Consider the following 1153433-nt stretch of genomic DNA (forward strand, 5'->3'; position numbering starts at 1 on the left):
CTTCTCTTATCTTACTGAGGCTGCTGACTGCTATGTTGGTGCCTAATTAAATGCAGATGTTTGTCAAATGTGCATTTCTTAGTACCCTGTAGAAAACAAAGTCTGGTTGGTGCACATAAACTTTGCAGACTATTAAACTTTTAAACTGTGTGCAAAACTATTGAAGTAACTGTCTGTATAAAAGACATGTACAATAATGTGCAGTTTGCAGAGTTTACTGTCTTCAAGTTTCTTTTCAATACAACATGAAAGGTGTTCTCCAGTAAGCAGCTCTAACAGATCTAACAAGAAATCAGATTACATCTCGCATATATACATTCTTATGAAAGTGGTCTTTTGGGAACTCTCAAAGTAATTACTTTGGTAGTTAGGGAGTATTTCCTGTTCGAGAATGTTTCTGTGTAAAAGCAATCTTTCGATGATGTCAAGCAGTCTGTTAATAAGCTCCTTTGAGTTCTTGTTTCAAGGTGAATTACATGACAGTTCAGTTTGCCTCCAACTCGGTTCCTTTCTTGCACCTGAGTCCTTATCTGTAATCCTTGAAGCCTGTATTAAACACTGAACATTCAGCTTATCCTAAGCATTTTTCTAAAGCTGTATTACACATGAAAGCCGCTTATTTATTTGAGTTTTTCCTTGCTTTTAGCTAAGAACGATTTAACCCTTTAATATATGTATGCTAGCAAACAGAAATACATGCATCTAACTGACTATATTATTCCTACATATATTATAGCAACATAAGTATATATGCATCTAACCAGCAAACATGTGTACATGCATTTATAAATCTCTAAATATATACCTAACATTACACTGGCTGAAAAACAAAATATTGATATCTTTTTCTGTAAAATGTTAGGTATATTTAAGGGAAAGACAAGAATTTGTTAAGACATTTTCATCCTTGAGCCCTGATGAATGTTCAGAGATGATTATATTAATTTCAAAAAGTTTGGATTTAAAGTTTACAAATGATGTAGTAATTTAGACAGGTAGGACATTGTTGTGTGTGATTATATGCATATAAAAGTGTTTGCGAGTCTAACTTGTGTGTAGCTCATACATAAGACAAATTGCAGACTAAGAATGTTAAAGAAAATTAGAAAACAACTTCCTGATAAATGGGATTGTTATATGTGGGAGAGTAATTTGAGATGCACTTTTGAAAAAAAAATGATAAAAGGAGGGAAGTTATAACAGAGCAGATTGAAGACTAGCTAAAAGAGGAAGAAATCCACCCACTAGTTCCTGTAACAAACTTCCCAAAATACGAAGCTGATCCTTTCCTGTAAGGTTGTTAACGCTATAGAATAATCCACCAAGTGATATTGGATCATCTGTCAATCTTACAGCTTTTAAAATGAAACCTGATCTGTATCTGGACAGCAGCAAGTTTCTTATTGGACTGTCTGTGTTATAATGGCATTAGCTGTGGGCCTGTAACCATACTACATGGTCTTGACAATGGAAAATAAGCTGCGTCTCCTATGGAGCTGCCAGTAGTGTTCCCCAAGGCTTCAGCCACAGTCCACTTCTTTTTGACATACTGTTCACAAATACAGTAATGGAAAGTGGGCTCAGGATAAGCAAATTATGATATTGACTACAAACTATATAACATAATTACTTTAGTAAAAAATGCCAAAGTTTTCCAAGATGTTCTACAAAAACACAAATCTGGTTTAGCAGTAATGAGCTCACATTTAATGTCAGTAAACTCACCTTCGTGAGACGTGGCAAAATGGGCATAAATTATTATTCTTAAATTACTTGCTGAATCTTTAAAATGACAGCATCATTAAGGATCTAGGGAAAATAGCAGACAGCAAAGTCTGGCCGGTGTGTAATCTACTAAAATCAGAAAAGCATACTGTATAGGACATCTAATTTTAGAGGGCATGTCTACTAACTCCAGGAAGAGCATTGTACCATGTTATACCTCACTTAGCTGATTGATTGTTGAATATAAATGGTGCATTTTGTTGCCTTCAAACAAGCCACCTAAAGCAGCTTTAAAAGGTGAAATGATAGTTTACTATGAAAAAAAATCATAGGACTAGAAAACTTTAGCTATTCAGAATGGCTTCAACAGCTGTCAAGACATGTTTTGTAAGTTACTTAGATATGACTTTTGTCTGGTATATGTAGTGATGTCTGAATAATTCAGTTACAAAGAATGAAATGCATTGTTTGAGATTTTCCACCAGATTTGAGAACCTGATCATTTAAAATAGATAAAAGAAACATAAAGAAATGGCTAACATGTTACACAGTGACTTCCAAAACTGTGAAATAAGATTATTCTTATAATTTTACAGTTACAATATAAACAAATCTATATCTATATCTGGATATATGTGCTTCTACTATGAGTGGGTGAATCACAGTCCCTCACACCTCTACTCCCCAAAAGGCAACCTGCTGAAAATTACTTCCCAAAAACATTGTTTTCAGTGTTTTTATAGGAGGGCAAGCCTCCCCAATGCCCCCAAGACTTAACTAATATAATTAACTCCATAGCTGCAGGACAAGGGAGATAGGGGGCAGACAACCAGAAATGACACTTAGTGCCTGAATGATTCCCAGGCAATGCCAGCATTTCCACTGAAAAATATTGTTGTGAATTGCAGCTCAGAGAATCCACTTTGATGGAGCAGTAGTGTTACCATATATGCTTTTATAGGTTTACTATGGTAAGGTTGAAGTGGGTGCGGTCAAACCCACTTCAGTCAAAGTCCGGAGGCCGAATGGGAACAATGTCAAACCCGACATTGTCGGTATGAATCTCGCGCCTATCTCGAACCATGTTAAAGCCCGTTTTAAGGTCAAAGTAGAGTCGTATTTCGACACTGTCAGAATACGACATTGTCATTTTCGTGGACATTCGACCTTACCATGGTAAACCGCTTTTATATGTGTGTGTGTGTGTGTGTGTGTGTATATATATATATATATATATATATATATATATTTTAGATGTAGATATAGATATTTATATATATATATATATATATATATATATATATATATATATATGTAGAGAGAGAGAGAGATAGCTGTATGTCAACTAAAATTCATCTTATCTAAGCAATATAGTTTATCAAACGCAACTTATCTGAACTCATTTCATCTAACCCAGCAAATCTCAAAAAAAAAAACAAAAGAAATGTTTTTGTGCCCCATGTGGGGGGTAGGGGACCTCCCACTCCCAACCCCCCCAACTTATATATTATAATGCCTCCATGGTCACACTGCAGTGGAGGAAAGGGAAAAATCCCTGGCAGTGCACCACCACCTCGCACAATCCAGCACACTGTGATATAGCAAACTGTAATGATACTTATACAATTTTAAGCAAACTCATACCAGTGGTCAAAAAGATAATTTCAGAATGTAATGTAAATTTCTTCTGTTTTTTTTTTTTTTTTTTTAGTTTTAGATGAAACAACATTTGCCCATTTGTGTGTGTGTGCTTGTGTATGCATATGCGCACGCACACACACACACACACACACACACACACACACACACACACACACACACACACACACACACACACACACACACACACACACACACACACACACACCCACACACACACACACACACACACACACACACACACACACAGACACACACATACACGCACACACACTAGCTTGATATGGAATTTATGGATAGGGCAGATGGTCTCCAGAGAAACTTTTGGGAGCACCGCAAGTAGACATATGGCCACCTATGTTTATATAAAATACAACTTTATGCACTGTAGAGGGAAATGAATGCAAGACAAAGATCAATAATATGTTGGGATAGAGATAAAGAGAGACAGCGAGAGAGAGATACAGAAGGTTGTGTACGCCAGAGGTGTTGAAGTCATCCTTCCATTATACAGGCACTGGTAAGGCTGTACCTGAAGTACTATTAACAGTTTTGGAGATCATATAGCTGAAGGGAGATTAGGCTAGCAGAAAGATGGTCATGTATATATAACAGAAAAAAGGGAAGAAAACATTAAACACATGGGGCATAATTCCAAAAGACTTGCTCTCAGTGTAAGTGACCACTTGCACTGAGAGCAGGTCTTTTGGAATATGGCCCCTGGTCTAAGCCTGTTTATAGATAGCCCTTACACCAGAGTCACTTACACTGAGACTAAGTCTTTTTGAATCAGGGCAGACTTACACTGATAGTAACTCTTTTGGAATCTGGCCAACAATTGAGCATACTACATTGACTGTGATGCAGTTTGTGGGGTGCAGCTAAAGAGGAAGAACAAGGAAAGAAAGCGATGTGAATGACAGCTGGAGGGGAGTGAGAATGTTTCAAATTACACCTGAGAAGGTACTGTTTCATAGAGATGTGTAGGGTTCTGGGCTGTAAGTCATTAGATGATTTAGAGCTGCTTGGGACAGAGCAAGGAAAGGATACTGATACATTTATGGGGGCAGTTGTATGGGGCTAATAACCACAGTTGAATGGACTCAGTAGACAGTGTGCCCCTTTCTATCAACTTTCTTTGGATACTGGTGAACTAAAATGCCATTATATTATGACATTCATTTGAAAGTCCTGTTGAAACAAAAGACAGAATACTCACTGAAATATACTGCAGTGCTCATTTCTGTCCACTGCGTGACACAAAGAACTGGAGATTCATCCGCACTGGAAAGAAATGGTTCTAAATACTGGAATTAACTGTAATCGAAGATGGGCTGCAGTACTGTGCCTACGCTGGGAAGGGTGAGAAGAAAACAGTACTAAAGAAGTGGTTAACAAATGACCATTTTTTTCTATTTCAAAAATATTTAAAAAATGTTCCTGACATTCTCTTTATTTCCAGTTCATGACACTGTAAACAGTACAACTGCTACCCTTGCATATTTAAGAAGCAGACAGTGGAAGACCATGTTCCTTCACTGTGTTTGCGTCATTCTGTAATGGTTTGGGCTGTGTGGGCTAGGTACCACCATAGGATGGTTATTTGAAAAGTAGGAGAAAGAGGTTATTTTTTATTTCAGTTGCTGGACATCAATAGCTTGTGCACCCAGCAGGGCTTTAAAGATGGTGTGGAAGGCTGGGCTTCATTACTGACATTATATTTCAAGGGGGTCCATAGATAGGTAGCTTCCAAAGTAGGAAAATAAATAAATTGCTTTGTTTTGCATTCTGAAACACTGGTCAGCTGCAAGTGTGCCCAACGTTGTGGTTTTGCCACTTTTTATATTATTACCAGCTTCACAGAATGTGAAAATACAGAATTCTTACACTCAATGAATACAACATTAATTAGGCAACATTTTAAATTGCAAAATGACAGTAAAGTTTATAACTGATGCCAGTGAAAGAATGTTCCACCTTGCACTTCCCCGGCTAAAATATGAAAACTTCATGTCTGCTCAGATTCAAAATGAAAAACTTAGTAATCGCCGTAATATTCTGCAAATGTGCCATTGAACAAGAAAAAAACAGACACTCCCTGAAATAAAACTTACAGTGTAATCATACCCATTCATCATTACATATTTTGTGTGAATATGTCTTAAATCAATATTCTAACCTGTTATTAAAGCATTATGTTTTGTTGGGGGCATGTGATACAATGGTGTACATAAAGCTCTACATGCAGTTTAGAATATGAGGCATTTTTCTGTGTATCATATAGACTAAACAGCTGTTATTAACCCCACAGCAAAGGAACTGACAGTGGGAAATTTGAAACCACAAAATTTCATCAATACATGTAGGAGAAAAATAGGAAGTACAAAGGTCTGGATTTCTGCATTATTTATTACTATTATTGTCACATATATTCCAGGATTCATTAAATGGTCTACAGCTCATGCAAAAAAAGGCTCTTCTCCCATGAAGCATCCATTTGCAATTCAGAGATATGTTAGCCTTGATGAACTAAGACCTCATTATTGGCTAATTTGCATTTCTCTGAATCTCATTTACTTCCAGAATGTGGGCTCTGTGCATTGTGGTAATAAACTGCTGCTCATGTAGATGGGTAGCATTGCCCTTCTCAGTCTCTCACATGCACAAATACACACAACATGGATAGACACACACACACACACACACACACACACACACACACACACACACACACACACAGTCCCAGTCAATGTCCCTAACCCATCTGCATTCCCCTGGTTCCCCCGAATCCTGTAATAGTTGAAGTGCCATTACAGCACTTACTTATTCTGCCCGGGTGGTTCAGTGTGTTCCCCACCATCAATTCTCCATTGTGTTGTCAGTGATGGAAAGGCACTTCAGTATATGATATCCCTGGTGTTGAGTGGGTCCTCATCCACAGTATATGATATCCCTGGTGTCGAGTGGTTCCCTCATCCCAGTATATAATATCCCTGGTGTTGAGTGGTTCCCTCATCCCCCAATCCTTCTACTGCTGTTGGTGCCTGTACTACACTTTCCATAAGAGTAGTCCCTGGTGTCTAGTGTATCCCCCACCCCAATCCCTGTACTGCTGTTAGTGCTGGTATATCACTTTAAGAGTAATCCATGGTGATTTAGTGCATCCCCCCTCCCACCCATCCCTGTAACACAGTCATGGTATGTAGCTGAGCATTGCCTTATGGCCATGTTCAATACCATGACAGCATGGGGACAGCCATGCTGATCTACACGGCTGAGTGATTTTTTTACTTGCTCAGCTGTGTAGATGACTGCCTGGTGATGGTTCCAGGGAGACAATACATAGCTAATTAGCATACACCTCTCCTCCCAGAATGCCTCATTAGCATTCAGCATAGTTGCAGGACCAGCCCTATGTGGTGCTGTAAGTCTTAGTTGTAGAGGACTGTGCATAACTGGGTTACGATGTTTGCTGAATTGGGAAAAGGTACCTCAATGTGTGCAAGCAGGTGTACACATCATGGTACCTTAATGAACCCCGGTCATAATTTAAAGGACAGATTTCATTATTATTCAGATACTGTTAGAGAAAGACAGAGCACCATACAGAAACAATACGGGGAAATTGTGAGAGTATGTGTGTGCATGAGAGTGTGTGTTTGTGTGTCAGAGTGTGTATGTGTATATGCATGTATGCAAGTATTGACACTCTGACTTTGAATCATCATCATCAGCTCCCTTTTTTCCCATTTTTTTACATGGAGTCGTGGTATCCTGTTAACTGTCACCAGCTCTCTCGATTCAGTGCCACACTCTTGCTTTCTTCACCACTCATGCCTGACTGCCGCAGATCTTCTTTCACACAATCCATCCACCTGTTTGCTTGACATCCTCATTTCATCTTACCTTCTTCCTGTTTGTCCCAAATCCTCCTCACCAGATTGTCTTCTGCTTTTCTGCACATGTGTCCAAACCATTGTAATCTGTTCTCTTTCATCTTTTCTACAATTGGAGCAACTTTGGCTTCTGCTCTTATGTCTTCATTTCTTCATCTGTCCCACAGTGTGCATCAGCACTTAATTTCCATCACCTCAAACGTCTTCAACTGTTTCGCCTTTACTACCCAGGTTTCTGTACCATACAGTAGTACTGGTCATACCACTGTCTTGTACACCTTACGTTTCAGCTTCTTTGGCATTCTTCTGTCAAATACTACACCTGAAACTCTATGCCAGTTAGCTGCAGCCCCTCTGATTCTAGCTTTGACCTCTTTATTCAGACTTCCCTTCTCCTCAACCACCCCTCCCAGACACTTGAAGCTGTTTTTCTGTTCCACTATCTTCCCTTCTATCTCTATTCTCAGCTTCTTCTGATTTCCCCAATCTGCTGCCATTATCCCCATCTTATCTGTGCTTAGTTTCATCCCATGTGCCTTCAGATTTGCATTCCATTCTCCTATCCTTTGCTGAAGTTCTAGCTCAGAGTCTGCCTGTAATGCCACATCATCTGCATACATCAGTTTTGATGATCCGTCCCCTCCAACCTGTTTGCTAATGTAGTCCATCACCAGTATGAACAGTAGTGGGCTCAGAGCTGAATCCTGATGTACATCCACACTACTGGGAACCCCTCTGTGAGGCTGAACACTGTACGTACTTGAGTCATTGGGTCCTTGTACATAGCCTGCACTAATTCTACCAATGTTTCTGGGACTTCAAACCACCGCAGTACTGCCCAGATCAGCTTTCTTGGGACCTTGTCATATGCTTTCTCCAAGTCCAGGAATGCCCAGTTGGACTCTCTCCTCATCTCTAGCTTCTTCTCAAGTATCTGTCTCACTCAAACATCAGGTCAGCTGTGCCGCATCCTGATCTGCATCCAAAATGCTCATCTCCCATCTTACATTCTACTACTCTGTGTATCTGTTTATCAATCACCCTGTCCAGAACTTTCATGCAATGTGATAGGAGTTTGATGCCTCTGTACTGCCCCACAGTTGTGGATGCCCCCTTTGTTCTTGTACACTGGCATGAGTTTGATTATTCTCCAGTCATCTGAGATATGCCTTTCTCTCCACACTGCCATTAGTAGCCTCAGGAGCCATTTCTCCTCTATCTCACCCATCATCTTTATCATATCTGCTGTGATCTCATCTGAGCCTGCTGCTTTCCCTGACTTTATTTTTCTTAGTTCTGTTCTTACTTTGTCTAGGGTGGGCTACTCTTCTCTCATTGTAGGCTGTTTCTGGGGCAGTACCACTTTTGTGGGGTTTTCTTCATTCAGAAGCTGCCGGGAAATACTCCTTCCATCGCCTTTTGATGTCCTGTGGACTGGTGAGCTGGTTGTTGCTGGCATCCCTTATGAAGGGTGTCTGACTATCTTCTTTATCTTTCTGTCTTTGCCTTGCAACCTGATATGGTTTCTTTGTTCCACTTACTGAGTCACTTTCCAGAATTTGGTAGAGTGCCTCCAATGTCCTATTCTTTGCTACTGCAACCTCTTTCTTAGCTTCTTTGTTAGCCAACCAGTAGTCCTTACTAGCCTGGTCAGTCTTTTATATCTCCCAGTTCTTTCTGCACTCCTTTCTTTTGATGACTTACTGGACTTCTGCATTCCACCACCAGCTTTCCTTGTGTACCTTATTTCCATACCTGGCTCAGCCACATACCTTTTCTGTAATCCTAACACATGCTCTTTTTAAGCGCTGCCATTCTTGTTCAACTCCACCTATTTCCTCCTCTTCTTGGGATGCTAGAGCCCTAAATAATTCTTTGAACTGTTGTACTTTCTCTCCAGTCAACTTCCAGGTCTTCAGGCTGGTCTCTGTTGACCTTAGAACCTGCTCTGACCACTGCTTACAACTGATTGTGACAACCAGTGGATTATGCTATGGGATGACCATTTCACTGGGGATGGCTTTGCAATCATGGATTCTACCCCAGTGCCTTTTCCTTACTAGGAAAACGCCAGCCTGAGTTGCATGTTGGCTACTCTTGTATGTGATCTTGTTACTGTCTGTCTTTCTGAACCACGTGTTGGCTACTATCAAGTCATTTGCCAGACATAAGTCTAGAATGGCTTCTCCTTCTTTATTCCTGTTGCCCCACCCATGTAGACCCAGGCAATCCTAATATCCTGTTCTGTTTGTCTTGATATGTGCATTCAAGTCACCCATTAGCAGCACCAATTCATGTTGTCCTGCTTTATCTAGTAGGTCCTGCAACTGCTGTATGAATGCACTCTTTTAATCTCATGCTCAATCATTTTCTCAAATGTAGATACAACATGGTTAGCTGGTGGAATAAAAACACTATTCCTGTTATATTTATTAGTCAATATCTGCCCAGAGACTCCTTGCTGCTGAAAGAAAACCTTTAAATCAAGTTTGCGAATAAATAGTTTAAAGTCCGTTATAGCTCATGAAGCACTTACAGTGGCTGCCGGAATGAATGTCAGCCCTTTATTTAATACTTTAATTTCATGTTCAGTTAATAGATAGTCCAACAAATTAAAAACAATGTTGGAATAAACAGTACCTGTATTTATAATGCATTGCTCTTCTTGCGTTCGCAATGACTGTTGAAACATTTCCTTTTGGGTGGAATTGAATAAACCTCCATTAGATTGTATAAAAAATCCATATTGATGCTTTCAGTGGTTTTGCTAGTGGTGTTTACATTTCCATTTGCATTTTTATTTGTATCTATGGGAAACCCCAGTGGGTCCAGTGCTGAAAAAAAGAGCAGCATCTACAATGATCTTAGACGGATTATTGGTCTTCTCAGGAGCTCGACTGACTGCAGTATGCTTTGTTTGAACTTCTGCTTTGGGTCCCTGTAATTTCAAGCTGGAGATTACATCATCTGCTTTAGTTGAAGATTTCTCTGCATTGTGATTAGTGTTATGCATATCTGAAGTCTCAGTCCAATTAGTCTGTATGGGATTAGGCAAGGAAAAAACATTACCTGTTCGGAAGTCATTGATCACGCTTTAACTTTCTGTTTTTATTCTCAACCAGCTGATTTTCATAAAGTATTAGTTTATCTAACGTGAGGTTCAGCAGTGCTGAATAAAAATTGTTTTCTACTAAGTTAGTAAGCTCGTCAAACAATTTCACAATGTCACTCTTGTAATTATTCTCAATCGGCTCAAAATATTCATTCATAAGAAGCGTGTATTGAAAAGATAGATTTAAATTAAGATGCTGCCACCTTCTCAGTAAATCCGTATAGGTGTCTCTGTAGGTGGGCATCTTAAGAATGTGTAAGCCCCTTGGAACAATTTTTAAATTGATGTATGATGTAAATGAGAGGCATTGCTGTTGTAGCCTCTTGAAACTATACATCATGTTCTCAAGTTGCCAAAGTTCAGTTTTAAACTCATGCACTGATATCTCAACAGTTGTATCTGTATCGTCAGCCAAATTTGATGAAAAGCCTTGTAAGAGTGGATTTTCATTCATTTCTATTAGATCTTGTATATGTTGAACAGGTTTACAAAACACATTACTAGTAGTTGGTAGTACTAAGGTACACCATGTTTGACTAGGTAGGCAGGCAGCAAATGAAGTAATAAAAAGAATACCTGTCCAACAAACCGGTGCAGTATCAGATAACAGTCACTCAGCAAAAAGAAAAAGAAATTGTACCTGAGCCAAGCGACGTACCACTATATACTGTTTATTTGCAAGTATGAAGTACTTTCACAGGTAACACTGATTCATCAGGCAAAAGAATAAAACAAGTATGAAGAGGCTTTATATACATAACTAATTAGTTAAGTATCAATTAAGAATTAAGCATAAGCAATTTAAAATATAATATATATATATATATATATATATATATATATATATATATATATATATATATATATATATATATATATATATATATATATATCCAGAAATGGAAACTCCCAGCATGTTTTTTGGACATGAGAGAAACCCCACGGAGACACAGGGAGAACGTGTAAACTCCAAACAGGCATTGGTCGGAGGTCAGGATCAAATCTTGTACCTTGTGCATGGGAGGCAAAGACCTTAACTATTACGCCAACTGGACACTTTTACTTTAAAGTACATAATTAAAATGTTTTCATTTATATCGTTGAGATATATACATATGCAAATTACCACAAAAGCAGATATTTAATTCAAGGGCAAAACCAGGCCTTCAGAATCAGGTGAACAGTGTATTGTTTTTTATAAGCGCACAATCAAACACAAGAGTCATAAGGTACATCCACAGTAGTTTGCTTTGGAAATAACCTGGTAAGTCACCTTCAGGAGCAGCATACAGCAGTATTCTAGTCGTCAAGAGACAACATAAGGAGAAAGGCACTGAGTAACGGGTGCAATAAAACTGTTCATCTGACCTGAGTATCCAGCTGAGCTCCTTCATTCCACATAAATAGTAACGTTTGTTCATCCATGACAGCAAATAAAGGGGGGAAATGGCAAGGTTGTCATACAAAAACACCCAGCAGTAGGCAAAAGGACTATGTTCAATAACTTCAGGACCATATCCAGGGAGACACTGTAGCTACAAGCATCACATTCACTGACGTGATTAAGTCAATCCAGTTTACCAAGAAAGTACTCAATGAATGACAGTTCACTAAAGAGAAAATCGGCATAGTCCATTAAATCTTGTGAGATGGGTAGTGTACCTAATGTCCACCGGCCAAGACAAAAAGTCACATATATTTCATTGTCTTTTATTTTTATTTAAATTTTGTTGACCAGGTTAAACCCACTAGCTTTCTGTTGTATTTTTCAGAGAAGACCTGAGGTGGTATACATACTGACTAGGGGAAATCTGTCTAGTAGCAGAGCCAGTGAGGTTTATCTGAGACACGATTTTTTATAATTAAAAACAACCCCTACTCTTTTTTCAATAACTACAGGTGGGTTTTTACATCCATCTAAGCTACCTCCAATTCAGGCAGAAGGGGCCTTAGTTGCATGTCATGCAACTGGCAGCAGTGTCAGTATAACATCTTCTATGGGAATAGAACCCAGAGTTTTCTGCTCTTCCAGCATCACAAGTGTGGTATTGAGACATTGGAAATTCACTGTTTTTAAATTGAAGGCAGAATTACTTGAATCAAATTTTTATTTGTGTGACTCATACAACTTCTTATCACCTCCTTAAGCAGCAAACATATGATGTTTAATGAATTAGCACATTGCTGACATTAGAAATATTTTCTTTCATTACATATCAGCCGTATAGCCTAAACCAGCATTATAATATCTTCAAGGGTGAATATTAATGGAAGAGTTGATTTCCTCCATGGATAACACTTGGGAAACATCACACCACAAATTATCAGTATAATATTATGCTTACATAGTTAATGCTATCATATATTAAACAGAAAGTTCTGAAAACATACACTTGAGCCTAGTGAGTTTACTAACTGCATTACAAAAATGCAAGTAGCAAGCAAGATGTCAGATGACATACAGTGGAATGAGGGTCCTTATTACAGGAATTTAGCACAGATTACTTCATGTGAATTTATGACAGCATTTGTTTTCAACGTAAGATGCATGTAACCTTATATAAGGTTTAACAATTCAGTTTAACACATACACTTGCTCTATATATTGCAGTTTTTAACATGCAATTTGATACGGCATCAGTAATACAAAACTTCTGCAAAATACTTCATTCAGTTGATTTTCATAATTCATTGCTGCATATCAGCTCTGTACAAAATTGCACCATCTTTCACAATGAGACACCTCTGTGTACAGTCTGCCAGTAATCCATGTTTCACACACATGTGCCCACATACACACACACACACACACACACACACACACACACACACACACACGCACACACGCACACACACACACACACACACAGAAGCTATGGCAGTGCAGTCATGCAGAGCAGAAGGATTCCTCTGTAGGCTGATGTGAATGATGCTTGATGCCAACCACTGGTCTGGCCATGGATGGGAGCAGTGGGGGGGGGGGGTAGTCATGATAGTCATTGTGTGGGTATATCACCAATATTAGTTGTCATTATCATGCCCCACAACAGCAAGTACAAGTTACATACAAGACTGGAGAAGTGAAGCATTTCTAGCAGTGTCCTGTTATTGATGCAGTTACACCTACTGTTGTCACATGTTATGTTACACTTAGTCTCTTCATTTAGGTCCATATGATCTAAGAACACTATCAGTGACACATTAATGAAACAGTTTGCATCCATGAATCACAAGCTTCACATCAGTGCAGGTGATATGGCTCTATATACAAAGAATGGCAGGTTTCAAACTTAAAGACTTTTGCACACTCAGCCATAAGGCATCACAATGGGATATCCCATACAAGTTATATACTGCTACATTATGCAGCCTCTAGCTACCCAGACCTAAAATCTGAACATATGTCATTGTCTATTTCAACAGCAGTCTACAGCCCATGTCTCAACTACTGGCATGCAGACTTGTGTTGTTTCTATACTTGGCATCCTGCATGCCTGTTTAGTGCTGTTAGCGCTGCCCCTCCTACTGCTATGTATACGTACCCTTAACAGAGCTTGTTCTAGTCCATGCTCCCCTGCACAAACATCTACTGAGCATTTACGAATGCTGTCTTAACATACCTTTCAACCTCTTAGTGCAAGAAATCTGGACAATGCCCAACAAAATGGGTGGACAAAGGCCCAAAAATAGGGACATGTTTAAATATTGCTCTTATAAACTTAGAAAGTTGCTACAGTAACAGGGTCTGTTTTAAAATACATTTTCTGAAAGATATGAAGTCTGAAGCTTAAATGTATGTCATTATTTAGTGACTTCAAATGTCAGATCATCCCAGGGATTTGCAGAAATCCACAAATTTTATGAGGAACAGACCAAAAATATTAGCCAAAAATCTGAGCAGTCTGCGAAAATCTGGACAGTTGAGCGGTATCTTATACATGCATTCACATATATACACATATGTGTGTGTGTGTGTGTGTGTGTGTGTGTGTGTGTGTGTGTGTGTGTGTGTGTGTGTGTGTGTGTGTGGTTTATCATCAGAATGTCAAGCGCACATTGGTTGACAGTGCAAATACTGCTGAAAATGCTGAAACTGCAAAATCTCCCTTTTGACCCATGTTAGCACTTGTTTTTAGGTGTAGAGCAGTTGGAAATGTCAACATTAGGTGTTTTTGCAACATTTTGACTGATTGTCATTACAGGATTCTCTTAAAGCTGTTGCTCATATGCAGTGTCGAGCAGTGTCAAGCAATGTGCGCTCAACATTATGATGGTAAACCTATACATATATATATGTATATATATATATATATATATATGTGTGTGTGTGTGTGTGTGTGTGTGTGTGTGTGTGTGTGTGTGCGTGCGTGTGTGTGTGTGTGTGTGTGTGTGTGTGTATATATATATATATATATATATATATATATATATATAAATACACATCATGCAAAGTACATGAAAGCATTCATGATGGTTGTCATATTAACTACCTTGATATGCCTATGTAAGTAGACTTTAAATCAACTATGTATGTGGACAAACAAGAATAAACATTTTAGTAAACCTCAAGAAAATAGCTGTGATACTGTTTGTTACATCTCAAAATAATCAAATAGTGCTGTCCCTTCCCTGGACATGCAAACAGTACAAAACTACTTTTCAAGGACCCTTTAGGTGACATCATTCCCATGGTGACTCAGCAAACAGAGTGTGGCCTCATTCTTGATCTGTATGTCCCTCTCATTTAAACTGCACATGGAGACTATGGCACATAAAACCATCTCATAATTAAAATTATGCAACAGTGTCACATCCCCAATTACATTAAGCATGTTTATTCATTGCAAGGAATGTGCTTATTCTCAAATTAGAAAATGCCCTCCCAATTGTCACAGTCCTTTTCAGCATGCAGCACACTCTTTCTGCAGAAAACATTAACAAAATTCTGACTTGATTCCCTTGCAATTTCACTGATTCACCATTGTGAGCTCCTGAGCAGATTTCCCTAGCCACACTAGCCACCAATCAGTAGCATATATATAGGGATGAGGGGGTTAGCTTAAAGATGAGTGATGTTCAATATTCTTCTCCTGCATTTATTTTAGTGTCAAAACTCTATGTTACAAGTGCCAACATTTCAATAGGGAGCCCAATTTTTTTCCATGACAATTATGCATCAACCTAAACAATGGTGAGGTGACATAATTTAGTGCATTATTTTTAAAACAGCAAACAAACTCCAATAACAAAACACAAAACTGAAACCAGAGACCAAGGAGAAAAAGTCAATCCTTTATTCCAAGAAGACAAGAGCTTTCGTCACAGTACATTCAAAATGAGACTTCATCAGATCCAAACACTCTTCATCAAACACTGAATAAATAGCAACAATCACTGTCATTAATTAACATAATAACCAATTAAGGTAATTATAACCATAAAATGAAAAACAAAAAATAAAAATAAAAAACATTAAGAAAATAAGTAACATTATAAAGCACACAAGATCATTCTTATTTTTCTTTCGGCTATTCCCATTAGGGGTTGCCACAGCGGATCATCTGTTTCCATTTCTTCCTGGCCTCTGCATCTTGCTCTGCCACACCAACCACCTGCATGTCCTCTCTCACCACATCCATAAACCTTATCTTAGGCCTTCCTCTTTTCCTCTTACCTGGCAGCTTCATTCTTAGCATCCTTTTCCCAATATACCCACCATCCCTCCTCAGCACATGTCCAAACCAACGCAATCCAATAATATATATGTATGTATTCTCTATGTTGTTAAAGATTTGAGCTTTAAAAGGCAACCAATGGATGCCAATTCACTGGTACCAGGTCAGCCTACAGAATTAAAATGCAGTATCCAAAACAATTCACATTTCTCCAAAAATAAGGACCAAGCCTCATCCCTAGTATTACAAGTGACTTGTTCAATCAAAAGAAACTTAAAGCAGTGTATTTGATATTCTAAAAAATGTTGATATAAAGCATTCGTAGTTTTTTTCTTTTGAATTTCATAGTGAGCTTTGATGACATAATGACAATTGTCATTTAATGGTGTTTCTTTTAAGATGATGGGTAAGTATAATTGTAATACCACAGTTATTTTATATACTGCATTATGTCAACAATGCTCAGCATTTTATATTGATAAGACTGAGCAAAGATTAAGAGATAGGATGTATGAACATCACTCTGAAATTCAAGGGGTGTGGCTTGGTCCTTAACTGGTTATTACGTTAATTAATCACTTGTGATTATTTGTTGCTATTTATTATGTTTGACAAAGAATGTTCAGATCTGACGAAGTCTCGTTTTGAATGTATTGAGATGAAAGCGCTTGTCTTCTTGGAATAAAGGATTTACTTTTACTCCTTGGTCTCTGGTTCTGGTCTTGTGTTTTGTTATTGCATTATTTTTAACTCCTGAGAAGCAGTGGCATGTTTAGAATGGGACAGTAAGTATGCAAAACAGCTGCTTATAACAGTTGCAGTCAAATTCCCACAGGAAACACAATACAGACAAATCAAAACACTACATTTGTATTACAGAATAAGTTACTGAGTTATATAAGAAAAATCAAAGTGCAGCAGTTCATACAAAAAATAATTTTCTGCAAGTGTACATTGTTCAGAAGTACCACTTACTGGATTTGTAGGAGGTTGAGATGAAGGTGTTGGTGACTCATCGACAATCTGATCTTTTTTATTTCCACCTCTTCGCCGTCGTCCTTGTCCTGTAATATTTGAAAATAAAAACAAGACCTTTGTTATCTCTGGTCTTCTTAAAACACACACACACATACACACAAACACACATGCACACACACACACACACACACACACACACACACACACACATATATATATATATATATATATATATATATATATATATATATACTCACACACACACACACACACACACACACACACACACACACACACACACACACATATATATATATATATATATATATATATATATATATATATATATACTCACACTCACACACACACACACACACACACACACACACACACACACACACACACACACACACACACACACACAAACATATATATATATATATATGGGTGTGTGTTTGTGTGTGTGTGTGTGTGTGTGTGTGTGTGTGTGTGTGTGTGTGTGTGTGTGTGTGCAGTTTCATACAACCTTACTTTTTACTCAAGTTTAACTCATTTGCTTATATTATGCAGGTAAAAACATGCATTTGAACTCATCTGGCAGTGTCAAAAACTGTACTACATGAGTCCTCAAATTTAAGGTCATTTTGGTTTGACACTTCAAAGAAATGGGAATTGATCCTGACACCAAAAAGACACAACTGGTTTGCTAATCTTTCTGTCATATGAATTTAGTATGCAGTACTATACTATAATAGACTATAGTATGCTATTCTGTACTACGATGAGCTGATTTTCACTATGCTGTACTGTACGGTACAACACTACACTGCAGCTTTAATTCAATAAACATTCATCACAGAACTCATGTAGTAAAATGAAACTCTCCCAGTATATTGCATTCACTAGGCATGCTAGGAAGAAATATGGTGCAACAGTTACTGATACTGTAAACTTTGATCATACAACTGTGTACACTGGTATAACTTATTTTACACGGTTGTACTGTGATCTTGGAGTTAGTATATATAAGAAGCAATGATTTGGGGGCATAGCTTCCCACATAAGGGGTGCAGGGCTGAAGCCCAATACAGAAATGTTTATAATGAGATGGGGCATACCTCTATGTTTATCTGAGGGAACACAGTTTTATGATAACACTTGTTGATCATTGCTACTGCATCACGTTTATGTCATGGAAGTATTTGTGAGCAGAACTGTGTTAATCTGAAAAAAAATTATTTTCGAAAGGAAAATACATCAAAAGTGTATTAGCTGTATACATGATGTATCAAAAATATGCATAAATAATTAGCTTAAAATATTGTACTTGCTTATTTAGGAAAATGCAATGTTCCATATAACAGCATTTTCCACTGTGTAAATAAGGGACGGCCACAGTGGTGCAGCGGTTAGCATTGTCGCCTCACAACAAGAGGTTCTTCGGTTCGATCCTTGGCTGGGGTGCCTTCTGTATGGAGTTAGCATGTCCTCCCTGTGGTCGTGTGGGTTTCCTCTGGATGCACCAGTTTCCTCCCACATCCCAAACACATGCTGTAGGTGGATTGGACACTCTAAATTGGTCCTAGGTGTGAGTGCGTGCATGTGTGTGTGCCTTCTGTGGAAGGTTGGGTGCCGGGCTGGCAGCTCGACACTGTGAAACTCTACTGCCAATCATGAGCAGACAGGTGATCTGCTGTGGCGACCCCTAACCAGGAAAAGCCAGAAGAAGAAATATGTTACTGTTTAAAGATGGAACAAAGCCTTGCTTTTAGACTGATAATGTATGTAGTTTGTTACAAAGTCTAGAGCTGCTTGAAGATTCTGACTAGGTCAAATAATAGTGATACCTTATCTGTACAGTAATTTTTTTGAGTATCTCCCCCTCTCCCACCCAAAGTATATAACTGTGAAAAACAAGGTGGGCAATTTCTAAATTCAGATAAAAACAAAATAAATCCTGTTTGGGGACTTAGAAATAGGGGATTTCTCTTAATTCAGAGCAGTAACACAAGTTAGCAAAGCTACATAGGATCATAGGATCATAGGAGGTTACTAGGCTATTGGTCCTGAGTCCCTTATAAGCCTAGCCAAGAGTTTAGCCCATGTTTAGACAAGTCAGCACCCAAAGCCCCAGTTCATCAGGGACACAGGTGGAATCCCAGGGATGTATTTTCTGTTTCCCATCCAGTTATCCAGGTTGTGCTTAAAAATGGATAATAAGGTACTCTGCTTGACGTGGAGAGGGAGTCTATTCCAAAGATGAGGGAGTCTCTGGGACACAAATCTGTCCCGCCAGCAAGTCCCATTGATATCACAGACCAGGCTGAGGTCGCACTTATGGCTTACTCGAGTGGAGCTTGACTTGCTGATATACAGCATTCCTATCAAGACAGGGTCTGAGATTGCTTTGTATGCCAGACAGAGGTTACCTCTGAGGAGTCTGTATGAGACTGAGTAGAGGGACAGGGCTTTTAGCCTATATGTGTAGGGTAGATGTCTGAGGCCCTAGATTCTCCTCGTGATGAATTGTGGTCTCTCTAGCTGCTGCATGTGCTTTGTGAGGTACATGCTGAAGGAGACATTGCACTCAATAATTGGCCTTATAAAGGAAGAATACAGGGATGTTATGACCTCTTTGTCCCTGGATGAGATACCCTTACTTATGAGGTGGGCCATGTAGAAAGCTTTCCATACAATGGAAGCAACATGGTGGTCAAAAGTCAGATTGCTATCAACCTGGGTACACAAATCCCTCACTACTGATTGTGTACTTAGGACGTTGTTACTAATGGGATAATATGTGGGGACGTCGCTCTCCCTAAACAGGATGATGCATTTTTTCACATTCAACCTGAGGCCATGTTTCTGGCACCAGTCATTTGTTTGGGTGAGATCCTCTTGGAGGACGTCCACATCACTTGGGGAATTAATGACCACACCCAGCTTGCAGTCATCTGCAAACCTGGTCATCCATAGCCCACTGGTTTTGGCCTGCACCTCAGAGAAGTCTATCCCAAATAACAGAGGCCACAAGACCAATCCCTGGGGAACGCCGCTCATTACGGGTCTACTGCTTGAGGTGGCTTCCCCTATTTTGATTAGGTGGGTTCTATCAATGAGCCAGTTTGCTACCCATCTGGTAACATATGGATTGATGCCTAGTTGACAGAGTTTATATATTACACCCGAGTGGGGAATAGTGTCAAAGGCTTTGGCCAGGTCAAGGTAGACGGTGTGCACCATCTTCCCCTTGCCCACTGCTTTGGTGACTGTCTAAAAGAAGTCAACCAGATTTAATAGACATGACCTCCCCTTGCCAATGTCCCTGTTAATGACGCCCTTGATAATCCATTCCATAGCCTTGCAGATCAGACTACTTAGGCTGATGGGTCTATAATTTCCCAGATCTGTGGACACTCCACCTTTGAGTAGAGGGATGACAGTGGCTGTCCTCCACTGAGCTGGGACAAAGCCTGTACTCAGGCTTTGGTTGAATAGGGTGCCTAATGGTGCTGCAAGTTCATGCCTGAGCTCATGTAGGATGCAGCCTGGGATGTTATCAGGTTCCATGGAGGCTGTATTTTTTGCCTTTGAGAAGGCAGTGATGACCTGTTCCCTAGAGATAAGGGGTGGTGGACAGGTACTGGAAATGTCCTGATTTACTGATGGGGGGGCAGAGAGGAGAAGTTTTCACTGAATCTGTCAAACACCATTTGTATATCTGGTGTCCTTGACCACCAGTTCTGAACAGATCTGGGTGCTTCCTTTGAGACTGCAGACATATGTGAAGAAGGCCTTATGATTGTCTCTAGTAGATGTGACCAATTTGGACTCAAAGTTGGCTTTAGAGGATTTCACTAGTGCTCTTATTTGCTTATTCAGGTTAAGGAGAGATTGCTTCCAGTTGGGCACCTGCTCCTTCTTGGTCCTGGACAGCAATTTTTTCCTTTTGTTATATAGTTTATTTATTGCAGATGTCCACCAGGCAGGTTTACTCTTCCTTGCGGAGGATGATTGTGTCCTGTCAGGTATTTCTGATTTCATACATCTATATAAATGCTCATATAGTACTTTGGTGTAGATGTGGATATTGGTGCCAGTTACTACAGAGGGGGATGGGGCTGTGAAGCTGTTTATGCTATCCCTCAGGAGGCTGTAATCAGTTTTGGAGAAGTTTTTTTGTTTGGCCCTAGCTAGAGGGGGGTCAGGGGAGATGGTGACTTCGAAAGTGACCACTTTATGGTTGGATTTTACCAGGGAGGATGATACAGAAGGGGTGCTGCAGTGGTTACTCATGTTGGTTAATACCAAGTCCAATATATTACCACCTCTTGTGGGAGTACTGACTAGCTGTTCCAAGGCATTTACATTGATAAATTTTAGGAATCTCTGGGCATTTGTGTTCTGGCATGAGCAGTTTTTCCAATCTGTGGTTGTGTGATTAAAGTCACCCAGGATCAGGGTAAAGGGTTGAATCTTGATAGACCTGAAGAGGTCCAGATAGGTGGAGTGGGCATCTTAAGTCAAATGTGGGGGCCTGTAGCCAGCTATAATTTGAATAGGGGTCTTGTCAATGGTTAACTGCACCTGGAGTGTCCTCTGTGCATCATACTGTCTGACCAGCCTGGAGATGTGTGTGTGTCTTTAATATATATTGCCACTCCACCTCCTTTGGCTTTGCTGACTACAGTTTGGGGTCTGAATGTATGATAGCATGAGTAACCAGGTATGTATGGGGTGCTCTCCACAGCTTTGAACCAGTTTTCTATGAGTGCACAGATGTCAGCATTTTCCAGGGCTAAGAATACTTGCAATGAGTACAACTTCATGTTTAGACTCCTAGCATTTAGCAGCATGACCTCTAATCTGCGTTTTGTTGAAATGTTTATGTTGGTAGTATCGACCTCATGCCTTTTCCTAAAAAAGGCACTATGGGGGAGGCAAAGGCCTTTGCTAGAAGCCTGAAGCCCAAGTGAGACAGATGCAGGCTATCACTAGCAAAGCATCGTGGTCTGTCAATCATATCTTCCCAGGCTGTCAGGTACTGGATCCCCCTGGAATGACACCAAAAACTAAGCCAACTGTTAAAGTCAATTATGTTCTGTTTGCGACAGTAGAATGCTGCTTAAGGCTAGGGACATACCTGCCTGGGACACATATTCAATGAGCTTAATCATGTCTCTCTTCATATAGTCCAGGGAGACACATCTCAAGTTGTTCACTCCAACATGGACTAAGATAGAGTCATAACAATGCTTGTTGTTGACAGACTTGATTGCATGTGTGATATAGCGGACTCTGACACCTGACAAACAACTATCTGTGACTTTTTCCTTATCCAGCATGGTGAAAGGCACATCTGTGTGTCTCACAATGGAGTCTCCTATGACTAATATATTGGGTTTATGGTTAGGCCTTAGTGGTTGCAAGACACTGGTATGTGAACTATACATTGTATGTGGTGTGGAGGTTGTGGAGTTTGCATGTGTTTTTGCCTTTGAGGTCTCCTTTGTTTGGGTTTGTTTTTGTTGATAACCTCTGCATATGTGGATGTGTGTTGTGTAGTTACTGCTTTGCTTGTTGAAGGATAAATTTGGAGGCAGAGCTTAATTTATACTGTCTGTAAGGACTGGAGTTTCTGTTTTTGTCTTAAACCTATAAGGACTCTGAAAACTGTATTTTGATCTTAAAATGCCAGAGACATTAAGGGACAGTGCATCTTTAGCCAGAAGCAAATACTTTTTAGTTTAGGTGGTTGCTTTTTTCTGTACATGGTTTGTTATTCTGAATGTTTTATTTTACATTAATTGGCAATAATAGTTTTGTTTGCAAATTTACTTTTTAATTGTAATGCGTTATGTAATTTATTCCAAGCAATTACTTTTTTTCTCTTCAACATTATATGCTAGTGGTTGATTATTTATTGGTTTAAAACATAAGGGTTTATTCATTTTACTTGTAGCTACAACTAAGTAGCTCCCTTTCAATAAATAGTGACTGCTCATGGCTAACAGCTACCATTTGAATATTTAAAGAATTACTTATTTTAATGGTAAACAAAAAGGTGTGCATTGTTTTCTTAGCTTTAAGTAACTGGTGACAGCGTAAATTAAAGCTTGAGAAGAAGGAAGTTGCAGTTTTGAGGCTAGATAATCATCATTTACCTCCTTTCTAAAAAAAAACAGTGTGTGTGTGTGTGTGTGCGTGTGCGTGTGCGTGTGTGTGTGTGTGTGTGTGTGTGCGTCTTGTGTGTGTGTGTGTGTGTGTGTGTGTGTGTGTGTGTGTGTGTGTGTGTGTGTGTGTGTGTGTGTGTGTGTGTGTGTGTGTGTGTGTGTGTGTGTGTGTGTGTGTGTGTGTGTGTGTGTGTGTGTGTGTGCGTGTGTGTGCGTGCATGTGTGTGTGTGTATGCATCCGCAAAATAATTCTGGTTAAGTTTTAATTAATGTTGGCAAGGTTGCACAGAAGGGTACAGGGCTCAGTGTGAGAAAGGTGAAGTGTTGAGGAGCCATTGGTTGTAACTCTGATCTGTAGCAGCATGGAGTTCCTTTGGATATCGTAGTTTGGCTATTACTCACATAATTTTTGGTCAGTTCTCATTTGCATAGTATACAACTCCGCACAGCTCCTCGTGGTGTCTTGCAGAGAGATACAGGCAACAGAGAGACCCAAGAGTGACTTTTCCAGATTTAAGTATTTTTTTCTCTGTTTTTTTTGCTCTGACTGCTTTTTCCCGCCTAAAAGGCAAATTTCTAACTGATCTGTGCTTTAAAAAGTTTAAATTGCATTTGCCTTCTGCTTTTTACAGTTTTTGCACTTGTTTTATATCAATTTAAGTCGTTTTTGTATTGTGTAACTGTTGTAGGCTACACACTAAAGGGTACTAGCCTGTTTATAGCATTTACAGTGTTTTCTGTGTGTTTTTCTGCTGTTTCCTGAAAAAAACAAAACAAAACAAAAAAAAATATTCTCTTTTCCCACCTTTGCTGAACTAGATTAGTCCAGATTTCAGGTTTTGCTGAATTCCGGACTGTGGTATAGTTTCCTGTGTTGCTCATATCCTCACTTGGATAGGAGGAAGCTTCTCTGTTCACCAGTGAGAGTGGGGAGCTTTGAACAGCCTATCTGTCCCTGGAGGAGTGGTCTCAGCCCTGAAACTAGTAGCTTATTGGCCGTTTTGGGTCAATTCCTATCTCTTTCAGTTTCCCTGCTTTAAAACCTGCATTTGCACGGTTTTGCATGATTTTGCGCATAGCGCAGCATCAGGCAGCGCCACTTAAATGGGTTTAAACTATTCCCAGCTCCGCAAAGTCTGCTCTTCACTTTTTCCCTTAGAACTGCTCTAAATCTCAAAGTAAGCACTCTATTTTCATTCTAAAGCCCTGCAGTTGCTCGTATAAGTAATCTTATAAGTAAGCACTAATAAACTAAAGCACTACACCCTCTTATACTCCCTTTAAGTACTTGGCTCCCTATTGGTCCTTTTTGATCAGTCAAAAAGTAGTTCCTTATACTATTCTGGCATGTCCAAAAGTCAGTTTCGGGGTTTACTCTCCAGTCCAGCTGGTGAATCTGGGAATCTTGAGGCAATGTTAAAACTGCTTTATGTACATAGACCACCCTCTCCTCCTCCCAACAAGCTCAAATATATAACTATATAGCCAAACTGGAGGCTGAGCTCTCTCAACCCAGTACTGGCACAGGCAGTCAGGAGGAGAAGGTAACCACACACACCACAAATCCAGTCTCACATAGACCTATTGTAACAGCAAACCAAACACATAAACACACAAAAACATACTCGGAGGCTCTAAATAAAAATCTGCCCAAACAGCAGAGACCTCCAAAGCAGACATCCAAGCAACTGCTACCCCACAACAATACTCACGTATCACATAGTTCACAAAGTCAGTGTGCCACACAGTCACAGCCCTTAAGGCTAAACAACACACCTAATACACTTGTAATAGGTGACTCTATTGTCAGACACACTGACGTCCCACTCACCAGGCAGAACAAGGAGAAGGTCACTGTAAGCTGCCTGTCGGGTGCCAGGATCCGCCACATAACACAAGCACTCACGTCACTCCAAAGCAAGTACAAATATGACTCCATCATTCTCCATGCTGGTGTGAATGACCTGAGATGTACCTCCCTGGACTACATGAAAAGAGACATAGAGGAGCTCTCTGATCATGTAGCCCAGGCCGGTATGACCCTGACCTTGAGTAGCATCTTACCCTCACCAAGAATGATGCTACAGTATAAAGACAAAATGATCAATTTTAACAATTGGCTAAAGTATTGGTGTCATTCAAAGGGGATCCAGTGTCTGTCAGCCTGGGATGCTCGACAAGCCATGTTGCTTCACTAGGGATGGCTTGCACCTGTCACCCCTGGGCTTTCGAATACTGGCTAAGGCTCTCGCCACCCCCATAGTGCCTTTTTTAGGCAAGGCTCAAAAGGCAAACCCACCTCCATAGACAACACAAGGAAAAAGAAACTAAGGGTAATGCTGCTCAATGCCAGAAGTCTAAACCTCAAAATGCACACACTCGAGGCTCTCCTCAGTATGGGGAATATCGATATCTGTGCAGTAACAGAAACCTGGTTCAAGGCTCCCGAGAGCACCCCAGTACTACCAGGTTATACCTCATACCATGCTTTTTGGCCCCAAAACTCAGACCGAACCACAAAAGGAGGGGGAGTATCCATATTCATCAAAGATACCCACACCTCCAGGTTAGTGGCACTGCACAAAACATCGGAGACCATCCATGTGCAACTAACAGTGGGCAAAACTGCCTTTCAGTTTGTAGCCTGCTACAGACCACCCTCCCAAACTCAGGAGCCCCACTCGGCTTTCCTGAGAACACTGGAGAATATGAAGGTCTCTCCAAACACCATCATATTAGGTGACTTCAACTACCCAAACATAGATTGGGAGCACTACTCAAGCCCCAACACCCTCGCCCAACGGTTCCTAGAATTTATAAACTCAAATGCTATGGAACAACTGGTCACCACTCCCACAAGAGGGAAAAACATATTGGACCTGATCATCACCAACATGGGGACTCTATGTTCCATACCAGATGTATACCCCTCATTGGTAAGATCTGACCATAAATTAATCTCACTGGACATCCATATCCCATCCCCACCCCCAGCCAAGGAAACCACGGTGAAGAACCTCTCAAAAACAAACTTCACACTTCTCAAAACTGAGGTGGAATCCTTCAAAGCCCCCGGGCCAGTGGAAAATATGGCCAAAACCGCAGAATCCTTTACAAACGCATTCTATGGACACCTACAGGAATGCATGTATCGTGCTATCCCAAATAAAACCAAGACTCACTCCTCCAAAGGCAGGAGACCTGTCTGGTGGTGCCCAGCCATAAATAAGCTATACAACAGAAGGAGGAAGCTACTACATGATAGAGCAAAATCCCAAAAAGGGAAGGCATCTCTGATCAGTACTAGCAAGAAACTACGATCCCTCATAAAATCATCTAAGGCCAGCTTCAAAAGAAAAATTGCACAAGACGCTAAAGATAATCACAAGGCCTTCTTTAGTTATGTCAGGAACCTGGGTGGCAACTCCCAGATATGCTCTGAGTTAGTGCAAAATGACAAAAAATACACTGAACCCACAGACATTGCCAACATCCTGGCAGACAGGTTCAGTGCAAACTTCTCCCCCCCTTCCTCCCCAAAAGAGCAAATGTCTATCCCAACAGAGTATAGCCTCCCTGACATCACTGATGCACAGGTGAGAGCTGCCATCTCCAAAGCAAAAAACACAGCATCAATGGGACCGGATGGTGTCCCGGGCTGCGTCTTACACAAGCTCCAAGAAGATCTGAATCCTCACATAAAGTCACTGTTCAATCTCAGCCTTACTACATGATATGTACCCAAGGAATGGCATACAGCAACAGTGGTCCCACTCCACAAAGGTGGTGCCACAACGGACCCTAGAAACTATCACCCTATAAGCCTGACTAGCCTGGTCTGCAAAGCTATGGAGCATATCATCATGGAACTCATAAACAAAGACATTGGGAACCTCCAAAAACTGGATCCTACCCAATTTGGCTTTGTTAAGGGCAGATCTTGCCTCTTGAACCTGGTCGACTTCTTTGAAACAGTCACCAAGGCCATAGATGAAGGGAAGGTAGTCCACACAGCCTACCTGGACCTCGCAAAAGCCTTCGACACAATACCCCACTCGGGCATCAGAAATAAGCTCACCAGCTTAAATATCAACCCCTATGTCACAAGATGGGTTGCAAACTGGCTCAGGGATAGAACCCACATGGTCAGAATTGCAGATGCCATGTCAGACTCTAAACCAGTTACAAGTGGCGTCCCACAAGGCTCAGTCCTGGGACCTCTCTTGTTCGATATATATTTCTCTGAGGTACAGGCTAACACGGGAGGACTATGGCTGACCAAGTTTGCAGATGACTGCAAACTGGATGCCATAATTGACTCGCCGACTGACACAAGCATCCTCCAAAAGGGTCTCACAGAGACGGATAACTGGTGCCAGAGCCATGGCCTAAAGCTAAATGCCAAAAAGTGCATAGTCATCCCCTTTGGGAAAAACAAAGTGCCCAAAAATTACCACATAGGTGGTAATCCATTAAGTACGGAAGAAGTAATTAGGGATTTGGGGACCCAAGTAGATAGCAATCTCTCCTTTGACAATCACATTGCCAAAGTGGTTAGAAAGACCTTCTATATAGCCCACCTTATCACGAAAGGGTTCACAACTAGATCGAGAGGTCATTGTGCCCCTCTACTCATCACTCATCAGGCCCATAATTGAATACAATGCCCCATTTGGAATGTACCTTACCCGTCACCTGCAGCAACTGAAAAGACCCCAAAAGTATCTCACCAAGAGGATCAAGGGACTCAAAAAGATGCCCTACACAGTTAGGCTAAAGAAACTCCAGCTCTACTCAGTTGCTTACCACCTACTCAGAGGCGATCTGTGCCTGACGTATAAAGCCATGTCCAAACCAGAATTAATAGACATGCTCCAGGGACTTAAACCTCAGCACAGAAATAAATAGGACATGCTGGAGGGACAGATTCATATCCCAGAGGCTCCTCTCACTCTGGAACAAAATCCCAATCCATGTTAGGCAGAGCCCCTCAATGACCCTCTTCAAGAGAAATCTTGACGAGTGGATGGGAGATCGTAGGTTTACCCCTGGGATCGCTTCTGTGTCCCTACTAGACAGAGGCACAGTAAACTAACCTTAAAAGGGCTATCTTCTGTGACCTACTATATAGAGGCACAGTCAACTAATCTAAAAGGGTGGTGAAAGCCAAACACACTCTGACTAGGCTTATAAATGCCCTAGGGCAGATAGCCTAGTATCAACCTATGAACCTATGAATTGGTACCCATAATGGAAGTTAAACCTCATGTTGCTGCTCTTATCACATACCATTGATTGATGTCAGTGGTGCAGGAGTTAAAGCTATAACTATTGTTATTGCATATTAATTAGTGGCAGTTGTAGAACTCATATCTCAATTCATAAGATCAGTGCCTTCCCAGGTGTCATCAAATATATAAACAACATAGTTTAATACTGTTAGTGTTAGGTGAACTACTTAATGATATCTTACAGAGTACAAAAATTACAGAAATCTCACATAAGGCAGTAAAGGTAGGTAGCTTTACTAACAACAGAATAGATATATCAGATACAGGCCTGACCTGTTTCCTGGAGGCACCCAGCAGCATATACCCCACCATATATTGACTCTAGTAAGTGTCTCAACTTTGACCATTTCAAGGTCCACTGAAGCACAGGACCAGGCAGTGCTATATCAGTTCATATAAAATGGGCAAGCAAAACTGACCAATCAATTGCTAGCTATACGTGTAGCAAATCTGCTCGGTGCACTGAAGAAATATAGTGCAGACCACCTAGACTTCACATTTGTTTGCAGATTTCCCACTTTCTAATAAAAATTCAACAAACTGCCACATCTTGAAAAGTCATTTGCTAGGGGAAAATGATCAAACTCAAAATTACTATAAAACCTAACAAAAAAGGTAAATCAATAAAAACAACAACCCTGAATACCATAAGCACATACTCCTAATTCAATATACATTACTACTTATGCAAAAAATAAATAAATAAAAGAAGAAACAGTGAACAAAACAGAACTGTAACACAAATTAAACATTCTATATCGTAACAAAACACTAAAAACTCAAATTTAACTATATTACCTGATCAAGATTATATTAGGACTATCATACCTGCCACAACTTACATCATTTCAAGGTCCACTGAAGCACAGGACCAGGCAATACTATATCAACTCATAAAAAAACAGGCAAGGAAACTGACCAATCAGATTTCAAGCTACATCTAAATCAAACCCATTCTATGCATTGAAGAAAGATAATGCAGGCCACCTGGACTTTACATTCAGTCACAGATCCCCCACTCTCTAACAAAAATCCAACAACTGCCACTATCTTGAAAACTCATTCAGTAGGGGAAATGATCAAATGCAAAAATACTACAAAAACAAACAAAAGAGCTAAACCAGTAAAAACAGCAACACTGAATACCATAAACACATACTCCTAACTAAATATATGTTACTATTTCTGAAAAAAAAAAGAACAAAACAGGATTGCAACACAAATTATACATACTATACATATTATATAATAATAAAACACTAAAAATGCAAATTGAACTATGTTATCTGCTCAAAAATAGCAAAACAGATAAAGAAAGATAAAACAAATCTTGGTAAAAGAGAGAGTATAAATCCCACAAACAGGAAATGAAGCAGTGTAGGAACAGGCAGAAACCAGGACATTAACAGCATGAACTTAAATCAGGACTCATACAATAGAAGCTAGCAATTTTAACTGAGGGCTCAGATTACACACACACACACACACACACACACACACACACACACACACACACACACACACACACACACACACACACACACACATACGCACGCAGCAGATAGACTCTGCCAGTCATTATTTTAGCAAAGAGGTAAATTTGAAAATACAGTACACAAAAAGTAAAACACTACATGGATACAGTACATGCCAAATAGAAATAAAATACACATAAAATTATCTTTGAACTAAGTTAAATAAAGACAACGATCAACAAGCATACCATCAACTAAAATAACTCAAGTAAAATGATGGGGTGGGGCAGCATTATTGCTTGTTTTTCAGTTCGTGGGAAGTTGCCACCTGAATCTAGCATTGTCGCCTCACAGTTAGACGTTGCCCGTTCGATTCTCAGTTAGAGCGTCTTCTGTGTGGCGACATGCTTGAATGGGTGTTCCTTCGTTGAAGGTTGTGCGTTAGGCCCGGCAAGCCAGTATGTAAAAATCTACTGCCAATCATTAGCGGACCGAAGTTCTGCTGTGGCGACCCCTAACCGGGAAAAGCCGAAAGACATAAATTAGCTGGAAAACAGTACACATGTATGAGAAGTGCTGTGTTGCTGATATGTATGTCTCTTCATCTGGGCTCATTCTCCTGCCAGAACTCATCTGTAGTTTTTATGTAATGTTTATAAACTGGACTATGTAACAGTTCACAACAATTTGACAAAAGGGCCCCTTAAAAGGCTATGCTTAAAACTTCATACCAAAATTTGACACAATTAAAATGTACTATAATCATAAGTTAAAATCGGTAGAGGAGCTATTTTACAATAAAATACACTGCAAAACATATAATTATCATATATAAATAATTAAATGTAAAAAAAACCCACAGATGCTCATTTTATAAGTGCAATAAGGCATTTTTGGGGTATGCATGATATTGATATTACTCCACGCCCGGTGGATTACAGGACCTTCAGGTTCATGTCTCACAACACTTCTGGGTACATGGTAATATCTGTACTGTGCAAGATCCCTCTTGATTTATTACATATAAAAGTCTCCAAACACACTAAATTGCATCACCACTTAGTACAACAGGATGCCACAATAATACAGATTAAAAACTAATGCACTACAGTGAAGATAACTTATAAAACCTGCCTACTCATCAACATGCCTCTCTCTAACGGTGGAAAAAAGGAACTATACCCAGTAGAGACAGAGTGGAAGGCATAAATATCTTCCTTGTCATAGTGACACAGTAATGCAGGACTGAGCATTGCTGTCTCACAGTGCCTGCTTCTCTGGTTTGGTTCTCAAATGGTAGTACATTCTGAATGGGATCGGCATGTGTTCACATACAGCTTTGCTAGAGTCTCCAGTTTCTTCCCATTTCCCAAAGACACAACAATAAATTAATTGGCAGTCTTCTCATCTTCCCATATGCACACGTGCAGTGTGTGTGTGTGTGTGTGTGTGTGTGTGTGTGTGTGTGTGTGTGTGTGTGTGTGTGTGTGTGAATATGGGTGTATATGCTCATGTGTATATGAGTGTGTGTGTGTGTGTGTGTGTGTGTTTGTGTGCACATGCGCATGGATGGCTGTGGTTGTCTGTATCTATGTCTGTCTTGCAATGGAGTGGTTCTCCATCCAGAAGTGATTCTCTACTGTTTGCCTGTTGCTTGCCAGAGTAGGTACAAGCACCTCCATGACTATAAATAGAATCAAGCAGGTGTCATAAAATAAATTAATTAAACTTTTTTGCCATCACAGCAGTCTGCTGATTTAGCAACAGTCTTTCATGCCCTTTCCTTTGTCTTAGTCATGAAAATCAGAATGGACTTTCACAACTCACATAAAATATTCTGTAGTGTTGCTGCTCTGAAATCATGCACAGTGCATACATATTTGAAGAAGTATACTTATTTACTTTGTATGTATTGCTTAAATACATATTCTATGTAGCTGGATTCATGGTACATTGGAACAAAATCCTGAGTAGGGGGTCATGTGTTGTGTCCCCAGTTCAATTAATGACCTAGGCACAGGAGGAGCCATCCAGGGAGGTGTAGGTGTAGGCAGCCAATGGCAGCTCACCTCTCTCAAAAGGAGAAGTTAGCATGCATCCCAGAGTAAGAGTAAAACCTGTGGGTCAAACTGCAAACATACCTTTCACAAAAAAGATGGAACTTGGAGGCAGAATCCTACCAAGAGCAGCTATATTTTATAGCTGAGAATAGCAGATGTGTACAAGAGTGCACCAGAGCAGGACTCTAACATAGAAGGCATAGTGCCAGGCCTGCTGGGCAACAAGAGCAGAGTTTATGAGCAGTGGAACAGCTCCTTTCTCCTCAAAGGATGACCGCTCACAGTCCCTGACTCTCAAATCTTATGTCCTGTAACCTTAGATGACGGAGGTCAGGGGCTCAGTAGCTAAAGGGGTATAATGAGTCCAAAAAGATCATACAAAAATAAGCATGCTGTACAAGCACTTGGTCAGTGTAGCAATAGAAGGCATGAGCTGCTATTCCTTTTACTGAGTCATTCCTCAACAGCTAGTCAGTTTCCTAACAACCAGTCAGAGCAGCCATCACCCACCTTAATTCCCATAAGCCCCTGCTGTTAAATCATTCAGTCTTGTTGATCCTGTCAGTGACAGATCTCACAGGCTGCACCTCCTCCTCCTAGATTTACACACTTCCTACTTATCACATTTCATTCTTACATGCTATCATGAGCAAAGCTGAATCTGGACCGGAGTTCTTTTTTTGGTGGGGAAGCGTCATCTGGTTCAGCTTTGGCTTGTTAAAGCAGTCTCCATGCCTTTTTTCCTCTGCAGTTCCTCACATACCTATCACACTGTCCAGCACATCTAAGTATACATGAGTAATTTACTAATATTTATTGTTATTTTCTATATTGTCACTAGTTTGTTGAGTCCGAGATGAAACTTATCCTACTGTATAGAGAAATTATACATACATTATGAATACAGAATTCTTGCAAAATGGCTTCAGCACTTTTTTCCTTTTTACATTGTAAGTTCCTAGTATTGTGATGTTAAATACCCAAGTCTAATTTGTCGTATTATTAAGAGTAAAAAGTCTACTGTGAAATATGTGTGATCTGGTTATAAGTTGTCCCATATAGCTCTCTGTTATGTTGTGCTGTACATCTGGAAGATTTGTTGATCGACACATGTAACTCTTATAACTGCTGCCGTATCTTAAAGCCAGGATCAGTTCTTACAGCTGTTAAATCATTTAAGATGTTTGCATATAACAAAATATACATTTAACTTTTAGCTTGTGGGGCATTTTAACCCTCTGCACCTTTACTTAAAACAGGTACTACCCCAGTTTGACAGGTTCTAGTCAACAATATATAAATAATATTTACTTTAGTTACAGATCTTAGATCTTAGAAGTAAATATACATTTTCCTTCATGTTGCTTTCAAATTTCATGACAATATTATCAGGTGGAATAATGCTGATGTTATAATTTTGTGATAGAGGTGAATGTCAGTCCCCTTCAGAAGGCAGCAATCAGAGGTGATAAGCATTTGATAAAAAAGGCACTCAAGCGCAGTAGGGATTTCCTTATGAAACATAATAATTGCATACCAGTAGTGCATATTAATATAAATGGAAATGAATGTACAGTAAGTCTGGATTTAGTTACCAGCAGGTGGACTACTTGGGTGTTTGAAACTGGGATATAGACACTCATGATATAAAATGCCAAATTAAATGGCAAGGTAAGCTTGGGGCATGTAATGGTAAGAGTCTGAATAATATATTTAGCCTTGTACCACATTTGAAAGCAAAGATGATATTGTGTGACTGTTGTGGTCTAATTATGCCATTTGTTATTTGACTTTGTTTATGCATTTTAATTTTGCTCATCTGTGATTTTAAAATGTATTTTACATCTCATCTTGTCATCTGTCTTCTTGCTCTATTTACCAATTATGTTCTACCAGAAGTGTAATATTTCCTTGTGTCCTCTCAAATATAAAGCTAACATTATGGCATTGGGAAACCAAAAAAATGTCTCTCACTGTATAATAAAACCAGGGTGTTCTTTATTATGATTTCCATGTTCCACTCAAACATAAAGCTAACATTATGGCATTGGGAGACCAAAAAAAGGGCTCTCACTGTATACTAAAACCAGGGTGTTCTTTATTATGATTTCCATGTTCCTTACAATGTTTTATTGGTAAAGCATGCTTTCCTAAACAGTATCTATTATACAAATATATTCTAAGATTTATATTATTTAAATAATAAATTAATTAATTGAATTAAGGATTATATTATTCTAAACATTATCTTAGTATCTTTTTAAGAATTACAAATTCTTGATTTATTCCTCAAAATGTGAATTTTGGTTCCACTGGAAGACATATGACAGTTAACATGAAGTCAGAAATATGAATCAACCAGCTTCCTACCTCCCAGACACATTTAACAATCAGTTGTTTAGGAGCTACATAGCAACCATGAACAACACATCAAGAAGCTAATGTTTACAGGGTGTGACTAACAGTCTTTAGATAGTCTGGATTTTCTTGCCAAAGTTCTCTGAGCAGGAGAATTTTTTTTTTGCAGTAGCAGGTATGACCTTCTAAAAAGTCAGGTTAATAACTGAATTAAAAAAGAACAAATTGTAAACATGTGCAGCTCTAAGTGTTGTGGTGGGATACCAAGATGAGGAAAACTACTCTTTATTTTATATATGTTTTCAGGTACCTCTGTACCATATTTGTAAAGACAGTTATTTCTGTAAAGTTTTCCTTTCAATCCTGAAATACAAATGTTTTTAGGTAACTTTGTTCTGACGTATACGATAGCTCATTTATTCTTTTTGATAAACTAATCTGTATTACTGTGATGCACATTCTACTGAGATATGCTTACACATTTTTTCACATAGTTTACTGATGCCTACGTAACACATATAGATAGATAGATACTTTTTGATAATGTACTAAACAACAGCAAGAAAAGCCTAGTCAAGGTAGAGTCTTCACTTTATAAAACCTTAAACCTCCTGTAGTGGAGGCCCATGGAATACGTGCAGATGACCCCTTTGGGATATACCAGTGTTTCAGCTACATTGTTTCTGAATGCCAAGTTGGGCTTTATTGACCTGAATATATCCATAAAGACTTAAAAAGTAAAAAGTTGTGGACAGGGGGTTTAAGGTTTTTACACAATGAAGTCTCTAGCTTGTCTGGGTTTTTCTTGCAATGTTTTACTAAATGATTCTTCTGTACAAACTTTTAACTCTTTGATTTAGATACTGTCTGATAATGGCTACACTCAAATAATCTTTTGATTAATTACACCAAAACAAATGTCTTGATAAGCTCAACCAATAAAAAACACCCCCTATGCTAATAATAATGGATATTAAAGGAAATATTATGTCTAATGTGACAAAAAATATGTAGGTATAACACTTAACCTCCTACTGGACTTCTATAAACATACTGAAAATATCACAAGTGAAGCCTTGAAACACTGAAAACTGTGTTACTGTATCTCCCCTCATCTATCCCCTGCAGCATGTTTGGCCTTAGCCAAAAATGTCCTCATACCCAAGCTGGAATATGCATTGCCACGGATTATCTTTCACTCCTTGCATAACACACAAAGAATGCAAATAGCAGAAAATAAAATATTCAGATTTGCTCTACTTGCAGATAATAACAGTCATCACTGCTTCCTTCTAGAAAAATCTAACTGGCTCCCCATTACCTAAAGAGCTAAATTTCTACCTGATACCCCTATATATAACATTATAACACTAGGTTACTGCCCCCTACAACAAAAAAACTTCAAATAAGAGACCAAAGTTACTCACTAGAATCAGCCAGGCAGATTCTCTCACTCTGGTTCAGCTTAGATTTAAACTTACAATTGGAAAAAAGCTTTCTCTAGGAGAGCATCTGCGATATAGAATAAACTACCTCCAGACAGGAAAAAACAAGAAGCAGTCGAGTTAAGAAGCATCTAATGAATGAAGCTAAATGCAACTGCTTTGACACTGGTTAATTCTTAGTCTTGGACTGTATACTCTTGAATTGTAATTGCAACAATGCCTCCTGTATGTACGTATTATAAATGTTATAAGACATGCATGAACATTCTCCTATTTGTATATATTGTAAATACTGCTTATTATACAATGGTAACTTATTAACATTCAAAAACATGCATACTGATTGGGCACCCCAACCAGCATGCCCATTGTAAATCCAGCATATACCAATAGGAAAAAGCCCGGCCGCTAAAGTATCATTGAGCTGCCATACTTTCCTATCGGCATATGCATACCAGATAGCTACATACAAGGAAAATAAGGTACATGCAAAAAAAAAACAAATTCAGAAATGTACCTAATTTTCCTTGTATGTAGCTATCTGGGCCATTTTGATTTCAGAACTATCTCTCAAATGAGTAAATATCTAAATAGATTAAGCCTATAACACTTGCACAATGTTCGAGAGAAATGCAAACTACTGAGTGACTTAACAGCAGACTACTTATTGACCTCAACAGTAAACTAAAGTTTAGAGGGATACTGCTGTCCTGAGCACCACCAACTAACAAATTAAAATTATACCTGCATAAAGGAAATGCAAACTTCTTAGCAGGCTTCATTTCCATGGCACTTAAGCCATATATGTTGCAAAAACATACAAATATATTAAACTTTTTTTTAATTATTATACAATGATTTTTTTATGTAACTTTTCAGTGACACATGTTAGTTATGACAGAATGCTCCCCGCACTAGACAGTTTAAGAAAGTTTAAGAGTATGCTAATTTAACACCTTCCAATCTGAACATATCCTGATAAAAACTGTTAGGCATGCTAAGATTTAATTATTTTCCTATGTAGCGTCAAGACATATTAGATGTGATGTAATGAAGAAAAGAGACAGACTGGGGAGTAAACAGAGAAGTACGAAATGAATTATTTGACTTTGTTCATGAAAAAACAAATAGGGAGATTTCCACTAAGTAAAGGTACAGTGTTATTGGAGGGGGGCATCTAAACAGATTGGTTTTGGAAGGAAAAGGAAACGACAAACCTGAAGGACTTGTTGTGGGAGTGACAGAGCAACAGCTCACCAGATTAAAACAAAACAAAGCTATAGCGGAAGCCAGGCTGCTAAGTTATTAAGTACTCAGCAAGGGTTCTGACAAAATCCTACATAGGAGGAAGGCTAACGAACAGTACGGTTTAAAAATACTTGTAAGCTTGACACTAAGAGTAAATATAACGCTCCAATTTCAAGGCTAATCTAAAAAGAAACAGCAGCTAATAATCTCTGACTATGTCAAATCACCTACCACCAACAAATGAAAAAAAAAGGATATGAATGCTGGCCACATACGGTACAAGGAAACTTTTGTATTCAAGGACTGCAAGTGCCACCAACGAGCAGCACGGCAAACAGTGGGACATACTTTCTAAGGTCCCAATGCATCAAGGTCCTTAATGCAAGAACCCAGTGTCAGTACTTTTGCCCTAAAAGATTGTAACCTGCTTCAAAATGCCATCACACTTGTCACATGTATTTTTGTGTTTTTAAGTACATGTATATTTGTGTGCTGTGTATTTAATATATTCTTTCAACTCACAATGGTCTGCAGACACACACAAACACATGCAGACATGAGGCAGCAGTGTGATGCCCCTCCTGCAATGAACAGGTGAGAAGAAGGGCAATTAGTCTTGCATTTTGTAGTTATGGTGTGATGTAATGCAATCGATTCTGTACTTATTTTGCCACAGGTGAAGGCTGAAGCTGATGCTTTGGTATCAGCAAGAGTTAGAAACTGGCTGCCTATTTCTAGACTGGTGTGGAAGATGACACAGAGTTCCTTTCTCCTAATGGTGTGTATGTGTGTGTGTGTGTGTGTGTGTGTGTGTGTGTGTGTGTGTGTGTGTGTGTGTGTGTGTGTGTGTGTGTGTGTGTGTGTGTGTGTGTGTGTGTGTGTAAGATACAGGATTCTTACACTAAAATATGGGCACGGCTTTGTGAAATATCCATACAGTGATCCTGTATATTTGTCCTCCTCAAACAAACTATACCTGTTTCTCTCTCAGATTTTTTTGTACTATTGGACGCCGAAGAGTGCCACCATCTGGTGGAGTTTTACTTCCGTTTCACTTTTCGTTTCACTCTGAAATCACACTACCATGCCTAAAGAAGTTTCACTTCAATAAAATAAATGAAGCAAATTTTCTCAGTCAATAAAATGTGTTGTGCTGTCCAATTTGCAGTAGTTAAAACAGCAGAGGAAGTCCATTAACATTACAAGGTGCAAAGGTATTCGAAGTGAGCTCCCTAGGCATACCAGTGAGGATTTGTTCTGCTAGCCCTGTGTGAAGGCAGATAGAACTCTGTGGAACTCCAGTGCTGACAGGTAGACAGGGGGATTGAGTGGAGTCCCATCTAACAGACTGGTGTCTATTGGAAAAGTAGCTGGAGAACCATAATATGGTATTGTTGACAGAGCCAAGAAGAGAAAGTTGTGATAAGAGTTTGGGATGAGAAATGGTATCAAAATCTTTAGAAAGTTCAAGAAAATGGTTGAGACAAAATGATCTAATATCTCTGGCTTTATTGACTGCATCAGTGAAGGTTAAGACTGCAGTAGTGGTACTATGTGCAGGTCAGAATCCATGCTGAGAGGGAGAGAAGTTTATTTTCATTACATGATTAAGGAGTTGTTTTTGGATGCATTTTTCTAGAATTTTGGATAGTGGTGACAGTACAGCAATAGGTTTGTAGTTGGATAGTTCTGTTACATTCCTAACCTTATGAAGTGGAATAATGAAGAGCATTTTCCAAAGGGCACAGACATAAGCTTCACTGATTGATCTATTGATGAGTATAGAGTCAGGTTAGACTATGGAACCAGCAGCAATTTTTAGAAATTTGTTTGGGAGATTATCAGAGGAAGAAGATCAGGGTTTGAGATTACTAAGGAGGTTTTTAATGAGTGATGTAGGAACAGATTTGAAAGAAAAAGGTGACTAAGAGGGGGCTATGGAGGATAGTGGTAGTAGAAGTGGAAGAGAAGTTGTTTGTTATGGTTGCAATGCTTTCTATGAAATATGTGTTAAATTGGGAGGCTATGTCAGTGTCAGTGTTGGTGTTGTTGGTAGAAGTTTGTAGTACAGAATTTGTACCAGGGTGAAGTATGTTTTTGATAGTTTGCCAGAATATCTTAGGATTGGATTTGTTGGTATGTTGAGGGTCTGAGTAATAAAGTTTTTTATCTTTGTGGATGTGTTTTTTTTTCGAGATTTTGCAGTTCTCTATAGTGTAATAAATTATGAGGATTTATTTTTCATGTAAATTTTCCAGGCCTTATCTCTGTTGTGCATAACATATTTTGTGTGTGATAAAAGCCAAGGAGAGATATTAGATTTGGTTCTTTTTCTTCTAAGAGGGGCTAGGCTGTACAACATGTTTAGAAATATTGAGTTGAAATTGTCAATTGCTTCATTAAGAGGTGAGTATTTAAGGGAAGATCATTTTATCTGTATTGGTGAAGATAAGTGAGTTGAAGTTAGTTAGGTCACGAATGTTTTTATAAGGGTGTTGTTAGGCTGAGAGATAAGTCTGGTGGTAGTGGTAGGTTGGTGATCATTAAGAGCATCAGGCAGTACTACTGTTTCTATATAGTTGTTTGGGTGGGATACTAAAATCCAGTCTAGTGCTGAGCCAGTGAGGTTGCATTTTTGTTGGTGTAAGTGGGGTGATATATTAGTTAGGAAAAAACAAAGAGATTGATACTGTTACTAGGGAAATATGTGGACAGTTTCAGACAATCAATATTAACATCACCTGCAACTGTGGTTTCATGAGAAATATTGGAGGAAACCCAGGGTAATATATTTTCTAGATACATTTAATTTCTCTTCTTATTATATCAAACATGTAGATAAATTGTTACCCTGTAAGATACAGAGAGTAATTGTAGCAAGGTTTTTATGTTTGTTTAGCTTAAGGTTAGAGGTGAGTAGTTCAGCATTACTAACATTAGGAATGGGATGACTACAAAGGGTAAGAGAGTAATGGGTAGGGTAAATTATGCCAACTCCCCCATCTTTTTTATTTAGATGTTCTGTTCTGAACATGTTAAATCCTGGGCGAAGTATTTCAGAGTCTTTGATGTGAGGTTTCAGCCAGGTTTCAGAGATTACAAGTATATCAGGAGAGTATAGAGTTATCCAGGCATGGAGCTCAGTGATTTTATTGCATGTGCTATGTATGTTTATAGAGAATAATTTGAGGTTGCTAGGTTTATGACAAGAGGAAGGAGGGGGAGTATTATTTGGATCTGGATTAGGGTGAATGCCTCCACATAGTAATCACAGATTGTTGAGCAGCTGAGAGATACTGATTTTGACTCTGGAGTTGTAGGAGATACGTTTGGCTTTTGGTGGATGAGAAGGGTAATAGAGTACTGGGAGTTTAGTGGAGTAAATTAAAGATTTAAAAAAGGCCAGGGGTAATCGGTAAGGATTAATGAGGAGAGGGGTGGTATGTAGTGGATGTGCAGGTACGAGAGATTTGGGCAGCATAGGGATAAGGTAGGATGAGAAAGAAGAAAGAGAAGAGGAATTACGTGAGAAGGCTTAGGAGAAACATGCTAAAGTAGGAAAGTAAGTAATGCAGTGTATTAGAAGACTGCTGGATAAATAAAGAGTTGGAGAACTGTTGGAAGTAGTATAGTTAAGCACAGTATTGATAGACTTGGTGCACTTGAGGAGAAAGGAGCTGTGAGTGCAGTGGTAAAAGGTGTTGGGGTAAAACCTACAGTACAACATGACAGAGTATAATAAAGTAATAGTACTATGAAAGTTAGTGGTATTGAAGCAGGTGGTAGTATTGTGGGATGGAAAAATGTAAATGCAGAGAGTACTGGGAAAGGGTATGTTAGCAGCTGTATGGTGAGCTAGGGTGCTAGAATTTCCAGTATCTACACTGTTTAGAAGATAGTGATAGTATAAATGAGTTAGCTAGAGGTGTAGGAAGGTTGTTAGGGGATTAGGAGAAGATGTAGACTGTTGTAAAATGAGTAATTGACAATGAAGTCTAGGAAGGATAAGATTAGAACAAGGGTAATATGGAATGCTAAAGACGGAGGTTGAAAGAGGATGTAGAGTGTAAGATTTGAGAAATGTGAGTAATGCAGGATGATGTGTGTTTAAAGGGGAGAGCAATGTGATTTAGGATGAGGAACATGGGGGAGTGGTCAGGATGGATTGATGGGGGTAGAAACAGCAAGGTGAGTTGTGCAGAAAAACTTTTGGTAAGAAAGCAGTGATTTGTAATGTAGAGATATTGTTGAAATATAGAGACAAAGATATGTTGAATAAAGAGGGATTAGAAAAACTAAGAAGTGGAGGGGGTAAGACTCTTATCATCCATTTAAGTTTCAGCTTGGCTTAGGTGCATTATTTGGATACAAGGTATTTAGGTAAAGGCTTTCTTGGGGAATAAAACTAGGAGACAGTTTCAGAAAAACTTAGCTGCCTTTAGGGAGGGCCAAACAGGTCATCATTACATAGCAGGAGTGTGGCTCAGCTATGCAATGTCTGCGGTATTTAGAAAATACAGCAACTGGGTTGACAATACAAACAGTAATTCAAGTAGAAGAAGCAGGCAGTATTAATGTTGCAAGATATAATTAGATAGAGCAGTCACCCACAAGCTCTATTAGGGAGTTTACCAGTAGAAAATGCAATTTAACAGTTGAGAAATGTCCAGCCTTATGTTTCATGTTTATGCCAGGGATGTTAAAGAGGCACGTCATACAAGTAAGACACTTAGATGGGTCTTGTAGCCAGAGTGTAATTACTGTTGAGCGAGCACACTCCCTAAGACATAATGGTGGGGGGAGGTGTCTCTTACACAGGTTACAGCAGGCTATAATGTGTTATGTGCATCCATTATGTTCACCTGACTCTCAGCTCCATCATTATCCCAGGTCTTCAGAGTTGCTTCTGTTTCTCTCAGTGTTTAACTGTTAACTGCGAAGGTTTTCCAGGTCACACATGTGACTATTTACATTTCAGGATATAAGCTGAGTGGAGTCAGTATGATAGACTGAGTTGCAAGTAATCCCTGTCTGACACAGGTGGCTGGCCAAGTTCCCTGCCACAAGCAGTATAGTGCCCAGTGGTAATGGTCAGTATGCCATTTAGGCCCTTATATGTGCATCCACATTCACATGTCACTCCATTTATACCTATTTTAAAGCAGACACACACATGCAAAATCCATGCTCTCTGCCATGTGTTATACAAGCTCCATTTTAGCAGTCACTCTTCCCTCAGGGAGAGGAGTTTCGGCCAGTGGCCATACCTGACAACAGCCTAGGTTCATGAATAACCAGTGGCACAGATGACACACTGTATACCTTTCTTACATTTTTTTCCAGAAGGCAATAATTCCTCAGTTTTTATTAGTCTTACCTAATCCCTAATCAGGCATAACGGTTAACTATCATATTTTCTCCTGTCATAATTCCTCTTACAAAGTACTTCTATAATTCTTTTTTGGTTAGCTTTTTATTGTGCAAAACTAGATTGCAGTCTTTAAAATCAGCTGGGAGCCATTTTGCATGTCTCAGATGGTAACTGCTATTATTTAGTAATTTGCTTGCATCATTTTCACACACACACACACACACACACACACACACACACACACACACACACACACACACACACACACAAACACCCATTCAGGACTTTCAAAGTTTTAATTGCCTACATTTAATTTCTCTTCTTATTATATCAAACATGTCACTCTTCTATATAGCTTCTGGGTATTCAGTTCTAGCCCACATCTAGCAATTTTGTAGTGCAACTATAGGCAGTATAAAAGTAAATTATTTATGTAACCTACAACATAGATTTTTCATAGATACATTCCTAAAATAAATGAATGAATGAATAAACATAAAGTTGTTTGGGAAAAGCAATGTAGGTATGGGACAAATGCAAGATATGGGATGGGGCAACCATGCAGTGATTTAACTATAACACTGATGGACTTGCTTGATCACAGATCTTTCTCTGCTTGGCATGTTTGGATGTAAACTTTGACATTATTTCGATACAGTCTGCTGTGAAAAGAAATCACCCTGGTTTTGCACCCATGTCCCCATGGATAGGGCAACAAATAAATGTCCCGTCTTATCCTTGCTCTGCCCACCTCTAGGTTACTCATACACAAAACACAAGGGTCAAAAGAATTTCCGTGGGAATGTAAGGCTAGGCTTCTTACGCTCCTCACTGATCAGTCACCTAATAAGTACCTGTGGACTTATGTATATGCATATAAAGTGACTATGTACATGGAGATAATCTGCTGTGAAAAGTGATTATGTACATGGAGATAACAGAATTAACTGAATATAAATCCAGTTATATGATAATATTGTTTCAGTTTTTCAGTTTAATTTTTTAAATATTTTAAGTCTGTTTGTAAAATTTATAAATAAGAACACAACAAAAAGGTCAAAACTTGAATATCTATGATTGTTTGTAAATTTGTTTTAATCAAAAAAATCAATAAAATAGTTTTTTTAAAAAAAAGGTCAAAACTATTGCATTTGAATAGTTTCTCAGTGTTCTTAGATTTTTATTGTTACAGTTTAGAATGTCAACCTATAGCTATACAGTTCAACAGAAAAGTAGCAAAAAAATCCTTTTCCCAATGCATGGCAGAAGGAAAAAACACCACCATACCAGAAGGAAAAGCTGACAGGGAAGATGATAATAAATGTGGCCTCTGGGTTAGGCTGCTGAAAATCACAGGGATAAACAGAGAAGTTATTGTGTAGTGACACTAGTGCTTCACTGGTGAACTCTAATACTGTTAAAATGATAACAAGCAATTTGCAGACATGCAAGAGTTACACTGAGCCAAAGGTTATTGGCAAATCTTTTGAATTTTTCCAGAATCAAATGCACTGTACAACTCTACGTAACTCTGTTGCAGAAGCGCCGAAACACACACACATTCACAGAGACACCAAGGCAGCCAAATATACACATTATCTCATACAGTGCAATTCATGCCCCCCTACACACACACACACACACACACACACACACACACACACACACACACACACACACACACACACACACGTGCATGCACAAACACATACACACACACACACACACACACACACACACACACACACACACACACACACACACACACACACACACACGCTGCGTGCACATTGTAAATCTACTGCATTTAGTCTTCATAAAATAGAACAGCGGAGCTTGTCTTTCAATCACTGTGCTAGGATCATGTTGTACAGCTCTGGTGCAAAGCACATGGGTGGTTGGGGTTGGAATAATGCGTAAGGTGTATACCTCACAGACACAAGGTGCACAGTTTGATTCTTGCCTTTGGTCACTGTCTGGTTATTCCCTAGGCAAATAGTCTAAAGACTGATTTGCCAAGTATTTACCAATGAACATGGGTAATTTACATTAGCCATGCTACTAAACCACCACATTTGCATATGTCAGCATACTAATAATGATATGACCCACGCTTCTAAACAGACTATGGTAATTCCAGACAAAAATCTTGGAATCAAATGAGATGAAAAAAAGGGCTGATAGCTGTTCAGTGGGGATAAGAAATTTCATGTTGGTAAATATGGAAGCCAGCAGTACAAACACAACGTAAGCTCAGTAACAGACACTGAATGCTTGCAAGAAGGGGTCCTAAATGAGGGACACGAGGACAGTGTATTTTAAATTCATGTGCAAATGAATAAAAATGTTAAAAGTTTTTAATGGACAGAAACCATGATTAGCAAAAACAACTCGTGAGCTGTGCATATAAATAGAGTTGTGCAGAAGAGTGCAAATTTAATTTCTACAGACTATTTGCAAACATACATTAGAAGTCTAATTATCAAATGTAAGTAAGGTGTATATATGTGTCAAAATAAACTCAAATAAGTGCCACAAATGTGGCTAAACCCCAAGCCAACTAACAATTTACAAAATAATAAAGATAAAAAAATTAACACAAGCAAATATTATTGTTGATTTCTTGTACTTTGCTGCATCATAGATTAGATTCAGACCACCTGAATCTTGTTTTGTTTGTATAATTGAGCACTAAACCAGGATATCTTTTGTTGGAGAGGGTGCACCTGATATTCCTTGAAGGTGGAAACACCGAGGCGCTAGGAGAAAAATATTTGCTTCAGATTGCTTCACTTTGTTGTCTGTGTTTTGACCACAGTCGGTGGTTATACAGGTAACGTTGGGTCAGAGTTGTTTTATATTTGAGGAGTGAAGGAAAGTGTTCATGTCTTGTATGTTATTGCTGATTTGTTGCACTTTGCTATAGCACAGACTAGATTCAGACCTGCTGAATCTAGTTCTGTTTGTATAACTGAATACTAAACCAGGGTATCATTTGCTGGAGAGGGCCCCCTGCATCCTTGTGGTAGGAGAGTGCAGTTAGGACTCATCTGATTGAAGGTTGTTGGAGCAGGGCTGAGTTTTGAGCTTTATAATTGGTTAAATTGTTTAAAAAAGGTTTGCCCACTGTTGTTACATAAGCCCTGCATTTGTGCAGGTTTGCTCTTGTTTTAACACAGCTTCACGGAGTTTGGTGACCAGCCACTGCTCAGCTGTATTTATCTGTATGCCCCACACCATGCACCACTCCACAGGGGGTAGGGTTGCTACCTTTCATTGTGGCTAAAACTGGAGTAAGGCCACACCCCTCCCATCACCCATAACACCGCCCATTTCTGCCCTCTCCCGCCCCCGTTCCACCCATTCTGTGATATCACTATGATGTCAGCAGACAGGAACATCTTTTTTTCCTGTTCCTGATGCCTGCTTTCAGCTGATTTACTATGCTTTTCTGTAAACAAAAAAAAAAGCATAGTAAATCAGCCGATTTAACAAACTCTGATAGTCTGTTTCCTTTTTTGAAACAGAATACTGGAGTTTGTACAGTATTTGATTTCCGGATAGTTAGGAAAAAAAACAGATAGGTGGTAACCCTAGGGTAACCATCGGTGATTATAGATGCACAAACTGCAGTAGATAAATTTTCCCTTAAAAGCTGCTGTAATCTGGTTGAGAAGGCCTTAATTTGCTCTTAGCTGCTTGTAGATCACATATTGCCACTTGAATAATCCCAAAACTGCTCAATCTCCAATTGTCTCATGCTGTTTAGAGAGCCCTCATGAGTGTAGACCCTTATTGAGCACCACATTAGTATAGACCCCATTTAGAGCATCCATCCATACCACACTCCTCCATTCCTCCCCTACTGTTAAAACAGAATTTTACCTAGCATTATGGATGGACAGCTTCCCCCTCCGTTTCTCCTGCTAGCCTGACAGCCTGATTGAAATGGGTATCCTGAGGAGGTATAGCAACTGCCTCATGTACACTGACAACCCTCTACTCCTAAATCACCCAAGTACAATTTGTGAGAGATGTATCTGCACTAACAATCTGGAAGCCTTGCTCTCTCACACACAGAACATTAACATTAAGCAGGTTGTCAGCTCACATACTACACCTCCTATGCAAACAATTCACTCAACACATAAACCATGGTATGTGGAGGTACTCACCAGAAACTCACCTAAACATCAGAGACCTCCCAAACACAAACATGCTACATGTAATATAGTACGTACAGCACTCAATACCCATAATAACATGAGCACCACTATGTCACCAAATAAGCCCCTAAAGTAAAGCATGTCTAAACCAACTTTTTTAGTCATAGGCGACTCTGCTGTGGGATACACAGATGTCCCATTCTCCAGGCTGGACAAGGAGAAGGTTACAGTCAGCTGCCTATTGGGTGCCAGGATTCGTCAGATCGAACAGGCACTCAAGTCTCTCAACAAGTACCGTTATGACTTCATCATAGTTCATGTTGGTGTGAATGAATTAAGACGTACCTCACTGGACTATATGAAGAAAGACATGATTGAGCTCTATGAATATATTTCCCAGTCAGGTATGTGCCTAGCCTTGAGCTGCATTCTACCCTCACCAAGGATGATACCACAATATAAACAAAAAATGATTGCTTCAACAATTGGCTAAGTTTCTGGTGGCATTCTAAGAGGATTCAGTTCCTGTCAGCCGGGGCTGACATGGTAGATAAACCATTGTGCTTTGCCAGAGATGGTCTTCACCTGTCACCTCTAAACTTTTGGGTACTGGTTTAGACACTTGCCTCCCCCATAGGGCTGTTTTTAGATAAGGTCTCAAGAACAAAATTTTCGACATGAAAATATCCCTCACAAATAAATTAAGGGTTATGCTGTTTAAAGCTAGAAGTTTAATTCAGAAACTGCACTCTCTGGAAGCATTCCTCTCCCTGGAGGAGGTTGACGTCTGTGCAGTCACTGATGCATGGTTCATGGCCTCTGAGAGTTCCCCAGCCTTGCAAGGCTACAATGCCTTCCACACTTTTAGACCGCAAAATGAACGTGTGAGAAACAAAGGAGGAGGAGTATCTACATTCATCAATACACCTCTCGATTGGTTAGACAGGAGAACTCTATGGAGTTACTCTAAGTTCACTTAACTGTAGGTAAGACCCCAACCCCTCCAAATCATTGTTAAGCTATAGGCATCCCTCAATAAACCAAAATACCCATGCTGCTTATTTGGACCTACTCGAGTCAGTTCAATTACAACCAAATATTCTAGTCATGGTCGATTTTAACTATCCCTCCATTGACTGGGAAACTTATACCAGTTCTAACATGCTAACACAAAGGTTCCTGGACTTTGTTCATATGTTCATAGGTAGGTATTAGGCTATCGGCCCAAGGGCCTACATAAGCCTAGCCAGCAAGGTACCAAGAAAGTTATTTTCCTATGCTACTGTCCAGCAGAGACACAGAAGTGATCCCCGGGGTGTATTTCCTATTTCCCATCCACTCACCAAGATTTTTCTTGAAGAGTGCTAATGAAGAACTTTGCTTGACATAGATGGGTAGCTTGTTCCAGAGTGTAGGAAGTCCCTGGGACAGGAATCTATCCTTCCAGCGTGTCCTGTTTTGTTAACACAAATGCCCTGGAACAAATAGTATGCAACCCCACAGGGGCCTTAAAATTCTCAATCTGGTCCTCACCAACATGGGTGACCATTGCATCACCACAAGTGTAGGACCCTCACTGGTTATATATGATCATAAATCAGTCACATTTGAAGTAGCAATAATACCTGAACCCCTGTTAGAAGAAATCAGGCTAAAAAAATTCACCAAAGCTAATTATACCCTCCTAAAGGATGGCATAAACAATTTCCAAGCACCTGTTCCCACAGATGTCATTGACAACTATACTAAGGTATACACTGATGCCCTGTAGAAACACTTATACAAATGTATAGACACAGCTGTACCTGATAGGATCAAAACAAGATCCTCAAGAAAAAAATAAGCCCCCCTGGTGGACATCTAGCATTAATAGGTTATACAACAAGAGGAAGAAGTTGCAGTCCAAGAATAAAAAAGAGAGGTCCCAGCAATGGAAGAGCATATTTCCTCTACTTTAACAAACAAATAAAACAAATAAGACAATTTGTAAAATCCCCTACGGGCAACTTCAAAAAAAAATTTAGTAACCATAGTTAAAGATAACCATAAGGCATTCTTCAGCTATATCCGTAACCTAAAAGGTAGGACCCAGATGTGTGCTGAACTAGCTCTGGATGGCATCACACACACTGATCCTGCAAAAACAGCTAACCTGTTAGCTGACAGGTTTGGTGAAAATTTCACCCCCTGTCCTCTCCAAACATGCCACAAATATTCCTTCAACATCTCCCCACCTTGCACCTCCAAAGAGCAAGTCATTAATGCTCTCTCCAAGGCCAAAAATGTAGCCTCTATGAGACTGGATGGCATCCCAGGTTGTGTTTTAAATGGTCTAAAACACGAGTTAGCAACTCCATTAGGTACTCTCTTCAACCATAGCTTGTGTACTGGTTTTGTCCCTGCTGAATGGAGAACAGCAACTGTCATCCCCCTTCATAAACATGGTACACAGCATCAGACCCTGGGAAATACAGACCCATAAGCTTAACCAGTCTTATCTGTAAGGCCATTGAACAAATCATCATGGACCTTATAATAGATCTCCAAACCCTTGATCCAACCCAGTTTAGTTTTGTCAAGGGCAGGTCTTGGCTGTTAAACCTGGTGGACTTCTTCGAAAACATCACCAGAGCCATAGATGAAGACAAATCTGTGCACACAGCTTATTTGGGATTAGCCAAGACCTTTGACACAATCCCACATTCGGGCATCACTGATAAACTCATCCAGTAGAATATCAACCCTTATGTTGTCAGGTGGGTTGCTAACTGGCTCACCACCAGATCACACACAATCATAGTTGGGGACTATACCTCAACCAGCAGACCTGTCACCAGTGGGATTCCACAAGGGTCAGTGCTGGGTACCCTATTGTTTGGAATATACTTCTCAGAAGTTCAGGCCAAAACAGAGGGGCTGTGGCTGACTAAGTTTGCTGATGACTGCAAATTAGGTGCAATCATTGAATCCCCAAAATATGTCAATATACTTCAAGAGGGACTTACGCAGACCAATGACTGGTGCCAAAGCCATGGGCTCAAACCCAGTGCTAAAAAATGCATTCATTCCCTTCTGTAAAAACAATTTCCCTGCAGGCTATCAAATAAATAATAATACCCTAAGTAAAAACTCAATAGTGAGAGACTTGGGAATGCAAGTTGACTCTGGCCTTAACTTTGACCACCATGTGTCTACTGTGGTAAGGAAGGCATTCAACATCACACACCTCATTAACAAAGGCATCGCCTCAAGAGCGAAAGAAGTTATAACTCCCCTGTACTCATCCCTCATCAGGCCAGTAATTGAGTACAATGCTCCCTTTGGTATGTACTTTACCAGGCACCTGCAGCAACTTGGAGACACCTCAGAAATTTCTAACTAAGAAAATTCAGGGTCTCCAGCACATGTCATACATTGACAGACTGAAATTACTGTCACTGTACTCAGTAGTATACAGACTGCTTAGAGGAGACTTGTGCTTGGCCTACAGAGCAATCACTGATCCAGACCTAATGGAAATGCTTCACACCCACAAGTCAAATGGTACACAATTCACCTGTTCCAGGGACCTTAACCTGGCGTGCGACAGAAATAGGACCTGATGGAGATGCAATTATGTCTCTCAGAGGTTGCCACTCCTCCTGAATAGGCTACCAGTCCACATCAAACAGAGCCCCTCTATGACTTGTTTAAGCATAGCCTGGATGACTGGATGAAAAACTATAAATATCTGCCGGGGATTTCACCTATGACCCTCCTAGATATGGGCAATCATTGCTAATTAAGACCTTGAGTTTAGGCAATATCACTTCCTCTAGCCTTTTTTTGGGTACTTACAGCTAGGCTTGTAAGGATTTTTGGGTCAGTAGCCTAGTAAAATCTCATATAAACCTATGAACCTATGAACTAAAATAATTTGTAGGAGAAAGGAGCATTGTGGAATAGAAATGCTATCAGCTTGACATAAGTCATTTTAAAAAAGACTCAAAACATTTATGCAGAAATGCATTTGACAGCATCATAAATAAATAATTCAATGCACTTTGTTATCCAGATAAGTTCACTATCTCTTCTTGAACTCTTTCTACCCAGGCTCATATAGTAGTCAGTGGGCTTGGTGACCCAAGTTCATACAGTAGTCAGTGGGCTAGATGACCCAAATTCATACAGAAGTCAGCGGGCTGGGTGACCCAAGTTCATGGTCTGGGTCGCCCAAGTTCATATGGCAGTCAGTGGCCTTTGCTGACTCATGTTCATGAAAATTTCCACAATTTAAATAATTACTCCAGATCTCTGAGAAAATGTTGGTCAGCAGTTTGCCAGCAGAATAGTAAAGAAGTGGCAATACTGCCCTTCAATAGGTAACTCCATATAGCAGTGTCTGCTGCTGTTGAGGTGAGAGGAAGCAAACACCTTTGGCAGCACTTGACCTAAGGTGAGGAAAAGCAGACGTAGAAACTTTCCAGAGAATCCCAAAGCTGAACCCTGACATTTGACTGGGTGCCAGGAAGGGATCCTGCTGTCTTGGCAGAGGCACAGTTAGGTATAAGACACTACTAGCACAGATTAATGCCCACCATGTGGCATCTCTAGTCACCAGATGTAAAAACAGCCATACTCCATCTGATTCCATTTGAAGAGGGACACCCAGGCTATAACATATGGAGCTGTCATTCTGTAATGAAATGGAAAATGGAGGGAACTGCCAGAATTAATACGACATCTAAAGGAATAAGGTGTGAGATACACATAACAGTTTACAGTATACAGAATAATAACGTGCATTCTACAGTCCACAGCACCCAATATGATATGAATCTCTACACTCACTCCTATATATTCTATGTATAATCAATAAGACATGCTGGGCATGTGCTGAACAGATATAACATACCCAGGATAATGTGAAGCAAAATGCTGGAGTAATGCCTTACTAGCCAGGGTGCATGACAATTTTCATTCAGTGCATAACCCAGAATATGTAATTGCACTTACGTGTGATAATATTTTTTGTAATGTTTTGTGGAAAGAATTTTATGCATGTAATAAAATAGTCCAACTCACGCTAAAGGTGATTCAGGTCAAAGTAATTCAAATTAGAAGAAATCCTGAATGCATCACCACAGCAGAAGCTGTAGGCTAATAAAGCTATTGAGACAATAAAAGATAAAGTAAACTTTAATCGGTAAATTTGGACAGACAAAAACAACAAACAGGCCTAAATACAATGAGCTTTTTCGGCGGAACTCACCATCATCAGATCTAAGTATACAGAGGTTCCTGTTGGTTAAAATAAAAATAAATAACCAATCACATCACTATTGATGGACACACCTTCATTCTGCAACCTATGGCAATTAAGTAGGAGTGAATTCAGGAAGTAAAATGTTACAGAGAATAAGTGTCCAATCATAAGATTACAGGAAATTCATCAACCAATCCCTAGGGGCTTAATAGAACAAACAAAGTTAAATCACAAAATACAAAGGAAAAAACAGTTAATAAAACAAGAAGTAAAACAAACAAAATCTGTTAAGAAGCAGCATAACATAAGCTTCATATCACATCTTGGATCACTTATTATTAAAAATCAAAGGCACAGAGTTGATGGTAATCCAAACTTGGGAATACTTGATTAGCTAATCTATTGTTCAGGTGTTGGTTTGTGGAATAACTATGATCCAGAGTAGATCTTTGCGTCATTTATAAGTAATACAAGTAGTGTTATTAGTCTTGTCTGCCTGTTTTCACAGCAGCAGGCTTGAATCAATAGACAGATGGAAAAACGCCTTGATTACGTCTGCCTGCTTGCGCGGCAGCAGGTATGTAACAGTGAAAATCTTAAAACAATTAAAAACTTATGATTGAAAAAATATAAATAAAACAGTGCAGGTCATGCTTGCAATCATATGCACCCGCATACGAGGCTGCGAGCCAGGGTACCACAACAACTAAAAACTTATTTTCCCAAAAAAATGTAATTTAATTTTTTAGCCCATTTTCGTTGCCCAATTGCAGCTGTTTGGTGTCTGTGAGCTAGTATTTTTCTTTTATTAAGTCATATTATTTTATTCGTGAGTGTAAAATGGCAGATACTGCAGTAGATAAAACCACCCCCGTTATAGCTAAGGATCTTAAAGAGAAGAAAGAGGTTGTAGAGGAAACCGAGAAGGCAGAAAATGGAACTGGAGATGCACCTGCAAATGGGACAGAAGAAAATGGTACTGAACACTCTGAGGAAGCTCCAGAAAGTGGCAATGAGACTGCGGATGGAGATGGTGGTGAAGAGGAAGAGGAAGAATCCAGTGAGCAGTCAGGAAAAAGACCTGCAGAGGACGAGGAGGAAGGTGAAACAAAAAAGCAGAAGACAGAAAATGGAGACTCCTCAAAAGATGAAGCACAAGCCTAAAGCTTTTCCTCTTGACATTTTTATAGTTTCTACACATTGGTCAACTTCATTGTAGAGGGTGTGCTTTTATTTGTACATTTTTAATTACTAATTAATTAGTTAATTACTAAAAAATTCTAGTCACTACACTTTCCTTCTTAGTATGAGGATAAAATAAAAGGCTCTTCTCTCCTTTGCGTCTTTCTCAATCTTACTATTTTGTTTAGTTTAATTTTTCTTTTGACCAATGTTGCCTCTGTACTGTGATTTTAAGTGTCTTTTTTCTTTTGACCAATGTTGCCTCTGTACTGTGATTTTAAGTGTCTTTTTATATATTGTAAACTTATTTTTGACTTATTGTCACTCTTCATGCTTGGAGCTTTTCTCCCCGGGCCTCTACTGAAAATGAACATATATCCAGTTAGACTAGCCCGGTCAACAAATATAAAATAAAAAATAAATAAAATAAATTCTTTTCCAATTTGCAAATATCAATTGGGTAAAGAATGCCACTAGCATTTGCAATCATGTCTGTCTGCATTACGTGGCTGCAGACAATACGAGGTAAAGCACTTCTTTGAAAAAAGTAGTTGACACGTTATTAATGTAAAAGTCATAATGTTGAAATAAACTACAGAGCAATGACTTTGTCCAATGGAAAGTTATAAATCCATCAAGATGGCCAATCATTGACTAGCCAATAGGCAGTCACCACCTCAGTTAAAGGCTTCCATTCCAATATAGAGAAATAAAGCATGTAAAAAATGCAACTAGCATTTATGATCAAGTCCGCCTGCATTTCATGGATGTAGACATATAAAGTAAAACATTTCTTTGGAGATGATTAGCTCATTATTACTACGATAAGCAACAAAGTAAGGGCTCTAGCCAGTAAAAATTATAGGCGTTTCAAGAAGGCCAATCATTGACTAGCCAATAGGTAGTCAACAAATACCAAGATAAATCAAATGTATGTTGAAGTAAATATTTCCTATTTATGCATGCACGTGTTATAAGCAATCATAATATAGAATTGAATAACATGACTAATGACGTGGAAGTCCAGTATGAGATAAGTTTAGTTTATGCTGCTATTGAATATGATAAAATACCAAAACATAATAAAGATGTAAAACAGAAAGACAAAAAAAAAAAAACAATCTAATCACATATCAAATATAGTGCATTGAGATGGTATAAAAAACTACTACACTGCTTGAGTTACTAAAATCATGCAAAATATAAAAAATTAAATAAATGCTATGTATCTTATCTGCTTGTTACGGAAATCAAAGTATTATTAAATGGAAATTTTTTTTTAAAAAATGGAAATGCTAGTTCAATAAATCTCTAAGTTACTATAACTTACTACTGGCCAATCAAGACTGATACACGAAGGAAAGAAGACCAATTGCTACAGACATAGTAAATCAAGCAGATATTCACTGGAGCAAAATGTTAAAGCATGTCAGGGGCTCATGATCATAATATCATAATGTGTTGCGCTACAACGGTTATATCACTTCTATGAACTGCTTTGAAGCTGAAAACATTAAATAAAGAACCATTCGCTTGTAAAGTTATAATAATTCTACTATGTAGAGCTACTGCCAAAAAAGTGCACAACCCAGAATATGTAATTGCCCTTACGAGTGATAATATTTTTTGTAGTGTTTTGTGGAAAGACTTATTTTTATGCATGTATTGGACATCTTAGACAACCCTGTTAGCTAATAACAGATTCCAGCTCTGAATTTTCAGTAACTCCACCAAGTGTATGTTTACAACAGAACTCGAATGACCTGTAGTCCACATCTCTCCGGTCATCAGACATGCTCCTGCTTACCTCCCTGACTATCCCTGCCTAAGGACCTAACTTTCAGAACTCTCCCCACATCTCTGGCAATCCCTGCTTAAGGACCTAACTTTCAGAACTCTCCCCACAGGCAACCCTTTTTATACATCAGTCACTGACAATTTACTAGGAAGTACGAACTGATTCCTCAGTAACAATGTGGGACACATTTTGTCAGACCAGCATTTTATATATCTACATGTCTACATATATATATATATATATATATATATATATATATATATATATATATATAAAACAAGTAGGAGAGCCTACCCAAGAAGCAGTATGAAGTCCGCCAAGTAAAATGGAGTCAAGAAAAGTGGCAGGCTCTACTGAGGTTACTGCAATTATGGACAAGCTGTCCAGTGCACTATGAGAGAAATGGTTCCTAAGTTTTGTAGTAATAGTATAAAGAGAGAGGCATATGCAGATGGCTGGAGGATATGCATTCTAGTATACAAAAACAAAAGGGATATTCAGACCTGTGGCCAGTATAGAGGTATTAAAATCCTGTTGTACTGTATTAAGGTGTTGTACATACATGGTGTTTGATACATGAATATGCAGAGTAGTAGAAGCAGGATGACAAATGAGAATTCCACATTCATATCAGGATGCAGAATAACTGATGATGTTTGCAGTGAGACAGACAGTGTACAGGTAGCTTGAGATGTGGAAAGAGCCCAGCTGGGCATTCCTAGTCATCGAGAAAGCATAAGACAGGGTCCAGCAAAAGCTGAAATGAGCAGTCCTGCAATGCTTCAATGTCTCTGAAATATTGGAAGCATTAATGCAGAATATGGACCAAGTGACACAAGTACAAACAGGGCTTGGAGATGGACTCACAGAGAGGTTAATGGTGGGAGTGGGTGTGCCTCAGGGTTCAGGTCTGATTCCACTAGAGTTTTTACTGATGATGGATCCGCAAACAGGTTGGAGGGGACCAATTAACAAAGCTGCTGTATGTAGATGATATGGCATTATAAGCAGATTCTGAACAAGAATTTCAGCAAATGATAGGGGAATGGAAAACAGAAGACACCTAAGATGAAACTGAGTACAAACAAGACAGCAGTTATGGCAGCACATATGGGAAATCAGAAGATGAAAAACTGAGACGGAAGAAAAGATAGTGGAACAGGTTAACAACTATGAATCTGTGAGGTGTGAGTGAAGAGAAATGAAATCTGAATGAGGAGATCAGAACTACTATCAGAGGTGCTGCAGCCAGATAACATGAACTGTCAGGGTAGTGTGTGACAGAAGAATGCCAAAGAAGCCGAAAAGTAAGATATCCAAAACAGTGTTAGACTAACAGAAACCTGGGTAGTAAAGGCAGAGTAGCTCAGGAAGCATGACGGGGTGGAGATCATGTATTTGAGATGGAAAGTAGGATGAACACTTTGGGAAAATGAAAAAAATGAGGAAATCGGATCTGAAGCTAAAATACTCCCACCTGCAGAGAAGGTCAAGGAGAATAGATTTTGGTGATTCATTCACACTTTCAGGAAAGTGGAAGATGATTTTGCAAAGCAGATTTGGAATAGACAGAACGAAGGCAAGAGGTGCTAAGTGCATCTAGCCAATGAATGGATGCACTGCTTGGGAGAAGGCTTGTGGCAGTCAGGCATGATCTTTGAAGAAGGTAGGCAAGTGGCACTGAATCCAGGAGAGGTGGCAACAGTTCACACAACAATCTGACCCCATATAAAATGGGAAAATGGATTGTTGATTTTTATATATATATATATATATATATATATATATATATATATATATATATATATATATATTTTTTAGCATGGCTTACAACAGAAGGCACATGAAGGAACACAAATGGAAATTGATACGCATACATTGGAAGAAAAGAGCTATGCAAAAAGGGATAAGCAGCGCACAGGCATTAAGAAAGTTGAGCAGGGGAGTAACTTTCAGATGAAGAGCAGGACAAAGAAAGGAAGACTCAATTACAAGACAGCAGAGGGATGGTTTACTGGTAATGTAAGGAGATATTTTAACACAGAGGGAATTAGAGTCCTGAAATCACAATAATGGTGGGATTCAGAAATGCATGACAAAGACACAAATTCTAGTGGGGTGGAAGAAGAAGTGGATACTGGTTAGTGAGGACTTGCTGCTTGTCCATTAGATATGACAATGGGCAGGTTAGATATGCCTACAAGTCCTTACTTACTGAAAGATTATTTATTCATGTCTTTCCATCATTCTTCAAAGAGTATGCAGGGGCTTAAACTTCTGAAAATCAACTTTCCTTACTTCAAAATTACATACGTCCTTACGTTTGTAATAACCTATGGCAGCCATATTGCATGTATTACAAAGTTAACAATTATGATCTAGACATATTCTGTTGTCACTAGTAGCCAATGGCCTTTTTAAGTATCATTCATTTTAGGACATATACTCTGAGTACCACTTGACAAATTTTCAAACAACCTGGCTACTGCATTGCTCTGATAGCTTAGACATACCCACCACCCTACGTACAACAATCTTATGTAATTAATCTGAAATTAAAATACATCTGCAGAGTTTTACAGTGTGCAAATCACCCCATGCATTACCTGTCATTTGTATCTTCCATTCTCATCTCCTGTACTGTAAATGCATATAAATGTGATTGTAAAAGTTCCAGACCAATTATTATAATTAATTCAATGCTACATACAAACTAAGAAGTTAAAAGAAATACTGGAGAATTCTGAAAAGGTATAAAAAATAGATACAGTTTTGGACACAAAATAAAGTTAAAGTAAAAAATGAACATCTTTGTAGAGTGGAAATGTGTTTTGGAGAGTTGTAGTGTGTCGGGTTGGGTGTTAATATTTGTTGTTGGGGAAGCATTCTGTTAAGTTTGCTTACAGGCCACATAATCAAGGCTCTTAATGTAGATTTTAAAGAAAGCCAGCTTCCTCAGCACAGCACACTGGTGGTGCTGGATGGTAGACACCAATGATTCCGGATGTCCCTTCAGAACATTGCCTGCAGGGAAGGAAGATGAAGGCACCCCCAGGACAGAATATGTTCTATATTTAACACAGTATGTTAAATAGTGTTGTTGTATCTTTCGTCTTCTCCCGGTTAGGGGTCGCCACAGCGGAACTCCGGTCAGCTAATGACTGGCAGCAGATTTTTATGTACCGAGTTGCCAGCCCTGATGTACAACCTTCAACGAAGGTATGCCTATTCACGCATGTCTCCACACAGAAGACGCTTTAGCTGAGAATCGAACAGGACAAAGTCTTGCTGTGAGGCAATAACGCTACCGCAGCACCACCACCGCAGTATAGTATGTTAAATAGTGTAAAAGCAAGTATTTTAGAAATCCTGTGGGGTAACAACCATGCCTTATCATTCATCAGAATAAACTGAATCCTGTACTAAATTATTAACAGGCATGGATGCTAACTTGAGCAGGAAATACATTATTATGCTTCATATAATTACAGTTATAATTAAAACTATGGTCTCTTTATTAGAAGTGCAAAACCTGATATTTCCAGCCTTAATACATCAAAAAAAATTACAGTACCAGTCTACCAGCGAATCATCAATTTATAAAACTTATTGTTCCACAATATCCTGTGTTAACTATATCTGTTAATTCCAATACCACTGTACCTTTGAGTAGGGGAAATATTCTAAGATACTTTAGTTTCAGATTTAGCATATTTTCCCAGTGTTAGGATATGTTATGATTAATAGTATGTTTAATTGATATGAGATGAATTGCAACTAGAATATCCAAAGTCCCAAAAAATCACATTCACAAATAAGAAACACTTCACTGGTCATATAACACACAAACCAAGTCTGTTTGGCGAGAAGGGAAGCAGCCCATCATTGTTTCTGCAAGCCCCCATGTCCCCAGTTTCTATTTATACCAACGCTAAGGTTGCACAAACTTTGTGAATCGAGAAAAGTTGAAAAACAAACAAAATTTTAATTTTCCCCTCTTCTCTGTGTCCTTGTGCAGCACAGCATCAGCAACTCATATAGTTTTAACTTTCTGAAATGATGACTACAGGAAGTTGGTATGGCTTTGGCTTCCTATTGGAATGTCGGCACTTGCCAAATGCCAACATGACAAAAAAAAAACACTGAAAAATGCAGAAGAGCAGATCTTGAACATCACTCTTCTCCGTTTGGCAGGGGGAAAGCCCTATCCCTTACTCAAACTTATATATACTAACGCGAGATTGCTATACCTCTGAGAAAAGGGAATATTGCAAGAAATGGGCATCCCAGACTTAGCATATGTAAGACCATTTTTATCGCCCATTTAGTCTCAGAATTATAGGACTCACTAAAGTGGGACACAATATATCAAACAGTTACCAGGTGGACACTCTTTCTGTAGCAATGTTATAAGACTTGCTCATACAGTGAACATGAAACAGTTGTTCTTCAACATTCACTACTGCTGTGTTGCCATTCTGTGGACTGCATTTATGGTCTCCAAAATTACAGCAGTTACTCACAGTTCTGAGCCTGATTTCATTTCTCCATAATTTTAATACATTACAATAATCAGCTTACGTCCAGGGTTTATGTTAATGTGCTGGTTACTCAGCCTCTGAGAAATAGCCAGTAACATGATATGGTACTGATATGTCCATATGTTACACATCTCTAAATGTGTCTTTTCAAAAAGCTGTTACATTTTTAATTCTTCTATTTCTAAATTTAAATAAATGTTTAGGTTCAATTAAAGCTTTGTGTAAGTGTAATATTTCTCTTCTACTAGTAATTAGCACTACCTTACTTTTCATCATCAATTGTTTCAGCAAAATAAATTTTGTTGAATTTTAGATTATTAACCAGTAATTGGTGGTATTTTCAGTTACTTTTTCCTGCACTAACATTCAAATGGAGAAAGGTATAAAGATGGTGAGAGTCAAGCAGACATGCACATAGGTTCATAGGTTCATAGGTTTATACTAGGCTATCTGCCCTAAGGCATTTATAAGCCTAGCCCAAATTATATGAAAAATACTGTGCCCATTAGTTTGTTGTGCCTCTGTCCAGCAGTGACACAGAGATGATTCCTGGGGTAAACCTACGATCTCCCATCCACAGGTCTAGATTTCTCTTGAACAGAGTCAGCGAGGTGCTCTGCCTCACATGGACCGGGATTTTATTCCACAGCATAGGAGTCTCTGAGTGATAAATCTATCCCTCCAGCATGTCCTATTTATATCTGTGCTAAGGTTTAAGTCGCTTGCTCTAGTGGTTTTGGTGGATTTGGATTTTTTGAGGTGGAGCATGTCCATTAATTCGGGTTGGACATGGCCTTGTATGTCAGGCACATGTCACCTCTGAGCAGACGGTATGCGACTGAATAGAGCTGGAGTTTCTTCAATCTGGCAGCATATGACAGATTTTGGAGTCCCTTTATCCTTTTGGTGAGGAACTTTTGGGGTCTCTCCAATTGCTGCAGATGTCGGGTGAGATACATCCCGAATGGGGCATTGTACTCGATCATTGGTCTGATAAGTGAAGAGTACAGGGGAACAATGACCTCACTAGATCTGGATGTGAATCCCTTCATGATCAGGTGGGCAATGTAGAAGGTCTTTCTAACCACTTTAGCAATGTGAGTGTCAAAAGAAGGCCACTGTCAACCTGGGTCCCCAGGTCCCTGATAACCTCTTCTGTGCTTAGTGGATTGCCACCTATATGGTAGCTTGGGGTTACCTTGTTTTTGTATGACTATACATTTTTGGCGTTTAACTTCAGGCCATGGCTCTGGCACCAGCTATCTGTTTCCATGAGTCCCTTCTGAAGGATATCCGTGTCCGATGCACTTTCCACTATGGCGCCCAGTTTGCAGTCGCCTGCAAACTTTGTCAGCCAAAGTCCTCCCATGTTGGCCTGTACTTCTGAGAAGTAGATGCCAAACAATAGGGGCCAAGGACCGAGCCCTGTGGGACACCACTTGTGACCGGCTTGGAGTCTGACACAGCGCCAGCAACTCTAACCCTGTGGGTTCTGTCCTTAAGCCAGTTTGCAACCCATCTTGTGACATATGGGTTTACATTTAAGCTGGTAGTTTTTCTACAATACCCGAGTGGGGTATTGTGTTGCAAGGTCAAGGTAGGCTGTATGGACTGCCTTTCCCTCATCAATGGCCTTGGTGACTGTTTCGAAGAAGTCAACCAAGTTCAAAAGGCATGATCTTCCCTTGACAAAGCCAAACTGGGTTGGGTCCAATGTCTGCAAGTCCCCTATATCTTTGTTTATGAGCTCCATTATGATCCTCTCCATAGCTTTGCAGACTAGACTTGTTAAGCTTATGGGGCGGTAATTACCAGGGTCCGTAGAGGCACCGCCTTTGTGGAGTGGGACCACAGTTGCCGTACGCCACTCCTTGGGCACGTATCCTGTGGTAAGGCTAAGATTAAACAGCTGCCTTATGTGCGGGTTTAATTCCTCATTTAGCTTGTAGCACACAGCCGGGACACCATCCGGTCCCATTGATGCTGTGTTTTTAGCTTTAGAGAGAGCAGCTTTCACCTGCGCATTTGAGATGTCCGGGAGGCTACACTCGGCTGGGATAGTTATCTCTCCTTTAGGGGAGAGGGGTGAAGTTTGCACTGAACCTGTCTGCCAGTATGTTGGCAATGTCTGTGGGTTCAGTGATTTTTGTATCATTTTGGACTAATTCTGAGCATATCTGGGAGTTTCCACCCAGGTTCCTAACATAGCTGAAAAAGGCCTTATGATTGTCCTTTGAATCCATGGCAATTTTTCTCTCAAAATTGGCCTTAGTTGATTTTATGAGTGCTCGTATTTTTTACTAATAATGATCAGGGTGACTTCCTTTTATGGATTTTGTTCTATCATGTAATAGCTTTCTCCTCTTATTGTAAAGTTTGTTAATGGCTGGGGTCCACCAGACTGGACGTTTGCCCTTTGTGGAAAGAGTCTTGGTTTTATTTGGGATTGCCTGATCCATGCAGTCCTGGAGGTGTTCATAGAAGGCATTTGTAAGGGCTTCGTTGTGGTTTCCTCTGGCTCAGGGGCCTTGAAGGATACCACACCAGTCTTGAGTAGTGTGAAGTTTGCTTTAGAAGTTCTTCACTATGGTCTTTTTGCTTGGGGTGGGGGCGGGATGTGGATTTCCAGTGAGATTAGTTTATGATCAGATCTCACCAATGAGGGATATACTTCGTGTGGAGCATTTTGTCCCCATGTTTGTGACAATGAGATCTAGTATATTTTCTCCTCTCGTGGGAACAGTGACTAGCTGTTCCATGGCATTTGAATTTATGAACTCCAGGAACCGTTGGGCTAGAAAGTTAGGGCTTGTGTAATGTTCCCAGTCTATATTCAGGTAGTTGAAGTCACCCAATATGATGGTGTTTGGAGATACATTTATACCCTCCAGTGTCTTCAGGAAGGCTGTGTGGGGTTCCTGAGTTTGAGAGGGTGGCCTGTAGCATGCTACAATTTGTAGAGCAGTTTTGCCTATGGTTAGTTGCACCTGGATGGTTTCCAAAGCCAACCTGGAGGTGTGAGTATCCTTTATGAATATGGATACACCCTCCTTTTGTGGTGTGGTCCGGGTTTTGGGGCGGAACGCATGATATGAGGTAAAACCTAATAGTGCGGTGCTCTCAGGAGCCTTGAACCAGGTTTCAGTTACAGCACAGACATCGATGTTCTCCATACTGAGAAGGGTCTCGAGTGCGTGCATTTTGAGATTTAGACTTCTGGCATTGAGCAGCATTACCCTCAGTTTCTTCCCATTTTTGTTTTCTAGGGTGGTAGGTTTAGAATTTGAGCCTTGCCTAAAAAGGCACTATGGGGTGGCAAGAGCCTTAGCCAATATCCGAAATCCAGGGTGACAGGTGCAAGCCGTCCCTTGCGAAGCAGCGTGGCTTGTCAAGCATGTCATCCCAGGCAGACAGACACTGGATCCCCTTTGAATGACACCAGACATTAAGCCAATTGTTAAAGCTGATCATCTTGTCTCTATATTGTGGCATCATTCTTGGTGAAGGAAGGATACTGCTCAGGGTTAGGGTGAATAAGAGCAGGGGGGAACTATTTTTTCATGAAAATGGCCACATTATTTTCAAAGGTGAATCATTTGGTATCTCCATCAAAAGAAATATTCATTTCCTGGCTTAGATCAATGATTGTCTAAACAAGTTTATATAGTATTTATTACTTCATCTTGTATTTTTTAAGGGAGTTATCTGTCTGTCTGTCTACTTACCTCAATACTCAGATGCAATGATTTCAAGGAATGTACTAATACCTGTATCAGGTTCATTAAAGGCTTGGTGTGTCTGAGTTCCATTTAAAAGGTTTGATTACAGAATAAAGACGATGACCATCCTCATGATGTATGGTCTTTTGTTGGGTTGCTCAAGAATTACAGGCTCATACCACAAACATACATGACCTATGCTTCAGGAAATGGAGATAACCAATAGAACTGCAGCATTTCACACACTGACAGTTTTCAGTCAGTGACTCAAAATATCCGTAGCATATGGAGAACTTCTTAGACACTGTTTATGTATTATTATTTTAAGTAATAGTTCCTGCATAATTTAGCAGATAATCCACTTGTGTATCCCAGGCTGTCATAATTTGCAGCACTTATCTAAAGCACCTTTCAGACAAAAAGCTGTACAAGAAGAAGAAGAGGGTACAGTCTGAAGACACAAAGTGGGTAGCGCAGAGGACATATGAGAGACTTGTTTCACTGGAAGAGTGGTGGATGATTTTAGCAGCCAGCCTGAGGAGATATTGAAGTTAAAATGGCTAGCTATTTCAAACCTGAATGGGACAAAGACAATTCTTGCTGAAACAGACTTTGTAAAACTTATCTGTTTTTAGAAGAGGCAGTAAAAATGTGAAAGAAAAAAAAAAGAAAAACTCTAAGCTAAGTTAAATGTAATTATTTTCTTTTTAGAAAAAGTATTCTCTGGGACTCTCTTTTGTTCAGAGTATAAATACTGAGCAGGAATTTGCCATTGTTTTCTGGAGAGAGGAAACAATTTCTTGGACTTGATATGTCTGGAATTTACTGTCTGTGAGTCTTCTAAAAATGCTAAATGTTCCTAAAAGTCAGAGGCAGACAAATTTCTCTAAACTTCCTGCTAATGTTAGAGCTGTTCTAACTGTCATCAGTCTAAGTGATTTGCTATTGTGCAAGCATATATTTGTTTATATGATGACTTTAAAAATACATTATTTAATTTTACTTCTTTTAGTGCATGTGTTTGGGAGTGTGTGTGTGTGTGTGGGTGTGTGGGTGTGTGTGTGTGTGTGTGTGTGTGTGTGTGTGTGTGTGTGTGTGTGTGTGTGTGTGTGTGTGTGTGTGTGTGTGTGCTACCATACTCATCCCCCAACCAGGCCACCATTGTAAGTCTACACGACTTGTAGGCTGATCTATTCCCCTGGTGTGAGAGTTGGGTAGTAGGTTGCAGTAAGGCTTCCCAAGCACTTATGACTGGACCTAAGGGCTCCTGTCTAGCCTCAGGATACCCAGCTCCTACCCCCTGCAGAATAAATGGGCCAGCTGGTTGTTCGTACTACAGTCAGCATTTGTGAGAAGGACCACATACTACAACTTAGCATTTGCTTTGAGTTCAGACCCTCACTCAAACACCTAACTAAATCTGCAAGATGTGAAAGCCACCCAGCATAAGCTTTAGAAAACATATACCTACTCTTTACTTTTTATTTCTCTGAGCTGTTTCTTCAAGTCACCTTTAAATTATTAACTCTACATTTCATTCCCCTTCCTTTACCCAGTAATTACTCCCACATATTGCACAGATTTATCCACCTTTTACCTACACTTCATCCCACCACCCTCACTACCCAGGTCTCTTTTCTAAATATTATAAATATCACATAATTATCAAGTGCTGCCTGGAAGTGTGAAATTTTGCTTCCTGTTGTACGGGTATTCGTCTTTGTAGTTTGTGAAACTATTTGTCTCTACTGTTTAGCTTATCATGTGCATGAACAGAAACTGCTTACATATATTTTTGATATTATTGTATAATTCTATTTTCTTATTACACAAAGGGTCTTTTGAGATCAGTGCCCTAAACAGTAAACACATTTAAATAAGTAAATACTTTGCATACAGGGAAACAGAATTCTTTTGTTTCGTCATTTAGAGATGATCAGGATTATTTCAGCCTGATTATTTATGTATTTGTCCCTGATTCACTGAGAGCTGTGTATGAAACCTTGCATGTTTTAGAAAAATAAACATGCACTGTCAGTATGCAACTATGATTTGCTTATACTTAAAAGGCAGCTTACATATGCACAATACTATGTAAGAAACGTTCTTAATTTTCAGCACATTAATTGTCGTATTTACATGTACTTTCAAACTTTAATTTTGTATAGCACCCATTTGTTGAAATGCATTTAACTCAGCATACTTTCTTCATATATAATAACCCTCCTCATATGTACAGTTGTATAAACAGACAAAAAAAATAGCATCACAATTCTGTGGCTCCGTGTAATGCCATATTTCCCTGCTGATGATTATTCATTCAGCTCACATTATTGCCTCACATGTAGTCCTGCCAAGTAAGTTTAGTAATTATCTCATCAAATCTCAGTGATCATCACATTGTTACTGTTATGCTGTTTGCTCTAAGTTCATCACAGACTTTTACTCTTAACATAAAGCAACTTGAATGATATTTTAAAATGAGTTTTGTCCTGTGCCATAATTCTTTTTCCCTGTTCTTGGGTGATGAACAATATATACTTCTCGGGTGAACATGTTAAAGCTGTGATGCATTTATCAGTTTATATTAAAACATTTTCATCTACTTCATTTTCTAAATTTACCCAAGCACTTCTCTGGGACCTTAAAATATTAAACAGATCTATATTACTTCATAATTTCAAACACACTGAATTTCATCAATAAAAAATTGAATTGATGACTCATACTCTAACAAAAAATAATGAAATGAATTAAAGACTTAAGGACACATTAAGAAAATACATGTGAGTCAGAATAAAGCCAAAGTGCCAAGTACTGTAGCAGTACACAGGGCAATAACAGTTTATAAAGGAAGGCAAGCAACCAAGTCACCCAGAGACATCATAAATATTATAATGACAGCATTTGCAAGCATCGTGCACTTCAGAAAACCTGAAATGAGATGCACTAAGTAGCAATAAAAAAAGATATAAATATGTGGAGTATATTATATGTACTAGAGACAGAGACAGGACTGTGTCCCTTAAAAGCACTATTGAGAGATATTTATAGGTGCATATTGCTGCTCAACAGATGGCACTGAAACCAGCATAGCTAGTATTTGCAAAGATAAGCAATACGCTGATTACAGCTAAAAGTCATGCTTCAAGGCCTCCACAGCCAGAAAATTCCAGACTGAAGAAGGGTAAGCAGGGTTACCCAAGCAGAAATCTGAGGCATTTGCAAACTCTGACACGACACATTAGGATGGCCCTGAGCCAAGGTATGTACAGTACTATGTGCCCCAACTACAGGCACATTTCAGAGACCAAATGGTGACACTAGTGGAAGAGGTATACGTATACAAGATCCTCAGTGCTTTCTTGGATGTCATAAACAGAGTTTCTAGCAACCCACCAAGAGCATTGTTCCACCACAGAGACCATTCACAGAGTTACACATATGGCCTTCATGCCTGGGGCTATAGTATTTGCACATATACACATGTAGGAAACAACAGATCCTGATGGGTCATGATAATAAAATGAAAGGAGTGTTATAGCATCAAATATCAATCTACGATCAAGCCAAGGCATACAAATGTCATCTACTCCATCTATGTACATGATGCATACATCTATCAGACCAAGGACTTCTGTTGTGCACTCACTAATATAAGAATAGGAAATAAACACCTGGTATGTATTGTGTATTACAACCAGAGAATGTCTTGTAGGAAAAACAGAAATGCACAAAGTTAACAGAACATGAAGTGGCAGGATCATGTCCATTTTATCTTAAGGAGTTGCTGAATACTCCCTTGCAGTGATGACCGACATCACCTGTAAGGCATGCATATATAGCAGAGGAAGAGGCATACAACCTTGCTCATAACCACACATGGAGCATCAAATATGGTCAAGTGAAGCAATGTTTCAAAGTATGGATACTTTAGAAATGTCTCTAATGTACACTCCTAGCAAAACCAGCCATACTGTTTTAGTGTGTGCTTTGCCACTTAACATCTGCAGCATCACAGGACCAGTGAGGAATATACCTTACATGTGAATGCTAACCCAGAAGTCCCAGAGGTTGCACAGTGAAAAAGGAGGCACACAATAGTCATGAAACACTATGAGCTTCACATTCTAGCCAGCATACAGTTTTATGTTGGGTATATCACTGCTCTGTTGCAATATTTCTGTGTAGGCACAGTCAGTTCCACAAGCAGTTACCTACCAAAAGTAGAATGATGAGCCCAGAGCAGGTATACTCAAGATAAAGTGACAGTCCACACTGACCTGCATGTGGAGTACAATTGCATGATATATCAAACATTCTTATAATAGAACATCAGATTCAGTGGAGTTTCAAAGGATATTAGTCTTGTGACCATCAATGCCTTTCTAATACCTACTCTCAGACTGTACCTGTTACTCAAAGAGGCCAGTTAGCCTTGCAATTTGAAGATACTCATGCGGTCATCCGGGTCCTGTTGGAAGGATGACAATGTATTGTACTGCTTAACCTGTAGGGGTGGCTTACTCCAGAGATGGGAAAGCACTGAGTAAGGAATCTCAGTCTCTCTGTCTCTCTCTTCATCACATTACTATTTATCTGCTGGTGAAGATCTAGGTCTCTGGTTCTGGTCTTTGCTAAGCCATCAGGTTTGTGGACATATAGGAGACGAGTGACAATGGGGCATGTAATGTTATGGTAAACAAGGCACAGAGTACCCCAAGGACAATGGGTCATGTAATGGTACAGTAAACAAGGCATAGAGAACCCCCTCAGAATTCTGTAAGATTCTGAGTAAAGGGATAGAGCTTCTCTCCAGTCTTGGTAGCTCAGTGTCTTTAAGCCAGAAATCATCTTAATTAGGAACCTCTGGGGCTTTAGTAGTTGTTTACGTGTTAACATGTTGAATGAGGTGCATTCTGAAGGGGGCATTGTATTCTATAATTGGTCAAATCAGTACTGAATATTAAAGAACAATGCCATCTTTAGATCTGAATACCCTTTGCTATTAATTGTGCTACATAGAAGGTTTTCTAACTAGTTACTGTTAATGATCAGAGCAAAGGGAACTGTGATACAGGTCCTGGATTACATTTTCATTTAGTAGTGGAGGATTATTATATCACATGTTGACTGCAGGAGTTTGTCAAATATAACGATGGTGCACTTTTCCAGATTTAACTTGAGCTTATTTTCAGTACAGCAGGCATTAGATCTTCCTGAAGGGTGCAGGTGTCAGAGGGGATCTAGAAATCCTAGCTGTCAGTTTGAAGATCAGAGAAGTAAATGATGATAAGGTAGGGTTGCAGTACAGAGTCCTGAGGGATTTCCCCAGTTATCTGTATCTTTTCAGATGAGGCACCTACTACATGAACTATGTTGGTTCTTCTCACCAGTTTGTTATCCATATTACCACATAAGGATCTATATTTAATGCATTTAGCTTACCCACAATGCTTGCATAGGGTATTGTGTCAGATGCTTTGGCAAGGTTAAGATGTCCTGTATGGACAGCATAATCTCTTTTAACAGTCTGTGTGACCCTTTTGAAGAAGTTAACTAGAGTTAATAGGTAGGATATCTCTTTAACAAAGCCAAACAGTTGAGGATCTAGACCAATGAGATTTTTGATATCATAACTTATGATGTCTGTTATGATATGTTCTATAGCTTTACAGATCAGGCTCCTAAGGCTAGGGGAGTCTATAAACACTGGGGACCATGGTGGGGACACCCTTATGGAGGAGCATCACCACTGTGGTACACCATAATTTGTGAACAAATCACGTGGCTAAACGTAGGTTAAATGATTTGAAGAGTGGCTCAGTGGGGGTGGAGCATAGATGGCCAACTGAGAGCAGTGAATTTTGAGAGCTCCATAAACTGGTATAATAATATAGGAACATTTTATTATTTTCAATTTTAAAACATCAGAAATCTATCGATAAACTACTAAACTACATAAATATCAATTTTGGTGGAGATTTACAAAAATTTTCCTGTCAAGTAACTTGGAGCTATATTGAGTCACTGAATATGAACAACTCAAGGAATTCTCATCCAAGTGCTGCTTTGAAAAAAGAACTACAATTGATGGCATCTACCTTACAGGAACTATCTTTGAAGATGGGTGGCCTTAAAAATGACTTAGAAAACCTCAAATTAAATTCTCAAAAATAGACTGATACTCTTAAGGAACTATTACAGCAACACCATACAAAAATAACAAATATAGAGACTTCTCTAAATGACATTGAAGGGAGACTCAAAGAGGAAGAATTCCAAAAATAATTTCTGCTTAAACAAAATACATGGCTGCTTAACAAAATAGATTAAGAAAACAGAGAAAGGAGAAACAACATAAGGATCTTTGGTCTGCCTGAAAACACACTGAAGGAGAAGACATTATTTCATTCTTAACAACCTGGATTCCTGAATTTTTAGACTTGAAAGAGGGACTTTCATTTGGAATTGAAAGGGCGCATAGAGCACAGAGGAAACCTGCTTCTAACTCAACAAATACTCCACCTAGATCCATAGTTATAAAATTTCTTTCATTTCTGGACAAAGAACTAATATTAAAATCTGCTTGGAGAAAATCACCCTTAAAATACAAGCAAAGCCTAATAAGGTTTGATAATGATTATTCTGCCAGAATACTAGAACAAAGGAAAAAAGTCTGGCCAATAATAAAACTGTTAGAAATATACTAATAACAAATAAGAAACTAGAAGGGTCTCATAATTTAAAGTCTATGGACTGTATAAACATGCTTGGAAGGAGCTAATAATAAGAATAAGCATTAAAGCTTGCGGTCTCTCAAATAATTAAGCAACAGCCAAAAAAAAACACAATAGTTATGTAATGTATGATTTTAGTAAATCTAGACATAAAATATATAATTGTCATATAAGATGAAGCAGTCTGCTGAATTTAGATGTTAAAGACAGATTTAATAACATGGGCTTGTATATAATAACACTTACTGTCTTAACTTGTCATAAATGACACACACACTACATTGAACATCAAGGGGAAGCATGATGATTTTCTTATATAAGTAAATATGCATAACAAGTCATGCAATTGCTTTAACTTGAATTGTAGTTTTTGTAACCCATCTTGACCATACATAATACTGAAGTGGTTACCAAGGTAACTAATGTTTTATACATGACATCAAACTGACAAAGTTGTTCAAGAGAAACAACAGAAGCCTGAACTTGAAATGTTGCAGAATGTAACAATAATATTCTGAATAAATATTATTAAATTGACAACAGATAGTTTAATAACATGGGCTTGTGTATAATAACACTACTATTTTAACTTGTCATAAATGTAAATACACCATATTGAACATCAAGGGGAAGCATGATGATTTTCTCATATAAGTAAATGTGCATAACAACTCATATAATTGCATTACCTTGAATTGTGGTTTTGTAACCTATCGTGACCATGCATAATACTTAAGCTGTTACCAAGGTAACTTTTAGTTATGTACTCACCATAACTTCAGATGTTTGGGATCCATCTCGCCTACATTCTGACTGATGGGTTCGGAGCCGATCCTCGGCTCCGACTCGGCACGCTTATGCCAAAGAGCGAAGTCTCTTATTGGCTGAGCTTACTATATCCCAGGATGCACCACTACCAGTCCCCCAGATCTAGTTTGTCCGCATACATGCACACACGCATGCACTGCTTATATAACATTGACAGATGATACAAGATAAAAACAGTAGAACTCAAACCGTTCAATCTCTTCTGATCTCCAAGGCAGGGGGAAGGAGGGTGGGTATTAGGAATGTGGCGAGATGGATCCCAAACATCTGAAGTTATGGTGAGTACATAACTAAAAGATGTTATGTGATCCTATCTCGCCTACATTCTGACTGATGGGACAGCGTCCCTAGCACCTAAATCCTGGGTGGCTCACTGGAAAACACTCCTGAGTACCGTGGAACCAAATGATGCTCGCCCTTTAGATGCCACATCCAATTTATAGTGGGAAATGAAAGTGTGCGGGTTGGACCAAGTAGCATAGCACAAATCTCAGAAATAGCGAGCTTGGAATGGAATGCAATAGAGGTAGCCATAGCTCTAGTAGAGTGAGCTTTGACAGATGTTGTAAGTTGTTTATTTGAAGAGGAATAAGCCTGAGTTATGCAATCTCTGATCCATTTGGCAATAGTAGCTTTAGTGATGGTTTTACCCAGTTTATTATCTGAAAAGGACACAAACAATTGATCTGTTTTTCGAATTTGTTGAGTCCTGTCTAGATAGAAGCGCAATTGCCTGTGAACATCCAATGTATGCAAGGTGTATTCCGCTTTGTTTGAAAATTTTGGAAAGAAAACTGGTAGCTCTAGAGATTGTTGGAGACAGAGTTTAGAACAAACTTTTGGAACAAAAGATGGATTAGGCCTAAGTGATACTCTATCCTTGTGAAAAATCAAGTACGGTGGTTTGATAGATAGGGCTTGAAGTTCTGAAACTCTTCTTGCAGAGGTAATTGCAATTAAGAAGGCAGTTTTCCAAGACAGATATTTCAACTCACATGTAGCAGCCGGTTCAAAAGGGGAAGATGTTAAGGCACGAAGTACCAAATCAAGATCCCACGGAGGCGCAGGATGAAAAACTGGGGGTCTTAAAAGCACAGCACCTTTCATGAAAGTTTTACATAATCTGCTGCTCATCAAAGGTGGGTCTATGGAATCGTGAAATTTGGAGATAGCTGCTAGATGGACTTTAATAGTTGAGACTGAAGATCCTTCATTAAACAAGGATGTTAAAAATTTCAAGACCTCTGGTATTGGGGCAGTAATAGGGTCTAAGCCTCTGAGTTGAGCCCAGATAGCAAACCTCTTCCACTTACTGTGATACAATTTCTTAGTGGTGGGTTTGTGGGCTGAAGATAAAATGTGAATAACTTCCGGGTCCAAGGTGTGATTTCTGACTATCGTCGGAAGTGGAGGAGCCAAGCTGTTAATTTCAAAGTGTGAAGGGACTGGTGCTGTTGTCCCGACTGATGAACCAGAAGGTCCGGAATTAGATCCAAGAACTAAGGACCATCCAGGGTATATTTCTGTAGGTAAGGGAACCATACTTGATGAGGCCAGTCAAGTCAAGTCAAGCCAGAATCATTGTGGACCTCAACTGGGAAGCTTTCTGGATGACTTTGGGGAGGAGAGGAATCGGAGGGAAAGCATAAAGCAGTCCTGTTGGCCAAGGTTGGACTAGAGCATCCATAGCTGTCTCCCCTTGACGCGGGGTCAAGGAAAAGAACCTGTTGCACTTCGTGTTTCGTGGTGTTGCAAACAGGTCGCAGCACGGAATCCCCCATCTTTTGAAAATCTGAGCTGCTACTGTTTCGTTCAGAGACCACTCATGAGGAGAAAGAATAGTCCTGCTCAGTCTGTCTGCTAATACATTGGATTTGCCTGGAATGTGGGTCGCTACCAGGAAGCGCTTGGTAGCCACTGCCCATTCCCACACCCTCATGGCCTCTCTGCAAAGGGGGTAAGATCTGGTCCCTCCTTGTTTGTTTAGATACCAGACCACCGACATGTTGTCTGTGTGGATGGCGATAATGCCTTGAGGGAGAAAGTTGTGGAGGGCTTGTAAGGACAGAAGTACAGCCCTCATTTCCAACACATTGATATGGAGAGATGTTTCGTTTGGAAGCCAAGAACCCTGAACTGACCTGCCCAGACAATGCCCCCCCACCCCGTCTGAGAGGCATCCGTTGTCAAGGTGGCCACGGGAGGGGGTATAACAAAGGGTCTTCCCTGATTCAGATTGGATGGCAGAAGCCACAAGCAGAGGTCCCGTTTGCACGTTTCTGTTATCAGTATGTGATGATTGAGGGGGAGATCCTGAAAAGACCATTGTGTCGATAATAGCCACTGGAGAATCCTCATGTGCAATCTTGCCAGAGGAACTAGGAGAACCGTGGCAGACATTGAACCTAAAAGTTGCAGGACCATCCTGGCTGGGGCTTTGGATCTTAGAAGCAGGGCTCGGACTTGATCTTGTAATGTTTGTATCCTTTCGGTAGGAAGGAAGATTCGCATTAATTTTGAGTCTATCTCTGCTCCTATGAATCTTATGCTGAGAAGGCAGCAAGACAGACTTTGACCAGTTGAATGTAATTCCCAGGGAAGCACCCAGGGAGATGGTGGCTTGTAGGTTCTCTAGTAGTAGATGCCTGGTGGTGGCAGTCAGGAGCCAGTCATCCAGATAGGGAAACACTTGGAATCCGAGACTCCTCAGGTGAACAGTCACTACTGCCAAACACTTGGTGAACACCCTGGGGGCTGTGGTGAGACCAAAGGGCAGAGCACAAAATTGGAAATGACTGTCTCCCAGGCTGAAGCGCAGATACCTCCTGGACGCCTGATGTATCGGTATGTGATAATAGGCATCCTTGAGATCTATGGAGCACATCCAAACATCTTTCTCTAGCAATGGGAGAATGGATTGTAAAGTGACCATTCGGAATTTGGACTTCATGACGGACTGGTTTAGTTTGCTGAGATCCAAAATGGGTCTCAGGTCCCCTGTCTTTTTTGGCACTAAAAAGAACCTTGAGTAATTTCCGGATCTGATTTGGTCTGTGGGACCGGTTGGATGACCCCTTTTTCTAGCAGCTTTGAAGCTTCTACGGCTGCAATTTCCCTTTGACTGGGTGGTGGGTCCGGGATTTTTTTGGACGGAGGGGGTGGGCGTGTGAAGGGAATGGTGTAACCTCCGGCAATAATCCAAAGCACCCATCTGTCCTGAGTAATAGACTCCCAGGCTTTTAGGTGCTTGGCAAAACGGCACCCGACTGGCTCCGGAGCAGCACAGCTGGGCAATCCCTCATGGAGTGTGGGAGGCTGAAGAGCCACGAAAGGACTCGCGGTCTCCAGTATTGCGGGGGCCACAGCCGCCTCTGGGTCGGCGTCTCCCAGAAAAATTTCCCCTCCTCTGCCTCTGGAAGGGAATCTTCCTGCTGTTGAGGAAAGAATTTCTGTGATTTTGAACCACATTTTCCCTCCTCTTTAGCCTTGGGATAAGGCCGAAGGGAGTGGAAAATCATGCTCTGACAGATAAAGTCTTTCCCTCCTGCTCACAGCGGGTAAGAGTGTCTTTACCTTGGGTCCAAACAAAGAGGACCCATCAAAGGGCGTCGGCAAAGGAAGACTTGAAGGCCTCCGAAATGACACAAAGCGGAGCCAGGCTTGTCTTTGTAGAGCCACGCCTGTGCCTGCCGCTCTGCCGCCCCGACCGCATATGAAATGAGCCGCATGGACGAGTTAGAAATCGAGTTAAGGGTAGCCAACTGAGCTAACCGACTGGGCTAGCTGCTCAGGTAGGTTACCTGAGAGGGAGTCTGAGAGCTCCTTGATCAGATCCCTCTGTAGTCTGGTGAAATGTGCCAAATAATTCAGGGACCTCAGAGTAAAGGCCGCTGAACTCAGGGTGCGCTTCCGTGCAGTCCATGCTCCTAGACTCCTTATTAGGAGGATGGACGGACGTTGAAGCCTCTGCCACGTCCTGCTGGGTAGCAGATGCCACCACCATGGCATCTACAGCCATGCCTTTCGTAAGAACTCCTTCTCGGGTGGGGCAGACAAAAATTTGTTAGGCGAAGGCACTGGTTCCACAGTATCTGGATGTTCCCACGCCCGACAAACCAAATCTAGGAGCTCGTCAAGGGCGGAGACACCCAGGAGGCGGAGGGCTTAGCCCAAGGCCTTGAGGAACACCGACTCATCAGCGTGGGGTTTGGAATTCCAGCCTCGTTGCTTGAGGATCTCTAGAATGTCTGCAAATGAGACATCATCTGAGGACAACTTTGGGGACCCCTCCGCATCATCAAGATCAGTGTCCGATGTAAGAGACTCATCGGGAGTCGTGCTTCCTCTTGCACGATCTCTTCCTTGGGGCTCCTCCGAAGACAACTCGAAGACCCTCAGGAGGAGGGAACCCCCAGTGGGGGTAACCTCAGGCCCCGGGGCTCCGCTGTCTAGAGACAGGGGAACTGCCAAAGACCCAGTCTCCATGCCCAGGGAAGGTGCCGGCAAAGCTGTAGAGATGGCCAAAGAAGATTTGGCCAAGGCACTCCTCATAGCTCTGAAGGCCGGACCCCCAGAATCCTGGGAGGGTCCAGTCGCCGGAGCCTTGATAGCAGACGGAAGTCCCGCGGCCGAAGCACCAAGAGGGAGGCTTGGAACCAACTGCATTGGTCCCGAAACGTCACCCCCGGGCCCGGCCGAAGAAGTCCGTGTGCTAAACTCCGACCCGAAGGCCGGGGTTAGAGTAAGGGTCGGAGCCGACCTTAGGATCTCTACTGGCTCCGTCAGCACCTGCTCCGGAGCGATCGGAGGAGGAATGGCAATGGAATAGGCTATCGGCTCCGAAGCCAAGTGGGTCGGAGCCGAAACTAATTTCTGAAAGACTGGGGACTGAAAAAGTCTTTGGAGCACCCTGTCTATGTCCGAATCTGACATCCTTGATGACCTGGAAGAGACCGAACGGGTCCGAGTAGGCCTCTCCAACGGCTCCAAGGGACTAGGGGACCGGCTCCGAATCGACTCGATAATTATCGGCGCCGAAGGAGTGTCCAAACCAATTTCCATCGGTGCCGAGGAGGAAGTGTCTGAGCGGACAACCTTCATCGGCTCCGAGATCAGTGGAGCCGATGAAGGTGACCCGCCTCTCGAGGCCCCAGCCGTCGGCTCCGAACCCAGAGGAGTCGAGGCTGGAGGCATCGAGGCAGACTGTTCCACCCTCGGCTCCGAAGTCCGTGGAGCCGAAGGAGAAGCCTGCCTATGTCTTTTGGCGGTCGGTTCCGACGGACTGGTCGGAGCCGACGCCCTTTTCTTCTTAGCAGGAGAAGGAGAGGACGCTAATGCCTCTTCAAATGAGGGTTTAATAAGGCCTTTTAAAATAAGTTTATTTTTCCTCTCTTGGAGGACCCTCGAGGAAAACGCGTGGCACACGCTACAGGACTCCTGCAAATGTTTAGCGCCCAAACAGTACACACAGAGAGAATGATCATCTGTTATTGACATTTTGAAACTGCACTTAGTGCACTTTTTAAACCCTGAAGGCCTAGGAGCCTGTGACATTATGGCAATCAAATTAGTGAACTAGCCAAAAACACAAAACACACTACCTATCACAGAAAATTTTCTTTTCTCTCTTTTTTTTTTTTTTTTTTTTTTAAACAAGGACTGTCACAAATAGAAAAATAAAACTAAAGGATCCAAGACCCCTAAAAATAAAAAGGGACTCGCCAGACAACGGACCGACAGGGGAAGGCCCTTCAACTCAAATGGGACCTCTAGTCAGACAATACGCAGTCACCACACAAGTATTTCAAAAAGAAAAATCTTCACTCATACAACAAAAAACACGAGATAGCTGTTAAAACAGCTTTTTGTTGAATTTTAAGGAAATCCCTGACAGGAAAGTAAGTGAAAAAACACTACTTAGCTCAGCCAAGCTCGAGACCACGTCTTTGCTTGTTAGCGGCAAACGAGATCTGGGGGACTGGTAGTGGTGCATCCTGGGATATAGTAATCTCAGCCAATAAGAGACTTCGCTCTTTGGCATAAGCGTGCCGAGTCGGAGCCGAGGATCGGCTCCGAACCCATCAGTCAGAATGTAGGCGAGATAGGATCACATAACATCTAATGTTTTATACATGACATCAAACTGACAAAGTTGATCAAGGGAAACAATAGAAGCCTGAACTAGGAATGTCACAGAATGTAACAATCACATTCTGAACAAATAGTATTAAATTGACAATAATCACTCAGTTTAACCTTTGCTGATTATACAAAATAGAATGCTGCCATTTAAATCTAAAAACGTTCAGTATATACCATAAAATGGCAATTTATGAATATGGAAAGGGAACTTGTAATCATTAATCAAAATAACTAAATCTGTTGCTTTTAACCTATAATTTCACTCATTTTATAATAAGAAATGACAGATATGAAAATCCTTATATGTAGGAAATGGGGGAGGAAGGATGCACTAATAATTAAAATACACTAACTTTCATCAATGTTCACATAAAACAAACTTGACACTAAGTAAGTTAGCAAGAAACAAAATGATTACTTAAATGCTGGCAAACAATGAAATATAACTTCTGATATATCCAGTAAAATGCATTGTATTATAAACATTAGGTATAAATATTATTACCATCTATTTATATTAAGTAATAAGTTTTGAAAGACTTCATCAATAAGGGTGAATATGTTAAATAACTGTGTGCTATAATCTTTTACTGAGGTTTTATATATGATACATCCTACTTTACTATGATTGAATTGCTTGTCACCTATCTTTCATATAAATATGAATTGCTTGTACAATAAGTAGACATTTATATTGTATTAAAATTCTGTCTAATCTGCAATAGTACTATATCTGTTCAAAATAACATAAATATTGTTTATTCCTATTACAAATATTCCCCATATAATAATTCAATTTATGGAGCTCAGATATTCTGGATTGTCAAGGTATGAGTGATAATCTGATGGACTTAGGTTTATCCATCATATTAGGAATGATTTTCATTCCATGGCTAGTACGAATCCTAGTTTTGTTAACATTTATTAATTTAAATTTGTTATTTCACAAAAACATTTTTAGTATGCCTGACCAAAACATTACTTTATTGGTAAACACTCAAAGTATAAAACGGATAATTTCCTTTAAAAGCTCAAACATATACTTTATAGTTATCAGAGGAAAATGTTTAATAGTCACAATAAAACAAAAAATACATAATCTAAATAACCTAAGATGGATTTAACTTTAACTTTAAATACCAATGGCTTAAACAATCCTAGCAAGAGATCAAATCTACTGAAATATTTAAAACTGAACAAAGCAGAAATTGTTTTCCTTCAAGAAACTCGTTTCAGGACAAATGACGATTATAAATGGAATCCTAAGGAATATATGATATTGGCGCAATCCACTTATAAGACAAAGACAAAAGGGGTAACAATTTTATGGAAAACAAATGTGATTAACCCAGAAATCATTTATAAGTATGAAGATAAAGAAGGCCTTATAGCATTAGTAATAGTTAAATATAACAACAGAATATGGACCCTAGACAATCTATAGTGGTTCCCAGGCATTGGAACAGGAACTGTTAAAAAACACTTGGATTTCATTTCCAATAATTGTAAAGGCAACTTAATATTAGGAGGAGATTTTAACTGCATATTTGATATTTCTGAAACTACAAATAAAAGAGTGATGTGTACATCTGCTGTTTCAAAAGCTTTAAACAAGTGGGTAGAATCATTTCATCTTGTAGATGCTTTCAAATTTAAAGAAGATAAATCTTTGTTTTCCCATCAAGATCACAGACTTGGTATCCAAACTAGAATAGATAAAATATTTGCTGCCCATGACTTACACTCTAAAATCATTAATTTCTCAATCACCTTGTCCCTTTTCAGACCACAATTCATTGATACTAAAACTTCAAAATGGGTACAAACCATTAATCTTTAACTCCAGAATTCCAGCATATATAACTAAAATTAAAGAGTTCAAACCCTGGTTATTACCTGAATTACAGTTCTTCTTAGATATTAATTACACCACAGAGATAAAATAATGATATGGGACTCATTAAAAGTTTACATATATGATAAAACCCTAACTTGGTATAAAAAGATCAGAGAATGGGATTCTGAATTATTAGATTTACAATCCAAACTTTTGTCAGTAAAAGGTGAAGAAATCAAAATCATTTGGAGATGAAAAAGAAAGTAGAAGTATTAAACAATAAATACAATGAAATTCTAACACATACAACTAGTTTACCTTTAGAAAAACTAAAAATTAATACCTTGGCCACTTCTCCCAAATATCTACATAATTTATCCACAAGAATCAAAATACAATCAAAAGCTAAAAGTATCTTCCATGGAAAGAAAGGGAAAATGTCTTGGATATAGGTGACATTCTTGATGCCTATAGAAATCACTATATGGAACATTTCCAAAAAGAAAATATACACATTGATCAATTAAATCTAGATGAAAAATGTTCTAATACAAAACAACCCAGAAAAACTAAAACTAGATCTGCAAGCACCCATATCCTACAAAGAAATTACAGATACAATAAAAGATGGTAAAAATAATAAAGCTCCAGGTATAGATGGCATAATTATGAAAATATATAAACTTGTACCTTCAAAGATACTATCCCTCTTCCATAAAACTCTATTAGCAATTCAGTCACAAGCTTTAATACCACCCTCTTGGAGATATTCTTTAATCATATCAAGCCTAAAGGAAAACAAATCCCCAAACCTCTGTATCTCATGCAGACCTATATCATTATTGAATAATGACTAGTAGATATTCATGACAATATTAACTAACAGAATGAAAATATCACTATCCAAAACAATAAATAATGATCAGACTGGATTTATATATCATAGACACACACATGACAATATTAAAAGGATAATTTCTCTTATAGATTATGTTAATAAAGAAAATAAAGAAACACTCATAATTGGCTTAGATATAGAGAAATCCTTTGCTTCCCTAAATTGGGGCTATTTATTCAAAATTCTAATGCTATTTGAATTTCCTGCATCCTTTGTTCATCTCCTAAAGGATATATATATATATATATATATATATATATATATATATATATATATATATATATATATATATATATATATATATATATATATATATATATATATATATATATATATATATATATATAATTTAGCATATGTCAACTTAGTTCCTTATACCTCTGAATTTATACATATAACAAAAGGTACTAAACAAGGATGTCCCATGTCACTGATTTTATTTGCACTGACTATTGAAATATTGGCAGATTCAATTCGTAACAATATAAAAATCAAAGGAATAGATGTTTATGAGCAATACAAGTCTAAAGTATTGCTATTTACTGATGACATATTGCTAACATTATCTAATACAAAAGAGACATTAGAAGAATTAGATATATTAATTGACAAATTTCACATGACTTCAGGACTCCATTTCAATAAATCAAAATCAACATTTTTATTTTTATATAAAAAAAGAACTGCAGACTAAGGGGGGTCACATCATAGGGAAACAAGAATCTACCTTAAAATATCCAGGAATTTAGTTATGCAAGGATAATAATTAATTACTGTCAACAAACTACAATAATATCATCAATACAATTAAAATCTCAGTGGAAAAATGAAAAAAAATAATATTAACATTTGAAGATAGACTACATTTAATAAAAATGGTTTTACTGCCCAAGAGCCTATATATAGCCTTGGCAATACAACTGTTACCAGAAAGGAATATACTTAAAGAAATAAATTCATGCCTAATAAAATTTTTATGGTTTCCCAAAAGAAACAGAATAGCTTTAATACATCATATCAGACCATGGAAACAGGGAGGATTGAACTTTTCTGATATAGAAATATATATAAAAGCATCACTATCTAAAATAATCTCAGACTGGATAAATCCAAATTACTCTGCAAATTGGAAAGAATTACTAACTGCAATATCAATAAATTAATTTGATTTACAAAAAAAATTTCAAATAGCAGATAAAAGCAATTTGCCATGGCACATATTATATATTAGTATGCAATATAACTAAACCCACTAAAACTCGTATGATTAATTATTACATTGACTCATTTAGGAAAATTATTAATGCAAATATAGATTTAAAAATCTGGTTTGATCTTTTAACACCATTTATAGTCGCAAAGAACTTTCTACATAAAATATAAAGAGAAATTATTAATTCCTGGGAATAGAAAGGATTTGTTTGTTGGCTCCAATGGATCAAAGAACTAAAAGTTTTAGATATGCAAGTAATAAAAACAACATACAACATTCTACAACAGGATTGGCTAACTTTACAGAGTATTCTGTCATATTCACAAGTTTTAAGTAGAATAATTAACAATTCTTCATTTAAAGAAATACCTACATTTATGAAATACATACATGAAATCATATATAATGACTTTGACATGGGAAACCATATTTCAAAAAATTACAAAATATTGATAAACTAAAAAACAACACCCAAAACCTCATATTGGAAATACATAACAAAAGGACATTGAATACAGTTAACTGAAGATATTAAAACAAATATCTTATTATTGATAAAATATACATCCTTTGCCCAATACTGGAAAGTTTTTATTTGGAAATGCTTGCACAGAGCATTCTTAACCCCAGAAAGAATCAGTAAAATTAGTTCTTCCATAAAAGGAATATGTTGGCAATATGAGCAAGTACACAATGCAGATTGGAACCACATTTTCTTTGATTGTGTTAAAATTAAGCCATTTTGGAATGGTATTAATAACTTTCTACAAGCTCTATTTAATTAATCATTTTATTCAACTAAAGCTCTTGCATTATTAAATTTGAATGAAGGTCCTCATTTGAATAGGTCACATATCTAGTATGGACTATACTTACAATTTCAAGGAAGTGTATAACAAGTAGATGGAATACAAACACAATACCAACTTTGGAAGACTTCTGCAGCCTACTGAAGATCACAGCATTATTGGAAATTAAAATTAAAGAACTAAGAATTTATCCAAAGCCATTTATCAACAACCATTGGGGGAAAGTCTTATCATTGATTGACACTATACAATAATTGATCAGACACTCTGATAATGGATTGGATATACTTATAAAGTAACTGTATACATTAAGATCTGTTATAGTGTCAGGCTAATGTAAATAGTATACATAGTTATTTAAGATGGTGTGTATAAATACTATGGAATTCATTCAAATGTATTTGAAAAATAAAAAAAAATTTGAGGAAAAAAAAGACTGGCTCATTGAGGGCGTGTTTGACACTATTTATTAAATGTCTAAGTACATCATCAGGTTACATTAAGGAATTATTTTAGGTCTTTGATAGCAGCCTAAAAAACATGCTTCTTGGTGATAATAAGGGATGTAAGGGATTCTGGGATTTTTGGAGTTTGGATAGATGTTTCAGATAGGAAGTCTGTAGTAAACTAGTTTGCTGCTGTACTGGTGATGTCTACTGACCAATTTAGGAACTCTTCTGAGCATCATTGAGTATTGTAATTTAGTTTCTTAACATAGCTAAAGAAGGACTTGTAGTTATCTTTAGCTTCAGAAGCTTAACTTCCGGGGTTGCTTTATTAGTCCAAATAATATGATAATTTTATAATTTTAAACTATTCTTGTTATGAGCAGTTTTGAATCTGCTGTATACAACAAGGAAAGTTTATTCACAACAATGCAGGCAAATGCATCAGTAGTATTCCAGCATACATGTATATGTCAGCGGTACATAAGCATGTAAAATATATGCCACATATCAGAGCATTCCAAATCTATTATCTTATAAATGAGCAGAATGAATGCATCTTTCCTTGTACAGGATAGTCACTGATTCTGAACCAGCCATACCGAGCAACTTTGTGGAGGGAAGCTGGCCACAGCTATGAAATCACTATTGACTTGCTTCTGAGATATGATAGATAGTCAAGGGCACAGCCGTGGGTGACAGTGCTTTGTATAACAAAATCTAGTGCTTTGTATAACAAAATCTACCAAGAATTACTCCTAGGGTGCAAGGTACCAGCTGCATGTTATGGGTTCATGGGTAAGTACTAGGCAATCAGTCTGCAGACGATTTGAAGCCTAGCCAAAAACTCCTATTTAAAAGTTCACTCTAGCCTCAAGCAGGGCAAGACTATATAGGCCAGGAGAGAATCTGAGGCTGCCCATCCAATTATCTAGGTTTACATTTAAGGTCACAAGTGTGCTATTCTGTTGGACATGTAGTGGAAGTTTGTTCCAGAGCTGAGGAATACAATGGGATATGAATGTATCACACCAACATATCTTATATATTTGCTGATGAAGGTTTACTTCGTGTAACAAAGTATTTGAGGTACAAATAGTTCTGTAAAGAAATAGTAGGTCAAATATGGTTGGATCCTTCATGGCTCAAAACGCTAGACACAAATCTCCATGGAGGAATCTGTAAGAGACTAAGTACAAAGAAAGAGTTTCCATCTCCCCTGATAACTAAGATTTTTGAGGCCACTGATATTTTTAGTTAGGAATCTCTGAGATCCCTCAAGTTGTATGATATTTTTAGACAAATATTTGACAAAAGTTGCATTATATTCAATAATGGGTCTAATAAGATATGTGTAAAGGGGAATTCAGACTTCTTTGGATCTAGTGGAGATGCCTTTGGAAATTAGAAGGGCCAGATAAAAGGCTTTCTGAACTACTGTGGAGTCATGATGGTCAAATGATAAGGAATTATCCACAAGTGTGCCCAGATTCCTTACAACAGTGTCTGATTAGAGGGGTGCATATCCCACATAGTAAGTGGAGCTGTTTTATTTAACAAAATGAACTGCGCTACAATTCTTTTACATTAAGTTTCAGACCATTGACTTGCACCAATTAGTTTAACCCATGTTGGAGCAACTGTGAGTCAACTGAAGATCAAATAACAACACCTAATTTACAGTTATCTGCAAACATATTAATCATAGGCCAGGAGTGCTGGCCTGAAAGTCTGAGGAAATATATGCCAAATAGGAAAGGGCCCAAAACTGAGTCATGTGGTACACCACAGGTAACTTTTTGCTTTCAGAAGTGGCACCTGGGACGCTAACCACATTGGTTCTGTCAGAAAACCAGTTAGCTATCCACTACACAATATAAGGATTTATATTCAGATTTACAAGTTTATCAATAATGTCTGCATGGGGAATAGCTTCAAATGCCTTGGCCAGGCCTAGATATGCTGTATGCACTGCATAACCACTACCTGCTTCAGTTATTTTTTCAAAGAAATTAATGAAGTTAAAGAGGCAGGACCTTCTGGGGTGCCTTCTGTGTGGAGTCTGCATGTCCTCCCTGTGGTCATGTGGGTTTCCTCAGGGTGGGTGCCAAGTTTTCCTCCCACATCCCAAAGACATGATGTGGGTGGATTGGACACTCTAAATTGGCCCTAGGTGTGCGTGTGTGCCTTCTGTAGAAGGTTGGGCACCGGGCTGGCAACTCGACACAGTAAAACTCCACTGCCAATCATGAGCAGACAGGTGATCCGCTGTGGTGACCCCTAACAGGGAAAAGCAAAAAGAAGAAGAAGAAAGGGGCAGGACCTTCCTTTGACAAAACCAAATTGATGAGGGTCAAAGGTTAAGAGATTTTCAATGACCAGATTAATGAAGCCTATAGCAATGTACTCTATAGCTTTACATATGAGGCTAGTGAGACTAATGGGTCTATAGTTACCAGGGTCAGTGGTTGTGCTACCTATGTATAGTGGTATTCCAATGGCTGTTTTCCAGGCTTCAGGAATGTAGATTAAAGAATTTAGGAAAGGATTCAGAAAGGTAATATTTGGCACAGATAGTCAGGTATCCTGGTACGTTATTAGGGAACGTGGATGAAATATTCCATTTCTGAGAGGGCTGACAGAACTTGCTTCATAGTGATTAAAGGGAGTGTCTGGGATTGTGGAACCTGTGGAATAGCTATGACTGTGAGTGGAGTAAAATTTGCAGTAAATGTGTTAGCTAGGATATTAGTTATTTCATTTGAGTCAGAGTACAGTATTATTGGGGACTTGCTCTGAACATTCTTGGGTGTTAGTTCTTAACTTCCTAACACAGTTAAAGAAAGATTTGCAGTTCTCTTTGATTTTAGTAACTATTTTAAGTTGAGCTTCCTAATGGTTCTCTTAAGCTCTCTGTTAGTTTGCTTAAGTGTGCTCTTAAGGTAGATAGAATGATACCTCTAATAAACATTAAGCGGTTTCTTTCTCTTGTTATATAATTTATTTATATGGGTATTCTATCACAGGGGTTTATTTTTAAATTTTTCATTATATTTGGTGCAGACAGGGACTGCCTTATCAATGCAACTATTTAAGTTGTAGTAGAAGTCAGAGGCATAGGTTGCACCTTTATCAATGTGATCCTTCACAGGAGGATTACAGCAGAATTTATTTAAGTCATCAAGTAATGAAAGAAGGTTTGTTTTTGAGACGTCCTTAAACACAGAACTATTTACAGGGGGAAAGTGCCTCCTTTTTTAAAGGAAAATGTCACTGCTGTTATTAAACAAGAAACAAGGTGTGATGATGCATATGGAGATGTGCAAGAAGTGGCCATACTTGTGAGGACTAGATTAAGGATATTGGGACCCCTAGTAGGATGGCTTGTGAAAGAGCATTAATGATGGCAAGGCATTGGCAGTGTACGTTGGCCAGGTTATTGATGGATAGTTGAAGTTCTCCAGTAGAGAGGTCTTAGGTCTAATGGGAATTTCAGCTAATGCAATAAAATAGCTATCATCCTCAGAAGGAGACATAAAGGGTGCTCTATAGCTAGCTATGAAGTGGTAATCAGTTTAGTTTATGATTAGTTGGCTTCTGGGAGTTCAAATATTGTGCCCCAAATCTGTCTTGAGATGATGATATCCTTGACAAATACTGATACTCCTCCAACTGCCAGTAGGTCTGAAGATGTGATAGGTATTATAGCCATGAATAGAGGTAGTGCATTAATTGCCCTGAAATCGTATTTTTCTAACTACACATATATGAATATGTTCAAGTTGCAGGAGAGTCTCAAGTTCAGGTATTTTTTGAGTCATAGCACTGAGTGAAGATACATTATTACATTCCAAATTAGAATGCATTAAGCTGGAATTTCCATCACATGGAATCTGCCTAAAAGGAAGTATGGGGGTAGCAAAGGCTTTAGCCAGTATGTGAAAACCTTGGTAAGAGAGGTACAGACAAACCCTTGCAAATCAATAATGCTTGTCAGCCATCTCATCCCAAGTTGACACATACTGGGTCCCCCTAGAATGACACAAACTACATGGCCAATTATTAAAGCCAATTATCTTGTCATTAAATCTCAGCATCATTCACAAGTTCCTTGTCTTTCCTGCCTCAGGCACATGCATAGCAAGTTCAATCATATACTTCCTCATGTCCCTCTGGGTGGAGCATCTAAGGCCATTCATCTCCGACATGGAACATTGCCAGGGCATAATCATGTTTGTTAGGATGGGGAGCTCTAAAAGCTCTTGTTACATCCCTGATCCTGTCTACAGAAAGACAGCTAACTATTACCCTATTCTTATCCAGCCTGGTGAAGGTGGTGTCCATATGCCTTATATTAGAGTCACCAATTACTACAACATTACCATGGTTTGATGCACTCTCAGTGACTTGTAACGGTTTGGAGTCTGCACCCGTATGAATCTTAGAGGTATGTGTCCTAGGTGTGGGCAAGAAGGGTGAAAGTGGGTGTCCTGCTATGTGAACTAATATCTGAGGTTTCACAGTCTTTATCCTGAGAGTTTTAAGCAGTGTTCTCTTAACCTCAGAGTGAATTAGTTTAGTGGAAGTGCTCTGTGCTGTGTATACATACATACATATATATATATATATATATATATATATATATATATATATATATATATATATATATATATGTATATATTATATCTATACATATATATATATATATATATATATATATATATATATATATATATATGAGTTGTGCTTATAACCTCCATGTTAAGTAACTACTTACACCTCTCACATACTCTTATCATTGTGACATAATAATAAAGAGTTATTGGTAAGCGTGAAGCAGTTACTACACTGCCTCAAAATACCTAGTGCTACCAGGCTGGCTACAGAAGGGGAAATAACTGCCTGAGATTCCATATTGGCCGGTGCAGATGAAGGGATATAGGATAGGTTAATAACTTACTTTTGGTATAAGACTCAAGAGGATAACTTACTGGGCTTGGAAAAAAGTGATAAACAAGAATATGCCTAAAAAATGAGCTGTGACTACTGTAGTAGTTATAAGTGCACAAAAGAAATTCAAAAATGACAGACTATGTAGGATCAATAAGGAAATCAGTGACAGCTGAAAATTTAACTAAACATCTTTACCCAATAGGATGATGTGGTTTCTATCTAACCACTAAAATCAATGAACAATGGGTAGTCTAACTCAATGCATCTAGATTCAGTAACTGTAATGGCTACAGCTAAACTAAATGAGTAGTTTCAAGTGCATTAACAGTATGACAATGCTTGCATATATATGTCCACTGCAACCTTCTCATGCATATATATAAATGTGGGGCAGCAGCAAATAAGGTTACACGCATTCCACCACTCTGCCTTCAGCAAAGCAGAGGTACAGTTTCAGAATCATGGTATCATGGTGGTTGCTGGTCAGCACCTTAGACACAGATGCATAAAACAACCTATGGCAGTAAAACACTGTGGCCAGATATCTCTGGTTGTCCTCGAGGGTCATAATCTACATGTGCTACACAGTAGTAAATAGCTCACCACAGGAAATGACCTGACAGGGATATATGCATAACCTCTGATGGCTCCATCTGTGTTACAGCAGCCATGTATTCCAGAATGGCCTTACAAAGCTCAGCCCTCTGGTAAACAATATTAGTGGAGTCTTCTGTTAAGAGATTCCTTGTTACTGTCCATCATCAGTAAATCCACTAAGACACAAAAGCAGGTTAAGACAAGACATTTATTGTTCAGAATAGAATGGCAGTGTAAAGCAAAGACTAATGTGATCTAATATAGTCAATTCAAAATGGCAGAAAGTACAGTTTTGTACCTACCATAAATGTAGATGTCCGAGAGGAATGCATCTGCAGTCATAACAAATGGGTTGTCCTGTCATCAGGCAGCCCTTCGGTCGGCCGGATTCCAAAGTCTGGGTCTGGCTTCGGCTGGAGTCGCACTTCACCCGACGTCATTGCGGCAGTTTTCGGGTATAAAGGCAACAGCCGACGCCATTTTCCTCAGTGTTTCTTGCCCCAGATGCCAGGTGCCCTCTTGGTAGGCTAAATTTGGATAAATGTCAGTTTCCAAATAGTAGAGAGCAAACACACAAAAAAAACATGTATGTACATATATACAAACAAATACACCATAATAGATCCCCCCCAAGCTAGCTGTAGATTGGTAAGTACCCTAGGAGTACCTCAGAGGGGAAGGAGGGTGGGTAATCCCGACTGCAGATGCATTCCTCTCGGACATCTACATTTATGGTAGGTACAAAACTGTACTATGTCCTTCAAGGATGCATCTGCAGTCATAACAAATGGGTAGAATACCATAGCTAAACTAGGGGAGGAGGAAATGAGAATACATTATGGTGTAGTCAGGATCCCTTGCAAAACAGCAGTGGCAAAGCCAGCACGGGATCTAGAATATAGAGGTAAGTTATAATGCTTGGCAAATGTATGCACAGAGGTCCAAGTAGCAGCCTCTATAATGTCCTTGGTAGCCACTCCTCGTAGAAAAGCTGTGGTAGTGGCTGTGGCCCTTGTGGAGTGAGGCCTGATGTTCTCTGGATTTTTCTTTCCATGGTAGGAGTAACAAAGTCTAATGCAATTTCCTATCCATTTGGAGATTGTCTGTTTAGAAATTGGTTTTCCTTCTTTTCCTGTTGCATAAGCTACCAGAAGCTGGTCAGTTTTTCTATTGTTTTTAGTCCTGTCCAGGTAGTAGCGTAATTGCCTGTGTACATCCAAGGTATGTAAGAGCTTTTCTCCCCTGTTCTGTGGATTGGGGTAGAAAGTATGAAGGTGGATAGCCTGATTTAAAGAGACTCTGGATACCACCTTAGGCATAAATGTAGGATTTGTTCTCATGGACACTCTATCTTGATGGAAGATCAGGAAGGGTTGTACTGCCATTAATGCTTGTAGTTCAGAGACCCTTCTTGCTGAAGTTATTGCCAGCAGGAAGGCAGTTTTCCAGGATAGGTATTGTAAGTCTGCTGTAGCTGCTGGCTCGAAAGGAGGCAGAGTCAGTTTTTCTAGCACAAAGTTCAAGTCCCAAGCTGGCAATGGAGGTTTCCTGGGAGGTTTTACATTTTTAATTCCCCTCAGAAACTGTCTGAGAAGAGGATGCGAGAAGACAGGAGGATGCAAACTGTACTGTGCTGAAATAGCTGATGCATGTATCTTAATGGAGGAAAAGGACAGGCCTGTGCGGTAGAGCTCAGCCAAGTACTCCAGGATGTTGGCTATGTTCACCGGTGACACCTCGTGCCCTTTTGCAGCACTCCAGATGAGATCTTTTCCATTTTGCTGCATAATTCTTTCTTGTTGAAGGTCTACGAGCCTCCAGGATTATGTCTTTAACCCTTTGGGATAAATGTGGGTTAATTTCTGTCATGTAATGTTCCAGGCAGTTAGCTGCAGAGTTTTTAGGTTTGGATGCAGAATGTTGTAGTTGTTCTGTGTCAGCAGTAATGGGATCAGGGGCAGTGTCCATATTTGTTCCCGGGACATGCTCCTCAGCAGTGGATACCAATGTTGTCTTGGCCAGTCTGGGGCTATCAGAATGATCCTCGGACGTTCCTCTTTGATCTTGAGAAGCACCTTGTGCATCAAAGGAAGTGGTGGGAATGCGTATGCTGTCAGGCTTTTCCAACTGAAAGATAGGAGTCCACCTTCCAAGCAAGTGGGTGGTAAGTCCTTGTGCAGAATTTTTTCAACTGGTGATTGTATGGGGATGCAAACAAGTCTATGTGTGGTAATCCCATTTCCTTGTGATGTCTTTGAAGTTGTCCGGATGCAGCATCCATTCGTGGGCATCTGTTGTAGTTCTGCTTAATATGTCTGCTAGAATGTTTTCCTTCCTGGTACATAAATTGCCAGTAACTGAAGGTTGTAGCCCAGAGCCACATCCCATAGGTCTAGTGCCAGCCGGCATAGGGGTATGAGTGTGTGCCTCCCTGTTTGTTGATGTACCACATAACTGTGGTGTTGTCTGTCCTTATCAACAGCTGGCCTTCGTGGAGAAGAGGTCTGAATGCCTGGATTGCCAATTTTACTGCCATCATTTCTTTTAGGTTTATGTGTAGATGCAGTTGGTCTTGAGTCCATAGGCCTTGAATGCACTTGTCCATCATGTGTGCCCCCCAACCGAGGTCTGAGGCATCTGTCGTGATAGTTTGTCTTGGATGACTTTTGCTGAAGGGCAGTCCTGTGTTTAATTGACAGGCCTGAGCCCACCATAAGAACTCTTGCTTCAGGCATGGGCTCATTGGAAGTTTGGTTTCCAGGCTGTGCTTGTGCTGAGACCACAAATTCTTTAGGTACCACTGTAGCTTTCTCATGTGAAGCCTGGCATGAGGGACCAGAATTATGCAGGATGCCATGAAGCCTAGAGCTTGTAACACTTTTCTTGCAGTTAGGTGGCTCTGCTTTGTTAATGTCAAGAAGTAGAGAGGAAGTTGTTCTTTCTTTTCTGCAGTTAGAAATGCCATTTGTTTTGATGTGTCCAGTTCTGCACCCAGAAAGGTTATTATTTGGGATGGAATCAGCCTTGACTTTTTTGTATTGACTGTGTATCCCAGGGCTTGTAGCAGATAGATGACTCTTTGTAAGTCTTCTGTTAATTTGTTTTTGTTGTCCGCTTGTATCAGGCAGTCGTCCAGGTAGGGATAGATTTGAATTCCCTGAAGTCTGCAATGAGCGATTACTGATGCCAGGCATTTCGTGAACACTCTGGGCAGTAGATAAGCCAAAGGGCAATGCTGAGAATTGATAATGCTCTGATCCTGCAAGAAATCTGAGGTATCTTCTGCAAATTGGTCTTATGGGGACGTGCAGGTATGCCTCCTTGAGATCTAGAGTTACCAGCCAAGACTCCTTGCCCAGCATGGGAAGAAGCTGCTGTAGAGTCAGCATTATGAATTTTGGAACAATGAGGAATGTGTTTAAAGCGGACAGGTCTAGAATAGGCCTCCATTTGTTTTCTTTTCTTGGTACCAGGAAGAGCCTGGAGTAAAATCCCTTCCCTTGCTCCATAGATGGTACCTTTTCCACAGCTCTCGTTCTTAATAATTGAGATATTTGTTTTAGAGCTTCTGCCCTTTGAGTAGGTGGTAGGTTCGGCATTCCTCTCCTTCCTGGTAGAGTATGGAAATGGAACCTGTAACCTTGGTCTATAGTTTGCAAAATCCATTTTTCTCTTGTAATGCAGTGCCAGTTTTTTGAAAATAAGGTTAGCTTTACGCCTAAAGGTGCTTCCATTTGTTCCCTGGTAGGCGGTGCCACCGCCAAGTCACTGTGATTGAGTTGTTGTAGTGGTGGTGGCTGTGTCCGTGCCTCGTTGGTTGTTACCCTGCCACTGACGACCCCTGTAGGCACCTCTGGATTGGTTTCTGCCTCTAGAGCCTATACCTGCCTCTTTGTGCCTTAGAGGACTCCGGAAAGGACCAATTCTTGGAGGGCCAATTCCTGCTAAACCTTGGAGGTTGAACTTGTAAGAAATCTTTTACTGTTTGCACAGATTTTGCTTTCTCTTCCATCTTTTTCAAAACTTGCTGTGCGGGCCACCAAATAAATTGACCTTGTCCATAGGTGCATCCAAAAGCTTAGATTTGATATGGTCTGGTAATGCCTGTTCTTTCAACCATGCATGCCTCCTGATAACTGTGCCCATCATGGCTGATCTAAAGGAAGCCTCCAGTGCATCATAGCCACATTTTAAAGAATGGTTACTAACCTGCTGAATGTTATGTAACATTTCTTGAACATACTTTTTATCTAAAGATTCTTCAGAGGACAGCTTTTTAGTTAACTGGTCAAGCATAAAATCTTGATATAGAATCATATGAAATTGGCAGTTCAAAGCTCTAGCTGACAAGGTAGCAGAGGTGTAAACTTTTTTACCCCATCTCTCTAAGGACCTGGAATCCCTTTCAGAGGGGAGGATTTTTTTAGAAAAAGTAGCTGCTACAGCTTTAGGGCCCTGGGAGATAGTCTCAGGATCTGCAAAAGGGGCCTTATATAAGTGGTGATGAGTGTCCGGGACCCTGTAGTACCTATCTGGTTTAGCAGGGGCCGGAGGTGACATATCAGGAGAAGTGCAAGCATCATTAAATGCATCATCAACAACAGATAGAACTGGAGGAATAGCTAAAGGCCTATGCTGTGGTAAGTGTAGAAAGGTCCTAAGCCTTTTCCTTGAGTCTGAGAAATCTTGGCCCTGCCACTGGAATTGTTCCCTCATAGCATGCAAGGTTTCCCCAAAGGAAAATTCCTCAGGAGGAGAGGCTGAAGGGATGGACTCCTCAGCATCGGAGTCTTCGTAAGGAGAATAAGAAGCCTCAGGAGGATCTGAGTGTTCTGAATCATCAGAAGAATCATCTGTGGCTACTGGCTCAGGGGGCTCTGCTCTAGGTCTCTTTTCTGGAGGAGGGAGAGGCCCTATCTGGATGAGGCTGGGATCCACGGATTAAAGTGATGAGATCCTGTGCCAAAGAAAGCATATGGGAACTGGTGCTGGGCCTGTGAGAAGGGGGCTTTGCAGCCACTGGCCTGGAAGTTTTGGCTGCTTTAGCCCTGGCAAAGGCCTTAATAGACATAGCTGGAGGAGGCCTAGCAGCTCCACATGCAGGAGTAGAAATATCTAGAGGGATGGTGTCTGATAAATCCTGTGAAATCGCAACAGAAGGCTGGATTTCAGAAGCCGTTTCTACCAGAGTAGAAGAGGCCTCGGTAGAAGGCAAGTTATCGGCTGAAGAAAGAACCGCTTGCTCGGTTTCGGTCGAAACCGAGACACTCGCGGTTTGCTTGGCCGTGGTTTCAGCCGAAACCGCAGACCGCGAGTGTCGGTCCTTTTCTTTGCGTTTTTTAGTTATCTGCGTAGTCGGAGGATCCGACGGCATAATGTAGGCAAATTGGGAGCCGGAAATCTGTTCAGCAAAGTCCGAGCGACGTCTAAGCGTCCGCCGGTTAAAAGAAGCACAGGCTAGACAAGCTGCTACGTCGTGGTCTGGGCCTACACAATGAATGCAATAGGAGTGGAAATCCTTATGAGGTATTTGTTTCCCACAAGTTAAACAGTTATTAACTTTCTCTGACATCGGCTGAGGCAAGAAAGAGTCCCCAACGGGGTACTTAGCTTTATAGAAGTCTTCGAAATAGTATTTGGTAGTAGTAATTTCTGGATCTGACCGACCGGCACTTGCGAACAGCTTCTGCTTCGGCGCAAGAAAGACTGAGGAAAATGGCGTCGGCTGATGCCTTTATACCCAAAAACTGCCGCAATGACATCGGGTGAAGTGCGACTCCAGCCGAAGCCAGACCCAGACTTTGGAATCCGGCTGACCGAAGGGCTGCCTGATGACAGGACAACCCATTTGTTATGACTGCAGATGCATCCTTGAAGGACATCTACAGACTTTAAGTACAGGAAAAAAATATTCTGAAAATTCTTTCCAATCATAATTCACATCCTTAACTGACAGCTGATTAGTACAATCATTACTCATAACCTGTCAATGTTGTTACACCTCTGCATTTTCTCACACACAGTCCCGCTTTCCATGACTTCAACCGTGCAGTACAGAAACAATGCTATATTCATTACAAAACATGTAATGTAACAAGGACATACTATCTAACTCTTAGAGAAGCAATGTTCCATAATATTCCTTTCTTTCATAACAAAGCAGTACTATGAGCATTATTTAAAGTGGCAATATATAGTTTTTGAACTCAAGACTTTCAGAATACAAACATGTTTCTGATCTGAAATGCAGAAATCTCTTCAGACAGTTGTAATGTCTGAAACAATTATACTAGAGAAAATACATTCTTACACTTATTTTTTTTATTTCAATATTATACTCAACATCATGGCACAGTCACACAATGCCACAGTGCATCCAGCACAGCACTGTGATGACACACTTAGCTGCCTGCCTGTGATGCAGACATAGCCTAAGCCATTTTTGAGACAGAGAGATTCATTACCAAACAACCAAGAGATGGACTACTACAGCATGGCTGTGTCAGTTCCACAACCTGACTGTTCAAGTTGACCATTGCTGATCTGCAGTCACTGATAATAATGCATAAGACCCACAGTGTGGACAGGGACTCACACCCCACAGGCAACACATTCATATTGTCCCAGCATGATCAGCATGATGTGCATGAAATGGGAAACATGACCCACCTCTGTAGTTCATGTAACACCCATTAAACTTAGGAAAGGCCTGTTGCACATGCGTGTGTGTGTGTGTGTGTGTGTGTGTGTGTGTGTGTGTGTGTGTGTGTGTGTGTGTGTGTGTGCGCGTGCATATGTATATGTATACAGCTTTTACCAGGGTGGCAACAATCATGCTCATTTGATGTTCCTGGCACAGGTCCATTAGATTTAGATATGGAACATTGTACTTCAACCACATTTCTGTCATGCCTATCAGAGATCATCTCTAGTAGAAAATTACTTGTATCAGACTGCAGACTGAATAGTCAGTGCCATCTGCAAGGACTCACATAGATTGCCATGGATGGCCAGTAGTACAAGCACAACCGCCATGAGCTACTGGCTACACTCAGGGCTTAACTGGATCCATATCCAATGGACACTCTGAACATATAATGTGAGTAACCCAGGAGCTTCATCAACATACTCCAATCCCCCCACCATTACCACCATCACCATAGGGCACCTGTGTTGGGTTCATAGATGAGATACAAATGCATTTTGGAACCTGCTGCAGAAAGATGTTAGAGGATGTACATTGCCACAGCAACACTCTTCCACTGCAACAAATAAGCATACAGCACACATGTAAAGGTATATAACATAAATCAATCATTAGCCAGCAGTGTGCAACAGGCAAAACTATACACCACATCCACTGTAGCATGCAGGTAACACAAAGGACTAATCTGACACACCCATTGCAAGTCACATCAACCAGGTGTGTGTGTCTGAGACTGGGTGTTCTCCGCACTTAAAAAAAATAGTACATAGCATGCCTGATACTGATGGCAGCAAGAAACATAGACATGAAGCAACCATCAGTACAATAACCTTTTCATGGATGAAGTAACTGTGGAAAGGACTGAGTCTACTGCTAGGGCTGCTGACATTGTTGGCCCCATGAAGGTCATATACTGTCTGTCCCTGTGCCCTGCCTGATGATACTTCAGTGCTGCCTGCCTGGAAACAGTATCATGATATGACTGGCATGTTATGTGTGCTAAGTGGGAATTTGTAGATATACCTTGTGTGCACATCAGAAGTTACACAGGCATGACACTCAGAAATGTTAAACTGCCAAAGAAACAGCTGGAACCCTGTAATTTAAAAAGGCTCACTCACAGTCATAGCTGCAAAATCTGAAACAGTGTATAGCATTCTTTTCACAAGTCAGTTTTTTTTAAACTGTGATTTTGCAAATAGACTGCAATTACTGCACCCTCTCCTCTCTCCCCTTGTGTGTGTGTGTGTGTGTGTGGGGGGGGTTACCCTCACACCCCTACCTCATCTTATACTAAATTTGTGGTGCCCACACCTCATGGTAAGGTGAAAAGCACTCTATAAATATGTTTTTCAAAATTACTGCTTTTTTAGTTTGGGCCCTTGAAATTACAAGATGGGCCTAAGTAAAAAGTGCTGCAAAGCCAACATATTATACCAGGGATAAGAACTCATTCCTGCTACAACTGAGGAGGCCATGGAAATTTCCTCTAAAGTGAGTTGTAGCAATTGTTTGCACCACTTATTTGTATCGTGGCCAGGTGGCTCTGGGGTACCTTCCTGTTGGCTTTGTCATGCCATCCAGCAAATAAACAATCATATAAATATTTGCCATTACTGACCTGCATTGCTGGACAATGAGTGCATGGCTATCAACAGTATTAATAATGATCTTTATGGTATTCTATGCCTGTTCTTTTGATTCCAAGTGGCCCAGTAGCTGGGATCCATAGTTTTATACAGCCTTAACCAGGACTTCACTGCTTTCATCTTTCTTGAAGTTGTCCTGATATATCCACTATTATTCTGACATCACAGTACAAACTGAAAGATACATTGTGTGGCTAGTGAAAGCCACCAAGTGAAATGTGCAGTGATAGCACAAAGTATAAATTCTTATGATGATGATGAGGAGGAGGAAGATGACACTGGGAACCAGTGTATAAAGTATAGCCATTACATAGCACCATAAGTGAACACCACTGATACTGCAGAAGAAACAGTACCAAAAGGAATGCTGAAAAGATAAAAATCCATAGGGTATCAGAACATCATGATGCTTAAGGTAAACAGACATTGACAACGGCTCACCCAGTCCCAGCATGGCTCCATGGCACAGAGGGAGGGAGTCCTGACTGTGACCTACAAGACCATATTGAGATTAGTGGTCCAGCACTGGAGAAGCCAGACAGGGAGAGGTAGTGGGAGGAGTGAATGGGCATGTCCTGTTTGCCTCTATCAGGGGAGGGAGGTTGCATGCACACAGGATAGTGGGATTTCCCTGGTGGAGACCAGAGGCAACCATCGCTCATGCCATGACTAGGAGTAGGGATGCTTGGAGGGAATACCCCTTGTGGAAGTGAGGTGATGTCCGCTGTGGAAAACCACTGCATGTCCTTCCACTGTACCTTAGCAGATATGTGTGAGGTTAAGAACAGTGTGAAAAGTAAAAACCTTCAAACCAACCCTAATGGCTGCATGCATGATACTCTCTCCCTTCTCAAATGGCTCTTGCATGTTATGAGACAACTGGGATAATTAGATGAGAGAGGATCTGATCAATGGCTGGGAGGCAGTCAGAGTAAAAAACTGTTAAAAAAGTCATCAATCCCAATGCCAAGCAGGTAATTTACAATTAATAAAGATAACATTTATCACACTCCTGACATACCATTCAGGTAATATACATGCCAGACACAAAATAAGCTATAAAGAAGCAATCATCTAAGCAACTGAGTACAGAATTTAAGTCAGTGTAGTCCAGTCATACTAACTGCAGATCAGTACTTGTAGGAAACGTACATCAGGACTGCAAGTATGCACACTCATCTGTAAATATAAATGCATGTGTATACAAAACACAAAGACAATGATGGCACATAGCTAATGCCTGGACAGCAGCACAATGTCCAGCATCTTTTTACAGGATGGCAACAACCTAAGGAAAATACAGAATACTATAACCTTGTCCAATGCCTTTATCTTCTGAATCACTATTGAGAACTAAGGTCAGGACCATTAGCCTAGTACACATCTATGAACCTATTGCCAGCATATGCATAGCCTAACACTGACATGTGAAACACTAAGGTATATGTTAGCCATTATGAATACTGCACAAACAGGTACAAAGTGTTTAAACTTAGCAACAACACTATGTTGTATGCACTTCAAGAGACTATGGGCAATGTATCCTGAAACAAGTAGGATGTCTACATTACATATTACAATATTCTCCATTTTGAGATTTGTACCTATAAGGAAAGGATTCGCTGTATGAGTCTGACCTAATACATGTATTTAAATGGGCCTTTTCCCTATAGCTAACTCTAAACTTTGTTTAAACAGCACCTATGCCAAAGATGGTTCTGTTCTTCCTGCTCACCTGGCTAGCTCTACTCAGATTACTCTTCTCCAAAGTTTATTGCCATGTAGCCTTCCCATCATTTGTACCTTATTGCTCCTCCTCATACTGAACTAATTTCTTAAACTCTTATGCTTCCTCCTTCTCTCACACCCCACCACTAATGACAGCTCCTACTCTGTCCATTTATTCTCCTGCTCATTTCCATAATTTCTCCTTTTGTATAGCTCTTAGCATCAAATTTTAAGGTACATTACTACTTGTCTGTCTGTACATTATTACTAACCTCAAAAACACCTTACTTTGATCTCTTCCCTGCAGCCATTATGCTACAAATACATTAACTTTTGCTGTATTTTATTTTTATATTCAATAATTAGCCAATGTATGAGAATGTCTCTCTTGTTTTTGTGTTAAAATACTATGTTCATGTACAAAATATTTAAAAATCATATAAATAAGTTCATGTAAAGATGCTTTATCCTACAATTATAAATGGGTATCGTGTGTAACTTAAATGTGGAGCTTTTCTCCCTGGATGTCTGCAGAAAATAGGTTTTTACCCAGTTGGACTTTTCCAAGTTAAAAACAACAAATAAAGAAATAATAACCATTGCAAAGAGAAGAAATTGTATTCACATATGAAATTAACCACAAACCCATTGATTTGCCTTTGTCATAGAGTAATAGACCTCCATATACCCTTGATGCATGGCTGGAATGTATGTCCTCCTTGGCCAGGGTCATGTTATACAGTTGCTTCCAGGTCTTTCCTCAAACAGCAGTCCTATAGGTGGATGAAACCAACCCCCTTCCAGATAGCAAGCATATGCTACTGTCTCACTTGTCATCCTGGCTGGCCCCTCCAACTTCCCTGGACACTGCTTGAATTCAGGTCATCTAAAGTACACCCAGGGCTCTAATATCTAAGCCAAAGAGCTGGCTGGCCATTTCATTATTTTAATAAAGATCGACTGTCTAGAATATTTACTCATCTGCAAATATAAATGCATGTGTATACAAAACACACAGACAATGATGGCACAAAGCTAATGCCTGGACAGCAGCACAATGTCCAGCATCTATTTACAGGATGGCAACAACTTAAGGAAAATACAGAATACTATAACCTTGTCCAATGCCTTTATCTTCTGAATCACTATTGAGAACTAAGGTCAGGTGGCACTATGCCAGGGAAATCCTATGGCTAGGCTTGTAAAGGCCCCAGGGCCATTAGCCTAGTACACATCTATGAACCTATTGCCAGCACATGCATAGCCTAACACTGACATTTGAAATACTAAGGTATATGTTAGCCATTATGAATACTGCACAAACACGTACAAAGTGTTTAAACTTAGCAACAACACTATGGTGTATGCACCTCAACAGACTATAGGCAATGTATCCCGCAACAACCAGGATGTCATCTAAAGTACACCCAGGGCTCTAATATCTAAGCTAAAGAGCTGGCTGACCATTTCATTATTTTAATAAAGATCGACTGTCTAGAATTTTTTACTTTTAAGCAAAATATAAGCAGTTATATGTCAGGATGGATATTAATGTTTTCAGTCCTTAGTAAAACCTCAGTCTGAATTTTTTACAAATGGCATCATTGTGTTAATGTGTTGTTTATTTAAATTATATATATGTATGTACATACATTCACACACACACACACAAGAAAAAAGTTAGGCTGTGTGGATAAACAGTGCTCAAGCAATGAACCAAAATAAAAGTAAAAAATATATTGAGCACTGATTCACGGCATATTATACACTTTGCCAGTACAGATCTTTTACTTTAATGACTTATAAGGACCACTTGAATCACTCATTTCTTTAATATACTGCACCTGCTTAACTAACCTCCTATTTCTTTCTCTTCCACCCAGAATAATAACTACCATATCTGTCACATACATTCTTTAATCCTATTACTAATTTTGATGCTACTCTTTTCCTTAATGAAGACTGTCCCAATCATCCTCTAATCTTTTAGGCAAGAATACGTTTTCATAAGCTGCACCACGATGCAGCGGGACAAAGTTCAAACTACATTCCAGGTGACCATGTTTAATCAGCAGCTCAGTTTTCTGAGGAGCAGCAATAAAAGGCCAGGCATGCTTATCTTGGGAGGAAGGCACACATATGGACATTCCTTTTATTAGATCTATGGCAGAGGCTGGGGACATATGGGGGGTGTTGTCTGGGGACATTGGCTGAAAGCAGGATGAAACATTGCATGTCCCCTTTGAATGACTGGCCATCTAACCTTGTGTGTGTGCGTGTGTGTGTGTGTGTGTGTGTCTGGAGTAACAGGAAAGTTAGGGCATAAGAAAACTCCCCCCAACAGCAATATGACACTATAGTTGAATGTCTTAATCTCCTCAGCAGCCGAGTATAGATTGAAATAAATCTGGGAACAATGAGAGTCTGGTACACCCAGTGGGCAAGGAGAGGCATTGGTGGCAGTTGATGGGCAACTGCAGAGTACAGTGCAGAACAAACAAACAAAAAATACCTTTTCATAAATCCCACTTAGTCCTGTATTTTCAAATCATGTTTTTTTTTACTCTTATATATCTCTTTTTCGGAATGAACATACATGTTTGAGCTCTGTATATTGCTTTATGGCACTTAAATGTTTCTGTCATTTCCCTCTTCTGCCTCCCTTCTCAAAGACTGTGTAGGCTTTGTGTATATAACTTCCCATGAAGATTACGCTTCATCACTGCTGCCTTCTTCTACGATTGCTCTATCTCACATCCTTGTGAAGTTTCCAGAAGAGGGTACTATACATCAAATAAGGTCTTAAAAACTGACAACAGACAGGGTGAATTTCTTGTTTGCTTTTGGTGATGACTTTTCCCATACATGCAAGTACTTTGTATAGCTTTTTTGGGTAGACTATATTTAACTTACTTTATATTACTGGGGGTGCTTAGACATCCCTGTTTGATATGCTACATCTATATCAGATTTAATTTATTTTCATTTTGCATCTAATTTGGTAAGAGTAGAAAGTGTTGATGTGGCACAACAGAAGATGGACATTTTTGCTTTATTAACATGAATGGAGAAAATGTAAATTTCTCCTTATTCTTTTGCTAGTTCTAAACTCTGTACTGGGGAGTCGAGGTTTACTGTTTTGCCATCTCTGTCCAGCCCATAAAGCTTTGTCTGAAGCTTTTAACAAGTGCCCTAAAAAGGGTATTCATGAAAGAGATGCCTCTCAACTAAAAATGGAATGAAAATCTACCACAAAGAATGAAATGTTCATTAAGAATCCAGAACTTATCAAGTTATACTGTTGACAGAAAAACTGGCTGAGCTGTATAGGTTAACCGCTCTTCACTTGCAAAAGTTTTTAATTGTCTGTCTTTCCCAGGCAAGTAAATATACGGACCTCACATGAAAATTATTTTCAACCTTTTTCTGCATGCTGTGGATTAGAACCAGTGACCTTGCGATAAAGATCACCTTGAGCAACTTCCAGGTGACTAAATTGTGCAGTTTTTCGGCAACATGCTTACTTACAACAGCAACAAAAACTTACTTCCCACATCTCAGTCCACTTTTAGCTGATGATTTAACAACATAATGCAGTAAATATGTAATGTGCAGTGATACCAATGTAGAGCTGTTTTTACATCTAGAAAGTTTTAGGAGGTTACCTTAAGCTTCGCACTTGTAAAATTGTTATTTTCCATGTACTGCATGGAAATCTGTACCACTGACAGAAAACACATTACCTAAAACTAGTTTCTGCAAGAGCACCTGAATGAAAGCACTTTCAGATTAAATTTATTTATGCATTTTTATACAGTGATAAGTTTGTTTCAGTCAAAATGACTGCATTCCAAGTTAAGGTATGTAGGTACTGAGTTATGGTGGTAAATGCACAGCATGGTGAGTTCAACAGTAACGTTTTTAATTTTATCTAACAATGTTAACATTTTAGTGTCACATAAAATTTGCTAATGATATATATTTCGACATTCCTTTGTAATGATCTGATTACTTGTCACAATTTGAATAAACTGCACAATTGATCCATACTAAATAATTACATTCCAAACAAAACGAAGGAGATCTCACTATTCAGTCATACCAGATATTTCATTTAACGGGTATGTGTTTAAAAAAATGTAGTACTGTCATATAATAGCAAATTCCAATAAGTGAAAAGGGAAACTAACCACAGTAACACATTGATATGAGGTTTTGCACATGTAATAGTTTTAGCCTGAAAAAAAATCACACTGCCAAGTTTGCATGCATTAATGATCTGTCCTGGAAGACAAGGCTAGAAAGTTATATATTAACTTGAAGAGAGGGTAGAAATAATGTATTGCATATTTATGCAGTTATTCATATTTTGACAAACTCACTATTAATTATTGTTTCAAGTCTCTATGGCATGAAGCCAACCTTATTTTGTGTTTGCATTTGATGTGCACATACTCCTCTGACACATTTTTATAGGTAAGGCTCTTACCTTTATTAGTGCTAATCAGAGGTGGTGAAAGTACTTCACTTTCAGGGTTAGGAGACAGTGGCTTGTTATGTTCAATGTCTGCTTTCTCAGCTGATTCTTCATTTTCAAGTTTAGGAGATGGGGATTTTCTGTGTTCACTGTCTATTTTTCCTGCTGTTTCTTCAGCAGCAGAGACCTCCTCTGTTCCAGAGTCATTCTTAATAGCTTCTTCCATCTGGCTGCAGTAGATGTAAACTATACAGATATTGCAAAGTCCTTATGTACTCAGGAGAAATTCTTAGCTTAAAGGGTAAAGATGGCTTGGGTCCATCAGTGGTCAACAATTTCACAATGCTCAAGATAATTTGTAGTTATAAAGTAGCATAATGCATTTTCACGTGCAAGCTTTCTGCTATTTAGAAAATGCATTTATTAAGTTCTTTTCTCAAGCTTCCTGTTCCTCTAAGTTTTGTTAGACAGTCAACATGTACATCTTTGTTTAGAATAACTCAAATAAAATAAAAAAATGTCCTCCTGCTACAACTCACTGATGCTTCCAGTGTGCTTGTCTCACTGTTTTCCTTAGTTTAGTGCCAGTGTTTGGGTGTTGCCATAGTAACACCTGCAGCATGGTCACTGGTGATTTAAGCGTGTAACTCACCCAACCAGCTTCTTAAAATTTGCACCTCTGGAGTTTTTCCAAGCAATGGTTTGTATTTGTCTTTCTCTGTCACTCTGTCTGGAATGAAAATTAATGACTCTAAACCCTGAGAGGTTAGTGACACCAAGTTTTGTTCCTCTGTTGCTTGGGGACAACAACATATAGTGAAATCTCATTGACATTTAAAAGAACTACTATTTAGCTGTATCCCAGCAATCTATTTCTTTTTAGAGCAGTACCCCAGGGTGACCTTGCATAGTGCATAAGCACATTAGTCTAATATGAAAAGTTGCTGTGGGTTGCCACTGTTACTTAGTTATTGACGCAAACACATCTTTGTTTACATATGTTATTGTTCTTTTAAGCACAATATAAAAGCCTGTATGGTCACAAAATACAATAAGCTGTCATTTACTGTTGAAATAATAACTGCAAATAAAAGCAGTTCTAAAACTCGATTGTCTGATTATTATAATTAACATAGGATTATTTAAATAAGAACAGTGAGGGGGAAAAAGGGAATTAGTTATGAAAATGTTTTGTAGTACTCCATAGTAATTGACCTGAAGAATAAAAATTATTTATTCGTTTGATTGTTAGATGAATTTACCATGAAAGTTACTGATTATTTTCATAGTCTGGCAAGGAATTCTATGAATACCTAATATAGTTTATGTTTGCATAAAGCCATAATTGTTACACTTCTATCACTGCTTTCCAGTCAAGGTGAGTCCTAAAAACTACAGTACACACTTTTTTTATAGAGTAAATACAGTGGCTCTGTCAGTCTGAAAACAGTGAACATGTAATAAATTGCAAGATGTTGAGTGTCACATTATAACGTTTCAAATACCTTACAGTTTTGGGATATTGTGTTACTACTTGTATAATTATACTGTTAAAATCAAAAGCAAAGCTTGCCATCATTTGTCCCTTCATCCTTTATATTGTAAATGTGTCTAGGCATATTTTGTATCTATCAAACTATAGCCATTGACCAATTAAAACTAAGTACATTTGTATTACTTTGCTTACAAAGAATCTGCAGACCCTTTATCTGTACCTTTCCTTATTAGGCACAAGTTCTGATTTTTCATGTTAAAACTTTTTATGCTGGCAATATTCATGATGGCAGTAGTCACATTGGCAGTGAAAGAAAATTAAAGACAGTCCTAGCCTGTCAGTCTCTTTTTTGAAACAAGATGGATTCCAAAAAGAGAAAATATTATGCATACACTAATCATTTTTCCACTTCTCCCTTCACATTGTCTACTGGCAGAGTGAAAAATGCCAGCTTAAGTGAAAGTGAGGGAAATGTTTTGGACCTAGTGCCTATAATTTATTTATTTACTTACTTATTTTTGTTTACCAGGGTAGTAAATAGATTAATATTTATCAAGTTCAGGCTCAGCATGAGTTATTGTGGATGATTAATGTAGGTGAATATGGCCCCCACACATCCAAATGTACTTATTTTATTTTATCTTATTTTATTTCAGTTTGATAACCAGGTAGTTAGACTGGACAATGTGACCTTAGTCAGCCATGACCCATGCCCATATGGGAGTAAAATGACAACCTTATGCAAGAGATGGTCATAAATGTGAGAATATTACAGAAGAGATCATACACCATTATACCATGGTATCCATATGATAGCAAGAACATGCTACGTAATCAGTAATAGTATATATATATATATATATATATATATATATATATATATATATATATATATATGTTTCACTACAGTTTAGCAAATGTATGTCTGATAAATGAAGGGGTGATTCAAATTGCCAAACTTTTAGAAACTGAGATGTGTTTGACAGAAAAAGGCACATCGGGGTTGGGCAGAGATGTGTGTTTGTGCATGTGTTTGGGAGTAAGGGTTATGGTAATAGGTAAGTGCATAGCTGTAGTGTTTGTATGTGTGAGTGCATGCAGGTTAGGAGTAGGGAATAGATATGGTGTTGTGGGTATGTGTTGGTACGTGTGCGAGTCTGTGCCTGTCTTGTTTAGTGGTACTTCTATGGAAAAGGGTGTATTTTTTAAGGTACTGTGTAGGGTTAGGGTTACTGGGAGGGTTAGAATTATCATACCTTACTAAGGTGGTGCAGGGGGAGGTGAGGACAAACATGGATTTAACATTATGTAGGGGTTTGTGTAAAGATCACAAAAGGAAATTGTTTTTCTTTTGCAATCTTTTACAGGCAGGTTCAGTGATTAGAGATTTTAGACTTATTTGAATAATGTTTGAAATTATTTTGCCAGTAGTTTGTATCTGGTATTAGATAACTTTGATCATTTATACAACTATGTGTATATCCATATATATATATATATATATATATATATATATATATATATATATATATACACACACACATATATGTGTATATATATATATATATATATATATATATATATATATATATATATATACACACACACACAGGGGATAGATATTGATATAGATATATAAAATAACATTATATGGTGGAATAGTTCATTGATCATTTTTCTGTTATAATATCTTTTCCTCGTTTTTAGACAGTGACTTCTCTATTACTTCTGAGGTAGTTAAATGTATCAACTTTCTCTAAATGTTTCAATTTGTTACTTATGTACTCAGCTGTCATCTGAGTTTTGATATAAATCTGTAGCTTATTCCAAGAGACCGGGTTTATATCAGAGAAGACTTTTTTCACCTATCACTTAGTGAGTTTTATTGGTATGTCTACCAGAGTAGGACATCAGGAACCAAGAAACAGTTTGATATAACTGCCTATGTTGTGAAAAATGACCTGGCAGTAAAGAGGAAGAGAATAACAGCAGTAGTAGATGTAAATCTACACAGCTGACAAAGGGGAGTAACAAATGTTTCAAGGCAAGGTGCCACAAAGAGGTCTCTGTTGACCTAGGGAAGAGTTGAAACAAAAACAGCCTGGGTTCTAAAAATAAGATAGTTATCCTTGATAAAAGGATTAGATGCTGTGAGTTTTGTATATTATATAAAATGTACAAAATATAATCATATAGATATGCAAAATACAAAAATCTGCACTTTCATCAGTTAAGGTTAGATTGGCTACAGGCAGGATCTATAATGACAGTATAGACTGCAAAGCTTCTGTACACAATGAAAATTGTATCAACTTCTGTTTTAATATCTCGCAGTATAACAATGTCTGCCTCATATTTTCATAGAGTCACTAACTACATACCTACAATACACTACATACATTGGCAATAACAATATGCAACAAATATATATATATATATATATATATATATATATATATGTTAAACAATGCAACACACAAAAAAAGAAGTTATGTACTTACCATAAAGTTCCATGTGATGTGTTCATCTCGCCTTTGTTCTTACACACGGGTTCGGAGCCGATCATCGGCTCCGAATCGGCCGCATCGCAAAGCTCTGCATCTTAGAGAAGCTCGAGACCAGACTATATCCCATAATCCTCCCTGCTATTCCTCAGATCTAGTTTACGAGAAACCAGACCGCTAACCCTCACCTTGGTGCAAGACACACACATTCACATGGATATCCATGAATATCATCTGACTATAATAAGTAATGCCTATGGGCGGTGAACTACATCCTAATGAGGACACAGACCAATGAACCCTAGAAAGAAATAAGAAAAATCCCGACCAGACTCTAGTCTTACCTGTTCTTCCATAACATGTGAAGGGGGGGAAGGGAGGGAATGTAAGAACAAAGGCGAGATAAACACATCACATGGAACGTTATGGTAAGTACATAACTTCTTTATGTGAAAGTGCTCAATCTCGCCATTTGTTCTTACACACGGGTAGCGTCCCTAGCTCCGTCACCCTGGGTGACTCATGGAAGAACGTTCCTGAGCACAGTGGAACCAAAGGATGTCCTGTCCTTGGAGGTCCTGTAAACCTTATAATGAGTGATAAATGTATGAGGTTTAGCCCAGGTAGCTGCTGCACAAATCGTGTCCAAAGGTAAGCGAGCTGCATGAGCCAAGGAAGTGGACACGGACCTGGTAGAATGAGCCTTAGGCTTGAAAGGTAATGACTGATTCTTAATAGAGTACCCAAATGCTATACAATCGGAAAGCCATTTAGATAAGGTACGTTTCATGACTGCCATACCCTTTTTGTTGTCTGCAAACAAGACAAACAGCTGATCTGACTTTCTGTGATCTTTAGTCCTGTCCAGATAAAACCTTAGCTGCCTATGAACATCCAACTTGTGCAGCATATACTCCAGTTTGTTTGTATGATTCTTGAAAAACGTGGGGAGCTCTATGGATTGGTTGATATTTAGGACAGAACATACCTTGGGGAGGAATGACGGGTTTGTGCGCAAAGAGACTCTATCTGGGTGAAAGATCAAGTATGGTGGCCTGACTGACAATGCTTGTAGCTCTGATACTCTTCGAGCTGAAGTGACCGCCACGAGAAATAGTGTCTTCCACAATAAGAACTTTAGGAGGCAGGATGAAGCCAGTTCGAAGGGAGGTAACATCAGTTGTGACAATAATAAGTTCAAATTCCATGGGAAAAAAGGTTCCCGAATGGGTGGATGAAGGTGGAAGGTTCCTTTCATAAAAGCCTTGCAAAGCCTGTGAGACATAATAGAAGAGCCCCCCTCACCAATATGAAAGTTAGATATAGCCGCCAACTGTACTCTCAAGGTGGAAGTTGAGGCCCCTTCATGAAAGAGTATTGATAAGAATTCCAGAACTTTGTGTAGTGGAGCTACCAAGGGATCTATGTGTTGGCTTGACGCCCAACATACGAAGCATTTCCATTTGCTTCTGTTAAGCCTTCTGGTGGAGGCTTTATGAGAGGCAACCAGAATGTGTTGAACTGCTGGAGAAAGAAGATCTGACCTGGCTAGAGAGGGAAGCGGAGCAGCCAAGCTGTCAGTTTGAGGGATTGGAAAGATGGGTGAGGAACTCCCGACGAATGAGTCAGTAGATCTTGTACTGGGTCCAGAATCCAAGGTTCCTCCTTTTGATGGGCTCGAAGAAAGGGAAACCATATCTGCCGAGGCCAGAATGGAGCTATGAGTATTATTGTCCTTTCCAGGTTCCTGGCTTTCTGTAGAAATTTGGGAATCAACGGGGTAGGAGGGAATGCATACAGGAGACCCGGGGGCCAATCGTGCACCAGTGAGTCCCTGGGAACATCCCCCGGAGGGGGTAGAAGGGCAAAGTAGCTTCTGCATTTGGCATTCAACGGGGATGCAAACAGATCGCAGCAAGGCTGGCCCCATCTGCGGAAGATCCTTTCCGCCACCTGTGGATTGAGGGACCACTCGTGAGGTAACAGGATGGCTCTGCTCAACCTGTCCGCAATGACGTTGGATGACCCTGGGATATGCATTGCCACTAGAAAGCGACCCGTGGACTCTGCCCATTGCCAAATTCTCATGGCCTCTCTGCATAATGGGTAAGACTTGGTTCCCCCTTGCTTGTTTATGTACCGGACCACAGACATGTTGTCCGTCTGAACTGCCACTGTTCCCAGAAGTAAGAGAGCTTGGAAGTGTTGCAACGCTAGGAACACCACCCTCAACTCCAGAACATTTATGTGCAGGTTGTACTCTATGTTGGACCATTCCCCTTGGACTGTTCTTCCCTGAAAAAGTCCCCCCCACCCTATCAGAGAAGCATCCGTGGTTATTGTGGCCGTCGGGTTGGGTAGGACAAACGGACGACCCATTGTGAGGTCCTGACTGTTTACCCACCATGAAAGATCTCGTTTGCAAGAGTTTGTTATTAGTATCTCGTGCGATAAGGGTACCTGCTGGAACGACCATTGCACGAAAAGCAGCCATTGGAGGACCCTAATGTGCAATCTCCCCATGAGAACTGCAATCAGAGACGCTGCCATTAGTCCCAGAACTTTTAACACTAGCCTGGCTGGGGCTTTCCTGTTCTGAAGAAGAAGAACCTGTTCTTTGAGGGCTGACGCCCTTAGTGGAGGAAGCTTTAACAGTGTTAACCGTGTATCTAGGTCTGCTCCGATGAATGAGATATGCTGTGAGGGCGATAAGGCAGATTTTTCGAAAGTGATTGAAATTCCTAAGTGGGAACAAAGGTCGACTGTGTAGTCTCTGGCTTGAACAAGACGATGCCTGGTGGTGGCGGTGAGGAGCCAGTCATCCAAATACGGAAACACCCAGAATCCTTGTTGTCTCGCCACTACTGCCATGCATTTGGTGAATACCCTGGGGGCTGAGGTGAGTCCAAAGGGCAGAGCTCGAAATTGAAAATGACTGGCTCCAAGCCGGAAGCACAGGTGATCTCTGGACGGCCTGGCCATTTTGATGTGGTAGTACGCGTCCTTGAGATCTATCGAGCACATCCAATCATCCTTCTGTAAGAAGGGAAGGATCGACTGTAGCGTGACCATCCAGAACTTTTCCTTCCTTATGAAGGTGTTGAGATTGCTGAGATCCAAAATCGGTCTCCAGTCCCCTGTCTTCTTTGGAACTAAAAAGAACCTTGCCATGGGACGGGATGGTGTCCCGGCTGTGTGCTCATGAACTCAACGAGGGAATTAAAACCCAAGTTAGGTTAGGACAGTTTAATCTTAGCCTCAGGATACATCCTTATCTGCTACATCACAAGATGGGTTGCAAACTGGCTAAGTGACAGAACCCACAGGGTCAAGTTTTGCTGGAGCCATGTCAGCTCAAAGCCTGTCACAAGTGGTGTCTACCATATAGGTGGCAATCCACTGAGCACAGCTATATCACCCACCTGAGAACTCCAGCTCTATTCAGTCTCTCTGGCCTTGTTCAAGAGGAATCTTGTGTGGATGGATGGAGATTGCAGATATGGGATTACTTCAGTGTCACTGCTTGACAGAGGTATGAACCTATGAACCTATGAGTAAGTTCCGGATCCTCTTTGGTCCACTGGGACTGGCTGGATGACTCTTTTTTCGAGCAGCTTTGAAATTTCTACAGCTTCTGGACCTCGGAGATGGGGTGGCACATCTGGAAGTCTCTTTTGTTGAGGTGGTGTGGACGTAAAAGGAATTATGTATCCTCTGGTTACTATGCTTTTTATAACAACACACGAATCACTAAAAACTCTAATATTTAATAAGAAGCTTTCGGATTATCCACCCTTCATCAGCATATAAAAACAGTGAACAGGATTTGGTAGGTTGACTGTATCATGTGACTCTAATTGAACCTCTATTTAAAACTTGAAAAAGTTCACTGTTTTTATATGCTGATGAAGGGTGGATAACCCGAAAGCTTCTTATTAAATATTAGCGTTTTAGTGATTCGTGTGTTGTTATACAAATTCTGCAGTGTGGTAAAGAGTTTTTCTAGTAATAGTTTCACTTTTGTGATACTATAAACGCTGATTTAGGAGGGAGATTCAGCCAGCCTACTTTACAATTCATGTGGTGACGAGATGAATCCATCAATCAAAAGACTTTTGTACAAGACCAACAATCCCTTATTACAATCAAATGTTACTGTAACCCAGGAGGTAAACGCTGACCAGAATCTGGGTGAATTTAGCAATTTATTAAATGCACTAGAGAAAAATGTTAACTCATATAAACAGCTCCAATGGCAGCATTTAAGCTTTTTAGCTTATTTGGAGCTGGGTGTAATACCGCGTGGACTACGCATTCTAAAAATGCCTTCCTATGGTAATACCCATCAAGAGTTATTAATACAGTGGCAGCAGCTAAACCTTGAATTAAGTGCTAACTACATGAAATTAATGAATAAATTCTTTGAAGGTATAGAAAAGGACCTAATAGATGAAATTGAAAAACTGGAAAAAGAAGTACTGAGTAAGTTAACATCTGATAATTTTAATGAGCAATATCAAGCATTTTTGGATCGTGTGCAAACGTAGGTTAGACAGTAGACTTGAAAAGAAGAAGTACAAACTGCAACGCGATTTGACCGATTTCAAAAATGGCCATATTTTTTCATGGCCGAGAACTGAGTATAAACTAAATATTATCACTAATACTCAAGGTGTAGTTGGCACAAGAGGTAAAGGAACTGTCCCTAAGAGCTTGGATCAGCTTGATGAATTTGAATTACCGCTGACGCCTGTAGGACTCTCGACCAATTAGAATGTACGTGCACCGAGTTCCGCATGTGCTCCATGCAGTCAGCATGGGCAGGAATCCTCTTTGAAAATTGTAATTGAAACAGAGAAAGCAGTTGAACATGGTGTGTCTAATATTCAGGCGATTGTGGACGAACATTCGCAGACAAGGTCTAAAATAGACACAAAAGAGAGAAGTAAACAGATGGAAATATCTTCTTTTTTGCCCTTTCGTCTGAAACAACCAGAAAAGGTAACAATACAACACAAACAGCCATTTGAGAAGCGTCCATTACAGAAGCAGATTCAACAAGTGACGCCGGGAATGAAAAGGAAAAACAGCAGTCCGCTGGTACCCAACAAGAATGTACGCCGTTGAGAGGGACAATAAGTTTAATAAAAGGTACTGTAAATTTATCAGATCAGCAGTTAACTGACCATTTTGATCTGCTAGGAAATGGTTTGAAGTTTACTCCATTTGCTAGAGACAGCATTGTAAAGGCAATTACTGATGCTAAGCTGTTCACCAGAAGCTTAACATTAAAACTGATTTTCAAGCAAAATGTTGAAGATAATCATAGTTGTAAAAAATTGAGCACATTTATACCACAGCTCTGTCCAGTAGTATCAGCATTTCTATGTATAGTTGAGAAGGAACTTGGGTTATTATATGCAAAACGACATAAAAAGGAAAGCTTTAATCTATCCTATAAAGAGTATATAGCCCTTAAGTATTTGAAAGAGAATGATAATATTATTATTAAACAAGCGGATAAAGGTGGGGCAACTGTGGTAATGAATAAAATAGATTATATGTATAAGTTTAAACATTTTCTGGCAGATCCATTAACATTTAAACAAATAACATTCATAGAAATAAAAAACTATATTTCAGAAGTGAATATGATCATCTATGATATGCAATTAAATCAAGATATAACAATTGATCTGTTCAACTATTTTACAGTACCTTGCCCTAAGACACCACAAATATATGGGAGTCCTAAAATCCATAAATCCTTAGAAGATCCACCTTTGAGGCCTATAGTCTCAGGCAAAGGATGGATAACGGTACCTATATCCAAGTATTTGCAGAAGAAACTAAGTATTTATCAAAATGTACTAGTATCATAAAAGACACAACACATTTTCTGGAAAAGCTTTCTAAATGGTACGAACAAAGAAATAATTTTAATTTCTTGCTCGTGACTCTGGATATAACTTCTTTATTTACAGTCATTCTGATAGACTATGGTGTGGAAGCAGTAAGAAGTTTTCTTTGTACAGAAACAGAATTACAATCTAGAGAAATAGAGAATACCTGTATGCTTTTAGAAGTGGTTCTGACAAAAAATGTGTTTATTTTTGATAGCATTCCTTAACTGCAAACTACTGGAGTAGCCATGGGCACACCAGTAGCAAATACATTTGCGAACTTGGTGCTCTATCAATGGGAAAAGGAGTATATATTGAGTGATTATAATGAGCTTAACAGCAAAGTAAAGTCATACTGTAGGTTTGTGAATGACTGTTTTTTTGTCTGGAATGGCACTGATATAGAGTTGAAAAGTTATGTTATATATCTAAATACAACTACGAGTTTTTTGAAGTTTAAAATGGTTTCATCACCTGAAAACATTGTATTTTTCAATGTGAACATATACAAGAAACAAGATAAATTAGAAACCATGATCTATAGGAAAGAGGTGCATGCAAATAGGTACTTAAAAAGAAACAGCATGCATGCACCCCATACATTTAAAGGTATTCTTAAATCACAATTAATAAGAGTTAGCAAACTGAATACTGAAGAGAATAACTTTATAGATCAAGCAAACTTAATGAAGGATGAATTTATTAGGAATGGTTACCCTATACACAGTATAAATACTATATATGATGAGGTTCTTTCAGGCAGGAAAGATAAATATAAGCCTATTTCTGGTAAGGATCCAATGTTACTAGTACAAGGTACGCATGAAAATATTGATAAGAATATAGTAAGATATGTGACTACATTTAATGGCAACACAAAAGACGTTTGTGATATCATAGGAAAAAAATGGATAATCTTATTAGCAATGCCAGAACTAAAGGATTTGATAGGTCCAAAACCAAAATTTGCTTTTAGGAATGAGGAGACCTTAAAACAAATGCTGTGCTATAAAGACTTTAAGAATAAGGACATAGTAACTCATGGTAAAAAAGGAACATATAAATACTTTAATTGCACCTGTTGCATGGATATTTTTGATAAAGGTGATGACTTTCAGCATCCAGTAACAAAAGAAAGGTTTATATTTAATTGTTCAGTAAATTGTAATATGACAAAGCTAGTATATCTAGCAACATGCACAATGTGCACGGCATTTTATATAGGAAAAACTATGAGAAAATTAAAAGACCGTAAAATTGAACACAAGTCAGAAATAAAGAGGAAAGTAATAAATAATGGTCTTTGTAAACATATTATGGACTTCAGTACACACACATTTAGATTTAGGGGTATAAATGTCGTAAGTATGAATCCAAGAGGGGGTGATGTAAATAATGAACTTGAACTGACAGAATATGAATGGATTATCAAGTTGCAAGCAGACTCACCACCAGGCTTAAATACTACTGTTAGTTTAAAGCCGATACTGGTAAAAAGACAGAGAGATAATATTTGATGGAAATTTTATGACCTTTCTACATTTTGTATATGGGTCTATTTTTGTGTATAGTTTTGCATTTTATTTTACACTGACATCATATGGTATTTTTATATATATGTTTATATATAAAGCAAATAGAAATTAGTCATTACTAAGTTTTAATTGTTTTAATTGTTATTAAATGAACAGGATTTGGTAGGCTGACTGTATCATGTGACTCTAATTGAACCTCTATTTAAAACTTGAAAAAGTTCACTGTTTTTATATGCTGATGAAGGGTGGATAACCCGAAAGCTTCTTATTAAATATTAGCGTTTTTAGTGATTCATGTGTTGTTATACAAATTCTGCAGTGTGGTAAAGAGTGTTTCTAGTACTATGCTTTTTACCCAAGAATCCGAAGTAAGATTTAGCCAGGCCTGTGGGTATAAAGTCAAGCGACCCCCGACCGCCTCCAGAGTAGGACAGTCGGGCCTCCATTCAGGAGTGCTGGAAGGGCTTCCCAGAGACTGTATCCCTGTCGCCCTGATTTTGCGGACCCCCTCTGCCACCAGGGCGGCGTCTTCCATTTCTTCCCCCTCCTCTGCCTCTGGAGGGGGCATCACCCTGTGTGGCTTGGAAAGATCCCTGAGTCTTACGGAACCACATTTTTCCGCCTCGTTGCCCTTTGGGGTACGGTCTAGATGGAGCGGAAAAACGGACCCCAACAGCAGACAGGGTCTTCCCCTCTTGCTCACACCGAGTTAGAGTCTCCTTTACTTTGGGCCCAAAGAGTGTGGCACCATCAAAGGGGGCATTGGCAAAGGAAGACTTGAAGGCTTCCGCAAAGGAGCACAGCCGCATCCAAGATTGTCTACGGAGAGCAATTGCTGAAGCTGCAGTTCTACTCGATCCTTCAGCCGCATATGAGATGAGCCTCATGGATGAGTTTACTATTGAAGTAAGGGTGTTGAGTTGTGCTGTCACCTTATCTGAGACAGCAGAATCTGTGTTACCCTGGAGGGTATCTCCCAGTTCCTTAATGAGATCCCTCTGTAGACGTGTAAAATGTGTCAAATAGTTTAGCGAATGCATGGAAAAAGTCGCTAAACTAAAAACGCGCTTCCCATATCTGTCCATAGTCCTAGAATCCTTATTAGGAGGATGAAAAGAAGAGGAAGACTCAGACATTTCCTTCTTCGTAGCCGCCGCCACCACCATAGAGTCGACTGGAACTCCTTTAGTGAGATAGGCCTTATCCTGGGGGGCCGTGATAAATTTGTTTGGTTTTCGGGGGACCGGTTCCACTGTGTCCGGTGTTTCCCATGCCCTTCGCGCGATCAAGTCCATCAATTCATCGAAGGGCAGGGTCACCCAGGAGGTAAAAGGTTGAGCCCCAAAAGCCTTCAGCAACACCGACTCGTCCTCAGTGGGGGCTAGGGACTGCCAATCACCCCTCTGTTTCAAGATCTCCAGGATGTCTGCAAATGACACATCCTCAGAGGGGGGATCGTGGGGACCCCTCTGCCTCATCCAAATCGGTGTCAGACGTTAGAGGTTCCTGTGGGGAATCAATGTGCTTCCTCTTGCACAATCTCTTCCTCGGAACCTCATCAGAGGGGGCTTCTGGTGAGGCCTCCGAGGAACAGGGAGCACCCTCTGGGGCTGGCTGAGGCAATGGGGCTCTACGCTTAGGGTGAATCGTGGGAGCAGAAACAGAAAGCGGCCCTTTAGGGGAAGGAGAAGATGCCTCCAATGAAGTAGTTGTCTGAGCAGACAATACCTTCCTCATAAGGTCGAAAGTCCCCGAGCCCCAGGCCGAGGACTCCTCCGGTTCCCAAGAACGCGGAAGCATCACCGACACCGGAACCGTGGGCTCCAACCTGGAAGTCGGAGCCGAACCAATCTGCTCCGAGGCCCCGAGAGGGAGAGTCTGCACCGAAAATTCGGTACGACTCTCGGTCCCGGAACCAAGGGGCGATCGTCGGCTCCGCAACTCCCCTACGGGCTCCGAAGGAATCAAAGTCAATGGTGCCGATCGTGGAATGGATGGGTTCGGCACCGAGGGCTCCACTAGCATCGGTTCGTCCTCTCCCGGCTCCGAAGACTGGACGAGTCTCGAAGGAGGACCTGTTGGAGACACGGAGAGGCCTTCTAGTTTCAACACCAACTGGGACGAAACCGCAATCAGCTTGGAAAGGGCCATGTTTTCCGGTGGAGGTAGCTCCGACACCGATTCCAAGACCTGGGGCTCGGTAAAAGATAACCGTTTGATGCTCGGCCCCGAGGTCTGTGGAACCAGCGAATGAATCTTTGAAGATGAGCTCGGAGCCGATGGCATGGGCTCCGACATCTTCGATGTCTTCGACCCCTTCGAAGACTTAGAAGCCTGGTCAGACTTCTCCAAGGCCTCCTGAAAGTCAGGTTTAAGTAAACCCCTGTCAATAAGCTTCCTGCGCCTCTCTGTCATGACCCTCCCACTAAAGGAATGACAGATGGAGCAATCCTCCTGCAAATGGAGAGGGCCAAGGCAGTAGACGCAGGATGCGTGATTGTCAATGATGGACATTTTCTGTCCACACTGACACCTCTTAAAGCCGGATTTGGCTTTCTCCGACATGGTACAGTCAAGTCCAAACTCTGAAAACAGTGAAAAATAGAAGGATAGAAAAACTAGTCAACAATAACTATATAAAATAAGCAGTACACAACAAGGCTATAATAACACACTATTAGAACAAAGTCATAGTTCTGACAGAAAACTAGTAGGCTGAAGCCCAAAACCTATGTATCTAAAGTATATATATATAAGATATATATTAAAAACACACACACACACACTCTATACTATCTATCTAAAGTTAAAGATAAAGTTTTGTTAAAGATTTTCAAAGAAAAATTGCTTATCTCAAACGATAAACTAAATTGCTCTCTGGCCCGAGCTCTCCTCGACCGATCTGTTGCAGTGGCAAACTAGATCTGAGGAATAGCAGGGAGGATTATGGGATATAGTCTGGTCTCGAGCTTCTCTAGGATGCAGAGCTTTGCGATGCGGCTGGAGCCGATGAACGGCTCAGAACCCGTGTGTAAGAACAAACGGCGAGACTGAACACTTTCACATCAAAGGGTAAAGATCGGTCATGAATAAATGCAGACCAAATATGTAATGGTGAGCACTGTTTGACCCCCTTCCCCCCAAAAAAAGATGGACAAGCAGTCTTCAAACCATACATTTATATGCTTCAGACTAAGACCAACTAAAAAATAGGTGCTAGCAAGAACAGCTAAACCTCACTCCAGTACAATAACTATGCCTGCACAAACCAACACTGGCAGCTTTCAAGAACTCAGAATTCCTTCCTCTACCTCCTTGTGATAAGTGATCGGCTAAGCCACTCCCATCAGGGGAAGCCTAACTCCTGTCACTGGAAGTCAGTTGTTCAAGCTTTTAGTGCTAAACTGGGATAACTGAGAAGGACCATAAGCAGGAACTGCCTGAAACCAACCAATTCACAACTAAAAAAATACCAACACAAATAACCAACAACACAAGGTTAGATACCATCAAACTATATATAAAATAAGGGAGATGGTGAGTGGGTGCTGCCACTGAGGAAGTGTGAAATTTGAACATCTACTGTTACAGTTGCATATGTAGGACTTCTGCAACTGTACTATGGCCATCATTCACGCTGCCTCAGTAGCATATGTGTACATTCCCAAAGCTTACCCTACCTGGGAGGAAGGATACGGAATCAGGAACCTGATACTATAAAATTCTCCATTACCCTACTAATACTCCCATACTTAATAACCTTATTGTCCCTTACAGGAATCTTACTTCCCTCCGCTCAGCTAACAAACTACTAGTTGCCACTTTCAAATCACACAATAAAGCTGGTGACTCCTTGTTTACAAATAGTGTTGGCTCACACTGGAATAAACTTCCCACAGAACTGACCACTCTAGGCTCTCCACAACTTTTCAAGAAACAACTAAAGAACTATTTCAAATCTCACTGGCTATGCCCTTGCTCTTACCCTGACTGACCTCAGCATCCAACTCTCTTTACAGTTCTCTCCTTTACTCTTCTACTTGTCTCTATCACTAGTACTACCCCTCCTCTGCAGCTCACCTTGAATGTCACTTGCATTTTACTTTCCTACAACATCCCTTTTTTCGTTCTACTTGATAAATTACTGCAACCAGTCATCTCTCCATTTATTTAAACCTTATCCTGCTCCCTGACGTGCTAACTGTTTCTTTATAACTAGTGCCCTGGTACTAAATGTTTATCATTATTGTAAATACTGTACATATTATATAGACTCTTGGGCGAGTCACTATTCTCTCTCTCTCTTCAACTTTAATATTCTTGCCTTGTAAAGAATATGGGATTAGGAATCCTCACTGTATTTTAGATTTTGTTGAATTTGCTTCTGTTCTGTTACTATGTTAATAGTTCTTTACAGGCCTATAATTTGTTATCTTACTGTGCTGTTTTCATGTTCTTTTATCATTTACTAGTATATAGTGGAGCTTTTCTCCTCGGACCTCTGCTGAAAATGGACATGTATCCAGCCAGACTAGCCCGGTCAACAAATGTAAAATAAAAATAAAAAATAAATAAATAAACCTGGTCCTCCCAAAGCCTACACTGTAACTTGAGAAAGACTCCAGTTTGTAGTGCTTTGTAAAGGTACGGACAGAGGACCATGCTGCTGCTTCTACAATGCTTCTACAGTCCACTCCCTTCCGATATGCTACCAAAGAGGATAAGGCACTGGTGGAATGTGCCTTAAGCTTGTCTGGAATGGATTTACCATGGTAGGAATAACAGAAAAACAATAGTGAAGAACTAATGAGCAATCATTTGCTTAAAGGCAGGGTCACCCTTCTTAACTCCAGAATAGAAAATAAACATCTGTTCAACTTTTCTGAATGGCTTAGTTCTGTCAAGGTAGTACCTGAGCTGCCTGTGCACTTCCACGATATGCAGAATAAAGAAGTTATGTCTTACCATAATGTTCCATCTGTGTTGTTCATCTTCACCAATCCTTGACGGTGGGTTCAGTTCCGAACCCTCAGAACCGACTTGGCCGTTATTTTCCAGCTCGCGCTCTCCAAACTCTCGAGCCAGGCTGTACCCATAATGGTCCTCACAGAGATTACCTCAGATTGAGTTTGCCAGATGGCAGAATACAGCCAAGAAACCAGGAATTTTATTTATATATAGAAATATATATACATATAGCATATATACAGACAGGACAAGGCCATCTATGAGTTCCTGATCAGAAACTGGATCAGAATTGGGGAGGTCTGCTAACAGACTTAGGATGGGGGAAAGGTGGGTGGGTATGTCAAGGATTAGTGAAGATGAACACAGATGGAACATTATGGTAAGACATAACTTCTTTATCTGATGTTGTTAATCTTCACCTAATCCTTGACAGTGGGACATAATCCCCAGCTAATTATTTGCCTTGGGAGGTCTCGTGGAAGAATATTCTAAAGCATCATATAGCCAAAGGAAGCTCAACCCCTCGAGACCTGGTCTAATTTGTAATGCGCGATAAAGGTATGGTGAAAAGACCATGTGGCTTCTGCACAAATGTCATCTAGTGAAGCTGTTGTATGAAAAACTGCTGACATGGCAATAGCCCTTGTAGAGTGGGCTTTAATTGTTTTGGGAAGTTGAAATCCTTGTGATTGATAATTGAAGGTGATGCAGTCTCTCAACCATTTAGCTAAGGTAACTTTGGTAACTGCACAACCCATTCGTAATGAAGATAAGGCTACAAATAGCTGGTCAGATTTTCAGAACTCCTTAGTTTTGTGGAGATAAAACTGCAATTGTCTGTGTACATCCAGTAAATGAAGAGTGTATTCTCCTTTATTGGAAAAATTAGGGAAAAAGGTTGGCAGCTGTAAGGTCTGATTGATATTGGATTCAGAAACTACTTTTGGAAGAAAGGAGGGGTTTGTTCTTAGTTGGACTCTGTCTTTATGGAAGATTAGATAAGGTGATTTGCATGATAAGGCTTGTAACTCAGAATCTCTCCTTGCAGAGGTGATGGCCACCAGAAATAAAGTCTTCCAAGATAAAAATTTCAAATGACAAGATGCTGCTTGTTCAAAGGGGGTTTGTGTTAATGCCTGGAGAACTGTAGTCAAATCCCATGGAGGGACTGGTGCTTTAAAAGGGGGTCTCAATAAGAACAAACCTTTCAAGAATGCTTTGGAAGGTTTATAAGAAATTACTGACGAGTCATTGTAACCAGTATGAAAATGTGAGATTGCTGCTAGGTGAACCTTTATAGTGGAAGGAGAGGAACCAGATTCAAAGAGTATTTAAGACATATTGGATGTGTTCAATTGTGGCAGTAAAGGGATCAAGTCCTTTATCCAAAGCCCATATGATAAATCTTTTCCATTTGCACAGGTAACATTTCCTAGTCTTAGGCTTGTGATGTGCAATAAAAATGCATTGCACATGTGATGAAAGAGTGGAATGCCTGGAAATCATGGGAAGTGGAGAAGCCATACAGTCAACTTGAAGTGCTGTAAATTTGGGTGAACCATGCCCTCTGGGTGAGTTAGCAGATCCGGAACTGAGTCCAGACTCCATGGTTTCTGTAGCAGATGAGGCCAAAGGAAGGGAAAACAAACTTGACAAGGCCAGAATGGGGCAATAAGGATTATGGTATTCTTCATCTTTTTGGCTTTCTTTAGGAATTGTGAAATTAGAGGAACAGGGGAAAGGCATACAATAGACATGGAGGCCAACTGTGGAGAAGAGCATCCCTGGGTGATTCCCCTGGTGGGGGGATTAGCGCAAAGTAACTTCTGCATTTGTTGTTCAGGGGAGAAGCGAATAGGTTGCAGCAAGGTTGACCCAATCGGCAGAAGATCCTGTCCACCACTACAGGGTACAGAGACCACTCATTTGGCATGAGAATAGTCCTGCTCAGTTTGTCTGCTATCACATTGGAACTTCCCAGAATGTGCATTGCTCTCAGAAAGTGGTTGGAAGAAATATTGCCCATTGCCAAATTCTGAGTGCCTCTTGACATAGTGGATACGATTTGGTTCCCCCTTGTTTGTTGATGTACCAGACTACTGACATATTGCCTGTCTGAATTGCAACTGTCCCTAGAGAAAGGGTATCCTGGAATGCTTGCAATGCTAACAACACTACCCTCATCTCTAGAACAATTATGTGCAAGCTGGCCTCTAGTTGGGATAATGTGCCTTGAATTGTCTTCCCCAGATAATGCCCCACCTCCACCCTATTTGGGAAGCCTACGTGGTCACTATGGCTTGGAGCTGGGAAGAATAACTTGTCGGTGCAGGAGAATCTGATCAGAGTGAATCCACCATTTGAGGTCTTGTTTTCAGTGGTTGGTGATCAAGATTTGGTTTAAGACATTGGTTGGTGAATTAAGAGACCATTGCATTGCCAGTAACTACTGTAGTATTCGCATGTGAAACCTTACTAGAGGAACCATAGTAATTGAGGCAGCCATCGGACCTAAGGTTTGAAGTATCAGTCTTGCTGGGACTCTGTCACTTTGGAGGATCTGTCTGACTAGAGCTCTGATGCTTAGTAGTCTCTCTGGAGGAAGAAAAGCTATTCCTGAGACAGTGTTTAGATGTGTCCCTATGAAATCTAGTTGTGTAGGTTGCAGATTGGATTTCTCGAACTTTACTAAAACGCCTAGGGATGTGCAAACAGACATGGTGTAGTCTCTTGCCTGTTCTAAGTGACACCTGGTGGTATAAGTGAGGTGCCAGTCATCGAGGTATAGAAAGACTTGAAAACCTTGCAGTCTGAGGTGAGCTGCAACCACTGTCATGCATTTAGTAAACACCCTGAGGGCTGTGGTGACTCCAAAGGGTAGTGCTCTGAATTGATAGTGACTGGCTCCTAGCCGGAAGCGTAGAAACCTTCTGGAGCTTTTGTCCATTTTTATGTGGTAATAAGCATTCTTGAGGTCTATAGAGTACATCCAGTCACCTTTTTCCAAGAAAGGAAGTGTGGCTTGAACCAAGACCATACGGAACTTGGTTTAGTGGACCGATTTGTTGAATCGGCTGAAATTCAAAATGAGTCTCCATTCCCCGGTTTTCTTTGGCACTAAAAAGAATCTTGAGTAAATTCCAGATCCTACTTGGTCTGGTGGGACTTCTTGGAAGACTCTTTTTTCGAGCAATTTTCAGATTTCTAAGACTGCTGCCTCCCTTTGATTGGGTGGAACATCTGGGAGTTTTTTCTGTTGTTTGGGAACTGTAAACAATGGGATCTGGTAACTGCTGGATATTATTCCGTGCACCCATTTGTCTGAAGTTATTAATTGCCAGGCCAGTCAGTGCAGGGATAATCATTCCCCAAATGCCTCCAGAAGAGGGCAGTTTAGGGATGCTGATAGGAAGTACCAGAGAAAGATTCTCTGGACCCCTGACTCTGCAGTCCATTCCTGCCTCTTGGGGGGGGGTGTCTTCCACTGTTTCCCCCTCTGCCCTGGGGGAAATCTTTGCCTTGTGAGTCACAGAAATGCCCTTTGGATTTCTTAAACCATAGTCTCCCACTCCTCTGATTCCTTGAGTAAGGTCACTGAGGGGTAGAGAAACATATGCCCATGGCAGATAAGGTCTTACCATCCCGCTCACTTCTGACTAGAGTTTCTTTAACTTGTGGGTCAAAAAGGGTGGATCCATCAAAGGCAGCACTGAAAAATGATGCTTTGAATGGTTCCGCAAAGTTGCATAAGCGTATCCTGGATTGCCTTCTGATGGCTATACCTAAACCCACTACTCTGGACGTCCCTTCAGCTGCATGTGCTATGAGCCTCATAGACGAATTAGAGATGGATTCTAGGGTCGCAGGCTGGGAGGTAACATTATCTTGAACCCCCTCAGCTATTGCTCTTGGCAGAGTATTTGAAAGTTCTTTAATCAAATCTCTTTGTAATCTGGTAGTGTGCCATATAAATTCAAGGACCTCAGAGCAAAGGTCGTTGAAGCATAAACACACTTCCCAAATCTATCCAACATCCTAGACTCCTTTTTAGGAGGATGGATAGTATGACTATGACTCTCTTCTGCAAGTTCTCGCTTGGTGGCTTATGCTAACACCACTGCGTCAACAGGGATTCCTTTTGACCAATGTGGTTCCTTTTTAGGTGCAGATAAAATACGATCTGGCCTCTTTGGGATAGGCTCTATGGCGTTGGGTATCTTCCACGCCTACTGAGCAATCAGTTTGACGAGATCATCAGCAGGTGGAGAATTTGGCGTGAAAAGCCTGCAGGTATACGGACTCCTCTGAGGAAGGCTAGGTGGATGACGAGCCACCCCTTTGTTTAAGGATTTCAAGGATGTCCCTGAAGGAAATATCTCCAGGGGGTGACTTAGGGGAGCCTTCCCCTTCATTGAAGTCAGTATCGTCCGTGTAAGACTCTTCCGGGTAGTCAAGGTGCTTGTTCTTGCACTTCCTCTTCACAGGGACTTCCTTGAAGGGATGTTCCAGGGAAATTTCTGAAGAGGTGACCACCAAGGTTTTGCACCCTCTGTCCAGGGATGAGGTCAGTGGTAGCTCTGGCCGAGAGGAAGGGGAAAAAAATCTGTCCCGACATGGAAGGCAGAGACTGGAAATCCCCGAATGATAAACCCTTATCCATAATATGGAAATCAGGTTCCCCCCTGGTGGGAGCCCAGAACCAAAAAGACTGACACCCCACACCAAGGAGACCACCCCCATATCTGGAACCTGGGTCTGAACTACAAGGGCCAATGCTCCAAGAGGCATGGATGGCTCAGATGGAACCAAAAGGGTACCATGCATCTTGGAAACGACCACTGTGTCCTGACCCCAGGAGTCCTCCGGTGCTGAAGACTCGTAAATACTCAAGGCGGTTGTCAGAACCAAAGACAGACATGCTATCGGAACCGCCTCAGTAGGAGCTGGAATTGTCAGAACTGAGGACTCCAAAGGCTCTGGTAGAGTTGGAGGAGAAGTGTAGGTAGGTGACATAGAATGCACAGTCTGGATGCCGGATCAGCATGAAACCGAGGGTAGTCCTCTTGCCACAAGGAGCCGATCCACTAATCTCATAATGTCCTGTTCAGATAGGCTCTTAGTAGACCTCACCAATAAGGTGGAAGGTGGAAGGAGACGTAGACCATCTGACTTCCACAAAAGGAGTCTCTGAAGGGGTCTGCATATGGTGAATACGTTATTCGTGGTGGTGACAATATTTTTGTTTTCTTCAGAAACAAGGGCTCTATTGGAGCCGATACCGAGATATCCATAAGTTTCCAATGTGGTTTAGTAGGTTGTGTCAAGTCTCCCAGTGCCAAGGAAATTTTTGGTATTTTTTTTAGTCAGTTCTGAGCAACTTGTAACCAAGGATGCTCTTTTCTGAGAACTGTGGGGAGAAGTTCCCGCTTCCCCAGTTTTCTCCTTAGAAGCAGAAATGGCCTCATCAAAAGAAGATTTCAAAAGGCCTTTCAAGAACAACTTGTTCTTTCTTTCCATTAAAGTGAGAGATGAGAAACCATGACAAATCGCACAATTCTCCTGCAAATTAATTTTTCCTAAACAATAAAACATCAAGTGTGCCCATCAGAACTGGGCATTTTACCCTCACATGTCTTGCATCTCTTAAAACCTGAAGCTCCCTTAGGTTTAGAAGGAGACTGTTTTTGATCCGCCAATATCCAAAGTAAAAAGGATTTTAGAAAAGGTTAATAGAAGTAAATGGAGAAGGAAAAAATTATCAACGATGGTAATCAGAATACCTTAAAGGTAGAGCAGAAAGGTTATCAACTATGGTAAGAGAAAGAGATACCTTACGGTAATAGGGTTATAAAGTTATAGAAAAATATACAACAGGAAGAGGAGCCGGTAAAATTAGTATTAACGAGAAAGGTACAAGGAAACTTTGAAGAAAAAAAGGTTATTAACTTGCAATAATCGCTAAGGCTCAAGAGATAAGGAAAAGCACATCTGGTCTGCAAAGCGGCAAATGAGATCTGAGGTAATCTCTGTGAGGAGCATTATGGGTGGAGCCTGGCTCAAGAGTTTGGAGAGCGCGATCTGGAAAATAATAGCCAAGTCGGTTCCAAGGGTTTGGAACCGAACCCACCATCAAGGATTAGGTGAAGATTAAGAATATCAGATCTCTCTCTCTTGTTTTTAGGTTCTGGAAAGAAAACTGAGAGAGTGATGGCTTGATTGAGGGTAAATTCAGAAATAACTTTTGGAGTGAAAGATGGATGAGTGTGTAAAACAACCTTTCCCTGTGGAAAATCAGAAAGGTTGGCCCACTATGACGTCTTTCAGCTCAGAGACTTACTTTGCAGATGTCATTGCAACAAACAAAACAACTTTCCAGATGATGAACTTTAAATCATCCTAAAAGGCCAGTTCAAAAGTAAGTAAGGTCAATTTTTCAAGAAAAAAACTGAGATCTCAAGGAGGAGGCATTTGCTTTCGAATGGGTTTCAAGTGCAACACTCCTCTCACAAACTGTTTGATCACAAAAATGACAACAGAGGGGAATCCATGGGCAGAACAGCTGTGATGGCTGCACAATGCACCTTGATAGATGCATAAAATAAGCAATTGTTGAGTAGCTCACGCAAATATTTTAAAACCAGAGGGGAAGAAACCATTCCTGGCCCGCTGTTATCAGTTCAACACCACCTAAAAAACCTCCTCCACTTATAAACATAAGATTTTCTAGTTGCAGGATTCTTGCCTCCTTCAACACCTGCTGCACATCCTTATTCAGCAAGTGCCTAATAGGAATCACGACAGAATCACCCAAGCTATCAGTTGCAGTTGCTGTTCAAGGGAATGACAATGCGTCTGTCCCCCAAGTATGGATACAAGGATGTCTTGAACAGAATTTTTTAACTGTTTTATGAACAGATCTATTTGAGGTGTTCCCCACATCTGGACCAAATCCCAGAAGACCTCTGTCCTGAGTTTCCACTTGTGAGGGTCTGTCTGGGATCTGCTGAGTCTGTCTGCCAATATGTTTTGCTCTATGATGGGATGTATGAGGCCTCAGGCATTATAGGATGTTGTAAGGCTAGCTCCCAGGCTATTATTGCCAACTGGCAAAGATGGTATGACCTTGCAACCCCTTGCTTGCTCAGGTACCACAAATGTGGTGTTGTCTGTGACCACTAAAAAGGGACCTGAAGACCATAAGTGGTTAAGAACGTTTAAGGCTGGAATGACTGCTAACATTTCTTTGACGTTTATGTGCTTTGTAGCATCTAAAAGGACTCCATTCACCTTGCACTTGAACTCCCCTGGACGCTGCTCCCCATGCAAAATCTGACACATCTATTTGGACTGTCTAAACTGAGGTGAGGTGGGAGAAAATTAGGCCTGGATTGAGACACAGCTGATCTCACCATCATTGTAGCTCTCGTTTCACAAATTCCAGCATCAGTACCCAGAACTCTAAGGGATGCAGGTGCTGGGACCAACAATTTTTTTTAAGTACCATTGAATCTTTCTTATATAGAGTCTGGCCAGTGGTATCACAAGGTTCATTGCTGGCATGAGGTCTAGAATTTTGAGAAACTCTCTTGCAAAGACAGCTTCTTGAAGAGAGAAGTACCTAAAAATGTTCTGATAAGTCAACATATTGTCTTCTTCTAACAGAAAGGCTATTCTTTTTTGTGTACCTGTAATACGCTCCTGGAAGACAATTCTTTGACAGAATATGATACAGGACTTTTGTGGGTTCAACTTGAAGCCCAGGTGAGCTAGAATGGTCAAGGCCTTTTATCATTAGAGGAAACAGGGGCACTCTCAACACTAGTAGCACAACATTTTTTCTTTGAAGAAGGATAATGCTGTTGCACAAGAAAACTCTTATTTTCCTTTCCCCATTTCACACTTCGATCAGCCTGATGAGGGTAGTATATTTTGGTAGCATAGGCCCCACACTTCACTAAAGGTTCTCCTCCTTTTTGGGTAGAGGCTGTGAAGTCTTGGAACAGTAGACCTATTGGCCAGCCAGAGTTCCATTTCCTTCTCTGTTTTAGGCAACAACTCGTTATCCTTGAACCTTAGAAAATTATACACCATCTATCTTAACTGTACCCCCGGGGCTTTAATGTTTGGCATTCTCTCTCAATATGAAGACCATTTATGAACACCAGACCCAATAATTCTGGTAGATGGTCTTGCATGAAGTTCAGCAAGCCTTCCTCTAAGATTTCTCTTTCAATCCAACCAAGTGCAAATTGTAGTGCCTCTTACAATTATCCAGGTTGTCCCCAGTTTCACCCATATGGCTTGGATGTCTACCTCAACTCCCTAGCACTTGCAGGTGGTTATTCTGAGCAGACAAGGTTATTTCAAGCTAGGGAACACTAACTGAGCTCACCTCAATCACCTCTTTATTTAGTAGTTGTTTTTTTTTTAACTTTGAGCATTATCAGGGAATCCAAAAGGGAGATTTTTTTTAGAAATACTAGCAGACAGGCAGAGCTGAAGCACACAGAAAACAGTGCTCACGGAATGAACAGCAGGTCTGCCCTCAAATTTGGAAGAAATGCCTCAGAGATGATCTTACTTCCTGCCTCTGCAAGTCCATAAAACTACAAACTTTCAATGAAAGTACTTGAAGGAAGAATTTCTCCTTTTTGTCTATTCTTCTAAAGTATTAATAACAAGACAAAATGTCGACACTCGTAATACTTAGTGACAGCACACTGGGGAAAAAAAGACTGAAAATGCAGGATAAGACCAAACAGCAAACATTTTTTTTCATTTAGCCTTGTTTTTTTGCACGGGACAACCCCTCTGCCCCCCATGTGGAAGGCAACCCCCTCAAACAAAAACATATATACCAACTCTGAAATTGCCATACCTTGGCGAAAAGGGAATATTCTGAGAAATGGCCATCTCGGACTTGGTAAATTCAAGTCCTTTTTTTTTTTTTGCCATGTGGGTCCCGACATTTCAAACGGCTACTGTTAGACAATAGCTAATAATAGCTCCACCATTCTCAGCTTGCATAACTGGTTCAAAAATGCCAGATCTCGTAACTATGTGACAGGATGACAGGCTACAATGTATCCTACTGTAAGATATATTTGGAGTGAGTAAAAGCTGACATTTGAATGATTATAAACATCACTGATATTTGAAGGAGAAAAGGTGTACTTACCCAAACCGTCTGCATCAAAATCTAAAAGGAATGATGGATAAAGACCAACATTCTTGAGGCTTCTAAATATTATCTATTTTTCCATATTTTAGGACTGTGTTGCAGAAAGACTACTGGAGAAAATCAGTTATGTATAACGTATTCCACCTATGGCATTTCAAATAAATGTGTCCAGTCTGTAAGACACATTCTTAAAGTGCACTAGCTTCTGAAAGGAGACTTGCAGTAGAGAACAATAAAACGCATATCAATGCAGCAAATGGCATTAGGATACAAGCCCATCTTGAACATGGGAGAAGAATAAAAGCTCCACAAACTTAATTTTAGAAATATATTTAAATGATAAAGTATTTATTCAAATATTTTATGTTAACAATATATACATTTTTTAATCACTGCATACAAAAATATTCTGTTATTATTGACTGAACATTTCCAATAGTTTAAATTTACAGGACATCACAGCCACATACTGAGAAAAGGGAGGGGGGGGCAATCATTCAAACACTTCATACTCTACCCAAAAGATTTCACGTCTCTTAACCAACTGGTTTTCTACAAGTCATAAAACAACTCTTAATAGCCTAACACATTTCAGCAGTACTCATGCAAACTGTTTTCAATGAAAATTAAATACACTAAAAGAAACTCTCTAACCAATACTTTGGTGAACCATCAAGAATAATCTTTTTTATTACAAATAAGAATGTAAAATGCACAATTTCAGAGCAGTTATTTACAAAGTTACACTACTGTAATAATTTTAGCCTAAAATTATCATCTTTTAATAATGATGCTTGCTTTTTAAAATTGGCAATATTGCAGAAATTGCAAATTTTCTGGGATAATGAGTTGAAAAAGTATTATATTCAGTTATCACCTTAGCTACGCTGGTTTATTCAGATTTAATCAGGTTTCACATACTACTTAAAATGAAGACTGCTGAAACATCAGACAGGCAGACAGGCACCACTCCATTCCTTAGAGTAAAATCTGCAATATTACTTAGAAACTCCATTTTGTTACATGCGAATGTCAGCTTATGTGCTAATATCTGATGTCAATACATTACTACTGCACAGAGTTCTAAAATAATACTACCCTTCAAAGAACAAAGGGTGGGATTCACAAACACTGCAACCCATACAGTAGGGATGGTATGGGTTCATAAAGATTGATAAAGACTGACAGACAGTTGGGTAAGACTTTATATGCAGTCTTAACCCACTGAGTAGTCAAGCTCTTACCCAACTGTGTATTCTGAATGTTCCACGTACAGAGTACATATGCAAATATCCCCCATCTCCAAAGGTCTGCACATGATTCTCACAAATACTCTTATCAACCTGCATATGGGCTAATCCTAATGGGGTAAATTATGGGACTAGAGCTGTGTACTTGCAGGTGATGTACTGCTTATGACCACACAGACTCCTGTTTTCTAGTACATTTTGTTGGACAGCTGACACAGCTGAGGAGCATCAGCACAAAAACAAAGTTAAAATATTTACGCATTTTGAAGAAAACTTCTACTATCACATTCCCCAGCGGTACAGGCAAATCAATTATTGCAATCATATATCCTCGCTTCCACATGGTGACTATCCTTCCATTACCATATAATTTATAGTAAAGGCCTTACCTGCAGCATCATGCCAAACAAATGAAAGATTTTTTTTTTAATTCACTGCATGGCTTGAAAGCAGAGCACTGTGCAACAGGGAGCAGCCAATTAATTCAGTATAATATATCTTACTAAGCAGCTTTTCCATGCAGCACTATGTAGCATTCAGTCAACAGCAGAGCTGCATACAGTATCATCACTATGGACTATGTGCATTAATGCACTATTCATAGACGCTTTCCTTTGCATGCCAGCCATCAGTACTGCAATCCATCCCTATGAATCATGGGACTTGAGAGGTGACATACTGAACTGCACACTGTGTTTATGAACCTCATGGGTCAAACATGCCTTACTGGTATAACTAACATTTTGTGAGCTCAGCAACATTAATTAAAAAAATGTGTAATTCTGAGTTCTATTCAGTGAAGATAACAGTACCTAAAACAAACTAATAGTGGCAGCACAGTAATTTAATTCACTTTCCTTAATGTATACTGGTGGAGATGTTCTTAAAACTTAGGAAACCCTGAAGTACGCTTAGATGACTCTTTTACTTATGAAAACCTGCTACATTGAAACTGGAATGAATGAACTCACAAAGTTAAAAGCATGTAACAATTCCAACAAAATGAGTTTCAGAACTGTAAATCTTAAAGCGCAGTGTAAGATATTTCTCATATTTTAACGGAAGAACTTAATTAATAAGCTCCAACAGATGATTCTGGAATGCTGGTTGCATGCATATCTCTTGTCATGTTCGATTTCTCTTTCAGCTTAGCCTGCAAAAGTGTATGCTCCACTACTCCAGTTCTGATCTCCATCTGGACAGTTTCTTGTTTCAGCTTTGTAAGTGCCTGTTTTATTTTCACTAATGGAGCTGCAAGATAGAAATAAATAAACATAAAATCATTTAGCTTGATGACGATAAACCCTTTCTAAAGAGATATAATCTAAGAAATGGGAAACGTTGCAGCATACCATTAAATAGCACAAAAGCTCCCAGTTCTACAACAGACTGAATAGAATGCTTTAAGAAATCCTGACAGTATTCTTCAGTAACACATAACATGAAATCAGTTCTTGTGTGTGTATATACACACACACACACACACACACACACACACCCACATATATATATATATATATATATATATATATATATATATATATATATATATATATATATATCTATATACATATATATATATATATATATATATATATATATATATATATAGTTCCACTTCACAATGTTGAATTACTGAAAACTCGAACTTCATATGGTTGAGATCATATGATCTAGTTTTCAGTAACTCAAAATTACAAAGTGTAATAAAAAAAAAAAAAAAAGACCCAAACACATGGTTTCTGCAGGGGGCAAGCCCCCCTGCACCCCCCACACCCCCCTACTTAAATATACCAACTCCGAGATCACACTAAAGTGGGGAAAAGGGAAATCTCCCATTCCACGCCTTATGCAGAAGTGCAAAATGGGAGATCTCCCATTTCCTTGCTATAGTGTGATCTCGGAGGTGGTATATTTAAGTAGGGAGGGTGCAGGGGAGTTTGCCCCCTGCAGAAATTATGTGCTTGTTTTTTTCTGTTTTTTTTTTTAATTTCACTTCGTATTTTTGAGTTGGGTGGCCACAGTGGTGCAGCAGTTAGCATTGTCGCCTCACAGCAAGAGGTTCTCCGGTTCGATTCTTGGCTGGGGTGCCTTCTCTGCGGAGTCTGCATGTCCTCCTTATGGTTGCGTGGGTTTCCTCCAGGTGCTCCGGTTTTCTCCCACATCCCAATGACATGCTGTAGGTGGATTGGACACACTAAATTGGCCCTAGGCATGAGTGCGTGCGTGTGTGTTCCTTCCATTGAAGGTTGGGCACCGGGCTAGCAACTCGACACCGTAAAACTCTACTGCAGATCATGAGTGGACAGGTGATCCATTGTGGCGACCCCTAACCGGGAAAAGCTGAAAGAAGAAGAACTTTGTAATTTCAAGTTACTGAAAACTCGACCATATGAAGTTTGAGTTATCAGTAATTCGAGATTCTGAAGTGAAATCATATGCACACACACACACGCACACACATATATATATGTATATATATATATATATATATATATATATATATATATATATATATATAGTTTTTTTTGTTCAAGGCTTTTACTACCATGGAAGGTATGGACTCCATTCCCAAGTCAGGGCATAGTGAAAGCTCATGAAGCAAGTATTGATCGCTTCTATATTTAATGTTCACCTAGTTTTTTTTCTCTCAGCACATACAATATATCTTGACTCTTTCTGCAGTTTATATAAGGTTACTTGTATCTTTAGTACATTTAAAGGACCACTACGGGAAAAAAATTCAAAAATAAAAATTATGTACTTACCATAACTTGGCATCTGTGTTGTCCAATTTCATTATGCATCATAAATGGTTCTTCTGATCAGACTCGACCATTTCTTCCAGACATATGATCAAGCCTCAAACTCCTCCCTCTCCCATGATGCCTCACTCATCTTCAACCCCTCAGATCGAGTTTGCTGCCCCTTCAGAAAGAGACTTTGATTTACAATACTGGACAGACAAAATAAGCGACCAAATGGAGCCCAATCTAGAACCCTGTGGGTTCCCTTATCCTCTATATTGCTCTCAGCTGCAAAAGGATGAGGGAAGGAGGGTGGAATGTGATGCATAATGAAACTGGACAACACAGATGCCAAGTTATGGCAAGTACAAAACTTCTAATCTGATGTTGCCCATATCATTATGCATCACAAATGGGTCAGATTTCCCAGCTACATAAACCCTGGGAGGACTTCAAGGAAGGATATGCCTGAACACCGCAAAGCCAAAGGATGCTCTGTTTCTGGAACTAATGTCCAACTTGTAGTGAGATATAAAGGTATGAGAGGTGGACCAGGTAGTTGCAGCACAAATTTCATCAATAGAAGTCCTTGTGGAGAAGGCAGATAAAGTGGACATAGACTTGGTGGAGTGAGCTCTAACAGAACAGGGAAGTCGCCTGCCTTGTTGGGAGTAAGCTGTAGAAATACAATCCATAATCCACTTAGCTAAAGTTGTCATGGATACAGTCTGACCTAACCTATTTGGTGAAAAGGCGATGAACAACTGATCAGATTTCCTGTGTGGTTTAGTTGTGTGTAAATAGAAACACAATTGCCTGTACACATCTAATGAATGCAGCATATATTCATCTTTATTGGAATAATTACGGAAGAATACAGGCAAGTGAATGGTCTGATTAATATTTGTCGCTGTGGAGACCTTTGGTATGAAAGACTGGTTCATTCTGAGTGAGACTCTTATCTTTGGAGAAGGTAATACATATGGTGGCTGGGAAGACAGAGCCTGCAGATCTGACACTCTTCTTGCTGAAGTAATGGCCACTAGAAAGACAGTCTTCCAAGATAAAAACTTTAAATCACATGAGTTAGCAGCTTCAAATGGTCTCTGAGTAAGTCCCTGAAGTACCAAGGTGAGATCCCAAGGAGGGGATGGATCTTTTATGGGAGGCCTGAGAAGAAAAAATCCTTTCATAAAGGCCCTACACAGTCTAGAAGTGGAGACATGAGGAGGAAGGCTGTTACCCTTCCCTACATGAAAATTCATGACAAGCTGCAAGTTGTAACTTTAGAATGGAAAAACTAGCTTGTGGTGAAAAAGAGAGCTGAGAAACATAAGAATATCTGAGACTGAAGCAGGAAAAAGGATCAATATTCTGCTGATATGCCCAAATGGAAAATCTCTTCCATTTACTATTATATACTTTCTTGGTGGAGGACTTCTGAGAAGTAAGAATAATTTCCCAAACTAGAGAGGTTAGCTTAGACTTTCGTAGAATGACTGGAAGTGGAGAAATCAAGTAGTTAATCTCAGGGATCAAAGACTGGGAATCTGGCATTCCGACAGATGGGAAATCAGATCCTGCCTGGGATTCAGTATCCACAGAGGACATCTGTTGTGAGACTGAAGGAAGGGGAACAATACTTGACGAGGCCAGTAAGGGGCAATGGGGATTAGACTGGTCCTCAACCTGCTGGGGTTCTGCAAAACTTTGGGTATCAGGGAATTGGAGGATAAGCATACAGCAGCCCCGGGGCCAATCGTGGACTAGGGCATCCCTGGGTGACTCCCCCAAGGGTGGGTCACAGCGAAGTACTTGCTGTACTTGCTGCACTGGTTGTTTAGGATAGAGGCAAACAGGTTGCAGTAAGGCTGGCCCCAGTGGCTGAATATTTGATTTGCTACTGATTCAGGGACCACTCGTTTGGACTTAAGATCGATCTGTTCTGTCTGTCCCTCATAACGTTGGACTACCTCGGGATGTGCATTGCAATGAGAAAGCAGTTTGAAAAGATCTCCCTACACAATGGGTATGACCGGGTTTCCCCCTACATGTTGATGTACCAAACCACCAACACACTGTCTGTAAGAATTGTAATTGTTCCCACAGGAAGGTAGTCCTGAAAGGCTTGCAGCATCAGAAGAACCACCCTCATCTCCAGTACATTTATTTGCAATTTGGTCTCTGTTGTGGACCAAGTGTCATGGACCATTTTTCCCTGGAATTGTCTCCCCCACCCCAATAGGGAGTCATCAGTGGTCACAGTGGCTATAGATGGGGGAAGAAAGAAGGGTCTGCCAATATGGAGGTAATCTGTAGGGATCTACCATTGCAGATGGCTCCTGCAAATCTGAGTTAGCCTGACTGGGGTTGACAACAGAAGGAGCAGAATAGATCACTGAACCACTAGGATCTACTAGAGAACTCATATGAAGAACCTAGCCAGAGGGATCAAAAGAATGGCAGCTGACATGGACCCTAGGACCATGAAGACCAGCCGAACTGGCAGTGTTGGGGTATCTAGTAACAGCTGAACCTGCTGTCTCAAGGATCTTATTCTCTGTGGAGATAGGGCTGCTATCTGTGTGGCTGTGTTCAGTTGCATTCCTATGAACTCTATGTCCTGTACGGGAAATAGCTTGGATTTTGCTAGAGTCACTGTAATTTCCAGGCAATTTAACAGTTCTAAGATAATCTGAACAGCCTGAAGTAGCTGATGCCTTGTAGGTTACGTTAGCAGCCAATCGTCCAAGTATATCTGAAATCTTTGTAGGTGGATGTGAGCTGCAACCGCTGCCATGCATTTGGTGAACACTCAGGGGGCAGTGGCGAGACCAAAGGGCAGTGCTCTGAATTGGTAATAATTGGCCACCAGCCTGAAGCGCAGATATCTCCTGGAGTGCCTGTCTATTTAGATATGATAGTACGTGTCCTGGAGATCTACAGAAAACATCCAATCATCCTTGCACAGAACTAGCAGAATGGACTGTACTGTGACCATGCAGAACTTCAACTTCTTTACAAATAAATTCAAATTGCTCAGATCCAAGATCAGTTGAAGGTCCCCCTTTTTTCTTAGCCACCAAAGAGAAGCGTGAGAAAGTTCCACATCCTAGTTGTTTGGTTGGAGAAGTCTGGGTGACACTTTTTTTCTAGAAGTTTTTGAACCTCTAGAAAGGCATTCTCCCTCTGACTGCGTGGCAAATTGGGGAAATAAGTCCTGGAACTGGTAGGAGGAAGGGAAGATTGAATACAGCAACCTCTGGAAATTATATTTAACACCCAGGTGTTATTTATGTTTGCCCAGGTGTCTGGGTGTAACAATAGTCTGCCCCTGACTGCCTCCAGAGTAGGACAATCAGGCAGCACCTCAATAGCACTAATAGGGCCCATCACAAAAGGGTTCTCTGAGGCCCTGGTTTTGTGGACCCCCCTCTCCCTCTGGGATGACATCAACTATTAAATCCTCTCCCTCTGCCTCTAGAAGAGGATTCATCCTACAAATCCAGAAAAGACCCTTGAGACTTTCAGAACCACATCTTCTTCCCACTCCATTGATTCCTGGAGAAGGTCCGTTGGGAGGAAGAAAACTTAATCCCTACAGCAGATGGGGTCTTACCTTCTTGCTCACTGCAGGTAAGACTCTCTTTTACTGATGGCCCAAACAAAGAGGAACCATCAAAGAGGGCGTTAATGAATGACGCCTTAAAGGAGTCCGCAAACCCACACAGGCTCATCCAGGCATGACTCCTGAGGGCTATGCCTAAACCAGCTCTCAAGAGGTTGCTTCCACAGCATGGGAAATTAACCTCATCAAGGAATTAGCAATGGAGGACATAGTACTCATTTGGGGAGAAACCTTCTTGAGGTCCTGCTCTGACAATGACTGCATCAGAGAGGTCGAGATTCCCTTAATCAGGTCTCTTTGAAAGTGCGTAAAGTGTGTCAAATAATTCAATGCTCTCAGTGTAAAGGTGAATGAGGCATACATGCACTTCCTATGCCTATCCAAAACCCGAGAAACCTTGTTTGGTGGATGAACAGTGGAGCTCTGACACTACAACGGCATCAAATGGGACACCCATACTCCAGAATGGGTGGTTACTGGAGGGAACTAAGGTATTTGTCCATGTACTTGGGGAAGGGCTCCATGGTGTCAGGCTCCTTCCAAGCCTGACAGGCGATAAGGTTAATGAGCTCGTCCACAGGTGGGGTCACCCAGGACATAGATGGGCCCATCTCGAATGCCTCCAGGAATACTGACTCCTCAGAGGAAGGGAGTTGGAATGACGAGCCACCCTTTTGTTTCAGAATTTCTAAGATATCCCCGAAGGAGATATCATCGGGTGGAGATCATGGGGACCCTTCCCCCTCAACAAAGTCAGTCTCCTCTGTCAAAGATTCCAAAGGGGAGTCCAGGTGCTTCCTCGTGCGCCATCACTTCCAAGCAGCCTCTGTGGGATACTCGGGAGAGAACTCAGAAGACAGGGGGGACCTCTTGCTGAGGGGTAGTCTGGAGGCTCTCCAAGAGGGGCTGAACATAGACAGTATGTATGAAACCAAAGCCCTGATCCACAGGGGGTTGGCTAGGATCTGTTGGAAGAGGGACTGCATCTCACAGTGTGGAGAAAGCCCTCTCTGCCACTTGAAAAGCAGACGTCACTGGGAGGGCCTGATCTCCCACACCAGGAGCTGGAGCTGCCAAGGGAGAGAAGGACGAGACCAACCCAGATCCGACACCTCCAGAAGGCACCGTCCCCAAAATATCAACGGCCAAGACCCCCACAGGCAGGGAAGGCTCTGAAAAGGTCAGCGCCGACATCTCAGGTGCAGGACCCACTCTTCTCCAAAGGCATCAGAGCCGAGCTAGTCTGGGATACTTCCAGAGTCGAAGAAAGACATATTCTGCACTCCAACAATGGTTCACTCAGGAAGGCCAGGCCCTGCAACTCTGAAAACGAGGATCGGATCATAGGGGAGGCTGCAGTATCAGGGTTGGTATTCTCATGGATCCCGCATGGGTTTGAGATGGCAAGATCCCCAGCTGGATCTGGGCTTTGAGAAAACTCATCATCATCCTACCCATACCGGAGTGGGACAGCCAAGAGGTTCTAGAGGAGACAGAGTAATGTGTGGACCTGACTGATGACAGACTTGTCCAGACGGTCGGGACATGAGAGAAAGATTTACTCTGATGCAGAGTATGGCTCCAGGACCTCCGATCCAGGTGGTTCTGGCCCAAAATAGTCTGCTCTGGAGATGAAGAGCTGTGGATCCGACATAATTCCATGGGATCTGACAGACTGCTCAGACCCGAGGGCTGAGGATCTGGCAGAGAGGAAGTCTCTCGGATCTGGAGAGAAGTGCTTCTCAAAAGAAGTCATGGTCCCCAGGGTAGCTGAGGGAGGGGGCACACTTCTTAGAGATAGGTATCTGAGCTCCAGAAATGGAAGAAGGCCTCTTAAGATCAGCTTGTTTCGCAGATCAGCAAGAGCTTGGGGATTGAAGGTCAAGCAGATATCGCACAGAACCTCTAAGTGCCCTGGCCCAAGACAATGCACACACCTCTTGTGCGCATCTGAATGGGGGATCTTATGCCCACAAGAGGCATACCTTTTAAAACCAGAGGGTTTGTCCAACATGCTGAAAAAACAGCACACAAACATACACAGGATTCACACACATACTAACACTATACTAGTAACTTAAAACAAATTATAAATATGGAGACAGTGTTTTTTTTTTTTTTTTTTTTTTGTAGAATAAAAATGAAGATGAGAAAGGAAGCAAAGAAGAAGAAGGTGGAAGGCTGGAAAACCATAACGCCTGTGACAAACGCCATACAGGAAAAGAGCTACCTAAGAGGGGAGGGGAGGTACAAGTTAACAGTGACAGAATACACCTAAAACAAAGTAAGGAAAAAGCTCATAATAGATCAGAAGTAAATGAAAACCACTTATCTGAAACAGTGGCTCGGAATCAGGTCTGTGCTGGAAGGAGGCAAACGAGATCTGAGGGGTTGAAGAGGAGTGAGGTATCATGGGAGAGGGAGGAGTTTGAGGCTCAGATTGTATGTTTGGAAGAAATGGCCAAGTTGGATCAGAGGACAAATCCTTAGACCCACTTGTGAAGCAATGAAATGGACATCAGATACACCTATTTTTTTTATCTTTTCTTGAATTTCTACACATTGCTAACCTGTATTGATCAGAAAATAGTTTTTGTAACCCTCCATGTCCTTCTGGGGGCAGACATCCTGATAAGAGTTTGCTTTCTTCTAAAGCTAAATCCTCCCCATAGTGCAACAGTTGAGATTATAATGCCCATGGCTGGACTGTCGCATCTCAGTTCCATTCACGTCGAATGGAAGAAGACAGAAGCAGTGCTAATTTTGAGAGGCCTCTGTATTAGTATCACTTGCTGTTCTAAAGTGTCTCTTACAAATGTTTTTCCTACTAATGTGTTACACATTCTGTGAAAAAAGCATTTGCAAATATCAACTCTTTGCTGAGATAACTTACTTTTTTAGGAGATACTGCTTTTTTGTGCTTCAGTTCCTTCAAATGTTACTCGCAGACAGGCCACTGATGTTACCTTCTACTTATCCTTACTGTTGCTTTAGTATACAATGTCAGTAAAATTTCAATTACACATTTTCTGATGTTACGCAATGCATTTTCCTCTAAGCACAATACAATACATACTATCACTGCACCTAGAAAAGTGCACACTTTTCTGTCCGAGTTAATTTAGGTACTACTTTCCAGTCTACACTACTACATCCTTTTCTATTCATACCTACCCAAACATTTTGACAGTTCCTTGAGAAATAAAAAATAAGTGACTGTCATATGCTTTGTGTTTTATACCATAGTTATTTTTAAGCTATCTGCAGATGACGTAGCAACAGTTTCAGTGGTTCTTATTGAAACCAGCCCCTGCAGGATCCAAGGAACCCAACAAGGACAAGTTCCAAGAGCCCATTTGGCTGTACTTCAAAGCCAACATTGGAACCAAGCTGCCAAGAGATGAAGCAACAACAGGAAAGGATGGATCAAAAAGCTTCAGAGTCGACTCCAGCCCCATCCCATCAGCTCAGAGACCCATCAAGATCCTAGGTACTCATGAGTTGAATAGGTCAAAGAAATTCTTGGATTTGAAGTCCAGTCCTTTGGATCTGATATGGATAATCTCCAGGATCCCCTTGGATCCAAGTGCCCCAAAACCATAGGTCAGCTTGGAGAAGGAGAGAAAGTCGGCACCAGGAGAACCGCCAGATGGATCTGGGTCCTCAAAAACTTCCTCATCATTCTGTTGACATCAGTCTTGGAAAGACTCCTGGAAGACCATACTGACCTAAGACATGAAGCTAACAGTCTCTGAGAGCACCTTTCCTGCAGGAAAGATGATCTAATCTTGAGGCTAACAGGTTCTGGAGAGAATCTGGACCCTCAGAACAGAGGATTAGGAGATATAAGCCTGACAGGATCCAGAGTAGGAGAATTAAACCTGACAGGATCCAGAGCTGAGGATGGATCCATCTTAGAGATTTTCACAGCCATCAGGACAGACCCAATTGGCCTAGGGAATGCTTTCTGGAAGAGTCCTTCTCCTTGTACTTCTCCTCTCCCATTCCTTGTCCTCCTTAGATTTATCCCCTTTGTTTCTATCTGAAGCCTTCTTCAACAAAGGAGAAGAAGAAAAAGATGACTGGAATGGGGGAACTTCTCCCACTGTGGCAGAGAGAAGCTGCTCGAGCACAAGTTTGTTATGCCTTTCAGTCAACCCTCTAGCCCTGAAGGCAGCACAGGTAGGGAAGTCATCATCAAGGTGTGAAGACCCCGGACAGTATACACATTTTGAATGGGCTTCCTTTTAGGGATTTTATGTCCACAAGAAACGCACTTTTTTAAGTCAGACTGCTTCTTTGTCTAATTTTTGCTAAACAGGAAGAAACGTCAAAACATCAGATGTACAGTCACAAAAAACTACCTAAACAAGACTAAATATACAGTTCGAACAATTACCCAAAGACAAGTATGAAAGACACTAAATTTATACAAAGCACTCAGAAAGTCTGTTTTTTATGGTAGGGGTTGATAACAAGGAGAAAACTACAAGAGAAAGCTCCAAAAGGAAAATGATAATCACTTGTTTGAACCCCCAAAAGCCTAAGCCAAGAGATCTACTCCCCATAGCAACTGAGAAGCAATTGATACCTGAGATAATTAAGTGCTAGTAGAGGGAATTATAGGTAAGGGGCGCAGCCTGAGCCTTGGATCCAAAGTTGAAGTGTGGCCAAAGTTAGATCTGATCAGATCTGAGGTACCAATATGTTTTGGAGAGATGGAAGCGACATCAGATCTACTAATTCAGGATGAAAAAAAGTTATAACCAGTAAGCGTGCGAGGCAGATCTAAGATATCACTGTGAGAATTGTTCAGCTGTTCCAGAGCTTTCCAATGTTGTATGATAGTTGCAGGTAGCATACTGCTGTTTTCAGATATTGCAGAAACTATGCAAATTATGTATAGAACATTTCAAAGCAACACTAATCTACAAAACCGTGCATGTTAGCAAATATCAGTGGAAACTGTCTTCCTTAATGTTTTGCATAAAATGGTAAAGCAGATTTAACTGTTTACCACAAAACTTTTGTGAAATGATTGCAACTGTGAAAATATTGCTAACAATCAACTGCTTTGCCAAACACTTAGTTTTCACAATGTCTTCACATTACACACCATATTTTAATGTCATGTTTTACTAACACCCACTGCTTGCATATACCATCCACAACATGAAAGCACCACACCCCATTTTTGCATTATGTAAACACGGAAAATATATTTTTCATAACTTTTTGTAAACACTCCTTAATTCTTCTGTGCATTACATCCTCATCATACCACTATAAATACTTGGCAAATCATGTAGTTTGTAGCTGTCACCTTGCTGCTTTAGTTTTAGACATGTATCTGTACCAGGAATTCAGAAATTAGACTTTGGAAACACTGGATGAGTATACTCATTTCTGGAGTATAGGGAAGTCTCCTGTAAAGACTGGTATACTCTTGCAGAATACATAGGAATTATGTTTCCTCTGATTACTATACTTTTGTAGGAAGCAATGAGTTAAGAAAGCTAACAATGAAGTTATGTACTCACCACAATGTTCCATCTGTGTTGTCCATTTTCATTCTTCCTCAAACAATGGGTTCAGATTTGACCCTCGGATCCGACTCGGCCACTTTCTAAAAATTCTAGGATCCAAATATCGAGTTCTTCCCTTATCCATAATGCCCCTGACCTGACCCCTACAACACCTCAGATCACATTTGCTGCTGTTATATACATTATACACATACAATACAATACTAATACTATGACAAGAAACAGACAGCTGAAAGATCAGGATTGCAAACAGGAACTATGGTTTCTAACACTTCCATTAGGTCTCTCCAAAGAAAACAACAGGGGGAAAGAGGGGGGAAGTTGAGGAAGAATGAAAATAGACAACACAGGTGGAATGATATGGTGAGTACATAACTTCCTTATCTGATGTTGTAATTTTCATTCAATCCTCAACCGATGGGACAGAGTCCCCAGCTACAGTAACCTTGGGTGGCTGGCCCTCATGGAAGAATGTTCCAGAGTACTGCAGGACCAAAAGCAGCTCCATTCCTGGAGATGATATCTAATTTGTAATGTGCAATGAGGGTATGAGTATATGACCAAGAGGCAGCTGCACAAATATCATCATAAATAAAAAGCTGCTGAAGTAAATATTGACCTCGTTGAATGTGCCTTCAAATGTCTAGGTAATGCAATACCTTTCAAAGAGCAGACATACAGTAGGAAATGCAATATGTTATCCATTTGGCCAGGGTAGTCTTAGAAAGTGGCCCTCCCGTTCTTATTTTAGAAAAGAAAACAAATAGTTGTTCAGACTTTCTGAATGCTTTTGTTCTGTCCACGTAAAACTGCAATTGTCTGTGTACATCGAGAAGATTAAGGGTACAGTCTCCTTTATTTTCAAATTTAGGGAAGAAATAGATTAATGACCTGATTGATATTATTTTCGGAGGCAACTTTTGGTAAAAAAAGAAGGATTTATGCATAAGGTAACTCTATCTTTGTGAAAAATCAAATACGGTGGTTTGGAAGATAGTGCTTGTAGTTCCGATACTGGTCTTGCAGAGGATATAGCTACCAAAAATACAGTTTTCTAAGAAAGAAATGTGAGAGCCACCTTAGCTGACAGTTCAAAAGGGGAATGTAACCAAGGCTTGTAAAACCATGGTGAGATCCCAAGGTGGAGTGGGTTCCTCTACTGGAGGTCTAAATAAGAAGGAACCCCTAAGAAATTCTTTACACAATTTAGATGATGCTAATGAGGACGCATTATCCCTTATATGGTAGATGGAGATGGCTGTCAATTGAACTATAACAGTGGAGAAACTTGCTCCAACCTGAAAAATTGAAGCAAGAAAGTCCAGTACTGGTGGGACTGGAGCAACAAAGGGCTCTAATTGTTTCTGGGGAGTCCAAACAGTGAATCTTCTCCATTTACTCTTGTAGATTTTACTAGTGGAAGCTTTATAGGAAGACACCAACATTTTTCGAACTGGAGAGGACAGCCTGGAATGTCTAGCCATCATTAGAATTGGAGAAACCCCAAGGTCAGTTTGAGACCTACAAGATCTGGCTGAATCTGTCATGATGGATGAGAAAGGAGGTGTGGACTGGGATCCAGTGTCCAAAGAGGACTTATTAGGTGAGACCAAAGGAAGGGAACCATACCAGTCAATGCCAAAAGGAAGCAATGAGGATCACTCTGCTCTTCAACCATAGTGATTTCTGAAGAAATTTGGGGACGAGAGGGTAGAAGAAGATAAGCGTAAAGGAGTCTGGGGGCCAAACATGAACTATAGCATCTCTCTGTGACTGTCCCTGAGGAGGGATCAGGGCAAAGAACCTGCTGTATTTGTTGTTGGAGGTCACAAGTCATAGCAAGATTGACCCCACTTGTGTAAGATCATGTTTGCCACTGATTGTTTGACAGACCACTCTTGGCACATGAGGATAGTCCTGCTGTGCCTGTCTGCTAGAATGATGGACTTCCCCGGTATGTGCATTGCTACTAGGAAGCGGTTGGAAGAGATCACCCATTGCCAAACCCTCATTGCTTCTCGACAAAGGGGATAAGATCTGATTCCCTCCCATTTGTTGATGTACAGACTACTGACATGTCTGTTTGTATTTCAATAGTCCCTAGAGGGAGAAAGCTCTGAAAGACCTGCAATGCCAGAAGCACTGCTCTTATCTCTAGGACACTGATATGCAGATTGGTCTCTTGTATCAACCATGTGCCTTGGATCATCCATCCTAAAAATTTCCCCTCCACCCCAACTAAGAGGCATCCATGGTCAAAGTGGTGCTGGGGGAGGAAGGATAAATGGACGCCCTTGCTCAATTTCTTTGGAATGGACCCACCAAAGAAGAGAATTTCTGCACACTTAAGACAATTGTATGGGATGTCTCAAGGGATAGCAATGAAAGGACCATTGCACCACTACAGTCCACTGAAGAATTCTCATGTATAAGCAAGCTGTGGGAATCAAAGTTATACTGGCAGCCACTGAACCTAATGCTTTGAGGAAAAATCTTATCGGGGTGTTGGAATGGAAAGGATCTGTCTAACGTATGTTGCCAATGTAAGAACCCTATTCTGAGGCAGAAAAACTAAACAATTTATTGGGTCCAGGCAAATGTCTATGAAATCCATCAGCTGGACTCGTTGCAGATGAGATTTTTGCATGTTGATGGTGATTCCCAGCAGAAGTGCTAGACAGAGTAAATAATCTCTGGATTTTATTAGTAGATACCTGGTTGGTGCATTCACAGGAACCAGTCATCTAAACAGGGAAACACTCTGAATCCCAACAGTCTCTGGCAAACTGCTACCACTGCCATACATTTGGTGAACACCCTGGGGGGCTGTGTTGAGAACAAAGGGTAGGACTCTGAACTGGTAATGCCTGGCTCCCAGCCAGAAGTGGAGATACCTCTGTGAGTGTCTGTTCAATTTGATGTGATAGTACTCATCTTGAAGGTCGACTGAACACATCCAGTCATCCTTCTGAAGAAGAAGTAGAATGGACTGGACTGTGACCATCCAGAAATTTTGGAGTTCTTTACCAACTGGTTCAAGTAAGTTAGGTCTGAATTGGCCTCAGGTCTCCTGTCTTTTCTGGCACTAAAAAGAGCCTTAAGTAAATTCTGAATCATGTTTGGTCTAGTGGGACCTTCTGGATAACTCTTTCATCTAGCAACTTTGAAATTTCTTGAGCTACTAGTTCCCTCTGTCTGGGTGGAACATCAGGGAGAATTTTCCTTGGTTTCATTGGAAGTTGTAAGAAAGGAATGAAGTATCCTCTTTATATGATTCTTTGCACTCAAACATCATTTGTGATGGCTAGCCAGGCATCCTGGTGCAAGGATAGGTTCCTCCTGACTGCCTCCAGAGAAAGACAGTCAGACAAACCTTTCAGGAGTGCTGGAAGGACCTGACCGATAAAGAATCTCAAGATCCTTGATTCTGTGGACCCCCCCCCCTTTGTTGCCCAGACGCCATCTACCATTATAATTGTTTCTCCCTCTGCCTCTGAGGGAAAATTCTCCATGTGTCTCCTGGAAAGGACCTTGAGACTTCTTGAACCACATTTTCTTACCAATATGCTGGTGAGAAAAGGGTCTCTGTGGGGTAGAAAATGAATTCCAGTGGCAGACAAGGTCTTCTCATCCTGTTCACAGCAGGAGAGTGTCTCTTTCACTGTTGGGCCAAACAATGCTGATCTATCAAAGGGAGCATTGATGAATGATGCCTTGAGAGATTCTGCAAAGTGACATAACTGCATCCAGGCATGTCTCCTTATGGCTATGCCTGAACAGGTCGCCCCTGAGGTACTCTCTGAGGCGTGCGAGATTAACCTCACAGACGCATTTAAGATGGACTGCAGAGCGGCCATTCTTGATGAAAAGGTTTTCTTTTCCTCTGCAGACATGGACCCTGGGGCAGAATTAGAGAGTTCCTTTATTGTGTCCCTCTGTAATCTGGTGAAGTCTTCCAGGTAATTCAGCAATCACAGTGCAAAAGTCGCTGATGCATACACCTGCTTCCCAAATCTGTCTGAAGTCCTAGACTCCCTGTTAAGGAGATGGACAGTGGAGCTCTGTTCGGCTAGCTCTTTTTTGTGACTGTCACAAGAACCATAGCATCTACAGGAATTTCTTTCATCTAGTGCTATTTATCTGTCAAAGCACTACATATTTTATCCGCTCATTCTGGGAGAGGTTCCACAGAGTCCAGTTCCTTCCACGCCCTGTGGGAGATGAGATCTATAACTTATCCGCAGCATGGGTAACCCAAGATGTAGATGGACCAGACCTGAAGGCTTCCAAAAACACAGATTCCTCCTGGGAAAGGTTTTGGGCAGATCAACCACCTTTCTGGCGAAGGATCTCTAGGATATCTCCAAATGATACATCCTCCAGTGGAGATTTAGGGGACCTTTCCCCGTCATCAAAGTCGGTGTCTTCTGTGAGGGATTCCTGTGAGAAATCCAGATGCCTACTCTTGTATGTTCTCTTACAAGGAACCTCCTCAGTGGGATGTTCTGGGGGTGTATCAGAAGAGACAGGCAGCTTCAAAGGTGGAACTGTTTGGAAGTTCTTCTTGGCTCGCTGTTGCTGTCCCTGAGATGGAGGATGTGAAGGTTCAGACACAGGATCCAGAGAAGGAACAGGATATGGACCCAAGGACGACAGAGTCAACACTGTTCTCAGCTGGGAGAAATCCCTCTCCACCACCTTGAAGGCAGAGGGACCTGTAGGGACCAAGGACAATCCCACCGGAGCTGAGACTCTCGAAGCAGACAATCCCAGAGTCTCACCAATCCCTTGCTCCAAGGGGGGGGGGGGAGCGGAGCCTAGCTATCAAATGCCAAGGCTCTGAGGGGAAGTGACAGCTCCAAAAACTTCTGAGTCGAAGTCAACCCCTCGGATCCAGCACTGACGCTTCTGTCCCAACAGTAGTCATCCTCCAACAGAGTTGGAGCTAATTGGGTCAGGGAGGTAGTCTGAGTCGAAGTAGGAAGAATTGTCAGATTACACATGTCAACTCCCAGGGCCTTAGGATTCTTGAACTCTGAAATGGGTGGTCAGATCAAAGAAGGAATAATAATGGGAAGAAAAGGAGGTTGACGGCTCACGGATCAGGTGGGGGATGGAGATGGCAAAACCCCATCTGGATTTATCCTGAGGAATTTCCTCATCATCCTATCCAACTCTGCTTCAGAAAGACTATGAAAGAACCTAATGGAAGAGGATGTGTTGGGTACTCTAGATTAATTTCTGGGAGTTTTATTTAAGAAGGGGGACCTCAGCCTTGAGGACACCAGTTCCAGGGAGAACCTGGGAACACTGATCCGAGGAGACGGAGCTTAGACTGTTGATCCGACAATTTAGGAACCTTTTGTGGAGTTTCTGAAAAACACATCTGTGAAGAAGTTCAGGCAGGAAAGCGCTTATGGTGCTCTGTAGGCTCCTTAGATTTTTGAGAAGGGGTTTGAGCCCCTGGGGAGAAAGCTGAAGCAGGAAGGAGACCTTTTAAAATGAGCTTGTTCCTCCGATCACTTATAGCTCTAGCACTGAAGGCCACACAAATAGCAGAGAGAGAATCCAAAGGTGCTGGGCCTAAGCAATAAACACACACCCTGTGGGCATCAGAATTTGGAATCTTATGCCCTCAGGAAGTGCATTTTACCAGAAAAAAAGAAAAATCGTTAAAAGTACAAAACTTTTTTTTTTCATACAAGTAAAGAAAGAAAAGAAGGAAAAGCTACCAATAATGGTAGTTAAGAAATATACCCGCAGGTATAAGGGAGAAAAGAAACAACCAATGACAGCATTTAAAACTAATTACCAAAAAAGTTAGCGAAATACGGGTTAGGGCGGAATATGTGTGTTTGTGTGTGTGTATGTATATATATATGTATATATATATATATATATATATATATAGATAGATATGTTTGTGTGTGTGTGTGTGTGTGTGTATATGTGTGTGTGTGTGTGCGTGTGTGTGTGTGTGTGTGTGTGTGTGTGTATATATATATATATATATATATATATATATATATATATATATGGGTTCACTTCAAAATCCTGAAAGCTCAAAATCCCGAACTCAAAATCCTGAAAGCTCAAAATACTGAAAACTCATAATACTGAATCAAACTTCCAGAACTAGTAAAACAAAAAAGGCGAACCAGAAACAACTGCAGACCACAGATTTATTTATTTATTTAACCAAAATTGTACTAAGCGCTTTCACCCACACACATCAGGGCATCTTTTTAAATCCTTATGTAAATTAGATAATTGAACAATTAAACAAAGTATTACCTACGCAGCTACAAATTCTTAAAGGTACAATCAGCAAAAATGAACATACACAGCCAGGACTTGTGCAAACTTGTTAATTTGTAAATGTAATAAAACCTTCTTGTCAAAAACTATGTATATGCAATACCAATAAATAGAAGTAAAAATGCATATGTAAATATCTAGATAATAGTATAAATCTAAATAATTATTAAATATAAACAATTGTTATACAATCCAGCATAAAATCATTCATGAAAAAATTTTATCTAACATTAAAATTCATATTGTTATACAAAATATTTAAAACATTAAATTATCAGATGTTAACCTAATACATACAAGATCAAATAAATTGAGACTTGTATTTTTGTATACTTGATATAGAAATATGTTTGTTAATACCAGGGCTAGAACTTGCATTTAGCCGTAATTGCCATAAACATTCTTTAGCCTCAAGTAAGGTGTTGTCATCACCACCTTTGTTATTATTGTAGTATACAATTCTGTCAATAACAAAGAATAAAAATCTCTTAAAATTCTGGCATCTTAGACTATGCATATAAAGAGAACTAGTATTTTTCTGTTTTTTAATGTCTCTAACATGTTCCACTATCCTTTCTCGAAGTTTCCTTATCATTTTGCCAACATAAAAGGCTGGGCATGATGAACATATAGCTAGGTACACCACCATTTTTGTGTTGCAATTACAATGACCTGGGCATCTAATTGTTCTGCCAAAATTTTGTACCGCAACATATGGTCCATCATTAATAAATTTACAAGTATGGCATGCCCCACATTTGCTCATCGAAGATGTGTTGAACATATTCTTATTATTAACTGCCTCAAAATGTTCTTTAAGATTCACCCCCCTACTATAAGTGACCTTGGGCCCAGTCCCTAAATTATCAATAAGGTCACCATTATTCTGGAGAATACTTATCCAGGTCTCATGTACTATATTAACTATCCTGGGTGATATATCATTAAATGGTATAATAAAGGTGTAATTTCTAGTAGTGTTATTAGTCCTAGATATACTGTTGTCAAAACCGTACTTTAATATAGGTTTGTATATTTGATGTCTTTTAATATAAATCTCTTCACTAACTTTAACAATTAATTCTAATGGATAACCTCTATCCAGAAACATATCTGATAATATTTTAATCTCATTGTAAAAATTAATGTCTTCACTAATAATTCTAAAAAATCTGACCATCTGTCCCTTTACTAAATTCTTTTTCTGGTCATAGGGATGGCAACTATCAAAATGTAAAAAAGAATTGGAATGAGTTTTTCCTAAAAATACTTGATTCTAACTTGCCCATGTTTTTATAGAATAAAATATCTAAATACTCACAATTGTTGTCAAATATCTTAAAAGTGAAATTCAAAAAACTAGATGTTGTTTTTAGAAAATTTTCAAACTCAATAAGCATTTCTCTGTTGCCCTTCCAAAAAATAAGAATGTCGTCCAGGTACCTTAAGTAAAGGGCAATGTTAGGCCAGAAACTAGAAGTAAAAACACTTTGTGTTTCCCATAAGGCTAACACCAAATTGGCATAAATGGGCGCATCTAGCCCCCATGGCCACACCTGTACTTTGTTTATAATATTCACCATTAATAAACATAAAATTGTTTTCAAGTACAATAGCCATCAGTTCACGTAACAATTTGCATTTAGCCTTATTAGACTTACTAAATTTCAGCAAACTTGTCTCAAACATTTCAAGACCTAAGTCATGAGGAATCACTGTGAATAGGTTGACAACATCAATAGTTACCATTGTCATATCGTCTTCAATATCAACAAAATGTTCTCTAGCTTTTCCTAGACAATGCCAGGAATCTTTTAATATATGAGGCAGATGTTTTAAAGTTCCCTTACAGTGCAAATCTATATAAGCAGCAATGGCTTCAGTCTTTAAAACCCTGGCAGAGACTATGGGCCTAAAGGGTGGATTGTGTATGTCCTTATGGATTTTGGGGATACCAAAAATGGATGGCGTCATTGGATATTTCACTAATAAAAAATTATATTCATCTTTGGTGATGACTCCATCCATCAAAAATTCATATAGATACCAATCCACCTTAACATATGCCCTTTCCATTTCATGTTTTGACACTTTTTCATACGTCGTATTGTCACTCAACATTATTGTCATTTTGTTCAAATAGTCTGTTTTGCTCATAATAACACCTCCACCACCTTTATCGGGTTCCATTACCCTATATTTGTCGGTAGAAGTTAATTCCTTAAGACAAAATTTTTCAGCGGAAGTCAAATTATCAGAAGTCATTTTTTCATTCTTTAATATTCTTCTGATTTGTGTTTCACATAATCTCTCAAACAAATAAATCATTGGGTTCTGTAGGGGTATAAAAGTACTACTCCTTTTTAGAGTAAAACTAGTATTGTCTCTCTGGTTACATTTGTTGTTAACAAAAAACAGCTTAAGGTTAAGTGCTCTAGTGCAAAGTTTTAAATTAATCAAAATTCTACCAACATCTAATTTAACTTTTTAGCTGCTTAGGTAATAATTTGTTTAATTGTTTAATTGTTCAATTATCTAATTTACATAAGGATTTAAAAAGAGGTTCAACACAAGGATTGTCAGTACTCTGAAGATGCCCTGATGTGTGTGGGTGAAAGCGCTTAGTACAATTTTGGTTAAATAAATAAATAAATCGGTGGTCTGCAGTTGTTCCTGGTTCGCCTTTTTTGTCATAATACTGAATCTCATAATACTGAAAAACATACAGGACACCAACACTGATGTGTGATTGTGCGGACATTCGGGTTAGGGAGCAGGTCGGGTAAGTGTGCGATTGTGATGGACGTTAGGGTTAGGGGCGGGTTAAGTGAGTTAGGGTTAGGGCGCGGGTGAGGTGAGTGTGCGATAGTGACGGACCTTAGGGTTAGGGTCTGGGTTAAGGTAAGTGGATAGATAGTAGTGTATGTGCAGTGTAGTGTAGCTGCAATACAGTCTGTGTTGGTGTCCTGTATGTTTTTCGGTATTATGAGATTCAGTATTATGAGTTTTCAGTATTTTGAGCTTTCAGGATTTTGAGTTCGGGATTTTGAGATTCACGATTTTGAGCTTTCAGGATTTTGAAGTGAACCTATATATATATATATATATATATATATATATATATATATGTGTGTGTGTGTGTGTGTGTGTGTGTATATACACACACACACACACACACATATATATATATATATATATATATATATATATATATATATATACACACATACATATATGTAATTATGTAATAGTTAAATAGAAGAGAAAAGGAGAAAAATATTCTGATTTAAGTAGAAAATAAACACTCACAACCCCAAAGGAGCTCAAGAAGTCTTGGTGAGTAGTAAACAAGATCTGAGGTGTTGTAGGGGTTAGGGGCATTATGGGTAAGGCAGGAGCTCAAAATTCGGATCCTAGAATCTTTAGAAAGTGGCCGAGTCAGTTCCAAGTGTCAGACCTGAACCCATTGGTTGAGGAATGAATGAATGAAAATGACAACATCAGAATACCTTCTCTAACAGTGTTGAAATGGGTGAAATGTTTCTGTCAAAAGCCCTTTCTGAGAATTTTTCCATTTACCCTTATAAATCCTTCTAGTTGAGACTTTCTGAGAGGCTCTGATTAGTTCAACAACTTCTGTGGGAACTGAAAGTTCAGGGTCATTATTGGAGTTGGAGAAACCAAGTAGTTAGTTGGAGGAACTGGATATCTGGATGAAGCCATCTAGATGGGTGACTTATCAAAGTTGAGCTCTGAGGGAGAAAAAAGGTTTCTTCTTCAAATGAGACCACAGCAAGGGGACCCAAGTCTGGCAAGGCTAGAAGAGTGCTATGAGAATGAGTTGCTGTAAGTTTTGGCTTTCCGTAACAGCCTTTGTAACAGAGGAAGGGGGTGGGCATAGAGGAGACTCATGGCCAATCGTGGGAAGATGACTCTCTGGGCATTTGGGCATTTGTCCTTCTTCAGGAACTCTGTTGAATAAATAAGGGCATTTGGTGTTGAATAGCAAAACAAAAAGATCACAGCAGGGTCTCTCCCACTTCTTGAATATGCTGCATACTACTTTGCATTCATGGGGTAGCAGTATCTGTTTATTTTGTTCGCAATCACAGTAGCAGACATGGGTATGTGCATTGCTATCAGAAAGCACTGGAAGGTTAGTGTGGATTCTCACACACTAATTACTTCCCTGCACAGGCGTAAGATGTAGTTCCTCCTTGCTTGTTTAGATACCACACAGCCACCATATTGTCTGACTATATGGCAAATGCACCTTGGGGAAGCTCATCTTGAAATGCTTACAAATCTAGGAGGACTATTCCCATCTCAATTATGTTTATATACAGGGAGACTTCTTCCATTGTCCCTGAACCCTATACTGTACTCACTGAGAACTGCCCCCTTCACCCAAAGGCAGACGTGTTAGTGGTACCCACTGGAGGTAGTATCAGTTTGGTTAAAGGTGACCCAATCAATAGGCTGTGTGGACTTGTCCCTCAGTTTAGCCTCTGTTTGACTATCCAAGATTGCTCTCTTGTTGAGAAGGGTCTGCACCTTAACACTGCTTCCCTTTGTCTGAGTGGGCACAAATGGGGATTAGGAAGTCTGAACTGGAGGTGTTGTAGAAAAAGGAATGACGTAACCTCTGGATATGACTGTCCTTACCCACATGTCCATTGTGATGGCCATTCACTCTGGATTGTGTAAAGAAAGACTGTTTCCAACTGCCTCCTGAGGGGAACAGTCAGGCAAACCTTCAGGGATCATAGGAATGAAATGCTCAAAAGAATCTCCTACCTCCATGGTTGTTAGAACCACCACTTCCTCTGGGTCAGCGTCTGGACTAAAATTCCCCTCTACAGTGGGAGCCTCTGTCTTGTTGCTGTCTATACTGGGGTTGTTTGGATTTGTGAAACCATAAGTTTCTCACCCCTTTCTGGTTACACTGAAAGGTCTTTAGTGGGCAGCAAACTTAACTCCCACAACACTGTGTGGATTTCTTCGAGACAGTCACCAAAGCCCTACACGAGTGTAAATCTGTGCATACAGCCTAACTTGAGTTAGCCAAGGCCTTTGACACAATCCTACACTCAGGCATCATTGATAAACTCACCCAGCTGGGTATCAACCCATATATTGTCAGGTGGGTTGCAAACTTGCTCATGCATAGAACTCATACGGTCAAAATAGGGGACTCCACCTCCTCCAGCAGACCCGTAACCAGTGGTGTTCCACATGGATCCATTCTGGGACCCCCTACTTTCAGAATCTACTTCCTAAAGTGCAGGCTAAAACTAAACAACTGTGGCTTACAGAGTTTGTTGATGGCTGCAAACTGGGACCAATCATTGAAACCCCTAGTGATGTCAACATCCTGCAAGAAGGTCTTACACAGACTAAAGACTGGTGCCAAAGACATGGTCTTAAACTTACTGCAAAAAATTAATTATCATCCCCTTTAGCAAGAGTGATGTTCTTGCAAACTACCACATCAATAGCAATACTCTAAGCACACAGTCAGTGGTGAGAAATCTGGGCACACAGGTTGACAGCAACCTTAACTTCGATCAGCATGTCTCCACAGTGGTAAGAAAGGCATTTTATATTTCTCATCTCATAACTAAGGACACTACCTCCAGAAAAGAGAGGTTATAACACCCCTGTACTCTTCCCTCATCAGACCAATACTACACTGTAAAGTTCCCTTTGGTATGTTCCTTTACAAACACCTGAAGCAACTGGAGAGACCACAAAGGTTCCTTACAAAGAAAATTCAGGGTCTACAAGATCTGTTTTATGTGGACAGACTTGAAATCATTGTCACTTTACTCTTGTTACACAGACTGCTCAAAGGTGACCTGTGCCTTGCATACAGAGCAGTCTCTTGCCCAGCTTTGATGGAAATGCTGCACATTGGCAAGTGAAATGACACACAGGTCACATGCTCAAAGGACCTTAGCCTGGTATGTGACATCAACAGAACTTGCTGGAGAGATGGGTTTGTCTCACAGAGGTTGCCCCACCTTTGAAACAAGCTTCCTATTCATGTTAAACAAAGCCCCTTGTTGTCCCTATTTAAGTGCAATCTGGACGATCGGATGGGTAACGGAAAATTCACCCCAGGGGTTCCACCTGTGTCCCTCTTGGACATGGGCAATAGGTGCTGCTTTTAACGCCTGCTTGAACTAGACACACTTAGTAACACAGGTTGAACTTGGCTAGGCTTGTAAGGGCCCTGGGGCTGTTAGCCTAGTAACCTCCTATGATCCTATGAGTATTTTGCCCTCTTGCTCACAGACAGACAATCTCTCTTTCACTTGTTGCTTGAACAGTGCATTGTAGTCGAACAGGTCTTTAGCAAAATCCAATTTGAAATGGTCCAGAAAAGCCATGGGCTACACCCAGGCCTGTCTCTTTATAGTTAGGCCTGACCATGACACACTAGCTGCCCGATCCATCACATTATGTATGACACCCATGATCAGAGAGGAGATAGTGCTCATGGTAGCTACCTGGGCCTCCAGCTGGGACTGGAGCTCCCTGGTTAGCAACTGTTTACCATTTTAAATGCTTTTTGGGTGATCACCATCTGAAAATTAACTATACGGGCTATGCAGTTCAGTGGCCTGCCAGAGAATGTACTGGACACATAGCTTTGCTTCTCTAACCTATCCATCATCCTGGAATATTTATTAGGGGGATGGATAACCTCAGCATCTTCTGGGACATACTTTTTGGTGACCTTTCACTGTGGAGTTAAAATGAGGTGCCTTGGCACCGTCTTTTGGGGTACAAAGGACTCTTTTGGGCTTCCTCAGAATAGGCTGAACTATGTCCGTCTCCATTCACACTTTACTACAGACTGTATCTACTACTTTGTTTGAGCGAGGCATTACCCATGCTGCTAAGGAAAAGGATTTATAAGCCTGGAAGATCTATTCTGCCTGGGAGGTGGGGTGTACCATCCTTGATCTCCTCTGCCTCATAATTTTCAAAATTTCACTGAAGGATATGTCCTCTGGAGGGAATTTTGGGGAAACCTTTCTCTCATCCAGATCTTTATCCAAAGTGAGAGACACTGAGGGAAAATCCAAGTGCTTCCTCTCACACTTTCTGTTCCTTGGGGTCTGTGATTAAAGTCCTCATCAGAATTTTCTTGGAAAAAGTGATCTCTGGATCCTACTAGTCTAGGCCTATACTCCTCTGATCCTGTGGTAATCTCGATGATGGTTGACTCAAGGTACAAACCTCAGTGGTATCTCAGGGTGGAATCAGTACTGCTGAAAAATGTGTATGAAACAGCTAAATAGTAGCTCACTTGTGTACCATGGAATCTTCTGAAGTACCCAGGCCTTGAACCTTTGGGGATGATTAAGTTGGAAATGGCGCCAATGTTGGCACACCTAACCTGTCCACTAGCACCAAGGACTTTGGTGCCAAAGCCAATTTGGGGATCTTCTCTCCCGAGGCATTGAACACTCCAACATCAAGAATGGCACTGATGATACTGGCACCAATCCTCTCAGTGTCAAAGAACCAGCATCAATCCCAACGGACGTAGTAACAGTCAGCACTTAAGAATATGACGTCAATGTTACTAGTGCTGAAGTCATTGGTGTGGGAGACGTGAGCTCAACCTGCATGAAGGAACCTGGCAGAACAGTTGGTGTCAATTCCTTCACTCCCAATGCCAAAATAGGGCACAGAGAAGGAGTGGTAATAATGGAGATAAGTGTAACTTCTCGGCCTGTAGTGTGAGCTGTTGGGACAGGGATGATATACCAAAGCAGAGCCCTGACAAAGGCCAACATTATGTATTTCCAATCAATTTGCATGGGGCTCCTGAAGGATATGTGCGAATGGACCAATGCAACAGAAGGAGGCCTAGACAAAAATCAGTTTTGAGAATTCTTTTTTTGAAGAAAACCTGCCAGTACATCATTTCACTGTCAAGTCCTCCGCAGCACCTGGGGACTCCTGTAAATGAGGAAATGAAGGCTTCAAAAGAGTGATTAGGCTGGGCATTTCTCTGCAGAAAGGATGGGGAGAAACTCTACATATCTTCTCTTAAGATAGCTTTGGGAGAACTCTTTGATCATCAGCCTTCCTCTTCTCTCTCTTTTTCTCCTGCATAGATGCTAAAGTAGCTGTAATTGGTCCTGAGTCTGAGGGGAGGACACCCTTAACAATAAGCTTATTCCTGCATTCTGCAAGAGTCCTGGAACAAAAATGTCTACAGAAACAGCATTCACTTAATAGGTGAAACACCCCTAGACAGACCAGGCACACATCATGTGGTTCTACTGGGGTATTTTATACCCACGGGTCTTACATTTTTTTGAACCTTGGCTTGCCTTCCTTATACATGTCCCTAATACTGCATTCACCAATCAATCAACAAATAACAAGCCAATAGGAACACCAATATCATCACCTTGAAAGGTAATCAAAAAAAAAAAAAAAACATGGCTAGATTTTGTAGACAGTACTGCCAGGAAAAGAAATCAAGAGTTTTATTCAAGAGACAGAGCCAATGGCCCAATATGTGATTAGGCAGGGAAGGGAAATGGATAAAGAATAGTGTGGGTAAGAGAAAAAAAGTAAAAGGCTCAGAAAACTACTTCATAAGCCACTCACTATTAAAACAATATTAAGCTATGTCAGAAGACATGAAAATGGTCAACTTAGTTGTCCAATAAAGTAAAAAACACTTCCTAATCACTGAAGCTACATGGAGAAATCAATGTCTTGACAGTAGCACTGTGATCTAGAGAATGCAGCAGAAGCAGAGGGTTATGGGTAAGGAGTCTTACTTTAACAGGAGCTTCTTGCCATCACTAGTGGGTGCCAAAGCTACCAGTCTTGCTGTTCCAGTGTCTGGACAGGACTTGAGAAATCATTTGGGATGATGTAATGTCCCATTTACATGACAGCACCTAGCCCAGAGTCTGTACGTTCAACCTAACCACCAACAGTGTACACTTCCTACAGGTCAAGCAAAAACAATGGAGACTGACAACTACAGTGCTAAAAGAAATACACTGATATATACCAGCTCAACTTACAAAGAACTCCAACAGTAGAAGCAATTCCCTACATGATAGCCTGCAGTTGCCAAGATAGTATGAACAGAGATAATGGTCAACAAAAAAAGCTGTTTTCCAAGTTATAAACTTTACTGTCGATGAAACAACAGGTTCAATTAGAATATTCAATTCTGCCACTCATAAGTCTGAATCCAGTATGTGGACAGTTGTTCAAATAATGGTAGATGCAACACTCTTAGGTAACTGTTTGACAAGCTGGTGCTGGACCACAATTCTAAATTGCACAAGGCCAAGATGAACAGATACACAACACATGAACCATGTCCATGGAATAACTGAGGCCTGTATCATGCAAATGTCTCAAATAGGTCAGGATAATCTGCAAGCTGACCATTCCACTCAACTTCCATTTGGCAAAGTAAGTTTGTGTGGTGGTAGGGCTTTTGGCAGCATCTATCAACTTCAATATCTCTAATGGAAAGTCCAATGAGACCAGAGGGTCTACAGTAGGAATAAACTCCTGAAATTATACCAGCGGTCTCCTTCCAGTTACAGTTGAGCTCTCTAGTCAATACCAGGAGTGTCCTCATCAACAGGGACCTGACAACCTGAAACCACAAGCTTCTCAGCAAAATGAGTTCACTAGTAGTAGGTTTGGTCCTTCTTCTTAGAACTTTGAAATAAAGCAAGGAATCAGTGAGAATGGTGGTAAGGCATGAAGAAATCCCTCTTGCTATGGGACATAGAATACATATGCCATGAACTCCTCTTTACCCTTCTGCATTGAGCAGACAAAGGGGAGAACTAATCCTTCCAAGTGCCAAGCAGCTTATTCTCTGCAGTACTCCACCTTAGGAAGTATGGTTTCTGAATCTACAGTTCCACAAGAGGACTGGTTGAATGACAGTAGATGAACAACTGAGAAAGTGATGCCTCTTTTCTATACTCTACCTCTGCATAGCAGTATGACCATGTGTCACACTGCATGCTTAGATAAAGCATAAAATGACTAGAAAACCAGTCCAGAAAACCTGTTGTGTTCACATCAACTCTGTTATTAATACATGAAATAGTGAGGCATCTGCTCAGCTAATGGAAGACATGCATATGCAACTGTATTATGTTTATCATTCCCGCTGCCTCGGTGGCATTTTGGGTAGATCACCAAACCTTAGCCTATCTGGAAGGTTGAAGAATAAGGATGCAGGAGCCCCTGGAAAATAGCCCTTGCAAAGACTGTTCTGAATCTTGCACTGCTTTGTGATGGGATGAACAGAGGATCAGGTTAATGCTTCTTGAATCCACCTCTAATCAATGTGTCCTTGAAGAGGATAAAGCCCTAGTCAAGTGAGCCTAAACCTTGCCTGGAAAAGATTTACCATGGTGGAAGTAACAGAAAACAATAGCAGAGGACAACCATCCGGCAACAGTTTGCTTAGAGACAGGTTGACTTTTCTTAGCCCCAGTACAAAGGACAAACAGCTGTACAACATTCCTAAGGGACTTTGTTCTGTCAAGGTAGTACCTGAGCTATCTGTGCACGTCCAAGGTAATGAGATTTTTTTTTCCTTGGTATTTGAATCACAAAAGAACACTGGAAGATAGATAGCTTGATTCAAGGCAAATTCAGAAACAGCTTTAGGCATGAATGATGTATTAGCGAGTAACACACCATTATCTTTGTGAAAAATCAGATTGGTTTGGCCCACCATGAGAGCTTACAGCTTACAGACTCACCTTGCAGATGTCAGAGCAATGAATAAAACAGTCTTCCATATAATGAACTGTAAATTAGTTTGAGAGGCAGGTTCAAAAGGAGGTAAAGTCAATTTTTCAAGAACAAAGTTGAGATCCCAGGGAGGAAGAATTTGCTTTGAAGGGCATCTCAAATCCAACATTCTTTTCATAAGATGTTTTGACCACAAAAAGAGAACAAAGGGGGAAATTCATGAGCACATAAACTGAGATGGTCACAAGATGCACTTTGATAGAAACATATGGCAAACCATCTATAAGTAGCTCACACAAATATTTTAAAACCAGAGGGTCAAAACGCTTTTGTGACCTATGTTATTGGCTAGGCACCACATAGAAAATCCATTCCACTTGTAAACATAAGATTTTCTAGATGTAGGCTTTCTTGTCTCTTTAAATATCTGCTGTACATCCTCATGGAACAAGTGCCTAAAAGGTATTAAAATAGAATCATCCAGTCTGTCAGGTGTAATTGTGCTAAAATGAGGTGTACTATTCACCTGTGATGCTGTGTGAGCAAATCCAGTTTGTGAGGAAGCTTGTGGTAACTGCTCTTGGCCACTTCAATTACAAGGGAGAACCATCCTTGCTTGGGCCAAAAAGGGGGTTACCACAATGATCTTTGATAATTCTTTCTAAAACTTTAGAAGTATCTTCAGAGTGTTTGGAAAGGATGAAAATGCGTACAGGAACATTCCCAACTGTGGTAATGACAATGCATCTGTATTCCAAGCATGGCTGCAAGGATGTCTTGAACATAATTTTTTTCAATGGGCTGTTATGAAAGGAAATGAACAGATTTATTTGAGATGATCCCCACATCTGGATCAAGTCCTGGAAAATCTCTACGTGGAGCTTCCACTCATGAGGATCTGTTCAGCACTTGCTTAGTGTGTCTGCCACTGTGTTCACCTCTGACAGAATATATAAGGCCTAAACAGTCAGAAAATGCTGTAGAGCCAGCTTCCAGGCCATCACTGACAACTAGCAAAGAGGGTTATGACCTTGTACCCCTTTGCTTGTCAGGTACCACATCACGGTAGTGCTGTCTTTGACCACTACAAGAGGACCAGGAGTCCATACATAATGAAGCACTTGTGAGGCACGAATCATTGTCAACATCTCTTTTGCATTTATGTGTTTTAGCCTAACTTGAAGACCTCACAAACCTTGCACTTGAACTCCAATGGACACTGCTCCCCACACAAAATCTGAAGCGTCCATCTAAACCTACTGGACTGGGGTTTGGAGACAGAAAGACAGTCCTGGATTCAGGGGCAGTTGATTTCCCCCCACCACTGCAGTTACTGTTTCACAAATCCCAGTACCGGTACGTGGAAATTCAAGAGATGAAGGTTCTGGGTGCGAAAAATTTTACAAGTACGATTTAATTTTTCCATGAGTAGTCTTGTCTATCGTATCATGAGGATCATTGATACCATGAGGACTAGAGTTTTGAGGAACTCACTTGCTGAGGCCACACATAGAAGAGAGAAATCCAAGAAAATGCCCTAAGTCAAAACTTGGTCTTCTGACAGGAAGACTATACTTTTTACTGTATCTATCCAGCTCCCTAGGAAAACAATTAATTGAAAAGGTGTCAGGAAGTACTTTTGAAGGTTCAGTTTGAAGCCCAGATGGGAAAGAAGGGATGCAACCTTGTTTAAGGACTCCAAGCACCTGGATACAGAATCTGCTCAAATTAACAAGTTGTCTAAATAAGGAGAAATGTGGATGCCTTGGGGTCTGTAATAGGTAACCACTGGGGCCAGGCATGTTGTAAACATTCAGGGTGTAGAATAAATAGCTCAAAGGGTAAAGCAAAACAAAAACTGATAATATAAGTCAGACACAGCAAATATCAAAATAGCAATAAGAATATGATGATAAGCATCCTTGAGATCTAGAGCCACCATGAAACAATAGTCTGGAAGCAACACTAGGACTGAATGTAAGGTGAGCACTTTGAATTTCAGAACTTTTACAAAGGTGTTTAGAAAGTACAAATCTAAGTCAGGTATCCAGGAATGTTCCTTATTTGTTACCAAACAGATTCTGGAGTAAAATCATTCGCTTCTGTGTATCACAGGCAATGGTACTATGACCCTCCTCAGCTTCTATCATGTGATAGAGCATTAAAGGAAATAGCTCAGTCTGGTTTCATGGGACTGGGGGAATTCCCTTGAGAGGGGGAGAATTTTCTATCCATGGCCAACTGTATCCATTCTGAATCATTCTCAGAACCCATTTGTCTAAGACTATTTGCAGCCAAGCAGTGGAGAGGCAGCCTGGGAGAAGTGGAAGTGAAGGATGGGCTGGGGGGTATAGTCATTCATTTGCAGCGGGGGTTGATCCTTTTTCGGAAAGGGACTCTTCTTGTTTTGTTTCAAAGAATTATCCTCCTGCCATTTCCTTTTGGATTCCTAACTTTCGTTTTGCTGGGATTTTTGTTTGTTCTGCCTCATGAAGGAAGATGCATTGTTAGGGGAGAACTAGTCACATTAAACATCCTAGATACCCCATGCATTTATCTGCACCAGTCATGCCACTGTTTGAGAATCTGTGCAACAGAGGGCCCAAACGCCCAATTCAAAACTCAAAGGTGCACTGAAAATTTCATCCTTTCAATCGTAAGAGAAATTCTGATAATGTAATCAAGCATACTATCTTAACACAACAGAAAAAGCAGCATTTTTTGAGACAGCATAAGCACATTCAAGCTCACCTCTCAAAGCATGTTTCTAAACCTGAATCAAATAAGAAACAATTTCATAAGGCTTTTGCTTTCCAGGTAAGGATGCAGCAAAATCATCAAAGCTGTACATACATTCTAAAATACATTTCCACATATAGCTTTGATAATTTAACATTCAAAAGGCAAGATTATTAGAAAAAGACATTCTTTTGCCCTATAGATCTCACCATTTTTCCCTTTTTATCAGGGGGCATTGGATTAGAAAAAGCCAAGGACTTTTTACTTAAGCAGGCAACTGGGGAAACTGCAGCTGGGTCAGCAGTCAAATGAGAAAAAGAGACCTTTCATGTCAGAGCAGACCCTGTATTTTCTCTCAGCCTTTTAGGGACTGCTGAAAGAGATACTGGTGCCCTGCAGGCAACTTTATAAACATCTTCAAAGGCTGGTAAGAGAGGAGGGATAGCCAAAGAATTGGGCATCTTGTCCTCTATAAGGTCATATACCTTGCCTAGGATAGTCCCCGACTGGGCCCAAGCAAAAACAACACTAAATCTGGCAATCATCTGTGGAAAAGTGAACACTTGTTTGGACTTTGGCTCAGGTTTACATTCTGAAGAATTACAGTGACTGGACTTGTCAACTAGGAAAAGTACAGTTGTGTACACTTACCACAAATGTAGATGTTCGAGTGTATTCACTGTTGCAGTCATTACATTTGGGTAATCTGCTGGCAGGTTGCCCTCAGTCAGCCTGAATAACAAAGTCTTGGGTCCTGCGTTGGTTGCTGTCTCCTCTGCCATGATGTCAGGTCGTCAGGGGTATAAAACATGCAGCCGACGCCATTTTCATCAGTTTTTCTTGCCCCAGATGTCAGGTGCCCCCCAAATGGGGAGCAAAAATATATATAAATAAATTGTAAATATATAAATGCACTTTTAGAAACATAAACTTTACCTTCAACTAAAAGCAAATACACCACAAAGGCTTTTGAATATAGTGAAGGAAAGAAAAGGTATAGAATGGGGGATGGCAGGTGGGTAACCCGGACTGCAACAGTGAATACACTCGACCATCTACATTTATGGTAAGTGTACACAACTGTGCTATGTTCTTTGTGTTTCACTGTTGCAGTCATTACATTTGGGTAGATTCCCAAAGCTATGGATAGGAGGATGGAACTAAACAGCATTAGGAGCGGCTATAAGGCCCTGCAGGACTGCAGTGGCGAAGCCTGTCCTGGATTTAGAGAAGAGAGGTAAATGATAATGCTTTGTGAAGGTATGAACAGAGCTCCAAGTAGCAGCTTCTAGAATGTCTTTGGTTGGGACCCCTCTGAGAAAAGCTGCTGAAGTAGAGGCAGCCCTGGTGGAATGTGATCTGATCTCCTTGGGCACCGGTTTACCATGGTGCAAATAGCAGAAACGAATGCAGTGGCTTATCCATTTAGAAATAGTCTGCTTTGATATAGCCTTCCCCTCTGATCCTGCAGCAAATGCTACCAGTAGTTGCTCAGACATTCTTAGAGATTTGGTTCTGTTTAAGTAGAATCTTGGCTGTCTGTGTACATCCAATGAATGCAGAATCCGCTCCCCCTTGTTCTGCGGATTTGGGTAAAATGTTGTCAAGTGAATGGTCTGGTTAAGAATCACACTGGATACCACCTTAGGCATAAAAGAAGGATTGGTCCTGAGGGCCACCCTGGCCGGGTAAAAAATAATGAAAGGCTCCACTGCCATGAGAGCCTGTAGCTCTGAAACCCTTCTTGCTGAAGTGACTGCCAAAAGAAAAGCTGTCTTCCAAGATAGAAATTTTATATCCACAGTAGCTGCTGGTTCAAAAGGAGGCAGGGTGAGTTTTTCCAGCACAAAACCGAGGTCCCATGCAGGAGTTGGTGCTCTCCTGGGAGGCCTTAAATTTTTGGCCCCTCTGAGATACTGTTTAAGCAGTGGATGGGAAAAGAGGGGAGGCTCTGTGTTGTAATGAGCCAAGATGGCAGAGGCATGGATTTTTATTGAAGAAAAAGATAGGCCCTTGTCAAGCATCTCAGTTAAGTATTGTAAAATCTGAGGAATATTGGGCTTTGCTGTGTCTATTCCTTGTGCTTGGTTCCAAGCACAGAATCTCTTCTATTTATCAGCATAGGATTTTCTAGTACTAGGCCTTCTGGCATCCAAAATGACATCCATCACAGGTTTACTGAGAGATGTGTTTTGAATAATTAGTTGATTAGCCATGCTGCAAGATTCAGAGTTTGGAGCTGAGTGTGCAGAATTTGATAGTTCTGCTGAGACAGTAGGTGAGGAGTTTGAGGCAAGTACCACGAAGAAAGGTGTGACATATTGCTTAGAAGCGGGTACCAGTACTGGCGAGGCCAGTCCGGAGCAATTAGGATCATTTTTGGTTTTTCCTGTCTGACTTTTAGTAAGACCTTGGAGAGTAGAGGCAGAGGGGGAAAGGCATAGACTGATAAATTTTTCCAGCTGAAGGATTGAGCATCCACTTTCCATGCTTTTTTGTGATGAGTTTTTGTGCAGAATTTGTCCAATTGATAGTTTTGGGGAGAGGCAAACAGATCTATGTCTGGGCTTCCCCATTTCTGTGTTAACATGCTGAAGATTTGTAGATCCAGTTTCCATCCGTACAGGTCCATAAGATTTCTGCTTAGATCATCTGCCAGAGTATTTTGCTTTCCTGGCAGGAATTGAGCTTGAAGATGTATTTGGTAAGTCAAGGCTGTGTTCCACAATGCCATGGCTAGTCTGCAAAGGGGGTAGGAATGTCTACCCCCCTGCTTGTTTATGTACCACATAACTGTGGTGTTGTCCGTCTTTATCAGTAGTTGTCCTGGATGAAGTAAGTCCTTGAAGGCTGTCAGAGCATTCTGAACAGCTAGCATTTCTTTCTGGTTGATATGTAGATGCATTTGGTTTGGGCTCCATTTGCCCTGAATGCATCTCCCTGCTAGGTGACCCCCCCAGGCATAGTCTGATGCATCTGTAGCTAGGGTTTGGGTGGCAGGGGATAGAGTGAATGACAGTCCCTTATTTTGGTGACATGTCTCTGCCCACCAAAGAAAATCCTGTTGTAGGCAGGGTATGAGAGGAATCAGTTTCCAGGCTGTGACAATGTTGACTCCATAAACTTTTTAGGTACCATTGAAGTTTCCTCATATGCAGTCTCGCATATGGAATTAGTAGAATGCAGGATGCCATGAACCCCAAAGCCTGCATAATTTGTCTTGCAGATAACTGGGTTTTTGTTGCCATTTGTTTGAAGTATGTTGTCAATTGCCTTTGTTTGTCTGGCATGAGCCATCTTGGCAGTTGTATTCAAGCTTGCACCCAGGAATGTAATTATTTCAGACGGTACCAGTTGTGATTTATTTTCGTTTATGGTGTACCCTAGGCATGCCAGAAGCCTTTTTACAAACACCAGATGTTGAAGAAGAGTGTCCTTGTCCTCTGCTTGAATGAGACAATCATCCAGATAAGGATAAATTTGAATGTTTCTTTGTCTGCAGAATGCAATTACTGGTGCCAGGCACTAAAGACCCTGGGCGCAGTAGATAAGCCAAAGGACAGTGCAGAGAATTGGTAATGCAAAAAACCTGCTTTGAAGCGGAGGTATTTTCTGCATGATTTCCTTATTGGGATATGCAGGTATGCCTCTTTTAAGTCCAGAGTTACTAACCAAGCATTCTTGCCTAGCATAGGCAGTAACTGTTGTAAAGTCAGCATTTTGAATTTTGGAATGTCCAGGAACGTGTTCAGAATCGATAAGTCCAGTACTGGACGCCATGAATTGTCTTTTCTGGGTACCAGGAAAAGTCTTGAATAAAATCCTTGTCCTTTTTCCTTTTCTGGTACCGGTTGAATAGCCCGCATATCCATGAGGGAAGTGACTTGTTTCTGGGCCTCTACCCACTGGTTTTGTGGCAGATCCGGCCATCCGTTTGGAACTGGCAAAGTATGGAAATTAAATATGTACCCCTGGGATACTATGTTTAATACCCACTTGTCCTGGGAAATTAACTGCCAATTTTGAGCATGAAGTACTAATTTTTCCCCCCAAGGGGGCTGCCAAAAGATTAGTGCTTGGAGATGGTAGAGGAAAGTCATTGAGACTGCTTACTGTAGGGTTGTGCTTTGCTTCCCCCAGATTTGGAGGTGGAGGCACACCATTGCTTTGACCTGTAAGAACCCTGTAATTGATATCTGGAGCCTTTTGAGTGCCTGGGTTTGCCCTGAGTGGCTCTGTTGGACACAGGAAAGGACCAATTTTTAGTAGGCCAGTGCCTACTGAACCTGGGTGGCTGCACTTGCAAGAAATCTTTTACAGTTTGCATAGATTTAGCTTTGTCTTCCATTTTCTTTAAAACCCCTTCTGCCTTATTACCAAACAGAGTATCATGCTGCAAAGGGGCATCCAACAATTTAGCTTTAACATGATCAGGCAGATTTTGCTCCTTGAGCCAGGCATGCCTTCTAATCACAGATCCAGTAACGGCGGCCCTACAAGAGACCTCCAAGGAATCAAAACCACATTGCAAAGTATGCTTTCCAACCTGTTTTGCTGAATGCAATAAATCCTGTAACTCTTTATTTTCCACACAATCAGAAATCAACATAATTTTCTGTTTCAGTAAGGCCATAACATGTTGTTGATATTTAAGCATATGAAACTGGCAGTTTAAAGCCCTGATTGCCAAGGTTGCAGACGTATAAACCTTCTTACCCCATCTAGCCGCCCTGGAATCTCTTTCAGAAGGGGTAGAAGTTTTGGCAGTAGAAGCCTTAACACCATTGGGACCCTGAGAAATAGTCTCATGATCAGCAGCTGGATTTTTGAAAAAAATTTGTCGGAGTCAGGAACCCTGTAATATCTGTCTGGCTTACTAGGAGCTGGAGGCAGGGAATCAGGAGCCATGCTTCATTCCGAGAACACATCATCAACAATGTCTAATACAAGAGGTATAGCCAAAGGCCTATGCTGAGGAAGAAGAAGGAAATCCCTAAGCCTCTTTTTTGATTCAGAGAAGTCCTGACTCTCCCAGTGAAAATGTTCCCTTAAAGTATGCAAAGTCTCTCCAAAAGAGTAATCCTCAGGAGGAGATGCAGATGGGATGGATTCCTCTGCATCAGAATCCTCATAGAGTAGAATAGAAAATTCCTGATCAGAAGAGAAATCAGAAGAAATGGAAACCTGATCTGAAGATTCATAATCAGTGCCTTGCCTAGGCCTCTTAGCAGGGGGGTTGGGAACCCCTGATCAAGGTAATTAAATCCTCAGCCATTTTGATCATCTGTTTTTTAGGCATAGGGGCCTAAGCACGTGGCTCATGCATCAGTTTTTTAGACACAGAAGTTGTTTTTGACCTTGGTTTTGTTGCTGGGGTCGGTTTACTGTAAAAATTTTGAGGCCTAAAAACACCCTCAGAAGCCGGTGTCTGCTCAGCGGCTCTGGACTCAACCAAGGGAGAGACATCCACGGGTTCAATACTTTGCGAATCTTGTGGCATACCGGACTCCGAATGGGTCTCGGTAGAGGCCTGTGACTCAAAAGTAGCGGGCATCAGGGGTTGCAAAAGCCCCGCACTGAGTACCGGCGAACCGGCGACTGGCTTAGGAGAAGCTTTGTCGTCGGTTTTGGATGTCGACAGTCTGTCTCTGTCTTTTTCCTTACGTTTTTTGTGAACTCCAGTAGTCGGATGGCTAACCGATGCATTTCAGGTTAGTTAAATCTTGAACCAAAATATTTAGAAGCAAAAATATACCAACGCTTAATAGTGCGTTGGTTAAATTTAGCACAAAACTGACAGCAAGGCACGTTGTGATCAGGGCCTAGGCAAGGAATACAGTACAAATGAAAATCCTTATGAGGTATTTGCTTCCCACAAGTAATGCAATTATTAACTTTTACTGACATCGGTAAGGAGCAAGGAAAAGTTTCCACAATGGGATACTTAGCTTTAGTTTGAAGACTTCGGTTCTGAAACTCGAAAACAAAAATTTCAGGAGTCGGCCGACCGGCACTTGCGAACTGCTTCTGCTTCGGGCACCGTGCGGCAAGAAAGACTGATGAAAATGGCATCGGCTGCATGTTTTATACCACTGACGACCTGACGTCATGGAAGAGGAGACAGCAACCGACACAGGACCCAAGACTTTGTTATTCAGGCCGACTGAAGGCAACCTGCCAGCAGATTACCCAAATGTAATGACTGCAACAGTAAAACACGAAGAACATTCATTGTTCTCATCAGATTCCTCTTCATTATCTGAAACAACAGAAAGGTCTCTAGAAAGTCTGCCACCAGAATTAGGTTTCTACAGAACACTCTTAGCCAAGGAAAGCAATACAGCCTAATAAATAGAAATAAATTTTATGATGAAGCTTCTTTTTCTTGTGAACTTCACTGCTAAACAAAATATCTGCGGACACAGTATTATGTCTGGCAAGGGGCCTCTTACTCCAGACCACTACTGTACCTAAAGGGTTTGGTTCTCCCATACCTGTGCCAAGTAAGGCAAGAGCCACAGAGGATGTGTCTAACCCCTGTTCAACAGTGGCAGGCACAGCTACGCTATAGGCAAACAGGCAAAAGGTATGTGGCCCGTGGGCTGAGTAGTTGCCTCAACAAAATCACTAACAGTTGGCTGCGGTATATATTTTTTTCTTTTCAGGTGTAAATGCATTTGATGGGGGGGGGGGGGGGGGGACCAGAGTTAGGATTCATCAAGTCAGTAGAGAGTACAAGATCCAGAATAATAAACTAACAGTACTGGATAATGTATCACAATAAGCACAAAAGTTCTTAATAAGTATGTCCTCATACAACTAAACTCTGCTAAACCGTGAAAATATGTTCAGAATTCTTTTGCAAGAAGTTAAAGAAAGTACAGTTGTGTAAGTAAATCTACCATAACAGTAGATGTTCTAACGATTACTGCTGTGGTAGCTTAGCTATATGGGTTGTATCCTGTGAAGGATATAACAGCCAACCAGCTTACAAAACTTCAAGGCACCTTCCATGAGCCCAAACTGTCGGGCAGCTTACCATGAGCTGACTAAAAGACAAGTTTAAGCACCGAGTCCTTCAGAGCGTTCCTGCCAACAGAAAAAGGGGGGCTAAGCCCTTAAAGGACAATGCTAGGAAGAACAAAAATAAACAACACACCAAAAAATAAATAAAATAAAATAAAAACATAAGGGGGATGGAGTGGCTACTGCAGCAATGATCGTTTTTTTTTTCCTCCCAAAAAAACATAGATGAAGCTAAGGCCCTGATAGAGTGGGTCTCTTAACCCTTCCTGGAAAAAATTTCTTGCGGTGAGTAAAATAGCCTTAACCAAACATTTGAAATCAATCTGTATGGACAAAGGTTGACCCTTCTTCTTACCTTCACAAAGAAGGAACACCAGATCTGAAAGATTTAGTTATGTTAAGTACTGGAGTTGTCAGTGGACATCCAACATATGGAGTATCCTTTCTCCCTCATTTTTGCAATCAATATAAAAATAGGGACTGGATAGTTTGGCTAAAAATAAAGTTGGATACCAGTTTAGGCATAAAACATTAGTTCTCAAAGAAACCCTACTTCTGTGGAAATGAGATAGGTTTGACTGATCAGTAAAGCTTACAACTCAGATGGTCTTCTTGCAGAGGTCAGAACAATCAGTAGAACAGTTTTCCATGTTAAGAACCTGAAGTCAGAGCAAGTGTTATAAGATCCCAAGAATGGGCCACTCGCTTTCTTGGAGGCCTTTCAAGAAAATACCTTTCAAAACATTTTGACATGAGAAAGTCTTGAAAGAGGAGGATCTATTGGCAGACATGCTGAAATGGCCAATAAATGAACCTCGATAGAGGAGTAAGAAAGACCATAGGAAAGTAACTTGTACAAATATTGTAAAACCAGAGAACAACTAGTCCTGAATGGGTGCTAGTTATGTTTTTGGTAGTAACTAGAACATTTTTCCATTTGCCAATATATGACTTTCTAACAGCAGGCTTTCTTACCTCCACTGGTACCTGCTGCACTTCCTTAGTAAGCAGGTTCAACACAAAAACAGCGTCAAGTTCAAGATATAAACAAAACTAGTAAAACACAAAACTCCCACACTTTATCTGTCCAAGGCAACCACATCCAATAAACAGTGTTAAAGTAAACCACGAAAAAAAACTTTGCAAAAAAGTCTTTTACAACACTTCATCAAAACTAAAATAACTCAGCAGCACAGACATTTAAATAAGCACATCAAGTAAAAAATCTAAATTAATCTACTCATGCTCTTAAAGGCACCAAACATTAAAAAAAAATGTTATATAACCATTCATAAAACAGCACACATTGTGTAAACTAATGTAACACGCCAATACATATAACATTGTCAATGACATAATATTAACAAACTTTAAACAAAAGCCATAACTTGCAGCCCTCATGTTTAATACCAGGTGTACACAAATAAAATCATTTAAACCTGGTGGCTCAATAGCATTTAATTGTAACTGCCAAAGCGATTCTCTAAACTATTCTCCCTACAACCACCCAATCTCTGTTAACTACCTCTAGAATGGCAAAGACAAACCTGGTAAAATCAATACAGGTCCTTGTGTATAATGCATTTTTACCCAAGCAAAAACAATACTAATTCTAGTGTCCTGGTAATGCTCATATATCTTTTTACATAACGACTTTTCAGTTTTCCCAATATAAAAACGTCTGTACAGTGAGCGTGTGGCTAAGTGAACTAAACCCTTTGTTTAACAGTTACCATCTTTAAAATCTATAACATTCTGCCCATGAGAATAAGGCAACACTAACTTAGAATCTGTACAAATATTGGAACACTGCTGACAACATCCATACTTACGTGTACCCGCACTCCTTTTTTCATCTGCAGCAACCTTCTCCAATCCATTCATCTATCTTCAGCCCCTTTTCCCATTTTGCACATGGGGTCGGGGTGTCACTTCAACAGTGACAATCATCTCGAGCGAAGGTTTACACCTCCGGGTGGCTAGCCCTGCCACAGTAGTTCGTCAGTACCACCCACATGCACACATGCACTTGTACCTAGGGCCAAATTTAGTGTGCCCAATTCATCTACTTGCATGTCTTTGGAATGTGGAAGGAAACCCTTGTGACCACAGGAAGGTCATGCACACTCCACACAGAAGGCACGCCAGATGAGAATCGAACCAGAGAACCTTTTGCTGTGAGGTGTATACTCTAACTGCTGCACCACCGTTGCCGCTGGCAATCTTCTCCAATATGCTCTTTATACTACTTGTGTTTTTACAGACCACACTGGGGGGAGGGGGGTTCAAACTTCTTAGAGTCAAAAGATTTTAAAATATTCCAATTATTCTTTATAACATTAATCGCATCATAATTCATAGAACCTTATTGTAAATTTACTCTTTCGTAAAACATTGTTGCCATCCTGAGAAACTGTATTATTATTATTATTATTATTATTATTATTATTATTACTTTTAACAAATGTATTAAATAAAGCATTACCTAATATTCTCCTACCTATAAGATCTGGTTATACATATCTAAAATAAGTTTCTTTGGGTAGTCTCTCTCCAAAAACAAATCCACCAACTTTTTACATTCAGTTAGAAAAAACACATCTTCAGATACCATCCTTGAAAGTCAAATGAACTGTCCCTTGACAATTCCTTTTATTTTTCTTTTTTTGGGGGGGGGTGACAACTCCTAAAATGTACAAAACTTTTACTACAAGTGCTTTTCCTGTGAATAGCAGTTGAAAATTTACCAGAATTTTTGTATATACAAGTACATCCAGTTAATTAATCTTAGCATCTGCAAAAGCATGGGTAAATTAAAAACAATGTCTCTGTCATTAATATACATACTATCCAAACCACCTGGCCACAAAATAAATATGTCATCACATTATCTTAGATATCAACTACAATGCTCAGAAAAAACTTGAGGGAAACTTTCCAAACTTAACATAATCAAAATGGCATAAATGTGTATGCAAACTGCATCTATTTCTATGCCTTTAATTTGTTTAAATATATCTTCTTCAGAATCAAAGTAGTTGTTTGGAAGAACTTCTTCCACACTATCCTTAATCAGATTGGTATCCCTACCCGAAAAAAAAATCAAAAGTATTCCTTCTGAGATTTCGGAAGTACCTGGATGTCAGTGGAAAGGGTTGAAAAGCATACAGGGCTTTCCTGTCAAAGAAAAATAAATCTGTCTTCAAGGCCTTCTAGTATGTACTAGAGCACAATCTTGCCAGCTGATTATTTAGAGGGTAGGAAAATTAGTTTATTAGTGGGCCTCCCCATAGATGGATTAAATCTCGGAAGACCACCTAATCTACTTTGCATATGTGAGGTCTGCCCTGTCCTATTCAGCCTGTCTGCTACACAACACTGCAATGACAGAATGAAGGATGCCTGCAGAGTGAGACTGTACTGTGAAACTATATCCCAATCAAACATGGCTATTTTGCAAAGGGGGTATGTTCTGGTTCCCCCTTGCTTGAAAATGTACCACATGACTGTGGCACTGTCTGAAACAACTTGAAAAGGTCCTGAGGACCAAAGATAATTCAGACAGTTGAGTGCCTTTATCAGGGTAAGCATCTCTTTCATATTTATATACTTGCATGTGTCCCAAGTTTCCCACACACCTTGCATATTATCTCTCTTGATACTGCTCCCTAAGCAAAGTCTAAGATATCCATAACTGACTGCTTTCGAACAGGGTGGAATATGGGGAGACCTAAATTTAGGGATATTTGCTGTCTCCAAGTAAGTTTTCTACTGATAACTCCCAGCACTGGATGTTGATGCTGGGACTAAAGAGACTTCAGATACCATTGTATCTTTCCCATGTGGAGTCTTGCCAGGGTTATCATAAGAATCATAGATCCCATAAGACCTAAAATCCTGAGGTATTTCCTCACTGTGATTGATGTCTGATTGGGAGGTTCTGAGAATGCAGCCAGGCAAACCTCCTCAACACAGTACAAGAGGTCATGGTCCTGGAAGAATTATCAACAGAGCCACACACACACTGTAACCAGACACAGTGACTAGTACAACAGAAGAAACTAAATCATTTAAAGCAGGTGTTTCACCACAAGAAAAAGCTGCAAAACAAACACACCTCATACTATCGCAATCCAGCAAAATAGAGATTAACATATGAGCCAGACAGTTCAAAATTCTAAAAATGAAAATTGCAAAAGAATACACTATTTTCCCATATCCATCAATAATCGTTCCATCATTATCAGAAAGAGCAGGGTAGGAATTAACTAACTGTTTAGTAGCATTAGGAATAACTAAAGCTATAGCTACTGTGTCAGGTTTGAGAAAAGAGTGCAACAAATAATTAAAAAGCCTGAGGAACATTATACATTCTATCTGCCTTTTTATGAGCAGCAGGCTGACTATCAGGAAAAATACAGGCAGAGACACAAACATCCTCCAATGCTGACAGACCTGGAAGAAATGGTGAAGGTGCTTTACTAGTTTAGTCCAGTTTCAGAGTTGCTGATTCCTGGGCTTTGGTTGTAGTTCCTGTGTACTGTTTTGCTTTATTTGGGGGGGGGAAGGCTACCTTGCTTACCAGTGGGTGGGAAAAACTAAGGGTAATGCTGCTCAATGCCAGAAGTCTAAATCTCAAAAGTATCACCAAACACCATCATACTAGGTGACTTCAATTACCCTAATATAGACTGGGGAACACTAGCTCAGCTCAAAAACACCCTAGCCCAAAAGTTCCTGGAATTCAAAAACTCATGGATGGAACAACTACCATCCCCACAAGGAGATACAATACTTGATCTCATCATCACGATCATGGGAGCACAAATGTTCCACACAACAGTAAGTATACCCTGGTGACCCCAGATCAAGATCTCAGATCACATCTGGAGGTCCTCATCCCACACCAAAAAAGACCACAGTAAAGAAAAAAAGACCACAGTAAAGACACTTCTAAAAAGCAAGTGTACTCTTTTCAGGCCCCTCAGAAGTGTCCTTTCAGGTCCCGCAAGCCTCGGAAAACTGACAAGCGCAGCAGCTGCTCTACCAGCACCTGCAGGCAATCCAGGCTCAGGCCCAAAACTGGAAAGCAAGGCTTTGCACAAACAAAGGTCAGCCCAGGACCCCAAAAGCCCCCTGCCCTCCTACAACAAAAGGAGGAAGCTACTACAAGATAGAACAAAATCATGCAAAGGATAGAGCAAAAAGTAAAAAAAAAAAAAAGCTTAAATAAGAATAAAAAAAAAAATCAAAGCAAAAAATGGCTAAAGACTCAAAAAGACTCAAAGACAATTTTTAAAGAGCTAAAAAGACAACCTAGGAGAAACTTAGAGCTCAGAGAAAATTCCAGATATGCTCAGAACTAGTTCAAAATGATGTATGACCACAGACGTGATGTGGCTGACAGGTTCAGTGGAAACCATCCCCTCCCCCCTATCTGCCAAACCCTACCAAATGAGTGCTCCCCCCAGCCCAAACCAGGCCAGCCTCTGAGAGCAAAACTCTCCCAAAAGCAAAAAACACAGCATCCATGGGACCACCTGGGTGTCCTGTATTAAACCTGAACCCATGGAAGCCCCGAATTAAACCCTTACTGTGTGTTTAATCAAAGTAGGGTGGAAGCATCTCACAGCTAGGGGACAGCTGTTTACCTGTGGTCCCACTTCAAGGACTTCACCACTCCACCCTGTTCCAAACCTGTGCCAATTAGCAGCCGACGCCTCCACAGACCCTGAAATATGCCCCATTAGCTTGAAATGCTCCTCATAAATAAATACAGAGGGGAATTTGCAGAGGCTGAATCCAAGATTGTTTGGCTGTTGTCTTTTGATCATGCCTTTTAAAACTGGTGTCAAAGGCAGATCATGTCTTTTTTTTTGGTTGGACTTTTCAGGCAGTCCATACAGCCTACCTCGATCTGGCTAAAGTCTTGATACAATACCCCACTTAATGGCTACATCAAAACTCATCAGCTTAACTGTGTGGTCCCACAACAAACACTCATAAACTTACTAGTTGCCAACAAGAACCCACAGGGTGCAAAACTGGCTGTCAGTCAGAATCAGACAGGGGTCAGAGGGTTGGCCATATGTCAGACTCACCAAAGGGCTCAGTTTTGGGCCCTACAGCAAACACAGGAAGCAAACACAGGCAAACTATGGCAGACAAGGGAAAACAAATGACTGCAAACAAGAAGGACAGAGCTGGAACATAGACGCAGATATCTCTCACAGAGTCTGATAAGAAGGGAAAGACAGAAGCAGATATATGCCTTCAGAACGTGCCAAAATTAAAAGTCATGCCGCCCAATCAAGACCCCAGAGTTAAAAATAAGCAAATAAAGTCTTGTCACTGGAAAACAAGGTTACCCCTAGCTACCAAATACCAAATAGGTTGGGGTCCCACTGTCATTCGACACTGGACCTGGGGAACCAGGTAGGAAGTCCTCTTTCATTCGACACCCATGTAGCTAAAGATTCTGTCAGATCAAGGGACATCAGTCTCCCTTTACTCATCACTCATCGGTACTCACCACTCGCAGGACAGCCATTTGAGTACTCAACCCCATCAACACAGCAGCTGATGAGAATGGAAAAAGAGCCATTCGAAAAGGATAAAGAGTCTCAAAAAGCTGTCCTATGCTGGCCAACTGAAACCTCCCGCTCTAACCATTAAACACACTCAGCAATCTGATTGCTTTGCCTCACTGAAAGAACTCCCCAGCTCAATAATTGAGGCATGAATAAACCTCACCTCAATCCTTAATCTTCAAAATAAAAGAGGCGGGAGATTTGATGAATATGCTTCACCTCAAAAAAAAATCCCATCAGAGAGAATAGGGACAGACTCCAAAGACTCCTATGCAAGGGAACAAAACATTGGAGGAGACGAGGGCGGGGGAAACGCTGGCCTTTATTCAAAAAAACAATGGAATGGATGGGAAGCATGAAGAGGGGAATTTCCCTTGCTAAAGAGTGTCTAAAGCCACAAAATGGAAGCACAGCATATAGTGGGTATAGTTCCCCATGAAGGTTCAGGATCCCCTTCTATAACAGCACATAACATTTTACTCCTACTTTAAACACTGGCACATTCTGGAAAAAATCTCAGAAGGAGAGAAACCCCAAAGGGAGAATTAGAAACTCAGCTCTCCTCTCAGTGTGAATCAAAAAATGAGGAGAAAACCTGTCTGTCCCTTTCATCTTCCTGCCAGATTCAGAATCTTGAATCTCTTCAGGAAAGAAAATATTCTTCTTTTATCAGAAAGTAATAAATGAGGAGGATCAAAAACCTTAATAAAACCTTGAGCCAGACACAGTAAACTACTCCTGTCTAAGGAAATTTGATGAACAGTAGACACGTTTATTTTTTGTTTCCTTTTTGACAGAAAAAAGGGGTCAACAGTGTTATAAATGACAGGAGTAGCTTCCCCGGGGATGGGTAAAACATTCTGACAAATCAGGGAAGCCATCCGTGTTGCCTCTCCCACGACCAACAAGAGGAGCTCTCCTTTGCCCACTGAGGGGACCATAACAGCTACAGAGGATGTACCTAACCCCCAGTCCATACTGGCTGTATGTGTTACACCAGCAAGATCAGGTGTAAAAGATGAGTTGCCTGAGGTACAACAAATGGCCACAACACAGTCACCCACCGGTGGCAGAGGCAAATTGCTAGCCTGCTGTGGTAGCAAAGGCTATTTGTTTAACTTTTTCTTTTTGTGGCTTGAAGAAGGACTAACCTTGGGGCCAACTGTGTTCCATGGTCAAGCTGAAAATGGTGCCTCTTTCCTAGGGAAAATAAGTAGTAAAAGCCAGTACAAAAATTAAAGTCTTTAAAAGCCAATTTCTTTCATACAAAAACACAGTAAAAAGCACTTCAAAACACATGCCAGCCCTCCAAAATGAAATAAATTTCTCCACAAAAAGTTTTAAATCCTTTTGAACAACTTTTAAACTGACAAGAAAAAAGAGCACGTTTGTTTAAAACTACAATACAGCCTCATGACAATCCATTAAAACACAAACTCTTAGCTATAAAATAACTTTCCTGAATAGGAAAGTATAGATAATCAACAAAGATAATTGAATTATTTTTTTCTCAAAAGGCACTTATCTGCCCAGCAAAGGAATAGCACAAACCACTCATCAAGCCTCAAAAACCTCAGAGAAGCATAATTTTTGGAGGCAGTAAAACTCTGAAGGGCTTGGTTCCCAAATATTCCATTTAATCAGCTCAGCTTGAGCTGCCTGACAATTTGGATGAATGGTACCCTGAAGCATTGGCAGGATATAACTCACATAGCTAAGGCTACTGCAGCAGCGATGAATAGGATGGACATTTTCCAGTACACAAAGTCTAAACACCAAAGTGCCAAATTAGTGTTAAAAATTAGCTCCACACATTAACCACAGAAACTGGCATAAAATAACATGTATTAGCAATTAAAACTATACTTTCTTAGAGACAGTGAGTGAGTGAGTAAAATCTCCACTGTACATTCAAGTAACTTCATTTGTGTTAAAATTGCGCAATCCACTACTTTGGACATACACAACACAGTCATGCATATAGTAAATAATGTATAAATGTTGAAGACAAGAAGTTATGTACTCACCATAACGTTTGATGCATGTAGTCCATCTCGCCTCGCATTCTTACCCGTGGGTTCAGAGCCGAATGTCGGCTCTGACTCGGCCATAACTTCTTGATGTTATGTAGTCCAATCTCACCTACATTCTTACCCATGGGACAGCGTCCCCAGCACCTAAATCTTGGGAGGCTCAGTGGAAAATACTCCTGAGCACTGTGGAACTAAAGGAAGACCTGCCTCTAGATACCACATCTAACTTGTAATGAGTAACAAAGATGTGAGGAGATGCCCAAGTAGCCGCAGCACAAAAATCATCCATAGACAATCTGGCCTGAAAAACTGTAGACGTAGATACAGACCGGTTAGAGTGAGCCTTCACTCAGAACAGTAAATATCTTCCCCCTGAAGTATAAATGAAAGAAATACAATTAGAAATCCACCTGGACAACGTGACTTTGGAAACAGGAGACCCAATTTGTTTTCCAAAAATGAAACAAACAACTGATCAGATTTTCTGAGGTCCTTCGTTCTGTGCAAATAAAATTGTAATTGTCTGTGCACATCCAACTGATGAAATTTGAATTCTGCCTTGTTTGAGAACTGAGGAAAGAACACTGGCAATTCAATAGATTGGTTAAGGTTACTAACTGATGCTACTTTGGGAAGAAAGGAAGGATTCGGTCTGAGAGAAACCCTGTCCTTATGAAAAATCAAATAAGGGGGTTTGATTGATAAAGCTTGAAGCTCCGAAATGCGTCTGGCTGACGTGATGGCTACCAAAAAGGCAGTCTTCCAAGTTAAGAATTTTAAATCACAAGTGGCTGCAAGCTCAAAGGGGGGTGAAGTAAGACCCTGTAGAACTTTTAGTTATGTACTCACCATAACTTCAGATGTTTGGGATCCATCTCGTCTACATTCTGACTGATGGGTTCGGAGCCGATCCCTCGGCTCCGACTCGGCACGCTTATGCCAAAGAGCGAAGTCTCTTATTGGCTGAGCTTACTATATCCCAGGATGCACCACTACCAGTCCCCCAGATCTAGTTTGTCCGCATACATGCACACACGCATGCACTGCTTATATAACATCGACAGATGATACAAGATAAAAACAGTATAGCTCAAACCGTTCAATCTCTTCTGATCTCCAAGGCAGGGGGAAGGAGGGTGAGTATTAGGAATGTAGGCGAGATGGATCCCAAACATCTGAAGTTATGGTGAGTACATAACTAAAAGATGTTATGTGATCCTATCTCGCCTACATTCTGACTGATGGGACAGCGTCCCTAGCACCTAAATCCTGGGTGGCTCACTGGAAAACACTCCTGAGTACCGTGGAACCAAATGATGCTCGCCCTTTAGATGCCACATCCAATTTATAGTGGGAAATGAAAGTGTGCGGGTTGGACCAAGTAGCTGCAGCACAAATCTCAGAAATAGCGAGCTTGGAATGAAATGCAATAGAGGTAGCCATAGGTCTAGTAGAGTGAGCTTTGACAGATGTTGTAAGTTGCTTATTTGAAGAGGAATAAGCCTGAGTTATGCAATCTCTAATCCATTTGGCAATAGTAGCTTTAGTGATGGCTTTACCCATTTTATTATCTGAAAAGGACACAAACAATTGATCTGTTTTTCGAATTTGTTGAGTCCTGTCTAGATAGAAGCGCAACTGCCTGTGAACATCCAATGTATGCAAGGTGTATTCCGCTTTGTTTGAAAATTTTGGAAAGAAAACTGGTAGCTCTAGAGATTGTTGGAGACAGAGATTAGAACAAACTTTTGGAACAAAAGATGGATTAGGCCTAAGTGATACTCTATCCTTGTGAAAAATCAAGTACGGTGGTTTGATAGATAGGGCTTGAAGTTCTGAAACTCTTCTTGCAGAGGTAATTGCAATTAAGAAGGCAGTTTTCCAAGACAGATATTTCAACTCACATGTAGCAGCCAGTTCAAAAGGGGAAGATGTTAAGGCACGAAGTACCAAATCAAGATCCCACGGAGGCGCAGGATGAAAAACTGGGGGTCTTAAAAGCACAGCACCTTTCATGAAAGTTTTACATAATCTGCTGCTCATTAACGGTGGGTCTATGGATTCGTGAAATTTGGAGATAGCTGCTAGTTGGACTTTAATAGTAGAGACTGAAGATCCTTGATTAAACAAGGATGTTAAAATTTCAAGACCTCTGGTATCGGGGCAGTAATAGGGTCTAAGCCTCTGAGTTGAGCCCAGATAGCAAACCTCTTCCACTTACTGTGATACAATTTCTTGGTGGTGGGTTTGTGGGCTGAAGATAAAATGTGAATAACTTCCGGGTCCAAGGTGTGATTTCTGACTAAAGTCGGAAGTGGAGGAGCCAAGCTGTTAATTTCAAAGTGTGAAGGGACTGGTGCTGTTGTCCCGACTGATGAACCAGAAGGTCTGGAGTTAGATCCAAAACCAAGGACCGTCCAGAGTATATTTCTGTAGGTAGGGGAACCATACCTGACGAGGCCAGTACGGAGCAATTAGAATCATTGTGGACCCCAATTGGGAAGCTTTCTGGATGACTTTGGGGAGGAGTGGAACCGGAGGGAAAGCATAAAGCAGTCCTGTTGGCCAAGGTTGGACTAGAGCATCCGTAGCTGCCTCCCCTTGATGCGTGTTTTGTGGTGTTGCAAACAGGTCGCAGCACGGAATCCCCCATCTTTGGAAAATCTGAGCTGCTACTGTTTCGTTCAGGGACCACTCGTGAGGAGAGAGAATAGTCCTGCTCAGTCTGTCTGCCAATACATTGGATTTTCCTGGAATGTGGGTCGCTACCAGGAAGCGGTTGGTAGCCACTGCCCATTCCCACACCCTCATGGCCTCTCTGCAAAGGGGTAAGATCTGGTCCCTCCTTGTTTGTTTAGATACCAGACCACCGACATGTTGTCTGTGTGGATAGCGATGATGCCTTGAGGGAGAAACTTGTGGAGGGCTTGTAGGGACAGAAGTACAGCCCTCATTTCCAACACATTGATATGGAGAAATGTTTCGCTTGGAAGCCAAGAACCCTGAACTGACCTGCCCAGACAATGCCCCCCCCCACCCCGTCTGGGTGGCATTCGTTGTCCAGGTGGCCTCCCTGGGGTGTATAACAAAAGGTCTTCCCTGATTCAGATTGGATGGCAGAAGCCACCAGCGGAGGTCCCGTTTGCACATTTCTGTAATCAGTATGTGATGATTGAGGGGGAGATCCTGAAAAGACCATTGTGTCGATAACAGCCACTGAAGAATCCTCATGTGCAATCTTGCCAGAGGAACTAGGAGAACCGTGGCAGACATTGAACCTAAAAGTTGCAGGACCATCCTGGCTGGGGCTTTGGATCTTAGAAGCAGGGCTCGGACTTGACCTTATAATGTTTGTATCCTTTCGGTAGGAAGGAAGATTCGCATTAATTTTGAGTCTATCTCTGCTCCTATGAATCTTATGCGCTGAGAAGGCAGCAAGACAGACTTTGACCAGTTGAATGTAATTCCCAGGGAAGCACCCAGGAGATGGTGGCTTGTAGGTTCTCTAGTAGTAGATGCCTGGTGGTGGCAGTCAGGAGCCAGTCGTCCAGATAGGGAAACACTTGGAATCCGAGACTCCTCAGGTGAGCAGTCACTACTGCCAAACACTTGGTGAACACCCTGGGGCTGTGGTGAGACCAAAGGGCAGTGCACAAAATTGGAAATGACTGTCTCCCAGGCTGAAGCGCAGATACCTCCTGGACGCCTGATGTATCGGTATGTGATAATAGGCGTCCTTGAGATCTATGGAGCACATCCAAACATCTTTCTCCAACAAGGGAGAATGGATTGTAAAGTGACCATTCGAACTTGGACTTCATGACGGACTGGTTTAGTTTGCTGAGATCCAAAATGGGTCTCAGGTCCCCTGTCTTTTTTGGCACTAAAAAGAACCTTGAGTAATTTCCGGATCCGATCTGGTCTGTGGGGACCGGTTGGATGACTCCTTTTCTAGCAGCTTTGAGGCTTCTACGGCTGCAATTTCCCTTTGACTAGGTGGTGGGTCCGGGATTTTTTGGACGGTGGGGTGAGTGTGTGAAGGGAATGGTGTAAGCGCCGGCAATAATCCGAAGCAGCCATCTGTCCTGAGTAATAGCCTCCCAGGCTTTTAGGTGGTTGGCAACGGCACCCGACTGGCTCCGGAGCAGCACAGCCGGGCAATCCCTCATGGAGTGTGGGAGGCTGAAAAGCCACGAAAGGACTCGGGTCTCCAGTGTTGCAGGGGCCTCTGCCGCCTCTGGGACGGCGTCTCCCAGAAAAATTTCCCGTCCTCTGCCTCTGGAAGGGGAATCTTCCTGCTGTTGGGGAAAGAATTTCTGTGATTTGGAACCACATCTTCCCTCCTCTTTAGCCTTGGGATAAGGCCGAAGGGAGTGGAATAACGTGCTCCACGGCAGATAAAGTCTTTCCCTCCTGCTCACAGCGGGTAAGAGTGTCTTTTACCTTGGGTCCAAACAAAGAGGACCCATCAAAGGGAGCGTCGGCAAAGGAAGACTTGAAGGCCTCCGAAATGACACAACGGAGCCAGGCTTGTCTCCGTGAGCCACGCCTGTGCCTGCCGCTCTGCCCGCCCTTCGGACGCATATGAAATGAGCCTCATGGACGAGTTAGAAATCGAGTTAAGGATAGCCAACTGAGAGCTAACCGACTTTATTTATAACCTGGGAGGGAGTCTGAGAGCTCCTTGACCAGATCCCTCTGTAGTCTGGTGAAATGTGCCAAATAATTCAGGGACCTCAGAGTAAAGGCCGCTGAAGTCAGGGTGCTTCCCGTGCAGTCCATGCTCCTAGACTCCTTATTAGGAGGATGGACGGACGTTGAAGCCTCTGCCACGTCCTGCTGGGTAGCAGATGCCACCACCATGGCATCTACAGCCACGCCTTTCGTTAAGAACTCCTTCTCGGGTGGGGCAGACAAAAATTTGTTAGGGCGAGAAGGCACTGGTTCCACAGTATCTGGATGTTCCCACGCCCTCCGACAAACCAAATCCAGGAGCTCGAAGGGCGGAGACACCCAGGAGGCAGAGGGCTGAGCCCCGAAGGCCTTGAGGAACACCGACTCATCAGCGGAGGGGGGTTTGGAATTCCAGCCGCCTCGTTGCTTAAGGATCTCTAGAATGTCTGCAAATGAGACATCATCCGAGGACGACTTAGGGGACCCCTCCGCATCATCAAGATCAGTGTCCGATGTAAGAGACTCATCGGGAGAGTCCACGTGCTTCCTCTTGCACGATCTCTTCCTTGGGGGCTCCTCCGAAGACAACTCGAAAGACCCTCAGGAGGAGGGAACCCCAGTGGGGGTAACCTCAGGCCCAGGGCTCCGCTGCCTAGAGACAGGGGAACTGCCAAAGACCCAGTCTCCATGCCCAGGAAGGTGCCGGTAAAGCCGTGAGATGGCCAAGAAGACTTGGCCAAGGCACTCCTCATAGCTCTGAAAGCCGGACCCCCAGAATCCTGGGAGGTTCCGGTCCCCGGAGCGATGATAGCAGACGGAAGTCCCGTGGCCGAAGCACCGAGAGGGAGGCTCGGAACCGACAGCATTGGTCCCAAACGTCACCCGGGTCCGGCCGAAGAAGTCCGTGTGCTAAACTCGGACCCAAGGCCGGGTTGGAGTAAGGGTCGGAGCCGACCCTAGGATCTCCACTGGCTCCATCAGCACCTGCTCCGGAGCCGCGGTCGGAGGAGGAATGGCAATGGAGTGGGCTATCGGCTCCGAAGCCAATTGGGTCGGAGCCGAAACAAATTTCTGAAAGACTGGGGACTGGAACAGTCTTTGGAGCACCCTGTCTATGTCCGAATCTGACATCCTTGATGACCTGGAAGAGACCGAATGGGTCCGAGTAGGCCTCTCCAACGGCTCCAAGGGACTAGGGGACCGGCTCCGAATCGACTCTACAATTATCGGCCGAAGGAATGTCCAAACCAATTTCCATCGGTGCCGAAGAGGGCTTCGGCGCCGAGGAGGAAGTGTCTGAGCGGACAACCTTCATCGGCTCCGAGATCAGTGGAGCCGATGAAGATGACCCGCCTCTCGATGCCCCAGACGACGGCTCCTAACCCAGAGGAGTCGAGGCTGGAGGCATCGAGGCAGACCGTTCCTCCCTCGGCTCCGAAGTCCGTGGAGCCGAAGGAGAAGCCTGCCTATGTTTTTTTGGCGGTCGGTTCCGACGGACTGGTCGGAGCCGACGCCCTTTTCTTTTTAGCAGGAGAAGGAGAGGTAGCTAATGCCTCTTCAAATGAGGGTTTAATAAGGCCTTTTAATATAAGTTTATTTTTCCTCTCTTGGAGGACCCTCGAGGAAAACGTGTGACACACACTACAGGACTCCTGCAAATGTTTGGCGCCCAAACAGTACACACAGAGAAAGTGGTCGTCTGTGATCGACATCTTGAAACTGCACTTAGTGCACTTTTTAAATCCTGAAGGCCTAGGAGCCTGTGACATTATGGCAATCAAAAATAGTTAACTAGCCAAAAAACACACTGACTATCACAGAAAATTTTCTATTCTCTCTCTTCTTTTTTTTTTTTTTTTTTTTTTTTAAACAAGGACTAATCACAATACAAAAATAAAAGTAAAGGATCCAAGACCCCTAAAAATAATAGGGAATTAGCCAGACAACGAACTGACAGGGGAAGGCCCTTCAACTCAGATGGGACCTCTAGTCTGACAATACACAGTCACTACACAATATTTTACCAAGGAAAAATACTCATTCATACACAAAACACACTAGATAGCTGTTAAAACAGCTTTTTGTTCAATTTTAAAGAAATTCCTGACAGGAAAGTAAGTGAAAAACACTACTTAGCTCAGCCAAGCTCGAGACCACGTCTTCGCTTGTTAGCGGCAAACGAGATCTGGGGGACTGGTAGTGGTGCATCCTGGGATATAGTAAGCTCAGCCAATAAGAGACTTCGCTCTTTGGCATAAGCGTGCCGAGTCGGAGCCGAGGGATCGGCTCCGAACCCATCAGTCAGAATGTAGGCGAGATAGGATCACATAACATCAAAGTTTAAGTCCCAAGGCATAACAGGTTCCGAGACAGGAGGACAAAGCAACAAAGTGCCCTTCAGGAAAGCCTTACAGAGTCTATGTGCCATTAGGCTAGGTTCGTCTGCGACATGAAAAGAAGAAATCGCCGCCAACTGGACTTTAATGGTTGTGGCAGCTGAACCATGGTTGAAAAGCATAGAAAAGAACTCCAATACTGATGAGATTGGAGCTGTGTAAGGGTCAGTCTTTTTGGCATGTGCCCAGATGGAAAACCTCTTCCATTTGTTGTAACAAATCTTCCTTGTCGAAGGTTTATGAGAGGAAGATAGAATATAAACCACCTCCAGCGAAAACTGGTGAAGCTTAACTAATGACTGAAGTGGAGTAGCCAGGCTGTCAACCGGAGGGTCCGAAGAGAGGGATGGAGCTGCCCTGACACGTGAGTCAGTAAGTCTGGTTGTGGGTCCAGAATCCAAGGAGCATCCATGAGATAGGGATGGAGAAAGGGGAACCAAATTTGAAGAGGCCAGTGTGGAGCAATCAGAATCATTTTGCTTCCCAAGGATTGCGCTTTCTGAATAACCTTTGACAGCAAGGGAACCGGAGGGAAGGCATATAGTAGACTGGAGGGCCAATCATGGACTAGAGTATCCCTGGGTGACTCCCCCTGAGGGGGGATAAGGGTGAAGTAGCTGCTGCATTTGGCATTGAGGGGGCTGGAAAAAAGGTCGCAGCAAGGCTGTCCCCACCTACGGAAGATCTGCTCTGCAACTTGACAGTTCAGGGACCACTCGTGAGGCATCAGAATAGCTCTGCTTAGCCTGTCTGTGATCACATTGGACTTCTCCGGAATGTGCGTTGCTACCAGAAAATGTTGGGAAGACACTGCCCACTGCCACACTCGCATGGCCTCTCTGCAAAGGGGATATGACTTGGTTCCTTCCTGTTTGTTCAGATACCATACCACTGACATATTGTGTGAGTGGATTGCAAGAGTCCAGAGAGGAAGAAAGCTCTGAAGTGCTTGCAACGCTAGTAGCACTGCCCTCATCTCCAGGACATTGATATACAGATGCATCTCATGCTCTAGCCACATGCCTTGGACTGTCCTGCCTAGATAATGCCCCCCCACCCCATCTGGGAGGCATCCGTGGTCACCGTGGCAACCGGAGGTGAAGGAACGAAGGGCTTTCCTGCATTGAGGTTGTCGGTGTGAAGCCACCAACTGAGATCCTGTTTGCACCTGTCTGTAAGTATAATAGGGTGAGAAAGTGGAAGACGTTGAAGAGACCACTGGACGAAGAGTAGCCACTGAAGAAGCCTCATATGTAACCTTGCCAGGGGGACTAACATAATCACAGCAGCCATCGTCCCCAACAAACTGAGGACCAATCTTTCCTTCACTCTTCTCAGAGGGAGCAAGGCGTACACCTGTTGTTGCAGGACTCTGATTCTTTACTGTGGCAGAAACGCACGCATGAGGACGGTGTCTAATTTGGCACCTATAAAAGTGACATGCTGCGAGGGCAACAAGGCAGATTTTTCCCAGTTCAAGGTGATGCCCAACAAAGGTTGATAGTAGTGTCTCTGGTCTGAAGTAGCAGATGCCTGGTGGTGGCAGTAACGAGCCAGTCATCCAGGTATGGAAACACTTGGAATCCCTGATGTCTCAAGTGAGCAGTCACCACTGCCATGCATTTGGTAAACACCCTGGAGGCTGTGGTGAGACCAAAGGTCAGGGCTCGAAACTGAAAGTGACTGGCTCCCAGCCGGAAGCGTAGGTGACTTCTAGATGCCCTGTCCATCTTTTTGTGGTAGTAAGCATCCTTGAGGTCGATGGAGCACATCCACACTTCTTTTCCCAACAATGGGAGAATAGACTGCAACATGACCATTCGGAACTAGGACTTTTGCACATGGGTGTTCAATTGGCTGAGATCCAAAATGTGTCTCAAGTCCCCTGTCCTTTTCGGCACCAAAAAGAATCTGGAGTAAGTCCCTAATCCAATCTGGTCTGAGGGGACATGTTGGATGGCTCCTTTTTCTAGCAGCTTTGAAACTTCTGAAGCTGCGGAATCCCTTTGACTGGTTGGAACATCCAGAATTTTCTTAATTGGAAGGGGGTTTGACGAGAAGGGAATGACATATCCTCCTGAAATTATTCATAGAACCCATTGGTCCTGGGTGATATCTTGCCAGGCCTCCGGGTATAATGGGATTCGACCCCCGACTGGCTCCGGAAACGCACAGTCAGGCCTCCCATCAGGAGTGGCGGTAGGGAGAACTACGAAAGGAATCGTGGTCTCCCGAGTTGTGAGGGCCTCCTCTGCCCCTAAGGTGGTGTCTACCTGAATAACCGCTCCCTCCCCTGCCTCTGGAGGGGGGCTCACCTTGTGCACCGGGGAAAAACCTCTGTGATTTCTTGAACCACATCTTTCCACCCCTCTGGGCCTTGGGATAAGGCCTAGAGGGAAGGGAAAAACGGACTCCTATGGCAGACAGAGTTTTTCCTCTTGCTCGCACCTAGTGAGAGTGTCTTTCACCTTGGTTCCGAACAAAGAGGAACCATCAAACGGGGCGTCGGTGAATGAAGACTTGAAGACCTCCGCAAAAAGACAAAGGCGCATCCAGGCCTGCCTCCTAAGAGTGATTCCTGAACTTGCTGCCCTACTTGCTCCCTCGGCTGCATGGGAGATCAGCCTCATGGAGGAGTTTGCAATAGAATTGAGGGTAGACATCTGAGTGTTGACCTTCTGAGCCACCACCTCAGAAATGTTACCCGTCAGAGTATCTCCAAGTTCCTTTAGGAGATCTCTCTGGAGCCATGTAAAGTTTGACAAGTAATTCAGTGACTGCAAAGTAAAGGCCGCTGAAGAAAACGTACACTTCCCATACCGGTTCATAGTTCTAGACTCCTTGTTAGGGGGATGGACGGTGGAAGAAGTCTCAGCTAATTCCTTCTGGGTGGCCGCTGCCACAACCATGGCTTCCACAGGGACTCTCTTGGATAGAAATTCCTTATCAGGAGGGGCAGTCAAAAATTTATTGGGTCTCCTGGGGACTGGTTCCACAGAGTCAGGGGTTTCCCACACCCTTCGACGAGCTTCTGGATCTGGTTTGTCGAAGGGTGTGGGAAACCCCTGACTCTGTGGAACCAGTCCCCAGGAGACCCAATAAATTTTTGTCTGCAGACACCCAGGAGGCGGAGGGCTGAGCACCAAAGGCCTTCAGGAAAACTGACTCCTCTTCAGAGGGGGCTTTGGATGGCCAGTCACTTCTTTGCTTCAAAATCTCTAGGATGTCACAGAAAGAAACATCCTCAGAGGATGACTTAGGGGACCCCTCCGATTCCTCGAAGTCGGTGTCTGACGTGAGAGACTCATCCTGGGAATCTATCTGCTTCCTCATATGTTTTCTTTCTTGGTGACTCCTCAGGCAAAAACTCTGAAGGGTCCTCAGAAATATGGGGACCACTCATGGGGGTACCCTGAGGCCTTGGGGCTCTGCTGTCCAGAGATAGATGGCGATCAGAGACCTGCACCGGTGCTGTAGGGGACAGAGTGACCGAACCGTATGATGCCACTGACAACCTGGCCAGCACGCTCTGCATGGCCTCGAAAGCTGGGCCTCCCAGATCCAAAGATCGACCAGCCTCCGAAGCCGAGACAGGAGTCAGGCTTCCCGGCACCAAAGCACCGAGAGAGAGACTAGGAGCTGAGAGGTGTCCCGAAGCCTCTCCCTCGGGTCCGACCAATGAATCCTGAGTCCTGAACCCCATGGACGGCGCCAATGGGGTCGGAGCTGATGTCAAAACCAATAAGCCAGGAGGGGCTGTCGGAACCGACCTAGGGACATCACACGGAGCCGAGCACTCCGGCTCCAAAAGCTGAGATGCACTCGGAGGAGGAAGTATCTATGTAGGTTGAGGGACCGACTCCGGAGCCGACTGGGTTGGAGGCGAAAACAATTTTGCCAGTACCGGTGACTGAAGAAGTCTCTGCACCACTCTATCGACGTCCACATCCGATAAGGTCTTGGAGGATAGGGAAGGAGATCGAGACCTCCTCTCTGAAGGAGACCTGCAAGGAGGAGATACCGGCCTGATGCTAGGCGACCGGCTCTGAACAGGCTCCAAGAAAATTGGAGCTGAAGCAGGTTCCATTACCACTGACACTTTCTGCAGCCCCGAGGACAATCGAGCTGAGGATGTCGTTGAAGATTTTGGTATTTTCCCTGGTGGCTCCGAGGATACTGATGGAGCCTGGGATCGCTTTTTAGCCTTGGAAGATTTAGCTTTTGATGGAGAAGTCTTAAAGCTGGAAGCACTCTCCAAACCCTCCTCGAAGGAGGGTTTCAGAAGTCCCTTCAAAATCAATTTGTTCTTCCTTTCCTGAAGAACATGCAGGCTAAAGGCATGACAAAAACTACATGATTCCTGAAGGTGAATCGCTCCCAGACAGTACACACAAACAGAGCGTCCATCAGTGATGGACATCTTATAACTGCACTTGGAGCACTTCTTAAAGCCTGAGGGCTTATGCTCCTTAGTATCTTTAGACATAGTTACCGCAAACACCAAGTAACTAACTCAAAACTAGACCAACGGTCAAAACAGCCACAAGCACGGGAACAAGACAAACAAACAGTACACCACAAAGACCTCTAACTAAAATGGTCCTTAGACACAAAAACAAGGGGGAGGACTAATTCCTCTAATTTAAATGGTTTTAGCCCAAGGGAAAAAGTTAGCACACAAGGAAAGCAAGGGGACAGACTAGGTCCTCTAACTTGAAACGGGCCTAGTCCATTGGAAACAGCTAGTTGGATACCACAAGAACACACTATAAGAGAAAAACACAACTTTTCCACAATACAGTCAAGAACACATACAAATAGCTATGAAAATAGCTTTTATGCAAAAAACTTCTCCGTTATAAAGAAAAAAAAGGTACTTAGCCACAGCCAAGAGCGAGACCATGTCCGAGCTACATGAGCGGCAAACGAGATCTGGGGATAGAGAGCAGTGCAGCATGGGATACCATCTTAACCCAGCCAACAGAAAGACTTTGAGCTAAAAGTATGGCCGAGTTGGAGCTGACATTTGGCTCCAAACCCACAGGTAAGAATGTAGGCGAGACTGGACTCTCCAAGTTCTGCAATATTTTCCTGACAAAAGATGAAAATAAAGCAGAGTAATAACAGTAATGGCAGGCCTCTAGTGTCTGAAAGCACAATACTCACTACACTTCTGAGAGAAATAACTGAAAGTTTCCTCAGAAACAGTAAAAGCAAGCATTTGTCAAAAGACAGAAACCAAATGCACTCTGCTGCAATAGAAATAAAAATTAAAATATTTTAAATAAGACATAAAAACAGAAACAAAATAATAAATCTAATAATAAAGTGAGAGGAAGGGGTCCCCAAATGGGGCTTAGCTGAGCAGTAAAAGTAGGGCAAAATCAGTACTGAATCCTGTGAAGAGTCGGAGCACCCTCTTCTTTGGATGTCAGAAAAAGGCTGAACACTCACTCACTGTCACAGCTGATATGCCCACAGGATATGCTCAGCCAATCAGCTGTCACAGGAAGAGACAGGGAGGGAGGGGAGTCTGCACCTTTGAAAACTGGCCAGTACTGGCTTGCCATGGCAGCTGACCAATACCATTGAGCAAAAGGAGCTGCAACCTACTCTTGCATCAATCCACTTTAGATGAAGCTGACATGACTCAGTCTTGGCAAACATTTTGCCATAATCAGAATAACAGGCATCCTGTGACAGAAGCAATCCAGAAAAAAGCATAAATGACCTAATTAAGAAACCTAGAACAAGACTTATGAAGGGAAACTGTAATTTATTTAAGAACATACAAGCTTCTCAATATTACACTATAAATCTGTTTTCTGAGAAAAGTGTTTGCCACATGGAATATAACACCACCAATGAAAAATGATAAAGTCCAGATACGGATATTGTCATGAAAAAAATGTAAAGAGTACTGAACTACAATGCAGTCATAAGAAATATTTAACCTCATTTTTTTTTCATTTTGGCTATCTAGAATTAGGAAAACAGTTCAGTTATATTTCTTTTAGTTACCTCCATCAGTCATACTGCTTCCCTTTTCTTCCATATCCTGTTTTACTTTCTCTAATTCTTCTGTAATCTGAGGAAAGGGAAAATGCAACTGTAACAAAGCTGTTATGCAGAAATGCAAAAAAAATGCAATAATCACATTGTGTGTGTCAACGTACATAATCTTCAAGTCATGTTAAAACACTTTTATTAACTTAAAAATTGCAACATACAACATCTATTCATGCAGGCTTGCAGATATCTATCTGGAATGTGTAAACTATGCTTTTCTGTTTGAATCAATCATAAATGTGCAAGTGAGGCGCAGTTCTCTGTACATTCCATATTTGATAACTTTGACAGACAGAGGAAAGACTGAAATAAATTAAAAATTTAATGTGCATGGAAACCTTGAAAAAGTGGTCACCAGGAAGGCTCCATCAAACGATCTACTGATAAATCTTTCCACATATGTAGCTATACTACACAATACATCTAAGGTACATAAAATGAAAATGGGGCGTAATCAAATAACTGCATATCAAATACTAATGATTATAACCAGTGCACAGTGGTAAACCCAGCAGTCATACAGACAGGTACGTGATCTACTGCAAACTGAAAAATGTAAGTTGTATAGTTCCTACCATAACAAGTGACAAACTAGTAACACAGCAGCTGCCATTTAACATTAATACCTGAACCCCATTAATACTTTCCTCTTACAGCATTTCCTTAATACTTCTCTAGTCCCAACCACTAATCCAATTTTGTCCAAGCATATTCCATTTCAATGTTTTCCTGCCCAACAGACCCACTCTCCCCTACCTCATCTCTTTTATACTTTTCCATTCCTATTCACCAATACAATTTTTCAAATCAAATTCCATATGATCATTAATCCCACCCACCAACTCCATCTCCTCTAAATAATCTGCTTTAAACTTCTTTGTCCTCACCAACTAATCCAATATCACTAAACATATTATATTTGTTTATCCCACCAGCCGGTCCTATCATCTACTACATTACTCCTTTTTACTTTTGTGTTACTACCCATGAATCCCATTTCTTCAGCCATATTCCATTTGATTGTTTATCCAATCTATTAGTTCATCTCACTAGAACATATACTGTACATACATGTCATTACACACTAAACCTTCTCTAGTAATGATATACTCTTATAGTAGGAACCTTTTCACTTAATACTAATTATAAACTCATGCAACTATGAAACATTCTTCTTCTTCCTCTGGCTTTTCCCGGTTAGGGTTCGCCACACCGGATCACCTGTCCACTCATGACTGACAGTGGAGTTTTATGGTGTCGAGTTGCCAGCCTGGCACCCAACCTTCCACAGGAGGCACACATGCAGGTACTCATGCCTAGGGCCAATTTAGAGTGCCCAATCCACCTACAGATGCAACTATGAAATATTACCTAAAAAATGTTAACACTAAACGTACACCCACTATCAACACTTCAACTGACTGCTACACAGCCTATTTACAGTGAAATGGTTCATACATCATACACAATTCCACACCCCATATAAAAATTAAATAACTTCCACAGGTACAAATATCACCATCCACAGCTAGCAGAAGACTTATGTAACTCAAACTAGCTCTTACAGTAAAAACATTTTTATTATCACCCTTAAATTACTGGTCAAAATAACCTTTTCCTTTCACTATTATAAATTTATAGACACCCATCAATAATTCTAATTCTAATTTTATTCCTAACCAGATATACATAGCTAAACTAGTCCTAGCAATTCCACATTAAAGCAATAGAAACATCTCTCGATGTGTCTTTATGAACATAGCCAACGTGAATAACATGGCATTGACTAGAAGCCTGGATTAGCTCCAATAACCTAAAGATTGTAGTTATAAGTGAATCATGGTTAAAAGACGCTTCTTATAGCAATATTTCTCCCCCACTCCTACTGCCCAAAGCAATGCTACATCTGACAAAGATCCAACAAATTACTAATCCAGTTGAGAGATATACAAAACTAGAAATTTTCTGCACATTTTAACCCCCATCTGTTTATCAACAGCCCCCTCTTGGCCAATCAGTCCCTTTACTCCCCAAAACCAGGGTAAGGGTTAGCCAGGAGGGGTCACTGGGAACAGTTTGAGCATTTTTGCTTTTCATGCATGCAGCCAGTATAGCACTGAGAAAGGGAATGTACAATGAGATGTCTGCAAAGACATACTCTCACTTCCACAAGGGGTGTTCAACCAAATATCCTTACCCTTTCCTGCAGCAGAAGTGATTTGCCTAATCTCCACCAGGGAAACCTATCACTTATTCACATATCAGTAATTCATATTTACACTTAATATATCTTCTACTACTGGTCCTGTAGTGTGAAGCAGATTACCTGGTGGCCTGATGCATCTAATACTCGACAAACCACACTTGTTTGGTACTCTTAAATACATTTAAACATTAAAATAATCAAATATGCTTTAGTCTTATAGTTACTGTATTCACATAATCATAGTTTAGCTCTACAGATCACAATGCATCACTCCCCTTCCCAGATTGCTTTGTATAATATGTACTACTATCTTGTACGTTATTTAGTGACACTGACTACTGTTACATCTCTTTTTCATATTTTGTTTAATGTGAAAATATGTCATTGTTAACTGCACTGTATTTCCTCTGCAGTGGTCTTGTCTACATATTAAAGTTATACCATTCTATTACCACTGTCTGTTACATGTCCTGGGTTGTTAGTGAAAAGGGTCTTTGAACTAGTTCACTTCCTAATTAAGAAACATAAACATATTACACATACATAGACACGCATATGCATAAACAGATATAGCAGGAAACATTGAATATACATAAAAGAGCAAACCTTAAATGACTGAAAAAAGAGCACATTCAGAAACAGTGAAACACCCAACCAAGAGCTGATCACAAACCATTGCACACCTCTCTTCCACTACAAAAGCCCTATATCAGTAAATTCATGCACAAAACCCAGAAGAGGCTTTGTCTGAATAGTGGTACTGTTATGGAAAGGGTTGTTAGTGATATAATTTAAAGGACTGGGGTTAGGGGCAAGGGGCAGAGTTACCTCACATGACTAAGAATGGGCATGAGAGATATAAGATGGATAGTTTGAAAAGTCTGCTAATACAATCTAGATTTTCAACAGTCTATTGGTGATCTAAAGATTATGACTATGGAAAATAAACAAAGAATGATGCAAAGTTAGAAATAAAAAGCGAGGATACTTTTTGTATTGTTAAATGTAGAATTTGCGGACTAGCAGGTATGAACATTGAAATTAACTGAATTCACTTACTTCAAGTTAATGGCACAATTAAATGAGGTACTAATTAACAAAGCTTTAATTACAGACTGTTTTATGATACCATGAGCTCCATCCAATCAAAGGCAAGAGCCAGGCTGCCAAGGACATTTCACATGTTAATAAAAAAGAGCTTTTGAATATCACAATTATGGAGTAGGTATTGGGGAACACCAAACCAAAGGGGCCGACTGCAAGATCACAAGAAGAAGCATTACAAATCCCAGAACAACAGTAACTAAGCCTGCAAAGGGAAAATCAAGCAAGCATTGGAGACTGCTAGTCTAAGAGAAGCAAACAAGAACACATTCTGGGCTAGAAAGCAAATGCTTAATGATGCTGGTAGATCAATCAAACCTTCACAATCCAGGGACAAAAAGAAGTAAAAGTTCCACATTTCACCAGCACCAGCAAAATGGACAGGTTCAACACAAAGCCAGCTATCTCTGAAGAAGTTGTCAATCAGAAGCAGTATAGCTTTTGGTAAACAGAAGCCACCCCCCCACCAAACAAACAAACAAACAAACACACACACGTTTCCTATGATTCACATCCCCCACATGGAATTAGCTTAGGAAAAAGGCTTGATAAGAGAAAAAGAAGCCAACTTCTCAAAAAACGGAGAGAGAGAAGGGAATCCTCCACAGGGCAGATGAACGTCACATTGATTCCTGAAAATCAGGACACTTGGAGAAGGTGAAGTTGTGGCGGTTAAATTCCCTCCAGTTGAATTCTCATACCGCAAGGTCACAGGACCCAACAAGGACCAATGAGTCAAACCAGAAGTTCAAAAACCTCAGAGTGGAGGATCTCTATGAGGAATTTGGACAGATAGACTTCAGTATGCAAGGTCAAAAACTAGTTTATGCTGGGTTCCTATCTTGCTACCCCACCAAGAATTAAGGGGAAAACCCATTGCCGAGTCCTCAGAGAAAAGGAAGGTCTCAGCAAGACACTGAGACCACTCCCTTGTTAGCCTACTTCTTATTTTGATTTTGCTGCAGTTGAGTCTGAGTTGCCATTAATGATGAACTGATACTGTAATTCTTTATTTTCCTGTGTGTGTCATCATGCTTCTAACTACTATACTGTTTACCAGTACACTGTTTCTTGTCTGTAACTTTGTGTCTCACCCATGTTGTGGCTGATAAGATTTCATGGGTCAACTCATTTAAACAGTTAATCAAATACATATGTTGAATTTCCAGATGACTGAAGCCAGCCAATATAATAGACATTTGGTATCCCTCTTTCACAAGGAAAACTACAGCCACTTAAGAAAAAACAGAAGCCTTCTAGTAGCACCAATTCTTCTAGCCAGAGGTGGGCAGGACCCCACAACCTACAGCCTTAGCCAGGAAGCAAGCAGAAATGAAGTATCCCCTCAGTAAACAAAGGACCCACCTGATCAGTCCCAGATCCTTGGTTTCATTCCATTACTGTTAAGGATACAATTACATGTTTCTTGGCATTTGGCTTCAGTTCATGGTTTTGACAACAGCTACTTGTTTAACATAGGCCCTCTTGAAGGATCTTGGTGTCCTCTTGGGAATTTATGATGGCACTAAGGTTGCAGTTATCTACAAACTTAGTCAGCCATAAACCTTAACATTAGCATTGACCTCAAAGAAGTAAATGCCAAAGGAGAGTGGCCCAAAGTCTTTCGTAGGAGGTACAGCCATCCACCCTAACTTCCTGGATTCTATTTATGAACCAATGCACTACCAAACTGACATCAGGCTGGGAGAATATATTCAGAATACTCAAGTGCTCTATGGTGTCAAACACTTTTGTGAGGTCTAGACACTGATATGCCTACATATCACTTCAGCAACCTTTTCAATGAAGTTGACTAAGTTAAGTAGGCAGGACCTGCCATTGTTGAATCCAAGTTGGTTTGAGTCGAAATACTGTAGGTTACCTATAATCTTGTTTATTAATTCCATAATCATTTCCATAGCTTTACAGATGAGAATGGTCAGGCTTATGGGTCTATAATTATCCAGGTCCATTGAAACCTCAACTCTGTGCAAGATGCATGACTGTTGCTGTCCTCTAGTCATTCAGTATGAAGCCCATTTTGAGGCTGATATTGAATATCCTCTTTAGGAGGTCTGACAAATCATGTTTCAGGCTAACCAACAAGCAGCTTGATATCTTATCTAGCCCCATAGATGAAATGTTCATCTTTTGTTTTACTTTTATTCTCTGACTCATGTATAACAGAAGATGCATCAGAATCAAAAAGAGCACTAGATATTAGAAAACGAGAGCTAATTTTAGAAAGGTTATTCTCAAGATGCATCTTACCTTTTAAAGGGGCACTAGTTCCAATGCTTGTTAGAGGGATTCATTTATGCTCCAGTGTTGTGATTAGTCACATGACCCTGCTCTTCAACCATAGGTAGCCTTTGCAGAATTGTCATTTTTGAGTTTGCTCAAACTCAGATTACACTACTACTACTACTAGGTTGGGCTCTTATAGGAAATGCAAACAGCTTACATATACTTTGTGTCATTTCCCGGCTCTAAGGCCATTTGATTACTTTGGTGCATGAATCTGAATCCTTTGCTGATACTAAACGGCCAAAGTGACATTTGCAGCCTACTGGAGCAGTGTAATATTATGTAGTCTGCTGCTTATTTGTTTTGTCTTTGGCTAACAAAGGTGAATTGTAACTTTTTCATGTTTGTTGCTACATGGTTGGCTGGTGTGCTACCTGAAATATTTTTACTTATTTTCTACAATATACTGTTTGACTTCTACTGTTTTTTGCTCTCATATGTGGTCTGTAGTGGTGTTGTTTACTAGTATATGTACTCATGCAGGTATATTTTTATGAGGTTACTGATTAGGTCAATTGTGCTCTTCAGAACAGTGGAAATGGCAAAGGTACTGACATTTTTTGACAAAATGTTCTATCTTTTCTGTAAATATCTCAGAAAACTTTGCAGCATGAAAATATGGATCAAAACTATTGAAACAACATCAGCAACTTTATTGAGGTAACAATCCAAAAATAAATATTTCACATTAGCTGATGCTGCACTTTATCTGGCAAAAATCATATATTTCAGTAATTATTTAGCTAATACTTAGTCCATACCGCTAAATTTATTTTTTTTAATTGTACTTCCTTGCACAGTGTCTAAAAGCCTAGTCATTTTAGTAATGTTAGAATACAATAAAGACACAGTGTTTAACCTTACTGAAAGTAAAGGCAAATACAGTTAACATTTTCCATACAGTTTGCAGTAGTGTTTCTTGTTTATTACTCTTATATAGTCATACAGTTACTTTATACGCAACTGCTACTAGCAACATGTTAACTGAACTGAGGTGATTCATGCAAGACGGATTACTCTATCAGCTGCTACCAGCATCATGAGACTATGACACTAAAGTTTGGCAAATGTAAGTATGTCTTATTTTAATGTATGTACATAAGTAAAAAAAAAAATTAGCAAACATTCTCTGTGTCCACCAGCATTCACAAATAACCAATACAAACAAAAATAGTCATAACATGTGACTGTGCATTTTTTTTTCTTTTGCTGTTCTTTTTATTGATTATATGTTACTTGACTGTGCATTTTTTTAATTTTATTGCTTTTATTGGTTATTTTGACATTTTTTTTTGTGAACAACTTGACTGTGTTTTGTTACTGATTTAACCTCAACAGGCACCATGACTCAAACCAACATGAAATTATGGACAAAAGGTCTTTCTACGCTAGCTTGATACACTTCTGCAACTGTATCACACATAGTCAGGATAAAAGCATATTTCAGTAGTTCCAAGTTTCCATTATTAAATGAAGTGCATCTACTACATAATCATACTGGGAATGCTCACAAGAAATTACAACAAAACAGGTTGTAAGCAACACAAACACTCAAAAAAGTGATCTAACACAGGTCCAATCACACTTTACGATGAACTTGCAAAAAGCCGCACAGAAGAAATCTTATGCAAGTCCTCTTGTCTTATAAAGCTGTACAGTGTGAAGAAAACTACATTAATACATAAATGTTTTGAGGAATGCATGCAATACAGTGCATTCTTATTTGAAAATTAAGTAATGCCTGTGGAAAAATCAATGACATACTCAACATCTGCATCTTGTTAGACTCAAACACATGAAGGACACATATCAGAAAGATGCATAGTAATCTGTGATGCCAGAGAAACAGGCATACTGTGTGTGCCACAACAAACACATTTGAAGGGCTTACAACGCTTTCTTATTGTAATGGGCATGGATACCCTACCTTGGAAGGTTTTACCATAAAAATGTTGCCCTCTGATTGTGCTATAAATACTTTCTTTGCCTAAGCCACCCATGCCTATACAGTTATCTGAAGGAGAGATATTACCAGAATCAAACACTTGCCAATCCTACGATATGCTCTGCAGACCTATATGTTTACTACATTCTGCCACATGGCATAGCAATGGATCTTGTCAAAAATAAATGAAATGAATGTATGAAGTAATAAAGAACATTTGTGGATAGTTTGTACAATATGATTTTGTCAGAATGATGACAAAGAGGTAACTATGTTAATGTACACACAACTGTGAGCAGTGCAATATCAATGTTTCTTGGCTAAGTAAGCTGTTCCTGTTTTATACAACTGCCCCAGAATTGAACCACACGCTATCTATGTAGATATGCTATACAAGTCACTACTGAATGCATGCGACGCAGTACCACTCACACCACATTTGCAGAACAAATGTTTCACTGGCAGGAAATTACAAAATAAGTTAATATTTCTTTTTCCAAAGTAAAAATTGTGAATAATAACTTCATGATGCAGTGTTGTTTGTGAAAAGTCAGTAAATTCATATAATATTACTCTCTGCTGGAAATGAACAGCAAGCTATTCCACGTCCACTGACTAACGTGTATAAATCACATGCACCACAGTGGAAGTCTTAACACAGCTGTGAGACTCCACCTATGTGAAGTCATTACAGCATATGATTTGTGTTGCAAACAATTTGCATGAGATAAAAGGAATGGGGGAGGCTTCTCTCACTGTAACTGTACACATTATAACTCTGGATGTCATTCATGCATAACAGCATAGGGGCATACCATGCTTAAAGTCAGTCAATGTGGGTTTTGAACATCTGACTATGTGACAACAGAAGCTACATGATATTATGAAAGGATGGGGTTTGTCATAATGGCTAAGGTTTCTACCTCAAAGACACAAGGTACAGGGTTTGATTCTCACCATTCAGGGGAAATGGCTCGGCTTAAAATGGCCCACAAGGGCAGCTAGCCAAGTAACTGCCTATGAACCTATAAGAATGAACATGCCAAAGTGCAAGCGTTGTTAAAATTGTGAGCTATTTGGCTATTTGAAGCTGTGACATCATGTTATAGCTGGAAGGGAAATGTATGCCTGTAATTTCTTTAAAAGTCTGTTAATATATGTCGACCTCATACAACACTGCCTGCTGCTAGGTATATTCAAACACGTTATTCATAATGCAGTCATGTGACAGCAGAATGGCAATCACTGCACAATGTGTGGATAATCACATATTTGAACACATGCCTTACTAAAGCAACAGCATACAGAACATTGCCTCATTTTTTACACCACAGGAAAACCCTTAGTAGCTCTCTTAGGAAAGAAAAAACTTGGTATGTATCACTATCAACTAAAGCATTTCTGTCTGAAAAATGAGCAGAAATTCTTGTAATAGGAATGACCCAGCTTTACATGAATACCTCAGATAGCTGGGTGACAACATCATTAACTACATACAGATGCACAATCACACTGACACAGATGAGTCTAAGGAGTAAAGGCTAGATTTGAACTGATTACCTAAGCGCGCACCACAACAGACGGTTTATAATTGTGACAGTGCACATTTAAATGAGTGATATCACCATTGTTTAATACAGTGATGTTCTTCTAAAAAGAAGGTGGTTGAAGAGCACAGCAAAAATACACAGCTATACATGCTATATATGCATTAGAAACCTCTGCACAGCACTACAGGCAAACACACACTCACAGCAGTCAGTCATTGGTGAATTCAAACCATCTACCCATTTAGTTACACAGTCTATACAGCACAGTATCAACAGCCAGCACCCCAGGATGTCACACAACTGCGTAGTTCATTTCTAATAGCATGATGTAACCATTGTGTTTCCAACACTGGGAATTGCCTGTGATAATACAAACTTATATGGTAGCCCTCTGCCAGTGAAAATACATCTGGTAGAACTTTACCTATGTGATACTGTCACAGTGCCAATTGTACATGGCAATACATAGATTACAGATGTATTTACAAAATCTTACTCAAAACAGTCTGGCTCCACAAAAGGGGGTGATAAGTTGTCCGAGTGACATCCAGTTAACTCCAGATACTGGAATCAAATTAGATTACATTGAAAAAGAACTGTGCAAACTGGATCCAAACAAAGCACAGGGAGGAGACGGAATTAGTAATAATGACCTGCGAACACTTCAGCAAGAACTTAAACTACCATCATATCTATTATTCACTAGGTCATATAAATATGGGGAGAGTCCTCAAGATTGGAGACATGCTTATTAAACCCGTCTTTAAGGGAAAGGGGAGTAGGAAAAACCTAGAGTTATACAGACCCTTAAGTCTCTGTTCATCTTGTGGAAAAATAGTGGAGAAGGTAATATTGGACAAGTTATTTTCACAATTGGAAAGGTAGGGACTTGAAACCATATATCAGCATACATATGTTGAAAATAGATCTATTACTACCTGTAACATGATGTTCTATAACAATATACTAACATCTATGAATGAAAAAATGTGCTGTGTTGTAATTTACATAGATTTAACTTCAGTATTTGACAGGGGCATACGCAAAACACTAACCAGTAAATTAGAACAACTCTGTATTTATGTACTCTTGATAAGATGGATAGCTGCATGGCTTACAGCAACTGGACAGGTGAAATTCTTGGTTACAGTCAGGGTGTCTCACAGGGTTTTCTCCTAGGCCCATACTTGTTTAGATTGCATCTTTCAGACCTATCTTTTTCATCTGAGGTATTCTACAGACTGTATGCAAATCACTTAAATTGGGTAAACTGATGACGTGTTATAGACAGGGCAAGTCTTCAAAAGAACATAACTAAATTTACCATTTGGGCACAGGAGAATACTATGTTGACAAATACAAATACATCAAAAACTAAGAATATGAGATTTGGGAGACATAAATTGAAAGGTGAATATTTAATACAATACACAATGATTGAAACCATAGATTCATTTTAGGACGTGGGTATACAGATAGATCCAGCTTTGAGTTTTTCTACTCATATCAACCAATTGCTTAGTGATTTCTCTATAACTATGGGTTGTATAAGAAGTTGTTATGTACTCACCATAACGTTCCATGTGAGTTGTTCATCTCACCATCATTCTTGACTGATGGGTTCGGATTCGATCCATTGGCTCCGGAACGGCCACATGCAAAGCTTGAGGTCTGCCAGTAGCTCGAGGCCAAGCCCCTATCCCATGATACACTGTGAATTACCTCAGATCTTGTTTGCTGCGTGTACTATAACCATATAAAATAGCTATCTCCCTATGGAAAGGAAAAAGAAATTGAGCAACCAGGATGAGACCAACATCTAGGTCAACTATTAGCCGGGAGGGGGAAGGAGGGAGGGACATAAGAATGAAGGCAATATGAACAACTCGCATGGAACGTTATGGTGAGTACATAACTTCTTAATGTGAAGTTGTTCAATCTCGCTGTTCATTCTTGACTGATGGGTAGCGTCCCAAGCACCATCAATCTCGGGTGGCTCACGGGAGTACATTTTTCAGAACCATGGACCCAAAGGAAGCCCTGTCCCTGGAGGCCTTATCAACTTTGTAAGGAGTGATAAAGGTATGAGGTTTTGACCAAGTGGCTGCTGCACAAATGTTATCAAGGGGCAGTTTGGCTGAAAATGCAGAGGATGTAGAAATTGCTCTGGTTGAGTGAGCTTTAATCTTGTGTTGCAAAGGCATATTAGCAGCTGAATAGACAAAGGTGATACAATCAGATAACCATTTAGACAGAGTTGTTTTAGCCACTGGTCTACCTTTCTGGATTCAGAGAATGAAACAAAGAGCTGGTCTGATTTCCTGAAATCTTTTGTTCTATCCAAATAAAATCTGAGTTGCCTGTGAACATCAAGTTTGTGCAGCATATACTCCAACTTGTTGGAATGATTAGGGAAGAAAACTGGTAACTCAATAACTTGGTTAATATTGGTTTCTGAACAAACTTTGGGCAAAAAGGAAGGATTTGTCCTAAGTGATACTGTCAGCATGAAAAATCAAATAAGGAGGGCTGATAGATAAAGCCTGAAGCTCTGACACTCTGCGGGCAGAAGTAATAACTACCAGAAAAATGGTTTTCCACTACAAATATTTGAGGTCACAAGATGAAGCTGGTTTAAACGGAGGGAGAATTATACGTGAAAGCATAAAATTTAGATTCTATGGAGAATAGGGAGTTTTTACAGATGGTCTCATATGAAATGTCCCCTTGAGAAAGGCTTTGGATAACTTGTGGGACATGATATTTAACCCGTCAATCCCAAGATGAAAATTAGATATAGCAGCCAACTGAACCCAAGCTGTTGCTGCTGCCACTCCTTTGTTAAAAATCATAGTCAAGAATTCTAGCATGGATGTCAAGGAGGCTTGGTAAGGATCAATATTATGCTTAGAGGCCCGTATGGAAAATCTCTTCCACTTACTAAGATATAATTTTCTAGTGGACGGCTTATGAGAAGACAAAAGGATCTGTTTTGTCTCATTGGAAAAGTTATGAAGCCTGGCTGTGAGGGGAAGTGGAGCAGCCAAGCTGTCAGCTTCAATGACAGCAGAGAGGCATGAAGGTCCCCTGACAGATGTGTCAGAAGGTCTGGAACTGGGTCCAGAATTCAGGGATCCTCCAAGAGATGATGTTGAAGGAATGGGAACCAAATCTGCTGAGGCCAATGAGGGGCTATAAGGGTGATGGTCCTTCCCAGGGATTTTGCTTTCTGTAGAACCTTGGGTATCAATGGTATTGGTGGAAATGCATAGAGGAGAACCGGGTGCCAATCGTGTATGAGTGCATCCCTCAGGGCTTCTCCCGGAGGGGGAGTCAGGGCAAAGCAGCTTCTGCATTTTGTGTTGATGTGACTGGCAAAAAGGTTGCAGCAAGGCTGGCCCTATTTGCGGAAAATCCTGTCCGCAATCTCTTTCTTGAAGGACCACTTGTGTGGCAACAAGATTGCCCTGCTTAGTTTGTCTGCTATCACGTTGGATCTCCCCGGCATGTGCATTGCCAACAGAAAACGCTGGGAGGAAACAGCCCACTGCCAAACTCTGAGGGCTTCTCAGCAAAGGGGTAAGATCTGGTTCCCCCTTGCTTGTTCAAGTACCAGACTACTGACATATTGTCTGTCTGAATCGCAATTGTTCCTAGAGGAAGAGAGTCCTGTAAGTACTGTAGTGCCAAAAGTACTGCTCTCATCTCCAGAACACTGATATGCAAGTGTGACTCCTGATCAGTCCATGTGCCTTGGGCAGTCTTTCCCTGAAAATGCCCCCCCACCCCACCCTATCAGGGAAGCATCCGTGGTCACAATGGCAACTGGAGAGGGTAGAAGAAATGAGCGTCCTTTAGAGACATGAAGAGACGTCGACCACCACTGGAGATCTTTCTTGCAAGAGCTTGTAATCAATATTGTGTGGTCCATGGGTGGTTCCTGGTAAAACCATTGAGTGAACAACAGCCACTGAAGGATTTGCATATGCATTCTTGCTAATGGTATGGCTAGGATTGCTGCAGCCATCATAACCAACACTTTCAGAACTTCTTTTGATACCAATGTGGTGACATGCTGACGAAGAAGAAAGACTCTTTCGATTGGTAGCCTTAGAGTGGTGGTTGAGGTGTCTAGCTCTGCCCTGATAAAAATGATATGCTGCGATGGTGACAAGGCAGACTTTTCTGAGATGACTGTAATACCAAGATGATTGCAGAGTGACAGTGTACTCCCTTGCCTGAATAAGTTGATGCCTGGTGGTGGCGGTAAGGAGCCAAATGTCTAGGTATGGAAACACCTGGAATACTAGACGCCTCAGGTGAGCCATGACCACTGCCATGCATTTGGTGAACACTCTGGAGGCTGTAGTGAGAACAAAGGGCAAGGCTCAAAACTGAAAATGATTGGCTCCCAGCCGGAAAAAACGCAGGTGATCTCTGGACAGCCTAGCCATCTTTATGTGGTAGTACGCATCCTTGAGATCTATTGAGCACATCCAATTGTCTTTCCCTAAGAAGGGAAGTATGGATTGAAGCGTGACCATCTAGAACTTTCCTTTCTTTACACATTGGTTGAGTCTGCTGAGGTCCAAAATGGGTCTCCAGTCCCCTGTTTTCTTTGGAACCAAAAAGAATCTTGAGTAAGTTCTGGATCCTGTTTGGTCTGCTGGGACTGGCTAGATGACTCTTTTTTTGTAGCAACTTTCAGACCTCTACAGTTGCTTGTTCCCTGTAACTGGGTGGAACATCCGGGATTCTCCTTATGGACGTGGGGGGTGGCGAATGGTATGAAGTACCCTCTGGAAATGATACTTTGTACCCAGCTGTCTTTTGTTACTTCTTGCCAGGCATCTGGGTACAAAGATAAGCGACCCCCAACTGCCTCCAGAGCAGGACAGTCGGGTCTCCTTTCAGGAGCGCTGGTAGGGTTGCCCAGAGAAGTGATCTCTGTCACCCTGATGTTGCAGACACCCTCTGCTGCGAGGGCAGCGTCTTCCACTATTACCTCCTCCTCTGCTCCTGGAGGCGGATTCACTATGTGTGTCCTGAAAGGCTCCTTGGGCTTTCCGGAACCACATTTTCCCTCCCCTTTGACCTTTGGGAAAAGGTCGGGTAGGGGTGGAAAAATGGACTCATGGCAGACAGAGTCTTCCCCTCCTGTTCACACCTGGTCAAAGTTTCCTTCACTTTAGGCCCAAAAAGGGATGAGCCATCAAAGGGGGAGTTAATGAAGAATGACTTGAAGGGCTCCGCGAAGGAACACAAGCGCATTCAGGAATGTCTTCTAAGAGTGATTCCTGTACCCGCTGCCCTACTCGTTCCATCTGCTGCATACGATGTGAGATGCATGGATGAGTTGACAATAGAATTTAGGGTAGAAAGCTGGGCAGCAACTTTATCAGAGGCAGCTGTAGCTACTGTACCCTGAAGAATATCTCCCAACTCCTTAAGGAGATCTCTTTGCAACCTAGTAAAATGGGTCAAGTAGTTCAGTGAATGGACAGCAAAAGTCGCTGAACTGAACATGTGTTTCCCATAATCTATCCATGATCCTAGACTCTCTATTAGGACGATGCATAGACGAGGAAGTCTCAAACATTTCCTTTTTGGTGGCCGTCGCCACCACCATGGCATCAACGGGAACTCCTTTGGTTAAGAATGTTTTGTCTGGTGGGGCTGATATAAACTTGTTAGGCCTCCTAGAGACAGGCTCCATGGACTCTGTTGACTCCCACTCCCATTGAGAAACCAATTGCATGAGCTCATCGAAGGGCGGAGACACCCAAGAGGTGGAGGGTTGAGACCCAAAAGACTTCAGGAGAAAGTACAGTTGTGTACACTTACCATAAATGTAGATGCTTGAGTGTATTCACTGTTGCAGTCATTACATTTGGGTAATCCTGCTGGCAGGTTGCCGTCAGCTGGCCTGAATTCCAAAGTCTTGGGTTCTGCTTCGACTGCTGCCGCCCCTTCCCTGACGTCAGGTCGTCAGGGGTATAAAAGAAGCAGCTGACACCATTTTCTTCAGTTTTTCTTGCCCCAGATGTCAGGTGCTCCCAAAAAGGGTAGCCAAATTTTATATATATATATTCAGAAATACACCAATATAAATTTTACCTTCATCTATAAGCAAATACACCACATAAGTAGTATAAATCAGAGAAGAAAAGATAAGATCCAAAAGAAAGAAGGGGGAAGGCAGGTGGGTAACCTGAACTGCAACAGTGAAAACACTCGAACATCTACATTTATGGTAAGTGTACACAACTGTACTATATTATTAATGTTTCACTGTTGCAGTCATTACATTTGGGTAGAGTCCCAAAGCTATGGTTGGGAGGCTGAACTAGACAGCAGTAGGAGCGGCTATGAGGCCCTGCAGAACTGCAGTGGCAAAGCCTGCCCTGGATTTAGAGTAGAGTGGCAGGTGACAATACTTTGCAAAGGTGTGCACTGAATTCCAAGTAGCCACCTCTAAAATGTCTGTGGTTGGAACTCCCCTGAGAAAGGCTGCTGAGGTGGTTGCAGCTCTGGTGAAATGAGGCTTAATGCCCTTAGGCACTGGCTTGCCATGGTGTAAGTAGCAGAAACAAATGCAGTGGTCTAACCACTTAGATATAGTCTGCTTTGAGATAGGCTTTCCTTGTGATCCTGCAGCATATGCCACTAGTAATTGCTCTGTCTTCCTGAAAGCTTTGGTTCTGTCCAAGTAGAATCTAAGCTGTCTGTGTACGTCCAAAGAATGCAGAATTCTCTCCCCCTTGTTCTGTGGATTTGGGTAAAAGGTTGGCAGATGGATGGCTTGGTTAAGAGCCACACTGGACACTACTTTAGGCATAAATGTTGTGTTTGTCCTCAGGGAGACCTTGCCTGGATGAAAAATGACGAAAGGTTCCACAGCCATGAGTGCCTGTAGCTCTGAAACTCATCTTGCAGAAGTAATTGCTAAGAACAGGGATGTTTTCCAAGATAAATACTTAGGTTTCTTATTATCCCCCGATTTTTAGTAGATATATTTTATATTATTTATATAAACAATATACAATGTATAATATATAATATTAACATATTTAATATGGAATTAATGTATTTATTGAATTTGATCAATGTCATTTTAGATTTATATATATTTTAAAGGAAGATTTTATTATGTTATATTTATTACATTTATTACATACATTATTCACATTTTATATATTCATATATTTATATTTATATTGATATTCATATTTTTATATATATTTAATATATTTAATATATTATTCATGTCGTCAGCACGTATTGATCTCTTCATTTTTTTCACTTATTTATTATTTACAACGATTATTTGACTTCATGTGATTTAGACATTGCCACATTTGTTTAACAGGATCCATGGAAAGTTTTAGGAATACATCGTTGTAATTAAGCATTTTGACCACTGGATGGAAGCATTGTTCTGTAGATTCAAGTTTTTGTTTATAAAATGAATATGTGTTTTTTACAATTTACATGTTGTTATATATTACGACCTTCAGATTTATGAAGTTGTAGTAACATTGTCCTTTTATATTATACTATATTATATTAAATTAAATTCTATTTTATTACTTATGTTTTACAAAGGAAGGAGCGTGGTTTATATTCTTACATATTCATGAGAAGGCATTTTCCTTACTTGTCATTGGACTTTTTAAATGTTTTGCTAGCATATAAATATGGGTCAATAATTAATTGATTTGTCTGATGAAGTCTGTTGTTTTTATGACGAAAAACATGGTGATTGTTCAAACGTTAAACGTTCCATCTTTTGTGTAATAAACTGGTTTGATTTATCGGCTGTCCGGTGCTTTAGTTCGTCCTCTTCACAGTGTGTTATTTGTTTATCAAGATAAAAACTTCATATCAGCAGTAGCAGCTGGCTCAAAAGGAGGCAGAGTGAGCTTTTCTAAGACATAGTTGAGGTCCCATGCAGGTATTGGTAGTCTTTTTGGCACCTCTGAGGTACTGCCTTAATAAAGGGTGAGAAAACAGTGGTGGCTCCGTATTGTAATGAGCCGAAATGGCAGAGGCATGAATTTTTATTGATGAAAAAGATAGGCCTTTGTCCAGCATCTCAGTTAAGTATTGCAAAATCTGAGGAATATTTGGTACCGCTGTATCAGTTCCTTGTGCCTGGTTCCAGGCACAGAATCTCTTCCATTTCCAGCATAAGACTTTCTAGTACTAGGCCTTCTGGCTTCCAGAATGACATCCATCACAGCTTTACTGAGAGGTGTTTTTTGTGTGACTACATTATTCCCCATGCTGCCAAGCTGAATGTCCTGAGTTAGCTGTGCATGATCTGATTGTCTTGCTGGGACAGTAGTCGAGGTATTTGAGGTAAGGTCCAAGCTGGGTATAGAGATAAGTTTCTTAGTATTGGATACCAGTACTGGCATGGCCAGTCTGGGGCAATCAGTATCATCTTTGGCTTCTCCTGTCTCATCTTTAGGAGCACCTTGGGGTGGAGAGGCAGTGGCGGAAAGGCATATACTGATAGGTTTTTCCAGCTGAAAAATAGGGCATCCACTTTCCATGCTTGTCTGTGATAAGTCCTTGTGCAGAATATTTTTAGTTGGTACTTGAGAGGGGAGGCAAATAGATCTATGTCCGGGCACCCCCATTTCCTTGTTATCATGCTGAAGACTTGTGGATCCAGTTTCCACTCGTGGGGTTCCATGAGGTTTCTGCTTAGTTCATCTGCCAGAGTATTTTCCTTTCCTGGCAGGAATTGTGCCTGCAGATGTACTTGGTAAGTCAAAGCTGTGTCCCACAAGGTCATGGCTAGTCTGCAATGGGGGTAAGAATGTGTGCCCCCTTGCTTGTTTATATACCACATGACCATGGTGTTGTCTGTCTTTATCAGTAGTTGTCCCGGATGCAGTAGGTCCTTGAAGGCTGTCAGGGCATTTTGAACAGCTAACATCTCTTTTTGATTGATATGTAGATGCATTTGGTTTGAGGACCATGTACCCTGAATGCATCTTCCTGCCATGTGGGCTCACCAGGCATAGTCTGATGCATCCGTTGTTAGTGTCTGCCTGGCTGGAGGTAATGTGAATGGCTGTCCCTTGTTCTGGTGACAAGCCTTTGCCCACCATCGAAACTCCCGCTGCAGGTGGGGAATGAGAGTAATGACCGTTTCCAGGCTGTGGCAATGTTGAGTCCAAACACTTTTTAAGTACCATTAAAGTTTCCTCATATGCAGTCTTGCATATGGAATTAGTAGGATGCAGGATGCAGGATGCCATGAAGCCCAAAGCCTGCAGAATTTTTCTTGCAGATAACTGGGCAGTTGTTGCCAACATTTTGAAATAGGTAGTCAGTTGCCTTTGTTTGTCTGACGTGAGATAAGCCATCTGGGCAGTTGCATTCAAGCTTGCACCCAGGAATATTATCTCTTGTGAGGGTACTAGTTTTGATTTCTTTTTGTTGACTGTGTCTTTTCACAAACGCCAGATGTTGAAGAAGAATGTCCTTCTTCTCTGCTTGAATGAGACAGTCGTCCAAGTAAGGATATATTTGTATTCCTCTTTGTCTGCAGAATGTAATTACTGGTGCCAGGCACTTTGTAAAGACCCTGTGCACAGTAGATAAGCCAAAGGGCAGTGCAGAGAATTGGTAATACATTGAACCAGCCTTGAATCTTAGGTATCTTCTGCATGATTGTCTGATTGGAACATGCAGGTATGCCTCTTTTAGGTCTAAAGTCACAAGCCAAGCATTCTTGCCCAGCATTAGCAGAAGCTGCTGCAAAGTCAATGTTTTGAATTTTGGAATATCCAAGAAAGTGTTCAGAATAGATAGGTCCAGTATCGGCCTCCAGGCCTTGTCTTTTCTGGGTACCAAGAACAGTCTTGAGTAAAATCCTTGTCCCTGCTCTTGCTCTGGTACTTGTTGAATGGCCCCCATGTCCATGAGGGATGAGACTTGTTTTTGTGCCTCTGCCCATTGATTTTTTGGCAGACCTGGCCAGGTGTTTGCCTTTGGTAGAGTATGGAAGTGGAACTTGTAGCCTTGTGACATTATATTTAGAACCCACTTGTCCTGGGTTATGATGTGCCAATTTTAAGCAAAAGGTGCTAATTTTCCCCCCAAGGGTGCTGCCAGAAGATAAGTGCTTGGTGCCGGCAAGGGGAAGTCATTGGGACTGTTTTCTGTATGTTTGTGATCTATCTTATCCAGCTTTGGAGGTAGAAGCACCCCATTGCTTGGGCCTATAAGGACCTTGCGCCTGGGATCTGCCCCTAGGGTGTCTGGGTCTGCCCCTTTGAGCTGTCTGACACAGGAAAGGACCAATTTTTTTTGTAGGCCAGTGTCTACTAAACCTGGGTGACTGTACCTGTAAAAAATCTTTGACGGTTTGCATAGATTTAGCTTTGTCCTTCGGCCCTGCTGGAGTCCTCCAAAGAATCAAAACCACATTGGAAAGTATGTTTTCCAACTTGTTCTGCTGCATCCTGCCTTTCCTTGTTTTCTGCACATTCAGAATTTAACAACATTTTCTGTTTAAGCAATCCCATGACATGTTGCTGATACTTAAGCATATGAAATTGACAGTTTAAGGCCCTTATTGCCAAAGCTACAGAGGTGTAAACATTTTTTCCCCATCTATCCAGTGCCCTTGAATCTCTGTCAGAGAGGGTTGGGTTTCTTGCAGTGAAAGCCTTAACCCCCTTTGGACCCTGTGATATAGTTTCTGGGTCAGCAGCAGGGTTTTTAAAAAGAAATTTGTCTGAATAAGGAACCCTGTAATATCTGTCAGGCTTAACAGGAGCTGGGGGTAAGGAGTCAGGGGTCAGACTAGACTCCAAAAACACATCATCTACAATGTCTAACACAGGTGGAATGGCTAGAGGTCTGTGCTGAGGTAGTAATAGAAAATCCCTGAGCCTCTTTTTAGATTCTGAAAAATCTTGGCTCTCCGAGTGGAAATGCTCCCTAATGGTGTGCAAGGTTTCCCCAAAGGAATAGTCCTCAAGAGGAGATGCTGAAGGTATAGATTTTTCAGCATCAGAATCCTCATGGGGGGGAAGAGAATATTCATGTTCCGAAGAGGAATCAGAAGAAATAGAAACCTGATCTGAAGTTTCATAGTCAGTGTCTTGCCTAGGCCTCTTAACAGGAGGGGGATGGGAACACCTGATCAAGGTAATCAAGTCTTCAGCCATTTTGAGCATCTGTTTTTTGGGCATAGAGGACTGTCCACGTGGCTCTTGAGTTTGTTTCCTTGCTTTAGAAGGTGCTTTAGTCTTTGCCTTTGAAGCTGAAATCGTTTTAATGTAAAGATGTTTAGGTCTGAATACACCCTCAGAAGCCAGTACCTGCTCAGCGGCTCTGGACCCATCTGAGGGATTAGCGTCCGAGGCTTCAATACCTTGAATATCCAGCGGCATGGCTGACTCCACGTGGGAGTCGGTAGTGGCCTGCAACTCTAAAGTAGCAGGCGTCAAGGGCTGCAAAAGTGCCTCACTGAGAACTGGCGAACCGGCGACTGGCTTAGGAGAAGCTTTATCGTTGGTTTTGGGCCTCGGTTGTTTTTCTCTATCCTTTTCTTTGCTTTTTTTGTAAACTCCGGTAGTCGGATGGCTATCCGACAACATTTCAGGGTAATTAAATCGGCGTCCAAAGAAGTTTAAAGCAAAATCATACCGACGCTTAAAATGTGCAATGGCTAAATCTAGCACAAAACCGACAACCAGAAACGTTGTGATCAGGGCCTAGGCAAGGAATACAGTAAGAATGAAAATCCTTATGAGGTATTTGCTTCCCACAAGAAATACAGTTATTAACATTTTCTGACATCGGTCTGGAGCAAGAAAAAAGTTTCCCCAATGAGGTACTTAGCTTTATTGAAGACTTCGGATCTGAAACTCAAATACGAAAATCTCAGGAGTCGGCCGACCGGCACTTGCAAACTGCTTCTGCTTCGAGCACCGCGTGGCAAGACAGACTGAAGAAAATGGTGTCAGCTGATTCTTTTATACCCCTAGCAACCTGACGTCAGGGAAGGGGCGACAGCAGCCGATGCAGGACCCAAGACTTTGGAATTCAGGCCGGCTGAGGGCAACCTGCCAGCAGGATTACCCAAATGTAATGACTGCAACAGTGAAACCCGAAGAACATCTGACTCATCCTCAGTAGGGCTTTTGGACTGCCAATCACCCCTCTGCCTAAGGATCTCAAGTATCTCAGCAAAGTAGATATCCTCAGAGGGGGACCGTGGGGACCCTTCTGACTCATATAAGTCAGTGTCAGATGTTAAAGACTCCTGTGGGGAGTCCAAGTGTCTCCTCTTGCACAATCTCTTCTTGGGAACCTCCTCAGTGGGAGCTTCTGGGGAGGTCTTGGAAGAGCATGGGGCACCCTGTGGGGCTCCCTGGGGCTCTGGGGCTCTACGCTTAGCCTGGACGATGGAAGCAGAAGTGGACACAGGCACTTTAGGTGATGAGGAAGCAAGGCCTGAAGTCAAGGATGTCTTGAGGGACAAAGCTCTCCTCATGGCTTCGAAGGCACCATGGCTCTGATGGGAAGGAATTGATGGATCCAAGGGAACGGATCTGAGTGAAGAGTGTCAGCTCCTAGAGTCCCCAGTCAGCGCCAAGGACAATGGAGCAGGTCTCGGCACCAAAGGCTCCACGGTCAACAGGTCTGCTTTTTCTGGCTCTGAAGGGCCGATACGACTCGGAGGAGGAGTAGCCAAAGCAGAAGTAGTGGTCTTCACGCTTGGGACAGAGCCAACAACAATTTAGCAAGGCCTGGTGCCTGTAAAAGCTTCTGCACCAATCGATCCATATCCAAATCTGAAAGGCTGACAGATGACCTAGATGAATGCACCGATGGTGCCGACTGGAGCAATGGTGACTGAGGTACTTCGGATACCGTTGGTGCTCCAATGTTGTGGGCCAGCTCCGAAAAGAAAAGACAGTTGGCTCCGAAATCTGTGGAGCCAATTTCGCAGAGTCATCGGCTTTATTTGATTTTTTTTGAATGCTTGGAGTCCTTAGATTCAGCAGATGACTTTGAGGACTTAGAAAATTTGCTGGCCACATCCTGATCACTCAAAGCCTCTTGAAAGGGGTGTTTAAGCAAGCCCCTGTCCATTAACTTCCTTTTCCTCTCTAACAAAACTCTTGGCGAAAAGGAATGGCAGATAGTACAAGATTCTTATAAGTTGACAGCCCCTAAACAACACACACAGGTAACATGTCCATCAGTAACTGACATTTTCTGATTGCAGTCCGGCCATTTTTTAAAACACGATTTGGGATGTTTGTCCTTATCATCTGCCATAATAACTATTTAAAACATGCAAACCAGATATTAATAAAGATACTAGGCTATAAACACACACACACAAACGAGCCTGAGATAAAATATCCAAAAACTCTATACAACTAGAAAAAGGCTGTTTATAACTACTATTTATTATTATTATTTATTATTAGTTTGATTACTGGGGAAGTCCACTGGGCCAAGAAGTGCCCATTTTCAGTGGAGGCCCGGGGAGAAAAGCTCCATGAACAATTTAATACAATATTGGATACAAAATGAAGAATAAAGGTTGCAAAGTGAAATACCATACAATATAGGTTTGCAAAATACGAATAAGGGTTACAAAGTGAAAAAACAAGAGTTGGATTCATACATTTGAGACATAATATACATTATGAGACAGTTAAACAAACTGAGACAGTTTAACATCTTGACTACAGAGATTTTTTTTTTTTGAAACAATATTTACGTGTTAGGGGTCAGCAGTTAAAGTCTGCTGGTTCTAGATCTTTTGAGTCATAACAATAAGAATGAGCGTATAGTGGAGAGGGGGTAAGGGGAGCTTAGTGGATACTAGAAAGCTATTTAAAGATACACTCTAACAGATAACTAGGCCAAAATTTTAAAGAGTAATATTATGAACACACAGGAAGGGGAACTTCAAGTAAGCTATCAAAGCTAACTATCTAACTATCCTATGTCAAAAATTTTGTAAAAATATGTAACAAACTGCTAAATAGAAAAAGTTTTTAAATTGTACTGGCCCGAGCTTGCACTGGAACCTCCGATCAGATGCCGCGGCAAACTAGATCTGAGGTAATTCACAGTGCATTATGGGATAGGGGCATGGCCTCGAGCTACTAGAAGACCTTGAGCTTTGCATGTGGCCGTACCGGAGCCGATAGATCGGCTTGGAGACCATCAGTCAAGAATGAACGGCGAGATTGAACAACTTCACATTAAGATTTTTGAAGGTATATTACGATTTTTGAAGTCTGGGAAATGATGAAGTCATTGTTTGATAATTACATTACACCCAAACTTGAGTATGGAATAACAATATGGAAACCTTACAAGGAAACAAGCATAAGTAAACTGGAAAGAGTACAGTGGAAATATACCAAGGGCATCCATGGATGTGAAATGTTCAACCATTATGAAAGACTAAACTATGTGAACTTGTGCAGTGTTGCATATAGATATTTAAGAGGAGATCTTATTTAGGTTTATAGGGCATTTAGAGGAAACTACCTTTGGGAATGTTTGGTGTTATCAAACAGTAGTACAGAATCATCAGACAACCTATGCAGAAGATTCTATAGGAATGAGAAGTGTACTAATTGGTTCTCTGAGTGAGCAGCTGATGCATGGAACAGACTACTACATTACATTAAAAGCAAGCACTAATTTAGGTATTTTTAAGAACAGCCTGGACACTTATTATTGGACCAACTGTCTTTGTGTATTAGCAGGCTAGCAGGCATTACGCCAGTGGTTGAAATATTTGTATACAAGTATGTACGCATGTATGTAAGTCATACTAATGAACCAATGTTTGATTCAAACCTCCAACCTATCTAGTTACACAATCTATAGAACACAGTATTAGCCACAAGCACCACAGGATAAGTCTGACTTGTAAGGAAAGAGAGTGTGCACATATGAAAGAGTGACCTCATCACTGTGTTGCAGACAGGATGCTTGTGTTAAAAGTGGGATAAAGTGCAGAGGGAGCTACATCCAAAGGAAGTGCATACAGAGCATCTGTTGTTGAGGCTTTACTTACCTGTCACTAGAACCACACATGCGCGCGTGCACACACACATACATACATTCACCACTGTCAGATTTGAATGACCTACCTAATTAGTTACAACATCTAGTATGCAGTAAGAATCTCAAGTGCCACAGGAGAAGTCTCATTCTGAAGGCAGGAGAGGGCATTTTGACGGGCTAACCTCATCATTGTGTTGCAGAGAAGATGCTTGTGGTAAAAGTGGAATAAAGTGCAGAGAGAACTTTGTCCAAAGTTAAATTATTCTCCTGAGTGGAAGTGGGCACAGCACATCTATTGCTGAGGCTTACTTATCTGTCACTAGAATGATATATATATATATATATATCTACATATATATATATATATATATATATATATATATATATATATATATATACATATATACACACACATAGGTTCATAGGTGTGTACTAGGCTAATGGCCCTGGAGCCTTTACAAGCCTAGCCTCATATATATATATATACATATATATATATATATAACATTTGAAGTGTGTGTGTGTGTGTGTGTGTGTGTGTGTGTGTGTGTGTGTGTGTGTGTCTATATATATATATATTTGAAATAAAAATGGTACTTAACAGCGAATTGTTTTGCCGAAAATACACATAACCTTATGGCCCTATTGTCGAAAATTAGCTGTTAATGCCGAAAATGTTGACAATGACATTTAACGGCATTAACAACAATACCACTCTTGCCCTAACTCCCTAACCTCTACACCTAACATCCCGTTTATGCAGGGGGGGCTTGCCCTCCCACACCCCCTCTAACTCAATATTCCAACTCCGAGATCACACTACAGTGAGGAAAGGGATGTATTTCCCTAACTCCACTGTACCCCGATCCCTGTACATAATCGAACGTTATATTTGCGAATGCACAGTACATTCGCAAATATACCGTTCAATTATGTAGCTTGCACACATATGAACTATTCGAACATCTGTAGTTCGAATACTTCATGGGCGTAAAATGTTACGCCTATATTTCAATAGGAAACCTATATATATATATATATATATATATATATATATATATATATATATATAAAATACATACATATTATATATATCTACACACATACACAATATGTCAGATTCAAACCACCTGCCTAACTAGTTGCGCAGTCTAGAGAACACAGTATGAATGAATTGCAAGCGGCAGAGTACAGTCTGACTTTAATGATGTGAAAATGCACATTTGTAAGTATTAAAAAGTACAGTTTTGTACCTACCATAAATGTAGATATTCGAGTGCTAATACAGCTGCAGTAATCACATATGGGTTCTCTGCCGTCAGGCAGGTCCTTAGTCGGCCGAATTCCAGTGTCTTGGTCCGGCGTCGGTTGTTGTCACCTTCTTCCCTGACGTCAGTGTGACAGGGGTATATAAGTAACAGCCGACGCCATATTCTCCAGTCTTTCTTGCCCCAGATGTCAGGTGCCCCCAAAGGAAGGCAATAGATAAGTTATATATATATATATATATATATATATATATATATATATATATATATATATATATATAAATATATTCAAACAATGCAATGTTATCAAAAAAGAGTAGTTGCAAGCAAATACACCATAGGAGGATAACCCAAAATAGGTTGTATGAGGAGGTGTTAGCCACTAGTCCTATACCTAGAGGGGAAGGAGGGAGGGAAACCTGTACTGCAGCTGTATTAGCACTCGAACATCTACATTTATGGTAGGTACAAAACTGTACTATGTTCATCGTGCATACAGCTGCAGTAATCACATATGGGTAGAATCCCAAAGCTACGCACAGGGTGGTAGGCACTAGGTAGAACTGGGATGAGCCAGAATGCCCTGCAATACAGCAGTAGCAAAGCCTGCTCTGGTTTTGGAATATAAAGGCAGGTGGTAGTGTCTTGTGAAGGTATGTACAGAACTCCAAGTGGCTGCCTCCAAGATATCTTTGGTAGGAACTCCTCTGAGGAAGGCTGTGGAGGTAGCTGTGGCCCTGGTGGAGTGTGGTCTGATGCCTACAGGGACAGATTTCCCATGATAGGAGTAACAAAAACGTATGCAGTGGCCTATCCATTTAGAGATTGTCTGTTTGGTAACAGGCTTCCCTTGAGCTCCTACAGCATAAGACACAAAAGTTGTTCTGATTTCCTGAAAGGCTTTGTTCTGTCCAAATAGTAACGTAGCTGTCTATGGATGTCTAAGGAATGTAGCAGCCTTTCCCCTTTGTTTTGAGGATTGGGGTAAAAGGTAGGTAAGTGTACGGCTTGGTTTAGAGCTACCCTGGATACCACTTTAGGCATAAATGACGGCTTGGTTCGAAGGGACACCCTGTCCTGATGGAAGATAAGGAAGGGCTGCACAGCCATGAGGGCTTGAAGTTCCAAAACCCTACGAGCTGAGGTAATGGCCAGAAGGAAAGCTGTTTTTCCAGGACAGGTATTGCAAATCTGTTGAGGCAGCTGGTTCAAAGGGAGGCAATGTTAATTTTTCTAGAATGTAATTAAGATCCCAGGCTGGCACTGGTTGTTTCCTAGGTGGTCTTATATTCTTGGCCCCTCTGAGGAATTGCCTTAAAAGTGGATGAGAGAATAACGGTGGATCCATGTTGAATTCTGCAGAAATGGCTGAGGCATGGATTTTAATAGAGGAAAATGAAAGTCCACTGTTCAGTAGCTCAGTTAGATACTGTAATACCCGAGGTAGATTCAGTTTTCTAGGGTCCTGGCCTCTTTTCTCATTCCAAGAGCAAAACCGTTTCCATTTTGCGGAGTAAGTCTTCCTAGTAGATGGCCTTCTGGCCTCCAGAATGACATCCTGCACCTCTTTGGAGAGTAGGGTCTGCTGTGGTGTTAGGGAATTTTCCATGCAGCAAGATTGAGTGTTTTTAGCTGACTGTGAAGAGTTTTGTAGCTGTGCTGAGTCAGCAGAAGAGGCATTAGAGGTAGAGGCCAGGGAGGAGTATGTGTTAGGCTCCTTAGGAGTGGGTACCAGTGCTGCCTTGGCCAGTCTGGAGCAATCAGTATCATCTTCGGTCTGTCTGCTCTTGCTTTCAAGAGCACCTTGGGTAGAAGAGGCAGAGGTGGGAAAGTGTACACTGTCCATGCTGTCCAACTGAATGAAAGGGCGTCCACCCTCCATGCCTTTGGATGAAAAGTCCTTGAACAAAATTTTTCCAACTGATGGTTCCTGTGGGAGGCGAAGAGATCTATGTCTGGCCTTCCCCATGCTTGGATTATTTTTGTAAACACCTGTGGATGCAGCTTCCATTCATGTGGATCTGTCATATTTCTGCTTAGATTGTCTGCCAGCGTGTTTTCCGAACCTGGCAAGTACTGTGCTTGAAGTTCGATTTGCCATTCCAGAGCCAAGTTCCAAAGTGTCATGGCTAGTCTGCACAGGGGATATGAATGTGTTCCTCCTTGTTTGTTTATGTACCACATTACTGTGGTGTTGTCTGTTCTTATCAATAGTTGTCCTGGATGCAGGGAGGTCCTTGAATGCTGTAATTGCATTTATTACTGCCAGCATTTCTTTTTGATTGATGTGAAGGTACTTTTCCTTTTGGGACCATTTGCCCTGAATGCACCTGTCTGTTATGTGTGCCCCCCAGGCGTAGTCTGAGGCGTCTGTTGTGATGACTTGATTTGCTTGAGGCTTGCAGAATGGGAGACCTGTGTTTGCTTGACATGCTTGGGCCCACCATAGAAATTCCTTTTGCAAACATGGAATTATTGGTATTATTGTTTCCAAATTGTGGCTGTGTTGAGACCATAGGCTTTTTAGGTACCACTGAAGTTTTCTCATATGCAACTTTGCACATGGGATTAGAAGAATGCAAGATGCCATGAAGCCCAGAGCCTGCAGGATTTTCCTTGCAGTAAGCCTGGTACAATTTGCTAGCGTTTTGAAGTACTGAGTTAGTTGCCCTTGATTTTCTGGCGTAAGATAGGCCATCTGGGTGTTTGTGTCCAAGTTGGCACCCAGGAAAGTTATTTTCTGAGATGGTGTCAGCCTGGATTTCTCTTTGTTGATTGTGTATCCCAGAGAATTCAGTAACCGTGTTGCATAAGCCAGATGTTCCAGAAGAGTGTGCTTGCTGTCCGCTTGCATCAGGCAGTCGTCCAAATAAGGGTAAATTTGTATCCCTTGAAGTCTGCAGTAGGCAATTACTGATGCCAGGCATTTCGTGAATACTCTGGGCGCAGTAGATAAGCCAAAGGGCAATGCAGAGAATTGATAGTGGATTGAACCTGCAAGAAATCTGAGGTATCTTCTGCAGCTTTGTCTGATTGGGACATGCAGGTATGCCTCCTTGAGGTCCAATGTTACCAGCCAAAACTCCTTGCCCAGCATGGGAAGAAGCTGCTGTAATGTGAGCATCTTGAATTTTGGTACGAGTAGAAATGTATTTAGGATGGATAAGTCCAAAATGGGTCTCCAGTCGGTTCCTTTTCTTGGTACCAGGAAAAGTCTGGAATAAAAGCCTTGACCTTGTTCATGAGTAGGAACCTCTTGAATGGCTTTCATGTCCATGAGATTTGTAATTTGTATTTGCGCCTCTGCCCTTTGATTGTGTGGCAGGTTTGGCATGCCTCTCATTTTTGGAAGAGTGTGAAAATGAAATCTGTAGCCTCTGTTTATTATGTCCGGGATCCATTTGTCTGTTGTGATAATCTGCCAATTTCTTGAAAACAGTGCCAGCTTTCCTCCCAAGGGGGCTGCCAGCTGAGATTTGCTTGGCATGAAAAGGAGGAAGTCATTGGGTTTGCTTTCTGTATTGTTCTGCACTGTCTTCGCCACCTCTTGGTGCTTGAGATTGCCATTGTCTGCCTCTATATGATCCTTGAGATTGTCCTCTGCCCCTAGAGCACCTGTATCTACCTCTTTGGGGCTTGTCCGTGGCTGGAAAGGACCAGTTTTTTGAAGGCCAATTTCTGGTAAAACGAGGTGGCTGTACCTGTAGAAAAGCCTTGACAGTTTGCATAGATTTAGCTTTTTCTTCCATTTTGCGTAGTGTCTCCTCAGTATTAGTACCAAATAGCACATCCTTTTGTAAAGGAGCATCTAGTAGTTTAGCTTTAACATGATCAGGCAAGCTTTGTTCCCTAAGCCAGGCATGTCTACGAATGACTGCTCCTGAAGCAGCAGCTCTACTTGAGGCCTCTAAGGCATCATAACCACATTGTAAGGTGTGTTTACCCACTTGTTCTGCACTATGTATCATATCCCGCAATTCCTTCAAATCTGGTTGTTCAGGTTGAGACATTTTGTTTCTTAATTGTGATAACAGAAACTATTGATATTTAAGGATATGGAACTGACAATTTAAGGCCCTCATGGCTAGGGTGGCCGAGGTATATACCTTTTTCCCCCACCTTTCTAAGGATCTAGATTCTCTTTCAGAAGGTAGTGGATTCTTGGCAGTAGAGGCCTTCATTCCCTTGGGGCCTTGAGAAATGGTTTCAGGGTCAGCATTATGGCTTTTGAAAAGAAATTGATGAGAGTTAGGGACTCTGTAGTACCTATCAGGTTTGACTGGTGCAGGAGGCAGGGAATCCGGATTAAGACAAGCCTCCGAGTAAACATCATCAAGTATGTCCAGGACAGGAGGTATAGCCAAAGGTCTGTGTTGAGGTAACAAAAGAAATTCCCTGAGCCTTTTCTTTGAATCAGAAAAGTCTTGGCCTTCCCAATGGAAGTGCTCCCTCAAGGTGTGCAAGGTTTCTCCAAAAGAAAAAACCTCTGGGGGAGATACAGAAGGAATGGACTGTTCCGCATCAGAATCCTCATAAGGGGAGTACGAGTGTTCCTCCACATCAGAATGTTCTGAGAAAATGGAGCCCTGTTCAGAAGAGGGAGAGTCTTCCTCCACTCTGGGTCTCTTGTCTGGAGGGGGCTGGGAACCCCTGATATAGGAAATTAAATCCTCAGCCATTTTAAGCATCTGCTTTTTAGGCATGGGGCCTGGGGATGGGCCCTGTGCAACAGGCCTCTTGGGATGCATGGCTGATTTGGACTTAGTGAAGGCCTTAATAGAAAAGGAAGAAGAGGGTCTAAATACACCCTGGGTGGAAGTGAACCTGTCCACATTAGTAGGCTCAACACTCACTGTGGTTTCGGTGGTTGTAGTCTGAGTAAGGGCCGAGGTACCAGCGGTCTCGCGTACAGAAGACACCGCCAAGGAAGTGTCGCCGGTAGTCAGGGACTGCATAGGCGTCTCGCTGAATACCGGACCACGTGTAGCCGGTTTAGGCGTGGTGTCGGTGGAGACCACAGGCCTCGCGTGTCGGTCTTTGTCCTTGCGTTTTTTGGACAAAACGGTAGTCGGAGTATCCGACGACATTTTATAATCAAAGGCTTTACCAAAATAATGTTGGGCGAACTCCGCCCGACGCTTAATAGTGCGTTTATTGAAAGTCGCACAGAAGTGACAGCCCGAGACGTCGTGGTCTGGGCCTAAACAAGGTATGCAAAGGGAATGGAAATCCTTATGCGGTATTTGCTTCCCACAAGAAATACAATTGTTAACTTTGTCTGACATCGGTCTGAGGCAAGAAAAGTTTCCCCAACGGGGTACTTAGCTTTAAAGAAGACTTCGGTTTCCAATTTTTCGTAAATTCAGGAGCTGGCCGACCGGCGCTTGCGAACTGCTTCTGCTTCGGGCACCGCGCGGCAAAAAAGACTGGAGAATATGGCATCGGCTGTTACTTATATACCCCTGTCGCACTGACGTCAGGGAAGAAGGCGACAACAACCAATGCCGGACCAAGACTTTGGAATTCGGCCGACCGAGGACCCGCCTGACGGCAGAGAACCCATATGTGATTACTGCAGCTGTATGCACGATGAACATCTTCAATGTTTCGAACATCAGCTATTGTGCATCACAGGTTTTTGCACAGATGCATGTGTCTGGACAAGGCAATATAACAGCACTGAGCTTGTCCCATATAATTAAATGCTTCTTTGCTAATACAGTATCTATATATTATCACTCATGTACATTGCATTATTGTGAAGGATGTACCTGTTTCACAGTATGGGATGTCAAAGACCATCACAACTGTAAAACAGTAGATTGTCAAGCAAACATTTGTGACAGTTCATCCCAGGATGACTGCAAACAAATAATAATCACTTATTGTGTCACTGTAGTTGTCTTGGCTCCTGCCTGCACAATGTACATTGACAATACAGACAGACCCTTCCTAAACATGGCAAAGTATTTCTGAATAACAATGAAGAACTATGTGTGAAAAGGTTACAAACCAATGTAACAAAGTTGCAAGTGTAACCTTTGGACAACAGACATGCATTATCAGACTGAATTAAGAAATTTAACATCACTGTGAAATCCAGACACCTTGGTTCAAAAATTCCAGTAACATATGCAGTTGTACAACCTACTCACATAAGTCTTTTTAACTCTCTGCCTGAAGTGCACCGCTGGCAAGGTCACATGCTGTTGATGGCAAAGTACTACTGCATCCAGAATCATGTGCTGAGGTGCTGAACTTAGAATGAGACTTAGCAGTACTCTGTGTTGCTCCAAGCCAACATTTGCACAAATAAGCAGTATACACATACAACCATGTCTGAATCTGACGGAATACAGAACAGGTATTGAGGATAAAATTATTTTGCAAATGTTTTCTTACTGCACTATTCAAATGGTATGCTAATGAAAATGTTGTAAATAAAGATAAATACAGATGTTTGGAGTTAAACATATGATCAGAAGATAAAATGTCATAAAATAATAATTTGACATACAGCTGTATTTGACATCAATCTACAGACAGTGGAATTATCTTAGCATATCACATAGGAACTTCTAGTTCATTGCATCCAGTAGCCTGAGAACTGTTAAAGTAACTGTTTTAAAGTAGTGCCTTTACTCTGCCTTTACACTGTATTCCTATAGCTCAGCAGATTTAAGCCCATTTGTGTGAAATGAACATTACTAGTGCAACTGAAATTACAATCTTCAAGTTTTGCCAGAAGACGTTAAACCATCATTCACCATCACTCAGCACTGGTGTGCAATGTCTAACTCTTCGCAAGTGCTGAGGACAAAAACTGAAGGCTTTCCAATAGGCTATTTCTGGCCACATGTGTTATGTACAATTCTATTTTATAACCAGATTAAACATGTGAAAAAGGGGTTGATAGGAGAGTGGCAAAAATGGGAGGCAAGCAGAGGGTAGGACACAGGGGAAAGAACACAGGAATTTGCAGAATGGTGGTGGTGGGAAAGCACCATAACTATCCAGTTCTTCACAAAATAAATATAGAATTCTACAAAGAATTTCATTACTTTGGAGAATCACCATACCACAGATGGGTGACGACAACAAATACTTTTGTATAACCAATTGGACCAAATGAAGTGTGCCAAGATAACAGATAGGAAAAGTGGAGAACTATGTACGGGGTGCAATTTTTTGTGGGACGGGTGCCTTTTGGGGGGGGTAAGTAGGGTAGGTTAAGTAGTAGGTGCAAACATATAAGCGAAACAGGGATGGTGATGGACACAAAAGGTTAGGGGACACCATAATTGGAGATAGTTAGGGAACCTCAAAGCAGCATCCACATCCAGCTTGAGGACAGTGAGAATCTAGCCCTCACTGTCATAACTGTCATCACTGTCTCCTTTGTCAGTGGCCTGGGACAAGGATGGATATGGCATCATTTTGGAAATATGACACAGGACCTTACAACCCTGCCAATTCGAGCACTGGGGTCCCTCTCTATTATGCCCTCTACCAGCCCTGTCAGCTCCTGATGGGTGACAAAATCACCACCTACACTACTACTACTGCTCCCAGAGGGTGCCACTGCACCAGCAGCTGGGGCAGAACTACCTGGCACAGATGGAGCAGGTAGGGCAGGAGTTTTGGGGGAAATGCTGACAAGTTGCAACCCAGACGTGCTGGATGTCTCTGCTGACTGTAGTGGTATGCCATTGCCACGTGTGGAGGTACTGCAGGGGTCAGTCTAGTTACCTCTGCTGATGGTCATTTGGGTTGTGGCACCAATATATCCAAATAATACATATGAATAACCAAAGGAAAAAGAGAGAGAGAGTGAGGGGAGACAAAAAAACAAAATTAGATCACTGGCATGTCACATTAGTTTACTATTTCAATACTTAAAGCAATACAAGAAATACATAATAGCACCTTGGCCACATTCAGACATGATGAACAAAGCATTAATGTGTCATAAAAGCAATCACAATGGTATGATATGAATAACAGAATCATGTCTTTTGTTATGCCATATCAGGTATCTGCATTCAAAGTTAATAACTGCATTTGTCAAAAATTTAATTGTGGATTTAATTGTGGATATCATGCAGCACTGCAGTTAAAATCTAATAAATACCATCCTGAAAAAACTCTAATATGTGTTTCTGGGTATTGAAACCACACTCAATTAAGCTGATGTACTCCTTGCTTAATTCAATCACCAAGAGCTACTGGAGCAGGCATGTATGCTTGATTTCAAAATTAATGTATGCCTGCATGCTCAAGACGACATACAGTAATGGACTAAAAGTACTTCTCTGTCTTGCATTCAGACCTGTTGCATACTAACCCAGTGCCTGTCTGAGGTGAGTTAGCCCGTCTTGAAGGACCTCACAATTTTCTGCTATTTCTGCTGGAGCTGTCCAATACAGAAAATTAAAACGAGATATTTGAAAGTATAATGAATAACTGTGTTGGCTGGCTAATTAATGCCATATGATAGACAGGTGATAAGTCAGTATACTTACACAACTAAGGGGTGTTTGTAGTGTTACATTCATCCTTCCACTGGCTCAGGAGGTCCAGCTTGCTCCACTTCATGTCACTGTAGTGGTGACAACATTGCTCCCCAGTACCTGGGATTCTAGTTGCACTGGAGACGGCCTTGGCCAAAATATTCCAAGCCTCAGCCTTACACTGAGACCCGGTATAATTTCCTGCAGCAGCCTCTGGCTTTAGTTCTTCAAAAAGAGTGCCACAAAAATCCTGGATTCCTCAATACCATACCTTTGTACTCCAAACTGAATGTTATTTCTACCATTACCAGCCATGTCAGCAGCATTCAAGGCAAAAATGTGTGTCTGAATTGGTGCCCAGTTCATATCTGACATGTAACAGCTGGTGTGCAAAGATGCACAGCTTTACCAACTGCCTTTGCACAATTGGAAGCACAGAAATGGCTTGGCAGACACACTGGCACTTCTTGCATCAGAAAGCACAGAAGTGTGAAAAATGGCAGTGAGATTTGGCCATGTGTGGTACCAAAACTATTGAAATATGTTCCAATGTTACACAATGAAATAAATGATTTATGGTGTTTATTATTATCATGGTTGACTGAAGGAAAAAAATGGTATGACTTGGGGCATATTGGTCCGTTGGGAATTATGAAATGGTAAGATTCAGTAGTACCACCTGGGAATTGAATCCATGAGAAAAAAGGATAAAATTTACTTTTTTTTTATTTATTTACTGGCATTTGTTTACCAGGGTAGACCAGTGGGCCAAAAAGAGCCCATTTTCAGTGGAGGCCCAGGGAGAAAAGCTTTGCAGTAAACACAGACAAGCATTTATCAATTAGTTACAAGTAAACAAAACTTAATTTACAAAGTGAGATAAAAGTCATACATAAAAAGGCCGACATTATACAAATTTCTGCCAAAGAACAATTTGGTTATGTTGAGATACCATTCTAGGATGATGATAATTTGGAGTAAATAGAAGTTAATAAAGAAGAATGGTACAGTAGGCTTACTACCAAGTTTCTTATATGGTAAGTGCATGGAAGAATGATAAATGAAAGGGAAATATAATATGTTCAGGAAATAGAGGGAGTCAGGATTTAAAGGGAGGGGGCTTGGTGCAGGAACAGTTCCAAGACAAAGAGAGGTATTCTCTTAAAAAAATTTTAAAAGATGCTAGGATTTGGTTAGCTCTGATAGTTAATGGAAGAGAGATCCAGGCTCTGGACGCAGTACAGGAGTATAGAAGCTACTCGTGTGTTGGGCTTATGCAAAACCAGAAGTTGTTTATTTCCAGACCTGGGGGATCTTTGGGGTAGACAGTTGTTAAATAATGAACCAAGGGCAGTATAAGCAAAAGGTTTGTGGATTATTTTATGTGCATCTGTAAGTTGGAGGTAGGTGAAACAGCATGAGAGTTCGAGCCAATTGAGAATTGTAGAGCTTGACAATGGTGGGAAGAATATTTAGCATTTGCAGCAAACTTGGTGATTTTTGTTACAGCACATTTCAGGCTTAGGTTTTAGGGAAGTTAGTAAGTACTGGGGCAACACAAACAAGAGATGAGAGTAAATAAGTGGTAGCAGGGGGTTGTTTTGTAGAAGAGTTAAGAAAGTGTTTGTGCCGATAGGGAATGCCAACTTTCTGATGAGTTTTGTTGATATTATGTTGTATGTGCAGGTCAAATGTTAGATGTTCATCTATTATTACTCCCAAGAGTTTAGTGTAAGTAACAACTTCAATTATTGTATTGTTTTGTGAATGTATGGTGAAGTGGGCTTTGTTTAGAAGAGTTTTTGGGGGTAGAAAGGAGTAGCTTGGTTTTGTGTGGATTACGTATCAGTTGATTGTTGCTGAGCCAGGTCTCAATGGAAGTAAAGGCCTGTTGAATGACTTGTAGATGGGACATGGTATCTAAGAAACAAATATTTGAGTTAAATGCATATTGTATGAGACAGTCCTGGCTGGAGGAAATCTGAAGATTATAATAAAGATGTTAAATAGGAGGGGGCCTAGGATAGAGCTGTGGGGAACACTGGTACAGTTGTGTAGATAAGGGGAGAAAGAGTTCTGCCATTTGACCACCTGTTGGTTAGTCTGACAGGTAACTAGAGAACCATTTAAGAGAGAAAGAGGGGAGACCAATTTTGGAAAGGTGATTAAGAAGTAGGGGGTGAGAGACTGTATCAAAAGCTTTTGGTAAGTCGAGAAATAGGGAAGACACAATTTTACTTGAGTGTCAAGCTTTATTAACAGTATCCATGAGGGATATCAAGGCAGTTGGTTGATAAGAAGAAAGTCAAGAAGTTGTATCTGAACACATCTTTCAAGAAGCTTTGAGAATGGGGACAGGATGGCGATAGGACAGTAGCTGGAAATATCTGCAGAGTTGCTGCCTTTGTGGAGTAGAATAAATAACTTTTTCCAGAGTTCTGGGACATAGGATTTGAGGATGGATCTGTTAATAAGTATACTAATAGGGTAAGCAATGGCTTCAGCTGCTAGCTTTAAATATTCTGTGGGTAGGTTGTCAGCCACAGTAGAACAGGGTTTGAGTTTGAGTAGTAGTCTTTTTATGGTATTAGTTGGGACAGGATCAAGGGTGAAAAGTAGTTGAGGAAAGGGTAGATGCATCACATGGAATAAAGAAGGATATAGGGGAAGGAGGGTGAATGGGATAATATTGTCCTGCTGGTCTATTATGATTAGAACTATTTGAGATTGAGGAATATTGGGGATGGGGAAAGTTAGTAGTGAGGTTAGATATACTACTGATAAAGTAAGAGTTGAAGAGGCTGGCTGTTTGTGAGGGAGTCTTATCAGAATATGGACATGAATTACTTTTGGTTCCAGGGCTTAAACTCTGCTTATTAACTGCCACTGCCACAGATTAACACACTTTTTAACAAGGTAATTAGTGGTATACTAATTTAAGAATGAACAGAGATAACCTTCAGAGGTGCCTGTATGTATGTGACTTTACTTAATCATGAGACTGTAATTTTATGTAAAAGGCAGTATTTGTGTTTGTAAATACCTCCTCCTAACATCCCTCACTCCTCAGAAAATATTGCTACCTCATTCAACACACACTTCACACAAACCATACTATCGCTAGCTAAACAACACAACCCCCCCTCTCCTCCAACTCACACCTTCAACTAGTAATCTCCCCACTGCCTTCTCTTTTTCTCCTGTACCTACCTCCAACATTAAAAAACTCTAAACTTAAGCCCACCAGATTAGCAGCGGACAACCTCACAAGTGAATACCTACAAATCGCAGCTGATGCTCTGGGATACCCATTATCCATCTTGATTAACCAATCTCTGACAGAAAGTTACGTTCCCACACTGTGGAAAGTATCACATATAATTCCCCTCCACAAAGGCAGACTCTCCACAGTACTAACCAATTACCGCCCCATAGCTATTCTCTCTCCACTCTCCAAAATACTAGAGAGATGCATACACTCTCAGGTCTCAGACTACCTCGTTACTAACAACCTCGTTTCCAATACTCAGCATGGTTTCCGACCAAACCATAGCACCACTACTGCCTTACTCTCCTTTACTAACACTATCCTTCAGCATAAAAACAATGGCTATCTCTCCTCTGCTACTTTCCTAGACCTATGTAAAGCATTTGACATGGTCCCACACAAACAACTTATCTCTGTCCTCAGTAACGTATCCTTCTCACAATCAGTCACCAACTAGTTTCAGAGTTACCTGTCTGACCGCCAACAATCCATTGTATGGCAGAATGACATATCTCCCCAACTACCTGTCTCCATAGGGGTTCCCCAAGGATCCATCCTTGGACCCCTACTCTTCTCTGTTTTCACCAATAATCTAGCCTCTGCCACCAAACATGGCTGACTCATACAATACGCAGATGACTCAACCATCATCTGCTCAGCCCAGTCCCTACCCAAACTGCAAAAAGTTACACAGGAAGCCTTTTCCTCTGTTGAAACTTGGTTATCCGATGCCCAATTAATACTCAATCCAAACAAAACTAAACTACTCATCTTCCAACCCACCAAACATACTCAAAACAACTCTCACTTTAACATCACAGCAAAAGACAACACCACTATATACCCAGCTGAACACACCAAATTGCTAGGAGTGGAAATAGACAATACACTAAAATTTGACATTCACATATCTTTGACCATAAAAAAAGTCCACAAAAAAATAGGAGCACTATACAGAAATAAGCAACATCTCACCAAAGCAGCAAAGATTTCAATAGCAAATTCCCACCTTATCTCCACCCTACTTTATGCCTGTCCAATATATACCAACCTAAGGCAATACGATCTAAACAAGCTAGAGACCTGCTACAACAAAATCACCAAATTCGCCACAGGGGCATCCTACCGTAGTCACCACTGTCTCTCACTTGCTGAACTGGGCTGGCTTGAACTCCCTCACCTCCTTCAATGGTATCAACTCTCACTCACCCACAAACTAGTAAATCATCCACTAAATGTCCCATCCCTCCAGAATCTACTCCAACCCTATCGCACCACCAGACCACTAAGATCCAGCAACAAAAATCACTTGCAGATCACTAAAGCCAATAACTCTGCTGGTGAATCACTATTCTCTTGCACCATTGCCAAATTATGGAACTCCATCCCACTCACAATTACCTCCATACCATCATGCACCCACTTCAAAACTTTACTAAAAGCACACCTAAAAACATGCTGGCTATGCCCTTGCAACTCCCACTCTAATATAACCCTCCCCATCCAACCACTACCTTTCTTTCCACTCCATTAACTACTTTGATTATAGCAAGCTCAGATGCTCATAAGCCAGTACTTATTATACAGCAGGAACTTCTTCTTGTAACATTTGTTAATGTCTGTTATGTACTTCACAGATAAAGATTCTAGTTGTCTACTGATGTACTATGTTCTTCATCTGTAAATATGTTGTAAGTAATTGCTATGTAAATTGTTAAATCGCTATGCAAGCCAATGTAACTACTGTCTGTTCATTTTAACTGTGGAGCTTTTCTCCCCGGGCCTCTGCTGAAAATGGACCTACATCCAGTCGGACACTCCCGGTCAACAAATATAAATAAATAAATAAATAAATAAATAAAATACATTTCAGATGCATGCAGTTGCATTACCTGAGTAATACATTGGGTATTAAGTTACATACTTCAGACACATTGTCATAAACACATACTTATGATGTATAATGACTCATAAGAAATAGACTGTGCACATCATGCCTATGCATGTACATTCTACATTAAATATCATCACTGTCATGATAGCATAATTTGCACATATTATATATAAAACTATAGCAAGCATTAATGATACATTTGTTGTAATAATCATAGTTATGATACTCATTTGCACTTACTGTTACATTCCTAATCAAAATGTTGTGACAAATGGCATTCTGACCCCCTCTGTAAAAGTATCTGTAAACTGGATTTGAACCCTACCGCTGGGTGTCTTCTGTCTCTGAGCTAATTTCATTTACACCTTGTGCTACAAGGAAAGTTATTTGACAGGGAAAATGTATTCACTGAGTACTATTCAGTGTGCTGACAGCCATGCACTGGTGCCAGGGTTGTTTGTGCTACAGAAGGCATCTGAAATTAAAATGTCGACTTGTTTCATTAGGAAGTGAACCATTGCTCACTGCTATGGACCACTGCCAGGCAACAGTGTGCAATGCCAAATGAGTGCAAATTATATAGAGAAAAAGGGAAAAAAAAAGACTATTTTACTTAAATAGACAAAACACTCTGAAATAGCTAGTTAAAATTTACAGTCCTAATGTTTCTTCAACTTTGTTGTCTTGCAACATGAACATATGCCCCTTACATTCATTATGTTCACTCAAACAGCACTCTCCCTGGATTAGAACCCCAGGACACCAGGGTATTCACAACATGCAAATGAGATTATCAGTATGTGCAACAAACACATATATATACTGTAAAGAAAAAAAATGTAGGCTACATATACTCAAGATGTAACAAAGTATCAATTGACATATCATGTGCAACAGAACCAAGGTCTGAAAGTTGTCCTGTGCAGTTTACAGTTAGATGTAATGGCTGCCTGTGACACTGGCAACATTTAAGCTAACCTTTCCTCATACAACATAAAATAAAAATTTGCAGCACTGCAGCTCTTTTCTTCTCTTTATTTTCTGAGCATCATCCCCTTATCTATGCTTCCCTAACAAGGCTGCTATATGATTTGCCTTGCAGTTGATATACGTTTCATTGAGTAACCTACTTCTTCAGAACTGCAGATACAATTTACTCAATGGCACAAACTGTGGTCATATACAGTCAAAGACATGTTAGGAATGTTGATTTCTTAAGTCAGTCAATATACTCAGAGACTTTCTTGTAAGTCCCTTCTACACATTCTCAGTAAGTATACATCAAAGATGACTGACTGTGAAACCCTGATTGATCCTTCAATCAGACTAATTATTCACGCTTCCAAGCCTTTAGCAGATAATACTTCTCAATGTTTGTTTCTGGATTGCTAGGGCATGTCCACAATCATGTAGGTCATTAGACCACATTTCCCATGCCTGTGCTTAGTGCAGATTGTGGAATTCATGAATGCTAATGAGTTCTCACCTCATCTGCCTACTCACAGTGCTGAGAGGGCTAAATCTGCACTATACAAAGGTCATTGTGTACGTAATGAACTTGTATTGCAGTAGGGGAGAACTGTTTGGAGAGAGCTCAATACTGCTTTGTTTTAAAAAAACTTGTTTCTCTTTTAACAACTGAACTGCTGCAAAAATAGATTGCTTTATTACAACCTGATGCATTTACACTTACTGATATATTGCATTTCACAGCACAACTACTGGTTTACTGTATGCATTATTCCAACTAGCTGTTGCCACAGCCATGTACATCAGTTATTTCTTGACCCTTAAAAATGTTTCTAAATAATGCAACCTGACATTTAATGGGAAGTTTAATCTAGCAAGCTGACCATTTAGCGCAGAAGATTGCTGAATTACTTACTAATAAGTTCATAGGTTTTTGGAACATTAGCACACAAAATTGTGTTAAGCCTGTACTGTATAACTGGCTGCCCTCTATGGAAGTGATATCACACAAAACTGATATCCATTTTTCCTTGAAAGGTATACATTATTTTTTGTTAATTCTGCAATGTACTACAGAGTAATAGAAATGTTTTCCTCTTACCAATGTTTTATAAATTCCTTTGTTTGGCAAGAGGGGTGGAGCTATATTAAAGGTCCACTACTGACAAATAATAAAAAATATATACTTTTTTTTTATCTTACCATGAATCACTGTACCTGTGAAAGCTGCCTACAGCAAAATAAGTACTCATTCCCAATCTTTTTTTTTTTTTGTCCTTGTCTGCCGCCATGGGGGCAGACATCTTTCCTTTACAAAAGGAAATCTCTTCCATAATGTACTATGAGAGCTCTGATTGTGAGAAAAAGTAGCCCTACCATTTGCCAGAATATACTTCCTGAAAAAACTACCAAGCTTGAGAGTCTGCAGATCATGTGTCATTGGCTGGTCTACACTGAGTTTTACAAATGTTGTTCCTACTAATGTACTACATTATCTGAAAGAAGCTTGCAAAAGTGTCAACAAATTGCTGAGATAAAAAGACTTTTTTCTGCAATCAGCAGTTTTGCAACTTCCAGTTACTGGTCAAGTTACTCCTCCCATTCCCCCCTGCTTCAATGAGCTAGAGTCTCACATTTCCAACTTGGCTAGATTCACCTAAGTTAACTTTGCATGACAGCAGACATTAAACACATTGCAACCTGGTGTTCCACTAAAACTATTCCCTCATATGTCTCTTCACTTCAGAAATTATTTCTAAAAAAAAAAAGCACACACAACAACCCAGAGTTTAGGCCAATCTATCCATTTCTTAAAATGTGCCTAGTTGCAATGCATTCTGGCTGCTTATTATATTTTTGCATAGTTATTCTGTTATAGCATAAACTGAACTATCATATTTAATGTCAAGCTTTACATAACAAATAAGCAGATCTCGGTTTCTTCTTAACAATGACCTCCCAAGCCTCTGATGTGACACAGTGCTTTCTGTTACTACTGTTTTATGTAGCTTGTTTTAGTTGTACACTTGCAGCACATCTCTCATCTTCTCAGCAACAGACTCTTGGAGAAAGTTTCTAAATCATATACTTTTTAACAATGAGTAAAAAGGTCATACAGAAAAAAAAATCACAATGCTGATCTAGTCAGTTCACAAAATAAGACTACATGAATTAGCATTCATTTTCTGAAGATAAAAAAGTCTTTAATTGCAATGAATGTCATATTTGTTCATGAGAATCCAACACATTTTTAAAAAGCATTTTGGAATGCAGTATGTCAGAGCAAAAGTATAAGCCAAAATTAGGGACACTTGTGGTATATGCTGATAAGATATTTGACACTCATCTGTTCTCCACTGCAACTACCCAAAATCAGACAGACGTATACATACTTCATGACACACATATTGAAACAGTACCAGGAGCTCTGGCAGTGATACTATACTCCAAACAGGGCACTAAAACTATTTTACTCAATCTCTCCATTTTATAAATGTACCTCCATATATCATAGGTTCATAGGTAGGTACTAGGCTATTGGCCCAAGGGCCTAAGTAAGCCTAGCCAACAAGGCTCCCTGGCTTACGCCACCCAAGAAAGTTAATTTCCTGTGCCCCTGTCGAGCAGAGCCACCGAAGTGATCCCCAGGGTGTCGTATTTCCCATCCACTCATCAAGATTTTTCTTGAAGAGTGCTAATGAGGAACTTTGCTTGACATAGATGGATGGCTTGTTCCAGAGTATAGGAAGTCTCTGGGACAGGAATCTATCCCCCCAGCATGTCCTGTTTACTGTGGTGACAAGGTTTTAGGCCCCTAGAGCATGTAGCTCGAAGGGATTGGGATTTCTTAAAGTGTAGCATGTCCAACAGCTCTGGGTTTAACATAGCTTTATATGTTAGGCAGAGATCTCCTCGGAGTAGGCAATATGCTACAGAGTAAAGCTGGAGTTTTTTGAGATGGTCAGTGTAGGACACCTGTTTGAGGCCAGTAATCCTCTTTGTGAGGTACTTCTGTGGCCTTTCCAGCTGCTGCAGATGTCTTGTGAGATACATTCCAAAAGGGGCGCTGTACTCTATAACGGGTCTAATGAGTGCCTAGTAGAGGGGAACAATGACCTCTTTTTTTCCTGGATGAGAACCCTTTTGTGATGAGGTGTGCCACATAAAAGGATTTCCTGACTACTGTGGCGAAGTGATTATCAAAGGAGAGACTACTGTCCACCTGGGTCCCAAGGTCTCATCACACATTCAGTGTTAAGTAGACTGCTGTTTATGTGGCAGTTCATGGGTACAGAGTTTTTACCAAAGGGGATGACAATGCACTTTTTGGAACTGAGCTTGAGGCCATGCCTCTGACACCAGGCATCTGTCTCAGTGAGGCCCTTCTGTAGTATGTCCACATCATTTGGGGACTTGACTATGGCTCCTAGTTTGGAGTCATCTGCAAACTTCGTTAGCCAGAGGCCTTCTGTGTTAGCCTGCACTTCAGAGAAGTAAACACCAAACAGGAGAGGTCCCAGAACTGAACCCTTGGGTACTCCACCTGTCACTGGTTTGAAGTCAGATTTCAAGTCTGCAACTTTTACAGTATGGGTTCTGTCAGTGAGCCAGTTGGCAAGCCATCTTGTGACATAGGGATTTATACTTAGTTTAGTGAGTTTAGCTATAATTCCAGAATGGGGGATGGTGTCGAAAGCCTTGGCGAGGTCAAGTTAGGCTGTGTGAACCACCTTACCCTCGTCTACGGCTTTGGTGACTGCCTCAAAGAAGTCGATCACGTTCAGAAGGTATGATCTGCCTTTCACAAACCTGAACTGGGTGAGGTCCAGAGTTTGGAGGTTACCAATGTCTTTGTTTAGGAGTTCCATGATGATATGTTCCATGGCCTTGCAGACCAGGCTCGTCAGGCTAATAAGGCGATAGTTCCCAGGGTCAGGGTGGCTCCCCCTTTGTGAAGTGGGATAACTATTGCTGTGCACCATTCAGTGGGCACAAAGCCTGAAGTGATACTATGATTGAACATGGTGCTTAGGTGGGGGAGCCAGTTCGTTCTGAAGTTCATGTAAAACACAGCCTGGGATGTTGTCCGGTCCCATGGATGCTGTGTTTTTCATTTTAGAGAGTACAGCTTTTACCTGCATAGATGTGATTACAAGGACTCTGCATTCTTCCTGTACAGATATGGGCCCTTTAGGAGAAAAAATATAAAAAATAAAAAGCATACAATACGCTGGTTGTACAAGTGTGCACACCCTTAAACAAATACTTTGTTGAAGCACCTAGGGCTTGTACCTTTCTCCCCACATGTTGTCCAAAGTGGAAAAAGCACCATTCACATTCAATTCAATACTTTTTACTGCTGCTATTTCAAAATTACACAAAATGTAAATCTAGCATTACAAGCAAAACCATTGGTACTTAACAAATCAAATAAGCAATGCCACATAAAGCTGTATGATTTTAACGACTTTTTGCTCATTAAATAGGACATTAAAGGTAAAGATTTGCTATAAGCTCCATATTTTACTAAAGCATATATAGTGTTTAACTGTCTGCAAACTGTTCCTCTTGTAATGTACGTTCCGTCCGTTAACCATATGTCTACTTTACTTTAATCAGATAGATTTTGAACTGTGGTAAACATTACATTTTCAGTTACAGAATCGCACATTCTTCTTACTATAAATTCATCTACTTTTAATGGGAAATCTACAGCTTCAACATTAGTTAAGCTTAACATACCACTAGTATGTTTACTGCATGGTTATTTATTTACTCTTCTATCCTGCTGCAATAAAGCCATCCTACTTGGAAGTGTTGCAGCGAAATCTAACGAAGATGAAGCGACCACATCATCAACTATTATACACAGTGTATCCCTTGATAATGAGGCTCTTTTCTTAAGTTTAAAGCACATCAGAATGACTATGAGCAACAGATTTTAAAAATTCTTCTCCGTTGCTAACACATGCTGTTATAGCTCTTCCTTTCCATTTCTGTGTACATTTATACTTACAAGCACAATACTTTCGTTTTTTTTGTACATTTCTCTAAATGGTAAATGTAACCTTTTATTACTAGTATGTCTCTTCCATTTTGCGATTTTTCGTTGTATATATATTCCCAATAATGCCAGGTGAGTTGCAAGTCACGTTCGCAGTGTTGAAAGTTAGTACGGTGTATGGCTAAGTTCAAAAGTACCTTACATTTATACTTCTAAGGCCGCAACACTTAAATAGCTTAGTTTCAGATAAAATCACAGAGAAACAATGGGAGGGAGGACATATGTATGTCTCTAAAATAAGCAACAAAGTCTGGAAGATTTAAGATTTTTGCCTGAAAGTGCTTTCATAGATACTTTTATACACCAAGCAAATCCCAAAGAATTTTTCCTCAGGTAGATGGAAAATGTTGGAAGTGTGATGGGGAAGAAAGAGGTAAATTAAAATTAGAAGTTATGTACCTACCATAACGTTCGATGTTAGTTGTCTTCTCTCGCCTTCTTTCTTGCTGGATGGGTTCGGAGCCGATCCTCGGCTCCGACTCGGCACTTGCTAAGCTCAAAAGTCACTTCCACCAGCTCGAGGCAGCCCTATATCCCATGATGCAAGGCGGAGATTACCCAGATCTCGTTTGGTAGCTAGAGGAAAAAAATACCTACTATCTTCCCCCAAGGGAAGAAGAACAACTAACCTGAGAAAAAACTGTAAGGGGAACCCAGGTAACTAAGTGCAGAGCTAACTGGTGTCCAAGGGAGAAATCTCCCAGAGAAGAGGATAATTCAAGGTCTGTCCAGGTTAGGGGGACAGGAGGGAGGGACGCAAGAAAGAAGGCGAGAGAAGACAACTAACATGGAACGTTATGGTAGGTACATAACTTCTAAATGTTAAGTTGTCAATCTCACCTTCATTCTTGCTGGATGGAACCGCGTCCTATCACCTCTATCCTGGGAGGCTCAATGGAACAGACTCATGAGAACTGTGGAACCAAAACTGCCCTGTCCCTGGGGGCCAAATCCAATTTGTAATGTGAGACGAAGGTATGAGGAGTGGCCCAAGTGGCTGCTGCACAAATAGTGTCTAAGGGTAGTCTAGCCTGAAAGGCTGTAGATGTGGCTAGGCCTCTGGTAGAATGTGCTTTTGGTTTTGAGATCAGCTGTTTGCCCCTAAGCTGATAAATATAAGAAATAGTGGAAGACAGCCATCTGGATAAGGTCACCTTAGAAACAGGGAGACCTTTCTTATTTTCAGCATAAGAAAGAAAAAGCTGATCAGACTTTCTAGATTGCTTTGTTCTGTCCAAGTAATATCTGAGTTGGCGATGAACATCTAGGCAATGCAATTTTTGTTCCGCCCTGTTAGAATAATTGGGAAAAAATACTGGAAGATCAATAGATTTGTTTAAATTCGTCTTAGAAGCAACCTTGGGCAAAAAGGACGGATTAGTTCTCAAAGATACTCTATCCTTGTGGAAGACCAAGTAAGGGGACGAACACAGAGAGCATGAAGTTCAGACACCCTTCTAGCCGAAGTAATAGCGACTAGAAAGAGTGTCTTCCAAGAGAGAAATTTTAACGAACATGTAGCAGCCGGTTCAAAAGGGGGAAGTATTAAGGATGCCAGCACTAAATTTAGATCCCACTGCGGTGGAGGATCTCTAACAGGGGGTTTAAGTAGGAATATCCCTCTGAGAAAGGCTTTGCAAAGTTTGTGAGACATAATGTTCTGGTCCGCAAAACCGACATGAAAATTCGAGATTGCTGCCAGCTGGACTTTAACTGTGGAAGAAGAAGAACCAGAGTGAAAAATTTCAGCTAGGAAGTCCAAAACTGACTGAATAGGGGCAGTAAAGGGATCTATGTTCTTAGACCTTGCCCAAAAGGAAAAACGTTGCCATTTGCTAGAGTAAACCCTTCTGGTAGAGGACTTTAGAGAAGCTACTATGATATCCCTAACGGGATTAGATATCATAGGAAGCCTGGCTAAGGAAGGAAGTGGAGCAACCAAGCAGTGAGGTTGAGGGAACAAATGGACCGGTGCAGTTGACCCGACTGGTGGGTCAGAAGATCTGGAACTGGGTCCAGATGCCAAGGCTGCACTACGAGATGTCGATGAAGGAACGGGAATCAAATTTGTCGAGGCCAGTAAGGAGCAATGAGGATCAGCTTGGCTCTCAAGTCGGTAGCTTTCTGAAGCACTTGAGGAATCAACGGAAAGGGGGTAAAAGCATAAAGAAGTCCCCGGGGCCAATCCTGGGTTAGAGTGTCTCTGGGGGGATGGCCTGGAAGTGGAAAGAGAGAGAAGAAGTCTGGGCATTTGCTGTTTTGGGGTGTAGCAAAAAGGTCGCAGCAAGGAGTGCCCCACTTCTGAAAAATCTCTTCCGCTATAGATTGTTTGAGAGACCACTCGTGAGGCATGAGTATAGCTCTGCTCAACCTGTCCGCTATGATGTTGGTTTTCCCGGGGATATGCATTGCTATCAGAAACCGCTGAGAGGAGATTGCCCATTGCCAAAGTCTGAGATCTTCTCGACACAGAGGATAGGAGTTGGTCCCGCCCTGTTTGTTGATATACCATACTACGGACATGTTGTCCGTGTGAACTGCGATAGTTCCTAAAGGAAGAAAGTCATTGAGGGCTTGCAACGTTAAAAGCACTGCTCTCATCTCTAGGACATTTATATGCAGGTGGTATTCGAACGGTTACCACGTGCCATGGACCATCCTGCCCTGATAATGCCCCCCCCACCCGATCAGGGAGGCATCCGAAGTGACCGTGGCTACCGGGGCCGGGGGGACAAATGGTCTGCCCTGATGGACTAGAGGGGAAGAAATCCACCAGGATAGGTGACTCTTGCAGATCTGTGTGACAAGGATCTTGTGACGCATGGGCAACTGCTGGAAGGACCATTGGGTAAATAACATCCACTGTAGGAGACGCATGTAAAAGCGGGCCAGAGGGAGAAGTGTGATGGCAGCTGCCATTAGGCCTAACACTTTCAGGACCAACCTGGCTTGTACCTTTTTGCTGAATAGGATGATCCGAACATGATTTTGGATATCCAGGATTCTTTGATTTGTTAGATTTGCTGACATCCGAGTAGTGTCTAGATCTGCGTCTATAAAGGTAATAGATTGGCAAGGCGATAAGGAAGACTTTTCGAAGTTGACAGAAATCCCTAACTGGCTGCAGAGACGTAGAGTGTAATCCCTGGCCTGGAGAAGTTGATGCCTGGTGGTGGCTGTGAGGAGCCAGTCGTCTAGGTACGGAAACACCTGGAATCCCTGACGTCTCAGGTGAGCCGTGACCACTGCCATGCATTTGGTGAACACTCTGGGGGCTGCGGTGAGACCAAAGGGCAGGGCTCTGAATTGAAAATGACTGGTCCCCAGCCGAAAGCGGAGAAACTTTCTGGAGCGTCTGTGGATTTTTATGTGATAGTACGCATCCTGAAGGTCTATAGAGCACATCCAGTTGTCTTTGTCCAGAAAGGGCAAAATCGATTGAAGTGTGACCATCCGAAAACTCATCTTTTTGACAGACTTGTTTAGTCTGCTGAGGTCTAATATTGGTCTCCAGTCTCCCATCTTTTTGGGGACCAAAAGGAACCTTGAGTAGATTCCGGATTCTAAATGGTCTGTTGGAACTGGCTGGATGGCCCTTTCCTCTAGAAGTTTTGAAACCTCTAGCTTTGCAATTTCCCTTAGACTGGGTGGAACATCTGGAAGGGATCCTTTTTGAGGGAAGGGGCTTTTCTCAAAAGGTATTTTGTAACCCTCGGATATGATCGACTGTACCCATTTGTCTTGAGAAAGGGAAAGCCAGGCTTCTGGGTACAGTGACAATCTCCCCCCGACTGCCTCCAAGGGTGGGCAGTCGGGCAACACCTCAGGGATGCTGGAAGGGCTTGTCAGAGAGAGGCTCTCTGCTGCCCTGGTTCTGCAGACCCCCTCTGCCCCTAGGGCGGCGTCTGTTGTTATTACCCCCTCTGCCTCTGGGGTAAACTGACCACGTGCGTCAGGCGTGACTCCTTGAGATTTTCGGAACCACATTTTCCCTCCCTTCTGACCTTTGGGGTAAGGCCTTGAAGGGGTAGAGAAACGGACTCCTACGACAGAAAGAGTCTTGCCGTCTTGCTCACACCTGGTCAAAGTGTCCTTCACCTGAGGTCCAAACAAAGTTGTCCCATCGAAGGGAGAGTTTGTGAAGGACGCCTTAAAGGGGTCTGCAAAATTGCAAAGTCGCATCCAGGACTGACGTCTGAGAGCCACTCCTGTGCCTGCAGCTCTACTCGCTCCATCGGCTGCATAAGAAATGAGCCGCATGGAGGAGTTAGTTATGGAATTTAGGATTCCCAGCTGACAGGCAATCTTCTCTTGAGCCCCAGCAGCTGACGGATCCTGTACCACCTCACCCAATTCCTTGAGGATATCTCTTTGAAGTCGGGTGAAGTGACATAGATAATTCAGCGAACGCATAGCAAAGGTCGCTGAGGAAAACATCCGCTTACCATACCTGTCCATGATCCTAGACTCCTTGTTAGGAGGATGGACCGGTACGGAAGGATCTGCAAGTTCCTTTTTGGTGGCGGCCGCCACCACCATGGCATCAACCGGGACACCTTTGGTGAGAAACTGTTTTTCAGTGGGGGCCGTGATAAATTTAGAAGGCCTCCTGGGGACTGGTTCCACGGAATCAGGAGATGCCCACGCCTTTTGAGCTATCACGTCCATAAGGGGGTCGAAAGGTGGAGAAACCCAGGAGGTGGAGGGTCGAGATCCAAAAGCCTCCAGGTATACCGACTCATCCTCGGAGGGGTTAATGGAGGGCCAGTTCCCCCTCTGTTTCAGGAGTTCAAGAATGTTTGAAAAGGAGACATCCTCAGAGGGGGATCTTGGGGACCCCTCCGACTCATCTAAGTCGGTATCTGATGTCGTAGACTCAGGGGAGTCTAAATGCTTCCTCTTGCAGGTCCTCTTACGTGGGGGTTCCCCTGAAGGATCAAGAGAAACCTCGGAAGAGGAGGGTATTCCCAATGGGGAAACCTGGGGTGATGGATCTCTGGGCCCGGGAGCAAGAGAGTGGGAAGAGATATCTACAGGCACTGAAGAGGGAGGAGCTAAAGGGACCGACTGCTGACTGAGCTCGGGGGCTAGTACACTCCTCATCACCTCGAAGGCTCCCCTCCCGGGGAGGACCGAGAGCTCCCGCTCCGAGGAAACAGGAATCCCTGGCCCCACCGAAAGGGAAGGCTCCGAAGCAGATGCCGGTGCCGAGCTTACCAAAGCCGAAGCTCCGAGGGGGAGAACGGGGTTGGACAAGGGTCCGATGCCACTCGCCCCCTCGGAGCCGACAAAGGAAGCCCGATGACTGGATCCCTCCAAGGACAGTCTCAAGGAGGAGATAGGAGTCGAAGACGATGGAGCTGAAGGAAGTGGTATCGGCTCCGAAGCACCAACAGTCACAGTTCCAATAAGCTCCGGCTCCGAGCTCTGAAGGAGAGTCGAAGGAGGAATTTCTGGAGGGTGTGGAATAGCGGTCGTCTGCTGAGACGGGCTATGAAGCATCTGGGCCAGTGCCTGTGATTTCAGCAACCTACTCACCACTCTCTCCAAGTCATGGTCTGAGAGTCTGGAAGACCTTGAGGATCGGCTCTGATGGCTCCGCTCCGAAAGTAAAGGAGAGGCCGGAGCCGAATGAATAGATTCCAGCGATGGAGATCTGGATCTCTTTCTCGACGGAGCCATCAGAGCCAAAGAACCTTCGGTTCCAGTTGGAGCCGACAACTTGTCGGCTCCAAGCTGAGTCAGAGATGTGTCGGCTCCAGCCGGAGCCGACACAGGCATGGAAGCAAGAGTATCGGCGCCGATACCAAACCTTCAGAGAAGGAAGGATCGGCTCCAGCCAGAGCCGATCTCGACTCCGAGGGAGTCGGATCCAAGGACAAAGGCTTGGACACTGAAGCCTGGGCCTTGGGAGGCTTTGAGGGCTTCCCTGAGCCGGACTTAGCCGGGGAGCTCTCAGGCTTTAATAAGCCCCTGAGAATGAGTTTGTTTCTACGTTCCTGCAGGACTCTCTGGCTGAAGGAGTGACAAATAGCACAGGAGTCCTGCAGGTGTACAGGTCCCAGGCAGTAAATACAAGAAGTGTGACCGTCTGTCAGAGACATCTTCTGACAGCACGAGTCACACTTCTTGAAGCCTGAGACCCTAGCTTCTTTAGACATTACTGAGTGTCTACACACACACACTACACACTCAGTCCAAAAAATTAAACTAGTTTAATTAAACCAAGTACAGGGAAAAAAACACACAGACACACACAACAAACCTTGACAGGAAAAAATATAGGAGGGGTAAGGACCTAAGGCCCGACTAGCAAAAAATATAAGTAAAGGGAACGGGACACTAACGGGAATAGCTAAGTGAATCGAGGAATTAACTAAGTAATATATATATATATATATATATAAAAATAAGGTAATGGGGTGGACTAAAGTCTTAGAAAAGGTAGAGAAATTTTCACTTACCAGGAGCTGGTAAAAAGTTACCTCATGAGCGAAGCGGCAAATGAGATCTGGGTAATCTCCGCCTTGCATCATGGGATATAGGGCTGCCTCGAGCTGGTGGAAGTGACTTTTGAGCTTAGCAAGTGCCGAGTCGGAGCCGAGGATCGGCTCCGAACCCATCCAGCAAGAATGAAGGCGAGATTGACAACTTAACATTGTATGTTTCAGAGTATAATGTGATGACAGACTTTAAAAATTCCCTACACGGTACTCTGTTGGGAATACTGGGTATGCAAATGAGTGTAACTAAGGATTTTTTTTTTTTGAGCTGGGATACAGGATCATAGGTTCATAGGTAGGTACTAGGCTATTGGCCCTGGGGCCTATAAAAGCCCAGCCAAAAAGGTACCCTGGCTTTTGCCACCCAAGAAAATTATTTTCCTGTGCCACTGTCGAGCAGAGCCACAGAGGTGATCCCCAGGGTGAATTTCCTATTTCCCATCCAATCATCAAGATTTTTCTTGAAGAGTGCTAATGAGGAGCTTTGTTTGATATAGATAGGTAGTTTATTCCAGAGTATGGGAAGTCTCTGGGACAGGAATCTATTTCTCCGGCATGTTCTGTTTATTGTGGTGACAAGGTTTAGGTCCCTATAGTGTGTAGCTCAGAGGGATTGGGATTTCTTTAAGTGGAGCATGTCCAACAGCTCTGGGTTTGACATAGCTTTGTATGTTAGGCAGAGATCACCTCTGAGTAGGCGATATGCGAGGGAGTAAAGCTGGAGTTTTTTGAGACAGTCTGCGTAGGGCATCTGTTTGAGGCCGGTAATCCTCTTTGTGAGAATTCATCAGAACTGAATTACTTGAAAATGGAAGTCAAAACCTAAACCAACTATACTTGAAGTAGTGATTATTGTAAAAGAGGAAAAATAAAAGGAAGTGGGATCTTTAAAGAAGGGCAAGGGGAAATTACATAGAAAAAACAGAAACTGTGGGAAAAATACATGCAGAAAAATATTTTGGAGGCAGAATGTGGTTTAACAGAAGGCAGGAATTAAATAATTTATGTAATGTTGCCTAGACTATAGGATATACAGTGGATGTAAAAAGTTTACATACCCCTGTTAAAATACCAGGTTTTTGTGATATAAAAAAATGAGACCACAATAAATAATTTCAAAACTTTTCCCACCTTTAATGTGATCTATAACCTGTACAATTCAAATGAAAAACAAACAAATCTCTTAGGGGAAAAATATAAAAAATAAAAAATGTACAATAAGTTAGCTGCATAAGTGTGCACACCCTTAAACTAATACTTTGTTGAAGTACCTTTTGATTTAATTACAGCATTCAGTCTTCTTGGGTACACACCTGCCATCAATTAAACAGACTCTGATTAAGCCCAAATAAAGTTCAGCTGTCCTAGTAGGATTTTCCTGACATTTACTCAGTTGCCTGCTACAGCAAAAGCCATGGTTCACAGAGAGCTTACAAAGCAGCATTGTTGAAAGGTATCAGTCAGGAGAAGGGTACAAAAAAATTTCCACAATATTGGATATACCATGGAACACAGTGAAGACAGTCATCAAAAAGTGGAGAAAATATGGGACAACAGTGACATTACAAAGAACTGCACATCCCTCCAAAACTGACAAAAAGACAACACAAAAACTGGTCAGCGAGGCTGCCAAGAGACCTACAGCAACACTAAAGGAGCTGCAGGAATTTCTGGCAAGTACTGGTTGTGTACTACATGTGACAACAATCTCTCATATTCTCCATATGCTTGGGCTATGGGGTAAGGTTGCAAGACGGAAGCCTTTTCTTACACAGAAAAACATACAGGCCCAGCTAAAATTTGCAAAACAATACATCAAGTCTCCCAAAAGCATGTGAGAAAATGTGCTATGGTCTGATGAGACCAAGGTTGAACTTTTTGGTCACAATTCCAAAAGGTACGTTTGGCACAGAAACAACACTTTGCATCACCAAAAGAACACCATCCCCATAGTGAAGCATGATGGTGGTAGTATCATGCTTTGGGATTGCTTTTCTTCAGCTGGAATTGGGGCTTTATTCAAGGTGAAGGGAATTATGAACAGGTCCAAATACCAGTCACTTTTGGCCCAAAACTTTCAACCATCTGCTAGAAAGCTGAAGATGAAGATGAATTTCACCTTTCAACATGACAATGACCCCAAGCATACATCCAAATCAACAAAACAATGGCTTCACCAGAAGTAAATTAAAGTTTTGGAATGGACCAGCCAGATCACAGACCGAAATCCAATAGAAAATCTGTGGGGTGACCTGTAGAGATCTGTGCACAAGAGATGCCCTCACAATCTGACAGATATGGAGTGCTTTTGCAAGGAAGAGTGGGCAAATATTGCCAAGTCAAGATGTGCCATGCTGATAGACTCCTACCCAAGAAGACTGAACACTAACTAAATCAAAAGGTGCTTCAGCAAAGTATTAGTTTAAGGGTGTGCACACTTATGCAACCAGCTTCCTGTATGTTTTTTTATTTTTCATATTTTTTCCCCTAACAGTTTTGTTTGTTTTTCAATTGAATTGTACAGGTTATAGGTCACATTAAAGCTGGGAAATGTTTTGAAATGCTTTATTGTAATTTCATTTTTATATGACAAAAACCTGGCATTTTAACAGGGGTGTGTAAACTTTTTATATCCACTGTATAACAATATACATGATGTACAACGTTTATAAACGTGAACTTGTTAATATGGTTTGATTACATACTTACTGCTATTACATAAATGTAAGTAAGTCTATATCACAAGTCATAATTTAATAAAAGTATTTAAAAAAAGACAAACTTTGTTCATGCTTCAAATCACTTAAAATGTTAGTTATATCAAACCTTTTAGCTGGTACAAAAGAAAAGCCTTTACTGAAAAGTTTAGCATAGGCTTTAGTATTACTAAAATAACTGTAGTTGTAAACATTAAAGTCACCAGAATCATTGGAAACCACACTACAAAAGGTATTTCCATTCATAACAGGTTCATAGGTAGGTACTAGGCTATCTGCCCGAAGGCATTTATAAGCCTAGCCAGAATGTGTTGGCTTTTGCCGCCCCCTTAGATTAGTTCCCTGTGCCTCTGTGCAGCAGAGCCATTGAAGTGATCCCTGGAGTAAACTTTCTGTTTCCCATCAACTCGTCAAGGTTTCTCTTGAGGAAGGTTAGTGAGGAGCTCTGCCTAATGTAGATTGGAATCTTGTTCCAGAGCATGGGAGGTCTCTGGGACAAGAATCTATCCCTCCAGCACATCCTATTCATTGTTGTGGTGAGGTTTAGATCCCTGGAGTGTGTGGCTCGAGGGGATATGGTTTTCTTTTGGTGCAGCATGTCCTTCAATTCTGGGTTGGACATGGCCTTGTATGTCAAGCAGAGATCACCTGTGAGTAGGCGGTATGCAACTGAGTACAGCTGGAGTTTCTTCAGTCGAGCTGCATAGGGCATCTGCTTGAGGCCAGTGATCCTCTTGGTGAGGTACTTCTGTGGTCTTTCCAGTTGTTGCAGGTGTCTTGTAAGGTACATCCCAAATGGGGCATTGTACTCTATGATGGGTCTGATGTGTGATGCGTAGAGGGGCCCAATGACCTCTTTCTATCTGGATGCAAACCCTTTTGTGATTAGGTGGGCCACATAGAAGGATTTTCTAACCACTTTGGCAATGTGATTATCAAAGGAGATGTTACTATCTACTTGGGTCCCCAGATCCCTTATTACGTCTTCTGTATTTAGGGGGCTACCACCTATGTGGTAGTTTGTGGGTACTTTGTTTTTTCCAAAGGGGATGACTATGCACTTTTTGGCATTTAGCTTGAGGCCATGGTTTTGACACCAGGTATGTCTCAGTGAGACCCTTTTGGAGGATGTCTGTGTCAGCCACAGAGTCAACTATAGCCCCTAGTTTGCAGTCGTCTGTGAACTTGGTCAGCCATAGTCCTCCTGTGCTTGCCTGTACCTCTGGGAAGTATATGCCGAACAGGAGGGGTCCTAGGACTGAGCCCTCTGGAATGCCACTTGTAACCGGTTTAGAGTCAGACCTAGCTCCTGCAACTCTTACCATGTGGGTTCTGTCCGTAACCCAGTTGGCAACCCATCTCGTGACATAGGGGTTTATGATCAGGCTGGTGAGCTTGTCTATAATACCTGAGTGGGGAATGGTGTCGAAAGCCTTTGCGAGGGCTAGGTAGGCTGTGTGGACCACCTTTCCCTCATCTATAGCCTTGGTAACTGTCTCAAAGACGTCCACCAGGTTTAGGAGGCATGATATGCCCTTAACAAAGCTGAACTGGGTAGGGTCCAGTGTTTGGAGGTTCCCAATGTCTCTGTTAATGAGATCCATGATGATGTGCTCCATAGCTTTGCAGACCAAGCTAGTCAGGCTTATAGGGCGATAGTTCCTGGGGTCCGTTGTGGCTCCACCTTTGTGGAGTGGAATAACCGCTGCTGGCAATATTCCAGTTATATCTCCTCATTTCTTGTGTTTCAACGGTTTGTGAAGCTTTTTGTTTGTAATATTAGTACTAGGCGAATGTTCAACTCGAGCATAAGCATCATTAGTCACCTGCCCCTTAAAATTAGGAAGCTGTGGATACGCTTTATTTTTCAGGTAATCAACATGGTTGTGTTCAAATATCTTAGATTTTCACTCCTTAATTTTCTCACACTCACCATCAAGTTTCAATTTGTAGTGGCACAATCACAGTGGGCGTCCCCAGTATCCCCACAAGTGAATTACTCATTGAAGAAGAGGCACCAGCAATATAGGAATAACACAAAGTGGTGAATTTGTCTATTACTGTAAATGGAAATATTTTTGACAATACCTTTTGCAGTGAGGTTTCCAATGATTCTTTCGGTTCTTTTAATATTACTAAATCCCATGCTGAACTTTTCAGTAAAGGCTTTTCTTTTGTACCAGCTAAAAGGATTGATGTAACTAACATTTTAAGTGATTTGATTTTTTTTGTTAGGAAACAATTTGATATTAATCAACAACAACAAGAACAAGCAGTGAGTCCCAGCTCTACCTTCCGTAACTGTAAAAATTTATTCAACTCGATCAGATATCTCTAGCGCCTCGGCCAACAGCCTTTACAGAGTAAAACAGTAAAGCCTTTAAAAATTCACAATATATACAACATGAAACAATGAATCAATTAAACAATCAACTAATTAAGAATATATATATTACACATTTAAAGTCACAGTTCTAAATAAGACTTTGCCAGTTACATTCTCTATTCAAACCAAAAGGGCATAAAGTACCATATTTCATGATTAAAATAGACTCTTTCTGTCTCAATATATTCTTTTGATATTCTATATTGTTATAATAAAGAGGTACATGTTCTAATATGGTAACTTTTATACAACCAATGTTGCCATTGTGTACAGAATTAAAATGTTCAGCAATAGGGCTGTTGAATTTATTATTTTTCACATCTCTGATATGCTCTTTAATTCTGTCTGCTAACATTCTCTTTGTTTCACCAATGTAATATTTATTACAAGTACAAAAAATAACATAAATTATACCCTTGCTCATACAAGAGTATTTAGCTCTAGTGGTGAAATTTTTTCCATTAATCCTACCCACCTCAGACACTATATGCTTACAAATGGAACAATTCCCACAGGGAAAAGTTCCTACAACTTTCATATTACTTAATGTAATGGTCTTAGGCTTCTTGTAAATACTATGTACTAGAAAATCTTGAATACTTTTACCTTTTCTGTATGATATAACCAATTTGTTATCTTTTAATGAAATAATATCTTTCTTAATAAAATTCCAATACTTTTTAATTAATTCATTAATAATATGAGAAAAGTTAGTATATTTAGTGACAAAAAACATTTTTTCCTCATTTGATTTGTAAGTATTATAACTATTTCGGTTGTAACAATTATTAAATGTATTTACAACATTATTGTTTTTAAATACCTTACTGAAACTACTTTTAACATTTATTGGATCATATCCCCTATTTATAAACATTTCAGCTACCTTAAAAGCTTCATTATAAGCTAATTTAATATCAGTGTTTAATCTTTTTATTCTGATAAATTCTCCATAGGGAATAGCTGTTAAAGTATGCAAAGGGTGGCAACTATTGCCCCACATTTTCCAACTGATTTCATTAAATTTTCTATAGATACCAGTATGTATCAAATGACCATTTATGCCTTCAAGAGAAATGTCTAAGAAGTTAACCTGGCAACCTAGTTGTACATCACTAAAACTGATACCAAATTTATTATTATTTAATTCATGAATGAATTGTGCAGATAAATTAAAACCACCTTTACAGATGAAAATAAGATCGTCGATAAATCTATAATACTTTATAACATGTTTCTTAAAGAATTGTTGTCTATATAAAAATTCATTTTCAAACATTCCCATAAATAAATTTGCATAAGCTGGGGAAAAAGCAGCTCCCATGGCTGTGCCCATCAATTGTTTGTACAGAACACCATTAAATTCAAAAATATTATTAGTTAAACAAAATTCAACTAATTCCAATATATAATAAGTTTTGGGACTATCACCCAAAAAGAATTTTATGGCTTCTAAACCCAAAACATGGGAAATATTTGTATAAAGACTCACTACGTCAACAGTAATAAAGTACATTTCCTCTGTCCAATATATACCTTTAATTTTTTGAAGGAAATCGTAGGAGTCCTGAATATATGAAGGTAACAGCAAAACCTTCGAGTAAGATTTCATGTAACAAAGTACAGAGATTATAAGTAAAAAAAACATATGCTGAAACAATAGGACGGCCAGGTGGCCTATCCAAATTTTTATGAATTTTAGGCAGGCAAAAAAATTTTGCTACCTTATTGTTTTTAATGGTTATTTTACAGTCAACATCTGTTTTAGTAAAATAATGTAGCCTAATACCTTTTTGTAATAAAGCATTAAAATTAGCTTCTGCCTTCTTCAAATATAATACATTTGTTTCAAGATAGACAGTTTTATTGTCAAGATGCTTCATACACATACTGTAATAATCACAAGAATTTAATACAACAAGTTTACCCCCCTTATCTGACGGTTTAAACACTATGTCATTATTCTTACTTAATAACTGTAATTTGTCCCATTCCATTTGATAATGAATTTTTATATAGACAACAATTCTTTAAGAAACATGTTATAAAGTATTATAGATTTATCGACGATCTTATTTTCATCTGTAAAGGTGGTTTTAATTTATCTGCACAATTCATTCATGAATTAAATAATAATAAATTTGGTATCAGTTTTAGTAATGTACAACTAGGTTGCCAGGTTAACTTCTTAGACGTTTCTCTTGAAGGCATAAATGGTCATTTGATACATACTGGTATCTATAGAAAATTTAATGAAATCAGTTGGAAAATGTGGGGCAATAGTTGCCACCCTTTGCATACTTTAGCAGCTATTCCCTATGGAGAATTTATCAGAATAAAAAGATTAAACACTGATATTAAATTAGCTTATAATGAAGCTTTTAAGGTAGCTGAAATGTTTATAAATAGAGGATATGATCCAATAAATGTTAAAAGTAGTTTCAGTAAGGTATTTAAAAACAATAATGTTGTAAATACATTTAATAATTGTTACAACCGAAATAGTTATAATACTTACAAATCAAATGAGGAAAAAATGTTTTTTGTCACTAAATATACTAACTTTTCTCATATTATTAATGAATTAATTAAAAAGTATTGGAATTTTATTAAGAAAAATATTATTTCATTAAAAGATACCAAATTGGTTATATCATACAGAAAAGGTAAAAGTATTCAAGATTTTCTAGTACATAGTATTTACAAGAAGCCTAAGACCATTACATTAAGTAATATGAAAGTTGTAGGAACTTTTCCCTGTGGGAATTGTTCCATTTGTAAGCATATAGTGTCTGAGGTGGGTAGGATTAATGGAAAAAATTTCACCACTAGAGCTAAATACTCTTGTATGAGCAAGGGTATAATTTATGTTATTTTTTGTACTTGTAATAAATATTACATTGGTGAAACAAAGAGAATGTTAGCAGACAGAATTAAAGAGCATATCAGAGATGTGAAAAATAATAAATTCAACAGCCCTATTGCTGAACATTTTAATTCTGTACACAATGGCAACATTGGTTGTATAAAAGTTACCATATTAGAACATGTACCTCTTTATTATAACAATATAGAATATCAAAAGAATATATTGAGACAGAAAGAGTCTATTTTAATCATGAAATATGGTACTTTATGCCCTTTTGGTTTGAATAGAGAATGTAACTGGCAAAGTCTTATTTAGAACTGTGACTTTAAATGTGTAATATATATATATTTAATTAGTTGATTGTTTAATTGATTCATTGTTTCATGTATATATTGTGAATTTTTAAAGGCTTTACTGTTTTACTCTGTAAAGGCTGTTGGCCGAGGCGCTAGAGATATCTGATCGAGTTGAATAAATTTTTACAGTTACGGAAGGTAGAGCTGGGACTCACTGCTTGTTCTTGTTGTTGTTGATAAGCTTTTCCTCTTGTTGTTTTTAATTTGATATTAATTTTTGATGAAAAATGTCCGGATGATTTTAATAATTTAAAGTTATTCATTACCTTTAACCCACCACTGCATTTGTTTTACAGAACTTTGAGCAAATGTATGCATTATATTTTAGATATATAGCTATGAATCATCCTTGTTCTAAATGGTTTAATTTAACCTTGCAAAAGAAAAAGCTCATTGATCAGATTAGTTCAAGTGGTAATATAAATGAAATTATATTTAAAGGCTATATAATCTTTTGTTTAATGATGCATATGATGAAGTTTCCCTGAATAAAGTACAAACAGCATATCATAAAACTGACATATTATATGAAATGCTAATGGACTGTCAGTTAAGCCTTGATAAATATAATTATTTAAATATTAAACATTTTTTTTATTACTACCATTTTTGGATTATCTAAGATTCATAAGGCTCTACAAAATCCAGCATTTACACCAATTTGTTGATGCTGGTACATTGAAAACAAACCCAATTGCGAAATTGATCAACCATGATTTAAAATTTAAGCTTCAACAAATTCCCTATCTGTGCAAAGATTCATGGGACTTTTTATCTAAGTGTAATGAGACAGAATTTACAGATAAATTATTTTTATTACTTTTGATGTAAAAGATCTTTTTACTGTTATACTGCATGATGTTGGTCTTTAATTGTTTTAGATTTTCTTAAAGATAAGATGGATTTCCCTCAAAATAAGATTAATACTTAAGTACAATTAATAGATATAGTATTATTAAATAATGTAATTTACTTAGAGCAGTGATGCACAACCTTTTGGTGGGGAGGGCCACTACACGAATTCTTAATGCATCTGCGGGCCACCTCAAAACATAGTAAGTCGTTACTCATTAACAATAGGTACAGGTGGCATTTTTACTTAAGACAGCAGTCATGAAATTGCCTGTTTTCTACATCAACATTGCATTTAACTTTATTCTGGCTTGCAGCCATGACTTATTACAAACTCTTGCAGAAAGTTTTTACTGTTTACAGACTACAAGTTATAAACAACAAAGAATAGTTCCTTCCACAGCAAACATTAGAGGTGTGCGCAACTGCAGTCAATTAGGTAAGTAAGCACGTGCTGGAAAGTTTGCATGACTGGAGTAAGGCATAGCATTTTTTCACTTTTTTAAACATTTTTAATTACTGTCTGGGGGCTGGATGGTGTTGCTTTGAGGGCCGGATTTAGACCCGCGGCCAGACGTTGTGCATCACTGACTTAGAGGGACAATATTTCTGTCAAGCTACCAGCGTGGCTATGGGAGCAACCTGTGGGCTTTACTTGTGAACATTGTGATGGCTGAGTGGGAAACAAAATATATTTTTAATAGCTCTTTTATTTCATCTTGGATATTATATACAAGGTAATTAAATGATACATGTATTTTTGGATAGATGATAAAGAGAAGAACCCTGCCTTTATAGGATACATCAACAGTACTACTATTTTTTTAACTTTTACTTAAACTATACAGGAAGGAGAATTTTCTTTCTTTTAGATATATTTATTATGAGTATGTTAACTTTGCAGATCTACTGGAAACAAACTTAGATTCTAACTATTATTTTAGCTGCCACCTTTTCCATCAAAAAAGACAGTAATTAAGGGCTAGATGGTTTGGGCTACCCATATGATTTTTTTATTTAAGGATTTCATACATGAATGTTATTTTTTAGCAGATATATTTAAAAGGAGAGATTACACAACTAGCTTGGTAAATGAAGTTATGGAAGAAGTTGTCTCAAAGGAACATAATAGAATTATTTCAAAAGAGCCAAAATGATGATCACTCTAGGCAGTCAATGCTAGTTAACAGCACATCTGGTTCTAGGTGCACTGATGGTGAACAAACAGCCACAAATGCTAGAGATTTTGGTACAACATTTATTACCACCTTTTCTTCTGACAGCCAGATAGTTAATGAGATTTTAAATAAAAATTGGGACTTAACTGTCTCAGGGTGAGCAACAATTAAGAAATTAGGCTATAAACCTCAAATTGTTTAAAGAAAGGGGCATGTTTTAAGAAGTATTTTGAGAATATACCTGACAGTCCTAATAATAATTCCTCTATGATGTCCACCTGTGGATGTTGTAAATATTGTAAATATATGCATATTACCAAGTCTTTTCTTGTTCAACAGCACATTATAAAAACGATGGGTAAATTCAACTGTAAAATAAGGGGGTTTTATATTTAGCTGTCTGTCAGCTATGTTCAGCCTTCTATGTAGGTAAGACCGAGATGAAATAAAAGACTGTGTATACAAACATATGTGCCATAAAAAATACAAATGCATTATTTAAACATATCAAGTTAAACCCCTTACATTGTTTTCTGTTTTTTTTTCCAAGTGGTATGCCACCCCAGAGGTGAACCCTGGAATTTATTATTAGAAAGGAGGGAGCTTTGGTGGCAACTTAATCTTAATGCTTCTATGCCACCTGGTTTAAATGCATTAAATTCAATTTCTTGTTTAATGAAACACAAATCATATTAGATAGGCTTCTACTGGAATATATATGTATGCAAACATAAATCATATTAGATAGGCTTCTGTTGGAATATATATGTTTATTATTATTTAATATGTATTAGTAATTTAAGGTAGTAGTATAGATGATTTATTATTTATTACGATTATTTATTGTTTTTAATTTCTATGATTCTATTGGATGATATTGGTCATGTGTTTTACTTTTGTTACTATTTAAACCTCTTTGCACCTCTGTTTTTTTATTCTGATGAAGTCCTGTGACTTTTTGGGATGAAAGCTCTTAATTAAATTGGTTTCTATATTGTGAAGTGGTTGGATCCATTTTTTTGGTGTTTTAGTTTGTTAATCGATCTGGATAAAGTGGCTAGATAAGCAAAGAGGTAACAGCTGAGATTCAAAGTGGATAACTGACAAGTGATGCAGTTTGGGTCTAATCATCCAGGAAGAAAATACAGGTTAGCAAGTGTGGAGCTCAACCAAAATTGATTAAGAAAAAGTACTATGGTAGTGTTAACTTCATCATTAGACCACACTGTACAGAGTTATCAAGGGTTTGATGTAAGCCTATAAGGTGCTAGCTAAGATGCATCCTAAAAGTGATAAGAGCATAGAGATATACAGGTCATTATGTCTCTGTAACAAACACTCATGAGTCCCCAAGAAAAGTATGTGTTCAGTTTTGGAGACCTTACAAGAAAAAGGATATAAGAGTACAAAGATTCCAAAAGAGGGTAAGAAAATAAATAAATGAGATGAAGGGGCCATACTTTGGAGGAAGACAGTGCAAGCAGTGGCTCTTTTTACACAAGACTGAAAGGGACTATTGTACCTGATCTGACTACACAAGCTATTATGAAAGACAATATGATGGGTACATTTTTGGATGAGGAAGGAGAAAAGGCCATGAGCTGCAAACAAAATGAATCCATTTACTTGGACTTAAGACATTTTATTTCTTTGAGGGTAAAAGACTTCCATAATGACTGGGGAGCAGTGACACAACCAAGCTTTTAAAAAAAACTTGTATATACAGAGTAAATAGAAGGAAACAACTGAAGAATGTTAGTGCAACATTTTTAATTGATACGCAATAAAATGAAAGGACACAACATAAGCTTAGGTGCTGCCAGCTTCATCATCTTTAGCAACAGACTATGCAATAGTGACAGGAAACTAGATCACGTGATAATAATACTGGAACTTTTTACTTAGCAAAGGCACTAAACTCTTAAATTAACATGCCCATAAATCATATATTTTTGGAGGAGTAAAAAAAAATTATTTTTTGAAATATAATGTCAGTGCAAACATATTGTCAAAATGTATATGAATAATTCATAACCAAAACACTGTCTCTGAAATGTCAACATTGTTTTTTTAAGAAATGATATATTTATTTATTCAATATACAATATTATGTTTAACTTTTCATGTGTTTTCTTTAAATATTTCAACTGTCTACTTAACTAGCTTCTTTAAAAGTCTTCTCGACTTGCTCAAAGAATGCTTGCTATGTAACTGCTTCTTAAAACCTAATATGTAATCAGGGTTTACCTCTCTATCTCCATTCGTTCTATTAAACTCTTCGACTTTATCTGTCCTTTGATCACCAAACTACACACTAACCTCTACTCCACCTGTTTTGCTTACTCCACTATTTATAAATATCAGCCTATACCCTATTGACATTTCATGTCATAATGCATATCTCTCTGCACTTTTATATCATTCTATTACAAATCATCATATTACACAGAACTGCTACTTCACGTTTTGGCCTTCCTGCACTATTACTGGATGTTTTCATATCTGAATGAAACATGTTCCTTAGTCAACAAATATGTTTGCATACTCAGATTATAAAATTGCCAGTATTTTATGTATTTGTTGCACTTTTGCCAATAGCTTTGCTTATGTGATCCTGGGCTAAGCCTGAAAAGGTACTTTCTGGATCAACATATTACCCTGGTAAGCAAATTTATGTTATTCTGTTTACTCTGCATACATTTCCATAACTAGAATATCATGGGAATGCTTCTTCACTTATAGACAAAGCAGATAATAGAGAGAAATATACGGACTTTCATCTTGATCTTTCTTAGTTCTTCTGATGATCCAATATTACAAAACCTCCTTCTCATAGGTTCATAGGTTGGTACTAGGCTATCAGCCCTAGGGCATATACAAGCCTAGCCATAACAATTCCCTGGCTATTTCTTCCCACATTATTTACTTTCCTGGACCCCTGTCTAGCAGGGCAACTGACGTGATCCCTGGGGTGAATTTCCTTTCTCCCATCCAATCGTCAAGGTTCCTCTTGAAGAGGTCCAAAGAGGCACTCTGCTTGACATGTATGGGCAATCTATTCCAGAGTCTGGGGAGTCTCTGGGTCAGGAACCTATCCCTCCAGCATGTTTTGTTTATTGTGATGACAAGGTTTAGATCCCTGGAGAGTGTAGCTCTGAGGGATTGGGATTTCTTTAAGTGTAGCATGTCCAACAGCTCTGGGTTTGACATGGCCTTGTATGTTAAGCAGAGATCGCCTCTGAGTAGACGATATGCGACAGAGTATAGCTGGAGTTTTTTAAGTCGGTCAGCGTAGGGCATCTGCTTTAGGCCTGTGATTCTTTTAGTGAGGTATTTCTGAGGCCTTTCCAGTTGTTGCAGATGTCTTGAGAGGTACATACCAAATGGGGCGTTGTATTCTATAATGGGTCTAATGAGGGATGAGTACAGTGGGACAATGACCTCCTTTTTTCTGGATGAAAAGCCCTTCGTGATGAGGTGTGCTACATAGAAGGATTTCCTGACTGTTGTGGCGATGTGGTTATCGAAGGTGAGACCACTGTCCACCTGTGTCCCTAAGTCTCTTATCACACTTTCTGTGTTTAGTGTACTGTCACCTATATGGTAATTCATGGATACATGTTTTTTCCCAAAGGGGATAACAATATATTTCTTGGCATTGAGCTTGAACCCATGGCTCTGGCACCAAGCATCTGTTTCTATAAGGCCCTTTTGTAGAGTATCCACATCATTTGGGGATTCAATAATGGCTCCCAGTTTGCAGTCATCTGCAAACTTTGTTAGCCAGAGTCCCTTAGTGTTGACCTGTACTTCAGAGAAGTAGATGCCAAACAAGAGCGGCCCCAAGACTGAACCCTGAGGTACTCCACTTGTCACCTGTCTGGAGCTGGATTTGAAGTCGGCTACTTTTACAGTGTGGGTTCTATCAGTAAGCCATTTAGCAACCCATTGGGTGACATAGGGATTAATGCCCAACTTAGTAAGTTTATCTATGATTCCAGAGTGGGGGGTGGTGTCAAAGGCCTTGGCAAGGTCTAGACAGGCTGTGTGGACCACCTTACCCTTGTCCATGGCTCTGGAGACTGATTCAAAGAAGTCAATCAGGTTCAGGAGACAAGATCGGCCCTTCACAAACCCAAACTGGGTGGGGTCCAGTGTTTGAAGGTTGCCAATGTCTTTGTTTATAAGTTCCATGATAATATGCTCCATGGCCTTGCAGATAAGGCTTGTCAGACTGATGGGACGGTAGTTTCCGGGATCCAAGGTGGATCTCCCCTTGTGGATTGGGATAACTGTAGCTCTGCGCCAGTCAGTGGGCACGAAACCTGAGGTGAGGCTATGATTAAACATGACACTTAGGTGAGGTGCCAGTTCATATTGTAGTTCATGTAGTACACAGCCCAGGATGTCATCTGGTCCCATGGATGCTGTATTCTTGGCTTTAGAGAGTGCATTTTGTACCTGTGTGGCCGTTATTACTGGAATTTGGCAATCTTCCGGTATTGAGATGGGCCATTTAGGGGGTGAGAGGGGGGTGAAGTTGGCATTGAATCGATCTGCCAGGATAATGGCAATATCCTTCGGATCAGTATATTTAATGCCATTCTGTTTTAGCTCAGAGCAGATCTGAGCATTGCCATTTAGATTCTTAACATAGTTATAGAATGCTTTCTGGTTGTCTTTGGAATCTTTGGCAATTTCATTTTCATAACTAGCTTTGGAGGATTTTATGAGGCATCTCAGTTTCTTACTGAGGCTAGTAAGGGAGTTTTTTGCATCCTGGGATTTTCCTCTTTTCTGCAAAAGTTTCTTCCTTTTGTTGTAAAGTTTGTTTATGGCATGGGACCACCAGATTGGCTTCCTTTTTTGGATGAGAGCATTTTGGTTCTATTTGGGATGGCATGATTCATGCATGAGTGGATGTGCTCGTACAGTGCCTTAGTGTAGGATTCTGCAGTTGAACTTTCAGTTCCCGTCTGCATGGGTGTCATGAAGTTTGTCACTTCTGACTTGAGTAGCATGAAGTTGGCTTTGGAGAAGTTTTTTATGGTGGTTTCTTTACTGGGGGGTGGGGGTGGGATGTGGATGTTAAGGGTGATTAGCTTATGGTCAGACCTGACTAACGAGGGGGTGACCATAGGTATGGAGCATTGATTTCCCATGTTGGTAATGACCAGGTCTAGGATATTGGAGCCCCTGGTGGGACTATGGATTAGTTGATCCAGGGCATTGGAATTTATGAATTTCAAGAACCGTTGCGCAAAGGTGTTGGGACATGAGTAGTTTTCCCAGTTAATGGCAGGGTAGTTAAAATCACCCAGTATTAGGGTGTTTGGTTCTATCTTAATATTTTCCAGTATGTTTAGAAAGGTGTAGTGAGAATCTTGGGGTATGGTGGGGGATCTGTAGCAAGCTACAATTTGGATTGCAGTCTTACCTAGTGTTAGTTGCACTTGGAGAATTTCAGACACATTGTGTTGGCCAACTAGCCTGGTGGTGTGAATATCCTTGGTGAATATTGACACTCCTCCACCTTTAGTGTTTCGGTCCTGGTTTGGTGGCCGAAAAGTGTGGTAAGAGTTGTAGCCTGGTATTGCAGGGGTGCTCTCTGGAGCCTTGAACCAGGTCTCAGTTACTGCACAGATATCGATGTTCTCCATTTTTAGGAGTGCCTCGAGAGAGTGCATTTTGAGGTTTAGACTTCTAGCATTGAGTAGCATTACCTTCAGATTTTGCATGCTTGGGACAATTAGAGCCACTGTACTGACTGTATACATCACATATGATTACCTTTGATCAGATGAATTGAATAAATAAGTGAATAAAAGCAACAAAAACATACTTCTGCTTTGTGCTGTCAAGATGCCTCTTTGCTCCTTGATAGAATAATAGGGATAATTAGGACAATAAATGACAGGTCCGAGGCAAGAATTAAGGTAGAAGGGTTCACTTCTGACAAGCCAAGTCTGAAAAGAGGAACTAGGCAGGGATAATCTCTTTCCCTTTGTTATTTGCTTTACATTTAGAGCCATTAGCAAATAAAATAAGGGGCTCACAAATTCAAGGGTATAACTGACATGGTAATCAGGAAAAGTTAATATTATGCATAGATGATGTTATTCTGTATTTAAAAGTCTGGCTATGAAACTATGTATGCATACATGGACTGGTTCAACATTACCATATCTATGAAGACATAAAAATAAGAAGTATTTAAGTGTATGGATTAAAAATTACTCTCTTACGACAGTTAAAGATATGTAGGAAGAGACTAAAATAAAATACAAAAATTGAAAAGCTGGAATCTCGATTATATATATGGATAGTAAGATACAAGCAGTGAAATATTTCAAGTTACTTTAGTTTTATACAGGTCAGCAATATTTTATAAACCACAGTAAAAGTTGTGGATCATAAATAATTAAACACTGAAGGAATTTATTTGATAGAGGAAGATAGCAAGGGTTAACTGGAATAACCTGTTTCTCTCCACAGAACAAGGTGGTTTAGGTCTATCAGATTTGAAGGGATACTCTAGAGCTACATAGTTAAGGCTCATAAACATAACACAAGGAGAAGGTTACAAAACTAAAGGAAAGGCATTGATGATGCAATGGGGGTTCAGAACTAAGGAGCTAGTAGGATTTTGGATGTAGGTCCAAATAACAGCAATCATACAGAATATTTTATTTATACAGTAGCAAAAAGTATTATAATAACTAAGCCAACAAGCAAATGGAGATTTTGATGCAAGTCGGGACATGAAAAAATAGTTAAGAGGGGGCTGAAAATTATTGGAGAAATTTATCAAAGGAACCATGGTACTGGGACCAAATAACCATGAAAAGAAAAGTAAGAGAGTTGGATGAGACAAAGTGGAAGTTTGAGCTGTAGGTTACAGAATGCCTTTCCTATCAGGGACTGATAGAGTATAGACAAAGAGAAAGGGATAGGAGAGAAGCAGTGAAAGACCATCTCTAGTTGAGTTTAAAGTTCAGTATAAAACAGAAGCTGCTGTTAAAAAAATGGATAATTAGCACAGCATATAAAATACTGCACAATAACCACAAAAATCAATTAGAAGAGGCTAGAAAAGGCAGAATGGAAAAGCAATATGCAAAGGAATAGTTGGAAGACATTTTTTATACACATATATATATAAATATATATATATATATATATATATATATATATATATATATAAATATGTATATATATATATATATATATATATATATATATGGGTCTACCTGACATGGTCGACAGTTCATATGATCAACACTCATTTGGTCGACAGTTCATTTGGTCGACAAGCAGATTTGCCCCCTTCCCCAATGTTGTGCAACCCTGGAGTTGATATATATAGTTAGGGGGTGTGTGGGGGGTGAAGCCCCCCACCTAAAATGCTTGTCGATCAAATGAACTGTCGACCAAATAAACTGTCGACCATGTCAGGTAGACCCATATATATATATATATATATATATATATATATATATATATATCTGCTACCAAAACCGATGTTACTTCTATTTAGAAGAATGAATGATAAATGCAATAAAAACTTCTATGACTATACTTGTAAAAATGAAAAATAAAAAACTGAATTAAGGAAAAAAGACCCACATGAAGTCCACAGTGGTAGAATTAGCTTTCGTTCCTTTATTCTGTATCGGAACTTCTTCAGACTGGATCAGATGTCAAGGGACACAGTATATAAAACAAGATGAAGCTCATGAATAATAACAATAAGAAAATGAACCAGTAATAAACACCTACTATACATAAATACATATATAAGAAGTATGCTGCAAGAACAATGTCATTGCTACAAACTCTTTGTATGAATACCCTGTACATATAAAACTACTGTAATGTAATGTAACCATTGTGAAAGAAAAAATGATAAGAACCATAGTACAATCCCACTGTCAAAACTAAATGTCATCATTGGAACCATTTTAATGCACACCTTAAATTAAGGGACTCATTCAACCCAGGAATAAATTCTGCTTTCAACCGCAGTTGCCATTTCAGTTCTTGTAACTGTAATTTGCAGTCAGTGTCTCCAAAGAAACCATCTACTTGTTCTACTATAATAAACTTTAAAGACCTAAACCCATTACATAAAAGACTGTGTTTACTGAGAGCATTCATATGGTCTTTGTTTCTAATGGCACCACAGTGTCCTTTAATTCTGTCACTCAGTTTTCTGACAGTCTTCCCAACATAAAAATTTGAACATGTGGAACATACTGCACAGTATACTACCATTGAAGAATTACAATCAAACCTCTTGGTGAAATTACAGTGTGGAAAGGTATAGTCATCACCTATTAAAATGTATTTACAGCAAACACATTTCCCACATTCATACATTCCTTTCTGTGGAATAACATTATGAGCAGGTGTTAAGCTGAAATGATTGTCTTGTTTTCAAAAAAAGATTTCAGGGTTTTGGTTCTTTTATATGCAAACTTAGGAGCAGAAAGTACAGTTGTGTACACCTACCATAAATGTAGATGTTCGAGTGTCTTCACTGTTGCAGTCATGACTGTACGTTTCTCCCCTGCCGGCAGGCAGCCCTCGGTCGGCCAGAATCCCAAAGTCTGGGTCCGGCGTCGGCTGTTCAACTATGCTCCCTGACGTCAGAGCGTCAGGAGTATAAAGCTGACAGCCGACGCCATCTTCTCCATTTTTTCTTGCCCCAGATGTCAGGAGTCCCAAAATGGAAAAGGTCCCATAACATATGCAAATACACCTCAGAAGAATGGTGAGGAAAGGAACTACACAAAAATAAAAACAAGAGGGGACAGGAGGGAGGGAAACCCAGACTGCAACAGTGAAGACACTCGAACATCTACATTTATGGTAGGTGTACACAACTGTACTATGTTCATCGTGTTTCACTGTTGCAGTCATGACTGTAAGGTAGAATCCCAAAGCTGAAAGAAAGGGAGGTGGTCACAATGAAGAAGGGGCGGCTAAAAGGTCCTGCAAGACTGCAGAGGCAAAGCCTGCCCTAGACTTAGAGTACAGAGGTAGATTGTAGTGCTTAAAAAAAGTATGCACTGAACTCCAAGTTGCAGCTTCCAAAATGTCTTTGGTAGGAACTCCTCTGAGGAAGGCTGCAGAAGTGGCAGCAGCTCTGGTGGAATGAGTTCGTATACTCCCTGGGATTTACTTTCCATGGTGTGAATAACAAAATCTGATTCCATGCGCAATCCATTTAGAAATGGTCTGTTTAGAAATGGCTTTACCTTGGGAACTTGAAGCGTAAGAAACAAACAATTGTTCTGATTTTCTGATGTCCTTGGTTCTGTCCAGGTAAAAACGTAGCTGTCTGTGTACATCCAAGGAATGCAAGGTCCTTTCCCCTTTATTCTGAGGAGTGGGGAAAAAGGTTGGCAAGTGGATAGTTTGATTTAAAGCCACTTTAGAAACCACCTTAGGCATGAAATTAGGATTAGTCCTCAAAGATACCCTGTCTTGATGAAAAATAATATACGGTTCCACAGCCATAAGAGCTTGTAACTCTGAAACCCTCCTGGCAGAGGTTAGGGCTAACAGAATAGCTGTCTCCCAAGATAAGAACTTGATGTCAGAAGAAGCAGCAGGCTCAAAAGGAGGCAAGGTTAGTTTTTCCAAAACATAGTTGAGATCCCAAGCAGGAATGGGAGGAGATCTAGGAGGCCTTAAATTCTTAGCTCCCCTTAGAAACTGTCTCATGAGCTGGTGGGAAAAGATGGGAGGGTCCGAATTATAATGAGCAGAAATAGCAGAGGTATGTATCTTAATGGAAGAGAAAGAGAGACCCTTATGTAAGAGGTCTGACAAGTAAAGTAAGATTAAAGTAATGTTAGGAAGAAGAGGATCAGAATCCTGAGCCTGCATCCAGGAACAAAATCTTTTCCATTTTCCTGCATAAGATTCTCTAGTGCTAGGACGTCTGGATTCTAAAATGACATCCATAACCTGCTTGGGTAGTAAAGAAGAAATCAAAGGTCCTGGATTAACCAGGCTGCCAGGCAGAGAGTTCTGACATGAGTGTGTAGAACCTGACCCTGATGTTGGGACAGAAGGTTCGGAGACTGAGGTAAAACCCAAGGGGGCTCCAGGCATAGGTTTTTCAGTGTTGGATACCAAAACTGCCACGAGGCCAATTTGGAGCCAGCAAGATCATCATCTTGGGCTTGTCCTGTTTTATCTTCAATAAGACCCGTGGAAGAAGAGGAAGAGGTGGAAAAGCATATCCCAAGAGGTTCCTCCAACTGAATGACAGGGCATCCACTTTCCAAGCTTTTCTGTGGAAGGTCCTGGTGCAAAAATTCTGGAGTTGATGATTGAGATGGGATGCAAAGAGGTCTATGTGAGGACATCCCCAGACTACTGTTATCATCCTGAATATTTTGGTGTCCAGCATCCATTCGTGTGGATCCGAAAGGTTTCTGCTCAGACTGTCTGCCAGAAAGTTTTGTTTCCCTGGTAGGAACTGAGCTTGAAGATCCAGATTGTAAGCTAGAGCTGTGTCCCAAAGATCCATGGTTAGTCTGCAAAGGTGGTAGGAATGAGACCCCCCCCTTGCTTGTTTATGTACCACATAACTGTGGTGTTGTCTGAACGTATTAGTAGTTGTCCTGGTTGTAAAAGATTCCCGAAGGCCAATAGAGCTTTCTGAACGGCTAACATTTCCTTTAAATTGATATGCAGGTGCTTCTGATCCTTTGTCCAAAGGCCCTGCAGACAGTTGCCCTGAAAATGGGCTCCCCAAGCATAATCCAAGGCGTCCGTGGTTAGAATCTGAGTGGCAGGAGGCAGACAGAAGGGTTTCCCTTTGTTTAGGGCACATGCCCTGGACCACCAAAGAAATTCCTTTTGAAGGCAAGGAAGGACGGAGATCAGTATGTCTAAACTGTGGCAATGCTGAGACCATGCACTTTTTAGGTACCACTGTATTTTCCTCATGTGTAGTCTTGCATATGGTACGAGAAGGATGCAGGAGGCCATGTAACCCAAAGCCTGCAGGAATTTCCTTGCAGATAGTTGAGTTAAAGTTGCCAAGGTTTTGAAAGTTGAAGCCAGCTGTAATTGTTTTTCGGATGTCAGAAATGCCATATGGGTTGTAGTGTTTAGAAGAGAACCCAGAAAAGTTATGTGTTGTGACGATGTCAAATTTGACTTTTTTATGTTTACAGAAAATCCCAGGAACTTGAGTAGGTTTTGTACAAATTCCAGATGCTGGAGTAAGACATCCTTGCTGTCTGCCTGAATTAGGCAATCATCCAGATAAGGGTAAATTTGAATTCCCTTGAGTCTGCAATAAGCTACTACTGGAGCCAGGCATTTGGTGAAGACCCTGGGCGCAGTAGACAATCCAAAGGGCAGCGCACAGAATTGAAAGTGCCTCGATACGGCTTTGAACCTGAGGTATTTTCTGCGATCCTGCCTGATGGGAATGTGTAAATATGCCTCCTTTAAATCCAAAGTTACCATCCATGAATCCTTGGACAGCATTGGAAGTAGCTGTTGTAGAGTAAGCATCTTGAATTTTGGAATCTCTAGAAAGGTGTTCAAGACCAAAAGATCCAGTATGGGTCTCCAAGAGTTTTGCTTCCTTGGGACTAGAAAGAGACTTGAGTAAAAACCTTTTCCCATCTCTGAAAGTGGAACCAGTTCTATGGCATTCATAGCCAAAAGAGCTTCCACCTGGTTTAAGGCCTCCATCCATTGATGCTTTGGAAGGTCTGGCCATCCGCTTGGCCTTGGCAAGGTATGAAAATGGAATTTGTAACCTCTTAAAATCACATCCAAAACCCACTTGTCTTGGGTTATTTGAGTCCAATTTTGATAAAAAAGAGAGAGTTTTCCTCTGAGAGGGGCTTCCAGGCAAGAAGTTCCTGTAGCCCAACAGAGGGAGTCATTAGAGTTTGTTTCCTTTGAGTTTGTGACCTGTCCTCTCCTCCCTCCCCTAGGGGTGGAAGCAGTCCACTGTCTTGGTCTATAAGAGGCTTGATTTTGAGGCCTTCCTCTGGAGCGTCTATATCTACCCCTCTGAGGCCTGTCTGAAGAGGGAAAGGACCAATTTTTTGAAGGCCAATTCCTGCTAAATCTAGGTGGCTGTACCTGTAAGAAATCTTTAACAGTTTGCATGGATTTCGCCTTATCTTCCATCTTTTTAATCACCTCTTCAGCTTTTGATCCAAACAAAACATTATGCTGAACAAGAGCATCCAATAATTTAGCCTTAACTTGTTCAGGCAAATTTTGTTCCTTTAGCCATGCATGCCTTCTAATGACTGTGCCAGAGGCCACAGCCCTACAAGAAGCCTCTAAGGCATCAAATCCACAGTGTAAACCATGCTTCCCAACTTGTTCAGTGGCATGCAATAAGTCATGTAATTCCTTATCATCTGCACAGGCAGAAATGGAAGAAAGTTCTTGTTTTAAAACAGACAAGAGAAATTGCTGGTATTTCATCATATGAAACTGACAGTTTAGAGCCCTAATAGACAAAGTAGCAGAAGTGTACACCTTTTTGCCCCATCTTTCTAAAGATCGAGAATCCTTTTCAGTAGGAATGGGATTTTTGGCAGAAGCGGCCTTAACTCCCTTAGGACCCTGAGAAATGGTTTCAGGGTCAGCAGAAGGGTTCTTGTATAAAAACTGGTGGGAATCAGGAACCCTGTAATATCTGTCAGGCTTAACAGGAGCAGGTGGAAAGGAGTCAGGGGTTAAATTAGCCTCCGAAAAGGTATCATCCACAATATCCAAAACAGGAGGAATAGCCAGGGGTCTATGTTGGGGAAGAAGAAGAAAATCCCTTAGTCTTTTCTTAGATTCCGAATACTCCTGCCCTTCCCAGTGGAAATGTTCCCTCATTTCATGCAAAGTTTCCCCAAAAGAGAAATCCTCAGGGGGAGAAGCTGAAAGAATGGATTCTTCAGCATCAGAATCCTCATAAGGAGGGAAAGAATATTCCTGGTCAGAAGAAGAAACAGAGGAAACAGAGGCCTGATCAGAAGAATCATAATAAACATCCTGCCTTGGCCTTTTATCTGGAGGGGGATGTGAACCCCTAATCATAGTAAGTAAATCCTCCGCCATCTTGAGTAACTGTTTCTGTGACTTGGGCGCCGGTTCAGAAGAGGCCTGAGTTGCAGTCTTTGATTTAGAAGGAGTCTTTGCCTTTGCCTTTGTCTTTATTAGGAGCTGAGTAGGCCTGAAAACCCCTTCGGAAGCTGGTACCTGCACAGCGGCTCCGGACCCATCCGAAGGAGCATTGTCCGAAGGTCCTGCAATAGAAATATTTAAAGGCCTGGTTGGCTCCTCATTAGAGTCCGTTTTGGCCATCGGTTCTGAAATGGCCGAAGACAGGGGCTGCAAAAGCGCCTCACTGACGACGGCCGAACCTGAAGCTGGCTCCGCTTGTGCGCTGTCATCAGATTTGGACCTCGGAGGCCTGTCTTTATCCTTGCGTCATTTGTGAACTCCAGTAGTCGGAACCGTATCCGACGACATTTTATAGTTAAAGCGTCTACCGAAGTAATGAAAAGCAAAATCGTACCTTCGCTAATAGTACGTTGATTAAATCTAGCACAAAACCGACAACTAGCTACGTCATGGTCAGGGCCTAAGCAAGGAATACAGTAAGAATGAAAATCCTTATGAGGTATTTGCTTCCCACATGAAATGCAATTATTAACTTTTTCTGACATCGGAGTGGAGCAAGAAAAAAGTTTCTCCAACGGGGTACTTAGCTTTGAATGGAGAAGAAAGTCTTCGGAATGAAGTTTATCAGGTAAAATCGTCAGGAGTCAGCCGACCGGCAAATGCGAACTGCTATCACCGCACGGCAAGAAAGACTGGAGAAGATGGCGTCGGCTGTCAGCTTTACACTCCTGACGGCTCTGACATTAGGGAGCATGGTTGAACAGCCGACGCCAGACCCAGACTTTGGGATTCTGGCCGACCGAGGGCTGCCTGCCGGCAGGGGAGAACCCTACAGTCATGACTGCAACAGTGAAACACGATGAACATCCCAAAATATTCCTAATGTTGGGGTCCGACAGTAAGATTTTCCAATTGTTCATTAATACGTCCCTAAGATTTGATAAATCTCTACACATAGGTAAGGCAAAACTAACTGTTTGTGTGGAATCTGTCAATCCTTTATGTGTAGTATGAGTCTGTGAGAATCCATGTGTGACTATAGGTTTGAAAATAGTGGATCTGTCCTCTGTGACCTGGGTTCTAATAGAGTGTATTAAAGAAACAGGGTAGTTTTTCTGAGTAAATAACAAGGATAAGAAGTCACATTCTTTTTCAAAAACTGTATTGTTACTGGTTAATCTTGATAGCCTAATGAACTGACTCCTTACTACATTCCTCTTCATGAAAAAAGGGTGAGAACTATTAACGTCTAAGTAACTGTTCCGGAATGTATTTTTTCTGTGAATGCAAGATTCAAAACAGTTGTTATTTCTGTTGATAGAAACATTAATGTACAAAAATGAGACTGTGTCACCATGGTTAGCTATCACAAATTTGAGAAACCCAATACTTTCAGATAACCTGTTAACAAACATTTTGAGCTGGTTCATATTACCTTCCCATAAGAAAAAAATATCATCTATGAACCTTTTATAACATTTCATTAGACAGAAACCAGGCAAGTGAACTAAAGTATCCATTTCCCATTCAGTAAGAACTAGGTTTGCAAACGCCGGGGCCATCTTAGTCCCCATAGCCACTCCTCTGACTTGGTAGCAAATGTGACCATTAAAATGGAAAAAATTATTATCTAAAACTAACGAGATAAGCGTAGCCAAACTGTCTACCTGTTTTCTTTGAAAGTTAGCATATTTAAGTAAATAATGCTTGATGTATTGTACACCATCTGTATGGGGAATACTAGTATACAAGGCCACAATGTCCAATGTTACCAGTATACAGTGAGACAAGTCTATATCAATGTCATGTAAAGTGTTTAAAATGTCCCATGAGTCTTTGATATAATGGGGTGTTCTTTGTATCAATGGATTGAGGACAAAATCGATGTATTCTGCAATGTTCTCAGTCTTTGTCCTTTTATTAGATACAATCAGTCTGAATGGGGGATTTGAAGAATTCTTATGCAGTTTGGGAATACCAAATAATTTACCCAAACACAGATTGGCAGACCACATGAAAGTGAATTCTTCCTCTGAATTGTAAAGATTGTCCTTTAAGAACTTTAATGTTAGGTCAACATGTTCGAACTGAGAGTTTATTGTAACTATGGAGACTTTTTCATAGAAGTCATCATCCATTAATTCCTCATTAATTTTGTTGATGTATGAATTGTGGTCCATAACCATTATTCCTGTCCCTTTGTCTGCTTTCATCACTCTTACTGTGGCTTCATTTGACAAGTCTATTAAAGCTTTCCTTTCGTTTGTTGATAAATTGAACCATTTCTGTTTTGATTTTACATTGAAAATATGTCTAACATCTTCTTCACATACTCTGAGAAACATTTCAAATTATTCTTACTAAGGAAATTACTCTTTTCAGCTGGGATATAGGGTATGAATTGCAGAGACATAGTAAGATCTTGCTACATTTAATGCTATTGCCTGTCAAGAAAGGCAATTACAAGAAAATAGAAATCGATATCTAAACCAACCATAACTGAAGTACTGAATATTTTAAAGGAGAAAAAAAACTGGAGGCAGAATATTTACAAAAATGAAGGAACAAACTACATAAAAATAAATGGAGTTTATGAGAATAACGTTTCACACTTCATATTGTTTGAACAGTACACAATGATGCAAAATCAAAGTATTAAGTGAATTACTGTAATGTTTAAACATTTCCCTTATTTTGTATGTGGTATCTCACTATCTCATACATACAAGCACATATGTGCCACCAATTGCAGACACTTTGTTGACAGTGTTAAATTCTCATATGTAATTTAATCTGATCAAAAGTACTTTTCCCCATAAAAAGCTGGCAAGGGCAAAATCTGGTAAGTAGTGCCTTTCAGTCACTCATTCATTTAATATTTTTATGACTGACAATGAATGAATAAATAATTTTCTTTTGAATGAATAAATAATTTTCTTTCTCGTTGATATATGTTTGTTCCCTTAGATTTGCCTGTTGTGACTACACTTGTTTTTACATCCAGCTGCTGATTGTGCCAATCCTGGCATGCAGCTATTGTTGCCTCATTCAGTAAAGTTGGCAAATGCTGAAATGCCGTAAATAAGTACAGTTCATTCAGTCTTTCAGTCAGTGTTTTATGGATAACAGAATAAATTATGTCTGTTAAAAGCCACATGGTTTTGTTGACAACATCCTGGATGAACTATTTACATACTTTGTTTTTGTGCAATAAAGCAGATGATAATTTTGTGCAGTGAAAGCTCACTTCCAAAAATGTTAAGCATCTCCCTTCCCGTTTTTTGCACTCACAGCAGCTGAATGCAGTGCAGCTCAATATTTAAAGAAAAGTCTATAACAAATCTCTCTCTCCTTATGCTTTCCCAGGGAAATGAAAACAGGATTGTTATGGGGTAAACGGGTCTATATTATAAAACCGAAAGTGCATATGTGCGACTACATAAAAGTTGACACATAATGCACAAAACTTGAAAAATAGCGAACGGCCATGTAATTGAATTTTTCCCTAGGGGAAAAACTTACATGGCCGTTCACTAAAAAAAATTATTTAACACCATAAACAGGTGGGGGGGGGGGGCTCTGCCCCCCACATTCCCCTAACTAAATATACCAACTCCGAGACTGCACTATAGGGAAGGAAAGGGCAACTCTGTGAAGTTGGCCAACTATCTCCTTGCCCTATGACATATTCATCGAATCACATCGCTCAGAAGCATTTTCGTGCTTCTAATATAAACCCGGGTAACCAGATATCATGGGTGGAGCTGAAGGTGACATCATAAAGTGGGTGGTAATCTTCTCTGTGTGAGCTGCTTTGAGAAAAAAGTTTGAGGAATGAAGGTAAACTGAAAGAGGAACAAGTGTCTCTTTAAATCAGGAATGATTTATCATGTAACAAAATCAGCAAGTGATTTAATATAAATATATACAACATGATACACTGCTTATAAATATGACAACAACCTAAATCAAGTATTCAAACTTTTCATTAGTTTAGCATTGGAGTTTTTTTTTTTATTTCAGCTTATTGCCTCTAAAGATAGTAAGGTTGTCTGAGTACACTCACCTAACAGCAGATATTTGAGTAGCAGTATTGCTGCAGCAGTCAGTACATACTGGAAATAGCTGTAGACAAACATCATTCTAGATGACCACTCTCAGAGCTTTACAGATGTCTTGGTGTGGGCTTGTTCCTCCCTGACACAGGCCTACATTCCATATAATATGGGCAGGCAGCCTACCATCTTCAGTTCTATTTTTTTTGCCAGAAAATGTATGGGGGATATGCCTGTTGAAAGATACAATGCTGTCTTCTCTTTTCTTTTAGACCTAAAATAGGACCAAGTAAATAAGAGTAACAACATCTAGCAGAGTTTCCCTACTGCAGCTCCTCCATAATTCCAGTCAGGGATTATGGAGAAAGAACACTCTCCTGGTACTCACTCCTCCAGAGGAGTGAAATGGGAGGAAAGAGTAGTAGGATAGTGGAAGAAAATAACCTCCATTCTAATGAGTAAATTACCAATGAGGAATAAAGAAAAAAAGGATACAGAGAAGGGGGGAGGGAACTAACACTGTTACACCGATCTGACCTGAACATCCACTGCTACGGTGGCAGCACTCACACAACTGTACTATGTTCTTCACATGGACCACTTTAAAGTAAGATTACCAAAGCAAATACATAGACGGAGGTGGTAAGAAACATCAAGAAGAGAAACAGTCCTTTCCATAATCTAGGTTCAGGTGACCACAGATGGCCCTGCAGAAAGTACAGTTGTGTACACCATAAATGTAGATGTTCGTTTGGTTATCCTGCCAGGCGTAGCCCTCATTCGGCCTGAATACCACAGGCTTAGTATTTCTGCGTCGGTTGCTGTCGCTCCACGTCTGATGGCAGTTCGTCAGTGGTATAAAAACAGGCAGCTGATGCCATTACATCAGTTTTTCTTGCCCCAAATGTCAAGAGCCCCCAGATAGGAAGCTAGGATATGGTGGAATAACACCACCAGCAGAAAGTAAATACCAAATAGCACTGCAAGGAGAGAGAGAGAGAGAGAGAGAGAGAGAGAGACAAGGGGGATGGAAGAAGCGACAGCAACCGACGCTGGACCTAGAATTTGGAATTCTGGCCGACTGCGGGTAGCCTGCCAGCAGGATAACCCAAGAGTAATGACCGCAACAGTGAAACACGATGAACATCCAGGACTGCAACAGTGAATACACTCGAACATCTACATTTATGTTAAGTGTACACAACTGTAGTATGTTCTTCGTGTTTCACTGTTGCAGTCATCACACTTGGGTTGATTCCCAAAGCTGAAGGAATGGGTGGAGGCAGACAAGAAGAGTTGGGGCTGGCTAGTATGCCCTGCAGGACTGCGGTTGCAAAGCCTGCCTGGATTTGGAAAAGATAGGCAGATGGTAAATGCTTGGTGAAGGTATGAACAGAACTCCATGTTGCAGCCTGCAAGATGTCCCTGGTGGGGACCCCTCTGAGAAAAGCTGCAGAGGTGGAAGTTGCCCTAGTGAAATGTGTTCTGACCCCCTGTGGGGGTGGTTTCCCGTGGTGCTTGTAACAGAAATGGATACAGTGTACTAACCATTTGGAAATGGTTTGTTTTGATATGGCCTTGCCCTCAGGCCCTGATGCAAAGCTGACTAGCAACTGGTCAGATTTCCTAAAGGGCTTAGTCCTATCCAGGTAGAATGTGAGCTGTCTGTGCACATCTAAAGAATGCAGGATCCTTTCCCTATTATTCTGAGGTTTAGGGAAAAAGGTGGGCAAATGAATAGATTGGTTGAGAGCCACACTGGACATCACTTTAGGCATGAAAGTTGGGTTAGTCCTGAGGGAGATGCTGTCAGCATTAAAAAAGATGAAGGATTCCACAGCCATGAGTGCTTGCAGCTCAGACGCTCTTACAGCTGAAGTGATGGCCAGAAGCAAGGCTGTTTTCCAAGAGAGGAATTTCAACTCTGCTAAACCTACAGGCTCAAAAGGGGAGCATGAGCTTTTCCAACACAAAGTTAAGGTCCCAAGCAAGGGTAGGGGCTCTTCTGGGTAGCCTTAACTTGTTAGCCCTTCTAAGGAACTGCATGATGAAGGGGTGTGAAAAGAGAGGTGGACCTGTGCTGTAATGAGCAGAGATGGCAGAGGCATGGATTTTAATAGAAGACAAGGATAGGCCCCTGTGAAGCAGGTCTGCTAGGTAATCCAGGATGAGAAGTAAGGAGGGCTGTGCTGCTTCAGCTCCTTTATCCTGGATCCAGGAGCATTACCTTTTCCACTTGTCAGCATAAACTTTTCTAGTGCTGGGTTCATTTGGCTTCACGTACAATGTCCAGGACTTGCTTGCTTAGGCCGGCCACTGGAGAAGAGGTCAAGGAATAAGCCAGGCTGCCAGGTTCAGGGTCTGCAATTGTGGATGCAAGAACTCTCCCTTCTGCTGGGTCAGGAGAGTTGGAATCTGTGAGAGGTGCCTTGGAGGCAACATGACAGACTGCACAGTAGTGAGTAAGAGTGCTGGCGTGGCCAGTCTGGGGCAATCAGAATTGCCCTTGGTCTTTCCTCCCTTATTTTGAGTATCACCCTTGTAAGAAGAGGTAGAGGGGGAAATGCATAGATTGAGAGGTTTACCCATTGAAAGGATAGGACATCCATTTTCCAGGCCTTGCTGTGAGGTTCCCTGGTGCAGAATTTGCTGAACTGGTGGTTGTTGTGGGAGGCAAATAGGTCCACCTTCGGGGTACCCCATTTCTGGGTTATGAGGCTGAAGGTGTTGTGGTTTAACTGCCACTCATGTGGGTCTAGGAGATTTCTGCTTAAGTTGTCTGCCAGAGAGTTTTGGTTGCCTGGCAGGAATTGTGCTGGCAGGTGAATCTGCATGGCTGAAGCCATGTGCCAAAGGGTCATGGCTAGCCTGCATAGTGGGTAAGAGAGAGTTCCTCCCTGCTTGTTGATGTACGACATCACTGTGGTGTTGTCTGTTTTGATTAGTAGAGGCCATGGAGACAGTAGGGTCTGAAAGCTGTCAGAGCGTGCTGAACAGCTAGCATCTCTTTTTGGTTGATGTGCAAATGAATATGATTTGTGCTCCACTGGCCCTGAATGCACCTGCCATCCAGGTGTGCACCCCAAGCATAGCCTGATGAGTCTGTGATTAGAGTCTGGGCGGCATGGGGTTGTGAAAAGGGAAGTCCCTTGTTGTGGTTGCATGCTGCTGCCCACCAAAGAAAACCTTTCCTTAGACAAGGTATCATAGGTATAATAGTTTCCAGGTCCTGAGCATGTTGACACCATTGAAGTTTCCTCATATGCAGTCTGGCATATGGAATTAGTAGAATGCAGGAGGCCATGAACCCTAGAGCTTGCAGGATTTTCCTTGCAGATAACTGGGTTGTGGTGGCCAGTTGAGAGAAGTAGCCTGTCAGATAGGCTTGTTTTTCTGGAGTAAGGAATGCCATCTGGGATGCTGTGTCCAGGCTTGCTCCCAGGAATACAATTTTCTGACTGGGGACTAGTTTGGGTTTCTTTTCATTTATAGTGCACCCCAGTGAGGTCAGTAAGTCTTTTACAAATGTCAGGTGCTGCAACAGCTTTTCCTGACTGTCTGCCTGAATCAGGCAGTCATCCAAGTAGGGGTAAATTAGAATATTTCTTTGTCTGTAAAAAGCAATGGCTGCAGGCATTTTGTGAAAACTCTGGGAGCAGTGGATAAGCCAAAGGGAAGTGTAGAGAACTGATAACGCATAGATCCTGCCCTGAAGCGTAGATATTTCCTGCAAGAGTCTCTGATTGGGTTGTGCAGATAGGCCTCTTTTAGGTCTAGAGTGGCTAACCAGGCATCTTTGGATAGCATAGGAAGAAGCTGCTGGAGGGTGAGCATTTTGAATTTTGGTAACACCAGGAAGGTGTTTAGAATGGATAGATCTAGTATTGGGTGCCAGGTGACCTCTTTTCTGGGTACCAGGGAAAGTCTGGAATAGAAACCTTGGCCTATCTGGCCTGCAGGATCAGGCTGAATTGCCCTCATGGAGAGCAGGGAATGAACTTGGTTTTGTGCCTCTGCACACTGGCTTGGAGGAAAATCTGGAAACCCTTTTGGGGTTGGCAGTGGGTGGAAATAAAATCTGTACCCCTGGGACACTATGTTGAGGACCCATTGATCGTTGGTGATGGAGGCTCAGTTTTTTGCATGGGTGGCAAGTTTTCCTCCTAGGGGCACAAGCAGGTGGGCAGAGGTAAGAGATGGAGTTGAAAAGTCATTGTGAATTCTTTCCATAAGGGGTTGGCTCAGCACTCCCTGTTTTAGAAGTGGAGGTACTCCATTGCTTATATCTCTACATTCCCTGGGCCTGCTGTATGGGCGGGTCTGCTTCCCCTAGGTCTAGTCTGAGCCGATCTAGAGGGGGCTGGAAAGGACCAGTGTTTTGAGGAGCAATGCCTACTGAATCTCAGAGGCTGGACTTGCAAAAAGTCTTTAACTGCCTGCATAGATTTAGCATTTTCTTCCATCTTTTTTAAAACCTCTTCTGCCTTGGCGCCAAATAGATTGTCTTTGTTCAGTGGTGCATCCAATAATTTTGATTTGACATGGTCTGGCAAGGCCTGTTCCTTAAGCCAAGCATGCCTTCTAAGTACAGAACCTGTGACTGCTGCCCTGCAGGATGCTTCTAGACATCAAACCCACATTGCAGGGTATGCTTAGTAACTTGGCTTGCAGAATGCATAAGCTCCTGTAATTCTTTATTTTCTGCACAGTCTGGAAAGGTAGATCATTTTTGTTTAATAAGTTCCATAGTATGTTGCTGGTATTTTAGCATGTGGAACTGACATTTTAATGCTCTAATGGCAAGAGTTGCAGAGGTGTATACTTTTTTACCCCATCTGTCTAAAGCTCAGGAATCCCTGTCTGAAGGGGTGGGATTCTTAGCTGCAGTTGCTTTTATTCCTTTAGGTCCTTGGGAGATGACCTCTGGGTCAGCAGTAGGATTTTTGAAAAGAAATTTGTGTGAGTCAGGGACTCTGTAATACCTGTCAGGTTTCCTGGGAGCAGGAGGTAGAGTATCAGGCATTAAACTGGATTCCATGAACACATCATCCACAACATCCAGAACAGGAGGAATAGCTAAGGGTCTGTGCTGTGGTAAATCTAAAAATTCCCGAAGTCTCTTTTTGGACTGAGGATAATCTTGGCATTCCCAATGGAAATGCTCTCTCAAGGCATGTAGGGTTTCACTAAAAGAAAAATCCTCTGGAGGAGAGGCAGAAGGAATGGATTCCTCTGCATGTGAATCCTCATAAGCAGATAAGGGCATGTCTTCATAATCAGAAACCTCAGAGTCTTCGGACTCTTGGTCAGATAAAGCTGCTGGGGACAAGTCACTTTTTCTTTTAGAAGGGGTAGGCTGGTTTCCCCAATCAGCATGATAAGGTCTTTCGCAATTTTAAACTTTTGAAAATGAGGCATGGAAGCAGGTGCTTGAGCTTGGGTCGTCGTTTTTTAGGCGTAGTTCATACCCTGGGCCTTAGAAACTCGGTAGTATTAGAAAGAACTGAAGACAAGAAAGAAGTCGTTGGTTTGTGTCGAATATCGCTAGTGCGAAGAACTTCCTCGGAAGCCAGTACCTGAACAGCAGCTCCAGATCTATCCAAGGTAGAGACATCCGCAGGTTCCATAGTCGAAGAAGAGTCTCGCGGCATACCGGACTCTGAATGGGTCTCAGTAGTGGCCTGTGAATCCATAGAAGTGGGTATCAGGGGCTGCAAAAGCACCTCACCTAGTAACGGCGAACTGGCAACTAGCTTAATGTAAGCATCGCCAGCAGTTTTGAACCTGTGCAATCTGTCTCTGTCTTTATCCTTATGTTTTTCTGAAGATTGGTAGTTAGATGGCTTACCGAAGCCATTTCAGAATACAGAGATCGAGAACAAAAGAATGTAGCTACGATAAGGGCCTGATGACGTATAGTTCTGGCATTGAACAAAGCACAAAACCGACAGCGAGGAATGTCGTAGTCTGGGCCTAAACAGGTGACGCAGTAAGAATGGAAATCTCGGTGTGGTATTTGCTTTCCACAGGCGAGACAATTGTTAACTTTTTCTGACATCAGTTAGAGCAAGAAAAAAGGATCCCCAATGGGGTACTTAGCTTTAGAAGACTTCAACTTCAGATTCGGAAATGACCGGCACTCATGTGAACTGCTTCTGTTTTGGGCTCCTTGGCAAAAAAGACTGATGTAATGGCATCAGCTGCCTGTTTTTATACCACTGACAACCTGACGTCAGACCTGGAGCGACAGCAACCGATGCAGAAATACTAAGCCTCTGGTATTCAGGCTGACTGAGGGCTACCCCTGGCAGGATAACCCAAGTGTGATGACTGCAACAGTGAAACACGAAGAACATCTGCTATGTTAAACTCTGCCCTGTTTCTGGAATGAATGTCAAACTTATAAAGTTTATGACACATGTCAGTGAATGTTAGTGGAGGACCACATATGAGCCTCGCAAATGGTTTGAGCAGAGGCATTCTTGAAAAAGTCTGTTGCTATGCGCTGTCATGTAACATGTTATAGCAACATTTTTCCATGCCTTTCACAGCAAAGTAAAATGCTCTGAGTAAATCATGAAAACGGTTTACCTGGTGACTGGTCTGAGCCATTTTTCTGGAATAAAGTACACAAGTAATTCTGCCTGCCTAAAGTCTCTTGTTCCATCTACATGATGCCCAAATTGCCTGTGGACAACTAACATATACAACATTCTCTTACCTTTACTTTCTGGACTGGAAAAGAAGTCAGGCAATTGGAATCATCTGATTCAGTGAAAATATGACATGAAAGAAAGCCTCGTTGTTTGACTCAACCTGTCTTTGTGGAGTTGTTTGATAAGCTTTTTTTGTTTGTTTATTAGTGCTGTGGTATTTCACAATTGTCTACTGTTCTCTAAACTGTAAAACGTTACAACTGTTCACTGTTTTCTACCATCTTTTACTTTCTTTTTTCTCAGCCCCAAGCCAGCTATGTCTTAAAGAATTTGCGGCAACTATCCTATGGCAAATAATACTCCTTAACATAAGTAAAGCCAGTGGGACATCCAACTGTACTGAAGAACCTTCCAGAACCTAAGTGTATGTCTCATTATAATATAACAGGCATTAGTAGGTTGTGTTTTTTACTGAAATCCTTAATGTACTGAACATAAATACATGAGCCAGCAGCAGGAATTTCAGTCCCTCCCCCCATGTAGATACAATCTGATTTCTACCCTTCAAATCTGTAAAAACACTCCACTGTAATTCTAGCCCTTCCAGTCTCTAAAGAAACATTTACCTGTTTATTTTTTCTTCTATGTGATATATCCCCACTACCCTCCCAGTCTGTCTCTGACTCAACAATAGTTGACTCACTCACTCTCAGCCCTCAGACAAGGTAATTTCTTAGGACATCCAACTGGTAAAATTAAAAAGGACTTTCACTCCTTTAAAAAAAAAAAAACACTGGTAACAAAAGAAAGACTAACATTATAGATGTGACTTCTGAGCAACTGATAGTTTATTTTTGAATTGCATATACCTTGATTGGCTCATCCCACTACGTTCGCCCTACGGGGTCACTCCGCTCCACTACCCTGCCCCCAATTCCCACCCACCCCTACATACTCCGAATTTATAGGTAACCTCCTTTACTATGACCCTCCCTTCATCTACCCATTATCCAATAATTACATCCATCAGCACCATCTACACACGCCCTTCAACTTTCCACCACTTCAGCCCACCTATCAGTTCAATATCCACACCCATATCTCCTACTCACACAACTCACAACCTCACCAAATATAAATACCTCTTCTAACTCCACAACCTCACTCCCAATATGTCTCATTACCCCCAGTCTCATCTCCACTATACCTTCCTGTGATTAACCTCCCTATTCACCTGCATCTCCATAGCCACCATTAGCACCTCTTATCTCTTCACAATCACTCACTGTATCCACCCCAAATCCCCCACCCTAACCCACAACATTACTATCACCCCCACTCACCCAAGCATATACCCCACCATATACACCCAACCTCCCATACACCATGCCCCTCCCATGTACTACTTATATCCATCTAAAAAGCAACCAAGTCTACAATTTCACTACCTACTTGTCCAATACCTAAAAACTATCACCTGTATAACTACCCAGCTACTACCAGAAGGTGATAATCCCACCCCAACCCCGGGCCAGCAACCTCTGCTAATAAGCCATGCACCCATCACTATCCAGCTAAGCACAAACCCACCGACTTACTGATACTAAATATGAATACCCGCACTATCATGAATAAAACAGAAGACCTTCATGCTGCCATCTCCTTATATAACCCTGATATTATTCTCATCACAGAGCTATGGCCTAAACCACATATTAAAGATAATTCCATCACCCCACCGGGGTATAACATTCTCAGGGCAGACCGGCTACCATCAAGGAAGTGTCGTCGGTAGTCAGGGGCTGCGTAGGTGCCTCGCTGAGAACCGGACCACGTGTAGTCGGCTTTGGCGTGGTGTCGGTAGAGACCGCAGACCTCGTGTGTCGGTCCTTGTCTTTGCGTTTTTTAGACAAAACCGGAGTCGGAGTATCCGACGACATAGTATAGTTAAATGCTTTCCCAAAATAATGCTGGGCGAACTCCGCCCGATGCTTAATAGTGCGTTTGTTGAATGTAGCACAAAAACGACAGACCGAGACGTCGTGGTCTGGGCCTAAACAAGGTATACAGAGGGAATGGAAATCCTTATGTGGTATTTGCTTCCCACAAGAAATGCAATTATTAACTTTGTCTGACATCGGTCTGAGGCAAGAAAAGTTTCCCCAACGGGATACTTAGCTTTTTGGAAGACTTCGGTTTCCAAATTATCGTAATCTCAGGAGCTGGCCGACCGGCACTTGCGAACTGCTTCTGCTTCGGGCACCACGCGGCAAGAAAGACTGAAGAAAATGGTGTCGGCTGGTTCCTTTATACCCCTGTCGCACTGACGTCAGGGAAGAAGCGACGACAACTGATGCCGGACATAGACTTTGGAATTCGGCCGACCGAGGACCCGCCTGACGGCAGGAGAACCCATCTGTTGACTGCAGCTGTATGCACGATGAACATCCAACCTACAACTCCAACTCCTCCTCCTCCAAAAAGATTCCACCAACTTCAACAATGCAGAGACTCTATTTGCAAAACTCTCCCTTAACCAACATAAGCACCTACACCTACTGGTTATCTATATACACCCGGGTGACAACCTAACCATCCTGGAATCCATACTTCACTGGGCCTCATACTCCCTCCCTCAAGAAACTATAGTGCTAGGTGATGTAAACATTGATTGGAACTCCATCCATTCTCCCACCCCCACCCACCACATTAACCTATATAACTTTACCCAACTTACAGATACTCCCACATGCATTGATAAGGCCACAAAAAGAGAATCTATGCTTGACTGGATCCTCGCAAATCAACCAAATACTGCCCATCAATGTGGCACCCTACCAAACTCTCTGAGCGACCACAGCCCCACTTTTATCCTTAGGCAAAAACGTAAAATAATTAACTCTCCCTCCCTTCTACAAACCCACTCTTACAAAACTTTTCCTAGAGACCACTTCATAAGAGCCTTGCAACATTGCAACTGGTCTCCCATCAAAACCCTTTCATTAGACAAAGCAGTTGATTACGTCAACTCCACATATCCTTAACCAACTACCACCCTTAAAAACTATCAGGATACATAGCAACCCCACTCCTTGGCTCCAGAAAACCACAAAAGCCCTACTTAGAGCCAAGGATAAAGCCTGGAAAACCTGTCACCACACCAGATCACCCGCAGCTAGGCAAACATTTCATGAGCTTTGAAACAAAGCAAAAAAGCAGATTAAGCTCGATAAACAAAATTACTGCATCACTCAACAAAACAAATAAGTACCAAACCAAAAAATTCTGGGCAACAATAAATAACATCCTACAACCCGGAAGAACCACCACTCCCACACCCAATATAACAGGTACAGACCTGGACATAGCCTCCAGCTTTAATAATTATTTCACCTCCTCAATAATCAAACTCAAACATCATCACTTCCTGCAACAACCCACAACCACCTCAGGCCCAAATCAATACCATACCTTTCACACTTAAGTCTGTTCCTATTTCTACTATCCAAAAACACCTAGCCAAACTCAAACCAACCACCCTTGCAGCTGATAACCTTCCTGCTGAATACCTCCAAATTGCATCCACAGCTATAGCCTATCCCATTTCACTTCTAATAAATAGATCCATCACCGAACACACCATTCCACTCCTATGGAAAACCTCATATATCATACTACTCCACAAGGGTGGCCCCTCCCTAGACCTTTACAACTATCAACCAACTGCAATTCTTTCACCCCTCTCCAAGATCCTAGAAAGATGTATTCATCACCAGTTCCTCTCCTATCTACTCACCAACAACCTTCTCTCCTTAACCCAACACAGATTTCACTCATCCCACAGCACCACCACTGCCCTACTCAAATCACCAATACTATAAACTCCCACAGGAATCTAGGTAAATTTGTCTCAGCTACCTTCCAAGATTTATCCAAGGCATTCGACTCAGTCTCACATAATAAACTACTGTCTTGTCTCTCTGACCTCAACCTTAACCCCACCCTCCTCTGGTTTAAACGCTATTTAGATAACCAAAAACAATCCGTCAAATGGCATAACTCTCTATCCTCCCCACTCCCAACCTCCTTAGGCATGCCGCAAGGATCAGTCCTAGGACCCCTTCTTTTTAATATCTTCACAAACCAACTCCACTCAGCTACCTCTAAAGCCGACATACTCCAATATGCTGACAACACAACTCTCATATGCTCTGCACCCAACATCCAAATTCTCCAACAAAACACCCAAGAAGCCTTCTCTGAAACAGAGAACTGGCTTAACTCACAACTCATACTAAATCCCAATAAAACACAAATAATGTTATTCTACTCTACTAAAACAAGCAACCTTACCTTCTCTATACTCCCAATCAGCAAAATCTAAATCACCCCCCTCACTGAGGCTAAACTCCTAGGAGTTACCATTGACCAGCAACTCATTTCACAAAGCACATATCAACAATCATCACTAAAGTCCACAAAAAAATAGGTTCTCTCTAGCGCTGTAACAGTTATCTAACCACCGAATCATGAACTGCAACAGTCAGGACCTACCTCCTATCTACTCTACTTTATGCATCCCCAATTCTAACTAATCTTTACAAAACTGACCTTAATAAACTTTCCATCTATTACAAAAAATTGCTAGATTCATTACCAATGCCAAATCACAATCTCACCACTACCTTTCCCTACAAGCCTTGCACTGGCTTGAATTTCCAAACCTATTAATGTACCACCAACTCAGCCTAGCTCATCTAATTCTGTACTATCCCAAAAAAAATGCCTGACCTGACTGGCATGCTGAACTTCTACAATTCAAATAGACAACTATGGTCCTCCACCAAAGCCTTAATTGAAACCATCACATGCAAAAACAACTCCAGGGAATCACTATTTGTCCATGAAATAGCAAAAATATGGAACAACCTTCCCCTTGACCTCAGACTACAAAACTCCACACCATCCTTCAAAAGCCTACTTAAAACATGCTTCTTCACCAACCATCTATGCAACTGTAATTGACCCCCTGAAGTCTCATCCATTACTATTTCTACACCCCATCTGTCCTGGACAACACAAACAACACCATCTAACTATACCTATCCATGTGTAAGCACTAACCTATATATGAGTGTATGTGTGTGTGTGTATATGTGTATATATATATATATATATATATATATATATATATATACGTATATATATATATATATATATATATATATATATATATATATATATATATGTATATATATATATATATATATATATATATATATATATATATATATATACGTGTGTATATATATATATATATATATATATATATATATTCAACTGTGAAATATCTTGCAATGCTCTCTGCACGTTCTTATCTACTCTATATTATATTTTGTACACTGTGAAATATCTTGTGTAATCCTCTTACTGTATACTAACGACTGTAAAGTCTACTACTCTGTAATGTCTCTTCTGTAAATTTTTCTTCTCTCTGTAAACTTATAGAGTTTTTCTCCCCAGGACCCCACCGAAAACAGACACTTGTTGTCCAGTCAGACTATCCTGGCAAGCAAATGTTAAATAAAGCTTTTGCTCATCACAGCCTGCAATCTGAAGTCATCATGGCTGAGTTAACAGCTGCTACGCATAGTGCCAAGAGAAAATATTTCAGAGGAATGACTGACGCTGACCCAAGGGGATCCAAGGTAAATTTTTTGAAGATGAAATTAAGGTCCTAAGGAGGTGGGGGCAGCTCCTTAGGAGAACAGAGATGGAGAACCCCTTTCAGGATCTGTTTTATGAACAAATGGGTTGCTATGGGTGGATCAAGAGGAAGGTCATGTGCAGATCATAGAAACATGTGTACTACTGGAGGAATAGGAAAGTCCTACTGCAAAATAATATGATAGATACAAAAGTAACAGGTGCAGCCCTGAATATCTGGGGCTTTGACAGTTCTTGCTGCATAAAATGGTGAATCTCCTCACTTTGCCAGGCAGCATTCCCTTGACCTAGCTTCCTGGTTTGCTTCATGAAGTTTAGCATGTCCTGAGAAACCAGGCACTTGAAATGAATGAGTGCCAGAACATCTTTGCCACAAGAATGAGACTCTGAAGATTTCGGTGCATGAGAAAGCCTGACTTGGGTTTGCAGGTGTAATAACAGAGATAAGCTATATGGAGGCGACTTCCTCAGCTGTTGCAGGAAGGAAAAAGTGCAGTTGTGTAAGTAAACTTACCATAACAGTAGATATTCAAATGGTCACTGTTGCAGTGGCTTAAGCTATATGGTTAGATCATGCATAGGATATTGAAAGAATACTCTGTTCTATATAGTATATACGGTCTTTTTAATCTACTGCTGGCATGATTATTAGCTTGAATAAAAGCTGCAAGAATAATATGAAATATAAAGGGTTAATCTAGAAATAGAATAAAATGCTAAAAAATAAGTAGCAGTAAATGTGCTGGCATAGCATAGTTAAGATTTCGGCATCCATGTGAAGGAGTATGTTATTGAGTAACAAAGTCTGTAAAAATAACTACGTAGATAGCAGCTGCAAGGACATCCATGAAGTAAAGAAATGTAACATCAAGTTTCAGATAGTACTGGAACACCACGTTTCAGATAATGCAAGACTGAGTTTCCATGGATCATCAAACTACAAAGAACCAAGAACAAGGGAACAAAGGAAAACTGTTATACAAAGAAAGAACTGTATTACATCTGACTTTGAGAACAATACCAGACCTTCTGGTATAAATGTAACTATGCATAAACAGACTTTGGGAATTTGCTATAGAGAGCTGACAGCATATATATATTGCGTGTTTGTAGAACCAAAAGTCAAATGTAACAGAAATGTCGTACTAACTACAGCAGTTTACTGAAGCAGTTTGCCTCTGTGTATTTATTGTACTTAGTACAATCCAGTATTTAAAAGTAGCTGTTCATACTAAGAGTTAATATTCTGTGGTGTGCTTGCATACAAATCTAAACAAGAAGGAACCAACAAAAGGCAGTACAGAATTCTTCAATGGTGAGCCACAGTTGACGGACCGCATGGTTTCTCCTTGTGACAACTACAAGTACTTTTTCATTTTATTCAGTTAGTACGTCCAGTGGCAAAGCAAACGTTTGCCTCCTTTTTCTGCACAGTATCGCAGCAGAACAGTGCATCTCTGCAAGTTTCACAGGTCCTGTACATTTGCACAGCTGAATCTGCCAGCTGTGTTGGCCAACTTTTGGGAGAATCAACGAGGGACTTCCAGGCTTTCTCGACGGAAAATATGGCCACCTTCCACACAGAAACTGGTAATTCTTTTCTTTGTTTTTCATTTTACAGCATGGATGTTATAAACAACAGAACTGTAAAGTGTACCACTACCTTTCAGGTACACAGTAGTAATAGTTCAGCACATGTATTGTCAGGATTTAAAGACTGGTATAATCACAACTGTAGCGCATGCAGTACTTTATTAGTTAATGACAATGCTTTATGTAAATGCATTATGTTTGACTGGTATCTTAAACAGCAACATCATTTGTATGACAGTAAACGTTTATGTCCTGTCACCACATGTAAAATGTTAATTTCAGAGTTACAATATCAGTCAAGTCAGTTATTTACAAATTCTTCTGTACATCTTGCTAGACAAATGTGGCATAAACCCACTGCACATTACAAAACACATACGAGCAGAGACAAAGTTCATGGTGAACTGACAAAAAGATTTAATAAACTTCTAAAACAGAGCGAGTTCAAAAAGTTCAGACAACATATGCAAACATTTTTTCAAAAGTGCATAAGAGCTTTAATGTCAGCAAAACAGAATACTGACAAATATAATCTGGTTAGTAAAGAGTTAAAGAAACAGCAGTTAACTGCGCTAAGAAACAATTTACGACGTACCGTTCTACCTTTAGAAAATGGTTAAGAGTACACAACATAAACTTTCATTCAGTTAAAGCAATGCATTTAAATAGTGATTATAAAGCCATTTCAAATAAAACAGTTCTAGGGCATAGAAATCAAATGAGAGTACTTAAACGCACAAAAGACATGACGTCACAAGACTGACATGCATGCATTTTTTTTTTTATCTAAGTGCAGCAAAAGGCAGAGCACTGCAAATGTAAATCATGTAAATATATCTGTTTTAAGAATGTGTTAGTTAAGTCAATATCTCCTTTGTTTCTTACAATATTTTGTAATTGTATAATAGCATAAAAAATAGCATAGACTACAGCAAAAACAGTCTTCAAAAGCATTATTATGCATACTTAGGCAAATTACGAATGTTTATATCAAGTTGCAAGAATATTTTAAAGAATGACTGAGGGTACGAGTAAGTGATAAAGGAGTTAAGCGTCTCAAATGAGCAGAAAGAAAAAAAAAGTATGTGACCTCAAATCTTTCCTGGCTGGAATGGGTAGTTGCAAGTAAGTAAGCAAGTAAGTAACTTAAGTAAGGCGACGAAAAGCGCTTTATTAAATATACTCTACTTGTTCACTTGTATACTTTCATTGTGTTGGACCAGCGTGCCTGAAGACCTTTGCCTCGTGTTTTGTTGCCAAAGATAAAATGTTACTGGTACTGAAGTTTATAAGGTCAAGGAAACAAGACTGGTTGTCAGGCCAAATGGCTTACGTTTTTCTAAAACATTACTGTTAAGTATTCATGTACAGCATTAAGCAAAAAGCACAAAAGTCTAATCCTGTTTAGTAATTGTACTAAAATGTCACAATTGTGCATATATGTCATTAATAATCTGTTTGCAAGTAAATACTGTGAGTACAGTCAGTACATGGGCTATAGTATGCAGTTAAATTATGCAGGTCCCTTTACAAAAAGGGAGGGTACAAATAACTACTAGTAACAGTAAATGTCTTTTCAAAAAAGCAATTCCTATTACAACTTTGACAGTATAGGCAACAGCAAAATAAATAAGCAAATGTGTAAGAGAAAAGTGTCACAGTCTACATACCAGCCAAAGGGCAAGCATACATTCAATTCTCACAGCATAAAGCAAATAAACAATACTGCAATAAAATAATGTATACTACAGGGGGAGGGCATACTTTCAATTTTACACTAACTGTGTAAACAGTACTGCAAAAGGTATGTAGTTAGCAGGCTTCAGTTTAATGCTAGGTTTAAAAACTAGACTGAGTGTACATTACAGCCATGTATATACAAATGCAAAAACAATCTGTACAAGCAAGTATATTCTGCACAATATATAGTAAATGGTTTATCTATGTAAATAGACAATTTTGCATTCAAGTGTTATATGTATATGTATAGTAACAAGTCAAAGCTTGACATTTGTGACGTGTTTTTTTTTTTTTCAAAAAAACAAGACTGCAATGCCTTTGCAATAAAATTCTCAAGCATTGTCAATAAATTGCAGTATAAAACATCACTGTATAGAGTCATATTCAGATTCATCCAGTTCTAACAGTAATGGTTGCCATCATTGTGTTGACAATATTAAACTGTGTTAACTTGCTGTATTAAAAGGAAATCTAAATGTTTTGTTTCCCAATGTGTTTCTAGTTAATAGCAATATAACTTAACTATAAACAGCTTTAAATTTAAAATAAAACAGAGGGAATGTATACAGTGATAGATATGCTTAAATATGTACAAATGCATGTGCACATCTATTTGCTAGTTAGATGCATATACACATCTGTTGCTATAATATATGTAAAAATAATATTTTTAGTTAAATACATGTATTTCTGTTTGGTAGCACACATATATTCTGGTACAGCTTGAGACAAGCTGAATTTTCAGTGTCTGGAACATGTTTCAAGGACTATAGATAAAAATGCAGGTGCGAGACAAGGCAGCATTCAACACAGACATCTGCATTTCATTTGCGTCATTCTGAACATCAAAACAGAGGGAATTACAATATTTCACGAATGTTACACAAAATAGAACACAAGACAATTTCAGTTGTAAAAAGCATACAGCATGTACGTTTAAAAAAATAACATTTAACACCAATATAACTGCATGGTTAGCTAAACAAGGTCAGGCATACATAAAAGTAGAGAAACAATCAAAGACTGACAAACATTTCAATAAACAACTCTATTTCTATTAAATGCTGTACATTACCTCCTGAAAATGTAACAGTTCTGACAAGGGAAGACATCATGCAAAAATGTCACTGCGTAGACAATAACACAAAAATAAGAATAAACTCAACAGAGGAAGAAAAGGGTATGATTTCTACTAATACTCTATTTGTATAAAGAACACAGTAATGCAAAAAAAGGGACCATGGGTTAAAGACAATATTGCACTTCAATATTACATTTCCAAGTTTTAAAGATACCAAATTCAGATTTAAAAGAGCTTGGTATAAAAACCAGTACAACAAGATATCTCACAAATTATACATTTACAAGCACAAGGAAATCCTACTATTTAGTAAGTCATTACAAGTATCTTTGATAGATTACAATTTAGTATAAATGGACAATACTGCATTCAAATTTCAAAATGTTTGTTAAAGTGGCAATACAGTTTGTGTGTGTGGTTTCAAATAGCCCAGTGTTAATAGTAAAAGACAAAAACAGAAGCTGACACTGCCCATAATTGGTGGGACATATTCAGAAGATGGTCATCATCTGGGACCAAATTGCTAAATTGGTTAATACATCCTGTGTTAATAGTTTTAAAAGTCATAATAATAATAACAGCTTACAATTATTTTATATGGTGCAGGTTACAAAGAGTTGCAGCAACTCAACAACTTATGATTGTAAATATGAGCAAAGTGGTAAATGCTGTAAATAGCAATGCTAATGAAACAAATGCAGTCTTTTCTTTAAGTGAAGTTTAGTCCGTTCCTCAAACAAATCAAAAACACGGGGAACTGAAAGAATACTCTGTTCTATATAGCATATACTGTCTTTTCAAACTACTGCTAGCATGATTATTAGTTTGAATAAAAGCTGCAAGAATAATATGAATTATAAAGGGTTAATTTAGAAATAGAATAAAATGCTAAAAAATATGAAGTAGTAAATGTGATGGCATAGCATAGTTAAGATTTTGGCATCCATGTGAAGGAGTATGTTATTGAGAAACAAAGACTGTAAAAATAACTGTGTAGATGACAGCTGCAAGGACATCCATGAAGTAAAGAAATGTAACATCAAGATCCACATAGTGCTGGAATGCAAGACTGAGTTTCCATGGATCATCAAACTACAAAGAACCAAGGACAAGGGAACAAAGGAAAACTGTTATACAAAGAAAGAATTGTATTACATCAGACTTTGAGAAAAATACCAGACCTTCTGGTATAAATTTAACTATGCATAAACAGACTTTGGGAATTTGCTATAGAGAGCTGACAGCATATGTGTTGCGTGTTTGTAGAAACAAAAGTCAAATGTAACAGAAATGTCATAGTAACTGAAGCAGTTTGCCTCTGTGTATTTATTGTACTTAGTACAATCCAGTATTTAAAAACAGCTGTTCATACTAAGAGTTAATATACTGTGGTGTGCTTGCATACAAGTCTAAATAACAAGAAGGAACCAACAAAAGGCAGCACTGAATTCTTCAGATATAAGAGATGGCCAGCTTCCAAAGCCTCAGGTCCACATGCCAAAACCATTAGTCAGATTGAGCTGAGGCTGACTAAATAGACAGGTTTGGGTATCAAGCCCTTCAGAGGTTTTATGCCAACAGAGAGAGGGAGGCTGAGCCCTAAAACAACAATGTTAGCAACAGTAAAAAATAAAAGTCCACACTGTTTCATAAATAACACACCAAAAAACAAGGGTGATAGAGGAAACGGCTACTACAGCAGCGATTTTCAGACATCTACTGTTAAGGTATGTTTGTTTACACAACTGTACTATGTTCATCATATTGATCACTACTGCAGAAGCCTACGCTGTATGGGCAGACTACAAATTTTGGGAGGTGGAAGGTGAACGGTCCAGGAGACCCTGGAAAATGGTCTTAGCAAACCCTGATCTAGCCCCAGAGAAGGAATCAAGCTTGAAATGCCTGGTAAAAGTATGTATAGACAACCAAGCTGCTGCTTCTAGAACATTTCTAGAATCCAACCCTTTCTAAAAAGCCAGAGATGAAGCCAAGGCTCTGGTAGAGTAGGCCTTGACCCTGTCTGGAATAATTTTGTTGTGGTGAGTATGACAAAAGATAATAGCATGAGATAACCATTTGGAAATAGTCTGCTTTGACACAGGTTATACCTTCTTCTTACCTTCACAAGAAATGAACAACTGACCAGACAATCTGAAAGATTCAGTTCTGTCAAGATAGTACCAGAGTCATCTGTGGACATCCAAGGTACAGTATTATTTCTCCCTCATTTTTAGGTTCAGGAAATAAAATTGGGAGCTGAACTATTTGGATTACACAAAACTCAGATACCACCTTAGGCATAAAAGAAGGATTCATTCTCAAAGAAATCCTGTCTCTGTGGAAAATGAGGTACGACTGTATCACCATATGAGTTTGCTACTCAGAACTTTTCTTGCACAGGTCAGAGCAATAAGCAAAACTGTTTTCTGTGTTTAATCAAGGCAAGCATCTCTTTTACATCTGCATTTGTCCTTGGTGATGCATACAATTTGCACTTTTATCCCTCTTGAAACTGCTCTCCAAGCAAAGTCTAAGGCATCTGTGGTGACTGACTGCTTTAGAGCAGGTAGGGAGTAAGGGAGAACTGTATTTAGGAATATTTGCTGTCTCCACAAAGTAATTTCTCTTCTGACAAACCACAACACTAGGATTTGAAAAGACAAAACATGTGTGGTGCTGGGGCCAAGAGACTTCAAAATACAATTGCATTTTCTCATGTGGAGTATTGCCAGGGGTGTCATAGCTGCCATAGACCCATATCCTGAGGTACTCCCTCACAGTGACTAATTTGTTTTAAGTGGAAAATCTTATAAATAAATCTATATATAAATCTATTTTTTTTCCTGTGGAATAAAAGCTCTTTGAATTGAGGTGTCTCACTGACACCTCAGTAACACAAGCCTGTGTGAAGGAGGCAAAAAGACTTCTGAATGCTCTCTTGAAATTTCAGCTTGTGTAAGAGATACCTCACCCATGTGAGAAATTCCTGCCACTTTGACTCTGCAAAGATAAACAACTCGTCTAAACACAAAAAATGTGGATAACATGTAACCTGCAATGAGCTATAACTGGAGCTAGACATTTTGTGAATACTCTTGGTGCAGTGGACAGTCCAAAGGATAAGTCAGAGAACTGATAATGTGATCCAGATGCACAAAACCTTAAGAAACGCTTGAAGTCTGGATGGATAAGAATGTGATAAGCATCTTTAAATCTAGTGTTATCAGAAAATGTAAATGAGGAAGAGGAGGTAACAAGTTGTGAAGTGACAGCATTTTGAACTTGGGTACTGCCACAAACAGGTTTAGGAAAAAAAGATCCAGAACTGGTTTCCGAACATTTTTTCTTTGGCAATAAAAACATCCATCACTGAATACAAACCTTCCCAATTTGGATTGAAGACACTGCTTCTATCAGTCCCTGGAACCATATATGATGGACAGTGAGAAATAGAAGAGTTTGATCTGGCCTGGTGGATGAGGAATCACCCCCTGGAAAGACAAAGATCTCCAGAATCCATTTGTCTGAAACAATCTGTTGCCATAGAGCAAACAGATTCAGACTTTCTGAGTGGAAAAAGGGACTGACAGAGCGGGAAGGGTGGGGGGGGGGGCAAGGTCCCTTAAATAGTTATTCTGACCTGTTGGACTGTCCTTGGTTTTGGGGGTTCCTGAATTATTTTTCAAGCCCCCTTGACATTTCTTCTTGAATGTCTGTTTAGCAGCATTTTGCTGAGACTGTTTATTTTATTTCTTGACAAAATTGGGTGAGAGATTTAGAAAATCCCTTGGAATTTTCTGAAGAGTTGTTGTCTTTCGGCTTTTCCCGGTTAGGGGTTGCCACAGCGGAACTCCAGCCCGCTAATGATTGGCAGTAGATTTTCATGAATGCCGAGGTGCCAGCTCGATGTTCAACCTTCAACGAAGGCATGCCCATTTACACGTCTTTCGAACACCCACCCAACCGCGGGGAGGACATGCATACTCCACACAGAAGGCACTCCCCGCACTCCAGCCAAGAATCAAACGTGAGAACCTCTTGCTGTGAGGCAACAATGCTACCGCTGCACCGCTGAAGAGTAGGGCTGAAAAATCTTAGAGATTCACAAAATCAACTTACCTTTCTCTCACATTTTTTCAAAAACTCTGCAGCAGAAGGGCCAAAAACTAAATCTCTACCCAAAGGAAAATTTAAAATACAACTTTTCACATCATCTGGGAAGTTCTGAGAATGTAGCCAGGTAAACCTCTGCAAAACAGTACCTGTGACCATAGCTCTGGAAAAAGTATCAACTGAGTTATACACACACTGCAAACAATAAGTTGCGACCTGTAAAATGGATGAAACTAAATAATTTAAAGTCAATTTTTCCTCACAAAAAGAAACTACAGACAAAACATTCCTCCTTTCACAATTAATCAAAATAATCTTTAACATATGAATGAACCCAACAATTCAAAATTCTGAAAATCAAAGTTACAGAAGCATACACTTTTTTCTCATACCTCCCATCCTTGCCAGAAAGAGCAGAATTAGAATTACCCAACTGTTTAGTAGCAATAGGATTAACTAAAGCTAGAGCTGGGTCATAGGTGTTCTCATTTCCATGGTTCCTAGCTGGATTATATTTGGGAAGAGTTTATAAAAACTTAAAAGACTTACGAACTTTATATATTCTATCTGCCTTTTTAGTGGCAGCAGGCTGATTATCAGGAAAAATGCAGGCAGAAACACACACATCCCCCAAAGCCAACAGAACTGGAGGAAATGAAGGTTCTAGAAATTCCTTCTGTAACTGAGTATATACCTCTGTGCTCTCCCTCTGAAAACATTGGCACATTCTAGAAAAAGAATCAGAGAAAAAGAAACCTCCAAAGGGAGGATCAGAAACATTGCTATCCTTTGAGTCTGAATTAGAAATCTGAGGAAAAAATGCTGCATCTTTCCCTTCATCTTCTTGTTCACATTCAGAATCTTGAGTCTTTTCAGGAAAATAGGAATCCCTCTTTCTTTTACCAGAAACCAACTCATAAGAAAGATCAATAGCTTACGTTAAACCCTGAGCCAGACCCAGTAAACTATTTGTCTAAGGAAATTTCCGGAGGAGTGGATACTTGTTTAATTTGCTGTTTTGTTTTTGACAGGAAATACTGAGCCAACAGTGTTATTATTGGCGGCAGCAGCAGCTTCTCCAGGGACAGGGACAACATTCTGACTAAACAGGAATATGTTCCTTCTCCTGGGACTGACAAGAATGGCTCTCTCTTGTCCAGTGAGGGGATCCCAACAGCTGCACATGGACATGGCTAACCCCTAGTGCATAGTGGTTGTAGGTACTACACCAGAGGGATCTGGGGTAAAAGATGAGTGGTCTGAGGAATAAGCTATGGACATAGCTGAGTCACCCACTTGCAGCTGAGGCAACTGCTAGCCTGTTGTGGTTTCCTTCTATGGTTGGAAGAAGGACTGATCATGGGACAGGCAGTTTGTTCCATAGTCAAGCTGTCTTATTCCCATTGAAACTAGCAGCAAAAGCATGTATAAAAATTAAAACCTTTAAACATTAAAGTCACTTTCTTTTCACACAATAACTAGTAAAAAGCACTTTTAAATACTATGTCAGCACCAAAAAGTAAAATAAAAACAATTTATCCGTAGAAAAAATGATTTTTGACTATTTTAAACAACTTTTATGCTGACAGAAAAAGTGCGCTCCTGTTTAAAAGTGCAGTAAAGTCTCATGACACTCCATTAAAACATAAACTTCTAGCTTAAAACTAACTTTCTGAAGCAGGAAAGTACAATAAAATGCATTTTTAATATGGAAGGTTTTTCCCCAAAGGGAACTTATCTGTCTAGCAAAGGAACAGCACAAGCCAACTGTCGCTCCTCAAAAGCCTGAAAAGGAGCACTTCTTCGGCAGCAAGAAAACTCTGAAGGGCTTGACACCCAAACCTGTGTTTTTAGTTAGCTCAGCTGGAGCTGGGCTAATGCTTTGGGCATATAGAAGGTGCCCTGAAGCTTTGGAAGCTGTCCAGCTGGTTACCAAAGCCGTGATCAATATGATGAACATATTAATACTATTAACAACTGGACTGCATACAGGTTCTGTAAAGGTAATCCAAATGGTTCTAAGCATACAAATGTTGAAAATAAATTCTAAATGCATACACTTAAAACTAAGCAGAATTTACTCAGACCTTCAGAGGAATTCAACAGACTTTTTACAGAAATAAGAAAAAAATTTAAAATCGCCTGAGTCAAATTCATTTTTGAATATAATCGTACAAGGCTGGTATCAGTAACAAGCATAAGAGTGATGAAGGTTTAATTATAACCATGGATACTACTCATAAAATCTGCACTGACACAGGGAACCATGGAAATGAGAACACCCATATGATATTACAGACTGCTGAAATACTTTTTTTTTCACTAAGTAAGGTAAACCAAGAGGAACAAAGTACTAAGAAGGTGTAAATACTGTAAATTTTGCCTGACACGAGACTCAGACTAACATACAGACAACCCTGACGTCAGGCATCTGACATGATAATGCTTAGTTGATTCTGCCCCATATGCAACCTGGTCTATTACTAGCATGCTACGAAACTTATGAGAATAACTCAAACAGCTGTGCCACTGGACCAATCAATATTTTTTATCTCAAGTAAGGTGACCATTTCACTTTACTTAAATAATACTATAAATATGCAAGCACAATTTGTGAGCATGTATAGCATCAACAGTAGATCACTAAAAAAAGCAAAACAAATATCTTTTGGCTGTTTTATTTTAAGCAACTGATAACATGGAAAAAAAGCATTTAACAGCAAAAAGATGACCTGGAAATAAAACCCTAAGCTTCACACCCCCTCTGTTAAACATTTCATAAAAAATTTACAGAGATTCATTTTAAGGGTTTATATAACAGACAATATCTTGTAAATACATAACAACCACGAAAACAATTCCAGTTCACATAGTATCTCCCGAAATATTAGAACATTTCTATGATCTTTTGATACATATATTGTCCTCATTTTTCAAAATCTTTAGATCAGAATTCGGTCTCTTTTTGAAAGATATTTTCATAAACCATTTATGAAAACTGCTAGTATAAATTGTTTTCAGGCAATGTAGTTAAATGTTCTAATTTAGAAACAGCTTCTTGCAGTATTGCACTTCCTTATTTTACTGTCTTCATTATGGATGCAATTAGTTTTTATAACTGCATTGATTCTGGTCATTCTATGATTCTTTAAGCACTGCTGTTTAATTCATGATTAAAAGAAGGTGCTACCTGTTGAATACAGCCAAATTACTGCATCAAATAGATGGCTCTACACTGTACTGGTAGGACTTGTAATGTTGAGTCCCAACAACTGAAAAAAAAAATTTGAAGAGTGAATATTGAACTTTGCTTGCTCTTCTCCTTAACGATGTGGAGCCAAACCTCCAAACTTACATATACCAACTCTTTGATCACCATACCTTGGAGATGAGGATGCATTCCAAGAAAGGGCAATCTCAGACTTACTATATGTAAATCCTGATTTTCTGCCATTCAATTTCTACATTAACGGACTTGGTACTCCAAGTCCCAATATTTCAACTTGTTACACTGTTTATGCAGCATTTGTTCAAATGTTTCACATATGGGCAAAACAAAACATTTGTCACATACACAAAAAATTGTTGATACTTAAAATTACATTCTGCTCAGTGACAGCTGAAGTGAGTATAAAGAAAAAAAAACTAAAGCAAGACAAATCATTAACCAAAGAAAGCATACAGAAAAAAATGGCTTTCTATTTGTAAGTAGTGAGAAACAGTAATCATGGTCTCCAGATCTGCTGCTTCTTTTAAGCTATTGAACCAACTGCCTGCTGTAGTAAAATGTTTGACAAAAGATTACCTCTGAAAGAATTCTGGTCCTTTCTGTTACTCCTCCACTTGCCTGTTGATAACGTTCTTTTGCCTAACAGGGAAAACGATCAAGCAAACGAGTTACTATTTATTTTAACAAAGTTCTGAATTTGTATAGCTTACAATTAACATTAAGTGTGCATATCTAACAAAATGAACTTTCTTACTTCACTCAATTGGGCCTGCGCAGCACGATACTCTTGAATCAGTGCCTCCAACTGACTATTGATATACTTTTCTCGATTTGCAACTTTTTCCAAAGTTCTACCAATTTCATCATGAAGTTTGTTAAGATAAGTCTAGAAAAAATACCAAATGAGTAGTCAACAACAGTGCTCCAGAAGCAGATGTAACCAAAAACTAACATAGAAAACTAACACAAGGTAGAAGCGATGAAAAATAAAATCAACAAATGAGTGACAACTAAGCAACTGAAAAGTTACAATATTTGCCAACTGAAAAAGACTTTTTTTTTCACACAATACTTTTTTTTTTACATCTTTTTACACCCACTGTCTGTGTATCATCAGACCCCTTCCTGCCCATTTGACTCAATTGTTCTCCTTCACTGGAGTGAGGGTCTACTAAGAAGGAAAGTCATTTAGAGAGCCATCAGGATTGGTTGATATTTTTTCTGTTCTCCTGGTCCTAACAGTATAAACACAGCTAGGTGATGAAGAGAAGTGTGCAATGGACTGTTCATGGAGGACATCCCCTCAGTTCTGTAAGGGGCACTCTCTTCAAGTGTCCCTGCTCCTCCTCACACAGCATGAATTCTGGTCTCCCAAATTCCCACCCGGGAAACTGCACCACTCAGTGTGCCCCCAAAGTGCATGCAATCCCCCTCACCCAATAAAGGTGAACAGGCCACATTCCTACAATCCTATTCCTGCCACTCCTGTCCTCTTCTGTGTAGAAGACACTAATCAAACCCAGGATAACTGGGTTGCAGTAAGGGCTCTATCCTCACCACAGAGTCAGGATTAAATATTATTTTTTGAGCATGGTGAGTTTCTTAAAAAAAAAAAAAAGACTTCACATGCTACTACCATGATTAGTGTAGGATGTATAGTGGATTACAGGGACAGAATTGGGAGGCAGTGCAATCAGAAGATGGTTGAAAGAGATTACAGAATGTGCCACAACTTTCTGGAATGTCTGCTGCCACAAGGATATAATTTATATCACCAGGACTGAATACCAATCTGACTGTATCAGATACAGTCCCTGAACTTTGCAGGTACAGCTGATCAAAGGCCAAGTGGGCAAATCAAAGCACAGTGAAGGTACCAATGTCTGAGATATTAAAAGTAACGGCAGACTATTAAAGTGACTCTTTAGAGCAGGTATCACTATATGGGCTATCTTACCTGTTTGTTTCCTGGTGGTGAGATTTTTCCAGCTGCATGTTTCCAACCATTAGTTCTTCCTCTCAAGCCATCCCTGACATATACTTGCATGTACCAGTACAAAGATGATGTATACTTTCGTTTTTGGCAGATGTTCTGAGCAGGTTTTATCAACAAAAACTGAAAACAGCTACTCAGTGTAGTTAATAAATATTCAGCTTTATGAATAAAAAGAGGTACTTATTTTGCCACAAATCTTTATTTCTATGATGGCATAAGAAAATTCTGAGGTTAGAAGTCATATTACTGTTGACCTGTAGTTATAAAGGTGGAAACAATAAGTTTGGATATCCTACATAGCTGTGGAAATGGATTAAGAGATCACAAGAAATGATAGAACAAAGTTAGCCAAGACTGCTGGAAACAAGAATCATGGGCTTTCCTCTGCTTACCCTTAGGATAATGTTTTGAACTAAGGGGAAAATTAGTACATGCACTACAATTTAAGCTCCAAGATACTGAAAGTCTACTCTTATGTTCTGCTTTAAAAATCTCAGAGAAGATAAAAGTAAAAGGAGCCCACTGTGTTGGGCACAGTTGCACAGAATTCAGTTGGGAATATCTCATGGCTACAATGCAGTCCGCAAGGAACATACCAAAAATTTTCTACAGCTGGCTCTAACTTGGTATTTGTGTACTGCAGACTCCTATCTATTATTATATATATAATATTAATATATATTATGAACCCAGGCTAATTCTGGATCATTCATTTCCAAAGTCACAGTTTGTCTGCAAATCTTAGATGACTTTATGTCTTCTTGTTTGTTAAGGTACTATACCATCATCACAATGTCTGATAAAACACAAATCAGATGTATAAAAAGATTAAATTTTAAAGTTTGGTGGGTTGATGAGACTATCCTGAGTACTAAACATTTAATTAAATGAAGGATTCTTCCCAGGTCTGAACAAACACTCTCCACAAAAATATTATTCTGAAATGCAACTACAGTTATCTCTTGGAAATAGTGTACATATGTGAGATCACCATATAAGGGACCTGATGCAACATTTTCTACACCTGACATGTATGTTTATGGTGTCGCCTTCACCTTCTTCCAGTCAATGGATAAATGAGATCTGGTGTTATTTAAATTGCTGCTAATGGCACAGACTGAATGCATGATATCACTAGTCCTAGCGTGTATTGAATTTGACATGCAAATACAGAAATGTCAGCAAGAAGAACAGTGATAGAATTACATTATTTTGTTTCTTTATGTATTTGAAATTAATAAGGCTGAGTATTCAACATGAAAGCTGCTATGCAGAAACAAAATTGAATGGATCTTGGAGTCCTTACTGACAGATAATCCTTGAACTGGCAAGTGAAGTTCTTGATGTTGTCAGATGCTCTAGGAAATTTGCTACTTTGCAACCAAGAATCATTAATTGTAGGGAAAGCCAAGTTCCATTATAAATGAATGAATTTCAGCCAATGAGTCATTTAATGACTCTTCTTTACCAATCATTTTGTTACTGAAAGTGGACTGAATGTCACGTGCCCTCTTATATAAAGAAGACCCCCATCCAGCACCCTTAACTTAATATACATTATTTGGTTGCAGTACTTTTTGATGGTTTATAATTACCTCAGCAGTTACTTTTTGCTGACCAAATAATGCAGGAAAGAGAATTCAGAAAAAGCTCTTCAGCCAAATTCACATCAGTCAATTCCTGCCATCCTATAAAGTACATTCTGCCTACTCAGCAAAGGCAGGTATATACTACTACCATGTATTTTGTGAGCACTCTTGGGCCAGAAAAGAGGAAAAATGAAGGAAGCAGAACTGAAAACAAGAACTAACTTTTAAATGGATGAAATTACAGAGTATTCACCATATCAGTGCTCTCCATAGTGTTCAAACTTGGATTTTTTTTCTTTTGCACTCTCATACAGCTCTTCAAAATGTCTGAATTTCCATACTAGTTTAGATATTTTTAAGAACAGCTTGGACACATTATGGGAACAAGTGTTTGGTATATTGGCAAGCTAGAAGGGCATTAATGCCCGAGCTTCAAATATTTGTATGTATGTATGTATACTTGGTCAGGGAATGCTACTTTCACACACACTGGTGTTCCCAAATTTGCATAACGGAGAGAACAACCTTTTCAAAGGTCTCCATTTTTAACTCCCCCAGATTTCTTACACCAGTAAGAAAACTACAAACAAACAACAAAAATTTACAACTGAAGACAGTCCGCATAAACACAAAAAGTATTCAATGATGTTGAAAAGTCCAAGAAAGAAAGAGGAAGAGATCAGTGGAAATGGCATGCACAACAGTCAATTCAGAAATCAAATGATATGGTGAGTACTCATATATTTGTAATTTGTTTTATTCTGGAGATCTTGTGCAGTGAGGAAAAATGGATCAAGTATGGAGTTTCATATATACAGTATACATATGAAACCCATCATTCTTCAGATGAATGATCATCGAAATATTCTGATGGAAAAAAGTACTACGCATTACATGGGGGCATGCCCTGTACTTCCTGCACTGCACCTTTAAACAACTCTTACCTCTGGTAAACAACAAGTATCACACTACATGGACTGTCTTACTCACCTGTTTATCGATGCCTAGATTTTCCAGCTGCAAGTCTCCAACCATGAGATTTTCTCTCATGCCTGCACTGACAGCTTGAATGGAAATTCACCCTTCAAATCTGGAGAATTTGCAGCAACAGTATATGGTCTTTACAGAAAAATGTCTTCAAAGACTCATGTCAGTCTTGGGAAATCCTAGGTAATAAGGAAAAAACAAAGAGCAGAAGTAGACAAGCCTATGGCAAGAGACTCAGGACAAAAAAGGGCAGCCTAGTCAACTGAAGTCCTGCCTCTAGAATCGAGATCCAGGTTGCAGAGCTTAATTAAGCAGGGAGCAGATAATGATTTTTTAGCTGTACATGTGGCAACTGCTGATGCATTCCTCAAATAAGCACTGAAAGCCATTACATCACCAACAGCACAGAATTTGACAGCGTTAGTCAAACGTCTGTGGGGGGAGGGCTGCTGATGGCACAACACAATAGTGTGCTAACTATACAAAGAATGAATGTGGTCTCTATGGAACCTAATGGGAGTTCAATAAATAGACATGTCTGTTTTCTCATGGTCACGGACCCTTCCGAGATACACTGGACATAATAACACACACTAAGGGTATGTAGAGTGCATTCTTCATGGTTTGAGGCTTTAAGACATAAAAACAGAAGGTGAACAGGCAATCATGTGCACTGTCTAAATAACAATCAGATAAACGTCTGCTCTGTCCTGCAGGGAAACTGTAATCCCTGGAGAAAAAAAATAAACAGGGATTTTGTTTATTTACTAAATGTTTACATCTAAAAATGTGCTCAGCAAAAGTTACAGCAACCAGCAACATTGTCTATAACACACCAATGTAACAGCATGTTCAAATGGAGAAAGAAAAAACTTGCTAATCATAAAATTCAGGTCCTAAGCATGCAGGGATTTTTAAAAGGAGACCTGAAATGAAGAATCCCTTTAAGGAACTAGTTAATCAGCTGGAAATGGCCACATTTATGCCAACAGCCAAATTGTGGAAGGCTAACAGCATAAGAATATGGTGTCTAAGGTAAAAAAAATTAAAAAAATTGAAAGACAACTGAAGCAACATCAAAAGTAAGACAGACAATGCCTGCTTCTGTGGCGGTGGCACAGAGGAATGGAACCCTGACTACAGTGCAGGAGACTAGGATTTGATTAGTGGACCTGGCACTGGAGGAACCAAAAACGGGTAATGGTGAAAGGATGTGGCCCACTTGCCTGCGATTTCCATGGTGCAATATGGGGGAAAACACCAATCATGCTTCAGAGGGCCAGGGCTGCTTGGAGGAAATACCTGTAATGGTAGTAAGGAGGCTGCCTCCACAATCAGCTCATTGCATGCCCCCTCCTTATCACTTTGCTAGGTGCATGCAAGGACTAGGGCTTAAAAGAACGAGCATTTCAAATCAACCCTGATGGCCCCATCTTGTTGAATCTCTTCACAGTGATGGAGAACAAACTGGCTAAACTGGGAGGAGCTACTAATCAACAAACAACAGGGAAAACTAGATCCAAAAAAGACAGACAGTCCTGGATATTCTCTGGCCAAGGGAAATTATTTTTTCTTTGTTTTTTTTTTTATAACTAAGCAGTGAATCAGTGAATATTTAACATGTTGCCCAGTAGGCAGCTGTAATAAACAGACAAAAAATACTTTTCACAACATTCAAGTACTTCTGAAACAGCAGCCAAATAATGTGTGGAATAATAGCAGTTATTGAGGCAACCAAGACTTGAGACAAAAAACAATCTTGTCTCTATAATAAGGGAGCCTCTTTCCTTAGAAAGGGTTGGATCCACTAGGGTAACTGAAGACATGGGAAGAAGCATGGGCTTGTCTGTCCAAAACTTTGCCAGCAGCTGAGGAAGTTGTGGAAATGGAGAAAAGGGTCTAACTAAGACCAGATACAGAACCCATTATCATCTGCCAGTCTAGACTGATCACAACTCTGGAAAATGGATTTTTCCCAGGGGGACAAGACTAAATTCTGGTCAGCCTCAAACAATGAAAATTATCTGCACACTGTTTTATGACATCTTATGAGTTAATAAAATACTGATGGTGCAACTTTCTGTATCATAAGAAGTGTGACTCCAGTGGAATACGAACTGCTACCAGCAAGATATTGAAAAACATGGCACTCTCCTAAATGTGGACTGCTTTTCTCCAAACAGGACAAGAACACATTCCCTCTTGTTTGTTATAGGTTCATAGATTAGTACTAGGCTAACTGCCCTTGCGAGACATTTTAAGCCTAGCCAATTATCCCTTGTGAGACTCAAACCCTGTACCTTGTGGTTGTAAGGCAAACACCTTAACCATTAGGCCACCCTCCCAAACCCTAATACCAGATTACCACTTCACTCTCTGTTGAGATTAGCTAATAATCTGGTTTTAGACAAGTCTCCAAGACCCAATTGATCAAAGCTACCATTTTAAGCACTAGGAAGCGAACATGATGGCTCTTTGAACAAGCTGCTCACCCTTCCAGAAAAGTCCATCATCAGAAACATCTTTGGAAGAGAAAGCAGAAAATGAACAATCACATTCCAGACTTGTGTAAGAAAATACACCACTCACAAGAATGGCAACAATGAAAAAGTTAGGAGTAAACATAAGAAAGAATTATACAGCTTTGCAGTCAGTGGGAGAAATTAGTTCTAAGGAGAACTCTGTTATAAAAAAATCATCACTCTCCTAAGTCCAAGAAGACAGATATGAACCCTTACCTGGAATCTGTAATATCAGGAAACCAAAGAACCAAGTCACTTAGTTGACGAGCACTCAAAAAAAAAAAAAAAAAAGAAAGAAAAAACATAGCATGAAATGCAATCCACAATAGTTATTATGAAGGTGAGAATGAAAGAGTAAAAAGAAGACTTTTTCCAAATAATGTAAGTGCTCTGTAAAGGAGGATCCAATCTGGTGAGTTGTTGGAAAAGGTTAGCAGTAAATAGCCAAATATGGAATAACCATGAGGTCCCTGTACTGAAACCCTTCAATGACCCCAAGTAAATGTTTGATAAAGACACTGCGAGAAGATAAAAGGCTAATTGGAAGCCATCTGTATTCAGAAACCCCTTATCATAACAAAGCTAACTATTGGACTCCTTGTATGTCCCTCTTAAACCATGCTGCCCCCTAGTTAGTATGGAGTCTCAATGCAAAAAGCCAAACACCATTCCCCTAGGAGACTTCAATTACCCCCTCTATAAACTGGGAATTCTTATACATCCTCATATATATATATATATATATATATATATATATATATATATATATATATACCCAGAAATTTCTGGACTTTATCAATACAAACTTTCTGGACCAGTTACTCTGCAACCCAACCAGAGGCAATAAAATTCTGGACTTTGTTCTTACTAACATTGAGGAAAGCACAAATCAGTCACATTCTCTTTAATACTGAAGCTAGAAGCATTTCCTAATACCTCAGTACTCCGAGATTACATCAAGGCTAATTAAGTAAAACTAAGTGATGAACTGACTAAATTCCAAAGACAGTTCCATCATCTTGAGACTCACGCTGCTTATGCAGAATCCTTTACTGCCATATTCTATGCATATTTATTTATTTATTTATTTACATTTGTTGACCGGGCTAGTCTAACTGGATACATGTCCATTTTCAGTAGAGGCCTGGGGAGAAAAGCTCCAAGCATAGACAGAAAAACATTATTACACAATATTAATATAAAAAAGCTATTATCAAGTACAGATAATAACAGTATTGGAATATTTGTGAAAGAAAAAAGAAAAACAAAAATATTGTGTTCTGAGGTATTTAGAAGGGAATGAACTAAGAACAAATACAGAAGAATAAACAATATTTGACAGAGAAAAAACACAAAGAGTAATACATTTTAAAAAAGTTATAACAAGTTTTTATTTTGTTGTTGTTGCAAATACCTTCAGAGATGCGTCTGTCCCACTGAGAAATAAATACAATTACATATTTAAAAAATAAGCCCTGTGGTGGAACCCTAACATAAACAGGCTTTAAAATAGAAGAAAAAAAACTCATCACATGCAAAGATAAATTTAACTCTCAAGATACCAATACTGCCCTTGATAAACTTAACAAGAAACTCCAGACCCGGATCAAATCACCCAAATCCACATACAAGTTAAAAACAGACTTCCTTAAATATGTTAGAAATCTCAGAAACAATGTCCAGCACTCCACAGAACTAATAATAATGGATATCACATACTCAAACCCAGAAGACATAGCTAATCTATCACTGTACAAATTTAGTTGAAACTCCTACTTTTTTTCAGTTTTACAGACTGGTCAGTATTTAGAGAGGCTGCTGTGACAAACAACCATGTTGACTTGGACACACACACTGACTCAGTCACAGCTTACATTTCTGAGTGTGTGGAGAATATAACAAACACCAAACTCATCACCATATGAGCAAATCAAAAACCTTGGCTAACTAGTGAGGTGCACAAGCTCTTGAAAGTAAGAAATGCAGCTTTCAAATCCCAAGATATGGAAGCTTTAAGTGTGGCCACAGCCAAACTGAACAGAGGTATCAAAGAGGCTAAAAGATCCTATGGCAGAAAAATCCAAAGTCATTTCAGGGACCAGAAGGATACCAGGCAACTATGGAAAGGAATTCAAACCAAATTCAAAATCAAACCGAATTCAAAGACTACAAGCCTACATCAGCTTCATGTGATGATAGCATCGAGTTTTTGAACCAACTGAACACATTCTTCAGTAGGTTTGATGCTGACAACAAAACAGCAGCATGCAGAATCCCTGAAGACAAGGATACAGCGGTGCTGAGCTTCAATACAATCGATGTCACTAGAACCCTAAAATGTGCCAACCCGAGGAAAGCAGCTGGCCCAGACAACATCATGCACAGGGTACTAAGGGAATGTGCAACAGAAATGGCTCCAGTACTCACTGACATCTTCGACACTTCACTCCATCTAGCCAGTGTTCCGAAATGCTTCAAGGAGATGACTATCATTCCTCTACCCAAGAAACCACAGCCAACAACTCTGAATGACTACCGACCGGTTGTTTAACCTCAATGGTAATGAAGTGCCTGGAGAGGCTGGTCAAAGATCATATAGCCTCAATCTTACCTGTGTCACTGGATGCACTGCAATTTGCATACAGGACAAACCGCAGTACAGGAGATGCCATCTCACTAGCTCTCCATGAAACACTGACCCACTTAGAAGGCAAAGACTGCTATTCGATTTCAGTTCTGCCTTCAACACCGTCTTCCCTCAGAATCTGATATCGAAGCTACTTCAACTGGGCATAGACTCTCATTTATGCAATTGGATTCTGAATTTCCTTACTGAAAGGCTTCAAAAAGTTTGTGTGGGAGACAACAGCTCCAGAAGTATCATCCAGAACAAAGGAGTACCACAGAGGTGTGTCTTAAGCCCTCTCCTTTTCACTCTGCTGACACGTGACTGCATGGCCACACATGAGACTAATAGGGTCATCAAATTCGTGGATGACACTACTGTTATAGGCCTGGTCAAAGACGGAGAGGAGGAAGGCCTACAGGAACAAGATTGATCAACTACTGGTCTGGTGTGACAGCAACAATCTAGCACTGAATGTCAGCAAGACAAAGGAGTTGACTGTTGATTTCAAAGATCTCAAGTACCACACAAACCTCTAGTGATGAAAGGGATGACAGTAGAAAGGGTCAAGAGTACAAAGTTCTTGGGTCTTCAGCTCACGGAGAACTTATCCTGGTCAGTCCATGTATCCAGCACAGTCAAAAAAGCTCAGCAATGCTTGCATTTTCTAAGGAAACTTAGGAAGGCAAAATTACCAAGTTCCATACTTCAGACCTGTTATAAGGGCATCATTGAAAGTGTCCTGACTAGCAGCATTGCAGTCTGGTATGGAAGCTGTAATAATCAGGATCGGAAGGCTCTCAAGAGAGTTGTAAGGTCAGCAGAAAGAATCACTGGCACCTCTTTTACTCCTCTGGAAGATCTGCACAAATGCCGGTGCGTAGACAGGGCCAAAAAGATTACCAGCGAACCAACACATCTTGCCAATGGTCTGTACACTCGCCTATCCTCCAGCAGGAGATACAGAAGCCTGCATTGTAAGACCACCAAACTAAAAAAACAGTTTCTTTCCGCTCTCCGTTAGAGTGTTGAACTCTTTGGAAAAACGAACCATGACGTCTGTTACATAACAAGCCTATCAAGGGGCTTATTTTATGGATGTGCAGTAACTAAGTGCAATACAAAGGTGGCGCACCTACACACTGAAGGACTGTGAAGTGCAATATACAAACTGCAATAATTCAGTCTAATCATAGATATGCTGCTATTGTTTCACTTTTACAATATTACCTCATATTGTTCCTTGTCTTCCTTGTCTCCTGTTCTGGGATGGGTGTGGGTCACTGCTGCCTACTTTACTTACAAATTGCTACTTATTAAATTTCTACTGTGATACTTTATTAATTTTTCTCTATCTATATGTGCAACTGTTTCCTGCATTGAGAATGAAGCATTGTAATTTCATTCAGCTACACTGCTGTGTAGTTCTGAATGACAATAAAGTTTTCTTTGATTTTTCCTTTTTCCTTTCCTATATTACCAGATCACATACCCTACACCTCTCCCTCACATCTCCCAAGAAAAAGTCTTCAAGGGGCTTTCCAAGGCCAAGAACACTATTTCTATGGGGTTGGATAACATAAGCAGGCTGCCTACTGGTCAGCCTGAAAAATGACTTGTCCGACTCCTGTAGAGGTTATTCAGTATCATCATCCAAACAGGCTCTATGCCGGATGGAGGACAGCAACAGTCATTCTCTTGCACCAAGGTGAAGTGGCAATCAACCTGGGTAATTACAGACCAATAAGCCTGACCAGACTAATCTGGAAAGGCTATGGAAAGAATCATTATGGAATTAATAAATTAGGACACAGGTAACCTACAAATTCTTGAACCAATAAATAAAAACCACTAGAAAAACGGAATGTGACCAATTGAACCAAGCCAGTTCAGATTTGTCACAGGCAGATCCTGCTTACTTAACTTAGTTGACTTCTTCAAGAAGATTAGTGAAGCAACAGATGAGGGCAAATTAGCAAACACCACATGTTGAGACCTCGCAAAGGCATTCAATACCATCCCACACTCATGTATCCCAGACACACTCTCCTAGCTATGTAAATTTAAATCCCTATGTAACTTGTTGGATAACAAACTGGCTCATAAACAGAACCCATGAAATTACTGTGGGAGGATTTACCTCCTCCAAAAGGCCTGTTAGTACAGGTTTCAGTCTTTGGGTTACTCCTATTCAACATTTACTTCTCAGAAGTTAAAGGTAATGTTAAGGGTTTATGGCTGACCAAGTTTGCAGACGACTTGCAAGCTTGGTGTTATCATCAATGCCCCAGAGCACACCAAAAACATTCAAAAGGGCTTTTCCCAAACAAAGAACTGATGTTAAAACCATGGAATAAAAAAATGCCAAGAAATGTGCAAATTATATCTTTTGGCAAGCATGACTTCACTTCTAACTATCACATTAACAAAACACCCCTGAAAGTTTATCTTCTAGTCAGGGATGTAGGAACTTATGTCAATAACAGGCTGTCCTTTGATCACCATGTATCCACTACTGTAAGGAAGCCCTTTTTCATTGCACACCTTATTTCTAAAGATATGGCATCCAAGACTAGGGATGCAATTATTCCACTTTAGTCTGCTTTATCAGGCCAATCAAGTGGTATGCACCTGTCCAAACACTTGTCACAACTGGGGGAACCACACTGTTTTCATACTCAAAAAAAAAAAAAAACAAGAGCCTAAATTTAAAAAAACAGATCAGCGACCTCTGCCTCATGTATACAGTTTCAGCAGACCCTACCCAATTAGACCTATTACACACTTCCAAGTTCAATGATAGCATGAACACCTGCTCAAGTGAGATCAATCTCTTCTGCAACAGAAAAATAATATGTTGGTGGGATAGGTATGTATAACAAAGAATAACTCTTGTATGGAACAGTCTTTCACTCCACATAGGTAGGTACTAGGCTATCGCCCCAAGGGCCTAAGTAAGCCTAGCCAACAAGGTTCCCTGGCTTACGCCACCCAAGAAAGTTATTTTTCCGTGCCCCTGTCGAGCAGAGCCACAGAAATGATCCCCAGGGTGTATTTCCTGTTTTCCATCCACTCATCAAGATTTTTCTTGAAGAGTGCTAATGAGGAACTTTGCTTGACACAGATGGGTAGCTTGTTCCAGAGTATGGGAAGTCTCTGTGACACAAATCTATCCCTCCAGCATGTCCTGTTTATTGTAGTGACAAGGTTTAGGTCCCTACAGTGTGTAGCTCGGAGGGATTGGAATATCTTTAGGTGTAGCATGTCCAACAGCTCTGGGTTTAACATAGCTTTATATGTTAGGCAGAGATCACCTCTGAATAGGCGATATGCTACAGAGTAAAGCTGGCGTAAAACATTATGCAAAGTATTTCTCTTGTTCAACACAAATGTAACTTGGATGAATGGAAGGAAAACCATGACATTCAACCCCCAGTTTAGCATCCATGTTCCCCTTAGATAGGGGCAATTTGTAAATGTCTCAATATGTCCTTGTTTTAATTGCCTCTGGATTATTTGTACACAAAATATAAAGGCTTAAAACTACCATGGACATATAAGGCTAGGCTTATTAAGATCCTCATAGATAAATAGCCTTGTAAGTACCTATGAACCTATGACAAAGATGATCCTTCAGTACAAAATTGGAAAAATCAAATCTCACATGAGGCTTCTGTATCTACATGTGTCAAGAAACACCCAGTCTGTCTAATGACATCAGCCAATGACCCCATGAGAGTAATGACATTATTGTCTGCTGGGTGACACACTGAACGTACAATTGTGTCAGGTATTCACAGTAAAGTACCACTGAGACACTCCCTTAATTGGCAGCATAAACAATGGATAAAAACACAATACAGCTGCAATAAACACGATCACACTCAGTCTCTGAAGCTATGGGGGCTAACAAAAGAAGCCAACAAAAACATCAAGAAACAAATCCTCATTGACTTGTATCAAACAGAAGCTGCAACAGGTCACTCATTCCTTGTCGAATGGTACACAAGGATCTTCCATTATCTTGTCAAAACACTTTTTTGTCAATATGTGCAACAAACACTACACTACCAGTATGTGCAACATGGGATCCATTGTATGCCTAGTACAATTAAACCTTTTAAAGGGGAAATTTCACAAATGCCACCAAAGTACAGGCATCACAAGTTATCCACCTGCAAATTAGGGCATATTCCAGCAAAGTAAAACCCACCATGCTTTCTTAACAAGAGGGCCACAGGTAAAACAGGTCTGTAAATCTCAAGTAATAAATCCAAAATGACCAAGTGGCATATCCACCACTATGATCCACTGTGGAGGCGGGGGTTCCATCACAAAGCCTTTTGCAAAGTTTGACTGTAAATTGAATATGTTATTCAATGACTTTCTCCATGTTCTCCGTGATTTCTGGGACCTCCTTGACAAACTCAGGAATACTGAGTGTTGTGATAACTTTCTGTTGGTGTTCAAGGATATCAAAAATCTTTATATGGTCATTCCGCATGAAATGGGGTTGATGTGGTTTGGGGAATTTTTTTCCAAGTTTGGACACTTGTCAGACAGTGGCACTTCTCTCCGTTTTCATGGAATTAGCTTTGAACAACAATTTTGTTTACTTTGACAGACAATACTACAAACAACTGCAGGGTGTTGCTATGGGTGCCGCTTGTGACTCCATTTTTGCAAATGCTGTCCTACTGTGATGGGAAAGGGATGTTGTCTTCAAACTTGAGTTGTTTGTACATTGTAAATGCTATTTCTGTTTTTTGGATGACATTTTGGTGGTGTGGTCTAGTAACTTGGACTAATTGATTGAGTTTGTCAAGCAACTGGAGTTGACCATTACATTTTTAAGATTTACATACAATGTCAATGACAGTAAAATACAGTATCTAGATGTTGAAATTAGTAAAAGGTCAGATGGAAAGTTTGACACTTCCATTTATAGAAAACCTACCTTCTATAACGTGTTTTTCCGTTTTAAAAAGCAGTCACCCTTTACATCAAAGGAAGGGAGTTACCAAAAGTCAGTTTATTAAGGCATCAAGGTTAACTTCCAATGACAATGTTTGTATTCAGCAGTTTGAGAAGTTAAAAGCCATGTTTTTACAATGAGGCTATCCAGAAAATCTTGTGGATACTTTTACATGCAAGTTTTAAGGGATAGATGTGAAAAATATGCTCCTGTTATCATTAAGGGACTGTACAAGGGTGTTAATGGTTAGGAGAGCATCAACAATAATTAGAAGTTATGTACCTACCATAACGTTCCATGTTAGTTGTCTTCTCTCGCCTTCTTTCTTGCTGGATGGGTTCGGAGCCGATCCTCGGCTCCGACTCGGCACTTGCTTAGCTTGCGAACTCCTTTTACCAGCTCGAGGCAACCCTATATCCCATGATGCAAGGCAGGACTACCTCAGATCTCGTTTGGTAGCTATAGAACCCTGCTAATAATACTAATCCCAAAGGAAGAGCAAAAACTAGCCTAGAAGAACTAGGCAAAAAGTTCTTAAGATAGACTCTCTAATGAACTAAGGAGAGTGAATCTAATAAAGAGACATTCTTCAAGATCTGTCCAGGCCAGGGGGAAGGAGGGAGGGATGCAAGAAAAAAGGCGAGAGAAGACAACTAACATGGAACGTTATGGTAGGTACATAACTTCTAAATGTTAAGTTGTCAATCTCGCCTTCATTCTTGCTGGATGGGACCGCGTCCCTAGCACCTGTATCCCGGGTGGTTCAATGGAACAGACTCTTGAGTACTGTGGAACCAAAACTGGCTCTGTCCCTGGAGGCCAAATCTAATTTATAATGAGAGACAAAGGTATGAGGAGTGGCCCAAGTAGCTGCTGCACAAATGGTATCAATGGGTAGCCTATCCTGAAAAGCTGTAGAAGTGGATAGGCTCCTGGTTGAATGTGCCTTCGGTTTTGAGGGCAGTTGCTTGCCTCTGAGCGAATACACATAAGAAATGGTGGAAGACAACCATCTGGATAAGGTCACTTTCGACACTGGGAGACCTTTCCTGTTTTCTGCATAGGAAACAAATAATTGATCCGATTTCCTGAATTGTTTAGTTCTATGCAAATAATATCTGAGCTGACGATGGACATCCAAAAAATGAAGTTTTTGTTCAGCTTTGTCAGAATAATTAGGGGAAAAAACTGGTAGATCGATGGATTGATTAATATTGGTTTGAGAAACAACTTTGGGCAGAAAAGATGGATTTGTTCTCAAGGATACCCTGTCCTTGTGAAAAACCAAGTAAGGGGAACGGATGCAGAGAGCTTGAATTTCAGATACCCTCCTTGCTGAAGTAACCGCCAGTAAGAATATTGTTTTCCAGGTCAGTAACTTTAAGGAGCATGAAGCAGACGGTTCGAAGGGGGGTAAAATCAAGGATGCTAACATCAAATTCAGATCCCATTGTGGAGGAGGATGTTTTATTGGAGGCTTTAGGAGAAAAACTCCTCTCAGAAAAGCTTTGCATAGTCTATGCGACATAATGTTATGATCTTGCAAGCCAACATGATATTTAGAAATTGCCGCCAGTTGAACTTTAACTGTTGATGAAGAAGATCCTGACTGAAAGACTTCAGCCAGAAAATCTAAAACTGAATGCATAGGTGCAGTAAAAGGATCAATGTGCCTGGAGTTTGCCCATAGGGAAAAACGTCGCCACTTGCTAGCATAAACCGTTCTGGTGGACGACTTCAAGGAAGCTATTAAGATATCTCTGACAGGATCAGAGATCATCGGAAGCCTGGCTAGGGAAGGAAGTGGAGCAACCAAGCAGTGAGGTTGAGAGAACGAATGGCCCGGTGCTGTTGACCCGAGTGGTGGATCAGAAGATCCGGAACTGGGTCCAGATGCCAAGGCTGCACCAGGAGGTGACGATGTAGGGTCGGAAACCAAATTTGTCGAGGCCAGTAAGGGGCAATGAGAATCAACTTGGCTCTCAAAATGGTAGCTTTCTGAATGACCTGTGGAATTAAGGGGAAAGGGGGAAAAGCGTACAGAAGTCCCCGGGGCCAATCCTGGGTTAGAGAGTCTCTTAGGGGTTGGCCTGGTAGAGGAAAGAAGGTGAAGAAGTCCGGGCATTTGCTGTTTTGGGGTGTAGCAAAAAGGTCGCAACAAGGGGTGCCCCACTTCAGAAATATCTCATCCACTACCGACTGATTGAGAGACCACTCGTGAGGCATGAGAATGGCTCTGCTCAGTCTGTCCGCTAAGAGGTTAGACCTGCCGGGGATGTGCGTTGCTATCAGAAACCGATGAGAGGAGATTGCCCATTGCCAAAGTCTGAGAGCTTCTCGACACAAAGGATAGGACCTGGTCCCGCCCTGCTTGTTGATGTACCAGACTACAGACATGTTGTCCGTTTGAACTGCAATAGTCCCCGAGGGAAGAAAGTCGTTGAGGGCTTGCAACGTTAAAAGCACCGCTCTCATCTCCAGGACATTTATGTGCAGATGGTATTCTGTGGGTTGCCAAGTCCCATGGACCATCCTGCCCTGATAATGCCCCCCCCCCACCCGATCAGAGAGGCATCCGTAGTGACTGTGGCAACCGGAGAAGGGGGAAAAAATGGTCGGCCCTGATGAAGCAGAGGGGAAGATATCCACCAGGTTAGATGAGTCCTGCACGATTGTGTAACCAAGATTTCGTGCCTCATAGGAAGGTTCTGGAACGACCACTGAGTGAATAACATCCACTGTAGAAGACGCATGTGGAAGCGAGCTAATGGTAGAAGTACAATGGCCGCAGCCATAAGACCTAGAACCTTCAGAACCAGTCTGGCTTTGACTTTGTTGCTCAGTAATAAGATCCGAACGTATTTTTGGATGTCCAGAATTCTCTGATCTGTTAGTCTGGCTAACATACTGACGGTGTTTAGTTCTGCGCCTATAAAGGTGATAGATTGGCAAGGCAGCAGAGAAGATTTTTCGAAATTCACCGATATTCCCAACTTTTTGCAAAGCTGCAGAGTGTAGTCTCTGCTCTGAAGAAGCTGATGCTTGGTGGTGGCGGAGAGGAGCCAGTCGTCTAAATAAGGAAACACCTGGAATCCTTGACGTCTCAGATGAGCTGTAACCACTGCCATGCATTTGGTAAACACTCTGGGGGCTGAAGTGAGGCCAAAGGGCAGGGCTCTGAATTGATAATGACTGGTCCCTAGCCGAAAGCAGAGAAACCTCCTGGAGCGTCTGTGTATCTTTTTGTGATAGTACGCGTCCTGAAGGTCTATTGAGCACATCCAGCTGTCCTTGCCCAGAAAGGGCAGAATGGACTGAAGCGTGACCATCCGGAATCTTGCCTTTTTGACAAATCTGTTTAGATTGCTCAGGTCTAAAATAGGTCTCCAATCTCCCGTCCTTTTGGGGACCAAAAAGAATCTTGAGTAGACGCTGGATCCTACTTGGTCTGCTGGAACAGTCTGGACGGCCCTTTTTTCTAGGAGCTTTGAAACCTCCTGTTTTGCTAAATCCCTTTGACCGGGTGAGATGTCTGGAAGGGATTGGTGAGGTACAGGATACCTTTCGAAGGGGATTTTGTAACCCTCGGATATGATCGACTGTACCCACATGTCTTGTGAGAGGGAACGCCAGGCTATTGGGTACAGAGATATCCTTCCCCCGACTGCCTCCAAGGGTGGACAGTCGGGCAACACCTCAGGGATGCTGAAAGGGTTTGTCAGGAAGAGGCTCCCTGTTACCCTGATTTTGGGGACCCCCCCTGCCTCTAGGGCGGTGTCTATTATTGTTACCCCCTCTGCCTCTGGGGGTAAATGACCACGTGTGTCCGGCGCTGCTCCTTGGGCTTTACGGAACCACATCTTTCCTCCTTTCTGACCCTTGGGATAGGGTCTAAAAGGAGTGGAAAAATGGACTCCTACGGCAGAAAGAGTTTTGCCGTCTTGCTCGCACCTGGTCAAGGTTTCCTTCACCTGAGGTCCGAACAAAGCCGAACCGTCAAAGGGGGTATTGGTGAAGGATGCCTTAAAGGGGTCCACGAAATTACAAAGCCGCATCCAGGCCTGACGTCTGAGAGCCACTCCTGTGCCTGCGGCTCTGCTCGCTCCATCGGCTGCATAGGATATGAGCCGCATGGAGGAGTTGGTTAAAGAATTTAGGATTGCTAGCTGTGAGGCAATCTTGTCTTGAGCCCCAGCAGCTGAAGGATCCTGAACCACTTCACCTAGTTCCTTGAGAATATCTCTCTGAAGTCTGGTGAAATGACAAAGGTAGTTCAGTGAACGCATAGCAAAGGTCGCTGAAGAAAACATCCGCTTACCATACCTATCCATGGTCCTAGAATCTTTGTTAGGAGGATGGACAGGCACGGAAGGATCCGCAAGTTCCTTCTTGGTGGCCGCCACCACCATAGCATCCACAGAGACGCTCTTAGAAAGAAACTGCTTGTCTGAAGGGGCCGTAATAAATTTGGATGGCCTCCTGGGGACAGGTTCCACAGAATCCGGGGCTGCCCACTCCTTCCGAGCCACTACCTGCATGAGTGGGTCGAAAGGCGGAGACACCCAGGAGGTGGAGGGTCGGGATCCAAAAGCCTCCAGGTATACAGACTCATCCTCGGAGGGGTCAATGGAAGGCCAGTTCCCCCTCTGTTTGAGGAGTTCAAGGATGTCTGAAAAGGAGACATCCTCAGAGGGGGACCGAGGGGAACCTTCCGACTCATCTAAGTTGGTATCAGATGTTGTAGACTCAGGGGAGTCTGTGTGTTTCCTCTTACACGTCCTCTTACGCGGGGGTTCCCCTGCAGGATCAGGAGAAACCTCGGAAGAGGAAGTTATTCCCAATGGGGAAACCTGGGGGGATGGATCCCTGGGCCTGAGAGCAAGAGGCTGGCAAGAGACATCAACAGGCACCGAAGAGGGAGGAGCTAAAGGGATGGACCGTTGACCTGGCTCAGGGGCCAGGACACTCCTCATCACCTCAAAGGCTCCCCTCCCAGGGAGACCAGAATACTCCTGTTCCGAAGAAACAGGAATTCCCGGCTCCACTGAGACAGAAGGCTCCGAGGCCGATGTCGGTGCCGAGCTTACCAAAGCCGAAGCCCCAAGAGGGAGAGCGGGGTCGGACAAGGGTCCGATGCCACTAGCCCCCTCGGAGCCGACAAGGGAAACCCGATGACCGGATCCCTCCAAGGAAGGTCTCATGGAGAAGATCGGAGCTGAAGACGACGGAGCCAAAAGGGGATGTATCGGCTCCGGCGCCGACACGGTCGCTGTCCCGAGAAGCTCCGGCTCCGAACTCTGGAGGAGAGTCGGAGGAGGAAGTTCAAGGGGAAGAGCAATAGCCGAAGTCTGTTGAGACGGGCTATGGAGCATTTGGGCTAGTGCCTGTGACTTCAACAGCCTGCTTACCACCCTCTCTAAATCATGGTCAGACAGCCTGGAAGATCTCGAAGATCGGCTCCGATGACTCCGTTCCGACAAAAGAGGAGACCTCGGAGCCGAATAAATCAACTCCAAAGAAGGGGACCGAGATCTCTTCTTGGACGAAGCCATCGGAGCCGACGTCCTCTGGGTTCCAGATGGAGCCAAAGACTTTTCGGCTCCGATACTGGATAACACGTCGGCACCAGCCGGAGCCGACAAGGCAACTGGAGACTGAGTGTCGGAGCCAGTAGGAACCGACACTACCACATCAGAGGAAGAAAGATCGGCTCTAGCCGGAGCCGATCTCGACTCCGAAGGAGTCGGAGCCACCGGGGAAGGCTTAACCACTGTAGCCTGAACCTTAGGTGGCTTGGAAGGTTTACCCGACCCAGTCTTTGTGGGTGAACCTTCTGGCTTTAATAAGCCATGGAGGATCAACTTGTTCCTCCTCTCCTGCAGGACTCTCTGGCTAAAAGAATGACATATGGCACAGGAGTCCTGCAGGTGTAAAGGCCCCAGGCAGTAAACACAAGAAGTGTGACCGTCTGTCAGAGACATCTTCTGACAGCACGAGTCACACTTCTTGAAGCCTGAGACCTTTCCTTCCCTAGACATAGTCTAAGACAAACACACACACTGAACAAGTCACACAATTAATCCCAAAAACACACACACAGACAGGGATTAAGAAGGGAAGCTTAGGCCTACCTGAAAAAAATTTTTAACTTTAAGATTTTAACTTTAAACCTAACCAAAAGGGGAAATAGGGTGGGCTCTAGTATAGAATACACACTATCTAATACTAAGAAGAAAAGGGGGAAAAAAAACCCTTGAATAAACTGTTTGAAATATCAAACTCACCTGAGCTGGCAAAAAAGAGACCTCTTCGCAAAGCGGCAAACGAGATCTGAGGTAGTCCCGCCTTGCATCATGGGATATAGGGTTGCCTCGAGCTGGTAAAAGGAGTTCTCAATCTAAGCAAGTGCCGAGTCAGAGCCGAGGATCGGCTCCGAACCCATCCAGCAAGAATGAAGGCGAGATTGACAACTTAACATTGACAATGACCGTAGTAATCAACTATTTAACTGCCCTGTTAAATGTGACAGTATGGTTTTACATTATTCTTTAGATGCTTCAGTTATTCAGAACATTTTATGCAAAAACTGGATGATTTTACAATGTAATGATGATTTTACGTTACACTTTACCCTAGTTCCTACTTTTACATATAAAAACAGGTTTAACTTAGACAATTTTAGAGAGGCCGGTACAAACCACAAACAACGGATCATTTAAAACTTCCAAATGTGGCCACTGTACAGTGTTTATATATGGACACTGACCCAAATTATGAGGTTTTTGCTATGGTACAAAAATGGATGAGCAGGGGAAAATGATTTAATTGTCTTTCTGAGAAGGTGGTGTACTTGGCTAGATGCCGAACCTGTCCTGCTTTTTATGTCAGAAAAAAACGTCAATGCTTTAAACAAGTGGATTTATCAACATTTATACAGCACTGCAAAGGAGGAGTGCTTTAGCTAGGCATTCCACTACTTGTAGGAATTTTAGAAAGTTCAAATTTTTCATTCTCAAGAAAATACACTCGGTTCTGTATGATGGTGACAGGCAGAACCGGCTTTTACACAAAGAAATGTTATGGCAGCTTCATCTTGATGCTTTTAATTCTACTTTCCTTAATGAGGCTATTTCTATTTCTAGTGAATTAGAATTCAGAGCATCAAAATTGTGAAAGTGAGTGATTTATTCTATTTTTATTATGTGATACTAGTGTAAAGCGGAACTGATTTGTACCTTTAATATTACTGGCGGGTTTTTACAACACTGTGATTGGACTAGTTACAATTGTGGGGGTGTGATACTGGAAAACGTTTTTAATTGGTTTGTGCGTTAATTCACTTTTAATGGTTCTGATAATGTGCATGTATGTGAAGTACACAAAAGTGTTTAACTGTATTTTTATAAAGTTCTTAGGAGTCTTTCTGCCATCTGGTCGGTTTGGATTTATTACTTGAACAGATAATACATTCCAGTGCCAGTATACTGCTCAGTTTGATTGTTCTATTAGGTCTGCAAATATGTAGTCAACAGTCAAGCAAAATCAGCCACTATACTACCCATTAGGATATTTTCCTGGCAAAAAGCTAATTCGTCATACTACCTTGGGGTGAAACTAGTCTTATCAATGCTGACAGTCATCAATCAAAGGTGTAACTCAGCACAGCACCAAGACTAACAACACAAAAGAAAAAAGCACTCTAAAGAAAGAAAAGGTACATTAAAGAGTACGACATTTGGAATGTTTCTGTAAAAACAGGGACAGCCTAATCATCCATTGTTATGGTGAGCACCTCCCACAACTGTACTATGTTTACAGCAACCTGATGGATTGAGTACCAGGCTGTTCATTCAGAGCCCCAGCCAGCATGCCTTTGGAAACAGCTAGGGCAACCCTCCACCCCAATCTAATATTTAAATTTGAGTAGACTAAGTACCAAGTGGCAGCCTCAAAAGGTAAATGACAGCTGAAGTTACTGCTGCTGGTGGAATGCACTTTGACTACTCGTAAAGAGATCTGCCTCTGAAATGACAAAAGAGTTCAATACGTGCAACTGTCTATTAGGAGATGGTTTCTTTTTACACAGTACAATCCTATCTCTTAGATGCAAAACAAAAAAAAAAGAAATGATCAGACTTAAGGTTTCTGAGTTTTTTAGTTCTGGAGTTGTATACAAACAACTGTCTTCAGGGATTCGTCTTAACCAAAATATTCCCTTCCTCAATCACCAATATAAAAAACAAACATAAAAATGACAGCAGTTAAGTATTTTGGTACAGGCAGTATTTGACAGGATTTTAGATATGAAAGGATTAGCACATTACAGGCTCCCTAGGCCTACTGAATATGGCAGGAGTCACAGCACATAAGTGTCTATTGCTTTGAGGCTCTCCACACTAGAACAATAAAAGGTCATATCTGAGAGAAAGATAACACAAAGCAATACTGTAACTTTAACATGAGACAGCCATGGATGTCTGGGCTAAAATAGAGATATTAGCATTAGCTGGATTTATTATTTTGCTGTTTTCTGTAGAACTCATTAAGCTGCTTAAGTATTGGCAGAAGTATTGGAGGGAGCCTTCAGTGCACAGAATTGTGGGAAAATGGGAGGAATTAGGGGAGCTGAGAAAATCTTGAGTAACAAGCTGTCCAAGTCCTGCCAGCTTCAAGTCCTTGTGGTATTAGAAGACAGATCAGTCTGATCAATCACACCTAGAGTTTATTCATGCCTACAAATCCTAATAAAATTAACACATGCTCTGATAGATTTAGGACATTATAAACATAAAGTCTTTGCTGCAATGATTGTCTTCTGATGGAATTGATTTTACTGTAGAACACTATATAATAAAAAAGTACTTTCAAGAAAACCAGTCAAGATATCTACAAACAGAAGGTGTGGTTGCAAATTACATTACATTATGTTACATTACATCATATAATGTGATAGCAGAAGGAAACAAGTTTGTCTGTCCAGTCTGTCCATTTGGGTACATCTAACATGAAAGTGCTGCCTCCTGCTACCGTAGATTGTCCAGCACCTTCTGGCTGGCCCACACCATCTTGAAGACCCTTGCAGATTCACAATTCACTATCAATTCAAGCAGTCTGTTTCAAGGGTCCACAACTCTCTCAGTGTGCGGGGGGGGGGGGGGATTATCATCTCTACATCTAGATGAACACCTTCCAAATGCATCTAACGTCCTCTCATCCACCCACTGTCTCTGTGGCTGGTATCCATCATTCAGTTTTCCATGATACATATTGTATAATCTTATCATATTACCCTCTCTCCCCAGCTCTGTGGAGCACAAGAATAAAGTCCTGACTATGACTCAGACAACCTGAATTCAAGTACTGTGTCAGGTGCTGGAAGAGCTGGGTGGGACAGGATGGGAAATGAGCTGTCTTTTATATCATCCAACCAGGAGGTAGGCAGATGGTGATCTGCTCCCATGCAAGAAAAGGCTTGTATATAAGAAGTGGCTGAAGAACAATAGGGCATGGGTTTTATCCTAAACTGGCTTTGGTAGCTATTATTGTGTGCATATGAGAGCATGCATACATTAGAAAGAGAACGTAGAATGCTTTGTGGCAGGTGCCTGCATCAGCACCATGATTTGGGGGTTAGAGACATACTATAAATGCCCCCATGAAGTAAGGCTCCTAGAAGGCATTTACTGTGTATTCTCCTGCCCAGGGACAAGCTAGAATGACACCATAGGGCCCTAGTCCAGGTGGGACAGACTTATGTGGGTCAGGGGATAAGGGTGCATACCACCAGTAGGCAAAGTAATTGTCTCCAAAGAACCCTCATGACTGCCTGGATGATGGCCCCTCAGGACAGCTCTCCCTATACTACACTACAATGGTTAAATCCATAGTACTGGGAATGCATGGACTGAGTCTGACTGGGGGAATTTTGATAGCTGGTAAATATGGGGACAACAAACATCTGGAAACAACACATCTTATCCCCCTCCTCCAAAGTTTAATGAATACAAATTCTGCAACTCCAGATACTGTTTGCGCACCTTTGCCTCCATTCCTCTGAATACCCTTGAGGTTTCCTCTGGACACTTTGCAGTTATTTTACATCATCTTCCCTGTATGGTTTTCAGGAATGCAAAAAGTTTTCAGAGGTGGCTTTACTAGTGTGCAACAGGGTGGGGATATAACCTTTTTACCCCTGGAATCAATCCCTTACAAATACAGTCCAGCCCTTTGTTAGCATTTTTTCTGGATCTAAGTATGCTCTCTGCTGCTGTTCTATCTTTGCAAATATTTGTGTGGCCAATCACAGTTCAATAGCTGTACATCATTATTCATCATGGGAATGGAAAACATGTTGCCAATATGGTGATCTGAGAAAGATCTGAACACCCATCCCTTTACTGTGATGACAGGGTCAATGAATTATCTATCAATAGTTGTTCAAGAGAGAGTCTTGTAGCAGTCTCATAACAAGTGAGCTTCTGCTCTCCATTACCCATCACGTGGCCTGATTTGCATGTTGTCAAAGTTCCTACATGCAAGCATAATGTAAATTATGCACAGCTACTTTCCTGGCAGCAGCAGCAATGATGTTCCTAATAAAAACAGAATTACTGCATGCCAGCTTTAGTTCTCTAGCAAGAAACATTTACTGTTTTGTAGCATTTTTATTGCAACAACTGATAAATGTGAAATCACAAACAAACCATAACTAAATGAAGGGAACAGCAGAAGGTTAAAAATAAAGCTTAAGAACAAAAACTGTAAATTCAATTCAGTGGGACAGTGAGAAAGTATCCATGCTGCTGCAAAAATATTTCCACTTAAGTGCTACTTTCTGGTAGTACTTCAGGCAACTGATGATCTTTCTTTAAGTAAGATTGGTAGTGAGAATCTCAAGCAGTTTTGTAAGACTAGTCCAGAGGGGTGCACAGCCCAGGTAACACTGCAGTATTGTCCGACCAAAACCTGTTCTAAACTAAACTGAGCATCTATCTCACAGTAATTTAGTATATGTGTAGCTGGATGACTAGGCTATAGATTCGCATAAGTACATTATGGTAAAATTCACTCTTTAAATAAGCAGATGTTGCTGCAGTCACAACGGATTGTGCCCTGATAGTGCATGTAAGTGTTCTGTTGCATACATCTTAACAGATGGCAATAAAATCTGTCAGCAACCTTAATAAGGACACTATAGTCATATTGTTACTGTTCCCCTTCAGTAAGAGTAGATGAATTCCTTTTATGATTCTGAAAAGTCTACACAAATGGACACTAACCATTTTAAAAGAGCAGTATGATAACTTGGCTCATATTCATTCAGTAGTAGTAGACAACCCGTATTATTGTCTGGGTGAGTTGTCATTGCCAAAAATTCATTAAGTCCTGTCTCACCTTCATAGCAGGCACTTTAACTATCATCTTTTACCTTTCCCCCTGGTATATGAGTTGCCTATGTGCACCCAAGCTGTGCAGTAGCTTTCTCTTTTTGATAATTGGTAGTAGGCTCTGGCAAGCAACTAAAAAGTCTTTCGGCTTTTCCCGGTTAGGGGTCGCCACAGCGGATCACTTGTCCGCTTATGATTGGCAGTGGATTTTTATGGTGTCGAATTGCCAGCCCGGCACCCAACCTTCAGAGAAGACACACAGACACACACACACACACACACACACACACACACACACACACACACACACACACACACACACACACACACACACACACACACACACACACTCATGCACCTACCAGCATGTCTTTTAACATTCAGTCGATCACAGGGAGGACATGCAGACTCCACACAGAAGGCACTCCAGCCAAGAATCGAACTAGACAGCCTCTTGCTGTGAGGCGACGATGCTAACCGCTGCACCGCAACTAAACAAACTATTTTAGGAAAGCAGCAGGCACCATTTCAGGCATAAAAGATTTTTTCATTCAGACCACACCACTGTGAAACTTATCACCTCTTTCATCTTCTGATTTGTGGATCAGAAATCCTTCTGGCTGAAGTTGCAGAACCCAGAAATAACATATATGATCTACTGTATCAGATGATGTACAAGGGAACTGTCCACTGTGAAATGTATGACTAGTATATTCTTCCTCTCCTCTCAATGTCAATAGTTTTTACAAAGCTTCTGCATTCAAAGGTATGCACACAATCTGCAAGTATACAACGGGATGTCATGAGGAGCTCTCGGAGATCATGTCTAAACCCTGTGCCTGTCAATTCTCTCTCTCCTTGTCCAGGGAGACATTTAACAGTTGAGCTCTCGGAGATCATGTCTAAACCCTGTGCCTGTCAATTCTCTCTCTCCTTGTCCAGGGAGACATTTAACAGTTGAGCTTTCACATTCTCAGGGAAGGACTGGAGCCTTACCCAAGCCTGCCTTATCATAGCTGTTCCAGTTGCAGCTGTCCTGCCATCAATATCGACTGCACTGTATCTGCATTTAACTCTGTGTGTGTTTGTTTAGCCCCCCAAGCTGCAGAGTTAAGCATGTCCAAAATAGATTTCAAGTCCTACTAGAGAAAACTGGCTTAAGTTTGACCCATGTTACTTAAAACAGATAAAAGAAACTTGAACATATGTGTCTGACAGTTAAGGGCACTAAAGGCTAGGGTGGCAGAAGTGTATGCCTTCATAATACACTTATCAAGTGCTCTAATGTCTTTATTATTACATAATGGCTTAAAAGAGAAAGGTTCTAAAACTTTTGTACTCATCCAAGGATATGACAACAGGGTCAGCAGAAGAATTTTTATAAAAGTACTTATTTATGAGACTCGGGAACCCTACATAATCTGTCAGGCTTTTTAGGGCCTGGAGTCTGAGAGTCAGGGGATACTGAAGAGAATTAACAGGCATCTCCCAGAGCTCCAAGAACTGGAGGTAGCGCAGTAGGTGTTGGGTTATCCATATTCAGCAATCCAAAGGACCTTTTTTGTGAGTCAGAAACTTCTTTACCATGCCATCTAAAATGTTACATAAATGAATAAAGATCCTTCATTTTAGCTGTTCTGTCAACAGAGTAAATTTCCTCATAAGGGGAGTGAGAAGATTACTCATCCCTGTGAAGCATGAGAAGTACAGAGAAGGAGAAAATGTTAGTGCGTGCATTTCATTCTTGATATGCTTTCAAAGCAAAATGAGATATTGAGTGTCCTTTAGTATGTACCTGTTGATTTGCTTCCTGTCTAATATAAGCAAAGTGCTGGCAGGGTTAGAAAAGCATATGATTTGTTCTAAGTAGAAAGTTCTATCATGGAATTCGGAACCTGTGCCTTATATGGAATATCATAAACAAGCAGTCAGGATATCTTAGCTAGCAAAATTAATGCTATGGTATTCATTTCAAATGTTGCTTTTAATGAAAGATGGTATAAAATACTATGATTTTTGTAACTTGAGGAGATATGATCTTGATTTCCTAGTCTTTGACGTAGGTGCCTTTCTGTGCAATAAAGGAGACAGTTATTCTCTATTAAACTGTGTCGTGTGAACATTATTTTTGTATCTTTAACAGACTGGTACCATGATACTCAAGAGTTCCAAGTAGTTTGTACACTGCTGCATTACAAACTGCTACTAGATCCAAAATAGAGACAGGTTTTCTGTCAGGCAAATTTCTTGTGTAATAACATGCAATTTTAAATCTCAGCAGAGGTTAGCTTTACTAAAACTTTCTTCCATAGTTTTGATTGCATGTGAGGGAGTAAATTGTATGCATTAAGGAAACTGGATGTCTGTGTGATCACGGATACTAACATGCACTATGTATAACTGTGTACAAGTGGGGTTTTAGTCAATATACTCAATATATTCAAAAACAGAGCATCCTTGTCACAGTGACTGTTTCCCTGGCAGGAGGACACAGTAACCTTCTTAAGAGTAAGAGTGGGTTCTAATCAAATATACAAAAAAAGGAACAAAGGATTCTTTCATTGGGAATGTGAGTGGCAAAAGTAAATCTATAAAAAACGGCCAGCACTCCACTCGGTCAATATATGTGAAATACTTAATGTTTAATCAATTATACCAGAAAATCCCCACAAAAAGGCAAACCATTTTGGCACAAGCCTTCATCAGTGCCAATATCACAGAAGAAGTAATATATAACATATATATATATATATATATATATATATATATACACATATATATATATATATATATATATATATATACAAAAAATATATAAAAAGAACCCTCCGCTTCCCTCAGACAAGCCCAATTAAAATGCATCATTTAAACCAGGAGGGAACAACGTCCACAACCTAACAATCCAAATACACACTTTTTTGGGTTCAACAAATCATGCAAGCCAAACCTATTAAGTCCCTTAAGGCAAATACAATCTATAGCAGTAAATCTAAACAATGCTGTAGAATGCTGCAAAGTATGCCTATACAAAGCATTTGATGCCCTATTATTCCTAATATCACATAAATGCGCACAAATCCGTACTTTAAACTGTCCAGAGGTTTGTCCTACATAAAAAGCAGAAACATTACACCCAACCTGATAAATAACCCATTCAGATGTACAAGTATTCAAGCATCAAATATCAAATACATTAGACATATTTGCAGATGAAAATTGTATTATTTTCATAACATATTTGCAAGCTTTACAATGCTTACAAAGCTTTCCAAAGCAGACACATTTCATCTGCCATGACCCTATCAGGGGCTGGCATGGAAGTGGCTTCTCGCACAACCTCTGAGGTAATGCAAACATTGATCACAGATGTGGAGGAGGAACCATGCCTAATTATATCTGAAGGGCCTACAGGGATTCCCCAGACTCTAGTTAGGAAAGAGATACCTGGCACCCTTAATGAAATTAGGGATGGCTCAGAGACTTCTACGTTGATCAAAGCTGATACCTCACTAAAGAAGAAGCAGAAAATTAACAGCATTCCTTATATAGGATTGTTCAATGCTCTGATGGCCATAAGGCCATCTCAGGGAATATCTGTTCCTGCTTCTCCTTAAGCCTCTACTCCAGCCAAAAGAACCACAGAGTCTGATTCTTCAGATAAGGAGGTGGATTCAGGAGACAAATCATTAGCCTACTCCTCACAAATTACCTCTCCTTTGGACTCTGGTCTGAGATTCTTTGAGTCCTGACTCTCTTTTTGAGGAGTTGTCCTTTGGGAACACAGTAGATCACATGATGGAGCATTTTCAGTGGGACTGATCACAAGTCTCTGATATTCAAAAGTAGTATTATGCGCTGTTGCAAATGGAATCTCCTAAACCTTCTGCTGTCCCCCATTTTGGAAACATTTGCAGTGGCTTCTTTGGATCCTGATTCCCAACCTCCAGTATCTAAGAAGCCTGACCATTTTTATAAGGTACCTGAGACCTTTAAGTACATTACTGTGGTCTCTCTTTCTGTTGACAAGTCATCCAAGCTTTTGCTCTCTTCAAAACTTCTCTTTTCTGATAAAGACAGTCGGAGCTATGTAGAGGATGGGGGGGGGGGGGAAAGAGTATACTTCTGCCACTCTGGCCTTTATTGCCATTAATTATCAAACCCATATGACAATGTACATCTTAGCCTTTGCCCCAACTTTGGGGGATTTTGTCTGACCTTCTTGAGTCTGAAGGTAATACTGTTGCTATCTCCTTATTAAATTCAACTTTTCAGGTTGCCCATCACTCCAAGTGTTGTTACGATGCAGCTGATGCATCCTCAAGAATTGCTACTTCAAGCTCTGTCTTGAGGTGGTACTCTTAGATTCACCTCCAGTTTTAAGGTCAAGTGCTCCTTTGTACAATCAGAATCTCTTTGGTATGGCTGCTGCTGACTTGTTTAAGACTCTAAAAGACAACGGTAAAGTGATGTAGGATCTTAAACAAAAAATCCGTTTCTCACACTTCCAAATGCCAGAGAAACTAACCTTTTAAGACCACCTTTGTGCACAGACAGCCTTGTCAGCCTTCCAAGGGAAAGACAATTCCTAAGCGTATATTCTCTGATAAACCCACTCAGACTTCAAAACCCCAAAAGCCCCCTTTTCAGGACAAATCTGCCTCCATCTGACATACTTTCTCCCCTTCCCTCAGCCAGGTTCACCAGTTTCTCAGGCTTTCCCTGCCTCTCTGTCTGTTAACAAATTACTTCATGCTCCTGGGTTCTGTCCATTATCCATCAGTTATTTTATGGTATGGAAGTCCCTTTCCCCCCTTCTCAGGTCTTCCACAACCACCTCCAGACCAGCTTCCTCATTTTTCTGGAGTTCTGCAGGATTTACTTGATCAGGGCACCATTCAACCTATTCCAGACTCCCAAAGAGGAACACAGTTTTATTCCAAAACGTTTTTGGTTCCTAAAAAACAGGGATATTGGAGACCAGTGCAAAACCTCTCCTTTCTAAATACTTTTCTAAAGATTCCTTACTTCTGGATGCTTTCCCAACAGACTAGGTTTCCCTTCTTACTTCTGCAAGCCTTTCTGGTCTCCTTAGACCTAAAGGATGCATATCTTCATATTCTCATTTACCCATGATTCAGGAAGTTTTTACATTTTTCTGTTTCTTCCCCTCATTTTCAGTTCCTGTTTTTTCCCTTTGGTCTTTCTTTGTCCCCAAGGATGTTCATCAAATGTCTGGCCCTTGTCATAGTCTTTTGCAAGCTTCATAAAATCCAGATATTCCCATATCTGGATGACCTACTTCTTCAGGCTCCCTCTCAAATCAGGTTTCTGCAGGACCTACACTTCACCAAGATCCTGTGCAGGCTGGGATTCACAATCAATCTCAAGAAGTCAAGCCTGACTCCTTCTCAAGACCATATTTTCTGGGTTGCAGAATCCAAACCATTCCAATGTTCACCTCTTTTCCTTCTACCAAGATCCTCTCTCTGACAACCTCTTTCCAGTCTCTGCTCCCACTTTCCCTCATTCTTTCAAGCAAATTTCTCACAATCTGGGGGTTCATGGCATTTACCATTTCCATGCTCCCCTTTGCAAAACTTTATATGAGGAAACTCCAGTGGTACCCAAAAATGTTTTGGCTCCAGCATTACCACCCTCTGGAGTTTCTAATCCTATTACTTCCTTGTCTCAGACTCAAGTTTCACTGGTGGATTAAGCAGCTGTTCCTCAATCTGGGACAGCTATTTCAGACCCACCCCCTACTCAAGAATTCACAGCAGACCCACATGAAAACATATTCGTCCCTCTTCGGACCTTACGTTTGTTCTTGAAAAATTGACTCAGGCTCCTTTTAAGCTAACCTCTTTCTCTTTTTTGCAACACTGCACCTGGAAGACTGTTTTGTTGGTTGGCCTTTCTTTACCCAAGAAACAGACTAAATTTTTAACAGACTAAACAGCTTTCTGCTTCAGTTTAAGCTCATTCTATGAGGACCGTATCCTTTTATGGAGGTTCCATGGTTTGCATACTAGATTCATCCTTGAAGCTGCTACTTTGCCTTCTGTCCACACATTTACCATGTAAATACTTCCACTGTTTATCATGTAAAGAATAACAAAAGGAAATTGCCATAGAAATCCAGGAGGCTTATAAACCACTAAACCCAATGTCTTGGACGGCGCAGTGGTGCAGCGGTTAACATTGTCGCCTCATAACAAGTGGTTCTCCAGTTCGATTCTGGGCTGGGGTGTCTTCTTCTATGTGGAGTTTGCATGTTCTCCCTGCGTTCGCGTGGGTTTCCTCCTAGTACTCCGGTTTCCTCCCACATTCTAAAGACATGCGTCTGGAGCATTTCTCCTCGGGCCTCTGCTGAAAACAGGCTCTGTGGAACCTAGTCGGGCTTTCCCGGTCAACAAATGTTAAATAAATAAAATAAATAAATAGATTTACTAAACATTATAAGCTGGAAGTTATTTCTATAGCCAGGGCAGGATTTGCCAGGACTATCCTTCATGGGTTTGTGAAGAGCTCCTATGTACCTTCCTTCTTCCATCCTTTCCAGTAGCTTTGGTAATCTCCTTTACATAATGAATACTGCAACAGTGTTAAGGAAAGGCATAGTACAGTTGTTTAAAATGTTACCATAATAGCATATTTCCTTCTATTCATTGTTACAGTATTCAGTCCCTCCCTCTTGCCCTATTTTTCATCTTTCTTCTGTTGGGAACACTTTGCTGGCTGAGGAGTATTTACTTTCTTGTCCAGATTCTCTTTCCTCTTGAATGTGTATGTGCTCCTCTTCTCCTGTCATTGCTTCAGTTCTGCTGGGGCACTTTTGTTTCTGAGTACTGTGCACACCTATTTCACCTTTATGCCCTATGCCTGTGTGGGAGCATATATCTGACATACGAAGCTGGGAGGATGTAAAAGCTTTAGTATACTGGATGGACATTAGGCTAGCCTTGGCAGAAGACCCCTTAATTGAGGATTACTGCAACAGTGAAAGGAGGACATCTACTGTTATTGTAAGATTTCATACAACTGTACCATTTTCTTGTAGAAGGATTTCTTGCCTCCATTAGTACCTGTGCACATCCTCAGAAAACAGGTACCTAAAAGGAATTAAGACTCTATCATCCAGGTAGTTAAGTGAAGAGGATTTATGTTGGGGTGTATGAAACAGCCCTGTTCTTGTGTGAGTAGATCCATTCTGCGAGGAAGCTTGAGATAATTGCACATGATCATTTTGAAAAGAAGGAGAACCATGGCTGCCTGGGCTAGAAGGGAGTCACCACAATGACCTTGGAGGATTCCTTCTAAATCTTCAGAAGTACCCTGTATAGTAGCAGAAAGGGTGGAAAGGCAATACAGGAACATTCCTATCCAAAGAAAAGAAAAGGCATCTGTCATCCTGGACATCTTGCTTGGAGTCCTAGAACAGAAATTTGCCAGTTGATTGTTCGGAGAGAAGAGAAAGAGGTGTACTTGAGGAACTCCTCACATATGGATTAAATCTCACAAGACCCCCAGATCAAGTTTCCATTCATAAGAGTCTACCCAGGTACTGCTCAGCTTGTCTGTTGCTCTGATGGAATGTAGGATGCCTGAAAAGTGAGAATGAGCTGAGAAGCTATAGCCCAAGTTAACATGGCTAGACTGCAAAGGGAGTATGACCTGGTTCATCCTTGCTTGTTGACGTACCATATGACTGCAGTATTGTCTGTAACAACTTGAAGAGATCCAGGGGACCAAAATGGTTCAGAGAGTTCAATGCCTTGGTCAGACAAGCCTCTCCTTGATATTTATGTGCTTGCATTTGTCCTTGATGCCCCACACTCCCTGCACTTTTATCCCTCCTGATACTGCTCCTCAAGCAAAGTCAGAAATGTCTGTGGTGACTGACTACTTTGCAGCAGGGATGGAGAAGGTAAGACCTGGATTTAAAAACCTCTATTGTCTCCATCAAAAGATCTCTCTTCTGACAAACCCCAGTACTGGGATCTGAAAAGATAAAGGATGTTGATGCTGGGAGCAAAGTGATTTCAGATATCGCTGTGTCTTTCTCATGTGGAATCTTGCTAGGGCTATCACAAGAATCAAACGCTATGAGAACCAAAATCCTGAGGTATTCCCTCACAGTGACTGAAGTCTGAGGGGAAAACCTTGGAAATAGAGCTAAATAAAGATCTCTCTCACCCAAAACAGAGATTCCAGACATTTTCAAAAGACTCTGCAATAGCCATATAAATATGGAAAAATGTGGATACCCTGTAGCCTGGAATGAGCTATAATTGGAGCTAGACACATTGTAAACACTCTTGGTGCAGTGGATAGTCCAAAGGGTAAGGCAGAGAACTGATAATGTGATTCAGATGCACAAAACCTTAAGAAACATCACTCTGGATGAATAAGGATGTGATGATAAACATCTTTTACATCTAATGTTAGTAGGAAACTTGAATGAGGAAGTAGTAGTAAAAGGTTATGAAGTGACATCATTTTGAATTTAGGCACCATCACAAAAAGGATTAGGAAAGAAAGACCCAGAACTGGTCTCCAAGCATTTTTCTAGGACACTAGGAACATCCTTAAATAAAACCCTTTCCCCACCAGGAAAGGAGGAACTGGTTCTATCACTCCTTGGCACATTATGGGATGAAGAACAGGCGGAAACATTACAGTCTGCTGTGCAGGGTGAAGAATGACACCCCGGAAAGTAGAACTTTCCTCCCATTGCCATCTGCAACTCTGATGAATAATTTTTAGAACCCATTTGTCTGAAATAATCTGTTGCCAAAGAGAAAATTGGAGATTCAAACTTTCTGAAAGAGAAAAGGGACCAGAGTGGTAAAGACTCATAAGGTCGCTTGAATAGTTATCCAGACTTGTTGACTGTCCTTGGTTTGTCTATTTACCTGAATTCTGCTGAGACTGATTATTCTTTTTTTCTTGCCAAAATTTGATGAGGAGAAAGAACCTCCCTTGGGCAATTTGAAAAAGGAGGGATGAAAAATAATCTTAAGAGATTCCCTGGATTAGCTTACCCCTTTCATCACACTTTTTATTTAACTTTGCAGCAGAGGAGCCAAACACTAATCCTCTATCCAAAGGAGAATTTAAAATCTCATTTTTTTACATCACCTGGGAGGTTCTGAGAATGCAGTCAAGCAAACTTCCTCAAAACAGTCCCAGTGGCCACAGCCCTGGAAGAAATATCAAGAGAGTCATACATGCACTGCAAACAATGAGTTGTGACCTGTGCAATAAAAGAAACTAAGATATTAAAAGCAGATTTTTTTCACAAGAAGGAAATGGAGATAAACATTCCTCATACTTTCACAATATCTCAGAACAAATTTTAACATAGGAGCCTGACGATTTAAAATTCTGAAAATCAAAGTTACAAAAGTATACACTTTTTCTCATAGCTATCAATAGTTTTTCCATCCTTATTAAAAAGATTAGGATGGGAATTAACTAAGTTCTAAGCAGCAGTGGAATCAACTAAGGCTATAGCTGCTGGGTCAGGTTTGGGAATAGTGTATAACAAATTAAAAGACTGTGGAACTTTACATATCCTATTTGCCTTTTTAGGGACAGCTAATTGCAAGCACTAAGAGAAACATTGTCTAAAACAGATGGGACAGAAGGAATGGATATAGGTTCTGGAAAATCTGTCTAACAACTCACAGTGTTTTCTGAGGGACTGAGACACCTCAGTTTTCTCCCACTGAAAACACTTAGAAATTCTAGTAATAATCTCAAGAAAAGACTGACCTCCACAGGGAGAATCAGAAACCAAGCTCTCCTCTGACTCTGAAATCAGACAAAACCCAGACTCCATCCCTACATCTTTCTGTTCAGATTCAGAATTTTAAATCTCTGCAGGAAAATAGGCATCCTTCTTTCTTTTACCAGAAGCTACTCTATAAGAAGGATCAATAGCCTGAATTAAACCCTCAGCCAGTCCCAATAAACTACTCCTACCCAAAGAAATTTGAGAAGGAGCAGAAAAATGCTTGGTTTTCATTTCTTTTTTGGCAGGAAAAATGGGGCCAATCAAGTTACCAATAGCAGCTGTGGCTTCTGCAGAGATGGGAACAGCAAGGACACCCTCCCTATTCCCTTTCCCAGGGCTGACAACAGTGGCTCTCCCTAGCACACTAGGGGACTCCAGCAGCCGCAAAGGATGTGGCTAACCCTGGGCCTATAGTGGCTGTAGGTGCTACACCAGAGGGATCCGGGGTAAAAGATGAGTGGTCTGAGGTGCAACAAATTGCCACAGCACAGTCATTCACATATGTTCTCCCTCTTTTTTTTTTTTTTTTTTTTTGTTTGTGTGCGTCTGGAAGAAGGACTGATTGTGGTACTGGCAATTTGTTCCATGGTCATGTTGAAAATGGCATCTCTTTCCCAGAGAAGAAAGCAGCAAATGCCAGTAAAACTACCCATCCACAGAAGTTACTTTTTTGACAGAAAAAGAAAACACAGTAAAAAAAGCACATTCAAACACTATGGTAGCCCTTCAATGGCAAAATAACAAATTCTCCATAAAAATATGTTTTCAGTTAGTTTACACTACTTTTAAACTGACAAAAAATGAGCACTCCATTTAAAAGTATGTTACAGTCTTGAAAGTTATTCATTAAAACATATCACTCCTAGCTTTAAAATAACTTTCTTGAAGAGGAAAGCAATGAAACATCAGTAAATAAAAGAGTAAGGAAGTTTTTGTCCCCAAAGGGAACTTATTTGCTCAAACAAGGAAAGCACAAGTCAATCATCAATCTTCAAAAACCTCAGAGGAGTGTACTCTTTAGGGGCAGGAAAGCTCAAAAGGGCTTTGTTTCTAATCTTGTCTTTTATTCAGCTCAGCTCAAGCTGCTTGACAGGCTGGGCCCATGGTAGGTGGCCTTAAGCTTTGGAAGATGTAACTAATATAGTTAAGGCTACTGCAACAGTGATCAATATGAAGAACATTAAAAGCTATTCTGTAAAGAGAAAATTAATTTATTGATGTGTATCTGCAATGCATGACAGATGCATCTGAAGCCTTCTCTGGATATCCAGAGACTATGGGAGGTGCAAGAGCTAGCGGGTTGTCAGCAGCTTTTGTAGACGGCATGTTACTACTAATACAAGAACAAATTAAAAATGTTTGAATCAGCCAGGCTTTGGCATCCATAAAATCGTAAATCAGGCATAACACCTAGCAGGCAATATATTTAGAGAATAAAAGGAACAAAAGAAAAAGTTAGTAGATATTCAATTAAAGCAGGTCAATACTCAATATTGACTTTTGAGGGTAGGGACAGGGAAGAAGAAATTGTGTGTGGGGGAGAGACAGCGTTTGATTTTTTTCAGCAAATCCCAGGAGAGTATCAGCAAAATTTTTATCCCTCTCATTCATCACAGGCACTGAAGTGTGCACCATGTTTAAATACTTGTTTTAATTATGGTCAAACGCAGCAATGCCAAAATGAATGTCCATTAGCAGGGCAGCAAGCAACTTCTCCAAACACTCAAACACCACAGCAACCTGAAAGAAACCCTCCTGTATGGAACACTGCTTGGCAGCAACCAGTGTGGCAGCAAACTCATTTGGACAGCCATGAGCAGGAACTACAGTTAATTTCCTTTGGTAATAACTGATCAAGATGGTTCCTTTGTCAGTGTTACAGTTCAGAATACATCTTTTCCTATTTCTTATGGATACAAAAGCTGCTAGTTCTATGATTACTTCGGCAGACACCGGACACCTTCCAATTTCTAAACACACAATTTGGGGTGTAGGTGTGTCCAGAGTTCCTTTAGATTATCGAGAAACTAAAGCTGTTCCTATTCAACCTGGTCTGCTAAAAGAACATCCTTTTGTTGTATGAAACTTGGCCTCTTTAAATCTGTTAGGTACAGATTTACTATGTAAACTTAGATGTACTTTTTACTGCACACCTGCTAGTGTAGTTTTAGACATTCTTAATGAGTCTTTAGGATTATATAAGCAAAATATTTGTCCAAATGAAGATACCCTTTTTGCTTTCATAACAGCAGGACAGAAAGTAGAAAAGGTTAATCTGGGAGAATTAAATGCTACCCCACCCCAACTCTGGACTACCCATGACAATGAGGTAGGGCTCATACAGTAGGTAAAACCAGTCCATATAACACTAAAACCCTGGGAGCACCTGCCTATGGTATTTTAGTATCCATTGTCAGTAGAAACAGAGAAAGGAAATGAATCTGTTATTTCTGTCTTATTACAAGGTATCATTGTCCTAACTTGCACACCCAGTTGTTGCTGTTGTTGTCTTTCGGCTTTTCCCGGTTAGGGGTCGCCACAGCAAAACTCTGGTCTGCTAATGATTGGCAGTAGAATTTGATGAACACCGAGGTGCTAGCTTGACGTTTAACCTTCAACGAAGGCATGCCCATTTACGCTTGTCTTTCGAACGCCCACCCAACAGTGGGGAGGACATGCAGACTCCACACAGAAGGCACTCCCCGCACTCCAGCCGAGAATCAAATGGGAGAACCTCTTGCTGTGAGGCAACAACACTACCGCTGCACCACCGCGGATGTCTCTTAACTTGCACACCCAGCAATATTCCTATTTTACAAGTTATGAAGCCAGGAAAAAGTATATATAGGTTTGTACATGATTTACATGTAGTTAATGCCATAGTAGTACCAACATTTCCAGTTGTTCCTAACCCTGCAACAATACTGAGCTCTATCAGTTTAGATGCCACCACCTTCTCAGTGACAGATGTTTCATCTGCTTTCTTTTCTAGTCCTCTACATCCAGATAGTCAATACCTGTTTGCTTTTAATTACAAAGATCAGCAGTACACTTGGATTAGATTACCACAATGTAGAATCTCCCACCCTTTTCCTCTAAAGAAATGAAGAAACAATTAGACAAGATTAAATTTCATTATCAGTCTACTTTGACTCAATACGTAGATAATTTGCTTTTAGCTTCAAGAACTGTGCATGACACTGCCTTTCTTTTGACTCAGCAGAATTAGGATTTAAGGTTAATAAAAACAAACTTCAGTTAGGGAAGTCACGGGTTCAATAGTTCGGACATCTTATTTCACAGGGTGCTTGGTAGATTCTACCTTCACAAACTGCTGCGATCGAAACTGCACTACAACCTTCTACACTGAAACAGCTGCAAGCTTTTCTGGGTTTAACAGGGTACTATCAACAATGGATTTCTACCTATGCAGAAGTGGTAAGATCTTTGTTGGAATTGTTAGTGAAAGAAACCCCTAAACGTTTACCTTGGCAGGATTATCATGAACAAGCTTGTGTACAACTGAAAATAGTGCTCCTGCACTTGGGTTACCAGATTATTGAAAAAACAAACGCCAACAGTCCCCCCAAAGTGATCACAGGAATTCTCCTCAAATTAGAAAAATAAACAGTCTGGAAGCACTGCTGTGGCTGCAAGTTCTTTATTTCATCTCATCTGGTACCTCGGCTCCACCAGCCTTCTAAGGAATAACTTCATACAATTCCAGCAGCCTTTTTATACCCCCTCAACTGATGTGTTAATATGTTTAATTACATTCAATTCATTCCAAATTTAAACAACTACTAACCAAACCTTACCAGATTATTCTAAGATATTTTTTGTTTTGTAGTGAAAGAAATAAAGTAACATTAGGATTGTTAGCACAACACAGAAATGATAGTTTTAGATCTGTAGCTTATTTCAGTACAAATCTTAATCCTGTAGCTGCAGCCCTCCTTCATTTGCTTAGGGAGGCAGCCACATCAGCACCCATTGCAGACATGGTGGCTACACTAACTCTTGGGCATGAGACTTATGTGGCATTCTGCAGAGGCTCTATTGCTAAACACTACAACACATTTACCTGCAGCATGACTGCCCAAATATGAATTGTCTTTAATTAATAACACTTCTTTCCAGATTGCTCAAAGTCCACCACATAACCCTGCTTCTTTAATCACTACAGCAGGTGAAGGAGAACCTCAAGATCATGTAGTTGTTACTAACATTTTACTTCCTCCTAGATTACATTTGAAGGACATTCCTTTGTAAAATCCAGATCTCATTCTTTTTGTAGATGGCTCCTGTGTTCGAAGAGATGATGGTGAACTCATACCAGCCTTTTCCATTTGCACACAAAACAACATTTTTATTAATTGGACAATTAAATGGAAATGTATCTGCTCAAGTAGCTGAAATAGTAGCTATAACTCAAGCATGCAAAACTGATGAGACCATGCTTTCCTATTGTAAATTGTGGTGTTCTCTTTTGAAGAAATACCACAGTGTCATTCTGCAAGCAGCTTAATGACCCACAGAGCAGGATCACCATGACCTGCATTTTGAAGACCATGTTTATATCAAAGTGCATTCCTGAAGAAACTCATTTAGCACTAGACAGAAAGAACCATACTTGGTTTTGCTCACAACTGCTACTGCCATCCATTGTAAGGGTCTTCCCACCTGGATCCATGTGTCGCATGTCAAAAAGATCCTCCCTTGTGACAAGTACAACCAAAATGTCAGATCCATGTGAACCAGCAGACCCTATCATCAGCAGGATCAGATAACAAACAAGGGACATAATTGCATCTGGAAGTGACAGTCTGTGACATTTTGCCATCCAAACCAAATCCAAAAGTACCTGTGAAATGTCTGCCATCCAACCGGATTCCATATCTGCCATCCAACTCACATCCGCAACTGAATGCAGTTAAGTTATCCTTGTTACCAGACCAGGAAGTTAAAGACCATGACTCTGCTACCTCATCCTGGTCAGATTCAATTTCCAATAATTCTTCAAGCCCAACAACATTTCTTAGTGCTTCTAATTCAAACATTACTGATTCATTTTGCCTTTTGAACACAGATTTGGACATTGTCCTTGGCTGAAAACTTTTTGTTGATCTATTTCATTTGCACATTGAACAGTCCACCCAACATCCTTGTTTACAATTTCTTTGTAACCCTCCCTAGTCCCAGCATGCTTGTTTTTCCTGGGAACCAATCACTACAATTACTGTGCTTTTCATCATCATGTTGTTACACCTGCTTTTGCCACCTGGAACCATCAGGGTGTCATCCTCTGGGACCCATTGGAACTGTAAGTACCAAATCCTTTCTTAATAGACACACAAGCTTTGCTAAAAATAGAGACAGGCACTTGCTTAGAACTAAACTGACAGTACTTAAATGGCATCCTGAATTTAATACTTTTCCCCCTCCTTGCATACTTATGCACAAACCCTCGATGTTAACAAATGCTAGGTTTTGTGCACATATTCCTACTGCACACAGTGGGAGTATTACATTGATTCCTATACCAGTGACGGATTCTGAGCTTCATACTGTATTCCACCTTACTTTTCTTGCAATAAATCAGAAAAGTAAACATACTTCTACCCCCTTTACCATAATGCCATTTCAGCTAGTGATGACTGCTAAAGGATATGCTTGTTACAGTAAAAAATGGAACATGTTTTGTCAGAATTAGTACTTGCAATTTTACTTGGAACATTTATGATAGGGTTGGACAGCAGAGCATGACAGCATTATGTGAATACTACTGCATTTGTTGAAATCAAGATTATCCCTGATTACCTACAGACTAGTCTGGTTGTTGTTATATTGGTTGTGTTACTCCAGCTATTCAACATATAGCTGCTTTCTTGAAAGGAAAGATTCACAATGCTTGTCACAAGAGAAATACTAAAGACATTCCTAACCCAGGTGGTAAAATAGATGTCTCCTGGGTATATAAAAATACTGTACAGCAAACTGCTTTAAAGGGCTTGCTCACATGGATTATTTCTGGAACAGGTATTCTATCTCCCATCTGGGAAATTAGGAAATAATCTAACAAGAACTGACTGTAATGCACATTATAGTATTACAGAATTGCATGGCATTTGACTTTACCCTCATGTCTAAAGGGGGGTATGTGTGTGCTCATTCAAACAGAATGCTGCTCTTTTATTCCCAGCAACACTGGTGTGTGTGTGCTTATTCAAACAGAATGCTGCTCTTTTATTGCCAGCAACAATGGTGCCATCTGTGAAGCCACAATGGTGCAGCGGTAGCGTTGTTGCCTCAGAGCAAGAGGTTCTCCCGTTTGATTCTTGGTTGGAGTGCGGGGAGTGCCTTGTGTGTGGAGTCTGCATGTCCTCCCCGCTGTTGGGTGGGCGTTCGAAAGACATGCGTAAACGGGCGTGCCTTCATGGAAGGTTGAACATCGAGCTGGCACCTCGGCGTTCATAAAAATCTACTGCCAATCATTAGAGGACTGGAGTTCCGCTGTGGCGACCCCTAACCAGGAAAAGCAGAAAGTCAACAACTGGTGCCATCTGTAGTTACCTAGGAAAAAATGCAAAAAGTTGTTGACTATTTACATACCAAAGAAGCCCAATAGTCATGGTTAACCAACCTTATCTCTGGATGGGGAGAAGGTATTTCACAGCTTATCATGCTAACAGCCATTATAATTATATTAGGCTTTCTTCTCATTATGCTTAAACTATGCAATTCAAAAGTGTTAGAATACGGAAGTATCAATTTACATATGAATAAAACTGAAACTAAAACTGACCACTATTAATAAAAGTCACAGTATCACAGTACAGTAGAAGATGAAAATAAAGTGTTGCAAGATTTTAGTAAGGTATAGGACATGTGATATAAAGAATCAGGAGAATGTGAAAATATACATAGCATTGAACTTGTTACTGATGATTATTTACTGTAGTCAGATTGCACTTTTGTTCCATCATAATGTAGACATGCTTTCATTGCAAATAAGACTACATTTTTGAAACAACAATGTACAGATTGTGCATGTCAGGGACAAAAAAAAGCATGTGAAAATGTCTGATAGCAAGTGAAAAAGTGTCTGTTCATCTGAAAACTTATAGTCATTGCTCAGTTATAAAAAATTATGATTTGGGTAATGCTTTACATACATCAGATGGAAGAATGTGAAGGGTAAGAAATACGGAGAAGGGAAAAATGTTAGTGCATGCATTTCATTTCTAATATACTTTCATAACAGAATTAAATCTTTTTTTTTCCCTCAAAAATTTGTTTTTATTTTTCAAGTACACTTGAATGAATCCCATAATATTTATACATAACATCTTAAATAACTTTATACACTATTTACATTAGCCTGACACTATAACAGATCTTAATGTATACAGTTACTTTATAAGTATGTCCAATCCATTATCAGAGTGTCTGAACAATTATTGTATGGTGCCAAGACTTTTTCCCAAGGGCTGTTGATAAATGGCTTTGGATAAATTCCTAGTTCTTTAATTTTAATTTCCAATAATGCTGCGGTCTTCAGTAGGCTGTAGAAGTCTTCCAAAGTTGGTATTGTGTTTGTATTCCATCTTCTTGTTATACACTTCCTTGAAATTACAAGTATAGTCCATACTAGATACATGTTTGACCTATTCAAATGAGGACCTTTGTTTACATTTAATAATACAAGAGCTTTAGTTAAATAAAATGACTCATTAAATAAAGCTTGTAGAAATTTATTAATACCATTCCAAAATGGCTTAATTTTAACACAATCAAAGAAAATGTGGTTCCAATTGGCATTGTGTACTTGCTCACATCTCCAACATATTCCTTTTATGGAAGAACTCATTTTACTGATTCTGTCTGAGGTTAAGAATGCTCTGTGCAAGCATTTCCAATTAAAAACTTTCCAGTATTGTGTAAAGGATGTATATTTTACCAATAAGATATTTCTTTTAATATCTTCAGTTAACTGTACTGAGTGTCCTTTTGTTATATATTTCCAATATGAGGTTTTGGGTGTTGTTTCATAGTTTATCAATATTTTGTAAAATTTTGAAATACTGTTACCCGTGTCAAAGTCATTATATATGATTTCATATATGTATTTCATAAATTTAGGTATCTCTTTAAATGAAGACCTGTTAATTACTCTACTTAAATATTGTGAATATGACAGAATACTCTGTAAAGTTAGCCAGTCCTGTTGTGGAATTTTGTGTTTTTATTAATTGCATATCTAAAACTTTTAGTTATTTGATACATTAGAGCCAACAAACAAATCATTTCTGTCTCTATATATTTTATGTGGAAAGTTCTTTGTGAATATAAATGGTGTCAAACGATCAAACCAAATTTTTAAATCTATATTTGCATTAATAATTTTCCTAAATGAGTCAATGTAATAATCATACAAGTTTTAGTGGGTTTAGTTATGTTATATTGCATACTAATACATAATAAGTGCCAAGGCAAATTTTTATCTATTTGAAATTTTTTTTGTACATCAAATTTATTTATTGATATTAAAGTTAGTAATTCTTTCCAATTTGCAGAGTAATTTGGACTTATCAAAACTTAGATTGTTTTAGATATGGACGCTTTTATATATGTTTTATATCAGAAAAGTTTAATCCTCCCAGTTTCCATGGTCGGATAAGATGTATTAAAGCTATTCTGTTTCTTTTGGGAAACCATAAAAAATTTATTAGGCATAAATTTATTTCTTTAAGTATAGTCCTTTCTGGTAACAGCTGTATTAGCAAGGCTATGTATAGGATCTTGGGCAGTGAAACCATTTTTATTAACTGTAGTCTATCTTTAAATGTTAATATTATTTTGTTCCATTTTTCCACTGAGATTTTAATTGTATTGATGACATTATTGTAGTTTTTTGAGGCTAATTCATTATCCTTGCATAACTCAATTCCTAGATATTTTAAGGTAGATTCTTGTTTGCCTATGATGTGATCCTCCCTTAGTCTGCAGTTCTTTTTTTAAGAATAAAAATTTTGATTTTGACTTAATGAAATGGAGTCATGAAGTCATATGAAATTTGTCAATATATCTAACATTTCTAATGTCTCTTTTGTATTAGACAATGTTCAGCAAATAGTATTACTTTAGAATTGTATTGTTCATAAACATTGATTCTTTTGATTTTTATATTGTTACGAATTGAATCTGACAATATTTTAATAGCCAGAGCAAATAGAATCTGTGACATGGGACATCCTTGTTTAGTGCCTTTGTTATATGTATAGATTCAGAGGTAAAAGGACTAACTTGACATACGCTAAATTATTTGTATATACATTCTTTAGGAGATGAACAAAGGATGCAGGAAATTCAAATAGCATTAGGATTTTGAATAAATAGTCACAATTTAGGGAATCAAAGGCTTTCTCTATATCTAAGCCAATTATGAGTGTTTCTTTATTTTCTTTATTAGCATAATCTATAAGAGAAATTATCTTTTTAGTATTTGTCATGTGTGTGTCTCTACATTATATAAATCCAGTTTGATCATTTACTGTTTTGGATATTGGTATTTTCATTCAGTTGGTTAATATTGTCATAAATATCTTATAGTCATTATTTAATAATGATATAGGTCTATATGAGGTACAGAGGTTTGGGGATTTGTTTTCCTTTAGGATTGGTGTGATTAAGGAATATCTCCAAGAGGGTGATATTAAAGCTTGTGACTGAATTTCTAATAGAGTTTTATGGAAGAGGGATAGTATCTTTGAAGGAAAAGTTTATATATTTCCATAATTTTTCCATGTATGCCTGAAGCTTTATTTTATCCGCTTTTATTGTATCTGTAATTTCTTTGCAGGATATGGGTGCTTACAGATCTAGTTTTAATTTTTCTGGTATTCTTTTATATCAGAGCATTTTTCATCTAGATTTAATTGATCGATATGTATATTTTCTTTATGGAAATGTTCCATATAGTGATTTCTATAAGCATCAAGAATGTCACCTATATCCGAGACATTTTTCCCTTTCTTTTCATGGAAGATACTTTCAATGTTATTAGCTTTTGATTGTATTTTGATCCTTGTGGATAAATTATGTAGACATCCGGGAGAAGTGGACAGGGTATTATTTTTTAGTTTTGCTAAAGCTAAACCAGTTTTAATGTGTTATAATTTTGTTGTACTTATTGTTTAGTACTTCTACTTTCTTTTTCATCTCCAAATGATTTTGATTTTTTTTCAGCTTTTACTGATAAAAGTTTGGATTGTAGATCTAATAATTCAGAATCCCATTCTCTGATTTTTTTAACACCAAGTTAGGGTTTTACCATATATGTAAGCTTTTAATGAGTCCTACATCATTATTTTATTTATCTCTGTGGTGTAATTAATATCTAAGAAGAACTGTAATTCAGATAACAACTAGGATTTGAACTTATAGGTTTATAGATTAGTACTAGGCTAATTACCCTTGTGGGCCATTTTAAGCCCAGCCAATTACCCCACGTGAGAATCAAACACTGCAGCTTCTGTCTGTAAGGTAAATACCTTAACCATTATGACAGCCTCCCACCCTTTTAGTTATATATGCTGGAATTCTGGAGTTAACGATTAATGGTTTGTAGCCATTTTGAAGTTTTAATATCAATAAATTGTGGTTTGAAAAGGGGCAGGGAGTGATTGAGAAATTAATGATTTTAGAGTGTAAGCCATGGGGGCAGCCACGGTGGTGCAGTGGTTAGCATTGTCACCTCACAGCAAGAGGTTCTCTGGTTTGATCCTCGGCTGGGGTGCCTTCTGTGTGGAGTCTGCATGTCCTCCCTGTGGTCGCATAGGTTTCCTCCAGGTGCTCCAATTTCCTCCCACATCCCAAAGACATGCTGTAGGTGGATTGGACACTCCAAATTGGCCCTAGGTGTGAGTGTGTGCATGTGTGTGCCTTCAGTGGAAGGTTGGGCGCCAGGCTGGCAACTCGACACTGTAAAACTCCACTGCCAATCATGAGCGGACAGGTGATCTGCTGTGGCGACCCCTAACCGGGAAAAGCCAAAAGAAGAAGAAGAAGAAGAAGAGTGTAAGCCATGGGCAGCAAATATTTTATCTATTCTAGTTTGGGTACCAAATCTGTGATCTTGATGGGAAAACAACAAAAAATTATCTTCTTTAAATTTGAAAGTATCTACAAGATGAAATGATTCTACCCACTTGTTTAAAGCTTTTGATACAGCAGATGTACGCAGCAGTCTTTTATTTGTAGTTTCAGAAATATCAAATATACAGTTAAAATCTCCTCCTAATATTAAGTTGCCTTTATAATTATTGGAAATGAAATCCAAGTGTTTTTTAACATTTCGTGCTACAAAGCCTAGGAACCAGTATAGATTGTCTAGGGTCCATATTCTATTATATTTAAATATTACTAATGACATAAGGCCTTCTTTATCTTCATACTTATAAATGATTTCTTGATAAAATTGTTACCCCTTTTGTCTTAGTCTTATAAGTGGATTGTGCCAATATCATATATTCCTTAGGATTCCATTTGTAATTGTCATTTGTTTTGAAATGAGTTTCTTGAAGGAAGACAATTTGTGCTTTGTTCAGTTTTAAATATTTCAGGAGGTCTGATCACTTGCTAGGATTGTTTAAGCCATTGGTATTTAAAGATAAAGTTAAATCCATCTTAGGCTATTTAGACTATGTATTTTTTTGTTTTATTGTGACTATTAGAACACATCACTGCCTAAATCTAAAACAACTAAATTGGCTAGAACTTCCAACTCAGCTAAAACTTCAACAACTCATTATAGCCCACAAAACCCTGCACCAACCCCCTTAAAACTCCAATACTCTCTTGCCTCATCAAACCTTATTTTAATCAAAAACAACTACGATCTTCAAACAAACTATTAATCAAAACTACCATAGCCAATAACTCTGCAGGTGACTGCCTGTTCTCAAACTATGTTGGAAACATATGGAACAAACTACCTTCAGATATCTCATCTCTGACTTCTCTCCCACTTTTCAAAAAGAATCTGAAACTGCATCTCAATACCAAATGGCTATGCCCCTGTAGTAACCCAGACTAATACTATTTTCTTCCTACCTTCTGCAGACTACATTTAAATAGGTTCCATCTGTTCTCCCACCTTGTTGGAATTTGCAGTATATCTACCCGTTGATGACTCATCCTACACCTCTCCCTCACTTTTTGAACCAACTCCACAGTCTCAAGTAAATAGCCTATGCACCACACAGTACTTCTTTAAATAACCAATGTCCTTCTAACTCTACATGTGACTGCCTGATCCCTAACTCTTTTATAAACTGAACAAGACAAGCTCCATCTTTCCATTTTTGTCCTCCTTCCCCTTTGTTCTCTCACACCACTTCTTTCAGCTTTTCTTTCCTCATCCTTCCTCTTATATAGTTTATGCAATGATTTCTTTTTGTATTATATTACTGTTTTGTAATGCACATTGAAAAAAAAAATTTTTTTTATTTGTTAATTACTAGTTATTTACTGTTAGTTTCATATTTTTTGTAAGATCTGCTAAAACCATGTAATCATTGGAGCTTTTCTCCCCGGGCCTCTACTGAAAATGGACATATATCCAGATAGACTAGCCCGGTCAACAAATGTAAAATAAAATAATAAATAAATATTAAACATTTCCCTCTGATAACTATAAAGTATATGTTTGGGCTTTTAAAGGAAATTATCAGTTTTATACTTTGTTTACTAATAAAGTAATGTTTTGGTCAGGCATACTAAAAATGTTTTTCTGAAATAAATTTAAATTAATAAATGTTAACAAAACTAAGATCCACACTAGCCATGGAATGAAATTCATTCTTAATCTGATGGATAAACCTAAATCCATCAGATTATCACTCATACCTTGACAATCCAGAACATCTGAGCTCCATAAATTGAATCATATGGAGAATATCTGTAATAGGAATAAGCAATATTTATATTATTTTGAACAGATATAGTACTATTGTAGAGTAGACATAATTCTAATACAATATAAATGTCTACTTATTGTATAAGCACTTAATATTTACATGAAAGATAGATGACAAGAAATTCAAATATAGTAAAGTAGGCTGTATCATATATAAAACCTCAGTAAAAGATTATGGCACACAGTTATTTAACATATTCATCCTTATTGATGAAGTCTTTCAAAACGTATTACTTAATATAAATAGATGGTAATAATATTTATACCTAATGTTTATAATACAATGTATATATAGATATATCAGAAGTTATATTTCATTGTTTGCCAGCATTTAAGTAATCACTTTGTTGCTAACTTACTTAAAGCAACAAGTTTGTTTTATGTGAACACTGATGAAAGTTAGTGCATTTTAATTATCAGTGCATCCCTCTTCCCCCATTTCCTACACATAAGGATTTTCATATCTGTCATTTCTTATTATAAAATGAGTGAAACTATAGGTTAAAAACAACAAATTCACTTATTGTGATTAATGATTACAAGTTCCCTTTCCATATTCATAAATTGCCATTTTATGGCATACACTGAAAGTTTTTACATTTAAATGGCAACATTCTATTTTGTATAATCAGCAATGGTTAAAGTGAGTGATTATTGTCAAATTAATATTATTTGTTCAGAATGTGATTGTTACATTCCTAGTTCAGGATTCTATTGTTTCCCTTGAACAACTGTATCAGTTTGATGTCATGTATAAAACCTTAGTTACCTTGGTAACAGCTTAAGTATTATGTATGGTCAAGATGGGTTATAAAACCACAATTCAAGTTAAAGCAATTACATGACTTGTTGTGCACATTTACTTATATGAGAAAATCATCATGCTTTCTCTTGATGTTCAATATAGTGTATGTCATTTATGACAAGTTAAGACAGTAGTGTATAACGGGTATAACAAGCCCATGTTATTAAATCCTGTCTTTAATATCTAAATTCAGCAGACTGCTTCATCTTATATGATGATTATATATTTTATATCTAGATTTACTAAAATCATACATTACATAACTAATGTGTGTTTTTTTTTCTTTGGCTGTTGCTTAGTTATTTGAGAAACCACAATGCTTATTTTTATTAGCTCCTTCCAAGCATGTTTATACAGTCCATAGACTTTAAATTATGAGACCCTTCTAGTTTCTTATTTGTTATTAGCATAATTCCATCCTTACATACACACATATCAGTACTTCAAGCATGGGCAACAATGCCCATCCAGTTTTGCCAGAATACCATTCAGTAGTTCATGTGGTGTGTTTCCAGGCTGTTCTTAAAATATCCAAGCTAATATTTGTCCTGTTCCATTTTACCAGCCTGCTAAAATCAGCTATCCCCATATGCCTAACATGTCCGAAGCAAGTTCACCCAGACCACCCATCAGTATGTGTACATGTAGTTTAAAAAAGCCCTTTTTTTTTTTTTTAAAAAAAAAACTCCAAAAAAAATAAAATAACTAGGCTCTCCCAGAGCCGCATAATCATCACTCTGTCTCTGTCTCTTTACATACCACCTCGGGTCTGTGTTTCTCTCTCCCTAATACACAAGCATCAGTAAGCCTCAATCACAAGACATAACCCACAGCTTCCCAGAAACGAAAACGACAAATACAACAGCTGCTAGACACAGCTGCATCCACACACACCACATCATAAAAGTATTTTTATCTTGGATGGAAGGCCAACTGTGTATTAATTGTTTGTTTTGTTTCAACAAATTTTATTACTGGCTTTTTTTTTTTTTTTCTAGTATTGAAGGATCAGGTCTTTGATATTTGATATTTATGCAGTTTAGTAGTTTATCTATAGATTTCTGATGTTTTAAACTTGAAAATAATACAATTTTCCTGCATTATTATACTAGTTTATGGAGCTCTCAAAATTCACTGCTCTCAGTTGGCCATATAGGCTCCGCCCCCTCCAGAATGAAATCTTGAGTGTCCTTCAGTGCATACTTGTTAATTCGCTTCCTGTCTAATATTAGCAGGTGCTGACAAGGTTAGAAAAGTATAACATTTGTGATTGCAGAAAGTTCTATCTTGGAATTCAGGACGTGTGCCTAATATGGAATGTCAGGAGACCTTAGTGATCAAACTTAATGCTGTAATGTTCATTTCAGATTGGTCAGTGGCAGTTTTATGATTGTTACAATAATGTTGCCTTTAATAAAAAAAAAGGTATAAAATAGTACCAATCTTATAAATGAAGGAGACAGGATCTTGATTTCCTAATCTCCCATGTACATGCCTTTCTGTGTAATAAAGCAAATTGTTATTCTCAGCTGAAATGTCTCTTGTGAAAGCTATTTTGGTATCTTAACATTCCCTGTCTCGGAGTCATAGCCAGTGGGACAGGGAATTTGGGAGTTATAATCAAGTCCCTCAGTGTTAGGATTAAAGAATTCTTCAGAAGAAGCATAATCTATTTTTCTCTTAATAGGAGTAGAAGGGTCTGCAGGCATAAAAGACTGGAAGGACTGAATAGCTTTAAACAGCCCTTCTGCAAACTTAAACCAATCATCCTCATTCCCTTTCTGACAAGAAGGGGAAGATGGGGAGAAGTATGTTACATTTTCTGTACATGTTTCTTAGGAGTGTCCAGATGTATGATCTTTAAGGTTGAAGCCATTGACCTGACCTCCATGAGCAGCCTTTGATATCCTCTGTACCAAGAACCACATAGATAGCAAAACAATTCTTGACTCTCTCTTCCTACCTCCAAAGAGGTTGTATTAGAGGGCCGAGGAGAACCAGATGGATAATCCATGAGCTGCAAATATGCTTCTGTGGAGTAATCATAGACACCATATAAGAGAGCAGAACACAGGGTTATCGTCAAGCACCTCTCTTGACACTTTTCTCTTCTATTTTTACCTGGGGAGGAAGGTCCACAGCAGATGATGATAACAGCCACTCACACTGAGTCCCAAAAACCTCTGTTTTCAAGATAAATGCAAAAGGAGTTTAAGCTACTCCTACCAATCTTTAGGGTGAACAACAGACAAACTAAACAGGATTTAATGTCATCTTCAACCACAAACAGAAGATATAGCTCAAGCGGGGGTCTGTGTAAGGTATTTGGTGCCCATTTCAACTTTCCTTTTCTGACACAAAGGATTTTGACAAAAAAGTATAAGGAAAAAAGGAAGGATAACCAATAGAGACTTATCTGTTTGAAGACCTTGCTCTGAAGCCAACTGTACAGAAACATTAGATGCAGCACTAACAAGACTCTGCATATGCAGATCCGCGGAAAGTTAGTTCTGAATTTTGGCATGTCCGTAGGTCCCTCTTATAGTGGTACATATGCTTGTACTAACTGTGGATGAGCAGCATGCAAGAAAAATGTCTCCAGCTTTGTAGACTGTCTGGATGTACAGCATCCTGTGCAGGATACATTCCATACATAAGGATGGCAACAGTACACTAATGAAGAACATCAGTATAGATTTTTGTCTTGGAGGTACTCAGGTGAAAACTCCGCCCATTAACCAAGACTGATGATTGTGAAATGCAGTTTGCACAGTGGGGTAATAGTGTCCCGTGAGATGCTAGAGACTGGAATCATAAAGCAGAAGTAATATGTAAGAGTTGAGAAGCACTTTCAGAACATTTTATGCTGCCAAACATCATGGACTTGATTTTAGAAGTTTTAACTTTAACAAGTTGGAGGGCATCCACAGTTCCAGATGCTAAAAGGTATTTGCAGATTACCAGATGAATGGGCAATCCTAGCATCTAAGCAGAGGACAAATTGTCACCTGCCTACTGTATGATGCATAAGCTGTCACATGTTTACAAATACAATTAATGTTTCTTTAACACAGCCATGGAAGATGTCACATCCTAATGTCATTGGAATGGATGAGGTGATTTAGCCCGATAACTAGTTAATCAAGCAAATGAGTACTTACTGAGAGCAGGTAAAATGTTAAGGTATTTAAAATTCAGACTAAATAGCCTTAATGTCACCTTCTGCTCTTGCACAAATTCAATGTGAAGTTCCAAAAATAAGCATTTTGAGAGATTCTGGGGGAAGGGTACTGAATAATAACTCATGATGAAAAAGCTCATGCCAACCCAAAGGCTTGAGTAACTGCAAAACCTGTTATTCCAATAAAGGGCATTATATTCTGTGTTTCAGTGTCTTTTTTTTCTGTTGTACACTAACACAGCATTTCTTACTTTTTCTAAATACATTGAGAAGTAAGTTTACTGCACTGTAAAGTTTGTTTATGTCCAGGTAACAGACATGAATTCAGTTCATTTCCTGGCTACCTAGCATTGTAGCAGCAAGATATACTAACTGTGTTATAAGCATAAAAATGGGTAAAAAAGTAGGGAAAGGACTTTACTAACTACCTGCTGCTCCAAGTATAAAAGTATAATTTCAGATGTCACCGTGAGAATGGAGAAGGAATAAGGGATATTTACAAGTGCCCATGCTTATTAAGTATAAGAAAACAGTATCAAAGCAGCTGGGTCATAGATGAGGAGGCGTATTTGTAGCTCTAAGTTTCAAAAATGAAGGTGAGTTCAACTCCTGCATATCTAGCAGAATGATTTCTTCATGTGCAAGACTGCCTTCAAGGATTGCTGGTAATCAAGATTGTTCAAAATGCATCTCAGTCTTCTTTATGTCAATTTGTGCCTTCTGTAAGGTAAATGCACACAAGGGTATTTATCTAAGGGGAGAGCAAAGTTTAAAACAAATACCCGTTTTCAGCTAAGGGTAACCTAACAATTTATTTTTGTGTCAGCAAAGGTTTTCAGTATGGTCAATAATATCTTCCAAAAGTGAGTGCACTAAGGGACACTAATATGTTACCTGACACATGCTACAAAAAATGTATAAACTCAAACTGCAAAAAGTCACACAGGAAGCCTTTTCCTCTGTTGAAACTTGGTTATCCGATGCCCAATTAATACTCAACCCAAACAAAACTAAACTACTCATCTTCCAACCCACCAAACATACTCAAAAGAGCTCTCACTTTAACATCACAGCAAAAGACAACACCACTATATACCCAACTGAACACACCAAATTGCTAGGAGTGGAAATAGACAATAAACTAAAATTTGACATTCACATATCCTTGACCATAAAAAAAGTCCACAATAAACTAGGAGCGCTATACAGAAATAAGCAACTTCTCACCAAAGCAGCAAAGATTTCAATAGCAAATTCCCACCTTATCTCCACCCTAGTTTATGCCTGTCCAATATATACCAACCTAAGGCAATGCGATTTAAACAAGCTAGAGACCTGCTACAACAAAATCGCCAAATTCGCCACAGGGGCATCCTACCGTAGTCACCACTGTCTCTCACTTGTTGAACTGGGCTGGCTTGAACTCCCTCACCTCCTTCAATGGTATCAACTCTCACTTGCCCACAAACTAGTAAATTATCCACTAAATGTCCCATCCCTCCAGAATCTACTCCAACCCTATCGCACCACGAGACCACTAAGATCCAGCAACAAAAATCACTTGCAGATCACTAAAGCCAATAACTCTGCTGGTGAAGCACTATTCTCTTGCACCATAGCCAAATTATGGAGCTCCCTCCCACCCACAATTACCTCCATACCATCATGCATCCACTTCAAAACTTTACTAAAAGTGCACCTAAAAACATGCTGGCTATGCCCTTGCAACTCCCACTCTAATATCACCCTCCCAATCTTTCCACTCCACTAACTACCTTGATTATAGCAAGCTCAGATGCTCATAAGCCAGCACTTATTATACAGCAGGAACTTCTTCTTGTAACATTTGTTAATGTCTGTTATGTACTTCACATATAAAGATTCTAGTTGTCTACTGATGTACTATGTTCTTCATCTGTAAATATGTTGTAAGTAATTGCTATGTAAATTGTTAATCACTATGTAATCCAATGTAACTACTGTCTGTTTATTTTAACTGTGGAGCTTTTCTCCCAGGGCCTCCGCTGAAAATGGACCTACGTCCAGTCGGACACTCCCGGTCAACAAATATAAATAAATAAATAAATAAATAAATAAATAAATAAATAAATAAATAAATAATAAAGAAAGTTTTACTAAGTCTGCAAATAATAACTGCAAGGCTACAAGACAGTGTCACACATGTGCCAAACATATTACTGCAGAAAGATTCATTCATTTTTTCTATGACTATCTACTGAAATTAATTTAAGGTCAAATACACTTGTAAAGGGATAATTAGCAGGGCATACAACATATTACATATAACTATAAGTATCAATCAGAGGAGATTAAAAGTGATTGGAAAGCGACTGAAAAAGCAATTTACAAGAGAGCAATAGGAGGACATATGTAGGATTCCCAAGTATGCAACAAAGTCCAAAATATTTAGATGTTTAGTATTTTTGCTTGGAAGTATATATAGCTATTTTTATACCCCAGCCAGACTTCAAATAATTTTTCCTCAGGTAGATGGCACATGTTGGAGATGTGATGGGAAAGAACAAGGCAACTGGGAACACGTTTTTGGGAGAGTAAAGAATTGACAGATAATAAAAATTCCCTACAGAGCCTTTGTTAGAAATATTGGGGGAAGCAATATGAAATTACTGTAGCTAAGGAAATCATTCTTTTGCTGTGGGACACAAGATCTGAATTGCCTAGAGCCCTAGACATAGTAAGGTCTTAAGCTTAATTCTGTTGGCTGCCAAAAAGCAATTAGTAGAAAATGGAAATCAAAATGAAAGTACTGAATATTGTAAAACAGATAAAAGAATTGAAAGAGGGCTATTTAGAAAATGGAAGGAGTAAAAATACATAGAAATAAATGGAATTTGTGGGAACAATACATGACAAATAATGCTCAGAAGCAGTGAGGATTAAGGGAAGGCAGAAATTGAACAATTTATGTAATGGTGGTTTAAAACATGACTGTTATGAAGAAATAAATCATATGTATAATGTGTGCAAATGTAAAAAATGTTAATATTGTTTTCTATCAATGCATATGTGCCAATGTTTTAAGTGATAATCTAATAAAGGTGATTAATGCAAAATCCACAAAAACTTCTTAGGTAGTTGAAGGACTTCAGGACAAACCAGTATAAGCAAATAAACAAGAGACCAAAAAAAGTCCAGCATCCAAGATTTAATATAAGCACACACAGTGATAAAAGCAGCAAAGCGTTCAAGTTCAACACCTTCTCAATGCACTGAGAAAGAGTTTTGAACTCAATAGCTTTGCTGCTTTTATCACTGTGTGGGCTTATATTAAATCTTGGATGCTGGACTTTTTTGGTCTCTTTTGTTTGTTTGCTTATAAAGGTGTTTTAAAAAAAGTCTTTTGGCTTTTCCAGGTTAGAAGTCGCCACAGCGGAACTCCAGTCTGCTCATGACTGCCAATGGATTTTACAGTGCCGAGTTGCCAGCCCGACGGTCAACCTTCAACGACAGCATGCCCATTCACGCTCACACCTACCTGCATGTCTTTAACGCCACTCGACTGCGGGGAGGACATGCAGACTCCACACAGAAGGTGCTCCAGCCAAGAATTGAATGGGAGAACCTCTTGTTGTGAGGCAACAATGCTAACCGCTGCACCATTAATACCTTTGATTTTTAATCTGACAGCAGAATCTCTGAAAATACATACGCCACCCATGATGGGCACATCTGGTTTTAAAGAAATATATCCTCAGTGAAAACTTTAATGAAGTCAAAAAATAGTGGAAGAGTGGCAAACCTCTAATACTTAGTCCAGAGGCTAGAATAATCTAGTGCAGCACTTAAGTTCTTTGTGGGGTCACAACTATATCTTCCTAGAAACCTATGGTAGGCTTCAGAAAGCAACTAAGTATGACAAAGCAATTTGTGGTCTAGCAGCTAGCATAATCAGCAAATATGCATAAGCCTCTCACTGAGAACAAAATTGATTTTGTCAAAACATGTTCTACAAAAAAAACAAAAAAAAAAACTGTAGCGGATATGAAGAAGTCTTACAAAACACTTGGAGACTGTCCCACAATGTACATATTCTTTCTTAGAACCAGCTTTCTAAGCTCTTTACATTGTGGTTAGGAAAGTAATAAAGTAGCACTTTTCACTAGTATTCTGATACATACCTATAGTTACGAAACATTCACTAATTAATAAATTTGAGTACCCTGATTTATCCACAAAATTAAATTCCAAAACATTCTTTCACTAATTAATTGTAGTCCACCGCATTAAAAAATAAAAATTATGTAACTTCCTACAGTAACTGAATGAATTCTGCTCTGCATGTAAATCTCTATACTCTCTGCTTAGTACAACTTCAGCAATCAGCAAAAGGCAGAAAAGGATTAAATGAAAAGATAAGCATTCTAACATTCTGCCATGGCTGCAATACCTGTAAAATATTGTAGTGCAGGAACAGCCATAATTATGCTCCAAAACTGGAAAAAAATAAACCTGAAAAGCGCTACTACAGCACAAGACCCGAATGTAACGGTGCATTCTGAGTGTGCAACAATTGTTACACACCCACCTAAGTGCTGTTATGGTCCGGTCTCAAGCAAGGGATGTTCCCTGCTCTCAACTGTCCCAGAGCATCTTGCTTCATATTTTCTTTCTGTCTTTCTGCACATTCAGTCTGTAAGCAGATCACTGAAATATTTAAAAACTTTTCCTGACTCTCCTATTTTGTCAACTTCTCCCCCCAGAATTCTTAAACAAACAAATATGTACATGTCGTCTTTGCAACAGCACTCACCAGTGGTTTGCTGGCTTTCAAAGGCAGTAAAAGACTGTTTTTTTTTTTTATGTAACTTGTAGTACCTAGAGAAGACAAAACTGCAAGCACTGCAGAGCTATGATCAGGTGTCACTAATTGGATTCCCAACATCGATACCAAGATTAATCTCTTCAACTTTGCTCTCAAGTTGAATTTCTTAGCATCCATGTCTCAAATACAAAATAATATAGTTATAGTGTGAGACCTGATCATAACCCTCTGTATTACTCATTTCCTGCATGTGAACAAAAAACAACTTCTGCAGAGACCAAAAAAGACCATAAACCAGGAGAAGAGCGAGAGCGGGGGAGGGGAAAGCCCCCCCCCCACAACCTTCAATATTTTAAATATATATACATATATATAGATAGATATATCAACTCCGAGACAGCCATATCTTGGAGAAAAGAGAATATTCTGAGAAATGGTATCTCAAACTTAGTATGCATAAGTCCAATCTTTCAGCCATTTAGTCTCTGCTTTTTGAGACTCGCTCTAGCAGGCCCGAAAATTTCTTCCTTCATTTATGTGAGGGTTAAAGTACAGTTTTGTACCTACCATAAATGTAGATGTTCGAGTGCTAATACAGTTGCAGTCATAACAGATGGGTTTTCCTGCCGTCAGGCGGGTCCTCGGTCGGCCGAATTCCAAAGTCTAGGTCCGGCGTCGGTTGTCGTCGCTTCTTCCCTGACGTCAGTGCGACAGGGGTATAAAAGAACCAGCCAACACCATTTTCTTCAGTTTTACTTGCCCCAGATGTCAGGTGCCCCCAGAAGGAAGGCACTACATAAATTTATGTAATAATGCAATGCAATATAATCAAAAATCAGTAGTTGTAAGCAAATATACCATAAATGAATACCCCAATCAGGTTGTATGAGGAGGTGTTAGCTAATAGGCCTGTCCCAAGAGGGGAAGGAGGGAGGGAAACCTGGACTGCAGCTGTATTAGCACTCGAACATCTACATTTATGGTAGGTACAAAACTGTACTATGTTCATCGTGCATACAGCTGCAGTCATAACAGATGGGTAGAATCCCAAAGCTAAAAAAGGGGTGGTAGGCACTAGGTGGAACTAGGAGGAGCCAGGATGCCCTGCAAGACTGCAGTGGCAAAGCCTGCTCTAGTTTTGGAGTATAATGGTAGGTGATAGTGCTTGGAGAAGGTATGCACAGAACTCCAAGTGGCTGCTTCCAAAATATCTTTGGTAGGAACCCCTCTGAGGAAAGCTGCAGAGGTAGCTGTGGCCCTTGTGGAGTGAGATCTGATGCCTGCAGGTACAGTTTTACCATGAAAAGAGTAACAAAAGCATATGCAGTGGGCTATCCATTTTGAGATTGTCTGTTTGGAAATTGGCTTCCCTTGAGCTCCTGTAGCATAGGACACAAAGAGTTGCTCTGATTTTCTGAAAGGCTTTGTTCTGTCCAAATAATAACGTAGCTGTCTGTGGATGTCCAAGGAATGTAGTAGTCTCTCCCCTTTGTTTTGAGGATTAGGGTAAAAGGTAGGTAAGTGGATAGCCTGATTCAAAGCTACCCTGGATACCACCTTTGGCATAAAGGACGGATTGGTTCGTAAGGAAACTCTGTCCTGATGGAAAATGATGAAAGGCTGCACAGCCATGAGGGCTTGTAGTTCCGATACCCTGCGAGCTGAGGTGATAGCCAGAAGGAAGGCTGTTTTCCAGGACAAATATTGCAGTTCTGTTGAGGCAGCTGGCTCAACAGGAGGCAAGGTCAGTTTTTCTAGAATGAAATTGAGGTCCCAAGCAGGTACTGGTTGTTTCCTTGGGGGTTTTATATTCTTAGCCCCTCTGAGGAACTGTTTTAACAGGGGGTGAGAGAATAAAGGAGGATCAGTGTTGTATTCTGCAGAAATGGCTGAGGCATGGATTTTGATGGAGGAGAATGAAAGTCCACTGCTTAGCATCTCAGCTAGATACTGTAATATTTGAGGTAAATTCAGTATTCCAGGATTCTGGCCCTTTTTCTCATTCCAGGCACAAAACCGTTTCCATTTTGCTGAGTAAGCTTTTCTAGTAGAAGGCCTTCTGGCCTCCAAAATGACATCCTGCACCTCCTTGGACAGTAGGGTCTGTTGTGAAGTTAAGGAATCTTCCATGCGGCCAGATTGAGTGTTTTCAGCTGATTGTGAAGAGTTTTGAAGCTGTGCAGAGTCAGAAGAAGAGGCATTAGAGGTAGGATCCATGGTGGGGAATGCATCAGGCTCCTCAGGAGTGGGTACCGGTGTTGTCTTGGCCAGTCTGGAGCAATGAGAATCATCTTTGGTCTGTCTGCTCTGGTTTTCAATAGGACTTTGGGAAGCAGAGGAAGAGGTGGGAAGGCATAAACTGTCATTGATGTCCAACTGAAAGAAAGAGAGTCCACTCTCCAGGCCTTTGGATGGAAGATCCTTGAGCAGAATTTTGTCAATTGATGATTTTTGTGGTAGGCAAAGAGATCTATGTCTGGCCTTCCCCATTCTTGGATTATCTCTGTAAAAACTTGAGGATGCAACTTCCATTCGTGTGGATCTGTCATATTTCTGCTTAGGTTGTCTGCCAGCGTGTTTTCCTTGCCAGGCAAGTACTGTGCTTGAAGTTTGATTTGTAATTCCAGAGCCATGTTCCAAAGAGACATGGCCAGCCTACATAGGGGATATGAATGGGTTCCTCCCTGTTTGTTTATGTACCACATTACTGTGGTGCTGTCTGTCCTTATCAATAGTTGACCTGGATGCAGAAGGTTTTTGAAAGCTATAATAGCATTTATTACTGCTAGCATTTCCTTTTGATTGATGTGTAGGTGCTTTTCTTTTTGGGACCATTTGCCCTGAATGCACCGATCTGTCATGTGCGCCCCCCAGGCGTAGTCTGAGGCGTCTGTTGTGATGACTTGATTTGCTTGAGGCTTGCAGAATGGGAGACCTGTGTTTCTTTGGCATGCTTGAGTCCACCACAGAAATTCCTTTTGAAGACATGGAATCAGTGGTATTATTGTTTCCAAACTGTGGCTGTGTTGAGACCATAGGTTTTTCAGGTACCATTGAAGTTTCCTCATATGCAGCTTTGCACATGGGATTAGTAGGATGCAAGATGCCATGAATCCCAGAGCCTGCAGGATTTTCCTTGCAGTCAGCCTGGTGAAATTTGCTAGTTTTCTGAAGTATTGAGTTAGTTGCCCCTGTTTCTCTGGCGTGAGGTAGGCCATCTGGGTGTTTGTGTCCAAGTTGGCACCCAGGAAAATTATTGTTTGAGAGGGTATTAGCCTTGATTTCTTTTTGTTGACTGTGTATCCCAGAGAATTCAACAACATTATTACAAAAGCCAGATGTTTCAGAAGTATGTGCTTGCTGTCCGCTTGGATCAGGCAGTCGTCCAAAAATGGGTATATTTGTATCCCTTGAAGTCTGCAGTAGGCAATTACTGATGCCAGGCATTTCGTGAATACTCTGGGCGCAGCAGATAAGCCAAAGGGCAATGCAGAGAATTGATAATGGGTTGAACCTGCAAGAAATCTGAGGTATCTTCTGCAATCTTGTCTGATTGGGACATGCAGGTATGCCTCCTTGAGGTCCAATGTTACCAGCCAAGACTCCTTGCCCAGCATGGGAAGAAGCTGCTGTAATGTGAGCATCTTGAATTTTGGCACGAGTAAAAATGTGTTTAGGATGGATAGGTCCAAAATAGGTCTCCAATCTTTTCCCTTCCTTGGTACCAGGAATAGTCTGGAGTAAAAACCTTGACCTGGTTCTTGTGTAGGTACCTCTTGAATAGCTTTCATGTCCATGAGATCTGAAATTTGTTTTTGTGCCTCTGCCCTTTGATTGTGTGGCAGGTTTGGCATGCCTCTCATTTTTGGAAGGGTGTGAAAATGGAATCTGTAGCCTCTGTTTATAATGTCCAGGATCCATTTGTCTTTTGTGACAATATGCCAGTTTTTCGAAAATAATGCCAGTTTTCCACCTAAAGGTGCTGCCATTTGAGCCTTGCTTGGCATGCAAAGGGGAAATGTCATTGGGTCTGCTTTCTGAATGGCTGTGAACTATCCTCACCACCTCTTTGTGTAGGAGCTTGCCATTGTCTGCCTCTAAACGATCCTTGAGATTGCCCTCTGCCCCTTCGGGCGCCTGTATCTACCTCTTTGGGGTCTGTCTGTGGCTGGAAAGGACCAATTTTTGGAAGGCCGATTTCTACTGAAACGTGGAGGTTGTACCTGTAGGAAATCTTTCACTGTTTGCATTGATTTAGCTTTTTCCTCCATTTCCTTTAATACCTCCTCAGCTTTAACACCAAATAATACATCTTTTTGCAGAGGGGCATCTAGTAATTTAGCTTTGACATGATCTGGTAAGGTTTGCTCTTTGAGCCAAGCATGTCTACGTATGACTGATCCTGTAACAGCAGCTCTACATGAGGCCTCTAAAGCATCAAAACCACATTGCAAGGTATGTTTACCCACTCGCTCTGCACTATGTAAAAAATCCTGCAACTCCTTCAAGTCTGGTTGTTCAGGTTGTGACATTTTGCTTTTCAACTGTGATAACTGAAACTGTTGGTACTTTAACATATGGAACTGACAGTTTAATGCTATCATGGTTAAGGTGGCCAAGGTGTATACCTTTTTCCCCCACCTTTCTAAAGCTCTGGAATCTCTCTCTGAAGGTAATGGATTTTTAGCAGTGGAGGCCTTAATTCCCTTGGGACCCTGTGAAATAGTTTCTGGGTCAGCCGCATGGCTTTTGTATAGGAATTGGTGTGAATCAGGAACCCGGTAATACCCGTCAGGCTTGACTGGAGCTGGAGGTAAAGAATCTGGGTTAAGGCAGGCCTCCGAATACACATCATCTAGTATGTCTAAGACAGGAGGTATAGCCAGAGGCCTGTGCTGAGGGAGCAAGAGGAAATCCCTAAGCCTTTTCTTGGAGTCTGAGTACTCTTGGCCTTCCCAGTGGAAGTGTTCCCTCAAGGTATGTAAGGTTTCCCCAAAAGAGTAATCCTCACGGGGGGAGACATAGGGAATGGACTCCTCTGCATCAGAATCTTCAAAAGGGGGGTATGAATGTTCCTGGTCATCAGAATGCTCTGAAATAATGGAGGCCTGGTCCGAGGAGGGGGATTCTTCCTCCACTCTGGGCCTTTTGTCCGGGGGGGAGTTGAGAACCCCTGATAAGAGTAATCAAATCCTCAGCCATTTTGAGCATCTGCTTTTTAGGCATGGGGCCTTGAGAAGGGCCTTGTGGAGCTTGTCTCTTAGTATGCACGGCTGCTTTAGACTTAGTGAAAGCCTTGATGGAAAAAGAAGAGGAAGGCCTGAAGACACCTTGAGAGGTGGCAGACCTGTCTAAACTCTGAGTTTCACCACCAAGAGTGGCTTCGGTATCAGTAGTCGGGGTGTGGGCCGAAGAGCCTGCGACCTCGGGTACAGTAGACACCACCAATGAAGTGTCGTCGGTAGTCAGAGGCTGCGTAGGCGCCTCACTGAGAACCGGACCACCTGTAGTCGGCTTTGGCGTGGTGTCAGTAGAAGCCGCGGACCTTGTATGTCGGTCCTTATCTTTGCGTTTTTTACTCAAAACTGGAGTCGGAGTATCCGACGACATAATGTAATTAAATTTTTTGCCAAAATAGTGTTGGGCGAACTCCGCCTGACGCTTAATGGTATGTCTGTTGAATGTAGCACAAAAACGACAGGCTGAGACGTCGTGGTCTGGGCCTAGGCAAGGAATGCAGAGGGAATGAAAATCCTTATGCGGTATTTGCTTCCCACATGAAATGCAATTATTAACTTTGTCTGACATCGGTCTGAGGCAAGAAAAGTTTCCAACGGGTACTTAGCTTTCAAGAAGACTTCGGTTGCAAAATATTCGTAATCTCAGGAGCTGGCCGACCGGCACTTGCGAACTGCTTCTGCTTCGGGCACCGCACAGCAAGAAAGACTGAAGAAAATGGCGTTGGCTAGTTCTTTTATACCCCTGTCACACTGACGTCAGGGAAGAAGTGACGACAACCGATGCTGGACCTAGACTTTGGAATTCGGCCGACCGAGGACGCACCTGACGGCAGGAAAACCCATCTGTTATGACTGCAGCTGTATGCACGATGAACATCTGCATATAACTCTTGCAACATAATATCACAAAATAAAAAGTGTAAACAGATATTACCTATCAACAGATTTTAATTGGTTATCATTTTAAAAGAATGCTACAGTGGATGTATTTTCAGTACAGAAGGCTGTATAACTTCAACTTTGGGGATAAATAAGGTCTGTGTTTGCAGCTGTCTGTTTGGGATGACTGTTCCTATATGGAGGGTTAAACCATTACTTGAAGATATACATAGTTTTGTGTGTTTGTATTATGTTAAAGGGTTATGGAGATATTCTGGGGCTATGTTTGGACTTTTGTTTCAGGGTTTGCATTAAAACAAAACATCTTGTAAAATGTGACATAGGTTCTAATGTTGATAAGAAAAAACTGTATAAAGGTTTAACCCGACAAACATTAGTGGGTACATGTTTCACAAAAGCTGGAAAAAGACATTTAAAAAGCAGTAATATGTAACAGGTGGGAATAATGACTTCTTATTATAACAGTAACACTTTTCATACCCTGGAATGTGAATGGTCTCACAGTATAGACAAAAACTGCAGAAATTTAACTTAGGCATCCTCAGAGGAAGGATAAATAAATTAGTAAGCAGTCTAAAGAAGGTTTGAAAGTCCATTTAGGCAAGAGAACATAATCCTACACTCCGTTTCAGGGCAACAAAGAGGTTATCTACAAACAGGATGTGAAATGGGTAAGTATACTTGGAATTAGGAAATAAGCTTTCACAAAGAGAACATTTTATTGACTGTAAGCAAGTAAACTATAACCAGCTAAGGATATAACTGCCAGCCAAGCTTCCAAAGCTTCAGGGCAGCTTCCACACAAACAAACCAACTATCAGGCAGCTCAACCTGAGCTGGCTAAAAGAAAGTTTGGGCACAAAGCCCTTCACAGTTTTCCAGCCAGCAGAGAGAGGAAGGCTGCACCCTGAAAGGACTAAATGTCCACACCCTGGCATAGAAAACACACCAAAAATCAAGGGGGGATGGAGGGAGGGAGGGAGGGAGCAGCTACTACTGCAGTGATCAAACATCTACTGCTACGTTAACTTACACAACTGTACTATGTTCTTCATTTTGATCACTGCTGCAGCAGCCTTAGCTAACTACATTTTGGAGCTAGAAGGATAAGAATCCAGGTGCTCTTGGAGGAGCCCATAAATCTTACACTCCATTTCAGAGCAATGAAGAGGTTATCTACAAACAGGATGTGAAATGAGTAAGTATACTTGGGATTAGGAAATAAGCTTTCACAAAGAGAACTTTATATTGAAAGTAAGCAATTAAACTATACTGGATTACTGCAAAATCACATGGAATGATTTACTACTGACAGTGAAAATATGACAGATTGAAGGTCTTGGCAGAATAATAAGTTCATTATATGGTGTGATGCAACATTTATGCTGTTAAGTCTAGACCTTTGCCTCCTTCAATGATGAGTCAATGCCTTCTTTGTGTTGGTGCATCTGGTCCACATGGATCCTCCAATCCTGAAAAACATAAAACATCAACCATGTACGTTTCTTCATGAAGTATTTTAAATGCAATAAGTTATTCAATATCATGCAACAAAATTCATGAAGCAGGACTACTAGCATAATATAATAACCTTTTTTGCCAAATGGTTTCTATAAGCAGGAGCCAAGAGTTAAGCAGTTCTATCATGCTGCTGACCTTCAGTATTAAGCAGTATTAACTGCCCAGGCTTTCCTTAAACAGTACTTGAGTAAAAGTGAATCACGGGTAGCATTGCAAGAAGTTCAATGGTTCAGTTCTCAACTGGAGTGTGTTCTGTGCAAAGTCTGCATTGCCCTCCTTGTATATGCAAGGATTTTCGCCAGGTACTCCAGTTTCTTCCCACTTTCAATGACATGTAGTAGGTTGACTAGGGACTCTAAACTGTCTGTAGGTGTGAATGCATTCATGTGTGATATGGAAGAAGGAAGTAGGTTGCTAAGTCTATTTCCCCCTGCTTTGAAAACTCTGCATACAAGTGGTTGTCTGTGAGGTCAGTCAAGGAATTGGCTGAGACTCATTAAAAAATACAGAGAGAAAGGGGCAGCAATGTAGCTGCTTTTAGAAGATAAGTACACAAAACAAATCAGTCTAAAACATTTACTCCTCAATTACTTGTACTAAAGTCAGAGTCAATGTGAAACCACAACCTATTCCAGCACTTAGTAGGTACAATGCAGAGAAACTTATGTTGGATACGGTGTTGGTCTATCATAAGATAAACAGACACACACACCTGCAGGCAATTTGTATGAATTTGTATGATCACCACTTCACCTATGGCATGTCTTTGAGATGTGAGATGAAACTGAAGCACTTGGTAAAAACCCACACAAATAAAGGGAGGATATGCAGACTTACACAGAAGGCACTCCAGCCAAGAACTGAACTGGAGACCCAAAACATACTATAAATACAAATCAACAATAAAAGCATTTGCAATTATCACATTTTAACACAAATATTTCACAAATTTTTGCATCGAATTACACGCTGAATTCAGCTGGTGCCAAAATGGAAGCACACTGCTTGGGAGACAATAGCTATTCACAGAAGTCTTCACAGTCCCTTCTGTGTGGTATATTCACCATAACTCTATATGACTGAACTTCCTGAGTTATTGGATGGGGTAAATTTACTGCTAGCTGAATATCTATAGCAGATAAATCACACACTATATCTCTAACTAGGATGACAAACAGAAGTTGCTCTCTCTCTCAAACAAAAAAGGTGCAAGTGACACAAGGCTCCACTAATATATCCAGTCTGAATGGACTGCAATTTTGGATACAGCTCAAGATACACATTTTATATATATATATATATATATATATATATATATATATATATTTATTTATTTTTTTGAACCATTATGACCTAATCCAGGTCATAAAACTAATCCACTGCTGTCGTGGTGATCTAATACAGGTACAGTTACCACACGTGAAACTCAGTCAGCATAATTTGCTCTCCTGCAGTTAGTTCTTTTTCATGGTAAAAAAGGCTATTATACCATGCCAGTTGTTACAGTGCACAAAAAAAAAACATGAAAATCATAGCAGACAAGGATAGATGATCGTGCATAACTCTGAAGGTCAGCAATATGATGAACTGCATAACTCTTGGTTCCTGCATACAAAAATCACGAAACACTATGCAATTACATATTAATTCCCTAAACCCTTTACATTTTAATGCAAAAAAGTCACAAATAGATTCTCATCTTTAAAAAGTATAGCTATACAAGTTATACCACAAGAGCAGAGATGTCTGAATAGATAATCTGTGCAGAATTCCTCAGTTATGGCACATATCCTGTGAAAGATACCATACGTCTGACCAGCCTACAAAAGTTCAGCACCTTTCTCATACACCAAACATCTGACTAAGACCTATGCACAAGACTACACACTAGTAATTACGGGATGTATAACAGTGAAAATCCTCAGAGCTTTCTTGCCTCGGAGAAAAGGCTGAGAGAAAGACTGAGGATGAAACTCACCGGACAGATACATTCATACAAAGAGAGGGAGGATGGGGAGGAAAACAAGGGACCTATCATGGCTAAGAAGGAAAGCAGATGCAACAGTGATCTATTTAAACATCTACTCTTCAGGTACAATCGTACACAACCACACTATGTTCCTCATTAGACAAGTACAATTGTGTAAGCAAACTTACCACAACAGTAGATGTTCTAATAAATCATCATTGCAGTAGACTAAGCTATTTAGGTATTTTTCCCATAAACTGGCCCGCTTTTCAAATCTTAAGGGCATTCTCCATGTGCCCTGTCAACACCTTAAGCAGAGTTCCACATAAAAACAGAGTTAGAATGCCAAAACCATTAGAGCTTTCTTGCCCCAAAAGGGATGCAATAACACTGAAAACAGAAATGCAGCACAAGAGCAACTATATACAAAAAAGGAATATATACACATTTATGTATTTATATCTACACTCTGACAACATGAAAAAAAAAATCGATCAAAGAAAGGGGAGACAGAGGGAGGGGTTGAGCTACTGAAGCAGTGATCTATTAGAGCATCTACTGTTACGGTAATTTCACTTTCACAGCTGTACTTATGTTTAGCATTAGAGAACTGTTGCAGTACACTAAGTTATTTAGGTTTATTACTATAACTTAGAAACCAAAAACGTGGGGGATGAAATCAATTAAAAATCTAGGAGTTCCTGGAGAATGGTCCTTCCAAAGCAGCTTCTGGACCTAGAAAATAAATCCAGTTTGCAATGCTTTGTAAAAGTATGTACAGAAGACCAAGTTGCTGTCTCTAAAATACTTCTAGAGCCCACTTCTTTCCAGAAAGCCACTGAAGAATTGGAATGGGCCCTAACCCTGCCCAGAAATGGCTTCTTATTGTAAGAATAGCAAAACAAAACAGCATGAAATAACCATCTACAAATTGCTTTCACACTGGCTGTCCTTTTTTCTTGCCTTCACAGGAGACAAACAAATGATTGGCTTTGTTGAAGGATTGAGATTTTTTCCACAAAGTATCAAAGCTGCCTATGTACATCTAAAGTATGAATAATTTTTTCCCCCTTGTGTTTGGATTCAGGGCAAAAGGAGATTAACAGACTGGCTCAAGGTAAACTATTAGACTACTTTAGGCATAAAAGAACAATTACAACTCAAAGATACCCTGTCCTTGTGGAAACTGAGGCAGGGTTGACTCATCATAAGAACTTACAACTCAGATACTCTTCTAGAAGTTAGAGTATTGAGTAAAACAGTATTCAGTGTTAACAACCTCATATCCTCCTGATGAGCTGGTTCAAATGGAAAAAGGGCAAACTTTTCAAGCACAAAGTTAAGATCCCAAGGAGGAAACATCTGTTTTCTAGGTGGATAGACATGTAAAACCACTTTCAAAAACTGCTTGGAATGAGGAAAAATAAAAAGGAGAGTATCTGGCAAATAACAGTGGAAGAAATGGCAAAGGATAGTAACTCACACAAATAAGGAGGAGAGGTAGTCTACTTAAAAGGGGCCTGGTTCTTGGCATGGCACCAACTAGAAAATATTTACCACTTACACATATATAATTTCCTAATAGTAGTTTTTAGCCTCCTTCAACACTTGATGTTCATCCTCAGAAAAAAAAAAAACTTAAAATTCTATCATCCAGGCAGTCAACTGAAGAGTTGTCAGGTTGGGGTCTATCAAACAACCCTTGTCTTGTGTGAATAAATCCATAATGTGGGAAACCTGTGGTAATTGCTCTTAGCCGATTTCAAAAGAAGGGAGAGCCACTGCTGTATTGGCCAAAAGGGAATCACCACCATAATCTTAAGGGAGTCCTTCTGGACCTTTAGAAGATCCCTGGATATCAGTGGAAAGGGAGGAAAAGCATACATGAAAATTATTCATCCAAGGGAATGAGAAGGCATCTGTCTTCTTGGCCTGCTTGCAAGGAATGCAGGAGAAGAATTTCTTTAGATCTGAGAGGAAGCAAGCAGATCTAACTGATGTGTTCCACAGAATTGGATCAAATTCATTAATGGCAGGTCCTGCCTACTTAACCTGGTCAACTTATTTGAAAAAGTTACTGAAGCAATGAACAGGGGCACAACAGTGTACATTAAATATCTAGATTTTGCAAAGGCATTCAATACCATCCCACACCTGAGTATCATAGATAAACTCTCCTAGCTAAATGTCAATCCCTTGCTGAATAGCAAATTGGCTCACAAATAGAACACAGGAAGTTAGGAAGGGCAGCTCTACCTCCTCCAAAAAACTGTCAGTAGCAGTGTACATGAGGGTTCAGTCCTTGGGGCACTCCTCTTTAGCAATTACTTCTAGTAGGTCAAAGTTGATGCTAAGAATTTGTGGCTGACCAAGTCTGCAGCCTGTAAACTTGGTGTCATGATAAATTCCACAGAGCTTACCAAGATCCTCCAAGAATGCCTGTCCCAATCAAACAGCGGTGGTCAAAACCACAGAATAAAACTAAATGTCAAGAAGTGTATAACTGCATCATTCGGCAAATATGACTCCTCCTTGTAACTAGCAAACTGACAACACACCCATGAAAACTGATCCCATAGTTAGGGATCTGAGAATCTATGTTGACAATGAACTGCCCTTTGACCATTATGTATCCACTGTTGTAAGGAAGACCATTTTCAATGCACAACTTCTATCCAAATCCAAGGATGTAATCATTCCAATATACTGAGCACTCATTAGGCCAATCTTTGATTATAATGGCACAACTGGAATAACCGCAACACTTTCTCACTAATAAAATCAAGGGTCTAAACTGTAACAATTAAGTGGACCATCTCAAAGACCTGTCCATTTTCTCAGTATCTTATAGGCTACTGAGAGGTGACCTTGGCATACAAAGCTTCAGTACACCCTACTCTGTCAGGCCTATTACAGATTCACACATTCACTGATATGAAACACTTGTTCATGGGAACTCAGTCTCTTGCAAAATAACTAGAACGTGCTGACGGAACAAGTCTGTATCACAGAAAATACCATTTCCATGGAACGGTCTTCCACTCCATATAAAACATAATTTGGATGAATGAATGGGTAACACACATTCACCCTTTGTTTAGCATCCCTGTCTGTCCCTGATGGATGGGGGAAATATGTAAATGTTCCAACATATCCTTGCTTGGCCCATCTCTGAGTTATTCACATTATAAGGGATACAAACTACCATGGGAATGCAAGGCTAGGCTTTTTAAGATCACCACACATCAATTGCTTAGGGAGTACCTATGAACCTATAAGACAACTGTCTAAGTATGGAAAATGTACATGCATTGAAATCTGCAATAAGCAATTACTAGAGCCAGACACTTTGTAAACACCCTTAGAGCAGTAGATAATCCAAAGGGTAGGACAGTGAACTGATAATGTGAGCCAGATATAGAAAATCGTAAGAAATATCTGAATAGCTTGTGAATAGGAATGTGAGGGCAGGCATCTTTTAAATAAAAGCTAGTACAGGAGCAAGATTTAACAGAGTCTGAAGGGATAACATTTTAAACTTTGGGACCCTGACAAAAAGATTGTGAAAGGAGAGGTCTAGCACAGGCCTCCAAGTTCTTTCCTTCTTTAGCACCTGGAAGATCACTGAATAAAAACCTTTGCCCATCTGGCAGGCACTGGTTCCCTGAAATAAAAATTGTTCCAAAACTGGAGGGAACAGGAATAACTGGTTTGCTAAGTAAGGTGGAATCCCCTAGAATGAAGGAAGGGACAGATGGAATCCTACTGCCATGTGTACTGCTACTGAATGATTTTGAGAACCCATTTGTCTGAAACAATCTGGTGTCACATAGGAAGATGTACATTCAGAGAGGGAAAGACTAAGAAGCCAACAGTCATTCTGACATTTTGGACTGTTCCTGGATTTTGACTGGTTTTCTCTTTCTTTTTGGAGCCTCCTTGTCAGCGCTTATTAAAATCCAGTTTGGAGGCACCTTGCTGCTTAAATTGCTTTTTGAAAAATGTGTTTTGTTTTTTTTTGCCTTAAAAAAATGAAGATTGGAAGATATAGGTCAAACACTTAAATCAGCATTCCCTTCGCATCAAACTGCTTAAGGACCTCAGCTGCAAAAGGGTCAAACAGAACTTTGTTATCCATGGAAGAATTTAAAATTTCAGTTTGAACATTTTTAAGAAGATTTTCAGAATGTAGCCACAACAAATCTTCTCATGACTGACCCTGAAGCAGCAGTCCTGGAGGCAGTATCAGCAGCATCAAAGGAACACTTAAAGGCAAGCTTAATTATGTGAGAAGCAGATACTACAGGGGCATTCAAAGAATTTTCCAGCTCAGAACAGGGAAGGTTAATGGTTAACTGTTTCATGTTCTCAAAAGACAGGAGTAAACATTTTATCATATTAGGCTGGCAGTTTAAAAATCTGAATGTTGAAGAGGAAGAAGAATAAACTTTCCTCCAAACTTTGTGAAAAGCATTCCCATCCTTGTCAGTGGGAAATGAGATTAGCATTAGCAATGTTATCTAGCAGAAACAGTTTTAGATACAGAAAATTACTGCATGGTTAGAAACAAGTACTCGCTAGTTTGAGGTACACTGTAGAACTGTATAACCTGTCAGTCTTTGTTAGTGCAGGAAGTAGACTGTCAGGTAAACAACAAACTGTGAGAGACACTCCTCTACAGCAGACAAAACAGGAAGAGGAACAGCTGCAGACTTACAAATATCAAAGTGTAACAAATCATAATACATTTGCTGGGAAACAGGAATTTCATTCTGGTCCCACTGAAAAACCCCTTTCGTTTTAGATAAAGTATCACAAAATGAAATGTCTTCTGTAAGGAAATCTGAAGAAACACATTCCTCAGAATGAGAATCTTCAGTTGAGAAGAAAATCCTGAAGCACAGCCTTCACCCTCTAGTCTTCTGTCAGAAAATCAAAATCCTAAAGATTAGAATCCTAAAGACATGGAACTCTTTTTTTTTCTCTTTTCTTTTTTTCTTTCATGAAGAATTAGTTGAAAAAGTAAAAGCAAAAATTAACTCTCCAACAAATCTTCCCTGACCATTGAAACAAGACAGGAGAAGCCAAGTTTTTTTATCTTTTAATTTTGTTTTGTTTTCTTGGGAAATGCCAGAAAAAGACTGACCCAAAGCAACACACTATCCTGGGGTTCATGGCCTCCTTCTCCCCTATGCATTAGACTGTCACCTGCCCTCTTCCAGGAGACCAACAAGAGTGGTACTCAGTTGCCTGCAGAGAGGAACCCTAGAGCTACAGAGGATGAGTCTAACTCCACAGTCTTTAGTGGCTGTAATTGCTACACCACAAGGACTGGCAGAAAATGACTTGTGGTCTGAAGAGCCAAATCTAGCCATAGCAGAATCATGCATTGGCAGCTGAATCACAAATTGAGCTGGCTGGACACCAAAGGCTGCTTGACAATTTTCTTCTTCTTGTGGACAGGGAAAGAAAAAACCAAGCATACTAGTAATTGCCCCATAGGTTCAGGAGAGAAAGAAGCAGATAGTGTCAGAAAAATATGTATTAATGTGTGTATTAGTAATATGCTTAGTGCATTTAGAGCTTGAAAAGGGTTAACACATTTATTCTATTTCATACTGCATAAATCTGTACAAACTGCAGATGCTTTCTGACCTTGTATTGTTAGCTAAAATCTTGTTTGCGCCTTGGAAATTTACTGAGAAGCAGATGATTCCTGCTTGTGTTAGGAAAATAATGAATAGAACAATACTACTTGTATGAAGCTTAGACAAGAAGTTCCGTTTGTGCTGTGAGAAAATACACAGCTGTAGAAGCTATAGATAATTAGGACAAAGCCTGTTTGAAAATATGAACTGCAATCAGCATTTGCTTGTATCTGAATTAGAAGAGTACCTTGAAATGTAACACTGTACAATGGAAGCTTGTAAATGAATTAGTGCCCACCAAGGCCAGGTTGTTTTTCTCAAAATTTTCTCACAAATCTAGTCATGTCAGCAGAAAATCTGAGTAACATCTGCTGTAGAACAATACTGAAAGTTGTGTTTGATTACGTCAGCCATAGAAGGCCATGTCTTGTAAAACAGTATAAGAATAAGCCTACTTCCTGTTAGTAGTTAGACAAATCCTTGTATTTGCATGTTTTGTCTCCTTGCGGCAAGTAAATAAATATGCCTTAACTGAAACTTACATGTATTGGTCTTTGAAGTTTTTTCCTTTGACAGATTGGTCCTTCGGACCGGAAACCCTCACTTCGCCTCGGATCAGACAGGCCAGGTGGCTTGAAACTGTAAGGGGAAGAAACCACATCGGTTCTTCTTAGTTGAAAAGCCTTCCGACTGAATTGTCGTACAAAAGAGGCCAGCCACTTTCTGATCTGCGACTGAAGGACGGGTTTACTCGAACCAGGTGATCAATCACAAAGGCTCAGGTAAGGTGACTCTACCTTTTTTTCTGTTTTAGATCAGGGACTAGATTTGTATTTATTTTGTTAAGACTTTGTTTATACAAGTCAGGGACAAAAAGATTACTGTCTTGTCATAGATCAGGAAAACAGAGCAGGCAGGCAGTCATTCTGAAGAGACTACAACAAAATCCGTGGTACCACGTTAAAAATAAGGAGTTACGTAACGATTAAAAGGGTAGAACAAAATGGGTAATAATTGTACAAAAAGATCCCAAAGTCCGCCGTTAACTGAAGACGCGAAATACATGCAGTCACAGCGTGCTGATAATATTAAATACTACTCAAAATGGGTTAATAAGTATGAATTTGATGGTAAACTAGAAAAATCCTCGATTGTCAAACTTGTCAAACAGCTTAAAACCGATTCTAAAGGTCGGGTAAAAAAGCAACGTCAATTAGGAATTCCTCAGGCACACAGGTGGATTGAGGAAGTAAACCAAAGGGAACAAAAGAGTAATAATTCAAAAGCAATGTTTTTAGATAGGGAGGACAATAACTTAGTAATAGCATCAGCCCCTCTGCCTCCCTTACCAGAATATGAGGCAAGTGAACAAGTTAGTCCACCTCTGCGATATCCTGCTGTCACTGTAAGTAGAGACACTACAAAAGCGAAACCGTTTATTAGAGATCCCGTCGAGACCAGGTCTCGAACATGGGCAGGAAACTCAAAAGGGGACATTGAGTTATATCAAATGGGTAGAAATTCAAGATTTGTGAGTGAAGAAGAAATATGCCCACTTATAGAAGTGCCTAATCCTCAGGCAGGGCAAGAAGGTCAGGACCCAACTATTCTAGTGTATAGACCCTGGACTCTGGAAGACATCCGGAAAGCCACTGAGGGAATTCCCCATCCAAAAGTTAATTTTAGAAAGTTCTTAGAAGATTTGCAAGGAATGAGGCTAAGTTATAATTTAAATGGAGAAGAGGTAGAAAAAGTAGTCAGACAAATTGTGGGACCAGATTGGCACATGATTAGTGGCGAATGGAATCCCCGTGACGCTGCGCTCAGGCCCCTCCCACATAGCAGTGCAGAATTAGACAACAGAGTGAAAGGTCTTACAGACCGCATCTCTGAGAAATGGAAGCCTAGGGCAGACTGGACTTGCATTAATCAATGCATCCAACAGGAAGGCGAAACTATTGACAGATATTATGCCAGACTATTAGAATGTTTTAATAACCATTGTGGAATGCAGGTTCCTGAAGATCAGACACACGATTCCCCATATGAGCAGCAGTTAAAGAATGCATTTTTGAAAGGCAGTATTGCACCCATAAGCAGCTTTATTACAAAGCACATGGTAGATCATCGTACAAGCAGGTTACAGTCATTACTTGAATATGCTAGGCATGCCGAAAGGCATTTTAATAGCAAAAAGAAAAAGAAAGCCCAAGTATTTTCTGTAGAAGATGGAGCAGAAGTTTATGTAGTACAGTCCGGGAAAAAGGGCAAGAGAAATGCCCAGGGAAACAATCTGATCAGCGATCAGAGGACTTTGAAGGGCGAAAGAAAAAAGGTGAATGTTTTAAATGCGGTAAAAAGGGACACTTGGCAAGGGACTGCAAGAAAAACAAGAAAGCAACCACGGAAGATAAGGAGGGTGAGGACTGACTATATGATAGTCAGGAATCACTAGAAGGGGATAGCAGAGAAGGGACAAATGAGAATGTGATAGACGGAGTAGAGAATGTGACAGAAGAAATAGAGGAAGTGCAGGAAGTCACGGATAGTGAAGAAAATGAAATATTAGATTTGGCTTTATTGAGCTTAGAGCTCTATCTAGCAGACACAAAACTAGAAGTTACACTGCTGGTAGAAGGGAGGGAGTCAGATTCTTGTGTGACTCAGGGGCATCACGGACCCGAATACATCCCTCCAAACTGCCAGAGAACTCAAGAGTCACCTGATTACATATTAGTGAAAGCAGCTAATGGACAGCTGTATCGGGAGCCCCTCTCCCATTATATTGTGATAACTGATCCTGTTTCAGGATTGACCCAGAAAAGCAAAATTGTTGTTTCTGCAAAATGTCCAGTAAACCTCTTGGGCAGAGACCTTATGCAGCTATTTGGTATAGCAGTAGTTCTGACTATGCAGGGTATGGAAGCACAACAACAAATTGATACCTTTGCAGTGCAAACGGAGGGTAAAATGTTTTATTGGTACAGCCAGGACTTGGTTACGACTGGTCCAGGGGCAGTGACCTAGGAGTTGATGAACGTAGCCATCAGCAAATTCTCCTCCCTTGACATTGATAAACAGCATTTGTTGCACTGTACTCTGTATTATTGTAACACACCAGGACCTGATAAGGAATATGAGCAAGAATTGTTTAGAAATCGTGCAAACAGATTGATATTACGTAATCTGTACTGGGATACAGAAGGGAACAGTGTAGCCAGTTGTTCATTGCCCCAGGAGTTCTTTGCACTCTATAAATCTAATCGATTACCACACGTTAGCTTAACTAAGGACAAGAATGTAAAATGGGTAGACTTAGGAGAAAAAGTCACGCGATGGGAAAAACAGACAGAGTTAGAACTGTCAGAACAGGGAATACAAATGCAGAAGTTGAATTGGATAACTCAGACCCACCCAGCTGTACACTTGCAGTCTAGCAAGGACAGCTGATTAGCACTCCTATTGAAGGAGGAAGAGAATGCCTTACAGAATACACCAGAAACCCTCTGGTCAACAGGAAAATCAGATGTAGGACTTGTTCGTACAGCGTGACCAGTTACTATAATGCCAAAGTCAGCATTTAGACCACAAAAAAGACAGTATCCCTTAAGAAAAGATGCAGAAGTAGGAATCAAACCTATTATAGCAGCCTTACTTAAGGAAGGGGTGCTGGTGGAATCTCCTGATTCACCATGTAACACACCCTTATTTCCTGTTAAGAAAGCGAATGGAGAGTGGCGTATGGCCCAAGATTTACAAGCTGTAAATGACGCAGTAATACCAAGGGCACCTACGGTGCCAGACCCACACACCCTGTTGAATGATTTAAAACATCAACAGAAATATTTTTCTGTGGTAGATATCAGCAATGCGTTCTTCTCGATACTGATACACCCTGACAGCCAGTATTGGTTTGCATTCACATTTCAGGGGAAAAGGTATACATATACGCGACTACCACAGGAGTATTGTGAAAGTCCAACAATATTCTCACAAGAAATGGTGAGCAACTTGGCAGGATTTACCCCACCAAGAGGTAGCCAGATTTTGCTTTATGTTGATGATATCCTGCTGGCGTCCCCCACCCAGCAAGATTGTAAAGAAGATACTATAGCGCTATTACAATTTTTAGCCACTGAAGGACATAAAGTAAACAAAAATAAACTGCAGCTTTGGAAAAAACAAGTTAAATACCTAGGATATGTAATATCCAAGGAGGGTAGGACATTAGATGAAGACAGAAAAGTAGCAATTTTGCAAGCACCAAAACCCACTACCAAGAAGGAAATAATGTCCTTCCTGGGTACGACTAATTTTTGTTGGAGTTGGATTCCAAACTATGCCTTTTGTAACTGCACCGTTGACTAACTGATTTATAAAAAGCCTATGGCAGCACAGGATTTGTTACAATGAACACCAGAAGCAGAATCTGCTTTCTGCAAACTGAAACAGTTAATAGCGTCCTCATTAGTTTTGGGATTACCAAACTATTATAAACGTTTTTTCCAAACTGTAGATTGTAAGCAAGGTTATATGACATCAGTGTTAACACAGCAGCATGGGGACAAGTAACGCCCTATTGCTTATTATTCATCACAACTGGACCCAGTGGCACGATCTTTACCCCACTGTTTACAAGCAGTAGTTGCAGCTGCAATGTCAGTACAGGCTTCGGCCTCAGAAGTTTTGTTCCACCCTCTCACATTGAGAGTGCCTCATGCAGTCACAATTATTTTACTGCAAGAGAAGGTAGTATATCTTTCCCCTGCTAGGCATCTTTCCTGTATGACTATATTGTTGAGCCAACCTCATATGACAAATGAACGATGAACGACTTTGAACCCTTCTACCTTGCTCCCAACCCCTGCAGATGGCACACCACACAGCTGCCCGCAGGTGACTGAGCAAAAGACACTGCCTAGAAAAGACCTTACGGATGTTCCCTTGGATGATGCCGAGGTGACATACTACGTGGATGGCTCATGCAAAAGGGGTCCTGCAGGACAGAACCTAGTAGGATATGCAGTAGTTTCTGATTTTGAGATTATAGAAGCGAAATCTTTACCACACAATTTATCTGCACAGGCAGCAGAATTGATTGCCTTGACACGGGCATGTACCTTAGCAAAGGGTAAATGTGTGAACATTTTTACTGACAGCCAGTATGCTTTTTCTACTGTACATGTTTTTGCGCAACAGTGGAAAAATCGAGGAATGATAACATCTAGTGGCAAACCAATCAATCATGCACAGTTTATTTTAGATCTTTTAGAATCTATTCAGTTACCTCAGAAAGTAGCTATTTGTAAATGCACAGCTCATACCAAGCAACAGGACAGGATTTCAAAAGGTAATGTGAGAGCTGATACAGCTGCAAAGCAGGCAGCTTCAGAAGTATTTCTTTTGAATGAGGAATTACAACTCTCTGAGATTTTAGACTTAGAAATGTTAAAGACAATGCAGACACTTACTACGCAAGTTGAAAAACAAAGATGGGTAAAACGAGGAGCAATTCTCGAAAAGGGGCTGTACATCTCTAAAGAAGGGAAAACGATATTGCCGTCTAATTTGTTTAGATATGCAGCTTTGTTGAACCATGGGCAGTGCCATGTCTCAACAGGGGGGATGGTACAGCTGGTGAACCAAGTGTTCACGACATATGGAGTCTTAAATTACACTAAAAAATACTGTTCGATGTGCCATGTTTGTAATAAACATCATGCACAAGGGGCGTTAAAGCCCAAGCAAGGGAGTTTCCCTACACCACCGTATCCATTTCATACTATCTGTATGAATTTCATAAAGTTGAATAAATGTGAAAATAAGAAGTATTGTCTTGTCATTGTAGATATGTTTTCCAGATGGGTGGAAGCCTTTCCCACTAAAAATCCAGACGCAGCAACTGTGGCCAAAGTTCTTGTTAAAGAAATCATCCCTAGATTCGGCATTCTGGAAAGGATCTACAGTGACAATGGCACACACTTCGTAAACCAGACCATACAACAGTTAAGTAGACATTTTGGTATTTCTTTAAAAAATCATTGTGCGTATCACCCACAATCTGCAGGGCTAGTAGAGAGGCATAATGGGATTTTAAATAAGCTAAGGAAGTTAATAGTAGAAACGCAGAGAAATTGGGTGTACTGTCTGCCCCTGGCACTGTTGAGCATGAGAACTGTTCCGAAGGCAAAAGGATTGACTACTTTTGAAAAATTATTCGGAAGGGCTTATTATATACCTCAGTGGAAATCTCTCATGCCTGCAGACCAGGAAGCTGACAGTACACTAGCTGAGTACATGCGAAACTTGTTAAATTCTAAACATCTGTTGCATTCAAATTCTGTTTCAGATAAAGAACGAACCAGACCGTCAGAAGTGGCAGTGTCCCCTGGAACTTGGATCTGGGTGAAGACAGTAAAGAGAAAGAATTGGGAATCACCAAAGTGGGAAGGTCCATATCAAGTGCTTCTGTCAACACCCACTGCAGTCAAGATAGCGGAGCGCGCCTCCTGGATCCACCTGACGCACTGTAAATTAGTCAAAAACATTGAACTGGACAAAAATCTTGTCACATGCCAAGAGTAAAAATTGAGTCCAGAAGAAACAGGAATGCAGAAAAACCCTTTCCTCTGAAGTATTGCATAATCATCCTGTTAACAGTACTAGTGACAATACTTTCTTGTTGAGGCCTTTCCTTTTCCCAGCCACACAGACTGAACTGATTAAACGTGAAGCGTTACTCATCGACTGGCATCCAAACTTTAACACTTACCAAGCAATTAAATATGTGTATGCTGAGACGTTAAATGTTTTGAATTGCTGGATTTGCACAGCTTTGTCGACAGCATATGGGGGGTTATTAATGACTACAGTCCCCCTAGGGGTCACTGAGACCTGGGAGAACTTGATTTATGATACCTCAACCATTACATCACAAGATAAAACAGCATTGCACTTGTCTGTTCCACAAAAGGGAACTGTGTGTTTTTATAAAAATGATACTGTTCAGGTGGGTTGGAGCAATTGCAATGTGACTGTTCCTTATAAATGTTACACTAAAGGTAACAATGTAGATCTTTATTGTAATACAAACTATGACTCATTTCTTGGATTGATGCACAAAACACCTGATGAAGTAAAACATAATTCTGTTTTTTATAAACAACTGTCTATAATAGATAGAAAAATGTTTCATGCAGGGCGAGTGTATATTCATAGCAAAGTTACTACTAAAATAGAGGACTGTTATTTTGTGTGTGGCAGAAAGGCATACAAATGGTTACCTGAAAATTGGTCCAGCAGTTGTTTTTTTGGGTTACCTGGTTCCAGCCATACGACACACTGCAGTTTTGCCTCGAGGAAAAATTTGAAATGTCCGAGAGGTCATCAAGAAACCTGTAAATTCAGTGGGACAAATCGATGCACATTGGAAAGACCATCATTCCATAGGCAAAGGACTGACACATATGGACTTGAGTGATAGCGTTATATCGTGGGCAGGCATATGGAGCAGTGAAATTGATCTGGGAACTGAGAAAACTGTTAAAACTTCTCGAAGTAATGAGTAATGCAATTTATCCGCTCTCGAATTAGTGACTGATGAACTGAATGCTATGAGAACTGTAGTGCTTCAAAACCGGATGGCTCTCGACTTCACCCTTGCGGCGAGAGGTGGTACTTGCACTTTAATCCAAGAAGAATGCTGTTCGTATATTCCTGACCATAAACACGAGATAGACAATCATCTTGAGGTAATTCAGCAAGTGTCGGCCATGACCAAACCAGGCCCAAACGCACTGACGTACCTTTTCCAGAAATGGTTTGGGGGGTGGGGTACCATCCTAATGAACATCCTGATTGCCATTTGTGTAGGAATGCTCCTACTGGGAGTATGTGTTTGTTGTGGCATCCCCTGCATGAAAAGACTGATTAAAGATTTTATAGACATGTCAGTTTCTGAAACCTTATATCAAAGTACTGAGTTTGAAGAACTGTTAAAAGATTGAAAATGCTTTCATAAGTTTAAACTGAATGACTCTCTTAACTGCAAATACTGTGTGGAAGAGGTTAGGAGAAGAAAACAAACTGTTTATGCCTATTTTGAAAGTAGAATAAAAGTATTAAAAGGGGGAAATGTCACAAAAATATGTATTAATGTGTGTATTAGTAATACGCTTAGTGCATTTAGAGCTTGAAAAGGGTTAACACATTTATTCTATTTCATACTGCATAAATCTGTACAAACTGCAGATGCTTTCTGACCTTGTATTGTTAGCTAAAATCTTGTTTGTGCCTTGGAAATTTACTGAGAAGCAGATGATTCCTGCTTATGTTAGGAAAATAATGGACAGAACAATACTACTTGTATGAAGCTTAGACAAGAAGTTCCGTTTGTGCTGTGAGAAAATACACAGCTGTAGAAGCTATAGATAATTAGGACAAAGCCTGTTTGAAAATATGAACTGCAATCAGCATTTGCTTGTGTCTGAATTAGAAGAGTACCTTGAAATGTAACACTATACAATGGAAGCTTGTAAACGAATTAGTGCCCACCAAGGCCAGGTTGTTTTTCTCAAAAGTTTCTCACAAATCTAGTCATGTCAGCAGAAAATCTGAGTAACATCTGCTGTAGAACAATACTGAAAGTTGTGTTTGATTACGTCATACACAGAAGGCCATGTCTTGTAAAACAGTATAAGAATAAGCCAACTTCCTGTTAGTAGTTAGACAAATCCTTGTATTTGCATGTTTTTGTCTCCTTGCAGCAAGTAAATAAATATGCCTTAACTGAACCTTACGTGTATTGGTCTTTGAAGTTTTTTCCTTTGACAGATAGGCAGTGAAGCCTGAGAGAGATGATAAACCTTATAAATGCAATAAAGAGGTTCTGAGGTTAGAAAAGCAAGGATAGTCCCCAAAAGGCACAATTTCCTGTCCCTAACACATAAACCCTATATAATCATATAGGAAACAATGTCAAGAAATAGATTCTTGCACAATTTGTGTGTACAAGCATTCACACAGTAAATAATCACCTGAAAAGTTTGGACAGTCCTAGACAAATATGTTTCTTAGCTAAAAAACAAAGTCACAGAAAAAAAAACAGAAAAATAATTTGTGGAAGGTTTTCCCCAACAGGGGAATTATTTGCCCAGCCTTGAAGGATTGCTAGCAGACTCACAGTTCCACAAAGCCTGCCAAAGGAGTGCACTTTGGTGACAAGAAAGCTCTGAAGATTTTGGCACTCTGTCTTTTTATATCAAGCTCTGTTTGAGCTCCTGATGCTTAGCATGCATACAGTGTGTCCTTATGCTTTGAAAATCTGGCCAGTTGGCAGGTTTAAGACACACACAGCTTAGGTTAATAGCAATCTAATATTGAATATCATTGTTGCAGCGTTTCTCACTTATAGTACAATTCCCAAAGTTGTTAGAAGGAAGAGGAGGAGGCTGAAGCAAGAGAGCTGGAGTGCAGCTCTAGCTCTGAATGACACATCTATTTCCATGTTTTCTGAAGTTGTGGACAGAAGACCAGCCAGCCTGAAAGAATAGGATGTGCTGAATTGCCAACAACCAGGCTACCACAACAAGTTTACAGAGAGGATAAGACTTTGTTCCTACTTGTATGTTGATATGTCACAAAAGTGTTATTGTCTGTCAGTACTTGCAATGGTGCTGGTAACCAGAAATTATGTATGTAAAGTTTGAACAGCATGACTTAGGGCAATCATCTCTCTGACAATTAAATGCTGTTTTTTGTCTTATTTGAACCACACTCCCTGAACTCTGACACCTTTAAAACAGGCACCTCATTCAAAATGTGAGGCATCTGTTAGAAATGTCTCCCATTACCTGTCTGATTCACAAAAATCTATTCATTCATAAAATTCAAAAAAGGGACTGGAAAGGACAGAGGAATGACAATCCAAAGACCAAATCAATTTGGGGTACCACTGAATTTTCCTCAGGTGACGTCTGGTATGTTGAATCATTAGAACTGTTAAATGTCATGAATCTTAGTGCTCTCAAGATCTCTTTTGATGAGGTCATTTGAAGACTTATCAGAGATATGGAGTAAGGTGGTCTCCAAAAGACATCTAAGAAACACCAAAGAATGGGTTGGATCCAGAGCTGACTTTTTTAAGTTCATAGTAAAACCTAGGTGAAAAAATAAGTTAGCTGCAAAGTGCAAGGCCTTTAAGTTTTCTTTTTTGGTAGTAGCTGGAATCAGGCAGTCATCCAAGAAGGAATAGATATAGATGTCTTGGAGCCAGCAAAAAACTGATGGAAGTTTTGTGAAATACTTTGCAATTGTAAGTGAAATGGCAAAGTAAAAAAAAAAAAAAAACAAAGTGAAATCCAATGCATAGAATCTTAAAAATTGTTTGTGGTTGTACAGATTTGGATCCTTTAGATCTACAGTAACTAGGAATGCTTGAGGAAAAAGGAGAGGAAATACATTTTGTAGCGTTAACATTGTTAAATTTGAAACTTTTAGAAAGCTGTTTAGTTTGGACCCATCTGAAATTGATCTCTAGGTTTCCTCTTTCCTTAGAGCAAGGAAAAGTGTGGAGCAGAAGCATTTCCCTGTCTGCTTAGGTGGGACAGATTCTATGCTTCCCCTCAAGAAACAGATCAAAAATAATTAGCAGATAAGATGTCGTTGATCTGATGAAACTTGAGGGATTCCAGAAAGAATGGGAATACAGTCCCACTGAAGCTTGTAAACATTTTCTATTATGTCCAAAACCTATTTTCTATTATGTCCAAACCTCAAGAGTCTAAAGTTATGAGCTTTGAAAAGGAAAGGGAGCGAAAACGTTTCCATAAAATTTTGGAAGGCCGACGGCTGAACTGAATGTGAGGTCAGGGACGGTTAGGGAAGGTAGTCAGAAAGTACAGTTGTGCAAGTAAATTTACCATAACAGTGGATGTTTGAATGATCACTGCTGCAGTAGTCCCACTTATATCCTACTAAGCGTATAACAGCCAGCCAGCTTTCAAATCTTAAGAGCAAAGAGCACCTTCCATGTGGCCAAACCATTAGCCAGCACAAGCTGAAGAAAAAGAGCAGTTTGGGTGCCAAGGCTTTCAGAGCTTTCAAGAGAACTGAGCCTGGGAGGCTACAGCCCTGAAAAGGTCAATGCTAGGAAATAAAAACATCCTCACCCTCATAACAAAAACATACAAAAATAAGAGGGATGGTGGGAGCAGCTACTGTAGCAGTGATTATTCGAATATCTACTGATATGGTAAGTTTATTTACATAACTACACTATGTTCATTATTTGATCACTGCTGCAACAGCCTTAGATATATGGGTCGACTACCATAGCTTATCCTGACTGGGATGAGGAATGATAATGGTCCAGGAACCCTGGGAAAACTGCCATAGCAAGCCTGCCCTAGACCAAAAAAAGGAATACAGTTTATAGTGTTTTGTAAAGGAATGTACAAAGGACCAAGTTGCTGCTATTATAATCCAATGATTTCCAAAAGGCCACAGATGAAACAAAAGCCCTGCAGAATAAGGTTTGTTCCTGCCTGAAATTATCTTATTACGGTGGGTATAACAAAAGATAACAGCATGGGATAACAATATGGAGATAGTCTGCTTTGACAAAGCTTGCCAGTTTTTCTTATCTTCATAAAAATGAATTGCTGATCAGAGTTTCTGAATGTTTTAGTTCTGTCTAAATAATACTAGAGTTGTCTGTGCACATCCAGGTATGTACGATCCTTTCTCCCTCATATTTTGGCTCCAGAGAGAAGACAGGTTATGGATAGCTTTGCTCAAAGTATATTTGGATACCACTTTAGGCATAAAGGAAGGATTAGTTCTTAAGAAAACCATATCGTCGTGGAATACTAGAAAAATTGATCCACCATAAGAGCTTGTAACTCAGATACTCTTCTTGCAGAAGTCTGAGCAATCAGCAATACTGTTTTCCATGTTAAGAACTTCAAATCAGCCTGATGAATAGGTTTGAATGGAGCTAGAGTATATTTTTCTAAAACAAAGTTCAGATCCCAAGGAGGATACACCTGTTTTACAGGAGGCCTGGTATGTAGCACCACTTTCAAATGCATTTTGAGATGGAAATGCACTGAAAGGGGAAAATCTATGGGCAGACATGCTGAAATGGCAAACAAGTGAACTTTGACACAGGAGTAAGAAAGGCTAGTAAATAACTCACACAAAAATTGTAGAACCAGAGAAATACCAGTCATAAAAGGGTCCTGATTTTTGTTGCAGCACCAACTACAAAATCTCTTCCATTTACTAAGACGTGACTTTCTAGTAGCAGGTCTTCTTGCCTCCTTTAATACCTGATGCACATCCACAAAAAATAGTTGCCTAAACTGTATAAAGACTCTGTCATACAGCAAGTAAGGTGAAGACGTTCTGAGCAGTTAATCCATAAAGTCCCAACTACCAATTATCAATAAATTCACTGTTTTTTTTTGTTTTATGAGCATATAACCCATAAATAATCATGCTGGTGTTCAAATCTGTAAAAACATAATTTTCAAATTTTTTTGCACAAATTATTTTTGTTCCAACATATTCTAAAATAAATATTCTATAGCTTCTACTACATTACAAGCCCACACTAAAAAAAGAAAACAAAAGAAATAACTTCAATAAACTTTGTTAGCTTCCATCTCTACATGGAGACTTCATCAAACAAAGTAAACACATAAAACAAACTCATTTAAATAACAAAGTCATTCAATCAGGTGACTCCTCCTTTTAAGGAAGCATTACATGATCTATTTATTTGTTAATATTTCATCACAACCTTAACCAGCAATTCTCCAACACCATTCTCCACAACAAATCTTTCATTTCTAAAAAGTTTTTCAACTCTCTCTCTCCTTTGGATTGGTTTTTGTATTATTTCATCTTTATTCTCCAGTTGTTTGATATAATAATATAAAGGATTTTTGACTGGAAACAGACTGCCTGCCTTGCTTGGATTACTTTCGAATACTTAGTAATGCTGTAGAATTATATATTTTCTATTATTACTTTTTGACTTGACAAGTTTACGTTTGCTACTTCTACTACTATTGTCTGATCTGATTAATATACAGTGATTAACTAGAAATATATGGACTGAAAATCTTCCACACAGAGAAGTTTCTTACAATGTTTTCATTCATTATATTTTCATACTACTTTCTTCTTTTCCAACTGCTTTCTACTCAGTTTATTTTCCATGTTTTTATTAATTCTATATATGCTTTATATAGTGTAACTTTTTTGCTCTTGTTACCCCTCTCCCATACATATTTATATTTAGTCCATATAGGTTCATAGATGTTTACTAGGCTAAAAACCACAAAGGCCTTTTTAAGCCTAACCATGCATCCAAATCTCTGACAAGTTCTGGCACCCTCGATAACTGTAAGCATGGGCCCGGGAGATGAACCATTTACAGGCTGCCTGTGTCCATTAGAGAAATAGGTGCCAAATCAGGGATGAGTTTACTGTTCCCCATCCAATTGTCCCAGTTATACTTGAATTAGGTTATTTGGGTTAGGGAGGAACTCTGCTTCACATGGATGGGGAACCTGTTCCAGAGACAGGGTAGTCTCTGGAATACATACCCATCTCAGTCCTATTTATATCACAGGTAAGGCTGAAGTCTTTAGAATGGGTAATTCTGCTCCTATTTGTTTTTGGATATGCAGGAGGTCCATCAGAGTGAGGTCTTACAATGTCTTGTATGCCAGGCATAAATCTCCCATCAACAGTCTACAGTAGACAGAATACAGGGATAGGGACTTGAGGTGGTCCGCATAGGACATGTTACTTATGCCAAATCAAACAGGAGAACTCAGTGCAAAATTTCACTAATAACAAAAAAAGCACTAAGCTACATCCAGCCAACACAAGGAGCTGTCCTTTATTTTGTAATCCAAAACAACACAAACGCTTAACAGTTCACCATGTTTTCATCTCATCAGATGAGAAAAAACATACTACAAACTCCTACTTTTTTAAATAAATCCTATCACCTCTCCACCCAATCAACAACACAAATCAATCATTAACGAGCCACCTAACAGTTAAAAGAAAACCAACCCTCCATTAAAATCAAAATAAGGATTATATAAAAATAAATACAATCTACTATTATACATTCCTAATAAAATTAATGTATCATGTATACTAAATACAATATTAACCTAAACAAAGTAATAAAACAATTAAAATTATTAAATACTTTAAAATCTAACCTTCCATTCGCACAACTCTTTTCCATTATAAATTCCTGTACCAGTGTTGAACTATAATAAAACACCACCATCCTGTGGCACATTTAAAAAATTTTAGATTAGTGCTTATTGCTTTTTTTTTTGTTACATGTTACTTACGCCCTGTATTCCTTTTGTGAGGAACCTCTATGGACATTTCAATTGTTGGATATGCCTGGTTAGGTACATACCAAAGGGGCACTGTACTCAGTGACATATCTGATGAATGGTGAATACAGTGGAACAATGAATTCCATGGACCTAGATGCCATACCTTTGTTTATAAGTTCATAGGTTCACAGGTTGGTACTAGGCTATCAGCCCTAGGGCCTATACAAGCCTTGCCATAACAAATACCCTGGCTATTTCTTCCCACACTATTTACTTCCCTGGAACCCTGTCTAGCAGGGCGACTGACGTGATCCTTGGGGTGAATTTCCTTTCTCCCATCCAATCGTCAAGGTTCCTTTTGAAGAGGGCCAAAAAGGCACTCTGCTTGACATGTATGGGCAATCTATTCCTGAGTCTGAGGAGTCTCTGGGTCAGGAACCTATCCCTCCAGCACGTTTTGTTTATTATGATGACAAGGTTTGGATCCCTGGGGCGTGTGGCTCTGAGGGATTGGGATTTCTTTAAGTGTAGCATGTCCAACAGCTCTGGGTTTGATATGGCCTTGAATGTTAAGCAGAGATCGCCTCTAAGTAGACGATATGCGACAGAGTATAGCTGGAGTTTTTTAAGGCAGTCAGCGTAGGGCATCTGCTTTAGGCGTGTGATTCTTTTAGTGAGGTATTTCTGTGGCCTTTCCAGTTGTTGCAGATGTCTTGAGAGGTACATACAAAATGGGGCGTTGTATTCTATAACGGGTCTAATGAGGGATGAGTACAGTGGGACAATGACCTCCTTTTTTCTGGATGAAAAGCCCTTAGTGATGAGGTGTGCCACATAGAAGGATTTCCTGACTGTTGTGGTGCTGTGGTTATCGAAGGTGAGACCACTGTCCACCTGTGTCCCTAAGTCTCTTATCACACTTTTGGTGTTTAGTGTACTACCACCTATATGGTAATTCACGAATACATGTTTTTTCCCAAAGGGGATAACTATACATTTCTTGGCATTGAGCTTGAGCCCATGGCTCTGGCACCAAGCATCTGTTTCTGTAAGACCCTTTTGTAGAGTATCAACATCATTTGAGGATTCAGTAATGGCTCCCAGTTTGCAGACATCTGCGAACTTTGTTAACCAGAGTCCCTTAGTGTTGGCCTGTACTTCAGAGAAGTAGATGCCAAACAAGAGCGGTCCCAGGACTGAACCCTGAGGTACTCCACTTGTCACTTGTCTGGAGCTGGATTTGGAGTTGGCTACTTTTACAGTGTGGGTTCTATCAGTAAGCCAGTTAGCAACCCATTGGGTGACGTAGGGATTAATGCCCAGCTTAGTAAGTTTATCTATGATTCCAGAGTGGGGGATGGTGTCAAAGGCCTTGGCAAGGTCTAGATAGGCTGTGTGGACCACCTTACTTATGACCATAGGTGTGGAGCATCGATTTCCCATGTTGGTAATGACCAGGTCTAGGATATTGGAGCCCCTGGTGGGACTATGGATTAGTTGATCCAGGGCATTGGAATTTATGAATTCCAAGAACCGTTGGGCAAAGGTGTTGGTACATGAGTAGTTTTCCCAGTTAATGGCAGGGTAGTTAAAATCACCCAGTATTAGGGTGTTTGGTTCTATCTTAATATTTTCCAGTATGTTTAGAAAGGTGTAGTGAGAATCTTGGGGTATGGTGGGGGGATCTGTACCAAGCTACAATTTGGATTGCAGTCTTACCTAGTGTTAGTTGCACCTGGAGAATTTCAGATGCATTGTGTTGGGCAACTAGCCTGGTGGTGTGAATATCGACACTCCTCCACCTTTATTGTTTTGGCCCTGGTTTGGTGGCCAAAAAGTGTGGAAAGAGTTGTAGCCTGGTATTGCAGGGATGCTCTCTGGAGCCTTGAACCAGGTCTCAGTTACTGCACATATATCTATGTTCTCCATTTTTAGGAGTGCCTCGAGAGAGTGCATTTTGAGGCAACATAGAATGATCTCCTCACTACTGTAGACACATGATGGTCAAAGGCTAGATTACTGTCTGTGTGTGTCCCTAAGTCCCTGACTACTGGGTCAACTCTAAGGGGTGTGTTGTCAATATGATAGTTACCGGGGTGGATTACTACCTGAAGGATACTATCATGCATTTCTTGGCATTTAGTTTTAGTCCATGGCTCTGACACCAGTTCTAAGTCTCCGTCAGCCCTTCCTAGAGAACATTTGTTTTGGTGTGGGAATCAGTGACAGCTCCTAATATTTAGTCAGCCAGAGGCCACTGACATTGGCCTTGACTTCAGAGAAGTAAATGCCAAAAAGAAGTGGTCCCAGGATTGATCCCAGAGAATCTCCACTTGTGACTGGCCTCTTTGTAGAGGTGGACTCTCCAATTCTAACTTCCTGGGTCCTGTCTGTGAGCCAGTTGGCTATCCATCGGGTGACATAAGAATTTGTACCTAACCGCTTGAGTTTGTCAACAATGCCCAAGTGGGATATTGTGTCAAATGCCTTGGCCAGGTCAAGGTAGGCAGTATGAACCATTCTCCCCTTATCCATTACTTTGGTAACTGTTTCAAAGAAGTCCACTAGGTTGAGTAGGCATGACCTGCCTTGAACCAAACTGGGTTTGGCCCAGTGTCTGGAGGTTTACTATATTATTACTGACCATTTCCAAGATAATTTTGCTTTAGAGTAGCTCCTGAATATTCCAGGGTTAGCTGGAAGTTCAAGTTTTATTTTTACTTCAAAGGAGACCATTTTGTGGTCTGACCTTACCAGGGGAAGACATTACACTAGGGGATGTGCAGCACTCTCCCATGGTAGGTAGGATCAGATCCAGCATGGTTGCATCCCTGGTTGGTGCCTGTTCCAAGGCGTTTGTATTAACAAAATCCAGGAATTTCTGTGCCTGTACATTTGTTGTCGTATAGGATTCCCTTTTAATAGTAGGGCAATTAAAGGTGCTCATGACTATGCTATTGGGTTGGGATGATGAGTGTTTCGAATAAGTTTAAATATATGATATGGGTTTCCTGGGTCACAGAGTGGGACCTATAGCTTGCAAAGAAGTGGTACTGGATTTTGCCTATGGTGATTTGAACATGGAGAAGCTCAAGTGCATTGTCCTGTTTGACCAGCCTTGAGGTATACTTATTTCTGATGTAAATTGTGACACCTCCACCTTTAGTCCCTGTTTGTGTAGTAGCTGGTCTAAATGTGTAGAAGGCATTATAACCTTGCACTGTTGGTGTGCTCTCTCCAGCTTTAAACCAAGTCTCAGTGACCGCACAGACATCAGAATTTTCCAGGGTGAAGAAAGCTTCTAAGGAGTAGAGTTATTTATTTATACTCCTAGCACTGAGCAGTCATACCTCTAGATTTTCTTAGTTTTGATTTGCTATGTTGGAAGTACTTTCAGTTTGGAGTTCGAAGTTTCCTAAAAAAAGGCATTATGGGGGAAGAAACTGTTTTAGCTAATAATGGAAAGCCTAGAGGGGAAAGGTGTAGACCATCCCTAACAAAGCAGCATTGCCTGCTGACAATCTCCTTCCATGCTGACAAATACTGCACCCTCTTAGAATGACACCAGAAACTAAGCCAATTATTAAAGTCAGTATTCTAGGTGTGGGAGCATACCACAGCTTAAGAGGAGGAGAGGGTGGTGGTAGATACAGAGCATTCTACAAGACTCTGCAGGATTGCTCTGGCACATCCTGTTCTAGCTCTGGAAACTTGATCCAATTTGTAATGCTTGGTGAAGGTGTGGATAGTGGTCCAGGTGGCTGCTTCCAAAATGAATGCTGTGTCTAGGCCTTTCATGAAGGCCCTTGAGGTGGCCACAGCTCTAGTGGAATGGGCCTTGATTCCCACTGGGGGTTCATTTCCATGGTGAGAGTAGCAGAAGCCAATAGCTTTCCTGATCCAGCATGCAATGGTTTGCTTGGAGACTGCCTTGCTCAGGGCTGTGGGGTGGAAGGAAACAAAGACATGGTTAGTCTTTCTGATGGCTTTGGTCTTGTCCAGGTAGAATCTAATTTGTCTGTGCACATCCAGGAAGTGCAGTATCCTCTCCCCTTCATTAGTGGGTGAGGGAAAAAAGGTGGGCAGATGAATAGACTGGTTAAGAGGGAGAGATCATTGACCACTTTAGGCATAAAGGAGAGGTTGGCTCACAAGGATACCCTGTCTTTGTGGAAGATGGTGTAGGGGGGATAGGCCACTAGAGCCTGCAGTTCTGAGACTCTTCTGACTGAAGTGATAGCCATCAGAAGGACCGTCTTCCATGTACACATCTGTAAAGAGGAAGGGCCATCAGGTTCAAAGGGATGTTGGGTTAATTTCTCTAAGATGTAGTTAAGGTCCCAAGATGGAGGCATAGGTTTCCTAGGTGGTCTCATGTGCAAGACCCCTTTAAGGAAGAGTCTTATGTCGAGCCTGGCCAGCAAGGGGGGTTCCAGGTGCAGGCAGGCTGATATGGCTGAGAGATTAACTTTTACAGAAGAATAAGAAAGATTATTTTTTTATCAATTGACACAAGTAGTTTAGAACCAGGGGAACCTTGGTGGAGCTAGGGTCCCTTTCCTTTTGCAGATACCATTCTGCAAATCTTTCCCATTTAGCCAGGTAAGATTTTCTGGTGGTAGGTTTCCTTGCCTCCCTTAGGGCTGAAAGCACGTCCTCTGAGTAGTGGTGTCTGAAAGGAATCAAAAGTTTATCACCCACAGTCAGAGACAACATCTATACCAGTGGCTGTAGGAGAGTTCCTTTGTCTTGTGACAGTAGGGCCACCTTGTAGGGTAACACAGTGATTGCCCTTGGCTAGTTTGTGAAGTAGGGGGAACCAGTGCTGCCTTGGCCAGTAGGGAGTCACTAACAAGATTTTTGGTTTGTTTTTCTGGATTTTCAGGAAAATTTTCTGAATCAGTGGGAATGGGGGGAAGGCATAAAGGAACTTTCCCTCCCAAGGGAAGCATCCACTCTCCATGCTAGAGGGGAGTGGGTTTTTGAACAGAAGTTCTGCAGTTGCCTGTTCTGGGGGGAGGCAAACAGGTCTATTTGTGGAGTACCCCACCGGAGGACTATGTCTAAGAAGACCTCCCTGTTCAGCATCCATTCGTGCTGAGGTGAGGAGGTCCTGCTCAAGAGGTCTGCTTGGTGGTTGTCCTGCGAGGGGGTGTAGACCCCTTGCAGGACTAAGTTGAGCTGGGAGGCTGTCCCATATCAGCAGGGAAAGACTGCACAGCTGATAGGCCTTGGTTGCTCTCTGCTTGTTGAGGTACCACATCACCGTGGTGTAGTCGGTGACAATCTGGAGCACCCCTGGAGCCAGAAGGGGGGTGAAGGTCTGTAGAGCTAAGAAAACAGCTGCTATTTCCCTATTGATGTGTTTGGCCTGAAGAGAGGGATGCCACTTCTCCTGAATCTTGTAAAAGGCCAGAGTTGCTCCCCAACCTGAATCTGAGGCATCTGTGTGCATAACTTGGGTTGGGGTGGGGAGACTATAGTGGGAGCCCTGGGTTCAATTTCACTTGCTGGATCCACCAGCTGATTTCTGTTTTCAGAGGGGGAAGGAGGGGGATAGCCTGCTCTAAGGGATGTAAGTGCTGGGACCAGGTGCTCTTCAGGAATCACTGCAGCTTGCACATGTGCATTCTTGCCAGAGGTAGCATGGGGATGGTTGCTGCCATAAAACCCAGGAGGTGAAGAAAATGCCTTGCCGTCACCTTTCGGGATAGTAGAGCTTTCTGGAAATGGGAAGTTAAAGACAGAACCTTGTCCTGAGGTAGAAAGACCTTCATTGTGTCTGTTCCGATTCTGCAGCCGAGGAAAATCTTTTCTTGACTTGGGATCAGTGAGGATTTGGGAAGGTTGATGGTGAATCCTAGGTTCTGCAGAAGGGACATGGTGAAATGTAGATTCTTTAGTAGAGTATCCCTGGACTATGCCAGAATTAGGATGTCATCCAGATAAGGGTAAATTTGTATCCCTTGAGTTCTGCAGAAGGCAATGGCTGGGGCCAGGCACTTTGTAAAGACCCTGGGGGGCCGTGGATAATCCAAAGGGCAAGGCAGTAAATTGGAAATGAGAGGAAGGACCACAGAAATGCAGGAATTGTCTGTGGGAACTCCTGATGGGTATGTGCAGGTAGCCTTCCTTTAGGTCTAGGGTGACCATGAAGGCCTTGGCTGGAATGAGAGGTAGCAAGGAGGGGGGAGAGAGAGCATTCTGAAGGAGGGTACCTGAAGATGTAGGTTTAGAAAGGACAGATCTAAGATGGGTCTCCTGGGGCCATCTCTTTTGGAGACCAGGAAGGGACGGGAGTAAAACCCTTTCCCTTCTTGTCCCGGAGGAATGGGCTCTATGGTGCCTAGCTGCACAAGATCTGCCAGAATTTGTGGTATGAGATGGGCCTGGTTTTTGGGGAGGGAAAGGATGCCTCTTCCCAGTGGCTTCTCTTTCCAGGATAGGAAGTACCCTTTTTGGATAATGTTTAAGACCCACTGGTCTGAAGTGATGGATTGCCAAAGGGGGAGACAGTGGGAAAGATGGACTGAGAGGGGGAGGTGGGCAAGGCAGACACGCATTACTGGGGCCTCCTCTGTCCTGAAAGGGCTGTCTGGGTTACTGTGTGGAGCAGAGGATCTGGAGTTAGTAGGTCTTCTGGCCCCTCTCCTGGACCTGGAAGAGAAGGGCAGTGGATTAATCTTACAAATGTGGCTTTAGCAGGGTAATTCCTGTAACACTTGGGTATGGGCAACACCAGCAGGTGCTTAATGTCCTGGAGCTCTTTGCTTTTTTCTTGTAGATTTTTAAAAAGGTCAGCGGATTGTGTTCTGAACAGCACATTGTGCTCCAGAGGGGTGTCAAGGATTTTAGCCTTGAAGTCCTCGGGGAGGTTCTGGAGTCTGAGCCATGAGTACTTCCTGAGGGGTAAAGCAGATGCTGCAGACCTGGCAGATGCTTCTGCAGTACCGTAGCTGCACCTTATGGAGTACCTGGCCATGTTTTGGGCCAAGGAAAGTTTGGATGAGATGTCCACCTTGCTGGGACTGTCAGGCAAGGAAGCCAGCATGGAGGAGGCTTGAGAGGCCAAGTCTAATGAACACTTGGTCATGTGGGTCTGATAACTTATGGCTCTGAAAGCCAACGTAGAAGTGTACACCTTCTTCCACATCCTAGCTATGCTTCTGAAGAGGAGAGTTTAGTTTTCTGCTTCTTTTTGGCTGGAGAGGAACAAGAGAGTGGTCTGGTGTCAGGTCTGGAGATTAGCACATCCACAGTCTAGATCCCTGCCGGAGGTACCATCAAAACTGGTTCCCCCCTCAACCTCGACAGGTGTCAATGTCTGAGTGAGCTCTGAGGACTTGCTGGTTGTTGGCTGTAAAACAGCTTCCTCGAGGGACGTCACTGCAGTCGATGGATCCTCCAGGCGTGCCTCAACCTCTAGATTGGCAGTTTGCGGTGCGTCGGTCAGTGGAGCGGCAGGCGAAGAAGGCCTAGGAAACTTGGCTTGCTTGCACGAAGGTTGAGGTGCGGCCTCTGATGAAGGATCCATCCTAAAGGTTAACCATTTGAGGAGTTGGTTCTCGAGGTAGAGCTTTAAAGTGGCTAGACGGCTGCGCAAGGTCTTGGGCACAAATGACTGACAAATAGCGCCTAGGCAAAAAACACACCTATCATGGGAGTACTTATGGGGTATCTGGCGCCCGCATTGGCACTTTCTCTTTTTTCCTGACATCAGCAAAAGGCTACAACAACCAAGCGTTAGCTATAACAATCATCAAAAATCAGAAAGTTTGAAACCCAACGGACTACTTATCTTTAAGATGCGACATCTGTGAAGAAGTGATCATACAATGTGAATGTCATCTGTGGCTGAAAAGTTCTGAGGATTGTGCTTGCAGATGTCACATTTAAGGCCCCTTAGTTTATGGCCCTATGTGTGACATCCCACACACACTACAGTAGCCAAGCTAAAGCTTTTGTATAGAAGCCGACGTATGAGTCGCCTGAGGGCAGGAAATCCCACACCTAGAATACTGTAATATAGGGACAGAAAGACATCACCAGCTCCTCCAGTTTCCTCTCAATCTTCTAGAAGTCATAAACAATAAAAGGTAGGGGGATGGTGGGAGGGGAGTTGAGGAAGAATAAAAATGGACAACACATATGGAATATTATGGTGAGTACATAACTTTTATCTGATGTTGTTAATTTTCATTCATTCCTCAGCATGTGTGTGGGACAGAGTCCCAGCTACCTGAATCCCAGGTGGACTCTAAGAAAGGATATTCCTGAGTAATGCTGAGCTAAAGGCTGCTCTTCCCCTAGGGACCAGATCAACTTTGTAATGAGCAATAAAAGTATGAGGATTAGCCCAAGTGGCTGCAACACAAACATCATCCACGGACTATCAGGAAAGAAATACTGAAGAGGTTGCCATGAATCTAGTTGAGTGAGTTCTCAAAGGCAGGAAGAAACTCAATTTACTGCAGACAGCAAAAATGCAATCAGTTAGCCACTTAGCTAAGTTATTTTGGCAACTGGTTTACCCAATCTCAATTTTGAAAAGGAAACAAATAATTGATCTAACTTTCTGAATTTGTCAGTTCTACGCAGATAGAAACATAATTGTGAACATCCAACAAATGCAAAATGTATTCCCCATGGAAAAATTTGAGAAGATTACTGGAAGGCTGATAAATTGATTAATGTTGGATCCTGACATTACTTTAGGAAGAAAAGATGGCTTTGTTCATAAATACATTCTATCTTTATGAAATATCAAATAAGGGAGTTTAGAAGACAATGTTTGCAGTTCTGAAACTCTCCTAGCTGATGTAATGGCTACCAAAAATATTGTTTTCCAAGTTAAAAAATAGAAGTTATGTTCTTACCATAACGTTCCATGTTAGTTGTCTTCTTCTCGCCTTCTTTCTTGCTGGATGGGTTCGGAGCCGACCTCGGCTCCGACTCGGCCACTCTAAAGCTCGAGAGTTGGTTCCACCGGCTCGAGGCCCCCTTATATCCCACAATGCTAGGCGTGAATTACCTCAGATCTCGTTTGTGAGCTAGGCCCAGCTAAAAATACAACCAGGAAAAAACTGGAAAAGAGTCCACCTCTATAAACAAAGGGAAAGAGAATGGTGACCTAAGCCTGATCTAGGAAAATATGCACAGCAGAGCATATACCTATCGCAAAGAGGTGGTAGAAAGAGAGGTCACAATCAAACTCCTCTAGGTCTGTCCAGGCCAGGGGGAAGGAGGGTGGGACACAAGAAAGAAGGCGAGAAGAAGACAACTAACATGGAACGTTATGGTAAGAACATAACTTCTATATGTTAAGTTGTCTATCTCGCCTTCATTCTTGCTGGATGGGACCGCGTCCCTAGCATCTTGTCCCGGGTGGCCTAATGGAACAGACTCTTGAGAACAGTGGAACCAAAGTTAGCTCTATGCCTAGAAGCTAAATCCAACTTATAATGTGAAATGAAAGTGTGAGGAGTAGCCCAAGTAGCCGCTGCACAAATGGTGTCAATAGGCAGTCTGTCTTGGAAGGCTATAGAAGTAGCCAAAGCTCTGGTGGAATGGGCTTTAGGTTTGTTAGGCAGCTGTTGGTGTCTTATTTCATAGACAATGGAAATTAGAGATGTTAGCCATCTAGATAGTGATACCTTGGAAACAGAAAGTCCCTTTCTGCCTTCTGCATAAGAGACAAACAGCTGGTCAGATTTTCTGAATTGTTTGGTTCTATCCAAATAGTACCTTAACTGACGATGAACATCTAGCCAATGCAATTTTTGTTCAGACCTATTAGAATATTCTGGAAAGAATACAGGAAGGTCAATGCTTTGATTTAGGTTAGAAGCAGAGGCTACCTTAGGTAAAAAGGACGGGTTGGTTCGTAAGAATACCCTGTCTTTGTGGAACAACAGATATGGTGGTTGACAGCTGAGTGCCTGAAGTTCTGAAACTCTTCTAGATGAAGTAATAGCTACCAGAAAGAGAGTCTTCCATGATAGCAATTTTAAGGAACAGGAAGCTGCAGGTTCGAAAGGGGGGAGAATCAAAGAACTGAGAACTAAATTAAGGTCCCAAGGAGGAGGAGGATTTCTTATAGGAGGTCTGAGTAGAAAAACTCCCTTCAAAAAGGCTTTGCAAAGCTTGTGGGACATTATGGCAGACTCTGAAATGCCCACATGAAAGTTAGATATAGCTGCCAATTGAACTTTGAGAGTAGAAGGAGATGAACCTGCATGAAAGAGTTCAGCTAGAAAATCAAGAACTATATGGATGGGAGCAGTGAAAGGATCCAAGTCCCTTCCTTGAGCCCAATAGGCGAAACGTTTCCACTTACTCAGATAAATCTTTCGAGTGGAAGATTTATGGGAAGCTATCAAAATATCTCGAACAGAGTGAGATATTTGAGGAAGCCTGGCTAAGGTTGGAACTGGAGAAACCAAGCAGTGAGGTTCAGAGAGGGGAGGGAGCGATGTAACTGACCCGACTGATGGATCAAAAGATCTGGAACTAGGTCCAGATGCCAAGGTTGCTCCAACAGAAATTGATGCAGAAAGGGGAACCAAACCTGTCGAGGCCAGTAAGGAGCAATGAGGATCAATGAGGCCTTCTGAGCGATAGCTTTCTGTATCACTTGAGAGATTAGTGGGAAGGAGGAAATGCATACAGAAGTCCCCGGGGCCAAACTTGGACTAGAGCGTCTCTGCTGGGCTGGCCTGGTAGCGGGAATAGGGTGAAATAATCTCTGCACTTGCTGTTTTGGGGAGTAGCAAAAAGATCGCAGCAAGGCTGACCCCACTTGAGAAAAATTTCTCTCACAACAGAGTCTTTCAGAGACCACTCGTGAGGCATGAGAATAGCTCTGCTCAACTTGTCCGCGATTTGATTGGACTTCCCGGGGATGTGCGTTGCTATCAGAAACCGCTGAGAAGAAATCGCCCATTGCCACAGTCTGAGTGCTTCTCGACATAGGGGATAGGACCTGGTTCCGCCTTGTTTGTTGATATACCACACTACAGACATATTGTCCGTCTGAATTGCTATCGTTCCCACGGGAAGAGAGTCTTGAAGGGCTTGCAACGCTAAAAGCACTGCTCTCATCTCTAGAACATTTATGTGCAAGTGGCATTCGTCTGGTTGCCATGTGCCCTGGACAGTTCTGCCCTGATAATGCCCCCCCACCCGATCAGGGAGGCGTCCGTTGTCAGAGTAGCAACCGGAGGGGATGGAATAAAGGGTCTTCCCAAGAAGAGCTGAGGGGAAGACATCCACCACAGAAGATGATTCTTGCATGTTTGCGTAATCATAATGGTGTGGGACATTGGAAGTTGCTGGTATGACCATTGTGTGAAGAGCATCCATTGAATTGTTTGTCAGTTGGTGCTGTTATAAATTTAGAAGGTCACCTGGGGGTAGGGTCCACTGAGTCAGGAGCCGTCCAGGCTTTCTTTGCCACCACCTGCATGAGTGGATCAAAGGGAGGGGACACCCAGGAGGTGGAAGGGCGAGAGCCAAACGCCTCAAGGTACACAGATTCATCCTCCGAAGGGTTAAGGGCTGGCCAATTTCCCCTCTGTTTCAGGATCTCTAGAATGTCCGCAAAGGAGACATCTTCAGAAGGGGAATGGGGGGAACCCTCGGAATCCTCTAAATCTGTGTCAGAGGTGAGAGACTCAGGTGAGTCTATGTGCTTCCTCTAACACTTTCTCTTCCTAGGGGGCTCCCCTGCCAATTCAGGGGAGGCCTCGGAAGAGGATGAAATCCCCACAGGGGATCCTTGGGGGCTGGCTCTCTGCGGTCTGGGATGAGGGAGTGAGTAGACATAACCTGAGGCACCGAAGAGGGAGGGGCGGACGGAGCCGACTGTGGAGTTGAACAAGGTTCCAACACACTCCGCATGACCTCGAACGCACCCCTGTCAGGCAGGGCCAGAGGTCCCCGCTCCGAGAAGCTGAGAACCTCCCTCGGCACCGAAAGAGATGGCTCCGAGGCCGATGTCGGAGCCGAACTCACCAGCGCCGAAGCACCGAGAGGGAGAGGGGGGTTGGACAAGGGTCCGATGCCACTCACCCCCTCGGAGCCGACGAGGGAAGTCCGGCGCCGAGATTCTTCAAAAGAAGAAATCGGAGCCGACAACGGAGCCGAAGACAAATGTATCGGCTCCGACGCTACCACAGTCTCAGTTCCGAGACGCCCCGGCTCCGAGCTCAAGGGAGTCGGAGGAGGAATATTTAGAGGAATAGTTTGAGACATCGACTGATGAGTCGGGCTCTGAAGCATTTGGGCCTGTGCCTCGGACTTTAGAAGTCGACTCACTACCCTCTGGAGGTCATGATCCGAGAGCCTCGATGACCTAGAGGAGTGAGATCTGTGGCTCCATTCAGACAGCAAGGGAGAAGCTGGAGCCGAATGAACGGAGCCAAGGGATGGTGACCTCGACCTCTTTCTAGATGTCGGCTCCGATGGTTTGATCGGAGCCGACCCAGGAATCTCCAATACCTCGGCTCCAGCCGGAGCCGAGGGAACCACAGAAACTGTAGTCAAAGACTCATCGGCTCCAGCCGGAGCCGATGTAGCAGCAGGCTTCGAAGCCTTAGGCCTCGACTCAGACACTGGAGTCGAGGTCTTAGAAGCCTTGGAAGGTTTTCCCGATGAAGCAGTTAGGGAACCTTCAGGCTTGAGCAAACCCCTTAGGATGAGTTTGTTCTTTCTTTCCTGCAGGACTCTGGGGCTGAAGCCATGGCATACAGCACAAGAGTCCTGCAGGTGTAAAGGTCCCAGGCAGTACACACAAGAAGTGTGACCGTCTGTCAGAGACATTTTCTGACAGCACGAGTCACACTTCTTGAAGCCTGAGACCTTTGAATCCTTGGACATTTTCAAGGAGCCGAAGTGTAATCACATACAAAACACACACACACAGATTACACTATCAGAAAAAGTAAATTAAACTAAAAGCTAAAGAATATTAGTTAGTTATATTTATATAAAATAAATCCCTAAAAACACATACACACCAATATTAGGGAAGGAGGGCCCGAAGGCCTAAGGAAAGAACTTAACAGTTCTTGTGGGAAAGGGGCTGGATAAGGGTAAAAAGGATAATATCCACTACTCTATAACTAAAGAAGAAAAGGCTAAGCTAAAAAGGGGTTTGAGTAGTTATTAAAACTGATTAAATACCACTGACCTGAGCCGGTAGAAAAAACAACACCTCGATCGCTGTAGCGGCAAACGAGATCTGAGGTAATTCACGCCTAGCATTGTGGGATATAAGGGGGCCTCGAGCCGGTGGAACCAACTCTCGAGCTTTAGAGTGGCCGAGTCGGAGCCGAGGTCGGCTCCGAACCCATCCAGCAAGAATGAAGGCGAGATAGACAACTTAACATCTTTAGTTCTCATTTAGCAGCTGGTTCAAATGGTGACTGAGTCAGGGCTTGTAAGACTAGGTTCGAATCCCATAGCGAAGTATGATCTTTAAAGGGAAGTTTCAGTGAAAAGGTTCTATAATAATGCCTTACACAGTTGTGATGAAGCTAAGGAAGAATTGTCTACTCCAACATGAAAATTAGTAATAGCAGCCAATAGTACTTTAACTGTTAAAGAACTAGCTCCTTCATTAAAAAATAGTAGCTAAAAATTCGATAACCTTGAGTACTCGCGCTAAAAAGGGGTCAATGTCCTTCTGTTGAGCCCAAACAACAAATCTTTTCCATTTACTTTTGTAAATCGTCCTAGTGGAAGCTTTATGGGAAGACAATATGATGTGACAGACAGGGGAGAAAAGCCTGGATTTGTCTATCAATCAATGGAATTGGAGAAACCATGCGGTCAACTTTAGGTCCAAAATGTCCAGACAAATCATGTCTGTTGGGTGAGACAGAAGGTCTGGAATTGGATCCAGGATCCAAGGAGGATGAACTACATGAGGCCAGAGAAGGGGAACCAAATATGACGAGGTCAATAAGGGAGAAATGAGGATGACTAAGCTCTTAAATCGAGATACTTTCTGAAGAAACTATGGAATTAGAGGAGTTGGGGGGTGAGCATAGAGGAGACTGGGGGCCATTTGTGGAAGAGAGAGTTTCTCGGTGATCAGGACAAAGAACCTGCTGCATTTACTGTTGAAGGGAGATGCAAAGAGGTTGCAGCACAGTTAGCCCAATTGGCGAAATATCTTTTCTGCAATTTCCTTGTTCAGAGACTACTCATGAGGTAATAGGATAGACCTGCTGAATTTGTCTGCTATCACGCAGGACTTCAGAATGCGCATTGCTATCAGAAATTGATTGGATGAGATCTCCCACTGCCATACTCTCAGGGCTTCTTGACATAAGGGGTAAGATCTGGCTCCTCCTTGTTTGCTGATGTACCAGACTACTAACATATTGTCTCTGAACTGCAATAGTCCCTGAAGAAAGAGAGTCTTATTACGTCTGTAATGATAGGAGAACTGCTGTCCTTTCTAGGACATTGATACGTGTGTTGGGCTCTTCTGGGGACCAGGTGCCTTGGACTGTCTTTTCCAAGAAGTGCCCCCCACCCACCCAAATTGGGATGTCTCCATGGTTACTATGACCTTGAGTTGAAGTATGAAAGGTCGGCCTTGTAAAATATGTTCTTAGCAAATCCACCATCTGAGATATCTTTTACATGCCTGAGTTATTTTGATCTGGGTGGACAAAGGCTGGTACAGAATGGACCACTGAGTTGCCAGGATCCCTCTCATGGCATCTTGCCAATGGAACTAGAATTATGGCAGCAGACATTGACCCTAACACCTGTAGGATCCATCAGGCTGAAAGTTAAGAGTTTTGAATTTTTTCACTTGAAATCATATAGTTTGTACCCCTGTCATGGGAAGGGAGGCTGTCGTTGATGCAGTGTCAAACAAGTCTCCTATAAATTCTAGCACTTGCGATGTTGTTGAGATTGATTGTAATGCCTAGGTGACAGCAGAACTGGAATACGCAATCTCTCACTTTGATCAGTAGATGCCTGGTCAAAGGGGTAAAGAGCCAGTTGCCCAAGTAAAAAAAAGTACAGTTTTGTACCTACCATAAATGCAGATGTTCGAGTGTTCACACTGCTGCAGTCATTACACTTGGGTTATCCTGCAATCAGGCGGTCCCGCAGTCAGCCAGAGTTCCAAAGTCTTGGTCCAGCATTGGTTGCTGTCGCTTCTTCCCTGACATTAGTGCGCCAGGGGTATATAAGATGCATCTGACGCCATTTTCTTCAGTTTTTCTTGCCCCAGATGTCATGTGCCCCCAATAGGTAGGCAATACATATTGCTAATAAAAAATATACATATAAAATAAAAACAATACCTTCAGTTACAAGCAAACACACCACAAAGGATGTATAGGATAGAAAGGTATAGATAAGGTATAGATAAGTCCAGCTAGTTCAGAGGGGATGGAGGGAGGGTAACCTGGAATGCAGCAGTGTGAACACTCAAACATCTACATTTATGGTAGGTACAAAACTGTACTATGTTCATTGTGTTATACTGCTGCAGTCATTACACTTGGGTAGAATCCCAAAGCTAAGGTTGGGTGGCTGGTCTATAAAGAGTTAGGATTGGCTATGAGGCCCTGCAAAACTGCAGTGGCAAATCCTGCTCTGGATTTAGAGTAAAGAAGCAGGTGGTAAGAGTAAAGAAGCAGGTGGTAATGCTTGGTAAAGGTGTGCACTGAACTCCAAGTTGCAGCCTCCAAAATTTCCTTGGTAGGTACCCCTCTGAGAAAGGCTGTTGAAGTGGCTGTTGCCCTGGTAGAATGTGGCCTAATGGTATTTGGGACTGATTTTCCATGCTGTGTGTAGCAGTAATGAATACAGTGTCCTATCCATTTGGATATAGTCTGCTTTGAGATAGCCGTGCCCTGTGATCCTGCAGCATATGCTACAAACAGTTGCTCAGTTTTCCTGAAAGCTTTTGCTTTGTCCAAGTAGAAGCGTGGCTGCCTGTGCATGTCCAAAGAATGCAGAAGTTAATCCCCTTTATTCTGGGGGTTTGGATAAAAAGATGGCAAATGGATGGTTTGGTTGAGAGCCACACTAGATACCACCTTTGGCATAAAGGTAGGGTTTGTCCTTAAAGAAACCCTGTCCTGATGAAAAATTATAAAAGGTTCCACTGCCATTAATGCCTGTAGCTCTGAGACTCTTCGTGCTGAAGTTACTGCCAGGTGCAGAGCTGTTTTCCATGATAAAAATTTTAGATCGGCTGTATTGGCTGGCTCAAAAGGTGGCACGGTCAGTTTTTCCAAAATGAAATTGAGGTCCCAAGTTGGTGTTGGTGCTCTCCGGGGCGGTCTTATGTTTTTAGCCACTCTGAGGTACTGCTTTAGCAAGGGATGAGAGAATAAAGAAGGATCCGTGTTGTAATGTGCCAAAATGGCAGAGACGTGGATCTTAATTGATGAGAAGGATAGGCCTCTGTCCAGCATCTCAGTTAAGTATTGTAAAATCTGAGGAATGTTTGGAACAAGAGGGTCAAGGTTTTGAGCCTGGTTCCAGGCACAGAATCTCTTCCATTTTTCTGAGTAAGCTTTCCTGGTGCTAGGCCTCCTGGCCTCCAAAATGACATCCATAACAGCTTTAGAGAGAGGTGTTGCCTGTTTGGCTAATGTATCTGCCATGCAGCTAGGTTTAGGGTTTTGAGCTGACCGTGCAGGATCTGATTGTTTTGCTGAGTCAAAAGGTGTGGAATTTGAGGCAAAATCCATGGTGGTCCTTGAGCCAAGTTCCTTAAGATAGGGTACCAGTGTTGGCGTGGCCAGTCTGGAGCAATCCGTATCACCTGTGGTTTTCCATGCCTGGCTTTTAGGAGTACCTTTGAAAGGAGAGGCAGTGGCGGGAAGGCATAAACTTTTAAGTTTTTCCAGCTGAACAGGAGAGCGTCCACTTTCCACACTTGTTTGTGATAAGTCCTTGTGCAGAATTTTTGTAGTTGGCAATTCAGTGGAGAGGCAAACAGATCTATGTCTGGGCATCCCCATTTTTGAGTTACCATGCTGAAGATTTGTGGATTCAACTTCCATTCGTGAGGGTCCATGATATTTCTGCTTAAATCGTCTGCCAGAGTATTTTTTCTTTCCTGGCAGGAATTGTGCTTGCAGGTGAACTTGATACGTTAGATCTGTGATCCACAAGGTCATGGCTTGCCTGCATAGGGAATAAGAATGAGTGCCCCCTTGCTTGTTTATGTACCACATTACTGTGGTGTTGTCTGTCTTTAGTACTAATTGTCCTGGATGCAGAAGGTCCTTGAAAGCTGTTAGGGCATTTTAAACAGCCAACATCTCTTTTTGATTGATGTGAAGATGCATCTGGTCTGTGGTCCACTTGCCCTGAATGCATTTTCCTGCTATGTGTGCTCCCCAGGCGTAATCCGAAGCATCTGTTGTTAGAGTTTGCCTGGTTGTTGGTTGGGTAAAAGGCTGACCCTTGTTTAGGTGACATGCCTGTGCCCTCCATCGAAACTCCTGTTGTAGGCAGGGTATCATTGGTATTACTGCTTCTAAACTGAGAGAGTGTTGAGTCCAAACACTTTTTAGGTACCATTGTAATTTCCTCATATGCAGTCTGGCATATGGTATTAGCAGAATGCAGGATGCCATGAATCCCAGGGCCTGCAGAATTTTTCTTGCAGGGAGATGGGACCTTTTTGCCAGTAATTGAAAATATTGAGTTAGTTGAACTTGTTTGTCTGGTGTGAGGTAAGCCATCTGGGCTGTTGTATTTAAGCTGGGACCCAGGAATATAATCTGTTGCGAGGGCACTAGTTTTGACTTCCTTTCGTTTACTGGGACCCTAGAGAAATTAGCAACCTTTTTACAAACGCCAGATGCTGTAGAAGAATATCCTTTGTCTCTGCTTGAATGAGGCAGTCGTCCAGGTATGGATATATTTGAATTCCTTTTTGTCTGAAATGCAATTACTGGTGCCAGGCACTTTGTGAAGACCCTGGGCGCAGTAGATAAGCCAAAGGGCAGTGCAGAGAATTGGTAGTGCATTGTACCAGCTTTGAATCTGAGGTATCTTCTGCAATTTTGTCTGATAGGGACATGCAGGTATGCAATTTTGAGGTCCAGCGTAACAAGCCAAGCCTTCTTGCCCAGCATGGGTAGAAGCTGCTGTAATGTCAACATTTTGAATTTTGGAATATCCAGGTAAGTATTCAGAATTGAAAGGTCTAGTATGGGCCTCCAGGCCTTGTCCTTTCTGGGGACCAGGAAGAGTCTTGAGTAAAATCCCTGTCCTTGTTCCTGTTGTGGTACTTTTTGAATAGCTCTCATGTCCATGAGGGCTGAAATTTGTTTTTGTGCCTCTGCCCATTGATTCTGTGGCAGGTCTGGCATTCCTTTTAGCCTTGGTAAAGTATGAAAGTGGAAACTATAACCTTGAGACACAATATTCAGAACCCATTTGTCTTGGGTGATTGCTTGCCAGTTTTGAGAAAAAATGCTAGTTTCCCCCCTAAGGGGGCTTCCAAAAGGGACGTGCTCGGCGTACGAAGAGGAAAGTCATTGTGACTGTTTCCTGTAAGGTTGAGATTTGTCCTCACCTCGTTTTGGGGTTGAGGTGCCCCACTGTCGTTGTCTGTTTGAGCCTTGGGGTTGAGATCTCCCTCTTGGGCGTCTGTATCTGCCTCTCTGTGGCCTATCTGACACTGGAAAGGACCAATTCTTTGTTGGCCAATTTCTGCTAAACCGAGGTGGCTGTACCTGTAAGAAATCCTTGACTGTTTGCATAGATTTAGCTTTATCCTCCATTTTCTTTAACACCTCTTCTGTCTTAATACCAAACAAGGTATCATGCTGTAAAGGAGCATCCAATAATTTTGCCTTAACATGATCAGGTAAACTCTGTTCTTTTAACCAAGCATGTCTTTGAATCACAGAACCTGTAACTGTGGCTCTAGAAGAGGCCTCTAAAGAATCAAAACCACATTGCAGAGTATGTTTTCCCACCTGTTCAACTGCATGCAATAAATCCTGCATTTCTTTACAATCAGGAGCTTCTGAGCTTGCAAGCATTTTCTGTTTTAACTGAGCCATTAAATACTGTTGGCACTTAAACATGTGAAACTGCCAATTTAAAGCTCTTACTGCTCAGGTTGCAGAAGTGTATACTTTCTTCCCCCATCTATCCAAAACTCTGGAATCTCTATCAGAGGGTACTGGATTTTTTGCAATGGAAGCCTTAACCCCTTTTGGACCCTGGGAAATAGTTTCTGGATCAGCAAAAGGGTTTTTGTAAAGAAACTTGTGAGAGTCAGGGACTCTATAGTACCTGTCTGGCTTGGCTAGAGCAGGGGGCAAAGAATCAGGAGATAAGCTGGATTCAGAGAACACATCATCCACAATGTCTAGCACAGGCGGAATAGCCAGCGGCCTGTGCTGAGGCAATAAAAGGAAATCCCTCAGCCTTTTCTTGGATTCTGAGTAATCCTGACTTTCCCAATGGAAATGCTCCCTCATGGTATGTAAAGTTTCCCCAAAAGAATAATCCTCAGGAGGAGAGGCTGAAGGGATAGATTCTTCAGCATCAGAGTCCTCACAGGGGGGGGGAGAGTATCCCTGGTCTGATGAGGAATCAGAGGAAATGGAAACCTGATCAGAGGAATCATAATCTGTATCCTGCCTAGGCCTTTTCTCAGGAGGGGGATGGGAACCCCCGATTAGAGTAATGAGGTCTTCGGCCATTTTAAGCATCTGTTTGTTAGGCATGGAGGACTTGTCCATGAGAATGCTGTACTTGTTTCTTTGTCTTTAATGGTACCTTAGTCTTGGCTGTTGTTTTAATGGTAAGTTGTGAAGGTCTGAAAACACCCTCAGAAGCCGATGCCTGCTCAGCGGCTTCGGACCCATCTGAGGTATTAGTTTCCATAGACCCAATACCTTGAGTTTCCAGAGGCCTAGTTGTCTCCACGTGGGAGTCGGAAGAGGCCTGTGGCTCTGAGGTAGCGGGTGTCAGGGGCTGCCAAAGCACCTCACTGAGAACCGGCGAACCGGCGACTGGCCTAGAAGAGGTTTCGTTGTCGGTTTTGGACCTCGGATGCCTTGTCTTTGCGTTTTTTCGGTATTAAGGTCGTCGGTTGATCCGACGGCATGGTATAATTGAACCTTTGGCCAAAGTAGTGCAAAGCAAAATCAAAACGTCTTTTTATAGTGCGTTTGTTAAATCTAGCACAAAACCGACAACTAGTGATGTCGTGATCAGGGCCTAGGCATGGAATACAGTAAGAGTGGAAGTACTTATGAGGTATTTGCTTCCCACAAGAAATACAATTATTAACTTTTTCTGACATCGGTCTGAGGCAAGAAAAAAGTTTCCCCAATGGGGTACTTAGCTTTATTGAAGACTTCGGATCTGAAATTTGAAAATCTCAGGAGTCGGCCAACCAGCACTTGCCAACTGCTTCTGCTTTGGGCACCGCGCGGCAAGAAAGACTGAAGAAAATGGCGTCGGATGCATCTTATATACCCCTGGCGCACTGACGTCAGGGAAGAAGCGACAGCAACCGACGCCAGACCAAGACTTTGGAACTATGGCCGACTGCGGGACCGCCTGACAGCAGGATAACCCAAGTGTAATGACTGCAGCAGTGTAACACGATGAACATCACTTGGAATCCATGTAGTCTTAAGTGGGCTACTACTACTGTCATGCATTTGATGAACACTCTGAGGGCTGTGGTAAGGCCAAAGGGCTCTGAACTGGTAATGACTGGCTCCTAGCCAGAAGTGTAAGTATTTCCTGGATCGTCTTGTTAATTTTTATGTGATAGTATGCGGCCTGAAGATCAACTGAGCACATCCAGTCATCCTTCCTTATGCAGGAAAGGCAAAATGGACTGAACAGTGACCATCCAAAACTTTGTGTATTGAACTGATTTCTTCAGTTTTCTGAGATCCAAAATTGGTCTCCAGTCCCCCGTTTCCTTTGGCACCAAAAAGAATCTTGAGTAAGTTCTGGATTCTTTGTGGTATGGGGGGAACTCCTGGATGACTCTTTTTCCTAACAGTTTTTTTATCTCTAGTGTTGCTACTTTCCTCTGACTGGATGGGACGTCGGGAATTTTGTTTACTGTTAAAGGGAGAGGAAGGGAAAAGGGAATTATATTACCTCTGGAAATAATCCTCTGCACCCATGTATCTTCTGTAATGTCTAGCCAAGCTCTCTGGTGCAGGGAAAGCTAACCTCCAACTGCCTCCAGAGGTGGATAATCGGGCCTCCTTTCAGGAATGCTGACAGGGACTGTTGAAGAAGGAATCTCTGGGCGCCTGGTTATGCATCCCTCTTCTGCTGTGCAGGTGGCATCTTGCTTTAAAGTTACTCCCTCTACCCCAGGGGGAACTGTCTCCACATGGATCTTGGAAAGCACCCTGGGATTTTCTGAACCACATTATCCAGCCACCTCACTGATTCCTTGAAAAGGTTCTTTGAGGAGTCAAAAAAACATATGCCCACTGCAGACAGGGTCTTGCCTTCTTGCTCACACCTGGTGAATGTGTTCTTCACTTTGGGGCCAAACAATGAATGAGGACTTAAAGCGCGCTGCAGAATCACACAGGCACATCCAGGCATGCCTCTTAATGGAAATGCCTGAAACCACTGCCCTTGAGGTACCTTCAGTTGTATGTGAAATTACCCTCATAGACAAATTAGTAATGGACTGTAAGGTAGCCAACTGTGATGCAATGGAAGTCTGTGCCCGAGAGGGATTTGGAGAGTTCTTTAATCAAATCCCTCCGTAGTCTGGTAAGGTGCATCAAACAGTTCAGCAATCTAAGAGTGAAAGTCACTGAAGCATAAACATGCTTCCCAAATCTGCCCATCACCCTAGACTCCCTGTCAGAGGGATGAACAGATGAACTCTGCTCCACAAGTTCTTTGTAGCTGCCACTACAACCATGGCATCTACTGGTACTCCCCTGCTCCAAAACATTTTCTCCTTTAGTGGTGCCAGAATCCTATCTGGTCTCTCGGGGACCGGCTCATCAGAATTGTGTTCCTTCATGCCCATCCAGATATTAACTCAATAAGCTCGTCGGCAGGCAGAGTCACCCAGGAAGTAGATGGCCAGACCCAAATGCCTCTAGGAATACCTTTTCTTCTTGGGAAAAGTTTTCAGTAGACCAACCACCCCTTTGCTTAAAGATCTCCAAAAATGTTTCCCCAAAGGAGATGTCATCAGGTGGTGATCTTGTACACCTTTCCCCTTCGTCAAACTGTGATTGATTCCTGAGGGCAGTCTAAGTGCCTCCTCTTCCACTTTCTCTTCCTAGAGACTTCCTTTATGGGGTGTTTCTGAGAAGGATAGGAAGAAACAATGAATACCCTTGTTGGGTGTCCTGGAGACTTTGGACTGGCTGTCCCTGTGTGGTAGAGTGATGAGGCTCATGGCACAAAGACATCTGGAAACCAGATGAAAGATCCCAGGGTGGTGGAACTGCCTGAATTCTTGAAGAGAATATTCTCTCTACTACCTCAAAGACAGAATGCCTCAGGCATAAGGAAACCGCTGGAACCAAGAAGACATGCTTCCTGATCATTGGCCCCCTCTGGCCTGAAGGCAGACCACCTGAGACAGTATTCAGAGTCAAGATGTCCAATGATGAGGCTCTGATGGGCAGATAACATTCTGATCACTTCTGAGCTGACAATGGCACTTTGGTTCCAAGAGTCATCTAGCTCTGACACCACCATCTTCAGATCCAATGCACACAGTCTCAGGAGGGTCAGATTCCAGTCTTCCTAAACCAAAGGACAGATAGCAGAAGGATCCAAGATGGGTGAACACTGTGAAGGTCTCCTGACCTGAAGTGGTAGGAGCCGGGAGAACCCAATCTGTATCTGTGCCGAGAGGAACTTCCTCATCATTCTCTCCATACATGCCTCTGTAAGACCCCCCTGTAAGACCTCTGGAAGAATGGGAAGAAGCAGCTAAGGAGGGAGATCTTGAGTGTCAGCACCTCTCTAAGAAGTGGGAAGGTAGCCAAGAGGTGACCGGGTCCAGACAGGACGTATTACGGATCTGGGGCAGTTGTTTCTGCTACGAGAGAACCGGATCCTATGAGGCAGACCTTGTGTACAAAGCAGTCAGATTTAAGAATTTGATCTTCCTATCCAACCATTTTGAAATCTTCTGGGGCCAGCTCCTTGTTTGGATCTGAAGCTGTAGTGGAAGATCCAGAAGGTTCAGCAAGTCGTTTCCTCAACTATTTCTGGCCTGTCTTGGAGGGGTGAGCTCCAGCAAGTGATTCAGAAAAACTAGTGGGGAGAAGTCCCTTCAAAATCAATTTATTCTTTCTATCCACTAAAATCCTATGATTGAACAAATGGCAAATATCACAAGGGACTTCCAAATGGGCATGACCCAGACAATATACAGAAAAGTCATGGGCATCAGCCAAGGGAATCTTGTGCCCACACTCCTTACACGTTTTGAATCTGGAAGGTTTTTTTTTTAATTGAAAGAAAAAGAAAAGGAAAAGAAAGGAAAAAATTACCAATGGTAGGAAAGATTACAGGAACAGTAAAAAGGGGCAGTTAGGGAAAAACATTACCAACAATGGTATCAAGATAAGTTAGAAAGAAACGCATAGGAATAAGGGAGGTTATAAAAGGATACTAGCTTACAAGTAATAGATATTACAATGAAAGCTTTCATAACTCACTAAACACTTGAGAGCTGACAGCAACTACACAAAGGCAGCAAATGAGATCTGAGGAGTTGAGGGGACCACTGCATTATGGGTAGGGGAGGAGCTCAAGAGTTTGCAGTATGCCACGAGCTGTAAAAAGTGGCCAAGTCAGACCCAAGGATCGGATCTGAACCCACATATGTTGAGGAATGAATGAAAAAATGAGAACATCAGATCTTTTAATTTCTTCAAAACATATTTCTCTCTTATCTTGAGTAAATGCATAAATACCTATTACCCTCTACACTTCATAATCATAATGAATATCACAAACAAGTCCCATCTCAGGCCAAAATCTAAAAAAAATATTATTGTTATTAATTAAAACTGCCACTCTAAACAAAATCTTTGGGGGGGGGGGGGGTTTGCCTTTTTTAAAACAGATTTGTTAACCTCAAATGCCTTTATTCCTTCACAATGCTATTAACTTTCACTGACAAAATAGATTATAACCCTGTTCTTTTTTTAGCAATTTTTGAAGTTTTATTTTATCTAAGGCAATCTATTCCCAATCAAATTTTTTATTACTCTCCCACATCCCTCCTCTTTTAAGTCTTGCGATGAATAATCATATCTATTTTGAACATCAGCATTCTGAACAGAATTTCACCTTTTTAATCAATTTTACCTTAACCTCATCCACTTTTTCATTATCTTCTATATTTCTAATCTCCTTATTAATCTTATGCCTCTGTATAATCTTACTCAGACAAGCAAACCATAAGTGTCCCCCCAAACTTTGCAGTCAATTTTGCACATAATCTTTCCATGTCCTACCTCACCAGATTTTTCATACTTCTTTGTATGATTTACAGCAATTAACGGTTTCTAAGAACCACAATGGAAACAAGTTTTGGGTTGGCTACTATCGCTCATCCGGTCAGGATAAAACAGACGAACAGTTGTGGGTCCGGTTCAAGCAGCTTTATTATATACAAACACATCAGGATTAGGGCTTAGTAACTTAAACTTAAATAAACTTATAAACAGACTGACTACTGCAATCATACAAGTTAACACTCTGGCTGTTGTCTCTAAATGGCACTGCTGCCTGCATGTGCTCACTACTTATATGCACATGTCCTCACTTTGAAATGCTTCTTAAAGTTAGAGCACATGCTCTGTTCTACAGCTATAGAATTTCAGAAAGCCATTGTTTCCATTAATCACTATATTTGGTATATGCATTATTTTTCCATTTTTTACAATTTAAACATACATTTAACTCCGATATCACACTTTTTTTGCATCATACTCCTTTTTGATTTCACAGTCATTTTAACATAAAGTTTCAAAAAATATCCTCAAATCAACTTCTGCAATATCAACTGAGTGGAAGTGCAATTTCGCTTTTCTTTCCAACATAAATTGTATTGCTTGAATAATAAATCTGTTCTACAGGGAACAAAACCACTTGGCACAAATTCAGTTATAAAACATTAAGCTAAAATTATTCAAATGTTATGTCACAAAACAAGTTAACACCAATTTGTACAAATGTACTACTGTCCTCAGGATAAAAACCAAGGGGTGGTATTTATGCAGTCCCATAAAAAACATCTGGCCAATTCTTCCTCCTTAGCCTCAATTCTCACAATAAGTTTACATTTATAAAAAAAAACAAATTCTTTTTGCACTTTTTTTAACCTCAGCAGCTACTGCAGCATATGTTCATTGCACATTTTCACTCGCCACAAAGTTTTCATTATCAGTATTATGATAATTTTTTGTCTCTCTAAAACAACTGTTGTCACCATCAGCACCTTCTTTCCTTCCACTATGACTTCATTAACAATGTCCTGATCACTCAACAGCCACAAAATCTTCTGGTTCCTCCTCATTAATCATTTTTGACCATAACAGCATCTTGCAAACCACCCTTATTGACTTATGTCATTTCAACATACAGAATTCCATAACTCACATCACTGATATCATGCTTTACTTCTCTATTACTGAAAGAAGTTTCGTTTTGCTTCAAACCACACTATTATTTGTCCCAAGCTTTACCTTCTACTCGCCCATGATGATCTCTTACAGTCAACAGCCTACAGGAGCTGCCCTCTGGAAAAGAGTAGGGGTTCTTTATTTATATACAAAAAAAATTTGCACTTACAACATATCCGCGCATATACAAAACATTTGCAAATATATAGATAAACAAATCTGTTTACACATATTCATAATTTCCTTTACAATCATACTAAATTTTCATCCCTATTAGACCCCAACTCCTTCTTCTATAACCACCATCTGATTTTACTTAACATTATTGCTCATAGGTTCATAGGTTCATACTAGGCTATCTGCCCGAGGGCATTTACAAGCCTAGCCCATAGTTTTGTGGCTTACGCCACCCCTTTAGTATGGGGAACTATACCCATTATTTTGCTGTGCCTCTGTCGAGCAGTGACACTGAGGTAATCCCTGGGGTATATCTGCGATCTCCCATCCATTGGTCAAGATTTCTCTTGAACAAGGCCAGCGAGGTGCTCTGCCTCACATGTACCGGGATTTTGTTCCACAGCATAGGGAGTCTTTGGGTGATGAATCTATCCCTCCAGCACGTCCTATTTATAGCCGTGTCGAGGTTTAAGTCTCCGCCCTTGTGGCTCTGATGGATCTAGATTTTTTGAGGTGAAGCATATTCATCAAATCTGGGTTTGACATGGCCTTGTATGTTAGGCAAAGGTCACCTCTGAGCAAGCGGTGGCGACTGAATAGAGCTGGAGTTCTTTCAGTCGGGCAGCATAGGACAGATTTTGAGACCCTTTATCCTTTTGGTGAGGAACTTTTGTGGCCTCTCCAGCTGCTGCAAGTGTCGGGTCAGATACATTCGAATGGGGCATTGTACTCAATCATTGGTCTGATGAGTGATGAGTAAAGGGAGACTATGACCTCCCTTGATCTAGATGAGAATCCCTTCATGATAAGGTGGGCAATGTAGAAGGTCTTCCTGACTACTTTAGCTACATGGGTGTCGAATGACAGACTACTATCAACCTGGGTCCCCAGGTCCCTGATAACTTCTTCTGTGCTCAGTGGATTGCCACCTATTTGGTAGCTAGGGGTAACCTTGTTTTTCCCGAAGGGTATGACTATGCATTTTTGGCATTTAACTTTAGGCGTGGCTCTGGCACCAGTTATCCGTTTCTGTGAGACCCTTCTGAAGGATATCTGTGTCAGATGTGTTTTCTACTATGGCCCAGTTTGCAGTCATCTGCAAACTTTGTCAGCCATAACCCTCCTGTGTTTGCTTGTACTTGGAAAAGTAGATGCCAAACAAGAGTGGGCCCAGGACTGAGCCCTGTGGGACACCACTTGTGACAGGCTTTGAGTCTGACATGGCGCCAGCAACTCTGACCCTGTGGGTTCTGTCACTCAGCCAGTTTGCAACCCATCTTGTGATGTATGGGTTAACATTTAAGCTGATGAGTTTTTCAATGATACCCGAGTGGGGTATTGTATCGAAGGCCTTAGCCAGATCGAGGTAGGCTGTATGGACTGCCTTTCCCTCATCAATGGCTTTGGTGACTGTTTGAAAAAGTCAACCAAGTTTAAAAGGCATGATCTGCCTTTGACAAAGCCAAACTGGGTTGGATCCAAAGTCTGCAAATTCCCTATGTCTTTATTTATGAGGTCCATTATGATCCTCTCCATGGCTTTGCAGATAAGGCTTGTCAAGCTAATGGGCGGTAATTTCCAGGGTCGGTGGAGGCACCGCCTTTGTGAAGTGGGACCACAGTTGCAGTGCGCCACTCCTGGAGTGCGTATCCAGAGGTAAGACTTTGATTAAGCAGCTGTCCTAGCTGGGGGTTTAATTCCTCATTGAGTTGATGGAGCACACAGCCGGGCACACCATCCCGTCCCATGGATGCTGTGTTTTTTGCTTCGGAGACGCAGTTCTCACTTCGGTGCTGGAGATGTTTGGGGGGCTGCAATCGTTTGGTATAGATATCTCTCCTTTTGCGGGGGAGGGGGGGGGAGAAGTTTGCACTGAACCTGTCAGCCAGTATGTTGGCAATGTCTGTAGGATCAGTAATCTTCACATCATTTTGAACTAGTTCTGAGCATATCTGGGAGTTTCCTCCTAGGTTTCTAACATAGCTAAAGAAGGCCTTATGATTGTCTTTTGAGTCTTTAGCTATTTTTCTCTCGAAATTTGCTTTGGATGATTTTATCCATTTACCATTAAACATAGTTTAATTTATTCTTTCATTCCATATACCCATATAACATAAAATAACTTTTTATCTATTTTTTTAACATATTCTTTACTTCTACTCATAAAATAAAAAGAAGTTATGTACTCACCATAATGTTCCATCTGTGTTGTCCATTTTCATTCTTCCTCATCTGATGCGTTCGGATCCAATCCCTTGGATCCAACTCAGCCATTGCTAAAGCTTGTGGCAACTAGGAACTCTCAAGCTTCTCTCTTATCCACAATGCACCATCCCCATTTACCTCAGATCTTGTTTGCTGCTTAGAAAAGTAAATATGGAAATCGTTATGGAGAAGCTATATCTGAAGCCTTTACATAAATAACAACAACATTAATAATAATAAGACGTGCATGCCCTGTATTACTCATTCTTCTATAAGCTTTAAGGATGGAGGTTGGTGGGAGGGGAGAGCTGAGGAAGAATGAAAATGGACAACACAGATGGAATGTTATGGTGAGTACATAACTTCTTTATCTGATGTTGTCAATTTCCACTCCGTCCTCAAATGATGGGACAGAGTCCCTCAGCTACCTAATTTCTAGGGTGGACACAGCGAAGGATATTCCTGTGCACCATAAAACCAAAATATGTTCTTCCTCTGGAGATCAGATCTAACTTGTAATGAGCAATAAATGTATAGGGAGTATCCCAATTAGCTGCTGCACGAATATCATCCACGGACATTCTGGATTGAAATACTGAGGAAGTTGCCATGGATCTAGAAGGGTGAGCATGAACGTTTTTTGTTAGAGTGATACCAAATTTGTTATACACCAAAGAAATGCAATTTATCCATTTAGATAGTGCAACTTTGGTAACTGATTTACCCAATGTGGGTTCTGTAAATGAAACAAACAGTTGATCTGATTTTCTGATGACCTTAGTCCTATGTAAGTAAAAATGAAACTGCCTGTGAACATCCAATAAAAGTAATGCATATTCACCACTGTTACAAAATTTTGGGAAGAATACAGGCAAATTAATAGACTGATTAATATTGGATTCTGACACCACCTTTGGAAGGAATGATGCACTGATACATAAAGTCAACCTGTCCCGATGAAAAATAAAATATGTGGGTTTTGAGGATAATGCTTGGATCTTGGAATTTCTTCTGGGTGAAGTAGGGCTACTAAGAAAACTGTCTTCCATTAAAGATATTTAAGATCACACACAGCTGCCAGCTCAAATGGGGGTCGAGTAAGGTATCGCAATACTAAATGCGGGTCCCAAGGAATAGCAGGATCTTTAAAGGAGAGCCTTAAGAGTAGTATGCCTCTTAAAAATGCTTTACTTAGCTTAGGAGATGTACTGACAACCCATCTATTCCAAAATGAAAATGTGATATTGCTGCTAACTGTACTTTAACTTATGGAAGAACTAGCTCCTTCATCAAACAGATGTGACAGAAACTGCAAGACATTATGTATGGGGCTGTAAAGGGTTCAATGTTATGTTCTTGATCTCGAAATATAAATCTTTTCCGTTTGCTGGAGTATAGTTTCCAGGTGGAAGGTTTATGGGAAGACAACAGATTATACCAAACAGGGAAAGCGAGCATAGTTTGTCTGGCTATTAATGGAACTGAAGAAACCAGGCAGTTAGCCTGAGATTTACAATGTCTAGATGTATCATGCTAAAGTAAAAGTACAACCATCGACCACACAACAAGTAGAACCCACAATAAGGCACAGACCAGGAACCTATAGCAGAAGTATTTAATCCAGTAAAATAAAAGCACACCGACTGAGCGCTTTCACCAGTACAACTGGCTTCTTCAGAGTCGTTTACAAACACACCCAGCATAACTTCCTTTAAATAACACACAGAAATTCAATTAATTAATTAATCAATTAAACCATTCATCTATTACCCTGGTTTAAAGGTATATTTACTGTTTTTACATTTCTTTCATACTTCACATACTATCATTCCTAACTTAATAAATTAAAATATTACACAGTTTCATAAAGAAAAGTCTTATGTTTAAAATTAAGTTTAAAATTGAAAATTGTAATATTATAAATTATAAATTGTAATTTCTACTTGCGCACTACCCATTCAATGTTGACCATACCTAAACAAGTGTTTATATAACAATGTTTAAAGACATAGCATTTGCAAAAATATATACATATAACATCTATCATATACAATTTTTTATCAAATAAACTCAAATTTGCATTTGTTGTTATTTTTTATTAAATGTATATGTGTAAACATGTCTATTTATAAAAAAGTATTAATTTACAAAAATATATATATATTTTTTTAATAATATTTTTATAAGTGTTTTTAAAGTCTGTATAGTGGTGTTTTTAAATTTTTGAATTAATATTTTTAAGTTAATATTTGTCATATGTATAAAAAACTAGGTGTTTTATATCCTTATTATTAAGGTTGTTGAAACATATGAACTCCAATGTAACACCTTTAGTTTTTTGTAAAAAATAATAATATAATAATATCAAATAATTTGTGCCTTATGTTTCAACACAGGCTTTAAGGAAATACACTCATTAAGCCCTGGAAATTTTGTGGCATTCAATCTAATCTGCCACTCCATTTCACGTAGGGCTACACTATTGTTGATGTCACAATTGATATTTGATTTCACTCTATCAACTATAAAAAATAAAAACTTTTTAAATAGATGACAATCTTTGGAGTGAGGGTAAAGGGCATTGTGTTCGTCTTTCCTTCTAATGGAACTACAATGTTCCCTTATTCTTTCTTTTAAACATCTCGTAGTCATGCCCACGTAGAATGCCTCGCATGACATACATGAAGCTACGTAGACACAATTTCTAGTTATACAGTTACATACACCTGGGCAGGCGATGGTACGTTTGAAACCAGCTACACTCAAGTAGGACCCCTCAGCAATGTATCTACATGTTTTACATCTACCACATTTGTTCATAAGCGATCTTTTATACCCATTACTAGTCCTCTCCAGTATGTCCTTCAGGTTATAACCCCTAGCGTATGTTATAGCTGGAACTTTACCCAGTGTTGCTCTTGTTTCCCTGTTCAAAAAATGTTCCCAAAGACTCCTAAAGTTAGCACATAATTCAGGTGCTTTGTCATTATATTTGAGTATAAACCTTGGAGCAGTTTCACCTAAACTAGTGTTTGTCCGCTCGTTGTCAAAATCCTCTATCAATATTTTGTCAATTCAAATGGTTCGTCTATCAAGATTAATTAGTGATGATGTCACATTCAGGGCAGAGATTTACACACTTATAGGTATGTTCTTGGAAAGGGGTTACCCTATTGGTATGTTAACAAAGATCAAAAAGGAGGTATATAGGAAGAGAAGGAATAAATTTATACCTATTTTGAAAAGTAGAATTGACAAAACATTGATAGAGGATTTTGACAACGAGCGGACAAACACTAGTTTAGGTGAAACTGCTCCAAGGTTTATACTCAAATATAATGACAAAGCACCTGAATTATGTGCTAACTTTAGGAGTCTTTGGGAACATTTTTTGAACAGGGAAACAAGAGCAACACTGGGTAAAGTTCCAGCTATAACATACGCTAGGGGTTATAACCTGAAGGACATACTGGAGAGGACTAGTAATGGGTATAAAAGATCGCTTATGAACAAATGTGGTAGATGTAAAACATGTAGATACATTGCTGAGGGGTCCTACTTGAGTGTAGCTGGTTTCAAACGTACCATCGCCTGCCCAGGTGTATGTAACTGTATAACTAGAAATTGTGTCTACGTAGCTTCATGTATGTCATGCGAGGCATTCTACGTGGGCATGACTACGAGATGTTTAAAACAAAGAATAAGGGAACATTGTAGTTCCATTAGAAGGAAAGACGAACACAATGCCCTTTACCTGCACTCCAAAGATTGTCATCTATTTAAAAAGTTTTTATTTTTTATAGTTGATAGAGTGAAATCAAATATCAATTGTGACATCAACAATAGTGTAGCCCTACGTGAAATGGAGTGGCAGATTAGATTGAATGCCACAAAATTTCCAGGGCTTAATGAGTGTATTTCCTTAAAGCCTGTGTTGAAACATAAGGCACAAATTATTTGATATTATTATATTATTATTTTTTTACAAAAAACTAAAGGTGTTACATTGGAGTTCAAATGTTTCAACAACCTTAATAATAAGGATATAAAACACCTAGTTTTTTATACATATGACAAATATTAACTTAAAAATATTAATTCAAAAATTTAAAAACACCACTATACAGACTTTAAAAACACTTATAAAAACATTATTAAAAATATATATATATATATTTTTGTAAATTAATACTTTTTTATAAATAGACATTTTTACACATATACATTTAATAAAAAATAACAACAAATGCAAATTTGAGTTTATTTGATAAAAAATTGTATATGATAGATGTTATATGTATATATTTTTGCAAATGCTATGTCTTTAAACATTATTATATAAACACTTGTTTAGGTATGGTCAACATTGAATGGGTAGTGCGCAAGTAGAAATTACAATTTATAATTTATAATATTACAATTTTCAATTTTAAACTTAATTTTAAACATAAGACTTTTCTTTATGAAACTGTGTAATATTTTAATTTATTAAGTTAGGAATGATAGTATGTGAAGTATGAAAGAAATGTAAAAACAGTAAATATACCTTTAAACCAGGGTAATAGATGAATGGTTTAATTGATTAATTAATTAATTGAATTTCTGTGTGTTATTTAAAGGAAGTTATGCTGGGTGTGTTTGTAAACGACTCTGAAGAAGCCAGTTGTACTGGTGAAAGCGCTCAGTCGGTGTGCTTTTATTTTACTGGATTAAATACTTCTGCTATAGGTTCCTGGTCTGTGCCTTATTGTGGGTTCTACTTGTCGTGTGGTCGATGGTTGTACTTTTACTTTATTATTTGTGAGTTCCTATATTGGAGCTGATCCTGTCCTCTGTTTAGATGTATCATGCTGTCAGGTGAGACAGGATGTCTGGAGTTGGATCCAGACCCCAAGAAGGCTGAATCAGACAAGGTCAGAGGAAGGGAAACCAAATCTGTCAAAACCAATAAGGGGCAATGAGGATGACCTTGCTCTTCAACCAGGTAGCTTTCTGAAAGAATTTGGGAATTAATGAAATGGCAGGACATGCGTATATGAGATCGGGGGGAGGGGGAGGCAATCGTGAAGTAGAGTATCCCTCGTAGATTCCCTCTCTGGTGGGATTAGAGCAAACTAGCTGCTGCATTTGTTGTTCGGGGGGGAGGCTGGCCCCACTGACAGAAGATCTTGTCTGCAATTTTCCTGTTGAGGGACCATTTGTGGGATAGAAGAATGCACCTGCTCAATTTGTGTGCTATCACATTGGATTTCCCAGGAATGTGCGTTGCTAAGAGAAAGAGGTTGGAAAAAATTGTCCACTGTCACACCCTGAGAGCTTTTTGGCACAATGGTTAGGATTTGCTTCCTCCTTATTTGCTTATGTACCAGACCACTGACATTTTTGTCTGTTTGTATTGCAATGGTCCCTATGAGGAGAGTATTTTGGAATGCCTGCAATGCTAACAGCACTGGTCTCATCTCTAGAACATTTATATGCAACCTTGGGGGGACAATTTGCCTTGGATTGTCTTCCCCAGATAATGCTCCCCCCCACTCTAACTGAGAAGCTTCCATGGTCACTATGGCCTTGGGTTGAGGGGGAATGAATGGACAGCCTAGAAGAACTTGATCTGAATGAATCCACCATTCCAGGTCTCTCCTGCATGTCTGACTGATTCTTATCTGGTAAGACACAGGCTGGTAAAGAATTCACCACTGTGCAGCTAACATCCACTGAAGAATTCTCATGTAAAAGCTGGCTAGTGGTACTAAAAGTATTACTGCCGCCATTGATCCCAGGGCTTGAAGAACCAAACAGGCCGAAATAGTGGCACTGCAGATTACCTTTTTGACTTGTGACCTTACTGTATGAACTCTTGATAGTAGCAGGGATGCAGTGGTTGTTTTCAAATTGAGAATTGCTCCTATAAACTCTAGGCAAGTTGTAGAGGAGATTGCTCACAGTTTATGGTTATCCCCAGAAGACAGCAAGTCTGGAGAATCTGGTTCTTTGCCAATATGAGTTGATGCCTGGTCGGAGTGGATATCAGCCAGTCGTCTAAGGATGGAAACACTTGTAAACCCTGCAGTATGAGACAACCTGCTACTACTGCCATGCATTTGGTAAACATCCTGGGGGGCATAGCGAGTCCAATGGGCAGTACTCTGAAGTGGTAATGACTGGCTCCCAGCCAGAAGCGTAATTACCTTCTGGATCGTTTGTTCATCTTTATAGTATGCTTCTTGAAGGTCTATATGAAGCACATCCAATCGTCCTTGCCCAAAAAAGGGAGAATGGACTAAACCATTACCATCAGAAATGTTGTTTTTTAAACTGTCCTGTTTAGTTTGGTGAGATCCAGAACTGGTCTCCAGTCCCCTGTTTTCTTTGACACTAAAAGGAACTTTGAGTAAGTTCTGGATTCTTTCTGGTCTGGTGCAACCTCTTGGATGACTCCTTTTTTTCTAGCAGCTTTTGTACTTGAATTGCTGCTTGTTCCCTCTGACTGGGTGAAAAATCCGGAATTTTTCTTGAGATTGGAGGTGGATGAGAAAAGAGTATTATATATTCCCTGGAAATAATTCTCTGCACCCAAGTACCTTTTGTTATATCTAGCCAGGCTCTCTGATACAGGGATAATCATCCCCCCAACTTCCTCCCAAGGTGGGCAACTGGGCCTCCTTTCAGGAGGGCTGGAAGAGTTTTTGTCAAAGAATGATTTTCTGGAACCCTGGTTTTGCGGGCCACCTCTGCTTCATGGGCGGCAATGTCCATAGAGTTCCCTCCTCTGCCTCTGGAAGAACCTCCTCCACATGTGTCCTGGGGAAGGACCCTGAGACTTCTTGAAGCACATTTTTCAACCACCACTCTGATTGCTGAAAATGGTTCACTGAAGAGGAGAAAAATGCAAGCCCATGGCAGGCAGTGTCTTTCCATCCTTCTCACACTTGGATAGAGTGTCCTTTACCTTGTGGCCAAATAAAGAAGTGCCGTCAAAGGCAGCATTGACAAAAGAGGACTTGAAGAGCTCCAAAAATTCTCAAAGGCACTATGGTGTCTAGATCCTTCCACACCCACCATGAGAACAAGTCAATGAGTTCAGGTGGAGTAACCCCAGGAGGTCCAGTACCAAAAGCCTCCAGGAGAACAGATTCCTCAGATGTCAGGTTACTGGGCATCCAGTCAACTCTATGTTTAAGGATTTCTAGGACGTCTCCAAATGAGATGTCTTCAGGAGGTGATCATGGGAACCCTTCATCCTCATTGAAATCTGTATCCTCGGTGATGGACTCCTCTGGGGAGTAAATGTGCCTCCTCTTGCACATCCTCTTTCTGGGGACCTCCTCAGTGGACTGCTCTGGGGAGGTGTCAGAAGAGGAAATAATTCCCTGACAGAGAGCTTGAGGCTCCTGTACTGGTTGTTCCAGTGGAATGAGATGGCGTAAGTGCTGGGTCATTATGGTGCAAGATTTTGGATCCAAGGGAGAAGGATCCATCAAAACTGTCAGAGCAGAAAAGACCATCTTCCAAGCTTCAAAGGCAGAGTGGCCCAGAGATGGAGAGGTCATTGGACCCGAGAAGACATGCTTCTGGATCGTAGCCCTCCCCCACTATGAAGGCAAAGTCTATAAGGCAGAAGCCAGAGCCGACCAGTCTGGTGCTGAGGTTCCAAGGTGCAGAGATCACTCCGAAAATCTCAGTCAGAGGAGAAACCTGCAATAGGGGAGTTGAAGAAATTCTGATCTACTGACCCAGAGGGGTAGGAGCCAAGGAAACTCCAATCCGTCCCTACACTAAGAGTAACTTCCTCACCAGTCTCTCCACGTCTTCTTAAGTCAGGCTTCTAGAAGAACAAGCAGAAAGAGTAGATGGAGATTTGGGGTGCTCCAAAAAGGCCAAAGGTACTCTGACTGGGACAGGATTCAGGGAGGGAGAGTACCTTACTCTAGGCAAGGTCTTAAATTAAAAGGTTGGTGATGTCAGATCTGATGACTTAGAACTTGTTAGATCCTGTTTCTGAGCATTTGGATCCAAAGCTGTCAGATCAGATGATCTTACCACTTTTGGATCCATAACCAAGGTAGGATCCATAAGTTTCGATTTCTTAGGATCCGAGGTTGAGACCAGATCTATTGTTTATCTTTTTCTTCAAGAATCCAAGGAAAATGAAGTAGAAGGCCACGGAGATGAGGATTTCCTTGACTTACTTTTAGTAGAAGTACTTTTGGAAATAGTTTGTCCAAAAGAGGAGGGAAGAAGGCCTTTGGAGATGAGGATTTCCTTGGCTTACTTTTAGTAGAAGTACCTTTGGAAATAGCTTATCCAAAAGAGGAGGGAAAAAGGCCTTCTAATATTAATTTATTTTTTCTTTCCACTAAAGCACATGGATTGAAACTGGGCATATTGAGTAGTCTTCCTGTAAGTAGCGAGGGCACAGACATTAAATGCATAAAGTGTGGTTATCAGAGACAGGCAACTTGTGCCCACACTTTTTGAAACCTGCTAGTTTTTCCACCATAGTAAAAGGGCAGAAAGGAAGGCAAATAGGGAAAACATTAACAGTGTTATGAAAGTAAGTTTTTTTTAACAGATACAGAAATAGAAATTGAAGAATTTAAGTAGAACTATTCAAATAGGAATACTTACAGGGAATACCGGCAATGGTACCAAAGAACTACTTTCGTAGGAGAAATAGTGACAGAATAAAAGGGAAAATATCAGGAAGAAAGGCTATAAGCAACTGGTAAGGGTAAGGATAGCAGAAAAACATATATTAGAAGAGAAAGAAAAAAGTTAAATTCACTCATCTGAAAGGAAGCTCGTGAGTATGGCTAGAACACGTCTTTTTGCTGAAGTGGCAAATGAGATCTTGGGTAATTGGGGTTGGTGCACTATGGGTAAGGGAGAAGCTCAAGAGTTCCTGGTTGCCATGAGCTTTAGCAATGGCAGAGTCAGATCCGAGGGATCGGATATGAACCCATCAGTTGAGGACAGAATTGAAACTGACATCAGATTATTTGTATTTAATTGTAGCCATGTTTATTTTATCACTTTTTTTATACATTTGAAAACATCTTCTTTACATAGTTTTCCCCATAACATTTTTACTTTTTGACATTTCAAAAACACATGTTCTGCATGTTTTTCTTCTTAACAATGTAAACATATTCTATCATTTTTTTTATATGGCATATTTCCTTTTACTTGCAATTTATCTATTGCCAGTCTCCACAAAAAAATCTTGACATTCTACTTTCTAATCATATCATTTGCTTCTTATTTTTATAACTTTCCCCGTGGTTTTACATAAATGTTTTGTCATTACATACTTGTACCATACTTTAACTTTTTCTATACCATCAATTTTTATTTTCCACAAAAATATTTTTTTCTTGGTAACATTTTATTTTTTCATTTATAAAATCTTTCTATTTTAGTTTTTTTTTTTTTACCATACCCAAAATTTATCATACTTATATTTATACAATTTTACTACAATCACTCATATTTTTCATTTATCCACTTTAACACTTAGTACAAATTTAATGAAACAACATATACCAATGGGTTAATTAACTGTAAACCTCAGTCCTCCTTATTTATTAACAAAACTCCTGTTTTTTTACCAAGTTTAATCTAGAACCCCATATAAAGAAAACAAATATCTGCAATAATTCTTTTCCAAACACTGTTGGCAACATAAATAAACTTGATGAGTATGCTACTTTCCCATCAGTACTGAATTTATAAAATAAGCCTTTTTTCTGAATTATAATCTATATGTTCACCAAACAGACATGTTTGGTTTACATCTCTATTGTTTTTTCCCACTGAATTCTACCTACATCTTTATTCCCAAACTTTACACCTAACACAGAATTTCATTAATTCTAAAATGCATACCCAGTACCCTTATTGCATCACCTAAACCTTTACTTTTCTCTTTATTTCACAGGTTCATAGAAGATTACTAGACTAACAGCCCTTGAACCCTTACAAGCTCAGCCATATTTATACCGAGTTGACTCAACTGTCGGTGGTTAGGTGAGTGAAGTTTGCAGTGGTAAGGGTCTATGGTAGTTAATAACAACTTCCTCTGTCCAGGAGGAAGATGGGCACCAGCCCAGGAGTGAATTTTTGGTCACCCATCCATTGATCCAGGCTGCATTTAAAGAAGCAATCCCCATCACCTCCAGTTACTCATTTGTGCAAATTATTACTTCTTTTATCCAAATTGTGTTTTTTACATTTACAATGCCATCTGCATATGTTAACAGAACTGGAATTCTTAACTCTTCATGTGTTATATACACTGCCTCTTTCTTCTTATGATTTATTTCACATACTATTGCAATCAAAGCTAATGAAAAGAGTATACAACTCATTCAATAACCCTGTCTTATACCACTCTTTATATGTACCTCTTGGCTTAACCAGCCATTTACAAGTATTTTTACTTTATTATTACTACATACTGGCATACATAATTTTCTAACTTCCACACTTATATAATATTCTTTCATTATTACCCATACGATTTCATGTCCAATTGTTTTAAATGCCTTCTTAAGGTCTGTCATGATTTTTACTTCTTTTCTAATCATAACAACATCCACAATTTCTCTATCATTAATAATTCTTGACAACCCTTCCCCTTTATACTATATATATTATATTTTCCATTTTACTTTTAAATTTCTTTTGTGTTATTTTCATAAATATCTTATGATCATTATTATTCAATACTATCGGTGTCCAGTTTTTTAATTGTCTTCTATCTTCCTTCTTCCATATGAATTTAAGAATTCCACTACATAACTCCTTATAAATAAAACCTTAATTTAACCATTCATTTAAAATGTTTTTTCACTACATTCATTTTTCTAAACATTTACTGTGCATATTTTGCTACATTATTCATAATCTTTTCCCAAGTTCTTTCGAGCTCTCCTTTTACATTTTTATTTCACTCAATCCAATACCATCTTCTTTTACTAATCTGTTTAAGTAATTCAATACTTCTATTTTTCCTTGTAAAAAACATCTTTGCTTATATAACAGTTCTTGCATTTTTTCTTGATTTCTTTCATACAATTCTTTTTCTTTGTCAAAGTACTTTCTATCATTATGTTCAAAATCTTCCAATGCATAATTATATGTTCTTTCACATTTTTCTTCCTCAACTTTTCTCACATCATATTGCCACTGTAAAAAAAAATATATATATATTTTTCCTTAAATATCTCACAGTAATACAATCTTTCCATAACTGTATTTCTAATCTCTTTCTTCCTTCATTTCATGCTTTCTCATTTATCCTTTTTATTCCTTTGCCTATTTTTATGCATTCCTTGTTTTCCTTTATCTACAGCCATATTGCAAGATGATCAGAAAATCTTGTTTCAACTACCTCCCCTTCTCCTATTACTAAACATTCTGATACTATAAAACAATCTATTTCAGTTTTATACATAACCCTTTTGTAAGTTCATGAATTTTTGTCCCAAAATTGTAACTTACATCTTATAACTTTTGACTTCTTCAGAAAAAAAAACACATCCACAGCTCAATCCTTAAATACATTCCAATTAAACTACTTAACCAACCTAATTACACATTTGAAAAAGTTCCTTAGTGACCAATAAAAAATACGTGTGTGTGTGTGTGTGTATGTATATTTATTTATTTATTTATATATATATATATATATATATATATATATATATATATATATATATAACAAATAAACAGCTTTTAAATTGTACAAATAAACTGTTATAAATACAAAAATCCCTCTTTTTAAAAAGGTGGTACTCCAAATCTAAAAAATACACCGAGAAATACAAAAAATAAAAATAAAAAAATACTTAAAAAAAAACCTAACAAAATCAAATCTTTTACATTATATGCCCAACAACTTTTTGTTATTACACAAGGTATTATAATGCCAGTTGTGCCTTGAGTTTTAAAATACTACTAATAGATACATTTTCATTAAGGCATAGAGGCACTGCAGCATTACACCTCAGTTGCCACTTTAGTTCTTTATACTATTAAAGGCCAAATGGCCCACATCTCAGTCCTAAATCAAGCTTGTCTATGGCCGTATATTTGAACTTATGTATGGGAAAATCTTTTACATGTTTCACTAGGGCATTTCTATCATCTCCCTTTGATATTTCATACTGATGTTGATATATCCTTTTCCTAAATTTTGCCTTTGTCTTGCCAGTGTAAAAACATTCACAATCCTGACATTTGGCAAGGTACACTATTCCTGTATTGTGGCAATTGTATCTATGTGTAAATTGAATGGCACCCAATTCTGGACTATCACCTCAGTTCTCTCTAAAACAAATTTACAATGGGAACATTGTCTGCATTTATTCATGTGCCCATTTTGACCCCCAAATGATGATCTCTCCATAATAGTCTTAAAACATAGGTCCTTCTTATAGACAATGACAGGTTTGGGCCCTACCTTGCTAAGGCAGTCTAAATCTGCCTTGAAAATATTCAGCCTCCATAAGATTTATATTGGTAAGAATTTTGTTATGTTCAAAACCAGAATTACCACACAAAAATCATAAAATAATTCTAAACTAACCTTATCTGGTATCACTGAAAATAAATCACAAACATACATACTGACAAATAATAGAGTGTCAGAATACATTTGGTTAGATATCCTGGATAAAAATTCCCAAGAATCTTTATATAAATGTTTGTGTTTACTTACAATACCCTTAAATCCACATATTTGGCCAAAGGGAATTCTTTTGATGCTTTTGCATCCACTATCAGCCTCTAAAGGGGGGGGGGTCACAAATGCTCTTGTGTACTTTAGGGATGCCAAAGATAGTGAGGGTCCTAAGGAACAATACTCTCACAAAAATCTTGATCAGTTACAGTTGTTTGCTCATTAAAAACCAACACATCAAGCATAACCTCAATTCTCTGATATGCAATATTTTTTTCACTGACAGATATCTCTTTGTACGTGTCAGTGTACAATATGACAAACATCCCATTTACATGCTCATTGGTATCCATGACCACCAGGCCCCCACCTTTGTCTGGTTTCAGAATTCTAACTTGACCCATTTTGCCAATCTCTTTTAGCAGCCCATTGGGTCAGGGCTAAGGTTAAATGAACCTTTAATCCCTAGGGATAAAAATTCCCAGATGCCATTCTCACATCTTCTCAAAAATGTTGACTAATAGATGTAATGGCAGGTTAAAAGTACTTGGTTGCTTGCAACATTTGGCAGGGCTACCCCTTGATTGTGGTCATTAACATACAGACCTATGTTGATTTTTCTCACACACAACTTCAACTGTATCAACAATTTGTCCACACACTCTGATCTAATGGGAACAAAGATGAGCCACTTCTCAAAGAGGTCAGCCATTTCATTAGTTACCTCTATTCCACTTAAGTTATACATTTTGAAATCACCATGTTTTGAAAACAATCTCGCATCTTGCAGTATCACTGTCTACCAATGGTTCCCTCTCCCCCCTGCTTCTCCCCCTCATTTGCTAAGGTCCTCAATGGCATTTGTTCTCTCTCACAAAATTTTCTTGTTGCCCCTGCCTCCAGTTCATCAGTTGTTCTGACCTCTTCAGGGGGGGACTTCTAAAGGGACACTTTCTTGTTGTTCTCCAAATTCAACTTGTCCCTGATTACTAATTACTTCAAGGTTTTACCCCACAGTGTTGTCCCTCTGGTTTAAATTAGACCTCCCAATACCTGGTGGGGACAGATAAACGACTACGAGGCTGGGAAGGTTTATATGTAAAAGTTTTTTTTGCTTTCTTTTCTTTCAGTTCCCCAATATTACTGTCAATCTCTTTAAACATAGCTTTATATTCACTGAGTTTGAACTGAAACACTAAATTAGACTGAATCCTAGCATTTAATGCATTAACAGAATTATTAAGCACTGTCATTTTCCTATCATTTTCTTTCATTAACAGTTCTAATAATTCACATCATTGTCTGTTAAACAGGTTGAGCAACTCACAGTGTAAGTATTTCCAGTTCCTCAAACCTTAGGTATTTGTTGTTTCTTGAGGCACTCCTGAAAACACAAATTCTCGAGCTGTAATTTTCAGAACTTTATGATCTGCTCATGTAGAACTTTCAAAGGTTTGTCTATAGTCCCATAATTTACGTCTTGGGCATCAGGTTCAAAAGAAGAATCCTTCCTTTTGTGTAACCAATGGTTTAAAGAGAATAAGTCATCTCGTGCCCCCCCCCCCCCGGTTATTCCAGTTCTATTCATGTGGTTACTAATGCAAGCTGCCGTTCTTCTGTTAGAATTAGTAAATTAATAAAAGAATTATGTTCTCTATGAGCTGGGGTGACACCAAAGTCCTCACTATCTTGGGATACAAAATTCCTTTCAGGCTGGTCAATAATTCCATTGTTTGAGACTCCAGAATGAATATAATTTGCGGAAAGTTGCTGGGTCAAACCCTGAATGAGTGCAGTCAAGTTCCCAACAGATGCCATCAAATCCTCATAGGATCTGTTGATAGGGCTACTTATTATGTTTCTGACCATGGAATATTTTCAAGGCAGATTTAGACTGCCTTAGCAAGGTAGGGCCCAAACCTGTCATTTTCTATACGAAGGACCTATGTTTCAAGACCATTACTGAGAGACCATCAGTTGGGGGTCAAAATATATGCATGAGTAACTATGGACAATGTTCCCAATGTAAATTTGTTTTAGAGGGAACTGAGGTGATAGTCCAGAATTGAGGTACCATTCAATTTACACATAGATACAACTGCCACAGTATGGGAACAGTATACCTTGCCAAATGTCACAATTGCAAATGTTTTTACACTGGCAAGACAAAAGAACAATTTAGGAAAAGGATACATCAACAACAGTATGATATATCAAAGGGAGATGACAGAAACACCCTAGTGAAATATATAAAACATTTTTCCACACACAAATTTAAATATATGGTCATAGACAAGGTTGATCTAGGATTGAGAGGTGGGTAAGTTGACCTTTATTTAGAGTATAAAGAACTAATGTGGCAAATGAGGTGTAATGCTACAGTGCCCCCAGGCCTTAATGAAAATGCATCTACTAGCAATGTTTTAAAACTTAAGGCAGAACTGGCATTATAATACCTTGTGTAATAACAAAAAGTTGTTGGGCATATAATGTAAAATATTTGGTTTTGTTAGTTTTTTTTAATTTTTTTTTATTTTTCTATTTTTTTAGAGTTGGAGCATCACCTTTTTAAAAAGAAGGATTTTTGTATTTATAATAGTCTATTTGTACAATTCAAAAGGTTTTAGTTATTTATGATTTTAAATATATATATATATATATATATATATGTGTGTGTATATATATATATATATATATATATATGTGTGTATATATATATATATATATATATATATATATATATATATATATATATATCTACACACACACACACACACACACACACCTACACATTTCACATATTTTCTATTGGTCACTAAGGAGCTTTTCAAATGTGTAATTAACTGTAATTAGGTTGGTCATGTGGTTTAATTAGAATGTATTTAAGGACTAAGCTGCAGATGTGTTTTATTCTGAAGAAGTCAGATGTACTGCTGACGAAAACACTTAATAGTGTAATAAACAGTTGCTACAGTTTATGTTTCTGTCCAGTAATTTTCCTATTTTTCTTAGTTTGTTGTTTTCAGTACATCTTATAACATTTTTCTCATACCATTTCCTTTCTTTTTATGCTTGCCTCTTAATTCATAATTAAAGTCTCCTGTTATTATAACATTCACATTTATCACTACATACTCTAAAATCTGATGAAATACACTATCCTTTTTTTATAATTAGTATAATCATACAATGTTATAATTCAATACACTTGCTCTTTCCATTTTAAATGTACAATCTTCTTGTTTTCCTAAAGCTACATCTAATGCATTTACTATGTTTCTGCAGAATACAGCTACTCCAGAACTTCCCTCATTTCCCAAATTCCAGATTATTGTTTCTCCCCATAGTTTCACTGTTTGTATTATTTCATTTATTAAAAATCTTGTCTCGTCTAATATAATTGCATCTGCATCACATACATTACACCACTTAAAAAATCCCCATTCTTCTTATTATATTCTTAATACTATTCACAATTACAGAAAGCACTATAAAATTTTAATTAACAATTTCCTTAGATTCATGGTTTCATACATCCATAGCTAATTACTAGGCTAGCTTTCTTAATAGGCCATTATAAGCCTAGTCAATTTCCCTCATAAAGGTGAGCATCAAACACTGTACACCTTGTATCTGTGAGTCAAACACATTAACCACCATACCAACCCCCCAATCATTAGCTGTATACATTCTTTTTCATCAATTTCCTTTCTTTTATCTTTTGTTTATATCCCTTGAAATTTTCTTTGACTGTCTTTTACCCTTTCACCAACATAATTTTTTTTATTTTACTACCTCCTAGTTTAAGTCTTATTCATTACTTATTTCAGAAACTACTTCTATGTGTTCTTTATTTTTTTCTCTCATTTTCTTCTGTTTTCACTACTTCTAAAATGTCTTTTCTTTGTTAATTTTCTTCTCTTCTTACTTATTTTTCCTTACTGTTTTCATTTTTGCAATCCATCCATAAATGTCCAATTTTCTCTTTATTTATTCTTAAACCATTTTTTAATTTATACATAATTTTTCATTTACTTCTTCCATCCTACTTTATTTTTTACTTCTTCCATCCATACTTCATTTTTAACAATTAATACAATATCATCCACATAATTACACATTAATGGCAACTGTACTTCCTTCATCATTTTGTATCCATCAGTACTTGACATTTTATTAATTTCCTTCACTATTACATTCCTAACTAATGAGAGAATTACACTACTAGCTGGGTAGTCCTATTTTATTCCGCACACTATTTTTATTGATTCCCCAATCCAGCTATTTACATTTAGTTTCACATAGTTCCTTTCATAAACAGCTTGTATTATTTGTAATATTTTTTGCTTACATTACATGCCTGCAAAATTCCCCAGAATGGTTTATATTAGATATTATCATAGGGTTTACTTACATACCCCATCATACCCTTCACTTCTACATTTTTATTTATGATATCAATTATTTCTCTTATTATCCATAATAACTCTTGCCTTCCTTTTCTTATGAATACATTTTGGTCATCTATTCTATCCATTTTTGTAACCTTTTTGTTATCATTCTCATAAAAAACATTGTAATCTGTATTATTCAATGTTACAGGTCTCCAGTTTTTATCTCCTCTATTTCCTTTTTAAATATAAATTTTATAACTCCTATACATATATCTTTCTCTTTAATTCCAGTTTCTAACCATTTGCTCATAACTTCTATAAAAAATATTTTTGCCACTCCATTTTTCTATACATACCATATTCAGTTCCATCTAGTTCTGTTGCAGAATTCATGCTAATATTTTAGAATTTCATTAAATTCTTTCATAGTTTTCTGTTCTAAATATTCATTATCTTTATTTAATTTTCACCTTTATAAATTTGTTCTATGCTTTCTTCTCTTTTAATAAATAATTCCAATACATATTCTTTAATTATCTCATACATTCCTTCTTACTGTTTTATTTGCTCACCGTCCTTAATTTTTTAATTCTCTTATTATTTTTCCTTCTTTCATTATTTTACTCAGATATGGTGCTACCTATATTCTCTTTCCTTGTAAAAATATTTTTTGTTTATACAAGTTGCTAATTTTAATTTGATTAATTTTATATATTTCTCTTTCTTTTTCATAAAATGATTTTTTCTTCTCTAACAAGTCTCTGAATGTTTCCTGACTTAATATATGCTCTCTCTTTTCTTTCTTATACATTCTAAAAACACATTTTTATATTTCTCTTAAATTAAGCCACCAAACAGACAATTATCATAAAACTCTCTCATAGTCATATGATTTTTCCATAATTCCATAAGTTATTTCTCTAATAAATCTAATTCCTTTTCATTAATTATCTTTATTCCTTTTCCTATTCTTATACATTTTTCATTTTCCTGTAGTTTAACCCATATAGCCACATGATCTGAAAATCCAGCATACTTACTTCCTTTTTTAACTTTTAAACTATCAGATATTAAAAATAATCAATTTCTGTCCTAATTTCATTCCTTTTGTAGATCCAGCGGTTATTCTCCCATACACTTAACTTTCCACTTCTCGTAATTTCTTTAACCATTTTAACATGACAACTGATCTTATTTTTTTCTTAAATTACAATCAAAATCCCCCACACCTATAATGTCCATCATTTCTCTCTCTTTTTTGTTACATATGCATATAAAGCTATAATTCTATACACACATTTTTCCATCTCAAGTCTATTACCGTAATTCATCCTAGTTCCACTATGATTACATCTAATATTTTAATGCTTTCCTGACATAATATACATATGCCCGAGCATGTTTCTTTCCTATGTTCCAAACTACTGCACCATTCCAAAGTTTTTCAGTTTATGTTTTTTCTTCCTCTGTTAATAATATATCTAAAACAATATACGCACCCACTGCAGCACACCATTGTAATATATCTATTATCCCCTGAAGATTTTTCATACTGTTCACATTTAAAGCTATTTTCAGCTTTTAAGAACAGTTAATATAATAAAATACTTATCTCTTTCCTTTCTTATTTTCTCTAAGCATTATATTTTTGAATTGTATTTTCCTTTGACTTTTTCCCTATCAAATTCTTTTTATTTCTTACTGTACACCAGTCAGCGTCTTCCTCACTTGTATCCTCTGTTTCTTTTTCCTTGTTACTTTCTTTAACTTCATGTACAACCTCTTTATCAGTCATATATTTTGTCATTTTCTTGTATAACACATTCTTCTCTTTTTTTCTGTATAACTTCAATTTCATCTTCTTGCACATTAATTCCACATTCTAGCCATGAATGACCAGTATTGCCACACTGTTTGCACTTTAAATCACAATTTCTGCATTATGCCCTGTTTTATCACATAAATAATCTAATCAATAAATGTGATAAAAAAGATGTTATCATTTTACACAAAAATAAGTCTTTGGTTGACCCCTGTATTTCACAAAACCCCTATAACCATGAACATTAATAATACTAGGTCCATGCATAACATTATCATTTTCCATTTTCAGTATTACTCCACATTCCCATCCCCCAGTCCATAGTCCTCTTTCATCATATATTTTTGTAGTGTCCATTACTTCTTTACATACAGTCAACTGTTCTTTCAGTTCTTTTGCTTCACCTATAGTTCTAAACTGGATCATTACTCTTTTTTTTCTGTAAAAGGCTTGCACCACATATTCTGACCATGAAAAAAATGCCCATGGCCTTCCCAGTCTCAAATAACAAGTCACCAAAAGTCTCTTTATTAATTAAAATAAATGCTCTTACCTCTTTTGCTTTGACACCCAGAGGTGCTATGACAGAGTCCCAAACCTTATACCTGTCCAGACTTTCTTCTTTTTTACTGCTCACATGTACTGCATACTTCTTTTTTGTTTCTTTTATTTCTTCTTTCTTCTTTGTTCCTTCAACAGTTTGTGCAAACAATTTCTCTCTGGAACTTTTTCTGGCACAGTCTCTTCTTTTTCCTTCTCCTTTTTCTCCATGATGTCACTCCATGAAATTGCTGCTTCATTTACTGGCTCACTTCGGTTTAACATTTCTTCCAAATAATCATCACATAACCCCCCCCCCCAGTTGGAGGGTTGTAATTATGCATTTTCCAGAGGTAACTGTCTGTCCTTCAAACAATCTCTTCTTAAAGCTTTCCTATGAATCCATCTCTGTTTCAGCTGCAATCTCCTTTTTCTCCAGTTTCACTGTTTTTTCTGCACCCATATCATCAGAAAAAAACTTCTGGTAGAGATTCTACCATATTGACTACATTTTCAGTAACTTTCATTCCAGTTTCAGCACAAGCTGAATCAGCTGTGTTTTCTCCCTGTTTGTTCAGGCCACCTCCGTGCCTATAACAGGAAGTCCATTGTGTCACACACAAATGCTTCCCCCTACTACCAACAGTACGGGAAGTATCCCAATGCCCTGGCCAAATTTTGCCCATTAGTGTGTGTGTGTGTATATATATGCATATATATATAGAGCATCTTGGGTCTCCCCTAATAAGATGTCACTTGCCTAGTGGGAAAAACCTGTTCAACAAAGGATACATTAAAAAAAAGGTACTCCTGAAAAAGAAAATCCTTCCAAGGGACTATCAGAAGAAATACTGTCCTCTAAATTGGAATCCTGAGGAGAGAAAACAGAAGTTGTCCTTCTGCAGTCAATTTCCTTTTCAATATTATGAACATTCTCAGACACTGTAAAATCCCACTTTTTCTTACCCGAAATATCCGAACTTGTAGAGTCAAGAGCTTGAACTAAGCCTGGACCTAATACCAAAAAGTACTCCTGTCCAAAGTAGCTAAGATAAGCAAAGATAAATTTCTTTAATTTTGCTTCTTTTTAACAGGAATTTCTAAACAGGCAGACCTATGTCTGACACACAAAGTCTGCCAAGGGAACTCCAACAGCCACAGCAGACATGACTAACCTCCAAATCCAGGCTGCCTGTAGGAAGTACACCAGAGGAATTTAACAAAAAAAGATTAATGGTCTGAGGAACCAGAAATGGTCTCAGCAGAGTCATCCATCTGCAGGTGAGGCAATATAGTACCCTGTTGATGGGATAAAGCCGGCTTACATTTTTTCTTTTTATGGTTGGAAGAAGGTAGAACTAAGGAACCTACCTTTTGGTTGCTCCATGTTGAAGCTGAAAAAGATACCTAAATCCCAGGGAAGTCTGGCAGCAGTATTCAGTAAAACAGGTAAGTATTAAAAAGCCTATTTTCTACCAAAAACAAAGTGAAAAGCACTTTAAACACCTACCCCAGCCCCCAAAATAATTTCACATCTTTTATACAGGAAGAATAATTTCAACTTAATTTTAACAACCTTTTCTCCTCAAAAGTAAAAAGTAACCCTCCTGGTAAACGTTACCTAAAAATACACAGAACATTCTTTAAAAAAACACGTTTCCTAGTTTACAAGGACTATTTCTGCACAAAATAATTTAGCACTGACAGGAAATGAGATGCGGAAGTCCACCCCATGAATTTATCTGCCCAGCAATAGAGAAGTGTTAGCCAACTGTTGAGCCTTGAAAAGTCTGCAGGACAAGTACTCTTCAGCAGAAGGAAAGCTGTAAAGAGCTTGGTGCTCAAACCACATTTTTTCTTCAGCTCTGCTTGAGCTGTTCAATGGCCTGGTTGTGTGGAAGGTGCACTTAAGCTTTAGAAGTTGGCCAGCTGTTACATCCTTAGCAGATATAGCTAAGGTTACTGCAGCTTGGCCAAATGAACATGTTAATATCTCTATCAGAAAAGGATCCCTTGGGGTTCTTTAAAGTCAGATTTTGGTTTGTCTTGACATTCCATGTAATGATTTTTTTTTTAACTTTTTGTTGTGAAACCTTTTGGGGGTTATGAAAAATGACAAATATTTGATGGGATAATTTCTCTGAAATGCAGTAAAAGGGGAAAGAAACTGATTAAGCCATTGCAAATGTTACCCCACTCCTCTAATTTCTTAAAACTGCTGTACAGGAATTTCCAAAAAAGTTGCCTTTTTCTAGTGGAACATCCAGTATTTTGGCTTTCACATCACCTGGAAAAGACTGAAGCATCAACCAATCATATCTTCTAAGAACTGACCCAGTGGCAGTTGCTCTAGAAGAACTAGCTTTATCATGTCTGCAATTAACAGAATACCTTGCCACTTGAAAACAGAGTTGATCATATCTTGTAAGAAAGACCTGGTCCTGGAATCTGGTACATCAAAATCTATACTGGCAATGTCATCCAAAACAGAAAGCAAATTTTTAGTCATGTGTGCTTGATAGTTGATGGCCATGAAATATAGGCAGGCAGATACGTAAAGTTTTTTTTACCACACATTCTTAGCCCTACTGTCCTTGTTATTCAGGAAAGCATTTGTGGAAGGTAGCAGTTTGCACATCTTCTCTGACTCTACTGAGAACAGTAGGATCACATGAAGGGTTTTTGTATAAGAACTTATGAGTTTCTGGTACTCTAAAACTCTGTCTAGCTTCTTAAATACACCGCACTGAAAGTATGAAGCCAAAGAAACTGAGATAAATACATCCTCAAGGGCTCCTAAAGCTGATAGAATTGCAGACGGTTTAGGCACTTACATGCTCAGGAGGCCAATACATTTTTTATTCTCAAAGGTGAGCTGTTCATGGGGGGGGGGGGGGAGTAGTCAGAAGACAGAGTGTCATCTGCCTCTGATTCAACGTTGATTGTATTTGTGATGCATAATCAAGGTCTTCAGACTCTCAGTCAGGAGGAGGGAACTCCTTTCCTCTTATGACGCACTGAAGCAGAAGTACGAGAAGGAAACTATGAAAACTGAAAGGCCATGGTATCTTTAAACAAACCCTGGGAGAAAATAAGCTGGTCTTCCTTTGGGTCTCTTAGGGAAGGAAATGGCATAACAGGAGGTAAAAAATGCTTTGTTTTTTGTCTCCTCTTCTTTAGAGTTTCCAAAGAAATAGTATGTGGAAGACAGGTAGACAAAAAAGAAGTTATGTCTTACCATAACGTTCCACCTGTGTTGTCGATCTTCAGTAATCCTTGACTGTGGGCTCGGTTCTGAGCCTTGGAACTGACTCAGCAGTTTATATCAGCTTGTGCCTTCTAACCCCTCGAGCTAGGCTCTCCCCATTATGCTCCTCTCTAAATTACTGCCTAAATTAGTGGCAGACAGTAAATAAGAAGAGACTAGATATGTGTCCCTATTATGCAGCCAATCCTGGGAGAATTTGATCCATTAAGAGTCTCAGGCTGGGAGAAGGAGGAAGGGAATGTCAAGGATTAGTGACGGTCAACAACAGCGATGGCACGTTATGGTAAGACAACTTCTTTATCTGATGTTGTCAATTTTTACATAATCCATGACTGAGGGACAGAGTCCCTAGCTACCTAAATCTTAGGATGTCTCACAGAAGAATATTCCTAAGCACCACTGAACTGAATGACGCCCATCCCCTAGAGACCTGATCCAATTTGTAATGAGTGATAAAGGTACATGGAGAAGACCAAGTGGTTACTGCAAAATATCATCTAAAGACACTCTGGCATGAAAAACTGCAGACGTTGCCAGAGCTCTAGTTGAGTGGACTTTCACTGGTCATGGAAGGTGAAGTCTTTTTGAATGACAGATAAATGTCATACAATCTTTGAGCCATTTAGCTAAGGTAACCTTGGTAACTAGGTTACGTAAGGAAAGAGAGGAAAAAGCAACAAATAATTAGTCAGATTTCCTGAAATCTTTTGTTCTGTGAAGATAAAAATTTAGTTGTCTATGAACATCTAACAAATGTAGACAATACTCCCCTTTACTGGAGAAATTAGGGAAAAAGACCAGTAGTTGCACTGTTAGATTGATATTACATTCTGACACTACCATTGGTAAGAAGGAAGGATTAGTCCCGAGGGAGACCCTGTCTTTATGAAATATTATACCATGACCCCCCTTCAAAACGTGCACGCTGATTGGCCAGCGTGCACATTGTAAATCGAGTTATACTAATGGAAAAAGGTCCGGTCGCCCGGACTTTTTTCCATTAGTATAACTCTACTTTTAAAACACTGTCTCGCTATGTTAAATGGGTTTAACATAGCGAGACAGCTTTAAAATAAGCAACGGAGATCTCCGTTGCTTATTTTAAAGCTGTCTCACTATGCTAAACCCATTTAACATAGCGATACAGGTTTTAAAAAAAAAGCAACGGAGAAAGCAAGATCTCCGTTGCTTTTTTTACTGTTTCACTATGTTAAATGGGTTTAACATAGCGAGACAGTTTTAAAATAAGCAACGGACATCTCCGTTGCTTATTTTAAAACTGTCTCGCTATGTTAAACCCATTTAGCAGCAAAAACAGTAAAAAAAAAGCAGTGGAGATCTTGCTTTCTCCGTTGCTTTTGCCCACAGCTCTGATGTACTGTGCAGGCGCGCAGTATATCAGAACTGCCGCGGATGCCAGACATCTGCGGAAGGGCAGTAAACAGGCATTATATTATGCCATTATTTAAGAAAAGTAATAGTTTCTTTTCTTAAATAATGTCATGGTATAATAGCAATAACCCACTTCTGGGTGTGGGTAATGCTGTATTTACCCACGGTTGGCTTTGTTTGGTCCCTCAGGCTTCACCCTCGGGACCAAACCACGCCAACCGTGGGTAAATCCAGCAGTACCCACACCCAGGCGTGGGTTATTGCTATATTATGTAATGGGGTTTGCAGGACAAGGCTTGAATTTCAGATACTCTTCTAGCAGAAGTAATAGCCACTAAAAATAAAGTTTCCAAGTCAAAAACTAAGTCACATGTAGTGAACAGTTCAAAAAGGGAAAGAGTAAGATACTGCACAACTAGGGGTAGAGCCTATGGAGCAATGGGCTCTTTAAATGGAGGTCTTAACAATAGGATTCCCTTCAAAAAGGCTTTACAAAGTTTCTGTGACATAAGCAAAGAATCATCGAAACCAGTATGGAAATTAAATATCACAGCTAGAGGGATGCTAATGATAGAGGCGGAAGAGCCAGTTTGATAAAGATCAGTTAAAAATCCAAAACTTTATGCACAGGGACTGTATCAGGGTCTACAGCATTACTGAGAGCACATCTAGCAAAATTTTCTCATTTACTCTGGTACAGTTTCCTAGTAGAAGGTTTGTGATAGGCCACAATAATGTGACGGGCAGGAAAGGAATGGGAAGAATGCCTGGCAATCACAGGAATTAGAGAAGCCAAGCAGTGAGCTTGGGATGTTGGAGATTCAAATGAACCATTCCTCCCGAATGAGATAACAGATCGGGAGCTGGGACCAGAATCCAAGGTGTCTGAAGTAGATGAGGCCAAAGGAAGGGAAACCAAACTTATCAAGGCCAGAATGGGGCAATAAGGATTATTGCATTCTTCGACCGCTTGTCTTTATTTAGAAACTGAGATATCAGGGGAATTGGGGAAAAGACATACTGGAGGCCAATTGTGGAAAAGAGGATCTCTCTGTAACTCCCCCAGAGGGGGGATCAGGGCAAAGTAACTGCTGCACTTGTTGTTCAGAAGGGACACAAACAGATTGCAGTAAGGTTGGCCCCACTGACAGAAGATCTTTTATCACCATGGGATTGAAAAACTACTTGTGAGGCATCAAAATAGTTCTGCTCTGTTATCATACTGGAGCTCCCCTGAATATGTGTTGCTGTGAGAAAGTGAATGGAAGAAACTGCCCACTACCAAACTCTGAGGACTTCTCATCAAAGTGGGTAAGATTTGGTTCCTCCTTGTTTGTTGATATACCAGATGACATGCCATCCATTTGGACTGCTACTGTTCCTAGGGGAAGGGCATCTTGAAATGAATGCAATGCTAAGAGCACTACCCTCAACTCTAGAACACTGATGTGCAAACTGGCTTCCAGAAGGGACCAAGTGCCTTAGACTGTCCTTCCCAGATAATGCCCCCCCCCCATATGAGAAGCATCCATAGTCACTATGGCTTGGGGCTGTGGAAGGATGAAAGGATGGCCCGAAATAATCTTGCTGGAGTGGTGAAGTGAAGCCACCACGGCAGGTCTTGTTTGCAGTGATTGGTGATCAAGATGTGATGAGATATTGGCTGATTTAGCAAGGACCATTGGGAGGCCAGAAGCCACTGGAGGATTTGCATGTGATACCTGGCTGAGAGAACTAGAGTGAATGAGGCTGCCATCAAGGCTAGTTCTTATAGGACTAATTTGGGTGAAACACTTCTGTTTCGGATAATCTGGTTGACTTCTGATCTGATTTTTTGGAGCCTTTCTACCGGGAGTGTAGCAAGACCTGAAACTGAATCTAACAGAGCTCTGATAAATTCCAACTGTTGTGATGGTTGCAGATTTGACTTTTCATAACTTAATGAAATGCCTAGAGAAGTGGAAAGGTGCAGAGTGTAGTCTCTTGCCCATTCTACTTGATGCCTGGTGGTAGTGGTAAGGAGCCAGTCGTCGAGATATGGAAAAACTCAAAATCCCTGCAGTCTGAGATGAGCTGCTACCACTGCCGTACATTTGGTAAACACCCTGGGGGCTGTGATGAGACCAAAGGGAAGGGCTCTAAACTGGAAATGACTGGCTCCCAACCAGAAGCACTGGAATCTCCTGGAGCGCTTGTCCATTTTTATATGGTAATATGCATCCTAAAGATCTATAAAGCACAACCCATCATCTTTCTCCAAGAATGGAAGTACTGACTGTACCAGTAACATCTGGAATTTTGTATGTTGAACTGCCTGAGATCCAAAATGTGTGTCCAGTCCCCGGATTTTTGGGTACTAAAAAGAATCTTGAATAAAACCCAGATCCTGTTTGGTCTGGTGGGACTTTTTGTATGACTTTTTTTTCAAGCAGTTTTTGAATTTCTATGACTGCTGCTTCCCTGTGACTGGGTGGAACATCTGGGAGTCTTTTTTGAGTTTTTGGATTTCAGGAAAAGAAAATAGTGTCACCTCTGGAAATGGTTTCCTGCATCCATTTGTCTGATGTTATCTGTTGCCAGGCAGATTTGTGCAAGGATAATAGTCCCCTGAATGCCTCCAGAGGATGGCAATTTGGCCTCTTTCAGGAGTGTTGGTAGGAGCTACTAGAGATGTACTTCTAAACCCCTGATTTTGCAGGCCACCTATGCCTCTAGGACAGTGTCTTCCATTTTACTTCCCCTCTGCCCCAGGGAAAGTCTTTGCCATGTGAGTCTTGGAAAGGCCCTTGGGATTTCTTGAACCATAGCCTCCCACTTCTCTGGTTCCTGGAGTAAGGCCGTTGAGGAGTGGAGAAGCATATGCCTACAGCAGAAAGAGTCTTCCCATCTTTCTCATATCTGGCCAGTGTGTCTTTTACTTTGAGTTCAAAGAGGGATGATCAGTCAAATGTATAATAGACGAAAAAAAGATTAAAATGGCACTGCAAAGTCACACAAGTGCATCCAGGTGAGTCTCCTAATGGCTATGCCTGAACCCACAGCTCTTGACGTCCCTTCGGCTGAGTGGGCAGTCTCATGGAGGAGTTAGAAATTGCTTCAAGGGTAGTGAACTGAGAAGTAACTTTGTCTTGTACCTCTTCAGCTACTGCTCCTGAGAGAGTATCTGACAGCTCTTTGATTAGATCTCTCTGTAACCTGGTAAAGTGCTCCATGTAGTTCAAAGACCTGAGAGTGAAGGTCATTGAAGCATAAACATACTTCTCGAATCTATACATAGTCCTGGACTCCTTGTTAGGAGGATGGACAGTAGGACTTTCCTCAGCAAGTTCCTTCTTTGTGGCTGCCGCTATCACCATAGCATCTACGGGAATACCTTTAGCCCAATGCTGTTCTTCCTTAGCAGTAGAAAAGATCTGGTCAGGCCTTTTAGGGATCGGTTCAATGGAGTCAGGGATCTTCCATGCCTGCTGGACAATCAATTTAATAAGCTCGTCAGCAGATGGAGAAATCTAAGAGGAAGAGGATTGGGCACGAAAAGTCTCCAGGTATACCAAGTCCTCCGAGGAAGGATGGAGGGAAGATCAGCCACCTCTCTGTTTCAGGATATCCAGGATGTCCCCAGGGGTGACCTGGGGGAACCTTTCCCCTCACCAAAATCGGTATCTTCAGTGAAGGACCCCTCTGGTAGGTCTAACTGCTTCCTCTTTCACTTCTTCACAAGTACTTCTTCGGGGGGATGTTCCAAGGAGGTATCCAAACAGGAAACCACCAAGGTGGGTCTTTCCTGGGGCTTTTGTGCCTGCTGTCACAGGGATGAGACTGATGGTAGACAGAAGTTTGGCCCAAAATGGATGGTAAGCACTGGGAGTACACAATGGGCAAAGCCTTCTTCATGATCCAGAAGGTCGGCCCCTCTGTAGAGGGATGGGAGCTCAAAACCAAAATAGACTCCTTCAGAAACGTGGTCCCACCCTGCACTGGGAAGTTGACCCCAGAAGCTGAAGCCTGAGTTGAGCCAACAAAGACCGAAGCACCGAGGGCCATGGATGGCTCTGAAAGAAAGGAAGTCAAACCCTGCCCCTCAGAACTGGCAACGAAGTCCCGACCCTGGGAGACCTCTGGTACCAAAAAAACGGAGGAGCTCAAGGCAATTCTTGCTTCCTGAGAAGAGGCTCTTACCTGATCCGAGACAATTGGAGACAGGTAGGTCAGTGCCAGGGGCTCTAATAATTCAAATGGAGTTGGAGGAGGAAGATGAGACGGTGTCAAAACAGGACAAGTCTTAATGCCGTCTTGGCTGGGAACCAAAGAAGAAGGTAATCCACCAGCCTCATGATGTCCAATTCCGACAGGCTCTTAGTGGATCGAACAGATGATACAGAAGGAGACCTAGGTGGTCTAGATTCTACAAAAGTACTTGGTGTTTGGTCATTAAATGGATCAACCAAAATAGAGCACCTTGATCTTGGAATAGAAATCAAATCCGTCTGCTCCAGTACTGACAAAACTTCTGGTGCCTTGACAGTATTTGTCATGTCTGAGGAAGTAGTAGGTGCCGAGTCTGTCTTGCCAATCAGTGCCGAGGGAGTTGTTGACACCGAAGGCTGTTTAGATACCTTTTTGGGTGGTTCCAAGGAACTGCTTGGAACACATTGTGATAGTTTATTTTGCTTAGATGATGATGAAGATGATGATGATGAACTGGCTTCAGTCCTGGACCCAGATATGGCCCCTTCAACATCCCCTTTCAGTAAGCCTTTCAAAATTAGCTTGTTTCTCCACTCAGTTAAAGTTCTGGTGGAAAACCATGGCACATGGAGCAGTTTTCCTGCAGGTGAAAAACTCCTAAACAATACACACACCAAACATGCCCATCTGAATTGGGCATTTTTCTGTCACACTTCAGGCACCTCTTAAAGCCAGAATTGCCCTTAGAAGGTTTGACAAAGGAGTCAGATTTATTAGCCATGTCAAAAAAATGGCTTAAGCTGACAAAGATCTACACACATAAACACACAAAAAGGGGACAGCAAAGTTTTTTTTTTTTTATAGAAGAGCGGAGAGAGACAGGGGTACCAACTATGGTAGCCAAGAATTACCTAAAAATAGGTAAGAGGAGAGTACCAGCAATGGTACGTACAGAAAAAGCTACATAACAGTAGAGGGAAAAGGAGAATGATCACATACACATGTAAAAAGTGAAAGCGAAAGGAAAGGGTAGCAAGATAAAGTATTCAGGAAGAAGAATATGGATAAAATTAGATTTGAAGAAATTCAGAAATATGAAGAAATTTAGAGAAATAAAACTTACTTAAAGAACTGCCAAAGCTTGAGGGAGGTCATATGCATCTGACACACGAAAAGGCAAATTAGATCTGAGGTAATTTAGAGAAGAGCATTATGGGTAGAGCCTATCTCAAGAGTTTGGAAGGCAAAAGTTGAAGTAAATGGCCACAGTCGGTTCCAAGGCTCGGAAGAGAGACCAATAGTCAAGGATAATGTAAAGACTGACAACATCAGATCATAACTTTATGAGGTTACCTGGAATGTCTAATCAGAAAAACAGTTGGGGATTTCCCCTACTCCCTCAGACAGAATTAATCTTGTTTCTCTCTTCATGGATGAATCAGTCATCCAGTCAGTTGGTTCGGATGTGCTTAGGCCCTGCACCACACTAACCAACAGCAAGCACAGGTACGACAGTCAGACAGTCAAAAGGCTGATAAAAGTGCCTCAATGCAGATGTGTGCCCTAACAAACTAAAAGAAGCAGGCTTCTCTGAAGAATTCTTTTCTTTTTAGATTGAAGGGGGTGTGTGTGGCAGATGACTCAGAAGCTATTTTGACATTAGTTAAAGCCAGAAGTCTCTTATTTTCAATAATATCTTTTAGGGAATTAAGTTCACCTCTTATAATCTTAGGCATAAAGGAATGGTCTCTGTGCTCAAGTTCAGGACCTAAACAAAAAAAAAAAAACACTAAGTATGTTTTGTCTTTATGGGTCTATGTTAAATGTTCAAACATCAAGACCAAATGTTTGACATTTGGATGTTCGAACATAATAAAAATAAAAAGAAAGAAAGAAAACACAGAAAAAAACACTTTAACAGTGTAGGCAGGGGTGCAAGCCCCCCAGCACCGCCCCCACACCCACCCTACTAAAATATACCAACTCCGAGACCACACTTCAGTGCAGAAAAGGGAAATTCTCCCTATCTGCACCGTACGGTGCTGTTGAAAGCCTATATTCGAGCACTCAAAATTTTGAACGTTTGGTCTCGACCATGTAACGTTCGAAATTTTGAGCATTCGAAGATTTGACAGGTACCCGTCTTTATAGTGTATTTGTCAACTGCAGCTGTATTTACCCCTTTTTTTCTGAAAAGTATAGTTTACCACAACAATTCAAATGTCAGGAGGAGGTGTTTTCACTAGAGTACTTATCTGTCAAACGTTTGTAGCTTGAGCCAGTTATCTGGTAAACAGACAGTCACACTGATGAAGTCTTCATTCATGGACTGATGGCAAGAGAGTTCTAGAGATTTTTACTCTCATATGCCCCTTAAGTACTAGCATGTAGTCTCATGCATAGGTCACACGTAGGACATATGGCAGATGAAAAAGGTGCTTAAGATGTTACAGACTGGCTAGAAGTAAGGTATTCCTGGCAGGATATGTTCCACAACCGAAGAATTTTACAACAGTAATCTAATGAAGACTACAGCTTGTGTACTCTTTGTATGTCATACAATTACTGAAGTACTCACTATGCTACATTCTCAGCATGCACATGATGCACTTTACAAAACAAATAAAATACCTTAACATAAATAAGCAAGCTATCAAAGTGACTAATCTGCAAGCAATTAAATTAATATAGTAAGGTCCAAAATCTACAAAGATGTGACCTATCATAATCATGTCCAGAATTCAGTAGTCCTGTAATGGTTCAATAAGCCATGTGGAACTCTCAATAACTCACTCACCAAGCCATCCCGAAGAGTAATCAGAACTTTAAATGTGAAGCTGTCTTCCTTGATAAATTAGCTCGCACCGTTGGAGAACAGAAAACAGTTTCGCACAACTTGGGCTTGCCTCATTCTATGAGGCTAGACTCTTCTTTCCAGAAAACAAAAATGGCATGGAAGAAGTATGGTTGTCTATCCCACTTTCCTTTTTGGAAGTCCTAAACCAGGTTCTAGCAGGTCTGTCCAAACAGAATCACACCCCAGCTGGTTCATGATAACATGCTTGAACTCATCCTTGAAAGAGGAAATATTGAGCTATAACACCCTATACAAATACATACCCAAGTGTACTGTTCTGGTCATAGCATTACTGCAATCAAACTTACAGTCAGCCAGATGGAAACCCACTGTAGAAGCCATGAGAAAAGTATTAATCAGATCTTTCTCAGCTCCTCCAGTGTGCTAAAATGACAGGAAAAGATTAGAACCTGGAAATATGAGATACAGTTGAGAAACGTAAGCCTAAATGTGGCAGAGAAGTGTATTCTCTTGTCTGTCCTGCCCAAAGTCTGGACTTTTCATCAGGAGGTAAGATGAAATGGAGCGAGGTCTTCTGGAACTAAGATGGATCTAACACATCATATAGAAACCTACTTTAAGAAACTTACAAAGGACGTCACTCCACTCAGATGGGGGCATGCAGACAGCACCAGCCTTCTTGGGCATAGAGAATCCAGATGCATCTAAACTGCAACAATAGTGTCCTTAACAGCAAAATCCATGAAGGATATTAATCAGGTGTTCTGATCAGGCTATGCATTGATTGTGAGGCAGCTGTATTAAACATGGGTCTCCCAAATTTGTTCCTACTGTTATGCCTAGGCTGCATATGATTAAAAAATATATTTTTTGTTTGGTGAGGAAATTGCATCTATGGATTTTTTTTTTTTCAAAATAATAAGAATGGTAATGTTGTTGAACAATATTCAAATGAATCATATGAAACTGACTTAAGTTTTTCTTCATGTGTCTCTGATGAGTTAATGAGTATGGTGGGTGTAATGCATATTATAAACTTGATACTAATATGGTGCCTTTTAAAACACAGTTTATTCCACCTTTTGTACATGATTGAGTACAACTGTTCTCCATTATGGTGAACTTTGCTGTGGAGCTCATTTTTAATGAGTTCATGAGACATAAAGATCAGGTTAAATATAATCTAACTAGACAGGAATGGCAGGCCTTACAAAAATTAAGTAGTAAGGAAGAAATAATTTTCAAGCCAGCGCACAAAGGAAATAAAGTGGTTATTCTGCACTATGAGCAGTATCTTAAAATGTGTTATGAGCATTTAGATAATACTGAAACATATATTAAAACTCATATTGCCAGAATCTGGAATTCACTACCAATCCAAATAACATCTACTAACTCCACTACTCAATTAAAAAAACTCCTGAAAACCCACTATTTAAACAACAGACTCTGCTCATGCTACACTTCTATATCATAACATTGACAGCTTAGGTTGTCGAATGCTAAATCATCCATACCTAAGCGAACGCCTAAAATAACGACGGCCACATCATCAAATTCTTTCCTTAGGAAAGAATTTGGGTGGCCATCCGTAAACAAAATAAACACACCCAAACACAGTGAGGGGCTGTGCCCTCCACACCCCCCCAACTAAATATACCAACTCCGAGATTGCTCTGCATTGGGGAAAGGGCACATCCCCAATAACAGCTACACAAATTATTTCCCAAGGAAAGAATTCGATGATGTGGCCATTCGTTATTGTAAGCATTCGATGCTTAGGTGTCGATGATTAAAAATTCGACAACCTAAGCCGTCGGCAGTTCAATAGGAACCCCATGCTACACCCCACATTAATCTATACCAATACACTGTTGAAAAGATCCTGCTAAAGGTTACCAGTTTTCCCCTGGAAAGTTTGTTTACCTACTGTTATTTACTTTACTAAACTAATATATGTCTTCTACAATACTGGCAATATCTTACAGTAATAACATTATCACCACTCTGATGCCTTAAATGTTGTTTCATGTTTAAAAAAAATGCTGTTTCAATATTAACTTAGTTACTTTAAAAACTGACTACTTTTTAGATTTTCTAAATCTTTACTTTAATGCATGCTTATTTATATATATATATATATATATATATATATATATATATATATATATGTATATATGGGTCTACTGCTTTTGGTCGAATTACATTTGGTCGAAAATGATTTTAGGCAGTTCACTTTACCGAAAATGCATTTCACTGAAAACCCATTTGGTCGAATTCCATTTGGTCGAAAATGGAATATAGCGCCTGCCCCACTACAGTGCAACCCTGGAATGAGAATATAAAGTTAGGGGGGTTTGGGGGCACAGCCCCCACATTGGGGGGTGTGGGGGTGTAGCTCCCGACCTAACTGCAGTCTATTCACTATTATGTACTTGTGTATCCATTAAAAATACATTGAAACATATAACGTCAGTGAAAAATAGTTGCAAAATGTGGGGGGCTCTGCCCCTCACATCCCCCCCTAACTTTATATTCTCACTCCAGGGTTGCACCAAAGTGGGGCAGGGGCTATATTCCAATTTCGACCAAATGAACTTTCAATGAAATGAGATTTCAATGAAGTGGGCTGCCTCAAATCATTTTCGACCAAATGTAATTCGACCAAAAGCAGTAGACCCATATATATATATATATATATATATATATATATATATATATATATGTTATATTTCTCTCATGTATTGGATTGGACTATACTGCATTGTATTTTGGAGCTTTTCTCGCTGGGCCTCCGCTTAAAACGGACCTGTGTCCAGTCGGACTATCCTGGTAAACAAATGTAAAATAAAATAAAAAATAAAAAATATGGAGCAGTATAAGGAAATAATTAAGAAATATCAAGAATTGTTAAGGAAAGGCCATAGGTTGGGTTACTTTTCTGAGGAAGATGTGAATAAAAAATGTAATATAGAAGATTGTGAGATGGCTTCTTTTTATTGTCATCCCAAAGTACATAAACATATTAGTAATCCCCCAAGTAGACCAACAGTATCAGCTTGCCATTATTTTTGAATAAAATTGGTATTTTTTGCATAGCTACTTATTAGATGTCGTTAAAAAACAGCCCTCATATATTAAAGATACTTTCGATTTTTTGAATAAAATAGCTAGGATACAATGGGAGAAAGATAAGTTTTGGTTAGTAATTGATGTAAAGAGTTTATATGCTAGCATAAAACATACCAATGTGATAGAAGCCCTAGAATTTGCATTGGGTAATAGTTCTTGATTTTAGTTTGAGGAATAATTTTTTCGAGTTTAATTGTACTTTTTATTGTCAAAAACAAGGTATAGCCATAGGGGTATCATTTTGCCCCCATGTATACTAATATAATGATGGGTCTGTTTGAATATGAATGTATATATACAAGTGAGTTGTTCAAAAAATGTTAGTCAATATTATAAATACATAGATTACCTTATATTTGTGTGCAAGGGGGCTATGAGGAGGTTATGCAATTGATTGGGGAACTACAAACCAATAGATTTGGTTTGCAGTTTGGTGAACCACTATATGGACAATAACTGACATTTTTAGATGTGCATTTAGAGGGGAGATTAAATGAAGGTATAAAAAACAGAGTACATAGAAAATTCCAGGATAGTAATCATTTCCTTCATGGAACTAGTTTCCATCCCTCACATCTTATAAAGTCCCTTCTGTATGGTGAATTGAGGAGGGTTAAAATACTGTGTAGTGATGAAGGTATATTGGAAGAAGAATTAAAAAAAACAGTGGAAATGAACGGAGGTATGTAAGGAATAGTAAGGGATTCTTTATACAGGGTGAAGAAGGCAAACGTTAAAGAAATTAGGTATAAACATGGTAGGAACATAACAGAGAATGAACATAAACAGCATGGACCTAAGACATCATATAGAAATCTACTTTAAGAAACTTACAAAGGACCTCACTCCACTCAGATGGGGGCATGCAGAGAGCACCAGCCTTCATGGGCACAGAGAATCCAGATGAATCTTGACTGCAACAATAACGTCCTTAACAGCAAAATCCATGAAGGAAATTAATCAGGTGTTCTGATCCTTATACCCAGATCATAATTAAGGTGTTTTTTATTAATTAAAAAAAAATTTTTTACTGTATTACCCCAGAGCTGCCATTTCCTCATGCATATATTGTTTTGCTTTGGCTGTCCTATTTCTTTGTTTTATTTCTAACAGTCAAGCCATTATCTCCATATTGCCATCAATTGTTGGTTCTGCGTCAAACTTCTACTTTTTGTTTTTTTGCTAGAAATTAAAAGGACATTCATCAGTGCATTATGGTATACTGAATCATAAGAAGCCTAATCCAAACCTAACCATATTATCAAAGTCAGCTTTAAGAAATATTTTCTATAAATGTTATCTAACATGTGGCAAAGTCCAAATACATATGTTTCCAGGTTCATGTCTCCAACTGTCAATGACTTATGACAACAGTTCAGTGTACAAAAATATCTATGTAGGAGATTTCCTGCATGACAATGTTCTAATAAAAAGAAGTTATGTACTCACCATAACGTTCCATGTTGGTAGTCCATCTCACCCTTCATTTTTACATATGGGTTGGGAGCCGATCCTCAGCTCCGACTCGGCCGATTTACAAGCTGGAAGACTTCTGGTTGGCTTGTGGCTAAGCAGGTATCCCATGGTGCACCAGTACAATCCCCAGATCTTGTTTGCTGCTCACTGGAATAACAACCATAAAAACAACCAATACTAAAGGGTCTCCAACCAAGGGCAACCAAATTATTACTTCCAGATCTTCCAGGATGGGGGCAAGAGGGCGGGTTGGTAAAAATGAAGGGTGAGATGGACTACCAACATGGAACGTTATGGTGAGTACATAACTTCTTTATGTTAGGTAGTCCAATCTCATCTTCATTTTTACATATGGGACAGCGTCCCTAGTGCCTTATTCTTGAGTGGCTCATTGGAAAATACTCTTGAGCACTGTGGAATCAAAGGATGCTCTACCCCTGGATGCCAAATCCAATTTGTAATGTGTAATAAAAGTGTGAGGGGTAGCCCATGTAGCTGGTGCACAAATATTATCAAGTGGTACCCTGGCTTGAAAGGCTGCAGAGGTAGACAGTGACCTGGTAGAATGAGCCTTGATCCTGCAGGGTAAAAGTTTGCCCTCCGAGCTATAGATAAAGGCTATACAATTGGAAATCCAATTAGATAGTGTCACTTTAGAAACTGGTAAGCCCAAGCTAGAGTCAGAAAAGGAAATGAATAATTGGCCTGATTTCCTGAAAACCTTAGTCCGCTGTAGATAAAAATGTAGTTGTCTATGAGCGTCTAGCTGATGAAAACGGTACACAGCTGCATTACAGTGGTTAGGGAAGAAAAGTGGGAGTTCTACTGATTGGTTTAAGGTAGCATTAGAACAAACTTTGGGGACAAAGGAGGGATTAGTACGCAATGATACCCTGTCTTTGTAAAAAATCAAATACAGTGGCTTAATAGACAAGGCCTGTAGCTCCAATACCAGTCTAGCTGATGTGACAACTACCAAAAACAAGGTCTTTCAAGACAAAAATTTTAGTGAAGATGAGCGGGAAGGTTCAATGGGGGAAGATGTCAATTTGGACAACACAAAATTTAAATCCCAAGAAGCCATTGGTTCTTGCAGAGGTGGTCTCAATAGAGTGGCCCCTTTCAAAAAGGTCTTGCATAGCTTATGAGACATTAAATTGGTATCTGGAAAACCTAAGTGAAAATGAGAAATTGCAGCCAATTGGACTCATAGAGGCAGCGGCAGATCCTTGCTAAAAAAAGTTCAGAAAGAAAATCCAGAATCACAGGGATAGAAGCAGTGTATGGATCTACATTCATTCTCTGTGCCCAAATAGAAAATCTTTTCCATTTACTGCCATACAGCCTCCTAGTTGAAGGTTTATGGGAGAACATAAGAATATGTGACACTGAGGATGATACATTATGAAGCCTGACTAGGGATGGAACTGGAGCAGCCACGCTGTCAATTTGAGGGTCTGGATTGAGGGGTGTAGCGAACTCGACATGTGAGTCAATAGCTCTGGAGCTGGGTCCAGAATCCAAGGATCATCCAGGAGGAGAGGCTCGAGGAAGGGGAACCAGACCTGATGAGGCCAGTAAGGAGCAATGAGGATCAACTTGCTTCCCAGCTGACTGGCTTTCTGAATCACTTTGGAAATGAGAGGGATTGGAGGAAAGGCATACAGAAGCTTCATGGGCCAATTGTGAGCCAGAGCATCTCTGGGAGTCTCCCCGGTGGGGGAGTGAGGAAAAAATAGCTGCTGCATTTGGTATTGACTGGGCTGGTAAAAAGGTCGCAGCAAGGCTGTCCCCATTTCTGGAAAATCTGATCCACTGTTTCCCGTTTCAGAGACCATTCATGAGGCATTAGGATTGCCCGGCTGAGCTTGTCAGCTATCATGTTGGTCATCCCTGGAATGTGCATTGCAACCAGAAAACTCTGGGAAGAAATCGCCCAATCCCAAACTCGCATGGCCTCTCGACAGAGTGGGTAAAATCTGGTACCGCCCTGTTTGTTGATGTACCAAACCACCGACATGTTGTCTGATTGTATCGCAACTGTCCCTAGAGGAAGAAGGTCTTAGTGCTTGCAACGCCAGAAGCACTACCCTCATCTCCAGAACACTGACATGCAGATGAGCCTCATGTTCTTGCCATGTGCCTTGGACAGTCCTGCCGAGATAATGCCCCCCACCCGATCTGGGAGGCATCCGTGGTCACAGTGGCAATGGGATGGGCCAGAACAAAGGGGGCACCCGTGATCAGTTGATTGGGAGCTATCCACCAAAGAAGGTCCTTCTTGCATGATTCCGTCAGCAGGATAGGATGACTCAGTGGGAGATATTGTAAGGACCATTGGGAAGACAGAAGCCACTGGAGAATTCTCATGTGCAACCTGGCTAATGGTACTAATAGAATTGTGGAAGCAATAGTCCCAACGAGCTGAAGAATCCACTTTGTTTTGACTTTTCTCAATGGAAGAAAACGTTGAACTAGGGAGATTAAGTTCTGTGCCCTATCGGCGGGGTGACGCGCTGTCATGTTCACTGTGTCTACCTCTGCACCTATAAAAAAATTACAGATTGAGAGGGCAATAATGCAGATTTTTTCCAATTTATGGAGATCCCTAACTGAGCACAAAGTTGAATCGTGGCGTCCCTGTTTTGGAGGAGGAGATGCCTGGAGGGGGCGGTCAGGAGCCAGTCGTCCACATATGGAAACACCTGGAATCCCTGACATCTCAGGTGAGCTGTCACTACTGCCATGCATTTAGTGAACACCCTGGGGGCTGTGGTGAGACCAAATGGCAGAGCACAAAACTGATAGTGACTGGCTCCCAGCCGGAAGCATAGATGGCTTCTGGATGCCTTGTCCATTTTTATGTGGTAGTAGGTGTCCGGAAGATCCAGAGAGCACATCTAAAAGTCTTTCCCTAACAACGGGAGTATAGACTGCTGTGTTACCATCCGAAACTTGTCCTTCTTCACTAATTCGTTCAATCTGCTGAGGTCCAATATTGGCCTCCAATCTCTGGTTCATTTTGGAACTAAAAAGAACTTGGAGTAAGTTCCTGATCCTATCTGGTCTGCTGGGACGGGCTGGATGACTCTTTTTAAGAGCAACTTGTTGATCTCCACAGTTGCCTGAACCCTGTGATTGGGTGATACATCTGAGATCCTTTTGGGAACAAATGGTGATAGGGAAAAGGGTTTGACATAGCCTCTGATAACAACTATTTGTACCCACTTGTCTTGGGTGATATTTAGCCAGGCTTCTTGGTACAAAGAAATGCGACCCCCGACCGGCCCCAGAGAAGCACAGTCGGGCTCCACATCAGGAGCGCAGATAAGGCAGTCCTCAAAAGGTATCACGGCCTTGTTGGTATTGCGGACTGCCCCTGTCTCTAGGGCGACATCTGCCATTTCCTCCTCCTCTGCCTCTGAAGGAGGATTCACCCTGTGTGTCAGGAAAGACCCTCTGGGACTTCTTGAGCCACATTTTACCGCCCTTTTGACCCTTGGGGTATGGTCTGGAAGGGACAGTAAAATGCACTCCCACGGCAGAAAGTGTCTTTCCTTCTTGCTCACACAGAGTGAGTGTATCCTTCACCTTGGAACCAAACAATGAGGAACCGTCAAATGGGCCATTGGTGAAAGTAGACTTGAATGGTTCCACAAAATTACATAAGTGCATCCAGGAGTGGTGCCTCAAGGCAACTCCGGAACCCACTGCTCTACTCACTCCATCCGCAGCATAAGAGATAAGTCGCATGGAGGAGTTAACCACAGAATTTAAGGTGGACAACTGAGTAGAAATCTTGTCAGGAACTCCCTCAGTATATGCACCTTGTATGGAATCTCCTAACTCCTTGAGGAGATCCCTCTGCAACCTCGTGAAGTGTGTGAGATAGTTCAGCAATCGAAGGGTAAAGGCCGCTGAACTAAAAATACGCTTCCCAAATCTGTCCAGCTGTCGAGACTCCTTGCTTGGGGGATGAACAGATGAAGTCTTCTCCAACTCCTTCTTCATGGCCGCCGCTGCCACCACCATGGCATCTATGGGAACGCCCTTGGACAAGAACTCTTTACCAGGAGGGGCAGACAAGAACTTGTTCGGTCTCCTGGGGACTGGCTCCACGGTGCCAGGAGTATCCCACACCTTTCAACTAACTAAATCCATCAGTTCGTCAAAAGGTGGAGACACCCAAGAGGCAGAAGGTTGAGATCTGAAAGCCTTCAGGTACACAGACTCCTCATCAGAAGGGTTAACAGTGGGCCAGTCGTACCTCTGCCTAAGGATCTCTAAAATGTCCAAAAAGGAGACATCATCAGAGGACGACTTGGGGGACCCTTCCAACTCCTCGAGGTCAGTGTCTGATGTCAAAGACTCATCCTGGGAGTCAACATGTTTTCTCTTACATAACCTCTTCTGGGGAGGCTCCTCAGAAGGACATTCCGGGGAAGCCTCAGAAGAGTGGGGGGCCACCAGCCGATGGCTCCTGAGGCTGCGGGTCTCTGCTGTCTCCAGAGAGAGTAGGGGCTGAGACTGCAGTGGGTGCTCTCGGGGGAAGAGTGCTGGTGCCACTGGTAGGGGCTGGATAATGAGACAACATGCTCCTCATCATCTCAAATGCAGACCTCTCCGGCTCTGAAGACCTCCCTCGCTCCGAAGAGACGAGGGTCAGCGCCGGAGCCAAAGCTGTCGGCTCCGAGATAGATGCAGGGTCTGAGCTCACCCTGGCCAAAGCACCAAGAGGAAGGATCAGAACCAAAGATCAATTCCAACCCTCCCTATCGGTGCCGACAGGAGAGCTTCGGCCCCTGGACATGACGGACGGCACCGAGCATGTCGGAGCCGTACTCGGCTCCGAGGCAGCAACAAAGTGAGCTGACGCTGGCATTTCCTCCATTGGCTCCCAGCACTCCAGCTCCGAAAGGCCAATATGGCTCGAAGGAGGAACAGCAGACAAGGGCAAAGCTGGCCAAGTGGCTCTGGAGCCGACTGGGTTGGAGCCAACAATAATTTTGGTAAGGCAGACGACTTCAGGAGTCTCAGCACTACCCTCGCCACATCTTCTTCTGAGAGGTTCCTGGAAAACCTGGAAGACATGGTAGGGGATCTTGACCTGGGTGGCACTGGAGACTTCATTGTTATGGAAACCGGTAGGGAGCTTACAGACCAGCTCCAAGTAGCAGAGTCAAATGTTGTATCAATAGGTTCAGAGATCAGCTCCGAAACACCTGTAACCGACTCTGACACCACCATGATGCTCTCCTTTGGCTCCAAAAGCTGAGGAGTCGAGGAAGCAGATTTGGACTGTTTTGACTGTTTAGGAGGTGGCTCTGAGACACCAGCCTTTTTGAAGATTTTGATTTCCCAGACTTAGAGGAAGCCGAAGAAAGTACAGTTGTGTACACCTACCATAAATGTAGATGTCCGAGTGTCTTCACTGTTGCAGTCATAACTGTAGGGTGCTCCTGCCGGCAGGCAGCTCGAGGTCGGCCAGAATCCCAAAGTCTGGGTCCGGCGTCGGCTGAACAAGCTAGTACCCTGACGTCAGTACGCTCTGGTACATAGCCCTCAGCCGACGCCATCTTCTCCAGCCTTTCTTGCCCTAGATGTCAGAAGTCCCTAACAAATCATAAATGAATCCCACTAGGAAACACAAATACACCACAAAAAAGAGAAAAAGAGGGGATAGGAGGGAGGGAAACACCAACTGCAACAGTGAAGACACTCGAACATCTACATTTATGGTAGGTGTACACAACTGTACTATGTTCATTGTGTTTTACTGTTGCAGTCATAACTGTAGGGTGGAATCCCAAAGCAGAGAAAAAAGGGGGGAGGTGTAGACAGAAGAAGGGGCAGCAAGAAGACCCTGCAAAACAGCAGAGGCAAAGCCTGCCCTGGTCTTAGAATACAAAGGGAGATTGTAGTGCTTGGAAAAAGTATGCACAGAACTCCAAGTGGCAGCTTCCAAGATATCCTTGGTAGGAACTCCCCTGAGAAAAGCTGTAGAAGTAGCAGCTGCTCTAGTAGAATGACTTCTCACAGTACCTGGAAATTGTTTCCCATGATGAGTGTAACAAAATCTTATTCCATAAGAAATCCATTTAGAAATAGTTTGTTTGGAAATAGCCTTTCCAAGAGAACTGGAGGCAAAAGAAACAAACAATTGGTTAGATTTTCTGAACTCTTTAGTCTTGTCCAAATAAAATTGTAACTGTCTGTGCACGTCCAAGGAATGCAAAATCCTTTCCCCTTTGTTCTGAGGATTAGGAAAGAAGGTAGGAAGGTGAATTGTTTGATTCAAAGCCACTTTCGAAATCACCTTAGGCATGAAAGTAGGATTGGTCCTCAAGGATACTCTGTCCTGGTGGAAAATAAGGTATGGTTCCACAGCCATGAGAGCTTGCAACTCTGAGACCCTTCTGGCAGAAGTCAAAGCTAACAAAAGAACTGTCTTCCAAGATAAAAACTTAATATCTGAAGATGCAGCAGGTTCAAAAGGAGGCAAAGTAAGTTTTTCTAAAACATAATTAAGATCCCAAGCAGGAACAGGAGGGGTTCTGGGAGGCCTTAAATTCTTAGCCCCTCTCAAGAATTGTCTCACCAAAGGATGAGAAAAACAGGGGATCAGTATTGAAATGAGCAGAAAAGCAGAAGCATGAATCTTAATGGAAGAAAAGGAAAGTCCATTAGACAAAAGATCCGAAGGTAAAGCAAAATAGAAGAGAGATCAGGTACCAGAGGGTCCAAGCCCTGGTCCTGCATCCAAATGCAAAATCTCTTCCATTTAGAGGCATAGGATTTCCTAGTGCTAGGTCGTCTAGCTTCCAAAAGAACATCCAAAACTTGTTTGGGAAGACTAGAAGAGATCAAATTCCTTTGAAGAGCCAAGCTGCCAGACAAAGGGTCTTGAGATTGGAATGTAGCAACTGACCCTGATGCTGTGACAGAAGAGAAGGGTTCAGAGGGAGAATCCAAGGAGGCTCCAAGAACAGGTGCTTTAAAGTTGGATACCAAAACTGTCGAGGCCAATTTGGAGCAATCAAGATGAGGAACTTGGGCTTGTCCTGTTTTATCTTTAGTAAAATCCGAGGAAGAAGAGGAAGAGGAGGGAAGGCATATCCCGAAAGGTTTCTCCAGCTGAAGGACAGGGCATCCACTTTCCAAGCTGTTTTGTGGAATGACCTGGTGCAAAAGAGAGGCAGCTGATGATTGAGATGGGATGCAACCAGATCTATCTGGGGGCATCCCCAAACTGCAGTAATCTTGTTGAATAAGTTGGTGTCTAGCATCCATTCGTGAGGATCTAAAATGTTCCTGCTTAGGCTGTCTGCTAAGAGATTCTGTTCTCCTGGTATGAATTGGGCCTGGAGATGTAGATTCAGATTTAGAGCTGTGTCCCATAAAGCCATAGCTAGTCTGCAAAGGGGGTACGAATGAGAACCCCCCTGCTTGTTTATGTACCACATGACTGTGGTGTTGTCTGTGCAAATCAAAAGAGGTCCTGGATGCAAAAGGTTCTTGAAGGCTAGAAGAGCAATTTGAACTGCCAACATTTCCTTCAGATTGATGTGCCAGTGAAGATGATCCTTTGTCCAGGTTCCCTGCTGGCAATTGCCTAGAAAATGTGCTCCCCAAGCATAATCCGAGGCGTCCGTGGTTATGATTTGAGAAGGTTGAGGAAGACGGAAAGGCTTTCCTTTGTTTAACGCACACACCCTGGACCACCAAAGGAACTCCTTCTGGAGGCAGGGGATCAGAGGAATCAGAGTGTCCAGATCGTGGTAATGCTGCGACCATACACTTTTCAGATACAATTGAAGCTTTCTCATATGAAGCCTTGCATTTGGAATCAACAGAATGCAAGAAGTCATGTAGCCCAGTGCCTGCAGGAATTTCCTTGCAGTGAGCTGAGGTAGAGTTGCCAAAGTCTTGAAAATTGAAGCCAGCTGTATTTGTTTTTCTGTAGTGAGGAAGGCCCTTTGTAAGGTTGTATTTAAGAGGGCTCCCAGAAATACCATTTGTTGAGAAGGGATCAAATGTGACTTTTTTGTGTTCACTGAAAATCCCAGTAGGAGGAGAAGACGTTGAACAAAATCCAGATGTTGAAGTAAAAGATCCTTGCTGTCTGCCTGAATAAGGCAATTGTCCAAATAGGGGTAAATCTGAATCCCCTGGAGTCTGCAATAAGCCACTACTGGTGCCAGGCACTTGGTAAAGACTCTGGGCGCAGTAGATAAACCAAAGGGCAGTACAGAGAATTGAAAGTGTCTCGAACCTGCCTTGAACCTGAGGAATTTCCTACATTCCTGCCTGATGGGAATGTGTAAATAAGCTTCCTTTAGATCCAATGTCACCATCCAGGTGTCCTGAGAGAGCATTGGAATCAGCTGCTGCAGAGTAAGCATCTTGCATTTTGGAATTTCCAAAAAGGTGTTTAACACAGAAAGGTCCAGAATAGGTCTCCATGAGCTTTGCTTTCTTGGAACCAGAAACAGTCTTGAATAAAAACCTTTTCCCATCTCTGAGAGTGGAACAGGCTCTATGGCTCTCATGGCCAGAAGAGCATCCACTTGATTTAAGGCCTCTGACCATTGATGTTTTGGCAGATCTGGCCAACCGAAAGCCCTTGTCAAGGTATGAAAGTGGAATTTGTAGCCTTTTAAAATCACGTCCAATACCCATTTGTCCTGGGTAATATGAGTCCAATTTCTGTAAAAAAGAGAAAGTTTTCCTCCGAGAGGGGCATCCAGGTAAAAAGGTCCTGTAGCCCAACCGAGAGAGTCATTGAGTTTGCTTTCTTTGAGATTGGGATCTGTCTTCTCCCCTTCTAGGTGAAGAAGCAGTCCATTGTCTCGATCTGTAGGAGGCCTGAGCTTGGCCACGACCTCTGGAGCGTCTATATCTTCCCCTTTGAGGCCTGTCAGACGTGGGAAAGGACCAATTTTTGGAGGGCCAATTCCTGGAAAATCTAGGAGGCTGAACTTGCAAGAAATCTTTCACAGTTCGCATAGATTTTGCCTTTTCTTCCATCTTTTTAATAACCTCCTCAGCCTTAGATCCAAAAAGAACATCATGCTGAACAGGGGTATAGTACAGTTTTGTACCTACCATAAATGTAGATGTTCGAGGATCCACATTGCTGCAGTCCTAACTATTGGGTAGTCCGCTGTCCAGTCGGCCCGAATACCAAAGTATATGGCTGACGTCGGTCAGGGCGCATTAGACTGACGTCAGTACGTCAGGGTACTAATGCGCATGACCGACGTCATATCCTCAGTCTTTTCTTGCCCCAGATGTCAGAAGACCCTAAAAAGACAAGGCCTAATATACCTACACCAAAAACATGTATAATATATACAAAATCATCAGCATATAACCTCACCTACACAACCACCCCTAAACACAGAGGGGAAGGAGGGAGGGTAAATTGGACTGCAGCAATGTGGATCCTCGAACATCTACATTTATGGTAGGTACAAAACTGTACTATGTTCTTCGTTCCACATTGCTGCAGTCCTAACTATTGGGTAGAATCCCAAAGCAGAGGTAAGGGAGGCTGGCAAATCATAAAGAAGCAGGAGCTGACAACATGCCTTGCAAAATAGCTGTGGCAAAACCAGCCCTAGACTTAGAGTAGAGAGGAAGGTGATAATGCTTAGAGAAAGTATGCACTGAACTCCAAGTAGCTGCTTCCAAAATATCCTTAGTTGCCACCCCCCTTAGAAATGCAGTTGAAGTGGCAGTAGCCCTAGTGGAATGAGGCCTAATCCCAGCTGGAATTTCCTTGCCATGATGGGAATAACAAAATGCAATGCAAAACCCAATCCACCTAGAAATAGTTTGTTTTGACACAGGCTTGCCCTGAACTCAAAGCAAAAGAAACAAACAACTGCTGAGACTGCCTAAAATCCTTAGTCCTGCTCAAATAATAACGCAATTGCCTGTGTACATCTAAAGTGTGCAAAATCTTTTCCCCTTTATTTTGGGGATCTGCATAAAAGTAGGCAAATGAATAGTTTGGTTTAAAGCCACACTAGAAACCACCTTAGGCATAAAAGAAGGATTAGTGCGTAATGATACCCTATCCTTATGAAAAATCAAAAAGGCTCAACCGCCATAAGGGCCTGTAACTCAGAAACCCTTCTTGCAGAAGTAATAGCCAACAAAAAGCAGTCTTCCATGACAAGTATTTCAGTTCAGCAGTAGCTGCAGGCTCAAAAGGTTGTAGAGTAAGTTTCTCCAACACAAAATTGAGATCCCAAGCAGGAGTAGGAGCTCTCTGGGGGTCTTATATTCTTTGCCCCTCTAAGAAATTGCTTGAACAAAGGATGTGAAAACAATGGTGGGTCACAATCATAGTGAGCTGAAATTGCTGCAGCATGAATCTTAATGGAAGAGAAAGACAAACCTTTGTCCAATAACTCAGTAAGATATTGAAGAGCCACACTCAAATTAGGCTCTGAAATCTCCAAATTCTTTGCTGCAGTCCAAAATAAAAATCTCTTCCATTTTTCTGTACACTTTCCTTGTACTAGGTCTTCTGGCTTCCATAATCACATTTAAAACTTGTTGAGGAAGTTGAGACCTGCTGTCTTTCAAAACAGAATATGCCAGGCTGTTAGATGAAGAGAGTGAAGCTTGACATTGAGCAGACGACCGTCCTTCTGAGACAACAGATGTGGAATCAAGGGTAAAGGCCATGGAGGCTTCTTTACCAGACTCCTCAGTAATGGGTACCAGTGCTGCCGAGGCCAATCTGGAGCTATTAAAATCATCCTTGGCTTGTCTTGTCTGACCTTTAAAAGCACCTTTGGAAGAAGAGGCAGAGGTGGAAAGGCATACACATGAAGATTTTTCCAACTGAAAGAAAGAGCATCCACTTTCCAAGCTGTGTGATGAAACCTCTTTGTGCAAAACTTTGGCAGCTGGTGGTTCAGTGGAGAAGCGAACAGATCTATGTCTGGAGTTCCCCAGGACACTGTCAACTTTTGAAATACATGAAGATCCAGTTTCCACTCGTGGGGATCCATGATTTGTCTGCTTAACACATCTGCTAAGGAGTTCTGTGCTCCCGGCAGAAACCTTGCCTGAAGAGTTAGTTGCAAGCTGAGCGCAGTCTCCCATAAAATCATTGCTTGCCTGCACAATGGGTAAGAATGTGTTCCCCTTGTTTGTTGATGTACCACATGACAGTTGTGTTGTCTGTTAGAATCAACACCTGCCCTGGAAGAAGCAACTCCTTGAAAGCCATTAATGCAAACTGAACTGCTAACATCTCCTTCATGTTGATATGTAGATGCAGTAGTCTGGCAGGCCACTTGTCTTGTATCCACTTTCCTTTTAGATGAGCTCCCCAAGCAATGTCCGAGGCATCTGTCGTTAAAATCTGACTCGCCTCTGGCCGGGTCACAGAGAGTCCCTTGTTTAGGTGACATTCCTGAGCCCACCACAAAAATTCTTTTTGAAGGCAAGGTATTATTTGAATGACAGTGTCCAAATCCTGGCAGTGCTGTGTCCATACATTTTTGAGATACCATTGTAGCTTCCTCATATGCAGTTTGGCATTGGGAAGCACCAGAATACAAGATGCCATGAACCCTAATGCTTGAAGGACTGTCCTTGCAGTCAGCACGGACTGATGAGATAGTTGATGGAAGTAAAGTGATAGACTCTGCTGTTTGTCCGGGGTTAAAAAGGCCATCTGGGCTGCTGTATTCAGTCTCACACCCAGAAAGCACATGTCTTGAGAGGGTACTAGACTGGACTTTATTTCGTTCACAGAATACCCTAGGCATCTTAGCACTGCTATAACATATTCCAGATGCTGTAGAAGGTCTTCCTTTTCTTGAGCCAGAATCAGGCAGTCGTCCAAGTAAGGATAGATTTGAATTCCTTGTAGCCTGAAGTAAGCTATCACTGGAGCCAGAACCTTTGTGAATACTCTGGGCGCAGTAGATAAGCCAAAAGGCAATGCAGAGAACTGATAATGAGAATTTCCAGCTCGAAAACGCAGATACTTCCTGCAACTTAGTCTTATAGGCACATGAAGGTAAGCTTCCTTGAGATCTAAAGTTACCATCCAGTGATCTTTGCCCAGCAGAGGTAAAAGCTGTTGTAACGTCAACATCTTGAACTTGGGAATGTCCAGATAAGTGTTGAGGATAGATAAATCCAAAATTGGTCTCCACGTGTTCCCCTTCTTTGGTACTAGGAACAGGCGAGAATAAAATCCTAGGCCCCTTTGCGATACAGGGACTGGCTGAATGGCCCCTATTTGAAGTAACTGAGAAATTTGCTTGTGAGCCTCTTTCCTTTGTGGAGGAGGAACGTCTGGCATGCCTTTGAAAGGGGGCAATGTATGGAAATAAAACCTGTAACAGTGGTGAATGATATCCAACACCCATCTGTCTTGAGTAATTAAATCCCAATTTTCTTTGAAAAGAGACAGTCTTCCTCCCAAAGGAGCTGCCAGACGAGAATCTACTGGCAGCTGAAAAGGCAGGTCATTGGGTCTGTTTACGAAAGGACTGACCCCTGCCCTCACCAGAAGTCTGAGCAGGTGAACTCCCTGTTCTAGGCCTAAAAGAACCTTGAGCTCTGCCCCTACCACGTCTAGACCTACCCCTAGACTGGGAATCATAAGCAGGATATGTCCAACCCTTAGTAGGCCAATTTCTACTAAACTTGGTGGCTGCACCTGCAAAAATCTTTAACAGTTTGCATAGACTTAGCTTTGTCCTCCATTTTCTTTAAAACTGCTTCCACAGGCGAACCAAACAACACATCAGACTGTAAAGGAGCATCCAAAATCCTTGTCTTAACATGCTCAGCTAAATTCTGATCCCTCAACAAGCCGTTACTCAGAAGAACAGAACTAGTGGCAGCCACCCTCGAGGAGGCCTGTACAGCATCAAAACCACATTGCAAAGAATGCTTACCCACTTGTTCAGACACATGAACTAAATCCAGCAACTCTTTACACTCAATACCTTCCGCCAAAGCATCCACCTTAGATTTCAATTGTGAAAGGAGATAATTTTGATATTTTAGCATGTGAAACTGACAATTCAACACCCTCATGGCTAAAGTGGAAGAAGTATACACTTTCTTTCCCCATCTATCCAAAGCCCTTGCCTCTTTATCAGTGGGAACAGGGTTTTTAACAACAGAGGCCTTAACACCTTTAGGTCCCTGAGAAACAGTCTCCGGGTCTGCCCTAGGACTCTTAAAAAGATACTTATGAGCTTCAGGCACCCTATAGTACCTATCAGGTTTAACAGGAGCAGGAGGCAAGGAATCAGGGTTCAAGGAAGCCTCTGCAAAACATCTTCTACCACATTCAACACAGGAGGTATAGCTAAGGGCCTATGCTGGGGTAAAACAAGAATTCCCTAAGCCTTTTCCTAGAATCAGAGTAATCTTGGCCTTCCCATTTAAAGTGCTCCCTCATGGAATGCAGAGTCTCTGAAAATGAGAAATCCTCAGGAGGAGAAGCTGTAGGAGTGGAATCATCCACATCAGAATCAGAATAAGGAGGATACTCCTGCAAGTCTTCCATGAAGACTCAAGCCTCTGAACACTGTTCCAAACTCTCAAACTCAGGTTCCACCCTAGGCCTCTTATCAGGAGGGGGCATAGAACCTCTAATCATAGTAATCAAATCTTCTGCCATTTTAAGCATATGTTTCTTAGGCACAGAACCTGAAGTGCTAGGAGAAGCCCCCACTGAAGCTAAACTTGGCCTACCTCTCAAAGAAGTTTTGGAAACAGAAGGAGAGGCTCTAACTACCTTGGGAAGAGAGGGAAGAACAGTTACCTGAGAGGCCCCCTCAGCTTGGCCTACCTCCTGAGAGGGCACATCCTGTAACAGTAAAGTCTCTGCCTGAGACTCCAAAGAAACTCCTGGCAAAACCTCTGACTCCACTGAGTCTTCTAAAGAACCGGCGTCCGGGACTGCCGGTTCATCAACCCTAGGCTTTGCAGTTTTATCCTTGCGCTTCTTGGATGAAGCGGGCGTCGGAGCATCCGACGGCATTTTATAATTACAACGCTTCCCAAACACTAACCTGGCACAGTCTAACCTTCTCTTAATAGTGCGTTTGTTAAATCTAGCACAAGAGCGGCATCCAACAACGTCGTGCTCAGGCCCTAAACAAGGTATACACAAAGTATGGTAATCCCTATGAGGTATCTGTTTCCCACAAGAAATACAGTTATTCACTTTTTCTGACATCCGGTAAAATACTGAGGCAAGAAAAAAACAAAACGTTCCCCAACGGGGTACTTAGCCAACTTTGATTCGGTCTGAAACTCCGACTTCAGAAAATTTCAGAACGCCAACCTGCACTCGCAAAACTGCTTCTGCATCGGACCACGCGGCAAAAAAGACTGAGGATATGACGTCGGTCATGCGCATTAGTACCCTGACGTACTGACATCAGTCTAATGCGCCCTGACCGACGTCAGCCATATACTTTGGTATTCGGGCCGACTGGACAGCGGACTACCCAATAGTTAGGACTGCAGCAATGTGGAACGAAGAACATCTAATAATTTAGCCTTAACCTGTTCAGGTAAACTTTGCTCACGAAGCCAAGCATGTCTCCTGATAACAGTACCAGAGGCTGCGGCCCTGCAAGAAGCATCCAAAGTATCAAAACCACAATGCAAGCTATGTTTGTTCAGTTGTTCAGTTGCATGCAATACATCCTGTAGTTCCTTATCTTCTGCACATGCAGGAAGTGAGGCAAGCTTTTGCTTTAAAACAGACAAAAGAAATTGCTGATACTTAAACATATGAAACTGGCAATTTAAAGCCCTAACAGAGAGGGTAGCAGAAGTATATACCTTTTTACCCCACCTGTCTAAGGCACGAGAATCCTTCTCAGAGGGAATAGGATTCTTAGAAGTAGCAACTTTAGCAGCCTTAGAGCTCTGAGAAATAGTTTCAGGATCTGCAGAAGGATTCTTAAACAAGAACAATGAGACTCAGGAACCCTATAAAACCTATCAGGCTTAGAGGGAGCAGGAGGCATGCAGTCAGGATTCAAATTAGTCTCGGAAAAAGCATCATCCACAATGTTAAGAACAGGAGGGATAGCCAAAGGCCTATGTTGAGGAAGAAGAAGGAATTCTCTAAGCCTCTTCTTGGAAGCAGAATAATCCTGACCTTCCCAATGAAAATGTTCCCTCATCTCATGTAAGGTTTCCCCAAAAGAAAAATCTTCAGGCGGAAAGGCAGAGGGCAAGGAGTCCTCAGCATCCGAATCCTCATAAGGAGGAAAAGAATATTCCTGATCAGAGGAAGAGACAGAAGATATAGAAGCCTGGTCAGAGGAATCCATAGGAACATCCTGTTGAGGCCTTTTCTCAGGGGGGGGGGGGGTGAGAACTCCTAATCATAGTAAGCAAATCTTCAGCCATCCTTAACAATTGCTTCTGTGTTCGGGGAGTAGATTCAGAAGTAGCTTGAGCAGGAGCTTTGGACTTAACAGGAGTCTTTGTCTTTGCCTTTGAAATAGTGATGTGAGTAGGCCTGAATACCCCCTCAGAAGCCGGTACCTGCACAGCGGTTCCGGACCTATCCGAGGGAGCGACGTCCGAAGGTCCTGCAGCAGATAAAATAGAAGGCCTTGATGGCTCCCCATGGGAGTCCGTATCGGCCATCGGTTCAGAAGTGGCGGACGACAGGGGCTGCAAAAGTGCCTCACTGACGACAGCCGAACCGGACGCTGGCTCCAGCTGCAACGAGTCCTGTTTGGACCTCGGAGGCCTGTCCTTGTCTTTGCGCTTCTTTTGAATTCCGGTAGCATCCGACAACATTCTATAATTGAAGCATCTGCCAAAGTAATTCAGAGCCCAGTCGTACCTGCGTTTAATAGTACGAGAATTAAACCTGGCACAGAACCGACAACAAGAAACGTCGTGGTCAGGGCCTAAGTAAGGTAGACAGTAAGAGTGGAAATCTTTATGAGGTATTTGTTTCCCACACGTAATACAATTATTAACTTTTTCTGACATCGGAGGAACAAGAAAAAGATTCCCCAACGGGGTACTTAGCTTTGAGAAGAGAAGTAAGAACTTCGGACCGACAACAACCAAAAACACTGTTCGAAAATCGCCAACCAACGACTTGCGAGCTGCTTTCCACCGCACGGCAAGAAAGACTGGAGAAGATGGCGTCGGCTGAGGGCTATGTACCAGAGCGTACTGACGTCAGGGTACTGGCTTGGTCAGCCGACGCCGGACCCAGACTTTGGGATTCTGGCCGACCTCGAGCTGCCTGCCGGCAGGAGCACCCTACAGTTATGACTGCAACAGTGAAACACGATGAACATCTGGATAGTGCTTCCTCAAAGCATGGTTTCAATAGACTCTTGAGTATGAATTTGTTCTTTCTCTCCTGTAACACTCTAGGAGAGAAAGCATGGCAGAACAAGCACGATTCCTGTAAGTGGATGGCCCCTAGGCAGTAGACACAGCTACTGTGGCCATCCATTAAAGACATCTTTTGTGAGCATTTCATGCACTTTTTGAACCCCGAGGGTTTATGCTCCTTACTTTCCCTTAGACATTATTACACACACAAAACCCAGAGAGATTGAAAGAGAGAAAAAGAGGAGGACTAGGTCCTCTAACTAAAATGGGCCTAGCCCTGAGAAGGAGTTACATGTGGACTAGGTCCTCTAACTTAAACGGGCCTAGCCCAGTGTAGAGAAAGCTAGGTCTTCTAATTTAAACAGACCAGAAAGCCCACTCACACAAGATAAACTGTAAATGACACAATAAATTTCTATATTTCTATATTTCTAATAACAGGTAGTATACTAGGGAGACTGCAATCCTAGTAGATTCACAAACGGATCCCCACCAAAAACAAACAATCTCAATATAGCAGAAAACTAACTGCCAACGGTGACCAAAAAAGGTCAGAATAACAACAGACAAGACAACAGGAGCCCCTGTTGACTAAGAGTGGAAAACTGCCAAAAACTAATACTCTATCTAATAATCAAAAAATGCACAACGGCATCCAAAACTAACTGGCACACAGGACACCAATAACCACTAGTAAACTAAGTTGCACTCAAAAAGGGCAAGCATTACAACTGCCTAACATATTAGCAACACTAAATATACCATAAAAGTTCTAATAAAGCATTGAAATACGATACTGAATATAAAGAATTTGAAAAACTTAGCCAGAGCCAAGAGAAGCACGACTGAACTCGTCGATGCAGCAAACGAGATCTGGGGAAGGTACTGGTGCACCATGGGATACCTGCTTAGCCACAAGCCAACCAGAAGTCTTCCAGCGTGTAAATCGGCCAAGTAAGAGCCGAGTATCGGATCCGAACCCATATGCAAAAATAAAGGTGAGATCGGACTACCTAACATCAAACAGCTCCATGGTGCTCCACAAAGAGTTGGACTAAATTGGAGATAAATGTAAAATTCATCAGTGTGATGTCTGCAAAAAGAAAAAAAGACTGAATAAAAGGGGGAGAAAAAGTTATAATGCTGATGCAGATGAATGTTACAGGAGATAACATGACAGAGACAATACTGGTCAAGTTAACAGAAATAATGGAAAAATCTCCTCTCCTAAGAAGGAAACCTTGCAGAAGTCATAGATGGTCTCAGTAAACACTCCACTATTCTACAGAACTTAAAATGAGGTGCTAAATGTCCAAAGCTCAAGCCAGTGAAGTAAGGTTCAATTGTTGCTAAAAAGCAACTGATTTGAAGGACACCACCACACATAAAAATCTAAAAATAACAGGGATCTCACAGAGGTATGAAGGAGTGGACTGTATCACTACAATCAAATAGTTGCTGGAAGGATGGACCTGAAAATCAGCAGAAATCCAAACACAACAGGCCCACAGGACAGCTTAGTGGCCAAGGATAGACACTACAAGGCAACCTAAACCTAAACCCATCACTGTAAAATTTTCCACTTCTGAACTGAGAAAAGTGTTGCAAGAAAGTACAGTTTTGAACCTACCATAAATGTAGATGTTCGAGTGTACACCCTGCTGCAGTCATCACACTTGGGTTATCCTGTCATCAGGCGGTCGCGCAGTCGGACGGATTTCCAAAGTCTTGGTCTGGCATCGGTTGCTGTCGCTTCTTCCCTGATGTCAGTGCGCCAGGGGTATATATAATACATCCAACGCCATTTTCTTCAGTTTTTCTTGCCCCAGATGTCAGGTGCCCCCAAAAAGGTGGTCAGTAAATAGTACCAAATTAAGTAATTTTTGCACAAACACAAAATCCCTCCAGCTATAAGCAAATACATCAGGAAGGTATTGTAGAGATTTAGCCAGTTAGATCAGAGGGGATGGAGGGAGGGTAACCCGGACTGCAGCAGGGTGTACACTCGAACATCTACATTTATGGCAGGTACAAAACTGTACTATGTTCATCATGTTACCCTGCTGCAGTCATCACACTTGGGTAGAATCCCAAAGCTAAGGATAGGTGGAGGAGTTATAGAGGGTTAGAGGAGGCTAGAAGGCCCTGCAGAACTGCAGTGGCAAAGCCAGCTCTAGTCTTAGAGTAAAGTGGTAAGTGATAGTGTTTGGTAAAGGTGTGTACTGAACTCTAAGTTGCAGCTTCCAAAAATCACCTTGGTTAGAACCCCCCTGAGGAAGGCTGTAGATGTAGCTGTTGCCCTAGTAGAGTGGGGCCTAATGGTAGCAGGAACTGGTTTTCCATGATGGGTATAGCAAAAATGAATGCAATGTCCTATCCATTTGGAAATGGTTTGTTTTGATATAGCCTTCCCTTATGAAGCTGTAGCATAGGATACAAAGAGCTGGTCAGATTTTCTGAAAGCCTTAGTTTTATCCAAGTAGTAACGAAGTTGTCTGTGAATGTCCAAGGAATGCAAGAGTCTTTCTCCTTTGTTCTGTGGATTTGGGAAGAAGGTGGGTAAGTGGATGGTTTGATTTAAGGCCACACTGGAAACCACCTTAGGCATGAAGGAAGGATTAGTTTGTAGAGAAACTCTGTCTTGATGGAAAATGAGGAAAGGTTCCACTGCCATTAGTGCCTGCAGCTCTGAGACTCTTCTAGCTGAAGTTATTGCTAGCAGCAGGGCAGTCTTCCATGATAGAAGCTGTAGATCTGCAGAGAAAGCTGGTTCAAAGGGAGGTAGCGTAAGTTTTTCCAGAACAAAATTGAGGTCCCATGTTGGTGTAGGTGCTCTCCTGGGGGCCTAATGTTTTTTGCCCCTCTGAGGAACTGCCTTAGAAGTGGATGCGAAAATAAGGGTGGATCCGTGTTGTAGTGGGCTGAAATAGCTGATGCATGGATTTTAATGGAAGAAAAAGAAAGTCCTTTGTGCAACATCTCAGTTAAATACTGTAGAATCTGAGGCATGTGAGGCTGAAGTGTGTTTTGGCCTTTAGCTTGGTTCCAGGCACAAAACCTTTTCCATTTGTCTGAATAGGCCTTCCTGGTGCTTGGCCTCTTAGCTTCCGGTATAACATCCATAACTGCTTGGGAAAGAGGAGCTGGCTGGATGCTTAGGTGATTTGCCATGCAGCCAGACTTAAGGTTTTGAGCTGGCTGTAAAGAATCTGATTGTTTTGCTGTGTGAGCAAATGGGCAATTTGTGGTAAAATCCAAGGTGGGCCCTGGGCCATATTCCTCAATAGTGGGTACCAGTACTGGCGTGGCCAGTCTGGGGCTATGAGTACCAGTCGTGGTCTCTCCTTTCTGACTTTCAGAAGCACCTTTGTGAGGAGAGGCAATGGAGGGAAGGCATATACTGTCAGGTTTTTCCAACTGAATGAGAGTGCATCCACTTTCCAAGCTTGATGGTGAAGTGTCCTTGTACAAAATTTTGTTAGTTGATAGTTTTCAGGACTGGCAAACAGGTCTATGTCTGGAAGGCCCCATTTTTGAGTTATCATTGCAAATACTTGTGGATCCAGTTTCCACTCGTGGGGATTCATGATGTTTCTGCTGAGGTCGTCTGCCAATGTGTTCTTTTTTCCTGGCAGGAATTGAGCTTGTAACTGAACTTGGTAAGCCAGAGCTGTGTTCCACAAGGTCAGTGCTTGCCTGCATAGAGGGTAGGAGTGTGTACCCCCTTGTTTGTTTATGTACCACATTACTGTGGTGTTGTCCGTCCTTATTGTAAGTTGTCCTGGATGTAATAGATTCTTGAAGGCTGTCAGAGCATTCTGTACAGCTAGCATCTCTTTTTGATTGATGTGCAGATTCCTTTGATCTGCAGTCCATATGCCTTGAACGCACTGTCCTGCCATGTGTGCCCCCCAGGCATAGTCCGATGCATCTGTTGTCATAGTTTGCCTGGCTGGGGGCAAAGTGAAAGGTTGACCTTTGTTGAGGTGACATGCCTATGACCACCATAGAAACTCCTGTTGTAGGCAGGGAATGAGATATATCATTGTGTCCAAGCTGTGGCTGTGTTGAGACCATACGTTTTTTAGGTACCACTGTAATTTCCTCATATGCAGCTTTGCAAATGGTATTAGTAGTATGCAAGACGCCATGAAACCCAAGGCCTGCAGAATTTTTCTTGCAGGTGGTTGGGTCTTTGTTGCCATTGTTTTGAAATATTGAGTCAGTTGTAGTTGTTTGTCTGGCGTCAGATAAGCCTTCTGGGCCATTGTATCCAAGCTGGCACCCAGGAATGTCATATTTTGTGAAGGTACTAGTTTTGACTTCTTTTCGTTTACTGTGTACCCCAGGCAACTTAGAAGATGTTTTACAAAAGCCAGATGCTGTAAGAGGATGTCTTTACTTTCTGCTTGGATTAGGCAGTCATCCAGGTATGGGTATATTTGAATTCCTCTTTGTCTGCAGTATACAATTACTGGTGCCAGGCATTTTGTGAAGACCCTGGGCGCAGTAGATAAGCCAAAGGGCAGTGCAGAGAATTGGTAATGGGTTGAACCTGCAAAGAAACAGAGGTATCTTCTGCAACTTTGTCTGATAGGGACATGCAGGTATGCCTCCTTGAGGTCCAACATTACTAGCCATGCTTTCTTGCCCAACATGGGAAGAAGCTGCTGTAGTGTTAGCATCTTGAATTTGGGTACTTGTAAGAAGGTCTTTAGAATTGAAAGGTCCAGAATTGGTCTCCAGGCATTGTCCTTTCTGGGAACTAGAAAGAGTCTTGAGGAAAATCCTTGGCCTTGCTCTCGAGTAGGTACCAGTTGAATGGCTCTCATGTCCATGAGAGCTGTAATTTGTTTTTGTGCCTCTGCCCATTGATTTTGTGGCAGGTTTGGCATTCCTCTTTTCATTGGCAAGGTGTGAAAATGGAATCTGTATCCTCGTGAAATTATGTCTAGGACCCATTTGTCCTTTGTGACAATGTGCCAGTTGTCTGAAAAAGTGCGAGTTTTCCTCCCAAGGGGGCTGCCAAGAGAGTGTTGCTTGGCCAGATGAGGTGCAAGTCATTGAGTTTGCCTTCTGGTAGTTTGGGACCTGTCTTCTCCTCCCTTCTGTGTTGCAGTGCCCCATTGGCGAGGTTTGTACTGGGCTTGTGGTTGTCCTCTGCCTCTTGGACGTCTGTATTTATCCCTCTGTGGTCTGTCAGTAGCTGGAAAGGACCAATTTTTTGTTGGCCAATTTCTGCTGAAGCGAGGGGGCTGTACCTGTAGGAAATCTTTGACTGTCTGCATAGATTTTGCCTTATCCTCCATTTTCTTTAAGACTTCTTCTGCTTTAACTCCAAAAAGAACATCCTGCTGTAAGGGAGCATCTAGAAGCTTTGCTTTAACATGATCAGGCAGAGTTTATTTCTTTAACCAAGCATGCCTACGTGTAACAGACCCAGTGACAGCTGCTCTGCAGGAAGCCTCCAAAGAATCAAACCCACATTGTAAAGTATGTTTGCCCACCTGTTCAGTTGCATGCAACAGTTCCTGCATTTCTTTCAATTCAGACTGTTGAGGGAGTGTGCTCATTTTTTGTTTTAACTGAGACATTAGAAATTGCTGATATTTTAGCATGTGAAATTGGCAATTTAGTGCCCTCATAGCTAGAGTGGCTGAGGTGTAAACCTTTTTCCCCCACCTGTCTAGTGCTCTGGAGTCCCTTTCAGAGGGTACAGGATTTTTTGCCATAGAAGCCTTAGCCCCTTTGGGACCCTGGGAGATAGTCTCTGGATCAGCAACAGGGCTTTTATAAAGAAATTTGTGGGAATCAGGCACTCTGTAGCATCTGTCAGGTTTGGCCGGAACAGGAGGCAGAGAATCTGGGTTCAAACTGGATTCTAAGTAAACATCATCCACAATGTCTAAAACTGGGGGGATGGCAAGTGGTCTGTGCTGGGGGAGTAAAAGAAACTCTCTGAGTCTTTTCTTTGAGTCAGAGTAGTCCTGACCTTCCCAATGAAAATGTTCCCTCATAGTGTGTAAAGTTTCCCCAAAGGAGTAGTCTTCAGGAGGAGAAGCTGAGGGAATAGAATCCTCAGCATCAGAATCTTCATAAGGGGAGAAGGAGTAATCTTGGTCCTCAAAGGAGCCTGAGGAAATAGACACTTGTTCAGAGGAGGCATAATCTTCCTCTTGTCTAGGCCTTTTGTCGGGTGGTGGTTGGGAACCCCTGATTAAAGAGATCAAATCTTCAGCCATTTTGAGCATCTGTTTCTTAGGCATGGGGCCTTGAACTGGAGACTGAAGTGCAGTCTTTTTAGGTTTAATAGGAGTCTTAGTCTTAGGATACGTTTTTATGGTGAGCATCGTCGGTCTGAAGACAACTTCAGAAACCGAAGGTGTTTCTGCAGCACCGACATCTTTTTCAGCAGAGTCGTCGGTAGGGGCTAAACAAAATGGCTACGTCGGCCTAGTACTCTCCGCCAAAAGCTCCGAAGCGGTCTCGGGTTCCAGATATGCAGTAGTCAGGGGCTGTGTCGGAGCCTCACTGAAGACCGGTGAACCTGAGACCAGACCAGCCGAGGCCGCGGAGTCTGGCTTGGGTCTAGGCTGCCTGTCCTTATCCTTGCAATTTTTGTGCACGCCGGTAGTCGGTTGCTTCGACGGCATAGTGTAGTTAAATTTTCTACTGAAGTAGTGTCATGCGAAATCAAAGCGTCTTTTTATAGTACGCTTATTAAACCTAGCACAAATACGACAACCAGTGACGTCGTGGTCTGGGCCTAGACAAGGTATGCAGTAAGAATGAAAATCCTTATGAGGTATTTGCTTCCCACAAGAAATACAATTGTTAACTTTTTCTGACATCGGTCTGAGGCAAGAAAAGTTTCCCCAATGGGGTACTTAGCTTTATTGAAGACTTCGGATCTGAAATTCGACTTTGAAAATCTCAGGAGTCGGCCGACCAGCACTTGTGAACTGCTTCTGCTTCGGGCACCGCGCAGCAAGAAAGACTGAAGAAAAAGGCATTGGATGCATTATATATACCCCTGGTGCACTGACGTCAGGGAAGAAGTGACAGCAACCGACGCCGGACCAAGACTTTGGAATTCCGGCCGACTGCAGGACTGCCTGACGATAGGATAACCTAAGTGTGATGACTGCAGCAGGGTAACACGATGAACATCTGTGAAAGCTTGGCATGCAACTTAAAATAGTTGATTCCCGAATATTTGTAGATCAACACTTCTCTTATGAGACACTTGCAAAAAGAAACGCTTTTATCCCTGCAGTCAAGGCAGCAAAAGAAAGAGGCATGAAACTAAGGATGATGGATCCTGCAATACTAAAGATCTATGTACAGGGCACAGCGAAATTATTCATCAACCTGAAGATCTGAGGGAATTCTTAAGGAAACCAGCAAATGAGAGGAAAGGATCATCAGGGGCAGAAGAGCAGAAAAGATCACAGTGACAAGGATGGGAGAGGGAGGATGAAGGCAACACTCTGAGAGAAACAGGATTATTTCCACAGTTTTGAAAACAACAAAAGTTAACGGGAAAGGTAGAACTCATTAAGAAAACAAGGAGGAGAGATGGAAGGAAAATTCTCGAGAAAGGAGTAGTAAAGATATTAACAATATTTGAGTGATGCCATTGAGAAGGGAGAACACTAACTAAAAATGGACAACAGCTGATGATCAATATAGTTAATACAGACTAACAGAATATTTGTATCTGGATGCAAATGGACTATAATATTGGGCAGATGGAATGCAGAAAGTGGACAATAATGTGCAGAGAGGTAAGACCTAGCTTGCTGGCTCTAAAAATGGGAAACAAAATAAGAGGGAGGTAACAACAACAAGATTGTTAAAATGGATTATTTTACTACAAGCAAAAGATCAGACTGCCATAAATACTGAATACATATACAGTGAAAAGTAAATGGAACATATTGGGAATTGGGCGCTGAAAATGTCAGTGAGGAAATCAGTGGCCTTCTACATACCAAGCATAACACATGCATAGGATATAGTGAATAAATGTAGAAAAAAAAGAGACAATTAATATTAATGAAGAGGAGGGATCTTGCATACAAGGGAGCATAATGAAACAGAAATGTCAACTAGAATACAAGAAACATATAAGGAAAAAGCAAGGAGAGGAGACTTAAAAGAGCACGGATACTAGGCAAATAATATCAGAAACAAAGAAATATTTTAAGCCAAAAGATGGAGTACAAACAGGCAGCTTGAAGCAGGAGAGGCACAGGGAATGATAAGAGGCAACAGTAATGCTATACATAGATAGAAGAAGGAAGCAATCACTACTGAGCAGCACAATCAGAATACAATAAAATGGTGATGTTTTAATCTGCCCAGTTTGTTGCAATGCCAAAAGATATCTCTCCATGTCCCTCTTGCCACTACATGTCCAACAAGTCCTGTCTTGTCCCAAAAACGTCCTAGCTAATTTATGTGTAGTATAAAACACTTAACGAAAGCCTTTCCAGGTGAATATTCTAAATCATCAGCAGATACAACTCACCATGCATGAGGACTGTGTTGAGTACATAGTGGAATTCTGGAAATAAAACGTGTTTAAAAAATATCTATGTAGGCATTCCCATGTAAAGATAATAAACACAACTAACAAAAGTCCTAGAGGCATGACAGTCAACTCAAAGTTCTAATAAAAACAACATAAATTTTTTTAAAATTATATCTTAGCACCTCAGCTAATGTCTTCCAAGAGAAGAACAGGATCAAAAAAGGCATACTTATATTGTATCAAATTTCACTATAAATAAAGTCTTCTTATGTAACAAATACTTCTTCACATCTTGTCCATCTTTTTATCCACTTATTTGCCCTAAAATAGCAGCTTGTAGAAAATTACTATCACAAGTATGTTTTTGCAAAAATGCATTGTTACTGAACTACTTTATTTTTTATTGTTTGTATTCCTAATATGTTCCTGGAAAGGCCCCAAAAGTTCCTCACCAAAAGGATAAAGGGTCTCAAAAATATGTCTTATGCTGCCCGACTGAAAGAACTCCAGCTCTATTCAGTCGCATACCACTTGCTCAGAGGTGACCTGTGCCTGACATATAAGGCCATGTCAAACCCAGATTTGATGAATATGCTTCACCTCAAAAAATCTAGATCCCTCAGAACCACAAGGGTGGGAGACTTAAACCTTGACACGGTTATTAATAGAACGTGCTGGAGGGACAGATTCATCACCCAGAGACTCCCTATGCTGTGGAACAAAATCCCGGTACATGTGAGGCAGAGCACCTCGCTGGCCTTGTTCAAGAGGTATCTTGACCAATGGATGGGAGATCGCAGATATACCCCAGGGATTACTTCAGTGTCACTGCTTGACAGAGGCACAGCAAAATAATAGGCATAGTTTTCTTCAAACTAAAGGGGTGGCGAAAGTCACATAACTATGGGCTAGGCTTATAAATGCCCTTGGGCAGATAGCCTAGTATGAACCTATGAACATTGCCCACCTGATCATGAAGGGATTCACATTCAGATCTAGTGAGGTCATTGTTCCCCAATGATCGAGTACAATGCCCCATTCGGGATGCATCTCGCCCGACATCTGCAGCAATTGGCGAGACCCCAAAAGTTCCTCACCAAAAGGATAAAGGGACTCCAAAATCTGTCATATGCTGCCAGATTGAAGAAACTCCAGCTCTATTCAGTCGCATACCGTCTGCTCAGAGGTGACATGTGCCTGACATACAAGGCCATGTCCAACCCGGAATTAATGGACATGCTCCACCTCAAAAAATCCAAATCCACCAAAACCACTAGAGCAAGCGACTTAAACCTTAGCACGGATATAAATAGGACGTGCTGGACGGATAGATTTATCACTCAGAGACTCCCTATGCTGTGGAATAGAGTCCCGGTCCATGTGAGGCAGAGCATCTCGCTGCCTCTGTTCAAGAGAAATCTTGACCTGTGGATGGGAGATTGTAGGTTTACCCCGGGAATCATCTCTGTGTCACTGCTGGACAGAGGCACAACAAACTAATGGGCACAGTATTTTTTCATATAAGGGGTGGCGTAAGCCACAAAAATTTGGGCTAGGCTTATAAATGCCTTAGGGCAGATAGCCTAGTATAAACCTATGAACCTATGAACCACTTTTTTGAGGGCTGTTCCTGTCAGACCAATATAAACTAAGTTACAAGACACCATAATGCATGCTGCTTTAGTATTACAATTACATTTCTGATTTACTTATATCTTAGACCATTTATTGTTCCAAATTCTCTTCTCACACATAAGCAAACACAACAGGCACCACAAGAAAAGGTGCCATTGTTTTGTTCATGTATATTTCTAACCAGCGTGATGAAACGGCAATGTACTAAATAGTCCTTTAAACTCTTTCTTATCTTATAAGATACTGATAAAGACGACAGCACTCCGGTTTTCAAATATTCATCATCTAAAATGTATTTCCAATATTTCCTAAGGCAGGTAACCAATTATTCTGAAAAACGCTATACTAGGTTATAAAAGAATATATTAGGTTATTGTGTTATACAAAGGAATTAGCACAAGAGCAATGCTGAGTTTCTGTTAAAATGAACCCTTACTTCTTGCTGGAAGCTCTATATGAAAAGATTTTGATCCCTTTCAAAAGTTCTTAAGTCAGTAAAACCTTTAATAAATTTCTGAAAAAAAATCACCTTTAGTCAATTTTCTTCAAAGAAAGTTTACTTGGATTAGTGTTTTCATCTTACAGGCTTCATTAGATCCAAATGAAATTTGTTAAAGCTTCTACTTGTTTTGAAAGGAATCAAAGTCTTTATATATAGAGCTTCTGGCACGACGCAAAGGTTAATTTTCAATAGAAACCCATCATTGCTTTCAAGCTAATCCTTCGCTTTTGTTTTTTTCATTCATCCTTGGTGGGAGCCTCCAGGCTCCCCAGGTTAGTTTAGCTTGACTTGGGTGGCTACCATGTTGTGGGACCTGTGATTTCACCATATCAAACTATTTTGGTACCCTTTGTCTGCAGTATCTTTTATAAAACATGGTAACTTAACTGCAAAAATATTTAAATATGTATCGATTACCTTGCCAACTTGTGTAAAATCCCCACAACAAGAAATAAGTCTTCATGGTGGTTCCTGAATATCCTTATCTACCTTAGGTACACACAGTAAAAGGAGGGAATTATAAGTCAACAGCCAACAATGCTTTAATACAGTTTTCAAGAAAAAAAGTCTGTAGCCTTTATTAATCAGTTCCATTAACAACTTCTTTGCATTTTCCAACTTTAGCATTAACTATTACTATACAATAAACATGCATAACACATACTTTCATACTGGGCCTCATTTATCAAGACTGCACTCTGTCCTTGATCAGTAGGCTTAATAATTAAGCTTTAATGTATTTGCAAACTTTTAGGTGCCTGACATTCTTCTTTCAACATGTTAAAATCATCTTCAGTAACTTAATTACAGGAAATTAGAAATATTTTTACATGCAACGGTCATCATGCAGTAAATCTGAATTCCAAGAATAAAATCTATCATTCATGGAATCATTTTCCTATAAATGTTATCACGTTGAATTAGAACAGGACCATCTGCAAAATAACACTAAAGATGTAGTTTTCCTATTAATTTACAGGTTTTCATCTCTATAACGTTCTCCAGGTAAATTTGCAAGAACAACTTTAATCCAAATTCAAGTACTGTTAACTGAATCTAATTCAACGGATTACCTGAAATATGACTTACTTTAATAGTCATATAATATTTCTTCACTGTTCCATCTTGACATTCAAAGGAACACAGAAAGTTACTAGGTAGTTGGTTAAAAACATTGTCAATGCCACTAAACAGCTGTGTATTATTCCTGTTCAATTTGAACTCCCTCTAAACGTAATGCTCCCGTCCTTTATGTTGTCTCTTCTTACATCAGCAGCTTTTGTGAAAAGGCCTCTGTTCAGAATAATGCTGCTGTACATGTGGCTGTTGCTGCTGTTTTGGCAACAACCATCCTGGAGTCCCATTTAAAAGATTTGTAGCAGTCACACCATATTCTATACCCTCAGAACCAAAACTACTATTGGTTACACTTCTAGGTGTAGCCTCTTCTGACCAAGGGTCTGGATGTGATGATACTTCTTTCCCCTTTCATCTGTAATATTTTAAGACTGCCATAGAGGTACACTGTTCTCAGCACAGTCTTTCAAATCAGGTTCTAGTGTACATTTCTTTCTTTACAAAAGCACCTCTTTTGCAGACTTAACTTTACTGTCCCAAGTTTTTGGATAAGCAATGTATGATTAAACAAACATCAAAAAAATCAAGAAATATATATATATATATATATATATATATATATATATATATATTGGTAAAAAACTTTCTTATATAAGGGTGAAACGAGCAAATAAATGTTTTAGTCTATCGTTGATGTCATATATCAAGACCTGCTCATAGATAATCAATAATCAACGTCCTATTACTAAAGTTATATAAAAGCATATATATTACACTATAAATATCAAATTAAACATTTATATATGTATAATAAATACCTATTTAATATTTTAGATAAAACTAATAATGCATGTAAATATGAAAAGACACTAAATAAATATATATTACTGTTGAACAATATTGATAGCACCCTCAAGGTATAAATATTATTCATTTAATTAAATAAATATGTATACCTGATAAAACAAATCAAATAAAAAATCAAATAAAAAAAAAATCAAATAAAAATATATATATTTCTTGATTTTTTTGATGTTTATTTAATCATACACTGCTTATCCATGGCTTGGTGTTTATAATGGAGTCTTTTTAAGTAGTATCTTACATATTACAAAGAATTTAATTGCAATATACTGCTTTAATTGATTAATTATTTCAATGAGGAAAAGTTTTCCCGCGCAGTTAAGTATTTAAATGCATAGTAGTTTTTTGTCAAAGTCATCTGATGAAGCGTAGGTCACACTACGCGAAAGCGCTCATCCTTTTTACTCTCAATAAATCGTGTTTGGATTTTACTTTGCAGTCTGAGTTTTTTACAGAGTTTGAAGGAATAATACATCGTGGCTAGTACTCTCATTACTTTCTTCCTTTGTGTTTGGTTTTTTGGTGAGAGATCTACCTAGCAGTGTGGTTGCTTTCTCTTTTCCAAACTCAAGTTAATCTAAAAGAAAGGTTATCCACGCTAAAACGCATGGTGCAGCCTGTGCTTCTACTAACTGCTGTCTGGTTTTGTTTTATCTTTATAGTTCTCCCAATTGGGAAACACATGGATGCTTTCAGGGAACATTATCTCCTAGCCAATTTCTCTTTTCTTCTAGCCAATTTCTCTTTATTAGCTTGTCTCCTTGAGGACATGAAGACCAGATACAGAATGATTACTAGGTATACACTTACTTGCCAGAAAAAAAGCCTCATAATATTCAATATTCCTTTTCATTTACTTGCTTCCTGTTAAAACCTGTTACTAGATCAAGCCAAGGGCCTTAATCCAGTCATCCCCCATGCAAGAATGAGAAAAAGCTCATTAATTTCACTTTTGTCATGCTCTTTTAACCAGATTTTTTTTACATTGCAGTGCCTACATTTCTTAAAACCGAACAAGAAGACAGAGATAGAAGGGAGAAAGAAAAACAGAAAAAAGGAGCACCTGTTTACAATAATATCCTGATTACACTTAAAAACAACTAAGAAAACTTTACTTTTTAGCATGCAAAGAAAATCATACACTATAAAAATAGTACTATTAAGAAAAACTTTTGTTTTAATTACAGTTAACTTTCTCCTTCCTAGACCCCTTCTCCTTTTCCGAACATTAATGACATGTAGTGGGCATATACTTTGAGTCCCCATAAGTCCAAAAAAGTCCAATATTTCCAGAGTTTCTTGTTCTGTCATATTTCACAAATATAATTATTGCTTTGTAGTCCCACATTTGTCAATTTCCAAGTTACTGGTTTTATTCATGTTCATCACCATCTCAGGGAAGGTCTACAAGAGGGTAGTAAGACCAGCTATGTTATATGGGTTGGAGACAGTGGCATTGACAAAAAGGCAGGAGTTAGAGCTGGATGTGGCAGAGTTAAAGATATTAAGATTTGCACTTGGTGTAACAAGGGTGGACAGGATTAGGGATAAGTATATTAGAGGGTCAGCCCAGGTTGGAAGGTTTGGAGAAACAGCCAGAGAGGCAAGATTATGTTGGTTTGGACATGTGCTAAGGAGGGATGCTGAGTATACTGGGAAAAAGATGCTAAGGATGAAATTACCAGGTAACAGGAAAAGAGGAAGGCCTAAGATAAGGTTTATGGAAGTGGTGAGAGAGGACATGCAGTGGTTGGTGTGACAGAGCAAGATGCAGAGGACAGGAAGAAATGGAAACAGATGATCCGCTGTGGCAACCCCTAACAGGAACAGCCGAAAGATGATGACGATGATCACCATCTCTCAAATCTTAACTTTGCTTCATTTCTAACACACTCTAGATTCTTCTAGTCAACTCTTGTGCTCCCCTTCCTTCTCTCCAGCATTTTCCATTGAAACTTTGAAAAGGATTGCACTGGTACAGTCCCTCTGTGGTCTTTATTACCAGAACAACAAACAGGATCTCCTTCCATTTCACAGCTCACTTTTTGTTGGACAAATTTTTGTATTTCCTCTTGTCATGTACTTCATCAATGAATGATTTTGTCCCTCCAGGGAGGAATATTTTAAAGACAGCTGGGTACAGCAGTTTGGATCTCATGCCTGCTTCTCAACATTTCCTGAATAGTAAATTAATTTACTCCTCTTTGGCCTGGTGTACAATGAGTAATCATTCTCCACAAACACTCTGCTGTCTCCCACTTTTAGTACTGTGTCCTTCTGCTACAGTTTTGTCAGAATCAACTCCTTCTGCTGGTAGGATTGCATCTTTATTATTAAAGTTCTAGGTTGCTTTCTCATAGCCAGGTTTGGAGCATACACACAATGTGCCCATTCAATTAACAACTCCTGCTGTGGAATACTAGTCCAGTTGCTTATTTGTGATTTTATAAAATTAATACAATTTGTTCCTTACAGCTTCTCTAGTACAGCTGAAAATCTCAGGTCTTCCCTACATGCTCTGTCGTCTAATTCTATTATTTTCTGAAACATTTCCTTTTGAGCAGTCTCATATTCAGCCAGCCTTTTTCTTCATTTAACCTCTGATTTTTGCAATTTATCACCTCATCTGAATATCTGTTTAAAGCTTCTTCCATTTTTTCGGCCTTTTGTTGTTTGAGTTGATATACTCCATCCTCTAGGTTAATGGAAGTCATGTCTGGAGCTTGCACTATTTTTGCTGAACAGCTGCAGTACTTTTCCCAGTCAGTGTTTTTTTCCTCACCTTTTGAGCTGATTTTCCTTCAGGTCCTCTGTATTTCTTTTATCCTGGCATCCAGGCAGTACACTTACTAGCCAGTTACTGAAATTTACCCAGAAACACAAAAGTCCACTGGCTATCTCTGCTGAGTTTCTGTTTTCACACTGGGAGAGCTAGAATTAAGCGTTACTCAATGTGCAGCCATCTTGGAAGTCCCTGACTTCTGTGACTGTTTTAATAATTTTTTAAGTATGCAAGGAGTGTCTAATAAATAAGCAGATGGAACATTTGAGACTGATACTGCTACAATAAATACACTTAAAAACACTAAAAAGGCATGACAACTCGAGATTCTAATAAAAGCAATAAAAATGTATTTAAAATACATATTAGCCCCTTGATTAATGCCTACCAAGAGGATAAAGAATGGGATCTGTGTGTGTATATATATACATATATATATATATATATATATATGATAAAATGAACAAGGAGAGGAATCTGTGTAGCTCCAACATCACCACCATGAGTGTTGAGGAAAAAAGAAAAAACAGTGAAACTAGTGGTCTTAGAACTTCGTTGAGGAGGTCACAGTAATTTCCAAAAATCATAAAACCCAGGTAGTGTTCCAAAGCAAAAGGTCTTTTATTTGTCACAGATGAGCAGTCTTCAGTAACAAAAAAAAAAAAAAAAATCAGAAATGCATATATATATATATATATATATATATATATATATATATATATATATATATATATATATATGTGTGTGTATATATATATATATATATATATATATATATATATATATGTATATATATACACACACACATACATGCTGGCTGTAGATTTATTAACATCCAATACAAAAAATATTAATAATTAAGACAGCCCTATATGCAATTTATTCAAAATACTCTTCTACAAACACTTCTGGTTTAACCCTTTAGGTTGCTTTGTATCACATTTTAATACAAGTCTCCTTAAGTAACAAATGTTTTTTTTCACATCCTAACCCACTCTTTCATCTACAGTTACGTCTTCTACAATAGTAGGTTGTAAAAGATTATTATAACAATGTGTTTGCAAAAAATCCATTGCTACAGGACTACTTTCTTTCTTTATATCCATAATGTGTTCCTGTAGCCTCTTTTTGAAGGCTCTTTCATTTTTTTAAATTCACATGGAAAGATTCTGAACCTTTTTGACTTCATGGAATATTTAGATGCCGTAAATTATTTCTTTCCACTATTCCCGGAAAATCCCGCTTCCTTTCTTCTTCTCCTCTGAATCAAGCTTCAGTTTTTTGAAAGTAGCATTTATTTTTTTTTTTTTTTTGCTGTAGGATTTTATATGCTCTACTTAAGTTTCTTAACTCCTAGTTTCATTTCACTGATTAAATTATGAATGTTGTTAATTTAAAAATACCAGCTTCTCTATGACCTACATATTTCACCTGTTCTTATCTCTACTATTAGGCCATGTATAACCTAGAGCAGTAAGTCTCTTAGAAGATGAAGAAAAAAATTTCTCCTTTGCTTCCTCCCAGCTAACCAATTCTACCCCGAATTCTAACCGTTCCCAATATTTAGGTTCTGTTCCTCTAACTCACTGATTGGTCCCTTCTTCTTTTCAACGTTCCCTTACTTCTTCTCCTATCATTTCCAGGGCCTTGCCTCATAGTCTTTTAATATCATTTTTATTTTTACTAAGTGATTCACTATTTTCATGACATCATCTTGTTTGCCAAACTAAATTATGCTGCCAAATTGTAACAATTACATTACTCTTATGTGTGTTGCTTTAGAATATAACCGCAAGTCAGGCATCCCTAATCTTCCCTTCCTTCTGGCATTTTTCAGTTAACCAGCTTTATGCTGGCATGCTTTCCTTCCCCAAATAAATTCATGTGCTTCCTTTTACTGCTTAACCCACAACTTCTTATTTGCAAACATGAAAGAATCTTATCCTATGTATATTATGAGTAGAACTATAATCATTTTAATGGCACAGATTCTATGTCATCTCTTTTAGCTATACACCTAAATATCTGTTTCATGCTCCACAGGTATGGAAATGTTTGCACCACTGCAAGTGTGAATATACAATTAATTGAAATATGTTGAGTTTGCTTTTAGCCATTGAACTTTCTTATAGAATCAAGAAAAGGTACCACCACTGACAACAGGGCTTGTTATTCCCAGAGGGAGTAAGGATACGAAGTACACTTCAACCTGAGGACTACCAAAGCTGAAGCAATATACGTGAAGAACACTCTGGGTAATGCTGTCAGACTGAAAAGAAAGACTACAAACTTGGTATGTTAATTCCAAAACTGGGAATTTGAGAAATCTCCTGCTGGGGGGGCAGCTAACTGGCTCAGTACTAAAGGTACTACATCACCTCATGTATGTACTGCATTTATTCTTGTTTTTGGGGCTTGAAAGGGCCCAAGAAGGACTGGTTCACTCAATTAAAACACTGGGCATTGCAGTAAGCATCTTTTATTCCAACACAGCATCATAGGAGGTTACTAGGCTATTGACCCTGGCCTGAGGCCATTATAAGCCTAGTCAAGAGTTTAGCCCATGTTTAGACAAATCAGCACCCAATGCCCCTGTCCAACAGGGACATGGGTGGAATCCCAGGGGTATATTTTCTGTTTCCCATCCAGTTATCCAGGTTGTGCTTAAAAAGGAGTAAAGAGGTACTCTGCTTGATGTGGAGAGGGTGTCTATTCCACAGATGGGGGGAGTCTCTGGGACACAAATCTGTCCTGCCAACAAGTCCTGTTGATGTCACAGACCAGGTTGAGGTCATGCATGTAGGTTACTTGAGTTGAGCTTGACTTACGTATATGCAGCAGTCCCATCAAGGTGGGGTCCGTGATCGCCTTGTATGCCAGACAGAGGTCACCTCTGAGGAGTCTGTATGAAACTGAGGAGAGGGATAGGGCATTTAGCCTGTGTATGGTAGACGTCTCAGGCCCTGGATTCTCCTGGTGAGGAACCTCTGTGTCTCTCCAGCTGCTGCATGTGTTTAGCAAGGTACATGCCAAAAGGGGCATTCTACTCAACAATGGGTCTTATAAGGGGCCTTTTAATGGATGAATACAAGGATGTTATGACCTCCTTGTCCCTGGATGAGACACCCTTAACTATGAGGTGGGCCATGTAGAACGCTTTCCGTACAATGGAAGTAACATGGTGGTCAAAAGTCAGGTTGCTATCAACCTGGGTGCCCAAATCCCTCATGACTGATTAAGTGCTTAGGACATTGTTATCACTGTGATAATTTGTGGGGACGTCACTCTCTCCAAAGGGAATGATGATGCATTTTTTGGTATTCAACTTGAGGCCATGTTTCGGCACCAGTCATTTGTCAGAGTGAGACCCTCTTGGAGGGTGTCCACATCACTAGGGGAACTGATGACAGCAACCAGCCTGCAGTCATCTGAAAACTTGGTCAGCCATAGCCCACTGGTTTTGGCCTGCACTTCAGAAATAGCATATCCCAAATAACAGAGGGCCCCAAGACCAAACCCTGGGATACTCCGCTTGTTATAGGTCTACTGCTTGAGGTGGCTTCCCCTATTTTGACTATGTGGGTTCCATCAGTGAGCCAGTTTGCTACCCATCTGGTAACATATGGATTGATGCCTAGTTGAGAGAGTTTATCTATTATTCCTGAGTGGGGAATAGTGTCAAAGGCTTTGGCCAGGTCAAGGTAGGCGGTGTGGAACGTCTTCCCCTCGTCCATAGCTTTGGTGACTGTCTCAAAGAAGTCAACCAAATTTAGCAGACATGAACTCCCCTTGACAAAGCCAAACTGTGTGGGATCAAGTGTTTGGAAGTTGCCAATATCCTTGTTAATGAGGTTCATGATAATCCATTGCATGGCCTTACAGATCAGGCTAGTTAGGTTGATGGGATCTATAATTTCCCTGATTGGTGGATGCTCCACCTTTGTGTAAAGGGATGACAGTGGCTGTCCTCCACTCAGCTGGGACAAAGCCAGTACTTTGGTGACTAGGGTGCCTAATGGTGCTGCAAGTTCCTGCCCGAGTTCACGTAGGATGCAGCCTGCGATGTTATCGGGCCCCATGGAGGTTGTATTTTTTGCCTTTGAGAGACCAGTGATTACCTGTTTCCCAGATATAAGGGGAAGGGGGCATGTACTGATTTACTGATGGGGGGACAGAGGGGTAAAGTTTTCGCTGAATCTGTCAGCCAGTGAGTTTGCTATATCTATGGCATTTGTATATGTGGTGTCCTCGACCACTGGTTCTGAAGAGATCTGGATGCTTCCCTTGAGGTTGCGGACATATGTGAAGAAGGTCTGATGATTGTCTCTAGTAGATGTGGCCAATTTGGACTCAAAGTTTGCTTTGGAGTATTTCACTAGTGCTCTTATTTGCTTGTTCAGGCTAAGGAGACATTGCTTCCAATTGGGCACCTACTCCTTCTTGGTCTTGGACAGCAATTTTTTCCTTTTGTTATAGAGTTTATTGCAGATGTCCAACAGACAGGTTTACTCTTCCTTACGGAGGATGATTTAGTCCTGTCGGGTATTCCTGACTCCATGCATCTATAATAAATGCTCGTATAGTGCTTTGGTGTAATTTTGGATATTGGTGCCAGTTGCTACAGACGGAGAGGGGCCTGTGAAGATGTTTATACCATCCCTCAGGAGGCTGTAATCAGCTTTGGAGATGTTTGTTTTTGTCTGATCCTAGCTAGAGGGGGGGTTGGGGGAAATGGTGACTTTGAAAGTGACCACTTTGTGGTCGAATCTTACCAGGGAGGATGATACTATAGGGATGCTGCAGTGGTTAATCATGTTGGTTAATACCAAGTCCAAGACATTATCACCCCTTGTGGGGGTATCGACTAGCTGTTCCAAGGCATTTGCATTGACAAAATCAAGGAATCTCTGGGCATTTGTGTTTTGGCATGAGTAGTTCTTCCAGTCTATGTTTGAGAAGTTAAAGTCACCCAGAATCAGGGTAAAGGGTTGAATCTTGACAGATTCAAACAGGTACAAATAGGCAATTTGGCGATCTTGAATCAGATTTGGGGGCCAGTAAGTAGCTATGATTTGAATAGGAGTATTGTCAATGGTTAACTGCACCTGGAGTGTCTCCTGTGCGTCATGCTGTTTGACCAGCTTGGATGCGTGTATGTCTGAAACTCCACCTCCTTTGGCTTTAATGCCCACAGTTTGAGGTCTGAATGTATGATAGGATGAGTAACCAGGTAAGGCTGGGGTGCTCTCCACAGCTTTGAACCAGGTTTCTGTGACTGCACAGATGTCAGCATTTTCCAGCATTAGGAATGCTTGCAATGAGTACAGTTTCATATTTAGACTCCTAGTGTTTAGCAGCATGACCTTTAATTTGTATTTTGTTGAAATTTTTATGTTGGTAGTTTTAACCTTACCACTTTTCCTAAAAAATGCACAATAGGGGAGGCAACAGCCTTTGCCAGAAGCCTGAACCCCAGGTGAGACAGATGCAGGCTATCTCTGTCAAAGCATCGTGGTCTTTCAATCATGTCTTCCCAGGCTGTCCAGCACTGGATCCGCCTGGAATGACACCGGAAACTAAGCCAATTGTTAAAGTCAATCATTTTCTGTTTGTATTGAGGCATTATTCTGGGTGACGGCAGAATGCTGCTCAAGGCTAGGGACATACCTGCTTGGATCACATAATCAGCGAGCTCAATCACGTCTCTCTTCATACAGTCCAGAGAGGTATGTCTCAAGTCATTCACACCAACATGGACTATGACAGAGTCATAACAGTACCTGTTGTTGAGAGACTTGAGTGCGTGTGTGATATGAGGGATTCTGGCACCTGACATACAACTAACCATGACTTTCTCCTTATCCAGCCTGGTTTGAGGCACATCTGTGTGTCTCACAATGTAGTCTCCTGTGACTAATATGTTGGGTTTATGATGACGCCTTAGTTGTTGTGAGGCACAGGTGTGTGGACTATGCATGTTATGTGGTGTGGAGGGCTGTGTGGTGTGGAGGGCTGTGGAGATCACGTGAGTTTTTGCCTCGTAGGTCTCCTTTGTTTGGGTATGTTTATGTGGAGGTCCGCCGCATATATAAGTGTGTGTTGTGTAGGTGTTGGTGGTGTTTGAGGTGTAATGATTGTGTTGAAAACCTTTTCAGTGCCAGATATACTGGCTTGAGGAGGAGAGAGCTTGGACTCTAGGTTCCTAATGTAATTGCATATCTCACAAATTGTGTTCCTAGGCGTTAGTAGTAGATGGTTGTCAGTGTACATAAGGCAGTTGCTACACTGTCTCAGGATGCCCATATCAACCAGACTGGCAGGAGAAACTGTAGGAAATTGCCCATCCATACTTATCAGAATCTGAGGGAGAAAGGCCAGGGAGAGATAAGGGGTGGGCCTAAAGCCCAAGTGCTTAAACCAAAACTAAGGGCTTAGAATAACACTTAAGAATAACACTTAACATTTTATACAGGATATAAATAAGCAGTAATAAATGCAACAGAAAAGATGCAGTTGAACACTTTAGAGAACAGACAGCAAGTAGCAGGAAAAAGCAAATCAAGATGAAGTAGCAGAGTAGTAGGAAGAAATACAAATTTAGAAAAATATAAGCAGCTGAATAAAGTGTCTTTTTTATACACATATAAAGTAAAAAGGGAGAGAGCAGGAAAAGAAGATAATACAAGGTTAAGGGACTAAGGGGGTTCTCTTCCCAACTGATCTCTGTATTAGGCAGAATGAGCTAAAGAGATGGGACTGAGAGGAGTGTCCCAGATCAAACTTACCGTAGGGGCAGGCAACTGCAACAGCCACCAACTTTCAGAACACAACAGCAAGAGGGCTGGAGAAAAAAAGTTTCAGCACAGTTCGGAAAACAGTGCCAGCAAATATATAAATAATTCAGTCAAGCAAAAATAAAAACAGTGCAGAACTCTGAACAAAGTGCCAAGAATATACATATCAGCTCTATATTTCCAGGTTATTTGAGAAGCACTCTCAGTCAGAACACACAAGGAGATTCTAGTAATGACAAGCCATTTCCCCTTATTAAATTATTCCATGATAAAATACAATTGAACATAACAGAAACTACCAAGAAGTAGAACATCCAATTTCAATTCAAATGCAGTTGTTCAAAATGTTAAAGAGTTAAATGTGCCAAAAAAGACACCCAGAAAATTATTTACTAAAAAGATTCAGACCAAAAATGCTGGGTAAGCTGGTGAAATCTACACACAATTTCCCATCCATAGCTACAACAAATTTTCATAGGTTTGGCAAATCATTCACAATGTTATTCAAAAAGTGTAAAAGTAGGCCTATCAGCAATAAAATATCACTGAAACCATTAAATAACTGTTCAGTAAAAATACATATAACAAACCTGCAAGCTTCACATATTAATTGGACATAGTATTATTAAACAAAAAATCATAGAAAATACAAGCCAACTACTCCCAATAGCCATTTGTGCCTTGCCAGGATCCACCCTAAGACCTTACCTCCTTTTCAAGGAGCTACAGGTTAGTCATGCTGGGGTGAATTTGTGGACACCCATCCAGTTGCTTAACTCATTTATGAAGGAACAAAGTGCATCATATTGCTTACTTTGGAGTGGAAGTTTATTCAAGAAAAGGGGTAATCATCTTGTGACAAATCTCTCTCTCCACAGTGTTTTGTTAAGTTGCAGAAGCAGATTTAAATCCCTGGCTCTAGTGTTAGTGGTTATGTTTGATTTATGGAGGTATAACAGGAGTTGAACTATTGTATCCCAAATGGCATGGAAGGCACGGCACAGATACCCTCTACAGAGTCGATAGGAAACTGAATATATGAACAGTATTTCCAGCCTTTCCTGGTAGCTCTTGTCTTTTAAGCCTGTAATCTTTTTTTATTTAGAAACCTCTCAAGTCTTTCCAGCTGGTTCATATGTCCAGTAAGAAAAATCCCAAAAGGGCATTAAATTAGATAACAGTTCTGAGCAATGCAGAATACAGAGGGTTAAGTACTTTGGATCTAGATTTAATACCCTTTGTAATCAGCTGTGCCAGGTAGAAGGACTTCTTAACCACTGATGCAACATGATAGTCAAAGGTAAAGGAATCATCTACCCATGTTCCAAGGATTTTCACAACACTTTTATTTTGAAGTGGGGTGTTGTCTAGACTATAAGATGGATGAAAGGATTACTTACCAAATCCAATGATACTGCACATTTTAGCATAGGGTTTTAACCCATTGTTTTGAGCACAAGTGTGAGTTCAAGTTGGAACTTCTGCATATCAGAGGGGGACTTCAAGATGACACCAAGTTTGCAGACATTTGCAAATCTGGTTAGCCAGAGATCCTCATTTGTAATTTGGAGATCAGGGAAATAGATGCCAAATAGTAGAGGCCCCAGCATGGAGCCCTGAGAAAGACCACTTGTCACTCGAATTCACTAAGGACGCACCTACCACCTTCACTACATAGTTTCTATGCCTTAGCCAATCTGCTATCCGCGTAACTATGTAAGGACCAACTTGGAACTCATTCAGCTTGTTTATTATGTTAGCATGTGATATCATATCACATGGTTTAGCTAGGTTGAGGTATGCTACATGGACAGCATGACCACTGTCATGGCCTGTGTTAACTTCTCAAGGAGGTTGACCAGATTCATTAGACATAAGCTACCCTTAACAAAGCTAAATTACAAAGGTAGTTGATGATATATTAATTAGGTCAGTCGTGATAAATTTCAAGGCTTTGCAAGTGAGACTAATCAGGCTAATAAGTCTTTAGTTTCTGAGGTCAGTGGTGGATCCATACTTCGGGGAAAAAATGGTGGGTAAGCTCAAACTGAACAGTTGCAGGAGTGCGTCCACTAGGGTGCATTTGGTACTGTTCATCAGGCATCTGGGTACATTATCAGGTCCCATAGATTATGCATTTTTCATTTTGAGAGTACATTTTGCAAGCATTTTTTGGTCGTGATACTTGAGATTTTGTGGAATATATGGGCTTTGTATGTTGTTTCAGGGATAAAACTTGCCATGAATTTGTTAGCTAGTACAATAGCTATACCTACTGGATTCAAGAAGGTAGAGTCATTTTGGATAAGTTCTTAGAAATGCTGGGTTAAGTTACTACTTATATTCCATAACATAAGTAAAGAAGGATTTGTAATTGTCTTAAAGTTGCAATGCTGGTCTAAGTTCATGAGATGCCTACTTTTTCAGTTCTTTTGGTAACTTCTTAATGTTGACCTTGATTTAATGTTTTGTTTTACTGTATAGGTTAACACATTTTTTTTCTGTTATTGTATTTTTTTTTTATTTATACATGTTGACCACCAGGCTGGTTTACTCTTAAACGTCACATTTTGTTCAGCACTGGTATAGACTACCACGTCAATGCAATCATCCAGCTGTGTATACAGTCTGTTTGTGCAACTAAATTATAGAAGGTTGGTACATTTAAAGTCTTTGAATTTTGTAACAGTTGCATTTAACTCTTTGGAGATTTTAATGGAATGTTTGTGATAGGATTTTACTGGGGAAGGGATAGTGCATGTGGATGCCATATTGAAAAGGACCAGGTGAAGAATATTTGGTCCTCTACAGGCTTCCTTGACAATTTATTCCAGGGACTTTTTGTAAATGAAATAAAGTAATATTTTGTCATAATCTACAGTTGAGGTATGTGAACTCCAGATTCTCATCAGGTAGTTGAACTCTCCTAGGATAACTGAATTCCTCTTAATTTGAAATTTGTATTATGTATTTTGGAACCTAACATGGCTTTCTAAGAGAATACAGGGGGATCTGTAACATGCTATGATCAGACAGTTTGCCCTGTTCAGTCTGATATGGATCTTAATCAGGACAGTTTTTGGGTCTCTAGGGATCTACCAAGAGGTAAAGTGGCCTTTAAGTACAGATATTCCACCGTAGTTATCACTGCAACAGCTGTGAGGTAGGTGCAAAACCCTAGTATACAGGGAGTGTTTTCTGTACTTATAAACCAAGTTTCATTAATGAGGCACACATGTATCTGCTCCAAGTACCGCAGGGCCTCAAGATCAGGCAATTTATCACTCAGAGACTCCCTATGCTGTGGAATAGAGTCCCGGTCCATGTGAGGCAGAGCATCTCGCTGCCTCTGTTCAAGAGAAATCTTGACCTGTGGATGGGAGATTGTAGGTTTACCCCGGGAATCATCTCTGTGTCACTGCTGGACAGAGGCACAACAAACTAATGGGCACAGTATTTTTTCATATAAGGGGTGGCGTAAGCCACAAAAATTTGGGCTAGGCTTATAAATGCCTTAGGGCAGATAGCCTAGTATAAACCTATGAACCTATGAACCACTTTTTTGAGGGCTGTTCCTGTCAGACCAATATAAACTAAGTTACAAGACACCATAATGCATGCTGCTTTAGTATTACAATTACATTTCTGATTTACTTATATCTTAGACCATTTATTGTTCCAAATTCTCTTCTCACACATAAGCAAACACAACAGGCACCACAAGAAAAGGTGCCATTGTTTTGTTCATGTATATTTCTAACCAGCGTGATGAAACGGCAATGTACTAAATAGTCCTTTAAACTCTTTCTTATCTTATAAGATACTGATAAAGACGACAGCACTCCGGTTTTCAAATATTCATCATCTAAAATGTATTTCCAATATTTCCTAAGGCAGGTAACCAATTATTCTGAAAAACGCTATACTAGGTTATAAAAGAATATATTAGGTTATTGTGTTATACAAAGGAATTAGCACAAGAGCAATGCTGAGTTTCTGTTAAAAATGAACCCTTACTTCTTGCTGGAAGCTCTATATGAAAAGATTTTGATCCCTTTCAAAAGTTCTTAAGTCAGTAAAACCTTTAATAAATTTCTGAAAAAAAATCACCTTTAGTCAATTTTCTTCAAAGAAAGTTTACTTGGATTAGTGTTTTCATCTTACAGGCTTCATTAGATCCAAATGAAATTTGTTAAAGCTTCTACTTGTTTTGAAAGGAATCAAAGTCTTTATATATAGAGCTTCTGGCACGACGCAAAGGTTAATTTTCAATAGAAACCCATCATTGCTTTCAAGCTAATCCCTTCGGCTTTTGTTTTTTTCATTCATCCTTGGTGGGAGCCTCCAGGCTCCCCAGGTTAGTTTAGCTTGACTTGGGTGGCTACCATGTTGTGGGACCTGTGATTTCACCATATCAAACTATTTTGGTACCCTTTGTCTGCAGTATCTTTTATAAAACATGGTAACTTAACTGCAAAAATATTTAAATATGTATCGATTACCTTGCCAACTTGTGTAAAATCCCCACAACAAGAAATAAGTCTTCATGGTGGTTCCTGAATATCCTTATCTACCTTAGGTACACACAGTAAAAGGAGGGAATTATAAGTCAACAGCCAACAATGCTTTAATACAGTTTTCAAGAAAAAAAGTCTGTAGCCTTTATTAATCAGTTCCATTAACAACTTCTTTGCATTTTCCAACTTTAGCATTAACTATTACTATACAATAAACATGCATAACACATACTTTCATACTGGGCCTCATTTATCAAGACTGCACTCTGTCCTTGATCAGTAGGCTTAATAATTAAGCTTTAATGTATTTGCAAACTTTTAGGTGCCTGACATTCTTCTTTCAACATGTTAAAATCATCTTCAGTAACTTAATTACAGGAAATTAGAAATATTTTTACATGCAACGGTCATCATGCAGTAAATCTGAATTCCAAGAATAAAATCTATCATTCATGGAATCATTTTCCTATAAATGTTATCACGTTGAATTAGAACAGGACCATCTGCAAAATAACACTAAAGATGTAGTTTTCCTATTAATTTACAGGTTTTCATCTCTATAACGTTCTCCAGGTAAATTTGCAAGAACAACTTTAATCCAAATTCAAGTACTGTTAACTGAATCTAATTCAACGGATTACCTGAAATATGACTTACTTTAATAGTCATATAATATTTCTTCACTGTTCCATCTTGACATTCAAAGGAACACAGAAAGTTACTAGGTAGTTGGTTAAAAACATTGTCAATGCCACTAAACAGCTGTGTATTATTCCTGTTCAATTTGAACTCCCTCTAAACGTAATGCTCCCGTCCTTTATGTTGTCTCTTCTTACATCAGCAGCTTTTGTGAAAAGGCCTCTGTTCAGAATAATGCTGCTGTACATGTGGCTGTTGCTGCTGTTTTGGCAACAACCATCCTGGAGTCCCATTTAAAAGATTTGTAGCAGTCACACCATATTCTATACCCTCAGAACCAAAACTACTACTGGTTACACTTCTAGGTGTAGCCTCTTCTGACCAAGGGTCTGGATGTGATGATACTTCTTTCCCCTTTCATCTGAGGCACATCTGTGTGTCTCACAATGTAGTCTCCTGTGACTAATATGTTGGGTTTATGATGACGCCTTAGTTGTTGTGAGGCACAGGTGTGTGGACTATGCATGTTATGTGGTGTGGAGGGCTGTGTGGTGTGGAGGGCTGTGGAGATCACGTGAGTTTTTGCCTCGTAGGTCTCCTTTGTTTGGGTATGTTTATGTGGAGGTCCGCCGCATATATAAGTGTGTGTTGTGTAGGTGTTGGTGGTGTTTGAGGTGTAATGATTGTGTTGAAAACCTTTTCAGTGCCAGATATACTGGCTTGAGGAGGAGAGAGCTTGGACTCTAGGTTCCTAATGTAATTGCATATCTCACAAATTGTGTTCCTAGGCGTTAGTAGTAGATGGTTGTCAGTGTACATAAGGCAGTTGCTACACTGTCTCAGGATGCCCATATCAACCAGACTGGCAGGAGAAACTGTAGGAAATTGCCCATCCATACTTATCAGAATCTGAGGGAGAAAGGCCAGGGAGAGATAAGGGTGGGCCTAAAGCCCAAGTGCTTAAACCAAAACTAAGGGCTTAGAATAACACTTAAGAATAACACTTAACATTTTATACAGGATATAAATAAGCAGTAATAAATGCAACAGAAAAGATGCAGTTGAACACTTTAGAGAACAGACAGCAAGTAGCAGGAAAAAGCAAATCAAGATGAAGTAGCAGAGTAGTAGGAAGAAATACAAATTTAGAAAAATATAAGCAGCTGAATAAAGTGTCTTTTTTATACACATATAAAGTAAAAAGGGAGAGAGCAGGAAAAGAAGATAATACAAGGTTAAGGGACTAAGGGGGTTCTCTTCCCAACTGATCTCTGTATTAGGCAGAATGAGCTAAAGAGATGGGACTGAGAGGAGTGTCCCAGATCAAACTTACCGTAGGGGCAGGCAACTGCAACAGCCACCAACTTTCAGAACACAACAGCAAGAGGGCTGGAGAAAAAAAGTTTCAGCACAGTTCGGAAAACAGTGCCAGCAAATATATAAATAATTCAGTCAAGCAAAAATAAAAACAGTGCAGAACTCTGAACAAAGTGCCAAGAATATACATATCAGCTCTATATTTCCAGGTTATTTGAGAAGCACTCTCAGTCAGAACACACAAGGAGATTCTAGTAATGACAAGCCATTTCCCCTTATTAAATTATTCCATGATAAAATACAATTGAACATAACAGAAACTACCAAGAAGTAGAACATCCAATTTCAATTCAAATGCAGTTGTTCAAAATGTTAAAGAGTTAAATGTGCCAAAAAAGACACCCAGAAAATTATTTACTAAAAATATTCAGACCAAAAATGCTGGGTAAGCTGGTGAAATCTACACACAATTTCCCATCCATAGCTACAACAAATTTTCATAGGTTTGGCAAATCATTCACAATGTTATTCAAAAAGTGTAAAAGTAGGCCTATCAGCAATAAAATATCACTGAAACCATTAAATAACTGTTCAGTAAAAATACATATAACAAACCTGCAAGCTTCACATATTAATTGGACATAGTATTATTAAACAAAAAATCATAGAAAATACAAGCCAACTACTCCCAATAGCCATTTGTGCCTTGCCAGGATCCACCCTAAGACCTTACCTCCTTTTTCAAGGAGCTACAGGTTAGTCATGCTGGGGTGAATTTGTGGACACCCATCCAGTTGCTTAACTCATTTATGAAGGAACAAAGTGCATCATATTGCTTACTTTGGAGTGGAAGTTTATTCAAGAAAAGGGGTAATCATCTTGTGACAAATCTCTCTCTCCACAGTGTTTTGTTAAGTTGCAGAAGCAGATTTAAATCCCTGGCTCTAGTGTTAGTGGTTATGTTTGATTTATGGAGGTATAACAGGAGTTGAACTATTGTATCCCAAATGGCATGGAAGGCACGGCACAGATACCCTCTACAGAGTCGATAGGAAACTGAATATATGAACAGTATTTCCAGCCTTTCCTGGTAGCTCTTGTCTTTTTAAGCCTGTAATCTTTTTTTTTATTTAGAAACCTCTCAAGTCTTTCCAGCTGGTTCATATGTCCAGTAAGAAAAATCCCAAAAGGGGCATTAAATTAGATAACAGTTCTGAGCAATGCAGAATACAGAGGGGTTAAGTACTTTGGATCTAGATTTAATACCCTTTGTAATCAGCTGTGCCAGGTAGAAGGACTTCTTAACCACTGATGCAACATGATAGTCAAAGGTAAAGGAATCATCTACCCATGTTCCAAGGATTTTCACAACACTTTTATTTTGAAGTGGGGTGTTGTCTAGACTATAAGATGGATGAAAGGATTACTTACCAAATCCAATGATACTGCACATTTTAGCATAGGGTTTTAACCCATTGTTTTGAGCACAAGTGTGAGTTCAAGTTGGAACTTCTGCATATCAGAGGGGGACTTCAAGATGACACCAAGTTTGCAGACATTTGCAAATCTGGTTAGCCAGAGATCCTCATTTGTAATTTGGAGATCAGGGAAATAGATGCCAAATAGTAGAGGCCCCAGCATGGAGCCCTGAGAAAGACCACTTGTCACTCGAATTCACTAAGGACGCACCTACCACCTTCACTACATAGTTTCTATGCCTTAGCCAATCTGCTATCCGCGTAACTATGTAAGGACCAACTTGGAACTCATTCAGCTTGTTTATTATGTTAGCATGTGATATCATATCACATGGTTTAGCTAGGTTGAGGTATGCTACATGGACAGCATGACCACTGTCATGGCCTGTGTTAACTTCTCAAGGAGGTTGACCAGATTCATTAGACATAAGCTACCCTTAACAAAGCTAAATTACAAAGGTAGTTGATGATATATTAATTAGGTCAGTCGTGATAAATTTCAAGGCTTTGCAAGTGAGACTAATCAGGCTAATAAGTCTTTAGTTTCTGAGGTCAGTGGTGGATCCATACTTCGGGGAAAAAATGGTGGGTAAGCTCAAACTGAACAGTTGCAGGAGTGCGTCCACTAGGGTGCATTTGGTACTGTTCATCAGGCATCTGGGTACATTATCAGGTCCCATAGATTATGCATTTTTCATTTTGAGAGTACATTTTGCAAGCATTTTTTGGTCGTGATACTTGAGATTTTGTGGAATATATGGGCTTTGTATGTTGTTTCAGGGATAAAACTTGCCATGAATTTGTTAGCTAGTACAATAGCTATACCTACTGGATTCAAGAAGGTAGAGTCATTTTGGATAAGTTCTTAGAAATGCTGGGTTAAGTTACTACTTATATTCCATAACATAAGTAAAGAAGGATTTGTAATTGTCTTAAAGTTGCAATGCTGGTCTAAGTTCATGAGATGCCTACTTTTTCAGTTCTTTTGGTAACTTCTTAATGTTGACCTTGATTTAATGTTTTTGTTTTACTGTATAGGTTAACACATTTTTTTTCTGTTATTGTATTTTTTTTTTATTTATACATGTTGACCACCAGGCTGGTTTACTCTTAAACGTCACATTTTGTTCAGCACTGGTATAGACTACCACGTCAATGCAATCATCCAGCTGTGTATACAGTCTGTTTGTGCAACTAAATTATAGAAGGTTGGTACATTTAAAGTCTTTGAATTTTGTAACAGTTGCATTTAACTCTTTGGAGATTTTAATGGAATGTTTGTGATAGGATTTTACTGGGGAAGGGATAGTGCATGTGGATGCCATATTGAAAAGGACCAGGTGAAGAATATTTGGTCCTCTACAGGCTTCCTTGACAATTTATTCCAGGGACTTTTTGTAAATGAAATAAAGTAATATTTTGTCATAATCTACAGTTGAGGTATGTGAACTCCAGATTCTCATCAGGTAGTTGAACTCTCCTAGGATAACTGAATTCCTCTTAATTTGAAATTTGTATTATGTATTTTGGAACCTAACATGGCTTTCTAAGAGAATACAGGGGGATCTGTAACATGCTATGATCAGACAGTTTGCCCTGTTCAGTCTGATATGGATCTTAATCAGGACAGTTTTTGGGTCTCTAGGGATCTACCAAGAGGTAAAGTGGCCTTTAAGTACAGATATTCCACCGTAGTTATCACTGCAACAGCTGTGAGGTAGGTGCAAAACCCTAGTATACAGGGAGTGTTTTCTGTACTTATAAACCAAGTTTCATTAATGAGGCACACATGTATCTGCTCCAAGTACCGCAGGGCCTCAAGATCAGGCAATTTATTTAGACTCCTGGAATTTAGCAGAGCCAGCTTGATGTGGTCTGGTGTTGTTTTGCTACTTAGGTTGGGATATCCATTAGCTGGACTCTGCTTAAAAAAAAAGACACTATGGAAGCAGCAAAGGCTTTACCCAATATTCAAAAGCCAGGAACGAGAGGTGCAAGCCATCCCTAGCAAAGCAAGTATAACTGTCCAACATTTCCTCCCATGCTGACACATACTGGATTGCTGAAGCCAATTATCTTCAGCCTACATTTTGGTGTTATTACTTTATTTAATTCTGTTTCCCAGGGTGCAGCAGTGATCAAATTTGGCATTTGGAGGTACATCCCAGGTTACATACATAGTAACAGACAGTAAAATTAAAGGAAGAACTAAATTTAACATAACACAATAAAGATGTAAAAATGCATATATTTACAAGAATGTTTAAAAAGAAGTAGGATCAGAAGTATACAGTGCAGAACACAGGTGTTATAGGGGAGATAAATGTGGTCCAGCCAAAAGAATGGACATAGTACATACAAGTATGGAGGGAAATTTAGCAGTGAGAAGAGTAGAAATTATAGGATACTAAGACCTGGAATAGAAGATCTAATAACAGGAGAATTGGGTATTAGATATATAGTAGGGAATGGATAGGAATGATGGGGAAGCAGTGGGTATAAGTATATATGTTAGAGAGTTGTGAAGCTCAAGCAATGTTTTCTGGGATGACTGTAACAGTGCAGCCGTGGGAGTTAGGTGACATGGCCTGTGTTCTGACATGAGCACTTTTATTGTTCAGTTATGTATTGCTTGAACTGAGGCCTGAACTACTTGTAGTCACTGATTTCAGTAAGATTAGTCGGCAATAACTGACTATGGTTAGGGGCAAGAACAGAGAAGCTGTGGTATGTGTTTATTTGATGGAGTAATGAGAGTAGGGGTCATTAGTAGATTAGATTTTTAGGTTGTAATGTGGGTTGGATGTAGTTACTCAAATAAGGGGGATGATGTAAATAGCATAGCAGATGGAAGAGAAGGGAGCAAAGGAGGTTGGCTCTGCCTTGAATTTACCTTTTCCAAGTTGTTGCAATTATGTTCATGCAGAGGGGAGGTGGTGATAAAACAGCAGATTTACTAGAGATTGTAAGGTGTTTTTTTTAGAAAGGCAGTGGCAAACAGGAGTAAGCCATATTCTACATTTGTAAGCAGAACACTTTTGCCTAAGACTGATCTAGCATGTCGTGATGCAAAAAGGAAGGAAGGAATGATTATGCTCAAAACAAGGGTATTACATGCATTCCTGACAAACTTGGAAAGCTCTGTCATAGCTCTCTGCATATTCTTCAAGGTACTGCATGCCACACAGTTCACACTCACATGGACCACTACTATGTCATAACCACTTATGTTTGGTTTAAAGGTCTTTAGGGCCCCTAATATGGCTACTGAGAGGCATCACACTGTTATCCTGTCTTTGTCCAGCCTCATGATAGCCAAGTCACAGTGGAGTCACCAATCACTAGTAGACTTTTGCAAGAAGGGTGCACTACTTTTGGAGTACTTTATTACCTGTTGATTCTTTACTGTGTTAGTGCTAACAGGTGTTTTAGCATTTGATTTACAACAAGCCCTAGATGTAATGGGTCTTGGAGCTTTAGGCAAGGATTTTTTAACAGCATCAGCGTATGATAGTTTAATGTCAGTTTGTGTAGAATGCTGTGTTGGTGTATGTCGCTCACAAATTGCGGTTGTTTGAGAGTGGGAGGTCTCCAGTTTGACTAAGTACTTGCATCCCTCACATACAAACAGTGATAAGCTAAGCAATAATTCACCGTCTGTGAGCATCAGGCAGTAGTTACACTACCCAAGTATATCAAGTGCTCTAAAGCTTGCAAATGAGAGTGGACACACTGGCTGACCTTCCATTTTAACTTTAATCCAATAATGCATAAAAGGAATTTAATATTATTTGAGTCTAAGAAAAATGTTTACCAATTAGTAGGTGAGCAATTACAGTGCACAACATAATTACTAGGATTTCACTCTAAGCATATCCATCCAAAGCAATCAAGTCACATTCAACTCCTACAGTAACCTCAAGAATGATCCACAGAATTTATTAGGCAAGTAAAGAATGGATTTAGATTCCCGGACTCTTTCTTCAATATACTGTAACACACACATCTAACAGCAAGCAGGAGTCACTAATCTGCCTAACACATCTCTTTAGGATATGGAAGGAAACCAGATTATCCAAAGAAACCCATTTACATACATGGACAGACAAAAGGCATCCTATCTGAGAAATGAATCTTGCTGTGAAGTGACAGTGCTACTCACTGTGTTACTGAGCTGCTCTTTAACCATACAGCCCTCATAAAACAAGACATATGCATCTTGTAAATGGCCTGGTTTGACATTTTTTTTTTAAGATCACAAGATCATAATAGTCATCTACTGCCAGTAAAAACAATGCAATGAAAATAATTCTCCTTAGGAAATTTGGTACAGGAGTTCTGTGAAGGACCAGCCATCCTTATCAACTGAACTTGAGATCTGGATACATTTTCCTGATGGCTACACTATATGCAATGGGCAGTCAGTGGCAACCCTGCTGACTAGTAAGAGAGAGTATCTGCTGTTATGCACAAATACTGGTAAAAACCTTAAAAGAAATAAAAACAAACAAAAAAATTCCTGTAAAGACATAAATGAATGAGACACTGTTAACAAGTAACACAGTAGATCTGAGGATACTGTTTTGTTTTTTAAACCAAGAGAGATGTAAAATAAGTCTTTCATAAAATAATGCTCATAATTCACAAAATACTAAAGGTGTTTAAAATCAGTATTTACATTTTTCCAATAAATGACTACCAAAAAAATCTAGAATAGTCAAGGTAAAACACAGCAATTTCATTTGGTACTTATGCTAGTCAGCATGAAATACTGACTTACTGAACAGGACAGTTCAGTAAGAAATGTGTTTAACAAAGGCTACGTACCTTATTGTCTGTTCGGATAGTTACTTTTAACTGTGGTAAAACTCGTTCCACTTCTAGATTCCACTCTGCCACATCTGTTGTTGATTCTAGAATCTCATCAGGTTTTGAAGACTCACTAATATTCTAAAAAAATTAAAAAACTCAAGTAAGCATCAACACTAACCAATATGCATCACTTCTCAGAAATGACTCTCATATTATTTATCCCAGACCTTTAGTTACTTCAGGATCAGCATTAATACAACCCCAAAGATTGAGTACAATTCCCAACATGGGCCATAAGGCCCATTGTAAAAAGGCCATGTTACCACAAAACAATATTTTGTCATTCACAGAAACATTAGCCTCAATGAGGAAAGACCTAATTATTGGCTAATATGCGTGCATATAAGACAATTAAGTACTGCAAAGTGCAGTTCACAGTCACAGTGGTAGTTAACTGAGGAGGACACCTTGTGTAAGCACAGGCACCCCTTCCCCCTCCTTAGTCTCTCTCTCACACACACACCAACACACAGTAAAACATGCCCACACACACGCACACAATCCCACATACCCGAAACTTTTCCTTGTTGCTAGAATGTCCACAATGTCTCTTCTTCCCCTGAGCAGTAATAGAGAAATAATTACAGTCTTTTCCTAATGTCTGACATTCAAGTTTCACGTCATGTGCTTCAATAAACACATGCTAGGACAAAAGCTGCCTACAAGTATGAGAGGTAAGCCTAATGTTTACCATCCCTCTCCCTCACATGTCACATCATGCTGCCGGCATTACATAATGCCACAGCTAGTCAATATATAGCAGAAACACCTGCTGCACTAATTTCTCATTAGAGCAGAAGGTTACTGCAAGGTGTTTCTTGTGATATGGTGCACGGTTTGAATCTCCTTTTCCCCCCAAATGTATTTTTCCACATATATAAAGGGTTTCAAGTCAGCTTACTGCCTTTTAAGGCACACTAACTTTTCCTGGTGTCTAGTGGCCCCCTGCACCTTTTATTGTGCCTTTTAGACATGTCATATTGAGTATGTCTGGTGTCTAATGTTCCCCCGATACCCATTCTGATTACTTGCCACTTGGGTATGAGAATTTTTAAGAGAAATCCCTGATGGCTAGTACCCCCCATCCCTATACTGATAAAGTGCAATTAAGCCATGAGAATTAAAGTCATCCCTGGTGACTAGTATCCCTCCATGATCCCCATATTGATACATTTCTATTAAGGTGCAAGAATTTGAGTTATCCCTGTTGGCTAGTTTTTCTCCAATGCCCATACTGATAGTTATCCCTGGTTGTTAGTGTTTTCCCCACCCCATGTTGTAGAGTCTGTATGTTAGTCTAGGGCTGTGTGAAGGTATGACATTCACTCCAATCCACAAAAACACACACATAAAACATAAACCTCCCCACCCCGTCTCACTCACAGACACTCATCCATTCACTCACATACTCACACACACCTCCTTAACTTACCGCCTTAATTCCCCTACTGCTATCGCCCATGTAGATACACACAAACATGCACAGCTCCTCACATACACTCACGCACATACTTTTTAACCCTACCCTACCACTGTAATGTGGAGGAGTGGCCATGCTAATCTACACGCCCAAACGATTCTGTGAATCACTCAATGTGTAGATGCATTCCCCGATACAGTTCTCAAAAATGTAATTAGCATACGTCTCTCCCCACAGACAGACTCAGTAGCAAGTAGCATGATCAAGGGGACAGGCCACTTCAGAGCTACCCGTCTTCAAGCAAAAGCACAGTGAGAGGGTTGTCAATGAACTTAAAAAGGTTACTTCAGTGTAGACCTCACTGTTATCTTCATGAATTCTTCCTGATTTCTTTCAAAAGCCTAAAACATTTTTAGTCAAAATTAGCAGATCATAGTAAAAGACAGCAATTATACAATGTTACTTCAAGATCAAATTAAAAGCTTAAAATAAGATTTCCAAGATGATCACACACACAATGATTAGCATGCTGATTACAGCTCTCCAAGTCTGAAAACTGAGACATTGTTAAAAAGCCAGTAAAACTTATCAACATGGGTAAATTTCAATTACTAGCTAGCAATTATGTTCAATGAATGCCAGCAAAGAACAAAGAAGAAATTCAGCAAAAGTAAAAAAAATCAAACAGAAAAGGAGAATAAAAAACTCTGGCTGGGAAAAACTTTGCAGCTGACAATCATAAAACATTTCATGTTTCAGCTTTGTTACAGGAGATGGCACCCAGTAATGCAGGGTAAAATAAATCGGTTGGACTCAGTGGCATTTAAAAAAAATCAAATGAACTCAGAGGCATTTAAAATAAGCAAGATGCTGGAAAAAATATAAAATCTAATAACAAAGCAGTAGAGTTGGAAGAAAGAACCTACAGAAAACATTATGAGATTGTCTATTATAACAAAGAAGCCAGAAGGAATAGACTATACTAATTTTATGACACTATAAACAGGCAAATGGACTGGTGTTCTACAGCAGGATATGTTATCTGAGATGATACATTGTATATGCTCCACATTTGACCATTAAAAAACAGCACCTATGTTAGTAAAGATGCAATCATACCAGCAGAAAAACTGATCTTGACAAAACTGTGGAAGAAGGCAAAAGTATTAAAAACTGGACACATTAGAGTGATTGTGGAAAATAATTACTCACTGGCCACCAAGCAGAAGATAAGCAAGTTCATTCCAACAGTCATGGGGTGCTGAAATACAGGTGTGTGATCCAAGTTGCTAAATCACAATGTTTTTTTCCTGGAGGATCAAATACATTTTTGGATGCAGGACAGGCTAAAGAGGAAATAAAGTTTATCCAACAAATAGTGACCCAGTAAGCTGGAAGAGACTGTTTCTCGTACCTCTGACAATAGCAAGTCCATAGAGAGACTTTATCAGTGATTCCTTTTCCACTGGTTCAAAGGGAGATGCTCGAGTGACAGATAAAAGCCCAGGAAATAACTAAATACATAATCAGTACCTTGCACATGAACCAGTGACTGTTGCTGGGAGGTTGAGATGATCAGGAAGAAAACCAGCAACAATGTGAAATTAGCAAATACACGGAAGAACTACAAAGCATAATTTTCATTAGATGTAGTTTAGATATGTTAATTGCAGTTCTGCACGAATAAATGCCTGAATAAGACTATAAGTTGAGCATGTTAAACTGATGTGGACTCTAAACCACAAACCCCACTTAATGTCACTAATGTTTAGAAGGACATTGAAAGCACTAAAGTGACAGCATCTAAAATGTTTTTGTTCTTATTAACATTTGTAGATAAATTTCATGACGTAAATTGATATCATATTGTAAAGCAGTTCTCTGTAGTATGCAGTCAGTGGTATTACAAATATAAGGTACAGCAGTGTTATCATTGACTGCTCTGTATGGTAGCATTATTACAGTAAGAAAGCATTTTTTTCTTAACTCTAATTTATGCAGGTTTTTGTAGTATTACAAGATAAGAAAGACTGGAAAGAAGAATATTAAACTTAATACATTGTGACGTTGAGCTGCAGGGATCATATTAAATGTAGAATTAAAATATATAATTTCCCCTGATTTACAGAGGCGGTTGTCTAAACTAACATCCATATTTTAAGTTATAGGCATTTTCTTTTAAGTAATCAGGCTTGAATAACAAGATAAACATGACAAAAAGCTTGAAAATCGTGGTTATTTATTGCATTTGTCAAATTACTGGCTATTTATTTTTCCAATCAACACCTGCTTTTAGATAAAGCACAGAGCAAACAAGTGTGAGCAATCAATCATGAGAGGTCTGACCAGTGTTTTCCCAAGTGAGGTCTAAAGGGGCTCTTTCTTGCATTTGCAAAGTTACTAGCTGTTTTTTCTGCATTAACAAATGCTTTAAGTTGGAGACACTGACTCTGCAAATACATGCAATTAATTAGGAAAGTCTGATCTGAGTGGACTATACAAGCTACAATACATGTAACTTCTAATGAGGAACTGCAAGCAGTTCACTGAAAATAAAGGAAGCCTGAAACTGCTGGAAGTAAAACGTTATGCAACTAGTTGACTCCCCAGAGGCCTTACTACTTCAATGCATAAAATATACCACTCACAACCTAGTTTACTTACTTGAGGACAGCTAATGCACTGTATCCTTAAGGATAAAAGTTAAAAGTTTAAAGAAAGCATGCAAGTTGTTTTTCACATCTGAGAAGGGGAAAGATAAGATAAAGGCAGACAGCATTCTATATAAGTAAAAATGTAGGCCCTGACTACAGAACAGGTAATGCATTTCTTACACATGCTTAAATTGTGTTTAATAAATTCCTGTAACTGGAACTGATCTTTTGTACAATAATTTAATGTTCTACTTGTCTTTTGTTAATGGAGCTTTTCTCCTCAGGCCTCCACTGAAAACAGGCTATTAGTTCTAATTGGTCTTTCCCAGTAAACAAAAGCAAATAAAAAAAAAATAAATGAATAATATGAGCGTAGCCACTGATATGAGGCAACTTCTATGCTAAGAGTCGGACTTCGTTTTTGGAAAGTGTACATAGTTTTTTGTGTTTGCTGTCAGTTAAAAAGGCCTGAGGGTTTTAAACTACATTTAGTTTTTTTTCCCTGTTTGTTTCTTGAGTGGCACTGCTGAAGTAAAAAGATGGGAAAATGTGATATGCATTCAAACACAGACACGAAGGAGCAGCTACATAGGGGTAAACTTCCTTTTTCGAAAGTACATATAGTTTTATATGCTTGCTGTTAGTTAAAAGTTGTTTTTGTAATGCAGTTATTTTCTTTTTTAAGTGCTATTACTGATGTGAATGTTCATGAAAATATGACATGGGTTCAAAAAACAGAGATGAGAAGAAGCAACTACATACAAGATTAGCCTATCAAACACTAATGTCATTAAGTAAGGTACAAGCTGGAAACATATTCAAAAGTACAGCCATATCTATAATGTGTGGAAGTAACAGCATTTTATCAGAATGGATGATTTGTCAATATTAACTGTGAATGTAAATGGTATTGCAGGCACAGACAAAAGGCAAAAAGTATTGAATTATATTAAGAACTGTAGGATGCACCGTTACAGGAGATATCCTTGAATGGAAATAAGCATGAGAATTTTACAAAAAAGGATTTCAGGATGGACATTCAGCAGAGTAATAGGGACAAAGAAAAGAAATGCTGATTGTGAAAGTGGCTCCAATAGTGATAGAAGAGGAGAAAAAAAGTGGCATATTTGTGATAGTAAAGAGTTACTGGCAAGGGAGAAGGATTATACTGGCATATACCTGTAATCTACCTAATACTACTATTAAGGAGATTATTAGAATTTTGATAAAAATAATAAACTTTCAGCCAGGTAAATGACTTATGGGTGGGGACCTAAACTTGACAGCAACAGTGCAAATAACACAAAATGGTAGACTTATGAATGTGTACATGAACATAATTGGAAAATGTGAATTTGGTTGGAGAAACTTAGAATTTACATATTACACCAACATACATTAAATAGACTACAATTGATAGAAATTATGTTACACAAGCACATGTTTATTTAAATTGTAAGCTTTAAGACTTACCTAATGACTATATCAGATCACTCACTAATATAAACAAAGTTAAAGATGCTGGGTAATACAAAAATTAGCATCAGGACAGTTTTTTTATTGACATTATGGGTTCCATTTTGTAGTGCTGGCCCCTTTTTTTTGCTGAATTGTAATGCAGAAATGAGCCATTGGTGCTTTCCTACTTATCTGTTAAAAACAGGAATTTAAGGAATTGGTAGTGGATATGATTTGAGCGTTATTAGAAAAGACAAATTACTTGAGAAGGGATAGCTAATAAATAAGACAAAATGAAAAAAAAATATGGCAGAAATAAGAGCAGGATATATGAAAGAAGCAAGAGGAATTATACAAAAGGGTTGAAAACAATTAACTGCAGAAGAAGGAAAATCTCAAACGAGAAGGGAAGCAACTGCAGAGTGCTGAAGGAAAAATAAGGGAGTACTTGGATAATATGCACAAATTTAGAAGGGTTGTTACTGAGCAACTATTTTTTGATAACTCTAGTGCAAACATTTTAACACAATGACTTGGGCAACAGAAAGAGTTACAGCCAATCTTAAGTAGCCTACTACTAGAAAAATAACCACAGATCATTTAGAGTTACTAGAGAGGTTTTTGAAATTTTATGAAGGTCTGTATAAATCAGTAGAATGAGGAAACCAATAAAAGTCACAGATATATTTATAGAAATATGATTATGTCAAAGTAAAAAAAGATGAGGCTCATCAAATAATAGCTACGACAGTATGCAATGAAGATAATAAAGCAACACAATTAATCAACAAAGAAATCTCCAGGGAGAAACAGTATTCTGGGGAAATTTCAAAGTTGGGGATAGTAATAAAGATGTGGAAAAAAGTTATGTCTTACCATAACATTCCATCTGTGTTGTCTATCTTCACTAATCCTTGACTGTGGGCTCGGATTCGAGCCTGGGAACTGACTCAGCCATTTATTTCAGCTTGCACCTTCCAAACTCTCAAGCTAGGCTTTATCCATAATGCTCCTCTCTAAATTACCTCAGACAGAGTTTGCCTATACTAACAGCAGATAAGAATAAGAGACCAGATATATGTCCCCAATATGAAGTCAGTTCTGGGAAAAGTTGATACACTAAGAGTCTCAGGTTGGGGGAAGGAGGGAGGGAATGTCAAGGATTAGTGAAGATCGACAACACAGATGGAACGTTATGGTAAGACATAACTTCTTTATCTGATGTTGTCAATCTTCACGTAATCCTTGACTGTGGGACAGAGTGCCCAGCTACCTAAATCTTGGGAGGTCTCATGGAAGAATATTCCTAAGCACCATCAAACCGAATGATGCCCAACCCCTAGAGACCTGATCTAATTTGTAATGAGTGATAAAGGTATGAGGAGAAGACCAAGCAGCTGCTGCACAAATATCATCCAAAGAGACTCTGGCATGAAAAACTGCAGAAGTTGCCACCATTCTAGTTGAGTGGGCTTTAACTGAGCATGAAAGGCAGGGCCCTTTCGACTGACAGATACACATAATACAATCTTTGAGCCATTTCGACAAGGTAAGTTTGAAACTGGATTACCTAAAGAAAGTGAGGAAAAGGCAACAAAAAGTTGGTCAGATTTTCTGAAATCCTTTGTTCTGTAGGCAAAATCATAGCTGTCTTAGGAAGTCTAACAAATGATGGGAATATTCCCCTACTTTTATTGGAAAAATTAGGGGAAAAGACTGGCAGATGAGACTACTTTCGGTAAAAAGGAAGGATTAGTCCCAAGAGAGACCCTGTCTTTGTAAAATATTACAAAGGGTGGCTTGCAGGACAAGGCCTGAAGTTCAGATACTCTTTTGTCAGATGTAATAGCCACTAAAAATAAAGTTACCCCGTCAGAAACTTTAGGTCACATGTAGCTGATGGTTAAAAAGGAGACAAAGTAAGGGACTGAAGAACTATTGTTAAATCCCAGGGAGAAATTGGGTTCCTTAAATGGAGGTCTTAACATTAAGGCTCCCTTTAAAAAGGCTTTACAAACTTTGTGTGACATAAGGGATGACCCATCAAACCCCATATGGAAATTAGAGATTGCAGCAAGATGGACTTTAATTGTTGAGGTAGAGGAACCAAACTGATAGAGGTTAGCCAAAAAAAATCCAAACAGGGATCGTATAAGGATCAAGTTTGTTCATAAGGGCCCAACTTGCAAATTTTTCCCATTTACTTTGATACAGTTTTCTAGTTGAAGGTTTGGGATGGGCCACAAAGATTTGTTGGACAGGAGATGAAAGGGAAGGATGGCTGGTAATCATGGGAATTGGAGAAGCCATGCTGTGAACTTGAGATGTTGGAGGTTTGGATGAGAGCCGATGAGAGGAGACTGCAGATCTGGAGTTGGGTCCAGAATCGATGGTTTCCAAAGAAGATGAGGCCAAAGGAAGGGAAAACAAACTTGTCAAGGCCAAAAGGGGGCAATGAGGATTACTAAAGTCTCTGACCTCTTGGCTTTCTTTAGAAATTGAGATATCAGAGGAGTTGGGGGAAAGGCGTAAAGAAGACCAGGGTCCAAACATGGAGAAAAGCGTCTCTGGGTGACTCCCCCGGAGGGGGGATTACATCAAAGTAACTGCTGCACTTGTTGTTCAGAGGGGATGCAAAAAGATTGCAGCAAGGTTGTCCCCAGTGATGAAAAATCTCTTTTGCCACCGCAGGATTAAGAGGCCACTCGTAAGGCACGAGAACAGTTCTGCTCACTTTGTCCACTATCAGGTTGGTGCTCCCCCAGAATGTGCACTGTTATGAGAAAGCAGCTGGAAGAAATTGTCCCATTGCCAAACTGTGAGGGCTTCTCGACACAATGGGTAAGACTTGGTTCTCCCTTGTTTGCTGATATACCAGACTACTGACATGTCCATTAATTCATAGAGGAAGGGCATGCTGAAATGCTTGCAACGTTAACAGCAATGCCTCATCACTAGAATATTGATGTGCAAGTTGGCCTCCAGTTGGGTCCATGTGCCTTGGACTGTCTTTCCCAGATAATGCCCCCCCACCCCATCCGTGGTCACTATGTCTAGGGGTTGCGGTAGGATGAATGGTTGGCCTGAAAGAATCTTGCTGGAGTGGAGCCACCATGAAAGATCCTGTTTGCAGCGACTGGTAATCAAGATGTGGTGTAACACTGGCTGATCTATCACAGACCACTGGGAGGCTAGCAACCATTGTAAGATTTGCATATGATAACTTGCTAAAGGAACCAAAGTAATAGAGGCTGCCATTGAGCCTAATGCTTGAAGGACTAATCTGGCTGGAACACTTGTGCTCTAGATAATTTGACTGACCTGAGATCTGATATTTTGTAGTCTTTCCAGTGGAAGTGAAGCAATTCCAGTAACTGTGTCCAACAGGGCTCTGATGAATTCTAGTTGTGAGGGCTGTAAATTTGACTTTTCATTTCATAATTTATTGTGATGCCCAGAGATGCAGCATGTAATCTCTTGCCTGTTCTATTGGACCACTGGTGGCAGCGATAAGGAGCCAGTGTTCGAGGTTTGGAAAAACTTGAAATCCTTGCAGTCTAAGATGAGCTGCTACCACTGCCATGCATTTGGTAAACACCCTGGGGGCTGAGGTGAGTCCAAAGGGCAGGGCTCTGAATTGGAAGTGACTGGATCCCAGCCAAAAGCTCAGGAACCTCCTGGAGCGTTTATCCATATTTTTGTGGCAATATGCATCCTGGAGGTCTATAGAGCACATCCAATCATCCTTTTCGATGAATGGAAGTATAGACTGTACCAAGACCATCCAAACATTGGCTTGCTGAACTGCCTTGTTGAACTGGCTAAGATCCAAAATGGGTCTCCAGTCCCTTGTTTTTTTTTGGGCACTAAAAAAACCTTGAGTAAAACCTAGATCCTATTTGGTCTGGTGGGACTTTTTGGACGACATGTTTGCCTAGCAGTTTTTGAATTTCTATGACTGCTGCTAGCCTGTAATTGGGTGGAACATCCAGGAGTCTTTTCTGGGGTTTTAGATGTATAGAAAGTGGAATTTTGTAACCTCTGGATATGATTCGACTGTCTGCAGAGGAGGGCAATCAGGCCTCCCTTCAGGGGTGCTGGTAAGAAGTACCAGAGAAAGAATCTCTGGACCCCTGGTTCTCCAGGCCACTTCTGCCCCTAGGGCAGTCTTTCATTACTTCCCTCTCTGCCCCGGGGAAAGTCTTTGCCATGTGCATCCCTGAAAGGCCCTTGCAATTTCTTAAACCATAGTCTCCTACTTCTCTGGTTCCTAGAGTAGGGCCACTGAGGAATGGAAAAACATACTCCCATGGCAGAAAAGAGTCTTTCCATCTTTCTCACACCTGGCTAGAGTGTCTCTTACCTTGGGTTCAAAAAGGGAGGATCTGTCAAACAGAGCATTGATGAATGATGCTTTAAGTGGCTCCGCAAAATCACACAAGCGCATCCAGGAGTACCTTATAATATCTATGCCTGAACCTACCACTCATCCCTTTCAGCTGGGTGGGCAATCAGCCTCATGGACGGGTTAGAAATTGCTTCAAGGTTGGTGAGCTGAGAAGCACCTTTGTCCCATAGCTCTTCAGCCACTGCTCCTGAGAGGTTGTCTGAAACTCTTTGATTAGATCCCGCTGTAACCTTGTAAAGTGCATCATGTAGTTCAAGGACCTGACAGCAAAAGTCAATGAGGCATAAACACGCTTCACAAATTTATCCATAGTGCTAGACTCCTTGTTAGGAGGATGGATAGCTGGACTTTCCTCAGCAAGTTCCTTCTTAGTGGCTGCCACTATCACCATGACATCCACGGGTAAACCCTTTGACCAATGTTGCTCTTCTTTGGGTTCTGAAAGGATCAGATCAGATCTCTTGGGGTTTGGTTCGATGGAGTCAGGCATCTTCCATGCCCACTGAGCGATCAGTTTAATGAAATTGTCAGTGGGGGGGGGGGGATCCAAGAGATCAAAGGTTGGGCACAAAAAGCCTCCAGGTATACTGACTCCTCCGAACAAGGTTGGAGGGAAGATCAGTCATCCCTCTGTTTTAGGATTTCCAGGATGTCCCCAAAGGAAACATCATCAGAGTAAACCCTTTGACCAATGTTGCTCTTCTTCAGGGGCTGAAAGGATCCAATCAGATCTCCTGGGGTTTGGTTCGATGGAGTCAGGCATCTTCCATACCCACTGAGCGATCAGTTTAATGAAATTGTCAGTGGGGGGGGGGTCCAAGAGATCAAAGGTTGGGCACAAAAAGCCTCCAGGTATACAGAGACTCCTCCGAACAAGGTTGGAGGGAAGATCAGTCTTCCCTCTGTTTTAGGATTTCCAGGATGTCCCCAAAGGAAACATCATCAGGAGGTGACCTGAAGGAACCTTCCCTTTCATCAAAGTTGGTATCTTTGGTGAAAGACTCCTCCAGGGAGTCTAAGTGCTTCCTTTTACACTTCTCTTTCACATGTACTTCCTCGAGAAGATGTTCCAGGAAGTGTCTGAAGAGGAAACCACCAAGGCGGGCCTTTCCTGGGGATTTTTTGTGCCCTCTGTTTCGGGGAAGAGAACGATGAAAGCTCAGGTAGAGGAGATGCAAAAATTTGGCCCAACAGAGATGGCAGAGACTGAGAGTCCCCAGTGGACAAGGCCTTCTAAATGATTCAGAAGGCCGGCCACCCCTTAGAGAGATAGGAGCCTGGAACCGAAATAGACTCCTTCAGGACAGAGGTCCCACCCTGCATCGAGGAGGCGACCCCAGAAACAGAAGCCTGGGTTAATTCTACAAAGGCAGAAGCACCAAGTGTCATAGATGCCGCCAAAATTAAAGAATCCGATCCATGCACCTCAGAACCGGCCAGGGATTCTAGACCTCAGGAGACCTCTGATGCTGAAAGCCGGAAGGAACTCAAAGCAACTCTCAGCTCTGGAGAAGAGATTGCTACTGGAACCAAGACAGTCAACGTCGGAACTGTCGGAGCTGAGGGCTCCAAAGACTCAATAGGAGTTGGAGGAGGTATAATGGCTGGCAGCGTAACAGGACTGGTTCCGATGCCAACTTGGCCAGGAACAGAGGACAATCCCCTCGCCATCAGGAGCTGATCCACCAGCCTCATGATGTTGACTTCAGAGAGACTCTTAGTGGACCTAACTGATGCAGTCGACGGAGACCTAGGGGGTCTCACATCGATAAAGGGGCTTGGAGGTCTACCCTTAAAAGGATCAACAGAGGGAGAATACCTGGATCTTTGTACTGTGATCAGTTGTGATTGCTCCGGTACAGATGTTTCTCTCTGTGCTGAGGTAGCTGATGTCGGCTCCGAAATTTTTGTCTGTTTCAAATCTTTTTTGCCATTCAGTGCTGTGGAACTCATCGGAACTGAAGGCTGTTTTGAAACCTTTTTGGGGGATTCCGAAACACTTGGAACTGAAGATGATCATTTCTTAGTGGAAGGAGATGGTGAGGATGAAGAACTGGCTTCCGTTTTTGACACAGAAATGCCGTCTTCAAAGTCGCTCTTCAAAAGACCCTTAAGAATAAGTTTGTTCTTACATTCTGTAAGTATCCTAGTGGAAAAGGTATGACAAATAGAACACTTCTCCTGTAAGTGGCCTTTGCCTAGGCAATATACACAAATGGTATGCCTGTCCGAATTTGGTATTTTCCCCTGACATTGCTGATATCTTTTAAATCCAGAGGTGCCTTTGTAAGATTTGGCTGGAGACTCAGCCTTGTCAGCCATGATGAAAAAGTGAAACACACACACAGTAAGAAAAAGCTTCTTTTTTTTTAGAAAAGAAAAATACCAATGAAGGTATATAAAAAATACCTTTAAAGGTAAAATAGAGGGTAAAAAAGAAGTACCAGCAATGGTACTGTGAAGGAACTACCAATGGTAGTGTAGAAGACTGGGAAAGAGACACACACACAGAAAAAGGATAGCAAGAGGAGTGGGTAGAGAAAAGCTATACTAGAAAGCAAGAAAGACTTATTTCTTATATATACTTTTTTGTCTTTAATAAGAAACTTACTGAAACACTAGGCCAAAACTTGAGAGCAGTCGTACATGTCTGACACAAGAAGCAGCAAATGAGATCTGTGGTAATTTAGAGAGGAGCATTATGGGTAAAGCCTAGCTCCGGAGTTTGGAAGAAACAAGCTGAAATAAACAGCAGAGTCAGTTCTGAGGCTCAGAACCAAGCCCACAGTCAAGGATTACATGAAGACTTAAAGAAACAAACAGGCAAAGGGCATTCACCGGACTACAACTAATTCAATTTATTGTAAGCGCTTTCGAATGTAAAAATTCACACACTTCCTCAGACAAACACAGTTGTTAACTGACTTAGTTTAAATAACCCTCCACATCAATGACATCATATCCTGTAAAACATTTAAAAAGATATTGTACATTAAATCACAATGTAATCCAACAACATATCTCATTCTACATAAAGTTCATTTCACCTTTAACAAAACTTACATTAATTAACATATAAAAGCATATAAATATATACAAGTATATTAAAACATATAACAATATTAAAACTAGTACACAATTGGTCATTTAACGTCTACTTAAGGCCTTAAGCTTCAAAATACATTTAACGGAGCTGTATTCATTTAAACCGGGATAGGTGTAAGTGTTAGTTAATACTTGCCACCATAATTCTTTAAGTTCTAACTCCACAGATACTGGCCCACCTCTTATATTAGCGTGTATTTGTTCAATAACAAGAAACAAAAATGAATGCTCAGGACATTCAATAATATGTTTCGCTAAGGCGTTGTTTACATCTTTCCTATTAATGCTATATAAATGTTCATATATTCTCTTTCTAAAGTGCCTATCAGTTTTACCAATATAAAACTGGGGGCAATTTTGACACTGGGCTAAATATACCACATCAGTGGCATTACAATTACATTTACCCTTAACTCTATATTTATTTCTACCTATGGAAAAACTATTAGCCACTTTAATATGTTTACACATTCTACAAGAACAACATTTGTACATGCCTCCATCCTTTTCTAAAGGGGGCAATACAGTCTCAACCAAATTTTTAAGGCATCGTCCCCTTTTATAAACAAGTTGAGGCATATCTGGTATCTTGATTCTAATAAAAGTGTCCTCTTTCAACACCACCCATTTCTTGCACAGAATACCCCGCACAATTTCAGCCTCAATACAAAAGGATGTAATAAAATACAATGAGGCATTAGATGTGTTACCTTCATTAGATATAGTATTCATATTAGAGGAATTGAAATTCGGACCCCCAATATCACAGTCATTAGTATTAACGTCATTAATGACTTCAATTCTACCAAGAATGGGTTTAAACCAACCATTACGTTTATTACTAACCTCAGATATAAGGTTGTCAATCAAGGTAGATGGGTATCTCCTTGCTATAAACATTGTTTTAAGTAGATAACATTCATCCCAAAAATCATCCTCTAGGGTCCTCATTCGGGCCGCTCTAACCAGCTGGCCTTTAATAACAGCACGTTTCTGATAATGCGGATGAGCACTACTGAAGTGAAGAAAACTATTAGGATATGTTGGCTTACGGTAGATTTTTGCAATATAACACAAATTCACCTTGCCCTTAATAAGTAATACATCCAAGAATTATATGTTAATGTTATTAAATTCATAGGTAAAACTCAAAAATGAAGTAAGATTAGATAATATAGAGACAAATTCCGCAGCCTCGTTTTCATCACCTTTAAATAAAACAAAAATATCATCCAAATAACGTGTGTACAAGCAGACAAATTAATTAAAGATGTCAAGTTTAAACAGAATCTCATTTTCCCAATATGCCATAACGGTATTCACAAAGCTCCCCCCACAGGGGGAACCAATGGCAACACCGGATTTTTGATGATAAAAATTGCCTTTAAACAAAATATAATTATTAGAGAGCACAGTGTCCAGTAAATATTCTATTAAGTTAATTTCATCACCTGAAACTCCTTGCTTAAACAAAAACTCGCAAACCCATTCGATACCTAATTTCTGAGGAATAACAGTATAAAGGTCATGGACATCGATGGTTAAAAAATTCATTTGGCCATCAAATCTTAAGTCATTTATTGCTTCCAAAAAACTCCATGAATCCCGGCATATTTGTGGTTGATTCTCCAAATATTTTTTAAGTTTAGAATCAACCAATTTAACACACCCATAAGTTATACTGTTACGTCCGTCCACAATCAGGCGGAAAGGTGGTTTACTCAAGTTTTTGTGAATTTTAGGCAATGCAAAAATAACTGGTGTAATGGGTGATAGCATAGTCAAATAATTAAAGGTTTCTAAATCAATCATACGATCAATAAATAAATCCTTAATCAAAACTCTAATACATTGATAGGCCCCATTCAATTTGTTCAATGAAACCTTAACATAGGTATCGGTGTTACGTAACATTAAGATATTTTCTTCATAAAGTTTATCACTCATTAAAACAAGTCCACCACCCTTATCCAGTTTTAATACTCTAAATTATTTGATCTCTTAATAATTTTAATGCTTTTAATTCATTATCAGAGATGTTATTTCCACTAGTCTCCCTACCTTTAACACCCATTACAGATAAATTACGTAAATCCAATTCACATAATTTTTCAAAAAATCTAATGGTGTTATGCAAAAGGGGATTAAAAATACTGGAAATATGTACATCAGAATTCAGACTAGACATATTCCCAAGAAGACACAAGAAGTTCAATTTACATATGAATGGTGTCAGCCACATTCATATGCTTGGCTGGTACAAAAGATAAACCTTTGGACAATACATTAATAAGTTCAAGAGATACTTCAAATTCAGTAAAATTATATATTCTAAAGTCACCAAATGTAGTCATTAAAATACGTGGATATACAGTTTCAGTCATTTCTGGTGGATTCAATACACAAGGATATGTAATTTCAGTAATTTCCGATGAATTTAATACACAGGGGCTAATTGTTATCTGTGGCGACAATTGTTCTTCCTTGGTTGCCAGTACCCGCCCTTGTGGGGTCCCGTAAAACCACCCTGTACAGGCTTGTTATTGTGAAAATCCGTATTATGGACGGTATTAGTCTGTACCCCCTGCTGGTTTTGCAGCCTTTCACTATGACACTGAAAAGGGGGAATGGTATTATTCACATCTCCAGTAAGGTCAATATCAGCAGTAATGTTATTCAAGACATCAGAATTAGCCAAAGCTTCGCCTTCCCCAACATTAAGCAGTATACCACTGGTTCTCAAATTGGTATTAAGGGGAGGCAAGGGGTAAGCTGTACATTGTGTATAATCCCTCATAACATGTGCCAACTTTTTATTTTTTGTGGCTTTTAGTCTCTCCAAGGTTTGTTCAATGCTAACAAATATACGTGAAAAATCATATTTATACCTAGGAAAGTCATTGTCCCCTTTACTAACTTTTTCGAGTTCCAACAAATCATTCCTTAGTAACACAATTTGTGCATCATAGCCTTTTATTAACAGTTCAAGAAATTCACAGCCTTGTTTATCAAACAAAACCAAAAGGTCTTTATGAAACTGGGAACCACGTTCTAAACCTACGGGAAACTGCCATTGTCGTAGGCCCTTCGGGATGTGACCCCTCTCAATACACGTATGTAAATAAACCGTTTCCAATTGAAGTTTCTTGAGTTTAAATAACTTATTATCAAAAGTTTTTAAATTACTTACAATACCCACAGTGTTAGTATGATTGCTAGTAGTCACAGCTGACGTACTAGCTATTTCTTCACTGTAAGTTAAAACAATCGGTTTATTGATGCACTCAGTCAATGAAGGCAGGTTAAATTGAACATTATTATTATTATGAACACTCACACCTTCATTGTTTTGAACCAGATAAATAAGTCCACTCAACCTCTGGTTAGTCACTGGTAAAGCTGCTGATGTGGAAGGTAAACCTCTATTTCCATGCAATAATGCACTACCGCTGGCGTCCCCATTCGGGTTAACTTGCTGACCGGAACCGCCAATACTTGCTGCTATACCACTAAGGCCATCAACTTTGGCGTTTAAATCATCCATTCATGCATTCAGCTTCTGAATAAGCAAAGTTAAATTGCCCATAAGATGGTCTCAGTCACCACCCTGCACATCCATTCCATCTTGAGAGAAAAGCAATTGCAAGTCCGGTTCAAACCCACTTGCCATGAATAAAAACTCTTTTTCACAAAACAAACAAAATAACTTAAACAGGCAAAGGGCATTCACCATATCTTGTTATTGAACAAATACATGCTAATATAAGAGGTGGGCCAGTATCTGTGGAGTTAGAACTTAGAGAATTATGGTGGCAAGTATTAACTAACGCTTACACCTATCCCGATTTAAATTAATACAGTTCCATTAAATGTATTTTGAAGCTTAAGGCCTTTAGACGTTAAATGACCAATTGTGTACTAGTTTTAATATTGTTATATGTTTTAATATACTTGTATATATTTATATGCTTTTATATGCTAATTAATGTAAGTTTTGTTAAAGGTGAAATTAACTTTATGTAGAATTAGATGTGTTCTTGTAATTACATTGTGATTTAATGGACAATATATTTTTAAATGTTTTACAGGATATGATGTCATTGGCGTGGAGGGTTATTTAAACTAAGTCAGTTAACAACTGTGTTTGTCTGAGGAAGTTTGTGAATTTTTACATTCGAAAGCACTTACAATAAACTGAATTAGTTCTAGTCCGATGAATGCCCTTTGCCTGTTTGTTTCTTTAAGTTATTTTGTTTGTTTTGTGAAAAAGACTGACAACATCAGATGTTATGTTTGGCCAGAGGACTTTGACATTAGCCTTGACTTCCGAGAATTAGATACCAAACAGAAGGAGGTCCAGCATTGAACCCTGAGGTGCTCTTATGGCGACCAGTCTCTTGATGAAAGTGGTCTTGCCAATCTTGACTTCTTTCGGCCTATTTTGTAAGCCAGTTGGCAATCCAGTGAGTTAAGTCGGGATTTATGCCCAGTTCGGAGAGTCTGTCAACAATACCTGAGTGGGGTACTGTTATCACATGACTTGACATGGTCGAGGTAGGTGGTATGCACCATTTTACCCTCATCCATTGCCTTAGTGACTCTCTCAAAGAAGTCAACAAGGTTAAGTAGGCAAGACCTTCACTTAAAAGCCAAACTGAGATAGGTCCTTATCCTTGTTGATAATTTGCATGACATTTTGTTCCATGGCTTTGCATATCAGACTTGTCAGACTGATGGGTCTGTAGTTAAGTGGTTAAGTGTCTACACTTATGAAGAGAGAAGACCGTTGAGGTCTTCCATTCACTTGGTATGTAACCTGTTTTGAGACTATACTGAAAAACAGCCTCAAGTACAATTGATAGGTCATATTTTAGACTATTTAGGAGGCAAACGGGAATATTGTCAAGCCCCACTGAAGCAGTGTTTTTGACCTTTGCGAGCACCACCAGGACCTGCTCCCTGCTGTTAGTTGAGGGAGATATGCTAGAAGAGATTTTGAAGGGGGTACTGGCAGGGTGAAGTTAGACCTAAATTTACCAGCCAGTAGATTTGCTATGTCACCCTATTCAATAAAGGTGTTTCAATTTGTCATCAGTTCCACACACACTGCTGAGTGTTACCTTTAAGGTTCCAGACATAGTTGAAGAAGGCCTTGTGATTGTCCTTAGCCTGGCAACGCTATCAAGACCTCACAACTGACCTCACTGAAGTCAATTAGACCTCTTGTTTAGTTGAATCAGAGAGCTCTTGTCTTCATGAGAGTTGCTCTTTCTGATTTTGACCATGATTTTTTTTCTTTTGTTATAAATCATACTGAGGTAAGGTTTCCTCCAGCAGGGTTTTTTGGTGTTAGTTTTGGACTTGCTTGTGGTAGGTAGAGCAGCCTCAGTGTAGCCATCTACAAGTTTGTACAGCATTTCTATGAATAATTCTGCATAGGTAGCTGTGTTCTTGGAGTTTGTGGGGAACCCTTAATTGTGACAAACTGTTGCTTACTAAGTTAAGGGTTTAGTTGGGTTTTTGAGTTAATTTTATTTTGAAGGAGACAACTTTGTGATCTGACCTCACCAGTGAGGAAGTGACATGGGGAGGGGTACAATGCTCACCCATGTTGACGTAGTTCTCACCAAGTATGTTAGATCCTCTGGTTGGAGCGTGCTCCATCTGGACCAGGGTGTTCATATTGAAAAAGTCTAGGAAAAGTGCCAGTGAGTTAGAGGCAGTGCAAGTTTCCCAGTCTATAAATAGATAGTTCAAGTAACCCACGAAAAGGGCATTTGGTTGGATGGTGAGCACCTCTACTAAGTCTATGTACAAATTGTAAGATTCATGTGTCATACAGGGTGACCTGTTGCTGGTTAGGATATGGCAAGGGACCATGTATGTGGTGACTTGGACATGGATGAACTCCAGGGCATCATCCTGTTTAACCAACCTGGAGGTGTATTTGTTGCTAACATAGATCAAGACACCTCCACCTATGGTTACAGCAAAATGTTAGCACTATGAGATGGTACTTTTGCTTTTTCATGAACTAACTAGCTGCCTGAAACTTAACTCAGTACACACACTCACTATGTTACAGGGATAAGTCCTAAATATTAGCTTTATAGATAAATGTTAGTGTCTAAGTGTTTGCTACTTACAGGGCACTGTTAACTGCTCTGCTCAAAAGAGACTAATTTATAGCAGATAAAAAAAGCTAAGAACTAACTTCTGTGCCATTTGGTCAATAAATGACTACACTCTGAGCTCCCTAGTGTACGTCCCAACTCAGAGAGAGCAGGAAAATACCTTCTTCCACAAGATGGATTATCCTGGAATTTTTTAATGGAAACGCACAGCAAAAGTATCTCTTGAGTACAACTTAGCACCAAACAACTATGTCCCTGGCTAATTCACCCTTTTGCAAGTATTTATGTCTATACTAGCTAAGAAGAGGGCAATGATGCTACCAAAGTTGACAGATATCGATCAATATGGTTTTGTGGAAGGTAGTCAAACATTTCAGAACATAAGAACAGCAATGATGGTCCAGAAGGGAAGTGGAGTTAAAGAAAACACTCCTAGCTTTTTTGGGTCCTGATACAAAGAAAGCAAGCAGTAGAGTCAGTTGGAATTTAATGAGTATGGCAATGGTAGCATCTGTATTATCTGATGCAATAATGGGGTTAATAAGGAGGTTATATGAAGGATCAAAGACAAGAATTAAGGTGGGAAGGTTCCTCTTAGACAAGCTGGGTTTGAACAGAGAAACTGTGAAGGGATGTCTCTTTCCCCATTTTTATATGTTTTATATTTATACTCACTGGGCAAAGAAATTAAGGGATTGACAAATTCAAGGATATAACTGGTAACTTAACAACAGACCCAGATCATGGTCAAATGGGGTCCTAGGCAGAATAATGGACCAGAGCCTGCCCTCCCTCAGCAACTATTCCAGTGTCCCATTACTTGGTTGTCTTTCCCCAGTTGCCATAAACACTGCTCAAAACTACCATTGTGCATATTATTTTCTTCTTTACTTTTACAGTGCTTACAGAGGTTTGATTTAAAACCTTTATTTCAAAAGTTATGACGCAAACACTGATGAGTTTTTGCTAATGAAACCAAAACAGTCGTCTCACATTGAAAACAGGCTTAGCATGAGCAACAGTAGACTTCTCTTCTTTTGAAACTCATATTCAATGAAAATGCATCTGTCCAGTGGTGGATTATGAGTACATTTACATCCACAGACATCCTCCAAACCCATCAGGAACAGGTACATTGTAAACAACATCTTTCTCAGATGTCAGTGTCAAACAAATAATTATAATGGCTAGTGTCACACATTTCAAATTTGTTTCACACAAATACACAGTAGCCAAAGTATTCCAGCTTAATTCTCACTGTGTCACACACACACACACACATACACACACACACACACACACACACACACACACACACACACACACACACACAGGATAAGAGCATAAGGTACTTTCATCCACAGGGAACCCCCCACATTCGAAAGAGTAAGGTGGGATTGTATGAGCAGGGAATGGAAGGGTTTCAATTTCCTGATACAATAATAAGGTTAATTAGAAGGATATATGAGGGACTGGAGGCAAAAATCAAACTGAGAGGGGTCCTCTTTTGTAAGCTGTGTCTGAACAGAGGAACCAAGCAGGGGTGTCCTCTTTCCCCCTTTGTTATTTGTGTTATATTTAGAACTACTGGCAAAGAAAATAAGGGACTCAGAAATTCAAGGATATAATTGATATGATGTTCAAGAAAAAGTGGCTTCATTTGCAGATGATATTTATTTGTACCTGATGGGACCAGAAAAGGAAATCTCAGTGTTACGGAATATTCTCAGACATTTCAGAGATCAAGATATAAAATTAATGAAGATAAAACAAAGGTTATAATGATAAACTATGTACCTACACATAAATTGGTCCAGCAATACCCATATTTATAGAGACATGATAAAATTAAGTATTTAGGAGTATGGAATAAAAATGATTCAGTTGTGGCAGCTAAGAATATGTGGGAAGAGAATAATCAAAAGATAATACAAAAAACTGAGAAACTGAAAGCTCTTGCCTATGCATACAGATAGCAAGATACAAGCAGTAAAAATATTTTTAGTCCGTTTAGTTTTATACATAGGTCAGGAAAATGTCATCAACCACAGGAGAAGTTGTGGACATTAATTACTAAAGAGTTGCAGAATTTTACTTGGGAGGGAAAGAGACCAAGAGTCAAGTGGGATAAGTTATGCCTCCCAATAGAACAAGGAGTTTCAGATTACCTGATTTGAAGGGATGTTTTAGAGCTGCACAGTTGAAGGTCTTCTGCACAGCACAAGCAGAAAGCTGTGGTTCCAAGTGAAGGAGGGGGTGATAATTACTAAGTGGGGGATAGTTCTGAAAGTGTTAAGAGAATGGGATTTTGGACGCAGATCTTTAGGGGGAGTGGCAAGAGTCATACAGAGTAATAAACTCGTGAAGTAGCAGAAAGTATGCTGGGAGATGGGCCAACACGGGAGATTCTGCCGATGGAAATAACTGCAATAAGGGATGTGGAGTTTAGACAGGAGTGGTCTGGAGGAAGCTGCCAGGGGAGCCAAGGTGCTGAGAGCAGATGACTAAGGAGGAAGGTAATTGAGTGGGAAGAGGCCAGGAAGATGTTTGGATTGTTGGCTGGTGACTGCCTTGCCTATCACATATGAAGACAGGAAGAGAAAGACTGGGCAATCCTTGGTGGAAGACTTGTACTGGATATGTTTTTGACTGGATCTAAAATGGAAGCTGCTGTTGGGAGAGGATAATTGTTAGGATATATGGAATATTGCACAATGATTGTGGGAATCAGTCAAGGGGGGCAGAGGAGACTGGGAAGAGAGACTGGATGTACAGTTTATGAGGAGAGAGTGAGAGGATATATGAGTAGCTCCCAGGTATGCAACAGAGTCTGGAGAATTTGAGATTTTTACCTGGAACTGTTTGCACAGATACTTCTGTACCCAAAGCAGACTCCATGGACTTTTTCGTTGGGTGGATGGCAGGTGGTGGGAGTGTGGTGGTGAGCAGGGTGGGTGACTGGGAGCATGTGTTTTTGGCGTCCGATGGTTTGGAAGACTTTAGGGGTTCCCTACAGGGTATTCTCTCCGGAATATGGACGAGTGGGTGGGTTTACCTAGGGAAGTGTTTTTTGCTTGAGCTGGGATGTAGGATGTGTTGCCTGGATATGGTGGAGTCTTGTTTAGCTTGGTTCTGGTGGATTCCAGAGAAGCAATTGCTGAAGAATGGAAATCACGATCTAAACCAACTACACTTGAAGTAGTGAATGTTGCAACAAAGACAGAAGAACAGGAGGTGGGAGCTTTGGAGAATGGTAGGAGGAAATTGCATAGAGGACAGCATATAGTTTGTCCTTAAATCATGCGCCAATAATAACTCAAATGAAAACAGGGTAATGAAATAAAAGTGAGACACTGGTGCTTTCCCACCTATCAGTGGAATTTAAGGAATGTGTAGTGGAAATTATTTAGGAGTTAATATAGAAGACAGAAATTCCTTCTAAAATATAACTAGGGAATGGAATAAAATTAAAGTGGAGTTTAAAAATAGGGAGGAGATAAAATTGAAAGAAATGTTTAAGAAGTAACAAAAATTATTTAGAGGGACTGATGAACTTGTTAAAAGTATTGTAGAATGGGGGAATCTCACAAAACAAGAACAGGAGAAATTGCAGAATGCTAAACAGAAAATAAGGCATTATCTTGATAATATGCATGAGTTTAAAAAGATTTCTGTTAAGCAACAGTTTTTTGATAACTCCAGAGCACAAAAACTTTTAGCACAACTACTCAGGCAATAAAAAGTAGAAAATGTTGTTATCAAGCTTACAGAGCCTGCAACAAGTAAGACAACAAGAGATCCTGTAGATGTACAAGAAATATTTCAGAAATGTTATGAAAGTCTGTACAAATCAGCGAAACATGAAAATCAAGAAAAGGTACAAATGGAAATGTTGATGGAAGAATTAAATATGCCAAGGTTAGAGGTAGATGAGGCTCAATTACTAACGGTTAGGATATGAGGAGATGAAATAAAAGTTGTGACAGGAAAGTCCCCAGAAATAGATGGCATTCCTGTGGAAGTTTGGAAGCTAGTACGAAAAAACTGATAAAGATCTGGAAGGTTTTGTTTAATGATATTTTAAGATAAGAAGAAGCACCAACATCCTGGAAGAAAATGATAGTGGCTGTAATACCTAAAGAGGGTAAAAACCTCTCAGATCCAAATTCATACAGGCCAATTTCAATCCTAGACCATGACTATAAACTGTTTCTGTCTATAATGGCTAAAAGAATGGCAAAGGCTATGCCAAAATTTATAGATATGGATCAATGTGGTTTTGTGAAGGAGAAGCAAACATTTGACAACATTAACAGAACGTTGATGATCTAGAGGGAAGCCGAATGTAAGAAAATACCTCTTTTTGTTGATGGGTCTTGGTGCAAAGAAAGCATCTGACAGAGTGAGCTGGGAGTTTATGAGCACAGCAATGGAAACAACTGCATTCCCTGATAAAATTATAAGGTTCATTAGAAGGATATATGAGGGATCAGAGGTGAAAATTAAAGTGGGTAAGTTCCTCTCTGATAATTTCAGTTTGAGTAGAGAAACCAGGTAGGGATGTCCTCTTTCCCCTTTCTTATTTGTATTATATTTAGAACCACTGGCAAAGAAAATAAGGGACTCAGAAATTCAAGGTTATAACTGGTGTGGTAATCAAGAAAAGCTGGCTCTACTAGCAGATTATATTATTTTATACCTGATAAAACCAGAAAAGGACATTCAGTGTTGTGGAAAACTTTGAGGCAGTTTCAAATAATTTTGAGATGCAAAATTAATGAAGCCAAAACAAAGGCAATAGCTGTAAATTATATATATACACACACACACACACACACACACACACACATATACTGGTTCAGTAATATCCATATTTATGGGAACGTGACAAAATGAAGTACTTAGGAGTATGGACTGTAAGAGTCAAGTTGCATACACTGATCCTTTCAATAGAATAAGGCAGTTTGGGATTACCCAATTTGAAGGAGTATTTCAGAGCTACACAGTTAAGGCTCCTATACCTAGCAAAAACAGAAACCTATAGTTCAAAGTGGAAAGGGATAATGATGAAATAGGGAGGAAGCTGAAGAAACAAAGAGAAACTGGGATTTTGGATGCAGATCCTTAAGGAGAATAACAATAACTATACAAAATATTATATTCATAAAGTAGAAGAAAGTATGCCAAGAACTAAGCCAACACGGGAATGGAGAAAGGAGATTCTGCCAATAGGGATGACTGCAATTAGGGATACAGACACTAGGCAAGAGGGGGGGCACATATTTATTAAAACTGGCAAAAAACCAATGTATTGGGGGCAAATAATTAAAGAGGGAAAGGTAACAGAATGGGAAAAGGCCAATAATTTATTTGGACTGTATTTTAGAGATTGCCTTCCTGATCAAGGATTGATATCAGAGTATAGGCAAAGAGAAAGAAATATGGGGATCCTAAGTGAAAGACCATTACTGGTAGAGTTTTTAGTAGAATGATGGTGGCTGCCAAAAAAGCAATTAATAGAAAATGGAAATCAAAGTCTAAACCAACTTTACTAAAAGTAGTGAATATAGTAATAGAGACAGAACAACTGGAATTGGGATCTTTAGAAAAGGGTAGGAGCAAATTGCATATTAAAAATAGGAATTGTGAGAACAATACATACAGAGGAGGAATGAGTTTTAAAAGAAGGTTAAGATTTGAATGAGCTATGTAATGTCTGACTGACAATGACTGGATAGATTTTTAAATGATTATAATGTTTGCAACTAAAATTATGTCAATATGGTCTGTGATATATAATGTTTGAAACTAAAATTATGTCAGTATGGTTTGTTTTCATTTATACAAATGCACGACTGACTATGTCATACGTGATAATTTAATCTTCTTCTTCTTTCGGCTTTTTCCCGGTTAGGGGTCGCCACAGCGGATCACCTGTCTGATAATTTAATAAAGATGTTTATTGTTTAAAAAAAAAAAAGCACACATTCTGCCCTTGAGATGGTTTTCAGTTCATTTGACCACATATGAATCTATGTTTAAGGCTATTAGCTTGTTTACAATTCTATCATGTGGCATGGTAGCAAATGTTTTTGTTAGATACAGGTAGACACAGTGTGAACAAGTGTGACCATTGTCTATGTCCTGTGTGACCTGCTCAAAAGATTGAGGGGGTATAAACTGCTCTTAACAAATCTGAATTGATGTGGACTGAGCCTGAGCAAATTCTTAATGTCCTCATTTATGTTAGCAATGATGCGTGTCATGGTTTTGAAGAACAGACTGGTAACACTAATAGGTTTGCCTGGGTCACTGGTGGGGCATCACCACTGCAGTACACTACAGACCACGAATATGGCCTATAGCAAAATATACATTGAACAACTTAAGAAGAGCATAAGCAAGGGCTTGCTTGACACTCTTTTTAAAACAACCGGGAATGTTGTTAGGACCAACTGAAGAAGTATTTTTGGTTTTGAAGAACACTAAGGATATGGTTCTTGGATAGGGTTACCACCTGTCCCACTTTGGGAGGGACAGTCCCTCTTTGGGCAGTTGTGTCCTGACAGAAATTATTAAAAATGGCAAATGTCCTGAGATTGTAGGACATAATTATGTCCCATATTTTATGTAATAGTTGCATAAAACAGTTATTCTGTATCTAAAATACCTAAATGTTACAAAACATTGAATAAGCAACTAAAATGCTACAAGAATAAGCTTTTATTTAGGCAAAAAAGTTAAGTTCTATCCTTTGAACTGACCGTGGGTATGTGTCGGCCTGTAAAATCTGATGTGTGTCTTGAAAATGTCCCACTTTGGCCATTTGAAAAGGTGGCAACCCTATTCTTGGAGACAATGGGTGGATGGAGTGATTCCGATGTCTGGGGTGGGGATGACAGTTTCAGGGGAGAAATTTGCAGCAAAGGTTGTAGATAATACGTCAGTAATGACATTAGGATTTGAACAGTATGTGTCATTATTGTTAATTTCTAAGCAGTGATGTGAATTATTCCTTAATTTTCTAGTGTGGCTAAAGAAGGACATATGATTATCATTAGCCTCAGAAGCAAGTCTGTGTTTATTAAGGCTTTGCTGGTCTTAGTAGCTCCCTTCAGTTTCTTGGTGAGGTGTTTTATATTCTCAACATTATGAGAGGTTCTGGCCTTACAAAGTAATCTAAGCAGTCTCTTAGGTAAGCAAGTACTAGGCTAGCTGCCCTTATCAGCCATTTTAAGCCTAACCAAAGGTAAGAATCAAACTTTGTACCTTGTCTCTGTAAGGTAAACATCTTAACCATTATATCAAACCTCAACTACATATATCATATATAAACATATATACACACAAGTAAGTTAGATGCCCTTGAGAGGAAATCAACTCATAGCTACTCTATGGGTAGGCCCCAATAGGGTTCTTAAGGCATAATACGCAAGTAGATTACCAGGCCTTTCTTCCATGAAGATACTGCTGCTACCAAGTTGTTCTCTAACCGGGTTTCAAAGTCAGATCTACCAGTTGGCAATCCTGCACTTCTATGCTAACAGTACAGGTATAAAGGTAAAAATCAAACCCTGTAGCTTGTGCATGTGAGGCAAACACCTTAATCATTATACTGACCACCTTTAAGATTTGTTATTGATTTTTTTTTCTGTATTTGTCCAAGGAGGGGAGAACTGTATCATAAAGTTTAATACAAACATAACATGTGCAGTATTAATATTTGTGTTTTTAACATGGCCCAGAATGGGTCTATATGGTACTTTATAATATCAAATAAAAGCTTTCATAATGCAAAATAAAGTTCTCACTGATGCTTGAAGTCTGACTGCCAAACACTTCACAACTATTTATAGCTGTTTAACAATAACATATATTTATGCATAAATAAACTTAAAATGTATTTATATAAATATATTAAGAAAAACATTATTTATTCATTTATAGGTTTACAAACAAGTATTATGCTAATGTCCCTTGTGGGCTATTTTAAGCATAACCACTTTCCCTTTTGGTGCTTAAATGAACCTGTCCCATTTGGTTTTAGGTGGCCTTACCCATGCCATGATCAATAATTATATATATTACCCCTAGTGAGAGTAATGCTGCGGTAGCATTGTCACCTCACAGTAAGACGCTGTCCGGTTCGACTCTCAGCTAGAGCGTCTTCTGCGTGGAGACATGCATGAATGGGCATACCTTCGTTGAAGGTTGTGCGTCAGGGCTGGTAACTCGGCACGTAAAAATCAACTACCAATCATTAGCGGACCGGAGTTCCGCTGTGGCAACCCCCTAAACGGGAAAAGCCGAAAGACACAACAACAACAACAACCCCTAGTGAGAGTAACTAGAAATCTTATCATATTATAGATACAATTTGAGGGAGCACATGTATGGGATAAAGCATTTAGGAGCTGCCTCTGTCTATTAGTAGAAGAGAGGGAAGTCCTAGGGTAAATTTCCTTATTAACCATCCGTAGATCCAAGTTGCCCTTTAATTATTACAAGGGATAAGCTTTTTTTTTTTTTTTTTTACATGGATGGGGAGTCTGTTCCAGAACAGTATTATAGGTTCATAGGTGTGTACTACGCTAATGGCCCTGGAGCCTTTACAAGCCTAGCCCATACGGATTATCCTGGCATCATGCCACCCAGCCTTAGTTACTAGTATCTCTGTCGAGTAAAGCCACTGGAGTGATCCCCGGGGTGAATTTTCTATTTCCCATCCATTCATCAAGATTTCTCTTGAAGAGGGCCATTGAGGTGCTCTGAATGACATGTATGGGAAGTCTATTCCATAGCATGGGCAGTCTCTGGGATATGAACCTGTCCCTCCAGCATGTTCTGTTGATTATGGTAATGAGGTTGAGGTCTCTGGAGCATGTGGTGCGGAGGGATTGTGATTTCTTTAGATGTAACACTTCTAATAGAGATGGGTCAGACATGGCTTTGCAAGTCAAGCAGAGATCGCCTCTAAGTAGGGGATATGAGACAGAAGGAGTTTTTTGAGTCTGTCCATATAGGACAAGTGTTTAAGGCCTAGGATCCTCTTTGTGAGGTACTTTTGTGGCCTCTCCAGTTGTTGCAGGCGTCTAGTGAGGTACATGCCAAATGGGGCGTTGTACTCGATGATTGGCCTAATGAGGGAAGAAAAGATGGAGACAATGACCTCTTTCTTCCTGGATGCAAAACCCTTAGTAATGAGATGTGCTACATAGAAGGACTTTCTGATCACAGTGGCAATGTGGTGGTCATAAGAGAGGTTGCTGTCAACCTGTGGTCCCAGATCTTTTATAACGCCTTCTGTGTTCAGTGGACTACCATCAATGTGGTAATTCAAGGGAACAAGGTTTTTCCCAAAGGGGATGAAGACACATTTTTTGGCATTGAGTTTAAGGCCATGGTTCTGACATCAGTCGTTGGTCTCACTGAGGCCTTTCTGTAGGATGTCAGCATCACTTGGGGAGTTAATAATAGCTCCCAACTTGCAATCATCTGCAAACCTTGTCAGCCAGAGTCCCATAGTGTTGGCCTGGACTTCAGAGAAGTAGATACCAAACAGGAGGGGACCCAGGACTGAACCCTGTGGGACTCCACTTGTGACTGGTCAGCAGTCTGACTTGGAGTCGGCTACTTTCACACTGTGGGTTCTATCTGTGAACCAGTTTGCAACCCACCTAGTGATATAGGGGTTGATGCCTAGCTTAGTAAGTTTTTCTATGACTCCTGAGTGGGGAATGGTATCACAGGCCTTGGCCAGATCAAGGTAGGCTGTATGAACCACTTTACCCTCATCCACAGCTCTGGTGACTGACTCAAAGAAGTCAACCAAGTTGAGCAGGCATGATCTACCCTTCACAAAACCAAACTGTGCAGGATCCAGAGTTTGGAGATTCCCTATATCCTTGTTTATTAGGTCAATGATGATGCGTTCCATAGTTTTACATATCAGACTCATCAGGCTAATGGGGTGATAGTTCCTGGGGTCTGTAGTTGCTCCTCATTTGTGGAGAGGGATGACTTCAGCAGTGCACCATTCGGTAGGGACAAAGCCTGAGGTGAGGCTGTGATTGAACAGGGCACACAGGTGATGTGCCAGTTCACTCTGTAATTCATGTAGAACACAGCCAGGGATACTGTCAGGTCCCATAGAAGCTATATTCCTGGCCTTGGACAGTGCTGTTTTAACCTGTGCAGCAGTAATACTGGGTGCCTGGCAATCTACTGGTATTGTGATTGGTCCTTTTGTGGGGGACAGAGAGGTAAAGTTAGCACTGAATCTGTTCGCCAGTATATTTGCAATATCTGTAGGCTCGGTATAGGAGATACCATTGTGCAGTAGCTCTGAGCAAATCTGGGTATTGCCATGGAGATTCTTTACATAACTACAGAAGGCCTTGTGGTTGTCTTTACTATCTGCTGCAATTCTGCTTTCATAGCTAGCATTAGAGGATTTGATAAGGGATCTCAACCTTTTGCTGAGGCTGATAAGGGAGTCTTTCCAGCTTGAGACTTCACCTTATTCCACATCAGTTTCTTCCCTCTGTTGTAGAGTTTGTTTATGGCAGGGAACCACCAGACTGACTTCCTTTTTTTTGAGGAGAGTGTCTTAGTTCTATTGGGTATGGCGAGATCCATGCATTTGTGTACGTGTTTGTACAGTGCATTGGTGTCTGATATAACGGTCATGCAACTATTCTCCATTTGCATGGGTGCTGTGAAGTTAGCCATCTCTGTTTTTAGGAGGCCAAAGTTAGCTTTGGAGAAGTTTTTCATGGTGGTTACCTTTGTGAGATATACCTGTCCCCCAAAACTATTCTGTTGATGTTGTAGAAGAGGTTTATATCCCTAGACTGAATATTTCTGATGCCATTTGACTTGCTGATGTGCAGTAGGTCTACAAGTATAGGATTCATAGGTGCATACTAGGCTAATGGCCACTAGGGCCTTTATAAGCCCCATGCAAACCAAACATGTCCTACAAGTTACATGTTTTAGGCATTTATATAGGGGTAACTGTTGATTATGACACGATTGACTGACTGCCTCTATCAGAGACGTGGGCACTAGACTAGGGGTGAATTTTTGATTTCCTATCCAATGGTCCAAGTTACACTTAAACAGGGTTAGGGAGGGAGTCTGTTTCACATGGAAGGGGAGCGTATTCCAGAAAAAGGAAATTCTCAGAGATACATATCTGTCTCTCCAATACGTCCTATTTATGTTGCAAGCAAAATTTAGGTCTTTAGACCTAGCAGTACTGATGCTGTTTATTTTGTGGATGTGGATCCAGGGATGCCTTGTATGCAGGGCATAGATCAACTCTCAGTAGTCTGCAGGAGACTGAGTATAAAGATAGGGCTTTGAGGCAATCCACATAGAACATTGTGTTAATGCCCTGTATTCTTTTTGTAAGGAATCTTTGCAGACATTCCACTTGGTCAGGTACACATCAACGGGGGCATTACACTCCATGATCAGTCTGATGAGGGCCAAGTACAGTGGCACAATGACTTCCCTGGACCTACTCCTGACTAGTGGGTCAACTCTTACGGGTATTTTATTGATTATGTAGTTTCCTAGTGTGGCCGATTTCCCAAAAGGTACTATAATGCATTTCCTGGCAATGAGTTTTAAGCCATGGCTTTGGTACCAGTCATTTGTCTGCGTTAGACCCTCTTGCAAGATGTTAGTGCCTGGGGCGATTCTATGACAGCTTGCAATTTGCAATCATCTGTAAACTTGGTCTGCCAGAGGCCTTTGACATTAGCCTTGACTTCTGATAAGTATAAGACAAAGAGAAGCAGGCCCAGCACAGAGCCTTGGAGGATTCCACTGGTGAATAGCCTGTTTTTGGAGGTGGTCTCACCAACACTAACTTCCTGGGTCCTATCTGAGAGCCAGCTGGCTATCCAGTGTGTTATGTAGGGGTTTATGCCTAATTTAATATGTTTGTTAACAATGACAGAGTAGGGTATTGTATAAGCTAGGCACTGTTTGACCATCATCCATTCCCTTGCTGACCTTCTCAAAGAAGTCCACCAGGTTAGAGGATGCTTTATATACCAGGTAAGTTCATCTCTGTAGGATACAGAGTACAGTGACAGATCTTTGAGCCAGTCCATGTAGGATATATTGTTTAAGCTGTGTATCCCTCCAGTAAGTTATGTCTGTGTGTGTTCCAGTTGTTGCAGTTGTTTGGACAGATACATGCCAGAGGGGGCATTATACTCAATGATTTGCCTAATGAGGGCTATGTTAATGGAGAGAAAGACATTTCTAGATAGAAGTACAATCCCTTTGTGTATAAATTGTGCAGTATAGAAGGACTTTCTTATGACAGTGGACACGGGTTGGTTGAAAGTTGGGTCATGCCTACATAAGTTCCCAAATCCCAAACAACTGTGTCATCTCTTAGGGGAGTACTGTCAATGTGTTAGTTTCCCAGGGTAGTTGACTTCCCAAAGGATATGAAAATGCACTTTTGGTATTTAGATTTAGCTTTAGAAAATAATTTTTGTTACCAGTTATTTATTTATTGATTGACTGATTGATTGACTGATTTTGTAGGCCAGGGTAGTCCAACTGAAATGTTGTAGACCCTTTCCAGCAAAGGCCTGGGGAGAAAAGCACCAATTACAAAACAGTTTTATGCAACAGAGGAAAGGGTAAAATATAGCATTACAATATGGGCATTCAGTAAATGAAAAACAGCTATACTAGAAAAAATCTACAATAAGCAAAATATAGTCATCACATATTACTACACAACATATTGGCATGAATTGTAAGGTTTTAAACGTAATTTACAAGTTTACACTTATGGGTAGCAGAATTATGAGAGGAGGTGTGGGAGATAAGGAGAAGAAAGCAGAGAGGATGCAACTTCATTGGCAAAACCTGGAATTCGTTGCCAAACTATATAACCCTACAATCCTCCAAAAGTCTCTTAAAAAAAAAACCTCAAACAGTATCTCAAAGTGAATTGGCTATGTCCATGTACCAACCCTGATTAAGTTATAAACTAAAAGCACATTCTGCAATTATCATAACTTGTAACTACATCACCAAGCTGTGCTTCCAATCTGATGTGTCTTACTTTTAATTGTCTGTCCATGACAATTGTGAGTCCCCACTAGGGAACACTACTAACCCATTGTATATAATCACTTTGTTTTTATAATTGTTTGCTAACTTCTGTGTAATCTATGTAAGTTTGTCTTTGTGGAGTTTTCTCCCCGGGCCTCCGCTGAAAATGGACATGTATCCACTCGAACTATCCCGGTAAACAAATGTAAAATAATAAATAAATAAATAAGGGAATGTGCGACTAGTATGTATATTTGTTAGCTGCTACAGAGATAAAGAAAGTTGCACTAAAGCGAAGGTAGTTGTAAGGAATAATGAGTATGAGCTGGAATTTGCTGGAAAAAATACAACTGTCAAGGGGTGAGCAAACACAGTAGAAGTGTCATTAAGGGCAAAGGGATAGAAGACAGCAGGAGATTTTGTACAGAATTTGCTTTGCTCGGGTATAGGGGTAATGTCTGTTTGTAGGGGAGGGGACAAAGTAGTGTACCCTAATTAAGAGCAACAGCAACAGCAGAGCCAAGTGTACTTTAAAGTGTTGGTTTAACAAGTTGCTGAATCTGGATAGGTTGCTTTGCGGTCTGATCTTGGCAGGGATAGAATTTCAGACTTTGTAGACATAATTTGAGTAGAAGGACTGAATAGAAAAGTCTTGGATTTTCCTATGGTTAATAGAGACTTTTGTGTGGAGCACAGTGATCATGAAGGGGTGTAAGATTCCACCAAGGCTTGCAGTGCAGGACAGTTTTGCGGTTTATTGATTATATTATGAATAGTTGCTAACTGGGTGACAGAGAGATAGTGTTGACGTTCCAGCCAGCATAACTGTTTTAATGCTAGGCAGTGGTGGGAATTTGCAGATTTGGTTAGTGGTGAATTTAGCTATCTTGTTACAGCACTGCCCAGTTTTTGGTTAGTAGAGATTGCTGAAGGATGGTTTAGATGGGGGCAGGACATAGTAATGCAGGTAGGAGACATACAGAGATTTTTTTTTTTTTTTTTGCATTGGTAATTAAAAAGTGCTTGTTACAATATAGGAGTCCATTTTTTCTGTGTTTTCCTTTTAGCTTGTTGTATTTGAATATCAATATTTAGGTGGTTATCTATGATGACACCAGGTGACTTTGAATGAGATACAAGTTCAGTAGGAGTGTTGCTTTGATGAGGTGATGCAGAAGCTATCATTTGTTTAGGATGCAGACTTTGGTGTGAAAAGTAATAACATGGTTTTCTTGGCATTCAGCGGAAGGTAAGAATTGTTGATCCAATTTTCTATAGAATAAGGAGATTTATGGGTGATTTCCTGATGGTCTGGGAGAGAACTTAGCTGCGAATATCAGTGTAGCATTATCAGCATACTGAATGACAGTAGTGTTATTACTACCAGTGTAGAGGTCATTAATAAAAACATTAAAAAATATAGGTTCCAAGACTGATCCATGCCGCTCTCTGACTGAGATGGGCAAGAATGCCAATTGCTCTTTCTGCCATTTTACTGCCTGTAGCCAGTTAGAGAGGCAGCTATGGAACCAGGAGAGGGAGGGGGTATCAAAGCCTAGTGAAGATAGTGTGTGGAGCAAAATCTGGTAGGGTACAGTGTCAAGTGTCTTAGGTAAGTCAGGGAATAGAGATGAAACAAAGCTTCCAGAGTCCCTGTGAAGGATAACATGATGGGTGAAATTAAGTAGAGCTATGGTAGTGCTGTGGTATGGCATGAACCTGTGCTAGGCAGAGGAGAGGAGGTTATCTATTAAGTGTTTGAGAAACTGGGACTATATACACTTTGAGGATTTTTGATACTGGAGAAAGAATGGCTATAGTGCAGTAATTACAGAATGTAGTGGAATCTCTTTCTTTGTGTAAGGGAATAATAAGTACCTTTTTCCATACAATGAGTATATTTTCTTGGATAGATCTATTTATGAGGATAGAGACAAAGGTTCACAAGCCAGTCTACTCTGTCCCAAGGAAAGACTATCAGCATCAAATGTAGTGGGTTTTAGCTTATGAAGTAGTTTTGGATGACAGAGATGGGAACAGGATTAATTTGGAAGACAGGAATTTTAGCAGACCATTCTTAGTGGATGGAGAGGGAGGTAGATGGATGGCTGTTTATGAGGGAGGTGACTAAATCTATCAAGTGTCAGCTGAGTTGGTTAGAAATAGGTTTGGCATGATTGGTGGTACTGAGAGTTGATTGGGCTGGGTTGCATGGTTTTAACAAATTATTGAATATTGAAATATTTCAGATAGAGTCTTCTTGGAAGTACTGCAGATTTCACAGACCCACTAAGCATACTAGTCAGAAATGGTTACTGACTAAAATGGTGTAGACAATATGCAAGAAAATTTGCCTCATTACCATACAATATTATGAATATACACTCTACAGTAATAGTTTTGCTAATAACATGAATTAGAATATGTTCCTGTGGTACTTCATGGTATCAATTAAAAGCTTACATAATGTTGGAAAAAGGTCACGCTGACACCTAGTATCTAATTGGCACTGTGTTCCAAAATATTTACACTTAAAAAAAATAAATAAATAAATTATTGATATTTATTTTACTTGTCCTTTGGTAAATGGGAAAGTCTGACTGAGCCAATGGCCCATTTTCAGCAGAGGCCCAGGAAGTAAAGCTCCACAACAGATTCAAAATCTTTTAAACAATAAATGACGAGTAATTACATACAAGGGGATACAAATCCCACAAGAGAAAACATACTTTAAAATAAGACTGGAGTAGACCTTGTATACAGGGCATACGAGCCCCCACAGCAGATTAAAATACATTTACAGAATACTGCTAGCAGAAATTGTGATCAATAATACAATATGTAATGCAATTAGCAAGACACATTAAAGAAGTGGATAGCCTATGTCAAGTAAACTAATATACAGTTTTCTAAAAATTGGCTAGATTTCTAATAATTAATTGCAAACTGTACAGGTAACCTTAAGTCCAATAGACCAACACGGAAAAACACCTCATAGTTTCAAATAGATGGAGGTTAGCATGGAGAGGTGGGTTAAAGGCACTAGGTAATTTCAAGCCAGACGCCACACAAGTTGTATCATTGTTGAACAACAATTTCAAATTTAATTTACGAGTAAAACATTTTAAGTCAATAATGGCCCTGGCTAAATTGCCTACACTACTAGGAACAAAGGTATTGCCATAAGCCAACAGCTCTACTAAGTCTGCGTCAAGGTCAACAGTTGAAAAATGATATATCGTAAAATCACCATTCTTATTGGTTACAATGATAGGATGACCATCCTCTGGAACAGGGTCATGAACTGGGTCTACTATTAGTTGTGCCAGTTCCTGTTCATGTTCACATAGGGCCTGTTGTTCCGTGGCCCTAAAAAATCACTTCTGTTGTCACCATTAGTAGAAGCATATTTTTTATAACCAGATTTTTTGTTTGCTTTGATCCTGTTACTGCGTCTCAACCCTCGATTGGAATCATCACCTGGCTCTTCATTGAAGTCATCATCAACAAGTTGGATCCCTTCATTAATGCCAGAGGAGGGGGGCATCCTCCCTTACATGCATGGCACTAGAAACAGGATTCTCAAGGTTAGGGTAAGCTTTATTTTGTTGGTAAGCTAGCCTATCCCTCACAAGCTTCTTGTTTTTATTTGCTTTAAGTTTAACTAACAATGCATCAATGCTGGTAAATATGCGGTTATAATCATATTTGTACCTCAAAAAATCAATATCCAACTTGATAGTATTATCCAAAATATTAATATCACTAATAAGCGAACTAATATGCACAGTATAATGTTTAACAATAAGCTCCAACAAGTGGGCAACTTGTTCTTGAAAGAGTGCCTTGAGATCAGCATAAAAAAGATTGTCAGTCAATAAGCCAGAGGGGGAAAAGTTATTACGCAGCCCCTTTGGAATCAAGTTCTCAGCAAGACATTGTTGGAAATAAGCTGACTCAAGTTGGAGCTTTTTAAGTTTCAGCAATTTACTGTCCAAAATCTTTAATTTCTCTCCAATGTTCTCAACCCGTGCAGGTTGATGTCCAACATTAGAACTAGAAGTGTCAGGCAAGCCTGATGGTAAAAAAGAGAAAGTATCAGTATTTCTGATCCATTCGGAAAGGGAAAGGACTCCACCAATAGTAGTGTTCAAGTTACCACCTTCATTCAAGATGGTTGGAGTCGGAAACACCATACTCCCAGATCCAGAAGGAGCGTTATTAGCAGGACCACCAGATTGTGCGGCTTGCCCTGCTGGAATAGCTGAAACACAACCGCTGACAGGCAGAGTATTGTAAGTAAAAGAACTAGGGTTACCGGCTTGGAAGCCAGCACCTAACAGGTGGTAACGGTTGAAACTGCCGGGATGGATGAAAGCAGTCTACCAATAGTCTGACCGGAATGGAGGGGAACCATCGAATTGTTGAATGAAGGTAACCTCCTGTTGAAATCTCCATGGTCGAAGGCATCCATACGAGCATACAACGAATCAATTTTTTGAGATTTCAACAGGAGGTTACCTTCATTCAACAATTGACTTAAAATGTCTTACTCGTAAATTAAATTTGAAATTGTTGTTCAACAATGATACAACTTGTGTGGCGTCTGGCTTGATATTACATTGTGCCTTTAACCCACCTCTCCATGCTAACCTCTATCTATTTGAAACTATGAGGTGTTTTTCCGTGTTGGTCTATTGGACTTAAGGTTACCTGTACAGTTTGCAATTACTTGTTTTTTCACTTCGGTTTTAGTTTGTGGTGATATGGCTATGGGTAGTCCTGTCAGTCCAACTAGTCCCAACATTTTCGGGACAGTTACTCCGCAAGTTGGCAATGAGAATCTGGATATTCCTTCCTTGATGGCTACGCTAACACAAAAAATTGATTCGTTGTATGCTCGTATGGATGCCTTCGACCATGGAGATTTCAACAGGAGGTTACCTTCATTCAACAATTCAATGGTTCCCCTCCATTCCGGTCAGACTAGTGGTAGACTGCTTTCATCCATCCCGGCAGCTCAACTGTTACCACCTGTTACTTTAGGTGCTGGCTTCCAAGCCGGTAACCCTAGTTCTTTTACGAACAATACTCTGCCTGTCAGCGGTTGTGTTTCAGCTATTCTAGCAGGGCAAGCCGCACAATCTGGTGGTCCTGCTAATAACGCTCCTTCTGGAAATGGGAGTATGGTGTTTCCAACTCCAACCATCTTGAATGAAGGTGGTAACTTGAACACTACTATTGGTGGAGTCCTTTCCCTTTCCGAATGGATCGGAAATACTGATACTTTCTCTTTTTTACCATCAGGCTTGCCTGAAACTTCTAGTTCTAATGTCGGACATCAACCTGCACGGGTTGAGAACATTGGAGAGAAATTAAAGATTTTGGACAGTAAATTGCTGAAACTTAATAAGCTCCAACTTGAGTCAGCTTATTTCCAACAATGTCTTGCTGAGAACTTGATTCCAAAGGGGCTGCGTAATAACTTTTCCCCCTCTGGCTTATTGCCTGACAATCTTTTTTATGCTGATCTCAAGGCACTCTTTCAAGAGCAAGGTGCCCACTTGTTGGAGCTTATTGTTAAACATTATACTGTGCATATTAGTTCGCTTATTAGTGATATTAATATTTTGGATAATACTATCAAGTTGGATATTGATTTTTTGCGGTACAAATATGATTATAACCGCATATTTACCAGCATTGATGCATTGTTAGTTAAACTTAAAGCAAATAAAAACAAGAAGCCTGTAAGGGATAGGCTAGCTTACCAACAAAATAAAGCTTACCCTAACCTTGAGAATCCTGTTTCTAGTGCCATGCATGTAAGGGAGGATGTCCCCCCCTCTGGCATTAATGAAGGGATCCAACTTGTTGATGATGACTTCAATGAAGAGCCAGGTGATGATTCCAATCAAGGGTTGAGACGCAGTAACAGGATCAAAGCAAACAAAAAATCTGGTTATAACAAATATGCTTCTACTAATGGTGACAACAGAAGTGATTTTTTAGGGCCACGGAACAACAGGCCCTATGTGAACATGAACAGGAACCGGCACAACTAATAGTAGACCCAGTTCCTGACCCTGTTCCAGAGGATGGTCATCCTATCATTGTAACCAATAAGAATGGTGATTTTACGATATATAATTTTTCAACTGTTGACCTTGACGCAGACTTAGTAGAGCTGTTGGCTTATGGCAATACCTTTGTTCCTAGTAGTGTAGGCAATTTAGCCAGGGCCATTATTGACTTAAAATGTCTTACTCGTAAATTAAATTTGAAATTGTTGTTCAACAATGATACAACTTGTGTGGAGTCTGGCTTGAAATTACCTAGTGCCTTTAACCCACCTCTCCATGCTAACCTCCATCTATTTGAAAAGTACAGTTTTGTACCTACCATAAATGTAGATGTTCGAGGATCCACATTGCTGCAGTCCTAACTATTGGGTAGTCCGCTGTCCAGTCGGCCCGAATACCAGAGTATATGGCTGACGTCGGTCAGGGCGCATTAGACTGACGTCAGTACGTCAGGGTACTAATGCGCATGACCGACGTCATATCCTCAGTCTTTTCTTGCCCCAGATGTCAGAAGACCCTAAAAAGACAAGGCCCAATATACCTGCACCAGAAATATGTACAATATATACAAAAATATATATAAAAATATCAGCATATAACCTCACCTACACAACCACCCCTAAACACAGAGGGGAAGGAGGGAGGGTAAATTGGACTGCAGCAATGTGGATCCTCGAACATCTACATTTATGGTAGGTACAAAACTGTACTATGTTCTTCGTTCCACATTGCTGCAGTCCTAACTATTGGGTAGAATCCCAAAGCAGAGGTAAGGGAGGCTGGCAAATCATAAAGAAGCAGGAGCTGACAACATGCCTTGCAAAATAGCTGTGGCAAAACCAGCCCTAGACTTAGAGTAGAGAGGAAGGTGATAATGCTTAGAGAAAGTATGCACTGAACTCCAAGTAGCTGCCTCCAAAATGTCCTTAGTTGCCACCCCCCTTAGAAATGCTGTTGAAGTGGCAGTAGCCCTAGTGGAATGAGGCCTAATCCCAGCTGGAATCTCCTTGCCATGATGGGAATAACAAAATGCAATGCAAAACCCAATCCACCTAGAAATAGTTTGTTTTGACACAGGCTTGCCCTCTTGAAACTCAAAAGCACAAGAAACAAACAACTGCTGAGTCTGCCTAAAATCCTTAGTCCTGCTTAAATAATAACGCAATTGCCTATGTACATCTAAAGTGTGCAAAATCTTTTCCCCTTTATTTTGGGGGTCTGCATAAAAAGTAGGCAAATGAATAGTTTGGTTTAAAGCCACACTAGAAACCACCTTAGGCATAAAGGAAGGATTAGTACGTAATGATACCCTATCCTTATGGAAAATCAAAAAGGGCTCTACTGCCATAAGGGCCTGCAACTCAGACACCCTTCTTGCAGAAGTAATAGCCAACAGAAAAGCAGTCTTCCATGACAAGTATTTCAATTCAGCAGTAGCCGCAGGCTCAAAAGGTTGTAGAGTAAGTTTTTCCAACACAAAATTGAGATCCCAAGCAGGAGTAGGAGCTCTATGTGGGGTTCTTATATTCTTTGCCCCTCTAAGAAACTGCTTGAACAAAGGATGCGAAAACAATGGTGGGTCACAATCATAGTGAGCTGAAATTGCTGCAGCATGAATCTTAATGGAAGAGAAGGACAAACCTTTGTCCAATAACTCAGTAAGATATTGAAGAGCCACATTCAAATTAGGCTCAGAAATCTCCAAATTCTTTGCTGTACTCCAAAATAAAAACCTCTTCCATTTTTCTGCGTACACTTTCCTTGTACTAGGTCTTCTAGCTTCCATAATCACATTTAAAACTTGTTGAGGAAGTTGAGACCTGCTGTGTTTCAACACAGAATATGCCAGGCTGTTAGATGAAGTGAGTGAAGCTTGACATTGAGCAGATGACCGTCCTTCTGAGATAACAGATGTGGAATCAAAGGTAAAGGCCATGGAGGCTTCCTTACCAGACTCCTTAGTAGTGGGTACCAGTGTTGCCGAGGCCAATCTGGAGCTATTAAAATCATCCTTGGCTTGTCTTGTCTGACCTTTAAGAGCACCTTTGGAAGAAGAGGCAGAGGTGGAAAGGCATACACATGAAGATTTTTCCAACTGAAAGAAAGAGCATCCACTTTCCAGGCTGTGTGATGAAACCCCTTTGTGCAAAACTTTGGCAGCTGGTGGTTTAGTGGAGAAGCGAACAGATCTATGTCTGGAGTTCCCCATGACACTGTCAATTTCTGAAATACATGAAGATCCAGTTTCCACTCGTGGGGATCCATGATTTGTCTGCTTAACACATCTGCTAAGGAGTTCTGTGCTCCCGGCAGAAACCTTGCCTGAAGAGTTAGTTGCAAGCTGAGCGCAGTCTCCCATAAAATCATTGCTTGCCTGCATAGAGGATAAGAATGTGTTCCCCTTGTTTGTTGATGTACCACATGACAGTTGTGTTGTCTGTTAGAATCAACACCTGCCCTGGAAGAAGTAACTCCTTGAAAGCCATTAATGCAAACTGGACTGCTAACATCTCCTTCATGTTGATATGTAGATGCTGTAGTCTGGCAGGCCACTTGTCTTGTATCCACTTTCCATTTAGATGAGCTCCCCAAGCAATGTCCGAGGCATCTGTCGTTAAAATCTGACTCGCCTCTGGCCGGGTCACAGAGAGTCCCTTGTTTAGGTGACATTCCTGAGCCCACCACAAAAATTCTTTTGAAGGCAAGGTATTATTTGAATGACAGTGTCCAAATCCTGGCAGTGCTGTGTCCATACATTTTTGAGATACCATTGCAGCTTCCTCATATGCAATTTGGCATTGGGAAGCACCAGAATACAAGATGCCATGAACCCTAATGCTTGAAGGACTGTCCTTGCAGTCAGCACGGACTGATGAGATAGTTGATGGAAGTAAAGGGATAGACTCTTTTGTTTGTCCGGGGTTAAAAAGGCCATCTGGGCTGTTGTATTCAGTCTCACACCCAGAAAGCACATGTCTTGAGAGGGTACTAGACTGGACTTTATTTCGTTCACAGAATACCCTAGGCATCTTAGCACTGCTATAACATATTCCAGATGCTGTAGAAGGTCTTCCTTTTCTTGAGCCAGAATCAGGCAGTCATCCAAGTAAGGATAGATTTGAATTCCTTGTAGCCTGAAGTAAGCTATCACTGGAGCCAGAACCTTTGTGAATACTCTGGGCGCAGTAGATAAGCCAAAGGGCAATGCAGAGAACTGATAATGAGAATTTCCAGCTCGAAACCGCAGATACTTCCTGCAACTTAGCCTTATAGGCACATGAAGGTAAGCTTCCTTGAGATCTAAAGTTACCATCCAGTGATCTTTGCCCAGCAGAGGTAAAAGCTGTTGTAACGTCAACATCTTGAACTTGGGAATGTCCAGATAAGTGTTGAGGAGAGATAAATCCAAAATTGGTCTCCACGTGTTCCCCTTCTTTGGTACTAGGAACAGGCGAGAATAAAATCCTAGGCCCCTTTCTGATACAGGGACTGGCTGAATGGCCCCATCTGGAGTAACTGAGAAATTTGCTTGTGAGCCTCTTTTCTTTGTGGAGGAGGAACGTCTGGCATGCCTTTGAAAGGGGCAATGTATGGAAATAAAACCTGTAACCGTGGTGAATGATATCCAACACCCATCTGTCTTGAGTAATTAAATCCCAATTTTCTTTGAAAAGAGACAGTCTTCCTCCCAAAGGAGCTGCCAGGCGAGAATCTACTGGCAGCTGAAAAGGCAGGTCATTGGGTCTGTTTACGAAAGGACTGACCCCTGCCCTCACCAGAAGTCTGAGCAGGAGAACTCCCTGTTCTAGGCCTAAAAGAACCTTGAGCTCTGCCCCTACCACGTCTAGACCTACCCCTAGACTGGGAATCATAAGCAGGATATGTCCACCCCTTAGCAGGCCAATTTCTACTAAACTTGGTGGCTGCACCTGCAAAAATCTTTAACAGTTTGCATAGACTTAGCTTTGTCCTCCATTTTCTTTAAAACTGCTTCCACAGGCGAACCAAACAACACATCAGACTGTAAAGGAGCATCCAAAATCCTTGTCTTAACATGCTCAGCTAAATTCTGATCCCTCAACCAGGCATGCCTGCGAAGAACAGAACTAGTGGCAGCCACCCTCGAGGAGGCCTGTACAGCATCAAAACCACATTGCAAAGAATGCTTACCCACTTGTTCAGACACATGAACTAAATCCAGCAACTCTTTACACTCAATACCTTCCGCCAAAGCATCCACCTTAGATTTCAATTGTGAAAGGAGATAATTTTGATATTTTAGCATGTGAAACTGACAATTCAACGCTCTCATGGCTAGAGTGGAAGAAGTATACACTTTCTTTCCCCACCTATCCAAAGCCCTTGCCTCTTTATCAGTGGGAACAGGATTTTTAACCACAGAGGCCTTAACACCTTTAGGCCCCTGAGAAACAGTTTCTGGGTCCGCCCTAGGACTCTTAAACAAATACTTATGAGCTTGGGCACCCTATAGTACCTATCAGGTTTAACAGGAGCAGGAGGCAAAGAGTCAGGGTTCAGGAAGCCTCTGCAAAACATCTTCCACCACATTCAACACAGGAGGTATAGCTAAGGGCCTATGCTGGGGTAAAACAAGAATTCCCTAAGCCTTTTCCTGGAATCAGAGTAATCCTGGCCTTCCCATTTAAAGTGCTCCCTCATGGAATGCAGAGTCTCTGAAAATGAGAAATCCTCAGGAGGAGAAGCTGTAGGAGTGGAATCATCCACATCAGAATCAGAATAAGGAGGATACTCCTGCAAATCTTCCGCAGAAGACTCAGAAGCCTCTGAACACTGTTCAAAACTATCAAACTCAGGTTCCACCCTAGGCCTCTTATCAGGAGGGGGCATAGAACCTCTAATCATAGTAATCAAATCTTCTGCCATTTTAAGCATATGTTTCTTAGGCACAGAACCTGAAGTGCTAGGAGACACTGAAGCTAAACTTGGCCTACCTCTCAAAGAAGTTTTGGAAACAGAAGGAGAGGCTCTAACTCCCTTGGGAAGAGAGGGAAGAACAGTTACCTGAGAAGCCCCCTCAGCCTGGCCTACCTCCTGAGAAGGCACATCCTGTAACAGTAAAGTCTCTGCCTGAGACTCCAAAGAAACTCCTGGCAAAACCTCTGGCTCCACTGAGCCTTCTAAAGAACCGACGTCCGGGACTGTCGGTTCATCAACCCTAGGCTTCGCTGGTTTGTCCTTGCGCTTCTTGGAAGCGGCGCCGGAGCATCCGGCGGCATTTTAGAATTGCAACGCGTCCCAAACCCTAACCTGGCACGGTGTAAGCATCTCTTAATAGTGCGTTTGTTAAACCTAGCACAAGAGCGGCATCCAACAACGCCGTGCTCAGGCCCTAAACAAGGTATACACAAGGTATGGTAATCCCTATGAGGTATCTGTTTCCCACAAGAAATACAGTTATTCACTTTTCTGACATCCGGTTAAATACTGAGGCAAGAAAAACCAAAATGTTCCCCAACGGGTACTTAGCCAACTCTGATTCGGTCTGAAACTCCGACTTCAGAAAATTTCAGAACGCCAACCTGCACTCGCAAAACTGCTTCTGCATCGGACCATGCGGCAAAAAAGACTGAGGATATGACGTCGGTCATGCGCATTAGTACCCTGACGTACTGACGTCAGTCTAATGCGCCCTGACCGACGTCAGCCATATACTCTGGTATTCGGGCCGACTGGACAGCGGACTACCCAATAGTTAGGACTGCAGCAATGTGGAACGAAGAACATCTATGAGGTGTTTTTCCGTGTTGGTCTATTGGACTTAAGGTTACCTGTACAGTTTGCAATTACTTGTTTTTTCTCTTCGGTTTTTATATTTCTAATAATAATATATGGAGGTGAGAAATAATGAGTATTCTACTGCCAAAATAGACAGTGCAATATAATGAGACAAGGAGGAGTAATGTGCAGTAGAGAAAGTTAAGGTCATGAAGAGAGAAATCTGATTAGTATTAGAGAGAAGATAATGTTATGTAAGGATATTAGAGATGAAAAATCAGTAACTGTCAGCTGAAGTGGTAGAAGAGGATACATTAGTAGTATGGTATCATTAAAGTGAGAGCTACTTTTGATGTTAGGCCATTATTACCTGCTACAATATGGAGGATTTAGTGATTCTGAGTGGGAAAGGCAGAGTTATAGTAGTAATTAGGTGATCATGCAATTGTTTTGAGGGTTGTGCAGGTACAAGTACAGGTGTCAGACAGATACATTTAAATTGGTTTTGAAACTGGAAAGGTTATACAGGTCCAGGTCGAAATGTCAGAGAGATTTTTATAGACTGGTCTTGAAACTGGAAAGATTGCTAGTATCTTTAAGACATAAGGGGATAAAGTTCCAGGAGAGGGCAACATAGCTGAAGAGAGAGAGGGTCCTGCTTAAAAGTGTGGTTTGTGGGTAGTGAAGACCATTTTCTTCCAGACTGAAGTGGCCTAGTAGGGGTGCATGTATGCAATAAGTCTAGTACGGCTTTGCTTTGTTCTGGTTTGCATATTCATTTGTGGACTAGGAGCAGCTGAGTGTAAGTGAGTTGCTTAGGTTCAAGCCAATCAAGCTGTTTTAGGGCTAAACAATGACGGTATTGTGTGATGAGTTAATTGCAATTTTACTATTTATTTGTAGCACTGGTTTAGATTATTTTGTGTAGAAGCTTGAAGGTTATGCAGTACTCTGGAAACATACAGTGAAGTGGGGAGTAGGAATGTAGAGGCCAGGAGTTCCCTGGATGAATCAGTTAAGTTTTTTTTTTTTTTTTACTCTACAGAGTGTCCTTAATTTTGGGTGATTTTTTTTAAAAGATTTCTTCACAAAAAAGTAAAATTTTAAGTTATCAACTGTCATGGCTAGTAACTTAGTATGGGGAGGACTTCTATACAAGTGTTATCAGAGGCTGTGCTTGAGAAATTTTGTTTCAGGTCTGCAAGAGTTTTTGAGAGGAATAATAGCAGCTTTGTTTTTTTGGACTGATTAGAAGCTGAGATTTATTGAGACATCTTTGAACCGATGAAAATTACTTTTTGGTGATGTGTTGTACAGTAAGTAGGTTAATAGCAGTACAGATTAAAGTAGAGTCATCTACGTATTTTACGAGACATGCTTGACATTTGATGGAGTGTAGGTTGTTGGTAAATATGTTGAAAAGCAGTTGCCCAAGTACAGAACCTTGGAAAACACTTTTTTTGACAGATAGAAGGACAAGTAGGAATTAATCCACTAAACAGACTGGAGGCTATTGGAGAGGTAGCTGGAGAAAGAGGTGGTAGAGGTGTTTGATAGGCCAAGTGAAAACAGCTGTTTTAGAAGTAGGCTATGGGAAATGGTATCCAAGGACTTGGACAGCTCTAGAAACCAAATGGCCTTTGTCTGTGGCTAGGATGACAACTTGTGAAGTTCAGGAGAGCTGTGGTTGTGCTACTGCCTTGTCCAAAATCATGTTGGATGGGGGTAAGGAGGTTGTTTGTTTATAAATGAGTCACTAACTGATTATGAATGCATTTTTCAAGGAGTTTTGAAAAAGGGAGGAGAATAACAATGGTTGTAAAGTTGGTTGTGCCACTGGAATTACCTCTCTTATGAAGCTGGATGATGTGAGATTTTTTCCATATGGCTAGAACATGTGATTCCTGAACAGACATATTTATCAGAATGGATATTGGAAAGGCAATTAAGCTGGCTGCTATTTTTAGCAAATCACAATAAATTTCATCTGGAGCTAATGTACTCAGCTTAATCTGTTTGAGGTATTTCTTTATTGTTGTTGTTCCATAAATATTATATTAAAATAGACAGCATCATTTAGCAGCAAGATGTTTAGGATGGTCCAGTTATGATACTGTAGCGAAATGTTAAAGCAGTTCAGGGTCAAAGATGTTCATACTGCGAGAGGATTTATATCTATGTTCCCTTGGAGAAGTATGGCATTCTCTTGTGACATATATGAACAGATCGTCACTAAGTGTACTTACAAAGGTGCTGTGGGAGCTTATACTGTTAGGGTAACTTGTTGATAACTAGTTCAAGGTGGTAGTTTTACCATTTTTCAGGTTGATTCTGGTAAGATGAGTGATAAGCTGGGAGAAATTGTATACCTTTACACTTAAAGTGGTTATGTGAGGTTTGAGCAGCTGACGTTAACATCACCAAGGAACAATTGTATGTGTGTGTACATTGTGAGATAGCCAGGATAGGATGTCATCCAATGTGCTATTATTGTAGCCAGGTTTGACATAAAAGGCTGCCATACATATTGTTTTATTAGCGTTTAATTTTATATTACTTACAAGTAGTTTGGCAATGTGGAAGGAGAGTATGGTAGATGGGAAAGGTGACAGGTTGATGCTATTGTAGTACATTATTGCTACTCCTTCCTGCTTGTCTCCTTAATCTAGCCACGTTACTGATGTTAAAGCCACGAAGGAGTACTTCTGTGTTACTGACATTAGGTTTTAGCCAACATTCTGTTACTGATACTATGTCAGAGGAGTGCTATTTTATCCAGGAGTGCAGTTTTGGAATCTTGTTTACAATGCTTCGGAGGTTCATATGAAATAAACTGAGTTACTTGTTGCCATTTCTTATTTCGTCGAGAGAGGTATTTAGGTTTTCAGGCAGGGTTGACTTATTACTTGTGGAATAACTTGCACCTAAAAGGGTGCAGGTTGGGGTGAATGTCACCTACTAGTATTAGATACAGTGGTCCACTTATGTAGCTGTGTTGTTTTACTTTTTTGTGGAACAGCTGGTGATAGTACCTTTGAAGGTATGGAGTATTTTAGCTTGTGTAGTGATTTTTACATAAGCTGGGACTTGTATCGAACTGGATAGATGTAGAGGTTACATTGTAATCATTTGTCTCTTGGCAATAGGTAAAGTAGCAAGGGAGTTGTACTTGGTAAGATGTAGAGCAGGTTAATAATACAAATACAAAGAAGGTTAGATTGATATGTTTTATCATGTTGGGGAGTGGAGAGTTTAGGGTATTGGTAGTTTTATACTAGAGCATATATAGATGGTGAAGAGTAGAGTACTGGTATTGTCAGTTATGTTAAGGAAATATATGAGGTTGCTACTGGTTGGTTAGAAACTTGTGGATTGGTAGTACTGTTTTGTTGGTACGTCAAATTATTTGTCAGATCTAGAAGTTTGGTGATGTAAAAGGTTGCTAATACTTAAGTTTTAGTGGAAGGAAGTTGATGTGGATTGGTAGTATTTTTTGTGAGGGTAGGACTAAGGTGAGAACTAAATGTAGAACAGAACGGGTTGTGTGGGAACAGAATGGACCTGAGCGCAGAAGGCTGCACATGGCAGCACTGTGGCAGCACTGTAACTTGGTCAAAAAACAATCAGAAAAGATTGCATGACTGCAGAAAGGAAGTTTCTTTCTATGAAGTAAGAGAAATATATGTTATAGTTGTATAACTAGGGAAACTAGAGAGACAGCGTGGGGGAGGGGAGTGAATACACTATTTTAACAGGAGGGTGACTAATAGGTAGATTACATATGAAAAAGGCACTACTAACTAGAACTTTTATAGACAATATTATCTAACATTTACAGGTTAAGTTCAATACTGATTGGAGTTAGAATTCTTTCTATGCAGCAAGGAAAACATGTTATGGCTAGATAACTATGGAACCTAGAGGGATAGTGCACATGTATGTATGGGGGGGATTGAGCACTATTACTGAGTGGGTAACAGGCAAATTATATTTGAAAAAAAGGCACTATTAAAATGTGAGCAGAGTTAAGAGTTGGTGCTGACTACATCACAAGTCATGTGTGCGTACCTACAGTGGTCAGTGCGGCAATAGGTTAAATGCCAATAAAATTATTTGACCTATAGTGGTCAGTGCAGCAATAGGTTAAATGCCAATAAAATTAATTGAGAGGACTTAAGATTATTTGTAGCACTTAATTAAAAGCAATAGCACATATAGGGCTGTTAGTGCAGGTACCCTCTGTTCTTTTAACTTCCTTAGAAACTGCCCTATCAGTTGGAGACACTTCACATTAGGAGGGAGAGGTGTGGTTGCTTAATAGCTGTTGGCTAACACAGTTTATTTTTGGTAACCACACCGATCCTGGGACGTACCTAGGGAATTGCGAACAGTACTAAGAATAAAAAAATATACATAAGTTTTATATTTCTATAAATATCTCGAAAATGGAAAGAAATCTTCAAACTGTCACTTCCTCATAAACAAAAGTTCTATTGAAAAGTCAATGTTCTATGTACTATGGCTAGCAATAAAGGTTTCCGGATACAATTCCAGTAACAGGTTTATATCTGGATGACAAATGAATACATCAAATGTGAACAGAACAGTGTGCTGAACAAGTTTGTTACTTATACTTTTTTTTGCAACTGTTAACAGTTCTCAAGATCTTTTAATTTGTTTAAAGGCAGGTTTTTATAACTGCATTTCCAGTAAAAAAAAAGCTCAGACAAAAGTCATTCAGCGAGAAATTCTGTAGCTGGGAGGAGTTGTTAAAATTCAGTGGTGCTAGATATGAATGAGTTGTTTAACAAAGGGTGGCTCCAAAAGATTGATTTAAGTACAGAAGTCAAAGGTAAAATTATCCCAGTGACAATGTGTGCAGCAAGGGCTAAATCAAACACCTGCTACACATCCAAATATATGCAAGTCTTTATTTCAAGTTATGAACCTTAAGATGATCAGTATGTACTCTGTCAGATACAGAAAACTAAATCACAATACTTTATTGGCTGTTGTTTCTGATATACTGTTCTTCAAATATCCACTCAATGCACATACTTAGTCACAGTATAAAAACACCACCATACATTTAATATCAATGCACAAAACAATATATTTTTAATGAGCGAATTACAGCTTACCATTTTATTTGTTTGTGCCTTTAGAACATCCAGATCAATGAAGTTGTCTTCATCATAATCAGCAACGTCCTCCTGTACAACACATAAGCATCACTTAAGCAAAATTGTAAACAATACAAAATCCATAGCACTATAAAAACATTTAGCAAACAATAAAAAGTATCTTTTCCTATGAAATTAAAAGAAACAATTTTAGAAAAAACAAAACTTAACTTTCATTTTAGGTAAAGCAGGTATGAGACAATAAAGTAATGTACTTACTATAATGATAGAGCCTTTACTCCCAGTCTGTCTGATATGACACATGGGTCCTAGAGTCACCACTTAGCTCTGATCTGGCAGGTTAAGTGCTCCAGCTACAAGCCCTTCAAAATCTTCCTTTCATATAACACCTTGCTTCCTTCCCCCTGATTAACTCAGATCAAGTTTGATGCCCAACATTAAGCACATCTGCACTTGCCTTTAATCCAGTAAAGAAGATCCTTCAGGTTCTACAGACTCATGGAGGGGGGGGGGGGGGGTGAGAGCGAGTTGTCCTATTGGTTGGACTGGGATGAAGCGATCTATCGGTATGGTAAGTACATAAGTTTCATAAACTATTCATCCAGTCCATCTAACCTGATATACAGGTCAGAATCCCCAGCTGCAGAAATCTCAGGTGGCCTCATGACGACAGAACTTTCAAGATAGAGGTGCCAATGGAAGCTCTGGAAATGTATTTCATATTTAAGTATTTAATGAATGCATAAGAGGAAAATCAGTCAGCTGTTTGACAAATGTCACCTACAGAAAGAGATCTGAAGAATGCTTTTGAAACTGACAATTCCCATGGAGTGAGCCCTGGGCTTGGAAGATAAGGACTTGTTATGGAGAATATAGATGGGGCTAGGAGTATGACAGTGGCCTTACACTGTATGGCTTTCTGTATGAACTTGGTCACAAGTGGAGCAGAAGGATAACCGTAAAGCAACCATGGAGGCTAATGATGTGACAGAGCATTCTTGGGGGGGGGGTCTGTCCTTGATGAGGAAGTATGGCAAAATAACTGATGCATTTTCTGTTCTGGGAGATCACAGATTGGAGCAGGGAGTGTCTCAGTGACTGAATATCTCATCAGCAATTGCTGGATTTGGGGACCACTTGGGAGGCAACAGGAGATTCCTGTTGAGCCTGCCTGCTAGATTGTTGAATCTTCCCAGGATATGTGTTGTGATTAGAAACTGGTGACAGTCCATCACCCATTGCCACACTTTCAAGGCCTCGCACCAAAGCTGGTAAGATCCGTTTCCCTGTTGCTTGTTTATGAACTAGTACTAGACTACCGTCATATTGTCTGGCTGGCTGATGTTTGTTACTCCCAGCAGAGGATAATCCTATAGCTTCTGCAACTCAAGAAGAACTACCCTCAACTCCATAACATTCATGTGAAGCCAAGCCTCACATTCTGACCAAACACCTTGGACAGTTCTCCCTTCATGACCCCCCCCCCCCCAAGTGAGGGTGGATGCTTCCATGATCACAATTGCTACTGGGAAGGAAACCTGGGACAGCCTGCCTACTGAAACCAGCACAGAATTAAGCTACCATTGCAAATGTTTCTTGCACAACTGAGTTAATATAATCAGTTGAGAAAGAGGGTCAAACTTCTGAGACCACTGTGACTGAAGCAACCACTGTAGAATCCTCATGTGGAAGCGAGCAAATTGCACCATCAATACTGAAGACGCCATGAAACTCAATACAGTCAGAACAAATCTCACCAGAGGACAATCGAACTCAAGAAGATTTTGTACTGCATTTCTCAAGGATAAAACTTTATTCATATTCATGTCCAACTGGCATTCCTGAAAAACTAGACGCTGATAGGGAATTAGGTTGGATTTTCCTAGACTGATGGATATGCCTAGGGAAGCACATAGTAGAAGAAGGTAATAACTGGCTTGTACAAGAGACTCCTTTGTAGATGCAGCCAAGAGCTAAACATCTAGATAAGGGAAGATCCTGAATCCCTTGAGCCATAGATGGGTTGCTACTACCTCCATGAATTTGGTGAACACCCTGGGGGCTGAGATGAGTCCAAAAGGCAGTTCTATGAATAGGAAGTAACTGGCTCGCAGGCAGAAAAAAAATACTTCCTGGATTCTTTCACTATTTGTATGTGAAGGTATGCATCCTGGAGATCTATGGAGCAAATTCATTCATTCTTCTAAAGACACAATAGAACTGGTTGCATTGAGACAATTCAAAAATGGGTATTTTCAATGTAATTGTTTAGGAGGCTTAGGTCCAAGATAGGCCTGAGGTCCATCGATTTCTCTGGAACCAAAAATAATCTTGAATGAAATCCTGACCCAATCTGAATTGGCAGAACCTCCTGGATGTCTCTTTTTTGTTGAAAAGAACAAACTTTTTACATAGTGGCATTTGCCTGACTGGGTGGGACACCTGGCAATGGGGGGGGGGGGGGCAGAGGAAGGAAGGGGGACTTCCAAAAATAGTAAGCGATAACCTCTGGATATGATCCTTCTTATCCAGCAGTCTCATGTGATGGTGAACAATAAGAGTGTGTAGAGGTACATCCATCCCCCAAATGCCTCCAGAATGGAGCAATTGGAAAGACCTTCTGGGATTCTAGGAAAGTCTGTTGGAAGAGGGCCTACAAAAACCCTGGTTCTGTGGAACACCTTGGCCCCTGGGCCTACAATCTTTGACGTGGGCAGCTCTGCCTAGGCCACTTCTGACAGAAGAGGAGTGGTATGGATGTCTGGACTTTCAAAACTAGAGAGATCATGGAGCTTTTTTGTTCCCACTGAATGGGCACTAAGGAGTTTCAAATTTCACTCCCACTACAGAGAAGGAGTCGTACCATCCTGCTCACTCTTCTGCATCCTTTCTTTCACCATACAGCTAAATAGGGTAGTACTTTCAAGGGAAGCATTGGTGAATGATCCTTTAAAGTTATCCACAAAATTACATAAATGCAACCAATCATGGCGTCTCATAGCAATGCCTGCCCGGGCTGCTCCTGCTGCTCCATCTGCCACATTAAACAGAAGGGCAAGGAGAGGTTGACAATGTTGGAGACTGTCAATAGAGTGGATTAAAGTTGTTTCTGTGACTCTGGAGAAATTGAATTCTTCAGAGCTGATAATGCCTGCTGAGAGCCTAAATAACAAAGGAGCCAAAACCACACTCCTGTTTTCCCCATCTATCCATGGCCCAAGACTCCTTGTGGGTCGGATGGATAGAAGAAGAGTCCTCAGATAACTCTTTTTATAGTGACTGTCACTATGATTATGGAGTCAATAGGCATTCTGGACCAGAATGGTTTGTCTATGGGGAAGGAGCATCTTATCTGGCTTCCTTGGAACAGACTCACAGAGGTCAGGTTCCTGCCGATACTTCCTCATTACCAACTCTGTTAGCTTGTCAGCAGGAGGGACGACCTAAAACATGGAAGGGGTTATTCAGTATGCCTCAAACAGGTTCCCCTCTGGTACAGGAGTTCCAGGATCTCTCTGAGGGAACTATCCTTGGGAGGGGACTCATCACAGCAAGAGTATCATTTCTTCTCAACACACAAAGTATACAATTATGCATAATAGTAATGTACAAAATTACAAATAAAAGATAATGCTCCCTTCTAGAAATCAGATCTATCCTCTCAGGAACCATGATTTCACCCTTACAATGTATTAAAAAGAATTTTCAAAAATTGTACCAGAAACCTAGAATGATGTTCATAAAAAATAAGAACAAAACAGAGCATATACAACAGTTCACAAAATCCCTCAAGGGCCGTCTTGTTAATCTTTACAAATGTCATATGTTTCAGAAATCCAGTCACACCTAATCTAGTGTACATATGTAGAGGGGAGGGAGAAAACATATAAACAGCACAAAAAAAGAAGTTAGGTACTCACCATAACAATCCATCTGAGTAGTTGGGACTTCATTTGTCATCAACCTGTGGGAATCAGATCCGAAATGGCAGCTTCACCAACATCTGATCAGAGCTCCAAGCTCCTCCCCTTACCCATAATACCCCTCCATCTCCTTCCTTTCTTCAGATCTCATTTGCTACACCATACACATAAACCTAATAACAGTATTTTCTGTGAAATGAGATTGTGCAAAAGCTTAAACTTTGGTCGACTGTGTTGTCTTATACTGGAGCCCACATCTGATGAAGTATTTTCAAACGAAAACATAATATTGGAGGCATTAATGTTTTTTTGTTGATTTGTTCGTGATTACAGTGTTTACTTTTGGATTAAAGCATTTTACCTGACTACTTTCTGTCGTTTATAGTTTCACCGGACCTGGGTACCTTTTGTGTTTACATCTTTATATGGTAGTACGCATCCTGCAGATCTACTGAGCACATCCAGTCGTTCTCCTGCAGATAAGGCAGGATTGATTGTAAAGTGACCATCCAGAACTTCGCTTTGGCAACTGACAGGTTTAGGGTGGAAAGATCCAGAATAGGCCTTAGGTTCCGTGTCTTTTTTGGCACAAAAAGAACCTGGAACAGATGCCCGATCTGGACTGATTTCGGGGGACAGGCTGGATGACTCATTTCCTTAGCAGCTTTTCTATTTTGAGTGCTGTTGCCTCCCTTTGTGCAGGTGGTACATCCAGGAGGTGTTTTGGGGGAATGGAAAGAACCACACAGGGGATGGTATAACTTCTGGATATGATCTGCAGCACCCAATCTGTTAACATGGACTCCCATGCCATCAGGTGCAGCAAAAGATGAACCTCGACTGCTTGCAGAGTAGTCGGACAACCCCTCAGGGCTGCTGCACGGGCCTGTCTGAGAACAGTTCTCGAGACCCAAAATTTCTCAGACCCCCCCCCCCCTGGCCAGCGTCTGTCTGTTCCCCCTCCTGCCTCTGGGGGAAGATGAGTCCTGAGTGTCCCGATAATACTGTGACTTCCGGAACTAACATCTTCTTTTGCCCCCACTGATTGCTACAAAAGGATCTTTGAGGGTTACAAAAGTGGATCCTTATCACAGACAGTGTCTTCTCACCCTTTTCACTCTTGACCAACATCTCGCAAACCATCTTCCCAAACAAGGAAGAACCATCATAAGGGGCATTTGCAAAAGACGCCTTAAAGGGTTCCATGAACTGACTTAGCCCGAGCCAGGTGTGTCGCCTCATGGCAATGCCGGACCCGGCCGCCCTTTGCACTCCGGTGACATGCGAAAGGAGGGGCATGGACATAGTAGAAACTGCTTTGACAGTGTCTATTCACACAGAGAATATGCACTTATCCTCCGATGACATGAACTCTGGGGTCGACTCAGCTCCTTGCCCAGGTCGCGCTGCAGTTGAGTGATGTGGGGCAAATAATTCAGTGCCCTAATGGAAAAGGTGGCTGAAGCATACATCCGCTTCCCTAGATGATCCATTGTCCTGGACTCTCGGGTCAGGGGGATGGACCATAGAACTTTCCTGAGCTAGCTCTTTCTTGGTGGCGGCCACTACAACCATAGCATCTACTGGGGATCCCTTGTTCCAACTAGGTCTATCTGCAGAAGGACTCAGCTTCTTGTTGGGATGCTTTGGGATTGGCTCCACAGTGTCCGGTTCCTTCCACTCTCTGGTGGTAATAAGATCAACCAAGGGATCGGGGGGGGACACCCAGGTGGTAGATGGGCCCATGCCGAAGGCCTCCAGAAACACCAACTCATACAAGGAAGGTTTGGGGGTGGACCACCCCCCCCCCCTCGCTGCTACAGGAGTTCCATGATTTCTCCAAAGGAGACATCGTTGGGGGGTGATCTGGGGGAACCTTCCCCTTCCTCCAAATTGGTGTCCTCAGTGAGAGACTCTGGGGAGGAGTCCAGGTGCCTCATTTTGCATGTTCATTTGCAAGGCACCTCTTTGTACTCGTATTATTAACCTGCTCTACATCTTTGGTGGGGCTCTCCGGAGAGGACTTGCAAACTGTCTATGGTTCCACGCGGGGAACATGCTGGGGCACATCGAGCATGGGCTGTCCCTGAATGGGCAAAATGGCTGAAGTCCCACACCCACAGCCAAGGGAGTCAGGGCGGAATCTGAGGAGATGGTCAGGGGCCTCAATCCACTGGAGAGAACTCTTTCCACTACGTCAAAAACAGAGGGAGAGCGTGCCTCCTGAGAGACTAGTAAGGAAGCTGCTCTCCCTGGATCCAATGAGGGGATCAGAGTCAAGCCCGAAGAAGCCGAGATACTGAGGGAAGGGCCGTAACCAGACGGCGGCGCCAGTGGAAAAATCCCAACCCCTGAGATCTGATGCCCAGGCTGCAGCTCTGAGAGCCGCTCGGATCTAAACTAGTCTGGTCAGACATGTTCAAGGTAACAGCTGGCATGGAGGTACCCGGTATTATTGGAGCCAACCCCCTGACTCCAAGACCTCTCGTATCCAGAAACTCTAATACTGGGGGTCAGATCGGAGAAGGAGCTATTGGGGTGAAAAAGGGAAGTGATATCCCCCCTCCAAAGGGAGAGGGGGCAGGCAAGACCCCCATCTGAATCTGGATGTGAATAAACCTTCGAACCATTTTGCCCATGTCTGCCTCAGAAAAGCTTCTGGTGGAATGCAACAAGGCCACCAATGCCAACCAAGAGAGTCAGTGTTGCAGAGGCCCTAGAAGAAGGTCTAGGCTCCTCCAGTGAGAATCTGGGTGACCACAGCCGGGGAGAACTAGGCCTGGACATAACCTGTTGCTTTTGAGGAGGACCCACCAGATCCGACTGGTCCAGAGATCTCTTCCTACCTTTGTCCTTGTCTTTCCTGTGCTCCCTTTCCATAGACTGCTTGGCAGGAGGTTGAGTCCTGGCCTGGAAGGGAGGGGAAGAAGCAGCAGCAGAAGAAGATGCAATCACAGCCATGACCGTAGTAGAAGCAGAGACAGCCCACCTCCATAGCTGGGAGAAGTCCCTTTAAAACTAATTTAGCCCTACGGTCTTTCTGGGCCCTGGGGTTAAATCCCACACAAACAGTGCAGGCAGTAGCAAGATGGGAAATCCCCAAACAAACCACACACAGAGTGTGGCCATCAGGTAGGGACAACTTGTGGTCACACTCTGTGCACTTTCTAAAAATGGGCTTCTGCTGATCCGCTATCACGAGGCACAAGGTCCTAACTCACTAACCACACACACTTACACCCAAGCTAACTAACAAGGAGTGGGAGGGAAAGGAAGGCACTACACTGACTCAAATAACTTTTTTTTTTAAACACGATGCAACAGCAAAAGGGGAGGTAAAGGTGAGGGAAGAAAACCTATTAACACTACACAACAGACACAAACTCCCAAACTATCACTGAAAAAACTTACCACACCCGGAGCTCTGAGACCATGATGCTCAGCATGCTGTGGCAAACGAGACCTGAGGGAAGGAAGGAGATGGAGGGGTATTATGGGTAAGGGGAGGAGCTTAGATCAGATCCTGGTGAAGCTGCCGTCTCGGATCAGATCCGGATCCGATTCCCACAGGTTGATGATCAAATGAAGTCAACCACTTCTAATCAAATAATTTAAGTGAGCTTGTTAACTCCTGAAGTAGCACAGCAAATATCCATAAACTTCTTTACTTCTGCACCGTTCAAGTTATAAGGTCTCATTTTGATGGCTACATTATATGTAAACCAGTGCCCATATAACTTGGATTTGACTGAAATAAAAATGTTTATTGATACTATTCCTTCTTGTATTAAAGGACAGTCTTTTGCAGCTTGTTTAACAACTGAATTTTTATTAAATGGGTGATTTCTGCAAAATACGTAGTCTCAATATGGTTCGTTTGTGTTATACTGCTGAAAAAATATACTTCTATACCTTTGCAAAAAAATAGTTATATAAGTAAATTTATCACAACAGTAGATGTTCAAATGATCGCTGCTGCAATAGCCTTAGTAATATCATGCTAAATATATAACAGCTGGCCAGCTTGCAAAGCTTCAAGGGCACCTTCCATGCACCCAGCTAGTTGTTCAGATCCCACTGAGCTGAAGAAGAAAGAGTGGTCTGGGCACCCACCCCTCAGAGTTTTCATGTCAACTGAAAGTAGAAGGCTAGATCAATGAAAGGGTCAATACTAGGAAGGTAAAAAAAAAGAAGTTATGTCCTTACCATAATGTTCCATGTAGAGTGTTCATCTCACCTTTGTTCTTACACACGGGTTGGGAGCCGATCCTCGGCTCCGAGTCAGCCGAATTGCAAAGCTCTGAATCTCAGAGAAGCTCGAGACCAGCCCATATCCCACAATCCTCCCTGCCATTACTCAGATCTAGTTTGCAAACAAACCAGACCAAAGGATCCAACACCTGCGGTGTTAGAAGCATACATTCTCTTCAGCCATTCAGAGACACTCTCTCACCATAGCAATAACTAATGGTCTAAGCATATATCCCATGACACACGGGAGCATATACCCCGCAAAGGGTCAAGACACATCGATCAGACTCTAATCCTACCAGTTCTTCCAAACACATGAGGGGGAAAGGGAGGGAATGTAAGAACAAAGGCGAGATGAACACTCTACATGGAACGTTATGGTAAGGACATAACTTCTTTATGTAAGAGTGTTCAATCTCGCCGTTTGTTCTTACACATGGGTAGCGTCCCTAGCTCCATGACCCTGAGTGACTCATGGAAGAATGTTCCTAAGCACAGTGGAACCAAATGATGTCCTATCCTTGGAGACCTTGTCCACTCTATAATGAGTGATGAAAGTATGTGGTTTAGACCACGTGGCTGCTGCGCAAATAGTGTCCAAAGGCAAGCGAGCCGCATGAGCTAAAGAAGTGGAAATGGATCTGGTAGAATGGGCCTTAGGTTTGGTTGGTAAGGATTGGTTTGATTTAGAGTATACAAATGTTATACAGTCAGCAAGCCATTTAGATAGTGTACGTTTAGTAATTGCCATGCCCTTTTTATTGTCTGCAAAAGCGACGAAGAGCTGATCCGTTTTCCTGAAAGCTTTGGTCCTGTCTAAATAAAATCTTAACTGCCTGTGAACATCCAACTTGTGCAACATATACTCCAGTTTGTTAGTATATTTTTTGAAAAAGGTAGGGAGTTCTATAGACTGGTTAATATTCGTAACTGAACATACTTTTTGAAGGAAAGATGGATTTGTACGCAAAGAGACCCTGTCTGGATGGAATATCAAGTAAGGTGGTCTGACCGATAATGCCTGCAGCTCTGAGACTCTACGAGCTGAGGTCACGGCAACGAGAAACAGCGTCTTCCACAATAAGAACTTTAGGAGGCATGACGAAGCAGGTTCAAAAGGTGGCAACATGAGTTGCGACAGCAGCAAATTCAGGCTCCATGGAAAGAAAGGTTTTCTGACAGGCGGTCTAAGATGGAAGGTTCCTTTCATAAAGGCTTTACAAAGTCTGTGAGACATAATGGGAGAACCTCCCTCACCAATATGGAAGTCTGATATGACCGCCAACTGTACTCTTAGAGTGGAAGTAGAAGCTCCTTCGTGAAAAAGGATGGATAAGAATTCTAAAATTTTATGTAGAGGAGCTACCCAAGGGATCTAAGTTTTGACTAGATGCCCAATATACAAAGCGTTTCCACTTACTCGTACAGAGCTTAGTAGTAGAGGCTTTATGAGAAGCAACTAGGATGTGTTGAACTGCCGGAGGGAGTAGATGAGACCGCTAGGCAGGGAAGCGGAGCAGCCAAGCTGCTAGTTTGAGGGACTGTAGAGACGGGTGAGGAACTCCCGACGAATGTGTAAGCAGATCTGGTACTGGGTCCAGAATCCATGGTTCCTCTATTTGATGAGCTCGAAGAAAGGGAAACCATATTTGACGAGGCCAGAATGGGGCTATGAGTATTATAGTCCTTTCCAGGTTCCTGGCTTTCTGTAGAAATCTGGGAATCAATGGAGTCGGTGGGAATGCATATAGGAGACCTGGGGGCCAATCATGTATCAGTGTGTCCCTGGGGACATCCCCCGGAGGGGGTAGAAGGGCAAAGTAGCTTCTGCATTTTGCATTCAATGGGGAAGCAAACAGATCGCAGCAAGGCTGGCCCCATTTGCGGAAGATCTTTTCCGCCATCTGTGAATTGAGGGACAACTCGTGAGGTAACAGGATGGCTCTGCTCAACCTGTCTGCAATGACATTGGATGACCCCGGGATGTGCGTTGCTATCAGAAAGCGACCCGTGGACTCTGCCCATTGCCAAATTCTCATGGCCTCTCTGCATAACGGGTAAGACCTGGTTCCCCCTTGTTTGTTTATGTACCAGACTACAGACATATTGTCTGTCTGAACTGCTACGGTTCCTAGAGGTAAGAGAGCTTGGAAGTGATGCAACGCCAGGAACACCGCCCTCAACTCCAGAACATTTATATGTACAGTGTACTCCGTGCTGGACCATTCTCCTTGGACTGTTCTTCCCTGAAAAAGGCCCCCCCCACCCTATCAGGGAAGCGTCCGTGGTTATTGTGGCTGTTGGACTGGGTAGAACGAACGGACGACCCACAGTGAGGTTCTGATCGTGCACCCACCATGAGAGGTCCCATCTGCAAGATTCTGTTATCCTGATCTCGTGTGCTAGGGGTAGGTGTTGGAATGACCACTGCGCAAAGAGCAGCCATTGAAGAATCCTCATGTGTAACCTTCCCATAGGGACTGCAATTAATGCGGCTGCCATCAGTCCCAACACTTTTAACACCAGTTTGGCTGGGGCTTTCTTGCTGACTAGAAGAAGAAGGACCTGCTGTTTGAGCGTTGAAGCTCTTACTGTGAGGAGTTTCAGTAGTGTCGATTGTGTATTTAGATCTGCTCCGATGAAGGAAATACACTGTGAGGGCGATAAGCAAGACTTTTCGAAGTTTATGGATATCCCCAATTGGGAACAAAGGCCGATTGTATAGTCTCTGGCTTGCAATAGGCGACGCTCGGTGGTGGCGGTGAGGAGCCAGTCATCCAGATAGGGAAACACCCGGAATCCTTGTCGTCTCAATGAGCCGCAACTACTGCCATGCATTTGGTGAATACCCTGGGGGCTGAGGTGAGTCCAAAGGGCAGAGCTCAAAACTGAAAGTGACTGGCCCCCAGCCGGAAGCGCAGGTGATCTCTGGATGGTCTGGCCATTTTGATGTGGTAGTACGCGTCTTTGAGATCTATAGAACACATCCAATCGTCCTTCTGTAAGAATGGAAGGATCGATTGAAGCGTGACCATCCGGAACTTTTCCTTCTTCACGAAGTTGTTGAGATAGCTGAGATCTAAGATCGGTCTCCAGTCCCCTGTCTTTTTTGGAACTAAAAAGAACCTTGAGTAAGTTCCGAATTCTCTTTGGTCCGCCAGGACTGGTTGGATGACTCTGTTTTTGAGCAGCTTTGAAATTTCTACAGCTGCTAGCTTTCACAGACGGGGTGGCACATCTGGAAATTTTCTTTGTAGAGGTGGTGTTGAAATGAAGGGGATTTTGTACTCTCTGATTATAATGCTTTTTACCCAAGAATCTGAAGTAATGTTTAGCCAGGCCAGTGGGTATAAAGCTAAGCGACCTCCGACTGCCTCCAGAGCAGGACAGCTGGGCCTCCCTTCAGGAGTGCTGGAAAGGCTTCCCAGGGACGGAATCCCTGTCGCCTTGGTTATGCAGACCCCCTCTGCCGCCGGGGAGGCGTCTTCCATTTCTACCCCCTCCTCTGCCTCTGGAGGGAGTATCACTCTGTGTGGTCTGGAAAGATCCCTGATTCTTACGGAACCACATTTTTCCACCTCATTGCCCTTTGGGGTACGGTCTAGTAGGAGCGGAAAAACGGACCCTGACAGCAGACAGGGTCTTTCCCTCTTGCTCGCACCGAGTGAGAGTCTCCTTAACCTTGGGCCCAAAAAGTGTGGCACCATCAAAAGGGGCATTGGCAAAGGAAGACTTGAAGGCTTCCACAAAGGAGCACAGCCGCATCCATGACTGTCTTCGAAGAGCAATCGCTGAAGCTGCAGCTCTACTCGATCCCTCGGCTGCATACGAGATGAGCCTCATGGATGAGTTTACTATGGAGGTGAGGGTGCTAAGTTGTGCTGTTACCTTTTCTGAAACAGCAGCATCTGTGTTACCCTGGAGGGTATCTGTCAGCTCCTTGATGAGATCCCTCTGCAAACTTGTGAAATGGGTCAGGTAGTTTAGCGAACGCATGGAAAAAGTCGCTGAACTAAAAATGCACTTCCCATATCTGTCCATAGTCCTAGAATCCTTATTAGGAGGATGAACAGATGAGGAAGACTCAGACATCTCCTTTTTTGTGGCTGCCGCCACCACCATAGCGTCGACAGGGACTTCCTTGGTGAGATAAGATTTATCTTGGGGGGCAGTGATGAACTTGTTTGGTTTCCTAGGGACTGGTTCCACTGTGTCAGGTGTCCCCACGCCCTTCGAGCAATCAAATCCATTAATTCATCGAAGGGCAGGGTCACCCAGGAGGTAGAAGGTTGAGCCCCAAAAGCCTTCAGCAGCACCAACTCGTCCTCAGAGGGGGCTAGGGACTGCCAATCACCCCTCTGTTTCAAGATCTCCAGGATGTCTGCAAATGACACATCCTCCGAGGGTGATTTGGGGGACCCCTCTGCCTCATCCAAGTCGGTGTCAGACGTTAGAGATTCCTGTTGGGAATCTATGTGCCTCCTCTTGCACAACCGTTTCCTTGGTACCTCATCAGAGGGGCCTTCTTGTGAGGCCTCCAAGGAACAGGGGGAACCCTCTGGGGGTGGCTGAGGCAATTGGGCTCGACGCTTGGGATGGATCGTGGGAGCAAAACAGAAAGTGCCCCTTTTGGGGAAGGAGAAGATTCCCTTAATGATGTGGTTGTCTGTGCAGACAATACCTTCCTCATAAGGTCAAAGGCCCCCGAACCCCTGGCCGCGGGCTCCCCCGGTTCCGAAGAACACGGAAGCATCCCAGAACCAGGTGCCGTGGGCTCCGACCCCGAGGACGGAGCCGAACCAGTCTGTGCCGAGGCCCCGAGAGGGAGAGTCGGCACCGACAGGTTGGTACGACTCTCGGTCCCGGAACCGAGCAAAGACCGTCGGCTCTGCGACTCCCCTAACGGTTCCGAAGGAGTCGAAGTCAAAGATGTCGATCGTGCAATGGACGGTTTCAGCACCGAGGACTCCACTATCATCAGGTCATCTTCTGCCGGCTCCGAGATATGGATGGGTCTCGAAGGAGGACCCGTTGGAGATATGGGGAGGCCTTCTAGTTTCAACACCAACTGGGAGGAAACTGCAATTAACTTGAAAAAGGGCCGTGTTTTCCATGAGTTTCTGCACGACACGATCCACATCTGTGTCAGACAAGGGTCTGGAAGAACGGGTCGAAGGAGCCGAAGATGGCACCGACCGAAGAATGGACGGTGGTGGCAGTTCCGACACCGGTTCCAAGATCTGGGGCTCAGGAAAAAATAAATGTTCGACGCTCAGCCCCGAGATCTGTGGAACCAGCGAACGAACCCGAGAAGATTAACTCGGAGCCGATGACATGGGCTCCAACATCTTCGACCCCTTCGAGGATTTAGAAGCCTGATCCGACTTGTCCAAAGCCTCTTGAAAGGCAGGCTTCAGCAATCCTCTGTCTATAAGCTTCCTGCGTCTATCTGTCATGACCCTCCCGCTAAAGGAATGGCAAATAGAGCAATCCTCTTGGAGATGGAGAGGGCCAAGACAGTAGACACAGGAAGCATGATTGTCAGTAATGGACATTTTCTGCCCACACTGACATCTTTTAAAGCCAGATTTAGCTTTTTCTGACATAGTACAACAATAATAACAATAACTATGATAATAGAAAAAAATTACTAATCCTATAACAATATATGTATATGAAAAAGGTTATATACAGAAAACACTCACAAAAAAACCACACCCAAGAAAAAGGGTTAGGCCACAAAGGGTGCCTGAAGAAGAAAAATGGGTATATATATATATATATATATACATACATATATATATATATATATATATATATATATATATATATATATATATATATATCACACACACACAGCACTTCTACAATAAACTACTAACTATAAGGAAATATCAGAAAAAAATTAGTATTCTTATCTGAAATTAGTAACAACAACTCAATTCTCTATCTGGTCCGAGCTCTCCTCGATCCAATCTGTTGCAGCGGCAAACTAGATCTGAGTAATGGCAGGGAGGATTGTGGGATATGGGCTGGTCTCATGCTTCTCTGAGATTCAGAGCTTTGCAATTCGGCCGACTCGAAGCCGAGGATCGGCTCCAAACCCATGTTTAAGAACAAACGGCGAGATTGAACACTCTTACATTAAAGTATATCCTCACTCTGCCAACAAAAACATGTAAAAATAATGGGAATATCGGGACAGCATGCAGTGATCACTCAAACATCTATTGTTATGCTAAGTTTACTTGCACAATTGTACTAAATCTGTCATATTTTTTCAAACAAGAAACATCTTTATCAAATTATGTAAGACATAGGCAATCTTATATTAATCTAAATGAAAATAAACCAGACCGACATCATCTCAGTTGCAAACATTATATATTACAAACTATGCTGACCCAACTGTAGCTGCAAATATCATACATCACTTATAATACATCAAGTCATTGTCAATCAGCTATTACACAGCTCATTCAATTCCCGTCTTCTTTTAAACTATGTTTCTCCTCTGCATGTACTGATCCCACACTTCCCATTTTTTCCTTTGTAATTTTTATTGGCAGCAAGCATAATTAGACTCAACAAGGCCTTTAATATGTCTAGGAAATTTCAATACTGTATCATAGCTCAAAAAAATAATTTCCTTAGTTACACCAATTTGCTTACCCAGCATCTCAGACACAGCAGTCTGCAGAGAACCTTTCAAGTCTGCCAATTCATTACACTCCCAGAAAACTTGTTCGCACCTCTTTCTTCCCCATCAGACCCCCAACATTTGCTGTCTACCTGAAGAAAATTATAATTATTTGATCTAGTAAATTCTAGCACCCTCTTGCCTATTGTCTGTATCCCTAATTGCAGTTATCCCCATCAGCAGACTCTCCTTTCTCCATTCCTGTGTTGGCTTAGTTCTTGGTATACTTTCTGCTACTTTATGAATATAATATTCTGTATGATTATTGTTATTCTCCTTAAAGGTCTGCATCCAAAATCCCAATCTCTCCTTATTTCTTGAACTTCTCCCCTATTCCATTACCATTACTTTACACTTTGAATTATGGTTTTCTGCTTGTTCTATGTATGAGCCTTTTAACTGTGTTGCTCTGAAATACCCCTTCAAAGTGGGTAATCCTAATCTACCCTGCTCTATAGGAAGAATAAGTTTATCCCACTTGATTCTTGCAGTTTTCTCTTCCCAGATAAAATCTTTCAGCTCTTTATTAATTGCTATCCAAAAGTTCTCCTCTAGCTAAAAAACTATGCCTGACCTGTGTACAAGAATAACAGGACTAAAAACATTTTAATTGTTTGCATCTTACTATTGATATCCATATCACAGAGCTTCCATTTTCGTATTGTCTTTTGTTTTATTCTCTTCCCACATATCCTTAACTGCCACACAGGAATCACTTTTAATCCATACCCCTAAATACTTCATTTTATCATGTCCCCATAATATGGATATTGCTGAACCAATTCATATGTGGGTATAAAGTCAACTGCTATTGCCTTTGTTTTACCTTCATTAATTTTGTATCTCAAAATAAATGAAAACTGTCTCAATATATTCCACAACACTGTAATGTCCCTTTCTGGTTTTGCTGGGTATAAAATAATGTAATTTGCAAATAGAGCCAGCTTTTCTTGACTACCACACCAATTACATCCTTGAATTTATAAGTCCCTTATTTTCTTTGCCAATGGTTCTAAACATAATGCAAATAACAAAAGGGAGAGAGGACAAACTTGCTTGGTTCTTCTGCTCAAGCAGAGATTATCAGAGAGGACCCCACCCATATCCTCCTCATCAACCATGCAATTTCATCAGGGAATGCAAATGCTTCCATTGCTCTTCTCATGAAGTCCCAGCTTACTCTGTCATATGCTTTCTCTGGGTCAAGACCCATCAACAGCAGTGGTATTTTCTTACGTTCTGCTTCCCTCTGGATCATCAGTGTTCTGTTAATGTTGTCAAATATTTGCCTCCCCTCCACAAAACCAGACTGATCCACATCTACTAAGTTTGGCATAATGTTTGCCATCCCTTTAGCCATTATAGACAAACACTCTACAATCAAGGTTTAGTATTGAAATGGGCCTGCATGAAGCTGTATCTGACGCATCTGAACCCTCTTTAGGTATTACAGCTATCACTGCTTTCTTCTAGCATGTTGGCACTTCTCTTAAAATACTGTTAAACAAAACCTTCCAGATCTTTTATCAGTGTTTGCCCTCATAGCTTCCTAACTTCCAAAGAAATACCAACTATTCCTAGGAACTTTCCTGTAGATTGATTATACAGCACCATTTTTATCTCATCTCCTCCTATCCTAGCTGTTAGTAATTGAGCCTAATCTACCTCTACCTTTACCATATTTAATTCATCCATAAACATTTTTATTTGTACCTTTTCTTGATTTCCATATTTCTCTGTTTTATATAGACTTTCATAGAATTTCTGAAATATTTCTAATACTTCTACAGGATCCCATGTTATCTTCCTTGTTATAGGCTCCCTAAGCTTGATGACAACCCTTTCTACTTTATGTTGCCCACATTGTTGTGCTAAAGGTTTTTGTGCTGTAGCTCTAGAATTATCAAAAAAACAGTTGCTTAACAGCAATCTTTCTAAACTCATGCATATTATCAAGGTAATCCCTTATTTTCTGTTTAGCATTCTGCAGTTGTTCCTCTTCTTTTTCTGAGATTCTCCCTATTTTGCAACACTTCAACATTTGTCAGTCCCTCTGAATAATGTGTTACTTCTTAACCCATCTCCCTTTCTTTTATTTCCAAGCTATTTTTAATCTCTACTTAAAGTTTATCCTACTCTCTAGCTATATTTCAGAAGAAATGTCTATGTTCTCTAATAGCTCCTGAATTATTTGTTTGTGTCTTTCGGCTTTTAGGGGTCGCCACAGCGGAACTCCGGTCCGCTAATGATTGGCAGTTGATTTTTACGTACCGGCTTGCCAGGCCTGACGCACAACCTTCAACAAAGGTACGTTCATTCACGCATGTCTCCACGCAGAAGACACTCTAGCTGAGAATCGAACCGGACAGTGTCTTACTGTGAGGCGACAACGCTACCGCAGCACCACCACTGCGAGTACCTAGCTCCTGAATAATTTCCTTAAATTTCTCTCTTTTCAACTGATAGGTGGGAAAGTGCCAGTGTCTCATTTTTATTTCCTTACCTTGTGTTTTTACTTTAGTTATTACTGGTGCATGATCTGAAGTAGTTATAGGATGCTTATCAAGGCCTTCAATTAAATTTACATGTTCCTGTGAAATGTAAATTCTTTCTAGCCTAGCCTAGCTTTGTATCTTGGTGAATAATATGCAAATCAAATTCCAGTCCCCACATATAAGTAATATTCCTTGCTGAAAACGGACTATTTCTCCCAGAATTTTCTTAAGCTCCATTATAGCAGTTTTCGGTGGACTATAAATATATGCCAGTGTAATCCCCCTCTCTTGCCAGTAGCCCCTTAGTACTACAAATCTACCATTATTGTCTTCTTTATCCTCTACTGTTGGAGCTCCTCTTGCAATTAATATAAGTACTCCTCTCTTCCTTTGCTCAGGTATTCCACTGAATAACCATCCTTCAAACCTTTCTTTATCAAATTCACATGTTCAGTCCTTTCCAAGTGTGTCTCCTGTAGCATAACTATTTGCACACTACATTTTTAATATAATTTACTGCTCTTTCTTTTTTATATTAATCTGTGAGATCATTAACTTTTAAAGACATTATAGAAAGCATCATATTCTTGAGAGATTATTATTCATTACTGCCACCTTTTATGTACAACAGCTTTTTTAAATGTCTAGTTTCAGTTTTTGTGTTACATGTATGTACTGTTTGACAGGTTAATCTTTTATACAGTTGTTTCTTGTCATTTCCATTACAGCCTATGTCACATCTTACAGAACTTTTTTTTATTGAAAACCCTCTAAAGACACACACACACAAATACCCCCCTAAAACATATTAACCTAATAACACACAAAACTATGTACATCTTCAAATATTGAAGTTTTACCCTTCTAGCAGGAACGGTTACCCATGCTACGATGCATGGTACAGCCTGTGGTTCTATTAAGTTTTATCATTACAGCTCTCAGCTGGGAAAACACTTGAATGCTTACAGACATTTTCTCCAAGTCATTTCTCTTTATTTGACTGTCTGCAAGAGACATGAGAACCAACCACAAAACTTCTTTTTCATTTACTTGTTTTCTCACAAAACTTGTTACTAGAATAACCTAATGGCATTAACCGAGCCATTCCCCCATGTAAGAATGAGAAAAGCACACCATTATTTTCTTTTGTCATGCTCTTTTAACCACATCTTTTTTTTACATTGCAGTGAAAGACAGAAGATGGCAGAAAGAAACAAAAAAAAATTGTATCCCATTACACTTACAAATAACAGAAACAACTTTACTTTATAACATGGCAAAAGATAAGTCCCCACTACTAAAGGTGACCCAGAACAAAGTACAAACTAGGCAAAGAAGTACTGAGTTCACCATCATGATTAAAATGCTCCAACTTTAATAAACAAAGTTAAAACTCACTAAAATGTTTGCAAAGTTTAAAAACAGATGAAGCATCAAACAATAACTGCTTTTGGCAAGTTTGCCTTCTTCAGACCGTGACTTCCTGTGCTTCATTCCATATCTTTAAAGAAATATTGACCAATCAGGTGATTTCCTTGCAATGTCAGTCCCTCCTACCACAAGCTGTCAATCACTTCCTTGGAGGCAGAAAAGCCTTCAATATTAACCAATGGAGAGGCATTTCTGTTTCAGAAAAGGTTTCAATGGAACTATTACATTTAAGCCTAGGGGCGGTTAGCTCTTAAGTTACTTATCCACCCAATTTCACGAATTTCAGTATTGTTTTGAATACCCCCAGCTCTATGTCCTATGGGAACACATTCTATAGCTTTAAAGCTAAACTAATGGGTTGGATTTGAGCTAATATGAGATCCCAGTGCATTTTTCATGCCCTTTTCGGATATCTCGTAAGTGGTGTAAAACCCTGTCTTTCAAGCGTTGGTCAGTTTTACCTATGTCTCAAAATATTAAAATTTTTCTTGGGAAAACCATCTTTATTGCAGAGAAGTCTTTTGATGTTCTTCTTGTTCTAGAATGCGAACCTTGGTCATTCTCCTACGATGTTTTTTACTCCATCATCTTCAGGCAAAACAGGCCAGAACCTTCTGATGACATCACATACCTCCTTGTGGTCTGTACTAAAGGTAAGGACACAATTCAAATTGGTTCCTTCAAGGTTCCTTGTGACTTGAGGTGTATCCAATGTCACATTGCAAGTGCTACATCTGGAAAAGTAGGGACATCCTTTTGTTCGTCTTGAAATTTCAGGGTGGATTTTGGCAGTCAAGTCATCTCTACTATAGCCCCTATTAGGCAGATTCTCTTCTAGCTGCCTGCATTCCTTCTGGAATTTATGCACATCCGTGCATAGCCTGGAGATTCATACAAGTTGATTCTCATAGATGTTTCTGTGGACAAACCCAGGGTGCAAACTACTCCTATGGAGAAAAAGGTTCTTCCAAGTGCTTTTCCTGTGGACATTCATACTTATTCCATTGGTTTGGTCTAACTGCAGGCAAATGTCAAGAAAATCGATCTCATTCCTTGAGTACTGAAGTGTAAATTTCAAGAACTCTGTAGTAGTTTCAAGGTATTCAGAAAAAAACTTAAGCTCATCTTCATTCCCATTCCAAAGGATAAAAAATATCCTCCACAAAACGTTCATAGTATATAATGTTAATAGACCAAGGGTTCTTGCCACACAAAACATGCTGATTCCCATTGTGCCATTACTATGTTCGAATAACTATTGGCACATGGGGTGCCCATAGCTACACCCCGTACTTGCCAATAAGAAGTATTGCCATATGAAAATACATTGTTTTCCAAGATTAGTTCTAATAGAGAACATATCAAGTTGGAGTTCGATCCCAGTGCTGCTTCAATCTCATAGGAATGCGGTATCACTCTGAATAAATTATTTATATCCATTGTCACTAATAACAGATTGGCCATGCTGCCCATGTCTTGCATTTTCCTGGAAAAATCCTTCAAAAAGCTATCAGAGTCTTTCAAAACTGTTTTTGCTGCTGGTATGAGCTTTTTCAGCTCTTTCTCAACATACATAGACAGGGGCTCAGTTACCCAACCTCTCCCCATGACTATAGGTCATAAGGGAGGGTTAACCGGGTGTTTATGCATCTTTGGCAGGCTGCTTATGGCTGGAATGGTAGGATCGATTACCTCAAAGACGTCAAACAGTTCTTTAGTGATATGTCATTCTAAAAGCAAATCATTCAAGGTGTTCTGTACATTTTTAATCATCCTGTCAACTGTGTTTCTATTAATGATTTTGTATGTTCCTGAATCACTTAGCAGATCATGCATTTTGCTCCTATACCAAGTCATCTCCATTACTACAATGGCTCCTCCTTTATCAGCAGGTTTAATGACCAGATCTTCCCTTGACTTCAGTTCAAATACAGCTTCTCTTTCCTCATTGGTCAAGTTATGGAAATGGCCACCTTGTTATTTCCCCTCAATTTTGCAACCTCATTTTCACACAAATGAACAAACAAGTCCACAGCAGGATGGTTGACAGGTACAAATGTGCTGGGTCTTTTCGGTATAGGCAAAAATTAGAAGTTATGTACTCACCATAACGTTCCATCTGAGTAGGTGACTTCATTCGGATGCAACCTGTGGGTATCGGATCCGATCTCGGATCCGAGCCGGCAATTCAAAAGCTTAGGCTCCGAGCTCCTAGCTCCTCCCTCTTACCCATAACCCCTTGCCAAGCCCTGACTGACCTCAGATTGAGTTTGCCTCAAAATACTGACCACAGTATACTAAAACAGCATAAATACTCGCTCTATAAAGGTCAGGGGGATGGAGGGGGGGATGGTTGCATCCGAATGAAGTCACCTACTCAGATGGAACGTTATGGTGAGTACATAACTTCTAAATCTGAAGTAGGCAGACTTCATTCGTCTGCAACCTGTGGGACAGAGTCCCTAGCTACCTGAATCTTGGGCGCGTCATGGAAGGATGTTCCGAGCACCGCTGAGCCAAAGGATGCTCTTCCTCTAGAAACAACATCCACCTTGTAATGAGAAATAAAAGTATGAGGCGAGGCCCAAGTAGCTGCCAGCAGATATCATCCAACGAAACACGGGACTTAAAGGCGGCTGACGTAGAAACTGCCCTAGTAGAATGAGCCGTAACCCTCTGAGGAGCAGGTCTGCCTGAAGTGTCATATGCCTGCAGAATGCAATTAGCAATCCATTTAGATAGAGTGACTTTAGACACTGCTTTACCCAGAGCAAATTTAGCAAAGGAGACGAACAGCTGATCTGATTTCCTGTGGCCAGCTGTCCTGTTAATATAAAAACGTAATTGTCTATGAACATCCAATGAATGCAATTTGTATTCTCCTTTGTTTGAATACTTGGGAAAAAAAGACAGGCAAATTGATTGACTGGTTAATATTGGATTCAGAAGAGACCTTCGGAAGAAAAGATGGATTGGTCCTGAGGCACACCCTATCAGGGAAGAAAGAAAGATAAGGCGGTTTGACACATAGAGCCTGAAGCTCAGACACCCTTCTGGCTGAAGTGATAGCTACCAGAAAGGCAGTCTTCCAGGAAAGGTATTTTAAATCAGCAGAAGCTGCAGGCTCGAAGGGAGGAGCAGTAAGGGCCTGCAGGACTAAAGACAAGTCCCAAGGCGGTACAACCTCCTTGACTGGAGGCCTTAACAAAAAACTCCTTTGAGAAAAGTTTTGCATAATTTCGCTGTCATAAGGGAGCTGTGTCCTGGCCAATGTGATAATGCGAGATAGCCGCCAATTGTACCTTAATCGTGGAAGAACTAGCCCCTTGATGAAAGAGGTCTGTTAGAAAATCTAGCACAGCAGAGATAGGTGCTGAAAAAGGATCCACAGTTCTCTGTCCTGCCCATATAGAGAACCTCTTCCATTTACTCCGATAAACCTGTCTGGTGGAAGGTTTATGAGCAGCCACCAAAATGGCCTTGACCGGTGAAGAGATACCGAGTCCTAATTAAGGTTGGAATTGGAGCAGCCAAGCTGTCAACTTCAGGGTCCAGATTGGGAACTGGCATTCCCAGAGGGTGAGAGATGAGATCCAAATTGGATCCAGAATCCATGGTGGATTGATTTTGTGAGACCATACGAAGGGGAACCAAGGTTGTCGAGGCCAGAATGGGGCAATGAGAATCATTCTGCTCCCCAAACTGTTGGCTTTCTGCAGAAACCTCTGCATCAGAGGAAGTGGAGGGTAGGCATAAAGGAGACCGGGAGGCCAAGCATGCACCAGAGCATCCTCGAACTCCTGGTGGGGAAGCAGAGCGAAGAAATTGTCGCATTTGGCGTTTGAGGAGAAGCAAAAGATCGCAACAGGGTTGCCCCAACGGCAAAAATCTTCTTCGCTACTTGAAGATTGAGGGACCACTCGTGTGGAGAAAGGATGGTGCGACTGAGCTTGTCCGCAAGGATGTTGGACTTTCCCGGAATGTGCGTTGCTATCAGAAAGCGTTTGGTGGAAATTGCCCATTCCCAGACTCTCATGGCCTCTCGACAAAGGGGGTAAGACCTGGTTCCTCCCTGCTTGTTGATATACCAGACTACGGACATGTTGTCTGTCTGAATCGCAATAGTCCCTGTAGGAAGAACGTGGTGAAGTGCTTGCAACGCTAGGAGCACCGCCCTCATTTCCAGGACATTTATATGCAATGACGTCTCTGTGGGATTCCACGTGCCTTGGACAATCTTTCCCGCAGAATGCCCCCCCCACCCGAGGCAAGAAGCATCCGTGGTCACTGTGGCTCGGGGAAATGCAGCGCAAAGGTCTTCCTGCTAGGGGCTCCGGAGAAAGAAGCCACCACAGAAGGGAGTCCCTGCACGCTCTGCTGACCGCAATCGGAGCGTTTAGAGACGAACAAAGAGGAGACCACTGAACTTGAAGGGTCCATTGAAGAACCCGCATGCATAAACGGGCATGAATTAGAAGCGGGATAGCTGCCGCCATAGAACCTAGGGCCCTCAGGACCCGAAGCTGCAGTTGGAGATGGTTGAAGGATTGCTGTCACATGACACCTCAGGCTGACGATACGGTCTGGGGTGAGGAAGGCTCGCATTGATCTGGTGTCTAGTCTTCCTCCTATGAAATCTATAATTTGAGTTGGATTCAGAAAAGATTTCTCCCAGTTGATCGTGATGCCCAGCCTTGGTGCTAGTTGAAGGAAGTAATCCCTGGCTGAGCACAGAAGATGCCTTGATGATGCCGTCAGGAGCCAGTCGTCCAGGTGCGGAAAGACCTGTAATCCCTGGAGCCTCAGGTGGGCCGCTACCACCGCTAACACCTTGGTAAACACCCTGGGGGCTGAGGTGAGACCAAAGGGAGGACCCTGAACTGATAATGACTGGCTCCCAGCCGAAGCGAAGAAACCTCCTGGATCGTCTGTCCATCCGAATGTGGTAGTACGCATCCTTGAGGTCTATGGAACACATCCAGTCGTTCTCCCTCAAGAGGGGAGTATAGATTGCAGGGTGACCATCCGAACTTTTGCTTGGTTACTGACAGGTTCAACAGGGAAAGGTCTAAAATTGGTCTTAAGTCCCCGTCTTCTTTGGCACCAAAAGAACCTGGAGTAAAACCCTAATCCGGCTTGATCTGGGGACGCTGGATGGCTCTTTTCCTAGCAGCTGCTCGATTTCGATAGCTGCCGCCTCCCTTTGGTCGGGTGGAACATCTGGGAGGCTGCGAGATTTGGGAATCTTGATTAGGGGTATTGAATATCCTCTGGATATAACTCGAAGCACCCAACTGTCTGTTGTTATGGACTCCCAAGAAGTCAGGTGCATCGAAAACCGCCCCCCCCCCGACTGCCTCCAGAGACGGACAGCCGGGCAACCCTTCAGGGCTGCTGCGTGGGTCTCTCAGAGAAGGGTTCTCTGGACCCAAAATTGCCAGGAGCCCCCCTGCCTCTGGCACGACGACCTCCCCGTCCTCCTCTGCCACGGAAGGACTGGTTATCCGGAGCAGGTTGGGACTGCTGCGACTTCCGGAACCACATCTTCTTCTGTCCCTTTTGGTTCTTAGAGAAGGACCTCTGGGGAGCTGAGAAGCGGACTCCGACGGCAGACAGCGTCTTCCCGTCCTTTTCGCTCTGGACTAATGTCTCGCGAACAGTCTTGCCAAACAAGGCAGAACCATCGCAAGGGGCATTCGCGAAGGTCGCCTTGAAGGGCTCAGCAAAATCACAATGGCGGAGCCAGGCCTGTCGCCTCATGACAAGGCCTGCTCCGCTGGCTCTAGCGGCTCCCTCAGTAGCATGAGACAGCAGCCGCATAGATGTATTGGATACAGATCTGAGAGTGGCCATTCGGGTGGAGTAAACCTGTCTATCCTCACTCGAGATGGACTCCGGGGGAGATGCAGCGTATTCTTTAATCAGATCTCGCTGCATCCTAATGACATGTGCCATGTAGTTCAGCGCTCTCAAGGAGAAGGTCGCTGAACTAAAAACTCGCTTCCCAATGCGATCCATCGAACGGGACTCCTTGCCCGGAGGATGGACGGAGGGACTCTCCTGGGCCAACTCCCTCTTCGTGGCTGCAGCCATCATCATGGCATCTACTGGGGGACCCTTACTCCAGTGGGTGCGGTCTGATGGAGGAGAAAGAATGCGGTCCGGGCGCTTAGGGATAGGCTCAATGGTGTCCGGATCCTTCCACGCCCTGAAAGATATAAGATCTACCAGGGGGTCAGCAGGAGGGGACACCCAAGAGGTAGAAGGGCCCGCCTCGAATGCCTCCAAGAACACAGACTCGTCCGAAGAAGCCTTGGGGCAGACCACCCCCTGATCCTTAACATCTCCATGATGTCTCCAAATGAGATGTCCTCAGGGGTGACCTAGGGAGCCTTCCCTTCATCCAAGTCCGTGTCTTCAGTGACGGACTCAGGGAGTCCATCTGCCTCCTCTTCCACTTGCGCTTCAGGTACTTCATCGGGGCTGTCCGAGGAGTACTCTTCAGCAGATGGATGTTCCAAGGGAACCACTTGGGACATCGAGGCGGGCTGTCCCTGGGACCGGCTGGTGGGGGCCTGGCCCAACTGCAATGGAGTGCGGATGGAGCCGTGGCAGGGACCGGGGGTCCGGATGCCCTCGACAGTGCCCTTTCCATAACATTGAAAGCCGAGGGGGAGCCAGCTTCTCTAAGCCCCGAGAGCCGACCCCCACTCGGATCCGACGTACGGATCGGAGTCGGAGCGAAACCGTCGGATCCGAGACCAGTGTGCTCCGACCTGGACGGAGCCGAAGACACACCAGCTCCCTCGATCCGAGGCTCGGCCCTCGGCTCCGAGAGGTCGGGTCCGAAGTACCCGAAGCACTCAAGGGATGGGACGGATCCGAGGTGCGCCGACCTATCGGATCCGACCCACCCCCGGATCCAAATCTGCACGGCGCCGATAGCTCCGAACCCGTGGTATGGGTCGGAGAAGGAGCTAAGGGGGCGAAAAAGGGTCGAAGCCCCTCCCGGTTGGGGGGGGGCTAGGAGCACTCCCATTTGCATTTGGGCCTGGATGAATTTCCTCATCATCCGGTCCATATCAGCTTCGCTCATAGAAAAGGTCGATCTAGAGGAGGCCACCGAAGCGGACCTAGAGAGCCGTCTCGGTGACCTCCTGGAAGGGCTAGCCTCCTCCTCCTCGGGTCCAGGAGAGAACCGAGGGGAGTGGAGCCGAGGAGGAGGAAAGCTAGAAGGCACAGGGGAGGCCCGCTTAGATGGAGGAGCCGAACTGGAAGCTTCGGCTCTCCTCTTGTGGTGCTTCTCCCTGTGCCTCTCCTTCTGTCTCTCCCTAGAAGAATCCTTCCCCTCCGGCAACTTTAAGGGAGGTTGAGTCCCAGCCGGAGGGGGAGAACTCACAGCAACAGGTTGCTGACTGGAGGGGGCAGAGGCCGAAGCAGTATCTGGGGGTAAAAGACCCGCCAGCACCAACTTCGACCTCCGTTCCCTTAAAGCCGGGGGTTGAACCCTGCACAAATGGTACAACCAGAAGACAGGTGTTCAACCCCCAAGATGACGCACGAGTGTGGCCATCTGCTGGGGACAGCTTATGGCCACACTCGGTACATTTCGAAAAACAGCCTTAGGGGCTTCAGACATTACACCTAAGGCCTAAACACACACACACACAAACAAACTACGAAAACCCGAGAAAAATTAACTAAAGAGGGAGGAAAGCCTTAACCACACACAACTCTAACTATATTTATAACAAAAATAGAGAATTTGAAAAATTTTCCTGTCAGAAAAACTACACTTATCTCAAACCACGCCAGGAGCTCTAGAATTCCGTTGCTTCTTGAAAAGCGGCAAACGAAATCTGAGGTCAGTCAGGGCTTGGCAAGGGGTTATGGGTAAGAGGGAGGAGCTAGGAGCTCGGAGCCTAAGCTTTTGAATTGCCGGCTCGGATCCGAGATCGGATCCGATACCCACAGGTTGCAGACGAATGAAGTCTGCCTACTTCAGATTTGCTGATTAGCATTACTGAAGATAGTCTTTAGAGTGACATTCCTAGCAAAAGGTTTTATGTCCGTAACAAACTCATTCAGATCAGACCTTACTGAAGGAATGAAAGTTAAACCTTTCTCTAAGACTTGAATGACTTGGTGGCTTAATGGTGTCTGTGTTGTATTCACCTCTAGACCTTCTGGTGGTTGAACTTTTTCCTTTTCCTGTCTTGACTTTCTGATCTCACATTCTTGCTTTGGTTCTCCTTTATAAAAAAACGGTAGCTGGTAGGAAAAAGGGGAACTCCCTCTTTGGGTCGAGTGTCTGCTGATGTGCCAGGAACCATTCCTGTTGTAGCATGGGATAAGCTATTCATAGAGACAAAAGATGCAGAAGTGCTAGGCAGTAGATCATCAGCTGTACGAGCAGTGGTGTTCATCATATTCTTGGACACATGATGGTCTCCAGTATTGTGACCTGTGTTTGTTATATTAATATTGCTTTTTGAGGGTGTTCTCCCTTGTCTTCGAGTCACTCTCTCCTCTCTTGGCCATTCAAAGATATTACCACGTTTTGTGGATGATATTTTTATCCTTTGGAATGGGAATGAAGATGAGCTTAAATCTTTTTCTGAATACCTTGAAACTACTACAGAGTTCTTGAAATTTATGCTTCAGTACTCAAGGAATGAGACAGACTTTCTTGACATATGCTTGCACTTAGAACAAACCAGTGGAATACGTATGAATGTCCACAAGAAAAGCACTTGGAAGAACCATTTTATGCATAGGAGTAGTATCCACCCTGGGTATGTCCATAGAAACATCTATGAAAATCAACTTGTACGATCTCCAGGCTATGCATGGATGACCATAAATTCCAGAAGGAATGCAGGCAGCTAGAAAAGAATCTGTCTAATAGGGGCTATAGTAGAGATGACTTGACTGCCAAAATCCACCCTGAAATTTCAAGATGAACAAAAGGACGTCCCTACTTTTCCAGATTTAGTACTGGCTACATTTCACTGAATGCACCTCAAGTCACAAGGAACCTTGAAGAAACCAATTTAAATTGTGTCCTTACCTTTAGTACAGACCACAAGAAGGTATGTGATGTCATCAGAAGGTTTTAGTCTATTTTGACTGAAGATGATAGAATAAAAAACATTGTAGGAGAACAATCCAGGTTCACATTCAAGAAGAAGATCAAACAACTTCTCTGCAATAAAGATGGTTTTCCCAAGAAAAATGTTAATATTTTGAGACAAGGAACCCACAAATGCGGAAGATGTAAAGCCTGTCAGTTTATAGATGCTAGTAATATTTTCATCCATCCAACTACAGGCACGAGCTATGCATTTAATGTTAAAGCTACCTGCAACAGTGAACATCTTGTATATCTAGCATGCTGCCACCTTTGCCCTTGTTTCTATATAGGCAAAACTGACCAATGCTTGAAAGACAGGGTTTTACGCCACTTACAAGATATCTGACAAAAGGACATGAAAATTGCGCTGGCATTTCATATTAGCTCAAATCCAACCCATTATTTTAGCTTTAAAGCTATAGAATGTGTTCACACAGGACATAGAGCTGAGGATATTCAAAACAATACTGAAATTCGTGAAATTGGGTGGATAAACAATGTAAGAGCTAACCGCCCCCAAGACTTAAATGTAATGGCTCCATTGAAACCTATTCTGAAACAGAAACGCCTCTCCATTGGTTAATACTGGAGGCTTGTCTGCCTCCAAGAAAGTGATTGACAGCTTGTGGTAAGATGGACCGACATTGCAAGGAAATCACTTGATTGGTAAATATTTGTTTAAGGATATGGAATGAAGCACAGGAAGTCACGGTCTGAAGAAGGCAAACTTGCCAAAAGTGCTTATCGTTTGATGTTTCATCTGTTTTTAAGCTTTGCAATAGTTTTAGTGAGTTTTAACTTAGTTTATTAAAGCTGGAACATTTTAATCATGGTGGTGAACTCAGTACTTCCTTACCTAACTTACTTTATAACATGGAAAGAAAACCATGCATCATTTAAATAGTACTATTAAGAAAACATTAGTTTTACCCACTAACTTTCTCCCGCTTCTTCCCCCCTCCTGAGTATTTTTCTGAATATTAATGACATGAGGTAGGATTTAACAAAGTCCAAAAACGTCCAATATTTCCAGATTTTCTTGTTCTATTCCTGTTCTTCTTCTCCCAGACCCTGTCTCTGCTTCATTTCCAACATACTCTCAAGTCTTCTAATCAGCTCTTGTGCTTTTTTCCCCTCTCTCAAGTATTTTCCATTGAAATACTAGAAAAGGGTTCACTGACACAGTCTCTCTGTGGTCTTTATTACCAAAAAGCAGAATCTCCTTCTGTTTCACAGCTAACTTTTTGCTGGACAAACTTTTGTATTTGTTCCTTAGCATGTACTTCATCAAAAAATGATTTTGTTCCTCCAGGAAAAAATATTTTGAAGACAGCTGAGCACAGCAGTTTGAATCTCATGCCTGCTCCTCAACATTCCCTGAATAATAGGATAAATTTACTCTTCTGCCAGATGTACAATGTGTAGTCATTCTCCACAAACACTCTGCTATCTCCCAGTTTTAGTATTTTGTCCTTCTGCCACAGTTTGCCAGAATCAACTCCTTCTGCTGGTAAGACTGCATATTTACTATTTCTCATAGCTAGGTTTAGAGCATGCATGCAATGTGCCCTTTTAATTTACAATTCCTGCTGTGGAATACCAGTCCAGTTGCTTATCTGTGCTTTCATAAAATTAATAAAGTCTGTTCCTTCCAGCTTCTTGGGTACAGCAGAAAATCTCATGTTTTTCCTCTAATTCTATCATTTTTTTGAAATATATATTCTTATGCAGTCTCACATTCAGCCAGCCTTTTCTTCATTTCAACCTCTGAGTTTTGCAGTTTTATCACCTTATCTAAACATCTGTTTAAAGCTTCTTCCATTTTCCAGCCTTTTATTGTTTGACTTGATATACTCCATCACTGTTTCATTTATTTTCGTCAGGTTTGTGTACAGTTGTCTTATACTTTCCTCTAGGTTACTGGACATCATGTCTGGAGCTTGCACTGCTTTTTGCTGAACAGCTACAGCACTTTTCCCACTCAGTGTTTTTCAATGGCTTTTATAGTGGATTTTCCTTCAGGTTCTCTGTATTTCTTTCTCCCTGTCATCCAGGTGGTGTATTTACTAGCCAGTTACTGAAATTTAAAACCAGAGAAACACTAGTCCTGAATTGGTGCTGGTTATGTTGCTGGGACCAACCAGAAAACCTCTTCCATTTCCTAATACATAATTTTCTAGTATCAGGCTTTCTTGCCTCCATTTGTCACTTACTAGCCAGTTTACTGAAATTTAAAACCAGAGAAACACTAGTCCTGAATGGGTGCTGGTTATGTTGCTGGGACCAACCAGAAAATCTCTTCCATTTGCTAATACATGATTTTCTAGTATCAGGCTTTCTTGCCTCTGTTTGTACTTGCTGCACCTCTTCAGTAAACAGGTGTCAACTGGGAATTAGGACCTATCATCCAGGCAGTTTAAAAAAAATAATGGAGATTCAGTCTTTCTAGAAGAAAAAAAGGGGGCAGGGTAAGAGGGGATCACAAGGTCCCTTGAATCATCATTTATACTTGTTGGACTATCCTTGGTTTTGGGAGGTTCACAATGAGGTTTTGGAAACTCCTTGCCATTTCTTCTTAAATGTCTCTTTACCTGTATTCTACTGATTCAAACATTAAAAGAAACTTTATTGTCATTTAGGACCACAGAAGTGCCGCCTAAACAAAATTACAAATGTCAGCTCACAAGAGAAATGCAGTGCAAATAATATAGATAGAGCGGTATCAGAGAATAACATAAGAAAGAAAACACGCATGACATGCAAGAGGTAGTTCACATTAAAAAAAAACACACTCAACACCCATTATCCAATGATAAATAAATAAATACCCACCACCAAACCCCTTCACCATTAAGACAGAATAAATAGAGATTAGTGAATAGCAGCTATTTAGTTACTGTATTTCACTTGTTAACCTTAGACTTGACTTCAGTATAGCCATCATATTGTATAATAGTAATACTAGTGGTAACTGATCAGAGCAGCAGGATTAAATAAATAAAAAATAAAAAAAAAAAGAGGCTTCAGTGTATCAGGTATTATGGTTGGTGTCAGAGTTAATATGTCTCGCAGCTGTAGGATTTTGTTCCTGAATCTGGTAGTCCTGCAGCAGAAGTTGTGGTACCACCTTCCAGATACAAGTTGTGAGAACCAGTTGTGGGCTGGATGGGTCAAATCAGCTACTATTTTGCATGTTATTTATTTATTTTATTTTACATTTGTTGACCTGGCTAGTCCGACTGGATATATGTCCATTTTCAGCAGAGGCCCGAGGAGAAAAGCTCCAAAACATACAAATAGAAAGTTATTACATATATTCATGATAGATACAGAGAGCAAATTCACCTCAATATTTCACTACAATGAACATTTAGCAAGACATATAATCTGACATGTTAAACCACACACAGTTCATAGACTAACAGTACCACTCAGACTACGTGAAGCAAAAAGTATACTTATACCTAGGGATATAGGATAAGAGTTAATCAGGGTAAGAACAGGGACATAGCCAACATGTTTTAAAGTACTGTTTAAGGTTATTTTTGAATTGGGTTATTGAGGAAACCAAAGTAAGGTCAGTAGGCAGTGAGTTTCAGGTTTTGCCAATGGCATTGGCAAACAAGGAGTCAACGCTGAGTTGCTGGTTTTAATAGTTTGTACTCGTAGCCTGTTGGATGAATGTAAGGTCTTGAGGTTACTGTAGGGGGTGATAAGGTTACTGAGTATGGGTGTGTTTTCAGGTTGGTAAAGAACCTGTTCTCTTTTTTGCTCTTATAAAGAAAAGCTCCTGAACAGAAGGGAGGTTTGTGCCCAAGATTTTCTCAGTCACCCTAACCACCCTCTGTAATTTCTTCTTCTCAGCAACTGTGCAGTTGACGAACTGTGCAATAAAGTTGCTAGTGAGGATGCTATCAATAGCTCCCCTGTAAAAAGTGGTAAGAGCAGACACTGGGAGCCTGGCCTTTCTGAGCCCTCTCAGGAGGTGAAGCCTCTGATGAGCCTTCTTGACTATATGGTTGGAATTAACAGTCCAGGATAGATTATCTTTGATGTGAAAGCCCAGGAACTTGGTTGTTTTGACTTTCTCTATGACCTCTCTTTTGATAGTGAGTGGTTGGTGAACTGTTGACTTTCTCCTGAATTCCATAATCATTTCTTTGGTCTTATTAACATTCAGGTCCAGACTGATTGCCTGGTGTGACAGGAACAAAGTGTTCACCTCATCCCTGTAGCTGTGTTCATCCTCACCACTAATGAGACCCACAACTGTGGTATCATCAGCAAATTTTATAATATGGTTTGAGTTATGTTTTACAGTACAGTCATGGGTGAGAAATAGTGAAGAGCAAGGGGCTGAGCACACAACCTTGGGGAACACCAGTATTCAGGATTATGCATTGAGAGGTGCTGTTTCCAGCGCATATCCATTGGGAACTACCAATCAGAAAGTCAAGAGTCGAGTTACAAAGGTGCTCATTTATCCCGAGTTTCATGAGCTTATCCACCAGTTGAATCAGTATCACAGTGTTGAACACAGAAATGAAGTCGATGTACAGCACCCTTATGTAGTTGTTCCTCCCTTCTAGATGTTATAGTGCAAGGTGTAATGCGACTGACATCGCAGCTGCAGTCAATCTATTTGCCTAGTATGCAAACTGGAGAAGACCGAAGGACTTAGGCAGATCCACAGATAGAGGTTTCCTCACAATCCCCTCAAAGCACTTCATGACGTTTGAGGTTAAAGCGAATGGTCTGAAGTTATTGAGGCAGGTAGTGTTGGGTTTCTTTGGAAGTCCTTGAAATGCAAGGGATCTTTCTCCATAGCAAGGGATGAGTTGAAGATGTCTGTCAGTACCAGACATAACTGATCAGCACATCCCTTCAGCACCTTGCCAGGTACGTTATCTGGTCCAGCAGCCTTCCTAGGATTCACCTTCTTAAGCTGAAGTCTCACCTCCTCGGAGTTTAAGGTGAGCAACATCTCGTTTTTGTCAGTGTTTGTTTTGGAAGGTACGGTGGTGTTCTCCTCAAATCTGCCAAAGGAGGAGTTCAGTTCATTCAGGAACTCCAAGCTGTCATCACATTGGCGTGTTTTGGTCTTATAGTCCATGAGCTTCTGTATCCCCCGCTACAGGCATCTCGTGTCCCTCATGTCTTGGAACCGGACCTGAATTTTCCTCCCATACTCCGTCTTTGCCTCTTTGATGCCCTTTTTCAGATTTGACCTGGCCGTCTTTAACCTTTCTTTGTCATTTACCTTGAAGGCTGTGTTTCTTTCCCTCAGTAGCTCGTAGACATTCCTGGCAAGCTAAGGTTTCTGATTAGTTCTTATAATGACTGTTTTTGTGATGGTTACTTCCTCCACACATTTATTTATGTAGGCAAGAACTGATTCAGTATATGTGTCTATGTCTAGCTGGAGGTTGTGCGTAGCCTCTTCTTTGAAGACCTCCAGCAGGTGGTATTGAAAAAGTCCTGAAGGCAATCCATGGAACCCTCCTGCCAGAGTCTGATCTATTTAGTTGTCGTTTTTTCTCTGATCAAGGCCATCTTATAGGTAGGCAGAAGCAGGATGGCACTGTGATCAGAGTTGCCTATGTTGGGGTGCTTTAAAGGCTCCTTTAATATTACTGTAAGCTTTGTCTGAGGTATTTTCCCCTATGGTAGGGAAATCCACATACTGGTAAAAATGCGTAGCACTTGCTTAAGTTCAGCTCTGTTGAAATAACCCACTATCACATGTGCAAATTCTGTGTTTCTGCTTGTAGCTCACATATAATATTATGGACTTTATTTTGATCTTCAGTGGTGTTAGCACTGGGGTGGGGATGTACACTGCTGTGACATGCATCACACTGATTTTCTTTGGTACATAAAAAGGTCTGCATTTTAGTGTCAATATTTCCACATCTTCAGAGCAGTATGATTGAACCAGCTTACAGTCTTGAGACTGTATGTTGTGTTTTTTTTTTTTTTTACTAAAAAAATGGATGAGAAGATAAAAAAATCCCTTGGAAAATTTGGAAAAGGAGGGCTGGAAAATCTTACTGATTCCCTGGATCAGCTTGCCCCTTTCATCACACTTTCTGATCAACTCTGCAGTAGAAGGGCCAAACGCTAAATCTCTACCCAATATTTAAAATCATTTGGGAGGTTCTGAGAATGCAGCTATGCAAACCTCCTCAAAACTGTACCAGTAACCATAGCCCTTGAAGTACCAACACAGTCATACACACACACTGTAAACAATGAGTAGTGACCTGTGCAATAGATGATACTAAGTTATTTAAAGTATATTTTTCCTCACAAGAATAAACAGTACATAAAACATTCCCTGTACTTTCACAATTTGTCAAAATAAACTTTAACATGTAAGCCTGACCATTCAAAATTCTGAACGTTTCCCCCTTACTTATCAATAGTTTTCCCAGGTTTGTCAAAAAGGGTAGGATTGAAATGAACTAAGTGCTTAGCAGCAGTGGGAACAACTAAAGCTACAGCTGCTGGGTCAGGTTTGGGAATAGTGTATACAAATGTAAAAGGCTGATGAACTTTATACAGCCTATCTGCCTTTCTGGTGTAGCTGGCTGACTATCAGAAAATTTTCAGGCAGTAACATACGCATCCTGTAAAGCAGACAGAAAAGGAGGAATGTGTGTAGACTCTGGAAAATCCTTCTGTAACAACTCATAATATTTTCTGAGGGACTGAAAAACCTCAGTGTTTTCCCACTGAAAACAATGGCACATTCTAGCAATAGTCTCACAGAAAGAGAAACCTTAACAGGCAGATTCAGAAACTGAACTCTCCTCCGAGTCTGAATCAGAAATCAGACAACATGGATATTCAATTTCCAAATATATCCATGGCCAGCTTGGTAGATTTGGGAATCCTAAGGCAATGTAGTAATTGTCTAATGTTCTCAGATAACCAGTTAATCATTAAATAAAATAACATGGTATGCGAGAGATGTAAATACACAGCTTTAATGGAGACAAAAATCTCACATAAAAACGAGGCTGTCAGGGATACCCAAACTACATCCCTCATACATACCGTTCACCACACTCACAGACAGTCTTACACTGAAGTATTTAAAAGTAACCATCCCAAATGTGAAAGACCTCCAAAGCCACCTAATGGCAACAATGCTCCTCAGCAATCACTAACACACACACACACACACACACACACACACACACACACACACACACACACACACACACACACACACCAAAAGCAACATCAAACATCTCACATACACCTACACCTAAGGGTCCCCCATGTGCAAAGCTCATAAGACAAGCATACACTTTACCTAGTACTCTTTGTCACTGGGGACTCCATTGTACGACACACAGATGGCCCACTCTATAGGCTGGACAAGGAGAAGATAATGGTTACCTATCTGGAGCCAGGATCCACAATATCAAGCTTGCACTGGAATTAATGCACCCCAGTCACCAGTATGATTCTATCATAGTCTATGTGGGTGTAAATGACCTGAGACATACCTCACTAGACTATACAAAAAGAGACATAATTGATCTTTTGGAATATGTGTGTCAGATAGGTATGAGCCTTGCATTGAGCAGCATTCTACCTTCACCAAGGATTATGTTACTGTATGAACAAAAAATTATAAATTTTAGTAACTGGCTTAGCTTCTGGCATCACTCCATAGAGTACAATATCTGTGAGCATGGGAGAGCATAGTCAAAAGACCACATTGTTTTACCAATGATGGGTTGCACCTATCCCCCTAGGCTTTTGGACATTGGCTAAAACTTTATCCACCCCCACCCCCCCTTAGAGCCTTTATTAGGGAATACCAAAAAGACAAATCTACCAACATAGTGAAAAAGTCCAAAAGCAAGCTTAAGGTGTTACTTCTCAATGCTCGGAGCCTAAACAAAACACTCCACACCCTTTAAGCCCTCCTCACTCTGGAGACTGCTAACATCTGTGCTGTGACAAAGACTTGGTTTAAAGCCATAAAACCTACTCTGAAAGTGCAAGGCTACAGTGCCTTGCACACATTGACTGGGGCCAGAGGTGAAGATGGTTTTATCTGTTTTAGTGACAAACATTCCTCCAGGTTGGTTAAACAGGATGACAGCATGAAGCTCATCCACGTGCATGTCACCACAGGTAAAAAGTCTCTCATCATATCATGACTAACTACAGGTCAATATCTATGCCTCTACAGTCTCACAAATCTTACCTAAACCTACTAGAGGTGCTCACCATCCAACCAAACAACCCATTCATAGGTGACTTTATGTATCCCTCTAAAGATTGGGAAATGTACACTGCCTCAAACTCAAAGGCACAACCCCCCTAAACTTTATTAACACAAATACCCTGGAACAGATAGTGCACACTCCAACCAGAGGATTAAACATCTAGATGCAGTACTCACCAACATGGGAGAGCATTGCATCCCCTGTGTCACATCCAAGCAAGTGAGGTTGGATCACAAAGTTGTCTGATTTAAAGTAAAAATCAACCCAGAAAATCCAGCTGTACCAGTAATAGTTAGGTATTCAAAGGTAAAACTGATAACATATTAAGTGACATTTTGTTAAAATTCATGGATCTCTCAACCCCAAGACCACCACTACCTATGCAGAATTATTCAAAGAGTCACTATACAAACACGTGAATGATTGCATAGAGGTTGCCATACCTACCAAAAATAAACCCAAAACAAACACTAAACACAATCCCCACTGGTAGAATCTTCATCTAAACAGGGTATATATATAATAAAAGAAGAAGAAGACTCATGGCCAAAATCGGGAATAGCAACTCCCTTAAAGATAAGTGCTCTCTTATGCCACCACAGAAGAAACTAAGAGATCTAATTAAGGCCAACTATCAGGTCATGGTAGCCTTTCAGGCTAAGGACAATCAGAAGGCCTTTTTCAGCTATGCCCAGAACCTTAGAGGTATCACAGAACAGTGTGCTGACCTGCTGGTGAATGGTACCCCCTACACTGTTCAGGGTGACATAGCAAATCTACTGGCTGATGAATTCTGCTCATACTTCACCCCCAATTCCATCCAAGCTCCACCAGGTGAAATCCCCTGCAACATACTTTTCTCCCAGCTATCACCAGGGACCCGGTACTGGCAGCACTGACTAAAGCCAAGAACACTTCCTCCACGGGTCCCGACAACATCTCTGGTTGCCTCCTAAACAGTCTAAAACAGCCCTGAAACAGGCTACATTCCAAGTGAATGGAGTACTGTAACAGTCATTCCCCTCCACAAGGGCAGACAATCAACCGACCCAGGGAACTACAGATCCATGTGTCTAACAAGTCTAATATACAAAGCAAAGGAAAGAATTGTCATGGAAATGATAAACAAGGAAATTGGCAAACTACAGACACTAGACCCATCCCAATTTCACTTTGTTAAGGGAAGGTCATGTCTACATAACCTGGGAGTCTTCTTTAAGAGGGTCACAAAGGGAATGGACGAAGGTAAAACACTGCATAATGTGTCTCTTGAGCTGGCTAAGACATTTGATACAATACCCTACTCGAGCATGGTTGACAAGCTCTGAGCTAGGTGCAAGCCCTTACATAACTCACTGGATTGTCAGCTGGCTCACAAATGGAACCCAAGAAGTCAAGATCGGCGAGACCATCTCCACCAAGAAACCAATCACCAGTGGAGTACCCCAAGGCTCTGTGTTGGGTCCACTCCTGTTTGGCATCTACTTCTCAGAAGTCAAGGCTAATGTTAAAGGCCTCTGGCTCACTAAGTTAGCAATCGACTGTAAACTGGAAGCTATTATACCTTCCCCCTGTAGAATATGTGTGTGTGTTGTACCTTTAAGAAGCATTTCCAAGGTCAGCAAGTGCATATAAATAGAAGGCACGTGCTAGCTTCAGTGCCATTTTAAGAGTGCAGCCAGACAGTGAACATGTATGAGAGAGAGAGTCCGTTTATTTATATGTTTACCTAAGTTAAAGTTATTGCCTCATCCCTGATGTGTTTGTACATGATAAAGTTGCTTGAACAGAACCCATGAATGTTCATCTGTTACATCCTGATCGGGCGAACGACATGGTGTTGGGATCTGGATTCCAGAGACCGCTTTTCAGAGATACGAGGTGCAGAATTAACAGTGAAGGTAAAATAAGAGAAACAAGAGCAAAAAAGGGCCAGGAACAAGCTACAGGTAATGAAAACTTGCACACATGATTATTTTATTAAAAGAGTTAAAACTGAGCATTACTAAGCAAACAAATAGCACAGAATGTTTATTAAGCAAACAAAAAGCATAAAAATTTTATTAATTAAACAAAATGTTTGAAATTAAGATATCTAATAGAATGATTATCAGAAAAGTCTATAGGAGGCTCAGAAACATCTCGGAATTGCAAAATGAGCATGTTTAGAGTAAAATGAGAACAAGAAAAGCGATTAAATGGGCAAAACGAATACATTAAAAGGCAGAAAGGGCATATTAAGCATAAATAAAGCAAGGCGAGTGCATGTTGTTTTGCAAATTACAATGTTTTAGCATAAACTACTATTCGCATTAACTAAAGCTCTGAATAGCATAACTAGAGTTATTCGAAGCATCGCAAAGTATGTAAAAGTGCTTACAGTGCGTGATTATTACTGTGTATTTATTTCAAAGAGTTTACTGTGTGCAAAGTGCAACTATTTAGTGAAGTACAGTCAAAAATACAGCCATTTCGAAAAGTTTCTTGTGCTGGTTGTGTCTGTTCGTGAAGGGCTGCCACTTCAAAGTGTTTCTTGCACTGCAAAGAGTTATTTAGCAAAGTACAGCCATTTTGGAAGTGTTTCAGTGTACTGTGTTCTGTTTATTCACAATGTGCAGTCACTTTGAAATGTTTCTTACTCTTAGCTTATTCTGCTACCCAGTTTATTCGTACAGTGCAGTTACTTTGAAATATTTCTTACAATGATGATGAGTGACTTTTACAGTACAATAATGTCAAGAGTATTACAATGCCCAGGATACTTATTTTGCAAAGCATTTCAGAGTTCAATTACTCAGAGGCTTGTTGCGCTACTGGGCATAGTTACAAGTACTGGCATAAATTTCTGGCATATATATGTATGTGCGTATGTTCGTACATACTTGTAAAAGCCTTCACTGAGGTGTCAACATGGCAGAGGCATTTCGCAGACCAGGTCCCACTTGTATTTGATCAGAATACTGCAGAGAACTGGAGAATATTTGAGCAAGAATATTATATTTTCATACAAGCAGCTTACTCAGATAAAGATGCATGCACCAGGGCATTCATTTTGCTAAACCTAGCTGGGCCACTGATAGACAGCGTTCATTTGTGTATGCACCAACAGTGTCTGAAGGATAAGGAGAAAACAGTCATATTGTTGCTCAGACTGAATCAAGAGAAGACCCCAAGTGTCTGAAGCATAAATTCAGAGAAATGTGCAACCCCCAGACCAATGTTACATTAGAGAGGCATTTGTTTTACACAAAAGATCAATGGCCAGGAGAAACATTTGCAGCTTACATTACTGACTTGAGAAACAAAGCTAAAACTTGCATGTTTGGTGATTTAAATGATGAGTTGATAAAGGAAAGGCTTGTGTGTGTGGTAGCAATAGTGCTGCTGTGAGAAAGATTTTCTTTCGTGACAGAGACTTAACATTGAGCAAAGCCATTAAAATTTGTCAAATCCATGAAGTTACAGAAAGGCACACAAGTATGCTTGCTAGAGATAAGAGCATAGTTTCAGTAGGCTCCAGAGCAAATGTAGACACCATGCAGCATGTGGCAAGCAAAAACAGGCCTAAGCACATGGCAGCTGCAGCCCCTGTGGGTGTGGCAAGGAAACCAGTAGTTTTCCAGCAAGTTCCAAGACTAGTTCAGTTAAAGGAGCATGCTCAGTACAGTGAAAATGCTCAGTACAGCTCAAGGGTGAATCAGCAAACCCAAGTCAAGCTTCATTGTTAATTATTGCAACTGTGGTGCCAACCATGAGTCCAAAAGAGAAAAACTGTTTAGCATTTGATCAGCAATGTCACAAGTGTAAAAATGGAATAATTTTCAAATGTTTTACAAGTCAAGTAAACCTCACTCTGTTGCAAAGAAGAGTCACTTGCAAGTTGATCGTGTAGGCTTGCAGTCTACTTTCTACATAGATGGTGTATCAGTGAATGGTGAAGAGAGTAATGCAGGAGATTTATTAGCAAAAGGCAAAGTGTTTTGTACCGTCCTGATCCATGGTAAACCCATCAAGCTCAAGGTACACACTGGTTCAAACTGTAATGGTATGTCAGCAGAAGCATTTGCCAAAGTAAGGGCTGGTGAACAACTTAATGTGGCTAGTTGTGCGAAACTTGTTGCCTATGGAGCTGAAGAACTTCAAACCAAAGACTCAGTAGTGCTTTCATGTTATTTAGCTGGGAACAGTTACAAGTTGTTGTTTTACATAGTCCGAAGACCTGTGAAGTCATTATTAGGTCGCAGAGACAGTTTGAGAATGGATTTGCTTTTCTTTACTAAAGAAGTTCATCATAAAAGTACATGTCCCGGTTCCAGTTTCACTGATGCAATTTTCTGAGAATATGCTGATGTTTTCGATGACAAACTAGGCTAGCTTCCAGTTGTGTATTCTATGAAGATAGACCCAGAGGTCAGTCCAGTGGTCAGGCCAGCAAGAAGAATTCCAATAGCCATGCAGAGCGGACTTTAAAGCTCAGGTGGATAAAATAGTGCAACAAGGTGCAATTTGTCCAGTTACAGAAAGTACAGTTGTGTACACTTACCATAAATGTAGATGTTCGAGTGTATTCACTGTTGCAGTCATTACATTCGGGTAATCTGCTGGCAGGTTGCCCTCAGTCGGCCTGATTAACAAAGTCTTGGGACCTGCGTCGGTTGCTGTCCCTTCTTCCATGACGTCAGGTCGTCAGGTGTATAAAACATGCAGCCGACGCCACTGCATCAGTTTTTCTTGCCCCAGATGTCAGGTGCCCCCCAAATGGGGAGCCAAATATTTAAGTAATTAAAAACACAAAAATATACCTCCAAACAAAAGCAAATGCACCAAAAAGGCTTTTAAGCATAGCAAAGGAAAGAAGAGGTATAGTAAGAGAAAAAACAGGGGGTTGGAGGGAGGGTAACCAGGACTGCAACAGCGAATACATTCGAACATCTACATTTATAGTGAGTGTACACAACTGTACTATGTTCTTCATGTTTCACTGTTGCAGTCATTACATTTGGGTAGATTCCCAAAGCTATGGTTGGGAGGATGGATTTATACAGCATTAGGACCAGCTATAAGGCCCTGCAGGACAGCAGAGGCAAAGCCAGCTCTGGATTTAGAGAAGAAAGGTAAATGGTAATGTTTGGTAAACGTATGAACTGAGCTCCAGGTAGCAGCTTCTAGAATGTTTCTGGTAGCAACACCTCTGAGAAAGGCTGTAAAAGTAGATGTAGCCCTGGTGGAATGAGATCTGATCCCCAGGGGGATAGTTTTACCATGGTGCATATAGCAGAAACGAATACAATGGCTTATCCATTTGGAAATAGTCTGCTTTGAAATAGCCTTTCCCTCTGCCCCTGCAGCAAATGCCACCAGTAGTTGTTCATATTTTCTTTGAGATTTTGTCCTGTTTAAGTAAAATTTAAGTTGTCTCTGTACATCCAATGAATGCAGAATCCGTTCTCCCTTGTTCTGTGGATTGGGAAAGAAAGTTGGCAAATTAATGGTCTGATTAAGAGCCACACTGGATACCACCTTAGGCATGAAGGATGGATTGGTCCTGAGAAACACCCTGTCTGCATGAAAAATAATGAAAGGCTCCACTGCCATACGAGCCTGTAATTCGGAAATCCTTCCGGCTGAAGTGACTGCTAAAAGGAAAGCTGTTTTCCAGGAGAGAAATTTTAAGTCTGCAGTAGCAGTTGGCTCGAAAGGAGAGAGAGTGAGTTTTTCCAATACAAAATTGAGGTCCCAGGCAGGGGTTGGAGCTCTCCTGGGTGGTCTTAAGTTTTTGGCCCCTCTGAGATACTGCTTTAGCAGAAGATGAGAGAAAAGGGGAGGTTCTGTGTTGTAATGAGCTGAAATGGCTGAGGCATGGATTTTTATGGAAGAAAAGGACAGGCCTTTGTGAAGCATCTCAGTTAAATATTGTAAAATCTGAGGAATATTGGGCACTGTTGTGCTTATCCCTTGTAATTGATTCCAGGCACAGAATCTTTTCCATTTGTCAGCATAAGATTTTCTAGTACTAGGCCTTCTCGCCTCCAAAATGACATCCATCACAGGTTTGCTGAGGGATGCCAAGGGTGAATCTAGGTAATTAGCCATGCTGCAAGATTCAAAGTTTGGAGCTGAGTATGCAGAATTTGGTTGTTCTGCTGAGACAGTAAGTAAGGTGCCTGAGGCAGGTGCCACGGTGGAAGGTGTGACATATTGCACAGGAGTGGGTACCAGTGTTGGCGAGACCAGCCTGGAGCAATCAAAATCATTTTTGGTTTGTCCTGTTTGACTTTTAGTAGAACTTTGGAGAGTAGGGGCAGAGGGGGAAAGGCATAGACTGATAGGTTTTTCCAGCTGAATGATAGAGCATCCACTTTCCAGGCTTTTTTGTGATGAGTTCTTGTGCAGAATTTGTCCAACTGATAGTTCTGGGGTGAGGCAAAAAGATCTAGGTCTGGACTCCCCCATTTGCTTGACAACATGTTGAAAATCCATGGCTCTAGTTTCCATTCGTGTGGGTCCATTTGATTTATACTTAGTTCGTCTGCCAGAGTATTCAGCTTTCTTGGCAGGAATTGAGCTTGTAGTTGAATTTGATAGGTCAAGGCCGTGTTCCACAATGCCATGGCTAGTCTGCAAAGGGGGTAGGAGTGTGTACCACCCTGCTTGTTTATGTACCACATAACTGTGGTGTTGTCTATCTTTATCATTAATTGTCCTGGATGAGGGTAGTCCTTGAAGGCTGTCAGTGCATTCTGTACAGCTAGCATCTCTTTTTGATTGATATGAAGGTGCATTTGATTTGGGCTCCATTTGCCCTGAATGCACTTCCCTGCCAGATGAGCCCCCCCAAGCATAGTCTGATGCATCTGTAGTTAGGGTTTGGGTGGCAGGGGGTGGAGTGAATGGCAGTCCCTTGTTTTGGTGGCAGGCCTCTGCCCACCATAGGAACTCTAGTTGCAGGCAAGGTATGATGGGAATCATTGTTTCCAGGCTGTGACAATGTTGACTCCATAAACTCTTTATCTACCATTGAAGTTTCCTCATATTAAGTCTTGCATATGAAGTTAGAAGAATGCAGGAGGCCATGAACCCCAAGGGTTGCAGAATTTGTCTTGCAGATAGCAGGGTTTTTGTGGCCACCTGTTTGAAGTAAGTCACCAAATGAATTTGCTTTTCTGGCATAAGGTAAGCCATCTGGGCAGCTGTATTCAAGCTTGCACCCAGGAATGTAATTTTTGAGAGGGTACCAGTTGTGATTTCTTTTCGTTTATGGTGTACCCTAGACAAGTTAGAATCTTTTTAACAACACCAGATGTTTTTGAAGAATGTCCCTGTTTTCTGCCTGAGACAATCGTCCAGGTATGGATATATTTGAATATTTCTTTGCCTGCAAAATGCAATTACTGGAGCCAGGCACTTTGTGAAGACCCTGGGCACAGTAGATAAGCCAAAGGGCAATGCAGAGAACTGGTAATGTAAATAGCCTGCTTTGAAGCGGAGGTATCTTCTGCAAGATTCCCTGATTGGGATATGCAGGTAAGCCTCTTTTAAGTCTAGAGTTACCAACCAGGCATCTTTGCCTAGCATAGGAAGTAACTGTTGAAGAGTCAGCATCTTGAATTTTGGAATGTCCAGAAATGTGTTTAGAGTAGATAAGTCCAAAATTGGACGCCATGATTTGTCTTTTCTGAGTACCAGAAAAAGTCTTGAATAAAAACCTTGTCCCTTTTCCTCTTCTGGGACTGGTTGAATAGTTCCCATGTTCATGAGAGACAGTACTTGTTTCTGGGCCTCTGCCCACTGATTTGGGGGCAGGTGTGTCCATCTGTTTGGGATTGGCAATGTGTGGAAATGAAATCTGTATCCCTGGGATACTACATTTAAAACCCATTTGTCCCGAGTTATAAGTTGCCAGTTTCTTACATGAAGTGCCAGTTTTCCCCCCAAAGGAGTGGCTGAAAGATAAGTGCTTGGTAAGTGTAGAGGGAAGTCAATGAGACTGTTTACCATAGGGAGGTGCCTTGTTCTTTCCAGATTTGGAGGAGGAGGTACCCCATTATTTTGTTCTAAAAGCCCCTTGTGACTGAAACCTGGAGCCTTTGGAATGTCTGGGTTTGACTTGAGTGACTCTCAAAGGAACTGGAAAGGACCAGTTCTTAGTAAGCCAGTGTCTACTAAATCGTGGAGGTTGCACTTGTAAGAAATCTTTCAGTTTGCATAGATTTAGCTTTATCTTCCATCTTTTTTAAAACTTCTTCAGCCTTATTACCAAAGAGACGGTCCTGTTGTAAAGGAGCATCCAACAATTCTGCTTTAACATGATCAGGCGGCGTTTGCTCTGAGCCAAGCATGCCTTCTTAACACAAAGCCAGTTACAGCAGCCCTGCAAGAGGCCTCCAAAGAATCAAAAAGTACAGTTTTGTACCTACCATAAATGTAGATGTTCGAAGATCCACATTGCTGCAGTCCTTACACTTGGGTAGTCCGCTGTCCTCGGTCGGCCCGAATATCAAAGTATAAGGCTGACGTCGGTCAAGGCGCATTTGACTGACATCAGGACGTCAGGGTACAAATGCGCATGACCGACGTCATATCCTCAGTCTTTTCTTGCCCCAGATGTCAGAAGACCCTAAAAATAAAGGTCAAAACCAAAAGACAGCAAACAACCAACCACCCTTGCACTAACTATATGCACAATATATACAATATACACAATATATACAACCCAACCCACACAACCACCTCTAACTGCAGAGGGGAAGGAGGGAGGGTTTGACTGCAGCAATGTGGATCTTCGAACATCTACATTTATGGTAGGTACAAAACTGTACTATGTTCTTCATCTCACATTGCTGCAGTCCTTACACTTGGGTAGAATCCCAAAGCAGAGGAAAGGGAGGATGGCTAACTACAAGGAAGCAGGAGCTGCCAAAATGCCCTGCAAAACAGCAGTGGCAAAACCAGCCCTGGATTTAGAGTAAAGTGGCAGGTGATAATGCCTAGAGAAAGTATGCACTGAACTCCAAGTAGCTGCCTCCAAAATATCCTTGGTTGCCACTCCCTCAAAAGCTGTTGAAGTGGCAGTAGCCCTAGTGGAATGAGGCCTAATCCCAGCTGGAACTTCTTTGCCATGATGGGAATAACAGAAAGCAATGCAAAACCCAATCCACTTAGAAATAGTTTGTTTTGACACAGGCTTGCCCTGAGAACTCAAAGCAAAAGAAACAAACAACTGCTGAGACTGCCTGAACCCTTTAGTTCTGTCCAAATAATAACGCAACTGCCTGTGTACATCTAAAGTGTGCAAAATCTTTTCCCCTTTATTTTGGGGATTTGCATAAAAAGTAGGCAAATGAATAGTTTGGTTTAAAGCCACACTAGAAACCACCTTAGGCATAAAGGAAGGATTAGTACGTAATGATACCCTATCCTTATGGAAAATCAAGAAAGGCTCAACCGCCATAAGGGCCTGCAATTCAGAAACCCTTCTTGCAGAGGTAATTGCCAACAAAAAGCAGTCTTCCATGATAAATATTTCAACTCAGAAGTAGCTGCAGGCTCAAAAGGTTGTAGAGTGAGTTTCTCCAACACAAAATTGAGATCCCAAGCAGGAGTAGGAGCTCTTGTGGGGTCTTATATTCTTTGCCCCTCTAAGAAATTGCTTGAACAAAGGATGAGAAAACAATGGTGGGTCACAATCATAGTGAGCGAAATTGCTGCAGCATGAACCTTAATAGAAGAGAAAGACAAACCTTTGTCCAATAACTCAGTTAGATATTGAAGAGCCACACTCAAATTAGGCTCAGAAACATCAAAATCTTTGCTGCACTCCAAAATAAAAATCTCTTCCATTTATCTGTACACTTTCCTTGTACTAGGCCTTCTAGCTTCCAAAATCACATTCAAAACTTGTTGCGGAAGTTGAGACCCTCTATGGTTCAAAACAGAATATGCCAGGCTGTTAGGTGAAGAGAGTGAAGTTTGACATTCAGCAAATGGCTGTCCTCCTGTGACAACAGGTGTGGAATCGAAGGCAAAGGCCATGGAGGCTTCCATACCAGACTTCTCAATAATGGGTACCAGTGCTGTCGAGGCCAATCTGGAGCTATTAAAATCATCCTTGGCTTGTCCTGTCTGACCTTTAGAAGTACCTTTGGGAGGAGAGGCAGAGGAGGAAAGGCATACACATGAAGATTGCTCCAATTGAAAGAAAGAGCATCCACTTTCCAAGCTGTGGGATGAAAAGTACAGTTTTGTACCTACCATAAATGTAGATGTTCGAGGATCCACATTGCTGCAGTCCTAACAATTGGGTAGTCCGCTGTCCCAGTCGGCCCGAATACCAAAGTATATGGCTGACGTCGGTCAAGGCGCATTAGTCTGACGTCAGAACGTCAGGGTACTAATGCGCATGACCGACGTCATATCCTCAGTCTTTTCTTGCCCCAGATGTCAGAAGACCCTAAAAAGACAAGGCCAAAACCAAAAACACCAAACACTCCTGCACCAAAAATATGTACAATATATACAAAATTACAAGAGTATAACCTCACCCACACAACCACCCCTAAACACAGAGGGAAGGAGGGAGGGTATTGGACTGCAGCAATGTGGATCCTCGAACATCTACATTTATGGTAGGTACAAAACTGTACTATGTTCTTCATTCCACATTGCTGCAGTCCTAACAATTGGGTAGAATCCCAAAGCAGAGGTAAGGGAGGCTGGCAAATCATAAAGAAGCAGGAGCTGTCAACATGCCTTGCAAAATAGCTGTGGCAAAACCAGCCCTAGATTTAGAGTAGAGAGGAAGGTGGTAATGCTTAGAGAAAGTATGCACTGAACTCCAAGTAGCTGCCTCCAAAATATCCTTAGTTGCCACCCCCCTTAGAAATGCTGTTGAAGTGGCAGTAGCCCTAGTGGAATGAGGCCTAATTCCAGCTGGAATCTCCTTGCCATGATGGGAATAACAAAATGCAATGCAAAACCCAATCCACTTAGAAATAGTTTGTTTTGACACAGGCTTGCCCTGAGAACTCAAAGCAAAAGAAACAAACAACTGCTGAGACTGCCTAAAATCCTTAGTCCTGCTTAAATAATAACGCAACTGCCTGTGTACATCTAAAGTGTGCAAAATCTTTCCCCCTTATTTTGGGGATCTGCATAGAAAGTAGGCAAATGAATAGTTTGGTTTAAAGCCACACTAGAAACCACCTTAGGCATAAAAGAAGGATTAGTACGTAATGATACCCTATCCTTATGGAAAATCAAAAAAGGCTCTACCGCCATAAGGGCCTGTAATTCAGAAACCCTTCTTGCAGAAGTAATGGCCAACAAAAAGCAGTCTTCCATGACAAGTATTTCAATTCAGCAGTAGCCGCAGGCTCAAAAGGTTGTAGAGTAAGTTTCTCCAACACAAAATTGAGATCCCAAGCAGGAGTAGGAGCTCTACGTGGGGTCTTATATTCTTTGCCCTCTAAGAAATTGCTTGAACAAAGGATGCGAAAACAATGGTGGGTCACAATCATAGTGAGCTGAAATTGCTGCAGCATGAATCTTAATGGAAGAGAAAGACAAACCTTTGTCCAATAACTCAGTAAGATATTGAAGAGCCACACTCAAATTAGGCTCAGAAATCTCCAAATTCTTTGCTGCACTCCAAAATAAAAATCTCTTCCATTTTTCTGCACACTTTCCTTGTACTAGGTCTTCTGGCTTCCATAATCACATTTAAAACTTGTTGAGGAAGTTGAGACCTGCTGTGTTTCAAAACAGAATATGCCAGGCTGTTAGATGAAGAGAGTGAAGCTTGACATTGAGCAGGTGACCGTCCCTTTGAGACAACAGGTGTGGAATCAAAGGTAAAGGCCATGGAGGCTTCCTTACCAGACTCCTCAGTAATGGGTACCAGTGTTGCCGAGGCCAATCTGGAGCTATTAAAATCATCCTTGGCTTGTCCTGTCTGACCTTTAGGAGCACCTTTGGGAGAAGAGGCAGAGGTGGAAAGGCATACACATGAAGATTTTTCCAACTGAAAGAAAGAGCATCCACTTTCCAAGCTGTGTGATGAAACCTCTTTGTGCAAAACTTTGGCAGCTGGTGGTTTAGTGGAGAAGCGAACAGATCTATGTCTGGAGTTCCCCATGACACTGTCAATTTCTGAAATACATGAAGATCCAGTTTCCACTCGTGGGGATCCATGATTTGTCTGCTTAACACATCTGCTAAGGAGTTCTGTGCTCCCGCCAGAAACCTTGCCTGAAGAGTTAGTTGCAAGCTGAGCGCAGTCTCCCATAAAATCATTGCTTGCCTGCATAACGGGTAAGAATGTGTTCCCCCTTGTTTGTTGATGTACCACATGACAGTTGTGTTGTCTGTTAGAATCAACACCTGCCCTGGAAGAAGTAACTCCTTGAAAGCCATTAATGCAAACTGGACTGCTAACATCTCCTTCATGTTGATATGTAGATGCTGTAGTCTGGCAGGCCACTTGTCTTGTATCCAATTTCCATTTAGATGAGCTCCCCAAGCAATGTCTGAGGCATCTGTCGTTAGAATCTGACTCGCCTCTGGCCGGGTAACAGAGAGTCCCTTGTTTAGGTGACATTCCTGAGCCCACCACAAAAATTCCTGTTGAATGCAAGGTATTATTTGAATGACAGTGTCCAAATCCTGGCAGTGCTGTGTCCATACATTTTTGAGATACCATTGCAGCTTCCTCATATGCAGTTTGGCATTGGGAAGCACCAGAATACAAGATGCCATAAACCCTAAGGCTTGAAGGACTGTCCTTGCAGTCAGCCCGGACTGAAGAGATAGTTGATGGAAGTAAATGGAAAGATTCTTTTGTTTGTCCAGGGTTAAAAAGGCCATCTGGGCTGCTGTATTCAGTCTCACACCCAGAAAGCACATGTCTTGAGAGGGTACTAGACTGGACTTTATTTCGTTCACAGAATACCCTAGGCATCTTAGCACTGCTATCACATACTCCAAATGCTGTAACAGGTCTTCCTTTTCTTGAGCCAGAATCAGGCAGTCGTCCAAGTAAGGATAGATTTGTATTCCTTTTAGCCTGAAGTAAGCTATCACTGGAGCCAGAACCTTTGTGAATACTCTGGGCAGTAGATAAGCCAAAGGGCAATGCAGAGAACTGATAATGGGAATTTCCAGCTCGAAAACGCAGATACTTCCTGCAACTTAGTCTGATAGGCACATGAAGGTAAGCCTCCTTGAGATCTAAAGTTACCATCCAGTGATCTTTGCCCAGCAGAGGTAAAAGCTGTTGTAACGCCAACATTTTGAACTTGGGAATGTCCAGATAAGTGTTGAGGATAGATAAATCCAAAATTGGTCTCCACGTGTTCCCCTTCTTTGGTACTAGGAACAGGCGAGAATAAAATCCTAGGCCCCTTTCTGGCACAGGAACCGGCTGAATGGCCCCTATTTGGAGTAACAGAGAAATTTGCTTGTGAGCCTCTTTTCTTTGTAGAGGAGGAATGTCTGGCATGCCTTTGAAAGGAGGCAAGGTATGGAAATAAAACCTGTAACCGTGGTGAATGATATCCAAAACCCATCTGTCTTGGGTAATTAAATCCCAATTTTCTTTGAAAAGAGCCAGCCTTCCTCCCAAAGGTGCTACCAGACGAGAATGTACTGGCAGCTGAAAAGGCAGGTCATTGGGTCTGTTTACGAAAGGACTGACCCCTGCCCTCACCAGAAGTCTGAGCAGGTGAAGTCCCTGTTCTAGGCCTAAAAGAACCTTGAGCTCTGCCCCTACCACGTCTAGACCTACCCCTAGACTGGGAATCATAAGCAGGATATGTCCATCCCTTAGTAGGCCAATTTCTACTAAACTTCGGAGGCTGCACCTGCAAAAAAATCTTTAACAGTTTGCATAGACTTAGCCTTGTCCTCCATTTTCTTTAAAACTGCTTCCACAGGCGAACCAAACAACACGTCAGACTGTAATGGAGCATCCAAAATCCTTGTCTTAACATGCTCAGCTAAATTCTGATCCCTCAACCAGGCGTGCCTACGAAGAACAGAACCAGTGGCAGCCACCCTCGAGGAGGCCTGCACAGCATCAAAACCACATTGCAAGGAATGCTTACCCACCTGTTCAGACACATGAACTAAATCCTGCAACTCTTTACACTCAATACCTTCCGCCAGAGCATCCACCTTAGACTTCAATTGTGAAAGGAGATAATTTTGATATTTTAACATGTGAAACTGGCAATTCAATGCCCTCATGGCTAAAGTGGAAGAAGTATACACTTTCTTTCCCCATCTATCCAAAGCCCTTGCCTCTTTATCAGGAGGAACAGGATTTTTAACAACAGAAGCCTTAACACCTTTAGGCCCCTGAGAGACGGTTTCCGGGTCTGCCCTGGGACTCTTAAAAAGATACTTATGAGCTTCAGGCACCCTATAGTACCTATCTGGTTTAACTGGGGCAGGAGGCAAAGAATCAGGGTTGAGGGAAGCCTCTGCAAAAACATCTTCCACCACATTCAGAACAGCAGGTATAGCTAAAGGCCTATGCTGGGGTAAAAACAAGAATTCCCTAAGCCTCTTCCTGGAATCAGAGAAATCTTGACCTTCCCATTTAAAATGCTCCCTCATGGAATGAAGAGTCTCTGAAAATGAAAAATCCTCAGGAGGAGAAGCTGAAGGAGTAGAATCATCCACATCAGAATCAGAATAAGGAGGAAACTCCTGCAAGTCTTCAGCCGAAGACTCAGAAGCCTCCGAACACTGCTCAAAACTCTCAAACTCAGGTTCCACCCTAGGCCTCTTATCAGGAAGGCATAGAACCTCTAATCATAGTAATCAAATCCTCTGCCATTTTAAGCATATGTTTCTTAGGCAAAGATCCTGAAGAGCTAGGAGAAACCCCCACTGAAGTTAAACCTGGCCTGCCTCTCAAAGAAGCCTTGGAAACAGAAGGGAGGCTCTAACCACCTTAGGAAGAGAGGGAAGAACAGCCACCTGAGAAGCCCCTTCAGCCTGGCCTACCTCCTGAGAGGTACACATCCTGTAACAGTAAAGTCTCTCCCTGAGACTCCAAAGAAACTCCTGGCAGAACCTCCGCTCCACTGAGTTTTCTAAAGAACCGACGTCCGGGACTGTCGGTTCTTCCAATCTAGGCTTTGCTGCTTTGTCCTTGCGCTTTTGACGAAGCGGCGCCGGAGCATCCGACGGCATTTTATAATTACAACGCTTCCCAAACACTAACCTGGCACAGTCTAACCTTCTCTTAATAGTGCGCTTGTTAAACCTAGCACAAGAGCGGCATCCAACAACGTCGTGCTCAGGCCCTAAACAAGGTATACACAAGGTATGGTAATCCCTATGAGGTATCTGTTTCCCACAAGAAATACAGTTATTCACTTTTTCTGACATCCGTTAAATACTGAGGCAAGAAAAACCAAAATATTCCCCAACGGGGTACTTAGCCAACTTTGATTCGGTCTGAAACTCCGACTTCGGAAAATTTCAGAACGCCAACCTGCACTCGCAAAACTGCTTCTGCATCGGACCATGCGGCAAAAAAGACTGAGGATATGACGTCGGTCCTGCGCATTAGTACCCTGACGTCCTGACGTCAGACTAATGCGCCTTGACCGACGTCAGCCATATACTTTGGTATTCGGGCCGACTGGGACAGCGGACTACCCAATTGTTAGGACTGCAGCAATGTGGAATGAAGAACATCCTTTTTGTGCAAAACTTTGGCAGCTGATGGTTCAGTGGAGAAGCGAACAGATCTATGTCTGGAGTTCCCCATGACACTGTCAATTTCTGAAATACATGAGGATCCAATTTCCACTCGTGGGGATCCATAATTCGTCTGCTCAACACATCTGCTAAGGAGTTCTGTGCTCCTGGCAGAAACCTTGCCTGAAGATTGAGCTGTAAACTGAGAGCAGTCTCCCACAAAATCATTGCTTGCCTGCATAGAGGATAAGAATGCTCCCCTTGCTTGTTGATGTACCACATGACAGTTGTGTTGTCTGTTAGAATCAACACCTGCCCTGGAAGAAGTAATTCCTTGAAAGCTATTAATGCAAACTGGACTGCTAACATCTCCTTCATGTTGACATGTAGATGTTGTAGTCTGACAGGCCACTTGTTTTGTATCCACTTTCCATTTAGATGAGCTCCCCAAGCTTTGTCTGAGGCATCTGTCGTTAAAATCTGACTCGCCTCTGGCCGGGTCACAGAGAGTCCCTTGTTTAGGTGACATTCCTGAGCCCACCATAAAAATTCCTTTTGAATGCAAGGTATTATTTGAATGACAGTGTCCAGATCCTGGCAGTGCTGTGTCCATACATTTTTGAGATACCATTGTAGCTTCCTCATATGCAGTTTGGCATTGGGAAGCACCAGAATACAAGATGCCATGAACCCTAATGCTTGAAGGACTGTCCTTGCAGTCAGCACGGACTCATGAGATAGTTGATGGAAGTAAAGGGATAGACTCCTTTGTTTGTCCGGGGTTAAAAAGGCCATCTGGGATGCTGTATTCAGTCTCACACCCAGAAAGCACATGTCCTGAGAGGGTACTAGACTGGACTTTATTTCGTTCACAGAATACCCTAGGCATCTTAGCACTGCTATCACATATTCCAAATGATGAAGAAGCTCTTCCCTTCCTTGAGCCAGAATCAGGCAATCGTCCAAATAAGGATAGATTTGTATTCCTTTTAGCCTGAAGAAAGCTATCACTGGAGCCAGAACTTTTGTGAACACTCTGGGCACAGTAGATAAGCCAAAGGGCAATGCAGAGAACTGATAGTGAGAAGTCCCAGCTCGAAAACGCAGATACTTCCTGCAACTTAGTCTGATAGGAACATGAAGGTAAGCCTCCTTGAGATCCAAAGTTACCATCCAATGATCTTTGCCCAGCAGAGGTAAAAGCTGCTGCAACGTCAACATTTTGAACTTGGGAATGTCCAGATAAGTGTTGAGGATAGATAAATCCAAAATTGGTCTCCACGTATTCCCCTTCTTTGGTACTAGGAACAGGCGAGAATAAAAACCTAGACCCACTTCTGGCATAGGGACCGGCTGTATGGCCCCTATTTGGAGCAACAGAGAAACCTGCTTGTGAGCCTCTATTCTTTGTTGAGGAGGAACGCCTGGCATGCCTTTGAAAGGAGGCAAGGTATGGAAATAAAACCTGTAGCCGTGGTGTATGATATCCAATACCCATCTGTCTTGGGTAATTAAACTCCAATTTTCTTTGAAAAGTGCCAACCTTCCTCCCAAAGGTGCTGCCAGACGAGAAGGCTCTGGCAGCTGAAAAGGTAGGTCATTGGGTCTGTTTACGAAAGGACTGACCCCTGCCCTCACCAAGACTGTGCAGGAGAACTCCCTGTTCTAGGCCTGAAAGAGCCCTGAGCTCTACCCCTACCACGTCTAGATCTACCCCTAGACTGGGAATCATAAGAAGGATATGTCCACCCCTTAGTAGGCCAATTTCTACTAAACTTTGGAGGCTGGACCTGCAAAAAATCTTTAACAGTCTGCATAGACTTAGCCTTGTCCTCCATTTTCTTTAAAACTGTCTCAACAGGAGGACCAAACAACACGTTAGATTGTAAAGGAGCATCTAAAATCCTCGTTTTAACATGATCAGACAAATTCTGATCCCGTAGCCAGGCATGCCTGCGAAGAACAGACCCAGTGGCAGCCACCCTAGACGAGGCCTGTACAGCATCAAAACCACATTGCAAAGAATGCTTACCCACCTGTTCAGAAACATGCACTAAATCTTGCAACTCTTTACAATCAATACCCACTGCCAGAGCATCAACCTTAGACTTTAATTGTGAAAGGAGATAATTCTTGTATTTCAACATGTGAAACTGGCAATTCAAAGCCCTCATAGCCAGAGTGGAAGAAGTATAAACTTTCTTTCCCCATCTATCCAAGGCCCTAGCCTCTTTGTCTGCAGGAACCGGATTCTTAACAACAGAAGCCTTAACACCTTTAGGCCCCTGACTAACAGTTTCTGGGTCAGCCCTAGGACTCTTAAAAAGATACTTATGAGCTTCAGGCACCCTGTAATACCTATCCGGCTTAACAGGAGCAGGAGGCAAAGAATCAGGATTAAGAGAAGCCTCTGTAAAAACATCTTCTACTACATCCAAAACAGGAGGTATAGCCAAAGGCCTATGCTGGGGTAAAAACAAAAATTCCCTAAGCCTTTTCCTGGAACCAGAGAAGTCCTGACCTTCCCACTTAAAATGCTCCCTCATGGAATGAAGAGTTTCTGAAAAAGAAAAATCCTCAGGAGGAGAAGCAGAAGGAGTAGAATCATCCACATCAGAATCAGAATAAGGAGAATACTCCTGCAAGTCTTCAGCCGAAGACTCTGAAACATCTGAAGCCTGCTCAAAACCCCCCAGCTCAGGCTCCATCCTAGGTCTCTTATCAGGAGGGGGCATGGAACCCCTAATTAAAGTAATCAAATCTTCTGCCATTTTAAGCATATGCTTCTTGGGCACAGTACCTGAAGAGCTAGGGTAACACCAACTGAACCCAAACCTGGCCTGCCCTGGGAGAAGCCTTTGAAACAGAAGGAGAGGGCCTAGCCACCCTAGGAAGGGAGGGGAGTATAGTAACCTGAGAAGCCCCCTCAGCCTGACTTGCCTCCTGAGAGGCCACATCTTGCAATAATAAGGTCTCACCCTGGGAACACAAAGAAACCTCCGTGGAGCCACCGCTCCACCGACACCTCCAAAGACCCGGGGCCCAGTACAGACGGTTCTTCTAGCCTAGGCTTAACTGCCTTGTCCTTGCGCTTCTTCGAAGAAGCGGGCGCCGGAGCATCCGACGGCATTTTATAATTACACCGCTTCCCAAAGACTAACCTTGCACAATCCAACCTTCTCTTTATAGTGCGTTTATTAAATCTAGCACAAGAGCGACAGCCAACAACGCCGTGCTCAGGCCCTAAGCAAGGAATACACAAAGTATGATAATCTCTATGCGTATCTGTTTCCCACAAGAAATGCAATTATTGACTTTTTCTGACATCCGTAAATCACTGAGGCAAGAAAAACTAAAATATTCCCAACGGGTACTTAGCCAACTTTGAACTCGGTCTGAAACTTCGAAATCGAAAAATCTCAGAACGCCAACCGGCACTTGCAATGCTGCTTCTGCATCGGACCATGCGGCAAAAAAGACTGAGGATATGACGTCGGTCATGCGCATTTGTACCCTGATGTCCTGATGTCAGTCAAATGCGCCTTGACCGACGTCAGCCTTATACTTTGATATTCGGGCCGACCGAGGACAGCGGACTACCCAAGTGTAAGGACTGCAGCAATGTGAGATGAAGAACATCCACACTGCAAAGTATGTTTTCCAACTTGTTCAGCTGAATGCAATAAATCCTGTAAATCTTTATTTTCCACACAGTCAGAAATTATCATTTTCTGTTTAAGCAGTCCCATGATATGCTGCTGGTATTTAATCATATGAAATTGACAGTTTAAAGCCCTGATTGCAAGGTTGCAGAAGTGTAAACCTTCTTACCCCATCTATCCAGCGTCCTGGAATCTCTATCAGAAGGGGTAGGACTTTTTGCAGTAGAGGCCTTAATGCCCTTGGGACCCTAATAAATGGTTTCAGGATCTGCAATAGGATTTTTGAAAAGGAATTTGTGGGAGTCAGGAACCCTGTAGTATCTGTCTGGCTTACAAGGAGCCGGAGGTAGAGAATCAAGAGCCATACTAGATTCTGAAAAAAACATCATCAACAATGTCTAGGACAGGAGGTATAGCCAAAGGCCTACATTGAGGAAGAAGAAGAAAATCCCCAAGTCTCTTTTTAGATTCAGAGAAATCCTGACTTTCCCAGTGGAAATGTTCCCGTAAGGTATGTAAAGTTTCCCCAAAAGAAAAATCCCAGGGGGAGAAGCAGAAGGAATGGAATTTTCTGCATCAGAGTCCTCATAAGTAGGTATAGACAAATCCTGTTCATTAGAAGAGTCAGAAGAAATAGAATCGTGTTCAGAAGACTCATTATCAATGTCTTGCCTAGGCCTCTTAGAAGGGGGGGGGGGGTTGCTACTCCTGATCAGAGTAATTAAATCTTCAGCCATTTTGATAATTTGTTTTTTAGGCATAGGGGCCTGCACATGTGACCCAGGCGTCATTTTTTTAGAGACAGATTTAGATTTTGGACTTAGTTTTGAAGATGGTGTTGGTCTAGTATACAAATCTGTAGGCCTGAAAACACCCTCAGAAGCCAATGCCTGCACAGCAGCTCCGGACCCATCTAAGGTAGAGACATCCACGAGTTCCATAATTGAAGCATCTTGCGGCATACCGGACTCCAAATGTGTCTCAGTAGAGGCCTGCAAATCAGAAGTAGCGGGTATCAGGGGCTGCGAAAGCGCTTCACTGAGTACCGGCGAACTGGCGACTGGCTTAGGAGAAGCATCGTCAGTTTTGGACATCGACGGCCTGTCTGTCTTTTTCTTTGTGTTTTTTAGGTATTCCGGTAGGCGGATTGCTAACAGATGACATTTCTGGATAATTAAAGCATGAGCCAAAATATTTAGAAGCAAAAATATACCAATGTTTAATAGTGTGTTGATTAAATTTAGCACAAAACCGACAGCAAGGTACATTGTGGTCAGGGCCTAGGCAAGGAATACAGTACAAATGAAAATCCTTATGAGGTATTTGCTTCCCACAAGTAATGCAATTATTAACTTTTACTGACATCGGTAAGGAGCAAGAAAAAGTTTCCCCAATGGGGTACTTAGCTTTTTAGTTGAAGACTTTGGTTCTGAAATTCGAAAACGAAAATTTCAGGAGTCGTCCGACAGGCACTTGCGAACTGCTTCTGCTTCGGGCACCGCATGGCAAGAAAGACTGATGTAATGGTATCTGCTGCATATTTTATATCCCTGATGACCTGACGTCATGGAAGAAGGGACAGCAACCGACGCAGGACCCAAGACATTGTTAATCAGGCCGACTGAGGGCAACCTGCCAGCAGATTACCCAAATGTAATGACTGCAACAGTGAAACACGAAGAACATCCAATTGAATGGGTGTCGTCTATGGTAGCAACTCACAAAAAAGGTTCATACAAAAATCAGAATATGCATCGACCCGAGAGATTTGAATAAAACATTAGAGAGACCTCATCATCCTATGCGAACAGTCGAAGAATTTGCAGTTCCATTGCCGAATGCCATTGTATCTTCTGTCTTGGATGCAAAGAGTTCATGCTCAATAGCAAATCTTCATTACCGACTACATTCAGTACCCCATTTGGAAGATAGAGATTGCTCAGAATGCCATTTGGAATAAATTCTGCAAGTGAAGTCTTCCAGCGTGCAATGGAATAGATCTTTTCAGGTTATCCCTGTGCCATAATAGTAGATGATTTGTTGGTTGGAGGCAATGGTGACGTAGAGCATGATAAAAGCCTCAAGAAAGTTTTAGAGCACGTGAAGTGAACTTAATCCTCTGAATTGCAAATTCAGATTACCAGAAATCACATATGCAGGTCATTTATTTACCAGTACAGTTTTATGACTAGACCTGTCTAAGCAAACAGCTATTCATCCTGAGATACCAGCACCAGATAATATTCAACTATTTGGGTAAGTTCATACCAGATTTCAGAGAACTGACTGTCTTCAAGAGAGCTAATGCGCAAAAATGTATGGTCTTGGCTAGAAGAGCACCAGACAGCTTTGATGATCTTAGGCAGAAAACTGCCACTCCACCTACACTAAGATACTATGATGTCAACAGACCAAGTTACTCTTTCCTGTGATGCCTCAATGTTTGGTCTTGGTGCAGTTATTCTTCAAGAGATCAGACCAGTAGCCTATGCATCTAGCAACTCTTACGCAAACTTAAATGCAATATGCTCAGATTGAGAAAGAACTTTTGGCAATTGTGTATGCATGTTCAAAGTTTCATGATTATATTTATGGTCAAGATATCCAGATTGAAACTGATCATCAACCTCTAGTTACTATCTTAAGAAGCCTATACATTCCGCTCCAGCAAGATTGCAAAGAATGATGCTCAAATTACAAAAGTACAACTTCAAAATGTTCTATACAAAAGGCAAACTTCTTTATCTGGCTGATACCTTATCCAGATCACCCAGAAATAAAACGGAACAGTCTGAAGCAGAGAATTTTGACTTTGTTGTTATGGAAGTGTGTAATTTTTCAACCATGAGACTTGATGAACTGGCAGATCATACAAAGACTGATTCTGTTTTGCAAAAGCTCAACCTCTACATCCAGGCAGGATGGCTGTCAAAGGAATCCAGTGTGCCACCTGAAGTACCATCTTATTTTCCTTACAGAGATGAGATGTTGATGGAAGATGACATTATTTTCAAAGATCCTACAGTTGTTGTTCCTGCTTCCTTACAATGTGAATATATTCAGATTCTGCACCATGGCCACCCAGGTTTCGAATCTACCAAAAGAAGGGTGAGAGGACTAGTATTTTGGCCTTCTCTTGCAAAAGACATTGACAAGGTAGTTTCATCTTGTTCAGTATCCAATAGTACTAAACCGCATCTGCAAAAACAGCCACTTCAGCTAAGTCAAGTTCCTGAACTACCTTGGGTCAACAGTAGCCACTGACATATTTGAATGGAACAATCAGCATTACTTAGTGTTGGTCGACTTTTATTCAAACTGATTCGAGATTGATTTGTTGCCTAACCTAAAGGCCACTACTGTTCTTACTAAACTGAAATGTCATTTCTCAGTCCATGGTAGTCCACATAAGCTTATCTCTGACAATGGTACACAATTTACCATTCAATTGTTTCAGAAATTTGCAAGACAATGGGACTTTATACATGTTACTAGTAGTCCTGAATACCTACAATCAAATGGTATAGCTGAACATGCAGTACAGAGTGCAAAGCAATTACTAGAGAAGTCAGTGTGTGACAACACTGATGTCTTTTTGAATTTACTTAATTTCAGAAACATACCCCGTGATGAAATACTTGGTTCACCTGCTCAGAGGCTTTCATCTAGGCAAACCAGAACAACTTTGTCTATCAGTTCCAGTTTTTTGAGGCCTAAAGCTAAAAACAAGAGAGAAATCAAAGCCCAACTACTCAGAAAACGTTCTTTTCAGAAGTCCAGTTATGATAAAACGAGCAGATTTCTTCATCCATTGAAAAAAGGGGAGACAGTAAGGATATAAACAGCAAAAGGTTTCAACCAGATTGGTCAAGTAACAGGTTTATGTACCAACCCAAGATCCTATTTTGTAGAATCGGAGGGTATGGAGTACAGGAGAAATCGCAGGCATCTTCTTCCTGTATCAGAACCGATATCGCAGCATTGTTCCTGTGATACAAACTCTGGATCTCAGAGCAATCCAGATAATGTTCCTGTTCCAGAACGTGTCTTAACTTCCATTACTACTTCTGAAGATGTGTGAAATACACAGCAACTTGGACACAGTTGTATGTATGTATCTAGTTCTGTAAAACTGCATGTCTAAGAACTATCTTGAATTTATAGGTTCATAGGTTCATAGGGTTCATACTAGGCTATCTGCCCTAGGGCATTTATAAGCCTAGCCAGAGTGTGTGTGGCTTTCACCACCCCTTAGGATGAGAATACTATACCCATTAGTTTGCTGTGCCTCTGTCCAGCAGTGACACAGAGATGATTCCCGGGGTAAAACTACGATCTCCCATCCACTCGTCAAGATTTCTCTTGAACAGAGTCAGTGAGGGGCTCTGTCTCACATGGACTGGGATTCTGTTCCATAGTGTAGGGAGTCTCTGGGTGATGAATCTGTCCCTCCAGCACGTCCTATTTATATCCGTGTTGAGGTTTAAGTCTCTTGCTCTCGTGGCTCTGGTGGATTTGGATTTTTTGAGGTGGAGCACGTCCATTAATTCCGGGTTGGACATGGCCTTGTATGTCAGGCACAGATCACCTCTGAGCAGATGGTATGCGACTGAATAGAGCTGGAGTTTCTTCAGTCGGGCAGCGTATGACATATGTTTGAACCCCTTTATCCTTTTGGTGAGGAACTTTGGGGTCTTTCCAACTGCTGCAGGTGTCGGGTAAGGTACATTCGAATGGGGCGTTGTACTCAATCATTGGTCTGATAAGTGAAAAGTACAGGGTACAATGACCTCTCCTGATCTGGATGTGAATCCCTTCATGATCAGGTGGGCAATGTAGAAGGTCTTCCTAACCACTTTGGCAATGTGAGTGTCAAAAGAGAGGTTACTGTCAACTTGGGTCCCCAGGTCCCTGATAACTTCTTCCGTGTTTAATGGATTACCACCTATGTGGTAATTAGGGGTTACCTTGTTTTTCCCAAAGGGTATGACTATACATTTTTTGGCATTTAGCTTAAGGCCATGGCTCTGGCACCAGTTATCCATTTCTATGAGACCTCTCTGGAGGATGTCTGTGTCTGATGGAGTGTCAATTATGGTGCCCAGTTTGCAGTCATCTGCAAATTTTGTCAGCCACAATCCCCCTATATTTGCCTGCACTTCAGAAAAATAAATGCCGAACAAGAGGGGGCCCAGGACTGAGCCCTGTGGGACACCGCTCATGACCGGCTTAGAGTCTGACATGGCACCAGCAACTCTAACCCTGTGGGTTCTGTCCTTGAACCAGTTTGCAACCCATCTTGTGACATATGGGTTTACATCTAAGTGCATGTCAATCGATGTAGTCAATGAAGTACAATTAATTTCTCAAAGAGGGAGAGTGTAGAATATGTATGTGTGTTGTACCTTTAAGAAGCATTTCCAAGGTCAGCACATGCATATAAATAGAAAGCATGTGCTATCTTCAGTGCCATTTTGAGAGTGCAGTCAGACAGTGGACATGTATGAGAGACAGAGTCAGTTTTTTTACAAGTTTATCTAAGTTAAAGTTATTGCCTGATTCCTGATGTGTTTGTATGCATTTGAACAGAACCCATGAATGTTTGTTTGTTACATCCTGACCAGGCAAATGACACCCCCCCCCCCAAGACACAAACATCTTGTAAGTGGGTTTAACACAGATAAATAACTAGTGCCAAAGGCATGTCCTAGAACTCAACATCAAAAAATTAATTAAAATGCCTTTTGGGAGATTGTCAAAGCAAATTAATTTCTCCATCAATTAAATGCCTCTAACAGTTGACGCAATAGTAAGGGATCTGGGAACATGTGCAGACAGTAATCTGGCCTTTGACCAACATGTAGCTAAGATAATAAGAAAATCATTCTATATCACCCAACTTATACATAAGGGTATGGCATCTAGGTCCAAGGAAGCTATAGTACCACTCTACTCATCCCTTATCAGACTATCATTGAATATAATGCCCCCTCTGGCATCTATCTAACCAGACACTTGTAACAGCTGGAAAACCCACAAAGGTTTCTCACCAGGAGAATTCAGGGTATGAATACCCTGTCCAACAATGATCACCTAAAGGCTCCGTCTTTGTATACTGTCTCCTACAGGCTGCTGAGAGGGGATCTTTGCCTGGCTTACAGAGCTTCCTCAGACCCAGCTCTGATGGATCTGTTACACAGGCAGAAAACACATAGCACAAGAAACACTAGATCCAGGGATCTGAAATTCACCTGTGACATAAAGAGAACATGCTGGAGAGACAGATAAGTGTCCCAAAGGGTCCACCCCCCCCCACTATGGAATAGGCTCCCCATCCACGTTAAGAGTTTATCCCTGACCCTATTCAAACAAAGCTATGACAACTTGATGGGAAATCAGAAATTTACCTCTGGTCTGGTCCCCATGCCCTTTATGGACACAGGTCTACAATAAGAAAAGTATCAGCCTAACTAATACACACCCACTACAAATCCTTAGCTACCTCCCTGCTAACATGCCCACCAGCATGATTCTTTGAATACAAATAATTTGGGAGTGCATAACCAAGCTTGTAAGGGCCCTAGTAGTCGTTAGCCTAGTAACAACCTATGAACCTATGGGAAAAAACTGTACATGTCCCTGCATCTTTGTAGAACAGAGCATGTGTTGTAACTTTAAGAAGCATTTCAAAGTAAGGGCATGTGTATATAAACAGTGAGCATGTTCAGGCAGTAGTGCCATTTTGAGAGAACAGCCAGAGTGTTAACATGTATGAGTGCAGTAGTCAATCTGTTTATAAGTTTATTTAAGTTTAAGTTACTAAGCCCTAATACTGATGTGTTTGTATATAATAAAGCTGCTTGAACCGAACCCACAACTGTTCATCTGTTCAATCCTGACTGGACGAGCGACATGGTGTCAGAACCGGGATTGAGAGTACAGCTTCTTCAAGCCATGAGGGGCTGACTTGGCGGTGAAGGTCTACTAAGCAGGCTGAGTGAAACCTGTGCTCAAACAATAAAAGAGAGCCATAAATGAACTTCAGGTAACCAGAACTTGCGCAAATGATTTATTTTGCAAAGTAAACGATACAAAGCTTTTGTAAGGTACAAAACACATTATTAATCAAATGAGTAGAACAAAGCTTATTATTAATCAAATGAAAGGCCAAAAACGCATTGTTGATTAAGCAAAATCTTCGAAACCATGACATTTGAATAAAATTATCAGAAAGTATTATATGGGGCTCAGAATTACCTTCATTTTAAATAACAAGTATGTTTAGAATAAAACGAGCACAAGAAAAGCATGTTTACAGTGAAATGAGCATGGCAAGAGGTTAAAAGGGCATAACAAATACAATAAGGGGCAAAGTAGGGTAACTGCATGTTTTTTAGTAAACGACCGTGTTTTGGCATGAACTACTATTTCGCATTGACCAAAGCCATTCAAAGCATAACTAGAGTTGTTCAAAGTATCTCAGTGTGTGCAAAGTGTTTGCAGTGTGTGCTTTATTGCAGTGGAGATCCACGGTAGTAGTGCTGCGGTAGCGTTGTTGCCTCACAGCAAGACGTTGTCCTGTTCAATTCTCAGCTAGAGCGTCTTCTGTGTGGAGGCATGCATGAATGAGCGTGCCTTTGTTGAAGGTTGTGTGTCAGGGCTGGTAACTCGGCATGTAAAAATCCACTACCAAACATTAGCGGACCAGAGTTCCGCTGTGGCGACCCCTAACCGGGATAAGCCGAAAGACACAACAACTGTGTACAAAGTACAGTTATTTTGGAAAGTGCAGCCATTTCACAAAAGTTCTTTGTGCTGTGTAAATATTCTCAGAGTGCCAACATTTTAAAGTATTTCTTATGCTGTACAGAGTTATTTCGCAAAGTATTGCTATTTCAAAGAGCGTTTCATGCTGTGTACAGTTCATTTGCAAAGTGCAGCCATTTCTAAGTGTTTTTTTACTCTGAACTACTTATGTCGCATACAGTTTATTCTCAAAGTACAGTTATTTTGAAGTTTTTCTTACACTGATAAGGAGTGATTTCACAGAGTACAGTGATTTCAAAAGTATTCTTGTACTACAGAAGCTTATTTCCCAAAGTACAGTTGTTTCAAAGAGATTGTTATGCTATTGGGCACAGTCGCAAGTCTTGGCATAAAGTTTTGGCAATATATGTGTGTATTTTCATGCATGACTTCAAGGGTCTTTACTACTGCGTCTTGATATAGCAGAGGCATTTCGCAGACCCAGTCCACTTATGTTTGATCATAATATAGCAGAGAATTGGAGAGTATTCGAGCAGGAATATGACATTTTCATACAAGCAGCTTTTTCTGACAGAGATGCACATACTAGGGCATTCATTTTGCTTAACTTTGCATGGTCACAGGCCACAGAAAGAGAGTATTCATGTGTGTATGCACCAGCAGTATAGCCAGGAGAAGGAGAAAACTGCCATGCTGTCATATCAGCTGAATCAAGAGAGGACCCAGACCTCTTGAAATGCAAATTTAGGGAAATGTGTAACCCCCAGACAAATGTTACACTAGAGAGGCACCTATTTCACACACCAGACCAAAAGCCAGGAGAAACTTTTGCAGCTTATATCACTGATTTGAGAAACAAAGCTAAAATGTGCAGATTTGGTGATTTGAAAAATGAGATGATAAAGGACAGGCTTGTGTGTGGTGTTAATAACGCTGCAGTGAGAAAGATTTTGCTTTATGACAGTGATTTAACTTTGAGCAGAGCTACAGAGGTTTGTCAAATCCATGAGCTTACAGAAAGGTACACCATTATGCTTGTAAGTGATAACAGCATGGTTTCAGCAGCCTCTAGAGCAAATGTAGACGGCATGCAGCACATGGTTAGCAGAAACAGCCCAACACATGGCAGCTGCATGGGACTTCCAGGGAGATCCTGTACCTTTCCAGCAAGTTCTATGACTAATTCAGTAAAACAGGCATGCTCAGTGCAGTACAAGAGTGAGTCAGCAAAACCCAAGCACAGTCTTATTATTAACTGCCGCAATTGTGGTGCCAATCATGAGTGTAAAAGAGAGAAGTGCTTAGCATCTGGTCAGCAATGCCACAAGTGTAAAAAATTGAACCATTTCAAAAGTTCTGTAAATCAAGCAAGCCTCATTTGGTCACTCAAAAAAGCAGGTTGATTATATAAAAAGCTGCAACCTTACTTTCTATGTAGATGGTGTATTAGTGGTTGGTGAAAAGGTTAATGCAGTAGATTCTTTAGCAAAGAACAAAGTATTTTGTACTGCCCTGATCAATGGTAAGCCCACTGAGCTTAAAATGGACACTGGTTCAAAGTGCAATGTTATGTCAGCAAACATTTGTTAGAGTGAGAGATGGTGAACAAGTTAATCAAATGGAAGGCACAGTAGTGCTTTCATGTTATTCATCTGGGAATAGTTACAGCTTCACAAGAGCAACAACAGCATGTGATGAAGCAGAAATACGTAAAATACTTAATAAAAACAAACATGAAATCACAACGTCAAACACTTTAATTACAACAATAAAGCTTTTGGATATAATCCTTCATCAGTACAAACATTCTAAGTTAAAATGTAGCACAGAAGTAGAAAATGTTACACGTAATAATTGGTGTATTTTACTATCTCTTCCAGAATTAACAAAATATTTGAATACTTTTCCTAGATTTTCTTGTAAAAACTGTTCCAGTCTCAAGAAACGTCTTTGTTATAGAGATTTTTCTCAGAGTAGAAGAATTATATCTATTAAACAAGGAACTGTTCCATGTTACAATTGTTCAGTATGTGAAATTATTAATAAAGAAAAGTGTTTTATACATCCCATCACAAGTAGGAAATATGTATGTAGTTGCTATGCGAATTGCAACACCAATAATATTGTTTATTTAGCTACATGTCAAACATGCTCTAGTTTTTATGTTGGAAAGTCGACCAAGAAGCAAAGAGAAAGGATAGTGGAACACAGATCTGAAATTCGAAGGGGTATTATAACTAATGCCCTTGCTCAGCACTTAAAAGAGAATGGTGAAAACCATAACTTTACCTTTAGGGTTTTGGGTAGAATTATAAAGGATATTAGGGGTGGTGATTTAAACAATAAATTAGAACTAAAGGAATATGAATGGATAGTATGTTAAAATTCTGATCATCCACCGGGAATTAATAGAATGATTTCTACTAAACGTATCCTAAAATTTAAACAAATCTGTTTGAGATCATTTTAAGGTTTAATAAGTTCTTATGTTTTATTGGCTGTGTCTGATATCATGTGACTGATTAATTTTATATTTAAATAAGATTTTAACTTAGAATGTTTGTACTGATGAAGGATTATATCCAAAAACTTTATTGTTGAAATTAAAGTGTTTGACGTTGTGATTTCATGTTTGTTTTTATTAAGTATTTTACGTATTTCTGCTTCATATATGCAGAGCCGAGATCTTACTTCATGGAATCTGAGGTTAAAGAATACAGGAGAAACCGCAGGCATATTCTTCCAGCATAAGAACCAATATCACAGCATTGTACCTGTGATACAGACTCTAGATCTCAGAGCAACCCAGAATATGTTCCTGTCAAAGAACATGTCTCAGAACCTATTCCATTTCCTGACGATGTCCCAGATGTCCCCACAGTTGAACAGTCCTCAAAGACAGTCACCACTGCTAGACCAAGTTCTAATTTTTATGTCACATGATCAGGCTGTAATTCCAGACCTAGTGTAAAATATACAGCAACCTGGACATGAGTATATCCTTTGTGTTTAACTTTGTACAATTGCATATCAAAGAATTAGTTCTGTATAATTGCATATCAAAATATAATTTCTGTATAACTGCATGTCAATCAATGTTGTCTTAAGTGCATGACTATTTCTCAAAGAGGGAAGATGTAGAACAGAGCGTGTGTTGTAACTTTAAGAAGCATTTCAAAGTGAGGGCGCATGCATATAAACAGTGAGCACATGCAGGCAGCAGGGCCATTTTGAGAGAACAGCCAGAGTGTTAACATGTATGAGTGCAGTAATCAATTTGTTTATAAGTTTTTTTTTTTTTATTTAAGTTACTAAGCCCTAATCCTGATGTCTTTGTATGTAATAAAGCTGCTTGAACCAAACCCACAACTGTGCATCTGTTTTATCCTGAACGGACGAGCGACAATCTTCCTGTTCAGATTCAGAATCTTGAATCTCTTCAGGAAAAGAGGAAACCGTCTTTCTTTTACCAGACACTAATTTACAAGAAGAATCAATAGCCTGAATTAAACCATGAGCGATACCCAGCAAACTACTCCTATTCAAAAATAACTACAGAGGAGCAAATGCACACTTGGTTTCCTCTTTCTTTTGACAGGAAAAATGGGGCCATCCATGTTACTAAAGGCAAAAGCAGCTTCTCCAGGATTAGCCTTGTTCCCTGTCCCAGGACTGATAAGACTGGGTCTCCCTTGATCACTGAGGGGAACCCAACAGCTGCAGAGGACATGGCTAACATCTGGTTCATAGTGGTTGTAAGTGCTACAAGAGAGAGATCCAGGGTAAAAGATGACTGGTCTGAGGTGCAACAAATGACCACATCAGAGTCACTCAGCTGTGGTTAACAGAAATGGCTACCCTACTGAGGTGGCAAAGGCAACCTGCTTATTTTTTTTTTCTTTTTGTGGTGGAAGAAGGACTGACCATGGGGCCTGTAGTCTATTCCATGGTCAAGCCAAAAATGGTGCCTCTTTCCCAAAGAAGAGGAGGAGCAATTGCTGGTTAACACGACCAGTCCACAAAAGTTACTTTTTAGATAGAAAAGCACAGTAGAACTACCTTAAAACACTACACCAGTGCCACAAAGTAAAATAAACATAATTTCTGCACAAAAAAAAATGTTCTTAGTTACTTTAAGTCACTTGCTCCATTTAAAAGGACATTACTGTCTCAAGGCAATTAGTTAAAACACAACACCTGTAGCTCTAAAAAAAAACTTCCCCGAAGAGGAAAGTAATAAAATATCAACATAATTAAGAAAATGGAAGTTTTTCTCTCCAAAGGGAAATTATCTACCCAGCAAAGGAAAGCACAAGCCAACCGACAATCGTCAAAAGCCTCAGAGGAGCTTTGATGATGTGAGGTACTGCCAGCTATTGCCAGGAGAAGTAGGGCAGTGGATGTATAACATATCTCAGCACAGCAAGCTGGAGTTATGTAAAAAATTATATGTCATTTGTATATCAAACTAATTTGTACAGGTGCTTGTATTGAAAATGTATTTGTAAAGCTCCTTGTGTTAAAAATGTACTAGCAATCTGTCCTGCTGAACAGAAAATAAATACACCTGTATGTTAGAATGCATTGCAACTGTTGAAATGAATATACTGTAACAGAGGATACTGGAAGAGAAGAGTTAATCTCAGTCCAACTAACTTTGAAAAATAGTCTGAAATTAAATTACATAGTTTAGGCCGTAAAGATTGTATCTTACATTTGTGATTGCACCCAGACACAAAATGTCTGTGAAAACCAGGACTAGAAATCCTACTGTATTGTCCTTAGGGTTGTCCTTAGGGGTGAACTAATTGCTACCCTGGAAGAGTAGAAGTTTTGAAATGGTTTTATACCTTCCAGATGCTATAACACACCTAAGCAAAGCTCTAGCTGTGTGTATGGTAACACATATGTGCTAAATTCTGGTTCAGTTTTAGCAAAGGGAGTAGTGTGGGAACCAGAGTGAGATGACCAGATGTATGTGATGTCATTCTGTAATCCAGCACTGAAATGATGTTTTGACATCCAGCACTGAAATTATGTTTTAATACTAGATGAAACAGATCAGTCTGTTTTTGAAACTTGACAAAGAAGAGTCCCTCACTCACTTAGTCTTGCCTTGCTTTAGTAAGTAACCAGGAATAGTAATTCTTTAGATCTGTCAGGAAAATATAGTGAGATTAGTTAAGTAGCGTTTTTCTGTATCTGTGGGAATCTATTCAGTTGTGTTATTTTTAATATTTCCTGTGAATCAAACTCTGGTGTTTATTGTAAACAGATATTCAGCATTTTCATGTTCTTTTATTATTTATTGTTAAATATATTTAAACTTTTCATTGTGGCTGGTCTTTCAGAGAACATTTTAACCCATGAGAATAGTTATATTTATTTGGTGACACTGTAGCCACTCCTGAAAGCCTTGCTGCAGTGGTCAAACACTACCATTTGTATTAGTATTAATTTTACTCAGTACAATTGAGTACCCGTGTAAGAGCCTTAGACTAGCTGACTCTGGAGTGTTCTGGTGGCAGTACCTACCTTATAGTCTGGGCAGAGGGGCATAGTAAATCTGTGCCAGCCTTTCCCATGTGTCATGTGCATGTGTGTGCGTATGTGTGGTTTACTTGGAGCAGGGACACAGAGCACCTGTTTCCCAGAGAGGGTGGTGGAGGACTTGGCTGGGAACACTTGCCTGAGGACTCAACTCTACAGCTGTGGTCAGTGGGGAGTCTTATTTGGGGGCACGGATAGAGGGGGAAACCCAGCCCCAGGATTGAGTGTGGTCCCTGTGTGTTCTTAAGGGAAATTGGGATTGTTGCAGAGAGCTGCACCTGAAAACACTGTGTGTACCTATTTTTGTTCTAAGTGAACGTCCTTCACCAGTGTCCATGGTGTGGATTGAGAGTCCTTGATCACTGGCCCAGAGAAGGGGTATCACAGCAGCGTACTCTTTGGCAGCAGTAAAGCTCTACAGTGCTTTGCACCCAAACTCATCTCTTAGCTCAATTCAACCTGATTAACAGTTTGAGTGTGTGGAAGGTGCCCTGAATCTTCAGACATCTGTCCAGCTGTTACAGCCTTGGCAGGACATAACCCCATACAGCTAAGGCTACTGCAGCAGTGATCAACACAATTAACATCTAAGAAAATTTCAGTCTTGAAGATCCTGACCTACCAAGACAGAATACAAGTTCTTTTTCTTTAGTCAGTATCCTACAGACTGCTGAGTGGGCAAATTGTGCTTCACCTACCATGCCGTTACAAAACCTGTGGTGTCTTTGATCTCCTACATCTCCACATGTCTAATAGCTTAGCAAATACCAGAAAAAGGGACAAAAATTCTCACCAGAAAAATAATGGAACACAATGGAGCTCAAGATTCATTGTGCAGTGCTTCCCCATCTGTGAAATAAGCTGCCCCTGCAGGTTAAGTAGTGTTACACATTATCATCATTCAAACAGAACCTGAATGAGTAGATGAAAACCCTCAAATTCATCCCAGGGTTAACTGGCCTATCCCTCCTTGAGAAAATTTGTACAGCATGAGGGTGGGTACTGGCAAGGCATCGATGGTCACAAGACTAACTGTACTAAAACTTATAAGAATCCTATAAAACAACACAAGAGTTACTGAACATAACCTTTTTCCATACTCTCGTAGCTATCTAACATAAGACATAACATTGCATTCTGCCTTACATGTTTACATACCCTGGAGATGCCATGTTGTTCATCTATATGGTAAAGGCTCCCATTTGGAAGACATCCTAGGAAAGCTTCAAGGGTCAACAGTGCTGTACTCATTTACGGCTTACTGATATGAAGAACAAGTTATGATGTGGTCCACACACCTTGAAATATCTGCCCATTCAAATACCTGAATCCCACCCCAAGTCAGACATATCTATTGCAACTGTTATTAAGGAAGGGTGAAAGTGGAAAGAATTGTTGGAATCCATCCATTATTGTAAACACTTTCAGGTTTGAGAATGAAGAGCTGGTGCCCCAGTGTATTTACATTCTGTGACAGCTGGACTCAAAAGGTCTATTGAATAACTCCTGTATGGTATACTATGGTTATGCTTGCTCTCATTAGATTCATTAGACTCAGCACCTTGAGACAGAGATAGCTGTGATTGCATAGGCTACAAGAAAAGAAGACACTTTGATCTAAAGAGTCTGACTTCTGTCTGGGGTGGGGAGGCATACCTTTCAACCTCTTAGGGCAAGAAATCTGGACAAAACCATTAATAATGGGTGAGAAAGGCACAAAAATAGGGACAATTTTTAAATATTGCTCATATAAATGTAGAAAGTTGATAGAAAAAGAAGTTATGTACTTACCATAATGTTCCATGTTTGTAGTCCATCTCGCCTATATTCTTGCTGGATAGGTTCGGAGCTGATATTAGGCTCAGACTTGGCCAATACTAAAGCTCGAGAGCTTTTACTGGCTCGAGGCTAGCCCCTATCCCATGGTGCCTCACGGCAAATCCCCAGATCTAGTTTGCTAGAAAGCAATAAAACACCTATCAGGTAAGAGTAAAATAAGAGCTGTATAAATACAGCAAAGGATTAGAAATATAATCCATTCCAGGTGGACAACAAAAAGAACAATGTCAGGCAGCACCAGAATGTTCCACCAGATACCCCAGAAACAGGAAGGGGGTTGGAGGGAGGGAGGCAAGAATATAGGCGAGATGGACCACAAACATGAAAAGTTACAGTAAGTACATAACTTCTTGCTGTAATTCTTGCTGGATGGGACAGCGTCCCTAGCACCTTTATCCCGAGTGGCTCAAGCGAAGAGACTCTTCAGTACAGTGGACCCAAAGGATGACCTGCCCCGGGAGGTCAAATCCAATTTGTAATGAGTGACAAATGTATGTGGTCTTGCCCAAGTAGCTGCTGCATAAATAGTATCAATTGGGGGCCTAGATCTAAAGGTACATGAAGTAGCTACAGCCCTAGTAGAGTGACCTTTAACTTTGACAGGTAATTGTCTACCAGCTTGTTGATAAGCAAAGGATATGCAATCCAAAAGCCATTTTGAAAGAGTAATCTTATAAACAGGCAAGCCTTTCCTTTTGTCAGAAAAGGAAACAAAAAGTTGATCAGATTTCCTGAATTCTTTAGTCCTGTGTATATAAAACCTGAGTATTCTATGAACATCTAGCTGGTATAGTCTATACTCTGATTTATTAGAGTGGTTTGGAAAAAACACAGGTAGCTCAATGGTGGTATTCAGGATTGTGTTCTGAGCATACTTTAGGAAGAAAGGAAAGGTTTGTCCTGAGAGAGACTCTATCCTTGTGAAAGATAATGCAATGAGGTTGAATAGTTAGAGCTTGTAGTTCTGAAACTCTCCTAGCAGAAGTTATGGCTACCAAGAATAATGTTTTTCATGATAACAATTTTAGGTCTGATGACGAGGATGGCTCAAAGGGTGCAGACATCAAAGATGAGAGGACTAGTTTTAAGTCCCAAGGTACTAATAGTTGTTTTATTGGGGGCCTGAGAAGAACTCCTTTTAAGAAAGTTTTACATAAGGAGTGCTGCATGATTGGATTTCCCATGAAACCAAAGTGGAAACTGGAAATAGCAGCTAACTGAACTCTAACTGTAGCGGCTGCCACTCCTTCATGAAAAACTTTTGCTAGGAAGGATAAAATGGATTCTAAAGGAGCCGTACATGGATCTAAGCCCCGATTCATAGCCCAAAGGGAAAACCTTTTCCATTTGCTAGAATATAGTTTCTGAGTGGAAGGTTTATGGGATGAAATTAGAATGTGTTTGACGGCAGGGGATAGAGAAATACATCTGGCTATTCGTGGAACTGGAACAGCCATGCTGTCAATTTGAGGGTGTGGATGGAGGGGTGGAACTGTCCCCATTGATGAATCAGGAGATCTGGAGATGGGTCCAGAAACCATGGTTCCTCCAACAGGTAGGGCCACAGGAAGGGAAAGCAAACTTGTCGAGGCCAGTAAGGAGCAATGATGATCAAGGAAATCCTCAACTGTCTTGCTTTCTGTATTACTTTGGAGGAAAGGCATAAAGAAGTCCCGAGGGCCAATCGTGAACTACAGCATCCCTGGGTGAAATCCCCTGATGGGGAATGAGAGCAAAGTAGCTGCTGCATTTAGTGTTCAGGTGAGTGGCAAATAGATCGCAGCAAGGCTGGCCCCATCTGTGAAAGATCTCTTTCGCAACCACTGGATTCAGGGACCACTCGTGAGGCATCAGAATTTCTCGGCTGAGTTTGTCTGCTATTACGTTGGATTTCCCCGGGATATGCGTTGCTATCAGGAAGCATTGAGTATCCATTGCCCATTTCCAAACTCTTAAGGCCTCTTGGCAGAGCAGGTAAGACTTGGTTCCCCCTTGCTTATGTACCACACGACAGACATGTTGTCTGACTGAATCGTAATCATCCCAGTGGGAAGGGAGCTGTGAACTGCTTGCTATGCATACAGCACCGCTCTCATCTCCAGAACATTGATGTGCAAGTGGTTCTTGTGGTTCTACCAAGTACCTTGGACTGTCATTCCCAGATAATGCCCCCCCACCCTATCTAGGAAGCGTCCATGGCCAAAACTGCTTTCTCTTGGGGAGGAACAAGTGGATAACCTAGGATAAGTGGTTTTGTGTGTAACCACCATGTCAGATCCTTTCTGCATGCATTTGTTATCGATATCTGGTGAGACGATGGAAGGTCTTGCATCGACCATTGTGCAAATAGCAGCCATTGGATAATCCTCATGTGTAGGCGAGCAAGAGGAACTAATAGGATGGCGGATGCTATAGTCCCTAGGACTTGAAGGACTACTCTGGCTTGGACTTTTCGTTTGCTTAGCAAGGATCTGACCTGATTGCATAGAGATTCTACTCTTTCCTGTGTTAGCCTTACTGACATGGTAGTTATGTCTATTTCTGAGCCTAAATATACAATGTGCTGCGAGGAAGATAAAACGGACAAGGATAGAGTCTCGTCCATGGTCCTTATGAGTTGATGCTTGGTGGTAGCAGTGAGTAGCCAGTCGTCTAGGTACGGAAACTTTTAGTTATGTACTTACCATAACTTTAGATGTATGGGATCCATCTCGCCTACATTCTGTACTGATGGGTTCAGAGCCGATCCTCGGCACCGACTTGGCACGCTATACTATAGAACGAAGTCTCTTATTGGCTGAGCTATCCCACATCCCAGGATGCACCACCACTGCTTCCCCAGATCTTATTTGTCTGCACACATGCACACACACATAGACTGTTGATATAATATTGCCAGGTGTTTCAAGAGAGGAAACAGTTGAACTCGGACCGTCCGGTCTCTTCTGATCTCCAAGGCAGGGGGAAGGAGGGTGGGTTATTAGAAATGTAGGCGAGATGGATCCCATACATCTAAAGTTATGGTAAGTACATAACTAAAAGATGTAATGTGATCCTATCTCGCCTACATTCTGTACTGATGGGACAGCGTCCCTAGCACCTGATTCCTGGGTGGCTCACTGGAAAACACTCCTGAGAACTGTGGAACCGAAGGAAGCTCGCCCCCGAGATGCCACATCCACTTTGTAATGAGAAATAAAGGTGTGAGGAGAAGACCACGTAGCCGCCGCACAAATGTCACTAATAGCAAGCTTGGAATGAAAGGCTGCCGAAGTAGCCATAGCCCTGGTAGAATGAGCTTTCACTGTAGCTATAAGCTCTTTGTTAGAAATGAAGTAAGTATGACTGATACAGTCTCTGATCCACTTGGCAATAGTGACTTTCGTGACGGCTTTGCCCAATTTATTGTCCGAAAAGGACACAAACAACTGATCTGCTTTTCGTGCTTGGTACGTCCTATCCAAATAGAAGCGTAATTGTCTGTGGACATCCAAGGTGTGAAAGATATACTCCGCTCTGTTTGAATACTTCGGGAAGAAAACTGGAAGTTCCAGTGATTGTTGCAGACAAAAATTGGAACAAAGGATGGGTTCGGTCTGACGGATACTCTATCCTTGTGAAAAACCAGGTATGGTGGTTTGACACATAGGGCTTGAAGTTCTGAAACTCGCCTGGCTGATGTAATTGCAACTAATAAAGCAGTCTTCCAAGAAAGAAATTTTAAGTCACAAGTTGCTGCCGGTTCAAAGGGGGAAGAGGTTAAAGCACCTAACACCACATTAAGGTCCCACGGTGGAGCGGCATGAGATATCGGGGGCCGCAGCAGCCCAGCACCTTTCATGAAGGCTTTACACAACTTGTTGCTCATCAAAGGTGGTTCTATGCTCTCGTGAAAATTGGAAATAGCCGCCAATTGAACTTTGATGGTAGAGACCGAACAACCTTGGTTGAACAGAGAAGCTAAAAACTTCAGAACCTCTGACACCGGGGCTGTCATGGGGTCTAAACCCCGGAGTTGGGCCCAAATAGCAAATCTCTTCCATTTGCTGCTATACATTTTCTTAGTAGAAGTCTTGTGGGCCGAGGACAAGATATGTATGACTTCCGGGTCCAAAGCATGGTTCCTGACTATGGTCGGAAGAGGAGGAGCCAAGCTGCTAACTTCAACGAGTGGAGGGACTGATGTAGCTGTCCCGACTGATGGGTCAAGAGATCCGGAATTTGGTCCAGGAACCATGGACCGTCCAATGCATATTTGCGAAGAAAGGGAAACCAGACTTGACGAGGCCAGTATGGGGCAACTAGAATCATTTTGCTCTCCAAGCGAATCACCTTCTGGATCACCTTGGGAAGAAGGGGAACCAGTGGAAAGGCATATAGCAGACCGGTGGGCCAAGCTTGGACTAGGGCGTCCTTGGGAATCTCCCCCGGAACTGGGGTGAGAGAGAAGAACTGTTGGCATTTCGTGTTGGGGGGGGTTGCGAAAAGATCGCAACAAGGAGTTCCCCATCTCCTGAAAATCTGAGTTACCACTCTGTCGTTCAGAGACCACTCGTGAGGGGAGAGAATAGTTCTGCTCAGTTTGTCGGCTATCACATTGGATCTCCCTGGAATGTGTGTTGCTACCAGAAAACGTTTGGTTGCAATCGCCCAATCCCATACCTTCATGGCCTCTCTGCAAAGGGGGTAGGATCTGGTCCCTCCTTGCTTGTTCAGGTACCAGACCACCGACATGTTGTCGGACTGAATGGCAATCGTGCCCTGGGGGAGGTAAATGTGTAGTGCTTGCAACGATAGAAGCACCGCCCTCATTTCCAATATGTTGATGTGGAGGAGAGTCTCGTCGGAATGCCACTTGCCTTGGACTGACCTGCCCAGGAAATGTCCCCCCCACCCCGTCTGGGAGGCGTCCGTAGTCAATGTGGCCACTGGGGGTGGTGGAACGAAGGGTCGCCCCTGATCCAGGTTGGAGGAAAGAAGCCACCAACGAAGGTCCTGTTTGCACGTCTCTGTGATCAGAATGTGGTGACTGAGTGGGAGATCCTGATAAGACCACTGGACTGACAGGAGCCACTGGAGAATCCTCATATGTAACCTTGCTAAGGGGACTAGGAGAACGGTGGCCGACATGGAACCTAACAGCTGTAGGACCATCCTCGCTGGGGCTCGACGTCTGAGGAGCAAAGCTCGAACTTGAGACTGTAGTGTTTCTATCCTCTCTGCAGGAAGATAGACTCGCATTTGCTTTGAGTTTATCTCTGCTCCGAAAAACCGAATGCGCTGAGATGGCAGCAACACGGACTTTGTCCAATTGAAGGTGATTCCTAGGGAGTTGCCTAGAGATATAGTGGCTGCTAGATTTTGCAAGAGTAGACGCCTGGAGGTGGCAGTTAGGAGCCAGTCGTCTAGGTATGGAAACACTTGGAATCCTAGACTTCTCAGGTGAGCAGTCACCACCGCCAAACATTTGGTGAACACCCTGGGGGCTGTGGTGAGACCAAAGGGCAGTGCACGGAACTGGAAATGACTGTCTCCCAGGCTGAAGCGCAAGTGTCTCCTGGACGCCTGATCTATCAGAATGTGATAATAGGCGTCCTTGAGATCTATGGAGCACATCCAAACACCTTTCACCAGCAGCGGGAGAATGGATTGCAAGGTGACCATCCGGAACTTGGACTTTTTCACTGATCGATTTAGCTTGCTGAGATCCAAAATGGGCCTCAAGTCCCCGGTCTTTTTTGGCACCAAAAAGAATCTTGAGTAAGTCCCTAATCTGGTCTGGCCTACGGGAACAGGTTGGATGACTCCTTTTTGAAGCAGCTTTGATATTTCGTTGGCTGCAAGATCCCGTTGACTGGGTGGCGGGTCCGGGATTCTTTGGGATGGAGGGGGGGGGTTGAGAAAAAGGGATGGTGTAACCTCCGGCGATGATTCAGAGCACCCATCGGTCCTGAGTGATACTCTCCCAGGCCTTTAGGTGCTTCGAAAAACGACCCCCGACTGGCTCCGGAGCTGCACAGTCGGGCACTCCTTCAGGGATGCTGGAAGGTTGAGGAGCCACGAAAGGACTCGCAGTCTCCAGTGTTGCGGGGCCTCCGCCGCCTCTGGGACGGCGTCTTCCTGAAAAATTTCCCCCTCCTCTGCCTCTAGAAGGGGGATCGCTCTGCTGCGAAGAGTAAGGCTTTTGAGATTTATGGAACCACATTTTCCCCCTCTTCTAGCCTTGGGATAAGGCCTGAAGGGAGTGGAAAACCGTGCCCCTACGGCAGTTAAAGTCTTACCCTCTTGTTACTTGGCGAGTCAAGGTGTCCTTTACCTTGGGTCCAAACAGAGAGGACCCATCAAAGGGAGCGTCGGCAAAGGAAGACTTAAAGGCCTCCGCAAAATGACACAGGCGGAGCCAGGCTTGTCTCCGTGAGCAACGCCTGTTCCTCGCTGCTCGCCCCCTCGGCTGCATATGAAATGAGCCTCATGGACGAGTTCGATAACGATGATAGGGTAGCCAGCTGAGAGTTAACCGTCTGGGCCAACTGCTCAGGTAAGTTACCAGAGAGGGTATCTGAAAGTTCCTTGACCAGATCCCTCTGAAGTCTGGTGAAGTGCGTCAAATAATTCAGAGACCTTAAAGTAAAGGTTGCTGAAGTAGGGTGCGCTTCCCGTACTGATCCATGCTCCTAGACTCTTTATTAGGAGGGTGGACGGACGTTGAAGCCTCTGCTACATCTTGTTGGGTAGCAGATGCCACCACCAGGGCATCTACAGCCACACCTTTGGAGAGAAAATCCTTTTCAGGGGGTGCTGAGAGAAATTTATTGGGGCAAGCTGGCACCGGTTCCACAGAATCCGAGTGTTCCCACGCCCTTCGAGAGATCAAATCCAGAAGCTCATCGAAGGGCGGAGACACCCAGGAGGCGGAGGGCTGAGCCCCGAAGGCCTTGAGGAATACCGACTCCTCAGCGGAAGGGGGTTTGGACTGCCAGTCACCTCGTTGCTTCAGGATCTCCAAAATGTCCGCAAAGGAGACATCATCCGAGGACGACTTGGGGGACCCCTCCGCATCATCGAGGTCGGTGTCCGAGGTGAGAGACTCGTCAGGGGAGTCGACGTGCTTCCTCTTGCACTGTCTCTTCCTCGGAGGTTCCTCTGAAGATGCTTCGGAGGGACCTTCAGGAAGGAGGGAACCCCCAAATGGGGGTGGCCTCAGGCCCCAGGGCTCCGCTGTCTTGAGACAGGGGGACTACAAAGGAACCAGTCTCCGTGCCAAGGGAAGGTGACGGTGAAATGGTGGAGGTGGCCAAAGAAGACCTGGCCAAAGCACTCCTCATGGCCCTGAAGGCGGGACCCCCAGAGTCCTGGGAAGGTCCAACCCCCGAGGCCACAACAGTAGACGGCACTCCTGCAGCCGACGCACCGAGAGGGAGGCTCGGAACCGAAAGCATCGGTCCCGAAGCGTCACCCCCGGGGCCGACAGAGGAGGTCCGTGTACCGAACTCCAACCCGGAGGGCGGGGTTGGAGTAAGGGTCGGAACCGACCCGAAAACCTCCACCGGCTCCACCAGCACCGACTCCAACGGTGCCGAGGCTGTTGGAGGAGGAACCAAGACAACAGGGTGGGCAACCGGCTCCGGAGCCGACTGGGCTGGAGCCGAAACCAACTTTTGAAAGACCGGCGACTGAAACAGCCTTTGAAGCACCCTGTCTATGTCCGAATCTGACATTCTCGAAGACTGAGAAGAGATCGAACGAGTTCAAGTCGACTTCTCCGCCGGTTCCAAAGGACTGGGGGACCAGCTCCGAATAGCCTCGATAAATATCGGTGCCGAGGGAGACTCCACAACCATTGCAATTTCCCTCGGAGCAGAAGTGGACTTCGGCGACGAAGGGGAAGAGTCTGAGTGGGCAACTCTCATTGGCTCCGAAGACAGTGGAGCCGATGAAGGTGACCCACCTCTCGAAGCCCTAGCCGTCGACTCCGAAGCCAGAGGAGTCGAGGCTGGAGGCATCGAGGCAGACCGTTCCGCCCTCGGCTCCAAAGTCCGTGGAGCCGACGGAGAAGCCTGCCGAGATTTCTTTTTAGCCAGTTCCGACGGGCTGGTCGGAGCCGACGATTTCTTTTTCTTTGAAGGTGAAGAGGAAGAAGATAAAGCCTCCTCAAAGGAAGGGGTGATAAGCCCTTTTAAAATCAATTTATTTTTCCTCTCTTGGAGGACACGGGAGGAAAAAGCGTGACAAATGCTGCATGACTCTTGAAGATGCTTAGGGCCTAAACAATAAACGCACAAAGAGTGGTCGTCCGTAATGGACATTTTGTAACTGCATTTAGAGCATTTTTTGAATCCTGATGGTCTGTGCTCTTTCGACATGTTGACACACAAATCACTACCACAGAAATATTCTTTTAAATACACTAATAAGAAAATAGCTCAAAGAAATACGTAAACTGAGGACAAGGCCCCTCTAACTTAAACGGGGTCGCTTGACCCAAATCTAGACAACTCTACCACAGAAAAGACTCACACTAAGAAGCTTAAACAATGCGCGAGGGCAAGGCCCCTCTAACTTAAACGGGATCCTTTCCCTCAAACTAAGACAATTTTACCACAAAAAAGACTCAAATCTCACAGTCACACAACAACGAATAGCTGTTAAAACAGCTTTTGGGTAGATTAGAAAAAATTTCTGACAGAAATTTTCAAGTAATAAGCACTTAGCTCAGCCAAGTCCGAGACCACGTCTTTGCTGTAGAAGCGGCAAACAAGATCTGGGGAAGCAGTGGTTGTGCATCCTGGGATGTGGGATAGCTCAGCCAATAAGAGACTTCATTCTATAGTATAGCGTGCCGAGTCGGAGCCGATCCTCGGCTCCGAACCCATCAGTACAGAATGTAGGCAAGATAGGATCACATTACATCACCTGGAATCTTTGATGTTTCAAGTGAGCCATTACCTCTGCCATGCATTTGATAAACACTCTGGAGGCTGTAGTGAGGCCAAAGGGCAGTGTTCTGAACTGAAAATGACTGGCTCCCAGCCAGAAGCGTAAGTGTCTCCTGGAGCGCCTGTCCATTTTGATGTGGTAGTACGCATCTTGGAGATCAATTGAGCACATCCAGCTGTCTTTCCTGATAAAGGGAAATATCGACTGCAGAGTGACCATTTGGAACTTCAATTTCTTTACATGCTTGTTGAGCCTGCTGAGATCTAGAATTGATCTCAAGTCCCCTGTCTTTTTTGAAACTAAAAAGAATCAAGAGTAAGTTCTGGATCCTACTTGCTCTGCGGGGACTTCTTGGATGATTCTTTTTTTCAGCAACGAGATGACCTCTGAGGTTGCACGGTCTAGTTGAATGGGAGGTACGTTTGGTACAGACTGGTTTGTTGGGGGTTCGGAAATGAAGGGAATCAGATAACCTCTGGATATTATTGTGTGTACCCAACGATCTTGAGTGATAGTTAGCCAGGTGCTTGGGTACAGCGATATACGACTCCCGACTGCCTCCAGAGACGGACAGTTGGGCAACCCTTCAGGGTCGATGGAAGGGGCAATCAGATAATGCTTCTTTGTCTCCCTGATGTTGCGGACCTCCTCTGCCACGAGGGCGGTGTCTTCCATTATATCTTCCCCCTCTGCCTCTGGGGGAGGGTTGACCTTGTGCCTGAGGGAAATCTTTTTGGGATTTGCGGAACCACATTTTCCCTCCTGTATTACCCTTGGGATAGGGTCTGGATGGGCGAGAGAAATGGACTCCAACGGCAGATAAGGTTTTACCTTCCTGCTCACACCTAGTCAAAGTCTCTTTCACTTGGGGTCCAAAAAGAGATGAACTATCAAAGGGAACATTAGTGAAGGAAGACTTGAAGGATTCCGTAAAATTACAAAGACGCATACACGAATGTCTCCCGAGGGATATTCCTGCTGTGGCTGCCCTACTTGCTTCATCTGCTGCATATGAGATCAGCCTCATGGAGGAGTTAGCTATGGATGTAAGGGTGGAGAGCTCTGTAGAAACCTTATCCATGGAACCCGGAGCTACTGAAACCTGGAGGGTGTAGGGTGTCTCCTAACTCTTTCAGGAGATCCCTCTGAAGACGAGTAAAATGAGTCAGGTAATTCAGCAATCTTAAAGTAAATGCCGCTGAAGAAAAAGTACACTTCCCGTACCTATCCATCGTTCTGGACTCCATGTTAGGAGGATGGATATTAGAAGACGTCTCAGATAATTCCTTCTTGGTGGCCACTGCTACCACCATAGCATCAACTGGAACTCCCTTACTAAGGAAGGACTTGTCCTCAGGTGCTGTCATAAATTAGTTTGGCCTCCTCGAGATGGCTTCCACTGAATCTGGAGAGGTCCATGCTTTCCACGATATGACCCCCAAAAGTTGGTCATAAGGAGGCGTCACCCAGGAGATGGAAGGTCGGGAACCAAAAGCCTCAAGATACACTGATTCATCCTTAGTAGGGTTAGAGGTCTTCCAATCACCCCTCTGTCTAAGGATTTCTAGGATATCAGAAAAAGAGACATCCTCAGAGGTGGATCTAGGGGACCCTTCTGATCCCTCTAAATCAATGTCTGATGTGACAGACTGAGGTGAGTCGACATGTTTCCTCTTACACAGCCTCTTCTGAGGAAGCTCTCCAGAGGGATAATCTGGGGAGGTCCCGGAAGAGGGGGCACCTCCAATGGGGGCTACTTGGGCCTCTGGTTCCTTACGCTGTGGGGGTGGCAGGGGGGAAGAGGTTGCTGCCTGCTGCTGGTGGGACACAAGTTCCAATGGAATAGCTTTGGCAGAGGATAAAGCCTTCTCTACAGCTTCGAAAGCCTTCCTCCCCCGCTCCGAAGAAGACCTCTGCTCCGAGGGGGCAGATGGTCGACTCCCAGCAAGAGGGAATGGCTCCGAAGCAGAAGTGGGAACCAAGCTGAGTCAAGCCGAGGCTCCGAGAGGGAGGGTCTGTTCCGACAAGAACCCAGGGTGACTGTCCCCCTTGGAGTCAACATGAGAGTGTCGGCTCCCAGAACCCTCGGCTCCAGACTGAGCCATCTAGGATAGAGTAATTGGCTCCGAGGAAACAGGTTGAATCCCCGGAACCGAAGGGTCCAAGACAGAAGAACCTGAAGAAATATGCTCCGAGAGCAAAGCAGTCAGAGGAGGAATAGTGGTTGGTAATGGGGTCGGCGCCGAGACCTTTGGTCTGGAGGGGCCAATTTTCTAGCTTCACCACCCTCTCGATGTCCTCATCTGAGGATCTGATGGAGATGGAAGGAGACCGCCTTCTCTCCAAAACAGGAGATCACAATGTAAGGGATACAGTCTCGACGTCAGGCAAAATTTTTGCTACCGAAGATTGCCTCGGAACCGATGAAATCGATGGCACTGAAATAGATGATGCCGAGTCGGAACCGGAACTTCTTGGCTCCGATGCTTTAGTCTTTTGTGTTGGCTCCAAAGCTGGGGCCGATGATTTTCTCTTTGAGGATTTTGGATCTGCCTGACCAAGTTCCAGCTGTTCCTGGAAGGAACTGGTCATGAGACCCCTGTCAATGAGTTTTTTTCTTTCTCTCATTTAAAACTCTAGTGCTAAATGCGTGACAGAAGATGCAGGGTTCCTGTAAATGGGCTCCACCAAGGCAATATACGCAACTGGTGTGGCGGTCTGTAAGAGACATTTTCTGCGCACACCTATCACACTTTTTGAACCCCGAAGGGCGATGATCCTTATGATCCTTATCTTCAGACATTTCTAGACATGAAGACAAAAAGATAACAATAACAAAGATATTAACTACAATAATAGTGAGAAGAGAAGGAGATAACTTTTTTTTTTTAAACAGTTACACACACACAGGGAGGAAAGGCCCTTTAACTTAAACGGACTGTACAGTCCTAAGGGAAGGAATAGGGGTTGAAAAACTTTCAAAAACAGTCACACAAGAGACAAGAAACTATCTATATATATATATGATAGAAAAAAAGTAGGAAAAGACTAAATATAGTAAAAAATCATTCTACTTAGCCAACGAGCCAGTAAGACACAACCTCGAAGCTTTCCCAGCAAACGAGATCTGGGGATTTGCCGTGAGGCACCATGGGATAGGGGCTAGCCTCGAGCCAGTAAAAGCTTTAGAGCTTTAGTATCGGCTGAGTCGGAGCCGAATATCGGCTCTGAACCCATCCAGCAAGAATTACGACGAGAAAGGACTACATAACATTAACAGGTTTTGCACTACTGTGAAACTTCTGAGGGTATGAAGTCTGAAACGCAAGTGTCAGTTTCTGACTTCAATCATCAGTGAGTTGCCAGTGATTTGCCAGAAAAACACAATTTTATGAGAAACAGAGCAAAATTTTGAGTCAAAAATGTGGACAGTTGAGAGGTATAGTGGGGGGTTGTCTTGATCTGCATAACTCAGTATCTAAATTAAAGCCTAAGAATGTGGACTGCTTTGCAGGTTGCATTTGGGACTAGGTCAGGCTCAGCGTTATTCCCAGAGAATGGAAAAAAGCTGATCAGACACTACCTTACCAACATAAAATAATTTATACAATGGGCAACTAGAAGCCAACTGTCCTGCTACAAAAACACTTTAGCATTCTGCAGACATAACAGTAATGCTGTCACAGACATGAATATGAAAGAGTCTGGAACTGAAAATGATTGGTCTGGCACAGAAGTGTAAAAACCTTTTGGATTCTTTTGTGATCATCATATGGTAGCAAGTGTACTGGATGTCTAAAGAGTACATCCAGTCTCTTCCAGCTAGGCAAGAACTAACTGTCTGAACAGAGACCATTCAGAAGTTTTTTTTTCTGCAGATGAATATATTTAAGCCACTTAGATCCAAAACTATCCTGAAAAACTCTGTCATTTTTGGTACTAAAAAGAACCTGAAATTAAATTGTTATTTCTGGACATTGCACTAAGCCACAAATAATTAAGATATTTTTGGTCCTCCAGTTTCTTAATATATGTCAGGCTTATAAATATTAAATGAGAGATCAGATATGGAAGCTATGAAAAAGTAAATTAAAGTTTCTTTTGGATAACAGAAGAGAAAGAGTGCAATGGGAAAAAACAATACTGACACAGAAACAGAGCAATTTGGGACGTCCAGGTTTGTCTTACTATTAAGACCATTCAACTTAGATATTTGATTCAGGACTCAGAATATATGCTCCAGTAGTAGCACATGATGGACATAATATCAAACAAAGTAACAGCAGGATCAGAGTAATAAGTAAAATATATAAGGCAATATTAGATTTCAGAAGGCAAGCATTACAAAATGTAAAAACAGCACATAGTGAATGATTAAATAAAGAAGTCTTAACCCTAGATATGCAACCAAATTTAGAAAATGCAGAACTTTTGCAAGGTAGTGTTTGGAGAACTGCTACTATATCTCTATGTGAATTGAACAAAAAAATTCTTACAAACAAGAGGCATGTGCTGGAGATGTGACGTTCAGAAAATTCTTAGGAGCATATATTTTAGGAACATACAGAGTTGCTTCAGTACAAAAATTACTTGAATAATATGCTGCAATTGGAACTACTTTGGATTCTGCTCTGTTCCACAGTGTGCATCCTACTACTCATTTCAGACACTTCGTCTCCATCACCTTTAGCCTCCTCAACTGCTTTGCCTTTACCTCCTATGGTTCTGTACCATACAGCAGTGCTGGTCCTACCACTGTTTTCTACACCTTACTTTTTCAACTTCTTTGGCATTCTTCTGTCACACACGACCCCTGACACACACTGCCAGTTGGTTGCAGCCCCTATGATTCTACCTTTGAATCTTCTCATTTAGATTTCCCTGCTCCTCAACCACTCCTCCCAGATATGTGAAGCTGTTAACCTGTTCCACTATTTTCCCTTCAATATTAATTCTCAACTACTTCCGATTTCCCCATTTGCTACCATTGCAACTGTCTTATCTGTACTCAGTTTTATCCTGTGTGCCTTCAGTTTTGCATTCAACTCTCCTGTCCTTTGCCGAAGTTCTTGCTCAAATTCTGCTTATAATGCCACATTGTCAGTATACTGCAAAGTTGTTTATATGAACCCTCTGGCCTGTTTGCTAGTGTAGTCCAGAACCCTGATGCACACCCACTCCCACTGGGAATACCTCTGTGAAAGGTAACCACCTTAAGAACCAAAAATTTTGAGACAACAATATGTTTTTTTAGAGTTAAAAATGGTAACTCTGGAAATCAGAACCTAAAACCCTGAACAGGGAGCTTCAGTGTAGACATTAAAGTACCCAGCTCACAACCTATTTACATCAGACATCAAGTAAGCTGCAGCCAAAATTCAAAAAGGTACACAGTGATACTCAGGTACCAAAATAGGTAGGCAAGAGACTCCCACAACCAGGGAAAGCTGATCCCAAAAAGGAGAAGTGAGGATGCAGTTGTTCAAATGGGGAAAAACTTGGTTCCCTGCTGATGCAACTGCCTCACCACCACCACTACAAAACATGCATCTGGTAAACACCCTGGAAGCACAGATAAGACCATAAAGGATTGCCCAGAACTAGTACTGGATCATTCTGACTCTAAACTGCAAAAACCTCATAGTCTTCTTGTGGATTGTAACATGTAGATAAACATCCTGCAAGTCCACTGGGCACAGCCAAATTCCTGCTAGACCAGAAAGGATCATTTGAACCATGACTATTTAAAAGGTATTTTTATGATATATCTTTATCTACAAATTTTCAACATTACAATAAAACTCAGTCAAACTACATTAATCTTAACAAGCATTTTTGAGACTAAGTAGACTACTAGTGAATAACAGAGTAAGCAGCTTCATTACTTATTCAAAGACCTCCTGTCCATGGAGTGATAGATTTATAGAGGTTTCCATGAAGTCCTCGGCAACTTCTGTGCGACACAGCCAACATGCCAATATACTGTAAGGTTAGAGGTCAACATCTTAGATGAACCTTACACAAAATTAAGGGCCATGCGCATGATGAGGCTGGCCACAGTGGACGTCACTGACAGTTGAGATAGAAACTACCTCTTGATCACTCCATCTAACAACTGCTCTATTGACACTTCCCTTGAGAACACAGCCATAGGGCCCAAATATGACATCTTTCTCTAAGAAAGTGCAGGGAAAGTGTACATGTGCTTCCCAAGACGGCCCGGTGTTTGGGATGCTTTATCATGTAGATAAACCACAAAACATTCAGGGGTGTGAGTCTTACTGAAAACTGCTGTAGAGAACAGTATATCCAGCTTGGGAGTCTCTGACCAGAATGCATGGCCCCTAGGAGGATGCAACACACCATAAGCTTTCTTCAGAACTGCGCTCAGTGAGTCAGGGGTGGCCCATGCTATTTTGGCAACTAGTCTGACATATATCAGGCATTGAGAGAGCCACCCATGAAATTGGACTGGTGTACAGAAAGGCCTTCTGAACAGTCTATACTGGGGAGAACAAAGGTCTGTGTGTCATGCCCCTCCAACTGCCTTATCTCCAGAACCTCTGTACATATGTAGTCATCTGGGGAGATGATGGCAAACCTGCATCCTCTTCCTCCTCCTCCTCATCTTTCCCAAGATTGGGTGTGGGTACTCCAAAGAAGAGAAATAGTGCTACCCTTGCACATGACCTTCACAAAGATCATAACAGGAGCTTTAGATGAAGCAGAAAAAGACCATCTATGGCCTGAAATGGATGAATGCACTCCATGAGGACAAGGGGTCCCACTATCATTCCTGGGAAGATGGAGGACAGGCAAAGCAAAAAAAAAAAAACATCTGAAGAGGCTGGAACAAACTTTGGCCATTTCACAGGAGTACACCAAACAGTCCGATGGTCCAAGATCAATATAGCAGCCACCCAAACTTTGCATTAGGACCAGGGCCTTTAACACTATGTGAAAAGAGATGACACTGATGTCAGTGCCAACACCCCAGGCCTAGTCAAGTGACAGTAGGGTGTGGGCAAAGCTGACATGGCTGAATTCAGAAAAAGTGAGCCCAAGGCCTAAGCCAATGTTCCCACTGAATTGGTGAATCTCACTGCATAAAAGAATGCTTGAGCAACAAGACCAAAGGAGGGTAACTCATCCACACTGGCACTTCAATCATCAAGGACAGTCTCATGAGGTATGCAGCACAACTGGAGGACACAGATAAGAAACCATCCAAGGCCCTGAAAAATAACAGCAGGAGTTGGCAAAGGAAAGCATGCTCCTGCGAGGAACACAGGTCCTAGATAACTGATAATGAACTAACAACACTGGCTTCTACCATCTTCCCATAGTCTATATTAATGACTGGGGTGTATAGACTCACCTTGGTGTTAGTAGTCAAGGCACTGACAACTAAGAGATGATCCTTTCTTCTCTGTGAGGCACCAATTGGATTATAGACTGTACAAGGATGGAAGAGGATGCCAGCTGATCAGTCAGAGTATGAACAGGTGAACTTCTGGGAGTAGACTCCATACTTGAGATTGTGCCTTCTTAGTCAGAGGTTCAGAAGCATCCATGGAGAAAAATCCACGCAAAACAGATTTTCAAAGAAAGGGTGCAGCAGGTAAAAAAGATGAAACAGAGACAGCAGATAGGATTCTTTTTCTTCTTAATAAAAGGCCTATGTCAAGAGGCAAAAGAAATTAATTTCATCATTCATTACCCAGAAAAGAACTAGTTAAAGCACAGAAAAAAGATGTTAGCAAGATGAAGCAGAATAGAGACAGATGCTGTAGCAACTGAAGCAATGAAGAGCTAGAAATAGAGTTGGAATGGTCATTGTGGGGGAAAGAAGCACAGCAGCTTGTGAAATTTTGGAATGCCTTGGGATCCTAATGTTTGCATCCTCAGTCATCCAGGTTATGGAGAATGAACCCACTGCTTTTGGATCTTTGACTCCATCTTAGTAATTCTTTCTGCAGTGGTACTACCCTCTGAAAGTAAATTCTGTCTGCCATTTCAGACTTACATTAATCTAAACGTACTAGCCTTGAAATTCAAGGTTATAAATGACGCTACTAACCCCCCCCCCCCCCCAAAAGAAAAATGAACAGATAACTGCTCCTGAATGTTTTTTAAACTGATTTTGCCATCCATTCTATCATGGAGGAAAAGTGATTTAGCAGTTTCAGCCTTTCCTCATGGTGTAAGCAACTGGACCCATGAATCTCCTATCAAGGATCAACAACTGACATATATCAATTCTGTCCAGTCTGTCTGATTACAGATAACAAAATACCTAAAGAAGCAATCCCCAAGACAGAACTAGGGAAACTAGCATACTGGAATAGTTAAGTGAACTGCAAGGGACAGCAAAGCCTGCAGGCTTCGCCAATTGTACACTTTTTCCACTCCATATATCACCACCCCTACAGACACTTTCTGAAAACTATTACACAGATAACATAACTGAAAAAGTGCGGAAGCAAAGCATAGTACAAGAAAAGTCCAAGCACTGCCAGTCGTAAATGTACATGGCTTTAACCGCAAAATAAATCTAGGCTGGTAAGTATAAGGTTCATATCCTCCCTCAAAATTTGCATTTCACTGTGATCTACAACAATTTTTTGCACCATTGTACAGGTGGCTAAGAATACCATAAACATAATGCTCAGCTGTGAATGCTACAATAGTAATAACACTGTTACAAGTAAGAATTTTTGTAAGACATTACAATATCTTGGTCATAAAGCACATACAAAGTAGAATAATTCAGACTTAAGAATGTATTATTTTTCTATACATTTTTTTACAGTCACTGGTTAATATATTGTCATAATGCTACTTTTCACACCTACACAAGTCTTACAAGGAAGAAAACCACTACTTTTATCTAGATACACAAGTTAAAATACAAAAGGTGTATGTTAACACTCATATATATTTTCATTTGAGTGATTTATTTTGTATTTTCTACATGCACTACAGCTGTATCACACTATACCAAAAGTGCATCCTTAAGGTCTAGGGAGGAAATAATCTGCTAAAACATAAAAAGGTGCATTATCTTTTAATTACATTATGCTAATAAAATTAAGAGACATTTAAAGGTTTTATTTTAGTAAGCGATATCATTACTCTGAGAAATTCTATACCACTAAACAAAGAACTTTAGGATCTGAAAAGGAGCACTATATTCTGGTGCTACCTTATGACTGCCTGGAATATTTGGAAATAACCATCACTGCTTGGATCTCTCTCTCTCTTTACACACACACACACATATATATATATATATATATATATATATATATATGTGTGTGTGTGTGTGTGTGTGTATATATATATATATATATATATATATATGTGTGTATGTTTTATATATATATATATATATATATATATATATATATACACACATACACATAAATAAATATATACATATATATATATACACACACACACACACACACACACACACATATATATATATATATATATATATATATATATGTGTGTGTGTGTGTATGTGTGTGAGTATATACATTCATAGGCGGTTACTAGGCTTATGGCCCTAGGGCCTTTACAAGCCTAGCCATGTAATATCTGAGTAACCTTACTGACCATAGTTGGATGGTCGTTGTTACCAGAGCGATTCTCTGATCAGCTCCCCAGGTGAACTTACGGTCATCCATCCAGTTGTCAAGGTTGCACTTAAATAGGATCACTGAGGAGCTCTGCTTCACATGGAGTGGGAGCTTATTCCAGAGGAATGGCAATCGTTGGGATATCTGTCTCTCCAGCATGTTCTTTTAATGTCACAGGCTGAGATGAGAGACCTGGACAGAGTTATTCTTGTCCCATTTGATTTGCAGATCTGCAGCACTTCCACAAATGCAGGGTCTGAGACTGCTCTGTAGGCCAGGCACTGGTCACCTCTCAGCAGCCTGTATGATACAGAAAACAGTGGGAGGGCTTTCAGTCTTTCCATGCATGTCATCTTTTGGAGACCCTAGACTTTCTTGGTTAGAAACTTCTGTGGTCTTTCTAGTTGCTGCACGTGTCTGGTGAGGTACATAGAGAAGACAGTATTGTACTCAATTAGTGGTCTGGTAAGGGTGGAGAACAGCAGAGCTATAACCTGCCTGTTCTTGGATGCAATGCCCTTATTTATGAGACGTGTAATGTAGAATGCTTTTCTTACCACTACAGACACATGCTGATCGAAGTTTAGATTACTAAGACTCACCCTGCTGAGCTTGAATTTAGAGGGGTGCTATCTATATCATAATTAGTACAAGCTACTTCTTTGCCAAAGAGGATAATGAGGCATTTGTTTTACATTAGGTTTTAGCCCATGAGTTTGGCAACAATCATTTGTCTGTGTTAGCGGTTTCTGTAATATGTCATCATCATTGGGGGGACACTATGATTGCACCCAGTTTACAGTCATCTGCAAACTTGGTAAGCCATAGGGCATCTACCTTCACCTGGACTTCAGAGAAATAGATTCCAAACAGTAGAGGGCCCAGTACAAATCCTTGTGGTACCCCACTGGTAACTGGTCTAATGGTGGTGATGGACTGCCCAACGTTGACTGTGTGCATTCTGTTGGTGAGCCAGTTTGCTACACATCTAGTAAGCTATGGATTAATCCCCAGAGTGTTTTTCTATGATATTTGAATGGGGGATTGTGTCAAAGGCCTTGGCTAAATCAAGATAATTGGTATCTCGTTCCACTAGGTCTTATTTTAGACTATTTAGTAAGCAGCCTAGGATGTTATCTGGTCCCATACAGGCCATGTTTTTGGCCTTGGAGAGTGCTTGTATGACCTGTTCTTTGGAGATACTCGGTAGAGTACTGGTGTCAGGAATGTTTTTGGCTATATCTGATGCAGATGGGGGGGGGGGCTGAAGTTATTGCCAAATCTGTCAGCTATCTAGTTGGCAAATTCCTCTGGTTCAGTGTGAGCGGTACTATTCACTATAAGTACAGAACACAGCTGATCATTCCCTTTTAGGTTTCAGACATAGCTAAAGAACGCCTTATGAAATGTCTTTAGCTAGGAATGCTAATTTAGACTTGTAGCTACCTTAGAGGACTTAACAAGGTGTCTAATTTGCTTGTGCAAGCTGTGGAGGGTATACTTCCTCTTTTGAGTAAGTTCCCTCCTGTTCTTAGATATACGTTTCTTTCTTTTGTTGTATAGCTGACAGTCCACCAGGGTGGCTTGTTTTTTCAGGAAGGGCTGGTTTTGTTCCTGTTGGGTACAGACGAGTCAATGCATTTGCTGAAGTGGATGCATAGGGCATTTGTGTATTCCTCTGCATAGGAGTCATCATCACTTAGTAAGGCAATAGTTTCCTTTGGAGAACTTTTTCACTTTTAGTACTCCTGTGGGGGTATCAGGTTTGATCTTTACTTCAAAAGGGACAGATTTTGTTTTTTAAATTTACGTATAATTACAGTACGCAAAAAATATGGATGTGACTGTTTGTAAACATTCTCTTACTAATATCAGAACTAACTTGTACAGGAAACTGGTCAGGAAAATAACTTGAGACGTTATTAACAGGAAATGGGATATACTCTCAACAGTGAAAGAGTTAACGGGTGTAGTAGGTGAAAAACCTAAGTTCAGTTTTAGGAACAACAAGACACTGAAGGGTCATCTTTGCTATAAATCCAGTTTGCCTAAGGTTATTGATAAATCTGCCAGAGTAGGTACGTACACCTGTAGGAAATATACTGCCCGTGTCTTTATACATGCAGGCACGCACTTTACACATCCAGTATTAGGGTTCAAGGTAGAGTGTTCACACTATGCTGATTATATTACAAGGAATATGGTGTACTTCAGTCATTGCGTTTTTCATACTACATTGGCAAAACTAATAGGCAATTCAAAGACAGGATATTGAAACATGTCCGAGATATTAAAAAACATGAAAGAGAATAGTGCATTAGCCATGCATTTAAAGAACAAAGGTAGGGAACACACTTTTAAGTTTTTGGCTTTGGAATTGGTTGCAGACAGGAAAAGAGGAGGTGATATGAAAAATATCACTGAAGCTGCAGAACAGAGATGGATAATGTTTCCAGCACGGCACACAACTCACGTTTATTAATATTATGAGTGCTTTTGTTTGGTACAATACCAAACTTCTTCAGAAAAACACATGTAACACAAAATATTCAACTGTTATACTTTAAAATTCATCATGCGATCAATCACTTGATCCAATTCCAACACTAGTCATGTGGTTTGCTCTACAAATTACTTAAAAGACATACATATTTTATATGCTATAAAGCTTAATTCAGTGTTACATAAAACCTTTATGTTAATAAAACATTATTTTACATATATTTTAAAACCATATTCAAACATAAAACCATTAAAAATTAAAAAAATATGTAATAGTTATTTGTTAACATACCTGCCTTACCTATCTATTCAAGCTCTTTAACTTTAGTATGGAAGTAAATGAACAAACATAATTTAACCCAGGTAATACATATGAATGGCAACGTAGTTGCCAAACTAATTCACATGCCTCTAGTGGAGTTGTTTATATAGCTTTATGCCAACACTGTCCCAGTTTCTACATAGGGAAGACAGAAAGGAAACTAAGAGAGACTTTATGAACATCTCTATGCTATAAAGAAAGAAAACTTAGAAAATGCTTTAGCAAACCATGTAAAAAAACATCCAGGACACTGGTTTAAGTTCAGGACTATTGACCAAATCCAAAAAGGGGGGGGGGCAGCATCTTAAAAACTAGAAGCAGGTGAATTAGTTTGGCAACTACTACTAAATATATATATGTATGTATACACATACATGCATACATATACACACACACGCACACACACACATACACAAACAAACATATACAATTATACATCCTTTTAATAAAAAAGGGTCCTACACAGAGTAAAAAATGTACCTAAATGTTGCAAAACTGCAGTTTTCCAAGTATAACAATTTAGTTATTGCCAAAAAAACTTTTTGCACTTTTAAGTGAAGAACCATTACTGACAGCAGATCAAGCTATTTTTTTATTAAAGTGAAACAAAAATATTCTGTATTTATTGTCAGAAATAATGCTGCCTTACGAATGAATCATTGGTGTAAAACGATTATGTCCCTACTCATGACTTGGATTTGTTTAGCAGTCTGGGAGCTGGGGCAGCCAAATGGGAGGAATGGAAGCATACCTCTCAACCTCCTAGAGTAAGAAATCTGGACAAAGACATACATTAAGTGGGACAAAGACCCAAAAATAGGGACAATTTTTAAATATCGCTCTTACAAACTTAGAAAGCTGATACAATAACAGGTTTTGCATTAGCATGAACTGTCTGAAGGGTATGAAGCCTGAAAACTCAAATGTCTGTCATTATTTTCTAACGTCAATCTTTAATGATTTGCTACAAATTTGCCAGAAAACCACAATTTTATGAAAAATGGACCAAAAATATGAGGCAAAAATCTTGGACACCCTGTGAAAATGTGTACAGTTGAGAGGTATGAATGGAAGTGAGTAGCCAGTGCTGGCTCCCCCATCCCAGGGAACTAAATGGTACTGCCACAAGGGTGCAGCAGGGCCTTTTTAATATACAACGATATCACCTGGAGAAAAGTCTGAATGCTATGAATGGGATTCAGTAGGCACAAGCCTACACAGGGAGTGCACTGCACTCTAGCTTGCCATACTAGATGTGCAGATATGTATACTTCAACACTCCTACCAGATGAAAGGGGGAGGGGGTGGACAGCTACTGATGTAAGTGAAAAATCTCATCCAGCCATAAATGATGGTCTACCAGCATTACTCATTATTAGAACATAAGAAGAGGTTAAGTGTTCCCCATCCTCCAAGTAAAGGAAAGACTTCCCAAGTGTTAGTGGGGGTTATTAACACACTAACTTCAGGTAGAACAATGAGTGGCTCAACTGATGACAGTCTGAGGAGGGCAGATGGTCAAGGTCAAAACCCAATAAGGAACAAGAAATTAGTAATGTTTCCCCTACATACAACAGCTGTGACTGTTGTGATCTTCAGTTATGTGTAGTTCTAAGTATCGTTGCAACTCTACCCCTGCCTTTTTTTCTGGGACGGCTTCCTGCTTCTATGACATCCCGGAGTATTTTGGCCATACGAGTATCCCAGGTTTTAGCAAAGTAGCCCTGAAGCCTTCAGTGTTGCTGATAGCAATTTTTTCATGATAGTGTTCTGTGGCAATAGTTGGAAGGTGCACTGAAATTAAATGTTATAACAGCTGCAACTATCTAATGCTGCTGCAAATTAATAACTGCTTCCTTGCAAAGTAATAAGTAGTGTAACGGCAGCCTGCAGTGTTAAGTACAGAGTTAGCTGCATTTCAAATGTGAAACAAAGTAACTCATGGTGAAGGTTTGTTCATTTTTTACTATAAGAAATATTTTCAGTTTGCAGTACTAATTAGTGAACTGTATGTTAATTTCCATGTCGCTGTCAAATGTAACTGCAGAAAAGAAACATATAACACAGCCAGCCATTTCTAGAACTTAAGACTAATATCAGCCCAATATCAGTAATCAAAGACCAGTCTTAAAACATCTAGCTAATCTTTGCAGATTTATGAAACAGAAAGCAAATAAGGGTAGCACATTTAGGAAGGTGTTTAACAGTTGTAAAAAAATGCCTTCATTTCCACGATGTAGCAGTTGCACAGGGGTTCCCTTGAAAGGCATTTTGCTCATTTCTTGTACACTGCATTTAAACATTGAGAAGTACTTTAACTGGAGCTGCTTCAATTTAGTAGTATCGCTCAGTGCAAGGTGGGACCAGAAAATCATTGCTGCGTTGCTTTTATAAACCAACAGATGTAAATTAAGCCTACTGAATAAAGTACACATTAAGCCTCCCTGAAGCAAAAACACACCTCCTCCTCATGATTCCTTAAGCTTTCCACTTTATATTAATAAACGTACTTAAGTAGCAGAGCAAAAATGTTTGCAAATATAACCACTATATAAACTACATCCAAAACTTACAGGGTATGATGGACTTGTGGAACTACCATATGGTAATAGCAGAAACACAAGTACAATTATTCTAATAATACATTATTAAGACACACCTGAAAGACAATTAAAAAAAACTTACAGCCAGTTCTTCCTCGAGTTTATCTAGAGTTAGTTCAGCATCATCTTCTAAGACAGATTCTTCTTCTAGTTCTTCTGTTGGGTACACAGGCCTGAGGATACAGCAGACAAAAAGAACTTAAAGTGAAAAGTGCACACCTGCGTAAATACCTTCTTGTAACACATTGTAACACTTAAAAATACCACTGATATACCAGCAGAGGTTTGCAGCAGCACCATTTATTGTATTAGTATATATTTGGAAGAAGTCAGCAAAAAAGTGTTCAATGAGGAGTGCTCACTGCCACAATCAAATCTTCTATAGGACATTTAAAGGTGCTGATGTAACAAATATGCACTCAACATGTCAAATGGTCTGTGAGGTAAAGTTCTGAAGTGGGTATCTGATGGAAGTTCATCTTTATGATATCTTCCATAGTACTACATTTTCTCATTCTCAGACACAGAGATATACTTTCCTATGGCTGACTCAAGTCATGACTATAAATGACAGGCGAGCAGGGTATATACAACATATGCACTACTGAGATCAATCTACTGAACAAGCACAGTTTGTGAAACTGAAAAACAAAAACCACACAAGGGCAATAACAATTATGTACCTACCTGACTTGCAGGAAATGCATCTGGAGTCAGAAGACAGTGAGTCATCCAGATAAGACAGGATAATGTAATGACAATAACCACTGACAGCAGAAGGCCTCCTCGCATATTAGATTATGTAGTGCCATCCATTCAATGCTGTCAAGTTGCATCTGACACCCATATTTTTAACACCTTCACTGAATTATCACTTAAGACATAGGCAAGCATACATTTATAAAAAAAGAAAAAAAACATATTAACATAGTCCCAGTTAAAAACATTATACAGCACATGTATAGTTTTGTATAATTATCATCAATCTAACATTATGCAAATTGCTCAATTCCTGCCTTTCCTTAAATCTCACTCCTCCTTTAAAACATCATGCTTCATTAATTTTCCTACACTTTCAGTTTTTTTCTATGTAATTTGTTCCTACCTTTTTCTAAAGATCCAACTTCAAGTTTTTTTTATCTCTGTTGCAAGATTCAACACTTTAAATACAGTTGGTTACACTTTGCCTTCCATTTTCTAGTAACTGCTTTTTTGGCAGCCACCAAAATTAAACTTAACATCTTACTAAGTTGAGGCAATTTAGATCGTGCATCCCAGCTTAAAAAAATAATTTCCTTAATAACACCTATTTGATCACCCAATATTTCTGACAGAGTACTCTGTAGGGAATTTTTCAAGTCAGCCAACTCATTACACCCCCAGAACATATGTTCCCAGTTACCTTTTTCTTCCCAATCACACCTCCAGCATTTAGCATCTACCTGAGGAAACATTCTTTGGAGTCTGTTTGGGGTAGAAAAATACATGGGCAAATACTTCCAAGCAAAAATCCTGAATCTTCTAGACTTTGCTGCATATGTGGGAGACATACATGTGTCCTCCCACTGTTTCCTTGTGAATTGCTTATCCTACTTCTCTTCCCAATCTTTTCTGATTGGCTCTTATAGTCACTGTGTAATATTTTATATGCACTACCAATTGTCCCTTTTTAACAGGAGCTTCTGTTCTAGATTCAGCTAAAAACTCTTGGGAGGTCTTTCACTTAGGATTCCACAATCCCTTTCTCTCGGTCTATACTCTGATATCAACCTCTTATAGGAAAAGCAGTCTCTAGCCTGCAGTTCAAATGGCTTGTTGGGATCTTCCCATTCCATTACCTTTCTCTCTCTATTTTCTCCTAATACCTTGGTACATTTGCTAGTTTTCTCCAGAATATTCCAGCTTCTCTTGCCTATTCTGTGCACCCGTATTTGAAGTAATCTCTATCTGCAAAATCTCCTTTTTACCATTCTCGTGTTGGCTTAGTTCTTAGAATACTTTCTGCTACTTTATGAATATAATACTCTGTATGGCTGTTATTATTCTCATAAAGGATCTGCATCCAAAATCTAACTATTTCCTTATTTCTTGAATTTTCCCTCTGCTTTATCATCCCTTTCCACTCTGAATTATAGCTTTCTGTTTGTATTATGTATTTGAGCCTAAATTGTGTAGCTCTGAAACATCCTTTCAAATCAAGTAATCCTAACCTGCCTTGTTCTATTGGAAGGATCAGCTTATCCCACTTCATGCTTGCCCTCTTTCCCTCTCAGATACATTCCTTCAAGTAATTAATTATTGTTCACAACTCTCTTCTGGTTGTTAAATATTTCTGAACTGTATATAACACTAAAGGGACTATAAACATGTTCATTGCTTCTATCTTGCTATCCATAAACAAGAGTTTCAATTTTCTCAGTTTTTGTATTATTTTTTGTTTAGCCTCTTCCCACATATCCTTCACTGATATAACAGAATCCTTTTTAACGCATACCCCTAAATACTTAATTTTACTGAGTCCCTATATATATAATATGGGTATTCCTGAACCAATTCATGTGTGAGTACACAGTTTATAGCTATAGCCTTTATTTTATCTTCATTAATTTTATATCCTGAAGTAACCTGAAACTGTCTAATAATGTCCCTCAACACCTGGATACCCCTTCTTGGTTTTATCATGGACAAAATAATATTGTCTGCTTTCTTAATTACCATACAAATTGTATCCATGAATTTCCCAGTCCCTTGTTTTCTTTTCCAATGGCTCTAAATATTATGCAAATAACAGAGGACACTCCTGCCTGGTTCCTGTGTTCAAACAGAACTTATCAGAGAGGAACCCCCAACACACACACACCCACAATTTTCACCTTCGATCCCTCATATATCCTCCTAATTAATCATAGTATTGTGTCAGGGAAGGCACTGCCTTATTCATAAAATCCCAGCTTACTCTATCAAATGCTTTCTCTGCATCAAGATCTACCAACCATTGGGGAGGGGGGCTAGATGGCCAACTGAGAGCAGTGAATTTTGAGAGTTCTATAAACTAATATAATATAGGAACATTTTATTATTTTCAAGTTTAAAACGTTAGAAATCTATAGATAAATTACTAAACTACATACATATCAATGTTGGTGGAGAAGTACAAAACTTTTCCTGTCAAGTAAATTGGAGATATATTGAGTCATTGAATATGGACAACTCAAGGAATTATCATCCAGATGCTGCTTTGAAAAAAAGAACTGCAACTGATGACATCTACCTTACAGGAACTATCTTTGAAGATGGATGGCTTTAAAAATGACTTAGAAAACCTCAAATTAAATTCTCAAAAAACAGACTGATATGCTTAAGGAACTATTACAGCAACACCATACAAAAATAACAAATATAGAGACTTCTCTAAATGACATTGAAGGGAGACTCAAAGAGGAAGAATTCCAAAAAGAATTTCTGTTTAAACAGAATGCATGGCTGCTTAGCAAAATAGATGACTTAGACAACAGGGAAAGGAGAAACAACATAAGGATCTTTGGTCTGCCTGAAAAAACTGAAGGAGAAATCATTATTGCATTCTTAACAACCTGGATTCCTGAATTTTTAAACTTGAAAGAAGGACTTTCAATTGGAATTGTAAGGGTGCATAGAGCACTGAGGAAACCTGCTTCTAACTCAACAAATACTCCACCTAGATCCATAGTTATAAAATGTATTTCATTTCTGGACAAGGAACTAATATTAAAATCTGCTTGGAGAAAATCACCCTTAAAATACAATCAAAGCCTGATGAGGTTTGACAATGATTATTCTTCCAGAATACTAGAACAAAGGAAAGAAGTCTGGCCAATAATAAAACTGTTAAAACAAAACAACATTAAAGCAAAGCTGGCCTTTCCAGCCAAGATAAAAATAATTTTTGCCAATGATATAAGACCCTTTAATGACATAGAAGAAGCTACTATATTCATCAAAAACAACATAGTGTCTATCCCAGAAGAAATGGAATGGATGCCCCCTACTCTTAAAAGAATAAGATAAACAAATCCTCGGACTGATGTTAGAAAGAAGAAATAAAAAAAATGATTCCAAGATAGCTGTCCCAAAAAAAAAAAAACTCTTACAACTACATCTCTCAAAGTTTCAACTGATATGGTACATAAATTGTCATCTGTTTTTATTTTTAAAAAAGTAGGGTTTATTTTTTTTTCCAAAAACATTTTTATTAAATTTTGCTAATAAACATAGACATAAAGTATTAGAAATAAACAATATAAAACATAACTATTTACACTATATACAAACATCCATGATTACCTTTCTTGGATAAAATGAATGTTAATCAATATTTATCTAACAATCTTTCCAATTTTGGGCCAAGCTAGTCTTTTGTGTGTTACATTTGATGATCTCTGAAAAATAGTTTGCATTTCTTTTTTACATACAGATTTTGCTATTGAAATAAACTCAGTAAACATAAGATCTTGCTTATTTTTCCAGTACAATGTAATTATTTTTCGAGCAATAGCTAGAATTAACCAAAGAACAGGTAACTGATGTCTAGGAATTACACTTGGGGTAGGAACATTGAATAATATCAAAGAACTAGCAATTTGACAGTTGTCAGACCTCAGGGCTTTTGTGAAATATCTAAAATCACTCCAATATTGTGTGAGAGTTCTACTTTCAGTGAACATATGAACCTAACTGGCTTCAAGAATATCACCATGACAGTTAGAGCTAGATCATCAGGGAACACAACTTACAATTATTGGAAAAGTATAAATGATCTACTGGTAAACCAGTAAAATGAATCTAGTTTCAATTTTTATTTTTTAAATTTAATAGCAAACTTCTTCCATAGGTAGTGAACACTATTGTAAATAGTTATGTTTATTCTTGTTTTTGTATCAATACTTTCTATTTTTATCTACTGTATCATAAAATCTTTTCAATTATTTAAAAGAAAAGGACTATCACCACACCTCCAGCATTTACTTTCATTACTCTTGGCTATAAGGTCAATTCTGTGTGGAGTGTAAAAGCTTCTATGAATAAATCTCCAGGTATATAGTCTCCAATATGAAGATTATGAAGTACTTATATTGAATTTAATAACTTGTTTCTTATTATTGTTAGATAAAGGTTCAACATTAACCTTCACAGAGTAATTCCAAAAACCTGGGTCAAAAGTAATTGCGTCTTCTCATTGGATTTTATATACAGGGGATATGCTTAATTTATGTTCCATGTTCATCGAACTACACCATGTGAATATCTGTATCAATCTTGGTATAATATCAGTTTCCAGATTTATTGATACTCACTTTATTTTCAACAAACTGTCTTAAAGATTGAATACAGAGCCAATTATCTTGACAGACATTATATCTGGCTAAGAGAAAGTTCATTGGTTGGATGTTCTTATTGTCTATAAACTGGTGCCAAAACTTTAGATTATCCTCTTTAAGATTCCACATCTTATTGATATTGAAGGTATCTAGGCAATCTGATGTATAAGCTATGGGAAATGAAATGAAAAAGGTGTTCTTTAAACTATAATTGTTGTCAATTATATTTTTGAAAATATAAAATATTTGGTTTATACCATGTGAGAAGTGGGTAAATGTCTTATTATATAGGCAATATTCATGGAGTATCCAAAATATTTTGTTAATTCCAAAGGTTTCCTTAAATTAGGTTTCTGAGTTCTCCGAGGGGGTTATATGTATTTCATGAAGTTGTTTCCAGCTAGAGGTGTATATGGATGAAATCCAGTGTAGTATTATGTTAATAATAACAGATTTGGAATATAATTCTATGTTGGGAAAGCCAATCCTATTACCGTCCCAGGCTCTAACATGCCATTTATATGCTATTCTTGGTTTCTTTGGAAACCAAAGAAAAGTTAGTAATAGGAAATCTATTTGTCTAAAGAACTTCTTAGGAGGTAAAATGATTGTTGTATGTAAAATAAAATATTGGACAAAATAATAATTTTTATTAATGTAAGTCTGGCTTCCATAGTGAAAAACATTTTGTTCCACTTTTTAGTCAAGTCACTGATCCCAGCTACCAGTTTAGTGAAGTTAAATTTAATAGTCTCATTCCACTTATTCTTAATACTTATTCATAGATAATCTATCTTATCATTTTCCCAGTTGAATGTATTGCATTTTTGCAAATTGCTATTTATTTTCTTATTGATTAAAAGTGTTTTGGTTTTACTTTGATTAAAATTGAGCCCTAAGATTTTTTTCAAATAGTTATGGCATTTATGACATGCTGTAAAGAGCATTCTATGTCACTGGATATAAGTAGAATATAGTGAGCAAAAAGCTGAACTTTTGGACAGTATCCCTCATTAACTTGAAATCTGTTGATATTTGGGTTATTTCTAATAAATGAAGCAAAAGGTTCCACTGATAAAGTGAAAAATAATGGGGCTAGAGGGCAACCTTGTCTAGTTCCCTTATGCATTTTTACTGGGGATGATAGACATGAACCAATCTTAACAAATGCTTTAGAATCACTACAAATATTTAATATCAGTTTAGTGAAATCTGAAGTAAAGTTAAATTCTTTAAAGATTGTTTTGTAAGTATGCCTCCATGGGACCAGATGGTGTCCCAGGCTGTGTCATATGCGAGCTCCAAAACGAATTAACCTCGCATCTTAATACCCTGTTCAGTCTCAGCCTCTCCACAGGATATGTGCCCAGAGAATGGCGCAAGGCAACGGTGGTCCCACTACACAAGGGTGGGGCCACAACTGACCCTGGGAACTACCGAACAATAAGCCTGACCAGTCTGATCTGTAAGGCTAAGGAGCGAATCATTATGGAACTCATAAATGGAGAGATTGGGAACCTCCAGTCGCTGGACCCCACACAGTTCGCCTTCGTCAAGGGCAGATCATGCCTCCTGAACCTGGTGGATTTCTTTGAGACAGGCTATAGATAAGGGAAAGGAGGTACACATGGCTTACCTTGACCTTGCTAAAGCATTTGACACCATTCCCCATTCGGGTATTACTGATAAGCTCACCAGCCTGGGCATACACCCTTACGTCACAAGATGGCTCGCAAACTGGCTCTTAGACAGATCCCATAAAGTAAGAGTAGTGGGATCTATGTCGGAATCCAGACCAGTAATGAGTGGTGTGCCTCAAGGCTCTGTCCTGGTGCCCCTCCTGTTTGGCATATACTTCTCAGAAGTACAGGAAGCACGGAAGGGCTGTGGCTGACTAAGTTTGCGGATGACTGCAAACTGGGTGCTATAACAGAGTCTCCGGCCGACATGGAGATCCTCCAGAAGGGCCTAAATGAGGCTGATGCATGGTGTCAAAGCCATGGTCTCAAGCTAAATGCAAAAAATGCATAGTAATCCCCTTTGGAAAAAACAGAGTACATGCAAACTACAACATAGGAGGTAATCCCCTGAAATCTGAAGAAGAAATAAGGGATCTAGGGACCCAAGTAGATAGCCAGCTTTCATTTGATAACCATGTTGCCAAAGTGGTTAGAAAATCCTTCTGTGTGACCCATCTGATCATGAAAGGGTTCGCATCAAGATCTAAGGATGTAATGGTGCCCCTCTACTCTTCCCTCATCAGACCCATTATTGAGTACAATGCATCAATTGGAATATACCTGGCTAGACATCTCCAGCAGCTGGAGAGACCACAGAGGTACCTAACCAAGAGAATTACTGGCCTCAAACAGTTGCCCTATGCAGCACGATTGAAAAAGCTAAGACTGTTTTCTGTTGCATACCGCTTTCTCGGAGGCGATCTCTGTCTAAAGTACAGAGCCATGTCCAACCCAGAATTGTTGAACATGCTCCATCTTAGCAAAACCAAATCTACTCAAGCTACACCCTCTAGGGATATAAACCTCAACACAACAATGAATAGAACATGCTGGAGGGATAGATTCCATTCGCAGAGACTTCCCTTACTATGGAACAGGGTCCTGATCTACATAAGACAGAGCCCCTCACTATCACTCTTCAAGAGGAACCCTGATGAGTGGATGGGTAACAAAGTTCACACCGGGGATCACACCAACAGCACTACTAGATAGGGGCCAAGGGTACTAGCTGCTAGTACAAGGGTCTAGGGAACTACTAAAGGGGCGGTGAATACCGCACAACATGGCTGGGCTAATATATGCCTTCGGGCAGATAGCTCAGTACCAACCTATGACCAACTAAAGGAATTGAACGCCTTATCAATATCCAGACCATATCCCTCAACCTGGAAACATCAAAAATCTGGATAAGGCCCATGAGAGATAGGTACGAATCTGTACGCTGATTAACATAAAATTTGCATACATGATTATGTAACCCCCACCCACTCCAATGGGATTGTAGGATATCAGCTTTCAAATGCAAACCAAAGAAGCAACAACCAAAATATGGCACCAGAGTCCCCCTGCAGCCATTCCAATGTCCCATTACCTGGCTATTTCGCCTCAATTACCTTAAACACTAATGTGCATGCTGCTTTACTTCTACAATGATTATCTGAATTTTATATTTACATGTTACAGCACAATGCACAAATTAATAGACATCTGCTAAACAAAGCAAAACTGTCACAATGAAAATAGACTTACATTAAAACTTCTCTGCCCTTGAAACTCACATTCATTGAAACAGCACTGAAACCCACGCGACATCCAAAGAAAATGCATCTGGCCAATGGTGGATAAACATTACCTTTGAGCTCTTTTCAAATTTATAGGCCCCTTGTACACAAAACAAGAAACATACATGTGTTCTTTGATACACCTTCCTGACTTCAATAAATTATATTCCTTGTATAATACACCACACTTGTTAGACTTAGTGCGCATTTTAAATTTATTGTTTGAACATTTTTCCAGTAGGCAATGAAACAAAATGCATGAACCAACCAATAATGACAAAACTGCCCAATTCAGAACATTTCCATCATAACACACACACACACACACACACACACACACACACACACACACACACACACACACACACATATACATATCAGAGCTCTCAACCTCTTGGTACAAAAAAAACTGGACAAAGCCAATAATTTCAAATACTGATCTTATAAACTTAGAAAATTGCTAGAATAAAAGGTTTTGTGTTACTATTTATTTTCTGAAGAATATGAAGTCATTATTTAGTGAATTCAATCCTTCACTGATCTGCCACAAATATCCCGAAAACCACAGACTTCATGAGGAACAGAACAAAAATATGAGGCATAAATGTGGAAGTGGTGGTGGGAAGGGACTTACAGTGTTACTATTTATTTTCTGAAGAATATAAAGTCTAAAATTCAAATGCTTGTCATTATTTAGTGAATTCAATCCTTTACTGATCTTCCATAGATATCCTGAAAACCACAGATTTTATGAGGAACAGAACAAAAATATGAGGCATAAATGTTGAAGTGATGGTGGGTAGGGACTTTAGGATATTACCTGTGCACAGGCCTCAGGGTTTGAGCCAGAGTACCTCTATCCACCAGGTATATTTACCTGGGGCATGTTACACACAGACACACACACACAGACACACACACACAAAGACACACGCACACACACGCACACAAACGCGCACACACACACACACACACACACACACACACACACACACACACACACACACACACACACACTCTGTTAAGGAACTTACACAGCAGCATTTTACACACACACTCTGTTAGCTAAGGAACTTAAACAGCAGCATTTCTCCATTCTCGCTAAAAACGGAAAGCACACACACCTTAATCTGCAGCATACACTTTGCTCTCGTTATTGGAAAGCTAAAACTCTGCAAGCTAAGGAACTACAAAGCAGCATTTCTCTGTTCTCAATAAAAATGGAAAGCTCACACACCTTAATCTGCAGCATACAGTTTGTTCTCGTTAATGGAAAGCTAAACCTCTGCAAGCTAAGGAACTACACAACAGCATTTCTCCATTCACGCTAAAAACGGAAACCTAAATAAGGCACTTAATCTGCATAATTATTGAAGCTAAGGAACTTAACTCTACTCACACAGCAGCATAAGGCATTTCTCCATGCACACTTTGTTCTCATTAAAAACGGAAAGCTAAAACTCTGCAAGCTAAGGAACTACATAGCAGCATTTCTCTGTTCTCGCTAAAAACGGAAAGCTAAGTAAGGACCTTAATTTGCAGTCATCTAAGGAACTTAACTCTACTCATACAGCAGCATAAGGCATTTCTCCACACACACAAACTTTGGGAACAACACAGCAGTATTTCTCTGTTCTCGCTGAAAATGGAAAGCTAAGTAAGGAACTTAATCTGCAAGCTGCAGCATTATTGAAGCTAGGGAACTTAACTCCACACAGCAGCTTAACTCTACACAGCAGCATATATGCATTTCTATGTTCTCACTAAAAATGGAAATCTAAGCTAAGTAAGGAAGCAACTCTGCAGCATTTCTCATCATTACCTCTGCAGCTGTCTGTCCATTCTAGTTTTGCTGCTCCCTCAGAGTTCCAGTCCCTTATTCCTGCAGCTTAAACAGAAGTTCCATTCCCTCGTGGCTGGCCGGAAATGAACTCACGTTATTGTTTGAGTTCAATTCTGACAGGCTGGCAGGCTGTTTCACATTGCTGATTTCATCGCACACGTGATGACGTTAGCTCAAAAGCCAGAAAAAGAAATATTCAAATAAAACAGCTGGGAAATTAAGGGGTGCCACTCAGGAATCGTGGCACCCCATTATTTGGACCCCAAAACTCGGTAAAAACTGAGTAATTCAGTATGGTTGGGAGGTATGATCCAGACTAATAGTCAATTGTTTCTTGGTTTTGTTTGCAATGTCTATTAGAGATAGTAGCTTAATAATATTGTCGTGCACTTTTTATGTAAGATAAAGCCAATTTAATCAAAGTGCATTAGATTGGGTAATATATTCTTTAGTCTTCTGGCCAGGATAGACATGAAAATGTCATAATCGAGGTTTAATAATGATATGGGTCTATAGGATGCACATAGTTGGGGGTCCTTACCATGTTTTAGAATGGGGGAAATTGAGTACTTCCACGAGGGGGAGGGGATTAAGTCTTGTTTAAACATGGAGAATGTGTGTAATAATAACTTTATTGTAAGTCTCTGGTATGCAGTACACAGACAGACTAACAGAAACAGATGCTCCCAGGTTGCTATGGTAACGGAGACAGAGTGAAGATAATGCTTAGCAGCTGTATATATTAAAAGGGCTGTTTTACACCACATGTACACATATCGATGGTCTCCCAACACTTCATTTAGCTCATTAAGTTGATTTTTGAATAATAAATAAATAAATAAATAAAATAAATAAGTGCAATTTTATATTTAAAATGTATTTTGGTCCAAACACATTAAGGACTTACAGTATTGTGAAAGACTAAGAGCACTTGGTCTTGTGCAGAACCCTTTGCAGTGGTCTGGGAGGTGCGCTTGCTCGGACGTGCTGGGCATATGAGGATAACTGATTCTAGGGGCATTTGGGAAGTGCTAGAGAGTCATCAGATTTCCTTTGTGGAAATATCTGTGGGAATGAAAGGTGCGTTGAGTGGTTCACTGGCAGAGTGGTCACTGCATGGAACAGGCTGGTAAAATGGAACAGAAAAAATATTGGTTTGGATATTTTAAGAACAGCCTGGAAACACACCACATGAACTAGTGAATAGTATTCTGGCAAAACTGGATGGGTATTGTTACCTGTGCCTGAAGTTCTGACGTGTGTATGTAAGGATGGAAATATACTTATAACAAATAAGAAACTAGAAGGGTCTCATAATTTGAAGTCTACGGACTGTATAAACTTGCTTGGAAGGAGCTAATAATAAGAATAAGTATTACAGCTTGTGGTCTCTCAAATAACTAAGCAACAGCCAAAAAAAACACACACACACACAAAATATATAATCGTCATATAAGATGAAGCAGTCTGCTGAATTTAGATATTAAAGACAGGATTTAATAACATGGGCTTGTGTATAATAACACTACTGTCTTAACCTGTCATAAATGACATACACTACATTGAACACAAGGGGAAGCATGATTATTTTCTTATATAAGTAAATGTGCATAACAAGTCATATAACTGCTTTAACTTGAATTGTGGTTTTATAAACCATCTTGACCATACGTAATACTTAAGCTGTTACCAAGGTAACTAATGTTTTATACATGATATCAAACTGACAAATTTGTTCAAGGGAAACAACAGAAGCCTGAACTAGGAATGTCACGGAATGTCGCAATCACATTCTGAACAAATAGTATTAAATTGACAATAATCACTCCATTTAACCTTTGCTGATTATACAAAATAGAATGTTGCCATTTAAATGTAAAAATTTTCAGTGTATGCCATAAAATGGCAATTTATGAATATGGAAAGGGAACTTGTAATCATTAATCACAATAAGTGAATTTGTTGTTTTTAACCTATAAATTCACTCATTTTATAATAAGAAATGACAGACATGAAAAAATGGGGTGTTCACTGATAATTAAAATGCACTAACTTTCATCAATGTTCACATAAAACAAACTTGATGCTTTAAGCAAGTTAGCAACAAACAAAGTGATTATTTAAATGCTGGCAAACAATGAAATATAACTTCTGATATATCCAGTAAAACGGATTGCATTATAAAGATTAGGTATAAATATTATTACCGTCTATTTATATTAAGTAATACGTTTTGAAAGACTTCATCAATAAGGGTGAATATGTTAAATAACTGTGTGGTATAATCTTTTACTGAGGTTTTATATATGATGCATCCTACTTTACTATGATTGAATTGCTTGTCATCTACATTTCATGTAAATATTAACTGCTTTTACATTAAATATATATTTATATTGTATTAGAATTCTGTTTAATCTACAATAGTACTATATCTGTTCAAAATAATATAAATATTGCTTATTCCTATTACAAATATTCTCCACATGATAATTCAATTTATGGAGCTCCGATGTTCTGGAGTGTCAAGGGATGAGTGATAATCTGATGGACTTAGATTTATCCATCAGATTAGGAATGATTTTCATTCCATGGCTAGTGCGGATCTTAGTTTTGTTAACATTTATTAATGTAATACTTAAGCTGTTACCAAGGTAACTAATGTTTTATACATGATATCAAACTGACAAATTTGTTCAAGGGAAACAACAGAAGCCTGAACAAGGAATGTCACGGAATGTCGCAATCACATTCTGAACAAATAGTATTAAATTGACAATAATCACTCCGTTTAACCTTTGCTGATTATACAAAATAGAATGTTGCCATTTAAATATAAAAACTTTCAGTGTATGCCATAAAATGGCAATTTATGAATATGGAAAGGGAACTTGTAATCATTAATCACAATAAGTGAATTTGTTGTTTTTAACCTATAATTTCACTCATTTTATAATAAGAAATGACAGACATGAAAAAATGGGGGTGTTCACTGATAATTAAAATGCACTAACTTTCATCAATGTTCACATAAAACAAACTTGATGCTTTAAGCAAGTTAGCAACAAACAAAGTGATTATTTAAATGCTGGCAAACAATGAAATATAACTTCTGATATATCCAGTAAAACGGATTGCATTATAAAGATTAGGTATAAATATTATTACCATCTATTTATATTAAGTAATACGTTTTGATAGACTTCATCAATAAGGGTGAATATGTTAAATAACTGTGTGGTATAATCTTTTACTGAGGTTTTATATATGATCATCCTACTTTACTATGATTGAATTGCTTGTCATCTATATTTCATGTAAATATTAACTGCTTTTACATTAAATATACATTTATATTGTATTAGAATTCTGTTTAATCTACAATAGTACTATATCTGTTCAAAATAATATAAATATTGCTTATTCCTATTACAAATATTCTCCACATGATAATTCAATTTATGGAGCTCCGATGTTCTGGAGTGTCAAGGCATGAGTGATAATCTGATGGACTTAGATTTATCCATCAGATTAGGAATGATTTTCATTCCATGGCTAGTGTGGATCTTAGTTTTGTTAACATTTATTAATTTAATTTATTTCACAAAAACATTTTTAGTGTGCCTGACCAAAACATTACTTTATTGGTAAACACTCAAGTATAAAACTGATAACTTCCTTTAAAAGCTCCAACATATACTTTATAGTTATCAGAGGAAAATGTTTAATGGTCACAATAAAACAAAAAATACATAGTCAAAATAACCTAAGATGGCTTTAACGTTATTATCTTTAAATACCAATGGCTTAAACAATCCTAGCAAGAGATCAAATCTACTGAAATATTTAAAACTGAACAAAGCACACATTGTCTTCCTTCAAGAAACTCATTTCAAAACAAATGACAATAACAAATGGAATCCTAAGGAATATATGGTATTGGTGCAATCCACTTATAAGACAAAGACAAAAGGGGTAACAATTTTATGGAAAACAAATGAGATTAACCCAGAAATCATTTATAAGTATGAAGATAAAGAAGGTCTCATGGAATTAGTAACAGTTAAATATAACAACAGAATATGGACCCTAGCCAATCTACACTGGTTCCCAGGCATTGGAACAGGAGCTGTTAAACACTTGGATTGAATTTCCAATAATTATAAAGGCAACTTAATATTAGGAGGAGATTTTAACTGTACATTTGATATTTCTGAAACTACAAATAAAAGACTGCTGCGTACATCTGCTGTATCAAAAGCTTTAAACAACTGGGTAGAATCATTTCATCTTGTAGACACTTTCAAATTTAATGAATATAAATCTTTGTTGTTTTCCCATCAAGATCACAGATTTGGTACCCAAACTAGAATAGATAAAATATTTGCTGCCCATGACTTACACTCTAAAATCATTAATTTCTCAATCACTCCCTGCCCCTTTTCTGACCAGAATTCATTGATACTAAACTTCAAAATAGGTACAAACTATTAATCTTTAACTCCAGAATTCCAGCATATATATCTAAAATCAATGAGTTCAAACCCTGGTTATTATCTGAATTACAGTTCTTTTTAGATATTAATTAGACCACAGAGATAAAATAAAACAATAATATGGAACTCATTAAAAGCTTACATATATGGTAAAACCCTAACTTGGCATTAAAAAAAAAACAGAGAATGTGATTCTGAATTATTAGATCTACAATCCAAACTGTTGTCAGTAAAAGCTGAAAAAAATCAAAATCATTTGGAGATGAAAAAGAAAGTAGAAGTATTAAACAACAAATAAAACGAAATTCTAACACATAAAACTAGTTTAGCTTTAGTTAAATTAATACCTTGGCCACTTCTCCCAAATATCTACATAATTTATCCACAAGAATCAAAATACAATCAAAAGCTAATAACATTAAAAATATCTTCCATGAAATTAAAAGGAAAAATGTATTGGATATAGGTGGCAATCTTGATGCCTTTAGAAATCACTATATGGAACATTTCCAAAAAGAAAATATACATATCAATCAATTAAATCTAGATGAAAAATGTTCTAATATAAAAAATACCATAATTAAAACTAGATCTGCAAGCACCTATATCCCACAAACAAATTACAGATACAATAAAAGAGGGTAAAAATAATAAAGCTCCAGGTATAGATGGCATAATTATGGAAATATAGAAACTTTTTCCTTCAAAGATATTATCCCTCTTCCATAAAACTCAATTAGAAATTTAGTCACAAGCTTTAATACCACCCTATTGGAGATATTTCTTAATCACACCAATCCAAAAGGAAAACAAATCCTCAAACCTCTGTACCTCATATAGACCTATATCATTATTAAATAATGATTATAATATATTTATGACAATATTAACTAACAGAATGAAAATACCACTATCCAAAACAATAAATAATGATCAAACTGGATTTATATATCATAGACACACGCATGACAATATTAAAAGGATAATTTCTCTTATAGATTATGTTAATAAAGAAAATAAAGAAACACTCATAACTGGCTTAGATACAGATAAAGCCTTTGATTCCCTAAATTGGGACTATTTATTCAAAATCCTAATGGTATTTGAATTTCCTGCATCCTTTGTTCATCTCCTAAAGAATAAATATACAAATAATTTAACGTATGTCACATTAGATTACCTCTGAATAACAAAAGGCACTAAACAAGGATGTCCCATGTCACCAATTCTATTTGCTCTGGCAATTGAAATATTGGCAGAGTCAATGCATAACAATATAAAAATCAAAGGAACAGATGTTTATGAACAATACAATTCTAAAGTAATGCTATTTGCTGATGGCATATTACTAACACTATCTAATACAAAAGAGACATTAAAAAAATTAGATATAGTAATTGACAAATTTCACATGACTTCAGGATTCCATTTCAATAAATCAAAATCAAAATTTTTATTTTTAAATAAAAAAATAACTGCAGACTAAGGGGGATCACATCATAGGGAAACAAGAATCTACCTTAAAATATCTAGGAATTGAGTTATGCAAGGATAATAATGAATTAGTCTAAAAAAACTATATCATCAATAGAATTAAAATCTCTGTGGAAAATGGAACAAAATAATATTAACAGTTGAAGATAGACTACAGTTAATAAAAATGGTTTTACTGCCCAAGATCCTACATATAGCCTTGGCAATACAACTGTTACCAGAAAGGAATATACTTAAAGAAATAAATTCATGCCTAATAAAATTTTTATGGCTTCCCAAAAGAAACAGAATAGCTTTAATACATCATATTAGACCATGGAAACAGGGAGGATTAAACTTTCCTGATATAAAAACATATATAAAAGCATCAATATCTAAAAACAATCTCAGATTGGATACGTCCAAATTACTCTGCAAATTGGAAAGAATTACTAACTGCAATATCAATTAATGAATTTAATTTACAAAAAAAAAAATCAAACAACAGATAAAAACAATTTGCCATGGCACATATGTATTAGTATGGAATATAACATAACTAGACCCACTAAAACTCGTATGATTAATTACACTGACTCATTTAGGAAAATTATTAATGCAAATATAGATTTAAAAATCTGGTTTGATCTTTTAACACCATTTATAGTCACAAAGAACTTTCCACCTAAAATATATACAGAAATTATTAATTCTTGGGAACAGAAAGGATTTGTTTGTTGGCTCTATGTATCAAAGAACTAAGTTTTAGATATGCAAGCAATAAAAACAACATACAAAATTCCACAACAGGACGGGTTGAATTTACAAAGTATTCTGTCATATTCACAAGACTTAAGTAGAATAATTAACAATTCTTCATTTAAAGAGATACCTAAATTTACGAAATACATATATGAAATCATATATAAAGACTTTGACATGGGAAACAGTATTTCAAAATTTTACAAAATATTGATAAACTATAAAACAACACCCAAAACCTCATACTGGAAATATATAACAAAAAGGCACTCAGTACAGTTAACTGAAGATATTAAAACAAATATCTTATTATCGATAAAATATACATCTTTTAAACAATAGTGGAAAGTTTTTTTAATTGGAAATGCTTGCACAGAGCATTCTTAACCCCAGATAGAATTAATAAAATTAGTTCTTCCATAAAAGGAATATGTTGGAGATGTGAGCAAGTACACAATGCAGACTGGAACCATTTTCTTTGATTGTGTTAAAATTAAGCCATTTTGGAATGGTATTAATAATTTTCTACAAGTTTTATTTAATGAACCATTTTATTTAAATTAAGTTCTTGTATTATTAAATGTGAATGAAGGTCCTCATTTGAATAGGCCAAACATGTATCTAGTATGGACTATACTTGCAATTTCAAGAAGTGTATAACAAGAAGATGGAATACAAACACAATACCAACTTTGGAATACTTCTACACCCTAATGAAGACCACAGCATTATTGGAAATTAAAATTAAAGAACTAAGAATTTATCCAAAGCCATTTACCAACAACCCTTGGGGAAAAGTCTTCTTGTTGATTGACACTATACAATAATTGATCAAACACTCTGATAATGGATTAGACAAACTTATAAAGTAACTGTATACATTACATTAAGATCTGTTACAGTGCCAGGCTAATGTAAATAGTGTACATAGTTATTTAAGATGTTATGTATAAATACTATGGAATTCATTCAAATGTATTTGAAAAATTAAAAAAAAATTTGAAAAGACCCACCAACCATAGTGGTATTTTGCATCCTGCTTCCCTCTGAGTCATCATTATTCTATTACTATTGTCAAATGTTTGCCTCCTCTCCACAAAACCACATTGATCCATATCTATCAATTCTGGCAACACCTTTGCCTTTCTTTTAGCTATTATAATCATAAACACTTTATAATCATGGTTTAAAATTGAAATGCACCTATACAAACCTGGGTCTGATGGGTCTTTGCCGGATATTTGGCAAATGTTTACGATGTGATTGGGAAGAAAACAGTAACTGGGAGCACATGTTTTGAGTGTGTAAGGAGTTGTCAGACTGTAAAAATCCCTTACAAAGTATTATGTCAGGAATATTTAGTTAGCAAATAAGTGTAGCTAAAGAAATTATTTTTTGAGCTAGGATACAGGATATGAATTGCCTAACACAGCAAGGTCTTGTTAAGTGTAATTCTCGCAGCTGAAAAAAGCAATTACTTGAAAATGGAAATCAAAGTCTAAACTAACTGTATTTGAAGTAGTGAACACTGTAAATGAGATAAAAGAACTGGAAGTGGTACCTTTAGAAAAGGGAAGACCAAATTACACAAAATAAAAACTGTAGGAACAATACATGCAGACTAATGTGTTGGAGAAGGAAGAGTGAGGTTTAAGTGAAGGTAGAACTGAGCAATATAGGTAACACTGAATTGATGACAGTTGTACAGAATAATGTATGTGATGTATAATGTTTGTAACTGTGAACATACAAATACCTGCTGCATATCTGTCATAAGAGATAATTCAATAAAGGTGTTTAAAAAATCACTCAGTGGGTTGAGTCAGACATACAAAAATATAAAACAGCTTTTGAAATAATCACAATACGATATAACTCTAGACAGTGCAGGATGGTAACAGATAGGGGGGTGTAAGAATAACTGCTACAAAGAATGCTCCTGCAAATTCTGTCAAACACATGGAGAAGGAATCTAGTTTACAGTGCTTTGTAAAAGTGTGCACAAAGAACCAAGTTGCAGCTTCCTAAATACCTAGAGCATCCAACCCTTTCTAAAAAGCCACAGATGAGCCATGGGTTTGGGTAGAATGAGTCTTGACCCCGTCTGGAAATGCCTTGTTGTGGTAGATATAGCAAAGAGTTAACAGCACAAGACAACCATTTTAAAATAGTCCATTTTGAGACAGGTCATCCTTTTTTCTTGCATTCAAAGAAATGAACGACTGAGCAGAAGTTCTGAAAGATTTTGTTTTTCTATGAATATAGTACCAGAGTTGTATGTGGACATCCAAAGTATGAAGTATTTCTCCCTTGTTTTTAAGTTCAGATACCACTTTAGGCATAAATGAAAGATTATTTCTTAAGAAAATCCTATTTTTCAAGGAAATGAGATAAGGTTGACCCACTGTGAGTACCTGAAACTCGAATCCTCTTCTTGCAGAGGTCAGACCAATTAGTAAGATTGTTTTCCATGTCAAGAGCCTCACATCAGCCTGATAAGCTGGGTGAAATGGAGCAAGAGTTAGTTTTTTTAACACAAAATTAAGATTCCAAGAAGGAGCCTCCTTTTTCCTGGAAAGTATCTTATGCAACACCCCACCGAAAAACATTTTCACTTGAGGTTGCACTGAAAGAAGGGGAATCCATGAGTAGACATGCTGAAATGGACGGAAAGTGTACTTTGAGGAGTAATATACGCCATAGGATAGTAACTCACACATACTGTAGAACCAGAGAAACACTAGCCCTGAATGGGTGCTGGTTCTTTTGTTGGCACCAACTAGAAAACCTTTTCCATGTGTTAGTATATGATTTTCTGGTAGCAGACTTTCTTGCATCCATTAATACCTGCTGCATGTCCTCAGAAAAAAATGCCTAAAAGATGTTAAAATTCTATCATCTAGTCAGTCAGTTGTAGATGCTTGGGGTCAGAATGTATTAAACACCAATGATCATGTGCAAGTAAATCTGCTCTGTGACAAAGCATGTCATAACTGCCCCTGGCCATTTTCATTGCTGCCTGGGCCAGAAGGGAATCACCACAATTATTTTTGGGATCTCCTTCTGAATTTTCAGAATGACCCTGGATATTAGTGGAAAGGGCAAAAAAGCATTCAAGAACATTCCTATCCAAGGAAAACAAATACATCTGTTTTCCAGGTCTTCTTGCATGGAAACCTGCAGCAACGTTTTGACAACTTATTGCTACGAATGGAAGCATACAGGTCTATTTGAGGTGCTCCCCACAGCTGGCTCAATTCTTGAAAGAACCCCTGATTCAGTTTTCATTTGTGAGGGTATGTCCTGGTCCTGCTCAGCATGTCCACCACAAAATTTTACTCTGGCGGCATGCAAGATGACTACAGAGCGACATTGTTACTGAAAAACTATATTCCAGGCTACCATGGTTAGTCTGCACAGAGGTCAAGATCTGGTTCCCACTTGCTTGTTTATGAACCTCATTTTTGCGATGCTGTGTGTAAATGCTTGAAGAGATCTCAGACACCAAAGAAGATTGAGAGCAAAAGTAACACATTGATTATGGTTTATCTATTTTGGTCTATCCTTTTAGTTCCACAGATCCTGCACTTTTACACCACTAGACGCTGCTCCACAAGAAAAGTCTAAAGTGTCTGTAGTTAAAGATTGTGCTGGAGTTGGAAGGGAAAATGAGAGAAACAGATAAAACTGGTTGCTTCACCGAAACAGTTCCATTTTTACAAATCCCAAAACATGAATATGGAATGGCAGTGAATGTTGATGTGGAGACCCTATTGATTTTAGGTACCACTGAATTTTTCTAATGTAGAGTCAGGCTAAAGGAATCATGAGACTCGTGGATGCCATCAAACCTAGAATCCTGAGAAACTTTCTTGGTGAGGCTTTGGGCTGACTGGAAAAATTCAGGAACAGCTGTAGATATAGATTATTTTTGCAAGTAGAACAGCTATTTGAACTGTGGAAAACAATCCTATGGGAAAGAGTCAAGTAAGACATTTGCATGTTCTCCTAAATCCTCATTCTAAGTGAGGGATTCCTGACACTTAAAAAAACAATGCAAAGATAAATTGTCTAAAGACAAAATGTGAATACCTTAAAGTCTGCAGAAGGATATCACTGGAGATAGACACTTTGTAAATACCCTTGTAGCAGTGGATAACCCACCCTAGACACACAAAACCTTAATAAATGCTTGAAATTTGGTATTCCTGTGGCACTTTGGAAGCTAAGAAGGAAAAAAATGATAAATATCTGGAAGGTTTTTTTAACAGTATTTTAAGAGAAGTACCAACATCCTGAAAGAAAGTGGTGGCAGCTGTAATACCCAAGGAGAGTAAAGATCTATCAGAACCAGATTAATTCCATACTAAACCATGATTATAAAGTGATCATGTCTATAATGGCTAAAAAAATGGCAAATGTGATGCTAAAATTGATAGATATGGATCAATGTGGTTTTGTGGAGGGGAGGCAAAAATTTGACAAGTTTAACAGAACAAAGCAGGCCTTTAAGGAGAACAATAACAGTCATACAGAATATTACATTCATAGAAGACCTTCTTCTACTTTAAGAACTAAGCCAACATGGGAATGGAGAAAGGAGATTCTGCTGATACGGATGACTGCAATTATGGATACAGACAATAGGCAGGAGGGAGCGGGAATGTATTGGAGAAAACTGAAAAAGGAACCAAAGTACTGGGAGCAAATAACTAGAGAGGGAAAAGTAACAAAATGGGAAGTTTTCAAGGACTTATTTGGACTGCAGGCTAAAGGCTGCCTTCTGTATCAAGGATAGATAGAGTATAGTCAAAGGGAAAGAAATAGGGGGTTCTAAACAAAAGACCAGCACTGGTACAGTTTTTAGAAGAATCTAGAACAGAAGTTGCAATTAAGAAAGGAATAATTAGTAGAACATATAAAATATTGCAGGATAACTATAAGAATAAATCAGAGGAGGTTAGGAAGGACTACAAAGAGAGATTAGATAAGCAATTCACAAAGAAACAATGAGGGGAAATATGTATGTCTCCCAAATATGCAACAAAATCTTGGAGATTTTGGATCTTTGCCTGGAAGCGCTTACACAGGTATTTTTATACCCCAAGCAGACAAAGATTTTTTTTCCTCAGGTAGACAACAAATGTTGTAGGGATGATATGGCAGAAAAAGGTACTGGGAACATATTTTCTGGAAGTGTAATAAGTTATTAGACTTTAAGGATTCCCTGCAGACCGCTCTGTCAGAGATGCTGGGTGAGCAAGTTGGAATCAATAGGAAAATTGTTTTTTTGAGCTATGATACAAACTCTGAATTGCCTAGGCCTTGCTGAGTCTAATGATGGCTGCAAAAAAAGCAATTACTAGAAAATGGAAATCAAAGTCTTAAACCAACTTTACTGGAAGTAGTGAAGATAGAGTTAAAACAACTGGAACTGGGATCTTTAGAAAAGGGTGGGAGTAAATTACACAGGAAAAAATGGGAACTGTGGGATCAATACATGCAGAGGAGGAAGAAGGTTAAAAAGAAGGCAGGTTTTGAATGAGCTATGTAATGGTTGACTAACAATGACTGGATATGTTAAAAGTGATGTATAATGTTTGCAGTTACAGTTGTTTCACACAGTTTGGAATGTATGTTTGCCACTGAGATTGTCTCTCTAAGGTTTGTGTCATTTATATACATGTAACATGGCCTATGTCAAACATGACAATTTAATAAAGACAGTTTAATTGTTTGAACCAAGCTGAACTGAGGTGGGCTACCAGCCACAACTCTGAGCTGAGATACCTCATGACTAGAGGCTTCTGAGTTTCCAAAAAAACATAAGTTGTCTGTTTTTGGTTTTTTTTTGCTTATTTATACTACTTACTGCAGGTTTCTATAGCTTGCCACCTACATGTATGCTGCATTTAGTTAATGTGTACTAAACTACACTGTTGTATTGCAAATGTCTGCTTTATTGTGTCTGCTAAATCAAAATGTATTGCTGTTTTCACAGTTTACAAAGCTTTTTTGTTAATTTCACTGTTAAGTATTTACTGGTATTTTTCATTGTTTTTAAGCTATCTATTCCACTTATTCTGGTTTTCCCACCAAGCAATGTTTAAATAACTGATCTGTTAACTGTTTAAAACATTCTTTAAAGCCTCCTTGCTGATTTTCTGCTGTTTTAAATGTTTTCAGTGCCTCACTGCTACTTTTCTGGTGTTTTAAACATTCTCTAGTGTTTACCACTGAAACTAGAGTAGCTAGTAGCTGTTGCATAGTCCAGATACAGGCTTGCTGCTTCTGGAACTGTTTGCAGTGGTTTGTTTGTTCTGAACACATTTTCCAGGCCATCTTGGATTGGAAGGGGCTTATCTGCACTTTTGTGAGAGAACTGTGCTGAATGGGACTCATCTGGTAAAGGAGGCTGGTCTAGGACTTGGAATAAGCATCGTCATTGGTCCTTTTGAATATTTTTGAAGTTTTTTTTTCAAGTTTTTAGCTTCTAGTATTTAGGCCCTGCATTTGAGCGGTTTCTGCTCATTTCTATGTCACGCAGCACTATGCACTACTGCACAGTTATGTGCCATAGCCACAGAGTAAAAAATTTCCCTAAAACCCAGGCAGAAATATCCATCCATGATAGATTCTGAATAGCCATCCCTAGTGACAACAGTCTTCAACTTAGCATTATGGACAACTGGACTACCCTTGTTTCTCCTGTTAACCTTATTGACTTGGGTCACTTGAGGCAGTGTAGCAATTGTCTCATGTACACAGACAACCCTCTACTAATAACACACTCTAGTGCAGAGTGCAAGAGATGTATTTATGCCAAGAATCTACAATCCATGCTCTCTCTCACTCATAACAGTAACAGAGAAAAGGTTGTCAACTCACCCACCACTCCATACCATGGATATAAAAAGTTTACACACCCTTGTTAAAATGCCAGGGTTCTACGATACAAAAAATGAGACCACAATAAATCATTTCAAAACTTTTCCCACCTTAGTTTAATGTGACCTATAATCTGTACAATTCAACTGAAAAACAAACAAATTTGTAAGGGGAAAACATATAAAAAATAAAAAAAACATACAATAAGCTAGTTGCATAAGTGTGCACACCGTTAAACTAATACTTTGTTAAAGCACCTTTTGATTTAATTACAGCATTCAGTCTTCTTGATTAGGAGTCTATCAGCATGGCAAATCTTGACTTGGCAATAGTTGCTCACTCTTCCTTGCAAAAGCGCTCCAAATCTGTCAGATTGCAAGGGCATCCCTTGTGCACAGCCCTCTTCAGGTCACCCCACAGATATTCTACTGGATTTAGGTCTAGGCTCTGGCTGGGCTATTCCAAAAATAGAAGTTATGTTCTTACCATAACGTTCCATGTTAGTTGTCTTCTTCTCGCCTACTTCTTGCTGGATGGGTTCGGAGCCGACCTCGGCTCCGACTCGGCCACTCTAAAAGCTCGAGAGTTGGTTCCACCGGCTCGAGGCTCCCCTTATATCCCACAATGCTAGGCGAGAGTTACCTCAGATTTCGTTTGTAAGCTAACCCCAGCTTATAATAGTAACAGTATATAACAGAATAACTATAAACAGAGTCCACCTCTAACAACAGGGAGAAGAAGGGTGACCTACATCCTGATTCAGGAAATATGCAAAACAGCATATGCCTAAGTAAAGAGGTGGTAGAAAGAGAGGTCACAATCACAACTCCTCTAGGTCTGTCCAGGCCAGGGGGAAGGAGGGTGGGGCCTTGAAGAAGGCGAGAAGAAGACAACTAACATGGAACGTTATGGTAAGAACATAACTTCTATATGTTAAGTTGTCTATCTCGCCTTCATTCTTGCTGGATGGGACCGTGTCCCTAGCACCTTGTCCCGGGTGGCCTAACGGAACAGACTCCTGAGAACAGTGGAACCAAAGTTAGCTCTATGCCTAGAAGCTAAATCCAACTTATAATGAGAAATGAAAGTGTGAGGAGTAGCCCAAGTAGCCGCTGCACAAATGGTGTCAATAGGCAGTCTGTCTTGGAAGGCTATGGAGGTAGCCAAAGCTCTGGTGGAATGGGCCTTAGGTTTGTTAGGCAGCTTTTGGTGTCTAATTTCATAAACAAGGGAAATCAGAGATGTTAGCCATCTAGATAATGATACCTTTGAAACTGAAAGTCCCTTCCTGCCTTCTGCATAGGAGACAAACAGTTGATCAGATTTTCTGAATTGTTTTGTTCTATCCAAATAGTACCTTAACTGACGATGAACATCTAGCCAGTGTAATTTTTGTTCAGACCTATTGGAATATTCTGGAAAAAGACAGGAGGTCAATGCTTTGATTTAGATTAGACGTCGAGGCTACCTTAGGCAAAAAGGACGGGTTGGTTCGTAAGGATACCCTGTCCTTATGGAACAACAGATAAGGAGGTCGACAGCTGAGTGCATGAAGTTCAAACTCTTCTAGCTGAAGTAATTGCTACCAGAAAAGAGTTTTCCATGATAGCAATTTTAAAGAACAGGAAGCTGCAGGTTCGAAAGGGGAAGAATCAAAGAAGTAAGAACTAAATTTAGGTCCCAAGGAGAAGGAGGATTTCTTATAGGAGGTCTGAGAAGAAAAACTCCTTTCAAAAAGGCTTTGCAAAGCTTGTGGGACATTAAGGCAGACTCAGAAATACCCACATGAAAGTTAGAAATAGCTGCCAATTGAACTTTAAGAGTAGAGGGAGATGAACCTGCATGGAAGAGTTCAGCTAGAAAATCAAGGACTATTTGGATGGAAGCAGTGAAAGGATCTATGTCCCTTCCTTGAGCCCAATATGTGAAGCGTTTCCACTTACTCAAATAAATCTTCCGAGTGGAAGATTTATGGGAAGCTATCAAAATATCTCGAACGGAGTGAGATAATTGAGGAAGCCTGGCTAAGGTTGGAACTGGAGGAACCAAGCAGTGAGGTTCAGAGAGGGAGGGAGCGATGTAACTGACCCGACTGATGGATCAAAAGATCTGGAACTAGGTCCAGATGCCAAGGTCGCTCAATAGAAATTGATGTAGAAAGGGGAACCACACCTGTCGAGGCCAGTAAGGAGCAATGAGGATCAATGAGGCCTTCTGAGCGATAGCTTTCTGTATCACTTGAGAGATTAGTGGGAAGGAGGAAATGCATACAGAAGTCCCGGGCCAAACTTGGACTAGAGCGTCTCTGCTGGGTTGGCCTGGTAAAGGGAATAGAGTGAAATAATCTCTGCACTTGCTGTTTTGGGGAGTAGCAAAAGATCGCAGCAAGGCTGACCCCACTTGAGGAAAATTTATCTCACAACAGAGTCTTTCAGAGACCACTCGTGAGGCATGAGGATAGCTCTGCTCAACTTGTCCGATTTGATTGGACTTCCGGGGATGTGCGTTGCTATCAGAAACCGCTGAGAAGAAATCGCCCATTGCCACAATCTGAGTGCTTCTCGACACAGGGGTAGGACCTGGTTCCGCCTTGTTTGTTGATGTACCACACTACAGACATATTGTCTGTCTGGATTGCAATCGTTCCCAAGGGAAGAGAGTCTTGAAGGGCTTGCAACGCTAAAAGCACTGCTCTCATCTCCAGAACATTTATGTGCAAGTGGCATTCGTTTGGTTGCCATGTGCCCTGGACCGTCCTGCCCTGATAATGCCCCCCCCCACCCGATCAGGGAGGCGTCCGTTGTCAGAGTAGCAACTGGAGGGGGTGGAACAAAGGGTCTTCCCAACAAGAGCTGAGGGGAAGACATCCACCACATGAGATGATTTCTGCACGCCTGCATGATCATAATGGTGTGGGACATTGGAAGTTGCTGGTAAGACCATTGTGTAAAGAGCATCCATTGAAGGATTCGCATGTGGAATCTGGCTAATGGAAGCAGAGGTATGGCCGCCATAATTCCCAACACTTTCAGCACTAACCTGGCTTTGATTCTGTTGTTGTTGAAAAGGAGTGAGACCAGTTTGCGTATGTCTGTTATTCTCTGATCTGTTAGTCTCGCAGACATGTTTACTGTGTCTAGATTTGCGCCTATGAAGGTAATAGTACGACAAGGCGACAAAACAGACTTTTCGCAATTTATTGAAATGCCTAACTTTTGACAAATGCGAAGGTGTAATCCCTGGCCATCAGAAGGAGATGCTTGGTGGGAGCTGTGAGGAGCCAGTCGTCCAAATATGGAAACTCCTCGAATCCTTGTCGTCTCAGGTGAGAAGCTACCACTGCCATGCATTTGGTAAACACCGGGGCAGTGGTGAGACCAAAGGGCAGGGCCCTGAATTGAAAATGACTGGTTCCCAGCCTGAAGCGGAGGAATCTTCTGGAGCGTCTGTTCATTTTATGTGATAGTATGCATCCTGAAGGTCTATAGAGCACATCCAGTTTCCTTTTCCCAATAGGGAAGGATGGACTGCAGCGTGACCATCCGAAATCTTGTTTTCTTGACTGATCTGTTCAAGATACTGAGATCCAAAATTGGTCTCCAGTCCCCTGTTTTCTTTGGAACTAAAAGAACCTTGAGTAGATTCCGGATCCTTGCTGGTCTGCTGGAACTGGCTGAATTGCTCTTTTGCAAGCAGCTTTGAAATTTCGAAACCGCTAGATCCCTTTGAGCGGGTGGAACATCTGGAAGGGATTTTTGACTGGCTCGGAATGCGAAGAAAGGGGATAGAATAGCCTTCGAAATGACGGACTGTACCCATTTGTCTTGAGTCAGGGATAGCCAGGCTTCTGGGTACAGTGACAATCTTCCCCGACTGCCTCCGAAGGTGGGCAGTCGGGCAACACCTCAGGGATGCTGAAAGGGCTTATCAGAGAAGGCTTCTCGATTGCCCTGGTTCTCGGAGCCCCCTGCCTCGAGGGCGGCGTCTACCATTGTTATTCCGCCTCTGCCTCTGGCGAAAGCGACTTTGTCGTCAGGCGAAGTCCCTTGAGATTGTTTACGGAACCACATTTTCCCACTTTTCTGGCCTTTGGGGTAAGGCCTAGAAGGAGTAGAAAATGGACTCCGGCGGCAGAAAGAGTCTTGCCATCAGTCTCGCACCTAGTCAAGGTTTCTTTCACTTGAGGACCAAAGAGAGATGATCCATCAAACGGGAATTAGTGAAAGACGTCTTGAAGGGGTCCATAAATTGCATAGCCGCATCCAGGCATGCCTACGTAAGGCCACACCCGTCCCTGCGGCCCTACTCGCTCCATCAGCCGCATAAGAAAGGAGGCGCATGGAGGAGTTGGCTATGGAGTTAAGGGTAGCCAGCTGAGTGTTCATCTTATCTTGAAAACCCGCAGCTGTAGGGTCCTTCAACATGTCACTCGCTTCTTTAATCAAGTCCCTTTGAAGACGAGTAAAATGGCACAGGTAGTTCATCGAACGCATAGCAAATGTCACTGACGAGAACATCCGCTTCCCGTACCTGTCCATGGACCTAGATTCCTTGTTAGGTGGATGGACAGGTACTGAAGGATCAGCTAGTTCCTTCTTAGTGGCAGCAGCTACCACCATAGCATCCACAGAAACTCCTTTTGTCAAGAACTGTTTGTCTGCTGGTGCCGTTATGAATTTTGAGGGTCTCCTGGGAGTGGGGTCCACTGAATCAGGAGCCGTCCATGCCTTTTTAGCTACCACCTGCATGAGGGGGTCAAAGGGGAGACACCCAGGAGGTGGAAGGACGAGAGCCAAACGCCTCAAGGTACACAGATTCATCCTCCGAAGGGTTGAGGGCTGACCAATTTCCCCTCTGTTTGAGGATTTCGAGAATGTCTGCAAAAGAGACATCTTCAGAAGGGGAACGGGGGGAACCCTCGGAATCATCTAAATCTGTGTCAGATGTGATGGACTCAGGTGAGTCAATGTGTTTCCTCTTACACTTCCTCTTCCGAGGGGGCTCTTCTGCCAAATCAGGAGAGGCCTCGGAAGAGGATGAAATCCCCGCAGGGGGTTCCTGAGGAGCTGGCTCTCTGCGGTCCGGGATGAGGGAGTGAGTCGACTTGACCTGAGGCACCCTAGAGGGAGGGGCGGACGGAGCCGACTGTGGAGTAGAGCCAGGCTCTAACACACTCCGCATGACCTCGAACGCACCCCTGTCAGGCAAAGCCAGAGGTCCCCGCTCCGAGAAGCTGAGAACCTCCCTCGGCACCGACAGTGATGGCTCCGAGGCCGATGTCGGAGCCGAACTCACCAGCGCCGAAGCTCCGAGAGGAAGAGCGGGGTCGGACAAGGGTCCGATGCCACTCACCCTCGAGCCGACGAGGGAAGTTCGGCGCCGAGATTCTTCGAAGAAGAAATCGAGCCGACGGAGCCGAAGACATCTGTATCGGCTCCGACGCTACCACAGTCTCGGTTCCGCAACACCCGCCCGAGCTCAACGGAGTCGGAGGAGGAACATATTGATGGACAGGGGCAGGCATCGACTGATGAGTCGGGCTCTGAAGCATTTGGGCCAGTGCCTCAGACTTAAGAAGTTGACTCACTACCCTCTGAAGGTCATGATCCGACAGCCTTGATGACCTAGAGGAGTGAGATTTATGGCTCCGTTCAGACAGCAGAGGGGATGCTGGAGCCGAATGAACGGAGCCAAGGGATGGTGACCTAGATCTCTTCCTAGATGTCGGCTCCGAAGGTCTGGTCGGAGCCGAAGGAATTTCTACCTCGGCTCCAGCCGGAGCCGAGGGAACCACAGAAGCTGTAGACTCATCGGCTCCAGCCGGAGCCGATGCAGACATAGGTTTTGTAACTTTAGGTCTCGGCTCAGTAGCTGGAGCCGAGGACCTAGAAGCCTTAGAGGGCTTCCCAGAGACGGAAAGGGAATCCTCAGGCTTAAGTAGACCCCTTAGGATCAACTTGTTCTTTCTTTCCTGCAGGACCCTGGGGCTGAAGCCGTGGCATACAGCACAGGAGTCCTGCAGTTGCAAAGGCCCCAGGCAGTAGACACAAGAAGTGTGACCGTCTGTCAGAGACATTTTCTGACAGCACGCATCACACTTCTTGAAGCCTGAGACCTTTGTTTCTTTAGACATCCTAGACAAGAAAGTGTAATCACACACACCCTGTCAGACACACTGATTACACTAATCTTATTTTAAAACTCCAAAATAAAACAATTAACTAAAGTTTTAATTAAGAGCAACACACACACACCACTAGGGAATGGGGAAAGGCCAGAAGGCCCGAGAGAACTTTAAAGTTCTTGTGGGAAAAACGGATTTTCAGAAAAACAGGGTAGAAATCCACTAAACTAAGGGAAAAGTAGTTAAACTTAACAAAATAGGGGTTTAAGTATTCTAATTTTACAGAAATACACTTACCAACAAGCCGGTAGAAAAAACCAACCTCGATCGCTGTAGCGGCAAACGAGATCTGAGGTAACTCTCGCCTAGCATTGTGGGATATAAGGGGAGCCTCGAGCCGGTGGAACCAACTCTCGAGCTTTTAGAGTGGCCGAGTCGGAGCCGAGGTCGGCTCCGAACCCATCCAGCAAGAATGAAGGCGAGATAGACAACTTAACATCTTTAATTTTCTTCTGGTGAAGCCATTCTTTTGTTGATTTGGATGTATGTTTGGGGTCATTATCATGCTGAAAGGTGAAATTACTCTTCATCTTCAGCTTCAGCTTTCTAGCAAACACCTGAAGGTTTTGGGCCAAAAGTAACTGGTATTTGGAACTGTTCATAATTCCCTGCACCTTGACTAAAGCCCCAGTTCCAACTAAAGAAAAGAAACCCTGTGATACTGCCATCACCATGCTTCACCGTGGGGCTGTTCTTTTGGTGATGCGAAGTGCTGTTTTTGCACCAAACGTACCTTTTGCAATTGTGGCCAAAAAGTTCAACCTTGGTCTCATCAGACCATAAAAAGAAGTTATGTACCTACCATAACATTCCATGTTAGTTGTCTTCATCTCGGCTTCTTTCTTGCTGGTTGGGATCGGAGCCGATCATCGGCTCTGACTCGGCCATCTTCAATAGCTCGAAAGCTGTTTACTGGCTCGAGGCTAACCCTTATCCCATAATGCCTAGCGATAGCTACCCAGATCTCGTTTGAAATAGCTAACTCCAGACATAACAAGAGAATAAACCAGTCAAAATAATTGGTTGACTATACCTGCCATATTCTCTAAGTCAATAGAGGAAAAACAAAAGAACACTCAGCCAGTGAAACAGGAACTCCTCTCGGTCCACTAGGACAGGGGGACGGTGGGGCCTTAAGAAAGAAGGCGAGATGAAGACAACTAACATGGAACGTTATGGTAGGTACATAACTTCTTTATGTTAAGTTGTATATCTCACCTTCATTCTTGCTGGTTGGGACAGCATCCCTAGCACCTAACATCCTGGGTGGCTCAGTGGAACAGACTCTTCAGAACAGTGGAACCAAAGTCAGCTCTGCTCTGGGAGACCATATCCAGCTTGTAAAGAGAAATAAAGGTATGAGGGTTTGCCCACGTGGCAGCTGCACAATCCATGGGCAACCTAGACTGAAAGGCTACAGAGGTGGCCAAGGCCCTAGTAGAATGACCTTTCGGTTTAATAGGTAACTCAACTCTTTGTTCCTTAACTGATAAATAAAAGTAACAGTGTGAGACAACCATCTGGATAAGGTCACCTTGGAAACTGGGAGACTTTGTTTGCCTAAGGCATAAGAAAGGAATAATTGGTCTGACTTCCTTATTTCTTTAGTTCTGTGCAGGTAAAAACGCAATTGTCTATGAACGTGCAATTGGTGTAGTTTATACTCTGCCTTGTTGGCATGATTAGGGAAAAACACAGAAAGATCTATAGATTGGTTTAAATTATTTTCTGAGCAGACTTTAGGAAGAAACAAAGGATTAGTTCTCAGAGCAACCCTGTCCTTTTGAAAAACCAGGTAGGGAGAATGAACACATAGTGTCTGAAGTTCGGAGACATGTCTAGCTGAAGTGATAGCTACAAGAAAGAGTGTCTTCCAAGACAGAAACTTGATGGAACAGGATGCTGCTGGTTCAAAAGGGGGCAGACTTATGAGACATAATGTTAGAATTTGACAAACCAACATGAAAGTTAGAAATGGCCGCTAAATGTACCCTGATCGTGGCAGAGGCGGACTCGGAGTGAAACAGTTGTGCTAGGAATTCCAGAATTTTGTGAACTGGGGCTGAGAAGGGATCCACATTCCTAGCCTCTGCCCAACAAGAAAAACGTTTCCATTTACTAGCATAAGTTTTCCTCGTTGTAGACTTATGAGAGGAGACGATAATCTCACGGACTGCTGGGGAAATGCTAGGAAGCCTGGCTAAGGTCGGAAGTGGAGCAACCAAGCTGTGAGCTGGAGAGTTTGGAGGGATTGATGCAACCCGCCTGACTGATGAACCAGGAGGCCTGGAATTGGGTCCAGAGTCCAGGGCTGATAGAGAAGGTAATGGTGCAGGAAAGGGAACCATATCTGTCAAGGCCAGTAGGGGTAAATGAGGATCAATTTGCAACCCAACGATATTGCTTTCTATATGAGTTTCGGTATTAGGAGAAAAGGAGGAAAGGCATAAAGAAGTCCCTGAGGCCAAACGTGGACTACAGCGTCTCTGGGTATGTGACCTGGAAGTGAAAGAAGGGAGAAGTAGTTGCTGCATTTGCTGTTGAATGGGGTGGCAAAGAGAATGCAGCAAGACTGTCTCCATTTGCGGAAAATAAGATTCGCGACTTCCTGATTCAGAGACCACTCGTGAGGCATGAGGATAGCTCTGCTGAACCTGTCCGCTATGACGTTGGATCTCCGGGATGTGCCACAATCAGAAAAGCGTTGGGAGGAAATCGCCCACTGCCAAAGTCTGAGTGCTTCTCGACACAGGGGGTAGGATCTGGTTCTGCCCTGCTTGTTGATGTACCACACCACTGACATGTTGTCTGTTTGAATAGCAATGGTCCCAGAAGGAAGAGAGTCTTGAAGAGCTTGCAACGCCAGGAGCACAGCTCTCATTTCCAGGACATTTATGTGCAGATGGTACTCGTGAGGTTGCCAAGTGCCTTGGATTGTCCTGCCCAGATAATGCCCCACCCCCCCACCCTATCAGGGGGGGTCTGTCATCACTGTGGCTACCGGAGGGGGTTGTATGAAAGGTCTGCCCTGAGTAACTAGTGGGGATACCATCCACCAAGAAAGATGTCTTTTGCATGCCTCTGTGATCAGGATCATGTGAGTCATGGGTAGCTCTTGGAAAGACCACTGCGTGAACAGAAGCCATTGAAGAATCCTCATATGAAAGCACGCTAATGGGGTTAGAAGAATGGCAGCTGCCATGGAGCCCAGAGTTTGAAGGACATACCTGACTTGGATTCTTTTGCTCTGCATTAGAATTTGTACTTGCTGACAATGCGGACACCCTTTCTAGTGGTAGCCTTGCGATCATATCCCTTGTGTCTAAGTCTGCTCCTATGTAAGGGATAGATTGACAGGGCAACAAGGCAGATTTTTCGAAATTTATTGTAATGCCTAGCTGGGTGCAGATTGTGATTGTATAATCCCGCGCTTGTAGGAGTTGATGTCTGGTGGTAGCAGTGAGGAGCCAGTCGTCTAGATATGGAAACACCTGGAATCCTTGACATCTCAGGTGAGCCGTGACCACTGTCATACATTTGGTGAACACCCTGGGGTCTGTGGTGAGACCAAAGGGCAGAGCTCTGAACTGGTAATGAATGGCCCCCAGCCAGAAGCGAAGATATCTCCTGGAGTGCTTGTCAATCTTGATATGGTAGTACGCTCCTGAAGATCTATTGCACATCCAATTGTCCTGACCCAGAAAGGGCAGAATGGACTGTAGCATGACCATCCGAAACTTTGTTCTTTGTACAGACCTGTTTAGTCTGCTGAGATCCAGAATCTGTCTCCAGTCCCCTGTCTTTTTTGGTACCAAAAAGAACCTTGAGTAAGTTCGGATCCATGCTGGTATGCGGGGACTTCCTGAATGGCTCTTTTTTCTAGCAGTTTTGAAACTTCTATTACTGTTTGCTCCTTCAGATTGGGTGGAACATCTGGAAGGATTTTCTTTGACTGTAAGTGTGGTTGATGGAAGGGAATTTTGTAACCTCAGGATATAATGGACCGTACCCATCTGTCTTGTGTTAAATTTTGCCAGGCTTTTGGGAACACTGAAAGTCTTCCCCCGACTGCCTCCAGAGGTGAACAGCCGGGCAACCCTTCAGGGATGCTGGAAGGGCTTATCAGAGAAAGATTCCCTGTTGCCCTGGTTCTGCGGACCCCCTCTGCCACGAGGGCTGTGTCTATTGTTATTGTTTCCCCCTCTGCCTCTGTAGGAAAAATCACTATGTGTGTCAGGCAAGGCTCCCTGAGATTTATGGAACCACATCTTACCACTCTTCTGACCTTTGGGGTAAGGTCTAGAGGGAGTGGAAAAATGAACTCCCATGGCAGAGAGAGTCTTGCCTTCTTGCTCACACCTAGTCAACGTGTCTTTCACCTGTGGCCCAGAAAGAAAGGAGCCATCAAAGGAGGTATTGGTGAAGGATGCTCAAAAGGGTTCCGCAAAGTTACACAGCCGCATCCAAGCATGCCTCCTAAGGGCCACACCCATGCCCGCGGCTCTACTCGCCCCATCGGCTGCATAGGAAATGAGCCTCATGGAGGAGTTAACTACAGAATTAAGCATCGCTAGCTGGGAAGCTACTTTGGTTTGTACTCCCTCAGCTGTAGGATCTTGAAGGGAATCTCCAAGCTCTTTAAAGAGATCCCTTTGAAGTCTAGTAAAATGACATGGGTAGTTCAGTGACCTCATGGAGAAGGTCACTGAAGCAAACATTCGCTTCCCGTATCTGTCCATCATCCTAGACTCCTTGTTAGGGGGATGGACAGATGAAGAGGTCTCCGCTAACTCTTTTTTGATGGCTGCTGCTATCACCATGGCATCAACAGGAACACCTTTAGAAAGGAATGGCTTATCCTGGGGTGCTGTAATGAACTTACCAGGTCTCCTCGAAGTTGGTTCTACTTTATCTGGAGCTGACCAAGCCTTTCGAGCCACTACTGCCATAAGTGGATCGAAAGGCGAAGAAACCCAGGAGGTGGAAGGTTGGGAACCGAAAGCATCCAGGAATACAGACTCATCCTCGGTAGGGGCTAAGAGATTCCAATTCCCCCTCTGCATAAGCATTTCCAGGATGTCCGAGAAGGAAACATTTTCAGAGGGGGATCTCGGGGACCCTTCCAAATCATCTAGGTCTGTATCGGAAGTGACAGACTCAGGGGGGTCAATGTGCTTCCTCTTGCACTTATTCTTCCGAGGGAGCTCCTCTGAGTGATCAGGGGAGGCCTCGGAAGAAGAGGAAACACCCAATGGGGTGTCCTGGAGCATCGGTTCCCTATGCTTGGGGTCTGGAGGAGGAGCAGAGGTTGGCACAGGCACTACGGGAGACGGAGCCGGTGGGGCTAGTAGTGGAGCTGACTCAGGGGACAGCACATTCCGCATGACCTCCGAAACGCCCCGGCTCCGAGCTCAACGGAGTCGGAGGAGGAACATATTGATGGACAGGGGCAGGCATCGACTGATGAGTCGGGCTCTGAAGCATTTGGGCCAGTGCCTCAGACTTAAGAAGTTGACTCACTACCCTCTGAAGGTCATGATCCGACAGCCTCGATGACCTAGAGGAGTGAGATTTATGGCTCCGTTCAGACAGCAGAGGGGATGCTGGAGCCGAATGAACGGAGCCAAGGGATGGTGACCTAGATCTCTTCCTAGATGTCGGCTCCGAAGGTCTGGTCGGAGCCGACAAGCGAATTTACTACCTCGGCTCCAGCCGGAGCCGACGGAACCACAGAAGCTTTAGACTCATCGGCTCCAGCCGGAGCCGATGCAGACATAGGTTTTGTAACTTTAGGTCTCGGCTCAGTAGCTGGAGCCGAGGACCTAGAAGCCTTAGAGGGCTTCCCAGAGACGGAAAGGGAATCCTCAGGCTTAAGTAGACCCCTTAGGATCAACTTGTTCTTTCTTTCCTGCAGGACCCTGGGGCTGAAGCAGCATACAGCACAGGAGTCCTGCAGTTGCAAAGGCCCCAGTAGACACAAGAAGTGTGACCGTCTGTCAGAGACATTTTCTGACAGCACGCATCACACTTCTTGAAGCCTGAGACCTTTGTTTCTTTAGACATCCTAGACAAGAAAGTGTAATCACACACACCCTGTCAGACACACTGATTACACTAATCTTATTTTAAAACTCCAAAATAAAACAATTAACTAAAGTTTTAATTAAGAGCAACACACACACACCACTAGGGAATGGGGAAAGGCCAGAAGGCCCGAGAGAGAACTTTAAAGTTCTTGTGGGAAAAAACGAGATTTTCAGAAAAACGGGTAGAAATCCACTACACTAAGGGAAAAGTAGTTAAACTTAACAAAATAGGGGTTTAAGTATTCTAATTTTTACAGAAATACACTTACCAACAAGCCGGTAGAAAAAAACCAACCTCGATCGCTGTAGCGGCAAACGAGATCTGAGGTAACTCTCGCCTAGCATTGTGGGATATAAGGGGAGCCTCGAGCCGGTGGAACCAACTCTCGAGCTTTTAGAGTGGCCGAGTCGGAGCCGAGGTCGGCTCCGAACCCATCCAGCAAGAATGAAGGCGAGATAGACAACTTAACATCTTTAATTTTCTTCTGGTGAAGCCATTCTTTTGTTGATTTGGATGTATGTTTGGGGTCATTATCATGCTGAAAGGTGAAATTACTCTTCATCTTCAGCTTTAGCTTTCTAGCAAACACCTGAAGGTTTTGGGCCAAAAGTAACTGGTATTTGGAACTGTTCATAATTCCCTGCACCTTGACTAAAGCCCCAGTTCCAACTAAAGAAAAGAAACCCTGTGATACTGCCATCACCATGCTTCACCGTGGGGCTGTTCTTTTGGTGATGCGAAGTGCTGTTTTTGCACCAAACGTACCTTTTGCAATTGTGGCCAAAAAGTTCAACCTTGGTCTCATCAGACCATAAAAAGAAGTTATGTACCTACCATAACATTCCATGTTAGTTGTCTTCATCTCGGCTTCTTTCTTGCTGGTTGGGATCGGAGCCGATCATCGGCTCTGACTCGGCCATCTTCAATAGCTCGAAAGCTGTTTACTGGCTCGAGGCTAACCCTTATCCCATAATGCCTAGCGATAGCTACCCAGATCTCGTTTGAAATAGCTAACTCCAGACATAACAAGAGAATAAACCAGTCAAAATAATTGGTTGACTATACCTGCCATATTCTCTAAGTCAATAGAGGAAAAACAAAAGAACACTCAGCCAGTGAAACAGGAACTCCTCTCGGTCCACTAGGACAGGGGGACGGAGGGTGGGACGCAAGAAAGAAGGCGAGATGAAGACAACTAACATGGAACGTTATGGTAGGTACATAACTTCTTTATGTTAAGTTGTATATCTCACCTTCATTCTTGCTGGTTGGGACAGCATCCCTAGCACCTAACATCCTGGGTGGCTCAGTGGAACAGACTCTTCAGAACAGTGGAACCAAAGTCAGCTCTGCTCTGGGAGACCATATCCAGCTTGTAAAGAGAAATAAAGGTATGAGGGTTTGCCCACGTGGCAGCTGCACAATCCATGGGCAACCTAGACTGAAAGGCTACAGAGGTGGCCAAGGCCCTAGTAGAATGACCTTTCGGTTTAATAGGTAACTCAACTCTTTGTTCCTTAACTGATAAATAAAAGTAACAGTGTGAGACAACCATCTGGATAAGGTCACCTTGGAAACTGGGAGACTTTGTTTGCCTAAGGCATAAGAAAGGAATAATTGGTCTGACTTCCTTATTTCTTTAGTTCTGTGCAGGTAAAAACGCAATTGTCTATGAACGCAATTGGTGTAGTTTATACTCTGCCTTGTTGGCATGATTAGGGAAAAACACAGAAAGATCTATAGATTGGTTTAAATTATTTTCTGAGCAGACTTTAGGAAGAAACAAAGGATTAGTTCTCAGAGCAACCCTGTCCTTTTGAAAAACCAGGTAGGGAGAATGAACACATAGTGTCTGAAGTTCGGAGACATGTCTAGCTGAAGTGATAGCTACAAGAAAGAGTGTCTTCCAAGACAGAAACTTGATGGAACAGGACGCTGCTGGTTCAAAAGGGGGCAGACTTATGAGACATAATGTTAGAATTTGACAAACCAACATGAAAGTTAGAAATGGCCGCTAAATGTACCCTGATCGTGGCAGAGGCGGACTCGGAGTGAAACAGTTGTGCTAGGAATTCCAGAATTTTGTGAACTGGGGCTGAGAAGGGATCCACATTCCTAGCCTCTGCCCAACAAGAAAAACGTTTCCATTTACTAGCATAAGTTTTCCTCGTTGTAGACTTATGAGAGGAGACGATAATCTCACGGACTGCTGGGGAAATGCTAGGAAGCCTGGCTAAGGTCGGAAGTGGAGCAACCAAGCTGTGAGCTGGAGAGTTTGGAGGATTGATGCAACCCGCCTGACTGATGAACCAGGAGGCCTGGAATTGGGTCCAGAGTCCAGGGCTGATAGAGAAGGTAATGGTGCAGGAAAGGGAACCATATCTGTCAAGGCCAGTAGGGGTAAATGAGGATCAATTTGCAACCCAACGATATTGCTTTCTATATGAGTTTCGGTATTAGGAGAAAAGGAGGAAAGGCATAAAGAAGTCCCTGAGGCCAAACGTGGACTACAGCGTCTCTGGGTATGTGACCTGGAAGTGAAAGAAGGGAGAAGTAGTTGCTGCATTTGCTGTTGAATGGGGTGGCAAAGAGAATGCAGCAAGACTGTCTCCATTTGCGGAAAATAAGATTCGCGACTTCCTGATTCAGAGACCACTCGTGAGGCATGAGGATAGCTCTGCTGAACCTGTCCGCTATGACGTTGGATCTCCCGGGGATGTGCGTCACAATCAGAAAACGTTGGGAGGAAATCGCCCACTGCCAAAGTCTGAGTGCTTCTCGACACAGGGGGTAGGATCTGGTTCTGCCCTGCTTGTTGATGTACCACACCACTGACATGTTGTCTGTTTGAATAGCAATGGTCCCAGAAGGAAGAGAGTCTTGAAGAGCTTGCAACGCCAGGAGCACAGCTCTCATTTCCAGGACATTTATGTGCAGATGGTACTCGTGAGGTTGCCAAGTGCCTTGGATTGTCCTGCCCAGATAATGCCCCACCCCCCCACCCTATCAGGGAGGCGTCTGTCATCACTGTGGCTACCGGAGGGGGTTGTATGAAAGGTCTGCCCTGAGTAACTAGTGGGGATACCATCCACCAAGAAAGATGTCTTTTGCATGCCTCTGTGATCAGGATCATGTGAGTCATGGGTAGCTCTTGGAAAGACCACTGCGTGAACAGAAGCCATTGAAGAATCCTCATATGAAAGCACGCTAATGGGGTTAGAAGAATGGCAGCTGCCATGGAGCCCAGAGTTTGAAGGACATACCTGACTTGGATTCTTTTGCTCTGCATTAGAATTTGTACTTGCTGACGAATTGCGGACACCCTTTCTAGTGGTAGCCTTGCGATCATATCCCTTGTGTCTAAGTCTGCTCCTATGTAAGGGATAGATTGACAGGGCAACAAGGCAGATTTTTCGAAATTTATTGTAATGCCTAGCTGGGTGCAGATTGTGATTGTATAATCCCGCGCTTGTAGGAGTTGATGTCTGGTGGTAGCAGTGAGGAGCCAGTCGTCTAGATATGGAAACACCTGGAATCCTTGACATCTCAGGTGAGCCGTGACCACTGTCATACATTTGGTGAACACCCTGGGGTCTGTGGTGAGACCAAAGGGCAGAGCTCTGAACTGGTAATGAATGGCCCCCAGCCAGAAGCGAAGATATCTCCTGGAGTGCTTGTCAATCTTGATATGGTAGTACGCGTCCTGAAGATCTATTGCACATCCAATTGTCCTGACCCAGAAAGGGCAGAATGGACTGTAGCATGACCATCCGAAACTTTGTTCTTTGTACAGACCTGTTTAGTCTGCTGAGATCCAGAATCTGTCTCCAGTCCCCTGTCTTTTTTGGTACCAAAAAGAACCTTGAGTAAGTTCCGGATCCATGCTGGTATGCGGGGACTTCCTGAATGGCTCTTTTTTCTAGCAGTTTTGAAACTTCTATTACTGTTTGCTCCTTCAGATTGGGTGGAACATCTGGAAGGATTTTCTTTGACTGTAAGTGTGGTTGATGGAAGGGAATTTTGTAACCTCAGGATATAATGGACCGTACCCATCTGTCTTGTGTTAAATTTTGCCAGGCTTTTGGGAACACTGAAAGTCTTCCCCCGACTGCCTCCAGAGGTGAACAGCCGGGCAACCCTTCAGGGATGCTGGAAGGGCTTATCAGAGAAAGATTCCCTGTTGCCCTGGTTCTGCGGACCCCCTCTGCCACGAGGGCTGTGTCTATTGTTATTGTTTCCCCCTCTGCCTCTGTAGGAAAAATCACTATGTGTGTCAGGCAAGGCTCCTGAGATTTATGGAACCACATCTTACCACTCTTCTGACCTTTGGGGTAAGGTCTAGAGGGAGTGGAAAAATGAACTCCCATGGCAGAGAGAGTCTTGCCTTCTTGCTCACACCTAGTCAACGTGTCTTTCACCTGTGGCCCAGAAAGAAAGGAGCCATCAAAGGAGGTATTGGTGAAGGATGCTCAAAAGGGTTCCGCAGTTACACAGCCGCATCCAAGCATGCCTCCTAAGGGCCACACCCATGCCCGCGGCTCTACTCGCCCCATCGGCTGCATAGGAAATGAGCCTCATGGAGGAGTTAACTACAGAATTAAGCATCGCTAGCTGGGAAGCTACTTTGGTTTGTACTCCCTCAGCTGTAGGATCTTGAAGGGAATCTCCAAGCTCTTTAAAGAGATCCCTTTGAAGTCTAGTAAAATGACATGGGTAGTTCAGTGACCTCATGGAGAAGGTCACTGAAGCAAACATTCGCTTCCGTGATCTGTCCATCATCCTAGACTCCTTGTTAGGGGGATGGACAGATGAAGAGGTCTCCGCTAACTCTTTTTTGATGGCTGCTGCTATCACCATGGCATCAACAGGAACACCTTTAGAAAGGAATGGCTTATCCTGGGGTGCTGTAATGAACTTACCAGGTCTCCTCGAAGTTGGTTCTACTTTATCTGGAGCTGACCAAGCCTTTCGAGCCACTACTGCCATAAGTGGATCGAAAGGCGAAGAAACCCAGGAGGTGGAAGGTTGGGAACCGAAAGCATCCAGGAATACAGACTCATCCTCGGTAGGGGCTAAGAGATTCCAATTCCCCCTCTGCATAAGCATTTCCAGGATGTCCGAGAAGGAAACATTTTCAGAGGGGGATCTCGGGGACCCTTCCAAATCATCTAGGTCTGTATCGGAAGTGACAGACTCAGGGGGGTCAATGTGCTTCCTCTTGCACTTATTCTTCCGAGGGAGCTCCTCTGAGTGATCAGGGGAGGCCTCGGAAGAAGAGGAAACACCCAATGGGGTGTCCTGGAGCATCGGTTCCCTATGCTTGGGGTCTGGAGGAGGAGCAGAGGTTGGCACAGGCACTACGGGAGACGGAGCCGGTGGGGCTAGTAGTGGAGCTGACTCAGGGGACAGCACATTCCGCATGACCTCAAAGGCATCCCTGCCATGAGGCAGAGAAAGCTCCGGTTCCGAATAAATAGGAATTTTTCTCTGTGCCGAGGGGGATGGCTCCGAGGCCAATGTAGGAGCCGAGCTCACCTGCGCCAAAGCTCCGAGAGGGAGAACGGGGTCGGACAAGGGTCCCATGCCACTCGCCCCCTTGGTGCTGACAAGGGAGCCCTGGCGCCCAGATCCCTTGATGGAAGGTACCACCGAGGTAATCAGAGCAGACGATGGAACCGAAGGAGATATAGTTATCAGAGCTGACGATTCCAATAGTCGAACCCCAATGAACTCTGGCTCCGAACTCAATGGAGTCGGAGGAGGAACATCAAGTGAAGTGGATGAAGCCGATACCTGTTGAGGACGGCTGGACAATAATTTAGCTAGTGCCTGCGACTTTAGCAACCTACTGACTACTCTTCTCCACATCGTGATCCAACAGTCTAGAAGATCGAGAGGAGTGAGAGGATCGGTGGCTATGCACACTTTCAAGTAAAGGAGACCGAGGAGCTGAATGCACCGACTCTAAGGAAGGGGACCTCAGCCTCTTGTGGCTCCGCGACGGCTCCGAAGCCTCTGATGGAGCAGACGGGGAGGTTGTCTTGTTGGTGCCAGCCGGAACAGACGTTGAAGGAAAATCTTGTACCGGAGTCGGCTCCGAGAGTGGAGCCGATGGCTTAGTGGATTTTGGGGATTTCACTGGCTGTGGACTCTTTGCCGGTGAATCCTGGGGTTTTAACAGACCCCTGAGAATCAGTTTATTTTTATGCTCCTGCAGGACTCTTGAACTAAAAGCATGGCAAATAGAACAAGAGTCCTGCAGGTGAACAGCGCCTAAACAATAGACGCAACTAGTGTGCCCATCTGTCAGAGACATCTTCTGACAGCATGAGTCACACTTCTTAAATCCAGAAACCTTAGCTTCCTTAGACATGCTGTACTAACAAAAAAAGGAAGACTAACTTAATACAGACAAAAAGAATAACAGTACTAAACTAGACAAAAAACACACTAGTACTATCTATAAAGAAAATCTAAGATATAATATAGATAAAGTTTTTTTTTTTTAAAGGGCAATAGTAGAGCCTCTAAGTTAAACGGCTAACCTAGCAAAAACAATAGGAGAGCCTCTAAGTTAAATGGCGAACCTAGGGATGGGGGAGGGACGGGAGAACTCTCTAACTTAAATGAGTTCTACTAAGGAAGAGACACTACAGAAAAACTAACAACAACAACAACACGTATCACTAAATCTAAAAGAAAGATACTAGAAAAAATTAAATTTTACAGAAAAGTTTACACAAAAGTTAAATATACGAGCCTGAGCCAGAAAAACGACACCCTCGCAGCTGAAGCGGCAAACGAGATCTGGGTAGCTATCACTAGGCATTATGGGATAAGGGGTAGCCTCGAGCCAGTAAACAGCTCTCAAGCTACTGAAGAGGGCCGAGTCAAAGCCGATGATCGACTCCAATCCCAACCAGCAAGAATCAAGGCGAGATAGACAACTTAACATCAAATTTTCCCACATGCTTCTGGGAGACTTGATGTATTGTTTTTGCAAATTTTAGCCAGGCCTGGATGTTTTTCTGTGTAAGAAAAGGCTTCCGTCTTGCAACCCTACCCCACAACCCAGACATATGGAGAATATGGGAGATTGTTGTCACAAGTAGTACACAACCAGTACTTGCCAGAAATTTCTGCAGCTCCTTTAGTGTTGCTGAAGGTCTCTTGGCAGCCTCCCTGACCAGTTGTCATCTTGTCTTTTCATCAATTTTGGAGGGATATCCAGTTCATTGCAACATCACTTTCGTCCCATATTTTCTCCACTTTTTGAGGACTGTCTTCACTGTGTTCTAAGGTATATCCAATGCTGTGAACATTTTTTGTACCCTTCTCCTGACTGATACCTTTCAACAATGAGATCTCTTTGATGCTATGTAAGCTCTCTGCGAACCATTGCTTTTGTTGTAGCAGGCAACTGAGTAAATTTCAGGAAAATCCTACTAGGCAGGTGTGTACCCAAGAAGACTGAATGCTGTAATTAAATCAAAAGGTGCTTCAACAAAGTATTAGTTTTAGGGTGTGCACACTCATGCAACCAGCTTACTGTACGTTTTTTATTTTTTACATGTTTCCCCTAACAGATTTTTCAATTGAATTGTGCAGGTTACAGGTAACATTAAAGGTCAGAAAAGTTTGAAATGATTTATTGTGGTCTCATTTTTTATATCACAAAAACTTGCCATTTTAACAGGGATGTGTAAACTTTTTACATCCACTGTATGCTCATACAACCACGGAACCACTACTCATACACATAGCACTACTCATACACATAGTAGGCATCAAACACATAAATCTACATATGTGGAGGTTCTCTTGAAAACACCAGAGACCTCCAAAATATGACTGCTACAACTAAGACAGTCCCCACAGCACCTATGACACAAAGCAACACCAGTGTCCCACCCACCTAGCCAGTAAGGCATAACATTTAAAAACAAATTTTCTTGTCATTGGAGACTCAATAGTGAGACACAAGGATGTCCCACTCACCAGGCTGGACAAAGAGAAAGTCACTGTCAGCTGCATGTCCGATGCCAGGATTCATCAGATCACTCATGCACTCGGGTCTCTCAGCAACAAGTAGCATTATAACTCTTTCATAGCTCATATTGGTGTGAATGACCTAAGACTCGCCTCACTGGACTATATGAAGAGACATGGTTGAGCTCTCTGAGTATGTGCCCCAGCAGGCATGTCCCAGCATACAATCTTCACCTAGAATGATGCCACAGTATAAATAAAAAAATGATTGATTTCAATAATTGGCTCAGTTTTTGGTGTCATTCAAAAGGGATCCAGTTCCTGTCAGCCTGGGAAGCCATGGTCGACAAACCTCAATGCTTTGCCAGAGACAGTTTGCACCTGGCACTTTTAGGTTTTCAGTTGTTGGCAAAGGCTCTTGCCTCCCCCACAGTACCTTTTTTAGGCAAGGTCTTGAAAACAACTTTAACAAACTTGAAATTAACCAATCAGAATAAAATGAGTCATGCTGCTAAATGCTAGGATCTTAAACCAAAAACTGAACTCCCTGGAAATGCTTGAAGCTGTAGAGGTCTGTGCAGTCAAAGAAACCTGGTTCAAGGCCTCAGAGAGTACTTCGGCCTTGCAAGGGTATCTATAATGCCTTCCACAACTTTAGACCACAAAATGAACTTGTGAAAACCAAAGGAGGAGGAGGTGTTTCAATCTTTATTAGAGATAAATTCATCTCCCATCTAGTTAGACTGGACAACTCCATGGAGTTACTCCAGGTCCAGGTTACAGTGGGTAAGACCCCTATTCAAGACATAGCCAGTTATATATCCCCGTCTCTATGAATCACAATTCCCATGACTCCCACGAAGCCTACTTGACCAAACTGGAGACAATCCAAATTTTACCAAACACAATGGTTATGGGGGATTTCAATTATCCCACCATCAACTGGGAAACCTACGCTAGCCCTAACTCGCTAGCACAAAAGTTCTTTGAAATTAATTCAAATGTCCTGGAACAAATTGTCCATACCCTGACAAAGGGAACAAACATTTTGGATCTGGTCCTCACCAACATGTCAAACAGATGCACTGCTGCAACTGTTGGACCCTCATTAGTTAAAATTGACCACAAATCACACCTTTGAGCTGGCACTAACACCAGAACTAACAAATGGTGAAATCAGACTAAAAAACTTCACCAAGGCAAACTATACCCTCCTAGGTGAAGGTACAAATGCATTCCAAGGCCCCAACCCCAGCTTAACATGGTAACTACACCAAAGCTTACACTAAAGCCCTGTAAATCACTTCCTCCCAAACTCCTCCCCCATGGTGATGGGAAAGAATGCGGTAACTGGGAATATATTTTCTGGGAATGTAATGAGTTGGCAAACTTTAAATATTCCCTGCAGACTGCTCTGTCAGAGACACTGGGTGAGCAAACTGGTGTAACTAGCAAAATGATTTTTCTGAGCTGTGATACAGAATTAGAATTGCCTAGACATAGTAAGGCCTTGCTGAGTCTACTTAAGGTGGCTGCCAAAAAAGCAATTACTAGAAAATAGAAATCAAAGTCTAAACCAACGGAACTAGTAGTGGTGAATAAACAGAGATAAAACAGCTGGAAATGGGATCTTTAAAAAAGGGTAGGAGCAAATTACATAGAAAATGTGAATTGTAAGAACAATACATACATGGGAGGAATGACCTTTAATAGAAGGCAGGACTTAAATGAGATATGTAATACTTAACTGACAATGACTAGGTAGATTATAAGTGATGTATGATGTTTGCAACTATGATTATGTCAATATGGCTTGTGATGTAAAATGTTTGCAGCTGGGATTATATCAATATAGTTTGTTTTAACTTTTATAAACGTATGATTGTCTATGTCATAAATGATAATTTAATAATGATGTTTCTTGTTTAAAAAAAAAAGAAGAAATGTTTGAAATCTGGTGCTATAAGAAGGTGATGATAAGCATCCTTTAAATTTAGAGTCACCAAAAAAACTTAAATGGGGAACATGAGGTAACAGGTTGTGAAGGGTTAACATTTCAAACTTTGGAACCTTCACAAACTGGTTTTTAAAGTAAATATCCCAAACCAGTCTCCATGAAGTTTCATTTTTTTTCTTTAAGTACAAGAAAACCTTCCTGAATAAAAAACTTTTCATTTCCTTCCCAAAGAAGGAGGAACAGTTTCTGGCAACCCCTCAACTAGCAGATTCTGAATCCATCATCCACAACCCCTTTTCCCATTTTTGCACATGGGGTTGGGATGTCACTTCAACAGTGACAATTATCTAGAGGCAAGATTCATACACCATGCATGCGCGCGCGCACACACACACACACACACACACACACACACACACACACACACACACACACACACACAATGGCCAATTTAGAGTGCTCATCCACCTACTGCATGTCTTAGGAATGTGTGCATAAATTGAAGATCCCAGTGGAAACCCACTTAAACACAGGAAGGACATGCAGATTTTGTACAGAAGGAAGCCCAATATAAACATAAAATTCAGTTTAAATAACTAGTGAGGCTAAAATGAAGAACAAGAAAATTCAACCTTACTAATAATGAACATAATCTGTTAGAAAATCTTAAAAGAGACAGTCAGGTTAGATTTATGAAACTTGACAAGGGGGGGAGGGTGGTGACATTTGATAACCACAAATATAAGGAGGAGATGTTAAAACTGTTGAATGATGAAGTTTATGAAAGGGCCTCCATTAATGAAGTAAATACCTCATATAGAAATATAGACTATTTTCCTGAAGAGGAATTACTGAGGCACAGGATGGTCCTCAACATATATAAGTTTTTGAGAAATTTGCATCCAAATATACCTATTTTTTGAAATTCCAAAATTGCATAAAAATCTAGCTGAACCAACTTTTAGGCCAAGTGTGTCAGCAGCAGGTGCTAACATTCATCCCTTTGCATTATATGTAGACAAACCATTAAAACCACTTCAAAATAGCTTAAGTCACATTATTAGAGGCTCTTCTGACTTTCTGGGGATAATTAAATCCGAGTACTGGGATAAGGACCTCATATTTTTAGCTACTGATGTGGTAGACCTTTTTCCAGTAGACCCCCCCAAAAAAGATGACCTAGACATGTCTAATGAGACACTTTTAAATTTGGGATTTTTGGACTCCCCCAAAAAATCAGGCTGACTATGGAGTGTATGGAAATTGTCCTTGTTAATAATTATGTGTGGTTCAAAGGTAACATCTTTAGACAGAAAAAAGGGGTGGCTATGGGGGCAGCTTCTGCCCCCATTTTTGCAAACCTTGTTATGCTGACACGGGGAAAGGACTGTGTGTTACACTCACCATTCCAAGAGCATATAAAATTATATTTGAGGTTCCTGGACGATATTTTTATTTTATGGGGTGGAGGTACCCTGCAAATTGAAAATTTTATGGAATACATAAATCACTCTTACCATTTCTTAAGATTTACACATCATTAATTACTTGGATGTTACCCTTAGTAAGAACAATCATGCTTTTACTTCTAATATATAGCATAAACCCACCTTTTCTAACAACTACCACCATTTTGGTAGTGCTCACCCTCACTTCCAAAAGAAGAGTTTGGTGAAAGGCCAGTTCTTTAGGTTGGATAAGATGATATCCAGTAAAGATATATTTGATGCAGAAAGGGAAAAAAAAACTTGAGAATATTTTTAGAAAGGGACTACCCCTATTCACTGATAGAGAATATTAGTGATTATGTTTATAACAAGTGGGGAAATAAATACGAACATTTGTTGGGAAAAGATTTAACAGATATGAGGTCCAACAATACATATACCCCTCAAGAAATACTGGTGGAGAAGGAGAGAATACTGTAAGTAAACACACGGATAATGGAGAATTTACAAGGGCCTTTGTTCTAGAATATAGTGTAGGGTCCACTATTGTTAAAAATACTGTTGAAAAATATTGGGGACTCTTGACATCTGATGAAAAAGTGAAAGAAGTTGTGGGGACTAGACCTCTATTCACCTATAAAAGGGCCCCCAATTTAAAGCATATTTTGGAAAACAACACAGGCAGTAAGGGATACAACAAGGGCATGAAAAAATGTGGCAGCTGTGTGCAATGTAAAAATATTTCGGAACAACCAGTTGTTTACTTGAAAGATGCAGCTAAGACTACTATACACTGTACATATGGAAACTGCACTAGTAAAGGAGTGGTCTAGTTAGCTACCTGTAGTACATGGCCAGATTTTATGCTGGGAAGACCGAGAGGTATCTTAAAAAGCAAATTTACGAACATGGGTATGAAACAGGAGCAAAAAACATTAACAATGCTTTAAATAGACACTCCACTAATTGTTCTGACTACAAAGGGTTTTTATTTTGAATATTAGAGAATGTGACACCTAACCCAAGGGAGGGGGGACAGAAAGATTATATAGAGGTAAGGGACTTGTGGTGGCAAGTAAAGTTGGATGCCACACACTATCTGGGGATTAATGACAACTTGCCCCTAGTTCCAGTGATCAAAACAAGGGCTAATAAATATTAGCATTTTATCTTGTTTTTGTGTGCTTTTTAGAAATAAAACATTTTTATGTTGTATTTTAAAATAAACATATGATAGGTTGGGTATTTAAACTAAGATTAATTTTATATGTTTATATTTAGCATTGTTGATTTTTAATATATAAAATACCTTTGGAAAGTTTTAGTTGAGTGTTATACCTTTAAGACCTGATTACACATATTTTATGTTAGGGGAGAATAATTTAAAAACAGCATTTGATGTGTGTATTCTAGATTCTGATGAAGTCTGTTGCACACAGATGAAAAGCTATATTGTGTATTACACAAGCTTAAATAAATTTGTGGTATCTACCTTCATCAGCAGTGCCTATTTTTGGATCCATTTTGTAACTAATGTTTTCGATGGTATTTGGATTTTTAGCTGCTTATTCTCCAAGTTGTTGCATTAGTAAGGAAAAGAACTAAAATATTTAGGAATAAAAATCTATCGAGATGTGACTAAGATTATTAATAACAATTTTGAAAAAATAATTGAAGTGTTACTTCTTATTAAAAAATGAAATTTTTTTTTTTACTTTCAAGGATAGGTTAGTACTTATTAAAACAAGATGTTATATATATTTATATGTGTGCGTGTGTATATATATATATATATATATATATATATATATATGTATATATATATATATATACATATATATGTATATATATATGTGTATATATATATATGTGTATATATATATATATATATATATATATATATATATATATATATATGTGCATATATATATATATATATATATATGTGTGTGTATATATATATATATATATATATATATATATATATATATATATATATATATATATATATATATATATATGTCTATATATATATATATATATATATATATATATATATATATATATATATGTGTGTTTATATTATATATATGTGTATATTATATATATCTATATATATGTATATATATATATATATGTATATATATATATATATAGATATATATATATATATATATATATGTATATATATATATATATATATATATGTGTGTATATATATATATATATATATATATATATATATATATATATGTGTGTATATATATATATATATATATATATATGTATATATATATATATATATATATATATATATATATATATTGCATTCAATAGCTTTAATAACTGACAAAAAACATTTAAAGAAAATGTATTATTAGTTATGTACTTACCATAACTTAGTATCTGTGTTGTCCTCTTCTCATTCCGCTTCACTGATGGGTTACAGCTCTGATCCCCAGATCAGACTCGGCCGCTGCCACACACTTTTAGCTTCCAGGCTCGAGCTCCTCCCTTACTCATAATCCTCCACCCCTGGCCCAACCTCGTCAGATCGACTGCTGCCCCTACAAGCAGAATAGAGAAGAAAAAGGAACCAAGAGCTCAACCTGGAACATAGGTTCCAACAAAAGCTGTTCCAGATCCTCTAGAACCAAAACAATTCAGAGGGGGGTGGTTGGGGGGTAAGATGAAGCAGAATGAGAAGAGGACCACACAGATACCAAGTCATGGTGAGTATATAACTAATAAATCTGATGTTGTCCTACTCATTCTGCTTCACTGATGAGCCAGAGTCCCCAGCTACATGATTTTTTGGATGGCCTCAAGTAAGGATATGCCAGAGCACCGATGAACCAAAACATGTTCTGTTCCTGGACACAATATCTAATTTATAATGGGTCATGTAGATATGGGACTTAGACCAAGTGGCTGCAGCACAAACATCATCAATAGGAATCCTAGATGAAAAAGCCGCTGATGCAGCAATGGATGATGAATGAGATGTTGGAGGACCAGGCACCTTCAAACCATTCTTGTCATAAATAAAGAAAATGCAACTAGTAATCCATTTTGCTATCGTCACTTTCGATACTGCTTTACCTTTACGATTAGGTGAAAAAGAGACAAACAACTGCTCTGAATTTCTAAATTGCTTCATCCTATGGAGGTAGAAATGTAGCTGTCTGTTAACATATAAGGAATGTATCAGGTATGGTCTTTGTTGGAATAGTTAGGAAAGAACACTGATAACTGAATGCATTGTTTTTTATTAGCTGAAGTGGTAACCTTTGGCATGAATGAAGGATTGGTATAAAGGGAAACCCTATCCTTGTGAAAAATGATGTAGGGATGTTTGGAAGAAAGCACTTTCAATTCAGAGACTCTTTTCACTGAATTAATGGCAACAAGTAAAGCGGATTTCCAGGATAAATATTTCAAGCCACAATCACTAGCCAGTTCAAAGGGGCTTTGGGTCAAGGCTTGTAGAATGATTGTCAAATCCCATGGAGGAGTCGGGTCTTCGATTGGAGGTCTAAGACAAAAAATATCTTTCATACCTTTCATAAAGGCTTTACATAACCTGGCTGAAGCAACAGATCCTGAATGGAAGTTGGATATGGCTGCCAACTGGAGCTTAATTGTCGCAAAACTAGAAGCTTGCTTATATAAAGATTCTGGATAAGACAGAATTGAAAGAACTGGGGCTGAAAAAGGATCAACATGATTATTGTCAGCCCAAATAGAAAATCTTTTCCACTTACTCTTATACACCTTTTCAATAGATGCTTTCTGAGAGGCTAAAATAATAGCTTTGACTGGAGAAGAGACCTGGACCCTCTAGCAATCATGGGAACTGGAGAAACCATGTGGTTAACTTGAATGTGGGGAGACTGATGTGGAGTCCTAGCGTCGAGTGAGAAAGAAGGTCCGATTTGGGTTCCAGCATCCACGGAGGAACAGAGGAAGGGGAACCACACCTAATGAAGCCAAAAGGGGGCAATGAGGATCACTGTTCTCTTCATCCATTTGGCTTTCCGGAGAAAATTCAGGATCAGAGGAAGAGAAGGGTAAGCATAAAAGAGACCAGGAGGCAAATCATGGACCGCAGCATCCCTCAGTGAAGTCCATGAAGGAGGGATGACAGCAAAGTAACTGTTGCATTTGTTGTTGAAAGGGGATGCAAAGAGGTCACAGCACGGAAGACCCCAATGGTAAAATATATCATATGCTGCTTAATGATTAAGGGACCACATGTGGAGCATCAATATAGATCTACTGAGTCTGTCTGCTAACATGTTGGATTTCCCCGGCACGTGTTGCAAGCAGAAAGCTGTTTGAAGAGATTGCCCATTTCTAGACGATCATGGCCCCTCTGCAGAGAGGGTATGAATGGGATCCTCCTAGCTTGTTGATTTACCAGACTACTGACATGCTGTCTGTGTGAACAGCAAATGTCCCTACAGGGAGAGCCTCCTGAAAGGCTTACAACAATAAAAGGATGGCTCTCACCTGTAGAACACTGATATGCAGATTGGTCACTATCGAAGTCCATGTGCCTTGGACCATCTTCCCCTGGAAATGTCCCCCCCACTCTAGATGGGAAACGTATGTGGTCACAGTGGCTGACGGGGGGGGGGACTAAAAGGTCTGCTGATTTGTCAGATCTGCTTGAACCCACCATCTTCGATGGGACCTGCAAACGTTTGTCGATCTGACAGGAACAGATAGGGGCTGATGCAGAACACACCACTGACCACACAGTATGTCTCCATTGAAAAATACTCATATAGTACCTGGCTACAGGAACCTAATGTATAGCAGCTGCCATGGACCCCAAAGCCCAAAGAATCAACCTGGCTGGAGGAGATGTAAAATTCAGAATGGCTTGAATGTGGCAAAGCAGCTATTTGGGTAATGGTGTTCAGCTGGACACCAATGAACTCCATGGTTTGAACCGGCAGTGGTTGTGCCTTGTCCAGGTTTATGGTAATGCCTAGCCATTGGGAAAACTGGTAAAGATAGTCTCTGGCCTGAGAAAGTTGACACTGAGTGGGGGCAGTCAGGAGCCAATCATCTAACTACAGGAATACCTGAAACCCTTGCAGACGGAGATGAGCTGCAACCACTGCCCACTGCCACATATCTGGTAAACACCCGGGGGGGGGGGCTGTGGTGAGACCAAAGGCAGGGCTTTGAATTAGAAATGACTGGCTCTCAGGCAGAAACGCAGATGACTTCTGGAGCATCTCTCTATTTTTATGTGCTAGTATGAATCTTTGAAATCCACAGAGCACATCCAATTCTCCTTTCTCAGCAATGGGAGGCTAGACTGAACCTTTACCATCCGGAACTGGACTTTCTTCACATACATGTTGACCTTGCTTAGGTCCAAAATGGGCCATAGGTCCCCTATTTTCTCTGGCACCAAAAGGAAATGGGAGTAAGTCACGGACAGTCTCTGTTCATTTTTTTTTCAGTAAATTGACTATTTTGGTAACTGCCAACTCCTTCTGGCTGGGTGGAATGTCAGGAGGTTTCTTTTTAATCTTTGGTGGAGGTACAGAAAAGGGAATGTAATAGCTTCTGGATATAATGCTTTGCACTCAAGTGCTTGTCGTAATTTGGGTCCAGGTGTTTGAGTGCAGAGAAAAACGGCCCCCAACTGCCTCCAGAGGTGGACAGTAGGGCAGTGCTTCAGGAGCTCTGAAAGGGCTTATTAGGAAAAGGTTCCCCTGAAGCTCGGGTTTTGCAGACCCCCTCTACCTCTTGGGCAGTGTCTCCCATTATAGCCTCCTCCAGTGCCTCTGGTGGAGAACCCTCACCTTTGATCAGGAAAGGAACCTTGTGACTTATGAAAACAACTTTTCTTAGCCCCTCTGATTCCTTGAGTAGGTTCGTTGAGGGGTGGAAAACTTAATTCCCATGGCAAACAAGGTCTTACCTCATCCATGCATGAAGACGTATTGCAATGTCGATGCAGGCTGCCCTTGAAGATCCTTCTGCTGAGTGGGAAACAAGTCTCATGGAAGAATTTGCTATGGAAGTAAGAGTGGTTAAGCTTAGGAGAAATCTTATCAAATTCTTCCTTAGGTATGCATTCCACCATGGATTAAAAGAGTTCTTTAACCAAGTCTCTCTGAAGGCGAATAAAATGTGCCAGATAATTGAATGCTCTCAACGAGAATGTTGCTGAGGCATAAGCGCGTTTTCCGAACCTGTCCATCACTCTGGACTGTCTGTTCAGTGGATAGACAGTTGAGCTCTGCTGGGCAAACTCTTTCTTGGTCGTGACTGCCACCACCATAACATCAACTGGGATGCCTTTACTCCAGAAAGTACAGTCTTCCAGGGGTGAAAGAATCTTGTCTGGTTGCTTTGGTAGGGGTTCTATGGTGTCTGGCTCCTTCCAGACCCGACTGGCAACAAGGTCCATAACAGTGTCCACCAAGGGGACTACACAAGATGTAGATGGGCCCATCTCAAAGGCCTCCAAGAATGCAGATTGCTCCAAAGAGGGTTTTTTGGAAAACCAGCCACCTTTTAACTTCAAGATCTCAAAGTTGAATGTGAAAGAGACAGCACCATCTGGTAGTGATTTGGGAGACCCCTCTCCCTCATCATAATCCATATCTTAGGTGAGGGACTCCATAGGGAAATCCAAGTGGCTCCTTTTGCATGTCCTTTTGCGTGGGATCTCCTCATTGGGATATTCAGGAGAGGAGTCGGAAGAGGAAGGAGCCACCTCTGGTGAACAGGCTGTAGGTCCTTTAAGGCAGGCTCAACCTGGACAGAAATGGTAAATGCAAAGCCTCGATCCAATGTAGGCACACAGGTAGCATTAGCAGTCAAGGGGTCCAGCACTCTGCTAACAGAGAAGGCCTTTTCTATAACCTGGAAGACTGGAGGTCCTAGGGAGACCCCACCCAACTCCCCCAAAGCCGAAGATCCAGAGGAAGATGGAGGAAGCTCACCAGAACCTTGACTCCCAGACAGAAACAGACCCGTGCTGTTGAGAGCCAAAGCTCTAATGGGAAGGGACAGATCCGAGGACACTGGAGCTGAACCTCGCCTCTCAGATCCAACCATGGCCATGGCATCCTGGATCTGGGAGGAACTATGATCTGAAAATCTCAGAGCGGAGGCAGTCAAGGTAATGGTTGGAGATGAGGAAGCAAGACACCTCTGATCTGACCACAAATCCTTCAAAAGACTACTGTCCTGGGGCTCAGAGACCAAAACAGACCAGAGAAGGAGAAAAAGAAATAGATGGGACATATGAGGTGATGGAGGTGGAAGTACCCCTCATCTGAATCTGGGCCTTGATGAGTGATCTGACCATTTTGCCCATGTTATCATAAAGGCTCCAAGGGGATCTGGAGGAAGCCACTGAAGATGGACGAGAGGGCCTGGGGGTCTGCAAGATCTTCAAAGGCACTGTAGGAGTAACTGAGGTAATGAATCTCCTTGGAGACCTAGAAGAGGACTGCAGATTTGGGGATCTATGGATTCGAAGTACGTTGCTTGGATCCAGAGACTTAGCAGATGTCGAAGGCTCACTCGGAGACATTAAGTCAATCAGGTCCAACATAGCCGACACAGGCCTCAGTATCGATGTCCTTTGATCCAAAACCTTTGCAGCTTTGGCAGGCAGCATTGAAGATGCCCTTGTCTCCTTATGGCACCTTTTCTTTACTTAGGTGCCGAGAAAATCCTTGGAGAGGGGGTAGAGCCCCTGGTGAAGAAGAAGAAAGAGAAGCAGGCATAAGGCCCTTCAAAATCAATTTGTTCTTCCTTTTTTGAATGGCTCTTGGATTGAACCCCTCAAAGATGGTACAAGGGGAATCCAGGTGAGTCGGCCCTAAATAATAAACACATCTTATGTGCATCTGAGTGTGGAATCTTTCTTTCACACTTGGCGCACCTTTTAAAACCTGCAGGCTTATCCACAAAAAAAATAATTAACTATTTACTAATAAAACCATATCACTATAAATCTACAAGGACAGAAAGAAGGGCCAAATCCTGAAGCTAAGAAGGAGGTTAAGGCCAGGCAAAAAGAACCCTAACACACCTTGGAAACTAAAGGGAAAAGGGAGGAAGATAAAATACAATTAAACACTAAGTTTAATTAGAAAAAGAAGGTAAAATATCAATAAAACTATTACTTAGCTGCTTGAACACTGGTAACCACGTCTGGACACACTGGCGGCAAACGGGATCTGGCTATGGGTGGAGGATTATGGGTAAGGGAGAAACTTGAGACCAAAGCTAAAGACTGTGGGAGGTGGCAGAGTCGGATCAAAGGATTGAATCCGTAACCCATCAATGAAGCAGAATGAAAAGGACAACATCAAATAAAATTTTAACTTTATTCTTATGGTATCCTTAAAAAGCCAGAAATTCCTTAAAGAAATCACATAACATTATAGGAGTACGGTGAAATTAGCTTCCCAGATGTGGAATCTTATTCTGTTGCTGCAAAATTTAAATCTATTATATTCTGGAGAGACTCAACTTACACTAGTCAACGGAAAACCATTCAAGAGGTAGACTTTACTAAATTCTTATTTCTAATTTACATATTTGATAAACTTATATGTAACAATCCTTTTGTCTGGTTAATAAAATTTACCTTAGAAGGAAATTCATTTTGATCTTTAGATTTGCATACAGGAAACATTCTTAAAACAGTTAAGAAATACGTTTTAAATCTTCATTAATATCAAAATGGAATCTTTTGTGCTTTTCCACTGCACACCCCTCTACATTTAAGAAAACTCAGAACAATGTTAAAATTAATTTATTAAAAATGAACGGATTAATATTATGGTCTGATTGCTTTGAAAAATGAAATGCTAAGTCACCAGAATATTTAATGAAAAATTATAAGTTGGATGAAGCTGTTAACCAATTAATAGCATCCATCAGTAAGAAATTAAATTAATTTCTAGATAATATGAATGAAGAGGAACAGAACACTATTCCCCTTATGTGAATATATGAAAGTTATTATTGAAGGTAAACTGACCTACAAAGGAAGCTTGTCCAAGTTATGTAAGTTAATTATAAATAATAACAACAAATTTGATGAAACTTTTTAGACAGTAGTGGATTTGTTACTTAAATCAGTTAGTCAAACTACAAATTTATACTAGAAAGTTTTTATGTGAAAATATATACACAGAATGTTTGTTATGCCCTATAAAATCTCTTAAGTTTAGTTAAATAACTTTTTTAGTTTCAGGGAGATGTAGTAAAGATGTAGAAGCCAATTGGAAATGCGTGTTTATGGACTGTGAAAAATTAAATGTATATTGGGAAGAGATAAATATGTTTTAAGGTGTTATGGTCTGATAATTGTTCTTTAACTAGATCAGTAATAAATGAATAAATGTTCTACTTCCTTTGTTTGTAAAAGCCAAACAACAAAAAAATGTTCTGCAGTAACCTGACAGTAGCTACAAAAAGTATTACAAAAACTGGAAAATGAAATTGGTTCCTACAGTAAAATATTTTTTTTTAAATTTAACAGCAATACTATGTAAAACTGAAAAAGAAGTGAACAGAATAAGATTTATAAATCATACTAAGACTTTTAGTGGCTGGAATAGCCCTGTAATGTTGCTACTGAAATACCAAGACTCTTAAAACATTAACTGTATAAGACTACCTTGATGATTCAATGTATTCCTAACACTGTATAACAGTATGTGATGTTGTTTCTTCCTGTGTATATACTGTAAATATATAACATTTTCTTAAAAAAAAGAAATACTTATAAATCCTTAGACTCCTGAGCAACAGGATTAAGAATCTTATCCATGTAAATTGAAATAGTTTCTGTTTTAACCTTCGCAGCTGCCACAGTTGGCCTTGTGTATTTTTGGTATACCAAATATTCTGTCTAGAAAAGGTTAATCAACTTGTAAAAAATCATAGGATTCAAAATTAATGTAACCTTGGTGTAACAAATCAAATAAACAATAATCTACAGATTTGTCACTAACATTTGAAACTGTCATAGTTCTATACTAAGAGTCAAACAAATGTTCTTTTACCTTTAAAAAAATCCAACTCATTGTCCATAATGATGGCTCCACTACCTTTGACTGCTTTCATGACATAAAAAACTGGAGGAATTACTAAGTTCAGGGAAAGCCTCTATTCCTTCTAGAGATGTTCTGCCACCTGTTCCATTTGGTGTTGTTAATTGAGGATCTGATCTCTGTCACAAGCATCAACACAGGTTTGTAAAGTAAATAATAAACATAGATTGCAACACCCTTTTTCTTGCAAATACTGTCATCTGTAATTCTGTTTACATTGATATCCAATAAAAATAATTGTAAATTTAATTTTCTGACTTAAATCAATCAGAACATCCATCAATTTAACCCTACAAGAAGGAATAAGAGAAAGCCCTTTTTTGAGAACATTTAAATGATGCTCATTTAACAAAAAGGAACTTAAGTTGAAAACAGGGCATTCACTGATCATCTGTGTTGACTCCGCTTTCATCCCCAATGCTGTACCCTGCCCCTCTGTCTTTATCTCGAATTGCCTCTTACTTGGAACCACTCCAAAGGGGCCATTAATAGAGGTGTAAATGCAGAATCTGTCATCATTTTCATGACTCAAATAATTAACCAAGGTGTTGTTAACATTAAAATCATCCATATTGGACTGAATTATTTCAGGCTATCTTGGAGGAGAGGGAAAATCTTGGTTCAGATCACATGAACAACTATTAGTACCAGAGACCACATTAGAAAAGCTTGTGTCAACATACTTAGTAACAAGATTGTTATTGCCAAAGGCTTTATCAAGTAAACATCTTTGTCCTTTTAACAATGTTTTTTTTTTTTATGTGTGATTGTAGCAATGTGGTGTTGCACTTTACCTGAAATACATTCATAAAGTGCATTAAAGCTAGTAAAACAGGCAACTTAATTTTGGAATTCAATGTATGAATGCCCTATTCTAAAATGTTTATCCTTTTTTTTTTGTTGTGCCTAACAAGAAAACAGAGAACTTGCAGACCAGTGCTGTTGTACAGCTCTACCAGTCGTAAATAGATGTCATCATTTATAAAATTCCTATTCAGGAATTTTTAAAGACCGAGTCCCAGTGGAGCATGTTTAACTGAGAAACAGTGTTCTATCATATTCTATAGATTTCAGTTTTAAAAGTTTACATTCCAATTCAAAAATATTTCACCTACATAAAGCTGCAACAGTGAATTCACCATTCGAACCTTGGCCTTACCATCATCAAAAATGCTACTGCATGAAAAATGGGATTCACACATTCCACAAATAATTTTTTTTTCAGCTGCAAAATCCTGGGTGCCATGAGAGTCAGCCACCAAAGTACCAGTGCTAGTATTGTTCGTCAAATCCATATTACTGGTAGCACTGATTGTATTACCAGTAGAAATTGCTTTAAAACTGCTGGAAACATTAGAGCGTATGGTAGACATCTGTGTGACAATGGCACGTACCAAATTCATTAAGGTAGTAAGAGACTGTCTAAGACCAACAAAATTTGCAGCCACTGAATAGTAACAATCCATGTTACAGTATAGCTGACATACTAAAACAACCCAAAAAAATGAGAAAATAAGCAACACTAAGGTTTACCGACAAACTTAAAAAAAAATAAAGACACTTCAATGGAAGCGCAAACAAAACCAGTAACTTTTAGTGCTTTAGTCTTAAATCATAACCAAAACCTAATTAGAAAATGGTCAAACAAAGAGCACTACAACTTTAAATACTGAATCAATCATGTGATCACAAGTCAGCTGACTCTCAAAACACCCATTTTTAAAGAGATCACCACAATAAATTATCAAACTAAGCAATACAGACATCCCCGGAAATGCTTACAAAGTGAATCACTTATAAACATGTTTAGAATATAATAAAAAATATACAAAGGTATACATTTATGAATACAACAAACTTCTGGCTTTTAAAATACATTTTATACTGACTGATTCATGTAAACTGGGTTGAATATCTGCACCTAGTTTAAGCTACCATTTAACTTCAGGAACCTCTAAAATATTCTTCTCATCACCCATGCTAAAATCAGTTTTGAGATAAATAGAAGTTATGTTCTTACCATAACGTTCCATGTTAGTTGTCTTCTTCTCGCCTTCTTCTTGCTGGATGGGTTCGGAGCCGACCTCGGCTCCGACTCGGCCACTCTAAAAGCTCGAGAGTTGGTTCCACCGGCTCGAGGCTCCCCTTATATCCCACAATGCTAGGCGAGAGTTACCTCAGATCTCGTTTGTAAGCTAACCCAGCTTATATCAAAAAACAGTATAACTGTAAATAGAATCCACCTCTATCAGCAGGAAGAAAAGGGTGACCTACATCCTGAAATAAGAAAATATGCACAAAAGCATATGACTAAGAAAGAGGTGGTAGAAAGAGAGGTCACGATCACAACTCCTCTAGGTCTGTCCAGGCCAGGGGGAAGGAGGGTGGGGCCAAGAAGAAGGCGAAGAAGACAACTAACATGGAACGTTATGGTAAGAACATAACTTCTATATGTTAAGTTGTCTATCTCGCCTTCATTCTTGCTGGATGGGACCGCGTCCCTAGCACCTTGTCCCGGGTGGCCTAACGGAACAGACTCCTGAGAACAGTGGAACCAAAATTAGCTCTATGCCTAGAAGCTAAATCCAACTTATAATGGGAAATAAAAGTGTGAGGAGTAGCCCACGTAGCCGCTGCACAAATGGTGTCAATAGGCAGTCTGTCTTGGAAGGCTAAAGAAGTAGCCAAAGCTCTGGTGGAATGGGCTTTAGGTTTATTAGGCAGTTTTTGGTGTCTAATCTCATAAACAAGGGTAATCAGAGATGTTAGCCATCTGGACAATGATACCTTTGAAACTGGAAGTCCCTTTCTGCTTTCCGCATAGGAGACAAACAGCTGATCAGATTTTCTGAATTGTTTCGTCCTGTCCAAGTAGTACCTTAATTGACGATGAACATCCAGGCAGTGTAATTTTTGTTCAGACCTATTTGAATACTCTGGGAAAAAGACAGGGAGGTCAATGCTTTGGTTTAGATTTGATGTTGAAACCACCTTAGGTAAAAAGGACGGGTTAGTTCGTAAGGAAACTCTGTCCTTATGGAACAAAAGATAAGGAGAACGACAACTGAGAGCTTGAAGTTCTGAAATTCTTCTAGCTGATGTGATAGCCACCAGAAAGAGAGTTTTCCATGATAATAATTTCAAGGAACATGAAGCTGCAGGTTCGAAGGGGAAAGAATCAAAGAAGCAAGAACTAAATTTAGGTCCCAAGGAGAAGGAGGATTTCTTATAGGAGGTCTGAGAAGAAAAACTCCTTTCAAAAAGGCTTTGCAAAGTTTGTGGGACATCAGGGCAGATTCAGAAATGCCCACATGAAAATTAGAAATAGCTGCCAATTGAACCTTAAGGGTAGATGGAGATGAACCTGCATGGAAGAGTTCAGCTAGAAAATCAAGGACTAGTTGGATGGAAGCGGTGAAAGGATCTATGTCCTTTCCTTGTGCCCAATATGAGAAGCGTTTCCACTTACTCAAATAAATCTTCGAGTGGAAGATTTATGGGAAGCTATCAATATATCTCTAACCGAGTGAGATAATTGAGGAAGCCTGGCTAAGGTTGGAACTGGAGGAACCAAGCAGTGAGGTTCAGAGAGGGGAGGAAGCGATGAAACTGACCCGACTGTTGTATCAAAAGATCTGGAACTAGGTCCAGACGTCACGGTCGCTCAAGAGAAACGATGTAGAAAGGGGAACCACACTTGTCGAGGCCAGTAAGGAGCAATGAGGATCAATGAGGCCTTCTGAGCGATAGCTTTCTGTATTACTTGAGAGATCAGAGGGAAAGGAGGAAATGCATACAGAAGTCCCCGGGGCCAAACTTGGACTAGAGCGTCTCTGCTGGGTTGGCCTGGTAAAGGGAATAGAGTGAAGTAATCTCTGCACTTGCTGTTTTGGGGAGTAGCAAAAAGATCGCAGCAAGGCTGACCCCACTTGAGAAATATCTCTCTCACTACAGAGTCTTTCAGAGACCACTCGTGAGGCATGAGTATATCTCTGCTCAACTTGTCCGCAATGTGATTGGACTTCCCGGGGATGTGCGTTGCTATCAGAAAACGCTGAGAAGAAATCGCCCATTGCCACAGTCTGAGTGCTTCTCGACACAGGGGTATGATCTGGTTCCGCCTTGTTTGTTGATGTACCACACTACAGACATATTGTCTGTCTGGATTGCAATCGTTCCCAAGGGAAGAGAGTCTTGAAGGGCTTGCAACGCTAAAAGCACTGCTCTCATCTCCAGAACATTGATGTGCAAGTGGCATTCGTTTGGTTGCCATGTGCCCTGGACTGTCCTGCCCTGTTAATGCCCACCCTACCCTATCAGCGAGGCTTCCGTTGTCAGAGTAGCAACCGGAGGAGGTGGAACAAATGGTCTTCCGACAGAAGCTGGGGAAGACATCCACCACATGAGATGCTTTTGCACGCGTGATCATAATGGTGTGAGACATTGGAAGTTCCTGGTATGACCATTGAGAAAAAGCATCCACTGAAGGATCCGCATGTGGTATCTGGCCAATGGGAGGAGAGGTATGGCGCTGCCATGATTCCCAACACTTTTAGAACTAACCTGGCTTTGGCTCTGTTGTTGTTGAGAAGAAGTGACACCAATTTGTGAATGTCTGATATCCTTTGGTTCGTTAGCGTTGCAGACATGTTTATAGTATCTAAATTTGCCTATGTAGGTAATAGTACGACAAGGCGACAAAACAGACTTTTCGCAATTTATTGAAATACCCAGTTTTGACAAAGCGAAAAGTATAATTTCTGGCCATCAGAAGGAGATGCTTGGTAGGAGCTGTGAGAAGCCAGTCGTCCAAATATGGAAACACCTGGAATCCTTGTCGTCTCAGGTGAGAAGCTACCACTGCCATGCATTTGGTAAACACCGGGGCAGTGGTGAGACCAAAGGGCAGGGCCCTGAATTGAAAATGACTGGTTCCCAGCCTGAAGCGGAGGAATCTTCTGGGCGTCTGTTCATTTTATGTGATAGTACGCATCCTGAAGGTCTATAGAGCACATCCAGTTTCCTTTTCCCAATAGGGGAAGAATGGATTGCAGCGTGACCATCCGAAATTTTGTTTTCTTGACTGATCTGTTCAAGATACTGAGATCCAAAATTGGTCTCCAGTCCCCTGTTTTCTTTGGAACTAAAAAGAACCTTGAGTAGATTCCGGATCCTTGTTGGTCTGCTGACACTGGCTGAATTGCTCTTTTCGCAAGCAGTTTTGAAATTTCCAAAGCTGCTATATCCCTTTGAGCGGGTGGAACATCTGGAAGGGATTTTTTTGACTGATTTGGAAAACGAAGAAAGGGGATAGAATAGCCTTCGGAAATGATGGACTGTACCCATTTGTCTTGGGTCAGGGATAGCCAGGCTTCTGGGTACAGTGACAATCTTCCCCCGACTGCCTCCGAAGATGGGCAGTCGGGCAACACCTCAGGGATGCTGAAAGGGCTTATCGGAGAAAGTTTCTCGATTGCCCTGGTTCTGCGGACCCCCTCTGCCTCTAGGGCGACGTCTACCATTGTTGTTCCCCCCTCTGCCTCTGGCGGGGAACCGACTCTGTGCGTCAGGCGAAGTCCCTTGAGATTGTTTACGGAACCACATCTTTCCACCCTTCTGGCCTTTGGGGTAAGGCCTAGAAGGAGTCGAAAAACAGACTCCGACGGCAGAAAGGGTCTTGCCATCAGTCTCGCACCTAGTCAGGGTTTCTTTCACTTGAGGACCAAAAAGAGATCCATCAAAGGGGAGTTCGTGAAAGACGTCTTGAAAGGTTCCAAAATTGCATAGCTGCATCCAGGCGTGCCTACGTAAGGCTACCCCTGTTCCTCTTGGCTCTGCTCGTTCCATCGGCCGCATAAGAGAGGAGGCGCATGGAGGAGTTGGAAATGGAATTAAGGATAGCCAGCTGTGTGTTCATTTTCTCTTGGAAACCCGCAGCTGTAGGGTCCTTCAACATTTCACTCGCTTCCTTGATCAAGTCCCTTTGAAGGCGAGTGAAATGGCACAGGTAATTCAGCGAACGCATAGTAAATGTCGCTGAGGAGAACATCCGCTTCCCGTACCTATCCATGGACCTAGACTCCTTGTTAGGTGGATGGACAGGCACTGAAGGATCAGCCAGTTCCTTCTTTGTGGCGGCAGCTACCACCATAGCATCCACAGAAACTCCTTTTGATAAAAATTCCTTGTCTGATGGAGCTGTGATGAATTTGGAGGGTCTCCTGGGAGTGGGGTCCACTGAATCAGGAGCCATCCATGCCTTCTTAGCAACCACCTGCATGAGGGGGTCGAAGGGGGGAGACACCCAGGAGGTGGAAGGACGAGCCAAACGCCTCAAGATACACAGATTCGTCCTCCGAAGGGTTGAGGGCTGGCCAATTTCCCCTCTGTTTAAGGATCTCCAGAATGTCTGCAAATGAGACATCTTCAGAAGGGGAACGGGGAACCCTCAGAATCATCCAGATCTGTGTCCGGCGTGATAGACTCAGGTGAGTCAATGTGCTTCCTCTTGCACTTCCTCTTCCGAGGGGCTCTTCTGCCAAATCAGGAGAGGCCTCGGAAGAGGATGAAATCCCAAAGGGGCTCCTGAGGAGTTGGCTCTCTGCGGTCCGGGATGAGGGAGTGAGTCGACTTACCCTGAGGCAGCATAGAGGGAGGGGCTGACGGAGCCGACTGTGGAGTAGAGCCAGGCTCTAACACACTCCGCATGACCTCGAATGCATCCCTGTCAGGCAGAGCCAGAGGTCCCCGCTCCGAGGAGCTAAGGACCCCCCTCGGCACCGACAGTGATGGCTCCGAGGCCGATGTCGGAGCCGAACTCACCAGCGCCGAAGCACCGAGAGGGAGAGGGGGGTCGGACAAGGGTCCGATGCCACTCACCCCCTCGGAGCCGACGAGGGAAGTCCGGCGCCGAGATTCCTCCACGGAAGAAAACGGAGCCGAAGACAATTGTCTCGGCTCCGAGGTGACCACAGTCTCGGTTCCGACACGACCCGGCTCCGAACTCAAAAGAGTCGAAGGAGGAAAGAGTTGATGGACCGGGGCAGGCACCGACTGATGAGTCGGGCTCTGAAGCATCTGGGCTAGTGCCTCGGACTTGAGTAGTCGACTCACCACCCTCTGAAGGTCATGATCGGAAAGCCTCGATGACCTAGAGGAATGAGACCTTTGGCTCCGTTCAGACAGCAGGGGAGAACCTGGAGCCGAATGAACGGAGCCAAGAGAAGGTGACCTAGACCTCTTTCTGGTTGTCGGCTCCGAAGATCTTGTCGGAGCCGACACGGGTACCTCGATAACCTCGGCTCCGGCCGGAGCCGAGGAAGCCACAGAAACTGTGGACTGAGTCTTATCGGCTCCAGCCGGAGCCGATAAATGCAAAGGTTGAACAACCTGAGGTCTCGGCTCAGAAGCCGGAGCCGAAGACCTCAATGCCTTAGAGGGCTTCCCTGTTGAGACAGACAGGGAATCCTCAGGCTTCAACAAGCCTCTCAGAATTAGCTTGTTTTTTCTTTCCTGCAGGACCCTGGGGCTGAAGCCATGGCAAACAGCACAGGAGTCCTGCAGGTGCAAAGGCCCCAGACAATAGACACAAGAAGTGTGAGCGTCTGTCAGAGACATTTTCTGACAGCACGCATCACACTTCTTGAATCCGGAGACCTTTGCTTCTTTTGACATTGCCTAACTGACAGGTGTACACAAACACACACTCAAACACACCAGTTATACCCTGTCAGAAAATATAACAATTTTGGTAATGATACTAGAAATAAAGTACAATAAAATGTAGTAAATTATAGTAAACTACACAAACACTCCCTTAGGGAAGAGAAGGCCTAAGGCCCAAGGGAAGAACCAAAGGTTCTTTTAGACAAGAAACGGGAAAAATTAGGGTCGGGGATAAAGTTCTATGAACTACACTAAACTAAGAAGAATTTAACTAAAAAAGGGGTAAAAAGAGTAACTTTTAGTAGAAAAAGCTAAACTCACCAGGAACCGGTAGAAGCAACCAACCTCGAAGCTGTAGCGGCAAACGAGATCTGAGGTAACTCTCGCCTAGCATTGTGGGATATAAGGGGAGCCTCGAGCCGGTGGAACCAACTCTCGAGCTTTTAGAGTGGCCGAGTCGGAGCCGAGGTCGGCTCCGAACCCATCCAGCAAGAATGAAGGCGAGATAGACAACTTAACATTTTATGCTTAGCCAAAGCACTGGTATCATCACCCCCTCAATACTGCTAGTTTATGCTCTTAATGCTCTGTGAGAGCATTCTAGTGGTTTTACCCACACAGTGGTCCTCGCACAAAAAAAATTGAAAAAAAAGGGCAGAAAATCTTAAGAGAGTCCCTGGATCAGCATACCCTTTTCATCACACTTTTTGATCACCTCTGCAGCAGATGGGACCAGCAAATAAATCACTATCCACAGGGGGGAGTTTAATCTTCATTTTTAACATCTGGGATGTTTTCAGAATGCAACCATTCTCAAAACAGTACCAGTGGCCACAGATCTGGAAGAAGTATCAACAGAGTCATACATACACTGCAAACAATGCAATAGAAGAAATTATTTAAAGCATTTTTTTTCTCACAAGAAGAAACTGCACAGCCTGATAATTCAAAATCAACTAAAGCTAGAGCTGCTGGGTCAGGTTTGTGAACAGTGTATAAAAATGTAAAAGACTGAGGAACTTTATATATCCTATCTGCCTTTTTAGGGGCAGCTGTTGACTATCAGGAAAACTACAGACAGTAACACACACATCCTCTAAAGCAGACAGAAGTGGAGGAATGGGTGTAGGTTCTGGAAATTCTTTCTATAACAACTCACTATTTTTTTCTGAGGGACTAATAAATCTCAGCATTCTCCCACTGAAAACAGAGGCACATTATAGCAACAGTCTCAGAGAAACAGAACCCCCCCCCACAACAAAAATTAGCAACTGAGCTCTCTTCAGAGTCTGAATCAATACTCAGAGAAGAAAACCCTGAACTCTGTCTCTTCATCTTCTTATTCAGATTCAGAACATTGAATCTCTTTAGAAAAAGAGGTACCCCTCTTTCTTTTATCAGAAACTACTTTACAAGAAGATCAGTAGCCTGAATTAAATCCTGAGCCAGACCTAATAAACAACTCGTGTCTAAGGACATTTGAGGAGCAGTAGACATGCTTAGTTTTCTGCTTCTATTGACTGGAAAAATTGGGCCAACTGTGTTAATAATGGCAGCAACAGCTTCTCCACAAATGGGCACAGCATTCTAACGAAACAGGGAAGCCATCCCTGTTCCCTCTCCCAAGACTGAAGTGGCTCTCTCTTGGCCACTGCCCCCAACTGTGGAGGACGTGGCTAACCCCCTACACATCATGGCTGTAAGTGCTACACCAGAGGGATCCAGGGTAAAAGATGAGTGGTTTAAGGTACAACAAATGGCCACAGCAGAGTCACCCACCTGGGGCTGAAGTAAACTGCTAGCCTGCAGAGTCACCCACCTGGGGCTGAAGTAAACTGCTAGCCTGCTGTGGTGGCAATGATAGTCTGCTTAACTTTTCTGTGGCTGAAGAAGGAACAACCATAGGACTGGTAATTTCGTCCATGGTCAAGCCGAAAATTATGTCTCTTTCCTAGGGAACACAAGTAACAAATCCTAGTAAAAACTACAAGTCTTTAAAAGTCACTTTTTACCCACAGAAAAAAAAAAAAACAAGTAAAAAGCACTGTAAAACACTTTGCCAGGCTGCAAAAAAGTAAAATAAACAATTTCGGACTTTGCCAACTTTCTCCAGTAAATTTCGTCTCCCTCTTGTCTATTCTCTGTACACTTAATTGCAGTCATCCCCATCAGCAAATATTATTTTCTCCATTCCCATGCTGGCTTAGTTCTTAGCATACTTTCTGCCACTTTACGAATATAAGTATGCTACTATTATAAGTGCAAAGGAATACACAGTAGTTTCCATAAACAAATCTGTGTAAACAAGAACATCTTCAGATCACCACAAAATAACTGCACTAAATGCTTAAAATGCATAACGATGTCGTAGGCAGGAAAATAATCACACATATAACACATAGCAGTCAGTTGCCACCATACTGGGAGTCTGCCTTAGGCTTGATACTATCAAGAAGGGTACTGAAAGGCAAGTTAAGGTACAATATCAATTCATGAGACGAAGAAAGTACAGTTTTGTACCTACCATAAATGTAGATGTTCGAGGATCCACATTGCTGCAGTCCTAACAACTGGGGGTAGTCCGCTGTCCCAGTCGGCCCGAATACCAAAGTATATGGCTGACGTCGGTCAAGGCGCATTAGTCTGACGTCAGGACGTCAGGGTACTAATGCGCATGACCGACGTCATATCCTCAGTCTTTTCTTGCCCCAGATGTCAGAAGACCCTAAAAAGACAAGGCCAAAACCAAAAACACCAAACACTCCTGCACCAAAAATATGTACAATATATACAAAATTACAAGAGTATAACCTCACCCACACAACCACCCCTAAAAACAGAGGGAAGGGAGGGTAAACTGGACTGCAGCAATGTGGATCCTCGAACATCTACATTTATGGTAGGTACAAAACTGTACTATGTTCTTCATTCCACATTGCTGCAGTCCTAACAATTGGGTAGAATCCCAAAGCAGAGGTAAGGGAGGCTGGCAAATCATAAAGAAGCAGGAGCTGTCAACATGCCTTGCAAAATAGCTGTGGCAAAACCAGCCCTAGATTTAGAGTAGAGAGGAAGGTGGTAATGCTTAGAGAAAGTATGCACTGAACTCCAAGTAGCTGCCTCCAAAATATCCTTAGTTGCCACCCCTTAGAAATGCTGTTGAAGTGGCAGTAGCCCTAGTGGAATGAGGCCTAATCCCAGCTGGAATCTCCTTGCCATGATGGGAATAACAAAATGCAATGCAAAACCCAATCCACTTAGAAATAGTTTGTTTAGACACAGGCTTGCCCTGAGAACTCAAAGCAAAAGAAACAAACAACTGCTGAGACTGCCTAAAATCCTTAGTCCTGCTTAAATAATAACGCAACTGCCTGTGTACATCTAAAGTGTGCAAAATCTTTTCCCCTTATTTTGGGGATCTGCATAGAAAGTAGGCAAATGAATAGTTTGGTTTAAAGCCACACTAGAAACCACCTTAGGCATAAAAGAAGGATTAGTGCGTAATGATACCCTATCCTTATGGAAAATCAAAAAGGCTCTACCGCCATAAGGGCCTGTAATTCGAAACCCTTCTTGCAGAAGTAATGGCCAACAAAAAGCAGTCTTCCATGACAAGTATTTCAATTCAGCAGTAGCCATGGCTCAAAAGGTTGTAGAGTAAGTTTCTCCAACACAAAATTGAGATCCCAAGCAGGAGTAGGAGCTCACGTGGGGGTCTTATATTCTTTGCCCCTCTAAGAAATTGCTTGAACAAAGGATGCGAAAACAATGGTGGGTCACAATCATAGTGAGCTGAAATTGCTGCAGCATGAATCTTAATGGAAGAGAAAGACAAACCTTTGTCCAATAACTCAGTAAGATATTGAAGAGCCACACTCAAATTAGGCTCAGAAATCTCCAAATTCTTTGCTGCACTCCAAAATAAAAATCTCTTCCATTTTTCTGCGTACACTTTCCTTGCACTAGGTCTTCTGGCTTCCATAATCACATTTAAAACTTGTTGAGGAAGTTGAGACCTGCTGTGTTTCAAAACAGAATATGCCAGGCTGTTAGATGAAGAGAGTGAAGCTTGACATTGAGCAGGTGACCGTCCCTCTGAGACAACAGGTGTGGAATCAAAGGTAAAGGCCATGGAGGCTTCCTTACCAGACTCCTCAGTAATGGGTACCAGTTTTGCCGAGGCCAATCTGGAGCTATTAAAATCATCCTTGGCTTGTCTTGTCTGACCTTTAGGAGCACCTTTGGGAGAAGAGGCAGAGGTGGAAAGGCATACACATGAAGATTTTTCCAACTGAAAGAAAGAGCATCCACTTTCCAAGCTGTGTGATGAAACCTCTTTGTGCAAAACTTTGGCAGCTGGTGGTTTAGTGGAGAAGCGAACAGATCTATGTCTGGAGTTCCCATGACACTGTCAATTTCGAAATACATGAAGATCCAGTTTCCACTCGTGGGGATCCATGATTTGTCTGCTTAACACATCTGCTAAGGAGTTCTGTGCTCCGGCAGAAACCTTGCCTGAAGAGTTAGTTGCAAGCTGAGCGCAGTCTCCCATAAAATCATTGCTTGCCTGCATAACGGGTAAGAATGTGTTCCCCTTGTTTGTTGATGTACCACATGACAGTTGTGTTGTCTGTTAGAATCAACACCTGCCCTGGAAGAAGTAACTCCTTGAAAGCCATTAATGCAAACTGGACTGCTAACATCTCCTTCATGTTGATATGTAGATGCTGTAGTCTGGCAGGCCACTTGTCTTGTATCCACTTTCCATTTAGATGAGCTCCCCAAGCAATGTCTGAGGCATCTGTCGTTAGAATCTGACTCGCCTCTGGCCGGGTCACAGAGAGTCCCTTGTTTAGGTGACATTCCTGAGCCCACCACAAAAATTCCTGTTGAATGCAAGGTATTATCTGAATGACAGTGTCCAAATCCTGGCAGTGCTGTGTCCATACATTTTTGAGATTCCATTGCAGCTTCCTCATATGCAGTTTGGCATTGGGAAGCACCAGAATACAAGATGCCATGAACCCTAAGGCTTGAAGGACTGTCCTTGCAGTCAGCCCGGACTGAAGAGATAGTTGATGGAAGTAAATGGAAAGATTCTTTTGTTTGTCCGGGGTTAAAAAGGCCATCTGGGCTGCTGTATTCAGTCTCACACCCAGAAAGCACATGTCTTGAGAGGGTACTAGACTGGACTTTATTTCGTTCACAGAATACCCTAGGCATCTTAGCACTGCTATCACATATTCCAAATGCTGTAACAGGTCTTCCTTTTCTTGAGCCAGAATCAGGCAGTCGTCCAAGTAAGGATAGATTTGTATTCCTTTTAGCCTGAAGTAAGCTATCACTGGAGCCAGAACCTTTGTGAATACTCTGGCCGCAGTAGATAAGCCAAAGGGCAATGCAGAGAACTGATAATGGGAATTTCCAGCTCGAAAACGCAGATACTTTCTGCAACTTAGTCTGATAGGCACATGAAGGTAAGCCTCCTTGAGATCTAAAGTTACCATCCAGTGATCTTTGCCCAGCAGAGGTAAAAGCTGTTGTAACGTCAACATTTTGAACTTGGGAATGTCCAGATAAGTGTTGAGGATAGATAAATCCAAAATTGGTCTCCACGTGTTCCCCTTCTTTGGTACTAGGAACAGGCGAGAATAAAATCCTAGGCCCCTTTCTGGCACAGGAACGGCTGAATGGCCCCTATTTGGAGTAACAGAGAAATTTGCTTGTGAGCCTCTTTTCTTTGTAGAGGAGGAATGTCTGGCATGCCTTTGAAAGGAGGCAAGGTATGGAAATAAAACCTGTAACCGTGGTGAATGATATCCAAAACCCATCTGTCTTGGGTAATTAAATCCCAATTTTCTTTGAAAAGAGCCAGCCTTCCTCCCAAAGGTGCTACCAGGCGAGAATGTACTGGCAGCTGAAAAGGTAGGTCATTGGGTCTGTTTACGAAAGGACTGACCGCTGCGCTCACCAGAAGTCTGAGCAGGTGAACTCCCTGCTCTAGGCCTAAAAGAACCTTGAGCTCTGCCCCTACCACGTCTAGACCTACCCCTAGACTGGGAATCATAAGCAGGATATGTCCATCCCTTAGTAGGCCAATTTCTACTAAACTTGGAGGCTGCACCTGCAAAAATCTTTAACAGTTTGCATAGACTTAGCCTTGTCCTCCATTTTCTTTAAAACTGCTTCCACAGGCGAACCAAACAACACGTCAGACTGTAATGGAGCATCCAAAATCCTTGTCTTAACATGCTCAGCTAAATTCTGATCCCTCAACCAGGCGTGCCTCTGAAGAACAGAACCAGTGGCAGCCACCCTCGAGGAGGCCTGCACAGCATCAAAACCACATTGCAAGGAATGCTTACCCACCTGTTCAGACACATGAACTAAATCCTGCAACTCTTTACACTCAATACCTTCCGCCAGAGCATCCACCTTAGACTTCAATTGTGAAAGGAGATAATTTTGATATTTTAACATGTGAAACTGGCAATTCAATGCCCTCATGGCTAAAGTGGAAGAAGTATACACTTTCTTTCCCCATCTATCCAAAGCCCTTGCCTCTTTATCAGGAGGAACAGGATTTTTAACAACAGAAGCCTTAACACCTTTAGGCCCCTGAGAGACAGTTTCCGGGTCTGTCCTGGGACTCTTAAAAAGATACTTATGAGCTTCAGGCACCCTATAGTACCTATCTGGTTTAACTGGGGCAGGAGGCAAAGAATCAGGGTTCAGGGAAGCCTCTGCAAAAACATCTTCCACCACATTCAGAACAGGAGGTATAGCTAAAGGCCTATGCTGGGGTAAAAACAAGAATTCCCTAAGCCTCTTCCTGGAATCAGAGAAATCTTGACCTTCCCATTTAAAATGCTCCCTCATGGAATGAAGAGTCTCTGAAAATGAAAAATCCTCAGGAGGAGAAGCTGAAGGAGTAGAATCATCCACATCAGAATCAGAATAAGGAGGATACTCCTGCAAGTCTTCAGCCGAAGACTCAGAAGCCTCCGAACACTGCTCAAAACTCTCAAACTCAGGTTCCACCCTAGGCCTCTTATCAGGAGGGGGCATAGAACCTCTAATCATAGTAATCAAATCCTCTGCCATTTTAAGCATATGTTTCTTAGGCAAAGATCCTGAAGAGCTAGGAGAAACCCCCACTGAAGTTAAACCTGGCCTGCCTCTCAAAGAAGCCTTGGAAACAGAAGGGGAGGCTCTAACCACCTTAGGAAGAGAGGAAGAACAGCCACCTGAGAAGCCCCTTCAGCCTGGCCTACCTCCTGAGAGGACACATCCTGTAACAGTAAAGTCTCTCCCTGAGACTCCAAAGAAACTCCTGGCAGAACCTCCGGCTCCACTGAGCCTTCTAAAGAACCGGCGTCCGGGACTGTCGGTTCTTCCAATCTAGGCTTTGCTGCTTTGTCCTTGCGCTTTTGACGAAGCGGCGTCGGAGCATCCGGCGGCATTTTATAATTACAAAGCTTCCCAAACACTAACCTGGCACAGTCTAACCTTCTCTTAATAGTGCGTTTGTTAAACCTAGCACAAGAGCGGCATCCAACAACGTCGTGCTCAGGCCCTAAACAAGGTATACACAAGGTATGGTAATCCCTATGAGGTATCTGTTTCCCACAAGAAATACAGTTATTCACTTTTCTGACATCCGGTTAAATACTGAGGCAAGAAAAACCAAAATATTCTAGCGGGTACTTAGCCAACTTCGATTCGGTCTGAAACTCCGACTTCGGAAAATTTCAGAACGCCAACCTGCACTCGCAAAACTGCTTCTGCATCGGACCATGCGGCAAAAAAGACTGAGGATATGACGTCGGTCATGCGCATTAGTACCCTGACGTCCTGACGTCAGACTAATGCGCCTTGACCGACGTCAGCCATATACTTTGGTATTCGGGCCGACTGGGACAGCGGACTACCCCCAATTGTTAGGACTGCAGCAATGTGGAATGAAGAACATCAACAGTCTAACTGAAAAAAGGCAAGATGTATGCAAGAGAAAAATACTGGATGAGGAAAATGAAAGCAAAAATATTTTTATTTATTTATTTATTTTACATTTGTTGACCGGGCTAGTCTGGCTGGATATATGTCCATTTTCAGCAGAGGCCCGAGGAGAAAAGCTCCACTATGTACTAGTACAAACATAACATAACAAGGTACATCAAAAAAAAAGCACAATAGGATACAGTATTATAGGCATGTAAGAGAGCTAAAATAGCTTAGTAATAGTATAGAAGCAAATACAATAGAATATAGTCAAAACAGTGAGGATTCCTAGTTCTATAATCTTAACCATGCAATCATACTAATGTTGAAGGAGAGAAAATAGTGACTCACCCCTAAGTCTAATAGTCATATATACAGTATTTACAATAATGATAACACTTTTAGTGCTTTTTAAGAAAACAGAGTAGTTCCATATGTAGCAGGATATAGGTTTTAATAGAAAGGATGTATGACTGGTTGTAGTAATATGTCAAGTAGAAAGAGCAGAAGGTGTTAATGAAAATTAAAAATGGAAGTGAAATTCAAGGAGAACTACAGAGGAGGGTAGCACTAGTGATAGTGACAAGTAGAGGAGTAGAGTAAAGAGCTGTAAGGAGAGTAAGATGCTGAGGTCAGTCAGGATTAGAGCAAGGACAAAGCCAGTGAGATATGAAATAGTTCCTTAGTCATTTCTTGAAAAGTTGTGCTGATCCTAGAGTGGTCAGTTCTATGGGAAGTTTATTCCAGTGTGAGCCAACAACATTTGTGAACAAGGAGTCACCAGCTTTATTGTGAGATTTGAGAGTCACAACTAGTAGTTTGTTAGCTGATCTAAGTGAACTAAGATTCTTGTAAGGGGCAATAAGGTTATTAAGTATGGGTGTATTGGTAGGGTAATGGAGTATTTTAAAGGTAATAACTAGTTGATGTATGAGAATAAGATTTTGTAGCTCTAGCCAACCGAGCTTTTTGAGATTAACACAATGATGGGTTCGAAAAGGGGAGCCTGAGGCAAACCTGGCAATGCTATGATAGGCTGTGGCAAGTTTTTGAAGGTTAGATTTTGACAGGTTTATAAGAGATGGAGAGGCATACAATAACGTAGAGATGAGATGTGTTTGGGCAAGGGACACCCTGGTGGTAGGAGTAAGAAAGGGCTTGAGTCTATAGAGGGCACCTATCTTTTTATTAACTGTTTTGATGGTTAGGTTAATGTGGTAATCAAAGTTAAGTTGATTATCAATTGTAAAGCCTAGAAGTTTAGTAGAAGAATCAGGTGATATGATAGTGCCATTGTTAGACACAATAGAAAAGGAAAGAGGGATAGACTTAGGGGTTGGGGAGAAGAGTAATAATTTGTTTTTTTGGGGGTTGATGAGGAGACAGATATTGTGGAACCATTTTTCAGCTGCTGAAAAGATTTTTTGGGTTGAAGAATGAAGTACAGCTGGAGATGCAGCAAAACAGATTATAGTTGAATCATCTGCATACTGAATACAAGTGGATGTTGGGAGTGAAGTAGACAGGGTGTTTATAAATATGGAGAAGAGGAGGGGACCTAAGATGGAGCCTTGAGGGACACCGATAGTGATTGGGAGCTGAGAGGATGGATGGCTGTACCAAAGGACAGCTTGTTTCCTATCTTTCAAATAAGAGTTGAACCAGTGAAGAGTCAAGTGAGAATGATGTCAGAGTGTCAAGTAAAAGTTGATGGTTAACCATATCGAAGGCTTTAGAGAGGTCAAGAAATAAAGAAGAGGAAAATAGGTTGTTATTGCGATTTTTGTTGATGGTATCTGTGAAGAAGAGAAGTGCAGTGGAGGTGCTATGGAAAGGTCGGAAACCATGTTGGGAGTCAGCAAGTAGGGTATTTTGTAAAAGATGGTGTAAAAGTTGTTGGTGTATACAGCGTTCCATAATTTTAGATAGAGGTGATAGTAAGGCTATAGGACGGAAATTAGAAAGTTCATTTGAGGTACCTCCTTTATGCAGGGGAATGATATGGGAGACTTTCCAGAGGGAAGGAATTGTAGATTTGGTTATGGTTCTGTTAATTAAGATAGAGACTGGGTCTGCTACTTCTCCTGCTGCTAGTTGTAGATATTCAGCTGGTAGTTTGTCGGCTGAGGGAGTGCATGGTTTAAGTTTTGAGAGTAACTTACGTATATGGGTTGTGGAGACTGTATTAAATTTTAAAGTGGGGGTGTAATTTTTCGGGGAGGGTTTTAGAAGGTGGGGGTCATGGTCTTTGCGAGAGTGGTGACTGTTTCTGAGAAGAAGTTGTTGAACGTATTGGCTACAGTATTGGGGGGGAACTGAGCTAAGTTAGCTGGAGTAGGTGTTTTGGTATTCCCTGGGTGGAGCAGTTTATTGATTCCTGACCAGAATTTGTTGGGGTTATGGTAATGATTTTGCTGATATTGAAGGTAATAATTGTTTTTATCAAGATGGGTGAGTTTTTTGTAGTACTTCTGAAGTGTTTGAAGTTTTGATGGTCAGCTGGGTTTTTAGTGGATCTCCATTTTGCCCATAGATTATTCCTTAATAGCATTGTTTTCTTGGTTTCTTTAGAAAGCCAAGGGGCAGCTTTGGATCCTGTTCTAATTAAGCGTGAGGGGGCATGACGTTCAAGAATTTGGAGGAATGTATTATTAAAATGGGTAACTGCTTCATCAAGTGGAAGGTGTTTTAGAGCTGACCAGTTACATACATGAAGTTCATTAAGGAAAGACGGAAGGTTGAAGTTTTTTTTTGCAGTTTGCTTGAGAGTGTTGTTTTTTTGTTTTGTGATGTAGGTAAGAAGATGGTCGCTGATATTGTCTGGGAGTATTCCCGTATTATATGAGAGGGGATTATTGTTGACCAATATCCAGTCCAGGATATCTTGTTTATTGGTAGATTTGTGAACCCTAGTTGGGGAGTTTATGGTTTGTTGAAAACTAAAGAGGTTGAGGTGATGGGTGGGTTTTGGGGATATGCAGGAGTTCCAATCGACATTAAAGTCTCCTAAGATGATAGTTTCTTGGGGGAAGTGACATGAGAGCCAGCTAAGTATGTTTTCAAGTGTATTTAGGTTGTTACCAGGAGGGATATAGGAACATATTATGTATAAGGCTTTGGTTTTATTTACTTGGAATTTGCTACAGAGTATTTCAGCATTGGCAAGGGATGGAGGCTGGGAGTCAATTGAGGTCACTTGGAGTTCAGATTTATAAAGTAAGGCAACTCCCCCACCCTTTTTGTTCAGACGATCTTTCCTTAAAATGCTATAGCCAAGTGGAATAATTTCATTGTCTTTGGTACCTGGTTTAAGCCAGGTCTCAGTAAGACAGAGGATATCAAATGAGTAGAAGTCAATTAAAGCATGGAGTTGTGTAATTTTATTGTTAATGCTACGAATACTTAGGTGTGCTACTGACAGGGAGTTAGAAGATAAATGAGAGTGCACATTGTTTGTGGCTTGGTTTGATGGGGTGTGGAGGAGTGAATTGTGTGGGCCAGGGTTGGGGTGAATGTCTCCATGTGACAATAAGAGTGATAGAGGGAATGATAGTAATTTTGATTGTTTGAAGGGTATTAGGTAGAACTTTCTAGTAGTGTGGTACTTGTTGAGGAGTATCCTGTGGTAGTGAGGGGGAAGGTAGGGTTAAGATGCCAGGAGGTTAATATAGGTTTGTTTGGCTAGAGGAAGGACAGAGCTTGTGTGTTTATGTAAGCTAGGGGATCTGCTAAGGGTGTAGTGTTCATAGGAAGTAAGTGTATAGTATAAAAGTAGAATATTAAGAAGTAGGAGTAAGAAAAGTGGTTTAATAGTCAGGGGCATGTTTAGTTTGGAGAGCTAAGCAAGGTTTGCAATTAGTAGTGCTTTGATGGTATGGAATTGGGTGTGCTAGTAAGAAGGGAGTTGGGAGTTTGTAGGTGTGAATGAGGCTAGAGTTGTGATAGGTTGTGAGTAAATTGGGGGTGTGGTTGAGGAAGTATAAGTTTAAGGTAACTGGGGGTGGGTGAGAATTGGGGGTAGGGTAGGGGAGCGGAGTGATCCCGTAGGGCGAATGGAGCGGGAAGAGCTAGAGAGGGGACCAAGGCACAGAAAACAATCAGTGAGACGTGAAAAAGGCACTATGTTCAGTGCAAGTGATGGTGTACTGTGAGATAAAGTAAAAGGAAAAAATATAGGAAGATTGGGAGAGATAGAATAGTCACTAGATAGCTGAGTGAGGTAGTAGAGATGGATATAATGCAGAAACTAGAAAAGGGTTAGGACTAGTATGATAGCAGGAAGGCATGAACTCTAGTGGGAAAAAAGGAGTATAAGGGTATCTAGTGAATAGGGCGCCACCTAGTGACCAAGTCTGGAAGAACGAGAGATAGAGCAAGCAAAGAGTTTGCAGCTGGGATGTGGTGATCGAGAAGTGAGTGTTATACTAAGGGCAAGGATTTAGGAGAGGGCGAGAGAGGATCAACTTAACTGCTACTAGGGGGGGCTAGGTAGTCTGCTGGTTAGCTGGGGAGGGAAGACAAATATCCTGGAGGTTTTTAAATTAAAAATACATTAGCAGGACATACTTTCACACAAGGACTATAGAGGGTGCCAAGTCTTAGTGACAAGGAAGAACAAATCCACTTCATGACTCAGTTCCTTAATTTGGATTCCATTGGGCTTCTAGGAGTGGAAAGGCAGGCACTCAGGAACGCAGGGCTGGTAAAAATATGAGGGAGAGAGAAGATAAGTAGGTAAATTCAGCAGCCAGAAGGTGTTGATACTAACACACATGAACATTTATACCTGCACTGTTTTATCCCAGAGAAAAAATAAAGCATGGACCCAATTTCTTATCAAAATAAACTCCTTTAATACAACAAAATTTCTTCTCCAAGTCTTATTTAATTGATTTATGCGTCTTAAGCATTTATCAGCAGGAAAAAGCTTATTTAAAATTGAGTGTAGACTGAAACTAAGTGCTCTGGGTAAGGCAATTAGCAGCTTTTACTAATCTAACTATACTTATTTCAGATGCAGAAAACAAAGATGCAACTTACTTGCTCCATGTGAAACCAGAATTGTTCAATGCTACCTCTGTTAAAAAATCCAAAACGTAACACACGTGTTCTCCATGGCCTGTTTTCAGTTTGGAAGGTGGGAAATCTACAGAACCACCCTAAACGGGAAATTTAAAAGTGTTGATTCAGTAAATCCAGACAGACATGACATACTATGTACAAGGATGAAATATGTAAATTAATTAATCGTTATTCATTTTTATTTTTTATACCATGTTTTTTTTTTCGAAAACTACTACAATTTCTGGTTAATACTTCTTGGAAAAAAGTATATCTCAATCATGTTTAGTGGAACCATGTATATTCAAACACAATTTAGTAATGGGGCACAAATAGGTTCCAAATCAGAGCTAAATATTTATTAGGTAAACAACTTGCATAACGTCTTAATTTAATCAATGAAATTTTAAAATGGGATTATAATCACATTTACAGTGGACAAAAATATTCCCTAATTAGATAAGGTATATGTATACTAGGAAAACAGAAATGCATGCTTTATGTTAGTTGAAGTTGTGTAAGTTGAAATTAGTATGTTTAATATAACAGCAACATCAGTAATAAAACATAAAAGACAACAAAAGGCAAACAGGTATTAAGAGTGGGTTTCGCAAATTATCCCTCTTCATCAGCACAACATAAAGTTGTTTGGCTATACTTCAGAAACACAAAGCCTCAAATCAGAGCAATGGGATATGAGGTCACTAAAAAGTCCAAAACATACATATCCACAGCTAGTGTAGTTTGGCTTTAATGGCGCAAATGTACCCATAAAGACTTAAAAAGTAAAAAGTCATGGGCAATCTGAAACTACGTAGCTAAATCAAAGTATGTCTTTAAGGGTTATTTGCATATATTTTATGTGCCTCCACTGCGGGAGATTTCAGATCCGCTGTGGTGGTGCTGCAGTAGCGTTGTCGCCTCACAGTTAGACATTGTCCTGTTTGATTCTCAGCTAGAGTGTCTTCTGTGTGGAGACATGCATGAATGGGCGTACCTTCATTGAAGGTTGTGCGTCAGGGCTGGCAACTCAGTACATAAAAATCTACTGCCAATCATTAGCGGACCGGAGTTTTGCTGTGGCGACCCCTAACTGGGAAAAGCCGAAAGACGACAACAACAACAAAGTACAGTTTTGTACCTACCATAAATGTAGATGTCCGAGAGGAATGCATCTGCAGTCCTTACAAATGAGTTGTCCTGTCGTCAGGCAGCCCTTCGATCGGCCGGATTCCAAAGTCTGGGTCTGGCTTCGGCTGGTGTCGCTCTTCACCCGACATCATTGCGGCAGTTCTTCGGGTATAAAGGCATCAGCCGACGCCATTTTCCTCAGTGTTTCTTGCCCCAGATGCCAGGTGCCCTCTTGGATGGCTAAATTTGGATAAATGCCAAATATTCCAAATAGTAGAGAGCAAACACACAAAATAAGCATGTATGTACATATATACAAACAAATACACCATAATAGATTCCCCCCCAAGCTAGCTGAAGATTGCTAAGTACCCTAGGAGTACCTCAGAGGGGAAGGAGGGTGGGTAATCCTGACTGCAGATGCATTCCTCTCGGACATCTACATTTATGGTAGGTACAAAACTGTACTATGTCCTTCAAGGATGCATCTGCAGTCCTTACAAATGGGTAGAATACCATAGCTAGGCTAGGGGAGGAGGAAATGAGAGTAGATTATGGTGTAGTTAGTATCCCTTGCAAAACAGCAGTGGCAAAGCCAGCACGGGATCTAGAGTATAGAGGTAAATTATAATGCTTGGCAAATGTATGCACGGAGGTCCAAGTAGCAGCCTCTATAATGTCCTTGGTAGCCACTCCTCGTAAGAAAGCTGTGGTAGTGGCTGTAGCCCTTGTGGAGTGAGGCCTGATGTTCTCTGGAGTTTTATTTCCATGGTAGGAGTAACAAAATCTAATGCAATTTCCTATCCATTTGGAGATTGTCTGTTTAGAAATTGGTTTTCCTTCCTTTCCTGTTGCATATGCTACCAGAAGCTGGTCAGTTTTTCTATTGTTTTTTTGTCCTGTCCAGGTAGTAGCGTAATTGTCTGTGTACATCCAAGGTATGCAAGAGCTTTTCTCCCATGTTCTGTGGATTGGGGAAGAATGTAGGAAGGTGGATAGTCTGATTTAAAGAGACTCTGGATACTATTTAGGCATAAATGTAGGATTTGTTCTCAAGGACACTCTATCTTGATGGAAGATCAGGAAGGGTTGTACTGCCATTAATGCCTGTAGCTCAGAGACCCTTCTTGCTGAAGTTATTGCCAGCAGGAAAGCAGTCTTCCAGGATAAGTATTGCAATTCTGATGTAGCTGCTGGTTCGAAAGGAGGTAGAGTCAATTTTTCTAGCGCAAAGTTCAAGTCCCATGCTGGCAATGGAGGTTTCCTGGGAGGTTTTACATTTTTAATTCCTCTCAGAAACTGTCTGAGCAGAGGATGCGAGAAGACAGGAGGATCCAAGCTGTATTCTGCTGAAATAGCTGATGCATGTATCTTGATGGAGGAATAGGACAGGCCTGTATGAAAAAGCTCCGCCAAGTACTCCAGGATGTTGGCTATGTTCACAAGTGTCACATCTTGGCCCTTTGCAGTACTCCAGATGAGATATCTTTTCCATTTTGCTGCATAATTCTTTCTTGTTGAAGGTCTACGAGCCTCCAGGATTATGTCTTTAACCCTTTGGGATAAATTTGGGTTAATTGCTGTTATGTAATGTTCCAGGCAGTTAGCTGCAGAGTTTTTAGGTTTGGATGCAGGATGTTGTAGTTGTTCTGTGTCAGCAGTAATGGGATCAGGGGCAGTGTCCATATTTGTTCCCGAGACATGCTCCTCAGCAGTGGATACCAATGTTGTCTTGGCCAGTCTGGGGCTATCAGAATGATCCTTGGACGTTCCTCTTTGATCTTGAGAAGCACCTTGTGCATCAAAGGAAGTGGTGGGAATGCGTATGCTGTCAGGTTTTTCCAACTGAAGGATAGTGAGTCCACCTTCCAAGCAAGTGGGTGGTAAGTCCTTGTGCAGAATTTCTTCAACTGGTGATTGAGTGGGGATGCAAACAAGTCTATTTGTGGTAATCCCCATTCTCTTGTGATGGTTTTGAAGATGTCCGGATGCAGCATCCATTCGTGGGCATCTGTTGTAGTTCTGCTTAATATGTCTGCTAGAATGTTTTCCTTCCCTGGTACATAAATTGACTGTAACTGAATGTTATATCTCAGAGCCACATCCCATAGGTCCAGTGCCAACCGGCATAGAGGGTATGAGTGTGTGTCTCCCTGTTTGTTGATGTACCACATAACTGTGGTGTTGTCTGTCCTTATCATCAACTGGCCTTCTTGTAGAATAGGTCTGAATGCCTGGATTGCCAATTTTACTGCCATCATTTCTTTTAGATTTATGTGCAGATGCTGCTGGTCTTGAGTCCATAGGCCTTGAATGCACTTGTCCATCATGTGTGCCCCCCAACCGAGGTCTGAGGCATCTGTCGTGATGGTTTGTCTTGGTTGACTTTTGCAGAAGGGCAGTCCTGTGTTTGATTGACAGGCCCAAGCCCACCATAAGAACTCTTGCTTCAGGCATGGGATCATTGGAATTTTTGTTTCTAGGCTGTGCTTGTGCTGAGACCACAAATTCTTTAGGTACCACTGTAGCTTTCTCATATGCAGCCTGGCATGAGGGACCAGTATTATGCAGGATGCCATGAAGCCTAGAGCTTGTAGCACTTTTCTTGCAGTCAGATGGCTCTGCTTTGTTAATGCCAAGAAGTAGAGAGGAAGTTGCTCTTTCTTTTCTGTGGTTAGAAATGCCATTTGTTTTGATGTGTCCAATTCTGCACCCAGAAAGGTTATTCTTTGGGATGGAATCAGTCTTGACTTTTTTGTATTGACTGTATATCCCAGGGCTTGCAGCAGGTAGATGACTCTTTGTAAGTCTCCTGTTAGTTTGTTTTTGTTGTCCGCTTGAATCAAGCAGTCGTCCAGGTAGGGATAGATTTGAATTCCCTGAAGTCTGCAATGAGCGATTACTGATGCCAGGCATTTTGTGAACACTCTGGGCGCAGTAGATAAGCCAAAGGGCAATGCTGAGAATTGATAATGCTCTGATCTTGCAAGAAATCTGAGGTATCTTCTGCACATTGGTCTTATGGGGACGTGCAGGTATGCCTCCTTGAGATCTAGAGTTACCAGCCAAGACTCCTTGCCCAGCATGGGAAGAAGCTGCTGTAGGGTCAGCATTTTGAATTTTGGAACAATGAGGAATGTGTTTAAAGCGGACAGGTCTAGAATAGGCCTCCATTTGTTTTTCTTTCTTGGTACCAGGAAGAGCCTGGAGTAAAATCCCTTCCCTTGCTCCGAAAATGGTACCTTTTCTACAGCTCTCATTCTTAGTAATTGAGATATTTGTTTTAGAGCTTCTGTCCTTTGAGAAGGTGGTAGGTTTGGCATTCCTCTCTTTCCTGGTAGTGTATGGAAATGGAACCTGTAACCTTTGTCTATAGTCTGCAAAATCCATTTTTCTCTTGTAATGCAGTGCCAGTTTTTTGAAAATAATGATAGCTTTCCGCCTAAGGGTGCTTCTAGTTGTTCCCTGGTAGGCGGTGCCACCGCCAAGTCACTGTGATTGAGTTGTTGTAGTGGTGGTGGCTGTATCGGTGCCTCGTTGGTTGCTACCCTGCCACTGGCGACCCCTGTAGGCACCCCTGGATTGGTTTCTGCCTCTAGAGCGCCTATTCCTGCCTCTTTGTGTCTTAGAGGAGTCCGGAAAGGACCAATTCTTGGAGGGCCAGTTCCTGCTAAACCTTGGAGGTTGAACTTGTAAGAAATCTTTGACTGTTTGCACAGATTTTGCTTTCTCTTCCATCTTTTTTAGTACCTGCTGTGCAGGGGCACCAAATAAATTGACCTTGTCCATAGGTGCATCCAAAAGCTTAGATTTGACATGGTCTGGTAAAGCCTGTTCTTTCAACCATGCATGTCTCCTGATAACTGTGCCAGTCATGGCTGATCTAAAGGAAGCATCCAGTGCATCATAGCCACATTTTAAAGAATGGTTACTAACTTGCTGTATGTTATGTAACATTTCTTGAATATACTTTTTATCTAAAGATTCTTCAGAGGACAGCTTTTTAGTCAACTGGTCAAGCATAAACTCTTGATATTGAATCATATGAAATTGGCAGTTCAAAGCTCTTGCTGACAAAGTAGCAGAGGTGTAAACTTTTTTACCCCATCTCTCTAAGGACCTGGAGTCCCTTTCAGAGGGGAGGGGGTTTTTAGAAGAAGTAGCTGCTACAGCTTTTGGGCCCTGGGGGATAGTCTCTGGATCTGCAAAAGGAGCCTTATATAAGTGGTGATGAGTGTCCGGGACCCTGTAGTACCTATCGGGCTTAGCAGGAGCCGGAGGTAAAGTATCAGGAGCAGTGCAAGCATCATTAAATGCATCATCAACAACAGATAGAACTGGAGGTATAGCTAAGGGCCTATGCTGTGGCAAGTGTAGAAAGGTCCTAAGCCTTTTTCTAGAGTCTGAGAAATCTTGGCCCTGCCACTGAAATTGTTCCCTCATAGCATGCAAGGTTTCCCCAAAGGAAAATCCCTCAGGAGGAGAGGCTAAAGGGATGGACTCCTCAGCATCAGAGTCTTCGTAAGGAGAATAAGAAGCCTCAGGAGGGTCTGTATGATCTGAGTCATCAGAGGAATCATCTGTGGCTACTGGCTCAGGGGGCTCTGCTCTAGGCCTCTTTTCTGTAGGAGGGAGAGAGGCACTGTCTGGATGAGGCTGGGATCCACGAATTAAAGAGATGAGATCCTCTGCCAAAGAAAGCATATGGGAGCTGGTGCTGGGCCTGTGAGAGGGGGGCTTGGCAGGCACAGGTTTTGAAACTTTGGCTGCTTTAGCCCTGGCAAAGGCCTTAATAGACATAGCTGGAGGAGGCCTAGCAGCTCCACGTGCAGGGGTAGAATTATCTAGGGGAATGGTGTCTGATAAATCCTGCGAAATCGCAACAGAAGGTTGGACTTCAGAAGCCGTTTCTACCAGGATAGAAGAGGCCTCGGTAGAAGGCAAGTTATCGGCTGAAGAAAGAACCGCTTGCTCGGTTTCGGCCGAAACCGAGACACTCGTGGTTTGCTTAACCGCGGTTTCAGTCGAAACCGCGGACCGCGAGTGTCGGTCCTTTTCTTTGCACTTTTTGGTTATTTGCGTAGTCGGAGGATCCGACGGCATAATGTAGGCAAAATCGGAGCCGAAAATCTGTTCAGCAAAGTCCGAGCGACGTCTAAGCGTCCGTCGGTTAAAAGAAGCACAGGCTAGACAAGCTGCTACGTCGTGGTCTGGGCCTAAACAATGTATGCAATAGGAGTGGAAATCTTTATGAGGTATTTGTTTCCCACAAGATAAACAGTTATTAACTTTCTCTGACATCGGCTGAGGCAAGAAAGAGTCCCCAACGGGGTACTTAGCTTTATAGAAGTCTTCGAAATAGTATTCGGTAGTAGTAATCTCTGGATCTGACCGACCGGCACTTGCGAACAGCTTCTGCTTCGGGCGCCACGCGGCAAGAAAGACTGAGGAAAATGGCGTCGGCTGATGCCTTTATACCCGAAGAACTGCCGCAATGACGTCGGGTGAAGAGCGACACCAGCCGAAGCCAGACCCAGACTTTGGAATCCGGCCGACCGAAGGGCTGCCTGACGACAGGACAACCCATTTGTAAGGACTGCAGATGCATCCTTGAAGGACATCACAGGAAAAACACTATCTTGGCTAAGTTTTTCTTGCAGTCTTTACTGAATAGTTTGTCTGTGTGACCTTTTTATCCTTTGGGGTGTGTGTATACGTACGTATGTATGTATGTACGTATGTATGTATATGCACACACACACACACACACACACACACACACACACACACTTTATAAAGTCAACTGTTTTTAAAGTCTACACTTGTTTTATCAACATACTTTGGTTGACAAGACAAATGGTTAACAACTGTGTGAGACTGCTACATTACCAGTGTTAGAGAATATTCCCCTTTTACCATTACTGTGTGATATTGGAGTAAGAATATACAAAGAGGTGGCGGAGGTGCAGCCTCCAACATGGGTGGTGTAGGAAGCTTGCCCTTCTGCAAAATAACATTGTTTGTTGTTTGCATGCTCTAAGTTTACACCTCAAGGCATATGCAGTAAGCTGTTCACCTTTTTTCCCCCAAATAATTTTATGATAGAAAGATATTTAAGTGACAACCTGCTGAAAGATCAGCATCACATGCATTGATAATAGCAGGTCTGCACCAACACTCATTGAACACTCGCATTCCTGAACATACACTGATCAAAAAAGAGCAAAAGCCCACTTTTTCCTATCGGTGAGTCTCATTAAAAAAAAAAAACTAGTACCACCAGGCAAGCTATATCTGAATAATGGTATTGTTATAGAAAAAAAGAAGTTATGTCTTACCATAACATTCTTTCTGTGTTGTAGATCTTTATTCATTCATTATTGTTAGGACTTCAGTTACGTCCACGGAACCGACACGGCCGTTACCAAGCTCGTGCCAGCCAAAAACTCTCAGCTAAGACCTACCCACAATGCCCCTCTCATAGTCTCTTCATATCAGGTTTGCCCACTATTATAGTATACAAGTATAGAAGTAGGAGGCTCTGTCTGAGCAGATACCTTAACTGATAAGGAAATCTTTAAGTCCACCAGGAGTCCAGGCAGGGGCAAAGAGGGCGGGAAGTAATGAATGAATAAAGATCTACAACACAGATGGAACATTATGGTAAGACATAACTTCTTTATCTGATGTTATAAATCTTTATTCATTCCTTACTGTTAGGACAGAGTCCCCAGCTACTTGAGTCCTGGGTGGCCCTAAGGAAGGAGATTCCTGAGCACCATAGAACTAAAAGATGCTCATCAACTCGAGGCCAAATCCAATTTGTAATAAGTGGTAAAGGTATGAGGTCTTGCCCAAGTGGCTGCTATGCAGATATCCATAGAGGCTCTGGAATGAAAAACCGCTGAAATAGCCATCGATCTAGAAGAGTGAGCCTTTATTTTGGAAGGTATGGACACTTTGTTCTGATGGTAGATGAAAGCAATGCCATTTCTGAGCCAAAAAGATAAAGTCATTTTGGAAACAGGCTTACCCAATCTGGGTCCTGCAAAGGCCACAAACGATTGATCCATTTTTCTGAAAGATTTAGTTTTGTCCAAGTAGAAACGAAGTTGCCTATGAACATCACGGGTATGCAGAAGATATTCCCCTCTATTTGAATGGTGAGGACAGAAAACTGGTAGGTCAATAGATTGATTAATGGAAAACCCAGAAATGACCTTGGGCAAAAGGGAGGGGTTAGTTGTAGGGACACTCTTTCACTATGAAAAATGAAGTAAGGTCTCTTGACACTCAAGGCCTGCAACTCAGATACGCTTCTCGCTGAGGTAAGGGCTACCAGAAACAGAGTTTCCAAGACAAAAAGTTTATATCACAGGAGTTAAGTTAGAAGGTTCGAAGGGAGGACTTGTTAATGACTGATGTACCAAGTCAAGTCCCATGGCTCTATAGGAGGCTTGACTAGAGGTTTAGTATATAATATTATTTTCATGAACGTCTTGCACAGTCGGTGTGACATAGCAGATGAATTGTCAATTCCATTGTGAAAATTTGCAACAGCTGCTAAATGCACTGTAATTGTCGATGGGTAGTCAGGTATTGTAGTATCTTCTGAATAGGCATGGAAAAGGCATCTATGTTATGTTCTTTGGCCCATCTAGAGAACCTAGTCCACTTACTAGAATACATTTTTCTGGTGGAAGGTTTGTGCGAAGCCAGAAGAATCTCACAAACAGCTTGAGGCTGTGGAGATTGGAGTGAATCAGTCCCTGACGATGAGACAGCAGACCTTGGGATTGATATAGGATCCACGGGCTGGTAATCAGGTGAGGCCATAGGAAAGGGAACCAAACTTGGGGCCAATAAGGGGCAATGAGGATCACTCTGCTTCTCAACCTTTGAGCTTTCTGGAGGAATTTCGGGATGAGGGGAAATGGGGGAAAGGCATACAGCAGACCCGGCGGCCAATCGTGTGTCATAGCATCCCTCGGTGACTCCCCCTGAGGGGGGATTAGGGCAAAATAGGTTCTGCATTTGTTGTTTAGGGGAGATGCAAACAGGTTGCTGCAAGACCTGCACCAACGTCGGAAGATCTGATCTGCAATTATAGGATTGAGGGATTATAGGATTGAGGGACCACTCGTTAGGCATCAAAATGTTCCTGCTCAGATTGTCCGCAATAAGATTGGAACTCCTGGGAATGTGAGTTGCTATAACAAAGCAGTTGGAAGCCATCGTCCAATGCCAAATTCTCATGCCTTCCCGACACAGGGTCTAAGACCTGGTTCCACCTTGTTTGTTGATGTACCAGATGACTTGATATGTTGTCCGACTGAAATGCAATGGTCCCAGAAGGAAGGGATGTGTAGAATGCTTGGAAAGGTAAGAGAACTGCCCTAAATTCCAGGACATTTATGAGCAAATTGGCCTCCATGGGGGACCAGGTGCCTTGGACTGTCTTTCCCTGGAAATACCCCCCCAACATAACAAGGAAGCATCCGTGGTCACCATGGCCCTGGGCTGGGGAAGAAGGAACGGTCAAAACCAAAGATTTAATTCTGGCTTCATCCACCAAAGTATTTGTTTCTTGCAAAGATCTGTAAGGAGTATCATGTGGTCGAGTGGGCGAGTTAAAATTGACCATTGTGATGAGAGGAGCCACTGCAATAGTCTCATGTGCAACCTCGCCAGTGGTACCAAAGTAATGGTTGCTGCCATAGAGCCCAGTAGTTGTAGTACAAGGCTTGCTGGTACAAATGTCTGCGGGAGGAGGACTTGAATTTGGTTTCTTATTTTTGAAAGCCTGTGAAGAGGGAGGGAAGCTTGACAGGACATTGTATTGAAGATCGCTCCAATGAATTCCAGTGCTCTTGCTGGAGACATGTGCAATTTGTCCATGTTGATCGTGATACCTAGGCGAAGAGCAAGGCCTTGAGTGTAAGAGAGACTGAGAATGAGAAGATCCCTGGACGTGGCAGTAAGGAGCCAATCGTCTAGATATGGAAAACACCTGGAATCCTTGTAGTCGGAGATGATCTATGACTGCCATGCATCTGGTGAACACTCTGGGGGCTGTCAAGAGACCAAAGGGCAGTACCCTGAAATGATAATGATTGGCTCCCAGCCAGAAGTGGAGAAAACTCCGGGAGTGTTTGTCCATCTTTATGTGGTAATACATGTCCTGGAGGTCTATAGAGCACATCCAGTTGTCCTTCCCCAGAAAGGGGAGAATGGACTGTACCATGACCATCCAGAATTTTTGAGGTTTGATGTATTTGTTTAGTAAACTGAGATTCAGGATTGGTCTCCAGTCCCCTGTCTTTTTTTGGTACTAAAAAGAACCTTGAGTAAAAGCTGGATTCCCTTTGGTCTGGTGGGACTGGTTGGATGACTCTTTTTCTTAGCAGCTTTTTGATTTCTAAGGCTGCGACCTCTCTCTGACCAGGTGGGACATCAGGGATTCATTGAGGTCAAAAGGGATATGATAGCCTCTGGATATTATTCTCTGCATCCATGCATCCATTGTTATGAGTTGCCAGGCCTGTAGGTGCAGGGAAAATCGACCCCCGACTTCTTCCAGAGGAAAGCAATCGGGCCGCTGTTCAGGAGCGCTGGAAGGGTCTGCTAGAGAAGGCATCTAGTGCCCTGGTTACGTGGACCCCCTCTGCCCTGAAAGGAGTGTCTACCAAATGAGTTGCCCCCTCTGCCCCAGGGGGATTGCTTGTCACGAGTATCAAGAAAAGATACTTGGGACTTCTTGAACCACAATTTTCCTCCCCTCTGATTCCTGGAGTTAGACCTCTGGGGGGTGGAAAAACATATGCCCACAGCAGACGAGGTCTTTCCATCCTTCTCACTACATGAAAGTGGGAAGATTTGTCAACAGGCGCATTGATAAAGGAAGATTTAAAGGGGTCTGCAAAGTCACACAAATGCATCCAAGCATGTCATCTCATAACGATGCCTGATGCGGCTGCTCGAGCTGCCCCCTCCACAGTGTGAGAAATCAAGTGCATCGAGGAGTTTGAGATTGATTCCAAGGTAGCTAGCTGAGAGGCCATGGTATCACGCACCTCCTCATGCAGTACCTCTGCCAAAGAGGCAGACATTTCAGAAATTAGGTCCCTTTGGAGGTGAGTAAAGTGTGCCAGGTAATTTAGCGACTGGAAGGCAAAGGGCACTGAAGCGTAGGTCCACTTCCCCAGTCTGACGATAGCCTGAGACTCCCTGTAAGGGGGATGAACAGTGGAACTATCTTCCACCAGTTCCTTCTCGGTGGCCGCCGCCACAACCACGGAATCGACTACCATTTGTTTGGACCAATTGGGCTGGTCTTTCCGGGCGGACAAACGTTTATCTGGCCTCTGGGGGACGGGTTTCTATGTTGTCCGAGGCCTTCCAGGCATGCACAATAAGTCAAATGAGCTCATCTGCAGGTGGGGTCACCCAGGAAGTAGATGGCCGAGCACGGAAAGCCTGCAAGAACACCGATTCCTCTGAAGAAAGGTTGGAGGGCTTCCACTCTCCCCTCTGCTTGAGGATGTCGAGAATGTCTCCAAATGAGACATCTTCCAGGGGGGGAGACCATGGGGACCCTTCTCCCTCATCACAATCGGTGTCTTCAGTGATGGAATCCTCAGGGGAATCAAGATGCTTCCTCTTGCAAAGTTTCTTCTGGGGTGGCTCCCCAGTGGGATATTCTGAGTAGGACTCTGGAGAGAGGGTTCCCTTGGAGGGCAAGCCTTGTGGCTCCCATGCTCGAGGGTCCAGAGTAGGAGGGTGAGACAGCTGTAACCTAGAGGGGGGTTCTGGTTCCGATGCCAGTGGTGTCAACTGTGAGCCTGTTGAAGCAAGGACCCTCTCCATTACCTGGAAAGCAGGCCCACCCGAGGAGGGATGGAAGCCCGGAACAGAGAAGGATGATCTCGGAACCAGGGTCACACCCCGCCCCAAGGAGCCCGCCTCCAGGTGAGGAGCTCCGAAAGAATCGACAGCTGCCGAGAGAGTTGTGGCCATAGACAGTGCCACAGAACAAAATCAGTGCTGAACTAGGTACCACAATGCCGACAGCCCAATTACTGCTCCAAGAGTGCCCCAGTTCCAAAGGAGCTTTGGCACCAAGAGTAATCGGTGAAGACGGGGAAGTATCCATTGTTGGCATACAGTATGTACCAGGATGGCCATTGGTACTGAAGTCTCCGAAACCGAGGTGGAGGTTGGAGGAGGATAGACAGGAGAATACACTGTGATGGCTTCCACTCCAAGGGGGAGGGAAGATCTGATCTGGTTAATCCTCTAGCTGCCAGAAGCTGGTCTACAACCCTCACTACATCCTTTTCCGAAAGACTCCTGGTGGATCTGAAGGAAGCTGCCGATGGGGAGTTTGGTCTCTCAGAAAAGGGACTAAATTGTTGCCCCAAAAAGGGGTCATAAGAAGGAGAATATCTAGTTCTTGGAAGGTGCTTGATCTTTGGAACTGAAGGAGTCATTACCAGAGGAGCTGTTTAAGACATCAGCACCGTGGCCGGGGAAGGTGTCACTGCAGGTACAGTAGTCGGGGCCTGTCTCACAAACAAGGTCAGCACCATGGGAGATGGTGCCGAGGTCGGTACAGTGGAAGGAGTCTGAGTCAAAATCAAAGGCAGCACCAAGGGAGAAGACAAGGACCCTGGTGCCAAAGTTGTCTGCGCCGATGGCACAGTAGAAGCCCGGTGTCGACTCGGTTCCGAGAAGGACGGGGATGTTGGAACCAAAAGACTCCATTTCTCCTTATCTCTTTTAACATCTTTATGCTTAGGAGGTGGGGAGACCTCTGTCCCAGAAACAGCCTCCACAAAGGGTGATTTTAACATACCCTTAAGGATATGTTTGTTCTTGCATTCAGCCAAAGTATGGTTGCTGAAGATAGAACAAATGTCGCAAGAAACACTAAGGTGGTCAACGCCCAAACAGTAAACACACCGGGTGTGACTATCAGAATTGGGCAACTTACACCCACACTTATTACATTGTTTGAAACCAAGCTTGGCCTTATCCACCATAATACAGAGAATAATCACACTAACCACACAACAAACTAAATAACTAACAACAAGACAAGAGAAAGCACTTTTTTTCTTTTATTTATTTATTTATTTTTTTTTTTACAGATAAGGAAAGAGTACCAACGATGGTACTAAGAAATACCAAAGGTAAGAGAAGGGCCTACTAAGGCAGGGAGAGAGGGAGTAGTACCAACAATGGTACGAAGAGCTAACAAAGGTAGTTAGTGTGTAGGGCTTAGTCAGGAAAGAATAAAGTAGAGATAGGAAAAGACTAGAGACGACAAGAAAAAACTGTCTTACAACACACTAGAATCAAGAAAAAAAAACACAAAAAGCTAACACTTAGCTGAGAGAAGGCTTGGCACGTCTGATGTGGAACGCGGCAAATGAGATCTGGAAAGACTATGAGAGGGGCATTGTGGGTAGGTCTTAGCTGAGAGTTTTTGTCTGGCGAGAGCCTGGTAATGGCCGTATCAGTTCCGAGGACGGAACTGAAGTCCTAACAGTAAGGAATGAATAAAGATTTACATCATCAGATGTTTTTTTCTCAAGGTAATGTGCACGGATAGTGCTGGTGGCAGGGGCAGCACACATGAGTAAGGTGGGCAGGAAAGCTAACACATTACCATAAGAAAAAGCCTTTCCCCTAACGGTACCACTAATCAAGGCACTGGGACAAAGAACACACATGTACTATAATAAAACTAACCCTAAAAAGCCAACACACACACACACACACACACACACACACATTATTCCTTCACCTAAACCGAACTGTAAATTTAACCTGCAAACATCTTAACACACTCCTAAACCTCATACACTCCAACTTACCTTTTTCAGCAATGCAAACATTCAGCCTAACAGACGTTCAATAAGCCATGCGTTAAGCAGGGAAACCTACAGTCAGCACATTAAACTACATTAACTGCTACTATACATGTATGTGTGTGTATCATAACATATATATACGCACATACATACAATGCAAGTGTATGTGTGTATACATATGTTATTTATATATGTTTTGTATTTCAAATATCCCTGAATTTTAGGGATGTCACTAATTTCATTTACAAATTTTGTTCTGACCATCTTAGAGTTTACTTATATTACAAACTACTGAATACTACAATGACTACATAATGCAGAACATTACAGCTATACACTTCCTAATCTTCAAAAAATGCACATTATGAAGGGTTGAAAGCTATATTTTCACCATGTATGGCAACTCAGGAATCAAAATACAAAGCAGCAAAATAATTCAACAGATACAGAGTTACAACAGATGCAGTTTCAAAACTAAACTTGCAAAGAAAACAGAGACAAATAAAATAAGTAAAAAAAAAAGCAAACCGCAGACACACCAGCAGCAAAAATTTAAGCACACATAATAATGGTACTTATGCACATATAATATAGCAAAGTGAACACATCTGAAATGTGAAAAGAACAGCAATAGTGAGATATTTCTGACATTTTATGTCAAATAAAGGGAGAGAGAAAAGAATATGTGCCACAGCAGTTTTAGTATTTGCATATAAACATGTTAACAAGCACACGTAGGAAATGAGTGGCTTTAAAAAGCGAGCGAGATATATACCAAAGTATAAGATCTTCAAAGGAGATAGACAGACTCCTTCAGCACACACAGGTGCATTCTGTAATAGCCATTGTGTGTCAGGCAGTTGCAAGGCCCAAGTTGGATGATTCTGGTGGGCCCGCCCCCAATCTACTTAAGATTATTTCAAATTAGGTATCCTTAATACACGATATGCATCTTCTGACTGCCAAGTAATAATTCCTGCTAATGCTTCATTTTTTTTTTCTGTAGTAACTTTTCAAATACTAGAAAACATCAAATTTAGAGACAAATAAATAGTGGTTTTCATTGCTCAGTTATTACAGTAAAATACAGTTATGATTTTATATACTACGTATTCATCCCCATGAGAAAATGTTAAAAATGCATATCAGTTGTGAACTGAATTTGAAAGTTATTTGCATTTGAAGGCTGTCAGACTATCGTAATAAATGAACAACTTTTTCTAAAAGCAAAAACACCAAGTCCTCACTGTGTTTCTAACAGTACAGCAAACCGTAACTTCAGGTCCTTTCACATACTATCACAGTGGAATGTGCCCCCTTTCAGAAGGTCACCACTCTTCACTGTGATGAAATCACATAAATATAATGGCTACAGTACTTCCAGTAACATACATATCTCTCAACAAGCCTCATCAATGATTTTCAAAAGAAATCCTGCAACTGCACTTTAAATTCACAGTCTGCCACCAAAATCATAGCCATTTAATGTCTCATTGAGAAGAACATTAAACACATACTGGCCATATTAACTTACTTAAACCTGTTACTGTCAGATACATACTCTGCTCCCAGGTGAACCACATCAATCAAAGATCATTTAGCGAACGTGTAACTTCTCCATGCTTCCACAATACACAGTTACCTTCTATACACCTTTCTGACATTAGACTGTGAAGAAACTCAGTGCTATTTTATAGTAAATGCTTTCTTGTGTCAATGCTCTCTACTCTTGTTTAGCCACTGATATTTTTCTCTAGCCAATACAACTTCCTCCTTCAAGTTCACTAAAACACTGGGCATGGTGATGCAACTCACTGACATGCATGCTACAAACATACAAGAATTAAGGAGTTTTCATTTTTAAATTAAATACACATGTTTTACTATTTTTAATTTATTTTTGCAGATCCCATTACTGGAATGCATATACTACACTGGGTAACATTTGTCTGGCAATGTCACTTACTTTCAACATTTACCAGCATTAGAACTGCTTGTACATGAGAAATATTTATTTTATGTAAATAATACATTCATGTGAAGCACCAAACTGGTGCAATTGGCCTAAGACCTCCTTTAGTACACATTCTTTCTAGAAAGACAATTAGGACATCACAGAAACTAGAAGTGTCTGTAATGCTTGCGGAGTACTCTGACAATATTGTACATGTTACACATGAGGTCAAAATACAGAAATATATCTGCATAGTGAAAAAAAATTATACACACACACGTGTGTGTGTGTATGTATATATATATATATATATATATATATATATATATATATATATATATATATATTATATATAAATTCACTTTATAATCTCGAAATACTGAAATCTCAAATTTCAGTATTTTGAGACCATTAAGTCGAACATTCCAAATCTCAAAACTGCGAAACACAAAATCACGCACATAAACACACCATACAACACATACATCATCCAACCCACACAACAACAAACAAAAAACACACAAACACAAACAAACCTACAATACATATAAGCAGGGGGCAAGCCCCCATGCATCCCCCACTCACCCATTTGTATATACTAACTTCGAGATCGCACAAACAGGAAAAGACAGCAAACTCACACCCAGCCAATTCTACAGTCCCTCACACACAGACACACACATCACACATATACAAACACCAACACATACAACACTTACACTCATACTTTCACCTACCTACCTTAACCCACACGTACAACTTACAAACACATTCACATACATTCAAACTCCCACCCAAAACCCTTACAAAACACTTACTTATCTTAAATCGCACCTACATCCAAACACGACACCATACACCATCCACAGAAAACACCAGACGTAATGAACCATAAAGCCATAACCACAAATTTGACATATTCAAATTCACGATTATGCACTTTCGCTATTTTAAAAATTCCACTTAATTTTCTTGAGATACTGAAATTCGAAATTTCAGTATTTCAAGATTATAAAGTTTAACGATTTTATATATATAAATATATATATATATATATATATATATATATATATATATATAGATGGGTCTACTTCTGTTCTTCGCAATTACACTTCATCGAAGAACAGAAAGCTGACCCCACTTTAGTGAAAGTGCACTTTTGCGAATGACAGTTTACCAAAGCACTGTACAGTAGGAATAAGGGAATATACCTTTTTCCCCACTGTAGTGCGATCTCGGAGTTGTTATATTTAAGTAGCAGGGGTGTGCAGGGGGCTTGCCTCCCTGCAAAAATGTGTTTGTAGTATGTTTTATGTTTGCAGTTCTGCTTTGGTAGACTGTCACTTGTGGAAGCACATTTTCATTTAAGTGCACTTTCACTAAAGTGGGGCTGGCTTTCTGTTCCTCGATAAAGTGTAATTTTTGAAGAACAGAAGTAGACCCATATATATATATATATATATATATATATATATATATATATATATATATATAGTACATGATCAAGAGTTTATGTGTATGGAGATACAGAAGTATAATCTGCAGGCAAAAAAAAAAACTATTCCAATTACAACCACTAGGAACTGTCTCACTGCAAGGCAATTTAGTAAAAAAATGAAGCATTGAATTCAGAATTACAGTTTGTTCCTCACTAACAGGAACATCCAAAAAACATACGAAGACACATGGTGCTATATTTCTGCATGCTGCAGGAGAAGAAGCATTAAAGGTATGTAACTTTTTGTTTTGAAGAGAGCAAACAGCAGCAATTTGAAAGATCTGCAAGTCCTACAAATTACAGATGCCTATGTTACAGAGCTAAATTATCATGCCCAAAGACTAGAACTTAGGTGCATAATGAACAGTTTGTGGTATAACACATAATCAATGAAGGGACAGGCTATTAACAGACGCAGACTAACTTACTATGTGTATGCAACATGAGTCAAACAGAAAGGCAAAAATGAGAAGAGTTGAGAATGCATTGTGAAAGTAATGCAGTCAAAAAAAAAAGAGAGTCACAAGGTGCACAGAAAATATGATACACAAAGTTGAAGCTTCATGTACTAGCTATGACCAAGTATAAAGTGAAGTTTTGTCCTGCATTTTATCAGTTTTGCAGAACTTGTGTTACAAAGAAACATTTATCAAAGTTGTGTAAAAGTAGGTAATTGTGTCCATAAGAATTTGCATTTTTAAAATATCTCCCTGTGACTAACAGACTCCCCTACCTATGCCCTACTGACTCATTCTTTCATCCAGGGATACGAGACAGCCATCCCTAACAGCACACTCATTACCATGGATATAAACGAGTCGGGTATTACAGGGCAGGCCAGCATACTGGTCCCATGGAGGTCTGCCCCCATCCCTTCTAACCTCACTCCACAGGCAGCCAACTGATATCAAATGGCTGCACTGATGAGGATTGATGTACCTACTCCCTATCATATCAACTCAGCCCAAACATAGCAGAAGCAGCAAATCCATCACTTAACAGTACAAGCCTTTCCATTCTTTTTCATGGGTAATCATCTTTTCTCCAGTAGATGTCACCAAAGTGGTGGGCCATGATGCCTCACCACAAGGACGGGCAAGCTGGCATCAGCCACAAGTTCATTCCATCTCTCCCATCTGGCTCCTCTAGTGCTTGTGCCAATAACTGAACTTTAGTCATCTGGATCATAGTCAGGGCTTTACCCTCTATTCCACAGGGCCAAGAAAAGAATATATACGTTGTTGAGCAGAAATACGAGAATGAGTTGCATCAACAAACAGCTCTATCTGGTACCATCACTTTAAAAATAAACGACAAAAATCTATTCTGAAAGTGTATCGGGGCAGTCAGCTAGGACTACAAGTTCAGCCCGTTGATAATAAATGCAGAGAATTAACAAGAACAATTCTGAATTTAAACTGAAAACAATGACTGGATCTGCTATTTTGTCTGAAGATATTTTTGAAGCACTACGGCTAAAAGGCACTAAAAAGAAAGCTGAATGCACACTGTTAATATATTCAGAGACCCACGTAATACAGCGGGATCAAAAGCATACCACATTCCTTCAGCAAGTCATACAGCTGCAAGCACATTTCAAACAGTGTACACACTACATAACCCTAAGGTGTAGAAAGATAAAGCGCTTACAATGACCCAGATGACCATAAATACTAGCTCAGTTGTTGGAAAAGCCAGAGAGGCAACTGTGGCAGTTAGTAGAAAAAGTCAGCTGACCCATCTTTGGGAGAAGGAGATGTGGCTTCTGGTTGGTCAACTGCCACTCTGCAAATGAAGGCTTTTTCATGGCATCAAAATGGCCATGACTGGATATTTGGGTTTGGTGATCCAAAGCCAGTGGTGGCAGCCAAAATTAGCTTGTGGCTGGAAATGAACGCATGCAAGGGAAAGGACACACATGGTAATTTGGGAGCTCAAGTCAGCCACTAGAGAAAGAGGTTAAAACCTTCATCTGAAATTATCTCATTCCAAGGATGTTGGAGAGGGCGCAAACTACCTCCATGACTGTCTGTATGATGCTCTTGAGTCCTTCCGAAATAATAACCTAAGATTCCCCCTTCTCACCAGAACCAGATGATCAGTCGTATGTGTCAGACACATGAGACAGCTGCACCATATCAGCCTCCAACAGGGATGCAACAGAGGGACCAGCCACAGGAACTCAACAGTTTGAGGTCTAATTAAGAGACACGATTGAAACATTAGGGTCCAACTGGATAGCAGAAGTTTCAAACTTTGGTTTTTAGACTTCTTTAGCATCAGAGAAATGTTGGAAGCAAAGGACTCAGAGAACATCTTACCTTGGATGGGCTCATTAAGCTTCTGATTCTACAAGCACATATTCCAGGAAGACAGATGGCTACATACATTCTTGGGTAAAAATGAATGCCACATCGAACAGTCTCTATAGTTATATTTATCCCTTAAGCAAAGATACACTTTGAATGATGGTCCCTGTGAAGAATTTGCCTTCCAGAATCACATCTTCCTCTCTTCAATGAAACGTGCAAAACCTTTAAGCAGAAATACAATAGAAGAAGAAGGGTCTTCAATAAGGACACTTACATGCCCAATAGCTGAGGAAAAAGCATGAACCTTATGTCTGATTGAAGTTGAAGTGATAGTTCAGTGCTCTGCCTAGAAGCAAGAAATTCTGAGGATTATTTGAGCCCATAAGTCCCTTATGTAACTCTTTTGGGATGAGGTCCTAAACTGGACATATGCTGTGAGAGAAAGGTGCCCAGACTTTGCTATGATGCCTGGATGTACTGTTATCATTGGCAAGATATCCAATCTATTACTAATAGTACAACAGTTATACAAGAAGGACACCGGACATTCTCCAACACTGTATTAATATGCAGGTAAAGCCCAATAAGTCCACAACTTCATGGCAGCATATTAAACCGTCATGAAGCACAAACAAAAGGAAATGCAGCTGTCTTGCAAAATGTGATTGAACTAAGGAAAACAACTGCAGCAGTAATGACATACAGCTGTGTTCTCCCTTCCATTCTCTGCTTGCTTACCAAGCATGGAAAAAAAAAGATAAGCTAACAAAAAGAACTGTTGTACCAATATCAGTTACAAATGGACCTGCTAATTCCCTTCCCCTTGCTATTAGCAAGTAGTGAGAGTAGAACAAAAATAAAACTAATTCAACCAGCAGCAGTCACAAGGATCTGACTCTATGGGAGGTAAATATTGAGGGAAGAAATAGCCAGGGAATTGTTATGGCTAGGCTTGTATAGGCCCTAGGGCTGATAGCCTAGTACCAACCCATGTAAGTGTGCGCACGCGTGTCTGTATACATATATATATATATATATATATATATATATATGTATATATACACACACACACACACACACATATATATATATATACACACACACACACATATATATATATATATATATATATATATATATATATATATACACACACAGAGAGATGAGTGAAGGAATTGCAACTCTTTGCACTGTATGTGGTTGACATTACTGCTGCTGTTACTTATGTATTCCTTCATTCATTTGATAACAACATATGGAGGTGCTCACAGTCAACAGAGTGGCTGTAACTGCTGAAGACGTGTGTGCCACTATTTCTGCATACGTCTGTATGCCTTTATGTATGCATCCAAGTTTCTGCATGTGTTGCATGAATCTAGGGTTGCCACCGTTTTAAATGGCTAAAGTGGGACATTTTTGGTACAAACATCAGATTTTACAGGCTGACACATACCCACGGCCAGTACAAAGGATAGAACTTAACTTTTGTGCCTAAATAAAAGCTTATTCTTGTAGCATTTTAGTTGCTTATTCTGTTTCTTATAACATTTAGGTATTTCAGATACAGAATAACTGTTTTATGCAACTATTACATAAAATATAGGAAATAATTTTGTCCTAAAATCTCAGGACATTTGCCATTTTTACAATTTTTTGTCAGGACACAACTGCCCAAAGAGAGACTGTCCCTCGCAAAGTGGGACAGGTGGTAACCCTACATGAATCTGATTATTAACTGAACTGGAAATTTTGACTCTGTTCTTCAGTTAGTTTTCCTACCCACCCTCCCTGTTTCTGTTTTGGTGTTAATCTTAGTGGCTTTGAAACTGCACGCCCCCTCTTGTAAATTTGTGTTTGGATACTCCTTCTGGGCCCATCTCATTTGCTCACTCAACTGAGTGCAGTGAGATCATATTCTGATTTCAGGCACTCCTACTGTGTACAAAGAGAGCATCTGGGAAAGAGAACAAAAAAAAAAATTTAAGCTTGTTTCCTGCCTTTCCTGTTAAGTGGTCTAGACTGTTTGTAGGCTTCTGAGCCCCCAAGCCCTTCTGTGTTGGAGGGAAGCCTTCTAGCTTAGTTTTGTTTCTTCTAACTAGCCGGTTTTCTAGTTTCAGCACTCAAATCTTTTTCTTTGAACTCAGCACTTGTTCAGAACTCATTGTAAGCACTACATAATCTGCAAATTACTACAGCACTCAACTTTCCTCACTTGTCTAGTGGAAAGCAGTTTTTAGTACTTAAAAAATAAGCACTTATCCAGGCATGTCTAAGGGTCAGCTCCCAGTGATTTCTCCTGTCTACCTGATGAATCTGGGCATCTTGGGGCAATGCAGCAATTGCCTCATGTACACAGACAACCCTCTCCTCCTACCACCCAACACTACAACCTGTGAGAGATGCACTTATATAGCCAAACTGGAAGCAAAGCTCTCTTCACCCAAGACTGGACTAGACAGTCAAGAGGAGAAGGTAAACACTTGCACCACACCACACTCATCACATAGTCCCTCAAAACCTACACCACCAAAACACACATATAGAAACACAAAACACACACCTACATTCGCGGAGGCTCTCAATAAAAACCTGCCCAAGCATCAGGGACATCCAAAGCATAAACGCAAGCAAACTCCACCCCCCCAACACAACCCAAATGACACACAGCCCACAAACTCAGTGTGCCACTCAACCACAGCCCATAAGGCATAACAACATACGTCATAGGCGACTCTATAGTCAGACACACTGATGTTCCACTCACTAGACTAAACAAGGAGAAAGTTACTGTCAGCTGCCTGTCAAGTGCCAGGACCCGCCACATAACACATGCACTCAGGTCACTCCACAATAAGTACAAATATGACACTGTCATTGTCCATGTTGGTGTGAATGACCTGAGACGTACCTCCCTGGACTACATGAAAAGAGACATGGAGGAGCTCTCCGATCTTGTATCCCAGGCAGGTATGACCCTAACCCTGAGTAGCATCCTGCCATCACCCAAAATGATACCACAGTACAAGGACAAAATGATTGACTTCAACAATTGGCTAAGCTTCTGGTGTCATTCTAAGGGGATCCAGTATTTGTCTGCCTGGGACGACATGATCGACAGTCCACGATGCTTTGCCAGAGATGACCTGCACCTGTCACCCTTAGGATTCCGGATACTGGCTAAGGCCTTGCCACCCCGATAGTGCCTTTTTTAGGCAAGGTTCAAATGACAAATTCATCATCATAACAGGTACAAGCAAGCAAAATCTGAGGGTAATTCTACTCAATGCTAGAAGTCTAAACCTCAAAATGCACTCACTTGAGGCACTCCTTAAAATGGAGAACATTGACATCTGTGCAGTGACAGAGACCTGGTTCAAAGCTCCAGAGAGCACCCCTGCATTACCAGGCTTCAATTCATACCACACCTTTCGGCCACCTAACCCAGAAAGAAGCACTAAAGGCGGAGGCATGTCCATAATCATTAAGGATATCCACACCTCCAGGCTAGTTGCACAGCATAATGCATCCGAGATTATCCAAGTGCAACTAACTCTGGGCAAGACCGCAATCCAAATTGTAGCTTGCTACAGACCACCCACCATGCCCCAGGATTCACACTCCTCATTTCTTGATACACTGGAAAGTATTAGGGTACAACCCAACACCCTAATAATGGGCAATTTCAACTACCCCACCATTAACTGGGAAAACTACTCCTGTACCAACTCTTTTGCTCAACGTTTTCTAGAATTCATAAATTCCAACGCCTTGGATCAACTTTTTCACACCCCCATCAGGGGCGGCAATATCCTAGACCTGGTCATTACCAACATGGGAAACCGGTGTTCCACACCAGAGGTCAATTCCTCATTGGTCAGATCCGACCACAAGCTAATCAGCCTAGACATCCACATCCCACCCCCAGCCCCAATTAGGGAAACCATCGTAAAAAACTTCTCCAAAGCCAACTTCACACTTTTTAAGACAGAAGTGGCAAACTTCATGACACCCATGCAGACAGACTATAGAGGTATGACTGCCGAATCCTACACAAATGCACTTTATAAGCACTTACACGAGTGCATGGATCATGCTATCCCTAACAGAACCAAGATGTTATCCTCCAAAAAAAGGAAGCCAATCTGGTGGTCCTCTGCCATAAACAAACTCTACAACAGAAGAAAGAAACTGTTGCAAAAAGAGTAAAATCCCATGACTGGAGGAACTCCCTGGTCAACCTCAGTAAGAAGCTGAGATCCCTCATAAAATCCTCCAAAGCTAGTTATGAAAACAAAATTGCCACTGACTCTAAAGACAACCACAAAGCATTCTATAGCTATGTCAAGAATCTAAATGGGAACACTCAGATCTGCTCTGAGTTACAGCACAATGGCACTAAATATACAGAACCAACTGATATTGCCAACATCCTAGCAGATAGGTTCAGTGCTAACTTTACCCCCCTCTCACCCCCTAGAGGTCCCATCTCTATACCTGAAGAATGCAAAGTTCCTATAATCACGGCTGCAAAGGTAAAAAACACACTCTCCAAAGCCAAGAACACAGCATCCATGGGACCTGATAATATCCCAGGCTGCGTTCTACACGAACTACAGAATGAACTGGCACCCTACCTAAGTACCATGTTCAATCATAGCCTCACCTCAGGCTTTGTACCCACTGAATGGCGCACCGCGACGGTTATCCCACTCCACAAAGGGGGAGCCACTACAGACCCCGGGAACTACCGCCCCATTAGCCTGACAAGCCTGGTCTGCAAGGCCATGGAATGTATCATTGTGGAACTCATAAACAAAGACATTGGTAATCTCCAAACTCTGGACTCTACCCAGTTTGGATTTGTAAAAGGCAGATCATGTCTCCTAAACCTGATTGACTTCTTTGAAGCAGTCACCAAAGCCATAGATGAGGGTAAAATGGTTCACACAGCTTATCTAGATCTCGCCAAGGCTTTTGGCACCATCCCCCACTCTGGAATTATAGATAAGCTCACTAAACTAGGTATAAATCCCTCTGTCAGAAGATGGGTTGCCAACTGGCTAACGGACAGAACCCACACTGTGAAAGTAGCGGATTCCAAATCCGACATCAGACCAGTGACAAGTGGAGTACCACAGGGTTCAGTCCTGGGTCCTCTCCTGTTTGGTATCTACTTCTCTGAAGTGCAGGTGAACACAGAAGGTCTTTGGCTAACAAAGTTTGCAGATGACTGCAAACTAGGAGCCATAATCGAAACTCCTAACGATGTGGACAAACTACAAAAGGGCCACACTGAGACAGATACCTGGTGTCAAAGCCATGGCCTGAAGCTCAATGCCAAAAAGTGTATTGTCATCCCCTTTGGTAAAAACTCTGTACCCGTGAACTACCACATAGCTGGTAGTCTACTTAATGCCGAAAATGTGATAAGAGACCTTGGGACACAGGTGGACAGTAGTCTCTCCTTTGATAATCACATCGCCACAGTGGTCAGGAAATCCTTCTACATGGCTCATCTTATCACAAAAGGATTCTCATCCAGAAAAAAAGAGGTCATTGTTCCCCTCTACTCATCACTCATTAGACCCATTATAGAGTACAACGCCCCTTTTGGTATGTACCTCACAAGACAGCTACAACAACTGGAAAGACCACAGAAATATGTCACAAAGAGGATTACTGGCCTCAAACAGATGCCCAATGCAGACCATCTCAAAAATCTACAGCTTTACTCCATCGCATATCGCCTACTCAGGGGCGATCTCTGCCAACATACAAAGCTATGTCAAACCCAGAGCTGTTGGACATGCTCCACTTAAAGAAATCCCAATCCCTCCGAGCAACATGCTCTAGGGACCTAAACCTTGTCACCACAATAAAAAGAACATGCTGGAGGGATAGATTCCTGTCCCAGAGACTTCCCATACTCTGGAACAGACTACCTATCTATGTCAAACAGAGCTCCTCATTAGCACTCTTCAAGAAAAATCTTGATGATTGGATGGGAAATGGGAAATTCACCCCGGGGATCACTTCTGTGGCTCTGCTCAACAGGGGCACAGGAAAATAATTTTCTTGGGTGGCGAAAGCCAGCGTACATTTTTTGGCTAGGCTTGTATGGGCCCTAGGGCTGATAGCCTAGTACCTACCTATGTGTGTGAAACTCTCTCTCTGCCTCTACATTTTACTTTGTATACATGTAAGATGTAAGTGACTTTGCGTGTGTACCCACATGCACATGTTGCAGATATTACTCAATACTTGCATAAATGAAAGTTATGTGCTTACCGTAACCATAGAACAATGTTGTCATATTTTCATCTGGTTCATTTGGGCTGTGGGATCAGACCTCTGTGCCTTCTTATGAAGCTGTAAATTTAAGGTTCTGTCTCCTCTCTTACCCATAATTCTCTCCATTCCACCTAAATACCACAAATCAAATTTGCTGACACATTGCCATCTATTATCTAGACTTAATCTAAAGAATATAGATAGACATATGAACACACACAGGAAGTTATAGTGTGCAGAACTGTTCATAGACAGGGTCTCAGACGAAGTGTATCCGGTCACCAGATGCTATCAATGACAATATTGGAAGGAGGGAGGTATGTTAAACCAGAAGAAAATGAGGCAACACGGATCTATCATTATAATAAGCACATAACGTTTGTATCCGATGTTGCCTGTTTTTGTCCAAATCAACCTTTAGGACATATTCCCATGCTGTTAAACAGCCAGGTGGTATCAAGGAAGGACATTCCTGAGAATGGTGCAACCAAAAGCACATAATCTGGACTGTACATCCGATTTGTAATGCAATACAAAGGTATGGACAGTGGACCATGTCGCTGCTACTGCACAAATGTCAGGAATAGGAACTCTCTTCATAAAAGCAAGAGAAGTGACCACTGCTCCTTACAGTGAACTTTTGGGTTTGAATGTAAGGACAGTCCCAGTTTATTATAAGCAAAGGAAATGCACTGCAACAGCCAATTCGATAAGATGACTTTTGATTTACCCAACTTTGACTTACAGAAAGATATGAACAGTTGATCTGATTTCTGAAATCCTTGGTTTTATATAGGCAGAATCTGAGCTGTTGAATGTCCAGCATGTGCAGCATACGATCTCCTTTATTTGAGAATATTGGAAAAGACTGACAAATCAAGTCATTGATTTAGATTTGCTTCAGATGTCACATTTGGCAGAGAAGATGAATTTGTTCTCAAGGCCATGAAGTCTTTATGAAAAAACAAATATAGTGGTTTGCTTGACAGCACTTGTAACTCACAAATTCATTTAGCAGAAGTAACTGCAACAAGAAATATAATTTCCCAAGACAGAAACTTCAGGTCTGCTAAACCTGCTGGTTCAAAAGGTGCTTGGGCCAAGGCATGAAGCATTATAGTGATATTGCATGGAAGAATTTGGTCTCTAATCAGGGTATGAGTAAGAAGGTGCTTTTAAAGAAAACTTTAGAAATTTTAAGAGAGACTATGAAAGTGTCATTGTGTCCTATGTGAAAATTTGAGATTTCAGCCATATACACTTTGATAGCTGAAGAACTGGAACCCTTCTGAAAGAGGTCTGCTAAACATTTCAAAATCTAAGGAAGTAGTACTGAGAAGGGGGCTTAACCCCTTTGATGAGGCTCAAATAGAAAATGTTTTCCCACTTGCTGTGGTATATCATTTTGGTGGACTGCTTTTAGGAAGCTGAAATAATGTGGACCACTAAGGAAGACAACCTAGCAATGCTGGCTACTGTTAGAACTGGAGGAATCATGCAGTCATTTTCAGGGCTTTAATATCTGGTAGAGGGAATCCAGAAGGGTGACTCAGAAGGTCTGGATACAGATCCAATAGCCACAGAGGATACAGAAAAGAGACCACATGAAGGGGAACCAATCAATCTGCCCGTGTGCTATATTACCCTAGAAACTTGCATTATCTACTGAAACACACTGCCAAAGGATGTAGCCCTTATTCCCTTAAAATAGATTAAAGTTATGTACTTACCATAAAAAAAGTTATGTACTCTCCATAATGTTCCATCTGTATTGTCCAGTTTCATTCTTCCTCAACTGATGAGTTCAGATCAGAGACTCTGATCTGACTCAGATGCTTCTAACAGATCATCAGATTCAAAACTCTCAAGCTCCTCCCTTTATCCATAATGCCCTGACAACCCAACATACCTCCGATCAAGTTTGCAGCTCCTGGATATAATGGAACAAACCTCTTACAAAATCTAACAAAGGCAAAAGAAAAAAGGAAGCTGGAGCTCAAACAAGGAAAATAGGTTTCTGCACAACAACTCTTAGATCTTTCCAGAAACAATGGATGGGGCAGAAGGGCAGGAATTTGACAATGAAAGAAAATGGACAACACAGATGGAATATTATGGTGAGTGTGTAACTTTTTATCTGATGTCCTTTTCATTCATTCCTCAACTGATGGGACAGAGTCCCTAGCTATTGGAACCTTGGTAGGCTTCATGGAAGCAAAGTAGTGCAGAGCCAAAGGCCCTTTGTTCCTGGAAATCTAATCTAATTTGTAATAAGCAATAAAAGTGTGAGAATTAGTCAAAGCTGCAGCTGCACAAATGTCATCTAAAGTAGCTCTTGATCAAAAGACTGAAGAGGCTGCCAAAGACATTGTGGAATGGGATCTAGCAGGCCTAGGCAAGGATAAACATTTTTTTTTACCATAAACAAAGGAGATGGATCCAGTTAACCATTTGGCCAATGTAACTTTGGAGACTGGTTTTCCTAATCTATTATTTTCTTGAAGTCTTTGGTTCTATGGAGATAAAAGCAAAGTAGTCTATGCCCATCCAAAAGGTGGAGCATACACTCTCCCTTATTTGAAAAGTTTGGAAAGAAAACTGGTAGATTAATGACCTGGTTTATATTGGAATCAGAACCTACCATAGGCAAGACAGATAGATTTGTTTGCAAGGATATCCTGTCTTTGTGAAAAAACAGGCAAGGAGATTTAGAAGATATAGCCTGGATTTTGGATACTAGTCTAGCTGATGTGATAGTGACCAGAAAAATGTTTTTTCAAGACAAAAAATGTACGTTCTGCCTTGGCTAAAGGTTCAAAGAGAGTCTGGTGTCAGGGCTGAAGCATGATAGTTAAATCCCACGGAGGAGTTGAATCTTTTAATAGAGGGTCTAAGTAAAACAAACTCCCTTGAAAAAGGCTTTGCATAGTTTAGAAGAAGCTAAAGTGGAGTTATTTTTGCCCAGTTAGAAATGGCAGTCAACTGAAATTTAACAGTTGAAAAACTAGCCTCTTCATTGAAAAATTCAAGGATAGATGACACCACTACTGAGAAAGGAGCCAGGTTTTGCTAAGGACCCAGAAAACAAATCTCTTCCATTTACTCTTGTAAATCTTTTCTAGGAGAAGTTTTTTTAGAAGATAACAAGATATGACAGATCAGGGAGGAGAGCCTGGTCTGTCTAACAATCAATGCAATTGGAGAAACCATGCAGTCAATTTTAGGCCTGTAAGTCTGAATGAATCATACATGTTGGGTGATACAGGTCTGGACTGGGATCCAGTATCAAGGGGGGATGCAGAAGGTAAAGCCAGAGAAAGGGGAACCAAATCTGATGAGGGCAAAAGAAGGCAATGAGCATAACTGTGCTCTTCAACTGCAATGCTTTCTGTAAAAATCTGGGAATGAGAGGTAATGTTGGGTAAACATAAAGGAGGGACAATCGTGGACTAGAACATCTCTCACTGATTCCCTTGTTGGAGAGATCAGAGCAAAAAACCTGCTGTATTTGTTGTTGAGGGGAGAAGTGAACAGGTTTGCAGCAAGGCTAGCCCCATCGATGGAAAATCCTCTCTACCCCTTTGACACTGACAGACAACTCGCGAGGCATCAGAATGGACTGGCTTAGTTTGTCCACAATCATGCTGGAATTCCCTGGAATGTGCATTGCAATCAAAAAGTGACCAAAAGAGATCACCCATTGCCACACTTTCACTGCTTCTTGATAAATGGGATAAGACCTGGTTCCTCCCAGTTTGCTGATGTTCCAGACTACTGACATATTGTCCATCTGAATGGCAATTGCCCCAAATGGGAGAGCATCTTGAAAGGCCTGTGACACTAACAGAACTCCTTTCATCTCCAGGATATTGATATACATCTTGGCCTCTTTGGAGGACCACATACCTTGGACTGTCCTTCCCAAATAGTGACCCTTCACTCCAGTTGAGAGGCATCAGTGGTCACTGTGGCCATGGGCAAAGGAAGAACAAATGGATGGCTTTCAGAGATCTTGTTTGAATGAATCCACCAAAGAAGATATCTTTTGCATGCTTCGGTGATTTTTTTTTTCCAAACACCTTTATTGAATTATCACTTGTGACACAGGCAAGTTTACATTCATATAAAAGTAATCAAACTATATTAACATAACAAACATTATACTTCACATATATTGCTATACATATCATATAACCTAAGCAATATTACATAAATTATTCAATTACTGCCTCTTTTTTTTTTTTTTTTAACAAGATCAATCTTTATTAAACCATCACTTACTACACAGGCAATCATACATTTATATAAATGTAAACAAGCCACACCAACACAATCCTATTTGCAAGTATTTTACATAACAAACCATACTGACAGACTCCCAGTTGTAAATATTATACATCACTTATAATCTACCCAGTCTTTCTCACTCAAACATCACATTACTGCTGCCTTTTAGGCCCCATTCCTTCCTTGTATGTATCATTCCCACAATTCCCATTTTTTTCTATGTAGTTTGCTCCTGCCCTTTTCTAAATATCTCAATTCCAATTGTTTTAGCTCTGTTACTATATTCACTACTTCCAGTATAGCCGGTTTTGATTTTGATTTCCATTTTCTAGTAATTGCTTTTTTGGCAGCCACCATTATTAGACACAGCAAGGCCTTACCATGTCTAGGCAATTCCAATTTTGTATAATAGCTCAGAAAAATCACTTCCCTCATCAACCAATCTTCCCACCCAACATCTCAGACAGTGCACCCCACAGGGAATCCTTAAAGTCCGTCAACTCACCGCTCTCCCAGAAAATATGTTCCAATTACCTCTTTCTTCCCCTTCACACCTCCAACATTCTCTGGAGTCTGCTTGGGGTACAAAAATATCTATGTAAACATTTCCAGGCAAAAATGCTAAATCTTCTAGATTTTGTTGCATACCTGGAAGGCATACATATATTCTCCTATTATTTCTTTGTGAATTGCTTATCCAGTCTCTCTTCCCAATCCTTTCTAACCTCCTCTGATTTAATCTTTGCTTCTGTGATCTTGACTGGGGCAGTTAACTGACTGAAGAATGGACCACTGGACTGAAAGTGTCCACTGAAGAATTTGCATGTGAAACCTGGCCAGAGGGACGAGGGTGATGGATGCTGTGCGAGACTATCTGACTGCTCCCATACAAGTACCTATGAACTCCAGGCTCTGGGTAGACATGAGTTGTGATTTGTTGTAACTGGCCATGATGCCTAGATGGATGCACAAATGGACAAGTAGTTCCCTGCCTGTAGAAGTTGATGCCCAGTTGGGGCAGTTAGGAGGCAGTTGTCTAGGTGTGCAAGCACTCTGAACCCCAGCAGTCTCAAGTGACCTGCCACCAGTGCCATGCATTTGGTGAACACCATGGGGGCTGTGGTGAGACCAAACGGCAGTACTCTGAACTGGTAATGAATGACTCCCAGCTGGAAGCAGAGACATCTTCTGGATCACCTATTCATCTTTATGTGATAGCATGTATTCCGAAGATCTACCAAGCACATCTAATTGTCCTTTTGCAGTAGATGCAAAATGAACTGAACCTTGATCATCCAAAGGAATACTGTACGGACTGATTTAGTTTGCTGAGATCAAATACTGGTCTCCAGTACCCTGTCTTTTTTGGTAACAAGAAGAATCTTAAATAGTTCTGGCTCCTCTGTGGTCTGGGAACCTCCTGGATGATGCTTTTTTCTAGCAACATTTTTTGATCTCTAGTGCCGCTGCTTCCCTCCGAGTGCAACATTGTGGATTCTTTTTCTTTTGGTTAGGGGTGCTACAGGAAAATGGTATAGTACAACCACCGAATATAATTCTCTGAACCCAGGAAACTTTTGTTACAGATAGCCAGGCTGTCTGGTGCAGAGACAAACATCCCCCAACTGTCTCCAGAGGGAAACAGTTAGGCCTCTCTTCAGAAGCATTGATATGGCTTATCTGAGAAGGAATCCCTGAAGCTCTGGTTCTGTGGGCTACATCTGCCGCTTTTGCTCACATCTAGAAAGACTGTCCTTTACCTTGGGGCTGAACAACGAAGATCCATCAAAAGATGCATTGATGAACAAAGACAGAGTCGCATCCTGGCATGTCTTGTAATGGCTATGTCTAAACCTGCTGCCAATGACGTGCCTTCCACTGCACAGGAGATCAACTTCATGGACACATTAAAAATAGACTGCAGGGTGGCCAGTTGTGAAGTGATTCTATTTTCATCAGCAGCAGATGTGGACCCAGAAAGACATTTGGCAAGCTCTCTTTGTGACCTTGTAAAATCTGCCAGATAATTTAGCAACTGGATGTCAAAGGTCACAGAAATGTACATGCACTTACCTAATCTGTCCAAAGCCCTGGACTCTCTGTTAGAGGGATGCACAGAAAGAAGAACTCTATTCTGCCAGTTCTTTCCTAGTGACTGCCACCACAACCATGCTATTATCCGGGACTCCCTTGCTCCAGTGTGTCTGGTCTTTATGGGAGCTAGACTTTTGTCTCATATTTTTGGAAATGGCCCTACAGTATCCAGCTCCTTCCAAATGTGTCAAGAAACAAGTTCTAGGAGTTCGTTGGCTGAGGGGGGGGGTCAACAAACAAGTCGACGGGCCAGACCCAAATGCCTTCAGGAATACAGTTTCCTCCTTGGAGGGTTCTAGAAGAACCAACTGCCTTTTTGTTTCAGGAGCTTTAGGATATCTCCAAAGGAGATGTCTTCAGGTGGAGATCTGGAGACCCTTCCACCTCATCTAAATTTGTGTCCTCTGTGAGAAATTCCTGAGTGGAATCTAGGTGTCTCCTCTTACACATTCTCTTCAGAGGGACTTCTTCAGTGGGGAGTCCTGGGAAAGTATTAGAAGAGATGATGATGTTCTGATGGACCAACTGGAGACTAGTCCAGGCTGGCTGTCCCTGTGGAATGGTTGGATTAGGCTGAGAGCATAAAACTGGAAGAGATAAAGTGCTATGATCCAAGGAGGGCAGGGATGTCCCTTCTCTAAACAAAGAGAAAAACCCTCTCCACAATCTCAAAGGCAGAATGCCTAGGGGATACAGAAGTCAACAGAAAAAGGGCCAGAAGCTCCTAAACCAATGGCCCTTTAACCACACCAGCACTCCACCCCAGGAGGGAATCGGACCAGAGCTGTTCAGCAAAAAAGCCCCAAAAGGAAGAGATGGCTCCAAAAGCTTCAGAATAGATCCAAGCCCCTGGAATTTGGCATTGACACTTCGGCTCAGATAGTCTTCCAGCTCAGAAAGGCTCGAAGTAGGAAGACTCAGGGAAATCACTGTAGTCAAAGAACGGACAGTCTTTGGATCCAATGAGGACAATCCCAGAGGTCTGGGATCTGAGGGCTCTGAAACGGCAGGTCAGTTTGCAGAAGAAGATACCAAAGGGGAAGTGGACAAAGGACAGCTTGCGCATCTGGTGGGAGTCGGAGCTGAGAGTATCCCATCTGGATTTGCACTCTGAGAAATGTCCTCATCATCCTATCCACTTCGGCTTCTGACAAGCTTCTGGAAGATCTAAAAGATGATGTGATGGATAGAACTCTGGAATGCCTATGGGGAGATCCTTCCAGGAAAGGTAAAGGAAGCTGGGAAAAAACAGATCTGATAGGAGCTGAGGAGTATGAATCAGAGGAGATCTAGGTTTGGAACCAGTCAGATCCAAACTTTTTTGCATTTTAGAAGAAGACTCCAATGAAGGAACCAATGAGGAAAAATGGTCTGGGGACCTCTTATATGACCTCCTTTTCCTTGGCCACAAAATTTGACTTCCCCTTGTCAGGTATTTTGGTACGGGTTTGGGCCCCAGCAACTGAAGAAGCAGAGGAGGAAAGAGGCCTCACAAGACTAATGTATTTATCTGGTGAGTTAAGGCTCTGGAGTTAAATGTAGAAAAGATTGAACAATCCACATCAGAGTAGGTCCTAAACATTAAACATATTTCCTGTAGGCATCTGAGTTGAGAAGCTTATGCCCACACATAATCACTTTTTAAAGCCAATTGTTTGTTATCTAAGAAAACAACTACCTAAGACATTAAGGATAAATAAAACTTTTTTTAAGTAAAAGTGAAGGAAATAAAGGGAAGGAATAAAGGGAAGGAAATAGACAGGTATAAAGAAAAAGGAACCACCAACAATGGTAGAAAGTACTCTAATGATTAGTCATAAGGAGAAAGAACACTAACAATGGTACTTTAAGGAGGTACAGAGCAACGGTAGCTAAAATGTGCACAGAAACTTTAAAATGATGAAAGGTAAGAGGTAGAAGGATTAGAAAAAGATGCATAGAAAAATCTAATTCAATAATTCACTAAAAAGGACTAAATATAACTCTAAAACTCAAGAGCAATATGATCCGCATGTGAAGCTAAATTGTGGCAAACGAGATCTGGCATATGTTAGATTGGTGGGACATTATGGGTAAAGGGAGGAGATTGAGATTTTTGTATCTAATGATCTGGTAGAAGCGTCCTAGTCAGATCCAAACCCATTAGTTGAGGAATGAATGAAAAGTACATCAGATCGAAAGATCTGTGTTGTCTTAGTTTCAACTGGCTGAACATGTGGGTTGTCAGATACCATTGCCTCGATTATAAGCACATTCCTTTTGACTTATAAACAAATGAAATGCAGTCCACTGACCATTTTGATAGAGATACATTAGGCATAGGTTAAGTTTTGTCTTAGAGAAGAATATGAACAATTGATCTGTTTTTTGGATCAATGATTTCAGCCAAACTGTAATATCCCAAGAAGCGATGGATCAGGAACTGGGTGTCTCAATAAGAATGTTCTTCTAAGGAATGGCTTGGTCACTTTGAGGGAAGCAATGGATGTACTGTTGTGCCCTATCTGAAAATGTAAAATGGCTGCTGTTTGGACTTTAACTGCATCCCTATGTCACAAGATGGGTTGCCAACTGGCTCACTGACAGAACCCACATTGTGAAAGTAGCAGACTCCACATCCAACTTCAGACCAGTGACAAGTGGAGTACCACAGGGTTCAGTCCTGGGTCCTCTCCTGTTTGGTATCTACTTCTCTGAAGTACAGACCAACACAGAAGGTCTTTGGCTAACTAAGTTCGCAGATGACTGCAAACTAGGAACCATAATCAAAACTCCAAAAGATGTGGACATCCTACAAAAGGGCCTCGCTGAGACAGATGCCTGGTTTCAAAGCCATGGCCTCTGGCTCAATGCCAAAAAGTGCATTGTCATCCCTTTTGGTAAAAACTCAGTACCCATGAACTACCACATAGGTGGTAGTCTACTTAACACCGAAAGTGTGATAAGAGACCTTGGGACACAGGTGGACAGTAGTCTCTCCTTTGATAATCACATCGCCACAGTAGTCAGGAAATCCTTCTATGTGGCACACCTCATCACAAAAGGTTTCTCATCCAGGAAAAAAAAGGTCATTGTTCCCCTCTACTCGTCACTCATTAGACCCATTATAGAGTACAATGCCCCTTTTGGTATGTACCTCACAAGACATCTACAACAACTGGAAAGGCCACAGAAATACCTTACAAAGAGGATTACCAGCCTCAAAGAGATGCCCTATGCAGACCATCTCAAAAAACTGCAGCTTTACTCCGTTGCATATCGCCTACTCAGAGGCAATCTCTGCCTAACACACAAAGCTATGTCAAACCCAGAGCTTTTAGACATGCTCCACTTAAAGAAATCCCAATCCCTACGAGCTACACGCTCTAGGGACCTAAACCTCGTCACCACAATAAAAAGAACATGCTGGAGGGATAGATTCCTGTCCCAGAGACATCCCATACTCTGGAACAAACTACCTATCTATATCAAACAAAGCTCCTCATTAGCACTCTTCAAGAATAATCTTGACGACTGGATGGGAGATAGGAAATTCACCCCGGGGATCACTTCTGTGGCTCTGCTCGACAGTGGCACAGGAAAATAATTTTCTTGGGTGGCGAAAGCCAGGGTACATTTGACTAGGCTTATATAGGCCCTAGGGTCAACAGCCTAGTACCTACCTATGAACCTATAAGTAACCTGAGCCAGCCCTAAATAATTCTGATAGAAATGCCAAAACAGTAGGTAAGGGTGCTGAAGAAGGGTCTAGCCCCTTTGAAGAGGCCCATATAGAAAAATGTTTCCATTTATTTTTGTAAATCATCTTGATTGAATCCCTTTGAGAAGAAGAGATTATATACACTACCGAGGAAGAAAGCCTGGCATCTCTGGCAATAGTTAAAATTGGAGAAACCATGTGGTCAGTTTTAGAGCCTTGAGACCTGGAAGAGGTAGCCCAGATGGGTGACTGAGGAGATCCGGAAAGGGATCCAGAGCCCATGGTGGGTGCACCAGATGAAGCCAAAGAAAAGAGTACCACACCTGCCATGACCACAGGGGGAGCAATGAGGATTAGCCTGGTCATGCACTCCATAGCTTTTTGAAAAAAACTTGTTACTGGATGATAAGGGGAACTAGTGGAAAGGCATAAAGGAGACCTGGGAGCCATATGGACTACAGCATCTCTCTGTGGCTGTCCCCGGGGAGGGATGAGGGCAAAGTATCTTCTGCCTTTGTTGTTGAGGTACAAAGCAGAAAATATGCAGCAGGACTGGCCCCAGTAGCTACAAATCTACATTGCCACTGTTCTGTTGAAAGACCACTTTTAAAGGGGTCTATATTAGAACACCGAACATTTAAAATGTCAAGTGTTCTAATATCGAACCGTTTTCAATGAATGCTGAAAATATCGAAGAAACAGAAAACCAAATTTTTTCCTAGGGAAAAAAATCAGTTGTCCATTTCTGTTGCTTTGGTATTTTCAGCGCTCTGGTGGAAAGTTACGGGTCGGGTTCAGGCAAGTGTGCAATTGAGTGTGGGTTAGGTTAGTAAGGGTTAAGGTGCGGGTTAGGTACGTGTGCGATTGTGTGGACATGAGGGTCAGGGCGGGTTAGGTGAGTTAGGGTTAGGGCACGGGTTAGGTATGTGTGCGATTGTGTGGACGTGCGGGTTAGGTGAGTTAGGGTTAGGGCGTGGGTGAAGTGAGTGTGCGATAGTGACAGACCTTAGGGTAAGGGTTTGGGGTAAGGTAAGTGGATAGTTACTGGTGTGTGTATAATTTAGTGTAGGGTTAGGTGTAAGTGTATGTGTGTGGATTGCTGTTTGTTTGGTGTGCTTGTGTTGTGTGTATGTGTTTTGGAACAGCAAATTTTTTCCCTAGGAAAAAATTCACTGTTCTGAATGTTCAATGTTTAGTATTTTCGATTGGTAGGGTTCGATATTAGAACACTCGACATTTTGAATGTTCGGTGTTCTAGTACAGACCCTTTTAAAGTAGTAGTACAGCACTGCTCAATTTGCCTGCTAAAATACTGAACGTCCCAGATATGTGCACTGCTACCAGTTAGCAGTTTGACGATATCACCCACTGCCAAACTCTCATGGATTCCCGGCAAAGAGGGTATGAACGTGTTCCACCTTGCTTGGTGAGGTATCAAACCACTGACATGTTGTACGAGTGGATGATGATCACATCCTTGGGTAGGATGGCCTGAAATGCCTGCAACATTAGGAGGACCGCCCTCATCTCCAAGACAGTGATGTGAAGTTTGGCCTCTATCGATGACTACACTCCTTGTTGTGTCTTCCCTTTGAAATGCCCCCACTCCCACCCAAGAAGGGAAAATTCCAGGACTGTGGCTTTGGGAGTAGAATGATGGAAGGGTCTGCCCTGAACAACTGTCTTGGATGAAATCCACCGCAGAATATGGTTTCTTTAGACCTGAGTCAGGCGAATTCTGTTGTGAAGAGGATGGAGATTTTGTGGGAGGAAGAAGGAACAGGGTACAGTGGGAGCTGAGACAGATCTGAACTCTGTGTACACACCAGTTGTCTTGGTCCAGGCAAGGCCTTCTCCACAGCCTCAAAAGCCAACTCAGCTAACGGAGCAGAGAAAGAACCACCCATAACAGAAATGGTAGTCCTCTTGACTCCAATGGTGGACGGTTCTGAGAAGGACCTCGGAACAGCACTATCAAGGGCCAAAGCATTGAGTGGTAGGGACAGCTCCAAAAATCTTGGGAGTCAACTCCACCATCAGTGCCCCAACTCCATTGCTCTGGCTCCAGGACTCCACTAGACCCAAGGGCATTGGTATTGAGAAAGTGAGGGAAGAAGCTGAAGCCAAAGTTTCCAGGGCTACTGGCTCCAAAGCTGGTACAGTGGGGATTTTGGATCTCATGTGCAGTGGCCCCAAAAGTGTAGACTGTGTTGGAAGTAGTATGGACAGAGTTGAAAGGTCTGATCCCAGTCCTTTCTTTGGGGATGCAGCCAAGAGGACTCCCAGCTAAATCTGGGTCCTCAGAAACTTCCTAATAATTCCGTCAACATCTAGTTCTGTAAGACCTCAGTAGATCGACCAGATCTCGAAGATGTTGCTATTGAGGTAGATCTCGATGGGATCTTTTGAAGGATGGAGAAGTGGAGGCTCTGGCTAACTGGCCCCAAAGAAGAAGTGCTTGGAGAGAGAATTTGGATCCTGGAAGCAGAAGGATCCAAATGCCTCAATATCTTATATGCCGGACCCCCAATAGCTGTAGGATCCAGAGACCTTTTGTTTGGCTTGACTCATTCTTCATGTCTCTTTTCTGGTTGTTTGTTGTTAGACTTATCCTTTGGTCTGTCTCTTCGTCTCTCTCTTTTTCTCTTTTCCTGTGAGAGGAAAGAGAGGTAGAGGGTGTCTTTGGATCCAATGATATTTCAGACCCTATCTGAGGGGGATAGAGCCCTTTCAAAATAGGTTTCTCTTTCCTTCCTTGGAGGGCCCATGTGGAGAAGACAGCATAAATACTACAAGAGTCCAGCAAGTGGGAAGGCCCCAAACAATACTCACACTAAGAATGTGGGTCTTGAGGTGGATTTTATGCCCACAGGAGGGCAATTCTTGAAGCCCACAGACTTTCCAACATCAGAAGAATTTATTTAATTTCTATCTTAATATTAAGTACTATCTCTAACAATATCTAAATACCTAACTACTTAATCCCAAAAGCCAAAAACAACACACTACACACACTAAACATGCTAAGAAACACAGAGTCTATGAACTACTCTAAATGTGTGTGTGTATATCAGTAAGCCTAAAACTATCAAAGCTCAATAGTAACCCTAAATATATCAAAAGGGAGGAACAAAATCTTCAATTATTGTGAAATAGGATGGAGCTCTTAGTTGAAACTTCTGTTTTGGCAAGGGGGGGCAAAACAAGATCTCATGTAATTCATGCAGGAGGGGGGAATTGTGGATAGGGGAGGACTCCGAGCTCTCAGATCCAATACTTTGGTATAAGGTGCCAAAGCTGGATCTGACTGGATCCAACAACCCACATGTTGAATCAGACAAAAATAGACATCAGTTCTACTGTTGTCCTTTTATAGAAAAAGTGGGAAGGTTTCTCCCTGCCACTTCAAACAGCTCCTAAATAAAATGTTCGGGTTTCCCCCTACTGTTGCAAATAGCTCCCTAGCAAAAAGTACTAGAAAATGTCTGTGTAACATAAATATAGCACTGCATCCTATCACCATCCCCTTGTACACTCACCTGGAACTTGTACATAACGTCTATAAATTTATATATTCACTTATTCACTGCTGCACACCCGGCCTCTGCAAATAAGCCCTACTCTGCTTGGGTTCATTCCTCTCTCTTAAATTTACCCCCAGTCCTTACCCACCTCTTTCTACACTGCTTTTATACTTCACAAACTCTACCCCAGTCCCACACCCACCAGTCGTTTCCTTTATGTCATTAACCCCAAACTATCAACAAGCATCCTACTCACTTGTCACTAGGTAAGCCACACAAATACTTCATAACATCCTGCACATACTTAGGTAAGACTATACTACCATTAAAAACACCTTCAACATATTACTCCCCTTCACATTCATTTAATCAAACTAGTACTCTTAAATTGTACAACTAACTCAGATCCTGTATTTCCTACTTTCCACTCATTCTTAGAACATTCCTTTCAGCTGTCAAACACCCCCAACTGCTCACTTCTTCCTACAGCATTATAAGTAAAGCTTACACTCACCAAAATGCATCACTCATCACAATAACCCTAATTATAACTTTAATAACTCCTACACTTCATTTACTTATTAACTACTTTCCTTTCACTATACCACAATATTTCAACTCGTTTCTAAACCTAGTGCCCATCACCACTCATAGTGATTCTAACTCACTGTTACATTATGTGCTCATTACAGTAGCCCACCTCATCAGCTACTACATATTCCCCCTATTCATAAACAAACCTCATCCTGACTCACACTTACTGCATCATAACACACAACATCTTTATCCCAGCATAGCACCTACTCTCTACCATTCAACTAGCTCAGATCTCTTCATTTTCTGATACATCAAGTCAAAGCCCATGCATACATACATTTTACATTAGTTTTAATGTGATTTTATTAAGTAGCTCCACACATTTGTTCATTTTACTTCCACCCTGAAACTTGATGGGGACATACATCTCAACCCCATCCCAATGCATCTACAACCCACTAATCCTCCAAAATGTAATAATAAATGATTCAATAACCATTTCTCCATCAATCTCATACTTCAGCCTCCTTCTCCTAAACATGAATGTTAGCCATATAAATAAATATATATATATATGTATATATATATATATATATATGTATATATATATATATATATATATATATATATATATATATATATATATATATATATATATATATATATATACACACACATATACATATATATATATATATATATATATATATATATATATACATACACACACACAGACAGACACACACACACATATATATATATATATATATGGATCACCTTCATTTGCCCGACACTCATTTTCCCCAGACCAAATGACTGAAAGCTCATTTGCCTGAAAGCTCATTTGCCCGAAAGCTCATTTGACTGACTAGTATTAGCAAGAAAATGGAATATGCCCCCCTCCCCACTGCAGTGCGACCCTGGAGTTAGAATATATAGTTAGGGGGGGTGTGGGGGCACAGCCCCCCACAAAGGGGGTGTGGGGGGCGAAGCCCCCCACTTACTTTCCTGTTACTAAGCAATATTACATCAAAAGGTAACAATATCATATGAAATGAAGTGGGGGGCTGTGCCCCCCACACCCCCCCAACTATTTATTCTAACTCCAGGGTCGCACTGCAGTGGGGTGGGGGGCATATTCCATTTTCTTGCTAATACTAGTTGTCAGTCAAATGAGCTTTCGGGCAAATGAGCTTTCAGGCAAATGAGCTTTCAGTCATTTGGTCTGGGCAAAATGAGTGTCGGGCAAATGAGCTTTCAGGCAAATGAAGGTGATCCATATATATATATATATATATATATATATATATATATATATATATATATATATATATAAAATATAAATAAAACAATTCAGTTCATTCATGCATGTCTGACTAACTACTCCCCTGATATACTCGGGTCACTACTGAGACTTAATTAAAATGAGATATCTGATTAGGAAATTACACCGCTTAGATTTAACATACTTAGGCTCGTCAGGAAGAATAAACCTTCTGTAGGAGTAGCCATTATCTTCAAAAACTGCCCTGAAATCACATCTCTCCCCTACAGATCCCAACATTTAATAAGGCAGAACTCATATCTCTCCTCAAAAATCAACAACAAGAATACAGTATGTATCTCAGCAATATATATTCCACCGGAAAACAATATCCAACAGATGAGAACATCCTCCAATGGATACCTCACCATATCCACCAAAAAACTATCATTCCAAGAAACCTCAACATAAACTAGCAGCTCCTCAACAATAACTTTATATCAGAATCAATAAACTTGTACGTCTTACTCAGTTACTCATCTCTACCAACAGAATCAATAAATATTCTTACAGGCACTCAATACTAGATTGTATTGGACTTCTAAGATGGTTGCACATTGAGTAACAGATAAATTCTGACTCTCCAAGTCTGAAAACAAAAACTTAGAAGAGAATGTCAGTGGACCTACATCATTGGGTAAATTTCAGTAACTGAGTAATAAGTGCACTTTTTAGATGCCAGGAAAAAAAGAAATATAAAAGACCTCGAGGAAAATCAGCTACAAAAGTTGAGGAAAAAACATGGACTGGAAAAAGTACTGCAGTTGTTCAGAAAGAAGCTGTGCAAGTTCCAGACATGACTTCCAGTAACCTAGAGGAAAGTATAAAGCAGCTGCACACAGCCCTGGCTAAAATAAATGAAACACTGATGGAGTATATCAACACAAACAATAAAATGCTGGAACAAAATGGAAGAAGCTTTGAACAGAAATTCAGATAAGGTGACAGAACTGCAAAATTCAGAGGTTGAAATGAAGAAAAGGTTAGCTGAATGAGACTGCACAAGAAGATGTATTTAAAAATATAATACAATTACAGGACACAGCAAGTGAGGGAAACCTTAGATTTTCTGATGTACCAGAGAAGCTGGAAGGAACAGACCGTATAAATTTTATGAAAGTACAAATAAACAACTGGACTGGTATTCCACAACAAGAACTGTTAATTGAAAAGGCATATTGTTTGTATGCTCCAAACCTGGCTATGAGAAAACAACCTAAACTTTTAATAGTAAAAATGCAATCTTACCAGCAGAAGGAGTTGATTCTGACAAAACTGTGGCAGAAGGGCAAAGTACTAAAAGAGGGAGAATGACTACTCATTGCACACCAGACAGAAAGAGAAATAAATTTACTCCAGTGGTGGTGCTGCAGTAGTGTTGTCGCCTCACAGTAAGATGCTGTCTGGTTCGATTCTCAGCTAGTGCGTCTTCTGCGTGGAGACATGCGTGAAAGGGCATACCTTCGTTGAAGGTTGTGCGTCAGGGCTGGCAACTCGGCACATAAAAATCTACTGCCAATCATTAGCAGACTGGAGTTCCGCTGTGGTGACCCCTAACCGGGAAAAGCTGAAAGACACAACATATAGAGCATGCTGAGAAGCAGGAGTGAGATTCAAACTGCTGTACCCAGCTATCCTCAACATATTTTCTATGGAGGAACAAAAACATTTTTGATGAAGTACATGCTAAGGAAGAAATACAAAAGTTTCTCCAATAACAAGTGAACTGTGAAACAGAAGGAGATTCTGCTGCTTCTTCTTCTGGTAATAAAGACCACAGAGAGACTGTATCAGTGAAACCTTTCCCAGTGTTTCAATGGAAAATGAATATCAGATCGTATTATGTTTGGTTTGTTAGTAGAGATCCAAACATTCACATACCTATCACACAACATAAGTGACCATCTTCCTACTAATGCAGTCAGAAATTACAGTATGCAATCCAAACACAATTGATAGACAAATACATATCTCAACAAAATTTAACAGAGATATCTTTATCCAAACACTAACCCAGTACACCTGGAAGCATACTAAAATCCATGCCACTAGATGCTGCTATCTCACAGTTAATGAAACCCTGCTCAAACAAAAATCAAACCCTATAACATGGCTAATGAAGGAAACAAAACAACTTATACTTCAAAGAGACAAAACCTGGAAAAATTATATAAAAACAGAACATACAACACATTTCAAAACTTTAGGCTCCTCAGAAATCTCAATAAGTACCACATTAAAACAGCTAAACAAAAGTGTTATATCAAACTCCATTATAAGCATGAAAAAAAAAAACATCAAGTTTTCTGGTCATCCCTAAATAAATTATTACAGGCCAAACTACCACATCCCCTTCTACTTCCAATGCTAAAAATTCAGCTGCTTCACAATTAATTCCCACTTAATATAGGCAGTACTATCCTTGATGCCTGATCAATAATAACACTGCATCTCTGTCTCCCTCATCTTGTTCTAATGAGCCGTGTTCATTCAACTTCCTCCCAATTTCTACCTCTAATATAAGAAAATTACTTCATAAACTAAAACCAACCACTCCAGCTGTAGACCGACTTCCAGCTGAGTACTTAAAAGGGCTGCTGAGCCACAAGCTCTTCCATACTGATAAATGAGTCTTTATTCAAGATGTACATCCCATCCGTCTGGAAAAAAGTCCTGCATTATTCTGCTACATAAAGGCAGCCCATCAACAGACTACCAGTTGAAGACCTATTGCCATCCGATTACTTCTGTCAAAAATTTTAGGAAAATTGAGCCATGTTTTAGAACCTATTAGAGTATCAAAACTGCTTTCCTCAACTTCACCAGTATCATTACCCAACAAAGGAATGATGGAAACTTGCTATCTTCACTGTTAGCTTTAAAGTACTTGAGACAGTATCCCATCAACATCTTCTTAATGAACTCTCTTCCCCTGCACTCACCCAATCCTATCTTGTATGGCTCCATAGCTATATAACAGACAGGCACCAAGCAGTTAAATGGAAACATTTCTCTCCTCCTTCCTACCAGTCACAGTCAGCACCCCTCAAGGATCAACATTAAGCCCTCTTTCAATATTTTCATAAACAAACTACACACTGCCACCCACCTTGTTAAAATAGTTCAATATGATGATGATTTGATGGGTATATCCACATCCCTATCAAAACTTCAGGAAAACACTCAAAACTCTCTCATTGCAATTAAAACCTGGCTAAAAGACTTGGACTTCTTTCTAACTCCCCCCCCCCACAAAAAATGTATGCCATTCACTCCTAATAATACCTTAACGATTCACACTCATTCAACATAACCTCATACAACATCACAAAAACTGAAACCATAACCCACACAAAATTACTAGGTGTCTTAATAACAATCTTAACTTTAACCAACATAAACTGCAAGCTATTAAAAAAATCACCTTAAATAACAGCTCCTTCTATAGAGCCACTACATTACAAACTCTGCCAAACAAACATAAGAATCTATCTACCTTCTTCCATCTGTACTATATGCTACCCCTGTTCTTACAAATTTAAACACTACACATAAAGCTAAACCCACCTTCTCAAACAATCTTCTTCTTTTTCTTTCAGCTGTTCCCATTAGGGGTCGCCACAGCGGATCATCCATTTCCATTTCTTCCTGTCCTCTGCATCTTGCTCTGTCACACCAACCACCTGCATGTCCTCTCTCACCACATCCATAAACCTTATCTTGGGCCTTCCTCTTACCTGGCAGCTTCATCACTGGCATCCTTTTCCCAATATACCCAGCATCCCTCCTCAGCACATGTCCAAACCAACACAATCTCGCCTCTCTGGCTTTGTCTCCAAACTGTCCAACCTGAGCTGACCCTCTAATATACGTATCCCTAATCCTGTCTACCTTTGTCACACCCAGTGCAAATCTTAACATCTTTAACTCTGCCACATCCAGCTCTGACTCCTGCCTTTTTGTCAATGCCACTGTAAATAGCCAAATATGTTGCCAATCTTACATATTTGACTCATCGTTGTCAGGCCCTAAAATAGCTAAACTGGCTTGAACTACTTGACTATCTAACATACAATTAATTACTGCAAACAGTCTTACAGATTCACCATAAAAAAGTCCAGCACTATGATACCCTCCAATACTACTTTCCAGGTAGAGGCCTTCATTCTGCCTGCAAACTTTTACTAACTATAACCAAGTAAAACAACTCAGCAGAAGACTCACTACATTATCACAATGTAAATAAACTCTGGAACAACTAAAACAAACCCATGAACTTTGCAACTTCAAGGCCTTAATGAAACAGCATTTGAACCTCATGCAGTTGTGTACATGCTCCTCAATGAGTTCACATTATTTCTTCTGTCAGCTCATAATCCCTACCCAGACAGCTAACCTGCTTTCCATTCTTCTCCTCAACATTTCCCCAAACGTATCCCCACTACACTTCTTACATTCTACTCTCCTTATTTTCCCCACTAAAAACTCTCTCTCTCAGAACCTTCCACTTGTCCCATATCAAGCAGTCTCAACAACAGTATATCATCCTTATTCCTCTCCCACTTTACTTATCTAAAAGTTCGCTAATCCTTTTCTCCCACTTCTAGCTCTTCATCTAGGCATCTGCCTATTCAACTAACATTTCACACATCCCCAGCACCAAATGTATATAAATCCAGTGGGATTTCTTTACATTCTTCTCCCACTACACAGATTCACATCATAAAACCAGTTTTTCTCTCCTATTAGCTTTTTCCTTCATGTAGCTGTTTTTCCCCTGATATTTCACACTCGTTATCCCAACTGTAAATATTTGTTTTTGTTTTTACTGCAATTTCTTCTATCTTCTCTTAAAAGTAATCTCTAATGTCAGCATACTTCATACACTGTTAACCTGTAATACTGCGCTGTTTACATAATACAGGTTTTATTATTCCTGATTTCTCATTGTTGTTTAACAATACCAGTCATATAAGGGAAAACGTAAAGGAGGGTAGATGTTTGAAGAAATTTATGAAAATGTTTGGCATGGACGATGTGAATTCAGTACTACGCGTTCGAAGTGAATTTACATATTACTCACTGAGATACAAAAACTGGGCTAGGCTAGATAGATTTTATATCTCACAGGAACATGTGCATTTAATTGAAGGTCTTGAATTGCATGCATAACTATTTCAGATCATGCACCAATAATAACTAAAGTAAAAACGCAAGGTAATGAAATAAAAATGAGACTCTAGCGCTTTCCCGCCTATTGGTTGAAAAGAGAGGAATTTAAGGAACAGGTTGTGGAATTAATTCAGGAGTTACTAAAGAACATAGAATTATCTTCTTAAAACATAGCTAAGGTGTGGGACAAAATTAAAGTGGAGTTTAAAACTAGGTTGGAAATAAAAGAAAGCGAGACATGGTTAAAAAGTAACAAGAATTATTTAGAGGGATTGACAAATGTTAAATTATTGCAAAATAGGGAGAATCTCTCAGAATAAAAAAGGAGCAACTGCAGAATGCTCAACAGAAAATAAGGGATCACCTTGATAATATGCAAGAGTTTAGAAAGACTGCTGTTAAGCAACTGTTTTTGATAATAACTTTTAGCACAACAAATCAGGCAACAGAAAGTGGAAAGAGCAGTCACCAACAGCCTATAACAAGGAAGATGACAAGAGACCCTTTAGAAGTATTAGAAATATTTCGGAAATTTTATGAAAATTTATATAAAGCAGAGAAATAAGGAAATCATGAAAAGGTGCAAATGGAAATGTTTATGGAAGAATTAAATATGCCAAAGTTAGGGGTAGATGAGGCTCAATTACTAACAGTTAGGATAGGAAGGGATGAGATAAAAATGGCTATGTATAACCAATCTACAGGGAAGTTCCCAGGAAAAGATGCTACTCTTCTGGAAGTTTGGAAGTTAGGAGGGAAAACTGACAAAGATTTGGGAGATTTTGTTTAACAGTATTTTAAGAGAAGTACTAGCATCCTGAAGGAAGGCGATGGTAATGGTAATGCCTAAAGACGGTAAAGATCCATAGGATCAAACTTCACACAGGCCCATTTCAATACTAAACCATGACTATAAAGTGTTTATGTCTATAATGGCTAAAAGAATGGCAGAAGTGATGCCAAAATTGATAGATATGGATCAGTGTGGTTTTGTGGAGGGGAGGCAAACATTTGCCAATATTAACAGAGCATTGATGATCCAGAGGGAAGCAGAATGTAAGAAAGTACCACTTTTATTGGTGCAGAGAAAGCATGTGACAGAGTAGACTGGGACTTCATGAGCAGGGCAATGGAAGCATTTGCTTTCCCTGATACAATTATAAGGTTGATTAGAAGAATTTATGAGCGATTGGAGGTGTGAATTAAAGTCGGTGGAGTCTTCTCCGATAATTTTGGCTTGAGTAGAGGAACCAGGCAGGGTTGTCCACTTTCTCCTTTGTTGTTTGCATTATATTAACAACCACTGGCAAAGAAAATAAAGGACTCAAAAATTCAAGGATTATAATTGGGATGGTAGTCAGGAAAACATGGCTCTATTTGCAGATGATATTATTTTATACATGACAGAACCAGAAAGGGACATTACAGTGTTGTGGAACATTTTAAGACAGTTTCAAATCTTCTCAGGATTTAAAATTAATGAATCTAAAACAAAGACAATAGCAGTAAATTATGTATCCACACACAAATTGGTCCAACAATATTCATATTTATGGGGAAATGATAAAATGAAGTATTTAAGAGTATGGATTAGAAATTACTCTGTGGTGGCAACTAAGGATATGTGGGAAGAGACTAAACAGAAAATAATACAAAAAATGAAAAACTGGAAGTTTTGTTATATGGATATGGACACCAAGATACAAACCACTAAAATGTTTTTAGTCTCTTTAGTCTTATACACAGGTCAGGTATGCTTTTATCAACTGGTGGAGAAGTTGTGGATAGCAATTAAAAAAGAGGTGAAAGATTTTATCTGGGAAGGGAAGACAGCAAGGGATAAGCTGATTCTACCAAAATAATAAGGGGGACTAGTCTTACCTAATTTGAGGAAGTATTTTACAACAACACATTTAGGGCTCTTATACATAGCACAAGCAGAAAACTATAATTCAAAGTGGAAAGGAATGATGCTGACACGGGGGGGGAAGCTCAAGAAATAAGGAGAGATTGGGATTTTGGATGCAGACTCTTAAGGAGAACAATCAAAATCATATAGAGTATTACATTCATAAAATAGCAGGGATTATTCTAAGAACCAAACCAGCACAAGAATGGAGAAAAGAGATTTTGCCGGTATGGATGACTGTGGTTAAGAATACAGATAATAGGCAGGAGGGGGCTAGAATTTATTGGAGAAAACTGGCAAAGGAACCAAGGTATTGGGAGCAAATAAATAGAAAGGGAAAGGTAACAGAATGGGAACAGGTCAAGAATTTATTCTGACTGCAGGTTAGAGATCGCCTTCCTTATCAAGGATTGATATCAGAGTACACACAAACAGAAAGAAATAGAGGGTTCCTAAATGAAAGACCAGCACTTGTAAAGTTTTTAAGAGAATCTAGAAGAGAAACTGTCATTAAAAAGGGAATAATTAGTAAAGCAAACAAAATACTGCATGATAATTATAAGAATCAATCAGAGGAGCTTAGAAAGGATTGGGAAGAGAGATCGGATAAGCAATTCACAAAGAGACAAGGTGGGATATATGTATATCTCCCAAATATGCAATAAAGTCTAGGAGATTTAGGATCTTTGCCTGGAAGTGTTTACATAGGTATTTGTATACCCCAAGTAGACTCCAAAGAAGTTTTCCTCAGGTGAACAGCAAATGTTGGAGGTGTGACTAGCAAGAAAGAGATGGCTGGGAAAATATTTTTTGGGAGTGTAATGGCCTGACAGACTTTAGGGATTCCCTGCATACCGCTCTGCCAGAGAGATGCTGGGTGAGTGGACTGGACTGACTGGGGAGATGATTTCTTTGAGTTATGCTACAGAATCAGAATTGCCTAGACATAGTAAAGCCTTGCTGAATCTAATTATGGTGGCTGTCAAAAAAGCAATTACTATTAAATGGAAATTAAAGTCTAGACCAACTTTACTAGACATAGTGAATATAGTAAAGATAAAAAATGGAATTGGGATCTTTAGAAAAGAGAAGGACCAAACTACATAGTAAAAAATGGGAATTGTGGGAACAATATATGCAGAGCAGGAACGAAGTTTAAGAGGCAGGATTTAAATGAGCCATATAATGCTTAACTGACAATGACTGGATGGTTTATAAGTGATGTATAATGTTTGCAACCACAGTTGTTTCAATTGTGTCTGTGATGTAAACGGTTTGCAACTGAAGTGGTATCATTTTGTATGTTTTTCATTTATGTAAATGTAAGACTATTACATTTTCACATATGACAAAGGCAAAGATGATTGGGGGAAAAAACAATACCAGTCATATAAATCCTGTTTCTACAGATGCCAAAGTTACCATTTCTGTACTGTACCTTTGTAAATAATCGTTTTAATCAGATGTAATGTATACTGTAATTCACAATGGCTTTGAAAAAAAAGTTTTTATTCAGGTACATCATATATTGTAATTCATTGTAGCTCTTCTCACCAGGACCTCTGCTGAAAATGAGAATTCACCTAGAAAGACATTCCTAGTAAACAAAATAACTAAATAAATATTGCCTTAGTCATTGCACTAAAATAAACGCTCTGAACCATAGAATTATTATAAAAAAAAGAAGTTGTTATGTACCTACCATAACGTTCCATGTTAGTTGTCTTCTTCTCGCCTTCTTTCTTGCTGGATGGGTTCGGAGCTGATCCTCGGCTCCGACTCGGCCAATACTAAAGCTCGAGAGCTAATTCCACCGGCTCGAGGCTCCCCTATATCCCACAATGCTAGGCGGTAACTACTCAGATCTCGTTTGATAGCTAAACCAAGCAGTTCTGGTCTCCACAGTATGGAGAAAAAAGAACCCACCTCTATATAAACCTGTATGTAAGCTACCACAAACATAAAAGGGAGAACAGAGGTGGTAGAACATGTGGGAAGGAAAACCCCAAAGGAAGAACCCAAAATTTCCTATCGGTCTGTCCAGGCTAGGGGGAAGGAGGGTGGGACGCAAGAAAGAAGGCGAGAAGAAGACAACAAACATGGAACGTTATGGTAGGTACATAACTTCTTAATGTTAAGTTGTCAATCTCGCCTTCATTCTTGCTGGATGGGACCGCGTCCCTAGCACCTTATCCCGGGTGGCCTATCGGAACAGACTCTTGAGAACAGTGGAACCAAAGTTGGTACGGTTTCTGGAGGCCATATCCAATTTGTAATGTAAAATAAAGGTATGAGGAGAAGCCCATGTGGCTGTTGCACAAATGGAATCTATTGGCAGCCTGTCCTGAAAAGCTACAGATGTAGCTAATGCCCTAGTTGAATGAGCTCTAGGTCTTGAAGGCAGTTTTTGATGTCTGATTTCATAGATGAAGGTAATTATAGAGGTAAGCCATCTTGAAAGGGACACTTTAGCAACTGGAAGGCCCAATTTTCCTTCCGCATAAGACAGGAAAAGCTGATCAGATTTCCTGAACTGTTTAGTCCTATCTAAATAATATCTAAGTTGGCGGTGAACATCTAGAAAATGTAACTTTTTGCTCCGACCTGTTGGAATAATCAGGGAAGAAGACGGGGAGATCAATCGTCTGGTTTAGGTTTGCCTCAGAGGAAACCTTAGGTAAGAAGGATGGATTAGTCCGGAGGGACACCCTGTCTTTGTGGAAAACTATGTAAGGAGGATGACTGCACAGAGCATGAAGTTCAGATACCCTTCTAGCTGAAGTTATGGCTACTAGAAAAAGTGTTTTCCATGAGAGCAACTTAAGAGGGCATGAAGCCGCTGGTTCGAAGGGGGGGAGAATCAAGGATGCTAGGACCAAATTCAAGTCCCATTGAGGTGGGGGATCTTTGATTGGGGGCTTGAGCAGAAAAACACCTCTTAAAAAGGCTTTGCAGAGCTTATGGGACATGATACTGGAGTCTGAGACACCTACATGAAAGTTAGATATAGCAGCTAGTTGTACTCTAACGGTAGATGAGGAAGAGCCTAAATGAAAGAGCTCTGTCAGAAAGTCTAGGATAAACTGGATAGGTGCAGTGAAGGGGTCTATATTTTTTTATGCTGCCCAGCAGGAAAAACGTTTCCACTTACTATTATAAATCTTCCTGGTAGAAGACTTGTGAGAGGCTATCAGGATGTTTCGGACCGAATGAGAGATTAAGGGAAGCCTGGCTATTGTAAGAATCAGAGAAACCATGCTGTGAGGTTGAGAGATTGAAGGGAGTGGTGCAGCTGGCCCGACTGGTGGGTCAAAAGATCTGGCACCAGGTCCAGATGCCAAGGCTGCTCCAACACGTAATGATGGAGGAATGGAAACCATATCTGTCGAGGCCAGTAAGGGGCAATGAGGATCATTGTAACTCTCAAGGTGATAACTTTCTGAATTAATTGAGATATCAGTGGAAAGGGGGGGAAAGCATACAGACGTCCCCAGGGCCAATCGTGGACTAGAGCATCTCTGGTGGGATGGCCTGGTAATGGGAAGAGAGTAAAGAAGTTGTGACACTTGCTGTTTTGGGGAGTAGCAAAAAGATTGCAGCAAGGCTGGCCCCATCTTTGGAAGACTTCTTCCAGCACTGATTTCTTTAGAGACCACTTGTGGAGCATGAGAATGACCCTGCTCAACTTGTCCGCAATCACGTTGGACTTCCCGGGAATGTGCGTTGCTATTAGAAAATGCTGAGAAGAAATCGCCCACTGCCAAAGTCTGAGTGCCTCTCGACATAAGGGGTAGGACCTGGTTCTGCCCTGTTTGTTGATGTACCACACTACGGACATGTTGTCCGTCTGAATTGCAATAGTCCCTATGGGAAGAGAGTCCTGAAGGGCTTGCAACGCTAAAATCACTGCTCTCATCTCTAAGACATTTATGTGCAAGTGGCACTCGAAAGGTTGCCACGTGCCCTGGACTGTCCTGCCCTGATAATGCCCTCCCCCACCCGATCAGGGAGGCGTCCGTTGTCACCGTGGCGACTGGGGGGTGGGGAGGAATGAAAGGTCTGCCCTGGAGAACTTGAGGTGATGTGATCCACCAAGACAGGTGATTCTTGCATGACTGAGTTATTAGGATGATGTGAAACATCGGGAGCTGTTGGAAGGACCATTGAGTAAACAGCATCCACTGGAGGATCCGCATGTGGAAATGAGCTAAGGGGAGAAGGGTGATAGTAGCTGCCACCATGAGTCCTAATACCTTCAAGACTACCCTGGCTTTGACCTTGTTGCATTGTAGTAGAAGGTAAACTTGTTTGCGGATATCTAACACTCTTTGCTCTGTAAGTCTGGCGGAAAGATTGAGTGTGTCTAAGGTGGCGCCTATAAAGGTAATAGATTGACAAGGCAACAAGGCAGATTTTTCAAAATTTATTGAAATGCCTAGAGCTTGGCAAGTTTGGATGGTGAAGTCTCTGGATAGAAGCAGTTGATGTCTGGTGGTGGCGGTAAGGAGCCAGTCATCCAAATATGGAAACACCTGGAATCCTTGACGTCTCAAGTGAGCCGCAACCACTGCCATGCATTTGGTAAACACTCGGGGGGGGGGTGTAGTGAAACCAAAGGGCAGGGCTCTAAACTGGTAGTGACTGGCTCCCAGCCTGAAGCAGAGAAACCTCCTGGAGCGTCTGTGCATTTTGATATGGTAGTACGCATCCTGAAGGTCTATCGAGCACATCCAATTGTCCTGACCCAAGAAGGGTAGAATGGACTGTAGCGTGACCATCCGGAATTTTGTTTTTTTGATATAACTGTTTAACTTGCTGAGATCCAGTATTGGTCTCCAGTCCCCTGTTTTTTTTGGTACCAAAAAAAATTTGGAGTAAATTCCGGATCCTTGCTGGTCTGCTGGGACTGGTTGGATAGCTCTTTTTGACAGCAGCTTTGATATTTCTAGTGCTGCTTGTTCCCTTAGACTGGGTGGAATGTCTGGAAGGGATCCTTTGGGTTGGGATGGGATGTGAATAAAGGGAATTTTGTAACCCTCGGATATGATTGACTGTACCCATTTGTCTTGAGTGAGGGAAAGCCAGGCTTTTGGGTACAGTGATAATCTTCCCCCGACTGCCTCCGAAGGTGGACAGCCGGGCAGCTCCTCAGGGATGCTGAAAGGGTTTATCAGAGAAAGTTTCTCTGCTACCCTGGTTTTGCGGACCTCCTCTGCCCCCTAGGGCGGCGTCTATTGTTATTCCCCCCTCTGCCTCTAGAGGGGAATCGACCTTGTGCGTCAGATGAGACTCCGTGAGGTTTGCGGAACCACATTTTTCCTCCCCTCTGACCTTTTGGATAAGGTCTAGAAGGGGTAGAAAAACGGACTCCCATGGCAGAGAGAGTCTTACCTTCCACCTCGCACCTAGTCAATGTATCCTTCACCTGAGGACCAAACAATGTTGAGCCATAGGGAATTGGTGAAGGACGCCTTGAAAGGGTCCACAAAATTGCAAAGCCGCATCCAGGTGTGACGTCGTAAAGCTACACCTGTGCCTGCAGCGCTACTCGCTCCATCAGCAGCATATGAGATAAGCCGCATGGAAGAGTTAACAATCGAATTCAGGGTTGCCAACTGGGAGTTCATTTTGTCTTGGAACCCCTCAGCTGTTGGATCCTGTATGGCCTCACCCATATCCTTGAGCAAATCTCTCTGGAGACGGGTGAAGTGACACAAGTAGTTCAGCGACTGCATTGAAAAGGTCGCTGATGAAAACATCCACTTATCGTACCTGTCCATGGTCCTAGACTCCTTATTAGGAGGATGGACAGGTACCGAAGGATCGGCTAACTCCTTCTTAGTGGCTGCGGCCACCACCATGGCATCAACAGACACACCTTTAGATAGAAACTCTTTCTCTTTAGGGGCAGTAATAAATTTTGACAGCCTCCTTGGGGTAGGTTCCACTGAATCAGGGGCCGTCCAAGCCTTCCTTGCCACCACTTCCATAAGGGGGTCAAAGGGAGGGGACACCCAGGAGGTGGAAGGGCGAGCCAAGCGCCTCAAGGTAAACTGACTCGTCCTCTGAAGGGTTAAGGGCGGGCCAGTTCCCCCTCTGTTTCAGGATTTTAAGGATGTCAGCAAAGGAGACATCCTCAGAGGGGGACCGAGGGGAACCTTCAGATTCCTCCAAGTCAGTGTCGGAGGTGATAGACTCAGGGGAGTCAATGTGCTTCCTCTTGCACTGTCTCTTCCGAGGGGGTTCTCCTACCGGATCAGGAGAGGCCTCGGAAGAGGAGGAAATTCCCAATGGGAAAACCTGAGGAGCTGGCTCTCTGCGGTCTGATACAAGGGGATGGGTAGAAACCACCGCATGCACTGAAGAGGAAGGAGCTGACGGAGCCGACTGTGGGGTAGACACTGGGTCTAGCACGCTCCGCATGACCTCGAAGGCACCCCTATCAGCCAAGGCCGGAGGTCCCCGCTGACTGTTGAGTAGGGCTATGCAGCATTTGGGCCAGTGCCTCGGACTTGAGAAGTCTTCTCACCACCCTTTGTAAATCATGGTCGGACAGCCTGGAGGACCGAGAGGAATGAGACCTATGGCTCCGCTCAGACAAAAGAGGGGATCCCGGAGACGATGGAAGGGGGCCTAGACCTCTTCTTTGAAGGTGGCTCCGATAAGCCTATTGGAGCCAACTGAGTCTTGCCAACCTCGGCTCCAGCTGGAGCCGAGGTAACGGTATGAGATTTCGAAACATCGGCTCCAGCCGGAGCCGATGTCAAAGCCGCTTTAATGCTTCCAGGAGACGGCTCTGAAACTGGAGCCGACGGCCTGGAAGTCTTAGAAGGCTTCTCTGACGCAGACTGGGTCAGGGGGCCTTCAGGCTTTAACAAGCCTCAGAGAATTAACTTGTTTTTGCGTTCCTGCAGGACTCTAGGGCTGAATGCATGGCACACAGCACATGAGTCCTGCAGGTGCAAAGGTCCCAGGCAATATACACAAGAAGTGTGACCGTCTGTCAGAGACATTTTCTGACAGCACGAATCACACTTCTTGAAGCCTGAGACCTTGGAGTCTTTAGACATCCTAAAAAGCTGTGTGAAAAAAAACACAAACAGAACACAGACACACCCTTAACCAAATAAAAATCCAGTCACACTGAAGGACAGGGAAAAAGAGAGGGAGTGGGCCAAAGGCCTAAAAGTTAAAAAGGGGATAAAACGGGAATTCTAACACAAGGGGGGACCCGATTAAACTAATGGAAGACTCTACATAAAACTAAACTAAATGGAAAAATATAGGGGTAGAAATTGAAGTTTTTAAACAAGAAAACTTACTAACCTGCCAAAGCCGGTAGAAGAGGCACCTCGTCAGCTAAGCAGCAAATGAGATCTGAGTAGTTACCGCCTAGCATTGTGGGATATAGGGGAGCCTCGAGCCAGTGGAATTAGCTCTCGAGCTTTAGTATTGGCCGAGTTGGAGCCAAGGATCGGCTCCGAACCCATCCAGCAAGAATGAAGGCGAGATTGACAACTTAACATCAACAGTTTACCTTTCTGTACTCCCAGTCATTTTCCTCTTGCAACTCTTCCTCTTCTTGATAAGAACCACCTCCTTTTCTGCAACATTTTATTTTTGCCAATCCATCTAAGCGGTTTCTACTGCCTTTTTCCCCACAAATCTATTTTTATTATTTTCACTATATTTTAAAGATTCAATTTAATTTTATCCCACGTACTAGCAACGATCCTTTGTGCAATTTATATCATCTCAACTATTACTTATTTATTTTATTTATTTAACATTTGTTAACCTTCCACCTCGCACCTAGTCAATGTATCCTTCACCTGAGGACCAAACAATGTTGAGCCATAGGGAATTGGTGAAGGACGCCTTGAAAGGGTCCACAAAATTGCAAAGCCGCATCCAGGTGTGACGTTGTAAAGCTACACCTGTGCCTGCAGCGCTACTCGCTCCATCAGCAGCATATGAGATAAGCCGCATGGAAGAGTTAACAATCGAATTCAGGGTTGCCAACTGGGAGTTCATTTTGTCTTGGAACCCCTCAGCTGTTGGATCCTGTATGGCCTCACCCATATCCTTGAGCAAATCTCTCTGGAGACGGGTGAAGTGACACAAGTAGTTCAGCGACTGCATTGAAAAGGTCGCTGATGAAAACATCCGCTTATCGTACCTGTCCATGGTCCTAGACTCCTTATTAGGAGGATGGACAGGTACCGAAGGATCGGCTAACTCCTTCTTAGTGGCTGCGGCCACCACCATGGCATCAACAGACACACCTTTAGATAGAAACTCTTTCTCTTTAGGGGCAGTAATAAATTTTGACAGCCTCCTTGGGGTAGGTTCCACTGAATCAGGGGCCGTCCAAGCCTTCCTTGCCACCACTTCCATAAGGGGGTCAAAGGGAGGGGACACCCAGGAGGTGGAAGGGCAAGAGCCAAACGCCTCAAGGTAAACTGACTCGTCCTCTGAAGGGTTAAGGGCGGGCCAGTTCCCCCTCTGTTTCAGGATTTTAAGGATGTCAGCAAAGGAGACATCCTCAGAGGGGACCGAGGGGAACCTTCAGATTCCTCCAAGTCAGTGTCAGAGGTGATAGACTCAGGGGAGTCAATGTGCTTCCTCTTGCACTGTCTCTTCCGAGGGGGTTCTCCTACCGGATCAGGAGAGGCCTCGGAAGAGGAGGAAATTCCCAATGGGAAAACCTGAGGAGCTGGCTCTCTGCGGTCTGATACAAGGGGATGGGTAGAAACCACCGCATGCACTGAAGAGGAAGGAGCTGACGGAGCCGACTGTGGGGTAGACACTGGGTCTAGCACGCTCCGCATGACCTCGAAGGCACCCCTATCAGCCAAGGCCGGAGGTCCCCGCTGACTGTTGAGTAGGGCTATGCAGCATTTGGGCCAGTGCCTCGGACTTGAGAAGTCTTCTCACCACCCTTTGTAAATCATGGTCGGACAGCCTGGAGGACCGAGAGGAATGAGACCTATGGCTCCGCTCAGACAAAAGAGGGGATCCCGGAGACGATGGAAGGGGGCCTAGACCTCTTCTTTGAAGGTGGCTCCGATAAGCCTATTGGAGCCAACTGAGTCTTGCCAACCTCGGCTCCAGCCGGAGCCGAGGTAACGGTATGAGATTTCGAAACATCGGCTCCAGCCGGAGCCGATGTCAAAGCCGCTTTAATGCTTCCAGGAGACGGCTCTGAAACTGGAGCCGACGGCCTGGAAGTCTTAGAAGGCTTCTCTGACGCAGACTGGGTCGGGGGGCCTTCAGGCTTTAACAAGCCTCAGAGAATTAACTTGTTTTTGCATTCCTGCAGGACTCTAGGGCTGAATGCATGGCACACAGCACATGAGTCCTGCAGGTGCAAAGGTCCCAGGCAATATACACAAGAAGTGTGACCGTCTGTCAGAGACATTTTCTGACAGCACGAATCACACTTCTTGAAGCCTGAGACCTTGGAGTCTTTAGACATCCTAAAAAGCTGTGTGAAAAAAAACACAAACAGAACACAGACACACCCTTAACCAAATAAAAATCCAGTCACACTGAAGGACAGGGAAAAAGAGAGGGAGTGGGCCAAAGGCCTAAAAGTTAAAAGGGGATAAAACGGGAATTCTAACACAAGGGGGGACCCGATTAAACTAATGGAAGACTCTACATAAAACTAAACTAAATGGAAAAATATAGGGGTAGAAATTGAAGTTTTTAAACAAGAAAACTTACTAACCTGCCAAAGCCGGTAGAAGAGGCACCTCGTCAGCCAAGCAGCAAATGAGATCTGAGTAGTTACCGCCTAGCATTGTGGGATATAGGGGAGCCTCGAGCCAGTGGAATTAGCTCTCGAGCTTTAGTATTGGCCGAGTCGGAGCCAAGGATCGGCTCCGAACCCATCCAGCAAGAATGAAGGCGAGATTGACAACTTAACATCAACAGTTTACCTTTCTGTACTCCCAGTCATTTTCCTCTTGCAACTCTTCCTCTTCTTGATAAGAACCACCTCCTTTTCTGCAACATTTTATTTTTGCCAATCCATCTAAGCGGTTTCTACTGCCTTTTTCCCCACAAATCTATTTTTATTATTTTCACTATATTTTAAAGATTCAATTTAATTTTATCCCACGTACTAGCAACGATCCTTTGTGCAATTTATATCATCTCAACTATTACTTATTTATTTTATTTATTTAACATTTGTTAACCAGGTTAGTCTAACTGGGCAAGTAGCCCTTTTCAATGGAGACCCCCAGGAGAAAAGCTCCAAAACAGTAACAATATTAGTACAATAATCATAGTACAGAGGATTATACATAAACTTAAAAGAAATACAATTTGAAATGCATAAGAGTGAGATGAAACAACATGCCGGAAGAAAACAATATACATAACCAGGAACTGTACCACTACTAGTATGTGTAAGAGTAAGATGAACCATCAAGGAAGACAAGGTCAGTACATTTAACATCATAGAGTACAAAGTTACAAACAGTAGGTGGCTTTTGAAGCAGAGACAGTGAGAGGGTCTCTCTCTGACTTTACCTGTTACCCATTTCTTAAATTCCTTTCTTTTCAATAAATACAAAGGGAACACCAGTGTATTTCATTTGTCTTAGCTCATTGTATCTTCACTGTCGTTCTTATAGCTGCATGGTCAGATACAATTATTGGACAGGTCTCAACATCTTCAGCCATATGTACATGTTCCTGTGATATGCAACTTATGTCCAACCTAGCCTAATTGTTATATCTTGGAGAAAATAGTATGCAAAATCCTTCTAGACTACTGCTGCTGCTATAATAAAATGTTCCATGCCAAACACTTTTACATATTTCTTCAAAAAATTTGCCTTCTCTGATTATGGCTTCCCTTCAGGAATTCTCTGAAAGATCGTCACTATTACACACCAAACTTCAATTCCCACCCATAAATAAAATACCCTGCTGAAAGTGTATTACCTCTCCCAAAATTCATGAGCTATGTACCCTTAATCTTTTTTTATTTAAACAAGAAGCCTACTTCTTTACTGAGTTATTACTTATGGCACAGGCAATCATACATTTATATAAATGAAAACAAACAATACTGACATATTTTTAGTTGCAAACATTATACATTATGTATAATTTTCTATATAGTCATTGTCAATCAGACATTACATAGCTCATTCAATTCCTGCCTTCCCTTGAACCTCATTCTTCCTCCAAAACATTACTCTGCATGTATGATAAAATGATACCACTTTAGTTGCAAACAGTTTACATCACAGACACCACTGAAACAACTATGGTTGCAAACATTATTCATCGCTTAATGACTATCCAGTCATTGTCAATTAAGCATTATATGGCTCATTTAAATTCTGCCTCTTAAACCTCTTTCCTGCTCGGCATACTGTATATTCTTCCCACAACTCCTGTACCTTTTCTATGTAATTTGCTCCTACCCCTTTGTAAAGATCTTACTTCCAGTTCTTTTACCTCTGTTACTATATTCACTACTTCTAGTATGGTTGATTTAGACTTTGAATTCCATTTTCTAGTGACTGCTTTTTTGGCAACCATCAGAAATAAACTTAGTAAGGCCTTACTATATCTAGGCAATACAGATTCTGTATCACAGCTCAAAACAATCATTTCCTTAGTTACACCAATTTGCTCACCCAATATTTCTGACAGAGTAATCTTGCAGGGAATACTTAAAGTCTGCCAACTCATTACACTACTAAAAAGCGCATTCTCAAATACCTCTTTCTTTCCCATCACACCTCCAACAGTTGCAATCTATGTGAGAAAAAAATTCCCTGTGGTCTGCTTGAAGTATAAAAATACCTATGCAAACACCTCCAAGAAAAAATCCTAAAGCTTCTAGACTTTTCTGCATACCTAGGAGACATACATATATCCTACCATTGCTTCTTTGTGAATTGCTTATCCACTCTCTCTCTCTCTTCCCAATCTATTCTAACCTCTTCTGATTGAGTCCTATAATCATCATGCAATATAGCATATGTCCTACAAAGTATTCCTTTTTAACATTAGGTTCTGTTCTATATTCCACTAAAAACTCTACCAGTGCTAGTCTTTCACTTAGGATCCCCCTATTCCTTTCTCTCTGCCTATGCTCTGATATCAGTCTTTGAAAGGGAATGCAATCTATAGCCCAAGGTCCAAATGTATTCTTGGCCTCTTCCCATACTATTACCTTTCCCTTTCAGATTATTTGCACCCAATACCTTGGTTCCTTTGCCAGTTTTCCCCAGTAAATTACAACCCACTCTTTCCTATTCTCTGTACCCCTAACTGCAGTCATCCCTATTAGTAGAATCTCCTTTTTCCATTCTGGTGTTGGCTTAGTTCTTAGAATACTTTCTTCTGTTTTACAAATATAATGTTCTTTATGGTTATTTATTCTCCTTAAGCATCTACTTCCAAAATCCCAGTCACTCATTATTTCTTGAGCCCCCCCCCCACACCACACACACACAATTTCATCATCATCCCTTCCCTTCTCACTTTGAACTGTAGCTTTTTGTTTGTGCTACATATAGGAGACTTAACTGTGTAGCTCTGAAATACCCCTTCAAATCAGGTAATCCCAAACAACTTGTTCTATTGGAAGGCTCAATTTAATCACAACTGACTCTTGTCATATTCCTCTCCTAAATAAAATCTTTCAAATCTTTATTAATTGCTATCTATAACTTCTAGTCGATATAAATATGCCTGGCCAATGTATAAAACTAAAGGGACTAAAAACATTTTCAATGCTTTTATTTTGATATCCATATTCATAAACCAGAGCTTCCAGTTTCTCAGTTTTTGTATTATCTTTTGTTTAATTTCTTCCCAAATATGCTTAGCTACCACAACATCATTATTTTTAACCCATACCCCCAAGTACTTCATTTTATCATGTCCCAATAAATATGGGTATTGACTGAATCAATTTGTGTGTGGGTACATAGTTTACAGCTATTGCCTTTGTTTTATTTTCATTATTTTTGCATCCTGAAAAGACTTGAAACTATGTCAATGTTCCACAAACTGAAATGTCCTTTTCTAGTTTTAATCGGGTACAAAATAATATCATCTGCAAATAAAACCAACTTTTTTGATTAACATATCAATACTATCCTTGAATTTCTGAGTCCCTTATTTTCTTTGCCAATGGTTCAAAATATAATGCAAACAACAAAGGGGAAAGAACCCCATCTAGTTCCTCTGATCAAACATAACTTATCAGAGAGGGACACCCCCCCCCCAACTTTAATTTTTGCCTCTTATCCCTTATATATCCTCCTAATTAACCTTATTATTATGTCAGGAAATGCAAATACTTCCGTTGCCCTACTCATAAAATCCCAGCTTATTCTGTTGAATGCTTTCTCTGCATCAAGATCCAACAACAACAGGGGTGTTTTCTTAACATTCTGCTTCCCTCCGGATCGTCATTGTTCTATTAATGTTGTCAAATGTTTGCACCCCTCCATAAAAGACACACTGATCTTTATCTAACAATTCTGGCATCACCTTTGACATTCTTTTAGCTATTATAGACATAAACACTTTATAAATCACAATTTAGAATTCAAATGGACCTATATGAAAGCTGGATCTGATTGGACATTTCCATCTTTAAGTATTATAGCCAAAACAGCTTTCTTTCAGGATGCTGGTGCTTCTTCTCCTTTTAAAAAATACTGTTGAACAAAACCTAACATACCTTTATCACTTTCTTCCCTCCTAGCTTCCAAACTTCCACAGGAATGTCATCTATTTCTGAAGATTTTCATACAGATTGTTTAATCTCATCTCCTCCTATTGTTAACTGTTAATAATTGAGCCTCATCTACCTCTAACCTTGGCACATTTAATTGTTCCATAAACACTTACACTTGTACTTTTTCTTGATTTCCACAAAATTTCCAACGTATTTCTAATACCTCTAAAGGATCTCTGGTTATTTTCCTTAAAGACACCCTAAACTTAACAACCCCTTCTACATTCTGTTGTCTGAGCAGTAGCGCTAAAAGCTTTTGTGTTCTGGAGTTATCAAAAAGATTTGCTTAACAGCAATCTATATAAACTCATGCAAATTATTCATGTAATCCTTTATTTTCTCTTTATCACTCTGCAGTTGTGCCTCTTCTTGATCTGTGAGATCCCTCTTATTCTGCAATATTTTAACATTTGTCAGTCCTTCTAAATAATTATAGTTACTTCTTAATATCTTTATTTGATTTCTACCCTATTTTTAAACTCCACTTTCATTTTATCCCACTCCCTAGCTATATTTTTCTGAAAAAAAATTATACCTTCTTTAATAGCTCTCATACATTTTCCACTATCCATTCCTTAAATTCCTCTCTGTTTAACAAATGGGTGGGGAAGCAGCAGTTTCTCAGGTTTATTTCAATACTGTACATTTTTATTTTCGTTAGTGTTGGTGCATGATCTGAAATAGTTACTAGATGCATATTAAAACTTTCAAGTAAATGCACATGGTCTTGTAAAATATAATTTACTTCTAGCCTAGCCCAGTTTTTGTACCTTGGGGAATTCTTCTTCTTCTTCTTTCGGCTTTTTCCCGGTTAGGGGTCACCACAGCAGATCACCTGTCCGCACATGACTGGCAGTAGAGTTTTATGGTGTCGAGTTGCCAGCCCGGCGCCCAACCTTCCACAGAAGGCACACACATACACGCACTCACACCTAGGGCCAATTTAGAGTGTCCAATCCACTTACAGCATGTCTTTGGGATGTGAGAGGAAACCCACGCGACCACAGGGTGGACATGCAGACTCTGCACAGAAGGCACCCCAGCCGAGGATCTAACCAGAGAACCTCTTGCTGTGAGGCGACAACGCTAACCGCTGCACCACCATGGCCGCCCAGTTTTTGTACCTTGGGGAATAATACGTAAATTTTCTTCAAGCTCCTACTACTGAATTCACATCTTCCATAGAAAATTGTTTTATAAATTTCTTCAAAAATCTAAACTCTTTTATTATATTTTCCCTTCTATGCCTCCAGATATATCTTCACTATTGCAAATCAAATTCAAGTCCCCCAATAAGTAATATTCTCATCTGAAAACAGATTATAAACTCCATTGTAGCAGTTTTGGGTAGAATATAAATATATGCCAGTGTAATCCTCCTCCTCTGCCAGTAGCCCCTTAGTACTACAACATCTACCTTCATTATCTTTTTTTCCCTTTTCTATCAATACTGGAGCTCCTCTGGCAATTAATATAAGTACTCCCGTTTTTCTTTGTCTCAGATTTTCCACTGAATAACCATCCTGAAATCCTTTCTTTATCAAATTCCCATGCTCAGTTCTTTCCAAATATTTCTCATGGAGCACAGAAACTTGCACTCTGCATTTCTTAATTTAGTTCACTACTCTTTCTTGTACATACCTGAGACCATTCAAGTTCAAAGATAATATGGAAAGTGTTACCATAAGTTATTATTCCTACCTGTTATGTACGAAAGCTGTTTTTTACATCTAGTTTCAGCTTTTGTTTTACATGCATACACTAATGTTTGTCAGGATGATCTTTTATACCATTGTTCCTTGTCATATCCATTTGAACCACATGTTACAAGACTTTTTGTTTTAACAAAAACCCTCAAACAAAAGACTGGACACACCCCAAACTCCCCTATAACCTATAAACTTAATACAAACACATAAAATTATATACATCTTCAAATAATGAAGTTTAACACTCCTAATAGGAACAACAGTCCCAGACTGACCGCTACACTCACAGCCTTCGATTGACCATTAACAAAGGTTACCCATGCTAAGACACATGGCATGGCACAGGCTACACTTCTACTTACAGTAAGTGCTGTCTGTTTTGTCTTATCTTTATTACACTCTCAGATATGGAAAACAACTTGAATGCTTTCAGAAAACATTATACTTTAGCCAGTGAAAGAGTAAAGTATTTTGTTTTTATTGCTCTCTTATCAGCTTGTCTCCATAGAAACACAAGAACCAGACACACAATTACCTTCAGCTACAAGCTTCTCATGTTGAACTGTGAACATTTATTTGCTAAAGGAAAACTGTTCATTACATTCAACATTCTTTTATTTGTTTCCACTTAAAACTTGCTGTAAGAGCAAACCAAGGGTCTTAATCCAGTCATTTTCCTATGCAAAAATAAGAAATCACAGAACAACTTTATTTATATCATGGTCTGTATACTTTATACTACTGTATACGAATCTTTAGGACTACTGCTAAAGCAAATTGTATGACATGTAATGTGGTATATCTTGCTATATGTCAAGCCTGCACTAGTTTTTATGTAGGGAAAACGAATCGCAAATTTAGAGATAGAATAAGAGAACATGTATACCACATCAGGAAAGGGTCATCCAACAATGCCTTAGCCAAACATGTCGGGAACAGCGATCAGTCACACACCTTTCTTTTTAGAGTGCTGGAGGTTCTACCCATCAATATGAGAGGTGGTGATATTAGGAGTCATACGGAAAGTAGGGAGAGTGATTGGATCATACGAGTAAGAGCTGATAGTGGGTCAGGCCTAAATGAGAGAGCCTCTATTAAACCAAGGCTAAGGAAACGTAGGAACATTAAGTGAGAGTGTACCTACATATAAGTTACATACATATTTGCCATCCACTTTTTACTCAGCCCTTAGTCTTTGTTTTGTGTTATGTGATGTTCTATAGAGACTAATAGTACTTTATTTTTTGTTATTTATTTTTATTTTTATTTCTATTTTTATTTTTGTTTTATTTATTTTTAACATTTTTGATATGCCCTATGAGTACTTGTGCATACTCTTCTTTATATATATGTACCACCTAGTTTATTTTGGCATCTATACATTTCTCCTGGATCTTTTAAAGTTTGGTTTTTAATGACATATTTCATGAACAGAGGTTCTCCATATTTTATTGCATTGTGAATATATACATCTTTTTGTACATTGTTTTTAACCACAAGGGATTGTGTCTCCTTTTTTACATTTCCCTTTAAATGTGTAATGAGAGGTTTAACAATGAACTATTAATATAATTGATTTATTGGTACACCTATATAATGGGCGTTCTTATTTTATGTATCACTGAATAGATCTGAAGAAGCTCTAGTTAGCGAAAGCGCTTGTCTGATACAATAAAGTTCTTCTGCACATATCATCAGAATCTGTGTTTCATGTGGACTTATCCTGGTTAATTAAATCTTACAGCTGGATATTCATAGTTTGGATATTTCATGTTGGATACTTCATTCTGCTTTGCTCCTTGCCATTGACTTTTATACATTGCTTTTATTTACTACTTGGAGAAGGAGCGTTTACCTAAGAGGTGACTATATTTTTTCTGACAATTTATCATGGTCTGTATACTTTTAAAACCCGTCCTTCACCTCAGCAACCTGAGATTTCAACCTATTATCGTAAATGTGCTTTTGTCCAGGCTTTCTTCTATTTCAACATTGCAGTGTCCACATTTCTGAAAACAAAACAAGAAATAAAGAAGGAAAAATAGCACCTGTTTACTTTAGTATCCCTATAACACACAAAAATAACTGAAAATGCTTTACTATAAAACATGCAGTATATGTCACATTTTATAAAAATACTGTTAATTGTTTTTACTTACAATTACCTCTTTCCTTCCTCTTCCCCTCTCCTTAAAGTTCTTCTAAACATTAATGACAAAGTAGGGCATATGCTTTGCAGGGTTTCACTTCAGAAGCCTGAATTTCATAAGCCGGAGACCAAAAGCCTGAAATTTCATAAGCCTGAAAACTCAAAAGACTGAATCCCATAAGAATGAAAAAAGATAGGATACAAATCCTGACTGAAGACAACACAAAACATATTAAATTCCACCAAATATAAGCTGGGGGGCAAGCCCCCCCCGCACCCCACACGAGGGGGGGGCTTCACCCCCCAAACCCCCTGCTACATATATATATCAACTCCAAGACTGCACTTCACTACATTAAAGTGGAATCTCGGAGTTGACGTATTTAATTAGCAGGGGATGTGGGGGGGGTGCAGGGGGGCTTGTCCCACTGCTCATACTTGGTGAAAACTGCTATTCTTTGTCTTGTATGTGTTTTTGTGTGTCATTGTTTGAGTTTGGTATGTTTTGAGTCTTATGAGATTCAGGCTTTTGGTCTCCAGCTTATGAAATTCAGACGTTTGATCATTCAGGCTTCTGAAGTTAAACTGCTTTGGAGTCCCATACAAGTTTAACAAAGTGAAAAAATGTCCAATATTTCCAGGTTTTCTTGTTCTGCCATATTTCACAAATGTGATTAATGCTTTGTAATTCTATGTTCCAAGTTACTAGTTTTCTTCCTGTTGATCTCCCAAACCCAGTCTCTGTTTCATTTCCAACAAACTCCTGGTTGTACTAGTCAACTCCTGTGCTTTTCTCTCTCTCTCTCAAGCATTTTCCTTTGGAACATTGGAAAAGGTTTCACTGGCATAGTCTCTCATTGAGCTTTATCATCAGAAGAATATTTTGCTCATTTCTGGCCACATTTAATTTTAATTTGAAGCTATTCACTTAAGGTTTGATCACTTCTATTTTGTATCTTATTCTAATATTACATTTGTTTCAAGTTTTCTGTTCTGTTTGAGTTTAAGAGTTCCTGCCTAGGGTCAGTTAAAAAAAGTTACCAAAGAATTTGCAAACTGTGAACTGGATCAATTAATTAGTAGGGGGAGCTGAGAAACAGCATTGCTCTTTTATTTAGAGATATCTGTATTTAGATGAAGCATTTGTGTGGTCTGCATTGCTCTGAATATTGCTCATCTCTGGCTAAATTTGGTAGCTTTTTAGTTTGCTGGCCCCTACTATAAATCTCATTTTGGATACTCCTCCCAGTCCCATCTCATCCACTCATTCCACTGAGTAGGGAGAGATAATTTGGGAAGGCCCACCCCTTAGTTTCTTAGCCTTGAATTATCGTGTTTCATCCCTTCGAACTTAACCTAAAAAAAAAACAAAAATTGCACTTTATTCATCTGCTTTTGCTGTATTTGTGTTTCTTCCTACATTACTGTATTTTGCTTTTGCTGTTTCTTAAAATTATTCAATTGCATTTATTCTGCTGCACATTTATTATTTCTTGTTAGTAGCCTGATTAAACTGTAACTGTTATTCTAAGCCTTTTGGTTTAAGTACTTGGGCTTCAGGCCAGTTGTTTTACATTAAGAAGGTTTGTGGTCTACACTCTTGTGGCAGGAGAGGTAGCTTACATCCTTATAAGTTGGTAATTGCTGGTTGAGGGCTGTCTGCTATTCTGAAAGTGTCTTAGTTCTGGTTTAAGCACTTGGGCTTCAGGCCAGTTATTTTACATTAAGAAGATTTGCGTTTTGCACTCTTGTGGGAGGAGAGGGTAGATTCTGCCCCTCTGAGCTGGGAATTGCTGGTTGAAGGCTTACTCTGCCTGCATATTTGAACTGTTTCTTTCCGAAATTGATGCACCTTGTTTGTTGCAGCCATACCTCTCAACCTGGAAACATCAAAAATCTGGACAAGGCCCATGAAAAATAGGTACAAATCGATATGCTGATTAACATAAAATTTACATACATAATTATGTAACCCCGCCCACTCCAAATGGAATTGTGGGATACCAGCTTTCAAAAGCAAAATGAAGAACAGGCAACCAAAGTATGGCACCAGAGCCCCCCCCCCCCCGTAGCCATTCCAATGTCCCATTTCCTGGCTATGCTGCCCCATTTACTATAAACACTAATGTGCATACTGCTTTACATTTACAATGATTATTTGGATTTTATATTTACATTGTATAACACAATGCACAAACACTAATAGACATCTGCTAAACAAAGCAATACTGTCTCACAATGAAAATAAACTTGGCATTAAAACTTCTCTGCCCTTGAAACTCACATTCACTGAAACAGCACTGAAACCCACAACACATCCAAAAAAAATGCATCTGGCCAGTGGTGGATAAAGATTACCTTTGGGCTGTTTTTCAAATCATAAGCTCCTTGCACACAACACAAGAAACATACGCGTGTTCTTTGATGTACCTTCCTGACTTTATTAAATTATATTCATTGTATAATACAGCACACATTAGATTTATAGCTTATTTTAAATTTATTGTTTGAACATTTTTCCAGTAGGCAATATAACAAAATGCATGCATCAATAAAGACAAAACTGCCCAATTCAGAATATTTCCATCATAAAAGTCTACTTACATGCATCTATATATATATATATATATATATATATATATATATATATATATATATACACACATACATACATACTGACAGTAGAGTAAGCCATGGGCATCTTGCACAGCTTCTCAAACTTATTTTCAGTTTCAGTTTTTTGCTTGAATCACTCTAATTTGTGTCATCAGACCAACTCAATAGCTGTAAATGCACAAGAAAATAAACTAGGCAAACTGCATGTTTTATGACTTCCAATTTTTAGTCCAAGACCAATACCGAGTACTGACAGATCGTCCTGAAACATCAAAACTATCATTGTAATCCAGGTGTTGTTAACTGGCCACTCATGCTTCTCCACCGTCTGTAGTGGAAAAATATGCATTTTACCTTGAATGCTGGAAAATGTATTGTAATTGTTTAAAAAATATTTTTCTTTTAATGCAGTACAGAACATAATTCTGATTTTCTGTTCCTGAATTTGTGTTAATGATATTTTTTGTTCTTTCCACTGGGGCACAAATTTTGTATCTGCAGCTACATCATCCTTGACTTGTTACACCCACCCTCTTTAAAAGTACAACACAGTACAGTATCAGCAATGCATCTACATACTGTGGGAGTAGAACCCACAGCCTTCTGCATCAAAAGCAAGTATTTAAAATGTTACGCTATTAACAATGCAATCAGACTCAGCATAAGCAACATTAAACTTCTCTTCCCTTGAAGCTCTCAGCTCTTTGTAAACTCCACTTAATACTCAACTGTATCTCTCAACTTTACAGCACAAGAAATCTGGAAAAAGCCAAAATGTATTGGGGAGGGGACAAAAGCCCAAAAAACAATGTTTGGGTAACTGAAATCACCCAATATTAGGGTGTTTGGTAAGACCTTTATGTTTCCTAGTGTTTCCAGGAATGCGGAGTGGGGGTCCTGGGACATGGTGGGTGATCTGTAACAAGCTATTATTTGAATAGCAGTTTTGCCCATTGTTAGTTGCATGTGGATGATCTCTGAAGCATCGTTCTGAGCCACTAACCTGGAGGTGCGGGTATCCTTGATGAATGTGGATACTCCCCCGCCTTTTGTATTTCGGTCCGGGTTTTGTGGCTTAAATGTATGGTATGAGTTGTAGCCTGGTAGTGCTGGGGTGCTCTCTGGAGCCTTAAACCAGGTTCCTTAAACAAGGTTTCTGTTACTGCACATATATCGATTTTCTCCACATTGAGGAGTGCCTCGAGTGCATGCATTTTGTGGTTTACACTTCTGGCATTGAGTAGCAGTACCCTCAGTTTTTTGTTACTTGTGCTATTTACAGCAGTGGGTTTGTCTTTTGAGCCTTGCCTAAAAAAGGCACTATGGGGGTGGCAAGAGCCTTGGCCAGTATTCGAAAGCCTAAGGGTGACAGGTGAAAGCCGTCTCTAGCAAAGCAGCGTGGCTTGTTGAGCATGTCATCCCAGGCTGACAGACACTGGATGACACCAGAAGCTTAGCCAATTGTTGAAATTGATACTTTTTTCACTATACCATGGGATCATTCTTGGTGAAGGCAGGATGCTACTCAGGGTTAGGGTCATACTGGCCTGGGCTACATGATCAGAGAGCTCCTCCACATCTCTTTTCATGTAGTCCAGAGAGGTACGGCTCAGGTCATTCACACCATCATGGACAATGACAGAGTCATATTTGTAATTGTTCTGGAGTGACCTGAGTGCTTGTGTTATGTGGCAGATCCAGGCACTCAACAGGCAGCTAACAGTAACCTTCTCCTTGTTCAGCCTTGTGAGTGGGATGTCCGTGTGCCTGACTATAGAGAGTCACCTACTACTAGTGTGTTGGGTATGTTATTTTGCCTTAAGGGCTGTGATTGCGTGGCACACTGGTTTTGTGAAGTATGTGTTTCATGGTTTGTGTTGGGGGGTGGAGGTTGCTTGGATGTCTGCTTTGGAGGTCTCTGTTGCTTTTGCAGATTTTTATTTAGAGCCTCCGAGTATGTTTTCGTGTATTTATGTGTGTTTTTGTAGGTGCTGGTTTCATAGGTCTATGTGAGACTGGTGGTGTGATGTAAGTGATACCCATCTCCTCTTGACTGCCTGGCCCAGTCTTGGGTTGAGAGAGCTTAGCCTCCAGTATGGTTGTATAATTGCATCTCTCGCATGTATTAATGTTTGGTGGAAGGAGGAGGGGGTTGTCTGTGTACATGAGGCAATTGTAACATTACCTCAAAATGCCCAGATTCACCAGTTGGACCGGAGAGTACACCTGAAACTGCCCTTTGGACATGCCTGGATAGGTACAGTGAACTGTTTTACTGATTGTCTGGTAAGGTTGAATAGAGAGCCTTGTCCTTCTCTACAGTATAGGGAGGGTCTAGTGCTAAGGCTTATTAGTGCTTGTTATGAGTTTTGAGCAAGTACCAGGATGAGAAGTGAGTGGTTTGAGTGCTTAAGTTGAAAGTTTGTCTAGTTCCAAGGGAAAAATTGAAGAGTAGACTTTGTGGAGCCGGGAATATTTATACCCTAGCTAACCGGTGCTGCCCGGCATGCAAAACCGCACAAATGCGGGTTTTATAGCAGGGAAATGAAAGAAATAGAAATTAGCCCAAAATGGACAATAAACTACTAATTTCTGGGCTGAAACCACTCCTCCAGGGACAAATAGGCTGCTCAAAGCTCCCTCTCTCACAGTGAACAGAGAAACTTCCTTCCATCCAAGTAAGGTCTGGGCAAACACAGAAACTTGTAACACAGCCCTGAATTCAGCACGAACCTGAAAACTGGACTATACTAGCTTAGAAAGGCAGGAAAACTATTTTTTTTTTCAGAAAATAAAGCAGATACAATCAAAAAAACACTTTAAATGCACAGAAATGGCTATCACACTTGAGTGTGTAGCCTACAACAGTTAAACAGGTAATTTAAACACAAAAATGACTTTGTTAAAGTGCAGGCAGTAAAATAAGGACAATATGTAGCTGAAACAAGCTTTTTAAATCACAGATACTCTAGAAAATTGGTGTTTTATGCAGAATTAGCTAAAGGCAGCAAGAAAATGCAGTAAAATTATACTTAATCACTCCAAAGTCTCTTTTGTCTCTCTGCTGATGTAGAACTCTGCACGGCACCAGACAGGAGCTTGCCGAGCTGTATACTAGTGCAAAAACCTCGCAAATGCGGGTTTTATAGCAGGGAACCTCTTTCATAGCTCACTTTTTGGACAAACTTTTGCATTTCCTCCTTAGCATGTTCTTCATCAAAAATTAGAAGTTATGTACCTACCATAACGTTCCATGTTAGTTGTCTTCTCTCGCCTTCTTTCTTGCTGGATGGGTTCAGAGCCGATCCTCGGCTCCGACTCGGCACTAGCTTTAGCTCGAGAACTCCTTTTACCAGCTCGAGGCAACCCTATATCCCATGATGCAAGGCGGAACTACCTCAGATCTCGTTTGGCAGCTAACTAACCCTGCTAAAGACTTATCCTAATATAATTAGGAACCATGGTTCCTAAAAGAAGTCCTCATAACAATGCTCCAGAGGAAGCAATCTAATAGGAACTCTCCAAGATCTGTCCAGGCCAGGGGGAAGGAGGGAGGGACGCAAGAAAGAAGGCGAGAAGACAACTAACATGGAACGTTATGGTAGGTACATAACTTCTAAATGTTAAGTTGTCAATCTCGCCTTCATTCTTGCTGGATGGGACCGCGTCCCTAGCACCTGTATCCCGGGTGGCTCAATGGAACAGACTCTTGAGAACAGTGGAACCAAAACTGGCCCTATCTCTGGAGGCCAAATCCAACTTGTAATGAGACACAAAGGTATGAGGCGTGGCCCAAGTAGCTGCTGCACAAATAGTGTCAATGGGAAGTCTATCCTGAAAGGCTACAGAAGTGGATAGACTCCTGGTGGAATGTGCTTTTGGCTTAGAAGATAGTTGTTTGCCCCTTAGAGAGTACACATAGGAAATGGTGGAAGTCAACCATCTAGATAAGGTCACTTTAGATACTGGAAGACCCAACCTGTTTTCTGCATAGGAGACAAACAATTGGTCTGATTTTCTAATTTGTTTAGTCCTATGTAAGTAGTACCTGAGCTGACGATGAACATCCAAAAATGCAGCTTCTGTTCAGCTCTGTCAGAATAGTTAGGAAAGAAAACTGGTAGATCAATAGATTGGTTAATATTGGCTTGAGATACAACCTTGGGAAGAAAGGAAGGGTTAGTTCTGAGCGAAACCCTATCCTTATGAAACACCAGATAAGGTGAACGAATACAGAGGGCCTGAATCTCAGAAACTCTTCTTGCAGAAGTAACAGCCAGCAAAAATATAGTTTTCCATGTCAACAACTTTAAAGAACACGTAGCAGACGGTTCGAAGGAGGTAGAATTAGGGATGCCAACATTAAGTTCAGATCCCATTGCGGAGGAGGATGTTTCACAGGCGGTTTTAGGAGAAAAACTCCTCTCAAAAGGCTTTGCATAACCTATGAGACATGATGTTATTGTCCTGCAAGCCAACATGAAATTTGGAAATAGCAGCCAGTTGTACTTTGACCGTAGATGATGACGATCCCGAATGAAAAACCTCCGCCAGGAAATCCAAAACAGAATGTATAGGAGCGGTGAAAGGATCAATATTTCTGGCGTTTGCCCAAATAGAAAACGCCGCCACTTGCTAGCATAAACAGTTCTAGTGGACGACTTTAAAGAAGACACTAAAATGTCTCTGACTGAGTCAGAAATCATTGGTAGCCTGGCTAGGGAAGGAAGTGGAGCAACCAAGCAGTGAGGTTGAGAGAATGAATGGCCCGGTGCTGCTGACCCGACTGGTGGATCAAAGATCCGGAACTGGGTCCAGATGCCAGGGCTGCACCAGAAGGTGATGATGTAGAGACGGAAACCAAATTTGTCGAGGCCAATATGGAGCAATGAGGATTAATTTGGCTCTCAAAACGGTGGCTTTCTGAATGACTTGTGGAATCAATGGAAAGGGAGGAAAAGCATAAAGAAGTCCCCGAGGCCAATCCTGAGTTAGAGAGTCTCTCAAGGGTTGGCCTGGAAGAGGAAATAGTGTGAAGTAATCTGGGCACTTGCTGTTTTGAGGGGTAGCGAAAAGATCGCAACAAGGGGTGCCCCACTTCAGAAAAATCTGATCCACTACAGACTGATTGAGAGACCACTCGTGAGGCATCAGAATAGATCTGCTTAGCCTGTCCGCCAATAGGTTGGACCTGCCGGGGATGTGCGTTGCTATCAGAAACCGCTGAGAAGAGATCGCCCATTGCCAAAGTCTGAGAGCTTCTCGACATAAGGGATAGGACCTGGTTCTGCCCTGTTTGTTGATGTACCAGACCACGGACATGTTGTCCGTCTGTACTGCAATAGTCCCTGTGGGAAGAAAGTCGTCGAGGGCTTGCAACGTTAAAAGCACTGCTCTCATCTCCAGGACATTTATGTGCAGGTGGTATTCTATGGGTTGCCACGTCCCGTGGACCATCCTGCCCTGATAATGCCCCCCCCCACCCGATCAGAGAGGCATCCGTGGTGACTGTGGCAACTGGAGGAGGGGAACAAAGGGTCGGCCCTGATGAAGAAGAGGGAAGATATCCACCATCGTAGATGAGCCCTGCAAGACTGTGTCACTAAGATCTCGTGTCTCATGGGCAGATCGTGGTACGACCACTGCGTGAACAACATCCACTGCAGGAGACGCATGTGGAAGCGAGCCAGTGGAAGAAGAACAATGGCTGCAGCCATTAGGCCTAGAACTTTCAAGACAAACCTGGCTTTGACCTTGTTGCTTTGTAACAGAAGCTGAACAAATTTCTGGATGTCCAGAATCCTTTGATCTGTTAGCCTGGCTAACATTTTGACGGTATCTAACTCTGCGCCTATAAAGGTGATAGATTGGCAAGGCCGCAGAGAGGATTTTTCGAAATTCACCGAAATTCCTAGACACTTGCAAAGCTGTAAGGTGTAGTCTCTGGACCGAAGAAGCTGATCCTTGGAGGTGGCGGAGAGGAGCCAGTCGTCCAAATAAGGAAACACCTGGAATCCTCGACGTCTCAGGTGAGCTGTGACCACTGCCATGCATTTGGTGAACACTCTGGGGGCTGAAGTGAGGCCAAAGGGCAGTGCTCTGAATTGGTAATGACTGGCTCCCAGCCGAAAGCGGAGAAACCTTCTGGAGCGTCTGTGAATCTTTATATGATAGTACGCATCCTGAAGGTCTATCGAGCACATCCAGTTGTCCTTGCCCAGAAAGGGCAGAATGGATTGCAGCGTGACCATCCGAATCTTGCCTTTCTGACAGACTTGTTTAGTCTGCTTAGGTCTAGTATTGGTCTCCAATCTCCCGTCCTTTTGGGGACCAAAAGAATCTTGAGTAGAAGCCGGATCCTACTTGGTCTGCCGGCACTGTTTGGATGGCTCTTTTCCCAGGAGTTTTGAAACTTCCTGTTTTGCCAAATCCCTTTGACCGGGTGAGATGTCTGGAAGGGATTGTAGAGGTCGGGAAACCTTTGAAGGGATTTTGTAACCCTCGGATATAATCGACTGTACCCACTTCTCTTGTGATAGGGATTGCCAGGCTACTGGGTACAGCGAAATTCTTCCCGACTGCCTCCAAGGGTGGACAGTCGGGCAACACCTCAGGGATGCTGAAAGGGCTTCTCAGGAAGAGACTCCCTGTTGCCCTGGTTCTGAGGACCCCCTGCCTCTAGGGCGTCTATTATTGTTACCCCTCTGCCTCTGGGGGTAAACTGACCACGTGTGTCTGGTGTAGCTCCTTGGGCTTTACGGAACCACATCTTCCCCTTCTGACCCTTGGGATATGGTCTAGAAGGAGTGGAAAACTGGACTCCAACGGCAGAAAGAGTTTTACCGTCCTGTTCACATCTGGTCAAAGTATCCTTCACCTGAGGTCCGAACAAAGCCGAACCGTCAAAGGGGTGTTGGTGAAGGACGCCTTAAAGGGGTCTGCAAAATTACACAGCCGCATCCAGGCTTGGCGTCTAAGAGCAACACCTGTGCCTGCGGCCCTGCTCGCTCCATCGGCTGCATAAGATATGAGCCGCATGGAGGAGTTAGATATCGAATTCAGGATAGCAAGCTGAGAGGCAATCTTTTCCTGAGCCCCAGCAGCTGAAGGATCCTGGACTACTTCTCCCAGTTCCTTGAGAATATCTCGTTGAAGCCTGGTGAAGTGACAAAGGTAATTCAGCGAACGCATAGCAAAGGTCGCTGAAGAAAACATCCGCTTTCCATACCTGTCCATGGTCCTAGAATCCTTATTAGGAGGATGGACAGGTACTGAAGGATCCGCCAGTTCCTTCTTAGTGGCCGCCACCACCATAGCATCCACAGAGACACCTTTGGACAGGAACTGTTTGTCCGAAGGGGCCGTGATGAACTTGGATGGTCTCCTGGGGACAGGTTCCACAGAATCTGGAGCCACGCCTTCCGACCCACTACCTGCATGAGGGGGAAAAAAGGCGGAGACACCCAGGAGGTGGAGGGTCGGGATCCAAATCCTCCAGGTATACCGACTCATCCTCGGAGGGGTCAATGGAGGGCCAATTCCCCTCTGTTTGAGGAGCTCAAGGATGTCCGAAAATGAGACATCCTCAGAGGGGACCGAGGGGAATCCTCCGACTCATCTAAGTCGGTATCAGATGTAGTAGACTCAGGGGAGTCTGTGTGTTTCCTCTTACACATCCTCTTCCGAGGGGATTCCCCTGCAGGGTTAGGAGAAACCTCGGAAGAGGAGGAAATTCCCAGTGGGGAAACCTGGGGCGATGGATCCCTGGGCCTGAGAGCAAGAGGCTGGCAAGAGGCATCTGCAGGCACTGATGAGGGAGGAGCTAGAGGGATAGACCGTTGACCAGGCTCAGAGGCCAGGACACTCCTCATCACCTCAAAGGCTCCTCTCCCCGGGAGACCTGAACACACCCGCTCCGAAGAAACAGGAATGGTCGGCTCCAAGGAAAGAGAAGGCTCCGAGGCCGATGTCGGCGCCGAGCTTACCAAAGCCGAAGCTCCGAGAGGGAGAGCGGGGTCGGACAAGGGTCCGATGCCACTAGCCCCCTCGGAGCCGACAGTGGAAACCCGACGACCGGATCCCTCCAAGGAAGGTCTCAAGGAGGAGATCGGAGCCGAGGATGACGGAGCCGAAGGATGTATCGGCTCCGGCATCGAAACAGTCGCTGTCCCAAGAAGCTCCCGCTCCGAACTCTGGTGTGGAGTCAGAGGAGGAATCTCAAGAATCGGGGCTATAGCCGAAGTCTGTTGAGACGGGCTATGGAGCATTTGGGCCAGTGCCTGAGATTTCAACAGCCTGCTTACCACCCTCTCCAAATCGTGGTCAGACAGCCTGGAAGATCTTGAAGATCGGCTCCGATGGCTCCGCTCCGACAAAAGAGGAGACCCCGGAGCCGAGTGAATACTTAGTATCGAAGGGGACCGGGATCTCTTACGGGCCGGAGCCAAAGTCCCTTGAACCCCAGATGGAGCCGAGGATCTCTCGGCTCCGATGCTGGATAAAGTGTCGGCTCCAGCCGGAGCCGACAAGGCAACAGTAGTCAGGGTATCGGAGCCGGCCGGCACCGAACCCACTACTCTAGCAGAAGAAGTATCGGCTCCAGCCGAGCGATCGGCCCGACGGAGCCGGAGCCACCGGAGGAGGCTTGGACACTGTAGCCTGAGCCTTCGGTGGCTTAAGAGGTTTTCCTGCCCCTTGCTTAGGAGGAGAACCTTCAGGTTTTAACAGACCTCGGAGGATCAACTTGTTCCTCCTTTCCTGCAGGACTCTCTGGCTAAAGGCATGACACAACGCACAGGAGTCCTGCAGGTGCAAAGGCCCCAGGCAATACACACAAGAAGTGTGACCGTCTGTCAGGGACATTTTCTGACAGCACTGGTCACACTTCTTGAAGCCTGAGACCTTGCCTTCCCTAGACATCCTAAAAGGATATACACAAACAGTCCCCACAAACACACAACTTAATCCCTACACAGACACACAGGAAGGGAATAACTTGGGGAACTAGGCCTGACTAAAACTTTAACTGAAAAAACTATTTTAAAAGTTTAAAAAGTTTAAAAAGGGCTGTACTAAATACAGGCTAACCTAACACTGAAGGGAAATTAAACCCCTAACTAAACTTTTTCTTCTTTAACAAGAAAAAACTTACCTCAGCTGGCAAAGGAGACCTCTTTCGTTAAGCGGCAAACGAGATCTGAGGTAGTTCCGCCTTGCATCATGGGATATAGGGTTGCCTCGAGCTGGTAAAAGGAGTTCTCGAGCTAAAGCTAGTGCCGAGCCGGAGCCGAGGATCGGCTCCGAACCCATCCAGCAAGAATGAAGGCGAGATTGACAACTTAACATTGACTTTGACCCCCAGGAAAAAAATATTCTGAAGATAGCTGGTTACAGCAGCTTGAATCTCATACCTGCTTCTCGACATTCTCTTATTGCTGGAATAAATTTACTCCTCTTCTGCCTGGTGTACAGTGAATAATCATTTTACACAAACACTCTACGGTCTCCAACTTTCAGTACTTTGTCCTTCTGCGATGGTTTTGTCAGAATTAACTCCTAGTAGAATTGCATCTTTACTATTGGAAGTATTGGCTACTTTCTCATGGCTAGGTTGAGAGCATACACATGATGTGCCCTTTCAATTAACTCCTAATGTGGCATACTAGTCCAGTTGCTTATTTCTGCTCTCATAAAATTGATATAGTTTGTTCTTTCCAGTTTCTCTGGTACAGCATAAAATCTCAGGTTTTTCCCTACATGCTCTGTCCTCTAATTCTACCATTTTTTTGAAACATTTCTTGAGCAGTCTCATACTCAGCCAGACCTTTCTTCACTTTGACCTCTAATTTTTGCAGTTTTTTCAACTTTTCTGAATATCTTTTTCAAGCTTCTTCCACTTTATCCAGCCTTTGCTTATTTGAGTCGATACACTTCTCCAGTGTTTTGTTTATTTTAATCAGCTCCAAGTACATTTGACTTATTTTTTCCTCTAGACTACTGGAAGTTATGTCTTGCAACAAAACAAGAGCTTGAACTGCTTTTTGCTAGACAGTTGCAGGATTCTTCCCGATTCTTCCCAGCCAGTGTTTTCTTCTCATCTTTTGTTGTTTCATGTTCTTTCAGTTTCTGTAAATGTCTACTTTGTAGGCATCCAGGCAGTTTACTTACTAGCCAGTAACTGAAATTTACCCAAAAAGACAACTTCACTGATTCTCTTTTCTGAGTTTCTGTTTTCACACAGAGAGATGAAATTAAGATGTTACCTAGTATGCAGCCATCTTGGAAGTCCTGTGTACCCTTAATCTTAGGAGAGAAATAAATACATGCCAAAGCAAACCCTTTTCCCTGTCAATATCTCCTTATCATCACAAATTTACTACTATCTGTTTTCATCCCAGCTTCTACTGTTGGTGCCACTCCTGCTATCAATATAATTACTATGTTTTCCTCTGCCTCTAATATTTTACTGAATATCTATACTGAAATCTTTTTTTAGGGTTGCTAGTAGCTGTAACATAGTCTAGATACTTGTTTTCTACATCTGGGTCTGTTTGTACTGGCTGTTTGTTCTGAGCAGGTTTTCCAGGCCATCTTTGAGTGGAAGGGCCTTTCTGCACTCTAGTGAAAGGACTGTGTTGATTGGAGCCTGTCTGGTGAAAGGTGGTTAGTCTAGGCTTGGAATAACCATCCTCACTGGTCGGTTTGAACATTTTTAAAGTTTTTTTTTTTCAGGTTTACAGCTTCTGGTATTTAAGCCCTACATTTGAGCAGGTTTCTGCTTGTTTGCTTATCGTGCACTGCCACACAATTGTGTGCCATAGATGGACAAATTAATGCAACAGTTTTTCCCTTAGTTATAGTTGTAGCACATCAGTGTAGTCCTCACCCTTAGTACTTTCCTAGTCAAAGAAGTACTACTAGTGAGGTGAAACCTATTAAATTACAGAAAGAAAAAAAAAACAGGCAGAAATATCCATCCACTGAGCTCCTCCTTGATCAATCATGAAGAGCTCCCCCAGTGATAACAGTCTTCAATCTGCATTATGGACAGTTGGACCACCCTCGTTTCTCCTGCCAACATTATTGACTTGGGTCTCTTGAGGCAGTGTAGCAATTGTGTCATGTACACTGACAACCCTCTACTAATAACTTACTCTAGTAGAGTGTGAGTGATGTATCTACACCAAGAATCTTGAATCCATGCTCTCTTGCACTCAAAACAGTAACATGAAGGAGGTTATCAACCCACCCACCACTACTCATACACATAGTATGCATCCAACACATATAGCAACATACGCAAAAGTTCTCTAAAAAAATATACTGAGACACCAGAGACCTCCAAAAATACAAAACTGCTATAACTAACACAGTACCCACAGCACCCAAGAAGCATAGCAACACCAGTGTGTCACCTACCAAGCCTGTAAGGTGCAACACTCAAAAAACAAACTTTCTAGTCACTGGAGACTCAATAGTGAGACACAAGGATGTCCCACTCACCAGGTTGGACTTAGTCACACTCAGTTACCTGTCCGGTGCCAGGATTCACCAGATCACGCATGCACTCAAGTCTCTCAGCGACAAGCACCATTATGGCTCTGTCATGGTACCTGAAACATACCTTACTGGATTATATGAAGACAGACATGATTGAGCTCTCCAAGTACCAGGCAGGTATGTCCCTAACTTTAAGCAACATATTACCCTCACCTAGAATGATGCCACAGTTTACACAAAAAAATGATTAATTTCAATAATTGGCTTAGTTTTTGGTGTCATTTAAAGGGGATACAGTTCCTGTCAGCCTGGGAAGCCATGGTCAACAAACCTTGCTGCTTTGCCAGAGAGGGTTTGCACCGGTCATATCTAGGCTTTCGGCTGCTGGCAAAGGCTATTGCCTCCCCCATAGTGCTTTGTTTAGGCAAAGTCTCAAAAACAAACTTACAGATGTAAAATTTGCCAATCATACAAAATAACTGTCATGCTGCTAAACGCTAGGAGCTTAAACTAAAACTGCACACCCTGGAAGCCCTTCTATCACTGGAAGATGTAGAAGTCTGTGCAGTTACAGAAACCTGGTTCAAGGCCTCAAATAACACCCTGGCGTTGCAAGGCTACAATGCCTTCCACACCTTCAGACCGCAAAATGAACATGTGAGAACCAAAGGAGACAATGTTTCTATCTATATTAGAGATAAATTCATCTTCGTCTAGTCAGAAAGGTCAACTCCATGGAGTTACTCCAAGTTCAAGTTACAGCGGGCAAGACCCCTCATACAAGTCATAGCCAGTTACAGATCCCCTGCATGGGTCATGACGCGCATGAAGCCTACTTTACCAAACTTGAGACAATCCAAATATTACCGAACACTCTGGTTAGGGGGATTTCAAGTATCACACCATAAACTGTGAAACATATGCTAGCCCAAACCTACTAGCACAAAAGTTCCTTGACTTTGTTAACTCAAATGCCCTGGAACAAATTGTTCATACCCCAACAAGTGGAACAATCATACTAGATATGGTCCTCACTAACATGTCAAACGGATGCACTACCGCAACTGTTGGACCCTCATTAGTTAAACCTGACCACAAATCAATCACCTTCAAGCTAACACAAACATCAGAACTCACAAAGGGTGAAATAAGACTAAAAAACTTCACCAAGGCAAACTATACCCTCATAGGGGAATGTATAAATGCATTTGGAACCCCAAGCTGGAAGTGGTAACTACTCTGAATCTTACACTAAAGCCCTGTACAATCACTTGTATAAGTGTATAGACTCGTCTCTACCGGAAAGAATCACATCCAGACCCCCAAGTAATAACAAGTTGCCATGGTGGACTTCCAGCGTCGGCAAACTTTATAATAAACACAAAAAGTTGCTGTGCATGAAAACAAAGGCCTGACTCCAACAATGGAAAAGCACCCTCCCCAGCCTCAACAGGCAAATAAGACAACTTGATAAATCCTCTAAGGGCCTCTTTGAGAAAAGCTTAGCTAGCACAGCCAAGGATAACCACAAGGCCTTTTACAGCTACATGTGTAGCCTAAAAGGTAAGACCTAAGCATGGGCAGAACTAGTGACCAACAGTACCACACACACTGACCCCACAGAGATAGCAAACCTGCTAGCAGATAGGTTTGGTGAAAATTTCACCCCCTATCCCTTCCAAATCTACCACAAACCTTTCCCCAAACTTCCCCCCACCCTAAATATCTGAACAACAGGTCATCAAAGCCTTGTCCAAGGCAAAAAAACACTCTCTCTACAGGACCAGAAGGCATCCCATGCTGTCTTCTAAACAGGCTAAAACATTAACTAGCATCACCATTAAGAACCCTTTTCAATTATAGTCTAACCACAGACTTTGTTCCTGCAGAATGGAGAAAAGCAACAGTTATTCCCCTCCACAAAGGTGTCCTAGCAACAGAATAAAAAACAACCAGTAGAAGAAAAAAAATCAATAATACCACAAGATATAGCCAATGCCAAAAATCAACAGACCATAAGAAACAAGGGTTTATTAAAACTTCTCTCTAGCGCTTCGGCAACCAATCCCTTCCAGGAGTACAAAGTAGAATATTTACCACAGACCTATATAAACTCATTCTAAAAAAATTATTCAATTAAACAATTTAAATTACTAAATTAAATCCGGATTCCTATTAGAACCACAAACGCTTGAAATTTCGAATGGCATATGGTCGACATCATATGATCAAAGTTTCAAGCATTTGAAGGTTAAACGTAACCTGTACTGTTAAGGTAAGTTTTTTTTTTTTTTTTTTAATTATTTTTTTATTATTATATCTTAAGGGTCTATATTATATCTTCGAACTTTTAAACTTCGATCATATGTTGTCGAACATATGGCATTTGAAGTTTAGAAAGTTTGAATATATAATATAGACCCTTAAATCCAATAAAACACAATATTACTTAAACCAAAAATACAAATAAACAAAAATGATAATTGGATTAGATTAAAAGTTTCCATGTGCATTCAGCATTTAGCCCAGAAGAACTTAAAGTACCATATTTTAAAATATAAACACTTCCCTTACATAGCAACCTAGTTTTAATGTTTGAATTGCCAATACCCTGCTCCAGAATAATTGCCTTAAGTAAGGCTGGATTACTGTTGTGAAACATTTTAAAGTGCATGGCTACAGGACTAGTAATTTTTCCTGATCTTATGTCTCTAATGTGCTCCTACAGTCTAGTTTTGAAGGCTCTCTTTGTCTCACCTACATAAAAAAGACTGCAGGGACACTTCAAAATATAGATTACTTTAGTGGTGGAACAGTAATGTCCTTTAGGATAAAATGTAATCCCATTAATATACTTAAACCAACCACATGACTGCATACTGAACATCTAGTGCAAATGCTAGTCCCTCTCGTTGCTAGTTCTTTAGATAAGTTATCCACAGGTTTAATAAATTTACTATGAACTATTATGTCTTGAATCCTTCTCCCTCTAGAAAATAAAAAAGTAGGATGAACACATAATGAATTTTTAAACTCAAAGTAAAAAAAAATACAAAAAAAAAAAAAAAAATAGGTCAAGAAACAGAAAGCCAAAATAGGGCATCTAACAGACAGTATAAGGACAGACATTAGAGGTGGAGCCTGGTCCATACTCATAGAAAAGAGAGAGTTACTGGCAGTTACACTTTGGTGCAGGTAACTGGCCAGGATTAAATGAAAATATTTCAGTCAGCTCCCTTTTAAAGCTCAAAGCATTAGACAGATAAATTACATGGTATTATATATTTTAAAAGTTATTATTTTTGATAAACACTTTTTTAATATTGTAATTTATACATTTTTATATACTTATATTCTGTTTTAATAGTGAACAAACTATTTTATATAACATATTTATTACATACAACTGTTTTACTGCATTTTAATGTTATGTCTTTAAGGGGGTGTGTCTTTCATTTCATGATTATGATGCCTTCCACATGTCTTTATAAGGGGGACTTTACAATTTTATTGTATTTGATGAAGTTATAGTGTTTTGGGACGAAAGCGCCTATCTGTTTTATGTAGATTTAATAAAGCTGTGTTTTGTACTTGAACTACTTCTGGATCGATTTTTTGGCTTGAATAAGCATTCTACTACTTCAGGTTGAATTTTGGCTGCCCTGTTTTGCATTTGGACTACTCCTGGATTTTTTGGCTTGAATAAGCATTCTGCAACTTCAGTGGGGATTTTAGCAGCCCTATTTGGCTTTCTCAAACTCTTACAAGTAAAAAAAGCCAAAAAGTTTTATAATATTCACTTGTTCATTTGAAACAGTATTATATGAAGTAACTACATACATTTTCCTACGTGCTAATTTTTCTTCCTTTCTTGTAATAATTAGAAGTTATGTACTCACCATAACGTTCCATCTGAGTAGGTGTATTCATTTGTCTCAACCTGTGGGTTATGGATCCGATATCGGATCCGAACCGGCATGGTTTACCAGCTATGGATCCGAGCTCTCAGCTCCTCCCCTCACCCATAATGCCCTGCTCTCCCTAAATGACCTCAGATCGAGTTTGCCAACAGCATGAACACCCTGAAAAGGGTAACACATCATATGCAGGAAACTGAAAAGGCCAGGGGGATAGGAGGGCGGGATGGTTGCAGACAAATGAATACACCTACTCAGATGGAACGTTATGGTGAGTACATAACTTCTAAATCTGAAGTAGGAGATTCATTTGTCTGCAACCTGTGGGACAGAGTCCCCAGCTACCTGAACCTTGGGCGGCCATCATGGAAGGATATTCCGGAGCACTGCGGAGCCAAAGGATGCTCTACCCCTAGATGTAAGATCCAACCTGTAGTGGGAAATAAAGGTATGAGATGAAGCCCAAGTGGCTGCTGCACAAATATCATCTAGAGGAATCCTAGCCTTAAAGGCGGCCGAGGTAGGGACTGACCGGGTTGAATGGGCATGTACACCCTCCGGTGCGGGCCTTCCAGAAGCTTGATAAGCCAATAAGATACATTGTGAAATCCAGCGAGATAATGAGGCTTTATAAATTGGCTTGCCCAAATTAAATTTAGCAAAGGAAATGAACAACTGGTCGGATTGCCTATGACCAGCCGTCCTATTTAGATAAAATCTAAGTTGCCTGTGAACTTCTAAGGAATGAAGCTTGTATTCACCCTTGTTTTGATATTTAGGAAAGAAAACAGGGAGGTTAATGGACTGATTAATGTTTGCTTCTGAAGCTACCTTAGGAAGAAAGGACGGGTTGGTCCTGAGGTAAACACGGTCCGGATGAAAGACCAAGTAAGGAGGTTTAGCTGATAAAGCTTGAAGCTCTGAGACTCTCTTGGCCGAAGTAATGGCTACTAAAAATGCGGTCTTGAAAGATAAGAATTTCAGATCTACCGTAGCCGCCGGTTCGAAGGGGGGGGGGGGGCAGTCAAGGCCTGGAGAACTAAAGAAAGGTCCCAAGGAGGAACCGCTTGCTTTACAGGGGGCCTGAGAAGGAAAGTACCTTTTAGGAAAATCTTAGACAATTTGGCAGACATCAGAGGACTGGAGTCATGACCAATATGATGATGAGAAATTGCCGCAAGTTGTACTTTGACCGTGGAACTGCTGGCACCATCATTAAAAAGAGAGGTTAAGAAGTCAAGCACCAAAGGGAAAGGAACTGTGAAGGGGTTTAGGCCTTGCCGCTCCGCCCACAAGGAGAACCGTTTCCACTTACTGCGGTAGACTTTCCTAGTGGATGGCTTATGAGCCGCCACCAGGATGGCCTTAACAGGGGACGAAATACTGCGTATCCGCATCGGGAGTGCACCTGGAGCAGCCAAGCGGTCAGCTTCAGGTTGTCCAGATTCGGCGGAGATAAGCGGGAAGGATGAGATATCAGATCCGAATGGGATCTAGAATCCAAGGAGGATTCACTGAGTGAGACCTTAGGAAAGGGAACCAGATCTGTCGAGGCCAAAATGGGGCAATGAGAATCATTCTGCACCCCAACCGAGAGGCTTTCTGAAGAATCTGGAGCATCAGAGGCAAGGGGGGATAAGCATACAGAAGACCGGGTGGCCAAGCATGCACCAGAGCGTCTCTTGGGGCACCTCCGGGAGGAGGTATTAGAGCGAAAAAACTGTCGCACTTGGTGTTTGAGGGAGACGCAAAAAGATCGCAACAAGGAGTTCCCCACCATGCGAAGATGCGTTCCGCTACCTGAGTATTGAGAGACCACTCGTAAGGGGTGAGAATGCTGCGACTGAGTTTGTCCGCCAGGATGTTGGACCGACCCGGAATATGCGTTGCTATGAGAAAGCGGTTGGTGGAGATTGCCCATTCCCACACTCTCATGGCTTCTCGACAAAGAGGGTAAGACCCGGTTCCTCCTTGTTTGTTGATATACCAGACAACAGACATGTTGTCCGATTGAATCGCAATTGTTCCCAAGGGTAAAAGGCCTGAAGTGCTAGCAATGCTAGGAGCACTGCTCTCATCTCTAGAACATTGATATGCAGTGAGGTCTCTGAATCGTTCCACGCGCCTTGGACCGTCCAGCCTGCAAAATGCCCCCCCCCACCCGAGGCGGGAGCCGTCCGTGGTCACCGTGGCGAGAGGGGGAGAGGCACAAAAGGGGCGGCCTCCGTGGAGATCTGGAGAGTGTAGCCACCAAAGGAGGGACCGCTTGCAAGCCTTGCTGATCGCAATGGGATGATGCATAGGAAGAGCAAGATAAGACCACTGAACTAGGAGTGTCCATTGAAGGATGCGCATATTGAACCTGGCGAGAGGAAGAAGCGCTATCGCTGCCGCCATGGACCCTAGGGCCCTCAGGACCAACTCCGCCGGAACTGAGCTTGAGTGGAGAATGGCCCGCACCTGGAGCTGCAGATTTTGAACTCTGTCCGCAGTGAGGAAGGCTCTCAATCTCCTCGTGTCTAACCTGGCACCTATAAAATCTATGAACTGCGTGGGTGCTAGGTTGGATTTTTTTGTGTTTATCGTGATGCCCAGACGAGGAGCAAGATGGAGAAAGGAGTCTCGCGCCAGGAGAAGTAGATGCCTTGTTGGGGCGGTGAGAAGCCAGTCGCCCAGGTAGGGAAAGACCTGCACCCCCTGAAGCCTCAGGTGGGCCGCTACCACTGCTAATACTTTGGTGAACACCCTGGAGGCTGTGGTGAGACCAAAGGGAAGGACCCGAAATTGGTAGTGACCGGCTCCCAGCCGGAAGCGGAGAAACCTCCTGGAGCGCCTGTCCATTAGTATATGGTAGTACGCATCCTTGAGGTCTATGGAGCACATCCAGTGGTTTTCTCCCAGCAGGGGGAGAATAGACTGCAACGTAACCATTTGGAACTTCTCCTTGGGAACTGCCAGGTTCAAGAGAGAAAGTCTAAAATTGGTCTTAGATCCTCCGTCTTTTTTGGCACTAAAAAGAACCTGGAGTAGAACCCTGATCCGATCTGGTCTGGGGGGACGGGCTGAATGGCTCTTTTCTTTAGCAGATGGCCAATTTCTGCCAAAGCAGCCTCCCACTGACCGGGTGGAACGTCGGGGAGGGACTTCAATTTTGGCATGTGACGGAAGGGGATACGGTATCCTCTGGATATGATCTGGAGGACCCAGCGGTCTGATGTTATGGACTCCCATGCCGCTAGGTGCTCCGAAAAACGTCCCCCAACTGCCTCCAGAGTGGAGCAGCCAGGCAACCCTTCAGGGCTGCTGCGCGGGCCATTCAGAGAAGGGTTCTCTGGACCCGAAGTTCCTGGGAGCCCCTCTGCCCCTAGGGCGGCGTCCTCCCTGTCCTCCTCTGCCACGGAAGGACTGGTTGTCCGGAGCAGGCTGGGATTGCTGCGACTTCTGGAACCACATCTTCTTCTGACCCTTTTGGTTCCTAGAATAGGGCCTCTGGGGTGCAGAGAAGCGGATTCCGATGGCAGACAGCGTCTTCCCGTCCTTCTCGCTCTGGGTCAAAGTGTCGCGAACAGTCTTGCCAAAGAGGGCAGAACCATCGAAAGGGGCGTTCGCAAACGACGCCTTGAAGGGCTCCGAGAAATCGCAATGACGGAGCCAGGCCTGACGTCTGGTAACTAGGCCTGCCCCTGCGGCTCTAGCGGCACCTTCCGTAGCATGGGACAGTAGCCGCATAGAGGTATTAGTGACGGACCTGAGAGTGGCCATACGGGTGGAGTGCAGCACTTTGTCCTCCTCCGACATGGACTCTGGGGGGGATGCAGCGTATTCTTTTATAAGATCGCACTGCATCCTAATCACATGTGCCAGGTAGTTCAGCGCCCTCACTGAGAAGGTCGCTGAACTAAACATACGCTTCCCCAAGCGGTCCATCATCCGAGACTCCTTGCTCGGGGGATGGACTGAGGGACTCTCCTGAGCAAGTTCCCTCTTGGTGGCAGCCGCCGTCAACATGGCATCTACCGGAGGCCCCTTACTCCAATGGGCACGGTCAGCCGGGGGGCTGAGAATATGGTCGGGCCTTTTTGGGATTGGCTCCACGGTGTCCAGTTCCTTCCACACCCTGGTGGTAATGAGGTCCACCAGGGGGTCGGCAGGAGGGGACACCCAAGAGGTAGACGGGCCCGCTTCAAATGCCTCCAAGAACACGGACTCGTCCGAAGAAGACTTGGGGGCAGACCACCCCCCCCCTTATGCGGAGCATTTCCATGATGTCTCCAAATGAGACATCCTCAGGGGGTGATCTTGGGGAGCCTTCCCCTTCCTCCAAGTCCGTGTCTTCTGTGAGAGACTCAGGGGAGTCAATGTGCCTCCTTTTGCACGTATGTTTGCAGGGAACATCCTCTGGGGGTCTGTCAGAGGACTCCTCGCAAACAGTGACCTATTCCAAGGGAACAGCTTGGGGCAAAGGAGCGGGCTGTCCAAAGGGCCGGATGGTGGAAGCCTGACCCAGTGCAGATGGAGCGCGGGACGGAGCCGAAGCAAGTGCCGGGGGTCCGGAGACCCTCAACAGGGCCCTCTCCACTACATCAAAAGCCGAAGGGGAGCCGACCTCGACCAATGGATCCAACAATCGGCTCCCCCTCGGATCCGAGGAGTGGATCGGAGCCGGCGCCGAAGCACTCGGATCCGAAGGGACAGTGCGCTCCGACACCGACGGCACCGAAGGAGCAGTGATCCCCCCGGATCCGAAGCTCGGATCCAGGCTCCGAGAGGTCGGATCCGAAGCACTCGAGGGCAGGGTCGGATCCGAAGTACCAAGTACTATCGGCGCCGACCCACCCCCGGCTCCGAAGCTGCTCGGCTCCAACTGCTCCAAACCCGGGTATCGGGTCGGAGAAGGAGCAACTGGTTTAAAGAAAGGGGTCGAGCTCCCCAGAGGGAGGCAAGAGCACTCCCATCTGCATCTGGGCCTGGATGAACCTTCTCATCATCCGGTCCAGATCAGCGTCTGACAAGCTATAGGTCGATCTCGACGAGGCTACCGAGGTAGGCCTTGAGTGCCTCCTGGATAGCCTCGACGGAGATCGGGTCTCCTCCTCCTCAGGTCCCGGTGAAAAGCACACAGGTGACCGGAGCCGAGGAGGGGGAGAACCAGCAGACAAGGAGGCCGGAGGAGAAGCCTGCTTGGCAGGCGGGGCCGAAACAGAGGTCTCGGCCCGCCGCTTATGGTGCTTCTCCCTCCGGTCCTTCTTTCTAGCTTCCCTCTCCTCCGAACCGCTACAGGGAGGTTGAGTCCCAGGAGGAGGAGGGGGAGCCGGAGAGGAGGCAACCGTAGAAACGGTTCCCCCCGAAGGAGCGGAGGCCGGAGCCGAGTCCGGGGGCAAAAGTCCCGCCAAGACAAGCTTGGACCTCCGCTCCTTCAATGCCCTGGGGTTGAACCCTGCACAAATGGAACATCCAGAAGTGAGGTGTTCAACCCCAAGGCATCTAACGCACCGAGTGTGGCCATCAGCAGGGGAAAGCTTATGGCCACACTTGGAGCACTTAGAGAACACAGCTTTGGGTTGTTCAGACATCCCAAAGAACTAAAAGTTACTTAAACTAAAAGTTAGAAGTAAAAGCAACTAACACACAAAACAGGCCCAAACACACACTACGCTACCAGCGAGGGGAGGGAAATTAAGTAAAAATAATATTAAAACACTAAATAAGTATAACTATGTAAAAGGGAATCCTAGACTTTCACTCAACTTTCACAACAAAAATTAAATTTTAACTGACAATACACTTGAAAATTTCACTTAGCTGAAGAGCTCAGGAACACAAATCTGGTCACCAGCGCGGCAAACTAGATCTGAGGTCATGTAGGGAGAGCAGGGCATTATGGGTGAGGGGAGGAGCTGAGAGCTCGGATCCATAGCTGGTAAACCATGCCGGTTCGGATCCGATATCGGATCCATAACCCACAGGTTGCAGACAAATGAATCTCCTACTTCAGATCTATTAATTTACTACTAATATTCTGTTCAATCTTATTCCTATTATTAAACATCATGTTATTCAATTTAACTAAAGATTCTTTAATATCAATAAGATAATAGCCTCACCTTACAAACATATTTATTGTGATACACATTTCTTTATACAGCTCTTCAGTGTTACTACATAGTCTATATACTCTTAATTCTCCATAAGGAAGAGAATCCACTAAATATGGTGGGTGACAACAATCATTACTATTTTCAAAATTCCAACGAATCTTAGTTTTTACTCTTTCTCCTGTGGCCTAGTAACAGACCTGGTGAATTACAGATACATACTGACCAGCTTCATCTATAAGGCCATGGAAAATATCATTATGGACCTCATGAATAAAGACATAGGTGACCTCCAAACCCTGGATCTTACCCAAATCAGCTTCATCAACAGCAGATCCTGTCTGTTAAATCTTGTGGATTTTTTTTTCCAAAATATGACCAGCGCCATTTATGAGGGCAAATCTACAGTATGTAAACAGCATACCTCAACTTGGCAAAGGCTTTCGACACAATTCCACATTCAGGCATTACCAATAAACTTAGCAAACTGACTGTAATCTCCTTTGTTGTAAGATGAGTTGTTAAATGGCTCACAAACCAGATAACACTATCAAAGGGGGTGACTCCACATCAACCAGCAGACCTGTTACCAGTGGGGTGGAACAGGGGTCAGCGCTGGGCCTCCTACTGTTTGGTATATACTTCTCAGACCTTCAGGTCAATACTAAGGGGTTGTGGTTGACCAAATTTGCAAACTGCAAACTGGGTGCAATTATTGAATCCCCAAATGATGTCAATATACTAAAGGAGGGTCTTAATCAGACCAACGACTGGTTTCTTAGTCACTGTCTCAGAGTGCACAGAAATGCATCATCATTCCCTTCGGCACTGTGTCCCCTCACACTATCAAATCAACAACATCACCCTAAGTACCCACAAAGTGGTAAGGGACTTGGGTTCACAATTTGACTGCAACCTTAACTTCGGCCACCATGTGTCTGGTGTAGTAAGGAAGACTTTCTATGTAGCACACTTAATTAGTAAAGGGATTGCCTCAAGAGCAAAAGAAGTTTTAACACCTCTATACTCAGCAATAACCCAGCCCACAACTGAGTATAACGCTCCATTTGGCATATGCTGTACAAAGCATCTGCAGCAATTGGAGAGACCTCAGAGGTTTCTAACAAAGAAGATCAAGGGACTCCCGCATGTGCCGTACACAGACCGAATAAAATCCATGTCACTTTACTGTGTATCATATAGATTTCTTAGGGGAGACTTATGCCTGGCTTACAGAGCAATCTCAGACCCAAACCTAATGAAGTTGCTACAAAATCCATAAATCAAACAGGACTAGGGCGACCCATTCTAGGGTCCCAAATATGTCCTGCGACTTAAATAGGACATGCTGGAGGGGCAGATTTATCTCCCAGTGACTGCAAAGTCCTTGGAATAGGCTACCTACTCATGTGAAAAGGAGCACCTCTATAACACTCTTCAAAAGGAACCTGGATGAGTGGAAGGAGCACCATAAAGTCTTACTGGAAATAGCACCCACAACCCTCCTAGACATGGGCAGTCATTACTTAATGCAATCCTGGGTGTTAACTAACATTTGTATGGCATTACATTGGGATGAAACCGCTAGGCTTGAAATGAACTCCGGGTCAATAGCCTAGTAATCTCCTATGATCCTATGAATAAGAATCCAGATTTTTCAACTGAGTGCTTATTAAATAACCGAAAATGTATACCAGAAGGAAGATGGCTCAATGGTTGGGCTGTTTAACTATTACATGTTTATGATATCTATTCTCCAGAGAGAAAAAAAACAAACCATAATTATTATCTCAACCAAAAGTTATATTTATCAGGTGGACTGCTTCACTAAGCATGACATCCTCTGACACAGACCCTGAAGAGAGTGACTGCAAATCACAACTTTTGCTCTCTTAGTCATTTCCCAAACTAAAGCTATTCGAAACATCCACAAATCAGTTTCAAAAGTTAAAGATAATGGTAAACTTTTTTTTGTCTGTAGTACAACTAGAGTATATTTTAGTGCATTTATTACAACTGTATTTGCATTAATATTGCTACAACTCAAGTGTTCTAGGTTGCGTTGCATCTGAATTGTTTGTGTGTTTTAGCTGCTTTTCTGTATATATAGACTTCTCTGTATATGTAGACTAGCTACTTATTATACTGTATTACTGACTCTTAAATTATTTTTCAGTTGTGCACTTGCCTTGCTTCATTTAAAAAGTTTTAAATTGCTAATTTTGCAGAGTTTTAATTGCATTTACTGTTTAGGACTACACACTCAAGTGTGTTAGCATTTTCTGTGTTTATTTACTGTATTATTGCATTGTTTAGCCTGTTTTAACAAAAAAAAATACTACTTTGTTTGCTTGTTTCCCACCTTTCCTAGCCAGTATAGTCCAGATCCCAGGCTTTGCTTGTCTCAGGACTTTATTTTCTGTGTTCAGACCTTGCTGTGGTAGAGGGAAGTCCAACTGCTTACCAGTGGGAGTGGTGAGCATTGTACTGCCTAACACTAGAGGAGTGGTTTCCTGCTCTGAAATTGTAATTTTATTAGCTTTTTTGGGCTGATTTCTATCCCTTTCAACTTTCTGGCTTAAAAACACGTGTGTTTGCACATTTTTTGCATTATTCAGCACCACGGGGCTACAGTTAAACTATTCCAGGTGCCAGAAAGTCTGCTCTTCAAATTTTCCGTTAGAACTAGCTGGTTTCTCAGTAGTAGCACTAAAATCTGAACCCCTGTGACTAGCACTTGCTCTAGATCCTGCTGGAAAGCACTAGGAAGCCTGAAACTGATACAAGCACTCAGCTCTCCTTGTCAATAAGGAGAAATTAATCATAGGCACTAAACAGCCTAGAATTGCAAAGTACTTTGCAAAGGTACGGGAAAACAGCTCTCGTACTTCACAAAAAAAGCACCTAAACAGGCATGTTCAAGGGTCAGCTTACGGTGATTTTTCCTGTCCACCTGGTGAATCTGGGCATACTGGGGCAATGCGGCAACTGCCTCATGTACACAGACAACCCTCTCCTCCTACCACCCAACACTACAACCTGCAAGAGATGCACTTACATAGCCAAACTAGAAGCAAAGCTCTCTCTGGCCAAGATTGTGCTAGACAGTCAAGAGGAGAAGGTTAACACCTGCACTACACCTCAAGCAACTCATAGCCCTTCAAAACCCATACTATCAACTCCCACACATAGCAATACTAAACTCACATATGCAGAGGCCCTTAACATTAACCTGCCCAAGCAACAAGGACCTCCGAAGCTGAAATGCAAACAAACACCAGTCACAACCAAAGTAACACATAGCTCACAACACCAGTGTGCCACCCAACAACAAACCCCAAGGCAAGACAATGTACCCAACACTTTAGTCATAGGTGACTCTATAGTCAGGTACACTGAAGTCCCACTCACCAGGCTGAACAAGGAGAAAATTACAGTCAGCTGCCTGTCGGGTGCCAGGCTCCACCACATAACGCATGCACTCAAGTCACTCCACAACAAGTACAAATACGACTCTATCATTGTCCATGTTGAAGTGAATGACTTGACACGTACCTCCCTGGACAACATGGAAGAGCTCTCAGATCATGTGGCCCAGGCAGGTACGACCCTAGCCCTGATCAGCATCCTGCCTTGGCCCAGAATGATACCACAGTATAAGGACAAAATGATTGACTTCAACAATTGGCTAAGCTTCTGGTGTCATTCAAAGGGGATCCAGTATCTGTCTGCCTGGGAAGACATGATCGACAAACCACGATGCTTTGCCAGAGATGGTCTGCACCGGTCACCCCTGGGATTCAGGTTACTGACTAAAGCTCTTGCCACCCCTATGCTGCCTTTTTTAGGCAAGGTTCAAAGGACAAAATCACCACCGTAACATATACAAGCATGCAAAATCTGAAGGTAATGCTACTGGATGCTAGAAGTCTAAACCTCAAAATGCACTCTCTCGAGGCACTCCTAAAAATGGAGAACATCGCTATCTGTGCATTAACTAAGACCTGGTTCAAGGCTCCAGAGAGCACCCCTGCAATACCAGGCTACAACTCTTACCACATTTTTCGGCCACAAAACCAAGACCAAAACACTAAAGGTGGAGGAGTGTCCATATTCACCAAGAATATTCACACCTCCAGGCTAGTTGCCCAACACAATGCATCTGAAATTCTCCAGGTGCAACTAACACTAGGTAAGACTGCAATCCAAATTGTAGCTTGCTACAGATCCCCCACCATGTCCCAAGATTCTCACTACATCTTTCTAAACATATTGGAAAATATTAAGATACAACCAAACAACCTAATACTGGGTGATTTCAACTACCCTGCCATTAACTGGGAAAACTACTCCGGTACCAACACCTTTTCCCAACGGTTCTTGGAATTCATAAATTCCAATGCCCTGAATCAACTAATCCATTGTCTCATCAGGGGCTCCAATATCCTAGACCTGGTCATTACCAACATGGGAGATAGATGCTCCACACCAGTGGTCACCCCCTCATTGGTCAGGTCTGACCATAAGCAAATCACCCTTGACATCAACATCCCACCACCACCCCACCAGTAAGGAAACCTCTGTAAAAAAACTTCTCCAAAGCCAACTTCATGCTACTCAAGTCAGAAGTGACAAACTTCATGACACCCATACAGACCGGATCTTAAAGTTCGACTGCTGAATCATACACTAAGGCACTGTACGAGCACATCCACTTGTGCATCAATCATGTAATCCCAAATAGAACCAAGATGCTCTCCTCCAAAAAAAGGAAGCCAATCTGGTGGTCTCCTGCTATAAACAAACTATACAACAGAAGGAAGAAACTGTTGCAGAAAAGAGGAAAATCCCAGGATGCAAAAAACTCCCTTACCAGCCTCAGGAAGAAGCTGAGATCCCTCATAAAATCCTCAAAAGCTAGTTATGAAAATAAAATTGCCAAAGATTCCAAAGACAACCACAAGGCATTCTACAGTTATGTCAAGAATCTAAATGGCAATGCTCAGATCTGCTCTGAGCTACAACAGAATGGCATTAAATATACTGATCCCAAGGATATTGCCAATATCCTGGCAGATGGATTTAGTGCCAACTTCACTCCCCCCTCACCCCCTAAAGGGCCCATCTCAATACCAAAAGACTGCCAAATTCCAGTAATCACGGCCACACAGGTAGAAACCGCACTCCCCAAAGCTAAGAATACAGCATCCATGGGACCAGATGACATCCTGGGCTGTGTACTACATGAACTACAAAATGAACTGGCACCTCACATAAGTGTCATGTTTAATCATAGCCTCACCTCAGGCTTCGTGCCCACTGAGTGGCACACAGCTAGAGTTATCCCACTCCACAAGGGGGGATCCACCTTGGATCCCGGGAACTACCGTCTCATCAGTCTGATGAGCCTGATCTGCAAGGGCATGGAACACATTATCATGGAACTTATAAACAAAGGCATTGGCAACCTTTAAACACTGGACCCCACCCAGTTTGGGTTCATGAAGGGCCGATCTTGTCTCCTGAGCCTGATAGACTTTTTCGAATCAGTCTCCACAGCTGTGGACAAGGATAAGGCGGTCCACACAGCCTATCTGGACCTCGCCAAGGCCTTCGACACCATCCCCCACTCTGGAATCATAGATAAACTTACTAAGCTGGGCATAAACCCCCATGTCACTCGATGGGTTGCCAACTGGCTTACTGACAGAACCCAGACTGTAAAAGTAGCCAACTCCAAATCCAGCTCCACACAACTGGAGTACCTCAGGGTTCAGTCCTGGGACTGCTCTTGTTTGGCATCTACTTCTCTGAAGTACAGGCCAACACTAAGGGACTCTGGCTAATAAAGTTCACAGATGACTGCAAACTGGGAGCCATTATTGAATCCCCAAATGATGTGGATATTCTACAAAAGGGTCTTACAGAAAGAGATACTTGGTGCCAGAGCCATGAGCTCAAGCTTAATACCAAGAAATGTATAGTTATCCCCTTTGGATAAAAACATGTACCCATGAATTACCACATAGGTGGCAGTACACTAAACACCAAAATTGCGATGAGAGACTTAGGGACACAGGTGGACAGTGGTCTCACCTTTGATAACCACATCGCCACAACAGTCAGGAAATCCTTCTATGTGGCACACCTCATCACTAAGGGATTTTCATCCAGAAAAAAGGAGGTCATTGTCCCACTGTGCTCATCCCTCATTAGACCCATTATATAGTAGAACGCCCAGTTTGGTATGCACCTCACAAGACATTTGCAACAGCTGGAAAGGCCAAAGAAATACCTCACTAAAAGAATCACAGGCCTAAAGTAGATGCCATATGTTGACCGTCTAAAAAAACTCCAGTTATACTCTGTGGCATATCGTCTACTCAGAGTTGATCTCTGCTTAACATACAAGGCCATGTCAAACCCTGAACTGTTGGACATGCTCCACTTAAAGAAATCTTAATCCCTCAGAGCCACACACTCCAGGGATCTAAACCTTGTCATCACAATGAACAAAACATGCTGGCAGGATAGATTCCTGACCCAGAGACTCCCCATACATGTCAAGCAGAGCACCTCCTTGGCCCTCTTCAAAAGGAACCTTGACGATTAGATGGGAGATAGGAAATTCACCCCAGGGATCATGTCAGTCACCCTGCTAGACATGGGTCCAGGGAAGTAAATACTGTGGGAAGAAATATCCAGGGAATTGTTATGGCTAGGCTTGTATAGGCCGTAGGGCCGATAGACTAGTACCAACCTATGAACCTATGAAGATCAAATCACCTGAACTTCCCTCATTGGGAAAAGAACTAGTTGTCAGTAAATGTCTACAAGGAAATGAAGATTACTTTTCTTCAGATCCTGTATGAAGAGATAAATGCTTTACCAATGACAGTCAACTGTGGAATGTATTCAGTAGCATGTTTCATTCAGAATGACAGAATGCGTCACTGACTACTTATTCCTCAATCAGGTTTAAGATAGTGGAAGTGAGAAAACAACAAATGTCAGTGTTGGGGAGAAATGCTCTGTTAGAAAGAAAAGGAAAGGGTGTCTCAGTTACTAGCCTATGTCCTTTATCAGTAGTTTAATTATAGTTGGACTCCTTCAAAAAGCAGGGTTAGCCATTAAAGAGCACTAGCAAGGTTACAATTATCAGGTGTTCATCCTAAGTATCCAATGCTGAAAACTACTGACATACTTCCAGACTAAAGGCAAACCGATTTAAAGTGCCACCTGCACAATCCCTAAAGGGGTAGCTACATTAGTTGCCAGAAGAGATGGCTACTTAAACTCTTACAGTTGTGCCTCGCCACATCTAAAGAACTTGAAGATTAAGATTATCATCATCATTCCTTATACAGAACAAGAGTGGCTTCTTTTATTTTAACCCTTTCACTATTTTACAGGACTCCAGAAATACATAAATTGTAAACATAATTATTTTGGGCATCCACGGTGGTGCAGCAGTTAGCGTTGCCGCCTCACAGCAAGAGGTTCTCCGGTTCGATTCTCGGCTTGGGTGCCTTCTGTGCGGAGTCTGCATGTCCTCCCTGTGGTTGCGTGGGTTTCCTCCGGGTGCTCCGTTTTCCTCCCACATCCCAAAGACATGCAATAGGTGGACTGGACACTCTAAATTGGCCCTAGGTGTGAGTGTGTGCATGTGTGTGCCTTCTGTGAAAGGTTGGGCGCCGGGCTGGCAACTCGACACCGTAAAACTCAACTGCCAATCATGAGCGGACAGATGATCCGCTGTGGCAACCCCTAACCGTGAAAAGCCGAAAGAAGAAGAAGAAGAAGAAACAACATAATTATTTTACCTTCTTAACTTAGTCACCTTATTAAAAATTTAGAAGAACTCACAGTAAGATGTCATACCTGGCTTTTAAACAAAAAAAGACATTTCTAAAGAAGTATTTAAGATCTATTTGTAGAAGTACTTGCATTTGTTAGTGATTTAGACTAAAGCGGACATTACTGACAACAGTCGCCATTCTAATATTAACAAAAAATGAATATCACAATACATACTACCAAGTATATAAAAAATATTGTAAATTTTAAATTCTATACCTGCTTGTCACTTAACTGGCACTGCACCAACCAGTGCCCTTCACTTTGTGTGTGCAGTATGCCCACACAGTAGCACTACACAGTCTTTTCTGGGCAGACTACAATCATACCAAATTCTTACTGGGGATAGAGCCCACAACCCTCAAGGACATGGGCAGTCATCACTAAATGCAATCTTGGGTATTGACTAGGATTTCTATGGTATTACATTGGGTTGAAACGGCTAGTCTTAAAATGACCTCCAGGTCTATAGCCTAGTAATCTCCTATGATCCAAGACCAAAATGTCTAACTTAAAATGGTTATTGTTAAGTTAATTGTGGGCAAATGTGTCTGTAGTAAAATTGTCCCCTCCAGTATGAGATGTTCTTCCAACACATATTAAGAACAAAATCACTTTATTTTAGAGTATCCTTCTTGGTTACCTCACTTCTGAGTTATCATTTAGGAAGCAGGACTATTCGACCCCGGACAGGTAGACTCCGGATGGTTCGACCCCAATGCAATTGTATACTTTCATGTTTAAATTTACATTGATTGTCTATGGGAGTAGCTACTGGACAGTTCGACCCCAGACTATTTGACCCCAATTATATAAAAAAAAAATGTTTAAAGTTTTATAAATGCATCCTCACTGTAGTGTGATCTCGGCATTGGAATATATATTTAGCAGGGGTGTGGGGGGCTGCAGCAATTTCAATTATTTGTATTTTCGCTCATATGAGCCATCTGGGGTTGAAACATCCCGTACCCATCATTTACAGTGAAATGGTTAATCTTCCAGTCTGACTACCAGGGGCTAGTACTAATTTCCACTATAAAAAAAGTTCAAGTATGTGTTTGAATTTACTGATGCTGTACTTGTAGTGCTGCAATAATCAACAATTTCATAAATGTGTTTTCTACTGCTAGGGTAATGTTCCCTACTATTGGCACAGGTCAGTGATTTTCAGCCAAAATTCAATAGAACTTAAGGTTCCTTGAGCATTTGACATGAGCACCTCCATAAATTTTTATTAACGTTAAAAAGCAAGAATGGTTTCTGTCAGCAGGAGAAGAATCACAGGAATGTTTATCCACAATTCATCAGTGGTTTCAGCAGTAGTGCAGATCCATTATTTGCAAGTTTGACATTCATCACAGAACAGATACAGTGTTTCTGTAACTTTGACTCATTCTCCTGGCACTCTTGGCATACCAAAGCAACTAAAGCACCACGTTCTAATCCAATTTAGTTAAAAGAAGATTACAATGTTACCATTATGTCTTACAATTTTATTTTATTCCTTTCTACTTGTTAGGCAAGACAGAACACTTATCCATATACACCTTTTTCAGACTCGGCCTGGGAGCACTGTCTAGTTAACTGACCTGCTCAGAGTTACACAGTTCAGCAAAGGAAGGCTGACGGAATCAAACTCTGAACCAGGAAGCAGCTCACTAACAGCTCATTTCCTTAATCCAACTGCCAAACATAAATGCACTCAAATGCTTTTTTCCATTATAAAATTATGTGGTCACAGTATGTTGAAAGCACTGGGTTGCTCAAGTGGTATTGATGTCTGCTACAGGATTCCATCATCATAAAATGTTATTAGATAAGTCCTGCATACACTTTAAAAAGTGGATCTACATCCTACTGCATAAAACTGTAACTGCTCTTCTGTGACTCTACATCTTAATTCAATATGAATATGCATCTGCTTGTGCTAGAGGTAGGTTGTATGAATTAGCACTCTAATGTAATATGTAATTGTCTTCTAGCTTTCAAAACAAACTTATGAGAGATATCAATTATGCATTCAAACAACCGCAATATCCAGAACACTGCAAGCTCATACAGTAACACCTACTAAAATAAGGTCTTACATTAACATCAGCTACTGATAACACATACTTACAAAGGCCCGGAGCTCACTTAAGATGCTTGATACTGTTGCATTTGGGTCATCATATTCCTGGGGCTGATCAAATCGATGTCCAGCCTTGTTGATAAGCCATGCAGCAAGAATGCTAAACATATAGAACTGTTCCCCGGGATTTGTAGGTAAAGCAAAGTAGTGCCTACAATAAAGAAATAAATAAATGAATACAAAGACATGAAGAGAACTAAACTAAGAAAACTGCAACATGCACACATGTAAAACGGATATGCAGTGGCTGATATAAAGAAAATTCACAAGTAATAAAGTCATGACTGAAAGGATATGAAACATTTCCGGCAACTACACTAAATACATTTATGATTCCTAATGGCTCTGAGACAATGCCTCCAGCCATGTTATCAGAGACTAACTTTGAGATAAAAATAGAGCTATCAAAGGACAGCTACAGGAAGGATAAAGATACAGTTTCAGACATATGTTCTGTTTACCCAAAATGGTAGGGTTAACTACTTTATTCAAACCAAACCACTAACAGATAATAACTAGCCTAAATGTTGCTTGCAGCATAAAAATGTAATTACAAGTATTGTATTAAGCAACTTTGTGAGCCATACCTTGCAGAGGAAACAAAGTACAGCAAGAAAAATAAAAATATCCAGCAAGAAAAAAAAGTATCACAGAGATGTAGGATGGCTGCCTCCAATGCTACTCGGGTCAATGGTTATTCATCAGAGGGTAAAAGCAACAAATGGCATTATATTGTAAATGCTGTTCACTGAAACCTCCTAATGCAGAGGGCTGTGACCCTCACACTACCTGCTAATTACATATATAATCTCTGAGATCACACTACAGTGGGGAAAGGGCAGACTTCCTTAACCTTACTGTAATGCGATCTCACTCAGAACGTCTAGATGATACATGCTATTCAACGCTTTGTTCTTTGACAGATAAACATGTATGCTTGACCCTCACCCCACATAACTTTAAATGACAGGAAAGCAAATAAGACAAAAAAAGGAAAGTGAAAAATTAGCAATGTATAGCGCTTTTATTTTTTTTTAACTCACCATTATTGAATTATCACTTGTGCAACATCCGCAGTGGTGCAGCGGTAGAGTTGCTGCCTCAGAGCAAGAGGTTCTCCCGTTTGATTCTTGGCTGGAGTGCGGGGAGTGCCTTCTGTGCGGATTCTGCATGTCCTCCCCACGGTTGGGTGGGCATTGGAAGACATGCGTAAATGGGCGTGCATTCGTTGAAGGTTGGACGTCAAGCTGGCACCTCGTCGTTCGTGTAAATCTACTGCCAATCATTTGCGGACCGGAGTTCTGCTGTGGCGACCCCTAACCGGGAAAAGCCGAAAGACTAACAACAACAACTGAATTATCACTTGTGACACAGGCAATTTTGCATTTATACAAAAGTAATTAAGCTGTATTAACAAATTAATATCAATAAACATTATACTTCACATATATTGTTATATATCATATGACCTAAGCAATGTTACATAAATTATACAAATTCTGCCCCTTTTTTAAACAAAATACATCTTTATTAAACCACCACTTACAATATAATACATTTATATAAATGAAAACAAACCACACAGACACAGACTTGTTGGAAACATTTTACAACACAAACCATACTGACACACTCCCAGTTGCAAACATTATACATCACTTATAAACTACCCAATCATTTTCAGTCAAACATCACATAGCTCATTTAAGTCCTGTCTTCTTTTAAAGCTCATTCCTCCCCTGTGTGTATTGTTCCCACAATTCTAATTTTTCCTATGTAGTTTGCTCTTACCCTTTTCTAAAGATCTCAATTCCAGTTGCTTTATCTCTGTTACTATATTCACTACTTCTAATATAGATTCTGGTTTAGATTTTGATTTCCATTTTCTAATAATTGCTTTTTTGGCAGCCACCATAATCAAACACAGCAAGGCCTTACCATGACTAGGCAATTCCTTAGAGCTTTTGACTTGGTGCCTCATAACTCCAAACCTGGTATCTATCTCTCTCTCTTGTGATGCACACAAGTACAGTGTGTGTGTGTGTGTGTGTGTGTGTGTGTGTGTGTGTGTGTGTGTGTATATATATATATATATATATATATATATAGAGAGAGAGAGAGAGATGTACTGACGAGTGACCAGATGGACCAAATTACAGTAATTAATAAAAGCACAATAACTATCACAGTTTACGGAAACACGGCACTGAAACGTATCCTAAAATATTAATAAATCACAAAAGCACTCCTTAAAACTATTAAAATTACACAATTATAAGTAATAAAAAAATGTAAACACTGTACTAAAGAGAGACAGAAATCAAAATCACATCAACCTCATGCTAAACATTATAATTAAACATAACTACTAAACCACTATCACATAAAACTCTAAACACAATTGACAAAAAAAGGGACTGCGTTTAAAAACTTTAAAAGCACAAAACATTAAAACTAGCACAGAAAGTCACAAAAATAGTAATCAAACACATGAACATGAAACCTGAAAGAAATCTTAGAAATGGGTGCAAAGAACTACCCCACCCAAGAAAAAAGTTAAAAGAAGAAATACAGGCAAAGCAAAATGTCAGAATGGAAGTGGCAGTCTGGTAGCTAAATCTTTAAAAACTGTTGAAATTTTGGTAGTCTTGTTTGTTAGTCTGTGCACAATGTTTGACAGTTTGGGAATACAACTGACTATGCTACTTACTTCTTCTTTCGGCTGCTCCCATTAGGGGTCGCCACAGCGGATCATCTGTTTCCATTTCTTCCTGTCCACTGCATCTTGCTCTGATATACCAACCACCTGCATATCCTCTCTCACCACATCCATAAACCTTATCTTAGGCCTTCCCCTTTTCCTGTTACCTGGCAGCTTCATCTTTAGCATCTTTTTCCCAATATACTCTGCATCCCTCCTCAGCACATATCCAAACCAACATAATCTTGCCTCTCTGGTTTTGTCTCCAAACCTTCCAACCTGGGCTGACCCTCTAATATACTTATTCCTAATCCTGTCCACCCTCGTCACACTCGGTGCAAATCTTAACATCTTTATCTCTGCCACATCCAGCTCGGACTCCTGCCTTTTTGTCAATGCCACGGTCTCCAACCCATATAACATAGCTGGTCTCACTACCCTCTTGTACACCTTCCCTTTCACTCTTACTGGTACTCGTCTGTCACAAATCACTCCTGACACACTTCTCCACCCACTCCATCCCGCCTGTACTCTCTTCTTCGCCTCTCTTCCACACTCACTATTATACTGAACTGTTGATCCCAAGTATTTAAACTCATCCACCTTCGCCACCTCTACTCCTTGCATCCTCGCCATTCCTCTATCCTCCCACTCATTCACACACACATATTCTGTCTTAGTCCTGCTGACCTTCATTCCTCTTCTCTCTAGAGCATATCTCCACCTCTCCAGGGTCTCCTCCACCTGTTCCCTACTCTCACAACAGATCACAATGTTATCTGCAAACATCATAGTCCACGGGGACTCCCGTCTGATCTCATCTGTCAACCTGTCCATCACCACTGCAAATAAGAAAGGGCTCAGAGCTGATCCTTGATGTAATCCCACCTCCACCTTAAACGCACTATGCTTACATACCTACCTATTTTTCTCACTTCTCTTCTGTCACTGCGTGGCGCTCTGGTTTTCTATGGGCTTGTTGTGGGCTTATAGGTTGTTTGGACCAGTGTGCTGCAGTATAACTGCCCCACACTTTGGGCTGCTACAGTCCCGAGGTATCTGCGGGTGGCTACAAATTCTGTCAGGATGCTGCTACTCTGCAGCTCTATACTGGAGTTCATTGGCAATCTGACATCTCACCTGGCTGATGTGTTCTCAGATTTGTAAATTAGATTACACAGAAGTTAATGCTTTTCATTTCTGAGAGCTGGTGTTATCACAGCTAACTTAACTAGAGATTTTTCACCAAACAAAGGAGTGTTAGAGCATCTTGGAGTGTCACAACATTCAACTGGGACTCCTTTTTTCTGAATGTTGAGTGACTGACTGTGGTATGGAAATGTCTGTAGATCTGTTGTACTGGTACTCTGCCTGTTATTTTCCACTGTGAATCAGAGGGTTTGCACTCTCTTGTTGTTTGATCTATGATGGAAGATCAAGACACAAGCATAAACTTCATAAGTTAAATCTGTTCTAGTCTGTGTTGGATTTACTTTGAACCTCAAGACATCCTGGAATAGCTGCTGAAGTTTTCTCAGTCACTGGTCTTCAGTGTCTCCATTGGACTAGACAGATGGTTGTATTTGTTTCAGGTCTAAAGATTATACACAGGAGGGCTGTGTGAGCTTTTTTTTTTTGTAATCTGCATTAGTTTGACAGAATCATGACAAAAAGTTTTAGGTTTTATTTATGCAAATGTGATGCTATTTTCTAGTAAGTTAGAAGGTGCTTACTAATAGCTTATCAGTAACCTTACCTAGCTTTTTTTTAATATTTGTTTGTGTTAACTGCTTTGCTTACAGTTTTAATTCATAATTTATTAATGAATCTCAAGTTTTACACTTTTTTAATATATTTTACATAGTTTATTAATGAAACTTACTGGTATTATAATTTTTTTATGTAATGTAATTATATGTGCCATAAAAACCTTTGCTGGCAGTATTGTAACCATGCTTAATATAATCAGAAACTGCATTTCACTGCCAGCCATCATAAGACTTTCCTATTGATCTCCTGATAGGGCTTTGCTCCCCACCTCCACCCAGGTGCCTTGTACATCTTTAAGGTACTGCAGGGCTTGGAGCTGGCAAGTCGCTCCGAACAGGTTTCAAAAGGAGGTTTCCACCTCCATGCCCTGATGGGTTTGCCATGTCAGGTAAGAATTTTTGAAAACCACCCAAAAGAAAAACAGAATAAGGATTGGGGTTTCCCTATCTTATTCCAGGAACTCAGTAGCCTGAATTCCATTCTGACATGTTAGCTAGGAACTATTTCCCTCACAGTTGCCTGGTGCTGTACAATGTAATGCAACATCAATTCAGAACCAACCAGAAATAATATTTGATTTGGTTAGGGCTACAGATATGGAAACCTTGCTGGATGAAAACTTTGATGCACACCTGTGTTTTTATATCCTTCTAGTATTTATTTATTTATATATGTATTTATTGACTGATTGATTGAAATAACTTTCTTAAACCAGCAAATAACATTACAATATTTTCAACAAAAAATGTAGTTTACTGGCCGTTTGGGCAGTTTTTCAACCTCTTTCAACTTTTTGGCTTAAAAGGCCACGTTTGCATTTTTCCCACCTTTCCTGTAACTAGTTTATTCTAGATACAGATTTGCTGTATGCAGGACTGTTTGTAAGCTTCTGAGTGGTGCCAAAGTCTGCTCTTCAGTTTTTCCCTTAGATCTGCTAGTTCTCTCCTTTCCTGCACTTTTACTAGCTTATTAGTCTAGCACTTTGCCAGACTTCTTGTAGCAATTATTGTAGCACACAAAAGTGCTATCAGCTATAAATGTTCTACAAGGAAACAGCTCCAGTACTTATTATTAATGCCCAACCCTCCAGGCATGTCTAAAGGTCAGTTCCCTGTGCTTTCTCCTATTAACCTGGTGAACTTGGGCATCCTGAGGCAATGTAGCAACTGCCTCATGTACACTGACAACCCTCTCCTCTTACCTCCCAACACTCGGACTTGCGAGAGATGCACTTATATATCCAAATTGGAAGCCATGTACTCTCCAGCCAAGACCGGAATAGCTGGTCAAGAGGAGAAGGTCAACACTTGCACCACACGGAACACACATCCTTCTAGAACACACACCAGCACTGCCTTCACATAAAAACACAAACCACACATCCACCTTCGCAGAGGCTCTGAATAAAAATCTACCCAAACAGCAGAGACCTCCAAGGCAGAAATGCACTCGACCACCACAGTACAATACTAATCATGAGACACATAACTCTCTTAAACAGTGTGCCACTCAACCAAAGCCCCTAAGGCAAAACAGCATGCCCAACACACTAGTCATAGGTGTCTCAATGGTGAGGCACACTGATGTCTCACTCACTAGGTTGAATAAGGAGAAAGTAACAGTCAGCTACCTGTCAGGCGCCAGGATCTGCCACATAATGCATGCACTCAGGTCCCTCAACAACAGGTACAAATATGACTCTGTCATTGTACATGTGGGTGTGAATGACCGGAGATGTACCTCCCTGGACTACATGAAAAGAGACATGGAGGAGCTCTTGGATTATGTAGCCCAGGCAGGTATGACCCTAGCCCTGAGCATCATCCTACCATCACCCAGAAGGATACCACAGTACAAGCAGAAAATGACTGATTTCATCAATTGGCTAAGTTTCTGGTGTCATTCTAAGGTGATCCATTATCCGTCTGCCTGGGATGATGTGATTGACAGACCTCGATGCTTTGCCAGAGATGGCCTGCATCTGTCACCCAAGGGCTTCTGGATACTGGCCAAGGCTCTTGCCACCCCTATAGTGCCCTTTTTAGGCAGTGTTCCAAAAACCAAATTACCACTGTAACAGCTACAAACAAATGCAATCTGAGGGTCATTCTGCTCAATGCTAGAAGTCTAAATCTCAAAATGCACTCATTCGTAGCACTCCTTAAAATGGAGATCATCAACAGAGACCTGGTTCAAGGCAGCAGAAACCACCAATGCACTACCAGGCTATAACTCATTCCACACCTTTCAGCCCCAGAACTTGGACCAAAGCTCCAAAGGCAGTGGTGTTTCCATATTTATAAAGTATGCACACACCTCCAGACTGGTAGCCCAACATAACGCATCTGAGATACTTCAGGTGCAGCTAACATTGGGTAAGACAGCGATTCAGGTTGTAGCCTGCTATATAGGTCCCCAGCCATGTCCCAAGACTCACACTGCACATTCCTAAGCACCCTGGAGAATATTAGGGTCCAACCTAAGATTCTCATACTGGGCAACTTCAACTACTCCTCCATTAACTGGGAAAACTACTCATGTACCAATACACTTGGCCAACATTTCCTGGAATTCATTAATTCCAATGCCCTGGACCAGCTCGTTCTTACCCTCACTAGAAGTAGCAACATCGTTGACTTGGTCATTACTAACATGGGCAACTGTTGCTCTACACCAACAGTCAACTCCTCCCTGATTAAATACAACCACAAACTAATCACCCTGGAAATCCACATCACTCCCACCCCACCCACAAAGGTAACGACCATGAAAAACTTCTGCAAAGCTAACTTTAGGCTCCTAAAAACAGAGGTGGCTAACTTTACAGCACCCATGCAAATGGAGAATAGTTGCATGACCACCGAATCATACAACAATGCACTGTACGAACACATACACAAATGCATGGATCTTGCCATACCCAATAGAACCAAGACGCTCTCATTCAAAAAAAGGAAGCCAATCTGGTGGTCCCCTGCCATAAACAAACTCTACAACAGAAGGAGGAAACTGATGCAGAATAAGGTGAAGTCCCAAGACTGGAAAAACTCCCTTATCAGCCTCAACAAAAAGTTGAGATCCCTCATCAAATCCTCGAAAGCTATCTATGAAAACAGAATTGCAGCAGACAGTAAAGACAACAACAAGGCCTTCTATAGTTATGTACAGAATCTCCACGGCAATACCCAGATTTGCTCTGAGCTACTGCACAATGGTACCTCCTATACCAAGCCAACAGATATTGCCAATATACTGGCTGACAGATTCAGTGCCAACTTTACCCCCCTCTCTCCCTCCCCAAGGGACCAGTCACAATACCAGTAGATTGCCAGGCACCCAGTGTTACTGCTGCACAGGTTAAAACAGCATTGTCCAAGGCAAAGAATACAGCCTCTATGGGACCTGACAATATCCCTGGCTGTGCTCTACATGAACTACAGAGTGAATTGGCACCTTACCTGCGTGTCCTGTCCAGTCACAGCCTCACCTCAGGCTTTGTCCCTACCGAATGGTGCACTGCTACAGTCATCCCTCTCCACACAGAAGGAGCAACTACGGACCCTTGGAACTATTGCCCCATTAACCTGACGAGTCTGATATGCAAAGCTATGAAACACATCATCATGGACCTAATAAAGAATGATGTATGGAATCTCCAAACTCTGGATCCCACACAGTTTAGTTTTGTAAAGGGTAGATCACAGCTGCTCAACGTCTTTGAGTCAGTCACTAAAGCTGTGGATAAAGACAAGGTGGTTCATACAGCCTACCTTGATCTGGCCAAGGCCTTTGATACCATTCCCCACTCAGGAATCATAGAAAAACTCATTAAGCTAGGCATCAACTCCTATATCACTAGGTGGGTTGCAAACTGGCTCACAGGTAGAACCCACAGTGTGAAAGTAGCTAACTCCAAGTCAAACTGCTGACCAGTCACGAGTGGAGTCCCACAGAGTTCGGTCCTGTGTCCTCTCCTGTTTGGTATTTACTTCTCTGAAGTCCAGGCCAAGACGAAGGGACTCGGGCTGACAAAGTTTGCAGATGATTGCAAGTTGGGAGCTATTATTAACTCCCCAAGGGACGTTGACATCCTACAGAAAGGTCTCACTGAGACCAACAACTGGTGGCAGAATCATGGCCTTAAGCTCAATGCCAAAAAATGTGTCATCAACCCCTTTGGGAAAAACTGGTTCCCATGAATTACCACATTGATGGTAGTCCACTGAACACAAAAGGCGTTATAAAAGAGATCTGGGAACACAGGCTGACAGCAACTTCTCTTTTGACCACCACATTGCCACTGTGGTCAGCAAGTCCTTCTATGTGGCACATCTCATTACTAAGGGTTTTGCATCCAGGAAGAAAGAGGTCATTGTCTCCCTCTACTCTTCCCTCATTAGGTCAATCATCAAGTACAATGCCCCATTTGGCATGTACCTCGCTAAACACCAGCAGCAACTGGAGAGGCCGCAAAAGTACCTCACAAAGAGGATTCTAGGCCTTAAACATTTGTCCTATATAGACAGACTCAAAAAACTCCAACTATTCTCTGTCTCATATCACCTACTTTGAGGCGATCTCTGCTTGACTTACAAAGCCATGTCTGACCCAGCTCTGTTAGAAATGCTACATCTAAAGAAATCTCAATCCCTCCAAACCATACGCTCCAGAAGACCTCAACCTCATTACCACAATCAACAGAACATGCTGGAGGGACAGGTTCATAACCTAGAGACTGCCCATGCTAAGGAATAGACTTCCCATAAATGTCAAGCAGAGCACCTCACTGACCCTCTTCAAGAGAAATCATGATGAGTGGATGGGAAATGGAAAATTCACCCCAGGGATAACTCCAGTGGCTTTACTCGACAGAGGCGCTGGGAACTAAGGTCGGGTGGCACGATGCCAGGGTAATCCTATGGGCTAGGCTTGTAAAGGCTCCAGGGCCATTAGCCTAGTACACACCTATGAACCTATTAAAACAAACCACAGCACCTCTACACAGTATATCACTCTTGCTATTCTCTTTGCTTCAACTCCAATAAGATTCTCTTTCAAAAATGTTCCATTACTAGCCACACTGGTGACATAGGAAGATAAAGCCCTGAGCATGGCACAGCCGATCCAGGTTCAGTTACTAGCTAGGGCATCTAATACACTGACAGGAAGGAATGGCCATTACTGATGGGAGGGCAGTTCTTTCGGCATCACCTGTGATGGTCCTGCTGGAGGGGCTGAGGACACTGGATTGGGAGGTGTGGTCCAAAGGATGGGATAGGGTGGGGACAATGACTGAACTGCAGTTGCAGAGGCAGAGCAATATCCCATATGCCCCCAGTGCACAGCAGCATCCTTGGATATTACAACAGAGATTGCAAGGCAGAGAAGACTAACATTGGCTGGAACCCACCCTTTCCTCCCCTGACAGATGTTGATGCTCAAACTCCTAGTATACCCTTAAGATTTGTACCAGTTCCCGCTCTACCAGATGAAGTCTAGGGGTTAGGTTTTGACTGGTAGATACAACAATGGATGTGGTACACTGTGTAGTGGGCCACAAGATGATGCAGAGAGGAGAAGAAAAAAAAATTCTATAATTATATTACTACTTTCAGTTCCTTATTTAAGTTCATCCATCACTCTGATCTTTAAGAACTCTAAGTCTTTCAGTGCTTTCAATTCAGAACACTGATGTCACAAAACATTATTTTAAACCCATCCATTGCACATAAAGAAAGACTTTGTAACACAACATAATATTAACACTTACATGTATAGCGTCCATTCTAAGTCACAGTGTTTTAAGCAAATGTGCCATTTATTGCAACAGTTGCTTTTCCCACAAAATACATAAAATAGTGAACAACCCAATAATATTCCACTAGGTTTGAAAGTTAATCATAGCCCCAAGACGGGATGTTCAAGTAGTGATGGGGGCGTGAACATTTGCTTTTCTTCCTATCTGACAATGTCAGGAATATAGGCTGGTGATTCCCTTTGAATTTGTTCTAACTACAAGAGTAAACTGCTAATTACTCCCATTACACTGTCAAAGAGATTATCCAGGAGGCCCTCTGCAAGAGTTCATGGATCTATCTCCTTGTTAGTCTAAATTATCAACACAGAAATGATTGTATTAATAACTCTATTAAAATCACAATATATCAAACAACCTGTAGGCATGACCATTATCATTACCACAATCATCATATAATTTCTGAGTTTACATATTCACTTTTTTCATAATATTTTTTAACATTTCAAACTATGAATATTTTCCAACCAACAAATCTGTGTCATTCATTAATCTTCTCTTTACAGTATTCTTAGTTCTCCCCATTGTTTTTTTTCTTTCCCATCACTCTGATCCCTATTTTAAGTATAATGGTCTCACAAATTCTATTTATGGGTATGCATTTTGTTTATTCTCCTTATCCAACTAGCCTCCCTCCCATTGCTTTATTCCCATTATAATGCTTAGCACATCTTCCAAGATCAGACTAACCCTTCATTTCCACTTTCTGTTTATCACTTTCTGTTACGAACATAATTAAAATTAATAAGGCCTTCTCATCTCTTGACATTCCAGCTCCTCTACTGAAACTTATTAGCATCATCTCTAGTAATGTCTACTTGTTCAGACAGCACCTGTCCAAGGGCATTTTGAAATGCATGTTTAAACTCCATTAACTCTACACACCCCCAAAAAACATGCTCCCAGTTTCCCTCTCATTCTCCACACACCTCGAACAATTACTCTGAACCTGAGGGAAGATCTTCTGCAGTCTTCTTGTTGTATAACATCATCTATGCAGGGATTTCCATGCAAATATCTTGAATATTCTTGATTTAGCTATACATTTCAAAGCCCTGCACAAAAGTCCTTGAAGTCACAAAGAACTATGTGGTTTGTGGATTTGCCATGGAACTCCTAAAAAGTCCTTCTGCTTTAATCATTTTCTTTCAACTGCAGTTTATAAATTTAACCGTTCATTGCACCTGGTCTTCAAACCTGAGTAAGAAGCCAGGGACTTGGTGGTGGAACCTGTTCCCTGGTCAGACCAATATTTAACTACACTTCAACTTTGGCTCTTCTCCATCATTGCTCACCTCTAAACATTGTGGTCAAGTGTAGAGATCACAGAACATACATTTCTAACCTATTCTTCTTCTTTCTCCCCAAGGCCTTGTCCAATGACTCTTCTACCTCCACCCAATCAGCTCACTTGCCCTACAGAGATAAGAGATGGGCATTCCCAGGCTAGGTAGGACCCTTACTGCCAATTCATTCCCGACCAGGAAGCCCTATCGGCCTATCCGATCCCCAGTAGTGAGACTTGATATTAGGAAGCAGACCAGCTTGTGAAAAGACACACCACTCTATTTCCAGATAGATTGCTTCCCTTCACCAGTTGTGGCACTCTTCAAGTTACACTATGTGCAGACTCCAAGGGGAGCAATGCCTCTGTATGCCAAATCTTCTGTGTGACTACATTTGGCAATTTATGCTCACTAGGCCTAAACTCTAGAGGTCTAAAACGTAGTGCTCCTAACAGATGTCTGCTAAGTATTGAGCCCACAGCTGTCTCTCACTCCCCAGAAGGGGTCAGTCAACAATGGCTACTCACTCCTTTCCTCCCCTGCCAGTTCCTAAAGGTGATTGACTGCCTATTCAATTTTAAGTCAGCTGCTCTGTAGTCGAGACTTTATCTATGGGCCATGTAGCTGCTCTCTCTCTCTCACACACGCACACACACACACACACACACACACACACACACACACACACACTGTCAAGAATGAAGAGCATCATTCCAGACATGTGATTATATACTTTATATAAATATATACATTAAATATATTTATACATACATATATTACGCACACACACACACACAGAAAAATAAAATAGGATTTCACCTTACAAAATACAAATAACACTTGTTCCTTATTCAACAGTCAACACTGGACTATGCTCAGCTCTATACTATCATGGAGAGAAATATGAATATCGTATACTCCAAACACATCAATATGGTGTGTAAATAATTAAACAGCTGGTATTTTTTGAAGATGTGACATTTACTAATAAGACATTTGTTAAGGGACTTTGGTTCAATAGATTAATCCTGAAGTACTTTCCAACTGTGTAGATGAAAGAACACATGAAAAACTCGTATATGAGCATGACGCAAATAAATGCCTGTGCCCCCCCCCCTTTTTTTTAAACAATATTGCATCTTCAACATCTTGTCATGGTTTTGCATCTTCTACAATCAATCCTTTGCAGTCCACAGTTTATGAATCTTCATCAGATTGATGCTAGATGTTTGTCAACAATACTGACCTCCACAGATGGAGAACATGAATGTCTGCAATGGAAGAAGTCTAAGGAGAAATCAACTCTCAGGGCTATATCAGTACATGGACAAATGAATGTTGGCAGTTTCTCAAATCTAATTATAAAAGCACCAAGCTAGAGATGATACTGCTTACCATACTATGGTTCAGCTTAATATTGACTGAATGCCAATAATCCACCTTTAACTGCATGTTATACAGGGGACTAGTGCTCAAGGAAATGATGACACAGGTCAACAAACCTGTCATGGGTCCATCAGATACCAGTGAACCAGCATTTGGTTTCTCTCCAAGTATGGGATAATTAGTGACACAGAAAAAATGGTTGTATGTGGCCTTGTTAATATACATGCTAGATGATGTTTTAACTATTTATAGCAGACTGCTATAAAAGCAGGAACATGGGCAGTATGCAGTAATGAAAACATCTGCCCCTTTAGCAGAATCAGCCTTTCAAGTTATTTTTTCATTTTTGCGAAAATGCACCTTCTGAGGAATTTTGTTCTTGAATTATTTTTTGTCTTCTCCATTTTCCAAATGTATATTTACAAACAATTCATGCCTGGCTCCACAGGGTAAAGGCATAGAGCCCCAACTATGACCAACATGACCCAACACTGAGTAGATGCTCCAATGTTGAAGACAGAAAGGAGAGGATGACTGTGAGCTGCTGATGTCAACTTATTCATCCCAAAGAAAGCAAGGGATGATTCCAATTTTCCACTCCACAGAAGGCAAGCAAAGACCTGAAGACAAAGTAAAAAGACTGAGGGAAGTAGGCTTAGTGTTACCAAGCTGGTGATAGTAGCCCTCATTAGCATATGTATTTATATGTGTGCACGTGGAAGCAAGCACATACAATGGGAAGCCACTGAGAACGCTCAAGAGTGAAGCAAGTATCCATGTCATGTGCTCATTGTCTGGATCGCTAGATACTGGCAAGGGCACAAATTACTTTGAAAACTGCCTCTGCGATGGCTGCCTTCAATCAGCTCTCATCCCTGTGCTGATGACTTCCTGGTGGCAGGGGGGCAAATGGGTTCAAAACAGAAGGGAAGAGACTTGATGGTCAACAAGCATGGAGGGGAAAACACCTGTAAAGATATTACGTAACAGTCTGGTGTGTGCTACAAGTATGATAAAATCAGAATTATACAGTAGTTGCTCTTAATTTTGCATTCACATTTGGATGCATCCTCAAGTGTCTGTTTTATACTCGTACTTCTGCCCCACTTCCCACCTTACATTTAAAACATAAACACAGCTCCTTAAATGTTACAATTCCAAGGACCATAACTCTGACCACTGGCATAGTAGACAAAAAAAAAGGGGAAGTGATACCTAAACTCAAACTAATAAAAACAAAATAAGGTATCTCTGCAGTCCATAAACTGCGAATAAAATGACATCACATCCTCCTTTTTAAGGTTCACGTACACTATGAGTTGGGACAGTATCCATTACTTGGATATCTTGACTTCACACACTGAGTACGGCTTCAATTTGAATATCTATAGGAAGCCAACTTTTAGTAATTCCTATTTGCAATTTTCTAGCCATCATCCCTTCAAACAGAAAAAAAGTACTATTAAAGGGCGGTACATTAGGGCTTCCAGAATGACTTCACATTTTGAGACTGTTACAAATGAATTAGATCTGATTGGTGACATGTTTTAAAGACAGGTTACCCGTCTACTATAGTTAACGAAGTGAAGGGTTATGCTATTTCCCAATGGGGTGTCAAGTATAAACCTTTGTTAGGCAAGGGTTTAGTACAGAATGACACCGATCATTATGATAAGAATTTTGAGAGAGCCCTTATTGTTGAGTATGGTTCCCGTTTTAGTGATATTAAGAACATATTCTTGAATAACTGGAGGATTTTAAGAGGTAACCCTGAGATTTATCAGCTTCTAGGCAACAGTCATTTTGTTCTTCAGACAGGAAATAATTTAAAGACAAATTTTGAAAGGGGATATGTCCTCAAATGCTAGGTCACGTTCATGTCCTGATGGCACAATGTGTTGTGTATTTTGTAAGCAATGTTCTTATATTTTAAATGTTGATTCCCTTACATTGGATAACATCATAGAACCAGGGTGTTTTTTTTTTAAAATGGCAACTGTTTATCCAGGAGGGTGGTATATTTAGCTAAATGCTCAGATGGCCCAGCATTTTATGTGGGAATTTTTCAGATAAGAATTTAGGAGCATTTGTACCACATCGGCAAGCAAAACACTAATAATACCCTAGCTAAACATCTTATTAATAGCCCTAGTTGTGCTGGTTTTAAATTTGCTATTTTAGAACAGATAAATACATGTCAAAGAGGGTGAATGTTAATTTCTTTTTTCCTAAAAGAACCTTAAGTAGCAACTTTTGTTGAACGCTTCAACATCCCCTCCCCCAGTATTAATGACAATATTTCCTTTCAGCCTATTTTAATATCTAGATCCAAATATATTTAACATTATTTTATGTAGGTTGTGGAGTTTTAATAAAATATTTTGTCTCATTGCTTGTTTTATTAACACTTTGTATCGTAAAAGATTATTCCCCTTTAAATTTATCATTTTAGGATTCATTGCTTAATTGTTTTTAATTGAGTTTTGGGTTGGTTATACAAGTCCTTCCTTGATGTAATTTGACGGATTCTGAAGAAGTCCACATTAGTATGGATGAAAGCGCTTAATCCTTTTTAATAAAGCAGTGTTTTATATTTTTAGTGGTGTTAAGTGCATTCTGTGGTTTATGGACTGCAAAGATACCTTAGTTTGTTTTTATTCACTGGCACAGCAGAGCTTTAACTATAAATGTTGGAGAATACATATTAAGTAAAATGGTGCAGTACCTTACAGTGCCCCCTATTCTGAGGTACAACAATTTCAGACTTAATATAATGGTACAGCACCCCATACACACCATTAGGGGTGTGAATGGAATGCTTTAACAGCATAACAGCCAGTGCAGACACTTGCTGCTTTTTTAAATTTTTTTTTTTTTTTTTTTTTTTTATCCAATCACCTCCTATATTTGAAGTTTTGGGTTTCACACTTCACCTGTAATTTCAAACCCTGCCTCTATATACTAAAATGCACATATTTTTAGCTGTTGATACATGATGAAAGAGTGTAGAAACCCGGGTCTATATCATATGTTCGAAGTTTGAAAACATCGAATGTTAATCAAAATTAAGTGTTCGAAGTTTCAAACATCGAACATATGATAAAAAAAAGAAAAAGAAAGGAAACTTACCTGACCCGCTCTTTAAATATACCAACTCCGAGACCACACTAAAGTGCAATAAAGGAAGATTTCCCTTTACTGCACTGCAGTGCGGCCTCAGAGTTGGTATAGTTAAAGAGTGGGGGGTGGGGGGCTTGCCCCCCTGTCTGCAAGTTTGTTTTGGGGGGGTTTATACGTATGTTCGAAGTTTTATAACTTCGAACATTTAAATTCGATTTTATGACGTTCGCAGTTATAAAACTTCGAACATACAATATAGACCCAAAACCTATACCTGTTGTTACCTATTTACATGTGATGGTGTTACCATCTCAGAACCCACACCAAGCAAACAACAATGTCCTTTAGTTTGTGTGTGTGTGTGTGTGTGTGTGTGTGTGTGTGTGTGTGTGTGTGTGTGTGTGTGTGTGTGTGTGTTATTTTGTAAATAACATCTGCCCAGGGGTGTTCTGAGGCCCTTGTTTCTATATAAGCTTCAATGGTAAGTAAACTGTTTTGTTTTAATTGAGGTTTTTATTGGCATTTCAACTACTACACCAATAAGAAACTTTTTTATTTGAAAGTTGAGCCTACTAACTGTTTTACCAGCACCAGTGTTGTTCTACCTGCATGCCAGTACAAGCACAGGTCCTGTCACTTCTGTTATCCTGAAGTTTAAAGTCAAGAACTGTGCTGAGCTTTGTGCACACTTGGGAGAAAGCTCATGAAAGAAACTGCTATTATTTTGTTCTTAAGTTAATTTTGAAGTCTGCCAAGGGAGACCTGGCAGAAAACAGGTGCACACTTACTCATGAGACAGCCACTGCAACTGGCTGGTGTGATGCCATTGGCCAAAACATCAGCTGCTAAGAACAGCAAAGCAGACAGAGAGAGAGAGAGAGAAAATGGATTGTTTGCAATCTGTTCTTCTTACTACAAAAAAGGCTTTCATTTGTAATTTATCATCAAGTGTAAAAACTATTCTGCCTCTCACTTATCTTAATGCCCAGAGACTGAATTGGTAAAGCTTTTTGTTAAAATAGAGACAGGGAAAGAAAGAAAAATCAATAAAATATGTTTTTGCTGCATTTGTCAGAGAAAAGTGAAAAAGACTAACAGTGGTCATTTTCCTTCCACCAGCAGTAAAGTACAGTTTTGTACCTACCATAAATGTAGATGTCCGATAGATATGCAACTGCAGTCATAACATATGGGTTGTCCTGCCTCAGGCAGCCCTCGGTCGGCCGGATTCCAAAGCCTGGGTCCGACGTCGGCTGATGTCGCATTTCTCTCCGATGTCAGAGCGGCTGGAGTATAAAAGCATCAGTCGACGCCATCTTCTTCAGTGTTTCTTGCCCCAGATACCAGGTGCCCTCCAAGGAAGGCTAAAATCAAATTTGTAAAACAAAAATAGGTTTCCAGAGAAATAAGTAAGCAATAAACAGATACACCATAACAGATATCCCCAGCTAAGAATAACAGGGAGAGGAGTGGACCCAAGGCATAGAGGGGAAGGAGGGAGGGAAAACCCGACTGCAGTTGCATATCTATCGGACATCTACATTTATGGTAGGTACAAAACTGTACTATGTCCTTCAAGAATGCAACTGCAGTCATAACATATGGGTTGAATACCATAGCTTAGCTGGGGGAGGTGGTATGCTCTAGGAAAAGGATGGTGTAGCTAGCAATCCCTGCAGGACTGCCGAAGCAAAGCCTGCTCTGGATCTGGAAAATAAAGGGAGGTTGTAGTGTTTGGAAAATGTATGCACGGAGCTCCATGTAGCAGCTTCTAGAATATCCTTTGTAGGCACCCCTCTTAAGAAGGCTGTGGAGGTGGCTGTAGCTCTGGTAGAGTGTGGTCTGATATTGGCTGGCACACTCTTTCCATGGAAGGAATAACAATATCTGATGCGATGTCCAATCCATTTTGAAATTGTCTGTTTGGAAATTGCTTTTCCCTGTACTCCAGGAGCGTAAGCTACAAATAGCTGATCGGACTTCCTACTGATCTTGGTTCTGTCTAGATAGTAGCGAAGTTGTCTATGTATGTCCAAAGTATGCAACAGTCTTTCCCCTTTGTTTTCAGGATTGGTGAAGAAAGTAGGCAGGTGAATTGCCTGATTTAGAGAGACCCTAGATACCACTTTTGGCAGAAAGGAAGGATTGGTTCGTAAGGAGACCCTGTCTCGGTGGAAGATTATGAAGGGTGGTATTGCCATTAGTGCCTGTAATTCTGAAACCCTTCTAGCTGAGGTAATGGCAGCAGGAAAGCTGTCTTCCAGGACAGAAATTGTAAATGCGCTGAAGCTGATGGCTCGAAGGGAGGTAGAGTCAATTTTTCTAACACAAAATTGAGATCCCAAGCTGGTACTGGTGCCTTTCTTGGAGGTTTTATATTCTTGATCCCTCTAAGAAATTGCCTTAGCAAAGAATGTGAGAACACAGGTGGGTCAGTGTTGTATCTAGCTGAGATAGCTGAAGCATGTATTTTTATGGAAGAGTATGAAAGTCCCTTATTTAGCAATTCTGTCAAGTACTCCAGAATGAGTGGAATGCTCAGTACTGATGCATCTTGACCCTTGTTGGTATTCCAAATGCTGAAACGCTTCCATTTGGCTGAGTAAGCCCTTCTGGTGGATGGTCTGCGGGATTCTGTGAGTATCCGCTGAACTTCCTTGGAGAGAGATAAATTAAGGTTATTTATGTGATCTTCCAAGCTGTTAGCTGTAGAGTCTGGAGGTTGGGATGAGCTGTCCTGAAGTTGTGTTGAGTCAACAGTTGAGGCCATTTGGGAAGGGCCCACGGTTTGTTGTGACATATGCTCCATAGTAGTGGGTACCAGTGTTGTCTTGGCCAGTTCGGAGCTATTAGGATTCCCTTTGGCTGCTCTGCTTTGATCTTTAGTAACACTGTGGTCATCAGTGGCAGAGGTGGAAATGCATAGATGACTAGGGAGCTCCAGTTGAATGAGAGAGCATCTATCTTCCATGCTTGTGGATGATTTGTCCTTGAGCAGAACTTTTGTAGCTGATGACTGAGTTGGGAGGCAAATAGGTCTACGTCTAGCCTGCCCCATGCCGAGGTTAGTTGTGCAAAGATGTCTGGATGTAACCTCCATTCGTGTGGGTCTAGGAAATTCCTGCTTAGACTGTCCGCCAGAATATTGTCTCTGCCTGGAACAAATTGGGACTGTAGCTGTATGTTTAGACTCAGTGATTTTTCCCAAAGATTCATTGTTAGCCTGCAAAGGGGGTAAGAGTGAGTACCTCCCTGCTTGTTTATGTACCACATCACAGTGGTGTTGTCTGTCCTTATTAGAAGGTGGCCTTGATGAAGTTGATGTCCAAAGGCCTCGATGGCATGCATTACTGCCAGCATTTCTTTTTGGTTGATATGCAGATGTTCTTCCTTTGGATTCCATTGTCCATGAATACATCTGCCCTCCATGTGCGCCCCCCTTCCATGGTCTGAGGTGTCTGTGGTCATGGTCTGTGTTGTCTGAGGTTTTTTGAACGGCATGCCTGTGTTTAACTGACTTGCTGAGGCCCACCATAGAAATTCCTTTTGAAGACATGGAATGAGTGGGATAATTGCTTCCAGGTTGTTGTTGTGCTGAGACCATAAACTCTTTAGATACCATTGAAGTTTTCTCATGTGTAGTCTTGCTAGTGGGACCAGGATAATGCAAGATGCCATGAACCCCAAGGCCTGTAGGAATCTCCTTGCAGTCATCTGGGAGAGTTTTGCTAAACTTTTGAAGTAATGAGTTAACTGCTCTTGCTTGCCTTCTGTCAAGTAGGCCATTTGAGAGGCTGTGTCTAGTTTGGCTCCTAAGAAAGTTATTTGCTGGGATGGTAGAAGTCTTGACTTTTGAAAGTTGACTGTGTATCCCAAAGCCTGTAGCAAGTGTATGACATAATTCAAGTTTTTTGTCAAGGTTAGTTCGTTGTCCGCTTGTATGAGGCAATCGTCCAGGTAGGGGTAGATTTGTATCCCCTGGAGTCTGCAATGAGCAATTACTGATGCCAGGCATTTCGTGAATACTCTGGGTGCAGTGGATAAGCCAAAAGGCAATGCTGAGAATTGATAATGCTCTGGCCCTGCAAGAAATCGGAGGTATCTTCTGCAGCTGTGTCTGATAGGGACATGCAGGTATGCCTCCTTGAGGTCCAGAGTAATCAGCCAAGACCCCTTGCCCAGCATGGGAAGGAGTTGCTGTAAGGTCAGCATTTTGAACTTTGGTACTATGAGAAAAGTGTTTAAAGCGGACAAGTCCAGTATCGGTCTCCATTGATTTTCTTTTCTTGGAACAAGGAACAGTCTTGAGTAAAACCCCTGACCTTGTTCTTGTTGAGGCACTTTTTCTATTGCTTTGATCTGAGTCAGCAGAGAAATTTGCTTGATAGCCTCTACCTTTTGATTTTGTGGAAGATTTGGCATGCCTTGTTTTCTTGTTAAGGTATGAAAATAGAACCTGTAACCATGATCTATAATGTCCAATATCCATTTGTCTTTTGTCAGTTTGTGCCAATTTTCTGAGAAAAGAGATAACTTTCCTCCCAAAGGAGCTTGTTTTTGCTCCTTGGTCGGAGAAGTTAGAGTCAAGTCATTGAGATTGTCCCTGAGTGACAGGGGAAACCCCTGTGTCACCTCTTTGATTTGTTGGTTGCCATTGGCGTTCCCTGTAGGATCCTCTATATTGCCCTCTGCCACGGGCACGCCTGTTCTTGCCCCTTTGAAATTTTTCCGGATTTGGGAAGGACCAGTTTTTAGAAGGCCAGTTCCTGCTGAACCTGGGGGGCTGAACCTGGAGAAAATCTTTAACTGTCTGAACTGACTTGGCTTTTTCTTCAATGGTCTTTAACACATCTTTAGCATTATCACCAAAAAGTTTGTTCTTTTCCAATGGAGCATCCAGTAGCTTTGCCTTAACATGATCCGGTAAGGGTTGCTCTCTTAACCATGCATGTCTACGAATGACCACTCCTGTCATAGCTGCCCTACATGAAGCCTCCAATGCATCATATCCACACTGCAGAAAATGATTACTAACCTGCTGAGAGTTATGGACAGCCTCCCGCAAAGACTTCCTATCTAAAGGGTCAGGAGAGGCTAATTTTTTCTGTAAGGTAGTAGAGGTGTAAACCTTCTTCCCCCATCTCTCTAAGGACCTTGCCTCTCTGTCGGAAGGCAAAGGATTTTTGGAAGTGGTAGCAGAAACCCCCTTAGGCCCCTGGGAAATAGTTTCTAAGTCTACAGCATGGGCCCTAAAGAAATGAGAATGGGTTTCGGGGACCCTATAGTATCTGTCAGGCTTGACAGGAGCCGGGGGCAGAGAATCAGGGGTAGCACTAGAGTCAGAGTAAAGGTCATCCAACACATCAAGCACAGGAGGAATAGCTAAGGGTCTGTGTTGTGGCTTTTTAAGGAAAGTCCGAAGGCGCTTCCTGGAATCAGAAAATTCCTGACCTTGCCACTGGAAATGCTTTCTCATGGAATGCAGAACTTCCCCAAAAGAAATATCCTCAGGAGGAGAGGCCGAAAGAATGGAGTCCTCTGCATCTCGAATCCTCGAAAGTCTGAAAAGGGGGTTCCTGGGATTCGGAAAGCATAGAGTCCCCAGAAACTTCATCTGAAGAAAGGGGGTCAGGTGGTTCAACCCTGGGCCTCTTATCAGGAGGAGGCTGGGATCCTCTCTCAGGATGGGCCTGGGAGCCTCTGATCAGAGAAATTAGATCTGCGGCCAAGGACATAATTTGAGCTTCAGGGTTAGGCTGAGGCAAGGTTTTAGCAGAGTGATGCTTGGCCTGGCTTGCAGGCTTGGCCTGGCTTGCTGCCTTAGCACGTGTGTAGGCCTTGATAGACATAGACATGGGAGGCCTGGCAGCCCCACGTGCAGGGGTAACCTTATCCACAGCAATGGTCTCGGGCATTTCCTCGGTTACAGTATCCGGAGGAAAATCAGTAATTGGCATCGGTGTGGCCTCCGGTGTCGGAGGTATCGGTAATGCAGTGTCTTCGGTACCAAGCGGTGGAATAACCGCCTCAGAGGGAACCGGGGCACTCACGGTAAGTTTTGGCGTGGAGTCGGAGGAAGTCGCGGGCCGAGGAGGTCGGCCCCGGTCTTTCCGTTTTTTAGAAATATGTGTAGTCGGTTGTTCCAACAGCATAATGTAAGCAAACTTTTCACCAAAAATGTCTTCAGCGAACTCCGCCCGGCGCCTGAGAGTGCGCTTATTGAAGCGAGTACAGGCGGCACAGGCCGAGACGTCGTGGTCTGGGCCAAGGCAAGGGAGGCAGTAAGAATGGAAATCCTTATGAGGTATTTGCTTACCACAAGACAAACACTTATTTACTTTTTCAGTTAATTCTGACATCGGCTGAGGCAAGAAAAGGTCCCCAACGGGGTACTTAGCTTTTTTGATGTCTTCGGTTTCGAAGAATACAGGAGCTGACCGACCGGCACTTGCGAACTGCTTCTGCTTCGGGCACCGCACGGCAAGAAAGACTGAAGAAGATGGCGTCGGCTGATGCTTATATACTCCAGCCGCTCTGACATCGGAGAGAAATGCGACATCAGCCGACGTCGGACCCAGGCTTTGGAATCCGGCCGACCGAGGACTGCCTGAGGCAGGACAACCCATATGTTATGACTGCAGTTGCATTCTTGAAGGACATCATACATATGCATGTGTTCAAACTTCATCTGATGTCTAGCAGATGATTAAAGCTACAAGCTATAAATGAGCTACTCCCTGTGGCACAGGGTTTGATTCCCTCAACCTTCAGTAACCTACCGTGTGACATTCAAGAAGACACTTAACCAGACAGTGCTTTTGGGCAATTAGGAATTTGGGCTTGGTACATCAAATGCGATGGTGGTGCTGCGGTAGCGTTGTCGCCTCACAGTTAGACGTTGCCCATTCGATTCTCAGTTAGAGCGTCTTCCTTGTGGCGACATGAGTGAATGGGCATTCCTTCGTTGAAAGTTGTGCATTAGGCCCGGCAAGCCAGCACGTAAAAATCTACTGCCAATCATTAGCAGACCGGAGTTCCGCTGTGGCGACCTCTAACCGGGAAAAGCCGAATGACACAACAACATCAATGGTTTCCTGGACCACATACCTAGCAGCTACTTATGAACCTACGTGGTCTTTTACCACAAATGAAGCATTGTACATAGCTATCTACTGCAAAGAACTGACAGTAGTATCAGTGGTGCCCACTGTTACTGTCTGCAATAAGATTATATTGTTTTCAGTTACTATGCAGGTCACTACTGTTTTTATTTTATTTAGCCTGTAATGAACTACAGTTTTAAGCCTGAGCAAGTATCTCCTGCACTCATTTTACTACAACACTTCAGGTTAATTTCTCTCTGCACAGTGTTGTAAGTCAAACCCCATGTTCTGCTTCTATCACACCTCAAACAATGTGGTGGTGCAACAGTTAAAGCCTGGAGCCCCTGTCCATCACGCAGCAGATGGACCTTCTAATTTGAACTTGCATTGTAAAACAGTTTTGGTCAACAAATGCAGCCAGAATATAAATATATAACAGGAAATCCTGCACAGCAAATATTTTGTTTTTTGTCTAAGTAGTTGGAAACAGGCAGAATGAGCTCTGTGGAATATGGAAAAACAGTGTCATGGCCATCTTTGGAATAAAAAAAACAAAGATTATACGTCTGTATGTTCAATGAGGATATGACAGCAGCCTTGTGTGCAACTGGAATGCAAACCACTGAAAATGGAAATGACCAAATAGTAACAATAGGCGCAGAACATAAAACAAAGCAGCTCAATCAATCCCCAGATGATGTCAGAACTCGCTTGGAGCTAAAGAGACTAGAGCTAGAGATGAAATGCCTGGAGGTCAGGACAGTTGAGAAAAATGAATTAGGAACAGGAAAGGGAAGATTGAGAAGAAACAAGAGAAAGGGGGAATGAGCACCAGCACAAAAGAGAGATGCTGGTCCTTTGAGCATGGGGGGGTTGCAACCACTAGATACCAAGGTCAGTACCACGCCGTTTCCTCAATATAAAGAGGGACATGACTTTCATAGTTTTACTTGGGCACTTCAAAGTGTTTGCAAACGCTGTATTTGAAACATCAGATGTGGAGTGTCTGAATTATGATAAAAGTTAAATCACTGTGTATTTGAAAATTTAAAACTGAATCCTGAAGGTTAAAGAAAAAAATGAGAGAGAAAAGAAGAAAGGCATGAGTAATTATATTGCCAAAATAACCCCTTACTTTCACAGAAGGGTGAGTGGACGTGAAGTGACTACTTTTGAAAGGTTAAAAGACCTTATGAGAAGGGGGTAAACATTCAGTGCTTTGCCTGACAAAGTGAGCATATGGTTAGTGTAACTGAGGAAACATGGAAAAAGGATGACCTCCACTCATTCAGCAGGTCACAAATGCATAAGAAAGGGTACCCAGCATAATAAATAATAGAGTATAAGGAAACACACAGGAGCACTCTAAAACTTCACAGCAAGTTGCAAAGGCAAGAGAGGAAAATGGTGTCTCTAGTACATGACAAGGTCTAAGTAAAATGCTTCCAATGTAAGTAGATTGGGTAAACACAGTTTAAATGTCCACTGCAACAGGTTCAGGCTAGGGAACAAAAGTCACATGAGAGAGCTAAAAGAAGCAACACAGTAATGGTAGTCTATCTTCAAACTGCAGCTACCCCACACTATTACAGGGGTCTCTACCCTATTCTGGTAGGGGGTAGAAAAAGTGCACAATATACAGCTGATATTAAACACTGCAGTTGTTAGAGAGGAACATTACCTATGCCCACTGCAGCTGCTTAACTCCCTTGGTGAGAATTCACACTCTAACCCAGGACACATTCCAGGGTCAACCAAGTCTACTGCCCCACAGCAAGTTTCAGACAATCAAAAGACACATCCCGCTAGAGCACCGGACTCCCTCGGTCTTTGACCAGTAACCAAGGACTCAACTTGTGTGTAGGTGCTCAACTATCTCATACTCTCGGTTAATTTGGGAGCAGTTTGGCTTCAGATATGTCCGCTAAGCATTCCACTGTCATACTTGTTTACTGGCATCCCCTCAGCCAGGAGCAGCAGCTGCATAATTCTGCCTACCTTACTGCTCCCCCCCCCCTTAATTTGAGCTGCTTACCAGCTAAAACTGTAAAAGATGTATTCGGCACCAGATACCAATTATTGCAATTACAATAACCCAGGAGCAAAGTAGCAGTTATCCTAGCTATGTTTGGGTCTCCAAACTTAAGCATAAAAATCAATTGCTCCTCAGTGTGTAATAGTCTCTCTCTCTACTTCTCTGAACCAAACAGAAAAGCAAAACAATAGTGTTAAGACTGTTACCTGCTTGCAGGAATTACTGACTGGTTTTCTTTCCTCTCCCACAACTTGGCCTGGGACATAGGTGTTCTCCTCCCACTGACTGCCCTCCCCCCACCCAGCTGTTGTTTTCCTCCCCCCTCTTGGCTTTTTGCCCAGTACTGGGCAACTCAATGTATCAAAAGCTCCAGGTGCCATTTGTCTTTCCCACTGCAGCTACTTAACTCCCTTGGTAAGGATTCACCCTCTTTCAAGTATAACACTTGTTAATAATGAAACAGCTGCTTAAGTCTTAAGTGTTGATATACTTTTAACTGCCTATATCTATATTCTCTTGTTAACTGCTATCTGGTCACTAGCAATAATATTTAGTTTATACGTCTAAACACAGCTTTAGCATTCCACACCACTATGATGGTCATTATTAAGCAAATGGAATGCCTTCCTACTGTGTAGATATATTGTACTAACTACTGCTACATTTTATATACATGTACCAAACTGTTACATATTATATACTGTGTAGATATATTGTACTAAACTACTGCTACTTTTCATATATTGTGCTCTAAACTACTGTTACATATTATATACTCCTGCATGCCTGCCAGATTGAGTAAATGTATCAATCTTTACAATGGGCTTAGTCAGATTTAGCAGCGTAGGTGTTTTGCACGCACTCTATTTAAGAGAACTCCTACTCAGCCTTCTTGTGTTTTGAGATGCCTGCAATTTGCCATATTTAAAGACATTCACACGCAGATGTAACACGTAAAGTGTTGATACACATGTTATTTGCTAAGCAAACCCATCTACATAGCCTTTCTGTTAGTTTTGATTGTTGCATTGCCTGTAGTTCGATATTTGAATGCATTAGGACTGCAGACTCTGTGCACTGTGCAAGTACAATCTAGAGTAACCTCTGTTATTATAGGTCCCCTCTCCAGCGCAAACACCATTTCCCTCCCTCCCAAAGTCTCACTGCTCTTACCTGCCTTTTATTACACACATTAGTTCTTGCCTATCTTCTTTCCCCTCCTATCATGCAAAGTCCTACATTTTAACTCATATTTGTTTATACTGCATTATGATGGTGGTGTTTTCTTCTACTGGCTCACTGCGTGCTATAGCTAAACCATACCTCTCTTTTACCATTTTTAGTAACCCAGGACACACTCCAGGGTCAATCAAGTCTCCTGCCCCACAGCAAGATTCGGGCAAAGACACATCCCACTAGAGCAATGGACTCCCTCTGTGTTTGACCAGTAGCCAAGGACTCAACTTATGTAAATGCTCGACTTCCTCATACTCTCGGTTAATTTGGGAGCAGCTTGGCTTCAGATATTTCTGCTAAGCATCCCACTGTTATACTTGTTTACTGGTGACTCCTCAGCCAGGAGAAGCAGCTGCATACCTCTCCTTACCTTATTGCTTACCCTCCCTTAATTTGAGCCGCTTACCAGGCAAAACTGTAAAAGACATATTCGGCACCAGATATCGATTATTGCAATTATGATAACCCAGGAGCAAAGTAGCAGTTATCCTAGCTATCTTTGGGTTTCCAAACTTAAGCTTAAAAATCTACTGCTCCTCAGTGTGTAATAGGCTCTATCTCTGCTTCTCTGAACCAATCAAAAAAGCAAAACAATAGTATTAAGACTGTTACGTGCTTGCAGTAATTACTGACTGATTTTATTTCCTCTCGCACAACTCGCCAACCATCATAACTTACAACACCAACACAAACAAAATCCAAAACACTTCTGGAGCTCAATCAGCAACCTATTATCTCCTGGATCAAATAACAACCCCTACCCAAATACAAAAAAAAAAAAAAAAAAAAAACAACATTGAAATAGACACACTCTTCAAGACATATTTCATAAGCGTCATAGCTAATCTTACCACCAACTTCCCTCAAAATCATCCTAAACCATCAACCCCCCCCCCATCTACTAACACATCCTTTCCCCACTCATACAGCTTCTCTCTAGCACCTATCCCTACTAGCACAGTAAAGAAATTACTTCTGAAACTAAGACCATGTACTAATGCCCCTGACATGCTCCCAGAATTCCTTCAAACAGCTGCAAACTCCATTGTCTACCCTGTCAGCTTATTACTTAATAGGTCCATCCAAGAGTCTTATGTTCCCACCATTTGGAAAAACACATTCATCCTCCCACTGCACAAAAGCAGAAACAACACAGGCACCTCCAACTTTTGACCCATCACCAAGCGCTCTCTCATCTCAAAGATCCTGGAAAAATGTATTCATAGCCAACTCCAAAATTTTCTACTCTGCAATAACCTGTTGTCAGCAACCTAGCATGGTTTTAGACCTAGACATAGCATCACTACAGCTCTTGTATCCTTCTGTGACTCTGTCAATCAGGCTTGAGATGCCAGAAAACTTGTCTCCTCTCTATTTCTCGACCTTTCCAATGCCTTTAATACTATCTCTCATTCTCTTCTTCTTATAAAACCATCTCTGTTTCCACCCTACACTGGTTCTCGAACTACTTCACAGATAGGCAACAAGCTAATAAGTGGCAATACTCTTTCTCTCCTTTCCTCAACACCATTACTGGAGTACCCCAAGGATCCATCTTAGGGCCTCTGCTTTTCAGCATTTTCATCAATGACTTCTACTCTACTCAAGGTATAGTCATCCAATATCCAGATAATTCCACTATCATCTGCATGGCTAATTCTCCACCCAAACTCCTGAAATTTTCCCAGTCAGCTTTCATTTCCACCAAAATATGATTGGCTAACAGCCACCTTACCTTAAACCCCAAGAAAACCAAACTTATGCTGTTCACCCCTAAGACCACAACTATAAACAAAGACTCTTCCTCTATTCTCTCCCAAGATAACACTATCATCGAGGTTGTCAAACATACTAAACTTCTAGGTATCACTATAGATGAACACCTAATTTTCAACATGCATATACTCAACATTAAAAAGCACACCAGAAACTAGGAATGTTATACCGTCACAAAACTTTCCTCAATTATTCCTCAAAACTATCCATTGCCTCCAACTGCTTGCTCCCTTTACTTCTTTACAGCGCACTTCTCTTTACCAACATACAGGCCAGTCGTAAATCCAAACTAGACTCATGCTATAACAAAATTGCTAAGTTAGTCTCAAATGGCTGGCATTTCTCTCACCACTGCACCTCTCTTTGGCTACTAAACTGGCTGGAACTTCCTCACCACCTTACATACATACAACTAACAACTGCCCACAAATTAATATTCAAAACATCCAGCTGTCCTGCCCTTTCTTCTCTATTTACACTATACCACCCTAACAGACCTCTCTGCTCTGAAAATCAAATGCTCTTACAAGTAGGAAAACCTAACCTCTCTGCTGGTCAAATGCTCCACTCTATTTCCAATGCTAAACTATGGAACTCTCTCCCACCTCAGCTTAGATCAGTAATGTTTTTTTCTTCAAAAAAATCTTTGAGATAACATCTTTCCCCCCAGTGGCTATGCTCATGTACTAGTTTCTCACAACTATAACCTGACTTCATCTCTCTCCTACTACTACTCCCATCTTTCCTACCTCCATCCTTTAACTACCTTAAAAAAAACTCACTTTATCCCTAGATGTTAATCTATGTCTATATATACTGTCTGCAGACAGACTTGTGTACAGTTGCAATTCCTTCTTACTATGAAGAAGAAAAAAACATTTAATACTGTTAGACTTTGTTAAAAACTATGTATACTGTGAAACTTGTTGTTGTACCCGAATGAGCTGTTTATTCAAATGCATGTATTGTATGCTATTCAAATGTATGTATTTTATAAATCACTGTGGAACTTCTCTCCCCAGGTCTCCACTGAAAATGGGTACTTTTTGGCCTAGTAGACCTTCCTGGTAAACAAATGCAAATAAAATAAATTATAAATAAATTACCTGACGGGCAGTCCACTCCTATTTGGGCCATGGGAAGGACATATTGAAATCTGTCACACTGCTGAGGAAAAGTATTGAACTTACATTAGAAGGACAACTTGGGTGAGTTACAAAGAAAGAGTTAAGGGTGGTTAGCTCTCAGAACCTCAGTCTGTAAATCCTGAAGATAGCAGCTAAGAAGGTTCCTGATCCTCAAGGGCACAGGCAGACAATCAATATATTGGAACAAGGAATTACCTTAAAGAGAGTGGACTCCTGAAGAAAGACAGGAGGGGAACTGATACAGTAGCTTGTAGTCCCAAGGGCCTACCACATGCCACTTCTAGATAAGCTCATAAACATTCCTTTTTCAGGCCATATAAGTAAAAGGAATACAAAAAGTGGGACTCTGAATTTTTTTATTGGGCAAGAATAAAAGATATACAAGGGCAATGCAAAACTTAGAAACAGTGTCAAATGACTGTTGACAGGAGATAACACCAGGGAGTACTCAGGTAGTAGAGCACGATGGAGACAGAGGAACACAAAAGATAATCAAAATCGAAGGCTATCTATAAAAGCAAAGAGATGACAGATAAAAGTGGTTCAAGTCTTCTACCCTGTCACAGAAAAAAAAAATAGTGGATCTTTCAAGAAAAGAAGCTGGGTGAGTGTAACATGAAATGCACCCATTACGTCAAGCTTTGTTTGGGCTTCTTAACAAAATGTGTCTGAGTACAGCAAGGACAGAGATGTGAGGAAAGCTGTAATAAGAGAGAAAATGTCACTGTTTTCAAAAAAAGAATACATGAGAAGTTAACTAACCTATATCAAATTAAAAAGTAAATTGTTTACAAATAAGATAAAAGTAAAGTTGCATTTTACCTGCCTTTTCAATGAGTTGCAATACGTGAAAGAAATTGCATAAAATTGTACATAACTGCATTCAAATTCAATACTGTTTAAATACTTATTAAAAAAACAATTTAACAAGAATTTTACTGTATTACTTTGAATGATTACGACTGACATTTCTCTTTTTAACTTCATGATTTATCTATTTTACTGGGACCTGCAACAAAGTGATGTCAAACCTATGAAGGGTTAATTAAATAAAACAAAATAAATTAAAAATCCATAATGCACGTCATATACATTCATATCACAGCAAAGAAATGGAACTGGATAAATGCATCCATAAACCTACTCTACTATTAAAGTGTGTCACATACAAATCATTATGCCATAATCATTAGAAACTGATCATAGATTAAGGCTGGTAATCATAGTTATTTGCGCAGATGTGATAGGGGTATCCCTGATGTTTATGAATGAGTGCAGCAAAGGCAAGCTTCATAGAGACCACTTACGTTAATGCAAAAAGCCTTAAGTATAAGGAGAAATTTGTAAAGAGGCATGTTAGAATTCTTGCAATTCATAGTTCAACATCCACATAGTACGCACATCCCTTGTTAGATGTAGTGCAAATTCAAGGCCATTTACAAATTTGGTAAGCAAATGAACTTATTATGGACTCACCTCTATGACTCTAACTGATATGCAAATGTGCAACTCCCCTTATCTGTGTATCAGCTGCCCCCTATTGCTTATGCCTACTCATACATACATACATGAACACACATGCACAATATATATATATATATATATATATATATATATATATATATATATACACGTATATATATATATATATATATACATATACATATATATATATATATATATATATATATATATATATATATATATATATATATATATATATATATATATATATATATATATATATATATATATATATATATATATATATATATATATATATATATATATATATATATATATATATATATATATATATATATATATATATATATATATATATATATATATATACATATATATATATATATATATATATATATATATATATATACATATATATATATATATATATATATATATATATATATATATATATATACACACACACACACACACACACACACACACACACACACACACACAAGCATATCCATTTCCAACTTTCATTCTGATCTGGTTCCTGCTTCCTTGACCCTTCTTAAAGTCCGTAAAGCCTTCTTAAGTGTCACTTGTAAGATGCAGGCCATAAAACTAAGAGACTGAACTAGGAGTAAGTAGGACTTTGCAAGATTCACAGCAACACTGATAGAATCTAACAGTCTAAGCAGATTCCTTCCTGTTTAAAGATCCACTTGAGATGAAGCAGAAAGGAGTCTGTCATCTGTCAGGGAAATCAAGGTTTCCTGCAGTCTTTGGTGAACTGTTACTATACACATATATTTTGTGAAAACCCTTGGGTCAAAATGACACCAAAAGTTACATCCCTGACCTGGTAATGACTGGCTTCAATATAAAATTCAGAAACGTTGTCATGTTCTTGGCAGTCTTGATGTACAGACATACATCTTCAAGGTCTAAAGGCTACAGCCAATCTCCCTCAGACAGAAGAAAGTCCTGAGTGCACCACGACCACAGGAAAGGTTTCTTTTGGAATAAAAATATTCAGGTTGCTGAGATCTAAAATGGACACAAAGTTGTTTTTCATGGCACCAAAAATAATCTAAAATATTATCCTATGCTTACACCAAAAATACCAACAGTGATGTCTCTTCTGCATTTAGTCAAGGGTACACAAACAGTGGGGAGGACAAAAAGTTTACACCTGCATCACTGAGGATCTTGCCCTTTTTTTCCATATGCTTAAGGCGCTGGTGTACTTCTTGCCTAAATAGGAGTTGCCTTGATGTCCTTAACAAAATCGGTAAGATGCATTCAAGACTATGAGCTGCATTTATAAGTTTGATTAGGAGGATATATGAGGGATCGAAGGCAAAAATTGAAGTGGATGGGGTCCTTTCCAATAATTTCAGCTTGATCAGAGGAACCAGGCAGGGGTGTCCTCTTTTCCCTTTGTTATTTGCATTATATATAGAACCACTGGCAAAGAAAACAAAGGACTCAGACATTCAAGGATATAATTGGTACGGTAGTCAAGAAAAGTTGGCACTACTTGCAGATGATATTATTTTATACCTGACAAAACCAGAAAGAGCCACTACAGTGCTGTGGAACACTTTGGGACAGTTTCAAATTTTTTTGGGATACAAAATTAATGAAGCTAAAACAAAGGCAGGAGCGGTAAATGATGTACCCACACATGAATTGGTTCAGCGATATCCTTATTTCTGGGGACATGAAAAAACAAAGTATTTTATTTATTTTACATTTGTTGACCTGGATAGTCCAACTGGATATATGTCCATTTTCAGCGGAGGCCCGGGGAGAAAAGCTCTAGATAACACAGACAGAACATAACAGACATGAGTCAAACATATTTACAATGCCCTCTAGTAGGTACTCACAATATACACAGTGTGTAACAGTATAGAAAAACAACAGGTTGCAGCAAGCCATTATGAGCAAGAGATGCTTATAATATTAATTTAAATAAGGCATTGAATAAGTACTAATTAATCAGGGTTGGTACAGGGACAAAACCAGTGCTCTTTAAAATACTGTTTGAGGCCTTTTTTGAATAGACTTAAAGAAGGTTCGAGGGTAAGGTTAGATGGAAGTGAATTCCAAGTTTTACCAACAATGTTGGCAAACAGGGAGTCGCCGACTGAGTTAATGGCTTTGTGGGTTTGGACCAACAGTTTATTGGATGATCGTAGTCGCCTTGAATTACTGTATGGCTTTATTATATTTTTGAGTGCTGCAGTATTTTCAGGGTGGTACAGAATTTTGTGTGCTACTATAAGCTGATTGAACAGAAGTAGGCTAGGCAGTTCTAGCCACCCAAGAAGACTGAGGGTTTTTACAGTGATGTGTCCTATATGTTGACCCTGTGGCAAATCTGGCAATATGGTTGTAACAGTGAGAGAGCTCACTGACTTCAGTTTTGCTCAAATTGGAGAGTATGGGGGGGGGGGGCATATAGAAAGGTAGAGAGTAGGTGTGAGCGGGCGATTGTAGTCCTAGCTAATGGAGTTAGAAAACGTTTGCTTCTATATAATGAGCCAAGCTTCTTATTAATGTTTTTTATAGTTTTATTAATATGCAGACCAAATTTGAGATTATTGTCCACTAATACTCTTAAAAGCATAGTATGGTCATCTGGAGAGATAGAAGTACTGTTGTTGGATGTTACGGAGAAGGAAAATGGGGTGGATCTACTGGTGGGGGTAAAGAGGAGCAGTTTAGTTTTGTGGGATTTAACAACAGTCGATGATTAGAGAGACAATTTTCAACTGTGTTTTGTGTTAAGGTTTGCAGGTCTAAAAGGGAGGAGGCCGTACAGATCAGGGTATAATCGTCTGCATATTGAATGCAGGCTGCATCAGGAATGGCAGTATGAAGATTGTTGATAAAGATAGAAAAGAGTAGAGGACCTAGAATAGAGCCCTGAGGGATACCAAGGGTGAGAGGTAGCAGGGTGGACAGTCTGCCCTGCCATAATACAGCCTGTTGTCTGCCATTCAGATAGGATAGGAACCACTGAATAGCATGGTTATCTACGGAGATGGATTTTAGAGAATGGATGAGTAATTTGTGGTTAGCCTTTTATAAGGCCTTCGGCAGGTCTGGAAATAGGGCTGAAAATAGCCTGTTGTTGTTGTTCCTATTTTAGAATATGGTACTTGTAAAAGAAAGGGGGCGGAGGCGGTGCTGTGATGTGGCCTAAAGCCATTCTGAGAGTTGGCAAGCAGACCGTTCTGAATGAGATAGTCCATAAACTGCTTATGAACGCACATCTCCACTAATTTGGCTAGTGATGAGAGAATGGCAATGGGTCTGCAGTTGGACAGCTCTGTTGTACTTCCACCTTTGTGGAGTGGGATAACATGGGATATTTTCCAGACTGACGGGATAGTTCCATCAGTTAGTGTTCTATTGATTAGGCTAGAGATGGGGAATGCTATGGCATCGGCAGCTTTATGTAGGTACTCTGCAGGAAGGAGGTCAGCAAAAACAGTGGTTGGTTTTAGTTTTTTGATAAGGGAATGGAAGGGGTAGCGACAGATTAGAAGTTAAAGGGGGAGATGAGAAGTGGGTGTGTTAGTGGTAGAGTTAGAGTGGGTGGGAGTAAGTTGGTTAGCTAAGGACAGAATAGTTTCAGTGAAAAGGTTATTAAAGGCAGTGACAACAGTTCCTGGGGATTTATGGGTGTAGTTTGATGGGGTTGGGGTAGTAGATTGTCCTGGATGAAGAAGCTGGTTAATACCTACCCAAAACATTTGGGGATTGTTTTGGTGTTTAAATTGGAGGTTCTAGTAGTATTTTTTTTTGTCTAGCAAAATGAGTTTTTTGCATAATTTCTAAGTTGACGATATCTCACTTGGTCGAGGGAGAGCTTTAGTTGTTCGCCATTTGGTCCGGCTATATTTCCTAGTTTGATTTTTATCTTAGTTTCCTTTGTGAGCCATGGAGCAGTATTAGATTTAGTCTTTATACTACGTGCAGGAGCATGGGAGTCAAGGATGCTCAGGAATTTATTGTTAAAGAAAGTTACGGCTTCATCTAGTGGTAGATTTTTTAGGACTGACCAGTTGACCAATTTAAGTTCGTTTAGGAAGTTAGTAGGATTGAAGTTATTATTTCTGATTGTTTTGTATGTAGTCTTGTGGTGGGTTTCTGCCTTATGCTTAATAGTATAAGTTAGTGAATGATCACTTAGGTCATCTGGTAAAGTCCCAGCTGTATACAAGCCTGGGTGGATATTGACAAATACCCAATCTAAGATACTTTCCCTGTTCATGGGTTTACTAATCCTAGTGGGTGATGTTACTTGTGTGAACCCAAACAGATTTATATGGGTGACAGGGGATACAGCTTAGCAGGTGCACCAGTCTGTGTTAAAGTCATCAAGAACAATGGTTTCTTGGGGGTAGGCAGTGGATAACCATTGAAGGATATCTTCCAGAGTGCTTATTTTATTGCCTGGGGAAATGGAGACACAGACAATATTTATACTCTTATTATTGTTAATTTGCAATTTGGTAATAAGGATTTTGGCATTATTAAATGAGGGTGGTCGAACTGGATCTCCATTAACACAATGCATTTTTGTAAAGAACTGCTATCCCACCTCCCTTCTTAGCTGTTTGGTCTAATCAGTGTATGTCACAGCCCGGGGGTAATACCTCATTATTGGCAGTAGTAGGTTTAAGCCAGGTTTCTGTAAGACACATTATGTCTGGGGAATGAACTGCTAAGAGGGCATGCAGGTTGGGGATTTTATTATTTATACTATGAATGTTCAAGTGAAATGTCAGGAGAGCATTTGTGGGACTGTTAAGAGGTAGTTTATAGATGAGGTTGGTGGTGTAGGCACTACTGTCACCAGGGGGAGACAGGCCAGAGTTGGGATGGATGTCCCCATCTGTAATGAGGTTATACTGAAATCTAACTATGAGCTTTAGAAACTTATGAATAAGTCTTAGATAGTGCTTGTCCCTTGGATTAGATTTTAAGGCTTTAATTGGATGATGACGTAAAGAGGATGAGGGTTTGGATGTGTGGAGGATAGTTAGGTGAGCTAACTTATAAGAGAAGTCTGGGGTGGTAGCTTGACATTTTGGGTAGTGGAATCTGTGGTGGTACTGATTTTCATAGCCGATGAGGAGATAAAGGATGAGCATCATGGGGAGTAGAGAAAATACTAGTGTTTTTGTTGATGCTAGCATAACGAAGGGCCTGGCCATTATAGGGTACAGTTTTCAACCAGGATTTGGCAGGAAAGGAAGGAGAAAAGTTAGGTTGTAGAGAGGGAGGGCCACTTGGTGATGTGTGAGATGCTGGTTGGGAGGAAGAAGCAGGGGGAGTGGCTAGGATAGTATATATTTAACAGTACTGGGGGCGGGTGGAACTAGGGGGCAGGGCGGGACGAGGGCAAGTGGAGTGGGGTTAAACTGGACCACAAGCTTTATACAACAATTAATAAAAAAATAAGTTATGTACTCACCATAACATTCCATCTGAGTAGGTAACTTCATTTGTCAGCAACCTGTGGGATTCGGATCTGAGCCGGCAGCATACCAAGCTAAAGATCTGAGCTCCAAGCTCCTCCCCCTTACCCATACTACCCTGCAACCTCCTTCCAATCCTCAGATCGCATTTGCCACCTGCACGAAATAACAAACAAACTAACAACCTGAGAAACCTGACTCAAAGACAAAACAAAACTCGAGCATCCAAACCTCAAGCTCAGCTAAATAACCATCCAAGTTAGGGGGAAGGAGGGAGGGACGGTTGCTGACAAATGAAGTTACCTACTCAGATGGAACGTTATGGTGAGTACATAACTTCTTTATCTGAAGTAGTTAACTTCATTTGATCAGCAACCTGTGGGACACAGTCCCCAGCTACCCGAAATCTTGGGAGGCCCTCAAGGAAGAAAATTCTGTTGCACTGCAGAGCCAAAAGCAGTCCTTCCTGTAGACACCAAATCTAGTTTATAATGAGAAATAAAGGTGTGAGAGGATGCCCAGGTAGCCGCTGAATAAATGTCATCCAGGGAAACTCTAGACCAGAATGCAGCAGACGTTGCCATAGAACACGTAGAATGAGCATGAACTCCCATTGGTTCTGGCAAGCCAGATTCTCTATATGCTAAGAGGATACAACTTGAAATCCACCTGGCAAGAGTCACTTTAGAAATCGGTTTCCCTAAAAAGGTTTTGCAAAGGAGATGAAAAGTTGGTCAGATCTACGAAAGACAGCCGTCTTGTGCAACTAAAAACTTAACGGTCTGTGAACATCCAGTAAATTAAGTTTATACTCCCCTTTGTTCTGGTAATTAGGGAAAAATACCGGCAAATTAATGGAATGATTAATGTTCATCTCAGAAGCAACTTTGGGAAGAAAGGAGGGAGGGATTAGTCCTGAGAGATACCCTGTCCTTGTGAAATACAAGGTATGGAGATTTGATACAAAGAGCCTGAAGCTCTGACACTCTCCTGGCTGAGGTAATGGCTACCAAAAAGGCCGTCTTCCATGACAAGAACTTCAGATCAATGGAAGCTGTGGGTTCGAACGGAGGCTCGACTAACGCCCGAAGAACCAAGGTCAGGTCCCATGGTGGGGATGAATTCTAATAGGGGGGGTCTCAAAAGAAAGGTACCTTTTAGAAAGGCCTTACAAATTCTGGTAGCAGCGGGAGAACCAAAGTGATCCCCAATATGAAAATGGGAAATAGCAGCCAGATGAACCTTTACAGTAGATGAGCTGGCCCCCTGCTGAAAAATATGAGACAAGAATTCTAGAACCGCTGGTATAGGAGCGGTAAAGGGATCCAAGTTCTTACATGAAGCCCAAATGGAAAAATGTTTCCATTTACTATTGTAAATCTTCCTGGTAGAGGGTTTATGTGCCGCCATGAGAATGGACTTGACTAGGGAAGAGATACCGGGAGTCCTGGCAACTAAGGGAACTGGATCAGCCAAACTGAGAGCTTGAGCTCGTCCAGGTTCGGAGGGGCCATTCCCGAGGGATGAAAGATCAGATCCAGAATGGGATCCAAGATCCAGAGAGGAGCTATGAGATGAGACTATAGGCAGGAGAACCAGACTTGACGAGGCCAGAATGGGGCTATGAGGATAATCTTGCTCCCCAACCGACAAGCTTTCTGCAAAAATTTTGTCATCAGCGGAAGTGGTGGATATGCATAAAGAAGACCGGGTAGCCAAGCATGGACTAGAGCATCTCTGGGTGCTTCCCCTAAAGGAGGAATTAGAGCAAAAAACTCACTGCACTTCACGTTGGAAGGTGATGCGAAGAGATCGCAGGAAGGCTAACCCCACTTGAGGAAGATCTGTTCCGCTACGGAAGAATTCAGAGACCAGTCGTAAGGAGAGAGGATAGTTCTGCTCAATTTGACCACCAGAATGTTGGACCGACCCGGAATGTGCATTGCTAACAGGAAGTGGTTGGTGGAGATCGCCCATTCCCAGACTCTCATGGCTTCTCGGCAAAGAGGGTAAGACCTGGTTCTCCCCTGTTTGTTGATATACCAGACCACCGACATATTGTCTGACTGGATCACAATAGTCCCCGGAGGAAGGAAGGCATGAAGGGCCTGCAACGCTAAAAGGACCGCCCTCATCTCCAGTACATTTATATGCAGAACAGTCTCCATCTGAGTCCACGTGCCTTGGACAGTCCTGCCCGCACAATGCCCCCCATGCTAGGTGGGAGGCATCCGTGGTCACTGTGGCCTGGGGTAGGGGCATAACAAAAGGTCATCCTTCCCGAAGGGCTTGGGATTGGAGCTACCACATGAGGGAGTTCCTGCAAACCCTGCTGAGGGGAATTGGCAAGTCTAGTGGATGGTGTAGAATGGACCACTGGGCTTGCAAAGTCCACTGTAGAACCCTCATGTGCAGACGAGCGTAAGGGATCAAATTGATCACTGCCGCCATGGACCCCAAAGCTCTCAGGACTAACTCTGCTGGGGGAGCAGAAGACTGAAGAAGAGCTAGTACATGCAGAGTCATGCTGTGAAGTCTGTCTGGCATTAGAAAAGCCTTGGCCTGAAGGGAATCTATCCTGGCCCCTATAAAGTCTATAACCTGAACAGGTTGGAGGAACAACTTCTTGACATTTATAGTGATCCCCAACTGGGATGATAAACGGAGGAAGAAGTCCCTGGCTAGAGAGAGTTGATGCCTGCTGGGGGCGGTGAGGAGCCAGTCGTCTAGGTACGGGAAGACCTGTATATCCTGGAGCCTCAGCTGGGCCACTACAACTGCCATGACCTTGGTGAACACCCTGGGAGCTGTGGTGAGACCGAAGGTTAGTACCCTGAACTGGTAATGATTGGCCCCTAGCCAAAAGCGGAGAAACCTCCTGGACCATCTGTCCATGAGAGTATGATAGTACGCATCCTTGAGGTCTATGGAGCACATCCAGTCCTCCTCCTGCATGAGAGGCAGGATGGATTGAAGCATGACCATCCAGAATTTCTCCTTGGCAACAAAAAGGTTCATTGTGGGCAGGTCGAGGATCCTGTCCCCCGTCTTTTTTGGCACCAGAAAGAACCTGGAGTAAATGCCTAATCTGAACTGGTCTGGGGCCACATGCTGGATGGCTCTTTTTTCTAACAGCTTTTTTATTTCCAAAGCTGCGGCCTCCCTTTGAAAGGGTGGAACATCTGGGAGGCGTCTTGAGTAAGGGGGCTTGTTTATGAAGGGGATTGAATAGCCTCTGGATATCATCTGAAGCACCTAGCGATATGTCATGATGGACTCCCATTGAGCCAGGTGCCTCAAAAAACGCCCCCGACTGCCTCCAGAGAGGAGCAGTCGGGCAACCCTTCAGGGCTGCTGCGTGGGTCAGTCGGAAAAAGGTTCCCATGACCCAAAGTTCTTCGGTCCCCCTCTGCCTCTGAGCCAGCGTCCACCTTGTCCCCCTCGGCCTCTGGGGAAGAAGGGGTCCTGAGCGTACCGGGCCTGCTGAGATTTCCAGAACCACATCTTCTTCTGCCCTCCCTGGTTCCTGGAGAAGGACCTTTGAGGAGTAGACAAGCGGATTCTGACAGCTAACAGCGTTTTTCCGTCTTTCTCGCTCTGGACCAGCATCTCGTGGATGGTCTTCCCGAACAGGGTAGACCCGTCAAAGGGTGCATTCGCGAAGGACGCCTTGAATGTTTCCAAGAAATCACAAAGCCGAAGCCAGGCATGATGCCTTAAAGCGATATCGGACCCGCTAGCTCTAGCGGCTCCTTCCATGGCGTGGGAGAGTAGCCACATAGACGTATTAGACACTGATTTGAAAATGGCCATACGAGCCGAGAAAGTCCGTTTATCCTCGGCCGACATGGACTCTGGGGGAGACTTAGCGTACTCTTTAACCAGGTCCTGCTGCAGTCTGATTACATGGGCCAAGTAATTCAGCGCCCTAATAGAGAAGGTAGCTGAAGCAAACATCCACTTTCCAATACGGTCCATTGCCAGAGACTCCGTCAGGGGGATGGACTGAAGAACTGTCCTGAGCTAGTTCGTTTTTGGTGGCCGCTGCCACCACCATGGCATCTATAGGGGAACCCTTGCTCCACAAAGCTTTGTCTGCAGGGGGGCTCAGAATCTTGCTGGGTCTTCTGGGGATCGGCTCTACAGTGTCCAGTTACTTCCACACCCTGGTGGTAATCAGGTCGACCAGGGGGTCGGGGTGGACACCCAAGAGGTAGATGAGCTTGTGTCGAATGCCTCCAGGAATACCGACTCGTCCGAGGAAGGTTTTGGGGCGGACCACCCCCCTTTGACGGAGCACTTCCATAATGTCTCCGAAGGAGACGTCGTCAGGGGGTGACCTGGGAGAACCTTCCGCTTCCTCCAAATCGGTATCCTCCGTGAGGGACTCAGGGGAATCCAAGTGCCTCCTTTTGCACAGGTGTATGTGAGGAATCTCCCTGGGGGGACTGTCCAAGGGGGGGCTCACCAATGGACTCATGTTCCTCCTTTTGGAACTGGCTGGGGCATCAACGACACAGGCGGTCCCTGGGACTGGATGATGGAGGACGAGCCAAGCTGCGAGGGAGACGGGGCGGACCCTGAGGAAAGAGTGAGGGGTCACGATCCTCTAGAGAGAACCCTCTCCACAACATCGAATGCCGATGGGGAACTGGCCTCTCTAAGACAGGTGGCCGGCACCCTCGATCCAATGAAGGGATCAGTGTTGGAGCCGAAGCGCTCGGACCTGAGTGGATGGTGTGCTCCGACCGCAAAGGAGCCGAAGACACACTCACCCCCTTGGATCCGATGCCTGGCTCTCGGCTCGGATCTGAAAAGGGATCCGATAAGCTTGAGGGCATGGCCGGCGTTGAAATAGCAATAACCATCGGCGCTGACTCCCTGACTCCAAGGCTCCTCGGATCCGAAGACTCTGAAATCTGGTAGTGGATCAGAGAAGGAGCTATCATGGCAAACTGTGGAGCTGAACTCCCCCCAGCAGCACTCCCATCTGCAGCTGAGTTTGCAAAAAGCGATGCATCATCCGGTCCATATCTGCCTCCGAGAGGCTACGAGTAGATCTGGAAGAGGCCGCCGAAGCCGGCCGGGAGGGCCGACACGACGACCTCGAAGATGGTCGGGCCTCCTCCGGCTCTGGAGAGAAGCGTGGGGAACGGAGCCATGGGGAGGAAGGCTTGGTAATCTTCAATGGAGAAGAGAAAACCTTAGCGGGAGAGGCCGAGGGGTCCAATTCGGCCCGCCGTTTGTGGCTTCTCTCTCTCTTTCTCTCTCTCCCTTCTCTCTTTTCTGTCCTTTTTTGCCTCTCGCTCTCCCTGAGATGAGGTGGGAGGGTGAGTCCCAGACTGGGGAGGAGGGCCAGATGGTTGGGCAACCACAGTTGCAGCTGTCGCTACAGAGGGAAGAAGAAGAAGAAGAAGCTGACTCCGTGGGTAGAAGACCCGCCACAATCAGCTTGTCCTTCCTGTCTCGCAAGGTCCGGGGGTTAAAGGCTGCGCAGATCTGGCAGCCTGAAGAAAGGTGGGGAACCCCCAAGCAAATAACGCACTGAGTGTGAACATCCGCTGGCGACAGCTTATGGCCACACTCAGTGCACTTAGAAAAGGTAGTTTTCTGGCTTTCAGCCATACCCTCACACACACGCACACCTAAAGGGAAAAGAAGGGCCTACTAGGGGATAGAGATTATCAAGGATAAGAGGGGGATAGATTATTTAAGAAGAAAACTAATATCTAAATATATAGAAATATACTACACACACACACAGCTAACAATTAGACTACCCAAATATTTTTAGAAAAATATAAGAATTAGCTACACTCGCCTGGAGCTCAAAGAATCCCGTGCTTGGCAAAGCCGCGGCGAACGTGATCTGAGGATTGGAAGGAGGTTGCAGGGTAGTAAGGGGGAAGAGCTTGGAGCTTGGTATGCTGCCAGCTCGGATCCGAGTCGGATCCGAAACCCACAGGTTGCTGATCAAATGAAGATAACTACTTCAGATCATAAGTTTACAATGGGGATGTAAGTTTTTTGCCTAACTACATTTTAAAGACGGCTCCCAGAGAAGTGGGTATTGATATAGGAGTATGGATTAAACATGATTTTGGTCTGGCAGCTAACGATATGTGGGAAGAGACTAAACAAAAGAATAACAAAAACTGAGAAAATGGAAGCTTTGTTACTGGATATGGATAGTAAAATACAAGCATTTAAATTTTTTTTAGTCCATTTAGCCTTATACACAGTCAAGCATATTTTTATTAACCAGAGGAGAAGTTGTGGATAGCAATTAATAAACAGTTGACGGACTTTATCTGGAAAAGGAAGACTGCAAGAATCAAGTGGAATACACTGATTCTTCCAGTAGAACAGGGTGGACTGGGATTACTCAATGTGAATGGGATATTTCAGAGCTACACAGTTAAGGCTCCTATACATAGCACAATCAGAAAACTATAATTCAAATTGGAAAGGGATGATGATGAAACAGGAGGGAGGTTCAAGAAACAAGGAGAGACTGGGATTTTGGATGCAGGCCTTTAAGGATAATAACAATAACCATAAAGAATATTATATGCATAAAATAGCAGAAAGTATTCTAAGAACTAACCCAACATGGGAAAGGAGAAAGGGGATTCTGACAATGGGGATGGAATTTACTGAAGAAAACTGGCAAAGGAACCAAGTAAATAACTAGACAGTGAAAGATGACAGAATAGGAAGACACAAAGAATTTATTTGGACTGCAGGTTAGAGATTGCCTTCCCTATCAGGGATTGATATCAGAGTATAGGCAAAGAGAAAGATATAGGGGGGTCCTAAATGAAAGACCAGCTCTGGTAGAGTTTTTAATAGAATCTAGAATGGAAGCTGCCATTAAAAAAAGAATAATTAGTACAGTATATAAAACTGTGCATGATAATTATAAGAATCAATCAGAGGAGGTTAGAAAGGATTGCAAAGAGACTGGATAAGCAATTCACAAAGAAACAATGGAAGGATGTATGTATGTCTCGCAAATATGCAACAAAATCTAGAAGATTTAGGATTTTTGCTTGGCAGTGTTTGCATAGACATTTTTATACCCCAAATACACTCCAGAGAATTTTTCCTCAGGCAGACAGCAAATGCTGAAGATGTGAAGGGGATGAAGGAGGTAACTGGAAACATATTTTCCGAGTCTGTGGTGGCTTGGCGGACTTTGAGGATTCCCTGTGGGATGCACTGAAAGAGATGCTGGCTGGGCAGATTGGTCTGATGAGGGAGATGTTTTTTCTGAGCTATGATACAGAATCGAAATTGCCTAGACATGGTAAGGCCCTGCTGTGTCTAATAATGGTGGCTGACAAAAAAAACAATTAATAGAAAATGGAAATCAAAATCTAAACTAAGTATACTGGAAGTAGTGAACATAGTAACAGACATAAAACAACTGGGACTGAGATTTTTAGAAAAGGGTAGGCGCAAACTACATAGGAAAAAATGTGAACTGTTGAAACAGTACATACAAGGAAGGAATGAGGTTTAAAAGGTTGCAGGACTCAAGCTATGCAATGTTTGAGTGAGAAAGACTGGGTAGATTATAAGTTATGTATGTTTAACAACTGGGAGTGTGTCAGTATGATTTGTGATGTAAAATGTTTGCAACTAGGATTGTCAGTGTGGTTTGTTTTCACTTCTATAAATATATGATTGCCTATGTAGCAAGTGATGGTTTAAGAATGTTGTTTCTTGTTTAAAAAAAGGCAGGAACTGAATAATTTTTGTAATGTTGCTTAGGTTATATAATATATAGCAATATATGTGAAGTATAATGTTTGTTATGTTAATATAGTTTGATTACCTTTATATGAATGTAAATTTGCCTGTATCACAAGTGATAATTCAATACAGATATCTGAAAAAAAGAAAATATGACATCTGAAAAAACAGATAACAAAGGGAATGACCTTCAAAAACAGAAATGCATGTCAAAAGAACAGGCACAGATAATTACATAATTGATGCCAAAAAAATACAAGCCAAAGTCAATAATGGTACCAATTTTGCATATGGGAAGAAAGTTGCACCCAACAGAAAACTCTGGCAACCCAGTACCTGACGTGGTAGGGCTGGAGAAGGAAACGTTTGACTGCATAATTTGAATAAAAAAATAATCTAAATCCTGGTAAACTGCAGAGTGAATGTGTCCAAGATGTGTCTGGTCTTTTGAAGTGCGTAAGTATGAACAACGGTTACAAATGCAGCAGTACATTTAAAAAGAAGTTATGTACTCACCATAACATTCCATGTTTGTTGTCCAGTATCTCGCCTTCACTCTTGCTATTTTGGGTTCGGAGCCGAAACTTCGGCTCAGACTTGGCCTATACTAAAGCTCGAGAGCTTCTACTGGCTCGAGGCTGAATACTATCCCATAGTGCTTAGCGGCTATTCCCCAGATCTCATTTGAGAAGAAAAGTTCCCATGATATTTTCAATATCCAAAAAGATAATATCTGAAAACATATTGTCAAAAAATTAACAAGAAAATGTAAGAAGGAAATCAGACCTTATCTGCCAATTTCTGAGAAAAATTCCTCTAGATACTCCAGGAGGAGGATGGCTGGGAGGGACGCAAGACTGAAGGTGAGATACTGGACAACAAACATGGAATGTTACGGTGAGTACCTAACTTCTTTATGTTATGTTGTCCCATCTCGCCTTCAGTCTTGCTACTTTGGGACAGAGCCCCAGCACCTTTTACTTGGGTGGGTCAAGGGAATAAACTCCTCAGGACAGTGGAACCAAAGGATGCCCTGTTTCGGGAGGCCATATCTACTTTCTAATGAGTAATAAAAGTATAAGGGTCCACCCATGTAGCAGCAGCACAAATTGAATCCAGTGGAAGTCTGGATTGAAAGGCAATGGAGGTAGATACCGCTCTATTTGAATGCCCTTTGATTTTCCTGGCAGTTCCTTATTGTGGGAATCATAGACATATGTGATGGTTTCAGTAAGCCATTTGGACAAAGTAACTTTTGAGACTGCCAAACCTTTTTTGTCTGAATAGGAGACAAACAATTGGTCTGACTTCTTAAATTCTTTGGTCCTGTGCAAGTAAAAACGTAACTGTCTGTGCACATCCAGTTGATGGAGATTATACTCTGCCTTGTTGCTATAGTTTGGAAAATACACTGGTAATTCTATACTCTGGTTTAAATTGGTTTGAGAACAAACTTTCGGTAAGAAGGAAGGATTTGTTCCAAGGGAAACACTATCTTTATGGAAGATCAAATAAGGTGGATGGATAGACTAGGTTTGCAACTCTGATACTCTCCTGGCTTAAGTAATTGCTGTCAGGAAGAGTGTTTTCCAAGATAACAATTTTAATGAACAAGATGATGCTGGTTCGAAAGGGGGCAGATTCAAAGATGACAATACTAGACTGAGGTCCCAAGGAGGAGGAGGAGGTTCTCTGACATGAGGTCTTAACTCATTCACTCCAGTGGAGCTCAGGAAATTTGCACTGTAACTTCCAATGGGCGGAGCCTAAGCTTTTTGACAGAATTAAATTATGTCCTCACATTTCTAACAAATGTCCATGTCTCTGGAACCATAGGGGTTATGAAATAAATATTAATGGCAAAGTCTTCAGGGCAAACTATTTTTATAATGGTAGCGTTCTTTAGGTTCTAGGTCTTAAACCAAATTTTATAGGTCACAGTAAACACAGTAACTTTTGTTTGTAATATTTTGTAAACAACTTTCAATATCTCAGCAACCACTTAAGTTACTGACATCCAGTGAGCATCTTTTTATTCATCTAGCTGAAAACTTTCATATGAGGCTAAGGAGTTCTGTCTGTCTTACTTGGTTGTTGAGATATTTAGAAAAATGTGAAAATTATACCTCTGTAAATTAATATCATAAAAACAACCGTTTTTTTTCCGGACTATCCGGAAATCAACCTGATTCTCCGATAGTCCAGAAAACATTGTACAAACTCCAACATTCTGTTTCAGAAAGGAAACAGACTATTGGAGTTTGTAAATTGGCTGATTTACTATGCTTTTTTTTACAGAAAAGCATAGTAAGTCAGCCGAAAGCAGGTAGCAGGAACAGAAAAAGAGGGCGTTATGTGCTGGGTGATGTCGTTGTGATGTCACAAAATGGGTGGAATGTGGGCGGGAGAGGGGGTGGGACAGGTGGGGTTACTGGTGACACGGGGGTGTGGCTTTACTCCAGTTTTAGCCACGATGAAAGGTGGCAACCCTATAAAAACAACAGTTAATATCTCTTTACCTTCACTTGACAGAGGTCAAATATTAATGCAGTCAAGTTTTTCATTGTGTATGCTTTAAGATGAAATCTTTTAAAACCTTGAACACAGCATGGTTTTGGAATTATTCATGCAAATATGAACAAGCAATATTTGACTCCTAGAGGCATCAGTAGGAGGTAAACTGCAGATGCACACAGAGCCATCACTCAGATGTAATGTACCTTTTAGGAAGGCTTTGCATAGTCTATGAGACTTTAGACTAGATCCTGATTCTCTCACATGATAATTAGAAATAGCAGCTAATTGAACTCATATAGTGGCTGCCGCTGCCCCTTGATTGAAGGTTTCTGTTAGAAATTCCAGGATTAGAGGTATAGATGCTGTAAAAGGATCTATGTGTCTTTTGTCAGCCCAACAAGAGAACCTCTTCCATTTGCTTGCACAGAGATTCCTAGTAGTCTGCTTGTGCGAAGAGACTACAATGTGAAGAACTGCAGAGGACAATTCCGAAAGCCTGGCTAAGAGTGGAAGTGGAGCAGCCAAGCTGTCAGTTTGAGGGTGTGGATTGCAGGATGGAGTGCTCCTGACTGATGTGTCAAAAGATCCGGCACTGGGTGCAGGATCCATGGGTCTTCCTGAAGGTAGGGCCAAAGGAAGGGAAACCAAATCTGATGAGGCTAGTATGGCGCAATGAGAATTAACCTGCGACTCAACAACTTTGCTTTTTGTAGGACCTTTGGAATACAGGGAAATGGGGGAAAGGCATAAAGAAGACCCTGGGGCCAATCGTGAACCAGTGCATCCCTCGGTGACTCTCCCGGAGAGGAAACTGGTGCAAAGTAGTTGCTGCATTTAGAATTGAAGGGAGTGGCAAAAAGGTTGCAGCAAGGCTAGCCCCATTTGCAAAAAATTTGATTCACAACTTCCTGATTCAGGGACCACTCGTGAGGCATGAGAATCACTCTGCTTAGCCTGTCTGCTACAACATTGGATTTCCCTGGGATATGCGTTGCTGTCAGAAAGCGTTGAGAAGATATCACCCATTACCATACTCTCTTGTCCTCTTGACATAGAGGGTAGGATATGGTTCCATCCTGCTTGTTGATGTACCAAACCACCGACATATTGTCTGCCTGAATTGTAATAGTCCCCGTGGGAAGAGAGTCCTGAAGTGCTTGTAATGCCAGAAGCACGGCCCTCATCTCTAGGACATTGATATGCAAATTATACTTGTGATTTTTCAAACTCCTTGGACCGTCTGTCCCAGATAATGCCCCCCCACACCCTATCTGGGATGCATCCATGGTTACTGTAGCGATAGGTTGAGGAAGTATAAATGGTCTGCCCATTGTTACCTGAGTGGACTGAACCCACCAAAGTAAGTGAGTCCTGAAGTGCTTGCAAAGCCAGAAGCACGGCCCTCATCTCTAAGACATTGATATGCAAATTATACTTGTGATTTTCCAAACTCCTTGGACCGTCTGTCCCAGATAATGCCCCCCCCACCCCACCCTATCTGGGATGCATCCATGGTTACTGTAGTGATAGGTTGAGGAAGTATAAATGGTCTGCCCATTGTTACCCGAGTGGACTGAACCCACCAAAGTAAGTGCTTCTTGCAGGAAGAAGTTATGAAAACTTCGTGAGACATGGGTAACTCCTGCATGGACCACTGGGCAAAGAGTAGCCACTGCAGTACTCTCATGTGAAGTCATGCCATGGGAAGTAGTGTTATCATCACTGCCATAGAGCCTAGGACTTTCAGCACAAATCTTGCCTGTACTCTGTTCTTGTTGAGTAAAATAATCACTTGACTGCGTAGCATCTGTATCCTTTCTTGAGGTAGCTTTGCCAACATGTCATTTGTATTTAAATCTGCACCAATTAATGTTATATGTTGTGATGGCAACAAGGCAGATTTTTCTGTATCTATAGTAATGCCTAGTTTTGAGAAAAGATGAATGGTGTAGCCTCTTGCTTTGATCAGTAGTTGTTTGGTGATGGTAGTTAGGAGCCAGTCGTCTAAGTATGGAAACACCTGAAATCCTTGGCATCTCAGATGAGCTGTGACTACTGACATGCATTTAGTAAACACCCTGGGTGTGTTGTGGTGAGTCCAAAGGGCAGAGCTCTGAATTGGTAATGACTGGCGCCCAGCTGAAAGTGTAGAAATCTTCTTGAGCACCTGTCCATCTTTATGTGGTAGTATGCATCCTGAAGACCCTAACGAGCACATCCAACTGTCTTTTCCCAGGAAAGGGAGTACAGACTGCAGTGTTACCATCCGGAACTTTGATTTTTTTTTTCACCGACTTGTTTAGCCTGCTGAGATCCAATATGGGTCTCCAGTCCCCTGACTTTTTTGGGACTAAAAAGAATCTTGAGTAAATTCCGGATCCTAGTTGGTCTGCGGGGACTTCTTGGAAGACTCTTTTTTTTCTAGCAACTTTTGTATTTCTAGTGCTGCTTGATCCCCCCTGACTGGGTGGAATGTCTGGATAGACTTTGGTGGCCGAGATGTACATTGGAAGGGAATGTTGTATCCTCTGGATATAATGGACTGCACTCATTTGTCGAGTCAAATTCAGCCAGGCTTCTGGTACAGTGATATCCTCCCCCCGACTGTCTTCAGAGGTGGACAGATGAGCCTCTTTTTAGGAGCGCTGGAAGGGCCTACCAGAGAAATTATCTCTGTCGCCCTGGTTTTGTGGACCCCCTCTGCCGCGTGGACGGTGTCTTCCGTTATTTCCCCATCTGCCGCTGGGGAAGGATCATCACAAGTGTCAAATAAGGCTCCTTTGGACTTATGGAACCACATTTTTCCGCCCTTTTCACCTTTAGGATAAGGTCTGAACTCCAACGGCAGACAGAGTCTTACCATCTTGTTGGCTCCTGGTGAAAGTTTTTTTTTACTGTATTCTTTTCTGTATTAAAGCCAGCAACCTGTAATGTTGTTTACTATTGCTGCAATTTTGTATCTATCATGTACATGATGTGGAGCTTTTCTCCCCGGGCATCCGCTGAAAAAGGACCTGCGTCCAGTCGGAATTTCCTGGTAAACAAATGTAAATAAAATAAAATAAACTTTAGGCCCAAACAATGATGACCCATCAAAGGGAGTGTCAATAAAGGAAGAACAGAAGGGTTCTGCAAACTCACAAAGGCACATCCAGGAATGTCTACGAAGAGCTATTCCTGTGTTTGCTGCCCTGCTTGCTCCATCAGCTGCATAAGATATGAGCCGCATGGAGGAGTTAAATATGGAGGTTAATGTTGCAAGCTGGGAGTTAACCTTATCAGATAAGTTCTGGGCTGTAGCACCTTGCAGGGTATCTCCTGGCTCTTTTAGGAGATCCCTCTGAAGTCGTGTGAAATGCAACAAATAATTCAGCGACCGTAAAGTAAAGGCCGCTGAGGAGAACATACGCTTCCTGCATCTGTCAATCGTACTAGAATCCTTGTTTGGTGGATGAACAGATACAGAAGTTTCAGCTAACTCCATTTTTGTGGCTGCTGCCATCACCATTGCATCTACAGGAACCCCTTTACTTAATACTGCCCATCTTCCAGGGCCGTAATGAACATATTAGGCCTCCGCAAACTGGGGTCCACTAAGTTGGGAGAGTCCCACACCTTCAGGCTCACCAAACCCAGGAGAGGGTCGAAAGGTGGAGACACCCAAGAGGTGGAGGGGCGAGAGCTAAATGCCTCCAGGTATACAGAGTCATCTTCAGAAGGGGAAAGGGACTTCCAGCCACCCCTCTGTTTAAGGATCTCCAGGATGTCTGAAAAAGAAACATCCTCAGAGGGGGACCTTGGGGACCCTTCTGAATCCTCTAAGTCAGTATCAGAAGTGACAGACTCAGGGAGTCTATGTGCTTCCTCTTACACCGTCTCTTCTGAGGGACCTCCATGGGGGGATGTTCCGGAGAGGTATCGGAAGAGAAGGATCCACCCATTGTGGCTTCCTGGGGCACTGGCTCTCTACTCTGTGGTTGATGGAGAGGTAATGAAGAGGTGGACACCGGTCCCTTAGGGGGAAGAAAGACTGGAGTCGTTGGTGGAGTAGACTCAGTGGAGAGCACACTCTGCATCACCTCGAAGGCACCGAGGTCCTAAGCCGAAAGAGACTCCGGCCCCAAGACACCAGGAGATCTTCTCAGCACCGAGGAGGGTGGCTCCAAGGCAGATGTGAGAGCCAAACTCACCTGAGCAGAGGTGCAGAGTGGGAGAGCCGGCTTCAAGGGGCCGACTCCCCCCCCCCAGAGCCGACCAGGTAGTGTCATCCCCCAGGTCCCTCGATGGACGAAAGCACCAACTAGGGAGTGTTGGCCCCCAGGTCCCTCGATGGACGAAAGCATCAAAGCAACCAGAGCAGATGTCTGATCCAAGATATCAGTGGTGATTACTGGCTCCGGTGGATCCAGCACAACGACTCCCATACTCTCTGGCTCCAAACCCGTTCGAGTTGGAGGAGGAATAGGCATAGTAGAAGGTACAGTTGTCGGCTCCAAGGTTTGATGGGCTGGGCTCAAAAGAATTTGAGGTAGGGTCCAGGTATGAAGCAACCTCTTCACTACCCGCTCCACGTCCTCATCCGATAACCTGGAGGATCTAGAGGAATGACTGGAAGACTTGTGGCTACCTGCCACCAACTGTAATAAAGGAGAAACTGGCACTGAGTGAATAGGCTCCAAGAACAGTGACCGGCTCCTCTTTCATCACCACAATGGCTCCGATGACACAGATGGAGCCGAGGGAAAACCATGTTTTTTGGCGCCAATAACTCTCGCCATGGAAAAGGCATCATGCCTGGTGCTGCTTGTTGGCTCAGACACTGGAGTCGATGAAGTAGACTTTGGAGTCTTGTCGGATTTTTTAGTCTGATTTCCTTCGTCCACTTTTAATAAGCCCCTCAATATAAGCTTATTCCTCCTCTCCTGCAAGACCCTGGCACTAAAACTATGACAAAAGGAGCAGAATTCTTGAAGATGGAGTGGACCCAGACAGTACACACAACTAGTATGTCCATCAGTAATGGACATCTTCTGAGTGCAGGAATCACACTTTTTGAATCCTGACTTGTGTTCCTTAGCTGGTTCCTTAGACATACTAGCTATAAGGAAAAAAATTCTCAATAAAAGTTAGAATAACAAACTATAACTGTTATAAAACAGAAAACAGCAAAGAAACAAGCATCAAAAATAAGGTACTATATATTTTTTCTTTTTTAAAGAGAAGTCTCTAAGTTAAACGACTATCTCCTCCACCAGAGGAGACACCTCTAACTTAAACGGAGTACTCCTAAAAGGCTTATAAGGAAGAAAAGGGCAAGAATCCTCTAATTTAAAAAGGATTCTTGTGGAGAAAACAAGGCCCAAAGAAAAGACAGCCGCAATAATAAACTTACAGGTTTAGAAAAAGCTAAAAATAGCACAAGACTGTTACTACAGTACTAATAATAAACAGCTAACAATTAGACAGAAAAAGTTATAAAATATATAAAATATTAAATTTTTCAAGCCTGAGCCAGTGAAGACAATCCCAAAGCTTCAAGTGGCAAACGTGATCTGGGGAATAGCTGCTAAGCACTATGGGATAGTATTCAGCCTCGAGCCAGTAGAAGCTCTCGAGCTTTAGTACAGGCCGAGTTGGAGCCGAGGTTTCAGCTCCGAACCCAAAATAACAAGAGTGAAGGCGAGATGGGACAATATAACATCATCAATTACTGCTGAATTTTAACCGACTCTCCTATGGAATAGGAGGCCTGTTTAAAAAGAAGCACAGGACCAGAAAGCTTAGGGCTATCACATTCCATCATTGGTATGTAAAGTGGAACATTCAGAGGGAAATCTTTTTTTAAAAAAAGAAGTTGGGTATAATCTTTGGAACCCTTACTTCAGAAGCAGTAGTGAAATAACATGAAGGCTGGTTAGTCTTTACTTTCTGCATGAATGGCTGATAAAGCCTTTGATACTAGACAGACACCTTCAGTACTTAACTTGAATAAATCCCAAAGAAATACGGCAGCAAGGAACAGTATATGTCTTTCCTAGATAATAAAGGCAATGAATATGCTTGTGCCTATCAGTATGCAGAATGGCCATGTCTCAGCTAAATTTTTTTTAATGTGGTTTGGAACACTGCAATAAGGAAAAGGCCCAGGCCCAATGGTGCACAAAACTACAGAAAATCATTTCAGAGAAATAAACCAACTACTTATACATTCATTGGTGTTTACTAGGCTAAAAATCATAAGGTCCTTTTTAAGCCTAGCCATGCATCCCAGATCTCTAAGAAGTTCTGATACCCTTGATAAGTGTAAGCATGGCCTCGAAGATGAACCATTTATAGGTTGCCTGTGTCCATTAGAGACATAGGTGCCAAATCAGGAATGACTTTCCGGTTTCCCATCCAATTGTTCAAGTTGAATTGGGTTAGGGAGGAACTTTGCTTCACATGGATGGGGAGTCTGTTTACTTGCTTAAACAAAAAAAAAAAAATCTCATACAAACATATAGGTTTATGATACAAAAACAGTAGCCTGGGGAAATTTTTCCCTGACTATTCATGGTAAAGAACTTGACAGTGAGAGATAACAGATGCACAAGGGGGGGGGTTTCGGGCAGCCTGGGAAAATGTTATCTGTTGACCAGTCCTGATGCATGCAGCATTAGTCCTTAAGAAGATTCAGATATGCACTTCTTATCGTATATAGTACTTAGATTCAGAACAATGGGAAACAAAGTAATGCACCAATACAAAAGTGAAAAACACACATGTACATAAATAACATTGTGTGTGCGCAAGACATTCATGCTAGGCTATATTCATGAACAAAATGGCACAAGAGGGGCTCCAGAAAGTTTTGCAAATGCACAATGCAATGTGCTCCCTATACCTGATTCGGAAACACAACAGAAGAACTCAACAGATTCTAAACAACGGACACAGAAAGTCTAACACGTGTACAATATGAAACAAATTTTATGGCACAACATAACACTTAGCACAATGTTATTTTATTTGCAGTGTAAAGTACGACATAATGCACATCCCCAAATACAAGAGGACATCTAAGGGAGCTATATATTGCAAGTGTAACAGTGTGGTTCTGTCAGTCATGATACAAAGTTAATTTAAAACACAGTAACACTACAGGATCAAGACCAGGCATGGCAGAAAGGTCAGCTAATGCACGCTTAACATTGAATACCCATTGTCAGCAGTATGCAGCTACACAAAAGAAAGTAAACTGGTGCATTTTTACAGAATGTATATAATCTAGCTCTCTTAACATAAAATGAGTATGACATATGCTTGCACAGTGATTGTAAATGTCATATGAAAACAGAAGACCAGGAGTACTTTACCTTCCAAGTAGTTTACACTTTAATGATATGCAATGTCACAGTCTGATATGTATGAATGTGCCCACATTTAAACCCAAATACTGATATCAATGTGGGCCGATCTTGTCTCCTGAACCTGATTGACTTCTTTGAATCAGTCTCCAGTGCTGTGGATGAGGGTAAGGCGGTCCACACAGCCTATCTGGACCTCGCCAAGGCCTTCGACACCATCCCCCACTCTGGAATCATAGATACACTTACTAAGCTGGGCATAAATCCCTTTGTCACTCGATGGGTTGCTAACTGGTTTACTGACAGAACCCAGACTGTAAAAGTAGCCGACTCCAAATCCAGCTCCAGACAAGTGACAAGTGGAGTACCTCAGGGTTCAGTCCTGGGACCGCTCTTGTTTGGCATCTACTTTTCTGAAGTACAGGCCAACACTAAGAGACTCTGGCTAACACAGTTTGCAGATGACTGTAAACTGGGAACCATTATTGAATCCCCAAATTATGTGGATATTCTACAAAAGGGACTTACAGAAACAGATGCTTGGTGCCAGAGCCATGGGCTCAAGCTTAATGCCAAGAAATGTATAGTTACCCCCTTTGGGAAAAACCATGTACCCATGAATTACCACATAGGTTGCAGTACACTAAACACCAAAAGTGTGATGAGAGACTTAGAGACACAGGTGGACAGTGGTCTTACCTTCGATAACCACATCGCCACAACAGTCAGGAAATCCTTCTATGTAGCACACCTCATCACTAAGCTTGGTGCCAGAGCCATGGGCTCAAGCTTAATGCCAAGAAATGTATAGTTACCCCCTTTGGGAAAAAACATGTACCCATGAATTACCACATAGGTTGCAGTACACTAAACACCAAAAGTGTGATGAGAGACTTAGAGACACAGGTAGACAGTGGTCTTACCTTCGATAACCACATCGCCACAACAGTCAGGAAATCCTTCTATGTGGCACACCTCATCACTAAGCGCTTTCATCCAGGAAAAAGGAGGTCATTGTCCCACTGTACTCATCTTTCATTAGACCCATTATAAAGTGCAATGCCTCATTTGGTATGTACCTCACAAGACATCTGCAACAGCTGGAAAGGCCGTAGAAATACCTCACCAAAAGAATCACATGCCTAAAGCAGATGTCCTATGCTGACTATCTAAAAAAACTCCAGCTATACTCTGTGGCATATCGTCAACTCAGAGGTGATCTCTGCTTAACATACAAGGCCATGTCAAACCCTGAGCTGTTGGACATGCTCCACTTAAAGAAATCCCAATCCCTCAGAGCCACACACTCCAGGGATCTAAACCTTGTCATCACAATGAACAAAACATGCTGGAGGGATAGGTTCCTGACCCGGAGACTCCCCAGACTCTGGAATACACTGCCCACACATGTCAAGCAGAGCACCTCCTTGGCCCTCTTCAAAAGGAACCCTGACGATTGGATGGGAGATAGGAAATTCACCTCGGGGATCACATCAGTTGCCCGGCTAGACAGGGGCCCAGGGAAGTAAATATTGTGGGAAGAAATACCCAGGGAATTGTTATAGCTAGGCTTGTATAGGCCCTAGGGCCAACAGCCTAGTACCAACCTATGAACAATTTGCAGTGTTGCACCAACAGCAAGGACCATAAACACCTTGAGGGGTACAACCACATAGCCACTATGTGATACGGTCTACAAACGTGCGCAACCACTCAAGTAGTACAAAAGTACATTTAATTGAATAGATATAAAATTGTAAACCTTTGCAAACAGAAAACTTTCCTGAAAAAATATTATTCATATATCTTTAATATTCACTGCGCTGGAAGTCCATGGCCTTCCTCTGCCTTTTCATGCAGTTATTGTTCATATTGTTATTTATACAATGAAGCTACACTTTGCAGGGGTTGAAGGGCTCCACATAACAGCAGAGTTTGTGGGTGTAGCAGGTGTGCCCCAGGGCCTATTGTACCTGAGAATATTAAGTCCCATTCCACTGATTTCATCTTCCAGCACCTTTCTCAGCTACACAGCAAGCTGCCGATTCACATTAGGAAATGTAAAACACTAGCAACCTTCAAATGTCAACTAGATGAAGAATGGCAGCATATAAATCTATTGAAACCAAAAAGCAAAAAAATCAAAAAATAAGAACCCCATAGGCCACAGAGATTCAGACAGGTACAACAACCAGTAAACATGCAGTAAAATGCAAAACGGTACAAAAATGGTGAATTCGCACTTTTGTTTATTAAATATAAACTTGTTCAGCTAAAACCACATTGTTTGAACTCCATTTAAATAGCAGCAGGTAATGGATGGATGACACATTTTATTGTTTGGGATGATGACAGCAATTTACTTCAGGAATTTCTCATTTACATGAATTAGACCACTGAATTCCTTCAATTCTCTTATGTGGCGGATAATGACAATATTACTTTTTTGGACATTTGGCTTTATAAGAATTCCATCAACAAAAAATTTTAAAGTCAAATTTACAGGAAACCAACCTTTTCAAACCTGTACCTGAATTATACCAGCTCCCATCCCCACCACCAGAAGCATGCTTGTTGTTAAGCGACAGTTTGTTAGAGCTGCATGCATAGTTTCCAACTTTGACTTATTCTTGGATGAATAGGAGCACATTAAACGTATGTTTTTTGCAAGAGAGAGTATCCTGTTACATTTGTTGATTCACTAATCTATGAGGTGATCAACAAAAGAGAGTGTGGCCATTTTAAACTCATTTTACAGCATGCCCACCCTCAAGAACCTGACAACACTCCTGATGGGGAGTCTATCAGCCGGAGCATAATTTTGTATAATAGCATTAATTCCTGTACTGGCCTTTCCAACAATGCTTATAAGACTGATGCAGCTTTGGACAGTGTGTTTATTACCCAGTACGGCATGGACAGTAACCTGATAAAAAACTGATAATTGATAATTGATAAAAAATTTACAAAAATTGGGGTATTTTGAAGGATGATAGCCAGATTGCTGGTAAAGTGAGTGAAAAACTTCTCGCTACCTTCAGGAAAGGACAGAATTGTAAGTACTTGGTTGAGCATTTTGCATCCATAGCAGCAAAAATGATCTTACAAATGTTAAGATTTAAGTGTAGGAGCTGTCCTATGTGCAAATTTATTCTTAGTTGTGAGCAATTTAATATTAATGATTTTAAGTTTCAGATTAAAAAAGTGTGTAACTGTCTTACCAAGGCTGCTTTGTGTGATGGTTGTTCAGCTTATTATATAGGCAAAACTGAATGCTGTTTTAAAGATCATATATGGGAACATAACAATGATATTAAGCACAAAAAAGAAAGCAATGCTTTAGCTAGACACACTAGCGCCTTTCCTGGACATACCTTTAAGTTTGTGATTATACAGAGGGTGCCAGTGGATCTGCGTCATGGTCCTTGGCGGCTACTTTTAGAAAAACATGAATTGTATTGGCAACTGCAATTAAATGCTGGTAGCTGGTCAATGATTAATGATTTTACATCTATTTCCTGTTTATTAAAACTGAAGGCTTTAGAGAGGTAGTTTTATTTAAATGTTATTTAAAGGTTTTTTTTTTTTTATCTGTCTTACCTGGTTTTTAAAATGTGTTTGTCACTTTAATTTTTTTTTGCTTTGCCTAGAGCTTGGCAACCAGGTGATCATGTGATTTCTATCATATGACTTTTTACCTGCTGCTATTTAAATGGAGTTCAAACAATGTGATTTTTATCTGAAGAAGTTTATATTTAATAAACAAAAATGCTAATCCACCATTTTTGTACTGTTTTGTATTTTAGTCTCTGTGGCCTGCGAGTTTCTTATTTTTAGCATGTAAATCTATCCCAGGAGTTACTGGGCTGCCAAATTCAACCATGTCAAACTAAACATTATCACATCTCAATCTTCTTTGCTTTTTTTTCCCTTTCTTTTCTTCAACTTCTTCCTATTCCCCTTCCTTCTGCCAAAATCCAAACCAATAATATTGTATCCATATCACCCAAATTAATTCTTCCCCCTACCAACATCTTCTGAAAGTACAGTTGTGTAAAATCTAACCATAACAGTAGATGTCCTTCTCTTCACTGTTGTAGTACCCAAAACAAAAAGGATCTCCTCTCCAGGGCAGTCTGATGCTTGGCCAGTATACAAAAGCTTAATGATCTTGTATGCACCGTACATCATATTTATGTTCCTGGTACAGAACATAGGGCATAAAAGAGACATACAGACACAACTATACAGAACTGAATTGTCCCGGAAGAGAACAGTCTCCATAGGACAAAGGAGTCCATACGCACCCAGAAGGAAAAAATACAGAAGAAAAAGGAGAAACCCTCAGCAAGATGGAAATCTAAAACAAAAAACGGAACAAACAAAAGGGGTTGGAGGAAGAGAGGGAATACTGCAACAGTGAAGAGAAGGACATCTACTGTTATGGTAAGATTTTACACAACTGTTCTATGTCCTTCTATATTACTGTTGCAGTAGCCTAAACAGTAGGGAGAGTAAAAAAAGCTCAAGAAACAGAATGGAAGATGGAAGGTGGAAGGCTGGGGAGAGCCCTCAACAAACCCACATAAAATGGTTGCAGCAAAACCTGCTCTGGCCCTAGAAACCATATTCAACTTACAATGCTTAGTAAAGTTATGCACTGAAGACCAAGTAGCAGCTTCACGGATGGAATTGGTGCCCAACCCCCTTGAAGAAAGCACTAAAACAGGCAACAGCCCTAGTGGAATGAGCTTTAACGAAAGTAGACAGAGATTTGCCATGAAGAAGACAGCAAAAGGAAATGGCCTTAGATCCCCATGAGGAGATAGTTTGTTTAGATACAACCAGACTCAATGTCCTGGGATGAAAGGAAACAAAAAGCTGATCAGACTTACGAATGACCTTAGTTTTATCCACTCTTCCCAGCCTTCCATCTTCCATTCTGAGCTGTCTCTGCAAATCCTAGGTATGCAGGACCCTCTCACTACCAGACCAAGGAGAAGGGAAAAAGGAAGGGAATTGTATCGACTGATTCAAGGACAACTCATTTACTAGTTAGGATTATTATGAATGGGCACCCTGCCCCTGTGAAAAAACAAAGGAGAATTGCCATAAGGGCCTGGAGCTGAGAAACCCTTTGAGCAGAAGTAAGATCCAGCAACCAAACAGTCTTCCTGGTAGGGGCGGCTCGTGCTATAGGACTGCAGGACTGCAGCCCCACCTGTAGAAAGAAAAAAGAAAAGAATAAAAACAAATCACGAGTCCCCCCACCTGTAGAAAGTAAAAAAAAAAATCTCGAGTCTCGGAACTTCACGCATGCGTGCTTGGAGTTCCTGGTACTCAGAACTCCAGAATGCTGTGTTAGGCAGTCCGGATAGGGAAGAAAGGGATCTCTGCCCTGCCAGCCCAGAAGTCTGTGCGGTGATGATCGCACAGACCGTAAGGACACCGGACTGCATAGCCCGCAGGCTGGAGGCTCCAGCCTACTCTCGTCTCGCGGCGAAACCAGTACAGCTTGCGCGGGCTGCTATGGAGGATGGACGATCTGTATAGAGTGGGCAGAGGATGGATTCAGGCTGCTACTGAGGATGAGGACTTTGATCGGCTGCTATGGAGGAGGAGGAACGGCGTTTGCTATGGAGGTAGGGTGTGTGTTTCAAGGGTGATCTGGCTGCTACGGAGGTGAGTGTGTGTGTGTGTGTGTGTGTGTGTGTGTGTGTGTGTGTGTGTGTGTGTGTGTGTGTGTGTGTGTGTGTGTGTGTGTGTAAAATGTCCCAGTATGTGTGTAAAATACACCAGTTGCTACATACTGGTGGCTAGAGAGAACACATGGTGGTGGGTAGAGAATACTCAGGCTTGAACCCTGTATCTTGGGTGCAGGTAGTAAGGGCCTGAATTCCCTACCCACCACCATCTGTAAAAAATTTGCAGGTTTTTGCATCATATTTGTTCTGTTCCTCATAAAATCTGTGGTTTCTGTATGTTTGTTGTTCCTGGCAAAGTCAGTAGTGCAGTGGTACACTTGTAACATTGTTGCCTGACAGCTACAGGTTCTCTGGTTTGATTCTTGGCTGGGGTGCTTTCTGTGTGGAGTCTGCATGTCTTCCCATCTTACAAAGACATGTGTTGGGAGTGTTTCTCCCTGCTCTGCTGAAAATTGGCTTTTGTTCCAAGTCAGACTTTCCTGGTTAACAAATGTTAAATAAAAATAACAGACATTTGAATTTCAGACTTCATATTCTTCAGAAAGCACATGACCTTTTATTCTAGCAATTTTCTAAGTTTATAACATGGATATTTGAAATTTGTCCTTATTTTTGGGACTGTATTCCCCCATTATTGGTTTTGTCCAGGTTTTTTGTGCTAAGGTTGAGAACTATGGTGAGAACTGAATTCACTGAATATGTTTGGGGGCTCTATTCCCCCATTACTCTCTTTGTCCATGTGTTTTTTGCTAAGAGGTTGAGAGGTATGGCGAGAACTGAACTCACTGAATATGTTTGGGGGCTGTATTCCCCCATCATTCGCTTTGTTCCGGTGTTTTGTGCTAAGAGGTTGACAGCTATGGTGAGAACTGAATTCACTAAATGGTAGTCATTTAAGTTTCAGTCTTCCTCTCTTTCACAAAACAGCTGATTTGGCATAGTGGTATGTTGCTCTGACTGTTTTACACAGGGTTCCCCTGGGTTCAAGACTTGGCAGTGAAATGTATGGTGGTAACACAGCATTTTATTGTGGCAACTTTCCAACATTATACAAGCAATGTTTAAAATGTGTCCCTGGTTTTTGAGCTTTTGTCCCCCCCCCAATAAATGTTGGCTTTTTCCAGATTTCTTGTGCTGCAAAGTTCAGAGATACAGCGGAGTGTCGAGTAGATTTTACAAGGATCTGAGAGCTGCAGGGGAACAAAAGTTTAGTACTGCTTATGGTGAGTCTACTTGCATTGTTAATAGCACAACAGGTAGTGTACTTGCTTTTGATGCAGAAGGCTGTGGGTTCTACTTCCACAGTAGGCAGATGCATTGTTGATACTGTACTGTGTTGTAAATGGGGTGGATGCTGCAGTCCTTTTTGGTGAAGATACCTAGTAACTATGAACCTGTTATCACAGTTTGCCATCCATTCCCTACTGCAATATTACTAGCTTATAATTTTTTTAATGCAACATGGGCAATTTATTCCTCAAAGACAACATCCACTTTATTTGTAGATGAAACAATGACATATAAAGTTGTTTGCTAGCAGCAACCTCTTCATTAGTTACAGATTTCTTTAATGTGGAATTATTTAGATTACTTTTACTTCTTCAGAGATTGTGCATATTTACTGATACTGGTGGACTAAGTTTGAGTAGACTTGTATGATGGAAATGTAAGTTTGAGTAGACTTTTATGATGGAAATGTTCTGAATTGGGCAGTGTTGTCATTATTGGTGCATGCATTTTGTTTCATTGTTTACTGGAAAAATGTTCAAAACAATAAATTTAAAATGCCCTCTAACAATTGTACTGTATCGTACAAGGAATATAATTTAATACAATCAGGAAGGTGTATCAAAGAGCATGTGTATGTTTCGTGTTCAAGGGGCCTATGATTTGAAAACAGCCCAAAGTTAATTAAATATCTGCCACTGGCAAAATGTATTTTCTTTGAATGTGGGTTTCAATGCTGTTTCAATTAATGTAAGTTTCAAGGGCAGAGAAGTTTTAATGCTAAGCCTATTTTCATTGTGAGACTGCATTTCTTTGTTTAGCAGATATCTATTAGGGTTTGTGTTGTAAAATGCAAAATAAAACTTTCAAATGAAATCCAAATCATCACAGAAGTAAAGCAGTATGCACATTACAGTGTTTATGGTAAATGGGGCGAAATAACCAAGGAATGGGACACTGGAATGGCTGCAGGGGGGAAGCTCCATTCAACCATGATTTTGTGAGGGGGGAAAGGGCAGCAAACTCAGACACAGCCCCGGCTGAACTATACCTCTCAACTGTCCAGATTTTTGCAGAATGAATAGATTTTTGCTTCTTATTTTTGGTTTGCTCCTCATAAAATTTGTGGTTTTCTGGAAAATCATTTAGGAATTAAGTCACTAAATAATGGCAGCCATTGAGTTTCAGACGTTATAACCTTTAGAAAAAATGCATGCTAAAGCAAGACCTGTTATTCTATCAACTGTCTTAAGTTTATACAAGAGCAATTTTTAGTACTGTTTGCATGTTCCCCCAATATATTTATTTGGCCTTGTCCAGATTTCCTGCATTAAGAGGTTAAGAGGTATGTGAAAATAAATCGCTTTATAGACTTAGGAATATCCAAACCTCTCAACTGTCCCCAATTTTGGCTCAAAATGTTTCTCTCCCCTAATAACCCCTCCGCAAAATGGCAATTTTGGAAGAAAACGTGGAGGGCTTACAATTATGAATAACTGTAATGATCAGAGTTATAGATTACTTTTATTTCAGAAATGCAAGTAGATGCTCTTATTGTGTCAGCTGCTCAAGTTAACAGTACTGATATTTAAAAATGTGTCCCTTCTTTGACAGGTTCCCAGCTGTATTGTGTGGCAATTTTATATTTTTGCATTACATTTTTGGTATGTTTTTCATAAAATTGTGTTTTTCCTGCCAAATTAGTGGAAATCATTAAAGATGGAAGTTAGAAAATAATGGCAGACATTTGAGTTTCAGACTTCATACCCTTCAGAAAATTCATACTAATGCAAGACCTACTACTATTCTATTATCTTTCTATGTTTATAACAGCAATATTTAAAATTTGTCCTTATTTTTAGGCCTGTGTCCCACTTCTATGTATGGCTTTGCCCAGATTTCTTGCTCTGAGGTTGAGAGGTATGAGTGTCAGAGCCATCACCATCAGCCAGAGACATTTCAAATTGTGACATACGTGTTGCACCCCACTCCCCCTAGTAGTGACTCTGGATGTGTCCAAGCAAAGCAAGGAGCAGTTATGCAGTGTAAGTGTGCAGAGTATTCCCCCATCCAAGGTAGACACAAGTACGACAGTGGCTTTTCATCTGTCCTTGACTTTGCAGCATGTTCTGGTTTTCTCTCATATTTTTATACTGTTGATTTATGCTTATTATTATTCAGAAAATGCATGCTGTCACAGTGCCCTGTTGCCTTGTGTTTAAGTAGCAACGCTTTAATGACCATCGGGTAAGCTTTTCTGAGATTGTAAGATGCAAGTAACCTTTAATAAGCATAATGTTAAATAATTACCAACACTGAAAGCCTTTTTGTTGTTGCCATGCAGAGAATATTTACATAACTAGATAATGTACACGCCTTAGGTACTGAAATGCATATGACAGTATTTGTAATAAAGGACAGGATTACAGTATTTTCAGAAGCTCATTACATTTGTTGGAGATTTACAGTCATCTTTGCAGGCTTTACCCATAAACTAAACAAAATGCCAATCTATCATGTGTGGTCCATAACCTGTGCAGTAATCCTTTAAGTAATTTATCTTGAGTTTGTTTCTTGTTTGCTGTTCATTTTTTACTTTGATCATGTTTTCCCCAAGAAACAAGTAGATAGTTGTTGTCAGGCAGCAGGTCTTTTTGGATAAGAAACATTTTTACAAGTGGGGGTATCATACAGATTTCTACTTTCAGCATGCTACTTATTACTTTTATAAAGCTGGATATAAGTTATAATTAGAACTGCAGTGCAAGGAGTTGGTTTTTTTTATACTTGATTTTGACTAGTATTCCAGTAATGTATTTAAAAAGCAATTTATTTTTTCATGCCTCACAACCTTTTTGTTTCCATCTAGATATTAACTAAGCTGTCATGTAGCCAATGCATTGAAATATTTTTTCTTCTACACTTCATTTTGTCTTGATTGGACTCTTGTAATGACAGTTTGTCACCCAGGGCAGTGTATTTTATTAAAGTTCCAGTTGTTGTGTTTTTGAGCATAGCTCCACCCCTTTCTATTTGGCCACACCCCCTCCAATTGACCCCACCCGTTCAGCTGTCTCCTGCAGCTCCCCTTTAATTTGAAGTCACCAGCCACCACTGCTTCCTGGTACAATATTGCAAAGAAGCAGAATCTGCAGGCTCAAAAGGAGCCAGAGTCAATTTTTCCAACACAAAATTAAGGTCCCAAGGAGGAGAGATAGGTTTCCTTGCAGGCCTTATAAGCATGACACCTTTAAGAAATTGACTGACCTCAAAATGAGAAGTCAAAGGAGGATTCAACGGCAGACAAGCAAAAATAGCTGACAAATGGGCCTTTACAGAAGAACAGGCCAGGCCAGACTGCAGCAACTCAGACAAATAAGACAAGACCAAAGGGACCCCCACAGAAAAAGGATCCTGGTTAAAAGCATGGCACCACTTAGAAAATCTTTTCCATTTGGACATGTAAGATTTTCTGGTTGAGGGTTTCCTTGCCTTCTGTAAAACACTAAGCACATCCTCAGAAAACAGGAGCCTGAAATGTATCAAAACCCTATCACCCACCCACAGTGTCAGTTGAATAGTGGACAACTGAGGATGGATGAGAGACTCCTTGTCCTGTTGTCCTGTGTGAGGAGATCCAACCTGTGAGGTAACTTGTGGTGACTGGCCCTGGCCAGATGCATTATGAGGGGGAACCAGTGCTGTCTTGGCCAAAAGGGAATCACTAGCAAGATTTCTGGGAAGTCCAGCTGAATCTTCTGCAGGACTCTTGGAAGTAGTGAAAGATGAGGGAAAGCATAAAAAACATCACATTCCAAGAAAAATAAAGGGCATCCACCTTCCAAGTGGAATAGCATGGCACTCTGGAACAGATGACAGGAAGCTGCCTGTTCAGAAGGTAGGCAAAAAGATCTACATGAGAATACCCCACCAATGGACAATCTCCAGAAACATGTCTTTGTGAAGCATCCATTCATAAGCCTGTGTTATGGACCTGCTCAGAGATTCTGCCACTAGATGTGCTCTGAAAGAATGTATACTGCCTGAAGAGTTAACTGATAACTGAGTGCCACCTCCCAAGCCTGAACAGCCATCCTGCAGTGGAGGTAAGATTTTGTGCCTCCATGCTTGTTGGCATACCATGTCACTGTTGTGCTGTCTGTGTACACCTTCAAGGGGCCTGGAGAGAACATGGGGTGAAATGCTTGAAGGGCCAGAATCAGAGCTTTCATCTTTTTGATACTGATATGGTCTGACTTCTGATGGGGAGGCCAGAGACTCTGAACATTCAGATGACCAAAAGAAGCCCCCCACCCAAAGTCTGAGCCATCAGTGAATATTTCTTGAGAAGGGAACGGAGGGTGATTGGGCTGGCCTGGGCTGACAGTAAATTGTTGAATCCACCACTTGAATTCCTTCTTTAGACAGGAAAGGAGAGAGACACTGAAATCCAGAGGATGACAATACTGCAGCCAAATTGACTTGAGGTACCATTGAAGCTTCTGTGTATGCAGTCTGGCAAGAGGAAGCACTGGAATAGAAGCGGCCATGAATCCCAGGGCCTGAAGAAACTCCCTGGCTGGCATGGCAGTCGAGGGAAGAAGAGGCTGAAAGAAGGCTGTCAATAACAGAACTTGTGGCGGTGGAAGAGAGGCCAACACTGGCACTGTCTGAATCCTGTATCCCAGATAAACATTATCCTGAAAGGGAGTCAGGACAGATTTTTAGAAGTTGATAGTGAACCCCAGACTTTGAAGAAAAGAGATAGTGAACCTCAGATCCTGTAAGACAAATGAGAGAAGGAGCCTAAAGCAAAAGATCATCTGGATAAGGAAAAATCTGAACACCTTGGAGCCTGCAGAAATACATCACATGAGCTAGGCATTTTGTGAATACATTTGGGGCAGTAGAGAGGACAAAAGGCAAATTAGAGAACTGAAAATGAAAGGAAAACACAGAAAAATAAAAACTTCCTGAAAAGAAGATGAACAGGGATATGAAGGTAAGCATCTTTCAGATCTACGGACACCAGAAAAGCCTGGTGTAATAAAAAAGGAATCTGGGTTTGAAGAGTAATTATCCAAAAACAAGGGACTTTGAGAAAGGTGTTGAGCCGGGAGAGGTCCAGAATAGGTCTCCAAGTGCCCTCCTTTTGAGAAACCAAGAACATCCTGGAATAAAATCCCTTACCCACTTGGGACAGGGGCACAGCTTGAACCATTCCTTGGCTCACAAAGGACCCTAGAACCTCTGGGAAATGAGGAAGTTGCTCTAGAGGAGGTTAAGGAACCCCTGTAAAAGGAGGAAGAGGCTTCCTTACCATGAAGTAACCCTGACAGATGATTGAAAGAACCCAAAAGTCTTAGGTGATGAGACTCCATTTTTGGTCTAAAAGAAGGGGGGGATTAATTGTCAAAGACAAGCAGGCTTATCTGACAAAGGAGGGTTGTGGGCCACAGAAATCTGAGTAGCCTTAGCAGAGGGTGCCCTCCTATCTCCCTTCCTGCCCCTGTATGCCTGTTGGGGTTACCTGTGAACAAGAGCATATTTAGACAGATAACTCCTCTGGAACTTAGGGACTGCAGAAAAAAGAATACATTTAAGGTCCTGCATGGCTTTACCTTTCTCTTGAAGAAACAAACATGTCAACAGCAGCAGACCCAAAAATTATGTTTATTATCCAAAGGAGCATCCAAAACTTGGGCTTAATGTCATCAGACAGAGACTGGAGTCAAGAATAATGCCTTATGACAGTCCCAAAGGCTCCAGCCCTAAAAGAGACATCAGCAGCAGTATCATAGCTACACTTAATACAGCAGTCAGCCACTTGACAAGTAGAACCTAAAATAAATAAGGCAAAGGGTTTGCCTTCAGAATCAGAGAAGTCAGAAATAACCTGACAAGCATGAGCAATCAAGGTGACAGCATACCTGGTCATGTGGGTCTGGTAATTAACAGCTCTAAAGGCCAAAGTAAAAGCAGTGTAAACTTTCTTACCAATCTTCTCCATTGCCCTACTATTCTTATTACAAGGCAAAAGTTTGGAAGAGAGTAAAGGCTTATAAGGTTTGTCAGAAGAGACTGACACCATAGCAGGATCAGCAGAAGGACATTTGAATAAAAATTGACAATCCTTAGAAACCGTATAGAACCTATCAGGTCTTCTAGGAGCAGGAGGCTAAGAATCAGGAGACTTAGAAGCACCAATTAAAGTATCTAACAATGCAGCCAACACAGGAGGAACTGCCGATGGTTTAGGAGGAGCCACCTGAAGCAACTCATAATATCTTCTCTGAATATCAGACACTTGAGAAGAATCCCACAAAGTATTCCATCAGCCTAACAATTGTGTCCCCAAATGACAATTCCTCAAAAGGAGACTCAGGGCTAATAGACTCCTCTTCATCAGAACCATAAGCCAAAGGCAAAGGCATCTGTGAAGAATAGGACAAAGACTATTCATCAAACTCTGAATCCTCATCTGAGGATTCTGGTTCCTAAGCCATTTAGAAGGGGTAGAGGTCCAAGGAGGAGCAGGTACCAAAACTCATTGATGAAGCTTTAGGGCCATCAAGGCAAAAAACAAGCCCTGAGTAAACTCTTGCCATTCCCTTTGAGGATCTTTACAATGGACTAAAACATACTGTCTTTTCTTGGAAGATGCATCAAGCCTAACAAATACCAGAGGTTCCAACCCTTGGAAGATTTGATAAGAAAACCCAGAACCTCCACACTGACCTCTAACTATGGAATCTCTCTTGGACCCCCCCCCCCCACCACCACCTGAGATAATCAACCATGATTCCCTCTCGACGTCCGGAACAGATGCCTGCAAATCAGAGGATGTGCAAAAAGACTGATCTATGCTGGCTTCCAACGAGGTCATAGCAGAGAAATCAGGCAGACACTGTATGACCTACAAGTGCTATTACCCACTTCTACGGGGATGACCGATGGAGGATGGACAACTAAAGAATCTGGCTGAGACTTCTTGGCCTTCTTCCTACCGAGTGGGACTATCTCAAGGTTAAAGGATTCTGCCATGGTACCCTGGACTAACTGTTTAAACTATTGTTTATCAAGATAAATGGCAAGGGAAAACAATTGGCTTCTGAGTGTCTTAGGCACAAATGCCTTACAGATACTACAAGAGGTATGGTCATGGGAAACATCCAAACAAACAAAAAAAAAAAAAGACACCGTGACAACCTTATGGGGAATCCCACACATATTTTCCCTTCTTGAATGACATGAACTCTAGGTAACAAAATAAAATACAAGACCAAGAAAGGTAAAAATAGAAAACAATCCCAATGGTGCACTTATCTGGTGGCTAAGTATTCAGTGCAGCAACAAGGCATTCAGACCAACTAGCAATAACGGTGTTCAGACTGGCGGCAAAGAAGTTCTGGGTAGTTGCATCCATATGCTCCTTTTATGCCCTATGTTCTGTATGGGGAGCATAAATGTGATATACAGTGCATACAAGATCATTAGGCTTTTATACACTGGCTGAGCATCAGGGTGCCCTGGGTGGGAGATCCCTTCTGTTTTGGATATCGCAACAATGAAGAGAAGGATATTTATTGTTATAGTGTTTTTGAGTAGGATTATACAGGTTGGCATACCACTTAGTATAAATCTATGAACTTATGTACAGGGTTCACAACACTGACAGTGCTCACACACTAACTTGCATTCTGCTCTGGGAACCTAGTGCACACCTACATAGAAAACCTCAAGTACAGCTCACACCATGTCCACTCAACACTATGGGCACAAATTATAACCACCATGCACATCATCAACCACCTTTTTCCCCATTTCCTACATGAGATTGAGGTGTCGTGTCACTTGTCACCATCTCTACCTATTCAATGTCATTGATGCCTGTGACAGGTCTTCACTCACACAATCCATCCATTTGCTGCGCACCCTTGTTTCCTCTTGCCTTCCTCCTGTTTTTCCAAATCTTCTTCACCAGATTGTCTTCTTTTCTGCACATGTACTTGAACTACTCTAATATGTTCTCTTTGAACTTTTCTGCAACTAGAGCTACTCTGGCTTCTGCTTTTATGTCCCCATTTCTTCATCAGTCACTCAGTGTGCACCCTATCGCCCATCGCAAGTACTTCATCTCATCACCTCCCTTTACTACTCAGGTTTCCATACCATACATTAGTACTGGTCACAACACTGGTTTGTACACCATACATCTTCTTTGGCATTCTTCTGTTATACAGTGCACCTGACACTCTATGCCATTTGGCTGCAGTCCCTCTGATTCTACCTTTAACATCTTCATTCAGACTTCCCTTCACCTCAATCACCCTCCCAAATAGCCACTTAATATCATTACAACTGTCTTATCTGCATTCAGTTTCATCCAGTGTACCTTCAGTTTTTCATTTGATTCCCCTATCCTTTGGTGAACTTCTTGGTCAGAGTCTGCCTTTAATGTCACTTTATCTGCATACAGCATCTTTGTTGCTCTGTCCCCCCATCCTGCTTGCTAAAGTAGTCCATCACCAGTATGAACAGCAGTGGGCTCAGAAAGAACTCTGGTGCACACCTACTCCCACCGGAAACCCCTCTGTGACACCGAACATTGTTTTTACTTGAGTAATTGAGTCCTAGTACATCGCTTGCACTAATTCTACCACTATTTCTGGGACTTTGAACAACCACAGGACTGTCCAAAATCAGCTTTCTTTGGACTTTGTCAAACGCTTACTCCAAGTCTAGGAATGCCCAGTTGGACTCTTTCCTCATCTCTAACTTCTTCTCAACTATCTGTCTCACTGCAAACATTGAGTCAGTTATGCTGCATATGAATGCAAACTGCTCATCTCCCATCTTACTTCCTACTACTCTTTGTATTTATTAATCACCCTCTCCAGAACTTTCATGCAATAAAACAGGAGTTTGATACCGCTACACTTCCCACACTTTGTATATGTCCCCTTTGTTCTTGAATACTGGCTCTAGTATGCTTATTCTCCAGTCATGTGGGATGCAGCTTTCTCTCCACACTGCTATGAGTACCCTCAGAAGCCATTTCACCCCTAGCTCACCCAGCATCTTTATCATATCTGCTGTGACCTCATATGAACCTGCTCTCCCTAACTTCATTTTCCTTAGTGCTGTTCTTACTTCTTGTATGGTGGGCTCCTCCTCTTCTTTCATCGTAGGCTGTGTCTGGGGTGGTACAGCTTCTATGGGGTTTTCCTTCAGAAGCTGCCTAAAGTGCTCCTTCTATCTGCCTTTGATGTTCTGTAGATTGGTGAGCAGGTATTGCTAGCATCCCTTATGAAGGGTGTCTGACTATCTTCTTTATCTTTCTCTCTTTGCCTTGCAACCTGATACAGTTTCTTTGTGTCATCTGCTGACTTACTTTACAGAAGCTGGTATAGTGCCTCTGATGCCATGTTCTTTGCTATTGGTACTCCTTTCTTAGCTTCTTTGTTAGCCAACCAGCACTACTTCCTAGACTTATCCATTTTTTTTCTGTCTCCCACTTTTTCCTAATTGCCTTCTTTCTTTTGGCAACTTCCTGAACTTCTGCATTTCACCATCAGCTTTCCTTATGTACCTTATTTCCATACCTGGCTCAACTGAACATCTGTTCTGTAGTCCTCACATATGCTGTTTTGAGGTACTGCCATTCTACTTCAACTCCTCCTATTTCCTCCTCTTCTTGAGGTGTCAGAGCCCTGAATAATTTCTTTAACCGTTGTGTTTTCTCAGCAGTCAACTTCCAGGTCTTCAGCCTGGTCTCTGTTGACATTAGAGCCTTTACTGAACATTGCTTGCACCTGACTATGGCAACCATTTATTTATGCTGTGGGAGGATTGTTTCATTGAGGACCGACTTTACAATTGCTCATTCTACCTCAGTGCCCTTTCCTTACTAGGAGGGTTACATGTTGGCCACTCTTGTTTGTGATCTTTTGACTCTATCTCTCTTTCTGAATCATGTGTTGACTACTATCAAGACATTTGCCAGACAGAAGTCTAGAATGACCTACCCTTCTTTATTTCTGTTGCACCATCCATGTGGACCTGGGTAGTCCTCATACCCTGTTCTGTCTGTTAAAATATGTGCATTCAGATCTCCCATTATCAACACCAATTCCTGTTGTCCTGCTTTAGGTCCTGCCACTGCTGTCTAAATGCACTCCTTTCCTCACTATCACAACCCTGCAGTGGGGTATAGGTTGAAATTATGAATACTGCCTTATCATTAGGCTAGAGTCTGATTGCCATGAGTCTGTCACTAATTCTGATGATATCCCTTACTGTTTTTTGAAGCCTCTCCCTCACCACAATTCCTACACCATTTCTAGACTGTCCTCCTCCTGAGTAGTAGACTCTAGATTGTAAGCCAAGAGGCTTTTCCGCACTGCTACTCCAGCTTGTCTCCTGGATACATAGGATGTCAAGCCTCCTCCTTACCACTATGTCATCCACTTCCAAGCTGCATCCGGTCAGAGAACCTACACTGAATGTAGCAATTCCTAGTTCATGTTTGGCAAGTTGAGTGGTTTTATATCCAGCTTTCATTAAACAGAGATATCCTAAAGTAACCCAAGCTGGGCAACTGGACACCAACCAGCCAGTAGCTTATTGACCCAAGGCTGCTGGGGTTTATGGTGGGCACACACTAGCAAACAGAGGAATACACACCCCTCCCACTGCTAGCATGGGTCCCTGGCATAGGGCGGAGAAAGCAGAGTCTTCAACCCACTTATCACTGGCAAATATCCATGCCCATTTGATGACATTAGTCAACATGACTGGAGCACCCAGAGCCATATTTTACACTGTTGAGTGCTAGCCCTGCTGAAGACTGCAGTCTGTGATCTGTGTTCTCCTATCATGAAGATACTGTGTATCATGGTTGCTTTATACAAGTCTTCCCTTTATTGGGCACCATATAGTGTCTATGCTGCTGCCTACAGCGCCATTCTTTTGGTGATTTTTGAGATAAAAACACTCAGCTTGCTTTTCAGAGGTGGGAGGAACCCCACTGAAACACATGGAAAACATGCAAACTCCAAACAAGCATTGGATGGAGGTCAGGATAGAACCTAGTACCTTGTGTTTTGGAGGCAAACACCTTACCCATTTGGCCAACCGGTCCCTTATAACCATACACACCCACAGGAAACCCTTGAATTTACTGCATGCTTGCATGGTCATGGACTGCTGTGAGACCCCAGGACTCCTGATGCACATCTACATGGAATTCTAGTGTGCATCTGTCTACCCATGCAATGCAATGATGCAGATCTACATGGAAATCCCCAAGTGAGGTGCACATCTGCGTGCCAGTTTGTAATAGAATATAATGCATCTCCAGTGCAGACCTACATGTAAATATCTGGGCATGCAGATGTGCACTAGATGCATATAATGCTGCATGACCTTAATGTACCCCAGATGCAAACGTATGGTGACAAGAATAGCACAACATTGGCTTGTCACCTGGTAACTCAACTATGACATATAAATACAAAGGCATTACTCACTTTAAAAATGTGCCAGCTGGCATTGGCATGCCTCAGAATTACTGGTTTGCTGATTTTATTTAATTTGTAAATGTAAAAATATACCAAGAAAAGTGACACCCATTTACAGTTCAACATCTGAATTACAAGTGTACTCCTGCAGTTTTGCTTATCAAGCTCACTCAGTGAACAGCCAGCCTGGGGGTGTAGAAGGATAAAGTCCTGACTGAGCTGGCAGGAAGGATATGTGCACCTATCCTGAAAGATGGGGGCAGAGCCAACCACAGGTTGTAGCAGACCATTGGAGAAAGGGAATGGGCCTACAACCTGGGGATGTGAATGCATTCTGCAATGGGAGTGTGCACTTACGAGGAAGGCACTACACATCCATGTACCCAGTGGAAGGGGAAAGTAAATTAGTAAAGAACTTCCTTATTACCAGGATGCTGCTGTGGACACAAGCAACCCTTAAGGCTCCCTGAACTGGGTCCCACTCTACCCATCTCCTCACTTTCATAAAAGCATGCTGAAATAGGTGTAAGGACTTGATGCCCAAAGGTGATCATTCTAGGAAAGAATAAATGTGCAGAACTACTTTGGGTTTTTGCTTTGCCCAGCAACAGTGGTTCACAGTTGGGAAGTTCATGCTTTGTCACAGTCATGCAGGTGCTTCAAACTGGCAAACTTACAAGGTAATTTGATCTGGAAGAGGCAAGGCACAGAATAAAGGACAATTTTAAAATATTAGTCTTAATTTGCTTAAACGGTTATTAGGAGAACAGGTTTTGCATCAACATGCATTTTCTGAACAATAAGAAGTATGAAACTCTAATAACTGACATTACTGACTGACTGTAACCCTTGATGATTTACCACTGTAACCCAGAAAAATCAAAAATATTTGAGGGACAGGGAAAATCAGGAATGCTCTGCAAAACTGGGGACAATTGAGAGGTACTTGAAGTAATTAAATGGGGGAAGAAACTGAAACAGCACTCCTGGAAGCTGAAATAAGTATGTTGAAGCTGAAATGCGAATGCCATCAAAAAGTTAATACCAAAATGGCAATTTCTTCAAGCAATGTCTGCTTCCTGAGGAATCTTCATTTGACTGTAATTGCTCAAAACTCACAAGTCACCACTATAACCCAGTGAAAAGGTGTGGTTACCTGATGGGATTTAGAAGAATCATGGACTGATGAAATGGATTGCTCTCTAAATATGTGTGAGGGATACGGTCAATGTCAGGTGTGCCTTGAACAACTCAGTAAACACCTCTAAATTTATGCCTGGTTTTTAAAATGGTAAACTAAACTATTTTTTTAATATATTTACTTTGATAACCAGAATGGCCAACTGATCCAGGAAGGACTCATTACAGACTGGCACAAACAAGGCAAATTATAATAAATACTACACAACTATAAAGAAGCAAGACTCTGTATACAAATACATGCATGCAATTATGTCCTATATAGACTGCTTCTGTCATTATTGACACCACCCCATATCTCATACCATCTTTGCTCCCACCTTGAGTGAATCAGACCAATCCCTAGCTCACTACAAACCTATCCTCTCCACTTTTAACAACCACCAACTAACTAGACCACAGACCATCTTCCACAAAACTAGATATTATCATAAAATAATAATTAAAGTGCTGAAACTAATAATCATGGTACAACTTACTCTGATGAGGGATGGAGACATCCACCCTAACCCTGGATCCACCCTTCCCACAAGCTCCCAGCCCACTACCGCCTTCAACATATGGCCAAATGCAAGGTCCCCTAGCTCTCTCCTGACCTGTCACCTAAACATCAGGAGTATTAACAACAAGGTCCATAATCTTCATGCCCTTCTAGCCACCTACTCGCCTGATGTGCTAGGTCTTACAGAAACCTGGCTAAAACCAGGAACTAAAAATGATGAGGTTATCCCACCAGGGTATCACATACTTAGACTAGACCAAAACCCCAGGAAAGGTGGAGGAGTAGCAGTTCTGTTTAAAAATACAACAGATGTCACTCTAACCTCACAGCAACCCCCATTGTTCAATAATGCAGACGCCCTAGTTAGCAAACTACAGCTTAACAAAAGTAAATCTACATTCACTGCCTGCAATTATATCCCCCCAGGCAACAATGCAAATACCGTAGAAGACTTCCTCCAATGGCTTTCCAACACATATCCCCATGAAACTATGGTGTTAGGAGAAGTTAATATTGACTGGAACAACTGTTCCTCTGAATCTCCCACCACCCATATAAACCTTCACGGCTATAGCCAACTTGTATCCTCACCCACCAGAATAAATAAATCCAACTACAAAGGCAGTATCCTGGACTGGATTCTTATCAACAATCACCCAGACCTGTATAACACAGGTACCCTCCCAGATTATATAAGTGACCACCTACTCACTCACATCATTAAGCATAAAGTAGATAACTACCACCAAGTTCTTTATAAATCTATCAGAAACAACCCACTTGATCATATTAAATTCAGACAACTAAGGAATGATACCAAGAAAGCCACATTGTTAGACAAAAAAAACTTATATCAACACCTTCAGCAAAAACACCAGAACAAACCTCAAAAATTTTGGGCAGGCATAAACAAACTGCTCCACCCTGGCCAAACCTCCACCTCCACCCCCTCAACTTGCAACCTTAAAACTCCAGAGGAAACTGCTAAAATCATTAACAACTTTTTACCAAAACCATCCAATCACTAGCTAGCCAACTACCCCCCACCAGCTCCTTTCAAAAGTCCTCCACAACCACTACCCCACTCCCTTTCCCCTTCCAACTTGTATCTACATCGGCCATCCGATCTCTAATTAACAAACTAAAGCCCACTACCCTGGCAGCTGATCTCCTCCCACCAGAATATTTACAAAACGGGGCAGATGCCAATGCATACCCTGTCTCGATCATAATAAACCGCACTTTGACTGAAGCCACTATCCCCTCTCTCTGGAAGGTTTCTCATGTCATTCCCCTTCATAGAGGAGGGAATTCTTTAGACCTCTCAAACTTCCGACCAATAGCCATACTATCACCACTGGCCAAAATTATGGAAAAGTGTGTCCACAACCAATTAATGCACTATCTTACCCAAAATAAACTACTGGCCAACTCTTAGCACGGTTTTAGACCACACCACAGCACCACATCAGCCCTCCTGTCCTTCTCTAACTCTATCAACACCAGTCGAAACAATAACAAACTTACCTCAGCTCTCTTCCTAGATCTCTCTAAGGCCTTTGATATGGTTGATCACCAACTGCTTCTCCGCACCCTGAAGGAACCATCACTGAATAGTAGCTGCATTAAATGGTTCCGATCTTACCTGTCTGATAGACAGCAAGCAGTTTTATGGCAAAATACCCTATCCACGTCTACCCATTACTCTAGGAGTCCCCCAAGGCTCCATACTAGGACCACTACTCTTCTCAGTCTTTATCAATGACCTACCCACCATCACTCCCAAGGCCACCTGCATTGAATGCACGAATGACTCTACTTTAATATGTACCGCCTCCTCCTCAACTGAGCTTATAACTCTAACCCAGAACACTTTCAATGATGTAGAAAAATTGTTTGCAAACCATCAGCTTCTATTAAACCTCAACAAAACTAAACTGCTCATCTTTTCCCCCACCTGTGAATCCTCCTCACCATTCTTTACTATAAGTTCCAACAATGGCACAAGTATATCCCCAGATACTCACACAAAACTCCTGGGCGTCACAGTCGATAATGCCCTAAAATATGATATCCATGTCAATCAAGCCATCAATTCTGTCAACAAAAAACTGGGCTCCATATACAGGATCAAACCCTTCCTCACTCCTTTTGCAAGAACCACTATCTCTCAGTCCCACCTACTATCTACCCTCCTCTATGCCTCCCCCCTCTTCACTAACCTGAACCAAGCCACCCTTACCAAACTTGCTAGTTGTTACAACCATATTGCTAGATTTGCTACAGGTGCTACCTCTAGGACCCACCATTCTATCAACCTAACTCGACTAGGATGGCTAAAGTGGCCCAGTCTTCTCAGATACAACCAACTTATAATAACCCACAAAATACTATATCAACCCGAAAAAACACCAGCACTAAATAAGATCATCAAACCATACAGCAACCTGAGGACACTACGCTCTGCTGACAAACTGCTGGTACAAACAACTAAGAGCATAAATGTGGCTGGAGACTCACTATTTGCCAACTCAGTAGGCAAAACTTGGAATATGCTACCTGCCAAACTTACTCACCAATCCTCCTTAACCCAGTTTAAAAAAAGCCTCAAACTACACTTCCAACAGCATTGGCAGTGTCCCTGCTTAAACCCCGACTAATCACCACCCGCTGTTCCTGCAAACTCTCTCTAAGCATTTCAATCTTATGCTCTAATAAATGTACGAATTCTTAAAGGGACTTAGCCCATAACTCCGTGTATTATTGTCTGAAATTGAAGCCGCATGATTTTGATGTTGTTTACTATGTTTTATCCAGGTTTGTCACCCTACTGAAAGCTGCATATTATACTTATCTCTACGTTCCTAATGTATTTATACTCTGCTTTCTGGAGCTTTTCTCCCTGGGCCTCCGCTGAAAATGAATACAACAAAAATGAACTTCCTCCTGGAAAGCGAACAACCACGTACCACCAATAAGTGCACCAGCCTCTTCTTCTTTAAAAAAACAGAATTTATTCCAAAGACGTTGCCATACAACTGCAAAAGCACTGTTGAAAGTAAAAATAGTGTAAAGTTAAGCGCTTTCACCCACTACAATGTGGGCTTCCTCAGAACACGGAAAAACTGAACACACACTTCCTTTATTTGAAATTTGGCACCATAATCCACTCATTCAAACTTTTAAAGATATATACAAAACCTCAAATTTTGCAACGTTGTTCCTAAACCCAAAATAGTATCTACCTACAAACGGGCTATTGCAATATGAAGAACATATAACCAATGTGTATCAAAATCTTACTAAAAATATATATCAAAATCTTACTAAAAAAAAAAAAAATATATATATATATATATATATATATATATATATACACACACACACACACACACACGTGTGCCTGACAAAAAATATATGTATATATGCTGATAAAAAACCTAAGAGAGGTTGATATTATTGCATTAAAATGCATATATACATATTATCTATAACCATATAAAGTGCCCGTGAACTGATAAAAAATGCATGTCAACAATTGGAGAATACATGTCAACTAATAAAATACATGAATAAACCATTGAAAAAATGTTAATTATGACAACCTAATAAAAAACGCCCAATCTAAACCTACACTCTCCCTATGTTAATCCGGAGAATATAATAACTGTACAAGTGAAATTTAAGCATTACCTAAATGGAACTCCAGACCTGAAAACTTAAATTAATAATTCTCTAAGATTGTTTTAAAAGAAATATAATCATTATGTCCGGGTGGGTTTGTAGCATCTAAAAATAATTGCCACCATGTCTCTCTAAACCCCAATATAGTTTTGAGGTCACACCCCCTAGGATCTGTATGAATAATTTCTAGTAAGGCAAATCTAAATTCATGGGTGTTACCCATCCCATCTTTTCAATGTGTCTGTACAATGCATTCTTAGTATCTCTCTTTCTTATACAATAAATATGATCATATATGCGTTGTCTAAGAGTTCTTTCAGTTTTTCCTATGTAAAACCCAGAACATACAATACATTTTGCCATATATATATATATATAATCAATTTTGTCTTACAATTGCCATACTTGAATTTGATCCTAGTGTGTCCCATATTATCTAACTTGATACTAGCTGCTTCAAGTATAAATCCACATTGGTTGCACATCCCACATTTAGAGGTATGTTTCCCTTTATTATTTTTTGTAGTGGGTATCATTTGCTTGTTTCTTCCCGGATACCATTTTATATTGCGTCCCATTTTAAAGTACAATTCTGGGTCTAGCCCCTATAGTTTCCATCCAATTGGTATCTCTCAATAATAAAAAACAACATTTAATTAATATGTTCTTAACCTGTTCAACCTCTGTGTTGAATGTTAATATACAAGATTTCTCATATTGAGTTGTACCAGTCCGGTTTCCTATACTAATATTACTTGTATCACTTAATCTAACTCCATGTACATCTCCTGAACCCAGTAGGGGTTTGTATTTGTTACCCCATCGAGTAATAATGTTTGATCCTATTTCCTCCATAACCTTAACCCTCTCTACAAAAAGTTGAGTAATAAATTTTATCTCATCTACCATCTCCTTATGATGTGAAGTCATTCTTGCAGCTCTTATGCATTGACCCTTGAATATGTTATACTTCATCCTCTCCGGATGAAAGCTTCCATATTCTAAATAATCATTGGAAGAAGGTATTTTTCCTGTAGATACGTGATTTTACTCCCCCTTCATGTTTATATATTATAGTATCGAAACAGGGCAACCCTGTACTACTATAAACATGGGCAAATTTCAAAAATGTACTACATTCATTAATAAAATCTAGGAATTTATGTAAATTATCTATGCTATCATCCCATATAATATATATGTCATCAAGAAATCTAGAATAATGTTTAATATTCTTAAAGTATTCACTAGTAAACAAAATAGTATCCTCCCAATCCAACATTACTAGATTCACATATATGGGTGCACATATGGGTGCGCAAGCAGCACGCATTGCCACCCCTCGTGTTTGACGAAAATATTCTCCTTCATAATAAATAAAGTTATTATCCAATACTATGGACATACATTCCACTATTAAACAGATGTTATCCCACTCAAGATTAGTATGTCTTCTGATACTGTTACATAAGGCATCCAAGCTTTCCTGCTTAGGGATACAAGAGAATAGATCTATAATGTCCACTGTAACAATAATACTATTCCCATTCATGGAATTCACTGGGAAGTTACTAAGAAACTCCCAGGAATCCTTGACCATGTGACTTATATTGTCATATATTGGTTTAAGCCAAATATCTATAATTCTTCCAATCGGGAAATTTTTGATTTGCTACCTGAAACTATTGGTCTAAGGGTTGGATCCAATACACTTTTGTGTACTTTGGGTATCCCTACCAGGGTTGCTAATCTGGGAAATTTGACCTTCAAGCTGTCTAATATATTTTTGGTTATTCTACCATCGATAAGAAATTCCTCCAGATAAGAATCTATTCTCCGATATGCAATGTGTACCTCATTAATCGAAATAGATTCATAATTACCTGATAGGTACAATATATCATACATTTTTTTAATATATGAATTGTTGTCAAAAATAACCACCCCTCCCCCTTTATCTGACTTCATAACTCTGATGTTATTGCCCATCTGTAGAGTTCTTAATCTGCTGAAAATGGACATATATCCAGTCAGACCTTCCCGGTAAACAACTGTAAAATAAATAAATAAATTATTCGCCCTCAGAGGAAGCCTAGCCATTCAGTGGTAAACTGTGAGCACTGTGTGTTGGATAGCATAGTTAATAATATTGTGGTAACTACTCCACACTAAAATCACAAGGCAAAAGGGAGGGAGCTCTGTCTCCATCAGCCTATCAAGTAATATTAATTTCAGGTACATCTAGCAAAGAATTAAACCAAAGATCCAGTGCACGTCTGCCAGTCCCATGTTTCATGTTTACTGTACAATTTCACTACTGCTCCAACTGCCTCAACTTCTAGACCCCATCTAAGAACGCATCAGCCATAATGCTTGAATTATCTGTTTTGCATGCATATCAGACAACAAACCAATGTACTGTCTACTTCAGCTAGTGGTAGCTCAAGTGAAAAAAAAAATAGTGTACCAAGATGTTGTGGAGGCTAAGTAGCAGCTCCACCACCATCAGCATACGCACACAAAAAGTATCAATATAGATATGTTTTTTTTCATCGTTATACTTAGTGTAGAAAGCAAATGTGCAGTAAGCAAACTGAGTAGAGTTGTGAGCCATACTATTTATTTGCCCACAAGTACAAGTGAAAGGTCATGGGGCTGGAGGGGCACAAAGGAACATACCTTTGTTTACATTAGGGTATGGTCTGAAACATTATACTGATGTCATTTACTGATGTAATTCATTGTGCCATATCCATATCCTGTAAAGGCGTTGATTTGCCTGCTGTGCGACCCCGAGCAAGTCTTTTAAGCAGGCAGTGCTCCAGAGACGAGTTTTGATAAGGTCCACCAGATCAGTGCTCTAAGTAAACAAATACAAACCCTAAAATTTACACTGTACGTACCTTGACACTGCTTTCATATTATGCTTCTTAAGTACTTCTTCTTCGTAGTTTAGTAATTTCAATTTATCCAGTACATCTTCCATTAACACAAACATATGATGAACAGCACCGGGTCCACGTTCCTCCTCCCCTCTCCGGTCCTCCTGTGCCATTCTGTCTTTTGCAATATCAATTCTCAAGATCGCCCCAACGATTTAAAAGTTCACTTCTCCACAGTGTACTTGATATCCAACTACAACACATACAAATGTAATCTTCTACATTACAATACCTTATAGTTTACATTATGACTTAATTTTGTACCCTGACTCAAAACGCCTGTTAACACTTTTTAATCAAATGTTGTCACCACTTCTTTGATAACACAGTACAGGGACTGTGACCCGGAAGTAAAACTATCAAGTTTAACGTTACCAAGTAACGGGAGTTATGGAGACGTGATATTCACTTGCATACAATTGTGTGAGACTCAAGAAAAAAATTACAGATCGCAGGAAACTACATATATTTTTTTGTTCCGTGCTCGGTAAACGAGAACCCAGATTCATCCTTACAAGTAGCTCCTTATGGTGTACTACACTTTCATGTTGAATTCCTGCCCCCTCCCCCGTCCAAAAACTAGGTATGCCCGTATTTAGGTGCCCAGACTGCAGTGCGTACCTCTCAACTGATTAAAATTTTAGCTCTGTCCCTCTTAATCCCTTCTAAATCTGGTAACTGTTGGAGAAATGGTGGTGAATTACACTTAATAAATAATGACAGCAATTAGAGAGTTATAGACTTCTTTAACTTCAGAAAAAGTATAATAATTCACACTGTATTATTCTGTCAATGTCTCAGGATGTTATTAATATTTCAAAAGTGTCCCTGATTATTTCTAGACTTATATCTGATTGGTAGATACCTGTTGCCTAAAGTGGGACAGTTCATACTAATGCCTGAGCATTTACAGGATAAGCCATTTACTCGAATAATGTAAACAGTTACTTTTCCCTGTATTGTAAAAAAAATAATAATAATTGTTCTTTTTTATTATTTAAGATGCTTCTAATATAACATATATTTTTGCAATATTTAGAAGATGGTATGCTTCTTCGCAAAACACAGTTGCCTAAGTGAGAACTGTCCCGTGTAAAGAGTGAAAAGTAGTAAGCCAGTACTATTACTGTAAACTAGTTTGGTTTCCCCAAACTGTTTTGTGCATTTGTTTACGGATATATGTTCTGATACAGTGACGATCATAAATTTTGGAAGGAAACTTTTCAGATAGTAAAGTCAAATGACAGTGAATTGCTCAGACCAGACATACTCACTATTAAGGTTCCATAATTTGGGCAAGAAAAAAAAAAGCTATCAAGTGCTGCATTGTGGACATTATTTGTTTTTCTTGTCACTAGTACTCTCCACCACATGCTGTGAATCAACGTGATAAAACTGTTTGTACTGTGGATGCAGATAACCCTAACAAAAAGCCGGTACAGTGGATATAAAAAGTGTACACACCCCTGTTAAAATGCCAGGTTTTTGTGATATTAAAAAATCAAAACACAATAAATAATTTCAAAACTTTTCCCATATTTAATGTGACCTACAACCTGTACAATTCAATTGGAAAACAAACAAATCTGTTAGGGGAAAAATATAAAAAAATAAAAAATGTACAATAAGCTGGTTGCAAAAGTGTGCACATCCTTAAACTAATAATTTGTTGAAGCACCTTCTGATTTAATTACAACACTCTGTCTTCTTGGGTAGGAGTCTATCAGCATGGCACATCTTGACTTTGCAATATTTGCCCACTCTTCCCTGCAAAAGTGCTCCAGATCTGTCATATTGTGAGGGCATCTCTTGTGCACAGCCCTCTTCAGGTCACCCCACAGATTTTCTGTTGGATTAAGGTCTGGGTTATCTGGGTAGGCTATTCCAAAACTTTAATTTTCTTCTGGTGAAGCCATTCTTTTGTTGATTTGGATGTATACCTGGGGTCATTGTCGTGTTGAAAGGTGAAATTCCTTTTCATCTTCAGCTTTCTAGCAGACGCCAGAAGGTTTTGGCCCAAAAGTGACTGGTATTTGGAAATGCTCATAATTCCCTCCACCTTGACTAAAGCCCCAGTTCCAGCTGAAGAAAAGCAACCCCAAAGCATGATACTGCCACCACCATGCTTCACCATGGGGATAGTGTTCTTTTGGTGATGCGAAGTGCTGTTTTTGCCCCAAACGTACCTTTTGGAATTGTGGCCCAAAAGTTCAACCTTGGTCTCATCAGACCATAATACACATTCGCACATGCTTTTGGGGGACTTGATGTATCTTTTTGCAAATTTTAGCCAGGCCTGGATGTTTTCTGTGTAAGAAAAGACTTCCGTCTTGCAACACTACCCCATAGGCTAGACATATAGAGAATACAGGAGATTGTTGTTACATGTAGTACACAACTGGTACTTGCCAGAAATTCCTGCAGCTCCTTTAGTGTTGCTGTAGGTCTCTCAGCAGCCTCCCTGACCAGTTTTTGTCTTGTCTTTTCATCAATTTTGGAGAGGCATCCAGTTCTTTACTATGTCACTGCTGTCCTGTATTTTCTCCACTTTTTGATGACTGTCTTCACTGTGTTCCATGGTATATCCAATGCTGTGGAAAATTTTTTCTACCCTTCTCCTGACTGATACCTTTCAACAATGAGATCCCCTTGATACTTTGTCAGCACTCTACTACTTTTGCTGTAGTAGGCAACTGAGTAAATGCCAGGAAAATCCTACTAGGACAGCTGAACTTTATTTGGGGATAATCAGAGTCTCTTTAATTGATGGCAGGTGTGTACCCAAGAAGACTGAATGCTGTAATTAAAGCAAAATGTGCTTCAACAAAGTATTAGTTTAAGGGTGTGCACACATGCAACCAGCTTATTGTACGTTTTTTATTTTTTATATTTTTTCCCCTAACAGATTTGTTTGTTTTTCAATTGAATTGTACAGGTTATAGGTCACATTAAAGATGGAAAAAGTTTTGAAATGATTTACTGTGGTCTCATTTTTTTACATCACAAAAACCTGGCATTTTTAACAGGGGTGTGTACACTTTTTATATGCACTGTATATGAGATTATATGATTTTCAGTCACACGCATCAGCTTTTTTTTATATTTGAACAACAAAACTTTCAATTAAATGGAAGTATTCATGTCTGAAAAGGGTCTTCAGACAAGTCCACTTACCTGGCAATGTGAAAAATAAGTATACATGAAGAAAAACATAATATAACATACTCTCACTTAATCATGTTTTTCACTCCTTATATTTAAGTATTTACAAGTAATGAAAATTTAACATAATGCTCCCAATCATCTTTTCCTCATGCCTAAATATTTGCAAAGTACATTTTGACAATTGCATGTTAAGAGGAAATAGCAAGACTATTATGCAAACTGCACCTTTTCATAAGAGTAAGAGTAAAGCCTTCATATCAGAATAATTGCATACTTTTTTAAGAACACTGAATATTAAATCCAAATAAACTAGCCACAGCTGGTATCAGGACATCTTACCTTCATCCATTATATTTGTAAATATTGATATTTATAGTAATCATTAAGGCATTCTCTCATTTTTGATTTAAGTTGTAATAGAGTCTGTTCATTTCATTTCTAGGTGGCCACAGTGGTGCAGTGGTTAGCATTGTTGCCTCACAGCAAGAGATTCTCCGGTTCGATCCTCGGCTAGGGTGCCTTCTGTGCAGAGTCTGCATGTCCTCCCTGTGGTCACGTGGGTTTCCTCTGGGTGCTCTGGTTTCCTCCCACATCCCAAAGACATGCTGTAGGTGGACTGGACACTCTATATTGGCCCTAGGTGTGAGTGTGCGTGTGCCTTCTGTGGAAGGCTGGGCGCCGGGGTGGCAACTCAACACTGTAAAACTCTACTACCAATCATGAGCGGACAGGTAATCTGCTGTGGCGACCCCTAACCGGGAAAAGCCAAAAGAAGAAGAAGAAGATTCTGTTCATTTCTGACATGAATTAGGAGATTGTTCTAACTGATTAAACTTGCCTAAATGCTACTTTCAACAGACAAATTAAATGACAGTATCTAGTACCAGGCCAAAGATTAGTTAGCCATAATCTGCTCTGTGACAGAAGGGAGATTTCATGCTAATAAGCAGTATGCTGTCCCACTTCAGTGTTCATCTGAGGTATCTTTTCCTCTTTAAAAGCCAAGCATAACAAGTCATTAGTGCATTAGCCGTACTAAATTTGATGTTTTCTCTAACCTCTGTAGGGTTTGATGAGGTGCTTTTTATTTCAGAACTGTAGTTTTTTTTATTTCAGAACTGTAGTTTTTATTCATAGGCTCATAGGAGGTTACTAGGCTATTGGCCCTGAGGCCCTTATAAGCCTAGCCAAGAGTCTAGCCCATATTTAGACAAATCAGCACCCAATGCCCCTGTCCAGCAGGGACATGGGTGGAATCCCAGGGGTATATTTTCTGTTTCCCATCCAGTTATCCAGGTTGCGCTCAAAAAGGGGTAAAGAGGTACTCTGCTTGATGTTGAGAGGGAGTCTATTCCATAGATGGGTGAGTCTCTGGGACACAAATCTGTCCCACCAACAAGTTTTGTTATATCACAGACCAGGTTGAACCTCTGTGGTCTCTCCAGCTGCTGCATAAGCTTTGCAAGGTACATGCTGAAAGAGGCATTGTACTCGATAATGGGACTTATAAGGGAAGAATACAGGGATATTATGACCTCCTTGACCCTGGATGAGATACCCTTACTTATGAGGTGGGCCATGTAGAAGGCTTTCCATACAATGGAAGCAACATGGTGGTCAAAAGTCAGGTTGCTATCAACCTGGGTTCCCAAATTTCTCACGATTGATTGAGTGCTTAGGACATTGTTATTAATGTGATAATTTGTGGGGATGTCACTCTCCCCAAAGGGGATGATGATGCATTTTTTGGTATTCAACTTGAGGCCATGTTTCTGGCACCAGTCATTTGTCTGAATGAGACCCTCTTGGAGGATGTCCACATCACTAGGGGAATTGATGACAGCACCCAGCTTCCAGTCATCTGCAAACTTGGTCAGCCATAGCCCACTGGTTTTGGCCTGCACCTTAGAAAAGTATATCCCAAATAACAGAGGCCCCAAGACCGAACCCTGGGGTACACTGCTTGTTACAGGTCCACTGCTTGAGGTGGCTTCCCCTATTTTGACTACATGGGTTCTATCAGTGAACCAGTTTGCTACCCATCTGGTAACATATGGATTGATGCCTAGTTGAGAGAGTTTATCTATTATGCCCGAGTGGGGAATAATGGCCAGATCTATGTAGACGGTGTTCACCGTCTTCCCCTCATCCATGACATTGGTGACTGACTCAAAGAAGTCGACTAAATTTAGCAGACATGACCTTCCCTTGACGAAGCCAAACTGTGTGGGATCGAGTGTTTGGAGGTTGCCAATGTCCTTGTTGATGATCAGGCTAGTCAGGCTGATGGGTTTATAATTTCCTGGATCAGTGGACACTTTATTATTTTAAAGCTAAAAAATAAAAAATAGGAGAAAAAAGAAATCTTTTCTCCTGATATTATGTCACTGCCGTCTGGTACAGTGATGACCTGTACTTATTGGGCTAATGCTGTGATGGAACAGCAGGCTAGGGATGAGGACACAAATGCAAAAAGCTAGCAGACTCTTTTGAAAGCACACCTCACAAGCAAATGTAAATGCAATTGTTAAAGGGAATAAGGTTGCATCCAAGGAATTGGGAGTTTAAGCTATCCTACTAAAAATCACACTACAATCAGCAAAGTGCAATCATATTATTTATAAAGACAGCTATGCAACCTGTATGAATACGCTGATAAACAATAATAATATTCTTGCACAGAATGCAATGTTTCTGTAAATAACATTTACGTAAAACACCAATATAGTAGTTATTGAACTGTAAATGTTTGCTATAATGTAACCTGAATGTAAATGTTGGTGTGAAATGTAACTTGAAAGGTAGTCTTTTTGTAAATTGTTTTTTTGTGAAAAGTTGTTACTGTCTCTTGCTCACTTTTAATTTGAAACTGTGTTTGGACAAGTTCACTTACTCAGTTTACAAATTTAAATAAATAAACTGAAATTATAAGCATCTGAAAGTAATTTAATGCAAAGACATCTGTCTCTGACACATCAGTCATGAAGGTAAGCAAAACCTGGTGCACTTTATCATATGTTTTTAAATGATTTGCTTATTTGTTGGGTAGATGAGCCTTTTTTCAGATGCAGCCCATGAGCACTGTCTGGTTGAATGATTTGCTTACAGTCACAGATTTAGGAAAAAAGAGGGCTAAGGGAACCACACCCAGTGTCTCAGATGCAGCTCATTAACTGCTCATACCATGGTGTCAAGGGCAATATGACATAACATGGAGGGTTTATGGATCTCATACATTAATGCTGGTAGTGTTAGAGAAGGAGAAATGGGAATATAACCAAATTATGTGCAATGTTCAACCAGTTGTTGCAAATGAAGATTTAGACTGCAATATTGTGAGATTTCTCTCTTAAATATGTCAATGGAATAGTAATAGAGGGCTTACAGTCACTTTCTCAGATCACTCAAACTTGAGTCACAATTGTTCAAGTACAGTAGCCTGACTTAGCATTTGCTCTTATTTCATTGTTTGGTTCTGAGTAGAGCAAGACTGTAAACACTCAAATTATAGTAGGTTGTGGGTAGTACAAGGCTGATACACCTCAAGGAAAGTACGTAACATGTATTGCATTTTCTCCAAGTGACCTCATGTTTCTCTGAGGTGTAGCAACCTCAGTACGAGAATACTAAAATAAGGAGATGTGGGGGTGAGACACTTTTTATTATTGACATTAGCTTGTAAAATGATGAGTTTGAGAACATGCAATAAGAAGACACATTTGAAGCTGTTATTTAATAGCTGATAGCAATGAGCTGCTGTGATGAGATGTGCAATGAATCAGCTAGTCGAAGCAGAAGCAGTTGAAGCAGATCTGTTAAAGAGTGTTTCAGTGCATATAGGGATTGATTGCAAGATGAGACAAGTTAACATTACTCACTGGAAATTGTCAGCCATCTGATTCTACAAGTCAGAGGTCAGAATTGTGATTTTACAGTAGTTGCAAAACAAAGGTTAGCAAACAGTATGAAAAATGATAGGCCCTTATCCAAGATAGTGTAGGTTCATAGGTTGGTACTAGGCTATCAGCCCTAGGGCCTATACAAGCCTAGCCATAACAATTCCCTGGCTATTTCTTCCCACACTATTTACTTCCCTGGACCGCTATCTAGCAGGGCAACTGACATGATCCTCGGGGTGAATTTCCTTTATCCCATCCAGTCGTCAAGGTTCCTTTTGAAGAGGACCAAGGAGGCACTCTGCTTGACATGTATGGGCAATCTGTTCCAGAGTCTGGGGAGTCTCTGGGTCAGGAACCTATCCCTCCAGCATGTTTTGTTTATTGTGATGACAAGGTTTAGATCCCTGGAGCATGTGGCTCTGAGGGATTGGGATTTCTTTAAGTGTAGCATGTCCAACAGCTCTGGGTTTGACATGGCCTTGTATGTTAAGCAAAGATCGCCTCTGAGTAGACGATATGCGACAGAGTATAGCTGGAGTTTTTTAAGGCGGTCAGCGTAGGGCATCTGCTTTAGGCCTGTGATTCTTTTAGTGAGGTATTTCTGTGGCCTTTCCAGTTGTTGCAGATGTCTTGAGAGGTACATACCAAACAAGGCATTGTATTCTATAATGGGTCTAATGAGGGATGAGTACAGTGGGACAATGACCTCCTTTTTTCTGGATGAAAAGCCCTTAGTGACGAGGTGTGCCACATAGAAGGATTTCCTGACTGTTGTGGTGATGTGGTTATTGAAGGTGAGACCACTGTCCACCTGTGTCCCTAAGTCTCTTATCAAACTTTCAGTGTTTAGTGTACTGCCACCTATATGGTAATTCATGGATACATGTTTTTTTCCCAAAAGGGATAACTATACATTTCTTGGCATTGAGCTTGAGCCCATGGCTCTGGCACCAAGCATCTGTTTCTGTAAGGCCCTTTTGCAGAGTATCCACATCATTTGGGGATTCAATAATGGCTCCCAGTTTGCAGTCATCTGCAAACTTTGTTATCCAGAGTCCCTTAATGTTGGTCTGTACTTCAGAGAAGTAGATGCCAAACAAGAGCGGTCCCAGGACTGAACCCTGAGGTACTCCACTTGTCACTTGTCTGGAGCTGGATTTGGAGTCGGCTACTTTTACAGTGTGGATTCTATCAGTAAGCCAGTTAGCAACCCATTGGGTGACGTAGGGATTAATGCCCAGCTTAGTAAGTTTATCTATGATTCCAGAGTGGGGGATGGTGTCAAAGGCCTTGGCAAGGTCTAGATAGGCTGTGTGGACCACCTTACCCTTGTCCATGGCTCTGGAGACTGATTTGAAGAAGTCAATCAAGTTCAGGAGACAAGATCGGCCCTTCACGAACCCAAACTGGGTGGGGTCCAGTGTTTGAAGGTTGTCAATGTCTTTGTTTATAAGTTCCATGAAAATACGCTCCATGGCCTTGCAGATAAGGCTTGTCAGACTGATGGGACGGTAGCTTCCAGGATCCAAGGTGGATCCCCCCTTGTGGAGTGGGATAACTGTAGCTGTGCGCCACTCAGTGGGCACGAAACCTGAGGTGAGGCTATGATTAAACATGACACTTAGGTGAGGTGCCAGTTCATATTGTAGTTCATGTAGTACACAGCCCGGGATGTCATCTGGTCCCATGGATGCTGTATTCTTAGCTTTGGAGAGTGCGTTTTTTACCTGTGTGGCTGTTATTACCGGAATTTGGCAATCTTCCGGTATTGAAATGGGCCATTTAGGGGGTGAGAGGGGGATGAATTTGGCACTGAATCGATCTGCCAGGATATTGGCAATATCCTTGGGATCAGTATATTTAATGCCTTTCTGTTGTAGCTCAGAGCAAATCTGAGCATTGCCATTTAGATTCTTGACATAGTTATAGAATGCCTTGTTGTTGTCTTTGGAATCTTTGGCAATTTTATTTTCGTAACTAGCTTTGGAGGATTTTATGATGGATCTCAGTTTCTTACTGAGGCTGGTAAGGAAGTTTTTTGCATCCTGGGATTTTCCTCTTTTCTGCAACAGTTTCTTCCTTTTGTTGTAAAGTTTGTTTATGGCAGGGGACTACCAGATTGGGTTCTTTTTTTTGGATGAGAGCATCTTGGTTCTATTTGGGATGGCACGATTTATGCATGAGTGGATGTGCTCGTACAGTGCCTTAGTGTAGGATTCAGCAGTTGAACTTTCAGCTCCTGTCTGCATGGGTGTCATGAAGTTTGTCACTTCTGACTTGAGTAGCATGAAGTTGGCTTTGGAGAAGTTTTCTATGGAGGTTTCCTTACTGGGGGGGTGGGGTCAGGAACCTGTACTAGAATTTTCGGGTACTACACAAAGGATAATATTGCTAATTGTTCTAAATTTCCACAGTGGAACTGAAAAATGGAGACTGTTGGAAGAGACATTTGACTTGGAAACTGCAGTATGTGTATACTCAATGTCCTATACACTACTGAGAATTGATCTGTGCCTGGCTTATAAGGGATCATCTGTTCCACTACTGATGAATTTGCTGCCCAAAAGACTAAAAGACTGAGGACCTAAACCTTGTTGGAGGGACAGTAAATGCTCTGCCACCTAAAGCCATCTAGATGGCCCTGGATAATTTATCCTGTCATTTGCAAATGGGAAAACATGGCTAGGTTTACAAAGGCCTCCTAGGGCTGTTAGCCTAGTAATCTCCCAGGAACCTATTATCATGAAACATATTAATAAACAAATTTAAAAAAAAAACAACTGGACTGGGTTCCTAGGTAGTATTTATTTATTTATTGGCATTTGTTTACTGGGAAAATCCAACTGTTCAAGAAGCCCCTTTTCAATAGAGGTCCAGGGAGAAAAGCTCCATTTTGGCAAACAAACAGAAATAATGGATTATTATAGGATTTAAAATATACAACTGGTAGCAGAGTTTTACATAAAAGAAGAATAAGCACATATTTAATTGCTAGTTACATTAGTAGAGTGGCAAAACCCTATAGAATGTTGGATCAAAGTAAATGAAGTCTGCTTACATGAAAGACTGGCAGAGTGGAGATCTGTGCACATGTGTGCATGTGTGTGTGTGTGTGTGTGTGTGTGTGTGTGTGTGTGTGTGTGTATATATATATATATATATATATATATATATATATATATATATGTGTGTGTGTGTGTGTGTGTGTGTGTGTGTATCCATAAACAGCTTTTTGAGTATCTCCTTTAAAACCAACCCCTTACTTCTACTTAGCGTGGCTTTCTATCCCCTATACAGCACAACCTTCACACTTCTATCCTTTAAAGATAATTTAAATAAAGCAAGGAATGCAGGCAACCTTGTCTCCACTTCATTCCTTGGTCTCTTGAAAGCCTTCAGTACAGTCTCTCACACCAAATTCCTAAAACAACTATCCTCCTTTGGATTATCACCACCACCACTACCACCCCCACACTATCAATCGGTTCAATAGCTACATATCTAATAGACAACAATGTGTAAAATGGCAAAGCTATCTCTCTTTCTTTCTCCACATTTATCATATCCTACAAAAATCCCCCAAAGTTCCATTCTCGGCCCTCTTCATTTCAATATTTTCATCAATAACTTGAACACTGCCTCTTGTCAAGCCTCACTAATCCAATACATTAACTCTTCACTTATATAACATCTAATAACCTGTCACATCTCCGAAACTAAGGCAAGTAGCATTCTCCTCCAATGAGATTTGGCTCACCAATGACAACCTTCCATTAAACCCTAATAAACCCAAACTACTCCTAATCACTCCAAAACACATACAGTCAAAATACTATCCAATTTACAATATTTTCCCTTAATAACACAGAAATTGAAGTTGTCTCCCATACAAAATTAATAGGTGTGATACTAGATGACAAACTCAGATTCGATCTTCACATTTACAATAATAACACACACACACACACACACACACACACACACACACACACACACACACACACACACACACACACACACACCAAAACCTAGGAAAGCTTTATGAGCAAAACCACTTCCTAAACTCAGCTACTAGAGCTACACTCACTGGTACTCTGCTTCTACCCCCTCTACTTTAAGAAGCCCCAGTTCTCACCAACTTACAAACTTCCTTAAAGAAAAATGCCTCCCACCTTACACACCACTTTAAAACTCTAAAGTGGCTTGAACTTCCTATCATCCAACCTATTTACACCTACTTACAATACATTAAATTGTACATAAACCACCAGCCTGTACTGCCCTGGAATCCTTTCTCCATAGCTATCACCCAAACAGATTTCTCTCATCAGAAGAAAAACAATTCCTCTCTATTTCTAAATCTAAGAAAAGTGTAAAGCAAAGCCTCTATTCCCACTCCATAGCCAACACTTCGAACTCACTACGTTCAGCCATCAGAACTAACTCTAACTTTCTTGTTTTTAACATATTCTAAAAGACTTCATGTTTAACTTGTGGCTCTGCTCTTGCTCCAACCCAGGCTGAAGCCTTTCTACTGTAAAATTCCCCTTTACCCACCACACGTATCCCTTCTCCTCTCCACCTCTATTCTATCACTCTTATCTGACTTTCTTATAACAACTATTTTTCTATGCAGTTTGTTTGGTGCAGGAGGGTTGGTTCATCTGCATGCCAACTTCTCTATGGACAACAAAGAACTGAAGATGGTGTAGACAGACAGTTTTATACAGAGAACCTGCTGACATCCCAGCTTGCCAGAATCCAGATAGCCAAGAGGGGGACTAGTGCAGAGTCCTAGTAGTCAGGCATGATTTTGGGTCTTTTGCAGAAGTCTCAAGGGTAAGGCTGACTGCAACTTTGATCATACTGTACTATTATGGTAAATTCTGAAAATATTTATACTTCCTCAGTCCTTCTTTAAAATACCTCATTGCATGAAATTTGTGCAGCTGTGACATGGGCTTCTCTGTTTATTTCTATAAGACACTATAAGCTTAATGTACTCTCCAGGTGTGGCTTTTCCTTTGGAACTACTGTCTTCCATAGGATCCTTTCTTGATTCCACCCGGGTGATGAGCTAGGGATTGTTTTGATGGCTGAAGAGAGTGGACAAGATCACCTCAGGTACAAAAGTCACACAATTAAATAATGTTAGAACTGAGTAATCTATGTTGCTAGGTTGGGGGTGCATCAACATGCCCACCATCCTATCTGCTTACCTTTAACAGATGAGGCCTGGGGAGGAATTATGCTTAGGTTATATATTCTGTGGAACATTATGTTAGAATTTTATTTTTCTGATTTTTGAGCAGCATTTCAGATGTTTTTTGTGCAAGACACTGCTGCAGTCATAATAGCTGCAGTGGTGGTGCTGTGGTAGCGTTGTTGCCGCATAGCAAGATGTTGTCCCATTCAGTTCTCAGCTAGAGCGTCTTCTGTGTGGAGGCATACATGAATGGGGCATGCCTTCGTTGAAGGTTGTGCGTCAGGGCTGGTAACCCGGTAGGTAAAAATCCACTACCAATCATTAGCAGACCGGAGTTCCGCTGTGAAGACCCCTAACCAGGAAAAAGCCAAAAGACACAACTGCTGCAGTCATAAATTAAGGGATCTCCATAGCAGGCAGAGTCTTACATTCAGACAGAGTTGCAGAGCTAATACCCCCCCCCCCCACCCACCCACGCTGATCTTACATCCCACATTTTCTGGATGTGTCTATATCAAAACAGAAAGCTGTATAGCCAGTCATCTTCAGTTCTTTCTTGCTATATAGTATCACATGGATGTTCACTAGAGTCTGTTTGACCAGGCCAGGAGTAGAACAGAACAGGTAAATACCCACTAGGGAATTCCTTTCTCTTATACTGGGGAGATCCTATTATATTAGGGGCTGCCTTAGTAATTTCTTGTTTGTAGATGAGATGAACCTGTTTGGAGGTCTGGAGATACAGGCCTAGCAGAACAATTATACTTGTAAAGGGAGATTCATTTTAAAGACAGGCACAACAAGTGGCTGTGACATCATCTGATACAACATCTGCAAGGACTTTAGGCCCAAAACTACCAAAGCTAGGAGGAACATGTTGCTTGTGCCTTTAAATTGCAAGTGGTTTGCAGTGTTCATTAACTATTTGTCCATGCATGTTACCTGACAGTACCTCACTTCAGCAGCCTCGCTCCAGGCCTTCAGTCATAAGTGAATGCTCCAAAATATTCTCTGACAAAGCTACTCTGAAGGTCATCATATTGGCCAATTCAGGCTGTCCACCTGGACACAGCATAAAGCAGACTTCTCTGAGACTACTCTAGTCTGGTTTTCTTTGGCACAGGGAATATTAACTCTTTTATTAGGTTGTCCGTCAGGATATGCCAGACTGTTGAGATTATGTGAATATCCTCTTAAATGTAGTATGGACTCTCTGCCCATCCTCAAGGATGCTATAGAACTAGAAAGCTTGCAGCTGGAGGAAGGTAACTTAGATTGCCAATCACAGATATCTCCTCCCTTGATACAAAACCATTAATGAGCATACTGTAGCTCCAGACTCCCTAGTGGATGACCTCATCTTTGGGGATACCGTACCCATTATGAGGGGAAAAAACATTTTCAATGGCAAGATAAAGAGATCTTAGATCTACAACAGAGGACATTATTGTTACTAAATTGTGAATCACCCCACTCTAGTGGTTTCCCAGTAGAGGGAGTTCTGATGGATATGTTTGAGGCAAATGCACAGATACTAGAAATTTCTGAAGCCGCGGTGGTGCAGGGGTAGCATTATCGCCTCACAGCAAGAAGTTCTCCCATTCAATTCTCAGCTGGAGCGCCTTCTGTGTGGAGTCTGCATGTCCTCCCCATGGTCGAGTGGCGTTCGAAAGACATGTGTGAATGGGCGTGCCTTCACTGAAGGTTGGGCATCGAGCTGGCACCTCGGCACCATAAAAATCGACTGCCAATCATTAGCGGACCGGAGTTCCACTGTGGCAACCCCTAACCGGGAAAAGCCGAAAGAATAACAACAACAACACAGATACTAGAAATTTAAAATATCCAGAATAGGACAGTTGTTTGAAATTACTAGTCATGATTCTATCAATAAATCTATTTTCTTGGCAGTGTGGCATAGAGAGATATAGCCTACACTATTACCCAGATTACCCATTTTTTCAGTATCACAGGTGCTAGAGAAGCTTGTCATAGTGATGATGTCAGTGCAAAACTGACACCTACCCACCCTGAGGGAGGCAGTCTGGCTTTCTTTTTTAACATCAGTAGGAGTATAGGTTTGTGGCTGCAGCTATATGAGGAGTCTGCGTGACTCCAAGCTGCTCTCAGCAGTGTTTTGCATTGGTAGATGGTTGGCATGTGTGATTGCTCATGTGTCCCCTGTGAGTAGCAACTACAAAAGTCACTGATGGAGGGATTGAGGGTTAGGGACTCTGTATTATGGTGTATGGCTCGTCCCAACCACTTGACTCTTGACTCTTGGACTTGGGAAGATGTATAGTCAGATGGGGTTATAGGATCTTGTCATACATGGGGAATACATTTGCCTGGCTTGGTAGCCCAAATTGATGGTAGGAAGGAGGGAGGGATAAGACACAATGTACCAGATTAATTGATATCCACAAATGTTCTGCAATTCGTGAATCAGGGCTTTCATAGTTTTGTTATACAATGAAAGGTTAAACCCCATGTGCAAAAAGGGGAAAAGAGGTTATGGATAGAAAGATGGAAGTTTAAACATACTACCTAAAATGTAAGATATATGCAGAGGAATGGACAAGTAGAGCATATGGTCCAGATTGTTAAAAATCTTATGAGAAAATGAGACAGTTCTGAAAACCTCAAAGTGATGTCTTTGTGTACTGGAAAGTAAATCTTCACCTCTTTCATCTGTGGGACTTTCAGCATTACAGTTGATGACTTAAAGCCACTGCCGACTAGAGAAATGCTAAAGAGTTATTGAAATCAAAGCAAAGCAGGTAGAAGTCTTACCAGAACCAATCAATGTAAAATCTCCTGCAGTTGCAGGAAGGGAAGAGAGTACAGACTGTATGAGCAATGGAATACAGGCATAGAAGGGTAATTTACCTGCTGCAATGTTATGCCAAATGGAGCAAATGATAATTGTACTATGTATAGGGTTCTGACCTGCAGATCCAGAGACAAAACAGGAAACATTTATTTAAGTTACAGCATCGATCACAGGAAACATAGTTATCAAAGGCTTCATCTAAATTTTTGTTGAGTTTAAGATGACCAAAGCTTCAGCTCCGTCAGACTTACAAAAAGTATTTGTAGGGGAACAGGCACTATTGCACCCCATCCCCTTACTTAAATACACTAACTAGACAGCTACACAACCACACATGACAGACTTGTGTATAAACAACCTAAGCAGCTGTCTAGCTAGGGGTCCATTCTGAGAAAGTAAGGAAATATAACATTTTTTTTAATTTAATAAAATAAATAAGACATATGCATTCCTAGCTGAACAGCATAGCAAGAGATGCATTATACACACAGCCATTCAGTTTGTTGTTTTTTTACTCAATCTCAGCTTTGATGTTTCTTATTCATTGTCTAGGTAAATTGGCAATATATACGAGAAAGCCAAAACATTTGAAAGTGTAAAGTATATGGAATAGCTGCTGTGTGAAGAGGAGCTGTTTATGTTTGTAGTAACATCAGATATTTTTTTAAGATACTGCCACTGCCAAGCAACCAAATAAGAGCAATGAATTGCTTTCCTGGACTAGTCTAACCATACCACTTAACTGTACCACACTACTCCACTCTGAAATAGTCCGCCACAATAGCTCTCAACCTGATTTCCCAGACTGTCCAATTTTTGTCTGTTTCTTATAAAATGTGTGGTTTCCAAACAAATCACTGAGATGAGAACTACAGTCACTAAATAGTGACAAACATTTGAGTTTCAGACTTAAAATGCACACTAATGCAAAACCTGTTATTTCAACATCTTTTTAAGTGTATAAGAGCAATATTCAAAATTTGTCCCTTATGTCTGGCAGTTGGCACAGAAGGTTAAGAATGTGAGCTGTAGTTCCTGTGGAACAGGGTTTGATTCCCTCCGCCTTCATTTGCCTACTATGTGACCTTGAGCAAGTCACTTAACCAGACATTGCTCCTGGGTCACCTCTGGAAAGGGACTGTGTTCATTGGGCCTACATGGTTAACCAATAGCTTTTATTATTATAATTATTATTATTATGGTCCTTAAACCCATTATTTGTATTGGATTTGTCTCATTTTTGAGTGGAAAGGTCGAGACATATGTTTGTAACACATTTATTGTTCATACCTTTTTAACAAATATCCATGTTAGATAATAATCATGTTAGTACAACAAAATAATTAATTGCAATTGCTTGGCAGTAAGAAGGAAGAGTTAACCACATTATGAACATTCTACATGAAGTTATTATTAGGTTTTCCATATTTGCCCATTTGTTCCAAATTGTGAGACATAATGTTCCACACTTTGGAGATAGAAGGTTGAGAGCTGTGGGATTAACATTTGTGTGTTGTGTTTGTACACTCATTATAGATATGTTTTAATTTTATTACAGCTGGACATTTATAAGTCAGCAAAATAGTTATAATTGCTGGTTACCAGGATGTTTTTAAATAAGAATGACTAGCCTTGCACTTGCTTGCCCATTATTCTGGCTTTACAAGATGAGTGTAATTTGTGTGAAGTAAGTTGGAATACTTGGACTACTATTTGAGTGAAACCAAGTTGAAAATCCTTACTGTAGCCGTTATTAGGTGGTGCTGGGCTTGGTAGGACTACTGGGTGTGTGTGTGAAATAAAGCTGAAATACACTGTTATTATACTTAGACCTCTGAGGTGTACGGAATCAGCAAAGTGGCTATAACTACTGAGTGCAGAGGGGCTGTCTATGACTGACAGTAACTGACTCTTGTTCAGTTTAAACAATCATTAATCTGGCTTTGCATGATTATACTGCATTTGTATGAAAAAATTTGGAATACTTTACAATAACAACTTTGTGCTTGCATGAATCAAGCTTATAATATATTATTGTGACTATCATTATTCATATTTATTTATTTTTTTACCACAACCAGAGTCTGAAGTGTATGCCATCAAAATTTTGAATATAACCGTTACATACTGGAGGCTGTGTGCAGATGAAAAGACTGACCCTGTTATCGTAATCAAGTTTAACAGTCATCAATCTGTCTTTATAGGACTAGCAATAGTTTGTGCAAGGCAAGTTGAAATACTTTGCTGTGGCCATATTAAAAAAATCAACATATAAGATATACATAGTCAATAAAGGGGCTCTAATTGATGGGCATTGAGGCTGCCTGGGTATAAAAATGACTTAATTATGCTTTTGTTTGATTACTGTTAAACAATCTTTGATCAGTGTTACAAAATTTGCTAAAATCAGTGTAAAATTATTATGACATATGCTTATATATGCATAATATACATAGGTTCAGAAAATGCCAAAATAACTAACCTATATCTGTAGGAGCTCTGGTTATTTTTCTTATTATGGGATCCCTAAGTTTAGAAGCAATCATTCATACTTTCTATAGCTTAAGTAATTGTTCTAAAAGTTTTTTGCGCTCTGAAATTATAAAAATAGTTTGCTTAAAAACAGCATTTCTAAACTCAGGCATATTCTCCAAATACTCCCTTATTTTCTCTTTAGCACTTTGCAATTGCTCCACTTCTCCTTCTTCTGTGATATTATGCTCATTCTGCAATACTTTAACCTTTGTTATCCCTTCTAAATAATTCCTCTTATTTCTTTACCATATCATTTTTTTTATATCTGTTTTTTATTTCAACACTGTTTTAAACTACATTTTTATTTTATACCACTCACTAGCTATCCCTGCTGAAGAAAATGATATCTTCCCTAACAATTCTCCAGTCATTAAACTAGCCCATCCTTAAATTCCTTTCATTTTTAGACAACTTTATTAAATTATCACTTATGACGTAGGCAATGTTATATTTATACACAAGTAATCAAACTGTATTAACAAATTAACATTAACAACATTATACTTCATGTATATTATCATATAACGTAAGCAACATTATATAAATTATTCAATTCCTGCCCCTTTTTTTAAACAAGAAACATATTTATTAAACCATCATTTATGACATAAGCAATCAAACATTTATATAAATGAAAACAAACCACACTGGCACAGTCCTAGTTGCTAGCATTTTACATCACAAACCATACTGATACACTCTCATTTGCAAATGTTATACATCACTTATAATCTACCCAATCATTTTCAGCCAGACATTACAGTGCTCCTTTAAGTCCTGCCTTCTTTTAAACCTCATTCCTCCTCTGTATGTATTGTTCTTACAATTCCCATTTTTTCCTATGTAATTTGCTCCTACCTGTTTCTAAAGATCTCATTTCCAGTTGTTTTATCTCTGTTACTACATTCACTACTTCTAATATAGTTGGTTTAGATTTTAATTTCCTTTTTCTATTACTTTCTTTTTTGTCAGCCACCATAATTACACACAGCAAAGCCTTACCATGTCTCGGCAATTCCAATTCTGTATCATAGCTCAGAAAAATCATTTCCCTCATCACACCACTCTGCCCACCCAGCATCGCTGACAGTGCATCCCACAGGGAATCCTTAAAGTCCACCAACCCACCACACTCCCAGAAAATATGTTCCCAAGTACCTCTTTCTGCCTCATCAGACCTCCAACATTTCCTGTCTACCTGAGGAAAAATTCTTTGGAGTCTACGTGGGGAACACAAATATATTTGTAAACATTTCCAAGCAAAAATCCTAAATCTTCTAGATTTTGATGCATATTTTGGAAACATACATATATCATCCCATTGTTTCTTTGTGAATTGCTTTTCCACTCTCTCTTCCCAATCCTTTCTAACCTCCTCTGATTGATTCCTATAGTTATAATGCAATATTTTATACACTCTACTAATTATTTCTTTTTAACAGCAGCTTCTGTTCTAGATTCTACTAAACACTCTACCAGTGCTGGTCTTTCATTTAGGACCCACTATTTCTTTCTCCATGCCTATATTCTGATAGCAATCCTTGATAGGGAAGGCAATCTCTAACCTGCAGTTTAAATAAATTCTTGGCCTCTTCCCATTCTGTTATCTTTCCTTCTCTAGTTATTTGACCCAAAACAATGGTTCCTTTGCCAGTTTTTTTTTCAATAAATTCCAGCCCCCTCTTGCCTATTGTCTATATCCCTAAATGCAGTCATCCCTATTGGCAGAATCTCCTTTCTCCATTCCCGTGTTGGCTTAGCTCTTAGAATACTTTCTGTAACTTTATGGATATAACATTCTGTATGATTATTTTTATTCTCCTTAAAGGCCTGCATTCAAAATCCTTGTCTCTCCTTGTTTCTTGAGCACAACCCCCTCCCGTTTCAACATCATCCCTTTACACTTTAAATTATAGTTTTCTGCTTGTGCTATGTATAGGAGTCTTGACTGTCTACCTCTGAAATACCCCCTTCAAATTAGGTAATCCCAATTTGCCCTGTTCTACTGGAAGAATCAGCTTGTCCCACTTGAATCTTACTGACATCTGCTCCCAGATAAAGTCCTTCATCTATTTTTTAATTGCTATCCACAACTTCTCCTCTGGTTGATAAAAATATGCCTGACCTCCATATAAGACTTCTACTTTCGGCTTTTCCCAGTTAGGGGTCGCCACAGTGGATTCACCTATCCTCTCATGATTGGCAGAGGTGTTTTACAGTGTAATTTTTAGTTTCCTTTCCTATTAATTTCTTTTTTGTCAGCCACCATAATTACACACAGCAAAGCCTTACCATGCCTAGGCAATTCCAATTCTGTATCATAGCTCAGAAAAATCATTTCCCTCATCACACCACTCTGCCCACCCAGCATCGCTGACAGTGCATCCCACAGGGAATCCTTAAAGTCTGCCAACCCATCACACTGCCAGAAAATATGTTCCCAAGTACCTCTTTCTTCCTCATCAGACCTCCAACATTTCCTCTCTACCTGAGGAAAAATTCTTTGTAGTCTACTTGGGAAATACAAATATCTTTGTAAACATTTCCAAGCAAAAATCCTAAATCTTCTAGATTTTGTTGCATATTTTGGAGACATACATATATCTTCTCATTGTTTCTTTGTGAATTACTTATCCACTCTCTCTTTCCAATCCTTTCTAACCTCCTCTGCTTGATTACTATAGTTATAATGCAATATTTTATACACTCTACTAACTATTCCTTTTTAACAGCAGCTTCTGTTCTAGATTCTACTAAAAACTCTACTAGTGCTGGTCTTTCATTTAGGACCCCCTCATTCTCTATGAATATATTCTGATAGCAATCCTTGATAGGGAAGGCACTCTCTAACCTGCAGTTTAAATAAATTCTTGGCCTCTTCCCATTCTATTATATTTCTTTCTCTAGTTATTTGACCCAAAACCTTGGTTCCTGTTAGGAAAATGTATAACTGCAATGCAATATGTAGGCTTAGTGTATTAAAATGTACAACTGCAATATGCAGGTTTAGTGTATTAAAGGTTAAAAGGAGTTAATACATTTATTCTGCTTATTCTGTGTGAAAATATGCAGCTGCTAGAAGCTCTGAAAAGAGAACAATGGATGTCTGTAAATCCACCATGGTAAGCAGAAAGTGTATTGAGGCCAGGACTGTACCTTGAATGTATCATATCAGAACTAGAGAAAGAATTGTGAGAAACTAAGGGAAGCTGAAACAAACTCAAGGCCAGGTTGTTTTTCTCAAAAAACATGTTTTTGCAAGACAGCAATTATTTGACCATGTCAGCAGCAAATCTAATAATAGCATCTTTCTGTGAACTTGTAGAAAACTATATAAAAACTGTAGGCTGAACTATGGAAAATCAGACAAACCTTGTAGCTACATGCTTTGTCTCCTTGCTGCAAGTAATAAAGGGTGCCTTGCTTGAACCTAACGTGCATTGATCTTTGTGTTTTCATTTACAGATTGGTCCTTCGGACCGGAATCCCTCTCTTCACCTGGGATCAGGCTGAAACCGTATGGGGAAGAAACCAAATTGGTTCTTCTTATATGTAAAGTCCCCCAACTGAATTGTCATCAAAAGAGGCCAGCCACTTTCTGATCTGTGACTGAAGGATGGGTTTTCCGTGAATCGGTGATCAATCACGTGGGCTCAGGTAAGGTGAATTTACTTTTTTTCTGTTTTAGGATCAGGGACTAGATGTGTATTGTTTTTTGTCAGATTGTATTTTTCTTACAGTCAGGGATAAGAAAGGTACTGTCTTGTCATAGATCAGGAGAAACAGAATAATTAGACTTTAGGTAGTCATTCTGAAGAGACTATAACAAAATCCGTGGTACACGTTAAAACTAGAGAATCAAGGTGAAGTTACGTAACAATCAAAAGTAAGGAAAAATGGGTAATAACTGTGCAAAAATACCCCGAGACCCACCGTTAACGGAAAATGCAAAATATATGCAGTCACAGCGCGCAAACAATGTCAGATATTTTTCAAAATGGGTTATTAAATACGAATTTGACAGAAAATTAGAAAAATCCTCACTCATCAAACTTATTAAACAACTTAAAACTGATTCTAAAGGTCAGGTAAAAAAGCAACGACAGTTAGAAATTCCCCAGGCACACAGGTGGCTGAAAGAAGTAAACCGTAGGGACCAAAAGAACAAGGATTCAAAAACAATGTTTTTAGATAGGGAGAATAACAACCTAGTAATAGCAACAGCACCTCCGCCTACCCATCCCTTACCAGAATATGGAGCAAGTAGACAGGTAGATCCACCTCCGCTATATCCTGTGGTCACTAAGGATAGGGACACTATAAAACTAGCTAAAATAAGGGATCCCATTGAAACTAGGTCCCAAACAAAAGCAGGTAATCGAGAGTCATGGCAGAAATTTAAAGACACTCAACCTGCGGGAGAAGAAGAAGAGGAAATATGTCCATTCATAGAAGTACCGAACCCTCAGGCTGGGCAGGATAATCAGGATCCAACCATCTTAGTATACAGACACTGGACTCCGGAAAATATCCGGAAAGCTACAGAAGGGATTCCCCATCCGAAAATTAATTTTAAAAAATTCTCAAACGATTTACAAGAAATGAGGCTAAGTTATAATTTAAACGGGGAAGAAATAGAAAGGGTAGTTTGACAAATTGTAGGGCCAGACTGGTAGATAATTTGTGGCAATTGGAATCCTCATAATGCTGAACAAAAAAAACTTCCTCATAGCAGTGCAGATTTAGATGCTAGAGTAAAAGGACTTACAGACCGCATCTCTGAAAAATGGAAACCTAGGGCAGACTGGACATGCATTAATCAATGCATCCAACAGGAGGGTGAGACAGTTGACCAATATTTCGCTAGGCTACTGGAATGTTTTAATAACCACTGTGGGATGCAGATCCCCGAAGACCAAAAACAAGATTCCCCATATGAACAGCAGTTAAAAAATGCATTTTTGAAAGGCAGTATTGCACCTATAAGCAGTTTTATTACAAAACATATGGTTAATCATTGAACTGGCAGGCTACAATCACTACTCGAATATGCTAGGCATGTTAAAAGGCATTTCAATAGCAAAAAGAAAAAGAAGGCTCAAGTATTTTCTGTAAAGAACGGAGCGGAAGTTTATGTAGTACACCCTGGAAAGAAGGGCAGGAAAAATGCACAGGGAGGTAACGATCAGAAGACTTTGAAGGACGCAAGAAAAGGAGTGAATGTTTCAAATGTGGTAAAAAGGGACATTTGGCAAGGGATTGCAAGAAAAATAAGAAAACAACTACGGAAGACAAGGAGAGTAAAGACTGACTATATGATAGTCAGAAATCATTAGAAGGGGCTAGTGCAGAAAGGACAAATAAGAATGTGAAAAGGAAAATAGAGGAAGTACAGGGAATTGATGATAGTGAAAGAGAAAATAAAGTACTAGACTTGGCTTTATTGAGCTTGAAGCTCTACTTAGCAGATACTAAACCAGAAGTTATACTTTCGGTGGAAGGCAGGGAAGTCAAATTTTTGTGCGACTCAGGGGCATCACGAACCCTGATGCACCCCTCCAAATTGTCAGGAAACTCAGAATCATCCGACTATATATTAGTTAAAGCAGCTAATGGGCAGCTATATCGGGAGCCCTTCTCCCACAATATTACAATAATTGATCCTGTTTCGGGATTAACACAGAAAAGTAAAATTGTAGTTTCTGCAAAGTACCCAGTGAATCTCTTGGGCAGGAATCTCATGCAATTATTTGGTATAGCACTAGTCCCAACCATGCAGGGAATGAAAGCACAGTGACAAATTGACACCTTTACGGTGCAATCGGGGGGTGAAATATTTTATTGGTATAGTCAGGACTTGGTCACAACTGGTCCGGGGACTGTAACCAAGGAGCTGATGAACGTAGCCATCAGTAGGTTTCCCTCCCTCGACATTGATAAACAACACCTGTTACATTGTACCCTATATTTTTGTAATACACCAGGACTCGATAAGGAATATGAAGAAAAATTATTTAAGAACCATACAAATAAATTGGTACTGCGTAACCTATACTGGGACACAAAAGGGAATAGTGTAGTCAGCTGTTTGCTGCCTCAGGAATTTTTAACACTTTATAAATCTAACTGATTACCACATGTTAGCCTGACCAAAAATAAAAATATACAGTGGGCAGACCTAGGGGAGAAAGCCACAAAATGGAAGAAACAAACAGAACTGGAACTGTCAGGACAGGGAATACAAGTACAAAAATTTAATTGGGTGACACAGACCAACCCAGCTGTGCACCTGCATTCTCTCGAAGACAGCTAATGGACACTCCTACTGAAGGAGGAAAAAAACGCCTTGCGAGATGTACCAGAGACTCTCTGGTCAACAGGGAAAATCAAATGTAGGACTTATCCGTACGGCAGGGCCAGTTAATATCACACCGAAATCAGCATTTAGACCACAAAAAAGACAATACCCCTTAAGGAAAAATGCAGAGGCAGGATTAAAACCTATCATAGCAGCATTACTTAAGGAAGGGGTACTAGTGGAATCTCCCGATTCTCCTTGTAATACACCTTTATTTCCAATTAAAAAAGCCAAGGCAGAATGGCGTATGGTCCAGGATTTGCAAGCTGTGAATGACGCAGTAATACCAAGGGCACCCATAGTGCCAGATCCACACACTCTGTTAAATGACTTAAAACCTCAACAAAAGTATTTCTCTGTGGTGGATATTAGTAATGCATTCTTTTCAATACCGATACACCCAGATAGCTAGTATTGGTTTACATTCACACTTCAGGGAAAAAAATACACATATACGCGACTACCAAAGGGATATTGTGAGAGCCTTACGATAGTCTCACAGGAAATGTCAAGTAACTTGGCAAGGTTTAATCCACCTAAGGGTAGTCAGATTTTACTTTATGTTAATGACATTTTGTTAGTGGTCCCCACCCTGCAGGATTGTAGGGAAGATACAGTAGCACTTCTACAATTTTTAGCCGCTGAGGGACATAAAGTAAACAAAGACAAACTGCAGCTCTGGAAAAAACAGGTGAAGTACCTAGGATATGTGATATCCAAGAAAGGTAAAATATTAGATGAGGACAGAAAAGTGGCAATCTTCCAGGCACCAAAGCCTACCACCAAGAAGGAAATGATGTCCTTCTTGGGAACGACTAATTTTTGTCAAAGCTGGATTCCAAACTATGCCTTGGAATCTGCACCCTTAACTGACCTTATATATAAGACACCCATGGCAGGGCAAGATTTGTTACAATGGGCATCAGAAGCAGAATCAGCTTTTTGTAAACTAAAACAATTAATAACATCCTCTCTAGTTCTGGGATTACCAAATTATCATAAACGTTTTTTCCAGACTGTAGATTGCAAGCAGGGTTATATGACATCAGTACTAACACAACAACATGGGGATAAGCAACGTCCCATTGCTTACTATTCATCACAGCTGGACCCAGTGGCACGGTCACTACCCCACTGTGTCCAGGCAGTTGTTGCAGCTGCAATGGCGGTACAGGCATCAGCTTCAGTAGTTTTGTTCCACCCCCTCACTTTGAGGGTACCCCTTGCAGTCGCAATTATCTTGTTGCAAGAAAAGGTGGCATTTCGTTCCCCTGCTAGGCATCTCTCCTGCATGACTATATTATTGAGCCAACCTCATATGACAATTGAACGATGCATGACTTTGAATCCTTCTACTCTGCTACCAACCCCTGCAGACAGCACACCACACCGCTGCCTGCAGGTAATTGAGCAAAAGACACTACCTAGAAAAGATCTCACAGATCTCCCCTTGAATAATGCTGAGGTGACATACTACGTGGATGACTAGTGCAAAAGGGGCCCTAGTAGAATATGCAGTAGTCTCTGATACTGAAGTTATAAAAGCAAAATCTTTACCGCACCATTTATCTGCACAGGCAGCAAAATTAATTGCCCTGACACGGGCATGTACTTTAGCAAAGGGTAAATGTGTAAACATTTTTACTGATAGCCAGTACGCTTTCTCCACTGCACATGTGTTTGCACAACAGTGGAAAAACCGGGGAATGATAACATCTACTGGCAAACCTATAAATCATGCGCAGTTTATTTTAAATCTTTTAAAATCTATTCAGTCACCTCAGAAGGTGGCCATTTGCAAATGTGCAGCTCACACCAAGCAACAAAACTGGATTTCAAAAGGTAATGCAAGAGCTGATACAGCTGCAAAACAAGCAGCTACAGAGGTATTTCTTTTAAATAAGGAATTACAACCCTCTGAAATTTTGAATGTGGATATGTTAAAAACAATGCAGACACTTACTACGCAAGCTGAAAAACAGCGATAAATAAAACGAGGAGCAGTCCTCAAAAATGGGCTATACATCTCTAAGGAAGGGAAACCAATACTACCCTCTAATTTGTTCTGTTATGTGGCATTGTTGAGCCATGGGCAGTGCCATGCCTCAACAGGGGGATGATACAGCTGGTGAACCAAGTATTCACAACGTACGGATTTACAAACTATTCTAAAAAAATTTGTTTAATGTGTCAGATTTGTAACAAACACCATGCACAGGGGGCAATAAAGCCCAAGCAAGGGAGTTTTCCCACACCACCATATCCGTTTCACACTATCTGTATGGATTTCATAGAATTGAACAAATGTGAGAATAAGAAGTATTGCCTTGTCATTATAGATATGTTTTCCAGATGGGTAGAAGCCTTTCCAACCAAAAACCCAGATGCAGCTACAGTGGCAAAAGTACTTGTTAAGGAAATTATTCCTAGGTTCGGCATTCTGGAGAGAATCTATAGTGACAATGGTACGTACTTTGTAAATCAAACCATACAACAGCTGAGTAAGTTTTTTGGTATTTCTTTAAAAAATCATTGTGCATATCATCGACCGTCTGTGGGGCTGGTTGAAAGACATAATGGTATACTGAAAAGCAAACTGAGGAAATTGATAGCTGAGACAGGGAAAACCTGGCTGTACTGTTTACCCCTGGCACTGTTGAACATGAGAACCGTCCCTACAGCAAAAGGACTGACTCCTTTTGAGAAGCTGTATGGAAGGGCTTATTACACACCCCAGTGGAAACCTCTCATGTCATCAGACCAGGAAGCTGATTTTACGTTAGCTGAATATATGAAAAAGTTTTTGAGTTCTAAACATCTGGTGCAGTTTAATTCTGTTTCAGGCCAAAAACAAACCAAAACATCGGAAGTGGCAGTGACTCCGGGAGACTGGGTGTGGATTAAAATCGTGAAGTGAAAGAACTGGGCATCGCCAAAGTGGGAAGGTCCTTACCAGGTGCTTCTTTCAACATCTACTGCAGTCAAAATAGCAGAGCGAGCTTCGTGGATACATCTGACGCACTGTAAGTTGGTGAAGAACTTCAAGCTGGACAAAGACCTTACCTCTCCATCGGGACCCTAAGCACAAACCTCTGGCTACAAAGGGGGGGGAATCAGATCAATAGGAACTAATCCGTCTCAAACCCAGTGAAGCAATCATCGGTGCTAAGGTCCTACAGGGCAGAGAGTAAGATCACGTGTCCTGGGCGAAGATGACGGAATCAAGAAAAATCCAAATGCATCTGTTTGGAAAAGCTGGAGAAAACAAGAATGTAGAACAACCATTTATGCAGAAATATTGCATGACCATCTTGTTGACTGTATTGGTAATAATAATCTTTTTATTGTGGCCATTTCTCTTCTCAGCCACACAAGTAGATCGAAGTAAATGTGCAAAGTGGCACCCAAATTTCAATACTTATCAGGCTATTAAGCACGCTTATGCAGACACCCTCAATATCTCCAATTGCTGGGTCTGTGCAGCTATTCCTACTGCACATGGAGGAATACCCTTAATACAGATTCCCTTAAATATGAATCAAACCTGGCAAGCACTACTGAAGGATGCAGTGAATGTGACATTGATTAAAAGAGTGACCCTATTTTTACCAAAGGCAAAAAGAGGAACAGTATGCTTTCAAAACTACGGAAAAACAGAAGTTGGAAATAGCACCTGTAATATGACAGTGATACATCACTGTACCGGGAATTCCTGTACCTTGACAAACGAAGGCCAGCAATTACAGGTTGGCAATAGCAATGACTTTACTGAAAGGAAGAAAACGGTTGATGAAAATCAAATCATGTATAGTAAAATGTTCTGGGCTATGACCCAACAAAAGCCCAGTAACTATAAAATCGGCAACATCTCAGTCGCAATTCCTGACTGCTACTTCATGTGTGGTGATAGAGCATATAAATGGCTACCAGGCAACTGGTCTGAAAGCTGTTTTCTCGCATATCTGATTCCAGCAATACGACATGTATCGACACTACCCCAGGGGAAAATTCGAAATGTTCGAGAAATCAAGAAACCCGCTAATCCGGTGGGACAAGTTGATGCATCCTGGATATATCACCATGATCTAGCTCATGTGAGTGACAAAGGACTGTCGCACATGGATCTGGGCAATGATGTTATATCTTGGGCGGGCATAATACCAGCATACGGAGCAGTGAAATCGATCTGGAAGCTGAGAAAACTATCCAAACTTCTTGAGACAATGAGTAATGTGACTTTTTCCACCCTAAAATTGGTGACTGATGAACTCACAGCCATGAGGACAGTGGTGCTTCAAAATCGCATGGCTCTCAACTTCACCCTAGTGGCAAAAGGAGGATTGTGCGCTTTAATCCAGGAGGAGTGCTGTTCATTTATTCCTGACAACAAACATGAAATAGATAGCCATCTCGAAATAATTCAGCAAGTGTCTGCCATGACCAAACCAGGACCGAATCCATTGGCAGACTTTTTCCAAAAATGGTTCGAGGGTTGGGGCAGCATCTTGACGAACATTCTGATTGCCATCTGTGTAGGGGCAGCCTTACTGATGGTGTGTGGATGCTGCTGCATCCCCTGTATAAAAGGACTAGTTGAAAATTTCATAGACGCTTCAATTTCAAAAACTTTATATCAGAATGCTTAGTTAGAGGTACTGATTAAAAGCTGAAGAAATACTTTCACAAGTTTGAACTGAATGACTCTCTAACTGCAAATCCTGAGTGGGAAATGGTTAAGGGAAGAAAAACTGTTTATGCTTGTTTTGAAAGTCGAATAAAGTATTAAAAGAGGGGAAATGTTAGGAAAATATATAACTGCAATGCAATATGTAGGCTTAGTGTATTAAAATGTACAACTGCAATATGCAGGTTTAGTGTATTAAGGGTTAAAAGGAGTTAATACATTTATTATGCTTATTTTGTGTGAAAATATGCAGCTGCTAGAAGCTCTGAAAAGAGAACAATGGATGTCTGTAAATCCACCATGGTCAGCAGAAAGTGTATTGAGGCCAGGACTGTACCTTGAATGTATCATATCAGAACTAGAGAAAGAATTGTGAGAAACTAAGGGAAGCTGAAACAAGCTCAAGGCCAGGTTGTTTTTCTCAAAAAACATGTTTTTGCAAGACAGCAATTATTTGACCATGTCAGCAGCAAATCTAATAATAGGATCTTTCTGTGAACTTGTAGAAGACTGTATAAAAACTGTAGGCTGAACTATGGAAAATCAGACAAACCTTGTACCTACATGCTTTGTCTCCTTGCTGCAAGTAATAAAGGGTGCCTTGCTTGAACCTAACATGCATTGATCTTTGTGTTTTCCTTTACAGTTCCTTTGACAGTTTTTTTTCAATAAATTCCAGCCCCCTCTTGCCTATTGTCTATATCCCTAAATGCAGTCATCCCTATTGGCAGAATCTCCTTTCTCCATTCCAGTGTTGGCTTAGCTCTTAGAATACTTTCTGTTACTTTATGGATATAACATTCTGTATGATTATTTTTATTCTCCTTAAAGGCCTGCATCTAAAATCCTAGTCTCTCCTTGTTTCTTGAGCCCCCCCCCCCCATTTCAACATCATCCCTTTACACTTTAAATTATAGTTTTCTGCTTGTGTTATGTATAGGAGTCCTGACTGTCTACCTCTGAAATACCCCCTTCAAATTAGGTAATCCCAATCTGCCCTGTTCTACTGGAAGAATCAGTTTATCCCACTTGACACTTGCTGTCTTCTCCTCCCAGATAAAGTCCTTCAGCTCTTTATTAATTGCTATCCACAACTTCTCCTCTGGTTAATAAAAATATGCCTGACCTCCGTATAAGACTTCTTCTTTCGTCTTTTCCTAGTTAGGGGTCGCCACACAGATCACCTGCCCGCTTATGATTGGCAGTGGAGTTTTACAGTGTCGCGGGATTAAAAACATTTTGACTGTTGTATCTTACTATCCATGTCCATATAAGAAAGCTTCCATTTTCTCAGTTTTTGTATTATCTTTTGTTAGTCTCTTCCCACATATCCTTAGCTGCCACACCAAAATCATTTTTAATCCATTCCCCTAAATATTTCATTTTGTCATAAATATGGATATTGCTGAACCAATTCGTGTTTGGGTACATAATTTACCACTATCACCTTTGTTTTAACTTCATTAATTCTGTATCCTGAAAAGATATGAAACTGACTCAAAATGTTCCACAACACTGTAATGTCTCTGTTTTGTTTAGGTATAAAATAATATCATCTGCAAAAAAGCCAGCTTTTATGACTACCATACCAATTATTTCCTTGAATTTCTGAGTCCCTTATTTTCTTTGCCAATGGTTCCAAATAGAATGCAAACAACAAAGGGAGAGAGGACACCCCTGCCTGGTTCCTCTGCTCAAATAGAAATTATCAGAGAGGACTCCACCTACTTTAATTTTTACTGCCAATCCTTCATTTATCCTCCTAATCAGCCTTATAATTTTATCAGAGAATGCAAATGCTTCTGTTGCTGTCCTCATAAAGTCACAGCCTACTCTGTCAAATGCTTTCTCTGTAAGAAAATACCACCAATACTAGTGGTATTTTCTTACATTCTGCTTCCTCTGGATCATCAGTGTTCTGTTGATGTTGTCAAATGTTTTGCCTCCCCTCCAAAAAAAACATTAATCCATATCTGTCAATTTTGGCATCACTTTTTCCATTTGTTTAGCCATTGTAGACATAAACATGTTATAATCATGGTTTAGTATAGAAATTGGTTTGTATAAAGCTGGATCTGATGGATCTTTACCCTCTTTAGGTACTACAGCTACCATTATTTTCTTCCAGAATGTTGGTACTTCTTCTGTTAAAATACTGTTAAACAAAACCTTCCCAATCTTTATCAGTTTTTCACTCCTAGCTTCCAAACTTGCACAAGAATACCATCTATTACTGGGGACTGTCCTGCAGATTGGTTATACATCACCATTTGTATCTGATCTCCTCTTATCCAAACTGTTAGTAATTAAAATGTATCTGCCTCTAACCTTGGCATATTTAATTCTTTCATAATCATTTCCATTTGTGCCTTTTCTTGAATTCCATATTTCTCTGTTTTATACAGACTTTCATAGAGTTTCCAAAATATTTCTAATATACTACACGATCCCTTGGTATAGGCTCCCTAAGGTTGGTGACAGATCTTTCTACTTTCTGTTGCCTGAGTTGTTGTGCTATAAGTTTTTGTGCTCTAGAGTTATCAAACAGTTGCTTAACAGCAATCTTTCTAAACTCATGCATATTATTGATGTAATCCCTTATTTTCTGTTTATCATTCTGCAGTTCCTTCTTTTCTTGTTGTGTAAGCTTCCTCCATTTTGAATTCTTTAACATTTGTCAGTCCCTTTAAATAATTCTTCTTACTTCTTAACCACATCTTCCTTTCTTTTATTTCCACCCTATTTTTAAACTCCGCTTTAATTTTATCCCATTCCTTAGCTATGTTTTCAGAAGAAATTTTTATCTTCTGTAATAGCTCCTGAATAATTTCCACTACCCATTGCTTAATTTCCTCTCTTTTCAACTTTCAGGTGGGAAAAACACCAGTGTCTCATTTTTATTTCAATAAAATATGTTTTTATTTTAGTTATTATTGATGCTTGATGTGAAATAGTTATTAGGTGTGTATCAAAACCTTCACTTAAATGCACATGTTCCCATGAAATGTAAATGATGTCTAGCCTAGCCCAGTTTTTGTTTCTTGGGGAATAAGATCTAAATTCACTCTGAACTCCTAGTATTGAATTCACATCTTCCATGCCACATATTTTCATAAATGTCTTCAAAAATCTACCCTCCTTTGTTATAGTTTCCCTTCTGAGCCCCTTGACACATCTTCACTGTTGCAAATTAACTTCAATTCCCCACCTATAAGTAACATTCCTTGCTGAAAGCTGATTATTTATCCCAGAATTTCCTTAAGCTCCATTATAGCAGTTTTTGGTGGAATACAAATACATGCCAGTGTAATCTTCCTCCTTTGCCAGTAGCTGCTTAATAATACAAATCTGCAATTATTGTCTTTTTTATCCTCTTCTATCACTACTGGAGCTCTTCTTACAATTAATATAAGTACTCCTCTCTTCCTTTGCCCCAGGTATTCCGCTGAATAACCATCATGAAAACCTTTCTTTATCAAATCCACATGTTCAATTCTTTCTACTTGTGTCTCCTGTATCATAGCCATTTGAACTCTATGTTTTTAATATAGCTCACTACTCTTTCTTTTTTGTATTTGTCTGTGAAACCATTAATGCTTAAAGTCATTACCAAAAGCACCATATTCTTGAAAAAGTATTATTCCCACATTTTATGTATAACAGCTTTTTTTAAAATGTCTAGCTCCAGAATTTGTGCTGCATGCATGTTCTGTTTGGCAGATTAAGCTTTTATGCAGTTGTTTCTTGTCATCTCCATTTGATCCTGTGTCACATCTTACAGAACCTTTTGTTTTATCAAAAACCTTCAATCAAAAATATAAACAGTACCCCCCAAAACCTATTAACTTAATAATAATACACAAAACTATGTACATCTTCAAATATCAGTATTTTACCCTCCTAATTGGAACAAATGTTCCAAACTGACAGTCACACACACCAACTTGAAATAACCTAAAAGAAACGCTGTCCATGCTAAGAATCATGGTACAGCCTATGGTTCTATTAAGTGCTGCCTGTCTTTGTCTTATCTTTATAGCTCTCTCAGGTGGGAAAACACTTAAATGCCTTCAGAAAACATTTTCTCCAAGCCATTTCTCTTTATCAGATTGCTTGTTAGAGACTTGAGAACCAAACACAAAACTGATTACTATAAAAAAGTTTGAATATTCAGTATTCTTTTTCTTTACTTACTTTCTCTTAAAACTTGTTACTAGATTAAGCTAATGGCCTAAACCTAGTCATTCCCCTAGCAAAAATGAGAAAAGGCACAATATATATATATATATATATATATATATATATATATATATAGGGATCTACCTGACTACGTCGACACGTCAAAACATCGACACTGATTCAGAAGAGCGACAAGTCAGAAGACCGATGGAGGAAAACACCGATGCTGAGAACACTGAGATGGGGAAAGGATGTGTAAGTATGCAGTAGTGACGGACGTTAGGGTGTGAGTAAGGTAAGTGTGCGATGTTGACGGTGTGTAGGGATAGGGGTGGGATAAGTGAGTTAGGGTTAGGGCGCGGGTTAGGTGAGGGTGTGAGTAAGGTAAGTGTGCGATGTTGACGGTGTGTAGGGATAGGGGTGGGATAAGTGAGTTAGGGTTAGGGTGCGGGTTAGGTAAGGGTGCAGTAGTGATATTTTTTGGGTTAGGGGTGGGTTAAGTGAGTTAGGGTTAGGGCGCGGGTTAGGTGAGTGTGCGATAGTGACGGACCTTAGGGTTAGGGTTTCGGTTAGGGTTGTAGATAGTTGTGTATGTAAGGGTTAGTGTTGGCTTGTAAGGATTTTGGTGTGCTTGTGTTGTGTGTGTGTGTGGGTTTTGGACAGGGGATTTGTTTGGTTTGTTGTTCTGATGTGTTGGGTGTATGAGGTGTCGTGTTTGTGAACTGTCGATTATGTGGTGTCGGTGAAGTTGTTGTTGGTATTGTGAATTGTCGATGTAGTCAGGTAGATCCATATATATATATATATATATATATATATATATATATATATATATATATATATATATATTTTTTTTTTGCCATGCTCTTTTACACATATCTCTTTTTTTTACATTGCAGTACTTACATATTTTAAAACTGAACAAGGAGAAAGAGAAAAAAAGAGAAAAAAAAAAAAAGCAGGAGCACTTATTTACAATAGTATCCCCCATTGCACTTAAGAATAACTGAAAAAAACTTTATAACATGCAAAGAAAATCATGCACTATTAAAACCACTATTAAGACAAAATTTTGGTTTGCTCACATTTAACTTTCTCCTCCCTCTTCCCCTCTCCTGAGCATTTTTCCAATCATTAATGACATGAAGTAGGGCACATGCTTTAGAGTCCTCTACAAGTTTAACAAAGTCCAATATTTACAGCTTTTCTTGTTCTACTCCTGTTCAGTTTCTTCTTCCAAACCCTGTTTCTGATTTATTTCCAGCATACTCTAGATTCTTCTAGTCAACTCTTGTGCTTTTTTCCCTCTCTTAAACAGTTGAAGCACTGGAAAAGCTTTCACTGGCACAGTCTCTATGTGGTCTTTATTATGAGAAGAACAAGCAACAGAAACTCCTTCTGTTTTACAGCTCACTTTTTGTTAGACAAACTTTTGTATTTCTTCCTTAGCATGTATCAAAAATGATTTTGTTCCTTCAGGGAAAAATATTTTGCAGATAGCGGAGTACAGCAGTTTTAATCTCACATCTGCTTCTCAACATTCCCTGATTAATGGGATACCTTTACTCTTCTTCTGCATCATATACAATGAGTAGTCATTCTCTACAAAGACTCTGCTGTCTCCCACTTTTAGTATTTTGTCCTTCTGCCACAGTTTTGTCAAAATCAATTCCTTCTGCTGGTAGGATTGCATCTTTACTGTTAAAGGTCCCCGTTGTTTTCTCATAGTCAGGTTTGGAGCATACACACAGTGTGCTCTTTCAATTAACAATTCCTGTTGTGGAATACCAGTCCAGTTGCTTATTTGTGCTTTCATAAAATTAATACAGTGTATTCCTTCCAGCTTCTCAGGTACAGTAGAAAATCTCAGGTTTTCCCTATGTGCACTGTCCTCTAATTCTATTATATTTTGAAACACCTCTTCTTGTGCAGTTTCATATTCAGCCAGCCTTTTCTTCATTTTGACCTTTGAGTTTTGCAGTTTATCACCTTATCTGAATATCTCTTTAAAGTTTATTCCATTTTTTCAGCCTTTTATTGTTGGAATTGATATAGTCCATCAGTGTTTCAATTATTTTAGTCAGACTTGTGTACAGTTGCCTTATACTTTCTTTTAGGTTACTATACATGTCTGCAGCTTGCACTGCTTTTTGCTGAACAACTACAGTACTTTTCCCAGTCAGTGTTTTTCACTGCCCTTTGTAGCTGAGTTTCCTTCAGGTCCTCTGTATTTCTTTTTTGCTGGCATCCAGGCAGTGCACTTACTAGCCAGTTACTGAAATGTATCCAGAAATCTAGGTCCACTGGCTTTCTCTGCTAATTTTCTGTTTTCACACAGGGAGAGAGAGAATTAAGCTGTTAGTCCATGTGCAGCCACCTTGGAAGTCCTCTGGAAGATTTTGTTTAACAGTATTTTAAAATGATGGGAAGCACCAATATCTTGGAAGAAAGCTGTGGTGATTGTGATACCTAAAGATGACAAAGACCCTTCACAACCAGCTTCATATAGACCAATTTAAATTTTAAACCATGATTACATAAAGTGTATATATCTATACTAGCTAAAAAGAATGGCAAAGATATTGCCAAAATTGATAGATATGGATCAGTGTGGTTTTGTGGAGGGGAGGCAAACATTTGACAACATTGGTAGACCAGTGATGATCCAGACAGGAGCAGAATGTAAGAAAATACCTCTGTTGTTGGTGGGTCTTAATGCAGATAAAGCATTTGACAGATTAAGCTGGTATTTATTAGTAGAGAATTTAAAGCATTTGCTTTCCTGGATACAATAATAAGGTTAATTAGAAAGATATATGAAGGGTCAGAGGCAAGAATTAAAGTATGGGGGGGGGGGGGTTCTCTCAGATAAGCTGTTTCTGAACAGCAAGAATGGAGAAAAGAGATTCTGCCAATAGGGATGATTGTGGTTAGGGATACAGATAATAGGCAAGAGGGGGCTGGAATTTATTGGAAAAAAATGGCAAAGGAACCAAGACATTGGGAGCAAATAACTAGAAATGGAAAGGTAATAGAATGGGAAGATGCCATGAATTTGTTTGTACTGTAGGTTAGAGATTGTCTTCCCTATCAAGGATTGATATCAGAGTGTAGGTAAAGAAAAAATATCAGAGTATAGGCAAAGAAAAAGAAATAAGGGGCTCCTAAATGAAAGACCAGCACTGGTAGAGTTTTAATAGAAATCTAGAACAGAAGCTGCCATTAAAAAAGGAATCATTAGTAGACCATATAAAATATTGCATGATAATTATAAGAATCAATCAGAGGAGCTTAGAAAGGATTGGAAAGAGAGACTGGATAAGCAATTCACAAAAAAACAATGGGGGATATATATGTATATCTCCCAAATATGTAACAAAGTCTAGAAGATTTAGGATCTTTGTCACATAGAAAATCACAGTGTAGGACTAAGAAATAGCCAAGAAGACCAAAATCGAAGCAAAAACACCAAGGCTACTTCCACCACGGAGAAGAGGTATCTCAAACAGCCCAGTAGCAGGATAACACTCATGAAAGTAATATTAAAACTTCTTTATTCCTTAAAAAACAACAATATAAAAGATAAGTGCTTTCAGCCTAAGCCTTCATCAGATCTTATTAACAAACCTTCCAAATTTCACTTAAGTTCAAATAAGCAGCCAATCAAATTGCAATGCATACAAAATAAACCAATCATATATAGGCCAAAGCGCTACCTTTTCAACATATAAAAATTGTAGTGAGACAATAACTTATTAAATTGTTTAAAGAGATATACTCTTACAAGCACAGCGTAAAAGTCATAAAATTTAGATCCATATCAGTAACTTAAACAAAATTCCAGATGAAAAGTTAATCTAATACACAACTCTCTCTGTAACAATATAAAACTATTGATGAAACAACGGAAGACTTGGCCCAATCATCTAACATAAAAGAAAATTACTGCCAATCATGATTCAGGAAAAAGAACTAAGCTAATACGCTCTAGATCAACAGTCTATCCAATCAGAAAGATTATGAATGAAACATATCAGACATGCTTAAAGAAAATATTAACCAAGCAGGATGAAATTATAAATATTATCCGTAATAGTATAAACTGATTCCCATTTGACATCTAAGAACCATCAGTTCATATTGTTTAAAACCAAAACACTGATTACTATCTTTGCTACTTAATGCCATAGATCTTGTTGAATAAGGCATGTATTAACACTTCACTTAATCATCATTTTTTTTTAACAACAAAGCCCTAATAAACATATATGATTCTTTGTATATCAATAATATTAAATTTAAAACAATGAGCACAGTGAATACCTGAAGAACAACTATAGATCATAAACCTTTAAACTCTACGGAAAACATATTTTTAACTCATCAAATGCTTAATTCAATCCAAATATATATGACGACATTGCTGCCAATATAAACAAATGTAACCTAAACAAACATTCAGCACATGAACACACAAGCTAAGTCTATCATGGCCAAAATGTTAATATATGCATAAAAATATAAAGCACAGAAACACATTAAACAGCTAAAACAAGCCGCTATTATTAGTAGCAACCAATGAAAAGTCATAGACCCTTCAAGTCTGAGGAAACATTTTTTAACCCATTACATCCAAGTGACGCCTCTAGGTTCATGTGTAGTTAACTTCTATTGAGGACTCTAGGCATCAAATATTGCTTGTTCATATTTGCATCAATAATCCCAAAACCATGCTATGTGCAGTACAAGGTTTTAAAAGATTTCATCTTAAAGCTTACATAATGGCAAACTCAACTACATTAATATTTGACCTATGTCTAGTGCAGCTAAATAGATATGAACTGTTGTTTTTATGATAGTAATTTATATAGATATAATTTTCACATTTTTTTAAATATCTCAACAACCAAATTACACAGACAGAACTCCTTAGCCTCATATATATTCTCTCAGCTAGATGAATAAAATGCTGCTGACAGTATGTGTGTAATTCGAGTGGTTTTTGAGATATTTTAAGTTGTTTACAAAATATTTCAAATGTAATAGTTGTTTTTACTGTGACTTCTAAAATTTGGTTTAAGACCTAGAACCTAAAGAATACTACCAGTATAAAAATAGTTTGTGTTGAGGAGTTTGCCATTTATACTTCTTTCATAACCACTATTGTTCCAGAGATATGAATATTTATTTGAAATGTCAGGACATAATTTGATTCTGTCAAGAGGCTTAGGCTACACCCATTAGAACTTCTCCTTCTTCTTTCGGCTTTTCCCAGTTAGGGATCGCCACAGTGGATCACTTGTCTGCTCATGATTGGAGTTTTACGGTGTTGAGTTGCCAGCCCGGTGCCCAGCCTTTCACAGAAGTTAGACACATACACGCACTCACACCTAGTGCCAGTTTAGAGAGTCCAATAGTTCAGTTTAGAGAGTCTGTTTAGAGAGTCTTTGGGATGTGGGAGGAAACCAGAGCACCCGGAGGAAACCCACGCGACCGCAGGAAGGACATGCAGACTCCACACAGAAGGCACCCTAGCCGAGGATCAAACCGGAGAACCTCTTGCTGTGAGGTGGGAACGCTAAATGCTGCACCACTGCAGCCACCCAGGCTCCACCCATTAGAACCTACACTGCAAAATTCTTGAGCTTCATTGGATTGAATGAGTTAACTCAATATACATTTAGTCCAGTTCATATATGGACAAAAACACTGCCGCCTATGAAGATGTATGAAACCTGATCAAATGGCTACCAACTTGACACGCAAACTAAGCCTATTACCACTAAAAAATACAAAATTGATCAAAGATACATAAAAATGGATGATGATGTAAACATTTCCAATACCTTATTTCACTTGTTTCATCATATATCAACTTTTCCAGGACGTAATTTTCAATTTATGGCTATAGATGTAATTTTTTAAACTTCTAGGAAGGGTAACATTCATAACAAAATGGAACAGCTGGAAAGTAAATGGATTGTGCGGACTTACAAGCTATTAATGAACCAGAGCTCAGTGGTGTCTTTCCTTTGAAACCTATTCTGATAAGCCATAGAATAAGGAAGTGACCATGACTTTATTTCATTTTATTGTGATGTTTGTGGGTGTATTGTCTGTGTTTTCTTTACACTTAATTTGGGTATCATCTATTTCCAATGTCAAGTTAACAAGAGTGCATTAGGTACTATAGATGTATAATGCTGTGCTTAGTGAAATAAGGTATTGGAAATGTTTAATTTTACTGTTATGTTCAAAGTTAGCTTTCAATGTCTTTGAATTGTATTCCACCATGTCAGATTTTTTGAATTGACTGCAACAAAAAGTACTACTTCTGACACTAAGATATATTTTTTTACACAATCATATGCATCTTTGATCTTTTTTGTATTTTTTAGTGGTGATAGGCTTAGTTTGCATGTCAAGTTGGTAGACTGTTGATCAGGTTCCATACATCTTCAGAGGCGGCAGTGTTTTTGTCCATATATGAACTGGACCAAGTGTATGTTGAGTTAAAAAATGTTTCCTCACCCTGAAGTCTCTACGACTTTCAGTTGGTTGCTACTACTTATAATGGCGACCTCGTTTTAGCTGTTTAATGTGTTTCTGTGATTTATATTTTTATGCATATATTAACATTTTAGCCATTGTAGACTTAGCTTGTGCGTTCAGGTGCTGGATGTGTGTTTAGGTTACATTTGTTTACATAGGCAGCAAAGTCACTGCATATATTTGGATTGAATTAAGCATTTGATGAGTAGAAATATGTTTTCTGTAGCGTTTAAAGGTTTACGATCTACTCCTAACCAGGAAAAGCCGAAAGAAGAACAAGTTGTTCTTTAGCTATTCACTGTGCTCTTTGTTTTCAATTTAATATTATTGTTATACAAAAGAATTGTACATGTTTATTAGGGCTTTGTTGTTAAAAAACTGATGATTAAGTGAAGCATTAATACATGCCTTACTCATCAAGATCTATGACATTAAGTAGCAAAGATCGTAATCAGTGTTTTGGTGTTAAATAATATGAACTGATGGTTTTTAGATGTCAAATGGGAATCTGTTTATGCTACTATGGATAATATTTATAATTTCATCCTGATTGGTTAATATTTTCCTTAAGCATGTCTGATAGGTTTCATTCACAATTTTTCTGAATGGATAGACTGTCGATCGAGAGCGCATTAGCTTAGTTTTTTCCTGAATCCTGACTGGCAGTAATTTTCTTTTATGTTAGATGATTAGGCCGAGTCTTTGTTATTTTGTCAATAGTTTTATATTGCTACGGAGAGAGTTGTATATTAGATTAGCTTTTCATCGGGAATTTTGTTTAAGTTACTGATGAGTTTATATGGATCTAAATTTTATGAGTTTCACATTGTGCTTGTAAGAGTATATCTCTTCAAACAGTTTAATAAGTGTTAGGTTATTTTCTCATGACAACTTTTATATGTTGAAAAGGTGGCACTTTGGCCTATAAATAACTGATGTTTTAAGGAATATTGAATATGCTTTCTATTTACACAAGAAAATTAATATTCTATACATATGAGATTAATGACAATATGGGCATGTTCTTTAGCAATTCTTTTTGATTGGCTAAGATTCTTTTATTGCAGTTTGAACTGGATATGACTATAATCTTTGATTGGATGAATCAACAAAGAAGAATGGATTCGATTAGGTTTCTATATGAATTTGCATTGCCCCAATGTTATTTTAAAAACATTGATTGGGCCAGGTCCTCACTGGCTTTTTTGGCTTGAAAGTGCTATACCTAAGGATTTAGACAGAGATAAATATTTGGCTCCAGGGTCTTTCGGCCATCGGAATTTTATATTAGGTATACGTTAGCTATCAAGATTTACTAGTAGTGTCTTTATTTATTGTAGTTTCTGAATGAGCATTACCTGATGGAAAAAGCTTAAATTTTATATTTTACTAGCTCAAAACTATGTTTTTGACAAAGATATGATTACAGTTTTCATTCATTCTTTTATTGCTCACTAAGTAATGTTTTGAGAATACTAAATGGGGGAAGGACCTATTTTAGGTATAATGTGGTTCACAAATTAAAAGGTTATGTTTTTATTTAATCTATGATTAGTATCTTTTCCATTTAATTCATGATTGGTTATTTTTATTCAGTATATGATTGGTTTATTTTGTATGCTTTGCAATTTGGTTGGCTGCTTATTCTGTGAGGTTTAGATGGTTTGTTAATAAGATATGATGAAGGCTTAGGCTGAAATCACTTATCTTTTATATTGTTGTTTTCTAAGGAATAAAAAAGTTTTAATATTACTTTCGTGAGTGTTATCCTACTACTGGGCCATTTCAGATAATTCCTTTCCTTGGTGGAATAGCCTTGATGATTTAAAAAACAGTAAATCCAAAGGCTAGGGAAAAGCGAAAACGTCCAGAATAGCTCACATAAAATTTTTATTAGGTAAAAAATAATAAAATTGACATCAAGCGCTTTCGCCTGGATTAATACCAGGCTTTCTCAAGATAAAGCATTTTCAGAAAATCAGAGTTTAAATACTTTCTGACCGAAGTCATGTGACTTAACATGGTAACAAATTACAATATGCAAATGAATTGTTAAAGCACCCATTAAAATCTCATTAAACTAAAACAGTAAAATAAAACAGGTAATCAAAAAAACTTATGAAAAGGTTACAAAAAACATGTATATACTTGCAATACAACCTGTACTAGGAATAATTGAGTGATTCTAAACAATTATCCTCAGACTTCATAAAATCCTAAAAAGATCTTTTAAATCTTTAAATATTCCTAAAAGGTTCCTTAAAGAGCTTCATGCGTATCTTAATAACTGTTTTATAAATACTGTTATATAAAATTTTTTATATTGTCATATAAAAAAAGAAAAAAGAATATTAAAAAAGAAAAAAAATAATATTAAAAATAGTTAAAAGATTGTTGAATAAACTTTGCAAAATGGATAAAATAATCCACCTAACTGCACGCTATGAAAATGTAAAATCATAACTTGGCCCTCCTTAATTTTAAAACACTCATGATACTAATACTATCATTCAGACCAGGGGGCTTAGTTGCATTCAATTTGAGCTGCCACAACAATTCCTTGTACTCCAGTCGGGCCTCCCAATCACCCCCTCTACCATCCTGCAGGACCTGCTCTAAGATTGTAAACTTAAGCTGCATATTAGGGCATACACCAAGATGCATAAAAAAAGCATTGTTGTCCTTCTTCTTAGACACATCATAAAGATGCTCATATATCCTTCTTCTAAGGGTTCTCTCAGTTTTGCCTACATAAAAACTGGAGCATTGAGTGCAAAAACCTAAATAAACAACACATTTTGTACCACAATTGTAATAATGCTCAGCCCTAAATTTAGGCCTCATAGAGGGAATAAATAATGAGCTGTCATTAAGTACATAAGGACATTGTTTACATGAACCACACTTCATATCCTTAGAAGAAGGATATACGAACATCTTTATGATATGTCTAAGAAGAAGGACAACAATGCTTTTTTTAAGCAGCTTGGTGTATGCCCTAATATGCAGCTTAAGTTTACAATCTTAGAGCAGGTCCTGCAGGATGGTAGAGGGGGTGATTGGGTGGCCCGACTGGAGTACAAGGAATTGTTGTGGCAGCTTAAATTGAATGCAACTAAGCCCCCTGGTCTGAATGATAGTATTAGTATCATGAGTGTTTTAAAATTAAGGAGGGCCAAGTTATGATTTTACATTTTCACAGCGTGCAGTTAGGTGGATTATTTTATCCATTTTGCAAAGTTTATTCAACAATCTTTTAACTATTTCTAATATTCTTTTTTTCTTTTTTAATATTCTTTTTTGATATGACAATATAAAAAATTTTATATAACAGTATTTATAAAACAGTTATTAAGATACGCATGAAGCTCTTTAAGGAACCTTTTAGGAATATTTAAAGATTTAAAAGATCTTTTTAGGATTTTATGAAGTCTGAGGATAATTGTTTAGAATCACTCAATTATTCCTAGTACAGGTTGTATTGCAAGTATATACATGTTTTTTGTAACCTTTTTGTAAGTTTTTTTGATTACCTGTTTTATTTTAATGAGATTTTAATGGGTGCTTTAACAATTCATTTGCATATTGTAATTTGTTACCACGCTAAGTCACATGACTTTGGTCAGAAAGTATTTAAACTCTGATTTTCTGAAAATGCTATATCTTGAGAAAGCCTGGTATTAATCCAGGTGAAAGCGCTTGATGTCAATTTAATTATTTTTTTACCTAATAAAAATTTTATGTGAGCTATTCTGGACATTTTAGCTTTTCCCTAGCCTTTGGATTTACTGTTTTTTCTTGGTCTGGACTCAACCTGGTCTCTTGTTACTTGATGATTTAAAATCTTTGCCTGGAAGTGTTTACATAAGTATTTTTATACCCCAAGTAGACTCTAAAGAATTTTTCCTCAGGTCAATAGCAAATGTTGGAGGCAAGAAAGAGAAGGCTGGGAACATATTTTTTGGGAGTGTAATAAACTGGCCAATTTTTAAGGATTCCCTGCAAACCACTGTGTTGGAGATGCTGGGTGAGTGGAGATGATTTTTTTAAGCTATGATACAGAATCAGAATTGCCTAGACATAGTAAAGCCTTGCTGAGTCTAATTAAGGTGGCTGTCAATAAAGCAACTACTAGAAAATGGAAATCAAAGTCTAAACCAACTCTACTAGAAGTAGTGAATATAGTAACAGAGATAAAACAACTGGAATTAGGATCTTTACAAAAGGAATGGAGCAAATTGCCTAGAAAAAATGGGAATTGTGGGTACAATATCTGCAGAGAAGGAACGAGGATTAGGAGGCAGGATTTGAAAGACCCATATAATGCTTAACTGACAATGACTGGATAGATTGTAAGTGATGTTTAATGTTTGCAACTACAGTTGCATCAATGGTACTTGTGATGTAAAATGTTTGTAACTAAAGTGTTGTCAATGTTGTTTATTTTTCATTTGTATAAATGCCATATGTGATAATTTAATAAAGATGTTTACTGAAAAAAAAGTTGTATTTGAACAGAGGAACCAGCCAGGGGTATCCTCTTTTCCATTTATTATCTGATTTATATTTAGAGTCATTGGCAAAAAAATAAGGGACTCAGAAATACAAGGATATAATTGGTATGGTAATGAAGAAATGTTGGTTTTATCTGCAGATGATATTTTGTACCTGATAAATCCAGAAAAGGACATCTCAGTTTTGTGGAACATTCTGAAGCAGTTGCAAGTCTTTTCAAAATATAAAACTAATGAAGATAAAACAAAGGCTATAGCAGTAATTCTGTACCCACGCAAGAACTGGTTTAGCAATGTCCATATTTATGAGAACATGATAAGATGAATTATTTAGGAGTGTGGATTAAAAAGACTACTGTTATGGCAGCCAAGGATATGTGGGAAGAGATTGAACAAAAGATAATACAAAAATTGAAAAAATAGAAACTCTTATTTATGGATAAGGATAGCAAGATATAAGCAGTAAAAATGTTTTTAGTCCCTTTAGTCTTGTATATTGGGCAGGCGTACTTTTATCGGCCCGAGGAGAAATTGTGGACAACAGTTAATAAAGAATTGAAATAATTTATCTGCAGGGAAGGCAAGAGTTAAGTGGGATAAGTTGATCCTTTTAAAAGAACAAGGTGGTTTAGGTTTACCTGATTTGAAGGAATATTTTAGAGCTACACAGTTCAAGTTCATATAAATAACACAAGCAGAAGGTTATAATTTAAAGTGGAAAGGGATGATGATGAAGCAAGAGGGAAGGACAAGAAAGAGAGACTGGGATTGTGGATGCAGATCCTTAAGGAGAATAACAATAACCATACAGAATATTATATTCATAAAGTAGCAGAACATATTCTAAGAACTAAGTCAATGTGAGAATAGTGAAAATATATTTTGCCAATAGGGATGACTGCAAGCAGTGGTATAGAAATGACAAGAGGAGGTGCTGGAATATACTGGAGAAACCTGACAAAGGAACTGAGATATTGGGTGCAAATAACTCAAGCAGGAAAGGTAATAAAGTGGAACGAGACAAAGAAGATATTTGGACTGCTGGCTAGAGACTGCCTTCCCTACCAGGGCTTGATCTGATAGTGCAGAGTACAGACAAAGCAAAATGGATAGGGGAATTTTAAGTGAAAGACCTTATCTAGTAGAGTTTTTAGTTGAATCTAGAAGAGAAGCAGCTGTTAAAAAATGGATAATTAGTAGGGCATATAAAACATTTTATTAACTATGAGTCAGAGGAGGTTAAAAAAGATTGGGAAAAGAGACTGGAAAAGTAATTTATAAGAAAACAATGGGAAGACATATGTATGGCTCCCAAGCACACAACTAGATCTAGAAGGTTTAGGATATTTGCCTGGAAGTGTTTAAATAGGCATTTTTATACACCCAAGGAGACTTCAAAGAATTTTCCTTGGGTAGACAGCAAATGTTGGAGGTGTGATGGAGAAAAAAGAAGTAACTGGGAACATATGTTTTGGGAGTGTAATGAGTTGGCAGATTTTAAAAATTCCATACAGAGTACTCTATCAGAAATACTGGATGAGCAAATGGTTAGGGAAGGAAATGATTCATCTGAGCTGGGTGAGCAAATGGCTGTAAGTAAGGAAATTATTCTTTTGGCCTTATTAAGTCCTTAAGTTTAATTCTGTGGCTGACAAAAACATAGTTATTAGAAAATGGAAATCAAAGTCAACACCAACTGCATTTGAGGTATTGAATATTATAACAGATGAAATAACTGGAAGAAGGATCTTTAGAAAAGGGAAGGAGCAAATTACATAGAAGTAAATGGAAACTGTGGGAAAAAATACATGCATAATAATGGTGAGGAGGAAGTGTGAGGTTTAAGGAAAGGTGGCAATTCAGCAATTTTTTTGTAATGTTGGACTGATAATAATAGTAAAGAAAATATATGTGATGTATATTGTATTTAAATGGAAAAATGTTAAAATGGTTTGTTTTCTTTTCTGGTAATGTATATTTTCCTGTGTCTTTAAGTGATAATTAGTTTTTAAAGCAAAAGTATAGCCTCTGGAAAGTATGCTTAACACCCAGGAATCAGTAGTTATATTTTGCCAGGCTTGTGAGTGCAAAGATAAATGTCCCTAAATGCCTCCAGAGTGCAACAGTCAGGGAAACCTGCAGGGATGCTGAAAGTACTTGTTGGTACAGAGAACACGAAAGCAAAGGTTTTGCAGTCTGCCTCTGCCTCTGCCTCTTGAGCAACATTCATTACTGAAGCCTCCTCCTCTGCCATGGGGGGGTCTGTATCCAGAATTATCCTGGCAAGAGCTCTGTGACCTCTGGAACCATATCTTCTTTCCAGCTTTTTGATTCCTAGAGTAGGATCTCTGGGGATTGGAGAAGCACTTTCCAACTGCAGAAAGTGTTTTACTGTCCCTGCTGCCTCCTAGTTAATGTGTCCTTAACTTTAAGTCCAAACAAGGTAGACCTGTCGAATGGAGCATCAATGAAGGACATTCTACAGCTTTGCACAAAATCACACAGGTGCACCCAGGCATATTGGTGGATGGTAATTCTGGTGCCTGTTGCTCCGGCTGTGCCATCATCTGCATTAGAAAGCAGTTGCATGACTACATTAGAAGTAGACAGTAGGTTAGAAAAATGGGCTTCCACTGTTTTCTTGATATTTGCAGGCTGAAAACCCAAGAGAGACTTGCTAATCTTCTTGGTCAAGGTTATCTGAAACCTGGTGACATGGGCTAATTGAAAAAGTTGCTGAAGTGTACGTCCATTTCTCAGAGTAGTCCATGGTGGTAGACTCTCTGTTAGGGGGATGAACTGAGGAGATCTCTTCCAATATCTCATTTTTGCAGCCTCCACTATTACCATGACATTCACTGGTGGACCTATGTTCCAATGTTTGCAGTCTGCTAGTGCTGCTAAGATTTTATCTGGTTTCTCAAGGCTAGGCTCCACCACATCAGGGTAGGCCCATTGAGCCATGAAATCAATAATTGGATCAACGGGGGTACCATCCAGGATAAAAATGAGCAGGCTCCAATGGCTTCCAGGAACATGTACTCATCTGGAGAAGGATTATCTGACCATTCACCTCTCTGCATCTTCAAGTCAAGAATTTCACCAAAAGTGCTAGTTTTAGAGGGGGATCAAGGGGAACCTTCACCTTCATCCAAATCCATGTCTTTGATGATGGACTCTGGAGAAGACTCTAAGCATTTCTGCTTGCACGTCTGCCTTCTATTAACTGATTCAGGGGAGAGTCAGAAGGTTCTGAATCAAACTGGGAGGCTAATGTAGCAAGCAGCCTCTGAAGTCTGTGGAGCTGACTGTCCCTGTCTAGCAGTAAGGTGGGAAGCAGAAGTAGACTCTAGTTGGAGTACAGACAGAACCTAACTAGATGGAGGCACCTTATCCCTCAGTTATGAAAGGACCCACTCAAAAGCCTAGAAGGCTGAGGAAGCTATAGGCCACATTGGACCCCCTCCCATCGCCCAACAGGAGTGAAGTCTTAGAACTGAGAGGCTTTGACGCTGAGACCAATGTGTATGCTGAGGTGTCGAAGAGAAGACATGGCTCAGACAGTTTTGATGACAACCCTTCCCCTGGAACCATAGCACCATTCTTTGGCTTTGAGTCTCCTCCAGATTCAAACAACTTAAAGCAGAAGGAAGAAGGGAACCTGGTGGAGTCAAAGTAACCTGTACCACCAGCTCTGGTAAAGGAGCTCCAGGACAGATTGGATCCAAGATAGCTGGATCCAAGGGATGGACCAGGCCCAGATAAAAAGACTAGGAGGGGTAGATGGACCAGAACAAGGTACATTCCCAGAGGGGGGTACTGAGAGAACCCCGGGCAGAATCTGCATTCTGAGGAACTTCCTCCTTATCCTGTCAACATCCTGGTTACACTTCTAGATGATGGGGAAGATAATGCACTGAAGATGGCCTAGAGTACCTCCTCTCTTGAAGGATTGGTGAGTGTAGTCTGGGACTCACCAAGTCAGGGGAAATTAGAGGTCGAGGAGAATTAGATAAATGGACCCAAACAACTAACAATTCTGAATGTCTAGGAATCTTTGGATCTGAAACAGATAAAGGTGTTGGATCCAGTGATCTCATACGGGACTTGTCTGATTTTGGTTTCTCTTTTTCTTTAGATTTTTCTCTATCCTATTGTTTGTCTTTCTCAACTATTTGTTCTTTCTCCCTTTCCTTCTGTTTATCTATAGCTTTGTTGTCCTTTTCATTGGGGGAGGAAGTAGTAGTAGATGATGCAGCAGACCTTGTCTGAGGGATAAGAAAGCCCTTTACAATTAACTTTTCCCTCCTGTTTTGAAGAGCCCAGGAGCTAAAGGATGAACAGGCCTGACACCAAGTGTTGAGATGGGCAGCACCCAATGAATAAAAATCATAAAGAAAGCGGGTCTTGTGGATAAAGCTTGTACCTGCACTCTGTGCACTTTTTAAACCCTTGCCCATCAGCCATTATTCACAGTCAAGCCATGATCTCTAGAAAAAACTACAGTTACTTAAGTCTATTAAAGTATTTCTATCTATAGAAAACATACACTATAAACTAGCACACAGCTAAACTACCCCTATGCTAAGATGCTAACATTAAACACACCTATAACAAAAATAAACAGTTTTCTTCTTCTCCTTTTGGCTTTTCCTGGTTAGGGGTCACCACAGTGGAACAATGGTCAGCAGAATGATTGGCAGTGGAGTTTTATGGTGCCAAGTTGCCAGCTCGGTACCCAACCTTCCACAGAAGGCACACACATTCACACCTGGGGCCAATTTAGAGTGTTCAATCCACCTACAGCATGTCTTTGGGATGTGGGAGGAAATCAGAGCACAAGAAGAAACCCACAGGGAGGACATGCAGGCTCCTCACAGAAGGCACACCTGCCAAGAATTGAACCGGAGAACCTCTTACTGTGAGGTGACAATGCTAACCACTGCACCACCGAGGGCACCCTTAAGAATAAACAGTTATGCAAGCACACTATAAACAGTCATGTTTTAGCTAATTTTATTAATCTGCAAATCTAAGTAACAATCCTAAATTTAACTACGTTAAACTAAATGGCTGGAGAGAAAACTTTTCTCAGTACAGGAGAATGAAAACAGTGAAGAAAAGCAAAAACCTGCACTCAGAGGTTGCAGTTTGCATGAGCACTTGAAAATATGCCCTAATACTTGAGGCAGCAAACAAGATATGAGATACTTAAGTGGAGTTTGGGGAATTATGGGTAGGGGAGGAGTCAAAGCCCTGGAATTGAGAAGCTTCAGGATTGTTGCTGAGGTCAGATCCAGTCAGACCAGACAACCTACAGTTGAAATGGAAGAAAATAGACAACACTGGATAATAATCTGAGTGCATTAGGTAATACTGGAACATTACCAAATGGAATTTTATCTGAGAGAGGATCAGTATTAAAAAGGTGCAATGATAAAGATACATTACAACACAAAGATTTTTTGAGACAGAACAGCTGTCAAAAGCAATGAGAGGGTAGATGTGATGGAGTAGGAAAGCAAAGTAGATAACAGATAGGTACAGGGAGAAGAAATAGGTGCTTAAATAGCAGCTTTTAGTGATGTTTGCATAGGAGAGTGTTAGCACAGTGTAGGGATGATTTTTATACAAGGGTATCAAAACAAGTACTACGTGCTACTCTCACTTCTTAACCACTTCCCCCGATGAAAACATTTGATATTTATTTGACACTAGAATTGTAAACATTACAAATGAAATTTCTTTTTCATTCTGACTTCCAAAATGACTGCACAATGATCAAAAGGTTGATTAAAGCTTTCTTGGTGTGATAACTGCAATTGTAAACTCTGAGAGGTGTTTTATCGGGTCTATATTATAAGAACGAAGTTTCACAACTTCAAACATCATATGGGCGACACCATATGAGTGAAGTTGTGAAACTTCGAAACAAAAATAAAAAATGTAAAAATTAAACAAAAACCTACCTGATCACTCTGAGCAGGGGGGCAAGCACCCCTGCACCCCTCGCTACTTAAATATACCAACTCGGAGATCACACTACATTGAAGTAAAGGGAAGAATTCCCTACGGTGATTTCCATTCACACTTGCGAGGTTTTCAGTATTCGACCATTTGGTGTCACCCATATGGTGTTCGAATATTGAAATCCTCGCTCTTATAATACAGACCCATTTTATCAACAGTTTCCCGAAGCTTCAAAAGTTAGGTTTGGCATTGATGTTTTCAAAACTGAGTTTCAGGTTGTAGGTGCAAATCTGACAATTTTGTTTCCATCCTTTTTTAAAGTGAATGGTGGTCTAGTTAGAACAGTACCACTGGAGTTGCATACAGAATAGGATGTAATTCTGAAAAGAAGCATTTTTTTAATAGGGGCAGTGGCTGCCACTCATTAACTGAAAATGAGCATATGGTGAGGAAAGCAGTCATCTGGCATGGATTGGGAGTCAACTGCATTTTACATAGTAAAGCAGTGATGTTCATTGTGTGGGTTAAGATGAATAATATTTGAGGATTTTATTTCTGGTCTTCTGTAATATGTCCATGTTGCAATTAGAATCGGTAGCTACTATGGGAAGAGCAAATTTTATTGGGGCAGCAGTTAATTTAGGACAATAGTCTGGCTTCTAATGAGAAATATTTCATACACAACTCTGACTTGGGTGAGGAGTTTGCTGAATTGTTCTAGGATATGAGGGAGGAAAGAGATGGTAGGGTCATGTGTTATCTGCAAGTATTTCTGAGACTGCTGACAAAGGCAGACTCTGTGTGATAGTTATGAGAAGTGGTGGAATGCTAGCACATCTTTTATTTGTGCCAAATAACATGATTTTTTTTTCATGTTTAGTATTAACTTGTTCGTAAGCAAGCATTCATTTACATTTGCTCCCTAGTAATAGTTCTAAATAGCTTCCAGTTGAACTTTAAATGAAAGAAATAAATGACCCCCAAAGTCAAAAATCTTAATGGAGGTCATCTAAAATTGCAGGGACAGGAGCTGTAAATGGATAAATGCCTCTGAAGCCTGAGTAGTAATCCCACTCCAAATGTGAAGTGGTGTGCTGCTGTGATTGGCTGAATTCCTTCTCTTACTCTTTAAACAGTCATGGCCTGTGCACGTTCTACTTGGCTGGTCAACAAAGAATTGCACATTGTGCAAAAGTGGAGAACACAGTACTCTACAGCTGCAACCCTCTCAAAGTGAAATTAGGCTACATCCTTAATATTCTCTGTTCTAGCTAACCTTCTGGATTTGATCTAATGCTTCCTGCTTTTGCTCACTGTGCTGGATCTTTATTGAATTATCAATTGTGGCATAGGCAAATTTACATTTAGATAAAAGAAATTAAACTGTATTAACAAGTTTACATTTATAAACATTATACATCACATATATTGTTCTATACAGTATAATCAAAACAATTTCTCCCTTCTGTTAAACCTCATTCCACCTTCAAAATATTTTTGTGTATGTATTGTTTCCAAGACTTACATGTTTTCTGTGTAATTTAGTCCTGCCCTTTTCTAAAGATCCCACTTTCTGCTCTTTTATCTCTGTTACAATAATCAGTTTCAAGAATGGTTGGTTTAGACCTTCATTTCCAATTTCTAGTAATTGCTTTTTTGGCACCCACCAGAATTAAACTTAACAGGGCCTAACTTTGTCTAGGCAATTCAGTTCCTGTATCCCAGCTCAAAAAATAATTTCCTTAGTTACATTCATTTACTTCCTCAGTATTCCTGACAAGATTGTTCTGTAGCGAATTTTTAGTTGACTAACTCATTACATTCTAAGAACATATGCTCCCAGGAACCTCTTTCTTCCCCGTTGTACCTCCAACATTTGCCATCTACCTGAGGAAAAATATCTGCTTGGGGTACAAACGTACCTAAGCAAACACTTCAGGCAAAATTCTTAACTCTTTCCAGATTTTGCTGCATACATATGTCCTCTAATTTTTTTTTTTTTTTTTTTTTTTTTTTTGTGAATTGCTTTTCTAATCTTCCTTTGTAACAGCAGCCTCTGTTCTAGATTCAACTAAAAACTGAACCAGTGCAGGTCTTTCACTTAGCATTCCCCTATCCTTTCTCTTTGGCTATATTGTATAAGTCTCTGATAGATAAGGTAATCTCTGGCTTGTAGTCTAAATGTCTTATTGGCCTCTTCCCATTTTAACCTTGCCCTCTCGAATTATTTCTTTCCAATATCTTGGTTTCCTCTTGCCTATTCTCTGTATCCCTTAGTTGCAGTCATTCGTGTCTGCAGAATCTCTTTTCTCAATTCACATGCTGTCTTAGTTCCCATCATACTTACTAATACTTTATAAATATAATATTCAACATGACTCTTGTTATTCTCCTTAAGATCTGCTTTCAAAATCCCACTCTTTCCTTATTTCTTGAATTTCCCCCTAGCTCACCAGCACCATTTTCCACTTTGAATTGTATCGTTCTGCGTGTTATTTATATGAGCCTTAACTGTGTAGCTCTAACATGTCCCTTGAAATAAGGTAATCCTAAACCTTCTTGTTCTAGTGGAAGGATCAGCTTATCCCACTTGACCCTTGCCCTCTTTCCCTCCCAGATAAAAAATCTTTCAACTCTTTATTACTAGCCACAATTTTTCCTTTGGTTAATAAAAATATGCCTCCCCTGTATATAAAACTAAAGGGACTAAAAACAGTTTTACTGCTTGTATCTTGCTATTCATGTCCATAGGCAAGAGCTTCCAGTTTCTCAGTTTTTGTATTATCTTTTTAGTCCATTCTCACATATCTTTAGCTGCCGTAACAAAATCTTTTTTAACCCATACTCCCAAGTACTTCATTTTATTGTGTCCCAATAAAGATGGGTATTGTTGAATCAATGTATGTGTGGGTACATAATTTACAGCTATATTCCTTTGTTTTGTCTTCATTAATTTTATATCCTAAAAAAATGTTTTGCAGCACTAAGATGTCCTTTTCTGGTTTTATCAGGTACAAAATTATGTCATTTGCAAATAAAACTTACTTTTTCGAACAACATACCAATTATATCCTTGAATTTCTGAGTACCTTATTTTCTTTGCCAATGGTTCTAAATATAAAGAAAATAAAGGGGAAAGAGGACATACCTGCCTGGTTCCTCTGTTCAGACACACATTATTAAACAGTAAACCCCCCCATTTTGATTTTTGCCTCAGATCCCTCACATATCTTCATAATTAACCTTATTATTGTATCAGGAAATACAAATGGTTCCACTCTTGTACTCATAAAATCCCATCTTACTCTGTCAAATGCTTTCTCTGCATCAAGACCCATCAACAACGAGGAATTTTGGTATATTCAGCTTCCCTCTGGATCATCACTGTTCTATTAATGTTGTCAAATGTTTGCTGCCCCTCCACAAAACCACATTTATCCATATCTATCAATTTTGGGTGATATCACCTTTGCCATTCTTTTAGCATTTCTAAATATAAACATTTTATAATCATGGTTTAAAACTGAAATGGGCCTATATGGAGTTAGATCTAATGGGTCTTTACCGTCTTTAGGTATTACAGTCACCACAGATTTTTTCCAGGATGTTGGTGCTTCCCCTCCTTTTAAAATACTGTTAAAACACCTTCCAGATCTTTATCACGTACTTCCCTCCTAGCTTCCAAACTTCCACCAGAGTACCATCTATTCCTAGAGACTTCCCTGCAGATTGGTTATACATCACCATTTTTATTTCATCTCCTCCTATCTTAATGTTAATTGTTGAGCCGCATCTACCTCTAACCTTGACACTTTTAAGTTTTCCATAAATATTTCCATCTGTGCTTTTTCTTGATTCACCACTTCACTGCTTTATCTTTATACAAATGTTCATAAAATTTCTGAAATATCTCTACTACTTCTACAGGAGCTCTGTTTGGAAACAACCCTTTTTACTTTCTGTTGCCTAAGCTGGAGTACCAAAAGTGTTTGTCTTCTGGAGGTATCATCAAAAAAGAGTTGCTTAACAGCAATCTTTCTAAATGTGTGCATATTTATCCAGGTACTCCTTTCTTTTCTCTTTAGCACTTTGCAATTGTGCTCTTCTTCTTCTTCTAAATCTGCAAAACATTAACCTTTGTCAGTCCTCCTAAATAATTTGTTACTTCTTAACCATACCTCTTTTTCTTTTATTACTACTCTGTTTTTAAACAAAACCTTCATCTTATCCCACTCACTAGGTATAATTTCTGCAATACTTTATATCTTTCCTAATAACTCATGAATATTTTTCGCTACCCATTCCTTAAATTCCTCTCCTTTTAAAATGTAGGTGGGGAAGTGCCAGTGTCTCATCTTTATGTCACTACCCATCATTTTTATCTTACTAATTACTGGCAAATGGTCTCAAATATTTATTGGATGTGTTTCAAAGTTCTCAATTAAATGCACGTTTCTGTGAAATATAATTTGTCAAGTCTAGCTCAGTTATCATACCTTATGGAATAATATATAAATTCTCCCAGAGTTCCTAACACTAAATGCAAGTCTTGCATACCAGATACTTTCATAAATCTCTTCAGAAATCTACTCTCTTTTGTTATAATTTTCCTTCTAGTTACTCCCCATACACATCCTTGCTGTTGCAAATCAAATTCTAGTCTCCATCTATAAGTAATATTCCTCGCTGAAAGCGATTTCTCCCCAAAAATGTTAAGCTCCATAATAATAATAGTTTTAGGTGGAATATAAATACAGGTTAGTATACTCCTTATCCCTTGCAGGAGCCCCTTACTAAAACAAATCTGCTGTTATTATCTTTTTCCCCTCTTCCATCATCACTGGAGCTCCTCTAGCAATTAGTAAATATACTCATTTCCTTTGCCCTGATATTCTGCTGAATATCCATTCTGAAATCCTTCAAATTCACATGCTCAGTTCTTTCCAAATGTGTTTCATGTAATATTGCCATTTGCACTCTGCATTTCTTCATATAATTAAATATTATTTCCCTTTTGTCTACACCTGACAGACCATTCCCATTCCAAGATAATATGGAAACTGTTTCCATTATGATAAGAAGTCATTATATGTGACTGCTTTTTAAATGCCTGTTTCCAGCTTTTGTGACACATGCACCCACTAATGTTTGTCAGGTTAATCCTTTAACCTAAAAAAAAACACCCATAACTTGTTAACACTCTATGTACATCTTCAAATAATGAAGTGTAACCCCTCCTAACACAAGCCTTAATTAACCTAAAACTGAGGGTATCCATGCTAAGATGCATGCTATTGCCTGTGCTTAATTGGTGTTTGTTCCTTTTTTCTTTATTCCCATCCCAGATGTGAAAGACAACCTGCATGCTTTCAGAAAGCATTAACTTTTAGCCTTGAAGAAACCAGTGTTCTGGCTTTTTATTGCTCTGTTATTACATTGTTTCCATGGATACATAGGTTCATAGGTGTATACTATGAACCTATGTATCCATGGATACATAGGTTCACAGGTGTATACTATGCTAATGGCCCTGGAGCCTATACAAGCCTAACCCATAGGATTACCCTGGTATTGTGCCACCCGACCTTAGTTTCCAGTGCCTCTGTTGAGTACAGCCACTGGAGTGATCCCCAGGGTGAATTTTCTATTTCCCATCCACTTATCAAGATTTCTCTTGAAGAGGGCCAGTAAGGTCCTTTGTTTGACATGTATGGAAAGTCTATTCCATAGCATGGGCAGTTTCTGAGTTATGAATCTGTACCTCTAGCATGTTCTGTTGATTGTGATAATGAAGTTGAGGTCTCTGGGGTGTGTGGTGCTGAGGGATTGGGATTTCTTTAGATGTAGCATTTCTAACAGAGCTGGGTCAGACATGGCTTTGTAAGTCAAGCAGAGATTGCCTCTAAATAGGCGAAATGAGACAGAGAATAGTTGGAGTTTTTTTGAGTCTGTCTATATAAGATAAGAGTTTAAGGCCTAGGATCCTCTTTGTGAGGTACATTTGCGGCCTCTCCAGTTGTTGCAGGTGTCTAGTGAGGTACATGCCAAATGGGTCATTGTACTCAATGACTGGCCTAATGAGGGAAGAGTAGAGATAGACAATGACCTATTTCTTCCTGGTTGGAAAACCTTTAGTAATGAGATGTGCCACATAGAAGGACTTTCTGACCACAGTGGCAGTGTGGTGGCCAAAAGAGAGGTTGCTGTCAACCTGTGTTCCCAAATCTCTTATAATGCCTTCTGTGTTCAGTGGACTACCATCAATGTGGTAGTTCATGGGAACTGTGTTTTTCCCAAAGGGGGTGATGACACATTTTTTGGCATTGAGCTTAAGGCCATGGTTATGACACCAGTTGTTGGTCTCAGTGAGACCTTTCTGTAGGATGTCAACATCACTTGGGGAGTTAATAATGGCTCCCAACTTGAAATCGTCTGTGAACTTTGTCAGCCAGAGTCCCTTTGTGTTTGCCTGGACTTCTGCAAAGTAGATACCAAACAGGAGAGGACCCAGCAGCAATCCATGTGGGACTCCACTCATGACTGCTCGGCAGTCTGAGTTGGAGTCAGCTACTTTCACACTGTAGGTTCCATCTGTGAGCCAGTTGTTTGCAGCCCATCTAGTCATATAGGGGTTGATGCCTAGCTTAGTGAGTTTTTCTATGATTTCTGAGTGAGGAATGGTATCAAAGGCCTTGGCCAGATCAAGGTAGGCTGCATGAACCACCTTGCCTTCATCCACAGCTCTGGTGACTGACTCAAAGAAGTAGACCAAGTTGAGCAGGCATGATCTACCCTTCACAAAACCAAACTGTGTGAGATCCAGAGTTTAGAGATTCCCTATATCCTTGTTTATTAGGCACATGATGATGCGTTCCATAGCTTTGCATATCAGACTTGTCAGGCTAATGGGGAGATAGTTCCCAGGGTCTGTAGTCACTCCTCCTTTGTGGAGAGGGGTGACAATAGCAGTGCACCATTCAGTAGGGACAAAGCCTAAGGTGAGGCTGTGATTGAACAGGGCACACAGGTGAGGTGCCAGTTCACTCTGTAGTTCATGTAGAGAACACAGCCAGGGATATGGTCAGGTCCCATAGAAGCTGTATTCTTGGCCTTGGACACTGCTGCTTTAACTTGTGCAGCAGTAATATTGGGTGCCTGGCAATCTACTGGTATTGTGATTGGTCCTTGAGGGGGTGAGAGGGGTAAAGTTGGCACGGAATTGGTCAGCCAGTATATTGGCAATATCTGTTGGCTCAGTATAGGAGGTACCATTGTGCAGTAGCTCAGAGCAGATCTGGGTACTTTCGTGGCGGTTCTTTACATAACTATAGAAGGCCTGGTGATTGTTTTTACTATCTGCTACAATTCTGTTTTTATAGCTAGCTTTAGAGGATTTGATGAGGGATCTCAACTTTTTGTTGAGGCTGATAAGGGAGTTTTTCCAGTCTTGGGACTTCATTTTATTCCACATCAGTTTCCTCCTTCTGTTTTAGAGTTTGTTTATGGCTGGAGACCACCAGATTAGCTTCCTTTTTTGTAGGAGAGTGTCTTGGTTTTATTGGGTATGGTGAGATCCATGCATTTGTGTACGTGTTCGTACAATGCATTGGTGTATGATTCGGTGGTCATGCAACTATTCTCTATTTGCATGGGTGCCGTGAAGTTAGCCACCTCTGTTCTTAGGAGCCCAAAGTTAGCTTTGGAGAAGTTTTTCATGGTGGTTACCTTTGCAGGGGTGGGGGTGGGAGGGAATGTAGATTTCCAAGGTGATTAGTTTGTGGTCAGATCTAACCAGGGAGGACTTGACTATTGGTGTAGAGCAAGGGTCACCCATGTTAGTAATGACCAGGCCAAGGATGTTGCTACCTCTAGTTGGGGTAAGAACAAGCTGGTCCAGGGCATTGGAATTAATCTAGACATTCTCATTGCAAAAGAAAGACAAAACATATCATCTCTAGATATATTATGACCTGCATACGTTTGCAACCCATCCCTCACCTGAACAATCCAAGATTACAGCCTATTAACTTAAACATGCTTTTGTCTACTCTTTTTTTCTCTTTTTGCATTGTAAAACCAGTATTTCTTAATACAAAAAAGAAGACTGAGAAAAGAAAAAAGGCATCTGTTTACTGTAGTATCTTTATCACATACAAGAACTAAAAATGCTTTCCTCTAAAACATGCAATGCATATAATAAAAAACGTTTCATAAAAATACTGTTAAAACAGGAATTGTTTTACTTACAGCTACTTTTTTTCCTCTTTCCCTCCCCTCAGTATCCTTCCAAACATTAATGACATGAAGTTTAACAATGTCAACAAAAGTCTACACTTTCCACTTTTTCTTATACAGCCATATTTCACACAAGTGCAACTGATGCTTTGAGATATCACATTTATTCACCAGTTTCCATGTTGCTGGTCTTCTTCCTGTTTATCTCCATCTCACACCTCCAGATTCCAGTTCATTTTCAAGGTACCCCCCCTCCCCCCCATTCTTTAAGTCAACTCCTGTGCTTTTTTCCTGTCTCTCAAGCATTTTCCTTTGGAACAGTGGAAAAGGTTTTAATGATAATGACTCTCCATGTGCTTTATTATCAGAAGATGAGCTTGACAGCTCACTTTTTTTGGACACATTTTTGTATTTCCTACTTAGACTGTTTTGCATCAAAAATTACTTTGATCTTCCAAGAAAAAAATATTCTGAAGACAGTTGGGAACAGCAGCTTGAATACCACACCTGCCTCTCGACATTCCCTGATTGCTGGAATAAAGCTATCTTCTGCCTGGTGTACAGTGAACAATCATTTCCACAAACACTCTCACTGTTTACAGCTTTTAATACTTTCTACAATTTTTGAAACATTTTTTCTTGAACAGTTTCATACTCGGCTAGCCTTTTCTCCATTTTGATCTCTGATTTTTTGCAGTTTTATCAGCTCGTCTGAATATCTGTTTAAATCTTCTTCCCATTTTTCCAGCCTTTTATTTGGCTTGATATACTCCTTTTACTCCTTTAGTGTTTCATTTATTTTAATCAGCGCTGAGCACACTTGGCATTTTTCCCTCTAGATTACCAGAAGTCTTGTCATGCACCAGCAGCTGCAGAATGCTTCCCAGTCAGTGTTTTCTCTTCAGCTTTTCTGGTTAATTTTCATTCAGGCTTTCTTAATTTCATCTTTGTTGGCATCCATACAGTGTACTTACTTGCAAGTAAATGAATTTACTAAAATTAACAGAGTACCTGCCCATTGTCTTTCAGTTTCTTTTTTTCACATTGGTAGAGTTGAAGACAAGCTGCTAATTAGTGTGCAGTCATCTTGGAAAGTCAATTGTACTGTATTTCCTTAAACAACAGGGTAAGGATTAGCACTGTACAATTTAGGGCACCTTCCTGTTGAAAACCACTGGATTTATTCTAGTTACTGTACAAAATGGGTTGATAAGTAAATTCCTACCCTATCCATTTTCTGAGTAGGTACAGTAAAAATTACAAAAGCCTGGCACATGCCCACTGTCTTCCACTTTCCAACCAGATGTGATACAAACTTAAAACCTGCTGTGCTAGACACCCAAAATTCACAAACTGGATACCCACCCCCTAGGTACCTCTGAAAAAAAGAAACTTTAAATCCCTATGCTACTTACTCAAAAGACACACCCCTCTCCACTATTACCTTTCCACCTGGCTGGGAAAAGGGGTAATCTTCCTACCTGGTTCCCCATATTAAATATAATCCCCCCGCAGCCTTCAAGTGTACTCTCTATTAGGTGCTTACGCATGCTTCTATTAACACTTTTGTACATAGTAGCCAAAATACATAAGCTATCTACCTGGTATTCCATACAAAATATACACTCCCTGCCTCTACCAGGTGTCTATATACCCCTCTCCTACCACACTTCCATCTTGTACTGTAAACTACATAACATGTAATACATATCCTTGACAGAGGAATACAAAAGGCTACTGTATGGCAACTCACAAAAAAATTAAGAAACAGAAACAGCTGGGCTTGAAGACGATTCTGGTTATTTGACTGTCACTAACTAGAACATCTTTTCCGCTTAGCCATTTATGATTTTCTAGTAGCATGTTCTCTCTCCTCCTTTAGTACCTGCTGCAGGTCCTCAGAAACATGTGCCTTGAAAGATCACAAAATTCTATCATCCAGTTATTTGAAGAGTTTCCAAACTTTGGTGTATGAAACTCCTGTCTTGTGTGAGTAACTACAGTTTGTGGTGAAGCTTGTGGTAATTGCCATTGGTCAAATTGAAAATAAGGGAGAACCACTGTTGCCTTGGCCAAAAGGGAGTCACCCAATTTTTGGAGACTTGTCTTGAATCTTTAGAAGAAACCTGGATATTAGTAGAAAGGGTGAAAAAGCATACAGAAACATTTCTTTCCATGAGAATAAGAAAGCATCCGACTTCCACACTTGTCTGCAAGGAGTCCTAGTACAGAATTTGCCTGTTCTGAATGGAGGAAAACAGATCTACTTGTATTTCCCACAGCTGGATCTATTATTGGAAACTCCAGGATGAAGCTTATATTCATGAGGACAGTCCTGATTCGGCTGAGCTTGTCTGGAATTACTTTTTTTTTTCTTTTTTTTATGAAGAAATGTATGAAGACTGAATAGTCAAACTAAGACAAGTTGATGTCCTTACAGTCACTACTGCAGTATTCTTAACATATTGATTCACTTCTGTGGAAGCCCAATGCCTGGCCAGTCTACCAAGGACACCAAATATCATCCAAATGCTCCTTGTGTAGCATAGGGCATGAAGGTGATGTTCAGGCCTGCCACAGTCAGAACTTCTTTGCAGCCTGTCCGAACGTATCTTTTCACTGTCAGTTTATTTATTTGTATCTGTTTTCTGCCAGTTGAACACATTTATGTTCTCCAGAGACTACATACGCTTGTTTGCTAACTTCTTTGCAGTTGCAGATGTGTCCATTTTTTTTCTTGTCTTGTTTTGTGCTCTTTGGGGTTAATGCCATCCAGGAAGGGTAAATGCCAGTGTGGGAGACAGATTCTCCATAAAGACTACAATAAGTGTCCTGTCTAGAAGCTTGTCATGACCAAACGTCTTGTTCAATTTGTCAGGAATTTGTCCCGAAAACCCTTTGCAGAAGACATTCTTCCCTTTCCTTATATCTTGAGAGCCAGTGTCTTAAGCTTCTCGTTAAAGATACAATGGAAGGAATCCCCTGCCCCAAGGGTCAGCTGTTAGGGGGGAAGAAGAAGGTGAAAAAGGTACAACCAGAATATTCCATTGTCCAGCCTCTGGCAGGTGTTTCTCCTAAGGTCATTACAAACCCGGAGGCTTGCCTGGCTGTGTTGTCAGATTTCTCTGTTGCAACCATGTTGGAGGTCAGAGAAGATTCAGTAGACAGTCTGTTTCCAGTTGAAAATCCTTTATTAAACACAGAGACAAGCGATCCAAACAAAACAAAAATTAAAACATATTTTGTTTTGTTTGGTCACTTGGCTGTGGGATTAATAAAGGATTTTTGACTGAAAACAGACTGTCTACCCTGATTGGATTACTTCTGAATACTACTAGTTAATAATTCTATATAATATTAATAATATTTCAAAATAAGTTTTTATTTTTTGATTTAGGATGTTTTTAAGTGCGCTAATTCTACTACCATTTTCTGATTTTTTTCTTCTTTTTAATATATAGTGATTAACTAGACATACAGGAATTGAAAAACTTTCACATAGAGAAGTTTCTTACACTGTTTTGTTTTGGACCCACTATACTTGTACAGTGGGTTGTTTGAGATTTAGCGGATACCACTGAAATTACTTGTTTAAACTACTAGAAGAGTACATTTTCTTCCCCAACTCATCCATTACTTTTCCATCCTTGTCAAGGGAAATTGGTTTAGCAGCTATAAACCATTTAGCAGAAGCAGATTTGGATAGAGAAATGAAGTACAGCTATACAAATCTTACCATAACAGAAGATGTCCTACTTTTCACTGTTGCAGTATTCTTTACTCCTTAGAATTCCTGGTGAGGATAGCTGAACATCTAGCCAGTATACCAAAGCCTTTACATCTTTCAGGTGCTGTCCTACGTGCAAGGCATACGTTACATATATGATGTACAAGTGCTTAATCCTCAGAATTGAAGTGCCCCAAAAGATAGAGCAACCCTAGAGGAAAGTAATAACACACACATCCATGAAGGGAAGAAGATAAAAGACCGACCAACCCCTAGGCCAAAAGGAAAACATAAGTAGCAACAGGAGGGTAGGAGGGAGGGACAGAATACCATAACAGTGAGAAGTAGGACATCTACTGTTATAAGATTTTACATAACTGCACTATGTCCTTCCTTATCACTGTAGTATTCTTTACTCCTGGGGGAGTACAAAAGCTACTGTAAACTATGATAGGAGGAAGCCACAGAAAAGCCCTCCAAAAAAACATGAAGGATGGCTCTGGCAAAACCCACTCTGGTCCACAAAATGACATCCAACGTGTAATGTTTGGTGAAAGTGTGAACTGATGACCAAGTAGTAGCTTTTAAAATGGATCTAGAACCTAGACCCTTGAAAAAAGCACCAGAAAAAGTCACTGCCCTGGTAGAATGAGCACAAACAGAAGATGAAAGCTGCTTGCCTTGAAAAGAATAGCAAAAACAAATGGCATTAGAAATCCAGGAGGAGGTAGTTTGTTTAGATAAGGCCAAACACAATTTTCTGTCATGAAAGGAAACAAAAAGCTGCTCAGATTTCCTGATATGTTTTGTCTTGTCCAAGTGATAACTAAGCTGTCTATGTAAATCCAAAGTGTGAAGGACCTTTTCACTGGGATTCTTGGAGAATGGAAAAAAAGGAAGATAAATGTACTAATTCAAGGGCAAATCATTAACCAGCATGGACATAAAAGGATTGTTATGAAGAGACTCACTGTGAACAACCGAACTAAAGCTGGAACCCACCTATGAGTGCTTGAAGTAATAGCCACCAGCTATACAGTCTTCCAGATACAGTGTTGTAGGGAAGGTGACCTTGCAAACTCAAAAGGCGGACTGGTCAATTTCTCAAGAGCAAAATTAAGCTCCCACGGAGGAGGAATAGGCTTTCTTTGAGGCCAACTATGAATGTAGCCTTTTAAAAAATGTTTGCCTTCAAAACTAGAAGCCAAAGGTGGATTCAGAGGCAGACAAGTGGAAATGATGGACAAATGAATTTTAACAGATGAATATGCCAAGCCAGAATTGAGTAACTCACAAATAAAGGAGCATAGGAACTCCAACAGAAAAAGGGTCTCAGTCATTCTTGAGGCACCAGATAGATCTCTTCCATTTAATCACATGATTTTCTAGTAGTGGGTTTTCTGGCCTCCTGCAAAACCCAAAGCACATCTGCAGAAAATTGGTGCCCAATAGGAATCAAAACCCTATCACTCAAAGTGTCAACTGAAGTGTAGACAAGTGAAGTTCAATGACAGATTCCTTGTCTTGTGTGAGATGATCCATTCCATGAGGTAACTTGTGATGACTGCTCTTGATCAGATGAAATAAAAGGGGGAACCAGTGCTTTCTGGGACAAAAGGGAATCACCAAAAAGATTTTGGATTTGTCCCACATGATCTTGTGCAGGACCTTTGGTAGTAGAGGAAGACGGGGATGGCATACACAAACATCCTCTTCTTAGACAAAGAGGTGAAGTCCACTTTCCAAGCCACAGGGCTTGGCACTCAGGAACAGAACTGAGGAAGTTGTCGTTTCTTTATTAAACATCTTTGTTAAATTATCACATATGACATAGGCAATCTTACATTTATATAAATGAAAAACAAAATGACACCCACTTTAGCTGCAAACATTATACACCACTGACACAACTGAAACAACTGTAGTTATAAACATGATGCATAATTTATAATCTATCCAGTCATTGTCAGTTAGGCATTATATGACTCATTCAAAACATGCCTCTTAAACCTTGTTCCTTCTCTGCATGTATGGTACCCACAATTCCCATTTTTCTATGCAGTTTGCTCCATCCCTTTTTAAACATCCCAATTCCAATTGCTTTATCTCTGTACTGTATTTACTACTTTTAGTAAAGTTGATCTAGACTTTAATTTCCATTTTCTAGTAATTGCCTTTTTTGGCAGCCACCATAATTAGACTCAGCAAGGCTTTACTATGTCTAGACAATTCCGATTCTGTATCATAGCTCAAAAAAATCATCTCCCCAGTCAATCCAATCTGCTCACCCAACATCTCCTACAGAGCAGTCTGCAGGAAATCCCTAAAGTCTGCCAGCTCATTACACTCTCAAAAAAATATCTTCCTAGCCACCTCTTTTTTGCCTATCACATTTCCAACATTTTCTATCCACCTGAAGAAAATTTATTTGGACTCTACTTGGGGTATAAAAATATCTATGAAAACACTTCCAGACAAAGATCCTAAATCTTCTAGACTTTGCTGCACATTTGGGAGACATATGTATATCCCCCATTGTCTCTTTGTGAATTGCTTATCCAAGCTCTCTTCCCAATCCCTTCTAAGCTCTTCTGATTGAGTCTTATAATTATCATGCAATATTTTATATGCTTTACTAATTATTCCTTTTTTATTGGCAGCTTCTGTTCTAGATTCTATTAAAAACTCTACCAGTGCTGGTCTTTCATTTAGGACCCCCCCCCCATTTATTTATCTTTGTCTATATTCTGATATCAGTCTTTGATAGGGAAGGCAATCTCTAACCTGCAGTCCAAATACATTATTGGACTCTTCCCATTCTATTACCTTTCCCTTTCTGGGGAAGTTGTCTGTTGAGAAGGAAGGCAAAAAAGATTTACCTGGGAAGTACCCAATGATATACAATGTCCAGAAATACCTCTCTGTGAACCATCCACTTTTGAGAATTTGTCCTGGAACTGCTCAGAGTCTGCCAGGGGAGTGAAAAGTCTGGAGAAATAAAGTACAGCCCTCATCTCCTTGATGCTGATATGGTCTGGCAGCTGTTGATGGGATCAAAGACCCTGGACATGTAGGTTGTTGGATGTGGCTTCCCATGATTGGAAGCATCCATGCACAATTCCTGAGTAGGGAAAGAAGCTTGAAAAGGCAGACCTGGATTCAGAAAATCTGGTGAATCCACCAACTGAGCTCAAATTTAAGACAAACCAAGATATGAACCAGATACTCCATAGGATGGTTGTGCTGGAGCCAAACAGTCTTCAGATACCATTGAATTTCCTTCTGTGGAGTTTGACAAAGGAAACCATGGGAATAGAGAAATAGCCTTGCAGGTAGGACTGAAATGAGGAAGTGGAGACTGGAAATAAGCAAAGACAAGGCCTTAAGAAATGGGACACATGCCATCATTGGAATGGTCTGAATCCTGCAACCCAAAAACACTTGGTCTTGAGGAGTTGTCAACACAGGCATTTTGAGATAGAGTGTGAACCCCACACTCCACAGAAGAATAGCAAAGTGCATATCTTGAATCAGGAGCTGCTGAGAAGTGGCTTGAATCAAAAATCATCCAACTAAGGGAATATCTGAATTCCCTGAAGTCTGCAGAAGGCTAAAACAGGGGCCGGAGATTTGGTAAAGGCTCTCAGAGGTATCGAAAAAACAAAAGGCAAAGCAGAGAAATGATGAGAGAAGGAAATACAGAAATACAAAAATTTCCTGAAGAGAGGCTGAATAGAAATGTGGAGGTAAATGTTCTTTGAATGCAGGGATACCAGAGATGCTTGAGGAAGCAACAGAGGGAAAAGTGTCTGATGAGAGAGAACATTCTAAAAGAAAGAACCTTGACAAAGATGTTGAGAAAAGGATGGCCTAGAATGGGCCTTCACAACACCTCCTCCCAAGGAACCATAACCATCCTGGAATAAAAACTTGCTCCCTGCAAAGACAAGAGGACAGGCTTGATGGTTCTCTGTACCAGTAGATCCTGCAGGACCAAAGAAAAATGTGGGAGCTGACAAACAAGAGGCTTATAAAGGCCTGAGGATGGAGGAAGGGACTTCAAAGCCATAAAATAAACATTTTGAATGGAAAGTACCCAAGTGTCTGTGGTTATCTGTTGCCAAACAAGAAGAGAGCCAAGCTGAGTGAAAGGGGAATCTGGCAAAGGGGTAGGATTGGTTGAATGTAAAATAGAAATAGAAACAAAAGATACCAAGAGGAGGTAAACGAATTAGTTCCACAAAATCCAAAACAATAGCGTACCAAAATTTATTGTCCGCTTTCATCAAACGACTTAATCAGAATACACTCAGTTAAAAAAGCAAAACCTTAAATACACTCAATTGACAACCAATTATCACAAATCAATTAAGTAGCTACAAAATTTAAAAACACCAGTGTTCATGATTCAAAGAAATAAGACATATCAGTATCTTTGTTGATGCCAAGTTTACAATACTTTAAAAAACATTTAACATTAATGGTCTCATTTAAGCCTGGAATTTTATCTGATTTTAGTCTAATCTGCCAGAGTGTCTGTCTTTGCTCTAAATAATTTTTAAAATCACCTTCCCTCATATCCGGTTTACAAATTTCTAAAATGGAGAAAGTAAATTTTTTAAAAGAAGAGCAAACAATAGAATGTTTATATAAAGCATTAGTCTGATCTTCAGTTTTTATACTGTACAAATGTTCCTTAATAAGTGTCCCTAAACTCCTTGTAGTCATTCCTACGTAAAACGCAGGACACACAGTGCACATGCAAATATAAACAACTCCGTGAGAGTTACAATTGACAAAGCCAGGGACTTCAAGAATTCTATCTGATGTTTCCACAGTAATGTAGGGACCCTCAGAAATATACCTACAAATTTTACATTGATGGCAACAATGCATGCCTTTCTTTCTAGTTACTATGGAATTCTCGTTTGGAACATTGTGTTCCAATATTTTTTTGATGTTATAATTATTGCGAAACACAAAACACGGTTTGGTTCCAACAGCACGAACTATATCAGGATTTCCTTGAATAACCCTCCAGTTCTTCTCAAGCATAAATCTAACGCGATTGCTGTCACCACTCATTTCAAGAGAACACACTAAATTAGAATTAATCCTCCTAGGTTGCCGTTCACAATTGACATCAAATTTTGTTTTTGATGACATACTAAGTATAGCTGGATAATGCGTTGAACGTTTGTTGTAGATCTCATTACCACTGTCAATTAAATATTCATCATAACCTCTTTGTAAAAACATTGAGGCAATGAATTGAAATTCTTGAACCAAATCTTTGTCTTTGGTGGTCATGCGACTAGCTCTAATATATTGTCCCCTAGGTATGTTCCTAATAGTATATTTGGGATGGCCACTTTGATAATGCAAATACTCGTTAGTGAATGTTTCCTTCCTATAAATCTTACTGTGAAATCTGTGGTCTATAATATCCCACCAAAAATGAATATCTAAAAAATTAACTGTTAACCCCATATCCCCTTTAGTAAATTTTAGATAACCAGGTTGTGAATTAACCTCTGAAATAAAGGCTTCAACAGTATCAACATTACCTTCAATGATGAAAATTAAATCATCAATGAACCTACAGTAAAAATCAATATGAAACTTATTCATTAACACGGGAATGCATTCAAGCTCCCACCACACCATGACCAAATTCGCATAAGCAGGTGCGGCCGGGGAGCCCATGGCAACACCTCTTTTTTGTTTGTAATAACTATTATCAAACAAAAAGAAATTATTATGTAAAATAATTTCTAACAATCTACAAATTGTAGAAATAACATTACTAGTAAAATATCTCTTTTTGAATAAAAAACTATGTATTTCTTCAACACCCTCATCATGCGGAATACAGGTGTATAATGAAATTACATCTATAGTAAAAATAATATGTCTGTCAGGATCAAAAACTCCACTTTCAAAAAAAATTTTTAATTTATCCAAAAAGTGCCATGAATCTTTAACGTAAGATGGTTCGTTAACTAATAGAGGCCCCAAAACAGCATCTATGACTAGAGAAACTCCCTCAGTAATAGAATGTGGTGAAGAGACTATAGGTCTAAATGGAGGATTTTTCAAATCCTTGTGAGTTTTTGGGATCCCAAAAATCACCCCTATTTTTGGCTCCTGCACTACACAAAATTCATATAATTCAAAATTAATATCTCCTGACATGAGTGCTTCATATAAATGAGAGTATATCATGCGAAAACATTTGTGAATCTGATAAAGTGCAACCTATTCATATTCAACTGTATTATTTAACATTTTTAACATATTAGTTTTGTATACTTCTTGATCCATAATAACTATATTGGATCCTTTGTCACTCTTCATAAATCTAAATTTGCTAGTCAAGGCTTTTAAAACTTTCAATGCCTTCCTCTCATCAAAACATAAATTGTCATGAACATAACCTTTAGTTCTTAATAAATTATTGATATCTTCAACACAAAGTTCTTCAAACACCTTGATGGTATGATGTAATCTAGGTGTATAGCTAGAAGGCTTAATCAAACCTTTGTTAGTTTCTGGCAAATCATGCATTAAATAAAATAAATTCAACTTCCTGGCAAATTTTTTGATATCAATAACAGTTCTACTGTAATTTGCTCTATTATTAGGAACAAAATTTAACCCATATTTTAAAACTTTTAACTCAATGTCAGCAAAAACATGATTAGTCAAATTAATAACACTAAAGCTGTCCATTTGCTCATTCAAGCTTCATCCCCCGACGAGTTGGACCCCAAAAAAGTCCGACTTCTAGTCAGCACCGTTGTTTTGTTGTTATTAATAAACTGATTCTTTTTGTTAAAGGAAGAAACAGAAGAATCAGAAAGAATGATGCTTGACTTACTTCTACAAGTTTTGTCCTTGTCAATTTTATGGGAAGAATTACCATCAACAGATTCATGTTGATTTCTTTCCAAAACAACACTATCTTTGTTATTATCAAGCAGTATCTTATCGGCTGACAAAGCAGACGCCACAGTTGGTATATCCGAAAGGTGATCTTTATCAGACCTATTAGGCGCAAAAACACAATTATCAGCTGTAGGTGCGGAAACAACAGCGCTATATGTGTGCTTGTTACTCATATTAACCACTTGCACTTTAGTGTTACTGCCTCGATAATTCAAGGCAAAATTATCATATGCAGACTTATTCTGGTAGGAGACAATATCACACTTTAATTCTAACTGTTTTCTGTTAGTCACTTCAGCTGAATGCTGATTAACCTCGTGCGATAACTGTTTGAAAAATACACTGAAATTGTCAGCTGCAAGCTTACCTTTAACGTAAGCTTCAATGTTGGTAATTTCATCCTTAAGCAAGCTCATTTTATGAATATTATCAATCAACAGTTTAAGAAAGCGCAAACCCGCTTCATTGAAAAAAGTCACCAAGGCTTCAAACATAGGGTGACCCAAGCCAACACCATTGGGGCATTTGAAAAACCTCAGCCCCTTCGGCACAATACCAAGTTCAATTCAGTGAAAGAAATAGCAATTCTCTAAATCAAGCGATTTATACCTTTTGAGCAGTTTCAAAAGTTGCTCCCGTTGATTGTTAAGTTGTTCGTTGTTTAACTCATGGAAGCACCATCCAGATTTACTAAAAGGATTATCCCCTCGACTTAGTAAGTGCTCACAACTAGCACTTCCGATAACATGAGCGCGAAATGGCAAACGCTGTTTCTTTGCTCCACGCTCGTTCTCCGCTTCCGTAGGACTGCCCAAATCAATTACTGTTTCTAACTCTTGAAAAGTCCCGACCGGACTGGAAGCTTGTACTGCAATATCAGGTTCACTAGCTTTGGCTACTGGGAACTTTAAAGAGCTTTGAATGTCAACCAGAGTGGCTATAAATAAGTTGTTCACATTGTCTGCCCCCGATGTAGGTGTAGAATGAACAGTCACGTTAAGCAAAGTATTGTCAGCTACCTCCGCCATGGTAAGGCTATGTAGGACAAGTAAATTCAATAAAAGCCGAAAAACAAATAAAAACAAAAGATCCCAAGAGGAGGTAAACGAATTAGTTCCACAAAATCTGTGCTTGAGAAGAACTGGAGGGTTATTCAAGGAAATCCTGATATAGTTCGTGCTGTTGGAACCAAACCGTGTTTTGTGTTTCGCAATAATTATAACATCAAAAAAATATTGGAACACAATGTTCCAAACGAGAATTCCATAGTAACTAGAAAGAAAGGCATGCATTGTTGCCATCAATGTAAAATTTGTAGGTATATTTCTGAGGGTCCCTACATTACTGTGGAAACATCAGATAGAATTCTTGAAGTCCCTGGCTTTGTCAATTGTAACTCTCACGGAGTTGTTTATATTGGCATGTGCACTGTGTGTCCTGCGTTTTACGTAGGAATGACTACAAGGAGTTTAGGGACACATATTAAGGAACATTTGTACAGTATAAAAACTGAAGATCAGACTAATGCTTTATATAAACATTCTATTATTTGCTCTTCTTTTAAAAAATGTACTTTCTCCATTTTAGAAATTTGTAAACCGGACATGAGGGAAGGTGATTTTAAAAATTATTTAGAGCAAAGAGAGACACTCCGGCAGATTAGACTAAAATCAGATAAAATTCCAGGCTTAAATGAGACCATTAATGTTAAATGTTTTTTAAAGTATCGTAAACTTGGCATCAACAAAGATACTGATATATCTTTTTTCTTTGAATCATGAACACTGGTGTTTTTAAATTTTGTAGCTACTTAATTGATTTGTGATAATTGGTTGTCAATTGAGTGTATTTAAGGTTTTGCTTTTTTAACTGAGTGTATTCTGATTAAGTCGTTTGATGAAAGTGGACAATAAATTTTGGTACGCTATTGTTTTGGATTTTGTGGAACTAATTCATTTACCTCCTCTTGGTATCTTTTGTTTTTATTTGTTTTTCAGCTTTTATTGAATTTACTTGTCCTAAAATAGAAATAGGTTTGCCAGGGAAAAAGGCTTTTGACTTTTAGAAACCTGAGAAGACATGTCTGGAAAAACTCTTCTAGGAAACCCTTTTGCCTCTAGAAGACTGTTTAGACTACTACGAACAAAAAAAAACTTAGAAAGATAATTTCTCTTAAACTTAGGAACAGGAAAGACAAATATTTGCTTCATATCCTGTATAACTTTACTCTTACCTGAAAGGTAGTAAATAATTCAGCCACAGCAGTGCCAATAGATTCTTGTTGTCTAGGGAGAATCTGGTAATTGGGCTTTGATGTCTTCGGGTGGAACTTGGAGGCATAACCAAAAATACATCCTCCTAACAGATCCAGATGCAGCTGCCCAAGAGGAGGCATCAGCAGCATCATGGCTACATTTAATAACAGCCCAAAAAGGAATTGACAGAAATCTTACCCTTTGAGTCAGGTAAATCAACCAGGAAGACCTCAAGTTGGGAGAAGAAACAAGGCATACTTAGTTATATGAGTCTGATAATTAATAACCCGAAAGGCTAAGGTAGCAGGGCTATATACTTTGTTTCACCATACCTGTCCATGGCATGGCAGTCCTTATTAGAAGGTAAAAGTTTAAAAGCAGATGACAGCAACTTGGATGAATTATCAGTGGCTACAGAAATAACAGTACAATCAGAGGAAGGGATTTTTATATAAAAACTGTTGAGCTTCAAAAAACTTTATAGATCTTGTCCAGGTTCTTTTGGGCAGGAAGTTGAGAGTCATGGGCCTGAAAAGCTGCAGTAAAAGTATCCAGGAGAGTAGCCATCAATGGAGGGACTGCAGAAGGCTAAGAAGACACTATTTGCAAGACTTCATAGTTTCTTTTTAGAACATCATAAATGTGGGAACAGTTCCACAAAGTGTTCCATCATATAAACCACTGTATCCTCCCAAAAGACAATTCCTCCATAGGAAAGACAGGAGAAAGTGAATCCTCTTCAGACCCCAGGGCAAGAGGAGAAGTGGATCTAAGAGGAGTAAGCCAATGACTTTTCACCAGAGTCTAACTCTTCAAAGGAATCAGAGTCCCTAAGGCATTTAGAATGAGTGGAGACCAAGGAATAGAAGTAGGAACAGATAATCCCTGGGAGGGGATCGTAAAAGCCATAAGAGCATTGAAGAGCTCGAGTAAAATCCTGACATTCTTTGTGTGGGTCCTTGGCCACAGGGGCCACATGCTTAGTTTCCCCCTTATTTTTAAAGGAAAGTACAGTTTTGTACCTACCATAAATGTAGATGTTTGAGTGTAAACACTGCTGCAGTCATTACACTTGGGTTATCCTGCCATCAGGCGGTTCCCCAGTCGGCCTGAGTTCCAAAGTCTTGGTCCGGCGTCAGTTGCTGTCACCTCCTCCCTGACGTCAGTGCGAGAGGGGTATATAAGATGCAGCCGACACCATTTTCTTCAGTTTTTCTTGCCCCAGATGTCAGGTTCCTCCAAATAGGTAGGCAATTCAAATTGCTAGTAAAGTATACATAAGAAAAGCAAACAACAACTTTCAGTTACCAGCAAATACTCCCCATAGGTAGTGAAGGGTAGAAGACATAGGTACGTACCAGCAAGTAAGAGGGGAAGGAGGGAGGGTAACCTGGACTGCAGCAGTGTACACACTCGAACAACTACATTTATGGTAGGTACAAAACTGTACTATGTTCATCGTGTTACACTGCTGCAGTCATTCCACTTGGGTGGAATCCCAAAGCTGAGGTAGGGTGGCTGGTTCTATAAGGCATTAGGGGTGGCTATAAGGCCCTGCAGCACAGCAGTGGCGGAGCCAGCTCTGGATTTGGAGTATAAAGGCAAATGGTAATGCTTGGTGAAGGTATGCACAGAACTCCATGTTGCTGCTTCCAAAATATCCTTGGTAGGTACTCCTCTGATGTAGGCAGTTGAAGTGGCTGTTGCCCTGGTGGAGTGAGATCTAATGCTGCTAGGTACAGGTTTCCCATGGTGTGTATAGCAGAAACATATACAATGTCCTATCCATTTTGAAATAGTCTGTTTTGAAATGGCTTTTCCCTGTGCTCCTGCAGCATATGCTACCAATAATTGCTCAGATTTTCTGAAAGCTTTGGTTTTGTCCAAGTAGAAGCGTAACTGCCTGTGAATGTCCAAAGAATGCAGTAGTCTCTCCCCTTTATTCTGTGGTTTTGGATAAAAAGTTGGTAAGTGAATAGTTTGGTTTAGAGCCACACTTGATACCATCTTTGGCATAAATGTAGGGTTAGTTCTTAAAGACACCCTGCCTGGTGGAAAATGAGGAAAGGTTCCACTGCCATTAGTGCCTGTAATTCTGAAACTCTTCATGCTGATGTTATTGCCAGTAGCAGAGCAGTTTTCCAATAGATGTATTTTAATTCTGCTGTGTTAGCTGGCTCAAAAGGAGGTAAAGTTAATTTTTCCAAAACAAAGTTGAGGTTCCAAGTTGGAGTAGGTGCTCTACAGGGCGGTCTCATGTTTTTAGCCCCTCTGAGGTACTGTTTTAGCAAAGGAGTAGAGAAAGTTGGTGGATCCATGTTGTAATGAGCAGAAATGGCAGAGGCGTGGATCTTGATGGATGAAAAGGAGAGGCCCTTGTCCAGCGTCTCAGTTAAATATTGTAGTATCTGAGGAATGTTTGGGATAAGAGGGTCAAGGCTGTGAGGCTGGTTCCAGGCACAGAATCTCTTCCATTTATCCGAATAGGCTTTCCTGGTACTAGGCCTTCTGGCCTCCAGAATGACATCCATAACAGCTTTGGAGAGAGGCATTGCTTGCTGACAAAGGAATTTTCCATGCAGCTAGGATTAAGGTCTTTAGCTGGCTGTGAAGTATCTGATTGTTGTGCTGAGTCAGCAGATGTGGGATTTGAGGCAAAATCCAGGGTGGTTCTTGTGCTAAGTTCTTTAAGATTGGGTACCAGTGCTGGTGTGACCAGTCTGGTGCAATCAGGATCATCTTTGGCTCTTATTGCCTGGCTTTTATGAGTACCTTTGGAAGGAGAGGCAGAGGCGGGAAAGTGTATACTTGTAGGTTTTTCCAGCTGAATGAGAGGGCATCCACTTTCCATGCTTGTGGATGGTAACTCCTTGTGCAGAATTTCTGTAGCTGGCAATTCATTGGGGATGCAAACAGATCTATGTCCGGGCTCCACCATTTCTGTGTTATCATTCTGAATATTTGTGGATTCAATTCCCATTCGTGGGGATCCATGATGTTTCTGCTTGTCGTCAACCAGCGTGTTTTTCTCTCCTGGCAGGAATTGTGCTTGCAGATGAACTTGGTAGTCTAGAGCTGTGTTCCACAAGGTCATGGCTTGTCTGCAGAGGGGGTAGGAGTGTGTGCCCCCTTGCTTATTTATGTACCACATAACTGTGGTGTTGTCTGTCTTTAGTAATAGTTGTCCTGGATGCAGCAGGTCCTTGAAAGCTATAAGCGCATTTTGTACAGCTAGCATCTCTTTTTGATTGATGTGAAGATGCCTTTGTTCTGCAGTCCACTCGCCCTGAATACATTTTCCTGCCATGTGTGCTCCCCAGGCGTAATCCAATGTATCTGTTGTCAGTGTTTGCCTGGCTGTGGGTTGAATGAAAGGCTGTCCTTTGTTGAGGTGACAAGCTTGAGCCCACCATCAAAACTCCTGTTGAAGGCAAGGAATTAGTGGTATAACTGTTTCCAAACTTTGACAGTGTTGAGACCATGCACTCTTTAGGTACCATTGTAGTTTCCTCATATGCAGTCTGGCATATGGAATTAGTAGTATGCAAGATGCCATGTAACCCAAGGCCTGCAGAATTTTTCTTGCAGGGAGTTGGGACTTTGTTGCCATCAATTGAAAGTATTGAGTCAGTTGTCCTTGCTTGTCTGGCGTGAGATAAACCATCTTGGCCGTTGTGTTCAAGCTGGCACCCAGGAATATTATCTCTTGTGAGGGCACTAGTTTTGATTTCTTTTCATTTGCTGTGTACCCCAGGCAACTTAATAACTTTTTTATGAATGCCAGATGCTTTAGAAGAATGTCCTTGCTCTCTGCTTGAATCAGGCAGTCGTCCAGGTACAGATAAATTTGAATTCCTTTCTGTCTGCAAAATGCAATTACTGGTGCCAGGCACTTTGTGAAGACCCTGGGCGCAGTAGATAAGCCAAAGGGCAGTGCAGAGAATTGATAGTGCATTGAACCAGCTATGAATCTGAGGTATCTTCTGCAGTTTTGTCTGATAGGGACATGCAGGTATGCCTCCTTGAAGTCCAAGGTCACGAGCCAAGCTTTCTTGCCCAGCATGGGAAGAAGCTGCTGTAGTGTCAAAATTTTGAATTTCGGAACATCCATGTAAGTGTTTAGCGAAGAAAGATCCAGAATGGGCCTCCAGGCTTTGCCCTTTCTGGGAACCAAAAAGAGTCTTGAGTAAAATCCTTGTCCTTGCTCCTGTGGTGGTACCTTTTGAATAGCTCTCATGTCCATGAGTGCTGTAATTTGTTTTTGAGCCTCTGCCCATTGATTTGGTGGTAGATTTGGCATTCCTTTTAACCTTGGCAGAGTGTGAAAGTGGAACCTGTAACCTTGAGATACAATGTTGAGAACCCATTTGTCTTTGGTGATCCAATGCCAATTGTGATAGAAAAGTGCCAGTTTTCCTCCTAAGGGGGCTGCCAAGAGAGAGCTGTTTGACAGCTGTAGTGAGAAGTCATTGAAGCTGCTTTTTATATGGTTGGGACCTGTCTTTCCCTTCCTTCTGGCCTGGTGCACCCCATTGTTGAGGCCTGTAAGGACCTTGTGGTTGACCGCTACCTCTTGGACATCTGTATCTGCCCCTTTGAGGTCTGTCTGTAACTGGAAAGGACCAAATCTTTGTTGGCCAATTTCTGCTAAATCGAGGAGGCTGAACCTGTAAGAAATCATTCACCATTTGCATAGATTTTGCCTTATCCTCCATCTTCTTTAATACCTCTTCTGCTTTAACTCCAAATAACACATCCTGCTGCAAAGGTGCATCCAATAATTTTGCTTTAACATGATCTGGTAACGTATGTTCTTTTAACCAAGCATGCCTTCTAATGACAAAGCCTGTAACTGCTGCTCTACAGGAGGCCTCTAAAGAATCTAAACCATATTGCAAAGTATGTTTTCCCACTTGTTCAGCTGCATGCAATAAATCCTGCATTTCTTTAAGATTAGGAGGATTTGAATCTGGAAGCATTTTTTGTTTCAACTGAGACATCAAAAATTGCTGATATTTTAGCATGTGAAACTTGCAATTTAAGACTCTCATTGCTAAAGTTGCAGACGTATATACTTTCTTTCCCCATCTGTCTAATGCTCTGGAATCTCTGTCAGAGGGAACTGTTTTTTGTTTGCTGATGAGGCCTTAATCCCTTTGGGTCCCTGAGAAATAGTTTCAGGGTCAGCAACAGGGCTTTTATACAGAAATTTGTGTGAGTCAGGGACTCTGTAATATCTGTCAGGTTTAACTGGGGCTGGAGGTAAGGAGTCAGGATTTAAGCTGGATTCAGTATACACATCATCCACAATATCTAACACTGGCAGAATAGCAAGGGGTCTGTGTTGAGGTAATAAAAGGAAGTCTCTGAGCCTTTTCTTGGATTCTGAGTAATCCTGGCCTTCCCAATGGAAATGCTCCCTCATGGTATGTAAGGTTTCCCCAAAGGAGTAGTCCTCAGGTGGAGAGGCTGATGGAATTGATTCCTCAACATTAGAATCCTCAAAAGGGGGTAAAGAATATCCTAGGTCTGAGGATGAATCTGAAGCAACGGACACCTGGTCGGATGAGTCATAGTCTGCATCCTGTCTGGGCCTTTTATCAGGATGGGGATAGGACCCCCTGATCAGGGTGATAAGGTCTTCGGCCATTTTGAACATTTGTTTCTTAGGCATGGAGGCCTGTCCTGGAGAATGCTGTATTTGTTTCTTTGCTTTTAAGGGAGGCTTAGACTTAGCAGAGGATTTAATGCTTAACTGAGTAGGTCTGAAAACACCCTCTGAAGTTGTAGATTGCTCAGCTACTTCGGTTCCCTCTGAAGGGTTAGTTTCGGTAGGCTGAAAAACGTGAGCATCCAAAGGCCCATCCAGCTCCACATGGGAGTTGGAGGCAGCCTGTGGTTCTGCAGAAGCGGTCGTCAGGGGCTGCAAAGGCACCTCGCTGAAAACCGGAGAACCGGCGACCAGCCTAGAAGAGGCCTTGTTGTCAGTTTTGGGCCTCGGATGCCTGTCCTTGTCTTTGCACTTTTTATGTATTCCAGTCGTCGGAAGTTCCGACGGCATGGTGTAATTGAATTTTCTGCCAAAATAATGTCGGGCAAAATCAAACCGACGTTTAATAGTGCGCTTGTTAAACCTAGCACAAAACCGACAACCAGTGACGTTGTGGTCTGGGCCTAGGCATGGGGTACAATAGGAATAGAAATCCTTATGAGGTATTTGCTTCCCACAAGAAATACAGTTATTAACTTTTACTGACATCAGTCTGAGGCAAGAAAAAGTTTCCCCAATGGGGTACTTAGCTTTGTAGAAGACTTCGGTTCTGGATTCAGAATGAAAATCTCAGGAGTCGGATGACTGGCACTTGTGAACTGTTTTGCTTCGGGCACCATGCAGCAAGAAAGACTGAAGAAAATGGCATCTGCTGCATCTTATATACCCCTGTCATACTGACATCAGGGATGAGGTGACAACAACCGACGCCGGACCAAGACTTTGGAACTCAGGCTGACCTGGGGAACTGCCTGACGGCAGGATAACCCAAGTGTAATGACTGCAGCAGTGTAACACGATGAACATCATCAGCTTTAAGAAATCTAGCAGGTTCAGACCTTTGTCTAGATTCAAAGAGAGTACAAGCACCTCTTCCCTAAGAAGTATTTTGGAAATCCCTTAGGCTCCTCTGAAATAATCAGCCATGGTTTCCCTCCACATCTGCACCACACACGGGCACATCCTCAGCAGATGTGGGGTAGGCAGCTCCATGTCAACCTCCAATGGGTTTGCAGCCAAGGGAGCTGACAGCAGCACCAGTAGGTACTTAGATTCTTCATCCAACCCAAAAGAGATGTCCAGTGGAGGCTGGACAGCAGCAGGATCAATCTGCACCTTGGCAGCTGAATGTTGGGATGGGCAGATTTGGCCATGGCATCCTGAGCCAAGAGGTTCAATTGCTCATTCTCTAAGTAAATGGAAAGAGAGGAGAGACTGTGGAGTGTCTTAAGGACAGACACCTGACAAATTTCACACAGCCTATGGTCATAGGTAGCACCCAAACAAAAAAGGCACTGTCATGTTTATCTTTATGTGGAATCTGCCTCCCACACTCACATTTTCCCTTCTTGGATGCCATGTAACTTAAAATAGTTAAAAAAAAAAAAAGAGAGAGAGCGAGCCCGATGGGGCAATTACCTGTAGAAAACGTAGTAGTAGAATCAACTCACTGAATTGTTTGCAGACTGACTTAAAATGTAAAATTCAGATTGGCGGCAAAGATGTTTTGAGGATTAGGTGCTCATATGTCACTTGTGTAACTTACACCTTGACATACTACGCTCAGAAGATGGAAAGGCTTTGGTATGCTGAACAGATGTTTGGCTAACCTCGTCAGGGTATCTCAGGATTAAAGAATACTGTAAGAAGGATAGCTGCTGGGTCTGCTTTGGGATTAGAAAATAGGTACTTGTGTGATTAGGGTACCATTTGTAACTAGTCATACTTCTTGAGAAAAGAGTGACCATCATGTAAGTTAGAAGCAGTGAGAAAAATTATTTAAGACGTGCAGGACAGCTGCAGCTTTAGGTTTTGCTTAACTAACAAATTATAATACATTTTTGTGCCACTGGAACCTTAATCTGGTCTCATTGAAAAACCTTATTCGTCCTACATAAAGTATCATTAAAAGAAATCTCTTCAGCAGTGAAATTTTATTATGTACTTGCCACAGTATTAGATTATTTAAACTGAGAATTTCTTGAAGTACAACCATACCCATCAAATGTCTGTTTTTTCTTATTGAAATTTCCTGTTAGAAAAAGTAACTCTTCCTTTTCTTGCCTGAAGAATCAGAAACTGAAGAAAAGCATACTTTCTTTGGCATATCCTAGTAAATTTGCCCGGTCCATAGATACAGAAAGTGGAGTTTGGTGCTTTTTCTCAGTAAGCACACTGATTGAAAGAACAGGCAGACTTATATTATGCACACTAGTCTCAACTTCTACCTGCCTGTGCAGAGGGGAGTCCAAAAGCTTAGCTTTAACATGCTCAGGAACAGACTGAAAATGAAGCCACGTAAAGCTATTTATGACAGATCCAGTAGCAGCTGCCCTGGAAGAAGCCTCCCCAGCATAACTGCATTTAATGGTATCTCTTGCCACCTGAGTAGCCTAACTATATAAACAGCCTGCTACTTAATTTCAGAAACCTCAAGGTTACTCGGTTTTATTCAATTCACCCAGTATAGACAACACCTATTTAGTCATTTAGGCACTAAAGGCCAAAGTGCCAGAAATGTAAATGTTTTCTTTCCACATCTCTCCATGACTTTACCATCTCTATCTAAAGGTAAAATATTAGCAGCAGATAAAAGCTTAGAAGGCTTGCCAGTAAACACGGGGGGGGGTGGGCAGAAGGATCTGTCAAAAGATTTTTATATAGAAATCTTACATCTTCTGGCACTTTATAAAACCTATTAGGCATCTTAGGGGCTAAGGGTTGAGAATCAGGTGAGGTAGACGTAGACAGCAAATGAACGTAAGGCCTCCAAGACTGGAGGAACACAGGCTTGCGTAGGGGTTCCTACATCTAATTAAAGTACTAGGTTCAAAGGTTAGTACTAGACTAACTGCCCTTGCAAGCCAAGACAATTATCCCTTGTGAGACTCAAACCCTGCACCTTGTGTTTGTAAGGCAAACATCTTAACCATTAGTCCACCCTCTAAACCTACTATTGCATACCTGAAATTTTGCTAGATTCCCATTCAAAATGCTGTATTTTTTGTAACTGTTGCCCCAAAAGAAATTTCTTTAACAGGAGAAGAAGGAGATAGGGTGTCATCATCAGAGGCAATCTAGCCTGGAAAATGGATTTGAGATGAATAAGCTAAAGTGTGCTAATCTGAATCAGATTCCTCCTCCTCGGATGATAATCCACGATCTCTTCTAGGAAGGAATGGAAGGAAAGTGGCTTGAAAGACAAAATGGCCTTGTATAAGCCATGTGAAAATTTCACCCATTCCCTTTTTGAGACATCTGATAAGGAGAAAAAAGAAGTTATGTACTCACCATAACGTTCCATCTGTGTTGTCCATTTTAATATTTCCTCAACAAATGGGTTGAAATCCAACCCTTGGATCCAGCTTGACCACTTTTTACAGCTTGTGGATACTGGAAAGCTGTTGAGCTCTCCCTTACCCATAATATTCCAGTCCCCTACCATACTTCAGATCTTGTTTGCTGATCTTTTTAGCAAGTTAGTAACAATTATAATATGAGAAACCAATATCTGGAGCTCAAAGGCAAGAACATTGATTCCCTTGGTATATTCTCGTTCTTCCAGAAGTCACAAAAGTTTGGGGGGGGGGTTGAAGGGAGGGGAGTTGAGAAAGAATGAAAGTGGGCAACACAGATGGAATGTTATGGTGAGTACATAACTTCTTTATCTGATGTCAGTTTGTATTCAGTCCTTAACAAGTGGGACAGAGTCCCCAGCTAACTGAATCCTTGGAGGACTCTAAGGAAGGATATTCCTGAGCACTGTTGAGCCGAAGGCTGCTCTTCTCCTCAAGACCAGATCCAATTTGTCATGAATAATAAAGGTATGCAAGAGGATTAATTAGCCCAAGTTGCAGCCATACAGATATCGTCCATGGACCTGGATAAAAATACTGATGAAGTTGTCATGGACCTGGGTGAATGGGGTCCAAAAAGGTTGTGACAAAGACAAGCTGAATTTGTTGTAGACAAAGGAAATACAATCAGTTAACCATCTGGCTGAAGTTACTTTGGTAACCCACTTGCCCAGTTTTGATTTTGCAAAGGAAGCAATCTGTTTTTCTCAGATTTTTTTGTTCTGTGCAAATAGAAACATAACTGTGAACATCCAAAAATGTAACATGTATTTTCCTTTGTTCATGAAATTTAGAAAGAAAACTGGAAGGCAGACTGATGTTGGATTCTGACCCCACCTTAGGAAGGACGGACAGGTTGGTTTGTAATGCTACCCTATCTTTATGGAAAATTAAACAAGGATGCTTAGAAAATATTGCTTGGAGTTCAGAGACTCTCTGAGCACAGGTTATAGCTACTAAAAAGATAGTTTTCCAGGTTAAAATTTTAGTTCATACTTTGCTGATGGTTCACATGAAGACTGAGTTAAAGCTTGCAATACTAAATTCAAATCATGTGGCAGAGCTGGATCTTTAAAAGGGAGTCAAGAAGAAATGTTCCCCTTACAAAGTTTCGAAGAAGCAAAGGAGGAATTATTTACTTCTATGTGGAAAATAGAAATGGCAGCTAGTTGTACTTTAACAATCGAGGAGCTAGCCCTGACATTAAAAATTACAGCCAGAAATTCAAGAACTTTAGGTACTGGTGCTGAAAAGGGATCAATGTCTCTGTTGTACTCAAAAAACAAATTGTTTCCATTTACTTCTGTAAATGTTCCTAGTGAAAGCTTTATGGGAAGATCAAAGAATGCAATGTACAGGGATGGAGAACCTTAGTTGTCTGGCTATTAGTGAAAGTGTAGAAACGATGTGGTCAACTTTGGACCTGAACTGTCCACATGAATCATGCCTGCTGGGTAAGACAGGAGGTCTGAAATTGGATCCAGAATCCATGGTGGGCGAACTAGATAAGGCCAGAGAAAGGGAAACCAAATCTGATGAGGCCAATAAGGTGCAATGAGGATGACTGTGCTCTTCAATCAAGATGCTTTCTGGAAAAATTTAGGGATTAGAAGAGGTTGGGGTAAGTGTAAAGGAGACTGGGGGGGCCAATTGTGTCAGAGCACATCTCTCAGTGATTCCCCCATTGGGAGGGATCAGGGCAAAGAACCTATTGTACTTATTGTTGAGGGGAGGTGCAAAGAGGTCACAGCAAGGTTGGCCACATTGGCAGAATATCTTTAACACAATTTTCATGTTGAGACACCACTCATGAGGCAGTAAAATGGACCTGCTCAACTTGTCTGCTGTCATGTTGGATTTCCCCAGAATGTGCATTGCTATCAGAAATCGATTGGATGAGATATCCTATTGCCACACACTCAAGAGTTCTTGACACAAAAATCTGGTTCCTCCTTGTTTTTTGATGTACCATACCACTAACATATTGTCTGTCTGAATTGCAATAGTCTCAGAAGGGAGAGAATCTTGAAAGGCTTGCAACCCTAGAAGTATTCCTCTCATTTCTCAGACATTGCTATGCATGTTGGCCTCTTAGAGTCTTAGGGGAAACAGATTCCTTGGACTATCTTTACCCCCCCCCCAATTTATGAAGCGTCCGTGGTAACTATGGAGTTGGGCTGAGGAAGAATGAAGGGGTGCCCTTCCAAAATGTGATCTGAGCAAATCAACCACAAGAGGTATTTATTACATGCCTGAGTTATTCTGATCTGGTTGGACAGGCTGGTGCAAAATAGATCACTGAAGAATTCTCATATGGTATCTTGTTAACAGAATCAGAACTATCTCAATGAACATTGATCCCAAGGCTTGTAGAATCAATTGAGCTGATAGAAAGAATTTTGGATTATCTTTTTGACTTGAAATCAAATTTTGTACCCTTGACAAAGGAAGGGAGGCTGTCACTGACACTGACATTGTACTGAACAAGGCCCCTACGAACACTAATATCTGAGATGGTTCTAGCTGAGATTTGTTGACTGATGTTAATTTCTAGATGAGAGCAAAGCTTCATAACTACATAATTTCATGTCTTATCAGAAGATGCCTGGTCATAGTGGTTACGAACCAGTCGGCCAAGTACGGAAACACCTGGAAACCTTGCAGTCTCAAGTGAGCTACTACTACTGCCATGCATTTGTTGAACATCCTGTGGACTGTGGTGAGGCCAAAGGACAGAGCTCTGAATTGGTAATGACTGGCTCCCAGCCGGAAGCATAGGTATCTTCTCGATCATTTCTTCATCTTTATGTGATAATACGCATCCTGAAGATCTATTCAGCACATCCAGTTGTCCTTGTGTAGGAAAAGCAAAATGGACTGATGCATGAGGATCTGGAAATTTGTGTGCTGAACTAATTTGTTCAGAAAGTTGAGATCCAAAATTAGTCTCCATTCCCATGTTCTTCAACACTAAAAAGAATCTTGAATAAGTTCTGGACACTATCTTGGTCTGGGGGGACCTCCTGGATGACTCATTCTAACAGCTTTCTTATTTCTAGTACTGCTGCTTTTCTCTGACTGGGTGGAACATCGGGAATCTTGTTTACTGTTAAAAGGGGGAGAGTATTATATAACTTCTGGAAATAATCCTCTGCATCCATGTATCTTTTGTAATGTCTAGCCAGACTCTCTAGTGCAGGGATAGCTGACCCCAGACTGCCTCTAGAGGTGGACAATTGGGCCGTCTTTCTGGAACACTGGTATGATCTGTCAGAGAAAGTATCCCTAGCTCCTTGGTTCTGTGGGCCTCCTCTGCCACATGGGTGGTGTTTTCCATTAGAGTTCCTTCCTCTGCCCCTGGGGGAACTATCTCCATGGGTATCATGGAAGGCACACAGGGATTTTCTGAACTACATTTTCAACCACCTTGTTGATGCCTAAAGAAGGTTATTTGAGGGGACAAAAGATGTACACCCACTGTAGACAGGGTCTTACCATCCTGTTCACACCTGGATAGTATGTCTTTAACTTTAGGACCAATCAAAGACCATCCATCAAAGGGAGCATTGGTGAAAGGGGACTTGAAGGGCTTTGTGAAATCACACAGGCACATCCAAGCATGTCTCCTAATGGAAATGCCTGAACCTGCCACCCTTGAGGTACCTTTAGAAGCATGTGAAATGAGCTTCATGGATGAATTCAAAATAGACTGTAGGATAGCCACCTGTGAGGTAATAGAGGTCACTGCCTCAAAAGTAATGGTTCTAAAGAGAGATTTGGAAAGTTCTTTAATCAAATCCCTCTGAAGTCTGGTGAGGTGTGCCAAATAATTCAGGAACTTAAGTGCAAAAGTCACTGAAGTATAAACATGTTTCACAAATCTGACCAACACCCTAGACTCCCTGTTAGGGGGATGGACAGATGAACTCTGTTCTGCAAGTTGCTTCTTTGTGATCGCCGCTACGACCATGGCAGCTACTGGTACTCCTTTACTCCAAAATTCTCTTCCTTTTTGTGGTGCCAGGATCTTGTCTGGTCTCTTGGGGATTGGCTCAACAGAGTCTGGTTCCTCCCATGCCTGCCTAGAGATCACTTTGTGGGCAGAGTCAACCAGAAGGTAGATAGGCCAGACCCAAAGGCTTCCATGAATACAGACTCCTTTTGGGAATGGTTATCGGTAGACCAACCACCCCTTTGCTTGAGGATCTCCAGAATTTCTCCAAAGGAGACATCATGTGGTGATCTTGGGAACCCTTCCCCCTCATCAAAATTGGTATCTTCTGTGATGATTCTTGAGGAGAGTCTAAGTGTCTCCTTTTGCACTTTCTCTTCCTACAGACTTCAGATGGATGTTCCAGAGAAGTATCAGAAAGTATGAGCATACCCTGTTGGGTAATCTGAAAATGTTAGGTTGGCTGTCCCTATGGAGTAGAATGTTGAGGCTCAAGGCACAAAGACATATGAGATTTGGCAGATGGATTGGGGGGAATCGTCCTTTCTCTAAAAATAGAGGAAGAGAAGACATGCTTTCTGAGTGTCAGTTCCCTCTGACCTGAAGGCAATCCACCCAAGGCAGAGGTCATAGCTGAGCTGTCCAAAGCAGAGGCTCTGATAGGCAGAAATGGCTCCGACAACTTCAGAGATGACTCCAACACCTCTGATCCGGCAATGGCACTGTGATGTCCCCACTCTGGTCAGTAATCAAGAAGCTTGAATCCTCACCACTGTACTGGAGAGGGATGTTCACTTGGAATACAAATGGATAAACTCAATATTTCCAGATGCAGACCTCTCTGCACCAAGCACAATTTCCCTTAACAGTACACAGGAAACACACTCAGCCCGGGGTTTGGATTTCTCTCTAGGTCTCCAATAAGACTCCCCACTGGCACAACTGAAGGGTTAGGTCCTTAGCAGACTATTTAAGCTAAGTCCTCCAGCACCCTCTCTGTGAAACCAGTCCATGTCCCTGCTCCAAATAGCTGACACACCCTCTCTTTGAGATTTAATTTTCACACACATACGCACACACACACACACACACACACACACACCTGGAAAAGGCTGGCACAGATTTACTAGCTATGCCACCTTCTGTGCAGACTATAAGGTAGTTTCACTGCCACCAGTCAGTTACTATAACGCTCTTAAAAGGGTATCCAATTATACTTGAGTAAAATTAATATTAATGCAAATGGTAGTTTGACCAGCAGCAAGGATTTCAGGAGTGGACAGAGTTATCATCAAATAAATATATGCAAATACTCTTAAAACTTAAATATTTTTCTAAAAGGATCAGTCACAATGAGAAGTTTAAATATATTTAATAATAAACAATAAAAGGACATGAAAATACTAAATATCCATTTACAGTAAACATCAGAGTTTCAATCACAGGAAATGTTACCACAGCTGGAAAGATTTACACAGTTACAGAATAACAATACTTAACTATTCTCTCTATATTTTCCTAATTGATCTAGAGAATTACTATCCCTGGTCACTTACTAGCGCAAGACAAGATGAAGTGGGTGAGTAGTCCTTGTTGTCAGATCCAAGACAGAATACAGAATACTGAGAGCAATTTCCTACTATTTCTGGTTTACAGAATGACATCACACACATCTGGTCATCTGACTCTGTTTCCCGCACTATCCTCCATCACTGGAAGCTGCCAGGGTTTTGTAAGCATGTGCTACAATACACACTAGACATTTAGCTAAGTTTTATTTAAGCATCTGGAAACCATAAAATAATAAAAACATTCCACTCTTCCTACTGGATCTACAAACTATTTTCTAGCACAGACATTGCATCTCTGGCTCCATTCAAAACTGTAGGATAACATCTTTATGGCCTAGACCTAGTAGTTTAATTTTTTACTATTTTTGAGGTTTGAGATTAACCTCCTCTTCCAGTATCCTCTGTCAAAACATATACATTTAATTCACTTAAAATAATACATGTACATTTCTTTCCAGCAGGGCACACTGTTGATACATTTTAACAGAAGCAACTTTACAAATACATTTTTAAACACAAGCATCTGTACAGATCAGTTAAGATACACAAATTATATATAATTATTTACAAAACTCCAATTAGCTGTGTTGGCATATGTTAACACATCCACTAATGTACTTCTTCTGGCATGGCTGGCAGTACCTCCTATCGTCACAGGCACTACAGCTCTCAGAGTCATCCTGCTCCAACTCACTTAGCACTGGTCCACTCAGAGAAGATATCAGAGCAGAAGATACAACAATGTTCAGATCAGACACTGACAGTTCCAGAAGTCTCAGATCCAAGAGCTCTGAAGCCAAAGGGCAGATCAGAGAAGGAGCCAAAATAAGTGGAGTAGTACTAATAAAGGTCTCCGGACCCAATGAAGTAGGAGCTGGAAGAACTCCCACATGAATTTGTGCGAGAACATTCTAGCTACATCTGCTTCTGTCAGACTTCTGGAAGAATGAAAAAAGGCAGCCACTGAAAGGGTCCTAGAATGACATCTCTCTAGGAAGGGCAGTGGAAAACAGAAAGGATATGGGATGAATATATTATAGAGAATAACCAGAAAGGATAATAAAATGTAAATATTCTACTTTACTCACAAACACTAAAGCTTGAGAGATAATTGTGACCACATCCTTACACAAAGATGGCAAACAAGATCTGAGGTATGGTAGGGGACTAGAGCATTATGGGTAAGGGAGGAGCTTGACATTGTTCCAGTATCCACAAACTGTAAAAAGCAGTAGAGTTGGATCCGAACCGGCTTGCTGAGGAATTCTTTTTTTTTTTTTTTTTTTTTTTTTTTTTGAGGTGTGACATCTGCTTTCAGAAAATAGTGGATATCAATCAAGGATTTAGGCAATTCTTCTCTAACCAGGATTTGAGGTATGCCCTCCAGTCCCTCTGAAATAATAATAAAAAAGAAGTTATGTACTCACCATAACATTGCATGTGTGTTGTCTATCTTCGCCTTCACTCTTACTAGGTTGGGTTCAGATCTGATCCTTGGATCCATGGATCCAATGCCTATCAGCTTGGGATGATATGCACGACAAGCCACGATGCTTTGCTAGGGACGGCTTGCACCTGTCACCCCTGGGCTTTCGGATATTGGCAAAGGCTCTTGCTACCCCCATAGTGCCTTTTTTAGGCAAGGCTCAAAAGACAAACCCACCTCCATAGGTATCACAAGGGATAAGAAACTAAGAGTAATGCTACTCAACGCTAGAAGTCTAAACCTCAAGATGCACGCACTCGAAACTCTCCTTAGCATGGAGAACATCGATATCTGTGCAGTAACAGAAACCTGGTTCAGGGGTCCCGAGAGCACCCCAGCACTACCAGGTTATACCTCATACCATGCTTTTCGGGCCCAAAACTTGGACCGAACCACAAAAGGAGGGGGAGTATCGATATTCATCAAAGATACCCACACCTCCAGGTTGGTGGCAAAGCACGAAGCATCAGAGACTATCCTTGTGCAACTAACAATGGGTAAAACTGCCTTCCAGTTTATAGCCTGCTACAGACCACCCTCCCAAACCCAGGAACCCCACTCGGCCTTCCTGAGAACACTGGAAAATATGAAGGTCTCTCCGAACACCATTATATTGGGCGACTTCAACTACCCAAACTTAGATTGGGAGCATTACTCTAGCTCCAACACCCTTGCCCAAAGGTTCCTAGAATTCATAAACTCAAATGCTATGGAACAACTTGTTACCACTCCCACAAGAGGGGAAAACATACTGAACCTGATCATCACCAACATGGGGACTCTATGCTCCAGACCAGAAGTGTATCCCTCACTGGTAAGATCAGACCATAAACTGATCTCACTGGATATTCACATCCCAACCCCACCCCCTGCCCAGAAAACCACAGTGAAAAACTTCTCTAAAGCAAATTTCACACTCCTCAAAACCAAGGTGGAATCCTTCAAAGCCCCCGGGCCTGTGGAAAATACGGCCCAGACCGCAGAATCCTTTATAAATGCATTCTATGAACACCTTCAGGACTGCATGGATCATGCAATCCCAAATAAAACTAAGACCCAATCCTCCAAAGGCAGACAACCTGTCTGGTGGACCCCAGCCATAAACAAACTATACAATAGAAGGAGGAAGCTACTACATGATAGAGCAAAATCCCAAAAAAGGGAAGGCATCTCTGATCAGTATTAGCAAAAAACTAAGGGCACTCATAAAATCGTCAAAGGCCAGCTTCGAGAGAAAAATTGCACAGGACACTAAGGATAATCACAAGGCTTTCTTTAGTTATGTTAGGAACCTGGGTGGGAATTCCCAGATATGCTCAGAATTAGTCCAAAATGACAAAAAATACACTGATCCCACAGACATTGCCAACATCCTAGCTGACAGGTTCAGCGCAAACTTCTCCCCCCCTCCCCACCAAAAGGGCAAATATCTATCCCAGCAGACTGCTGCCCCCCTGACATCTCAGATGCTCAGGTGGGAGCCGCCCCCCAAAGCAAAAAAACACAGCAACAATGGGACCAGACGGTGTCCCAGGCTGCGTCCTACATGAACTCCAAGAAGAGCTAAACCCAAACATAAAACTACTGTTCAATCTTAGCCTTACCACAGGATATGTACCCAAAGAGTGGCGTACAGCAACAGTGGTCCCTCTCCACAAAGGTGGTGCCTCAACGGATCCTGGAAACTATCGCCCCATAAGCCTGACTAGCTTGGTCTGCAAAGCTATGGAAAGGATCATCATGGACCTCATAAATAAAGATATTGGGGACCTACAGACACTGGATCCTACCCAGTTTGGCTTTGTTAAGGGCAGATCCTGCCTCTTAAACCTGGTTGACTTCTTTGAAACAGTCACCAAGGCCATTGTGAAGGGAAGGTGGTCCACACAGCCTATCTGGACCTCGCAAAGCCTTTGATACAATACCCCACTCAGGCATTATAGATAAGCTCACCAGCTTAAATATAAACCCCTATGTCATTAGATGGGTTGCAAACTGGCTCAAGGACAGAACCCACATGGTTAGAATTGCTGGAGCCATGTCAGACTCCAAACCAGTTACAAGTGGCGTCCCACAAGGCTCAGTCCTGGGACCTCTCTTGTTTGGTATATATTTCTCGGAGGTACAGGCCAACACGGAAGGACTGTGGCTGACCAAGTTGCAGATGACTGCAAACTGGGCGCCATAATCGACTCTCCAGCCGACACAAGCATCCTCCAAAAGGGCCTCATAGAAACAGACAACTGGTACCAGAGCCATGGCCTCAAGCTAAACGCCAAAAAGTGTATAGTCATCCCCTTTGGCAAAAACAAAGTGCCCACAAATTACCACATAGGTGGTAATCCATTAAGTACAGAAGAAGTAATTAGGGACCTGGGGACCCAAGTTGATAGCAATCTCTCATTTGACAACCACGTGGCCAAAGTGGTTAGAAAAACATTTTATATAGCCCACCTAATCATGAAGGGATTCACATCTAGATTAGGGGAGGTCATCGTGCCTCTTTACTCATCCATCATCAGGCCCATAACTGAGTACAATGCCCCTTTTGGGATGTACCTTACCAAACACCTGCAGCAACTGGAAAGACCCCAAAAGTACCTCACCAAGAGGATCAAAGGACTCAAACAGATGCCATATGCTGCCCGGTTAAAGAAACTCCAGCTCTACTCAGTGGCATACCGCCTGCTCAGAGGTGACCTGTGCCTGATGTATAAGGCCATGTCCAACCCGGAATTAAGGGACATGCTGCACCTCAAAAAATCCAAATCCCATCGAGCTACACGCTCGAGAGACTTGAACCTCAGCACTGAAATAAATAGGACATGCTGGAGGGACAGATTCATAACCCAGAGGCTCCCTTCACTCTGGAATAAAATCCCAGTCCAGGTTAGGCAGAGTCCCTCATTGACTCTTTTCAAGAGGAATCTTGATGAGTGGATGGGAGATCGTAGGTTTACCCCGGGTATCACTTCTGTGTCACTGTTAGACAGAGGCACAGTATACTAACCTCGAAAAAGGGCATAGCAAAATTAATTTAAAATGGGTGGCGAAAGCCAAACATACTCTGGCTAGGCTTATAAATGCCCTAGGGCAGATAGCCTAGTATGAACCTATGAACCTATGAACCATCTCGGCCTTCATTTACAAGCTTGAGGCAAAAATCCCTATCCCAGTATGCACTAGAACCATCCTCAGATCTTGATTGCCCTAATTATAAAGTTATATATACTCCCAGGAAGAACTCAGAGGCTGGGGAAGAAGGTCAGAGGTCAAAGTAGTCCAATTTGTATAGACCCGGCCTTCTAGGAATAATAGAAGGGAAGGGGGCAGGAGAATGGGATGAAAGAATGAAGGCAAAGATAAACAACACAGATGGAACATTATGATGAGTACATAACTTCTTTATATGATATTGTCCTATCTCACCTTCATTCTTACTAGGTTGAGACCGCGTCCCTAGCACATTGATTCCAGGGTGGCTCACAGGAGAACATTTCTCAGAATCATGGATCCGAAAGAGGCTCTATTCCTGGAGTCCAAATCAACTTTGTAATGATTGATAAAGGTATGTGTTTTAGCCCATGTTGCTGCAATGCAGATTGTGTCAATTGGTAGTTTAGCCAGAAAGGCTGAAGAAGTTGCAATGGCTCTTGTAAAATCAGTCTTAACCTTTTTTTGGAAGTTCTTTATTTTGAGACTTGTAAATAAAGCCATTTGGAAAGTGTAACTTTAGAGGCAGGGCATCATTTGTTTGAATCTGAAAAAGAAACAAATAACTGATCAGGTTTTTGGAATTCTGCAGTCCTATGCAGGTAAAAACGTAACTGTCTATGTACATCCAGCTGATGTAACATGTACTCTGTCTTGTTTTCATGATTTCGGAAGAAAACTGGTAATTCTATACTTTGGTTTAAATTTGCTTCTGAAACCACTTTAGTTAAAAAGGAGGGATTTGTTTGCAAAAGCAAATATGAGTGCTTTATGCACACTGCTTGCAACTCTGACACCCTTCTGGCAGATGTGATTGCTATCAAGAAAATAGTTTTTCAAGTCAAACATTTTACTTTGCAAGATGACGCTGGTTCAAAGGGAGGAAAAACTATGTGGGTTAGAACAAAATTTAGGTCTCATGGTACTGGAGGGTCTTTAATAGTGGTCGTAATAACAGTACCTTTGAGAATGGCTTTGCATAGTTTATGAGACATTATATTGGAGACAGAGTCTCCCACATGAAAATTGGAGAGTGCTGCTAGCTGAACCCTAATAGTGGCTGTAGCCGAACCCTAATAGTGGCTGTAGCTGCACCGTCATTAAAAAGTTTGGCTAGGAAGTCCAAAATGAAAGTAATAGGTGCAGAAAAAGGATTGACATGGCTATTAATAGCCCACAGGCAGAATATTTTCCATTTGGTTTTATAAATCTTCCTTACTGAAGCCTTATGGGAAGATATAAGAAGGTGTTTAACTGGAGGAGAAGGTTGGAAATCTGGCTATTGTTGGAATTGGAGCAGCCATGCTGCCAGTTTGAGGGTTTGAAGGGATGGGTAGAGAGCCCTTGAAGCATGACTCAGAAGGTCTGGAACTGGGTTCAGAATTCAAGGCTCTTCCAGAAGATGAGGCCACAGGATAGGGAACCAGATTTGGTGAGGCCAATATGGAGTGATGAGTATAAAGTCTCATCCCAAAGAACTAGCTTTCTGAAGGACTTTGGGAATTAGTGGAAAAGGAGGAAAAGCATAGAGGAGCCCTGGGGTCAATTGTGAACAAGTGCGTCCTTTGGTAACTCCCCCGGAGAGGGAATGGAGAAAAAGTAGCTGCTGCATTTGGCATTCACAGATGTCGCAAAGAGGTCGCAGCAAGGCTGGCCCTATTTTCGGAAAATTTTTTTCACTACTTCCTGTTTCAGAGACTACTTGTGAGGCATCAGAATTGCTCTGCTGAGCCTGTCAACTATCACGCTGGATTTTTCTGGGATGTGCATTGCTATAAGAAAACTTTGGGAGGAGGTTGCCCATTGCCATACTCTCAGGGTCTCTCAACTAAGGGGGGTAAGATCTGGTTCCTCCTTGTTTGTTTATATAACATACAACTGATATGTTGTCTGTCTGGACTGCAATGATTCCCAGGGGAAGAGAGTCCTGGAGTGCTTGCAACCCTAAAAGCACTGCTCTCATCTCTGGGACACTGATGTGCAAATGGGCCTTGTGATCCTGCCAGGTGCCTTGGACTGTCTTTCCCAGATAATGCCCCCCTCCCCCATTTGAAAGGCATCCATAGTCACCATGGCCACAGGTTGTGGGGAAACAATCAACATAGAGTTACTTGAGAGGAGTGTAGACACTATAAAAAATTCTTCTTGCAAGTTTGTTATGATTATTTTGTGCGACTTTGGCAGTTCTTGCATTAACCACTGAAGAATCCTCATATGCATCTATGCTAGGGGAACCAAAACTATCGATGCTGCCATGATCCTTAGACCTTTGAGGACCATCTTTGCTTGGGCTTTCTTTCTTTTTAAATATCATCTCACCTGGCACCTTAGAGATTCTATCCTTTCTAGTGGAATTCTCACCACCATTTGTGTCGAGTCTAATTCTGCCCCTATAAATACCACATGCTGAGAAGGCTTTAAGGAGGATTTTTCATAGTTTATTGTAATCCCTAGGTGGGAGCAGAGTTGCAGGTTGTACTTCTGGTTTTGATTAGCTGATGCCTGGTCGTAGAGTTTAAGAGCCAGTTGTCTAAGTATGGAAACACCCGGAATCCTAGTCATCTCAAGTGAGCTGCTACTTCTGCCATACATTTGGTGAACACTCTGGGGGCTGTAGTGAGCCCAAAGAGCAGAGCTCAAAACTGCTAGTGACTGGCTCCCAGCTGAAAGCGCAAGTGTCTCCTGGATCGCCTGTTCATTTTTATGTGGTAGTACGCATCCTGGAGATCTATAGAGCACATCCAACTGTCTTTTCCCAAGAATGGGAGTATTGACTGCAGTGTCACCATCCGAAACTTGCTTTTCTTTACTGATTTATTTAGAATGCTGAGATCCAGAACTTGTCTCCAGTCCCATTTTCTTTGGAACTAAAAAGAATCTTGAATAAGTGCTGAAACCTACTTGGTCTTCGGGGACCTTTTGGATGACTCTTTCGTCTAGCAACTTTTGAATTTCTCGAGTTGCCTGTTCCTTCTGACTGGGTGGAACGTCTGGAACTTTTTTCATCTTTGGGGCGAGAAGGGAGAACAGAATGAAGTATCCTCTGGATATGATGCTTTGTACCCATTTGTCGCCAGGCTTTTGGGTACAAGGATGAGCGACTTCTGAGTGCCTCCAAAGCTGGTCAGTCAGGCCTCCTTTCAGGAGCACTGAAAGGGCCTACCAAAGAAAGATTCTCTGTTGCTCTGATTTTGCAGCCCCCCTCTGCCCCAAGGTCAGCATCTTCCATTATTATTTCCCCCTCTGCCTCTGGGGAAGTCTCACCATGTGTGCCCTGAAAAGACTTCTGTGATTTTCAGAACCACATCTTACCACTACCTCTCCGACCTTTGGGATAAGGTCTAGTAGACATGGAAAAATGGACTCCTATGGCAAACAGAGTCTTGCCTTCCTGTTCACACCTGGTCAGTGTGGCCTTTACCTTAGCCCCAAACAAAGACGAGTCATTAAATGGGGCATTTACAAAGGAAGACTCAAAGGTTACCGCAAAGTCACATAAGCGCATCCAAGAATGTCTCCTTAGGGAAATTCCAGAACCCTCTGCTCTACTTGCTCCATCAACTGCATATGATATGAGCCTCATGAATGCATTAACCACTGAATTTAAGGTAGTGAGTTGAGGGGATATTTTGTCAGAAACCTCTTCAGCAACTGAACCTTGCAGGGTGTCTCCTAGCTCTTTCAGGAGATCCCTCTGCAGTCTAGTGAAATGGGTAAGATAGATCAGTGATCTGACAGAAAAGGCTGCTGAGGAAAATATGTGCTTTCCATACCTGTCCATAGTCTTGGACTCCCTGTTTGGAGGATGGACAGAAGATGAAGTCTCCAAGAGTTCCTTCTTAGTGGCTGCCACTGGGACTCCTTTAGTTAAAAATGTTTTGTCAAAGGGAGATGTGATAAACTTGTTTAGCCTCCTAGGAATAGGTTTCACAGAACCTGGGGACTTCCACTCCCTTCGAGAAACCAGTCCAGAAGCTCATCGAAAGGTGGAGATACTCAAGAAGTGGAAGGGTGAGACCCAAAGGCCTTCAGATATACGGACTCCTCTGCTGAAGGTTTGGAGGACTTACAGCCACCTCTCTGTTTAAGTATGTCAAGGATGTTTCCAAATGAGACATCATCAGGAGGCGACCATGGGGACCCTTCAGCATCATCAAGGTCCATATCACAAGTGACAGACTCCTCTGGGGAGTCTAAGTGCTTCCTCTTGCACAGCCTTTTCCAAGGGACTGCCTCAGAAGGGTACTCTGGAGAGGTTTCAGAAGAGTATGGGGTGCCCTGTGGGGCATTCTGAGGCCTAGGGTCTCCATGTCCCTGTGGATGCAGGGGTAAAGAGGCAGGCATTGGTGCTCTGGGGAGACAACTATTCAGAGAGGACTGCAGATCCGTCTGCGGAGACAGTACCCTCCTCATGACCTCAAAAGACCCATGTTCCTGATCCAAGGATATCCCTAGAGCCGAAGAATCCAATGAAGCCCCCCAGAACCAAGGACAACAAACCTGAGGTAGGAGCTGAGGCTCCGAGAGGCAAAGTTGGATCTGACAGCTGTCTGATCCGACTCACCCCCCCCCCCCAGGACCCAAATGGAGAGTGTCGGCTCCTAGATTCCTCCAGCTCTGATGGAACCGAGGATGTCCAGGCCATGGCCGGATCTGTGAAACCCGAGGTGGGTCTCAGATCTGACAGTTCCACTAATACCAGCTCTGGATCTTCCAACTCTGAAGCCAGATGTTGGATTGGAGGAGGACATGGAGCAGAGGAGGTGGATGTAGTAGATCCGAAGCCCTGGGGGTTGGATCCAACAGTAATTTGGCCAGCAGCAGTGTCTGTAATAATCTCTGTACCAACCAATCCATGTCATCTGAAAGACTCCTAGAAGACCAGGTTGAGGGGGTGGGAGATTCTGCCTTTTGAAGAATAGGAGATCTCAAAACAGGAGATATTGGCTCCAAGTTTGGGGACTGGCTCCTTAGTACAAACTCCACTGGAGCCAAGCAAGCAGGAGTCAGAACCGATGGGGCTTTGTCTGATCCAGTAACTCTTGGATCCAAAGAGGACAATCTGGGTAATTATACACTGGATCCAAAGAAGTAGTCGGGGATGGTCTTTTAACAGATTTTTCTGACTTGTCAGATTTAGCAGAAGTAGACTTGTCTGATTTAGGTGAACCTGTACCTTCTTCCAGTGCCTCTGAGAAGGGGGGTTTTAAGAAGACCTTTTATTATAAACTTATGCTTCCTCTCCAGGAGGGCTCTATGATTAAAGGAATGACAGATGGAGCACGACTCCTGGAGATGGACGGCCCCAAGACAATAAACACAAAGTGTGTGTTTATCACTAAGGGGCATCTTTTTGCTACACGTTTCACATTTTTTGAAATTCATTGACTTAGATTCTTTACCTGGCAATTTTAAAGGTCAACAACAAACTACAAATATATATTTTTTTTTTGTCTGGATCCTCTAACTTAAATGGGTCAAGCTATTGAAAACACAACACACATGGGGAAATAATAGGACTAAGCCCTCTAACTTAAACAGGCCCTGACAAAGAACACACAGGGGAGAAAAAGCTTAGCCCTTTATCTTAAACAGACTGTACAATGACACAGCACTAAAGAACAAAATGGAGAAAGAACAGTAAGAACACTGGGGATAAAGCCCTCTAACTAAAAATGGGCTGTTTAATAGTTCTCTAATTTAAACGAACTATGACAGAACAAGTCAACTACAAAAATTAAATGCCGAGAAGGGAATACAAGGCCTAGCGGATAAACAAAGGCCAAAATCTGAGGGAAAAAAACCCAGCTCAAATTGAAAGTATCCAGTCATAAGAAAACAGTCTGCTATAAAGCTAAAATATCTAGTTATCCCAACAAAAACTCTAATATAGCAAAAGGTAGTCAAAAAAGATTATACTTAGCCAGAGCTAGCAGACGAATGCTCAATCTTGTTTAGCGGCAAATGAGATCTGATGATGGTTCTAGTGCATACTGGGATATGGATTTTAGCCACGAACTGGCAAAGAGCCTTGAGCTTGTAAATAAAGGCCGAGACAGATCCGAGGATCGAATCTGAACCCAACCTAGTAAGAATGAAGGTGAGATTGGACAACATCACATCCTTAGTTTCACCTTCAACAGTATTAGTATGAACAGTTTCATCAGACATGCATCAGACACTATCCCAGGCTCCATCAGAGCAGCGGGAGCATGAGAATTAATCAGGCATACCGTGGGTTCCTGCAATATCTCAGTGTTAAGTGAAGAGAGATGATATGTAGGGTTTTTGGTACAAATGACTGACAAATCTAACAATATTTATAGAAGTACAGCCCCAAGACAAAACAAGCACTGGGAGTGGAGGTCCTTATAAGAAATCACAATCACATTTCCCTTTCTTAGATAACAGCTAATAAATCTTATCAAAAGGATACAAGATAAAGGAAAGTTGCCCAGTAGGGCTCTTATCTGAACAAAGGCAGAGTCAACGGCAACAATCACACAAATAAACTGGTGTAAGACCTACATTCACATTAGTAGCAAGATAGTCTGAGCATCTTATGCTCACACATCCGCTTATATGCCTTTTCTCCCGCTGACTTACGTCATACAGAGGACTTATGACCATTTGAAAAGTTTTGGCTTTGGTATGCTAGCCGGATGTCAGTTTTTACTTTGACAGGATAACCATCAGCACTGGAATACTGAGACAGTGAAATGGAGGGATATTGTGGTTCTGAGGTAAGCAAACCACTGACAGTCCCCCACAACTACAGTTTCCTTGTCCTAAACAAAACTTTACAAGATAAATAAAACTTCAGTCAAAAGTAAAACTTTTCCTCACAAAGTGCACAGAAGTACTTAAATAACCCCCTTAGAAATCTAATGATAGTCTGAACAGAGTTTCCTATCTAAACACAAACATTTACAGAAAAACAAATTTTCTTCATAAAATAAAGGCTAGTGGAAGGCTTTCCCCTATGGAGACTTATCTGCCCAGTTCTTGAAGATGACTAGCAGACACAAAAGTTTCACAAGGCCTCCCGAAGGAACACTTTCTTCAATGGAAAAAAGCTCAAACTTGTCATACAACTGTACTTTTACAGAGCTCTATTCAAGCTCCTGACAGTTATAGTATGTAGAAGGCACCCTTACCTTCATGAAGCAATGGGTATGTCTGATTCTGAGATTATAGAAGATGATTTTTTTTTTCTTGGGTGGGGGGGGGGGGGACCAACATCTGGGGATTCCAACATGATAGTGTGGGCTAAGTGTTTTACACACTGTCTCTTGAGGAAAGTATTGAGAACAGACTGACAAGTAGAAAAATAAGTTATTTTTTACAATAAAGTTCCATCTGTGTTGTTGATCTTTACATATCCTTGACTGTGGGTTTGGGTCTGTATCTCAGAACTGACTCGGCCATTATTCCAGCTCGCACCTTCCAACAACTCTCGAGCTTAGCTCTACCTATTATGCTCCTTTAAAGATTACCTCAGATCAAGTCTGTATAAGATAGTGACATACAGGAAATAGATCAGAGACCATATGTCTAATCATAAAGGAATAATCCAGTCTACTGGGGTAGATCTGTTCCACCAAGAAGCCTGAAAGGCCGGGGGAAGGAGGGTGGGGATGTCAAGGATAAGTGAAGATCAACAACACAGATGGAACGTTATGGTAAGACATAACTTCTTTATCTGATGATGTCAGTCTTCACTTAATCCTTGACTGTGGGACAGAGTCCCCAGCTACCAAAATCTTAGGAGGTCTGACATAACAACCTATTCAATTAGCCATACAAAGCTTTTCTGAGCAACTTACTAACTTTGGCAAATCTATTAATCAAATAATCGAAAGGGTAGACACACTTGAGCATAAGTACCAGGCAAACGAGAACTTGATCCAATCCTTATCGGATGGCCTACATGCCAAGGACACCCTGCTATCGGAGATGCAATCCAAAATAATGGCTCTAGAGGCGAGAAGTCGCCGAAATAACATATTAATCAGAGGATTACCAGAAACGTATGACAACCAGAACTTACTATTAATCACCAAACAGATCTTTTTAGCACTACTGGGTTCGGAAAACAACACAGAGAGCTTAGTTGTGGAGAGAGCGCACAGAGCCTTGCATAAACGCCAAGATTCCACTTCACCCCGCCATATCTACACTAAACTGTTAAATTTCCAGGACACTCAAAGAATTCTATTATCAGCCAAAAAACAAAAACATTTCACCTGGAATAAACACATGCTCACCTTCTCTCAAGACTTGCCTCTCTTAATTAAATTAAAAAGGCAAAAGTTGGCCCCGTTTTGTGCAGATTTGATCAAGCGGAATATTAAATTCCAGATGCGCTATCCGAACATCCTATCTTTTACTTACAAGGACAAGAGACACTCAGCAAATACTCCACAAGAAGCAAAATAGATCTTTATTAAAGTATTCAATGAATACCCTGCTTTATAACCATGCTTAACTCAGGCTGACTGAATTCAAACCAAAGATACACCTCTATACTGGGTATAACCATCTCACTTCTAAGATCAGTATCGAAGTTTCCTGCTCCTTACATCAATGTTGAATGATATCTTTATCTCCTAATGAGTATAATGCATTTTTTGTCCTAGGCTCTTATCTTGGAGAGGAACCTTATTGATCCTGGATCTAGTAACCTACGGGTCACCTTAAGTGGACAATCTCCGGATGTTCCTATCATCGCGCTGGTCCTGCATCTCCGTTTGATAGCAACACTAAAATTCTCTAAATTCTGGCATATAGGCACTCCTATACAGGTTTATAAGGGTTCTGTCAACCTAACCCTTATGTGATTTGACTATATGCCGCGCTAACCAGTTTACTAAACATGTCATTCAGCTGATACTGAACAAAGGTGTCGTTTTCTTTATATCCTGTGACTGCCTTTTAACCCCCGAAAACACTCAAGTTCATTGATACATTCTGACTGTGCTCACAGGTACCAGTATTGCTTTAAAAGCTATTAATATTGGGTCAGTCAAACTAAAGGCATTCCTTACCTGTGTCGGAGTCCGTGCTAACCACGGAGGAAGAAAGGATTTGCTCTCCCGGAGGCTCATTTGCAATTCTGGTGTATGATGCCGACAAGTCCTTCAAAATAAAATTCCATCACTACTACAGAGACAAGACTATACAGGACTTCTTCTAACCAGAATATTTTTACTTTAGTATACAGTATAGTATACTATAACTTGCATTAATCTAAATTAGATGCGTGTAATTTCAAGTCTCTCTTCACACCAATTCTGGGTAATTATATTAGGCTCACAACAACACAATGAATCTTCAGTGTATTTAACTGAAAGCTATTTGCTTTTCATATGTCAATCTTTTAACTAAACCCTAGGTTGGTGTACCCATGTACCAGTTACATCTTTATATCGATTGTCAAGTATATTTAATATTTAAAATGAGCCAATATAGCAGCAAATTAAACATCACACTATTCTGTACTTATTTTCTCCTTCCTTATCTTTATTTTTCTCTATCCTTTACTCTTCTTGTTACAAATCTATACATATACTCTTACAATATTAAAGCGCTCAGCCCTTGTCCTTTACCTAGCTAACCATACTCTTCCTCACTAACCCTCTGCTTTCTAACTCTCCTCTTCCTTAATACACATGCTACCACATACGCACTAAATTTTCTCTCTAGATATTTCTGAATACTTGGCTAATCCTACTTACCTGTCTTTCTTTTCTAATACTCCCTAACTTCTTTGGAGCTCATGGGGAGATATCTCTTTAGGGTCCTAGTATGACCGTTATTTTGTTAAATCTTGTTTTGTACATATGTATAGCTATACCTAATGTTACACCAGTCCTTTTCAGGACTTCCAACAGGATTGTCTCATCCAAAATGTTTAATGTGTTAACCAATTTTGCTTATTTGCTTTATCATTGCCTCTATATTCCTTCTCTTACAGGGTCTGGGTGGGTAGAAACCGGGGTAGTTATGAAGGAATACTATATTACCACTTTGAGAGAACCTCCTAAATATACTAGCTCACACTGTTTACATAATGTTTGGTTTTGGTCTCCATGTTTTCTCAGATTTCTAACACCACTAATCACTACTTCCCCACTCTATATGTTATCTAGTGTATATGGCTTTATCCTTACATATTGACTCATGGAACATTAGAGGGCTTCAAAACAAAGCCAAAAAATCCCTTCTCTTTCACTTACTTTTTAAATCTCAGACTAATATATGTTTTTTACAAGAAACACACATGCTCAGAGAAGATTGGAACAAAGAGAGGGGAAAAAACTGGATTAAAAATATAATATCAGGGGGCAATAGTTCCAATTCAAAAGGTGTGGCCATTATAATTAAAAACAACTTTCAGGGGATTATAATAGAGGAGAAGTTTGACAAAGTTGGAAGATGGTGCTACTTTACTTCTCGACACCACAATCTTGACAAACCAATCCTATTTTTCAATTTGTATGGTCCTTGCATTCGTCAACATATTTTCATATTAGAGATTTATAATATCCTTTCTACATTCAATGACCACTATATTATAGCAGGAGGAGATTGGAATGCTGTCATTAACCCTGATATTGACCGTACTAGTAAATCTCCCTCTTATAACCATCAATCATCCATCGCCCTTGAGGAGTTAATGCTTGACCTCAATCTTGTGGATCCTATCTCACTCGCAGGATACTCTACTAGAAACGAAACATATACATATTACTCGAGATGCTATAATGCATGGTCAAGATTAGATTTCTTCTTAATATCTGACACTCTCTCTCATTTGAAGGCTACTTTTTCCTTAGAACCTAGATTCCTATCTGATCACTCAAGAATCTCCTTTAAACTTACCTGTGATTCTAATGCACCCCCTATATCTAAATACAATAACTGGACATTAAACAATAATATGCTTTCCAACCAAACTATAACTCAAATAATTAATGAAACACTACTCGACACAAACATCAACATGAATAAATCGCACAGCCCCTTTGACATCCAATGGGCCGCCTGTAAGGCTTGCCTCAGAGGTATTCTAATCAGCAAAGCTTTGTATCTTAAAAAACTCTATAAAAGCAAAGAATCTAACCTTAAATTAAAGATCTCTACTCTTGAAAATCAATATAGACTTAATCCGAGCCCTACCATATATAAGGAAATAACTGATTCACAAAAAGAATTACTACATCTTCACCAACAAAATCTTTCCATACATGAACAAAGATTTACTACCATTTACTCTGAATGGGCACAAGTGCCCTCTAAAGTTTTAGCAAGAATAATTAAAAATAACCAGACTCTCCCTAGAATCTCACTTTTACATTTCAATAATAAAATATATAAATCTGATTATGAAATAACACAACTATTCACCTCCTTGTACTCTGAGGTCCACTCGAAGAAAATAGATCCCCCTATCAACCACCATATGGATGGATTTTTGAACTCTATCAAATTCCCCTCCCTAAATGAACATCAAAGGGACATCCTTTCTGCCCCATTAAGCCTTCAGGAAATCTCTAATGTTATTGTCAGACTTAAAACTGGCAGATCCCCTGGTCCAGACGGATTCACAGCTGAATTCTTCAAAACTTTCAACTCAGTAGTCGCCCCTATTCTTCTTAAGGTGTTTAATTACATAATAAAGAATGGTATATCAGATTTATATTGGAATACTTCAAAAACTATTCTAATTCTGAAAAATAACAAAGATAAAACTGATCCCCATAATTATAGGCCTATTTCTTTAATAAACATTGATATTAAGATCCTAGCTTCCTTACTGGCCAATAGATTGAAAAAAGTTTTACCTTTGCTAATCTCCTCGGAACAAGCAGGTTTTATGTCACACAGACACGCGTGGGATAATACCCTGACATTGGACTCCCTTATACATTTTACCAAAAAGGAAAAAAATCCACTTTATGCACTAACTCTTGACTCTTCCAAAGCTTTTGACAGAGTAAACTGGAACTTCCTTTTTCAAACTATGACCTGCTTCAATATACCTAGTGCCTTTCCAGACATGATTAAGGTGCTTTATAAGGATTCATCCACCTACTTATGTATTAATAAAAATTTATCCAAACCCACAAAGATTGAAAATGGTACAAGACAAGGTTGCCCCCTATCCCCCTTTCTCTTTAACATATTCATAGAACCTTTTTTTCCTATATATTGCCCAGAATACCTTCCATACGATCCCCAAAGTTCTAAATACTAAACTATTATTGTCTGCCTTTGCAGATGATCTTATTCTTTACTTTCAACTACCTAACACAGACCTCAGTAAATTAGTCAAATCTATCAATAAATTCTCGAAGGCTTCAGACTGTCGGATAAATTTCAAGAAATCGCACATCTTTCCTATAAATCCCTTAGCTCATAAACCTAATTTATTCCCTGACTCTCCCTTTCAGACAATCTATGACATCAAGTACCTAGGGATTCAGTTTGAACATAATCAACTCTCGACGTTCCAAAACAATATGTCTAAAGTTTGGTCAACAATAACGCTCAACTTACGTAGATGGGAACTATTGAATCTTTCACTCCTATCTAAATCAGCGATAATCAAGATGAATATACTTCCTAGACTTTTGTATCAGTTCAATGCCACAGACCAGATAATCTCTAAATCCTTCTTTTCCAAAATTAACAAAGAATTTTATTTGTTTATTATTTATTTGGTACCCCAAATCAGTTAGGATCTCGTACTCCAAATTAATTTCCCCTAAATGCAAGGGTGGTCTAAGTCTCCGGAATTTCCATCTCTATTATACAATTATTTGTGCTAACAGAATTCTGTCCTTCTCGAACTTAAACCATAATATATACATCTTACCCTAACTGGATTAAACTTTGGTATCAACACATCTTAACTAAGAAGATTAACCCAGCCGCTCTTCCTTTTCTCTCTATGGATGCTATAGACAGTTCAAGACTATCCAACTGTCTAAAACAAAAAATTAGCTCTTTTCAAGATCTGCTAAAACTTATTAAACTTGACAATGTTTTTCCGTTATTTCAACCCCTTCACCTCAACCCTAACATTAAACTAAACAATGTGTCAATCAACCTTTCTAACTTCCCTCTTATTAAAAACTTTGTAGTCTAGGATATCCTTAAACATAAAGACGAATCACTCACCAATCTCCACACAATTTTCAAGGTCAACCTTAAATACCTAACTATTCTCCGACAGCTGAGAGAATTAGTCACATCAAAGTTTGCCCATATCAAGCCAGATAAACAAGATATCACTAAACTAGACACAGTCATTCAAACTCTGTTACTCCCGGAGAATATGCTCTCCAAATCATACAAACTTCTAACTTCCATAATTCACGATTCAGACCGCCTCTTCTCTAGATACTGGGATAAATACAATGCTCAGATATCGGAGAATCAGAAACTTTCTGCTATAAAAAAATACCTTATATTATTCCCCCTTCAAGAAACAATAATGCTTATCATACTCCCTCTATACTGAACAAGTTTGATCATAAGAAATCCCCCTCTTGTCCATGTTGTTCCTCTCCAAGAGCTGACCTCTTACATGTTTTATGGTCTTGACACTACTCACATTAACTCTGGACCTCATTGAAGATCCGCTTACTGAAAATGGGATACCATAAATCGACTCTCTCTTGGGAATTAGCAATCCTTCACATTCCTACTAGAGTTCTCTCTAAATTTGACACACACGTGTTGGTTTTCTTATGCTCGCTTATGAAACTGTACATCACCAAAAATTGGATTGATCGTACTAAATTATGCTGGAACAACTTCAAGGAATTGGCCTGTACATACATCTCAGCACAAAAAATTATATTGAAAAGTCCTAAGAAGATTGCCCTCTTAAAAAAAGTCTGGGGAAAAGTTTTAGATCTCATTAATATTGAATAAATAATTCCTATATTTTCATTTAGCTATGGAGACCTTTTTTCTGCCTATATTCTTCGCTTTATCTTATTGTACTCTTTCAATGGTTACACTTTGGTTAACACTTGCATATATTGTATATATTTTACTAGATTTTTGTTGTTTTTAAGTTTTACCTGACTTACATGTTTACATATGCTCAGTATATACGTCCAGTTATCTAAATACCATTATTCAGTATGTTGTGTTCTTTCTTGTCGATATATTATGAAACAATAAAAAGTTTTTTGGAAAAAAAATCTTAGGAGGTCTCACGAAAAGATATTTCTGAGCACCATCGAACCAAAGGATGCCTGACCCCTAGCAACCAGATCCAACTTGCAATGAGTAATAAAGGTATGCAAGGATGCTCAAGTAGCCGCTGCGCATATATCATCTAAAGAGACTCTGGCATGGAAGACTGTGGAAATGGCTGTTGTCGTCGTAGAATGTGCTTTAACAGGTCCCAGCAGCTGCACTTTCCTTTTGTTATAAATGAAGGTTATACAGTCCTTAAGCCATCTTAGCCAGAGTAACCTTAGAAACTGCTTTGCCCAGAGAAACAGAAGAGAATGAGACAAACTGATCAAATTTTCTGAATTCCTTTTGTTCTGTGAAGGTAAAAACATAACTGTCTGTGAACATCTAGCAAATGCAGGCAATACTCGCCTTTGTTTGAAAATTTGGGAAAAAATACTGGAAGTTGTATAGTCTGATCGATATTAGTGTCAGACACTACATTTGGTAAAAAGGAAGGATTTGTTCATAAAGACACCCTGTCTTCATGAAAGATTAGGTAAGGAGCCTTGCAAGATAAGGCCTGTAACTCAGATATTGTTCTCGCAGAGGTAATAGCAACCAAAAAGGAGGTTTTCCAGGATAAATAGTTCAAATCGTAATTTGCAGATGGTTCATATGGAGAAGTAATTAGAGACTGTAGCACCACATTCAAGTCCCACAGTGTAGACAGATCCTTGTATGGAGTTCTCAGCAATAAGGTTCCTTTCAGAAAGGCTTTGCAAAGTTTGTGCAGGATTAGAGCTGCATCATTTAAACCTTTATTAAAATTTGAAATTACAGCTAAATGAACCCATATAGTTGAAAAGGATGCCCCAGCATCAAAAAGCAATGCTAAAAATTCCAAGACCTTATGAAAGTACAGTTGTGTACACTTACCATAAATGTAGATGTTCGAGTGTATTATAGGTTCATAGGTTCATACTAGGCTATCTGCCCTGAGGCAATTATAAGCCTAGCCCGATTCTGTATGGCTTACGCCACCCCTTGATTTGAGTATACTGTGCCCTTTTTAAGGTTTAGTTTACTGTGCCTCTGTCTAATAGTGACATGGGAGTAATCCCTGGGACAAACCTACGATCTCCCATCCACCTATCGAGATTCTTCTTGAAGAGATTCAGTGAGGTGCTCTGCCTCACATGAACTGGAATTCTATTCCAGAACGAAGGGAGCCTCTGGGTTATGAACCTATCCCTCCAGCAAGTTCTATTTATTTCTGTGCTGAGGTTCAAGTCCCTCGAGCATGTGGCTCTAAGGGATTTAGATTTACTGAGGTGGAGCATGTCCATTAATTCTGGATTTGACATAGCTTTGTATGTCAGGCATAGATCGCCTCGAAGTAGGCGGTATGCAACTGAGTAGAGCTGGAGGTTTTTTAACCGAGCAGCATATGTCATCTGTTTGAGACCTTTGATCCTCTTGGTGAGATACTTTTGGGGTCTTTCTAATTGCTGCAGGTGTCGGGTAAGGTACATCCCAAAAGGGGCATTGTATTCTATGATGGGCCTGATGAGGGATGAATAAAGGGGCACGATTACCTCTCTTGATCTAGATGTGAAACCCTTCGTGATGAGGTGGGCTATGTAGAAGGTCTTTCTAACCACTTTGGCAATGTGGTTTTCAAAGGAGAGATTGCTATCAACTTGGGTCCCCAGGTGCCTAATAACTTTCTCTGTACTTAATGGGTTTCCGCCTATGTGGTAATTTGTGGGCACATTGTTTTTGCCAAAGGGTATGACTATACATTTTTTGGCATTTAGCTTTAAACCATGGTGCTGGCACCAGTTATCTGTCTCTGTGAGACCTTTTTGAAGGATGTTTGTGTCAGCTGGAGAGTTGATTATGGCGCCCAGTTTGCAGTCGTCTGCGAACTTGGTGAGCCATAGTCCTCCCACGTTTGCCTGTACCTCGGAAAAGTATATACCGAACAAGAGTGGTCCCAGGACAGAACCCTGTGGGATGCCACGTGTGACTGGTTTTGAGTCTGACATGGCTCCAGCAACTCTCACTCTGTGGGTTCTGTCTTTGAGCCAGTTTGCGACCCATCTTGTGACATAGGGGTTTATATTTAAGCTGGATAGCTTATCTATGATGCCCGAGTGGGGTATTGTGTCAAATGCCTTTGCAAGGTCCAGATAGGCTGTGTGGACTACCTTCCCTTCATCTATGGCTTTGGTGACTGTTTTGAAGTAGTCAACCAGGTTCAAAAGGCAGGATCTGCCCTTGACAAAGCCGAACTGGGTAGGATCTAGTGTCTGTAGGTCCCCAATGTCTTTTGTTTATGAGCTCCATGATGATCCTCTCCATAGCCTTGCAGACTAAGCTAGTCAGGCTTATGGGGCGATAGTTTCCCAGGTCCATAGAGGCTCCACCTTTGTGGAGTGGGACCACTGTTGCTGTATGCCATTCTGTGGGCACACATCCTGTAGTGAGGCTGAGATTGTATAGCTGTTTTATTTGAGGGATTAGTTCCTCTTGGAGTTCATGTAGGATGCAACCTGGGACGCCATCTGGTCCCATGGAAGCAGTGTTTTTTGCTTTGGAGAGGGCAGCCTTCACCTGAGCATCAGAGATGTTTGGGAGGCAGCCCTCTGCTGGGATAGATACTTGCTCTTTTGGGGTGGAGAAGTTTGCACTGAACCGGTCTGCCAGGATATTGGCGATGTCTGTGGGTTCAGTGTATTTTTTGTCATTTAGAATCAACTCAGAACAAGTCTGGGAGTTGCATCCCAGGTTTCTAACATAACTGAAAAAAGCCTTATGATTGTCTTTGGTGTCCTGTGCAATTTTTCTCTTTAAGCTGGCCTTGGAGGATTTTATGAGGGATCGTAATTTTTTGCTAGTACTGATCAGAGATGCCTTCCCTATTAGGGATTTTGCTCTATCATGTAGTAGCTTCCTCCTTCTGTTGTACAGTTTATTTATGGCAGGGGTCCACCAGACTGGACGCCTGCCTTTGGATGATTGGGTCTTGGTTTTGTTTGGGATAGCATGATCCATGCATTCCTGGAGATGTCCGTAGAATGCGTTTATATAGGATTCTGCAGTTTGGGCTGTAGTTTCCACTGGCCCTGGGGCCTTGAAGGATTCCACTTCAGTTTTGAGAAGTGAGAAGTTTGCTTTTGAGAAGTTTTTCACTGTGGTTTTCTGGGCTGGGGTGGGGTCGGGATGTGGACATCCAGTGAAATTAATTTATGGTCTGATCTTACCAATGAGGGATATACTTCTGGTGTGGAGCATAGAGTCCCCATGTTGGTAATGATCAGGTCTAGTATGTTGTCCCCTCTTGTGGGAGTGGTGACTAGTTTTTCCATAGCATTTGAGTTTATAATTTCCAGGAACCTTTGTGCTAAGGTGCCGGGGCTTGAGTAGTGCTCCCAGTCAATGTTTGGGTAGTTGAAGTCACCCAATATAATGGTGTTTGGAGAGATCTTCATGTTCTCCAATGTTTTCAGGAAAGCCGAGTGGGATTCCTGACTTTGAGAGGGTGGTCTGTAGGATGCTATAAACTGAAAAGCAGTCTTGCCCACTGTTAGTTGCACATGGATAGTCTCCGATACCGTTCGGCAATGCCACTAACCTGGAGGTGTGGATATCCTTGATAAATATGGAAACTTCCCCTCCTTTTGTGGTTCGGTCCGGGTTTTGGGGCCAAAAAGCATGATATGAGGTATAGCCTGGTAGTGCTGGGGTGCTCTCTGGAGCCTTGAACCAGGTTTCTGTCACTGCACAGATATCGATGTTCTCCATACTGAGGAGAGCTTCGAGTGCGTGCATCTTGAGGTTAAGACATCTGGCGTTTAGCAGCATTACCCTTAGTTTCTTGTTCCTTGTGCTGTCTATGGGGGTGGGTTTGACTTTTGAGCCTTGCCTAAAAAGGCACTATGGGGTGGCAAGAGCCTTTGCCAATATCCGAAAGCCCAGTGGTGACAGGTGCAAGCCATCCCTAGCGAAGCAACGTGGCTTGTCGAGCATGTCATCCCAGGCTGACAGACACTGGATCCCCTTTGAATGACACCAAAATTTTAGCCAATTGTTAAAATCGATCATTTTGTCTTTGTACTGTGGCATCATTCTAGGTGAGGGTAAGATGCTGCTCAAGGTCAGGGTCATACCAGCCTGGGCTACATGATCAGAGAGCTCCTCTATGTCTCTTTTCATGTAGTCCAGGGAGGTACGTCTCAGGTCATTCACACCAGCATGTACAATGACTGAGTCATATTTGTATTTGCTTTGGAGTGACAGTCATCACATTTCGGTTATCTGCCTGCAGGTAGCCCTCAGCCGTCCTGAATACCAGAGTCTTTGGATTTCTGCATCGGATGCTCTCTCTTCTTCCACGATCAGGTCATCAGGGGTATAAAACATGCAACCAATGGCATTATATCAGTTTTTCTTGTCCTAGATGTCAGGTGCTCCCACAATGGGAAGCAATTATATGTTATGGTACCCCTCCATCAAAAAGCAAATACACCAGAAAACTTAAATATACCAAACAAGAAGGAAAGGTAGAGTCAAGAGAAGTGAGGGGGCTGGAGGGAGGGTAACCAGGACTGCAACAGTGAATACACTCTAACATCTACATTTATGGTAAGTGTACAGAACTGCACTATGTACTTCGTGTTTCACTGTTGCAGTCATCACATTTGGGTTGATTCCCAAAGCTGAGGAAGTTAGAGAACATTAGGGCCAGCAATTAAGCCCTGCAAGACTGCAGTGGCAAAACCAGCTCTGGATTTAGAAAAAATAGGCATGTGGTAATACTTGGTGAAAGTATGTACAGAGCTCCAGGTAGCAGCTTCTAGGATGTCCCTGGAAGGGACTCTTCTGAAAAAGGCTGCAGATGTAGATGCAGCCCTAGTGGAATGTGATCTTATCCCCCTGTGGGGTAGGTTTTCCATGGTGCTTGTAGCAGAAATGAATGCAATGGGCTATCCATTTGGAAATGGTTTGCTTTGAAATGGCCTTCCCCTCTGCCCCTGCAGCAAAGCCAACTCGTGCTGGTCAGATTTTCTGAGAGGCTTAGTCCTGTCCAAAAAAATCTAAGTTGTCTGTGCACGTCCAGAGAGTGCAGTATTCATTCCCCTTTGTTTTGTGGATTACGGAAAAAAGTAGGCAAATGAATGGACTGATTTAGGGCCACACTAGACACCATCTTGGGCATAAAGGAATGAGTGGTCCTGAGGGAAACCCTGTCTGCATGGAAGATAATGAAGGATTCCACTGCCATGAGGGTCTGTAATTCAGACACTCTTCTTGCTGAAGTGATGGCTAGAATGAATGCCGTTTTCCAAGAAAGGAATTTCAACTCTGCTGTTGCAGCTGGCTCAAGGGGAGGGAGAGTGAGCTTTTCCAATACAAAGTTAAGGTCCCAGGCTGGAGTGGGGGCTCTCCTGGGGGGGGGGGGTCTTAAATTTTTGGCCCCTCTAAGGAATTGTTTTAGCAGAGGGTGAGAGAAGAGGGGTGGCTCAGTATTATAATGTGCTGAAATGGCACAGGCATGAATTTTAATTGACGAGAAGGATAGGCCCTTGTGGAGCATTTCTGTTAAGTACCGAAGAATATGAGGTAAGCTGGGCATTGTTGTGCCCAACCCCTGAGTCTGGCTCCAGGAACAGTATCTTTTCCACTTTTCAGCATAGGATTTTCTAGTACTAGGCCTCCTTGCCTCCAGAATGACATCTAGCACCTGCTTACTGAGGGATGCTATTGGAGAGCTCAAGGAATTAGCCAGGCAGCAAGGTTCGGGGTTTGAAGCTGAGGGTGCAGAATCTGGCCCGCCTGCTGGGACAACAGGGAAGGGGTCTGAGTCAGATGCCATAGTTCCAGCAGTGTCATACTGTGCAAGAGGGTATACCAGTGCTGGCGTGGCCAGTCTGGTGCAATCAGTATTGTCCTTGGCTTGTCCTGTTTGATCTTTAGCAGAACTTTTGAGAGGAGAGGCAGAGGGGGAAACGGCATAAACAAGTGGCTTTCCCAGGTAAAGGACAGGGTGTCCACCTTCCAAGCTTGACTGTGGGGAGTCCTTGTGCAGAATTTGTCCAATTGGCAGTACTGAGGGGAGGCAAACAAGTCTACCTCTGGAGTCCCCCATTTGTTCCTCAAAAGGTTGACTATTTTTGGTTCTAGTTTCCATTCGTGTGGGTCCATGAGATTTCTGCTTAAGTCATCTGCCAGTGAATTTAGCTTGCCTGGCAGGAATTGAGCTTGTAGGTGCACTTGGTAGCTCAAGGCTGTGTTCCACAGACCCATGGCTAGTCTGCAGAGAGGGTACGAGTGGGTTCCCCCTTGCTTGTTTATGTACCACATAACTGTGGTGTTGTCTCTGTCTTTACCAATAGTTGTCCTGGAAGAATGCGGTCTTTGACGGCTGTCAGGGAATTCTGTACAGCTAACATTTCTTTTTGATTGATATGCAGGTGCATCTGTCTCAGGTTACATTTGCCCTGAATACACTGCCCTGCCTAGAGAGCCCCCTATGCATAGTCTGATGGATATGTTGTTAGGGTTTGGGTGGCAGGGGGTAGAGTGAAAGGGAGCTTCTTGTTGTGGTAGCAGGCCTCTGCCCACCAAAGGAACTCTGTCTTTATACAAGGAATGATAGGAGTCATTGATTCCAGGTCCTGAGAATGTTGACACCATAGGCTTTTTTAGATACCAGCGTAGTTTCTTCATATGCAGTCTTGCATATGGAATTAGTAGAATGCAAGAGGCCATGAACCCCAGGGCTTGCAGAATTTTCCTTGCAGATAGCTGGGGTTTTGTGGCCAATAGTTTGAAGTAGGTTGTCAAATAAACTTGTTTCTTCAGAGTGAGGAAAGCCATCTGGGAAGTTGTGTTCAAGCTTGCTCCCAGGAATACAATCTGTTGGCAGGGTACTAGGTGAGATTTATTTTCGTTTATGGTGTACCCCAGTGAGGTTAGAAGTTTCTTTATGAATGCCAGATGTTGTAATAGCAAGTCCTGGCTTTCTGCCTGAATCAGACAATCATCCTAGTATGTGTATATTTGAACAGCTCTCTGCCTGCTTAGACACTTTGTGAATACCCTGGACGCAGTAGATAAGCCAAAGGGAAGTGCAGAGAACTGATAGTGCATGGAGCCTGCCCTGAAGCGTAGGTATTTCCTGCAAGATTTCCTTATTGGAATGTGCAGGTAAGCTTCCTTTAAGTCTAAGGTTGCCAGCCAGGCATCATTGCCTAGCATAGGAAGAAGCTGTTGAAGTGTTAGCGTTTTGAATTTTGGGATTACCAGACAGGTGTTTAGAATAGAGAGGTCCAGGATAGGACGCCAGGAGCTGTCTTTTCTGGGTGCCAGGAAAAGTCTTGAATAAAAACCTTGTCCCCTTTGTTCTGCTGGGACAGGTTGAATAGCTCTGATACTTAGAAGAGCGAGAACCTGCTGTTGGGCCTCCGCCCACTGATTTGGGGGTAAGTTTGGCCAACCATTTGGGGTTAGTAGTGTGTGGAAGTGGAATCTGTATCCTTGGGAAACTATTGTGCTATTTTTCTGTATTGGGTGGCTTACTACTCCATTTGAGGACTTCTGCTTTGTTGCCAAAAAGGTGGTCTTGGTTTAAGGGAGCATCCAGTAATTTAGCTTTAAAATGATCTGGCAAGTTTTGCTCCTTAAGCCAAGCATGCCTTCTATGTACAGACCCAGTGACAGCAGCCCTGCAAGATGCTTCTAAAGCGTCAAAACCACATTGCAAAGTATGTTTATCAACTTGTTCTGCAGAATGCATTAAATCCTGTAATTCTTTATGTTTAGCACAGTCAGGAATCAACATCACTTTCTGTTTAAGTAGTCCTATAATATGCTGCTGATACTTTAACATATGAAACTTGCAATTTAAAGCCCTAATGGCCAAAGTAGCAGAACTGTATACCGTCTTACCCCATCTGTCTAAGGCTCTAGAATCTCACTCAGAAGGGGTAGGATTTTTGGCAGCAGTAGCCTTAATGCCTTTTGGTCCTTGGGAAATGGTCTCTGGATCCACAGTAGGATTCTTGAAGAGGAACGTAAGAGAGTCAGGTACTCTGTAATACTGGTCAGGTTTTCTGGGATCTGGAGGTAAAGTGTCTGGGGAAAGGCTAGATTCCAAGAAAGCATCATCTACAATGTCCAGAACAGGAGGGATAGCCAAAGGCCTGTGTTGTGGAAGGAGTAAGAATTCCCTAAGCCTCTTTTTGGAGTCAGAGTAATCCTGGCTTTCCCAGAGGAAATGCTCCCTAAGTATGTGCAAGGTTTCACCGAAAGAAAAATCTTCTGGAGGGGAAGCAGAGGGAATGGAATCCTCTGCATCAGAATCCTCATAGGTAGATAAGGGCAAATCCTGGTAATCAGAAGGCACAGAAATATCAGATTCCTGATCAGAAGAATCAGAAGGAAAATCAGTTCTAGGCCTCTTAGAGGGGGAAAGCTGGCTTCCCCTAATTAAGGTAATAAGGTCTTCAGCCATTCTAAGCATTTGTTTTTTAGGCATATAGGCCTGAGCCTGTGGTTTGGTCATCAGTTTTCTAGGCGTGGTGTGAGTTTTAGGCCACGATAAAGACAATGGCATTGGTTTAAAATGCAAGTCTGTAGGCCTGAATACACCCTCAGAAGCCGGTGCTTGCACAGCGGCTCTGGACCCATCCAAGGTAGAGACATCCACAGGATTCCATAGTCGAAGAAGCATCTTGTGGGCATACCAGACTCCAAATGGGTCTCGGTAGAGGTCTGCGAATCTGAAGTAGCTGGTATCAGGGGCTGCGATAGCACCTCACTGAGTACTGGCGGACTGGCAACTAGCTTAATGGAAGCATTGTCAGCAGTTTTGGACCTATGCGGTCTGTCTCTGTTTTCATCCTTACGTTTTTTTCAGAAGATTGGTAGTCGGATGGTTTAATGAAGCCATTTCAAAGTACTGAGACCGAGTATGAAAATAATTTGCTGCAAAGATAGCCCAACAATGAATAGTTTGGGGGTTGAACGAGGCACAAAACTGACAGCGAGGGATGTCGTGGTCTGGGCCTAAACAGGGGATGCAGTACGAATGAAAATCTCTGTGAGGTATTTGGTTTCCACAGGTAAGACAATTGTTAACTTTTACTGACATCGGTTGGAGCAAGAAAAAGGATCCCCAACAGGGTACTTATCTTTTTTGAAGACTTCGGATCTAAAATGACCCGCACTTGCGAACTGCTTCTGCTTCGGGCACCGCACGGCAAGAAAGACTGATGTAATGGCGTTGGCTGCATGTTTTATACCCCTGATGACCTGACGTCATGGAAGAAGAGACAGCATCTGATGCAGAAATCCAAAGACTGGTATTCAGGCCAGCTGAGATCTACCTGCAGGCAGATAACCCAAATGTGATGTCAGTGAAACACAAAGAACATCTGGTATAGAGTATGGGTTCAGATTGCTGTCTGCAGCCCATTTTGAAAATTTTTGCCATTTGCTACTGTATAATCATCTAGTCGAAGGTTTGTGGGAAGCTAGAACAATTTGTTGAACTGAGGCAGAAAGGCTAGTATGCCTGACAATCACTGGAACTGGAGAAGCAAAGCAGTGAGCTTGAGATTTTGAAAATTTCAATGAATGAATCCCCTCTGTATGGGACAATAGGTCTGGAGCTGAGTCCAGTGTCCAAGGTTTTTGAATTAGGTGAGACCATAGAAAGGCAAACTATATATGTTGAGGCCAGAATAGAGCAATGAGAATTATAGGTTCATAGGTAGATACTAGGCTATCTGCCCTAGGGCATTTATAAGCCTAGCCAGAGTGTATTTGGCTTCCGCCTCCCTATTAGATTAGCCTACTGTGCCTCTGTAAAGTAGGTCACAGAAGGTACCCTTTTAAGATTAGTTTACTGTGCCTCTGTCTAGCAGGGACACAGGGGTGGATTTGCGATTTCCCATCCACGCGTCCAAATTTCGCTTGAAGAGGGTCAGCGAGAGGCTATGTCTAACATGAATTGGGATTCTATTCCAGAGTGAGGGGAGCCTCTGGGAAATGAATCTGTCCCTCCAGCATGTCCTATTTATTTTTGTGCTGAGGTTTAGGTCCCTGGAGTGTGTAGCTCTAAGGGACTTGGATTTTTTGAGGTGGAGCATGTCCATTAATTCTGGGATTGACATGGCTTTGTACGTCAGGCATAGATCGCCTCTGAGTAGGCGGTAAGCAACTGAGTGGAGCTGGAGTTTCTTTAGTTGAGCTGCATAGGACATCTGTTTGTAGCCCATGATCCTCTTGGTGAGGTACTTTTGGGGTCTCTCTAGTTGCTGCAGGTGCCAGGTAAGGTACATCCCAAAAGGGGCATTGTATTCAATTATGGGCCTGATGAGTGATGAGTAGAGGGGCACAATGACCTCTCTTGATCTAGATGCAAACCCTTTCATGATAAGGTGGGCTATATAGAAGGTCTTTCTAACCACTTTGGCAACGTGATTATCAAAGGAGATATTACTATCTATGTTGGTCCCCAAATCTCTAATTACTTATTCCATACTTAATGGATTACCACCTATGTGGTAATTTGTGGGCACCTTGTTTTTCCCAAAGGGGATGACTATGCACTTTTTAGCATTTAGCTTGAGGCCGTGGTTCTGGCACCAAGCATCCATCTCTGTGAGACCCTTTTGGAGGATGCTTGTGTCAGCTGGATATTCGATTATGGCCCCCAGTTTGCAGTCATCTGCGAACTTTGTCAGCCATAATCCCCCTGTGTTAGCCTGAACCTCAGAGAAGTATATACCGAACAAGAGAGGTCCCAGAACTGAGCCCTGCGGGAACCACTTGTAACTGGTTTGGATTCGGACATGGCACCTGCGATTCTTACCATGTGTGTTCTATCTCTGAGCCAGTTTGCAACCCATCTTGTGATATAGGGGTTGATATTTAAGCTGGTAAGCTTATTTATGATGCCCGAGTGGGGTATTGTGTCGAAGGCTTTTGCAAGGTCCAGGCAGGCTCTGTGGACTACCTTGCCCTCATCTATGGTATTGGTAACTGTTTCAAATAAATCAACTAGGTTTAAGAGGCAAGATCTGCCCTTAACAAAGCCGAATCCTGTTCTTTGAACAATTTGTCTTTCTTCAGAAACTGGGAAATGACAGGAATCAGGGGGAAAGGCATATAGTAGACCAGGGGGGCCAATCATGAAGGAGATCCTCTCTCGGTGACTTTCCCGGAGGGGGTATCAGGGTGAAGTAGCTGTTCCACTTGTTGTTCAGGGGGATGCAAAGAGATTGCAGTAGGACTGGCTCCATTGACGGAATATCCTTTCAGCCACTAAAGGGTTAAAAGAACACTCGAAAGGCATCAGGATGCTCCTGCTCAATTTGTCTGTGATCATGTTGGAGTTCCCCGGAATATGCATTGCAATTAGAAAGTGACCGGTTGAAATTGCCCATTGCCATACTCTGAGTGATTCTCCACAAAGAGGGTAAGATCTGTTTTCCCCTTGTTTGTTGATATACCAAACCACTGACATGTTGTCTGCTTGGATCACAATCATTCCTGAGGGGGGGTTTATTGGAATGCTTGCAATGCCAGAAGCACTGTCCTCATCTCTAGAACATTGATGTGCAAATTGGCCCCTAACTGGGACTAAGTGCCTTAGACCATCTTTCCCAGATAATGCCCCCCACCCTATCCAGGATATGTCCATGGTCACTATGGCTTAGGATTGAGGAGGGACAAAAGGACAGCCTGATAGAGTGTTATTGGAAGGTCACTCAAACTCAGGTCCTTTTTGCATAAATTGGTGATCTGAATTTGATGGAACACTGGTTGACTCAGTAATGACCATTGTGATGCCAAGAGCCACTGTAGAATTTGGATGTGAAACCACACAAGGGGAAGTAACTTGATGGTGACCGCCACAGATCCCACAGACTGTAACACCAAGTCTTGCAGTCACTGTTCTGTTGCGAATAATCTGGCTGACTTCTAATTTTATTCTTTGAAGTCTTTCTTGGGGTAGAGATGTGATACAGGTGCTTGTGTCCAACACTGCTCATATGAACTTGAAATGCTGTGTTGGCTCTAGATGGGATTTTTTCATAATTCACAGTGATCCCCAGTGAAGAGCAAGTTTGAAGAATGTAGTCTCTTGCTTGTAGCAGTAGATGCCAAGTGGTTGCAGTAATGAGCCAGTTTTCCAGTTAAGGAAATGCCCAGAATCCTTGCAGTGTGAAGTGAGCTGCGATTACTGCCATGCATTTGGTGAACACCCTGGGGGCTGTGGTGAGACCAAAGAGCATGGCTCTGAATTGATTATGACTGGATCCCAGCCAGAAGCAGAGAAATCTTCTGGGGTGTTTGTCTGTTTTTATGTGATAATATGCATCCTGAAGCTCTATTGAGCACATCCAATCATCATTCTTTAAAAACAGGAAAATAGACTGAACCATGACCATCCAGAATTTGGTTTGTTGAACTGACTTGTTCAAGACACTGATATCCAAAATTAGTCTCCAGTCCCCTGTTTTCTTTGGCAATAAAAAGAATCTTCAGTAAACTCCAGATCCTATCTGGTCTGGCATGACTATTTGGATGGCTCTTTTGTTGAGCAGTTTTTGAATTTCTAGAACTCCCGCATCCCTTTGACTGGGTGGAACATCTGGGATTCTCTTTGGTTGCTTAGGTTGTTTGAAGAAGGGAATATTGTAACCTCTAGTTATAATCCTCTGTACCCAATTGTCCGTTGTTATGGTTAGCCATGGAGGTCGGTGCAAGCAAAGTTGTCCCCCCACTGCCTCCAGAGGATGGCAATCGGGCCTCCATTCAGGAGCACTGACAGGAATTACCAGGGAAAGAATTCCTGGAACCCTGATTTTGTGGGCCACTTCTGCCTCTAGCAAGGGATCATACATTACAATTTCCCCCTCTGCCCCAGGGGGAGTTGCTACCATGTGAGTCCTGGAAAGGCCCTTGGGACTTTTTGAACCACAGCTTCCCACTTCTCTGGTTACTCAAGTAGGGCCATGAAGGAGTGGAAAAGTGTACTCCCACGGCAGAAACTGTCTTTCCATCCTTCTTACATCTGGCAAGGGTCTCTAACTTTGGGGCCAAAAAGGGATGTTCCTTCAAAAGGAGCATTGGTAAAAGACTTAAATGGCTCTGCAAACTCACATTAGTGCATCCAGGCATGTCTCCTCATAGCTAAACCAGAATCTGCTGCCCTAGTCATCCTTTCAGCTGCCTGTGCAATGAGCCTCATGGATGAATTACATATCAAATCAAGGGTTGTCAGCTGGGAAGCTACTTTAGCCTGAACTCCCTGGCTATGGTTCCTGTTAAGAGTGTCTCATAGCTCCTTTATCAGATCTCTTTGAAGCCTGATGAAATGTGCCATGAAGTTCAAGGACCTTAGGGTGAAGGTTGATGACGCGTATATGCAATTCCTGAACCTATCCATCATTCTGGACTCCTTATTAGGAGGATGGATTGTAGAACTTTCATCAGCAAGTTCCTTTTTGGTAGCTTCAACAATCACCATGGCATCCACTGGCACCCCTTTAGCCCAATGCTGCTGTTCCTCTGGAGCTGACAATATACGGTCTAGTCTATTAGGGATTGGTTCGATAGAATCAGGAATCTTCCAAGCCAACTACATAATCAGTTGAATTAGATCATTAGTGGGAGGAGAGATTCAAGCAGTAGATGGTCATGCACCAAAAGCATTTGGGTATACTGACTTCTCTGAGGAAGGTTGTTGTGAAGTTCTGCCATCCCTCTGTTTAAGGATCTGTAGAATGTCACCAAATGAGATCTTCTGTGGGTGATTTTGGGGAACCTTCCTCTTCATCAAAGTCAGTATCTTCTGTGTAAGACTCATCAGGGGAGTCCAAGTGCTTCCTCTTGCACTTTCTCTATCAGGTCATCTCCTCAGTGGGACTGGCCAGGTAGGTGTCTGAAGAGGGCATAACCACCATGGTTGAAGCCTGAGGTTTCTGTGCTCACTGTAACAAGTCAGAGGCTAGTGGTAGCTCTGGGCAAGGGGTAGGACCAGGGTGCTGTTCTGACAAGAGAGAGAGATCGACTGTGAGCCTGTAGTGGACAAGGCCCTATCTATGGCCTGGAAAGCAGCCCCCCTCATACAGGAATGGGAGCCCAGAATTGAAATAGACTCCTTCAAAACCATGGTCCCATCTCACACTGAAGTAACTGCCCCCAAGCCCAAAGTCGGAGTTGAACTTGTGTGCCAAAGCCCCAAGAAGCATGCATGGCTCCAATACGATTGGCGTTGACAGTGCTCCCTGAAACCAACAACAAAGCTCTGACCCTGAGAGGTCTCTAGTTTTGACAGAACCAAAGAGCTCAGGGTAGTCATTGGTACCCGAGACAAGGCTGCCTGGCGGTGATATAGTTAACATTGTGTCTGTTGGAACTGTGAACTCCGAATGCTCCATTGGAGTCAGCAGAGGAACGAGAATCGGGTGAGAGACGAGTAAAGTTCCAGAGTGAGAAATGTTAGAAACTGAGGAATTGGCTAATCCCCTCGCTGCCTTGAGCTGGTCCACTAGCATAAGAACATCAAACCCCATGGGGCTCTTGGTGGAATGGACTGAACAGACCAATGGGGACTTGGGTCTTTCTAAGAATAAGCTTGGCAGTCACTCAACAAAGGGGTCAGTGCTTGGGGAGTACCTTGTGCATGGCAAATTCTTGAAAGAAAACTCCTTCAGTTCTAAGATTGGTGGAACGGATGAGGGTGAAAAGGTCTGAGTCGAGGAAGTAGTGGGTGCCGGAATTGTTGGTACAGAGATCGGCACCGATGATAGCAGCTGCTTTCCATCCAGTTCCGACAAAACTGTGGGAACCAGAGAAGACTTAATCTTTTTAACAGGTGGTTCCAATGAGATGTTGGAACTGAGTAGCTCCTCTTCTTAGAACCCTCTTGCCTGGAGGAGGAGGATGGGGAGCCATCATCAATCTTAGAAGTCACAGATATTGCCTCATCAAAGCTAGATTTTATCAGGCCTTTCAGAATTTATTTTTCTCTCTCTCTCTCTCTCTGAGGGCCCTGTGGCTAAAGCCCTGACAGATGGCACAGTCCTCTTGAAGGTGCACTGGGCCCAAGCAGTACACACACACGTCATGTTCATCAAAGCTCGGCAGTTTACGGTCACGCTTCTGGAATCTCTTGAAGCCAGAAATGCCTTTAGTTTTTTTCAGCCATGTCAACAAAGGTGCACACTCTTTCTCTCTCTCTCTCACACACACACACACAGAAAAGTTATTTATTTATTTATTTTTTAAAGGGGAAAAACATACTAATAATGGCATAAAATATCTACCATAGCGGTAAAAGGATAGGAAGGGAGAGGTACCAACAATGGAATGGAAGATTACTGTAAAGGTAAGAAAATGAAAAGACCACCAATGATGGTAAACCAGAGAAAGAACAAACCAGTAAAGTTAAGGGAAGAGGAACTGGGTAAAGAATAAGATTTCAGAAACAACTACTTAGTAAAGTTTGAAAAAAGGATAGATAACACTTACAGTGATAATAAATCACTAGCTCGAGAGCTGACAGCTGTCTGGGACTTAAAGTGGCAAACGGGATCTGAGGTAATCTTGAGAGGAGCACTTTGGGTAGAGCTAAGCTTGAGAGTTTTTGGAAGGCATGAGCTGGAATAACAGCCAAGTTGCTTCTGAGATACGGAACCAAACCCACTGTCAAGGATTAAGTGAAGAATGACACCATCAGATCAAGATTTGTAGTCGTGCTCAGGACCTAGACAGAACAAACACTTAGTGCAAGTCCTTGTGTGGAATTTGACTTGCACTTACCCCTCCTTGCTGACATCTAATAACAGTTAACACACAGTAAAAAGGTTAACAAGGATCCTCAAGGGGTCACTTATCTGAATCTGACAAATGAAGCTACAGTAGCAAAGGATAACATTCCATTGGGTACAACAACCTGTATTCAGGGCTGGCAGTGAGATGAGGATCTTGTCCATACATCCAATTATACATATCTACGCTGATGAGCTGTCGTCGTCCAGATGTACGCCTTCAAGAAGGTAAAGCTTTGGTATCCTGGCTGGACATCAGAAGATGACAACCCATCTGTTATAAATACTGCAAAAAGTGATTTCAGTCATGACATTAGCTTATAATTGTATAAGGGAGATTGAGAATTCTGGCACTCATCTATCCTTGAGGTATCACTCTTTTTATTTCATGTGCAATACTGCTACAAGCACCAAAATAAAACAGGAAGCCATGTAAGCACAGACACCTGAGTAATTCCCTTTGCCCTGGTTTCCCCCTTCTTGAAGTTTTGATAGGGTCATGGGTAGTATTTCTGTCCTCATCTGAAAATGTCTTTTGCAGCTCTGTTTTTTACATGGCTCCTAGAGAAAAACACTTTCATTTTTGGAGTCATCAATATTGATGAAAAGATCCAGTTTCCCAAAGCAAGTCAAAGTTCAAGGCCTTGTGGATCTCCTCCAAGGAGTCTACTTGAATTATCAGTCATCCAGGTATGGGTAAATCTGGATGCCCTATGTCCAACAAAAGGCTATTATTGGTCAAGCAGTTGGTAAGGATCTTCAGTGCAGAAGATAAATCAAATAGTAGAGAGATGAACTGGTAATTCACCAGCACATAGGAAAGAACAGTTACACATCCAAGTCCAAAGTGACCAGAAAAGCTAGTGGAGATGAGCAGTAGAAGGCCTTAAAGGGTCATCATCTTTAATTTTGGTATGTTTAGGAGTTTGTTCATTTTTGAGAGGTCTAAGATGGGTCTCCATGTGCCGTATTTGTTGGGTACAACAGAAAAGCTCTAAGGAGAATCCAGGGTTTTCTGTTTTTGGTAATCTATGGCCCTGTTACTGCAAGTCTTCTAGCAGAGGTAACACCAAGGTCAACAGGATCCTTAGCTCTGTTATGTCCCCAAACTACAGTCTGATTAAACAAGAGTCTGCAGCCTTGGTGTAGATTTTTGTAGGACAGATTTTTCTAGATATAATGTCTGATGTCCTCCCATCTTTACTGAAGGGGAGAAGAAAAGCTGTTTTGGGAGGAAGAGAGAGGGGCAGCCAGACTGAGTCACCAACAGTCCCTTCTGGGAGTCATGACACTGGTGGCTTCCAAGCTTTTCTTCTTCATCTTGACAGTCTTCTCCAAATTTTATCTTTTTCCTTCTACTTTTGTTTTAGTCCTATCTGGGAAACACCATGACCTGATAGGTTAACTTCTGCTGAATGTTTGAGCTCAGGACTGAAAGCCCTGCTTGACTACATACACTCGCACTTTCCTCTAACTTCAACATGGTCTGGCAGAGACTGTGTCCTCAGCCAGGCATGCTTCTGAACTACTGATCCTGCTGCTGTTGCTGCCTTGCATGATATACCCAATGCATCAATGACCACATCTTGAGTGCTTGATAAACTGGTTTGAGAGATCACACAGATCATCTCCTGCTTTAGATCCTTGTCTAAGAACCTATTTGCTTTATCTCTCATCTTTTCAATCAGGGATTGCAAATAAGCAAGGATGTGGGTATAACAGTTTAAGGCTTTCAATTGCACATCTTTTTTTCTGAATGTTGAGCATTCTACTCTCCCTGTAATAGAGAATGCAGCTCCTGGATGGAGCAGTAGAAAATCCCTTGATAGTATCTAGGGACACCATGACTAGATTAGCCAAAGGGTTCTTATATAAGAGATTATGGGAGTCCTTGAACCTACAGAAACAGTCTGGCTTTTTAGGAGCAGGGGAAGGGAACCTGCCTCCTAGGATGTATTATTAAATGCATCTTTCATTACATCTATGACTGGAGGAACAGCAAGTGTCCTCTCACAAAAATCAGAGGATAAGGTGCTCTCTGTTTTGGATTCATAGGCAGGAATAGAAGTTATCTGGCTTACATAAACCAGTTCATCTGCCTTTTTCTGCGATGTTTGAATCCCCCTACAAGATATTCCACCCTTTTTTGAAAGAGGTACCTGATATTTCAGGGATCTCCAAAGGTGGTATCTCAGGTTTGCAAAAATACATATCTTGAAACTGCTGGAAGAGTTGCTGGGAAGAAGCCTGTGAGGTGGATAGGGCTGAGGCCTTTATTTGACCTAGATAAGCTAACAGAAACCGATTGGCTTTTTTTGGTGCTTTAGATCCCAGTAGCTCAGGGATACCACAATGGAGGCTTTGGTTTCTGGGCAGGTGAGCAAGACCTCCACTTAATTTCAAAAAACTCCTTGTGGATGAACATTGAGGAGACTTCACCCTCACCCCCTATAATCACAATGACAGTGTTAAGTGCAGTGACCAGAAAAGGCCTCCATGGTAGTGTGTCAGGTGTCTGTTGTCTGGTATGATGTGTGTAACTAAAGGCCTGCAAATGGTGGAGGCAGAGGCCTTGGCAAAAAAGGACTCCAAAGAATGGAGATGGTGGCTGTGAATGTATATAACTACATTCTGGGCTGTCTGCAGTTAGGGAAACAAAGAAAGTTCGGACTTTCCCCAGTCAGCAGTTTTGCCCTTTCCTGGAATGTTTTTGATTGGGTGGAAGGATTCTAGAAGCCTTGGCCAATGCTACAGTAGTGTGGAAGCAGGCATGCCAGTCTCGTTCAATTGAAGAACCCCCAGAAAAATGTTATTCTTCTCCTGACCAAGACAGGGATGAAGTTAACATAATGTAGACAAGGTATCCATGTTATACTCCAGATGAGGTAAAGGAAACAGCAGGAGAAGTGTAAGGGGAATGTTTCCCACAAGGTCATTACAATTAAGTTTAATAAGGACCTCTGAATAAAAATCATAACTGACATTAAGAAAGCTACAAGAAACAGAAAATTCCCAAGGTACTTAGCTTTCCTCTTGAGCAGGTCAACTGGACTGCAAACACTGTAAGCTACACACCCATACTGAACTGTGCAAAATATCTAAAGGCAGCATTGCCTGACATTTTTTATATTACGACCTTGTGTGGCAGTGACATGGAGTCAGCCAAAGCCCCCGTGGAAAGGTACTAGTCTGAAAGTCAGGCTGTTAAGGTTACCTGTGGACAAGATATTCCATATAAGAGGACTGTAAAAATGAACAATGCAATGAGCACCAAATGCTGTCTTGGTGAAAACGGAGCTACCAATAGCATTTTTGGTTTCACTTGCTCCTATTTTATACAATACCCTTGGGGATTAAAAGTACATGGAAACCTTAAGAAAAAAAATAACACCTGCCCATCCACTGTCTAAAGCTTCTGGAACAGCTGTTCTGCTGGCTGCTGTCTGAAGGGGGAAAAATGACAACTGGCAAACATTACCTGTCTGTCATGTTTATGAAAATATCTCTGTCTAACATCCATTTGTGTGGATCTGCTTGAGATCTAATCAACCTATCTGCCAAGACAATCTCTTGGGATGGGATGCAATTCAACCATAAGATCAAAGCTGATTCCTGGAAAAATTCCCAAGCTTGCATTGCTAATCTGCACAGTGGGTAACCTTCTTCTGTGTTGATGCATCACCCAAGTGTGGTACTATCTGTGAGAATGGTCAAGACCCCCATCCCAAAGTTCAAAATTAGCTTGAAATCTTCAAAGGCCAAAACTACTATCATCATAGAGAATGTTGTGCATTTTACTGGAGATCTTGTCCCATGCATGCTAGATATTACCCCCCCCACACACACACACTCCTCATGTATGCTCACTAGACTGTGTTGAAAGAGACTGTGCTGAAAAGTATTCCTGAATTTAGCTGTATCCATTATTAGAGCTCTTTCATTATGCAACGCAAATCAGGAACTGGATTGCTCATATGCAGTCTTGCTACAGGAACCATCAATATGAAGAAGCAGTGTACTAGCTTGTGATGCCCATCCTCTTGGTGGGTAATCAAGGAGCCTCAATCCTCTTCACAGACAATGGTGAGGGAAGTTTACTTGGAACAACGATAGATACACACACCATTTCCAGATGTAGCTGTCTGCATCAAGCACAATTTCCCTTAACAGCACACATGGCACACACTCCCATCCTGGGACTAGACTTTCTCTCTCTCCCTTTCTCACTAGGCCCCAAATAAGACCCCACACTGGCCACAGCTGTAGAGTTGAGTCCTCAGCCATGTGTTCCAAGACAAGTCCTCCACAACCCTTTCTGTGAAACCAGTGCTCTGTATCTCTGCTCCAAGTAGCGGAGACACACACACACACAGATTTGATTTACACACACGCAACTGGGAAAGACTGGCACAGATTTGCCAGCTATGCCACCTCTGCCCAAATTACCCAAATATACTGAGTAAAATTAATACTAATACAAATGGTAGTGTTTGACCAATGTAGCAAGGCTTTCAGTGTCACCAAATAAACATAACCACTCTCAAAGGTTAAAATATTTTCTGAAAGACCAGCCACAATGAAAAGTTTAAATATATTTAATAATAATACATGAAAATACTATATCTATGTACAATAAACACCACAATTTCAATCACAAGAAACATTAAAATAACAGATGGAAAGATTCACACAGATACAGAAAAGCAATACTTAACTAATCTCACTATATTTTCCTGACTGATCTAAACAATTACTATTACCTGGTTACTTTCTAAAGCAAGGAAAGATGAAGTGGATGAGTGCTCTTTCTTTCTTTGGTTTCACAAACAGTCTGTCCTGAGATTTCTGTCTCATCCAGTATTAAAGCATCACTTCAGTGCTGGTTTACAGAATGACATCACACACATATGGTCATCTGACTTCTGGTTCCCAAACTACCCCCTTTACTATAAATTGAACAAGAATCTAGCAAGTGTGTCATAATACAAACGCACACAACTTTGCTAGGATGTGTCATAGCATATGGAAGCTATAAAACAATTTCAAAAACTTCCACCCTTCCAGGGTAGCAATTAATTCACTACTAAGTACAATACAGTAGGATTCCCAGTCTTGATTTTCACAGACATTTTGTCTCTGGCTACAATCAGAACTTTAAAATACAACCTTTATGGCCTAAACCTGGTATTTTAATTTCAGACTATTTTTCAAAGTTAGCTGGACTGATTAACCTCCTCTCTTCCAATATCTTCTGTTACAATATATTAATTTCAACAGTTGCAATACAGTCTGACATACATACACATTTCTCTTCTGTTCAGCAGGACCCACTGTTGGTACATTTTTAACACAAGCAGCTTTACTAACACAGTTCAACAGAAACACATGTAGAAATTAGTTTGATATACAAATGACATAATTCTTTACAAAACTTCAGCTAGCAATGCTGGCATGTGGTACACATCCACTGCCCTACTTCTCCTGACATAGCTGGCAACACATCACATATCTCTCCCATTTGAAGATTCAAGCTAGTTTCTCAAATGAGTGGAAAAATGTTGCTCGAGAGGAATGAGCCTGTCTTGGAACACATTAACCCATACCATTTTGAGAGCACACCTGCATTGGCATTGCTGACCTTCACTATGGTGCTGCACTGGCATATCATATGCCTGCAATCCTAATAACTTTGTATTTTGCTGGTCGGCTCAATGTAGCCACAGATCCCCCTCGGACTTCTCCTGCTACCCACTGCAAATACTCAGCACAAGGGCCTCCCTATCATGGTAAGGCTTCATCATGTTAACATGGTATAATTTGTGCCCCTGCCTAGCAGATTTACCATGCAGTTATCACCTACCTTCCTTACCACTTTGAAGGGTCTCTCCCAAGCTGCCTGCAGCTTATTGTCAGACAAGAATGAGAACCATAACTTGCTGGCCCACAGCATACTCATGGGCTTCAGCATTCCTGTCATACCAAACCTTTTTCTGTGGATGGACTCCTGCCAGCTTCTCCTGGGCCAAGCACATGAGCTCTCTAAGTCTTGTCCTGAGGTTTAGGACATATGCCACAACATACTCTGTGTGGGGTTCACACTTGCCCTCCCACTCATCACAAATCAAGTCTAAAGGTCTCCTCATCCTATGCCCATACAACTCAAAGGGTGAAAAACCTGGGGATTTCTGGGGTACCTGTCTGTATGCAAACAGCAGATGGGGCAAATATTTGTCCCCTTCTCTCAAACTGCTCTGCAAATGCCCATAGCATGGTCTTTAGTGTAAAATTTAACCTCTTAGCAAGACCATAAGTCTGGGGGTGGTCTTTAGATGCTTTACCACACAGGACTCCCACAGACAAGCCAGCAGGTCTGACATGAAATTGGCACCTCTGTCAGTATTTCTCTCGGGGAAACCTACCCTGTTGAAAATATCTAACAAAACATTTGCCACTTTGGCTGCCTCGATGGAGGACAGAGCCACTGCCTCATGGTATCTAGTAAAATAATCTACTACCACCATGATATACTTCTTCCTTGTGGAACTTGGGGCACTCAGAGGCCCCATAATATCCATAGCTACCCTCAGAAATGACTCTGCAATCACAGGCAAAGACATCAAAGGAGCTTTGACCTTGTCTCCTGCCTTGCCTACTTGTATATGAAATGGCTCTGCAATCACAGGCAAAGACATCAAAGGAGCTTTGACCTTGTCTCCCGCCTTGCCTACTTTTTGGCACTGCTCACAGGTCCTGCAGTACCCTGTTATATCCCTTGCAATCCCAGGCCAGACAGAAGTTCTGCATAATGCATCTCTTGGTATGCTTTATACCCATATGATGTGCAAAAGGAATGTCATGGGCTATGGGCAGAAGTACCAGACTAATAAGGCCTGGGCACTATCAACTGCTGTATTACCTCACCCTCTAACTGTCCCTCAGGGGACCACTCTCTATACAGTAACCCTTTGTTCCAGTAAACAGACCCTCCTTTTTCTTGAGTATCAGGTACCTCCTTAAATACCTATCTCCAGCCTCCTAGTATAGGGTCTGAGAAATGAGCCTGTCTCAACTGTTTGTGACCCTTCCCAGAGAAGTGTCAACATCTCCCTCTCATGTTGACACTGCTTCTCATTTTATTTCAGCCTCTAAATGCCACAGTCTTTCATTTTCTTCAGCTTGCAAATGTTGTGGTTGCTCTACCAATTCTAATTCCATATGTTTTGCCTGCTGCAGTCTCTCCACTGATTCTAATTTCAAATGTTTGGCCTCCAGTTCAAGTCTGTAACTCCAGACAGATTAAGTCCTCTGAGGAAAAGGTGAGCTGTCCTTTTTCTGAGGGCTGCAAATCTCCATCACCAGACTGGTTATACTCCTGGTTGCTGGTCTGGGCTACAGCTATGACTAAGGCTGAAATCATTTCCTCTTTAGTCAGGTTGGCATGCACCAGTCCTTTGGTTTCACACACCTTGGCCAACTGGTTCTTTGTCAGCTTGCCATAATCCTCTGCAGATATCTTTGCCTGCTTTCCCTGACTAAAGTAAACTAAGAAAAATAAATAAAACTGTTAGGAAAATGAAACTCTGTTTGTTTACCTTGTGACTGCTGACAGTATGCACAAACCTTCATTGACAACTGTCTACAGGCTACAGAAGTTAAATATCCACACCACTGCTCACAATATGCAATGGCCCTCCTCTGGGCCAGTAATCAATGAACCTCAACCCTCACCACTAACATGGGTGAGAAATATTTACTTGGAAGAGAGATATATAGACTATTCTCAGATGTAGCACTCTACATCCAGCCCAACTTCCCTTAAGAGTACACAGGGAACATACCCCCGTCCTGGGGCTGGGTTTCTCTCTCTCGCTCACCAGGTCCCAAATAAGACCCCACACTGACCACAGCTGTAGAGATGAGTCCTCAGCAGAGGCTTGCAACCAAAGTTCTCCACCACCCTATCTGTGAAACCAGTGCTCTCTCTCTGCTCCAAGTAGCTGACACATTCAGATTTGATTTTCACACACACACATACACCTGGGAAAGGCTGGCAGAGATTTACCAGCTATGCCTCCTACAAGGTAGATGCTGCCATCAAAACACTCCAAAGCCAGCTACTCCAATGCTCTTACAAAGGTACCCACTTATACGAAGTAAAATTAATACTAATATAAAGGGTTGTGTTTGAGCAAGGCTATCATGAGCAGCCACAGTGTCACCAAATAAATATAAGTACTCTCAAAGATGTAAATATTCTCTAAAAGACCAGCTACAATGAAAAGTTTAAATACATTTAATAATAATTTATAAAAGAACATAGAAATACTAAATATCTATTTACAATGAATGCTAGAGTTTTAATCACAGGAAATATTAAAAACAACACAGATGGAAAGATTCCCACACATACAGAAAAAAACAATGCTTAACTTCTTCTTTCGGCTTTTCCCGGTTAGGGGTTGCCACAGCGGATCACATGTCTGCTCATGATTGGCAGTGGAGTTTTACGGTGTCGAGTTGCCAGCCTAGCGCCCAACCCTCCACAGAAGGCACACATGCACTCATACCTAGGGCCAATTTAGAGTGTCCAAATCCACCTACAGCATGTCTTTGGGATGTGGGAGGAAACCGACGCAACCACAGGGAGGACATGCAGACTCCGCACAGAAGGCACCCCAGCCCAGGATCGAACCAGGGAACCTCTTGCTGTGAGGCGACAATGCTAACCGCTGCACCACCGCGGCTGCCCAGAAAAACATTGCTTAACTAATCTCACTATATTTTCCTGACTGATCTAAAGAATTACTTTTCCCTGATTACTTACTAAAGCAAGGCAAGATGAAGTGGATGCAAAGCAGCATTTCAGTGCTGGCTTACAGAATGACATCACACACATCTGGCCATCTGACTTCTGGTTCCCACACTACCCCCTTTACTCAAAACTATACCAGAATCTAGCACAAGCATATCATAACACACACACAGCTTTGCTATGATGTGTTAGAGCACAGTAGCAATTAGTTCAACCCTAAGGGCACTACAGTAGGATTCTTAGTCCTGGTTTTCAGACATTGTATCTCTGGCTGTATTCAGAATTGTAAGATACAATATTTATGGCCTAAACCAGGTAATTTAATTTCAGACTATTTTTTCAAAGTTACCTGGACTGAGATTAACCTCTGCTCATCCAGCATCCTATGTTAACAATATATTAATTTCCACAGTTACAATATAATCTCACATACAGGTGTATTTCTTTTCTGTCCAGCAGGACCCAACAGTGGTACGTTTTTAATCCAAGCAGCTTTACTAATACATTTTCAACACAAACAACTATAAAAATCAGTATGATATACAAGTGACATACAATTCTTTACAAAACTCCAGCTAGCTATGCTGGCATATGTTACACATCCGCTGCCCTACTTCTCCTGGCATATCTGGCAATACCTCACATCCATCCCACAGACGACTCCCAAGAAATTGCTTGCTGTGATGGTGTTTTGCTCTGAAATAACCTTGAAATACCTGGAAAATAAGAGTACTTTGTCCTGGGAAAAAAAGGCTCTCTGGTGGTCTGTTTTCAATAATACCCACAGAACTTGCTTTACTAGGTTTGTATCAGACTTTTGCAGGTAGAGATAGGCCTAGGTTGAAAAATGCAAGTGTGTATCGCAGTTATCTTTTGAAGTTCTTCTACAGAGATTGCCTGAATCAAGCAGTCATCTAGGAATAGTATGAATGCCCATGGACCTGCAATGTGCAATTTACAAGAGCAGGCATTTGGTGAAGACCCTTGGAGTAATACATAAGCCAAAGGCAAGGAATGCTGACAGAATGGGGTTCCTGATGGGAATCAAAGAAATCCCTTTGCTGTTAGATTAGTTAAAGGGATTTGTTAAAAAAATTGTGGCATCCAGGACCCTGAAGAAATAGTCAGGTTTTATATGGCCGGGGTGGGGGAAAGTATCTGGTTTCATATATGCATTGGCGAACACATCTTCCAGTACTTCTAATATTGGAAGCAACTGGCATCACATCAGCAGGCTCAAAGTCTCTGTGAAAACTCCTTTGTTTCTCATTTGAAAGCTTTCATCTTGTGAAGGGTGCTTACAAATGAGACATTCTAAGGTGGTGAATCAGAAGGTACAGTACCCTTGATGTAGGATCAAATTAACAGGAGAGAGACACCTGGTTTGTGTATGGTAGCTCAGTGGTTTTTGCATCAGTGGTGTTAGAATTCTCTTGTGAGGTGGACTCCATTTTCCACCTCTTAAGAGCCTCTGACACTGCAAGGCTGGCTACTGTGGTTCAAAAAAGCTTGAAATCCTGGCCAACTGGGTACAAGTCCCAAGATGTAGCCTGGGTAGTGACACCAGACAAGACATGACTCAGTCTCTACTGTGGCAAGCTTGCTGTCATCTGTCTGATCTTGCACACCTTAGGCCACAGCAGTACTGGAGAAGCTGCCTTATACTTGTTTAGAACTTCCAAGTATGTTTTCACAAACCACTGCCATTGGGAAACCAACCTAACCTCCTCTAACAATGACCTGTTAAGGCCCTTCGAATCCACCAAACCAACACAGGATATACTTGAGGCCAAGAGCATGACAGTCTCCAGGGAAGGAAGCCTAACTAAGGGAGCTGAGAATGCACTTCTCCAGCTTTAGCGCTGTTGGGTCTAGAAAAACCTGTTGACACCGAAAGGCTATTGTTGAATTTTCTTCAAAGGGTGCTTCTCAAAAGGTTTACATTTTGGAATAATTAACAGATTCCTTGGATAACTGGTGGAGTGGGGCCAAGCAAGCAGCTTCCTCCAAGCTAGATAGTGCAGACATTTTCAGTGTGACACCGCATTACTGTGGGGTTGAAGCATGCACAACAATCTGTCTATGGCATGCTTTGGGGCTAAACAGAATGAACAGTTAAGAATGAAGTCTTCGTAAGGGATTTGTAAGTGTGTCTTTTCAGTTTCACTATCAGACATCTATGAACACTAGTATGGTAGAAAATTTTCTCAAACTGGGTACTTAACCTGGATCCCAGGAAGTCAGCTAGTATAATGGACTGAAGTATAAAACAAAACTACAACAAGAAAAATCTTAAGATAGCTTCAGTTGATGCCAGAAGGGGAAGGCAGAATTCTGTATGATAGGATGGTCACTGGGCTTTATGAAATTAGAATCCAGGATGTCACATCTCTGCAACAATGAGCATCTTTACTTCTTGACAGGTCCAGAATGCATCTTCAGGGCTCATCTTTTCTAAGCACTAAGCAAGCTTGAATGTCCTTTTATTCCTGGGTAGTCTCTACAGCCTCTTATTTTAAGATGTACAATAGTAGGGGCTGCACCAGATGTCTCGGATCTCATGGGATTTTTCAGAACCTTGGTTCTATGTGGCACTGTAATCTGTGGCCAAGTGAAAACATCCACTTGTCCTGTTATTTGTTGCCACAGTTTAGTAAGCAAGGCCAAACACAGTTTTTTTCTGCTGAAAGGGGCTGGTGTAAAAGGGGGATCAGGGGGTTAGGGTGTTGAAAAAATGGGGCACAGTAAAATATCCATGGTTGCTCCTTATCGGCTCACAGGCTTCCTAGTTTGGTCAGCTTGCAGTTTTTTCTTTTTTTTTGAGTACCCTTCATTATCCTTCACATGTTTAACTTTAACCTGGCAAAGGTAGTAGGGTGTAGAACATTGTGTGTACTGTATCTAGCCAGCCACTGTAGCTAGACACCATGTATAAGTTACTAATCACGTGCAAAATCAGTGCCATTTTGTGTAGTCAGCCATAGTAAATGCAGCCATGAATGGAGATGCACATGTAAGTGCGTTTGAAGCTACGAGTCAGTCATCTTAAATATATATTCCAGTTACAGTTTCTGATGTGTTTATGTACAATAAACAACTTGAACCCATCAGTGTCTAATTTGAATACACAAGACATGCGACTTGGTGTCACAAGGAGGATCTGAAGTTGAAGCAACTTGCAAACCATGAGGCATAAAGTTAGAAGTGGAGGAATATACAGGAGTGAACTCACAAATAGGTCAGCAGTTACTCAAATGTATGCAAGTCGCTGAATGTGTGGCAAAGAATTCAAAACATTGGAAGTAATTACACAGATAAAATGTCCGAATTTGCAAACGTGCATGCAGTATCTGCCAGTGTGAATGTTGATAGTGTACAACATAAAGTTAAGATAAAGAAATATAAATTGAATGGGACCATAACACCCAACCTTATTGTTAACTGTCATATAATTGTAGAGGCAGTCATGAACCTAAATGAGAGGAGTGCTTAGCTTTTGTTCAGCAGCGTCACAAATGTAAAAAGTAGAATAATTTCAAAAGGCTTTGCAAGTCTAAAGTGGCACATTCTTAAAAGAGAGCATCCAAAGCAGCAAGTAGACAGAATAGTTGTGTAAAATCTTACCATAACCATAGACTTGTCTTCCGTGTGGCAGTATTCTGAACTTTTGGGTCTCCTCTTGCTATCCGAATGTCTGTCCAGTCTTCAAAAGTTTGTAGTCACTGTTGGGTGCATGAGACTAGATGAGTGTTGGGCACAAAAGTTACATCTGGATGTACCATACCTCAGAACTGAGTGTCCCAGTTGAACCCCAGTCCTAGGACAAGCTGTGCAAGTCCTATGCCATCCAAGAAGGGAAAGGTTTGTTAACAGGAGGGAGGGAAGGAATACTGCAACACGGAAGAGGAGGACATCTATGGTAATGGCAAGATTTTACACAACTATTCTATGTCCTCCTATTCACATTACAGTATTCTGTACTCTTGGGTGAGTGTCAAAGCTCACTGTCATGAAGAGGGTGGTTGCTTGTAGGAAGTCTCTATAAATTCATGGAGGATAACCCTGGCAAATCCAGCCCTGGATCTGGAGATATGGTTCACTTTGTAATGTTTGGCGAATGTGTGGACAGATGTCCAAGTGGCTGCCTCTAAAACGGTAGAGGTGTCCAAACCTTTGAAGAAGAGGCCATAGCCCCAGTGGAGTGTACTTTAACCTTTGATCCAATAATTTCCCATGGTGTGCATAGCAGAAAGTAATAGCTCTGGAAATCCAGGCTATTGTCCATTTTGTTATGACTTTCCCTGGGGCTCTGGGGTGTAAAGAGACAAACAAGTGGAGAGATTTCCTGAAGGACTTAGTCTTGTCCAGGTAGAACCTAAGCTATCTGTGCACATCAAGGAAGTGTAAGACTCTCTCACTGTCACTTTGTGAGTGGGCAAAGAAGGTGGGGAAGTTGACGGATTGGTTTAAAGAAAGCTCATTGACCACCTGGGGCATGAAGGATGGACTGGTCCTAAGAGTTACCCTGTCTTTGTGAAATATGAAAAAGAGGGGAATGGCTACGAGAGCTTGTAGCTCAGACACTCTTCTAGCCAAAGTCAAGGCCACAAGGAGTACTGTTTTCCAAGTGCAATATTTCAGAGAAGCCTTGGATACTGGTTCAAAGGGAGGGACTGTGAGCTTCTCCAAGACACAAGTCAGGTCCCAGGAAGGGTGGGCATGTTTCCTAGGGTGCCTGAGATGCAGCACTCCTTTTAAAAACAACTTTGCAGGAAGTCTGGAAGCCAAAGGGGGTTCCTGAGGCAGATAAGCTGAAATGGCAGACAGATGAGCCTTGATGCAGGAGTATGCTAATCCTGTCGGCACAAGTTCACCCAGATAGGACAGTACCAAAGTGAATTCACTCTGCAATGGGTCCAACTGTCTCTGAAGACACCATAAGGAGAATCTTTTCCACTTGAATATATAAGATCTTCTCATATTAGGTTTCCTGGCCTCCTGCAGGACTGGGAGCACGTCCTCATTGTATAGGGGCCTGTAAGGAATCACAATTCTATCACCCCACAGGGTGAGGTGTAGAGATTTGTCAGCATGGATGGATTAGAGATCCATTGTCCTGTGTGAGAAGGTCCACTCTGTGGGGTAACTTGTGGTGATTGCCCTTGGCTAAATGCAGAAGGAGGGGGGAACCAGTGCTGACTTGGCCAAAAGAGGGTTACCAAGAAGAGTTTTGGTGTGTCCTGCTGAAATCTTCAGTAGGACTTTTTGAATAAGAGGGAATGCAAAGAGAAACATCCCCTTCCTAGATATTGAGAAGGCATCTGTTGCCCTCGCCAGAGGGGTGGGTAGCCTGGTTCAAAAGGAAGTTGTCTATTCATGGGGAAGGCAAACAGATTTATTTGAAGTGTACCCCATCTGTGGACCAAGTCCACGAAAACATCTCTGTAGAGCATCCATTCGTGGGACTCTAACATGGAGTTGTTTAAGGTGTCTGCCTGAGAGTTCTGTTCTGAAGGGATGTAAACTGCCTGAAATGTTGCTCCCTGTTTTATGGCCAACTCCCACACTAGGAGAGCTAGTCTGTAAAGCAAGTATGATTTTGTTCTCCCCTGCTTGTTGACATACCACAGTAGTATAGTATTGTCAGAACAGTTTTAGAGGGGCGTGTTTCAGAATGGGCTGAAAAGCCTTCAAGGTCAGAAGAATTAGTCTCATCTCTCTTACACTTCTCCAGTTTGTTGGAGTCTGGCCTGGTGCCCTGGACTCTTGGGGGGCACACAGTCACACCCCTGCCCCTGGCCTGAGGTATGCGTACATTTCCTGGACTGGGAGGGGGGGCTGAAGAGGTAGTCTCGGGTTGTGGCTCACCCGATTCAACCACCATTGAATCTGTTTCTTGAGGCAGGGTAAGAAGGGAATTTTGCACTCCAGAGGATGTGTGTGCTGGGTCCAAATGGATCTTCAGTACCACGGAAGCTTCCTCATGTGAAGTTCTGCCAATGGTAACATGGGAACAGTTGACGCCATGTGGCTCAGGAGTCTGACATACTGCCTGACAGTCATTTCTTTGGCTTGAAGTACAGAGAGCAGGTACTGTTAAATTTTTCACTTTTTGGGGTGGTAGAAAGGCCTTCATGATATCTGTCCAAATCCTGCACCCTAGGAAGATTAGGCTCAGAGTGGGTGTCAGGTTGGACTTTGGACAATTTATCTGGAAACCCAGTGCCTGTAGGAGGGAGAGGGTTGTTTGTAACTGGAGCAGGAGGGATTCTTTGCAGTCCGCCTGGATGAGCAGGTTATCTAGACAAGGGAAAATTTGAATCCCTTGAGTCCTGCATAAGGCTACCACTGGTGCCAAGCACTTGGTGGAGACCTCTGGGGCTGTGGAGAGACAGAAGAGCAAGGCTAAGAACGGATAATGAGAGGAGGCCACAGAGAAACATAGGTATCTCTTGAATTAGGTCCTTATGGGGATGTGAAGGTAGGCATCCTTGATGTCCAAGGTGGCCATGAACCCTTGACCCCTGAGGAAAAATCAGAGAAAAGAGTTTGCAAGGTGATCATCCAAAAGGTGGGCACTTGCAGGAAAAGATTTAGGTGGGAGAGGTCCAACACTGGTCTCTTGGGACCATCTTTTCTTGGCACTAGGAAGAGCCTGGAATAGAATCACTTTCCCTTTCTGTCTGAGGGACAAGCTGGATGGTACCCTAAGCCGTGAGGTTGTCTAAAACTGTTTGAAAGAGGGGGAGTTCCTCTTTTGGGAGGCTGAGGGATACCCCTCACAGATGGAGTACTGATCTATGTCAAAGTATCCATTTTATGTTATGGATAGAACCCCCTCTGTCTGTGGTGATGTTTCTCCACACTGGGTGACAATGAGAGTGCCTTAGTGACAGTGGGATAGAGGTGGGGGGGGGCTTCAAGTGGCAGGTAGTTACAGACTACTTGCCCTGTCTTGAAAATGAGGCTTCTGGGCTAGAGGCTGTGTAGGTCTGGCAGGACTGGTTTACTTCCTGGCAGCTTTCCTAGGTATGGAGGGGGGTGAGAGCAGTGTGCTTCCTACTAAATTTAGTTTTTGATGGGTAATTTCTATGGAACTTGGGGACAGGAGAGACAAACAGGTGTTTAAGATCTTGTAGCTCCTTCCCCTTTTGTTACATAGTCTTGAATAGCTCTGCTACTCTGGTGCCAAAAAGAGTTGAGTTGTCTAAATGTGCATCTAAGAGCTTTGCCCTAATGTCATCAGGTAGTGGCTGAAGTCTTAGCCATGAATACCTTCCATGGGCAGAAGCTGATGCAGCTGACCTTGCTGAGGGCTTAGCAGCATCATAGCTGCACACCTAGTGGAATATCTAGTGACCTGGGAGGTCAAGAAGATAAGGCTGGACAGTTGAGCTTTGGCTGGGGAATCAGGAATGTCAGACAACTATTTTGAGAAGTTTTCTAAAAAGAAGTTATGTCTTACCATAACATTCCATCTGTGTTGTAGAGCTTTATTCATTCATTACAGCTAGGACCTTGGGTCTGTCCTTGGAACCGATACAGCCATTTCCCAGCTTGCGCAAGCCAAAAATGCTCAGCTAAGACCTAGCCATAATGCCCCTCTCCTAGTTACTCCAGATCAAGTTTGCCCACCCTAGATAAAAGATGTAGTAATAGAAAAGATAGTAGGATGCTCTGTCTGAGCAAATACCATAACCAGGAGTTCCTAAAGTGCACCAGGAGTCCAGGTAAGGGGAAGTAGGGTGGGAAGTAATGAATGAACAAAGATCTACAACACAGATGGAACGTTATGGTAAGACATAACTTCTTTATCTGATGTTGGAAATCTTTGTTTTTTCATTACAGCTAGGACTTAGTCCCCAGCTACTTGAGACCTGGGTGGCCCTAAGGAAGGATATTCCTGAGCACCATAGAATCAAAAGATGCTAGTCCCCTGGAGGTCAAATCCAATTTGTAATGAGAGATAAAGGTATGAGGTCTTGCTCAAGTGGCTGCTGCACATATATCATCCATAGAGGCTCTGGAATGAAAAACTACAGAAGTAGCCATAGATCAGGTAGAATGAGCCTTTATTCTGGAAGGTAAGGATAGCTTATTCTGCTGGGAGATAAAGGTAATGACGTTTCTAAGCTGAAAGGATAAAGTCACACTTTGGAAACCGGTTTACCCAATCTGTGTCCTGCAAAAGCCAACAAACAATTGATCTGTTTTCCTGAAAGATTTAGTCCTGTCCAAATAACAATGAAGCTGCTGATGCACATCAAGGGTGTGGCGAAAGGTACTCCCGTCTGTGAGAATACCGAAGGAAGAAAACCGGCAGGTCAATAGATTGGCTAGTGTAAAAGCCAGAAATTACCTTGGGCAAGAAAGAAGGGTCAGTACGAAGGGACACCTTATCAGTGTGGAAGATCAAGTAAGGACTCGACACTCAAGGCCTGCAACTCAGAAACTCTTCTTGCTGAGGTAAGTGCTTCTAGAAGTAAGGTTTTCCATGACAAAAATTTTAAATCACATGAATCAAAGGGTTTGAAGGGAGAACCTGTGAAAAACTGAAGCACCAGAGTTAAGTCCCAGGGTTCTAAGGGAGGCTTGACTGGAGGTTTAACATGTAATACTCCCTTCAAAATGGTCTTGCATAGGTGGTGTGACATAATTGAAGAATTATCAAGACCATTATGAAAATTGGTGATAGCTGCTAAATGTTCAGTGATCATTGAAGCTGAGGCTCCTGCATGTAAAAGAGTAGTCAAGTATTGTAGGATCTTTTGAATAGGCATAGAGAAAGGGTCTAAGTTCTGGTCTTTGGCCAAAATAGAGAACGTACTTCATTTATTAGAATAAACTTTTCTAGTGGAAGGTTTGTGTGAGGCCAGAAGAATTTCACAAACAGGAGATGGGATGTCAGGCAACCTGGCAATCATTAGAAGTGGAGGAACCAAGCTGTGAGCTTGAGACTGTGCAGGTTCAGATGAATCAGTCCCTGAGGATGACATAACAGGTCCTGGGAATGATCCAGGATCCATGGGCAGTGAATCAGATGAGGCCATAGAGACAGGAACCAGACTTGACGTGGCCAGTAGGGGGCAATGAGAATCACTTTACATCTCAACCTCTGAGCTTTCTGGAGAAATTTTGGGATGAGGGGAAATGGGGGAAAGGCATACAAAAGATCCGGGGGCCAATTGTGCGTTAGAGCATCCCTTGGTGATTCCCCCTGAGGGGGGATCATGGCAAAATAGCTTCTGCATTTGTAGTTTAGAGGGGAAGCAAACAGGTTGCAGCAAGGCTTAAACCAGCACTAGAAGATCCGATCTGCTGTTACAGGGTTGAGGGACCACTCATGAGGTAGCAGGATGTTCCTGCTCAGATTGTCCGCAATAAGGTTGGAACTCCCAGAAATGTGTGTTGCTATAAGAAAGCAGTTGGAAACTATCGCCCAGTGCCAAATCCTCATGGCTCACGACACAGGGGGTAAGACCTGGTTCCACCTTGCTTGTTGCTATACCAGACGACTGACATGTTGTCTGAATTGCAATGGTCCCCGAGAGAAGGGATGCATGGAACGCTTGCAACACTAAGAGAACTGCCCTCCATTCCAGGACATTTACGTGCAAGTTAGCCTCCATGGTGGACCAGGTGCCTTGGACAGTCTTTCCCTGGAAATGCCCTCCCCCCACCCTAACAGTGAAGCATCTGTGGTCACTGTGGCCATGGGCTGGGGAAGACAAAGTTCAACATCAAAGATTCGTTTGTGGCTTCATCCACCATAGCATTTCTTCCTTGCAACGGTTTGTAAGGCTTATCATGTGGTTGAGTGGGTCAGTTAGCAACAACCATTGTGCGAAAAGGAGTCACTGCAGGATTCTCATGTGCAGTCTCACCGGTTGTACTAATGTAATGGCAGCTGCCATGGAGCCCAAGAGTTGCAGTATGAGACATGCTAGTACATAGGTCTGAGGAAGGTCTTGGATTTGGTGTCTTATTTTCAAAAGCCTGTGAGGGAGGAGAGAAGCTTGACAGGATGTTCTGTCAAAGACTGCTCCAATAAATTCCAGTGTCTTCATTGGGGACATTTGAAATTTGTCTTTGTTGATTGTAATCCCCAAGTGGTGAGAGAGCTTGAGTGTAAGAGAGGCTGTGGACTAGAAGATTCCTGGTCAGAGCAATAAGGAGCCAATCGTCTAGATAGGGAAACACCTGGAATCCTTGTAGTCGAAGATGAGCTACCATAACTTCCATACATTTGGTGAACACACGGGGGGCTGTTGAGACTGAATGGCAGTGCCCTGAACTGGTACTGATTGGTTCCCAGCCAGAACCAGAGAACCCTTTGGGAGTGGTGATCCATCTTTATGTTGTAGTACGCATCCTGGAGGTCTATAGAGCACATCCAGTTATCCCTCCCTAGGAAGGGAAGAACGGACTGTATCATGACTATCCGGAAATTTTGAGGTTTGATAAATTTGGTCAATAGGCTGAGATCCAGGATTGGTCTCTAGTTCCCTGTCATTTTTGGCACTAAAAAAGAACCTCGAGTAAAACACGATCCTGTCTGGTGGGACCGGTTGGATGACTTTTCCTTGGCAGCTTTTCTATCTCTAAGGCTGCTAATTCCCTCTGATTGGGTGGTACATTGAGGATTCCTTTGACGGGTCTGGGAGTTAAGTCGAGAGGTATTTGGTAGCCTCTGGATATTATTCTCTACACCCAAACATCGGTAGTAATAAGATGTCAGGCTGGTAGATGCTGAGAGGGAAGTAATCGGGCTGCTGCTAAGGAGCACTGGTAGGGTCTGTCAGAGAAAGAATCTCTAGTGCCCTGGTTACATGGGCCCCCTCTTCCCCGAAAGGGATGTCTTCCATATGAGTTGCCCCCTCTGCCCCGGGGGATTGTTCACCATGAGTGTCACGAAAAGGTCCTTGGGATTTCTTGAACCACATTTTTCCTCCCTTCTGGTTCCTGGAGTAGTACCTTTAAGGGGTTGGAAAGGCATATGCCCACAGCAGACAAGGTCTTTTCATCTTTCCCACTACATGTGTGTCTCGTACTTTGGGTCCAAAAAGTGCAGATTCATCAACAGGTGCATTGACAAGGAAGATTTAAAGGGGTCTGCGAAGTCACACAACTGCATCCACGCATTACGTCTCATAACAATGCCTGATGTGGCAGCTCGAGGTGCCCCCTTGGTGGAGTGAGATATCAAACACATCGAGGGGTTTGAGATGGATTCAAGGGTAGCTAGCTGCAAGGTGACAGTATCACGCACCTCAGACAGTACCCCCACCAAAGAGGAAGACATTTCGGAAAATAGGTCTCTCTGGAGATGAGCAAAGTGTACCAGATAGTTCAGTGACCGAATGGTGAATGTTGCTAAAGCATAGGTTCATTTCCCTAGTCTGTCCATGGTACAGGACTCTGTTTGGAGGATGGACGGTGGAACTATCTTTTGCCAGTTCCCTCTTGGTGGCCTCCACCGCAACCATAGAATCAATTGTCAACTGCTAGGACCAGTGGGGTTTGTCTTCAGGTGTAGATAAAATTTTTGTATGGCCTCCGAGAGACAGGTTCTATGTTGTCCAGGGGCTTCCAGGCATGCTGTACAATGAGTTTAACAAAGTCATCTGCCGGTGGGGTCACCCAGGAAGTAGATGGCCGGGCACAGAAGGCCTGCAGGAACACCGATTCCTCAGAAGAAGGGTTATAGGACTTCATCTCCCTACTGCTTGAGGATTTCAAGAATGTCTCCGAATGAGATGTCATCTGGAAGAGACCATGGGGACCCTTCCCCCTCATCACAACCAGCGTCTTCAATGATAGATTCCTCCAGTGAATCAAGGTGCTTCCTCTTGCACTTCTTCCAGGGTGGCTCCCCAGTGGGATCTTCTGAGGACTCCAGAGAAGGGGTTCCCTTCAAAGAGGGTACTTGTGACTCCTGTACCTAGGGTGTTGAAATAGAGGGTTGGGAGAGGAGCATGCTACGTGAGGGTTCTGATACCGATGTCATTGGTGCTGACTACGAGTCCACTACCTGTACAGCAGGCCCACCTGAGGAGGGATAGAAGCCCAGAACCGGGAGGGAGAACCTTGGAACCAGGGTCACACCTTGCCATGAGGAGCCCACCTCTAAATGAGGAGCTCTGAAAGAACTGGAAGCCATCGGAGCCGTGGATATAGATGGCGCCAGCAAGAAAATAGGCACTGGGCTAGGTACCAAGGTACAGATGGTCCAAGCACTGCTTCGGGAAAGCATCAGTTCCACTGGAGCCGATGCAGCAAGGCTGGATGGTGCTGACAGGGAAAACACTGCTGTTGGAACAGAGACCGTATGCACTGGAGGTATCTTGCCCTTGGCAGGTATTCGAGTTTTGGAGCCGATGGAGCCAAATAAACTTTTGGCACCATGGCTGGGGATGGTACTGAAGCAGGTACAGTCGTTGGAGCCAATGTCGGATCCATGGACAGCAGCGAAGTCAGTGTAGGCAAGGTTGGAGCCGAAACAGGGGTGATATCTTGGATGGCACCGAGGGAGAAGAGACAAAACCTGGTGCTGAAGAGGTCTGCATCAAGGAAGCACGGAGCTGACTCAGTTCCGTAACTGATGGAGATGCAGGAACCGAGTGACTCTGTTTGCCCTTATGTTTTTTGGTCTTTGGAGGGAGGAGACATCCGATCCAGATACAGCCTCCAAAAAGGGTGCCTTGAGTAATCCGTTTTTCCTTATGTTTTTTGGTCTTTGGAGGGGGTGAGACTTCCAACCCAGATAGAACCTCCGAAAAAAGGTGCCTTGAGTAATCAGTTTTTCCTTACGTTTTTTGGTCTTTGGAGGGGATGAGACCTCTGACCCAGATAGAGCCACCAAAAAAGGTGTCTTGAGTAAACCTTTTAAGTTTATTATTATGTTCTGCTAGTGTACAATTTCTAAAACTAGCACAAATGTCGCAGTCAGCTTTAGTAAGATCCATGCCCAAACAGTAGACACAACAAACGTGTATCCAAGTTAGGCATGTTACGTCCACACTTATCACACTGTTTAAATCCCAACTTAGCTGTGCCTGACATAGCAAGGCAACAAGGCTACCCTATAGAAAAAAATAAGGGAGAAAATACCTGTGATGTTATTTTAAAAAAATACCTCTAGTAGAAAGGAAAGGCCTGTCAGACAGGAGAGAGGGACAGTACCAATAAAGGTAAAAAAATTAAATTACCAAGGAAAAGGGTAGGAAATAGGCTTAGGTTATAGGCGACAGTAAGAAAAGGCTAACGTGACTAAAAATGAAATAACTTTGAAGAGAAACTGTCTTAAAATTAATTTTCTACTTAGCTTTGAGAGAGATGGCTAGCACGTCTGACTAGGAATGTGGCAAACAAGATCTGGAGTAACTAGGAGAGGGGCTTTATGGGTAGGTCTTGGCTGAGAGTTTTTGGCTTGCGCAAGCTAGGAAACAGCTGTATCGGTTCAGAGGACGGAACCAAGGTCCTAGCTGTAATGAAAGAACAAAGATTTACATCAGATGGCATATTTGGACATGTGGGTCTGATAATTGATCACCCTGAATGCCACAGTAGATGATGTGTAGACCTTTTTTCCCAAACCATCCTTAGCCTTGCTATCTTTGTCAGTAGGGATGAGGGAAGAAGGAAGGAGTTTGAATGCCTGGCCTGCAGAGACCGAGATTGTACCTGGGTCAGCTGCAGGACATTTCACTAAGAATTTAGCTCCTTCAGGAACTTTGTAGAGCCTGTCAGGCCTATGGGGGGCAGGGGGCTATGAGTCTGGGATCAGGGAAGCTGCAATGAAAGGAACAAGAAAGGCTGGCAGTACTGGGGGATAGCTGAAGGAGCAGGAGATTCCATCTGGAGAAGTTTGTAGTACCATTTATGAACCTCTATCATCTCAGATGAGTCCCATTTAAAGTGCTTCTTCATCTTAGCAATAATCTTCCCAAAGGTGAGATCTTCTGCTGGGGAATTTGCTTCAGCAGTGTCTTCCTCAGGGAGGCATAGCCAAGAAGGGAGGGGAAGTTGGAAACAGAGGAGAGATATTCCTCTGAGGAAGAGTCAGAGGAGTCCTACTCTTCCACCCAAGAGGAGTGTACGGCTTGGGGCCTAGGACTCAACACAGGGGGAGGGACTGGTGAAGGTACTGAAGCAGCTAGGCTTTGCAAAAAAAAGCCTCCCAATTTGGCTGACTTTCTGCTGAAGGAGAGGTATGCTTCCTCTTTTCTTTTTCAGTGAAGGCCTAGCAGGTGTCTGGGCCAGTGTAGGCCTGGAGTCGGATGGCGGCGTGAAAGGGGAGGGATCTACCTGGTCAGCTGTAGCAAGTCTGGGTTCCCTCTTGGTATCAGAAGCTGATGTCTACAGGGCCTCCAAGGACATGCCTTCCACACGTTTGTGTTCCACATTGGTACCTGCTGTGCCTGTACCTGTGGCAACCGATCATTCCTCCAGGCCGATGTTGGCCACAGGAGGGATGTTGGGAGGCAGAGGAGCAGCTATGGTTTCAGGCCTCAAGGTCTTGGCCTTTTTCTTGGGCGGCTCAGTGGGCAGATCGGACACCACCTCCATGCCTAAAGCTAAATGCTTGACTCACTGGTTCACTAGGTATATGGTTAAGGAATGCAGTGTGCTATGCAGAGTTTTCAGTATGAAGGCCTGGCAAATGGAACAGGCCTTATGGTCATGAGATGGTCCTGGACAAAAGAGGCGAAGCTCGTGGGCATCTTTTGGGGGAATCTGATGGCCGCACTTGCATTTACCTTTTCTGTATGACATGAACATACACTAGCATGCAATGACAAAATCAAAAGGTTCCCAACAGAGTACTTATCTCTCTAATTCTTGATCTGACAGCCGGTATTGGCAGGAACAGCTTGCTTGACTGGCGGCAGAGAAGGTCTGAGGTCTGGGTGCATGCAGATGTCACTTTTATGACCCACAGTCATCTAGCCATGTCTGACGTCCCACGCACCTAGCAGTGACTACCAACTTTTGAAGACTGTCCAGATGTTCGGCTAGCAAGAGGAGGGCACCCATGAGTACAGAATACTGCAAGATGTGAATAGAAGGACATCAGATAGAGAGCTGTAAGCAAACTTTCTATGTTGCTGTGACTGATGAAATAGTTAAGAGTACATTATCAGTGGCAGGAAAGATTGAAATATTTTGTACTGTTCGGATTAATGGGAAACCTGTAGTGCTTAAAGCAGGCACTGGATCCAAATTGCAATCAGCACAAATGTTTGCCAAAGTAAAAGCTGGTGAGAATCTTGATTCAGCAAAGTGTGCAAATCTAGTTGCTTATGGTGGTGAAGAAATTTAGACTGATGGTGCAGTAGTTCTCACATGCCATTCTGCTGGGAACAGCTATGACTTGCAGTTTTATGCAGTCAGGCATGTGCAGTCATTGTTAGGCCTCGGAGACAGTTTGAGAATGGGGCTGATTCATACCTCTCAACCTCAGAGCAAGAAATCTGGACAAAGCTATCAATAATGGGGGAACAAAGTCCCAAGAATAGGGACACTTTAAATATTGCTCTTACAAACTTAGAAAATTGACAGAACAGGTTTTGCATTGGCATGAATTTTCTGAAGGGTATGAAGTATGAAAGTCAAATGTCTGCCATTTTCTGAGTTCAACCCTTAATAATTTGCCAAAAAAACACAATTTTATGAGAAATGGGCCAAAAATATGAGGCAAAAATCCACACAGTTGAGAGGTATGGACTGATTTTATTTAATAAGGATGTCCACCATGCAAATAATTCGAATAAGTGTTACATACAATATTTTTAGTGATTATGCTGATATTTTCACAGACAAGTTTGGCAAACTTCCAGTCACATATTCCATGAAGCAAAGCCTGGTTGTCAGACCAGCAAGGAAGGTTCCTGCGACAATGCAGTTCAAAGTAAAAGTAGAGCTTGACAAAATGGTGAACTTAGGTGCGATAACCCCAGTAAAATAATCGACTGAATGGGTATCCTCCATGGTCAGAGCTCATAAGAAAAGCTCAGATGACATTCAAATATGTATTGAACCAAGATATTTAAAGCCCTTAAATGTGGTCATCTGACGCACACAGTAGAAGAAATAGCCACTCACGCTGAATGCCACTGTTTCTTCAGTCTTAGATCTAAAAAGTTCATTTTGGCAAATTTCACCGGATCACAAATCTTCACCCTTAACTACCTACAGTACATCATTGGGTAGATACAGATTCTTGAGAATGCCACTTGGTAAAAATTCTGCCAGTGAAGTATTTCAGCATGTGATTGAACAAATTTTTTCAGGTTATCCATGTGCTATCATAGTAGACATTATTGTAGGGGGCAATGGCAAAGTCGAACATGATAGAAACCTCAAGAAAGTCCTAGACCATGTTCGTGCAGTAATTAAACTGAATCCTCAGAAGTGTAAATTCAAATTGTCAAGTTATTTATGCGAGTCATTTGCCTACCAGTTCTGGCTTACAACCAGATCTGTCTAAGCAAGCAGTAATTCTTGAAATGCCAGTTCCAGAAAATGTCACATCTTTGCAGTGTTTTCTTGGTATGGTCAATTATTTAGGAAAGTTCATCCCAGACCTGAATGGACTTTCAGCACCCCTTATGCGAGTTCACTCGCAAAAATTTAAACTGATCTTGGTTGGGCCACCACCAAAAAACATTTGACGTTCTGAAACTGAAAATTGCCAGTCCACCCACATTGAGATACGATGATGCTCACAAACCAGAAACTCTCTTGTGCGATGCTTCAAAGTATAGTCTTGGTGCATAATGTCTTTAATAAGGCATACTAGTAGCCTATACATCCAAAAAAAAGTTGTGTAAAATCTAATCATAACCATAGATGTCCTTTTCTTCCATGCTGCAGTATTCACTACTCTTGTGTCTCCTCCTCTTGCTACCTGAATGTCCAGTCAGTCTTCAAACATCTGTAGTCACTGCAAGGTGTGAGAGACATTAAAGTGACATCTGCATGCATCAGACCTCAGAACTGAGTGCCCCAGTTGGATCCCAGTCCCAGGACAAACTGTGCAAGTCCTGTGCCATGCAAGAAGGGAAATTATGTCAGTAGGAGGGAGGCCAGGAATACTGCAACATGGAAGAGGACATCAATGGATATGGTAAGATTTTACACAACTATGCTATGTCCTATTCACATGTTGCAGTATTTTGTACTCTGGGTGAGTGCCAAACCTCAATGTGAGGAAGAGGTTGGTGGTCTGGAGGAATTCTCTATGAATCCATGGAGGATAGCCTTGCCAGCCCTGGACCCAGAAATTTGGTCTAGCTTGTAATGTTTGGTGAATGTGTGGACAGTTGTCCAAGTGGCTGCCTCTAAAATGGTGGAGGTGTCCAGACCTTTGAAAAAGGCTCCAGAAGAGGCCATGGGCCTAGTAGAGTGTCCTTTGACCTTGGGTTCCAATGATTTCCCATGGTGTGCATAGCAGAAGGTAATGGGTCTATAAATCCAGGAACAGATTGTTTAGTTACTTCTTTCCCCGGGGCCCTGGGGTGGAAGGATACAAACAACTGGTCAGATTTCAAGGGCTTAGTTTTGTGCAGGTAGATCCTAAGTTGTCTGTGCACATCAAAGGAGTGTAAGGCTATCACTTTGAGGGTGGGGAGGTGGATGGCTTGGTTTAAGGAAAGCTCGTTGACCACCTTAGGCATGAAGGATGGATTGGTTCTAAGGGTTACCCTGTCTTTGTGGAAAATGAGAAAGGGGGAGTGACCATGTAAGCTTGCAACTCAGACACTCTTCTAGCTGAGGTTTAGGACACAAGGAGAACTGTTTTTCATGTGCAGTATTTAAGAGAAGGCTTGGATGCTGGTTCAAAGGGGAGCACTGTGAATTTCTCCAGCATGTAATTCAGGTACCGAGGGGATGGACTTGCTGGGGGGGCCTGAGATGTAGCACACCTTTTAAAAATAACTTTGCGGGCAACCTGGAAGCCAGAGGGAGTTCCAGAGGCAGACAAGCTGAAATGGCAGGCAGATGAGCCTTGATGGAGGGAAGTATATCTAAAGTCCTCTTCTATATGCTGCTGTAGCCATAACAGAGTCTGCCTCTGGTTGACTCGTATGTCCCGCCATTTTGCAAATAGCTTCAACTGCGAAGGTGTGTGACAGCCCGTGTCTCAGCGTGTCAGGCATAAACGGACTTTGGGTATAAAGCAGATGTCAGCACGCACCCATCTCGGAACTGAATGCTGCCAGAAATTAGCAACTATGGAGTGGGTACTCCAGAGTCAGCAAATTGCCAGGGGAAGGAAACTGTACAGCAGCAATATAGAAGAGAAGGGCATCTAAATTTATGGTAAGACTTTACACAGCTATACTATGTCCTTCTATTCATATGCTGCTGAATCGATAACATGAGGAAGAGTGCAAAAGCTCATGCTATTAAGAATTGGGTGGAGGAACACAGGCATTTTCCACAAAGCTATGAAGAATTGCCCTCGCAAATCCTACTCTGGATCTGGAAATGATGTTCAACTTTGTGTTTGGTGAAAGTGTGGACAGATGACCATGTGGCTGCTTTTAAAATAGCAGCTGTACCCAAACCCTTGAAGGTACCACAGGATGACACAGCCCTAGTGGTGTGCCTTCACTGAGAAGGGAAGCTTTTTGCCATGGGCTGTGTAGCAAAAGGAAACAGAGATCCAAAAGGAAATGGTTTGCTTGGAAACAGGGTATCCCAGGGCTCGTGGGTGATAGGAGACAGAGCCTATCAGATTTACAAATAGATTTGGTCTTGACCAAACAGCATCTGAATTGTCTATGTACATCCAAGGAGTGAAGGATCCTTTCAGCAGAGGTTTGAGGTGAAGGGAAGAAGGTAGGAAGACTGATGGCCTGATTCAGGGAAAGTGCATTAAGTACTTTGGGCATGAAGGATGGGTTAGCACGTAAACAAACCTTGTCCTTGTGGAAAACTGAAAGGGGGAGAGGCCAGGAGGGCTTGCAGTTCAGAGACCCTTCTGTGTGAAGTAATGGCCACCAAGAGGATAGTTTTCCATGTGCAGTGTTAGAGAGATCAGTCCTTGGCTGGCTCAAAGGGCGATAAGGTTAGTTTTTCCAATACAGATTTAAGATCCCCAGGGGAGAATGGGCTTCCTTGGAGGTCTATGTGTAGTACCCCCCTTCAATAATAGCTTAACTTCCAGTCTGGAAGCTTGGGGGTGGTGAGAGGTAGACATGCTGAAATGGCAGATAGGTGTGCTTACTTGAAAAGTATGATGAGCCAAAGCTCATCAGTTCACACAGGTAAGACAAAAAACACTGGAGGTTCTACAGTCAGTGGCTGGATATTTTGTTTTAAGACACCAAACAGAAAATCTTTTCCACTTGGATAGATAGGATTTTCTGGTAGTAGGCTTTCTAGCCTCCTGCAGAACCTGAAGCACATCCTCTCTGTAAAGGTGTCTGAAGGGAATCAACGCCATATCACCCAGAGTGTAAGGTTCAGGGTGGATATTTGGGGATGGATGAGAGTTCTCTTCTCCTGTGTGAACATGTTCATCCAGTGGGGTAACATGTGGTGATTGCCCTTAGCTAGGTGATGTAATAGGGGAAACCAGTGCTGCCTTGGTCAAAAGGGGTCAGCAACAAGATTTGAGGTTGTTCTCGCTAAATCTTCAGCTGAACTTTTGTTGTAAGAGAGGGAAGGGAGGGAATGCATAAGCGAACATCCTCTAATATGGGAAGGAAAAAGTATCCACCTTCCATGCCCTGGGAGAGGGGCATCCTGGTGCAGAAGGTTGGGAGTGGTCTGTTCATCGGGGAGGCAAAAATGTCTACCTGAGATATACCCCATTGCTGGACCAGATCCAGGAAAACATCCCTGTTTGACATCCATTTGTGGGACTGAGTCATGATCCTGCTGAGAGTATCTGCCATTACATTTTCTACAGAAGATGGCAAGGAAGTTTACATGTCTCAGTTGGGTGATTTACCATGTCTGTAGAGCCAAATCTGGATAGGAGGTAGGACTTTGTCCCCCCTTTTTTGTTGATGTAGCGCAGCACACCTGGTAGAATCCGATCATTGAAGATTTGGAAGGCCAATATCAAGGCTCTCATCTCTTTGATATTGATGTGCTCCCCTCTGTTGGCCCAGGGTCCAAGTCTCTCTCACTTTCCATTCTAAGTTTGCACCCCAAACCTGTCTGAAGCATCTGTGTACAGATCCTGGTTGGGGGGAAAAAGGATGCAGGGGAAGACCTGGGCTGGCAGAGATCTGGGCAGTCCACCAATTTAGTTTCCTAGAAAGACAGGGAAGCAGGGGTACCATAAACTCTATAGGGTGTAGATGTTTCCAGATTGTCCTTGGTACCACTGGAATTATCTCGTGTAACCTTGCTAAGGGTACCATGGGGATAGTGGAGACCATGAATCCCAGGAGCCACAGAAACTCCCTGGCCGACAGGGCTTGGAGAGGGAGGATCTCCTGGAAATAGGATGAGGGGGACAATCTTGTCTGGAGGGAGACGGGCCATCATTTATCCTGTTAACATCATGCATCCTAAGAACACATGATCCTGAGAGGGTGTCAGGGAGGATTTGTGAAGGTTCATGGTGAACCCCAAGTGCCTCAAGAGAGAGATGGTGGTCTAGATGATGTTGGACTAACTATGGGGATGGTATCTGGATGAAGATATCATCCACATAGGGGAAGAGTTGGATCCCCTGTATTCTGGCAAAGGCAATGACTGCTGCTAGGCACTTTGCGAATGCTCTTGGGACCAGAGAGACCAAATGGCAAAACACAGAACTGAAAATGCACAGAACCCACTGAAGAATGAAGGAATTTCCTGAAAAGAGGATGGATTGGCATATGTATACAGGCATCCTTTATATCCAAGGACAGCATAAAAGCCTGAGGGAGGATCAAGGGAAGGAGAGTAGGAAGGGATAGCATCCAAAAGGAAGGAACCTTGAGGAATGAGTCTAGATGGGACAAATCCAAGCTAGGTCTCCAGGGACCTTCCTTCCTGGGGACCAAGAACATCCTGGAGTAGAATCCTTTCCCTCTTGATTATGGGGGTACCTCTTGAATTGTACCTTGAGAGAGGAGGGCCCTCAGAACTGGGGGGGGGGCATTTAGTTTAGAGGGGGTTGAGGAATGCCTCTGAAGGTGAGTCTGGTTTCCCACACCATGAAATATCCTAGTTTTATTATTTAAAGGATCCAAGAATCCTGGGTAACCGGTTTCCAAGCAGTGAAGGGTAGGGAGATATGCACGGAGAGAGGGGTGTCTGGGCTTAGGGCCTGGTAGTCGCAGACTACCAGTCTTGGCCTGAAAAGGCTGTTTTTGTACTGGGGTAGAGGGAGGCGGCCTGCTTCCCATAATCTTTTTTCCCTTTGGGTAGCATTTGTCTAGAAGGCCTTCTCAAAGACAGTTTTAGCTGGATAGCTCATCTGGAAGTGGGGAACTGGGGAGACAAATGTGTGCCTGAGGTCCTGGAGTTCTTTGCCCTTCGCCTGAAGGGCCTTAGAGAGTTAATCTGCCACTGAACCAAACAAAGCTATTTTATCCAAGGTAATGTACATGAGTTTTCACTTAATATCAATTAAGCAGAGGCTGTAGCCTAGACCAGGAATATCTCCCGACAGAACCTGAGGCTGCAGCCCTTCATGAAGCCCCTACTGCACATCTACACTTACGAGTCTTTAGTTACTTGACTACAGGAATTTAACAGACTAGCTTTAACAGGGGAATTGGGGAGGTCACCCAACTGCTTAACAGGATCAGAAAGAAGGGCCAAAGTATATTTGGCCATACAAGTTTGATAGTTTATAGCTCTCACTGCTAAAGTGGCAGAGGTATATACTTTGCCCAGTCTTTCCATTACTCTGCTCTTCTTATCCAAGGGAAGTGGAGGGGAGAAGTTTTATCTGCAGCCACAGAAATCATGGAAGGGTCTGCAGAAGTGGCCTTGAAGAGGAATTTTGCATCTTCAGGAGCTTCATAAAATCTGTCTTGGTGCTTCGGTGAAGGGGGGTTGCGAATCTGCTTTAGAGGCAGCCAAGAATGCATCCAAAAATGCAGGATCACAGGGGGAACTGCAGATGGATTATGGGACTCCATTTGTAAGTGGTCATAATACCTCTTTTGAGTCTCAGTAACCTGACTGCAGTTCCACTTAAAAAGTCCTTCATTTGCATGGTTTCCCCAATGATAAGGTCTTCCCCTGGGGAATCCATTCCATTTGACTCCTCCTTTGGAGAATCATACCACAAAGGAGTGGCAATTTGGGATGTGTAAGTTAGGGATTCATAGGTTTATACTAATTAAGGCATTTATAAGCCTAGCCCAAATTTTTGTGGCTTACGCCACCCCTTATATGAAAAAATACTGTGCCCATTAGTTTGTTGTATCTCTGTCCAGCAGTGACACAGATGATTCCCGGGATAAACCTACGATCTCCCATCCACAGGTCAAGATTTCTCTTGAACAGAGTCAGCGAGGTGCTCTGCCTCACATGGATCGGGATTTTATTCCACAGCATAGGGAGTCTCTGAGTGATAAATCTATCCCCTCCAGCATGTCCTATTTATATCCGTGCTAAGGTTTAAGTCGCTTGCTCTAGTGGTTTTGGTGGATTTGGATTTTTTGAGGTGGAGCATGTCCATTAATTCCAGGTTGGACATGGCCTTGTATGTCAGGCACATGTCACCTCTGAGCAGACGGTATGCAACTGAATAGAGCTGGAGTTTCTTCAATCTGGCAGCATATGACAGATTTTGGAGTCCCTTTATCCTTTTGGTGAGGAACTTTTGGGGTCTCTCCAATTGCTCCCTGGAAGAATCCTCCTCTTCAGAGGAAAGATTAGTTATTAGTTTGCCCTTAGGAGTAGAGACTGAAGGGGCCTGGCGTAATGCAAGGAAGGCATTACGTAGGCCCCAAGTAAAGGGCCGCCAGTCAGACACCTGGTCAGATGGTACAAACAGTTGCGAAAGAGCAATATGCTTTGATTTGTGCTTTTTTGGGGGCATCAGACATAGATGGGTCTGTGATGTGATGCCAGAGGAGGGGGGCCAGGTGGCACTCCATATCAGAGATAATGCCTTTGCGGACGATTTGGGAAACACCACGTGAGCCCTTGGTTCCCCCCAGTGCCTGAGTCGGACACCTGCGCACTGCCCTCAAGAGGTTCGGTCAGAATAGAGGGTGTAGTGGTAGGATCAGGCCAAGATTTCTTGGCCTTTTTTGCAGGTGGCGCCTTCAAGGATCCCGACATTGGGCCCATGTCTAAGTGTTTCACGCTCCAATTCTCTAGATACAATTTTAATGTGGCAATACAGCTCCTAAGTTTTGGGAACAAAAACCTGACAGATTTCACACGTGGTGTGGTTGTGGTCTTGGCCTAGACAGAATAGGCAGAGCTTGTGCGAGTCTATGTTGAATTTGCCTTCCACACACCCGACACTTGCCCTTTCTACCGGACATTAACTCATAACACAGTAGCAAAAGGTGACCCCTATTTGGCAGTTATGTGAACACAGACAAGTCCAAAGTCACCTCTCCAAGTGAGCGACGACTGGAGCTGGCAGTCACACAGGCAGCAGAAAAGTTCTAAGGTAGGTGTGTGTTGACATCTGCTGAGAGATGCGGCCTGTCACATGTACCTTTGTAGTAACAGCTATCTTTTGTAAAATGGCTGGACGTATGAATCAACCACAGGCAGACTCCCTCATGTTACGGATACAGCAGTATATGAATAGGAGGACATTGTGCGATTCCTGTCTGTAACAGCTCACACAGATAGGACACTACTAAGGGGACCTTGCTCTAAAAAGGGTCCAACTGCCATATGGGGAACCTTTTCCACTTGGATACACATCTCCTTGTATTAGGTTTCCTGGCCTCCTGCAGGACTGTGAGCACATCCTCATTGTATAGGTGTCTGCAAGGGATCAGAATTTTATCACCCCACAGGGGGAGGTGTAGGGATTGCCAGTGTGGGTGAATTACAGATCCCTTGTCCTGTGTGAGAAGGTCCACTCTGTGGGGTAACTTGTAATGATTACCCTTGGCTAAATGCAGGAGGAGGGGGAAACCAGTGCTGTCTTGGCCAAAAGGGGGTCAGAAACAAGATTTTTGGTCTGTCCTGCTGAACCTTCAAGTAGGATTTTCTGAAGAGGGAAGGGGGAATGCATAGAGAAACATCCTCTTCCAAGAGATTGAAAAGATGCCTATTGCCCTCGCCAGAGAGTTGGGTATCTTAGTGCAGAATGAAGGAAGTCTGTTCATAGGGGAGGCAAACAGGACTATTTAAGGTGTACCCCATTTGTGGACTAGATCCAAGAAAACATCCCTGTGGAACATCCATTCGTGGGACTGTGACATGGACCTGCTTAAGTTGTCTGCCCGAGTTCTGTTCTGAAGGGATGTAAACTGCCTGCAGTGTTACTACCTGTTTTGTGGCTAGCTCCCACACTAGGAGAGCTAGTTTGCATGGCAAGTAATATTTTGTTCCACCAATTTGTTGACATACCCCAGAACTATAGTATTGTCTGTAAATAGTTTTAAAGGTCCCCGTTTCAGTTTGAGCTATAAAGCCTTCAAAGCCAGACAAATTGCTCTCATCCCTCACATTGATGTGCTCCTATTTGCTGAAGTCTGGCCACGCATCCTGACTTTTAGGGGCCAAAAGTAGCTCCCCCACCCCTGGTCTGAGGCATCTGTATACATTTCCTGCAATGGTGGGGGGATTAAAGGGGTAGACCTGGGCTATGGTTCACCTGATTCAACAACCACAATCTCTTTCTTGAGACAGGGTAAGGATGAAATTTGGTTACTCCAGAGGATGAGGGTGCTGATTCAAAATGGATCTTGGGTACCATTGAAGCTTCATGTGAAGCCTTGCCGATGGTAACATTGGAATAGTGGAAACCATGTGACCCAGGAGTCAGAGGTACTGATGGCAGTCATTTGACTGTGTTAGATCTTCCACTGTCTGGGATGGCAGGAATGCTTTCATGACATCTGCCCAAATCCAGCACCCTAGGAACATTACATCTTGGGTGGGGGTCAGGTTGGACTTGGGGTAGTTTACCTGGAAACCCACTGCCTGCAGAAGGGAGAGGATAGTCTTCAGGTGGAGCTAGAAGATTTCTCTGCAATCCACCTGGATGAGCAGGTCCATCTAGATAAGGGAAAATCTGGATCCCTTGGGTCCTGCAAAAGGCAACCATTGGTGCCAGGCACTTGGTAGAGACTCTTGATGTTGTAGAGAGACCAAAGGGCAAGGCCAAAAATTGATAATGAGAAGAGGCCACAGAGAAACAAAGGTATTGCCTGAAATTGGGCCCTATGGGTATGTGATGGTAGGCATCCTTGATGTCCAAGGAGGCCACAACCCCCGAGGCAAGATGAGAGGGGAGAGGGTTTTGCAAGGTGAGCATCCAGAAGAAGGGCACTTGCAGATAAAGATTTAGGTGGGAGAGGGCCAGGATTGGTCTCCAGGGTCCATCTTTTCTCGAGACTAGAAAAAGCCTGGAATAGAAGCCTTTTCCCCTTTGTCAGTGGGACAGGCTGGATGGTGCCTTGGACCTTGAGGGTGTTCAAAACTGATTGAAAGAGAGATAGCTGCTATTTGGTGGGCTGAGGGATACCCACACATGGGGTAGTGATCCATGTAAAAGTACCTGTTTTCTATTATGGACAGAACACACCTATCAGTAGTGATGTGTTGCCACACCGGGAGACAGTGAGAAAGCCTTACTGATAAGTGGGATGGAGGGAGGTGGGGAGGCTTCAAGAATGGCAGGTAGTCACAAGCTCCATGCCCTGTCTTGAAACTGAGGCTGAGCTGGTGGTTGTGTAGGTCTGGGCAGGAGTAGATATCTGCCTGGCAGACTTCCTAGATCTTGAAGGGGGTGTGGGAGTAGAATGCTTCCTGATGTGTTTTAGATGGGCAGTTTCTATGAAACTTGGGGATAGGCGAGACACAGACGTTTGAGGTCTTGAAGTTCCTTCTCCTTTTGTTGTAAAATCTAAACAGCTCTGCTGCCTTCGTGCCAAACAGGGCTGAGTTATTCAAAGGTGCATCAAGGAGCTTTGCCCTGATGTCATCAGGTAGTGTCATAAGTCTTAGCCTTGAACAGCTGAGAACAGAAGTTGATGCAGCAGACCTTGCTGAGGCCTCAGCAGTATTTTTGCTGCACCTAATAGTGTGTCTAGTGACCTGGGAGGTCAGGGCAAGGAGGCTGGATAATCGAGCTTTGGCCGGGGAATCAGGGATGTCAGACAACTGCTTACGTTTTCTAGAAGTCAAAGTATATTTGGATATGTGGATCTGATAACAGACCACCCTGAAAGCCAGGGTAGAGGATGTATAGACCTTTTTTCCCCCAAACATTCCAGAGTTTGGATGCCTTATCTGGAGACAGATTCTGCCTGGGTCCGCTGCAAGGCATTTTACTAAGTATTTAGCTCTCTCTAGGACTTTTAAATGTATCACGCCTATGGAGAGAGCAGGGGGGCTGAAAGTCTGGGTTCAAAGCTGCTGCACTGAAAGCATCTAGGAATGCAGGCAGTACTGGGGGGGGGGTAAGGTCAGATTTGCTGGGGAATCAGCTTCAGCAGACTCTTCTTCTGCTGAAATATAGCCAAGAGGGAGGGAAGTTGAGACGCATAGGAGAGCGATTCCTCTGAGGACTCGGAGGATTCCTCCTCTACCTGAGAGGAGTCTAACGCTTGGGGCCTAGGACTCAACACAGGGGGAGGGACTAGAAAACTTACAGAAGTAGCAGGTCTTAAGGCCATGAATACACTGAAAAGGCTTTGAGAGAAAGCCTGCCAATGTGGGCAACTTAACAGTAGGAGAAGTATGCTTCCTCTTTTTTTTTTTTCTTTAAGGAAGGCCTAGCAGTTGTCTGGGCCGGAGAAGGCCTAGGGTCGGAGGACAGCTCGGTATGAGACTCGCTTGGTCGACCTATGAAAGTCTGGGTTCTCTCTTGCCGTCAGGTGGCATCTGCAATTTCTCCGAGATGCGCCTTCCACACGGGGGGTTCTGTGGCTTCCATGCTGGTACCCACTACACCTGAATTGGTGGGAACAGATTGTTCCCTCCAGGCAGTTCGTCACAGGATGAACATCAGGAGGTGCATCTATGGTTTCAGGCCTTAGGGTCTTGGCCTTCTTGGGTGGTTTGGCGTGCAAATTAAATGACCCCTCCATATCTAATGCTAACCATTTAAGCCGCTTATTCTCTTCGCATACTCTCAAGGTGTGGAGTCTGCTATGCAGCGTTTTTGGGATAAAAGCTTGACAAATGGCAGTAGTACTAAATCACACCAACAAAAAGAATCACTTCAGCTAAATCAGATTCCTGCAGTACCAGCTACTGATATTTTCAAATGGAATGGTCATTACTTAGTTTTAGTAGCTTCTTATACGAATTGGTTTGAAATTGACCTTCCTAACATCCAGCACTGTCATTACGAAATTGGAGACATTTTCTGTTTAAGGTAGTCTGCACAAAAAGTCATATCTGACAATGGTGCACAGTTTACAAGTCAGCAGTTCAAGAATTTTGGGGTGTCTTGGGACTTTGTCAATGTTACTAGTAGTCCGGTGTATCCAGTCCAATGGAATAGCAAAACGTGCAGTTCAAAGTACAAAATGTTGGAGAAATCCAAGAGAGATGGTACCAATAATTTTCTTAACCTACTTAATCCCAGAAACATTCCTTGAGATAATTTACTTGGTTCACCTGCTCAGAGACTGATATCCAGACAGACTAGAGACTCTTACCAGTAAACAATTACAGATTCCAAATGCAAAGAACAGAATGGTCAAGACTCAACTTTTTGAGGAAAAAAAAAAAAAACAGTAACAAAAGCTGTACTATGATAAATCCAGCAAACCCTCAGACCATTAAGACAAGGAGAGATTGTGAAAATGCAAACATCTAAAGAATATGACAGACTAGGAATTGTCAAAAATATCTGTGAAGAATGGATTTCAGTAGGAATCAAAGGCACACATTGACAGTCTCCTAACCAGTGACGCAGACTGCCACTTTCTCAGAGCGACTCTACATGCTCAAAATTCAAGAGGACAGTGCATTTTCAAAGTACTCCCGATCCTGATGTAATCCCCCAAGGTTTCACTTGTAAGACTCCCCAGACTCTGTCCCTGTTGCTAAGCCCAGTCAAAGTTTTTGTGGTTAGATCAGTTAGAATTTCCAGACCCATTTCAAAAGGACTTGGACTTTACTTCATTTGTAGTTAAATGTTGATGTGATATCTTATAAAATATTTTGTTCTCTTACTGGATGTCAAACAAATCAAACTGGGAGGATTGCAGATAATTTTATGTATTGTACCTAGTCAGCTACTGTAGCTAGATAGCACATGCATACAAGTTACTAAGTACGTGCAAAATCAATGCCATTTTTTTAGTCAGCCACAGTGAATGCAGGCATGAATGAAGACGCACATGCAAGTGTGTTTTAAGTAATGAGTCAGCTTAAATGTATGTTCCAGTCTCCTGATGTGTTTATATACAGCAAATAACTTGAACCCACAGTGCCTCAGTGTCTCATCTGAATACACAAACTATGAGACAGTGGGGCCAACCTCTGAACGAAACATCCTATCCTGGAGTTGGTGTACAGGTTTGTGTTCATGTGAAGCAAATACTTAACCAGTTGTAGGGTCTTTCTCCAGTTGTTTGAGCACTACCTGAGCAAGGGGTCCTAAGGGGGGCAGCACAAAATTGTTCTTCGCTGTTCCCTGGCAGGGGCTGCATCTTCAACATGGCATGCCTACTAATTACTAACTTGAATGCTGTATGTACAGCAACACAGACATCTGTAGGCACATCTGCCTGTCCAAGTAACTGGATTAGTTCTACAATTTTCACTTTCAAAGCATCAGAATTTTTTCTCTACTCTGTTCAAGTTAGTTAAGAGGCTTCACTTAATATGTCTCAGTTGACAGCTCCAATAGCTAAAGTTGCTGTTGTAGAAATCTTCCCATAATGGTCTAAGATTCTACTCTTCCAGCCACTAAGAAATGTGTTTTATTTTATTTTACATTTAACTGGGAAAGTCCGACTGGACACAGGTCCATTTTCAGCGGAGGCCCGGGGAGAAAAGCTACAGCATTCCAACATAAGTGATCAGTGAATATATAAAGAAAAAAAATGTTTTCTCTAGAGTTGGGCATTAGATACTAAGCATATTACTGGCAACAGGACATAGGGAGGAGTCAATTATCCCTAGCAGCATCCTAGCACCAGCACAGTGATATAAGTAAAAATCACAACAGGATGTCCCAAAAGAGAACGCCAGCAGACTGTGTTCTTAAATATTAACGCAGTTTTATTTTTTTAAGAAAAAGCGTTTTCGCCACAAAAAAGCAATGCAGCTTCTTCAGATAAACATAAAAAACTCTATGGGTTTAAGTATACACACAACCGGAAATATAAGTTACGTCACAGAATGATCAATTAACCTATTATCTCACATCATGTTACAAAAGCCTTCGCCACAAGTATTAATGCAAAATTACATCCTCAAGGTAATAGCATGACAGTAAAATCAATTATAAAAGTCACTCATAAAAAACTTTAAATATCTCAATTATGAAATTTAGAAAAATAAAGTTAGAATATAAAATATTGTTCAAAATAAACAAGAAAAATCAACAAAAAACTATCTCAAGTAACTACATAGTTTTAAAACTGCATTTATATTACAGTTTTCATTGAGTCCCAGAGCTTTAAAGGCATTCAAGGGTAATTGCCATTCAAGCTCACGGGACTCTAACATCAATGACAATGGTCCACCCCTAATGCTCCCTTGTAAATGGTCAATACCCATAAAGGCAAAAGAGTGTCCTGGATTTTTGTCAACATGCTTCGCTAGAGCATTATCCCCCTTATTTTTCTTTATAGCGTATATGTGCTGGTAAATACGCTCTCTGAGTTTGCGGTCCGTCTTCCCAATATAGAAGGCTGGACAGCAAACGCAGAATGCAGCATAGACAACAGAGCAAGTCTGACAATTAATTTTGTGGTTGATGTGGAATTTCCTATTCCCAATGTTAAAGGAATTCCCAGGTTTAATATACTTGCAATAATTACAAGAACCACACTTAAATGTCCCTTTTTGCCTAGAAAACGAAAATTCATTTCCTTTTCTTTGTACCAGTTCTTTAAGGTTACTATCCCTTTTAAATACTATTAAAGGAGACGAACCCAATTTTTCAGCAAGGTCAGCTGAACCAGAAATAAAATGCCAGTTCTTTTTAATGATGGACATGATAGCCATGGCATTCACATTAAACGTAATAATAAAACTAAGGTTGAACTGTTTTTCACCATGTGTGTCACCCAAATTTTGAACTTCATTTAAAGGAGTGTCACTTGTTGATGTTAGATCATCCTGAATAACAATATTCAAAGGAGTAGACTGGTCTAAAAGGGGCTTGAAGTATCCTTCAGTCCTTTTCAAGCAAACCTCATTAAACAACTCAAACAGTTTGGTAGGGTAACCACGTTTACAAAACATGTCCTTCAAAAGTGAGCATTCACTGAGAAAGCTAGTTAAAGTATAGCACATTCTTACAGCTCGGACCAGCTGACCCTTTATAATGGCCCTTTTCTGTCTATATGGATGTGAACTCGAAAAGTGCAACAAAGAGTTGCAAAAGGTCGGCTTTCTGTAAATGGAAGATGTTAATACATCAAGCCCCTTGACTAGCTTGACATCCAGATAGTCTATCTCCTTTGTAGAAAAACTCGAAGTAAACTTCAAGAAAGTGGTGGTTTTATTGATAGTATTTACAAAAACATCCGCACTCTCATTATCACCTTTAAAAAGGATGAAAATATCATCCAAGAATCTAGTGTAGAAGGTGATAAATTTCATCATTTCAGGATTACTAAAAACAAAGTGCTTCTCCCAAAAAGCGACAAAGAGATTCGCCACACTAGCACCGCAGGGTGAGCCCATGGCCACACCCTGTTTTTGCAAGTAAATCTCCTTGTCGAAAATAAAAAAATTGGATGTGAGGACAATTTCCAATAGCTCAGAGACCAAGTTAATATCTGACTTTGGTGCCCCCATTTCGGTCAACAATACCCCAATCCATTCTACTGCTTCTATATGTGGAATGGAGGTATACAGATCTATTACATCAATTGTTAGGAAGTTATTGCGGCCGTCGAAAGGTATTTTATTAATGTTACTTAAGAATGACCATGAGTCCTTACAGATGCTTGGAATTTGTCTGGTATATTTAGACAAAATATTATCTATGAGCCTTGAACACGGGTGAGTCATCGATGAACGACCATCAACTAAGGCTCTCATGGGAGGATTTGAGGCATCCTTATGGATCTTGGGGATGCCAAACATCACAGGGATTTTAGCTGGAAAGATGTCAATGAAATTGTATACATCAATATCTATTTTTTCACCCAAATATAAATCCCTGTAATAACCTCTAATACGACCATGAGTGACATTAACCTCGTTCAAAGAGGCCTCACCGTAAGCTGGGCTGTTCAAAATAAGGTGCATTCTATCCTTATAATCAAGCTCATCCATGATTACTAGGCCCCCTCCCTTATCCGGTTTGACTACACGGATAGGTAATTCACTCAAATGGCGGAGACCTGCTGCTTGCTCTTTGGTAATATTGAACTTAGAAAAGTCTATCTTACCCTGTGTTGATGAAAATAAATGCCTAATATCAACTTCACACATGTTCTCAAACAGTCCAGGACACTCTTTTGCCTTTATGGGTATTGACCATTTACAAGGGAGCATTAGGGGTGGACCATTGTCATTGATGTTAGAGTCCCGTGAGCTTGAATGGCAATTATCCTTGAATGCCTTTAAAGCTCCGGGACTCAATGAAAACTGTAATATAAATGCAGTTTTAAAACTACGTAGTTACTTGAGATAGTTTTTTGTTGATTTTTCTTGTTTATTTTGAACAATATTTTATATTCTAACTTTATTTTTCTAAATTTCATAATTGAGATATTTAAAGTTTTTTATGAGTGACTTTTATAATTGATTTTACTGTCATGCTATTACCTTGAGGATGTAATTTTGCATTAATACTTGTAGCGAAGGCTTTTGTAACATGATGTGAGATAATAGGTTAATTGATCATTCTGTGACGTAACTTATATTTCCGGTTGTGTGTATACTTAAACCCATAGAGTTTTTTATGTTTATCTGAAGAAGCTGCATTGCTTTTTTGTGGTGAAAACGCTTTTTCTTAAAAAAATAAAACTGCGTTAATATTTAAGAACACAGTCTGCTGGCGTTCTCTTTTGGGACATCCTGTTGTGATTTTTACTTGTTTTTCTACCAGCACAGTGATATGGTCTAAGCCTGGTGAGTAACGTGCAGTGCCAATTAGTTAGGTAGTGGATTTTGAGAAGTTTTTTTTTAAATTGGGAAGTAGAGGTGGCAGAGTTAAGGTGGCTTGGGAATGAGTTCCGGGTTCTAGCAACAGAGCAGGCAGAGAGATTTACCTGCATCATTTTTGTGTTTGATGACATTTATGTGGTTCTGATGACCTGATCTAAGGGTTCTGGAGGTGGTGTAGGGGTGAATTAAGTTTTGAAGTGCTGGGATCTTATCACAGTGGTCGTAGAGTTTATGTGCTATTGAGAGTTGGTTGAGTAGGAGTAGTTGAGGTACTTCAAGCCAATTTAGTTGTTTAAGGGCAAGACAGTGATGGGATCTATGAGAGGAATCAGTAGCAAATCTGGCAATCTTGTTGTAGCAGGATTCCAGTTTGTTTAGTTCACTGTGGCGAAGATTAGTTAAGATAGGGGAGGCATAAAGGAGACTGGATAAAAGGTGGGTTCTTGCTAAGGTGGCCCTGGTAGGTCTAGTGATGAACTGTATTCCTGTAGAGGAGACCAAGCTTTTTGTTGACTATTGTTTGGGTGATATAAATGTCAGATTATTGTCGATTTCAACACCTAACAGTTGTGTGTGTATTTGGGGTAATTTGTAAGCTGTGTCTAGAAGTTATGGTAAAATCATTATTTATAGGAGATCTAATAGGGCTAAAGAGAATGAGCTTTTTGGGGGGGATTAAGAACAAGTTTGTTAGTGAACCATTCCTCAGCTAAGGAGAAGTTTGAGTTATGGCTTTTAATTCATGTAGGGTGGGGGAGGCACATATAATGGTAGTATTGTGTGCATATTGCACAACTGAGGCAGAGGGTGTGGATGAGGCTATTTGGTTAATAAACAGCAAGAATAACAGGTCCTAGGATGGACCCTTGGGGAACAGCTATGCCTGGTAAAAGTGGGGACAGTTTCTCTTGCCATAGAACCGCCTGCTGATGGTCGGTTAGGTAGTTATTGAACCATGATATGGTGGAGGAGCTTATGTTAAGTGTTGCTAGACTTTCTAAGAGCATACCATGCTTCACCATATCAAAGGCTTTTGATAAGTCTAGGAATATTGAGGATACAAATAGACCATTGTTTCTATGGTGATTTACAGTGTTGGTAAAGGACAGTAGTGCTGTAGTAGTGCTATGGCAAGGTCTGAAGCCATGCTATAATATGGATAGCAGGTTATTTTTTAGGAGGTATTGCATTAGTTGGGAATGAACTACCCTTTCTACTATTTTTGATAAAGGTTATAGGACAGTAAAAGGGTAATAGTAATTTCAAGGGACTTACCCCCTTTGTGCAGAGGTATAATATGTGATATTTTCCAGGTATGAGGTACTTTATGTTGATATTGACCTATTTATGAGAATGGACACTGGGTAGGCTATAGCTTCAGCAGTTATTTGAAGGAAGTCTGCAGGTAGATTGACAGTTGCCAATGTGGTTGGTTTCAACTTCTTGAGAAGTTTAGCAATAGTTTTGGTAGGTACTGGTTCCAGGGAGAAACTGGGGGAGTTGTTTGTTATACTGGTGTGGGTTGGGGTCTCTGTAGATATGGGACTATTAGGAGAATTTTGGGTGTTGGCTAGGACTTGGCCTGTTTCAGTAAAATATTTGTTGAATTGGGTGGGGATGTTTCATGGTTATTTGGTAGCAAAGGGTTAGGAGTGGTGGATTTTCCCAGGTGCAGTAAAGTGTTTATGTTGGCCCAGAATTTGAGGGTTGAAGTATTTTTCCTGCATGGTTGTATGGTAGTTAGTTTTGTCATGTTTTACTAGTCTTTTAGCTTTGTTGCGTAGTTCCAGATAAGTTTGTCTTGTAATGCTGTTTTTTTTTGTTTCTGGAACTGTGTCCAGACTTTGTCCCTTTCTTTCATTATGGTTTTAGTATCTTTAGTTAGCCATGGGGCATAGTTCTGATTGATTCTAATGGTTCTGGGGAGTGCATGACAGTTTAGGATGTTTAAGAAGGTTGAGTTAAAGTACTGCACAGCATCATCAAGAGGTAATAGTTTTAAGGGAGTCCAGTTGCAACATGTTAAGTCTATAGGTCTGAAGGACTTTTTGTTACATATTACTCTGAGAAGATGTTTAATGTGGTAGGATTGATTCCTTATTAAGTAGGTTGCTTGATGATCAAACTGTCAGGGAGACAGCCTGAATGTTGAGCTAGAGTGGGGTCTGATAGCAGTATCCAATCCAAGATACATTGGCGTTTGGAGGTTTTGTCAGTTCTAGTGGGGTCAGCAATCATTTGGATAAACCCATGGAGGTTTATATGGGTGGAGGAATTATTGCTGGGTCAGACCAGTCAATGTTAAAGTTGCCTAATATTATAGTTTCATAGGTTTTCAAGTATGATAGTATTATTGCCTGGTGGGATATAACCACCTGCAATTATAATGCGTTTGTTGGAGTTGAGTTTTAATTTGCCTAGAATTAGTTCCGTCTTACTTCTTGGAAGTTAGACTCAAGTTGTCCAAAAGTGAGGTGGTTTTGGAAAAGTATTGTCACACCGCCTCCTTTTTTATTTGTTCTGTCTCTACGTATGATGCTGTAGTCAGGGGCACTGATTTCATTATCATGGTGTTCAGGTTTAAGCCATGTTTCTGTTAGCACCACAACATTTGGCTTGTATAGAGCTAGTAGGGCATGAAGGTCCTGGGTTTTGTTACGAATGCTTCTTACATTGATGTTTAAAAGGAGAAGAGATGAGGATGGCCTTAGACATAGTGGATTTGGTTGCTGAATGGTACTGTGGGAAGTACTGTTGGGTCCTGGGTTAGGATGAATGTCCCCACAGCAAGTAAGGTTTTGGAGGAGGTATAGACAGAGCTTAAGTTTGTGAAATATCCCTGGTCTGTTTCTGGGAGGCTGGGGTACTGGTCTTGTACTTTAGGGTATTGTAAAGGGAGGTGAGAGATTGGGTAGAGGAAAGGTTGTAGGGTGATATAGGGAAATGTTCTTCCTGTCAAGCACTAGTTGTGGAATCTGTTAGCCATGGTGGAATACAGGTGGTATTAAGGTGTATGTGGTAGGAGGAGAGGAGTGACAGGAGGAGGAGAGAGAAGATGGTTGATGAATACAATACTTTTAGTAGGTGGGAGAAAAGACATGTTGAGTTAGAGGAGTAGGTAGGTTGTTGTAGGAGTGATATTAATATTCAAAGTATACTGGTGCTGATTAGTCAGAGATGGTGAGGTTTGATTGGCTAATTGTGAGATGGATGTGTTGTGGGGAGTGCTCTACAAACTATAAATGAAATTGAATTTGGGGTGGGTGGAAATGGGGTTTGGGTAGAGGAGCAAAGTGAGCGTAGCGAACGGAGTGGGGCAGCACACAAGTAGTTCTAGCAAACTAGAGGAGAAAAAAAACTCAGTAAGGGGGTAGACTAGTGTGTTATAGGGGAAAGTATGCTGTAGTTAATGTCCAGGGGCCTGCTTTGAATGTACCTGTGCACAAACTAAGCAGAGAGGCTGACAGTTACTAGGTTGAGAGCAAGGTTATAGAGGTGGACGGAAGAAGATTATGGTAGGGAAAGGTGAGAGTAGGGATCTTATGAGTGGTAGAGAGGACAGAGGGATTCTATCAGTAAGAGAGAGGTCAAAGGGAGGACACAAACAGGTATGGATGTGAGGAGTGAGGCAATAGAAGGCTGTAAGAGTATAGGGAAAGAACTAGCAGAGAATGTGGGTGGGAGTAAGGTTATGGGGGAAGGTGAGTGATTTGCACAAGAGAAAGTACAGTAGTGTACACTTAACATAAATGTAGATGTTAAGAGTGTATTCACTGCTGCAGTCATTACATTTGGGTAATCTGCTGGCAGGTTGCCCTCACTCGGCCTGAATTCCAAAGTCTTGGGTCCTGGAACGGTTGCTGTCTCCTCTTCCATGACGTCAGGGGTATAAAACATGCAGCTGATTCCATTTTCTTTAGTTTTTCTTGCCCCCGATGTCAGGTGCCCCCCAAAAAGGTAGCATGCATATATATATATATATATATATATATATATATATATATATATATATATATATATATATACATACACACACATATATATGTGTGTATATATATATATATATATATATATATATATACACACACATGCATCAATATAAACTTTACCTTCATCTATAAGCAAATACACCACATAGGTTGTAGAAGATAGACAAGGAAAGATAAACTCCAGAGTGACAGGGAGATGGTGGGAGGGTAACCTGGGCTGCAACAGTGAATAAACTCGAACATCTACATTTACGGTAAGTGTACACAACTGTACTATGTTAATGTTTCACTGTTGCAGTCATTACATTTGGGTAGAATCCCAAAGCTATGGTTGGGAGGCTGGAGCTAAATAGCATTAGGAGCGGCTATAAGGCCCTGCAGAACTGCAGTGGCAAAGCCTGCCCTGGATTTAGAGTAGAGAGGCAAATAATGCTTTGTAAAGGTGTGAACAGAACTTGAGTAGCAGCGTCTAGAATGTCTTTGGTTGGTACTCCAGAGAAAGGCTGCTGAAGTAGCTGCAGCTCTGGTGGAATGAGACCTAATGCCCCTGGGCACAGGTTTACCATGGTGTGAGTAGCAGAAACGGATGCAGTGGCCTATCCACTTTGAAATTGTCTGCTTTGAAATAGCCTTGCCTTCTGATCCTGTAGCATATGCCACTAGTAATTGCTCAGTTTTTCTTAGAGCTTTAGTCCTGCTCAAGTAGAATCTTAGCTGTCTATGCATGTCCAAGGAATGCAGAATTCTCTCACCCTTCTGCGGATTTAGATAAAAGGTTGGCAGGTGAAATGTTTGGTTAAGAGCCACCCCAGAAACTTTAGGCATAAAAGTAGGATTTGTCCTCAGACACACCCTGTTTGGGTAAAATATGATAAAAGGCTCTACAACCATGAGGGCCTGCAGCTCAAACTCTTCTTGTTGAAGTAATTGCTAGTAGCAGAGCTGTTTTCCATGATAAGAACTTTATATCGGCGGTAGCAGCTGGTTCAAATGGAGAAGGTGAGCTTTTCCAACACAATTGAGGTCCCATGCAGGCAATGGAGATCTTCTGGGAGGCCTTAAATTTTTGGCCCCTCTCAGATACTGCTTTAGTAAAGGATGAGAAAAGACTGGTCTTTGTATTGTAATGAGCTGAAATGGCAGAGACATGGATTTTAATTTATGAGAAAGATAGGCCTCTGTCAAGCATCTCAGTTAAGTATTGCAATATCTAAGGAATATTTGGCTCTGCTGTATCAGTTCCTTGTGCTTGATTCCAAGCACATAATCTCTTCCATTTGTCAGCATAAGATTTTCTAGTACTAGGCCTTCTGGCTTCCAAAATGACATCCATCACAGCTTTACTGAGAGATGTTGTTTGTATGACTACATGATTAGCCATGCTGCAGGCTCAGAGTCTGTAGCTGATTGTGCAGGATCTGATTGTTTTGCTGGGACAGTAGTTGTGGTCTTTGAGGCAAGATCCAAGCTGGGTACTGAGACAAGTTCCTTAGGATTGGGTACCAGTATTGGCAGGGCCAGTCCGGGGCAATTAATATCTTTGGCTTCTCTTGTCTGACTTTTAGGTGGACCATGGGGAGAAGAGGCAGAGGACAGGCGTAAAATGATAGGTTTTTTCCAACTGAAGGATAGGGCGTCCACTTTCCATGCTTGTCTGTTATAAGTCCTTTGTGCAGAATCTTTTCAATTGATAATTTTGAGGGGAGGCAAACAGATCTATGTCTGGGCACCCCCATTTCTCTGCAATCATGCTGAAGCCCTGTGGATTTAGTTTCCACTCATGAGGGTACATAAGGTTTCTGCTTAAATAGTCTGCCAGTGTGTTCTGTTTTCCTGGAAGGAATTGAGCTTGAAGATGTATTTGGTAGGTCAAAGCTGTCCCACAGTGCCATGGTTAATCTGCAAAGAGGGTATGAGTGTGTGCCCCCTTGCTTGTTTATATACCACATGACTGTGGTGTTGTCCGTCTTTATCAGTATTTGTCCTGGATGAAGTCAGTCCTTGATGGCTATGGCATTTTGAACAGCTAGCATCTCTTTCTGGCTGATATATAGATGCATTTGTTTCGGTGTCCATATGCCCTGAATGCATCTTCCTGCCATGTGGGCCCCCCCAGGCATAATATGATGCATCTGTTAAGGTTTGGCTGTCAGGGGGTAGAGTGAATGGCCGTCCCATGTTTTGGGGACATGCCTTTGCCCATCATAGAAACTCCTATTGCAGGCAGGGGATGAGAGGAATCTGTTTCCAGACTGAGAATGTTGACACCATAAACCTTTTAGGTACCATTGAAGTTTCCTCATATGCAGTCTTGCATATGGAATCAGTAGAATGCAGGATGCCATGAAGCCCACAGCCTGCAGAATTTGTCTTGCAGAAGACTGGGTTTTTGTTGCCATCAGTTTGAAGTAAGAAGTTAGTTGCCTTTGCTTGTCTGGCGTGAGGTAAGCCATCTGGGCAGTTGTATTTAAGCTTGCACCCAAGAATGCTATCTTTTGAGAGGGTACCAGTTGTGATTTCTTTTTGTTTGTGTATCCTACACGTTAGAAGCCTTTTCCCAAATGCCAGGTGTCGAAGAAGAGTGTCCTTGTTCTCTGCTTGAATGAGTTATCCAAGTAAGGATATATTTGTATACTTTGTCTGCAAAATGCAATTACTGGTGCCAGGCACTTTGTAAAAGACCCTGGGCACAGTAGATAAGCCAAAGGGCAGTGCAGGGAATTGGTAATGCATCAAGCCAGCCTTGAATCTGAAGTATCTTCTGAACGATTGTCTAATTGGGACATGCAGGTATGCCTCTTTTAGGTCTAAAGTCACCAGCTAAGCATTCTTGCCCAGCATGGGCAGAAGCTGCTGCAAAGTCAGCATTTTGAAGTTTGGTATGTCCAGGTATGTGTTCAAAATCGATAAATCCAGTATTGGCTGCCAGGCCTTGCCCTTTCTGGGTACCAAGTACAGTAGAGTAAAAACCTTTTCCTGTTCTGGTACTGTCTGAATGGTCCCCATATCCATGAGGGACGTAACCCGTTTGTGCCTCTGCTCACTGATTTTTTTGGGCATATCTGGCCAACCATTTGCCATTGGCAGTGTGTGGAAATGGAATCTGTATCCCTGTGATACAATGTTTAGAACCCACTTGTCCTGAGTTAACTGCCAATTTTGAGCAAAAAGTGCTAATTTTCCCCCTATGGGTGCTGCCAAAAGATAAGTGCTTGGTGTAGGCAGAGGGAAGTCATTGGAATTGTTTTCTGTAGGTTTGCGCTTTATCTCCAGATTTGGAGGTGGAAGCGCCCCATTGCTTTGACCTGTATGAATCTTGCGCCTGGTATCTGGAACCCTTAGGGCATCTGGATTTTCCCCTTTGAGCTCTGACAGGAAAGGACCAATTTTTTGTAGGCCAGTGTCTACTGAATCTTGGTGGCTGCACTTGTAAGTCTAAGTTTGCATAGACTTAGCTTTGTCTTCCATTTTCTTTAAAACCTCCTCTGCCTTAATACCAGAGAATCACGCTGTAAAGGTGCATCTAGCAATTTAGCTTTAACATGATCAGGCAAATTTTGTTCCTTTAACCAGGCATGCCTCCTAATCACAGATCCAGTAACTGCGGCCCTGCAGGAGGCCTCTAAGGAATCAAAACCACACTGCAACGTTTGCCTTTCAACTTGTTCAGCTGCATGCAATACATTCCTGCAATTCTTTATTTTCTGCACATTCTGAAATAATCATTTTCTGTTTCAGCAATCCCATAACATGTTGTTGGTACTTAAGCATATGAAATTGACAGTTTAAGGCCCTGATTGCCAAGGTTGCACATGTATAATCCTTTTTTCCCCATCTGCCCAGTGCCCTTGAATCTCTGTCAGAAGGGGTAGGATTTTTTGCTGTTGAGACCTTTACTTCCTTTGGACCCTGTGAAATAATTTCAGTATCAGCAGCAGGGTTTCTAAATAAAAACTTATGAGAGTCAGGGACCCTGTAATACCTCTCAGGCTTACTGGGAGCCAGAGGTAAGGAGTCAGGGGTCAAGCTTGACTCCGAAAACACATCATCCACAATGTCTAAAACAGGGGGAATGGCTAAAGACCTGTGCTGAGGGAGAAGGAAATCCCTGAGCCTCTTTTTTGATTCAGAGTAGTCTCGACTCTCCCAGTGAAAATGTTCCCTCAAAGTATGCAAGGTTTCTCCAAATGAATAATCCTCAGGAGGAAATTTATTTTATTTTTATTTTACATTTGTTGACCGGGAAAGTCCGACTGGATACATGTCCATTTTCAGCGGAGGCCCGGGGAGAAAAGCTCCACAGTGACAATAATATAATGCATAGATATAGTAGATAGAGGTAAAAAATAGACAATGCATAGAACTATGGTACAAAAACAAAACAACGGTGAAATGCAGATGGAATAGACTCCTCAGCATCAGAACCCTCATAGGGAGGTACAGATGATTCCTGATCAGAAGAAGAATCGGAAGAAATAGAAACCTGATCTGAAGATTCATAATCAGTGTCTCGCCTAGGCCTCATCTGGAGGGGGATGGGTACCCCTGATCAAGGTAATGAGGTCTTCAGCCATTTTGATCATCTGTTTTTTTAGGCATAGAGGCCTGTGCACGTGGCTCACGCGTCGTTTTTTTAGTTTTAGAAGTTGCTTTTGTCTTTGTTTTTGCAGCTGTCATCGGCTTGATATACAAATGTTGAGGTCTGAAACCCTTAGAAGCCAGTGCCTGCTCAGCGGCTCCAGACCCATCTGAGGGAGATACATCCGTCGGTCCAATACCTTGAGTATCTTGCGGCATGCCGGACTCCACATGGGTGCCGGTAGAGGCCTGTGACTCGAAGGTAGCGGGCATCAGGGGCTGCGAAAGCACCAGAGTACCGGTGACAGGCTTAGGAGAAGCTTCATCAGTTTTGGATCTCAACTGCCTCTGTCCTTTTCTTTGCGTTTTATGTGCTCCGGTAGTCGGATTGCTATCTGACATTTCTGGGTAGTTAAATCTGCTTCCAAAATACTTTGATGCAAAAATATACAGACGCTTAATAGTGCGTTGGTTAAATCTAGCACAAAACCGACAGGCACGCTGTGATCAGGGCCTAGGCAAGGAATACATTACAAATGGAAATCCTTATGCGGTATTTGCTTCCCACAAGTAATGCAATTATTAGCTTTTTCTGACATCGGTAAAAGGCAAGAAAAAAGTTTCCCCAACAGGGTACTTCGCTTTAGTTAAGACTTCGGTTCTGGAACTCAAACTCGAATATTTCAGTAGTCGGCCGACCGGCACTTGCAAAATGCTTCTGCTTCGGGCATCGCACAGCAAGAAAGACTGAAGAAAATGGCGTCTGCTGCATGTTTTATACCCCTTACGACCTGATGTCATGGAAGAGGCGACAGCAACCGACGCAGGACCCAAGACTTTGGAATGCAGGCCGACTGAGGGCAACCTGCCAGCAGATTACCCAAATGTAATGACTGCAACAGTGAAACACGAAGAACATCAGGGGTGCACAGGGAGTGCTATAGCTGACCAAGGGCAGTACCTTTACATAGGCGTACAATGGTTACAAGTTAAGGTCTACACAAATTGGCTTTGGAGTGGTAAGATTACAGAGTACACAATGTAACATACGTTGTATTAATACTGCACTGTTGTTGGTTGGGAATTCCACTGAGGGAACAACACTCATTGAGTGGATGGTCTTCTAGGCAGGTTGGGGAAGCAAGGTCCTTGTTTTGAATGGTATCAGAGACCTGGTCAGCTAATTGCACACAACCAGAGATAGGGAAGGCAGGATGGGAGATGGTATTGGGGATGGAATAAACAAAACCTTTCTCTGCATCCAGGGACACCACATTTGGGTTTACAAGGAATAACCACAGCTATATGGGTTATAGCCTACCAAGGCTATAACAGCCATGCAGTTTTCCAAAGCCTTTGGCTCCTTCCTAACCTAAGGCCAGGCTGTTGGCATCTGAAACTGTCAAAGGATAAAACCAGCAGTCTGGATGTGAAATTCTTCAGGACATTCTTCCAAACTAAAAAAGGGAGGCTACTGACCTGATTAAAATTGGGTATACCAAGAACTTAAAGTTAAAAAAATATATAGAAAAGATGGAGGGAAAATGGCTACTACAGCAGTGAATTAAACATCTATTGTCACAGTAAGTGCACTTATCCATCTGTATCATGTTCATTCAAAAATCACTGCTGCAGTAAATGTAGCAGTATGGGTAGAGTCTTAAAGCTTCTAAAGTCTGGGAAGAATCCAGGTAGGGTGTCCAGGAGCCAATGGGAAATTTCCTAGCAAAGCCTGCTCTAAACCTGGAAAGGAAATCTAGTTAGTAGAGCTTTGTAAAGGTATGTGCAGAGGACAACGTATACTTCTCGACCCTGTTAGGATTCTTCCAGAAAGCATCAGGGCTCATTCTATCATGGTGGGAATAAAAATATTTGCAAAGAACCACCATCTGGAGAGAGACTATTTTGAGATGGGATGCCTCCCCCTTTATAGCAAATAAGCAGTTGCTCACTTCTGACGAAGGACTTGATTCTGTCAAGACAATACCATAAGTTGCCTGTGCACATCCAAAGTATGAAGAATTCTTCCTCCTTGGTTTTTAAGCTCCAAGTGGACAGGGAGATTAATGATTTCATTTAAGAAGTCTTCCAAGCAATAAACTATAAATTCTTAAAGGATGAAAAGGGATTCCTGAAAAACAAGGTAGGCTTTCTTTTCCCACAGCCATCTGTAACTCTCCTGAACAACTTTAAGAACCTATATGTCTGAAACTGACAAAGGTGGAAGTGGAGAACCAAGCTCTGAGACATGTTGAAAGGATGTGGGGGGACGCCACAATACTCATTCGGCACTTGACTGTCCTTTTTCTGGAAGGTCCTTTCTTTTATCCTTCCTGCCATGTTTTCTTATTTGTCTGCTTGTCAGAAGCTTGTTTTGCTTCTTGTGAAAGGCACCAGAGGTTTTAGATGATTTGGAGCTGGAGGGATGAAAAATCTGAGTAACCCGCTGAAATTCTTTCAAACTGTTACAGTACCAGAGGAGCAGGACCAACCAAAAGCTCCTTGTTCAGAGAGTATAAAATTTCAGATGTAACATCTGCTGAAACTACTTACTACATTACCTGTGCATAACTTAACAGAAGCAGGAGCTGCTATCTTGAACACAGAGTCGGCACAATCATAAGCACATTTCAAAGTGTGTTTAGTCCCTTGGGATACAAAAATACAAATCAGAGAATACTTACCTCCTGAAAATAGTAAACTGGCAGTAATGCTCATCATGTTGCTAAAACTAGCCAACAGATACTTCAACATAGCCTTTAGAATTCTAAATGATCACGCTCTTAAGACAGTAGAATACTCTTCCCAAACCTGTTAAAAGCTCCTTCATCCTGGTCAGAAGGATTGGGATTAGTGTTGACAAGATTTTTAGTTGCAGCTGGACTACACAAGGAAACACGGGGTCAGGCCTTGGATGAGAAAAACACTTTTTAAGACTGAAGAAATTTATAAATTCTGTCTACCTTTCGGGGGGCTGCAACCTGGCCGTCACTCATATTGCAGGCAATATCAGATATTCTGCTGCCAGGCTGGCTAAACAGGAGGAACAAGCATTGGTTGTTGCAATCTCACCTGTAAACAAACCATATTACTTCAAAGAAGGGAGATCAACTTGTTCTTACGGTAACATATTGACCCACCCTAGAAACAGTTTCAGAAAAAGAAAATTCATCTGTAGGAAGGAGATTCAGAGAAAATACTTTCCTGTCCCTCTCTCAAGTACATCTGACAAGGAATCTTCAAACTGTCCTATTCTTTCCTATCCTATTGTCAAAACACAGAAAGAACAGTTGTGTAAAACTTTACTATAACCATAAATTACCTTCTCTTCTATGTTTCAGTATACTTAACTTGAGGTATTCACTACCAAAGGCAGTCCAGATGTTTGGCCAGTACAGAGAAGACTTGACCTACTGCAAGGGATGCAGGATGTCGCACATAAGCCAGCAGCTGACATAGGCCATAAAAGTGACATCCAGACATACCTTACTCAGAAATGAATGCCCCAGTAAGAACACCAGCATAAGGAACAAAGAGAAGGTAAGCATACATCCAGGAGAAAAAATGCAAAAACCAGGGGAAAGATGCGAGGGATAGAATACTGCAACACAGAAGAGGACGACATCTATAGTTATAGTAAAATCTTACACAATGATTCTAATGTCCTTTTCTTATGTTGCAACATTCTTAACATGAGGGAGAATACCAAAACTCAAAGAAAAGGAAGGAGCAGAGACGCTTTCTAAAAACCTATGGAGAATGGCTGGAGCAAAGGAGCTCTAGGTTTGTAGATGACATCCAGTTTATGTTTAGTGAAGGTATGAACGGAAGACCAGGTAGATACTTCCAAGATGAAGTTAGTATCCAAACCTTTTAAAATAGCACCCGAAGAAGCCAAAGCTCTCGCAGAATGAGCCTTGACAGCAGTAGGACGACTCTTAACATGAAGATCATAAAAGGAAATAACCTTAGAAATCTAACAAAAAATGGTCTACTTGGAAACGGGCATTCTCAGAGCCCAGAGATGAAAAGAAACAAAAAGCTGCTCAGATTTCCCGATAGCCTTGATAAGTGTGCAAATGAATAGATTGGTTGAGTGGAACTCATTCACAACATTGGGCATAAAAGAAAGGTTAGTATGCAAGGAAACCATGTCTTTATGGAACACCAGGAAAGAAGGAGAAGCCATCAAGGCTTTAAGTTCAAACACCCTCCAGGCTGAAGTGATGGCTAATAGCAGGACTGTCTTTCAAATACAGTGCTGCAGAGTAGCTGTAGGCTCAAACAGTGCCACAGTGACTTTTTCCAAGACAAAATTGAGGTCCAAGGAGGAGGGACAGGTTTCCTGGGAGGTCTGATGTAAAGGACGCCTTTAAGGAAGAGCATAACTTCCAATTTAGAGGCCAAAGGAGGAGACAAGGCAGACAAGCAGAAATGGCTAACAGATAGGCTTTCACACAGGAATAGGCCAATCGGCCTTCAGCAGTTCACAGAAGTGGGTCTAGTTTACGAGAAAGACACCAGATGGAAAACCTCTTCCATTTGGACAAGTAGGATTTCCTAGTATTGGGTTTTCGGGCCTCTTGCAGAACCTAAAGTACGTCCTTTGAAAAAAGGTGTCTGAAAGGAATCAGAAGCCTATCACTAACCATGTCAAATACAGAGTTCACAGGTGTGGGTGTATGAGAGATCCCTTGTCTTCTGTGACATGATCTACCCTGTGAGGTAGCTTGCAATAAGTTAACTGCCCTTGGCTAAATGCAAAAGAGGGAGCAAATGTGGTCTTGGCTAAAAAGGAGTTACCAGCAAGATTTTTGGTTTCTCCTGTTGAATCTTCAGCAGGCCTTTCCGAACAGGAAAAGGAGGGGATGCATAAAGAAACATCCCCTTCCCAGAGAAAGAAAGCATGCCCACCTTCCACACCACAGAGTCTGGAACTCTGGTACAAAATTTTGGAAACTGTCTGTTCAAAGAGAAGCCAAAGAGATACTTGAGAAACACCACCAGTAGAGAATGTCCAGAAATGCATCCCTGTGAAGTATTCATTTGAGTCATGGACCTGCTCAGAATGACTGCCATTACATTCTGATTGGAGGAGACGTACACTGACTGAAGGGTGACCTGGAACGGAGTAGCCAGTTCTTATGTCATGAGGGCTAGCTTGCACAGAAAGTATTACCCCCCATTTGTTTACATACCAAAGGACCGTGGTGCTGGCTGTAAACAGTTTTAGAGGACACAGACGAATGAGAGTGAAAGATCTGTAATGCCAACAGCTGGGTTCTATTCTCCCTTATGTGCTCTGTCTTTTGAGATGGGGATCAAAGGCCTTGAACCTTTCAGGATGCAAAGGCTGCCCCCCAACCCATGTCGGAGGTGTCCTCATGAATTGGAAAAGGAAGGTGCAGAGGAAGGCCTGGGTTCAGGGAAATCTGCTGAATCCATCAAGTTCCCTCTTCAGACAAGGAAGAAGCAGGACTACAAAGTCCAGTGGTTTCACATGTTGGCTCCAAACAACTTGAAGTATCACCGAAATTTCCTCATGTAAAGTTTGGCCAGAGGTAACATGAGGATGGTGGATGCCATGAACCCTAGAAGGCAAAGAAACTCCCTGGCTGTAAGAGACTGCAGGGGAAGTTGGTCTTGGAAGAATTTGGTTACAGAAAGAATTTTGTTTGGGGGAGGCCAACATGCACTCTGGATTCTGTACCCCCAGAAGACGTGGTCCTGTGACAGGGTAAAGACAAATATGGAAGTTTGTGAAACCCAGTCTTTGTAGAAGGAATAGTGAAAGATTCTGTTGTAAAGTCTACGGAAGGAGTGCCTAGAGCAGGACATTGTCCAGATATGGCAAAATCGGTCATTAGCCAAGCATTTTGTAACTACCCTTGGTGCCATACAGAAACCAAAGGGCAAAGCAGAGAACTGAAAATGTGATTAATTAATAGAAAACTGTAAATCTTTCCTGAAAAAGGGATGAATGAAAACGTGAAGGTCCGGGGAGACCAAAAAGCCTGTGGAAGTATGAGGAGAGACAAGGTAGACAGAAAGCATGCAGAAGGTTGGGACCTTTAGGAAGGTGTTTAGGTGTGAAAGATCCAGAATGGGTCTCCAAAGGCCATCTTTCCATGGAACCAGGAACATCCTGGCATAGAAACCTCTTCCTCTTTGGTGCAGTGGAACTTCTTGAATAGCTCCCTGGGATTTCAATACAAGGAGCACCTCTGGAAAAAAACATTAGTTACCCTCGAGGTGGTTGATGAATACCCATGAAAGATGGAGGAGTTTTCCCACACCATGAAATACCCTTTGTGGCTAAAGAGGAGGACCCCATGATTCTTGAGTAACATACTCCCAGACTGGAAGGGGCAGGAAAAGATGCAGAGAAAGGGAAAGTGGCTGAGAAAAGGTTGGTAGTCACAGAAAACCTGGCTTGTCTGGAAAATGCTGTTCTGGGGCAGAAGCAGACTGACCAGGTTTTAAGCAGTAGGTTTCCCAACACTGTCTTACTTCTGGAAGGAGTGAGAGAATTTTCTAACAAAAGGAGTTTTAGCTGTGCAATTCCTTTGGAATTTAAAAATCAGAGACACAAATGTGTTTTAGCTACCGAAATGCTTCACCTTTTTCCTGCAAGGACATGAAAACGTCTGCTGCTGCAGCCAAAAACAAAGCCTTGTAATCGAAGGGTATGCCCAGTAATTCTGCCTTAGTTACTAGAAGTGGCTGAAGTCTCAACCAGGAGCATTTCTCTCAAAACAGAGTCAGATGCAGCTGCTCTAGCAGATGATTCAGGTGCATCATAGCTGCATTTACTGGAGGAGAGTGACACCTGGGAGGAAGCCCCCAGAACTGATGAAAGTTGTGACTTACCTTCAGACTCTGGAAGGTCACAGAAGATGAGTGGTCTGTGAAAGGGGAGCCAAAACATATTTGGTCATATGGGTTTGGTAATTCATACTATGTAAAGCTAGGGTGGCCAAGGTATAAATAAGAAGTTATGTACCTACCATAACGTTCCATGTTAGTTGTCTTCTCTCGCCTTCTTTCTTGCTTGATGGGTTCGGAGCCGATCCCTCGGCTCCGACTCTGCACTTGCTAAGCTCGAGAGTCACTTTTACCAGCTCGAGGCAGCCCCATATCCCATGATGCAAGGCGGTAAGTACCCAGATCTCGTTTGTTGACAAAGGGCAATAGCACCAAGCATAAAATACTTCCCAAAGGAAGAAGAAACCTACAGATGGAAAAAGGACCAGGTCTGAATGGTCTTTAGCATAATAGTTTCTTATACAAGGTCTGTCCAGGCCAGGGGGAAGGAGGGAGGGTCGCAAGAAAGAAGGAGAGAAGACAACTAACATGGAACGTTATGGTAGGTACATAACTTCTTAATGTTAAGTTGTCAATCTCGCCTTCATTCTTGCTTGATGGGACCGCGTCCCTAGCACCTCTATCCTGGGTGGCTCAATGGAACAAACTCTTGAGGACTGTAGAGCCAAAACTGGCTCTGTCCCTGGAGGCCAAGTCCAATTTGTAATGGGAAACAAAAGTGTGAGGAGTGGCCCAAGTGGCCGCTGCACAAATAGTGTCCAAAGGAAGTCTAGCTTGAAAAGCTGTAGAAGTAGCTAAGCTCCTAGTTGAATGTGCTTTAGGTTTTGAGCACAGCTGTTTTCCCCTGAGTATAAATTTCAGAGATGACCGAAGAAAGCCATCTGGACAAAGTCACTTTAGAAACAGGAAGGCCTTTTTTATTATCCGCATAGGAAACAAAAAGTTGATCAGATTTTCTAAATTTTTTTGTTCTGTCCAAATAATATCTAAGTTGACGATGGACATCAAGATAATGTAGCTTTTGTTCAGCTCTATCTGAATAGTTAGGGAAAAAAACGGGAGATCAATGGATTGATTCAAATTGTTCTTTGAAGCGACCTTAGGTAAAAAGGTTGGGTTAGTTCTCAAAGATACTCTGTCTTTGTGAAAAACCAAATAGGGGGGTCGAACCGAAAGAGCATGAAGTTCAGACACCCTCCTGGCAGATGTAATAGCCACTAGAAATAACGTTTTCCAAGAAAGATATTTCAGGGAACAAGAAACAGCTGGCTCGAAGGGGAAGAATCAAGGATGTCAGCACTAAATTTAGATCCCACTGAGGAGGAGGATTCCTGATTGGAGGTTTTAGTAGGAAAATTCCTTTCAAGAAGGCCCTGCAGAGCCTATGGGACATAATATTATGATCTGCTATCCCGACATGAAAATTGGAAATAGCAGCCAATTGAACTCTGACTGTGGAAGAAGAGGAGCCTGCATGAAAAATCTCTGCTAAGAAGTCCAGAACTGCCTGAACAGGGGCAGTAAAGGGATCAATATTTTGGGCCTTAGCCCAATAAGAGAAACGTTTCCATTTGCTTGTGTAAATCCTCCTGGTAGAGGATTTTAGTGAAGCTACTATGATGTCTCTAACTGGGTTAGAGATCAAAGGAAGCCTGGCTAAGGAAGGAAGTGGAGCAACCATGCTGTGAGGTTGAGAGAAGGGATTGACCGGTGCAGCTGACCGGATTGGTGAATCAGAAGATCTGGCACTGGGTCCAGATGCCACGGCTGCACCAAAAGGTGATGATGGAGGAACGGGAACCAAACTTGTCGAAGCCAGTAAGGGGCAATGAGAATCAATTTGGCTCTCAAAACGGTAGCTTTCTGGATCACCTGAGGGATCAGAGGAAATGGAGGGAAGGCATAAAGAAGTCCCTGGGGCCAATCCTGGGTCAGAGCGTCTCTGGGGGGATGGCCTGAGGCTGAAGAAGTCTGGACATTTGCTGTTTTGGGGAGTAGCAAAAAGATCGCAACATGGACGACCCCATTCCAGAAAAATCTCTTCCGCTATAGATTGCTTGAGAGACCACTCGTGAGGCATGAGGATAGCTCTGCTCAATCTGTCCGCTATAATGTTGGTTTTCCCAGGGATATGCGTTGCTACCAGAAACCGATGAGAGGAGATCGCCCATTGCCAAAGTCTGAGCTTCGACACAAGGGGTAGGACTTGGTTCCGCCCTGTTTGTTGATATACCAAACTACAGACATGTTGTCTGTGTGGACTGCAATTGTCCCTGCGGGAAGAAAGTCGTTGAGGGCTTGCAACGTTAAAAGCACTGCTCTCATCTCCAGGACATTTATGTGCAGATGGTACTCGAACGGTTGCCACGTCCCATGAACCATCCTGCCCTGATAATGACCCCCACCCGATCAGGGAGGCATCCGTGGTGACAGTGGCTATCGGGACGGAGGTACAAAGCACCTGCCTTGGTGAACCTGAGACGATGTGATCCACCAAGCAAGATGCTCTTTGCATGTCTGTGTCACCAGAATCTGGTGACGCATTGGAAGTTGCTGGTATGACCACTGTGTGAACAGCATCCACTGAAGAAGGCATGTAGAATCGAGCCAGGGAAGAAGAGTAATGGCCGCAGCCATGAGACCTAATACCTTTAGAACCATTCTGGCCTGTATTTTCTTGCTGGCCAGAATGATCCTGACATGAGTCTGAATGTCTGAAACTCTTTGTTCTGTAAGGGTAGCTGACATCCGAACAGTGTTTAAGTTTGCGCCTATGAAGGTAATAGACTGGCAGGGCGATAAGGATGACTTTTCAAGTTGATTGAGATGCCCAAATGAGAACAAAGGTCTATTGTGTAATCCCTGGCTTGTATAAGCTGATGCCTGGTGGTGGCTGACAGGAGCCAGTCGTCGAGATACGGAAACACCTGGAATCCTTGACGTCTCAGGTGAGCCGTGACCACTGCCATGCATTTGGTGAACACTCTGGGGCTGTAGTGAGACCAAAGGGCAGGGTTCTGAACTGGAAATGACTGGACCCCAGCCGAAGCGGAGAAATCTCCTGGAGCGTCTGTGAATTTTGATGTGATAGTACGCATCCTGAAGATCTATTGAGCACATCCAGTTGTCCTTCTGTAAGAAGGGCAGAATTGACTGAAGGGTGACCATTCGAATCTTGTCTTCCTGACAGACTTGAGTCTGCTGAGATCCAATATTGGTCTCCAGTCTCCCGTCTTTTGGGGACCAAAAAGAACCTTGAGTAGATTCCGGCTCTGAATGGTCTATTGTAACTGGCTGAATGGCTCTTTTTGCAGTAGTTTTGCGATTTCTGACTCTGCAATCTCCCTTAGACCGGTGGTACATCTGGAAGGGAACTTGAGGGAAGGGACTTTCCTCGAAAGGAATTATGTAACCCTTGGATATGATCGACTGTACCCATCTGTCTTGAGTGAGGGAATGCCAGGCTTCTGGGTACAGTGATAATCTTCCCGACTGCCTCCAAGGAGGGACAGCCGAGCAACACCTCAGGGATGCTGAAAGGGCTTGTCAGAGAGAGGCTCCCTGTTTCCCTGGTTCTTCGGACCCCCTCTGCCTCTAGAGCGGCGTCTGTTATTGTTACCCCTCTGCCTCTAGGGGTAAACTGACCACGTGAATCCGGCGTGACTCCTTGGGATTTACGGAACCACATCTTCCCACCCTTCTGTCCTTTGGGATAAGGCCTAGAAGGGGTGGAAAAACGGACTCCAACAGCAGAAAGAGTCTTGCCGTCCTGCTCACACCTGGTCAAGGTTTCCTTCACCTGAGGGCCAAACAAAGCTGACCCATCAAAGGGAGAATTTGTGAAGGACGCCTTAAAGGGATCCACAAAATCACATAGCCGCATCCAGGCTTGGCGTCTAAGAGCCACACCTGTGCCTGCGGCTCTACTCGCTCCATCCGCAGCATAAGATATTAGCCGCATGGAGGAGTTTGCAATGGAATTGAGGGTTCCTAGCTGAGAAGCAATTTTTTCTTGAGCCCCTGCAGCTGTAGGATCCTGAACTACTTCTCCCAGCTCCTTCAGGATATCCCTCTGGAGTCTGGTGAAGTGACATAGGTAATTCAGCGAACGCATAGCAAAGGTCGCTGAGGAAAACATCCGCCACCGTACCTATCCATGGTCCTAGAGTCCTTATTAGGAGGATGGACGGCACGGAAGGATCTGCAAGTTCCTTTTGGTGGCCGCAGCCACCACCATGGCATCAGCGGGGACACCCTTAGTAAGGAATTGTTTGTCACTTGGGGCAGTGATAAATTTTGAAGGCCTCCTAGGGACTGGCTCTACAGAGTCAGGGGCTGCCCACGCCTTCGTGCAATCACCTGCATAAGGGGTCGAAGGCGGAGATACCCAGGAGGTGGAGGGCCGAGATCCAAACGCCTCTAGGTATACTGACTCATCCTCAGAGGGATTGTTGGTGGGCCAGTTTCCCCTCTGTTTCAGAAGTTCTAGGATGTCTGAGAAGGAGACATCCTCAGAGGGGGATCTAGGGGATCCCTCTGACTCCTCAAAGTCAGTATCCGAAGTGACAGACTCGGGGGAGTCTACATGCTTCCTCTTACAAGTCCTCTTCCTAGGAGGATCTCCCGAAACATCAGGAGAATCCTCGGAAGAGGGGGAAATTCCCAATGGGGAAACCTGAGGCGGAGGATCTCTGGGTCCTGTAGCAAGAGAAGTGGCAGAGATGTCAACAGGTACTATAGAGGGAGGAGCTACAGGAACAGACTGCTGACTGATACCAGTGGCCAGTACACTCCACCTCGAATGCTCCCCTCCCAGGCAGGTCCGAGAGAACCCGCTCCGAAGAGCTAGGAACTCCAGGGACCACCGAAAGAGAAGTCTCCGAGGCAGATGTCGGAGCCGAGCTCACCAAGGCCGAGGCTCCAAGGGGAAGAGCGGGCTCGTACAAGGGTCCGATGCCACTCACCCCCTCGGAAGAGACCATGGAAGCCCGACCACCGAATCCCTCTAAGGAATGTCTCGAAGAGGAGATAAGAGTAGAGGCTGAAGGAACAGAAGGGGGTATCCATCCTCCAGCCGTAGCAGTAACCATTCCCGAAGACTCCAACTCCAAGCTCTGGGGTAGAGTTGAAGGAGGAACTGTAACGGGGTGTGGACCCACAGTAGTCTGTTGAGACGGACTGTGTAACATTTGGGCCAGTACCTGTGACTTGAGTAATCTACTGACCACTCTCTCTAGGTCATGATCTGACAACCTGGATGACCTTGAAGATCGGCTCCGATGGCTCCGTTCCGATAGAAGAGGTGAAGCCGGAGCCGAAAGTATCGGCTCCAAGGAAGGAGACCTCGACCTCTTCCTGGAATGAGCCATCGGAGCCGATACTATAGACCCTGTCGGAGCCGACCTCTCGGAGCAGACAGGACGCCTCGATGTATCGGCTCCAGCCGGAGCCGATACAGCCACCAAAGTAACGGTGTCGGAGCCGACACCGATGCCTGTGCCACATGGGTGTCGGAACCGATCGGAGCCGACATCGAAGTGGTCAATACAGATTCGGCACCGATAGCCATCGGTGCCGAAGGCTTTGTCAAGCCAGAATCGGCTCCAGCCGGAGCCGATCTCGACTCAGTACGAGTCGGAGCCGAGGCCGCAGGCTTAGATACAGAAGCCTGGGCCTTGGAAGGTTTTGCTGATTTTGGTGGAGCCGACTTAGCCGGAGAGCCCTCCGGCTTAAGAAGGCCCCTAAGAATCAGCTTATTCCGTCTCTCCTGCAGGACTCTCTGGCTGAAGGAGTGACAAATAGCACAGGAGTCCTGCAGGTGAAGAGGGCCCAGACAATACAGGCAAGAAGTGTGACCGTCTGTCAGAGACATCTTCTGACAGCACGAGTCACACTTCTTAAAACCTGAGACCCTCTCCTTTGACATGGTGCTGAAAAACACACACACACACACACACACCAGTCAAAATTAACTTAAATAAAATACCAAAAGGTATTCTATAAATCCAACACACACACCCTAACAGGGGGGGGATGGGATAGGGAAAAGATTGACTAACAAAAAATTAAAGGAGACAGGGAATTTCTGTCAGAAAAGGTACAAAAATAACTTAAAACTATCAATAAAAGGTTTTTAAGTAAAAAGGGGCTTAAATATCACAAAAGTGAACAACTTACCAGGAGCTGGTAAAAAGAAGACCTCCTAAGCGAAGCGGCAAACGAGATCTGGGTACTTACCGCCTTGCATCATGGGATATGGGGCTGCCTCGAGCTGGTAAAAGTGACTCTCGAGCTTAGCAAGTGCCGAGTCGGAGCCGAGGGATCGGCTCCGAACCCATCAAGCAAGAATGAAGGCGAGATTGACAACTTAACATCTTATGGTTTTACTCTCTTTATCCAAAGGGAGGAGAGACATGGATGGCAATACTCGAAGGTTTATCAGCAGCCACAGAAACGGTCACTGGCTCTGCAGATGGACATTTGTAAATACATTTGCAGTCTTTTGGAACTTTACAGAGCCTCTCTGACCTTTTAGGGGCAGGGAATGAGAGTCTGGAGTCTTTGATGCAGAAGTGAAGGCATCAAGAAAAACTGATAAAACCAGAGGCACAGATGAATGAAAGGGAAAATCCATTTGAAGCAAGTCATAACACCTTTTCTGCATCAACACCTGAGAGTAGTCTCACTTTAAATACTCCCTCATCCTGGCAATAGTCTCCCCAAAGGTGATATCTTGACCAGGAGATTCTGCCATTGGACTTCCTCAGGGGAGGTATACTCCAATGGTGAGGGAATCTGACCAGTGTAGGCCAAGGATTCATCCTCAGAGGAATCCTCCTCTTCAGGAGAATTCTGCACTCGGAAGGGAAACCCCAGAGGGAGGTTTAAAAACCATGAAGGCATTGAACAAGCCTTGTGTGAAAGCTTGCCAATCAGCAGGTGGGTCCTGAGAAGCGGAGACATGTTTGGTTTCTGCTTCTTAAGAGGAATGTCAGCCTTATGAAAAGCGGAGGGACCAGACGCAGGCCTATATTCAATGACATTTATCAGTACATCCCATCCTCCCTTACTAAAATTTGCAGAATACCTCAACGGCCTTCTGAAATAATGTGCCTTAGTTTCCACTGTTCATCCGAAGCAGATGTCTGCATAGCAGTCAGATGACGTGCCAATGGCTGGATCCCTTGCAGCCTCCAGTGTGGTACTCACCTTAGAATCCAAGCCAAAATCCAAAGCAATTCGGGACCTGCATCAGCTTCAAGAGAGATGTCCAGAGGCAGAGAGGAAGCTGAAGCTTCAGGCCTAACTTTTTTAGCCTTCTTCATAGCAGGCTCAGCAGAAGACCTTGATGTACTCTCCACAATGTCATGTGCTAATCTTTTCAGTCTTGGATTCTCAAGATAAATATTGAGAGAGAAAAGGTGGCTATGTCAGGTTTTAAAAACGAATGCTTTACAGATAGGGCAAGACTTTTGGTTATGATTTGGCCCTAAACAGAACAGACACTGACTGCGACTGCCTGTGTGGAATTAGTCTTCCACACTGGCATTTATTCTTTTTTTGGATGACAAAACCTCACAGCAAAAAGCAGTAGCAATAAATATAAATTTTAAACGGGGAGGACATACATCAGAATCTCTTCTATCCAGCAAGCAACTTGGCTAGCAGACAGACTATCGTAGACGGTGCTCGGACTGGGGCAGAGAAGTTCAGAGAATGGTATGTGTGGACGTCACTTTTATGGCCTACGTGCAACGTCCCACATACCTTGCAGTAGTTTAGAAGTAAATCCCTCATGTTAAGAACATTGCCACAAAGTATAGGAGGACATCACACATTACATTTAATTTACTTTCTGTGGAAAACATGTGGAAGGTGTTTTCTAAAGGAGACTTCTCTGCCTAACAATGGAGGAAAGAAGCAGACTGATCCTCTGAAGCCCAGCAGAGGAGCACCCAAGGGTGGCAAGAGTACTGAGCAGTTTTGCACCCAGGCTGCTTTAGGAGTAATTGCCAGTGGTTATGCTTTGCTCAGAAAGTCACTATCTTTTCTGGGTATTTAATCACTCTGGCCTCCCAATTAAATGATCTTTAATTTGAAAAAGCACAATGAGAAATCATCTGGTGGATATGTAGAGAAGACCTCTTTAGTACCACAACCCAGATGGGAAGAAATCTGGGAGGTGTATGCCACATACTCTTCCACCAAACCAGAAGACTCCACCTCCTCAGAGACAGGGTTCCTTTTTCAGTTTTCTGATGTGGATGACATGCACTGATGGCTGTCCCAGTATAGGCTGTAGGCTTTAAATAAGGGCAATGAAATTATGATCCAGCACGGATCATTTTTGAAAGGGAGATGACTGTGGGGACTTGCCTGTTGCCTGTGAGCAGCAGTAAGAAGCTACATGACGAAGCAAACATCTGAGTCTTCAACTTGGAACAGATTGGTTGCCTTGAAAGTCAATGTATGTGGACAAGTGCCCCAGGCCTTTATCTTACAGCTACAGACTTCATTGTACATTAAGGGCTGAGGGAGTACTGCCTTTTACCCTAACTACAACCTGGACACAGGATTCAGTTACTCATGGTAAGCTGTCCAGACCAACAGCTGGTATAGGAATCTGGGTTCAGTGGCCATGTTATATTACAACCGGGGTATAAAAGATGCAGCAGACACCATTTTCTTCAGTTTTTCTTGCCCCAGATATCAGGTGCCCCCAAAAGGGTAGGCTAAAAATATGGTAAAACATACATGCACTAAAGTACATTTTACCTTCATCTAAAAGCAAATACACCACATAGGTTGTATAGATTAGAGTAAAGATAAGTTCCAGCAAAAAATAAGGGGGATGGCGGGAGGGTAACCTAGACTGAAACAGTGAATACACTCTAACATCTACATTTATGGAAGTGTACACAACTGTACTATGCTCTTTGTTTCACTGTTGCAGTCATTACATTTGGGTAGAGTCCCAAAGCTATGGTTGGGAGGCTGGAGCTAAATAGCATTAGGAGCGGCTATGAGGCCTTGCAGAATTGCAGTGGCAAAGCCTGCCCTGGATTTAGAGTAGAGTGGCAGATGACAGTGCTTTGTAAAGGTGTGCACTGAACTCCAGGTAGCAGCCTTAAAATGTTTTTGGTTGGTACTCCCCTGAGGAAGGCTACTGAAGTGGCTGCTGCTCTGGTTGAATGTGGACTAATGCCCTTAGGCACTGGCTTCCCATGTTGTGAATAGCAGAAATGAACGCAGTGGCCTATCCACTTTGAAATAGTCTGCTTTGAGATGGCCTTTCCTTGTGATCCTGCAGCATATGCCACTAGTAATTTTTCTGTCTTTCTGAAAACTTTGGTTCTGTCCAAGTAGAATCGAAGCTGTCTGTGCATGTCCAAAGAATGCAGAATTCCCTCCCCCTTGTTCTGTGGATTTGGATAAAAAGTTGGCAGATGAATAGCTTGGTTAAGGGCCACACCGGACACCATCTTATGCATAAATGTCAGGTTTGTCATCAGAGAAACCCTGTCTGGATAAAAAATGATAAAAGGTTCCACAGCCATGAGTGCCTGTAGCTCTAACATTCGTCTTGCAGAAGTTATTGCTAGAAGCAGAGCTGTTTTCCAAGATAAAAACTTTATATCTGCAGTAGCGGTTGGCTCAAAAGGAGGCAGGGTGAGTTTTTCCAAGACATAGTTGAGGTCCCATGCAGGTATTGGTGATCTCTTTGGTGGCGTTACGTTCTTGGCTCCTCTGAGGTACTGCCTTAAGGGATGAGAAGACTGGTGGCTCTGTATTGTAATCAGCCGAAATGGCAGAGGCATGAATTTTAATTGATGAAAAGGATAGACCTTTATCCAGCATCTCAGTTAAATATTGCAAAATCTGAGGGATATTTGGTACAGCTGTGTCAATCCCTTGTGCCTGGTTCCAAGCACAGAATCTCTTCCATTTTCCAGCATAAGATTTTCTAGTACTAGGCCTTCTGGCCAAAATTTCATCCATCACAGCTTTAGTGAGAGGTGTGTTTTGTAAGGCTACATTATCCGCCATGCTACCAGATTTAAGGTCCTGAGTTGGCTGTGCAGGATCCGACTGTTCTGCTGGGACAGTAGATGAGGTATTTGAGGTATGGTCAAAGCCAGGCATTGAGAAGTTCCTTAGGATTGGATACCAGTACTGGTGGGGCCAGTCTGGGGCAATCAGTATCATCTTTGGCTTCTCGTCTGACCTTTAGGAGTACCTTGGGGAGGAGAGGTAGTGGAGGAAAGGCATATACTGCTAAGTTTTTTCCAGCTGAATGACAGGGCGTCCACTTTCCATGCTTGTCTGTGATAAGTCCTTGTGCAGAATCTTTTTAGTTGGTAGTTGTGAGGAGAGGCAAAAAGATCTATATCCGGGCATCCCCATTTCCTTGTTATCATGCTGAAACTTGTGGATCCAATTGCCACTCGTGGGGATCCATGAGATTTCTGCTTAGTCTGCCAGAATATTTATCTTTCCTGGCAGGAATTGTGCCTGCAGGTGTACTTAGTAAATCAATGCTGTGTCCCACAAAGTCATGGCTAGTCTGCAAAGGGGGTAGGAATGAGTGCCTCCCTGCTTGTTTATATACGACATGACCGTGGGGTTGTCTATCAGTAGTTGTCCCGGATGAAGTAGGTCCTTGAAGGCTGTCAGTGCATTTTGAACAGCTAGCATCTCTTTTTGATTGATATGTAGATGCATTTGGGTTGAGGACCATGTGCTTTGAATACATCTTTCCTGCCATGTGGGCCCCCCAGGCATAATCTGATGCATCCATTGTTAATGTCTGCCTGGCTGGGGGTAAAGTGAATGGCTGTCCCTTGTTCTGGTGACAAGCCTTCACCCACCATCGAAACTCCTGTTGCAGGCAGGGGATGAGAGTAATCCTTGTTTCCAGGCTGTGGCAATGCTGAGTCCAAACACTTTTTAGGTACCATTGAAGTTTCCTCATATGCAGTCTTGCATATGGAATTAGTAGGATGCAGGATGCCATGAAGCTTAAAGCCTGCAGAATTTTTCTTGCAGATAACTGAGCCTGTATTGCCAACATTTTGAAACAGGTAGTCAGTTGCCTTTGTTTGGCGCGAGATAAGCCATCTGGGCAGTTGTATTTAAGCTTGCACCCAGGAATATCTCTTGAGAGGGTACTTGGTATATCCAGGTATGTGTTTAGAATAGATAGGTCCAGTATTGGTCTCCAGGTCTTGTCCTTTCTTGGAACCAAAACCAGTCGAGTAAAATCCTTGTCCCTGCTCTTGCTCTGGTACTTGTTTAATGGCCCCCATGTCCATGGAGGATGAGACTTGTTTTGTGCCTCTGCCCATTGATTTTTTGGCAGGTCTGGCCAACCGTTTGCCCTTGGCAGGATATGGAAGTGAAACTTGTGGCCTTGTGACACTGTCTAGGACCCATTTGTCCTGGGTTATAATGTGCCAATTTTGAGAAAAAAGTGCTAGTTTTCCCCCCTAAAGGTGCTGCCAGAAGATAAGTGCCTGGTGCAGGCAGGGGGAAGTCATTCGGACTGTTTCCTGTATGGCTGTGATTTGTCTTCTCCAATTTTGGAGGTAGATGCATCCCATTGTTTAGACCTGTACGAACCTTGGGGCTGCCCCTTTGTGGCCTGTCTGACACTGGAAAGGACCAATTCTTTGTAGGCCAGTGTCTGCTAAATCTTGGAGACTGTACCTGTAAGAAATCATTGACCGTTTGCATAGATTTTGCTTCATCCTCCATTTCCTTTAACACCTCTTCTGCCTTAACACCAAACAAGGTATCATGCTGTAATGCAGCATCTAATAGCTTTGCTTTGACATGATCAGGCAGATTTTGTTCCTTTAACCTTTTTTCCTAATGACAGAACTCGTAACAGCGGCCCTGCAGGAGAGAATCAAAACCACATTGCAAAGTATGCTTTCCAAATTGTTCAGCTGCATGCAATAAATCCTGCATTTCTTTGTTTTCTGCACATTCAGAATTTATCATCATTTTCTGTTTAAGCAGTGACATGATATATTGCTGATATTTGAGCATATGAAATTGGCAATTTAAGGCCCTTATAGCCAAGGTAGCAGAAGTGTAAATCTTTTTTCCCCAACTGTCCAAAGCCCTCAAATCTCTGTCAGAGGGGGTAGATTTCTTTGCAGTGGAAGCTTTGACCCCTTTTGGACCCTGAGAGAGAGTTTCTGGGTCTGCAGCAGGGTTTTTGAAAAGGAATTTATGAGAATCAGGAACCCTGTAGTACCTGTCCGGCTTAACAGGAGCTGGAGGTAAGGAGTCAGGAGTCAGACTAGACTCTGAACAAACATCTACAATGTTTAACACAGGTGGAATAGCTAGGGGCCTGTGTTGTGGTAGTAAAAAGGAAGTCTCGGAGCCTTTTCTTAGATTCTGAAAAATCTTGGCTTTCCCAGTGGAAATGTTCCCTCATGGTATTCACAGTTTCCCCAAAAGAGTGGTCCTCAGGAGGAGAGGCTGAAGGGACAGATTCTTCAGCATCAGAATCCTCATAGGGAGGAAGGGAGTATTCCTGATCAGAAGAGGAATCAGAAGAAATGGAAACCTGATCTGAAGATTCAGTCTGTCTCTTGCCTAGGCCTCTTATCAGGAGGGGGATGGGAACCCCTGATCAAAGAAATTAAGTCTTTATCCATTTTGAGCATCTGCTTTTTGGGCATGGAGGCCTGTCCATGAGGTTGTTGTACTTGTTTCTTTGTCTTTTAAAGGTGCTTTAGTCTTTGCCTTTGAAGCTGAAGTCGTTTTAATGTATAAATGTGTAGGTCTGAATACACCCTCTGAAGCCAATGCCTGCTCAGCGGCTCCGGACCCATCTGAGGGAATTGTTTCGGAGGGTCCAATACCTTGAGTATCCAGCGGCCTAGTCGGTTCCACGTGGGAGTCGGAAGCGGCCTGCGGCTCTAAAGTAGTGGGCGTCAGGGGCTGCGAAAGCACCTCACTGAGAACTGGCGACTGGCTTAGAGGAAGCCTCGTTGTCAGTTTTGGACCTCAGCTGCCGGTCTTTGCGTTTTTTGTGAACTCCGGTAGTCTGACAGCTATCCGACATTGTATAATTAAATCTTCGGCCAAAATAACAAAAAGCAAAATCGTACCAACGTTTAATAGTATGTTGGTAAAATCTAGCACAAAACTGACGACTAGCTACGTCGTGGTCAGGGCCTTAAGGAATACAGTAAGAATGAAAGTCCTTATGAGGTATTTGCTTCCCACAAGAAATACAATTAACTTTTTCTGACATTGGTCTGGAGCAAGAAAAAGGTTTCCCCAACAGGGTACTTCGCTTTTAATGAAGACTTCGGATCTGAAATTCAAACACGAAAATCTCAGGAGTCGGCCTACCGGCACTTGCGAACTGCTTCTGCTTCGGGCACCGCGCAGCAAGAAAGACTGGAGAAAATGGCGTCGGCTGCATCTTTTATACCCCGGACGCCCTGACGTCAGGCAAGAAGCGACAGCAACCAACGCCAGATCAAGACTTTGGAATCCAGGCCAACTGAGGGCAACCTGCCAGCAGGATAATCCAAATGTAATGACTGCAACAGTGAAACACGAAGAACATCCAGCAATGTTTGAAATGAATAACATGTTTTAAACTAAAAAATTGAACAAGCCGCAACAAGTCACATCTGATCCATGCCTACTGCCACCGTCTGTTCACATACACAGGCATCACTTGCAAACACAAGTCATTTGTTCTTTGTAAACTATGTGCTCCAACTGTTCAAAGTCTGTGTGAACTGCCTGTGTATATTTTCTGTATACATTGTTCATTTTTAAATTTTTATCACTGCTTAGTGTTTACCAGGTCGGTCTGAACCTGTCTTGTATCAGTGTTCCACCCATCAACAACTCAAATACATTGGCCTAAGCTAAAACACACACTCGCACCAAAAGGAATCTACTGGAAATGAAAGACAACAAATCTAATGGAACTGTCAAACTTTAATAAACCTATTAAGGAAAAATTAAAACTGCATGACAGAAATTTGGCTTTTCTGAACTACAGAGGGCTAGTTCACACAAATACGATTTTATTCTTCCAAAGAGAACTGAAACGTTTACAAAAAGAACATTGTTTAACTTGAAAAACTATGCCCCAAGCAATTTATACTGCATAAATGTGTACATACCTACTTATGCATATAAAGAAAAAACACATGAACAAAAATCCGGATGACAAGCTTACAAATCGTTTTAAAACACTAGATAAAATCCATTCTGTACAATCTCAGTTGTAGTAAAATTTTAAGCATCTGACAGCATCCATTAACTCGAGGAAAATCTCTTCGGCTTATTGTAGCACTCCTGCTTCTTTCAGCAAATTAAGCAAATTCTGGATATTTCCTTCTGTAAAAAGAAATATTAACAGTGTTTACACATGCACTTCACAGGTGGAATGCAGTCATGTTATCAGGTTGCACAGAGGTCCATCATAAAAATCATGCACATCCTTCACAATACCACATGCATTTCCTTCCATACTGGCTGATCTATGAAGAACTCCCTTGATAGGTCCTAGACTGCTTAATAAAAGTAGAAGCAAAACACAGGTGAAGCAATTTTATACATAACAGAATAAATGGACTGGAGTTAGAAAATTTAGCAGTCAAATTACAGCTCAAAGTAACTGCATTGTCTTTGAACAGTCTTCATTAATTTAAGAGCATACATAATTAAGCCAGGTTAGCAATCAAAAAGACAAAAAATTAAAAAAAAAACAAAACATTTTGCATAAAACAATTCACTGAAAGTGATGAGTTTTTATTACATACTAAGCTAGAGTGGCCTCACTAAGTTATCCAAGGAGATAATGTGCCATTTCTGAGCAATTCTGCCCACGTCCAACAATGAACATTAACTCAAGTTGTTCCGGTCAATGCAGTGTATGGCTGGCTTTTCAGTTTCCATTTTTTTAAATATTTTTTTTGGCAACCAGCATAAGTTTCTGAACTACAGAGCTGCTATCACCGATTTTGTGAAAGATCCCTTTGAGAATAGTCCTAAAAGGAAAAGCTCTGGTGTCAAGTTTCACAATTTTTCTACGTACTACTCAGCACACCCTGCAAATCTTCCCAAAAATAAAAGCAATTTGGAACAAACCCAAAAGATAAATCGAATTCCCAACAGAAGGACAATCGCATTCAAACATGGTGCAGAAACAGTTGGGAAATGGACTGCTAAAGGGCAGAGTTTTTGCAGAAAGACTGCCACATGAAAAATCTCAGATTCTGTGAGGGAGTTTCAACTCCTCGGCCCAAATTACTTCAGGAATAGACAAGTTTTGGGTCTCTTTCCCCAAAGTACTCTATATCTGTCTGTAGTGAATGCCAGAGTTTGAACTAAAATCCTACAAGGGCAGCTGATCTGACTCTTCCCTAAACATCTCCACTATCTGGTATTTACTAACCAGGAAAAACTGTGGAAAGCCAGAGGAGCACACTTCAGAAATTTGCAGTCTCTGCAGTTCTAATAAGTGCATAAAAGTTTCAGCTGACAACTACCTGGAAAGAACCTATAAAACATTTCCCGGGAAAATAACAGTTGTGTAAAATCTTACCATAACCATAAATGTCCTTCTCTTCCATGTTGCAGTACTCTAGGTGTTTGATTTCCTGCTCTCAGGCAACTCGTACGTTGGCTTCTATACAAAAGCTTCAGCTTGGCTGCTGTAAGTGTGCGTGGGATGCCACGCGCAGGGCCATAAACCAAGAAGCCTTAAATGTGATGTCTGCATGCAAAATCCTCAGAACTTGAAGGCCAGCAAGCAGAGAATAAGGCCCAGCAGGAGGTGTGCCAGTTGTTTACAGGTGTGTGACTTGGAGACCTACTGAAATGTAGGTAGTGCAGGAAGGTATAAGACTAGGGGGACTGGTGGGCAGGAAGGAATACTGCAACATGGAAAAGGACATCTATTGTTATGGTAAGAATTTACACAACTATTCTATGTCCTTCTATTCCTATGTTGTAGTATTCTAGGTGTGGGAGTGTACCACAGCTTAAGAGGAGGAGTGGATGGTGGTAGATGCAGAGGGTTCTACAAGACCCTGCAAGATTCCTCTGGCGAATCCTGTTCTAGCTCTGGAAACTTGATCCAATTTGTAATGCTTGGTGAAAATTGGCTGCTTCCAAAATGGAAGCTGTCTCTAGGCCTTTCATGCAGGCCCTCGAGGTGGCCACAGCTCTATTAGAATGGGCCTAGACTCCCATTGGGGGTTCCTTTCCATGGTGAGAGTAGAAGCAAATAGCTTTCTGGATCCAGCATGCAATGGTTTGCTTGGAGACCGCCTTGCCCAGAGCTATAGGGTGGAAGGAGACAGAGCTGGTTAGTCTTTCTGACAGCCTTGGTCTTGTCCAGGTAGAATCTAAGTGGTTTGTGTACATCCAGGGAATGCAGTATCCTCTCCACTTTGTTAGTGGGTGAGGGGAAAAATGGTGGGCAGATGAATGGATTGGTTAAGAGAGATCACTGACCACTTTAGGCATAAAGGAGGGGTTGGTTCGCAAGGACACTGTCTGTGGAACACAATGTAAGGGGGACAGGCCATTAGAGCCTGCAGTTCTGACACTCTTCTGGTTGAAATGATAGCCACCAGAAGGACAGTCTTCCATGTACACATCTGTATGGAGGAAGGGCCGGCAGGTTCAAAGGGATGTTGGGTTAATTTCTCTAAGATGTAGTTAAGGTCCCAAGGCGGAGGGATAGGTTTCCTGGGTGGACTAATGTGCCAGACCCCTTTAAGGAAGAGCTTTATGTCGAGCCTGGACAGCAAAGGGGGGTTCCAGGCCTCTTGCAGAACCTAAAGTACGTCCTCTGAAAAAGGAGGGGCAGGCAGGCTGATATGGCCAAGAGACTTTTACAGAAGAATAAGAAAGGTCATTTTTTATCAACTGACAAGTAGTTTAGAACCAGGGGAACCTCAGTTGAGCTGGGGTCCCTTCCCTTTTGCAGGCACCATTTTGCAAATCATTCCCATTTAGCCAGGTAAGATTTTCTGGTGGTAGGTTTCCTTGCCTCCCTTTGGACTGAAAGCATGTCCTGTGAGTAGTGGTGTCTGAAAGGACTCAAAAGTTTATCACCCACAGAGTCAGAGACAACATCTGTACCTGTGGGTGTAGGAGAGTTTTGTCTTGTGACAGTAAGTCCAGCTTGTAAGTCCAGCTTGTAGGGTAACGGAGTGATTTCCCTTGGCTAGTTTGTGAAGTAGGGGGAACCAGTGGTGCCTTGGCCAGTAGGGAGTCATTAACAAGATTTTTGGTTTGTCCTCCTGGATTTTCAGGACGACTTTCTGAATCAGTGGCAACAGGGGGGAAACAAAGGAACTTCCCCTTCCAAGAGAAGCTGAAAACGTCCACTATCCATTGTAGAGGTGAATGGGGTTTTGAGCAGAAGCTCTGCATTTGCCTGTTCTGGGGGGAGGGAAAAAGGTCTATTTGTGGAGCACCCCACCGGTGGACTAGGTCTAGGAAGACCTCCCTGTTGAGCATCCATTCGTGTTGAGGGGAGGAGGTCCTGCTCAAGAGGTCTGCTTGGTGGTTGTTCTGTGAGGGGATGTATACAGCCTACAGGACTAAGCTGAGCTGGGAGGCCAAGTCCCATATTTTTATTTTTCTTTTACATTTGTTGACCGGGCTAGTCCAGCTTGATATACATCCACTTTCAGTGGAGGCCCGAGGAGAAAAGCCCCACAAACGAAAAATAGGCCAAGACAATGATATTTACAATAGAAATTGGTACATTACAAAGCTTTATAACATATTACATATCTAGGATTTTATATTCTGTACTCCAACAGGGAAAAACACTGATGTAAATAAACCTAGATGCAACAATACTTTGTATTAATAATGCAAATTATATCTAAGAGATACTATAAATTCTAAAGTCGCACAAAAATATCAAAAGAAAAACGCTAGTGTTAAGTGGATAGAGTATTCAAAAGCAAAGTACACAATTATAATGTTCAGTCTCGCAAGAGTTCTGGTCTTGTATGAAAATGGTTAGTCATTGAATTGTATATACATATTTACATGAGGAATAATCCTCAGAATGGTCAAGCACACTATTATCAGTGAGTAAACAAGACAATGTTCATAAGAGGCTAGAAATCAGCAGGGATAGACTGCACAGCTGATGGGCCTTTGTTCCTCCCTGCTTGTTGAGGTACCACATCACCATGGCGTTGTCGGTGACAATCTGGAGCACCCCTGGAACCAGAAGGGGAGTGATGGTCTGTAGAGCTAAGAAAACTGCTGCCATAAACTGATATTGGTGTGTTTGGCCTGAAGAGAGGGATGCCACTTCTCCTGACTCTTGTAAGAGTCCAGAGTTGCTCACCAACCTGAATCTGAGGCATCTGTATGCATAACTTGGGTTGGGGTGGGGGCTGTAGTGGGAGCCCTGGATTCAATTTCACTTGCTGGATCCACCAGTTGATTTCTGTTTTCAGACAGGGAAGGAGGGGATGGCCTGCTCTAGGGCATGTAAGTGCTGGGACCAGGTGTTCTTCAGGAACCACTGCAGCCTGCACATGTGCATTCTTGCCAGAGATAGCACGGGGATGGTTGATGCCATCAAACCCAGGAGGTGAAGAAAATGTCATGCCATCACCTTTCGGCATTTGAGAGTTTCCGGAAGTGGGAAGTTAAAAGACAGAACCTTGTCCTGAAGTAGAAAGGCCGCCTTCATTGTGTCTGTTCTGATTCTGCAGCAGAGGAAAATCTTGTCCTGGCTTAGGATCAGAAAGTATTTGGGGAGGTTGATGGTGAATCCTACGTTCTGCAGAATGGACATGGTGAAATGTAGATGCTTTAGTAGAGCATCCCTGGACTCTGCCAGAATCAGGATGTCATCCAGACGAGGGTAAATTTGTATCCCCTTGAGTTCTGCAGAAGGCAATGGCTGGAGCCAGGCACTTTGTAAAGACCCTGTGGGTTGGGCAAGGGCAAGGCAGTAAATTGGAAATGAGAGGGCCAGAGAAATGCAGGAATTGTCTGTGGGAACTCCTGATGGGTATGTGCAGGTAGGCTTCCTTTAGGTCTAGGGTGACCATGAAGACTTGGCTGGAATGTGAGGTAGCAAGGAGGGAGGAGAGCATTTTGACGGAGGGTACCTGAAGATGTAGGTTTAGAAAGGACAGATCTAAGATGGATCTCCAGGGGCCATCTTTTTTGGGACCAGGAGACGACTGGAGTAAAACCCTTTCCCTTCTTGTCCTGGAGGGAAGGGCTCTATTGTGCCTAGCTGTAGATGATCTGCCCGAACTTGTGGCATGAGATGGGGCCTGGTTTTTGGGGAAGGAAGGGATGCCTCTTCTGGGTGGCTTCTCTTTCCAGGATAGGAAGTACCCTTTTTTGGATAATGTTTAAGACCCTCTGGTCTGAAGTGATGGAATGCCAAAGGGGGAGACAGTGGGAAAGGCGGGCTGAGAGGGGGAGGTGAGCAAGGCAGTCACGCATTACTGGGGCCTCTTCTGTCCTGAAAGGGCTGCCTGGGTTGCTGTGGTGGAGCAGAAGATCTGGAGTTAGAAAGTCTTCTGACCCCTCTCCTAGACCTGGAAGAGGAGGGCTGTGGAGTGAGTCTTACAAATGGGACTTTAGCAGGGTAATTCCTGTAATACCTTGGTATGGGCGACACCAGCAGGTGCTCAATGTCCTGGAGTTCTTTGCTTTCTTGCAAATTTTTAAAAAGGCCAGCGGATTGTTTTCCAAACAGCACATTGTGGGGTCCAGAGGGGCATCCAGGATTTTAGCCTTGAAGTCCTCGAGGAGGTTCTGGAGTCTTAGCCATGAGTACCTCCTGAGGGCTGAAGCAGATGCTGCAGACCTGGCGGACGCTTCTGCAGCATCACAGCTGCACCTTTTGGAGTGCCTGGCTACCTGTTGGGCCAAGGAAAGTTTGAATGAGATTTGCATCTTGCTGGGACTGTCAGGCAAGGTAGCCAGCATGGAGGGGGCTTGAGAAACCAAGTCTAATGCATAATTGGTCATGTGGGTCTGACAGTTTATGGCTCTGAAAGCCATAGAAGTGTACACTTTCTCCATCCTATCAATGCACTTACTATCAGTGGGTAGTAGGGAGGCAGAAGGCAGCAGCCTAGAAGATTGTTTATCTGCTGTGGTGGCAATGACAGCTGTGTCCACCAAGGGTGGCTTAACTAAGAATTTGTGGTTCTCTGGTACTTTACAAGAAGCGGTCAGGACGATTAGAGGCCAGAAGTTGGGAGTCAGGGGCCTCAGAGTCTGCATTGAAGGGATCCAAGTAAGCAGGCAAAACAGGAGGGAAACTGCTGAAGAGAAGGGTGACTTCACTTGCAGCAGTTCAAAGTACCTTTTCTGGGTGTCAGCCATTTGGGAAGTAGCCCATTTAAAGTAAAGTAATCCATCTTGGTGATGGTCTCACCAAAAGTAATGTCCTCAGGGGAAAGTCCCCCTCCACAGATTCCTCATTCGGAGAGGCAATCTGGGAAACACAAGAAATTGACTCCTCTGATGAAGAGAGAGAGTCATATTCTTCTTCCCTGACCTGAGGGGTTATGGATGGAAGAGAAGGCCTAGGGCTTAGAAGAGGCAAGGTGGAAGTGGCTGAGGCTGAAGGCCCAAGGGCCTGAAGGGCCTGCATGAGAGAAAGCGAAGGCCTGCCAACCAGTGTGACTTCTGAAGAGGCGGAGGTATGTTTAGTTCTCCGCTTTTCTTTTGGCTGGACAGGAAGAGAGTGGCCTGGTGTCGAGTCTGGAGATTAGCACATCCGAAGTCTGTATCCCTGCTGAAGGTACCACCGAAAAGTACAGTTTTGTACCCACCATAAATGTAGATGTTCGAGTGCTAATACAGCTGCAGTAATAACATATGGGTTCTCTGCCGTCAGGCGGTCCCTTGGTCGGCCGAATTCCAAAGTCTAGTTCTGGCGTCGGTTGTTGTCGCTTCCTTTCCTGACGTCAACGAGGCAGAAGTATACAAGACACAGCCGACGCCATTTTCTTCAGTCTTTCTTGCCCCAGATGTCAGGTGCCCCCAGTAGGAAGGCAATACATAAATTATATTTGTATACATGCAATGCAATGTAATCAAAAAACAGCAGTTGCAAGCAAATATACCATAGAAGGATAACCCAAACAGGTTGTATGAAGAGGGGTTAGGTCCTAAGCCATTACCAACAGGGGAAGGATGGAGGGAAATCTGTACTGCAGCTGTGTTAGCACTCGAACATCTACATTTATGGTAGGTACAAAACTGTACTATGTTCATTGTGCATACATCTGCAGTAATAACATATGGGTAGAATCCCAAAGCTACGCACAGGGTGGTAGGCACTAGGTAGAACTGGGGTGAGCCAGAATGCCCTGCAACACAGCAGTAGCAAAGCCTGCTCTAGTTTTGGAATATAAAGGCAGGTGGTAGTGTCTTGTGAAGGTATGCACAGAACTCCAAGTGGCTGCCTCCAAAATATCTTTGGTAGGAACTCCTCTGAGGAAGGCTGTAGAGGTAGCTGTGGCCCTGGTGGAGTGGGATCTGATGCCTGTAGGGACAGATTTTCCATGATAGGAGTAACAAAACCGTATGCAGTGGCCTATCCATTTTGAAATTGTCTGTTTGGTCACTGGCTTCCCTTGAGCTCCTACAGCATAGGACACAAAAAGTTGTTGTGATTTCCTAAAAGGCTTTGTTCTGTCCAAATAATAACGTAGCTGTCTATGGATGTCTAAAGAGTGTAGCAGCCTTTCCCCTTTGTTTTGAGGATTGGGGTAAAAGGTAGGCAAGTGTATGGCTTGATTTAAAGCTACCCTGGATACCACTTTAGACATAAATGATGGGTTGGTTCGAAGGGAAACCCTGTCCTGATGGAAAATGAGAAAGGGCTGCACAGCCATGAGAGCTTGTAGTTCCGAAACCCTACGAGCTGAGGTAATGGCCAGAAGGAAGGCTGTTTTCCAGGACAAAATGTTGCAAATCTGTTGAGGCAGCTGGTTCAAAGGGAGGCAATGTTAATTTTTCTAGAATATAATTAAGATCCTAGGCTGGCACTGGTTGTTTCCTTGGTGGTCTTATATTCTTAGTCCCTCTGAGGAACTGTCTTAAGAGTGGGTGGGAGAATAAGGGTGGATCAGTGTTGAATTCTGCAGAAATGGCTGAGGCATGGATTTTTATGGAGGAAAATGAGAGTCCACTGTTCAGCAGCTCAGCTAGATACTGTAATACCTGAAGCAAATTTAGTTTTGTAGGGTCCTGGCCTTTTTTCTCATTCCAAGAGCAAAACCGTTTCCATTTTGCAGAGTAAGCCTTTCTAGTAGATGGCCTTCTGGCCTCCAAAATGACATCCTGTACCTCTTTGGAGAGTAAGGTCTGTTGAGGTGTTAAGGAATTTTCCATGCAGCAAGATTGAGTGTTTTCAGCTGACTGTAAAGAGTTTTGTAGTTGTGCTGAGTCAGCAGAAGAGGCATTAGAGGTAGGGACCAGCGAGGAGTATGTGTTAGACTCCTCAGGAGTGGGTACCAGTGTTGTCTTGGCCAGTCTGGAGCAATCAGTATCATCTTTGGTCTGTCTGCTCTTGCTTTCAGGAGCACCTTGGGCAGAAGAGGCAGAGGTGGGAAAGCGTAAACTGTCCATGCTGTCCAACTGAATGAAAGGGCGTCCACTCTCCAAACCTTTGGATGAAAGGTCCTTGAACAAAACTTTTCCAATTGATGATTCCTGTGGGAGGCAAAGAGATCTATGTCTGGCCTCCCCCACGCTTGGATTATCGTTGTAAACACTTTAGGATGCAACTTCCATTCGTGTGGATCTGTCATATTTCTGCTTAGATTGTCTGCCAGCGTGTTTTCCAAACCTGGTAAGTACTGTGCTTGAAGTTCGATTTGCCATTCCAGAGCCAAGTTCCAAAGTGTCATGTCTAGTCTACACAGAGGGTATGAATGTGTTCCTCCTTGTTTGTTTACGTACCACACATAACTGTGGTGTTGTCTGTTCTTATCAATAATTGTCCTGGATGCAGGAGGTCCTTGAAAGCTGTAATTGCATTTATCACTGCTAGCATTTCTTTTTGATTGATGTGAAGGTGCTTTTCCTTTTGGGACCATTTGCCCTGAATGCACCTGTCTGTCATGTGCGCCCCCCAGGCGTAATCTGAGGCGTCTGTTGTGATGACTTGATTTGCTTGAGGCTTGCAGAATGGGAGACCTGTGTTTGTTTGACATGCTTGAGCCCACCATAGAAATTCCTTTTGCAAACATGGAATTATTGGTATTATTGTTTCCAAACTGTGGCTGTGTTGAGACCATAGATTTTTTAGGTACCATTGAAGTTTCCTCATATGCAACTTTGCACATGGGATTAAAAGAATGCAAGATGCCATGAAGCCCAGAGCCTGCAGGATTTTCCTTGCAGTAAGCCTGGTACAATTTGCTAGCATTTTGAAGTACTGAGTTAGTTGCCTCTGCTTTTCTGGCGTAAAATAGGCCATCTGGGTGTTTGTGTCCAAGTTGGCACCCAGGAAAGTTATTTTCTGAGCTGGTGTTAGCCTGGATTTCTCTTTGTTGATTGTGTATCCCAGAGCATTCAGTAACCGTGTTGTATAAGCCAGATGTTCCAGAAGTATGCGCTTGCTGTCCGCTTGGATCAGGCAGTCGTCCAAATAAGGGTAAATTTGTATCCCTTGAAGTCTGCAGTAGGCAATTACTGATGCCAGGCATTTCGTGAATACTCTGGGCGCAGTAGATAAGCCAAAGGGCAATGCAGAGAATTGATAGTGGATTGAACCTGCAAGAAATCTGAGGTATCTTCTGCAGCTTTGTCTGATAGGGACATGCAGGTATGCCTCCTTGAGGTCCAAAGTTACCAACCAAAACCCCTTGCCCAGCATGGGAAGAAGCTGCTGTAATGTGAGCATCTTGAATTTTGGTACGAGTAAGAATGTGTTTAGGATGGATAAGTCCAAAATGGGTCTCCAGTCGGTTCCTTTCCTTGGTACCAGAAATAGCCTGGAATAAAAACCTTGACCTTGTTCGTGAGTAGGTACCTCTTGAATAGCTTTCATGTCTATGAGCTTTGAAATTTGTAGTAGTGCCTCTGCCCTTTGATTGTGTGGCAGGTTTGGCATGCCTCTCAGTTTTGGAAGAGCTTGAAAATGAAATCTGTAGCCTCTGTTTATAACGTCCAGGATCCATTTGTCTGTTGTGACCATATGCCAATTTCTTGTAAATAATGCCAGCTTTCCACCCAAGGGTGCTGCCAGCTGAGACTTGCTTGGCATGGAAAGGAGGAAGTCATTGGGTTTCTTTCCTGTATTGCTGTGCATTGTTTTCGCCACCTCTTGGTGCTGGAGTTTGCCATTGCCTGCCTCTATATGATCCTTGTGATTGCCCTCTGCCCCTTGTGCGCCTATATCTACCTCTTTGGGGCCTGTCCGTGGCTGGAAAGGACCAGTTTTTAGAAGGCCAATTTCTGCTAAAACGTGGTGGTTGAACCTGTAGAAAAGCTTTGACAGTTTGCATAGATTTGGCTTTTTCTTCCATTTTCCGTAGTATCTCCTCAGCATTAGTACCAAATAGCACATCCTTTTGTAAAGGAGCATCTAGTAATTTAGCTTTCACATGATCAGGCAAGATTTGTTCCCTAAGCCATGCATGCCTACGAATGACTGATCCTGTAACAGCAGCTCTACTTGAGGCCTCTAGGGCATCATAACCACATTGTAAAGTGCGTTTACCCACTTGTTCTGCACTATGCATCATATCCAGCAACTCCTTCAAATCTGGTTGTTCAGGTTGAGACATTTTATTTCTTAATTGTGATAACAGAAACTGCTGATATTTAAGCATATGAAACTGACAATTTAATGCCCTCATGGCTAGGGTGGCCGAGGTATATACCTTTTTCCCCCACCTTTCTAAGGATCTTGACTCTCTTTCGGAAGGTAGTGAATTCTTAGCAGTAGAGGCCTTCATTCCCTTGGGGCCTTGAGAAATGGTTTCAGGGTCAGCATTATGGCTTTTGAAAAGAAATTGGTGAGAGTTAGGAACTCTGTAGTACCCATCAGGCTTGACTGGGGCAGGAGGCAAAGAATCCGGGTTAAGGCAAGCCTCCGAATAAACATTAAGTACATCCAAGACAGGAGGCATCACCAGAGGTCTGTGTTGAGGCAACAAAAGAAATTCCCTCAGTCTTTTCTTGGAATCAGAAAAGTCTTGGCCTTCCCAATGGAAGTGTTCCCTCAAAGTGTGCAAGGTTTCCCCAAAAGAATAATCCTCAGGAGGGCATACAGAAGGAATGGATTGCTCTGCATCAGAATCTTCAAAAGGGGAGTAAGAGTGTTCCTCTACATCAGAGTGTTCTGAAATAATGGAGCCCTGATCAGAAGAGGGAGAATCTTCCTCCACTCTGGGCCTCTTGTCAGGAGGGGGTTGGGAACCCCTGATAAGAGTAATTAAATCCTCAGCCATTTGAAGCATCTGTTTTTTAGGCATGGGGCCTGTGGATGGGCCCTGTGCAACAGGCCTCTTGGGATGCCTGGTTGATTTGGATTTAGTAAAGGCCTTAATGGAAAATGAAGATGAGGGTCTAAAGACACCATGGGTGGAAGTGGACCTGTCCACATTAGGAGACAACTCTCACAGTGGCTTCGGTGGTTGTAGTCTGGGTATGGGCCGAGGTACCTGCGGTCTCTGGTACAGAAGACCCCGCCAAAGAAGTGTCGTCGGTAGTCAGGGACTGCATAGGCGTCTCGCTGAGAACCGGACCACGTGTAGCCGGTTTTGGTGTGGTGTCAGTGGAGACCGCGGACCTCGCGTGTCGGTCCTTGCGTTTTTTGGACAAAACTATAGTCGGCGTCTCAGACGACATTTTATAATCAAATGCTTTACCAAATAAATGCTGGGCGAACTCCGCCAGACGCTTGATAGTGCGTTTATTGAAAGTAGCACAAAAGCGGCAGCCCGAGACGTCGTGGTCTGGGCCTAAACAAGGTATGCGAAGGGAATGGAAATCCTTATGCGGTATTTGCTTCCCACAAGAAATACAATTGTTAACTTTTTCTGACATCAGTCTGAGGCAAGAAAAGTTTCCCCAACGGGGTACTTAGCTTTAATGAAGACTTCAGTTTCCAAATTTTTCATAAATTCAGGAGCTGGCCGACCGGCACTTGCGAACTGCTTCTGCTTTGGGCACCGTGCGGCAAAAAAGACTGAAGAAAATGGCGTCGGCTGTGTCTTATATACTCCTGCCTCGCTGACGTCAGGAAAGGAAGCGACAACAACCGACACCGGACCTAGACTTTGGAATTTGGCCGACCGAGGGACCACCTGACGGCAGAGAACCCATATGTTATTACTGCAGCTGTATGCATGATGAACATCTGGTTCCCCCTTCACCTCAACGGGTGTCGTCTGAGTGAGCTCCGAGGACGTGCCAGTCAGCTGTGAAACAGCTTCCTCGAGGGACATAGCTGCAGTTGACGGATCCTCCGAGCATGCCTCAACCCCTAGAGCAGCAGTTGGCAGTGTGTCGGTAAGTGGAGTGGCAGGAGAAGGACTAGGAAACTTGCTCTTCTTGCGAAGGTTCAGGTGCGGCCTCTGATGCAGGATCCATCCTAAGGGCTAACCGTTTGAGGCGTTGGCTCTTGAGGTAGAGATTTAATGCAGCTAGATGACTGCTCAAGGTCTTCGGCACAAACAATTGACAAATAGCACAGGAGGAGTGATAGTGCTCCCGGCCTAGGCAAAAAAACACACCTGTCATGCATGGGCTTTCCTTGTGGGGTATCTGGCGCCCGCACTGGCACATTCCCTTTTTTCCTGCCATCAGCTAAAGGCTACAACAACCAAGCATTAGCTATAACAATAGTCAAAAATAAAGTTTTAACCCCAACGGGTTACCAGATATCTGTGAAGAAGCTATTGTACGATGTGAATATAGTCTGTGGCTGAAAAATTCTGGGGATTGTGCGTGCAGACGTCACATTTACGGACCCTTGGTTTATGGCCCTACACGTGACGTCCCACAGAGACTACAGTTGCCAAGCTGAAACTTTTGTATAGAAGCCAACATACGAGTCGCCTAAGGGCAGGAAATCCCACACCTAGAATACTGCAACATAGGAATAGGATGACATTAACAGACCCTTCTGATAAAAGCTGTCTTCAGCATTTCAGCTACATGCAAGTTGACTTTCTTGAAAGGGAATAAATGCAAACATCGGTGAATATATAATCAGGAGGAGGACTATCAGGACTCTCTTAACTGAACTTTGATTTCCTTTCTTCAAGCACTGGACAGTCACTGCAATCAGATTAGAAGGATTTTTCACAGCGTTGAATAAATAAACTACAAATAATTACTATAAATAAACTACTCAAACTACAGAGCCTTGAATAATTCCTAGGCAGTAACTGCAAATGGTCAGTTGTCAGCATACTACCCAGATAAACAAATGCAAAATAAAATAATGGAGACCTATACTTTTCCATGAGCTATTATACTCAAAAATAGGTTTAAAATGTAGAGGCTTCCAACAACTATAAAAAATCTGTAGCCGTAGTGCCCTATGTGGGGGTAGGATTCTCTGATAGGCTGGCAGTCTCTGCCTGAGTGCCTCACGAAGCTGTGTGATGACACCAGCCACAACATGTAAAAATTGGGAATTAAAGGGGCCACTCAGGAATTCATGGCAACCCATTATTTTTGTCCTCAAAACCAGAAAACAAGGAATTCGGTACGGTTGAGAGGTATAGGTAGGTAAGTATCTACTAGCAACTATATCAGCTCATACAAAATTCAACATTTTCAGATTCATCAAAGTTGTTACAACTGAGAATAGGAGACCTTCTAATGCACATAAAACTAAAGGAAGAACATGCTGTACAACGTCCTGTACCATCTGTGACACGTCAACGCAATTTCCATTGCTTAAATGGTTATTGCACCTTCTGGAGTAGGCTACAGGTATTCCATTCAATAGATGGATTAAATAACTCCAGTGTATCAGCGCCAGACATGTAATTAGATTACCTTTTGCTAGGAAAGACAAATGCTGAATTAAACCATTAGAATATATTCAATTGTCTGAGTGTTTTGTAATCACAGAAAAAGTCAAAGTCAGATAAAACCTTAAACATTTTGGTTGATCAACTACTGGATTAAAATATACAGAAGCAGACTGTTGGGAAATAGTAGATTTATACGGAGTCCCTGATAGTGTACCCAGCAATTGGTGCCATCCACTACTTAGAAGCTAATGGTTCCATATATAAAACAAAGAGGAGAAGGAGGGCACCCCTGTCTAGTACTTCTAGGTAGGGGACAGCATTTTCCCTACCCTTACGCTAGCTGAGGCATCTGCACAAATTCTCAAGAGACCAGTAAAAGGAGGGAAAGCTATCTATTCTAAGGCAAGGATATGAAATTGTCAAGTAACTCTGTCAAATATTTTTCTATGTCCTGACTTGCTATATGCACACTTCCCTTTCAATCTGCATCACCTACTATAAGTCTTGGACTCTATGAAGTGATGTGCCCTGGAATGAAACCTGTGTAATCCAAACGAATCAGAGAAGACGTGAATCTCACTAGCCTACTTGCCATTATAGACAATTTGTAATCGTGTTTAATACAGAGAGTGGTCTATAAGTAGTCTGAAAGGGGTCCTTACTGGGTTTCAAAACGAAAGATAATAGTTTGATTCCATGAAGAAAGTGGGGTTATCCCCCTTGTAAAATATAATTTAAGTTCATAAAGTTATCTGTAAATTTCTTATTACCCCACTTGTACAATTCCAAGGGTAGGCCATCTGAGCAAGATTTTCTCTGCTGCCAACTTAAGAAGGGACTGCTTGGTCTACTCCAGAGAAATGGCCTGGAGCAATCTACCTGCTTGCTCTGGGGAAGAGGACAGGGACAAAGGTACCAGAAAACATCTTGCATCTTCCAGTACTGCATGCCTAGATTCTTCAGTACCATACAGATCTTAGCGAAACACTTAAAATCCTGAGTGAATGACTAAAGCTAATGGACATTTTTTGCCTGTGGAGGTCTATCTCTTGCCTGCTGATGGAGACGAAAACCCAGAAATTTTTTATTTTGGGGAAGATTCCTCCAAGTTTGTTCATCTGAGTGCTACTTTCAGTTGATCAATTTTATAACCTAATAATTCAATACTTTTTGCTGCAGCGATGCAATAACCTCATAGGGGTCAGGCTGGGCTTCAGCAAATGGCTTGGCTAATAAATCTTGAAGTACTCTAAGCTTTCTAGAGGTCTGGATAGTTCCAGTCACAGTAAGACCTCAGAAAACCTCAAGTCTAGCCTTGAGTTCATCTCAGACAACTGGTACAGATTTGCCCAAGCTTTCCCTCTAGCACATTCCAGAAATTAAAAGGCATCTCACATTGATTCCTAAATATCTGTTCCCTGCAGAGAAACAAGTTTCAAGTGACAATGACATTCCAAAATTATCTTTAAGGAAAAATGTTGGACTGGGGCATGGTCAGAAAGTAAAACAGACCCATAAATTAAATCTCTGTCCATTTGTACACTCCTAAATTGTTAAATATTTAATTCTTAAAAATGTAAATTTAGTTGAATAAGTATGCACAAATGTAAAAGAGTAGAGTACTGATGAAAGTATCCCCACTATGCAAACTTTCAAAGTGTTGCATCTAATGTTGGAGTATAGGCTGTGTGCAAGTCTTGAGTGAACATCTGCAGCACATAATGTATAGTCCTCTGCCTAAATGCCTATAACTTTGTGCGAGATTGGATTAGTTTCTAAGGCGGCAAGTAAAATAATGTGGAGACATTCCGGGTGTGATACGCAGACCAATGTAACAAACTGACTAGCTAGTACAAACTGCACTGCAAAAAAAAAAAAAAAAAAAAAAAAAAAAAAAAAAACACCAACTCTCTCCATCTGTGAACTCAGCTGACAGGTCAAACAAGAGTCCTGTTCATTAACAATGCTGTGTCCAGTCTTCTCCCCAAAAGGTGGGAGAAAAAGATATAACCTCTGAATGAACTCTCTTCTTAACATTCATGGGAGTCTCCTGCAGAGATATAAAAGCCAGTCTAATCTGTTTAACATGCAAACACCTGCTGTTTTAACTGCATTAATACCATTTACAAGAAAACTGCACATCTTTCAAGCAATTCATAATGGTCCCTAAACAGGTGACCAAGCTTCCAAGAATTCTACCCCTGTTTAGGGAAACTTGTGATACCTGAACAAAATTACCACACTTCTCCAACTTAAACCAAATCTGTATAACTACCAATACAAGACAAAAGGTGAGAACAAAAAAGTACAATTGTGTAAGAACCTACAGTATTCCAACACTGTTGGGTTACCTCGTCAAAATAACCCATCTTGGCTGGCTCCAAGTATGGGGGTATTCGTGCACTTTACACAAGGTCACTGGTTTCTTTGTATTAGTGCTTCGTTAGTGGCCTAACTTTTTTTTGTGTGTGAATACCAGACCTTGTGTTGCAGAAGGTGGTCAGCATGAGTGGAGTGTTTAAGCTTGCACAGCCTAGGAAGACCGGGCCCTGGGAATGGGTCAACAGACTTTTTACACTTATTGTGAATCCTAGACTCTAGGATTGAGACCATATAGATGAAATGCTTTAACAGGGTCTTTCAGACAGGACGCTCGTATTAGCAGATTGCGGAGGTATAAGAATATCTGAATTATCAAGAATCCTGAAAAAGCTACAACAGGGGCTAAGCACTTTGTTAAAACCTCAAGGGCTATGGATAAAGTGTAAAGTGTACAAGTGTGATGAACAAGCAGAGAAAGTACAGTTTTGTACCTACCATAAATGTAGATGTTAGAGTGTTCACACTGCTGCAGTCATTACACTTGGTTATCCTGCCGTCAGGCGGTCCCCGCAGTCGGCCAGAGTTCCAAAGTCTTGGTCCGGCGTTGGTTACTGTCACTTCTTCCCTGACATCAGTGCGCCAGGGGGTATATAAGATGCATCCAACGCCATTTTCTTCAGTTTTTTTGCCCCAGATGTCAGGTGCCCCCAAGTAGGTAGGCAATACATATTGCTAATAAAAAGTATACATATAAAATAAAAACAATACCTTCAGTTACAAGCAAATACACCACAAAGGTTGTATAGGATAGAAAGGTATAGGGTAAGTCCAGCTAGTTCAGAGGCGATGGAGGGAGGGTAACCTGGACTGCAGCAGTGTGAACACTAACATCTACATTTATGGTAGGTACAAAACTGTACTATGTTCATCATGTTACACTGCTGCAGTCATTACACTTGGGTAGAATCCCAAAGCTAAGGTTGGGTGGCTGGTCTATAGAGAGTTAGGATTGGCTATGAGGCCCTGCAGAACTGCAGTGGCAAATCCTGCTCTGGATTTAGAGTAAAGAGGCAGGTGGTAATGCTTGGTAAAGGTGTGCACTGAACTCCGCCTCCAACATTTCCTTGGTAGGTACTCCTCTGAAAAAGGCTGTTGAAGTGGCTGTTGCCCTGGTGGAATGTGGTCTGTTATTTGGGACAGATTTTCCATGCTGTGTGTAGCAGTAACGAATACAGTGTCCTATCCATTTGGATATAGTCTGCTTTGTGATCCTGCAGCATATGCTACAAACAGTTGCTCAGTTTTCCTGAAAGCTTTTGTTTTGTCCAAGTAGAAGCGTAGCTGCCTGTGTATGTCCAAAGAATACAGAGGTTTCTCCCCTTTATTCCTGGGGTTTGGATAAAAAGTTGGCAAATGGATGGTTTGGTTAAGAGCCACACTAGATACCACCTTTGGCATAAAGGTAGGGTTTGTCCTTAAAGAAACCCTGTCCTGATGAAAAATTATAAAAGGTTCCACTGCCATTAATGCCTGTAGCTGAGAGACTCTTTGTGCTGAAGTTACTGCCAGGAGCAGAGCTGTTATCCATGATAAAAATTTTAGATCGGCTGTATTGGCTGGCTCTAAAGGTGGCAGGGTCAGTTTTTCCAAAATGAAATTGAGGTCCCAAGTTGGTGTTGGTGCTCTCCGGGGCAGTCTTATGTTTTTAGCCCCTCTCAGGTACTGCTTTAGCAAGGGATGAGAGAATAAAGGAGGATCCGTGTTGTAATGTGCTGAAATGGCAGAGGCGTGAATCTTAATTGATGAGAAGGATAGGGCTCTGTCCAGCATCTCAGTTAAGTATTGTAAAATCTGCGGAATGTTTGGAACAAGAGGGTCAAGGCTTTGAGCCTGGTTCCAGGCGCAGAATCTCTTCCATTTTTCTGAGTAAGCTATTTTGGTGCTAGGCCTCCTGGCCTCTAAAATGACATCCATAACAGCTTTAGAGAGAGGTGTTGCCTGTTTGACTAATGAATCTACCATGCAGCCAGGTTTAGGGTTTTGAGCTGACCGTGCAGGATCTGATTGTTTTGCTGAGTCAGAAGGTGTGGAATTTGAGGCAAAATCCATGGTGGGCCTTGAGCCAAGTTCCTTAAGATAGGGTACCAGTGCTGGCGTGGGCCAGTCTGGAGCAATCAGGATCATCTGTGGTTTCTCTTGTCTGGCTTTTAGGAGTACCTTTGAAAGGAGAGGCAGTGGCGGGAAGGCATAAACTTTTAGGTTTTTCCAGCTGAACAATAGAGCATCCACTTTCCATGCTTGTTTGTGATAAATCCTTGCGCAGAATTTTTTTAGTTGGCAATTCAGTGGGGTGGCAAAAAGATCCATGTCTGGGCATCCCCATTTTTGCGTTACCATGCTGAAGATTTGTGGATTCAATTTCCATTCATGAGGGTCCATGATATTTCTGCTTAGATAGTCAGCCAGAGTATTTTTCTTTCCTGGCAGGAATTGTGCTTGCAGGTGAAAGTGCAGTTTTGTACCTACCATAAATGTAGATGTCCGATAGATATGCAACTGCAGTCCTGACATATGGGTTGTCCTGCCTCAGGCAGCCCTTCGGTCGGCCAGATTCCAAAGTCTGGGTCCGGCGTCAGCCGATGTTGCCTCCTCCCCGACATCAGAGCGGCCAGAGTACAAAGGCATCAGCCGACACCATCTTCTTCAGTGTTTCTTGCCCCAGATGCCAGGTGCCCTCCAAGGAAGGTTAATTTTTGTGAATGGATAAACAGAAAAAAGCAGACATGCACAACAGTAATAAACAGATACACCATAACAAATAACCCCAGCTGATAGGTAAGGGGAGAAGGGACCCAAAAGGAAAAACAGAGGGGTAGGAGGGAGGGAAAACCTGACTGCAGTTGCATATCTATCGGACATCCACATTTATGGTAGGTACAAAACTGTACTATGTCCTTCAAGAATGCAACTGCAGTCCTGACATATGGGTTGAATACCATAGCCAAGCTGGGGGTGGTAGGACTAAGCAAGAGATGGTGTAGCTAGAAGGCCCTGCAGGACTGCCGAAGCAAAGCCTGCTCGGGATCTGGAGTATAATGGCAGGTTGTAGTGTCTGGTAAATGTATGCACGGAGCTCCATGTAGCAGCCTCTAGAATATCTTTTGTAGCCACTCCTCTTAGAAAGGCTGTGGATGTGGCCATAGCTCTGGTGGAGTGTGGTCTAATATTAGCTGGCACACTTTTTCCATGGAAAGAGTAACAGAATCTGATGCAGTGTCCAATCCATTTTGAGATAGTTTGTTTGGTGACTGCTTTTCCTTGCGCTCCAGCAGCATAGGCTACAAACAGTTGGTCAGACTTCCTGGTGGACTTTGTTCTGTCCAAGTAGTAGCGTAGTTGTCTGTGAATGTCTAAAGTATGCAGCAGCTTTTCCCCTTTATTTTGAGGGTTAGGAAAGAAAGTAGGCAGGTGAATTGCTTGGTTTAGAGACACTCCTGATATCACCTTAGGCATGAATGAAGGATTGGTCCTAAGGGAAAAACTGCCCTGATGAAAGATGAGAAAAGGAGGAACTGCCATGAGGGCCTGTATCTCCGAGACTCTTCTTGCTGAGGTGACTGCCAACAGGAAAACAGTTTTCCAAGAGAGAAATTGCATTTCTGAAGATGCTGCTGGTTCAAAAGGAGGAAGAGTTAATTTTTCCAAGACGTAATTGAGGTCCCATGCAGGAATTGGTAGTTTCCTTGGAGGTTTAATATTCTTTATGCCTCTTAGAAACTGTCTTAGCAAGGGATGCGAAAACACAGGTGGATCACAGTTGTAATGTGCTGAGATAGCTGAAGCGTGGATTTTGATGGAAGAGTATGAGAGGCCACTGTGAAACATTTCTGCCAAGTATTCTAATATTTGAGGTATGTTCATCAGTGATGCATCCTGGCCCTTGTTGACATTCCAGATGGTGAATCTTCCATTTGGCCGAATAGGTTTTTCTGGTGGAAGGTCTGCATGCCTCCAGCAAAATTTCCTGAACTTTTTCGGAGAGGGAGTCATGGGTCACAGTCATGGAACTCTCCAAGCTGTCAGCTTTAAGGTTTGCAGATTCTGATGAACAGTCTTGTAATTGTGTTGAGTCAGGAGCAGAGGCCATTGAGGCAAGGGCCACGGTTTGGTGTGAGTTATGCTCAGTAGCAGAGGATACCAGTGTTGCCTTGGCCAGTCTGGAGCTATCAAGATTCCTCTTGGTTGTTCTGCCTTGATCTTCAGTAACACCTTGGTGAGCAAAGGTAGAGGAGGGAATGCATAAATTGTTACAGCATTCCAGCTGAAGGAAAGAGCATCCGTTCTCCAAGCTAGAGGATGGTGTATCCTTGTGCAGAACCTTTCCAGGTGATGATTGAGATGAGATGCAAAGAGGTCTATGTCTGGTCTTCCCCATGCAGCTGTTATTTGTGAGAAAATGCGTGGGTGTAGCATCCATTCGTGTGGATCCAAGAAATTTCTGCTCAACCTGTCTGCCAGAACATTGTCCTTGCCCGGAACAAACTGGGATTGCAAGTAGATGTTCAGTTTCAGGGACTTTTCCCAAAGAATCATTGTTAGTCTGCAGAGGGGGTAGGAATGAGTGCCCCCTTGTTTGTTTATGTACCACATGACAGTGGTGTTGTCTGTCCTTATTAGCAGATGACCTTGCTGAAGAGATTTTCCAAAGGCTTCTAATGCATGTATCACTGCCAACATCTCTTTTTGATTTATGTGCTAATGCATTTCCATGGGAGTCCATTGCCCTTGAATGCATCTGCCGTCCATGTGCGCCCCCCATCCATGGCCTGAGGCGTCTGTTGTAATAGTTTGACTTGTTGGAGCTTTGTTGAAAAGCATGCCTTCGTTTAAGTGACTTGCTTGAGCCCACCACAAAAATTCCCTTTGCAGGCATGGTATGAGTGGTATGTCTTCTAGGTTGTGGCTGTGTTGCGACCACAAGCTTTTTAGGTACCATTGCAGCTTTCTCATGTGTAGTCTTGTCAGAGGGATTACAAGAATGCAAGATGCCATGAACCCCAGGGCTTGCAGGGTCTTCCTTGCGGTCAGGTGGGTTAGTTTTGCTAGGCTTTTGAAGTAATCTGTTAAATGCTCTTGTTTCTCCTCTGTGAGGAAAGCCATTTGTAGCTGTGTCCAACTTTGCTCCTAGAAAAATAATCTCTTGGGATGGCAGTAATCTTGATTTTTGAATGTTGACTGTGTATCCCAAAGCCTGCAGCAATTGAATGACATAGTCCAAGTGTTTTATCAAGGTTTGTTTGCTGTCTGCTTGTATGAGTCAGTCGTCCAGGTAAGGGTATATTTGAATCCCCTGGAGTCTGCAATGTGCCACCACTGATGCCAGGCATTTCGTGAATACTCTGGGCGCAGTAGATAAGCCAAATGGCAATGCTGAGAATTGATAGTGCTCTGTTCCTGCAAGAAATCTGAGGTATCTTCTGCAACTGTGTTTGATAGGGACATGCAGGTATACCTCCTTGAGGTCCAGAGTAACCAGCCAAGACCCCTTGCCCAGCATGGGAAGAAGTTGCTGTAACGCCAGAATCTTGAATTTTGCACCATGAGAAAAGTATTTAGCACAGACAAGTCCAAAATAGGCCTCCATTGTTTTTCTTTTCTTGGAACAAGGAACAGTCTTGAATAAAATCCCTGGCCTTGTTCCTGAGGAGGAACCTTCTCTACTGCTTTTATTTGTAACAGCTTTGAGACCTCTATGAGTGCCTCTGCCCTTTGATTTTGTGGCAGGTTTGGCATGCCTTGTCCCGTTGGTAAGGTATGGAAGTGGAACCTGTAACCTCTGTCTATTATGTCCAGAAATCAATTGTCCTTTGTTATAATGTGCCAGTATTTTGAGAATAGAGATAATTTTCCGCCTAGAGGTGCTTCTCTTTGAGCCTTGGTAGGCGGAGTGAAAGGTAAGTCATTGTGATTGTCCCTGTGGTACAGGTGAACTACCTGTGCCACTTCTCTGATTTTGTGGTTGCCATTGGTGACCCCTGTAGGAGCCTCGGTATTGCCCTCTACCTCGTGCACGCCTGTTCTTTCCCCTTTGAAACTTGTCAGAGTCTGGAAAGGACCAATTCTTTGAAGGCCAATTCCTGCTGAACCTTGGTGGCTGAACCTGGAGGAAATCCTTTACTGTCTGTACTTATTTTGCCTTCTCCTCAATAAAGTTAAACACATCCTGAGCATTAGCACCAAAAAGCTTCTGTTTATCCAGAGGTGCATCTAGGAGCTTTACTTTAACATGATCCGGCAGTGGCTGTTCTTTCAACCAAGCATGTCTACGGATAACAGCCCCTGTTCATAGCTGCCCTACATGAAGCCTCCAATGCAACATAACCACACTGTAGAAATTGATTGCTAACCTGCTGAGTATTATGTACCAAATCCTGCAATGCCTTTATCTATAGGCTCAGGAGAGGCTAGCTTTTTCTGCAAATCATCCAGTAAGTAATCCTGGTACTGAAACATATGAAAAAGGCAGTTAAGTGACCTCATGGCAAGGGTGGAAGAGGTATAAACTTTTTTACCCCATCTCTCCAGGGACCTTGCTTCCCTGTCCGCTGGCAGTGGATTCTTGGCTGAGGAGGTAGCCACTCCTTTGGGGCCCTGTGAAATAGTTTCTAGATCCACAGAGTGGGCCTTAAAGAGATGCTCGTCAGTGTCAGGGACTCTGTAATATCTGTCTAGCTTGACAGGAGCAGGAGGGAGAGAATCAGGGGAAGCACTGGAGTCGGAGAATACATCATCCAGGACATCCAAAACTGAAGGGATAGCTAAAGGTCTGTGCTGGGGTAACTTAAGGAAGGTACGCAGCCTTTTCCTAGAATCAGAAAATTCCTGACCCTGCCACTTAAAATGTTCCCTCATGGAGTGGAGGACTTAACCGAAAGAAAAATCCTCTGGAGGAGAGGCAGAGGGAATGGATTCCTCAGCATCAGAGTCCTCATAGGCCTGGAAGGATTCTTCTTGGGTATCTGAATGCTCTGAATCCCCAGAGGCTTCATCTGAAGAGAGGTTGTCTTCTTGCTCAGTTCTAGGCCTTTTTTCTGCAGGCGGCTGAGAACCTCTGTCTGGGTGAGGCTGAGACCCCCTGATAAGAGAGATTAGATCTGCAGCAAGAGACATGATCTGTCTATCAGAAGGGGCCTGAGAAGTAGGTTTAGGATGGGCCTTGGCCTGGCTGGCGGCCTTAGCACGTGCAAAGGCCTTGATGGACATGGATACAGGAGGCCTAGCTGCCCCACGTGCAGGGGTAACTTTGTCCACGGGAATGGTGTTGGGTAGATCCAGAACTTCGGTTTCTGGAGGAAAATCAACAACCGGCACCGGTGTAGTCTCAGAGACCGAAGAACATGTTAACGCGGTGTCTGCCTGGAGCGGTTGAATTACCGCTTCCGAAGGGGCCGAAGCACTCGCGGAGGGCTTAGGCATTATATCGGTGGAAGACGCGGGCCGAGGATGTCAGTCCCGGTCCTTTCGTTTTTTGGTAGTTTGTGCTGTCGGTTGTTCCGACAGCATGATGTAAGCGTAGGATTCGCCAAAGAAGTCTTCGGCAAATTATGCCCGGCGCCTGAGAGTGCGCTTATTAAAGCAAGCACAGGCAGCACAGGCCGAGACGTCGTGGTCTGGGCCCAGGCAGGGGAGGCAGTAAGAATGGAAGTCCTTATGAGGTATCTGTTTACCACAAGACAAACAATTATTAACTTTCTCAATTTATTCTGACATCAGCTGAGGCAAGAAAAAATGTTCCCCAACGGGGTACTTAGCTTTTAGATGACTTCGGTAACTGAAAACACAGGAGCTAACCGACCGGCACTTGCGAACTGCTTCTGCTTCGGGCACCGCGCGGCAAGAAAGACTGAAGAAGATGGCGTCAGATGATGCCTTTGTACTCCAGCCGCTCTGACGTCGGGGAGGAGGCGACATCGGCCGACGCCGGACCCAGACTTTGGAATCTGGCCGACCGAAGGGCTGCCTGAGGCAGGACAACCCATATGTCAGGACTGCAGTTGCATTCTTGAAGGACATCTTGATACGTTAAAGCTGTGTTCCACAAGGTCATGGCTTGCCTGCATAGGGGATAAGAATGAGTGCCCCCTTGCTTGTTTATGTACCACATTAATGTGGTGTTGTCTGTCTTTAATAATAACTGTCCTGGATGCAGAAGGTCCTTGAAAGCTGTTAGGGCATTTTGAACAGCCAACATCTCTTTTTGATTGATGTGAAGATGCATCTGGTCTGTGGTCTACTTGCCCTGAATGCATTTTCCTGCCATGTGCGCTCCCCAGGCGTAATCCGAAGCATCTGTTGTTAGTGTCTGTCTGGCTGTGGGTAGGGTAAAAGGCTGACCCTTGTTTAGGTGACATGCCTGTCCCCATCGAAACTCCTGCTGTAGGCAGGGAATCATTGGTATTACTGCTTCTAAACTGAGTGTGGAGTCCAAACACTTTTTAGGTACCATTGTAATTTCCTCATATGCAGTCTGGCATATGGTATTAGTAGTATGCAGGATGCCATGAATCCCAGGGCCTGCAGAATTTTTCTTGCAGGGAGATGGGACTTTTTTGCCAGTAATTGAAAATACTGAGTTAGTTGAACTTGTTTGTCTGGCGTGAGGTAAGCCATCTGGGCCTTTGTATTTAAGCTGGCACCCAGGAATATAATCTGTTGTGAGGGCACTAGTTTTGACTTATTTTCGTTTACTGTGTACCCTAGAGAAATTCGCAACCTTTTTACAACGCCAGATGCTGTAGAAGAATGTTCTTTGTCTCTGCTTGAATGAGGCAGTCCAGGTATGGATATATCTGAATTCCTTTTTGTCTGCAAAATGCAATTACTGGTGCCAGGCACTTTGTGAAGACCCTGGGCACAGTAGATAAGCCAAAGGGCAGTGCAGAGAATTGGTAGTGCATTGCACCAGCTTTGAATCTGAGGTATCTTCTGCAATTTTGTCTGACAGGGACATGCAGGCATGCCTCTGAGGTCCAGAGTAACAAGCCAAGCCTTCTTGCCCAGCATGGGAAGAAGCTGCTGTAATGTCAACATTTTGAATTTCGGAATATCCAGGTAAGTATTTAGAATTGAAAGGTCTAGTATGGGCCTCCAGGCCTTGTCCTTTCTGGGGACCAGGAAGAGTCTCGAGTAAAATCCTTGTCCTTGTCCCTGTTGTGGTACTTTGAATAGCTCTCATGTCCATGAGGGCTGAAATTTGTTTTTGTGCCTCTGTCCTCTGATTTTGTGGCAGGTCTGGCATTCCTTTTAGGATTGGTAAAGTATGAAAGTGGAACCTGTAACCTTGAGACACAATATTCAGAACCCATTTGTCTTGGGTGATTGCTTGCCAGTTTTGAGAAAAAAGTGCTAGTTTTCCCCCCAAGGGGGCTTCCAAAAGGGAAGTGCTTGGCGTACGAAGGGGAAAGTCATTGTGACTGTTTCATGTAAAGTTGAGACTTGTCCTCACCTCCTTTTGGGGTTGAGGTGCCCCACTGTCGTTGTCTGAGCCTTGGGGTTGAGATCTGCCTCTTGGGCGTCTGTATCTGCTTCTGTGGCCTGTCTGACACTGGAAAGGACCAATTCTTTGTTGGCCAATTTCTGCTACATCGAGGTGGCTGTACCTGTAAGAAATCCTTGACTGTTTGCATAGATTTTGCTTTATCCTCCATTTTCTTTAACACCTCTTCTGCCTCAACACTAAACAAAGTATCATGCTGTAAAGGAGCATCCAATAATTTTGCCTTAACATGATCAGGTAAACTCTGTTCTTTTAACCAAGCATGCCTTCGAATCACAGAATCTATAACTGCGGCTCTACAAGAGGCCTCTAAAGAATCAAAACCACATTGCAGAGTACGTTTTCCCACCTGTTCAACTGCATGCAGTAAATCCTGCATTTCTTTACAATCAGGAGCTTCTGAGCTTGCAAGCATTTTCTGTTTTAACTGAGCCATTAAATATTATTGGTACTTAAGCATGTGAAACTGGCAATTTAAAGTTCTTATACTTACTTTCTTCTCCCATCTATCCAAAGCTCTGGAATCTGTCAGAGGGTACTGGATTTTTTGCAATGGAAGTCTTAACCCCTTTTGGACCCTAGGAAATAGTTTCTGGATCAGCAGAAGGGTTTTTATAAAGAAACTTGAGAGAGTCAGGGACTCTGAAATACCTACCTGGCTTGGCTGGTGCAGGGGGCAAGGAATCGGGAGATTAGCTGGATTCAGAGAACATATCATCCACAATATCTAGCACAGGCGGAATAGCTAGGGGCCTGTGCTGAGGCAATAAAAGGAAATCCCTGAGCCTTTTCTTGGATTCTGAGTAATCCTGACTTTCCCAATGGAAATGCTCCCTCATGGTATGTAAAGTTTCCCCAAAAGAATAATCCTTAGGAGGAGAGGCTGAAGGGATAGATTCTTCAGCATCAGAGTCCTCATGGGGGGGTAGAGTATCCCTGGTCTGAAGAGGAATCAGAGGAAATGGAAACCTGATCAGAAGAATCAGTCTGTATCCTGCCTAGGCCTTTTCTCAGGATGGGGATGGGAACCCCCGATTAGAGAAATGAGGTCTTCGGCCATTTTAAGCATCTGTTCTTTAGGCATGGAGGACTGTCCAGGAGAATGCTGTACTTGTTTCTGTGTCTTTAATGGTACTTTTGTCTTGGCCGTCGTTTTAATGGTAAGTTGTGAAGGTCTGAAAACACCCTGAGAAGCCGATGCCTGCTCAGCGGCTCCGGACCCATCTGAGGGATTAGTTTCCATAGGCCTAGTTGTCTCCACGTGGGAGTCGGAGGCAGCCTGTGGCTCTGAGATAGCGGGTGTCAGGGGCTGCGAAAGCACCTCACTGAGAACCGGCGACTGGCCTAGAAGAGGTTTTGTAGTCAGTTTTGGACCTCGGATGCCCGTCTTCATCCTTGTCCTTGCGTTTTTTCGGTATTGCCGTTGTTGGTTGATCCGACGGCATAGTATAATTGAACCTTTGGCCAAAGTAGTGCAAAGCAAAATCAAAACGTCTTTTTATAGTGCGTTTGTTAAATCTAGCACAAAACAGTACAGTTTTGTACCTACCATAAATGTAGATGTCCGATAGGAATGCATCTGCAGTCCTTACAAATGGGTTGTCCTGTCGTCAGGCAGCCCTTCGGTCGGCCGGATTCCAAAGTCTGGGTCTGGCCTCGGCTGGTGTCGCACTTCACCCGACGTCATAGCTGCAGTTCTTCGGGTATAAAGGCATCAGCCGACGCCATTTTCCTCAGTGTTTCTTGCCCCAGATGCCAGGTGCCCTCTTGGAAGGCTAAATTTGGATAAATGCCAATGTCTCCAAATAGTAGAGAGCAAACAAAAAATAAGCATGTATGTACATATACACAAACAAATACACCATAATAGATCCCCCCCAGCTAGCTATAAGATGGGCAAATACCCTAGGAGCACCACAGAGGGGAAGGTGGGTGGGCAATCCTGACTGCAGATGCATTCCTATCGGACATCTACATTTATGGTAGGTACAAAACTGTACTATGTCCTTCAAGGATGCATCTGCAGTCCTTACAAATGGGTAGAATACCATAGCCAAACTAGGGGAGGAGGAAAGAAGAGATTAAGGTGTAGTTAGGATCCCTTGCAAAACAGCAGTGGCAAAACCTGCTCGGGATCTAGAGTATAAAGGTAAATTATAATGCTTGGCAAATGTATGCACGGAGGTCCAAGTAGCAGCCTCTATAATGTCCTTGGGTAGCCACTCCTCATAAGAAAGCTATGGTAGTGGCTGTAGCCCTTGTAGAGTGAGGCCTGATGTTCTCTGGAGTTTTCTTTCCATGGTAGGAGTAACAAAATCTAATGCAATTTCCTATCCACTTGGAGATTGTCTGTTTTGAAATTGCTTTTCCTTCCCTTCCTGTTGCATATGCTACCAGTAGCTGGTCAGTTTTTCTATTGCCCTTGGTCCTGTCCAGGTAGTAGCGTAACTGTATGTACATCCAAGGTATGCAACAGTCTTTCTCCCCTGTTCTGTGGGTTGGGGAAGAATGTAGGTAGGTGGATAGCCTGATTTAAAGACACTCTGGATACCACCTTAGGCATAAATGTAGGATTTGTTCTCATGGACACTATCTTGATGGAAGATCAGGAAGGGTTGCACTGCCATTAATGCCTGTAGTTCAGATACCCTTCTTGCTGAAGTGATTGCCAGCAGGAAAGCAGTCTTCCATGATAAGTATTGTAATTCTGCTGTTGCTGCTGGTTCGAAAGGAGGAAGTGTCAATTTTTCTAGCACAAAGTTCAAGTCCCATGCTGGCAATGGTGGTTTCCTAGGAGGTTTTACATTTTTAATTCCTCTCAGAAACTGCCTGAGCAGAGGATGCGAGAAGACAGGAGAATCCAAGCTGTATTCTGCTGAAATAGCTGATGCATGTATCTTGATGGAAGAATAGGACAGGCCTGTGTGGAAGAGCTCTGCCAAGTATTCCAGGATGTTGGCTATGTTTACCAGTGACACATCTTCTCCCTTTGCAGTACTCCAAATGAGATATCTTTTCCATTTTGCTGCATAATTTTTTTCTTGTTGAGGGTCTGCGAGCCTCAAGGATAATGTCTTTAACCCTTTGGGATAAATTTGGGTTAATTGACCTTATGTAATGTTCCAGGCAGTCAGCTGCAGAGTTTTCAGGTTTGGATGCAGGATGTTGTAGTTGTTCTGTGTTAACAGCAATGGAACCAGGGGTAGTGTCCATATTTGTTCCCGAGACATGCTCCTTAGTAATGGGTACCAATGTTGCCTTGGCCAGTCTGGAGCTATCAGAATGATCCTTGGACGGTCCTCTTTGATCTTCAATAGCACCTTGTGCATCAATGGAAGTGGTGGGAATGCATATGCTGTCAGGTTTTTCCAACTGAAAGATAGGGAGTCCACCTTCCAAGCAAGTGGGTGGTACGTCCTTGTGCAGAATTTCTTTAGTTGGTGATTGTGTGGGGATGCAATTAAGTCTATTTCTGGGAGTCCCCATTTTCTTGTAATGGCTTTGAAGATGTCCGGATGCAGCATCCATTCGTGGGCATCCGTGGTAGTCCTGCTTAATATGTCTGCTAGAATGTTTTCTTTTCCCGGTACAAAAATTGCTTGTAACTGAATGTTGTAGCTCAGAGCCACATTCCATAGGTCCAGTGCCATCCGGCATAGAGGGTAGGAATGTGTGCCTCCCTGTTTGTTGATGTACCACATAACTGTGGTGTTGTCTTGTCCTTATCATCAACTGACCTTCTCGGAGAAATGGTCTGAATGTCTGGATTGCCAATTTTACTGCCAGCATTTCCTTTAGATTTATGTGCAGGTGCAGCTGGTCTTGAGTCCATAAGCCTTGTATGCACTTGTCCAGCATGTGGGCCCCCCAACCGAGGTCTGAGGCGTCCGTCGTGATGGTTTGGCTTGGTTGAATGCTGTAGAAGGGCAATCCTGTGTTTGATTGACAGGCCTGAGCCCACCATAGGAACTCTTGCTTCAGGCATGGGATTATTGGAATTTTGGTTTCTAGGCTGTGCTTGTGTTGAGACCATAAATTCTTTAGGTACCACTGTAGCTTTCTCATATGCAGTCTGGCATGAGGGACCAGTATTATGCAGGATGCCATGAAGCCCAGGGCTTGCAGTACTTTTCTTGCTGTTAGATGGTTCTGCTTTGTTAATGCCAAGAAGTAGAGAGGTAGTTGCTCTTGCTTTTCTGCAGTTAGGAATGCCATTTGCTTTGATGTGTCCAGCTCTGCACCTAAAAAGGTTATTCTTTGGGATGGTATCAGCCTTGACTTTTTTATATTGACTGTATATCCCAGGGCTTGTAGCAGGTAAATGACTCTTTGTAAGTCTTCTGTTAGCTTGTTTTTGTCGTCCGCTTGTATCAGGCAGTCGTCCAGGTAGGGGTAAATTTGGATTCCCTGAAGCCTGCAATGAGCAATTACTGATGCCAGGCATTTCGTGAACACTCTGGGCGCAGTAGATAAGCCAAAGGGCAATGCTGAGAATTGATAATGCTCTGATCCTGCAAGAAATCTGAGGTATCTTCTGCAATTTGGTCGTATGGGGACGTGCAGGTATGCCTCCTTGAGATCTAGAGTTACCAGCCAAGACTCCTTGCCCAGCATGGGAAGAAGCTGCTGTAGAGTCAGCATTTTGAATTTTGGAACAATGAGGAATGTGTTTAAAGCGGACAGGTCGAGAATAGGCCTCCATTTGCTCTCTTTTCTTGGTACCAGGAAGAGTCTGGAGTAAAATCCCTTTCCTTGCTCCATAGATGGTACCTTTTCCACAGCTCTCATCCTTAATAATTGAGATATTTGTTTTAGAGCTTCTGCCTTTTGATTTGGCGGTAGGTTTGGCATTCCTCTCTTCCCTGGTAGAGTATGGTAGCGGAACCTGTAGCCTTGGTCTATTGTCTGTAAAATCCACTTGTCTCTTGTGATGTAATGCCAGTTTATTGAGAATAAGGCTAGCTTCCCGCCTAAGGGTGCTTCTAGTTGTTCCCTGGTAGGCGGTGCCAGTGCCAAGTCACTGTGATTGCCCTGTAGCTGTGATGGTGGCTGTGTCTGTGGCCGTACTTCGCTGGTTGTTACCCTGCCACTGGCGTCCCCTGTAGGCACCCCTGGATTGGTTTCTGCCTCTTGAATGCCTATTCCTGCCTCTCTGAGTTCTGGAGGAGTCTGGAAAGGACCAATTCTTGGAGGGCCAATTTCTGCAAAACCTTGGCGGTTGGATCTGTAAGAAATCTTTAACTGTTTGGACAGATTTTGCCTTCTCTTCCATCTTCTTCAGCACCTGTTGTGCAGGAGAGCCAAACAAATTGATCTTATCCATAGGAGCATCTAATAGTTTGGACTTGACATGGTCTGGCAAGGCCTGCTCTTTTAACCATGCATGCCTTCTGATAACTGTGCCAGTCATGGCTGATCTAAAGGAAGCCTCCAGTGCATCATAGCCACATTTTAAAGAATGGTTACCGACTTGCTGAATGTTATGTACCATTTCCTGAACAGATTTTTTGTCTAATGCTTCATCAGTGGACAGTTTCTTGGTTAACTGGTCTAGCATAAATTCTTGATACTGGATCATATGAAATTGACAGTTCAAGGCCCTAGCTGAAAGAGTAGCAGAAGTGTAAACTTTTTTACCCCATCTCTCTAAGGATCTGGATTCCCTTTCAGAGGGGAGGGTTTTTTTTAGCAGAGGTAGCTGCTACAGCCTTAGGCCCTTGGGAGATAGTCTCGGGATCTGCAAAAGGAGCCTTATACAAATGGTAATGCGTGTCCGGGACCCTGTAGTATCTATCAGGCTTAGCAGGGGCCGGAGGTAGAGAATCAGGAGCAGTACAAGCATCATTAAATGCATCATCTACAACAGAAAGAACTGGGGGAATGGCTAAAGGCCTATGTTGTGGTAAATGCAGAAAGGTCCTAAGCCTTTTTCTGGAGTCTGAAAAATCCTGGCCCTGCCACTGAAATTGTTCCCTCATAGCATGCAAGGTTTCCCCAAAGGAAAATTCCTCAGGCGGAGAGGCAGAAGGAATGGACTCTTCAGCATCAGAGTCTTCATAAGGGGAGAAAGGAGCCTCTGGTGGATCTGTATCATTTGAATCATCAGAGGATTCATCTGTAGAAATAGGCTGAGGGGGCTCTGCTCTAGGCCTCTTCTCTGGTGGAGGCTGAGAGGCCCTGTCTGGATGAGGTTGGGATCCCCGGATTAAAGAAATGAGATCCTCTGCTAAACTAAGCAGTTGTGAACTAGAGCTAGGCCTGTGAGAGGGGGGCTTTAGCAGGCACAGTTTTAGTAGTCTTAGCTGCTTTAGCCCTGGCAAAGGCCTTAATGGACATGGCTGCAGGTGGCCTAGCAGCTCCACGTGCTGGGGTTGAAGTATCCAAGGGAATAGTATCAGATAGTTCCTGAGAAACTGCAACAGCAGGTGGGATTTCAGAGGCCGACTCCACGAGGTTGGAAGAGGCCTCGGCAGAAGGAAGAACCGCTTGCTCGGTTTCAGCTGAAACCGAGACACTCGCGGTTGGCTTAACCGCGGTTTCGGCCGAAACCACGGACTGCGAGTGTCGGTCCTTTTCCTTGCGGTTTTTAGACATTTGCGTAGTCGGAGGATCCGACGGCATAATATAAGCGAAATCGGAGCCGAAAAACTCTTCAGCAAATTCAGACCGACGTCTAAGCGTCCGCCGGTTAAAAGAAGCACAGGCTAGACAAGCTACTACGTCGTGGTCTGGGCCTAAACAGGGTAAGCAGTAAGAGTGGAAATCTTTATGAGGTATTTGTTTCCCACAAGTTAAAACAGTTATTCACTTTTTCTGACATCGGCTGAGGCAAGAAAGAGTCCCCAATGGGGTACTTAGCTTTTTAGAAGTCTTCGAAGTAGTATTCGGTAGTAGTAATCTCTGGTTCTGACCGACCGGCACTTGCCAACAGCTTCTGCTTGGCCACGCGCAAGAAAGACTGAGGAAAATGGCGTCGGCTGATGCCTTTATACCCGAAGAACTGCAGCTATGACGTCGGGTGAAGTGCGACACCAGCCGAGGCCAGACCCAGACTTTGGAATCCGGCCGACCGAAGGGCTGCCTGACGACAGGACAACCCATTTGTAAGGACTGCAGATGCATCCTTGAAGGACATCGACAATTAGTGACGTCGTGATCAGGGCCTAGGCATAGAATACAAGAGTGGAAGTCCTTATGAGGTATTTGTTTCTCACAAGAAATACAATTAACTTTTTCTGACATCGGACTGAGGCAAGAAAAAAGTTTCCCCAACGGGGTACTTAGCTTTATTGAAGACTTCAGATCTGAAATTCGACTTCGAAAATCTCAGGAGTCGGCCGACCGGCACTTGCGAACTGCTTCTGCTTCGGGCACCGAGCGGCAAGAAAGACTGAAGAAAATGGCGTTGGATGCATCTTATATACCCCTGGCGCACTGACGTCAGGGAAGAAGCGACAGCAACCGATGCCAGACCAAGACTTTGGAACTCTGGCCGACTGCGGGACCGCCTGACGGCAGGATAACCAAGTGTAACGACTGCAGCAGTGTAACAATGAACATCCAGAGAAATGCACTGTAAAGGATGTATGGGAATGTGGAGGTAAGCATCCTTCAGATCCAAGGATACCAGAAAGGTTTGCAGTAGGATGCAAAGAAGGCATCTGTAGAGAAAGCATTTTGAACAAAGGCACCCATAAAGTCTAAGACAGGACAAATTCAGAATCGGTCTCCATTAGCCTTCTTTGCATGATAAAAGAAATGGTCTGGAATAAAACCCTTTGTCAACATGCCGAGGTGGCATAGGTTCTACTGAGCCTTAGCCAAAAAATCCTGCAGGATAGGAGGCAAGCAATGAACTTGGTTTTGGTAGTGGTGGCGGGATTGCTCTGAAAGTTAAAATATCTTTCCAAGTCATTCCGTTGACTTTTTGAATGAAGGATAGGACCCACCTGCCTGAAATGATGAGATGGTACTCAAAGGGATGATGTTAACCTTTTTGACAGAGGGAGTGATGGACAGGAGGTGGCAGAAAGTAGTCAAACATTTATCTGGAAAGGAATGCTTCCCACACAAAGTCTCTAGGAGGTCTATCCTGAGATCTTTGTAATTTTCCTGCCCTTAAGGGCAAATCTTGGGTCCCTGCAAGAAAAGAAAGTGGGCTTAGGCAGGTAGTTCCTCTGATACCTAGGGACAGTGGTGATAAAGATTTGTTTGACGTTTACTCTTCTCTTGCAAAAGTATGACATCTCAAACTAAACAGCAGGGGCCTTTTGAGAGGGAAATCTAAAAGCTTAGCTTTATCTTCAGAAAGGGACTGAATGAAGCTATGCATATCTTCTGATAACAGAAACAATGGCAGTCTCTCTGGAAGAAGCTTCCACTGCATCATAGCTACATTTTATGATGCATCGTGCCACATGGGTAGGCTGACCACCATGGAAATAGTCCATTTTGTTTCACACACTTCAAGGTTATATAACCTTTTGTTCAGTTCACCTGGAGTGGACTGAAGATATTTGGTCATTTGAGTTTGGTAGTTCAAAACCCTGAAGGCCAGAATGTCAGAGGTGTAAATTATCTTTCCATGGTCCTGCTGTCAGTGAATACTGCATTAGCAGCAGATAAAAGATGGGAAGGCCTTCTTGAGAAAATACACAGATGGTCCCACCAGTTTTTTTTATATAGGAATTTTAACTTTCAGGCACTAAGTAACACCTGTCAGGCTTTTTAGGGACTGGAGGTTGAGAATCAAGTGAAGTAGAAATGAATGCAAACGCATCCAGAAAAGAATCCAAAACTGGAGGGACTAGTGCTGACATAGGGGGCCCCTACCTCCAAGCAAATTTCAGTACCACCCTTGTACATCAGACACTTGCCTAGATTCCCAATCAAAATGCTGCATCATTTTTGTGATGGTTTCCCCAAAGGAGATTTCCTCAACAGGCGAATCAAAGGATGATGTCCCCAACGGATTCTCCTCAACAGCTGAGTAGGGAGATATCAAAAGCCATTTAGCCTAGAGAGTGAAACGGAGTTAAGTAGGCCACAGAATGTTCATCCAAATCAAAATCTGGCACATCCTTCTCAGAAGGGGACCTACGTTGTCTTTTCTGAGGGAAAGAAGGTTGAGATATAGTGTGTGTGTGTGTGTGTGTGTGTGTGTGTGTGTGTGTGTTTGAGAAACTTCTTAAAGACCTTGAGAATATTCCATCCATTATTTTTCTTGGGATATCTGTGAAGAAAACTTTTTTTCCTTCTGTTTCTTAGGAGCAACAACCACTTTAACAGAAAGTGGTGATCCAACCCTTGGCATAATCTCCGTCAAAGCCCCAGGCTCCTCTTTCCGAACCAGGATTTGAAGCATGCCCTACAGCCCCTCAATAATGATGAGCCTAAGTTCCCCTTTTCAACTGTCTCAGTTAACTCAGTCACATCGAGTCAAGACTCCATACTGGCCACAAGTGGGGTTGAGAATCCAGAGAGGTGATCAGATGTACCCTGGGTGCTTATACCACCTCAACAGGTATGTCTGAGCCCAACCGGGCAAACAAAAGGCCTAGACCTGAGCAATCAAGTTTCTTTTTAGGAATGAGTGGGATGTTGGGTGCAGAGGATTCTATTATTTTAGAGTGGGTAAGGCACTTCAGGCATGGAGCTTCTAAGTAGACTATTTAAAGAGGAGACGCACACGTATACAGCTTTTAAAACAAACTGATTTCCTTATAACAAATCTGCATACAACCGGTGCACTTCTCCATGCTAGCTGGCATTAGCAGATTAAACCAACAAAATACAAAGAAAACAAAAGTGGTTCCCCAAAGGGGAGCTTATAAAAATACCAGAAGACAAGGATATCAATGACCACATAAACACAGACTGGTGCGAAACCTGCATTCAGATTGGTGGTAAAATAGAAGGGATCTTATGCTCATACATCCTTTTCTATGCCATTGCGCCCAAAGGCTTAGGTCATCCATTGGATGTATAACTGTAAAGCTTTGGTACCCCCACTGGATGTCAGGTTATTATGTCGAGAAAACCCAACAGTAATGGAATACTGCAACAGCAATCTAAGGAAGGACACCTTATCTACATAATGATTTAACACTAGAAGGGAATCCAGGGAGAACAGACAATACCTCTGTCAGTTAAGTCAGAAAAAGTACAGTTTTGTACCTACCATAAATGTAGATGTCCGATAGGAATGCATCTGCAGTCCTTACAAATGGGTTGTCCTGTCGTCAGGCAGCCCTTCGGTCGGCCGGATTCCAAAGTCTGGGTCTGGCCTCGGCTGGTGTCGCACTTCACCCGACGTCATAGCTGCAGTTCTTCGGGTATAATGGCATCAGCCGACGCCATTTTCCTCTGTTTCTTGCCCCAGATGCCAGGTGCCCTCTTGGAAGGCTAAATTTGGATAAATGCCAATGTTTCCAAATAGTAGAGAGCAAACACAAAAAATAAGCATGTATGTACATATATACAAACAAATACACCATAATAGATCCCCCCCAGCTAGCTATAAGATGGGCAAATACCCTAGGAGTACCACAGAGGGGAAGGCGGGTGGGTAATCCTGACTGCAGATGCATTCCTATCGGACATCTACATTTATGGTAGGTACAGTTTACATTTATGGTAGGTACAAAACTGTACTATGTCCTTCAAGGATGCATCTGCAGTCCTTACAAATGGGTAGAATACCATAGCCAAACTAGGGGAGGAGGAATGGTGTAGTTAGGATCCCTTGCAAAACAGCAGTGGCAAAACCTGCTCGGGATCTAGAGTATAAAGGTAAATTATAATGCTTGGCAAATGTATGCACGGAGGTCCAAGTAGCAGCCTCTATAATGTCCTTGGTAGCCACTCCTCGTAAGAAAGCTGTGGTAGTGGCTGTAGCCCTTGTAGAGTGAGGCCTGATGTTCTCTGGAGTTTTCTTTCCATGGTAGGAGTAACAAAATCTAATGCAATTTCCTATCTACTTGGAGATTGTCTGTTTTGAAATTGCTTTTCCTTCCCTTCCTGTTGCATATGCTACCAGTAGCTGGTCAGTTTTTCTATTGCCCTTGGTCCTGTCCAGGTAGTAACGTAACTGTCTATGTACATCCAAGGTATGCAACAGTCTTTCTCCCCTGTTCTGTGGGTTGGGGAAGAATGTAGGTAGGTGGATAGCCTGATTTAAAGACACTCTGGATACCACCTTAGGCATAAATGTAGGATTTGTTCTCATGGACACTATCTTGATGGAAGATCAGGTAGGGTTGCACTGCCATTAATGCCTGTAGTTCGGATACCCTTCTTGCTGAAGTGATTGCCAGCAGGAAAGCAGTCTTCCATGATAAGTATTGTAATTCTGCTGTTGCTGCTGGTTCGAACGGAGGAAGTGTCAATTTTTCTAGCACAAACTTCAAGTCCCATGCTGGCAATGGTGGTTTCCTAGGAGGTTTTACATTTTTAATTCCTCTCAGAAACTGCCTGAGCAGAGGATGTGAGAAGACAGGAGGATCCAAGCTGTATTCTGCTGAAATAGCGGATGCATGTATCTTGATGGAAGAATAGGACAGGCCTGTGTGGAAGAGCTCTGCCAAGTATTCCAGGATGTTGGCTATGTTTACCAGTGACGCATCATCTCCCTTTGCAGTACTCCAAATGAGATATCTTTTCCATTTTGCTGCATGATTTTTTCTTGTTGAGGGTCTGCGAGCCTCAAGGATAATGTCTTTAACCCTTTGGGATAAATTTGGGTTAATTGATCTTATGTAATGTTCCAGGCAGTCAGCTGCAGAGTTTTCAGGTTTGGATGCAGGATGTTGTAGTTGTTCTGTGTTAACAGCAATGGAACCAGGGGTAGTGTCCATATTTGTTCCCGAGACATGCTCCTTAGTAATGGGTACCAATGTTGCCCTGGCCAGTCTGGAGCTATCAGAATGATCCTTGGACGGTCCTCTTTGATCTTCAATAGCACCTTGTGCATCAAAGGAAGTGGTGAGAATGCATATGCTGTCAGGTTTTTCCAACTGAAAGATAGGGAGTCCACCTTCCAAGCAAGTGGGTGGTACGTCCTTGTGCAGAATTTCTTGGTGATTGCGTGGGGACGCAAATAAGTCTATTTCTGGGAGTCCCCATTTTCTTGTAATGGCTTTGAAGATGTCCGGATGCAGCATCCATTCGTGGGCATCCGTGGTAGTCCTGCTTAATATGTCTGCTAGAATGTTTTCTTTTCCCGGTACAAAAATTGCTTGTAACTGAATGTTGTAGCTCAGCGCCACATTCCATAGGTCCAGTGCCATCCGGCATAGAGGGTATGAATGTGTGCCTCCCTGTTTGTTGATGTACCACATTAACTGTGGTGTTGTCTGTCCTTATCAACTGACCTTCTCGGAGAAATGGTCTGAATGTCTGGATTGCCAATTTTATTGCCAGCATTTCCTTTAGATTTATGTGCAGGTGCAGCTGGTCTTGAGTCCATAAGCCTTGTATGCACTTGTCCAGCATGTGGGCCCCCCAACCGAGGTCTGAGGCGTCCGTCGTGATGGTTTGGCTTGGTTGAATGCTGTTGAAGGGCAATCCTGTGTTTGATTGACAGGCCTGAGCCCACCATAGGAACTCTTGCTTCAGGCATGGCATTATTGGAATTTTGGTTTCTAGGCTGTGCTTGTGTTGAGACCATAAATTATTTAGGTACCACTGTAGCTTTCGCATATGCAGTCTGGCATGAAGGACCGGTATTATGCAGGATGCCATGAAGCCCAGGGCTTGCAGTACTTTTCTTGCTGTTAGATGGTTCTGCTTTGTTAATGCTCAGAAGTAGAGAGGTAGTTGCTCTTGCTTTTCTACAGTTAGGAATGCCATTTGCTTTGATGTGTCCAGCTCTGCACCCAAAAAGGTTATTCTTTGGGATGGTATCAGCCTTGACTTTTTTATATTGACTGTATATCCCAGGGCTTGTAGCAGGTAAATGACTCTTTGTAAGTCTTCTGTTAGCTTGTTTTTGCTGTCCGCTTGTATCAGGCAGTTGTCCAGGTAGGGGTAAATTTGGATTCCCTGAAGCCTGCAATGAGCAATTACTGATGCCAGGCATTTCGTGAACACTCTGGGCGCAGTAGATAAGCCAAAGGGCAATGCTGAGAATTGATAATGCTCTGATCCTGCAAGAAATCTGAGGTATCTTCTGCAATTTGGTCGTATGGGGACGTGCAGGTATGCCTCCTTGAGATCTAGAGTTACCAGCCAAGACTCCTTGCCCAGCATGGGAAGAAGCTGCTGTAGAGTCAGCATTTTGAATTTTGGAACAATGAGGAATGTGTTTAAAGCGGACAGGTTGAGAATAGGCCTCCATTTGCTCTCTTTTCTTGGTACCAGGAAGAGTCTGGAGTAAAATCCCTTTCCTTGTTCCATAGATGGTACCTTTTCCACAGCTCTCATCCTTAATAATTGAGATATTTGTTTTAGAGCTTCTGCCTTTTGAGTTGGTGGTAGGTTTGGCATTCCTCTCTTTCCTGGTAGAGTATGGAAATGAAACCTGTAACCTTGGTCTATAGTTTGCAAAATCCACTTGTCCCTTGTGATGTAATGCCAGTTCTTTGAAAATATAGCTAGCTTTCCGCCTAAGGGTGCTTCTAGTTGTTCCCTGGTAGGCGGTGCCAGAGCCAAGTCACTGTGATTGTCCTGTTGCAGTGGTGGTGGCTGCGTCTGTGCCTCGCTGGTTGTTACCCTGCCACTGGCGTCCCCTGTAGGCACCCCTGGATTGGTTTCTGCCTCTTGAACGCCTATTCCTGCCTCTCTGTGCTTTAGAGGAGTCTGGAAAGGACCAATTTTTGGAGGGCCAATTCCTGCTAAACCTTGGAGGTTGGACCTGTAAGAAATCTTTCACGGTTTGTACAGATTTTGCCTTCTCTTCCATCTTCTTCAGTACCTGTTGTGCAGGAGAACCAAATAAATTGACCTTGTCCATGGGAGCATCTAATAGCTTTGATTTGACATGGTCCGGTAAGGCCTGCTCTGTCAACCATGCATGCCTTCTGATAACTGTGCCAGTCATGGCTGATCTAAAGGCAGCCTCCAGTGCATCATAGCCGCATTTTAAAGAATGGTTACTAACCTGCTGAATGTTATGTACCATTTCCTGAACATACTTCTTATTTAAAGGTTCATCAGAGGACAGTTTTTTTAGTTAACTGGTCTAGCATAAATTCTTGATATTGGATCATATGAAATTGACAGTTCAAGGCCCTAGCTGACAGAGTAGCAGAAGTGTATACTTTTTTACCCCATCTCTCTAAGGACCTGGATTCCCTTTCAGAGGGGAGGGGATTTTTAGCAGAGGTAGTTGCTACAGCCTTAGGCCCCTGGGAGATAGTCTCGGGATCTGCAAAAGGAGCCTTGTATAAATGGTGATGTGTGTCCGGGACCCTGTAGAACTTATCGGGCTTGGCAGGGGCCAGAGGTAATGAATCAGGAGCAGTACAAGCATCATTAAATGCATCATCTACAACAGAAGAACTGGAGGTATAGCTAAAGGCCTATGTTGTGGTAAATGCAAAAAGGTTCTAAGCCTTTTCCTGGAGTCTGAAAAATCTTGGCCCTGCCACTGAAATTGTTCCCTCATAGCATGCAAGGTTTCCCCAAAGGAAAATTCCTCAGGTGGAGAGGCAGAAGGGATGGACTCTTCAGCATCAGAGTCTTCGTAAGGGGAATAAGGAGCCTCTGGAGGGTCTGTATTATCCGAATCATCAGAGGAATCATCTGTGGACACTGGCTCAGGGGGCTCTGCTCTAGGCCTCTTCTCTGGAGGTGGATGAGAGGCCCTGTCTGGATGAGGTTGGGATCCCGGATTAAAGAAATCAGATCCTCTGCCAAAGAAAGCATTTGGGAACTGGAGCTGGGCCTGTGAGAGGGTCTTAACAGGCACAGTTTTTGTAGCTTTAGCTGCTTTAGCCCTGGCAAAGGCCTTAATGGACATGGCTGCAGGAGGCCTAGCAGCTCCACGTGCAGGAGTTGAAATATCCAAGGGAATAGTGTCAGATAATTCCTGAGAAACCGCAACTGCAGGTTGGATTTCAGAAGCCGATTCCACCAGGTTAGAAGAGGCCTCGGTAGAAGGCATGTTTTCGGCTGAAGGAAGAACCGCTTGCTCGGTTTCAGCCGAAACAGAGACACTCGTGGTTGGCTTAACCGCGGTTTCGGCTGAAACCGCGGACCGCGAGTGTCGGTCCTTTTCCTTGCGTTTTTTGGATATTTGTGAAGTCGGAGGATCCGACGGCATAATATAAGCAAAATCAGAGCTGAAAAACTGCTCAGCAAATTCCGACCGACATCTAAGCGTCCGTCGGTTACAAGAAGCACAGGCTAGACAAGCTGCTACGTCGTGGTCTGGGCCTAAACAAGGTAAGCAGTAAGAGTGGAAATCTTTATGAGGTATTTGTTTCCCACAAGTTACAGTTATTCACTTTTTCTGACATCGGCTGAGGCAAGAAAGAGTCCCCAACGGGGTACTTAGCTTTTTAGAAGTCTTCGAAGTCGTATTCGGTAGTAGTAATCTCTGGTTCTGACCGACCGGCACTTGCGAACAGCTTCTGCTTCGGGCGCCACGCAGCAAGAAAGACTGAGGAAAATGGCGTCGGCTGATGCCTTTATACCCGAAGAACTGCAGCTATGACATCGGGTGAAGTACGACACCAGCCGAGGCCAGACCCAGACTTTGGAATCCGGCCGACCGAAGGGCTGCCTGACGACAGGACAACCCATTTGTAAGGACTGCAGATGCATCCTTGAAGGACATCTCTCATATCCCATAAGAAAGACACCTGTGAGAAATGCTGCATCAACTCACTGTTCTCTGGTTGACATCTCAATATTCTCCCCTTCCCCGAAATGATCAACTAATTGTTGGCCACAACTGTAAATGACAAAACTACAACTACTATGAGTCACCTCTTTAAACGTCTACTTAAATGCTCCACATGTGAAGTGCCTTACCCAGTCTAATGACAATGCAAGAACACTACATCAATGGGCCCAGACAATATCCCAGGATGCTTTCTAAATGGAAAGCAACATGACCTCTCAGGGCTTCTGGAATTACTATTTAACTGTAGCATCCAAGCAAGCTTTGTGCCTCATGAATGAAGAGCAGCAATAGACATCCCTCTGTACAAAGGAGTGCCATCTACAGATCCACAAGTCTCACTAGTCTTATATGCAAAGCCAAAGCCATAGAATGAATTATCATGGAAATGATCAATAGAGGTATAGTAAAGCCTCCAGACACTGGACCCAACCCAATTTGGTTTCAATATGGGCAGATCATACCTACTCAACCTGGTGTACTTTGAGAAAGTAACCAAAACTATGATGAGGGAAAAATGGTTCACACTGCCTGTCTGGCCAAGGCATCTGACAATACCCCACTCGGGCACTGTTGATATAGGTACAAACCCATATGTCACCCAGTGGACAGCCAACTGGCTTACAGACGGGACCTGGGAAGTCCACCTCTACAAAGAGGCCAGTCATAACTAGTCCCTCAGGGATTAGCCCTTGGATCACTCCTTTTTGCATTTACTTCTCTGAAGTCAAGGCCAATGTCAGTGGTCTCTGGCTGACTAAATTTGCAGATGATTACAAATTAGGAACTATCTGTGAATCCCACACTGACAAATATTCTCCAGGAGGGCTGGCACAGAAAATGGTGTCAGAGCCATGGGCTAAAACTAAATGCCAAGAAATGCATAACAGTATCTTTTCGGAAGTGATCCACCCCTGGTAACTATCATATTGACAACACACACCCTAGAGTTGACCCAGTAATCAGTGACTTAGGGACATGCATAGATAGTAATCTAGCCTTTGACCATCACGTCTACAGTAGTGAGGAAATCATTCTATGTTGTGCAACTTTATAAGCAAAGGTATGGCATCCAAGTCCAAGGAAGTCATTGTTCCACTGTATTCAGCATTCATCAGACCTATCATTGAGTACAGTGCACCCTTTTGTATGTACCTAACCAAGCATATCCAACAACTGGAATGTCCACAGAGGTTCTTCACTAAATGAATACAGGGCATAAGTAAAATGTCCTATATAGACCACCCTCAAGGCCCTATCCCTGTACTCTGTCTCCTACAGGATTTTGAGGGGAGATCCATGTGTGGTATACAGGGCATTGTCAGACCCCACTCTGATGGACCTCGGGCATATCCACAAAACAAACAGCACCAGAATTATCTGTTCTAAAGACTTGAACCTTGCCTGTGATATAAATAGGACCTGCTGGAGAAACAGGTATGTATCTCAGAGACCACACCGTCTATAGAACAGGCTCCCCACCCATGTAAAGCAGAGTTCCTCCCTAATCCAATTCAAGTGCAACTTGGACAACTGGATGGGGAACAGGAAATTCATCCCTGGCTAGGCAACTCTCTCTCCAATGGACACAGGTAAACTGTAAATGGATCACCTCATAAGGCCCCTGCTTGTAAAGATTTCATCTCTCAAACCCCTGCTTATGCTCAAAGGTATCAGAACTTGTCAGAGATTTGGGATGAAAAGCTAGGCTTAAAAAGGCCCTTGTGGTAGTTGGTTTAGTAAACACCTATTAACCTATAAAATATTAGCATGAATTAACATCATGCGAAAAATGAATTACTTCCAATCTTCACAGGTTTAAACATTTCCCTCACTTTTCCCTTTTTATTTTTTTAAAGACCTTGAAAATAATCAAACTAAACAATAATGCCTAAACATTGTATATAAATGTATACATCTTTACCATAATTACAAATCGGTGCTGCAATACAGCCAGTATAAATCGGTGCTGCAATACAGCCAGTATAAATCGGTGCTGCAATACAGCCAGTATAAATCGGTGCTGCAATACAGCCAGTATAAATCGGTGCTGCAATACAGCCAGTATAAATCGGTGCTGCAATACAGCCAGTATAAATCGGTGCTGCAATACAGCCAGTATAAATCGGTGCTGCAATACAGCCAGTATAAATCGGTGCTGCAATACAGCCAGTATAAATCGGTGCTGCAATACAGCCAGTATAAATCGGTGCTGCAATACAGCCAGTATAAATCGGTGCTGCAATACAGCCAGTATAAATCGGTGCTGCAATACAGCCAGTATAAATCGGTGCTGCAATACAGCCAGTATAAATCGGTGCTGCAATACAGCCAGTATAAATCGGTGCTGCAATACAGCCAGTATAAATCGGTGCTGCAATACAGCCAGTATAAATCGGTGCTGCAATACAGCCAGTATAAATCGGTGCTGCAATACAGCCAGTATAAATCGGTGCTGCAATACAGCCAGTATAAATCGGTGCTGCAATACAGCCAGTATAAATCGGTGCTGCAATACAGCCAGTATAAATCGGTGCTGCAATACAGCCAGTATAAATCGGTGCTGCAATACAGCCAGTATAAATCGGTGCTGCAATACAGTCAGTATAAATCGGTGCTGCAATACAGCCAGTAATGCAAAATAGTACCAGTAACTAATTAATGAACATGATGAATTAATAACAAAATCAGCTTTTTGCTGTTGCATCATCTAATTTCTAAAGAGGGGAAAAGGTTTCTTTGCCTTTCCTTCAACAGTCAGGTTTCAGCAATACTAGCCATGGAACTTTAAGTCTATAAGACGGTTTGCCTCAGTTTGTGAGAAGAGGAACTCTGCAACTTTTGAATAACTTTCTCAGACTCAATGGTGTGACAGACCTAGGTACCCAAACCTTCAGCTGTGCTGTATAAAGAAGGTGACATTTCCACTTGTTCTGCCTTCAAATTGAGGAGGAGTTCCTGAATGCGGCTATCACGTGTCACTACAGCTAATTATTTTTTGCTCAGGTCTTTGCACTCTTGAAGCAGAGCTCTCCACTGAATGCACATGCCTGGTAGGGGACACGGCTGCAGACAGTACTGTCTCCTTAACAGAATGCGAGGAAATATGAACAGGCAGTGGTCATGGGAATCAGGAATGTTAAGCTGCGAAAGGATTTCATGAAGGGACATGTCTAACCACTCGGTTAAGCTTTGCCTAGCAAATAAAGTGCAGTTATTTAATTCTTTTCCAGGGACATTCATGAACTTAATTTTTTGTCTGCCCTTATCTTGATGAGCTACCAATTTTGCCGCCTCATTCTAACATTGTTTCAGTACACTCAGAATGCTGTTTAGTTTTACCCAGTTCCATGGCTCAGTAATAGTAACTGGTCTGAATAACTGGAAATTGCAGACTCTACTTCTATTTTAGAAGTATGGGCCATGTACTCCAGGAAGGAGCCTTTCATTTTTTTTTCAGCTCTGTCATCAACAACTCAAAATTCTTACCTTGCTTCTCCATGACTGGCAGTACCAAGTGTGGCAAATAAATCGAGAGAAGCCCTAGTCAAACAACCACTTGAAGAACAAACCTCAATTTTCCAGCCTTTCCCCTCTTTTTTGACATTCATTCATATTGAGATTTTAATACTAGTCATTTGAGGATCATGCTAACAAATTCCTAAAGAAATTCTGATTGCTAAACTGATTTGTCAAACATTCAGCATCTTCTCATGACCGTCCTCTGATAGTTGCATTTTAAAGGAAACCTGCAGCATAGAACTAAAAAAATCTACTTCTTCACTATTGGTTTTCCCAAGTTATTTTAACACCTTAAAAGTATATAAGAAGCAATCAGAGTGACGGATTTTTCAGCAAAATGGCTGTCATTGGGACTTGGTATATCCATATGATTTTATTTTTCTTCATAGGAGGTTACTAGGCTAATGGCCCCAGGGCCCTTACAAGCCAAGCCAAGTTCAATCCATGTTCCCAAGGGAGTCAGGTTCAATCAGACACCAAAATCAGCACCTATTGCCATTGTCCAAGAGGGACACAGGTGGAACCCTCGGGGCAAATTTCCGTTTACCCATCCAATCATCCAAATTACATCTAAATAGGGCCAATGAGGGGCTTTGTTTAAACATGAATAGGAAGCTTGTTCCAAAGGTGGAGCAACCTCAGACACAAATCAGTCTTCAGCAAGTTCTGCTGATGTCGCATATCAGGTTAAGGTCCTTTGAGCGAGTGACCTCTGTGCCATTTGGCTCGAAAATGTGCAGCATTTCAGAGACTGCTCTGCATATAAGGCACAGGTCACTTCTGAGCGGTCTGTACGACAAGTGATAATGGATTTCAGTCTGTCAGCATAAGACGGATCTTGAAGACCCTGAATTTTCTTAAGGAACCTTTGTGGTCTCTCCAATTGCTGTAGGTGTTTGGAAAGGAACATACCAAAGGGAGCGTTGTACTCTATTACTGGCCTGATGAGGGAAGAGAAGAGGGGGGTTATAACTCTTTCTGGCAGCAATGCCCTTACTTATGAGATGAGCAATACAAAATGCCCTTACCACTGTGGAGACATGGTGATCGAAGTTAAAGTTGCTGTCAACTTGTGTGCCCAGACCTCTCACCACTGTGCTTAGGCTATTGCTGTGATAGTTTGCAGAAAATGACCCTTGAAGGGGATGATAAACTTAGTGGAAAAAATTCATTAAGACCATGACTTTGGCAACAGTCATTAGCCTGAGCAAGACAATGCAGGATGCGGACATCGCTAGGCGTTTCAATTATCACTTCCAGTATGCAGTCAATAGCAGTCAGCCACAGTACTTTAGTTTTAGCCTGTACTTCAGAGTAGTAGATTCCGAACAGCAGTGGTTCCAGAACTGATCGCTGTGGAACACCACTAGTTACGGGTCTGCTGGAGGAGGTGGAGTCTCATATTTTGACTGTATGAGTTCCATCAGTGAGCCAGTTTGCAACCCACCTGACAACATATGGGTTGATACCCATCTGGGTGAGTTAATCAATGATGGCCAAGTGGGGGATCATCTCAAAGGCCTTGGCCAAGTCTAGGTAGGCTGTATACACAGATATGCCCTCATTTAGGGCTTTGCTGTCTGGAAGAAGTCCACCAAGTTTAACAAGCATGATCTCCCCTTGACAAAGACAAACAGGGTGGGGTCGACTGTCTGGTGAACTCCTACACCTTTAAGGTCCACAATGATTCGTTTCATGGCCTTGCAGATAAGGCTGGTCAGGCTAATCGGTCTATAGTTCCTGGGGTCCATGGATGAACCCCCTTTGTGCAAAGGGATGACAGAAGCTGTTTTCCATTCCACTGGGATGAAGCCAGTGCTTAGGTTGTGACTGAAAAGGGTGCTCAATGGTGACGCTAATTCCTGTTTTAACCAAAGTAGAACACAGTCAGATGCTGTCTGGTCCCATAGAGGCTGTGTTTTTGGCTTTGGAGAGGGCATTTAAGACCTGCTCCTCGGAGATGCTAGGTGGGGGTCAGGTGTTAGGGATGCTTTGGGGTATATGTGGCGTGGACAGGGGAGTGAAGTTTTCACTGAACCTGTCAGCCAGCAGGTTCATTACATCCACAGGTTCGATATATGTAGTACCATTAACTACAAGTTCAGAGCAAATCTGAGCCTTACAGTACAGTTTTGTACCTACCATAAATGTAGATGTTCGAGTGCTAATACAGCTGCAGTCATAACAGATGGGTTCTCCTGCCATTAGGCGGGTCCTCGGTCGGCAGAATTCCAAAGTCTAGGTCCGGTGTCGGTTGTCGTCGCCTCTTCCCTGACGTCAGTGCGACAGGGGTATAAAGGAACCAGCAGACGCCATTTTCTTCAGTTTTTCTTGCCCCAGATGTCAGGTGCCCCCAGAAGGAAGGCAATACATACATTTGTGTAATAAAGCAGTGCAATATAATCAAAATACAGTAGTTGCAAGCAAATACACCATAAATGAATACCCCAATCAGGTTGTATGAGGATGTGGTAGCCTATAGGCCTGTCCCAAGAGGGGAAGGAGGGAGGGAAACCTGGACTGCAGCTGTATTAGCACTCGAACATCTACATTTATGGTAGGTACAAAACTGTACTATGTTCATCGTGCATACAGCTGCAGTCATAACAGATGGGTAGAATCCCAAAGCTAAGAAAGGGGTGGTAGGCACTAGGTGGAACTAGGAGGAGCCAGGAAGCCCTGCAAGACTACAGTGGCAAAGCCTGCTCTAGTTTTGGAGTATAATGGTAGGTGGTAGTGCTTGGAGAAGGTATGCACAGAACTCCAAGTGGCTGCTTCCAAAATATCTTTGGTAGGAACTCCTCTGAGGAAAGCTGCAGAGGTAGCTGTGGCCCTTGTGGAGTTAGATCTGATGCCTGTAGGTACAGTTTTGCCATGAAAAGAATAGCAAAAGCGTATGCAGTGGGCTATCCATTTTGAGATTGTCTGTTTCGAAATTGGCTTTCCTTGAGCTCCTACAGCAAAGGACACAAAGAGCTGTTCTGATTTTCTGAAAGGCTTCGAAATTGGCTTTCCTTGAGCTCCTACAGCAAAGGACACAAAGAGCTGTTCTGATTTTCTGAAAGGCTTTGTTCTGTCCAGATAACGGAGTTGTCTGTGGATGTCCAAGGAATGTAGTAATCTCTCCCCTTTGTTCTGAGGATTAGGATAAAAGGTAGGTAAGAGTATGGCCTGATTCAAAGCTACCCTGGATACCACTTTAGGCATAAAGGACGGGTTGGTTCATAAGGAAACTCTGTCCTGATGGAAGATAAAAGGCTGCACAGCCATGAGAGCTTGTAGTTCTGAAAATCTACGAGCTGAGGTAATAGCCAGAAGGAAAGCTGTTTTCCAGGACAAATATTGCAAATCTGATGAGGCAGCTGGCTCAAAGGGAGGCAAGGTCAGTTTTTCCAGAATGAAATTGAGATCCCAAGCAGGTATTGGTTGTTTCTTTGGGGGTCTTAGATTCTTAGCCCCTCTGAGGAACCGTCTTAAGAGAGGGTGAGAGAATAAGGGTGGATCAGTGTTGTATTCTGCAGAAATGGCTGAGGCATGAATTTTGATGGAGGAGAATGAAAGTCCACTGCTTAGCAGCTCAGCTAAATACTGTAGTATTTGAGGTAAATTCAGTTTTCCAGGATCCTGGCCCTTTTTCTCATTCCAGACACAAAACAGTTTCCATTTTGCGGAGTAAGCTTTTCTAGTTGACTGCCTTCTGGCCTCCAAAATGACATCCTGCACCTGCTTGGAGAGTAGGGTCTGTTGTGATGCTACGGAATCTTCCATACGGCTAGATTTTTAGCTGGCTGTGAATAGTTTTGAAGCTGTGCTGAGTCAGAAGAAGCGGCATTAGAGGCAGGGTCCATGGTGGGGAATGAGTCAGGCTCCTCAGGAGTGGGTACCAGTGTTGTCTTGGCCAGTCCGGAGCAATGAGAATCATCTTTGGTCCGTCTGCTCTGGTTTTCAATAGAACTTTGGGCAGCAGAGGAAGAGGTGGGAAGGCATAAACTGTCATTGATGTCCAACTGAAAGAGCGTCCACTCTCCAGGCCTTTGGATGGAAAATCCTTGAGCAGAATTTTGTCAATTGGTGATTTTTGTGGGAGGCAAAGAGATCTATGTCTGGCCTTCCCCATGCTTGGATTATTTCTGTAAAAACTTTTGGATGCAACTTCCATTCGTGTGGATCTGTCATTTCTGCTTAGGTTGTCTGCCAGCGTGTTTTCCTTGCCTGGCAAGTACTGTGCTTGTAGTTCGATTTGTAAGTCCATGGCCATGTTCCAAAGTGACATGGCCAGTCTGCATAGGGGGTATGAATGTGTTCCTCCCTGTTTATGTACCACATAACTGTGGTGTTGTCCGTTCTTATCAATAGTTGACCTGGTTGCAGAAGGTCCATGAAAGCTACTGCTAGCATTTCCTTTTGATTGATGTGAAGGTGCTTTTCTTTTTGGGACCATTTGCCCTGAATGCACCAACCTGTCATGTGCGCCCCCCAGGCGTAGTCAGAGGCGTCTGTTGTGATGACTTGATTTGCTTGAGGCTTGCTGAATGGAAGTCCTGTGTTTGTTTGGCATGCTTGAGCCCACCACAGAAATTCCTTTTGCAGACATGGAATTAGTGGTATTATTGTTTCCAAACTGTGGCTGTGTTGAGAGCATATGTTTTTCAGGTACCATTGAAGTTTCCTCATATGTAGCTTTGCACATGGGATTAGTAAGATGCAAGATGCCATGAATCCCAGAGCCTGCAGGATTTTCCTTGCAGTCAGCCTGGTGCAATTTGCTAGTGCTCTGAAGTATTGAGTTAGTTGCCCCTGCTTCTCTGGCGTGAGGTAGGCCATCTGGGTGTTTGTGTCCAAGTTGGCACCCAGGAAAATTATCTTCAGAGAGTGTATTAGCCTTGATTTCTTTTTGTTGACTGTGTATCCCAGAGAGTTCAACAACATTATTACATAAGCCAGATGTTTCAGAAGAATGTGCTTGCTGTCCGCTTGGATCAGGCAGTCGTCCAAATAGGGGTATAGTTGTATCCCTTGAAGTCTGCAGTAGGCAATTACTGATGCCAGGCATTTCGTGAATACTCTGGGCGCAGTAGATAAGCCAAAGGGCAATGCAGAGAATTGATAATGGGTTGAACCTGCAAGAAATCTGAGGTATCTTCTGCAATTTTGTCTGATTGGGACATGCAGGTATGCCTCCTTGAGGTCCAATGTTACCAGCCAAGACTCCTTGCCCAGCATGGGAAGAAGTTGCTGTAGAGTGAGCATCTTGAATTTTGGTGCAGTAGAAATGTGTTTAGGATGGATAGGTCCAAAATAGGTCTCCAATCTTTTCCCTTCCTTGGTACCAGGAATAGCCTGGAATAAAAACCTTGACCTTGTTCGTGCGTAGGTACCTCTTGAATAGCTATCATGTCTATGAGATCTGTAATTTGCCTTTGTGCCTCTGCCCTTTGATTGTGTGGCAGGTTTGGCATGCCTCTAATTTTTGGAAGGGTGTGAAAATGGAATCTGTAGCCTCTGTTTAAAATGTCCAGGATCCATTTGTCTTTTGTGACAATATGCCAATTTTTTGAAAATAATGCCAGCTTTCCTCCTAAGGGGGCTGCCATTTGAGTCTTGCTTGGCATGCAAAGGGGAAAGTCATTGGGCTTACTTTCTGAATGATTGCGAGTTATCCTCACCACCCATACCTCTCAACCTGGAAACATCAAAAATCTGGACAGGGCCCATGAAAAATAGGTACAAATCTGTACGCTGATTAACATCTAATTTGCATACATAATTACGTAACCCCACCCACTCCGATGGAATTGTGAGATACCAACCTTCAAAGGCAAACTGAAGAACATACAACTAAAATATGGCACCAGAGTGCCCTTGCAGCCATCCCAATGTCCCATTACCTGGCTATTTTGCCCCATTTACCATAAACACAAATGTGTGCATACTGCTTTACTTCTACAATGATTATTTGGATTTTATTTTTACATTTTACAGCACAACAATGCAGAAACACTAATGGACATCAGGTAAACAAAGCAATACTGTCTCACAATGAAAATAGGCTTGGCATTAAAACTTCTCTGCCCTTGAAACTCACATTCATTGAAACAGCATTGAAACCCACACCACATCCAAAGAAAATGCATATGGCCAGTGGTGGATAAAGATTATCTTTGGGCTGTTTTCAAATCATTGGCCCCTTGTGCACAAAACAAGAACCATACAGGTTTTCTTTTCTTTGATAGACCTTCCTGACTTTATTAAATTATATTCCGTGTATAAAACACTTATTAGACAGAGCGCATTTTAAATTTATTATTTTTCCAGTAGGCTGTACTGTAGGCAATGAAACAAAATGCATGAACCAATAACAAAACTGCCAAATTCACAACATTTCTATCATAAAAGTCTACTTCCACACCCACACTATAAATACAGCATCAAAAAGGAGGTGGGGACTCTTCTGTATCATAGTGCTGTGTCTCTCACCAAACAGAAGAGTATGACTGATATTTGTAAACAGTGATGCAAATAATTTCAACATATATAACTAATAATATAAATAATGATTATAATGTTATATACAGAATGCATTGTAAACAGAGCAATGTAAACCCTGTAATAAATGGTAACCTTTTAAATGTGTCTAAATAATTCCACATTAAAGAGATTTATAACTAATGAAGAGGTTGCTGCTAGCAAACAACTTTATATTTCATTGTTTCATCTACAAATAAGTGCCTGTTGCCCTTGAGGAATAAATTGCCTATGTTGCATTAAAAATAATAAGTTAATAATATTGCAATAGGGAATGGATAGCAAACTGATAACAGGTTCAGTTACTAGTTATCGCTGCCAGAGAGGGTGTTCTCAGGACTTCAGCATCCACCTCTTTAAAAGTACAACATTGACACAGTACAGTTTCAGTAATGCATCTACATACTGTGGGAGTAGAACCCACAGCCTACTGCATCAAAAGCAAGTATTCTACCTGTTATGCTACTAACAGTGGTGGATGCAAACTTCACATAAGCAGCAGTAAACTTCTCTTCCCCTGAAGCTCTCAACTAGTCAGCTCTTTGTAAAACCCACTCGACACTCACCTGCATCTCTCAACTTTGCAGCACAAAAATCCGAAAAAAAAAAAAAAACTAAATTTATTTGGGGGACAAAAGCCCAAAAAAAACAGGGAGGCATACATTTTAAACGTTGCTTGTATAATCTTGGAAAGTTGCTAGAATAAAATGTTGTGTTACCACAATGTGTTTCCTGAAAGATAGTAAGACAAACTTAAATGGCTATAATGTAGTGAATTCAGTTCTCACCATAAGCTCTCAACCTCTTAGCACAAAACACATGGACAAAGCCAATAATGGGGGAATACAGCCCCCAGACATATTCAGTGAATTCAGTTCTCACTATAGCTCTCAACCTTTTAGCACAAAAAACCTGGACAAAGCCAATAATGGGAGAATACAGCTCCAAAAATAGGGGTAAATTTCAAATATTGCTCTTATAAACATAGAAAATTTATAGAATTAAAAGTTTTGTGTTACCATGTATTTTCTGAAGAATATGAAGTCTGAAATTCAATTGCCTGTCATGTAATGAATTTAGTCCTCACTGATTTGCCACAAAAATCCAAGAAACCACAGATTTTATGAACAGAACAAAAATTAGGCAAAAAGCTGTACAGTTTTCACAAGTGGTGGTGGGTAGGGAATTCGGGCTCTTGTTACCTGTACCCAAAGTGCAGGGTTTGAGCCTGAGTAACTCTAGCCACCAGGGATATTTAACTGGGGCAATACACAGACACACACCTATAATGCAGACTAAAATGCATAACACACACACCTAATGCAATCTTGCAGACTGCAATACATAACTATAATGCAGACTAAAATGCATAACACACACACACCTAATGCAGTCTTGCAGAATGCAATGCATAACACAGCCCAAATGAACTTCAAAAGGAACATGCAGACTAAAATGCATAACACACAGCAGCTTTGTTTAAATGAAGCATGAAGCCCAGCAAACAGCAGCTTTGTTCAAACGGAGCAGCCCAGCAAAGACTCGCGCTCAGACACACTTCCTAATTTGTTCAACATACCTGCTTAGCCCAAATAAATACAGGAATGGAGCAGGATAAACTTAAGTGCATGCACCCTAAAATGTAGTCTTGCAGAATACAATACATAGCCCAGCAAATGGAGCAGCCAAAATAAACACTTCAAATTGCATGCAGCCAGCAGGTTAAACTACAGCAGACAAAAATGCAGAGCAAAGACTTTCAGAATAAAATACATAACACACAGCAGCTTTGTTTAAATGGCGAAGCCCAGCAAACAGCAACTTTCTTCAAATGGAGCTACACCTCAGCAAAGACTTGCGCGCTCAAACGGAGTAACGGACACAATTCTTAAATTGATTAAAATGGGATGTACTAAGCCCAGCAAACACAAGCTTTCTTCAAACGGAGCTGCACCTCAGCAAAGACTTGCGCTCAAACGGAGTAACGGACACAATTCTTAAACTGTTCAAAACGGGGTGTACTAAACCCAGCAAACAGCAGCTTATTTCAAATGGAACTGCACTCCAGCAAAGACTTGCACGCAAACGGAGTAATTGACAGTCGGACACACTTCTTAAATTGTTCAAAACGTTGCATACTTACTTGTCCCTAGCTTGCAGCAGAATACACACAGTCAGCAGCCCAGCATGGAGCAGAAAGATAACCGGTAGCCTCAGACACATCAGACAGACACACACCCCTCTTAAGAGGAAGATTCTGCAGCACAGTCCCCAGAAATATGGATAAGTAATTAAACTCCATCACTGTGTAGCTAAATGAAAATGGCATTACCTAACTGCAGCTAAACTCCATCACTGTGTCAGTAAATGAAACAGCATTAAAATCTGCCCAGACTGCAAACAGATGCTCGCGACTCGCGAGTATTCAAAACAGGCAGCTCCATTTACAAAATTAGAAGTTATGTACTCACCATAACGTTCCATCTGAGTAGGTGACTTCATTTGGATGCAACCTGTGGGTATCGGATCCCACCTCGGATCCGAGCCGGCCTTTCAAAAGCTTAGGCTCCGAGCTCCTAGCTCCTCCCTCTACCCATAACCCCTTGCCAAGCCCTGACTGACCTCAGATTGAGTTTGCCTATATAATACTGAATAAAGTATCTGAACAAAGCATAAATACTCGCTGTATAAAGGTCAGGGGGATGGAGGGATGGTTACATCAAATGAAGTCACCTACTCAGATGGAACGTTATGGTGAGTACATAACTTCTAAATCTGAAGTAGGCAGACTTCATTTGTCTGCAACCTGTGGGACAGAGTCCCCACCTACCTGAATCTTGGGCGGCCGTCACGGAAGGATGTTCCGGAGCACCGCTGAGCCAAAGGATGCTCTTCCCCTGGAAACAACATCCACCTTATAATGAGAAATAAAGGTATGAGGTGAGGCCCAAGTGGCTGCCGCGCAGATATAATCCAATGACACACGGGACTTAAAGGTGGCTGACGTGGAGACTGCCCTAGTAGAATGAGCCGTAACCCTCTGAGGAGCAGGTCTACCTGAAGTGTCATAAGCCTGCAGAATACAATTAGCAATCCATCTCGATAGTGTGACTTTAGAAACTGCTTTACCCAAAGCAAATTTAGCAAAGGAGATGAACAGCTGATCTGATTGCCTGTGACCAGCTGTTCGGTGAATGTAAAAACGTAATTGTCTATGAACATCCAAGGAATGCAATTTGTATTCTCCTTTGTTTGAGTACTTGGGAAAAAACACAGGTAAGTTGATTGATTGGTTGATATTAGATTCTGAAGAGACTTTTGGAAGAAAGGATTGATTGGTCCTGAGGCACACCCTATCTGGAAAGAAGGAAAGGTAAGGCGGTTTGACGCATAGAGCCTGAAGTTCAGACACTCTTCTGGCTGAAGTGATAGCTACTAAGAAGGCAGTCTTCCAGGAAAGGTACTTCAGGTCTGTAGAAGCTGCAGGCTCGAAGGGAGGAGCAGTAAGGGCTTGCAGAACTAAAGATAGGTCCCAAGGTGGTACAATCTCTTTGACTGGAGGCCTCAACAAAAAAATCCCTTTAAGAAAGGTTTTGCACAATTTCGCCGTCATGAGGGGAGCTGTCTTATGACCAATGTGATAATGAGAGATGGCTGCCAATTGTACCTTAATCGTGGAAGAACTTGCCCCTTGATGAAAGAGGTCTGTTAAAAAATCCAGCACTGCCGACATAGGTGCTGAAAAAGGATCCAAACTTTTCTGGACCGCCCAAATAGAGAATCTCTTCCATTTACTCCGATAAACCTGCCTAGTGGAAGGTTTATGAGCCGCCACTAGGATGGCCTTGACCGGTGACTTGATACCGGGAGTCCTAATCAAGGATGGAACTGGAGCAGCCAAGCTGTCAATTTCAGGGTGCGTAGATTGGGGGCCGGAATTCCCAGAGGGTGGGAGATGAGATCCGGGATCGGATCCAGAATCCAGGGTGGATTCACTTTGTGAGACCATACAAAGGGGAACCAGGGTTGACGAGGCCAGAACGGGGCAATGAGAATCATTCTGCCCCCCAAACTGTTGGCTTTCTGCAGAAGGCTCTGCATCAGAGGTAGTGGAGGGTAGGCATAAAGGAGACCGGGAGGCCAAGCATGCACCAGCGCGTCTCTCGGGGATTCCCCTGGTGGGGGAAGCAGAGTGAAGAAATTGTCGCATTTGGCGTTTGAGTGAGAGGCAAAAAGATTGCAACAGGGTTGCCCCCAGACGGCAAAAATCTTCTTCACTACCTGAGGATTGAGAGACCACTCGTGAGGGGAAAGAACGGTGCGACTGAGTTTGTCCGCAAGGATGTTGGATTTTCCCGGAATATGCGTTGCTACAAGAAAGCGTTTGGTGGAAATTGCCCATTCCCAGACTCTCATGGCCTCTCGACAAAGGGGATAGGACCTGGTTCCTCCCTGTTTGCTGATGTACCAAACTACCGACATGTTGTCTGTCTGAATCGCAATAGTCCCTGAAGGAAGAAGGTTGTGAAGTGCTTGCAACGCTAGGAGCACAGCCCTCATTTCCAGGACATTTATATGCAACGAAGTCTCTGTGGGGTTCCACGTGCCTTGGACAATCTTCCCCGCAGAATGCCCCCACCGAGGCAGAAGCGTCCGTGGTCACTGTGGCTCGGGAAATGCACACAAAAGGTCTCCCTGTCAGAGGCTCCGGAGACCGAAGCCACCAAAGAAGGGAATCCTTGCATGCTTTGCTGACCGCTATCGGACTGTTGAGAGAGGAATAGAGCAGGTACCACTGAACCTGAAGGGTCCATTGAAGAACCCGCATGCGTAAGCGCATGAATAAGCGGGATAGCTGCCGCCATCGAACCTAGGGCCTTCAGGACCGAAGCTGCTGTCGGAAATGGTTGCAGGACCGCTGCGACATGACACTTCAGGTTGGAAATGCTGTCTGGGGTGAGGAAGGCTCGCATTGACCTGGTGTTTAGCCTTCCTCCTATGAAATCTATAATTTGTGTGGGGTGCAGTAAAGATTTCTCCCAGTTGATAGTGATGCCCAGCCTTGGGGCTATCTGAAGAAGTAGTCCCTGGCTGAGCACAGAAGATGCCTTGATGATGCCGTCAGGAGCCAGTCGTCCAGGTACGGAAAGACCTGTAATCCCTGGAGTCTCAGGTGGGCCGCTACAACCGCTAGTACCTTGGTGAACACCCTGGGGGCTGAGGTGAGACCAAGGGAGTACCCTGAACTGATAATGACTGGCTCCCAGCGAAGCGAAGAAACCTCCTGGACCGTCTGTCCATGCGAATGTGGTAGTCGCGTCCTTGAGGTCGATGGAGCACATCCAGTCATTCTCCCCAAGAGGGGAGTATAGATTGAAGGGTGACCATCCGGAACTTTGCTTGGTTACTGACAGGTTCAGCAGGGAAAGATCTAAGATCGGTCTTAAGTCCCCGTTTTCTTTGGCACTAAAAGAACCTGGAGTAAAACCCTGACCCGGTTTGATCTAGGGGGCGACTGGATAGCTCTTTTTCTAGCAGCTGTCCGATCTCGATAGCTGCTGCCTCCCTTTGGTCGGGTGGTACATCTGGGAGGCTGCGAGATCTGGGAACTTTGTACAGGGAATTGTATAACCTCTGGATATCACGAAGCACCCAATGGTCTGACGTGATGGACTCCCAAGAAGTTAGGTGCCTCGCGCCCGACTGCCTCCAGAGACGGACAGCCGGGCAACCCTTCAGGGCTGCTGCGTGGGCCTATCAGAGAAAGGTTCTCTGGACCCAAAGTTTCTAGGAGCCCCTCTGCCTCTAGGGGCGACCTCCCTGTCCTCCTCTGCCACGGAGGACTGGTTATCCGGAGCAGGTTGGGACTGCTGTGACTTCGGAACCACATCTTCTTCTGTCCCTTTTGGTTCTTGAGAAGGACCTCTGGGGAGCTGAGAAGCGGACTCGACGGCAGACAGCGTCTTCCCGTCCTTCTCGCTCTGGACCAATGTTTGCGAACAGTTTTGCCAAACAAGGCAGAACCATCAAAGGGGCATTCGCGAAAGTCGCCTTGAAGGGCTCTGCGAAATCACAGTGGCGGAGCCAGGCCTGCCGCCTCATGACTAGGCCTGCTCCGCTGGCTCTAGCGGCTCCCTCGGTAGCGTGAGAAAGTAGCCGCATAGATGTGTTAGAAACTGCTCTAAGAGTGGCCATTCGGGTGGAGTATACCTGCTTGTCCTCACCCAACATGGACTCTGGGGGAGATGCAGCGTATTCTTTAATCAAATCCCGCTGCATCCTGATGACGTGTGCCATGTAGTTCAGCTCTCAAAGAGAAGGTTGCTGAACTGAAAACTCGCTTCCCAATGCGATCCATCGCGGGACTCCTTGCCCGGAGGATGCATAGAGGACTCTCCTGGGCCAACTCCTCTTAGTGGCTGCAGCCATCACCATGGCATCTACTGGAGGGCCTTTGCTCCAGTGAGTGCGGTCCGCCGGAGGAAAGGATACGGTCAGGGCGCTTGGTACAGGCTCAACGGTGTCCGGATCCTTCCACGCTCTGGTGGATATAAGGTCCACCAGAGGGTCGGCAGGAGGTGACACCCAAGAGGTAGATGGGCCGCCTCGAATGCCTCCAAGAACACAGACTCGTCTGAGGAGGCCTTGGGGCAGACCACCCCCGATCCTCAACATTTCCATAATGTCTCCAAATGAGACGTCTTCAGGGGTGACCTTGGGAGCCCTCCCTTCATCCAAGTCTGTGTCTTGACGGACTCGGGGAGTCCATGTGCCTCCTTTTGCACTTACGCTTCCGAGGTACTTCTTGGGGCTGTCCGAGGAGTACTCTTCCGCAGCTGGATGTTCCAAGGGAACTACTTGGGACATCGAGGCGGGCTGTCCCTGGGACCGGCTGGTGGTAGCCTGGCCCAACTGCAAGGGAGTGCGGGATGGAGCCGTGGCAGGGACCGAGTGTCCGGAAGTCCTCAACAGTGCCCTTTCCACTACGTCGAAGACCGAGGGGGAGCCAGCTTCTATGAACCCCGAGAGCCGACCCACTGGATCCGGCACGGATCGGGCGAGAGACCGTCGGATCCGAGACCGGTGTGCTCCGACCTAGACGGAGCCGAAGACACACCAGCTCCCTCGGATCCGAGGCTCGGTCCTCGGCTCCGAGAGGTCGGGTCCGGGCACCAAGCACTCAAGGGATGGGACGGGTCCGAGTGCGCCGACCATCGGATCCGACCCACCCCCGGATCCAACTCTGCCTGGCGCCGACAGCTCCGAACCCATGGTGTGGGTCGGAGAAGGAGCCAAAGGGGCGAAAAAAGGGTTCGAAGCCCCTCCCGGATGGGGGGGGGGGGCTAGGAGCACTCCCATTTGCATTTGGACCTGGATGAATCTCCTCATCATCCGGTCCATGTCTGCTTCACTCATGGAGAAGGTAGATCTAGTCGAGGCCACCGAAGCGGACCTAGAGAGCCGCCTTGGGGACCTCGCTGAAGGGCTAGCCTCCTCCTCCTCGGGCCCAGGAGAGAACCGAGGGGAGTGGAGCCGAGGAGGAGGAAAGCTAGAAGGCACAGGAGAGGCCCGCTTGGATGGAGGAGCCGAACTAGAGGTTTCAGCTCTCCGTTTGTGGTGCCTCTCCCTGTGCCTCTCCTTTTCTCTCTCCCTAGAAGTTTCTCTCTCCTCCGGCATCTTAGAGGGAGGTTGAGTCCCAGCTGGGGGAGGAGAGCCCACAGCAACTGCTTGCTGTGTAGAAGGGGCAGAAGCGGCGGTATCTGGAGGAGAAGTCCCGCCAGAACAAGCTTTGACCTCCGCTCCCTCAAAGCTCGGGGTTGAACCCTGCACAAATGGTACAACCAGATGACAGGTGTTCAACCCCAAGCATTTACACCGAGTGTGGCCATCCGCCGGGGACAGCTTATGGCCACACTCGGTGCACTTAGAAAAACTGCCTTATGGGCTTCAGACATACTCTAGCCCTAACAGGCCTAAACACACACAAACCACTCAAACTACGCAAACCCGGGAAGAAAAAATAAAAGATAGAGGAAGGAAAGCCTAACAGACAAACTTCTATCTAAAATAATCAAAAAAGATTAAATTTTACAAAATTTTCCTGTCAGAAAACTTATCTGCACTAGGAGCTCAAGGAATCCGTCGCAACTTGAAAGCGGCAAACGAAATCTGGGGTCAGTCAGGGCTTGGCAAGGGGTTATGGGTAGAGGGAAGAGCTAGGAGCCTAAGCTTTTGAAAGGCCGGCTCGGATCCGAGGTCTGATCCGATACCCACAGGTTGCAGACAAATGAAGTCTGCCTACTTCAGATCAAGTATTTAGACATACGTGCGTGTCTGAACTGAATTCTGACAGGCTGGCGGAGCTGACGTCATTGTGCGCGTGATGACATCAGCTCTGAAAGCGCAGAATTTAAAAAATAGACAAAAAAATCGGAAATGAAGGGGTGCCACTCGGGAATTGTGGCACCCCTTCATTGGGACCCCAAAACTCCGGTTGGGAGGTCTGTCACCACCTCTTTGTGTAGGAGTTTGCCATTGTCTGCCTCTAAACGATCCTTGGGATTGTCCTCTGCCCCTCGGGCGCCTGTATCTGCCTCTTTGGGGTCTGTCCATGGCTGGAAAGGACCAATTTTTGGAAGGCCAATTTCTACTGAAACGTGGGGGTTGTACCTGTAGAAAATCTTTCACAGTTTGCATTGATTTAGCCTTTTCTTCCATTTTCCTTAATACCTCCCTCAGCATTAGCACCAAATACATCCTTTTGAAGAGGGGCATCTAGTAATTTACCTTTACCATGATCAGGCAAGGTTTGTTCCTTGAGCCAGGCATGTCTACGTATGACTGATCCTGTAACAGCAGCTCTACATGAGGCCACTAGAGCATCAGAACCACATTGTAAGGTATGCTTACCCACTTGTTCTGCACTATGCATCAAATCCTGCAACTCCTTCAAGTCTGGTTGTTCAGGTTGTGACATTTTACTTTTCAATTGTGAAAACAAAAACTGTTGGTATTTTAGCATATGGAATTGACAGTTTAAGGCCCTCATGGTTAAGGTAGCCGAGGTATATACCTTTTTCCCCCACCTTTCTAGGGATCTAGAATCTCTCTCGGAAGGTAATGGATTTTTAGCAGTGGAGGCCTTAATTCCCCTGGGGCCCTGTGAGATGGTTTCTGGGTCAGCAGCATGGCTTTTGTATAGAAATTGGTGAGAGTCAGGAACCCTGTAGTACCTGTCAGGCTTAACTGGGGCTGGAGGCAGAGAGTCCGGGTTAAGGCAGGCCTCAGAGTAAACATCATCTAGGATGTCCAAGACAGGAGGTATAGCCAGAGGCCTGTGCTGAGGTAGTAAGAGAAATTCCCTAAGCCTTTTTTTGGAATCTGAATAATCTTGGCCTTCCCAGTGGAAGTGTTCCCTTAAGGTATGCAAAGTTTCCCCAAATGAGTAATCCTCTGGGGGAGATGCAGAAGGAATGGACTCCTCCGCATCAGAGTCTTCAAAAGGGGAGTAAGAATGTTCCTGATCATCAGAGTGCTCTGAAATAATGGAGCCTTGATCAGAGGAGGGGGATTCTTCCTCCACTCTGGGCCTTTTGTCCGGTGGGGGTTGAGAACCCCTGATAAGAGTAATTAAATCCTCAGCCATTTTAAGCATCTGTTTTTTAGGCATGGGGCCTGGAGATGGGCCCTGTGCAGCTTGTCTCAGAGTGCATGGCTGCTTTAGACTTAGTGAAAGCCTTGATGGAGAAAGAAGAGGAAGGTCTGAAGACACCTTGAGTGGAGGTAGACCTGTCCACATTTTGAGGTTCTACGCCAAGAGTGGCTTCGGTATCTGTAGTCGGGGTGTGGGCAGAGGAGCCTGCGACCTCGGGCACAGGAGACGCCGCCAATGAAGTGTCGTTGGTAGTAGAGGGCTGCGTAGGCGCCTCACTGAGAACCGGACCATGTGTAGTCGGCTTTGGCGTGGTGTCGGTAGAGGCCGCGGACCTCGTGTCGGTCCTTATCTTTGCGTTTTTTTGACAAAACTGGAGTCTGAGTATCTGACATAATATAGTTAAATGTTCTTCCAAAATAATGTGGGGCGAACTCCGCCCAACGCTTAATCGTGCGTTTGTTGAATGTAGCACAAAAGCGACAGACCGAGATGTCGTGGTCTGGCCTAAACAAGGTATACAGAGGGAATGGAAATCCTTATGCGGTATTTGCTTACCACATGAAATACAATTATTAACTTTATCTGACATCGGTCTGAGGCAAGAAAAGTTTCCCCAACGGGGTACTTAGCTTTCAAGAAGACTTCGGTTTCAAAATTTTCGTAATTTCAGGAGCTGGCCGACTGGCACTTACGAACTGCTTCTGCTTCGGGCACCGTGCGGCAAGAAAGACTGAAGAAAATGGCGTCGGCTGGTTCCTTTATACACGTCGCACTGACGTCAGGGAAGAGGCGACGACAACAGACACCGGACCTAGACTTTGGAATTTGGCCGACCGAGGACCCGCCTGACGGCGGGAGAACCCATCTGTTATGACTGCAGCTGTATGCACGATGAACATCTTTGAGGTTACGGATGTGACTAAAGAACTCCCTGTGGTTATCTTCAGTTAGGGACGCTAACTTGGATTTGTAGATAGTTTTGGAAGACTACCAGGAGTCTTGTTTAAGTTGAGGAGGGAGTGTTTCCAATTTGAAGACCATTCCTTCCTACCCTTAGACAGCAGTTTATTTCTCCTATTGTATAGGCTAATAATGGCAGTTGTCCTCCAGGGAGGTTTGTTTTTCCTTGAAGATCTTGCTTTGATTCTATCAGGTATGGCAGAGTCAATACAACTGTACAGGTGTTTGTATAAAACACCAGTGTATAACTCAACATAGGTGTGTATTCCATCAGTTGGGGGAGAGGTATGAATCTATTTATGCAGTCACGTAAGTGGTTGTAATTGGCCTTGGAGAAGTTTTTTAGTCTAGTTGTTGGGGTGGGGGTCTTGTGTTATATTTACTTCTAGCAACACTGACTTGTGGCCACATTTCTCCAGGGATGGTCACATACTGGGGGGTGGGTGCAGCGGTCTCCCATGTTGGCGAGCACCAGGTCCAGGATATTTGAGCCCTTTGTGGGTGTGTCAACCAGCTGGTCCAGGGCACTGGAGTTAACGAAGTTCAAGAACCTTTGGGCAAGTGAGTTAGAACATGTATAAATTTGCCCAGTCTATGGACAGATAATTAAAGTCACCCAAACCAGTGTGTTTGGCTGCATCTTGATTGATTCAAGTACATCCAAGTAGGTTGAGGGCATGTCCTGTTTCATGGAGGGGGTCCTACAGCTGGCAATGATGTGAAGAGGAATCTTAGCTAGTCAACTGCACCTGAAATAATTCAAGGGAATTATGCTGTTTGACCAATGCAGAAGTGTAGATTTTTAATCAATATTGATACACCACCTCCTTTAATTCTCATCTTCAGTTTGTGGTCTGAACATGTGGCAGGAAATGTAACCTGGTACAGCTGGGGTGCTCTCCGCAGCCTTA

At 41.4% G+C, this 1153433-nt stretch overlaps 3 protein-coding genes across 3 annotated transcripts in view; 1 reads left to right on the top strand and 2 right to left on the bottom strand.

Annotated features, from left to right (window-relative positions):
* The first annotated feature begins 52653 nt into the window (after window positions 1-52653).
* Window positions 52654-53114, top strand: LOC122797253 (prothymosin alpha-like). The gene has a single exon (XM_044066100.1). The coding sequence runs from the start codon at window positions 52718-52720 to the stop codon at window positions 53039-53041; it is 324 nt and encodes a 107-aa protein (XP_043922035.1). The 5' UTR covers window positions 52654-52717; the 3' UTR covers window positions 53042-53114.
* Window positions 53115-128390: 75276 nt separating this feature from the next.
* Window positions 128391-899435, bottom strand: IFT57 (intraflagellar transport 57). The gene is made up of 11 exons (XM_044064661.1): window positions 899016-899435; window positions 818293-818455; window positions 717920-718038; window positions 639402-639492; window positions 544601-544672; window positions 495307-495429; window positions 358094-358165; window positions 293658-293789; window positions 293480-293542; window positions 189470-189536; window positions 128391-130226 (listed from the first exon to the last, which is right to left on the bottom strand). The coding sequence occupies exons 1-11, from the start codon at window positions 899165-899167 to the stop codon at window positions 130048-130050; spliced, it is 1233 nt and encodes a 410-aa protein (XP_043920596.1). The 5' UTR covers window positions 899168-899435; the 3' UTR covers window positions 128391-130047.
* Window positions 899436-1090087: 190652 nt separating this feature from the next.
* LOC122796295 overlaps window positions 1090088-1153433 on the bottom strand; it is a gene marked incomplete in the record, with an annotated part of 1783369 nt that continues 1720023 nt past the window's right edge. The window contains 1 exon segment of the mRNA XM_044064662.1: window positions 1090088-1090510. Within this exon segment, the coding sequence (XP_043920597.1) occupies window positions 1090455-1090510 (56 nt within the window).

Source organism: Protopterus annectens, chromosome 3.part0 (assembly GCF_019279795.1).
Source record: "Protopterus annectens isolate FY-2018-M chromosome 3.part0, PAN1.0, whole genome shotgun sequence".
Classification (NCBI taxonomy): Eukaryota; Metazoa; Chordata; order Ceratodontiformes; family Protopteridae; genus Protopterus; species Protopterus annectens.

Coding starts and splice junctions, on each gene's coding strand:
- LOC122797253 (XM_044066100.1), top strand. CDS start 52,718: ATGGCAGATACTGCAGTAGATAAAACCACCCCCGTTATAGCTAAGGAT.
- IFT57 (XM_044064661.1), bottom strand. CDS start 899,167: ATGGCACAGGAGGACCGGAGAGGGGAGGAGGAACGTGGACCCGGTGCT. Junction 495,430..544,600: donor AGGCACAAACAAATAAAATG/GTAAGCTGTAAT, acceptor TAATTTTTTTAG/AATATTAGTGAGTCTTCAAA. Junction 293,543..293,657: donor CGCAGGCCCAATTGAGTGAA/GTAAGAAAGTTC, acceptor TTTCCCTGTTAG/GCAAAAGAACGTTATCAACA.